Source organism: Chiloscyllium punctatum, chromosome 7, assembly GCF_047496795.1.
Source record: "Chiloscyllium punctatum isolate Juve2018m chromosome 7, sChiPun1.3, whole genome shotgun sequence".
Lineage (NCBI taxonomy): Eukaryota > Metazoa > Chordata > Chondrichthyes > Orectolobiformes > Hemiscylliidae > Chiloscyllium > Chiloscyllium punctatum.
In genome coordinates this window covers 34,769,155-35,922,587 of record NC_092745.1, presented here as the reverse complement: position 1 = coordinate 35,922,587, position 1,153,433 = coordinate 34,769,155, and the positions used below count along the sequence as shown (strand labels likewise).

General features: G+C 45.0%; 1 protein-coding gene, 2 long non-coding RNA genes, 2 pseudogenes and 5 gene segments (V, D, J or C); 4 read left to right on the top strand and 6 right to left on the bottom strand.

Annotated features, from left to right (window-relative positions):
• Positions 1–76,098: 76,098 nt before the first annotated feature.
• Positions 76,099–88,373, top strand: LOC140479580 (Ig kappa chain V region Mem5-like). The segment is given in 4 exon segments: positions 76,099–76,170; positions 76,357–76,652; positions 77,149–77,182; positions 87,527–88,373. Coding segments are annotated over 4 exon segments (708 nt in total).
• A 52,491-nt stretch (positions 88,374–140,864) lies between these two features.
• On the bottom strand, positions 140,865–148,095 carry LOC140479537 (immunoglobulin kappa variable 3-15-like). The segment is given in 2 exon segments: positions 140,865–141,202; positions 148,008–148,095. Coding segments are annotated over 2 exon segments (426 nt in total).
• Positions 148,096–188,239: 40,144 nt separating this feature from the next.
• On the bottom strand, positions 188,240–189,518 carry LOC140479442 (caspase-3 pseudogene; annotated as a pseudogene).
• A 15,155-nt stretch (positions 189,519–204,673) lies between these two features.
• On the bottom strand, positions 204,674–688,464 carry LOC140479581 (Ig kappa chain V region Mem5-like; annotated as a pseudogene).
• Positions 341,818–358,213, bottom strand: LOC140479579 (Ig kappa chain V region Mem5-like). The segment is given in 4 exon segments: positions 341,818–342,695; positions 357,194–357,225; positions 357,677–357,974; positions 358,161–358,213. Coding segments are annotated over 4 exon segments (708 nt in total).
• Positions 688,465–777,839: 89,375 nt separating the features above from the next.
• Positions 777,840–790,076, bottom strand: LOC140479440 (immunoglobulin kappa light chain-like). Its single transcript, XM_072573297.1, has 3 exons — positions 789,620–790,076; positions 789,087–789,121; positions 777,840–778,607 (listed from the first exon to the last, which is right to left on the bottom strand). The coding sequence occupies exons 1-3, from the start codon at positions 790,015–790,017 to the stop codon at positions 778,279–778,281; spliced, it is 762 nt and encodes a 253-aa protein (XP_072429398.1). The 5' UTR covers positions 790,018–790,076; the 3' UTR covers positions 777,840–778,278.
• Positions 790,077–819,824: 29,748 nt separating this feature from the next.
• On the top strand, positions 819,825–830,801 carry LOC140479441 (Ig kappa chain V region Mem5-like). The segment is given in 3 exon segments: positions 819,825–820,099; positions 820,614–820,648; positions 829,956–830,801. Coding segments are annotated over 3 exon segments (639 nt in total).
• A 60,532-nt stretch (positions 830,802–891,333) lies between these two features.
• On the top strand, positions 891,334–910,637 carry LOC140479582 (uncharacterized). 3 transcript variants are annotated; one of them, XR_011961080.1, is made up of 6 exons: positions 891,334–891,464; positions 894,334–894,417; positions 904,406–904,528; positions 904,830–904,975; positions 908,458–908,654; positions 910,367–910,634. It is a non-coding gene; the product is annotated as an uncharacterized lncRNA (long non-coding RNA). The 3 variants fall into 3 exon arrangements; XR_011961082.1 differs by having other exon boundaries at positions 891,343–891,571; positions 910,367–910,637; XR_011961081.1 differs by lacking the exons at positions 908,458–908,654; positions 910,367–910,634 and having other exon boundaries at positions 904,830–904,984.
• A 62,540-nt stretch (positions 910,638–973,177) lies between these two features.
• Positions 973,178–985,480, top strand: LOC140479439 (uncharacterized). Its single transcript, XR_011961037.1, has 3 exons — positions 973,178–973,263; positions 976,878–977,024; positions 985,310–985,480. It is a non-coding gene; the product is annotated as an uncharacterized lncRNA (long non-coding RNA).
• Positions 985,481–1,007,689: 22,209 nt separating this feature from the next.
• On the bottom strand, positions 1,007,690–1,019,654 carry LOC140479578 (Ig kappa chain V region Mem5-like). The segment is given in 4 exon segments: positions 1,007,690–1,008,567; positions 1,018,621–1,018,653; positions 1,019,105–1,019,401; positions 1,019,588–1,019,654. Coding segments are annotated over 4 exon segments (708 nt in total).
• Positions 1,019,655–1,153,433: the final 133,779 nt, after the last annotated feature.

Sequence of the window (1,153,433 nt, the reverse complement as noted above, 5' to 3'; positions counted from 1 at the left end):
CCACATGATGTCAACAAATGGTTGGAGGCCCGAACAAAACTGGAATCAATGGGTATTGGGGGCAAACTCTCCGGTGGTTAGCATCAGACCTGACACATAGGAAGATGATCATGGTTGTTAGAGGTCAGTCATGTCAGCTCCAGGTTATCTCTGGAGGAGCTCCTCAGGGTCGTGTCCTTCAGTTGCTTCATCAATGACCTTCTCTCCATAAGGTCAGAAATGGAAATGTTCACTGATGATTGCACAATGTTCAGCACCATTTTCGACTCCTCAGATATTAAAACAGTCTGTGTCCAAATGCAATAAGATCTGGACAATATCCAGGCTTGGGCTGACAAGTGGCAAGTAACATTCATGGCACACAAGTGCCAATCTATGACCATCGCCAATAAGAGACAATCTAACCAGCGCCCCTTGACATTCAGTGGTGTGACCATCACTGAATCCCCCACTGTCAACATCCTGGGAGTTACCATTGATCAGAAACTCAACTGGACTCACCAAATAAAAACTGTGGTTATAAAAGCAGGTCAGAGGTTAAGAATACTGCGGCAAGTACCTCACCTCCTGACTCCTGAAAGCCTGTCCACAATCTACAAGGCGCAAGTTGGGAGTGTGATGGAATACTCTCTACTTGCCTGGATGTGTGCATCCCCCAATATCACCCAAGAAGCTTAACACCATCCAGGACAAAGCAGCCCGCTTGATTGGCACTGCATCCATGCCGTCTGCCACCAATGCTCAGTAGCAGCAGTGTGTACCATCTACAAGATGCACTAAAGAAATTTGCCAAAGATCCTCAGGCAGCACCTTCAAGACATACGATTAGTTCCATCTAGAAGGACAAAGGCAGCCGATATATTTTCAAGTTCCAAGCACCACTTTCACGTTCCCCTCCAAGCCACTCACAATCTTGACTTGGAATATATTGCTTTCATTCACTGTTGCTGGCTCCAAATCCTGGAATTCCCTCCATAATGGCATTGACGGTCAGCCCACAGCAGGTGGACTACAGCAGTTTAAGAAGGCAGCTCCCCATCACCTTCTCAAGGAGCAACTAGGAATGAGCAATAAACTCTGGCCATCCAGCGCTGCCCACATTCCACAAAATGAATAAATAAAAATAACTTGTCAAGTTGTAGGCAAACACGTGATGAAAGCAGGATTCTTAATTCTTCTCCTAGTTTTTGAGAAACCATTCAGCTGTGTACAAGTGAGGGAGCAAAGAGGGGATGAGAAAAAGTGTGAGAGCCAAAGAGAATTGGACAATTCCCAAAGTGAACTTTCTCCTGTGAGGTGAACAAACTCAGAGGCATTGGAGAATTCAGACACTGTGTTTTTGTATCTGGAGAAAGATTAGCAGAGGGACAGAGGGAGATTGCTCAGAGAATACAAAGAAGTTTGTATGAGGAGTGGTTGAGGCCTGTACTCAATGGAGTTTAGAAGGATGAGGGAGAATCTCAGTGAAACATACAGTGTACTGAGAGGCCTGGATAGAGGAGACATGGAGAAGATGTTTCCACTTGGCAGAGAGACTGGGACCTGATGGCACAGCCTCAGAAGGGGCCATCCTTTGGAAGTGAGATGAGGAGGAGATCCTTCATCCAGAAAGTGTCTAATCTGTGGATTAATCATTGCCACATAGTGCTGTGGAGGCCATGTCCTTGAGTGTATTTAAGACAGAGATAGATATGTTCTTGATTAATAAGGCGATAAAAGGTAACAGAGAGAACGCAGGAGAATGGGATTGACAAACAAATCAACTGTGATGGAATTGCAGAGCAGACTTGATGGGCTGAATGGCCACATTCCGCACTGATACATGGTCTTTAAAAGATACACTTGGATGTTCCACATTAATCAAATATGATGTGGATGGAGGTAATTCAGACCCAATAAAACAAAACCCATTTTGGTTATACCCAGAGAAACAAGCCAAAGTAACAAAGGAAGCTCAATATTTGTTGGAGTATCAATTGATTGAACTGTCAGAGTAATTGGAGTTCTCCCATGTAGGATTGAGCAAAATTCCCTATTATTTAAACCCCTGGATTTTTAAAAATCTTTTAAAAATAAAGAGGCGGCTGGGCTGAGCTCGGGGGAAACACAGAGAAACGGAGATGGCTGCCTGGAACCATTGTTCTGCTTGGATTTCCAGTTCACACCTCAACCCTTAAAGAGACACCAACCAGAACTCATTCTCCAGACTGAACCTCACTTTTACACCTCGGCCTACAAACACAGACATTTTGGAACCTCTACAGATACTGGACATTCAACACAATCAATATTCATTCACAGAGATATTGGGCATTCAACATCAATCAAGATACATTTACTCACACTCTTAACTGTCAGGAAGCCAGCTGACCCCAAAGGGAACACCAGAAACATATTGACCAACACAGATCTGAGGGGAGATAACGGGGCACACAGTCTGTATAACAGCCAGCCCTAATCTGAGGGCGAGTCTTTTCAACAACAAGTTTCTGCAGGAACAGCTTCAGCAAGCCCCAACAAGCAGCTTCAGAACCAAGAACTACAGAGGCTGAACAGAGAAGCTGCATCTAGAAACCAAATCAAGAGCACCATCGCAATAAAGGACACCCGAGAGCAGGAACACCAACCAAACACTATCTGAACAAGAGCTTCCAGAGACAGGCCTGTTCCGATCACATTCCCAGATACTTTCACCCCATCCCTACCCCCATTTCATTTCTCTCTCAGCCCCTGGCCCACAGGTTTTATTCCTGATGAAGGGCTTATGCCCAAAACATTGATTCTCCTGCTCCTCGGATGCTGCCTGACCTGCGGTGCTTTTCCAGCACAACACTCTCAACCCTGATCTCCAGCATCTGCAGTCCTCACCTTCTCACAGACCTGTCCTGAGCCAAGAGAACTGATGGCGAGAACCTCACCAACAAGACTCATTTTAAACCTGTATTTTCCTCGGTGCTGAGCTGAAAATCCTGAGACCACAAAGTTTCCCTCTGAGCTCGCAGGGAGGGAATGGCAGCTGGTGACAGTGCATTGGGACCCCAAGGGTAGGGAGCCTGATTAAAGTTTGTGTGATTCAAACTGTTTTGCTTCTAATATAGAAAGTGAGGAGTGCAGATGCTGGAGATCAGAGTTGGAAAGTGAGGCGCTGGAAAAGCGCAGCAGGTCAGGCAGCATCCGGGGAGCAAGAGAATCGATGTTTTCGACAGAAGCCCTTCATCAGGAATGTTGGGAAGAACGGCTTGCAGAACATTTCTGGGACACATGCACCAAACAACCCCACCACCCTGTGGCCGGACACTTCAAATCCCCCTCCAACTCTGCCAAGGACATGCAAGTCCTGGGCCTACTCCACTGCCAACTCCAAGCCATTCGACATCTGATTGGATTAGATTAGATTCCCTACAGTATGGAAACAGGCCCTTCGTCCCAACCCTCCGAAGAGTAACCCACCCAGACCCTATATTTACCCCTGACTAATGCACATGACACTGTGAGCAATTTAGTATCGCCAGTTCAGCTATTTAGATTAGGTTCCCTAGAAGTTGGAAACAAGCCCTTCGACCCAACCAGGCACCGACTCTCTGAAGAGTAACCCACCCAGACCCATTTCCCTCTGACTAATGTACCTAACATTGTGGGCAATTTACAATGGCCCATTCACCTGACCTGCACATCTTAGGACTGTGGGAGGAAAGCGGAGCACCCGGAGGAAACCCGCACATGGGGAGAACGTACAACCTCCACACAGACAGTCGCCCAAGGCTAGAATCGAACCTGGGTCCCTAGTGCTGTGAGGCAGCAGTGCTAACCACTGAGCCACCATGTCTGGGGGAAGAATGCCTCAATTTCCACCTTGGGACCCCCAACTACACGGCATCAATATTGTTTTCACTAGTTTTGTTATCTCCCCTCCCCCCCACCCACCAACAAATATCCAAACCTCCAACTCGACACCACCCTCTTGAATTTTCCTATCTATCCCACCTTTCTGCTCCACTATCCCTTCTGAACTATCAATACCACCTCCACCCCCACCTGCATCTACCTATCCCCTTCCCAGCTACTTTCCTCCACCCTCTGCCCCACCCTCCTATTTATCTCTCAGCCCCCTTCCACTCCCCAATCCTTCCTGATGAAGAGCCTATGCCTGAATCATCGATTCTCCTGTCCCTCAGATGCTGCTGTGCTTTTCCAGTGCCACACCTTTCCACTCTAGCTTCTAATACTGTTTAACCAGTGTTTAATTTGGGAGTGCATTTAATTACTGTTCTCTGTATAATGGATACTGTTAATTTCACTGATTATTACATTTGCATTTGCTCCTGTATTATACTTACCTTTTGTATTGAATAAACGCAGAAGTTCTTTTGCCCTGAAACACCCATGTACTCCCTTCTTCGTTTGACATTTATAAATGAACTCAGTGGCAGAACCAGGGATCTGGGGTTGATTCAAACCATCTATAAATCAGCAAATTACTGATCATAAACTAGACAGGGTACCCTGAATGAACTGTAAGAGTAATTGGAGTTCTCTTGTAGTGTTGTTTCTGAAACCAAATGTTTCAATTCGATTCTGTGTAGACAGTTGGAAAATGTATGTTGTCCCAAAGATGGATTTGTACCCTATTCCCAGGACAGGAGATTGCATTGATAGGTAGTGTGTCATTCTTATCCAAAATTGATTTGTTAAAAGGACCACTGACAACAAGAGCAAAGGAAATTTCTGCATTTGTTGCATTCTGGATCTTTGTATACAATGGAAAACTCAAATACATTCTCAACATTTTGGGATAACAGGGTATAGACTGAAAGCAGAACTGAAAAAAACTAGCTTTATTAGGGAAATGTTTTTGGAAAATTTATGAGATTAAATTCTGATAAAGCCACAGGATCCAATAATCTACACCTCAGATTACTTCAGAAAATGCCCAAAAGGTTTGGAAACATTGATGTTCAAGATTCTATACATTCTGGAATAATTCCCACTGACTGGAGAGTTGCTAATGTAACATCACTATTTAAAATGGGAGGGGGAGAGAAACTGGACATCTTAGACCAAGCAACCTGAAAATACTCAAGTCTATTATGAAAGATTAATCACTGTGCACGTGAAAGACAGTGACAGGATTAAACAGAGTCAGCATGGTTTGTGGAAACAGAAATCACGCTGAACAAATTGACTGGAATTGCTTGAGTACGTAAAGAGCGAATTTGACAAGAAGGAGGCAATTGACGTGGTATATTTGGAACTTTTGCAAGGTTTTTAATAAGTCCCACAGAAGAGAGCATAAAAAAATTAAGATTCCTGGGACTGGGAGCAGGGTACTGACATGGACAGAAAACTGGTTGGTAGGCAGGAAATAAAGAGTAAAAATAAACTGGAATTTTTCTGAAAGGGTACCACAGGCCTGGAACCAGCTATTCATAATATTCGTTCATGGTTTAGATGAGGGAACGTAAGAGTAATATCTCCAAGTTTGCAGATGAGACAAAGCTGGAGGGGGAGCTGTGAGGAGGATGCAGAGATACCTCAATTGATTTGGAGATGTTGAGTGATGGCAGATGAAATACAATGAAGTTAAATGTGAGGTTACCCAGTTTAGGAGCAAAACGTGGAAGGCAGATTATTATCTGAATGGTGATAGATTTGGAATGGGGAGGTGCAATAAGACCAGTGTGTCTGTGTATACCAGTCACTGAAAGACAGTGTGCATGTACAGCAGGCAGTGAAGAAGGTAAATGATAAATTACCTTCATAGTGAGAGGATTTGAATACAGGAGCAGAGATGTCTTGCTGTAATTGTATGGGGACGTAGTGAGACCACACCTGGAATATTCAAACCAAAACTGGTTCAGTGACAGGAGACAGAAGGTGGAGGCAAAAAGTTGTTTGTGTGACTGGGCCCAGTGTGCAGTGGGATACCACAGGGATCAGTGCTGGGTCCCTTTTTGTTCAGGATGTATTGAAACAATGAAGATAAGAGTATGAGAGGTGAGGGGTGGGGGTGAGTGGATGGTGACTGAGTTTGTAGATGACACAAGGTTTGGCAGATGATTGACAGTGAGGAAGAAGGTCTTAGGTTACAGGAGGATCTAACTGGATTGGTCAGATGGGCAGATCAGAGACAGATGGAACTTACCCCTGATAAATGTGAGGTGATGAACTTTGGAAGATATAACAGGTGAATAAGGTATTTATGAAGGTAGACAGAACACTTGCCTTTATCATTTCAGGTATAGATGAGAAGACCAGGGAAGATATGTTGGAGCTTATACAGAACTTTGGTTAGGCCACAGCTGGAGGACTGTGTGCAGTTCTGGTCACCACGCGATTGGAAGGATGGGATTGTACTGGAGGGAATGCAGAGGGTATTCACCAGGATGTTGCTTGGGATGAAGCATTTCAGTGATGAAGAGAGGCTGGCTAAGCTCGGGTTGTTTTCTTTGAAGCAGAGAAAGTGGAAGGGGGACCTGATAGAGGTGTATACGGGTATGAAGGGATGGGCAGAATGAATAGAAAGCAGCTTTTTCCCTTCCTCAGAGTTGGCACACATTCAATGTGAAAGACGGGAGCTTTAGAGGGGATTTGAAGAGCAGGTTTTCATTTAGAGGGTCGTGGGGGTCTGGTTTGTACTGCCTGGGATGATAGGTGAGGTGGCAAATCTCTCAACCTTTAAAAAATACTTGGATAAACACTTGAAATTTCATAGCATTTAAAGCTATGGGCCACGTGTTGGAAAGTCGGACTGGTGTAAGTTTAGTGTAGTTTGGCTGGTACACAGTTAATGGGCTGAAGGTCCTCTTCTGTACTGTGTAACTTTATGTTGCTATTGCACTCAGTTTTGGTCTCCTTATCTGAGGAAGGATGTTCTGGCTGTGGGGGGAGGGCAGCGAGGGTTTACCAGACTGATTCCTGGGATGACAGCACTTAGATCTGAGGAGAAACTGGATCAGTTAGGACTATATTCACTGGAGGTTAGAAGATTGAGGGGGGGGGGGTCACATTGAAAACTCAAAAATCCTAACAGGATATGGCAGGATGTTCCTGATGACTGGAGAGTCCAGAACCAAGGATGACATTAAGGATACGGGAAAGGCCATGTAGAGCTGAGATGGAGAGAAATGTTTTCATTCAGTGAATGGGAAGAATGTGGAAGTTTCTGTCACTGAAAGAAATTGAGCTCAAACCGCTGAATGCTTTTGAGAAAGGGCACGATATAGGTCTCAGGGTGGAAGGGTTCAAAGGTTACGGGGACAACGTGGGAACAGGCGATTGTGTTGGATGATCAGTCATTGTCACATTGAATGGCGGAACAAACTCCAAGGGCTACTCCTGCTCCTAATTTCACTGTTTGAGAGACTATTCATCAACATGGAAACATACTGATTGAGAAAACACATTTGCCTTGGGTCAGGAATTAGTTTGGAGGCAGGAGACAGAGAGGAAGGATAATGTGTGTGCTCTCCAGTGAGCAAGATGTGAATAGTTGTGTCCCCAGGGATCTGTGCTGGGACTTCAGTGTTTCACAATATCTCTCCATGATGTACATAAAGGATTAGACAGCCATATATGCAAGATTGCTAACCACACTGAATGAGGCAGCTTGGAGGAGGTTACAGAGATAGGGAGGGTTGAAGGACAGGTAGGGTTTGAGAATAAGGATGAGAATTTGTAAATCGAGATGTTATTGGACCGGGAGCCAATGTCGGTTAGCGAGGATGGTGGGGGAGGGGGATGGGGCTTGGTGCGAGTTTGGATACACACAGCAGAGTTTGTGATGAGCTGAAGTTCACAGAGGGCAGTGGCTGTGATGTTGGCCAGAACAACATTGGATTGATCATGTTTGGAGTCCCAAAGCAAAGAGATTTTCAGTGGGTGATCTTTGTGACATGGAGGATTTGGGGCTCAGATCAGCCTCAAAGATAAGGCCAAGATAGCAAGGAGTCTGATACTAAATAAAAGCTGAAAAAGCTGTGGTTGCTGTAAATGAGAAACAGAAACAAAATTGCTGGAAAAGCTCAGCAGGTCTGGCACCATCTGTGGAGAGAAAGCAGAGTTAACATTTTGAGTCAAGTGAACCTTTTTTAGAACTGTTCTGTTTTTGTAAAGAGTCTGGCTGAGCAGCAGACAGTGCTCAGCGAGAGGGATGACGTTTCTCGTGGGATCTGAAAAGGATGGCTTTGATCTTCCCAATGTGTTTCCCAGTGAGCCTGGCTCCTCAGTCCTGACTGCTCTTAGCTGCTGTGATTGTCACTGATTGGACACTTATTATTAGAGATTCTGACCACAGCAGAAAGCCCCAGTGTAAAAAATAACTGCAAAGACTGTCAGATCGCAAGGTTGAAACTTCACTGAGAGGGGAAGTGAAAGAAGGAGCTCGGAGCAGCTGGACATTTCTTACTGAGACGGGAGAAAACTGTGAACTGTCTGCACTCCCTGGAATCTGACAGTACATAAGGATATTAAAACTAGGAGCAGGAGTAGGCTATCTGGCCCCTCAAGCCGGCTCCGCCATTCAATAAGATCATGGCTGAACTTTTCATGGCCTCAGCTCCCCCGACCCGCCCCCTCACCATAACCTTAATTCTTTTACTGTTCAAAAAATACCCTAATTTAGCATGGCCAATCCTCCAAGATTGTACAACTTTAGACTATGGGAGGAAGCCAGAGCCCCCACGTGAAACCTATGCAGAAAGGGGGAGAATGTGCAAACGCCATATATTTGCCTGAGGGTGGAATCGAACCTGGGTCCCTGCCATTGTGAGGCAGCAGTGCTCACCACTGTACCACTGTACCACCTGCATTTGCTCCTCATCTCAGTTTTGAACCGACCTCCTCTCACTCTATATCTAAGACTTATTGTTCGAGACTGGCCCTCAAGAGGGAACATATGTTCCATGTCTGCCTTATCAATCCCCTTTAGCATCTTATATAGCTCACTCACATCTCCCATCATGCGACTGAATTCCACTGAGTACAAGCCCCAGCCATTCCTGTATGACAGCCCTTTCATCCCGGGAATCAGTCTGGTGAACATTCTCTGAACTGCATCCAATGCCACCAATTTTCTCTTCCTTGTGGAAACATCTTCTCCACGTCCACTCTATCCAGGCCTCTCAGTATTCTGTAAGTTTCAATGTGATCTCCCCATGTCCTTCTGAACTCCATCAAGTACACAGCCAGAGTCCTCAACCGCTCCTTATCAGATCAGGCTGTCACCCCCAGGGTCATTCTCATAAACCTCCTCTGGATCTCCCCTAATGCAAGCACATCCCTCCTTAGATACAGGTCCCAAAACTGTTCACAATATTCCAAATGCAGTTTGACCAGAGTCTCATACAGCCTCAGAAGGACATACCTGCTCTTATATTCTCACTCAGTTGAAATGAATGAAAACATTGCATTTCTCTTCCTAATTGCGAACTGAACCAAAATGTTCACCTTCAGAGTGACCTGAAAAGGACTTCCAAGTCCCTTTGTACTTGAGAATTCTGAATTTCCCCATTTAGAAAACAGTTTGAATCTCTATTCTTCCAACCTAAGGGCATAACCTCACACTTTCCCACATTGTATTACATCAGCCACTTCTTTGCCCACTCTCTGAGCCTTTCCAAGTCCTTCTGCAGCCTCCCTGCTTCCTCAACTCTGCCTGTCCCTCCCCTCATCTTTGTGTCATCAGCAAATTTACTTGAGATCCATTCCCAACCTGACTTTCCCAGTCCACCTGCATATTGCAGTCCCCATGACTATTGTAATAATCCCTTTTTTACATGCCTTTTCTATCTCCTGATTTATTTTCTGATCCACATCCCGATTATTGCGAGGAGGCTTGTACATAACTCCCATCAGGGTTTTTGTTTCTTTGTGGTTTCTTAAGTTGACTTTCACAGATCCTATGCATTCTAACATTATATTTCCTGTTGCTGTCGATGTAATTTCAATTCGAACTGACAGAGTAAACCTGCCCATCTACCGATCATTAGAAATGTGGAAACATAGAAAATTGCTGCAGGAATAGGCTATTTTGCCCTGAGAGCCTGCCCCACCGTTCAATATGATCATGAATGATTATGCAATCTCCGTATCACATTCCCACTCTCCCCCATATCCCTTGATCCTTTTAGCTGCAAGTGCCACATCCCTCTTGACATATGTCTAACAAACTGGCCCCACGAGCTTTCTGTGGTAGAGAATTCCACAGGTTCACAACATCTGAATAACCTAGCCCTTATTTGTGATCTTTGACCCCGAGTTTTGGATTCCCCGAATATCGGGAACATTCTTCCAGCATCGAGCCTGTCAAATCCCATCAGGATTTTACATGTTTCTGTGAGATTCCCCTCATTCTTCTAAATCCCAGTGAGTACAGGCCCAGTCGATCATATGTCAGTCCTGCTGACCCAGGAATCGGTCTCATGGACCTTCGCTGGACTCCCTCAATAGCAAGAATATCCTTCCTCAGACTAGGAGAACAAAACTGCACACAATACTCAAGATGAGGCCTCGCCAAGGCCCTATTTAATTCTGCAAGACATCCTTATACTCCAATACCCAAATCCTCTCACTGTGAAGGCCAATATACCATTAGCTTTTTTCACTGCCTGCTGCACCTGCATGCCCCCTTTCAGTGACTGTTCCACCATGACACCCAGCTCTCATTGCACCTCACCTTTTCCTAAACTTTCACCATTCGTTAATAATCTGACTTCCTGTTTACCACCAAAGTGGATGATCTCACATTTACCCACATTATATTGCATTTGCCAAGCATTTGTCCACTTAGCCAGCCTGTCCAAGTAACCCTGCAGCCTCTTAGCATCCTCCTCACACCACACACTGTCACCCAGCTTCGTGTCATCTTCAAATTTGTAGGGATTGCATTCAATTCCTTTATCCATATCGTTTATCAATATTGTGAACATCTAGGGTCCCAGCACTGAACCCTGTGGTACCTCACCCATCACTGCCTGCCACTCTGAGAAGGACCCATTTATTCTAACTCTTTGCTTTCTATCTGGCAATGAGTTCTCTCTCCATGTCAATACATTATCTCCAATACCATGAGGTGTAATGTAACTCACTAATCTCTTGTAAGGGACCTTGTCAAAAGCCTTTTGAAATTCCAGATACACACTATCCACTGAGTTCTGAGAGAGGGTCACTCAATCCGAAACTCTAATTTCGATTGCTCTCCACAGATGCTGCCAGATCTGCCAAAATTTTTCATCATTTTTTGTTTTTGTTGCCCACTGATTCAGCCTTGTCCACTCTCAACTGATCACATCCTCAAAACCTTCCAGAAGATGTGTCAGGCCTGATTTCCCTTTCGTAAATCCATGCTGACTTGGACTGATCCTGTCACTGCTCGATTATTGTATCTTTAATAACTGACTCTGGTGTTTTCCTCATGTACAATTCCTCATTTTCACTCTCCCTCCTTTTATTAAAAAGTAGGGTAATATTGGATACTGTCTAGTCCATTGGAACTCTGTCAGAGTTGACAGAATGCCAGAAAATGATCACCAATGTGCCCACTATTTCTACACCCACTTTCTTAAGGACTCTGATTTGCAGAGCATCAGGACCTGGGGGCATATTAAGTTTTGATACCATCAGTCTCCCCAAGACCATTTCCTGACTAACAAGGATTACCTTCAGTTCCTCCTTCACACTTGACCCACTATCCCCTCACATTTCCTTTCAATAGGATGTGCATCCCTGGATATTTAGTTCCCAGCCCTGATCCCCTTGCAGCCATGTCCCTGCGCTACAGGCTCATTTACCTTGTTTCATGTACTCGATGCATCTTAGTACAACACCCTCAGTCATACATTGACTGTCTCCTTCTCACAGTTATCTCCTTTAGAAATCATACAATCCCTACAGTGTGAAAGCAGGCCATTCAGCCAGACTGACCCTCCAAAAAGCATCCCACCCATCCTGCAATTCACATGGATAATCCTCCTAACCTACACATCTTGGTGACAATGGGAGAAAACCCAAGTAGACACGGGGAGAATGTGTAAACGCTACACAGACAGTCAGTTAGAATTGAGTCTGTGTCTCCGGAGCTGTGAGACAGAAGTGCAAACCACTGATCCACCACTGCACCCTGCGGTGCCTCAAGTTCAATTCCTGATCCTTTCCATACTCTCGATCCTATTACTTGGTCTGGATTCTTTAATAAAGTATCCTGAGCCCCGACGTACTTTAATTAGTTTAAATTCATCGGAAGTTTGAGTTCCCTTGGTTTGTCTACATTATTCCGAATGGTTCGTGCGTTAAGAGACAAAGCATTTAAGCTTGTTCTGGAATTGAGCTTCCCTGCATTTTTAAGTTTCCTCAGTACAATATGACATTCACAATACTCTGTCCCTTCCTTTTATTTCGTTGTAACAATCAATTCCATCACGACCCAGGAATCCTACCTTCTCCTTTAACTTTCATTTTCTCATTTTCCATCCAACTGTTCCAGTTACTTTGTCTTTGAATCGTATTCAGGCTGATAATTATCCCTGAACAAACATCCCTCAAAATGTTCCTTGGTTCATTGTTGCTTGTGGGATCTTGCTGTGTACAATCTGGCTTGCACATTTCCTTCATGACAACAGTGACCACATTTCAAAAAAGTCCCACACTGTCTGCAAATGTCTTTGGGACAATATCAATCTTTCTTTTCATTGGATGAACTGGGAGTCTTTCAGATGTGAAAGATGCCGTTCCAATGTGGCACAGTCCTCCTCCTGACCTACAGTTACTGCGATATATGTCCCTCTCTTTTGTGAAAACAGACCGGAAGTTTTCATGAGGAACCATTGCTCCATCTTCCACCACCGCACACAAGTTCCCTTCCTGCTCTCGAATGGGCCTCATACATTCCTTCATGCTCTTCTTGTTCTTTCTGTGATTATAAAATATCACTGGGATTTCCGGGACTTCATTTGACACATTTCATCCTGTCAGCTCTTTGCTTTCCTCAGGTCCTGGTAAATTTCATCCCTGCATTTTGTCTTTCAGCCCACTTTTACCCAATCCCTGCCCAGTTCATTGAAATGGTTTTGTTCCCAAATGAAAACTTTTCCACTTGCCCCATGGTTCTCCATTTCCATCCCTTCTCTCAATCTCACTGAGGTCTGATCACTGTCACTCAAATGCTCCCCCATTGATTGCCCTTCCAGCTGCCCTTATCCATTCCATAAATGATGGTCTAAAGCTGTCCCCTCTTTTTCACCATCACCTCCTCAGGGGCAATTAGGGATGGGCAATAAATGCTGGCCCTGCCTCACATCCCAAGAAGCAATTTTAAAAGGCCCTGTCCTTTTATGGGGTTTGTTCGGTATTGAAGACAAATGTGCAAATGGATTATTTTGCCAGTGAATGTTCTGAGTTGAAATCCCTTCAAATGGCAGGGATTAAAATTGTTTCTCTTGTCTTTCAGGCCGTGAGAAATGTGCAGGTTAGGTGAATTGGCCATGCTAAATTGCCCGTAGTGTTAGGTAAGGGGTAGATGTAGGGATATGGGTGGGTTGCGCTTCGGCGGGGCGGTGTGGACTTGTTGGGCCGAAGGGCCTGTTTCCACACTGTAAGTAATCTAATCTAATCTAAAAAAAAACTCTCAGCCCAAGCTGACTCTGCTGCCCCCCTCCCCAGAGCAGGTCAATGCCAAGGGCACTGCCACCCTGGTATGCCTTGCCAATCACTTCTATCCCGATGAGCTGGAGGTGCAGTGGAAGAAGGACGGTGCAGTCATTTCGGACGCGGTTCAGACCAGCAACTACCTACGAGCTTCGGACAGCACCTACAGTGTCAGCAGCCTGCTGACCCTCTCTGGGTCTGACTGGGAGTCCAACGCTCGCTTCTCCTGTGCCCTCACGCACATGACCCTCCCCTCTCCCCTCAGCAAGAGCATCAGGAGATCAGAATGTGTGTAGAGTGTTGGAGACAGTCCACAGAGGAGACACAACTTTAAATAGAACATGGCTGTGCTCGCAGGACAAAGGTCATTGTCAGCACTGAATTTCAACTCTCATCCTTCTTGGGATTGACTCAGTTACACGTCTGAGGTTCAAGGGTTAAGGCAGGTCTTTGGGATAATCAAAAACAAGCTTTACTGTGTATCAAACCCCATGACCCCTGTTCTTGGAGTGTTTGATTGAACAGTGAAGACGAGTGATGCCAAGTAAAACCTCTCAAAGATGCTGAAAACTGTCAGCTGTACAAAACAATGTGAACCTCAGAAGTCGTTGGTTCAGTAAACCAGATCTCCTTCCTGCTCAGCCACCAGTTCCAATTTAAGCTTCTATCACTGTTTAAAGGATTCTTATGTTATTGAGAAAATCTCCACAAATGTTTTCCTCAAGCTCCATTCTGGCTGTGAATTTGTGCAGCTTCCTCTGTCTGGGCTGTTAATTGAAGTCTATTTTCTGTCAATATCAATCTGGAAAAAGGAATAAAGATGAAGAAGATTCAGTCTCTATCTCGTGTGTGCTTTGGGAATGGCCAGAGCTGAAACCTCAGGGAAAGGTGTGTGAAGTGTTAACCTCCACCTTCAAGGCCTGGAACAAGAGGGGGAGAATCAAGGGGGTAATGAGGTCCCTGGAGCAGGAGGGCAACTCTAAAACTCCATCCAGAAGGGTTTCTTTCAGAAGGAATGCAGGGCCCCAAGGAATTCTTTCCTAATAAATGGAGAAAAGAAGGAAGGCAGGAAGGGACACTGGGGAACACAATAATCTGATGGAAATTCCCTCACCCATCCCTTAGGCACAGCAAGATTGCAGGTCAATAAATTCAACTCAACTGTTTGTGAGGCAGTGCCATTGGGAACACTGTATTTATGAATATGACCAAAAGATTCTTGTTACTCAGAATAACAATTCTACAGGGTTTGTATAATAAATATTCCATAAATTAGACCTGGGTTTTCTTTCCTCTTCAAATGGCACGGAATTGCCCCGTGTGTCCATGGAGTCAGATTGAGAATGCTCAGTCCGGGGGCATCTGGGAGTCACGGATGGGGAGGACCATCAATGATGGTCCTTCTGCTGTCATATTCTGGAGCCCCTGGACCATCTCAATGAGGATCATCCAGGGCTCAGGGTGGATTCCAGAGCAACTCCTTGTCCTGACTGTTGTATTCCTCAGTCGACATGTGGCTCCAGCAATCTCGGTCCATGGCTCTTGTATCAGTGGGAACCCATGGGACTTAAATCTTATCCAAACAGACCCTCACACAATGGGGAGGCTGCTGGTGGCTCAGAAACCCCTTGGACTCAGTCCCAGATTCCACCGTGGCTCTTTCATTCAAACACAACATTAACACACTGACACCACATTCAGAGGGCAATCCTGAGATGGGGCAAATTTGGTTCTTGATTCCACTGTGAGGAAATGGGGGCTGGATGTGAAATGTCCAGTCTGAAACTGGCACTTTATAATAAAGAATAGAAACTGTTGTTAGAATAAAGTCAGGTGTTGATGGGAGTGAGGAATATCTCAGTGATCTGTCTCCAGAATCCACAGATGGTACACATCCTTCTGTCAGACCCTGAAGACTGAAATCAGCTCCTCGACATCCTATATTTCTCTATCTTTCCCAGAAAAGGTGAAGTATTCTCTACCTCTCTGGGACAGGACATTTTGAAAAGGGCTGTGGGAAGGGAACTGTTGACTCCCAATGACAAAGCCAATGGATGGATGTGGAGCTGCTCTGTGAAATGCTTGGGCACAGAGGATGACACCAGAAACAATTCAATGTTGTTGCCCTCTCCTTTGCAATTGCTAATCTGGTAACAATTACTTTTCCCTAACAATTTGCCCCCTTGTATTCGATCCAGGTGCCTTTCTTGCTTTGCTTCTTTGGACTTCAGTCTGTGAGTAGATCCATCAAAACCCAATCTCCTCACACTCTTCTTGGCTCCTGAAGAGATTAGAGACAAAGAAAAAACTGCAAACGCTGGAATCCAAGGTTGACAAACAGGAGGCTGGGAGAACACAGCACACCCAGGCAGCATCAGGAGGAAGAGAAGTCGACGTTTTGGGTATAACCTTTCTCCAGGAAGTGGGGTGTGTAGGTGTTGGGGGAGCTGCAGATAAAGGGATTGGCGGGGTCAGGGTCGTTAGGTGGGGATAGATGGAGACAGGTAGAGGATAGGACCTGGTTGGTCGAGGGGAGGGATAATTCTGGATTAATCTCTCCCATCGACCAATCAGGACACACTCTCTATCTTTTTCAACCTATCCCCACCTCACCACCTTGCTCCAACCCACCCTTTTATCTGCAACTCCCCTCAGACCTACCCCCTCTTCCTGAAGAAGAGTTACACCTGAAATGTCGACCCCTGAAGAGATTAGATGAGGTTATTTCACTGAATCAAATCATCAAGCCCATCAATCCTGAGAACAGATTCCAGCACTGAAGTCATATTTCCTGGTTGCAAATGTAAAGTGTCTCTCAGGCTGAAAGAAGGAAGCTTTCGATTGAGAAATGAGTGAGCTTAACCCAGATCCTGAACAACAGCACAACAGAATGGAGTGATATAAATCAGAAACAGTATAAATACAGGGCAGCTTATATACTGCAGCTCGCACTGAGTGCAGCCAGCACAGACGGGAATGCTGGGAGGTTTTATCAGTGTGGGAGTTCGGAAAACTCGGGGAAGGAGTCCACCATTGCTTTTTCAAACTGATTTGGAACTGTCACTTCAGCTGCTGGGAGCCTGCAAATGCATTTGGTTTGAATGAAACAAAATGACAAACAAGAAAATAGGAATCTGGGATTTGTTTAGTTTGAGGGGCTGTATAAATAGACTGCTTCAGGACAGGTCCATTAGGGAAGGTTAATAAATGGAAAGTACTGAAACTTCAAAACAAACTGAAGACAATTACTGCTCTAATGAAGGAATGGATATTTTTCATTTGTAAGTGAGATCAACATTTCTTTATTGCATTGGAATGATTCAGGGTAAATATATCTGCAGTGAATGTATAAAACGACAGGAACTCCCACTCAGGGAGTTTGGAATGAATGCTGAATTGAAAAAGCAGTGATATATCAGGGAGTGCCAGAGATACCTGGAGACTTAGTTCCAGAAGGAATTTATAGGCCTCAGGACTGCACAGTTCAATTCCACATGTGGTAAGGGACAGGAGGGTATGACCCATGAGGGAGGCAGATAGGGAGTTGGAGAATACTGCGGGACAGGAAAACCCCTCACTCTTCTAAACCCTAGTGAGAACAAGGCCAGCCTTTCCAATCTTTCCTCATCACACAGCCCCCTCATTCCAGCGATCAATCGGGTAAAACCCCTCTAAACTACACACAATAAAGTATTTCAGATGTGATCACACCAATGTCCAGGAAGAACTGAAACTTCACAGTCTTACTTTCTGGTCCCAAATCACACCTACTCTTACTTTTACCAGCCTTTTTACAATCCATCTTTAATTGTCCTGGACAAGATGGTGCTGTAGGTAGACCCACAATGTCCTTAGGAAGGGAATTCCAGAATTCTGACCCAGTGATGATATTTCCAAGTCAAACTGGTGAATAGCTTAGAGGGAACTTGCTGGGGTGATGTTCCCATTGTATCTGCTGCCCTTGTCCATCTTGATTCAAGTAATCATGGGTTTAGAATGTGTTGTCTCAGACCTTTTAATGAATTTATTGCAGTGCATCTTGTAAATAGTACACACAGATGTTACTGAGTGTTGGTGTGGTGGGAATGGATGTGTGTGGAAGTGGTGCCAATCAAGCAGGCTAAAATTTGATAAACCAAATTTAAATAAAACAATATAAAACCACTTAAATGGAATAAAATAAAATGCTGCTGCTTTTTTGATAAAACATCACTGAACGCCAAAAAGTTAACTCCTCCTCTCCCCACAGAGGCTGCACATGTTCCCTTTCTCCAGCATCATGGTTCTATTTGAGATTTGTAGTATTTTGTTTCTGTATCTGTTTTAATGCCATTGGCTATAAGATAAGTATTGGTCAGCACACTGGGGGCAATTTTGTCTGAGATGATCGTAAAACCCTTACATTCACATTGACCTGAGAAGGCAGTGGTTTAACCAATCATCCAGCAGATGGCATCTTTGCCTTTGCCAGCCTCAGGATAGTGCTCCAGTCTCTGGAGTGGGGCTTGAAACCTGCAAGTTCAGTTGATGGTGTTACCATTGAAGCTGTTTACTCTTTCCTGGGATGTGGGTGTCACTGGTAAGACCAGTATTTGTTCCCCATCCCTGAAACTGAGTGGCTTGCTCGGCCTTTCAAATGGCAGGTAAGGGTCAGCCGCATTGCTGGAGTCCTGGCAGATTCAGACATCTACAACAGGTCTACAAGAACAAGGCCCTTTGGCCCAATGAGCCTAAGCCAGTCAAACAACCACCTCGCTATTCTAATTCCATGTTCCAGCACTTGGCCCGTAGCCCCGTATGCCTTGGCATCACAGCTGCACAACGAAATACTTCAATGTTATGGGAGACCTTCTGCCTCAACCACCCTTACAGGCAGTGAGTCCCAGACTGCCACCACCCTCTGAGTGAAAATGTGTTTCCTTACGTCCCCTCTTAACATTCGGCCATTTATCTTTAATCTGTACCTCTCCGGTCATTAATCATGATGCAACCCCATGTCACCAAGTCTCCCTTTATTGACACATGAACAGTCCTTGACTGTAATGCCTCATAGAGAGTCAGGCACCAAAGGCTCACGATCTCTGACACTCAGCCTGTTCATGTCAGCGAGTATTCTCCCTGTTATATCCTAGTAACGATTTGAGTTTTCCTTGTGAAACCCAATTGCGAATTTTAATGGCACTGAATCTTCCACACACTCCCACCTCTCTTGATGCTCACCCTTGTCTGGTTAATTCTTCCCATTTCCTTCTCCTCTCTGGGTTCATTCCATTTCAGTAAAGTCTGTGATAATTCCATGGAGGATGTGCACGCGAAACTGCCACAGAGAATCTCCCAGCCCTTCAAGGTTTGCAGCAAGCCTGGACTGTGCCCTTGTGTACCTTGCCTGAAGGATTCCATGTGGTCTGTCAGCCTCCATCCCAGCCTGATAACCATCTCGGACATTGAAAGGAAATGCCCAAGGAGCAATGGTGCAAAAAGCCTTTCAGCTGAAGCTTCAATGTTTGCATTGTGTGGATTTTCACTTGCTCATTGCTCCCCTTTTACATGATAATGAGGAAAGAACTCTTGTTGGTGCAGTTTTCTTTTAATCATCTCAGAATATTCAAAGCTGTGAGCACAGAGCAGTCACGTTCACGGACAAGATGGTGAGGTCCCACAGACAGTAAACGAATGATGAGACAAATCTGTTTTGTTGGCACTAGTTGAATAGTGAGCAAGACACCCGAGGGAATCTTTCAGAATGGGATCTTGTCGAGTCTCCTGAGGTGGGGGTGGGGGTGGCGGTGGTAGGGGGGTGCTGGTGGTGGTGGAGCCTCAAACGATGGAGCCTGATACTGCAACTTTCAGCAGTGCACCACAGTCTCAGCCTGGATTCTGTGCTCTCATTTCTGAGGTGGCTTTCAACCCGATGACCATTTTGACGATGAGGCAGGAGCATTTCCCATGGAGCCACCGTCAGTAATAATGTAAACTGTGTGTCTGCATCTCAGCTCAGAAGGATGTCAGTTCATTCATGAAATCTGTTTCTGCCGCTCTGTCGGCTGACCAGGCTGCCGGTGCCTTTCCAACACTCCCACGTTTCTTTTTGTGCCACAGTTCATTCTCCTGAGGGATAGTTTACTCGGAGTCGAAAAGTGTGGCGCTGGAAAAGCACAGCAGGTCAGGCAGTTGTGCTCAGGCCGAGGACATGACCTTGTCCCTCTGTCAGATCCTCTTCGAGAAGCTCATGGCTCACCACCGCCCTCTGCAGGACAATTAGGGAAGGGCAACAAGCAAGGATGGAGATGGAGACGTGGAGCTTCAAATACTGATCTTTGCACTTTGGTGGCACGCTTTGTTAGATCTTTGCGTATAATTTTTTTTTGCTGGTCCCACTGCTAATCCGAAGGACACTCCACCCTTCAGTCAGACAAACCAGGTTCACCCATTTCAAGGCTCTGTTTCTGGGCGAGGCTCCAGTCTTTCAAAGAGATGAAATCAAGCCTCACCAGTTGGTCATTTGAATTTGATGCCATTTATTTTGATTTCTCCTGGGATGGGGCGGGCGTTGACGTGTCGGTTATTTGTTGCTCTTCCCGAATTGTCCTGGAGATAATGGTGGTGAACCATGTAATATCTGGGAAGCAACTGACAGGTCATTCCCACTGGAATCCACTGGAATGACTGTGCGTTTGTTCACGGCTAATGGAAGGAGTCGGTACCCATAATCCTCAGCTGCTATGCAAGTACTCTATAGTTACTGGAAGGCAGCTGTTTCACTGTGCCACACAATACAAAGTCAGAAAGCACACAACACCAGGTTCTAGCTCAACAGGTTCATTTGAAATCACAAGTTTTCGAAGCGCTGCTCCCTCATCAGGTGTACCCCAGTCCACCATCGGTATCCCCCACATTACTGAACAGTACAAATAAACTGGGGCTCTGCGAGGATCCAACCGGCTCAATCTGAGAGAGGACAGCTCTCGAATCAGGATACCACAATGAATATGCTCTGCATGCTATGATATATCAAAAAGAAATACATTGATGTGACTTTAGATTGTCTTCAGATTGCGCTTTTTTTTTCATTCTGTGATACACGTAGACATTGTCAGTATTGGGTATCACAAAGTATGTTTCCTCCATTAAACACTTTCCAACACACTCTCTCCATCTTGCTTTACTCCTTATTGACTCTTCGACATTGTCCCTGTTCCATCACTCCGTCCCAATCCGAGAGGAATTGATGGCCGGAGTTCATGACCCCGCACTGTGTGAAGGTTGGTGTGAAGTGAGGCCAGTGTGTTGGAGCTTGGGCTCCTGCCTCAGGCCCAGGTGAAGGGGCCTGTTCAACAATCTGCACATTGTCCTTTTTCTCTTTCTGAATGAACTGGATCAAGTTGCAGTCACGAGCTGGCAACAAGGTGTCTTGTCTAAATTGTTCCCAGCGTTGGGCACAGAACGAGGTTAGTCACAGGAGACAAATGGTAGCGCTGGAAGAACGATTTTCAGAATGGAGGGCTGTGACTAGTGATGTTCCATGGGGATCAGTGGTGGGAACTCTGCTGTTCATGATCTCCATAAATGATTTGGAGCAAAGCGTAGCTGGTCCAATGAGTAAGTTTACGGTTGATACAAAGATTGGTAGGGTTGCAGATAATGAGAAGGATTGTCAGAGGATACAGCAGGATATTATATCAGTTGGATGCATGGGCAGAAAAATGGCAGATGTAGTTTAATCCAGCCAAATGTGAGGTGATGCATTTTGAAAGGTGATGGACAGGTGGGAATTATACAGTGAATGGCAGAAGGCTTTGGAGTATTGATATGCAGAGAGATCTGGGCGTGTAGGTTCACAGATCACTGAAGATGGCAGCACGGGGAGGTAAGGTTCTGAAAAAGGCTTATGGCCTGCTTGCCTTCATTAGAAGGGGCATTGAGTATTCGGATAGACACGTTATGCTGCTGCTTTATCGAACAATAGTTAGGCCACACTTGAAATATTGCATACAGTTCTGGTCACCACACTATCAGAAGGATGTGGATGTTTTGAAGATGGTGCAGAAAATGTTTATTAGGATATTGTCTGGTATAACGGATAGTCGTCCTGAAGAAAGGTTGGATAGACTGGGTTTGTTTTCACTGGAATGCAGAAAAATGAGGCGTGTCCTGATAGAAGTTTATAAAGTTGTGATTGGGATATGTAGAGTGGAGAATATGAGGCTTTTTATCCCCAGGGTGGAGGGGTCAATTATTGGGGAACAGAGGTTCAAGGGGCGGGGGAATTTAAAAGAGATGTGCGAGGCAAGTATTTCACACCAAGGGGGTTGAGTGCCTGGAACACACTGCCAGAGGAGGGGGTGGAAGCAGACACAATAGAAGTATTCAAGAAATACCTGCACTAATGCATGAATAGGAAGGGAATAGAGGGATATGAATCCTGTAGGTGAAGATAGTTTCAGTGAGGAAGGGCATAATGTGTCAGCACAGGCTGGGAGGGCCGAAGGGCCTGTTCCTGTGCTGTATCGTTCCTTGTTCTTTAATCCCTGCTGTTGAATTGGATTCTCGGGAACCAGCTCCGTATGAAGAGCCTGTTCTCATTCTTTTGTTGGAGTTCATGGGGCAGCTGCTGCTTCCTTGCTACGTCACTGATCAAACCAACAATGCAGAAAGCCTCTTGATATTTTAAATACACTGTCTGCAGGAAAATGTTTGACTGAGGTTTTAATATTGTTTAATAAGATAATGATATCAATATACCAGTGTTGTTTACAGCTGGGAACATTTAACATCATAGTCCTTGTTTTAAATGGACCCTAACTCGTGATAATACATTTTACAATATTTCTCTCCCCTGACGTGGTATGAAGAGGTTTGCAAACATGTTTTGATGAGGAAACTGCATCTTCAACACCGTGTGATGGAGTGGGTGTCTGTTTGAATTCACGCTTGTTTTATATGTGTCAGTGTTACTTTGCCCACTCTGGGGGGTGTCGCTGTCACTGTCTCCACCCCACCCTTCACTCTCGGGGTGATACCATTTTTAGCATCCTTTCTGTCTGAGAATGTCCCTGTTCTTGTCCCCCTCTGTCAGGGACTGGGTGGGTCTTTCACATGCACCTGGTTTGTTCGTTCCATTTGCTCTCTTGTGAAATGGATAATCCCTGTTTCACTCTGGTAACAGTGAGTTAAAGCCCGGCACAGTTCACCCTTCATCTCCATCATATCTCAGGGCCTAAGGTTGGTCAGTACTGTCTGGGCCCAGAACAATCCCACCACTTCTCGCAGTTTTCCCTCTTTCCTATCTTTACTGAACACCTTGTATCCAGGAATCCGCAGTCCTGCTCGATCTCTGTTAGAGCCACAGCATCAGTTTTCCACTTGGCAATCTGTGTCTGTAACTCCCCAATACTGTATTATTGGCCCATTTCAGTCTGTTTCCCATCAATCAGGGTCCTTAATTGGCAAAGGCTGCATTTAACGAATCTCAATGATTGTGGAGACCTGGTGAGGTTGGGAAAAATCAGAAAGATGAGTTGCACCATTTGCATTATGTACAGGGTCCCGGACGCAACAAGCGGTACCTGGGATGCCAGGGGGGCCGTTGTGCTCGGGTCTGGAACTGAGGAGCCTGTAATCTCTGAATTGCTGTCCCTGATTTGTGGGTCCTCTCTGTTGGAGACCATTGTGAAATCCATTGTCAAGATCGCCACCTCCTGGCCTGGAGAAGTAAGAACATGCAGTGCACGTGGGAACAATCTGAATGTGATCAGAGGACAAGGTCAAAAGTCATACGACACCAGATTATAGTCCAACAGGTTTATTAGAAAACATAACCTTTCAAAGCCTCGCCCTTTCTTCAGATGCTCAGAGGAGCAAGCAAGGTGAATTTAATCAACAGAGAAAACAAACTCTGCTGTTCATTTCCTTCTCGGTTGACTCCGTTCTCCTCAATGACATGAACAAGAGACAAGGAAAGAATAAAGAATATAAGGACATCTCACCAGTGACCTCCTGAAATTCATAAGAAACCTCATCCGGCACTTTGATGAAAAGTAAGAGTATGTGAACTTAGTGACAATGTTAACCTGCTTTTTCAGTTTTTAGCATCGATTCAAAGCAGAAAGAGTCTTTCTTTCTCCTTCCCTTCTTGAAACTCTTAATGAGATGATCAAACCCAGCCACAGTTCATGTGACGGGCTGAGGGACTGTCTAATGATTGCGAGAGGGGACCGGATCAGGATTCCCTAGAATTTAGAAGGCTGGGATGAGATTTCACTGAAACATTTCAAATTCTCCAGGGCCCTGACAGGGTAGATTTTGGAAGGATGAAGCCCTACCTGGGGATTCTAAAGCAGAGCCCCAGTCTGGGAATAAGGGGTCAGACATTTCGATCAAAGATGAGGAATGGGTGGCACAGTTTGGCTGGCGCCACTTCTTTACAGTGCCAGGGACCTGGGTTTGATTCCACCTTCAGGCAACTGTCTGTGTTGGATTTGTATGTTCACCCTGTGTCTGAATGGGTTTCCTCTGGGTGCCTCAGTTTCCTCTCTCAGTCCAGAGATGTTAAGGTTAGATGGATTGGCCATGGAAGTGTAGGGTTAGGGGAGGGGGCTGGTTCTGGGTGAGCTGCTGCTTGTACTTGATGGGCTGAATGGCCTTCTTTCACACAGTAGGGATTTTATGCTTCTATGTTGCTGTGGGTCTGGAGTCATATGTCAGTCGGTATGAGCAAGGACAACAATCTGATGGACATTAGTGGGCCTGACAGGGTTCTCCCCCAACAATGGTTGTCATTGGACTCTTAACTCCAGAGTCTTTTTGAATTTAAAATTCCACTCCATGTATTTCCAGGATTTAGATTAGATTTCCTATTCGAGTCCAGTTGTGTGGACTTCAGTCCAACAAGTCCACACTGACCCTCCGAAGAGTAACTCACCCAGACTCATTTCTCATATTCACCCCTGACTATGGGCAATTTAGCATGACCAATTCACCTAACCTGCACATCTTTGGATGGTGGGAGGAGACCGGAGCACCCAGAGGAAACCCATGCAGACACAGGGAGAATGTGCAAACTCCATAAAAGGCAATCACCCGAGGCTAAAATCGAACCTGGGATTCTGGTGCTTTGAGACAGCAGTGCTAACCACTGTACCACCGTGCTGCCCCACGGTGATCCCAGGTCCCCCAGAACATTACTTGGCTCTTTGGATCAAGAATCTAGTGATGACACCATTAACTCATTGCCTCCCCACATGTGTATTATCGCTATCTCGAATTTATTCAAACGCCTCAATATCGATGAGTATCCCAAAGATTCAAAACCCTCTGAGTGAAGAAATTCATAGAATCCCTACAATGTGGAAACAGGCCATTCAGCCCAAACTGCCTCTCCAAAGAGCATCTCACCCAGACCCACTACCCTATAACCTTGCATTTCCCATGGCCATTCCACCTAACCCGCACGTTTGTTGACTGTGGGAGGAAACCAGATCACCTAGAGGGAACCCAGGCAGACACAGGGAGAACGTGCAAACTCCACACAGTCAGTTGCCCAAGGGTGAAATTAAACCTTTGTCCCAGTGCTGTGCCACCCCACTTGATTCTGGGCAATAAATGCTGACATAGCAAGTGATGCCCAATCCAGTAAATGAATTAAGAAAAGATCAGTCAAGTTTTGGATAGGACTATGGTGGGTTACTCCCCACTTGCCTGGTTGGATGCAGCTCCAAAAACAATCAAGAAGCGTGATATCATCCAGTCCAAAGCAACCTGCCTGATTGGCACCACATCGATAAACATACACTCCCTCCACCACTGATGCTCAGTAACAGCCGTGTACACCATCTACAAGATGCACTGCAGGAATTCACACCAAGTCTCTTGAGACAGCACCTTCCAAACCCACAATCATTTCCATGTAAAAGGACACAGAACACTACCAAAAACAAGTTCCCCTCCAATCCACATAGAATCTTGATTTGAAAATATATTCCTGTTCCTCCAGTGTCGCTGGATGAAGATCCTGAAATTCCCTCCCTAAGGGCATTGTGGGTTTATCTACAGCACATGGACTGCAGTGGTTCAAGAAGGCAGCTCACCATCACCTTGCAAAAGGCAGAACTGTGGCTCAGTGGTTAGTGCTGCTACCTCACAGCACCAGGGACTTGGGTTCAATTTCACCCTGGGATGACTGTCTGTGTAGAGGTCGCACATTTTCCCCATGTCTGTGTGGGTTTCTTCCATACAATCCATAGATGTGTTGGTTAAGTGGATTAGCCATACCAAATTACGCACAGTGTCGAGGGATGTGTTGGCTGGGTGGGTTGGCCGTGGGAAATGCAGCAGGACAGGGATGGGGTAATTCCAGATGGGATGCTGTTCATTGGGTTGGTATGGATTTGATGGGCTGAATGGCCTGCTTCCACACTGTATGATGATTCCATAAGTCACAAGGGCAACACAGAATGTGTCGTCAATGTTGGCCCAGACAGTAATACCCATGTCCTCGGAGTGAGTTTTAAACAAAAAGATCATCTTCACCGCTGACTATTTCATCAGTCTTTGTGTCAATGTGGAACTATGATTCTCATTAATACATACAGGAAGTAGTTAAGACCTGATCACAGAATCCTTGTGGAACACCACTCGTCACTTTCTTTCTCTGTCGTACGTCACAAAACCAGTCTCCTAACCAAGTCAAACATTAATCTTCAATCCCATGGGATTTAACTACAGTCAGCAGACTGTTTAGTGGAAAATTTCAAGTACTTCTGAAAGTTGATAAGACTATATGCCCATTCAACTAATTTAGTTAATGCATTTGGTTCATTTGTCAGAACCTACCAATCACTAATCTATGTGGGCTATTTGCAATTCTCTACATATTCATTCTCTCAGTTATTAATTATAGATTCCAATGAAACCCCCAAAAGAGATGTTAGATTGACCAGTATATCATTTCCTTGGTTTCCCTCTCTCATCTTTTTTGAACCCGTGGAGTTACAGCAAGACATTTTCCAAACTAAAGGAATTGTTGCTGCTTTGGAACCTGATGGGAAAAGCTTCTGAAACTTCTCCCCCCCTCCCCCTCCCTTTAAACCCCTGAGGTCCTGGCGATCTGTCAGCCTTCAGAGCTGCTCGCTTTCCAATGCTGTTTTCTGGCAAGTATCAAGTTTCATGAATTCCAGTCTTTAATTCATTACTCACCTCCCTGGAATGGAAGCTGCATTATCCCGTTCCTTGACTGTGAAGACTGACACAACTAATTATTGTACATATCGGCCATTCCCTTAGTCTCATTCATGGAATTCCCAGTTTGTTTTTAAAGGGCTCACATTGCACTGGAGCCCCCTTGATTTTCTAATTTTCGTGTAAAGCATTTGTGTTATTCTTGTGACCCCTTGCAGGTCTCTTTCTCAATAGGTTTTTTTGTAACTCTTGCTTCCTTTTTGTCTTCTTTTGCAGTTCTTCATATCTTCCTTCAGTTGCCTGAATTTTCACTGATATTCCCACATTTGAGTGTTCCAACCTTTTGTTTTCTGTTTTTCCCCTTATTTTGTTAGCGACGATGTATAAAGGCACCCAAGAGTTAACCAGATTGCTGTGGGGATGGAGTCACCTGAAGTCCAGACTGGGTAAGGCTGAGGCTGGGCAGCATTCAGGGATCATTATCGTGGTCACCATGAATGAGGCTTGCTTTGTGATTTGAATTCAAATGCCAGCACTTGTCACGGGGGGAGATAGTACAGTTCGATATATTGTGGCAGGACCTCTGTTTTGTCTCTCACCTAAAAGACAACAGCTCCCTCAGTTTTGCAGTGTCAGCCTTGACAGTGTGTTCAACTTAGGAAATAGGAGTGGGAGGAGGCAATTCAGCCCTTAGAGCCAGCTCCACCATTTAACATGACTGTGGCTGATCTTATCCTGGTCTCAACTCCACTCTCCTGCCTGCTCCCCATCGCTCTTTATCTCACTTTTCAACAGGAACACATCTTTCTTGAACCTGTGGATTGATTCTGCGTCCACTGCACTCTGGGGCATTGAGTTTCACAGATTCACATCCCTCTAGGAGCTGTAGTTTCTCCTCAGCTCAGTTTTGAACCGACCTCCTCTCCCTCTATATCGATGACCTCTTGTTCGAAACTGTCCTGCAAGGGTGGAGCATCTATCCAATGTTCACCTTATCAATCCCCTTTCACATTTTCTCTCCCTCAATCAGATCCTTCCTCATTCTTTTGAACTCCAGCGAGTACAAGCCCAAGCTATTTAACTGCTCCTCATGGGACAGCCCCTTCATCCCTGGGATCAGTCAGGGGAACATCCTCTGAACAGCCTACAGTGCCACCACATCCTTCCTCAAATAAGCAGACCAAAATTGGACACAATACACCAGGTGTGGCCTCCCCAATGCTTTCTATATGATCAAGTTTATAATATATGATCAATGCTTGTTCAGATGGGCCATTGGATAAGGAGTGGTGGATGGAGATAATTTAGATAAATGTAAGGTGTTGTATTTTGGTAAGGCAAATAAGGACAAAGTCCTGGGGAGTGTTGCTGAGCAAAGAGACCTTGGAGTGCAGATTCACAGTGCCTCGAAAGCGAAGCCATGGGTAAAAAGGGGATTGAAGTTGGGGATTGATACACTTGCCTTTATTCGTCTGTGCATTGAGTATAGGAGTTGGGATGTCATGTTCTGGCTGTCCCCCAAAGTGGCCATTGGTGAGGACACCTTGAGAATACAGGGCTCAGTTCAGTCTTCCTGCTCTGGGAACAATGTTGTTAAACTTGAAAGGGTGGAAAAATGATTTGTAAAGATGTTGCTGGGGTTGGAGGGTTTGAGCTGTAGGGAGAGGCTGAATAGACTGGGGCTATTTCCCCTGAAGCAATGGAGGCTGAGGGGTGACCTTATAGAGGTTTATAAAATCATGAAGAGCATTGATAAGGTGAATAGCCAAGGTCTTTTTCCCAGGGTATGTGAGTCTAAAACTAGAGGCCATTGGTTTAAGATGAGAGAGGAAAGATTTTTAGGGGATCTAAGGGGCAACGTTTTCATGCAGAGCGTGGTGCGTGTATGGAATTTGCTGCCGGAGGCTGTTACAATTGCAACATTTAAAAGGCATCTGTATGGGTTTATGAATAGGAACGGTTTAGAGGGATATGGGCCAAATCCTGGCAAATGAGAATAGATTAATTTAGGATATCTGGTTGGCATGGATGAGTTGAACCAAAGGGTGTGCTAAATGATTGTCTAGCAAAGTCTCTGTTTTAACTAGACAAAGCTTCTGAGACAGAGGTGACAGTGCTCCCACTGACCAGGTTCCAGTTTGTACAGGGTTCCGCTCTCAGTTGGATGGTTGGGAGTTTAAGCTAATTTTAAGCTGTATGTTAGAGAGGCGTAAGCAACCTTTTTGATCAAAACCTCCAGAAATGTGAAGGTGACATTTATGAGCAATTCAGAGCAATGATCTACTCAGTTATTTTGACTCCTGGGGGCTGCTGAGTACTAAAACTCAGCATTTAGGGATTGCTGAGAAATATCTTCATTGACTTGGCCATTAATTGTACTTTTCAGGTTCCACAGTTTAATGAAGAGTCCAGAAGATTATAGCTTTGGGTTATTTCCCGATCTCATTGTTGCTGTCTACAAGGCTGTGAAGGACACAGTGTGGAAGAAGCACTTTCCAAACGAATAGAGGCTGCTGCTGTCTTCAAAGGGCTGCCATCTCTTGAGTGGATATGAGACAGAACCACATGCTTCAGGGCTAGAATGGAAAGAAGGAACTTGCACAGAATCCCTATAGCGTGGAAGAGGGCCATTCAGCCCATCAAGTCCACATTGCCAATCTGAAGAGCACTCCACCCAGCCCCATGTGCTATCCCTGTATTTTCCAATGGCTAATCCATCTAGCCCGCATATCCCTAGACACTATGGGCAATTTAGCATGGCCAATTTACTGAGGCTGCAGATCTTTGGACTGTGGGAGGAAACCAGAGCACCCAGGGAAGCCCACACAGTCACAGGGAGAATCTGCAGACTCAACACAGACCTGGCTGAGGTGGGTCCCTGGTGCGGTGAGGCAGCAGTGCTCACCACTGAGCCATTGTACACCCAAATGTATGGCACTTTTTATCACCTGAGGATGTTCCAAAGCAGTTTACTGCTGGAGATGTGGGCTTGGAACATGAATAAGGTTACATTTGTGCCACACAACTGCCAGTCAATGACTGTCTCTAACAAGAGAGAATGTAGCTATCTCCTCTTGATGTTCAATGGCTGTGTGGTGTGTGAACATATTGCCTTTGAGAAAATCCACCCCTGTGTATGTACTCCACTTACCAGTTAATCATCTGTGAGCCTGCAAGCTGCACAGACTGAGATCAATTCACAGAATCCCAACAAGTCCACACTGAATCTCCAAAAGCATCCCATTCCCCCACTCTATTACTCAACATTTTCCCTGACAACTGCACCTACCCACACATCCCCGAACACTATGGCCAATTTAGCACGGCCAATTCACCTGGCCTGCACATCTTTGGATTGTGGAGGAAACCGGAGCACCCATAGGACACCCACACAGACCCGGGGAGAATGTGCAAACTCCACATACAGTCGCCTAAAGATGGAATCGAACCCAGGTCCCGCGCGATGCGAGGCAGCAGTGCTAACCATTGAGGCTCTGTGCTGCCCATTATTGCTTGCTGTAATGTCTGCTTCATGACTTGTAATGTGTTTTATTGTTTAAGTAAACCAACTCAGAGTTAATGCATTGATCATGGGACCAGTGTCTTTAACATATCACAGTGAAAGGCTGGAGAAAACACTGTGCAGATGAGGCCTATTGCACAAGCAGCTTAATCTGCAGATAGAAAATACGAGCGATAGTCTCCGATCGTGTGAAAATGTATGAGGCAACATATGGGCAAGGAACAAAAGTAGGCCACTCGGCCCTTTGAACCTACTCCCGCATTCAATAAGGTTATGGATGATCTGATTTAAACCTTAACTTTACATTCTCCAATAATGTTCCATCCCTTCAGTCATCAAGAATCTATCTACCTCTGCCTTAAAAATATCTAAAGATTCTGCATCCACTGCCTTTTAAGGAAGAGAATTCCAAAGACTGGCAACCTTTGAGAGTAAAAACATGTTTCCTAATTGCTGTTCTGAATGGATTCTCCCTTATTTTTAAACTGTGATCCCTGGTTCTGGATTCTCCCACAAGAGAAAACATCCTTTCCACATCCACCCGGACAAGGCACCTCAGGATCTTACATGTTTCAATGAAGTCTTGCTTTCAGTTTCCCCTCACAACACACCATAACGTTCTATGAGATTTCCTGATGACTTGCTGTATCTGCACACTAACCTTCTGTGATTAATGCACAGAGACCAAGATATGGTTCCAGGGACGCAGGCTCAAATCCCACCGTGGCAGATGAGGGAATTTGAAATCAATTTTAAAAATCTGCAGTTAGGAGCCTAACGATGACCATGAATCCATGTTGATTGTCAGGAAAACCCATCCGGTTCATTAAATTCCTTCAGGGAAGGAAACCGCCATCCTGACCTGGTCTGGCCTACATGGGAATCCAATCCTACAGCAATATGGTTGACTGTTAATTGCCCTCTGGGGCAATTAAGGGTGGGTAATAAATGCTGTCTGAGTCAGGGATGTCCTCATCCCGTGAATGAATTAAAAAGAAAATTCTGGCTCTCAACAATCGACATAATGATTAAAGTCATTTGTAATTAACGAGCAGCCTGAGTTCCAAGCCCCCATTATCTCCTGATCTCTTCTCTTTCCCACCATAAAGCTACTGATAGGAAGCATGGAGACTATTCCTACCAGCTCTTGGATCTCTTCCCTATATGTACTGCTTTCCAGAACACAAGTGTCTTCCTGCTCCAGCCTCCATTCCTCATCCTCAAACTGTTCTCCCTCTCTCCACTCCTGACCTCTCACACAGTTCTGCAGCCTCCGCTCCTCACCCAGACCTGTTTAAGACCAGAGGTTATAAGATTAAGGTGGAAGTATTTTTTGACCCAGCGTGTGGTAGGTATATGGAACATGCTGCCTGAGAGGGTGGTGCGGGCTGAAAATCTCTCAATCTTTAAAATACATTTGGATGAGCACTTATAATGCCAGGGCATAGTAGGCTCCAGGCAACTGTGGGTAAATGGGATGAGTGTAGTTTAGTGTTTGTTGGACAGCATTGACTTGGTGGACCAAAGGGCCTATTTCTGTTCTGTATGACTCTTGAACCTGGCTCCCTGGCTCTGTGAGGCGGCAGTGCTGTGTCGCCCATATTGAGGGAGGCACACAACAAAATCAGCACAAGGGGCGATAAGAATTCAGCTCTTCCAGCCTTTGAAAACCTCACCATCACATCACCCAATTAGTAAGTTAAAACAAACAATAGGTGACAAGCACAGCTCCCGCCAGGGTTGGGGGGGTGACGTGGTGGTACATGGTGGTAGGGAGGTGTGGTCACTGGTCAAATAACAAAGACGTAGGAAGAGAGGGAGTGGGCCCAATTAAAATGGAATGGTAGTGGTGTGAGTAGAATCTGTGAATGGATACTTACCCATCTGACAGAATGCCCTCCACCTGGCAATCTATTTTACGCTCCATAGAAACATAGAGGATAGGAGCAGGAGTAGGCCATTCAGCCCCTCCAGCCTGCTCTGCCATTCTAAATGATTGTGGCTGATCATTGAGCACTATGCTGTAATCCCTCTCTACTCCCATATCCCTTGATTCTTTAGCCACAAGAGCTATCTCTACCTCCTTCTTGAAAACATAATGTTTTGGCATCAACCACTTTCTGTGACAGAGAATTCCACAGGATCACCACTCTCTGGGTGAAGACATTTTTCCTCGTCTCTGTCCTATAGGGTTTACCCCTCAACCTTAAACTATGAGCCCTGGTTCTGGACTTCTCAACATTGGGAACATCCAAACTCCATTTGTCTTGTCTGGTTCCAATTTATAGCTTTCTCCAAGATTCCCTTCCTTCATCCTTCTCAACTCCAGTGAACACAATCGTTACCAACTTAACCTCTCCTTGTACGTCAGGCCTGCCATCACAGAAATCAAATGGCATTCACTAATTAATATTAATCAGTTCATTGTGGAACACAGACTTTGAAGGTCAGGGTTTGAAGATAATCATTGCCAATTCTGAAATTCAAGTTTCTGTTGCAGTAATCTCAATGGAATTATTGGATACAATCTTACAACAGCAGAAATATGGGAGGTGTAAATGGAGGGTGCAGACAATGGCTGTTGGGTGGATGCTGGGTGCAGACAGTGGGTGCAGATGGTAGTATAGATGGTCGTGTAGACATGAGCAAGGCTTTGCATGGTGACCAGACAAGTGGCTGTGTGGAATCACACAAAGAGCAGCCAGTGAGCCTGACACAGTCAGGGACACCCCCTGGTGCTGAAGGTAACGTTGCTGCTGGCAAAGGAAGCATTTCATCTGAAACTGCACTCCCTCCCTACACACTCCCCTCTTGTCCCCACATGCCTCATTACAACTCCTGGAGATGCCAACCAGCACCCTGTGCCCTCACTCAGTCTCCATTGACCTTGTCTCCATTAAACTTGACCCTCCTTCCAAGCACCTACTTGGGCCTTCACTGAAGCTTGAGCCATTTCCTCTGATCCTTGATGATGAGTTTGCCATCTTGGAACAGCCTAACCTAGTCACCATTAACTTGCACTGTGCTCTCAGCATGGAGAATAGATTAATACAGCGCAGAAGAGGCCCTTTGGCCCATTGAGTCTGCACCAACATAGTTACCACAAAAGGCACTCTAATCCCAATTTCCTGCACTTGTCCCAGATCCTTAAATGTTATTCTATTTAAAGATTGTGAGGTTTCCACCCTCCACTACCTTCCCTGGCAGAGGGTTGTGTGTTTAGAGTTTATATCACCTCAGGCTCATGGAGATTAACAAAAGCTCAACTCTTTGGGCCTTTTTAATGGATGGCAAAGTGGCTCAGTGGTTAGCACTGCTGCTTCACAGCACTAGGGACCTGGGTCGATTCCAGCCCCAGGTGACTGCTTCTGCACAGTTTGCATATTCTCCCTGTGTCTGTGTGGGTTTCCTCCCACATTCCGAACATGTGCAAGTTAGGTGAATTGGTCATGCTAAAATTGCCCATTGTGTTCAGGAATGTGTGAGTTTGGGCCTCTTGGGCGTGTAAGAGTTTAACCTCCCTCATTCGACAGCTCCCGTCCCTGTAAGGTAATATTGCTGCATTTAGTTTAGGGCTGATTGAGCATTGAAATATGACTATGGCTCACCAGCATTAGCTGAGCAGACAGCCACTACTGCAATGACCCTGGCTCCCGAAAATCCCCTTGTAATCAGGCAACACATTAGGGAACACAGTGTGCACTGACTCTGAAGTCCCTCCATTACTGAGAATACACTCTCAGTATTCACCTTTCTCAGCTCCCATCTCAATTTCACTGTAAATTCTGTGAACTATGATCCTGCCCTGCTAGCTACCAGATGAAGGAGCAGCACTCCGAAAGCTTGTACTTCCAAATGAACCAATTGGACTCTAAGCCGATGTTGTGTGATTTTTATCTTTAGCCATCTCACTGAGGTGCCATCTCAGACTGAATTGTTTTTCATTTGAGATTTGAGAAGATTAAAGACTAATCTTCAATCCCCATCACAAAGCCCATTCTCTATCCACTGCTAAGAGACAAATACCTCAGAGTTACCTACAGGCATCACAGAGTAGCATACTCACACTCAGTGAGATACCGATGATCAGAACAGAATAACACACACACTGAGAGAGCCAGACAGCACTGAGTAACATGCTCACACTCCATGCTGCCTGTAGGTGTCTCTCTGAGCGTGAGCAGGTTATGCAGTGCTGCCAGTCAGTGTCTCTCCTCGGGCAGCTGAGGAAATTTGGCCATCCCAATGAGCTGCCATCTCAGACTGAATCAGCTGAACTGTTTTTCATTCATGATTTGAGAAAATTAAAGCCTAATCTTTAATCTCCAGCACAAATCCCATTCTGTATCCACCACTAAGAGACAAGTACTTCAAAGAGACACCAACAGGCTGTGCTAAGTAACACACACAGTCAGAGAGACAGGCAGCACTGTGTAAAATGCTCACACTCCATGCTGCCTGTCGGTGTGTCTCTGAGTGTGAGCTTGTTACTCAGGGCTGCCTGGAGGTGTCTGTCTGAATGTGGGTGTGTTACTCAGTGCTGTCTGTAGGTATATGTCTGTGTAACACTCTCACACACGCTCATACTCATACTCATACTTATACTCATACCTCAAAGAGACATGTACAAGCAGCATTAAGTAATACATTCACACTTACAGAAACGCACAGCCTGCAGTATCTGTGATAGGCTGAACATCATTTCAGGTGTTACCAGGCATACAACAGAGTGCACAGTGCAATCCCACCAGCTGCATCTGGACCAACAGAGTGAGGAGGGAATGCCTCAGATTGGAATTATTGAGTCCCAAAAGCTTTCAGTTTCCGTTCTGTTTGTAACCTTGACAGATTCCAGATCAAATGGATCATTTAAAAGTGATTGCTGATTGGCTGTCAGTATCACCTACAACAGACATGTAATTGACTGACAGGCAAAGTAGCCAATTGTGACAATAACCAGCTGAAATGCAGCTCAGGGTGGCTGTCCATTTCCAATGTACACAGCCCTCCCCTTCACTGTTTGATCATGCAGCATTGCCCCCGAAGAAGGACACTGCTTGTCACTGGCCACTTGGGTGTTTCCTTTCTTTCTCTTGGTGGAAATTGAATAAATATTTGTATACCTTGTATCTTTCACTGTGTTCCACACCTGCATACACACAACATGGAAGCTGGGGAAAATATAAGCAGTACTACATGAGGCGATAGTGTGGGGGTGTTATAAAATAAAACAACAGGAGTGTCAGATATTCTCTGACTTAAAAAAATCCAAAGTACACAGAGACAGAGAAGGAATCTTCTTCATCTTTATTCCTTTTTCCAGATTGACATTGACAGAAAACAGACTTCAATTAACAGCCCAGACAGAGGAAGCTGCACAAATCACAGCCACAATGGAGCTTGAGGCAAAACACTTGTGGAGATTTTCTCAATAACATGAGAATCCTGTCCCTTTAAACAGTGACAAAACCTTAAAATGGAACTAGCGTCTGAGCAGGAAGGAGATCTGGTTTACTGAAACAGAGACTTCTGGGGTTCACATTGTTTTGTACAGCTGACAGTCTTCAGCATCTTTGAAAGATTTTACTTGGCATCACAAAACAACACTGTTCCCATCATACACTCCCAGGACAAGGACAACATGAGATTTGACACAGCGTAAACTCTCACTAACCTGTCCCAGTAACCTGTCTTAACCCCTGAACCTCAGAAGTGTCTCTGAGCCAGTCCTGAGAAGGAAGAGAATTGAAATTCAGTGCTAACAATGACCTTTGACCAGCAAGCTCAGCCCTGTTCTGTTTTAAGTTGTGTCGCCGCTGTGGACTGTCTCAAACCACTCTACACACATTCTGATCTCCTGATGCTCTTGCTGAGGGAAGAGGTGAGAGTCACGTGGGTGAGGGCAGAGGAGAAGTGAGCCTTGGACTCCCAGTCAGACCCAGAGAGGGTCAGGCAGGCTGCTGACACTGTAGGTGCTGTCCGAAGCTCGCAGGTAGTTGCTGGTCTGAACCCCGTCTGAAATGACTGCACCATCCTTCTTCCACTGCACCTCCAGCTCATCGGGATAGAAGTGATTGGCAAGGCACACCAGGGTGGCAGTGCCCTTGGTATTGACCTGCTCTGGAGAGGGGGGCAGCAGGGTCAGCTTGGGCTGAGAGTTCTCACGGCCTGAAAGACAACAGAAACAATTTTATTCCCTGCCATTTGAAGAGGTTTCAACTCTTCGAACATTAACTGGCAAAACGATCCATTTGAACATTTGTAGTCAATACCTAACAAACCTGACAAAAGACAAATTGCTTCTTGGGATGTGAGCGTCACTTGCAGGACCAGCATTTATTACCCATCCCTAATTGCCCCTGAGAAAATGATGGTGACGCAGCAGAGAGAGAAGGGACAGTTTTAGACCATCGTTTATAGAATGAATGTGGGCAGCTGGAAGGGCTATCAATGGGGGAGCATTTCAGTGACAGTGATCAGACCTCAGTGAGATTGAGAGGAGGGAAGGAAATGGAGAACCATGGAGCAAGTGTGAAAGTTTTCATTTGGAAATGAACCATTTTACTAAATTGTGCGGTGATTTGGTAAAAGTGGACTGGAAACAGCGACTGGACGGGAACACAGTGTCAAGGCAGTGGGAGGCCTCGAAGGACGAGACAGAGATCGTTCAGAATCTGTTCCCACAAAGATTAAGGATGGGGATGTACAAATCTATACTCTCAGTCTGGAATGTGTCAAAGCAGGCAGAGTAGGGCAGACCAAACAGGGAAGGTGATCTTCGTTATCTGGTGTTCAATCCTGCAGAAAGCTAAGAGGAGGATAGAAAATGCAGGGGTGAAATTGAACAAGACCAGAGGAAGGCAAAGAGCTGACAGGATGAAATGGAATAATAGAATTGACAGTACAGAAGTAGGCTATTCAACCCATCATATCTGTGCTGGGCGTAGAAAGAGCTGTCCAGCCAGTCCCACTCTCCAGACTGATCTCTGTTGCTCTCTAACTTCATCAATTTCAAATATACACATTGAAACCTTCAACAGAATCCACCTCCACCATCCTGTCAGGCAGCATGTTCCAAATCTTAACAACTCTCTTCGTAAAGACATTCCTCCCCACCTCACTCCTAGCTGTCTTGCTGACCATCTTGAAATTGTTACCCATCGTTACAGACATACCAACTCATGGAAACGGAATATCCTCCTTAACGCTGTCAAAATTGTTCAAAACAGTGAACAACTCTATAAGATCACCACTTAATCTTCTCTGCTCAGAGCAGAATAAGCCCAATCTCTCTAAGCTTTCCTTGTATCGAAAATCCCCCATTCCTGGTATTATTCCAATAAAACTCCTTTGAACACTCTCCAGGGTTTTAATATTGATCTTTAAATAAGGTGCTCAGAACTGGACACAATCGTCCAAATCTGGTCTGATCAGTGATTTATAGAGGTGGAGCATCAGTTCCTTGCTTTTACACATTATTGTCTAATTTAAAACCCACAGATCCTGTCAGCTTTTCACTAACAATGCAATACGGGGTTAGAAGATGAAATATGAGAAGATGAAATGCCAGCTGGTAATATAAAAGAAGACTGCAAGACTGTTTTTTTTGTTGAAATATAAAAGCTAAGAGGAATGCAAGGCTGATGTTGGACTGCTGGAAAATGAGGCTGGAGAAGTAGTAATGGGGAACAAAGAAATGGCAGAGGATCTGAATATTGACTTTACATCAGTCTTCATGGTGGAAGACACCAGTAGTATACCAGAACTTAAAGAGATTCAGGGGCAGAGATGAGAGTAATGGTTATCACTGTGGAGAAGGTTCTGGGGATGCTGAAAGTTCTGAGATGGATAAGTTAACAGGACTGGATAGACTACACCCCAGAGTTTGATGGAGATAGCTGAGCAGATTGTGGAGAAATTGATGGTGATCTTTCAGGAATCACTGGAGTCAGGGAGACTCCAAGAGGACTGTAAAATTCTTAATGTAACGCTCCTGTTTCAGAAAGGAGTGAAGCAGAAGATGGGAAATTATAGACTGGTTAGTCTGACCTCAGTCATGAGTGAGATTGTAGACTTCAGTTTAAGGTTAAGATTGCAGGGGATTTGGAAGTGCACAGTCAGGTCGGGCTGTGTCAGCATGGCTTCATCAAGGTGAGACCTGACAAATCGGTTCGAATTCTTGGAGGAAGGAATGAACAAGTTAGATAAACGAGAACCAGTGGATGTGATCTATTTGGATTTACAGACAGAATTTGACAAAGTGCCATACAGGAGGCGACTGAAGAAGAGAAGAGCCCATGGTGTTAGGGGCAAGGTCTTGGCATGGATAGAAGATTGGCCGCCTGGCAGAAGGCAGAGAGTGGGATAAAAGGATCTTTTTCAGGATGGCAACCGGTGACTCGTAAGGTCCTGCAAAGGTCCATGCTGGGACTGCAGCTATTCACCAAAAATGAATTATTAATTAATGATCTGGACAAAGGATCTGATGGCATTGCTGCCAAATCTGCAGGCAACTCAAAGAAAAGTGGAGGGACAGGTCGTGTTGAGGAAGTGGAGAACCTGAAGAAGGAGTTGATCTGGCTCAGAGAGTGGACAAAGGAGTGGCAGATGGAATACAGTGTGGGAAAGTGTGAGCTTATGCACTTTAGTAAGAAGGATAAAGGCATAGACTGTTTTCTAAATGAGGAAAGTATTCAGAAATCTGAATCACAAAGGGACAAAGGAGTCATAATCAGGTTTGTCTTAACATTAGCATGTTGGTTCAATTGGCAGTTAGGAGCACAAATGCAATGTCAGCATTCATTTCCAGAAGGCTCGAACACAAGGAAAGAGATGTACTGCAGAACACAATTCATTTATTGTGAGTAGTTTTGGGCCCTGTATATAGGGAAAAATGTGCAGGCATTGGAGGGTGTACAGAAGAGTTTTACAAGAATGATCTTAGGGATGAAGGGCTTACCATATGAGGAACAGTTGAGGACTCGATGGAGTTTAGAAGGATGAGGGGAATCTCATTGAAACTTACAGAATACTGAGAGATCTGTCTCAAGTGGACGCGGAGAAGATGTTTCCAACAGGGGAAGAGACCGGGACATGACCGCACAGCCTCAGGAATTCCTTCCACCATAGGGTTGTGAATCTATGGAACTCACTGCTGCAGAAAGATATGGAGGTCCTTTCATTGAGCATACTTCACACAGAGGTAGCTAGGATCTGAATGCTTCCCACCATGAGAGCAGGAAGTGTGGTCAGTGACAGCAGTTGGAGCACCGGGTTTTGGAGCTGGAGCAGCAGCTGGTGTCAGTGCGGAGCATCCGTGAGGCTGAGAGCTCCATGGAGAGCATGTTTCTAGATATGGTCACTCTGCAGTTTCAGAGTATACAGGGAGAGAGGGAATGGGGGAGCAGCAGACAGTCCGAAAGGACCAAGCAACTAGGACAGGAATTCCCTGAGTGCATCCCACTCTCCAAACAAGACTCACTTCAGAATCCTGATGAGAATGATGGTTCATCTGGGGAATGCAGCCAAAGCCAAGTCCATGGCACCACGCGGAGGGGGGATGGGGGGGGTGTGCTCAGCTGTCCAGGGGGGCACAAGGAAGACTGTGAGGGGAGGGGAGATTCGATAGTGAGGGCAATCAACAGGTGTTTCTGCAGCTGCAAATGGGAATCCAGGATGGTGTGTTGTCTCCCTGGTGCCAGGGTAAAGGATATCACTAAGTGGCTGCACAGCACCCTGAGGGGAGAGGGGGAACAGGCAGCAATCGTAGTCCACATCAGTACCAGTGATAGAGCGAGAAAAGGGATGTGGTCATGTAGTCAGAATTTAGGGAGTTCGGGAAAGAATTAGGAGCAGGAACTAAAAAGTAGGAATCTCCATATTATTTCCAATGCTCCTTGCCAGTGAGATTAGGAACTGAAGGATAATTCCGGTGACTGTGGGGATGGAGAGAGGATACAGGATGGAGGATCTTTGATTCTTGGGACACTAGGACTGGGTCTGGGGGAGATGGGACTTGAAGAGAACAGATGGATTGCTCCTGAACAGAGCTGGGACAGATTTCCTTGCGGGGTAATTTGTTACTGTTATTGGAGAGGATTTAAGCTAACTTGGCTGGGCTATGGAAACCAGGATGTAACATCATAGAGGAACACTAAGGACCACAGAATCCTCAGTGCAGTCTGTAGGTCACCAAGCAGTGGGCTGGATGCAGATGAATAAATCTCCAAGGAACTTAAAGAGAAGTGGAAACATTACTGAGTTATTATAATGGGGGACTTAATTATCTGAATATAGCCTGTGATTGGAGCAGCGTCACAGGCAGAGCTTGGCCATGATTGTGGGAGTGTGTTCAGGTGAATTTTCTCCAGTTGTGTGTTTCCAATCCAATGAGAAAGGAGGCTCTGCTCAGCCTGGAATTTGGGAATGAGGAGGCTCAAGTAAATCAAGTGTCAGTGAGAGGACATTTAGGGAAGAGTGACCATTGTATCACAAAGTTTAGGGAGACAGTGGAAAAGAACAAAGGCATTCGGGGGTCAAAATGACCAAATGGGGAAATCATCAACTTCCATGTGGTAAGGACACATCATCTCTGAATAAACTAAGGTCAAATGTTGGCAAGACATTCCTGAGGTGAATAATATGGGGTATAGATCAGCAACAGTCAAAGTATACTTAAGGGAGGGCAAGCAATCCCTGAGCCATTTTGAGGGCAGAAGTGGAAGAATTAAAGTGAATAAAAAGGAGATTTTCAGAAGGGGAGGAGAGACAACCCTGGTAATCACAGACCAGTGAGCCTTACTTCGGTCGTGGGTAAGTGTTGGAAAACTTTCTAAGAGATAGGATTTATAATCATCCAATGAGAAATAAGTTGATTTGGGAAACTCAACATGGTTTTGTGAAGGGTAGGCCGTGTCTCACAAACCTGATTGAGTTCTTTGAGATGGTGACCAAACAGGGGGATGAGGGTAAAATGGTTGATGTGATGTATATGAATTTCAGTAAGGCATTTGATAAGGTTCTCCACAGTAGGCGATTGCACAAAATACAGAGGCATGAGATTGAAGGTGATTTCGTGGTTTGGATCAGAAATTGGCTTGCTGAAAGTGGACAGACGGTGGTGGTTGATGGCAAATGTTCATCCTGCAGTTCAGTTACTAGTGGTGTACTGCAAGGATGTGTTTTGGGGTCATCGTTGATTGTCATTTTTATAAATGAGCTCGATGAGGGTGCTGATGGATGGGTTAGTAAATTTGCGAATGACACTGAGGTCAGTGTAGTTGTGGATAGTGCCGAAGGATATTATAGATTACACAGGTCTACAGATAAGCTGCAGAGGTGGTCTGAGAGGAGACAAATGGAGTTTTATGCGGAGAAGTGTGAGATAATTCATTTTGGAAGGTGCAACAGGAATAAAGAGTACTGGGCTAATGGTAAGATTCTTGGTAGTTTAGGTGACCAGAGAGATCTCGGTGTCCATATACATAGATTCCTAAAAGTTGCCACCCAGGTTGATAGGATTGTTAAGAATGCATAAGATGTGTTAGCTCTTATTGGCAGAGCGATTGAGTTTCGGAGCCATGATGTCATGTTGCAGCTGTGCAAAACTCTGGTGCAGCCGCACTTGGGGTATTGCCTATAGTTCTGGTCACATCATTATGGGAAGGATGTGGCAGCTTTGGAAAGGGTTCAGAGGAGATTGACGAGGATGTTGCCTTGTATGGAGGCAAGGTCTTATGAGGGAAGGCTAAGGGACTTGAGACTGTTTTCATTAGAGAGAAGAAGGTTGAGAGATGACTTAATTGAGACATACAAGATAATCAGAGGATTAGAAAGGGTGGACAGTGAGAGAGTTTTTCCCCAGATGGTGATGGATAGCATGAGGGGACATTGCTTCAAATTGAGGGTTGATAGATATAGGACAGATGTCAGAGGCAGCTTCTTCATTCAGAGAGGATTAGGGGAGTGAAATGCACTGCCTGCAACAGTAGTATATTTGCCAACTTTAAGGGCATGGAAATGGTTATTGGATAAACATGTAGAATGAAAATAGAATAATGTGGGATAGATGGGTTTCAAATTGGTTCCACACTTTGGTGCAACATCGAGGGCTGAAGGGCCTGTACTGTGCTGTAATGTTCTATGTTCTGTGTTCTTTGAATAATAAAAGGGCAAAAGATTAGCTGGGGACAGAATAGGGCCCCTTAAGGATAAATGAGGTCACATATGTGTGGGCCCAGAGAAGACAAGTGAGATCCTAAAGGGATATTTCATGAATGTATTTACTGGGGAGAAAGACATGAAAGCGAGGGAACTCAGGGAAATAAATAACGATGTCTTGACAAGAATCCCCATTTCAGAAGAGGAGTTCTTAAAATGCATAAATTTGATAAATCTGATCTATGACTCTCAGTGTATCCCAGGACACTGTGAGAAGCTAGAGAAGAGATTGCCTGTGTCCCTTGCTGACGTATTTGTATTATCAACAGCCAGGGGTGAGGTTCTGTCTGATTCGAGGGTGGCTAATGTTGTTCCATTATTGAGGAACAGCTGTGAGGAAAAGCTAATGAACTACAGGCCAGTGAGTCTAACACCAGTGGTGTGTAAGGTGTTGGAAGGAATTCTGAGAGACAGCATCTACATGCATTTGGAAAGGCAAGGACTGATTTGGGATCGTCAGCATGGCTTTTTTTTGTGGAAATATGTCCTATTGTTGTTCAATATTTATATAAATGATTTGGATGTGAAGAAAGGATGAATCATTAGTACCTCTGTGGAAGACACCAAAATTGGTGGCACAGTGGACACTGAAGAAGGTTATCTGAGAGCACAATGGGATCCTGATCAACTGGGCCAATGGGCCGAGGAATGGCAGATGGAGTTTAATTCCGATAAATGCAAAGTGCTGCATTTTGGGAAGACAGAGGAGATGGGTGAGATCTCAAACGAATATTTTTGCAGCAGTGTTTACTGTGGAGAACGACATGGAAGCTAGGGAACTTGGAAAAATCTCTGGGACCAGATCAGGTGTTTCCCAGAATACTGTGGGAATCTAGGAAAGAGATTGCTGGGCCCCTTGCTGAGATATTTGTGTCATCAACAGCCACGGGTGAGGAGCCAGAGAACTGGAGAGGTTGGCTAATGCTGTGCCATTATTTCAGAAAGGCTGTAAGGAAAAGCCAGGGAAATATAGACCAGTGAGCCTGATGTCAGTGGGGGGTACGTTTTTTGAGGGGAATTCTGAAGGACTGAGATTTATTGAAGCAGTGGCAAAGAAGATTGATAAAGTCAGACATTTTCAACATGGACTTCAGCAAAGCATTTCACAAGATTCCACATAGAACACAGGTTATAAAGGTTAGATCACATGGGATCCAGGGGATCCATTTGGATATAAAATTGGCTTGAAGATAGGAGACAAAGAATGGTGGCAGAGAGCTACTTTTCAGACTGGGGGTCTGTGACCAGTGGTATGCCACAAGGAGAGATGCTGGGTCCACTGACTTTTGTCATTTGAAAGCATGGTTTGGATGTGAATGTAGGTGGTACAGTTCGTGAGTTTACTAACATTGTATATAACACTATGCAGTATATAGTAAAGAAGATTATTTCAGAGTACAGCAGGACCTTGATCAGATAAGGCAATGGGTGGAGGAGTGGCAGATATGTTCTGATATAGAGTAAGTGAGATGCTGCATTTTGGAAAGCCAAACCACGGAGAACCCATACAGTGAATTGTAGGGCCCTGTGGAGTGTTGCTGAGCAAGGTGTTGTTCATCTGCTGGAGGAACCGGTGGGTTTGGGCTATCGGGAGAAACCAAAGGTCATTCCAGTGGTGAGGAATGTCAGTGATGAAGGTGGATTGGAGAAGTTGGGACTGTCTTCCTTGGAGAAGAGAAGGCTGAGAGGAGGTTTGTTCAAGGAATTCAGCATCACGAGGAGTTTGGATACAGCAAATAGAAAGAAAATGTTCCCAATCGGGAAAAAGTTTGAGTGTGAGAGGCCACAGATTGAAAGTAATTGTTCAACGAAACAAAAGTAAAATGGAGAAAAATCATTTTCAGCCAGTGAGTGGTTAAGGTGTGGTGGAGGCAGCTTCAATTGAAACATTCCGAAGGGAATGAGACTGTTATTTGAAAAGGAACAATGTGCAGGGTGACAGGGAGAAGGCAGTAGAATGACAATCAGTCATTGCTCATTCAGAGAGCTGGTCCAGACAGGATGGGTCTCCGTGTGCACTGTTACAATTCTGTGATTGTGTGATTGAGCAGAGTTAAAGCTGGGGGAGGTGGGAGCTCGGTGTCTCACTGTGCTGCTGCTGCTGCTGCTGCTGCTGCTGAGGTCAGTGAGATCAGAGACTGGGACAGGGAGCCAGAGCTCACATCAAACTCTGCCCGTGTCTGTCACCCTGAGACTGGCAGGAGGCTACTCACTGATTTCACTCCATGCTGCAGGAATGGGACCACAGGCTGCAAATGGACAAAGCTCCTCCACACGGTGAGTAAAACTGACTGACTTATATCTTGCTGCTTAAAGGGGGCAATAGGACTACAGAAATACAGCTGGACACCCTGTTAGACACAGTGCTCCTCAATCAACCATTTCATTCACTGAAGCTCCCCACTCACACCTTCAATAATTGGAGGGTGGTACAATTGCAACATTTAAGAGGCATTTGGATGGATTATAAATAGGAAGGGTTTGGAGGGATATGGGCCAAAATACAAAGTACTTTCCAAAGTACAAAGGGATCTGGGAGTGCTAGTCGAGGATTCTCTAAAGGTAAACATACAGGTTGAGTCTGTGATTAAGAAAGCGAATGCAATGTTGTCATTTATCTCAAGAGGGTTGAAATATAAAAGCAATGTTGTGCTACTGAGACTTTATAAAGCTCTGGTAAGGCCCCATTTGGAGTATTGTGTCCAGTTTTGGGCCCCACACCACAGGAAGGACCTACTGGCTCTGGAGCGTGTCCAGCGGAGATTCACACGGATGATCCCTGGAATGGTAGGTCTAACATTCGAGGAACGGCTGAGGATCCTGGGATTGTATTCATTGGAGTTTAGAAGATTAAGGGGAGATCTAATAGAAACTTACAAGATGATACATGGCTTGGAAAGGGTGGACGCAAGGAAATTGGTTCTGTTAGGCGAGGAGACTAGGACCCATGGACACAGCATTAGAATTGGAGGGGGTAAATTCAGAACAGAAATGCAAAGACGTTTCTTCAGCCAGAGAGTGGTGGGCCTGTGGAATTCATTGCCGCGGAGTGCAGTGGAGGCCGGGACACTAAATGTTTTCAAAGCAGAGATTGATAAATTCTTGATGTCACAAGGAATTAAGGGCGACGGGGAGAATGCGGGTAAGTGGAATTGAAATGCCCATCAGCCATGATAGAATGGCAGAGTGGACTCGATGGGCCGAATGGCATTACTTACACTCCTATGTCGTTGGTCTTATGGGCTGGGTGCTGGCAGGTCGGACTAGATTGGATTGGGATATCTGGTCGGCATGGATGGGTTGTACCAAAGGTTCTGTTTCCATGCTGTACATCGCTATGACTTTATGACTCTATAATTCAGCATTTGTGTTTTAGAAAGTTTCAGTGCTTAATAACAGAGGATTGGGGTTAACTTACTCTGTCTGAGCTTGGTTCCTTTACCGAACGTGTACCACAGTGAGAGCTCCCAGTGCAGAAGCTGTACAAAAACCTCTCCTCTCTGCTTCCCTCCATCACTCTCACCCTCTTCCTGTCCATCTCTCAATCACCCTCAGCCTCTCCCTGCCCCTCTCTGTCTCTCCCTCATTCATGTCTTTCTTTCTCTCTGTTTGTATCATTCTGTTTCTCTCTCTGTGCTGTGTCCAGCTGGGCTCGGACGGTTTGTGAACTTTATTTATCGATGTTAAATCTTGCAGCTGCTCTTCACATGTGGCCATGGAGTGTAAGAGGGAAACCTGAGGCCTTCAGTGAGCGGTGGACACCACAGGGACTGGAGTGTGTTGTGGACAGTGACATCCCAGCATGGGGTAATTTGTTCAGTTTCATTTATATCTGACTATGTGTATTGTTGGTGGAGGTAGGGTTGTGTGTCCATTATTACATGCAACATGTAATTATGAATGTATCAATACAGGAGGTGGTGCTGTGTGTATTGAGGTTTTTATACGGCTCTGTATCACTGGGAAGGTCTGGTGTAACGCTGCATACAGTAATAGTCAGCGACATCCTCATTCTGAACGTTGCTGATTGTCAGGGTGAAACTGGTCCCTGATCCACTGCCGGTGAATCGCTTGTAGACTCCTGTGAATCGAGTTGTTGCGCCATAGATCAGGAGAGAGGGTTTCTGACCTTCTCGCTGCTGGTACCAAGCAAGGTAGCTGCTAATGACTTCGCTGGCCGTACAGGTGATGGTTGCGGACTGGCCCAGTTCCACTGACAGCACCGGGGGAGACTGGGTCATGGTGATGTCCCCATTGATACCTGAGGGGTGAGAGAGAAACACAGTGATGTCAGAACTGTCACAGAAAGAGCCTGTCAAACGAGAGACTGTTGGAGACACTGAGCATTCCTCTGGTTTCAGCATTTTCCCTTCAATCACAAGTCAGTGGAATTGGAGTGAAATGGAGAGCAGCTCAAGATTCAAGGTGGAAGGAGCGAGATTTGTACCTGTGATACACAATGCCAGGGGCCAGATCAGCTGGATGTGTGAAATCATGGTGTGTGCTCCTGTCCCTGTGCCTGGTTCCTGATAAACTCTCCCTTCACTGGGCTCTGCTTTATAAAGCTGCAGCCTGTGAGAGTCTGACTGGGTGTTCCTCAATATGTCAATAGCATCAAGCAGTGAGAGCCACGTCAGCCCTGCACTCTCTCTTTCTCTCTCTCTCTCTCTCTTTCTCTCTCTCTCTCTGTCTCAGAGAGTCATTGATGTGAACATCTGTGAATGAGGCCATTTGGCCCATTGTGTCTGTGCTAGACAACAAAGACCTTGACAAACTAATCCCATTTTCCCGCTCTTGGTCCATAGTCCTGGAAGCAACAGTAACACAAGTAATTATCTAAACACTGCTCCAATGTCACGAGAGTTTGTGATTCAACCAGCCTTTCAGGCAGTGAGCTCCAGACTCCCACCACCCTCTGGCTGAAAACATTTCGCCTCAATTCTCCTCACATTCTCCAACTCCACTGGGCCGAGACTCACTTGAGTTCGGAAGGATAAAAGGGGATCTGATTGAAATGTATAAAATTCTGACAGAGCTGGGCAAGGAGGAGGTTTCCCCTGGTTGGGACTTCTGGAACCAGGGGACCCAGACTTGGAGGATACAAGGTTGACCATTTAGGGCTGAGATGAGGAAACATTTCTTCACTCTGAGGATAGTCAACCTGTTAAATTCTGTACGTACAATTCAGACGGCTATGGAGGAGAGGGAATTGAATGTATTTCAAATTATTGTTTTGCCTTTTTACAGCATGAAGGGAATGGGGAAGAATCAGGAATATAGCTTTGAGATGGAGGATCAGCCATGAGACAGACTAATGCCTGGTCAATGTCAATTACAGAGCAGACTCAAAGGGCCGAATGGCCTACTCCTGCTTCTAGTTTCTGTGTTTCTGTGTCTGTGTTACCTTCAGTTTCTGACCCTGGTTTTTGACTCCTCCACTCATATAAAAACTGCCTTCCTGTCGAATCGATCTTTGCCCCTCGTAATCTTATAGTCCTCTGTCAGGTCTCTTCTCAACCTTCACTGCTCCAAGGAAAACAACCCCAGTCTTTCCAATCTTTCCTCATCACTCAGACCCTACAGCCCAGGCAGCATCCTGGGAAATCTCTGCACCCTCCCGAGTACAATCATTTCCTTCCCACAATGTGGTGACCAGATGCTGTCTCTCTCTTTTTATCACTTTCTCTCTTTATCACTCCCTCTCTTCCCATTCTGTCTCACATCTGCCAATCTTTCTCTCTGTCTCTCTCTTTGGCACTCATAATCACTCCCATTCCCTCTCTCTTTCTCTCTCTCTCTCTCTCTCTCACACACACACACACACACACACACACACACACACACACACACACACACACACACACACACACACACACACACACACACACACACACACACACACACACACTTTCAACCCTACCGTCTCTCTCTTGATTCCCTTCACTCTTGGTCTCACATCTCCTGGTCTCTTTCTGTCTCTCTCTCCGTCCCTCTCAGTCACGCTGTCTCCCACTCTATTTCTCTCCCCATATCCTTCAACCTCACCATCTCTACTTCCAGGTCTGCATTTCTCTCACTCCCTCCACACATCTCATACTATCGCAGACACACCACCCTCTCTCCCTCACACACACACACAATCTCCCGCCAACTCTCATTCTGTCTCTCTTCCCTCTCTTTCTCACAGTATCCCAGGTGGTGACAGTTAATTGCAGGGCAAATTTCCCTCTGCTCTGGCCCACTAATGGATGTTAACCCTTGAAACCAGAAGCATGTCTTCTCCAGAACTAAGTCCCCATTTCCCACATTGACCAGGCACTAGCCTGTCTCATGATGATGGACAGATTCTTGTTAAACAATGGGCAGTTCTGTGTTGTTGGCCTGTTCTCACTGAGGACTGGTTTGGACACAAACCTCATTCCATGAAGGCCCAGCAGAGAGAGGAGATCCTCAGGCCATCAGTGTAAGCTGGAAGGACACGACAGGCTCTGACCCACTGACCCATCCCGTCCATTCAAACATGACCTAATCCCTTCCCTTCTCCTTCCCCTTCCACGGTCAGGTTCTGGGTGAGGGTGTTTTACTGGGATGAGGTCAGGACCATCACACAATTACAACAGAAAGGAACTGAGCCCCACACTCACCATGGTGTCCATGGTGCACTGGACTATCCAATGGAGACCAGTAACCATAGGCGTCCTTCCCACTGAATGTCCAGCAGAGACCGGTATATATGGATCTCCATACCATTGGATCATCCAATACATATCAGTAAACATGGACCTCCATTACACTGGGCCCTTCAACAGATACCAGTAATCACAGGCCCCCAGCCCACTGGATGCTCTAATAGACTCCAATAAACATGGGTCACCATCTCACAAGACACTTCAGTAGAGGCCAGTAAACTAGGGCCTTCTTTGCCCTGGACCTTACAATGGAGACCAGTAGACATGCATCCTGTTACCACTGGATCTTCCAATAGAAACCAGAAAATATGAGCTTCCTTACCACGGCACCCTCCAGTATCTGAGCTTCAAACCCCACATTACCTCCATCACTACGTCAGCCCCTTGACCGCAGAAACCCTTATGCCTGTTCATCCCACGTCCTAATTCCATAATTCTGGTGTCCTCTCACACCTTCCTTCGACCCACTCCATAAAGCCCAACTGTCTGAAATGGAGTGGTCCCTTCCCAGTCTCACACCAAGGAGGAAATGGGCAGATATTTACTGAGTAATGGGTTAAAGGATGATGGAAAGTTGTCAGGAAAGTGGTGTTGAGGCTGAGACAGGATCAGCCATGATTGTATTAAATGGTGGAGTGGGCTCAAGGGGCTGAATTGCCTGCTCCTGCTCCTAGTTCTTATGTTCATCCACCACCCTCCCCCATTCCTCATACTGCAAGTTTGTGAAACATCCTGGAATGTTTTGAACATTGAAGGTGCGATGTGAATTCAAGATTTGTGTTGAATTAATGTGTGGAAAGAATTATGCAGTGACTGTGAAAGCTCCTGCAGTTGAATATCCTGCTGGCAGGCTTCAGCCTTCCACATACATAAAGGGAAAGTCGGGGAAGGCAGAATGTGATGTTGGGATCCATGGCACTGTCCCCCAGCAATGTGGTTGACCCTAAACTGCCCTCTGAAATGGCCGAGCAAGGCTCTCAGTTGTATCAATTGTGGCGACGTCTCAACAAAGAAATGAAACCAAACGGACTGCCTGGCATCAATCTTGACACAGTAAAGCTATTGACAGAAACAACCCTGTCTTCCCTGCTCCATCCTCCTTACTGACATCTGGGGGCAAGTGCCAAATTCAGGAGAGCTGTCTCACAGACTAGTCATGCAACAGCCTGACGCAGTCATACTCACAGAACCATACCTTAAAGACAATGTCCCAGACACTGCCATCACTGTCCCGCATGTGTCCTGTCCAACCAGAAAGGCAGACCCAGGAGAGCTGATGACACATTGGTCTCCAGCCAGGAGGGAGTTACCCTGAAAGGCCTCAAAGTTGACTCTGGACCCCATGAAGTCTTATGACCCCAGGTTAAACATGGGCGAGGAAACCTCCTGGTGATTACAAGATATCTTGCTCCCTCAGCTGATGAATCGGTCTCCTCCATGTTGAACAGCATTTGGAGGAAGCACTGAGGGTGGTGACAGGCACAGACTGTACGCTGGGTGTGGGATTTCAATGCCCACTACTGAGAGTGGCTCGGCAGTAGCACTACTGATCGAGCTGGTTGGTTCCGAATGGGCGTAGCTGAGGGACTGGCTCTGCAGCTGGTGGTGAAAGAACCAAGAAGATGGAAAAACGTACTTGACCCCATCCTCACCTCAGCTGTAAATGCATCTGTCCTTGACAGAATTTGTAAGAGTGACCATAACACTGTCTTTGTAGAAACAAAGTTTGACCTTCGCATTGAGACTACCCTCCATTTTGGTGTGTGGTACTATCTCTCGACTATTGGACAGACTCCAAACAGATATTGCAGCTCAAGGCAAGAGCATGAATGTGGATCATTGCCAATGAGTGCACAATCTCAACGTCTCATATACAGAAACAGTCCATGTTCAAATGCAGCAATATCTGCACAATACCCAGGTTTCATCTGAGAAGCAACATTTCCCATTGGCGCCATGCAAATGCCAGCCAATGACCATCAGCAATAACAGACAATCTAGCTATCGCCCCTTGACAGTCAATGCTATCACCATCACTGAATCCCCACTATCAACATTTTGAGGTACCATTGACCAGAAACTCAACTGGACTCACCACAGAAACAGAATGATTACAAGAGCAGGTTATAGGCAAGGAATACTGCATCGAGTAACTCACCTCCTGATTCCCCCAAAGCCTGTCAATCAGGTCAGGAGTGTGATCGAATACTCCCCACTTGCCTGGATGGGTGCAGCTCCAATAACATTTATAGACTGATAGTGTCACAGAGTCGTACAGCACAGAAACAAACCCTTTAGCCAAACTTTTACATGCTGACCAGGTTTTCTGAAGTGAACTCGTCTCATTTGCATTTGGCCCATATCCCTCTCATCGATTCCTGTCTATGTCTATTGTATCCTATGTCTTTCTTATCCATTCAAAAAGCTTGATACCATCCAGAGCAAAGCAGCCTGCTTGATTGGCATCACATCCACTCTCACCATCACCGATGCTCAGTAGCAGCAGTGTGTCTTATCGATAAGATGCGCTGCAGAAACTCACCAAAGATCCTCCGACAGCACCTTCCAAACCCTTGGACAGAAATATAAATTGCAGGAAAGCTCAGCAGGTCTGGCAGCATCTGGGGAGAGAAATCAGAGTTAGCATTTTGGATCAAGCATGAAATATTAATTCTGATTTCTCTTCACAGATGCTACCAGACCTGCTGAGCTTTTCCAGCAATTTCTATTTTTGACTCGGATTTAGAGCATCTGCAGTTCTTTTGGTTTCCTTGCAAGCCCACCTCCACTTCCATTCAGAACAAGAGCAGGAGATACATGGGAACACTGTGAGCTACACATTTCCCTCAAAAAAACTTAGCATCCTGACTTGAAAATATATTGCTGTTCCTTAACTGTTGCTGGGTCAAAATGCTGGCATTCCCTCCCAAGAACATTGTAGGTCAACTTACAGCTTATGGACTATAACGATTCAAGAAGGCAGCATCCCATCACGTTTGGGATGGTACGGTGGCTCAAATGTTTAGCACTGCTGCCTCACAGGTTCAATTCCAGCCTCGGTCAACTGTCTGTGTCAAGTTTTCATATTCTCCCCATGTCTGCGTGGGTGCCCTCCTACAATCCAAAGATGCACAGGCCATATTAAATTGCTTAGAGTGTTAGGTGCATTAGTCATGAGTAATGGATCTGATGGGTTACTCTTTGGAGGGTTGGTGTGGACTTATTGGGCCGAAGGGCCTGTTTCCGTATTTAAGGGAATCTAATCTAAAATCCTCAATGGCAACTAGCACAGGGTAAAAAATGCTGGCCCAGCCTTTGAAGCCCACTTCCTACGAGTGAATATACAAAAGCAAATGAAGTGTCCCTCAGGAGGAATTTTCAGGGTCCTGAGCTCCATTTCCCAGCCCAGGCAGTTTGTCTCCCAATGAATGAATGAGATGTCAATTTGGAAACCAGCTTTAGGGCAGTCTCATTCTGTGGCCCCAGGTCCATAAGTGGGAATTGGAGATTGAGCTGAAAAGGAAAGATATGCTGGGTTTTTGGGGAGAGGGAGGAGCAGTGGGACTAATTGGGTCATTCAAAGGCATGATGGGCTGAATGGCCTCGTCCTGTGCTGTAAGATTCCAGGGATTTCAGACAATTCACAGCTTTCTTCCGACTCAGTTACAAATGTGCAGCTGCTCTGAGCTCCTTCTTTCACTTCCTCTATTGGTGAACTTTCAACCTTGCGATCTGACAGTCTTTGCAGTTATTTTTTACACTGGGGCTTTCTGCTATGGTCAGAATCTCTAACAATAAGTGTCCAATCAGTGACAATCAGAGCAGCTAAGAGCAGTCAGGACTGAGGAGCCAGGTTCACTGGGAAACACATTGGGAAGATCAAAGCCATCCTCTTCAGCTCCCGGTACAAACTCCATCCCTCTCCCTGAGCACTGTCTGCTGCTCAACCAGACCCTTTACAATTTTAGCCTCATCTTTGAGGCTGATTTGAGCCCCATATCCTCCACATCACAAAGATCAGCCACTGAAAATCTCAGCAATGTCATGGGGACTCCAAACATGACCATTACAATGTTATCCTGGTTATAAATCACACAACACCAGGTTATAGTCCAACAGGTTTATTTGGAAGCAGCAGCTGTCGGAGTGCAGCTCCTTCATTAGGTAGCTGTGGAGAATAAGATCTGATTCCATGTTTCTTTTGTGGAACATTCTTAAATGTCTTCTGGAATTCCCTACAGACAACAGCCATTGCTCCCCACTCCAACACCGGCGTCTCCTAATCAATGTTATCCTGGTCCACATCACAACGGTCGACACACCTCAGCTCATCCCAAATTCTGCTGTCAGTATTCGAACTCTCACCAAGTCCCCCACCCCACCCCACCACGACCACCCCCATCCTCACTGACCGACATAGGCTCCAGGTCCAGCAACACCTCAATTTTCAACTTCTCATCCTTGTTCTCAAATCCCTCCCTGCCCTCCACCCTCCCTATCTCTGTAACCTCCTCCAAGCTGCCTCACTCAGTGTTGTCAGCAATTTTAGAGACGTGCCTCTCTGCTTCTTCATCCAAGTCATTTAGAAATATCGTGAGAAGCTGAGGTCCCAGCACAGATCCCTGGGAATACCACGATTGACATCATTCATTGGAAAACACACACATTATCCCCCCTCTCTGTCTCTTAACTCCGGACCCATTCCTGACCCAAGGTAAATGCGTTTCTCAAATTCCATGATTTGGAGGTGCCGATGTTGGACTGTCATGTACAAAGTTAAAAATCACAGAACACCAGGTTTTAATCCAACCGGTTTATTTGGAATCACCAGCTTTCAGAGCACTGCTCCTTCATCAGATGGTTGTGGAATGTAAGATCTGACTCCATGTTTCTTTTGTGCAACATTCTTCCATGTCTTCTGGAATTCCCTACAGACAATAGCCATCAACATTCCCTTTTCTCACCCATTAGGGAGCTCGTAACAAAGTGTAACAAGGTTAGTTAAAGATGTCTGAACCTTTGTAAATCCATGCTGACTCTCGGAGTAGTTCATATTTTTCTGTTATTCTGTCTCTAAAAACAGACTCAATCACTTCCTGACAACAAACATTCAACAGAGATGTTCATTGTGAATGAGGTGAGTAAACAGCTAGCACTGACACGAGGGGCTGAATAGCCTCCTCCTGTGCTGGAGCCTTCTCTGTCTCCTTGACAGAAATATTTTACAGGTAAAAACTAAAGACCAAAAGCAAATTTTAAAATACAAATTAAAAACTCCTCAAGTAATTTCCACATACAGGGCCAGGCGATGTGTTGTAATTGTGCGTTGGGGAAGCTGGTGGAGCCCACTGTAGCTCAGAGTGACCACATCTGCAGCAAGTGTTGGTTGCTCAAGGCACTCCAGCTCAAAGTTGATGAGCTGAAGTCTGAGCTTCAAACACTGTGACACATCAGGGAGGGGGAGAGTTACCCAGGCACTGTGGTTGGGGAGGCAGTCACACCTTCTAGGTTAAATACTTCAAATTATGGCCAGTGGTCAGGGACAGGAGGGTGTGACGATAAGTGAGCAGGTCGATGCAGCCTGGATTTAGTATTGTAGGAGCCTCAGCTCCTTGTCCAACAGGAATGAGGTACTTGCTTCCTGTGTCAATGGATTGTCGGGAGAATGGACAAATGTGGTATGAGCATTTCGGTGAAAAAGTGACCAGACCTCCATAAGTTTCAAAGTAATTATGTAAAGAGATAAAGATGGAGTAGAAATTAAGTGTCTAAACGGGGGGACGGCCAATTTCAGCACCATTAGATAGGCACACACAGGGGGAGGCAATGGCCTAGTGGTATTATCACTGGATTATTAATCCAGAAACTCAGCTAATGTCCTGGGGACCAGGGTCAAATCCTGCCATGGCAGACAGTGGAATTTGAATTCAAGAATGGTTCTGGAATTAAGAGTCTGATGGTGAGTATTGATGTATTGTTGACGAGGGGAAAGCCCATTCAGTCACTAATGTGTTTTAGAGAAGGAAATCTGTCATCCTTCCCTGGCCTGGCCTGCATGTGACTCCAGACCCACAGCAATGGGCGGCATGGTGACTCAGTGGTTCACACTGCTGCCTCACAGTGCCAGGGTCCCGAGTTTGATTCCACCCTCATGGACTGTCTGCGTGGAATTTGCACGTTCACCCCATGTTTACGTGGGTTTCCGTCAGATGCTCTGGTTTCCTCCCACAGTTCAAAGATGTGCAAGTTAGGTGGATTGGCCATGCTAAATAACCCATAGTGTTCAGGGATGTGTAGGTTAGGTGCATTAACCATGGGAGATGCAGGGGTAGGGGGATAGGTCTGGGTGGGATTATCTTCAGAATGTTGGTGTGAACTAATGGCGCTGAATGGCCTGTTTCACACTGTATGGATTCTCTGATTCCATGTGGTTGAATGTTAATTGCCCTATGTGCAGGAAATGCTGGCGTGGCCAGAGATGCCAATATTCTATGAATGAATGAAAGAAAACCACTGCATCATGGTCCAGGAGACCATTCAGGCAGGGGAGCACAAAGAAAAGGGGGGATTTAATAATGAGGGAGGCTGATAGCATCCTTTGTGAGCAGGATTGAGAGTCCCACATGGTGTGTCGCCTGCCTGGTGCCAAGGTAAGGGGCATCTCAAACTGGTTTTTAAGTTTTGCAGAGTCGGGGGAGGGGGGAGCGTGGAGTGGGGGAGACTCCAGTTGCTGTTGTTGTGTTGGGACCAACAACCTCAGCAAAAATAGGCAAATGGTCCTATGTGGGCAATATTGGGAAAGATATCAGAAGTATATATCAGATTAAACAGATCGAGAGAAATAAGAAAGAGGTGAATACAGCATCAGGGCTGAGGAACAGATTCCAGTGAATGGACCAAATAAGAATACAAATACACGGAATATAAGGAGTAAATTCAATAATCTGCTCGCAAAAATTCAAATTTAAGATTTTGCTGTCGGATCAATTACTGAGACATATTTGCAGAATCATTAGGATTGGGAACTAAATATAGGTTCACAGGATGGACATGGGGAAATGGCAGAAGAGGTGGAGCAGCTTTATTGATTAGAAACAAAATGACTTCAATGGTGAGGGACGTTATAATGAGGGGAAAGCATTCAGTGGAACTGAGGAGCAGGAAAGGATCTAAAACTGTAATAGATGTTGGATACAGGCCCCCTGGCAGCAGCTCTGAGGTGCTGGATTATATAAATGCAGGAATTAGACAAGTGTGTAGCAAAGCCAGTGCATTATTAATGGGGAAGTTTAACTTTAACTTAGATTGGGAGATAGACAAGTATTCTGTCAGAAAAAAAGTGAATTTCTGGAGTGTATCCGGAATAGTTCAAACAGCAATAGGTTCTGGATGTAACAAGGGGACAAGCAATATTGAAATTAGCAATGAATAATGAGCCAGATTTAGTTATGAAACCTTTGTGCATGAACATTTATCAAATAGTGATCATAACACGATTGAGTTAAACATCACATTTGAAAATGAAAAGCATGAATTGAGTTTGAGATTAAGGTAAGGGCTGAGTTTTCCGAGATGAGACAGAGACTGTAAACTGGGAAAATCTGCTCATGGGTAAAACAACTGAAAAACAGTGGGGAATTTTGAAAGAAACATTCACCACAAAACAAAACCAGTTGATACCTGAGAGGGAAAATCTCCACTTCTTCGAACAAACAACAATTAAAGAGATAAGGAAAAGAATAAAACTAAAAAAAAGCTTACAAAGAGCAAATAAAATGACAGATTCTGCTGAATGGGAAAGATACAAAAGGTCACAAAGCAGCTTTGAAGAGCTACCAAAAGGGCTTCTGAAAGGAAACATGTAAGGGATAACAAAATCAGTAAGGAGAAATGTTACAGTTCCATAAAAGGGAAGCTGGGAGGTCAGGAGCAATGTTAATCATTAAAAGTGGGGGATATTGTCAGTGACAATGGGGAAATGACAGCCATGTTCAATAAATACTTTACCTCAAGATGCAGTAGAAAAGAAGGAGGACTTGCCTGAAGTCCCAAAGGAATTAACAGAGGATCACGGGCAGCAACTGAATAAAATTAATGTCAGTAAAACGTCTGTAATGAGGACAATAATGGAACTAAAGAATGACAAATCCTCAGGACCTGACAGTTTCCATCTGAGAGTGATAAAGGTACTAACAGACCACATTTAGACACCCTGACTATAATCTTTCAGAGTTCCCTGGATACATCAGTCATTCCTCTGGATTGGAAAATTGCAAATGTCACTTCACATTTAACAAGTATATGAGAGAAAATCCAGGGAATTACAGGTCACTAAGCCAATATTTGTGGTGTGGAAATTGTTGGAGTCTATTATCAATGATGAGGGTAACTGAAGACCTTGAAAATGGTCAGTTAGTCAGGTAGAGTCAGCATGGATTCATGAGAAGTTGGTCATGGTGAAAAACCTCACTGAACTTTGTTGAAGAGAAAATGAAATTCCTGGACACTGTGATGTCTATGGATGTTGTTTAGATAGACATCCAGAAGGCATTTGATAATGTCCCATGTAAGAAACTGTTAACTAAGGTAGACATCTACAGAATTGAGGCTAAAATACTGACACACTTGGAAATTGGTTGAGTAACAGGTGACTGAAAATAGGGATAATGAGTAAGTGCTGAAATTGGCAGGATGTGACCAATGGTGTCCAATAGGAATGTGTGCTCACACCTCAATTAGCTACATTAGTTATGAATGACTTGGATAATGGCATAGAAAGTCAGATATTCTACTTTGCTCATGACACAAAGTTAGGCAGCATTGTAGATAGTGTTGATAGACTCATAGCGTCATACAGCATTCATCCAGGGAAGTCTATAACAGTGTCTAATTTGTCTTTGATTTACAACTCCTTCACCTCCATCTCTCCCTCTCACTGTCTCTCCCCACTCACTTCCCTACTTCAGCTGGATAGATCTCACTCTGAGTTGAATCCCTCTTTCTCTCTCCATGCTCCATCCCCCCCTCTCTCAGTGCTCCATCTCTCTCTCTCTCTCTCTTTCTCTAAGCCCCACCTCTCCCTCCATTTGAGCTGCTGGGAGTCTGATCTGAGCCAATTCCAATGAATCCCATGAAGAATAATGATGGGATATTTGGAGTGTGAGTTTGATGATGTAAATGTGAACCATTGCAGCAAAGACATTACAGATGGTTTGTACAGACAGCAAAGCCCAAACCAGAACATTGTGTCAATCAACACAGAACCAATGAAAGCTTCAAAAAGAACAGTTATTAATGAGATTCGCAGAGATGTGTCAATATTCCAGTTACAAATTACTCTTTCCCAGTGAAGGGGTCCATCCTGCTGAATATTAGGTACAGCTGGGCTTTGGAGAAATGTTGGCAGATGGAGTGTAATGTGGGGGAGTGTGACATTGTTCTCTTTCACAATAATCATTCAAATGTGACTGGAGCACCCTTAAGTCCAAATTACAAAGTTCATCATTGGGTGTCATCAATTAGGTGTGACAAATACAGAACTCAATTAGTTCTAGCGATCAGTGAGTTCTTGTCAATATCCTTTTAACAACTCAATTTTAGGTAAGAATGATACACTACCTACCCTGTCTGTGCAATCTTCTTGTCCAGGAATAGGGAATGAATTTGTGACTATATACACTTTCCCAGAGTCGACACAGAATCAAATTGAACAGTTTGGTTCAGGAGCCAATACTACAGGAGAACTCCAATTACTCTGAGTTGATTCAATCAACTGATTCTCCAACATGGAAGCCCTCTGTTACGTTGGCCTGTTTCTGTTCGTGTTTGTTTTATTGTGTCTGAATAATCAAATCCATTTCCTACTTGAATCATGTGGTACATTGAAATGTTTCAATAAAAGTCCACAAGATAACGGAGCAGAATTGGATCATTTGGCACATCAAGTCTGATCCACCCTTCATTTACAGTTGACAATGTTTCTCAACCCCAATCTCTTACCTTCTCTCTGTAGATCTTGATCCCTTGACCAATCAAGAGCCAATCTATCTCTATCTTAATTCACTCAATGACCTGGCCTCCAAGGCCCACTTCAGCAATCAGTTCCACAGGTTAACAACACTCTGGCTGAAGAAATTCCTCTTCAACTCAGTTCAAAAGATCGTCTCTTCACTCTGAGGCTGTGCCCTTGGGTCTTCAACTCCCCTATTATTGGAAACATCTTCTCCACGTCCACTCGATCCAGGCCTCTCTGTATTCTGTAAGTTTCAATGGCATTCCCTCTCATCCTTCTAAACTCCATCAAGGACAGAACCAAAGTCCTCAATGACTCCTCATACAAACATCTTTGTATTTTCTGAGCAATATCACTAAATCTACCTGTTGATCTTTCTCCAAATACAAAAATACAGTGTCTGAATTCTCTAATACCTCTGAATTTGTTCACCTAAAAACAGGAAGTTCACTTTGGGAATTGTCCAGTTATTTTTCGATCTTAAGCATTTTCTCATCCCCTCCTTGATTATACTCACTACTTGACAAACCTGTACATGTCAGGATGGTTCCTCAAAACTTGGGAGAGGAATTAAGGATGCTGGTTTTGTGTTGAGGTTTACCTAAAACTTGACAAGTAGGACACATTTTATAAAACTGAACCACATCTTTATCCAATTGTGGCTCAGTAAAATACCTGTTTCTGGATGCCTGTGTTTTCCAAATCCCCATGTGACCTGCCATGGAAGTCTCATGTACTCCTTGCACTATGATAGCTAGGTGGGACCACTAGCCGATGTCTAACCAACCATTCTTCATCTGTTGGTCTATGAGGGGGTCTCCAATTCCTCATCAGCATTCCATTCTGAAGATGATAGCACTCTGGAATTCTTTCATCCTTAATTTCAGTATTAACTGACTATGTTTATTTATTTCATTCAGGATCTGCTTTTTGGATCTGCTGTAATTAATGACATCATACCAAATACTCCACCTGGATTATCGTCACCCTTTCGGAACGTTTCAGCGATCCTTTCACTTGCTGTGGTGTCACATCACCCCTTCTTGATGGATTTTGTTTAACCATTGCCCTGGTTACCTCACACGAAGGAGAGAGACCAGGAAACGGTCCCTGTCATTGTTCTGTTTCTCGGACTTCCTTTGGACATTCTGTAATTATCGGGGAAGCTACTGCCTTTAGTCCTGACAAATCATTCGCCAGAAGGAAGTCGATTCCCTCGACAGGCAATGTTTTCCCCATTCTGGCAATTACTTCTCCTGATAACAAATCACGTTCCAGTTGCACTTTATACAATCGAAGTGGAATATATTCTCCACCAATCCCATTGATTAATACCTTAGCTCCCATCAAGCTCTGTGGAAGGAAAATCAATTCTTTCTCCAGTCAAAGTGATTTTGTTGCCCCTGTATGGTTTGGTTCTGGGTTCAGCTGAAGAAAAAGTGGTCACCGTTCCTTTTGATAAAAATCCTGTCCCCCTCTCATCTACCTTCCAACTTCCTTTCCTAATGACAGAATTCACCTCTAGCCTTTTTGTTATAGTTACAGCTCCAACCTGCTCCGTGGGATTATCTGTTTGTGTTTCCTTTTCTGATTCATTTTTACTACCACTTATAAATCCCATGGGTCTACCTTACAACTTCCAACATTCCAAACACACATCGTCCACCTTATTCCCAGAGAAACATTTGAGCTTCTGATCATCACTTCCACCCTCAGCAATTTCCTTCTTAATTTGAGAAGTTCTTGGCCTGGTCCCTCCTATCCATTCTCTCCCCTGGCTCCCTGCCTTCCTCACACTCTCCCAATTTTTATTTTTCTCCCATTTCTGGGGCTGACTGACAAAGCTTTCTGGATAAGTTATCATTGTAGCTGCTTGTCTTGCGGTTGGCCTTTGGTCTTCTACATGAATTTTGATTCTGGAAGGAAAAGAAGTCATAAATTCTTCTCAAAGAGTAATTTCTCTGAGAGTATTGTTAAGTATTCTCAGCCTTTAACGCTCTTAACCACCTGTCAACATTATTTTGTTAATCCCTCCCAAACTCAGTAGAAGTTTGTCCAGGCTGTTTCTGTACATTCTGTAACCTCTGTCTGTATGTTTCTGGAACCGACTCATATGTATTTAGCATAGCCCTTTTCCCCTCCTCTTGATCGTGAGAATGCTCCTTAGACAGGGATGTAGAAATCTCTTGTGCTTTCCCAGTTCATTTACTTTGCATGGGCAAGCTCCAGTCTGCTTTTGGCCACTTCACTTGTGTTGCTATCTTCTCAAACAACGTGGGAAATGCTTCCATATCCTTCTCTTTAAATTTTGTCACAGGCTTCACTGTCTTCAACGTAAAGTCATAGTTATGGAGTGATATAGCACAGAAACAAGCCCTTCGGCCCACCATGTCTGTGCTGACCAACAAACACCAAACTGCACTAATCCCATGAACCTGCACTTGGCCCATAGCCAACATGCCCTGGCATTTTAAGTGCTTGTCCGGATATTTCTTAAATATTATGAGAATACCTGCCTTCACCACCCTCTCAGGCAGCCTGTCCCATATTTGTATCACCTGGGTGAAAAAACATTTGCTCAGATCCTTTCCAAACCACTTAATCTTCATCTTAATCTTATGCCTTCTGGTTTTAGGCACATCGTCCACAGTGTAAAGATTCTCATGATCTACTTTGTCTCTGCCTTTCATAATTTTGTGTTCCTCAATCAGGTGCACCCCTCAGGCTCCTCTGCTCCAGGGAAAACAAACCCAGCCTGTCTGGTCTTTCCTCATAACTGAGACTTTGCATCCTAGGCAACATCCTAGTGTATCTTCTCTGCACCCTCTTCAGTGCAATCATGTCCTTCTGATAGTGTGGTGACCAGATCTGCACACAGTATTCCAGCTGTGGCCTAATCAGGGCTCTGTAAAGTAGCAACAATCTTCTGCACCCTGGCTGATGAAGTCACGCATCCTTCTTCCCCACCCTGTCTGTCTGTGCTGACACCTTCAGGAGTCTATGGATTTGTACACCCAGGTCTCTTTGTTACTCAGCACTCCCGATGGACCTACCACTCATTGTGTGTATCCTTCCCTTATTAGACCTCCCAAAGTGCATTACCTCGCACTTATCAGGATTAAATTCTATCTTCCATTGCTCTGTTCAGTTTACCAGCTTATCAATATCAGTCTGAAGCCTGAAACCTTCCTCCTCACTGTTATCAACATCTGCAAATTTACAAATTATACCGTGTACAATCACATCCAATTGTTAATGTATACAGCAATCAGCAAGGGCCCTAGTGTTATTTCCTATGGTGCAACACTGGTCCCAGGCTTCAAATCTTCCACCATCCCTCTTTGCCTCTTATTTGGAAGCTGGTTTTGGATCCTAACCTGCCTTGGATTCAAATGGGCTCTTATCCTTTGGGCCAGCCTTCCATATGGGACCGTGTCAAAGGCCTCACTGAAGTCCACATAAAACACATCAAATTCACAATCTCATCAACATGTTTATTCACCTTTTCAAAACACTCAATTAAATTATTCAGACAGGATTGCCCTCTAAAAAGTCTGTGCTGGCATCTCAGGCTTTATAAGTGTTGATTAATCCTGTTCGTCAGAAGTGTTTCCAATAATTTCCCTCACACTGGTGTCAGATTAATTGGTTTGTAATTTCCTGGCCTATCCCTGTCACTCTTCTTGAGCAAATCAGAGCACGTCAGCAATCCTCCAGTTACCTGGCACTTCACCTGTGGTTAGTAAAGTTTGAATATCTCCTTCAGGGTTCCAGCAATCACCTCCCTTGTCACCCATAGCTGCCTGGGATACATTTCATCAGGCCCTGGGGATTTATTCAACTTTATGCCTTCTACAACATCCAATACTTCCATCTTACCAATAATAACATGAACTAGAACCTCATTATCAGAAGTAAAACCTCCATTTACAATGTCTTTCTCCTTTGTGAATGCAGATGAATAAATTTCATTTAAGCTCTCATCTATGTCCACACAAAGATTGTCCCTCTCGTCACGAATAGATTTCACTATTTCCCTGGTCATCCTCTTGCCCTTAACATCCATACAAAATGTTTTGGAGTTCTGCTTGATCCTATCTCACAAAGATATTTCATGGTCCCTCTTTACCCTCCTAATTTCCTTTTTAAGCACCCACCCAGTACATTATACTTCTGAAGGGTCTCCCCTGCTTTTAATTCTTTTTATGTGACATATGCTTCTTTCTTTTTCTTTATCAAACTCTCACTATCCTTTCACATCCAGGGCTCCCTGAGCTTGCTCTCCCTGCCTTCACACTTAGGGGTTCACGCTGTCCCTGAATTCTCACGCTACCACTTTTAAAAGATGCCCACTTTCCAAATATAGACTGACCTGCAAGTAGCTGCTCCCAGTCTATGTTTGCCAGATCCTGTCGAATGACATTGAAATTGGCCTTCCCCAAATTAAGACACAAATTGAGCACTGTCTTTATCCCTTTCCATAATGACTTTAAATTTTACAGAGTTGTGGTCACTGTGCTCACCCATTGACACTTCAACCACTTGACCGGAATCGTTCCCAAGCTCTGCCCCATCTCTACTGAGACTATCTACGAACTGGTACAAAAAGATCTCCTGGATGGATTTCAAAATTTCCATCCTGTCTGATCCTTTCACACAAAGGCAATCGCATTTCACACAAAGGTAATCCTAGTTAATGTTCACAAAGTTGATATTCCCTCTTAACATAACCCTATTCCCCCAACATCTCTCTGCGATTTGCTGACATATCTGCTCTTCTATCTCCCTCTGAGTATTGGGAGGCCTGCAGTATAATCCCAGTGAAGTGATGGCACCTATTTTATTTCTTAGATCAACCCAGATGGCCTCATTTGAAGACACTTCTAAGACATTCTCCCTCATTACTGCAGTGATGGTTTCCTTTGTGAATAATGCAATGCCCCCTGTCTCTCTGCTGCATGCCCCCATTCTGCCTGAAACGTCTATATCCTGGAATGTTAAGCTGCCAGTCCTGTCCTTCCTCCAACCGTGACTCAGTGATTGCAACAATGTCATATTCCCACATGCTCATCAACGTTATACATTCATCTGCCTTACTGGTCAAACAACTTGCATTAAAATAGATACAATTTAGCTTTCTGGCCCTCCATGTTCCACATCCTGCCTACGTCTCCCTGCTGGTTACCTAATGCTTTTCTGTCTGTGTGACCCTTCCCCTCCCATGAGGGGAAACATCAGTTTATCCTGTCGAGCCCATTACGAATCCTATATGTTTCAATGAGATTGCCATTCATTTGCCCACAGGACAATTCCCTCCACACTGAGGATCATCCCAATGAACCTTCTCTGATCTGCCTCCAAGTGAAATAATATGTTTTCATAAATAAGGCAACCAAAACTGTTCACAGTACTCCAGATGTGGTCTCACCAGCACCTTGTACACTGGCAGTAAGAATTCCCTCCACTTATGCTCCAACCCCCTTGAAATAAGGGCCAACATCCCAGTAGCTTTCCTGATTCCCTATTGTTCCTGTGAGCTAACTTTGTGTGTTTCAGACACTTCTAATCATCCTTCCTCATTACTGCAGTGATGGTTTCCTTTGTGAATAATGCAATGCCCCCTGTTTCAGCTTTCTCAGTTTTTCTCCATTTAAATAATATTCTGTTGTTTTGTTCTCCCTTCCAAAAGATACAACTTCACATTTTCCCACATGAAACATCATCTGCCAACCCTTCCTCACTGACCTAACCAATAAATATTAGCCTGAGAAACTACTTCCAATAACTTAGAAGTCTCCTGTCGGCCAAAGCAACTGTTGATGAAGAGATCCAACATCACCTCCAATGTGTTAGCACAATCTTCAGCTACTTGAGCAAAAGGGTGTACAAAGACAACAGCATCAGATCCAAGACAAAGCTCATGGTTTACAGAGCTGTGGGGGTTCCCAGCCTCCAATATGGCTCTGAGACATGGACTGTCAGAGCAAACACCTCAAGGCACTGGAGTATGATCACCAACGCTGCCTGCTCATGATCCTGTGAATCAGCAGGAAAGACAGACACACTAACACCAGTTAGTCCTCAAACAGGCTAATATCCCCAGCATCGAGGCACTGACCATTCCTGATTGGCCACGATGGGCTGGGCACATCGTCTGCATGACCGACACAAGACTCCTGAAGCAGGTGCTCTACTCCCAGCTTTGACACAGCAGGCAAGCCCCAGGTGAACAGAGGAAGTGGTTCAGGGATACCCTCAGGACCTCATTGGCAAAGTGCTGCATTCCCCAGGCACCTGGGATTCACTGGCCCAAAACTGTCTAAGGTGGAGGAGGAGCATCCAGGAAGGCATCGGGAAAAAAATGGAAGCCAGGCTAAAACAGCAGAAAGGACACACTACCACACCAATGTCCCATCCATCCCTTCCCTTGACCACCACCTGTCCCAAGTGTAACAGAGCCTGTGGTAGCCACATCAGTCTGGCCAGCCACCTACAGACTCATTCTGAGGGTGGAAGAGAGTCATCCTTGTCTGCGAGAGACCATGGCCAATGTTGATGCGTTGTGTGTGTGCACGCGTGTGTGTGTGTGTTGGATCTGAGTGGGGCAGGATTCAGACTTGGGAATATCATCTAAAGTATTCGAATTTGAGTTCAGAACACATCCCACAGATCTCTGGAACAAGAGGAGGCCATTCAGGACGTTCTCTGGGAAAGCATCATTTGAAACAAGAATAATGACACATCTCTGAGAATCATATTAATAATCGTTTTTACTGAAGCTTTCATGAGTTCTGTGTTGATTGACACAATGTTCTGGTTTGGGCTTTGCTGTCTGTACAAACCATCTGTAATGTCTTTGCTGCAATGGTTCACATTTACATCAACACACTTACATTCCAAATATCCCGTCATTATTCTTCATGGGACTCACTGAATTGGCTCAGATCAGACTCCCAGCAGCTCAGATGGAGGTAGGGCTGAAGCTCAGAGACAGAGAGAGAGAGAGAGAGAGTGAGAGAGAGTGTGAGAGAGAGAGAGAAAAAGAGAGAGAGAGAGATGGAACTCAGAAGAGAATGCTTTGACTGGAGACTGCAATGGATGAATGGTGCTCTGGATGGAGACTGTACTGGATGAATAGTGCTCTGGATGGAGACTGCACTGGATGAGAGAATCCTTGATTGCAATCACAGGACCCTGGCTGATTCTTTCCCCACAGCAAGTCAAATGTCATCATTGGACTCGGTATTGGACAGAAACAGGTCCACTCTGGATCTTAGGAGATCTCGGGTCAGGTTTTAGGAGTGAGTGTGAATGCTGGATCAGAGGGGAAGTTTCCTCCAGAACCAGGAAACGGTAATAATGAGAATCCAAGCAGACAAAGCCTTGTCGGGGAGGGAGGGAGGGAGGGGTTGTCAGCGCTGGGCACAGTAAACCAGCTCATGGTGTCCAAGAGACTGAGTGGGCAGTTTCTGGTTAGAAACTGAAGCTTCTGCAGCTCCTACTGGCTTCCAGCTCCATTATTAAATCCGGAGCAGTTTCAACATTTTTCATCAGCACACACTGACACCATCATTAGAACAGAAGGAATAGGAACTCTCTCTCTCTCTCTCTCTCTGTCTTGGTGCTGACTTCTACCTCTGAAGGGGTTATCTGGGAGCCAGTGTTTAATAGAAGGGATTGGGTCTCATTATGTTTTTGATGCTGTATGGTTTATGAGTGTGGTGGGGGAGGGGATACAGGCTCCGTTCTATGATGTCAGGCAGTGATGGCTGTCCCAGTGGGTCAGACTGTGATTCTGTTTTTTGCTGGCACTGACACTATGATATCACTTGCAATGTCACTCAATGTGACAGGAGGTTACATGGCTTGATCAGTGGTGGTGGAGGAGCAGACTAAACAAGGAGCTGCAATCATTACTCACTGCTGAAACTCTTCATACAGCCCTCACTGTCCGGAACCTTCTTCACCAAAGATTCTTTCAACTCCTTCATGCCAGCCCTGGAGCTGAAAAGGGAGAAAGAGAAAGACATCTTTTCGAGAGGCACCTGGTCACAATTCCCCACTAATTACACTCCATCCGTCCCCATTGAACTCATTGTCGAAGCTGCAGCCCAGCTCCTATTCCTATCGGAATGTTACAGTTAAGGAGACAGAGAAGGCTCCAGCACAGGAGGAGGCTGTTCAGCCCCTTGTGTCAGTGCTAGCTGTTTACTAATTTATTCACATGAACCTCTCCATTGAATGTCTCTTGTTGGGAAGTGATTGAATCTGTTTTTAAGAGAGAATGTCTGACAAATATGAACTGATTCAAGAAAGTCAGCATGGATTTTCTCAGGGTTAAACACCTTGAACTAACTTGGTTACATTTTATTAAAGAGGTTACTAATGTGTGAGATAATGGAATGTCAATGGGTGTTGTTCATATGAATTTCCAGAAGGCATTCAAGAAAGTTGCACACAAAATTTATAATCTTATAATGAGAACAACAAGATGGCAGAATAATTAAATACATATTCAGGATTTTTGTACAGAAAGGAAGACTCTAAAACATCCCCAAATTGTTGGGTTCACAGAGTCTAGAGTGAGGGAGGAACTGGAGAAAATCATTTATTAAAGGGAAATGGTTTTGGGAAAATTGATGGGATTAAAGTTTGATAATCGACATACTAAGTATTCAGGAAATGGCTCCAAAATTTTGGAAACATTGGTGGTCATCTTCGAAGATTGTATTGATTCTGGAACAGTTCCTTGAGATTGGAGAGTTGCTGATGTAACCTTACTCTTAAAATGGGAGGGAGTGAGAAAACAGGGAATTTTTAATCAGTCAGCCTGATGGTATTGGGGAAAATTCTTGAGTCCGTTGTAAAATATTTAATAGCTGAACACATGGAAAACAGTGACAGGATTGGACACAGTCAGCATGGATTGTGGGAAGGGAAATCATACTGAACAATCAACTGGAATTGTTTGAGGATGTAAGGAGTGGATTTAATAAGGGGGAGCGAGTGAATGTTTTTTTTCTTTATTCATTCATGGGATGAGGGCATCACTGGATAGCCAGCATTTATTGCCCATCTCTAATTAGTTAAAAGTCAACCACATTGTTGTGGGTCTGGAGTCACAGGTAGTCCAGACCGTCCAGACCAGGTACAGATAGCAATTTCCTTCCCTAAAGGACATCAGTGAACCAGATGGTTTTTCCCAACAATCAACAGTGGATGCATGGTCATTATTAGATTCTTAATTCTGGATTAATGTGCTTCATTTGCACTTTCAAGAGACTTCTGATAATCCCACAAAAGAGCATTGCATATAAAATTAAAGCTCATAGGATTGGGGGCAGTGTACTGACATGGATAGAGAACTGATTGCAGACAGGAAACAAAGTCATAGAGTCATTGAGTCCTCCAGCACAGAGACAGGCCCTTCGACCTAAACTGGCCCACTCCGACCAAAATGTCTGACCACGCTAACCCAATTTCCATACACTTGGCCCATGTCCTTCTGAACCTTTCCTATTCATGTATTTGGCCAAATGCCTTTTAAATGTTGTCAATGTACCCAGTGCAACCACTTCTGCTGGTAGCTCATTCCATATGCGGACCATCATTTGAGTAAAAAAGTGCCCCTCAGGTTCCCTTTTATTCCTTACTCTCAAACCTTAAACTGATGCCCTCTCGTCCTCTATTCACAAACCCTGGGAAAAAGATTGAGTTCATTCACCCTATCCATGCCTCTAATGATCTTACACACTGCTTTAAGATTCCCCCCTCAGTCTTCTATGCTCCAAAGAAATAAATTCCTAGCTGTCCACCCTCTCTCGATAACTCATACCCTTGAGTTCTGGCAACATCCTCATAAATTTCTCCTGCACTCTTTTCAGTTTAATAATATCCTTCCTATAACAAGCTGTCCAAAACTGAACACAATAATCCAAGTGTGGCCTCACCAACATCCTCTATAACTGCAATATAACTTCCCAACTTCTACAGTCAATGCCCTGACTGATGAAGGTCAGTGTGCCAAAAGCCTTCCTCACTGCCCTGTCCAACAGTGACTCCACTTTCAGAGAATTGTGTACCTGAACTCCACGGTCCCTCTGATCCACTACACTCCTTCACCATTCACCATGAAACTCCTACCTTGATTTGACTTTGCAAAATGCAAGACCTCACACTTGTCTATATTAAATTCCATTTGCTATTTCTCAGCCCACTTCCCCAGCTGATCAAAGTCCTGCTGCACTTTCTGATAACCTTCCTCACTGTCCACGATACCGTCTATTTTAGTATCATTTGGAAATTTATGAATCATGCCTTGTACAGTCTCATCCAAATCATTGATACAGATGTAATTTTGAAATAAACGGGCTTTTTTCTGAAAGGGCTGGATGAGCTCAGGTCTGGACCACAGGCCTGGAATACCAGCTACTCACATAATATGTTAATGATTTAGATAAGGGAATCAAGATTAATATCTCCAGTTTAGCAGATGACACAAAGCTGGTTGAGAGGGGGAGCTGTCAGGAGGATGCAGAGATGCTTCTGTGTGATTTGGACGGGTTGAGTAAGTCACAGATGAAATATAATGTGGATAAATGTGAAGTTACCCAGTTTAGTATCAAAAATAGGAAGGCAGATTATTATCCGGATGGGGATAGAGTGGGAATGGGGAGATACAATCAGACCTGGCTGTCCTTATACACCAGTTGCTAAAAGTAAGCATTGCAGGAGCAGCAGTCGTGAAGAACGCCAATGGTATTTAGGTCTTCATAGCGATAGGATTCAAGAACAGGGCCAGAGGTATCTCTGCAATGTTGCAGGGCTTCAGTGAGATCATACCTTGAGTATTCCATTAATATTTGGCTCAGTGACAGGAGACAGAGCGAAGAGGCAGAAAGTTGTTTGCGTGACTGGATCCAGTGTGCAGTGGGATACCACAGGGATCAGTGCTGGGTCCCTTATTGTTTGTGACACTTAGAAACAATGTGGATGAGAATGTGATGGGGTGAGGGGTGGGGTGAGTGAATGATATCTAAGTTTGTATATGATATGAAGATTGGAGGATGGTTAACAGTGAGGAAGAAGGTGTGAGGTTACAGGAGGATGTAAATGGATTGTTCAGATAGGCAGAGCAAAGGCAGATGGAATTTAACTCTGCTAAATGTGAGGTGAAGCACTGTGGAAGACACAGCAGGTTAACAGGGCAGGAATGAAAACATATAGGACACTTACCTTTATCATTTCAGGGGTGGGTGAGAAAAACAGGGAGGTTATGTTGGAAATGTTCAGAACTTAGGGGAGGTGAGAGCTGAAGTACTGTGTGCAGTTCTGGTCACCACACGATAGGAAGGATGTGATTACACTGGATGGGGTGCAGATGAGATTAACCAGGAAGTTGCTTGGGGTGGAGCATTTCAATGATGAAAAGATGCTGGATAAGCTCAGGTTGTTCTCTTTGTAGCAGAGAAGGTTAAGGGGTCCCTGATAGAGATGTATAAAGTTATGAGGGGAATGCACAAGGTGGATAGAAAGTTCTCCTGAGGCAGAGACATAATAATATGGTGGCACACATTCAAATGTGAAAGGCAGGAGCTTCAGAGGGGATTTGAGGAGCATATCTTTCACCCAGAAGATGGTGACAGTCTGAATACATTGACTGGGATTATAGTTGTGGTAGGAAACTTCATAACCTTTGGATGAACACTGAAATGTCATAGCATTCAAGATTATGGGCCTAATATTGGAAAGTGGAACTCATGCAGGTTTAATGTTGTTTGGCTGGCACAGGTTCAATGGGCTGAAGGGACTCTTCTGTACTGTGATTTTATGATTCGATTATGTGCAGTTTTGGTCCCCTTATCTGAGGAAGAATGATCTGACTGTGGAGGGAGGGAGGGCAGGGAGGGGTTTGAGAACAAGGATGAGAATTTGAAAATCGAAGTGTTGCTCAACCAGGAGCCAATGTAGGTCAGCGAGCATGGTGGGGAGGGCGGGGGATGGTGATGTGGGGCTTAGATCAGCCTCAAAGATGAGGTCAAGTTTGTAATGAATCTGTTTGAGCAGCAGACAGTGCTCAGGGAGAGGGATGGAGTTTGTACCGGGAGCTGAAGAGGATGGCTTTGATCTTCCCAATGTGTTTCCCAGTGAGCCTGGCTCTTCAGTCCTGACTGCTCTGAGCTGCTGTGATTGTCACTGACTGGACACTTATTATTAGAGATTCTGACCACAGCAGAAAGCCCCAGTGTAAAAAATAACTGCAAAGACTGTCAGATCGCAAGGTTGAAACTTCACCAAAAGAGGAAGTGAAAGAAGGAGCTCGGAGCAGCTGGCTGTTTGTTACTGAGATGGGAGAAAACTGTGAACCATCTGCACTCCCTAGAATCTGTCAGCACATAAGAATAGAAGGACTAGGATCCTCAGTATAATGATGGTAAAAGTGTCAGTCACTCTCTCACAAACACACACTCAGAGATCAAAAACAGAATCCAGCAGTAGCTCTGTATCCAAGCTGTGAAGCCTGCACAGAATGTTTTCCTCATTCAGTTTTTAACTGGCAGGATAGACCAAGCAGGGGAGGCAACACAGTGGTGGGTACAGTCGGAAGGGAGTTGTCCTGGGAGTCCTCACCATTAACTATAGAACCCATGAAGCATCATGACAGTAGATCAAACATGGAGAAGGAAACCTCCCTCCCCGCCAACCTCAACTGAGCAGTCAGTCCTCCTCCAGGTTGAACAACACTTGGAGGGAGCACTGAGGGAGGGAAGGATGCAGGATATACCCTGAGTAGGGGACTTCAAAGCCCACCATCAAGAGCTGCTCAGAAGCATCACTACTGAACAAGCTGGTCAAGTTCCAAGTGATTCCGCTACGAGACTGGAGCTGGGGCAGGTGGCGAGGGAACCAACACGAGGGAAAAACATACTCACTATCACCCTCACCAATCTGTCTGCTGCTGGTGTATCTGTCCATGACAGGATCAGTAAGAGTGACCAACTCACAGTCCGTGTGGAGACAAAATCCCATCTTCACATTGAGATTACCTGACATTTTGTTGGGCAAGAGATACGCGATGTCAGGAAGAACTTTGTTTTTAGCAGCAATTGGTAATGACTTGGAAATTAGTGCCCATTCAGGTGAGGCAGGTGAAGACACTCAGTTATTACAATGACAGATTGGATGGGCTCTTGATGGAAATAAACCTGCAAGGCTCTGGGGGCTGAGGAGGGGAGGGGGTGGGACTGACTGGATTGCTCCATGAAATGACAGCATTTCCCTGACAGGCTGAATGTTCTCCCCCTGTGCTGGAAATAGGTCTCACTCAATGAGGGGTTCACAATTGGAGAGTTTGGATGCAGTAAATACAGGACAAATTGTTTCTCCAGGCAGGAGGGTCAGTAACCAGAGGGCACACATTTCAGAAAGGGTCTGAAGGACAAGGGAGAAGATAGGAACATTTTTATCCAGCGAGTTCATGATGACGGTCTGCAAGGTGAGTGGAAGTGGATTCAACAGCAACTTTCAAAAGGGCATTTGGAGAAATAGCTGAAAAGGAAACAATTGCAGGGTTATACAGGAAGGACTGGGTAAATGGGACACATTGGACTCATTTGACTAACAGTCACAATCAGCCCAGTGACCTCTGTCTATGCTGTATAAGAGCTTACACACACTTAGTCTCACCTTTACACAAAGACTGGGAGAAATAGACAACCCAGTTTACAGAAAAGTGTTTTCTCAAGGAAAATTTACACAGTGTCCAAATGTGGCCTTACCAATGCCTTGTACAGCTGGAACATGTCCCAGCTCCTGTACTCCCTGCTTTGACCAGTGATGGTGAGTGTGCCAAATACCTTCTTTATCACCCTGTCTACCTGTGGCCCCACTTCCAAGGAATTATGTACCTGTACCTCTCAGTCTGTCTGTTCAACAACACTCCCCATGGCTCTACCATTATTTGTGTAATTCCTGACCTGGTATGTCTTACCAAAATGTAACTCCTTGCACTTTTCAAAATAAAACTCCATCTGGATTTGTTTACCCACTGGCCCAGTTGATCAAGATGACATTGCACTCTTTGGTAACCATCTCCCCTGTCCACGATGCCAACAATTTTAATGTCAGCCACAAACTTCCTGACCATTCCTGCTGTACGGCTTATGCCCGAAACGTCGATTCTCCTGTTCCTTGGATGCTGCCTGACCTGCTGCGCTTTTCCAGCAACACATTTTCATTCCTGCTATTTTCTCAGCCAAATTGTTCATATAAATGATGAACAACAGTGGATCCAGGTTCGGTTCTCATGGCAGACGGCTGGTCATTGGCCTTCAGTCTGAAGAACAACCCTCTCTCACCAGCCTCTGCCTCCTACCATCAGGCCAATTTTATATCCAATTGGCGAGCTCTCCCTGAATCCTTTGTGATATAAATTTACTAAGCAGTCTCCTATGGGGAACCTTGTCTAAGGCCTTGCTAACGTCCATGTAGACAGAGTGTACTGCTCTACCTATCTTCTTCTTCTTGATTACTTCTTCAAAAACTCAGTCAGCTGCTCATCTCAATTGGAAACTCCAGTGAATAGGAGGCCCATGTTTACTGCTCTCCTTTGGAGAGTCCAGTAGGAAGGAGGCCAATGTTTACTGCTTTTATGGCTTCAGTGGTAAAGAGGCCTATGTTTCACCATAAAGCAGCTTTGTGAACTGAATTTCATGTTTACTGGACTCTGTTGGAGTATCCAGTGTGTCATGGAGTTCATGGTTGGTGTGGATCCAGTTTCTCTCTGTTGTAACTGTGTGATGCTCTGACCCTCATCCCAGTCAAAAAGCCTGACTCAAAGACTGATCATGGAAAGGGCAGGAAAGGGAAGGGATTGGACACAATGGGTCAGTGGGTCAGAACCTGTCCTGTCCCTCCAGCTCACACTGATGGCCTGAGGATCTCCTCTCTCTGCTGGGCCTTCATGAAATGAGCTTTGTGTCTAAACCAGACCCCAGTGAGAATCGGCCAACAGCACAGAACTGCCCTTCATTTGACAAGAATCTGTCAGTCTTCCTGAGAGAGACCAAACCCTGGTCAATGTGAGAAATGGGGCTTTAATCCAGGAAAAGACATGCTTCTGGGGTCAAGGGTTAACATCCATTAGTGGGGCAGAGCAGAGGGAGATTTGTCCTGCATTCAATTGTCACCACCCGGGACACTGTGAGAAAGAGAGAGAAGCGAGACAGAGAGAGAGGTAGAGGATGTATGTGTGTGTGTGTAATTGAGGGATAGAGGGAGGAGCATCTGAGACAGTGTGAGATATGTGAGGGGACCAAGAGAGAGATAGAGGGAGGTAGAAGTAGTGAGATTGAGGGATAGAGAGAGAATCAAGATGTGACTGAGAGGGATGGAGAGAGAGAAAGAGACAGGATGGGTGTGATACCAAGAATGAAAGGAATCAAGAGAGAGTTGGTCGGGTTGAGTGTGTGTGTGTGAGAGAGAGATGAGTATGGTTAGAGACAAAATGACAGAGAGGGAGGGAGAGAGACTGTAGATTGGGAATGCAGGCAGGGAGGGAGAGACAGAGAGAGGAATAGAGAGGGACAATTAATATTTGGAGGTTTTCAATTGATGCGAGAGATTGAGTGAGTGACAGTGAGAGAGAAAGATGCAGAAGGAGAGATTATGAGACGGAGTGAGGAAGCGTGAGTGAGTTGGAGAGAGTGGCTATGAGACTGATTGAGAGAGAGAGAGAAAGAGGTGGACAGGTCCTGGTCACCACATTCTGGGAAGGATGTGATTGTACTTGAGAGGGTGCAGAGATTTACCAGCATGCTGCCTGGGATGGAGGGCCAGCTGTGAGGAAAGCTTGGAAAGGTTGGGATTGTTTTCTTTGGAGCAGTGAAGGTTGAGAGGGGACCTGATAGAGGGGTATAAGATTATTCAGGGCAGTGATAGGGTGGGCAGGAAGGCACTTTTTACAAGAGTCAACAATTCAATAACCAGGGACAAACATTGAAGGTAACACAGACATGGCCACACAGAAACTGCTGCAGGAGTAGGCCATTTGGCCCTTTGAGTCTGCTCTGTCATTCAGTGTGATCATGGCTGATCCTCCATCGCAAAGACATATTCCTACTTTCTCCCCATTTCCTTCATGCTGTTAAAATGTAAAACAATTATCTCTCTCTTTCTCTTGAATATATTCAGTTCCTTCTCCTCCACAGTTTGACTATCCTCTGAGTGAAGAAATGTTTCCTCATCTCAGTCTGAAATGGTCTACACTGTATCCCCCTGAGATTGTGACCCCTGGTTCCAGACTCCCCAACCAGGGGAAACCTCCTCCCTGCCCAGCCCTGTTAGAATGTTATATGTTTCAATCAGATTCCCTCTCATTCTTCTGAACTCGAGTGAGTCCAGGCCCAGTTGATGAGAGAGTGAGAAGTGTGTTGGGGAGAAATGTTTTCACCCAGAGGTTGGTGGGAGTCTGGAACTCACTGCCTGAAAGGCTGGTTGAGTCACAAACTCTCATGACATTGGAGCAGTGTTTAGATATTCACTTGTGTTGCTGCAGCCCCCACGGTAATGGGCCAGGAGCTGGCGGATGGGATTAGTGTCATCAGATCTTTGCTGACCAGTTTAGACACAATGGGCCAAATGGTCTCATTCAGTGCTGATAACATCAATGACTTTCTGAGACAGAGACAGAGAATGGGAGTGAGAGAGAGAGAGAAAAGATGTCCTGACGTGGCTCTCCCTGCCTGATGTCATTTACATACTGAGGAACACCCAGTCAGACTCTCACAGGCTGCAGCTTTATAAAGCAGAGCCCAGTGAAGGGAGAGTTTATCAGGAAGCAGGCACAGGGACAGGAGCACACACCATGATTTCACACATCCAGCTGATCTGGCCCCTGGCATTCTGTATTGCAGGTATAAATCTCTCTCCTTCCACCTTGAATCTTTAGCTGCTCTGCATTTCACTCCAATTCCACTGACTTGTGATTGAAGGGAAAATGCTGAAACCAGAGGAATGCTCACTGTCTCCAACAATCTCTCATTTGACAGGCTCTTTCTGTTACAGTTCTGACTTCACTGTGTTTCTCTCTGACCCCTCAGGTATCAATGGGGACATCACCATGACCCAGTCTCCCCCGGTGCTGTCAGTGGGACTAGGCCAGACTACAACCATCACCTGTAAGGCCAGTCAAAGCATTAGCAGCTACCTTGCTTGGTACCAGCAGCGAGAAGGTCAGAAACCCTCTCTCCTGATCTACAGTGCAACAACTCGATTCACAGGAGTCTCCGATCGATTCACCGGCAGTGGATCAGGGACCAGTTTCACCCTGACAATCAGCAACGTTCAGAATGAGGATATCGCTGACTATTACTGTATGCAGCATAACAGCTGGCCTTCACAGTGATACAGATCCGTACAAAAACCTCAATACACACAGCACCAACTCCTGTACTGACCCAATCCACAGTTATATAAAATATATAATAATGGACACACCATTCCATCACCTGAACTGACACATTCACATTTACATCTAAATGAAACTGAACAAACTAACCTATGCCAGAATTGTCACTGTCCACAACACACTCCAGTCCCTGTGGTGTCCACCACTCACTGAAGGCCTCATGTTTCCACCTACACTCCATGACCACACTTGAAGAGCAGCTGCAAGATTGAACATCAAAAAATATATTTCGCAAACTGCCCAAGCCTAGCTGGACACAACCCAGAGATACAGACAGACAGAGAAAAAGCCATGAGTGAGGCAGAGAGAGAGGGGCAGGGAGAGGGTAAGAGTGACTGAGAGACAGGGAGAGGTTAAGAGTGACGGGGAGTAACAAAGAGCAGAAGATTTTGTGCAGCCTCTGCACTGGGAGCTCTCACTGTGGCTTACATTCGGTAAAGGAACCAAGCTCAGACTGAGTAAGTAAACCTCAATCCTCCGTTATTAACCCCGTCAATACTGAAACACAACTTCTAAAACACAAATGTTGAATTGTTGAAGGTGTTATTGAGCAGCTGCAGCGAATGAAATGGTTGATTGAGGAGCATTGTCTCTAACTGGGTGTCCAGCTGTATTTCTGTAGTTCCATTGCCCCCTTTAAGCAGCAAGATATAAGTCAGTCAGTTTTACTCACCGTGTGGAGGAGCTCTGTCCATTTGCAGCCTGTGGTCCCATTCCTGCAGCATGGAGTGAAATCAGTGAGTAGCCTCCTGCCAGTCTCAGTGCGACAGACACGGGCAGAGTTTGATGTGAGCTCTGGCTCCCCGTCCCAGTCTCTGATCACAATGACCTCAGCAGCACAGTGAGACACTGAGCTCCCACCTCCCCCAGCTTTAACTCTGCTCAATCACACAATCACAGAATTGTTACAGTGTACAAGGAGACCATTTCACCCGTCCTATCTGTACTGGCTCTTTGAATGAGTAATTGACAGAGTGTCATTCTCCTCAATTCTCCCTGTCACCCTGCACATTGTTCCTTTTCAAATAATAGTCTCATTCCCTTTGGAATGTTTCAATTGAAGCTGCCTCCACCACACTCTCGGGCAGTGCATTCCACACCTGAACCACTCACTGGCTGAACATGTTGTTCTCCATCTCACTTTTGTTACTTTTCCCAATTACTTTCAATCTGTATTCTCTCAGTCTCAATCCTTTCTCAATTGGGAACATTTTCTCCTTATTTTTTCTGTCCAGGCCCCTCCTGGTTTTAATTCCTTCAATAAATCTCCTCTCAGCCTTCTCCAAAGAAGACAGTCCCAAATTCTCCAGTAGATCTTCATAACTGATGTTCCTCATCCCTGGAATTACCTTTGGGAATTTAATTTGCCATCTCTACAAAACATTCACATGCTTCCTGAATTATTCACATTATTTATGTCCCTTATGATTTTACAAATTTCTCAGCCTCCGATGTTGCAGGGAAAATTGCCCCAGTTTATTCATCCTCTCCCGATCGTTCAAAACCTCCAATTCCGAGCAAAATCTTTTAAAATCTTTTTCTGCACCTTTTAAAAGTTTAACAATATCCTTCCTATCGCAGGATGATCAGAATTGTTCACATTATTCCCAAAGTGGCCTCACCAATCTCCTGTACAGCTGCAACATGATGTCCCAACTCCGATACTCAATACAGTGACCAATAAAGGCAAACGTTCCCAACAGCTTCTTCATCACCCTGTCTCCCTGTGATCCAGTTTTAAGGAATAATGCAGCTTACCTTCACCTTCGCCTTCGCCTTCGCCTTCACCTGCACCTTCACCTTCACCTTCACCTTCACCTTCACCTTCACCTCTCTTTTTTTCAGCAACACTCCACAGGGCCCTACCATTAACTATATAACTCCTGCCCTGGTTTGCTTTTCCAAAATGCAACATCTCACATTTAACTAAATTGAACTCCATTTGCCACACCTCTGCCCATTGCCCCATCTGATCAACGTCCCACTGTACCCTGAGATAAACCTCTTCACTATCCACTGTCCCACCAATTTTGGTGTCATTTACAAACTGATGTTAACTCCTATATTCACAGTGAAATCATTTATTTAAATGACCAAAAGCAGTGAACCCAGCACCACTCCTTGCGGCACACAGCTATTCACAGATCTCCAGTCTGAAAATCAACCCTTTCCCACCACTCTCTCTCTCCTATCTTCAAGCTATTTTTTTTTTTACCCAAATGGCTAGCTCCCCCTGGATCCCATGTGGTCTAACCTTACTAACCAGTCTATCATGTGGAACCTTGTCAAACACTTTACTGAAGTCCAAACAGACACTATCTACTGTTCTGCCTTCATCAATCTTCTTTGTCACCTCCTCAATCAAATCAGGGAAACACAATTTCCCATGCACAAAACCACATTGATTATCCAAATGGATGTAAATCCTGTCCCTCAGAATCCACTCCAATATCTTACCTAGCACTGACATCAGGCTCATTGGTCTATAGTTCCCTAGCTTTTCCTTATAGCCTTTCTGAAATAATGATACAACATTAGCCATCCTCTCTGCTCCTCCAACACCTTACCTATAGCTGTAATGATAAACATATCTCAGCAAGGGGCCCAGAAATCTCTTCCCTAGTTTCCCACAATGTTCTGGGATACACCTGATCAGGTCCTAGGGATTTATATACCTTTATATCTTTTAAGACCTTTCGCATCTACTCAGTTGTATTGTGGACTTTTTCAATATGTCACTATTTTTCCAAATTCCCTCACTTTCATGTCCTTCTTCCCCATAAATACTGACCTGAAATATTTGTTTAGGATATCACCCATCTCCTGTGTCTTACCAAAATACAGCACTCACATTTATCTGAATTAAACTCCATCTGCCATTCCTCAGCCCACTGGCCCAGTTGGTCAAGAGCCCATTGTACTCTTAGACAGCCTTATTCGCTGTCCACAATGCCATCTGAAAATTCACCTGAACAAACTCTCACAACTCTGGCCCCTCTCTGTCTGTGACACTGCTACTACCCTAATCTATATTCAGAAATTAAAGACCCTGTCCCCCATTTATAACGATTCTATCATATTTGCAGGTCTCTGTAAATTCCTTGCATTTGTATTCCTCCACATTCTTTCCACTGGGTGGTGATTTATTGTCTACTCTGAGGATTCCGTGGACCTTGGTGTTTCATTCTGATATTCCCCACTGGCTCCCACAGCCCAGCTCATCCCAAAGGAGCTCAGTCACAGCTCTGTTCAGGAGCAACGCTGTCTGGTCTGGCCAAATCTCATCTCCCCCAGACCCACTCCCAATGTCCCAAGAACCTAAAGCCTCCCTCCTGGACCCGCTCTCCAGCCCCACAGTCACCTGTGTTATCCTCCTGTTCCTCTTCACACTTGTTGGGGGCACTGGAAGTAATGTGCAGATTCCTTCTTTTTAGTTCATGCTACTAATTCCTTTCCACGCTCCCTAAAATCTGACTGCAGGACCACATCCTATTTCTCCCTTTGTCACTGGGACCAATGTGGACCACGACTGCTGACTGTTTCCCCTCTCCCCTCAGGGCGCTCTGCAGCCGCTCATTGACATCCTTGCGCCTGGCACCAAGGAGACATCACACCAACCTGGATTCCCATCTGCAGCTGCAGAAACACCTATCAATTGCCCTCCCTCTCAAATCTCCTCTCACTGTCGCTCTTCCAGTCTTCATTGTGCCCCCCTGTACAGCTGAGCCACCCGTGGTGCCAGGGACTTAGCTCTGGCTGCACTTCACAGATGAACCATCATTCTCATCAGGATTCCGAACTGAATCCCGGTTGGAGAGTGAGCTGCACTCAGGGGATTCCTGTACTAGCTGCCTGGTCCTTTTGGACTGTCTGCTTCTCCCCCATTCCCTCTCTCCCTGCATACTCTGAAGCTGCAGAGTGACCACATCTAGAAACGTGCTCTCCATGGAGCTCTCACCCTCACGGACTCTCCGCACTGGCACCAGCTGCTGCTCAAGCTCCGATACCTGGAGCTCCAACTGCTGTCACTGACCAGACTTCCTACACTCTTGGAAGTCCAGGAGCTGGGAAGCATTCTGAAGTTCCCACATGGATGCACACTTTCTCCACTCTTTGGTGACATCTTGGCAAAGTTCTGATGACAAACAGCTACAGCAGTGCTCACAGTCCAGTGGGTTCAGTGTTCCAGGGTTTTGGGGAAACTCTCCAGAAGACTTTAAGAAATAGGAGCAGAAATCAGCCATCCAGCCCATTGAATCTGCTCTGCCATTTGATCTTGGCAGATATGCTTCTCATCCCCATTCTCCTGCCAACTCCACATGTACCATCAATCCCATTAATAATCACGAACTTATCTATCTCTATCTTAAATACTCTCAGTGACTTTGCCTCCACTGCCCTCTGTAGCACTGAGTTCCACAGATTCGCCACCGTCTGGCTGAAGAAATTTGTCCTCATCTCAGCTCGAAAGTGTTGGCCCTTCATTCTGAGGCTGTGCCTTTGTTACCTCGACTCCTGTTTTTGGAAACATCTTATCTGCATCCACTGTATCCAGGCCTATCTGTATTCTGCAAATTTCAATAAGATCCCTCCTCATCCTTCTAAACTCCATCGAGTACAGACTCAGAGTCCTCAACCATGTCTCATATGACAAGCCCTTCATCCCCAGGATCATTCTTGTAAACCCCTCCAATGCCAGCACATTGTTCCTTAGAATATGGGTCCCAAAACTGCTCACAATATTTAAAATGCAGTCTGACTAGAGCCTTGCACAGCCTCAGCAGTACATCTCTGCTCTTGTGTTCTGGCCCTATTTAAATGAATGCGAACATTTTATTTGCCTTCCCAAGCACAAACTGGACCTGCCTGTTAACCTTAAGAGAAACCTGAGTGAGATTTGTGCTTTAGATTTCCAAAGGCTTTCCTCATTTAGCAAACAGTCTTTGCATTTCTTCTTTCTCCCAAAGGGCATAACCTCACACTGTAACACATTGTATTCTATCTTCCAATTCTTTGCCCACTCTCTGAGCCTATCCAGGACCTTTTACAGCCTTCCCACTTCCTCAAGACTTCCTGTCCCTCCACTTATATCATGTCATCTGAAAACCTAGCAACAATGTCTTCACTTCCTTCATCCAGATTGTTAATGTATAACATGAATCGTTGAGGTCCTAAGGCCCTGCAGACCTCTACCGGTCACCAGCTGCCATTGTTCCTCGCTCTCTGCTTTATGCCAACCTGCCAGTCCTCAGTCCATGCCAGTACCTCACCCCTAACACTATCAGCGCTTATCTCATGTCAAATGCCCTCTGGAAAATCCAAATAGGTTACTTCCTCAGACTCTCCTTTGTCTGACAGGCTCATTGTCTCCTTTGGGAATTCTAACAGATTTGCCAGGCATGACCTCCCCTTGACTCATCCCTATTTTCTCAAAGCACTTCCAAGTCCTCTACAATTTCATCCTTCAATTGAAGTCTAAAACCTGACCAACAACTGAGTCCAGGGTAACTGGCCTATAACGTCCCATCTTCTACCTCCCTCATTTCTTAAACAGGGCTGTTATGTGAGCCATTTTCCTGTCCCTTGCCCCCACCAAATGCCACGCTCCCCCACCTCCACACCCTGACTCCATTGATTACTGAAAGATCATCACCAATGCCCCCACAATCTCCTCAGCAATCTCCTTCAGAACACACTGGTGTAGTTCATCCAGTCTGGGTGAGTTATCCACATTCAGACCTTTCAGCTTCCCCAGTACCTCCTCCTTAGTGATGGCCACTACACTCCCCTCTGCCCCCTGACAGTCTTGATGTACTGGTATGCTGCTGGTGTTTTCCATTGTGCAGACTGATGCAAAGTATCGATTCAATTCCTTGGCTATTTCTTCATTTCCTATTATTCTTTCTCCAGTGATCCAAAGTCTATTTTTGCCTCCCTCTTCCTTTTTATATATCTGATAAAACTCTTGCAATCTCCTTGTATATTACTGGCCAGCTTACCCTCACATTTCACCTTCTCCACCCTTAGTGCTTTTTTTGTTATCCTCCAAACGTTTTTAAAGACTTCCTAATCCACTGGCTTCCCACTATTTTCCACCACATTGTATGCCTTTTCCTTTTGCTTTTATGCTGTCCTTGACGTCCCTCATCAGCCATGGTTACCTTGTCCTCCCCTTAGTATGTTTCTTCTTTTTTGGAATGAATTCCTGCTCTGCTTCCTGAATTACGTCCAGAAATTTTGCTATTTGCTGCCCTGCCATCTTACCTGCTCGGCTCCCCTTCCAATCAACTCTGGTCAGCTCCTTCCTCATGTCTTTGTAGTTCCCTTTACTCAATTGAAATCCTGTTCCATCTGATTGCAGCTTCTCCCTCTCAAACTGCAGGGGGATTTCTTTCATATTATGGTCACTTATCCACAGGGATACTTTCATCTTCAGCTCACTAATCAAGTTTGCCTCATTACACATCACTGAATCCAAAACTGCATGTTCCAAATGATCAACCACAAGCTGTTTCAAAAACCATCTCGTAGACATTCCATGAAATCCTTTCCTTGAGACACACTACCAAGTCCACCTATCCATTGAAGTCTGCCCTGACATTTTGTATCTGGCATTTCTATCTCCTGATTGATTTCCTTCCCCACACCCTGATGACTGCTTGGAGACCTGGACAGAACTTGCATCAGATTCTTTATTTCTTGCGGTTCCTCAGCTCTACTCACACAGATTCTACACCTTCTGACTCTCTATCACTTCTTGCTACTGATTAATTTCATTCCTTATTAACAAGGCAACACTTGCCCCTTTGCCCATCTGCTTGTCCTTTTGATGGGACATGTATCCTTGGATATTTCGTTCCCAGCCCGGATCCCCTTACAGCCATGTCTCTGTGACAGCCACAACATCGTACCTGCCAGTTTCAATCTGCACTCCAAGGTCATTGTGTATACTGTGTGCTTTTAAGTACAACACCCTCAGTCCTGCATTGACTGCCCTCCTTCTCATCATTGTCCTCTTATCTGCTGTGCTTTACGTTTGATCTCTGATCCTTCCCACACTTTCTGTCCTATTACATCTTCTAGAAACTTGAAAAACCTCTCCCTCCACTTTAACTGGTTTAAATTCCTTAGAAACTCAATTTACCTCGATATGTGGCATCACTTTGTCGACCTTACTCGGAATGCTTCGTGCATTTAGACACAACCTCTTTAAGTTTGTTCTATTATTGATTTTCCCTGCACTTTTATGCTTCCTTTGATATTCAAAATTCCATCCCTTTCTTTTATTTTCTGGTAATCCCATCACTAACCAGCAATCCTACCTTCTCCTTTACCTTCCATTTTCTCATTTTCATCCAACTGAGCCAAATTACTTTCTCTTTGGGTTGAGTTCAGGCCAATATTTATCGTTGAGCCAACATCATTAATGCTCTTTGATCTCATTGCTTCTAGTGGGATCTTGTTGTGCAGAAACTGGCTGCCATGTTACTGACATTGCAACAGGGGCTGCTTGTCAAACAAAACGACCTGTTGGAGTCTTTTGGAGAGCCTGAAATGTTAAGGGCTGGATTGAAATACAATTAGAGTCAGAGAGATGGACAGCACAGAAACAGACCCTTCGGTCCAACTTGTCCATGTTGACCAGATATCCTAAATTAATCTCGTCCCATTTGCCAGCATTTGGCCCCTATCCCTCTAACATGTTCCTATTGACATATGCATGCCTTTTAAATGTTGTAATTGTACCAGCCTTCACCACTTCTTCTGGCAGCTCATTCCACACATTTAACACCCTCTGAATGAAAATGTTGTCCCTTAGGTCCCTTTTAAATCTTTCCCCGTCACCTTCAAACTATGCCCTGCGGTCCTGGACTCCCCCACTCTGGAGAAACGATCTTCTCTATTCACCCTATCAATGCCACCCATGACTTTATAAACCTCTATACAGTCACCCATCAACCTGCAATGATCCAGGGAAAACAGCCTCAGCCTATTCAGCCTCTCACTTTCGCGCAAATCCTCCAACCTTGGCAACATCTTTGTAAATCTTTTCTGAACCATTTTAAGATTCACAACATTTTTCTTGTAACAAGGTGACCAGAATTGCACACAGTATTCCAAAAGTGCCCTAATCAATGTCCTGTACAGCTGCAACAGCTCCCAACTCCAATACTCAATGCACAGACCAATAAAGGAAAGCAAACCAAATGATTTTGTCACTCTCCTACCGACCTGCAACTTCGTCTTCAAGGAACTATTCTTCATTTTTTGGATGAACTGAGAGTCTTTCAGTTGTGAAAGATGCCATTCCATGGCACTATTGGATAAAGAGCAGGCAGTTCCCCCTGGTGTCCCTGGTCAATATTTATCCCCCAGTCAAAATCACTAAGAATGTATTTATTGCTAATTATCACATGGTGTTTGGGATCTTTCTGGGCACAGTCTGCTGGAAAGATCTATTGGGACATCCTGAGTTAGGGATAGGTGCTACACAAATGCAAGTCTTTCTTTCAGGTTTGGAGTCTCCTGATCCGGATCCTCATCCATTGTATGAGCACTCTCACCTTCCAGGGGTCATGGGGTCATTAGGAAGAGTGACCCTGTCTGACCCTAGAACACTGAGACTCTTTGCAGCCTCACCCTTGACCCTCAGCCCAATAGTGTGCAGCAAGGTTTGAAATATAATCCAGAACCTTCTACACAGGCACCCGATGTGACTCTTTCCTGAAATGTGTGGATCCGAGTCTGCTCCAATGTTCTCGGATAAAGTTTTCCTGATCTGTGGGTGATCGGAGGTTTGTTAAAGAAATATCGAGCTCCATCCCACTTTCCAGCTCTTGCTCCACAGTTCTGGAGGTTTCACTGTTTGAAGTGAACATCCAAGTGTTTTTTTCAATATGACGAGGGTTTCTGCCTTTCCCACCCTTTCAGACAGTGAGTCCCACATCCCACCAACCTCTGGGTGAAAACAAATACCCTCAACTCCCCTCTAACCCTGCCCCCAACTGATTTCAATCTCTCCCCATGGTTATTGCCCTTTGTGCTGGTGGAAATCAGTCCTTCCTATCCAATCCATCCAGGGCCCTCATCATTTTACACAACACCATCAAATCTCCCCTCTGCCTCCTCTGTTCCAAAGAAAACACTCCCAGCCAATCCAATCATTCCTCAAAGCTCAAAATTCCCATTCCAGACAAACTCCTCCTCTATCCTGGTCTCTCGAGGGATCACATCCTTCCTGTAATGTGATGACCAGAACCGTGCACAGTTCTCTCACTGTACTCTAACTGGGGTTTTATACAATTCCAGAATAAAAAAACTCCTTGCTTTCACTCTCAACCAAAAATGAGATAAGGGAGGTGATGGCCTCATGGTATTATTGCTGAGCTGTTAATCCAGAGATCCAGATAATGTTCTGGGAACCAGGGTTAGAATCCAGCAGATGGTGGCATTCAAATTCAAACAAAAAAAATCTGTAATTAAAAGGTTAATGATGACCATGAAACCATCATTGATTGTTAGGAAAAAGCCATCTGATTCCCTAATGTCCTTTAGGGAAGGAAACTGCCATCCTTACCATGTGACTGCAGACCCACAGTAATGTGGTTGACTCTAAATGCCCTCTGAGCGGTTATGGATGGGCAATAAATGCTGCCGATCCAGCAATGCCCTCATTCCATCAAGGGAAAAAGAAAAACAGTTTCTCCCATGTGTGTTCTTAACCACCTTACTGACCCGCATTCATTAATCACCATGGCCACATCTTCAGCTCCAAACACATGTGACTTCCAGCTTCAAAATGATGAGAGACATTCCTTCATTATCTGAGAAACAGATCGAAACATCAAACACAGGAACAGCAGTAGGCCATTCGGCCCTTCAAGCCTGCTCCACCATTCAATATGATAATGGCTGATCGTCCAACACAGTACCCTGTTCCTGCTTTCTCCCCACATTCTTTGATCCCTTTAATCCTAAGAACTATATCTAATTCCTTCTTAAATACACACCGCATCTAATTCCCTTTTGCAGGAAAATTGGATGACAATTATTAGGTTGTTGTTTTTTGACCAGTGTGGACACAATGGGCTGATGGGCCTTTCCGGCTCTCTGACTCTATTATTATTTATTATGAGTAACTGGGTACCAAGGACTGACCCCTGTGGCACCCTAAGTCGTAATTACTTGCCATTCAGAAAAAGACTCCTTCTTTCTGTGCTGTTGGCCAACCAGTACCCAATCCATGTCAGTACATGGCCCCAATCCTCTTGTTCATTCGGTCTAGATCGGAAAGTCCCACCTTTACTCTTTGTTGGAACAGATTCTGAACGACCTCTGTCTCGTCCTTCAAGGGCTCCCACTGCCCTGACACTGATTTCCCATCATGTCATTGCTCCCGGTCCACTTTTACCAAAGCACCACACAGTTTAGTAAAATGAAAAGTTTTATGCTTACTGCACAGTTCTCCATTTCCATCCATATTCTCAATCTCACTGAGTTCTGATCAATGTCACGAAAATGCTCCCCCATTGATAGCCTTTCCAGGTGCACACATTCATTCCATAAACAATGGTCTAAAACTTTCCCTTCTCTATCAGGGGCATAATGGGATGGCCAATAAATGCTGGCCCTGCCAGTGACACTCACATCCCAAGAAGCAATTTGAACAATATCTATTCTTTTGTTGGGTTAATTCTGTATTGACTAAAAATGTTCAAAAAGATTGTGTTGCCAGTGAATATTGGTGAGGGTTGAATTCCCTTCGAATGGCAGGGATTAAAATTGTTTCTCTTATCTTTCAGGCCGTGAGAACTCTCAGCCCAAGCTGACCCTACTGCCCCCCTCCCCGGAGCAGGTCAATGCCAAGAGCACTGCCACCCTGGTGTGCCTTGCCAATCACTTCTATCCCGATGAGCTGGAGGTGCAGTGGAAGAAGGATGGTGCAGTCATTTCGGACGGGGTTCAGACCAGCAACTACCTGCGAGCTTCGGACAGCACCTACAGTGTCAGCAGCCTGCTGACCCTCTCTGGGTCTGACTGGGAGTCCAACGCTCGCTTCTCCTGTGCCCTCACCCACGTGACCCTCCCCTCTCCCCTCAGCAAGAGCATCAGGAAATCAGAATGTGTGTAGAGGGTGGGAGACAGTCCACAGAGGAGACACAACTTTAAATAGAACAGGGCTGAGCTGGCAGGACAAAGGTCATTGTCAGCACTGAATTTCAACTCTTTTCCTTCTCAGGATGGCTCAGAGAATCTTCTGAGGTTTGGATATTAAAGCAGGTCATTGCGACAGTGTCAAGAGAGCTTTACACGATGTCAAACGTCATGCTGTACCTTGTCCAGAAAGTGTTTGATTGGGACAGGGTTGACTTGTGATGCCGAGTAAAATCTCTTGAAGTTGCTGAAAACTGTCAGCTGTACAAAACAATGTAACCTCAGAATTCTCTGCTTCAGTTAACCAGATCTTCTTCCTGCTTAGCTGTCAGTTCCAATTTAAGGTTTGGTCACTGTTTAAAGGGACAGGATTATCCTGTTATTGAGAAAATCTCCACAAGTGTTTTTCTCAAGCTCCTTTGTGGCTGTGAATTTGAGCAGCTTCCTCTGTCTGGGCTGTTCATTGCAGTTTTTTTCTGTCAATGTGAATCTGGAAAAGGGAATAAAGATGAAAATTCAGTCTCTGTCTCAATGTGCTTTGGAAATAGATGACCTCCCCCCCACCTCAGTTGATTGGCTGCATTTCAGCAGATCATTGTCAAGATTGGCTGGTTGGCCTGCCAATCAATTATAATCATCAATCATTAATCATTTTCAAATGATCCCTTTGATCAGGGATTTGTGTAGGTTACAAGATTCCAAAAAAGAACAGAAACTGAAAGCTGTTAGGACTCAATAAGTACAATCTGATGCATTCCCTCATCACTCTGGTGATCCTGGCCCAGCTGATGGGATCGCACTGTGCAATCTCTGCTGCATGTTGGTTAGCCGCTGAAACAATCTTCAGACATTCACCAACATTGTCGGCCTTGTGTGTCTCTCGGAGTGTGAGTGTTTAACTTAACGTTGCCTGTAGATCTCTGAGTGTGGGTGTGTTACTCAGAGAGACACCCACATTCAGAGACTCCTGTGGACTGTGAGTATGTTACTCAGTGCTGCCTGTCTCTCAGAGTGCGTGTGTTACATACTGTTGCCTGTAGGTGTCTCTCTCAGTGCGCATGTGTTACTCTGTGCTATCTGGAGGTGTCTCTCTGAGGTCTGTGTCTCCGAGCAATGGATTGAGAACGGGCTTTGTTCTCGGGATTGAAGATTAGGCTTTAATCTTCTCAAATCATGAATGAAAAACAGTTCAGCTGATTCAGCCTGAGATGACAGCTCATTCAGATGGCCAAAGTTAAAAAGCACACAACACCAGGTTAGATTCAACAGGTTTATTTGGAAGTAGAAAGCGTTCAGAGCACTGCTCCTTCATCAGGTAGCTGGAGGGTCATTGGACACAGAATTTATGGTAAATTCAGATAGCAGCTGAGAAAGGTGAATACCGAGAGTGTATTCTCGGTAAGTGAGGGATTTCAGAGGCAGTGGGCACTGTGCTCCGGAATGTGTTGCCCAATTCCGAGGGGATTCTCTGAATCCAGGGTCAGAGCAGTCGTGGCTGCCTGCCCAGCCATTGCTGGCTCCCCATAGTCATATTTCAATGCTTAATTAACCCAAAACTAGGTGCAGCAATATTACATTTCAGGGAGGGGAGCTGTCTGATGGAGGGAGGTTGAATTCTTGCAGCCCCAAGTGAGGTTGCGGTGGATTAATGACAGGTTTGACCACCATGACGGTGCTACCTTCTCCGCCCCCCGCCCCCGCCCCCAACACCGCCCCAGCTGTGATGACCCTCGGATTAAAAGTGTGACTGCTCTGGGATGATGACCACATTCCTGGGTGATGGAGAGAAGGCCAACCTCTCCCAACGGCAGCACAGGGTGGATCGAAGGGGCATCAAGAGTAAGCATGGAGAGATTGAGGGTGACAGAAGGAAGGGGTTGGTTGGCAGGCTGTAATTCAGAGTCAGGTCCCAGAGCATCAGTCCTTCTGATACTCCCCTTTCTATCTGCCAGCCAGGGCTCCCTGATTGGACAAGGTTAAACGTCCCTGTCAGAGAACCAATATTTTATCAAAAGGAATAAAAGATTTATTGAACAAGGAGCTCAAGAGCTAAACGACACTAGACAAAATAATGGTTTGAAAGGTTTCATCATGGACACTGCAAATAAGATTTGGTGAAGACCTTTTTCACTCAGCAAGTGGTGAGAATCTGGAATAGACTGTCATAGAATCCCTAAAATGAGGAAACAGGCTATTTGGCCCAACACGCCCACACTGATCCTTGGAAGAGTTACCCACCCAAGACCCTATCCTATTACTCTACTTTCCCCTGACTAATGAACCTAATCTACACATCCCTGATCACTATAGGCAATTTAGCACAGCCAATTCACCGAACCTGCACGTCTTTGAATTTTGAGAGGAAACCAGAGTACCCAGAGGAAACCTACACAGACGTGGGAAGAATGTGCTAACTGCACACAGACAGTTGCCTGAGGCTGGAATCAAACCTGGGTCAAAATACTCAAAAAAAACTTGACTTCACTCCAGCCTCAGCCTCCACATCTGCCCCGCCCACTCTGCAACCAAGACTGCAACTACATTTCCCAGGGTCACCCCTGAGTCCTACTGCCTACCTGCAGCCAGCCAGAACACTCGCTCTCCCTCCTCACCCATACACCCCCACAGTGCACCCTATCCCTCCACTTCTCCCTCTTTACTTCATCCCCACCTTCCCATTCCCCCACCTCACTCCAGAACCCACCTCCGCCCCAATCCCCTTTCTTTCCCACACCCATTCCTCCGTGCTACATCACAACTGACCATCACCCACCACATGCCATCACCCTTTCCCCCAAAAACGCCACCCACGAGCCTTGTTACATATTTACCATGCCCCCCGACCTCAAACATTCTGAGGCCAAAAGGTCCATCCTCATGGAAGGGCTCACATTCATTCCCCTCTGCTTCCACCTCAACAAATCCCACACCCTCCAGGATGTGGAGCTCTTCTTCGGCCACCTCTACCTCCATGTCTTCTTCTTTAACACAAACTCACAACCTCCCTCTGAGGATCCCTACACCTGCCTCCAATGTTCCTCCTCTGCTTGGTCACCCCCCCCCCCCCCCCCACCAGCCGTCCCGACCTTAGATCTCTTCATTGCTGTCTGTTGATGTGTCTTCAGCCGCCTTAATTTCTCCACCCCCTCACACTCTCCAATCACACTCCCTCCGAAAATGCACTGCTGCACTGTGTCCACACCAACCCCTGGTTCACCATTAAACCCGCTGACAATGGCAGAGGGGTGGTTATCTGGAGAACGGCTGTAGCCATGTCACAGAGGCCGAACGCCAACTCTCAGACACCATGTCCTACCCCCCTTGCCCATGACCCCACTGTGACCCATCAGTCCCAAATCACTCGCACTGTCAGTGCCCCCATTGCCTCAAGTGATCTCGCTTCCACTGTCTCCAATCTCATAGTCCCCCAACCCCATAATGCCCAGTTTTATCTGCTCCCCAAGATCCACAAGCCCAACTACCTGGCGAACCCCTCATTTCAGAATGCTCCTGCCCCACTGAACTCCTCTCATCCTACCTCGACTCCATCCTCTTCTCCTTCGTTCAGGCACTTCCCAACTACATCTGCTACACCAACCATGCCCTCTATCTCTTCAGTAACCTTCAGTTCCCCAGACCTGAGTGCTTTATCTCCATTATGGACATGCAGTCCTTATATATGTCCATACCCGATAAGGATGGCCTCCAGGGCCTCCACTTCTACCTCTCCGACAGATCCATACAGTCCCCCTCCACCAATACCCACCTCCGCCTCGCCAAACTGGTCCTCACCCTCAATAACTTTTACTTTAACTCCTCCCATTTCCTCCAAATCCAGTGTATGGCCATGGGCACCCGGATGGGCACCAGCTACGCCTGCCTCTTTATCGACTCTGTCGAACAATCCCTCTTCAGTACCGACACAGGCTCCATTCCCCAACTCTTCCGCCATTATATCAATGACTGTGTTGGTGCAGCAGCCTGCACCCAGGCTGAACTGGAACAGTTCATTCACTTAACCCACAACTTCCACACCATCTTCAAATTCCCTTGGTCCATCTCGGACACCTCCCTCCCCTTTGTTGTCCTCTCCATTTCCAATTCTGGTGACTATCTTCAGACAGACATTTACTACAAAGCCACAGACTCCCATATCTAACTGGACCGCACCTCCCCCCATCCAGTATCCTGCAAGAACTCCATCCCATTCTCCCAATTCCTCTGCCACCACCCCATCTGCTCAGAGGAGGAGACCTTCCACTGATCACAGATGTCTATCTATTACAAACAAAGTGCTTTTCCTCCTTCTGTCATCCAACGCATCCCCTCTATTTCCCGTTCCACTGCTCGAAACCCAGCCCCCTCCAAACGCAATGAAGACAGAGTCCCCATTATCCTCACCTATCAGCCCACCAACCTCCGTATCCAAAGTATCAGCCTTGAACACTTCTGCTAACTCCAACTAGACCACACCACGAAATATATCTTCCTCTCCCCACCGCTGGATGCCTTCCACAAGGACCATTCCCTTTGACAATTTGCGTCACTCTCCCACCTACCCCACCTCCGCAACCCCCGCCCCCCCGAACCCCAGGTGCCTTCCCTGCAACCCAAAACGATGCAAAACCTGCTGGTACACCAATCTCTCACCTCCATACAGGGCCCCAAACAGTCCTTCCAGGTTAGACAGAGGTTCACCTCTCTCTCCTCCCACCTAATTCACTGCATCAGGTGCTCCCAGTGTGGTCTTCTCTATTTTGGGAAGACCAAACATAAACTTAGGGAATGGTTCACTGAGCATCTTAGCTGGGCCCGGAGGGGCTGACTGGACCTCCCAGTCACTGCCTATTTTAATTCCCCTTCCCACTCCCTTTCTGAAATGACCATCCTTGGCCTCTTCCATTGACACAACAAACCAAACTGCACATTGGAGGAACAACACCCCATATTATGCCTGGGTAGCCAACAGCACAGAGGACTCAACATTGAGTTCTCCAATTTCATATAACAACCCTTCCCACTCCCCTATCTTTCTTCCCAATCTCTCTCCCTCCCTTCCACTGCTTCATGCCACCTACCGGATTCACTCCTCCGATTGACCAAACAGGTCATAACCTCTACCTGTCATCATCAATCCCCACTTCATCATCCTGTCCCTGCCACTCCCTTTATCTTCGCTCCCCCTACACCCACCCCGCCATTCCTGAAAAAGAGTTCCACACCAAAATGTCAACTAGGATTGAACGGTGGCTCAGTGGTTAGCACTGCTACCTCACAACACCAGGGACCTGGGTTCAATTCCTGCCTGTCTCTTTGCACATTCTCCCTGTGTCTGCATGGGTTTCCTCCGGGTGCTCCAGTTTCCTCCCATATTCCAAAAATGTGCAGGTCAGGTGAATTGGCTATGCTAAACTGCCCACAGTGTTAGGTGTGTTAGTCAGGGGTAAATATGGGGTAGTGGAGTGGGTTTTGGTGCGTTACTTTTCAGAGAGGCGGTGTGGACTTGTTGGGCTGAAGGGCCTGTTTCCACACTGTAGAGAATTGTGCAGCACTGCTGCCTCACAGCGCTAGGGTCCAAGGTTCGATTCCAGCCTAGGACGACTGTCTGCGTTGAGTTTGCACATTTTCCCCGTATCTGCGTGGGTTTTCTCCGGATGCTCTGGTTTCCTCCCACAGTCCAAAGATGTGCAGGTCAGATGAATTTGACATGATAAATTGCCCATCTTGTTAGGTGCATGAGAGGGAAAATGGGTATGGGTGGATTACTCTTTGGGGGTCGGTGTGGACTGGTTGGGCTGAATGGCCTGTTTCCATACTGTTGGGAGTCTAATCTAATCTACTCCGCTGCCTGACTTGCTGTGTTCCTCCAGCCTTCTCCCTGTCGACATTGAATGGAAACTGCAGGAAAGGGCTGGACAATCAAGTATCAGGGCCATAAACAAATGGGACATGCAACAGATAGATGCATTGAGGTGGTCATTCTCAAAGAGAAGAGCAAACTGGAAATGAAACATTCAGATCCATTGGATGGAATTTAATGTCAGAAAGTGTGAGACCATGCACTTTGGTCAGAATAATCTAAAGGCCAACTATTATTTAAATACTGAGAGATTCCAATACAGTGCAGTACAGAGTGATCTGGGTGTCCTTATGCATGGGACACTAAAAGTTAGTGCAGGTACAGCAAGTAATTGAGAAGGTGAATGGAACTTTCGCCTTTATTGCTGGGGGTTGGAAGTTTAAAGTAGAGAAAGCCTGTTCAAACTGTACAGGGTGTTAGTGAGCCTGCATTTGGAGTATTGTGTGCAATTTTGGTCCCTGTATTTAAGAAAGGATGGACAGACATTGGAGTCTCCCTCCTGCTCCTATTTCCCATGTCCTTGTGTGCACCAGCGTCCTTCCCTCACAGCAGAGCTGGTTGGAGCCTGCCTGCAGTAGCAGCCTCCAGTCTCTAGGTGGTGCTGCCAAATGATCTGCCTTGGCCAGGCTGTCACAGTTCCCACATTACAACAATGTCTGGACTTCAGAAGTATTCCATTGGCTGTAAAACATTTTCAAACATCCTAAGTTCAAGGACGGTATAACAGATATATAATTCTCTCCCTTTTTATATTTTATCTCCATGCCTTCCCATCTATTACCTAACAACACTTGTGTCAAGTCCGGAATGAATCATGAATCTCTGGGAGAACTTAATCTATGACAACACTGGGATTAATGATCACCTCCTCAGTGGGCTTTGTGGATGAAGGTCAATAGCAATCTCCTTATGACTTGATCTGAGTTGGTCTGAGTCAGTCAGTGTTATTGTTCTGGGTAGAGACAGTACTGACCAACCTCAGACCCTGTGATCTGATTGAGATAAAGGGTTAGCTGTGCAGGGCTTTCACACATGGCTCATTCACATAGTGAAGCAGGGATTCCCCATTTTGGGAGAGTAAATGGAACTAACAAACTGGGTGGGCGTGACACCCCCACCCTGTCCCCAAGAGTGGGGACAGGAACAATAATATTCTCAGACAGAAAGGATGGTAAAAATGATAAAGAGAGGACAGGATGCATGACACTCCCCAGAGACAGGCAAACAGTATCTGTCTGCTCCCCACTTTCTTGTTGTGACATATGTCCTTGGGAAATGGGTTTGGTTTAAATTTTCTCAATTGTCTTTAGGTTTGATGAGGTGATTTGGTAACAATGATTCCAATTCCATATTTTGTGTGGCAGCAGATCTACTGAAGGCCATGCTTTTATTTGGAGGTTGCCCAGGTTTCTGTCCAGGCTGATGCAGCATGGTCTACAGTGCTGCTCCTATTGGGCTAATCCATCACACATGAGGGAGTCTGACAGACGCTTTCTCTTTGTGCTGGCAAAGGGAGACATTTGTTTACACTTTAATTGCGGCCAAAGAAATTAGTCAGTGGATGTAATTCCAGCTGAATATAAAGTTCTGATGTTCATGATGGGATTAACCTCGACAGTTCCCACTTTACCCCGACAGTGGAAAGGAAGTCACCACGCAGTGGTCTCCTGGCTCACACTGAGAAACCAAGTTGATGGTATAACTGCAGAGAACAAGACAATGGCTTAGACTCACCGAACAACCAGAGGCTTCAGCCAAAATCTGGGTCACAGGCAAATGGAGTGTTGTGTAAACGCTCAGTATCTCAGGGAACAAACACAACTACTGAGCTACAAAACTGAACAGGACTTTATATGAAAATTGGCATTCCAAAAATAAATTCCAAACACAATATGTGTAAAAACTGAGTACAATCTCATGACAAAGACTACATCATTTTCTTTGAAAGCTGGACGATAATAAGATGAGAATTCAAACAACCACCCACTCCATCACATGGTGTTCTCATCATAACACACTTGCAAGCCTCTTAAAACACGGAAAGAGAGAGAAACATTGCAAACTATATTACCATGAATGAGGATCCATTAAAAACTAGTATCATGATGTTAAATGCTCCCGGCCAGAAACAACACTGATGCATTCACATCATTAGCTTGTTAAATGATGTTAAAAAGTCTGCCAACCACTTTCATGAAGACGAAGTATTTAAATCTCAAGAGGCATTGATGACTATTTTCCAGTATCATAGCAAGGAAGCAGCAGCTGACATGTGAACTCCAACAACCTAATGATAACAGGCACTGAATACAGAGCTAGCTCCTGAGAGAAATAAAATCAACAGCTGAGATATGTCCAGTGCTGGGAGCATTTTAGACAAGACACTTTGTTGCCAGCAAGTTACTGCAGCATGAAATTTCCAGTAGGGTCAGAAAGAGAAAAAAGACAATGTGCAGATTGTTGAACAGGCCCCTACACCTGGTCCTGAGGCAGGAGCCCAAGCTCCAACACACTGGCCTCACTTCACACCAACCTTCACACAGTGCGGGGTCATGAACTCTGGCCATCAATTCCTCTGGGACCAGGATGGAGTGAGGGAACAGGGACAATTGTAGAAGAGTCAATAGAGGGTAAAGCAAGATGAAGAGGGTGTTTGGAAAGGGGTTAGAGGAGGAAATATACTTTGTGCCACTCAGTACAGTCATCGTCTACGTGTATCATAGAATGAACAAAACAGCACCTGTGAAGACAAACAAAAGTCACACCAAAGTACTTTTCTTATCACAGGGGATATTTTCATTGTGGTGTGATAAGTACCCTGCTTTTGAAGCTGTAAACTCTCTCTATGGGTCACTCCAGATTGAGCCTGTTAGCTCCAAGCAGAGCCCCACTTTATTTTTTACTGATCAGGGACAGTGAAGCAGCTGCCCTCTAGTGGCGAGAGAGCGCTTGCACGGCTGCTGAGGATTATGGGTAAAGTCCCCTCCCATTCGCGCCCACACAAACCAGCAGCCACTTCAGCTACTTCATTGAAAACCACAAGCTTTCAAGGCGCTGTTCTTTCAGCGGTGGAACTGGATGCACGGTCATACGAATTAGGGACAAATGAAGGAGAATCATCCTCTTCAGACTGCTCTCCATGGCTGAACTGATTATTCACCTTCTTACGTTACTCTGACAGATTTTTGATAAGGAATGACTGTCTACTTCTTCACTACAAGCATTCAGAGGTTTCATTTCAATGTTTGAAGAAGAGTTCCAAAAACCCTGTTTTTCTCGGTCTTAACTGAGGGAACTTATTTTAGTTTTATCTTCTCCCTGAAAAGGAAGCACTCTTTTCACATCCACGCTGTATTCTATGTTCATGCTGATATGGCATTTACTTTAATCAGCTGCTCTCTCATGAGAACAGTTGCCTATCCTGCCACCTTCAATGGCTGATGCACATAAACATCCAGGTCCTACTGCCCCTACACCCACCCATACTTGTAACCTTTAGTTTGTTTTGTCTCTCCACGTTTTCCTTCCAAAATGAATCAGTGACATCTCTTTCTATTAAATTCTATCTGCGACCATTTGTTCATTCCATGACCTACACCCTTTTTGAAGTTCGACACTATCTTTTTCATGAGTCGTAATAGATCCAAGTTTCAAACCATCAGCAAATTTTGAAATTATGCCTTGCGCACTCAGATTTAAATATTTTAAATAATTTTTAGAATGAACTGTTTTCTCAACTATTTTAAATCAAGCCTCAAATTCTGATCCAGATCATGGGGCCGTTAAGAATGAATCGCGTCACTGTGTGGGACTGGAGTCACAGACCGGGTGATGACTGGGTTCCCTTGTCCAAACTACATTCATGAACATAACATTGAGTTTCATGGGTTTTTTTGTTCAGATCCCAGCGCCTTCCTTCCCAGATATTACATGGCTCACCGCTGCCCTCTCCAGGACAATTAGGGAAGTGCAACAAATAGCAGCCACTTTTGTGCCCGCCCATCCCAGGAGAAATCAAAATAAACGAGATACACTTCAAATGATCAAACTGGTGAGACTTGAATTCATCTCTTTGAAAAAACTGGAGGCTAGGCTAGAAATAGAGCCATGACATGGGTGAACCTGGTTTGTCAGACTGAAAGGTGGAGTGTCCTTCGGATTGACACTGGGCTCAGGCACAAAATGAATTACACTCAACGACCGAACAACCGGCTATCAAAGCAGGTCACCAAACTGCAAAGAGCAGCAATTTATCTGGAAGAACTCAATTGGCATCAGTGGTTGTAAGAGCATTAGGCAGGCAAGTGTCATGTTGTTGAACACACCAGAAGCACAGTCACACATAAAGGGAAGCAGGGAAACGGGAATAACTGAATTTTTCCACTGAGAACTGGAAGGGGTTTTCTCAGTTCTAACGCCTTTGAGAACGATAAAGGTTGAAGGGCCGTTTATATTATAAACAAGACTGCAGTGCACAAGAAAAGATGTCAATTGACATATCCCCTTTACCTTGGGAACAATATCAGAAACAAAGGTCAATGTGATTTTGGACTGAATATTGAGAGTGAATAGATGGAGGGGAGAGTGACCATGGCAGCTGTCCTGAAGAATGGTTAGGTCATGGCTAGAATATGGTGCACAGTTAGGGGCTGCTTTGAGGGACAATACAGAATGGACATGGACAGGGGATCTCGGTCACAATGTTTTATTTTGGGATGTAGATTTCTTTGCACAGAAGGTGGTAAGAATTTGCAATTTTCTGCCACAGACTGTTAAAACAAAACCTATCCATGTTTTATTCTCTGGTGGGACATGGGCGATGCTGGCTGGCCAGCAGTTCCTGCCTGTCCCCCATTTTCTTTGAACATGGTGTGGAGCTGCCTTCCTGAACCCGCTGCAGCCATGTGCTGTAGGTAGACCCAGTGTGCCCTGAGGGAGAGAATTCCCTGATTTTAACCTTGTGACAGCAAAGGAACAGGGATGTATTTCTAAGTCAGGATGATGAACTGTTTGGGGAAAATCCTGCAGGGGGCGGTGTTCCCATGTGTGCACTATTTTAAAAGGGATTTAATAACCTGAAAAAAAGCAATTATAAAGGGAATGTAATGCTAGAAAGCATTTGATTGGATGGTGATGGATTAATTATTGGGGTGATGTTTTGGGCAGAGTTGGCTCTTCTTGCTCAGCAGCAACATTCTCCATAGTAACACTTCACTACATTCCAAAAGAACATGCTTAAACCTCAAAACTCTGACCTTGCACAAAAGCAGTGCCAATTATTGACAGATTTTATAACTTTTTAAAGTATCATCCTTGGCTAAGTTGGTAGAACTCCTTCCATGGAGTCAGAAAGGTTTGGGTTCAGTGCACTCTAAGGTGGGTCAACAACGATCTCAACCATCAGTGACAGAACTTCTGGGGAGCTCCTTCTGGTTCATGGGGAGGTCCCCAGTTGGAAACGAGCAGAGCAATGCTTGTTGGAGACAGGGCTCTCACGGGAGACCTTGGCTTATGATGGAATCCCAGACGAAATGCAACTAAAGGCAGGTGTGGGTCATGGGAGAGGTGGCAGTTTAACATGAGGACATCATCTGAAGCAAGGTCCCTTGACTGGACACATTGTGGGAAAGGTAAGCTGAATTAATCCCTGAGGTGCCATTAAATCAGGATAGATTCAGGAATTTAGGGGTCAATTGGCTCCTCAGTCTAGTTGATATCATCTGATGGTGGCTGGGAATTCCAGTTCACGACTTCTGTTCTGATATTCATTGGGAGAAATTTTGCTGCCATTGGGGGCATTGAAATGGGTCACTTGAGTGATTAAGTGTGCCGAGAGTCATGTTTCCAACTGTATTGTCCAAAGTGTAAAAATCAAAACTGATGTTTCATTTGCAAAACTGAGAGAAGATGCGTAGGTTGGGGAATTGGCCGTGCTAAATTACTCATTATGTCCAAGAGATGTGCAGGCTAGCAAATGGAAAATGCCATGGAAAATGCAGGGTTACAGGGATAGGGTAAGGGAGGTGTGGGTTGGGGTGGGATGGCCTTCAAAGAGTCGGTATGAGCTTGCTGCACTGTGTGGCCTGCTTCCACCCTGTAGGAATTCCTTGATTCTGTGATTCTATGAAGGCCAGACAGGATCTCGACAGTGGAGGGAGGGTATTCTGATGTTCAAAAGTTCTTAAACAAAGAAATGCAGTAAATGTAGATTTACCATCAGAGCAGACAAACTGAATGGCAAAATGACATATTCTCAAGTGCAGGTACAGAAAAGAGTTCAGGAAAAATGTTTTGATGCAGTTATTGGAATTTAATGATGAATGATGATAAAATGAGTGCTCCATTCAAAAAAAGAGAGAATTGCATTTTAGAATTTCAACAGGTCTGAAGCAAAAGAGGAAATCAGGATCAAATAGTCATTTGAGCATATAGAACTTGAGTGAGGCAAAAGCCTTCTTGTGAAATCATTTCATTTAGCCTTGCTTTCTCTCCATGGATGCTGCCTGACCCACTGTGATCTCCAGTGTAAATGGTATTTGCCTTTGCTGTGCTATTTCTTGCAAATTGTCCTTATGTATGCACGACAAAAGCTTCAACAAAATGTCTCTTTTCTTCAGCAAAAATCAAATTCGGATCAGTTTGGAGAGAAATCAGGGCCATGGAATCATCTTTCCTTGCAGGGAGAGAGGGAGTGTGTGTGGAATCTCCCATGGTCAGGATTCTCCTGGCTTCCACCACCTCAGGAAGGCTGGAGCTTGATGATCGAGCTGAATGGACAGGGCTCACTCTCACAGTCCTCAGGGCCATGGAGCCTCTTGTGATGGGAGCATCTGCTTGGTGTCGGGGGAAGACAATGACATTGTAATGGGTTTAGCAATGGGGCAACTTGACACTGGCTGCTGCACAATGGCTGCACTGACACTTCCTCTCTGCCTGGTCCCTCCAGGAGTGAACATGGATGTCCAGAATGGCTGGAGACCTTGGTTTTTGAAGAAGGCATGAACAATGAAACATTGTTCTCCAGCTGACCCTCACCAGCTTGGTGCTGGAAAAGATTCCTTTATCCATTGAGCTGAGAACCTTGCTCCTGACGCAGCAGGTTGGTGTTGAGTGGAGTTTCAGGTGATAAAGAGAGGCTGAGGAGGGAGTGGATGAGCAAGTGAATAAATATGCTTCTCAGATTTCCCAGCAACACTGAGAGCTCAGGATTAAGACACAAAAGAGGAAGGACGAAGAGTTGAAGAATTTGTTTTTCACACAATCAGTGTGCATGAGTGGGTACAGAGAAAAGACCATTCAATTGGTATAAACTTATAAATTAGAGGCTGGATTAGGCTATTCAATCCGTCAAGACTTCGCTATCATGCAATAGGGCTTGATGTGTTGTGTTTCCAATTCCACATTCCCATCCATCTTGCATAACGCTTGACAATTTGTATAACAAAAGTCTGCTTCCTCCACCTTTAAAATAATCAAGTTGTTGAACTTTTGAAACAGTGTTCCCAGAAGGAAATATCCTTGAGAAGACTGGCAAGCCAGCAGGAAACAGTATCCTGAGAGAAGCCCTTTCAGGTTGGCTGCATGTGCCCGACTGTATCCCATAGCACTCCATACTGGGCCCTCCGCCATCAATTTCTCTCACTAGCTTCAGTGAGAGAATTGACAGCATCTGGACAATACTTACAGAGGATTCAAAGAAAAGGAGGAAAGCATGTTGTGACATGACGAGGGGCAGACCGATAGAGTTCGGTTCACTGAGGAGACAGAATTCAAGCAGATGGTGTATAATTTGGGAAAATGTGAAGTTGTTCACTTTGACAGAAAGAATAAAAAAATTGCATATTATTGCAATGGAGAATGACAGAGGAGTTACACACAAAGTGAAGATGTGATGTATGAGAAATTACTGGAACTTGGTGAGACCACATCTCAAACACTGTATTCAGTTCTGGTCCCCTTATTGAAGGGAGAATATAAATGCATTGGAGGTGGTTCAGAGGAGTTTTACTCAATTGATCCCTGGAATGGGTGATTTGTGTGATGATGAAAGATTGGAAAGGCTGGCCCTGTCCTCACTGAAGTAGAGAAGAGAGAGGGGTTCAAGGTTTGTGCACAGATTTGTAGCTTGGGTGCTGGTTGCCATGGTTGTGGCTGTGTTTGCCGAGCTAGGAAGTTGATTCGCAGATGTTTCATCCCCTGTTCAGGTAATATCTTCAGAGCTTTGGAGCCACCTGGGAAGCACTGATGTGCTGTGTCTTCTGGAATTTATTTGGTTCTGTTCCTGCTGCTTCTGCTTGTGGTTCTGGATGTTCATTGCAGTGGTCAGTAAATTGGGTCGAGGTCAACGTGTTGATTGATGGAGCACATGGATGAGTGTCATGCCCCTGGAAATTCTCTGGTCATCTTCTGTTTAGCTTGACAGGGGTCAAAACATCTGCAAATCAACCTCCCAGCTCGGTGAACATACCCACAACTACAGCAGGAGTGAGGGGTTTTCCTGTCCGACAATATTCTCCAAACCCTTACCTGCCCTCCTCATGTCATACGATCCTGCTCCTTCCCACACATGGAATTGGACTGCCGGGTCCTGAGACTTATAACATCCTTCTGGAACAAAGTCTCCAGGTATCTCTGCACATCCCTGATGTGTCACCGATATTTCTAACTCAGCCTCCAATCCAAACACCCAGTGTGGGAGTTGTTGTCGATTGACACATTCATGACAGATGAATTTAACCTGAGTCACTTTAACTCAATAAAGAAATGTTAATCCCATTTACAAATGAAAGATGTCCATTCCTCTATTAAACCAGTAATTGTCTTCAGTATCTGAATTAAAGTTTTCGTGTTTTCCATTTATTGACCTTCCCAAATGGGGGTGTCCCAAAGCAGTACAAGATTACCTGAGGATATAGATGGACTGGGAGGGTCAGATGCGCTGATCAGGAACAAGTGGAATTCATTCAGATAAATGTGAGTCAGTGGACCGAGCTCTCCCTGACCATGTGAGTGAGGTGAAGGCAGAATGACAGCACTTGACATCAAGGCCTCTTTGAAGGTGTGTGGCATCAAGGAACCCAAGCAATGCAGCAGCTTTTCACGGGATATTCCAGGGAAGGGATCAACATCTGGATCCCTCCATGCAACTCCTGGGAATTCTGTCATTCTGAAGGGACAAGTCATCCTCCTCAGTTTCCACAAACAGCAGCAAGTCAGACACGCACAGTGTCCAAACTGTTTGGGGGAACTGACCTGAACTCTCACAGCCCTGTGCCATGCTCTGCTGGAAGATGGAGGGACTATTGGGGAGCCCTTGGGGCAGACAGCTCCATCAATATTGTTGGTCTTTAAACATGAAGGTGAACTTGTCCTGGTCCTCAGCCCTCCCTGTCCCGATATAGACCAGAACATGTTTGAAATGACCAACTGTCTGAAGACCCACTGCCAGTCCGACAGCAATGAGCCAATCAGCTCTGAACACTCCCTGAGTGCGCTGACTCCATTGTGTTCAGATACACTGCCATTGAGTGCCCAGAGAACCCACCCTTCCACTCCAGGGTTTTGATAGCCCTCCCATCACAGAGTCCCCACTGTGAACTCCTTCAGTTCATTCTCCAGAGACAGCAGGTCCCAGTGATTTTGGTGAATGGATCAGTGTGAGATATAATGATGTCTATTCGATATGTTCACTGTTCCACACCCTCACACATATTGATACAGGCTCTTCCCCATTCACTGTACACCATCAGACACAGGTATTCTGGATGGGGACTGCCCCTTCAGAACAGCATCAAGGTGGATGGGGGGTTATGGAGTGAAAGGTACCCTTTCAACTCGAGGTTGGACCTTCCCCATTCACACTCTGAGTTCAGCTCACTCTCGGCATCATTCTTTGATCTTTCTGAACACCAACATACCTCCTTTCCCCCATTTATTGGGTTAGACTTCTTTGGCGCCCTGCATTAATAATGAAAGTGCCCTTTCTGACCCTAACTGTAGCATTGTCCCCCCCTGCTTCCGGGACCCCATTGCCCACTCTATTCTCCTCCTTGTGTTCCGTGCCTTGAGGGTGGACATGCACTTCACACACCCTTTCCCTGAGGCTTCAGCTCTGGCCATTTCCAAATCACTCAAGAGACAGAGACTGAATCTTCTTCATCTTTATTCCATTTTCCAGATTGACATTGACAGAAAACAGACTGCAATTAACAGCCCAGACAGAGGAAGCTGCACAAATTCACAGTCACAACGGAGCTTGAGGAAAATACTTGTAGAGATTTTCTCAATAACATGAGAACGCTGTCCCTTTAAACAGTGACAAAACCTCAAACTGGAACTGGTGGCTGAGCAGGAAGGAGATCTGGATTACTGAAGCAGAGACTTCTGAGGTTCACATTGTTTTGTACAGCTGACAGTCTTCAGCATCTTTGAAAGATTATGCTTGGTCTGACAAGTCAGCACCATCCCTATCAAACAGTCTCCCTGGACAGGGACAGAATATGGTTAGATACTGAGTAAAACTCTGTCCGTACTGTTCCCCTCAAAGACACCAAGGACAGGGACAGGACACAATCAGATACAGAATGAAACTATATCCACGCTGTCCTCATCAAACATTCCTAGGATCTCAGCCTGCTTGGCACACCAGCCTCATTCCCGAAGAAGGGCTTATGCCCGAAACATCGATTCTTCTGCTCCTCGGATGCTGCCTGGCCCGCTGTGTTTTTCCAGCACCACATTTTTCAACTACCCTCCTTCAACTGACTGAACTGGTCCTCACTCTTAACAACTTCTCCTTCCAATCCTCCCACTTCCTCCAAACCAAAGGCGTAGTCATGCACACCCGCATAGGCCCCAGCTATACCTGCCTCTTCAACGGATATGTGGGACAATCCATCTTCCACAATGACACTGGCAACACGCCCCACCTTTTCCTCCGCTACATCGATGATTGTATTGGCGCTATCTCGTGCTCCCATGAGGAGGTTGAACAGTTCATCCACTTTACTAAAACCTTCCACCCTGACCTCAAATTTACCTGGACCGTCTCAGACTCCTCCCTCCCCTTCCGAGATCTCTCCATTTCTATCTCGGGCGACCGACTCAACACAGACATTTACTACAAACCAACCGACTTCCACAGCTACCTAGATTATACCGCCTCCCACCCTGCCCCTTGTAAAAACGCCATCCCATATTCCCAATTCCTTTGCCTCCACCGTATCTGCTCCCAGGAGGACCAATTCCACTACCGAACAATCCAGATGGCCTCCTTCTTCAAAGACCACAATTTCCCCTCCGACGTGGTCGAGGATGCTCTCCATCACATCTCCTCCACTTCCCCCACCTCTGCTCTGAAAGCCCGTCCCACCAATCATCACCAGGACAGAACCTCACTGGTCCTCACCTTCCACCCCATCAATCTCCGGATGCATCATATCATCCACCGTCATTTCCGCCACATCCAAACAGACCCCATCACTAAGGATATATTTCCCTCCCCACTCCTATCAGCGTTCCGGAGAGACAACCTCGTCAGGTCCACACCTCCCACCAACCCAACCTCCACTCCCGGCACCTTCCCCTGCAACCACAAGAAGTGCAAAACTTGCGCCCACACCTCCCCCCTCACCTCCCCCCAAGGTCCCAATGGATCCTTTCATATCTGTCGCAAATTCACCTGCACCTCCACACACATCATTTACTGTATCCGTTCCACCCAATGTCGTCTCCTCTACATTGGGGAGACAGGCCGCCTACTTGCGGAACGTTTCAGGGAACACCTCTGGGACACCCGCACCAACCAACCCAACCGCCTCATGGCTGAACACTTTAACTCCCCCTCCCACTCCTCCAATCACATGCAGGTCCTTGGCCTCCTCTATCGCCAGACCCTGGCCACACGACGCCTGGAGGAAGAGCGGCTCATCTTCTGCGTAAGAACCCTCCAACCACACAAGATGAATGTAGATTTCTCCAGCTTCCTCATTTCCCCTCCCCCACCTTATCTCAGTCCCAACCCCTGGATTCAGCACCGCCCTCTTTACCTGCAATCTTCTTCTCAAACTCTCCGCCCCCACCCCCTCTCCGACCTATCACCCTCAACCTCACCTCCTTCCACCTATCGTATTCCCAGCGCTCCTCCCCCAAATTCTCTCCCCCCTACCCATTATCTCAGCCCACTTGACACACCAGCCTCATTTCTGAAGAAGGGCCTGAAATATAAGAGGAGCAATTTTAATCCCTGCCATTCGGAAGGAGTTCAACTCTCCAAACATTAACTAGCAGAACTATCAGTTTGGACATTTGTATCCAATGCAGAACAAACCTAACAAAAGAATGGCCGTTCATTAAAATTCCTTTGTGCTGGTACAGTTTGAAGTCCCCCACCCAGCGTACATTCTGTGTTCAACGTGGCTGAGAGACTGATTGATCAGCCGAAGGAGAACAGTACATGGTAAGCAGTGGGAGAATTCATAGAATCAAACAGAACAGAAGAGGCCCTTCGCCCCATCAGGTCTATGCCACCAACGCAACACGAAACCAACACTCCACCCACATTCCAGAAGTGGGCCCATAACCCTGAATGTTCGGTCATTTCAGGTACTCATCCAAGTACTTTGTGGAGGTTGTGAGGTTTCTCACCTCAACTCCCCTCCCAGACTATCCCGACCCCCACCCTCTGGGTGAAAAAGCTTTTCCTCAAATCCCCTCTAAAGCTGCTGCCTTTTATATTGAATGTGAGCCAACTTGTTCTTGACCCTCCCAGTCAGGGGCACAGCTATTTACTATCACCCTGTCTATTCCCCTCATAACCTTCTCCCCCTCTATCTGGATCCCACCCCCCACCCCCCACTCCCCGAACCTTCTCTGCTCCAAAGAAAACAACAGGAGCTTATTCATCCTCTTCACATCTGAAATGTTCCATCCCTGGGAACATCCTGGTGAATCTCCTCTGCACCCCCTCCAGTGTAATCACATCCCTCCCACAGTGCGGTGACTACAACTGCACACAGTGCTCCAGGTATGGTTGAACTACTGTTCTGTATAATTCTAACATATCCTCCATGCTCTTTTAATCTCCACCTAAAAGAATTAAGGCATGTACGCCAACTGCCTTCATAACTGCCCTGTTAACATGTTACATCTTCAAAAGTGCATCACCTTACATATATCTGGTTTAAATTCCATCTGCCTCTGATCTGCCCATTTCTCCAATCCGGTTATGCCCTGCTGTAACCGAAAACCTTCTTCTTCACTGTCAACCATCCGACCAATCTTCACATCATCCACAAACCCAGTTATCATCCAGCTCCACATTCCCTTCGGCATTGTTCCTGTATATCACGAGCAATGAGGGACCCAACACTGATCCCTGTGATATCCGACTGCACCCTGGACCCAGTCACACAAACAGCCTTCTAGCATCACCCTCTGTCACCTGTCACAAAGCCAAGTTTGGATCCAACTTGCCAAGTTACCCTGCATCCCATAGCCTTGTATATCTTCTTTATCAGTCTCCCAAGTACAACCTTGTCAAAGGCCTTACTGAAATTCATATAAACCACATCAACTGCACCTCCCTGCATCTACACACCTGGTCCCCTTCTCGACAAAATTCCAAAAGATTTGTTGGGGATGGCCTCCCTCTGACGAAGCCGTGCTGACTACCCCAATATGGAGATTCATTCGACCTTCAGAATTTTCTCCAATTGTATCCCTACCGCTGATGAGACACCCACTGGTTTCTTTGTCCATGTCTGGCCTGATGCCATGCGACTTCGTCATGTCTGGAGTCAATGTTGAGGATTTCCAGGGTCACTCCCTCCTGGCTCTATATCACTGTGCAATCACCTCTGCTGGATCTTCCCTGCTGGTGGGACAGGGCCTATACAGGGCTGGCGATGGTGGTGCCTGGGACACTGTTCGGTATAATTATGTGAGTATGACTGTGTCAGGCTGTTGCTTGTCAGTCTAGTCTGTGAGACGGCTCTCCTGAATTTGACACTAGCCCACAGATGTTAGTAAGGAGGATGCAACAGGGTCGACAGGGCTGTGTTTGATGTTGTTTCCGGTGCCAAGGTCGATGCCAGGTTGTCCATCAAGTTTCATTCTGTTTCTGAGACTTCCCAGCGATTGTTAGAATGGAGGGCCTTGCTCGGCTATGACAGAGGGTGGTTAACAGTTAACCTCATTGCTGTGGGTCTGGAGTCATGTGTAGGCCAGACAAGGTAAGGACGGCAGATTTCCTTCCCGAAAGGACATCGGTCCTTCGTCTCAATATCTCTTTAACAAAACCCCGATCACTCACAGATCAGAACTACTTTATCAGAGAACATTGGAGCAGACTTGAATCAACGCACTTCAGGAAGGAGTCACGTTGGAAGAGCAACAAACAAGGATGGAGATGGAGACGTGGAGCTTCAAATACTGATCTTTGCGCTTTGGTGGCACGCTTTGATGGCTGTTTGTTAGATCTTTGTGTATATTTTGTTTTGCTGATCCCACTGCTAATCCGAAGGACACTCCACCCTTCAGTCAGACAAACCAGGTTCACCCATTTCAAGGCTCTGTTTCTGGGCAACGCTCCAGTCTTTCAAAGAGATGAATTCAAGCCTCACCAGTTTGTTCATTTGAATTATATGCCATTTATTTTGATTTCTCCTAGGATGGGGCGGGCGTTGACGTGCCGGTTATTTGTTGCTCTTCCTGAATTGTCCTGGAGATGGCGATGGTGAACCATGTAATATCTGGGAAGCATCTGACCGTTCATTCCCACTGGAATCCACTGGAATGACTGCGGTTTTGTTTATGGCTAATGGAAGCAGGCGTTACCCATAATCCTCAGCAGCAATGCAAGTACTCTATAGTTACCGGAAGGCAGCTGTTTCACTGTGCCCGCAAAATACAAAGTCAGAAAGCACACAACAGCAGGCTCTAGCTCAACAGGTTCATTTGAGATCACAAGTTTTTGAAGCCCTGCTCCTTCATCAGGTGTACCCCACTCCACCATCGGTATCCCCCACATTATTTAACAGTACAAATAAACTGGGGCTCTGCGAGGATCCAAACGGCTCAATCTGAGAGAGTACACCTCTCGAATCATGACACCACAATGAAAATGCCCTGCATGCAATGATATATCAAAAAGAAATACATTGATGTGACTTTAGATTGTCTTCAGATTGTGCTTTTTTTTCATTCTGTGATACACGGAGACATTGTCAGTATTGGGTATCACAAAGAATGTTTCGTCCATTAAACACTTTCCAACACACTCTCTCCATCTTGCTTTACTCCTTATTGACTCTTCGACATTGTTCCTGTTCCCTCACTCCATCCCAGTCCCAGAGGAATTGATGCCCGGAGTTCATGACCCCGCACTGTGTGAAGGTTGGTGTGAAGTGAGGGCAGTGTGTTGGAGCTTGGGCTCCTGCCTCAGGCCCAGGTGTAGGGGCCTGTTCAACAATCTGCACATTGTCCTTTTTCTCTTTCTGAATGAACTGGGTCAAGTTGCAGTAACGAGCTGGCAACAAGGTGTCTTGTCTAAAATGTTCCCAGCGTTGGGCACAGAACTAGGTTAATCACAGGAGACAAAGGGTAGCAATGGAAGAACGATTATCAGAATGGAGGGCTGTAACTAGTGATGTTCCACGGGGATCAGTGGTGGGAACTCTGCTGTTCATGATCTCCATAAATGATTTGGGGCAAAGTGTAGCTGGTCCAATGAGTAAGTTTACAGTTGATACAAAGATTGGTAGGGTTGCAGATAATGAGAAGGATTGTCGGAGGATACAGCAGGATATTATATCAGTTGGATGCATGGACAGAAAAATGGCAGGTGTAGTTTAATCCAGCCAAATGTGAGGTGATGCACTTTGAAAGGTGATGTACAGGTGGGAATTATACAGTGAATGGCAGAAGCCTTTGGAGTATTGATATGCAGAGGGATCTGGGTGTGTATGTTCACAGATCACTGAAGATGGCAGCACGGGGAGGTAAGGCTGTAAAAAAGGCTATGGCCTGCTTGCCTTCATTGGAACGGGCATTGAGGATAAGGATAGACACGTTATGCTGCAGCTTTATCGAACATTAGTTAGGCCACACTTAGAATATTGTGCACAGTTTTGGTCACCACACTGTCAGAAGGATGTGGATGTTTTGAAGATAGTGCAGAAAATGTTTATCAGGATATTGTCTGGTATAGCGGATAGTCGTCCTGAAGAAAGGTTGGATAGACTGGGTTTGTTTTCACTGGAATGCAGAAAAATGAGGCGTGCCCTGATAGAAGTTTAGAAAAGTTGTGAATGGGATATGTAGAGTGGAGAATATGAGGCTTTTTATCCCCAGGGTGGAGGGGTCAATTATTGGGGAACAGAGGTTCAAGGGGCGGGGGAATTTAAAAGAGATGTGCGAGGCAAGTATTTCACACAAAGGGAGTTGAGTAACTGGAACACACTGCCAGAGGAGGGGGTGGAAGCAGACACAATAGAAGTATTCAAGAAATACCTGCTCTAATGCATGAATAGAAAGGGAATGGAGGGATATGAATCCTGTAGGTGAAGACAGTTTCAGTGAGGAAGGGCATAATGTGTTGGCACAGGCTGTAGGGCCGAAGGGCCTGTCCCTGTGCTGTATTGTTCCCTGTTGAATTGGATTCTCAGGAGCCAGTTCCGCATGAAGAGCCTGTTCTCATTCTTTTGTTGGAGTTCATGGGGCAGCTACTGCTTCCTTGCTATGTCACTGATCAAACCAACAATGTGGTAAGACTCTTGATATTTTAAATACACTGTCCACAGGAAAAAGTTTGACCAAGATTTTAATATTGTGTAATAAGATAATGACGTCACTACGTGGTTAAAGATGCCCCCAACGCATCTCGTCTACATCCCGCACCTCCGCCCTCAGATCCCACCCCTCCAACCGTAACAAGGACAGAACACCCCTGGTGCTCACCTTCCACCCACCAACCTTCGTATAAACCAAATCATCCACCGACATTTCTGCCACTTCCAAAAAGACCCCACCACCAGGGATATATTTCCCTCCCCACCCCTTTCCGCCTTCTGCAAAGACCGTTCCCTCCATGACTACCTGGTCAGGTCCACGCCCCCCTTCAACCTACTCTCCCGTCCTGGCACCACAGAAACTGCAAAACCTGTGCCCACACCTCCTCCCTCACCTCCATCCAAGGCCCTAAAGGAGCCTTCCACATCCATCAAAGTTTTACCTGCACATCCACTAATATCATTTATTGTATCCATTCTTCCCGATGCGGTGTCCTCTACACTGGGGAGACTGGACGCATCCAAGCAGAGCTCTTTACGGAACATCTCCGGGACACCTGCACCAATCAACCCCACCGCCCTGTGGCCCAACATTTCAACTCCCCCTCCCACTCAGCTGAGGACATGGATGTCCTGGGCCTCCTTCACCGCCGCTCCCTCACCACCAGATGCCTGGAGGAAGAACGCCTCATCTTCCACCAAGGAACACTTCAACCCCAGGGCATCAATGTGGACTTCAACATTTTCCTCATTTCCCCTTCCCCCACCTCACCCCAGTTCCAAACTTGCAGCTCAGCACTGTCCCCATGACTTGTCCTGACTTGTCCTACCTGCCTATCTTCTTTTCCACCTATCCACTCCACCCTCCCCCCGCCCCCGACCTATCACATTTATCCCCTCCCCCACTCACCTATTGTACTCTATGCTACTTTCTCCCACCCCCACCCTCCTCGAGCTTATCTTTCCACACTTCAGGCTCTCTGCCTTTATTCCTGATGAAGGGCTTTTGCCCGAAACGTCGATTTTACTGCTCCTCGGATGCTGCCTGAACTGCTGTGCTCTTCCAGCACCACTAATCCAGAATAATGACGTCAATACACCAGTGTTGTTTACTGCTCAGAACATTTCACATTATAGTTTAAGATTTCAATGGACCCTAACTCGTGATAATGCAGTTTTCAATGTTTCTCTCCCCTGACGTGTTATGAAGAGGTTTGCAAATGTGTTTTGATGAGGAAAGTGCATCTTCAACACCGTGTGACGGAGTGGGTGTCTGTTTGAATTCTCGCTTGTGCTAATACAGTTTTAAATGTGTCAGTGCTACTTTCCCCACTCTCTGGGGGGTGTCGCTGTCACTGTCTCCACCCCACCCTTCACTCTCGGGATGAGACCATTTTTAGCATCCTTTCTCTCTGAGAATATCCCTGTTCTTGTCTCCCTCTCTCAGGGACGGCGTGGGTGTTTCACATGCACCTGTTTTGTTCGTTCCATTTGCTCTCTTGTGAAACCCTTCATCTCCATCATATCTCAGGGCCTATGGTTGGTCAGTTCTGTCTGGGCCCAGAACAATCCCACCACTTCTCGCAGTTTTCCCTTTTTCCTATCTTTACTGAACACCTTGTATACAGGGTGTCCCGCGCGATCTCTATTAGAGCCACAGCATCAGATTTCCACTTGGCAATCTGTGTCTGTAACTCCCCAATACTGTATTATTGACCCATTTCAGTCTGTTTCCCATCAATCAGGGTCGTGAATTGGCAAAGGCTGCATTTAACGAATCTCAATGATTGTGGAGACCTGGTGAGGTTGGGAAAATTCAGAGAGATAAGTTGCACCATTTGCATTATGTACAGTGTCCGAGACGCAACAAACGGTACCTGGGATGCCAGGGGGCCCGTTGTGCTCGGGTCTGGGACTGAGGAGCCTGTAATCTCTGAATCGCTGTCCCTGATTTGTGGGTCCTCTCTGATGGAGACCATTGTGAAATCCATTGTCGAGATCGCCACCTCCTGGCCTGGAGAAGCAAGAACATGCAGTGCTTGTAGGAATAACCTGAATGTGATCAGAGGACAAGGTCAAAAATCATACTACACCAGATTATAGTCCAACAGGTTTATTAGAAAACATAATCTTTCAGAGCCTCGCCCTTTCTTCAGATGCTCAGAGGAGCAAGCAAGGTGAATTTAATCAACAGAGAAAACAAACTCTGCTGTTCATTTCCTTCTCAGTTGACTCCGTTCTCCTCAATAACATGAACAAGAGACAAGGCAAGAATAAAGAATATAAGGACATCTCACCAGTGACCCCCTGAAATTCATAAGAAACCTCACACGGCACTTTGATGAAAAGTAAGAGTATTTGAAAATAGTTAGTGACAATATGTTCCTGCTTTTTCAGTTTTTAGCATCGATTCAAAGCAAAAAGTCTTTCTTTCTCCTTCCCTCCTTGAAACTCTTACTGAGATGATCAAACCCAGCCACAGTTCATGTGACGGGCTGAGGGATTGTCTAATGATTGAGAGAGGGGACTGGGTCAGGATTCCCTAGAATTCAGAAGACTGGGATGAGATTTCACTGAAATATTTCAAATTCTCCAGGGCCCTGACAGGGTAGATTTTGGAAGGATGAAGCCCTACCTGGGGATTCAAAAGCAGAGTCCCAGTCCGGGAATAAGGGCTTAGACATTTCGATCAAAGATGAGGAATGGGTGGCACAGTTTGGCTGGCGCCACTTCTTTACAGTGCCAGGGACCTGGGTTTGATTCCACCTTCAGGCAACTGTCTGTGTGAAGTTGTATGTTCTCCCTGTGTCTGAATGGGTTTCCTCTGGGTGCCTCAGTTTCCTCTCTCAGTCCGGAGATGTTTAGGTTAGCTGGATTCGCCATGGAAGTGTAGGGTTAGGAGAGGGGGCTGGTTCTGGGTGAGATGCTGCTTGTACTTGATGGGATGAATGGCCTTCTTCCACACAGTAGGGATTTTATGATTCTATGTTGCTGTGGGTCTGGAGTCATATGTCAGTCAGTATGAGCAAGGACAACATTCTGATGGACATTAGTGGGCCTGACAGTGTTCTCCCCCAACAGTGGTTGTCATTAGACTCTTAACTCCAGAGCCTTTTTGAATTTAAATTCCACTCCATGCATTGCCAGGATTTAGATTAGATTCCCTACAGTATGGAAACAGGCCCTTCGGTCCAACAAGTCCACACTGACCCTCCGAAGAGTAACTCACCCAGACTCATTCCTCATATTCACCACTGACAATGGGCAATTTAGCGAGACCAATTCACCTGACCTGCACATCTTTCGATTGTGGGAGGAGACCGGAGCACCCGGAGGAAACCCATGCAGACACAGGGAGAATGCGCATACTCCATAAAAGGCAATCACCCGAGGCTAAAATCGAACCTGGGATTCTGGGGCTATGAGACAGCAGTGCTAACCACTGTACCACCGTGCTGCCCCACAACGATCCCAGCTCCCCCAGAACATTACTTGGCTCTTTGTATCAAGAATCTAGTGATGACGCCATTAACTCATTGCCTCCCCACATGTGGATTATCTCTATCTTGAATTTATTCAAACGCCTAAGTATCGATGAGTATCCTAAAGATTCAAAACCCTCTGAGTGAAGAAATTCATAGAATCCCTACAATGTGGAAACAGGCCATTCAGCCCAAACTGCCTCTCCAAAGAGCATCTCACCCAGACCCACTCCCCTATAACCTTGCATTTCCCATGGCCATTCCACCTAACCCGCACGTTTGTGGACTGTGGAAGGAAACCAGATCACCTGGAGGGAACCCAGGCAGGCACAGGGAGAACGTGCAAACTCCACACAGTCAGTTGCCCAAAGGTGAAATTAAACCTTTGTCCCAGTGCTGTGCCACCCCACTTGATTCTGGGCAATAAATGTTGACATAGCAAGTGATGCCCAATCCAGTAAATGAATTAAGAAAACATCAGTCAAGTTTTGGATAGGACTGTGATGGGTTACTCCCCAGTTGCCTGGATGGATGCAGCTCCAAAAACAATCAAGAAGCTTGATATCATCCACTACAAAGCAGCCTGCCTGACTGGCACCACATCGATAAACATACACTCCCTCCACCACTGATGCTCAGTAACAGCCGTGTGCACCATCTACAAGATGCACTGCAGGAATTCACACCAAGTCTCTTGAAACAGCACCTTCCAAACCCATGATCATTTCCATGTAGAAGGACACAGAACACTACCAAAAACAAGTTCCCCTCCAATCCACATAGAATCTTGATTTGAAAATATATGACTGTTCCTCCAGTGTCGCTGGATGAAAATCCTGAAATTCTCTCCCTCAGGGCATTGTGGGTTTATCTACAGCACATGGACTGCAGTGGTTCAAGAAGGCAGCTCACCACCACCTTGCAAAGGGCAGGATTGTGGCTCAGTGGTTCGTGCTGCACTATGGACCTGGGTTCAATTTCACCCTGGGACAACTGTCTGTGTGGAGGTTGCACATTTTCACCATGTCTGTGTGGGTTTCTTCTACACAGTCCATAGATATGTCTTCTGCAGTACAGGAATGGGGTCAGTCCAGATGGGATGCTGTTTGGTTGGTTGGTGCGGATTTGATGGGCTGAATGACCAACTTCTACCCTGTATGATGATTCCATGATTCACAAGGACAACACAGAATGTGTAATAAATGCTGGCCCAGATAGCAACACTCATGTCCTCGGAGTGAGTTTTAAACAAAAAGACCATCTGCACTGCTTACTATTCCAGCAGTCTTTGTGTCAATGTGGAACTATGATTCTCATTAATACATACAGTAAGTAGTTAAGGCCTCACCACAGAATCCTTGTGGAACACCACTCATCACTTTCTTTCTCTGTTGTCTGTCACTAAACCAGCCTCCAAACCAAGTCAAACATTCATCTTCAATCCCATGGGTTTTAACTTTGATCAGCAGACTGTTTTGTGGGAAATTATTGAGTACTTCTGAACTTGCTGCTCTATCGACTATTTAGTTTATGCATTTGGTTCATTAGTCAGAACCTACCCATCACAAATCTGTGTGGGCAATTTCCAATTCTCTACATGTTCATTCTCTCGGCTGTTTATTATAGATTCCAATGATACCCTCAAAAGAGATGTTAGATTGACCATAATGTAATTTCCATGGTTCCCGCTCTCATCTTTCTTGAACCCATGGAGTTACAGCAAGACATTTTCCAAACTAAAGGAATCGTTGCTGCTTTGAAAGCTGATGGGAAAAGCCTCTGCAACTTCTCCCCCCTCCCCCTTCCTTTAAACCCTTGAGGTCCTGGAGATCTGTCAGCCTTTAGAGCTGCTCGCTGTTTTCTGACATGTATCAAGTTTAGCGAATTCCAGTATTCAATTTTGGCAGGACTTCCCTGGAATATAAGCTGCATTATCCCGTTCTTGACTGTGAAGACTGACACAACTGATTATTGTACATATCGGCCATTCCTTTAGTCTCATTCATGGAATTCCCAGTTTGTTTTTAAAGGGCTCACATTGCACTGGCAACCCCTTGATTTTCTAATTTTCATGTAAAACATTTGTGTTATTCTTGTGACCCTTTGCAGGCCTCTTTCTCAATCACTTTTCTGTAACTCTGACTTACTTTTTGTCTTTCTTTGCAGTTCAGCAAGTCTTCCTTCAGTTGCCTGAATTCTCACTGATATTCCCACATTTGAGGGTTCTCACCTTTCGTTTTCTGTTTTCTCTCACTTATTTGGTCAGTGACGATGTGCTAACAAGTGGGGACCTGTTCCATACTGAGCTGAATACATTTTTAACCATTTCCCCATCTCATTGAGAGTCTGATCTGACAATTTTGGCTGACACCAATCTCTGTTGCATTCTGTTTTCTGGGAGGTGGGTGTCACTGGCATAGATCAGCATTTGTTACCCAAGACTAATTGCCCTTGAACTGCTGGCCTTGCTGTGGCCTCTCAGAAGGCACCTAAGAGTTAACCAGATTGCTGTGGGGCTGGAGTCACATGAAGTCCAGACTGGGTAAGGCTGAGGCTGGACAGCAATCAGGGATCATTACCGTGGTCACCATTAATGAGGCTTGCTTTGTGATTTGAATTCAAATGCCAGCACTTGTCACTGGGGGAGATAGTACAGTTCGATATATTGTGACAGGATCTCTGTTTTGTATCTCACCTGAAAGACAACAGCTCCCTCAGTTTTACAGTGTCAGCCTTGACTGTGTGTTCAACATATAGGAATTAGGAGCAGGAGGAGGCAATTCAGCCCTTCGAGCCCACTCCGCCATTTAACAGGACCATGGCTGATCTTATCCTGGTCTCAACTCCACTCTCCTGCCTGCTCCCCATTGCTCTTTATCTCACTTTCCATCAGAAACGAATCTTTCTTGAATCTGTTGATTGATTCTGCCTCCACTGCTCTCTGGGGCATTGAGTTTCACAGATTCACAACCCTCTGGGAGATGTAGTTTCTCCTCATCTCAGTTTTGAACCGACCTCCTCTCACTCTATATCGATGACCTCTTGTTCCAGACTGTCCATTAAGGGGGAGCATCTATTGAACGCCCACCTTCTCAATCCCCTTTCACATTTTCTATCCCTCAATCAGATCACTCCTCATTCTTTTGAACTCCAGCGAGTCCAAGCCCAAGCTCTTTAACTGCTCCTCATGGGACAGCACTTTCATTCCTGGAATCAGTCTGGGGAACATCCTCTGAACAGCTTCCAGTGCTGAAGGACGCTATGATCAAAATAAACTCCCCAAAACTTCTGAGACAGAGGTGACAGTGCTCCCACTGACCAGGTTCCAGTTTGTACAGGGCTCTGCTCTCAGCTGGATGGTTGGGAGTTTGAGTTGATTTTAAGCTGTATATTGAAGAGGAGTAAGCAACCTTTTTGATCAAAGCCTCCAGAAATGTGAAGGTGATATTTATGAGCAATTCAGAGCAATGATCTACTCAGTTGTTTTGACTCCTGGGGCATGCTGAGTACTAAAACTCAGCATTTAGTGATTGCTGAGAAATATCTTCATTGACTTGGACGTTAATTGTATTTTTCAGGTTCCACAGTTTCATGAATAGCCCAGAAGATTATAGCTTTGGGTTACTTCCTGATTTCATTGTTGCTGTCTACAAGGCTGTGAAGTACACAGAGTGGAAGAAGTACTTTCCAATAGAATAGAGGCTGTTCCTGTCTTCAAAGGTTTGCCATCCCTTGAGTGGATATGAGACAGAACCACATGCATGCTTCAGGGCTAGAATGGAAAGAAGAAACTTGCATTTGTAACAGAGAATCCCTATAGTGTGGAAGTAGGCCATTCAGCCCATTGTCTCCAAACCGCCCTCCGAAGGTCATTCTATCTCGATTCCTATCCTATCTCTGTATGTTCCAATGGTTCCTCCACCAAGCCTGCACATTCCTGTACACTCTGGGCAATTTAGCATGGCCAATTTATCGAGCCTGCAGATCTTTAGACTGTGGGAGGAAACCAGACCACCCAGGGAAAGCCCACGCAGACACAGGGAGAATGTGCAGACTCCACACAGACCCACCTGAGGCAGTTCCCTGGCACGGTGAGGCAGCAGTGGTAACCACTGCGCCATCGTGCTGCCTATTCTTGCTTGCTGTAATGTCTGTTTCATGACTTGTAATTTATTTTATTGTTTTCAAAAATCCAACTCATAGAGTTAATGGATTGATTATGGGACCATTATCTTTAACCTCACAGTGAAAGGCTGGAGAAAACACTGTGCAGATGAGGCCTATTGCACAAGCAGCTTAATCTGCAGAGAGAAAATACGAGTGGAAGTCTTTGCTTGTGCAAAGCTTTGTGAGGCAACATATGGGCAAGGAACAAAAGTAGGCCACTCGGCCCTTTGAACCTGCTCCCCCATTCAATACGATCGTGGTTGATCTGATTTTAACCTCAACTCTACATTCTCTGATAACGTTCCATCCCTTCAGTCATCGAGAATCTATCTACCTCTTCCTAGGGTAAATATAAGGTCGGGAAATGGGTCTGGATTAGTTGCTCTTCGGAGGGTTAGTGTGGACATGTTGGGCTGACGGGCCTGTTTCCACACTGGATGGATTCTAAATTCTGCATCCACTTCCTTTTAAGGAGGGGAATTCCAAAGACTGACAATCTCTGAGAGAATAACATGCTTCCTCATCTCTGTTTTGAATGGACACTCCCTTAATTTTAATCAATGATCCCTAGTTCTGGATTCTCCCACAAGAGGAAACATCCTTTCCACATTCACCTGGTCAAGGACCCTCCAAGGATCTTGCTTGTTTCAATGAAGTCTTGTATTCAGTTTCCCCTCACACTACACCATAATGTTCTATGAGATTTCCTGATGACTTGCTGTACCTACATACTAACCTTCTGTGATTAATGCACAGAGACCTAGATATGGTCTGGGGTCACAGGCTCAAATCCCACCGTGGCAGATGCGGGAATTTAAATTCAATTAAAAAGTCTGCAATTAAGAGTCTAACGATGACCATTGATCCATGTCGATTGTCAGGAAAACCCCTCTGGTTTACTAACGTCCTTTAGGGAAGGGAACTGCTATCCTTACCTGGTCTGGCCTACATGGGAATCCAATCCCACAGCAATATGGATGACTGTTAACTGCCCTCTGGGGCAATTGGGGGTGGGCAATAAATGCTGTCCTAGGCAGTGACACCCTCATTTTGTCAATGAATGACAAAGAAAAATCTGACTATAAATAATCAATGAAGATAAATTCATTTGTAATTAATGAGCAGCCTTTGTTCCAAGCCCTCATTATCTCCTGATTTATTCTCTTTCCCACCATAAAGCTACTGTTAGGAAGCATGGAGACTATTCCTATCAGCTCTTGGATCTCTTCCCTATTTGTGCTGCTTTCCAGAACACAAGTGTCTTCCTTCTCCAAACTCCATTCCTCACCCTCACACTGTTCTCCCTCTCTCCACTCCTGACCTCTCACACTGTTCTGCAGCCTCTGCTCCTCACCCAAATCTATTTAAGACAAGAGGTTATAAGATTAATGTGGAAGTATTTTTTGACCCAGTGTGTGGTAGGTATATGGAACATGCTGCCTGAGAGGGTGGTGCAGGCTGAAAATTACACAACCTTTAAAAACATTTGGATGAGCACTTATAATACCTGGGCATGGTAGGCTCCAGATGACTGCAGGTAAATGGGATTAGTGTAGTTGAGTGTTTATTGGTCAGCATTGACATGGTGGGCCGAAGGGCCTATCTCTATGCTGTCTGACTCTCGAACCTGGGTCCCTGGCTCTGTGAGGCAGCAGTGCTGTGTCACCCATATTGAGGGAGGCACACAAAAAAATCAGCACAAAAGTTGATAAGAATTCAGCTCTTCCTGTTTTTGAAAACCCCATCCACATCACCCAGTTAGCAAATTAAAACAAACGATGGGTTATGAGCACAGCTCCCTGCCGGGGTGGTAAATGGGAGGTGTGGTCACTGGTCAGATAACAAAGACATAGGAAGAGAGGGAGTGGACTCAATTAAAATGAAAGGGGAGTGGTGTGGGGGGCATCTGTGAATGGATACTTACCCATCTGACAGAGTGATCTCCACCTGGCAATCTATTTTACGTGATGTAGAAACATAGGGGATAGGAGCAGGAGTAGGCCATTTGGCCCCTCCAGCCTGCTATGCCATTCAATATGATTGAAGCTGGTCATGGAGCACATTACTGTAATCCACCCCTACCCCATATCCCTTGATTCTTTAGCCACAAGAGCTATCTCTACCTCTTTCTTGATAACATCATGTTTTGGCCTCAACCACTTTCTGTGACAGAGAATTCCACAGGCTCACCACTCTCTGGGTGAAAACATATTTCCTCATCTCTGTCCTCTAGAGTTTACCCCTTAATCTTAAACCATGTGCCCTGGTTCTGGACTTCCCCATCTCCATCTAACGTGTCTCGTCCTTTTCCAATTTTATAGCTTTCTCCAAGATTCCCTTTCTTCATTCTTCTAAACTCCAGTGAACACAATCCTCACCAACTCAACCTCTCCTTATACGTCAGTCCTGCCATCAGCGAAATCAAAATGGCATTCAGTAATTAATATCAATCAGCCAAATGTGGAACACAGACTTTGTAGGTCATGGTTAGAAGACAATTATTGCTGGTTCTAAAATTCAGGTTTCTGTTGCAGTAATCTCAATGAAATCATTGGATACAATATTACAAGAGCAGAAAGATGCAAGGTGTAGATGGAGGGTGCAGACAGTGGTGTAGACAGTGGGTGTAGACGGTGGGTGTTCACAGAGTGACTAGACAGTGGCTGTGGATGCTGGGTGCAGACAGTGGGTGTAGACTGTGGGTGCAGACAGTGGTATAGACAGAAGGTGCAGACGGTAGGTGTAGAAGGTGGTGTAAATGGTAGTGTAGACATGAGCAAGGCTTTGTGTAGTGACCAGACGAGTGGCTGTGTGGAATCACACAGAGAGCGGTCTGTGAGTCTGACACAGTCAGGGACACTCCCTGGTGCTGAAGGTCATGCTGCTGCTGACAAAGGTCACATTTTAACTGAAACTGAAACTCCCTACACACTCCCCTCTTGTCCCCATTTACCTCACTACAACACAATGAGATGCCAGTCAGCACCCTGTGCCCTCGCTCAGTTTCCATGGGCCTTGTCACCATTAGCCTTGACCCTCCTCCCAAGCACCTACTTGGGCCTTCACTGAAGCTTGAGCCATTTCCTCTGACCCTTGATCATGTGTTTGCGATCTTAGAACTGCCTCACCTAGTCACCATTAACCTGCACTGCCCTCTCAACATGGAGCACAGATTGATAAAGAGCAGAAAAAGGTCCTTTATCCCATTGAGTCTGAACCAACATAACTACCACTAAAGGCACTCTCATCCCAATTTCCTGCACTTATCCCAGATCCTTGAACGTTATGATATTTAAAGGTTGTAAGGTTTCCACCCTGCACTACCTTCCCTGACAGAGGGTTGCATGTTTATAGTTTATATCACGTCAGGCTCACAGAGCTTAACAAATGCTCAACTTTTTGAGCATTTTTTAAAATTTGTGGCATGGTGGCTCAGTGGTTAGCATGGCTAACTCACAGCACCAGGGACCCAGTTTCGATTCCAGCCCCAGGTCTTTGTGGAGCTTGCACGCTCCCCCTGTGTCTGTGTGGATTTCCTCCATGTGCTCCAGTTTCCTCCCACAATCCAAATATGTGCAGGTTAGGTGAATTGGCCATGTTACAATTGTCACAGTGTTCAGGAATGTGTCGGTCAGGGGAAATGTTGAGTGATAGGGCAGGGGAATGGGTCTCAGGGAGTTTCTCTTCAGTGGGTCAGTGTGGACTTGTTGGGCCAAATTGGTGATGTCTTTAATGAAATCTTTCAAACCACTCATTTTGTCTCGTGTCGTTTAGTTCTTGCTTATCGAACTCCTTGTTCGATAAATGTTTCATTTTTTTCTGATAATATGAGTTCCCTGATGAGCTGTTAACCGTGTCCAATCAGGGAGTTCTGGCTGACAGATAAAAAGGGGAGTGGCCCCCTCTTCTGGGGTTACGTTAGAGACCGGGTCTCCTTGGAGAAGGAGCACGCGGTGTCCACCAACACCCTGGAGTCGTTCAGGGAGAGGTGGGCGCCGCAGGGAGTGGAGTGCATTATTTCCCCGTCCAACTCTATTTTGATTTAACCCCTACCCTCCCCTTCACTGTTTTGATCACACAGCATTGCCCTTTGATGTGAACGGCAGTGCTTGTCACTGGCCACTCGGGTGTTTTTCATATCTTCCTGGTGGTGGAAATTAAATAAAGATTCGTGCACTTTGTGTCTTTCCCTGTGTCTCAGACCTGCACACACGCAAAAAAAAATAAACAGAAGATTGCCCTTTGATGTGAAGGGCAGTGGTTGTCACTGGCCACTCGGGTGTTTTGCCTGTCTTGGGAGTTGGATCAGTGTATGACAAAAAAAAGGAAAGAAAAAAAAGGGGAGTGGCAGAAGGACTGATACTCTGGTACCTGACTCTGAATAACAACCTGCCAACCAACCCCCTCCTTCTGTCACCCTCAATCTCCCCATGCTTACTCTTGTGGCCCCGTCGATCCAGCCTGTGATGCCTTTGGGAGAGATGCCTTCCCTCCATTCCTGATGAAGAGCTTAAGCCGAAAATATTGATTATCCTGGTCCTCGATGCTGCCTGACCTGCTGTAGTTTCCCAGCAACACACTCTCAACTCTGATCTCCAGCATCTTCAGTCCTCACTTTCCCCTTCCTCCCACTCGCTCATTATAAACAGAAATGACTGGTGGTGAGTTTAACCCTGAGGGTCATCACAGCTGAGGCAGAGGGAGAGAAGGTCACACTTTCAAGTGGTAGCACCCTTAATTAATCCACTGCAATCACTCTTGGGGCTGCAAGAATTCAACCTCCCTCACTCAGACAGCTCCCTCCCTGTAAGGTAATATTGCTGCACCTGGTTTAGGGCTAACTGAGCTTGAAATACGACTATGGCTAGCCAGCACTGGCTGACCAGACAACCACAATTGAAATGACCCCGGCTCCTTGTAATTGGGGAGCACATTAGGAACTACAGAGTGCATTGCCTCTGAAATCCCTCCCTTACTGAGAACACACACTCAGTATTCACCTTTCTCAGCTGCCATTTAAATTTCATGACAAATTCTGTGTCCTATGATCCTGCCCCACTCGCCACCTGATGAAGGAGCAGCACTCCAAAAGTTTGTACTTCCAGAGAAACATGTTGGACTCTAACCTGGTGTTGTGCGATTTTTAACTTTGGCCACCTCAATGAGCTGCCAATGCAGGCTAAATTGTTTTTCATCTGAGATTTGAGAAGAGTAAGGCCTAATCTTCAATCCCCATCACAAAGCCATCTATCCATCACTGAGAGACACCTGCAGGCAACACAGAGTAACACACTGACACTTAGTGAGATACCTCCAGGCAGTGCAGAATAACACATACACACTCAGAGACACACCTACAGGCAACACTGAGTTAACACACACACACACACAGAGTCAGGCAGCACTGAGTAACATGCTCACAACCCTAGCTGCCTGAAGGTGTCTCTTTGAATAACACACCCACACTCAGAGTGACACCTACAGGCAGCATTATGTAGTACACTCACTCAGAGAGATACAGTCTGCAGTGTCAGTGATTGGCCTCAGGTCATTTCAGTTAAAACACAGCATGCAGCAGAGAGTGCACAGTGTGATCCCACCACTTGAGTTTGGAACAGAGAGAGAACACGGAATGCCTCAGATTGTAATTATTGAATCCCAACAGCTTTCAGTTTCTATTCTTGTAACCTCCACAGATTCCAGACCAACTGGACTATTTGAAACTGATTGCTGATTGGTTGTCAGTATCATCTACCACGGATTGACAGGCCAGGTAGCCAATTGTGACAATGTAATGCTGACATGCAGCGAATCACCTGAATGGAGTGGTCCATTTCCAAAGCACACAGAGACAGAGACTGAATCTTCATCATCTTTATTCCCTTTTCGAGACTGACATTGACAGAAAACAGACTGCAATTAACAGCCCAGACAGAGGAAGCTGCACAAATTCACAGCTACAATGGCTTTTGAGGAAAACACTTGTAGAGATTTTCTCAATAACATGAGAATCCTGCCCTTCAAATAGTGACAAAAACCTTAAATTGGAACTGGCTGCTGAGCAGGAAGGAGATCTGATTTATTGAAGCAGAAATTTCGAAGGTTCACATTGTTTCATACAGCTGACAGCCTTCAGCAACTTCAAGAGATTTTACTTGGCATCACAAATCAACCCTGTCCCAATCAAACAGTCCCAGAACAGGAAGAGCATGAGGTTTGACACAGCATAAAGCTCGATCGACACTGTCCCAATGAACTACCTTTACTCCGGAACCTCAAAAGTGTCTCTGAGCCAGTCCTGAGAAGGAAGAGAGTTGAAATTCAGTGCTGACAATGATCTTTGTCCTGTCAGTTCAGCCCTGTTCTGTTTAAAGTTGTGTCTCCTCTGTGGACTGTCTCAAACACTCTACACACATTCTGATCTCCTGATGCTCTTGCTGAGGGGAGAGGGGAGGGTCACGTGGGTGAGGGCACAGGAGAAGCGAGCATTGGACTCCCAGTCAGACCCAGAGAGGGTCAGCAGGCTGCTGACACTGTAGGTGCTGTCTGAAGCTCGCAGGTAGTTGCTGGTCTGAACCCCGTCCGAAATGACTGCACCGTCCTTCTTCCACTGCACCTCCAGCTCATCGGGATAGAAGTGATTGGCAAGGCACACCAGGGTGGCAGTGCCCTTGGCATTGACCTGCTCCGGGGAGGGAGGCAGCAGGGTCAGCTTGGGCTGAGAGTTTTCACGGCCTGAAAGACAAGAGAAACAATTTTAATCCCTGCCATTCAAAGGGATTTCAATTCTCAAAATATTCACTGGTAAAATGTTTGAATATTTGTCTCCAATACCTAATAAACCAGACAAAAGAATTTACATTTTTTAAATTGATTCTTGGGATATGAGTGTCACTGGCAGGAGCAGAATTTATTGCTCATCCCTAATTGCCCCTGAGAAGGTGATGGTGAAAGAGAAGGGACAGTTTTGGACCATCGTTTGGGGAATGAATGCAGCTGGAAGAACTAAAAGATGGCGAGCATTTCAGTGACAGTGATCAGAACTCAGTGATATTGAAATTAGGGATGGAAATGGAGAACCATGGAGCAAGTGTAAAAGTTTTCATTTCACTAAATGTTTCGGTAATTTAGTAAAAGTGGACTGGAACCAGTGACACGATGGGAAATCAATGTCAAGGCAGTGGGAGCCCTCAAGTGACAAGACAGAGATCATTCAGAATCTGTTCCCACAAAGAGTAAGGGTGGGACTCCCAAATCTAAACTCTTAGCCTGAGATGTCAAAAGGCTAGGGAAGACCAAACATGGAAGGTGATGTTGGTTATCTGGAGTTCAAACCTGCAGAAAGCTGAGAGGAGGATGGAAAATGCAGGATTAAAATTGAACAGGACCTGAGGAAGGCAAAGAGCTGTAAGGATGAAATATGTCCAAGTGAATCAGGGAAATCCTACCGAACAAGAGGATTGGGGTCATGCACTGACATGGATTGGGAACTGGTTGGCAGACAGGGCAGGAAGAACAAGTCTTTTTCTGAATGGCAGCTAGTTACCAGTTGGGGTATCACAGGGGCCAGTCCTTGGTACCCAGTTATTCATAATATAATAGAGTCATAGAGTCAGGAGACCCAAAAGGCCCATCAGTCCATTGTGCCCACATTGGTCAAAAAACAACAACCCAATAATTCTCATCCATTTTTCCAGCATGAGATGCAGTATGAGTTCAAGAAGGAATTAGATATATTTCTTTGGATTAATGGGATCAAAGAATGTGGGGAGAAAGCAGGAACAGGGGACTATGTTCGATGATTGGCCATGATCAAATTGAATGGTGGAGCAGGCTTGAGGGGCTGAATGGCCTCCTATGTTGATGTTTCTATCTGTTTCTCAGATATCGAAGGAATGTCTCTTGTCAATTTGAACCTGGAAGTCACACGTGTGTGAGGTGGAAGATGTGGCCATGGTGATTAATGAATGCGGGTCAGTAAGGTGGTTAAGAAGACACATGGGATAAACTGTTTTTCTTTTTCCCTTGATGGAATGAGAGCTTTGTTGGATCGGTAGCATTTATTGCCCATCCCTAATCACCCAGAGGGCAGTTTAGAGTCAACCACATTACTGTGGGTCTGGAGTCACATGGTAAGGATGGCAGTTTCCTTCCCTAAAGGTCGTTAGTGAATCAGATGGCTTTTTCCCGACAATCAACGATGGTCATCATTAGACTCTTAATTCCAGATTTTTTTATTGAATTCACATTCCACTACAGCTGTGGCAGGATTCTAACCCTGGTTCCCAGAACATTATCTAGATCTCTGGATTAAGAGTTCAGTAATTATATCATTAGACCATCACCTCCCTTATCTCATTTTTGGTTGAGAGCAAAAGCAAGGAGTTTGTTTATTCTGGAACTGTATAAAACCCCAGTTAGAGCACAGTGAGAGAACAGTGTACAGTTCTTGTCACCACATTACAGGAAGGATGTGATCCCACTAGAGATGGGGACAGAGGAGGAATTTGTCAAAAATGGGGAGTTTTAGCTTTGAGGAATGATTGGTTTGGCTGGGATTGTATTCTTTGGAACACAGGAGGCTGATGGGAGATTTGATCGAGGTGTGTAAAATGATGAGGAACCTGGATAGAGTGGGTAGGAAGGACTGATTTCCATCAGCAGAGAGGGCAATAACCATGGGGAGAGATTAAAATGAATTGGACACAGAGTTCGAGGGGAATTGTGGAGTAATTGTTTCCAGCCAGAGGCGGGTGGGATCTGGGACCCACTGTCTGAAAGGGTTGGAGAGGCAGAAACCCTCATCATATTGAAAAAAACACTTGGATATTCATTTGAAACAGTGAAACCGCAGGCTTATGGAGCAAGAGCTGGAAAGTAGGATGGAGCTCGATATCTCTTTAACAAACCTCCGATTAAGCTAGTCCCATTTTCCAGCATTTTGCACATATCCCTCTAAACCCTCCCTATTCATGTACCCATCCTCTTAAATGTTATAATCATACCATCCTCCACCTCTTCCTCTGGCAGCTCATGCTATACACACACCACCCACCACGTGAAAAAGTTGCCCCTTCAGGCCCTTTCAAATCTTTCCCCTGTCGCCTTCAACCTATGCCTCTCGAACTGGACTCCCCAACTCTGAAAATAATACCTTCTCTACTCATCCTTTCAATGCCCCTCATGCTCCTATAAACCATAAAATGGTCACCGCTCAGCCTCCAACAATCCAGGGAAACTAGATCCTATTCAACCTCTCCCAGTAGCTGAAAACCTCCAACCTTGGCAACATTCTTGTAAATCTTTTCTGGAGCATTTTAAGGTTCACAACATTTTTACTACAGCAGGGCAACCAGAATTACACACAGTTTTCCAAAAGTGGCCTAACTAATGTCCTGAACAGCAGCAACAGCTCCCAGCCAGTCAGACAAAGGAGAGTTTGAAGATGTAATCTATTTTAATTTCCAGAAGGCCTTTGACATAAGGTACGAGCCCATAGAGTTAGGGGCAAGGTACTGGCATGGACTGAGGACTGGTAGGTTGATATAAAGCAGAGGGTGAGGAAAAATGGCAGCTGGTGACTAATAGAGTTCTGCAGGTGTTAATGTTGGAACCATAACTATTCATGTCATGCGTTAACAATCTGAATGAAGGAAGTGAAGACATTGCTGCTAAGTTTGCAGATGACATGAAATAGGTGGAGGGACAGGCAGTGTTGAGGAAGTGGGAAGGCTGTAAAAGGTCATGGATAGGCTCAGAGAGTGAGAAAAGAAGTGGCAGATAGAATACAATGTGTTACAGTGTGAGGTTATGCACTTTGGTAGGAAGAAGAGATGCAAAGGCTGTTTTCTAAATGAGGAAATGCTTTGGAAATCTAAAGCACAAACCTCGTTCAGGTTTCTCTGAAGGTGAACAGGCAAGTCTAGTTTGCGCTTGGGAAGGCAACTGAAATGATAACATTCATTTCAATCGGGCTAGAATACAGGAGCAGGAATGTAGTGCTGAGGCTGTGTAATGCTCTGGTCAGACCACTTTTGGAATATCATGAACAGATTTGGGACCCATATTCTAAGAAACGATGTGCTTTCATTGGAGGGATTTACAAGAATGATCCTGGGGATGAAGGGCTTGTCATATGAGGCATGGTTGAGGACTCTCGGTCTGTACTCGATGGAGTTTCGAAGGATGAGGAGGGATCTTATTGAAATTTACAGAATATTGATCAGCCTGGAAAGAGTGTATGCAGAGAAGATGTTTCCGAAAAAAGGAGAGTCTAGGTAACGAAGGCACAGCCTCAGAATGAAGGGCCGACTCTTTTGAGCTGAGATGAGGAGGAATTTCTTCAGCCAGAGGGTGGTGAATCTGTAGAACTCATTGCTACAGAGGGAAGAGTATATTTAAGACAGAGATAGATAGGTTTGTGAGTGTTAAGGGGATCAAACATTCCCGTGGAGTCGGCAGGAGAATGGGGGTGAGAAGCATATCTGCCAAGATCAAATGGCAGAGCAGATTCAATGGGCTGAATGGCTGATTTCTGCTCCTATTTCTGCTTTCTGCTCCCCAAAACTCTGGAACACTGTGAGCCCTGCTGTAGCTGTTTGTCATCAGAATGTTGCCAAGAGATAACCAAAGAGTGGAGAGAATGTGCATCTATGTGGGAATTTCAGGATACTTCCCAGCTCCTGGAATACCATGAGTGTAGGAAGTGTGGTCAGTGACAGCAGTTGGAGCTCTGGGTTTCAGAGCTTGAGCAGCAGCTGGTGTCAGTGCGGAGCGTCCGTGAGGCTGAGAGCTCCGTGGAGAGCACGTTTCTAGATGTTAAGAAAGATTCTGGGTAATCCAAGATGGAGGACGGGAAAACTTTCTGGCTGTAACAGCTGCTCCTTTTTTGAGGTATTTTAGCTGCTGGGGGTGATTTCCTCGAATTGCAGGATCAGCAATTACTGTTTTATGTGCTGTTGCATTATTTTGGAGCTTTGGAAAAAAAAGTCAAAACAACAGCAGTTTTAAAAGGCAGAAGAACAGACAAAGTAAGCACATGGTGAGGTCATTGCAGGAGAGAGAGAGAGAGAGAGAGAGAGAGAGAAGCCTGTACAGTTACTGCCTTTGCTCTTTGAATTCATGTATCGCTGGACATCGGAGTGCATCTGGGAAAATTATCAAACTATGAAATTCACAACTGATCTTGGGGGAACTGTTGGGAGAAGTTCACAGCACAGAATCAGATAAGTTAATTGTTGTTTTAAGTGTAGCCTACAGAGAATCTGCAGTAGTGAGTAGAGTCGCTTCTTTCTTGATTATATGTTTCTGGAGATATGTCTCTTGATTAAACTTAAAATATAAGCCATAACTATTAATTTAACCTGGGGCAGGGTTTGTAGAGGAATAAGACATTGTTATTTTCTGGGTCTGTAGATTGTGAAGGAGAAAAATAAGGCCTTTAATAGAGTGATATGTACTTCTTGTCAGATGTGGGAGTTTAAAGAGTTTAAGGGTTACTGCGGATTATATCTGCCATAAATGCTGCTGGCTGCGAATCTTATCAGATCAAATGGATCGGTTGGAGAGACAATTGGAAGCAATGAAGAATTTGCAACAACAACAGTATGTGATGGATGGCAGTTACAGGAAGGGAGGGGGGGAACGTCTCAGATACAGTCACATGGACGGGTTAACTCCAGGAAAGATAAGAGAGGTAGGCAGCTAGTGCAGGAGTCCTTTGTGGATATACCCATTTAAAACAGATATGCTGTTTTGGAAAATGTAGGGGGTGATGGATTCTTAGGGGAACATAGCACGAACAGCCAAGTTTCTGGTATTGAGACTGGCTCTAATGCAATGAGGAGTACGTTGGGTTCCAAGAGATCAATTGTGTTCGTGGATTCTCTAGTTCGAGGTACAGACAGACGTTTCTGTGGCCAGCAGCGAAAAAGCAGAATGGTGTGTTGTTTCCCTGGTGCCATGATCAAGGATGTCTCAAAGAGGGTGCAGAATGCTCTCACGGGGGAGGAAGGCCAGCAAGAGGTCTTCGTCCACATTGGAACCAATGACATAGGAAGGGAAAAAGTTGAGATTCTGAAGGGGGATTACAGAGAGTTAGGCAGAAATTTAAAAAGCAGGTCCTTGAAAGTAATAATATCTGGATTACTCCCGGTACTACGAGCTAGTGAGGGCAGGAATAGGAGGATAGAGCAGGTGAATGCATGGCTGCGGAGCTGGTGTATGGGGGAAGGATTCACATTTTTGTATGATTGGAATCTCTTTTGGGGTAGAAGTGGCCTATACAAGAAGGATGGATTGCACCGAAATTGGAAGGGGATTAATATACTGGCAGGGAGATTTGCTTGAGCTGCTCGGGAGGATTTAAACTAGCAAGGTGGTGAGGGGGGTGGGGAGGGGAGCGTGGGACCGAGGGAGATAGTGAGGAAAGAGATCAATCTGGGACTGGTACAGTTGAGAACAGAAGCGAGTCAAACAGTCAGGGCAGGCAGGGACAAGGTAGGGCTAATAAATTAAACTGCATTTATTTCAATGCAAGGGGCCTAACAGGGAAGGCAGATGAACTCAGGGCATGGTTAGGAACACGAGATTGGGATATCATAGCAATTACAGAAACATGGCTCAGGGATGGGCAGGACTGGCAGCTGAATGTTCCAGGATACAAATGCTACAGGAAGGAAATAAAGGGAGGCAAGAGTGGAGGGGGAGTGGCGTTTTTGTCTTAGGGATAACATTACAGCTGTGCTGAGGGAGGATATTCCCGGAAATATATCCAGAGAAGTTATTTGGGTGGAACTGAGAAATAAGAAAGGGATGATAACCTTATTGGATTGTATTATAGACCTCCTATAATTGAGAAACAAACTTGTAAGGAGAACTCAGCTGTCTGTCAGAAAAATAGGGTGGTTATGGTCGGGGATTTTAACTTTCCAAACATAGACTGGGACTGTCATAATGTTAAGGGTTTAGATGGAGATGAATTTGTTAAGTGTGTACAAGACAATTTTATGATTCAGTATGTGGATGTAACTACTAGAGAAGGTGCAAAACTTGACTTACTCTTGGGAAATAAGGCAGGGCAGGTGACTGAGGTGTCAGTGGGGGAGCACTTTGGGGCCAGCGACCATAATTCTATTAAATTTAAAATAGTGATGGAAAAGGATCGACCAGATCTAAAAGTTTAAGTTCTAAATTGGAGAAAGGCAAATTTTTTGTGGTATTAGGCAAGAACTTTTGAAAGCTGATTGGGGGACAGATGTTTGCAGATAAAGGTACAGCTGGAAAATGGGAAGCCTTCAGAAATGAGATAACGAGAATCCAGAGAAAGTATATTCCTGTCAGGGTGAAAGGAAAGGCTGGGAGGTATAGGGAATGCTGGATGACTGAAGAAATTGAGGGTTTGGTTCAGAAAAAGGAGGAAGCTTATGTAAGGTATAGACAGGATAGATTGAGTGAATCCTTAGAAGAGTATAAAGGAATTAGGAGGATACTTAAGAGAGAAATCAGGAGTGCAAAAACGGGACATGAGATAAGACCATAAGACCATAAGACATAGGAGTGGAAGTAAGGCCATTCGGCCCGTCGAGTCCACTCCGCCATTCAATCATGGCTGATGGGCATTTCAACTCCACTTACCCGCATTCTCCCCGTAGCCCTTAATTCCTCGAGACAACAAGAATCTATCAATCTCTGCCTTGAAGACATTTAGTGTCCCGGCCTCCACTGCACTCTGCGGCAATGAATTCCACAGGCCCACCACTCTCTGGCTGAAGAAATGTCTCCGCATTTCTGTTCTGAATTGACCCCCTCTAATTTTAAGGCTGTGTCCACGGATCCTAGTCTCCTCACCTAACGGAAACAATTTCCTAGTGTCCACCCTTTCCAAGCCATGTATTATCTTGTACGTCTCTATTAAGTCTCCCCTTAATCTTCTAAACTCCAATGAATACAATCCAGGATCCTCAGCCTTTCCTCATATGTTGGACCAACCATTCCAGGAATCATCCGTGTGAATCTCCGCTGGACACGTTCCAGTGCCAGTATGTCGTTCCTGAGGTGTGGGGACCAAAACTGGACACAGTACACCAAATGGGGCTTAACTAGAGCTTTATAAAGTCTCAGTAGCACAACGATGCTTTTATATTCCAACCCTCTTGAGATAAGTGACAACATTGCATTCGCTTTCTTAATCACGGACTCAATCTGCATGTTGACCTTTAGAGAATCCTCGACTAGCACTCCTAGATCCCTTTGTACTTTGACTTTACGAATTTTCTCACCGTTTAGAAAGTAGTCTATGCTTTTATTCTTTTTCCCAAAGTGCAAGACCTCGCATTTGTTCACGTTGAATTCCATCAGCCATTTCCTGGACCACTTTCCCAAACTGTCTAGATCCTTCTGTAGCCTCCCCAGTTCCTCAGTACTACCTGCCTGTCCACCTAACTTCGTATGATCTGAAAACTTCGCTAGAATGCCCCCAGTCCCTTCATCCAGATCATTAATATATAATGCAAACAGCTGTGGCCCCAACACTGAACCCTGCGGGACACCGCTCATTACCGGCTGCCATTCTGAAAAAGAACCTTTTATCCCAACTCTCTGCCTTCTGTCAGACAGCCAATACTCAATCCATCCCAGTAGCTCACCTCGAACACCATGGGCCCTCACCTTGCTCAGCAGCCTCCCGTGTGGCACCTTATCAAAGGCCTTTTGGAAGTCTAGATAGACCACATCCACTGGATTTCCCTGGTCTAACCTACTTGTCACCTCTTCAAAGAATACCAACAGGTTTGTCAGGCATGACCTCCCCTTACTAAATCCATGTTGACTTGTTCTAATTAGCTTTGGCAAATAGAATTGAGGAGAATCCAAAGGGTTTTTACAAATACATTAAGGACAAAAGGGTAACTAGGGAGATAATAGGTCCCTTCAAAGATCAGAAAGGCGGCCTTTGTGTGGAGCCACAGAAAATGAGGAAGATATTAAATAAGTATTTTGCATCAGTATTTACTGTGGAAAAGGATATGAAAGATATAGACTGTATGGAAATAAATGGTGACATCTTGCAGAATGTCCATATTACAGAGGAGGAAGTGCTGGATGTCTTGGAACGCATAAAAGTGGATAAATCCCCAGGACCTGATCAGGTGTACCCTAGAACTCTGTGGGAAGTAGAGAAGTGATTGCTGGGCCTCTTGCTCAGATACTTGTATCATCGATAGTCATAGGTGAGGTGTTGGAAGACTGGAGGTTGGCTAACGAGGTGCCACTGTTTGAGAAGGGCGGTAAGGACAAGCCTATAGACCAGTGAGCCTGACGTCGGTGGTGGGCAAGTTGTCAGAGGGAATCCTGAGGGAGAGGATGTACATGTATTTGGAAAGGCAAGAACTGATTAGGGATAGTAAGCATGGCTTTGTGTGTGGGAAATCATGTCTCAAAAACTTGATTGATTTTTTTGAGGAAGTAACAAAGAGGATTGATGAGGGCAGAGCGGTAGATGTGATCTGTATGGACTCCAGTTAGGCGTTCGATAAGGTTCCCCATGGGAGACTGATTAGCAAGGTTAGGTCTCACGGAGTACAGAGGGAACTAGCCATTTGGATACAGAACTGGCTCAAAGGTAGAAGACCTTCTGACTCAAAGGTAGTGGTGGCGAGTTGTTTTTCAGTCTGGAGGCCTGTGACCAGTGGAGTGCCACAAGGATCGGTGCTGGGTCCTCTACTTTTTGTCATTTACATAAATGATTTGGATGCGAGCATAAGAGGTACAGTTAGTAAGTTTGCAGAAGACACCAAAATTGTAGTGGACAGCAAAGAGGGTTACCTCAGATTACAGCAGCATCTTGACCAGATGGGCCAATGGGCTGAGAAGTGACAGATGGAGTTTAATTCAGATAAGTATGAGGTGCTGCATTTTGGGAAAGCAAATGTTAGCAGGACTTATACACTTAATGGTAAAGTCCTCGGGAGTGTTGCCGAACAAAGAGTCCTTGGAGTGCAGGTTCATAGCTCCTTGGAAGTGGAGTCGCAGGTAGATAGGACAGTGAAGAAGGCGTTTGGTATGCTTTTGCTTACTGGTCAGAGTATTCAGTACAGGGGTTGGGAGGTCATGTTGCAGCTATGCAGGACATTGGTTAGGCCACTGTTGGAATATTGCATGCAGTGCTGGTCTCCTTCCTATTGGAAAGATGTGAAACTTGAAAGGGATCAGAATATACTTACAAGGATATTGCCAAGGTTAGAGGATTTGAGCTACAGGGAGAGGCTGAACAGGCTGGGGCTGTTTACCCCGGAGCATCGGAGGCTGTGGTGTGACCTTATAGAGGTTTACAAAATTATGAGGAGCATGGATAGGGTAAATAGGCAAAGTCTTTTCCCTGGGGTTGGGGAGTCCAGAACTAGAGGGCATAGGTTTAGGGTGAGAGGGGAAAGATCTAAAAGAGTACTACAGGGCCACCTTCTCACGCAGAGGGTGGTACGTGTATGGAATGAGCCGCCAGAGGAAGTGGTGGAGGCTGATACAATTGCAACATTTTAGAAGCATTTGGATGGGTATACGAATAGGAAGAGCTTGGAGGGATATGGGCCGTGTGCTGGCAGGTGGGTCTAGATTGGGTTGGGATATCTGATCGGCATGGACAGGTTGGATCGAAGAGTCTGTTTCCGTGCTGTACATCACTAAGACTCTATGACTCTATGGTCACTCCGCAGCTTCAGAGTATGCAGGGACAGAGGGAATGGGGGAGCAGCAGACAGTCCAAAAGGACCAGGCAGCTCGTACAGGTATCCCCTTAGTGAATGCCACTCTCCGACCAAGGTTCAGGTCAGAATCCTGATAAGAATGGTGGTTCATCTGGGAATTGCAGCCAGAACCAACTCCATGGAGCCAAGGGGGGATTCAGCTCTACAGGGGGGCACAAGGAAGACTGGAAAAGCGATAGTGAGAGGAGATTTGAGAGTGAGTGCATCGATAGGTGTTTCTGCAGCTGCAGATGGGAATCCAGGATGGTATGTTGTCTCCCGGATGCCAGGGACAAGGATGTCACTGAGCAGCTGCAGAGCACCCTGAGGGGAGAGGGGGAACAGTCAGCAGTCGTGGTCCACATCAGTCCCAGTGACAGAGGGAGAAAAGGGATGTAGTCTTGCAGTCAGAATTTCGGGAGCTCTGGAGGGAATTAACTTCAGGAGCACAAAAATAGGAATCGTCACATTATTCGCAATGCCCCATGAAAGTGAGAAGAGGAACAGGAGGATATCACAGGTGAATATGGAGCTGGAAAGAGGGTCCAGGAGGGGAGGCTTTGGATTTTTGGGACATTGGAACTGGGTCTCGGGGAGATGGGACCTGGACAGACCAGACAGTGTTTCCTGAATAGAGCTGGGACTGAGTTCCTTTGGGGAGATTTACTAGTGCTGTTGGAGAGGGTTTAAACTAACTTGGCAGGACTGTGGGAGCCAGGAGGGAATATCAGAGAGGAACACCAAGGTCCACAGAATCCTCAGTGCAGTCAAAAATTCACCACTCAGTTGGAAGGATGTGGAGGAATACATTTGCAAAGAATTTACAGAGACCTGCAAATATAATAGAGTCATTGTAATTAGGGTGGAAGGGGTGTCTTTAATTTCTGAATATAGACTGGGGTAGTAGCAGTGTAATGGGCAGAGAGGGGCCAGAGTTGTGAGAGTGTGATCAGGTGAATTTTCTCTAGCCGCATGTTTCCAGTCCAATGAGAAAGGAGGCTCTGCTAGATCTGGATCTTGGGAATGAGGAGGCCCAAGTGGATCAAGTGTCAGTGAGAGGACCGTTAGGGAAGAATGATCATTGTATCACAAGGTTTAGGGCAACAGTGGAAAAGAACAAAGGCATTTTCAGGGTCAAACATACTCACTGGGGAAAATGCCAGCTTCCATGGCATGTGGATGTATTGGACCTGAATAAAGTAGAGTCAAAGGTTGTCAGGAAAGTCCTGAAGAAGATGTGGACCACGGATAGTCAAGGTATATTTGAGGGAGGGCAAACAATTCCTAAACTCACTCGAGGGCAAACGTGGTAGAATTATGGTAAATAAGAAAAGGGCAGAAGAGTAACTCGAGAGAGATTAGGACCCCATGAAGATGAACAATGTACCTCTGGGTGGATCCACAGGAAATGGTTCAGATCCTAAATGAATATTCCGGGTCAGTATTTATCATGGAGAAATACATGGGAGTTTGGGAACTTGGGAAGTAAATAGCAATGTCTTTACGCAAGTCCACATTATGGAAGAGGATTTCCTAAAGTGCAAGACAGTAGATAAATCTCCAGGACCTGATCAGGTGTATCCCAGGACCTTGTGGAAAGCTAGGAAAAAGATTGCTGGACCCCTTGCTGAGGTATGTTTCTGATCAACAGCCATGAGTGAGGTGCTGGAGAACCAGAGAGGTTGGCTAATGTTAGCCATTATTTAAGAAAGGCTGTAAGGAAAAGCCAGGAACTCTAAACCAGTGAGCCTAATGTCATTGCTGGGTAAGTTATTGGAGTGAATTCTGAGGGACAGGATTTACATGCATTTGGACAATCAATGCAGTTTTGTGCATGGTAATCATGTCTCACTAACGTGATTGAGGTTGTTTGAAGAGAAGAGTGATGTAGGCAGAACAGTACACACTGTCTAAATGGACCTCAGCAAAGCATTTGACAAGGTTCCACATGACAGACTGGTTAGTAAGGTTAGACCACATGGGATCCAGGGGGGCTAGCCATTTGGGTAAAAGATTGGCTTGAAGATAGGAGACAGAGAATGTTGGAGAAAGTGGGGACTGCAGATGCTGGAGACCAGAGTTGAAAAGTGAGGTGCTGGAAAAGTGCAGCAGGCCAGGCAGCATCCGGGGACCAGGAGAATCGACGTTTCAGGCATAAGCCCTTCTTCAGGAATGAGGCTGGTGTGCCAAGCGGGCTGAGTTAAAAGGTAGGGAGGGGGGGAGTTTGGGGGAGGGGCGCTGGGAATACGATAGGTGAAAGGAGGTGAGGGTGAGGGTGATAGGCCGGAGAGGGGGTGGGGGCGGAGAGGTCAGGAAGAAGAATGCAGGTCAAGAGGGCGGTGCTGAATCCGGGGGTTGGGACTGAGATAAGGTGGGGGGAGGGGAAATGAGGAAGCTGGAGAAATCTACATTCATCCTTTGTGGTTGGAGGGTTCCTAGGCGGAAGATGAGACGCTCTTCCTCCAGGCATTGTGTTGCCAGGGTCTGGCGATGGAGGAGGCCAAGGACCTACATGTCCTTGACGGAGTGGGAGGGGGAGTTAAAGTGTTCAGCCACAGAGCGGTTGGGTTGGTTGGTGCGGGTGTCCCAGAGGTGTTCCCTGAAATGTTCTGCAAGTAGGCGGCCTGTCTCCCCAGTGGAGAGGAGACATCAGGTGCAGCGGATACAGTAAATGATGTATGTGGAGGTGCAGGTGAATTTGCGACAGATATGGAAGGATCCATTGGGGCCTTGGAGGGAAGTGAGGGGGGAGGTGTGGGCGCAAGTTTTGCACTTCTTGCAGTTGCAGGGGAAGGTCCGGGAGTGGAGGTTGGGTTGGTAGGGGGTGTGGATCTGACGAGGGAGTCACGGAGGGAGTGGTCTCTCTGGAACGCTGGTTTCCAGCATCTGCAGTCCTCACTTTTGTCAATTTGCCACACCTCTGCCCATTTCCCCAAATGATCAAGGTCCCACTGTACTCTCAGATAAGCTTCTTCACTATCCACTGTCCCACCAATTTTGGTGGAATTTACAAACTCACCATAATTCCTATATTCACATCCAAATCATTTATTTAAATGATGAAAAGCCATGGACCCAGCACCAATCCTTGTGGCACACAGCTGATAACTCATCTCCAGTCTGAAAAGCAACCCTTTACCAACATTCTCTGTTGAAAAGTGTCATGCTGGAAAAGCGCAGCAGGCCAGGCAGCATCCGAGGAGCAGGAGAATCGACTTCGGGCATAAGCCCTTCTTCAGGAATGAGGCTGGTGTGCCAAGCGGGCTGAGATAAAAGGTGGGGGGGGCGGAGTTTAGGGAAGGGGCACTGGGAATATATTGGTGGAAGGAGGTGAGGGTGAGGGTGATAGACTGGAGAGGGAGTGGGGTGGAGAGATCGGGAAGAAGATTGCAGGTCAAGAGGGCTGCACTGAATCTGGGGGCTCGACTAGAGGAATCCTGATGAAGGGCTTTTGCCCGAAACTTCGATTTTCCTGCTCCTCGGATGTTGCCTGACAGGGGCAGGTGCAGGGGCAGGTGCAGGGGCAAGTGCATTATTCCTTGACAGTGCAGTCACAAGGAGACAGGGCAATGAAGAAGGTGTTGGGTACACTTGCTTTTATTGGTCACTGCACTAAGTATCAGAGTTGGGACACCATTTGCAGCTGTACAGAAAATTGGTGAGCCTACTTTGGGAATAATGTGAACAATTCTGATCATCCTGTGATAGGAAGGATGCTGTTAAACTTAAAATGCTGCAGAAAAGATTTACATGGACGTCGCCTGGAACTGGAGGGTTTGAGCTGTCGGAAGAGGCTCAATAGACGGGTTATTTTTCCTGCAGGATCGGAGACTGAGGGGTGACCTTATAGATGTTTATAAAATCATGACCGGCATGAACCGGATGTATATCCCAGGTCTTTTCCATGGGAAGGTGAGTCCAAAACTAGAAGGCACAGGTTTAAGGCGAGAGGCAAAAGATCCAAAAGGGACCTGAGGGGTAACTTGTCACACAGGGGGTAGTGCGTGTATGGACTGAGCTGCTGGAGACAGATACATTTATAGTATTTAAAAGATGTTTGGATGGGTACATGGATCGGAAGGGTTTAGAGGGATGTGGGCTAAATGCTGGCAAATGGGATGATGTCAGTTTTGGATATCTAGTTAGCATGGAAAGTTAGACCGAAAGACCTGTTTCCATGCTGTATGGCTCCGTGACCATGAGAGGCTGGAAAAGCTGAGACCTTTTACCTTGAAGTGCCAGAGGCTGAGGAGTGACCTTATAGAGGTTTATAATATCATGAGGGACATAAATAATGTGAATAATGCAGGAAGGAGATGAATGTTTTGTAGCGCTGGCAAACATATGCACAAAGATCATTCCAGGGATGAGGACCATCAGTTATGAAGATAGTCCCAAATTTTCCAATCTGTCTTCTTTGGAGAAAGTTACAGATCACACCACACCAGGTTATAGTCCAACAGGTTAATGTGGAAGCACTAGCTTTTGGAGCACCGCTGACAACCACCTGATGAAGGAGGGGCGCTCCGAAAGCCACTGCTTCCAAATAAACCCCCTGTTGGACTATAACCTGTGTTGTGTGATTTTTAACTTTGTCCCCTCTAAGTCTTTGGAGAAGGTGGCGAGGAGAATTGTTCCAGAAATTCAAAATCAGGAGGGGCCTGGACAGTGTAAATAGGGAGAAAATGATTCCACTTGTGAAAGGATTAAGATTTAAAGTAATTGGATAAGTAACAAAAGTGAAATGAGGAAAAGCATTTTCAGCCAGTGAGTGGTTAAGGGGTGGAATGCACTGCCTGAGAGTGTGGTGGAGGCAGCTTCAATTGAAACATTCCGAAGGGAATGAAACTGTTATTTGAAAAGGAACAATGTGCAGGGTGACAGAGAGAAGGCAGGAGAATGACACTCTCTGAATTGCACATTCGGAGAGCTAGTCCAGACAGGATGGATGGAATGGTCTCCTTGTGCACTGTAACAGTCCTGTGATTGTGTGGTTGAGCAGAGTTAAAGCTGGGGGAGGTGGGAGCTCGGTGTCTCACTGTGCTGCTGCTGCTGCTGCTGCTGCTGCTGCTGCTGAGGTCAGTGAGATCAGAGACTGGGACAGGGTGCCAGAGCTCACATCAAACTCTGCCCGTGTCTGTCGCACTGAGACTGACAGGAGGTTACTCACGGGTTTCACTCCATGCTGCAGGAATGGGATCACAGGCTGCAAGTGGACAGAGCTCCTCCACACGGTGAGTAAAACTGACTGACTTATATCTTGCTGCTTAAAAGGGGCAATGGAACTATAGAAATACAGCTGTACACCTTGTTAGACACAGTGCTTCTCAATCAACCATTTCATTCACTTCAGCTCCCCACTAACACCTTCAACAATTCAGCAACTGTATTTTAGAAAGTGTATTTCAGTATTGACAGGGTTAATATCAGAGGATTGAGGTTTACTTACTCAGTCTGAGCTTGGTTCCTTTACCGAACGTAAGCCACAGTGAAAGCTCCCTGTGCAGAGGCTGTACAAAAACCTCAGCTCTCTGCTTCCCTCTTATCACTGTCAACCTCTCTCTGTCTCTGGCTGTCTCTCACTCACTCTCACCCTCTCCCTGCCCCTCTCTGTCTCTCCTTCATTCATGTGTCTTTCTCTCTCTGTCTCTCTCGGTTGATTCTAGCAGGGCTCTGGAGGTTTGTGAAATTTATTTTTCGATGTTAAATCTTGCAGCTGCACTTCACATGTGGCCATGGAGTGTAAGAGGGAAACTTGAGGCCTTCAGTTAGCGTTGAGACACCACAGGGACTGGAGTGTGTCGTGGACAGTGACAATCTCAGCATGAGGTAATTTGTTCAATTTCATTTCGATCTAACTATGGGTTATGTCAGTTCAGGCAGTGGGACTGTGTGTCCATTATTGTACATTTTATATAACTTTGGGATGTGTCAGTACAGGAGGTAGTGCTTTATGTATTGAGGTTTTTGTACAGCTCTGTGTCACTGTGTTGAGGGTAGCTGCTGCCCTGCTGACAATAATAGTCAGCGACATCCTCATTCTGAACGTTGCTGATTCTCAGGGTGAAACTGGTCCCTGAGCCCTTGCCGGTGAATCGATCGGAGACTCCTGTGAATCGAGTTGTTGCAGCATAGATCAGGAGAGAGGGTTTCTGACCTTCTCGCTGCTGGTACCAAGCAAGGTAGCTGCTAATGCTTTGACTGGCCGTACAGGTGATGGTTGCGGTCTGGCCCAAACCCACTGACAGCACTGGGGGAGACTGGGTCATGGTGATGTCCCCACTGATACCTGAGGGGTCAGAGACAAACACAGTGAAGTCAGAACTGTCACAGAAAGAGCCTGTCAAATGAGAGATTGTTGGAGTCACTGAGCATTCCTCTGGTTTCAGCATTTTCCCTTCAATCACAAGTCAGTGAAATTGGAGTGAAATGGAGAGCAGCTAAAGATTCAAGGTGGAAGGAGAGAGATTTATACCTGCAATACAGAATGCCAGGGGCCAGATCAGCTGGATGTATGAAATCATGGTGTGTGCTCCTGTTCCCGTGCCTGGTTCCTGATAACCTCTCCCTTCACTGGGCTCTGCTTTATAAAGCTGCAGCCTGTTAGAGTCTGACTGGGTGTCCCTCAGTATGTAAATGGCATCAGGCAAAGAGAGCCACGTCAGCCCCTCACACTTCCTCCTCTCTCTCTCTCTCTCTCTCTGTCGGAGAGAGTCATTGATGTGAACAGCACTGAATGAGGCCATTTGGCCCATAGTGTCTGTGCTGGTCAACAGTGATCTGATGATACTAATCCCATCCTCCAGCTCTTGGCCCATTACCCTGGAGCCTACAGCAACACAAGGGAATATCTAAACACTGCTCCAATGTCATGAGAGTTTGTGACTCAACCAGCCTTTCAGGCAGTGAGTTCCAGACTCCCACCACCCTCTGGGTGAAAACATTTCTTCTCAACTCTCCTCTCACTCTCCAACTCTCCAACTCACCTGGGCCTGGACTCACTCGTGTTCAGAAGGATGAGAGGAACATATAAAATTTGGAACATATAAAATTGTAACAGGGCTGGGCAGGGAGGAGGTTTCCCCTGGTTAGGGAGTCTGGAACCAGGGCTCACAATCTCAGGGGGATACATGGTAGACCATTTTGGACTGAGATGAGGAAACATTTCCACAGGAGGTCAACCTGTGGAATTCTCTACCACTGAAGGCTGTGGAGGAAAGGAACTGAATCTATTCAAGTAAAAGAGAGAGATAATTGTTTTGCATTTTAACAGTTTGAAGAGAATGGGGAGAAGGCAGGAATATGGCTTTGAGAGAGAGGATCAGCCATAGATCATAGAATGCCTACAGTGTGGAAACAGGCCATTTGGCCCGACAAACCCACACCGACCCTCGAAGAAATGATGACATTCAAAAATTGATACAGCCGTGATCATACTGAATGACAGAGCAGACCCAAAGGGCCGAATGGCCTACTGCTGCTACAAATGTCTATGTGTCCATGTCTGTGTTAGCTTCAATCTCTGTCCCAGGTTATTAAGTCATTTACTCATGTAAAAAGTGCCATCCTACTCACCCTATCACTGTCCTGAATAATCTTATCCCTCTCTACCAGGTCCCTTTTAAGCCTTCACTGCTCCAAGGAAAACAATCCCAACCTTTCCAATCTTTTCTCAAAGCTCACATTCTGGTAGCATCCTGGGAAATCTCTGCCCCCTCTCAAGTGCAATCACATTCTTCCCAGAAGGTGGTGACCAGGACTTGTCCCTCTCTCTCTCTCTGACCCACATCTGCCACTTCTTTCTCTCTCCCTCTTTCTCTCTCTCCCACTGTTAATCTCTTTCATGTTCTCTCCTTCTCTCTCTCTCTCACACTCTGTCTCATAGTCACTCTCTCCAACTCACTGATGCTTTCTCACTCCGTCTCATCATCTGTTTCTCCATCTCTCACGGTCTCTATTACTCGCTCCCTCTCTCACTTCAATTAAAAGCCTCCAATTGTTATCTGTCACTCTATTCCTCCCTCTTTCTCTCTCCTTCCCTCTCTACCTCCCAATTTACAGTCTCTCTCCCTCTCTCTCTGTCTTTCTAAATCTACCCATTCTCATCTCTCTCTCTCTCACTCAACCCTACCCTCCCTCTCAACTCTCTTCATGCTTGGTCTCACACCCATCCTGTCTCTTTCTCTCTCTCTCTCCTTGTCTCTTTGTCTCTTTCCATCCCTCTCAGTCACACTGTCTCACATCTTGTTTCTCTCTCTATCCCTCAACCTCACCATTTCTACCTCTCTCGGTCCCCTCACATATCTTACACTGTATCAGATGCTCGTCCCTCTATCTCTCTCTCTCACTTTCTTTCTCTCTCTCTCTCTCACACACACACAAACTCTTTCTCCCTGCATCTCTCTCTCTCTATCTCTATCTCTGTCTCGCTTCTCTCTCTTTCTTACAGTGTCCTGGGTGGTGACAGTTGAATGCAGGATAAATCTCCCCCTGCTCTGCCCCACTAATGGATGTTAACCCTTGACCCCTGTCTTCTCCTGAAGGAAGGCCCTATTTCCACATCGACCAGGGTTTGGCCTCTCTCAAGAAGATGGACAGATTCTTGTCAAATGAAGGACAGTTCTGTGCTGTTCTGTGCTGTTGGCCTATTCTCACTGGGGACTGGTTTGGACACAAACCTCATTCCATGAAGGCCCAGCAGAGAGAGGAGATCCTCAGGCCATCAGTGTGAGTTGGAGGGATAGGACAGGCTCTGACCCACTGACCCATCCCGTCCATTCACAACATGTTCCAATCCTTTCCCCTCTCCTTCCCCTTCCACGGTCAGTCTTTTCTGAATGGAGTGGTCCCTTCCCTGTCTCACACCAAGGAGGAGATGGACAGACCTTTAATGGGTCATGGGTTAAAGGATGATGGAGAGTGGGCAGGAAAGTGGAGTTGAGTCTGAGATGGGATCAGCCATGATTGTATTAAATGGTGGAGCGGGCTCGAGGGGCTGAATTGCCTGCTCCTGCTCCTAGTTCTTATGTTCCCCCACCCCCTCCCCCATCCCTCTTACTGCAACTTTGTGAACATTCTTGGAATGTTTTGCGCATTGAAGGCGCTATGTGAACTCAAGATTTGTGTGGATTTAATGTGGGGACAGAATTGCGCACTGGCTGTGATAGCTCCTGCGGTTGAATATCCTGCTGGCAGGCTTTAGCCTTCCATATACAGAATGGGGAAGTGGGGGAGGTTGGAATGTACTGCCAGGGTACACTGCACTGTCCCCTAGCAATGTGGTTGACTCTCTATTGCCCTCTGAAATGGCTGAGCAAGGCTCTCAGTTGTATCAATTATGACAATGTTTCAACAAAGAAATGAGACCGGACGGACCACAGGCATCGATCTCGACACTGAAAAGACAATGACAGTAACAGTCCTGTCTACCCTGCTCCGTCCTCCTTACTGACGTCAGGGGGTTAGTGCCAAATTCAGGAGAGCTGCCTTATAGATGACTCAAGCAACAGCCTGACACAGTCATACTCACAGAACCATACCTTCGAGACAATGCCCCAGACACCACTATCACTGTCCCTGCGTGTGTCCTGTCCCACCAGAAAGGCAGACCCAGCAGAGCTGATGACACAGTGCTCTACAGCCAGGAGGGAGTTACCCTGGGAAGTCTCAAAGTTGGCTCTGGACCCCGTGAAGACTCATGACACCAGGTTAAACATGGGCGAGGAAACCTTTCTGGTGATTACAAGATATCTTGCTCCCTTGGCTGATGAATCAGTCTTTCCTGGATGTTGAACAACATTTGGAGGAAGCACTGAGGGTGATGACAGCAGAGAGTGTACTCTGGGTGAGGGGTTTCAATGTCCACCACTGAGAGTGGCTCGGCAGCAGCATTACTGATCGAGCTGGTTGGTTTGTGCACTGCAGAAATTCATCACAGATCTTCAGATAGCACCTTCCAAACTCATGGACAAAAATAGAAATTGCAGGAAAAGATCAGCAGGTCTGGCAGCAAATTGCAGAGAAATCAGAGTTAACATTTCGGGGTGAGCATGAAATATTAACTCTGATTTCTCTTCACAGATGCTGCCAGACCTACAGATCTTTTCCAGCACTTTCTAGTTTTGTCTCGGATTTACAGCACCTGCAGTTACTTTGGTTTCCTTCCAAACCCATGTTCACTTCCATTTAGAACAAGAGCAACAGATACATGGGAACATTGTGAGCTGCTAGTTCCCATCGAAAAAGCTTAGCATGCTGACTTGGAAATATGTCGCTGATCCCTCAGCCAGGCTGGGTTAAAATGCTGGCATTCCCTCCCCAAGAGCATTGTGGGTCAACTTACAGCTTGTGGACAATAACAATTCAAGATGGCAGCTTCCCACCACCTACTCCAGGGCAACTAGGGACAGGGTAAAAAATGTTGGCCCAGCCGGTGAAGCCCACTTCCCACAAGTGAATATGCAAAACCAAATGAAGTGTTCCTTAGGAGGGGAGAGGGAATGTTCAGGATCCTGAGCTCCATTTCCCAGCTCAGACAGTTTGTCATCTAATGAATGAATGAGATGCCAATTTGAAGCCCAGGTTTCTATTTTTGTTCATGAGTTTGGAAGGTGCTATCTGACGATCTGTGATGAATTTCTGCAGTGCATCTTAAAGATAATACACACTGATGCTATGGAGCGTCAGTGACGGTGAGTTGGATGCTTTGAGAATGCGATGCCAATCAAGTTGTTTGCTTTGCTCTGGATGGTATCAAGCTTTTTGAGTGGATGAGAAAGACATAGGATACAATAGACATAGATAGGAAATGTTTCAAGGGATATGTGTGAAATGCAGGCAAATAAGATGAGTTCACTTCAGAAAACCTGGTCAGCATGTAGAAGTTTGGCTTAAGGGTTTGTTTCTGTGCTGTATGACTCTGTGACAGGTTCAGGGCAGTCTCACTCTGTGGACATGAGGTCTATTAAAAGGGAATTGGAGATTGAGCTGTAAAGGAATGATTTCCTGGGTTACAGGGAGAGAGAAGGGAGCAGTGGGACTAACTGGGTCATTCAAAGACATGATGGGCTGATTGGCCTCCTCCTGTCCTGTCAGATTCCAGGGAGTGCAGACGGTTCACAGTTTTCTCCCGTCTCAGTAACAAACGTCCAGCTGCTGCTTCTTTCACTTCCTCTATTGGTGAAGTTTCAACCTTGCGATCTGACAATTTTTGCAGTTATTTTTTACACTGGGGCTTTCTGCTGTGGTCAGAATCTCTAATAATAAGTGTCCGATCAGTGACAATCACAGCAACTAAGAGCAATCAGGTCTGAGGAGCCAGGTTCACTGGGAAACATATTGGCAGGATCAAAGCCATCCTCTTCAGCTCCTGGTACAAACTCCGTCCCTCTCCCTGAGCACTGTCTGCTGTTCAACCAGACTCTTTACAACTTTGGCCACATCTTTGGGGCTGATTTGAGGCCCAAATCCTCCACATCACAATTATCAGCCACTGAAACTCTCAACCATGTTTTTGTGACTCCAATTGTGACCATTCCAATGTTATCCAGGAGTTCTCGGGCTGTTTCCTACTGTCCATTCTCTCCCCTGGCTACCTGCCTTCCTCACACACTCCCAGTTTTTATTTTTCTCCATTTCTGGGTCTGATGGGAAAAAGGTTTCCGGATCAGTTTCCCATCAGGTGGCTTCTCCACCTCCTGATGCTGCTTGGCTTTTTGTGCTTTTCCAGCCTCCTGTTTGTCTACTTTGGATTCCAGCATCTACAGGGTTTTGGTTTTAACAGAGTCTATAATCATTAGCCATTCTAGCTGCTCGACTTACTGTCGTTTCCCTTTGGTCTTCTACATGAATTCTGATTCTAGAAGGGAAGTTTTAAATTCTTCTCAAAGGAAAATTCCTGAAGAAGGGCTTATGCCCGAAATGTCGATTCTCCTGCTCCTTGGATGCTGCCTGACCTGCTGTGCTTTTCCAGCAACACATTTTTCTGCTCTTGAGATAAATGACAACCTGAAATTTGCTTTCTTAACCACAGATTCGACCTGCAAGTTAACCTTTAGAGAATCCGGGACTAGCACTCCCAGATCCCTTTGTACTTTGGCTTTATGACTTTTCTCACCGTTGAGAAACAAGACTATGTCTGTAGTCTTTTTTCTAAAGCGCAAGACCTGGCATTTGCTCTCACTGTATCTCTTAATTCCTTTATTGTTAAAAAAAATCTGTCTTACTAAAGTAGCATCAATTTCTTCATTGAGTAAGGAATTTCATAGATTTGTGACCCTCTGGGTGAAGAAGTTCCTTCTCAATTCAGTCCTAAATCTGCTCCCCTGAATTTTGAGGCGATACCCTCTTGTTTTAATTTCACCTGCCAGTGGGAACATCCTCTCTTCTTCTGTCTTATCTATTCTCTTTATAAGTGTATTTGTTTCTATAATATTCCCCTCATTCTTCTAAGTTCCAATGAATATATCCCAGTCTACGCAGTTTCCCTTCATAAGCCAACCCCTTCCACCCCAGAATCAGCCCAGTGAACTTACTCTGCATCCCTTTGAGTGCCAGTATAGGCTTTTCCAAGTAAGGAGACCATTACTGCACACAGTACTCCAGGTGTGGTCTCACCAGCACCCTGAACAGCTGCAACATAACCTTCCTGCTTTTCAAACTCAATCCCTTTAGCAATGAAGGACAAAATTGTATTTGCCTTCCTAATTGCTTGTTGTACCTGTAGACCAACCCTCTGTGATTCATGCATAAGGACACTCAAGGCACATGCCTTTCATTGTGTATATCCTTCCCTTATTAGACCTCCCAGGTTGGATCACCTCAAAGGTATCAGGATTAAAATCCATCTGTCATTGTTCTGCCCATTTTACCAGCTGATCAATATCAGAATGTAACCTGAGACCCAGTAATCCAAGATGGCAACAGAGTAGGACACTTCAGACCGAGTTCATCTGCTCCGTCTGTTTTCTTTTCTTCTTTCTATTCCACTTCTCTTTTCCTTTTCTTTTGTGTTTTTCTTTTGTCCTTCTCCCTTATTTCTTCTCCCAGACACGGACCTCCAGCCTCAGTCGCCAGGCCTCTGACCTAGTGCAGACCTAATGTGGCCTCTTGGCTTGGTGTGGCAGTGTCCTGGCCTGGCAGGGAGACCTTCCAGCCCGACAAGGCAGACTCTTGGTCCAACATGGTGGCCTCTCAGTTCGATGTGATGGCCTCTCAGCCCAGCATGATGGTCACTCGGCCTAGTGTGGCGATAGTGGTCCTTTCTGTATATGGTGGTCTCTCCACTTGGGAAGGCCTCAGTGCGGACTTCTGGTCTCGAGATGATTACTTAAAGTATGATCCCATGGTAACTAAGTTCTTAAGAAAGGCTTTAATGCTTGAACGTCCAGCTTTATTTCTTAATTTTCTACTTAAAACTAAAACGATCTGCAACGTGTAACTTTGAACTTTATTCTTTCTTTCTACCTTGTTCTTATGATTCTGTACTGAGGTCCTTGTACCTAAGATGGCACCTTGTGAGGTGACGTTACATACTTTTCACTGTACTCCAATGCTTTTTTACTCAAGTACATGTGACAATAAACTAAAATAAAAATCAAATCAATATCAATAACACCTCCAATTTATGTGCCCTCTGAAAACTTTCTAATTATACAATCACAATCAATTTGTTAATGTACATTACAAACAGCAAGGGTCCCAGCCCCAATCCCTGTCTTACACCACTGGTCACAGGCTTCCAATCACAAAGACAACCCTCCACCATCACTCTTTGCCTCATATTTGGATCCAATTTGCCAAAATGCCTTGGATCCCATGGGCTCTTATCATAACTCCAGGAAAGGCAAGGGAGGTAGGCAAGTAGCTGCAGGAGTTTTCTGTGGCTATCCCCAGTTCAAACAAGTATGCTGTTTTGGAAAATGTAGAGGGTGATGGAAACTCAGGGGTACTTCGCATGAGCAGCCAAGTTTCTGGTATTGAGACTGGCTCTAATGTAATGAGAGGTACGTCGGGTTCCAACCGATCGACTGTGTTAGGGGACTCTCTAGCCCGAGGTGCAGATAGACGTTTCTGTGGCCGCAGTGAAAAATCAGAATGGTGTGTTGCTTCCCTGGTGCCAGGATCAGGGATGTCTCAGAGAGGGTGCAAAATGTTCTTAAGGTGGAGACGAACCAGCAGGATGTCTTGGTACACTTTAGAACCAATGATATAGGAAGGGAAAATGTTGAGATTCTGAAGGGAGATTGCAGAGACTTAGGCAGGAATTTAAAAAGGAGATCCTCGAGAGCAGTAATATCTGAATTACTCCTGGTGCTATGAGCTAGTGAGGGCAGAAATAGAGGAGAGAGCAGATGAATGCATGGCTGAGGAGCTGGTGTTCAGGAGAAGGATTCAGATTTTTGGACTTTTGGAAGCTGTTTTGAGGTAGAAGTGACCTTTACAAGAAGGACGGACTACACCTAAATTGGAAGGGGACTAATATACTGGCAGGAAAATTTGCTAGAGCTGCTCAGAAGGATTTAAACTAGTAAGATGGATGGGTGGGACCGAGGGAGATAGTGAGGAAAGATTTCATTCTGAGATTGCTACAGTTGAGAACAAAGGCAAGTCAAACAGTCAGGGCAGGCAGGGACAAAGCAGAGAACAGGGAAGGACTGATAAATTAAACTGCATTTGTTTCAATGCAAGAGGCCTAACAGGGAAGGAATATGAACTTAGGGCGTGGTTAGGAACATGGGACTGGGACATCATAGCAATTACAGAAACATGGCTCAGGGATGGAGAGGACTGGCCGTTTAATGTTCTAGGATACAAATGCTACAGGAAGGACAGAAAGGGTGGCACAGGAAGAGGGAGAGTGGCATTTTTGATAAGGGATAGCATTACATCTGGACTTAGGGAGGATATTCCCGGAAATACATCCAGGGAAGTTATTTGGGTGGAACTGAGAAAAAAGAAGGGGATGATCACCTTGTTGGGATTATATTATAGCCCCCCTCCAGTAGTCAGCAGGAAATTGAGAATCAAATTTGTAAGGAGATTTCAGTTATCAGTCAGAATAATGGGGTGGTTATAGTAGGGGATTTTAACTTTCCAATCATAGACTGGGACTGCCATAGTATTAAGGGTTTAGATGGAGAGGAATTTGTTAAGTGTGTACAAGACAATTTTCTGATTCAGTATGTGGATGTACCTATTAGAGAAGGTGCAAAACTCGACCTACTCTTGGGAAATAAGGCAGGGCAGGTGACTGAGGTGTCAGTGGAGGAACGCTTTTGGTCAGTGACCATAATTCTATTCATTTTAAAATAGTGATGGAAAAGGATAGACCAGATCCAGAAGTTGAAGTTCTAAATTGGAGGAAGGTTAATTTTGCCGGTATCAGGCATGGTGGCACAGTGGTTAGCACTGCTGCCTCACAGTGTCAGAGACCCGGGTTCAATTCCCACTCAGGCAACTGTCTGTGTGGAGTTTGCACATTCTCCCTGTGTCTGCGTGGGCTTCCTCCGGGTGTTCTGGTTTCCTCCCACAGTCCAAAAATGTGCAGGTGAGGTGAATTGGCCATGCTAAATTGCCCATAGTTTTAGGTGAAGTGGTAAATGTAGAGGAATGGATCTGGGTGGGTTGCTCTTCGGATGGTCAATGTGGACTTGTTGGGCTGGAGGGCCTGTTTACACACTTAGTAATCTAATCTAAAACTCTGAAAAACTGATTGGGGGCAGTTGCTCGCAGGTAAAGTGACAGCTGGAAAATGGGAAGGCTTCAGAAATGAGATAACTTGAGTCCAGAGAATGTATATTTTAGTTAGGGTGAAAGGAAAGGCTGGTAGGTGTAGGGAATATTGGATGACAAGGGTTTGGTTATGTCAGGTATGGACAGGATAGATCGAGTGAATTCTTAGAGGTATACAAAGGCAGTAGGAGTATACTTAAGAGGGAAATCAGGAGGGCAACAACATGAGATAGCTTTGGCAAATAGGGTTAAGGAGAATCCGGAGCGGTTTTATGAATATATTAAGGACAAGAGGGTAACTAAGGAGAGAATAGGTCCCCTCAAGGATCAGCAAGGCAACCTTTGTGTGGAGACGCAGGAGATGGGGCAGATACCAAACGAGTATTTTGCTTCAATTTAGCGGTGGAGAATGATATTGAAGATATAGAATGTAGGGAAATAGATGGTGACATCTTGAAAAATGTTCATATTACAGACGAGGATGTGCTAGGTGTCTTGAAATGCGTAAAAGTAGATAAATCCCCAGGACATAATTAGGTGTACCTGAGGACTCTGTGGGAAGCTCGGGAAGAGATTGCTGGGCCTCTTACTGTGATATTTGTATCCTCAATCGTCACAGATGATGTGCCAGAAGACTGGAGGTTCACTAATTGTTGCCACTATTTAAGAAAGGTGGGAAGGGAACTGTCGACCAGTGAGCCAGACGTCGGTTGCGAGGAAGTTGTTGGAAGGAATCCTGAGGGACAGATTGTCCATATATTTGGAAAGGCAAAGACTGATTAGGGATAGTCAGCATGGTTTTGTGCATGGGAAATCATGTCTCACAAACTTGATTGAGTTTTTTGAAGAAGTAACAGAAAGAATTGATGAAGGCAGAGCGTTAGACAGGATGTGTATGGACTTCAGTAAGGCATTCGACAAGATTCCCCATGGGAGACAGGTTAGCAAGGTTAGATCTTATGGAATACAGGAGAACTAGCCATTTGGATACAGAACTGGCTCAAAGGTAGAAGACAGAGGGTGGTGGTGGAGGGATGTTTTTCAGACTGGAGGCCTATAACCAGTGGAGTGTCATAAAGATTGGTGCTGGGTCAACTACCTTTTGTCATTTACATAAGTGATTTGGATATGAACATAGGAGGTAGAGTTAGTAAGTTTGCAAATGACACCAAAATTGGAGGTGTAGTGGACAGCGAAGAAGGTTACCTCAGATTACAACAGGATCTTGATCCGATGGGCCATTGGGCTGATGAATGGCAGATGGAGTTTATTTTAGATAAATGCAAGGTGCTGCATTTGGGAAAGCAAATCTTAGCAGGACTTATACACTTAATGGTAAGGTCCTCGGGAGTGTTGCTGAACAAAGAGACCTTGGAGTGCAGGTTCATAGCTCCTTGAAAGTAGAGTCAAAGGTAGATAGGATAATGGAGAAGACATTCGGTATGCTTTCCTTTAATTGTCAGAGTATTGAGTATAGGAGTTGGGAGGTCACCTAGGCCACTTTTGGAGTATTGCATTCAATTCTGGTCTCCTTCCTATCAGAAGGATGTTGTGAAACTTGAAAGGGTTCAGGAAAGATTTACAAGGATGTTACCAGGGTTGAAGGATTTAAGCTATAGGGAGAGGTTAAATTGGGTGGGATGTTTTCCTTGGAGTGTCGGAGGCTGAGGGGTGACCTTACAGAGGTTTATAAAATCATGAGGGGCATGGATAGGGCAAAGAGACCAAGTCTTTTCCTTGGGGTGGTGGAGCCCAGTACTAGAGGGCATAGGTTTAGGGTAAGAGGGGAAAGATATAAAAGAGACTTGAGGAGCAACATTTTCAAGCACAGGGTGGTGCGAGTGTGGAATGGGCTGCCGGAGGAAGTGGTGGAGGCTGGTACAATTGCCACATTTTAAAGTTTTCTGGATGGGTATATGAATAGGAAGGGTTTGGAGCGATCTGGGCCAGGAGTTGGCAGGTGGGACTAGATTGTGTTGGGATGTCTGGTCGGCATGGACCGAAGGGTCTGTTTCCATGCTGTACATCTGTATGACTCTAGGAGGAGGCTGTTCAGCCCCTCGTGTCAGTGTTTACTAACCTCACTCACAATAACGTCTCCGTTGAATGTCTATTGTTGGGAAGTAATTAAATCTGGTTTTCGAGACAGAATGTCTGACAAATATGAACTGATCAGAGTAAGTCAGGATGAATTTAAAAAGCGTCAGACATCTTTAACTAACCTGGTTACATGTTTTAACGAGGTCATTGATGTGTGAGCAAAGGGAATGTGTTGTTTATATGGACGTCCAGATGACATTCAAGGACATTCCACACAAGTGTTATAATGTTATACTTGGAACAAAGAGATAACAGATAAACATATTCTGGATCTTTCTGCACAAATGAATTCTCAAATAAATCTCAGACATGTTGGTGAACTTGGAGTTTTATCAGAGGAAGGAACTGAAGGAAATCAGTTGTTGGAGGAAAATGGTTCTGGAAAAATTAAAGTGTGTTAAATCAGCAGGGCCAAATAATCTATTTTCAGGAATGCTTCAGGAAGTGGTTGTAAAATATTAGAAACGTTGATGGTTATCTGTTTATCGACTGTGGAATAGGTCCTACAGAGTGGAGAAAGCTAATTTAACATGTCTATTGAAAAAGAGAGAGAGGGGGGGAAAATAAGAAATTTTAGATGAATTAGATGGAAATCAGCAGTGGAGAAAATGCCCAAGTTCATTATAAAATATTTTATAGTTTAGAACTTTGAAAACAGTAACAGAACTGCTTAACAAATTGACTGGAATTTTTTGAGGATGTCGTGAGTGGAGTTGTTAAGGGGGGCCCGTGGATATGGTTAATTTGGACTTTGTAAGGGGAGTAGATAGGTGATTCTGTGGTTAAAAGCGAGACTCACGAATAGCATGTTGCCTCCCAGTTGCACGGGTCAGGGATGTCTCAGATCGGCTGCAGGACATTCTGAAGGGGTGGGTGAACGGCTAGCTGTGATGGCTTATGTAGGCACCAATGATATCGGTAATAAATGGGATGAGGTCCTACAAGCAGAATTTAGGGAGTTAGGAACCATATTAAAAATGTAGGATCTCAGAGGTAGTAATCTCAGGATTGCTACCAGTGCCATGTGCTCATCAGAGTCGAAATGAAAGTATAGGCAGGATGAATGCGTGGCTTGAGAGATGGTGCAGGAGGGAGGGGTTGGATTAGTATCTGGGAGTACGATGTTATTGCTATTACTGAGACTTGGTTGAGGGAAGGGCAAGATTGGCAACTAAGTATCCCAGGATATAGATGCATCAGGCAGATAAAGAGAGGGAGGTAAAAGGGATGGAGGAGTTGCATTACTGGTCAGAGAGGATATCACAGGTGTGCTGAAGGAGGGCACTATGGAGGACTCGAGCAGTGGGGCAATATGGGCAGAGCTCAGAAACAGGAAAGATAGATGTTGGTGCTATCCTACAAGCCTCCTAACAGTGAACATGGGATAGAGGTACAAATATGTAGACAGGTTATGGAAAGAGAGAGGAGTAACAAGGTGGTGGTAATGGAGATTTTAATTTTCCCAACATTGACTGGGATTCACTTAATGTTAGAAGTTTAGATGGAGCAAAATTTGTAAGGAGCAGCCAGGAGGATTTTACAGAGTAATGTGGAAATAGTCTAACTCAGGAAGGGGCCATACTGGACCTGGTGTTGGGGAATGAGCCCGGCCAGGTGGTTGAAATTTCAGTAGGGGATTATTTTGGTAACAGTGACGACAATTCCGTAAGTTTTAGAATGCTCATGGACAAAGACGAGAGTGGTCCCAAAGAAAGACGGCTAAATTGTGGGAAGGCCAACTATAGCAAAAGTTGGCAGGAGCTGGGGAATGTGGATTGGGAGCAGCTGTTTAAAGGGAAATCCACATTTGATATGTGGGAGGCTTTTAAAGAGATGTTGACTAGAGTCAGGACAGACATGTCCCTGTGAAAATAAGGGATTGAAATGGCAGGATTAGGAAACGCTGGATGACAGTTGAAATTGTGAGACTAGCTAAGAGGAAAAAACATGCATACATAAGGTCGAGGTAGTTGAAAACAGACAAAGCTTTCAAAGAATATCAGGAAAGTAGGACCAATCTGAAATGAGGAATTAAAAGGGCTAAAAGGGGTCACGAAATATCATTAACAAACAGGGTTAAGGAAAATCCCAAAGCCTTTTATTCATATATAAGGAGCAAGTGGATGACTAGTGAAAGGGTTGGCCCACTCAAGGACAAAGGAGGAAAGTTATGTGCGGAGTCAGAGAAAATGGATGAGATTCTTAATGAGTGCTTTACGTCGGTATTCACCAAGGAGAGGGAAATGACAGATGTTGAAGTTGGGGATAGATGTTTGATTACTCAGGGTCAAGTCAGTTTAAGGAGGGAGGAAGTGTTGGGTATTTTAAAAGGCATCAAGGTGGACAAGTCCCCAGGTCGGGATGGGATCGATCCCAGCTTACTGGGGGAAGCAAGAGAGGAAATAGCTGGGGCCTTAATCGATATCTTTGTAGCAACCTTGAACATGGATGAGGTCCCAGAGGACTGGAGAATTGCTAATGTTTAAGAAGGGTAGCCAGGATAATCCAGGTAACTATCAACCAGTGAGCCTGATGTAGTGGTAGGGAAGCTGCTGGAGAAGATACTGAGGGATAGGATCTATTTACATTTGGAAGAAAATTGACTTATCAGTTATAGGCAGCATGAACTTGTGCAGTGAATGTCATGTCCTACCAACTTTATAGAAGTTTTTGAAGAAGTGATGAAGTTGATTGATGAGGGAAGGGCTGTGGATGTCATTCACATAGATTTCAGGAATGCATTTGATAAAGTTCCCCATGGTAGCCTGATAAAGAAATTAAAGTTGCATGGGATCCAGAGCGTACTCACTAGATGGATAGAGAACAGGCTGGGCAACAGAAGGCAGACAGTAGCAGTGGAAGGAGTTTCTCAAAATGGAGAACAGGAATCTGTGCTTGTACCGCACTTGTTTTTGATATATATAAATGATCTGGAGGAAGGTATAGGTGGTCTGATTAACAAGTTTGCAGATGACACTAAGATTGGTGGAGTAGCAGATAGTGAAGGGGACTGTCAGAGAATGCAGCAGAATATAGATAGATTGAAGAGTTGGGCAGAGAATGGGACAGATGGATTTCAAACCAGGCAAAGGCGATCTGATGAATTTTGGAAGATCCAAATCTGGAGTAAACTGTATTGTGAATGGAACGCCCTGGGAAAATTGATGGCAAGAGAGACCTGGGTGTTCCAGTCCATTGTACTCTGGAGGTGGCAACACAAGTCGATAGAATGGTCAAGAAGACTTATAGTGTACTTTCCTTCATCAGACGTGGTATTCATTACAAGAGTTGGCAGGTCATGTTAGAATTATATCGGACTTTGGCTTGGTCACATTTGAAATACTGCGTACAGTTCTGGTCACCACATTACCAGAAGGATGTGGATGCTTTGGAGAGGGTGCAGAGGAGGTTCACCAGGATTGCCTGGTATGGAGGGCACTAGCTATGAAGAGAGGTTTAGTAGATTAGGATTATTTTCATTAGAAAGTCGAACATTGAGGGGGGACCTGATTGGGGTCTACAAAATCATGAGAGGTATATTCAGGGTGGATAGCAAGAAGCTTTTTCCCAGAGTGGGGGACTCAATTACTTGGGGTCATGAGTTCAAAGTGGGAGTGGAAACGTTTAAGGGAGATATGTGTGGAAAGTTCTTCACACAGAGAGTGATTGGTCCTGGAACACATTGCCAGTGGAGTGGTAGAGGCAGGCACAATAGCATCATTTAAGATATTTCTAGATAGATACATGGATGGGCAGGGAGCAAAGGGAGACAGACCCTTGGAAAATTGATGACAGGTTTAGATGGAGGATATGGACCAGTGCAGGCTAGTAGGGCCTAAGGGCCAGTTCTTGTGCTGTAATTTTCGTTGCTCTTTGTTCTTTGAACTGAGGAAGCTCAAAGGAACAGAGTGATCTTGGGGTGCTTCTCCACTGATCCCTGAATGTGACAAGACAGGCGAACAGAGCAGTATGAAGGCATATGGGACACTTGCCTTTGTTATATCAGATATTGGTTATAAAAGCAGGAGGATATGTTGCAGTTAAGCAGAACATTGGTTCAGCCACAGCTGGAGTACTGTGTGCTGTTCAGGTCACCACACTGTAGGAAGGAGGTGATCGCACTGGATGGGGTACAGAGGGGAATCACCAGGATATTGTGTGGGATGGAACCTCTCAGTGATGAAGAGAAATTGGATCAGCTCGGGTTGTTTTCTTCAGAGCAGAGAAGGAGAGGGGGGACCTGATCAAGGTGTATAAGGTTATGAGGGGAATGGACAGGGTGGAGAGAAAACAGCTGTTCTCCTTCATGGGAGGGTCACTAACAAGTTGGCTCACATTCAGTGTGAAAGATAGGAGGTTTCAAGATGTTTTGAGGAAAATGTTTTTCATCCAGAGGATGGTGTGCATCTGGAATGCACAGCCTGAGAAGGTAGTTGAGGTGGGAAACCTCAAAAACTTTAAAATGTACTTGGGTGAGCAGTTGAAATGTTATAACATTCAAGCTGTGGGTCTCATGTTGGAAAGTGGGACTGGTAGAGGTTTAGTGTCGTTTGGCTGGTACACAGTTAATGGGCTGAAGGGCCTCCTCTGTAATGTGTGATTTTATGATTCTGTTGTGTGTAGTTTCGGGCTCCTTATCTGAGTAAGCATGTTCTGGCTGTGGGGGGAGGGAAGGAAAGGTTTACCAGACTGATTCCTGGGATGACACCACTTATATCTGATGAGAAACTGGATCAGTTAGGACTATATTCATTGGTGCTTAGAAGATTGAGAGGAATCACATTGAAACCTTGAAAATCCGAACAGGACAAGACCAAAACAACACAGGGAGGATGTTCCTGATGACTGGGGAATCCAGAACTACGAGTTATGGTTTAAAGAAAAGGGAAAGGCCATTTCAGACTGAGATGATGAGACATTTCAACTTCAACTTCAACTTCAACTTCCCAAATATTGATTGGAAGCTCTTTAGATCAAGTAGATTGAATGGGGCGGTGTTTGTGCAGTGTGTCCAGGAAGCTTTTCTAACGCAGTATGTAGATTGTCCAACCAGAGGGGAGGCCATATTGGATTTGGTACTCGGTAACGAACCGGGACAAGTGGTGGGCTTGTTAGTGGGTGAACATTTTGGTGATGGCGACCACAATTCTGTGACTTTCACCTTGGTTATGGAGAGAGATAGGTGCGCACAACAAGGGAGTTTTTACAATTGGGGGAAGGGAAATTACGATGCTGTAAGACAGGATTTGAGGAGCATACGTTGGGAGCATAGGCTGTCAGGGAAGGATGTGGTGGAAATGTGGGACTTTTTCAAGGAGCAGATACGACGTGTCCTTGATATGTATGTACCGATCATGCAGGAAAGAAATGGTCGTGTGAGGGAGCCTTGGTTGACGAGGGAGGTTGAATGTCTAGTAAAGAGGAAGAAGGAGGCTTACATAAGGTTGAGGAAACAAGGTTCAGACAGAGCAGTGGAGGGATACAGGATAGCCAGAAGGGACCTGAAGAAAGGGATTAGGAGAGCTAAGAGAGGGCACGAAAAATCCTTGGCGGATAGGATCAAGGATAACCCCAAGGCATTCTATGCGTATGTGAGAAACCTGAGAATGACGAGAACGAGGGTAGGTCCGATCAAGGACAGTGGTGGGAGACTGTGTATTGAGTCGGAAGAGATAGGAGAGGTCTTGAACAAGTACTTCTCTTCAGTATTTACGAACGAGAGGGACCGTATTGTTGAAGAGGAGAGTGTGAAACGGACTGATAAGCTAGAAGAGATACCTGTTAGGAAGGAAGATGTGTTGGACATTTTGAACAACTTGAGGATAGACAAGTCCCCGGGCCTGACGGGATATATCCTAGGATTATGTGGGAAGCAAGAGAGGAAATTGCAGTACCGTTGGCAATGATCTTCTCGTCTTCACTGGCAACTGGGGTGGTACCAGGGGACTGGAGAGTAGCGAATGTTGTGCCCCTGTTCAAAAAAGGGAATAGGGATAACCCCGGGAATTACAGGCCAGTTAGTCTTACTTCTGTGGTAGGCAAAGTAATGGAAAGGGTACTGAGGGATAGGATTTACGAGTATCTGGAAAGACACTGCTTGATTAGGGACAGCCAGCACGGATTTGTGAAGGGTAGGTCTTGCCTTACAAGTCTTATTGAATTCTTCGAGGAGGTGACCAAGCATGTGGATGAGGGTAGAGCAGTGGATGTAGTGTACATGGATTTTAGTAAGGCATTTGATAAGGTTCCCCATGGTAGGCTTATGCGGAAAGTCAGGAGGCATGGGATAGAGGGAAATTTGGTCAATTGGATAGAAAACTGGCTAACCGGTCGAAGTCAGAGAGTGGTGGTAGATGGTAAATATTCAGCATGGAGTCCAGTTACAAGTGGAGTTCCGCAGGGATCAGTTCTGGGTCCTCTGCTGTTTGTAATTTTTATTAATGACTTAGAGGAGGGAGTCGAAGGGTGGGTCAGTAAATTTGCAGATGATACAAAGATAGGTGGAGTTGTGGACAGTGAGGAGGGCTGTTGTCGGCTGCAGAGGGACTTAGATATGATGCAGAGCTGGGCTGAGGAGTGACAGATGGAGTTCAACCCTGCCAAGTGTGAGGTTGTCCATTTTGGAAGAACAAATAAGAATGCGGAATACAGGGTTAATGGTAGGGTTCTTGGTCAGGTGGAGGAACAGAGGGATCTTGGGGTCTATGTACATAGATCTTTGAAGGTTGCCACTCAGGTGGATAGAGTTTGTAAGAAGGCCTATGGAGTATTATCGTTCATTAGCAGAGGGATTGAATTCAAGAGTCGTGAGGTGATGTTGCAGCTGTACAGGACTTTGGTTAGGCCACATTTGGAGTACTGTGTGCAGTTCTGGTCGCCTCACTTTAGGAAAGATGTGGAAGCTTTGGAGAGGGTGCAGAGAAGATTTACCAGGATGTTGCCTGGAATGGAGAGTAGGTCGTACGAGGATAGGTTGAGAGTTCTCGGCCTTTTCTCGTTGGAACGGCGAAGGATGAGGGGTGACTTGATAGAGGTTTATAAGATGATCAGAGGAATAGATAGAGTAGACAGTCAGAAACTTTTTCCCCGGGTACAACAGAGTGTTACAAGGGGACATAAATTTAAGGTGAAGGGTGGAAGGTATAGGGGAGATGTCAGGGGTGGGTTCTTTACCCAGAGAGTGGTGGGGGCATGGAATGCGCTGCCCGAGGGAGTGGTAGAGTCAGATTCATTGGCGACCTTTAAGCGGCATTTGGATAGGTACATGGATGGGTGCTTAATCTAGGATAGAAGTTCGGCACAACATCGTGGGCCGAAGGGCCTGTTCTGTGCTGTATTGTTCTATGTTCTATCTATGTTCTATGTTCTTTAGCCAGAGACTGGGAAGCTGGTGCAATATTCTGTCACAGAAAGCAATTGCGCCCAACACATTCAATATTTTCAAGAGAGGATAAGTATAGTTCTTAGGTCTAAAGAGATTAAAGTTTATGGAGAAAAAATGGGAGCAGAGGACGAAGTTGGATGATCAGCCATGGTCATATTGAATGGCAGAGCCCACTCGAAGGGCTGAATGGCTTCCTCCTGCTCCTAGTTCCTTTGTTTCTATGTTTGAGAGACTGTTCATAAACATGGAAACATATGGAATTTTAGAGTCATAGAGTCATCGAGTCCTACAGCACAGAGGCAGGCCTTTTGGCCCAAACTGGCCCGTGCTGACCAACATCTCCATCCATGCTAACCCATTTCCCGGCACTTGTCCCATATCCTTCAAATGTTTTCCTATCTATGTATTTGTCCAAATGTATTTTAAATGTTGTTCATGTATCCACCTCAATCAATTCAGCTGGCAGCTCATTCCACATACGTGCCACCCTCTGTGTAAAAATGTTGCCCCTCAGGTTCCCTTTTATTCTTTCCACTCTAACACTAAACTGATGCCCTCTCATCCTCGATTCCCCAACCCTATCCATGTCTCTCATGATCTTGTACACTTCTAAAAGTTCCCCCACCAGTCTCCTGTGTTCTAAGAAAAAAGTCCTAACTTGTCTAACCTTTCCCTATAACTCAGATTGTTGAGTCCAGGCAACATCCTTGTAAATTTCTTGTGTACTCTTTCTGGTTTAGTAATATCCTTCCTATAACAAGGTGACCAAACTGAATACAATATTCCAAGTGCGACCTCACTGACATCCTGTACAAGATTAGAGATGAGATTCTCTACAGGGTGGAAACAGGTCTTTGGCCCAACCAGTCCACACCTACCCTCTGAAGAGTAACCCACCTAGACCCATTTCCCTTTTACTAATGTACCTAACACTATGGCCAGTTTAACATGGCCAATTCACTTGACCTGCACATCAAACTTACTAATCATGCCTTACAGATTCTCATGCAAATCATTAATATTGATAACAAACAGTAATGGGGCCAGCACTGAGCCCTGAAGCACTCCACTCAACATACGCCTCCAGTCTGACAAGCATCCTTCCAATAGTACCCTCTGCTTCCTACCATCAAGCCAGTTATAGAAAAGGAGGTAGGAGACAGAGAGGAGGGATAATGTGTGTGCTCTCCAATGAACAAGATGTGAATAGTGGTGTCTCCAGGGATTTGTGCAGGGACCTCAGTATTTCACGATATCTCTCAATGACTTGGAAGATGGAATCGAGAGCCAATTATCCAAGATTGCTGACCACACAGAGTGAGGCAGCTTGGAGGAGATTACAGAGATAGGGAGGGTGGAGGGCAGAGAGGGATTTGAGAACAAGGATGAGAATTTCAAAATCAAGTTGTTGCTAGACCAGGAGCCAATATAGGCATGGGGTGCAGGGGGTTGCGGGACTGGGACTTGGTGCAAGTTTGGATACGAGCAGCAGAAGTTTGGATGAGCTGAAGGATACGGAGGGCAGTGGCTGTGATGTGTGTCAGCCACTACATTAGAATGGTCATGTTTGGAGTCCCATAAACAAGATCTGAAGGGGATGGCTTTGATCTTCCCAATGTATTTCCCAGTGAGCCTGGCTCCACTGTCCTGACTGCTCTTAGATGCTGTGATTGTCACTGATTGGACACTTATTATTAGAGATTCTGACCACAGCAGAAAACCCCAGTGTAAAAAATAATTGCAAAGACTGTCAGATCGCAAGGTTGAAACTTCACCAATAGAGGAAGTGAAAGAAGGAGCTCGGAGCAGCTGGACGTTTGTTACTGAGATGGGAGAAAACTGTGAACCATCTGCACGCCCAAGAACCTGACAGCACAGGAGGCTGGTTCTGGGATTGTTTTGCAGAAACAGCACAGTTTTGGAAAAAGTGTCAGTCACTCTCTCACAAGCACACGTGCCTGCACTCGGAGATCAGAAACAGAATCCAGCAGCAGCTCTATCTCCAAGCTGTGAGACCTGCACAGAATTGTTCCCTCATTCAGTTTTTAACTGGCAGGATAGAACAAGCAAGGGAGGCAACACAGTGGTGTGTACAGTTGGAAGGGAGTTGCCCTGGGAGTCCTCACCATTAACTATGGAACCCATGAAGCCTCATGACAGCAGGTCAAACATGGGGAAGGAAACCTCCTGCTGATTACCACAGAGCACCGCCTCCCCTCCAACCTCAACTGACCAGTCAGTCCTCCATGTTGAACAACACTTGGAGGGAGCACTGAGGGAGGGAAGGATGCAGGAGCAAGGGACTTCAAAGTCCACTATCAAGAGCTGCTCAGAAGCATCACTACTGAGTAAGCTGGTCACATTCCACCTGATTCAGCCGCTAGACTGGACCTGGGGCAGGTGGTGAGGGAACCAACAAGAGGGAAAAACATACTCACTATCACCCTCACCAATCTGCCTGCTGCTGGTGTATCTGTCCATGACAGTATCAGTAAGAGTGACCACCTCACAGTCCGTGTGGAGACAAAATCCCATCTTCACATTGAGATTACCTTATATTCTGTTGGGTAAGAGATGTAGGATAGCAGGAAGAACTTTGCTTTTAGCAGCAATTGGTAATGACTTGGAAATTAGTGCCCATTCAGGTGAGGCAGGTGAAGACACTCAGTTATTACAATGACAGATTGGATGGGCTCTTGATGGAAATAAATCTGCAAGGCCCTGGGGGCTGAGGAGGGGAGGGGGTGAGACTGACTGGATTGCCCCATGAAATGACAGCATTTCCCTGACAGGCTGAATGTTCTCCCCCTGTGCTGGAAATAGGTCTCCCTCAATGAGGGGTTCACAATTGGAGAGTTTGGATGCAGCAAATACAGGACAAATTGTTTCTCCAGGCAGGAGGGTCAGTAACCAGAGGGCACACATTTCAGAAAGGGTCTGAAGGACAAGAGAAAAGATAGGAACATTTTTATCCAGCGAGTTCATGATGACTGTTTGCAAGGTGAGTGGAAGTGGATTCAACAGCAACTTTCAAAAAGGCATTTGGAGAAATAGCTGAAAAGGAAACAATTGCAGGGTTATACAGGAAGGGCTGCGTAAATGGGACACATTGGACTCATTTGACTAACAGTCACAATAGGCCCAGTGACCTCTGTCTGTGCTGTATAAGAGCTTACACACACTTAGTCTTACCTTTACACAAAGACTGGGAGAAACAGACAAACCAGTTTACAGAAAAGTGTTTTCTCAAGGAAAACGCTCTTGTACCAACTCAGTGAACAGGCCAGATTCAATTAACTGGAATAAATCGACAAAACAATGGCAAGTGAACAGCAATCCAAAAGCAATGGATGTGAACGGCATATTCAACAGCACAACCATTGAGGGGCAGGAGGTCAGAGAGCATGCTCTAGGGGTCTGAAGGCTCTGCTGTCAATGGTGGGATGAAGGAAGCAGAAATAGGCAGGAGACCAAAGACAGAAGGTGGAAGGCAGAGGGAGGGAATGTGAGTCTGCAGCAGGACACAGGGTGAGGGAGAAGGGAGGTCATGGAGGCAATTGGCTGGTAGTGAGGTTGGATTTCTGTGGTCAAGGGGCTGAGGTAATGCAGAAACAGACAATGCTGTTGAGATTGAAATCAGAGGCCTACATGATGGAGAGGATGTGGGGTTTGCAGCTCAGGTACTGGACAGTCCAGTCTGAAGAAGACCCATGTTTACTGGTCTCTTCTGGAGCACCCAGTGGGAAGGAGTTCCATCTTTATTGTTCCTATGAGAAGGTGGCTCGTGTGTTCATCGTCATAGAGTCATAGAGGTTTACGGTATGGCATCAGGCCCTTCAGCTCAACTAATCCATGCTGACCAAGTTTCCAAAACTGAAATAATCCCATTTACGTGTGTTTGGCCCAATCCCCTCGAAATCCTTCCTATCCATGTTCCTGTAAAAATGCCCTTGAAATGTAGTAATTGTACTCACTGCTACCACTTCCTCTGGCAGCTCATTACACATACACACCAACCTCTGTGTGAAAAGGTTGCCTCTTAGGTCCCTTCTAATTCTTTCCCCTCTCAACTTCAACCTATTCCTTCTAGCACTGGACTCTCCTACACTGGGGAAAAGACTTTGGCAATTCACGTTATCCATGACATTCATGATTCTGTAAACCTCTATGAGGTTACCCCTCAATCTCAGGCATTCCCTGGAAAATCATCTCGGACTATCCATCCTCGCCTCATAATTCAAACCCTCGAATCTTGGTGACATCCCTGTTAATCTATATTTTTTATCCAAACCAGTTTAATAACTTCCTTCCTATCGCAGAGTGAGCAGAAACGTGCACAGTATCCAAATGTGACCTGATCAATGCCTTGTATGTGATGTCCCAACTCCTGTCCTCCCTGCTTTGACCAGTGAAGGTGAGCGTGCCGAATACCTTCTTCTTGTCTACCTGTGACACCACTTCCAAGGAACTATGTACCTGTACCCCTCAGTCTCTTTGTTCAACAACACTCCCCATGGCTCTACCATTAATTGTGTATTTCCTACCAAATAAATGATGAATAACAGTGGATTCAGGATCGATTCTTGTGGCAGACGGCTGGTCACTGGCCTTCAGTCTGAAGAACAACCCTCTCTCACCAGCCTCTGCCTCCTATCATCAGGCCAATTTTATATCCAATTGGCGAGCTCTCCCTGGATCTTATGCAATACAATCTTACTCAGCAGTCTACATAGGGGAACCTTGTCTAAGGCCTTGCAAAAGTCCATGTAGACAGAATATACTGCTCTACCTTTATCTATATTTCTGATCACTTCTTCAAAAACTCAGTCATCTATTTGTCTCCAGCAGAAGGAGGCCAATGTTTACTGGTCTCTCTTGGAGGATCCAGTCAGAAGGAGGTCCATGTTTACTGGTCTCCTATGAAAAGTACAGCAGGAAGGAGGCCAATGTTTACTGGTCTCGATTGGAGGTTCCAGCAGGAAGGATGCCCATGTTTATGAGTCTTTATTGGGAAGTTCAGTGGGAAGAAGGCCAATGTCTCTCCACCAGTCAGCTCCGTGAACTGAATTACACGTTTACTGGGCACTGTTGGAGAGTCCAGTGAGTCATGGACACCATGGTGGATGTGGGGTTCAGTTATTTTCTGTTGTAATTGTTTAATGGTCCAGCCCTCATCCCAGTGAAACACCCTGACCCAGAGCCTGATCATGGAAGGGGAAGGAGAGAGGAAGGGATTGTAACATGATGTGGATGGACAGAGAGCCTGTCCTGTTCCTTCCAGCTCACACTGATGGCCTAAGGATCTCCTCTGTCTGCTGGGCCTTCATGGAATGAGTTTTGTATCCAAACCAGTCCCCAGGGAGAATAGGGTAACAACATAGAATTGTCCTTCATTTGACAAGAATCTGTCCATCTGCCTAAGACAAGCTAAATGTTTGGTCAGTGTGGGAAATGGGGCCTTACTCCAGGAAAAGACATGCTTCTGGGTCAAGGGTGAACATCCATCAGTGGGACAGAGCAGAGGGAGATTTATCCTGCATTCAACTGTCATCATCCGGGACACTGTGAGAAAGAGGGAGAAGCGAGACAGAGAGAGAGAGATAGTGTGTGAGAGTGTGAATGAGTGAGTGAGTGAGAGAGATTGAGGGACAGAGGGACAGAGGGAGGAGCATTTGAGACAGTGTGAGATATGTGAGGGGACGCAGAGGGAGGTAGAAATGGTGAAGTTGAGGGATAGAACAGAGAAACAAGATGTCAGATAGTGTGACTAAGAGAGGTGGAGAGAGAGAAAGAGATAAGGAGAGAGGGAAAGAGACAGGGTGGGTGTCAGACCAAGCATGAAGGGAATCAAGAGAGAGCGCGTAGGGTTGAGTGGATGTGTGTGAGAGAGAGATGAGTCTGGTTAAAGACAGAATGACAGAGTGGGAGGGAGAGAGACTGTAAATTGGGAGGCAGAGAGGGAAGGAGAGAGAAAGAGGGAGGAATAGAGAGGCGCAGATAACAATTGGAGGTTTTCAACTGAAGCAAGAGAGGGAGCGAGTGACTGAGATAGTGAGAGATGGAGAAGTAGAAATTATGAGATGGAGTGATGGAGTGTGAGTGAATTGGAGAGAATGGCTATGAGACAGTGTGTGAGTAAGAGAGAGAGAGAGAGAATATGAGAGAAATTAACAATGGGCAAAAGAGAGGGAGAAAGAAGTGGCAGATGTGAGACAGAGACAGAGAGAGAGAGAGACAGGCTGATGCTCAAAACGTCAATTCTCCTGCTCCTTAGATGCTGCCTGACCTGCTGCGCTTTTATAGCAACACATTTTTCAGGTCTGATCTCCAGCATCTGCAGTCCTCACTTTCTCCGAGAGAGACAGACAGTTCTTGGTCACCACATTCTGGAAGGATGTGATTGTATTCGAGATGGTACAGGGGAGATTTACCAGGATGCTGCCTGGGATGGAAAGGTTGGAAAGGTTGGTGTTGTTTTCCTTAGAGCAGTGAAGGCTGAGAGAGACCTGACAGAGGGCTATAAGACTATTCGGGGTAGTGATAGGGTGAGTAGGAAGGCACTTTTTACATGAGTAAAGCACTCAATAATGAGGGACAGAGATTGAAGGCATGAACACACAGTAACCAGAGCAATAATAGGCTATTTGGCCCTTTGAGTCTGCTCTGTCATTCAGTCTGATCATGGCTGATCCTCTCTCTCTCAAAGCCATATTCCTGCTTTCTCTCCATTCCCTTCATGCTGTTAAAATGCAAAACAATTATCTCTCTCTCTTTTTTGAATATATTCAGTTTCCTGTCCTCTACAGCCTTCTGTGGTACAGAATTCAAAAGATTGACCACCCTCTCAGGAAGGAAATGTTTCTTCATCTCAGTCCCAAATTGTCTATTCCATATCCCCAATGAGATTGTGACCCCTGGTTCCAGACTCCCCAACCAGGGGAAACTTCCTCCCTGCCCAGCCCTGTTAGAATTTTATATGTTTCAGTCAGATCCCCTCTCATCCTTCTAAACTTGAGTGAGTTCGGGCCCAGTCGAGGTAGAGAGTGAGAGGAGAGTTGAGGAGAATTTTTTTCACCTAGTGGGTGATGGGAGTCTGGAACTCACTGCCTGAAAGGCTGGTTGAGTCACAAACTCTCGTGACATTGGAGCAGTGTTTAGATATTCTCTTGTGTTGCTGTAACCTCCAGGATAATGGGCCAAGAGCTGGAGGATGGGATTAGTGTCATCAGATCTTTTTTGACTAGTACAGACACAACGCGCCAAATGGCCTCATTCACTGCTGTTCACATCAACGACTCTCTGAGACAGAGAGAGAAAGCGAGAGAAGAGCTGACATGGCTCTCTCTGCCTGATGCCATTTACATACTGAGGAACACCCAGTCAGACTCTCACAGGCTGCAGCTTTATAAAGCAGAGCCCAGTGAAGGTAGAATTTATCAGGAACCAGGCACAGGGACAGGAGCACACACCATGATTTCACACATTCAGCTGATCTGGCCCCTGGTATTCTGTGTCACAGGTACAAATCTCTCTCCTTCCAACTTGAATCTTTAGCTGCTCTCCATTTCACTCCAATTCCACTGACTTGTGATTGAAGGGAAAATGCTGAAACCAGAGGAATGCTCATTGTCTCCAACAATCTCTCATTTGACAGGCTCTTTCTGTGACAGTTCTGACTTCATTTTGTTTCTCTCTGACCCCTCAGGTATCAGTGGGGACATCATCATGACCCAGTCTCCCCCAGTTCTGTCAGTGGGACTGGGCCAGACTGCAACCATCACCTGTAAGGCCAGTCAAAGCATTAGCAGCTATCTTACCTGGTACCAGCAGCGAGAAGGTCAGAAACCCTCTCTCCTGATCTATGAAGCAAAAGATCGATTCACAGGAGTCTCCGATCGATTCACCGGCAGTGGATCAGGGACCAGTTTCACCCTGACAATCAGCAACATTCAAAATGAGGACGTCACTGACTATTAGTGTCAGCAACCTAACAGCTGGCCTTCACAGTGATACAGAGCCGTGCAAAAACCTCAATGTGCACAGCACCACCTCCGGTACTGACACATCCCAGAGTTATATAAAATGTATAATAATTGACACACAGTCCCACCTCCTGCACTGACACATCCACAGTCACATATAAATTAAGTTGAACAAATTACCCCATGCTGGGATTGTCACTGTCCACAACACACTCCAGTCCCTGTGGTGTTCACCACTCACTGAAGGCCTCAAGTTTCCCTCTTACACTCCATGGCCACACGTGAAGAGCAGCTGCAAGATTTAACATTGAAAAATAAAGTTCACAAATTGCCCGAGCCCAGCTGGACAGAGAGAAAAAGACATGGGTGAGGATGGAAGAGAGTGACAGAGAGAGAGAGGATTAGAGGTTGAGACTGATGGAGGGTAACAAAGAGCAGAGGGTTTTGTGCACCCTCTGCACTGGGAGCTTTCACTGTGGTTTATGTTCGGTTCAGGAACCAAGCTCAGGCTGAGTAAGTAAACCTCAATCCTCCGTTATTAACCCTTTCAAATTCTAAAGACAATTTCTAAAACACAAACGCTTAATTGTTGAAAGCGTTAATTGGGAGCTGCAGTGAATGAAATTGTTGATTGAGGAGCACTGTGTCTAACAGGGTGTCCAGCTGTATTTCTTCAGTTCCATGCCCCCTTTAAGCAGCAAGATATAAGTCAGTCAGTTTTACTCACCGTGTGGAGGAGCTCTGTCCATTTGCAGCCTGTGGTCCCATTCCTGCAGCATGGAGTGAAATCAGTGAGTAGCCTCCTGCCAGTCTCAGTGTGACAGACACGGGCAGAGTTTGATGTGAGCTCTGGCTCCCTGTCCCACTCTCTGATCCCACTGACCTCAGCAGCAGCAGCAGCAGCAGCACAGTGAGACCCCGAGCTCCCACCTCTGAGCTTTAACTCTGTTCAATCACACAATTACAGAATTGTTACAGTGCACAAGGAGGCCATTCTGCCCATCCTGTCTGGACCAGCTCTCCGAATGAGCAATTGACTGAGTGTCATTCTCCTGCTTTCTCCCTGTCACCCTGCACATTGTTCCTTTTCAAATAACAGTCTCATTCCCTTGATATTGTTTCAATTGAAGCTGCCTCCACCACACTCTCAGGCAGTGCATTCCACACCTTAACCACTCACTGGTCAAAAACATTTTTCCTCATCTCACTTTTGTTACTTTTCCAATTACTTTCAATCTGTGGTCTCTCGGTCTCAATCCTTTCAGAATTGCGATCACTTTCTCCCTATTTACTCTGTCCAGGCCCCTCCTGATTTTGAATTCCTGGAACAATTCTCCTCTCAGCCTTCTCCAAAGACTTGGAGGTGCTGGTGTTGGATTGGGGTAGACAAAGTTAAAAATCACACAACACAGGTTATAGTCCAACAGGGAATTTATTTGGAAGTCCTGATTTTCGGAGTACCACTCCTTCATCAGGTGGTTGTCAGCGGCGCTCCAAAAGCTCGTGCTGGACTATAATTTGGTATTGCATGATCTGTGACTTTCTTCAAAGAAGACAGTCCCAAATTCTCCAATCTATATTCATAACTGATGTTCCTCATCCCTGGAACGATCCTTTGGATATTTTTGCCATCTCTACAAAACATTCATGTCCTTCCTGCATTATCCATGACCTTCATGATTTTATAAACTTCTATAAATTCACTCCTCAGCTTCCTATGCTTCAGGGTAAAAAGTCTCAGCTTTTCCAGCCTCTCATCGTCATGGAGTCATACAGCGTGGAAACACACCCTTCAGTCTAGCTTATACATGCTAACCAGATATCCTAAACTGACCTCATCCCATTTGCTAGCATTTAGCCCACATCTCTCTAAATTCTTCTTATTCATGTCCTCAACCAAACATTTTTTAAATGCTGTAATTGTATCCACCTCCAACATTGCTCTGGCACCTTAATCCACACTCGCATCACCCTCTGTGTGACAAGTTACCCCTCAGGGCTCTTTTGAGTCTTTTGTCTCTCATCTTGAACCTCTGCCTCCCATTCCCAAGGAAAAGACCTTGGATATACACCTTGTCCATGCTCCTCATTTTTTAATAAACATTTAAAAGGCCACCCCTCAGCCTCCGATCCTGCAGGGAAAATAGTACCAGTCTATTCAGCCTCTGCCGATAGTTTAAATCGTGCAATTCCTAGCAATATCCTTGTAAATCTTTTCTGCAGCTTTTTGAGTTTATCAGCATCCTTCCTATCGCAGAATGATCAGAATTGTTCACATTATTCCCAAAGTGGCCTCACCAATTTCCTGTACAGCTATAACATGATATCCCAACTCCTATGTGACCAATAAAAGCAAGTGTACCCAACACCTTCTTCATCTCCCTGTCTCCCTGTGGTTCCACTATCAAGGAATAATGCCCCTGCCCCTGCCCCTGCCCCTGCCCCTGCCCCTGCCCCTGCCCCTGCCCCTGCCCCTGCCCCCCAAGGACTCTTTTTTCAGCAACACTCTACAGGGCCCTCCCATTAACTGTATAACTCCTGCCCTGGTTTGCCTTTCCAAATGCAACATCTCACATTTATCTAAACTGAACTCCATTTGCCACTCCTCTGCCCATTGCCCCATCTGATCAAGGTCCCACTGTACCCTGAGATCATCTTCTTCACTATCCACTGGATCACTAATTTTTGTGACATTTACAAACTTCCCATAACTCCTATATTCACATCCAAGTCATTTATTTAAATGACGAAAAGCAGTGAACCCAGCACAGATCCTTACAGCACACAGCTATTCACAGATCTCCAGACTGAAAAGCAACCCTTTACCACCACTCTCTGTCTCTTATCTTGAAGGAATCTTTTACCCAAATATCTCGCTCTCCCTGGATCCCATGTGGTCTAACCTTACTAACCAGTCAATCATGTGGAACCTTGTCAAACACTTTATTGAAGTCCATATAGACAGTGTCTACTGTTCTGCCTTCGTCAATCTTCTCGGTCACCTCTTCAAACAACCTCAATCAAGTTAGTAAGACACAATTCCCATGCACAAAACCACATTGACTATCCAAATGCATGTAAATCCTGTTCCTCAGAATCCACTCCAACAACTTACCCAGCACTGACATCAGGCTCACTGATCTATAATTCCCTGGCTTTTCCTTCCAGCCTTTCTTAAATAATGGCTAACATTAGCCAACCTCTCCAGTTCTCCAGCACCTTACCTGTGACTGTCGATGATAAACTCAGCCAGGAGTCAGCAATCTCTTCCCTAGCTTCCCACAATATTCTGGGATTTTCCTGTTCAGGTCACGGAGATGGATCTACCTTTATGCATTTGAAGAAATCCTCTTCTGTAATGTGATCTCTTGTCAATACATTACTATTTACTTCCCGAGTTCCCAAACTTCCATGTCTTTCTCCATGATAAATATTGACCCAGAATATTCATTTTGGATCTTAACCATTTCCTTTGGATCCACTCGGAGGTACCTTGTTCATCTTCATGGGGCCCTATTCTCTCTCTAGTTATCTTTTGCTCTTTTCTTATTTACAATAGTTCTACCACTTTTGTCCTCAAAAGAGTTCAGGAATTGTTTGCCCTGTCTCAAATATACCTTGACTCTCCCTGGTCTCCATCCTCTACTGTTCACCTCAGACTTTCCTACGAACCTTTGACCCCATAAGTCCAGTACCTGTGACTCCAACGTTTTATTTAAATCCGATATATCCATATCCCATGCAAGCTGCCATTTTCCCCAGTGAGTTTGTTTGACCCTGAAATGGGTCATTTCCTCCATCACCCTAAACCTTGTGATACAATGATCACTCTTCCCTAAACGTCCTCTCACTGACACTTGATCCACTTGGGCCTCCTCAGTCCCAAGATCCAGATCTAGCAGAGCCTCCTTTCTCATTGGACTGGAAACACACAGCTGGAGAAAGTTCACCTGAGCACACTCTCACAACTCTGGCCCCTTCCTGAGCTTCACACTGCTACTATCCCAGTCAATATTCAGAAATTAAAGCCCCCCACTCCATTATAATAACTCTATAATATTTGGGCTTTCAGGTGTATTCCTCCACATCCTTCCCACTGGGTGGTGACTTATTGACTGCACTGAGGATTCTGTGGTCCTTGATGGCCCTCTCTGATATTCGCTCCTGGCTCCCACAGCCCTGCCAAGTTAGTCTAAACCCTCTCCAACAGCACTAGTAAATCTCCCTAAAGGAACTCAGTCCCAGCTCTATTCAGGAGCAATGCTGTCTGGCCTGTCCAGGTCCCATCTCCCCCAGGGCCAGTCCCAATGTCACAAGGATCTAAAGCCCTCCCTCCTGGACTCTTATTCTACGTCCTGTTCCTCTTCTCACTTGCATGGGGTAGTGGGAGTAATCCGGTGATTCCTACTTTTTAGTTCCTGCTCCTAATTCCTTCACAAGCTCTCTAAATTCTGACTGCAGGACCACATCCCTTTTCTCCCCCTGTCACTGAGGACTGATGAGGACCATGACTGCTGACTGTTCCCCCCTCCCCTCAGGGTGCTCTACAGACGTTCAGTGACTTCCTTGACCGTGGCACCAGGGAGACAACACACCATCCTGGATTCCCATCTGCAGCTGCAGAAATACCGATCGATTGCTCTCACTCTCGAATCTCCTCTCACGATCGCTCTTCCAGTCTTCTTTGTGCCCCACCCTGTACAGCTGAGCCACCCATGGTGCCATGGACTTGGCTCTGGCTGCACTCCCCAGATGAACCATCATTCTCATCAGGATTCTGAACTGAATGCTGGTTGGACAGTGGGATGCACTCAGGGGATTCCTGTACTAGCTGCCTGGTCTTTTTGGATGTCTGCTTCTCCCCCATTCCCTCTCTCCCTGCATACTCTGAAGCTGCAGAGTGACCACATCTAGAAACGTGCTCTCCATGGAGCTCTCAGCCTCACGGACTCTCCGCACTGACACCAGCTGCTGCTCAAGCTCCGAAACCTGGAGCTCCAACTGCTGTCACTGACCACACTTCCTACACTCATGGCATTCCAGGAGATGGGAAGTATCCTGAAATTCCCATATAGGTGCACATTCTCTCCACTCTTTGCTAATCTCTTCACAAAGTTCTAATGACAAACAGCTTCAGCAGGGCTCACAGTCCAATGGGTTCAGTGTTCCAGGGTTTTGGGGAAACTCTCCAGAAGTCTTTAAGAAATAGGAGCAGAAATCAGCCATTCAGCTCTGCCATTTGCTGTTGGCAGATATGTCCCTCACCCTCATTCTCCTGCCTACTCCGCAGGAATGTTTGATCACGAACTATCTTAACTATCACGAACCTATTTATCTCTGTCTTAAATACACTCAGTGACTTGGCCTCCACTGCACTCTGTAGCAATGAGTTCCAGAGATTCCCCACCCTCTGGCTGAAGAAATTCCTCCTCATCTCCAAAGTGTTGGCCCTTCATTCTGAGGCTGTGCCTTGGTTACCGAGTCTCTCCTGTTTTTGGAAATATCTTCTCTGTATCCATTCTGTTCAGGCCGATCAGTAATCTGTAAATATCAATAAGATCCCTCCTCATCCTTCTAAACTCCATCGAGTACAGACCCAGTGTCTTCAACGGTAGCTCAAATGACAAGCCCTTCATCCCCAGGATCATTCATGTAAACCCCTCCAATGCCAGCACACCGTTTCTTAGAATATGGGTCCCAAATCTGCTCACAATATTCCAAATGCAGTCTGACCAGAGCCTTACACAGCCTCAGCAGAACATCTCTGCCCTTGTATTCTGGCCATATTGAAATGAATGCTATCATTTCATTTGCCTTCCCAAGCACAAACTGGACCTGTCAGTTCACCTGAAGAGAAACCTGAATGAGGTTTGTGCTTTAGATTTCCAAAGGCTTTCCTCATTTAGAAAACAGTCTTTGCATTTCTTCTTCCTCCCAAAGTGCATAATCTCACATTGTAACACATTGTATTCTATCTTCCACTTTTCTCACTCTCTGAGCCTATCCATGACCTTTTACAGCCTTCCCACTTCCTCAACACTACCTGTCCCTCCACCTATCTCATGTCACCTGCAAACTTAGCAACAATGTATTCACTTCCTTCATCCAGATTGTTCATGTACAACGTGAATAGTTATGGTCCTAATATTGATGCCTGCAGAACTCTACCAGTCACCAGCTGCCATTTTTCCTCACGCTCTGCTTTACGCCAAACTGCCAGTCCGCAGTCCATGCCAGTACATTGCCCCTCACACTATGGGCGCTTATCTTATGCCAAATGCCTTCTGAAAAATCCAAATAGATTACTTCTTCGGACTCTCCTTTGTCTGACTACCTCATTGCCTCCTCAAAGAATTCTAACAGTTTTGCCAGGCATGACGTCTCCTTGATGAAACCGTGTTGACTCAGCCTTATTTTACCATTGCACATCCAGGTCTTCTGCAATTTCATTCTTAAATTGAAGTCTAAATCCTTACCAACAACTGAGTCCAGGGTAACTGGCCTATAATGTCCCACCTTCTACCTCCCTCCTTTCTTAAACAGGTGTGTTATGTGAGCCATTTTCCTGTGCCTTGCCCCCACCAAATCCCTCCCCACTCCACCTCCACACCCTGACTCCATTGATTCCTGGAAGATCATCACCAATGCCTCCACAATCTCCTCAGCAATCTCCTTCAGAACACACTGGTGTAGTTCATCCAGTCTGGGTGAGTTATCCACATTCAGACCTTTCAGCTTCCCCAGTACCTCCTCCTTAGTGATGGCCACTACACTCCCCTCTTCCCCCTGACTAAAATTGGGTCCTTGAAGACAGAAACAGGGGAATATATTACAGGGAACAAAGAAATGGCAGAAGAATTGAATTGTTACTTCAGATCTGTGTTCACTGGGAAAGACACAAGCAATCTCCCTGAGGTAACAGTGGCTGAAGGACCTGCACTTAAGGGAATTTATATTTGCCAGGAATTGGTGTTGGAGAGACTGTTAGATTAGATTAGCTTCCCTACAGTGTGGAAACAGGCCCTTCGGCCCACCAAGCCCACACTGACACTTTGAAGAGCAACCCACCCAGACCCATTCCCCTACACCTAAGACTACGGGCAATTTAGCATGGCCAATTCACCTAACCTGCACATCTTTAGACTGCGGGAGGAAACCGGAGCACCCAGAGGAAACCCACGCAGACATGGGGAGAACGTGCAAACTCCATACAGACAGTTGCCCGAGGCAGGAATTGAACCTGGGTCCCTGGCACTGTGAAGCAGCAATGCTAACCACTTGGTGTGCTAGCCACCGTGCCGCCCGTTAGGTCTGAAGGATGATAAGTCCCCGGGGGCCTGATGGTCTACATCCCAGGGGACTGAAGGAGGTGGCTCGATAAATCGTGGATGCGCTGGTGATTATTTTCCAGAGTTCGATAGATTCGGGATCAGTTCCTGCAGATTGGAGGGTAGCTCATGTTGTATCATTTTTTAAGAAAGGTGGGAGAGACAAAGCAGGAAATTATAGACCAGTTAGTCTGACCTCAGTGGTGGGAAAGATGCTGGAGTCTATTATAAAGGATGAAATTACGACACATCTGGATAGTAGCAACAGGATAGGTCAGAGTCAGCATGGATTTAATAAGGGGAAATCATGCTTGACTAATCTTCTGGAATTTTTTGAGGATGTAACTCTGAAGATAGACGAGGGAGATCCAGTAGATGTAGTGTACCTGGACTTTCAGAAAGCTTTTGAAAAATTCCCACATAGGAGGTTAGTGAGCAAAATTAGGGCACATGGTATTGGGGGCAAAGTACTAACTAGATTGAAGTTTGGTTGGCTGATAGGAAACAAAGAGTAGTGATAAACGGCTCCATTTCGGAATGGCAGGCAGTTACCAGTGGGGTACCGCAGGGATCAGTGCTGGGACCGCAGCTTTTTACAATATATGTTAATGATATAGAAGATGGTATTAGTAATAACATTAGCAAATTTGCTGATGATACTAAGCTGGGTGGCAGGGTGAAATGTGAGGAGGATGTTAGGAAATTACAGGGTGACCTGGGCAGGTTAGGTGAGTGGTCAGATGCATGGCAGATGCAGTTTACTGTGAATAAATGTATGGTTATCCACTTTTGTGGTAAGAATAGGAAGGCAGATTACTACCTAACTGGAATCAATTTAGGTAAAGGGGCAGTACAAAGAAATCTGGGTGTTCTTGTACACCAGTCAATGAAGGTAAGCATGCAGGTAGTGAAGAAGGCTAATAGAATGCTGGTCTTCATAACAAGACGGACTGAGTATAGAAGCAAAGAGGTTCTTCTGCAGCTGTACAGGGCCCTGGTGAGACCACACCTCGAGTACTGTGTGCAATTCTGGTCACCAAATTTGAGGAAAGACATTCTGGTTATTGAGGGAGTGCAGCGTAGGTTCACGAGGTCAATTCCTTGAATGGCAGGACGACCTTACGCTGAAAGACTGGAGCGACTGGTTTTGTATACCCTTGAGTTTAGAAGACTGAGAGGGGATCTGATTGAGACATACAACATTATTAAAGGATTGGACACTCTGGAGGCAGGAAACATGTTTCCGCTGATGGGTGAGTGCCAATCCAGAGGACACAGCTTAAAAATACAGGGTAGACCATATAGGACAGAGATGAGGAGAAACGTCTTCACCCAGAGAGTGGTTGCTGTGTGGAATGCTCTGCCTCAGAGGGCAGTGGAGGCCCAGTCTCTGGATTCATTTAAGAAAGAGTTGGATAGAGCTCTCAAGGATAGTGGAATCAACGGTTATGGAGATAAGGCAGGAACAGGATACTGATTGAGGATGATCAGCCATGATCATCTTCAATGGTGGTGCAGGCTCAAAGGGCAGAATGGCCTACTCCTGTACCTATTGTCTATTGTCTATTGCCAGTCTTGGAGTACTGGTATGCTGCTGGTGTTTTTCATGGTGCAGACTGATGCAAAGTATCTATTCAATTCCTCGACTATTTCTTCATTTCTTATTATTCTTTTTTCAGCCTGATTTCCCAGTGATCCAATGTCTATTTTTGCCTCCCTCTTCCTTTTTATATATCTGATAAAACTCTTGCAATCTTCTTTTATATTGCTGGCGAGCATACCCTCACATTTCACCTTTTTCCCCCTTAGTGCTTTTATTGTTATCCTCTCAAGTTTTTAAAAACTTCCTAATCCTCTGGTTTCCCACTATTCTCCATCACATTGGATTCTTTTTCTGTTGCTTTTATGCTGTCCTTGACCTCCCTCATCAGCCATGGTTGCCTTATCCTCACCTTAGTATGTTCCTTCTTTTTTTGGGATGAATTCCTGCTCTGCTTCCTGAATTACACCCAGAAATGCTGCTATTTGCTGCCCCACCATCTTACCTGCTCGGCTCCCCTTCCAATCAACTCTGGCCAGCTCCTTCCTCATGTCTTTGTCGTTCCCTTTACTCAATTGAAATCCTGTTCCATCTGATTGCAGCTTCTCCCTCTCAAACTACAGGGGGAATTCTATCATATTATGGTCACTTATCCACAGGGATATCTTCACCTTCAGCTCACTAATCAGGACAATATTTATCGTTGAGCCAACATCATTATTGCTCTTTGATCTCATTGCTTCTCGTGGGATCTTGCTGTGTAGAAACTGGCTGCCACGTTACTGACATTGCAACTGTGACTGCTTGTCAAACAAAACTGTCTGTAAATGTCTTTGGGAGATCCTGAAGTATTAAGGAATGGATTGAAATATAATTAGAGTCAGAGAGATGGACAGCACAGAAACAGACCCTTTGGTCTAACTCGTCCATGCCAACCAGATATCCGAAATTAATCTCGTCCCATTTGCCATCATTTGGCCCATATCCCTCTCAACTCTTCCTATTTATATACCCATACCTTTTAATATTTGTAATTGTACCAGCCTTCACCACCTCCTCTGGCAGCTCATTCCATACATTTAATACCCTCTGAATGAAAACGTTGTCCCTTCGGTACCTTTTAAATCTTTCCCCTGTCACCTACAGCCTATGCCCTCCAGTTCTCGACTCCCCCATTCTGGAGAAAAGATCTTCTCCATTCACCCTATCCATCCCCTACATGACTTTATAAACCTCTATACGGTCACCCATCAACCTGCAATGATCCAGGGAAAACAGCCTCAGCCTATTCAGCCTCTCCCTTTCGCGCTAACCCTCCTACCTTGGCAACATCCTTGTAAATCTTTTCTGAATCATTTTAAGGCTCACAACATTTTTTCTACAGCAGGGAGACGAGAATTGCACACAGTATTCCAAAAGTGCCCTAACCAAAATCCTGTACAGCCGCAACAGCTCCCAACTCCAATACTCAATGCACTGCCCAATAAAGGAAAGCAAACCAAATGACGTTGTCACTCCCCGAGCGACCTGCTACATTATCTACAAGGAACTATTCTTTTTTGGATGAACTGAGAGTTTTTCAGTTGTGAAAGATGCCATTCCATGGCACTATTGGATGAAGAGCAGGCAGTTCCCCCTGGTGTTCATGGTCAATATTTATCCCCCAGTCAAAATCACTAGAAATGTATTTCTCTGCTAATTATCCCACGGCGTTTGGGATCTCGCAGTGCACAGTCTGCTGGAAAGATCCATTGGGTCATTCTGAGTTGGGAACAGGAGCTACACAAATGCAAGTCTTTCTTTAACGCTGGAGTCTCCTGATCCAGACGCTCACCCATCGTCTGCGCACACTCACCTTCCAGGGGTCATGGGGTCATTAGGAGCAGTGACCCTGCCTGACCCTGGAATACGGAGACTCATTGCAGCCTCACCCTTGACCCTCAGAACAGTGGTGTGCAGCAAGGTTTGAAATATAATCTAGAACCTTCTACACAGACACCTCAATGTGACTCTTTCCTGAAATGTGTGGATCCGAATCTGCTCCAATGTTATCGGATCAAGTTTTCCTGATCTGTGGATGATCGGAGGTTTGTTAAAGAGATATCGAGCTCCATCCCACTTTTCAGCTCTTGCTCCATAGCTCTGGAGGTTTCGATGTTTCAAGTGAATATCCAAGTGTTTTTTTAAATGTTTCTGCCTCTCCCATCCTTTCAGACAGTGCGTCCCAGATCCCACCAGCCACTGGGTGAAAACAATTACCCTCAACTCCCCTCTAACCCTGCCCCCAATTCATTTCATTCTCTCCCCATGGTTATTGCCCTCTCTGCTGGTGGAAATCAGTCCTTCCTACCCACTCTATCCAGGCCCCTCATCATTTTACACACCTCGATCAAATCTCCCCTCAGCCTCCTGTGTTCCAACGAAGACACTCCCAGCCAATCCAATCATTCCTCAAAGCTAAAATTTGCCATTCCAGACAAAATTCTCCTCTGTCTTGGTCTCTCATGGATCAAATCCTTCCTGTAATGTGGTGACCAGAACCGTACACTGTTCTCTCACTGTGCTCTAACTGGGGTTTTATACAGTTCCAGAATAAACAAACCCCTTGCTTTCACTGTCAACCAATAATGAGATAAGCGAGGCGATGGTCTAATGGTGTTATTGCTGAGCTGTTAATCCAGAGATCCAGATAATGTTCTGGGGACCAGGGTTAGAATCCAGCAGATGGTGGTATTCAAATTCAATCAAAAAAAATCTGGAATTAAGAGTCTAATGATGACCATGAAACCATCGTTGATTGTCAGGAAAAAGACATTGATTCACTGATGTCCTTTCGGGAAGGAAACTGCCATCCTTCCCATGAGACTCCAGACCCACAGTAATGTGGTTGACTCTAAACTGTCCTCTGGGCGATTAGGGATCGGCAAAAAATGCTGCGGATCCAGCAGTGCCCTCATTCCATCAAGGGAAAAAGAAAAACAGTTTCTCCCATGTGTCTTCTTAACCACCTTACTGACCCGCATTCATTAATCACCATGGCCACATCTTCCACCTCCACACACATGTGACTTCCAGCTTCAAATTGACGAGAGAGATTCCTTCATTATCTGAGAAACAGATAGAAACATCAAAAATTTCAGCAGAGGTAGGCCATTCGGCCCCTCCCTGCCTGCTGCACCATTCAATATGATCATGGCTGATCATCCAACACGGTCCCCTGTTCCTACTTTCTCCCCACATTCTTTGATCCCTTTAATCCTAAGAACTGTATCTAATTCCTTCTTAAACACATACTGCCTCCAATTCCCTCATGCTGGAAAAATGGATGACAATTATTGGGTGTTGTACTTTGACCAGTATGGACACAATGGGCTGATGGGCCTTTAGGGTCCCTCTGATTCTATGACTCTATTATATTTTATGAATAACTGAATACTAAGGACTGACCCCTGTGGTGCCCTAAGTTGTAATAACCTGTCATTCAGAAAGAAAAACTCATTCTTTCTGTCCTGTCTGCCAATTAGTTCCCAAAGCATGTCAGTACGTAACCCCCAGTCCTCTTGTTCATTTGGTCTAGATCTGGGAGTCTGACCCTTACACATTGTGGGAACAGATTCTGAACGATCTCTGTCTCGTCCTGCGTGGGCTCCCACTGCCTTGACACTGATTTCCGATCATGTCACTGCTTCCAGTCCACTTCTACCAAAACACCACACGGTTTAGGAATGAAAACTTTTACACACTGCACAGTTCTCCATTTCCATCCCTACTCTCAATCTCACTCAGTTCTTATCACTGTCACTAAAATGCTCCCCCATTGATAGCCCTTCCAGCTGCCCACTTTCATTCCATAAACAATGGTCCAAGACTGTCCCTTCTCTATCTGCTGCTTCACCATCACCTTCTCAGGGGCAGGTAGGGATGGGTAATAAATGTTGGCCCTGCCCGTGACACTCACATCCCAGGAAGCAATGTGAACAATATCTGTTCTTTTGTTGGGTTTATTCTGTCTTGACTAAAAATGTTCTAAAAGATTGTTTTCCCAGTGAATACTGTGAGGGTTGAATTCCCTTCGAGTGGCAATGATTAAAATTGTTTCTCTTGTCTTTCAGGCCGTGAGAACTCTCAGCCCAAGCTGATCCTGCTGCCCCCCTCCCCGGAGCAGGTCAATGCCAAGGGCACTGCCACCCTGGTGTGCCTTGCCAATCACTTCTATCCCGATGAGCTGGAGGTGCAGTGGAAGAAGGACGGTACAGTCATTTCGGACGGGGTTCAGACCAGCAACTACCTGCGAGCTTCAGACAGCACCTACAGTGTCAGCAGCCTGCTGACCCTCTCTGGGTCTGACTGGGAGTCCAACGCTCATTTCTCCTGTGCCCTCACCCACGTGACCCTCTCCTCTCCCCTCAGCAAGAGCATCAGGAGATCAGAATGTGTGTAGAGGGTGTGAGACAGTCCACAGAGGAGACACAACTTTAAATAGAACAGAGCTGAGCTGGCAGGACAAAGGTCATTGTCAGCATTGAATTTCAACTCTTTTCTTTCTCAGGACGGCTCAGAGAACCTTCTGAGGTTTGGAGGTTAAAGCAGGTCAATGTGACAGTGTCAAGAGAGCTTTATGCTATGTCAAACCTCATGCTGTCCTTGGCCTGGGAGTGTTTGATGAGGGTCAGTGTTGACTTGTGATGCCAAATAAAATCTCTTGAAGTTGCTGAAGACTGTCAGCTGTACAAAACAATGTAACCTCAGAATTCTCTGCTTCAGTAAACCAGATCTTCTTCCTGCTTAGCTGTCAGTTCCAGTTTAAGGTTTTGTCACTATTTAAGGGACAGGATTATCGTGTTATTGAGCAAATTTCCACAAGTTATTGCCTCAAGCTCCATTGTGGCCGTGAATTTGAGCAGCTTCCTCTGTCTGGGCTGTTAATTGCAGTTTTTTTCTGTCATTGTGAATGTGGAAAAGGGATTAAAGATGAAGATTCAGTCTCTGTCTCTGTGTGCTTTGGAAATAGACCACCTCCTCACCCCTCAGATGATTGGCTGCATTTCAGCAGGTCATTGTCAAGATTGGTTCGTTGGCCTGTCAATCAATTACAATCATCAATCATTACTCATTTTCAAATGATTCCTTTGATCAGGAATTTATGCCGGTTACAAGTTTCCAAAAAGAACAGAAACTGAAAACTGTTAGGACTCAATAAGTACATCTGACTCATTCCGTCTTCACTCTGTTGGTCCAGGCCCAGCTGATGGGATCGCACTGTGCAATCTCTGCTGCATGTTGGGTAGCCGCTGAAACAATCTTGGATATTCACAGACATTGCTGGCTGTGTCTCTCTGAGTGTGTGTTTAACTTCATGCTGCCTGTCGTTGTCCCTTTGAGGGTGGGTATGTTAATCAGAGAGACACCTGCTGGCATCATGGAGTGTGATCATGTTACTCAATGCTGCCTGTCTCACAGTGTGAGTGTGTTACTCAGTGCAACCTGCAGGTGTCTCTCTCAGTGCGCGTGTGTTACTCTGTGCTGCCTGTAGGTGTCTCTCTGAGGTCTGTGTCTCCGAGCGATGGATTGAGAATGGGCTTTGTGCTGGGGATTAAAGATGAGGCTTTTATCTTCTCAAATCATGAATAAAAAACAGCTCAGCTGATTCAGTCTTAGAGGCAGTTCATTCAGATGGCCAAAGTTAAAAATCACACAATACCAGGTTTGAGTCAAACAGATTTATTTGGAAGTAGAAGCCTTCGGAGCATTGCTCCTTCATCAGGAAGCTGGAGGGCAGGATCATTGGACACAGAATTTATAGTAAATTGAGATGACAGCTGAAAAAGGTGAATACTGAGAGTGTATTCTCAGTAAGTGAGGGATTTCAGAGGCAGTGGGCACTGTGCTCCTGAATGTGTTGCTCAATTCCGAGATTTTCTGAATCCAGGGTCAGAGCAGTCGTGGCTGCCTGCCCAGCCACTGCTGGCTCCCCATAGTCATTTTTCAGTGGTTAATTAACCCAAAACTTGGTGCAGCAATATTACCTTCCAGGGAGGGGAGGTGTCTGAGGGAGGGAGGTTGAACTCTTGCAGTCCCAAGAGAGGTTGCGGTGGATTAATGACAGGTATGACCACCATGAAGGTGCCACCTTCTCTCCCCCTGCACCAGCTGTGATGACCCTCAAGTTAAAAGTGTGATTGCTCTGGGATGATGACCATATTCCTGGGTAATGGAGGGAAGGCCAACCTCTCCCAAAGGCAGCACAAGCTGGATCGAAGTGGAAACAAGAGTAAGCATGGGGAGATTGAAGGTGGCAGAAGGAAGGGGTTGGTTGGCAAGTTGTAATTCAGAGTCAGGTCCCAGAGTACCAGTCCTTCGGACACTCCCCTTTTTTCTTTTTTTTCACTTTTTTTTATATAACCCCCACACTCCCGCCTAACTGCGGTAGTGCTTATTTTTTCCCCAGCACCCATGTTGTGTGTGTGCAGGTGTGAGACACAGTGAGAGACATAAAGTGCACGAATCTTTGTTCAATTTCCACCACCAGGAAGATAGGACACCACCCCACGGACAGTGACATGCAGTGCCCTTCACATCAAAGGGCAATGCTGTAAGATCACACTCCCCCTTTTTACTATAATTATAAATTTAACCCCACACTGCCACCTAATTGCAGTAGTGCTTATATTTTTCCCAGCACCCATGGTGTGTGTGTGTACAGGTGTGAGACACAGTGAAAGACACAAGGTGCACGCATCTTTATTCAATTTCCACCACCAGGAAGATAGGAAAACACCCGAGTGGCCAGTGACAAGCACTGCCCTTCACATCAGAGGGCAATGCTGTGTGATCAAAACAGTGAAGGGGAGGGTAGGGACTAAATCAAAATAGAGTTGGACGGGGAAATAATACACTCCACTCCCTGTGGCGCCCACCTCTCCCTGAACAACTCCAGGGTGTTGGTGGACACCACGTGCTCCTTCTCCAAGGACACCCGGGCTCTAACGTAACCCCGGAAGAGGGGCAGGCAGTCGACCCTAACGACCCCCTCCATGGCCCGCTGCCTGGACCTGTTGATGGCCAGTTTGGCCAGGCCCAGGAGCAGACCCACGAGGAGGTCTTCGGACCTGCCCTCACTCCTCCGTACTGGGTGCCCGAAGATCAGGAGCGTGGAACTGAAGTGCAACCAAAAGCAGAGGAGGACGTTTTTTAAAAAAATCAAAAAAGGGAGTGCAAACGCCCACACCCAATATATACATGGTCCAGGGACTCCACAGCGCCACAGAACAAGCAGTTGGGCTGGGAGTCCGTGAACCACCTCAATCTGTGATTGCAGGGGACTGCTGCGTGCAGCACCCTCCACCCCAGATCCCAGAGGGAAAGGGGGAGGACTCCCGCGTAGAGAGCCCTCCGCTGGGGATCCCCACCACCTGGTGGCAAATGGGCACGCCAAGGTGTGTCCGGACGGTGGATGAGGGAAAAGAGGTGGACGGTGTGCAGCAGCAGTCTATATAGGGCCCTCCTTTTTACCCCCTGAAAAAGGAATAAAATGAAAATTGCGGAGGCGGCTGAGGTTGTGGGGCACAGGCTCCCGCAGGAAGTACGGGACCTTGGGGCCAATGTGAAATTGCGTCCAGGCTGGGGTGAGCGCGGACAGGATCCCACCGCACACCTGAGCGTCCTCCAACCGGTGCACTACGTCGGGTCTGAGCACCGCCGTTTTAAGGCGTCGGATGGCGGTGGCCACGTACCAGATATCTACTGCTGCCCTGCTCGCTATGTCCTGCGGCAGTGTCCAGCTCAGGCCCCTGGCACCCAGCACGTCCCCGACCCTGGTCACCCTCGATGTCACGGCCATCCCCTCCAACAGCCACTCGAACCCGAGAGTATGGAGGTGCAGATTCCTGAGCAACGGCTCCCTGACGACAGCCGCTACTCCAGCCGGAGGGTAGGCGCGACGCGATTCGACCATGTTCCAGACAGTGATCAGGTCCTGGTAAAAGACAGGCAGCGTCTTGAGGGCAACCTCCAAACCGTTACGGTCGACGAACAAGAGCTGCGTGTCGTAGTTGAGGTTGCGCACCTGGCAGGAAAAATACGTCGCCAGGGCGCACCACCTAGGAGGAGACTCGACGTAAAGGTATCGCTGCAAGGTCTGAAGGCGGAACGTCACGACCTGGGTGTGGACACACACCAGCGACTGACTGCCCTCCTCAATAGGGAGACTCAGAACCTGCGCAGCGACCCAGTGCATCTTTTTGTCCCAGAAGAAGTCGACCAACATTCTCTGGATGTCAGCGACAAAGCCAGGAGGAGCGACCAAAGTGACCAGCCGGTACCACAGCATAGCGGCCACCAGCTGGTTTATGACCAGCACTCGACTCCTGTAAGATAGCACTCGGAGCAGTCCTGTCCAGCGGCCTAGGCGAGCCAAGACTTTGGCCTCCAGCTCCTGCCAGTTGGCCAGCCAGGATTCTTCAGCTGGGCTGAGGTAGACCCCCAGGTAGAGGAGATGGATGGTACTCCAGCTCAACCCCCATAACTCCTCCGGCAGAGAGTACACCTGCCATGGACCGACCAGTAGTCCGGAACATTTGGCCCAGTTGATCCTGGCAGAAGATGCTGCCGAGTATACGGCCAGGCACTCGCGCATCCTCCCCAGGTCAGTGAAAGTGAGGAGCACATCGTCGGCGTAGGCAGGGGCGGGGCAGGTCGTGGGCTCGGTGTCGGGGAAGGGGTTTGGGTGGTCTCCACGAGGGAGGGCTTGATGCGATGCGTCTTTTTGAGCGCCTTCTGGCCGACCGGATGCTCAACCCCCTCCCTGCCGGAGGCTGGAGCATTGGAAGCCTCTGGCTTAGCCTCCAGGGCCTGTGGTGTTGACTTCGGGAGAGGGGGAGTGGGTGCGGCGGCACCACCATCAGCCATTGGCGTGTGCTGGGCAGCCTTCTGGGTGGGGCAGTTTTTCCTAATGTGCCCCACCTCGCGGCACAGGTGGCACCGCACGCCATCCACCATCCAGAAGGCACGATAGGCCGCGCCCTCGTGGAGGAGGGTGAAGGATCCCTCCGTGACCTCCTCCCGGGCCAGGCAAATAAACACCTGGTGTCGGAAGGAGTATATGGGTCGGAGGGCGGGGTCCTTCAGACCGAGCAGGAGCAGTTGGATCCCTGACCGGATCTCCCCCAAGGTGGTGAGGTGGGGAAGAAGGAGCTCGCTTGAAATGAAGTGTGGGACATTGGAGATCATGACCCTCTGGGCTGTGACCTCTGAAGGGTCGACGGGAAAATGTGTCCCGCCCACAGTGAGCCCCCTCTCCACGGCCAGGTGGACCGCCTGCTCGGTCTTAAGGAAAAAAACGGCCTTCCCGTACATCCAGGCCTCAGCGACGATGGCCAGTGGGTCGACCACACTCGCCATGACCTTGCTGCAGGCCTTGATGGTCATATTAGGGTGGGGATAGGCCTTTACCCCCAGGCGTTTGGTTAGGTGCCTGACGTTGCAGCCAGGGTTGGGACAGCCGACCCTAAGGCAGCGGCTACCACGGCATAGGTGCGGCTGGGGCCCGCGACCTTCGGGCTCGCCATACTCTGCTGCTAAATGTTAGGCTCCAGGCAGTGACGGTGGAGACTGGCCTCAGGCAACAGCAGTGATGGAAGCAGGCCTCGGGCGAGTCCCACATAGGCCCTCGGTCGCAGTGGTGGGGGCACACCTGTTGGGGCAGGTCCCCAAGGCAAGTCACAGGCAGCCCTGAAATTGAGTCCGAGGCAGCAGTAGTGGAGGTGGGCCTCCAGCAGTAGTAGTGGTGGAGGTTGTAGGGAGGGGCCCAAGGCATGTCCGAGGCAGCGGTGGTGGAAGCAGGCCTTAGGCAATAGCAGCAGTGGAGGCAGGCCTCTGGCAAGTCCTAGGCAGGCCCTTGGTTGCAGCATTTGGGGGCGGGGGGGGCAGACCTGTTGGGGAGGGTCCCCAAGGCAAGCCCCAGGCAGCCCCAAAATTGAGTCCCAGGCAGCAGCAGCGGAGGTGGGCCTCTAGTTACAGCAGCAGCAGTGGTAGAGATCCTGGGGAGGGGCCCCAAGGCAAGTCCAAGGCAGCAGCAGTGAGGCAGGCCCCAAGCAGCAACAGGGACAGTCCCCTTCAAGGAGGAGAGTCCTTGCACGTGCATACACACACACACACACACAGTCATACACTGATCCAACTCTCCAGATAAGCAAACACCCAAGTGGCCAGTGACAAGCAGTGGCCCTTCACATCAAAGGTCAATGCTGTGTGATCACACTCCCTTTTTTTTTGTATCAGTTTGTTTATTTCAGTCATGTAATGTACCTGAACCAGAAAAGGACACCATTCTTAGTAATATTCAGCATCCATATAAATTTCAGAAAGGTGTAGATATCAAATAAGAGTCCTGGTATTAACATTAAAAATTAAAATTTACATTATCATCAGCTGAACATTATACAGAATTAGGGTCTAGATATTTCCAACATAGTATAAATCAAAGTATGCATTTTTTTTAGCAGAACAATGCAGCCCTGTACAAATTTGCCATCCCAACTCAAGGAGTTTGTATTCAAGATGCAAGTTCATAACAATTATTGATAAGGCAGCAATGGTCAAGCTCACCCATCCTCTCCAGAAAATACAGAAGAAAAAAATGCACAGATCATCTTACAACCACAATAAAAAAAACCCACAGAAGTCAAGAATCCTCGGTAATCAGAGTTTAACGTTATGCTTGTCTCTTAATTAAGAATACAGGGAGAATTAAGATAGTGACAAAGGAAAATATTTAAAATATAACCCTTAAAATCTGTTTCCTAATTAAGAATTCAGTCTTACCCATTATGTGAATTGTCTAATTACACTCTGCAGAGTCATTTGATTAAACCTCAAGTTCAAAAATGGCAATACAACCATGGAACAAGATCTGGCCTCTTTAAAATTGCATCTGAACCTGATAATGCAGCAGCCCTTCAGTAGCACACCAAAATATCATCCTGTTTTAGGTACTCAAGTTTATACAGCTAAGCTACTGCTGACAAGACTGAATTAATGTACAGCATTCGACATTTTAATATGCTGGTGAGACATGTTAACATATTTAAAAGACAATAAAGCTAATTGTTTTTCAGCATCTACATTTAATCACTCACTGGATTACTTTGTAATTATGAAAAAAATTAATTCTATTTGAACACAGATTTTCATACATAGAAAACAATGCAAGATCCTCAAACACGATAATGTCAAACAAAATAAAAACAAATTGCTGGAGACACTCTAGGTCTGGCAGCGTTTGTGGGAAGAATGTCCACTAATTTGCTGAATTTCTCCACATCACCAGTTCTTTGATGTTTTATTTATCAAAAGAAGCTCAGTCATTAAAACTTGCTAAATTGCTTTTAACAGTGAAATTCAAAAACCAACTGTCACTTTTCAAAATTTAACATTGTGAAGATATTGTATTCAACAATTCAACTGAACAGACTTTAGAAATGTATTCATGCCGTCAAAATAACCAGCAAAAATTCTATGATTATGTTGATTCAAGTATTTATTGCTCTTCAGGCAAGTAAAGTATTGGAAGCTGTAGGTTGCAGTTAATTCTGGAATAAATCGAAGAAACTGTTTAATTTCACATTTCCAAAGGAGTCTTAACAAACTAAAGTAAAGCTCCTTTGTTAGCATTGAAATAATGCAAGGGATTTGCTTTTTCTCATTGTAAGCCTCTGTACTTGTGCTGGACTCAAGTTCAAGTGCCACTTTATGGTTGACTCTAGTGAGTATCTGCATGATCTCCAGTTCCTTGCCTTGCCTATCAAGTACATGGCATAACGACTGAGTAAACCATGAATCATTGCCTGTATTTCGCCAAGAGTAATAGCCAGGTGCTGTAGAATAAGTATACAGGAAGTCAGCCTCTCGAGGTATTTTTTTCAGGGAAGTACTCTTTTCATCGACAACACTGTCAGTCTCAACACCTCCATCAAATTCATTTCCTCAACAAGCCTATATAAAGAACAGTTTTGGTTTGCCACCCAAAGATCTGCATTGATCTCCTCGAAAGATACTGGTGAATTTTTTAATTTCTTCAGCACCATCTGTTCCATACAGTAACCCTTCATCTCCATGACTAAGGAAAATACAAACAAATGAAGCCATTTGGCTGTGATCTCTCTCGGCAGCTCTGTGCAATATTTCAAACATTTCATTGCATGTTTTATCATTATAAACCATAATATCGTAGCCCAGATTTTTGAATGTCTTGTTCAGTTCAGCCACATCTTCATCCATACCATTACGTTTATTCATGCCTGTCACTGGATGAAAATTCTTATTGTTGAAGATAATACACATGCCAATTTGCTTGTAGTTCATGTTATATTTTATACACTGGTCAGGTATCGCATCCACTGCAAGAGTATCACCAGCCAGTTGTTTTTGGCTTCCTTCATAGACTGTACTGGATTGTGCATCAACAGTATCACCACCAGACATTGTCCTCGTATCAGCCATTGCTACTTTCACTTCTTCACTTGACGTCCAGTCCGGTCACAGCTTCGGCTCAGACTGGAGCGCCAGCTCCCACTAACATTACGTCACCAACCGTTCCTCATTCCAAACGTGCTCCTGTCTGTCCAGGGGACGTCAACCCCATCCCCCCCTTTTTCTCTGTCAGCCAGGATTCCCTGATTGGACAAAAGATAACTGCCCCTGTCAGGGAACTCATATTGTATCAAAAAGAATAAAACATTTTGGAACAAGGAGCTCAAAAGCTAAATGACACTAGATAAAATGAATGGTTTGAAAGATCTCATCATGGACACTGCAAATCAGATTTGGGGAAGATAGTTTTCACTCAGGGTTGGTGGGAATCTGGAATGGACTGTCATAGAATCCCTACTGTGAGTAACAGGCCGTTTGACCCAACAAGTCAACACTGATCCTTGGAAGAGTAACCCACCCAAGACCAAATCCCCTATCCCATTACTCTACTTTTGCCCTGACTAATGAACCTAATCTACACATGCCTGATCACTATGGGCAACTTAGCACAGCCAATTCACCTAACCTGCACGTCTTTAGATTGTGGGAGGAAACCAGAGCACCCAGAGGAAACCGACGTAGACACTTGGAGAATATGCAAACTCCACACAGACAGTTGCCTGAGGCTGGAATCCAACCTGGGTCAAAACATTCGGACTGGCCTTGACTTCACTCTAGCCTCTGCCTCCACTTCTGGATCTATCCACTCTGCAACCAAGACTCAGACTACATCTCCCAGAGTCACCCTGAGTTCAACTGCCTACCTGCAGCCAGCCAGCACACTTGCTCTCCCTCCTCACCCATCCACCCCCACAGTGCACCCTATCCCTCCACTTCTCCCTCTTCACCTCATCACCACCTTCCCACTCCCCATTTCACTCCACAACCCACCTCCGCCCTAATCTCCTTTCTCTCCCACACCCATTCCCCCGTCTAAATCACAACTAACCCTCATCCACCACATGCCATCACCCTCCCCTCTCCCCTCCTTCAGTCAAATTGGGACACCCCCGAAATCCTCACCCCTGAGCCTTGCCCCATATTTACTATCCCCCCAACCTCGAACTCTCTGAGGCCAAAAGGTCCATCCTCAGGAAAGGGCTCACAGTCATTCCCGCCCGACCCCACCTCAACGAAACCCGCACCCACCACGACACGGACCTCTTCTTCCGCCACCTCTACTTCCGTGTCTTCTTCTTTAACAAAAACTCCCAAACTCCCTCTGAGGATCCCTTCTCCCACCTCCAACCTTCCTCCTCCATTTGGTCACCTCCCCCCCCACCCCCCACCACCCGCTGTGTACACACCCGAGACCTCTTCATTGCTGACTGTTGTTGTGACATCATCCACCTCAATTTCTTCCCCTCACCCACTCCAACCACACCCCGTCCGATCGATCACTCCACTCTCTCTGTGCTAACCCCTGGTTCACCATCAAACCTGCTGACAAAGGTGGGGAGGTGTTAGTCTGGAGAACAGACCTAAATGTCACAGAGACCGGACCCCAATTCTAAGACACCATGTCCTACTTCCCCCTTGCCCACGACCCTGCCATGACCCATCAGGCCAAAATCATTCACACAGTCAGTGTCCCCATTGCCTCCAGTGATCTCCCCCCACTGTCTCCAATCTGCATTGCCCAGTTCTACCTGCCCCCCTAAGATCCACAAGCCCAACTATCCAGCTGACCCATTGTTTCAGCATGCCACTGCCCCACCAAACTCCTCTCATCCTACCTCAACTCTCCTCCTTGGTTCAGGCACTGCCCACCTACATCCGCTACACCAACTATGCCCTCCATCTTTTCAGAAACCTCCAGTTCCCTAGCCCTAAGTGCTTTATCTCCACTATGGATGTGCAGTCCTTATATATGTCCATACCCCACAAGGATGGCCTCCAGGCCCAACACCTTTCCCTCTGCAACAGACCCAGCCATTCCCCTCCACCAATACCCTCCTCCACCTTGCCAAACTGGTCCATGGGATGGCCATGGGCACCCGGTTGAGCTATGTTGACCAGTCCCTCTTCAGTGACTATACAGGCACTGTGCTCCAATTCTTCTGCCATTACATCAGTGATTCCATCAGTACAGGGCATCCTGCACCCAGGCTGAACTGGGGCATTTCATTAACTTTCCCCACAACTTCCACTCTGTCCTCAAATTCACTTCATCCATCTCAGACACCTTTCTGCCCTTTCTTCACCTCTCCATTTCCAATTCTGGTGATAATCTTCAGACAGACTTTTACTACAAACCCACAGACTCCCATTACTACCTGGACTACTCCTCCTCCCAACCAGTATCCTGCAATAACTCCATCCCATTCTCCCAATTCCTCTGCCTCCACTCCATCTGCTCGGATGAGGAGACATTCCGCTGATCACAGGTGTCCACCTGTTAATAATAACGTGCTTTGCCTCCTTCTGTCATCCACTGCTCCACCTCCATTTCCAGTTCCATTGCTCTAAACCCACCCCCTCCAAACACAATGAAGTCAGAGACCCCATTGTCCTCAGCTATTACCAATCAATGTACCAATTAACGCATCATCCTTAAACACTTCCACCAACTCCAACTAGACCACACCACCAAGAACATCTTCCTCTCCCCACCCCTGGTGCCTTCCACAAGGACATCCCCTTTGACAATTCTTGGTTTGTGCCACTTGCCCACCTACCCTCCTGAACCCCCAGGAACCTTCCCCTGCAACCCAAAAAGATGCAAAGCCTGCTGGTACACCAATCCCTCCCCTCCATCCAGGGCCCCAAACAGTCCTTCCAGGTGAGACAGAGGTTCACCTGTCTCTCCCTCCAACCAAGTTCACTGCATCAGGTGCCTGCGATGTGGTTTTCTCTACATTGGGAAGACCAAATATAAACTTAGGGAACATTTCACCAAGCATCTCAGCCAGGCCTGCAGGGGCTGACCAGATCTCTCAGTCACCACCCATTTCAATTCCCCTTCCCATTCCCTTTCCAACATGACCATCATCAGCCTCCTCCATTGCCACAATGAACCAAACCACAAATTGGAGGAACAATACCTCATCTTCTGTCTGGCAGCCGACAGCCCAGATGACTCAACATTAAGTTCTCCAATTTCAAATAGCCACTCTTCTCTTCCCCCAACTCCCTTCCCAGCCCCTATCCCTCTCTTCCACTCCTTCCTGCCACCTACCAGATTCACTCCATTGACCAACCAAGTTGTACCATCTACCTATCCCCACTTCATCATCCTGTCCCCACTACCCCCTTTATCTGCAGCTTCCTGTACACCCAACCCCATTCCTGAAGAAGGGCTACGCCTGAAACATCAACTTCTCCGCCTCCTGATGCTGCCTGACTTGCTGTGTTCTTCCACCTCCTGCCTGTCACTGAATGGAACCAACAGGAAAGGGTTAAACAATCAAGTGTCAGGGCCATCAACAAATGGGGATGGGATATGCTACAGACAGTTGCATTGAGACAGTCAATCACAAAGAGAAGACCAAACTGGAAATGAAACGCTAATACACAGCGAACGGAATTTAACGTCAGAAAGTGTTAGACCATGCACTTGGGTCAGAATAATTAATTGGGCCGACTATTAGTTAAATAGTGAGAGATTCCAACAAAGTGCAACACCGAGAGATATGGGTAGTATTGTGCATGAAACACTGAATGTTAGTGCAGGTACAACAAGTAATTGAGAAGGTGAAAGGAATTTTCACCTTTATTGCTGGGGGTTGGAATTTAAAACTATAGAGGGTGTTAGTGAGCCTGCATTTGGAGTATTGTGTGCAATTTTGGTCCCTGTATTTAAGAAAGGATGAACAGTTATTGGAGTCTTCCTCCTGCTCCTATTTCCCATGTCCTTGTGTGCTCCAGTGTCCTTCCCTCACAGTGGAGCTGGTTGGAGCCTGCCTGCAGTAGCAGCCTCCAGTCTCTGGGTGGTGCTGCCAAAAGATCTGCCTTGCCCAGGCTGTCACAGTTCCCACAATCCAACAATGTCTGGACTTTGGAAGTATTCCATTGGCTGTAAAACATTTCCAAACATCCTAAGTTCAAGGAACATATAACATAAATATGATTCTCTCTCCTTTTATATTTTATCTCCATGTCTTCCCAGCTGTCACCTGACAATATCACACACTTGTGCTAAATCTAGAATGAATCATGAATCTCTGGGAGAACATAATCTATGACAACACTGGAATTAATGACCACCTCCTCAGTGGGCTTTGAGGGTGAAGGTCAACAGCCGTCACATTGGGACTTGATCTGGGTTATCTTGATCATGATCCAGTTTTTGTCTGGGTCCAGATAGTACGGACCAACCTCAGACTCTGTGGTCTGATTGAAGTGAAAGGTTAGCTGTGCTGGACATTCATATGGCTCACACACATAGTGAAGCAGGGATTACACATTTCGCGAGAGTAAGTGGGACTTACAAACTGGGTGGGTGTGACACCCCCACCCTGTCCCCAAGAGAGTGGGGACAGGAACAGTAATATTCTCAGACAGAAAGGATGGTAAAAATGATATCCCGCAAAGAGAGAGGAGGCAGGAAAAGCGATGCCCCCCAAGACATGCGAACAGTAATTGTCTATTCCCCACTTTCTTGTTGTGACATATGTCCTTGGGAAATGGGTTTGGTTTATATTTTCACAATTGTATTTAGGTTTGATGAGGTGATTCGGGAACAAGGATTCCAACTCCATATTTTGTGTAGCAGCCGATCTACTGAAGGATATGTTTTCATTTGGAGTTTGCCCAGGTTTCTGTCCAGGCTGATACAGCATGATCTACCAGGGCTGCTCCTATTGGGCTAAACCATCACACACGAGGGAATCTGACAAGCACTTTCTCTTTGTGCTGGTAAAGGGAGGGATTTGCTTTTACTGCAATGGTGACCAAAGAAATGAGTCAGTGGAGGTAGTTCCAGCTGAACATAATGTTCTGATGTTCATGATGGGATTAATCTCGACGGTTTCCACTTGCCTTTACACCGACAGTGGAACAGGAAGTCACCACGCAGTGATCTCCTGGCTCACACTGAGAAACCAAGTTGATGGGACAACTGCAGAGAGCAAGACAATGGCTTGGACTCACCGAACAACCAGAGGCTTCAGCCAACAACTGGATCACATTCAAATGGAGGGTTGTGTAAATCTCAGTATCTCAGGGAACAAACACAATTACTGAGCTACAAAACTGAACAGGATATTTTTATGACAAATTGGCATTCCAAAAATAAAATACAAACACAATATGCATAAAACCTGAGTACAATCTAATTTCAGAGACTACAGCATTTTCTTTGAAAGCTGGATGATAATGAGATGAGAATTCAAACAGCCACCCACTCTGTCAAATGGTGTTGAAGTTGCATTGTCCTCATCATAACATGTTTGCAAGCTTCTTAATAACACAAAAGGGGAGAGAAACATTGCAAACTGTATTAACACAAGTGAGGATCCATAGAAAACTAGGACCATGATGTTAAATGCTCCCAGCCATGAACAACACTGATGCATTCACATCATTAGAATATTAAATGATGTTAAAAAGTCTGCCAACCACTTTCCTGAAGGAGTATTTAAATCTCAAGAGGCATTGATGACTTTTTTTCAGTACTATAGCAAGGAAGCAGCAGCTGACATATGAACTCCAACAAACTAATGATAACAGACACTGAATACAGAGCAGGCTCCTGAGAAAAAAAAAAGAGAAAAAATCAACAGCAGAGATCTGTCCAGTGTTGAAGAAGGGCTTATGCCCTTCTCCTGCTCCTTGGATGATTTTACTTCGATTACTTACAGTGCGGAAACAGGCCCTTCGGCCCAACAAGTCCACACTGCACCCGCCGAAGTGCAACCCACTCATACCCCAACATCTACCCCTTACCTAACACTATGGGCAATTTAGCATGTCCAATTCACCTGACCTGCACATCTTTGGAGTGTGGGAGGAAACCGGAGTACCCGGAGGAAACCCACGCAGACACGGGGAGAATCAGTACTAGCCTGCTGTGATTTTCCAGCATCGCATTTTTCAACACTGGTCTCCAGCATCTGCAGTCCTCACTTTCTCCCTGGGATCATTTTAGACAAGACACTTTGTTGCCAGCAAGTTACTGCAGCATGAAAACTCCAGTACGGTCAGGAAGAGAAAAAGGACAATGTGCAGATTGTTGAACAGGCCCCTACACCTGCTCCTGAGGCAGGAGCCCAAGCTCCAACACACTGGCCTCACTTCACACCAACCTTCACACAGTGCGGGGTCATGAACTCTGGCCATCAATTCCTCTGGGACCAGGATGGAGTGAGGGAGTAGGGGTAATTGTAGAAGAGTCAATAGAGAGTAAAGAAAGATGGAGAGGGTGTTTGGAAAGGGGTTAGAGGAGAAAATATACTTTGTGCCACTCAGTACTGACATTGTCTCCGTGTATCACAGAATGAACATAACAGCACACTGTGAAGATAAACAAAAGTCACATCAAAGTACTTTTCTTATCACAGGGGATATTTTCATTGTGGTGCGATAAGTACCCTGCTTCTAAAGCTGTACACTCTATGTGTCTCTACAGATTGAGCCTGTTCGCTCCAAGCAGGGCCCCAAATATGTTTTACTGATCAGAGACAGTGAAGCAGCTGTCCTCTAGTGGCAATCCTCTTGCCCTGCTGCTGAGGATTATGGATAAAGTCCCCTTCCATTCGCGCTCACACCAACCAGCAGCCACTTCAGCGACTTTATTGAAAACCACAAGCTTTCAAGACGCTGTTCTTTCAACAGTGGAACTGGCCACACGATCATACGAATTAGGGACAAATGAAGGAGATTCATCCTCTTGAGCCTACTCTCCATGGCTGACCTGACTATTCCACATTCTTGACTCACTCCGATAGATTTATGATAAACAAGGGCTATCTACTTTGTCACTATAAGCATTCAGAGATTTCACTTCTATGTTTGAAGAAGAGTTCCAAAGATCTATGACCTTAAGCAAGAAAAAAACCTCTGCTTATCTTGGTCTTAAATGAGGGAACTTGTTTTAGTTTTATATTCTCCCTGAAAAGAAAGCATTCTTTTCACATCCACGTTGTATTCTATGTTCATGTTGATATCACATCTACTTTAATCAGCTGCTCTCTCATGAGAACAGCAGCCTATCTTGCCACCTTCAATGACTGATGCACGTAAACATCCAGGTCCTACTGTCCCTACCCCCACCCATACTTGTACCCTTTAGTTTGTTTTTTTTTGTTTTTTGTCTCTCCACATTTTCCTTCCAAAATGAATCAGTGACATCTTTTTCCATTAAGTTCTATCCACAACCATCTGCTCATTCTATTAACTTACCTATATCTTTTTTTGAAGTTAGACACTATCTTCTTCATGAGCCATAATACATCCAAGTTTCATACCATCAGCAAATTTTGAAATTATGCCTTGTACACTCCGGTTAACATAGATTTAACTATTTCAAATAGTTTTTAAAATGAACTATAAACTATTGTAAATTAAACCTCAAATTTATTGCCCATCGCTAGCTCCTCGGACTGAGCTCTGAGCCAGATGATGGGGCCGTTAAGAATGAATCGCGTCACTGTGTGGGACACTTTGTGTGGGACTGGAGTCACAGACCGGGTGATTACTGGGTTCCCTTGTCCAAACTGCATTCATGAACATGACATTGAGTTTCATGGGGTTTTTTTGTTCAGATCCCAGCGCCTTCATTCACAGATATTACATGGCTCACCACTGCCCTCTCCCAAACAGAAATGTTTCCCAATTTTAAGCATTTATGTCACTCAACATCCTTTCTACCCCACTGCAGTAAGTTGTTTACAGTATGAGCTACACTTCATCCTTTATTGTGCTCAGTCATCATAACCAGGAAAGCTCCTTGTCAACTCTCAGTAGAGAAATTCAATTGATCCCATTGCCCTACTCTATCCCAATAGCTTTACTGTATTTCTGGTGTATTGAACAACATCTGCCTTATGCTCTTACACCCATTAATGGCTTTCTGTTGTCTCTTGAGTTCTTCCCGATAACTTGGTGGTTTTTTTGCAGTTTGGTGACACTGCTTTGGTAGCCATTTGTTAATTTTTTGAGTGTAATTTATTTTGTGCCTGATCCCAGTGCCATCCAGGGGGTACTCCACCTTGCAATCTGAAAAAGCAGGATCACCCATGTCATGGCCTAGGCTCCAGTCTTTCAAAGAGATGAATTCAAGTCTCCCCGAAGGTTGATCATTTGAATTGTACCTAATTTATTTTGATTTCTCCTGAGATGGGGCAAGTGTTGATGTGTCTACTGTTTATTGCCCTTCTCTAATTGTCGTGGAGAGGGCGCTGGTGAGCAATGTAATATTTATTGTCACGTGTACTAAGGCACAGTGAAAAGTTTTGTCTTGCTAGCAATACAGGCAGATCACAGAGTTAAGTAGCATGGATAAAGAAATAACAACAGCAAAAACAGAAACACAGGTTCAGGCTAAGAGTTTGTGAGTCCATTCAATATTCTAACAACAGCAGGGTAGAAACTGTTTCGAAACCGGCTGGTGGGTGGGTTCAGGCTTCTGTACCTTCTCCCCGATGGTAGAGGCTGTAGAAAAATATTGCCAGGGTGGGATGGATCTTTAAGAATGCTGGCAGCTTTTCCTTGACAGGGGGCCTGGGAGATGGATTCTATAGATGGGAGGGTGGCCTTTGTAATTGTCCAGGCCGAGTTCACCCCTCTCTGTAACCATCTCTGATCTTGAAAGGTACAGTTGCCACACCAGATAGTAATGCATCCAGACAGAATGGTGCACTTATAAAAGTTGGCAAGGGTATTTGCCGTCATGCCAAATTTCCTCAGCTGCCTGAAGAAAAAGAGATGTTGTTGGGCCTTTGTAACCAGTGCATCTACATGAAGAGTCCAAGAAAGCTTGCTGCGGATGACCACTGCCAGGAGCTTGACAATATCCACTCATTCCACCTCTGTGCTGTTAATGTGTAGGTGGTAATGTGAGTAACATTCTGCCAAAAGTCAAAGTGACTCCCTTGGTTTTGCTGGCATTAAGAGCTAGGTTGTTCTCAGTGTACCATTTTTCCAGGTCATCTACCTCCTGTCTGTAATCTGTTTCATCACCACCTGAGATTTGACCGACTATGGTGGTGTCATCAGTGAACTAGTAAATGGCATTAGTCTAGTATTTGGCAACACAGTCATGGATATTCAGTGAGTACAGTAGAGGGCTGAGTACGCACCCCTGGGGGGCTCCAGTGTTGAGTATTAGTGAGGATGAAATATTGTCCCTCATCTTCACTGATTGTGGCCTGTGGATCAGGAAACTGAGGATCCAATTGCAGACAGTGGAGCTCAGTCTGAGATCACGAAGTTTAGTTCTCAGTCTCTGAGGGAATAATAGTGTTGAAGACTGAACTGTAGTCAATGAGTAGGACTTTTTCTTAGCTCTTCTTGGTGTCAGGATGTTCTAGGGAGGAGTGAAGGGCAAGCGATATGACATCTGACGTGGATCTGTTGGTCCAGTAGGCAAATTGGAGCAGGTCAAGAGTAGTGGCGAGGCTGGAGTTAGATAATGCATGACCAGCCTTTCAAAGCACCTCATGACCACTGAAGTTAGGGTCACTAGGCGGTAATCATTGAGACATGCTGCATGAGCCTTCTTAGGCACAGGGATGGTGTTGGCCCTCTTGAAACAGGCAAGGACAGTGACATGCTGCAGGGACAGCTTGAAGATGTCTGAGAAGACCTCTGCCAGTTGATCTGCACGTGCTCTGAATGCACAGCCTGGTACTCCGTCTGGTCCCATCGCTTTCCTTGGATTCACACGGAGGAAAAATGATCTGACCTCTGATGCAGTGACTGCTGGGATAGGTTTGTCAGGACTTGTGTTACCTCTCTGCCAAAATTCTGCTTAAAGTCAGCATAGAAGGCGCTGAGATGATCTGGGAGGGGTGTTTCATTGTCTGCTATCGAAAGGGAAGCTAAAAGATAGGTGAGAGAAATAAATTGTGAATAGTGGTTCGTTAATTATTCTCGGTTATACCTTAAGAAATAAAGTTGTTAATTATTACTTTAAATAGTTCTTGGCCACTCGATTTTAACTGTTACAACATTGGGTAAACCCTCCTGCTTAATTTAAAAGCAGCAACACAGAAATGATTTATTCCTGTGCAACCAGCGACATCCAGAGCCCACAAATGAATGTATAAACAAACAGATAGAGCTGGACTAACTGTGACCCTGAGGGGAGGTGACAGATGGATACAAAGGGGATGCTTCCTCTTGTGGGGGTATCCAGATGCAGGTCCCATTAATGCATAACAATTAATAACTCCCCACTAAACGTATGTCGAGTACAGTCTGATAACTTGAACATTTATAATTACGCACACATGTCAGCAAGGTGACAGGAGCAGCAAAAACTCTCTGCCTTATCCTGTTCAGATTTGTTCACAGTTGAGGACATGGTTGGAGATACAGCAGGCGGTGAGTAAGGAGGAATGGGATCTTGTGAAGGTAGGAATCGACTGGTGAGCAGCCTCTGATGATCCACCCACATCCCACTCCAATATTTATCTTTGTACTGTCTTTGTATAGGATTACTTGTTGTATGTTTGGGGGAATCACAAGGTTTTTACAGCACAGAAGGAGGCATTTTGGTCCATTATGTCCACACCAACTACCAAGCATGTTCCAATCCTGTTTCCCAGCACTTGGCCCTTAGTCATTTATGTGAAGGGGTTTCAAGGACTCAGCTAAATGTTTCTGGAAGAAATTGAGGGTTCCTGCCTCAACAGCCTCCTGATTGTGGGAATCTATTCACAATGAGCTAAATACCCAGCAATCAATGTCTTCTATTCACTCATGGGCTGTGGGCATCCTGGCTGTGCCAGCATCTATTGCCCATCCCCAATTGCAGCTCAACCACCTTCTCCAGGACAGCTAGGGATGGGCAATGAATGCTGGCCCAGCCAGTGATGCCCATAACCCATGAGTATGTACCAGAAACACAGGCCCTGGGCCCCTCTCTCAGTGATATCAGTGTGCAGAGGACAGTATCACTGGAGTGTAACCCATTAACTAGCCCAGCAGCACACCCATGTGGAGCTGGAGGAGAAGAGTCCCAGTCTGCAGGGAGAATCAGTGACGATGTACCTCTCTCATCCTCTGCCCTAAACTATATTATTTTAGAGTCATTTCAAACTATAGGTGACCCTCACGTACCCTCAATCTGAGCTCAAACAAAAAAAAATGTTGTTAACTGTGGCAACAAGATCTCACAAAGTGAACCACAGCTCTACATAAAGTAGTTTCTCACAACTGAATCTAATTTTGCCAATTGTTTGTTTGTATTTTATATCATGGGAAATGTTGTATTTTACAATCAGTACCTTCCTGTCATTTTCGTTGGCAGCAGTCATTGTTTGGGAATCTCATTGGTTTAATCTGGTGAGTGAGTCAATTTTAAACGCACACTGCGCCCCCCCCCCCCCCCCCCACCCCACTCTTGTTCTTGAGGAAGTTAGTGGTCATATCTTGGGGACAGTCCATATCACAGGACAGAAGGTGTTGGATGTACGAGAATGTCTGAAGGTGGATAAATCTCCTGGTCCTGACCAGATATATCCAAGAACACCGCAAAAGGTGACAGAAGAAACTGTGGGGGCTCTGGCTAATATTTTTGCAGCATCTTAAGCCATGGGTGAGGTCCTGGAAGACTGGAGGATAGCAAATGTTGTGCCATTATTCAAGAAGGGCTGTAACGGAAAACCTGAGAACTAGAGACCAGTCAGCTTAACATGGGTGGTGGGAAATTTACTTGAGAAGATTCTGACAAAGATACACATGCATTTTGAAAGACAGAATTTGATTAGGTGTAATCAGCATACCTTTGTGAGTGGGAGATCATGCCTCACAAATTTGTCAGAGTTCTTTGATGAAGTGACCCGGAAGGATGATGAGGGCAGGGCAGTGGATATGGTCTGGATGGATTTCAGTTAGGCCTTTGGTAAGGTTCCACATGGTAGGCTGCTTTGGGATATTAGTTTGCATGGAATCCAAGGACACAAAATTGGTTTGATGGTAAGAAGCAAAGAGTAATATTAGGAGGATGCTTGTCAGACTCGAGGTCTGTGACTAATGGAGTGCCTCATGGGCTGGTGCTGGGCCCATTACTGTTTGTTCACTATATCAATGATTTGGGTGAGAATGTACAAGGCATGATTAGCAAGTTTGATGATGACATTAAAATAGGCGGTATCGTGGACAGTGAGGAAGATGATCAGAAAGTGCAGCAGGACCTTGATCAGCTGGGGAAGTGGACCGAGAAATGGCAAATTGTATTTAATATAGATAAGTGTGAGGTCTTGCATTTTGGAAAGTCAAATCGAGGTAGGAGTTTCATGGCAAATGGTCGGGCCTTAAGGAATGTAATGGATCAGGGGGATCTTGGAGTTCAGGTTTCCACTTCTCTGAAGGTGGAGTCACAGGTGGACAGGGCAATGAAGAAGGCTTTTGGCTCACAGGCCTTCATTGACTAAGGAAGTTGGGAAATTATGTTGTATTCATACGGGATGTTGGTGAGGCCGCGCTTGGAGTGTTATGTTCAGTTTTGGTTGTCATGTTATAGGAAGGGTGTTATGAAACTGTAAAGAATGCCGAAGAAATTTACAAGGATTTTGCCTGGACTGAATGCTCTGAGTTATAGGGAGAGGTTGAACAAGCTTGGATGTTTTTCTTTCGAGCAAAGGAGACTGAAGAGGGACCTTATAGAGGTGAATAAGATTATGAGAGGCATGGATGGGGTGAATGGACATGGTCTTTTTCAACAGGGTTGGGGAATCAAGGACGAGAGGGCATCAGTTTAAGGTTGGAACAGAAGGAATAACAAGGAATGAGGGGTAACCTTTTTGCACAGAGGGTGGTACACATATGGAATGAGCTGCCAGCGGCAGTGGTTGAGATGGGTACATTAACAAAAGTTAAAAGATGTTTGGACGAATACATAGATGGGAAAGGATTAGAATGATATGGGCCATGTACAGGGAAATGGGTTAGCATGGATGGGCAATTTGGTCAGCATGGAGCAGTTTGGGCCAAGGGGCCTGTCTCCATGCTGTAGGACTCTATGACTGTATGACTCTCTGGACTGAGAACTGCTCTACAGAGTTTATGATGTTTTGCACAAGTCAGTTCCCATGATTCACTGTTTCAGTCTGCTCATCCTGTCTTACACACAAAATGCTCTGTCTGGATCTTTACACAGGTCTGTCCAATATTCTTCCCTTTGAGACTTAATAAACCGATGTGTGTGGATGTGACAGAGAAAAGGCTAAAGGATTCTATTTGTACAGTGCACAAAGAACAAATTATCTATCTTTTTAATTTAATTTTCAAACAGGTTTGGTATTGAATGTAGTTAAAATTCGGCAATATTTTATGCTTAACTTGCAGCAGCCTGTTGTCCCAGTGAACAGGTTCCTTTTGTTGGTGTGTTTATCTGTCATGCCAGCTGCCCCCTGTTGTTCACCCTGGTGGAGGCAACTCTTGGAGGCAGCTCACATTTGTAACAATTGTATTTTCAATAAGAAACTAACTCCCTTTGTTGGTCTGGCTCTGTTTTGGGATTGCTCCATAGTGCTGACCCTTCAGCTAGATATAAAGGAAGATCTCAATTCTTTCTTGTTCACTTCAAACCATTCGATTGGTGTCAACATGACCACATTCTGTACAGAAGTTAGGCTCTACTCTGTCCTGTAAATCTCAGTTATAGACACACCAATCACAGCATTCCATTAATCCAGGTTTAACAGGAATATGAGAATGGGGGCCAGGAAATGATCCCAATTTGTCCTGGCAGAGCAAACCCCTCTCCATTCTCTTCATCAAATCAAATCAAATCTGAAATCACCAACTGAGTTTCACACTGGAATCAAACTCAAGGAAGGATGGCATACTGCAAAGCTGAGACACACACCTATAGACAGTACTGGGTAACAGTCACACCCACACTCAGAGACACACACCTACAGGCAGTACTGGGTAAGTCACACCCACACTCAGAGACACACACCTACGGGAAGTACTGGGTAACAGTCACACCCACACTCAGAGACACACACCTACAGGCAATACTGGGTAAGTCACACCCACATTCAAAGACACACACCTATAGACAGTACTGTGTAACAGTCACGCCCACACTCAGAGACACACACCTACAGGCAGTACTGGTTAACAGTCACACCCACACTCAGAGACATGCACGGACAGACAGTACTAGGTAACAGTCTCACACCCACACTCAGAGACACACACCTACAGGCAGTACTGGGTAACAGTCACACCCACACTCAGAGACACACACCTACAGGCAGTACTGGGTAACAGTCACACCCACACTCAGACACACACCTACAGGCAGTACTGGGTAACAGTCACACCCACATTTTGAGACACACAGCTATAGACAGTACTGGGTAACAGTCACACCCACACTCAGAGACATGCACGGACAGACAGTACTGGGTAACAGTCTCACACCCACACACAGAGGCGCACACCTAGACACAGTATTGGGTAACAGTCATAACCACACTCAGAGACACACACCAAGAGACAGTACTGGATAACAGTCACCCCCACACTCAAAGACACACACCTACAGACAGTATGGGTAACAGTCACATCCACAGTGACAGACAGCATTGGGTAACAGTCACACCAACTCAGGATCATGCATGCTGTGAGATCTGGCTGACCCTCACTCTGGACTAAGTCCTCACTCTGTTCAGTTTTGAGCTGTCACTGTGAGCAACAGGCTAAGGTGGGAGAAATGCATGTAATGACTGAAGCCTCCAGTGTCTGTGATTGGCCACAGCAACAGCAGAGAGGGCACAGTGTGATCCCACCAGCTGGGTCTGGACCAACAGAGTGAAGAGGGAATGCCTCAGATTGTAATGATTGAGCCCCAGCAGCTTTCAGTTTCTGTTCTGTTTGGAATCGGGTAAACTTGACAGATTCCAGATCGAAGGGATCATTTGGAAATTATTGGATCTTCAGCTGATGTGTCAGATTGACAGGCCAAACAGCCATCAGGACAAGCACGTGCTGAAATGCAGTCAATCAGCTGAGTGGGTGAGAGTCACTTCCAAAGCCAGACAGAGACTGAACTTTCTTCATCTTTATTATCTTTACCAGATTAACATTGACGGAAAACAGTCTGCAATTAACAGCCCAGACAGAGGAAACTGCACAAATTCACAGCCACAAAACAGATCTTGAGGAAAACACTTGTGGAGATTTTCTCAATAGCATGAGAATCCTGTCCCTTTAAACAGTGACAAACCTTAAATTGGAACTGCTGGCTGAGCAGGAAGGAGATCAGGTTTACTGAAGCAGAGAATTCTGAGGTTCACATTGTTTTGTACAGCTGACAGTCTTCAGCATCTTCAAAAGTTTTTACTTGGCATCGTAAGTCTACACTGTCCCCATCAAACACTCCCTAGATAGGGACAACAGGCTGTAGATACAGAGTAAAACTTTCTCTACACTGTCCCATTGACATAACTTCACCCTGAACCTCAGAGGTGTCTCTGAGCCAGTCCTGAGAAGGAAGAGAGTTGAAATTCAATGCTGACAATGACCTTTGTCCTGCCAGCTCAGCCCTGTTCTATTAAAGTTGTGTCTCTTCTGTGGACTGTCTCAAACATTCTACACACAGTCTGATCTCCTGATGCTCTTGCTGAGGGGAGAGGGGAGGGTCACGTGGGTGAGAGCACAGGAGAAGCGAGCGTTGGACTCCCAGTCAGACCCAGAGAGGGTCAGCAGGCTGCTGACACTGTAGGTGCTGTCCGAAGCTCGCAGGTAGTTGCTGGTCTGAACCCCGTCCGAAATGACTGCACCGTCCTTCTTCCACTGCACCTCCAGCTCATCGGGATAGAAGTGATTGGCAAGGCACACCAGGGTGGCAGTGCCCTTGGCATTGACCTGCTCCGGGGAGGGGGGCAGCAGGGTCAGCTTGGGCTGAGAGTTGTCACGGCCTGAAAGACAAGACAAACAATCTTAATCCTTGCTAATCATAGGGATTTCATCTTTCCAAACATAAACTGGTAAAATAATCCAATTGAACATTTGTCGCCAACACAGAACAAACCCAACAAACAAATGGTTGATTATTGAGATTCCTTTTTGATGGTAGATATTTCAGTCCCCCACCCAGAGTACAGTCTGTGCCCTCACCACCCTCAGTGCTTCATCCAAGTGCTGTTCTCATTGATCAGCCGAGGGAGGGCAGTACATAGTAATCAGTAGGAGGCTTCATAGAATCATACAAGACAGTCTGGGTGCTGAGCCAAGTTCGTTTTAAAGGTTGTGAGGTTGCCCAGCTCAACTACCCTCCCAGGCAGTGCATTTCAGACCCCATCCTCTGGGTGAAAATACTCCTCCTCAAATCCCCTCTGAAGCTCCTGTCTTTCACATTGAAATTATGCTATTGACCCTCCGATGAAGGGGAACACCTGCTTTCTATTCCTCATAGAATCCCTACCGTGTAGAACAGGCCGTTCGGTGTACAAGTCTATACCAACCCTCAAAAGAGCAACCACCCAGACCCATTCCCCTACCCTATTATTCCACATTTACCCCTGACTAATGCACTTATCCCACACATCGCTGAGCACTTTGGGCAATTAAGTATGGTCAATTCACCTAACCTGCACATCTTTGGATTGTGGGAGGAAACTGGAGCACCCGTAGGAAACCCACGCAGATACATGGAGAATGTACAAACTCTACACAGACAGTTGCCCGAGGCTGGAATCAAACCTGGGTCCCTGGTGCTGTGAGGCAGCAGTGCTAACCACTGAGTCACCGTGCCACCCTGTCCATGTCCCTTACAATCGGAGACACCTCTATCAGGGACCCCCTCAACCTTCTCTGCTACAAAGAAAACAACCCGAGCTTATCCAGCCTCTCCTCACATATGAAATGCTCCATCCCAGGCAATATCCTGGTGAATCTCCTCTCGACCCCCTCCAGTACAATCACATCCTTCCCATAGTGTGGTGACCAGAGCGGCAGACATTTCTCCAGCTGAGGCCCAGCCAAAGTTCTGTACAGCTCGAACACATCTTCCCTGGTTTTATAATCCAGGCCTGGAATGATAAAGACTGCACATGTATGCTGGGTCGGTCATGCTGGTTGTACAGGGAGGATGAAGCTGGTATCTGGGACATTGTCTGTAAGGTATGATTTTGTGAGTATCACTGTTTCAGCCTGTTGCTTGACAAGTCCTTGACAGTTCTCCAGAATTTGGCGTGAACCCCCAGATGTTGGTAAAGAGATTGGAGCAGGGTAGACGTGGCTGTGTTTGATGTTGTTTCCGGTGCCAAGGTCGACGTCAGGTAGTCCATCAGGTTTTATTCCTTTTTTGAGACTTCCCAGCGATTGTTACAATGAAGGGCCTTGCCCAGCCATTTTAGAGGGTAGTTAAGTGTCAAACTTATTGCTGTGGGTCTGGAGTCACATGTAGATCAGACTGGGTAAGGACTGCAGATGTGCTTGTCCCAAGATTTCAGTCCTTTGCCTCAATATCTCTTTAACAAACCTACGATCATCCAAATATCGGGAGAACTTTATTCAAGAGCATTGGAGCAGACTTGGATCAACCCACTTCAGGACGGAGTCACATTAGGTGTGTGTGTAGAAGGTTATAGATTACATTTCAAATCTTGCTGCACACCACTGGGCTGAGGTCAAGGGTGAGGCTGTAAAGAGTCTCAGTGTCCTGGGTTCAGCCAGGGTCACTGCTCCTAATGACCCTATGACTTCTGGAAGGTGAGAGCACACAGACAATGGGTGAGGGTCAGGAATACGATGCTCCAACCTCAAATAAAGATTTGCATTCGTGTAGCACCTTTTGCCCACATTAGGATGACTCTTGAGCCTCTCTTGCATTTGTGCAAGATCCCAGAGAGCAAAACAGGAGTGAGCAGAGAATCAGATTTTTAGTGACATTGATTGGGGGATAAATATTGATGAGGACACTAGAGGGAGCTACCCCACTCTTTGTCTCATCATGTGATTGGATCTTTTGCAGCCCCTTGAGAGGGCAGACATCAGATCATCACATCTGAAAGAACATTCATCTGACAGTGCAACACTCTCACAGCCCTGAAGCTCTGACATTGTAACACTCCCTTAGCGCTGACCCCCCAACAGTGTGGCACTCCCTCAATACTGCACTGCACTCTCAGCCTGGATGATGGGCTCAAGTCATAGTCATAGAGATGTACAGCATGGAAACAGACCCTTCGGTCCAACTCGTCCATGTCGACTACGTATCCCAACCCAATCTAGTCCCACCTGCCAGCACCCAGCCTATATCCCTCCAAACCCTTCCTATTCATATACCCATCCAGATGCCTTTTAAATGTTGCAATTGTACCAGCCTCCACCACTTCCTCTGGCAGGTCATTCCATATACTTACCACCCTCTGCATGAAAACGTTGCCCCTGAGGTCTCTTTTATATATTTCCCCTCTCACCCCAAACCTATGCCCTCTAGTTCTGGACTCACCGACGCCGGGGAAAAGACTTTGTCTATTTACCCTATGCTGCCCCTCATGATCTTGTAAACCTCTATAAGGTCATCCCTCAGCCTCCGACGCTCCAGGGAAAACAGCCCCAGCCTATTCAACCTCTCCCTATAGTTCAAATCCTCCAACCCTGGCAACATCCTTGTAAATTTCTTCTGAACCCTTTCAAGTTTCACAACATCTTTCTGATAGGAAGGAGACCAGAATTGCACGCAATATTCCAACAGCGGCCTAACCAATGTACAGTACAGCCGCAGTCTCTGGAGTGTGACATGAAGCCACAACATTGTGAGTCTGATGGGAGAGCGCTCCTCACTGAGGCCCGTCTGACATCTTCCAGTCCAATATTCGGCCATGCTCCCCACCTCCCACCTCACACTTGGTGGAATGAGTCCACTTGGGGAGGCTCGAGATGTTTCCCAGCCAGAGATAGTGCCTTCAGGAGAGAGATGGAGAGCAGATGATTGTGGAGGTGGGGAGGGGGAGGGGGTGTTGGTGGGGTCTATTGTCTTGAGGTGGAGTGTGGGACATTGAAGCAGGTGCGGAGCCCTTTCCCCAAAAGGAGTTGGTAAGTCGATGGGTGAAAGTGGGAGGGGCACTAGAGTAACATCTTTGTTGCTGCTGAAACCCTTGCTGCCTGCTCAGTCACATCTGAGAGACACACAGACACATCAGACACACAGGAGGCAGCTTTCTGTGGATGTTCTCCTGGGGCAGGTCTCATCAACACGGAGATTGTGGGAGCTCCCAGTTCATCCAAACAAAAGAAAGACTTATATTTCTATCGAGTATTTCATATGTCAGCCTCTCCCAAAGATATTTACAGTCAGTGAGGGACTTCTCTGAAAACCAGTCACTGTTGTAATGTCAGGAATGTAGCAGCAAGTTCGCATACAGCAAGATCCCACAAGCAGCAATGAGATCAACGCACAAGTTAGTGATGTTGCTCCGGGGATAAATATCAGCCTGAACTCAACCCAAACAGATAGCTACTGAGCGTTTCCCCTGGAACACTGAAAGTACTAGATTGTGAACCCTGATGAACATCATTGTCATTCGACCTTTGCCGAAAGATAACCAGGAGTTTGCATCTTGTTCCATGTGGGAACTTCACAATGCTTCCCAGCTCCTGGAATACCATAGAATCCCTACAGAGTCGAAATAGGCCATTGGTCCAACTAGTCCACACCGACCCTCCGAAGAGTAACCCACCCAGATGCATACCCAACCCTATTACTCTACATTTCCCCAGACTAATGCACCTATCCAACACACCCCTGAATATTATGGACAATTTAGCATGATCAATTCACCTAACCTGCACTTCGTTGGAATGTGGGAGGACACAAGAGCACCTGGAGAAAACCCTTGTAAACACGAGGAGAATGTACAAACTCCACAAAGACAGTCACCTGAGGCTGGAATCGAACCCTGGTCCCTGACGCTGTGAGTGTAGAAAGTGTGGTCAGTGACATCAGTTGAAGCTCCAGGTTTCGGAGCTTGAGCAGCAGCTGGTGTCAGTGTGGAGCGTCCCTGAGGCTGAGAGCTCCGTGGAGAGCACATTTCTAGATGTGGTCACACTGCAGCTTCAGAGTATGCAGGGAGAGAGGGAATGGGGGAGCAGCAGACAGTCCAAAAGGATCTGGCAGCTAGTACAGGAATCCCCGAGTGCATCACACTCTCCAACCGGGATTCAGTTCAGAATCCTGATGAGAATGATGGTTCATCTGGGGAGTGCAGCCAGAGCCAAGTCCATGGCACCACGGGGTGGAGGTGGGGGGGGGGGGGGGGGGGGAGCTTAGCTGTACAGGGGGCACAAGGAAGACTCCAAGAGCGATATTGAGAGGAGATTCGAGAATGAGGGCAATCGATAGGTGTTTCTGCATCTGTAGATGGGAATCCAGGATGGTGTGCTGTCTCCATGGTGCCAGGGTCAAAGATATCACTGAGCGGCTGCAGAGCACCCTGAGGGGAGAGGGGGAACAATCAACAGTTGTGATCCACATTGGTCCCAGTGATAGAGGCAGAAAAGGGATGTGGTCCTGGAGTCAGGGAGCTCAGGGTGGAATTAGCAGTAGGAGCTCAAAAGTAGGAATCTCTGGAATACTCACTGTGCCCGACACAAGTGAGAATAGAAAGAGAAGGAGAAGACAGGTGAATGTAGGGCTGGAAAGAGGATCCAAGAGGGAGGACCTCAGGTTTTTGGGACTGGCTCGGGGGAAATGGGACCTGTACAAACCAGACGGGTGCTCCTGAACAGAGCTGGGACAGAGTTCTTTGTGGAGTGATTCGCTGGTGCTGTTAGAGAGGGTTGAAACTAACTTGGCAGGACTGTGGGACCCAGGAGGAGATAGCAGAGAGGAACACCAAGGTCCACAGAATCCTGAGAGAGATAGACAGCAGCAGAATGTGGAATTGGAATTTATTCGTCAGGGTTAGAGTGAGGGTGAGAGTAATAAAGTCTAAATCACGGTCACTGTGCATGTATGGAACTGCACAGAGTGGGGACTAAGACTGGGGAGTTACAGAAATAGATTGCTATGTGGGAATCTGATGTAGTGACTCTGACAGAGACTGGGCTCAAAGAAGGGCAAGACTGTGTCTTAATTCCTGGATATTAGATGTTCCATAAAGATAGGAAAAGGGCTGGGGGGGGGTGGGGAGGAATTGGTTGAAGAGACCACTGCAGAGCTGGAGAAAGAGGATGTCTCAGAGGGGTCAAGGACAGAGTTAATTTGGTCGCAATAAGGAACAAAAAAAGGTGCAGTCAGATTATTCAGTGCAGTCTTTAGGTCACCGACCAGTGGGAAGGATGGAGAGGCACATATCTGAATGGTAGACAGATGGTAGACAGGATTATATCATTAAATCACATGGGATTCAGGAAGAGCTAGTGAACTGGATATAAAATTGGCTTGACAATAGGAGACAGAGAGTGGTGGTAAAGGATTGTTATTCAGATCGGAACTCTGTGACCAAGCAATGTTCCACAAGAATCTGTTCAGGGTCCACTGTTGTTTGTCATTTATATAAATGATTTCGATGAGAATATAAGAGGTATGGGCCATAAGATTGCAGATGACATCAAAATTGGTGCCACAGTGGACAGTGAAGAAGGCTACCTGAGAATGCTTGATCAACTGGGCCAGTGGACCAAGGAATGGCAGGGTGGTGAAGCAGGTAATGAGCACGCTTGCCTTAATCGGTCAGAACATTGAGTACAGGAGTAGGGACATCATACCAAAGCTGTACACGACATTGGGAGGGCCATATCTGGAGTACTGCATACAATTCTGTTGCCTTGCGACAGGAACTATATTATCAAACTGGAAAAAGGATGTTACCGAAACTGGAAAGTTTGAGTCAGAAGGAGGGGCTGATTAGGCTGGGACTTGTTTCTCTGAAGTGTAAGGGGCCGAGGGGTGATCCTTCAGTAGTTTATAAAATCATGAGGGGCAGAGATAAGGTGAATAGCGAAGGTCTTTTCCATGGGATATGGGTGTCCAAAACTGGAAGGCATAGGTTTAAGGTGAGAGGGGAAAGATTGAAAAGGATCTGAGGGGCAGCATTTTCGTACAGATAGTGCTGCAAGCATGAACCGAGCTGCCAGAGCAACTGGTCGAGGTCAGTACATTTACAACATTTAAAAGACATTTGGACAGGAACATGAATAGGAAAGGTTATGAAGGATATGGCCAAATCAGACTAGGGAGCATAGATTAGGTTAATTAATCAGGAAGGATGTTAATATTTCGCAGAGAGAACAAAGAATATACTCAAGGAAGGTTTGGGGATGAGGTACATTCGTGATGAAGAGAGACTGGAGAAGCTGGGACTGTCTTACTTGGAGAAGAGAAGGCTGAGGGGAGATTTGATTGAGGAATTCAACATCAGGAGGGGTCTGGACAAAGTAAATAGGGAGAAAATATAATATTGCGTGCAATTCTGGTCTCCTTCTGATCAGAAGGATGTTATAAAACTTGAAAGGATTCAGAAAAGATCTACACGGATGTGACCGGGGTTAGAGGATTTGAGCTCGAGGGAGAGGCTGAATAGGCCGGGGCTGTTTTCACTGGAGCGTCGTAGGCTGAGGTGGGGGGGGGACCTTATAGAGGTTTATAAAATCATGAGGGGCATGGGTAAGGTAAATAGACAAGGTCTTTTCCCTGGGGTGGAGGAGGGAGTCCAGAACTAGACAGCATCGGTTTAGGGTGAGAGGGGAAAGATATAAAAGAGACCTAAGGGGCAACCTTTTCATACAGAGGGTAGTGCATATATGGGATGAGCTGCCAGAGGAAGTGGTGGAGGCTGGAACAATCCCAGCATTTAAAAGGTATCTGGATGGATATATAAATAGGAAGGGTTTAGAGGGATATGTGCTGAGGTCCTGATGAAGGGCTTTTGCCTGAAATGTCGATTTTCCTGCTCCTCGGATGCTGCCTGGCCTGCTGTGCTTTTTCAGCACCACTCTAATCTAGACTGATTTATCGCATCTGCAGTTCTCACTTTTTTTTTTAAAGACAGATATGGGCCAAGTATCGGCAAGTGGGACTAGATTAGGTGGGATATCTGGTCAGCATGGACAAGTTGGACCAAAGTGTCTGTTTCCATGCAGCACATCTACGTGACTCTATGACTCTAAAATGTGTCCACTCGTTAAAGGATTGAGAGCAAGAGACCACAGCTTGAAGTTAGTTGGTAAAAGAAGCAAAAGTGAGATAGGGAAGAGCATTTTCAGCCAGTGAGTGGTTAGAGTGTGGAATGCACTGCCTGAGAGTGTGGTGGAGGCAGCTTCAATTGAAACATTCCAAAGGGAATGAGACTGTTATTTCAAAAGGAACAATGTGTAGAGTGACAAGGAGAAAGCAGGAGAATGACACTCAGTGAATTGCTCATTCAGAGAGCTGGTCTAGACAGGATGGGTGGAATGGTCTCCTTGTGCACTGTAACAATTCTGTGATTGTGTGATTGAGCAGAGTTAAATTTGGGGGAGGTGGGAGCTCGGTGTCTCATTGTGCTGCTGCTGCTGCTGCTGCTGAGGTCAGTGAGATCAGAGACTGGGACAGGGAGCCAGAGCTCACATCAAACTCTGCCCGTGTCTGTCACACTGAGACTGGCAGGAGGCTACTCACTGATTTCAGTCCATGCTGCAGTAATGGGACCACAGGCTGCAAATGGACAGAGCTCCTCCACACGGTGAGTAAAACTGACTGACTTATATCTTGCTGCTTAAAGGGGGCAATGGAACTAAAGAAATACAGCTAGACACCCTGTTAGACAGTGCTCCTCAATCAACCATTTCATTCACTGCAGCTCCCGACTAACACCTTCAACAATTCAGCAACTGTATTTTAGAAAGTGTATTTCAGTATTAACAGGGTTAATAACAGAGGATTGAGGTTTACTTACTCAGTCGGAGCTTGGTTCCTTTACCGAACGTAAAGGGTTGCTATTATGTTGCATACAGTAATAGTCAGCGACATCCTCATTCTGAACGTTGCTGATTGTCAGGGTGAAACTGGTCCCTGATCCACTGCCGGTGAATCGATCGGAGACTCCTGTGAATCGAGTTGTTGCATCATAGATCAGGAGAGAGGGTTTCTGTCCTTCTCGTTGCTGGTACCAGCTAACCCACTTGCTAACAGATTGACTGGCCGTACAGGTGATGGTTGTGGTCTGGCCCAGTCCCACTGACAGCACCGGGGGAGACTGGCTCATGGTGATGTCCCCACTGATACCTGAGGGGTCAGAGAGAAATACAGTAAAGTCAGACCTGTCACAGAAAGAGCCTGTCAAATGAGAGATTGTTGGAGACACCGAGCATTCCTCTGGTTTCAGCATTTTCCCTTCAATCACAAGTCAGTGGAATTGAAGTGAAATGGAGAGCAGCTAAAGATTCAAGTTGGAAGGAGAGAGGTTTGTACCTGCGATGCAGAATGCCAGGGGCCAGATCAGCTGGATGTGTGAAATCATGGTGTGTGCTCCTGTCCCTGTGCCTGGTTCCTGATAAACTCTCCCTTCACTGGGCTCTGCTTTATAAAGCTGCAGCCTGTGAGAGTCTGACTGGGTGTTCCTCAGTATGTAAATGGCATCAGGCAGAGAGCCACGTAGCCCTTCACACTTCCTCTTCTCTCTCGCACTCACTCACTCATTTGCTCACAATTTTAAATTTTCGAGATCTTGAGCAGATTTTTAAGTTGTTAAATTTATTTTCAGGTTTTGGCATTACTAGCTGAGCCAACATTCATTGCTAACTCCTAGTTGCCGAGCGGGCAGGTCACAGTCATACACATTGTTCTGGGTCTGGAGTCACATGTAGTCCAGACGAGGCAAGAAAGGCCATTTCCTTTCCTCATTGACATTTCTGAATCCGATGGGTTTTTTTGATGTGTTTGTGGTCACCATGAGACTCTTCATTCCAGATTTCTTTTTAATTGATTTCAAATTCCACCACCAGCTGAGGCAGAATATGTTCCTCAGAGCATTCCCAGTGTCCCTGGATTAATGGTGTTACGACAATACGAATAGGCCGTCACCACCCCTGTATCCCTCACAATCTCCTTTCCTCTCTTTTTCTCACACTGTCCTTTCTCACCCACTGTCACACTCTGTCTATCCCCTCTCTCACGCACTCTCCTTTCTCACTCACTGTCACTCTCTGTCTCTCACCCTCTCTGTGTCCAAGGAATCTTGACAAATTGGTATCAGAATTTGCTGAGAGTAAGGAAACAGAGGGTAAGGGATGAGGGCTGTTTTTCTGACTGAGCGTCTGTGCCCAGTGCGGTCCCACGGGGTCAGTGTTGGGGCTTTAGCTGTTTGTGGTTTATACCAATGATTTAGACTTGCATGAAGGAGGTTTCGTAAGTTCGCAGATGATACAAATATTAATCGGTGATAGATAGTGAAGAGGATAGCCTTCGATTACAGGAGGATAGAGATGGACTGGTTAAATGAGCTGATCAGCGGCAAATGGAACTCAATCTGAATAAATGTGAGGTGATGTACTTGGGCAGGACAAACAAGGCAAGGGAATACATGATGGAGAGTAGGACCCAAGGACTGTAGGACCCTACATCAGTAGGATCCTTGGACAGTAGGACCCTTGGATAGTAGGACACGAGGACAGTAGGACCCTAGGACTGCAGAACCTGATGACAATAGGATCTTGCTGTGAGTATGCACAGGTCCCTTCAGGACAAGCAGATAAAGTAGGCACCAAGGAATAGGGATACTTACTTTTTCTAATCAAGGTATAGAGTTTTAAAAGCAGGGACGTTATGTTGGATCTGTATAAGATATTGGTTAGGGCCACAGCCAGGGCCCTAACCAATCCAGGAATTGTGTGCAATCCAGGAATTCACATTACAGCGGGGATGTGATAGCACTGGAGAGGATGTAGAGGAGATTTACCAGGATGGAGCCTGGGCTGGAGAATTTCAGTTTCTTGAGTCATAGAGGAAAACAGCAAGGAAGCAGACCCTTCCGTCCAACCAGTCCACACCGACCATGTTCCCAAACTAAAGCTAGTCCCACCTCACTGCTATTGGCCCTTATCCCTCCAAACATTGCTTATTTAAGTACCTATGCAAATATCTTCTAAATGTTGTAACTATACCTGCATCCACCAGCTCCTCTGGAAGTTATTCCACTCAGGAACCACCCCCTGAGTAAAAAAACTTGTCTCTCGTGTCTTTTTTAAACCTTTCTCCTCTCAACTTAAAAATATGTCCTGAGTCACCTGCCATTCACCTCATCTCCACCCCTCCTGATTTTATAAACCTCTATGCTGTGGGCCAAGCACTGGGAAATGGAATTAGAAAAGGAAGGTGTTGGTTTTAACTGGTTAAGATTCAATGGGCCGAAATATCAGTGACAGAGCCTCCTTCACTCTCTGTCTGTCTCTCTCTATCTGTCCTTCTGAATATATGTCTATGAATTTATCACGATCCAGCTCTCCTTTTGTATACTTTCCTTTCTTTTTCTCCATCTCTTTCTCTTTCTGTCTGTTTTTTTCTCTCTCTCTCTGTCTGTCTCTCCAAGCATCTCCCCATCTCATCCCTTTACCCCCCCCCCCCACCACCGTTTCTCTTTTTCTGTCACTCTCCACCTCTCTCCCTATCTCTCTCCCTGTCACTCTCTCTTCCTGTCTCTATGATGTCACCCCTCAGCCTCCTATGCTCCCATGAACGAAGTCCCATCCTATTCAGCCTCTATTTATAAGTCAAACGCGATATTCTCAACAACATCCTGGTGAATCTTTTCTGAACCCTCTCCAGCTTAATAATGTCCTCCTGAATGCAGTACTCCAGAAGAGGTCTCACCAACGGCCTACACAACCTCAATATGACATCCCAACTCCGATACTCAAAGGTCTGAGCAATGGAGACAAGCCTAGTGAAGCTTTCCCAACCGCCCTGTCTACTATGGAGAGAGATTGGACAGATTAGGGCTGTTTTCCTTGGAGCAGAGGAGATTGAGAGGGGACATGATTGAGATGTAGAAAATTATGAGGAGCAAGGACAAGATAGACAGGAAGAAACCTTTCCCCTTGATGGAGGGATCATTGACCTGGGCATGGGTTTAAGGTAAGGAGCAGAAGGTTAACATGGGACATGAAAAAAAAACCTTTTAACCCAAAGGGTTCAATCTGGAGAGAGGCAGAAACCTTCAAAACCTTGAAGAAGTATTTAGATGTGTTCCGATGATTAGATTTGATTCCCTACAGTGTAGAAACAGGCCCTTCGGCCCAACAAGTCCACACTGACCCTCCGAAGAGCAACCCATCCAGACCCATTCCCCTACATTCACCCCTGACTAATGCACCTAACACTACGGGACAATTTAACATGGCCAATTCACATAACCTGCACATCCTTGGACTGTGGGAGGAAACCGGAGCACCCAGAGGAAATCCACGCAGACACGGGGAGAATGTGTAAACTCCACACAAACAGTCGGCCAAGGCTGGAATCGAACCTGGGACCCTGGTGCTGTGAGGCAGCAGTGCTAATCACTGAGATGATGTTAAGGCATTCAAGGCTATGGGCCATGTGCTGGGAAATGGGATTAGAATAGGCAGGTGCTGGTTTTAACTGGTGTAGATTCAATGGGCCGAAGGGCCATTTTCTGTGCTGCAGATCTCCATGACTCTCTCTGTCACTCAGCCACACTGCTCTACCATCTCTCTCTTTCCTGTCTTTCACCATCTCTGTAAACCTTTCCACCTGTCCATCTGTATCAGTGACAGAGCCTCCTTCACTCTCTGTCTCTGTCTGCCTCTCTCTACATCTGTCCTTCTGAATTTATGTCTCTCTATTGATCACTATCCAGCTCTCCTTTTGTATACTTGCCTTTCTTTTTCTCCATCTCTTTCTCTTTCTCTCTGTTTTCTCTCTCTCTCTGTTTCACCATGCGTTTCCCCATCTCATCCTTTCATGCTCCACCATGTTCTCTTTTTCTGTCACTCTCCACCTCTCTCCCTAACTCTGTCCTATCTCTCTCTCTTCCTCTCTCTCTCTTTTCTCTCTCTGTCCCTCCCTCTCCCTCTTCTCTCTTTCTCTCTCTCCTTGTTTTGCTCTCCCTCAGATGAAAATGTAAAGATATGAATTAGGAGCCAGAGAATGGCACTGAGTTCTAGATACTGTTCCACCAGACAATAAGCTGGCAGCTGATCTAATTGTAACCTCAAACCCACAGCCCCCTCTCACCTGATCACTTCTCACCCCCTTGGTTGACAATAATCTACTGTAAAAATGGTCAACAACTCTCTTCCTGAAAAGGTCCTGGAAGAACAATTCCACACTCTCACAATCCTTTGAGAGAAATTCCTTTGCTTCATTTCTGTTGACAATGGGGCCAGGGTGACGGTGATGGAGTGAATGTGAGTGTGATACTAGCCCAGTTCTGGTATCTTCCATAGGGGAAAATGTCCTCTCCACATGCACAACATCTCGGCCTCTCAGTATGTTCGAAATTTCAATCAAGTCACCTCTTGCTCTTTGAAACTCTAACGGATACAATCCCAGTCTGTCTGATCTTTCCTCATCAGTCGGAATCCACACTCATTCCAAGGATTAATCTGGGAAACCTCCTCTGAACTGTTCCCAACACATTTCCATCCTTCCTGAAATAAGGAGTCCAAGGCTATGCACAGTCCTCCAGATGTGGGCTCATTAGTTTCCTGTAGAACTGAAATAGAACTGCCCAACTTTTGTATTCAATTCCCCACGTGATAAATGAAAACATTCTCTGAACTTCCCTGATGACTTGCAGTGCCTGTTCATGACTGTTTTGTGATTCGTGCACTGAGATATCCAAATTCCTTTGCATCTCCGAACTCTGCAATCTCTCCCCATTTCGATAATATGCTTCTTTTTCATCCCTCCTTTATCATCTCTTCTTTTTCATGGACAATTCCACATTTTAGTCGAGAGTGTAGTGCTAGGAAAGCACAGCACGTCAGGCAGCATCCAAGGAGCAGGAAAATCAATGTTTAGGGCATAAGCCCTTCATCAAGAATCAGCCCTCATTCCTGATGATGGGATTAATCCCAAAACGTCGATAGCCTCATTCCTAATAAAGGACATATGCCTAAAACATTGATTCTCCTGCTCCTGGGAAGCTGCCTGACCTGCTGTGCCTTTTCAGCACCACACTTTCATTTCTGATCTCCAGCATCTGCAGTCCTCACTTTCTCCTAATTCCACATTTTACCAAATTATTCTCCATTTGTCATACCTTTGCCCACTCATTTAACTTTTTTGTAGCCTCCTTTAGACTGCATCACAACTTACTTTCCAAATTGTCTCTGTCTTGTCGACAATTTCCTTTCCTCCCACTTCATCCAACTCATTGATTGAAATTGGAAACAGTTGAGGGTCCAGCATTGACCACTGTGACAAAACCATTCGGTATACTTTGACCAACAGAAAAAGACTCTCAAGCCTTTAACTCTCCCACTCCAGCTGTCTGGCTCTTTATCTCTCTATCCATCTCCACCTTCCTCTCTACTTATGATTCCTTCACTGTCCCTTTCCCAAACTCTGTCTCACTCCCTATCTCTCTCTCTCTCTCTTTCTCTAACTCTCTCTCTCTATACTCCAAACTCTTTCACTCTCTCTCTCTCTGTTATTCAAGAGAGCTCTCCCTCATTCCTGTTTCTCTCGATGCCTGTCCCTCTGCCTACTCACTCCTCTCTCCCACCCTCCATCTCCTATCATTCTCGAACTGATCTCTACACCCCATGTTACTGCTCGACATTGGGACACAGAGTCCTGGTGCAGCAGTTAAATGCCTTCTCTCTCTCTTTCTATGTCACTAACAGTCTCCTGCTCACTCTCCCTCTGTACCTCACTCTGTCTCTCCCTGCCCTTCTCCCTTTCCACCCTGCTCCCTGGGGGGATATAGTTAAATTCAGGGGAAATCTCCCACTGTTCTTCCTCACCAATGGATGTGAATCCTTCACCAATAAACATGAGCCTGCTTCCCACTCGACTGTCCAGTAACTGAGTTGCAAACCTCACATCCTCTCCATCATATAGGCCTCTTATTTCCATCTTCACAACATTGTCTGTCTCTGCACGACATCAGCCCCTAGACCACAGAGACTCTTACACCCGCTCATCCCACCTCCTGACTCCATGATTCCGACGTTTCTCCCAGCTTCCTCTATCCATGAACCCCAGCTTGTCTGAAATGGAGTGGTCCCTTCCCTGTCTCACACCAAATGCCATTGCAGAGTGATCCCTGAACTAACTGCCTTCCTCCCCATGACCTCACTGACCCATCCCCTGAGCTCACTGCCCTCCTCCCCATGACCTCACTGACCCCTGCTCCTGGCCTCACTGCCAGACAATTACCTCCATGGCCTCCCTCCTCCCTCACACTGTGTCCTGCTGCAGACTCACATTCCCTCCCTCCTCCTTCCATCTCTGGTCTCCGGCCCATTGCTGCTACCTCCATCCCACCATTGACAGCAGAGCCTTCAGACCCCGACAGCGTCCTCTCTGACCTCCCTCGCTCTTCTCTTACCATTGATTTGCTGACTTATTCCTCATCAGTAAATCTACTCTGGCCTGTTCCCTGAGTTAGTTCAAGAGCGTTTTGCATGAGACAACACTCTTCTGTAAACTGGGTTGTCTGTTTCTCCCAGTCTTTGTGTAAAGGTGAGACGAAGTGTGTGTAAGCTCTTATACAGCACAGACAGAGGTCACTGGGCCGATTGTGCCTGTTAGTCAAATTAGTCCAATGAGCCCCATTTACCCAGCCCTTCCTGTATAACCCTGCAATTGTTTCCTTTTCAGCTATTTCTCCAAATGCCCTTTTTGAAAGTTGCTGTTGAATCCACTTCCACTCACCTTGCAGACCGTCATCATGAACTCGCTGGATAAAAATGTTCCTATCTTCTCCCTTGTCCTTCAGACCCTTTCTGAAATGTGTGCCCTCTGGTTACTGACCCTCCTGCCTGGAGAAACAATTTGTCCCATATTTACTGCATCTAATCTCTCTAATTGTGAACCCCTCATTGAGTGAGACCTATTTCCAGCACAGGGGGAGAACATTCAGCCTGTCAGGTAAATGCTGTCATTTCATGGGGCAATCCAGTCAGTCCCACCCCCTCCCCTCGTCAGCCCCCAGAGCCTTGCAGGTTTATTTCCATCAAGAGCCCATCCAATCTGTCATTGTAATAACTGAGTGTCTTCACCTGCCTCACCTGAATGGGCACTAATTTCCAAGTCATTACCAATTGCTGCTGAAAACAAAGTTCTTCCTGACATCGTGTATCTCCTCGCCAACAAAATGTAAGGTAATCTCAATGTGAAGATGGGATTTTGTCTCCATACAGACTGTGCAGTAGTCGCTCTTACTGATACTGTCATGGACAGATACACCAGCAGCAGACAGATTGGTGAGGGTGATAGTGAGTATGTTTTTCCCTCTTGTTGGTTTCCTCACCACCCGCCCCATGTCCAGTCTAGCAGCTGGATCAGGTCGAACGTGACCAGCTTGCTCAGTAGTGATGCTTCTGAGCAGCTCTTGATGGTGGACTTTGAAGTCCCTTACTCAGGGTATATGTTGCATCCTTCCCACCCTCAGTGCTCCCTCCAAGTATTATTCAACATGGAGGAGGACTGACTGCTCAGTTGAGGTTGGAGGATAGGGGGATGCTATGGGGTAATCAGCAGGAGGTTTCCTTCTCCATGTTTGACCTGCTGTCATGAGGCTTCATGGGTTCCATAGTTAATAGTGAGGACTCCCAGGGCAACTCCCTTCTGACTGTACACATCACTGTGTTGCCTCCCCTGCTTGGTCTATCCTGCCAGTTGAAAACTGAGAGAAAAATTCTGTGTCGACTTCACAGTTTGGAGACAGAGCTGCTGCTGGATTCTGTTTTTGATCTTTGAGTGTGTGTTTGTGAGAGAGAGACTGACACTTTTACCATCATTACACTCAGGATCCTAGTCCTTATATTCTTATTTGCTGTCAGATTCCAGGGAATGCAGATGGTTCACAGTTTTCTCTCATCTCAGTAACAAACAGCCAGCTGCTCCGAGCTCCTTCTTTCACTTCCTCTTTTGGTGAAGTTTCAACCTTGCGAGCTGACAGTCTTTGCAGTTATTTTTTACTCTGGGGCTTTTTGCGGTGGTCAAAATCTCTAATAATAAGTGTCCAATCAGTGACAATCACAGCAGCTAAGAGCAGTCAGGACTGAGGAGCCAGGCTCACTGGGAAACACATTGGGAAGATCAAAGCCATCCTCTTCAGCTCCCGGCACAAACTCCATCCCTCTCCCTGAGCACTGTCTGCTGCTCAAACAGACTCGTTACAACCTTGACCTCATCTTTGAGGCTGATCTAAGCTCCACATCACCATCCCCCGCCCTAATCCCCCATGCTCGCTGACCTCCATTGGCTCCCGGTCTAGCAACACTTCGATTTTCAAATTCTCACCCATGTTCTCAAACCCTTCCCTGCCCTCCCTCCACAGCCAGATCATTCTTCCTCAAATAAGGGGACCAAAACTGCACATAATAGAATCATAAAATCACAGTACAGAAGAGGCCCTTCAGCCCATTGAACCTGTAACAGCCAACAACATTAAACCTGCATGAGTCCCGCTTTCCAATATTAGGCCCTTAGCCTTGAATGCTATGACATTTCAGTGTTCATCCTAAGCTTATGAGGTTTCCTACCACAACTATCCTCCCTGTCAACGTATTCAGATGGTCACCATGTTCTGGGTGAAAAATATGCTCCTCAAATCCCCTCTGAAGCTCCTGCCTTTCACATTGAATGTGTGCCACCATGTTATTATCTCTCTGCCTCAGGAGAACATTTTATCCACCCTGTACATTCCCCTCATATCTTTAAACATCTTTATCAGGGACTCCCTCAACCTTCTCTGCTTCATCATTGAAATGCTCCATCCCAGGCAACTTCCTGGTTAATCTCATCTGTAGCCCCTCCAGTAAATTCACATCCTTCTTATAGTGTGGAGACCAGAATTGCACACAGTACTTCAGCTCTGGCCTCACCTAAGTTCTGAACAGTTCCAGTATAACCTCCCTGTTTTTATCACCCACCCCTAAAATGATAAAGGTAAGTGTCCGATATGTCTTCATTCCTGCCCTGTTAACCTGTTGTGTCTTCCACAGCGGTTCACCTCACATTTAGTACGGTTAAATCCCATCTGCCTTTGCTCTGCCTATTTGACCAATCCACTTACATCCTCCTGTAACCTAACACCTTCTTCCTCACTGTTAACCATCCACCAATCTTCATGTCATATACAAACTCATTTTCATTCACTAACCCCACCCCTTACACCATCACATTCTCATCCACATTGTTTCTAAGTATCACAAATAATAAGAGACCAAGCAGTGATCCCTGTGGTATCCCACTGCACACTGGATCCAGTCACACAAACAACTTTCTGCCTCTTTGCTCTGTCTCCTGTCACTGAGCCAATTTTTAATGGAATACTCCAGGTGTGATCTCACTAGAGCCCTGCAAAATTGCAGCAAGACACCTCTGCTCCTGTACTTGAATCCTATCGCTATGAAGACCTCAATACCATTGGCTTTCTTCACTACTTGCTTCTCCTGCAATGCTTACTTTTAGCGACTTGTGTAGCACCTTTCCATTCTCAGTCTAACCCCATTCAGATAATAATCTGCATTCCTGTTGTTGATACTAAACTGGGTAACTTCATATTTATCCACATTATATTTCAACTGTGACTTACTCAACTCATCCAAATCACACAGAAGCACCTCTGCATCCTCCTGATAGCTCCCCCTCTTCACCAGCTTTGTGTCATCTGCTGACCTGGAGATATTAACCTTCAGCGCAGCAGGTCAGGCAGCATCCAAGAAGCAGGACAATCGACGTTTCGGGCATGAGCCCTTCTTCAGGAATGAGGAAAGTGTGTCCAGCAGGCTAAGATAAAAGGTAGGGAGGAGGGACTTGGAGGAGGGGCGTTGGAAATGCGATAGGTGGAAGGAGGTCAAGGTGAGGGTGATAGGCCAGAGTGGGGGTGGGGGCAGAGAGGTCAGGAAGAAGATTGCAGGTTAGGAAGGTGGTGCTGAGTGCGAGGGATTTGACTGAGACAAGGTGGGAGGAAGGGAAATGAGGAAACTGGAGAAATCAGAGTTCATCCCTTTTCAAATTCTCCTGCTCCTTGGATGCTGACTGACCTGCTGCGCTTTTCCATCAACACATTTTCAGCTCTGATCTCCAGCATCTACAGTCCTCACTTTCTCCTCGAAGATATTAATCTTAATTCCATCATCTGAATCATTAACATATCATATGAGTAGCTGGTATCCAGACCTGTGCTCATCCAGCCCTTTCAGAAAAAGGCCCGTTTATTCCTACGTTACATCTATATCAATGATTTGGATGAGAATGTACAGGGCTTGATTCATAAATTTCCAAATCACACTGAAATAGGCGGTATCGTGGACAGTGAGGAAGGTTATTAGAAATTGCAGCAGGACTTTGATCAGCTGGGGAAGTGGGCCGAGAAATGGCTAATGGAGTTTAATATAGATAAGTGTGAGGTCTTGGATTTTGGAAAGTCAAATCAAGGGAGGGGTTTCATGGTGAATGCTAGGGCCTGAAGGAGTGTAGTGGAGCAGAGGGACCTTGGAATTCAGGTGCATGGTTCTCTGGAAGTGGAGTCACTGTTAGATAGGACAGTGATGAAGGCTTTTGACACACTGACCTTCATCAGTCAGGACATTCACTGTAGAAGTTGGTGAGGCCACACTTGGAGTATTGTGTTCAGTTTTGGTCACCTTGTTATAGGAAAGATGTTATTAAACTGGAAAAGAGTGCAGGAGAAATTTACAAGAATGTTGCCAGAACTCAAGGGTCTGAGTTATAGGGAGAGGTTGGACAAGCTAGGACCTTTTTCTTTCGAGCATGGGAGACTGAGGGGGAACCTTCTTGCAGTGTCTCAGATCATGAGAGGGATGGATAGGGTGAATGCACTCAGTCTTTTTCCCAGGGTTTGTAAATAAAGGACGAGAAGGCATCAGTTTAAGTTTAGAGGGGAAAGAATAAAAGGGAATCTGAGGGGCACTTTGTTACACAGAGGGTGGTACACGTATGGAATGAGCTACCAGCAGAAGTGATTGAGGCGGGTACATTAACAATATTTAAAAGGCATTTGGCCAAATACATGGGTGGAAAAGGTTAAGAAGGATATGGACCAAGTACAGGGAAATTGTGTTAGTGTGGTCGGACATTTTGGTCGGTGTGGGCTAGTTTACGCTGAAGGGCCTGTCTCCGTGCTGTAGGACTCAATGACTCCATGACTTTGTTTCCTGTCTGCAATCAGTTCTCTATCCATGTCAATACACTGCCCACAATCCCATGAGCCTTAATTTATATGCTATCCTCTTTTGTGGGATTTATCAGAAACCTTTTGAAAGTGTAAATGAAGCACATTAATCCAGAATTAAGAATCTAATAATGACCATGCATCCACTGTTGATTGTTGGAAAAACCCATCTGGTTCACTGATGTCCTTTAGGGAAGGAAACTGCCATCCTTACCTGGTTTGGACAACATGTGACTCCAGACCCACAACAATATGGTTGACGTTTAACTGCCCTCTGGGCAATAAGGCTGCCTATGCAGTGAGACCCTCTTCCCATGAATGAATAAAGAAAAAAAAACTACGAGCTTCACCTTGTTAAATCCATTCCTTACATCCTCAAACAATTCCAGTTGATTTGATAAGTATGATTTCCCTTCCCACAATCCATGCTGACTCTGTTCAATCCTGTCACTGTTTTCCATGTGCTCAGCTATTACATCTTTTATAACAGACACAAGTATTTTCCCCAATACCAACACCAGGCTGACTGATCTAAAATTCCCTGTTTTCTCTCTCCCTCCCACTTTAAGAGTGGGGTTACATCAGCAACTCTCCAATCTGAAGGAATTGTTCCAGAATCAATAGAATCTTGGAAGATGATCACCAATGTTTCCAAAGTTTTTGAGCCATTTCCTGAACACCTAGTATGTCGATTATCAAACTTTAATCCCATCAATTTTTCCAAATCCATTTACCTTTAAAAACTGTTCCGCCCTCGCTCTAGACCAGAGGTGGGGAACCTTTTCATGTTGGAATGCTGCATTATGTTAGTTGTAATCTAATAAGGCTGCATCCAAGAAACTTCAATTATATATTCTTGAAAATTCACATTTTTTTAATTGTGGCGGTCAGTCTGTGAGGATTATTTTGTTGAACTTTCTTTTACTCTCTGGTATTTTAAATACATTCATTTTAAGATTAAAATAAAAATAATGAAGGATGAAAAATACATATTACTAAAAAAAAAAGATTTTTTCTGCAAAATTTGGATTCATTCAAAAGGCCACACACAATGGCCTAGAAGGCCACATGCAGCCTTAAAGCCGCAGGTTCCCCACCCCTGGTCTAGACCCAGTGAACACAACAATTTGGGAATGTTTTCGAGTCTTCCTTTGTGTACAAAAATCCTGAATATATATTTAATTATTCTTCCATCTTTTTGTTCTCATTATAACATTATAAATTTTCTTGAATGCCTTCTGGAAGTTAATGTGATCAGCTGGGCTGCAGCTTCAACGATGAGTTCAATGTGGACAGATGGCCTGTCATTAATGGGGAATACACAGGGTACATTGTGTGAGAAACAAAGCCCACTCACTTCAATAATTTCAGTCCGAGACAAGATCTGAATCAGTACTGTCATTTATTTTACGCTTGCAAGTGGGTGTGATGGCCACTGTCTTCAAGGCAAGGGACATACACACCAAATTCAATTCATACACAACATTTATATGATTTGATGTCTATTGTTTTACACTGCTCCCTCCCCTGTTTACATCGTCCACTTCCATAAGACCGGCCCCCATTACCCCTGTTTACCTCTTGCCTTATCCGGCCTTGTCTGTGATAAAATGCTTATTTCTGGTCTCACAAGGCTGTTTGACCTTATCCTGCTATAGGTCATTGTTCGGCATATTCTTTCTTCATCATTATCTACCCCCTTCATCTGTGCCTTTCCCGAGGCCGTTCTGATCCCTATAACCCTTTTAATTGGGGTTTGTTCCTGTGTTTTTGTAAAAGTGGGAAGCACATGTTTATGTCTACTGTTTGTACAGGCGTATCTAGCCTAACTTCATCCCCTCACAACATCTTATCTACTTGCCCATAATGTCTACCTTCTGACATACAGTTTTAGCTAATACAAAAACAATTATATATTTCCTCCACATCGTTTCCATTCTTGTTGACTCAGCTCTTGGCTAAAATAATTACACACTGGTATGAATTCATTTTACTTTGTAAGATGGAATTGCAGAATTGCAGAAGTAACATTAATTTACCTATATCCCACAATTGTGTCCAGAAGCCTCTTGAAAAGATGTCTTTCTCTTTCTCCCTTTTCAGCTCCAGGGCTGTCATGAAGGAGCTGAAAGAATCTTTGGTGACGAAGTTTCTAGAAGTGAGGGCTATGTGAAGGGTTTCAACAGTGACTGATAATTGCAGCTCGTTGTTCAGTCTGTTTTTCCCTCACCACTGATCAAGCCATGTAACCTCCTGTCACACTGAGTGACATTGCAATCAATATCATAATGTCAGTGCCAGCAAACAACAGCATCACAGTCTGATACACTGGGACAGGCATCACTGCCTGACATCAAAGCACAGTGCCTGAATCCCCTCCCCCACCACACTCATGAACACTACGGCATCATAAAGCATGAGACCCAGCCCCTTCTATGAAACACTGACTCCCAGAAAACCCCTTCAGAGGTAAAAGTCAGCACCAAGACAGAGGGAGGGCCAGGGGGAGAGAGAGAGAGAGAGAGAGAGAGGGAGGGAGTGAGAGACAGAATGGCCTCCTGCTGTCCCTATTCCTTTGGTTCTGATGATGGTGTCGGTGTGTGTTGATGAGAAATGGGGTTCCTCTATTGAAACTGCTCCTGATTTAATGATGGAGCTGGAAGCCAGGAGAAGTTGCAGAAGCTTCAGTTTCTCACCAGAAACTGCCCACTCGGCCTCTTGGACACCATGAGTTGGTTTACTGTGCCCAGTGCCTACACCCCCTCCCACCCTCTCTCCCTGACAAGGCTCTGTCTGATTGGATTCTCATTGTTACCTTTTCCCCCTCTCAGATCCAGCAGTCCCACTCACTCCCAATACCTAACCCAAGATTTCCTCTGATCCAGAGTGGACCTGTTCTTTGGAGACATAATCTCTCTCTCTCTCTCTCTCTCTCTCTCTCTCTGTCTGTCTATCTCTCTGAGCTCCATCTCTCCATCCATTTGAGCTACTGGGATCCCATTTGAGCCAATTCCAGTAAATCCCATGGAGAATAATGATGGGATATTTTGAGTGTAAGTTTGATGATGTAAATGTGAACCATTGCAGCAAAGACATTACAGATGGTTTGTACAGACAGCAAAGCCCAAACCAGAGCATTGTGTCAATCAACACAGAATTCTTGAAAGCTTCAATAAAACAGTTATTAAGGTGATTCTCAGAGATGTGTCATTATTCTAGTCACTTTCCCAGTGAATGACCTGAAAGGCCTCCTCCTGTTCCAGAGATCAGTGGAATATGTTCTGAACTCAAATTCCCATACTTGAAGTAATATTCTCAGGTCTGAATCCTGGAATCACTCAGACAGTTTCAACACACACACACACACATACACACAAAAGACATCAACATTGACAGTGGTCCCTCGCAGACAAGGATGACTCTCTTCCACCTTCAGGGTGAGTCCATATGTGGCTGGACAGACTGATTTGGCTACAGCAGGTTCTGCTATATGTGGGGTAGGTGGTGATCATGGGAAGGGGTAGATGGGACATTGGTGAGGCAGTGTATTCCTTTCGCTGTTTTCAGCTAGCTTCCATTTTTTTCCCGGTGGTGAGCCTCACGATGCTCGATGCTCCTCCTCCACTTTAGACAGTTTTGGGCCAGTGAATCCCAGGTATCTCTGGGAATGCCACACTTTGCCAATGAGGCCCTGAGGGAATCCCTGAACCGCTTCCTCTGTCCACCTGGGGCTTGCCTGCCATTTCAAAGCTGGGAGTAAAGCACCTGCTTGGGGGGGCTTGTGTAAGTCATGCAGATGACATGTCCAGCCCATTGTGGCCAATCAAGGGTGGTCAGTGCCTCAATGCTGGGGATGTTGGCCTTTTTGAGGACTAACTGGTGCTAATGCATCTGTCTTCCCTGCTGACTCACAGGATCTTGTGCAGGCAGCATTGGTGATACTACTCTGGTGCCTTGAGGTGCTTGCTCTGTCAGTCCATGTCTCAGAGACATATTGGAGGGTGGGAACCACCACGGCTCTGTAAACCATGAGCTTGGTGTTGGATCTGATGCTGTTGTCCTCGAACACCCTTTTCTTCAGGTGGCTGAAGGCTGCTCTAACACATTGGGGGTGATGCTGGATCTCTTCATCAACAGCTGCTTTGGCCAACTGAAGACTTCTGAGGTTTTGGAAGTATTCAAGTTTCTCTGAGGCCTCCTCATGGACCTTGATGATCGGGTCAGGTTGGTTTAGGACCTTCATCTTGTGGATGTTCAGGGTGAGGCCCATGCTCTCATATGACTCAGTAAAGATGCTGACAATGGTCTGGAATACATTCTCTGAGATTGCACACACACAAGCATCATCTGCATATTGCAGCTCAATCACACTGGTTGGGTTGACTTTGGTTTTGGCTTGAAGGCAGCAGATGTTGAATAATTTCCAACATGGTTCTGTAAGTTAGCTCCACCCCAGCAAGGAGCTTGTCAGCGGTGAGCTGAAGCATTGCGGTGAGGTAGATCGAGAACAGTGTTGGGGCGATGACACAGCCCTGCTTGTCCCAGTCCCAATGGGGAATGGGTCAGAGATGGAGCCATTTGTCATTACTGTGACTTGTGGAACAGGCGATGAACGGTGACATAAGTAATGGAGCAAACAAAATGGAGAAGGTGGGGGTCTCTCTCTCTCTCTCTTGCTCACACTCTCTCTCTCTCTCTCACACACACATTCACACAGTCACACGCTTTCACACAGATTCATACACACACACACACACACACACACACACACATGCACAAATACATACACGCATACTCTCCCAGACTCTCTCACACTCTCACACGCATAGAGTGGGATGAGTGGAGGCAACTGCTTGATAATGGACCAAAAGGATCTTTTTCAGCTGTAAGACGCGATAAATCCAGTGATGACCATGAAATCATTGACAAACGTCATAAAAACCCATCAGGGTCACTAATGTCCTTTACGGAAGGAAATCTGCCATCCTTATCTGGTCTGGCCTCCATGTAGTGCCAGAGCCAATGATGAAGCAGGAGCTAGCTGAAGTGGACTGGGAGCAGATCCTTGTAGGAAAATCTATATCAGAGCAGTGGGAGTCTTTCTGAAAGGAAATAGTGCGAGTGCAGGGTGAACATGTTACTGTAAAAATGAAGGGTGGGACCAACAAGGCCAGAGAACCCTGGATGTCAAGGGATGGACAGGTTTGGAGAAGGTAAAAGGGTAAAGTTTATGGCAGAGAGTGAGGACTCAAAATTGTACTGAAGATCGGGGGACAGGGAGATACGGTGGCTCAGAAGACAAATGGGATACTTGCCTTTCTTAGAATACAAGAGCGGGGAGGGGTATGCTGGAACTGCATAAAACACTGGTTAGGCCACAACTGGAGTATTGTGTGTAGTTCTGGTCCCCACATTATGGGAAGGGTGTGATGGTACTCCAGAGGGTGCAGAGGAGATTTTCCAGGATGCTGCCTGGCCTGGAGGGTCTGAGCTATGAGGAAAGATTGGACGGGCTGGGGTTGTTTTCCTTGGAGCAGTGAAGGTTGAGAGGGAACCTGGTAGAGAGGTATAAGATTGTGAGGGGCAGAGATAGAGTGGATAGGAATGTATTCTTATTATTAATTGACTAAAATGGGAGGAACCAGAGGCTAATTTCACAAACATTTGTTGTTTGAAAAATTTTAGAATCAATCATTAAGGAACAGCAATAATAAACAAAATATTAAGGCTGACTAATTTGTTAGAGTTTATCATGAAAGACCCACCAGAGTGGGTAGAGGGGATCCATTAGATGTTTGTGATTGGACTTCCAGAAGGTGTTCAACACGTACCTCACAGAAAATTAAATCATAAGAGCTCATGGAGTTCAAGGTAGTATATCGGCATGGATAGAGAATTGGCAAATAGGCAGGAAACACGGACTGGGGATAAGGGGATTCCTTTTCAGGTTGGTGACCTGTGACCAGTGGCATTCCACAGGGATCAATGCTGGGGCCACAAATGTTTACAATATTTATCAATGACGTGGAAGAAGCAAGTGAATGTACTGTAGCCACAATTACAGATGGCACAAAAAAAGGGAGAAAGGCAAGTTACAAGAGTGATACAAACAGTTAATAGAGAGATATTTATTGGTGAGGTCAGTGAGGAAAGGCTGGCAGATAAAGTTTCATGTGGGAAAATGTGAAGTTGTACCTTTTGGTAGGGAGAATAAAACAACAGAATATTATTTAAATGGAGAAACAATGAGAAAGCTGCAACATGAAAGTGCCCGAAACACAGGAAGTTAGCACACGGGAGCAGCAGGGAATCAGGAAAGCTATTGGGATGTTGGCCCTTGTTTCAAGGGGGTTGGGAATTCTTACTGCCAATGTACAAGGTGCTGGTGAGACCACATCTGGAGTACTGTGAACAGTTTTGGTTGCCTTATTTATGAAAACATATTATTTCACTGGAGGCAGATCAGAGAAGGTTCACTGGGATAATCCTCAGTGTGGAGGGGGCTGTCCTGTGGGCAAAGCTCAAAGGTTTGAAATCTGCTTGCTGGAGATTAGGAAAGTGAAAGGCTATCTCATTGAAACATATAGGAGTCTTAATGGGCTTGACAAGATAAACGGTAAGAGGATGTTTCCCCTCATGGGAGGGTAAGGGCTACACAGACAGAAAAGTATTAAGTAACCACCAGGGAGTTATAGGCAGGATACAGAACATGTGAGGACTAGAAAGCTAAATAGTATCTATTTTAATGCAAGGAGCTTGACTTGTAAGGTAGATGGACATATAACATTGATCAGCACGTGGGAATATGATATTGTTGCAAGCACTGAGGCTATTGTAGGAAGGACAGGACAGGCAGCATAACATTCCAGGGTATAGAAGTTTCAGGCGGGATGGGGGGGCATGCAACAGGGAGACGGGTGCATTGCACTATTCATAAAGGAAACCATCACTGCAGTAATGATAGAGGATGTCTTAGAAGTGTCTTCAAATAAGTCCATCTGGGTTGATCTAAGAAATAAAACAGGTGCCATCACTTTGCTGGGATTATACTGCAGGCCCCCCAATAGTCAGATGGAGAGAGACGAGCAGATATGTAGGCAAATCACAGAGAGATGTGAGAGGAACAGGGTTATATTAGGAGAGAATTTCAATTTTGTGAGCATTAAATGGGATCGCCTTTGTGTGAAAAGATTAGACAGGACAGAATATTTAAAGTCCATCCAGGAGATCTTTTTGTACCAGTTCGTAGATAGTCCCAGTAGAGATGGGGCAGATCTAGACCTAATCTGAGGGAATGATGCCGGTCAAGTGGTTGACGTGTCAGTTGGTAAGCACAGTGCCCACAACTCTGTAAATTTCAAAGTTATGATAGAAAGGGATAAAGACAGTGCACAAGTTCAGTGTCTTAATTGGGGGAAGGCCGATTTCAATGCCATTAAACAGAATCTGACAAACATAGACTGGGAGCAGCTACTTGCAGGTCAGTCGACGTTTGGAAAGTGGGCGTCTTTTAAAAATGGTATCGTGAGAATTCAGGGACAGCGTGTTCCCCTAAGAGTGAAGGGCTGGGACAGCAAGCCCAGGGGGCCCTGGATGTGAAGGGATAGTGAGGTTGGATAAAGAAAAAGAAAGAAGCACATGTCACATAAAGAGAATTAAAAGCAGGGGAGACCCTTCAGAAGTATAGTGTACTGGGTAGAGTGCTTAAAAAGGAAATTAGGAGGGTAAAGAGGGACCATGAAATATCTTTGTGAGATAGGATCAAACAGAACCCCAAAGAATTTTATCTGTATGTTAAGGGTAAGAGGATGACCAGGGAAATAGTGGAATCTATTAGAGACCAATGGACATCGTGTGGAGTCAATGGACACAACAGAGAAAGACATTGTAGCTGGAGATTTTACTTCGGGTAACGGGGTTCGAGAGCATGTCAAGATTAGTAAGAATGAAGGGAGCATAACAGTGTGTGAATGCCCATAGCCCGATGAAATGTATCCCAGGCTGCTCTGGGAGGCAAGGGAGGTGATTGCTGGAACACTGGGGAAGATATTCAAACTTTGCTGGCCACAGGTGAAGTGGCAGGTGACTGGAGGATTGCTGATATGGTTCCTTTGCTCAAGAAGAGTGACCGGGATAGGCCAGGAAATTACGGACCAAACCGTCTGATACCAGTGGGAGGGAAATTATTGGAAACAATTCTGACGAACAGGATTAACCAACAGTAGGACAGGGATGTCAGCACAGATTTTTTAGAGGACAATTCCCTCTGAATAAGTTAACTGATTGTTTTGAAAAGGTGAATAAACGTATTGATGAGGTCGTGAAGTTGATGTGGCTTATATGGACTTCAGTGAGGCCTTTGACAAGGTTCCATATGGAAGGCTGGCCTAAAGGCTAAGAGCCCATTGGAATCCAAGGCAGGATAGGATACAAAACCAGCTTCCAAATAAGAGGCAAAGAGGGATGGTGGACGATTTGAGGCCTGTGACCAGTGTTGCACCGTAGGAAACAACGCTAGGACTCTTGTTGTTTGCTGTATACACAAACCACTGGATGTGATTGTATACGGTATAATTTGTAAATTTGCAGATGACATGAAAATTGTTGGTGTTGTTAATAGTGAGGAGGAAGGTTTCAGGCTGCAGTCTGATATTGATCAGCTGGTAAACTGAACTCAGTAATGGCAGATGGAATTTAATCCTGATAAATGTGAGGTGATGCACGTTTAGAGGCCTAATAAGGGAAGGATATACACAATGAATGGTAGGTCCTTAGGGAGTGTTGAGAAACAAAGGGAACTGGGCGTACAAATCCATAGATTCCTGAAGGTGTCAGCACAGGTAGACGGGGTGGGGAAGAAGGCATACCGGATGCATGACTTCATCAGCCATAGTGCAGATGATATAAATGTGAACCATTGCAGCAAAGACCTCACAGATGGTTTGCACAGACAGCATTATTCTAGTCACAAATTCCTCTTTCCCTGTGAAGGTCCATCATGCTGAATATTAGATACAGCTGGGCTATGGAGATATGTTGAGCAGATGGAGTGTAATGTGGGGGAGTGTGACCTTGTTCACTTTCACAATAATCATTCGAATGTGACTGAAGCATTCTTAAGCCGAAATGGCAACACTCCCCAATTGGTTTAACCCTGAAGATGTGTTCTTGGTGTTGGCGGTACTTGTCAATATCCTTTTAATTAATCAATTTTAGATAAGAATGACACACTATCAACCTGTCAATGCAATCTTCTCATCTGTGAATAGGGAATGAATCCGTCTTTGTTACTGCATTCACTTTCCTGTAGTCTACTCAGAATCTAATCGAACTGTTTGGTTTAGGAACCAACACCACAGGAGAACTCCAATTCTGACAGTTTAATCAGTTGATTCTCTATCATGTATTGAATTTCCTTTGTTAATTTGACCTATTTCTCTGGCTTTCAGCAAAATGGGTTTTGTTTTATTGGTTCTGAACTATCATGTTCAATTAATGTGCTATATCCAGGTGTACATTTATAACCATGTATTGGAGCAGTATCATGGATTAGTGGTGCTGGAAGAGCACAGCAGTTCAGGCAGCATCCAAGGCGCAGTAAAATCGAATTTTCGGGCAAGAGCAGTATCAGGCCATTCAGCCCATCGGGTCAACTCTGTCATTCGATCATGGTTTATTGGTTTCTCAACCCCATTCCCCTCTGTTCTCTGCATTACGCTCCATCTTCTTACCAAATAGGAGCCTATCTATCTTATTCTTAACTACTCTTAATGACTGGGCCTCCATAGACCACTGTGGCAGTGAGTTCCACAGGTCCACCACCCTCTTGCTGATCAAATGTCAGCTTGTCTCAGCTCTGAAGGGTCATCCCTTCAATCTGAGGCTGTGCCCGCGGGCCCCTGTCTCTCCTATGTCACATTCACTCGATCCAGACCTCTCAGGATTCTGTAAGTTTCAATGAGATTCCCCTCATCCTTCTAAACTCCATTGATTGGAGACCCAGTGACCACAACCACAACTCATGCAAATTTCTATGTATTATCTGAGGAATCTCACTGTATCACTCTTTTGATCTTTCTCAGAATGAAAAAGTACAGTGATGGCCAAGTAAAATAACTGTTTCTGGTTACTAATGTTTTCTGAATCCCGACGTGTCCTGACCTGGGTATCTCATGTGCTCCCCACAATATCTCCCTATGGTAGCTGGGTGGTAGCAGTATCCAAAGTCTAACCAACCATTCTTCATCTGCAGGTCTATGAGGGGGGTGTCCATTTACTCATCAGTACTCCATTCTGATGATAATAGCACTCTGAAACCCCTTCAACCTCGATCACAGGCTGACTGCTCATTTACTTCATTCAGGATCTGCTTTTTGGATCTGCTGTAATTAGTGACATCATACCAAACACTCCACCTGGATTATCGTCACCCTTTCGGAAAGTTTCAGCGATCATTTCACTTGCTGTGGTGTCACATCAACCCTTATTGATGGATTTTATTTAACCATTGCCCTGGTTACCTCACACAAAGGAGAGAGACCAGGAACCTGTTCCTGTCATTGTTCTGTTTCTTGGCCCTCCTTTGGACATTCTTAATTATCGGGCAAGCTACTGCCTTTAGTCCTGACAAATCATTCCTCAGAAGGAAATCGACTCCCTCAACAGGGAATGTTTTCCCTACTCTAACAATTACTTCTCCTGGTAATAAATCACATTCCAGTTGCTCTTTATACAATGGAAGTGGAATATCCCATTGATTAATATATTAGCTCCCATCAAGCTCTCTGGTGAGAAAATCAATTCTTTCTCCAGCAAAAGTGATTGTGCTGCCCCTGTGTCTCTCAGTTGGATTCTGGGTTTAGCTGAAGAAAAGGGAGTCACCATTCCTTTTGATAAAAATCCTGTCCATCTCTCATCTACCTTCCAACTTCCTTTACTAAAGACAGAATTCACCTCCAGCCTTTTTGTTATAGTTTCAGCTACAACCTGCTCCGTGGGATTATCTGTTTGTGTTCCCTTCTCTGATTCATTTTTACTAACTTCTGTAAGTCCCATGGGTTTACCTCACAACCTCCAACATTCCAAACAGACATGACCCACCTTATTCCCAGAGAAACATTTCAGCTTCCACCCTCAGCAATTTCCTTCTTAATCTGAGGAGGAGTTCTCGGGCTGTTCCCTACGTCCATTCACTCCCCTGGCTCCCTGCCTTCCTCACACTCTCCCAATTTTTATTTTTCTGCCATTTCTGGGGCTGACTGAGAAAGCTTTCTGGATCAGTTATCATTATAGCTGCTTGTCTTGCTGTTGGTCTTTGGTCTTCTACAGGAATTTTGATTCTGGAAGGAAAGGAATTCATAAATTCTTCTCAAAGAATAATTTCTCTGGGAGCATTGTAAGTACTCTCAGCTTTCAGTGTTCTTATCCACTTGCCAACATTATTTTGTTGAACTCTCCCAAACTCAATAGAAGTTTGTCCAGGCTGTTTCCTTAAGTTCTGTAACCTCTGCCTATATGTTTCTGAAACTGACTCATATGAGTTTTGAATAGTCATTTTCCCCTCCTCTTGATCCTGAGAATGCTCCTCTGACAGGGATGGAGAAATCTCTTGTGCTTTCCCAGTTCCTTTACTTTGCATGGGCAAGCTCCAGTCTGCTTTGGCCACTTCACTTGTGTTGCTATCTTCTCAAACAACGTGGGAAATGCTTCCACATCTTTCTCTTCAAAGTTTTTCAAAGGCTGCACTATCTTCAACATAAAGTCATAGTTATGGATTGATATAGCACAGAAACAGGCCTTTCGGCCCATCATTTCTGTGCTGACCAACAAACACCAAACTGCACTGATCCCATGAACCTGCACTTGGCCCATAGCCAACATGCCCTGGCATTTTAAGTGCTTGTCCGAATGCCTCTTAAATGTTGTGAGAGTACCTGCCTTCACCACCCTCTCAGGCAGCCTGTCCCATAACTGTATCACCTGGGTGAAAAAATATTTGCTCAAATCCATTCTAAACCACTTAATCCTCATCTTAATCTTATGCCTTCTGGTCTTAGACACATCTTCCATGGAATAAAGATTCTCATGATCTACTTTGCCTTCCACAATTTTGTGTACCTCAATCAGGTGCACCCCTCAGCTTCCCCTGTTCTTTAGTTTTGTTCCTAATTTCTGATATTCCCCAAACAGGACCTCTTGCCTATTTTACTGTTGTTATTAGTCCCAATATGAACCACAACTGGATCCTCCCCCTTCCACTCCAATATACTTTCAAGCTGGTTTAAGATATCCCTTACCTTGGCACCAGGCAGGCAACACACCATGTGAGAGACCCTTAATCCTGCTCTCAAATGGTGCTATCAGACCTATCATTATTGAATCCCCTTCTTTACTTTGTGCAATGGTCAGTTTGCCCATCCACCCTGCAGTCCTTTCCCTCATCCATGCAGGAAGTAAGTATCTCATTCCTGTCGGACCAGGTCAAGAGCTGAGGCTCCTGCAATGCCAAATTCAGGTTGAATTAACCTGCTTCTTTGTAGTCACATTCTTCTGTCCTTGACTACTGGCTATCATTTGAAGGATCTAACCGACAGGGTGTGACTGTCTCCTGAAACACAGTGTCCCTCCCTGATGTGTCCCAGTGTTCAGGCTCAGACTCCAGCTCATCATCTCTGAGCTGGAGAGCCTTGAGTAAACAACACTGGCTGCAAATATGGTCATTCTGAGCAACAAGACATTCAAGAAAGTTCCACGCAAAAGATTCTTTATAAACATGGAAGCATTCATTTCATAAAAGTGTTTGCCTGCAATCAGGAATTAGAGGTAGGAGACAGAGAAGAAAGATAATGTGTGTATCCTCCAATATGCAAGATGTGAATAGTGGTGAATAGTAGGATCTGTACTGGGAGTTTGACTTTTCGCAATATTTCTCAATTACTTGGAGAAAGGAATGGAAAGCAATATATTCAGGATTGCTGACCACACTGAGTGAGGCAGCTTGGAGGAGGTTACGGAGATAGGGAGGGTAGAGGGCAGGGAGGTGTTTGAGAACAATGATGAATATTTGAAAATTGAGGTGTTGCTGAACTGGGAGATAATACATGTCAGTGAGAATAGGAGGTGTGGAGCTCGCGATGGGAAAATGCAACTTGGTGTGAGTTCAGATACAAATATCAGTTTTTTTTTACACAGAGGCTGGTGCGCATATGGAATGAGCTGCCAGCAGAAGTTTATGGAGGGTGGTGGCTGTGATGGGGGCCAGGACAACATTGGAATAGACATCCCGTGGACATGGCGGGGATTTTCAGTGGATTTGTAATTTGTAGGACAGGCTCAAAGATAAGGCCAAGGTTGTAAAGAATCTGTTTGAGCAGTAGGCAGTGCACAGCAAGAGGGATGGAGTTCATACGGGGAGCTGAAGTGAAGGGCTTTGATCTTCTTAATGTGAGGCTGGCTCCTCAATACTGACTGCTCTTAGCTGCTGTTCTTTTTACTTATCATTAGAGATTAGAGTTATAGACACATCGAGTCCTACAGCACAGAGACAAGCCCTTTGGCCCAAACTGGTCTATGCCGACCAAAATCTCCATCCACACTTACCCCATTTCCCTGCACTTGGCCCATATCCTTCTAATTCTTTCCTATCCATGTGTTTGTCCAAATGCCTTTTAAATATTGTTAATGTATCTGCCTTAACCACTTCTGCTGGCAGCTCATTCCATATGCATATCACCTTCTGTGTAAAAAAGGTGTCCCTCAGGTTCCCTTTTATTCTTTCTACTCTAACCTTAAACTAATGCCCTCTAGTCCTCGATTCCCCAACCTTGGGAAAAAGAATGATTGCATTCTCCTACCCATGCTTCTCATGATCTTATACAGTTCTATAAGGTCACCCCCTCAGTCTCCTAAGCTTGAAAGAAAAAAGTCTTAGCTTGTCCAACATCTTCCTACAACTCAGACCATCGAGTCCAGGCAACATCCTTGTAAGTTTCTTTTGCATTCTTTCCAGTTTAATAACATCCTTATTTTAGCAAGGTGACCAAAACTGAACACAATACTTCAAATATAGCCTCAAAGATGTCCTGTGTAAATGCAACATAACTTCCCAACATCTATACTCCATGCCCTGACTGATGAAGGGTAGTGTGCCAAAAGCCTTCTTCACTGCCCTGTGATTCCACTTTCAGAGAACTGTGGCTTAGTTGGGTGGCACAGTGGCTCAGTGGTGAGCACTGCTGTCTCACAGTGCAAGGATTCAATTCCCACCTTGGGTGACTGTCTGTGTGGAGTTTTCACATTCTCCCTCTGTGGGTTTCCTCCCACAGTCCAAAGATGTGTCGGTTAGGTGAATTGGCTATGCTAAATTGCCCATAGTGTTAGGTGCATTAGTCAAGTATAAATGTAGGGGAATAGGTCTGGCTGGGTTACTTTTTAGCGGGTCAGTGTAGACTAGTTGGGCCGAAGGGCCTGTTTCCATACAGTAGAGAATCTAATCTAAAAAAAACTGTGAACCCGAACTCCAAAATCTCTCTGTTCCATCAAACTCCTTAAGGAGTTCACCATTCACCATGAAACTCCTACCTTGATTTGACTTTTCAAAATGCAAGACCTCACACTTACCCATATTAAACTCCATTAGCCATTTCTCGACCCACTTCTCCAGCGGATTAAGCTCCTGCTGCAATTTCTGATAACCTTCCTCACTGTCCACGATACTGCCTATTTTAGTGTCATCTGCAAACTTACTAATGATTCTCACCCAAATCATTGATATAGATAATAAACAGTAATGGTCCCAGCACCGAGCCCGAAGGCACTCCATTACTCACAGGCCTCCAGTCTGACAAGCATCCTTCCACTATTACCCTCTGCTTCCTACTATCAAGCCAACTGTGTATCCAGTTTGCCAGCTCATCTCAGACTCTATACAATCTAACCTTCCAATGCAGTCTACCACATGGAAACTTATCAAAGGCCTCACTGAAATCCATGTCGACTACATCTACCACCCTACCCTCATCTAACTTCCTGGTCACTTCATTAAAGAACTCCAATAAATTTGTGAGGCATGATCTTCCACTCTCAAAGCCATGCTGACTACTCCTAATCAAACCCTATCTTTCCAAATGTATGTATATCGTATCCCTCAGAATCTTCTCAAGTAGCTGACCTACCACAGATGTTAAGCTTACTGTCTTTCGTTCCCAGACTTTTATTTTGCAGTCATTCTTGAATAAGGGCACAACATTCACTACCCTCCAATCTTCCAGGACTTTACCTGTGGTTAACGATGATGCAAAAATATCAACCATGCCCCCCTCAATTTCTTCTCTAGCCCTCTTGCAGTGTCATGGATATACCTGGTCAAGACCAGGATATATATACACCTTCATGTATTCTAATACATCCAATACCTCCTCTATTGTGATATGGACTGTCCCCAAGATATTGCCACTAACTTCCCCAAGTTCCTAAGTCTTCATGTCTTTTTCCATGGTAAACACAGAGGAGAAATATTAATTGAGAACCTCGCCCATCTTCTGTGGATCTACACATACATGTCCACTTTGGTCCTTGAGAGACCCTATTCTCTCTCTCATTATTCTTTTTCCTTTAATACACTTAAAGTACCTCTTTATCCATCTGATAGCCTTGGCTGAGACTATCTTGTGCCCCCTTTTCACCCTCCTGATTTCCTTTTTCACTAGACTCCTGTATTTCCTGTATGCCTCCAGGGATTCCCTTGATCTCAGCTGCCAGTAGCTGATCCATGCCTCCTTCTTTATTCTGGTCAAAGCCTCAAACCCTGTCATCCAGGGTTCCCTAATCCTGCTAACTGGTCCCTTCACCCTCACAGGAGCATACCGACCTTGAACTCTAGCTATTTCACTTTTGAAGGCCTCCCACTTGCCCAAGGTCCCTTTACCTGCAAAGAAACTATTCCAATCAACCCGTACAAGCTCCTGTCTAATTCCAACAAAATTCACCTTGACCTAATTTAGAACTTGAACTTATGACCAGTTTTGTCCCTCTCCATAACTATTTTAAAATTAATAGAATGATGGTCCTCTTGCAGGGTGTGGGAGTTAAGGGTCACCACGGGTGTCCTTGCTGTCTTCATCTGTGAGAAGTGCACCCAACACCAGTTCCTCACAGACCACGTTAGGGAACTGGAGCTGGAGCTCAAGAACTTCGGATCACTCGGGAGTGATCGGAGATTCAAATGTTACAGGAATAGAGAGGAGAGTTAGTGGTCTTGAGCGAGACCCCCCGCATGGTATGGTGCCTCCCAGGTGCTAGGGTCAGGGATGTCTCTGATCAAGTCTACAGGATTGTTAAAGGGGAGGGAGAACAGTTAGAAGTCGTGGTATACATCAGTACCAATAACATAGGTAGGGAAAGGGATGAGGACCAGAAAAGAGAATATAGGTCATTAGGTTGGAAGCTAGAAGGCAGGACAAGCAGACTAGTAATCTTAGGATTGCTACTGGTACCACATGCTAGTGAGGCTAGGTACAGACAGCGAGTGCAGATGAGCATGTGGCTGCAGAGCTGGTGTGGAAGGGAGGGCTTCAGTTATGTGGATCATTGGGATCATCTTCTGGGGAAGGTGGGACCTGTACTATTGGTGTCCCACCACCTGAACTGGAGGGACACCAATATCCTGGCATGACGATTGTTAGAGCTCTTCAGAAGGGTTTAAACTAGATTGGCAGGGGGGTCAGAAACTAGGCTATGGATCAGATGATGGAGTAGTTCGCGAACATCCAGATACAGCATATAGAGAGTCTGTGAGGAGAGAGAGAGACAGTTGATGGGACAAGGTGCAGTAAGTGTGATGGGTTGAATTGTGTCTATTTTAATTCAAGAAGTGTCAGGAATAAGGGTGACAAACTCAGAGCATGGATCAGTACTTGGGACTATGATGTTGTGTCCATTATAAAGACTTGGATATCACAGTGGCAGGAATGGTTGTTGGATGTATCAGGGTTTAAATGTTTCAAAAGGAAGAGGGGTGGAGGTCAAAGTGATGGAGGAGTGACATTGTTAATCAGGGATAGTATCACAGCTGCTTGCATGTTAGGTGTCAGATCTCTCTGTGGAACAGCATTTTGGTGATAGTGATCACAACTCCCTGACCTTTACTGTAGTCATGGAGAGGAATAGGAGCAGATGATATAGGAAAGTGTTTAATTCGTGAAAGGGAATTGCAATGATATTAGGCAGGATCTGGGGACCCTAAATTGGGAATAGATATTCTCAGGGAAATTCATGACAGAAATGTGGGGACTGTTTAAGAAGCACTTGTTGATACTGCTGGAGAGGTTTGTTCTGCTGAGGCAAGGAAGGGCTGGTAGGTTGAAGGAACCATGGATGAAAATGGATGTGGAGCATATAAATCAAGAGGAAGAAGAAAGCTTACTTAAGGTTGAGGAGGCAAGGAGCGGACATGGCTTTAGAGGGTTACAAGGTAGTCAGGAAGAAACTGAAGAATGGAATTAGGAGAGCTGGAATGGGGCAGGAAAGAGCTTTAGTGGGTAGGATTAAGGAAAACCCTAAGGCACTCTACACTTACATGAGGAACAAGAGGATGGCCAGAGTGAAGGTAGGGATGACCAGGGATAGTGGAGGGAACTTGCACCTGGAGTCAAAGGATGTAGGGGAGGTCCTTAATGAATACTTTGCTTCAGTATTCACTACTGAGAGGGACCTTGTCGTTTCTGAGGACAGTGTGAAAAAGACTAAAATACTAGAACTGGTTGATGTTAGGAAGGAGGATTTTCTGAAAAGTTTGAAAAACATAAGGATAGACAAAATCCTTGGGCCAGACAGGAGATACCCTAGGTTACTACGGGAAGTGAAGGTAGAGATTGCTGCACCTTTGGCGATGATCTTTGCATCCTCACTGTCCACCGGAGTCATGCCAGATGTTTGGAGGGTGGAAAATGTTATTCTGCTCTTCAAGAAGGGGAATAGGGATAATCCTGGGAATTACAGACCAGTCAGTCTTACGTCAGTAGTGGGCAAAGTATTGGGGAGGCTTCAGAGAGACAGGATTCATGATTATTTGGAAAAGCATAGTTTGATTAGAGATAGTCAGCATAGCTTTGCAAGGAGCAGATCATGCCTCACAAACCCTATTGAATTCTTTGAGGGTGCAACAAAACATATTGATGAAAATAGAGCAGTGGATGTGATGTACATGGATTTTAGCAAGGTATTTGATTAGGTTCCCGATGATAGGCTCATTCAAAAAGTAAGGAGGCAGGGATACAGGGAAATCTGGCTGTCTGGATACAAAATTGGCTCACCCATAGAAGACAGAGGGTGATAGTAGATGGAAAATATTCAGCCTGGAGCTCGGTGACTGGTGGTGTTACACAGGGATCTATTCTGGGGCCTCTGCTCTTTGTGATTTTGATTAGTACTTGAATTAGAAAGTGGAAGGGTGTGTTATAAAGTTTAGGCAAAGGTGAGGACTGCAGATGCTGGAAACCAGAGTTTAGATCAGAGTGGTGCTGGAAAAGCATAGCAGGTCAGGCAGCATCCGAGGAGCAGGAAAATCGACGTTTTGGGCAAAAGCCCTTCATCAGGAATGGAGGCAGGGAGCCTCCGGAATGGAGAGATAAATGGGAGAGGTGTGGGGCTGGGGAGAAGGTAGCAAAGAGTACAAGAGGTGAATGGGGGTGGGGATGGAGGTGATAAGTCAAAGGGGAGGATGGAACTTCCCACCTCTCAGCTCCACCCTCGCCTCTGACCTGTCACCTCCATACCCACCCCCATTCACCTACCGTGTTAGAAAGTTTGTCAATAACACAAAGGTTGGTGGAGGGGTGGATAGTGTGGAGGGCTGTTGTAGTTTGCAAAAGGACATTGACAGACTGAGCTGATAAGTGGCAGATGGAGTTTAACCTGGAAAAGTGTGAAACAATTCATTTTGGAAGGTCAAATTTGAAGACAGATTACAGGGTTAAAGGCAGGATTCTTTGCAGTGTGTAGGAACAGAGGGATTTTGGGGTCCACATCCATAGATCTCTCAAAGTTGCCACCCAAGTTGATAGGGTTTTTAAGAAGGCATATGGTGTGTTGGCTTTCATTAACAGGAGGATTGAGTTTAAGAGCGGCGAGGTTATGCTGCAGCTCAATAAAGCCCTGGTTAAACCACACTTGGAATATTGCGTTAAGTTCTGGTTGCTTCATTATAGGAAAAGTATGGAAGCTTTCGAGAGTGTGCAGAGGAGACTTAACAGGATGCTGCCTTGACTGGAGGGCATGTTTTATGAAGAAAGGTTGAGGGAGTTCGGGCTTTCTCATTGGAGTGAAGAAGGATGAGAGGTGTCTTGATAGAGGCTTACAAGATGATAGCTTAAAAATGTGTTGCTGGGAAAACGCAGCAGGTCAGGCAGCATCAAAGGAGAAGGAGAATCGACGTTTTGGGCATAAGCCATTCTTCAGGAATCTTCAAGCTCCTGAACAAGCGCTTATGCCCGAAACATCGATTCTCCTTCTCCTTTGATGCTGCCTGACCTGCTGCATTTTCCCAGCAACACATTTTTAAGCTCTGATCTCCAGCATCTGCAGGCCTCACTTTCTCCGCGTACAAGATGATGACAGGCATAGATAGAGTGGATAGCCAGAACCTTTTTCACAGGGCAGAAAGTGCATAATTTTAAGGTGGTTGGGGGAAGGTTTAGGGGAGATGTCAGAGTTAAATTCTTTACACGGAGAATGGTGGGGGCGTGGAATGCACTGCCAGCGGTGGTAGTAGAGTCAGATACATTAGGGACATTTAAGCGACTCTTGAATACGTAAATGTAGGATAATACAATGGAGAGTATGTAGGTTAGTATGATCTTAGAATATGATAAAAGGCCAGCACAGCATTGAGGGCTGAAGGGTCCATACTGTGCTGGACAGTTCTATGTTCTATGTTCTGTGTTCTATGGTCACTGATCCCAAAGTGCTCCCCCACTGACACCTCCATCAACTGTCCTGCCCTATTTCCCAAGAGTATGCTTGAGGAAACTTTCCTGAATGCACTTAACAAATTACAACCCATCTAAGCTCTTAACGTTCTGGCAGTCCCAGTCTATGTTAGGAAAATTGAAATCCCTTACTATGACAACCCTTTGCTCATGCAGGTCTCTCCATCTCCCTGCATATTTGTTCATCTAATTCCCATTGACTTTTTGGGAGCCTGTAGTACAACCCCAATAAGGTCACCATGCCCTTCTGATTTCTTAGCTCCATTCACAAAGCCTCACTTCATTTATTTATTTTCTGACTACTGCCATGATACTCACCTTAATCAAAAATGCAACTCCCCCTCCCCTTCTTCCATCACCTCTGTGTTGCCTAATGCACCTCCACATTCAGCTGCCAGTCCTGTCCCTCCCTGAACAATGTTTCTCTAATGGCTATAATATCCCAGTCCCACGTACCTATCCGTGCCCTGTGTTCATTGGCCTTACCTGTCAGCCCTCTTGCATTGAAATAAATGCAATTTAATTCAACAGGTATTCCTTGCTCCCTGCCACATTTCTGCCTGATCTGTCTCTTCAACTCACTATTTCTGATTACTCTATCTCCTTTGAGCCTCGCACTTGCCTCCCTGCTGTTGAGGCTCCCAGCCACCTGCTAATCTACTTTAAACCCTCCCTTGTAGCACTCGACTCTGACCACAGCAGAAAGCCCCAGTGTAAAAAAAAAAACTGCAAAGTCTGTCAGAGCGCAAGTTTGCAACTTCATCAATAGAGGAAGTGAAAGAAGGAGCTCGGAGCAGCTGGACGTTTGTTACTGAGACAAGAAAAAACTGTGAACCGTCGGCACTCCCTGGAATCTGACAGCACAGGAGGAGGCCATTCAGCCCATCATGGCTGTGAGTGACCCAATTAGTCCCACTGCCCCTCTCTCTCCGCATCACCAAGCAGGTCTTTCCTTCTCAACTCGAATTCCAATTCCCTCTTATTGACCTGGGCCCACAGCACAAGACTGCCCCTATACTGGGCTCCCAATTAACATCTCATTCACTCATTGGGAAACAAACTGCCTGGGCTGGGAAATGGAGCTCAGGACCCTGAACATTCCCTCCCCCCCTGCTGAGGTACACTTCATGCTGGGGGGTCAGTTCCACGGAACCTAAAAGTACATTCCCACTTCACCCACGTTTCCATTCTGTGTGTGGAATGCTCAAGCCTGTCTTCAAGATATCCCACGGCAGGAGCCATCACCATTCTGTACAATTCTGTCCCACTGTTCTAAGTTCGATAGACTTTGAACAAATCCAGCAAGTTAAAAATGTGAGCAATGAAGCACTGTGGGACATCAAAAACAGCACAAAGTGCAACATCATGGCCCATTGTAATCCCCCATCTACAATTATCATCAAGCCAGGGGATCAACCCTGGTTCAGTGGAAAGTACAGGAGGGCGTGTCAGGAGCAGCACCAGCCATACCTGAAGATGAGTTGTCAATCTGATGAAGTTACCAAATAGGACCACTTGCTAAACAGCACATGCTGCAAGTGATAGACCAAGCTAAGCGATCCCAAACCAATGGATCAGATCTAAGCTCTGTTGTCCTGCCACATCTAGTCATGAATGGTGGTGGACAATTAAACAATTCACTGAAGGAGGAGGCTCCACAAACATCCCCATCTTCACTGACGGAGGAGCCCAACACATCCAGAGCAAAAGGTAAGACAGAAGCATTCACAACAATCCTCTGCCAGAAATGCGAAGTGGTTGATCCGTCTCGGCCTCCTCCAGTGGTCCCCAGATATCAGTGTTCAACCAATTTGATTCATTCCATGTGATGTCAAGAAATGATTGATAGAACTGGATACTGCAAAGGCTACATGCCCTGACAAAATTTCAGCAATAGCACTGAAAACATGTGCTCCACAAACAGCCACTCCCTGAGCCAAACTGTTCCAACAACATTGGCATGGACCCAGCAATGTGGAAGTTTGCCCAGGTAGTCCCTGTATATAAAAAGCCCGATAAATCCCACCTGGCATATCAGTCTGCTCTCGATCATCAGCAAATTGATGGAAGTTGTTATCAACAGTGCTATCAAGCAGCACCTGCTGACCAATAGCCTGCTCAGTGACACACAGTTTGGATTCCATCAGGGGCCACTCAGTTCCTGACCTCCTTACAGGTTTGATCCATCATGGACAATAGAGCTGAATTCCAGGTGAGGTGAGAGTGACAACCTTTGACATCAAGGTCGTAATCGACTGAGTGTGGCATCAAGGAGCCCTGATATACCTGACACATAGGAAGATGGTCATAGTTGTTGGAGGTCAGTCACTTTACCTCCAGAATATTTCTGCAGGAGTTCCTCAGGCTCCTGTCCTCAGCCCAACTATCTTCAGTTGCTTTGTCAGTGACCTTCCCTCCATCATATGGTCAGAAGTGGGAATGTTTGTTAATGATTGCACAGCATTCAGCACCATTTGCAAACCCTCAGATACTGAAGCAGTCCATGTACAAAAACAGCAAGACCTGGACAATATCCCGACTTGAGCTGATGAGTGGCAAGGAACATTCACACCGTAAAAGGCCAAATAGTGGCTCTCGCCATCAAGACAGAATTTAGCCACCATCACTTAAAATTTAATGGCCTTACTGTCCTGAATTGCTCACTACCAACATCTTAATTGTTAACAGAAACACAAATGAGCTCACCAAATCGTTAGACTGGCTTCATGAGAAGGTCAGAGGCTCATCTCCTGACTCCCCAAAGCCTATCCTCTATCTACAAGGGTCAAGTCAGGCATGGAATACTCCCCACTTGCCTGGATAAGTGCAACTCCAACAACATTCAAGAAGCTTGACACCATCCAGTGCAAAGCAACCTGCTTTATTTGCACCACAAATATCCATTCCATCCACCACCAACACTCTGTATCAGCAGTGTGGACCATCTACAAGATGCACTGCAGAAGTATATCAAAGCTCCTTAGATAGCACCTACCAAACCCATGACCACTTCTATCTCGAGAGACAAGGGCAGCAGATACATTGGAACAGCACCACCTGAAAGTTTCCCTCCAAGCCATTGACCATCTTGACTTGGAAATATATCGGTGTTCCTTCACTGTCGCTGGGTCAAAATCTTGGAAATCCCTCCCTCAGGGCATTGTGGGTCTACATGCAGAACATGGACTGCAGCAGTGCAAAAAGACAGCTCATCACCATCTTCTCAGGGGCATTTCAGGGTGGGGATAAATACTAGCCCAGACAGCAACACACACACATCCCATGAATTAATTTAAAGGATTTATTAAAATACAAGCAACAAGATTGGGAAATGAAAATCAGGGTTCTAAGCATTCCCTCTGCCATCCTGAGGTCTATGTTTACTGGTTTCGATTTGAATGTCCAGTGGGAAACAGTGATCATGGTGAGTGTGGGGCTCAGTTTCTTTCTGTTGTTTCTTATTGTCCAGGAAAATACCCTGACATAGAGCCTGATCGTGGAAGGTGAAGGAGAGGGAAAGGGATTGGGTCATGTTGTAAATGGAGAGGATGGGTCAGTGGGTCAGAACCTGTCCTGTAACTCCAGCTCACACTGATAGCCTGAGGATCTCCTCTCTCCTCTGGGCCTTCATGGAATGAGCTTTGTGTCCAAACCAGTCCCCAGTGAGAATAGGCCAACAGCACAGAACTGCCCTTTATTTGACAAGAATCTGACTGTCTTCCTGAGAGACCAAAACCTGGTCAATGTGAGAAATGGAGCCTCACTCCAGGAGATAACATGCTTCTGGGGTCAGGGGTGAACATCCGTTAGAGGGGCAGAGCAGAGGGAGATTTACCTTGCATTTAACTATTGCCATTAACAACACTGTGGGAAGGAGCGTGACAGAAAGAGATAGATAGATAGAGGCAGGCAGACAGAAAGAGATGGATGGAGAATGTGTGTGAGACAGGTGGGGTGGAGGAGCATCTGAAAAAGAGTGAGATTGGGGGAGGGAGTGAGAGATAGTGATGGTGGAGTTGAGGGTTGGAGATAAATAGTGTGTGAGACGGGGTATGGGGATAGAGAGAATGGGAGAGAAAGAGATCAAGGAAAAGAGAAAGTGGGTGTGAGACCAAGAGTGAAAGGAATTAAGAGAGAGTGAGTAGGGTTCAGTGTGATCGAGAGAGAGACGGACAGACAGACAGACAAACAGGAGCAGGAGATGAGACAGAATGGCACAGAAGGAGAGAGAGAAAACTGTGAATGAAGGGTTATAAAGAGGGAGAAAGAGAGAAAGGAGGAGGAATAGAAAGGGACTGATACTCAAGTGAAGGCTCTTAACTGGAGCGAGAGAAGGAGTGAGTGAGGAAAATGGAGTGAGAGATGGAGAAATGGAAACAGACTGAGGGAGAGTGAGAAAGTTGGAGAGACCAACTATGAGACAGAATGAGAGAGAGAGAGAGAATATAAGAGAAACTGAGAAAGGGTGAGAGAGAAAGAGGTGGCAGATGTGAGACAGCAAGAGAGGGAGAGAGACAAAGAGAGAGACAGGTTCTGGTTACCACACTTTCAGCAGGATGTGATTGAAAGTGAGAAGGTGCGGAGGAGATTTCCCAGGTTGCAGCCTGGCCTAGAGGATCTGAGCTATGAGGAAAGATTAGAAAGACTGGGGTTGTTTTCCTTGGAGCAGTGAAGGATGAGAGTGGACATGATAGGGGGGGATAAGATTATGAGGGATTGGGATAGAGTGGATAGGAAGGCACTATTTCCACATGTGGAGGAAACATTTCTTCTTTTCAGCATTCCTGCTTTCTCCCCATTCCCCTTGATGCTGATAAAACGTCAAAAATGATCTCTTTTTTTCTTGAATATATTCAATGTCCTATCCTCCACAGCCTTCTGTGTGAGAGAATTCCAAAGATTGGCCAAAGAAGTAATCAAAGGCAGAGATTGAAGTTAACAGACATGGACACTGAGAAACCTAGAACAGGTGTAGGCCATTTGGCCCTTTGAGGCTGCTCTGTCATTCAGTATGATCATGGCTGATTCTCTCTCTCAAAGCCATATTCCTGCTTTCTCCCCATTCCCTTTGATGCTGATAAAACGTCAAAAATGATCTCTTTTTTTCTTGAATATATTCAATGTCCTGTCCTCCACAGCCTTCTGTGTGAGAGAATTCCACAGATCGACCATCCTCTGAGTTAAGAAATGTTTCCTCATCTCAGTCCTAAATGGTCTATCCCATTTCCACCGAGACTGTGTCCCCTGGTTCCAGACTCCCCAACCAGGGGAAACCTCCTCCCCACATCGAGTCAGTCCAGCCCTGTTGGAATCATATACATTTCAATCCTTGCAAACCTCAGCGAATCCAGGCCCCGTTGAGGAATAAGGCTGAGAGGAAAATTGAGAAGAAACGTTTTCATCCAGAGGGTGGTGGGAGTCTGGAACTCACCGCCTGAAAGGCTGGTTGACTCACAAACTCTCGGAACATTGAAGGAATGTTTACCTATTCACTTGTCTTGCTGTAGCCTCCAGGGCTGCGGATCAAGAGCTGGAGAATGGGATTAGTGTCATCAGTTCATTGTGGACCAGCACAGAAGCAATGAGCCAAATGGTCTTTTTCAGTTTGTTCACTTCAATGACTGTCTGAGACAGACACAGAGAGAGAGAGGAGGAAGTGTGAGGGGCTGACGTGGCTCTTTCTGCCTGCTGCAATTTACATACTAATGAACACCCAGTCAGACTCTCACAGGCTGCAGCTTTATAAAGCAGAGACCAGTGAAGGGAGAGTTTATCAGGAAGCAGGCACAGGGACAGGAGCACACACCATGATTTCACACATCCAGCTGATCTGGCCCCTGGCATTCTGTGTCGCAGGTACAAATCTCTCTCCTTCCACCTTGAATCTTTAGCTGCTCTCCATTTCCCTCCAATTCCACTGACTTGTGATTGAAGGGGAAATGCTGAAACCAGAGGAATACTCATTGTCTCCAACAATCTGTCATTTGACAGGCTCTTTCTGTGACAGTTCTGACTTCAAAGTGTTTCTCTCTGACCCCTCAGGTATCAGTGGGGATATCATCATGAGCCAGTCTCCCCCGGTGCTGTCAGTGAGACTGGGACAGACTGCAACCATCACCTGTACGGCCAGATCATATTAGAACATAGAACAATGAACAATACAGCACAGAACAGTGATGATGATGATGGTGTATTGATGATGATCTTTCCTGGTACCAGCAGCAAGAAGGTCACAAGCCCAGTCTCCTAATCTATGGTGCAACAACTTGATTCACAGGAGTCTCTGAGCGATTCACCAGCAGTGGATATGATATAGAATTCACCCTGACAATCAGTAATGTACAGGAATTGGATGTCGGTGACTATTATTGTATTCAAGATGATGCCAACCCTCTACACAGTGATACAAAGCCATACAAAACCTGAGTAGACAGAGGATCATCTCCTGCATTTACACATCCCACAGTTACATAAAATATATAATAATAGACACACAGTACCACCTCCTGTACTGACAAATTCATAGCTTATATATAAATGAAACTGAGCAAATTACCCCATGTGGGGATTGTCACTGTCCACGACACACTCCAGTCCCTGTGGTGTCCACCGCTCACTGAAGGCCTCAAGTTACGTGAAGAGCAGCTGCAAGATTTAACAACGAAAAATAAAGTTTACAAGCACAGCTGGAAACAACCTAGTGTGAGTGAGAGAGAGAGATAGAGAGAAGAGAGAGAAAGAATGAGAGAAAAGGAGAGAAAGAAAGACATGAGCGAAACAGAGAAACAGAGAGATGATGACAGTGGGTGAGAGACAACAAAGAGACAAGGAGAAGGTGAGAGTGGTTGACACAGACAGAGAGAGGGAGAGGGTGGGAGAAACAGACAGAAGCAGAGAGCAGAGGTTTTTGTTCAGCCTCTGCTCTGGGAGCTCTCACTGTGGCTTACGTTCGGTAAAGGAACCAAGCTCAGACTGAGTAAGTAAACCTCAATCCTCCGTTATTCACCCTGTCAAACATAATTTCTAAAACACATATGTTGAATTGTTGAAGGTGTTAGTGGGGAGCTGCAGTGAATGAAATGGTTGATTGAGGTGCCCTGTGTCTAACAGGTTGTCCAGCTGTATTTCTTTCGTTCCATTGCCCCCTTTAAGCAGCAAGATATAAGTCAGTCAGTTTTACTCACCGTGTGGAGGAGCTCTGTCCATTTGCAGCTTGTGGTCCAATTCCTGCAGCATGGAGTGAAATCAGTGAGTAGCCTCCTGCCAGTCTCAGTGTGACAGACACAGGCAGAGTTTGATGTGAGCTCTGGCTCCCTGTCCCAGTCTCTGATCCCACTGACCTCAACAGCAGCAGCAGCAGCAGCAGCAGCACAGTGAGACACCGAACTCCCACCTCTCCCAGTTTTAACTCTGCTCAATCACACAATCACAGAATTGTTACAGCGTATAAGGAGGCCATTCTGCCCATCTTGTCTGCACTGGCTCTCTGAATGAGCAATTCATTGAGTGTCATTCTCCTGCCTTCTCCCTGTCACCCTGCATATTGTTCCTTTTCAAATAACAGTCTCATTCCCTTCGGAATGTTTCAATTGAAGCTGCCTCCACCACACACTCAGGCATTGCATTCCACACCTTAACCACTCACTGGCTGAAAATGTTTTTCCTTATTTGACTTTTGCTTCTTTTACTAATCACTTCCAATTTGGGGCGACTCGCTCTCAATCCTTTCATGAATGGGAACATTTTTTCCCCGTTTGCTCTGATCAAACCCTGATTTTGAATTCCTCGAACAAATCCCCTCTCAGCCATCTCTTCTCCAGTCTATCTTCAAAACTGAGGTTTCTCATTCCTGGAACAATCTTTGGGAATGTTTTCTACCCTGTCTACAAAACATTGACATCCTCCTGAATTATTTACATTATCTCACCCCATCAGGATTTCACAAACCTCTATCTGGTCACCCCTCAGCTTCCTGCACTTCAGGGTCCAGCCTCTCATAGTCATTGAGTTGTATAGCACTGAAATAGATCCTTCGGTCCAATTCGTCTGCGCCGACCAGATATCCTAAACTGATCGAGTCCCCTTTGCCAGTATTTGTCCCATATTCCTCAATATGCTTCCTATTCATGTGTACATCCAAATGTCTTTTAAATGCTGTAATTGTATGCGCCACATTAACTTCCTCTGGCAGCTTGTTCTATATATGCACCACCCTCTGCCTGAAAATGTTACTCCTCGGATCCCTTTTGAATCTTCCGCTCTCCTCTTAAACCTATGCCTCTAGATTTGGACTCGCCTGTCTTAGGGAAAAGACCTTAGCTGTTTACCAAATCTGTGCCCCTCATGGTTTTTAAAATCTCTGTAAGGTCACCTCTGAGCCCCAGACCATTCAGTCTCTCCCTCTTGCTCAAACCCTCCACTCCTGGCAAAATCCTTGTCAATATTTTCTGCACCCTTTCCTGTTTAATAACATCCTTCCTGTGCATCCGAACTGCTCGGACTCTGTTCGACAACACTCCCCAGCGCCCTACTATTAATCCCCAGGGTCCTACCATTAATCCCCAGGGTCCTACTATTAATCCCCAGGGTCCTACCATTAATCCCCAGGCCCTACCATTAACTGTGTAAGTCCTGCCTTTCCAAAATGCAACATCTTGCACTTTTCTAAATTGAACACCATCTGTCACTCCTCAGCCATTCCCGAACTGATCAACGTCCTGCTGTACTGTGAGATAATCTTCTTCATTATCCACTTCACCACCAATTTTGATGTAATCTGCAAATTTACTAAACTTACATACTATATTCACATCAAGATCATTTATTTAAATCATGAAAATAGTGGACCCAGCATTGATATTTATGGCACATCGCTGGTCACAGACTTCCAGTCCAAAAAGCAGCCCTCTACCACCACCCTTTGTCTCCGACCTCAAAGCAATTTTTTATCCAAATGACGCGCTCACCCTGGAACTCATGTGACCTAACCTTCCTACTCAGTCTACCATGGCTAACCTTGTCAAATGCTTTGTTAAAATCCAGGTGGACAATGTCAATTGCTCTGCCTTCATCAATCTTCTTTGTTTCCTCTTCAAAAAAACTCAATCAAGTTAGTGAGAAATGATTTCCAATCCACAAAACCACATTGACTATCCCGGTATGTACTCCAGTTTCCTCCCACAGTCCAAAGATATCTAAGTTAGATGGATTGGTCATGCTAAATTGCCCAAAGTGTACAGGAATGTGCAGGCGAAGTGAATTAGCCATCTTTAAGGGGACCTATTCACTCCCTAGTTACACTTTTTCCCTTTTCTTATTTACAATATTTCGACCACTTCTGTCTCAAAACAGCCAGGAATTGACTGCCATTCTTCGAATATACCTCGACTGTCCCTGAACTCCGACCTCAGGGACAGTCGAGGTATATTTACTTCAGGACTTTGCTGCAACGTTTAACCCCAGTTCATTCACTCTGATGTGTTCTTACCCAACGGAAGTCTGTGTTTTACCAAGTGAATCATTTCAAATCTGGATTCCTGTTCCATGGTCACCCTCAAACTTATGATACAATGATCACTATTCCCTTAATGTCCTCTCACTGACACTTGATCTACTTGGGCCTCCTCATTCCCAAGATCCACTTGATGGTGATCTTTGGACTGCACTGAGGATTCTGTGAACTTTGGTGTTTCTCTCTGATGCTCCCCCCTGGCTCCCACAGCCCTACCAAGTCAGTTTAAACTCTCTCCAACAGCAGCAACAAATCACCCCCTAAGGAACTCAGTCCCAGCTCTGTTCAGGAGCATCCCATTCAGTCTGTACAGGTAACAACTCGCCCACAGCCAGTCCCAATGCTCTAAGAATCTAAAGCCCTCCCTGCTAGACCCTCTTTCCAGCCTCTTATTCATCTGTCTTATCTTCCTGTTTATATTCTCACTTATTTGGGGCACTGGGAGTAATGTGCACATGACTACTTTTCAGCTCCTGCTCTGAACTCCCTCCCGACCTCCCTAAATTCTGACTGCAGGACTACATCCCTTTTCTCCCTGTGTCACTGGGACCGATGTGGACCCCGACTGCTGCCTGTTCCCCGTCTCCCCTCAGGGTGCTCTGCAGCCGCTCAGTGACATCCTTGACCCTGGCACCAGGGAGACAACACACCATCCTGGATTCCCATCTGCAGCTGCACTCACTCTCGATTGCACTCACTCTCAAATCTCCTCTCACTATCGCTCTTCCAGTCTTCCTTGTGCCCCCCTGTACAGCTGAGCCCTCCCCGTGGTGCCATGGTCTTGGCTCTGGCTGCACTCTCCAGATGAAGCATCATTCTCACCAGGATTCTGAACTGAATCCTGGTTGGACAGTGGGATGCTCTCAGGGGATTCCTGTACTAGCTGCCTGGTCCTTTTGGACTGTCTGCTGCTCCCCCATTCCCTCTCTCCCTGCATACTCTGAAGCTGCAGAGTGACCACATCTAGAAACGTGCTCTCCATGGAGCTGTCAGTCTCACGGACGCTCTGCACTGATACCAGCTGCTGCTCAAGCTCCGAAACCCGGAGCTCAAACTGCTGTCACTGACCGTCCTACTCTCATGGTCTTCCAGGATCCCTGGAAGCATCCTGAAGTTCCCATATGGAACACACTGGCTCCACTCCCTGGTTACCTCTTGGCAAAGTTCTGATGACAGACAGCTACAGCAGGGCTCACAGTCCCATGCTTTCAGTATCCCAGGATTTGGAAAACTGAAAGACAATTGGCTCTTAATTAGAACAGAATCAAGCCATTCAGCCCATCGAATGTATTCTGCGATTCCATTATGGCTGAGATATTTTTCAAGCCCATTCTCCTGCCTGCTTCCACAGCCTTCGAACCCATGACCAATCAAGAACTTATCTCTCTCTGTTTTGAATTCACTCAACGTGACCTCCACTGCCCTCTGTGGCAATGAGAAGCATAGAGTTTGCACCCACACAGTGTCCGTGCACTCTCACCTTACAGGGGGTCACGGGGTCATTAGGAGCAGTGACCCTGGGTAACCTTGGACACTGAGTGTCTTTGCAGCCTCACCCTTGACCTCAGCCCAGTTGTTGCAGCAAGGTTTGAAATGTATTCTCGAATCATCTACACAGACACCGAACGTGACTCCTTCCTGAAATGTTTGGATCCAAGTCTGCTCCAAGGTTTGTGTATAAAGTTCTTCGGATCTGTGGGTTTTTGAAAGAGGTATTGAGCTCCATCCCACTTTCCAACTCTTGCTCCATAGCTCTGGAGGTTTCAATGTTTTAAGTGTTTCAATATCCAAGTGTTTTTTCAATGTGATGAGGGTTTCTGCCTCTCTCACCCTTTCAGACAGTGAGTCCCAGATCCCACCAGCCTCTGGGTGAAAGCAATTACTTCTCGAACCCTGCCCCCAGTTCATTTCAATCTCTCATGATTATTGCCCTCTTTGGTGATGGAAATCAGTCCTTCCTACCCATTCTATATAAATCCCTCATCATTTTAAGCACCTTGATCAAATATCCCCTCAAACCAATCATTCCTCAAACTCCCGCTTTGTGACAAAACCCTCCTCTGTCCTGGTCTCTATTGGGATCACATCCTTCCTGTAATGTGGTGACCAGAACCGTACACAGTTCTCTCACTGTGCTCTAACTGGGGTTTTATACAGTTCCGGATTAAACAAACTCCTTGCTTTCACTGTCAACCAAAAATGGAAAATACCCAACTGCCTTGTCCTTATCCCCCCTTCATACATCTCATCTGGAGCCAGAGAGGATCACAAAATGATGTTCACAGTCTCTGCATTTCTCCATCCCTACTCTCAATCTCACTGAGTTCTGATCACTGTCACTGAAATGATCCCCCATTGATAGCCCTTCCAGCTGCCCACATTCATTCCCTAGATAATGGTCCAAAACTGTCCCTTCTCTTTCACCATCACCGTCTGTAATTAGGGGCAATTAGGGATGGGCAATAAATGCTGACCCTACCAGTGACACTCACATCTCGAAAAGCAATTTCAAAAATGTCTGATCTTTTGTTGAGGTTGTTAAGTATTGAGTGCAAAACTTCAAGCAAATTGTTTGTTAGCCAAAGTTCAGAAAATTGAAATCCCTTTGAATGGCAGGGATTAAAATTATTTCTCTTGTCTTTCAGGCCGTGAGAACTCTCAGCCCAAGCTGACCCTGCTGCCCCCCTCCCCGGAGCAGGTCAATGTCAAGGGCACTGCCACCCTGGTGTGCCTTGCCAATCAGTTCTATCCCGATGAGCTGGAGGTGCAGTGGAAGAAGGACGGTGCAGTCATTTCGGACGGGGTTCAGACCAGCAACTACCTGCGAGCTTCGGACAACACCTACAGTGTCAGCAGCCTGCTGACCCTCTCTGGGTCTGACTGGGAGTCCAACGCTCGCTTCTCCTGTGCCCTCACCCACGTGACCTCCCTTCTCTCCTCAGCAAGAGCATCAGGAGATCAGAATGTGTGTAGAGTGTTTGAGATAGTCCACAGAGGAGACACAACTTTAAATAGAACAGGGCTGAGCTGGCAGGACAAAGGTCATTGTCAGCACTGAAATTCAACTCTCTTCCTTGTCGGGACTGGCTCAGAGACATTTCTGAGGTTCGGGGGTTACTGCAGGTAACTGGGACAGTATACAGGGAGATTTACTCTGGATCTAATCTCATGATGCATATTCCTGACATGGAAGTGTTTCTTGGGGATAATGTAGAGGCAGCTTTACTCTGTATCTAACCCCATGCTGTCCTTGTCCTGGGAGTGTTTGATTGGGACAGTGTTGACTTGCGATACCAAGTAAAATCTCTCGAAGATGCTGAAGACTGTCAGCTGCACATAACAAGGTGAACCTCTGAAGTCTCTGCTTCAGTAAACCAGACCTCCTTCCTGTGCAGCCGCCAGTTCCAATTTAAGGTTTATCACTGTTTAAAGGGACAGTATTCTCATGTTACTGAGAAAATCTCCACGAGTGTTTTCCTCAAGCACCATTGTGGCTGTGAATTTGTGCAGCTTCCTCTGTCTGGGATGTTAATTGCCGTCTGTTTTCTATCAATGTCAATCTGGAAAAGGGAATAAAGATGAAGAAGATTCAGTTGGTGTCTTGTGAGTACTTTGGAAATGACCATCAGCCATTCAGTTATTTGGCAGGATTTCAGCAAATGATTGTTTTGATTGGCTGCCTGGCCTGTCAATCAATGAAGTTTGGGCTGAGAGCCAATCATCAATCATTTTCAAATGATCCCTTTGATCTGGACAGAACAGAAACTGAAAGCTGCTGGTACCACAATCATTACAATCTGAGGCATTCACTCTTCACTCCGTTGGTCCAGGCCCAGCTGGTGGGATTGCACTCTGCCCTCTGCTGTCCAACACTGAAATCAGCTTCGGCCAATCTCAGATGTTAGTAGCTGCAGTCGTAATGTTCATTTCTCCCAGCTGAGCCAGTTACTCACAATGAGAACTCAAAACTGAACTGAGTAAGGCCTTCATTCAGAGAGGATCAGTCAGGATCTTATATCATACATGACCCTGTTGGAAGTGACTAATACCCAATGTTGTCTGGAGGTGTGACTGTCAGCGAGGTGTGACTGTTAGTAATATTGTCTGCAGATGCATGTCTCTGAGTGCCGCAGATGACACCAACATTGGAGGTGTAGTGGACAGCAAAGAGGGTTACCTCAGATTACAACAGGATCTGGACCAGATGGGCCAATGGGCTGAGAAGTGGCAGATGGAGTTTGATTCAGATAAATGTGAGGTGTTGCATTTTGGGAAAGCAAATCTTAGCAGGACTTATACACTTCATAGTAAGGTCCTAGGGAGTGTTGCTGAACAAAGAGACCTTGGAGTGCAGGTTCATAGTTCCTTGAAAGTGGAGTCGCAGGTAGATAGGATAGTGAAGAAAGCATTTGGTATGCTTTCTTGAATTGGTCAGAGAATTGAGCAGAGGAGTTGGGAGGTCATGTTGCGGCTGTACAGGATATTGGTTAGGCCATAGTTGGGATATTGCATGCAATTCTGGTCTCCTTCCTATTGGAAAGGCGTTGTGAAACCTGAAAGAGTTCAGAAAAGATTTACAAGGATGTTGCCAGGGTTGGAGGATTTGAGCTATAGGGAGAGGCTGAACAGGCTGACACTGTTTTCCCTGGAGCGTCGGAGGCTGAGGGGTGACCTTATAGAGGTTTACAAAATTATGAGGGGCATGGATAGGGTAAGTAGGCAAAGTCTTTTCCCAGTGGTCAGGGAGTCCAGACCTAGAGGGCATAGCTTTAGGGTGAGAGGGGAAAGATATAAAAGAGCCCTAAGGGGCAACCTTTTCACACCGACAGTGGTACATGTATGGAATAAGCTGCCAGAGGATGTGGTGGAGGCTGGTAAAAATGCAACATTTAAGAGGCATTTGGATGGGTATATGAATAGGAAGGGTTTGGAGGGATATGGCCAGGTGCTGGCAAGTGGGACTAGATTGGGTTGGGATATCTGGTCAGCATGGACAGGTTGGACCGAAGGGTCTGTTTCCGTGCTGTACATCTCTATGACTCTATGACTGTTCCCTCGTTAATGTCTGTGGATGTGTGCCACAGCTTTGCAGCATGCTATCCCTCCTTGAGTTCGATTTCCGTGTGAAACCTTGACAGAGGTGGTGATTTCAGATTTGTTTTGAAGAGGGGAAGGGAGGGGATGTGTTGTGATCATATCCTAGGCCCCATTCCCATATTCCAGTTAAACCTGGATTAAGAGTATGTTGTGGTCAGTGATTCCATAACTGAGATTTATACAGGCACTTACTGTTGACCCCAATTCTGTACAGAATGTTGACATCAATCGAATGGTTTGAAGCGAATGGGAAAGAATTGGGATCTTCCTTTACATCTAGCTGAAGGGTCTGTGGTGTGGTGTGATCACAGGACACAGGCAGACCAACAAATGTAAGTTAGTTCACTGTTGAAAATGCAATTGTTACAACTTCTTTAAATTCATTTGTGGGACCTGGGCAATGCTGGCTGGCCAGCATTGATAGCCCATCTCTAAGAGCCCTTGAGAAGGTGGTGGTGAATCGCTGCAGTCCATTTGCTGTGGGTTGACCCACAGTACTGTGAGGGAGGGAATTCCAGGATTTTGACCCAATGACTGTGAAGGGTTGATGCCAGGTTGTCCATCCAGTTTCATTCCTTTGTTGTAACTTTCTCGCAATTGATACAACTGAGTGGCTTGCTAGGCCACTTCAGGGGGCAGCTGAGAGTCAACCACATTGCTGTGGCTCTGGAGTCACACATAGGCCAGACCAGGTAAGGAGGGCAGATTTCCTTCCCTTAAGGACATTAGTGAACCAGATGGGTTTTTCTGACAATTAGTTAACTCTTAATTCCAGATATTATCTTACTGAACTCGAATTCCACCATCTGCCATAGTGGGATTCAAAACCAGAACATTATTCTGAGTTTCTGGATTAATAGCCAAGTGATAATATCACCTCCCCAGTAAATATAAGCTGCCCCACAGAGATGTCTCTTCCAGGGTGAACAACTGGGGGCAGCTGGGTATTACAGTTAAATTACAGTTACTCAGCGAGTCGTGAGTTCATGGAATGCCCTGTCAGTAGCGGTGGTGGACTCTCCCTCTTTATGGGCATTTAAATGGGCATTGGATAGGCATATGGAGGATAGTGGGCTAGTGTAGGTTAGGTGGGCTTGGATCGGCGCAACATCGAGGGCCAAAGGGCCTGTACTGCGCTGTATTTTTCTATGTTCTATGTTCTATGTTCTAAATACACCAACAAAAGGAACATGTTCACTGGGACAACACACTGCTGCAAGTTAAGCATACAATTTTCCCAAATGTTAACTACATTTAATATCGAACCTGTTTGAAAATTAAAGAAGCAAGGTACAGGTCGATCATTTTTTTCTGTATGTATTGTGCAAATCAAGTCCTTTAGCTGATCCAAAGTAAACTGAATCACTTAGAACTGTATCCCAACTTCTGGATTCCCCCACAAGAGGAAACACCTCCTTGGTATCCATCTGTCACATCCCTTCAGGGTCTCAGTTAGTCCAGCAGTATCTGTGGAGAGAAAAACAGAGTTAGTATTTCGAGTCTGGTATAACTTATTCAGAAACCCTAACTCTGATTCTCTCTCAACAGGTGCTGCCTAACAACTGAATTTCTTCAGGATTCCCTGTTTTTCAGTTCGGATTTCCAGTACCCCTTATCTCTTGCTTTTATCCCGCAGGATCTTGTCTGTTTCAATAGGATCACGTCACATTATCTAAACTCCAATGTGTACAGCATGTCCAACTTTTCCTCAGGGGATAACCCCCTCATCACAAGAATGAGTTAAGTCAACTCTTTCTGAACTGTTTCGAACATAATTATGTCCTAAGATACAGTAGTTTAAGTAGGACATTCAGCCCATTAAGTTCACTAAACATTTCAATAAGATTATGGATGATCTGATAATCTTCAACTCCATTCTCCTGTCTTTTCCCTGCAATTTTTGACATTCTTTCTTCATTGAGACCAAAATGATACATCGCTCACCAGAAAAGGCTTCATCAACAGTCCTTTGCATTAAACACTAACACTCCATCTACCAAGCCTGCTTGGCACAGTGGCTCAGGGATTAGCACTGTGGCCTCACAGCACCAGGGACCCAGGCTCACTTCCTGTTTTAGGTGACTGTCTGTGTGAAGTTTCCACATTACCCCGTGTCTGTGTGTATTTCATCTGGGTGCTCTAGTTTCCTCCTACAGTCTAAAGACATGCAGCTTTTGTGGATTGGCCATGCTAAATTGTCCATTGGGTCCAAGGTGTGCAGGCAAGATGGATGATGCATAAGAAATGTAGGCTTACAGGAATGGGGTAAGTTTGGGTGGGATTCTCTTCAGAGGGTCAGTATAGACTTGATGGGATAAAATGGCCTTCTTCCACACTATAGGGATCCTATGATCTATGACCTTCCTCATCTTTTGCTGTTGCCGTATGCTAACTTTGTAATTCATGTACCAGGACTCCCAGATCCCTCTGTGCTTGCCTGCAGAAAGGGGATATAAATAAAATACTTGCTAAAGGTCTTTGTGCTGGTCAGGAGTTAGGACATGACAAGAGGACACTTGCTAGATGGAGCTCTTGCTGGAAGAGGAGGTTAGGAGAAAGTAATCAGTACTTTCCAGTGAGTTACTCATCAACAGGTGGTTGTGGTAAGTGAAGGATTTGCGCTGTGAAAATGCAGGAATAGGTACAGGCCTCAAGAGGAAGGGACAGGAAAATGTCTTTGCTCAGAAACTGCTTTGAGCAGAGAGCAGTCAGCAGGTACTGTGCTCACAGCAGCTAAAGCAGACTGGGAATGTTCAACTCGAACGTCTCAAAGCTACAAAAGTATCACCTGAATATGAGACTGAAGTGTGTGTCATCAGTGAAAGGAAACCGGGAAGCCAGGCCCCAGCAGGGTACAGCTGCTCGAGGATGGTCACCCACTGACATTAAGAAAGGAATGAGAGACAAACCCCACACTCTGACCCTGAACCACCCAGCCACCCGATGCACCATTCGGTTCAACACAATCTGCTCAGTGTCCATCTCCCAGGAAATAGTCAGCAGGTCACGGTGTCTGGACCTGTCTGTGTTCTGAAATGATGGCAGTTGTTCTGCAGATTTCACATTCAGCATTCTCTAATTCCATGTGAGAAACCTCCTTTATCTGCAATCGCGGGAAAGCAGAGATCAGAACGAGAGGCTCAATCAGCATCAAACAATAACCACACGGACAAGGCCTCTACCCCCCACGTCAGGTTCTCCTCACCCCCACATCCCCCACCTCTCCCTGCCCTGTGCTGACTCCTCCTCCTCCTCCTGTTTCCTTTTCCCATCTTCAGTCTCCACCAGCCTCTGTTTGGTTTGAAGCAGCTCCTTATTGAGGACATCAGCCTTGTCTTCAACCTGAGTGGGCAAGTGGACACAGTGTGAGGGACCGAGCAGAGGATTCCCTCCAAGCCTCCGGACAGTACGATCGGACACTCGGACACTCTTTCCCAATTTCAGGGGCCTGGGGAGGAGGGGAGAACTTCTCGCTCTGGAGATAGAACTGCATTCAATTGCCCAGCTTCTAGCCACCCTGTCAATGAGCACACCCTGCAGTCTAACTGATCAAACACATGATGTGGAGGTGCCAGTATTGGCCTGTGTTTGATGAAAATCAAAAATCTATGACACGTTGATCTTTTAATATAAATTCTGTGTCCTAGGATCCTGCTCCACTAGTTCCCTGACAAAGGAGCAGTGCTCCAAAAGCTTGTACTTTCAAATAAACCTGTTGGATTATAACCTGGTGTTGTGTGATTTTTAACTTTGATAACATACAGGCCTTTCTGTTGGGATATACAGCATGACCAGCCTGGGCTCTCTACTTCCAAACAGAATGTTGTAGGTTCAAGTCCCGTGTCAGAGATTTGAGAATGGTGTTGAACTCTGACAGTGTGGCGTACACAGTGAGGGGAATGCGGCACTGTCACACAGACTGACTTTTGGATGACATTAATCCTGCAGGCCCCTTGTCCTCTCAGACGAGTGGGAATCTTGCCCTGGGATAATTTGGAAGGGTAGAGAAGGTCTCCACTTGCTGACTGTCAGTTGCTTCCCCAGTCCAACCCCCAGCCCCCACACCTTTCCCATGTTACAACCGTGGCGATATTTCAAAAAGACTGAAGCTGCTGAAAACCATTTTTGTGACTCCCGGAAGTTGTGAAAGTGCTACACAAATGCAAGGTTGTCTTTTGATTTGGGATTTTGGATCAGAGGGTGAAGAGCAAGTGATGTCCCTTACCTGATCCAGATCACTCCTGAAGTGCTCTTGCTGCTCATAAAGTCATGAGCCAATCCGTTCCCACTCCCTTCCCCTGTCACAGAGTCTGGGAACCAGTTGTGAAGTAACTCTCTGAACCTCGAATGTGCCTTCAAGGTTGCATTGCCCCTTTGCCCCTCACAACATACCTCCCTTGTTTAAAATCAAGAATGAATCATTAATCTCTGGGAGAACGTCCTCCTTGGCAACATTGAGACTGATGACCACCTCCTTGGTGGGCTTTGAGTGTGAAGGTCAATAACACTCTCAGTGGGACTTGATCTGGGTTGTCTCCAGTTAGTTTGCGCTTTTGTTCCAGGCCCAGACAGGACTGACCAACCTTTGACCCTGTGATCTAACTGTGATGAAGGGTGAGCTGTGCCAGGCTTCAACACACTGGTCTGTATAATGAAGCAGGGATTATCCATTTCACAAAAGAGTGAAAGAAACGAACAAACTGGGTGGGTATTCACGCCCATCCCGATCCTGAGAGGGGAGAGAGAAGCAATAACATCACCAGACAGAAAGGATACTCCTAGAGCAGGAGAGAGAGCATTAAAAGTGAGACCCCTCAAAGAGTGGGGAAGAATCAGCAACACTCCCCAGAGCGAGAGAGGAGACAGTAACAGCGACACCTCCTGGGGAGGGAAAGGGGACTGTAACTGTGATACTCCCCAAAGAGGGAGAGGGAACAGGTACAGTGACACTCCTCAGGGTGGGGAGGTCAGGAACCGCTTGTTCCCCATTTTCTCACTGTGCTGTGACGTATGTTCCTGGGAAATTAGTTTGTTTTATATTTTCACAGTTGACGAAGTGATTCACTAACAAGTATTCCAATTGCATATTTCCTATCACAGCAGATCCACTGAAGATCACATTTTCATTTGGAGTTTGCCCAGGATTCTGTCCAGGCTGATACAGTATGATCTCCCAGGGCTGCTCCTATTGGGCTAAACCATCACACACACAAGGGAATCTGACAGGCACTTTCTCTTTGTGCTGGCAAAGGGAGGGATTTGCTTTTACTGCAATGGTGGCCAAAGAAATGAGTCAGTGGAGGTAGTTCCAGCTGAACATAATGTTCTGTTTTTCATGATGGGATTAGTCTCGACAGTTCCCACTTGCCTTTACACCGACAGTGGAACAGGAAGTCACCACGCAGTGATCTCCTGGCTCACACTGAGACACCAAGTTGATGGTATAACTGCAGAGAGCAAGGCAATGGCTTGGACTCACCGAACAACCAAAGGCTTCAGCTAACAACTGGGTCACAGGCAAATGGAGGGTTGTGTAAACTCTCAGTATCTCAGGGAACAAACACAATTACTGAGCTACAAAACCAAACAGGATGTTTTTATTACTGATTAGCAATCCAAAAATCAATTCCAAACACAATATGTTTCTCACCTGAGAGAAATCTCATTTTCAAACAGCATTCCAAACAGGATAGGAAAATGACAATTCAAACAGCCACTCAGCCCGTCACTCGGTGTTGTCATTTGCAAACCTCTTAATAATACATAAGGGAGGCAAATATTGAAAACCGTATTATCACGAGTGAGTGTCCATTAAAAACGGGAACCTTAATGTTAAATGATCCCAGCCATGAACAACACTGATGCATTTACATCATTAGCTTCTTAAACAATATCAAAACGTCTGTGGTCAGAACGAAAATAAGAACAATGTGCAGATTGTTGAACAGGCCCCTACACCTGGGCCTGAGGCTCCAACACACTGGCCTCACTTCGCACCAACCTTCACACAGTGCGGGGTCATGAACTCTGGCCATCAATTCCTCTGGGACCGGGATGGAGTAAGAGAACAGTGAAACAGTTGCCCTCGAGTAGCTGGAGAATGCTTGCCCTTCTGTTGAAGAGCATGGATAAAATCCCTTTCCATTCCTCAATGAAAGGTATAAACAGAAAAAAACAACCAAAGCACCCCAGAACTGCCCCCACCAGACACTGCCGGTACAGGGACAGCACCGGGTGAAACACAGAGCAAAGGCACACTCTGCGCTTTCAAAACAGAAAATAAAGCTGCCTTGACTTTATTCAGCAAAAATAAATATCTTATTACTCTGGGAAAAAAACAAAATCAAATAAACAAACAAAAAGATGCCACTCCCTTGACTCCGTCCCCACCAACCTGTTTTGGGCAGGGACCAGAAGGAACCAAAACAAAAATAAACGGAAACAAAATCAAAAACAAATAAACAAACAAAGAACCAGCTAACTGAATAAATCACCTTTGCTCAATCCCCATTGAACACTCCTGGGACAGGGACAACAATGGTTTAACATCCAGCACGTTTCCCTGCTCATTTCAACTCAAGATAAAATTCTCCTCACACTGATCCCCATCAAGTGCATCTGAGACAAGAACAGTGCGGGGCTAAAATACAAACCTTCGTGCCTTTTCCAAGGGGAAACTCCCCTCCTTTCACACCCAAGCAGACCAGCAGCTATCTGGTGCATTCCAGTGGGAATGAGTTATCAGTTGTTTCAGTCTGGGTCCCCAGTCAGTCAGGCCATGGCTGACCTGGATCACATTCCCTCTTAGTGCTGTGATCCTTACTGTCCTGAGTGAATGGAAAATGGACCCTGGCCTTGACAGCTTTTTCAGATTGAGAGTTCCAGATTTCCACCACTCTTTGTCAGAAGGAGTTCTCCATGAAGTCATTCCCAATTCTAATTTTATCAACCCTCTCATTCTGGACTCTGGCACTGGAGAAAACAGTTTCCATCAACACCGTTAATCACTTCCAAGGGAAATTCCTCATTCATGCAACCCGTTCTCGCTCATTAACAATTTCTAAAGTGACATGCCAAGTTGGATACTGAGAGGATGATTCCTGTTATGGAGCAGACGAGAAATAGGAAAGCAGCCAAACACAAAGCAGTCTCCTGTTTAAAACGAGGAGATATTCTCTTGTTGAATAATGACATGTCTTTGGAAATCTCTTTAGGTGGAGTGGAGGTTGGCTCATTGAGTTTACTCAAGGTTGGATTAGACAGAATTTTGATGAATAAAGTTGTTGGAAAGAACAGTAGGGGGTGAGGGAGCAAAAGGTGCAGCAGCTGAGACCACAACAAGACCAGTAGCGATCTTCCTCATTGGCTGGGCTGCTCCCAAAAGGCGTGCTGCTGGCCCTGGATCCCATGTTCTGGCAGATAATAAGAGTTTCACATATTGACATCATCCAATGAATTAATGTGAGAGGATTAGAGACCAATAACAGTGAGAGTGCAGTCGCTCACAGACTACAGTAATAGAATCACCGAGTCATACAACATGGAAACAGACCCTTCAGCCCAGACTAGTCCATGCTGACCCTGGTGCCCACTCAGCTTTTTCCAATTGCCCACATTTGGTTCATATACCTCTAAACCTTTCCCATTCATGTACCTATGCACATTTTTAAAAATGTTGCTATTGTATCTGCTTCAACCACTTTATCTGGTCGTCCATTCCATATACGCACCATTCTCTGTGTGAAGAAGTTGTCCCTCAGGTCCTTCTTACATCTTTCCCCTCTCACCAAAAATCTATGCCCTCTCACTTTCAATTCCTCATCCCTGGAAAAAAAAGACTATCTGCATTCATCCTATCAATGCCCCTTGTGATTCTATACACCTCAATAAGGTTACCCCTCATTCTCCTATGTTCTAAGGAATAAAGTCCCATCTTGGCCAACCTCTCCCTATAACTCAGGGAGTTATAACCTATAACCAGTCCTGACAAAATCCTTATAAATTTTCTTTGCACTCTTTCCAGTTTAACTATGTCTTTCCTCTAACAGGGCAACTAAAAGTGTACACAATACTCCAAGTGCGGCCTCACCAATAACTTATACAACTGTAACACAACATCACAACTCCTATGCTCAATACCTCGACCAATGAATGCTAGCATGCTAAATGCCTTCTTCACCATTCTGTCTATCTGTAACACTACTTTCAATGAACAAAGTAATTGTACTCCTCGGTCCCTCTGTTCCACAACACTCCTCAGGACCTTGCCATTTACTGTATAAGTCCTACATTGATTTGACTTTTCAAAATGCAACACCTCACACTTCTCTGGATTGAATTGCATTTGCCAATCCTCAGGCCATTTCCCCATCTGATCAAGAACCCTGTGTAATTTTTGACAACCTTCCACACAATGAATGATACCTCCTAATTTTGTATCATCCACAAACTTACTAACCATGCCTTATACATTCAAATCCAGATCGTTTATGTAAATAACAAATAACAGAGGTCCCAGTACAGGCCTCCAGTCCAAGAAAAAACCTTTAACCATTACCCTCTGCTTCCTGTCAATTTTGAATCCAATTGGATAGGTCTCCCTGGATCCCACATGACCTAACCTTCATGACTAGTCTGACATGTGGGACCTTGTCAAAGGCCTTCCTAAACTCCATATAGACAACATCCACTGCTCTACCCTCATGTATCCTCTTGGTTATCTCATTGAAAAACTCTAAATGATTTGCCAGACATGACTTCCCGTGCACAAATCCATGCTGACTGCCCCTAATCAGACCTTGATTATCCAAATGTTGGTTGATCCTGTTCCTCAGTATCCTCTCCAACAACTTGCCTCCCACTGATGTCAGGCTCACTAGTCTGTGGTTCACTGGCTTGTCTTTGCTACCTTTCTTAAACAATGGAACAACATTAGCCACCCTCCAGTCTTCTAGAACTTCACCAGCAGCTAACGTTGAAGCAAAAATCTCTGCAAGGGCCTCTGCAAATTCTTCCCTAGCCTCCCATAACATCCAAGGATGGACTTGATCAGACCCAGAGGATTTATTCACTTTAATGTGCTTTAAGGTTCCAAACAGCTCCTGACTTGGTAATATCTATGCAGTCCAAAACTTCATCACTCATTTCATTTATTTTCTGAGCATCCATGAATCTCTCATTAGTAAACACCAAGAAGAATTATTCATTAAAAATCTCCTCCATCACCTGTAGCTCCACACAACGATGGCCATGCTGATCTGATAAGGAGACCTATTCTCTCCCTCGCCACCCTTTTACCCTTAACATAGCTACAGAACATCTTGGGATTATCTTTAAACCTTATCTGCCAGATCCATCTCATACCCTCTTTTTGCACTTCTAACTTCCCTCTGAGGTGTGTTTGTACACTTTTAATAGTCATCTTGAGACTCACTTGAGCCTGATAGCATTAACCCAATGTATGCCTTCTTCTCTTCCCTGACCAGAGCCTCAATATCCCTAGTCAGACAGGGATCCCCAAACCTGTCAGCTTTTGCCTTCACCCTAACAGGGACATATTGTCCATGAACTTCTGATATCACACTTTTAAAAGCCTCCCATTACCTTCCATTTGTTCCTTTTCCTTCAAACCTCTCACCCTGCTAGATCCTGTCTAATTGCCTCAAAATTGTCCCTGCGCCAGTTTAGCACCCTAACCTGTTAGACCTGTCCTATCTTTTTACATAATTCGATCACATGGAATACAGGGAGAACTAGCCACTTGGATACAGAACTGACATGAAGCTAGCAGACAGAGGGTGGTGGTGGAGGGTTGCTTTTCAGATCAGTGATCAATGGTATGCCACAGGGATATCGGTGATGGGTCCACTGCTTTTTGTCAATTATATAAAAAATTTGGATGTGATCGTAGGAGGTATAGTTAATAAGTTTGTAGATGATACAGAATTGGAAATGTAGTGGGCAGTGAAGAATGGGATTTTGATCAGATGGGCCAATGGGCCCAGGAGTAGCAGATGGAGTTTAATTTAGATAAATATGAGGTCTGCATTTTGGAAAGGCAAATCAGGGCAGGATTTATGCACTTAATAATAAGGTCCTGGGGAGTTTGCTGAAAAAAGAGACCTTGGAGTGCAGGTTCATAGTTCCTTGAAAGTGAAGTTGCAGGTAGAAATGATAGTGACTAAGGTGTGTGGTATGCTTTCCTTTATTAGTCAGAGCTTTGAGAATAAGAGCTGTGAGGTCATATTGTGGACGTACAGGACATTGGTTCGGCCACTTTTGAATACTGTGTGTAATTCTGGTCTCCCGCCTATAGCAAGGATGTTGTGAAACTTGCAAGGTTTCAGAAACGATTTACAAGGATGTTGCCAGGGTTGGAGGGTTTGAGCTGTAGGGAGAGGCTGAATACGCTGGGGCTGTTTTCCTTGGAGCATCAGAGGCTGAGGGGTAACCTTAGAGAAGTGTATAATATCATGATGGGAATGAATGGGGTAAATAGACAAGGTATTTTCCCTGTGGTGGGAGAGTTCAGAACTAGAGATCAGAGGTTGAGGGTAAGAGGGGAAAGATTTAAAAGGGATCGAAGGGGCAATGTTTTAGCAGAGGAAGTAGTGGCGACTGGTACAATTCAAGATTTGCGTAAAGATTTGTAGCTCACGTGTTGGTTGTTATGGTTATGGGTATGTTAACCGAACTGGGAAGGTGATTTGCAGACATTTGTCCCCTGAATAGGTGACATCTTCAGCGTTTTGGAGCCTCCTGTGAAGGGCTGCTGTACTGTGCCTTCTGGAATTGATTTGGCTCCATTCCTGCTGCTTCCGGTTGCCGGTTCCGGTTATTCGTTGTAGTGGCCGGTGTATTGGGTCTAGGTCTGTGTGTTTGTTGATGGAGTCCATGAAGGAGGGCCATGCCTCTAGAAATTATCTGCTGCCCTCTGTAGAGCTGGGCTGATGATTGTTGCATTGTCCCCCTTGAATGAGTGGTCCTTGTCAGCTGTGAGTATGACAGCTGATCGTGGCATTTAGTGGCTATTTGGACTTTGTAAATGTAGATTGCTAGTTGTCTGCCTGTTTGACCTCTGTAGTGTTTCATGCAGTGTTTGCATGGAATCTTATAAATTATATTAGTCTTGCACATGATGGTACAGGGTCTTTTGTTCTGGTGAGTTGTTGTCTGAGCGTGGCCGTCATGAATCTGAGTCATCGGAAAAGTTTGGCTTTCAGTTCAGAGATGTTTTTTATTTAAGGTAGAGTGGTCAGTGTGTTGGGTTGTAGCACGTCCTTGTTGTATCGTTTGTTCTGATAGGCATCTGTGGATGAAGTTGCGGGGGTATCCATTCTTGGTGAAGACTCTACAGGGGTGTTCTTCACCTTGTCTTCGCAGGTTGGGCACGCTGCAGTGTGTTGTTAGCCCTTTTGACAGGGTCCTATACGGATGCCAAAGGAATGAAATACTACCACCCTGTGTCAGATACAGACCACTGATTAACAACCCACAAGCTTGAGAAACAGTCAGATAAAACAGTCTCAGGATGATCCAGGTCACGATTACAGATGTACACAACAGACTACACAGATGCAGACAAGAAATTGTGCATCAAAAATTGTTAAATTAAAAAAAAATCAGAAGTGGCTATTACGGAGACATGGCTAGATCAGGGACAGGATTGGCTGTTGCAGGTTCCAGGGTTTAAATGTTTTAGTAGGGTCAGAGGTGGGGGTAAAAGAGGTGGGGGTGTGGCTTTGCTTGTCAAAGATAGTATTACAGCGGTGGAAAGGAAGATGGACGAAGATTTGCCATCTGAGGTAGTTTGGGTTGAGGTTAGGAATACGAGAGGTGAGGTCACCCTGTTAGGAGTCTTTTATAGGCCTCCTAATAGTCCTAGAATCATTGAAGAAAGGATTGCGAAGATGATTCAGGAGAAGAGTGACAGTAATAGGGTGGTTGTTATGGGGGCTTTAACTTTCCTGATATTGATTGGGAAAGCTATAGCTCAAGTTCGTTAGTTGGGTCAGTGTTTGTCCAATGTGTGCAGGAGAGTTTCCTGACACAATATGTAGATAAGCCAAAAAGAGGTGAGGCCATACTGGATTTGGTTCTGGGTAACGAACCAGGCCAGGTATTAGAACTAGAGGTAGGTGAGCACTTTGGGGACAGTGACCACAATTCGGTGATTTTTACTGTAGTGATGGAGAGGGATAAGTGTGTACTACAGGGCAAGAGTTATAGCTGGGGGCAGGGAAATTATGATGCGGTGAGGCATGACTTAGGATGTGTGGATTGGAAAAGTAGATTCCAAGGCAAGAGCGTAATTGATATGTGGAACTTGTTCAAGGAGCAACTATTGAGTGTCCTTGATAAGTACGTACCTATCAGGCAGGGAGGAAAGGGTCGTGTGAGGAGGCCGTGGTTTAATAAGGAATTGGAATCCCTTGTTAAATGGAAGAGGGCGGCCTTTGTAAAGATGAGGCGTGAGGGTTCAATAGGGGCGATTGAGAGTTATAAGGTAGCCCGGAAGGACCTGAAGAGGGAGCTAAGAGCAGCAAGGAGGGGACATGAAAGGTCCTTAGTTGGTAGGATTAGGGAAAACCCTAAGGCTTTCTATAGGTTCATGGAATGCCCTGCCAGTAGCAGTAGTGGACTCTCCCTCTTTATGGGTATTTAAGCGGGCATTGGATAGGTATATGGAGGACAGTGGGTTAGTGTAGGTTAGGTGGGCTTTGATCGGCGCAACATCGAGGGCCGAAGGGCCTGTACTGCGCTGTCATGTTCTATGTTCTAGGTATGTTAGGAGTAAAAGAATGACTAGGGTAGGAATAGGTCCAATCAAGGATAGTAATGGGAAGTTGCGTGTGGAGGCTGAAGAGATTGGGGAGGCACTGAATGAATACGTTTCGTCAGTATTCACTCAGGAACAGGACATTGTTGTCGATATGAATACTGAGGCACGAATAAGTAGAATGGATGGCTTTGAGATATGTAGAGATGAGGTGTTGGAAATTCTGGCAAGGGTGAAAACAGATAAGTCCCCTGGGCCTGATGGCATTTATCCTAGGATTCTCTGGGAAGCAAGGGAGGAGATTGCAGAGCCATTGGCCTTGATTTTTGTGTCCTCTTTGTCTACAGGAGTAGTGCCAGAGGACTGGAGGCTAGCAAACGTGGTTCCCTTGTTCAAGAAGGGGAGTAGGGATAATCCTAGTAACTATAGGCCAGTGAGTCTCACTTCTGTTGTGGGCAAAGTCTTAGAGAGAATTGTAAGGGATAGGATTTATGTACATCTGGATAAGAATAATGTGATCAAGGAAAGTCAGCATGGTTTTGTGAAGGGCAGGTCGTGCCTCACAAACCTTATTGAATTCTTTGAGAAGGTGACTAAGGAGGTAGATGAGGGGAAAGCGGTAGATGTGGTATATATGGCTTTTAGTAAGGCGTTTGATAAGGTCCCCCATGGTAGGCTACTGCAGAAAATACAGAGATATGGCATTAGGGTGAGTTGGAGGTTTGGATTAGGAATTGGCTGGCTGGAAGAAGACAGAGGGTAGTAGTTGATGGCAAAGGTTCATCCTGGAGTGCCGTCACTAGTGGTGTTCCGCAAGGATCTGTTTTGGGACCAGTGCTGCTTGTCATTTTTATAAATGACCTGGAGGAAGGGTTAGAAGGTTGGGTGAGCAAGTTTGCAGATGATACGAAAGTCGGAGGAGTTGTAGACAGTGAGGAAGGATGTAGCAGGTTACAGCGGGATATAGAGAAGCCGCAGAGCTGGGCAGAAAGGTGGCAAATGGAGTTCAATGTAGCTAAGTGTGAGGTGATTCACGTTGGTAAGAGTAATAAAAAGATGGGGTACTGGGCTAATGGTCGGATACTTGGTAGTGTGGAAGAGCAGAGGGATCTTGGTGTTCATGTACACAGATCTCTGAAAGTTGCCACCCAGGTAAATAGTGCAGTGAAGAAGGCATATGGCGTACTGGCTTTTATTGGTAGAGGAATTGAGTTCCGGAGTGCTGAGGTCATGCTGCAGTTGTATAAGACTCTGGTGAAGGCCGCATCTGGAATATTGTGTGTAGGTTTGGTCGCCATACTATAGGAAGGATGTGGAGGCACTGGAACGGGTGCAGAGGAAGTTTACCAGGATGTTGCCTGGTATGGTAGGAAGATCCTATGAGGAAAGGCTGAGGCACTTGGGGTTGTTTTCATTGGAGAAAAGAAGGTTTAGGGGTGACTTGATAGAGGTGTACAAGATGATTAGGGGGTTAGGTAGGGTTGACAGTGAGAACCTTTTTCCACGTATGGAGTCAGCTATTACAAGGGGGCATAGCTTTAAATTAAGGGGGGGTAGATATAGGACTGATGTTAGGGGTAGGTTCTTCACTCAGCGAGTCGTAAGTTCATGGAATGCCCTGCCAGTAGCAGTGGTGGACTCTCCCTCTTTATGGGTATTTAAGCGGGCATTGGATAGGTATATGGAGGATAGTGGGTTAGTGTAGGTTCGGTGGGCTTTGATCGGCGCAACATCGAGGGCCGAAGGGCCTGTACTGCGCTGTATTCTTCTATGTTCTATGTTCTAAGTGAACTGTGACAATCAAACAGGCCATCACCATTGGACAGAACAGAACCACTTCGAGAAAGAGAACAGAACTGCAACACAAAATGACCAAGCTAACCAACAGCAGACAGGACAATATTACAGGCACCTGGGTAAGAAATCTCTCCAACAGACAGCTTACAGGTACAGAAGAAACCGTACTAGCCAAGGGACTCAACTACAACAACAAGGATGCTAAAACAACAGACTTCCTAGCTGCACAGAACTATATGCTCTGTCTGCTCAGAACTACCAGACAAACTGAAGAGACACAGCAGCAGTCAGACAAACCATTGTACCCTTGCTAACAATGAAAAGACAAATTAACAACTTCAACACCAAAGAGTGAGAAGCCCTGAAAACATTCAAAAATGAACATGGCCATAATCATAGTAGCAGCAGATAAAGGCAGAATGCTGATTAGTATGAACAATATATTCAGAAAGCAGAGAAACTACTTGCAGATACTGACACCTACCTACAGAGGGAGTGTGACCCCCATGCCACTGCAAACCATAGAATAAACAACACACTGTGGGCCCTACAAACAAAACTGACAGCCATGGTCAGACAACTCGCCAGAACAAAAGACCCTGTGCCATCATGTGCAAGACTAATATAAATTACATGATTCCATGCAAACACTACATGAAACACTACAGAGGCCAAACAGGCAGACAACTAGATACCTACGTCCACTGGGTTGGCACGGTGGCTCAGTAGTTAGCACTGCTGCTTCATAGCACCTGGGACCTGGGTTCAATTCCAGCCTTGGGCAACTGTCTGTGTGAAGTTTGCACATTCTCCCCATGTCTGCGTGGGTTTTCTCCGGATACTCCAGTTTCCTCCCACAATCCAAAGATGTGGAGGTTAAGTGAATTGCCCATAGTGTTCAGGGAGGTGTAGGTTAGGTGCATTAGTCAGGGATAAATTTAGAGTAATAGGGTAGGGGAATGGGTCTGGGTGGGTTACTCTTCAAAGGGCAGGTGTGGAGTTGGTGGGTCAAATGGCCTGATTTGATATTGTTAATACCACTAAATACAAGACCAGCTGGTCCTAGTAGCTATACACACAGATGACAAATTCGACTGGGACAACACAACGATCATAGGACAAACTAAACAGAGGGCAGCCAGAGAATTTCTAGAAGCATGGCACTCATCCATGGAGTCTATCAACAAACACACAGACCTAGACCCAATTTACCGGCCACTACAACAAGCAACCGGAAGCAGCAGGAACAGAACTAATTCAATTCCAGAAGACACAGTACAGCAGCCCTTCACAGGAGGCTCTAAAGCACTGAAGATGTCACCTATACAGGGAACAAATGTCTGCAAATCATCTTCCCATCTCGGCAAACATGCCCACAACCATGACAGCTGGTGCAATTTCAACATTGAATAGGCGTCTGGCTGGGTAAATGAATAGAAAGAGTTGAGAGGGATATGGGCCAAGTGCTAGCAAATGGTATTAGATTAATTTAGGATATCTGGTCAGCATAAGACCAAAAGTTCTGTTTCTGTGCTATCTCTAGGAGTATACTAAAACTAAGACCCTTATCGTCACTGTAGCTAACGTGTTCTCTGCCTGACACTTCAGTCACTGTCAATCATAGAGTCATAGCACGGAAACAGACCCTTTAGTCCAACTCATCTATGCCGACCGGATATCGGGCAGCACAGTTGTTAGCACTGCTGCCTCACAGCGCCAGAGACCCGGGTTCAATTCCCACATCAGGCGACTGATTGTGTGGAGTTTGCACATTGTCCCCGTGTCTGCGTGGGTTTCCTCTGGGTGCTCCGGTTTCCTCCCACAGTCCAAAAATGTGCAGGTTAGGTGAATTGGCCATGTTAAATTGCCTATAGTGCTAGGAGCAGGGGTAAATGTAGGGGAATGGATCTGGGTGGGTTGCGCTTCGGTGGGTCAGTGTGGACTTGTTGGGCTGAAGGGCCTGTTTCTACTCTGTAAGTAAAGTAATCTAATATCCCAACCCAATCGTTCCACCTGCCAGCACACGGCCCATATCCCTTCAAACCCTTCCTGTTCATATACCTATCCAGATGACTTTTAAATGTTACAATTGTACCAGCCTCCACCACTTCCACTGGCAGCTCATTTCATACACGTACTTCTGTGTGAAAAAGTTGTCCCATAGCTCTCTCTTATATCTTTCCTCTCTCATCCTAAACCTATGCCCCCTAGTTCTGGACTCCCCGACCCCAGGGAAGAGACTATGTCAATTTATCCTTTCCATGCCCCTCATGATTTTATAAACCTCTAAAAGTTCACCCCTCAGCCTCCAAAGCTCCAGGGAAAACAGCCCCAGCCTATTCAACCTTTGCTGAACCAGATCGTGGGGTCATTAAGAATGAAACACGTCACTGTGGGACTGGAGACGCAGACCGGGTGATGACTGGGTTCCCTTGCCCAATGAACATTCATGAACATGACATCGAGTTTCATGGTTTTTCAGTACAGATCCTAACGCCATCTTTACCAGCTATGATATGGCTCCCTGCCTCCCTCTACAGGACAAATAGGGAGGTTCAGCAAGTAGCAAACACGTCAACGCTCAGCCCATTCCAGGAGAAAGCAAAATAAATGACGTACAATTCAAATGATCAAACTGGTGAGGCCTTGTTTTATCTCTTTGAAAGTCTGGAGCCTAGGCCAGAACCAGAGCCATGACATGGGTGATCCTAGTTTTTCAGATTGCAAGGTGCAGTGCCCTTCAGATTGACACTGCAATCAGGCACAAAATAATCTTTTGTGCCTGGCGGCACGGTGGCACAGTGGTTAGCACTGCTGCCTCACAGCGCCAGAGACCCGGGTTCAATTCCCGCCTTAGGCGGCTCTCTGTGTGGAGTTTGCACATTCTCCCCGTGTCTGCGTGGGTTTCCTCCGGGTGCTCCGGTTTCCTCCCACACTCCAAAAGATGTGCAGGTCAGGTGAATTGGCCATGCTAAACTGCCCGTAGTGTTAGGTAAGGGGTAGATGTAGGGGTATGGGTGGGTTGCGCTTTGGCGGGGCGGTGTGGACTTGTTGGGCCGAAGGGCCTGTTTCCACACTGTAAGTAATCTAATTTCAAAAATATACTTTGTTCATAAAATACTTTGATGATCTGTACATATGTAAACATTCCATTTGTTTGCATACCGAAAACAGAGCAATCATTCCTATTTGCAGGTCAATACGATTACATTTTTAGCTGAGGTGTCAGCAGAGCCCAAATGACTGCGCGGGCCCCCTGTTCTTCTTAGGCAGGCAGATGTTACACGGTGGTCTTTCCCCACTGCGCCTTGGCGGCAGCTACCCCAGGCTTCAGCGCGTCCCTCAACACGTAGTCCTGGACCTTGGAATATGCCAGTCTGCAACACTCAGTCAGGGACAACTCCTTCAGCTGGAAGATCAACAGGTTTCAAACCGCCCAGAGAGCATCCTTCACCGAGTTGATGATCCTCCAGGCACAGTTGATGTTCGTCTCGGTGTGCGTCCCGGGGAACAGGCCATAGAGCATGGAGTCCTGCGTCACGACGCTGCTCGGGACGAACCTCGACAAACACCACAGCATTCCTCTCCAGACTTCTTCTACGTAGGCATAGAACATAGAACATAGAACATAGAACATTACAGCGCAGTACAGGCCCTTCGGCCCTCGATGTTGCGCCGATCAAAGCACACCTAACCTACACTAACCCAATATCCTCCATATACCTATCCAATGCCCGCTTAAATACCCATAAAGAGGGAGAGTCCACTACTGCTACTGGCAGGGCATTCCATGAACTTACGACTCGCTGAGTGAAGAACCTATCCCTAACATCAGTCCTATATCTACCCCCCCCCCCTTAATTTAAAGCTATGCCCCCTTGTCATAGCTGACTCCATACGTGGAAAAAGGTTCTCACTGTCAACCCTATCTAACCCCCTAATCTGGCACATTCCAGAAAGAGGTGAGTGACAGTCTCGTCTCCCCCGCAGGCGCTTCGAGGGCAGCGTGCGGTGCGGCTGAGAGTCCGGGCATGCATGAAGGATCTCACAGGCAGAGCCCTTCTCACCACCAGCCAAGCCACGTCTTGGTGTTTGTTGAAAAGTTCTGGCGATGAGGCATTCTGCCAAATGGCTTTGACAGCCTGTTCAGGGAACAGATCGATAGGATCCGCCCTCTCCTTTTCCCAAAGGGTCTCAAGGACACTACGTGCCGACCACTTCCTGATGGACTTGTGGTCAAAGGTGTTTTTCTTCATAAACTTCTCTACGAAGGACAGGTGATATGGAACGGTCCAACTACTCGGAGCGTTCCGCAGCAGTGAGGCCAGGCCCATCCTTCGCAACACCGGGGACAGGTAGAACCTCAGTACATAGTGACACTTGGTGTTTGTGTACCGGGGATCCATGCACAGCTTGATGCAGCCACACACAAAGGTGGCCATCAGGGTGAGGGTGGCATTGGGTGTAATTTTTCCCCTGTTGTCCAGATTTTTGTACAGCGAGTCCCTTCGGACCCGGTCCATCTTTGACCTCCATATAAACTGGAAGTTATCCTGGGTGACTGCAGCGGCTCAGGTTCTGGGAATAGGCCAGACCTGTGCCACGTATAATAGCAATGACAGTGCCTCACACCTGATGACCAGGTTTTTTCCCGCGATGGAGAGCGACCATAGCTTCCATCTGCCCAGTTTCTGCCTCACTTTGCTGATACGCTCCTCCCAAGACTTGGCGCATGCTCCAGCCCTCCCGAACCAAATACCCAGCACCTTCAGGTGGTCGGTCCTGACGGTGAAGGGGATAGAGGATTGATCGGCCCAGTTCCCGAAGAGCATGGCCTTGCTCTTGCCTCGGTTTACCTTGGCCCCCGAGGCCCGTTCGAACTGGTCACATATGCACATGAGTCTGTGCACGGGCAGCGGATCAGCAGAAAACAGCGACGTCATCCATGTACAGGGAGGCCTTAACCTGCAGGCCCCTGCTGCCAGGAATAGCCACCCCCCTCAGGCTCACATCCTTCCTGATGGACTCAGCAAATTTTTTTAATTTCAAAATATACTGTATTCATGTAAATAAATCTTTGGTACTTGTACAATTATCCATGTCGTTCATAGTTATATACATTGCATGTCTTAACATTACAAAGAACAAATTGAATTAATCGAATTCACAGTTATCCTATTTACAGTTACCTTTATTAACTATCCAGTCTCTTGGTATTTGGCTGTGGCTTCAGCGGAACCCACCTACTGAGTGGGTGCGCTGTTATATGAAAGCAAATGAAACTTCTTTAACCCCCAGTTTATGGGGTTACCATTGTCCATTTGACTGTCCTGTCTCTGGGGTGGCTGTCTACATCCCCAAAGTAAGCACGAACTGCTGGACCTTCGCTGGGCTGAGGTAGCTATCCAGTTCCTCACTGGGTCATTTACCCGCTCTGGTGTCATTGAGCCAAGACAAGGGTCCTCACTGTTTAGTTCTGTGTCTGACAATGGGACTGTCAGAGGATCACAGCTCTTGGTGGCCTGTAGTTGTGGGGCAGTGGGTACCCCCTGGTTCTCACTGGGTGGAGAGTGGACTTCGGGGGGTCCGTTGTTTCCTGGTTGGGAGGAAATGCCCTCCTCTTTACTGACGGTGCTCTGTCTCTTCTTCTGGTGGTGATGGCCTTCTTTGCGTCCATCTTCCCCCTCCGAAGAGCTGGCCATCCCTCCCTCGTGCAGCTGTCTTTTCCCCTTTTGCTGGGAGGCTTTGGGGGCCTGGCAAGATTTCCTCTTCCTGTTTTTAACAGGTATCCACTCCTCTGCCTGCTTGATTACCTCCTCCTCCATTTCTTCCATCTGCCTGGCTAGAGCTAGGATCAGCTGCTGTGTCTCTCTGCTGGTTGCCGCCGTCTCCACTCCAGCCTGTTCTTCTTTCTGGGTGCCACCAGACTCCATTTCCATGCTGTCCGGGTGGACCTTACTGGTCTTTGGGGGTCCATGGCTCACATTGCCACCTCCAGCCATCTGTGCGTAAGTGGGCCCCCCGTCTTAGGCAGTTCTTATAAATATGGCCCGCCTCTCTGCACAGGTTGCAGCTCTTTTCTTCCTGACAGTCCTTAGTCAAGTGACCCTCCTGTTTGCAGTTCCTGTAGATGGTCACTTTGCAATCCACCGCCACGTGTCCCGACTTTCCGCAGGTTCGGCACACTTTCGGCTGCCCTGCATATGACAGGTAGCCTCTGCTCCCTCCGATTGCAAAGCTCGAGGGTGGGTGGAGGATGTTCCCACTATCATCGGCCCTCAGAGTTACCCTGACCTGCCGCTTACTGGTCCAGATCCCTTTGCTTCTCACTTCCCTATCTCTATCGACAGAGGATCTGAATCCTGAATGCAGACTGAGGTAACCAGTTGTTGTCAGGAACAACCACTTCACACATGCTCTTACTCACTAAAATGGGAACAAAATGGCTTCTTAATGCAAATAATATGACAAACTGGCTTTTAGGCTGCAAATTGACAATTATGCTAAAAGCTGCATAAAATAGCTTTTAACGCTGTTCGAGCTGCATAATTGACTAATCACAATCTGCCTCAACAGAGATTAGCAGACAATGCTTCTTTTACAGCATAGAAATAACTAGACTAGATGATACATTACTGGCCAATCTAACTGACCTTCAAGTGCTGGTGCAAAGATTCGGTTCGTGAGATAAGAGTGGCTTAAGTGTTGGAAAATAAAGTTGGTTCCCAGGAAATATCATTGGACCAAGTTGCTGTCAGTTAAGATTATTTCGTAACTTGATTGATAATTGCCTGAATGTACTACGCGATAATGGCCTGTACCTTTTTTTTAAGAAAAGCATAAAAATATCTTTGTTTTAAGGCATGCGTGCAGCTCCTCTGAGGAACACGGAAGTGTATAACCTCTGTGTTTCTGGGCGATCTGTGCCTGGCCATATGAAAAATAAAGAATGAAGTCTTAAAGAACCAGACAGAATGTGAGTGCTTATTGACCAATCACGGAACAGAACCCCCCCACCCCAGTCCACTGGGGTCCAAATCCCATCTGGTGCAATGACTTGGTCTCGTTCCGGACAGATTATGGGAAGCGGTGTAAGTGCCTTGAGTCCTCCGCTAATGAGTGTAGAGGAATCACCCAGCCAGACGTGAGTATTTTGTCCATTTGGTTTCGCCCTCATTCATTATTGGTTCACTTGACCCCTCGCTGCTTACCAGGGATCGGCCTTGGTAAGAATTAATTCAGGAAAGATTAAAGAGGAGGTGGGGACACCCACTAACAGGTCGGGGACCTGTGGATCCAAAATAGAGTCCAGGACACTTTTTTTTAAAAGAAGAGAGGAGTCCGGGACTGCGATTCGGTCGGATTGGTGTTGTCTAAATTAATTCTGAAATTGTTCTGTGAAAGACGAAGCAAAGAAATCACACTGAGGCCCAAGTGCTCTCCTGTCCTGACCATTTCAAGCAGAAGGAAATGAATGAAGGGGAGAAGCTTTTTCGAAGTGTTTCACCAAGCATCAGTGTGGATGATGAAATCAGTGAGTGGCTGGGTGAGGAATACTCTCCCAGCTGTGGTTGGGTACATTCAGAACAACTTGTAGACTTGAAATCACCAACTGAGAAGAGCAAAGTGATGCCAGCAATGAGGAACAGACTCCCACGCCATCACACTGTCTCTATCCGTGTCACACTCAAACAGCCATGTTGCCTGAAACCGATGAACTGCCTGAATTCCAAATTGGTGTAAGAAGTTTAGTTAGTAGCATCCAACCAGGAACACTTCGCTTCAAGGGCAGAACTAGCTTTGCCAATGGCTTTTGTGCTGGTGCGGGGCTGGATACGCCAGTAGGCTGTAATAATGGGACATGTGATGGAGGTTGAGCCAGAGCTTTCAAAAGAATTAGCAGAACTGCAGGCGGAAGAGTTTGGTCGAAGTAATACTCCTGGAGGGCAAGTAGACTTTAAACTCTATCCATTTAAAAACAACTTGAATAATCAAAATGCAAGTAATCAGTTTTCTGAACCAAGTAAATTTGACTTGCTGCATGTTATTAATGAATCTAGCAAGGCAGTGGAAACTTTTGGAGATGACCAAAATTGAAAAGAGAGCTTGTCCAAGTCTGGTGAGGAGCAACGATTGGCAAACTTGAGTGAAGACCAGAATGAAGAAAACATGAACTGGAATGATGTGTACATAGAGAAGGCATCCAAGGCAGTACTGAAGACAGAAACCAAAATCAATACCAATGTGTCTGTGTGTTCTTCCAGTGCACAATGGGAGAAGTTTTCACTAAATATCCATGAGATCTCTTCAACTCCTCTGTTGGATTTACTGAACAGGGAAAAGGACCAACTTGAGGTTCAATTTAAAGTACCATTCCTCGAGCCTGAATCTGAGGAAATCCATGAGGAGCACGTGGACATTAAAAGAGAGGAACCCAAGGACAATTGTGAGGATAGGGAAGACTTCAACGGAGATGATCTGAAGAGCAGTGAGTCAAAGGCCAATTCTTTGGTTTATATGAAATAGGTAGACAATCTTTTAACCTGAATCCCGAAATCCGAAAAGCTCCAAAGTTGTTTTTGTGAAGTTATTTCCTCATTAACATGGTTGTTTGGCGTATCCCTCAGATGTGACGGAGTGGAGCGTGGGGTGAGCAGCACTGGCAAACCACAATTCTGTTTCATCGCCCCATTTTATAGAGTGAGTATGCTCCTCCGACATGATTTTTAATCATTTAACGATCAAACTGTCATTTATTCTGAAATTTGAAGAGTTCTAAATTCCGAGAACCAGCTGGTTCTGAGCATTTCAGATAAAGGATTGTGCACCTGAGCTATCTTCCTTTGTCAAGGACACTGTTGAACAATTACATGAAATCACAAAGTCTCGAGCTGAGAAGATCCAGTTTACTAATCAAGGATTATAGTTCAAATTGGATGTTGAATCCTGGCCCAGGTCACCTTCCAAGGATCGAGAGGAGGAACACAAGACTGTTATCCAATTGGAGACAACTGAAAGAGCTGACAGTGATGATGATAAGGAGGAGGTATTATCTCCAGATCTTTGTCCTCAACCTGCAAGGATTAATTTTGAACCTGTTTTGGGATGGATTTGAATTTCAAGAATTGGAGATGTGTTATTGGTCTCGAAGCATTGATGCAATTGTTTTATTAATAATTCCAGAGCTTTTTAAATTCCCATATTTTAACATACTTACAGGATTGTCATTGTTTCTGTAACAATATGTCAAAATACAACTCCACTTTTTTTCAGGCACATTTTCAGAAATTACCCTGAATGTTCCCCTTTACTAAGGACCCTTTACAAAAAGACTGTTAAATTGTTAAATATATTTGTGGGTGATAAAATCCAGCTCTGGGCAATATTAATAAAATTTCTGGTGTCTCAGTGTTTTCTACCTTGCCCATCAATTCTCACAATAAGTGTCAGTATGCCTGATTGTTTCTCAAGGTTTAGTGACCATTTCCACTGTGTAATTATTGAGTTTAGAACTGAAGGATTGCTATTGAAATTCAAAACTTTTCGTCCTGCACTTTTCTGTCCTTCCCAAAAAGGGAGGCAATGTTTTTAAAGAGGTTCTTTTAAACTAAGTTTTTAATTTTGCTTTTCAATCTCTTGCAAAATCAGTTCACATACAATTTTCCAGCAAAGTCCTGAGCCTGAATGGCCATCTGATAAGAAGAACAGAAGGGTTTATGGTTTGCACATGTTAACATTGATTGGACAAGCAGCTCTTTTGATGAAAGTGCTTGACAAGTTCTCATACTGTCCATTCCTTTCTGAGCATTCAATGCAGGAAGTCACTGAAATAGATGCTTGGGTCAGTTTGATTTGAAACAGCAACACCCTGACTAAACTGACACATGCTGTTCTGATTTGTCAATATTTGTGTTTCCCTATAAAGTGCAGGAATAAAAAGGGGTGCAGCAGTCAACTGAAAGTGATCTGATTTTGGAAAGCTGAAGCTCAGAACGTTCAGTCTGAAATCATTCATTGCTCTAAGTACACAACAGTTAGTAGATGAAGAGATTTTCCGTACTTATACTCTGAACTAGGAAAGATTTGACCAGCCTGTATCAATTTCCTAAAATGGACATTACTTTCTCCATGGTAACTTGTAACTAGCCATATTTCTTGTGATTGCATAGTTTGAAGAATATTCACTGATTTCATCACAATGTATCTGACCCGAAACTGTTCAAAAGCTGTATTCTCCCCATCCTCCACACTCCATGATCGTCAGCAGTGGGATCTCTCCCTTTGTGAGCCTCATGAAATATTGCTCAGTGTGATGTGTTCTTGTCATAACAAATGTATTTTTAAAGCTCAGGAAGACCACTTGGGATACTTTGCAACTTTGTAAAGATGATTTTTTCCACCACCTTGATCAAGTCAACTATTTTTAAAAATTGAAAACGAGTATAAAGCATTTCTCCTGACTCCATTAACTGAATTGTGTATTGAGTTTGAGTACTCAGTCCGATAAAATATACTCTTTAATGTCACTCCATGTGGAAACCTTAACTTTCATGACATGGCTGTGAATAAATTGGAAATGAATTCCAGCCTGTGTCCAACTCGTCAGACATACTCTGAGATATAAAAAGAAGGTTCTTGTTTGTTTGTCTCCCCGTTTTCATGCTATGATTTCACAGTTTTGTTCCTGACCTTCAGTTTCTAGATTGATTAGATTTTTAGATTAGATTACTTACAGTGTGGAAACAGGCCCTTCGGCTCAACAAGTCCACACCGACTTGCCGAAGCGCAACCCACCCGTGCTCCTACATTTACCTATTACCTAACACTACGGGCAATTTAGCATGGCCAATTCACCTGACCTGCACATCTTTGGACTGTGGGAGGAAACCGGAGCACCCGGAGGAAACCCATGCAGACACAGGGAGAACGTGCAAACTCCACACAGTCAGTCGCCTGAGGCCAACAATAGTCTGTGTACTTTGCAACAGGGCAGCCCAGTGTTTGGCACAAGTGGCAGGAAGAATTGACCAAACGCCTGGCAGAGTTGGAATTGAGTCATGAGGCACTGGATGACCTGGCAGATGACCAGGATTCGTTTGATGAGGACTTTGGGCTGAGCTGTAGCAAAGTGCACAAGCCAGTACAGGAGGCCCAGTCTCCAAAGGATATGCCTCTGAAAATCTAAAGGGAACCTTATTTTTCTGTAGCTCCTGATGCTTTAGAGGTTGAGAAGATGGTTCATGCAGCGGCTGAGGAAATGGAAGGAACTTGGCCACGATCCAGGAGATCTACGAATACCCCCAGACTATCTTGAGAATAATAAATGGAAAGATGTAGAGAGTGTGAGCAAAAGAGTTTTTTTGTGAAGTGAGCTTCAGCTTTTGCGTTTGAACACAAAATTGTTTTTTCTCAATTCAGCAAGAAAGGTGAGTTAAGAGTGCTCCACAGCAGCTCTGATTGATGATATGCATAACAGAGCATGTTAAAAAAACATTAACTCGATCCTGATGACTGCTTTGAATTCAATTTCCCATTTTGCCCCTTCCCTAAAAGTCCAAAGCCCCTTTCTCCTCCACTGTTTGTACTCTCCCATTATTAATTTATCAGCATCAACCTCATCCTGTTATTCACTAAATCCTATCTATCGCCACTTCGCCAACTCTGAGAATCTATAGTTTCTGTTTCTATTTACATGGTGTCTCTTCCAGTCACTCATTTTGTTTTATTTTTCTGTATCATCTGTCTTTCGATTGGTTGATAATACAACATATAATTATGAATCATCTTCTTAAAACTCTCCAGAATCTTGATCTTCCACAGGTCACTCCATAATTTTCAGACGAAGAAAGCCTTACAGGTTGCTCTTTTCAGTCTGAATTTGTGCTGTGTTGAGGTTCCCAAAATTGACCAAAATATTCTAAGATCTTATGCAACTTAATCGCTTAAATTGTTTGTGTGCAGTTGGAAGTGTCAGGTTTTTTTTAATGGCCATATTGGTCACTTTAAATGGCCTGTATGTTTGAATACTTTGTGGCCTTTTTCTCTGATCTGATTAGGATCTTACCATTTCAGGTGTAATTCCTTTTCTTATCCACTCAATGTATTACTTCATCTCACTCTCAACTTCAATTCCATCTTCCGGTAAATATTCTTCTGTATCTGTCACTGCAGAATAATTCCATCTCTGTCCCTTCAACCCAAGTTGGAATCATTTAGTTTCCTTCTCTTAAATTCCCAAGTCAGGATTGTGTTTATTACTATAACAATTAAGGGCAATCTGAGCATGGGCTCCTGTGGGCCTCTTCCATTCTCCATACCTTTCTCGTGTGAAATCTTTATTTTACCCTGACCTGCATTTTCCCAACCACCCCTCTCATTTGACTTTGCTCCCCTTCATTTGAGGTGCTTTTGAGTTTTGCCATTGGTCTCCTCAGAGGTAACTTCTTGAAATAATTTCTGAAAATCCATGAAAACCATGTACACTTTTTCTCGTACTAATCTGCTCTTTTATTAATACATCCTTGTCAAATTATTTGATAGTTCACAACCTGCTAATTAGAAATTCATGCTAATTGCTTTTGATTAGCTACTGTCTATTGAAGTGCTCGTATTTATCTCCATATTTTTAACTCTTAATTTACCAACAAATGAAGCAAAACTAACTGATTGAGAAATTCCTGTTTTTCTTATTTTGATCGAGGAGTTAGCTGCCCTCCAACCCTCTGGTCAACTTTTAGGAATTAATAATTGGAGCCATGATAGTTTGCTTTCTATTTACAGCATGTCCCACAGATGTCATTCATTTTGTTTCAAAGATTTGCCTCATTTTATGTTGTGGTGCCTTCCTTAGTATTATATTAGTAAGCTTGTCTAATACATCTGCACCTACCCTTGGTCGTTCTGCAATCCTATTAAATCCCTTCTTGAATCTCTCTTTTGCCTTCTCTTCTGCAATCAATGATATTCTAAATTTATCCTTGGTTCAGATTGTGGAGCAAACAGTTGCTATTTTATATATTTTGAACAGTATTCCTTTTTGTTTTCCATGTAGTGATCTAACGAGCTTTTGGGTGGAGGGGGGGTGGGGAAGGGGGGGAAGGGCGTATCTAATATAATTTTTTCTCTGTTAACCTTTTACTTCTTCCAGCTTGTATTTAACGTGACGAGAGAAATTCTCACTGAGATGTTTTCTGAAGACCCCAGTGCCAGCCAAGCCCCATGGATGAAGCCAAGCCGAATTAGCTCTGCCTTCTTCAAACATGCGAGGAATTTAAATGAAGTGAAGGTAATAATTCCATGTAATCCTTTTGTCCTACTTGTCAGTAATAATGTTGCAAATACACTGCTGGTTGAAGCCTCGGATGCTGCCTGACCTGCTGTGCTTTTCCAGCACCGCTCTAATCTAGACTCTGGTTTCCACCATCTGCAGTCCTTGTTTTTATCTGGAGCTAAAATATGTAGATTGTGTAAGTGAACAGTGGCCACTATCCTGACTTGGAATTCTGCCACTGCTTCTTGCAAGTCCTTCCCTAATGAGATTGTGGGTCTAGGTTAGCACCATCTTGTCAAGATTAGAGGGGTGCTGGTGTAGCACAGCAGGTCAGGCAGCATCTAAAGAGCAGGAAAAATCAACGTTTCAGGCAAAAGCCTTTCATCCTCGGATGCTGCCTGACCTGCTGTGCAACGCGAGCACCGCTCTAATCTTGACTCTGATCTCCAGCAACTGCAGTACCCTCTTCCGTCTACCATCTTCTCAAGGACAACTAGGAAGGGGCAATAAATGCTAGCCCACATTTATATAAGCGCCCACATTCCATGAATGAACAAAAAAAAATTACTCAAAGTTCATTGAGCACCAAGGAACTCTATTTTAATTCTAAACTCCTCAATGAACATTTTTAAAATGACTCCTAGGGTCTGGGCATCGCCGGCTGGCCAGCATTTATTGACCGATCCTAGTTGATTTTGAGAAGCTGGTGAGCTATCTTTTGTAACCACTGCAGTCCATGTGCTGTAGGTAGACCCACAATGCCCTAAGGGGGGGAAATTCCTGGGATTTGATCCAGCAATCCTGACGAACCAGTGATAATTTTCTAAATCGGAATGGTGTGTGGTTTGGAGGGGCTTTTGCAAGTGACAGTCCTGTGTATCTGCTGTTCTTGTCCTTCTAAATCTAAATGGTCACAGATTTGGGAGGATCTGGCTAAAGATCTTTGAATTTCTGCAATGCATCTTGTAGATTGTACACACTACTGCTACTAAGTGGAGGGTGGTGGAGGGCCTGGCTGCTTGCAGATGTGGTGCCAATCAAGTGTCTTGGATGTGGCGAGCTTATTGTTACTGGAGCTGCACTCCTCCAGGCAAGTGGGGCGTATTCCATCAGACTCCTGACTTGTGCTATGTACTCGGTGGATTTGCTATGGGGATTCAGGAGGTGAGTTATACACCACAGTATTCCAAGTCTCTGACCTGCCCTTGTAGCCCACAGTATTATATGATGAGTCCAGATGAGTTTCTGGTCCATGGTACCCTATGATGTTCATAGTGAAGGATTCAGTGATGGCAACACCATTGAATGACAAGGGCCGTTGGTTGAATATTCTGAGAGTTATAGAGTTGTACAGCTCAGAAACAGACCCTTTGGTTCAACCTGTCAAACTGACCAGTTATCCGAGATAAAACCTAGTCCCCTCGCTAGCGTTTGGCCCTTTTTCCTCTGAAAACCTTACTATTCATATACTCATCCAGATCCCTTTTAAATATCTTTATACAGTCGCCCCTCAGCCTCCGATGATGCAGGGAAAATAGCCCCAAACAATTCATCCTCTTCCTATAGCAGAAACCCCCCCAACCCTGGCAACATCCTTGTAAAGCTTTGCATAACCCTTTCAAGATTCACAAAATCCCTCTGAGAACAGGGAGTCCAGAATTGCACACGGTATTCTAATCGAGGCCGAATCAGAGTCATGTACAGCCGCAACGTGATTTTTCAACTCCTAAACTCAATGCTATGACCAATAAAGGCAAGCATAACAAACACCGCCTTCACTATCCTGTCTACTTGTGACTCCACTTTCAAGGAACTATGAATATACATTCCAAGGTCTCTTTATTCAGCAACACTTCCCAGGACTTTACCATTGAGTATATACGTCTTGCCCCAATTTGCCTTTACAAGATGCAACACTGTCCACTACACCTCTATTTTTAGTGTCATCTGCAAACTTACTAACCATACTATGTCCCATGTTCACATCCAGATCATTGATGTAACCTAAGAAAAGCAGTGAACCCAACACCGATCTTTGTGGCACTCCATTGGTCACAGGCATCCTACTGGAGCTGGTCATTGACTGGCAGTTTGGGTGCAAAACTTACTTGCCTCTTGCCAGTCCAACCTGCATATTGTCCAGATCTTGTTGCCTTTGAACATAACCCCTCAGATACTGAATCTATGAATGGTACTGAATATTGTGCAACCATCCGCACTTCTGACCTTATGATGGAAGTAAGGTCAGGAACTGAGGAACCCCATTTTACTCTGATCTCCCCAGTGATCCTCGAGGAACCTCATTTTACTCCCAACTGGAGAGACAATGTAATAGCTCTGAGTGTTAGCCATGGCTCAGTGGCACTCTTCCTCAGTCAGCAGAGGGGATGAAGCAAACACTGAAGTGAAATCCTGGATGACAGTCCTGGTGCAGCACTGAAATATTGTTTTCAAAGTGAGGCCCCATTTTTCCCATTTGGGTGAGTTTTTTAAAAGAGTTTTGATGTGACATTGAAGAGGAGTGGAGTTCTCCCTCATGGTCCTGGTCAATCTACTACATGAGTCAGTATGGCTCAACGTTTACTGAACCACTTCTCAAATTTGTGGGAACTTGCTGTGTGAAAGTTTGTTGCAGCTTTTGACGATATTATAATAGTGAATATACTTCAAAGGCTGAGAACAACATGCTGCAAGTGTGAAATGTGATGTATATTTGCAAGTTGTTTTTGACAATTTGAGGTTCAGGTGGATGACTTGAGCATTGGTTACAAAGTATTGTCCAGCACAAAGACCAAGTTCTTTACTGTTGCAACAATGCAACTTCTCTTTTACTGTGGCACTGACATTGAAGTGTTCACTGGATGACTCCTCCCAGTAACACAGACTTGCAACACTGCAATGTGAACTTTGTACCACGGTCTAAAGTCCACATCAAGCAGCTCATTGTCTAGCCTGACTTCCCTTTGAGCACAGTTTGTAAAGTGTTGCACTTTGCCAGGGGCTGAGAATGGGCACGTGTAAATCAGCTTTTCATCCACAGAGCAAATTTGGAACTAATCATTTCCTTTGCTTTGTCTTTATAACTCGACTCTGAAGTGTCTTCAGTCTGAGGGACCCCTTTTGTCCAAATTAGTTGGTGATTAAATTGTTCTTTTGTTAAGGAGACCAGTACATTTTGCAGTGACTTTACATCAGAGAAATGTGCCTTTTGGCCCAACAGATTCGTGCAGTTATTTCGTCTCCATGCAAGTCTACTCCCACTTTGTTCCATCCCATCAGTGCGTCCTTCTGTATGTTTCCCCCTGAGGTACTTACCCAATTGCCCCCGAAACAAATTTGGGACTGTTCATTTCCTTTGCTTTGTCTTTATAACTCGACTGTCATGTGTCTTCAGTCTGAACTGTACTATTTCCCACACCTACATTTCCAGGCGTGTTCCTTGCCTCTGGTGGTGTTACCCGAGAAACCTATCAAACACTTCCTGCCTGGAGCCATGTGAGGCAGTGGTCAGTGGCTAGGACATATAGGTTTGATATACTCATCTGTTAAACTGAGAATGATGTGACCTTCCTGAAATGCTGGGTTCACTGTATCGATCCACGTCAGCCCCAGTATTTATTGTGAGACTTCCCATAGCGCTGATCTTGAGTTGTCTGCCTACAGTCTATGAAAGGCAGATCATTTCTGGAATTCGACGGAGCAGAGGCTTCTTAGAAGGTGCTGTTGGCAAAGTGCTGAACCATGTAATGCAGTGAATCATTAAGTGAAATAATTAATTTTCTCCAACAAGGTCTTAGGCAAGGGAAAATGTCAAACCTTCTCACAATTTGGGAGTGTTGCATGCTACCTTAATGTTGTTTTGTATATGCTTTCGGATCTCACTGATCTGATTCACTTCAATTGTCATTACGTTTTCAAGCATTTAGCAGATTTTTGTTAACTAGAACATGCATTGAGTTTCATCCAATTTTGCATCTTCATTGAGCAGTTTTAGAGTAGGAGAATGGATTGTTTAGTCTGTGTATTTAGGGTGTTTGCAACAGCTGCCATTTCTCCTGTGCTTCTCTCCCCAGATCTTCATTTCTAATGAAGTTATGATGTTGTTTGGATTCAACCAAGAGCAATAGCAGAAGACAGCTTGGTAGAAGATGAAGAAATTTGGCAGGAGAAAACATGATTGGATGACCCATATTTTGGTAAGTGCTTCAGTTTCGGAATTGTTCAGTTTTACATTGTAGCATTACGTCACAATTATGAACACTGCATCCTACATCAGAATTTTCTATTATTTCAAATGACAAAGATTTTATCTGTTTTTGGCTTACCTGTCTGGTTCTCCTGCACACATCCCGAAAATGCGTCAACTTTCTGATTGAATTGAAAACTTGGGTCCTCACTGGAGTAATTTGCTGAATACCAAATCCTACTATTCCTTAGTTGCCAGAAAAGTTGAAAAAATATTCAGAAGTGCATTGATTTCAGTGCAGTTGGCAAAATAGTGTCATGTGTACTTCTTTAAATCCCAATGTTTGATTTCACTTTCTGTCCATGTTTCTTTCAGTCCTATGATGAGTTTGTAAAGAAGACCGAAGCTGAACTCAGTACAGATCTTGATGTTGCCAGCTCAAACTCAACCAAACCGCAGATTAAAACTCTGTACTCCACTGCTAGTGAGAAACCGAAGATTAAACCGCCCTCTCTGCAGAGTTACTTTCAGTAATGGGTGTAATTGTAACTTTACGAAGGGATGCCTCTTGTATTTCTCTTTTATGCCCTAGTGGAACCCCTTTTGTCCAAATAAGTTGGTGATGAAGTGGTTCTTCAGTTAAGGAGACTAGTACTTTTACAGAGACTTTACAGCACAGAAACGTGCCTTTTGGCCCAACAGACTCATGCAGTTATTTAGTCTCCATGCGACTCTACTCCCACTTTGTCTTATCCCATCAGTGCATCCTTCTGTATATTTCTCCCTGAGGTACTTATCTAATTTCCCCTTTAACAAATTTGTGCTATTCAACTTCAGCATTCCCGGCTCTAGCAAGTTTCATGTTGTCACCTTTCTCAGGGAATAATGTTTTGTTTTGAATTTGTGATTCAATTTGTTAATGTTAACTTCCTGTTCAGTCAGCCTCACAAGTGAAAACACTTCTCCCTCTATGCAGCTCAGGCACCTTCAGCGAGGACCAGATGCCTGACGGGAAGGTAACTTGAAAATGTAATAACTTAGCTCGGGAGTTCAGTGTTCTTCAATTCTTCGGTGGCAAGTGGAGTAGGAGGAGCGACAGCGAGGACCAGAGACCTGATGGGAAGATAACTTTGAAATATAAAAACTTACCTTGGCAGAGCGAACACTGAGCAGGATTGGACATGAGACTGCTGGCCAAGTGAGGCTTTTAAAGGAGCAGCAGAGGGAGAGGGCACAGCAAGGCGCAGCAGACTGGTGGGTATATATGGGCAGCAGCTGAATCCCAAGACGCTACACGTGTAGTGTCACCCCCCACCCCCCGCCCCCCCTCACCAAAAAATGGCCTCCTGTGTGTTGCTAAGGTGAGGTGTTTCAATTTATATTTCTTGTGTATTGTGGGATTGATTAAAAATTGGCTATTAGTTGGTTAGTTGAATAAGACCATAGAGAAGTACTAGAAATTCATTAATTCATAAACTTGTATAAATGAATTAAATAAGTAGAGATGGCTGGACAGGTGATGTGCTGTAGCTGTATGGTGCGGGAGCTGGCTGATCCCATTGTGAAGGGCAGTGACCACATCTGCAGCAAGTGTTGGTTGCTAAAAGAACTCCGGATCAGAATTAATGATCTGGAATCTGAGCTTCAAACACTGCGGCACATCCGGGAGGCAGAGAGTTACCTGGACGCTTTGTTTCAGGAGGCAGTGACACCCAGGTAGATAAAGTAATTCAAATTCAGTTAGTGATCAGGAACAACAGGGTGTGACTGTAAGTGAGGCAGGTAGGGGGACTCTGAGTTCAGGAGTGGAGGAGCCTCAGTCCTTGACCTTGTCCAACAGATATGTAATTTTTGCCTCCTGTATGGGTGAGGAAAAGGGCTGTGGGCAGGATAAGCCAGCTGACCACTGCAACGTGGTGCAGAAGGCCATACAAGAAGGAGAGTAAAAAGTAGTTACAGGGGATTCTGTAATTAGGGGACAGATAGTATCCTTTGCAAGCCAGATTGGGAATTCCACATGGTGTGTTGCCTGCCCGGTGCCAGGGTGCAGGACATCTCCGATTGGCTTGAAAGGATATTGGAGCAGGAGGGAGAAGATTCAGTTGTTGTGATCCGTGTTGGCGCTAACAGCATAGCCAAGGCTAGGCATATGGGCCTGTGTGGGGAGTATCAAGCACCAGGAAGGAAATTGAAGAACAGGTCCTCGAGGGTCATAATCTCTGGATTACTGCCCGAGCCACGTGCTAATTGTCATAGGGATAAGAAAATTAGGTAAGTAAACATGTGGCTATGAGATTGGTGTGGGAAAGAGGGTTTCCATTTCATGGGACATTGGCATCAATTTTTGGAACCTGGGCGATCTGTACCTATGAGGCAGTCTCCACCTGAACTGATCTGGAACCAGTGTTCTGGCGAAAAGGATGAATCGGGTGGTCACTAGGACTATAAACGTATGAGTCTGGGGGAAGGGAAAGCAACAGGGAGTATGGAGTCAAGTAGAAAGATAAGCAGCGGGTTAGCATGTGTGCAGGGTTTAAGTTCAAGGCAGACTAGAATTGAACCAAAAAAGAAGGATAACTTAGAACATATTAGTAGAGATGTTGGAAATCATGAGGATAAGAAAACTAGCATTAAGGCAGTTTACTTGAATGCTCGTTGCTTTCGTAACAAAGTAGATGAATTAACAGCACAAATCATGGTGAATGACTGATGTGTGTTGGCATCACAGAGAGGTAGTTGCAGGGGGTTCAGGACTGATAGTTAAACATCCAAGGATTTACAACTTAGAGAGAGAGAGAGAGGGCAGAGTTGCCTTTTTTAGTTCAGAATGAAATTAAATCTATGGCACTGAATGACATAGGGTCAGATGATGTGGATTCTGTGTGGGTGGAGTTGAGAAACCACAAAGGCAAAAAAAACCAAAATGGGCGTTATGTACAGACCTCCCAGCAGTGTTCAGGACTTGGGGCACAGATGTACCACGAAATAGATAGGGCATGTCAAAAAGGCAAGGTCATGAGGATCATGGGGAACTTCAATATGCAAAGGACTGTGTGAATAATGTCGCCAGTGGATCCAAAGAAAGGGAATTCATGGAATGTTTACAGGATGGCTTTTTATAACGGCTTGTGATGGAGCCTACAAGAGAGCAGGCTATTTTGGACTTAGTGCTATGTTATGAGCCAGACGTTGTAAAAGATCTTAAAGTAAGGGAGCACTTCAGAGGCAGCAATCATAGTTGAGTTCAGTCTGCAGTTTGAAAGGGAGAAGGCAAAATTGGATGTAATGGTGTCAAAGTTAAATGAAGGTAATTAAAGGGGCATGAGAGAGGAACTGATGGAAATCGACTGGAAGCAGAGCCTCGTGGGGAAGACAGTAGAGCAACAATGGCATGAGTTTCTGGGTGTATTTGAGGACACAGTACAAAGGTTCAGCCCAAAAAGAAAAGAAAGATTATACGGGGGTGGGGGGTAGGGGGGTGGCGGGGGCATTAGACAGCCATGGCTGACAAAGGAAGTCAGGAAATGTATCAAAGAGAGAGAGCAAACCTATAAAGTGACCAAGAGCACTGGGAAGTCAGAAGATTGGGAAGACTATAAAAACAAACAAAGAGAGAAATAAAGGAGAGGATCAAATAAGCTCACCAGTAATATTAGAAATGATAGTAAAAATTTCTTTCAATACATAAAAAACAAACGAGAAGCAAAAGTAGAAATTGGGCCATTCCAAATTGATACAGGAAGGCTTGTGATGGGAGATAAGGAAATAGCTGAAGAACTTAATCAGTCTTCACAGTGGAAGGCACGAGTAATATCCCAACTGTGAAGGAGAGTTGGGGGCAGAGTTGAGTATGGTATCCATTACAAAAGAGAAAGTGCGAGAAAAGCTAAAAGGTGTAAACATTGCTAAATCCCCTTGCCCAGATGGGCTCCATCCCAGATGTTCTGAGGGATGTATCTGAGGAAATAGCAGAGGCATTAGTTGTCACTGGAGTCAGGGAAAGTCCCAAATGATTGGAAAATTGCTTTTGTATCTCCCTTGTTCAAGAAAGGATCAAGACAAAAGATGGAAAATTATAGGTTGCTTCGCCTAACCTCGGTTGTAGGAAAATTCTAGAATCCATCGTTAAGGATGAGATTTGTAAGTTCTTGGAAGTGCAGGGTCTGATTAAAACAAGCCAGCATGGATTTAGTAAGGCAAGGTCATGCCTGAAAAACTTGTGGGCAATCATTGAAGAGGTAACAGGGAGGTTAGACCAGGGAAACCCAGTGGATGTGATCTATCTAGACTTCCAAAAAGCCTTTGGTAAAGTGCCTCATGGGATGCTGCTGAGTAAGGTGAGTGCCCATGGTGTTTGAGGTGAGCTACTGGCATGGATTGAGGTTCGGCCGTCTGAAAGAATGCAGAGAGTTGGGATAAAAGGTTCTTTCTCGGAATGGCATCTGGTGACAAGTGGAATCCCGCAGGGTTCAGTATTGGGGCCGCAGCTGTTCACTTTATATATTAATGATTTGGATGAAGGGATGTGGGGGCTTTCTGGCGAAGTTCACCAATGATAAGTAGTTAGGTGGACAGGCAGGATGTTCTGAGGAGGTGGGGAGGCTGCAGAAAGATTGAGACAGTTTAGGAGAGTGCTCCAGGAAATGACTGATGAAATTTAACATGAGCAAATGTGAGGCCTTGCACTTTGGAAAAAAGAATACAGGCCTGGAGTATTTTCTAAATGGTGAGAAAATTCATAAAGCCAAAGTACAAAGGGATCTGGGAGTGTTAGTCCAGGATTCTCTAAAGATTGACTTGCAGGTTGAGGCCGTGGTGAAGAAGGCAAATGTAATGTTGTCATTTATCTCAAGAAGGTTGGAATATTAAAGCAGTGATGTGCTACTGAGATTTTATAAAGCTCGAGATAAGCCTCACTTTGAACACTGTGACCTATTTTGGGCCTCACACTTCAGGAAGGACATACTGGCACTGGAGTGTGTCCAGCGGAAATTCACATGGATGATCCCTGGAATAGTAGGCTGAACATGAATATCTGAGGATCCTGGGATTGTATTCATGAGAGTTTAGAAGGTTGAAGGGAGATCTACAAGAAACTTACAAGATAATGCATGGCTTAAAAAGGGTGGACGCTGGGAAGTTGTTTCCGTTAGGCAGGAAGACTAGGACCCATGGGCACAGCCTTAGAATTAGAGGGGGTCAATTTAGAACGGAAATGAGGAGGCATTTCGTCAGCCAGATAGTGGTTGGCCTTTGGAATTCATTGCCACAGAGGGAGGGATGTTAAATGTCTTCAAAGCAGAGATTGATAAATTCTTGATCTCGCAAGGAATTAAGGGGTACGAGGAGAGTGTGGGTAAGTGGAGTTGAAATGCCCATCAGCCATGATTGAATGGTGGAGTGGACTCGATGGATCGAATGGCCTTCCACTCCTATGTCTTATGGTCTTCATTTTTAAACTTCTCTATCAAATCTCATTTTCAAAGTTCTCTATCCGGTCACTAGTTTATACAATTAATGGTTGGGCCCTGGAGAGTGTTGCTGAATGAAGACACCTTGGGATGTAGGTGCATAGTTTCTTGAAATAGGAGTTGCCAGTAGAAAGGGTGGTGAAGAAGGCATTTGGCATGCTTACCTTCAATGGTCAGAACATTGACTGTAGTGGTTGAGGCATTGCATTGCAGCTGTACAGGACATTGGTGAGGCCTCGTCTGGAATACTGCATACAGTTCTGATTACCTTTCCACAGGAAGGATGTTAAACTTGAGAGAGTACAGAAAAGATTTACAAGGATGTTGCTGGGACTGAGTTATAGGGAGAAGCTGAATAGGCTAAAGTATTTTTCCCCAGAGCATTGGAGGCTGAAGAGTTTTTGCAGAGGTTTGTAAAATCATGAGGGTCATGGATAGGGTGAATAGCCAAGATTTCTTTTCCAGGGCAGGGGTGTCATAAACTAGAGGGCAAAGGTTTAAGGTGAGAAGTGAAGATTTAAAAAGGGCCTGAGATGTAACTTTTTCAGGCAGAGGGGGCTGCATACATGGAATGAGCTGCCAGTGGTGGAGAGGGGTTCGGTTTTAACTTTACAAAAGCATTGGGATGGGTACATGAATAGGAAGGGTTGAGAAGGATATGGACCAAATGCTGGCAAACTGGGACTAGGTCACATTGAGATATCTGGTTTGTGCGGGTGAGTTGGGTCTGTTGTAGAACTGACTCTATGACCCCTTGCCTTTTGACCCCCTTGCTCATTCAATCTTTTGAGATGAAATATTTCATGACCAGAACTATCCGAAGTTTAACATTTTCTTAAGAAAAGATGCATTTGTAATGAAGTCGATCTGTTTATTCTGTATATGAAAAAGAAAGAGAATAAATCATTATTTTTAAAGATGAAATGATCATTAAAGATGAAATGATGGCTGAAGGTTGCATTTGACATAAAACCTATATACTTGCTGCTGCAGAATATTATATGTTCATACAGAATATAATCAGTTCTATTGGGTGAGTTTTTGAGATGTGCCTTAAAGCAGTCGAGTGGGTGAAAGATTTCTCCAAAGTATTGAGTATTGTTGGAATGGAGAACTGCCACATATACTGTGATCCAACCCCCACGCTGTAATTTTTCAAACAATGAAATGGACAAGATCACTGCCCATTCATATTCAATACCCTTTTATACATGAAATGTGACCTTTTGTTTTGCTTCCCACTTCCCTATCTCTATCTCCTGAGGATCTGATACCTGAATACAGGCTGAGATAACTAGTTGTTGTCAGGAACAACCACTGACCCATGCTGTTACTAACTTAAGTGGGAACAAAATGGCTTCTCAATGCAAATAATATGACAAAATGTCTTCTAGGCTGCAAATTGACAATTCTGTTAAAAGCTGCATAAAATAGCTTTTAACACTGTTAGAGCTGCATAATTGACTAATCACAGTCTGCCTCAATAGTGATTAGCAGACAATGCTTCCTTTACAGCATAGAAATAACTAGACTAGATGAGACATTACTGGCCACCCTTACTGACCTTCAAGTGCCGATGGCAAGACTGGTTAGTGAAGTTAGGGTGGCTTAAGTGTTGGAAAACAAAGTTGGTTCCCAGGAAATATCATTGGACCGAGTAGCTGTCAGTTAAGTTTGTTTCGTAAGTTAGTTGGTAATTGTCTGAATGTACTATACGATAATGGCCTGTACCTTTCTTTAAGAGAAGTATAAAAATGTCTGTTTTAAGGGGTGTAGGTTTGCTTGCTGAGCTGTAGGTTTGATATCCAGACGTTTCATTACCTGGCTAGGTAACATCATCAGTGGCGACCTCCAAGTGAAGCGAAGCTGTTGTCTCCTTCTTTCTATTTATATCTTTCTCCTGTATGGGGTTCCTGGGGTTTGTGGTGATGTCATTTCCTGTTCGTTTTCTGAGGGGTTGATAGATGGCATCTAGATCTATGTGTTTGTTTATGGCGTTGTGGTTGGAGTGCCAGGCCTCTAGGAATTCTCTGGCATGTCTTTGCTTAGCCTGTCCCCGGATTGATGCGTTGTCCCAGTCGAAATGGTGGTTTTTTTCATCCGTGTGTAGGGCTACGAGAGAGAGAGGGTCGTGTCTTTTTGTGGCTCGCTGGTGTTCGTGTATCCTGGTGGCTAACTTTCTTCCTGTTTGTCCTATGTAGTGTTTGTGGCAGTCCTTGCATGGAATTTTGTAGATGACGTTGGTTTTGTCCATGGGTTGTACTGGGTCTTTTAAGTTTGTTAGTTTTTGTTTGAGAGTGTTGGTGGGTTTGTGTGCTTACTAGGATTCCGAGGGGTCTCAGTAGTCTGGCTGTCATTTCTGAAACTTCTTTGATGTATGGTAAGGAGGTTAGGGTTTCTGGCTGTGTTTAGTCTGCTTGTCGTGGTTTGTTCTTGAGGAATCTGCGCACTGTATTTTTTGAGTATCCGTTCTTCTTGAATACGTTGAATAGGTGGTTCTCTTCTGTTTCCGAAGTTTGTCTGTGCTGCAGTGTGGCTCGTTGGAATAGTGTTCTGATACAGCTTTGTTTGGAGGTCGCCACTGATGATGTTACCGAGCCAATGAAACGTCTGGATATCAAACCTACTGCTCAGCGAGCAAACCTACACCCTAAATCTCAACCTGAGCTACAAACCGTCACAAACCTTGCAAATATCTGTTTTAAGCCATATGCGCAGCTCCTCTGAGGAACATGGAAGTGTCTAACCTCTCTGTTTGTGGACAATCTGTGCCTGGTCGTATGAAAAATAAAGAATGAAATGTTAAAGAACCAGACCAATTGTGAGAGGTTTTTTACCGATCACGGAACAGAGAGACCCCCCCCCCCCCCCCCCCCGCCCCACCCCCTCAATTCCACCGGGGGTCCAGATGTTCACTGCCAGTATTGTCTGAAGAATGTCTTCCTCCAGCTTGGCAAACCAGGTGCATATATGTTGACTGTTGTATCATCAGATCAGTACAGTAACGTGCTTTTTTTTTCAATTCTATCATGAATTGGAGTGGGAATTATTTTGCTTTTCTCTGAGACTTTTTTGACAGCTAACTGTCTTTTCATTATTGTAACTCCTATAAGACAGATGTACAGAAAGCTGGTTTTATAATTTAAAGTATGACTCACAACTGGAGATAAGTCGTATTGCGTGCAATTCTGGTCTCCTTCCTAACGGAAAGATGTTGTGAAACTTGAAAGGGTTTAGAAAAGATTTACAAGCATGTTGCCAGGGTTGGAGGATTTGAGCAACAGAGAGGGGTTAAACAGGATAAACAGGTTAGGGCTGTTTTCCCTGGAGTGTCGAAGGCTGAGGCGTGACCTTCTAGAGGTTTACAAAATCATGATGGGCAAAGTCTTTTCTGTGGGGTGGAGTCGTCCAGAACGAGAGGGCATAGGTTTAGGGTGAGAGGGGAAAGATATAAAAGAGATCTAAGGGGGAACGTTTTCACACAGAGGGTGGTACGGAAATGGAATAAGCTGCCAGAGGAAGTGGTGGAGGTTGGTACAATTGCAACATTTAAAAGGCATCTGGATGGGTATATGAATAGGAGTGATATGGGCCAGGTGTTGGCAGGTGGGACTAGTTTGGGTTGGGATATCTGGTCGGCATGGACGAGTTGGACTGGAGGGTCTGCTTCCGCGCTGTACATCCCTATGACTCTGATAGCAATTTATGACGATCTAGTGGAAATAAAATCGTGCAACAATTTTGTGATTCTGCCTGGAGTTATCACTTTCAGTTGTCAGTTTTACCTATTGCTGACTGTACTGAAGGTTAGACAGAAATGGGGGAATGTTGCTCATTGAAAGTGATTAAGTTAGACTTCTACAGAGATAAGTCTGGACAGTGGGACTATCTAGGTAGCTCTTCGGGGGATGTGACTACAGTGTTTTTAAGGTTGTTGGTCTCCGACCGGTGCCTGCGTAGTCACCTTTGTGATTCGTTTTTACGTATTTTGTCGATCACAAAGTTAGGTCGAACCTCCTCGTGGTTCCCCCTGGTAACGGCCTGGAAGACGAAGCTAAACGGGTTGACAGTTTTATCTGTTGGAGAGTTTTAGTCTGGTTTTTACTGATGGTTTTACCTTGACCTTATGGTTGGTTTTACCACGGTTTTAACCTGTACTTTGCTTTTCTGACGATTTTATTATTTTATCCCGTTGTTAAAGCATTACTCTGATCAGGCCGGCTAATACGACCTCATAGAAAAGGTACGAGACGGCTGGTGACCTTTCGGTCAGATTAAATTCAATTTTGGTGGAGGCGATTATGGCTAACACTGAAAATTCTGATTGGGTGGGAAACCGGGAAAATAACCGCCCCGCACGGTTGTTATTGGCGGCACTGTGCGCTAAGTGTACTAGCCAAAAAAGGACTAGACAGTCTGTCTCAACTCAGACAGATGAGACCATAATTATTACTCCGGCAAGGTTGTCCTTGGGCAGGCACAAGGAAGCCGTTAAAAATGTCCAGAGTAACTTGGACAGAATTCGAATTGAGGGCTTGATAGAGAAGGCCCCTCTACAGCCCAGTCTTTTTAACAGCAGGACTTATTTTAATTCGAATTTTAAAGGGCCCATTGATTTTAGTCGTAATGGAGAATCGGAACATAGTGAGGAGAGGAATGAAGGGATGGTCATCCACCCAATAATTAGGGAGACTGAAAAACTAGAATTAATAATTAATTATCCAATTGATAATTTTAGTTGTAATTATTGTAAAAATATTTATAATACAACAGGGTTATTTAGGAAACATTTAAAAGTGTGTAGGGGGATTAAATCGATGAGAGTGAGATGTAGCAAGTGTGGTTGGGAAGGGAGCTACCAAGCGGTAGCCTGCCACTATTCTAAATGTAGTATAACTAATAATGAGAATGTTAATGTAGAGGGAGAGGTAGGGGTAGAGAGTGATAAATCACATTGTTGTGAACTATGCCCATTAAAACTTAAGACAGTTAGTGGGTTGAGTCAGCATGAGAGGCATGCGCATCCCAATTTGAGGAATGAAAAAGGGAAAAATAGAGACCAAGGAAAAGGTGGTAAATAGTGAGAAAAGTAAGGAAGGAGTATGGCCTGAGGAAGAAATTACAAAATTACAACAATTGGACTTGGAATTAAGGGGATGTAAAAATATTAATAAACTCATCGCGGAAAAAATGGGAACTAAAACAGCTAAACAGATTTCAGATAAGAGAAGTTTATTAAATAAAAAGAATAGAAGCTGCGAAGAGGATATGGGCATGGATCAGGAAGCAATACTTAATAATATGAGTGTGAATGAAGAAACAGATAATGAGGAAGTAGAAGTGGAAAGGATAGGTGATGGGGGAAGGCCTCTTGATAGCGATAATCAAGAGGGTAAGGGTAGAACAGATAATTTCGACCACAGTGATAAATCACTGGAGGATTTAATTAAAATAGTCAAAGATAAATTAGGTAGGAATAAAGGTAGTTTTAAGGAATATGAAATGATTATGGATAGAATTATGGTGAAAATAGGAAAGGATAAAAAAGGGGTAACATCTAAGAAAAGGAGTAAAGAAGTAGGAATAAAATCGAAGAATAGTGGGCGAGGAAAGAAAGGAAAAGAGAATAATGCTAAAAGAAGGTACAGTATGAAAAAAGGAAGGTTTAAGGAAATGCAAATCCTTTATAAAAAGAATAGGCAGCTTTTGGCAAGAACCCTAATGGGGGCTCCATCGAAATGTAAATGTCCCCTTAGTAAGGAAGAGTTAGAAGAGTACTATAAAATAAGACTCTCTCAGGTTAATGAGAAAAACAATTTAAGAGGATTTGCTAAATATGAGAATAGAGTTGAGGAATCTGATGATGTGGTCCTGTTGGGTCCGGTAACGGTAGACGACGTCAATCAGGCTATTAAGGCGATGGACGTCGGTACCGCAGCTGGGCCGGACAGGATGACATTAAAAGATATAATTAAGATTGTTAATAAAGACAACACAATGCAACCTAGACTCTGTACAATTTGGATTAAAACTGGTAAAATCCCAGATGAGATGAAATTGAGTCGGACCGTATTGATCCCCAAAGTAAATGATGAGGAGGAATTAAAAGATATAAATAACTGGAGGCCAATAATGATTGGACCAATTATGCTAAGATTATTTACCAAAATAATGGCGGGTATGGTAAATAAAGTGATAAGTCTTAATAAAAGGCAAAAAGGTTTTATGACCGGCGTTCAGGGATGCGAGGAAAATATTAAAATTTTAGAAAATATTATTAAGGGATCAAAAAAGAGAAAGAAAGATCTAGCAGTGGTCTTTGTACACCTTGCCAAAGCATTCGATACGGTAGGTCATAAATTAATTTTAACAGCCCTTAGGAGACTCCATCTCCTGGTTTTATTTATTAAATTAATAGCTAACTTATATGAGAATAATTTTACACAGATCGAGGGTTTTAACTGTAGAACAGAAAGGATTAAAATTTTAAGAGGTGTCAAGCAAGGGGATGCTTTGTCACCAATTCTTTTTAATATAGTAATGGATCCTCTTATCGCGACCATCGAAGAAAGGCAAAAAGGAATAATTTTAGGATCAGATGGGAAAAGCTGTCACTGTGCTACTTTAGCATTTGCAGATGACATAGCGTTAGTTAGCGATTCATATGAGGGAATGAAATACAATTTAAAACTAGTAGAAAGATTCTGTAATAATACTGGAATGGAGGTAAATGTTAAAAAGACTAAAGGGTTATACTTTACTGTTAAAAATAAGACAATTATCTATATTGATACGGCAAATTGGAAATTCAGTGACGGGAATATTCAATTTATAGAAAAAGGTCAAACAGTTAAATACTTAGGTGCTAAAATAGACCTGTGGATTGGCGTCAGCCAATCAGACTGGGAAGATCGGTTGGAAAATTGGATTAGTAATTTAAAATCATCCCCCCTAAAACCAGTACAAAGATTTGAGCTTTTAAAAACCTATTTTATACCTAGATTGTATTATTATTTAATTTTATCAGAATCCTCTATAAATTATCTTAACAAATGAGATGATATAATTAAGAACACTGCAAAAGAAATATTACATCTTCCGCAGTCGATCACGGATGGCGTTTTATATGCTCGATATCGTGATGGTGGCCTTGCTTTGAATAGATTGGCGACCTTCATCCCAATTTCAATTATGAGAAAATTCGGGATGCTCCACAGATCCTCAGATGAAATTTTGCATGCCTCGTTTCATTTTGAGGGTGAAAGTGTAGCTGAGAAGATGCGGAAATTGAGTAAATTAAAAAGGCTGGAATTGATTTGGAACCCGAACGTTAATCGACAATTGGGAGAAAACGATACTATCGGAGAGGATAGTGATGAGGAATTGGAAGAGTTCAGTAACACTAATTATGGCAATTGGAGATCAATGGAATTTGATAGATGGATAGCCCTCCCATGTCAAGGAGCTGGCGCTCATTACTACAAAAATGATAGTATTTCGAACAACTGGTTGAAGAAGATTCAATATATGAAAACATCAAAGGTAATGAATTCAATCTTATTGAGGACTAATCTATTTCCGACAAGGACATCCTTGTCGTATGGAAGGCCTTTTAATGTTAAATCCTGCAGAAGATGTAATGCACCCTCAGAGACGTTGGCTCATATCTCTGGATGGTGTCCCTATGTTAAGAATATGCGGATAAAAAGACACAATAGGGTGGCAGAAGAATTAACTAAATTTGTTAGGAAGAATGGGTGGACAATTTTTATAGAACCGAGGATCAAGGATACGGCTGGGAAATTATGGATTCCTGATGTAATTTTGAAGAAAGACCAGCAAATAGTTGTTGTAGATGTGACAATAAGGACAGACCTTCATATTAACTCCTTGGAAGCAGCATGGGAAGATAAGACAAGTAAATACCAACATTTAAAGGATGAGATAATGGACCTCACAGGAAGAGGAAACATATCCTTCCATGGTTTTGTAATGGGTGCCCGAGGAAAATGGCTGGAAAAGAATAATGAGCTTATGAAAAGCCTCGGGATTTTGAAATTTAAATCTTTCTCCCAGAACATTACCACCCTTGTTTTATCTCTGACCCTGGAACTGCTGCGGATTTTTATGGACTCATAAGTTCTCCTTACGACATAATTTAATAATTTTTTTAGAAATTATTATAACTATAGAATTTTAAGTAGTGTTTGTTGTTTTAATTAATTTTCGGTATTTTAATTTTTAAATCTTTTAAAATGTTTTAGTAATAATGTTTGGTAGATTTTAGCTCAGATAAATAATTGGTGGTGGGTAATAGGTGTAATAAATAAAGTGCACACTCAACACAGGAGGTGATGAGTGGTAAACACTGTTTAATGGTTGATTAACCCAGCTCATCCCTTCCCTTGCTGAGTTCTGATTCAACATTGTATTTTGTCATTTCCCTTAACATCATCCGGCTGTGGTTTCGCTGGATAGGGGTATTCATGCGTCGACGAGCGACGTTAAAACTCGAAAAGGACACAATCCATCGCGCATGGTGAGTGCATCACATAGCCAGGATGCACACAATGGGTTGAATGGCCTCATTCTGTACTGTAAAATTCTATGATTCTATAATTATGGATGCAACATCTTTGTCACCACTGTCCAGGAAGGTGGTGTCGGGGTGTATCCGTTATGAAATTACAGAGCTGATTATTCTGCATGTGCTGTGTGTTTTATGCTGCAAAGTTCCAACTTTATAAATTATTTCCCACGTTTCCAGGACTGGATCTGCAAAGAGCTGGAAATCTTTTCCTGAGAGTGAAATATCCAAAGCATCACTGGGCCCCATGACAAAGCAGGATATGTATGTAGCACCACAAACTATAGGGCTTGTTTCTTTATAACATCTATGGTGTTAAGTTAGTGCAGGATTGCAAAATTCCATAAAATGTTTGCGAGTAGTTTAATAAATTGACTTAGTTTGCTGCTGAATAAACAATCAGCATTCAAACCGGAAACTAACATAAATAGACAGCTGATGTATTCGGGTTTTTTGTAATTCTGCAATTCTTCACGAACTGCTTCAGCTCAATATGTTCTCCCTTGTAGCTGGATTTTTCAATTTAGTTCAGACCACTATGTGCCATCACCAAACCTTGTTTTTAAAGAATCTAAATAACATATTTCATGTGGGCGGCACAGTGGTTAGCACTGCTGCCTCACAGCACCAGAGCTCTGCCTCACAGCGTCAGGGTTCAATTCCCGCCACAGGCGACTGTCTGTGTGGAGTTTGCATATTCTCCCCGTGTCTGCGTGGGTTTCTTCTGGGTGCTCCACAGTTCAAAAATGTGCAGGTTAGGTGAATTGGCCTTGCTAAATTGCCCGTAGTGTTAGGTGAAGGGGTAAATGTAGGGGAATGGATCAGGGTGGGTTGCGTGTCGGTGTGGACTTGTTGGGCCGAAGGGCCTGTTTCCACACTAAGTAATCTAATCAAAAAAGGCTTGTTCTTTCATTAAGAATGCACATTTTTTCGAAAGGTATAAAAATTGCATTCTCAAGCGCTTTCATTGCAAGATTACGTAAAGTGAGTTCATGTCCCACTTCAGAGACCTGTGCTTTGTGAATCAGAGTGATGCACCAGTGCATTGCCATGGGTGTGCTTTGCTGTTCAAGCGCGATCATTTGCTGAGCTGAGGCCCCGACTGCTCATCAGATAAATGCAAAGAGTCCTTTGCTACTTTTGGAAGACAAGCATAGAGGGTCCTTGTGGGTGTCTTAGCTAATATTCAGTCTTCAACGAACACCTAAAACAGTTTATTTCATCTGTGTCATTGCTAGAACTATGCTGTTCAAAATTGGTTTTTGGATTGCCAACGTTTCAACCATGTGCTGAAAAATTATTTGATTCATTACAATACGATTTTGGGGATCATTGATTGTGAAAGACATTATATTTAGGCACTTTTTTTTATAGATACCGAGTTATAAACACAAATTGCTTATATTTGTTACAGATCAAAAATCGTCGAGTCCAGATAAACAGAAATCCAACTTGCTCAGCGAACTGTATGCATCAGATTGAAACAAGTCTGCAGTCTTCGATAGTCGACTTGATGACCCCTCTAAGAATCCTTCTCCAGTTTTCAAATGTTATTTGAAATCTCGACCTGACTTTGTTGAAGGGCTGGATAATGTGGCAGGAACTCTTGAATATAGTCGTATGCCAGATCAGTTGGCATTTAGGCCAGAGGATGGTTCTGGTGATGAAAGTGTTGTGTCCAGTCATCAATCTGGGCAAGATGATATCCAGGAGGAACTTGGTCATCTAAAATTATTAGACTTCTGATGTTGTGGATGTACTAGGCTTGTCTCAGCAATCTGATCAGTCTGAACCCTTACTGAAATTAGACATTGAGAAACTGCAGCACATCAATGTCCCTGAGCGTAATTTCACTAAACAGAGTCCTATCTGATGACACAGAACAGCCTTTAGTAGCTGAGCTTGTTGAAAAGACGTTTGAGGACCTGAAGGATGAGGAATATTACTTGCACAAGGATGGCTATCCTGATGAGGAGGACGGTGCAAGTGATCATGCAGCCAGTTCTGTGAAGATTGTCAGATCAGTCAAGTCGGGCACCTCCATTGCATCTGTGCTATCTGACTCTGGAGAATTGAAAAGAACTCCATCATGAGAATGATTTTTCTTCTCAAGGTTTTGAGTAACTTTCCCAAGGAAAGGAAGCAACTTACTCAGAAAAGTTTGAGTCATTGCGAAGGAGGAATGAAGACATGAATAAAAGTTTACATGGTGGGAGTTGCAAAGCTCGCCCGGAATCTGCAGAAGCCCTTTCGCGAAGGATCAAAATCACCAGTGACAAAAATCTCACTGAGGCCCAAGTGCTCTCCTGTCCTGAGCATTTCAAGCAGGAGGGAATGAATGAAGGGGAGAAGCTTTCTCGAAGTGTTTCCCCAACTCTGTGTGGATGATGAAAAAAGTGAGCGGCTAGGTGAGAAATAGTCTCCCAGCTGTGGTAGCGTACATTCAGAACAACTTGTAGACTTGGAATCACCAACTGAGAAGAGCAAAGTGATGCTAGCAACGAGGAACAGACTCCCATACCATCACATTCTCCGTCTCCATGTCGCACCCCAACAGCCATGTTGCCTGAAACCGATGAGCTGCCTGAATCCCAAATTGGTGCAAGAATTTTAGTTAGTAGCATCCACTAGGGACACTTCGCTTCAAGGGCAGAACTAGCTTCGCCAGTGTCTTTTGGGCTGGTGTGGAGCTGGATAAGCCAGAAGGCAGTCATAATGGGACATATGATGGAGTTGAATACTTCACATGCAAGAAGAAATGTGGCATCTTTGCTCCTCCTCACAAGATTTCCCTCCAACCTGAACATTCTGGGGATGGCATCGATACAACTGAAGATGAAAGGGACCTACTTGTGGAGGATAACTTAGGTCAAGACTACAAAACGTGTTGTGATGAAGGAAAAAAGCCAGAGCTTTCAAAAGAAGTAACAGAATGGCAGGCGGAAGAGTTTGAGCTCAGTAAGATTTTAAGCTCAGTTCATTTAAAAACAGCTTGAATTATCAAAATTTAAGTAATCAGTTTTCTGAACCAAGTACCTTTGACTTACTACACATTATTAATGAACCTAGCAAGGCAGTGGTAACTTTTAGAGATGACCAAAATTTAAAAGAGAGCTTGCCCAAGTCTGGTGAGGAGGAACGATTGGCAAACTTGTGTGAAGACCAGAATTAAGAAAACATTAACCGTACTGATGTGTTCATAGAGAAAGCATCCAAGGCAGTACTAGAGACAGAAACCTATATCAATACCAATGTGTCTGTGCACAAAGGGAGGAGTTTTAACTAAATATCCACAAGAACGCTTCAATTTCTCTGTTGGATTTACTCAACAGGGAAATGGCTCAATTTAAAGTATCATTCCTCGAGCCTGAATCTGAGGAAATCCATGAGGAGCACGTGGACATCGAAGGAGAGGAACTCAAGGACAATCGTGAGGATAGTGAAGACTTTAAAGGAGATGATCGGAAGAGCAGTGATTCAAAGGCCAATTCTTTGGTTGATATGTTGCCATCTTCCTTTGTGAAGGACGCTATTGAACAATTGGAAGAAATCATGGAAGTCTCAGCTGAGAAGATCCAGCTTACTAATCAAGGATTACAGTTCAAACTGGATGTTGAATCCTGGCCCAGGTCACCTTCCAAGGATCCAAAGGAGGAACACAAGACTGTTATCCAGTTGGAGACATCTGAAAGAGATGACAGTGTTGGTGATCAGGAGGAAATATTATCTCCAGATCTTTGTCCCTTACCTGTAACTATTCATTTTGAACCTGTTTTGGGATGGATTTGAATTTCAAGAATTGGAGATGTGTTATTGGTCTCGAAGCATTGATGCAATTGTTTTATTAATGATTCCAGAGCTCGTTAAATTCCCACATTTGAACAGACAATTCTTTATTCGAAATACCGAAATCTGAAGTTTTTGTCGTGAATTTTTTTTGTCTAATTAACAAGGTTGTTTGGGTTCGCTCCACACCCACTCGACACCCACTCGACCCACATCACACTGGGGGTGTGGCCCAGCACTGGCAGGCATCAGTTCTGTCTCAGGGCTCATCGTTTTTACAGGTGGGTCTGCTGTTCAGTAAGAGTTTTAAAAATTTTACTGTTAAACTGTCACTTACTCTGAAAACTAAAGAATTCCAAATTCTGCAAACCAGCTGGTCCCGAGGGTTTTGAATAAAAGATTGTGTCCCTGTCGTACCAACAACAGGATGGTGGGCCAATGACAGGATTGTTGTTGTTTCCCGAACAATATGTCAAAATACAACTCCACTTTCTTCAGGCACATTTTTCAGGTCATCATTTTCAGAAATTACCCTGAGTGTTCCGCTTTCCCAAGGACCCTTTACCAAAAGACTGTTGTGAGGAATATCTTGATAAATTGTTAAATATATTTGTGGGTGATAAAATCCAGTTGTGGGGAATGTACTTAAAATTTCTGGTGTATCGTTGTTTTATACCTTGCCCATCAATTCTCAAAATATGTATAAGTACACCCGATTATTTCTCAAGGATTCAGTGACCATTTCTACTGTGTAATTATTGAGTTTAGATTGCTATTGAAATTCAAATCTTTTCCTCCTGCACTTTTCTGACCTTCCCTCAAAGGGAGGCAGTGTTTTTAAAGAGTTTTTTTTTAAACTAAGTTTTGAATCATGCTTTTCAATCTCTGGCTAAATCAGTACACACCCAGTTTCTCCAGTGTAGTGTTCTGAAGCAAAGTCTAGAGACTGAATGACCATCTGATTAGAAGAACAGAAGGGTTTATGATTTGCACATATTAACATTGATTGGACAAGCAGCTCTTTTCATGAAAGTGCTTGACAAGTTCTCATACTGTCCATTCCTTTTTGAGCATTCAATGTAGAAAATCGCTGAAATAGGAGCTTGGGTCAATTTGATTTGATACAGCAACATCCTGACTAAACTGACACATTCTTTTCTGATTTGCGTTTACCGACAAATTGCAGGAATATAAAAGGGGTGCAGCAGTCAACTGTAAATGGTCTGATTTTGGAAAGCTGAAGCTCAGAACATTCAGTCTGAAATCATTCATTCCCCTAAGTATAATAAATAGAAAGATGTAAAGAGTGTGAGCAGAAGAGTTTTTTGTGAGGTGAGATTCAGCTTTTGGTATTGGAACACAAAATTATTTTCCCTTAGTTAAACAAGAAAGGTATGGTTTAATAGTGCTCCACAGCAGCTCTGATTGATGATATGTATAACAGAGCATGTTAAAAACATTATCTCGATCCTAATGACTGCATTGAATTCAATTTACCATTTTGCCCCTTCCCTAAAAATCCAAAGCCCCTTTCTCCTCCACTGTTTGTACTCTCCCATTATTAATTTATCATCCTCATCATCATCGTACTGTTATCCGTTAAATCCCATCTGTCATAACTTTGCTCACTCTGGGAATCTATAGATTCTGCTTCTATTTACATAATATATGGTGTCTCTTCCACTCACTCAGTATTTGTTTCAAGTTCTTCTGTATCATTTTTGTCTTTCTGTTGCTGTTTCCATTAGTTGATAAGACAATATGTGATTATTATTCACCTTCTTAAAACTCTCTAGAATCATGATCTTCCACATGACACTCCATAATTTTCAGATAAAGAAAGCCTCAAAGGTTGAACTTCTCAATCTGTGATCATGTCTGTACCTCTTCTCCTGATAACATCTTGAGAATATGCACTATGTTGAGATGCCCAAAGTTGACCAACATATTTGAAGATCTTATTTAACTGCAGACTGCAGACCTCATCAAAGTATTGTTTAATAAACTCAGCACAGCAATAAATTTTAGAAAAGCATTGTCTTTCAAATTTCACAGTAAATGGATAATTTTCCATTACACAACTTAATGTGACTTAAATTGTTTGTGTCCACTTGGAAAAGCCAGGTGTTTTATTAATGCCATATCTATCACCTTAAATGGCCTGTATGTTTGAATACTTTGTGGCCTTTGCTGTAATTGGATTAGGATTTTACCGTTTCAGGTGTAATTCCTTTTTTATCCACTCAATGTATTACTTCATCTCAGTCTCAACTTCAATTCCATCTTCCGGTAAATATTCTTCTGTATCTGTCACTGCAGTACAATTCCATCTCTGTCCCTTCAACCCAAGTTGGAATCATTTAGTTTCCTTCTCTTAAATTCCCAAGTCAAGATTGTGTTTATTACTATAACAATTAAGGGCAATCTGAGCATGGGCTCCTGTGGGTCCCTTCCATTCTCCACATCTTTCTAGTATGAAATCTTTATTTTACCCCGAACCTTGCATTTTCCCAACCATCTCTATCCATTTGACTGTGTTCCCCTTCATTTGAGGTGCCCTTGAGTTTTGCCATTGGTCTTCTCAGAGGCAACTACTTGAAATAATTTCTGAAAATCCACGTCAATCATGTAAACTTTTTCCCACTAATCTGCTCTTTTACAAATACAGCCTTGTCAAATTGTTTGATAGTTCACAATCTGCTCATTAGAAATTCATGCTCATTTCTCCTGATTAGTTACTGTCTCTTCAAGTGCTCATACTTCACTCCATATTTTTAACTCTTAATTTACCAACAAATGAAGCAAAACTAACAAATCACAAAATTCCTGTTTTTCTTGTATTGAACGAGGAGTTAGCTACCCTCCAATCCTCTGGTCAAATTTTAGGAGGTAATAATTGGAGCCATGATAGTTTGCTTTCTATTTACAACATGTCCCACAGATGTCACTCATTTTGTTTCAAAGATTTGTCTCCTTTTATGTTGTGGTGCCTTCCTTAGTATTATGCAGGTAATCTTGTCTAATACATCTGCACCTACCCTTGGTAGTTCTGCAATCCTGTTAAACCCCTTCTCTAATCTCTCTTTTGCCTTTTCTCCTGTAATCAATGAAATTCTAAATGTATCCTTGGTTCAGATCATGGAGCAAACAGTTGTTATTTTATATATTTTGAACAGTATTCCCTTTTGTTTTCACTGTAGCAATCTAACAAACATTTTTTGGGGGTAGAGGACATATCAAACATAATCTTTTCTCTTTTACTCTTTTCCTCCTTCCAGCTTGTATTTAACATGTCGAGAGAAATTTTCACTGAAATATTTTCTGAAGACCCCAGTGCTAGCCCAGCCCCGTGGATGAAGCCAAGCCGAATTAGCTCTGTTTTCTTCAAACGAGCGAGGAACCCACAGAATTTAAATGAAGTGAAGGTAATAACTCCATGTAATCCTTTTGTCCTACTTGTCAGTAATAATGTTGCAAGTGTGATGCTGGTTGGAGTTAAAATATGTAGGTCGATTAAGTGAGTGACACACCTTGTAAAGAGTGGCCACTATCCTGACCTGAAATCTGTCACTGCTTCTGGGAAGTCCCTCCCTTATGAGATTGTGGGTCTAGCTCAGCACCACCTTCTCAAGGACAACTAGGAAGGGGCAATAAGTGCTGGCCAGACAATGATGCCCACATTCCATGAACGAACAAAAGAAAATATTTTCCTCTCAGCTCATTGAGCACCAAGGAACCCCATTTTAATTCTAAACTCCTCAATAAATATTTTTTAAATGACTCACAGGGTTTGGGCATCGCTGGCTGGCCGGCATTTATTGACTGATCCTAGTTGCTTTTGAGAGCCTGGTGAGCTATCTTTTGTAACCACTGCAGTTCATGTGCTGTAGGTCGACCCACAAAGCCCTTAGGGAGAGAATTCCAGAAATGTGATACAACAATCCTGCAGAAACAGTGATATTTTTCGAAGTCAGGATGGTGAGTGGCTTGGAAGGGCACTTGCAGGTGAGAATCCTGTGTTTCTAGTCTCACCTATGCCCTGATTTCCTACACCAGTTAAAAGACTTGTCTATTTACCCTATCCATGCCTCTCATGATTTTATAAAATCTTTACACAGTCACCCCTCAGTCTCCTTTGCTCCGGGGAAAATAGCCCCAACCAATTCATCCTCTTCCTATAGCAGAAAGCACACAACCCTGACAACATCCTTGTAAATCTTTTCATAACCCTTTCATGATTCACAACATCCTTCCGAGAGCAGGGAGTCCAGAATTGCATAGAGTATTTCAAAGGAGGCCTAATCAGTGTCCTGTACAGCCGCAACATGACCTCCCAACTCCTATACTCGGTGCTCTGACCAATAAAGGCAAACATTCACTATCCTGTTTACTTGTCATTCCACTTTGTAGGAACTATGAACATGCACTCCCAGGTCTCTTTCCTCAGCAACACTCCCCAGTGCTTTACCATTGAGTGTATAAGTCCTGACCTGATTTACCTTTCCAAAATGCAGCACCTCACATTTATCTGAATTAAACTTCATCTGCCACTCCTCAGCCCATTGTTCGAGATCCTGTTGTATTCTGAACCTTCTTACTGTCCACTGCACCTCCAATTTTGGTGTCATTTGCAATCTCTCGCTCTCTCTCGCTCTCTCACTCTCTCTCTCTCTCTCTCTCTCTCTCTCATTCCCCATTTCCGGTGAGATTTCTTCCCCAAACTCCTGATTCCAAATTCCCTTGACTCTCTCCATGTCCCCCAAGGCACAAGGCATTCCCTCTCTGCAGATGATATATGGTACTAACTGAAAGACCGCCCCCACATCGGAGCACTCTTCATTCTATATCCGACTGGTGGGGCTGGGTCAAGAACGTAGTCTTCCTAACCTGGAAATATCAGAAAACTTAGGGATTCTGTATTTCTGACCTAATTGGCTAAAAGACATCAAGGGCTTTCCCTCAAATAAATCTCCCAGCCAGGGGATTCCTTTCCACTTCTATGCTCTGACGCCGGAGTCCTTTGATTCCAGTCTAAATCCTGGGCCTCCCACTAACGGGTTGAACGGCAAATTGCCCCCACCCTGCCGCATTATCCTCCATGCTTTACCGTATTTATGATAATCAGACTTTCACAATGCGCAACCACCGATCTCATCTTATCCATGAACAGTAAGCTTCTGAAGGGGCACCTCGCCTGTGAGGCCTCTACATCAAGCCACATCGACTTTGAGTCATTGCTCACCCATTCACCTACATATGGCAACAGGGTGCTGATTTCATATCTCTTCAGATCTGGGAGGTCCACCCCACCCCCATATCCTGCAGAAGTTGCAACTTGGTAAATTTAATTAAGTTGCGCCTCCAGCGCCAAATAAATGATCCAAGCCATCCCGCAAACCTCCGCAGCACTTGGTTGGGTAATAACAAAGGGAGCATCCTCACGGGATATAACAACCAACGAACAACATTCATTTTAATCAAGGCTATATGGCCGAGCCATGATCTGGGTATTCCCTTCCATCGCTGCAAGTCCTGCTTTACACTCTCAAACAGCAACACAAATTAGCTCCATACAGTTGCGGGGAGTGAGGGGTAATAAAAATTCCCAGATAGAGAAAACCTTTCTGTGACCATCTAAAAGGAAACTCCATTCCGTCCTCCAGCTTCAGTACCTCCGCCAATGCCCCCCCACCCCCCCCCCCCCCCCCCCACAGGCAGGACTTCCGATTTTGGAAAATTTATTCTGTATCGCAAAAAGCTGTTGAATAATTTAATGTTTTGTATTAGCTGGGGTATGGACTTTTCGGGGTTAGGTAAAAACAGTAGGACATTGTCCGTATAGAGAGTGATTTTGTATTCCCCAACTCCCACCTTTGGGGAAAGAAATTTTCAGGGTCTTTTCAGACAGTCTCTGCCAGTGGTCCAAGTAACAAGGTTAACCGTAGGGGCAACAGGGGACATCCCAGTCGCTGCCCCTCCCCACACCAAAATTACTCAATTTAACCCTATTCACGATAACCGCCACCTTGGGGTCTTTATATAACACTGCTACCCACCTGGCAAAGGCCCCTCCCAGACCAAAACGATCGAGAACAGCAAAGAGATACGACCATTCCACCCGATCAAAAGCCTTTTCTGCTTCCAGGGAGACCACCAAACCCAGAATCATTCTCTGCTGACATAGTTGCACTATATTCAATACCTGCCTGATGATGTTGGAGGAGCTGCGGCCCTTGATAAAACCCGTCTGCTCCTCTTTTATAATAACGGGCAGCACCTTCTCCAGGCTCAGAGCTAACACCTCTGATAGAATTTTAAAATCCACATTCAACAACGAGATGGGTCTATACAATGCACAATCCTCAGGGCCTTTCCCTTTCTTTAAAATATGAGCGATATGAGCCTCTGTAAGAGAGGGCAGAAGACAGTCCTGGCCATAGGAATGTATATACAGCTCCAGCAGTGGGTTAGCTGACATGTGTATGAACTCCTTGTAAAATCCACATGGGAATCCGTCTGGACCAGATACCTTACCACGTTGGACCTGCCTTATTGCCTCTTGCACCTCCTGTACTGTGAGAGGTGCATTTAAAAGGGAGGCCTGATCTGCATTTATGCCAGGGAGGTCCAAGTTTTGAAAAGAGGATTCCCTTCTCACTTCTCCATCCCCACAGCCCTCTGACCGGTATAACTCTGCATAGGACTCCCAAATTCTGGCATCGATCTTCCTCAGTTCACGAGTGACATTGCCAGTTCTCTCCCTGATAAACACAATGGACTGTGGAGCACTTTCCTTCCTAGCCAGGGATCTACCTGGCTTATCCCCATATTCAAATAGCCTTTTCTTTGCAAAGGAGACCCCTCTCTTTGCCACTTGTGTGAGCACTGAGTCCAGATCAGTCCGGAGAGCCGTGACCCGTTGCAATTTGACTCCGGATGGTCTGGGATAATGTACCGATTTGGCTGCCTTCAGCCAGGCCTCAAACATCAGCTGCTGCTCTCCTCTCTGCCTCCATCTCATTGTCAAGTGTGAAATAATCATACCCCTTAAGAATGCTTTGGTGGTCTCCCAGAGCACTGAAGGATTAATGGCCACACCCAGATTGATGTCCCAAAAAGCCCTGTACTCCCTTGTGATACACTGTACAAAGTTGTCATCCTTCAACAGAAACAGATTCGTGCGACATTGCTGTGTGTCTACTTCACTACCTTTGGTCTTAACATCTAAATATATTGCCACATGGTCCAAAATAGTAACGGTCCCAATCCTGCGGTTAACACCAAGTCCAAATAAACCGAAGGAACAAAGAACATTTCAATTCTTGTGTGGCACTTGTGCAGGTTGGAGTAAAAGGTAAAGTCCCTCCCATTCGGGTGGAGACACCTCCACACATCCACTAGCCCCAACTCCTCACACAAGTCCACCAACTGTCTAGTCTGCAGAGGTGTACCCGACAGCCCGTTTGGCATCCTGTCCACCCCAGGGTCCATGAGACAATTAAAGTCTCCTCCTGTAATCATACGACGCATCCCAAGAGCCATTAACTTAGAGACTGCATCAGCTAAAATCTTGAGAGGATGCGTCAGGGGACAGTAAACGTTCAGGGTGGCATACACTTCTCCGTGTCCCAGAGCCTTGAGAATAATGAACCATCCATGTTCATCCTTAGTTTGACCTATCACCTGAAATGGGATGGCCACTCCTCTGCTTTTGGAGTTGAAGGGGGAGAAGAATACCGTATCGTATTCTCCCTGCTGTAACTTCAGATGTTCCCTGTCAGTCAAATGCATCTCTTGCAGTAGAGCGATGTCAACCCTTTCCCTCTTAAGATTTGAGAGCACCTTTTTCCTTTTAATGGGGGAATGGGTCCCCTTTATATTCCACGTGCACCACCTGAGCAGATCGCTAGCCATGACCACACACTACAGCCCACAGTCCACCGAGAGGAACAAACCCATTCAATGTGTGACGACTTTATCAAATCTAAAGACTATTTCTACAAACGCCACCAAAACTACTAAAACTAAAAAAAAAACTAACCACTACTCCTAATGTCAACAAATAAACACAAAAAACACAAATTTCCAGAGATCCACCGCTTGCCCATGGGGGCCATTCACTCCCAACCTCACAACCATCCCTGCACCTTCCAGTTAAGGTCACGCCCCACAGCCAAGCAATGGGGAAAAAAACATATTATTTCCACTCTGACAAATTAACAATGGACACCCACCCCTCCCCCTCCTCATCTCAACCCCACACATCTTTAAATCAAAGGAGAAACCACCCTCACCCAGCAAATCAGAACAATAGAATAGCTAATAACCACCAAACAGCTATAATATAAAACATACTGGATCTCTCACTAAAGCAATACCAAGCCTATAAAGCGCGCGACCCCAAAAGGGAAAAGAACAAAGAGAGAGAAGATTTTAAAAAACTACATTATGCCATTGTCCGCACGCCTCTTTTCCTTCCTCCTCGGTCAAAGTCTCTCATTTCAGCGAGTTCAGGAGTTCTTTTACTTTATCCGCCGAGTCGAAGTTGTAGACAGTTTCCCCATAACTGAAACGTAGCACCGCCAGGAACCTCAGAGAGTATTGAATGTTTAAATTTTTTTTCTTGACATCATCAAAGGTCTGTCTTTTCTTAATTATGGCCCCAGAAAATTTGTGAAAAAACATTATTTTCAAACCTTTATAAACCAAAGCTTATGGATCCCTACTCAGTCTTCTGGCTGTTTCTATTATTAAATGCTTTTCCTTGTGATGCTGGAGTCGCACTAGGACTGGGTGCAGGCACTGGGCCGGCCCAGACCTACACATCACGATGCGGTCAGCCCACTCCACACTCACCCGGCCTGACTCGATCTCCAGGCCCAGCAACGCTGGAAGCCACCTCCTTGAGGAAATCAGCAAGGTTTTCACCTTCTACATGCTCAGGTCAGCCCAAGATCTGTAGAATTTTCTCCGACCTTGATTTTCGAGGTCATCTACTTGTTCCTTCAGGGCCTGAACCTGCCCTTCCAAGGTTTGAACCCGCTCCTTGGACCTCTCCATCGTGGCCTCCAAGGCTTCATTAATAAATTCTGTTGCTCCACTGAACTTAAGGGCGCTGCCACAGGGTTTGACGTAATGGCTGTGGGTGTGCCCGACATAGTAGAGAAGTGCCCTGCCTGCTGCACTCCTCTAGCTCCCTTTCCTTTAGATGTCTTCATTTCAGCTTCAGATCTTCCCAGTCCTAATTTAAAGGGGCTCTAGGTTCTCTCACGACTTTCTACCACAAACTTTCGTCAGGGGTGACTAATGATGGGGGGAGGGATAGGAGCCCACCTTGCCTGCCATATGGCACAGAGCCCAATACACCAGACTGTTCAGACTGCCGCCATCTTGAATCTCCCATACCCACTCTCTACTGATCACATCCTCAAAACCTTCCAGAATATGTGTCAGGCCTGATTTCCCTTCAGTAAATCCATGCTGACCTGGACCAATCCTGTCACTGCTTTCCAAATGCTCGGTTATTTTATCTTTAATAATTGACTCATGTAAAATTCCTCATTTTCACACTCCCTCTTATTAAAAAGTGGGGTTACATTGGATACTGTCTAGTCCATTAGAGTCTACAGAATGGTGATCATTTTCCAGCAATATGTCCACTATTTCTACACCCACTTTCTTAAGGATTCTGGGATGTCGAGCATCAGGCCCTGGGGACTTACCAAGTTTTGATACATCAGTCTCCCCAAGACCATTTCCTGACTAACAAGGATTACCTTCAGTTCCTCCTTCACACTTGACCCACTATCCCCTCACATTTCCTTTCAATAGGATGTGCATCCCTGGATATTTAGTTCCCTGATCCCCTTGCAGCCATGTCCCTGCGCTACAGGCTCATTTACCTTGTTTCATATACTCGATGCATCGAAATACAACACCCTCAGTCATGCATTGAGGGTGTTGTACTTCTCATAGTTATCTCCATTAGAAATCACAGAATCCCTACAGTGTGGAAGCAGGCCATTCAGCCCAGACTGACAGTCCAAAAAGCATCCCACCCACCCTGCAATTCCCATGGTTAATCCTCCGAACCAAAACAGCTTTGTGACAATGGGAGGAAACCCAAGTAGACACGGGGAGAATGTGTAAACTCCACACAGACAGTCAGTTGGAATTGAGTCTGTGTCTCCAGAGCTGTGAGACAGCAGTGCTTACCACTGATCCACCATTCCACCCTGTGGGGCCTCAAGTTCGATTCCTGATCCTTTCCATACTCTCGATCCTATTACTTGGTCTGGATGCTTTAATAACTTCTCCTGAGCTCCTATCTTCTTTCGTTAGTTTAAACTCCTCGAAGCTTGATTTACCTTGGTTTGTGTGGTGCAGCTTTGTCTACACTATTCTGAATCGGTCATGCATTAAGAGACAAAGCCTTTAGGTTTGGTCTGTAATTGAGCTTTCCTGCACTTTTAAGTTCCCTCAGTACAATATGACATTCACAATATTCTGTCCCTTCCTTTTATTTCCTGGTAACAATCAATCCCATCACTAACCAGTCATCCTCCCTTCTCCTTTGCCATCCATTTTCTCATTTTCCATCCAACTGTTCCAGTTATTTTCTCTTTGAATCATATTCAGGCTGATATTTATCCCTGAACAAACATCACTCAAAATGTTCCTTGGTTCATTGTTGCTTGTGGGATCTTGCTGTGTACAATCTGGCTTCCACATTTCCTGCATTCCTTCAGTGACCTCATTTCAAACAAGTCCCACACTGTCTTCAAATGTCTTTGGAACAGCATGAATATTTCTTTTCTTTGGATGAACTGGGAGTTTTTCAGATGTGAAAGATGCCGTTCCAATATTGCACAGTCCTCCTCCTGAACTACAGTTTCTGCTTTGACCCTCTCTTTTGTGAGAACAGACCGAAAGATTTCATGAGGAACCATTGCTCCATCTTCCACCTCCGCACAAGTTACCTTCCTGCTCTCGAATTAGTCTCATACATTCCTTTATTCACTTATTCTTTCTGTGATTATAAAACATCACTGGGATTTCCTTCACTTCATTTGGACACATTTCATCCTGTCAGCTCTTTGCTTTCCTCAGGTCCTGGTTAATTTCACCCTTGCATTTTGTCTTTCAGCTCACTTTTACCAAATCATTGCCCAGTTCAGTGAAATGGTTTGTTCCCAAATGAAAACTTTCACACTTGCTCCATGGTTCTCCATTTCCATCCCTCCTCTCAATCTCACTGAGTTCTGATCACTGTCATTGAAATGCTCCCTCATTGATAGCCCTTCCAGCTGCCCACATTCATTCCCTAAACAATGGTCCAAGACTGTCCCATCTCTTTCACCATCACTGTCTCAGGGGCAATTAGGGATGGGCAATAAATGCTGGCCCTGCCAGTGACACCCACACCCCAAGATGCACTTTAAACAATGTCTGTTCTTTTATGGGGTTTGTTAGGAGTTGGCGACAAATGTTCAAAATGGATTGTTTTGCCAGTTCATGTTTGGAGAGTTAAAAGCCCTTCAAAAGGCAGGGATTAAAATTGTTTCTCTTGTCTTTCAGGCCGTGAGAACTCTCAGCCCAAGCTGACCCTGCTGCCCCCCCTCCCCGGAGCAGGTCAATGCCAAGGGCACTGCCACCCTGGTGTGCCTTGCCAATCACTTCTATCCTGATGAGCTGGAGGTGCAGTGGAAGAAGGACGGTGCAGTCATTTCGGACGGGGTTCAGACCAGCAACTACCTGCGAGCTTCAGACAGCACCTACAGTGCCAGCAGCCTGCTGACCCTCTCTGGGTCTGACTGGGAGTCCAACGCTCGCTTCTCCTGTGCCCTTACCCGCGTGATTCTCCCCTCTCCCCTCAGCAAGAGCATCATGAGATCAGAATGTGTGTAGAGTGTTCGAGACAGTCCACAGAGGAGACACAACTTTAAATAGAACAGGGCTGAGCTGGCAGGACAAAGGTCATTGTGAGCATTAAATTTCAACTCTCTTCCTTCTTGGGATTGGCTTGGCGACACTTCTGAGGTTCAAGGGTTAAGGCGAACATCAAAAAGAGGCTTTACTCTGTGTTAGACTTCATGCTGACCCTGTTCTGGGAGTGTTTCATTGGGGCAGTGATGACCTGTGATGCCAAGTCAAACCTATTGAAAATGCTGAAGACTGTCAGCTGTACAAAAACAATGTGAACCTCAGAAGTTTCTGCTTCAGTAAAACAGACCTCCTTCCTGCTCAGCCATCATTCCAATTTAAGGTTTTGTCACTGTTCAAAGGGACAGGATTCTTAGGTTATTGAGAAAATCTCCACAAATGTTTTCCTCAAACTCCATTGTGGCTGTGAATTTGAGCAGCTTCCTCTGTCTGGGCTGTTAATTGCTGACTGTTTTCTGTCAATGTCAATCTGGAAAAGGGAATAAAGTTGAAAAAGATTCAGTTTCTGTCTCGTATGTGCTTTGGAAATGGCCAGAGCTGAGTCCTCAGGGAAAGCTGTGTGAAGTGTTAACCTCCACCCTCAAGGCCTGGAGAATGAGGGGGAGAATAGACGGGGCAATGGGGTCTCCAGAGCAGGAGGGCAATGCTACCATTGTGTCCAGGAGGGGCACTTTCAGCAGGAATGCACAACCTCAAGGAAATCTTTACCAATAAATGGGGAAAAGAAGGAAGGCAGGAGGGGATGATGGGGAACACAATAATCTGATGGAAATTCCTCATCAACGCTCACCCATCCCTTAGACACAGCAAGATCACAAAGTCAAGAAATTCAAATCAACTGTTAGGGAGCCAGAGCCACTGGGAACCCTATATTGATGAATATGACAAGCAGGACCTTGTTACTCAGAATAACAATTGCACAATAACAACTTGGGAAATAAATATTCCATAAATTAGACCTGGGTTTTCTTTACTCTTCAAATGAAATGAAATTGTCCCGTGTATCCCTGGGGTCAGATTGAGAATGTTCAGTCCAGGGGGAGTCTGGGAGTCACGGCTGGGGAGGACAGTCAATGATAAACTGGTTCCACTTTCTGCTGTCATACTCTGTAGCCCCTGGGCCATCTCAGTGAGGATTATCCAGGGCTCAGGATGGATTCCAGAGCAGCTCATTGTTCTGACTGTTGTGTTCCTCAGTCCACATGTGGCTCCGGCAATCTCACTTCATGACTCTAGTATCAGTGGGGACCAATGCGGCTGAAATCTTATCCAAACAGACCCTCACACAGCGGGGAGGCTGCTGGTGGCTCAGAAACCCCTTGGACTCAGTCCCAGATTCCACCGTGGCTCTTTCATTCAAACACAACATTAACACACTGACACCACATACAGAGGGCAATCCTGAGATGGGGCAATTTTGGTTCTTGATTCCAATGTGAGGAAATGGGGCTGGGTGTGAAATGTCTAGTCTGAAACTGGGGGGGGGGGGGGGGGGGCACTTTATAATGAAGAATAGAAACTGATGTCAGAATGAAGTCAGGTGTTGATGAGAGTGAGGAATATCTCAGTGATCTGTCTCCAGAATCCACAGACTGCACACATCCTTCTCTCAGACCCTGAAGGCTGAGAAACAGCTCCTGGACATCCGACATTTCTCCAACTTTCCCAGAAATGGTGAAATATTTTCTGTGTCAGTGATTCCCTGGAACAGGACATTTTAAAAAGGGGTGTGGGAAGGGAACTGTTGACTCTCAATGACAAAGCCAATGGAAGGATGTGGAGCTAGCACTGTCAAATATTAGGGCACAGAGGATGACACCAGAAGCAATTCAATGCTGTTACTCTCTCCTTTGCAATTGCTATACTGGTAATAATTGGTTTTCCCTCACAATTTGCTCTCTCATATTCGATCCACGTGCCTTTCTTGCTTTGCTTCTTTTGACTTGAGTCTGTGGGTAGCTCCATCAAAACCCAATTTCCTCACTCTCTTCCAGGCCCCTGAAGAGATTAGAGACAAAAAAAACCTGCAAATGCTGGAATCCAAGGTTGACAAGCAGGAGAACACTGCAAGACTGGCAGCATCAGGAGGTGGAGAAGTCAATGATATGGCTGTAACACTTCTTCAGGCATGGGGGTGGGTTTGGGGGGGGAGGTGGGGGAATGATGGGGGAGCTGCAGATAAAGGGAGTGGTGGGGGCAGGGTGGTGAGATGGGGATAGGTGAAGATAGGTAGAGGATACTACCTGATTGGTTGATGGGAGGGATGAATACAAATTAATCTCTCCCATCAACTAATCAGGTCACACTCTCTACCATTCTCAACCTATCCCTACCTCAACACCCGGCTCCGCCCCATCCCCTTTTCCAAACTTTCCTCATCACACAGCCCACTCATTCCAGGGATCAATCGGGTAAAATTCCTGTGAACCACCTCTGATGCATTTATATTCTTCCTTCAATAGGGAGACCAAAACTACCCTCAGTATTTGAGATGTGGTCACACCAATGTCCAGGAATAACTGAAACATCACAGTCTCACCTTCTGGCCTTTAAGCACGCCTACTCTTACGTGTACCAAGCTTTTTACTGTCCATGTCTAATTGCCTGGACCTGGTGGTGATTAACTGCCTCCTTGAACCCCTGCAGTCCGTGTGCTGTTGGTAGACCTACAATGTCCTTAGGAAGCGAATTCTGGGGAATCTGACCCAGTGATGATGTAGGAACAGCTTCATATTTCCAAGTCAAACTGGTGAATGACTTGGAGAGGAACTTGCTGGGGTGATGGTCCCGTGTACCTGCTGCCCTTGTCCAAATATAGGTGATCATGGGTTTGGAAGCTGTTGTCTCAGGATCTTTGGTGAATCTCTGCAGTGCATCTTGTAAATAGTACACAGAGCTGTTACTGAGCATCGGTGTGGGGGGAATGCATGTGTGTGAATGCGGTTCCAATCAAGTGGGGAAACTTGTTTTCAACAATATTTAAATAAAATAATATAAAACAGCATAAAATTAAATATAAATAAAAATTTGCTGCCTTTTAGATAAAACATCACTGAACCCAAAAAGTTAATCCTCCTCTTCCCACAGAGGCTGCACCTGTTCCCTTTCTCCAGCATCGCACTTCTATTTGAGATTTGCAATATTTTGTTTTTGTATCTGTTTTAATGCTATTGGTTATAAGAGAACCATTGGTCAGCACAATGGGGAGATATTCCCTGAGGTGGTCACAAAGTCCTTGTCTTCAAATCGACCTGAGAGGGCAGTGGTTTAACCGATCAACCAGCAGATGGCATCTTTGCCTTTGCCAGCCTCAGGATAGTGCTCCAGTGTCTGGAGTGGGGCTTGAAACCTGCAGGTTCAGGTGACAGTGTTAACACTGAGCCCATCTATTCTTTCCTGGGATGTGGGAGTCACTGGCAAGACCAGCATTTGTTCCCCATCCCTACCTGCCCTGAAACTGAGTGGCTTGCTGGGCGTTTCAAATGGCAGTTAAGGGTCAGCCACATTGCTGGAGTCCTGGCAGAGTCAGACATCGACAACAGGTCTACAAGAACAAGGCCCTTTGGCCCAATGAGCCAAAGCCAGTCAAACATCCACCTCACTATCCTAATTCTATGTTCCAGTACTTGGCCCGTAGCCCTGCACACCTTGGCATTACAGCTGCACATTGAAATACTTCAATGTTATGGGAGAGCTTCTGCCTCAACCACCCTTACAGGCAGTGAGTCCCAGACTGTCACAACCCTCTGGGTGAAAATGTGTTTCCTTATGTTCCCTCTTAACCTTCAGCCATTTACCTTAAATCTATACTCCTCTATTCATTGATTATAACATAACCCCATGTCACCAAGTCACCCTTTATTGACACATGAACCTTCCTTGACTGTAGTGCCTCAGGAGAGTCCAGCACCGGAGACTTGGGGTGTCTGACACTCAGCCTGTTTATGTCAGCGAGGATTCTCCTGGTTATATCCTGGTAACGATTTGAGCTTTTCTTGTGAAACCCAGTTGGGAATTTTAATGGCATTGAATCTCCCACACACTCCCAACTCTCTTGATGCTCACCCTTGTCTGGTTAATTCCTTCTCTTCTTTCAGGTCATTCCATTTCAGTAAAGTCTGTAATATTTCCATGGAGGATGTGTACTAGAAACCGCCATAGAGAAGCTCCCAGCCCTTCAATAGAAGGAAGGCCAATGTTTGCAGCAAGCCTGGACTGTGCCCTTGTGTACCTTGCCTCAAGGATTCCATGTGATCTGTCAGTCTCCATCCCAGCCTGATAACCATCTCAGACATTGGAAGGAAATGCCCAGGGAGCAGGTTAACATGGTGCAAAAAGCCTTTCAGTGTTTGCGCTCAGTGTGCATTATCACTTGCTCACTGCTCCCCTTTTACACGATAATGGAGAGAGAACTCTTGTCGATGTAGTTTTTTTTTAATGTGTCAGGATATTGAAAGCTGTGAGCACAGAGCAGTCACGTTCACAGACAAGATGGTGCAGTCCCACAGACAGGAAACGAATGACAAGACAAATCTGTTTTGGTGGCACTCGTTGAATTTTGAGCAGGGCCCCCGAGGGAACCTCTTTTAGATTGGGATCTTGTCAAGCCCCCTGAGGTGGGGGTGGGGGTAGTCGGGGAGTGGTGGTGGTGGAGCCTCAAATGATGGTGCCAGAGACTGTACAACTTTTAGCAGTGCACCGTAGTCACAGCCTGGATTCTGTGCTCTCATTTCTGAGGTGGCTTTCAACCTGATGACCATTTTGACGATGAGGCAAGAGCATTGCCCATGGAGCCACGGTCAGTAACAATGTAAACTGTGTGGTTCTGAAAGCCTGAGTCTGCAGCTCAGCTTGGGAGGATATCAGCTCATTCATCAAATCTGTTTCTGCCCCTCTGCAGGCTGACCAGGCTGGCGGTGCCTTTCCAACACTCCCATGTTTCCTCTTGTGGCACAGCCCATTCTCCTGACAGATAGTTTCCTCGGAGCCGAAAAGTGTGGCACTGGAAAAGCACAGCAGGTCAGGCAGTTGTGCTCAGGCCGAGGACATGACTTTGTCCCTCTGTCAGATCCTCTTCGAGAAACACATGGCTCACCACCGCCCTCTCCAGGACAATTAGGGAAGGGCAAAACCCACCCATCCCAGGAGAAATCAATTTAAATTACCTATAATTCAAATTATCAAATTGGTGAGGCTTGAATTCATCTCTTTGAAAGACTGGAGCCTCGGTCAGCAACAGAGCCATGACATGGGTGAACCTGGTTTGTCAGACTGCAAGGTGGAGTGTCCTTCGGATTGACACTGGGCTCAGCAAAAAATGAATTACACTCAAAGATCTAACAACTGGCTATCCAAGCGTGCCCCCAAACTGCACAGAACAGCACTTGGGGCTTCGCGCTCCCGTCTCCATTCTTGCTTGTTGACCTTCCCTGGGAAGTATCTGGGAAGCACCTGACAGGTCATTCCCACTGGAATCCCCTGGAATGCCTGTGGGTTTATTCTTGGATAATGGAAGGAGTCATTACTCATCGTCCTCAGTTGAAGTGCACATTCTCTATAGTTACTAAAAGGCAGCTGTTTCACTGTGCCTGAACAATATAAAGTCAGAAGTCACACAACACCAGGTTCTAGCCCAACAGGTTCATTTGAAATCACAAGCTTTCGAAGCGCTGCTCCTTCATCAGGTGTACCCCAGTCCACCATTGGCATCTCCACAGAACTGAACAGGACAAATAAACTGGGGCTCTGCGAGGATCTAATTGGCTCCATCTGCAGAAACAAGGCGAGAGAGAGAACAGCTTTCGGACCAGGATACTTATTGCACCACAATGAAAATGCTGAGCATGCTATGATATATCAAAAAGAAGTACTTTGGTGTGACTTTTGATTGTCTTCAAAACAAGTGCTGTTTTGTTCATTCTGTGATACACGGAGACGATGTCAGTATTGGGTATCACAAAGTTTGTTTCCTCCATTAAACACTTCCTAAAACACACATTCCATCTTGCTCTACTCCTTATTGACTCTTAGACATTGTCCATGCTCCCTCACTCCGTCCCAGTCCCAGTCCCAGTGGAATTGATGGCCGGAGTTCATGACCCCGCACTGTGTGAAGGTTGGTGTGAAGTGAGGCCAGTGTGTTGGAGCTTGGGCTCCTGCCTCAGGCCCAGGTGTAGGGGCCTGTTCAACAATCTGCACCTTGTCCTTTTTCTCTTTCTGAATGAACTGGATCAAGTTGCAGTAATGAGCTGGCGACAAGGTGTCTTGTCTAAAATGTTCCCAGCATTGGGCACAGAACTGGCTGTGTAGGAGGAGACAGAGGGCTGTGATGGGGGGATGGTTTTCAGAATGGAGAGCTGTAACCCGTGGTGTTCCACAGGGAACTCTGCTGTATATGGTCTACATAAATGATTTGGACGAAAGTGTAGCTGGCCTAATTAGTAAGTTTACAATTGATACAAAGATTGGTGGAGTTGCAGATAATGAGAAGGATTATCTAGGATATGGCTGGATAGAGATCAGTTGGATGCTTGGACAGAAAAATGGCAGAGATAGTTTAATACAGACAAATGTGAGGTGATGCATTTTGAAAGGTGATGTCCAAGTGGGAATTATACAGTGAATGATAGAATCCTTTGGAGTATTGATATGCAGAGGGATCTGGGTGTGTTTGTTCACAGATCACTGAGGGTGCCAGCACAGGGAGGTAAGGTTGGAGAAAAGGCTTATGGCCTGCTTGCCTTCATTGGAAGGAGCATTGAGTATAAGGATAGACAAGTTATGCTGCAGCTTTATAGAACTTTAGTTTGGCCACACTTGGAATATGGCATACAGTTCTCGTTGCATACAACTGCATACAGTTCAAAAAGAAGTATGTGGATGTTTTGAAGATGGTGCAGAAAAAGTTTACCAGGATACTGTCTGGTATGGGGGGGTGGGGGGGGGGGGTGCGGGGGAGCAGGATTGTAGTACTGAGGAAAGGTTGGAGAGACTGAGTTTGTTTTCACCGGAATGCAGGAAAATGAGGTGCGTCCTGATAGAAGTTTATAGAGTTGTAAATGGGATAGGCAGAGTGGAAGAAGTGAGGCTTTTTCCCAGGGTAGAGGGGTCAAATACTAGAGGACACAGGTTCAAGGTGCAGGGGTTTGGGGGGAATTAATTGTAAAGAGATGTACACACCAAGTATTTCACACAAAGGGAGTTGAGTACCTGGAACACACTGGATTAGTGGTGCTGGAAGAGCACAGCAGTTCAGGCAGCATCCAAGGAGCAGCGAAATCGACGTTTCGGGCAAAAGCCCTTCATCAGGAAAAAAGGCAGTGAGCCTGAAGCGTGGAGAGCCTCCTCTAGCTTATCTCTCCACGCTTCAGGTCACTGCCTTTATTCCTGATGAAGGGCTTTTGACCGAAACGTCGATTTTGCTGCTCCTGGGATGCTGCCTGAACTGCTGTGCTCTTCCAGCACCTCTAATCCAGTATTTGGTTTTCAGCACCTGCAGTTATTGTTTTTACCTGGAACACACTGCCAGAGGAGGGGGTGGAAGCACACACAATAGAAATATTCAAGAAATACCTGCACTAATGCATGAATAGGAAGGGAATAGAGGAATATGAATCCTGTAGGTGAATACAGTTTTAGTATAGAAGGGCAAAATGTGTTAGCACAAGCTTGGAGGGCTGAAGGGCCTGTCCCTGTGCTGTATTGTTCCTTGTTCTTTAATCCCTGCTGTTGAATTGGATTCTCCGGAGCCAGCTCCGTATGAAGAGCCTGTTCTCATTCTTTTGTTGGAGTTCATGGGGCAGCTGCTGCTTCCTTGCTGCGTCACTGATCAAACCAACAATGTGGGAAGCCTCTTGATATTTTAAATACACTGTCTGCAGGAAAATGTTTGGCCAAGGTTTTAATATTGTTTAATAAGATAATGACATCAATATACCAGTGTTGTTTACGGCTGGGAACATTTAACATCATAGTCCTTGTTTTAAATGAACTCTCACTCATGATAATACAGTTTTCAATGTTTCTCTCCCTTTACGTGTTATGAAGAGATTTGCCGACATGTTTTGGTAAGGACAGTGCATCTTCATTGGAGGATTGGAAGATGATATCTTCAGGACACACGCACTAAACAACCCCACCACCCTGTGGCCGACCATTTCAACTCCCCCTCCCACTTGCGAAGGATATGAAAGTCCATTGGCCTCCTCCACCGCCAAATTGAAGCCATCTAACAACTGGAGGAAGAACACCACATCTTTCAACTTGAGACCCTCCAATGACACAGAATCAATGTTATAGAGTCATAGAGATGTACAGCATGGAAACAGACCCTTCGGTCCAACCCGTCCATGCCAACCAGATATCCCAACCCAATCTAGTCCCACCTGCCAGTACCCAGCCCATATCCCTCCAAACCCTTCCTATTCATATACCCATCCAAATGCCTCTTAGATATTGCAATTGTATCTGCCTCCACCACATCCTCTGGCAGCTCATTCCATACACATACCACCCTCTGCATGAAAAAGTTGCCCCTTAGGTCTCTTTTATATCTTTCCCCTCTCACCCTAAACCTCTAGTTCTGGGCTCCCCGACCCCAGGGAAAAGACGTTGTCTATTTATCCTATCTATGCCCCTCATAATTTTGTAAACCTCTATAAGGTCACCCCTCAGCCTCCGATGCTCCAGGGAAAACAGCCCCAGCCTGTTCAGCTTCTCCCTGTAGCTCGGATTCTCCAACCCTGGCAACATCCTTGTAAAACTTTTCTGAACCCTTTCAAGTTTCACAACATCTTTCTGATAGAAAGGAGACCAGAATTGCATGCAATATTCCAACAGTGGCCTAACCAATGTCCTGTACAGCCGCAACATGACCTCCCAACTCCTGTACTCAATACTCTGAATGTTGATGTTACTTGTTTCCTCATCTCCACTCCCCCCAGCTTATTCCAGATCCAACCCTCTAACTCGGCACCACCCTCTTGAACTGTCCTACCTGTCCAACTTCCTTCCCACCTATCCACTGCACCCTTCACTCTGACCTATCACTGTCACCCCCCACCTCCACGTACCTATTGCAATGTTCATGACCTTCTTCCCAGCCCCAATTCCCTCCCATTTATCTCTCCGACTGCTCACTCCCTCCTCCCCATTCCTGATGAAGAGCTTATGCTCAAAACATCGACTCTCCTGCTCCAGGGATACTGCCTGACCGGCCGTGCATTTCCAGCGCTACACAATTTCACTCTGTGCTATGGTAACAGTGTGTTAAAGCCCAGTGCAGGTTATTCGTCATCTCAATCAGGTCACAGGGTCTAAGGTTGGTCAGTAATGTCTGGCCCCAGAACAGTAACACTGACTGACTGGAGACAACTCAGATCAAGTCCCAGTGAGAGTGTTATTGACCTTCACACTCAAAGCCCACCAAGGAGGTGGTTGTTGTTAGTCTCAATGTTGCCACAGATTAAGTTCTCCCAGAGATTCATAATTCATTCTAGATTTTAAACAAGGGAGGGATGTTGTGGGGAGACAGATGGGAAGGCATGGAGAGGAAACAAAAAGGAGAGAGAATTGCACTTCTGTTACACCGTTCATGAGCTCAGGATGTTCAAAGATGTTTTACAGCTAATGGAATACTTCCAAAGTCTAGTTATTGTTGTAATGTGGGAACTGTGACAGCCCATTTACTCTCAGCAGGCTCCCACAATAACAGCGAACTATTGACCACGATCTCAGGGATAGGACACAGAGTGGAGAATAGGATGGAATGGCAAGATAAACCCAAGCAGTCAATGAGTCCTGAGTCTTAGGCTGGGTGGAAGGGAGATGTCAAAGGAAGTGGGCTTCTTAAAATTCCTTCATGGGATTTGGGGTTCACTGAATGGGCCAGCATTTATTACCTATCCCTAGTTGCCCTGGTGAATTTGGTGCTGAGTTGCTTTCTTGAACTGTTGAAGACTCATGAAGCCCTTAGAGGGAAAATTCCAGGATTTTGACCCAGTGGCAGTGAAGGAACAGTTCAAAATCAGGATGGTGATTGGCTTGCATGGAACTTCCACGGATTGGTGTTCCCATATATCTGCTGTCCTTGTCGTTCGAGACTTAAGCAGTCATGGGTTTGGAAGGAACTATTTTAAGGACATTTGATGATCTGGTGTTAGTGGTACAGTTGGCTGAAAATGATCACCTCTTTACATCCGTGGTCGTTCCCTTTCCTCTTACATCGGTGAAACCTGTCAATAAATAACTCCTGGTCAGTAATATCAACAACAACAACTTGTATTAATGTAGCATCTTTAATATAGTAACCATTCAAAAGGTGGGGACATACGGTGTTTGTGATGATGACCAAAAAGAGACAAAGAGCTCACTGTAAGAAGTGAGAGGGGTTTTTGGAGGAAATCCCCGTGCTGAGGGCCTGGGAGACTGAAGGCACAGCTGCAAGTCATGACGGGAAAGGCCAGATTGGAGAGTTTGGGAGATGGGGGAGGGATAGAGGATAACCGAGTGGTCCATTATATTGGCGCAAGTTTTGCATTTCTTGCAGTTGCAGGGGAAGGTGTCGGGAGTGGCAAAACGTGCGCCCACACCTCCCCCCTTACTTCCCTCCAAGGCCCCAAGGGATACTTCCATATCCGCCACAAATTCACCTGCACCTCCACACACATCATCTATTGCATCCGCTGCACCCAATGTGGCCTCCTCTATATTGGGGAGACAGGCTGCCTACTTGCGGAACGTTTCAGAGAACACCTCTGGGACACCCGGACCAACCAACCCAACCACCCCGTAGCTCAACACTTCAACTCCCCCTCCCACTCCACCAAGGACATGCAGGTCCTTGGACTCCTCCATCGCCAGACCATAGCAACACGACGGTTGGAAGAAGAGTGCCTCATTTTCTGCCTATGAACCCTCCAACCACAAGGGATGAACTCAGATTTCTCCAGTTTCCTCATTTCCCCTCCCCCCACCTTGTCTCAGTCAAATCCCTCGAACACAGCACCGCCTTCCTAATCTGCAATCTTCTTCCTGACCTCTCCACCCCCACCCCACTCTGGACTATCACCCTCACCTTGACCTCCTTCCACCTATTGCATTTCCAACGCCCCTCCCCCAAGTCCCTCCTCCCTACCTTTATCTTAGCCTGCTGGACACACATTCCTCATTCCTGAAGACGGGCTTATGCCCGAAACATCGATTCTCCTGTTCCTTGGATGCTGCCTGACCTGCTGCGCTTTTCCAGCAACACATTCTCAGCTCTGATCTCCAGCATCTGCAGTCCTCACTTTCACCTCAAACTAAAGTTCAGTAAAGCTGCAGTGTAACTTGTCTATCCTAATGCTCAGTGCTCCTACCAATGTAGCCAAGCGTGCCATTGGCCTTTTTTAACTACCTTAGGTACTGCTACCTTCAGTGATCTGTGAACATGTACACCCAGATCCCTCTGCATATCAATACTCCAAAGGATTCTGCCATTCACTGTGCAGGTATTCTGCCACGTGCTTGATCTTTCAAAATGCATCATTTCACATTTATCTGGATTAAACTTCATCTGCCATTTTCTATCCATGCATCCAATTGTTCTATGCCCTGTTGTATCCTCTGATAATCTGATCATTAACTGCAACTCCCGCAATCTTTGTGACATCCACAAACTCATCAATTAGACTCGCCATGTTTTCATCCAAATCATTTATGTAGACCTTGAACAGCAAAGGTCCCTTCATTGACCCCTGTGAAACCCCACAAGACACAGCCCTCCATTCTGAAATCCATCCTTCCATCACTACCCTCTGTCTCCTCTGACTCAGCTAGTTCTGTACCCAGTGCTGGGAACATTTCAGACAAAGCGCCTTGTTGCCAGCTCGTTCCTGCAACTTGATCCAGTTCATTCAGAAAGAGAAAAAGGACAATGTGCAGATTGTTGAACAGGCCCCTACACCTGGGCCTGAGGCAGGAGTCCAAGCTCCAACACACTACACATGAAACTTAAGTCAGAGTGGGGTCATGAAGTCTGGCCATGTTCCTCTGGGACCGGGACGGTGTGAGGGAACAGGAACAATTGTAGAAGAATCAATAAGGATTAAAGCAAGATGGAGAGGGTGTTTTGGAAAGGGACTAGAGGAGGAAATATACATTTTGCCACCCAACGCTGACATACTCTCCGTGTATCACATCATGAATAAAACAGCACACAGTGAGGACAATCAAAAGTTACACCAAAGTACTTTTTTTTGATATATCATAGCATGCAGAGTATTTTCATTGTGGTGCAATTAGGTATCCTGGTTCAAAAGATGTACTCTCTCTCTCTCTCTCTCCTCGTTTGTACAGATTCAGCCGGTTAGATCCTCACAGAGCCCCAGTTTATTTGTACTGTTCAGTAATGTGGGGATGCCGATGGTGGACTGGGGTACACCTGATGAAGGAGCAACGCTTTGGAAGCCTGTGATTTCAAATGAATCTGTTGGGCTAGAACCTGGTGTTGTGTGTCCTCTGACTTTGTATTGTTCGGGCACAGTGAAACAGCTGCTTTCTAGTAACTATGGGGGACTTGCACAGCTGCTGAAGACTATGGGTAATGACTCCTTCCATTAGCTGCAAACACATCAGTCGTCATTCCAGTGGATTCCAGTGGGAATGACCAATCAGTTGCTCTGACCTAGTTCCCCAGTTAATCAGGCCATGGCTAACCTGGAATACATTCTCCCTTTGTCCTGTAAACTGTACTGCCCTGAGAAAATGATTATTGAAACACAACCTCAACAGCTTTTTATTTTGGATTGAGGGTTCCAGATTTCCATCACTCTGTCGGAAGGAATTTTTCCTGAAATCATCTGAATTACAATTTTAACAACCCTCTTGTTCTGGACTCTGGCACTGGAGAAACCAATTTACTTCAACATTGTTCATCATCTCTGGGGAAGAGTCTCGCTGATGTAACCTGTTCTCTCTCATTAACAGTTTCTGATCTGAAGGTGACATGACAGGCTGGATACTGAGAGGGTAGATCCTGTTATCGGACAGCTGAGAACTGGAGGGCCAGTTTAACACAAAGCAGTCTCCCATTGAAAAGGAAGGAGGGGTTTTCTTGCTGAGGGTTGACAGTCTGTGGAATTCTCTTCTCTACATGGGAATGGAGGTTCACTCATGGAGTTGGCTCAAGGTTACAGTAGACAGATTTTTTGATGAACAAGGCAATTAAGGATAATGAGAGGGGGTGGGGAAGCGGAAAGTGCAGGTGAGACCATAAGCAGTGATCTTCTTCATTGGCAGAGCAGCTCCCAAAAGGCCTGCTCCTGATCCTGGGTCCTATGTTCTGGCAGAGGCTGCAGCAATCTTGGACCCCATCTTTCCTTTGTCACTCACTGACAGAAATGTAATTTTAAAATGAAAATTATTTTCTTGAACAAGACCGACTCAACTCCTGTTGAGTCATTTCCTTTGCTGGCTTTTAATTTTAACAGGGTTTTAGAAACACGTCATTTGTCTTATGTTGCAGTGTAGACAGACACAAGGCAGTGAGGCCTCAGAGAACACCGAGAGCTTTCACTCTGCACAACAAGGCTGTCAGCACAAGCATCTGGTGACAGGATTGTAGGGGGTTGAAAAGGAGAGAGTCACGGAGAAAAGAGACCTATAGTTCAAAATAAAACCTCTTCGTATATTCCCACACTCTAATGAATTAATGTTAGAGGATTCGAGACCCAGAACGGTGAGAGTGTGGTGGCTCAGACGCTAAAAGGCAGACAGCAAGGAGCTGCATTAATCCTTCTCATTATTATTTCTGCTTCATCATTGGCGAGCTTCATAATTATTGCCCAGCTCCAGTTGCTTGGACTAAGTTCTTTGCTGAGCCAGATCATGGGGTCATTAAAATGGATCATGTCACAGTGGGGCAGGAGTCACAGACTGGGCTCCCTCGCCGAAAGAACATTTGTGAACATCACATTGATTTTCATGTCTTTTTTTGTTCAGATTCCAGCGCATTCCTTCCCAGATATTACATGGCTCGTCACCGCCCTCTCCAGGACAATTAGGGAAAGGCAACACCCTCCCCATCCCAGGAGAAATCCAGAGAAATGATGTAAAATTAAAATGATCAAACTGCTGAGGCTTGAATTCATCTCTTGAAAGACTGGAGCGTCGGCCAGAAGCAGTGCCATGACATGGGGTGACCCTGGTTTGTCAGACTGAAAGGTGGAGTGTCCTTCGGATTGACACCGGGATCAGGCACAAAATGAATTACACTCAAAGACCGAACAAACGTCTATCAAAGTGTGCCCCCAAACTGCACAGAACAGCACTTGTGGCGACGCGTGCCCGTCTCCATCCTTGCTGTTGCCCTTCCCTAACTGTCCTGGAGAGGGCAGTGGTGAGCCATGAGTGTCTTGAAGAGGATCTGATAGAGGGACAAGGTCATGTCCTCGGCCTGAGCACAACTGCCTGACCTGCTGTGCTTTTCCAGCACTACACATTTCGAGTAAACTATCCCTCAGGCGAATGAGCTGTGGCACATTTGAAAACGTGAGAGTGTTGGAAAGACACCGGCAGCATGGTCAGCCTGCAGAGGGTCAGAAACAGATTTGATGAATGAGCTGATATCCTTCTGAGCTGAAATACAGACTCAGGCTTTCAGAGCCACACAGTTTACATTGTTACTGACCTTGGCCCCATGGGCAATGCTCCTGCTTCAGAGTCAAAATGGTTATTGGATTGAAATCCACCTCAGAAACAAGAGCACAGAACCCAGGCTGAGACTGCGGTGAACTCTTGCACCATGTTATGTATGGGATGTTCATCTAAAGCCCCACCAGCACCACCCAGACCCCAATCCCTCCACCTCAGGGAGCTCGACAAGATCCCATTCTGAAGAGATTCCCTCGGGTATCCTGCTCAATATTCATCTAATGCCACCAAAACAGATTTGTCTCATCATTCATTTGCTGATTTTGGGACCTCAGCATTTTGTCTTGTGAAGGGGATTGCACTGCGCACGCAGCTTTAAACAGCCTGGGACGATTAAAAAAAACTGCATCAACAAGAGTTCTCTCTCCATTATCATGTAAAAGGGGAGCAATGAGCAAGTGAAAATCCAGACTGAATGCAAACACTGAAGCTTCAGCTGAAAGGCTTTTTGCACCATGTTAACCTGCTCCCTGGGCATTTCCTTCCAATGTCCGAGATGGTTATCAGGCTGGGATGGAGGCTTGCAGGAGGCTGGAAGAACACAGCAAGTCAGGCAGAATCTGGAGGTGGAAAAGTCAACATTTCGGGTATAATTCTTCTGCAGAACTGCAAATGAGGGTAGGGGGAGGTGCAAATCAAGGTGGGATCAGTTGTTTAGGTGGGTGGAGGGGAATGGTGGAGTGGTAGGTATTGAATGATGAACACAGGTTTGAAGTGATTGGTCGATGGGAGGAATGAATCCATTTGGTGGCTGGAAGGGAGGGTCTGTAAGTGGAATAGAATGGAGGAGGGGGACAGGAAAGGGAGTCGAAAGTTGGGAAAGGGAGGCTTTTTGATATTGGAGAACTCAATGTTGATTCCTCTGGGTTTAGGCAAAAGATAATTATTTGTTCCTCCAATTTGCAGTCTGATTGCTTGTGGCAATGGAGGAGGCAGAGGATGGTCATGTCAGAGAGGGAATAGGAAGGGGAATTGAAATTGGCATTGACTGGGAGGCCAGGTCAGCCTTTGTGGGCATGGCTGAGATGCTCAGCAAAACTTGCCCTTAGTTTACGTTCGGTCTCACCAATGCAGAGAAGACCACAACGGGTGCACTGGGTACAATAAACTAGGTTGGAGGAGAGGCAGGTGAACCTCTGTCTGACCTGGAAGGACTGGGGTCCTGCATGGAAATGACAGGCGTGGTGTGTCGGCAGGTTTTGCATCTTTTACGGTTGCAGGGGAAAGTACCAGGGTTTTGTTGGGGGAAAAGGTGTGAAGAGTGGTGAAAACCAAGGATTGGCAAAGGGAACAGGTCTTGTGGAAAGCAGAGAGGGGTGGGGAGGGGAAGATGTTCTTGGTGGTGGGGTCTAGCTGGAGTTGGCAGAATTGTTTGAGGATGATACGTTGGATGTGGAGATTGGTGGGGCCTAAGGTGAAGACAAGGGGGAACCCTGTCTTTATTGCATTTTGGAGGGGGGTGTTTAGATTTGGGGAACAGAGAATGGAGGAGGTGCGGTGGAGGGCTGTCTGGATGGCAGAAGTGGGAAAAGAACATTGTTCAAAATAGGTGGACATCTGGGACACTTGGGAGTGGAGCATCTCCTCGTTTGAGCAGATGTGACGGAGATGGAAGAATTGGGAAAACGGGATGGAGTTCTTGCAGGATACTGGCGGGGAGAAGGTGTTGTCCAGGTAGTTGTGTGAGTCTGTGGGTTTACAGTAAATGTGTGTTCCTGTACTGTCACCGGAGATGGAAATGGGGTGGTCAAGAAAGGAGAAGGATTTGTCCAAGACAGACTACGTGAATTTAAGGGCAGGTTGGAAGTTGTTAGCAAAGTCAATGAACTGCTCCAGTTCAGCCTGGGTGCAGGATGCAGCACTGGTGTAGTCACTGATGTAATGGCGGTAGATTTGGGGAACGGTGTCTGTGCATGTACTGGTGAGGTGTTGTTTGATGGAGCCGACAACAAGCAGACACAGCTGGGACCCATGGGTACCCACTGGATTTGGAGGAAATGGGAAGAGTTGAAGAAGGCTGACAGATCACATGGAAATGTTTGGAAAAGATACACAAGGGCACAGTCCAGGCTTGCTGTAAATATCAGCCTTCCTTCTTCATAGGAGCTTCTCTATGGCGGTTTCAAGTACACATCCTCCGTGGAAATATCACAGACTTTACTGAAATGGAATGAACTGAAAGAAGAGAAGGAAATGGGAAGAATTAACCAGACAAGGGTGAGCATCAAGAGAGATGGGAGTGTGTGGGAGATTCCGTGGCATTAAAAAATCCCAAAGGAATTTCACAAGAAAAGCTCAAATCTTTACAAGGATATAACAGGGAGATTACTTACTGACATCAAACAGGTTGAGTGTTAGGGGCCATGTGCCTCTGGTGCCTAACTCTATATGAAACATTACATTCAAGGACAGTTGATGTGTAAATAAAGGGTGACTTGATGATGTGGAGTTATTTCATGATCAATGACCATGGGCATAGATTTAAGGGAAATGGCTGAAGATTAAGAGGGAATATGAGGAAACGCACTTTCGTGCAGAAGGTGGTAGTAATTTGTAACTCGCTTTCTGTAAGAATGGTTGAAGCAGAAGCTCTCCCAGAACATTGAAGTATTTCGATATGCAGCTGTAATGCCAAGGTGTACAGGGCTACAGGCCAAGTGCTGGAACATGGAATTAGAATAGTGAGGTGGTTGTTTGACTGGCTTTGGCTCATTGGGCTGAAGGGTCTTGTTCTTGTAGACCTGTTGTAGATGTCTGACTCTGCCAGGACTCCAGGAATGTGGCTGACCCTTACCTGCCATTTGAAAGGCCCAGCAAGCCACTCAGTTTCAGGGAAGTTAGGGATGGAGAAAAAATGATGGTCTTGCCAGTGACACCCACATCCCAGGAAAGAATAGATGGGCTCAGTGTTAACACCATCACCTGAACCTGCAGGTTTCAAGCCCCACTCCAGACACTGGAGCACTATCCTGAGGCTGGCAAAGGCAAAGACGCCATCTGCTGGATGATCGGTTAAACCACTGCCCTCTCAGGTCGATGTGAATATAAGGGATTTGAGACCATCTCAGGGAAAATCTCCCCAGTGAGCTGACCAATGCTTCTCTGAAACCCAATGGCATTAAAACAGATATAAGAGTAAAATACTGCAAATCTCAAATAAAGCAAGATGCTGGAGAAAGGGAACAGGTACAGCCTCTGTGGGAAGAGAAGGAGTTAACTTTTTGGGTTCAGTGATGTTTTATCGAAAAGGCAGCAAATTTTTATTTATATTTAATGTTATGCTGTTTTATATTATTTTATTTAAATATTGTTGAAAACAAGTTTCCCCACTTGATTGGAACCGCATTCACACACATGCATTCCTCCCACACCGATGCTCAGTAACAGCTCTGTGTACTATTTACAAGATGCACTGCAGAGATTCACCAAAGATCCTGAGACAACAGCTTCCAAACCCATGACCACTTATATTTGGACAAGGGCAGCAGGTACACGGGACCATCACCCCAGCAAGTTCCTCTCCAAGTCATTCACCAGTTTGACTTGGAAATATGAAGCTGTTCCTACATCATCACTGGGTCAGAATCCCTGGAATTCGCTTCCTAAGGACATTGTGGGTCTACCAACAGCACACGGACTGCAGGGGTTCAAGAAGGCAGTTAATCACCACCAGGTCCAGGGCAATTAGACGCGGACAGTAAGAAGCCTGGTACAAGAGTAGGCATGCTTCAGGACCAACAAGTGAGACTGTGATGTTTCAGTTATTCCTGGACATTGGTGTGATCACATCTCAAATACTGAGGGTAGTTTTGGTCTCCCTATTGAAGGAAGAATAATAAATTCATCAGAGGTGGTTCACAGGAATTTTACCCGATTGATCCCTGGAATGAGAGGGCTGTGTGATGACGAAAGACAGGAAAAGGGGAGAAAGTGAATGGGGCGGAGCAGGGTGTTGAGGTAGGGATAGGTTGAGAATGGTAGAGAGTATGACCTGATTAGTCGATGGGAGAGATTAATTTGTATTCATCCCTCCCATCAACCAATCAGATAGTACCCTCTACCTATCTTCACCTATCCCCATCTTACCACCCTGTCCCCACCACTGCCTTTATCTACAGCTCCCCCATCATTCCCCCACCCCCATTCCTGAAGAAGGGTTACAGCCAAAACGTTGACATCTCCACCTCCTGATGCTGCCAGTCTTGCAGTGTTCTCCCAGCCTCCTGCTTGTCAACCTTGGATTCCAGCATTTGCAGTTTGTTTTGTCTCTAATCTCTTCAGGGGCCTGGATGAGAGTGAGGAAATTGGGTTTTGATGGAGCTACCCACATACTCAAGTCAAAAGAAGCAAAGCAAGAAAGGCACGTGGATCGAATACAAGAGAGCAAATTGTGAGGGAAAACCAATTATTACCAGTTTAGCAATTGCAAAGGAGAGAGTGACAACATTGAATTGCTTCTGGTGTCATCCTCTGTGCCCTAACATTTCACAGAGCCAGCTCCACATCCTTCCATTGGCTTTGTCATTGCGAGTCAACAGTTCTCTTCCCACAGCCCTTTTAAAAATATCCTGTTCCAGGGAATCACTGACACAGAAAATATTTCACCTTTTCTGGGAAAGTTGGAGATATGTTGGATGTCAAGGAGCTGTTTCTCAGCCTTCAGGGTCTGACAGAAGGATGTGTGTAGTCTGTGGATTCTGGAGACAGATCACTGAGATATTCCTCACTCCCATCAATACCTGACTTTATTCTGACATCAGTTTCTATTCTTCATTATAAAGTACCCCCACCAGTTTCAGACTAGACATTTCACACCCAGCCCCCATGTCCTCACATTGGAATCAAGAACCAAACTTGCCCCATCTCAGGATTGCCCTCTGAATGTGGTGTCAGTGTGTTAATGTTGTGTTTGAATGAAAGAGCCACGGTGGAATCTGGGACTGAGTCCAAGGGGTTTCTGAGCCACCAGTAGCCTCCCCGCTGTGTGAGGGTGTGTTTGGATAAGATTTCAGTCACATTGGTCCCCACTGATACTAGAGCCATGAAGTGAGATTGCCAGAGCCACATGTGGACTGAGGAACACAACAGTCAGGACAATGAGCTGCTCTGGAATCCACCCTGAGCCCTGGATGATCCTCACTGAGATGTCCCAGGGGCTACAGAGTATGACAGCAGAAAGTGGAACCAGTTTATCATTGACTGTCCTCCCCAGCCGTGACTCCCAGACTCCCCCGGATGGAACATTCTCAGTCTGGCCCCAGGGACGCCCAGGACAATTGCATCTCATTTGAAGAGTAAAGAAAACCCAGGTCTAATTTATGGAATATTTATTTCTCAAATTGTTATTGTTCAATTGTTATTCTGAGTAACAAGGTCCTGCTTGTCATATTCATCAATATAGGGTTCCCAGTGGCTCTGGCTCCCTAACAGTTGATTTGAATTTCTTGGCTTGTGATCTTGCTGTGTCTAAGGGATGGGTGAGCATTGATGGCGAATTTCCATCAGATTATTGTGTTCCCCATTGTCCCCTCCTGCCTTCCTTCTTTTCCCCATTTATTGGGAAAGATTTCTTGAGGTTGTGCATTCCTGCTGAAAGTGCCCTTTCTGGACACAATGGTAGCATTGCCCTCCTGCTCTGGGGACCCCATTGCCCCGTCTATTCTCCCCCTCATTCTCCAGGCCTTGAGGGTGGAGGTTAACACTTCACACAGCTTTCCCTGAGGACTCAGCTCTGGCCATTTCCAAAGCACACACGAGACAGAGACTGAATCATCTTCATCTTTATTCCCTTTTCCAGATTGACTTTGACAGAAAACAGTCAGCAATTAACAGCCCAGACAGAGGAAGCTACACAAATTCACAGCCACAATGGAGCTTGAGGAAAACACTTGTGGAGATTTTCTCAATAACATGAGAATCCTGTCCCTTTGAACAGTGACAAAACCTTAAATTGGAACTGGCGGCTGAGCAGGAAGGAGGTCTGTTTTACTGAAACAGAGATTTCTGAGGTTCACATTGTTTTTGCACAGCTGACAGTCTTTAGCATCTTCGAGAGTTTTTACTTGACATCGCAAGTTTACACTGTCCCCATCAAACACATCCAGGTCAGGGAAAGCATGGGGCTACATAAAGAGTAAAGTTTTCTCTACACTATCCCAATGACCTGCCTTAACCACTGAAGCTCAGAAGTGTCTCCAAGCCAGTCCTGAGAAAGAAGAGAGTTGAAATTCAGTGCTGACAATGACCTTTGTCCTGCCAGCTCAGCCCTGTTCTATTTAAAGTTGTGTCTCCTCTGTGGACTGTCTCGAACACTCTACACACATTCTGATCTCCTGATGCTCTTGCTGAGGGGAGAGGGGAGGGTCACGTGGGTGAGGGCACAGGAGAAGCGAGCATTGGACTCCCAGTCAGACCCAGAGAGGGTCAGCAGGCTGCTGACACTGTAGGTGCTGTCTGAAGCTCGCAGGTAGTTGCTGGTCTGAACCCCGTCCGAAATGACTGCACCGTCCTTCTTCCACTGCACCTGCAGCTCATCGGGATAGAAGTGATTGGCAAGGCACACCAGGGTGGCAGTGCTCTTGGTATTGACCTGCTCTGGCGAGGGAGGCAGCAGGGTCAGCTTGGGCTGAGAGTTGTCACGGCCTGAAAGACAAGAGAAACAATTTTAATCCCTGCCTTTTGAAGGTACTTCAACTCTCTGAACAGTAACTGATAAAACATTTGAACATTTGTATCCAGTACCTAGCATACCTGACAAAAGCACTAGCATTTTAAAAATTGCTTTTTGGGACATGTACGGCACTGGCAGAGCCAGTTGCTGCTCATCCCTAACTGTCCCCGAGAAGATGATGGTGACGCAGCAGAAAGAGAAGGGACAGTCCTGGACCATCATTTAAGGAATGAATGTGGGCAGCTGGAAGGGCTATCAATGTGGGAGCATTTTAGTGACAGTGATCGGAACTCAGTGAGATTGAGAATAAGGATGGAAATGGAGAACCATGGAGCAAGTGTAAAAGCTTTCATTTGGGAGCAACCCATTTTACCAAACTGTGTGGTAATTTGGTAAAAGTGTACTGGAACGATCGACTTGATGGGAGATCAGTGACAGGGCAGTGGGAGGCCTCCAAGGATGAGACAGAGACAGAGATCATTCAGAATCTTTTCCCAAAAGAGTAAGAGTGGCATCCCAAAGAGAGAGTCTCAGCAAAGATGTGAAACTATTGATGTGATATGGAGGCTCTGGTGTTGAATGGGGTGGACATGTTCAGGGGTCACATAACACCAGGTTACAGTCCAACAGGTTTAGTTAAAATCACAAGCTCTTGAAACGCTGCTCCTTCTTCAGGTGAAGTGACTTCAGTGCTGAAGGAACAGTGCTCTGAAAGCTTGAGATTTGAAATAAGCCTGTTAGACTATAACCTGGTGTCGTGTGACTTCTGACCTCAAGTGAAGCCCAGTTAGAGCACAGTGAGAGAACTGTGTGCAGTTCTGGTCACCACATTGCAGTAAGGATGTGATCTCCCTCGAAATGGGGACAGTGGAGGATTTTGTCAGGAATGAGGAGTATTAGCTTTGAGGAATGATTGGTTTGGCTAGGACTGGTTTCTTTGGAACACAGGAGGCTGAGGGGAGATTTGATCGAGGTGTGTAAAATGATGAGGGGCCTGGATAGAGTGTGTAGGAAGGACTGATTTCCACCAGCACAGAGGGCAATAACCATGGGGAGAGATTAAAATGAATTGGGGGCAGGGTTAGAGGGGAGTTGAGGAGTAATTGTTTTCACCCAGTGGCTGGTGGGATCAGGCTGAAAGGGTGAGAGCGGCAGAAACCCTCATCACATTGAAAAAACACTTGGATATTCACTTGAAACACCAAAGCCTCCAGAGCTATGGAGCAAGAGTTGGTATGTGGGGTGGAGTTCGACATCTCTTTAACAAACCTCTGATCACTCACAGCTCAGGAGAACTTTATCTAAGAACACTGGAGCAGAGTTGGATCAGCACACTTCAGGAAGGAGTCACGTTGGGTGTCCATGTAGAAGGTTCGAGATTTTGATTCAAATCTTCCAGCTCAGCACTGGGGTAAGGTCAAAGGTGAGGCTGCAAAGAATCTCAGTGTCCTGGATCAGACAGTGTCATTGCTCTTAATGATCCCATGTTCCCTGGAAGATGGAAGCGTGCATCCAATGGGCAAGGGTCAGGTTCAGGAGACTCCAACCTCAAAGAAAGACTTGTATTTATGTTGCACCTGGCTCCACCTAAGGATGTCGCAGTGGCTCTTTCCACCAGACTGTGCTCAGCAAGATCCCAGAGAGCTGGGTGACAATGAGTCGAGGATCAGGTTTTTAGTGATGCTAATTAGGGAATCAATATTGACCAGGACACCAGGGGAAACAGTCCTGCTGTCTGTCTAATAGAGCCATGGAATGGCATCTCTGATATTTGAAAGGCTCCCAGTGCATCAAAAGAGAGACTTGTATGTCAGACTCTCCCAAAGAATTTACAGAGAGTGAGGGACTTGTCTGAACACTGGTCACTGTTGTAATGCAGAAAACATAATTTGTACACAGCAATATCGCGCAATCGTAAATGAGATTATGAGCATGTTCAGTGATGTTTCAGGGATGAATATTGACCTGAAGTCAACCCAAAGAGAAAGCAAACGGGTTCACTTGCACAGAACGTGAGAAAATGAAAGGCACAGGAGAAGGTGGGATTCGTGGTGAGTGATGGGTTTGATTGTTACCAGAAAATAAAAGGAAGGATCAGAATTTGTGAATGTCGTATTGTCACAAGGCAATACAGAAGTGCAGGGGAACTTGACAGTAGAAATAACTTAAAGTTCGGAATAAGGTAGACAGAGTGATGCCACAAATTGAGGTTCCCAAGGACTTTAAAATCATTAAAGTGACGCAGGGCTCAGGAGAGGTTAATAAAGTTCCCAGAATAATTAATAGGACATAGATTATGGAAAGGGTCAGAAAATTAATTTTAGGCATCTTGAATAAGGGGACAACTATGAAAAGGAGGGCAGTCAATGCAGGACTGAGGGTGTTGTACCTGAATGCAGGGAGTATCCGAAATGAGGTAAATGAGCTTGTAGCGCAGATTGGAATTGGCAGGTGTGATGTTTTGAGTTTCACAGAGATGTGGCTGTAAGGGGTTGAGGGCTGGGAATGAAATCCTCAAGGATGCACATCTAATTGACAGGACATGCTGATGGGCAGATGGGGGTAGGGTTACCGTATTGGTAAGAAATGAAATAAGATCAATCACAAGAAGGGATTTAGAGTTGGAATGCATTCAATCTGTGTGGGTAGAGTTGGGGAGTTGCAAGGGAGAAAGAGCATGATGAGAACTTTGCAAAGCCCCCCTCCCCAGCAGTAGTCAGGATATGAGGAAGAAACTAAATCAGGAGATAGAGAAGGATGTAATAAAGGCCCTGCTACAATAGTCATAAAAGACTTCAATATGTAGGTAGACTGGAAAATTTAAGTTGTTTGGGGATGTCAAGCGAAGGAATTAATGGAATGTCTACGAGATGGTTTTTGGAGCAGCTTGTGGTCGAGTTCACTATGGAACAGGCAATTCTGGATTGGGTGATGTGTAATGAAGCAGACCTGATTAGGGAACTTAGGGTGAAGGAATCCCTTGGGGGCATTGACCGTAATATGACAGCATTCACCTTGCAGTTTGTGACAGAGAATCTGGAGTCAGTTGTACTGGAAATGCAATTAACTTAAGGTAACTACAAAGACATGATGGAGGAGCTGGCCAGAGTTGATAAGAAGGGAAGCTGAGCATAAGAGAGAATGGAGCAGCAATGGCAGGAGTTTCTGGGAGTAATTTGGGAGGCAGAGCAGGAATTCAACCCAAGGAAGAAGAAAGATACTGAGTGGAGGCCGTGGCTGATGAGGGAAGTCAGGGTCAGCATAAAAGCAAAAGAAAAAACATGCAATGTGGTGGAGATTATTGGGAAGCCAGAGGATTGGGAAGCCTTTAAAAACAGCAGAAATTAACTAAAAAAAAGTAAGGGTGAGTGTGTAAATAAAATATAAGGGTAAGCGATCTAGGAACATAAAAGAATGTTGCAAGAGGTTTTCTTTAGATATATGAAAGGCAAGAGGGAGTCAATAATAGAAATTGTACCACTGGAAAAGGCAGAGATAGTACTGGGGAACAAAAAAATGATGGAAAAAGTGCATCGATGCTTTAAATCAGCTTTCACAATGGTGTGACAATGCTGCTCATTTCACAAGGTTGAGTTGTCCTTGGATTTTTTTTCAAGAGGGGTTGTAAAGGCAGAGGTTCCAATTTGTCTGGGTTAGGGACTTTGCTCATGGCTAACAGATACTGCCTAGGGCAACAGTCAGGGAAAAGGCTTTTAGATTTTATATGAAAAACTTGTCCAATAAAAGGATAGTGGCCAGTTCTTCCAGTTTGCTGTTTTTGACAAATAGTCGGTTGGAAGCTCCTGGATAAAGAAAGCTGCTGGTGAGAAAGGTTCCCCAATTCAACATTTTCCAGTGGACTCACTGTCTGAAATTCCTCTCCTGTAAGAACCTCTGTGTTTATATTTACCTTTTTACCAAGGCTGTTGCAGCAAATTGGAACAGCTCTTTGTCAAGTTACATTTTCTCGTCAGTTGGGTTTTCAAATAGTTAAGTTATTCTAAATTCTGTTTTCTTTTGATTGTGTGTAAATAAATTCTCTTTCCCTTCAAGCTGAGCGGTTTGGCCAGTTGTATCAATCCTGGAATATCCAGGTTACATTTGCATAACACAATTCGAAAAGGTAAGGTCTGGACTGCATTCTCAAAATGTTTCGAAGGGTCTGGCCTGGTCCATGACAATGTCATAGAGTCATAGAGTCCGACAGCATGGAGACAGGCCATTTGGACCAAACTGGTCCATGCCAACCAAAATGTCCATTTACGCTAATCCTGCACTTGGCCCAGATCCTTCTGAATCCTTTCCTTTCCTGTATTTGTCCAAATGCCTTTTAAATGTTATTAATGTACCCACCTCAACCACTTCCACTGGCAACTCATTCCAAATGCGAACAACCCTCTGTGTAAAAAGGTTGCCCCTCAGGTTCCCTTTTATTCTTTCCCCTCTGACCTTAAACTGATGCGCTCTCGTCCATATTCGCAAACCCTGGGGAAAAGACTGAGTGAATTCACCCTATCCATGCCTCTCATGATCTTATGAGGTCCTCCCTCAGTCTCCTACACTCGAAAGAAAAATGTACTCTCCCTTTTACCCAAACCATTGAATCCTGGCAACATCCTTGCAAATTTCTTCTGCACTCTTTCCAGTTTAATAACATCCTTCCTGTAACAAGGTGACCAAAACTGAACACAATATTCCAAGTGTGGCTTCACCAATGTCCTGTATAACTGCAACATAACTTCCCAACATCTGTAGTCAATGCCCTGACTGATGAAGGGCACTGCAGAAAACGCTCTCTTCTCTTCTCTATTTACTGTGACTCCATTTTCAGAGAACTGCTTACCTGAATTCTAAGGACCCTCTGTTCCACTATATTCCTTAAGGCGCTATCATTCACCATGAAACTCCTACCTTGCTTTGAATTTCCAAAATACAAGACCTCACATTTATCTGTATTAAACTCTATTTGTTATTTCTCGGCCCAGTTCCCCAGCTGAGCAAGGTCCTGCTGCAATTTCTGATAACTGCCCGCACTGTCCACGATGCTGCTTTTAATGAGTGTCACCAGCAAACTCACTAACCATGCCTTGTACATTCTCATCCAAAACATTGATATAGATAACAAACAGCAATGGGCCCAGCACTGACCCCTGAGGCACTCCACTAGTCACAGGCCTCCAGTACAATAAGGATCCTTCCCCTATTACCCTGTGCTTTCTACTATCAAGCCAATCATGTATCCAATTAGCCAGGCCACCTTGAATTCCATGCAATCTAACCTTCCATAACAGCCTACCATGTGGAACCTTATCAAAGGCCTCACTGAAATCCATATAGACCACGTCTACCATCCTGCCCTCATCAACCTTCCTGGTCAATTCATCAAAGTACCTGAACAAATTTGTGAGGCATATTTGTGAGGCATTTTTGTGAGGCATTTTTTCATTTGAGTGGGAGCAGCGGCCGAGGAAAAACGAACCCGGGAGACTACAGCTAAGGTAAGACAGTTTGTTTCAAAATTACTTACCTGTAGCGGGCAGCGGTTTTTTTTTTCTCTTCACAAAAAGAGCGGGAGCAGCAGAGGAAGTGACGGTAAACAGAGGGGCAGCCGGGAAGGAGAACGGTGAGTATAAATACTCCCCCTTTAATTCACCAACGGTCATTTGAGTGGGAGCAGCGGCCGAGGAAAAACGAACCCGGGAGACTACAGCTAAGGTAAGACAGTTTGTTTCAAAATTACTTACCTGTAGCGGGCAGCGGAAGTCAGGTTGGAGCGCATAGCTGGGCGGGAAGGCAAGTGATTAGTATTTGAGTGGGTGTGTTCTAGACCCCAGGTCCTACTTCCGTAGGGCCTCCCTCCCACCCTCCTCCTCTAACCTAACTTTAAAGTCCACAGGTTATTGACTCAGTGTTCTTGTTTTTGGAGACAGTGTACAGTCATGGCAGCACAGGCAGTGGAATGTTCCTCCTGCAGGATGTTTGAGGTAGGGGTGACCACCGATACTCCTGCCGACTTCGTGTGCAGGAAATGCAGTCAGATCCTGATCCTCACCGAACGAGTTAGGGAACTGGAACTGGAACTGGATGAGCTGAGGATTATTCGAGAGGCTGAGAGGGTGATCGATAGAAGCTACAGGGACATAGTTACGCCAGAGAACAGAGGTAGCTGGGTAACAGTTAGAGGTGGGAAGGGGAAGAAACAGGCAGTGCAGGGTTCCCCTGTAGTCGTTCCCCTAAAAAATAAGTATGCAGCTTTGGAAACTGTTGGGGGGGACAGCCTTGCAGGTGTAAGCTGCAGTGAAGGGGTCTGTGGCTCTGAGATTCAGAAGGGAAAGGGGGAGAAGAAGAGAGCGCTAGTTATAGGGGACTCTCTAGTTAGAGGGACGGACAGGCGGTTCTGTGGACATGGGCGAGACTCTCGGATGGTTTGTTGCCTCCCGGGTGCTAGGGTCCGAGACGTCTCGGACCGTGTCTTCAGAATCCTTAAGGGGGAGGGTGTGCAGCCAGAAGTCGTGGTACACATTGGCACCAACGACATAGGTAGGAAGAGGGGCGGGGAGGTCATTCAAGAGCTCAAGGAGTTAGGCTGGAAGCTAAAGGCTAGGACAGACAGAGTCGTCATCTCTGGGTTGTTGCCGGTGCCACGTGACAGAGAGGCAAAGAATAGGGAGCGAGTGCAGTTGAACACGTGGCTGCAAGGATGGTGTAGGAGGGAGGGCTTCAGATATTTGGACAATTGGACTGCATTCTGGGGAAGGTGGGACCTGTATAAACAGGACGGGTTGCACCTGAACCAGAAGGGCACCAATATCCTGGGGGGTAGGTTTGCTAGCACTCTTCGGGGGGGTTTAAACTAATTTGGCAGGGGGATGGGATCTGGACTTGTAGTCCAGCAAGTAAGCTAGCTGTGTGTCAGGATGTCCAAGACTGTAGGGAGGCTGTGGAGAAGGTAGCACTGACAGGGACTACTTACAGACACAGAGATGGGCTCAAGTGCGTATACTTCAATGCAAGGAGTATCAGAAATAAGGTGGGTGAACTTAAGGCATGGATCGGTACCTGGGACTACGATGTTGTAGCCATCACGGAAACATGGATAGATGAGGGACAGGAATGGCTGTTGGAGGTTCCTGGTTACAGATGTTTCAGTAAGATTAGGGAGGGTGGTAAAAAAGGAGGGGGGGTGGCATTGCTAATTAGAAATGGTATAACGGTTGCAGAAAGGAAGTTTGAGGGGGATCTGCCTCTGGAGGTAGTATGGGCTGAAGTCAGAAATAGGAAAGGTGCAGTCACCTTGTTGGGTGTTTATTATAGGCCCCCCAATAGCAGCAGAGATGTGGAGAAACAGATTGGGAAACAGATTTTGGAAAGGTGCAGAAGCCACAGGGTCGTAGTCATGGGCGACTTCAACTTCCCAAATATTGATTGGAAGCTCTTTAGATCAAGTAGATTGGATGGGGCGGTGTTTGTGCAGTGTGTCCAGGAAGCTTTTCTAACGCAGTATGTAGATTGTCCAACCAGAGGGGAGGCCATATTGGATTTGGTACTCGGTAACGAACCGGGACAAGTGGTGGGCTTGTTAGTGGGTGAACATTTTGGTGATGGCGACCACAATTCTGTGACTTTCACCTTGGTTATGGAGAGAGATAGGTGCGCACAACAAGGAAGTTTCTACAATTGGGGGAAGGGAAATTACGATGCTGTAAGACAGGATTTGAGGAGCATACGTTGGGAGCATAGGCTGTCAGGGAAGGATGTGGTGGAAATGTGGGACTTTTTCAAGGAGCAGATACGACGTGGCCTTGATATGTATGTACCGATCAGGCAGGAAAGAAATGGTCGTGTGAGGGAGCCTTGGTTGACGAGGGAGGTTGAATGTCTAGTAAAGAGGAAGAAGGAGGCTTACATAAGGTTGAGGAAACAAGGTTCAGACAGAGCAGTGGAGGGATACAGGATAGCCAGAAGGGACCTGAAGAAAGGGATTAGGAGAGCTAAGAGAGGGCATGAAAAATCCCTGGCGGATAGGATCAAGGATAACCCCAAGGCATTCTATGCGTATGTGAGAAACCTGAGAATGACGAGAACGAGGGTAGGTCCGATCAAGGACAGTGGTGGGAGACTGTGTATTGAGTCGGAAGAGATAGGAGAGGTCTTGAACAAGTACTTCTCTTCAGTATTTACGAACGAGAGGGACTGTATTGTTGAAGAGGAGAGTGTGAAACAGACTGATAAGCTAGAAGAGATATCTGTTAGGAAGGAAGATGTGTTGGACATTTTGAACAACTTGAGGATAGACAAGTCCCCCGGGCCTGACGGGATATATCCTAGGATTATGTGGGAAGCAAGAGAGGAAATTGCAGTACCGTTGGCAATGATCTTCTCGTCTTCACTGGCAACGGGGGTGGTACCAGGGGACTGGAGAGTAGCAAATGTTGTGCCCCTGTTCAAAAAAGGGAATAGGGATAACCCCGGGAATTACAGGCCAGTTAGTCTTACTTCTGTGGTAGGCAAAGTAATGGAAAGGGTACTGAGGGATAGGATTTACGAGTATCTGGAACGGCACTGCTTGATTAGGGACAGCCAGCACGGATTTGTGAAGGGTAGGTCTTGCCTTACAAGTCTTATTGAATTCTTCGAGGAGGTGACCAAGCATGTGGATGAGGGTAGAGCAGTGGATGTAGTGTACATGGATTTTAGTAAGGCATTTGATAAGGTTCCCCATGGTAGGCTTATGCGGAAAGTCAGGAGGCATGGGATAGAGGGAAATTTGGCCAATTGGATAGAAAACTGGCTAACCGGTCGAAGGCAGAGAGTGGTCGTAGATGGTAAATTTTCAGCATGGAGTCCAGTTACAAGTGGAGTTCCGCAGGGATCAGTTCTGGGTCCTCTGCTGTTTGTAATTTTTATTAATGACTTAGATGAGGGAGTCGAAGGGTGGGTCAGTAAATTTGCAGATGATACAAAGATAGGTGGAGTTGTGGACAGTGAGGAGGGCTGTTGTCGGCTGCAGAGGGACTTAGATAAGATGCAGAGCTGGGCTGAGGAGTGGCAGATGGAGTTCAACCCTGCCAAGTGTGAAGTTGTCCATTTTGGAAGAACAAATAAGAATGCGGAATACAGGGTTAATGGTAGGGTTCTTGGCCAGGTGGAGGAACAGAGGGATCTTGGGGTCTATGTACATAGATCTTTGAAGGTTGCCACTCAGGTGGATAGAGTTTGTAAGAAGGCCTATGGAGTATTATCGTTCATTAGCAGAGGGATTGAATTCAAGAGTCGTGAGGTGATGTTGCAGCTGTACAGGACTTTGGTTAGGCCACATTTGGAGTACTGTGTGCAGTTCTGGTCGCCTCACTTTAGGAAAGATGTGGAAGCTTTGGAGAGGGTGCAGAGAAGATTTACCAGGATGTTGCCTGGAATGGAGAGTAGGTCGTACGAGGATAGGTTGAGAGTTCTCGGCCTTTTCTCGTTGGAACGGCGAAGGATGAGGGGTGACTTGATAGAGGTTTATAAGATGATCAGAGGAATAGATAGAGTAGACAGTCAGAAACTTTTTCCCCGGGTACAACAGAGTGTTACAAGGGGACATAAATTTAAGGTGAAGGGTGGATGGTATAGGGGAGATGTCAGGGGTGGGTTCTTCACCCAGAGAGTGGTGGGGGCATGGAATGCGCTGCCCGTGGGAGTGGTAGAGTCAGATTCATTGGCGACCTTTAAGCGGCATTTGGATAGGTACATGGATGGGTGCTTAATCTAGGATAGAAGTTCGGCACAACATCGTGGGCCGAAGGGCCTGTTCTGTGCTGTATTGTTCTATGTTCTATGTTCTATATTCTCCCATTCACAAAGTCATGCTGACAACTCCTAATCAAATCCACTCTTTCCAAATGCATGTGTATCTTATCTTATCAAACAACTTACCCACCACAAATGTGAAGCGTATAATTCCCAGGCTTTTGTTTTGCAGCCCTTTTTGAACAATGGCACAGTCTTCGCTGTCCTCCAGTCTTCTGGGACCTCACCTGGGGCTAACCATGATACTAAAATATCAGCCAGCACACCTGACCTTCAAGAGATTTGGGAGCAGAAGTGAGTGGAGAGGGCATCACTAAGGTGGAGGGGTTGAGGCAGCTGAAAGGTCTGAAGGTGGATAAATCATTCAGACCCGATGGACTACACCCCAGAGTTCTGATGGAGATAGCTAAGGTAATTGTAGGGCCATTGGCTGTGATCTTTCAGAAATCACTGGAGTCAGGGGTGGTCCCAGAAGACTGGAAAATAGTGAATGTAACGTCCCTGTTTAAGAAAGGAGGGAGGCAGAGATGGGACATTATAAGCTGGTTAGCCTGACCTCGGTCATTGGTAAGATTTTAGAGGTCTACGTAAGGGTGAGATTGCAGGTATATGGAATCTCACCCTTAAACCTGGTAAAATTGCAGCCCGGTAAAATTGGGCTGAGTCAGCACAGCTTCATCAAAGGGAGGCATGCCTGACAAATCTGTTAGAAATCTTTGAGGAGGTAACAAGTGCATTAGACAAAGGACAGCCAGTGGATGTGATCCATTTGGATTTCCACAAGACCTTTGACAGGGTACAATAAAGGAGACTGCTAAGTCAAATCAGAGCCCATGTTGCGGTGGGTAGAGGATGGTTGACCGGCACAAAGGCAAGAGAAGGACAAAGGGATTTTTTCTGGATGGCAGTTGGTGCTTTGTGGCGATCCGCAGGGATCTTTGTTGGGACCACAGCTATTCACATTATCTATTAACAATCTGGATAAGGAACTGAAGATATTGTTCATATGTTTGTAGCTGACACAAAACTTGGTGAAAGGACAGGTGGAGTTGAGGAAAAGGGGAGATTGCAGAAGGACTTGGTCAGGCTAGGAGAATGTGCAAAGAAGTGGCAGGTGGAGTACAATGCGGGAACTTGTGAGGCTAGATACTTTGGTGGGAAGAGTGGAGGCACAGACTGTTTTCTAAGTGAGGAAAGATTTTAGAAATCTGAAGCACAAAGAGAATTGGGAGTCCTTGCTCAGGTTTCTCTGAAGGTTAACGTGCAGGTTCACCATTGGCAGTTTGAAAGGCAATTACAATGTTAGCATTAACTTTAACGTCAGAGGTGTACTGCTGAGTTTTTATAAGTCTCTAATCAGAACACATTTGGAATTTTGGACTCCTTATTAAGGAAGGATGTGCTGTCATTGGAGAGGGTCCAGAGCAAAAAGTGAGAAAGAATAAGAATGATCCTGGGAATGAAGGGGGTGTCATATAAAGAGTGGTTGAGGATTCTGGATCTGTATACAATTGTGTTTAGAAAGATGAGGGGGGAATCTTATTGAAACTACAGAATATTGAGAGGCCTGGAGAACATGGAGAAGGTGTTTCCACGAGTAGAAGAAACTAGGGCCCGAAGGCACAGCCTCAGAGTGAAGAATGATCCGTCAGAACTGAGATAAGGAGGCATTTCTTCAGCCAGAGGGTGGTGAATCTGCAGAACTCATTGTCACAGAGGTCTATGGAGGCCAAGATGTTGAGAGTATTTAAAACAGAGACAGATACGTTCTTGATCAGTGAGGAGATTAAAAGTTAAAAGGAGAATGCAGGAGAATGGGCTTGAGGAACACATCACACAAGATCAAATGGCAGAGCAGACTCTATTCTGACTGGCCCAATTCTGCTCCTATATCTGAAGTATTTTGGGTTCATGTAGAGATTCCTTGAAACCCTGGAAAACTGGAAGTACGGTCACTTAGTGGTTAGCCCTGCTGCCTCACAGTGCTATGGACCCAGGTTTGATTGTAGCCTCGGGCGACTGTCTGTGTGGAGTTTGCACATTCTCCCTGTGACTGCGTGGGTTTCCTCTGGGTGCTCTGGTTTCCTCCCACAGTCCAAAGCTGTGCAGGTTCGGTGAATTGGCCGTGCTAAATTGCCCATAGTGTAGGTCAGGTACATTAGTCAGGAGTAAATGTAGGTTAAAAAGGTAGGGGATTGGGTCTGGGTTGGTTACCTATCGGAGGGTCAGTGTGGACTTGTTGGACCAAATGGCCTGGTTCCATACTGCAGGAATTCTATGATTCTATGGACATTGAAAGTACTGGATTGTGAGCGCTGCTGTTGCTGTTTCTCAAAAGTACTTTGACAAAAGATAATCAGGGAGTGGTGAGAGTGTGCATCAGGTTGCATGAGGGAACTGCTTGTCCTGCTTCCTGGAATACCATGAGCACAAGAAGTGTGGTCAGTGACAGTAGTTGGAACTCTGGGTTTCGGAGCTTGAGCAGCAGCTGGTGTCAGTGCGGAGAGTCCGTGAGGCTGAGAGCTCCATGGAGAGCACGTTTCTAGATGTGGTCACTCTGCAGCTTCAGAGTATACAGGGAGAGAGGGAATGGGGGAGCAGCAGACCGTCCAAAAGGACTAGGCAGCTAGTACAGAAATCCCCTGAGTGCATCCCACTCTCCAACCAGGATTCAGTTTGGAATCCTGATCAGAATGATGGTTCATCTGGGGAGTGCAGCCAGAGCCAAGTCCCTGGCACCATGGGCGGCTCAGTTGTACAGGGTGGGGTGGGGGTGCGGGGGGCACAACGAAGACTGGAAGAGCGATAGTGAGAGGAGATTCAAGAGTGAGGGCAATCGATAGGTGTTTCTGCAGCTGCAGATGGGAATCCAGGATGGTGTGTTGTCATCCCAGGGTCAAGGATGTCACTGAGCAGCTGCAGAGCACCCTGAGGGGAGAGGGGGAACAGGCAGCAGTGGTGGTCCACATCAGTCCCAGTGACAGAAGGAGAAAAGGGATGTAGTCCTGCAGTCAGAATGTAGGGAGTTCCAGAGGGAATTAGCAGCAGGAGCTCAAAAGTAGGAATCTCCAAGATTACAGGAGCAGGAGAATCGAAATTTCGGGCATGTGCCCTTCTTCAGGAATGCCCAAAACGTCGATTCTCCTGCTCCTTGGATGCTGCCTGACCTGCTGCACTTTTCCAGCAACACATTATCAGCTCTGATCTACAGCATCTGCAGTCCTCACTTTCTTCTCCATCTCCAAGATTACCCCCAGTGCCCCACGCAACTGAGACGAGAAAGAGGAGGATAGCACAGGTGACGGTGGAACTGAAAAGACAGTCCAGGAGGTAGAGCTTTTGATTATTTTAACACTGGGACTGGCTTTGGGGGGAGATGGACATGTACAGACCAGACGGGTTGCTCCTGAACAGATCTGGGACTGAGCTCCTTTGGGGTGATTTACTAGTGCTGTTGGAGAGGGTTTAAACTATCTTGGCTGGCCTGTGGGATCCAGGAGGTCATACCAGAGAGGAACACAGAGGTGCACAGAATCCTGGGAGAGATAGATAGCACCAGAATAAGGAATGGAACTTCTTATCCAGTTTCAGAGTGAGGGAGAGAGAGTAATAAATTCTAAATCAGGGTCATTGTGTAAGGATGAGACTGCATGGAATGTTGGGAATAAGACTGGGAAGGTACAGCCACAGAGTGTTATGTGGAAATCTGATGTGTGTCTCTCACATAGGAAGATAAGATAATAAGAACATTAGAAATAGGAGCAGGAGTGGGCTATCTGACCCATTGAGGATGAGGGATGTTAGTTATGAAGATAGACTGAAGAAGTTGGGACTGTCTTCCTCAGAGAAGAGAAGGCGGAGAGGAGATTTGATTGAGAAATTCAAAATCAGGAGGGGTCTGAACAGAGTAAACCAGGAGAAAATGTTCCCACCTGAGAAAGAATTGAGAGGGAGAGGCCATGGATTGAAAATAATTGGTAAAAGAAGCAAAAGTGAGCTGAGGGGAAAACATTTTCAGCCAGTGGGTGGTTAAGGTGTGGAATGCACTGCCCGAGAGTGTGGTGGAGGCAGCTTCAATTGAAACATTCCAAAGGGAATGAGACTGTTATTTGAAAAGGAACAATGTGCAGGGTGACAGGGAGAAGGCAGGAGAACGACACTCATTTGGAGAGCCAGTACAGACAGGATGGGCGGAACGGCCTCCGTGTGCACTGTTACAATTCTGTCACTGTGTGATTGAGCAGAGTTAAAGCTGGGGGAGGTGGGAGCTCGGTCTCTCACTGTGCTGCTGCTGCTGCTGCTGCTGCTGAGGTCAGTGAGATCAGAGACTGGGACAGGGAGCCAGAGCTCACATCAAACTCTGCCCGTGTCTGTCACACTGAGACTGGCAGGAGGCTACTCACTGATTTCACTCCATGCTGCAGAAATGGGACCACAGGCTGCAAATGGACAGAGCTCCTCCACACGGTGAGTAAAACTGACTGACTTATATCTTGCTGCTTAAAGGGGGCAATGGAACTACAGAAATACAGCTGGACACCCTGTTAGACACAGTGCTCCTCAATCAACCATTTCATTCGCTACAGCTCCCCACTAACACCTTCAACAATTCAGCATTTGTGTTTTAGAAAGTTTCAGTATTGAAAGGGTTATTAACAGAGGATTGAGGTTTACTTACTCAGTCTGAGCTTGGTTCCTTTACCGAACGTAAGCCACAGTGAGAGCTCCCAGTGCAGAGGCTGTACAAAAACCTCAGCTCTCTGCTTCCCTCTCTCACTCTCAACCTCTCCCTATCTCTCAGTCTGTTGATCACTCTCACCCTCTTTTTGTGTCTTTCTGTCTGTGCCTCTGAGTTGTGAACTTTATTTTTCGTTGTTAATTCTTGCAGCTGTTCTTCACATGTGGCCATGGAGTGGAAGAGGGAAACATGAGGCCTTTAGAGAGCGTTGAGACACCACAGGGACTGGAGTGTGTAGCAGACAGTGACCATTCCAGCATGGGGTAATTTGTTCAGTTTCATTTAGATCTAACTGTGGGATATGTCAGTTCAGGCGGTGGGACTGTGTGTCCATTATTATGCATTTTATATAACTATGGATGTGTCAGTACAGGAGGTGATTCTGTGTGCTTTGAGGTTTTTGTATGACTCTGTATCATTGTGTAGGGGGAGCTGCTATACTGCTGACAGTAATAGTCAGCGACATCCTCATTCTGAACGTTGCTGATTGTCAGGGTGAAACGGGTCCCTGATTGACTGCCGGTGAATCGATTGGAGACTCCTGTGAATCGAGTTGTTGCATCATAGATCAGGAGAGAGGGTTTCTGACCTTCTCGTTGCTGGTACCAGCTAACCCACTTGCTAACAGATTGACTGGCCGTACAGGTGATGGTTGCAGTCTGGCCCAGTCCCACTGACAGCACCGGGGGAGACTGGGTCATGATGATGTCCCCACTGATACCTGAGGGGTCAGAGAGAAACACAGTGAAGTCAGAACTGTCACAGAAAGAGCCTGTTAAATGAGAGATTGTTGGAGAGACTGAGCTTTCCTCTGGTTTCAGCATTTTCCCTTCAATCACAAGTCAGTGGAATTGAAGAGAAATGGAGAGCAGCTAAAGATTCAAGGTGGAAGGAGAGAGATTTGTACCTGTGACACAGAATACCAGGGGCCAGATCAGCTGGATGTGTGAAATCATGGTGTGTGCTCCTGTCCCTGTGCCTGGTTCCTGATAAACTCTCCCTTCACTGGGCTCTGCTTTATAAAGCTGCTGCCTGTGAGAGTCTGACTGGGTGTTCCTCAGTATGTAAATGGCATCAGGCAGGGAGAGCCACGTCAGCCCCTCACACTTCCTCTTCTCTCTCTCTCTCTCTCTCTTTCTCTTTGTCTCAGAGAGTCATTGATGTGAACATCACTGAATGAGGCCATTTGGCCCATTGCGTCTGTGCTGGTAAACAAAGATCTGATGACACTAATCCCATCCTCCAGCTCTTGGCCCATTTCCCTGGAGGTTACAGCATCACAAGGGAATATCTAAACACTGATCCAATGTCACGAGAGTTTGTGACTCAACCAGCCTTTCAGGCAGTGAGTTCCAGACTCCCACCACCCTCTGGGTGAAAACATTTCTCCTCAATTCTCCTCTCACTCTGCAACTCAACTGGGCCTGGACTCACTCGAGTTTAGGAGGATGAGACGGGATCTGATTGAAACATATAAAATTCTAACAGGCCCGGGCAGCGAGGAGGTTTCCCCTGGTTGGGGAGTCTGGAACCAGGGGACGCAGTCTCAGGGAGATATGGGGTAGACCATTTAGGACTGAGATGAGGAAACATTTCTTCACTCAGAGAATGGTCAACCTGATGAATTCTCTACCGCAAACGGCTGTGGAGGATAAGGAACTGAATATATTCAAGAAGAAAAGAGATAGTTGTTTTGCATTTTAACAGCATGAAGGAAATGGGGAGAAAGCAGGAACATCGCATTGAGAGAGAGGATCATCCATGATCATACTGAATGACACACAAGACTCAAAGGGCTGAATGGCCTACTCCTGCTCCAAGTTTCTATGTGTCTATGTCTGTGTTACCTTCAATCTCTGTCCCTGGTTACTGAGTCCTTTACTCTTGTATAAAGTGCCTTCCTATGCAACGTATCACTGCCAACAATTATCTTTTACCTCTCTATCAGGTCCCCTCTCAACCTTCAATGCTCCAATGAAAACAGCCCCAACCTTCCCAATCTTTCCTCATAGCTGACCCTCCATCCCAGGCAGTATCCTGGGAAATCTCCTCTGCCCCTTCTTAAGTACAATCACATCCTTCCCAGAATGTGGTGTTCAGGACCTGTCTCTCTTTCTCTCTTTTCCCCTTTCTGTCTCACATCTGCTACTTTGATCTCTCTACATCTATCTCTCTCTCCCACTGTTAATCTCTCTCATATTCTCTCTCTCTCACTCTGTCTCTTAGCCACTCTCTCCAACTCACTCACGCTTCCTCACTCCGTCTCATAATCTTTCTCCATCTCTCACTGTCTCCATCACTCGCTCCATCTCTCACTTCAATTGAAAGCCTCCAAATGTTATCTACCCCTCTCTATTTCTCCCTCTGTCTCTCCCTCCTTCTCCGCATCCCACTCGACCTCTATTTCTCTCTCTCTGTCTCGCTTCTCTCTCTTTCTCACAGCGTCCCAGGTGGTGACAGTTGAATTCAGGATAAATCTCCCTCTGCTCTGCCCCACAAATGGATGTTAACCCTTGACCCCAGAAGCATGTCTTCTCCTGGAGTTAAGGCCCATTTCCACGTTGACCAGCTTTTGCTATCTCTCAGGAAGATGGACAGATTCTTGTTAAATGAAGGGCAGTTTTGTGCTGTTGGCCTATTCTCACTGGGGACTGGTTTGGACACAAACCTCATTCCATGAAGGCCCAGCAGAGAGAGGAGATCCTCAGGCCATCAGTGTGAGCTGGAGGGACAGGACAGGCTCTGACCCACTGACCCATCCTGTCCATTCACAACATGTTCCAATCCCTTCCCCTCTCCTTCCCCTTCCATGATCAGTCTCTGAGTCAGGGTGTTTTACTGGGATGAGGGTTGGACCATCACACAGTTACAACAGAAAGGAACTGAACCCCACACCCACCATGGTGTCCACGATGCACTGGACTCTCCAACAGAGTCCAGTAAACATGGACGTCAGTTCACGAGAGTGCCCATGGTGAGACATGGGCCTCCTTCCCACTGAAGCTCCCAATAGAGACCCGTAAACATGGGCATCGTTCCTGCTTGAGCCTCCGATAAAGACCAGTAAATGTTGGCCTCCTTCCTAATGGACTCTCCAAAGGAGACCAGTAAACATGGACCTCCTTCTGACTGGATACTCCAAGAAGACCAGTAAATGTGGGCCTCCTATTCACTTGTCCTTCTAATGGAGACAAGTGGACAGCTGAGTTTTTGAAGAAATAGATAGATTAAGATAGATCAGTACACATCGTCGACATGAACTTCAGCAAGGCCTTAGTCAAGGTTCCCCATTGTAGACTGCTCAGTAAGATTATGTCACAGAGGATCCAGGGAGAGCTAACTAAAATGGGCCCGATGGTAGGAGGCAGAGGCTGGTGAGAGAGGGTTGTTCTTCAGACTGGAGGCCAGTGACCAGCCGTCTGCCACATGAATCGATCCTGGATCCACTGTTGTTCATCATTTAAATGAACAATTTGGATGAGAAAATAGCAAGAGTGGTCAGTAAGTTTGTGGCTGACATTAAAATTGTTGGCATCTTGGACAGGGAAGAAGGTTATCTAAGAGTGCAATGTCATCTTCATCAACTGGGCCAGTGGGTCAATAAATCCAGATGCAGCTTAATTTCGATAAATGCAAGGAGTTGCATTTTGGTAAGACCAACCAGGGCAGGAATTACACAATTAATGGTAGAGCCATGGGGAGTGTTGTTGAACAGAGAAACTGAGGCGTACAGGTGCATAGTTCCTTGAAAGTGGTGTCACAGGTCGACAGATGGTGAAGAAGGTGTTTGGCATGCGCACCTTCAGTGGTCAAAGAAGGGAGTACAGGAACTGGGACATCATGTTACAGCTGTACAAGGCATTGGTAAGGCCACATTTGGACACTGTGTACATTCCTGCTCACTCTGCTATAGGAAGAAAGTTATTACACTGGTTTGGATAAAAGAAAGATTAACAGGGATGTTACCAAGTTTGGTGAGTTTGAATTACACGGTGAGGATGGGGATAGGCCGAGAGATTTTTCCAGTGAATGCAGGAGATTGAGGGGTGACCTTAGAGAGGTTTATAGAATCATTAGGGCCATAGATAAGGTGAATAGCCAAAGTTTTTTTTTCCCCCAGGGTAGGAGAGTCCAGTACAAAAAGGAACAGGTTTAAGTTGAGAGGGGAAAGAATTAGAAGGGGCCTGAGAGACAAACTTTTCACACAGAGGTTGGTGTGTATATGTAATAAGCTGACACAGGAAGTGGTAGAGGGGAGTACAATTACTACATTTCAAGGACATTTTTACAGGAACATGGATAAGAAGGATTTAGAGAAGATTGGGCCAAACACATGCAGATGGGTGGCACGGTGGCACAGTGGTTAGCACTGCTGCCTCACAGTGCCAGAGACCCGGGTGTAAATCCCGCCTCAGGCGACTGACTGTGTGGAGTTTGCATATTCTCCCCGTGTCTGCGTGGGTTTCCTCCAGGTGCTCCGGTTTCCTCCCACAGTCCAAAGATGTGCAGGTTAGGTGAATTGGCCATGCTAAATTGCCCGTAGTGTTAGGGTAGGGGTATGGGTGGGTTGTGCTTCGGTGGGGCGGTGTGGACTTGTTGGGCCGAAGGGCCTGTTTCCACACTGTAAGTAATCTAAAATGGGACGACTTCAGTTTTGGAAACTTGGTCGACATGGATGAGTAGAGCTGAAGGGCCTGATGCCATGCTGTAAACCTCAATGACTCTATGATGATGTAAACATGGGGCACCTTCCCATAGGACCAATGAACAGTAAACATGGGCCTCCTTCCCACTGGACTGTCCAGTACCTGAGCTGCAAACCCCACATCCTATCATGTAGGTCTCTTATTTCAATCTGAACAACATTGTCTGTCTCTGCACTACCTCAGCCTCTTGACCACAGAAACCCCAATTCCTGCTCGTCCCACCTCCTGACTCTATGATTTCAATGTCCTCTCTCAGCTTCCTGAAGCCACATTCCATCAACCCCAACTTGTCTGATATGAAGTGGTCCCTTCCCTGTCTTACAACTACAGTTGTTCCAGAATCTGACCTCACTGCCAGCCAATTGCCTCCATGGCCTCCCTCCTCCCTCACTCTAATGTCCTGCTGTAGACTCACATTCCCTCCCTCCCCCTTCCATCTTCTGTCTCTGGTCTCCTGCCCATTGTTGCTTCCTCCATCCCACCATTGACAGCAGAGCCTTCAGACCCCTACAGCATACTCTCTGACCTTCTGTCCTTCATCCCTCCCCCTCTCGTTGTTTGTGCTATTGAATATACTGTTCAGTTCCATTACTGTTGGTTCGCTATTCCCTTGCCATTGATTTGCTGATTTATTCTCGTTAATCTAGTCTGGCCTGTTCCCTGAGTTGGTTCAAGAGTGTTTTGCTTGAGAAAACACTCTTCTGTGAACTGGTTTGTCTGTTTCTCCCAGTCTTTGTGTAAAGGTGAGACGAAGTGTGTAAATGCTGTCATTTCATGGGACAATCAAGTCAGTCCCACCCCCTCCCCTCCTCAGCCCCCAGGGCCTTGCAGGTTTATTTCCATCAAGAGCACATCCAATCTGTCATTGTAATAACTGAGTGTCTTCACCTGCCTCACCTGAATGGGCACTAATTTCCAAGTCATTACCAATTGCTGCTAAAAAAACGTTCTTCCTGAGATTCCGTGTCTCTTGTCCAACAAAATGCAAGGCATTCTCAATGTGAAGATGGGACTTTGTCTCTACACGGACTGTGCGGTGGTCACTCTTACTGATACTGTCATGGACAGATACATCAGCAGCAGACAGATTGGTGAGGGTGATAGTGAGTATGTTTTTCCCTCTTGTTGGTTCCCTCACCACCCGCCCCAGGTCCAGTCGAGCAGCTGAATCAGGTGGAATTTGACCACCTTGCTCAATAGTGATGCTTCTGAGCAGCTCTTCATGGTGGACTTTGAAGTCCCTTACTCAGAGTATATCCTGCATCATTCCCACCCTCAGTGCTCCCTCCAAGTGTTGTTCAACATGGAGGAGGACTGACTGCTCAGTTGAGGTCGGAGGGGGAGGGAGGGGCTATGTGGTAATCAGCAGGAGGTTTCCTTCCCCATGTTTGACCTGCTGTCATGAGGCTTCATGGGTTCCATAGTTAATGGTGAGGACTCCCAGGGCAACTCCCTTCCGACTGTACACACCACTGTGTTGCCTCCCCTGCTTGGTCTATCCTGCCAGTTAAAAACTGAATGAGGGAACAATTCTGTGCAGGTTTCACAGCTTGGAGACAGAGCTGCTGCTGGATTCTGTTTCTGATCTCCGAGTGCAGGCGTGTGTGTTTGTGAGAGAGTGACTGTCCTTTTTTCCATCACTGTGCTGTTTCTGAAAAGAAAAATCCCAGAACCAGCCTCCTGTGCTGTCAGATTCCAGGCAGCGCAGACAGTTCATAGTTTTCTCCCATCTCAGTAACAAACGTCCAGCTGCTCCGAGCTCCTTCTTTCACTTCCTCTCTTGGTGAAGTTTCAACCTTGCGATCTAACAGTCTTTGCAGTTATTTTTTACACTGGGGCTTTTTGCTGTGGTCAGAATCTCTAATAATAAGTGTCCAATCAGTGACAATCACAGCAGCTAAGAGCAGTCAGGACTGAGGAGCCAGGCTCACTAGGAAACACATTGGGAAGATCAAATCCATCCCCTTTAGATCCTGATATAAACTCCATCCCTCTCCCTGAGCACTATCTGCTGCTCAACCAGACTCTTTACAAACTTGGCCTCATCTTTGAGGCTGATCTGAGTCCCATATCCTCCACTTCACAATGATCAGCCACTGAAAATCTCTGCCATGTCCATGGGACTCCAAACATGACCATACCAATGTTGTGCTTGCACACATCACAGCCACTGCCCTCTGTAACCTTCAGCTCATCCCAAATTCTGCTGCCCATAAACAAACTCACACCAAATCACATTTCCCCAACCCCCTGCACACTGTGCCTACATTGGCTCCTCATCCAGCAACACCTCGATTTTCAAATTCTCATCCTTGTTCTCAAGTCCCTCCCTGTCCTCCACTCTCCTTATCTCTGTAACCTCCTCCAAACTGCCTCACTCAGTGTGATCAACAGTCTTGGATATATGGCTGTCTATTCCTTCATCCAAGTCATTTAGAAATATTGTGAAATGCTGAGGTTCCAGCCCAGTTCCCTGGGGACACCACTATCCACATTTTAGTCATTGGAGAGCACACACATTATCCCTCCTCTCTGTCTCCTCCCTCCAAACTAATTCCTGACCAAAGATAAATACTTTTCTCTAACTGGCGAGAATGGGAGAAAGCAGAGGGACATAGTGGAAAGATACTCGTCCGACTGGAGGCCTGTGTCTAGTGGAGTGCCTCAGGATTGATGCTGGGCCCATTACTGTTTGTTATCAATATCAATGATTTCGAAGACATTACAATAGCCGGTATTGTGTACAATGAGGAATGTTATCAGATATTGCAGCAGGACTTTGATCAGCTGTGGAAGTGGGAAAAGAAATGATAAATTGAGTTTAATGTCGATAAGTATGAGGTCTTGCATTTTGGAAAGGTAAATCAAGGTAGGAGGTTCATGGTGAATGGTAAGGCATTAAGGACTGTAGTAGAACAGTGGGATCTTGGAGTTAAGGTGCACAGTTCTCTGAAAGTTGAGTCACAGTTAGACAGGGCAGTGAAGAAGGCTTTTGGCACACTGACCGTCATCAGTCAGGGTACTGGGTGTAGAAGTTGGGAAGTTATGTTTCAATTGTACATGACGTTGGTGAGGCTGCATTAGGAGTATTGTGTTCAGTTTTGGTTACCTTGTTATATGAAGGATATTATTAAACTGGAAAGAGTGCAGAATAAATTTACAAGGAAGTTGCCAGGTTTCAACATCTGAGATTTTGGGTGCAGTTGGACAAGCTAGGACGTTTTTCTTAAGAGTGTTGGAGACTAAAGGGGAATCTTTTAGAAGTGTATAAGATCTTGAGAGACATGGATAGGGTGAATGCACTCAGTCTTTGTCCCAGGGTTGGGGAATCAAGGACTAGAGGGCATCAGTTGAATGCTAGAATAAACGGGAACCTGAGGGGCAACATTTTTACACAGAGGGTGGTATTCATATGGAATGAGCTGCCAGTGGAAGTGCTTGAGGCGGGTATATTAACAACATTTAAAAGGCATTTGGACAAATACATAGATAGTATGTAATTTGAAGGATATGGGCCAAGTGCAGGGAAATGGGGTTAGTGTGGATGGACATTTTGGTCAGTACAGTCCAGTTTGGTCCAAAGGGCCTGTCTCTGTGCTGTAGGACTCGATGACTCTATGACTCTATAATTCCATAGGTTTCCATGTTTATGAACAGTCTGTCAAACATAGAAACAAAGGAACGAGGAGCAGGAGCACGCCATTCAGCCCTTCGAGTCAGCTCTGCCTGTCAATATGACTGTGACTGATCATCCAACTTCGTCCCCTGTTCCCACTTTTTCCCCGTAACCTTTAATCCCTTTAGTCCACAACCTTTAATCCCTGTCGCCTTCTTGAAAACATTTAATGTTTTGGGCTCGACTGCTTTCTGTGACAGAATATTCCACTAGTTTTTAGGTCTCTGGCTAAAGAAATGTCTCCTCATCTCAGTCTGAAATGGCCTTTCCCTTTTCTTCAAACTGTAATTCCTGGTTCTGGACTCTCCAGTCATCAGGAACATAATTACTGTGTTTTCCGGTCTTGTCCTGTTAGGATTTTTCAGGTTTCAATGTGATTCCTCTCAAATTTCTAACCTCCAGTGAATATAATCCTAACTGATCCAGTTTCTCCTCAGATCTCAGTGCTGTCATCCCAGGAATCAGTCTGGTAAACCTTCGCTGCCCTCCCCCCACAGCCAGAACATCCTTCCTCAGATAAGGAAACCAAAACTGCACACAACAGAATCATAAAATCACACAGTACAGAAGAGGCCCTTCAGCCCATTAACTGTGTACCAGCCAAGCTACACTAAACCTACACCAGTCCCATTTTCCAACATGAGGCCCATAGCTTGGATGTTATGATATTTCAACTGCTCACCCAAGTATTTTTCAAAGTTTGTGAGGTTTCCCTCCTCAACTACCCTCCCAGGCTGTGCATTCCAGATCCCCACCACACTCTGGGTAAAAAACACTTGCCTCAAAACATCTTGAAACCTCCTTTCTTTCACATTGAATGTGAGCCAACTTGTTATTGACCCTCCCACGAAGGAGATCAGCTGCTTTCTCTCCACCCTGTCCATTCCCCTCATAACCTTATACACCTCGATCAGGTCCCCCCTCCACCTTCTCTGCTCTGAAGAAAACAACCCGACCTGATTCAATTTCTCTTCATCACTGAGAGGTTCCATCCCACACAATATCCTGGTGATTCCCCTCTGGACCCCATCCAGTACAATCACCTCCTTCCGACAGTGTGGTGACCTGAACTGCACACAGTACTCCAGCTTTGGCCTCACCAATGTTCTGCTTAACTGCAACATCTCCTCCTGCTTTTATAGCTAATACCTGAAATGACCAAGGCAAGTGTCCCCTGTGCCTTCATAACTGCTCTGTTAACCTGTCTTGCCACATCCAGGGATCAGTGGAGAAGCACCCCAAGATCACTCTGTTCCTTTGAGTTTCCTCAGTTCAAAGAACAAAGAGCAATGAAAATTACAGCACAAGAACTGGCCCTTCGGCCCTACTAGCCTGCGCTGGTCCATATCCTCCATCTAAACCTGTCATCAATTTTCCAAGGGTCTGTCTCCCTTTGCTCCCTGCCCATCCATGTATCTATCTAGATATATCTTAAATGATGCTATTGTGCCTGCCTCTACCACTCCACTGGCAATGTGTTCCAGGACCAATCACTCTCTGTGTGAAGAACTTTCCACACATATCTCCCTTAAATGTTTCCACTCTCACCTTGAACTCATGACCCCGAGTAATTGAGTCCCCCACTCTGGGAAAAAGCTTCTTGCTATCCACCCTGTCTATACCTCTCATGATTTTGTAGACCCCAATCAGGTCCCCCCTCAATGTTCAACATTCTAATGAAAATAATCCTAATCTACTAAACCTCTCTTCATAGCTAGTGCCCTCCATACCAGGCAATCCCGGTGAACCTCCTCTGCACCCTCTCCAAAGCATTCACATCTTTCTGGTAATGTGGCAACCAGAACTGTACGCAGTATTCCAAATGTGGCCAAGCCAAAGTCCGATATACTTCTAATATGACCTGCCAACTCTTGTACTGAATACCACGTCTGGTGAAGGAAAGTATGCCATATGCCTTCTTGACCACTCTATTGACCTGTGTTGCCACCTCCAGGTTACAATGGACCTGAACACCCAGGTCACTCTGGGCATCAATTTTCCCAGTGCGTTCCATTCACAGTACAGTTTACTCCAGATTTGGATCTTCCAAAATTTATCAGATCGCATTTGCCTGGTTTGAACTCCATCTGTTCGTTTCTCTGCCCAACTCTCCAATCTATCTATATTCTGCTGTATTCTCTGACAGTCCCCTTCACTACCTGCTACTCCACCAATATTAGTGTCATCTGCAAACTTGTTAATCAGACCACCTATACCTTCCTCCAGATCATTTATATATATATATCAAAAACAAGTGTGGTACAAGCACAGATTCCTGTTCTCCATTTTGAGAAACTCCCTTCCACTCCTACTGTCTGCCTTCTGTTGCCCAGCCTGTTCTCTATCCATCTAGTGAGTACGCTCTGGATCCCATGCAACTTTAATTTCTTTATCAGGCTACCATGGGGAACTTTATCAAATGCATTCCTGAAATCCATGTGAATGACATCCACAGCCCTTCCCTCATCAATCAACTTCATCACTTCTTCAAAAAATTCGATAAAGTTGGTAAGACATGACATTCACTGCACAAATTCATGCTGCCTCCAACTGATAAGTCAACTTTCTTCCAAATGTAAATAGATCTTACCGCTCAGTATCTTCTCCAGCAGCTTCCCTACCACGACATCAGGCTCACTGGTTGATAGTTACCTGGATTATCCTGGCTACCCTTCTTAAACATTAGCAATTCTCCAGTCCTCTGGGACCTCATCCATGTTCAAGGTTGCTACAAAGATATCGATTAAGGCCCCAGCTATTTCTCTCTTGCTTCCCCCAGTAAGCTGGGATCGATCCCATCCCGACCTGGGGACTTGTCCACCTTGATGCCTTTTAAAATACCCAACACTTCCTCCCTCCTTAAACCGACTTGACCTAGAGTAATCAAACATCTATCCCCAACATCAACATCTATCATTTCCCTCTCCTTGGTGAATACCGACGTAAAGCACTCATTAAGAATCTCATCCATTTTCTCTGACTCCACACATAACTTTCCTCCTTTGTCCTTGAGTGGGCCAACCCTTTCTCTAGTCACCCTCTTGCTCCTTATATATGAATAAAAGGATTTGGGATTTTCCTTAATCCTGTTTGTTAATGATATTTTGTGACCCCTTTTAATTCCTCATTTCAGATTGGTCCTACTTTCACGATATTCTTCCAAAGCTTTGTCTGTTTTCAGCTACCTAGACCTTATGTATGCATCCTTTTTCCTCTTAGCTAGTCTCACAATTTCATCTGTCATCCAGCATTTCCTAATCCTCCCATTTCAATCCCTTATTTTCACAGGGAGATGTCTGTCCTGACTCTCGTCAACCTCTCTTTAAAAGCCTCCCACATATCAAATGTGGATTTCCCTTTAAACAGCTGCTCGCAATCCACATTCCCCAGCTCCTGCCAAATTTTGCGAAAGTTGGCCTTCCCCAAGTTTAGCCGTCTTCCTTTCGGACCACTCTCATCTTTGTCCATGAGCATTCTAAAACTTATGGAATTGTGGTCACTGTTTCCAAAATAATCCCCGACTGAGATTTCAACCACCTGGCTGGGCTCATTCCCCAACATCAGGTCCAGTATGGCCCCTTCCTGAGTTAGACTATTTCCACATTACTCTGTAAAATCCTCCTGGATGCTCCTTACAAATTCTACTCCATCTTAACTTCTAACATTCAGTGAATCCAAGTCAATGTTGGGAAAATTAAAATCTTCCATCACCACCATCTTGTTACTCCGACATCTTTCCATAATCTGTTGACATATTTGTACCTCTATCCCACGTTCACTGTTCAGAGGCTTGTAGGATAGCACCAACATTGTTACTGCACCCTTCCTGTTTCTGAGCTCTGCCCATATTGCCCCACTGCTCGAGTGCCCTCCTTCAGCACACCTGTGATATCCTCTCTGACCAGTAATGCAACTCCTCCATCCCTTTTACCTCCCTCTCTTTATCCGCCTGATTCATCTATATCCTGGGATATTTAGTTGCCAATCTTATTACTATTACTGAGACTTGCCCTTCCCTTAACCAAGTCTCAGTAATAGTAATAACATCGTACACCCAGATACTAATCCAAGCCCTAAATTCCTCTGCCTTACCTATTGCTCTTCTCACATTAAACAAATGCACCTCAGACCATTTGTCCCTTTGCATTCATCATCTGCTCCCTACCTACTCTTAACCTTAGTCACGCTGACTTCAATATCTAGTTCCTGACAGGCTTTAGTTACTCCCTCCTTATTGTCCACTAACCTCCTCAGTTGGTTCCCATCCCACTGCTACACTATTTTGAACCCTCCCTAAGAGCGTTATCAAACATATCCCACAGGACATTGGTTCCAGTCCTGCCCAGGTGTAGACCGCTCGATTTGTAATTGTCCCACCTCTTCAGGAACCAGTCTCAATGTCCCAAAAATCTGAACCCCTCCCTCCTGCACCATCTCTCAAGCCACGCATTCATCCTGCCTATACTTTCATTTCGACTCTGACGAGCACATGGCACTGGTAGCAATCTTGAGATTACTACCTCTGAGATCCTACATTTTAATATGGTTCCTAACTCCCTAAATTCTGCTTGTAGGACCTCATTCCATTTATTACCGATATTATTGGTGCCTATGTGAACCATCGCAGGTGTTCACCCACCCCTTCAGAATGTCCTGCAGCCGATCTGAGACATCCCTGAGCCGTACAACTGGGAGGCATCATGCTATTCGTGAGTCTCGTTTTTGACCACAGAACGGCCGATCTACTCCCCTTACAAAGTCCAAATCAACCATATCCACGGGCCCCTGTCTTATCAAATCCACTCACTACGTCCTCAAACAATTCCAGTCGATTTCCCTTTCGACAATCCATGCTTACTCTGTCCAGTTCTGTCACTGTTTTCAAAGTGCTAAGCTATAAAATATTTTATCATGAACTTGGGCATTGTCTCCACTGCTGATTTCCGGCTAATTGGTCTAAAGTTTCTTATTTTCCCTCTCTCTCTCTCTCTCTCTCTCTCTCTCTCTCTCTTTCAACAGACATGTTAAATTAGCTCCCTCCACTCTGTAGGACCTATTCCACAGTCGACAAACAGATAACCATCAACGTTTCTAATATTTCCCAACCACTTCCTGAAAATAGATTATTTGGCCCTGCTGATTTAACACATTTTAATTTTCCCAGAACCATTTCCCTCCAACAACTGATTTCCTTCAGCTCCTTCCTCTGATAAAACTCCAAGTTCACCAACATGTCTGAGATTTATTTGAGAATTCATTTGTGCAGAAAGATCCAGAATATGTTTATCTGTCATCTCTTTGTTCCAACTATAACATTATAACACTTGTGTGGAACTTCCTTGAATGTCATCTGGACGTCCATATAAACAACACATTCCCTTATCGAACACATCAGTGACCTCGTTAAAGCATGTAACCAGGTTAGTTAAAGATGTCTGACCCTTTTTAAATCCATGCTGACTTACTCTGATCTATTCATATTTGTCAGACATTCTGTCTCTAAAACCAGATTCAATTACTTCCCATCAATAAACATTCAACGGAGATGTTCATTGTGAGTGAGGTTAGTAAACAGCTAGCACTGACATGACGGGCTGAACAGCCTCCTCCTAGTCACAGAGTCAAAGAGATGTACAGCATGGAAACAGAAACAGACCCTTTGGTCCAACTTGTCCATGCTGATCAGACATCCCAACCCAATGTAGTCCCACCTGCCAACTCCTGGCCCAGATCCCTCCAAACCCTTCCTATTCATATACCCATCCTGATGCCTTTTAAATGTTGCAATTGTACCAGCCTCCACCACTTCCTCTGGCAGCCCATTCTGCACTCGCACCACCCTGTGTGTGAAAAAGTTGCTCCTCAAGTCTCTTTTATATCTTTCCTCTCTTACCCTAAACCTATGCCCTCTAGCACTGGACTCCACCACCCCAGGGAAAAGACTTGGTCTCTTTGCCTATCCATGCCCCTCATTTTATAAGCCTATGTAAGGTCACTCCTCAGCCTCCGATAATATTTAACCTCTCCCTATAGCTTAAATCCTTCAACCCTGGTAACATCCTTGTGAATGTTTTCTGAACCCTTTCAAGTTTCACAACATCTTTCTGATAGGAAGGAGACCAGAATTGAACGCAATACTCCAAAAGTGGCCTGGGTGACCTCCCAACTCCTATACTCAATACTCTGACCATTAAAGGAAAGCATACCGAATGTCTTCTTCATTATCCTATATACCTACGACTCTACTTTCAAGGAGCTATGAACCTGCACTCCAAGGTCTCTTTGTTCAGCAACACTCCCGAAGACCTTACCATTAAGTGTATAAGTCCTGCTAAGATTTGCTTTCCCAAATGCAGCACCTTGCATTTATCTAAATTAAACTCCATCTGCCATTCATCAGCCCAATGGCCCATCGGATCAAGATCCTGTTGTAATCTGAGATAACCTTCTTCGCTGTCCACTACACCTCCAATTTTGGTGTCATTTGCAAACTTACTAACTCGACCGCCTATGTTCATATCCAATCATTTATGTAAATGGCAAAAAGTAGTTGGCCCAGCACCAATCCTTATGACACTCCACTGGTCACAGGCCTCCAGTCTGAAAAACATCCCTCCACCACCACCCTCTGTCTTCTACCTTTGAGCCAGTTCTGTGTCCAAATGGCTAGTTCTCCTATATTCCGTGAGATCTAACCTTGCTAACCTGTCTCCCATGGGGAACCTTTTCGAATGCCTTCCTGAAGTCCATACACATCCTGTCTAATGCTCTGCCCTCATCAATTCTTTCTGTTACTTCTTCAAAAAACTCAATCAAGTTTGTGAGACATGATTTCCCATGCACAAAACCATGCTGACTATCCCTAATCAGTCTTTGCCTTTCCAAATATATGGACAATCTGTCCGTCAGGATTCCTTCCAACAACTTCCTCACCACCGATGTCTGGCTCACTGGTCTACAGTTCCCTTGCCACCTTTCTTAAATAGTGGCACCAATTAGTGAACCTCCAGTCTTCTGGCACATCATCTGTGACTATTGAGGATACAAGTATCACAGTAAGAGGCCCAGCAATCACTTCCCGAGCTTCCCACAGAGTCCTAGGATACACCTAATTAGGTCCTGGGGATTTATCCACTATTATGCATTTCAAGACATCTAGCACTTCCTCATCTGTAATATGAACATTTTTCAAGATGTCACCATCGATTTCCCTACATTCTATATCTTCAATATCCTTCTCCACAGTTAAACTGAAGCAAAAAGCTCGTTTAGTATCTGCTCCATCTCCTGCAGCTGCACACAGAGGTCGCCTTACTGATCTTTGAGGGGCCCTATTCTCTCCTTAGTTACCCCCTTGTCCCTAATGTATTTGTAAAACCCCTCTGGATTCTCCTTAACCCTATTTGCCAAAACTATCTCATGTCCCCTTGTTGCCCTCCTGATTTCCCTCTTAAGTATACTCCTACTGCCTTTGTATACCTCTAAGGATTCACTCGATCCACCCTGTCTATACCTGACATATGCTCCATTCTTTTTCTTAACCAAACCCTCAACTTCTCTTGTCATCCAATATTCCCTACACCTACCAGCCTTTCCTTTCACCCTAACTAAAATATACTTTCTCTGGACTCAAGTTATCTCATTTCTGAAGGCTTCCCATTTTCCAGCTGTCCCTTTACCTGCAAGCAACTGCCCCAATCGGCTTTTCAGAGTTTTAGATTAGATTACTTAGTGTGGAAACATGCCCTTCAGCCCAACAAGTACATACTGACCCTCCGAAGAGCAACCCACCCAGACCCATTCCCTTACGTTTACCCCTTCACCTAACACCGTGGGCAATTTAGCATGGCCAATTGACCTAACCTGCACATTTTTGGACTGTGGAAGGAAACCGGAGCGCCTGGAGGAAACCCACACAGACACAGGGAGAATGTGCAAACTCCACACAGTCAGTTGCCTGAGGTGGGATTTGAACTCGGGTCTCTGGCACTGTGAGGCAGCAGTGCTAACCACTGTGCCACCATGCCTGATACTGGCAAAATTAGCCTTCCTCCAATTTCGAACTTCAACTTCTGGATCTGGTCTATCTTTTCCATCACGATTTTAAAATGAAGAGAATTATGGTCGCTGACCAAAAGCGTTCCTCCACTGACATCTCAGTCACCTGCCCTGCCTTATTTCCCAAGAGTAGGTCGAGTTTTGCACCTTCTCTAATAGGTACATTCACATACTGAATCAGAAAATTGTCTTGTACACACTTAACAAATTCCTCTCCATCTAAACCCTTAACACTATGACAGTCCCAGTCTATGATTGGAAAGTTAAAATCCCCTACTATAACCACCCCGTTATTCTTACTGATAACTGAAATCTCCTTACAAACTTGTTTCTCAATTTCCCACTGACTACTGGGGGGGGGGGGGGGGGGGGGTGGGGGGGGGGGCGCTATAATATAATCCTAACAAGGTGATCATCTCCTTCTTTTTTCTCAGTTCCATCCAAATAACTTCCCTGTATGTACTTCCGGGAATATCCTCCCTAAGTATAGCTGTAATGCTATCCATTATCAAAAATGCCATTCTCCCTCCTCTTGTGCCTCCCTTTCTGTCCTTCCTGTAGCATTTGTATCCTGGAACATTAAATGGCCAGTCCTCTCCATCGGCCATGTTTCTGTAATTGCTATGATATTACAGTCCCATGTTCCTAACCATGCCCTAAGTTCATCTTCCTTCCCTGTTAGGCCTCTTGCACTGAAATAAATGCAGTTTAATTCATCAGTCCTACCTTGTTCTCTGCTTTGTCCCTGCCTGCCCTGACTGTTTGACTTGCCTTTGTTCTCAACTGTACCAATCTCAGATTGAAATCTTTCCTCACTATCTCCCTCGGTCCCACCAGCCCATCTTACTAGTTTAAATCCTCCTGAGCAGCTCTCGCAAATTTTCCTGCCAGTATATTAGTCCCCTTCCAATTTAGGTGCAATCCATCCTTCTTGTACAGGTCAAAACAGCTTCCAAAGATCCAAAAATATGAATCCTTCTCCTGAACACCAGCTCCTCAGCCATGCCTTCATCTGCTCTATCCTCCTATTCCTGCCCTCACTAGCTCATGGCACCAGGAGTAATTCAGATATTACTACTCTCGAGGACCTCCTTTTTAAATTCCTGCCTAACTCTCTGCAATCTCCCTTCAGAATCTCAACCTTTTCCCTTCCTGTGTCATTGGTTCCAAAGTGTACAATGACATCCTGCTGGTCCCTTTCCACCTTGAGAACATTCTGCATCCTCTCTATGACATCCTTGATCCTGGCACCAGAGAAGCAACACACCATTCTGATTTTTCACTGCTGGCCACAGAAATGTCTGTCTGTACCTCAGGCTATAGAGTCCCCTAACACAGTCGATCGTTTGGACCCGACGTACCTCTCATTACATTAGAGCCAGTGTCAATACCAGAAACTTGGCTGCTCATGCTAAGTACCCCTGAGTTTCCATCATCCCCAACATTTTCCAAAACAGCATACTGGTTTGAACTGGGGATAGCCACAGAAGACTCCTGCAGTACTTGCCTACCTCTCTTGCCTTTCCTGGAGTTATGGTAAGAGCCCATGGGATCCAAGGCATTTTGGCAAATTGGATCCAAATATGAGGCAAAGAGTGATGGTGGAGGGTTGTCTTTGTGATTGGAAGACTGTGACCAGTGGTGTAAGACAGGGATTGGGGCTAGGACCCTTGCTGTTTGTAATGTACATCAACAAATTGACTGTGATTGTACAATTAGAAAGTTTTCAGAGGCCCCATAAATTGGTGGTATTATTGATATTGATTTGATTTTTATTTTAGTTTATTGTCACGTGTATTTGAGTACAAAAGTATTGGAGTACAGTGAAAAATATGTAACATCACCTCACAAGGTGCCATCTTAGGTACAAGGACCTCAGTACAGAATCGTAAGAACAAGGTAGAAAGAAAGAATAAAGTTCAAAGTTACACATTCCAGATCTTTTTAGTTTTAAGTAGAAAATGAAGAAATAAAGCTGAAAGTTCAAGCATTACGGCATTTCTTAAGAACTTAGCTACCATGGGATCATACTTTAAGTCATCATCTCGAGACCGGAAGTCCACACTGAGGCTTTCCCGGGTGGAGAGACGACCATATACAGAAAGGACCACTATGTGGGCTGAGAGACAACCACACTGGGACACTCAGAGATCGCCACACTAGGCCGAGTGACCATCATGCTGGGCTGACAGTCGAGCATGCTGGGCCGTGAGGCCACCACATCGAACTGAGAGGCCATCATGTTAGACCAAGAGTCTGCCTTGTTGGGCTGGAAGGTCTCCCTGCCAGGCCAGGACACTGCCACACCAAGCCAAAAGGCCACATCATTAGGTCTGCACTGGGTCAGAGGCCTGGCGACTGAGGCTGGGAGTCCATGCCCGGGAGAAGAAATAAGGGAGAAGGACAAAAGAAAAACACAAAAGAAAAGGAAAAGAGAAGTGGAATAGAAAGAAGAAAAGGAAATAGACAGAGCAGATGAACTCGGGCTGAATCATCCTACTCTGCTGCCATCTTGGATTACTGGGTCTCAGGTTACAGTCTGATATTGGTCAGCTGGTAAATTGGGCAGAGCAATGGCAGATGTAATTTAATCCTGATACCTCTGAGGTGATCCAACTTGGGAGTTATAATAAGGGAAGGTTATACACAATGAAAGGCATGTGCCTTGAGTGTCCTTATGCATGATTCACAGAGGGTTGGTCTACAGGTACAACAAGCAATTAGGAAGGCAAATGGAATTTTGTCCTTCATTGCTAAAGGGATTGAGTTTAAAAAGCAGGAAGGTTATGTTGCAGCTGTATAGGGTCTGGTGAGACCACACCTGGAGTACTGTGTGCAGTAATGGTCTCCTTACTTGAAAAAGGCTATACTGGCACGAGAGGGGTGCAGAGAAAGTTCACTAGGATGATTCTGGGGTGGAGGGGTTTGGCTTATGAAGGGAGACTGCGTAGACTGGGATATATTCATTGGAACTTAGAAAAATGAGGGGAACCTTATAAAAACAAATAAAATTATAAAGAAAATAGATAAGACAGAAGTAGAGAGGCAGGTGAAACTAAAACAAGAGGGTTGAGCCTCAAAATTAGGGGGAGCAGATTTCGGACTGAATTGAGAAGGATCATCTTCATCCAGAGGGTCATAAATCTATGAAATTCCTTACTCAATGAAGAAATTGATGCTACTTCAGGAAATGTTTTAAAGCTAAGACAGTTTTTTTTAACAATAAAGGAATTAAGAGGTACAGTGAGAGCAAATGCCAGGTCTTGCACTTTAGAAAAAATAACACAGGCAAGGTCTATGTTCTAAACGGTGAGAAAATTCATAAAGCCAAAGTACAAAGGGATCTAGGAATGCTCGTCCCAGATTCTCTAAAGGTTGACTTGCAGGTTGGGTCTGTGGATAAAAAAACAAATGTAATATTGCCATTTATCTCGAGACGATTGGAATGTAAAATGATATGTGCTACTGAGACTTTATAAAGGTCTGGTTAGGCCCCATTTAAAACACTGTGTCCAGTTTTAGGCCACGCACCTCAGAAAGTACATACCGGTACTGGACCGTGTCCAGTGGAGATTCACACGGATGAGCCCTGGAATGGTAAGTCTAATATATGATGAACGGCCAAGGATCCTGGGATTGTATTCATTCGAGTTTAGAAGGTTGAGGGGAGGTCTAATAGAAACCTACAAGATAATGCATGGCTTAGAAAGGTTGGATGCTGGGAACTTCTTTCTGTTAGGTAGGGATACTAGCATCCGTGGGCACATCCTTAGAATTAGACGGGGTCAGTTTAAAACGGAACTGAGGAGACATTTCTTCAGCTAGAGAGTTATGGTCCTATGGAATTCATTGCCACAGAGCGCAGTGGTGGCCGAGATATTAAATGTCTTCAAGGCAGAGATTGATAAATTCTTAATCTTGCAATGAATTAAGGTCTACAGGGAGAGTGCGGGTAACTGTCCTTAAATGCCCATCACCCATGATTGAATGGCGGAGTGGACTCGATGGGCCAAATGGTCTGACTTCCACTCCTATGTCTTTAGGTCTGATGTGGAGCTGAGTCCATGAAAAGATCAACCGTGATCTTATTGAATGGCAGAGCTGGGTTGAAGGGCCAGACAGCCTACTCTTGCTCCTAGTTCTTATGTTCTTATGTTCCTTGGGAGTACTGAGGAACGAAGGGACCTTGGTGTACAAGTCCATCAATCCCGGAAGGTATCAACTCGACAGGGTGGTGAAGAAAGCATATGGGATACTTGTCATCATTCGCCAGGGTGTAGAATATAGAAAGGAAGAATTCTTGTAGTTACATGACAGAGCATTGTTTAGGTCATGTTTGGAATACTGTGCACATTTCTGGTCATGTTGGAAGAATGTGATTGGACTGGAGAGGATGCAGAGGAGATTAACCAGAATGTTCCCTGGGATGGAAAGTGTTAGTTCTGAGGAGAGACTGGATAGACTGGGTTTGTTTTCCCTGGGGGGAATCTGATTGAGGGATACAAAAATATGAAAGGCATAGACAAAGTCAATTGTGAGAATCTTTTCCCCATGGCAGACATGTCTATGACCAGGGGGAATAAGCTTACCGTGTGAAAAAGTGGTTTAGAGGGGTTTTGAGGACATTTTTCCCCAGAGGGTGGTAGAAATATGGAATGTGCTGTTTGAGAAGGTGGTGGAGGCAGCTCCTCTCACAACATTTAAGAAACATCCAGACGAGCACATAAAATGCCAGGGCATGAAAGGCTACGGACCAAGTGCAGGTAAATGGAGTTTGGTGATTCCTGATTGGCATCGACATGTCGACAAACAGAAGGGCCTGTTTGGTTGCTGTATGACTCTTTGACAATGAAGAGAAGGATGTGGAAGCATTTTTCATGTCGTTAGTGAAGATAGCAACACAAGCGAGGTGGAAAAAACAGGTTGGACCTTGCCTGTGCAAAAATGAACTTGGGAAGCACAAGCGGTTTCTACAACCCTGTCAGAGGAATGTTCTCAGGATCATGAGGAGGTTAAAACGGCTATTCTAAGCACATATGAGTTGGCCCCAGAAGCATACAGACAGATGTTTCAGAACATACACAAACAGCCTGGACAAACCTGTACTGAGCTAAAGAGAGTTCAACAAAATAATGTTGACAGGTGGATAAGAGCGTTAACAGCAGAGAATAGCTGCAATGCTCTCAGAGAAGTTATCCTTTGAGAAGAATTTAAAATTTCCTTCCCTTCTAGAACCCTTCATGTAGAAGACCAAAGGGGAACGACAGTAAGACAAGCAGCTATAATGGTTAATGATTATAGACTTCGTTAAAGCCAAAACCCTGCAGATGCTGGAATCCAAAGTAGACAAACAGGAGGCTGGAAGAGCACAACAAGCCAAGCAGCATCAGGAGGTGGAGAAGTCACCTGATGGGAGATGAATCCAGAACCTTATTCCCATCAGGCCCAGAAATGGGAGAAAAATAAAAATTGGGAGAGTGTGAGGAAGGCAGGGAGCCAGGGGAGAGAATGGACAGGAGGGAACAGCCCGAGAACTCCTCCTCAGATTAAGAGGAAATTGCTGAGGGTGGAAGTGATGCTCAGAAGCTGAAATGTTTCTCTGGGAATAAGGTGGGTCATGTGCGTTTGGAATGTTGAAAATTGTGAAGTAAACTCATGGGATTTATAGGAGTTTGTAAAAATGAGTCAGAGAAGGGAACACAAACTGACAATCCCACAGAGCAGGTTGTAGCTGTAACTATAACAAAAAGACTGGAGGTGAATTCTGTCATTAGTAAAGGAAGTTGGAAGGTAGATGAGAGGTGGACAGGACTTTTTTAAAAGGAATGGTGACTTCCTTTTCTTCAGCTAAACCCAGAACCAAATTGAGAGATACAGGGGCAACACAATCACTTTTACTGGAGAAAGAATTGATTTTCCCTCCACAGAGCTTGATGGGAGCTGAGGTATTAATCAATGGGATTGGTGGAGAATATATTCCACTTCCGTTCTGAAAGGTACAACTGGAATGTGATTTGTTATCAGGAGAAGTAATTGTCGGAGTGGGGAAAACATTCCCTGTTGAGGGAGTCGATTTTCTTCTGGGGAATGATTTATCAGGACTAAAGGCAGTAACTTCCCCGATAATTACAGAATGTCCAAAGATGGGCCAAGAAACAGAACAACGACAGGAACAGGTTCCTGGTCTCTGTCCTTCGTGTGAGGTAACCAGGGCAGTGGTTAAACAAAATCCATCAATAAGGGTTGATGTGACACCACAGCAAGTGAAAGGATCGCTGAAACTTTCCGAAAGGGTGAAGATAATCCAGGTGGAGTGTTTGCTTTGATGTCCCTAATTACAGCAGATTCAAAAAGCAGATCCTGAGTGAAATAAATGAGCACAGTCAGCTCATACTGAGGTCGACGCTGGAGGAGTTTCAGAGTGTTATTACCTTCAGAATGGAGCGCTGATGAGGAAGTGGACACCCCCCCCCCCCTCCTCATAGACCCCCAGATGAAGAATGGTCGGTTAGATATTGGCTAGTGGTACCACCCAGCTATCATAAGGAGATAGTACAAGGGGCACATGAGAGTCCCATGGCAGGCCACATGGGGATTAGGAAAACACAGGCATCCAGAAACAGGTATTTTACTGAGCCAAAATTGGATAAAGATGTGGTGCAGTTTTATAAAATGTGTCCTACTTGTCAAGTTATAGGTAAACCTCAACATAAAACCAGCATCCTTAATTCCTCTCCCAGCTTTTGAGGAACCATTCAGTCATGTACAGGTTTTCAAGTAGTGAGTATAATGAAGTAGGGGATCAGAAAAAGCTTGAGATCAAAAAAGAACTGGACAATTCCCAAAGTAAACTTCCTGTTATGAGATGAAGAAATTCAGAGGTATTAGAGAATTCAGACACTGTATTTTTCTATCTGGAAAAAGATCAACAGGTAGATTTAGTGAGGTTGCTCAGAAAATACAAAGATGTTTGTATGAGGAGTCATTGAGGACATTGGTTCTGTACTTGATGGAGTTTAGAAGGATGAGAGGGAATGCCATGGAAACTTACAGAATACAGAGAGGCCTGGATCGAGTGGACATGGAGAAGATGTTTCCAATAATAGGAGAGTTGAAGACCCAAGGGCACAGCCTCAGAGTGAAGAGACAATCGTTTGTTCTTGTCCATAATTGATTTATTAAAAGAATGTTGACAAGAACTCACTGATAACTTGAACTAAGCGAGTTTCTGTATTTATCACACCTAATGGATTTTCCCCAATGGCAAGTTTTGCGATTTGGATTTAGCAACTCTCCAGTCACATTTGAATGGTTATTGTGAAAGTGAACAAGGTCACACTCCCCCACATTACAGTCCAACTGCCCAATATTTTCCAAAGCCCAGCTGTATCTAATATTAAGCAGGATGGACCTTTACTGGGAAAGAGCCATCTCTGAGAATCACATTAATAACCTCTTTTATTGAAGCTTTCATAAGTTCTGTGTTGATTGACACAAAGCTCTGGTTTGGGCTTTGCTGTCTGTACAAACCATCTGTAATGTCTTTGCTGCAATGGTTCACATTTCCATCATCAAACTCACACTCCAAATATCCCATCATTATTATCCATGGGATTCACTGGAATTGGCTCAGATCAGACTCCCAGCAGCTCAAGTTGAGAGAGGGGTGGACTTCAGAGAGAGAGAGAGAGAGAGAGAGAGAGAGAGAGAGAGATGGAGTTAAAGGAGAGAGAGAGAAAGAGAGAGAGCCGGAGAACTGAGAGAGTGGGGGATAGAACTTGGAGAGAGAAAGAAGGGTGGAATTCAAAGTGAGATCTGTGCAGCTGAGGCGGAGGGGGGTTGGGTTGGGGCGGAGAGGGGAGAGAGAGTAAGACAGAGAGATGGAGGTCAAGGAGTTGTATATCAAAGATAAATTATACTCTGTTAAAAACTGTACTGGATGAATGCTGTATTACTCTCTGATTCTATTGACACTATCTACAATGCTGCCTAACTTTGTGTCATTAGAAAACTAGAGTATCTGACTTTCTATGTCATTATCTAATTCATTCATAAATATTTTAAATAACTGAGGCATAAACACGCATTCCTATTGGACACCACTGGTCACATCCTGCCAATTTCAGCACTTACCCATTATCCCTATTTTTGGTGACCTGTCACTCAACCAATTTCCAAGTGTGTCAGTATTTTAGCCTCAATTTTGTGGATTCCTACCTCAGTTGACAGTTTCTTACATGGGACATTATCAAATGCCTTCTGGAAGTCCCTGTAAACAACATCCATGGACATTACTGTGTCCAGGACTTTCGTATCCTCTTCAAAAAAGTTCAATGAGATTTTTTCAGCGTGACCAACTTGTCATGAATCCATGCTGACTCTCCCTGATTAACTGACCATTTTCAAGGTCTTCTGTTACCCCCAGACTTGATTATAGATCCCAACAATTTCCACACCACAAATATTGGCTTAGTGACCTGTAATTTCCTGGTTTTTCTCTCACATCCTTGTTAAATGTGAAGTGACATTTGTATTTTCCAATCCAGAGGTATGACTGCTATATCCAGGGAACTCTGAAAGATTATAGCTGAAAATGTGTTGCTGGAAAAGCGCAGTAGGTCGGGCAGCATCCAAGGAGCAGGAGTATCGACGTTTCGGGCATGAGCCCTTCTTCAGGAATCATTGTGAAAGATTATAGTCAGGGTGTCTACACTGTGATCTGTTACTACCTTGATCACCCTCAGATGGAAACCCAGGTTCTGTGAATTTGTCACTCTTTAGTTCCATTAATTTCCTCATTACGGATATTTTACTGACATGAAATTTTATTCAGTCCCTGTCCCTGATCCTCTGTTAATTCCTTTGGGACTTCAGGCAAATCCTTTTCCTTTTCTACTGCAAATCTTGAGGTAAAGTATTTATTTAACATGGCTGTCATTTCCCCATTGTCACTGACAAGATCCCTCACTTTCAGTCTTTAATGGCCAACATTGCTCCTGACCTCCCAGCTCCCCTTTTATGGAACTGTAACATTTCTCCTTATTGATCTTGATTTCCCTTACATGTTCCCTTTCAGAATCCCTTTTGGTGGATCTTAGAAGCTGCTTTGTGGCCCTTTGTATCTTTCCCATTCAGCAGAACCTGTTATTTTATTTGCTTTATTGTAATCCCTTGTTTTTAGTTTTATTCTTTTCCTTATCTCTTTAATTGTCCATTGTTGTTTGTTCTAAGAAGTGGAGCTTTTCCCTCTCAGGTATAAACTGGTTTTGTTTCTGGTTGAATATTTCTTTAAACATTCCCCACTGCTCTTCAGTTGTTTTACCCATGAGCAGATTTTCTGTCTCATCTCGTTAAAGTCGGCCCTTACCTTAATCTCAAACTCTAGCAGCTGATTCATGCTTTTCACTTTCAAATGTGACATTGAACTCGATCGTGTTATGATCACTATTTGATAAATGTTCATGCACAAATAGTTGCTAACTAAATCTGGTTCATTATTCATTACTAATTCCAATATTGCTTGTCCCCTTGTTGTATCCAGGACCTATTGCTGTTGGAAACTATTCTGGACAAACAGCAGCAATTCACTACCTTTCTGACAGAGTGCTTGTCTCTCTCCCAAGCTAAGTTAAAGTTAAAATTCCCCATTAATAATACACACTTTGCTACACACTTGTCTAATTTCTGTATATATACAATCCAGCACCTCAGAGCTGCTGCTGACGGTGGGTGTGTGTGTGGGGGGGGGGGGGGGGAAGGGGGGGGGGTTGGCAGGGGGGTGGGGGGAGGGTGTATCCAATATCTATTATAGTTTTAGATCCTTTCCTGCTCCTGAGTTGCACTGAATGCTTTCCCCTCATTATAACCTCCCTCACCATTGAAGTCTTTGTGTTTCTAATCAATAAAGCTGCTCCACCTCTTCTGTCATTTCCCCATGTCCATCCTGTGAACCTTACAACTGGATATATTTAGTTCCCAATCCTAACGATTCTGCAAATATATCTCAGTAATTGATCCTATAGCAAAATCTTAAATTTGAATTTGTGCGTGCAGATTATACTTTCAAGCTGGTTCGAGATGCCCCTTATCTTGGCACCAGGCAGGCAACACACCATGCAGGACTCTCAATCCTGCTTATAAAAGATGCTATCAGTCCCCCTCATTATCAAATCCCCCTCTTTTCTTTGTGCTCCCCCAGCCTGAATGGCCTCCTGGCTCACAGTGCAGTGGTTTTCTTTCATTCATTCATCGGATATGGGCATCTCTGGCCAAGCCAGCATTTCCTGCCCATAGGGCAGTTAACAGACAACCACATGGAATCATAGAATCATAGGTTCCATACATTGTGTGAAACAGACCATTCAACCCCATGAGTCCACACCAACATTCTGAGGAGCATCCCACTCAGATCTATCCCCTAATCCCTGCATCTCCCATGGTTAATGCAGCTAATCTACACATCCCTGAACACTATAGGTAATGTAGCATGGCCAATCCATCTAGCTTGCACATCTTTGAATTGTGGGAGGAAACTCATGTAGACATCGAGTGAACGTGCAAACTCCACACAGACGGTCGCCCTCGAGTGAATCAAACTCGGGATCCTGGCACTTAGAGGCAGCAGTGCTAACCACTGAGTCACAATACCACCCATTGTTGTGTGTCTGGAGTCACATGTAAGGCCGGGTAAGGATGACAGATTTTCTCCTCTATTAGTGAACTGAATTCTTAGTGAACTGAATGAATTTTCTCCACAATCAACAATGGATTAACACTCACCATTAGACTCTTAATTTCAGAACCATTGTTGAATTCAAATTCCACTGTCTGCCATGACAGGATTTGACCCCACGTCCCCAGAACATTAGCTGAGTTTCTGGATTAATAGTCCAGCGATAATACCAATGACCATTGTCTCCCCCTGTGTTAGCCTAGCTAATGGTGTCAAAATTGGCCTTCCCCCTGTTTTGACACTTAATTTCTGCTCTATCATTATCTCTTTACTTAATATAAATAAAGGGTGGCACAGTGGCTCAGTGGTTAGCACTGCTTCCTCACAGTACCAGGGTCCCAGGTTCTATTCTGGCCTTGGGCAACTGTCTGTGTGGAGCTTCCATGTTCTCCCCGTGTCTGCGTGGGTTTCCTCTGGGTACTCTGGTCTCCTCCCACATTCCAAAGATGTGCAGGTCAGGTGAATAGTCCATGGTTGTTAGTGCATTAGTCAGACGAGGGTGGGTTACTCTTTGGAGCGTTGGTGTGGACTTGTTGGGCTGAAGGGCCTGTTTCCACACTGTAGGGAATCTAATCTAATCTTAATGACTTTGAACCTGATAGAGTTATGGTCACTATCGCCAAAAAGCTCCAAACCACGCTTGCCCATTCTGCAGTGTATCCGCAATAGTTTCCAAAAGCAATCCTTCTCCTCATTGACACAGGGAGCAAGTACCTCATTCCTGGTGGACAAGGAGCTGAGGCTCCTGCAATACTAAATCCAGGCTGCATCAACCTGCTCACTTATAGTTACACCCTCCTGTCCCAGACCACTGGCCATAATTTGAAGTATTTAACCTACAAGGTGTGACTGCCTCCTCAAACACAGTGTCCAGGTAACTCTCCCCCTATCTGATGTGTCACAGTGTTTGAAGCTCAGACTCCAGCTCATCAACTCTGAGCTGGAGTGCCTTGAGCAACCAACACTTGCTGCAGATGTGGTCACTCTGAGCTACAGTGGACTCCACCAGCTTCCCCAACGTGCAATTACTCCACATCACCTGGCCCTGTATGTGGAAATTGTTTGAGGCGGTTTTAATTTGTATTTTTAAATTTCCTGTTGGTCTTTATTTTTTAATCTTTAAAATATTTCCGTCAAGGAGACAGAGAAGGACCCAGCACAGGAGGAGGGTGTTGAGCCCATCGTGTCAGTGCGAGCTGTTTATTAACCTCATTCACAATGAACATCTCCATTGAATGTTTGTTGTCAAGAATTGATTGAATCTGTTTTTAGATACAGGATGACTAACAAATGACTAACTAACATGAACTATTCCGAGAGAGTCAGCATGGATTTACAAAGGTTCAGACATCTTTAACTAACCTGGTTACACTTTGTTAGGAGCTCACTAATGTGGGATATAAGGGAATGTCGATGGCTATTGTCCTTAGAGAATTCCACAAAACATTTAAAAAGAGACATGGAATCAGATGGAGTTTGAGAAATGCATTTACCTTGGGTCAGGAATGGGTCCGGAGCTAGGAGACAGAGAGGAGGGATAATGTGCATGTCTTTCAATCAGCAAGATGTGAATAGTGGTGTCCCCAGGGATCTGTGCTGGGACCTCAGCTTCACACAATATTTCTCAATGACTTGGATGAAGAAATAGAGAGCCATATATCCAAGATTGTTGATCACACTGAGTGAGGTGGTTTGGAGGGTGATATAGGGAGGGTGGAAGGACATGGAGAGGTCTGAGAACAAGGATGAGAACTTGCAAATCAAGATGTTGCGGGACTGGGAGCCAATGTAGGTCAGTGAGCACAGGGGGAGGGAATGGGGGAATGGGACTTGGTGTGAGTTTGGATACTGTCAGCAGAGTTTGCGATGAGCTGATGTTTACCGAAGATGGTGGCTGTGATGTGGGCCAGGACAACATTGGAATGGTCATGTTTAGAGTCCCCATCACATAGCTGAGATTTTCAGTGTCTGATCTTTGTGATGTGGAGGATGTGGGGCTCAGATCAACCTCAAAGATGAGTCTAAGGTCGTAAAGAGTCTGGTTCAGCAGCAGACAGTGCTCAGGGAGAGGGATGGAGTTTGTACTGGGAGCTGAAGAGGATGGCTTTGATCTTTTCAATGTGTTTCCCAGTGAGCCTGGCTCCTCAGTCCTGACTGCTCTTAGCTGCTGTGATTGTCACTGATTGGACACTTATTATTAGAGATTCTGACCACAGCAGAAAGCCCCAGTGTAAAAAATAACTGCAAAGGCTGTCAGAGCGCAAGGTTGAAACTTCAACAAAAGAGGAAGTGAAAGAAGGAGCTCGGAGCAGCTGGACCTTTGTTACTGAGACAGGAGAAATCTGTGAACCATCTGCACTCCCTGGAATCTGACAGCACAAGAGGCCATTCAGCCCATTGTGTCTGTGAGTGACCCAAGTAGTCCTACTGCTCCTCTCTCTCCCCATAATCCAGCAAATCTTTCCTTTTCAGCTCGATCTTAATTCTCTCTTGTAGACCTGGGTATACAGCACAAGACTGCCCCTAACCTGGGCTCCAAATTGGTATCTCATTCATTCATTAGGAGACAAACTGCCTGGGCTGGGAAATGGAGCTCAGGACCCTGAACATTCCCTCTCCCCTCCTGAGGGACACTTCATTCGGTTTTGCATATTCACTTGTGGGAAGTGGGCTTCACCGGCTGGCCCAGCATTTTTTACCCTGTCCCGAGTTACCCTGGAGAAGGTGGTGGGAAGCTGCCTTCTTGAATCGCTATAGTCCACAAGCTTTAAGTTGACCCACAATGCACTTCGGGAGGGAATGCCAGCATTTTAACCCAGCAAGGTTGAGGGAACAGCAATATTTTTCCAAGTCAGGATGCTAAGCTTTTCCGAGGGGAAATTGCAACTCATAGTGTTCCCATGTGTCTGCAGCTCTTGTTCTTCGAAATAGAAGTGGACGTGGGTTTGGAAGGAAACCAAAAGAAATGCAGATACTGTAAATCCGAGACAAAGGTTGAAATTGCTAGAAAAGCTCAGCAGGTCTGGCAGTATCTGTGAAGAGAGATTGGGTCAATTATGAAATGTTAACTCTGATTTCTCTCCCCAGATGCTGCCAGTCCTGCTGAGCTTTTCCTGCGATTTCTATTTTTGTCTATGGGTTTGGAAGGTGCTATCTGAGGACCTTTGGTGAGTTTCTACAGTGCATCTTATCGATAATACACACTGCTGCTACTGAGTATCGGGAACGGTGAGAGTGGATGCTTTGAGAATATGATGCCAATCAAGCAGGTTGCTTGGCTCTGGATGGTATCAAGTTTTTTGAGTGGATAAGAAAGACATAGACAGGAATGGATTAGAGGGATACGAGCCAAATGCAGGCAAATAAGACTCGTTCACTTCAGAAAACCTGGTCAGCATTTAGGAGTTTGGCTTCAGGGTTTGTTTCTATGCTGTATGACCCTGTGACACTATCAATCTATGAATGTTGTTGGAGCTGCACCCATCCAGGTAAGTGGGGAGTATTCGATCACACTCCTGACTTGGTTGACAGGCTTTGGGGGAATCAGGAGGTGAATTTCTCGATACAGTATTCCTCGTCTCTAACCTGCTCTTGTAACCACTGTGCTTCTGTGGTGAGTCCAGTTGTGTTCCTGGTCAATGGTACCTCAAGAATGTTGACAGTGGGCATTCAGTGATGGTAATAGTATTGACTGTCAAGGAGCAATGGTTAGATTGTCTCTTATTGGTGACGGTCATTGGCTGGCATTTACATGACACCGATGGGAAATACTGCTTCTGAGATGAAACCTGGATATTGTCCAGGTATTGTTGCATTTGAACATGGACTGCTTCAGTACCTGAGGAGTTGAGAATGGTGCTGAACATTGTGCAATCTTTGGCAATAAAGCCCATTTATGAGCTTGCCTTTAGTTGCAAAATCTGTTCAAAGTCTGTCCTATTTAGCATGGTGATAGTACCACACAACACAATGGAGGGGATTCTCAATGTGAAGGTCAAACTTTGTTTCTACAAGGACTACGTGATGCATCTTCAGCCACCAGATTGGTGAGGATGAGGTCAAGCATCTTTTTCCATCTTTTTGGTTCCTTCACCACCAGCTGCAGAGCCAGTCCCTCAGCTACGTCCATTAGGAACCAACCAGCTCGATCAGAAATGCTGCTGCTGAGCCACTCTCAGTGGTGGACATTGAAATCCCACACCCAGAGTACACACTCTCTGCTGTCACCACCCTCAGTGCTTCCTCCAAATGCTGTTCAACATGGAGGAAAGACTGATTCGTCAGCCGAGGGAGCAAGATATCTTGTAATCACCAGGCGACTTCCTTGCCCATGTTTAACTTGGTGTCATGAGTCTTCACGGGGTCCAGAGCCAACTTTGAGATGTCCCAGGGTAACTCCCTCCTGGCTGTAGACCACTGTGTCATCAGCTCTGCTGGGTCTGCCTTTCTGGTGGGACAGGACACATGCAGGGACAGTGATGGTGGTGTCTGGGACATTGTCTGTATGATTCTGTGTGTATGACTGTGTCAGGCTGTTGCTTGACTAGTCTGTGAGACAGCTCTCCTGAATTTGGCACTAACCCCCTGATGTCAGTAAGGAGGATGGAGCAGGGTAGACAGGGCTATTTCTGTCATTGTCTTTTCAGTGTCGAGATCGATGCCTGTGGTCCATCCGGTCTCATTTCTTTGTTGAAACATTGTCATAATTGATACAACTGAGAGCCTTGCTCGGCCATTTCAGAGGGCAGTTAAGGGTCAACCACATTGCTGGGGGACTGTTCCATGGACCCTACAGTACATTCTGTCCTCCCCAACTTCCCCATTCTGTATGTGGAAGGCTGGAGGTTGCCAGCAGGATATTCAACTGCAGGAGCTATCACAGCCCCCTGCATACTTCTGTCCCCACATTGAATCCACACAGATCTTGACTTCACATAGCACCTTCAATGTTCAAAACGGTCCAAGATGGTTCACAAAGTTGCAGTAAGAGGAATGGGGGAGGGGGTGGAGGAACATAAGAACTAGGAGCAGGAGCAGGCAATTCAGCCCCTCGAGCCCACTCCACCATTTAATACAATCATGGCTGATCCCGTCTCAGACTCAACTCCACTTTCCTGCCCACTCTCCATCATCCTTTAACCCATGACCCATTAAAGGTCTGTCCATCTCCTCCTTGGTGTGAGACAGGGAAGGGACCACTCCATTTCAGAAAAGACTGACCGTGGAAGGGGAAGGAGAGGGGAAAGAATTGGTACATGTTGTGAATGGACAGGATGGATCAGTGGGTCAGAGCCTGACCTGTCCCTCCAGCTCACACTGATGGCCTGAGGATCTCCTCTCTCTGCTGGGCCTTCATGGAATGAGGTTTGTGTCCAAACCGGTCCCCAGTGAGAATAGGCCAACAGCACAGAACTGTCCTTCATTTCACAAGAAATGGGCGGCACGGTGGCACAGTGGTTAGCACTGCTGCCTCATCGTGCCAGAGACCCGGGTTCAATTCCTGCCTCAGGCGACTCTCTGTGTGGAGTTTGCACATTCTCCCCGTGTCTGCGTGGGTTTCCTCCGGGTGCTCCGGTTTCCTCCCACATTCCAAAGATGTGCAGGTCAGGTGAATTGGCCATGCTAAATTGCCCGTAGTGTTAGGTAAGGGGTAAATGTAGGGGTATGGGTGGGTTGCGCTTCGGCGGGGTGGTGTGGACTTGTTGGGCTGAAGGGCCTGTTTCCACACTGTAAGTAATCTAATCTAATCGAATCAAAGAATCATCTGTCCTCCTGAGACAGACCAAACCCTGGTCAATGTGGGAAATGGGGCTTTACTCCAGGAGAAGACAGGGGTCAAGGGTTAACATCCATCAGTGGGGCAGAGCAGAGGGAGATTTATCCTGCATTCAACTGTCACCACCTTGGACACTGTCAGAAAGAGAGAGAAGTGAGACAGAGAGAGATAGAACCAAAGTGTGTGTGTGTGTGTGTGTGTGTGTATGTGTGTGTGTGTGACAGAGAAAGGGAGGAACATCTGAGAAAGTGTGATATATGTGAGGGAACCAAGAGAGAGGTAGAGGGAGGTAGAAATAGTGAAGTTGAGCGATAGAGAGAGAGAAACAAGATGTGAGACAGTTTGACTGAGAGGGATGGAGAGAGACATAGGGACAAGGAGAGAGAAAGGGACAGGATGGGTGTGAGACCAAGCATGAAGAGACAGAGAGGGTAGGGTTGAGTGTGAGACAGAGAGAGAGAGAGAGAGAGAGACATGAATATGGGTAGATACAGAATGACAGAGAGAGAGGGAGAGAGACTGTACTTTGGGATACGGAGAGGGAGGGAGGGAGACAGGGGGAGGAATATAGAGGGAAAGATAACAGTTGGAGGCTTTTAATTGAAGTGAGAGAGGGAGCGAGTGACAGAGACAGAGAGATGGAGAAACAGAGATGATGAGATGGAGTGAGAAATCATCAGTGAGTTGGAGGGAGTGACTATGAGACAGAGTGTGAGAAAGAGAGAGAGAAAACATGTGAGATTAACAGTGGAGGAGAGAGAGGTAAAGAGAAAGATGTGGCAGATGTGAGACAGAGAGAGAGGGACAAGTCTTGTTCATCACACTCTGGGAAGGATGTGACTGTACTTGAGAGGGTACAGGGGAGATTTCCCAGAATGCTGCCTGAATCTGAGCTTTGAGAAAAGATTGGAAAGGTTGGGGTTGTTTTCCTTGGAGCAGTGAAGGCTTAAAAGGGACCTGACAGAGAGGGATAAGATTATTCGGAGCAGTGATAGGGTCGGTAGGAAGGCACTTTTTGCATGAGACAAGGACTCAATAACCTGGGACAGAGATTGAAGGTAACACAGACATGGCCACATAGAAACTGCTGCAGGAGTTGGCCATTCAGCCCTTTGAGCCTGCTCTGTCATTCAGTATGATCATGGCTGATCCTCTATCTCAAAGCCATATTCCTGCTTTCTCCCTATTCCCTTCATGCTGTTAAAATGCAAACAATTATCTCTCTCTTTTTCTTGAATATATTCAGTTCTTTATCCTCCACAGCCTTCAGTGAAGAGAATTCCACAGGTTGACCACCCTCTGAGTGAAGAAATGTTTCCTCATCTCAGTCCAAAATGGTCTACCCTGTATTCCTCTGAGAGTGTGTCCCCTGGTTCTAGACTCCCCAACCAGGAGAAACCCCCTCCCTGCCCAGCCCTGTTAGAATTTTATACATCCATCTGAATTCGAGTGAGTCCAGGCCCAGTTGAGTTCGAGAGAGAGAGAGGAGAGCTGAGGAGAACTGTTTTCACTCAGAGGTGGTGGGAGTCTGGAACTCACTGCCTGAAAGGCTGGTTGAGTCACAAACTCTCCTGACATTGGAGCAGTGTTTAGATATTCCCTTGTGTTGCTGTAACCTCCAGGGTAATGGGCCAAGAGCTGGAGGATGGGATTAGTGTCATCAGATCTTTGTTTAACAGCACAGACACCATGGGCCAAATGGCCTCATTCACTGCCGTTCACATCAATGACTCTGAGACAGAGAGTGAGAGAAGAGGAAGTGAGAGGTACTGACGTGGCTCTCCCTGCCTGATGCCATTTACATACTGAGGAACACCCAGTCAGACTCTCACAGGCTGCAGCTTTATAAAGCAGAGCCCAGTGAAGGGAGAGTTTATCAGGAACCAGGCACAGGGACAGGAGCACACACCATGATTTCACACATCCAGCTGATCTGGCCCCTGGCATTCTGTGTCGCAGGTACAAATCTCTCTCCTTCCACCTTGAATCTTTCGCTGCTCTGCATTTCACTCCAATTCCACTGACTTGTGATTGAAGGGAAAATGCTGAAACCAGAGGAATGCTCAGTGTCTCCAACAATCTCTCATTTGACAGGCTCTTTCTGTGACAGTTCTGACTTCACTGTGTTTCTCTCTGACCCCTCAGGTATCAATGGGGACATCATCATGACCCAGTCTCCCCCGGTGCTGTCAGTGGGACTGGGCCAGACCGCAACCATCACCTGTACAGCCAGTCAAAGCATTAGCAGCAACCTTGCTTGGTACCAGCAGAGAGAAGGACAGAAACCCTCTCTCCTGATCTATTATGCAACAGATCGATTCACAGGAGTCTCCGATCGATTCACCGGCAAGGGCTCAGGGACCAGTTTCACCCTGACAATCAGCAACGTTCAGAATGAGGATGTCGCTGACTATTACTGTCAGCAGTATAACAGCTAGCCTTCACAGTGATACAGATCTGTACAAAAACCTCAATACACACAGCACCAACTCCTGCACTGATACATCCCAGAGTAATATAAAATGTATACTACTGGACACACACAGTACCAACACCTGAACTGACATATCCGACATTTAGATATAAATGAAACTGAACAAATTACCCCATGCTGGGATTGTCACTGTCCACGACACACTCCAATCCCTGTGATGTCCACCGCTCACTGAAGTCCTCAAGTTTCCCTCTTACACTCCATGGCCACATGTGAAGAGCAGCTGCAAGATTTAACATCGAATTTCACAACTCTCCCAAGCCCAGCTACACACAACCCAGAGAGACAGAGACAGAGACACAAAGGCACATGAATGAGGGAGAGACAGAGAGGGGCAGAAAGAGGGTGAGAGTGAACGAGAGACTGGGAGAGGTTGAGAGTGATGGGGAAGCAGAGAGCAGAGGTTTTTGTACAGCCTCTCCACTAGGAGCTCTCACTGTGGCTAACGTTCGGTAAAGGAACCAAGCTCAGACCGAGTAAGTAAACCTCAATCCTCTGTTAATAACCCTTTCAATACTGAAATACACTTTCTAAAATACAGTTGCTGAATTGTTGAAGGTGTTAGTGGGGAGCTGCAGTGAATGAAATGGTTGATTGAGGAGCACTGTGTCTAACAGGGTGTCCAGCTGTATTTCTTCAGTTCCATTGCTCCCTTTAAGCAGCAAGATATAAGTCAGTCAGTTTTACTCACCGTGTGGAGGAGCTCTGTCCATTTGCAGCCTGTGGTCCCATTCCTGCAGCATGGAGTGAAATCACTGAGTAGCCTCCTGCCAGTCTCAGTGTGACAGACACGGGCAGAGTTTGATGTGAGCTCTGGCTCCCTGTCCCAGTCTCTGATCTCACTGACCTCAGCAGCAGCAGCAGCAGCAGCAGCAGCACAGTGAGACACCGAGCTCCCACCTCCCCCAGCTTTAACTCTGCTCAATCACACATTCACAGAATTGTTACAGTGTACATGGAGGCCATTCTGTCCATCCTGTCTGTAATGGCTCTCTGAATGAGCAATTGACTGAGTGTCATTCTCCTGCCTTCTCCCTGTCACCCTACACATTGTTCATTTTCAAATAACAGTCTCATTCCCTTCAGAATATTTCAATTGAATCTGCCTCCTCCACACTCTCAGGCAGTTCTTTCCGCACGTTAAACACTCACTGGCCGAAAATGTTCTTCCCCATCTCACTTTTGTTACTTTCCCCAATTACTTTCAACCTGCGGTCTCTCAGTCTCAATCCTTTCTCAATTGGGAACATTTTCTCCCTATTTACTCTGTCCAGGCCCCTCCTCGTTTTAATTCCTCGAACAAGTCTCCTCTCAGCCTTCTCCAAAGAAGACAGTCCCAAATTCTCCAGTAGATCTTCATAACTGATGTTCCTCATCCCTGGAATGATCTTTGGGAATTTTTTTTTTCCATTTCTACAAAACGTCACCTTCTTCCTGAATTATTCACATTTTCTATGACTCTCATGATTTTATAAACCTCTACAAGGTCACTCCTCAGACTCTTACGCATCAGAGTAAAAAGTCTCAGCTTTTCCAGCCTCCCACAGTCATGGTGTCAGACAGCATGGAAACAGATCTTTCAGTTCAACTTGTCCATGCTAACCAGATATCCTAAACTGACCTCATCCCATTTTCCAGCATTTGGTTTACATCCCTCGAAAATCTTCCTATCCATGTACCCGTCCCAAATGCTGTAATTGTATCTGCCTCCAACACTTTCTCTGGCAACTCGATCCATCCACATTCCACCCTCTGTGTGACAAGTTACCCCTCAGGTTCCTTTTGAATCTTTTGCCTCTCACCTTAAACCTACGCCATCTTGTTTTGGACTCCCTTTCCCAAGGAAAAGACCTTGGATATGCATCCTGTCCATGCCCCTCATGGTTTTATACACATCTATAAGGCCATTCCTCAGCCTTGAATTGCTGCAGGAAAAATAGCCCCAGTCTCTTCAGCCTTTCCCTTTAGCTCAACCCCTCCAATTCCTGGCCATGTCCTTGTAAATCTTTTCTGCAGCTTTTTGAGTTTAACAACATCCTTCCTATCACAGAATGATCAGAATTGTTCACATTATTCCCAAAGTGGCCTCACCAATCTCCTATACAGCTGCTAAATAGGATGTTTCAACTTCTGTACTCAATGCAGTGACCAGTAAAGGCAAGTATACCCAACACCTTCTTCATCAACCTGTCTTTCAAGGAATAATGCACCTCCATCTTCACCCCTAGGTCTCTTTGTTCAGCAACACTCCACAGGGCCCTACCATTACATGTACAAGTCCTGCCCTAGTTTGCCTTACCAAAATGCAACATCTCACATTTACCTAAATTTACTCCATTTGGTACACCTCTGCTCACTGCCCCATCTGATCAAGGTCCCGCTGTACCATGAGATGATTTTCTTCACTATCCACTGTCCTGCCAATTTTACTGAACTTACCAATTTTACAAACTTACTGAAACTCTTATATTCATATCCAAATCATTTCTTTAAATGACAAAAGCAGTGAACCCAACACCAATGCCTGTGGCACACAGCTATTCGCAGATCTCCAGTCTGAAAAGCAACCTTTTAAACATCACTCTCTGTCTCCTATCTTCAATCCAATTTTTTTAACCCCAATGGCTCACTCCCTCTGGATCCTATGTGGTCTAACCTTACTAACCAGTCTATCATGTGGAACCTTATCAAACACTTTACTGAAGTTTATATAGACAATGTTTACTGTTCTGCCGTCATCAATCTTCTTTGTCACCTCCTCAATCAAATTCAGGAGACATGAATTCCTATGCATAGAACCACATTGATTATCCAAAGAATGTAAATCCTATCCCACAGAATCCACTCCAATATGTTACCCAGCACTGACACCAGGCTCACTGGTCTATAGTTCCCTGGCTTTTCCTTACAGTCTTTCTTAAATAATGGCATAACATTAGCAAACCTCTCTGGTTCTCCAGCACCTTACCCATGGTTGTCAGTGATACACATATCTCAGCAAGGGGCCCAGCAATCTCTTCCCTAGTTTCCCACAATGTTCTGGGATACACATGATCAGGTCCTAGGGTTTATCTATCTTTATGTATTTTAAGATCTTTTGCGTCTCCTCATTTGTGTGTGATCTCTTTTCAAGTCATCACTATTTCTCTAAATTCCCCAGCATTCTCCACAATAAGTACTGACCTGAAATATTTGTTTGGATCTCACCCATATCTTGTGTCTTACCAAAATACAGCACTCACATTTATCTGAATTAAACTCCATCTGCCATTCCTCAGCCCACTGGCCCAGTTGGTCAAGATTCCATTGTATTCCTAGACAGCCTTCTTCACAGCCAATGATTAGATTAGATTCTCTACAGTGTGGAAACAGGCCCTTCAGCCCAACAAGTCCACACCGATCCTCCGAAGAGTAACCCACCCAGACCCATTTCCCTCTCAGTAACGCATCTAACACTATGGACAATTTAGCATGGCCCATTCACTTGACCTGCACATCTTTGGACCATGGGAGGAAACCAGAGCACCCGGAGGAAACCCACGCAGACACAGGGAAAATGTGCAAACTCCACTCACCCAAGACTGGAATCGAACCTGGGACCCTGGTACTGTGAGGCTGCAGTGCTAACCATTAAGCCACCGTGCAGTCCCACCGGAGCCACCCTGAGCCACCGATGCTTCCTGAAAATTCACCTGAACACACTCTCGCAACTCTGGCCCCTCTCTGCCCATTACACTGCTGCTACTCCAAACTATATTCAGAAACTAAAGACCCCCGTTCTCATCATTCTCATCAGAATTCTAAACTGAATCCTGGTTGGAGAGTGGGATGCACTCAGGGGATTTCTGTACTAGCTGCCTAGTCCTTTTGGACTGTCTGCTGCTCCCCCATTCCCTCTCTCCCTGCATACTCCGAAGCTGCAGTGTGACCACATCTAAAAACGTGCTCTCCACGGAGCTCTCAGCCTCACGGACGCTCTGCACTGACACCAGCTGCTGCTTTAGCTCCGAAACCTGGAGCTTCAACTGCTGTACTCATGGTATTTTAGGAGCAGGGAAACATTCTGAAGTTCCCATATGGATGCACACTCTTTCTACTCTTGGATTATCTCTTTGCAGAGTTACGATGACAAAGAGCTACAGCAGGGCTCACAGTCCAGTGGGTTCAGTGTTCCAGGGTTTTGGGGAAACTCTCCAGAAGTCTTTAAGAAATAGGAGCAGAAATCAGCCATTCAGCCCATTGAATCTGCTCTTCCATTTGATCTTGGCAGATATGCTTCTCATCCCCATTCTCCTGCCTACTCCACAGGAACATTCGATCCCCTTAACAATCATGAACCTACCTATCCTTGTCTTAAATGCACTCAGTGACATGGCCTCCACTGCCCTCTGTAACAATGAGTTCCACAGATTCACCACCCTCTGGCTGAAGAAATTCCTCCTCATCTCAGCTCTAAAGAGTTGGCCCTTCATTCTGAGGCTGTGCCTTGGTTACCTAGTCTCTCTTGTATTTGGAAAGAGTATCAGTATTCTGTAAATTTCAATAAGATCCCTCCTCATCCTTCTAAACTCCATCAAGTACAGACCCAGAGTCCTCAACCACGCCTCATATGAAAAGCCCTTCATCCCCAGGATCATTCTTGTAAACCCCTTCAATACCAGCACATTGTTTCTTAGAACATGGGTCCCAAATCTGCTCATAATATTCCAAATTCAGTCTGACCAGAGCCTTACACAGCCCCAGCAATACATCTCTGCCCTTGTATTCTAGCCATATTGAAATGAATGCCAACATTTCATTTGCCTTCCCAAGCACAAACTGGACCTGCCTGTTAATCTGAAGAGAAACCTGAATGAGGTTTGTGATTTAGATCTCTAAAAAGGCTTTCTTTATTTAGAAAATACCTCCACACCCTGACTCCATTGATTCCTGAAAGACCATCACCAATGTCCCCACAATCTCCTCAGTGATCTCCTTCAGAACACACTGGTGTAGTTCATCCAGTCTGGGTGAGTTATCCACATTCAGACCTTTCAGCTTCCCCAGTGCCTCCTCCTTAGTGATGGCCACTACAATCACCTCTGCCCCCTGACAATCTTGAAGTACTAGGACATTGCTGGTGTTTTCCATTGTGCAGACTGATGTAATGTATGGATTCAATTCCTCGGCTTTTTCTTCATTTCCTATTATTCTTTTTCCAATGTCTATTTCTGCCTCCCTCTTCATTTTTATATATCTGATGAAACTCTTGTAATCTTCTTTTATATTACTGGTTCACTTTCCCCCACATTTCACCTTCTGTACCCTGAATGTTTTTCTTAGTTATCCTCTGCACGTTTTTAAAGACTTCCTAATCCTCTGGCTTCCCACTATTTTCCACCACATTGTATGCCTTTTCCTTTTGTTTTTATGCTGTCCTTGACCTCCCTCATCAACCATGGTTGCCTTGTCCTCCCCTTAGTCTGTTTCTTCTTTTTCAGGAGGAATTCCTACTCTGCTTCCTGAATTACCCCCAGAAACTCTGCTGTTTGCTGCCCCAGTATCTTTCCTGCTCGGCTCCCTTTCCAATCAACTCTGGTCAACTCCTTCGTCATGTCTTTGTACTTACCTTTACTCAATTGAAATACTGTTCCATCTGATTGCAGCTTCTCCCTCTCAAACTACAGTGGGATTTCTATCATATTATGGTCACTTATCCACAGGGATACTTTCATCTTCAGCTCATTAATCAAATTGGCCTCATTACAAATCACTAAATCCAAAACTGCCTGTTGCAAATGACAAACCACAAGCTGTTTCAAAAACTATCTCGTAGACATTCCATGAAATCCTTTTGTTGAGATGCGCTACCCAGTCCACCTATACATTGATGTCTGCCATAACATTTTGTATATGGTTTTCTGTCTCCAGCTCCAAACTTCCAGCTCAGCACTGTCTCCATAACTTGTCCTACCTGCCTATCTTCTTTTCCACCTATCCACTCCATCCTCCCACCCCCTATTGTACTCACCTATTGAACTCTATGCTACTTTGTCCCCACCCCCACCCTCCTCTCACTTTTCTCTCCACCCTTCAGGCTTTCTGCCTTTATTCCTGATAAAGGGCTTTTGCCTGAAACGTTGATTTTACTGCTCGTCGGATGCTACCTGAACTGCTGTGCCAATCCAGCACCACTCTAATCTAGAATCTGGTTACTGCTTGGATACCTGAACATAACTTGCATCAGATTCTTTATTTCTTAGGATCTTCAACTCTAGCCCCACAGATTCTACACCTTCTGACTGTATCACTTCTTGCGATTGATTTAAAGTCATTTATTACGCACAAGGCAACTCTTGCCCCTCTCCTCATCTGCCTGTCCTTTTGATAGGACATGGATCCTTGGATATTTAGTTCCCAGCCCGGATCCCCTTACATCCATGTCTCTGTGATACCCACAACATCGTACCTGCCAGTTTCAATCTGCACTACAAGCTCATTGTGTACACTGTGTGCATTTAAGTCCAACACCCACAGTCCTGCATTGACTGCCCTCCTTCCCATCATTGTTCCCTTACCTGCTGTGCTTTATGTTCGACACCTGATCCTTTCCACACTCTCTGTCCTTTTACATCTTCTAGAATCTTGAATAATCTCTCCTGAGCCCTCCTCCACTTCAACTAGTTTAAATTCCTTGGAAACTCAATTTACCTTGATTTGTGACATCATTTTTCTACCTTACTCGGAATGCTTCGTACATTTACACACAAAGTCTTTAAGTTTGATCTATTATTGATTTTCCCTGCACTTTTATGGTTCCTTTGATATTCGAAAATTCTGTCCCTTCCGTTTATTTTCAGGTTACAATCAATCCCATCACTAACTAGTAATCCTATCTTCTCCTTTACTTTCCATCTTCTCATTTTCCATCCAACTGAACCAAATTACTTTCTCTTTGGGTTGAGTTCAGGACAATATTTATCCTTGAACCAAAATCATGAAGAATGCTTTTTGATCTCATTGCTTCCAGTGGGATCTTGCTGTGTAGAAATTGGCTGCCCCATTCCTGAAATTGCAAAATTAACTGGTTTTCAAACAAAATGTAAATGTTTTGGGATAGCCTGAGGTGCTGAGGGCTTGATTGAAACACATGGAGATGTACAGCACAGAAACAGACTCTTCGATCTGACTCATCCACGCCAGCCACAGAAACATAGAGTCATGGAGTCAGAGAGATGTACAGCACAGAAACAGACCCTTCTGTCCAACTCATCCATGCCGAGCAGATAACCTAAATTAATCTAGTCCCATTTGTCAGCATTTGGCCCATATCCTTCCAAACCCTTTCCTATTCTATACCCATCCAAATGCCTTTTAAATGTTATCATACCAGCCTCCACCGCTTCCTCTGGCAGCTCATTCCAAAAATGTACCACCCTCGGCAGGAATACGTTATGCCTTAGTTCCCATTTAAATCATTCTCCTGATACTTTCCACCTATGCCCTCTAGTTCTGGGCTCCTTCACTCTGACCAAAATATCTTCTTGTTTCACTTGATCAATGCCCCTCATGATGTTAGAAACCTCGAGATGGTCATCCCTCAGCTTCCAGTGATCCAGGGAAAATGGCCTCAGCCGATTCAGCCTCTCCCGATCGCTCCAACCCTCCAACTTGGCAACATCCTTTGAAATCTTTTCTGAATCATTTCAATGTTCCCAACATTTTTCCTACAGCAGGGAGGCCAGAATTCCACACAGTATTCCAAAAGGGGCCAAACTAATGTCCTGTACAGGTGCAACAGCTCACAACTCCAATTCTCAATGCATTGCCCAATAAAGGAAAGCATGTCAAATGACTTCGTCACCCCCCCCCCCCCCCACCCCCCACCTACCTGCACCTCCACTTTCAAGAAACTAATCTTTTTTGGGATGAACTGGGAGTCTTTCAGTTGTCCTTTTTCTAAACACCCTGTTCAGAAACAAACTTCTTGCTTTCACTCTCAACTAAAGATAAGATAAAGGAGGTGATGATTTAATGGCACGATCGCTGAGCTGTTCATCCAGAGATCCAGATTAATGTTCTGGGGGCCAGGGTTAGAATTCTGCCACAGCAGATGGTGGAATGTGAATTCAATTTTAAAAATCTGCAATTAAGTGTCTGATGATGACCATGAAACAATTGTTGATTGTCAGGAAAAAGCCATCTGATTCCCTGATGTCCTTGAGGGAAGGAAACTGCCATCCTTACCATGTGACTCCAGACCCACAACAATGTGGTTGACTCTAAACTGCCCTCTGGGTGATTAGGGATGGGCAATAAATGTTGATCCTATCATTGACACTCACATCCCAAGAAGCAATTTGAACAATGCCTGTTTATTTATGGGGTTTGTTATGTATTGGCGACAAATTTTCAAACGGATTGTTTTGCCAGTGAATGTTCAGAGAGTTAAAATCCCTTTGAAGAGGAGGGGTTAAAATTGTTTCTCTTGTCTTTCAGGCCGTGAGAACTCTCAGCCCAAGCTGACCCTGCTGCCCCCCTCCCCAAAGCAGGTCAATGCCAAGGGCACTGCCACCCTGGTGTGCCTTGCCAATCACTTCTATCCCGATGAGCTGGAGGTGCAGTGGAAGAAGGACGGTGCAGTCATTTCGGACGGGGTTCAGACCAGCAACTACCTGCGAGCTTCGGACAGCACCTACAGTGTCAGCAGCCTGCTGACCCTCTCTGGGTCTGACTGGGAGTCCAACGCTCGCTTCTCCTGTGCCCTCACCACGTGACCCTCCCCTCTCCCCTCAGCAAGAGCATCAGGAGATCAGAATGTGTGTAGAGTGTTGGAGACAGTCCACAGAGGAGACACAACTTTAAATAGAACAGGGCTGAGCTGGTAGGACAAAGGTTATTGTCAGCACTGAATTTCAACTCTCTTCATTCTCAGGACTGCTCAAAGCCATGTCTGAATTTCAGGGGTTAAGGCAGTTCATTGGGACAGTGTTGAGACAGCTTTATGCTGTGTCAAACCCCATGCTGTCCCTGTTCTGGGAGTGTTTGATGGGGACAGAGTTGACTTGTGATGCCAATTAATATCTCTTCAAGTTGCTGAAGACTGTCAGCTGTACCAAAACAATGTGAACCTCAGAAGTCTCTGATTCAGTAAACCAGATCTCCTTCCTGCTCAGCCGCCAGTTCCAATTTAAGGTTTTATCACTGTTTGAAGGGACAGGATTCTCATGTTATTGAGAAAACCTCCACAAGTGTTTTCCTCAAGCTCCAATGTGGCTGTGAATTTGTGCAGCTTCCTCTGTCTGGGCTGTTCATTGCAGTTTGCTTTCTATCAATGTCAATCTGGAAAAGGGAATAAAGATGAAGAAGATTCAGTCTCTGTGTCTGTGTGTTTTGGGGATTGACCATTCCATTCAGCTGATTGGCTGCATTTCAGAATGGCATTGTCACAATTGGCTAATTGGCATGTCAATCAATGACACATCCGTTGTAGAGGATACTGACAGCCAATCATCAATCACTTTCAAATGATCCCTTTGATCTAGAATCATTGGAAGTTACAAGATTCCAAACAGATATCCATTAATGACCACCTGGATCATCTCTGACACCTCCCTCCCCTTCCTGGACCACTCCATCTCCATTAATGATGACGACCGACTTGACACTGACATTTTTTTACAAACCCACCGACACCGAGGATTCCACCTCTTCCCAACTTACCTCTTGCAAAAATGCCATCCCATATTCCCAATTCCTCTGCCTCCACCATATTTGCTCCCAGGAGGACCTGTTCCACCACAGAACACAACAGATGGCCTCCTTCTTTAGAGACCGCAATTTCCCTTCCCACGTGGTCAAAAATGTGCTCCAACGCATCTCGTCCACATCCCACCCCTCTGCCCTCAATCCCCACCTCTCCAACCGTAACGAGGACAGAACCCCCCTGCTGCTCACCTTCCACCCTACCAACCTTTGCATAAACCACAACATCCGACGACATTTCAGCCACCTCCAAATGGACCCCACCACCAGGGATATATTGCCCTCCCCACCCATTCCTGCTTTCCGCAAAGACCGTTCCCTCCGTGACAACCTAGTCAGGTCCACGCCCCCCAATAACCCACCCTCACATCCTGGCACCCTCCCCTGCCACCGCAGGAATTGCAAAATCTTTGCCCACACCTCCTCCCTCACCTCCATCTAAGGCCCCAAAAGAGCCTTCCACATCCATCAATTTTTTACCAGCACATCCACCAATATCATTTATTGTATCAGTTGCTCCCGATGCGGTCTCCTCTCCATGCAGAGAGCTTTAGGGAACATCTCCGGGTTACCCGCACCAATCCACCCCCCTGCCCTCTGGCCCAACATTTCAACTCCCCCTCCCACTCTGCCGAGGACATGGAGGTCCTGGGCCTCCTCCACCGCCGCACCCTCACCACCCGACGCCTGGAGGAAGAACGCCTCATCTTCCGCCTCAGAACACTTCAATCCCAGGGCATCAATGTGGATTTCACCAGCTTCCTCATTTCTCCTTCTCCCACCTCACCCCAGCTCCAACCTTCCAGCTCAGCACCATCCTCATGACCTGTCCTACCTGCTTATCTTCCTTTCCACCTATCCACTCCACCCTCCTCTCTGACCTATCACCTCCATCCCCACCTACATTCACCTATTGTACTCTTTGCTACTTTCCCCCACCCTCCTCTCTGACCTATCACCTCCATCCCTACCCCCATTCACCTATTGTACTCTGTGCTACTTTCTCCTCAACCCCCTCTCATTTATCTATCCACTCTGCAGGCACCCTGCCTCTATTCCTGATGAAGAGCTTTTGCCCGAAACATTGATTTTCCTGCTCCTCGGATGCTGCCTGACCTGCTGTTCTTTTCCAGTACCACTCTGATCTAGCCTCTGGTTTCCAGCATCTGCAGTCCTTGTTTTTCGCTAGAAACAGAAAGCTGTTAGGGCTCAATAATTACAATCTTAGGCATTCCCTCTTCACTCTGTGGTCCAGGCTCAGGTGCTGGGATTGCACTCTGCACTCTTTGCTGCATGCTTTGTTGTACCTGAAGTGATCTTAGGCCAATCACTGACACTGCAGTCTGTGTGTCCCTCTGAGTACAGGTGTATTATATAATGCTGCCTGTAGGTGTCACTCTGAGTGTGGGTGTGTTATTCAGAGAGACACCAACAGGCAGCATGGAGTGTGAGCATGTTACTCAATGCTGCCTGACTGTCTGAGTGTGTGTGTTACTCAGTGTTGCCTGTAGGTGTCTGTGTGTGTGTGTGTGTGTGTGTTATTCTGCACTGACTGTAGGCAGTGCAATGAGTTGGAGATGCCGGTGTTGGACTGGGATGTACAAAGTTAAAAATCGCACAACACCAGATTATAGTCCAACAGGTTTAATTGGCAGCATACTCGCTTTCAGAGCACCGCTCCTTCATCAAGGGAGTGCCCTCCACAACCACATGATGATGGAGTGGCACTCCGAAAGCTAGTGTGCTTCCAATTAAACCTGTTGGACTATAATCTGGTGTTGTGCGATTTTTAACTTTGTATCTCAATGAGTGAGAGTGTGTTACTCTGTGCTGCCTGTTGGTGTCTCTGAGGTATTTGTCTCTGAGTGATGGGTAGAGAATTGGCTTTGTGATGGGGATTGAAGATTTGGCTTTAATGTTGTCAAATCTCGGAAGAAAAACACTTCAGTCTGAGATGGCAGCTCATTGAGGTGGCCAAAGTTAAAAATCGCATAACAGCAGGTTATAGTCCAACAGGTTTCTTTGGGAGTACAAGCTTTCAGACCACTGCTCCTTCATCAGACAGCTAGTGGGGCAGGATCATAGTTCACAGAATTTACAGTAAAATTGAGATGGCATTTGAAGAAGGTGAATACTGAGAGTGTATTCTCAGTAAGGGAGGGATTTCAGAGGCAGTGGGCACTGTGCTCTCTAATGTGCTCCCCAATTACAAGGGGACTTTCTGGAGCTGGGATCATTGCAGTAGTGGCTGTCTGCTCAGCCAATGATGACTAGCCATAGTTATATTTCAATGGTCAATTAGTTCTAAACTAGATACAGCAATATTACCTTACAGGGAGGAGAGCAGTGAGTGAGGTTGAATTCTTACAGCTCCAAGAGGGATTTCAGTGGATTAATGAAGGGTGCTACCACAACGAAGGCGCCACCTACACTCCCCCTGCCTCAGCTGTGGTGATCCTCGGGTTAAACACACCACCAGTCATCTCTGTCTGTAATGAGCGAGTGGGACTATGCTCCTCTGGGATGATATCCACTTTCCTGGGTGCTGGAGTGAAGGAGAAAGTGAAGACTGCAGATGGTGGAGATCAGAGTCAAGAGTGTGTTGCTGGGAAACCACAGCAGGTCAGGCAGCATCCGAGGAGCAGGATAATCAATGGTTTGGGCATAAACTCTTCATCAGGAATGGAGGTAAGGTTAACCTCTCCAGAAGGCAGCACAGGCTGGATCGAAGTGGCATCAAGAGTAAGTATGGGGAGATTGAGGGTGACAGAAGGAGGAGGTTGGTTGGCAGGTTGTTATTCAGAGTCAGGTCCCAGAGTATCAGTCTTTCTGACACTCCCTTTTTTTATCTGTCAGCCAGGGCTCCCTGATTGGACAAGGTTAACAGCCCATCAAGGAACTCATATATTATTGGGAAAAAAATCTTATTGAACAAGGAACACAAGAGCTAAACGAGACAAGACAAAATGAATAGTTTCATTACGAACATCACAAATGAGTTTTGGGAAATAAGATTTTCATTCTGGAAGATGGGAATCTGGAATGGACTGTCACAGAATCCACAGACTATCACAGTGTGGAAACAGGCTATTTGGCCCAACAAGCCAATACCAACCCTCTGAAGACAGACTCCCCGAGACCCATTCCCCTACCCTTTTACTCAACATCTCCCCTGACTGACAGCTTCTTGATCACTGTGGCAATTTTAGAATGGTCAATTCACCTAACCTGCACATCTTTGGACTGTGGGAGGAAACTAGAGCACACAGAGGAAACCCATACAGACACAGGGGGAGCGTGCAAACTCCACAAAGACAGTCACTTGGGCATGGAATCGAACCCAGGTCCCTGGTGCTGTGAGGCAGTAGTGCTAACCACTGAGCCACGATAGCGCACATTAAAGAAAAGGGCAAATAGTTGAGCTTTTGTTAAACTCCATGAGCCTGGCGTGATATGAATGATAAACACACAACCCTCTGTCAGGGAAGGTAATGGAGGCTGGAAACCTTACAACATTTAAATATCATAACATGCAAGGATTTGGGATAAGTGTAGGAAATTGGGATTACAGTGCCTTTAACGGTAGTTATGTCAGTGCAGACTCAATGGGCCAAAGGGCCTTTTCTGTGCTGTATCAATCTATGCTCCATGCTGAGAGGGCAGTGCAGGTTAATGGTGACCAGGTTAGACAGTTCCAAGATGGCAAACACATCATCAAGGGTCAGAGGAAATGGCTCAAGCTTCAGTGAAGGCCCAAGTAAATGCTTGGGAGGAGGGTCAAGGCTAATGGAGGCAAGGTCAATGGAGACTGAGCGAGGGCACAGAGTACTGATTGGTATCTCCAGTAGTGAGGCATGTGGGGACAAGAGGGGAGCGTGTAGGGAGGGAGTGCAGTTCCAGTTGAAATGCAACCTTTACCAGCAGCAGCATGACCTCCAGCACCAGGGGGTGTCCCTGACTGTGTCAGGCTCACTGACTGCTCTCTGTGTGATTCCACACAGCCACCCATGTGGTCACCACAAGGTCTTGCTCATGTCTTCACGACCGTTTACAACACCATCTGCTCCCACCATCTGGACACTCGGTCTGCACCACCGTCTGTACACATTGTCTGCACCCAGTATCCACAGCCACTGTCTAGTCCCTCTGTTTGCTCCCACTGTCTGCACTCTCCATCTACACCTCCCATCTATCTGCTGTTGTAAGATTGTATCGAATGATTCCATTGAGATTACTGCACCCGAAGCCTGAATTTTAGAACCGGCAATGATTGTCTTCTAACCCCGACCTACAAAGTCTGTCTTCCATGTGATAGAAAATTAACAAAATTAACATTTACTCTGAGATCTGAAAGACAATGCTTTACTAAAGTTAAAACTTTCTGACACTTTGCTGAAGTCTGCTGTTGAGAGACAGCCTGTCTCTGAGGAACTTTGTAAACATTCAACAAGAGAAAAATATAAGAACAGTATGTCTACAACAAGGGAGTGAAAAGAATAACAACTCAAATCTTAACAGTCTTTGTCCTTGAGAGTGTGATAGCAAACAGTATAAGACAAATAACTGAATTATACTCAGGGCCCTTGCAGAAGACATTGTTGTCAAGTACATGTGGTCCCTCTGCAATGCAGAGGTTAAAGAAATTACTAAAGCTCTTTTTGGTTGCTCATGCTAATAGTTGAGTCGAGTCAATTTAATTTCCACAACATTCCACAATGGGCTGATTAATATTAATTACTGAATGCCATTTGACTTCTGTGATGGCAGAACTGACGTATTAGGAGAGGTTGAGTTGGTGAGGATTGTGTTCACTGGAGTTTGGAAGAATGAAGGAAGGGAGTCTTGGTGAAAGCTATAAAATTGGAACAGCATGAGACAAGTCAAATGGAGTAAGGATGTTCCCAATGGTGGGGAAGTCCAGAACCAGGGCTCATAGTTGAAGGTTAAGAGGTAAAATCTATAGGACAGAGATGAGGAAAAAGTCTTCACCCAGAGAATGGTGAGCCTGTGGAATTCTCTGTCACAGAAAGCAGTTGAGGCCAAAACATTAGTTTTCAAGAAGAAGGTAGAGATAGCTCTTCTGGCTAAAGAATCAAGGCATATGGGTTAGGGAGGGATGAAAGTATAGTGCTCGATGATCAGCCACAATCATATTGAATGGCAGAACAGGCTGGAGGGGCCAAATGACCTACTCCTGCTTCTATCCTCTATGTTTCTACATTGCAAAAAATAGATTGCCAGGTGGAGGGCACTCTGTCAGATGGGTAAGTATCCATTCATAGATTCCCCCCACACCACTCCCCTTCCATTTTAATTGGGTCCACTCCATCTTTTCCTATGTCATTGTTATCTGACCAGTGACCACACCTCCCCTCCACCACCCCAGCAGGGAGCTGTGCTTATCACCCATCGTTTGTTTTAAATTGCTAACTGAGTGACGCGATGGTGGTGTTTTCAAAAACAGGAGGAGCTGAATTCTTATCGCCCCTTGTGCTGATTTTGTTGTGTGCCCTCTCTCAATATGGGCGATACAGCACTACTGCCTTACTGATCTAGGGACCCAGATTCAAGAGTCATACAGCACAGAAATACACCCTTCGGCCCACCATGTCAATGCCAACCACCACACACTAAACTATACTAATCCCATTTACCCGCAGTTTTCTGGAGCCAACTGTGTCCTGCAATTAAAAGTGCTCATCCAAATGTTTTTTAAAGGTTGTGAGATTTTCAGCCTGCACCACCCTCTCAGGCAGCATGTTCCTTATACCTACCACACGCTGGGTCAAAAAATACTTTCACCTTAATCTTATGATCCCTGGTCTTAAACAGGTCTGGGTGAGGAGCGGGGGCTGCAGAACAGTGTGAGAGGTCAGAAGTGGAGACAGGGAGAACAGTGTGAGGGTGAGGAATGGAGGCTGGAGCAAGAAGACGCTTGTGTTCTTGAAAGCAGCACAAATAGGGAAGAGATCCAAGAGCTGGTAGGAATAGTCTCCATGCTTCCTAACAGTAGCTTTAGGTGGGAAAGAGAATAAATCAGGAGATAATGAGGGCTTGGAACAAAGGCTGCTCATTAATTACAAAGGATTAATTACAATTAATCCTCATGTTGATTATTTATAGTCAGATTTTTCTTTTTCATTCATTCATGGGATGAGGACATCCTTGACTAGGACAGCATTGATTACCCACCTCTAATTGCCCCAGAGGACAGTGAACAGTCAACCACATTGCTGTAGGATTGGATTCCCATGTAGTCCAGACCAGGGAAGGATGGCATTTCCCTTCCCTCAAGGAATTTAATGAACCGGATGGATTTTCCTGACAATCAACATGGATTCATGGTCATCTTTAGACTCTCAATTGCAGATTTTTAAATTGAATTCAAATTCCATAATCTGCCACAGTGGGATTTGAACCTGCGTCCCCCGAACCACATCTGGCTCTCTGTGCATTAATCACAGAAGGTTAGTATGTAGGGACAGCAAGTCATCAGGTAAGCTTATAGAACGTCATGGTGTATTGTGAGGGGAAACTGAATGTAAGACTTCATTGAAACATGCAAGATCATGAGGGGCCTTGACTGGGTGGATGTGGAAAGGAAGTTTCCTCTTGTGGGAGAATCCAGAACCAGGGATCACAGTTTAAAATTAAGGGAGAGTCCATTCAAAACAGAGATTCAGAAACATGTTTTTACTCTCAGAGTTGTCAGTCTTTGGAATTCCCTTCCTTAAAGTGCAGTGGATGCAGAATCTTTAGATATTTTTAAGGGAGAGGTAGATAGATTCTTGATGACTTAAGGGATGGAACATTATTGGAGAATGTAAAGTTGAGGTTAAAATCAGATCAACCATAATCTTATTGAATGGGGGAGCAGGTTCAAAGGGCCGAGTGGCCTACTTTTGTTCGTTGCCCATATGTTGCCTCATACACCTTTACACGATCGAAGGATGTCGCTCGGATTTTCTCTCTGCAGATTAAGCTGCTTGTAAAATAGGCCTCATCTGCACAGTGTTTTCTCCAGCCTTTCACCATGACATGTTAAAAATACTGGTCCCATGATCAATCCATTAACTCTGAGTTGGTTTATTTAAAACAATAAAACACATTACAAGTCATGAGGCAGACATTACAGCAAGCAATAATGGGCTGCATGGAGGGTCAGTGGTTGGCACTGTTGCCTCATCGCGCCAGTACCTGCCTCAGGCAGGTCTGTGTGGAGTCTGCACATTTTCCCTGTGTCTGAGTGGGCTTCCCCCGGGTGCTCTGGTTTCCTCCCAGAGTCCAAAGATCAGCAGGCTGGTAAATTAGCTGTGCTAAATTGCCCAGAGTGTACAGGGATGTGCAGGCTCTGTGGAGTAGCCATTGGAAAATACAGAGATAGGATAGGGCTCTAGGTAGAATGATCTTCAGAGCGGCGGTGTGGAGTCAATGGGCTGAATGGTCTACTTCAACACTGTCGGGATTCTGTGATACAAATGTAAGTTTCTTCTTTCCATTCTAGCCCTGAAGCATGTGGTTCTGTCTCATATCCACTCAAGAGATGGAAACCCTTTGAAAACAGGAGCAGCCTCTATTCTTTTGGAAAGTACTTCTTCCACTCTGTGTCCTTCACAGCCTTGTAGACAGCAACAATGAGATCGGGAATTAACCCAAAGCTATAATCTTCTGGATTCTTCATCAAACTGTGGAACCTGAAAAATACAATTAATGTCCAAGTCAATGAAGATATTTCTCAGCAATCCCTAAATGCTGAGTTTTAGTACTCAGCAGGCCCCAGGAGTCAAAATAACTGAGTAGATCATTGCTCTGAATTACTCATAAATGTCACCTTCACATTTCAGGAGGTTTTGATCAAAAAGGTTGTTTACCCCTCTCCAATATACAGCTTAAAATCAACTCAAACTCCCAACCATCCAACTGAGAGTGGAGCCCTGTACAAACTGGAACCTGGTCAGTGGGAGCACTGTCACCTCTGTCTCAGACGTTTTGGGGAGTCTATTTTGATCATAGAGTCCTTCAGCATTGGAGGCTGTTCAGCGGATGTTCCCCAGACTGATCCGAGGGGTGAAAGGTCTGTCTCACGAGGAGCAGTTAAATATCTTGGGCTTGGACTCGCTGGAGTTCGAAAGAATGAGGAGAGATGTGATTGAGGGATAGAAAATGGGAAAGGGGATTGAGAAGGTGGATGTTGAATAGATTCTCCCCCTTGCGGGACAGTCTGGAACAAGAGGTTATCGATATCGAGTGAGAGGAGATCGGTTCAAAACTGAGCTGAGGAGAAAGTACATCTCCCAAAGGGTTGTGAATCTGTGAAACTCAATGCCCCAGACTGCAGTGGAGGCAGAATCAATCCACAGGTTCAAGAAAGATGTGTTTCTGATGGAAAGTGAGACAAAGAGCGATGGGGAGCAGGCAGGAGAGTGGAGTTGAGAACAGGATAAGATTAGCCACGGTAATGTTAAATGGCAGAGCGGGCTCGAAGGGGTGAATTGCCTCCTTCCGCTCCTAATTCCAACATTGAACACACAGTCAAGGCTGACACTGTAAAACTGAGGGAGCTGTTGTCTTTCAGGTGAGATACAAAACAGAGATCCTGTCACAATATATCGAACTGTACTATCTCCCCCAGTGACAAGTGCTGGCATTTGAATCCAAATCACAAAGCAAGCCACATTAATGGTGACCACGATAATGATCCCTGATTGCTGTCCAGCCTCAGCCTTACCCAGTCTGGACTTCATGTGACTCCAGCCCCACAGCAACCTGGTTAACTCTTAGGTGCTTTCTTTGAGGCCACAGCAAGTCCAGCAGGTCAAGGGCAATTAGTCTTGGGAAACAAATACTGATCTATGCCAGTGACACCCACCTTCCAGAAAACAGAATGCAACAGAGATTGGTGTCAGCCAAAATTGTCAGATCAGACTCTCAATGAGATGGGGAGATGGTTAAAGATGTATTCAGCTCAGTACAGAACAGGTCCCCACTTGTTAACACATTGTCACTGATAAAATAAGTGAGAGAAAACAGGAAACGAAAGGTGAGAACACTCGAATGTGGGAATATCAGTGAGAATTCAGGCAAGTGAAGGAAGACATGAAGAACTGCAAAGGAAGACAAAAAGGAAGCAAGAGTTACAAAAAAGTGATTGAGAGAGAGACCTACAAGGGGTCACAAGAATAACACAAATGTTTTACACGAAAATTAGAAAATCAAGGGGGCTCCAGTGCAATGTGAGCCCTTTAAAAACAAACTGGGAATTCCATGAATGAGACTAAGGGAATGGCCGATATGTCCAATAATTAGTTGTGTCAGTCTTCACAGTCAAGGAACGGGATAATGCAGCTTTCATTCCAGGGAGGTTAGTAATGAATTGAAGATTGGATTTTGTGAAACTTGATACTTGCCAGAAAACAGCATTGGAAAGCGAGCAGCTCTAAAGGCTGACAGATCTCCAGGACCTCAGGGGTTTAAAGGAACGGGAGGGGGAGAGAAGTTTCAGAAACTTTTCCCATCAGGTTTCAAAGCAGAAACCATTCCTTTAGTTTGGAAAATGGCTTGCTGTCACCACAGGTTCAAGAAAGATGAGAGAGGGAACCGAGGAAATTATATACTGGTCAATCTAACATCTCTTTTGAGGGTTTCATTGGAATCTATCGTGAGCAGCAGAGAGAATGAACATGTGGAGAATTGGAAATAGCCCACATAGATTTGTGATGGATAGGTTCTGACTAACGAACCAAATACATAAACTAAAATAGTCGATAGGGCATAAAGTCTCATCAACATTCAGAAGTACTTGATAATTTCCCACAATTCAGTCTGCTGATCAAAGTGAAAACCCATGGGATTGAAGATGAATATTTGACTTGGTTCAGAGACTGGTTTAGTGACAGACGACAGAGAAAGAAAGTGATGAGTGGTGTTCCACAAGCATTCTGTGGTGAGGCCTTATCTACTTACTGTATGTATTAATGAGAATCATAGTTCCACATTGACACAAAGACTGATGGAATAGTTAACAGTGCAGATGGTCTTTTTGTTTAAAACTCACTCCGAGGACATGGGTATTGCTGTCTGGGCCAGCATTTATTACACATTCTGTGTTGCCCTTGTGAATCATGCAATCATCATACAGTATAGAAGCAGGCCATTCAGTCCATCAAATCTACACCAACCCACCGAACAGCATCCCATCTGGACTGACCCCATTCCTGTACTGCAGCATTTCCTCTGGTCAACCCACCCAGCCAACACATCCCTCGACACGATGTGTAATTTGGTGTGGCTAATCCACCTAATCAACACATCTATGGACTGTGTGGAAGAAACCACACAGACATGGTGAAAATGTGCAACCTCCACACAGACAGTTGTCCCAGGGTGAAATTGAACCCAGGTCCCTCGTGCTGTGAGGTAGCAGCACTAACCACTGAGCCATGATCCTGCCCTTTGCAAGGTGGTGGTGAGCTGCCTTCTTGAACCACTGCAGTCCATGTGCTGTAGATAAACCCACAATGCCCTTAGGGAGGGAATTTAGGATCTTCGTCCAGCGACACTGGAGGAACAGTAATATATTTTCAAATCAAGATTCTATGTGGATTGGAGGGGAACTTGTTTTTGGTCGTGTTCTGTGTCCTTCTACATGGAAATGATCATGGGTTTGGAAGGTGCTGTCTCAAGAGACTTGGTGTGAATTCCTGCAGTGCATCTTGTAGATGGTGTACACGGCTGTTACTGAGCATCAGTGGTGGAGGGAGTGTATGTTTATCGATGTGGTACCAATCAGGCAGGCTGCTTTGTACTGGATGATATCAAGCTTCTTGATTGTTTTTGGAGCTGCACCCATCCAGGCAAGTGGGGAGTAACCCACCATATTCCTATCCAAAACTTGACTGATCTTTTCTTAATTCATTTACTGGATTGGGCATCACTTGCTATGTCAGCATTTATTGCCCAGAATCAAGTGGGGTGGCACAGCACTGGGACAAAGGTTTAATTTCACCTTTGGGCAACTGACTGTGTGGAGTTTGCATGTTCTCCCTGTGTCTGCCTGGGTTCCCTCCAGGTGATCTGGTTTCCTCCCATAGTCCACAAACGGTTAGGTGGAATGGCCATGGGAAATGCAAGGTTATAGGGGAGTGGGTCTGGGTGAGATGCTCTTTGGAGAGGCGGTTTGGGCTGAATGGCCTGTTTTCACATTGTAGGGATGCTATGAATTTCTTTACTCAGAGGGTTTTGAATCTTTGGGATACTCATCGATACTTAGGCGTTTGAATAAATGCAAGATAGAGATAATCCACATGTGGGGAGGCAATGAGTTAATGGTGTCATCACTAGATTCTTAATCCAAAGAGCCAAGTAATGTTCTGGGGGACCTGGGCTCACAGTAGAGCAGCACGGTGGTACAATGGTTAGCACTGCTGCCGCATAGCACCAGAATCCCAGGTTCGATTTTCGCCTCGGGTGACTGCCTTTTATGGAGTTTGCACATTCTCCCTGTGTCTGCATGGGTTTCCTCCGGGTGCTCCGGTCTCCTCCCACAATCCAAAGATGTGCAGGTCAGGTGAATTGGTCACGCTAAATTGCCCATTGTCAGGGGTGAATATGGGGAATGAGTCTGGGTTCAGGCAGCATCTGAGGAGCAGTAAAATCGATGTTTCGGGCAAAAGCCCTTCATCAGGAATAAAGGCAGAGAGCCTGAAGTGTGGAGAGATAAGCTAGAGGAGGGTGGGGTTAGGAGAAAGTATAATGGTGTACAATTGGTGAGTGGGGGAGGGATGAATGTGATAGGTCGGGGGCGGGGGGAGGGTGGAGTGGATAGGTGGAAAAGAGGATAGGCAGGTAGGACAAGTCATGGGGACAGTGCTGAGCTGGAAGTTTGGAACTGGGGTGAGGTGGGGGAAGGGGAAATGAGGAAACTGTTGAAGTCCACATTGATGCCCTGGGGTTGAAGTGTTCCTTGGTGTAAGATGAAGCGTTCTTCCTCCAGGCATCTGGTGGTGAGGGAGTGGCAGTGAAGGAGGCCCAGGACCTCCATGTCCTCAGCTGAGTGGGAGGGGGAGTTGAAACGTTGGGCCACAGGGCGGTGGGGTTGATTGGTGCGGGTGTCCCGGAGATGTTCCCTAAAGAGCTCTGCTAGGATGCGTCCAGTCTCCCCAATGTAGAGGAGACCGCATCGGGAGCAACAGATACAATAAATGATATTAGTGGATGTGCAGGTAAAACTTTGATGGATGTGGAAGGCTCCTTTAGGGCCTTGGATGGAGGTGAGGGAGAAGGTGTAGGCACAGGTTTTGCAGTTTCTGTGGTGCCAGGACGGGAGGGTAGGTTGAAGGCGGGGGCGTGGACCTGACCATGTAGTCATGGAGGGAACGGTCTTTGCGGAAGACGGAAAGGGGTGGGGAGGCAAATATATCCCTGGTGGTGGGGTCTTTTTGGAAGTGGCGGAAATGTCGGTGGATGATTATGTTTATACGAAGGTTGGTGGGTGGAAGGTGAGCACCAGGGATGTTCTGTCCTTGTTACGGTTGGAGGGATGGGATCTGAGGGCGGAGGTGCGGGATGTAGACGAGATGCGTTGGAGGGCATCTTAAACCACGTATTGACGTCATTATCTTATTACACAATATTAAAATCTCGGTCAAACTTTTTCCTGCGGACAGTGTGTTTAAAATATCAAGAGGCTTTCTGCATTGTTGGTTTGATCAGTGGCGTAACAAGGAAGCAGCAGTTGCCCCATGAACTCCAACAAAAGAATGAGAACAGGCTCTTCATACGGAACTGGCTCCTGAGAATCCAATTCAACAGCAGGGATCAAAGAACAAGGAAGAATACAGCACAAGAATAGGCCCTTCGGCCCTACAGCCTGTGCTGACACATTTTGCCCTTGCATACTGAAACTGTCTTCACCTACAGGATTCATATCCCTCTATTCCCTTCCTATTCATGCATTAGTGCAGGTATTTCTTGAATACTTCTATTGTGTCTGCTTCCACCCCCTCCTCTGGCAGTGTGTTCCAGGCACTCAACTCCCTTTGTGTGAAATACTTGCCTCGCACATCTCTTTTAAATTCCCCCGCACTTGAACCTCTGTTCCCCAATAAATGACCCCTCCGCCCTAGGGAAAAAAGCCTCATATCTACATATCCCATTCACTACTTTATAAACTTCTATCAGGACACGCCTCATTTTTCCGCATTCCAATGAAAACAAACCCAGTCTATCCAAACTTTCTTCAGGACGACTATCCGCTATACCAGACAATATCCTGATGAACATTTTCTGCACCATCTTCAAAACATCCACATCCTTCTGATAGTGTGGTGACCAAAACTGTGTATAATATTCCAAGTGTGGCCTAACTAATGTTCGATAAAGCTGCAGCATAATGTGTCTATCATTATTCTCAATGCCCCTTCCAATGAAGGCAAGCAGGCCATAAGCCTTTTTTACAGCCTTATCTCCCTGTGCTGCCATCTTCACTGATCTGTGCACATACACACCCAGATCCCGATGAATATCAATACTCCAAAGGATTCTGCCATTCACTGTATAATTCCCACCTGTACATCACCTTTCAAAGTGCATCACCTCACATTTGGCTGGCTTAAACTACATCTGCCATTTTTCTGTCCATGCATCCAACTGATATAATATCCTGCTGTATCCTCTGACAATCCTTCTCATTATCTGCAACTCTACCAATCTTTGTATCAACCGTAAACTTACTCATTAGATCAGCTACACTTTGCCCCAAATCATTTATGGAGATCATGAACAGCAGAGTTCCCACCACTGATCCCCGTGGAACATCACTAGTCACAGCCCTCCATTCTGAAAATTGTTCTTCCATCGATACCCTTTGTCTCCTGTGACTAACCTCGTTCTGTGCCCAAGGCTGGGAACATTTTAGATAAGACACCTTGTTGCCAGCTCGTTACTGTAACATGATCCAGTTCATTCAGAAAGAGAAAAAGGACAATGTGCAGATTGTTGAACAGGCCCCTACACCTGGGCCTGAGGCAGGAGCCCAAGCTCCAACACACTGGCCTCACTTCACACCAGCCTTCACACAGTGCGGGGTCATGAACTCCGACCATCAATTCCTCTGGGACTGGGACGGAGTGAGGGAAAAGGGACAATGTCGAAGAGTCAATAAGGAGGAAAGCAAGATGGAGAGAGTGTGTTGGAAAGTGTTTAATGGAGGAAACATTCTTTGTGATACCGACAATACTGACAATGTCTACGTGTATCACAGATTGAAAAAAAGCACAATCTGAAGACAATCTAAAGTCACATCAATGTATTTCTTTTTCATATATCATAGCATGCAGGGCATTTTCATTGTGGCATCCTGATTCGAGAGCTGTACTCTCTCAGATTGAGCCGGTTGGATCCTCGCAGAGTGCCAATTTATTTGTACTGTTAAATAATGTGGGGATACCGATGGTGGACTGGGGTACACCTGATGAAGGAGCAGGGCTTCAAAAACTTGTGATTTCAAATGAACCTGTTGAGCTAGAGCCTGGTGTTGTGTGCTCTCTGACTTTGTTCAGTGAAGCAGCTGCCTTCCGGTAACTATAGAGTACCTGCACTGCTGCTGAGGAATATGGGTAACGCCTCCTTCCATTAGCCATGAACAAACCCACAGTCATTCCAGTGGATTCCAGTGGGAATGACCTGCCAGTTGCTTCTCAAATATTACATGGTTCACCATCGCCATCTCCAGGACAATTCAGGAAGAGCAACAAATAACCGACATGTCAACGCCTGCCCCATCCCAGGAGAAATCAAAATAAATGGCATCCAATTCAAATGAACAAACTGGTGAGGCTTGAATTCATCTCTTTGAAAGACTGGAGCATCGCCCAGAAACAGAGCCTTGAAATGGGTGAACCTGGTTTGTCTGACTGAAGGGTGGAGTGTCTTTCGGATTAGCAGTGGGATCAGCAAAAAAAATTTTACGCAAAGATCTAACAAACAGCCATCAAAGCGTGCCACCAAAGCGCAAAGATCAGGATTTGAAGCTCCACGTCTCCATCTCCATCCTTGTTTGTTGCTCTTCCAATGTGAATCCTTCCTGAAGTGCTTTGATTCAAGTCTGCTATAATGTTCTCTGATAAAGGAGTTCTGATCTGTGAGTGATCGGGGTTTTGTTAAAGAGATATTGAGACGAAGGACCGATGTCCTTTCGGGAAGGAAATCTGCCATCCTTACCTTGTCTGGCCTACACATGACTCCAGACCCACAGCAATGAGGTTAACTGTTAACCACCCTCTGTAATAGCCGAGCAAGGCCCTCCATTCTAACAATCGCTGGGAAGTCTCAGAAACAGAATGAAACTTGATGGACAACCTGGCATCGACCTTGGCACCGGAAACAACATCAAACACAGCACTGTCGACCCTGTTGCATCCTCCTTACTCACATCTGTGGGCTAGTGTCAAATTCAGGAGAGCTGTCTCACAGACTAGACTGACAAGCAACAGCCTGACACAGTGGTACTCACATAATTATACCGAACAGTGTCCCAGGCACCACCATCGCCAGCCCTGTATAGGCCCTGTCCCACCAGCAGGAAAGATCCAGCAGAGGTGATTGCACAGTGATATAGAGCCAGGAGGGAGTGACCCTGGAAATCCTCAACATTGACTACAGACATGACGAAGTCGCATGGCATCAGGCCAGACATGGACAAAGAAACCAGTGGGTGTCTCATCAGCGGTAGGGATACAATTGGAGAAAATTCTGAAGGTCGAATGAATCTCCATATTGGGGTAGTCAGCACGGCTTTGTCAGAGGGAGGCCATGCCCAACAAATCTTTTGGAATTTTGTCGAGAAGGGGATCAGGTGTGTAGATGCAGGGAGGTGCATTTGATGTGGTTTATATGAATTTCAGTAAGGCCTTTGACAAGGTTGTACTTGGGAGACTGATAAAGAAGGTATACAAGGCTATGGGATGCAGGGTAACTTGGCAAGTTGGATCCAAACTTGGCTTTGTGACAGGTGACAGAAGGTGATGCTAGAAGGCTGTTTGTGTGACTGGGTCCAGGGTGCAGTCGGATATCACAGGGATCAGTGTGGGTCCCTCATTGCTCGTGATATACAGGAACAATGCCGAAGGGAATGTGGAGCTGGATGATAACTGGGTTTGTGGATGATGTGAAGATTGGTCGGATGGTTGACAGTGAAGAAGAAGGTTTTCGGTTACAGCAGGTTATAACCGGATTGGTCAAATGAGCAGATCAGAGGCAGATGGAATTTAAACCAGATAAAAGTAAGGTGATGCACTTTTGAAGATTTAACATGTTAACAGGACAGTTATGAAGGCAGTTGGCGTACTTGCCTTAATCATTTTAGGTGGAGATTAAAAGAGCATGGAGGATATGTTTGAATTATACAGAACAGTAGTTCGACCATACCTGGAGCACTGTGTGCAGTTGTAGTCACCACACTGTAGGAGGGATGTGATTACACTGGAGGGGGTGCAGAGGAGATTCACCAGGATGTTCCCAGGGATGGAACATTTCAGATGTGAAGAGGATGAATAAGCTCCTGTTGTTTTCTTTGGAGCAGAGAAGGTTCAGGGAGTGGGGGGGGGGGGGGGGGGGGATCCTGATAGAGGGGGAGAAGGTTATGAGGGGAACAGACAGGGTGATAGTAAATAGCTGTGCCCCTGACTGGGAGGGTCAAGAACAAGTTGGCTCACATTTAATATAAAAGGCAGCAGCTTTAGAGGGGATTTGAGGAAAAGCTTTTTCACCCAGAGGGTGCGGGTCGGGAATGTCTGGGAGGGGAGTTGAGGTGAGAAACCTCACAACCTCCACAAAGTACTTGGATGAACACCTGAACTGACCGAACATTCAGGGTTATGGGCCCACTTCTGGAATGTGGGTGGAGTGTTGATTTAGTGTTGCGTTGGTGGCATAGACCTGATGTGGCGAAGGGCCTCTTCTATTCTGTATGATTCTATGAATTCTCCCACTGCTTACCATGTACTGTTCTCCTTCGGCTGAAGAATCAGTCTCTCAGCCACGTTGAACACAGAATGTACGCTGGGTGGGGGACTTCAAACTGCACCAGCACAAAGGAATTTTAATAAACGGCCATTCTTTTGTTAGGTTTGTTCTGTATTGGATACAAATGTTCAAACTGATAGTTCTGCGAGTTAATGTTTGGAGAGTTGAATTCCTTCCAAACGGCAGGAATTAAAATTGGTTCCTTTGTCTTTCAGGCCATGAGAACTCTCAGCCCAAGCTGACCCTGCTGCCCCCCTCCCCGAAGCAGGTCAATGCCAAGGGCACTGCCACCCTGGTATGCCTTGCCAATCACTTCTATCCCGATGAGCTGGAGGTGCAGTGGAAGAAGGACGGTGCAGTCATTTCGGACGGGGTTCAGACCAGCAACTACCTGAGACAGCACCTACAGTGTCAGCAGCCTGCTGACCTTCTCTGGGTCTGACTGGGAGCCCAATGCTCGCTTCACCTGTGCCCTCACCACGTGACCCTCCCCTCTCCCCTCAGCAAGAGCATCAGGAGGTCAGAATGTGTGCAGAGTGTTCAAGACAGTCCACAGAGGAGACACAACTTTCAACAGAACAGGGCTGAGCTGGCAGGACAAAGGTCATTGTCAGCACTGAATTTCAACTCTCTTCCTTCTTGGGACTGGCCACGGGGACACTTCTGAGGTTCAGGGCTCACGCCAGTTCATTGGAACAGTGTAGAAGGAGCTTTACTCTGTACCTAACCCTCGCTGTCCTTGTCCAGTGAGTGTTTGATGGGGATTGGGTTTACTTGTGATGCCACGTAAAATCACTTGAAGTTGCTGAAGACTGTCAGTTGTACAAAACAATGTGAACCTCAGAAGCCTCTGCTTCAGTAAACTAGATCTCCTTCCTGCTCAGCTGCCAGTTCCAATTTAAGGTTTGGTCACTGTTTAAAAGGACAGGATTCTCATGTTATTGAGAAAATCTCCGCAAGTGTTTTCCTCAAGCTCCATTGTGACTATGGACGTGTACAACTTCCTCTGTCTGGGCTGTTAATTACAGTTTTTTCTGTTGATGACAACTTGGGAAAGGGAATAAAGATGAAGATTCAGTCTCTCTCTTGTGAGTGCTTTGGAAATGTACCACCGCCCCCTCAGGTGATTGGCAGAATGTCAGCAAATGATTGTCGTGATTGGTTGCTTGGCCTGTCAATGAATGACGCATTGGCTAAACTTTGGACAGAGAGTCGATCATCAATCATTTCCAAGTGATCCCTTTGTCTGGGAATCTGTTGAGTTTACAAGATTCCAAACAGAACAGAAACTGAAAGCTGCTGGGGCTGAATCACTACAATCTGAGACATTCCCTCTTCACTCTGTTGGTCCAGACCCAGCTGGTGTGATCGCACTGTGCTCTCTTTGCTGCTGCTGGGTAACACCTGAAACGAATTTAGGCCAGTCACAGATGCTGGACGCTGCAGTCGTGACGTTCACTTCTCCCACCTGACCCTGTTCCTTACAGTGAGAGCTCAAAACTGAACTGAGTGAGGTCTTAGTTCAGAGAGAGGATCAGTCAGGATCTCACAGCATACATGCCCCTGTATGGGTGTGACATTTACCCAACGCTGTCTGTCGGAATGTTGGTCAGTGTGGGTGTGACTGTCATTCACTGCTGTCTGGAGCTGTGTGTCTGTCAGTGTGGGTCCCACTGTTACTGTAACAACTGCACAGAGGCCAGTATCCCATCAAGTGGAGGGTCCTTGACACTGACCCAGCTCCTTCCCGCCTCAGGCGACTGACTGTGTGGAGTTTGCACGTTCTCCCCGTGTCTGCGTGGGTTTCCTCCGGGTGCTCCGGTTTCCTCCCACACTCCAAAGATGTGCAGGTCAGGTGAATTGGCCATGCTAAATTGCCCGTAGTGTGAGGTAAGGGGTAGATGTAGATGTAGATGTAGATGTAGGGGTATGGGTGGGTTACGCTTCGGCGGGGCGGTGTGGACTTGTTGGGCCGAAGGGCCTGTTTCCACACTGTAAGTAATCTAATCTAATCTAATCTAAAAAAAAAAGCTCTCAGAGCAAACAGCGTGTCTGACGCTCCTGTTTCTTTCTGATGTGGTGTCGGACTGCAATGGGCAAGTCAGAATTCACACAACACCAGGTTATAGTCCACCAAGTTTATTTGAATTCAGGTTGCTGCTGCATTGTCATGTGAAGAATTTCAATAAAAATCTGTTGGACTATAACCTGGTGTCATTTGATGAGTGGCTCTGTTTATTTCTGTCAGCCATATCTCCCTGATTTCAGAATTCATATTCTGTTAGATCCACTTGGCTGACATACAAGCTTCCGGACAGTACAATCGGACACTCGGACCCTCTTTCCCAATCTCAGCCAGCTGGAGATGGTAGAGGGGAGGGGGAGCACATCTTGCTCAGGAGATGGAGCTGTCTTCAATTGCCCAGCTCCTAGCCACCCAGTCAGTGAGCAAACCATGCAGTATAACTGATCACACACAGGTCTTTCTGATGGGGTACACAGCATGACTAGCCTGGGCTCTCTGCTTCCAACCAGAATGATGTAGGTTCAAGGACTGAGCCAGAGATTTGGGAATGGTGTTGTGCTTTGACATTGTGATGTACACAGGAAGGGGAATCCTGTTTTCTCACGCGGACAGACTTTTGGATAAGCCATTAACCCTGTCGAAACACCAGCCCTCTGAGATGAGTGGAAAACTTGCCCTGGGACTAATTCTGAAAAGCAGTGAAGGCCTCCAGTTGCCGAGTGTCATTTGTTTCTCACAGCCCACCTTCATCTAGCTCCCCCTCACTCCCCAGTCACGGCCCCTGGGCCCTGGGTCTCCCCCTCACTCCCCAGTCATGGAGCCTGGGCTCTGGGTCTTCCCCACACTCCCCAGTCACAGCCCCTGGGCCCTGGGTCTTCCCCTCACTCCCCAGTCACGGAGCCTGGGCCCTGGGTCTTCCCCTCACTCCCCAGTCACAGCCCCTGGGCCCTGGGTCTTCCCCTCACTCCCCATTTACGGAGCCTGGGCCCTGGGTCTCCCCCTCACTCCCCAGTCACGGAGCCTGGGCCCTGGGTCTCCCCCTTACTCCCCAGTCACGGAGCCTGGGCCCTGGGTCTCCCCCTCACTCCCCAGTCACAGAGCCTGGGCCCTGGGTCTCCCCCTCACTCCCCAGTCACGGAGCCTGGGCCCTGGGTCTCCCCCTCACACCCCAGTCACGGAGCCTGGGTCTGGGTCTCCCCCTTCACTCCCCAGTCACAGAACCTGGGCCCTGGGTCTACCCCTCACTCCCCAGTCATGGAGCCTGGGCCCTGGGTCTCCACCTCACTCCCCAGTCACGGAGCCTGGATCTCCCTCTGTACCCACTCCCTCTCCCTGTCACAGAGTCTGGGAGGGAGTCATGAAGTAATGCTTCGAGCCTCGAATGTGCCATCAAAGGACAGCAAGGAAAACCCCGATTGAAGGAGGGGACGACGTGCTGGGTTACATTGTCTCGAGGAAGCTGTTCAATATTGAATGGAACCAGCAGGAAAGGGCTGGACAATCAAGTCTCTGGGCCGGAAGCAAATGGGAATGGGACATGGTACAGGCAGATACACGGAGATGGATAATCACATAGAGAAGACCAAACTAGAAATGAGACACTCTTAAAGACAGAAAGTGGAAGGTCATGCACTTCAGTAGGCATAATCAAAATACAGATTATTATTTAAATGGAGAGAGATTCCAACAAAGTGCAGTGCAGAGGGATCTGGGTGTTTTTCTGCAAGAAACACAAAAAGTTAGTGCAGGTGCAGCAAGTCATTGAGAAGGTGAATGGGATTGAGGCCTTTATTGCTGGGCTTGGAATGTTAAAGTAGATAAACCTTGTTATAACTATACATGGTGTTAGTGAGTCTGCACGTGGAGTACTGTCTGCAGTTTTGGTCCCTGTACTTATGAAAGCATGGACTGGCATTGGAGTCCTCCTCCTGCTCCTATTTCCCATGGTCTTGTGTGCTCCAGTGCCATTCTCACAGCAGAACTGGTTTGCAGCCTGCCTGCAGTAGCAGCCTCCAGCCTCTGGGTGGTGCCTTGCCCAGCCTCCTGATTCCTCTCCCCAGTCTCTTGCTGCAGCGGGTGGGGGAGTCGATACAATGGTCCATTCGGTTATCCTTAATCCCTCCCCCATCTCCCAAACTCTCCAATCTGGCCTTCCACCTCATGACTGGCAACTGTGCCTTCAGTTTCCCAGGCCCTCAGCACGGGAATTTCTTCCACAAACTTCTTCAAACGAGCTCTTTGTCTCCTTCTGGTCATCAACAAAAACACCATATGTGCCCAACTTTTGGACCTTTCCGACATTAAAGATGTTATGTCAATACAAATTGTTATTGTTGCTATTACTGACTAGAAGTCATTTATTGACAGGTTTCACTGATATAAAAGGAAAGGGAATGACCACTGGCTGTGGAGAGGTGATCATTTTCAACCAGCTGTACCACCACAACCAGCTCACCAAGCTTCCTTGAGATAGCACCTTCCAAACCCACCAACAGTTCCATCTCGAAGGATAGGGGCAACAGACATATATGGACACCACACCCTGAAACATCCCCTTCTGGTCACTCACCACCCTGACTTGGAAATATATCATTATTCCTTCACTGTCACTGGGAAAAAAATTCTGGAATTCCCTCCCAAAGAGCATTGTGGGTCTTCCTACAGCACATGGACTGCAGCAGTTCAAGAAAGCAGTGCACCACCAACTTCACAGGGTAGCTAGAGATGGGTATAAAATGCTGGCAAAGTCAGTGACGCCCACATCCCATGAATGAATTTTAAGAAGCCCCATTGCCTTGTCATCTCCCTCCTACCCAGCCCAATACTCAGGCCTCACTGACTGCTTGGGTTTTATTTTCCAGCATCTTCCATTCTCTGCTCCATGTCCTAGCCCCAATGTCCTAGTCGCTGTTATTGTGGGAGCTGGCTGAGTGTAAATGGGCTGATGCATTCCCCACATCACAACATTGTCTCCACATCAGACGTATTCCATTGACTGTAAAACAGCATTGAACCTCATGAGCTCATGAACGGTGTAATAGAAATACAATTCTCTCTCCTTTTGTTCCCTCTCCATGCCTTCCCATCTGTCCCCTCACAACGTCCTTCCCTTGTTTAAAATCTAGAATGACTCCGACTTCTCTGGGAGAGATTTCACTGTAACAACATTTGAGACTGATGACCAGCTTCTCGGTAGGCTTTGAGTGTGAAGGTCAATAACACTCTCATTGGGACTTGACCTGGGTTGTCTCCAGTCAGTCAGTGTTATTGCTCTGGGGCCAGACAGTACTGACCAAAGAGGTAAAAACAATGACTGCAGATGCTGGAAACCAGATTCTGGATTAGTGGTGATGGAAGAGCACAGTTTGCCCGAAACGTCGATTTCGAAGCTACTTCGATGCTGCTTGAACTGCTGTGCTCTTCCAGCACCACTAACCCAGTACTGACCAACCTCAGACCCTGTGATCTGATTGAGATGAATCGTGACCTGTGCTGGGCTTTAACACTCGGGTTAGTGTAGTGAAGCATTTCTCAAGAGAATAAAATGATTTAACAAACCGGGTGGATGTCAAGTCCCTCCCTGACGCTGGGACAGTGGAGGACAGGGACAGTAACATCCTCAGACAGAAAGGATGGCAGAAATAGTTTGGCCCCAAAGATGGAGGGGACAGGAAGAACTACACTACCCTGAGAGAGAGGGGACAGTTACAGCGACACTCCCCAGAGTCAGTAACTGCCTGTTAACTATTTTCTTGTGGTGTTCTGATGAATGTCCTCGGGAAATTGGTTTGGTTTATATTTTCTCAGTTGTATTTGGGTTTGCTGAGTTGATTCAGTAATAAGTATTCCAATTCTACATTTCCTCTAGCAGCAGATCCACTGAAGGTCATCCTTTCATTTGGAGTTTGCCCAGGTTTCTGTCAAGGCTGATACAACATGATCTACCAGTGCTGCTCCTATTGGGCTAAGCCATCACACACGGAGGAATCTGACGGGCACTTGCTCTTTGTGCGGGTAAAGGGAGAGATTTGCTTTTACTGCAATGGCGGCCAAAGATATGGATCATTGGAAATGGGTAGTTTTCCTTGAAAGCTGGAGATAGGGGGATGAGAATTCAAACATCCACCCATTCCGTCACACGGTGTTGAAGACACACTGTCCTCATCAAAACATGTTTGCAGAGCTCTTCGTAACACATAAGGGGAGAGAAACATTGAAAACTGTATTATCATGAATGAGGATCCATTAAAAACTAGGACCATGACGTTAAATGATCCCGGCACTGATATATTTCCATCATTAGTTTGTTAAGCAATATTAAAACGTCTGTGATCAGAAAGAAAAACCAAAACATTGTGCAGACTGTTGAACAGGCACCTACACCTGGGCCTGAGGCAGGAGCCCAAGCTCCAACACACTGGCCTCACTTCACACTAACCTTCACACAGTGCGGGGTCATGAACTCCGGGCATCAATTCCTCTGGGACCGGGATGGAGTGAGGGAACAGGGACAATTGTAGAAGAGGCAATAAGAAGTAAAGCAAGATGGAGAGGGTGTTTTGGAAAGGGTTTAGAGGAGGAAATATACTTTGGACCACACAGTACTGACATAATCTATGTGTATCATGGAATGAATAAATAAACACATTATGAAGGCAATCATATCATAGGGGAAATTTCACTGGGGTGTGATAAGTATCCTGGTTTGAAAGCTGTTCTCCCTCTCTCTGTGGAGGAGAAAGTCAGGACGGCATACGCTGGAGATCAGAGCTGAAAATGTGTTGCTGGAAAAGCGCAGCAGGTCAGGCCGCATCCAAGAAACAGGAGAATTGACGTTTCTCGCTTATGCCCGAAATGTCGAATCTCCTGTTCCTTGGATGCGGCCTGACCTGCTGCGCTTTTCCAGCAACACATTTTCAGCTCCCTCTCTCTGTCCCTATTTCTACAGATTGAACCGGTTCGACCCGAGCAGGGCCCAGTTCATTTGTTCTGTTCAGGGACAGTGAAACAGCTGCCCTCTAGTGGCTGTAGAGTGCTGGTACCGCTGCTGAGAACCAGGGCCATGAGCACCTGAACGAAACAGCAGTCATTCCGGTGGGAATGAGTTATCAGTTGTTTCGGCCTCATTCCCCAGTCAGTCACTTAGGCCATGGCTGACCTGGAACATATTCCCCCTTAATTCTGTAACCCTTACCATTCTGAGTGAATGAACTTTGAACCTCAACCTTGGTAGCTTTTTCAGATTGAAAGTTCCAGATTTCCCCCACTCTTTGTCAGAAAGAGTTCCTCCTGAAATCATTCCCAATTTTAATTTTATCCATTCTCTTGTTCTGGACACTGGAGAATACAGTTTACATCAACACCGTTAATCATTTCCAGAGAAAAGCCTTGCTTTTACAACCTGTTCTCTCTCATTAACAGTTTCTGATCTGAAGGTGACATGACAGGCTGGATACTGAGAGGATGGTTCCTGTTACAGGGCAGACGAGAACAGGAGGGCCAGTTTAACACAAAGCAGTCTCCCGTTTAAAAGGAAGGAGGGGTTTTCTTGCTGAGGGTTGACAATCAGTGGAATTCTCTTCTCTACATGGGAATGGAGGTTGGGCCATTGCGTTTACTCAAGGTTGAGGTAGACAGATGTTTGATGAACAAGGCAGTTAAGGATAATGGGAGGGCGGAGGGAGGCGGAAAGTGCAGCTGAGACCATAACCAGATGAGCAGTGATCTTCTTCATTGGCACAGCAGCTCCCAAAAGGCCTGCTCCTGCTCCTGGGTCCTGTGTTCTGGCAGAGGCTGCAGCAATCCTGGACCCCCATCTGTCCTTTGTCACTCACTGACAGAAATGTAATTTCAAAACAATCATTATTTTCTTTAACAAGACCAAGTCAATTATGGTTGCTGACATTTTCTCAGCTCTCTTTTCATCTCAGCAGGGCTTTAGAAACATGTGTATTGTGTTAAATTGGAGAGGAGACAGACACGAGACAGAGTGAGGCCTCAGAGACACAGACAGATCTTTCACTCTGCACAGCAAGGCTGTCACGGGAAACATCTGGTGAAAGGTTTGGAGGGAGGTGGAGAGGAGAAAGGCATGGGAAAAGAGACCTGACAGTTCAAAATAAAAGCTCAACACATAATGCCATCATCTAGTTAATTAATTTGAGAGGATTAGAAACCCATAACAGTGAGAGTGTGGTGGATCAGAAGCTCAAAGGCAGACAGCAAAGAGCTGCATTATTCTTTCTCGGGGAGTTCATGTCATTGGCAAGCCTCAAATTTATTGCCCATCTCCAGCTGCTTGGACTGAGTTATTTTCTGAGCCAGATCACGGGGCCATTAAAAATGAATCACGTCACTGTGGGACTGGAGTCAGAGACCACGTGATGACTGGGTTCGCTTGCCTAAAGAACATTTGGGAACATGACATTGAGTTTCATGACTTTTTTTGGACACATCCCAGCACCTTCCTTCCCAGATATTACATTGCTCACCACCGCCCTCTCCAGGACAGTTAGAGAAGGGCAATAAATAGCAGACCCGTCAATGCACACTCCATCCCTGATGTCTGATGTGTCTCTGTGTCTCTCAGACGTGACTGACCAGGCAGCAAGGGTTTCAGCAGCAACAACAGTGTTACTGTAGTGCTCCTCCCACTTTCACCCATCGACTTACAAACTCCTTCTGGGGAAAGGACTCAGTACCTGCCATCGCCTGCTTCAATGTCCCACATGCCACCTCGAGATAACAGACCCACACGCCCTCTACCATCATCTGCTCTCCATCTCTCTCCTGAAGGCACTATCTCTGGTTGGGAAACAGATTCAGCCTCCCCAGGTGGTCACATTCCTCCAAATGTGGGCCGGGATGAGGAAACAAGGCAGGCTATTGGACCAGGAGGTGTCAGTCTGGTCTCAGTGGGGAGCACTCTCCCCTCACACTCACAATGTTGCAGACTGGGTGGATGAGCTATTGGGAAATGCAGGGTTACAGGGATAGTTTTGTGATTTGGATCTGGGTGGGATGCTCTTCGGAGGATTAGTGTGAACTCATTGGGGTGAATGGCCTGCTTCGACATTGTACCGATTTCATAATTACATGATTCTATCACAGAAGCAAATTATCCAGGCTGAGAGTGCAGTGCAGCGCTGAGGTAGTGCAGCACTGTCTGAGGGTCAGTACTGAGGGAGTGCAGCATTGTCAGAGGGTCAGTACTGAGGGAGTGCAGAACTGTCAGAGGGTCAGAGGGTCAGTACTGAGGGAGTGCAGTGCTGTAAGAGGGTCAGTACTAAGGCAGTGCAGCACTGTCAGAGGGTCAGTACTGAGGCAGTGCAGCACTGTCAGAGGGTCATAGGGTCAGTACTGAGGGAGTGCAGCACTGTCAGAGGGTCGGAGTGTCAGTACTGAGGTAGTGCAGCACTGTCAGAGGGTCAGTACTGAGGGAGTGCAGCACTGTCAGAGGGTCAGAGGGTCAGTACTGAGGCAGTGCAGCACTGTCAGAGGGCTCAGTACTGACGGACTATCTTTCAGATGGGATGTTCAGATGTCTGCCCTCTCAGGGAGCATTGAAGATCCAAACCTCTCAGATGCCATGACAGTATGAGAAGAGCAGGGCAGATCCCCATGGTGTCCTGGGAAATATTTATCGCCCAACCAACATCAGTAAGAATCTGATTCTCTGCTCATTATCAGACTGCATGCTGGGATCTTGCTGTATACAATCTGAGGTGGGGATAGGTACTACACAAGCCCATGTCTTTCTTTGAGGTTGCAGTCTCCAGATCCTGACCCTCGCCCATTGTCAGAGCACTTTCACCTTCCAGGGGCCATTGGGTCATTTGGAGCAGTGACCCTGTCTGACCCTTGGACACTGAGAGTCATTGCAGCCTCACATTTGACCTCAGCCCAGTGCTGGGCAGCAAAATGAAATGTAATCTAGAACCTTCCACACAGACAGCAAAAGTCACTCCTTCCTGAAGCACTTTGATCCCAGTCTGCTCCAATGTTCTCGGATAAAATTCTCCTGATCTGTGAGTGATAAGAGATTTGTTAACGAGATATTGAGATTAAGGTCTGGTGTCCTTTAGGGAAGAAAATCTGCCGTCCTTACCCAGTCTGATCTACACATGGCGCCAGACCCACAACAATGAGGTTAACTGTTAGCCACCATCTGTAATGGCCGAGCAAGGCCCTCCAATCTAACAATCACTGGGAAGACTCAGAAACAGAATGAAACCTGATGGGACACCTGGCATCGACCTTGGCACCGGAAACAACATCAAACACAGCCCTGTCTACCATGCTCCATCCTCCTTACTAACATCTGGGGGCTGGTGCCAAATTCAGGAGAGCTGTCTCACAGACTAGTCAAGCAACAGCCTGACACAGTCACACTCACAGAACCATACCTGACAGACAATGGCCCAGGTGCCACCATCACCATCCCTGGATATGGCCTGGGCATATCAGCAGGACAGACCCAGCAGAGGAGGTGGTGCAGTCTTTATCATTTCAGGCACAGATTATAAGATCAGGGAGGATATGTTGGAGCTGGGCAGAACTGGTTAGGCCACAGCTGGAGTACTGTGTGCAGTTCCGGTCCCCACACTATAAGAAGGATGTGATTACATTGGACGGGGTGCAGAGGAAGTTGCCTGGGATGGACGATCTCAAATGTGTAGAGAGGCTCAGGTTGTTTTCTTTGGAAAAGAGAAGATTGAGTGGGGCTCTGACAGAGGTGTATAAGGTTATGTGGGGATGGAGATGGGGAATAGAAAGCAACTGCTCCCCTTAGTTGGAGCATCAATAATAAGTTGGCTCCCATTCAATGTGAAAGACAGGAGCTTTAGAGAAGAGCTGAGGAAAATCTTTTTCCCCCAGAATGTGGGAGTCTGGAATGTACTGCCTGGGAGGGTAGTTGAGGTGGTGAACCTCACAACCGTTTTAAAAATACCTGGAGGAGCACCTGAAATATCCAAACATTCAATGTTTTGGGCCCAGTTCTGGAAAGTGGATGGAGAATAGATTTAGTTTTGTCTTGGTGGGACAGACATGATCAGTTGAGGGACCTCTCGTACACTGTATGATTCTCTGATTCTGTGAAACCTCTGGCTTGATGACCATGTACTGTCCTCCCTCGGCTGATGAATCAGTCTCTCCTCCATGTTGAACAGCACTTGGAGGAAGCTCTTAGGATGGTGAGGGCACAGAATGCACTCTGGGTGAGGGACTTCAATGTTCACCATTAAAAAAGAATTTTAATAAATGTTCATTTTTTTGTTGGATTTGCTAGGTAGAGACAAAAGTTCAAAACTATGCTTATGCCAGTTAATGTCTGAAGAGCTGAAATCCCTTCAAATGGCAGGGATTAAAATTGTTTCTCTTGTCTTTCAGGCCGTGAGAACTCTTAGCCCAAGCTGACCCTGCTGCCCCCCTCCCCGAAGCAGGTCAATGCCAAGGGCACTGCCACCCTGGTGTGCCTTGCCAATCACTTCTATCCCGATGAGCTGGAGGTGCAGTGGAAGAAGGACGCTTCTCCTGTGCCCTCACCCACGTGACCCTCCCCTCTCCCCTCAGCAAGAGCATCAGGAAATCAGAATGTGTGTAGAGTGTTGGAGACAATCCACAGAGGAGACACAACTTCAAATAGAACAGGGCTGAGCTGGCAGGTCAAAGGTCATTGTCAGCACTGAATTTCAACTCTCCTCCTTCTCAGGACTGGTCTCGGGGTCACTTCTGAGGTTCAGGGGTTAAGACAGATTACTGGGACACTGTAGAGAGAGCTTCACTCTGGACCCAATCTAGTGCTGTCCCTGTCCTGGGAGTGTTTGAAGGAGACAGTGTGAAGATAGCTTTATTATTTTTGTAATCCTGTCCCTATCCTAGGAGTAAGTGAGGACTGCAGATGCTGGAGACCAGAGTTGAAAAATGTGGTGCTGGAAAAACACAGCAGGTCAGGCAGCATCTGAGGTGCAGGAGAATCGACGTTTTGGGTATAAGCCCTTCTTCAGGAATGAGGCTGGTGTGCCAAGCGGGCTGAGATAAAGGGTAGGGGGGAGGGAATTTGGGGGAGGGGCGCTGGGAATACGATAGGTGGAAGGAGGTGAGGGTGAGGGTGATAGGTCGGAGAGGGGGTGGGGCGGAGAGTTTGAGAAGAAGCTTGCAGGTAAAGAGGGCGGTGCTGAATCCAGGGGTTGGGACTGAGATAAGTTGGGGGAGGGGAAATGAGGAAGCTGGAGAAAACTAGATTCATCTCGTGTGGTTGGAGGGTTCCTACGCGGAAGATGAGGCGCTCATCCTCCAGGCGTTGTGTGGCCAGGGTCTGGCGATGGAGGAGGCCAAGGACCTGCATGTGATTGGAGGAGTGGGAGGGGGAGTTAAAGTGTTCAGCCACGAGGCGGTTGGGTTGGTTGGTGCAGGTGTCCCAGAGGTGTTCCCTGAAACCTTCCGCAAGTAGGCGGCCTGTCTCCCCAATGTAGAGGACACCACATTGGGTGGAACGGATACAGTAAATGATGCGTGTGGAGGTGCAGGTGAATTTGCGATGGATATGGAAGGATCCATTGGGGCCTTGAAGGGAAGTGAGGGGGGAGGTGTGGGCGCACGTTTTGCACTTCTTGTGGTTGCAGGGGAAGGTGCCGGGAGTGGAGGTGGGGTTGATGGGGGTGTGGACCTGACGAGGGAGTTGCAGAGGAAGTGGTCTCTCCGGAACGCTGATAGGGGTCGGGAGGGAAATATATCCCTAGTGGTGGGGTCTGTTTGGATGTGGCAGAAATAACGGATGAAATGATGTATCCGGAGCTTGGTGGGGTGCAAGGTGAGCACCAGTGAGGATCTGTCCTGGTGACGATTGGAGGGGCGGGCTTCAAGGGCAGAGGTGCGGGAAGTGGAGGAGATGTGATGGAGAGCATCATCGACCACGTCGGAGGGGAAATTGTGGTCTTTGAAGAAGGAGGCCATCTGGGTTGTTCGGTAGTGGAATTGATCCTCCTGGGAGCAGATGCGGCGGAAGCAAAGGAATTGGGAATATGGGATGGCGTTTTTACAGGGGACAGGGTGGGAGGAGGTATAATCTCGGTAGCTGTGGGAGTTGGTTGGTTTGTAGTAACTGTCTGTGTTGAGTCGGTCGCCCGAGATAGAAATGGAGAGGTCTAAGAAGGGGAGGGAGGAGTCTGAGACGGTCCAGGTAAATTTGAGGTCGGGTGGAAGGGGTTAGTAAAGTGGATGAACTGTTCAACCTCCTCATGGGAGCACGAGGTAGCGCCAATACAATCATCGATGTAGCGGAGGAAAAGGTGGGGGGTGTTGCCAGTGTCGCTGTGGAAGATGGATTGTCCCACATATCCGATGAAGAGACATGGGGCCCATTCAGGTGTGCATGACTACGCCTTTGGTTTGGAGGAAGTGGGAGGATCGGAAGGAGAAGTTGTTAAGAGTGAGGACCAGTTCAGTCAGTTGAAGGAGGGTAGTTGAAAAATATGGTGCTAGAAAAACACAGCGGGCCAGGCAGCATCCGAGGAGCAGAAGAATCGATGTTTTGGACATAAGCCCTTCTTCAGGAATGAGGCTGGTGTGCCAAGCAGGCTGAGATCCTCGGAATGTTTGATGAGGACAGCGTGGATATAGTTTCATTCTGTATCTGATTGTGTCCTGTCCCTGTCCTTGGTGTCTTTGAGGGGAACAGTACGGAAAGAGTTTTACTCAGTATCTAACCCTATTCTGTCCCTGTCCAGGGAGACTGTTTAAGACCAAGCATAATCTTTCAAAGATGCTGAAGACTGTCAGCTGTACAAAACAATGTGAACCTCAGAAGTCTCTGCTTCAGTAAACCAGATCTCCTTCCTGCTCAGCCACCAGTTCCAGTTTAAGGTTTTGTCACTGTTTAAAGGGACAGGGTTCTCAGGTTATTGAGAAAATCTCCACAAGTATTTTCCTCAAGCTCCGTTGTGACTGTGAATTTGTGCAGCTTCCTTTGTCTGGGCTGTTAATTGCAGTCTGTTTTCTGTCAATGTCAATCTGGAAAATGGAATAAAGATGAAGAAGATTCAGTCTCTGTCTCTTGAGTGATTTGGAAATGGCCAGAGCTGAAGCCTCAGGGAAAGGGTGTGTGAAGTGCATGTCCACCCTCAAGGCACGGAACACAAGGAGGAGAATAGAGAGGGCAATGGGGGCCCGGAAGGAGGGGTGGGGGGCAATGCTACAGTTAGGGTCAGAAGGAGCACTTTCATCAGAAATGCAGGGCGCCAAAGAAGTCTAACCCATTAAATGGGGGAAGGAAGGTATGTTGGAGTTCAGAAAGTTCAAAGAATGTTACCGAGAGTGAGCTGAACTCAGAGTGTAAATGGGGAAGGTCCAACCTAGAGTGGAAAGGGTACCTTTCACTCCATAACCCCTCATCCACCTTGATGATGTTCTGAAGGGGGAGTCCCCATGCAGAATATCTGTGTCTGATGGTGTACAGTGAATGGGGAAGAGCCTGTATCAATATGTATGAGGGTGTGGAACAGTGAACATATCGAATAGACACCATTATATCTCACACTGATCCATTCACCAAAATCTCTGGGACCAGCTGTCTCTGGAGAATGAACTGAATGAGTTCACAGGGGGGACTCTGTGATGGGAGGGCTATCAAAACCCTAGAGTGGAACGGTGGGTTCTCTGGGAAGGATGTTATAAGTCTCAGGACCCGGCAGTCCAATTCCATGTGTGGGAAGGAGCAGGATCATATGACATGAGGAGGGCAGGTAAGGGTTTGGAGAATATTGTCGGACAGGAAAACCCCTCACTCCTGCTGTAGTTGTGGGTATGTTCACCGAGCTGGGAGGTTGATTTGCAGATGTTTTGACCCCTGTCAAGCTAAACAGAAGATGACCAGAGAATTTCCAGGGGCATGACACTCATCCATGTGCTCCATCAATCAACATGTTGACCTCGACCCAATTTACTGACCACTGCAATGAACATCCAGAACCAGCAAGCAGAAGCAGCAGGAACAGAACCAAATAAATTCCAGAAGACACAGCACATCAGTGCTTCCCAGGAGGCTCCAAAGCTCTGAAGGTATCACCTAAACAGGGGATGAAACATCTGCAACTCAACTTCCTAGCTCGGCAAACACAGCCACAACCATGGCAACCAGCACCCGAGCTACAAATCTGTGCACAAACCTTGAACCCCTCTCTCTTCTCTACTACAGTGAGGACAAGGCCAGCCTTTCCAATCTTTCATCATCACACAAATCACCCATTCCAGGGATCAATTCAGTAAAACTCCTCTGAACCACCTCCAATGCATTTATATTCTCCCTTCAGTAAGAGTACCAGAACTGAATACAGTGTTTGAGATGTGGTCTCACCAAGTTCCAGTAATTTCTCATACATCACATCTTCACTTTGTATGTAACTCCTCCGTCATTCTCCATTGCAATAATATGCAATGTTTTGATTCTTTCTGTCAAAGTGAATAACTTCACATTTTCCCAAATTATACACCATCTACTTGAATTCTGTCTCCTCAGTGAACCGAACTCTATCGGTCTGCCCCTCGTCATGTCACAATATGCTTTCCTCCTTTTCTTTGAATCCTCTGTAAGTATTGCCCAGATGCTGTCAATTCTCTCACTGAAGCTAGTGAGAGAAATTGATGGCGGAGGGCCCAGCATGGAGTGCTATGGGATACAGTCGGGCACATGCAGCCAACCTGAAAGGGCTTTTCTCAGGATACTGTTTCCTGCTGGCTTGCCAGTCTTCTCAAGGATATTTCCTTCTGGGAACACTGTTTCAAAAGTTCAACAACTTGAATATTTTAATGGTGGAGGTAGCAGACTTTTGTTATACAAATTGTCAAGATTTATGCAAGATGGATGGTAATGTGGAATTGGAAACACAACACATCTGGTCCTATTGCATGATAGCGAAGTCTTGATGGAATGAATAGCCTAATTCAGCCACTAATTTATAAGTTTATACTAATTGAAAGGTCTTTTTTTCTGTACCCACTCATGCACACTGCTTGTGTGAAAAAAAATATTCTTCAACTCTTCGTCCTTCCTCCTTTGTGTCTTAATCCTGAGCTCTCAGTGTTGCTGGGAAATTTGAGAAGCATATTTATTCATTTGCTCATCCACTCCCTCCTCAGCCTCTCTTTATCACCTGAAACTCCACTCAACACCAACCTGCTGGGTCAGGAGCAAGGCTCTCAGCTCAATGGATAAAGGAATCTTTTCCAGCATCAAGCTGGTGAGGGTCAGCTGGAGAACAATGTTTCATTGTTCATGCCTTCTTCAAAAACCAAGGTCTCCAGCCATTCTGTACATCCACGTTCACTCCTGGAGGGACCAGGCAGAGAGGAAGAGTCAGTGCAGCCATTGTGCAGCAGCCAGTGTCAAGTTGCCCCATTTCCAAACCCATTACAATGTCATTGTCTGTCCCTGACACCAAGCAGATGCTCCCATTACAAGAGGCTCCATGGCCCTGAGGACTGTGAGAGTGAGCCCTGTCCATTCAGCTCGATCATCAAGCTCCAGCCTTCCTGACTCTCCAGCCAGGAGAGTCCTGACCATGGGAGATTCCACACACACTCCCTCCCTCCCTGCAGGGAAAGATGATTCCATGGCCCTGCTTTCTCTCCAAACTGATCGGAATTTGAGTGTTGCTGAAAAAAAAGAGACATTTTGTTGAAGCTTTTGTCTTGCACACACCAGGACAATTTGCAAGAAATAGCACAGCAAAGGCAAATACCATTTACACTGAAGATCCCAGCGGGTCAGGCAGCATCCATGGAGAGAAAGCAAGGCAAAATGAACTGATTTCACAAGAAGGCTTTTGTCTCACTCAAGTTCTATATGCTCAAATGACTACTTGATCCTGATTTCCTCTTTTGCTTCAGACCTGTTGAAATTCTAAAATGCAATTCTGTCTTTTTTTGAATGGAGCACTCATTTTATCATCATTCATCATTAAATTCCAATAACTGCATCAAAACATTTTTCCTGAACTCTTTTCTGTACCTGGTATATGACTTGAGAACATGTCATTTTGCCTTTCAGTTTGTCTGCTCTGATGGTAAATCTACATTTACTGCATTTCTTTGTTTAAGAACTTTTGAACATCAGAATACCCTCCCTCCACTGTCGAGATCCTGTTCTGGCCTTCATAGAATCATAGAATCAAGGAATTCCTACAGGGTGGAAGCAGGCCACACAGTGCAGCAAGCTCATACCGACTCTTTGAAGGCCATCCCACCCCAACCCACATTCCCTTACCCTATCCCTGTAACCCTGCATTTTCCATGGCATTTTCCATTTGCTAGCCTGCACATCTCTTGGACATAATGAGTAATTTAGCACGGCCAATCCCCCAACCTACGCATCTTCTCTCAGTTTTGCAAATGAAACATCAGTTTTGATTTTTACACTTTGGACAATACAGTTGGAAACATGACTCTAGGCACACTTAATCACTCAAGTGACCCATTTCAATGCCCCCAATGGCAGCAAAATTTATCCCAATGAATATCAGAACAGAAGTAGTGAACTGGAATTCCCAGCCACCATCAGATGATATCAACTAGACTGAGGAGCCAAGTGACCCCTAAATTCCTGAATCTATCCTGATTTAATGGAAGCTCAGGGATTAATTCAGCTTAGCTTTCTCATGATCTGTCCAATCAAGGGACCTTGCTTCAGATGATGTCCTCATGTTAAACTGCCACCTCTCCCATGACCCACACCTGCCTTTAGTTGCATTTCGTCTGGGATTCCATAATAAGCCAAGGTCTCCAGTGAGAGCCCTGTCTCCAACAAGCATTGCTCTGCTCGTTTCCAACTGGGGACCACCCCATGAACCAGAAGGAGCTCCCCAGCAGTTCTGTCACTGATGGGTGAGATCGTTGTTGACCCACCTTAGAGTGCACTGAACCCAAACCTTTCTGACTCCATGGAAGGAGTTCTACCAACTTAGCCAAGGCTGATACTTTCAAAAGTCATAAAATCTGTCAATAATTGGCACTGCTTTTGTGCAAGGTCAGAGTTTTGAAGTTTAAACATGTTCTTTTGGAATGTAATGAAGTGTTACTATGGAGAATGTTGCTGCTGAGCAAGAACAGCCAACTCTGCCCAAAACGTCACCCCAATAATTAATCCATCACCATCCAATCAAATGCTTTCTAGCATTACTTTCCCTTTATAATTGCTCTTTTTCAGGTTATTAAATTCCTTTTAAAATAGTGCACACATGGGAACACCGCCACCTGCAGGATTTTCCCTGACTTAGAAGTACATCCCTGTTCCTTCGCTGTCACAAGGTTAAAATCAGGGAATTCTCTCCCTCAGGGCACACTGGGTCTACCTCCAGCACATGGCTGCAGCGGGTGCAGGAAGGCAGCTCCTCACCATGTTCAAAGAAAATGGGGGACAGGCAGGAAATGCTGGCCAGCCAGCAGTGTCCATGTTCCACCAGAGAATAAAACATGGATAGGTTTTGTTTTAACATCCTGTGGCAGAAAATTGCAAATTCTTACCACCTTCTGTGTAAAGAAATCTACATCCCGAAATAAAACCTTGTGACCGAGATCCCCTGTCCCTGTCCCATTCTGTATTGTCCCTCAAAGCAGCCCCTAACTGTGCACCATATTCTAGCCATGACCTAACCATTCTTCAGGACAGCTGCCATGGTCACTCTCCCCTCCATATACTCACTCTCAATATTCAATCCAAAATCACATTGACCATTGTTTCTGATATTGTTCCCAAGTTAAAGGAGATATGTCACTTGACATCTTTTCTTGTGCACTGCAGTGTTGTTTATAATATAAACGGCCCTTCAACCTTTATCGTTTTCAAAGGCGTTATAACTGAGAAAACCCCTTCCAGCTCTCAATGGAGAAATTCAGTTATTCCCGTTTCTCTGCTTCCCTTTGTGTGTGACTGTGCTTCTGGTGTGTTCAACAATATGACATTTGCCTGCCTAATGCTCTTACAACCACTGTTGCCAATTGAGTTCTTCCAGATAAATTGCTGCTCTTTGCATTTTGGTGACCTGCTTTGATAGCCGTTTGTTCGGTCGTTGAGTGTAATTCATTTTGTGCCTGATCCCAGTGTCAATCCGAAGGACACTCCACCTTTCAGTCTGGCAAACCAGGTTCACCCATGTCATGGCTCTATTTCTAGCCTAGCCTCCACTTTTTTTCAAAGAGATGAATTCAAGCCTCATCAGTTTGATCATTTGAAGTGTATCTCATTTATGTTGACCTCTCCTGGGATGGGGCGGGCACAAAAGTGGCTGCTATTTGCTGCCCTTCCCTAATTGTCCTTGAGAGGGCAGTGGTGAGCCATGTAATATCTGGGAAGGAAGGCGCTGGGATCTGAACAAAAAAACCCCATGAAACTCAATGTCATGTTCATGAATGTAGTTTGGACAAGGGAACCCAGTCATCACCCGGTCTGTGACTCCAGTCCCACACAGTGACGCGATTACGGCCCCATGATCTGGATCGGAATTCAGTCCGAGCAACTGGAGATGGGCAATAAATTTGAGGCTTGATTTAAAATAGTTTATAAAATAGTTCATTCTAAAAATTATTTAAAATATTTAAATCTGAGTGCGCAAGGCATAATTTCAAAATTTGCTGATGGTTTGAAACATGGATCTACTACGACTCATAAAAAAGATAGTGTCGAACTTCAATAAAGTAATGGAATGAACAAATGGTCGCAGATAGAACTTAATAGAAAGAGATGTCACTGATTCATTTTGGAAGGAAAACGTGAAGAGACAAAACAAACGAAAGGTTACCAGTATGGGTGGGTGTAGGGGCAGTAGGACCTGGATATTTATGTGCATCAGCCATTGAAGGTGGCAGGATAGGCAACTGTTCTCATGAGAGAGCAGCTGATTAAAGCAGATGCCATATCAACATGAACACAGAATACAGCGTGGATGTGAAAAGAGTGTTTCCTTTTCAGGGAGAATATAAAACTAAAATAAGTTCCCTCAGTTAAGACCGAGAAAAACAGGGTTTTGATTTCTTGCAGAAGGTCATCGGTCTTTGGAACTCTTCTTCAAACATTGAAATGAAACCTCTGAATGCTTGTAGTGAAGAAGTAGACAGTCATTCCTTATCAAAAATCTGTCAGAGTAAGGTAAGAAGGTGAAGAACCAGTTCAGCCATGGGGAGCAGGCTGAAGAGGATGAATCTCCTTCATTTGTCTCTAATTCGTATGACCGTGCATCCAGTTCCACCGCTGAAAGAACAGCGCCTTGAAAGCTTGTGGTTTTCAATAAAGTAGCTGAAGTGGCTGCTGGTTTGTGTGGGCGCGAATGGAAGGGGACTTTACCCATAATCCTCAGCAGCCGGGCAAGCACTCTCTCGCCACTAGAGGGCAGCTGCGTCACTGTCCCTGATCAGTAAAAAATAAACTGGGGCCCTACTTGGAGCAAACACGCTCAATCTGGAGAGACACAAAGAGAGAGTTTACAGCTTCAAAAGCAGGGTACTTATCACACCACAATGAAAATATCCCCTGTGATAAGAAAAGTACTTCGGTGTGACTTTTGTTTGTCTTCACAGGTGCTGTTTTGGTCATTCTGTGATACACATAGACGATGTCTGTACTGAGTGGCACAAAGTATATTTCCTCCTCTAACCCCTTTCCAAACACCCTCTTCATCTTGCTTTACTCTCTATTGACTCTTCTACAATTGTCCCTGTTCCCTCACTCCATCCTGGTCCCAGAGGAATTGATGGCCAGAGTTCATGACCCCGCACTGTGTGAAGGTTGGTGTGAAGTGAGGCCAGTGTGTTGGAGCTTGGGCTCCTGCCTCAGGCCCAGGTGTAGGGGCCTGTTCAACAATCTGCACATTGTCCTTTTTCTCTTTCTGACCGTACTGGAAATTACATGCTGCAGTAACTTGCTGGCAACAAAGTGTCTTGTCTAAAATGCTCCCAGCACTGGACATACCTCAGCTGTTGATTTTAATTCTCTCAGGAGCTAGCTCTGTATTCAGTGCCTGTTATCATTAGTTTGTTAGAGTTCACATGTCAGCTGCTGTTTCCTTGCTATGATACTGGAAAATAGTCATCAGTGCCTCTTGAGATTTATATACTTCGTCTTCATGAAAGTGGTTGGCAGACTTTTTAACATCATTTAACAAGCTAATGATGTGAATGCATCAGTGTTGTTTCTGGCTGGGAGCATTTCACATCATGATACTAGTTTTTAATGGATCCTCATTCATGGTAATATAGTTTGCAATGTTTCTCTCTCTTTCCATGTTTTAAGAGGCTTGCAAATGTGTTATGATGAGAACACCATGTGATGGAGTGGCTGGTTGTTTGAATTCTCATCTCATTATCGTCCAGCCTTCAAAGAAAATGATGTAGTCTTTGTAATGAGATTGTACTCAGTTTTTACACATATTGTGTTAGGAATTTAGTTTTGGAATGCCAATTTTCATATAAAGTCCTGTTCAGTTTTGTAGCTCAGTAGTTGTGTTTGTTCCCTGAGATACTGAGCGTTTACACAACACTCCATTTGCCTGCGACCCAGTTTTTGGCTGAAGCCTCTGGTTGTTCGGTGAGTCCAAGCCATTGTCTTGTTCTCTGCAGTTATACCATCAACTTGGTTTCTCAGTGTGAGCCAGGAGACCACTGCGTGATGACTTCCTTTCCACTGTCGGGGTAAAGTGGGAACTGTCGAGTTTAATCCCATCATGAACATCAGAAGTTTATATTCAGCTGGTATTACATCCACTGACTAATTTCTTTGCCCGCAATTACAGTGTAAACAAATGTCTCCCTTTGCCAGCACAAAGAGAAAGTGTCTGTCAGATTCCCTCATGTGTGATGGATTAGCCCAATAGGAGCAGCACTGTAGACATGCTGCATCAGCATGGACAGAAACCTGGGCAACCTCCAAATAAAAGCATGGCCTTCAGTAGATCTGCTGCCACACAAAATATGGAATTGGAATCATTGTTACCAAATCACCTCATCAAACCTAAATACAATTGAGAAAATATAAACCAAACCCATTTCCCAAGGACATATGTCACAACAAGAAAGTGGGGAGCAGACAGATACTGTTTGCCTGTCTCTGGGGAGTGTCATACATCCTGTCCTCTCTTTCTCTGCAGGATATCATTTTTACCATCCTTTCTGTCTGAGAATATTATTGTTCCTGTCCCCACTCTTGGGGACAGGGTGGGGGTGTCACGCCCACCCAGTTTGTTAGTTCCATTGACTCTCGCAAAATGGGGAATCCCTGCTTCACTATGTGAATGAGCCATGTGTGAAAGCCCTGCACAACTAACCCTTTATCTCAATCAGATCACAGGGTCTGAGGTTGGTCAGTACTGTCCCTACCCAGAACAATAACACTGACTGACTCAGAACAACTCAGATCAAGTCATAAGGAGATTGCTATTGACCTTCATCCACAAAGCCCACTGAGGAGGTGATCATTAATCCCAGTGTTGTCATAGATTAAGTTCTCCCAGAGATTCATGATTCATTCCGGACTTGACACAAGTGTTGTTAGATAATAGATGGGAAGGCATGGAGATAAAATATAAAAAGGGAGAGAATTATATTTCTGTTCTACCGTCCTTGAACTTAGGATGTTTGAAAATGTTTCACAGCCAATGGAATACTTCTGAAGTCCAGACATTGTTGTAATGTGGGAACTGTGACAGCCTGGCCAAGGCAGATCATTTGGCAGCACCACCTAGAGACTGGAGGCTGCTACTGCAGGCAGGCTCCAACCAGCTCTGCTGTGAGGGAAGGACACTGGAGCATACAAGGACATGGGAAATAGGAGCAGGAGGGAGACTCCAATGTCTGTCCATCCTTTCTTAAATACAGGGACCAAAATTGCACACAATACTCCAAATGCAGGCTCACTAACACCCTGTACAGTTTGAACAGGCTTTCTCTACTTTTAACTTCCAACCCCCAGCAATAAAGGCAAAAGTTCCATTCACTTTCTCAATTACTTGCTGTACCTGCACTAACTTTTTGTGTCCCATGCATAAGGACACCTAGATCACTCTGTACTGCACTGTGTTGGAATCTCTTACTATTCAAATAATAGTCGGCCTTTAATCTGACCAAAGTGCATGGTCTCACACTTTCTGACATTAAATTCCGTCCACTGTATCTGAATGTTTCATTTCCAGTTTGGTCTTCTCTTTGTGAATGACCACCTCAATGCATCTATCTGTTGCATGTCCCATTTGTTTATGGCCCTGATACTTGATTGTCCAGCCCTTTCCTGCAGTTTCCATTCAATGTAGATAGGGAGGAGGCTGGAGGAACACAGCAAGTCAGGCAGAGGAGTAGATTAGATTAGACTCCCAACAGTATGGAAACAGGCCATTCAGCCCAACCAGTCCACACCGACCCCCAAAGAGTAATCCACCCATACCCATTTCCCCTCTAATGCACCTAACACGATGGGCAATTTATCATGGCCAATTCATCTGACCTTCACATCTTTGGACTGTGGGAGGAAACCAGAGCACACGGAGAAAACCCACACAGATACGTGGAAAATGTGCAAACTCCACGCAGACAGTCGTCCTAGTCTGGAATCGAACCTGGGACCCTAGCTGTGAGGCAGCAGTGCTGCACAATTCTCTACAGTGGGGAAACAGGCCCTTCAGCCCAACAAGTCCACACCGCCTCTCTGAAGAGTAACCCACCCAAACCCATTCCTCTACCCCATATGTACCCCTGACTAACACACCTAACACTGTGGGCAGTTTAGCATAGCCAATTCACCTGACCTGCACATTTTTGGATTATGGGAGGAAACTGGAGCACCCGGAGGAAACCCATGCAGACACAGGGAGAATGTGCAAAGAGACAGGCAGGAATTGAACCCAGATCCCTGGTGTTGTGAGGTAGCAGTGCTAACCACTGAGCCACCGTGCCATCCTAGTTGACATTTTGGTGTGGAACTCTTTTTCAGCAATGGCGGGGTGGGTGTAGGGGGAGCTAAGATAAAGGGGGTGGCAGGGACAGGATGATGAAGTGGGGATTGGTGATGACAGGTAGAGGTTATGACCTATTTGGTCAATGGGAGGAGTGAATCCGGTAGGTGGCAGGAAGGAATGGAAGGGAGGGAGAGAGATTGGGAAGAGAGACAGGGGAGTGGGAAGGGTGGTTATATGAAATTGGAGAACTCAATGTTGAGTCCTCTGGGCTGTTAGCAGCCCAGGTGTAATATGGGGTGTTGTTCCTCCAATGTGCAGTTTGGTTTGTTGTGTCAATGGAGGAGGCCAAGGATGGTCATTTCAGAAAGGGAGTGGGAAGGGGAATTAAAATAGGCAGTGACTGGGAGGTCCAGTCAGCCCCTCCGGGCCCAGCTAAGATGCTCAGTGAACCATTCCCTAAGTTTATGTTTGGTCTTCCCAAAATAGAGAAGACCACACTGGGAGCACCTGATGCAGTGAATTAGGTGGGAGGAGAGAGAGGTGAACCTCTGTCTAACCTGGAAGGACTGTTTGGGGCCCTGTATGGAGGTGAGAGATTGGTGTACCAGCAGGCTTTGCATCGTTTTGGGTTGCAGGGAAAGGACCTGGGGCTCGGGGTGGGAGGTTGGGGGGGAGCGGAAGTGGGGTAGGTGGGAGAGTGACGCAAACCAAGAATTGTCAAAGGGAATGGTCCTTGTGGAAGGCATCCAGCGGTGGGGAGAGGAAGATATATTTAGTGGTGTGGTCTAGTTGGAGTTAGCAGAAGTGTTCAAGGCTGATACTTTGGATACGGAGATTGGTGGGCTGATAGGTGAGGATAATGGGGACTCTGTCTTCATTGTGTTTGGAGGGGGCTGGGTTTAGAGCAGTGGAATGGGAAATAGAGGGGATGCGTTGGATGACAGAAGGAGGAAAAGCACTTTGTTTGTAATAGATAGACATCTGTGATCAGTGGAAGGTCTCCTCCTCTGAGCAGATGGGGCGGAGGCAGAGGAATTGGGAGAATGGGATGGAGTTCTTGGAGGATACTGGATGGGAGGAGGTGTGGTCCAGTTAGATATGGGAGTCTGTGGCTTTGTAGTAAATATCTGTCTGAAGATTGTCACCAGAATTGGAAATGGAGAGGTCAAGAAAGGGGAGGGAGGTGTCCGAGATGGACCAAGGGAATTTGAAGATGGTGTGGAAGTTGTGGGTGAAGTGAATGAACTGTTCCAGTTCAGCCTGGGTGCAGGCTGCTGCACCAACACAGTCATTGTTGTAATCGTGGAAGAGTTGTGGAAAGGAGCCTTTGTAGGTACTGAAGAGGGATTGTTCGACATAGTCGATAAAGAGGCAGGCGTAGCTGGTGCCCATCCAGGTGCCCATGGCCATACACTGGATTTGGAGGAAATGTGAGGAGTTAAAGTAAAAGTTATTGAGGGTGAGGACCAGTTTGGCGAGGCGGAGGTGGGTATTAGTGGCAGGGGACTGTATGGGTCTGTCGGAGAGGTAGAAGTGGAGGCCCTGGAGGCCATCCTTATCGGGTATGGACATATATAAGTACTGCATGTCCATAATGGAGATAAAGCACTCAGGTCTGGGGTACTGAAGGTTACTGAAGACATAGAGGGCATGGTTGGTGTAGCAGATGTAGTTGGGAAGTGCCTGAACGAAGGAGAAGAGGATGGAGTCGAGGTAGGATGAGAGGAGTTCAGTGGGGCAGGAGCATGCTGAAATGAGGGGTTCGCCAGGTAGTTGGGCATGTGGATCTTGGGGAACAGATAAAACTGGGCATTATGCGGTTGGGGGACTATGAGATTGGAGACAGTGGAAGCGAGATCACTTGAGGCAATGGGGACACTGACAGTGCGAGTGATTTGGGTCTGATCGGTCACGGTGGGGTCATGGGCAAGGGGGGTAGAACATGGTGTCTGAGAGTTGGCGTTCGGCCTCTGCGACATGGCTACAGCCGTTCTCCAGATTACCACCCCTCTACCTTTGTCAGCGGGTTTAATAGTGAACCAGGGATTGGTGTGGAGAGAGTGCAGCAGTGCATGTTCGGAGGGAGTGTGATTGGAGAGTGTGAGGGGGTGGAGAAATTAAGGCGGCTGAAGACACATCAACAGTCAGCAATGAAGAGATCGAAGGTAGGGACACGGCTGGTGGGGGGTGGTGACCAAGCAGAGAAGGAACATTGGAGGCAGGTGTAGGGATCCTCAGAGGGAGGTTGTGAGTTTGTGTTAAAGAAGAAGACATGGAGGTAGAGGTGGCAGAAGAAGAGCTCCACATCCTGGAGGGTGTGGGATTTGTTGAGGTGGAAGCAGAGGGGAATGAATGGGAGCCCTTCCATGAGGATGGACCTTTTGGCCTCAGAATGTTTAAGAACGGGGGGCATACTAAATATGTAACAAGGCTCGTGGGTGGGGTTTTTGGGGAAAGGGTGATGGCATGTGGTGGGTGAGGGTTGGTTGTGATGTAGCACGGAGGAATGGGTGTGGGAGAGAAAGGGGATTGGGGCGGAGGTGGGTTGTGGATTGAGGTGGGGGACTGGGAAGGTCGGGATGAAGTAAAGAGGGAGAAGTGAAGGGATAGGGTGCACTGTGGGGGTGTATGGGTGAGGAGGGAGAGCGAGTGTTCTTGCTGGCTGCAGGTAGGCACTAGGACTCATGGGTGACTATGGGAAATGTAGTTGCAGACTTGGTTGCAGAGTGGGCGAGGCAGATGTGGAGGCTGAGGCTGGAGTGAAGTCAAGGCTTTTCTGAGTGTTTTTACCCAGGTTTGATTCCAGCCTCAGGCAACTGTCTGTGTGCAGTTAGCATATTCTTACCATGTCTGTGTAGGTTTTCTCTGGGTACTCTGGTGTCCTCTCAAAATTTAAAGACGTGCAGGTTAGGTGAATTGGCTGTGCTAAATTGCCCATAGTGATCAGGGATATGTAGGTTAGGTTCATTAGTCAGCAGAAAAGTAAAATAATAGGATAGGGGATTGGGTCTTGGGTGGGTAACTCTTCCAAGGATCAGTGTGGGCGTGTTGGGCCAAATAACCTGTTTCCTCATTTTAGGGATTCTATGACAGTCTATTCCAGATTCTCACCACCTGCTGAGTGAAAAAGTTCTTCACCAAATCTTATTTGCAGTGTCCATGATGAAACCTTTCAAACCATTATTTTGTCTAGTGTCGTTTAGCTCTTGAGCTCCTTGTTCAATAAATGTTTTATTCTTTTCGATAAAATATGAGTTCTCTAACAGGGACAGTTAACCTTGTCCAATCAGGGAGCCCTGGCTGACAGATAAAAAAGGGAGTGTCAGAAGGACTGATGCTCTGGGACCCGACTCTGAATAACAATTTACCAACCAACCCCTTCCTTCTGTCACCCTCAATCTCTCCATGCTTACTCTTGATGCCCCTTCGATCCACCCTGTGCTGCCTTTGGGAGAGGTTGGCCTTCCCTCCATCACCCAGGAATGTGGTCATCATCCCAGAGCAGTCACATTTTTAATCCGAGGGTCATCACAGCTGGGGCGGTGTTGGGGGCGGGGGCGGGGGGCGGAGAAGGTAGCACCGTCATGGTGGTCAAACCTGTCATTAATCCACTGCAACCTCTCTTGGGGCTGCAAGAATTCAACCTCCCTCCATCAGACAGCTCCCCTCCCTGAAATGTAATATTGCTGCACCTAGTTTTGGGTTAATTAAGCACTGAAATATGACTATGGGGAGCCAGCAATGGCTGGGCAGGCAGTCACGACTGCTCTGACCCTGGATTCAGAGAATCCCCTCGGAATTGGGCAACACATTCCGGAGCACAGTGCCCACTGCCTCTGAAATCCCTCACTTACCGAGAATACACTCTCAGTATTCACCTTTCTCAGCTGCCATCTGAATTTACCATAAATTCTGTGTCCAATGACCCTCCAGCTGCCTGATGAAGGAGCAGTGCTCTGAACGCTTTCTACTTCCAAATAAACCTGTTTGACTATAACCTGGTGTTGTGTGCTTTTTAACTTTGGGCATCTGAATGAGCTGCCATCTCAGGCTGAATCAGCTGAACTGTTTTTCATTCATGATTTGAGAAGATTAAAGCCTAATCTTCAATCCCAAGAACAAGGCCCGTTCTGAATCCATCGCTCGGAGACACAGACCTCAGAGAGACACTTCCAGACAGCACAGAGTAACACATGCGCACTGAGAGAGACACCTTCAGGCAACAGTATTTAACACACGCACTCTGAGAGACAGGCAGCACTGAGTAACATACTCACAGTCCACAGGAGTCTCTGAATGGGGGTGTCTCTCTGATTAACACACCCACACTCAGAGATCTACAGGCAACATTAAGTTAAACATTCACACTCAGAGAGACACACAAGGTCGACAATGTTGGTGAATGGCCAAAGATTGTTTCAGCGGCTAACCAACATGCAGCAGAGATTGCACAGTGCGATCCCATCAGCTGGGCCAGGACCAACAGAGTGATGAGGGAATGCATCAGATTGTACTTATTGAGTCCTAACAGCTTTCAGTTTGTGTTCTTTTTTGGAATCTTGTAACCTACACAAATCCCTGATCAAAGGGATCATTTGAAAATGATTGATGATTATAATCGATTGGCAGGCCAACCAGCCAATCTTGAAAATGACCTGCTGAAATGCAGCCAACCAACTGAGGTGGGGGGGGAGGTCATCTATTTCCAAAGCACACAGAGACAGAGACTGAATTTTCATCTTTATTCCCTTTTCCAGATTCACATTGACAGAAAAAAACTGCAATTAACAGCCCAGACAGAGGGAGCTGCTCAAATTCACAGCCACAATGGAGCTTGAGAAAAACACTTGTGGAGATTTTCTCAATAACAGGATAATCCTGTCCCTTTAAACAGTGACCAAACCTTAAATTGGAACTGACAGCTAAGCAGGAAGCAGAGAATTCTGAGGTTACATTGTTTTGTACAGCTGACAGTCTTCAGCAACTTCAAGAGATTTTTCTTGGCATCACAAGTCAACCCTGTCCCAATCAAACACTTTCTGGACAAGGTACAGCATGATGTTTGACATCGTGTAAAGCTCTCTTGACACTGTCGCAATGACCTGCTTTAATACCCAAACCTCAGAAGGTTCTCTGAGCCATCCTGAGAAGGAAAAGAGATGAAATTCAATGCTGACAATGACCTTTGTCCTGCAAGCTCAGCCCTGTTCTATTTAAAGTTGTGTCTCCTCTGCGGACTATCGCAAACACTTTAAACACATTCTGATCTCCTGATACTCTTGCTGAGGGGAGAGGGGAGTGTCACATGGGTGAGGGCACAGGAGAAGCGAGCATTGGACTCCCAGTCAGACCCAGAGAGGGTCAGCAGGCTGCTGACACTGTAGGTGCTGTCCGAAGCTCGCAGGTAGTTGCTGGTCTGAACCCCATCCGAAATGACTGCACCGTCCTTCTTCCACTGCACCTCCAGCTCATCGGGATAGAAGTGGTTGGCAAGGCACACCAGGGTGGCAGTGCTCTTGGCATTGACCTGCTCCGGGGAGGGGGGCAGAAGGGTCAGCTTGGGCTGAGAGTTCTCACGGCCTGAAAGATAAGAGGAGCAATTTTAATCCCTGCCATTCGAAGGGAATTCAACCCTCACAAATATTCACTGGCAACACAATCTTTTTGAACATTTTTAGACAATACAGAATAAACCCAACAAAAGAACAGATATTGTTCAAATTGCTTCAAATTGCTTCAAAATGCTTCTTGGGATGTGAGTGTCACTGGCAGGGCCAGTATTTATTGCCCAACCCTAAATGCCCCTGAGAGAGAAGGGACAGTTTTAAACCATTGTTTATGGAATGAATGTGTGCACCTGGAAAGGCTATCAATGGGGGAGCATTTTCGTGACAGTGATCAGAACTCAGTGAGATTGAGAATATGGATGGAAATGGAGAACTGTGCAGTCAGTATAAAACTTTTCATTTTACTAAACTGTGTGGTGCTTTGGTAAAAGTGGACCGGGAGCAGTGACATGATGGGAAATCAGTGTCAGGGCAGTGGGAGCCCTTGAAGGACGAGACAGAGGTCATTCAGAATCTGTTCCCACAAAGAGTAAAGGTGGGACTTCCCGATCTAGACCGAATGAACAAGAGGATTGGGGCCATGTACTGACATGGATTGGGTACTGGTTGGCCGACAGCACAGAAAGAAGGAGTCTTTTCCTGAATGGCAAGTAATTACTACTTAGGGTGCCACAGGGGTCAGTCCTTGGTACTCAGTTACTCATAATAAATAATAATAGTGTCAGAGAGCCGGAAAGACCTATCAGCCCATTGTATCCACTCTGGTCAAAAAACAACAACCCAATAATTGTCATCCATTTTTCCAGCAAAAGGGAATTAGATGCGGTGTATATTTAAGAAGGAATTAGATATAGTTCTTAGGATTAAAGGGATCAAAAAATGTGGGGAGAAAGCAGGAACAGGGGACTGTGTTGGACGATCAGCCATGATCATATTGAATGGTGGAGCAGGCTTGAAGGACCGAATGGCCTACTGCTGCTCCTATGTTTGATGTTTCGATCTGTTTCTCAGATAATGAAAGAATGTCTCTCATCATTTTTAAGCTGGAAGTCAGATGTGTTTGGAGCTGAAGATGTGGCCATGGTGATTAATGAATGCGGGTCAGTAAGGTGGTTAAGAAGACACATGGGAGAAACTGTTTTTCTTTTTCCCTTGATGGAATGAGAGCATTGTTGGATTGGCAGCATTTATTACCCATCCATAATCACCCAGAGGGCAGGTTAGAGTCAACCACATTACTGTGGGTCTGGAGTCACATGGTAAGGATGGCAGTTTCCTTCCCTAAAGGACATTAGGGAATCAGATGGCTTTTTCCTGACAATCAGCAATTGTTTCATGGTCATCATTAAACTCTTAATTACAGATTTTTTTTATTTGAATTTGAATGCCACCATCTGCTGGATTCTAACCCTGGTCCCCAGAACATTATCTGGATCTCTGGATTAACAGCTCAGCAATAATACCATGAGGCCATCACCTCCCTTATCTCATTTTTGGTTGAGAGTGAAAGCAAGGAGTTTTTTTTATTCTGGAATTGTATAAAACCCCAGTTAGAGTACAGTGAGACAACAGTGTACGGTTCTGGTCACCACATTACAGGAAGGATGTGATCCCTCGAGAGACCAGGAATTTTGAGCTTTGAAGAATGATTGGATTGGATGGGAGTGTGTTCATTGGAACAGAGGAGGCAGAGGGGAGATTTGATGGTGTTGTGTAAAATGCTGAGGGGCCTGGATAGATTGGATAGGAAGGACTGATTTCCACCAGCACAAAGGGCAATAACCATGGGGAGAGATTGAAATCAGTTGGGGGCAGGGTTAGAGGGGGGTTGAGGGTATTTGTTTTCACCCAGAGGTTGGTGGGATGTGGGACTCACTGTCTGAAAGGGTGGGAAAGGCAGAAACCCTCGTCATATTGAAAAAAACACTTGGATGTTCACTTCAAACAGCGAAACCTCCAGAACTGTGGAGCAAGAGCTGGAAAGTGGGATGGAGCTCGATATTTCTTTAACAAACCTCCGATCACCCACAGATCAGGAGAACTTTATTCGAGAACATTAGAGCAGACTCGGATCCACACATTTCAGGAAAGAGTCACATCGGGTGTCTGTGTAGAAGGTTCTGGATTATATTAGAAACCTTGCTGCACACTATTGGGCTGAGGGTCAAGGGTGAGGCTGCAAAGAGTCTCAGTGTCCTAGGGTCAGACAGGGTCACTGTTCCTAATGACCCCATGACCCCTGGAAGGTGAGAGTGCTCATACAATGGATGAGGATCCGGATCAGGAGACTCCAACCCTGAAAGAAAGACTTGCATTTGTGTAGCACCTGTGCCCAACTCAGGATGTCCCAATAGATCTTTCCAGCAGACTGTGCCCAGCAAGATCCCAAACACCATGTGATAATTAGCAATAAATACATTCTTAGTGATTTTGACTGGGGGATAAATACTGACCAGGGACACCAGGGGGAACTGCCTGCTCTTTATCCAATAGTGCCATGGAATGGCATCTTTCACAACTGAAAGACTCTCAGTTCATCCAAAAAATGAAGAATAGTTCCTTGAAGATGAAGTTGCAGGTTGGTAGAGGAGTGACAAAGTCATTTGGTTTGCTTTCCTTTATTGGTCAGTGCATTGAGTATTGGAGTTGGGAGCTGTTGCAGCTATACAGGACATTGATCAGGGCACTTTTGGAAGACCGTGTGTAATTCAGGTCACCCTGTTACAGGAAAAATGTTGTGAATCTTAAAATGGTTCAGAAAAGATTTACAAAGATGTTGCCAAGGTTGGAGGATTTGCGCGAAAGTGAGAGGCTGAATAGGCTGAGGCTGTTTTCCCTGGATCATTGCAGGTTGATGGGTGACTGTATAGAGGTTTATAAAGTCATGGGTGGCATAGATAGGGTGAATAGAGAAGATCTTTTCTCCAGGGTGGGGGAGTCCAGGACCGCAGGGCATCGGTTGAAGGTGACGGGGAAAGATAAAAGGGACCTAAGGGACAACATTTTCATTCAGAGGGTGTTAAATGTGTGGAATGAGCTGCCAGAAGAAGTGGTGAAGTCTGGTACAATTACAACATTTAAAAGGCATGCATATGTAAATATGAACTTGTTAGAGGGATATGGGCCAAATGCTGGCAAATGAGACGAGATTAATTTAGGTTATCTGGTCAACATGGACAAGTTGGAGCGAAGGGTCTGTTTCTGTGCTGTCCATCTCTCTGACTCTAATTGTATTTCAATCCAGCCCTTAACATTTTAGGCTCTCCAAAAGACTCCAACAGGTCGTTTTGTTTGACAAGCAGTCACTGTTGCAATGTCAGTAACATGGCAGTCAGTTTCTGCACAGCAAGATCCCACTAGAAGCAATGAGATCAAAGAGCATTAATGATGTTGGATCAACGATAAATATTGGCCTGAACTCAACCCAAAGAGAAAGTAATTTGGCTCAGTTGGATGAAAATGAGAAATTGGAAGGTAAAGGAGAAGGTAGGATTGCTGGTTAGTGATGGGATTACCAGAAAATAAAAGAAAGGGATGGAATTTTGAATATCAAAGGAAGCATAAAAGTGCAGGGAAAATCAATAATAGAACAAACTTAAAGAGGTTGTATCTAAATGCACGAAGCATTCCGAGTAAGGTCGACAAAGTGATGCCACATATTGAGGAAGAATGGAGTTTCTAAGGAATTTAAACCAGTTAAAGTGGAGGGAGAGGTTTTTCAAGTTTCTAGAAGATGTAATAGGATAGAAAGTGTGGGAATGATCAGAGATCAAACGTACAGCACAGCAGATAAGAGGACAATGATGAGAAGGAGGGCAGTCAATGCAGGACTGAGGGTGTTGTACTTAAAAGCACACAGTATACACAATGATCTTGTCGTGCAGATTGAAACTGGCAGGTACGATGTTGTGGCTGTCACAGAGACATGGCTGTAAGGGGATCCGGGCTGGGATCTAAATATCCAAGGATACATGTCCCATCAAAAGGACAAGCAGATGGGCAAAGGGGCAAGTGTTGCCTTGTTAATAAGAAATTAAATTAAATCAATAGCAAGAAGTGATAGAGAGACAGAAGGTGTAGAATCTGTGTGAGTAGAGCTGAGGAACCACAAGAAATAAAGAATCTGATGCAAGTTCTGTCCAGGTCTCCAAGCAGTAATCAGGGTGTGGGGAAGGAAATCAATCAGGAGATAGAAACGCCAGATACAAAATGTCAGGGCAGACTTCAATGGATAGGTGGACTTGGTAGTGTGTCTCAAGGAAAGGACTTCATGGAATGTCTACGAGATGGTTTTTGAAACAGCTTGTGGTTGATCATTTGGAACAGGCAGTTTTGGATTCAGTGATGTGTAATGAGGCAAACTTGATTAGTGAGCTGAAGATGAAAGTATCCCTGTGGATAAGTGACCATAATATGATAGAAATCCCCCTGCAGTTTGAGAGGGAGAAGCTGCAATCAGATGGAACAGTATTTCAATTGAGTAAAGGGAACTACAAAGACATGAGGAAGGAGCTGACCAGAGTTGATTGGAAGGGGAGCCGAGCAGGTAAGATGGCAGGGCAGCAAATAACAAAATTTCTGGGGGTAATTCAGGAAGCAGAGCAGGAATTCATCCAAAAAGGAAACATACTAAGGGGAGGACAAGGTAACCATGGCTGATGAGGGACGTCAAGGACAGCATAAAAGCAAAAGGAAAAGACATACAATGTGGTGGAAAATAGTGGGAAGCCAGAGGATTAGGAAGTCTTTAAAAACTTTTGGAGGATAACGAAAAAAGCACTAAGGGTTGAGAAGGTGAAATGTGAGGGTAAGCTGGCCAGTAATATACAAAGAGATTGCAAGAGTTTTATTAGACATATAAAAAGGAAGAGGGACGCAAAAATAGACTTTGGATCGCTGGAAAATGAGTCTGGAGAAAGAATAATAGGAAATGAAGGAATAGCCAAGGAATTGAATCGATACTTTGCATCAGTCTGCACAATGGAAAACACCAGCAGCATACCAGGACTTCAAGACTGTCAGGGAGCAGAGGGGAGTGTAGTGGCCATCACTAAGGAGGAGGTAGTGGGGAAGCTGAAAGGTCTGAATGTGGATAACTCACCCAGACTGGATGAACTACACCAGTGTGTTCTGAAGGAGATTGCTGAGGAGATTGTGGGGGCATTGGTGATGATCTTTCAGGAATCAATGGAGTCAGGGTGTGGAGGTGGGGTAGGGTGGCATTTGGTGGGGGCAAGGGACAGGAAAATGGCTCACATAACAGCTCTGTTTAAGAATGGAGGGTGGTAGAAGATGGGACATTATAGGCCATTTACCCTGGACTCAGTTGTTGGTCAGGTTTTAGACTTCAATTGAAGGATGAAATTGGAGAGGACTTGGAAGTGCATTTGGAAAATAGGGCTGAGTCAAGGGGAGGTCATGCCTGGCAAATCTGTTAGAATTCCCAAAGGAGACAATGAGCCAGTCATACAAAGGAGAGTCTGAGGAAGTAATCTCTTTGGATTTTCCAGAGGTCATTTGACATGAGATAAGCGCTGATAGTGTTAGGGGTGAGGTACTGGCAGGTTGGCATAAAGCAGAGAGCGAGGAACAATGGCAGCTGGTGACCGGTAAAGGTCTGCAGGGCCTTAGGACCTTAACTATTCATGTTATACATTAACAATCTGGATGAAGGAAGTGAAGACATTGTTGCTAGGTTTTCAGATGACATGATATAAGTGGAGGGACAGGTCGTGTTGAGGAAGTGGGAAGGCTGTAAAAGGTCCTGGATAGGCTCAGAGAGTGGGCAAAGAACTGAAAGATAGAATACAATGTGTTACAGTGTGAGGTTATGTACTTTGGGAGGAAGAAGAAATGCAAAGACTGTTTGCTAAATGAGGAAAGCCTTTGGAAATCTAAAGCACAAATCTCATTCAGGATTCTCTTAAGGTTAACAGGCAGGTTCAGTTTGTGCTTGGGTAGGCAAATAAAATGTTCGCATTCATTTAACTAGGGCCAGAACACAAGAGCACAGATGTACTGCTGAGGCTGTGTAAGGCTCTCGTCAGACTGCATTTTGAATGTTGTGAGCAGTTTTGGGACCCATATTCGAAGAAACAATGTGCTGGCATTGGAGGGGTTTACAAGAATGATCCTGGGGATGAAGGGCTTGTCATATGAGCCGTGGTTGAGGACTCTGGGTCTGTACTCGATGGAGTTTAGAAGGATGAGGAGGGATCTTATTGAAATTTGCAGAATACAGATAGGCCTGGATAGAGTGGATGCAGAGAAGATGTTTCCAAAAACAGGAGAGACTAGGTAGCCAAGGCACAGCCTGAGAATGAAGGGCCAACACTTTCGAGCTGAGATGAGGACAAATTTCTTCAGCCAGAGGGTGGCGAATCTGTAGAACTCAGTGCTACAGAGGGCAGTGGAGGCCAAGTCACTGAGAGTATTTAAGACAGAGATAGATAGGTTCGTGATTGTTAAGGGGATTGATGGTACCTGTGGAGTAGGCAGGAGAATGGGGATGAGAAGCATATCTGCCAAGATCAAATGGCAGAGCAGATTCAATGGGCTGAATGGCTGATTTCTGCTCCTATTTCTTAAAGTCTTCTGGAGAGTTTCCCCAAAACCCTGGAACACTGAACCCACTGGACTGTGAGCCCTGCTGTAGCTGTTTGTCATCAGAACTTTGCCAAGAGGTAACCAAAGAGTGGAGAGAGTGTGCATCCATGTGGGAACTTCATAATGCTTCCAAGCTTCTGGAATTCCAAGAGTGTAGGAAGTGTGGTCAGTGACAGCAGTTGGAGCTCTAGGTTTCGGAGCTTGAGCAGCAGCTGGTGTCAGTGCGGAGCATCCGTGAGGCTGAGAGCTCCGTGGAGAGCACGTTTCTAGATGTGGTCACTCTGCAGCTTCAGAGTATGCAGGGAGAGAGGGAATGGGGGAGAAGCAGACAGTCCAAAAGGACCAGGCAGCTAGTACAGGAATCCGCTGAGTGCATCTCACTCTCCAACCAGGATTCAGTTCGGAATCCTGATGAGAATGATGGTTCATCTGGGGAGTGCAGCCAGAGCCAAGTCACTGGCACCACCAGTGGCTCAGCTGTACAGGGGTGCACAACGAAGACTGGAAGAGCGACAGTGAGAGGAGATTCGAGAGGGAGGGCAATTGATAGGTGTTTCTGCAGCTGCAGATGGGAATCCAGGATGGTGTGTTGTCTCCTTGGTGCCAGGCTCAAGGATGTCACTGAGTGGCTGCAGAGCGCCCTGAGGGGAGAGGGGGAACAGTCAGCAGTCGTGGTCCACATCGGTCCCAGTGACACAGGGAGAAATAGGATGTGGTCCTGCAGTCAGAATTTAGGGATTGTGGAAAGGAATTAGGAGCAGGAACTAAAAAGACGGGCGGCACATTACTTCCAGTGCTGCCCACAAGTGTGAAGAGGAACAGGAGGATAACACAGGTGACTGTGGGGCTGGAGAGCGGGTCCAGGAGGGAGGCTTTAGATTCTTGGGTCATTGGGAGTGGGTCTGGGGGAGATGAGACTTGGCCAGACCAGACAGCGTTGCTCCTGAACAGAGCTGTGACTGAGCTCCTTTGGGATGAGCTGGGCTGTGGGAGCCAGTGGGGAATATCAGAATGAAACACCAAGGTCCACGGAATCCTCAGTGTAGACAATAAATCACCACCATGTGGAAAGAATGTGGAGGAATACAAATGCAAGGAATTTACAGAGACCTGCAAATATGATAGAATCGTTATAAATGGGGGACGGGGTCTTTAATTTCTGAATATAGATTAGGGTAGTAGCAGTGTAACAGGCAGAGAGGGGCCAGAGTTGTGAGAGTGTGTTCAGGTGAATTTTCAGATGGCATTGTGGACAGCGAAGAAGGCTGTCTGAGAGTACAATGGGCTCTTGACCAACTGGGCCAGTGGGCTGAGGAATGGCAGATGGAGTTTAATTCAGATAAATGTGAGTGCTGTATTTTGGTAAGACACAGGAGATGGGTGAGATCCTAAGCAAATATTTCAGGTAAGTATTTATTGGGAAGAAGGACATGAAAGTGACGGAATTTGGAAAAATAGTGACGTATTGAAAAAGTCCACAATACAACTGAGGAGATGCGAAAGGTCTTAAACCATATCAAGGATATAATCCCTCTGACCTGATCAGGTGTGTCCCAGAACATTGTGGGAAACTAGGGAAGAGATTGCTGGGCCCCTTGCTGAGATATGTTTATCATTACAGCTATAGATAAGGTGTTGGAGGAGCAGAGAGGATGGCTAATGTTGTATCATTATTTCAGAAAGGCTATAAGGAAAAGCCAGGGAACTATAGACCAATGAGCCTGATGTCAGTGCTAGGTAAGATATTGGAGTGGATTCTGAGGGACAGGATTTACATCCATTTGGATAATCAATGTGGTTTTGTGCATGGGAAATTGTGTCTCCCTGATTTGATTGAGGAGGTGACAAAGAAGATTGATGAAGGCAGAACAGTAGACAGTGTCTGTTTGAACTTCAGTAAAGTGTTTGACAAGGTTCCACATGATATACTGGTTAGTAAGGTTAGACTACATCGGATCCAGGGGGAGCTAGCTATTTGGGAAAAAAAAAATTAGCTTGAAGATAGGAGAGAGAGAGTTCTGGTAAAGGTTTGATTTTCAGACTGGAGATCTGTGAATAGCTGTGTGCCGCAAGGAGTGGTGCTGGGTTCACTGCTTCTGGTCATTTAAATAAATGATTTCACTGTGAATATAGGAGTTAACATCAGTTTGTAAATGACACCAAAATTGGTGGGACAGTGGATAGTGAAGAAGTTTATCTCAGGGTACAGTGGGACCTTGATCAGATGGGGCAATGGGCAGAGGTGTGGCAAATGGAGTTCAATTTAGTTAAATGTGAGATTTTGCATTTTGGAAAGGCAAACCAGGGCAGGAGTTATACAGTTAATGGTAGGGCCCTGTGCAGTGTTGCTGAAAAAAAGACGTGAAGGTGAAGGTGAAGGTGAAGGTGAGCTGCATTATTCTTTAAAAATGGATCACAGGGAGACAGGACGATGAAGAAGGTGTTGGGAACGTTTGCCTTTATTGGTCACTGTACTGAGTATCGGAGTTGGGACATCATATTGCAGCTGTACAGGAGATTGGTGAGGCCACTTTGGGAATAATGTGAACAATTCTGATCATCTTGTGATAGGAAGGATATTGTTAAACTTTTAAAAGGTGCAGAAAAAGATTTACAAAGATTTTGCTAGGAATTGGAGGGTTTGGACGATCGGGAGAGGATGAATAAACTGGTGCAATTTTCCCTGCACCCTCGGAGGCTTAGAAATTTATGAAATTATGAGGGACATAGATAATGTGAATAATTCAGGAAGCATGTGAATGTTTTGTAGAGCTGGCAAATTAAATTCCCAAAGGTCATTCCAGGGATGAGGAATATCAGTTATGAAGATCTACTGGAGAATGTGGGACTGTCTTCTTTGGAGAAGGCTGAGAGGAGATTTGTTGAAGGAATTCAAACCAGGAGGGGCCTGGACAGAAAAAATAAGGAGAAAATGTTCCCAATTGAGAAAGGATTGAGACTGAGAGACCACAAATTGAAAGTAATTGGGAAAAGTAATAAAAGTGAGATGGAGAACAACATGTTCAGCCAGTGAGTGGTAAAGGTGTGGAATGCACAGCCTGAGAGTGTGGTGGAGGCAGCTTCAATTGAAACATTCCAAAGGGAATGAGACTATTATTTGAAAAGGAACAATGTGCAGGGTGACAGGGAGAAGTGAGGAGAATGACACTCTGTCAATTACTCATTCAGAGAGCCAGTACAGATAGGACGGGTGGAATGGTCTCCTTGTACACTGTAACAATTCTGTGATTGTGTGATTGAGCAGAGTTAAAGCTGGGGGAGGTGGGAGCTCAGTGTCTCACTGTGCTGCTGCTGCTGCTGCTGCTGAGGTCAGTGAGATCAGAGACTGGGACGGGGAGCCAGAGCTCACATCAAACTCTGCCCGTGTCTGTCACACTGAGACTGGCAGGAGGCTACTCACTGATTTCACTCCATGCTGCAGGAATGGGACCACAGGCTGCAAATGGAGAGAGCTCCTCCACACGGTGAGTAAAACTGACTGACTTATATCTTGCTTTTTCAAGGGGCCAATGGAACTACAGAAGTACAGCTGTACACCCTGTTAGAGACAGTGCTCCTCAATCAACCATTTCATTCGCTGCAGCTGCCCAATAACACCTTCAACAATTCAGCATTTGTGTTTTAGAAATTGTGTTTCAGGATTGACGGGGTTAATAATTGAGGATTGAGGTTTACTTACTCAGTCTGAGCTTGGTTCCTGAACCGAATGTAAGCCACAGTGAGAGCTCCCAGTGCAGAGGCTGTACAAAAACTTCTGCTCTTTGTTACTCTCCGACACTCTCAACCTCTCCCTGTCACTCAGTCACTCTTACCCTCTCCCTGCCCCTCGCTCTCTCCCTCACTCATGGCTTTTTCTCTGTCTGTCTGTATCTCTGGGTTGTGTCCAGCTAGGCTTGGGCAGTTTGCGAAATATATTTTTTGATGTTCAATCTTGCGGCTGGTCTTCAAGTGTGGCCATGGAGTGTAGGTGGAAACATGAGGCCTTCAGTGAGTGGTGGACACCACAGGGACTGGAGTGTGTTGTGGACAGTGACAATTCTGGCATAGGTTAGTTTGTTCAGTTTCATTTAGATGTAAATGTGAATGTGTCAGTTCAGGTGGTGGGATGGTGTGTCCATTATTATATATTTTATATAACTGTGGATTGGGTCAGTACAGGAGTTGGTGCTGTGTGTATTGAGGTTTTTGTATGGCTCTGTATCACTGTGTCCAGGGTTGCTGTAACCTTGTATACAGTAATAGTCAGCGACATCCTCATTCTGAACGTTGCTGATTGTCAGGGTGAAACTGGTCCCTGATCCACTGCCGGTGAATCGATCGGAGACTCCTGTGAATCGAGTTGTTGCACTGTAGATCAGGAGAGAGGGTTTCTGACCTTCTCGCTGCTGGAACCAAGAAAGGTAGCTGCTAATGCTTTGACTGGCCTCACAGGTGATGGTTGCAGTCTGGCCCAGTCCCGCTGACAGCACCGGGGGAGACTGGGTCATGATGATGTCCCCACTGATACCTGAGGGGTCAGAGAGAAACACAGTGAAGTCAGAACTGTCACAGAAAGAGCCTGTCAAATGAGAGATTGTTGGAGAGACTGAGCATTCCTCTGGTTTCAGCATTTTCCCTTCAATCACAAGTCAGTGGAATTGGAATGAAATGGAGAGCAGCTAAAGATTCAAGGTGGAAGGAGAGAGATTTGTACCTGCGACACAGAATACCAGGGGCCAGATCAGCTGGATGTGTGAAATCATGGTGTGTGCTCCTGTCTCTGTGCCTGGTTCCTGATAAACTCTCCCTTCACTGGGCTCTGCTTTATAAAGCTGCAGCCTGTGAGAGTCTGACTGGGTGTTCCTCAGTATGTAAATGGCATCAGGCAGGGAGAGCCACGTCAGTACCTCTTTTCTATTTCTCTCACTCCCATTCTCTCTCTCTGTCTCAGAAAGTCATTGAGGTTAACAGCACTGAATGAGACCATTTGGCCCATTGTGTCTAAACTGGTCAGCAAAGATCTGATGACACTAATCCCATCCTCCAGCTCTTGGCCCATTACCGTGGGGGCTGCAGCAACACAAGGGAATATCTAAACACTGCTCCAATGTCACGAGAGTTTGTGACTCAACCAGCCTTTCAGGCAGTGAGTTCTAGACTCCCACCACCCTCTGGGTGAAAACATTTCTCCCCAACACACTTCTCACTCTCTAATCAACTGGGCCTGGACTCACTCGAGTTCAGAAGAATGAGAGAGGATCTGATTGAAACATATCACATTCTAACAGGGCTTGGCAGGGAGGAGGTTTCCCCTGGTTGGGGAGTCTGGAACCAGGGGTCACAATCTCAGGGGGATACAGTGTAGACCATTTCAGACTGAGATGAGGAAACATTTCTTCACTCAGAGAGTAGTCAAACTGTGGAGGACAAGGAACTGAATATATTCAAGAGAAAGAGAGAGATAATTGTTTTACATTTTAACAGCATGAAGGAAATGAGGAGAAAGCAGGAATATGGCTTTGAGATGGAGGATCAGCCATGTTCATACTGAATGACAGAGCAGGCTCAAAGGGCCGAATGGCCTACTCCTGCAGCAGTTTCTGTGTGGCCATGTCTGTGTTACCTTCAATGTTTGTCCCTGGTTATTGAATCCTTGACTCTTGTAAAAAGTGCCTTCCTGCCCACCCTATCACTGCCCTGAATAATCTTATACCCCTCTATCAGGTCCCCTATCAACCTTCACTGCTCCAAAGAAAACAATCCCAACCTTTCCAAGCTTTCCTCACAGCTGGCCTTCCATCTCAGGCAGCATGCTGGTAAATTTCTGCACCCTCTCAAGTACAATCACATTCTTCCCAGAATGAGGTGACCAGGACCTGTCCACCTCTTTCTCTCTCTCTCTCAATCAGTCTCATAGCCACTCTCTCCAACTCACTCACGCTTCCTCACTCCGTCTCATAATCTCTCCTTCTGCATCTTTCTCTCTCACTGTCACTCACTCAATCTCTCGCATCAATTGAAAACCTCCAAATATTAATTGTCCCTCTCTATTCCTCTCTCTGTCTCTCCCTCCCTGCCTGCATTCCCAATCTACAGTCTCTCTCCCTCCCTCTCTGTCATTTTGTCTCTAACCATACTCATCTCTCTCTTTCACACACACACTCAACCCGACCAACTCTCTCTTGATTCCTTTCATTCTTGGTATCACACCCATCCTGTCTCTTTCTCTCTCTCCATCCCTCTCAGTCACATCTTGATTCTCTCTGTCTATCCCTCAATCTCACTACTTCTACCTCCCTGTATCTCTCTCTTGGTCCCCTCACTTATCTCACACTGTCTCAGATGCTCCTCCCTCTATCCCTCAATTACACACACACACATACATCTTCTACCTCTCTCTCTGTCTCGCTTCTCTCTCTTTCTCAGTGTCCCGGGTGGTGACAATTGAATGCAGGACAAATCTCCCTCTGCTCTGCCCCACTAATGGATGTTAACCCTTGACCCCAGAAGCATGTCTTTTCCTGGATTAAGGCCCCATTTCTCACATTGACCGGGGTTTGGTCTCTCTCAGGAAGACTGACAGATTCTTGTCAAATGAAGGACAGTTCTGTGCTGTTGGCCGATTCTCACTGGGGACTGGTTTGGACACAAAGCTCATTTCATGAAGGCCCAGCAGAGAGAGGAGATCCTCAGGCCATCAGTGTGAGCTGGATGGACAGGACAGGTTCTGACCCACTGACCCATCCTGTCCAATCCCTTCCCTTTCCTGCCCCTTTCATGATCAGTCTTTGAGTCAGGCTTTTTGACTGGGATGAAGGTCAGAGCATCACACAGTTACAACAGAGAGAAACTGGACCCACACCAACCATGAACTCCATGACACACTGGATACTCCAACAGTGTCCAGTAAACATGAAATTCAGTTCACAAAGCTGCTTTATGGAGAAACATAGGCCTCTTTACCACTGAAGCCATAAAAGCAGTAAACATTGGCCTCCTTCCTACTGGACTCTCCAAAGGAGACCAGTAAACATGGGCCTCCTATTCACTGGAGTTTCCAATTGAGATGAGCAGCTGACTGAGTTTTTGAAGAAGTAATCAAGAAGAAGTAGATAGGTAGAGCAGTACACTCTGTCTACATGGACGTTAGCAAGGCCTTAGACAAGGTTTCCCATAGTAGACTGCTTAGTAAAATTATATCACATAGGATACAGGGAGAGCTCGCCAATTGGATATAAAATTGGCCTGATGGTAGGAGGCAGACGCTGGTGAGTGAGGCTTGTTCTTCAGACTGGAGGCCAATGACCAGCCGTCTGCCACGAGAACCGAACCTGGATCCACTGTTGTTCATCATTTAAATGAACAATTTGGCTGAGAAAATAGCAGGAATGAAAATGTGTTGCTGGAAAAGCGCAGCAGGTCAGGCAGCATCCAAGGAACAGGAGAATCGACATTTCGGACATAAGCCCCATAGCAGGAATGGTCAGGAAATTTGTGGCTGACATTAAAATTGTTGACATCGTGGACAGGGAAGAAGGTTATCCAAGAGTGCAATGTCATCTTGATCAACTGGGCCAGTGGGTCAACAAATCCAGATGGAGTTGAATTTTGAAAAGTGCAAGGAGTTACATTTTGGTAAGACATACCAGGGCAGGAATTACACAAATAATGGTAGAGCCATGGGGAGTGTTGTTGAACAGACAGACTGAGAGGTACAGGTACATAATTCCTTGGAAGTGGGACCACAGGTAGACAGGGTGATAAAGAAGGTATTTGGCACGCTCACCTTCACTGGTCAAAGCAGGGAGTTCAGGAGCTGGGACATCATGTTCCAGCTGTACAAGGCATTGGTAAGGCCACATTTGGACACTGTGTAAATTTTCCTTGAGAAAACACTTTTCTGTAAACTGGGTTGTCTGTTTCTCCTAGTCTTTGTGTAAAGGTGAGACTAAGTGTGTGTAAGCTCTTATACAGCACAGACAGAGGTCACTGGGCCGTATGTGCCTGTTAGTCAAATGAGTCCAATGTGTCCCATTTACCCAGCCCTTTCTGTATAACCCGGCAATTGTTTCCTTTTCAGCTATTTCTCCAAATGCCCTTTTGAAAGTTGCTGTTGAATCCACTTCCACTCACCTTGCAGACCGTCATCATGAACTCGCTGGATAAAAATGTTCCTATCTTCTCCCTTGTCCTTCAGACCCTTTCTGAAATGTGTGCCCTCTGGTTACTGACCCTCCTGCCTGGAGAAACAATTTGTCCTGTATTTACTGCATCCAAACTCTCCAATTGTGAACCCCTCATTGAGTGAGACCTATTTCCAACACAGGGGGAGAACATTCAGCCTGTCAGGGAAATGCTGTCATTTCATGGGGCAATCCAGTCAGTCCCACCCCCTCCCCTCCTCAGCCCCCAGAGCCTTGCAGATTTATTTCCATCAAGAGCCCATCCAATCTGTCATTGTAATCACTGAGTGTCTTCACCTGCCTCACCTGAAAGGACACTAATTTCCAAGTCATTACCAATTGCTGCTAAAAACAAAGTTCTTCCTGACATCCTGTATCTCTTGCCCAACAAAAGATAAGGTAATCTCAATGTGAAGATGGGATTTTGTCTCCACACGGACTGTGCTGTGGTCACTCTTACTGATACGGTCATGGACAGATACACCAGCAGCAGGCAGATTGGTGAGGGTGACAGTGAGTCTGTTTTTCCCTCTTGTTGGTTCCCACGCCACCTGCCCCAGCTCCATTCTCACAGCGGAATCACTTGGAACTTGACCTGCTTGTTCAGTAGTGATGCTTTTGAGCAGCTCTTGATGGTGGGCTTTGAAGTCCCTTACTCAGAGTATATCCTGCATCCTTCCCTCCCTCAGTGCTCCCTCCAAGTGTTGTTCAACATGAAGGAGGACTAACTGCTCAGTTGAGGTTGGAGGGGAGGGAGGTTTCCTTCTCCATGTTTGATCTACTGTCATGATGCTTCATGGGTTCCATAGTTAATGGTGAGGACTCCCAGGGCAACTCCCTTCCGAATGTACACACCACTGTGTTGCCTCCCCTGCTTGTTCTATCCTGCCAGTTAAAAACTGAATGAGGAAAACATTCTGTGTAGGCTTCACAGCTTGGAGACAGAGCTGCTGCTGGATTCTGTTTTTCATCTCCGAGTGTGTGTTTGTGAGAGAGTGACTGACACTTTTACCATCATTATACTCAAGATCCTAGTCCTTATATTCTTATGTGCTGTCAGATTCTAGGGAGTGCAGATGGTTCACAGTTTTCTCCCATCTCAGTAACAAACAGCCAGCTGCTCCGAGCTCCTTCTTTCACTTCCTCTTTTGGTGAAGTTTAAAACTTGCGATCTGACAATCTTTGCAGTTATTTTTTACACTGGGGCTTTCTGCTGTGGTCAGAATCTCTAATAATAAGTGTCCAATCAGTGACAATCACAGCAGCTCAGAGCAGTCAGGACTGAAGAGCCAGGCTCACTGGGAAACACATTGGGAAGATTCAAGCCATCCTCTTCAGCTCCCGGTACAAACTCCATCCCTCTCCCTGAGCACTGTCTGCTGCTCAAACAGACTCATTACAACCTTGACCTCATCTTTGAGGCTGATCTAAGCCCCACATCACCATCCCCCGCCCTCCCCACCATGCTCACTGACCTACATTGGCTCCCGGTTGAGCAACAGTTCGATTTTCAAATTCTCATCCTTGTTCTCAAACCCCTCCCTGCCCTCCCTCCACAGCCAGATCATTCTTCCTCAGATAAGGGGACCAAAACTGCACATAATCGAATCATAAAATCATAGTACAGAAGAGGCCCTTCAGCCCATTGAACCTGTGCCAGCCAAACAACATTAAACCTGCATGAGTCCCACTTTCCAATATTAGGCCCATAGTCTTGAATGCTATGACATTTCAGTGTTCATCCAAAGATTATGAAGTTTCCTACCGCAACTATCTTCCCAGTCAATGTATTCAGACTGTCACCATCTTCTGGGTGAAAGATATGCTCCTCAAATCACCTCTGAAGCTCCTGCCTTTCACATTTGAATGTGTGCCACCATATTATTATCTCTCTGCCTCAGGAGAACTTTCAATCCATCCTGTGAATTCCCCTCATAACTTTATACATCTCTATCAGGGACCCCTTAACCTTCTCTGCTACAAAGAGAACAACCTGAGCTTATCCACCATCTCTTCATCATTGAAATGCTCCACCCCAAGCAACTTCCTGGTTAATCTCATCTGCACCCCATCCAGTGTAATCGCATCCTTCCTATCGTGTGGTGACCAGAACTGCACACAGTACTTCAGCTCTCACCTCCCCTAAGTTCTGAACATTTCCAACATAACCTCCCTGTTTTTATCACCCACCCCTGAAACGGTAAAGGGAAGTGTCCTATATGTTTTCATTCCTGCCCTGTTAACCTGCTATGTCTTCCACAGTGCTTCACCTCACATTTAGCAGAGTAAAATTCCATCTGCCTTTGCTCTGCCTATCTGAACAATCCATTTACATCCTCCTGTAACCTCACACCTTCTTCCTCACTGTTAACCATCCTCCAATCTTCATATCATATACCAACTTAGATATCATTCACTAACCCCACCCCTCACTCCATCACATTCTCATCCACATTGTTTCTAAGTGTCACAAACAATAAGGGACCCAGCACTGATCCCTGTGGTATCCCACTGCACACTGGATCCAGTCACGCAAACAACTTTCTGCCTCTTCGCTCTGTCTCCTGTCACTGAGCCAAATTTTAATGGAATACTCAGGTATGATCTCACCGAAGCCCTGCAACATTGCAGCAAGATACCTCTGGCCCTGTTCTTGAATCCTATCGCTATGAAGACTTAAATACCATTGGCCTTCTTCACGACTGCTGCTTCTGCAATGCTTACTTTTAGCAACTGGTGTATAAGGACACCCAGGTCTTATTGTATCTCCCCATTCCCAATCTATCCCCATCCGGATAATAATCTGCCTTCCTGTTATTGATACTAAACTGGGTAACTTCACATTTATCCACATTATATTTCATCTGTGACTTACTCAACCCGTCCAAATCACACAGAAGCATCTCTGCATCCTCCTGACAGCTCCCCCTCTCAACCAGCTTTGTGTCATCTGCCCGTTTATTTCAGAATTACATCTATATCAATGATTTGGATGAGACTGTACAAGGCATGATTCATAAATTTCCAAATGACACTAAAATAGGCGGTATCGTGGACAGTGAGGAAGGTGATCAGAAAGTGCAGCAGGACTTTGATCAGCTGGGGAAGTGGGCTGAGAAATGGCAAATGGAATTTAATATAGACAAATGTGAGGTCTTGCATTTTGGAAAGTCAAATCAAGGTAGGAGTTTCATGGTGAATGGTGAAGGAGTGTAGTGGATCAGAGGGAACTTGGAGTTCAGGTGCACAATTCTCTGAAAGTGGAGTCACTGTTGGACAGGGCAGTGAGGAAGGTTTTTGGCACACTGACCTTCATCAGTCAGGGCATTGACTGTAGAAGTTGGGAAGTTATATTGCAGTTATGCAGGATGTTGGTGAGGCCACACTTGGATTATTGTGTTCAGTTTTGGACACCTTGTTATAGGAAGGATATTATTAAACTGAAAAGAGTGCAGGAGAAATTTATGAGGATGTTGCCAGAACACAAGTGTCTGAGTTGTTCCTCACTTTGACTTTGTTTCCTGTCTGCAATCAGTTCTCTATCCATGTCAGTACACTGCCCCCAATCCTATGAGCTTTAATTTTATACGCAATGCTCTTTTGTGGGATTATCAGAAGTCTCTTGAAAGTGCAAATGAACACATTAATCCAAAATTAAGAATCTAATAATGACCATGCATCCACTGTTGATTGTTGGAAAAATCCATCTGGTTCACTGATGTCCTTTTGGGAAGGACATTGCTATCTGTACCTGGTTTGGACTACCTGTGACTCCAGACCCACAACAATGTGGTTGACTTTTAACTAATTAGAGATGGGCAATAAATGCTGGCTATCCAGTGATGCCCTCATCCCATGAATGAATAAAGAAAAAAAACATTCACTAGCTCCCCCTTATTAAATCCACTCCTTACATCCTCAAACAATTCCAGTTGATTGTTCAGTCTGATTTCCCTTCCCACAATGCATGCTGACTGTGTCCAATCCTGTCACTGTTTTCCATGTGTTCAGCTATTAAATATTTTACAACGGACTCAAGAATTTTCCCCAATACCACCATCAGGCTGACTGATCAAAAATTCCCTGTTTTCTCACTCCCTCCCATTTTAAGAGTAAGGTTACATCAGCAACTCTCCAATCTCAAGGAACTGTTCCAGAATCAATACAATCTTCGAAGATGACCACCAATGTTTCCAAAATTTTTGAGCCATTTCCTGAAGACTTAGTATGTCGATTATCAAACTTTAATCCCATCAATTTTCCCAAAACCATTTCCCTTTAATAAATGATTTTCTCCAGTTCCTCCCTCACTCGAGACTCTGTGAACCCAACAATTTGGGGATGTTTTAGAGTGTTCCTTTGTGTACAAAAATCCTGAATATGTATTTAATTATTCTGCCATCTTCTTGTTCTCATTATATGATTATAAATTTTGTGTGCAACTTTCTTGAATGCCTTCTGGAAATTCATATCAACAACACCCATTGACATTCCATTATCTCATACATTAGTAACCTCTTTAATAAAATGTAACCAAGTTAGTTCAAGGTGTTTAACCCTGAGAAAATCCACGCTGACTTTCTTGAATCAGTTCATATTTGTCAGACATTCTCTCTTAAAAACAGATTCAATCACTTCCGAACAAGAGACATTCAATGGAGAGGTTCATTGTGAATAAATTAGTAAACAGCGAGCACTGACACAAGGGGCTGAACAGCCTCCTCTTGTGCTGGAGCCTTCTCTGTCTCTTTAACTGTAACATTCGGATAGGAATAGGAGCTGGGCTGCAGCTTCGACAATGAGTTCAATGGGGCCGGATGGAGTGTAATTAGTGGGGAATTGTGTCCAGGAGCCTCTCGAAAAGATGTCTTTCTCTTTCTCCCTTTTCAGCTCCAGGGCTGGCATGAAGGAGTTGAAAGAATCTTTGGTGAAGAAGTTTCCAGACGGTGAGGGCTGTATGAAGGGTTTCAGCAGTGACTAATGATTGCAGCTCCTTGTTCACTGTGCTCCTCCCCCACCACTGATCAAGCCATGTAATCTCCTGTCACATTGAGTGACATTGCAATCGATATCATAGTGTCAGTGCCAGCAAAAAACAGCATCACAGTCTGACCCACTGGGACAGCCATCACGGCCTGACATCATAGAACGGAGCCTGTATCCCCTCCCCCACCACACTCATAAACCATACAGCATCAAAAACATAATGAGACCCAATCCCTTCGATGAAACACTGGCTCCCAGAGAACCCCTTCAGAGGTAGAAGTCAGCACCAAGACAGAGAGAGAGAAAGAGAGAGAGTCCCTATTCCTTCTGTTCTAATGATGGTGTCAGTGTGTGTTGATGAGAAATGTTGAAACTGCTCCCGATTTAATGATGGAGCTGGAAGCCAGGAGGAGCCACAGAAGCTTCAGTTTCTAACCAGGAACTGCCCACTCAGTCTCTTGGACACCATGAGCTGGTTTACTGTGCCCAGCGCCGACAACCCCTCCCTCCCTCCCTCCCCTACAAGGCTTTGTCTGCTTGGATTGTCATTGTTACCTTTTCCCGGTTCTGGAGGAAACTCCCCCTCTGATCCAGCATTCACACTCACTCCTAAAACATGACCCGAGATCTCCTCTGATCCAGAGTGGACCTGTTTCTGTCCAATACCGAGTCCAATGATGACATTTGACTTGCTGTGGGGAAAGAATCAGCCAGGGTCCTGTGATTGCAATCAAGGATTCTCTCATCCAGTGCAGTCTCCATCCAGAGCACCATTCATCCAGTACGGTCTCCATCCAGAGCACCATTCATCCAGTACAGTCTCCATCCAGAGCACCATTCATCCAGTACAGTCTCCATCCAGAGCACCATTCATCCAGTACAGTCTCCATCCAGAGCACCATTCATCCATTGCAGTCTCAAGTCAAAGCATTCTCTTCTGAGTTCCATCTCTCTCTCTTTTTCTCTCTCTCGCTCTCACTCTCTCTCACTCCCCACCCTGTCTCTCACTCTCTCTCTCTCTCTCTCTCTCTCTCTATCTCTGAGTGCCCTCCCTCCATTTGAGCTGCTGCGAGTCTGATCTGAGCCAATTCAGTGAGGCCCATGAAGAATAATGACGAGATATTTGGAATGTAAGTGTGTTGATGTAAATGTGAACCATTGCAGCAAAGACATTACAGATGGTTTGTACAGACAGCAAAGCCCAAACCAGAACATTGTGTCAATCAACACAGAACTCATGAAAGCTTCAGTAAAACCGATTATTAATATGATTTTCAGAGATGTGTCATTATTCTTGTTTCAAACGACGCTTTCCCAGAGAACGTCCTGAATGGCCTCCTCTTGTTCCTGAGATCTGTGGGATGTGTTCTGAACTCAAATTCCCATACTTTAGATGATATTCCCAAGTCTGAATCCTGGCCCCACTCAGATTCACACACACACACACACACACACACACACACACACACACACACACACACACACACACACACACACACAAACGCGTGCACACACGCAACACATCAACATTGGCCATTGTCTCTCGCAGACAAGGATGACTCTCTTCCACCCTCAGAATGAGTCTGTAGGTGGCTGCACAGACTGAAGTGGCTACCACAGGCCACTTGGGACAGGTGGTGGTCAAGGGAAGGCGTGGATGGGACATTGGTGTGGTAGTGTGTCCTTTGTGCTGTTTTAGCCTGGCTTCCATTTTTTTCCCGGTGGCAAGTCTCAGGATGCCCGATGCCTTCCTGGATGCTCCTCCTCCACGTTAGACAGTTTTGGGCTAGTGAATCCCAGGTGCCTGGGGAATGCAGCACTTTGCCAATGAGGCCTTGAGGGTATCCCTGAACCACTTCCTCTGTTCACCTGGGGCTTGCCTGCTGTGTCGAAGCTGGGAGTAGAGCACCTGCTTGAGGAGTCTTGTGTCGGTCATGCAGACGATGTGCCCAGCCCATCGTGGCCAATCAGGAATGGTCAGTGCCTCGATGCTGGGGATATTCGCCTGTTTGAGCACTAACTGGTGTTAGTGTGTCTGTCTTTCCCGCTGATTCATAGGATCTTGTGCAGGCAGCATTGGTGATCATACTCCAGTGCCTTGAGGTGTTTGCTCTGACAGTCCATGTCTCAGAGTCATATTGGAGGCTGGGAACCCCCACAGCTCTGTAAACCATGAGCTTGGTCTTGGATCTGATGCTGTTGTCTTTGTACACCCTTTTGCTCAAGTAGCTGAAGACTGTGCTAAGACATTGATGGTGATGTTGGATCTCTTCATCAACAGTTGCTTTGGCCGACAGGAGACTTCTAAGTTATTGGAAGAAGTCTCTCAGGCTAATATTTATTGGTTATGTCAGTGAGGATGGGTTGGCAGATGAAGTTTCATGTGGGAAAATGTGAAGTTGTATCTTTTGGAAGGGAGAACAAAACAACAGAATATTATTTAAATGGAGAAAAACTGAGAAAGCTGCAACAGGGGGCATTGCATTATTCACAAAGGAAACCATCACTGCAGTAATGAGGAAGGATGTCTTAGAAGTGTCTGAAACACACAAAGTTAGTGCACGGGAGCAGCAGGGAATCAGGAAAACTACTGGGATGTTGGCCCTTATTTCAAGGGGGTTGGAGCAAAACTGGAGGGAATTCTTACTGCCAGTGTACAAGGTGCTGGTGAGACCACATCTGGAGTACTGTGAACAGTTTTGGTTGCCTTATTTATGAAAACATATTATTTCACTGGAGGCAGATCAGAGAAGGTTCATTGGGATGATCCTCAGTGTGGAGGGAATTATCCTGTGGGCAAATGAATGGCAATCTCATTGAAACATATAGGATTCGTAATGGGCTCGACAGGGTAAACTGATGTTTCCCCTCATGGGAGGGGAAGGGTCACACAGACAGAAAAGCATTAGGTAACCAGCAGGGAGACGTAGGCAGGATGTGGAACATGGAGGGCCAGAAAGCTAAATTGTATCTATTTTAATGCAAGGAGCTTGACCAGTAAGGCAGATGAATGTATAACGTTGATGAGCATGTGGGAATATGACATTTTTGCAATCACTGAGTCACGGTTGGAGGAAGGACAGGACTGGCAGCTTAACATTCCAGGATATAGACGTTTCAGGCAGGATGGGGGCATGCAGCAGAGAGACAGGGGGCATTGCATTATTCACAAAGGAAACCATCACTGCAGTAATGAGGGAGGATGTCTTAGAATTGTCTTCAAATGAGTCCATCTGGGTTGATCTAAGAAATAAAACAGGTGCCATCACTTCACTGGGATTATACTGCAGGCCTCCCAATACTCAGAGGGAGATAGAAGAGCAGATATGTCAGCAAATCACAGAGAGATGTTGGAGGAATAGGGTTATGTTAAGAGGGAATATCAACTTTGTGAACATTAACTAGGATTACCTTTGTGTGAAATGCGATTGTCTTTGTGTGAAAGGATCAGACAGGACGGAAATTTTGAAATCCATCCAGGAGATCTTTTTGTACCAGTTCGTTGATAGTCTCAGTAGAGATGGGGCAGAGCTCGGGAACGATGCCGGTCAAGTGGTTGAAGTGTCAATGGGTGAGCACAGTGACCACAACTCTATAAATTTTAAAGTCATTATGGAAAGGGATAAAGACAGTGCACAATTTGTGTCTTAATTTGGGGAAGGCCAATTTCAATGTCATTCGACAGGATCTGGCAAACATAGACTGGGAGCAGCTACTTGCAGGTCAGTCTATATTTGGAAAGTGGGCATCTTTTAAAAGTGGTATTGTAAGAATTCAGGGACAGCGTGAACCCCTAAGTGTGAAGGGCAGGGACAGCAAGCTCAGGGAGCCCTGGATGTGAAAGGATAGTGAGAGTTTGATGAAGATAAAGAAAGAAGCATATGTCACATAAAAAGAATTAAAAGCAAGGGAGACCCTTCAGAAGTATAATGTACTGGGTGGGTGCTTAAAAAGGAAATTAGGAGGGTAAAGAGGGACCATGAAATATCTTTGTGAGATAAGATCAAGCAGAACCCCACAACATTTTATATGGATGTTAAGGGCAAGAGGGACCAGGGAAATAGTGAAATCTATTCGTGACCAGAGGGACAATCTTTGTGTGGACGTAGATGAGATCTTAAATGAAATTTATTCATCTGCATTCACAAAGGAGAAAGACATTGTAGCTGGAGATTTTACTTCTGATAATGAGGTTCTAGTTCATGTTATTATTGGTAAGAAGGAAGTACTGGGTGTTGTAGAAGGCATAAAGTTGCATAAATCTCCAGGGCCTAATGAAATGTATCCCAGGCTGCTATGGGTGACAAGGGAGGTGATTGCTGGAACCCTGAAGGAGATATTCAAACTTTACTAACCACAGGTGAAGTGCCAGGTAACTGGAGGATTGCTAACGTGCTCTGATTTGCTCAAGAAGAGTGACAGGGAGAGGCGAGGAAATTACAGACCAATTAATCTGACACCAGTGTGAGGGAAATTATTGGAAACAATTCTGACGAACAGGATTAATCAACACTTATAAAGCCAGAGATGCCAGCACAGATTTTTTAGAGGGCAATCCTGTCTGAATAATTTAATTGAGTGTTTTGAAAAGGTGAATAAACATATTGATGAGATTGTGAATTTGATGTGTTTTATATGGACTTCAGTGAAACCTTTGACACGGTCCCATATGGAAGGATGGCCCAAAGGCTAAGAGCCCATTTGAATCCAAGGCAGGTTAGGATCCAAAACCAGCTTCCAAATAAGAGGCAAAGAGGGATGGTGGAAGATTTGAAGCCTGGGACCAGTGTTGCACCATAGGAAACAACACTAGGGCCCTTGCTGTTTGCTGTATGCATTAACAATTGGATGTGATTGTTCACGGTATAATTTGTAAATTTGCAGATGTTGATAATAGTGAGGAGGAAGGTTTCAGGCTTCAGACTGATATTGATCAGCTGGTAAACTGAACAGAGCAATGGTAGATAGAATTTAATCTTGATAAGTGCGAGGTAATGCACTTTGGGAGGTCTAATAAGGGAAGGATACACAGAATGAGTGGTAGGTCCATCGGGAGTGCTGAGTAACAAAGAGACCTGGGTGTACAAATCCATAGACTCCTGAAGGTGTCAGCACAGACAGACAGGGTGGGGAAGAAGGATGAGTGACTTCATCAGCCAGGGTGCAGAAGATAGGAACAAGAAAGTTTGTTGCTACTTTACAGAGCCCTGATTAAGCCACAGCTGGAATACTGTGAGCAGATCTGGTCACCACACTATCAGAAGGACATGATTGCACTGAAGAGGGTGCAGAGAAGATACACTAGGATGTTGCCTAGGATGGAAAGTCTCAGTTATGAGGAAAGACCAGACAGGCTGGGTTTGTTTTCCCTGGAGCAGAGGAGCCTGAGGGGTGCACCTGATTGAGGTACACAAAATTATGAAAGGCAGAGACAAAGTAGATCATGAGAATCTTTACACTGTGGAATATGTGCCTAAGACCAGAAGGCATAAGATTAAGATGAAGATTAAGTGGTTTGGAAAGGATCTGAGCAAATGTTTTTTTCACCCAGGCGATACAAATATGGGACAGGCTGCCTGAGAGGGTGGTGAAGGCAGGTATTCTCATAATATTTAAGAAACATCCGGACAAGCACTTAAAATGCCAGGGCATGTTGGCGATGGGCCAAGTGCAGGTTCATGGGATTAGTGCAGTTTGGTGTTTGTTGGTCAGCACAGACATGGTGGGCCGAAGGGCTTGTTTCTGTGCTATATCACTCCATAACTATGACTTTATGTTGAAGACAGTAAAGCCTGTCACAAAATTTGAAGAGAAGGATATGGAAGCATTTCCCACGTTGTTTGAGAAGATAGCAACACAAGTGAAGTGGCCAAAAGCAGACTGGAGCTTGCCCATGCAAAGTAAATGAACTGGGAAAGCACAAGAGATTTCTACATCCCTGTCAGAGGAGCATTCTCCGGATCAAGAGGAGGGGAAAAGGGCTATTCTAAATATATATGAGTCGGTTCCAGAAACATACAGACAGAGGATACAGAATGTTCGGAAACAGCCTGGACAAAATTCTAATGAGTTTGGGAGGGATTAACAAAATAATGTTGACAGGTGGATAAGAGCGTTAAAGGCTGAGAATACTTAACAATACTCTCAGAGAAATTATTCTTTGAGAAGAATTTATGACTTCTTTTCCTTCCAGATTCAAAATTCATGTAGAAGACCAAAGGCCAACCGCAAGACAAGCAGCTACAATGATAACTGATCCAGAAAGCTTTGTCAGTCAGCCCCAGAAATGGGAGAAAAATAAAAATTGGGAGAGTGTGAGGAAGGCAGGGAGCCGGAAAGAGAATGGAGAGGAGGGACCAGGCCAAGAACTCCTCCTCAAATTAAGAAGGAAATTGCTGAGGGTGGAAGTGATGATCAGAAGCTGAAATGTTTCTCTGGGAATAAGGTGGACCATGTGTGTTTGGAATGTTGGAAGTTGTGAGGTAGACCCATGGGATTTATAGGAGTTAGTAATAATGAGTCAGAGAAGGGAACACAAACAGATAATGCCACGGAGCAGGTTGCAGCTGTAACTATAACAAAAAGGCTGGAGGTGAATTCTGTCATTAGTAAAGGAAGTTGGAAGGTAGATGAGAGGGGGACAGGATTTTTATCAAAAGGAACGGTGACCACTTTTCTTCAGCTAAACCCAGAACCAAACTGAGAAATACAGGGGCAACAAAATCACTTTGACTGGAGAAAGAATTGATTTTCCTTCCAGAGAGCTCGATGGGAGCTAAGGTATTAATCAATGGGATTGGTGGAGAATATATTCCACTTCGATTGTATAAAGTGCAACTGGAACGTGATTTGTTATCAGGAGAAGTAATTGCCAGAGTGGGGAAAACATTCCCTGTTGAGGGAATCGACTTCCTTCTGGCGAATGATTTGTCAGGACTAAAGGCAGTCGCTTCCCCGATAATTACAGAATGTCCAAAGGAAGTCCAAGAAACAGAACAATGACAGGGACAGGTTCCTGGTCTCTCTCCTTCGTGTGAGGTAACCAGGGCAATGGTTAAACAAAATCCATCAATAAGGGGTGATGCGACAACACAGCAAGTGAAAGGATCGCTGAAACTTTCCGAAAGGGTGACGATAATCCAGGTGGAGTATTTGGTATGATGTTACTAATTACAGCAGATCCAAAAAGCAGATCATGAATGAAATAAATAAACATAGTCAGTTAATACTGAAATCAAGGCTGAAGGAATTGCAGAGTGCTATCATCTTCAGAATGGAATGCTGATGAGGAATTGGAGAACCCCTCATAGACCAACAGATGAAGAATGGTTGGTTAGACATCGGCGAGTGGTCCCACCCAGCTATCATAGTGCAAGGAGTACATGAGACTTCCATGGCAGATCACATGGGGATTTCGAAAACACAGGCATCCAGAAACAGATATTTTACTGAGCCACAATTGGATAAAGATGTGGTTCAGTTTGATAAAATGTGTCCTACTTGTCAAGTTTTAGGTAAACCTCAACACAAAACCAGTATCCTTAATTCCTCTCCCAAGTTTTGAGGAACCATCCTGACATGTACAGGTTTGTCACGTAGTGAGTATAATCAAGGAGGGGATGACAAAATGTTTAAGATTGAAAAATAACTGGACAATTCCCAAAGTGAACTTCCTGTTATTAGGTGAACAAATTCAGAGGTATTAGAGAATTCAGACACTGTTTTTTTGCATTTGGAGAAGATCAACAGGTAGATTTAGTGATATTGCTCAGAAAATACAAAGATGTTTGTATGAGGAGTCATTGAGGACTTTGGTTCTGTACTTGATGGAGTTTAGAAGGATGAGAGGGAATGCCATTGAAACTTACAGAATACAGAGAGGCCTGGATAGAGTGGAGTGGAGAAGATGTTTCCAATAACAGGAGAGTTGACGACCCAAGGGCACAGCCTCAGAGTGAAGAGACGATCTTTCGAACTGAGTTGAAGAGGAATTTCTTCAGCCAGAGTGTTGTTAACCTGTGGAATTGATTGCTGCAGTGGGCCTTGGAGGCAAGGTCATTGAGTGAATTAAGATAGAGATAGATTGGCTCTTGATTGGTCAAGAGATCAAGATCTACAGGGAGAAGGTAAGAGATTGGGGTTGAGAAACATTGTCAACTGTAAATGAACGGTGGATCAGACTTGATGTGCCAAATGGCCCAATTCTGCTCCGTTATCTTGTGGACTTTTATCGAAACATTTCAATGTACCACATGATTCAAGTATGAAATGGATTTGATAATTCAGACACAATAAAACAAACATGAACAGAAACAGGCCAACGAAACAGAGGGCTTCCATGTTGGAGAATCAGTTGATTGAACCAAGTCAGAGTAATTGGAGTTCTCCTGTAGTATTGGCTCCTGAACCAAACTGTTCAATTTGATTCTGTGTAGACTCCAGGAAAGTGTATATAGTCACAAATTCATTCCCTATTCCCAGACAAGAAGATTGCACAGACAGGGTAGGTAGTGTATCATTCTTACCTAAAATTGAGTTGTTAAAAAGATATTGACAAGAACTCACTGATCGCTAGAACTAAATGAGTTCTGTATTTGTCACACCTAATGGATGACACCCAATGATGAATTTTGTAATTTGTACTTAAGGGCGCTCCAGTCACATTTGAATGATTATTGTGAAAGAGAACAAGGTCACACTCCCCCACATTACACTCCATCTGCCAACATTTCTCCAAAGCCCAGCTGTACCTAATATTCAGCAGGATGGACCCCTTCACTGGGAAAGAGTAATTTGTAACTAGAATAATGACACATCTCTGCGAATCTCATTCATAACTGTTCTTATTGAAGCTTTCATTGGTTCTGTGTTGATTGACACAATGTTCTGGTTTGGGCTTTGCTGTCTGTCCAAACCATCTGTAATGTCTTTGCTGCAATGGTTCACATTTACATCATCAAACTCACACTCCAAATATCCCATCATTATTCTTCATGGGGTTCATTGGAATTGGCTCAGATCAGACTCCCAGCAGCTCAAATGGAGGGAGAGGTGGGGCTTAGAGAGAGATAGAGAGCTGGAGCACTGAGAGGGTGGGGGGGGGGGGTGGGGGGATGTAGCATGGAGAGAGAAAGAGGGATGGAACTCAGAGTGAGATCTATCCAGCTGAGGTAGGGAAGTGAGTGGGGAGAGACAGTGAGAGGGAGAGATGGAGGTGAAGGAGTTGTAAATCAAAGACAAATTAGACACTGTTAAAGACTGCCCTGGATGAATGCTGTATGACGCTATGAGTCTATCAACACTATCTACAATGCTGCCTAACTTTGTGTCATGAGCAAAGTAGAATATCTGACTTTCTATGCCATTATCCAAGTCATTCATAACTAATGTAACTAATTGAGGTGTGAGCACACATTCCTATTGGACACCACTGGTCACATCCTGCCAATTTCAGCACTTACTCATTATCCCTATTTTCAGTCACCTGTCACTCAACCAATTTCCAAGTGTGTCAGTATTTTAGCCTCAATTCTGCAGATGTCTACCTTAGTTAACAGTTTCTTACATGGGACTTTATCAAGTGCCTTCTGGATGTCTATATAAACAATATCCATAGACATTACAGTGTCCAGGAATTTCATCTTCTCTTCAACAAAGTTCAGTGAGGTTTTTCACCATGACCAACTTCTCATGAATCCATGCTGACTCTACCTGATTAACTGACCATTTTCAAGGTCTTCAGTTACCCTCATCCTTGATAATAGACTCCAACAATTTCCACACCACAAATATTGGCTTAATGACCTGTAATTCCCTGGATTTTCTCTCACATCCTTGTTAAATATGAAGTGACATTTGCAATTTTCCAATCCAGAGGTATGACTGATGTATCCAGGGAACTCTGAAAGATTATAGTCAGGGTGTCTAAATGTGGTCTGTTACTACCTTTATCACTCTCAAATGGAAACTGTCAGGTCCTGAGGATTTGTCACTCTTTAGTTCCATTATTTTCCTCATTACAGATGTTTTACTGACATTAATTTTATTCAGTTGCTGTCCGTGATCCTCTGTTAATTCCTTTGGGACTTCAGGCAAGTCCTCCTTCTTTTCTACTGCAAATGTTGAGGTAAAGTATTTATTTAACATGGCTGTCATTTCCCCATTGTCACTGACAATATCCCCCACTTTTAATGGTTAACATTGCTCCTGACCTCCCAGCTTCCCTTTTATGGAACTGTAACATTTCTCCTCATTGATTTTGTTATCCCTTACATGTTTCCTTTCAGAAACCCTTTTGGTACCTCTTCGAAGCTGCTTTGTGACCCTTTGTATCTTTCCCATTCAGCAGAATCTGTCATTTTATTTGCTTTTTGTAATTTTTTTTTAGTTTTATTCTTTTCCTTATCTCTTTAATTGTCCATTGTTGTTTGTTCGAAGAAGTGGAGATTTTCCCTCTCAGGTGTCAACTGGTTTCGTTTTGTGGTGAGTGTTTCTTTCAACATTCCCCACTGTTCTTCAGTTGTTTTACCCATGAGCAGATTTTCCCAGTTTACTGTGGACAGTCTCTGTCTCATCTCGGAAAAGTCGGCCCTTACCTTAATCTCAAACTCAAGCAGGTGATTCATGCTTTTCACTTTCAAATGTGATGTTAAACTCAATCGTGTTATGATCACTATTTGATAAATGTTCATGCACAAAGGTTTCATAACTAAATCTGGCTCATTATCCATTGCTAATTTCAATATTGCTTGTCCCCTTGTTACATCCAGAACCTATTGCTGTTGGAACTATTCCGGATACACTCCAGAAATTCACTACCTTTCTGACAGAGTACTTGTCTATCTCCCAATCTAAGTTAAAGATAAACTTCCCCATTAATAATGCACTGGCTTTGCTACACACTTGTCTAATTCCTGCATTTATATAATCCAGCACCTCAGAGCTGCTGAAAGGGGGCCTGTATCCAATATCTATTACAGTTTTAGATCCTATCCTGCTCCTCAGTTCCACTGAATGCTTTCCCCTCATTATAACATCCCTCACCATTGAAGTCATTTTGTTTCTAATGAATAAAGCTGCTCCACCTCTTCTGCCATTTCCCCATGTCTATCCTGTGAACCTATATTTAGTTCCCAATCCTAATGATTCGGCAAATATGTCTCAGTAATCAATCCTACAGCATAATCTTAAATTTGAATTTCTGCGAGCAATTATTGAATTTACTCCTTTTATTCCGTACATTTGTATTCTTATTTGGTCCATTCACTGGAATCTGTTCCTCAGCCCTGATGCTGTATTCACCTCTTTCTTATTTCTCTCTATCGGTTTAATCTGATATATACTTCTGATATCTTTCCCAATATTGCCCACATAGGACCTTTTGCCTATTTTTGCTGAGGTTGTTGGTCCCAACACAACAACAACAACTGGATTCTCCCCCACTCCCCGCTCCCCCCTCCCCCGACTCTGCGAAACTTTAAAACCAGTTTGAGATGCCCCTTACCTTGGCACCAGGCAGGCAACACACCATGTGGGACTCTCAATCCTGCTCACAAAGGATGCTAGCAGCCTCCCTCATTATCAAATCCCCCTCTTTTCTTTGTGCTCCCCTGCCTGAATGGTCTCCTGGACCATGATGCAGTGGTTTTCTTTCATTCATTCATAGAATATTGGCATCTCTGGCCACACCAGCATTTCCTGCCCATAGGGCAGTTAACATTCAACCACATGGAATCATAGAATCCATACAGTGTGAAACAGGCCATTCAGCGCCATTAGTTCACACCAACATTCTGAAGAGCATCCCACCCAGACCTATCCCCCTACCCCTGCATCTCCCATGGTTAATGCACCTAACCTACACATCCCTGAACACTATGGGTTATTTAGCATGGCCAATCCACCTAACTTGCACATCTTTGAACTGTGGGAGGAAACCAGAGCATCTGACGGAAACACACGTAAACATGGGGTGAACGTGCAAATTCCACGCAGACAGTCCATGAGGGTGGAATCAAACTCGGGACCCTAGCACTGTGTGTCAGCAGTGCGAACCACTGAGTCACCATGCCACCCATTGCTGTGGGTCTGGAGTCACATGTAGGCCAGGCCAGGTAAGGATGACAAATTTCCTTTTCTAAAACACATTAGTGACTGAATGGGCTTTCCCCATAGTCAACAATACATCAATACTCACCATCAGACTCTTAATTCCAGAACCATTCTTGAATTCAAATTCCATGGCAGGATTTGACCCAGGTGCCCAGGACATTAACTGAGTTTCTGGATTAATAATCCAGTGATAATACCACTAGGCCATTGCCTCCCCCTGTGTGTGCCTATCTAATGGTGCTGAAATTGGCCTTCCCCCCCGTTTCGACACTTAATTTCTACTCCATCTTTATCTCTTTACTTAATGACTTTGAAACTTATGGAGTTCTGGTCACTTTCATCGAAATGCTCACACCACATTTGTCCATTCTCCCGACAATCCATTGACACAGGGAGCAAGTACCTCATTCCTGTTGGACAAGGAGCTGAGGCTCCTCCAATGCTAAATCCAGGCTGCATCGACCTGCTCACTTACTGTCATAACCTCCTGTCCCTGACCACTGGCCATAATTTGAAGTATTTAACCTACGAGGTGTGACTGCCTCCCCAACCACAGTGCCCAGGTAACTCTCCCCCTCCCTGATGTGTCACAGTGTTTGAAGCTCAGACTTCAGCTCATCAACTTTGAGCTGGAGTGCCTTGAGCAACCAACACTTGCTGCAGATGTGGTCACTCTGAGCTACAATGTGGTCCACCAGCTTCCCCAACGCACAATTACGACACATCGCCTGGCCCTGTATGTGGAAATTACTTGAGGAGTTTTTAATTTGTATTTTTAAATTTGCTGTTGATCTTCAGTTTTTATCTGTAAAATATTTCTGTTAAGGAGACAGAGAAGGCTCCAGCACAGGAGGAGGCCAATCAGCCCCTCGTGTCAGTGCTAGCTGTTTACTCACCTCATTCACAATGAACATCTCTGTTGAATGTTTGTTGTCAGGAAGTGATTGAGTCTGTTTTTAGAGACAGAATAACAGAAAAATATGAACTATTCCGAGAGTCAGCATGGATTTACAAAGGTTCAGACATCTTTAACTAACCTTGTTACACTTTGTTAGGAGCTCCCTATTGGGTGATATAAGGGAATGTTGATGGCTATTGTCAATAGGGAATTCCAGAAGACATTTAAGAATGTTCCACAAAAGAAACATGAAGTCAGATCTTACATTCCACAACCATCTGATGAAGGAGCAGTGCTCTGCAAGCTGGTGATTCCAAATAAACCGGTTGGATTAAGACCTGGTGTTCTGTGATTTTTAACTTTGTACACGACAGACCAACACCAGCACCTCCAACAGAGAGGGGGGATAATGTGTGTGTTTTCCAATGAGTGATGTCAATCGTGGTATTCCCAGGGTGTGCTGGGACCTCAGCTTCTCACGATATTTCTCAATGACTTGGATGAAGAAGCAGAGAGGCACGTCTCTAAGATTGCTGACAACACTGAGTGAGGCAGCTTGGAGGAGGTTACAGAGATAGGATAGGGAGGGATTTGAGAACAAGGATGAGAAGTTGAAAATTGAGGTGTTGCTGGACCTGGAGCCTTTGTCGGTCAGTGAGGATGGGGGTGGTCGTGGTGGGGTGGGGTGGGGGACATGGTGAGAGTTCGAATACTGACAGCAGAATTTGGGATGAGCTGAGGTGTGTCGGCCGTTGTGATGTGGGCCAGGATAACATTCATTAGGAGACGCCAGTGTTGGAGTGGGGCTGTTGTCTGTAGGGAATTCTGGAAGACATTTAAGAATGTTCCACAAAAGAAATATGGAATCAGATCTTATTCTCCACAGCTACAGAATGAAGGAGCAGCGCTCTGACAGCTGCTGCTTCCAAATAAACCTGTTGGACTAGAACCTGGTGTTCTGTGATTTTTAACTTTGTACATGACAGCCCAACACCAGCACCTCCAACATTGCACTATACAACATACACACAGGTAAACGGACACACACACACACACACATATATATAAGTTTGTGGGGTGAATTTGTATTTTCAGAATTTCATTTTATTTTGCTCAAAAACTGCATGAATCCATGTAAGATTCTGTATATCCGTTTTTTGAATGAGTATCAGTCTGACAATTGTGGCACAGACAACCTCACAGGGAATTAACACCTTCAATACCTTATCAGAGCCGACATGACACCAATTGTTAAAGTTCACTAGAGAATGTAACTTTTAAAAAATGTTTTACAATTTACATATGAAAGAACTGAAACCAACATGATCATTCTAAAAGGTGAGAGACTTAACAAACAATCGGGTCTTTTTCAATATATAATTCCAGTTACATCACACTGGAAACTTTTGCTATAAATTCTGTGTCTTACAATCTTATTCTCCACAACCACCTGATGAAGGAGCAGTGCTCGGAAAGCTAGTGCTTCCAAATAAACCTGTTGGACTATAACCTGGTGTTGTATGATTTATAACCAGGATAACTTTGGAATGGTCATGTTTGGAGTCCCCATGACATTGCTGAGATTTTCAGTGGCTGATCTTTGTGATGTGGAGGATATGGAGCTCAAATCAGCCTCAAAGATGAGGCTAAAATTGTAAAGAGTCTGGTTGATCAGCAGACAGTGCTCAGGGAGAGGGATGGAGTTTGTACCGGGAGCTGAAGAGGATGGCTTTGATCTTCCCAATGTATTTCCCAGTGAGCCTGGCTCCTCAGTCCTTACTGCTCTTAGCTGCTGTGATTGTCACTGATTGGACACTTATTCTTAGAGATTCTGACCACAGCAGAAAGCCCCAGTGTAAAAAATAACTGCAAAGGCTGTCAGATCGCAAAGTTGAAACTTCACCAATAGAGGAAGTGAAAGAAGGAGCTCGGAGCAGCTGGACAATTGTAACTGAGTCGGAAGAAAACTGTGAATTGTCTGAAATCCCTGGAATCTTACAGCACAGGACGAGGCCATTCAGCCCATCATGCCTTTGAATGACCCAATTAGTCCCACTGCTCCTCCCTCTCCCCAAAAACCCAGCATATCTTTCCTTTTCAGCTCAATCTCCAATTCCCACTTATAGACCTGGGGCCACAGAATGAGACTGCGCTGAAGCTGGGTTCCAAATTGGCATCTCATTCATTCATTGGGAGACAAACTGCCTGGGCTGGGAAATGGAGCTCAGGACCCTGAAAATTCCCTCTCCCCTCCTGAGGGACACTTCATTTGGTTTTGTGTATTCACTCGTGGGAAGTGGGCTTCAAAGGCTGGGCCAGCATTTTTTACCCTGTCCTAGTTGCCCTTGAGGATTTTAGATTAGACTCCCTTCAATACGGAAACAGGCCCTTCGGCCCAAAAGTCCACACCGACCCTCCACCAGATCCATTACTCATGACTAATGCACCAAACACTCTAAGCAATTTAATGTGGCCTGCGCATCTTTGGATTGTGGGAGGACACCCACACAGACATGGGGAGAATATGAAAACTTTACACAGACAGTAGACCGAGGCTGGAATCGAACCTGTGAGGCAGCAGTGCTAAACATCTGAGCCACCATACCATCCCAAAGGTGATGGGAAGCTGCCTTCTTGAATCGTTATAGTCCATAAGCTATAAGTTGACCTACAATGTTCTTGGGAGGGAATGCCAGCATTTTGACCCAGCAACAGTTAAGGAACAGCAATATATTTTCAAGTCAGGATGCTAAGTTTTTTTTGAGGGAAATGTGTAGCTCATAGTGTTCCCATGTATCTGCTGCTCTTGTTCTAAATGGAAGTGGACGTGGGCTTGGAAGGAAACCAAAAGAACTGCAGATGCTGTAAATCCGAGACAAATCGAGAAATTGCTGGAAAAGCTCAGCAGGTCTGGTAGCATCTGTGAAGAGAAATCAGAATTAATATTTCATGCTTGATCCAAAATGTTAACTCTGATTTCTCTCCCCAGATGCTGCCAGACCTGCTGAGCTTTCCTGCAATTTCTATTTTTGTCCAAGTGTTTGGAAGGTGCTATCTGAGGATCTTTGGTGAGTTTCTGCAGTGCATCTTGTCGATAATACACACTGCTGCTACTGAGCATCGGTGAAGGTGAGAGTGGATGTGATGCCAATCAAGCAGGCTGCTTTGCTCTGAATGGTATCAAGTTTTTTGAGTGGATAAGAAAGACAGAGGATACAATAGACATAGACAGGAATCGATGAGAGGGATATGGGCCAAATGCAAATGAGACCACTTCACTTCAGAAAACCTAGTCAGCATGTAAAGGTTTGGCTAAAGGGTTTGTTTCAGTGCTATACGACTCTGTGAAACTATCAATCTATAAATGTTGTTGCAGCTGCACCCATCCAGGCAAGTGGGGAGTATTCGATCACACTCCTGACTTGGTTGACAGGCTTTGGGGGAATCAGGAGGTGAATTTCTCGATGCAGTATTCCTAGTCTCTAACCTGCTCTTGTAACCATTGTGTTTCTGTGGTGAGTCCAGTTGAGTTTCTGGTCAATGGTACCTCAGAATGTTGATAGTGGGGATTCAGTGACGGTGATAGCATTGACTGTCAAGGGGCGATAGCTAGATTGTCTGTTACTGCTGATGGTCATTGGCTGGCATTTGCATGGCACCAATGGGAAATGTTGCTTCTCAGATGAAACTTGGGTATTGTGCAGATATTGCTGCATTTGAACATGGACTGTTTCTGTATATGAGACGTTGAGATTGTGCACTCGTTGGCAATGATCCACATTCATGCTCTTGCCTTGAGCTGCAATATCTGTTTGGAGTCTGTCCAATAGTAGATAGATAGTACCACACACCAAAATGGAGGGTAGTCTCGATGCGAAAGTCCATCGAGACCACTCTGCCATTCAATCATGGCTGATGGGCATTTCAATTCCACTTACCCGCATTCTCCCCGTAGCCCTTAATTCCTTGTGACATCAAGAATTTATCAATCTCTGCTTTGAAGACATTTAGCGTCCCGGCCTCCACTGCACTCTGCAGCAATGAATTCCACAGGCCCACCACTCTCTGGCTGAAGAAATGTCTTTGCATTTCTGTTCTGAATTTACCCCCTCTAATTCTAAGGCTGTGTCCACGGGTCCTAGTCTCCTCGCCTAACAGAACCAATTTCCTTGCGTCCACCCTTTCCAAGCCATGTATAATCTTGTAAGTTTCTATTAGATCTCCTCTTAATCTTCGAAACTCCAATGAATACAATCCCAGGATCCTCAGCCGTTCCTCGTATGTTAGACCTACCATTCCAGGGATCATCTGTGTGAATCTCCGCTGGACACGCTCCAGTGCCAGTATGTCCTTCCTGTGTTGTGGGGCCCAAAACTGGACACAATACTCCAAATGGGGCCTAACCAGAGCTTTATAAAGTCTCAGTAGCACAACAGTGCTTTTATGTTTCAACCCTCTTGAGATAAAGGACAACATTGCATTCGCTTTCTTCATCACGGGCTCAACCTGTATGTTTACCTTTAGAGAATCCTCGACTAGCACTCCCAGATCCCTTTGTACTTTGGAAAGTACTTTGTATTTTGGCCCATATCCCTCCAAACCCTTCCTATTCATAATCCATCCAAATGCCTCTTAAATGTTGCAATTGTACCACCCTCCAATTGTTGAAGGTGTTAGTGGGGAGCTTCAGTGAATGAAATGGTTGATTGAGGAGCACTGTGTCTAACAGGGTGTACAGCTGTATTTCTTTCCTTCCATTGCCCCCTTTAAGCAGCAAGATATAAGTCAGTAAGTTTTACTCACCGTGTGGAGGAGCTCTGTCCATTTGCAGCCTGTGGTCCCATTCCAGCAGCATGGAGTGAAATCAGTGAGGAGCCTCCTGCCAGTCTCAGTGTGATGGACACGGGCAGAGTTTGATGTGAGCTCTGGCTCCCTGTCCCAGTCTCTGATCTCACTGACCTCAGCAGCAGCAGCAGCAGCAGCAGCACAGTGAGACACCGAGCTCCCACCTCCCCCAGCTTTAACTCTGCTCAATCACACAATCACAGAATTGTTACTGTGCACAAGGAGACCATTCTGCCCATCCTGTCTGGACCAGCTCTCTAAATGAGCAATGACTGATTGTCATTCTCCTGCCTTCTCCCTATCACCCTGCACATTGTTCCTTTTCAAATAACAGTCTCATTCCCTTCGGAATGTTTCAATTGAAGCTGCCTCCATCACACTCTCGGGCAGTGCATTCCACACCTTAACCACTCACTGGCTGAAAATTATTTTTCTTCATTTTACTTTTGTTTCTTTGAACAATTACTTTCAATCTGTGGCCTCTCACACTCAAACTTTTTCCCGATTGGGAACATTTTCTTTCTATTTACTGTATCCAAACTCCTCGTGATTGAATTCCTTGAACAAACCTCCTCTCAGCCTTCTCTTCTCCAAGGAAGACAGTCCCAACTTCTCCAATCCACCTTCATCACTGACATTCCTCACCACTGGAATGACCTTTGGTTTCTCCCGATAGCCCAAACACACCAGTCCCACCAACAGATGAACAACACCTTGCTCAGCAACACTCCACAAGGCCCTACAATTCACTGTATGGATTCTCCGTGGTTTGGCTTTCCAAAATGCAGCATCTCACTTTCTCTATATCGGAACACATCTGCCACTCCTCCACCCATTGCCTTATCTGATCAAGGTCCTGCTGTACTCTGAAATAATTTTCTTTACTATATACTGCATAGTGTAATATACACTGTTAGTAAACTCACTAACTGTACCACCTACATTCACATCCAAACCATGCGTTCAAATAACAAAAGTCAGTGGACCCAGCATCAATCCTTGTGGAGGAGCTGGTCACAGACCCCCAGTCTGAAAAGTAGCTCTCTGCCACCATTCTTTGTCTCCTATATTCAAGCCAATTTTATATCCAAATGGATCCCCTGGATCCCATGTGATCTAACCTTTCTAACCTGTGTACCAAGTGGAATCTTATGAAATGCTTTGCTGAAGTCCATGTTGAAAATGTCTGCCTTTATCAATCTTCTTTGCCACTGCTTCAAAAAATCTCAGTCCTTCAGAATCCCCTCAAAAAACTTACCCCCCACTGACATCAGGCTCACTGGTCTATATTTCCCTGGCTTTTCCTGACAGCCTTTCTGAAATAATGCCACAGCATTAGCCAACCTCTCCAGTTCTCTGGCTCCTCACCCGTGGCTGTTGATGACACAAATATCTCAGCAAGGGGCCCAGCAATCTCTTTCCTAGAGTCCCACAGTATGGTGGGATACACCTGCTCAGGTCCCAGAGATTTTTCCAAGTTCCCTAGCTTCCAAGTCGTTCTCCACACTAAACACAGACACAAAAATATCCGTTTGAGATCTCACCCATATCCTCTGTCTTACCAAAATGCAGCACTTTGCATTTATCTGAATTAAACTCCATCTGCCATTCCTCGGCCCAATGGCCCAGTTGATCAGGATCCCATTGTGCTCTCAGATAACCTTCTTCAGTGTCCACTGTGCCACCAATTTTGGTGTCTTCCACAGAGGTACTAACGATTCATCCTTTCTTCACATCCAAATCATTTATATAAAGAGTGAACAACAATAGCACAAGTTTCCACAAAAAAAACGCCATGCTGACGATCCCAAATCAGTCCTTGCCTTTCCAAATGCATGTAGATGCTGTCTCTCAGAATTCCTTCCAACAACTTACACGCCACTGGTGTTAGACTCACTGGCCTGTAGTTCATTCGCTTTTCCTCACAGCTCTTCCTCAATAATGGAACAACATTAGCCACCCTCGAATCAGACAGCACCTCACCCCTGGCTGTTGATAATACAAATACCTCAGCAAGGGACACAGGCAATCTCTTCTCTAGCTTCTCACAATGTCCTGGGATACACTTAGAGCCATAGATCAGATTTATCAAATTTATGCATTTTAAGAACTCCTCTTCTGAAATGGGGATTCTTGTCAAGACATCGTTATTTATTTCCCTGAGTTCCCTCGCTTTCATGTCTTTCTCCCCAGTAAATACATTCATGAAATATCCCTTTAGGATCTCACTTGTCTTCTCTGGGCCCACACATATGTGACCTCATTTATCCTTAAGGGGCCCTGTTCTGTCCCCAGGTAATCTTTTGCCCTTTTATTATTCAAAGAACACAGAACATAGAACATTACAGCACAGTACAGGCCCTTCAGCCCTCGATGTTGAACCAAAGTGTGGAACCAATTTGAAGCCCATCTATCCCACATTATTCTATATTTTCATTCCACATGTTTATCCAATAACCATTTCAATGCCCTTAAAGTTGGCAAATATACTACTGTTGCAGGCAGTGCATTACACTCCCCTAATCCTCTCTGAATAAAGAAGCTCCCTCTGACATCTGTCCTATATCCATCAACCTTTAATTTGAAGCAATGTCCCCTCATGCTATCCATCACCATCTGGGGAAAAACTCTCTCACTGTCCACCCTTTCTAATCCTCTGATTATCTTGTATGTCTCAATTAAGTCATCTCTCAACCTTCTTCTCTCTCATGAAAACAGTGTGAAGTCCCTTAGCCTTCCCTCATAAGACCTTGCCTCCATACCAGGCAACATCCTAGTCAATCTCCTCTGAACCCTTTCCAAAGCTTCCACATCCTTCCGATAATGCTGTGACCAGAACTATAGGCAATACCCCAAGTGCGGCCGCACCAGAGTTTTGTACAGCTGCAACATGACCTCATGGCTCTGAAACTCAATCGCTCTGCCAATAAAAGCTAACACACCTTACGCCTTCTTAACAACCCTATCAACCTGGGTGGCAACTTTCAGGAATCTATGTATATGGACACCGAGATCTCTCTGGTCACCTAAACTACCAAGAATCTTACCATTAGCCCAGTACTCTTTATTCCTGTTGCACCTTCCAAAATGAATTATCTCACACTTCTCCGCATAAAACTCCATTTGTCACCTCTCAGACCATCTCTGCAGCTTATCTATATACCTGTGTAATCTATAATATCCTTCGGCACTATCCACAACTACACTGACCTCAGTGTCATTCGCAAATTTACTAACCCATCCATCAGCACCCTCATCGAGCTCATTTATAAAAATGACAATCAACGATGACCCCAAAACAGATCCTTGTAGTACACCACTAATAGCTGAACTGCAGGATGAACATTTCCCATCAACCACCACCCTCTGTCCTCTTTCAGCAAGCTAATTTCTGATCCAAACCACTAAATCACCTTCAATCTCATGCCTCTGTATTTTGTGAAATAGCCTACTGTGGGAAACCTTGTCAAATGCCTTACTGAAATTCATATACATCACATCAACCACTTTACCCTCATCCCCCTGTTTGGTCACCATCTCAAAGAACTCAATCAGGTTTGTGAGACACGAACCACCCTTCACAAAACCATGTTGAGTTTCCCAAATCAACTTATTTCTCGCTGGATGATTATAAATCCTATCTCTTAGAAATTTTTCCAACACTTACCCAAGACCGAAGTAAGGCTCACTGGTCTGTGATTACCAGGGTTGTCTCTACTCCCCTTCTTAAAATCTCCTTTTTATTCACTTTAATTCTTCCACTTCTGCCCTCAAAAGGGCTCAGGGATTGCTTCCCTACCTTAAGTATACTTTGACTGTTGCTGATCTATGCCCCATATTATTCACCTCAGGAATCTCTTGCCAACCTTTGACCTTAGCTTATTCAAAGATGATGTGTCCTTACCCCATGAAAGTTGATGATTTCCCCATTTGGTCATTTTGACCCCCGAATGGCCTTTGTTCTTTTCCACTGTCTCCCTAAACTTTGTGATACAATAATCACTCTTCCCTAAATGTCCTCTCACTGACACTTGATTTACTTGAGCCTCCACATTCCCAAAATCCAGGTTGAGCAGAGCCTCCTTTCTCATTGGATTGGAAACACACAACTGGAGAAAATTCATCTGAACACACTCCCACAATCATGGCCAAGCTCTGCCTGTGACACTGCTCCAATCACACGCTATATTCAGATAATTAAAGTCCCCCATTATAATAACTCAGTCATGTTTCCACTTCTCTGTAAGTTCCTTGGAGATTTATTCATCTGCATCCAGCCCACTGCTTGGTGACCTATAGACTGCACTGTCGATTCTGTGGTCCTTGGTGTTCCTCTCTGATGTTACATCCTGGTTTCCATAGCCCTGCCAAGTTAGTTTAAATCCTCTCCAACAACACTAACAAATTACCCCACAAGGAAATCTGTCCCAGCTCTGTTCAGGAGCAATCCATCCGTTCTCTTCAAGTCCCGTCTCCCCCAGACCCAGTCCTAGTGTCCCAAGAATCAAAAATCCTCCATCCTGTATCCTCTCTCCATCCCCACAGTCACAAGAATTATCCTTCAGTTCCTAATCTCACTTGCAAGGAGCACTGGAAATAATCTGGAGATTCCTACTTTTTAGTTCCTGCTCCTAATTCTTTCCCGAACTCCCTAAATTCTGACTGCAGGACCACATCCCTTTTCTCCCTCTATCACTGGGACTGATGTGGACCACGATTGCTGCCTGTTCCCCCTCTCCCCTCAGGGTGCTGTGCAGCCACTCAGTGATATCCTTGACCCTGGCACCAGGGAGACAACACACCATCCTGGATTCCCATTTGCAGCTGCAGAAACACCTATTGATTGCCCTCACTATCGAATCTCCCCTCCCCTCACAGTCTTCCTTGTGCCCCCCTGGACAGCTGAGCCTCCCCCGTGGTGCCATGGACTTGGCTCTGGCTGCACTCCCCAGATGAACCATCATTCTCATCAGGATTCTGAAGTGAATCTTGGTTGGAGAGTGGGATGCACTCATGGAATTCCTGTACTAGTTGCTTGGTCCTTTTGGACTGTCTGCTGCTCCCCCATTCTCTCTCTCCCTGTATACTCTGAAGCTGCAGAGTGACCATATCTAGAAACATGCTCTCCATGGAGCTCTCAGCCTCACGGATGCTCTGCACTGACACCAGCTGCTGTTCAAGCTCCGAAACCCGGTGCTCCAACTGATGTCACTGACCACACTTCCTGCTCTCATGGTGGGAAGCATTCAGATCCTAGCTACCTCTGTGTGAAGTATGCTCAATGAAAGGGCCTCCATATCTTTCTGCAGCATTGAGTTCCATCGATTCACAACCCTATGGCGGAAGGAATTCTTCCTTATCTCAGTTCAAAAGGGTCTTCACTTCACTCTGAGGCTGTGCCGTCATGTCCCGGTCTCTTCCCCTGTTGGAAACATCTCCTCCGCGTCCACTCGAGACAGATCTCTCCATATTCTGTAAGTTTCAATGAGATTCCCCTCATCCTTCTAAACTCCATCGAGTCCTCAACTGTTCCTCATATGATAAGCCCTTCATCCCTAAGATCATTCTTGTAAAACTCTTCTGTACACCCTACAATGCCTGCACATTTTTCCCTATATGCAGGGCCCAAAACTACTCACAATACATGAATTGTGTTCTGCAGTACTTCTCTTTTCTTGTGTTCTAGCCTTCTGGAAATGAATGCTGACATTGCATTTGTGCTCCTAACTGCCAATTGAACCAACATGCTAACGTTAAGAAAAACCTGATTATGACTCCTTAGTCCCTATGTGATTCAGATTTCGGAATACTTTCCTCATTTAGAAAACAGTCTATCCCTTTATCCTTCTTACTAAAGTGCATAAGCTCACACTTTCCCACACTGTATTCCATCTGCCACTCCTTTGTCCACTCTCTGAGCCTGATGAACTCCTTCTTCAGCTTCTCCACTTCCTCAACACGACCTGTCCCTCTACTTATCTTTGGGTTGCCTGCAGATTTGGTAGCAATGCCATCAGATCCTTTGTCCAGATCATTAATTAATAATTCATTTTTGATGAATAGCTGTAGTCCCAGCATGGACCTTTGCAGAACCACACTAGTCACTGGTTGCCATCCTGAAAAAGATCCTTTTATCCCACTCTCTGCCTTCTGCCAGGCGGCCAATCTTCTATCCATGCCAAGACCTTACCCCTAACACCATGGGCTCTTCTCTTCTTCAGTAGCCTCCTGTATGGCACTTTGTCAAATTCTGTCTGTAAATCCAAATAGATCACATCCACTGGTTCTCGTTTATCTAACTTGTTCATTCCTTCCTCCAAGAGTTCGAACAGATTTGTCAGGCCTCACCTTGATGAAGCCATGCTGACACAGCCCGACCTGACTGTGCACTTCCAACTCCCCTGCAATCTCAACCTTAAACTGAAGTCTACAATCTTACTCATGACTGAGGTCAGACTAACCAGCCTATAATTTCCCATCTTCTGCTTCACTCCTTTCTGAAACAGGAGCGTTGCATTAAGAATTTTAAAGTCCTCTTGGAGTCTCCCTGACTCCAGTGATTCCTGAAAGATCACCATCAATTTCTCCACAATCTGCTCGGCTATCTCCTTCAAACTCTGGGGTGTAGTCTATCCAGTCCTGTTAACTTATCCATCTCAGAACTTTCAGCATCCCCAGCACCTTCTCCCTAGTGATAACCATTACTCTCATCTCTGACCCTGAATCTCTTTCAGTTCTGGTATACGACTGGTGTCTTCCACCACGAAGACTGATGTAAAGGCACTATTCAGATCCTCTGCCATTTCTTTGTTCCCTATTAGTACTTCTCCAACCTCATTTTCCAGCAGTCCAACATCCAGCCTTGCATTCTTTTTAGCTTTTATATTTCAACAACAAAAAACAGTCTTGCAGTCTTCTTTTATATTGCCAGCTGGCATTTCATCTTCTCATATTTCATCTTCTAACCCCGTATTGCATTGTTAGTGAAAAGCGTACAGGATCTGTGGGTTTTAAATTAGAGAATAATGTATGAAAGCAAGGAACTGATGCTCCACCTCTATAAATCACTGATCAGACCAGATTTGGAGGATTGTGTTCAGTTCTGAGCACCTTATTTCAAGAACAATATTAAAACCCTGGAGAGTGTTCAAAGGAGTTTTATTGGAATAATACCAGGAATGAGGGATTTTCGATACAAGGAAAGCTTAGAGAGATTGGGCTTATTCTGCTCTGAGCAGAGAAGATTAAGTGGTGATCTTATAGAGTTGTTCACTGTTTTGAACAATTTTGACAGCGTTAAGGAGGATATTCCGTTTCCATGAGTTGGTATGTCTGTAACTATGGGTAACAATTTCAAGATGGTCAGCAAGACAGCTAGGAGTGAGGTGGGGAGGAATGTCTTTACGAAGAGAGTTGTTAAGATTTGGAACATGCTGCCTGATAGGATGGTGGAGGTGGATTCTGTTGAAGGTTTCAGTGTGTATATTTGAAATTGATGAAGTTAGAGAGCAACAGAGATCAGTCTGGAGAGTGGGACTGGCTTGGAGATGGGTTGAATAGCCTACTTCTGTACTGTCAATTCTATTATTCCATTTTATCCTGTCAGCTCTTTGCCTTCCTCTGGTCTTGTTCAATTTCACCCCTGCATTTTCTATCCTCCTCTTAACTTTCTGCAGGATTGAACACCAGATAACGAAGATCACCTTCCCTGTTTGGTCTGCCCTACTCTGCCTGCTTTGACACATTCCAGACTGAGAGTCTAGATTTGTACATCCCCATCCTTAATCTTTGTGGGAACAGATTCTGAACGATCTCTGTCTCGTCCTTCGAGGCCTTCCACTGCCCTGACACTGAGTTCCCGTCCAGTCGCTGTTTCCAGTCCACTTTTACCAAATCACCACACAATTTAGTAAAATGCTTCATTTCCAAATGAAAACTTTCACACTTGCTCCATGGTTCTCCATTTCCATCCCTCCTCTCAATCTCACTGTGTTCTGATCACTGTTACTGAAATGCTCCCTCATTGATAGCCCTTCCAGCTGCCCACATTCATTCTATAAACGATGGTCTAAAACTGTCCCTTCTCTCTCTGCTGCGTCACCATCATTTTCTCAGGGGCAATTAGGGATGGGTAATAAATGCTGGTCCTGCCAGTGACACTCACATCCCAAGAAACAATTTGTCTTTTGTCAGGTTTGTTAGGTATTGACTACAAATGTTCAAATGGATTGTTTTGCCTTTTAATGTTCGAAGAGTTGAAAGCCCTTCGAATGACAGGGATTAAAATTGTTTCTGTTGGCTTTCAGGCCGTGAGAACTCTCAGCCCAAGCTGACCCTGCTGCCCCCCTCCCCAGAGCAGGTCAATACCAAGGGCACTGCCACCCTGGTGTGCCTTGCCAATCACTTCTATCCCGATGAGCTGGAGGTGCAGTGGAAGAAGGACGGTGCAGTCATTTCGGACGGGGTTCAGACCAGCAACTACCTGCAAGCTTCGGACAGTACCTACAGTGTCAGCAGCCTGCTGACCCTCTCTGGGTCTGACTGGGAGTCCAACGCTCGCTTCTCCTGTGCCCTCACCCACGTGACCCTCCCCTCTCCCCTCAGCAAGAGCATCAGGAGATCAGAATGTGTGTAGTTTGAGACAGTCCACAGCGGAGACAGAACTTAAAACAGAACAGGGCTGAGCTTGCAGGTCAAAGGTCATTGTTAGCACTGAATTTCAATTCTCTTCCTTCTCAGGACTGGCTCAGAGACACTTCTGAGGTTCAGGGGTTAAGACAGGATACTGGGACAGGTTAGAGAGAGTTTTATGCTGTGTCAAATCTCATGTTGTCCTTGTCCTGGGAGTGTATGATGGGAACAGTGTTGTTTTGTGATGCCAAGTAAAAACTTTCAAAGGTGCTGAAGACTGTCAGCTGTACAAAACAATGTGAACCCCAGAAGTCTCTGCTTCAGTAAACCAGATCTCCTTCCTGCTCAGCCGCCAGTTCCATTCTAAGGTTTTGTCACTGTTTAAAGGGACAGGATTCTCATGTTATTGAGAAAATCTCCACAAGTGTTTTGCCTCAAGCTCCATTGTGGCTGTGAATTTGTGCAGCTTCCTCTGTCTGGGCTGTTACTTGCAGTCTGTTTTCTGTCAATGTCAATCTGGAAAAAGGAATAAAGATGAAGAAGATTCAGTCTCTGTCTCTGTGTACTTTGGATTTTTTTTAAGTAAGAGAATATCTGACACTCCTGTTGTTTTATTTTATAACACTCCCACACCATCCCCTAACTGTGGTACTGCTTATATTTTCCCCAGCTTCCATGTTGTGTGTATGCAGGTGTGGAACACAGTGAAAGATACAAGGTATACAAATATTTATTCAATTTCCACAACCAGAAAGAAAGGAAACACCCAAGTGTCGAGTGACAAGCAGTGTCCTTCTTCGGGGGCAATGCTACATGATCAGACAGTGAAGGGGAGGGCTGTGTACATTGGAAATGGACTGCTGCCTGAGCTGCATTTCAGCAGGTTATTGTCACAATTGGCTACTTTGCCTGTCAATCAATTCCATGTCTGTTGTAGGTGATACTGACAGCCAATCAGCAATCACTTTTAAATGATCCATTTGATCTGGAATCTGTCAAGGTTACAAACAGAACGAAAACTGAAAGCTGTTGGGACTCAATAATTCCAATCTGAGGTATTCCCTCCTCACTCTGTTGGTCCAGACGCAGCTGGTGGGATTGCACTGTGCACTCTGTTGTATGCCTGGTAGCACCTGAAATGATGTTCAGCCTATCACAGATACTGCAGGCTATGTGTTTCTGTAAGTGTGAGTGTATTACTTAATGCTGCTTGTACATGTCTCTTTGAGGTATGAGTGTGTGTGTGAGTATGTTACACAGACATATACCGACTGACAGCACTGAGTAACACACCCACATTCAGACAGACACCTCCAGGCAGCACTGAGTAACAAGCTCACAGAGACACATCGACAGGCAGCATGGAGTGTGAGCATTTTACACAGTGCTGCCTGTCTCTCTGACTGTGTGTGTTACTTAGCACAGCGTGTCGGTGTCTCTTTGAGGTACTTGTCTCTTAGCGGTGGATACAGAATGGGATTTGTGCTGGAGATTAAAGATTAGGCTTTAATTTTCTCAAATCATGAATGAAAAACAGTTCAGCTGATTCAGTCTGAGATGGCAGCTCATTGGGATGGCCAAATTTCCTGAGCTGCCATAGGCGAGACACTGACTGGCAGCACTGCATAACCTGCTCACGCTCAGAGAGACACCTACAGGCAGCATGGAGTGTGAGCATGTTACTCAGCGCTGTCTGGCTCTCTCAGTGTGTGTGTTATTCTGTTCCGATCGTCGGTATCTCACTGAGTGTGAGCATGCTACTCTGTGATGCCTGTAGGTAACTCTGAGGTATTTGTCTCTTAGCATTGGATAGAGAATGGGCTTTGTGATGGGGATTGAAGATTAGTCTTTAATCTTCTCAAATCTCAAATGAAAAACAATTCAGTCTGAGATGGCACCTCAGTGAGATGGCTAAAGTTAAAAATCACACAACACCGGGTTAGAGTCCAATTGGTTTACTTGGAAGTACAAGCTTTCGGAGCGCTGCTCCTTCATCTGGTAGCGAGCAGGGCAGGATCATAGTTCACAGAATTTACAGTGAAATTGAGATGGTAGCTGAGAAAGGTGAATACTGAGAGTGTTTTCTCAGTAAGGGAGGGACTTCAGAGTCAGTGCACACTGTGTTCCCTAATGTGTTGCCTGATTACAAGGGGATTTTCTGGAGCCAGGGTCATTTCAGTAGTGGCTGCCTGCTCAGCTAATGCTGGTGAGCCATAGTCATATTTCAATGGTCAATCAGCGCTACACTAAATGCAGCAATATTACCTTACAGGGAGGGGAGCTGTCTGAATGAGGGAGATCAAACTCTTGCAGGCCCAAGAGACCCAAACTCACACATTCCTGAATACAATGGGCAATTTTAGCATGACCAATTCACCTAACTTGCACATGTTCGGAATGTGGGACAAAACCCACAAAGACACAGGGAGAATGTGCAAACTGTGCAGAAGCAGTCACCTGGGGCTGGAATCGACCCAGGTCCCTAGTGCTGTGAAGCAGCAATGCTAACCACTGAGCCACCTTGCCATCCATTAAAAAGGGCCAAAGAGTTGAGCTTTTGTTAATCTCCATGAGCCTGAGGTGATATAAACTCTAAACACACAACCCTCTGCCAGGGAAGGTAGTGGAGGGTGGAAACCTCACAATCTTTAAATAGAATAACATTTAAGGATCTGGGACAAGTGCAGGAAATTGGGATTAGAGTGCCTTTCGTGGTAACTGTGTTGGTGCAGACTCAATGGGCCAAAGGGCCTCTTCTGCGCTGTATCAATCTATTCTCCATGCTGAGAGCACAGTGCAAGTTAATGGTGACTAGGTTAGGCTGTTCCAAGATGGCAAACTCATCATCAAGGATCGGCGGAAATGGATCAAGCTTCAGTGAAGGCCCAAGTAGGTGCTTGGAAGGAGGGTCAAGGTTAATGGAGACAAGGTTAATGGAGACTGAGTGAGGGCACAGGGTGCTGGTTGGCATCTACAGGAGTTGTAATGAGGCATGTGGGGACAAGAGGGGAGTGTGTAGGGAGGGAGTGCAGTTTCAGATGAAATGCGTCCTTTGCCAGCAGCAACGTGACCTTCAGCACCAGGGGGTGTCCCTGACTGTGTCGGGCTCACTGGCTGCTCTTTGTGTGATTCCACACAGCCACTTGTCTGGTCACCATGCAAAGCCTTGCTCATGTCTACACGACCATCTACACCACCATCTGCACCCACTGTCTGCACCCAGCATCCACCCAACAGCCATTGTCTGCACCCTCCATTTACACCTCCCATATTTCTGCTGTTGTACGATTGTATCCAATAATTCCATTGAGATTACTGCAACAGAAACCTGAATTTCAGAATTGGCAATGATTATCTTCAAACCCTGACCTTCAAAGTCTGTGTTCCACAATGAGCTGATTAATATTAATTAGTGAATGCCATTTGATTTCTGTGATGGCAGGCCTGACGTATAAGGAGAGGTTGAGTTGGTAACGATTGTGTTCACTGGAGTTGAGAAGGATGAAGGAAGGGAATCTTGGAGAAAGCTATAAATTGGAACCAGACAAGACAAATGGAGTTTGGATGTTCCCAATGGTGAGAAGTTCAGTACCAGGGCTCATAGTTTAAGGTTGATGGGTAAACCCTATAGGACAGAGACGAGGAAAAATGTCTTCACCCAGAGAGTGGTGATCCTGTGGAATTCTCTGTCACAGAAAGTGGTTGATGCCAAAACATTATGTTTTCAAGAAGGAGGTAGAGATAGCTCTTGTGGCTAAAGAATCAAGGGATATGGAAGTAGAGAGGGATTACAGCATAGTGCTCAATGATCAGCCACAATCATTTAGAATGGCAGAGCAGGCTGGAGGGGCTGAATTGCCTACTCCTGCTCCTATCCTCTATGTTTCAATGGAGCGTAAAATAGATTGCCAGGTGGAGGGCATTCTGTCAGATGGGTAAGTATCCATTCACAGATTCTACTCACACCACTACCATTCCATTTTAATTGGGCCCACTCCCTCTCTTCCTACGTCTTTGTTATTTGACCAGTGACCACACCTCCCCACCAGCATGTACCACCACGTCACCCCCCAAATCCTGGCGGGAGCTGTGCTTGTCACCTATTGTTTGTTTTAACTTACGAATTGGGTGATGTGATGGTGAGGTTTTTAAAGGCTGGAAGAGCTGAATTCTTATCACCCCTTGTGCTGATTTTGTTGTGTGCCTCCCTCAATATGGGCGACACAGCACAGCTGCCTCACAGAGCCAGTGAGCCAGGTTCGAGAGTCATACAGAACAGAAATAGGCCCTTCGGCCCACCATGTCAATGCTGACCAACAAACACTAAACTACACTCATCCCATTTACCCACAGTTGCCTGGAGCCTACTATGCCCTGGCACTATAAGTGCTCATCCAAATGTATTTTAAAGATTGAGAGATTTTCAGCCCGCACCACCCTCTCAGGCAGCATATTCCATATACCTACCACACGCTGGGTCAAAAAATACTTCCACCTTAATCTTATAACCTCTGGTCTTAAACAGGTCTGGGTGAGGAGCAGAAGCTGCAGAACAGTGTGAGAGGTCAGGAGTGGAGAGAGGGAGAACAGTTTGAGGATGAGGAATGGAGGCTGGAGCAGGAAGACACTTGTGTTCTGGAAAGCAGTACATATAGGGAAGAGATCCAAGAGCTGGTAGGAATAATCTCCATGCTTCCTAACAGTAGCTTTAGGTGGGAAAGAGAATAAATCAGGAGATAATGAGGGCCTGGAACTCAGGCTGCTCATTAATTACAAATGACTTTAATCATTATGTCGATTGTTTATAGCCAGAATTTTCTTTTTAATTCATTCATAGGATGAGGGCATCACTGACTCAGACAGCATTTATTACCCACCCTTAATTGCCCCAGAGGGCAATTAACAGTCAACCGCATTGCTGTAGGATTGGATTCCCATGTAGACCAGACCAGGTCAGGATGGCAGTTTCCTTCCCTAAAGGAATTTAATGAACCGGATGGGTTTTCCTGACATTCAACATTGATTCATGGTCATCGTTAGGCTCCTAACTGCAGATTTTAAAAATTGATTTCAAATTCCCCCATCTGCCACGGTGGGATTTGAGCAAGCGTCCCCGGAACCATATCTAGGTCTCTGTGCATTAATCACAGAAGGTTAGTGTGCAGATACAGCAAGTCATCAGGAAATCTCATAGAACGTTATGGTGTGTTGTGAGGGGAAACTGAAAGCAAGACTTCATTGAAACATGGAAGATCCTGAGGTGCCTTGTCCGGGTGGATGTGTAAAGGATGTTTTCTCTTGTGGGAGAATCCAGAACCAGGGATCACAGTTTAAAATTAAGGGAGAATCCATTCAGAACAGCGATTAGGAAACATGTTTTTACTCTCAAAGTTTGCCAGTCTTTGGAATTCTCTTCCTTAAAAGGCAGTGGATGCAGAATCTTTAGATATTTTTAAGGCAGAGGTAGATAGATTCTTGATGACTGAAGGGATGGAACATTATTGGAGAATGTGAAGTTAAGGTTTAAATCAGATCATCCATAATCTTATTGAATGTGGGAGTAGGTTCAAAGGGCCGAGTGGCCTACTTTTGTTCCTTGCCCATATGTTGCCTCATACATTTTCACACGATCGGAGACTATCGCTCGTATTTTCTATCTGCAGATTAAGCTGCTTGTGCAATAGGCCTCATCTGCACAGTGTTTTCTCCAGCCTTTCACTGTGACATGTTAAAGACACTGGTCCCATGATCAATGCATTAATTCTGAGTTGGTTTACTTGAACAATAAAACACATTACAAGTCATGAAGCAGACATTACAGCAAGCAATAATGGGCAGCACAGAGCCTCAATGGTTAGCACTGCTGCCTCACATCGCGCGGGACCTGGGTTCGATTCCACCCTTAGGTGACTGTATGTGGAGTTTGCACATTCTCCCCGGGTCTGTGTGGGTGCCCTCTGGGTGCTCCGGTTTCCTCCACAATCCAAAGATGTGCAGGTCGGGTGAATTGGCCATGGTGTTCGGGGATGTGTGGGTAGGTGCAGTTGTCAGGGAAAATGTTGAGTAATAGAGTGGGGGAATGGGATGCTTTTGAAGATTCAGTAGGGACTTGTTGGGATTCTGTGAATTGATCTCAGTCTGTGCAGCTTGCAGGCTCACAGATGATTAACTGGTAAGTGGAGTACATACACAGGCTTGGATTTTCTCAAAGGCAATATGTTCACACACCACACAGCCACTGAACATCAAGAGGAGATAGCTGCATTCTCTCTTGTTAGAGACAGTCATTGACTGGCAGTTATGTGGCACAAATGTAACCTTATTCATGTTCCAAGCCCACATCTCCAGCAGTAAACTGCTTCGGAACATCCTCAGGTGATAAAAAGTGCCATACATTTGGGTGTATGATGGCTAAGTGGTTAGCACTGCTGCCTCACCGCATCAGGGACCCACCTCAGCCATGTCTGTGTTGAGTCTGCACATTCTCCTTGTGTCTGTGTGCGCTTCCCTGGGTGCTCTGGTTTCCTCCCACAGTCCAAAGATCTGCAGCCTCAGTAAATTGGCCATGCTAAATTGCCCATAATGTCCAGGGATATGCAGGCTAGGTGGATTAGCTATTGGAAAATACAGGGATAGCACAGGGGGCTGGGTGGAGTGCTCTTCAGATGGGCAATGTGGACTTGATGGGCTGAATGGCCCACTTCCACGCTATAGGGATTCTGTGCAAGTTCCTTTTTTCCATTCTAGCCATGTGGTTCTGTCTCATATCTACTCAAGAGATGGCAGCCCTTTGAAGACAGCAGCAGCCTCTATTCGTTTGGAAAGTGCTTCTTCCACACTGTGTCCTTCACAGCCTTGTAGACAGCAACAATGAGATCGGGAAATAACCCAAAGCTATAATCTTCTGGACTCTTCATTAAACTGTGGAACCTGAAATTTACAATTAATGGCCAAGTCAATGAAGATATATCTCAGCAATCCCTAAATGCTGAGTTTTAGTACTCAGCATGCCCCAGGAGTCAAACTAACTGAGTAGATCATTGCTCTGAATTGCTCATAAATGTCACCTACACATTTCTGGAGGCTTTGATCAAAAAGGTTGTTTACCCCTCTCCAATATACAGCTTAAAATCAGCTTAAACTCCCAACCATCCAACTGAGAGTGGAGCCCTGTACAAACTGGAACCTGGTCAGTGGGAGCACTGTCACCTCTGTCTCAGAAGCTTTGTCTTGTTAAAACAGAGACTTTGCTAGACAATCATTTAGCACAGTTGACCCTTTGGTTCAACTCATCCATGCCAACCAGATATCCTAAATTAATCTATTCCCATTTGCCAGGATTTGGCCCATATCCCTCTAAACCGTTCCTATTCATAAACCCATACAGATGCCTTTTTAATGTTGCAATTGTAACAGCCTCCGGCAGCTAATTCCATACACGCACCACCCTCTGCATGAAAATGTTGCCCCTTAGATCCCCTAAAAATCTTTCCTCTCTCACCTTAAACCTATGGCCGCTAGTTTTATACTCACATACCCTGGGAAAAAGACCTTGGCTATTCACCTTATCAATGCTCTTCATGATTTTATAAACCTCTATAAGGTCACCCCTCAGCCTCCATTTCTTCAGGGGAAATAGCCCCAGTCTATTCAGCATCTCCCTATAGCTCAAACCCTCCAACCCCAGCAACATCTTTACAAATCATTTTTCCACCCTTTCAAGTTTAACAACATTGTTCCTAGAGCAGGAAGACTGAACTGAGTCCTGTATTCTCAAGGTGTCCTCACCAATGGCCACTTTGGGGGACAGCCAGAACATGACATCCCAACTCCTATACTCAATGCACAGACCAATAAAGGCAAGTGTATCAATCCCCAACTTCACTCCCCTTTTTACCCATGGCTTCGCTTTCAAGGCACTGTGAATCTGCACTCCAAGGTCTCTTTGCTCAGCAACACTCCCCAGAACTTTGTCCTTATTTGCCTTACAAAATACAACACCTTACATTTATCTAAATTATCTCCATCCACCACTCCTTATCCAATGGCCCTTCTGAACAAACATTGATCATATATTATAAACTTGATCATATAGAAAGCATTGGGGAGGCCACACCTGGAGTATTGTGTCCAATTTTGGTCTGCTTATTTGAGGAAGGATGTGGTGGCACTGTAGGCTCTTCAGAGGATGTTCCCCAGACTGATCCCAGGGATGAAGGGGCTGTCCCATGAGGAGCAGTTAAATAGCTTGGGCTTGTACTCACTGGAGTTCAAAAGAATGAGGAAGGATCTGATTGAGGGAGAGAAAATGTGAAAGGGAATTAATAAGGTGGACATTGGGTAGCTGCTCCCCCTTGCAGGATAGTTTTGAACAAGAGGTCATCGATATAGAGGGAGAGGAGGTCGGTTCAAAACTGATCTAAGGAGAAACTACATCTCCCAGAGGGTTGTGAATCTGTGAAAGTCAATGCCCCAGAGTGCAGTGGAGGCAGAATCAAGAGACTTGGTGTGAATTCCTGCAGTGCATCTTGTAGATGGTGCACACGGCTGTTACTGAGCATCAGTGGTGGAGGGTGTGTATGTTTATCGATGTGGTGCCAATCAGGCAGGCTGCTTTGTACTGGATGATATCAAGCTTCTTGATTGTTTTTGGAGCTGCATCCATGCAGACAAGTGGGGTGTAACCCATCACAGTCCTATGCAAAACCTGACTGATCTTTTCTTAATTCATTAACTGGATTGGGCATCACTTGCTATGTCAGCATTTATTACCCAGAATCAAGTGAGGTGGCACAGCACTGGGACAAAGGTTTAATTTCACCCTTGGGCAACTGACTGTGTGGAGTTTGCACGTTCTCCCTGTGCCTGCCTGGGTTCCCTCCCGGTGATCTGGTTTCCTCCCACAGTCCACAAACGTGCGGGTTAGGTGGAATGGCCATGGGAAATGCAAGGTTATAGGGGAGTGAGTCTGGGTGAGATGCTCTTTGGAGAGGCGGTACAGGCTGAATGGTCTGTTTCCACATTGTAGGGATTCTATGAATTTCTTCACTCAGAGGGTTTTGAATCTTTGGGATACTCATCGATATTTAGGCGTTTGAATAAATTCAAGATAGCGATAATACACATGTGGGGAGGCAATGAGTTAATAGTGTCATCACTAGATTCTTGATCCAAAGAGCCAAGTAGTGTTCTGGGGGACGTAGGATCGTTGTGGGGCAGCACAGTGGTGCAGTGGTTAGCACTGCTGTCTCATAGCACCAGAATCCCAGGTTCGATTTTAGCCTAGGGTGATTGCCTTTTATGGAGTTTGCACATTCTCCCTGTGTCTGCATTGGTTTCCTCCGGGTGCTCCGGTCTCCTCCCACAATCCAAAGATGTGCAGGTTAGGTGAATTGGTCTCGCTAAATTGCCAATTGTCAGGGGTGAATATGGGGAATGAGTCTGAGTGAGTTACTCTTCGGAGGGTCAGTGTGGACTTGTTGACCGAAGTCCACACAACTGGACTCGAATAGGGAGAATCTCATCTAAATCCTGGCAATACATGGAGTGGAATTTTAAATTCAAAAAGACTCTGGAGTTAAGAGTCCAATGACAACCATTGTTGGGGGAGAACCCTGTCAGGCCCACTAATGTCCATCAGATTGTTGTCCTTGCCCATACTGACTGACATATGACTCCATACCCACAGCAACATAGAATCATAAAATCCCTACTGTGTTGGAGAAGACCAATTAGCCCATCAAGTACAAGCAGCATCTCACCCAGAATCAGCCCCCTCTCCTAACCCTACACTTCCATGGCCAATCCAACTAACCTGAACATCTCTGGACTGAGAGAGGAACTGAGGCACACAGAGGAAACCCATTCAGACACATGGAGAACATACAAATCCAATACAGACAGTTGCCTGAAGGTGCAATCAAACCCAGGTCCCTAGCGCTGTAAAGAAGTGGCGCTGGCCACTGTGCCACCCATTCCTCATCTCTGATCGAAATGTCTAACCCCTTATTCTCAGACTGGGACTCTGCTTTAGAATCCCCAGGTAGGGCTTCATCCTTCAAAAATCTACCCTGTCAGGGCACTGGAGTATTTGAAATGTTTCAGTGAAATCTCATCCCAGCCTTTTAAATTCTAGGGAATCCTGACCCGGTCCCCTCTCGCAATCATTAGTCAATCCCTCAGCCCGTCACATGAACTGTGGCTGGGTTTGATAATCTCAGTAAGAGTTTCAAGAAGGGATGGAGAAAGAAAGACTCTTTCTGCTTTGAATCGATGCTAAAAACTGAAAACGAAGGTAAATATTGTCACTAAGTATTGTTTACATACTCTTACTTTTCATCAAGGTGCTGGGTGAGGTTTCTTATGAATTTTAGGAGGTCACTGGTGAGATGTCCTTTTATTCTTTATTCTTGCCTTGTCTTTTGTTCATGTCATTGAGGAGGACGGAGTCAACCGAGAAGGAAATGAACAGCAGAGTTTGTTTTCTCTGTTGATTAAATTCACCTTGCTTGCTCCTCTGAGCATCTGAAGAAAGGGCGAGGCTCTGAAAGATGATGTTTTCTCATAAACCTGTTGGACAAAAATCTGGTGTCGTTTGATTTTTGACCTTGTCCTCTGATCACATTCAGATTGTTCCCACGGGCACTTCATGTTCTTACTTCTCCAGTCCACGAGGTGGCGATCTTGACAATGGATTTCACAATGGTCTCCATCAGAGAGACCCACAAATCAGGGACAGCGATTCAGAGATTACAGGCTCCTCAGTCCCAGACCCGAGCACAACGGCCCCCCTGGCATCCCAGGTACCGTTTGTTGCGTCTCGGACACTGTGCATAATGCAAATGGTGCAACTCATCTTTCTGAATTTTCCCAACCTCACCAGGTCTCCACAATCATTGAGATTCGTTAAATGCAGCCTTTGCCAATTTAGAACCCTGATTGATGTGAAACAGACTGAAATGGGTAAATAATACAGTGTTGGGGAGTTACAGACACAGATTGCCAAGTGGAAAACTGATGCTGTGGTTCTAACAGAAATCGGGCAGGACTGGGGATTCCTGGATACAAGGTGTTCAGTGAAGATAGGAAAGAGAGAAAACTGCGAGAAGTGGTGGGATTGTTCTGGGCCCAGACAGAACTGACCAACCTTAGGCCCTGAGATATGATGGAGATGAAGGGTGAACTGTGCCGGGTTTTAACTCATTGTTACCAGAGTAAAACAGGGATTAACCATTTCACAAGAGAGTAAATGAAACTAACAACCAGGTGCATGTGAAACACCCACCCAGTCCCTGAGAGAGGGGGACAAGAACAGGGACATTCTCAGACAGAAAGGATGCTAAAAATGGTATCACCCCGAGAGTGAAGGGTGGGGTGGAGACAGTGACAGCGACACCCCTCAGAGAGTGGGGAAAGTAACACTGACACATTTAAAACAAGCGTGAATTCAAACAGACACCCACTCCGTCACACGGTGTTGAAGATGCACTTTCCTCATCAAAACACGTTTGCAAACCTCTTTATAACACGTCAGGGGAGAGAAACATTGAAAACTGTATGATCACGAGTTAGGGTCCATTTATAACAAGGACTATGATGTTGAATGTTCCCAGCTGTAAACAACACTGGTATATTGATGTCATTATCTTATTAAACAACATTAAAACCTTGGTCAAACATTTTCCTGCAGACAGTGTATTTAAAATATCAAGAGTCTTCCCACATTGTTGGTTTGATCAGTGACGTAGCAAGGAAGCAACAGCTGCCCAATAAACTCCAACAAAAGAATGAGAACAGGCTCTTCATACGAAGCTAGCTCCCGAGAATCCAATTCAACAGCAGGGACCAAACAACAAGGAACAATACAGCACAGGAACAGGCCCGTCAGCGCTCCCAGCCTGTGCTGACACATTTTGCCCTTCCTCAGTGAAACTATCTTCACCTACAGAATTCACATCCCTCTATTCCCTTCCTATTCATGCATTAGTGCAGGTATTTCTTGAATACTTCTATTGTGTCTGCTTCCACCCCCTCCTCTGGCAGTGTGTTCCAGGTACTCAACTCCCTTTGTGTGAAATACTTGCCTCACACATCTCTTGTAAATTCCCCCGCACTTGAACCTTTGTTCCCCAATAATTGACCCTTCCACCCTGGGGATAAAAAGCCTCATATTCTCCACTCTACATATCCCATTCACAACTTTATAAACTTCTATCAGGACACGCCTCATTTTTCCGCATTCCAGTGAAAACAAACTCAGTCTATCCAACCTTTCTTCAGGACGACTATCTGCTATACCAGACAATATCCTGATAAACATTTTCTGCACCATCTTCGAAACATCCACATCCTTCTGATAGTGTGGTGACCAGAACTGTATGCAATATTCCAAGTGTGGCCTAACTAATGTTCGATAAAGCTGCAGCATAACTTGTCTATCATTATACCCAATGCCCCTTTCAATGAATGCAAGCAGTCCATATACCTTTTTTTTACTGCTTTACCTCCCCGTGCTGCCATCTTCAGTGATCTGTCAACATACACACCCAGATCCCTATGCATATCAATACTCCAAAGGATTCTGCCATTCACTGTATAATTCCCACCTGTCCATCACCTTTCAAAATGGATCACCTCACATTTGGCTGGATTAAACCACATCTGCCATTTTTCTGTCCATGCATCCAACTGATATAATATCCTGCTGTATCCTCTGACAATCCTTCTCATTATTTGCAACTCTACCAATCTTTGAATCAACCGTAAACTTACTCATTGGACCAACTACGCTTTGCTCCAAATCATTTATGGAGATCATGAACAGCAGAGTTCCCACCACTGATCCCCGTGGAACATCACTAGTCACAGCCCTCCATTCTGATAATCGTTCTTCCATCGCTACCATTTGTCTCCTGTGACTTAGCCAGTTCTGTACCCAATGCTGGGAACATTTTAGACAAGACACCTTGTTGCCAGCTTGTTCCTGCAACTTGATCCAGTTTATTCAGAAAGAGAAAAAGGACAATGTGCAGATTGTTGAACAGGCCCCTACACCTGGGCCTGAGGCAGGAGCCCAAGCTCCAACACACTGGCCTCACTTCACACCAACCTTCACACAGTGCGGGGTCATGAACTCCGGGCATCAATCCCTCTGGGACCGGGATGGAGTGAGGGAACAGGGACAATGTCGAAGAGTCAATAAGGAGTAAAGCAAGATGGAGAGAGTGTGTTGGAGGAAACATACTTTGTGATACCCAATACTGACAATGTCTACGTGTATCACAGAATGAAAAAAAAGGCGCAATCTGAAGACAATCTAAAGTCACATCAATGTATTTCTTTTTGATATATCACAGCATGCAGAGCATTTTCATTGTGGTATCCTGATTCGAGAGCTGTACTCTCTCAGATTGAGCCGGTTGGATCCTCGCAGAGCCCCAGTTTATTTGTACTGTTCAGTAATGTGGGTGATACCGATGGTGGACTGGGGTACATCTGATGAGGGAGCAGCGCTTCGAAAACTTGTGATTTCAAATGGACGTGGTGAGCTAGAGCGTGGTGTTGTGTGCTCTCTGACTTTGTATTGTGCAGGCACAGTGAAACAGCTGCCTTCCAATAACTATAGAGTACTTGCACAGCAGCTGAGGATTATGGGTAACGACTCCTTCCATTAGCAGCAAACAAACGCACAGTCATTCCAGTGGATTCCAGTGGGAATGACCAGTCAGTTGCTTCCCAGATATTACATGGTTCACCATCGTCATCTCCAGGACAATTCAGGAAGAGCAACAAATAACCGACACGTCAACGCCCGCCCCATCCCAGGAGAAATCAAAATAAATGTCATATAATTCAAATGAACAAACTGGTGAGGCTTGAATTCATCTCTTTGAAAGACTGGAGCATCGCCCAGAAACAGAGCCTTGAAATGGGTGAACCTGGTTTGTCTGACTGAAGGGTGGAGTGTCCTTCGGATTAGCAGTGGGATCAGCAAGAAAAGATTATACGCAAAGATTCAACAAACAGCCACCAAAGTGCAAAGATCAGTATTTGAAGCTCCACGTCTCTATCTCCATCCTTGCTTGTTGCTCTTCCCTAATTGTCCTGCAGAGGGCGGTGGTGAGCCATGAGTTTCTCGAAGAGGATCTGACAGAGGGACAAGGTCATGTCCTCGGCCTGAGCACAACTGCCTGACCTGCTGTGGTTTTCGAGCGCCACACGTTTCGACTCCGAGTAAACTATCCCTCAGGAGAATGACCTGTGGCACAAGAGGAAACGTGGGAGTGTTGGAAAGGCACCGCCAGCCTGGTCAGCCTACAGAGCGGCAGAAACAGATTTGATGAATGAGCTGATATCCTTCCGAGCTCAGATGCAAACTCAGGCTTTCAGAGCCACACAGTTTACATTGTTAATGACCGTAGCTCCATGGGCAATGCTCCTGCATCATCGTCAAAATAGTCATCGGGTTGAAAGCCACCTCAGAAATGAGAGCACAGAATCCAGGCTGAGACTGTGGTGCACTGCTAAAAGTTGCACAGTCTCTGGCTCCATCGTTTGAGGCTCCACCACCACCACACCCCGACCACCCCCACCCCCACTTCAGGAGACTCGACAAGATCCCATTCTGAAAGATTCACTCGGGTGTCCTGCTCACTGTTCAACTAGTGCCACCAAAACAGATTTGTCTCATCATTCGTTTACTGTCTGTGGGACCTCACCATCTTGTCCGTGAACGTGACTGCTCTGTGCTCACAGCTTTGAATATTCTGAGATGATTAAAAGAAAACTGCACCAACAAGAGTTCTTTCCTCATTATCGTGTAAAAGGGGAGCAATTAGCAAGCGAAAGTGCACTGAGCGCAAACACTGAAGCTTCAGCTGAAAGGCTTTTTGCACCATGTTAACCTGCTCCCTGGGCATTTCCTTCCAATGTCCGAGATGATTATCTGGCTGGGATGGAGACTGACAGATCACATGGGATCCTTCAGGCAAGGTACACAAGGGCACAGCCCAGGCTTGCTGCAAACCTTGAAGGGCTGGAAGATTCTCTGCGGCAGCTTCTCATGCACGTCCTCCATGGAATTATCACAGACTTGACTGAAATGGAATGAACTCAGAGAGGAGAAGGAAATGGGAAGAATTAACCAGACAAGGGTGAGCATCAAGAGAGGTGGGAATGTGTGGAAGATTCAGTGCCATTAAAATTCCCAACTGGATTTCACAAGGAAAACTCAAATCGTTACTGGGATATAACAGGGAGAATTCTCACTGACATAAACTGTCTGAGAGTCAGAGACCCTGAGCCTCTGGTGCCTGACTCTCTTTGAGGCATTACAGTCAAGGACTGTTCATGTGTCAGTGAAGGGTGACTTGGTGACATGGGGTTATATTATAATCAATGACTGGAGGGGTATAGATTAAAGGTAAATGGCTGAAGGTGAAGAGGGAACATAAGGAAACAGATTTTCACCCAGAGGGTGGTGGAAGTCTGGGACTCACTGCCTGTAAGGGTGGTTGAGGCAGAAGTGCAGCTGTGATGCCAAGGGCTATGGACCAAGTGCTGGAACATGGAATTAGAATAGTGAGGTGGTTGTTTTTACTGGCTTTGGCTCATTTGGCCGAAGGGCCTTGTTCTTATAGACCTGTTATAGACATCTGATTCTGCCAGGACTCCAACAATGTGGCTGACTCTTACCTGCCATTTGAAAGGCCGAGCAAGCCACTCAATTTCAGGGCAGTTAGGGATGGGGAGCAAATGCTGGTCTTGCCAGTTACACCCACATCCCAGGAAAGAATAGACAGCCTCAGTGGTAACACCATCACCAGAACGTGCAGGTTTCAAGCCCCACTCCAGAGACTGGAGCACTATCCTGAGGCTGGCAAAGTCAAAGATGCCATCTGCTGGATGATTGGTTAAACCACTGCCTTCTCAGGTCAATGTGAATGTAAGGGCTTTACGATCATCTCAGACAAAATCCCCCCTAGTGAGCTGACCAATGCTTCTCTTATAATCAATGGCATTAAAACAGATACAGAAACAAAATACTACAAATCTCAAATAGAAACGCGATGCTGCAGAAAGGGAATAGGTGCAGTCTCTGTGGGGAGAGGAGGGGTTAACTTTTTGGGGTTCAGTGATGTTTTATCAAAAAGCAGCAGCATTTTATTTTATTCCATTTTAAGTTGTTTCATATTATTTTATTTAAATTTTGTTGAACAAGTTTTAGCCCGCTTGATAGACGCCACTTCCACACACATCCATTCCCACCACACCAACACTCAGTAACATCTGTGTGTACTATTTACAAGATGCACTGCAATAAATTCAACCAAAATCCTGAGACAACACATTCTAAACCCATGATTACTTGAATCAAGATGGACAAGGGCAGCAGATACAATGGGAACATCACCTCAGCAAGTTCCCTCTAAGCTATTCACCAGTTTGACTTGGAAATATCATCACTGGGTCAGAATTCTGGAATTCCCTTCCTAAGGACATTGTGGGTTTACCTACAGCACCATTTTGTCCAGGACAATTAAAGATGGACAGTAAAAAGGTTGGTAAAAGTAAGAGTAGGTGTGATTTGGGACCAGAAATTGAGACTGTGATGTTTCAGTTATTCCTGGACATTGGTGTGACCACATCTCAAAACCTGTATTATGTGTAGTTTTGGCCTCCGTATTGAAGGAAGAATATAAATGCATTAGAGGTGTTTCAGAGGCGTTTTACCCGATTGATCCCTGGTATGAGTGGGCTGTGAGATGAGGAAGGATTGGAAAAGCTGGCCTTGTTCTCACTGGAATTGAGAAGAGTGAGGTGTTTTCCTGTCCCACAGTATTCTCCAACTCCCTATCTGCCTCCCTCATGAGTCATACCCTCCTGCCCCTTACTACACGTGGAATTGAACTGCGCAGTCCTGAGGCCTATAACTTCCTTCTGGAACTAAGTCTCCAGGTATCTCCAGCATTCCCTGATATATCACTGCTTTTTCAATTCAGCCTTCACTCCAAACTCCCTGAGTGGGAGTTCCTGTATTTTTATACATCCACTGCAGATATATTTACCCTGAATCATTTCAATTAAATAAAGTAATGTTGATCTCACTTACAAATGAAAAGTATCCATTACTTCATTGGACCAGTAACTATCTTCAGTCTCTGTTTTGAAGTTTCAGTACTTTCCATTTATAAACCTTCCCTAATGGACATGTCCTGAAGCAGTCTATTTACACATTTCCTCATACTAAACAATTTCCAGATTCCTATTTTCTTGATTATCATTTTGTTTCATTCAAACCAAGTGCATGTGCAGTCTCCCAGCAGCGGAAGTGACAGTTCCAAATCACTTTGGAAAAGCAAAGGTAGACTCCTTCCCTGAGTTCACCGAACTCCCACACTGACCAAACTTCCCAGCATTCCCCTGTGTGCGGGCTGCACTCAGTGTGAGCTGCAGTATATAGGCTGCCCTGTATTTATACTGTTTCTGATTAATATCACTCCATTCTGTTGTGTTATTGTTCAGGACCTTTGTTAAGCTCACTCATTTCTCAGACGAGAGCTTCCTTCTTTCAGCCTGAGAGACACTTTACATTTACAACGAGCAAATGTGACTTCAATGTTGGAATCTGTTTTCAGGATTGATGGGCTCGATGGTTTGATTCAATGAGATGAGGTATGAAATACCTGTGACTCTTGTTGCAATCCAGTCTTCTCTGTCTAATCTCTTCACGGGTCGACGTTTCGGGTATTACCCTTCTTCAGGACTGGGGGTGGGTGTTGGGGAAGCTGCAGATAAATGGATTTGTGGGGGGAGCAGGTGGTGAGGTGGGGACAGGTTGAGAAAGGGAGAGAGTATATCCTGATTGTTCGATGGGAGAGATGAATCTGGATTCATCACCCCCACTCCCTTTATCTGCAGCTCCCCCAACACCCACCCCCAGTCCTGAAGAAGGGTAATACCCGAAACGTTGATTTCTCCACCCCCTGATGCTGCCTGGCTTGCTGTGTTCTCTCAGCCTCCTGCTGGTCATCCTTAGATTCCAGAGTTTGCAGTTGTTTTGGTCGCTAATCTCTTCAGGGGCCCGGAGGGGTGTGAGGAGATTGGGTTTTGATGGAATTTACCCAGACTGAAGTCAAAAGAAGCAAAGCAACAAAGGCAAGTGGATTGAATACGTGAGAGCAAATTGTGAGCAAAAAGTAATTGTTACCAATTTAGAAATTGGAAAGGGGAGAGCGACAACATTGAATTGCTTCTGGTGTCACCTTCTGTGCCCAAACATTTCACAGTGCCAGCTCCACATCCATTCATTGGCTTTGCCATTGAGAGTCAGTAATTCCCTTCCCACAGCCTTTTTTAAAATGCCCTGTTCCAGGGAATCATTGACAGAGAATATTTCACCTTTCCTGGGAAAGTTGGAGAAATATTGGATGTCAAGGAGCTGTTTCTCAGACTACAGGGTCTGACAGAAGGATGTGTGCAGTCTGTGGATTCTGGAGACAGATCACTGAGATATTCCTCACTCCCATCAATACCTGACTTTATTCTGACATCAGTTTCTATTCTTCAATATAAAGTACCCCCACCAGTTTCAGACTGGACATTTCACACCCAGCCCCCATTTCCTCACATTGGAATCAAGAACCAAACTTGCCCCATCTCAGGATTGCCCTCTGAATGTGGAATCAGTGTGTTCATGTTGTATTTGATTGAAAGAACCACAGTGGAAGCTGGGACTGAATCCAAGGGTTTCTGAGCTACCAGCAGCCTCCACACGGTGTTTGGATAAGATTTCAGCCCCATTGGTCCCCACTGATACTAGAGCATGGAGTGAGATTGTTGGAACCACATGTGGACTGAGGAACACATCAGTCAGGACAATGAGCTGCTCTGGAATCCACCCAGAGCCCTGGATGATCCTCACTGAGATGTCCCAGGGGCTACAGAATATGACAGCAGAAAGTGGAACCAGTTTATCATTGACTGTCCTCCCCAGCCATGACTCCCAGACTCACCCAGACTGAACATTCTCAATCTGACTCCAGGGACACATGGGGCAATTCCATCTCATTTGAAGAGTAAAGAAAACCCAGGTCTAATTTATGGAATATTTATTTCTCAAATCCTGTGGAATTGTTATTCTGAGTAATAAGATCCTGCTGATCATATTCATTCCAGTGGCTCTGGCTCCCAAACAGTTGAGTTGAATTTCTTGGTTTGGGATCCTGCTGTGCTTAAGGGATGGGCGAACCTTGACAGGAAATTCCAATCAGATTATTGTGTTCCCCATTGTCCCCTCTGCCTTCCTTCTTTTCTCCATTTATTGGGAAAGATTTTCTTGGGGTTGTGCATTCCTGCTGAAAGTGCCCCTCCTGGACACAATGGTAGCATCGCTGTCCTGCACCAGGGAGCTGATTGCCCCTCTATTCTCTCTCTCTTTCTCCAGGCATTGAAGGTGGAGGTTAACACTTCACACACCCTTTCCCTCAGGCTTCAGCTCGGGCCATTTCCAAAGCACACAAGAGTCAGAGACTGAATCTTTTTCAACTTTATTCCCTTTTCCAGATTGACATTGACAGAAAACAGACTGAAATTAACAGCCCAGACAGAGGAAGCTGCAGAAATTCACAGCCACAATGGAGCTTGAGGAAAACACTTGTGGAGGATTTCTCAATAACATGAGAATCCTGTCCCTTTAAACAGTGACAAAACCTTAAATTGGAACTGACGGCTGAGCAGGAAGTAGGTCTGTTTTACTGAAGCAGAGACTTCTGAGGTTCACATTGTTTTTGTACAGCTGATAGTCTTCAGCATTTTCAATAGGTTTGACTTGGCATCGCAGGTCATCACTGCCCCAATCAAACACTCCCAGAACAGGGTCAGCATGGAGTTTGATACAGAGCAAAGCTTCTTTTTGATGATCGCAATAACCTGCCTTAACTCTTGAACATCAGAAGTGTCTCTGAGCCAGTCCCAAGAAGGAAGGGAGTTGAAATTCAGTGCTGACAATAACCTTTGTCCTGCCAGCTCAGCCCTGTTCTATTTAAAGTTTTGTCTCCTCTGTGGACTGTCTCAAACATTCTACACACATTCTGATCTCCTGTTGCTCTTGCTGAGGGGAGAGGGGAGGGTCATGTGGGTGAGGTCACAGGTGAAGCGAGCGTTGGACTCCCAGTCAGACCCAGAGAGGGTCAGCAGGCTGCTGACACTGTAGGTGCTGTCCGAAGCTTGCAGGTAGTTGCTGGTCTGAACCCCGTCCGAAATGACTGCACCGTCCTTCTTCCACTGCACCTCCAGCTCATCGGGATAGAAGTGATTGGATTACTTACAGTGTGGAAACAGGCCTTTCGGCCCAACAAGTCCACACCGACCCTCCGAAGTGCAACCCACCCTGACCCATTCCCTGACATTTACCCCTTCACCTAACACTACAGGCAATTTAGCATGGCCAATTCACCTAACCTGCAAATATTTCGACTGTGGGAGGAAACCAGAGCACCCGGAGGAAATCCACGCAGACACGGGGAGAATGTGCAAACTCCACACAGACAGTTGCCTGATTGGCAAGGCACACCAGGGTGGCAGTGCCCTTGGCATTGACCTGCTCCGGTGAGGGGGGGGGGGGGGGGGGCAGCAGGGTCAACTTGGGCTGAGAGTTCTCACTGCCTGAAAGACAAGAGAAAAAATTTTAATCCCTGCCATTCGAAGGGATCTCAACCGTCTGAACATTAACTCGTAAAACAATCTGTTTGAACATTTGTAGCCAATACCTAACAAAGCCAACAAAAGAACAGGGATTTTTTGAGATTAGATTCCCTACAGTATGGAAACAGGCCATTCAGTCCAACAAGTCCACACTGACCCTTTGAAGAGAAACCAATCTAGACCCATTCCTCTCCAACTAATGCACTTAACACTATGGGGAACTAAATATGGCCAATTCACCTAACCTGCACATCTTTGGACTGTGAGAGAAAACCAGAGCATATAGAAAAACCACACAGACATGGGGAGAATGTGCAGACTCCACACAGACAGTCACCAGAGGCTGGAATTGAACCCGTGTGCCTGGCACTGTGAGGCAGCAGTGCTAACCCCATTTTAAATTGCTTCTTGAGATGTGAGTGTCACTGGCAGGATCAGCATTTATTGCCCATCCCTAATTGCTCCTGAGAAGGTGATGGTGAAAGAGAAGGGACAGTTTTGGATCATTGTTTAGGGAATGAATGTGGGCAACTGGAAGGGCTATCAATGGGGGAGCATTTCAGTGACAGTGATCAGAACTCAGTGAGATTGAGAGGAGGGATGGAAATGGAGAACAATGGAGCAAGTGTAAAAGTTTCCATTTGGGAACAAAACCATTTTACTGAACTGGGCAGTTACTTGGTAAAACTTGAAAAACAAAATGCAGGGGAAAGCAAAGATCAGAACGAGAGGCTCAATCAGCATCAAACAATAACCACATGGACCAGACTCAGGCCTCACTGGATAGTTGGGTTTCATTTTCCAGCCTGTCCCACTCTCCGCTCCTGTCCTGGTCAATAGCTCCCTGTTATTGTGGGAGCCTGCTGACAGTAAATGAGCTCTCACAGTTCCCACATTATAACAATGGCTAGACTTTGAAGATATTCCATTGTCTGTAAAACATCTTTGAACATTCTCAGCTCATGTACGGTGTAACAGAAATACAATTCTCTCTCAATTTTGTTTCCTCTCCATGCCTTCCCATCTGTATCCTCACAACATCCCTCCCTTGTTTAAAATCTGGAATGAATTATGAATCTCTGGGAGAATTTACCCTGTGGCAACATTGAGACTAACAACAACCTCCTCGATGGGCTTTGAGTGTGAAGGTCAATAACACTCTCATTGGGACTTGATCTGGGTTGTCTCCAGTCAGTCAGTGTTACTGTTCTGGGACCAGACAGTTCTGATTGAGATGAAGGATGAGCTGTGCCGGGTATAAACACACAGGTCAGTGTAGTGAAGCAGGGATTACCCACTCCACAAGAGAGTAAGCTGAGCAAACAAACTGGGTGGCTGTGAAACCCCCAACCTGACAGAGAGGGGTGGGGGAATGGGGAACATGAGTAGTAACATCCTCAGACAGAAAGGATGCTCAAAATGGCATGGCGCCAAAGAGGGAGGGGACAGGAACAGCTACACTCCCCTGAGAGAGAGGGGACAGTTACAGTGACACTCTCCAGAGACAGGGGACAGTAACTGTCTGTTCACCATTTTCTTGCTGTGTTGTGATGTATGTCCTGGGAAATTGGTTTGGTTCATATTTTCTCAGTTGTATTTGGGTTTGATGAGTTGATTCAGTCACAAGGATTCCAATCCTATATTTCCTGTAGCAGCAGATCCACTGAAGGTCATCCTTTCATTTGGAGTTTGCCCAGGTTTCTGTCCAGGCTGATACAGCATGACCTCCCAGTGCTGCTCCTATTGGGCTAAACCATCACACACCAGGGAATCTGACGGGCACTTTCTCTTTGTGCTGGCAAAGGGAGAGATTTGTTCTTACTACAATGGCAGCCAAAGAAATTGTTGAACAGACACCTACACCTGGGCCTGAGGCAGGAGCTCAAGCTCCAACACACTGGCCTCACTTCACACCAACCTTCACACAGTGCAGGGTCATGAACTCCGGTCATCAATCCCTCTGGGGCCGGGACGGAGTGAGGGAACAGGGACAATTGTAGAAGAGTCAATAAGGAGTAAAGCAAGATGGAGAGAGTGTGTTGGAAAGGGTTTAGAGGAGGAAATATACTTTGTCCCACTCAGTACTGACATTGTTTACGTGAATCGCAAAATGAAGAAAAAACACGCTGTGAAAATAATCATATCACAGGGAACATTTTCATTGTGGTGTGATAAGTATCCTGGTTCGAAAGCTGTTGGCCCTCGTTCCTCCTTCTCTCACTCTCCGCATTTCTACAGATTGAACCGGTTAGATCCGAGCAGGGCCCCAGTTCATTTGTTCTGTTCAGGGACAGTGAAACAGCTGCCCTCTAGTGGCTATAGAGTGTTGGTACTGCTGCTGAGAACCACGCGTCAAGTCCCGGGCCACGAGCATCTGAGCGAAACAGCAGCTATTCCGGTGGATTCCAGTGGGAATGAGTTATCGGTTGTTCTGGCCTGGTTCCCCAGTCAGTCAGTCAGGCCATGGCTGACCTAGAACACATTCCCCCTTAATTCTGTAACCCTTACCATCCTGAGCGAATGAACATTGAACCCCGAACTTAGTAGCTTTTTCAGATTGAAAGTTCCAGATTTCCCCCACTCTTTGTCAGAAAGAGTTCCTCCTGAAATCACTCCCAATTCTAATTTTATCCATTCTCTTGTTCTGGACACTGGAGAATACAGTTTACATCAACACCGTTAATCATTTCCAGAGAAAATCCTCGCTTTTACAACCTGTTCTCTCTCATTAACAGTTTCTGATCTGAAGGTGACATGACAGGCTGGATACTGAGAGGGTGGTTCCTGTTACAGGAGAGAACAGGCGAGAACTGGAAGGCCGGTTTAAGACAAAGCAGTCTCCTGTTTAAAAGGAAGGAGGGGTTTTCTTGCTGAGGGATCTATATTTCTTTATTAAGTTAAAGTGACTCAGGTTAAATACATCTGTAGTGAATGTATAAAGCTACAACAACCCCCACTCAGGGTGTTTGGATTGGAGGCTAAGTTGAAATAATTGGTGACACATCAGGGAGGTGCAGAGATACCTGGAGACTTTGTTCCAGAAGGAAGTTATAAGCCTCAGGACCGGGCAGTCCAATTCCATGAATAGTAAGGGGCAGGAGGGTATGACTATGAGGAGGGCAGGGAAGGATTTGGAGAATACTATAGGACAGGAACACCCCTCACTCTTGCTGTAGTTGTGGGTATGCTCACTAAGCTGCGAAGTTGATTTGAAGACATTTTGCCCCTTGTCTAGGTGACATCTTCATGTGCTTTGGAGCTTCCTGTGAAGTGCGGTTGTACTGTGTCTTCTGGAATTTATTTGGTTCCATTCCTGCTGTTTCCAGTTACTGGTTTTGGGAATGTCATTTCAGTGGTCGGTATATTGGGTCTCGGTCAATGTGTTTATTGGTGGAGCCCATGGCTCTCGAACTTCTCTGGCTGCCCAATCGAATCTGTGGTCCTTGTCATCTGTGTGTATAGCTACTAGGGACAGCTGCTCATGGGGTTTAGTGGCTCGTTGGTGCTCATGGATGTGGATGGCTAGTTGTTTGGCTGTGTGTCCAGTGTGTTTTGTGCAGGCTTTGCATGGAATCTTGTGAACTATATTTGTCTTTCACATGATTGGTTTTGGGTCTTTTGTTCTCATATGTTGTTATCTGAGCGTGGCTGTCAGTTTCTGGGCAGTTTATGAGTGATTCGATTCCCTACAGTATGGAAACAGGCCCTCCGGCCCAACAAGTCCACACTGACCCTCCAAAGAGTAATCCACCCAGACCCAGTCCTCTGCCCAATACTGGGCTTCGACTAATGCACCTAGCACTAGGGGCAATTTAGCATGGCCAATTTACCTGACCTGCACATCTTTGGGTTGTGGGAGGAAACCGGAGCACCAGGAAGAAACCAATGCTGACACAGGGAGAATGTGCAAACTCCACACAGACAATTGCCCGATGTGGGAATTGAACTCGGATCCCTGCCACTGTGAGGCAACAGTGCTAACCACTGAGCCACCGTTCCATAGTTGGAGAAGTGTGGCTGTCAGTTCTGTGACTTTTTTTATATAAGGTAGCGTGGCTAGTGCGTTAGGTTGTGGCATGTCCTCATCATGTTGTTTGTCTGTTAGGTATCTGCGGATGAAGTTGCGGGAAAATCAGTTCTTGGCAAAGAATTTGTAGAAGTGTTCTTCTCTTCGCAGGTCGGGAGTGCTGCAGTGTGTTGTAGCCCTATTGAACAGAGGCCTAATGCAGCTTCTCCTGTGTGTGTTTGGGTGGTTGCTGTTGTAGCTCAGGATCTGGCTTTTCTGTCCACTTTTGTTGTGCATTCACCATTCTGTGATGGTTGAGAATGTGGCTTGGGAGCAAAATCACATCAGCCATGGTCTTATTGATTGGTCGAGAAGTCTTGAAGGATTGAATGACCTAATTTAGCCTCTAATTTGTAAGTTCAAAACAATTGAATGGTCTTTTCTCTGTACCCACTCATGCACGCTCTCTGTGCGAAAGATTTCTTCAACGCTTCACCCTTCCTCATTCGTGCCTTAACCCTGAGCTCTCATTGTTGCTGGGAAATTTGAGAAGCAGGTATATTCACTTGCTCATTCATTCCCTTCTCAGCCTCTCTATATCTCCTGAAACCCCACTCAACACCAACCTGCTGCGTCAGGAGCAAGGTTCTCAGCTCACTGAATAAAGGAACCTTTTCCAGCACCAAGCTGGTGAGTGTCAGCTGGAGAACAATGTTTCATTGTTCATGCCTTCTTCAAAAACCAAGGTCTCCAGCCATTCTGTACATCCACGTTCACTCCTGGAGGGACCAGGCAGAGAGGAAGAGTCAGTGCAGCCATTGTGCAGCATCCATTGTCAAGTTGTCCCATTTCCAATCCCATTGCAATATCATTGTCTGCCCTGACACCAAGCAGATGCTCCCATCACAAGAGGCTCCATGGCCCTGAGGTCTGTGAGAGTGAGCCCTGTCCATTCACCTCGATCATCAGGCTCCTGCCTTCCTGATGTGGTGGCAGCCAGGAGAACGCTGCCCATGGGAGATTCCACACACACTCCCTCCCTCCCTGCAGGGAAAGATGATTCCCTGTCCCTGCTTTCTCTCTAAACTGATCCGAATTTGAGTGTTGCTGAAAAAAGAGACGTTTTGCCGAAGCTTTTGTCTTGCACACATCAGGGCAATTTGCAAGAAATAGCACAGCAAAGGCGAATACCATGTAGACTGGAGATCCCAGCAGGTCAGGCAGCATCTTTGGAGAGAAAGCAAGGCAAAGTGAAATGTTTTCACAAGAAGGACTTTTTCTCACTCAAGTTCCAAATTCTCAAATGACTATTTGATCCTGATTTCCTCTTTTGCTTCAGACCTGTTGAAATTCTAATAAGTAATTCTGTCCTTTTGTGAATGTAGCACTCAGTTTATCATCATTCATCATAAAGTTCCAATAACTGCATCAAAATATTTTTACTGATCTCTTTCCTATACCTGGTATATGACTGGAGAATGTGTCATTTTGACTTTCAGTTTGTCTGCTCTGATGTAAATTTACATTTACTGTGTTTTTTTGTATAAGAACTTTCGAACATCAGAATACCCTCCCTCCACTGTCGAGATCCTGTTCTGGCCATCATAGAAACATAGGATCGAGGAATTCCTACAGAGTGGAAGCAGGCCACACAGCCCAGCAAGTTCGTACCGACCCTTTGAAGACCATCCCACACAGACCCACACCTCCCTTACCCTATCCCCATAACCCTGCATTTTCCATGGCATTTTCCATTTGCTAGACTGTGCCTCTCTTGGACATATGAGTAATTTAGCACGGCCAATCCACCAACCTACGCATCTTCTCTCAGTTTTGTAAATGAAACATGAGTTTTGATTTTTACACTTTGGACTGGATTTAATACAGTTGGAAACATGACTCTGTGCACATTTAATCATTCAAGTGGCCCATTTCAATGCCCCCAATGGCAGCAAAGTTTCTCTCAATGAATATCAGGATAGAAGTAGTGTGCTGGAATTCCCAGACATCAGCAGATGATATCAATGAGATTGAGGAGATCATTGACATCAACATTCCTGAATCTATCCTGATTTAATGGCCACTCAGGGATTAAATAGGCTTGGCTTTCACACAATGTGTCCAAGCAAGGGACCTAACTTCAGATGTCCTCATGTTAAACTGCCACCTCTCCCATGACCCCACACCTGCCTTTAGTTACATTTGGCCTGGGACTCCATAATAAGCCAAGGTCTCCAATGAGAACACTGCCTCCAACAAGCATTGCTCTGCTCGCTTCTAACTGGGGCCCTCCCCATGAACCAGAAGGAGCTCCCCAGCAGTTCTGTCACTGATGGGTGAGATCGTTGTTGACCCACCTTAGAGTGGACTGAACCCAAAACGTTCTGACCCCATGGAAGGAGTTTTGAAACTTAAAGAAAGTCATAAAATCTGTCAATAATTAGCACTGTCTTTGTGTAAGGTCAGAGTTTTGAGTTTTAAACATGTTCTTTTGGAATGCAATGAAGCGTTACCATGGAGAATGTTGCTGCTGGACAAGAACAGCCAACTCTGCCCAAAAAGGTCACCCCAATAATTAATCCATCACCATCCAGTCGAATGCTTTCTAGCATTACTTTCCCTTTATTATTCCTCTTTTTCAGGTTATTAAATACCCTTTAAAATAGTGTGCAAATGGGAACATTGCCATCTGTAAGATTTCTCCCAAACCATTCATCATCCTGACTTAGAAATACATCCCTGTTCCTTCACTGTCACTGGGTTAAAATCAGGGAATTCTCTCCCTCAGTGCATTCTGGGACTACCTACAGCACATGGCTGCAGCGGGTTCAGGAAGGCAGCTCCTCACCATGTTCAAAGAAAATGAAGGACAGGCAGGAAATATTGGCCAGCCAGCAGTGCCCATGTCCCACCAGAGAATAAAACATGGATAGGTTTTGTTTTAACAGCCTGTGGCAGAAAATTGCAAATTCTTACCACCTTCTCTGTAAAGAAATCTACACCCGAAATAAAACCTTGTGACCGAGATCCACTGTCCCTGTCCCATTATGTATTGTCCCTCAAAGCAGCCCCTAACTGTGCACCATATTCTGAATGTGAATTAACCATTCTTCAGGACAGCTGCCATGGTCACTCTCCCCTCCATCTCCTCACTCTCAATATTCAGTCTAAAATCACATTAACCTTTATTTCTGATATTGTTTCCAAGTTAAAGGAGATATGTCACTCGGCATCCTTTCTTGTGCGCTGCAGTGTTGTTTATAATATAAACGGCCCTTCAACCTTTATCGTTCTCAGAGGCGTGACTACCGAGAAAATCCGTTCCAGTTCTCAGTGGAGAAATTCAGTTAGTCCCGTTTCCCTGCTCTATCCCAATTGTTTCCCTTTATGTACCTGTCAGACAGGGAGGAAAGGGTCGTGTGAGGGAGCAGTGGTTTAATAAGGAATTGGAATCCCTAGTTAAATGGAAGAGGGCGGCCTATGTAAAGGTGAGGTGTGAATGTTCAATTGGGGCGATTGAGAGTTATAAGGTAGCCAGGAAGGTTCTGAAGAGAGAGCTAAGAGCAGCAAGGAGGGGACATGAAAAGTCCTTAGTTGGTAGGATTAGAGAAAACCCAAAGGCTTACTATAGGTATGTCAGGAATAAAAGAATGACTAGGGTAGGAATAGGTCCAGTCAATGATAGTAGTGGCAAGTTGTGTGTGGAGGCTGAAGAGATTGGGGAGATACTGAATGAATACTTTTCGTCAGTATTCACTCAGGAACAGGACATTGTTGCCGATGTGAATACTGAGTCACAATTAATTAGAATGGACGGCTTTGAGGTATGTAGGGAAGAGGTGTTGGAAATTCTGGAAAGGGTGAAAATAGATAAGTCCCCTGGGCCTGATGGCATTTATCCCGGGATTCTCTGGGAAGCAAGGGAGGAGATTGCAGAGCCATTGGCCTTGATTTTTATGTCCTCGTTGTCTACAGGAATAGTGCCAGAAGACTGGAGGATAGCAAATGTGGTTCCCTTGTTCAAGAAGGGGAGTGGGGACAGCCCTAGTAACTATAGGCCGGTGAGTCTCACTTCTGTTGTGGGCAAAGTCTTAGAGAGAATTGTAAGGGATAGGATTTATGAACATCTGGATAGGAATAATGTGATCAGGGATAGTCAGCATGGTTTTGTGAAGGGCAGGTCGTGCCTCACAAACCTTATTGAATTCTTCAAGAAGGTGACTAAGGATGTGGACGAGGGGAAAGCGGTAGATGTGGTGTATATGGATTTTAGTAAGGCATTTGATAAGGTTCCCCATGGTAGGCTACTGCAAAAAATACAGAGATATGACATTGAGGGTAAGTTGGAGGTTTGGATTAGGAATTGGCTGGCTGGAAGAAGACAGAGGGTAGTAGTTGATGGTACAGGTTAATCTTGGAGTGCAGTTACTAGCGGTGTTCCGCAAGGATCTGTGTTGGGACCATTGCTGTTTGTCATTTTTATAAATGACCTGGAGGAGGGGCTAGAAGGTTGGGTGAGCAAGTTTGCGGATGATACGAAAGTCGGTGGAGTTGTTGATAGTGAGAATGTGTCAGGTTACAGCGGGATATAGATAAGCTGCAGAGCTGGGCAGAAAGGTGGCAAATGGAGTTCAATGTAGGTAAGTGTGAGTTGATTCACTTTGGTATGAGTAACAAAAAGATGGGGTACTGGGCTAATGGTCGGATACTTGGTAGTGTGGATGAGCATATGGATCTTGGTGTCCATGTACACAGATCTTTGAAAGTTGCCACCCAGGTAAATAGTGCTGTGAAGAAGGCATATGGCGTACTGGCTTTTATTGGTAGAGGAATTGAGTTCCGGAGTCCTGAGGTCATCTTGAAGTTGTATAATACTCTGGTGAGGCCGCGTCTGGAGTATTGTGTCCAGTTTTGGTCGCCATACTATAGGCAGGATGTGGAGGCACTGGAACGGGTACAGAGGAGGTTTACCAGGATGTTTCCTGGTATGGTCAGAAGATTGTATGAGGAAAGGCTGAGGCACTTTGGGCTGTTTTCATTACAGAAAAGAAGGTTTGGGGTGACTTGATAGAGGTGTACAAAATGATTAGGGGTTTAGAAAGGGTTGACCATGAGAACCTTTTTTCACGTATGGAGTCAGCTATTACGAGGGAGCATAGCTTTAAATTAAGGGGTGGTCGGTATAGGACAGATGTTAGGGGTAGATTCTTTACTCAGCGAGTCGTGAATTCATGGAATGCCCTGCTAGTAGCAGTGGTGGACTCTCCCTCTTTATGGGCATTTAAACGGGCATTGGATAGGCATATGGAGGATAGTGGGCTAGTGTAGATTAGGTGGGCTTGGATCGGCGCAACATTGAGGGTCAAAGGGCCTGTACTGTGCTGTATTCTTCTATGTTCTATGTTCTATGTGTGACTGTGCTTCTGGTGTGTTCAACAACATGACACTTGCCTGCCTAATGCTCTTACACCCACTGATACCTGTTGAGTTCTCCCAGATAAATTGCTGCTCTTTGCAGTTTGGTGACCTGCTTTGATAGCTGTTTGTTCGGTCTTTGAGTGTAATTCATTTTGTGCCTGATCCCAGTGTCAATCCGAAGGACACTCCACCTTTCAGTCTGACAGACCAGGTTCACCCTTGTTCACTCTACTTCTAGGCTTGGCTCCAGTTTTTCAAAGAGATGAATTAAAGCCTCACCAGTTTGATCATTTGAAGTATATCTCGTTTATTTTGATTTCTCCTGGGATGGGCGGGCACAAAAGTGGCTGCTATTTGCTGCCCTTCCCTAATTGTCCTGGAGAGGGCAGTGGTGAGCCATGTAATATCTGGGAATGAAGGCGCTGGGATCTGAACAAAAAACCCCATGAAACTCAATGTCATGTTCATGAATGTAGTTTGGACAAGGGAACCCAGTCATCACCCGGTCTGTGACTCCAGTCCCACACAGTGACACGATTCATTCTTAATGGCCCCATGATCTGGCTCAAAATTCAGTCCGAGTAACCAGAGATGGGCAATAAATTTGAGGTATAATTTACAATAGTTTATAAAATAGTTCATTTTAAAAACTATTTAAAATAGTTAAATCTATGATAACCTGAGTGTACAAGGCATAATTTCAAAATTTGCTGATGGTATGAAACTTGGATCTATTACGGCTCATGAAGAAGATAGTGTCTAACTTTAAAAAGATACAGGTAAGTTAATGGAATGAGCAGATGGTTGCGGATAGATTTTAATGAAAAGAGATGTCACTGATTCATTTTGGAAGGAAAACGTGGAAAGACAAAACAAACTAAAGGGTACAAGTATGGGTGGGTGTAGGGGCAGTAGGACCTGGATGTTTATGTGCATCAGCCAATGATGGTGGCAGGATAGGCAACTGTTCTCATGAGAGAGCAGCTGATTAAAGCAGATGCCATATCAACATGAACATAGAATACAGCGTGGATGTGAAAAGAATGCTTCCTTTTCAGGGAGAATATAAAACTAAAATAAGTTCCCTCATTTCAGACCGAGACAAGCAGGGATTTATTTTTCTTGCTTAAGGTCATAGATCTTTGGAATTCTTTTTCAAACAAAGAAATGAAACCTCTGAATGCTTGTAGTGAAGAAGTAGATAGTCATTGCTTATCAAAAATCTATCGGGGTGAGGCAAGTATGTGGAATAATCAGGTCAGCCATGGGGAGCAGGCTCAAGAGGATGAATCTCCTTCATTTGCCCCAATTCATATGATCGTGTGTCCAGTTCCACTGTTGAAAGAACAGCATCTTGAAAGCTTGTGGTTTTCAATAAAGCAGCTGAAGTGGCTGCTAGTTTGTGTGGGCGCGTATGGAAGGGGACTTTACCCATAATCCTCAGCAGTAGGGCAAGCACTTTTTCGCCACTAGAGGGCAACTGCTTCACTGTCCTTGAACAGTAAAAAATAAACTGGGACTCTGTCGGTAACCGGCTCAATCTCGAGAGACGTACAGCTATGGAAGCAGGGTACTTATCGCACCATAACGAAAATGTCCCCGTGATACGGAAAGTACTTTGATGTGACTTTTGTTTGTCTTCACATTGTGCTGTTTTGTTCATTTTGTGATGTCAGTACTGAGTGGCACAAAGTATACTTCCTCCTCTAACCCCTTTCCAAAACACCCTCTCCATCTTTCTTTACTCTCTATTGACACTTCTACAATTGCCCCTGTTCCCTCACTCCATCCCAGTCCCTGAGGAATTGATGGCCAGAATTCATGACCCCGCACTGTGTGAAGATTGTTGTGAAGTGAGGCCAGTGTGTTGGAGCTTGGGCTCATGCCTCAGGCCCAGGTGTAGGGGCCTGTTCAACAATCTGCACATTGCCCTTTTTCTCTTTCTGACTGTATTGGAGTTTTCAAGCTGTAGTAACTTGCTGGCAACAAACTGTCTTGTCTAAAATGATCCCAGTACTGGACAGATCTCTGCTGTTGATTTGTTTTCTCTCAGGACCCAGCTCTGTATTCAGTCCCTGTTATCATTTTGTTAGAGTTCATATGTCAGCTGCTGCTTCCTTGCTATGGAACTGGAAAAAAAATCATCAATGCCTCTTGAGATTTAAAAATACTCCGTCTTTATGAAAGTGGTTGGCAGACTTTTTAACATTATTTCACATTCCAATGATGTGAATGCATCTGTGTTATTTCTAGTTGGGAGCATTTAACATCATCATCCTAGTTTTTAATGGATCCTCACTCGTATTAATACAGTTTGAAATGTTTCTCTCTCCTTCCGTGTTTTTAAGAGGCTTTCAAATGTGTTATGATGAGAACACTGTGAGATGCAGTGTGTGGTTGTTTGAATTCCCATCTCATTATCGTCCAGCTTTCAAACAAAATGCTGTCGTCTTTGAAATGAGATTGTACTCAGTTTTTATACATATTGTGTTTGGATTTTATTTTTGGAATGCCAATTTGTCATAAAAATATCCTGTTCAGTTTTGTAGCTCAGTAGTTGTGTTTGTTCCCTGAGATCCTGAGAATTTACACAACACTCAATTTGCCTGTGATCCAGTTGTTGGCTGAAGCCTCTGGTTGTTCGGTGAGTTCAAGCCATTGTCTTGATCTCTGTAGTTATACCATCAACTTGGTTTCTCAGTGTGATCCAGGAGACCACTGCATGGTGACTTTCTGCCTCACTGTCGGTGTTAAGGCAAGGTTAATCCCATCATGAACAACAGAACATTCCGCTCAGCTGGACATACATCCACAAACTAATTTCTTTGGCCACCATTGCAGTAAAAGCAAATCTCTCCCTTTGCCAGCAGAAAGAGAAAGTGCCCATCAGATTCCTTCGTGAACAGCACTGGTAGATCATGCTGTGTCAGCCAGGACAGAAACCTGGGCAACCTCCAAATGAAAGCATGACCTTCAGTGGATCTGCTGCCACACGAAATATGGAATTGTAATCCTTGTTACTGAGAAAATATAAACGAAACCCATTTCCCAAGGACATATGTCACAACAATATAGTGGGGAACAGACAGTTACTGTTCGCCTTTCTCTGGGGAGTGTCACGTTTCCTGCCCCCCTCTCTTTGCAGGGTACCATTTTTACGAACCTTTCTGTCTGAGAATATTATTGTTTCTGTCCCACTGTCTTGGGGAGAGTATGGGGTTGTCACACTCACCCAGTTTGTTCGTTCCATTTACTCTTGTGAATTGGGTAATCCCTGCTTCACTCTGTATGTGAGTCATGTGTGAAAGCCCAGCACAGCTAACCCTTCATCTCAATCAGATCACAGGGTCTAAGGTTGGTCAGTACTGTCTGGACCAGACAAAAACACTGACTGACTGGAGACAATTCAGATCAAGGCCCCATGAGACAGCTATTGACCTTCAGCCTCAAAGCCCACTGACGAGGTGGTCATTAATACCAGTGTGATCATAGATTAAGTTCTCCCAGATTTTCATGATTTATTCTAGATTTAACACAATTGTGTGATGTTGTCAGGTGACATCTGGGAAGACATGGAGATAAAATATAAAAGGAGAGAGAATTATATATGTGTTATACGTTCCTTGAACTTAGGATGTTTGGAAATGTTTTACAGCCAATGGAATACTTCCAAAGTCCAGACATTGTTGTAATGTGGGAACTGTGACAGCCTGGCCAAGGCAGATCATTTGGCAGCAGCACCCAGAGACTGGAGGCTGCTACTGCAGGCAGGCTCCAACCAGCTCTGCTGTGAGAGAAGGATATTGGAGCACACAAGGACATGGGAAATAGGAGCAGGAGGAAGCCTCCAATAGCTGTCCATCCTTTCTTAAATACAGGGACCAGAATTGCACACAATATGCCAAATGCAGGCTCACTAACACCCTGTACAGTTTTAACAAGACTTCTCTACTTTTAAATTCCAACCCCCAACAATAAAGGAGAAAATTCCATTCACCTTCTCAATGACTTACTGTACCTGCACTAACTTTCTGTGTCCCATGCACAATACTACCCAGATCACTCTGTACTGCAATTTGTTGGAATCTCTCACAATTTAAATAATCGTCGGCCTTTAGATTATTCCGACCCAATTGCAAGGTCTCACACTTTCTGACATTAAATTCTGTTCACTGTGTATTAATGTTTCATTTCCAGTTTGGTCTTCTTTTTGTGATTGACTGTCTCAATGCATCTACCTGTAGCATATCCCATTCCCATTTATTCATGGCCCTGACACTTGATATCTAACCCTTATCTGCTGGTTCCATTCAATGATAGGTAGGATGCTGGAAAAATACAGCAAGTTAGGCAGCATCAGGTGGTGAAGAATTGACATATTGGGTGTAACTCTTCTGCAGGAATGGGGCTGGGTGTTGGGGGAGCTGCAGATAAAGGGGGTGGCTGGGACAGGATGATGAAGTGGGGATCAGTGATGACAGGTAGAGGGTACTACCTGGTTGGTTAATGGGAGGAATGAATCTGTTTGGTGGCAGGGAGGAATGGAAGGGAGGGTGAGGAGTTGGGAAGGGAGTCTGGGGATAGGAAGGGTGGTTATTTGAAATTGGCAAACTCAATTTTGATTCCTCCGGGCTGTAGGCTGCCCAGACAGAAGATGAGATGTTGTTCTTTCGATTTGTAGTTTGGTTCATTGTGGCAATGGAGGAGGGCAGTGATCGTCATGTCGGAAAGGGAGTGGGAAGGGGAATTAAAATGGGTGGTGACTGGGAGGACCGTACGGTCCCTCCGGGCCTGGCTGAAATGCTTGGTAAAATGTTCCCTAAGTTTACGTTTGGTCTTCCCGTAGAGTTGACCACAACGGGAGCACCTGACGCAGTGAACTAGGTTGGAGGAGAGATAGTTGAACTTCTGTCTCACCTGGAAGGACTGTTTGTGGTTCTCGATGGAGGAGAGGGGTTGGTGTACCAGCAGACTTTGCATCTTTTTGAGTTGCAAGGGAAGGTTCCTGGGGGTTCAGGAGGGTTGATGGGCGAGTGGCACAAACAAAGAATTGTCAAAGGCAATAGTCCATGTGGAAGGCAGCCAGGGATGGTGAGAGGAAGAGGTTCTTGGTGGTGTGGTCAAGCTGGAGTTGGTGGAAGTATTTAAGGATGATGTCGTGGATATGGAGATTGGTGGGGTGGTAGGTGAAGACAAGTGGGCTCTGCCTTTATTATGTTTGGAGGGGTTTAGAGCAGTGGAATGGGAAATGGAGGTGGTGCAGTGCATGACAGAAGAAGGAATAGCACATTGTTCGTAATAGGTGAACATCTGTGATCAGTGGAATGTCTCCTTATCTGAGCAGTTGGGGCAGAGGCAGAGGAATTGGGAGAATGGGATGGAGTTCTTGCAGGATACTGAGTGAGAGGAGGTTTACTCCAGTTCGTTATGGGAGTCTAAGTAAATGTCAGTCTGAAGATTGTCGCTGGAGATGGGAATGGAGAGGTCATTAATGGGGAGGGAGGTGTCCAAGGTTGGCCAAGTGAATTTGAGGGCAGGGTGGAAGTTGTGGGTGAAGTCGATGAACTGCTCCAGTTCAGTCTGGGTGCAGAATGCTGCACCGATGCAGTCATAAATGTAATGGCAGAAGAGCTGGGGCACAGTGCCTGTGCAGGTACTGAAGAGGCACTGTTCAACATAGCCAATAAAGGGGCAGGACTAGCTGGGGCCCATCCAGGTACTCATAGCCACCCCCTGGATTTAGCGGAAATGGGAGGAGTTAAAGGAAAAGTAGTGGAGGGTGAGGACCAGTTCAGCAAGGCGGAGGAGGGTATTGGTGGAGGAGACTGGATGGGTCTGTTGGAGAGGAAGAAGCAGAGGGCTGGAGGCCATCCTTATTGGGTATGGACATATATAAGGACTGCACACCCATAGTGAAGGTAAAGCACTTAGGGCTGGGGAACTGGAGGTTACTGAAGAGATGGAGGGTATAGTTGGTGTCACGGATGTGGGTGGGAAGTGTCTGAACCAAGGAGGAAAGGATAGAGTTAAGATAGAATGAGATGAGCTCAGTGGGGCAGGAGCATGCTGCGATGATGGGTTACCCAGGGTAGATGGGCTTGTGGATCTTGGGGAGCAGACAAAACTGGGCATTGCAGGGCTGGGGGACTATGAGATTAGAGGCAGTGGAGGGGAGATCACTGGAGGCAATGGGGGCACTGACAGGGCGAGTGATTTTGGCCTGATGGGTCGCGGCAGGGTCATAGGCAAGTGGGAAGTAGGACATGGTGTTGGAGAGTTGGCATTAGGCCTCTGCGACATAGCAGTGAATCTTCCAGACTACCACTGCCCCACCTTTGTCAGTGGGTTTGATGGTGAACCAGGGGTTGGAGAGGAGAGTGGAGTGCTGCATGTTCAGGGAGGGTATGGCTAGAGAGGGTGAGGGGAGAAATTAAGGCACCTGATGTCACATCAGCAGTCAGCAATGAAGAGGTCTAGGAAGTGTACACAGCTGGAGGGGGTGACCAAGAGGAGGAGGAAGGTTGGAGGTGGGACAAGGGGTCCTCAGAAGGATGTTGGGAGTTTTTTGTTAAAGAAGAAGACATGGAAGTAGAGACAGTGGAAGAAGAGGTCCGCGTCGTGGTGAGTGTGGGTTTTGTTGAGGTGGCGTCGGGCGGGAATGACTGCGAGCCCTTTCATGAGGATGGACCTTTTGGCCTCAGAGAGTTCAAGGTCAGGAGGGATAGTAAGTATGGGACAAGGCTCAAGGTTGAGCTTTACGAGGGGCCCAAGATGGCTGAAGGAGGGGAGGGGGAAGGGTGTGGGTTGGTTGTGATGCAGCATGTGGTGGGTGAGGGTTGGTTGTGATGCAGCACGGGGAAATGGGTGTGGGAGAGAAAGGAGATTGGGACGGAAGTGGGTTGTGTGGTGAGGTGCAGGAGTAGGAAGTTGGGGATGAGGTGAAGAGGGAGAAGTGGAGGGGTAGGATGCACTGTGGGGATGGATGGGTGAGGAGAGTGAGTGAGTGTGCTGGTTAGCAGGAGGTAGGACTCAGGGTGTCCCTGGGAAATGCAGCCAGAGTCTTAGTTGTAGAGTGGGCAGGGCCAGAAGTAGAGGCAGAGGCTGCAGTGAAGTCAAGACTAGTCCGAGTGTTTTGACCCGGGTTTGATTCCAGCCTCAGGCAACTGTCTGTGTGGAATTTGTACATTCTCCCCGTGTCTGCATGGGTTTCCTCTGGGTGATCTGGTTTCCTCCCACAATCTAAAGACATGCAGGTTAGGTGAATTGGCCGTGCTAAATTGCCTATTGTGAACTCCCAACCAACCTCCTCCTTCTGTCACCCTCAATCTCTCCATGCTTACTCTTGATGCCCCTTCAATGCAGCTTGTGCTGCGTTTGGGAGAGGTTGACCTTCGCTCCATCAACCAGGAATGTGGTCATCATCCCAGAGCAGTCCCACTTTTAACCTGAGGGTTATCACAGCTGGGGCAAGAGGAGAGAAAGTGGCACCTTCATGGTGGTCATAGCTGTTATTAATCTACCGCAACCTCTCTTGGGGCTGCAAGGGTTCAACCTCCCTCACTCAGACAGCTACCCTCCCTGGAAGGTAATATTGCTGCACCTAGTTTTGGGTTAATTAACCATTGAAATATGACTATGGGGAGCCAGCATTGGCTGGGCAGGCAGCCACGATTGCTATAACCCTGAATTCAGAAAATCCCCTCGGAATTGGGCAACACATTCGGGAGCACAGTGCCCACGACCTCTGAAATTCCTCACTGACCGAGAATACACTCTCAGCTGCCGTCTCAATTTACTGGAAATTCTGTGTCCAATGATCCTGCCCCTCCAGCTGCCTGACGAAGGAGCAATGCTCTGAACGCTTCTACTTCCAAATAAGCCTGTTTGACTATAACCTGGTGTTGTGTGCTTTTTTAATTTTGGCCATCTGAATGAGCTGCCATCTCAGACTGAATCAACTGAACTGTTTTTCATTCATGATTTGAGAAGATTAAAGCCCCAGCACAAGGCCCATTCTCAATCCAGGGCGAGAGACACATACCTCAGAGAAACACCGACATGCAGCACAGAGTAACACACTCGCGCTGAGAGAGACACCTACAGGCAACACTAAGTAACACACGCACTCTGAGAAATAGGCAGCACTAAGTAACATGATCACACTCCATGCTGCTGATAGATCTCTCCGAATGTGCGTGTGTTACTCAGTGCTGCCTGTAGGTGTCTATCTGAGTGTGAGCATGTTACTCAGTGCTGTCTGTCAGTGTCTCTCTGAGTGTGAGCATGTTACTCAGTGCTGTCTGTAGGTGTTTCTCTGAGTGTGAGCATGTTACTCAGTGCTGCCTGTAGGTGTCTCCCTGAGTAACATACCCACACTCAGAGAGACACCTGCAGGCAGCATTAAGTTAAACACTAATGTGAAGGGTCGAAGATTTTTTCAGGGGCTACCCAACATGCAGCAGGGATTGCACAGTGCGATCCCTTCAGCTGGGCCTGGACCAACTGATTAAAGAGGGAATGTGTCAAATTGTACTTATTAAGTCCTAACAGCTTTCAGTTTTTGTTCTTATCGCCTGATGAAGGAGCGTTGCTCCGAAAGCAAGTGTGCATCCAATTCAACCTGTTGGACTATAACCTGATGTTGTGTGATTTTTAACTGTGTATACCCCAGTTCAACACCAAATCATGTTCTTATTGGAATCTTATATCCGATATAAATTCCTGATCAATGGGATTATTTGAAAAGGATTGATGATTGATGATTGTAATTGATGGACAGGCCAAGCAACCAATTGTGACAATGACCTACTGAAATGCAGCCAATCAAAAGGGGGAGGTCGTCTATTTTCAAACCGCACAGAGACAAAGACTGAATTTTCATCTTTATTCCCTTTTCCACATTCATATTAACAGAAAAAAACTGGAATTAATAGCCCAGACAGAGTAAGCTGCTCAAATTCACAGCTACAATGAAGCTTGAGGAAAACACTTGTGGAGATTTACTCAATAGCATGAGAATCCTGTTCCTTTAAACAGTGATAAAACCTTAAATTGGAACTAGTGGCTGAGCAGGAAGAAGATCTGGTTTACTGAAGCAGAGATTTCTGAGGTTCACATTGTTTTGTACAGCTGACAGTCTTCAGCAACTTCAAGAAATTTTATTTAGCATCACAAGTCAACTCTGTCCCCATCAAACACTCTTAGGACAGGGACAGCATGAGGTTTGACACTGTCCAAGAACCTACTTTAATATCCAAACCTCAGGAGTGTCTCCAAGTCAGTCCCGAGAAGGAAGAGATTTGAAATTCAGTGCTAACAATGACCTTTGTCCTGCCAGCTCAGCCCTGTTCAACATAAAGTTGTGTCTCCTCTGTGGACTGTCTTGAACACTCTACACACATTCTGATCTCCTGATGCTCTTGCTGAGGGGAGAGGGGAGGGTCAAGTGGGTGAGGGCACAGGAGAAGCGAGCGTTGGATGCCCACTCAGACCCAGAGAAGGTCAGCAGGCTGCTGACACTGTAGGTGCTGTCTGAAGCTCGCAGGTAGTTGCTGGTCTGAATCCCGTCCAAAATGACTGCACCGTCCTTCTTCCACTGCACCTCCAGCTCATCGGGATAGAAGTGATTGGCAAGGCACACCAGGGTGGCAGTGCTATTGGCATTAATCTGCTCCGGGGAGGGGGGCAGAAGGGTCAGCTTGGGCTGAGAGTTCTCACAGCCAGAAAGACAAGAGAAACAATTTTAATCCCTGCCATTCGAAGGGAATTCAACCCTCACAATATTCACTGCCAAAACAATCTTTTTGAACATTTTTGGTCAATACAGAATAAACCCAACAAAAGAACAGGCATTGTTCACATTGCTTCTTGGGATGTGAGTGTTACTGGCATTTATTATTCATCCCTAATTGGTCCTGAGAGGGTGATGATGAAAGAGAAGGGACAGTTTTAGACCATCGTTTATGGAATGAATGAGGGCAGCTGGAAGGGTTATAATGGGGGATCATTTTAGTGACAGCGATCAGAACTCAGTGAGATTGAGAGGAGGGATGGAAATGGAGAACCATGGAGAAAGTGTAAAAGTTTTCATTTTACTAAACTGTGTGGTGCTTTGGTAAAAGTGGACCGGAAGCAGTGACATGATTGGAAATCAGTGTCAGGGCAGTGGGAGCCCTCGAAGGACGAGACAGAGATTGTTCAGAATCTGTTACCACAATGAGGGGGTTAAGGAGGTGGTGGGCGGGCGCCTCCTCGTCGTGGACGTCAAATACAGAAACGCTCCTGTGAGACTAATCAACGTGTACGCCCCAGCGGGTAAGAGTGAACGGTTGGCCGTCCTGCAACAGCTTCCACTGCTGCTGGCTACGTCCAGGCCGGTCATTCTGGCCGGAGACTTCAACTGCATCATTGATGCAGATGGACGATCCGGCGGGGGGGACAGTAAACCGGACGCTACGTCCAGGGCCCTGATGGAAACGGTCAAAGACGCCAAGCTGCACGACGTCTTCAGCGCCCCTGCAGATGGAGCGCAGCGTAGATACACCTGGTCACGGGCAGACGGGTCTATCCGCTCAAGGATAGATTACCTGTTTGTGTCCCGAACGCTCTCGGTCAGATCCACCGACGTCAAGCCGGTGTTCTTCTCTGACCACTGCCTCCTGCTGGCCGACTGTCACCTACAGGACGAACAGCGGGCGGGCAAGGGAACGTGGAAACTGAACACTAAGCTGTTGACCCCGGGAAACATCGAAGAGCTCAAGAGGGATTACGCAGGTTGGAGAACCGTGAAGCCCCTCTTTGAGTCTCCAGCGGACTGGTGGGAAACGGTAAAAGGGAACATCAAGAGGTTCTTTATCCTCAAAGGTGTCCAGGAGGCGAGAGAGAGGCGGGGAAAACTGTCCCAGCTCCAGGAAAGTGTGCAGAACCTGCTCCTGCTGCAGACGATGGGGGTCGATGTCACGGAGGACCTCAAGGAGGTGAAGGGCCAGCAAGCCTCGCTCTTTGCCTCGGAGGCCTCCAGGATAATCTTCCGGTCCAGGGTCCGCTCGGTGGAGCAGGACGAGACGTGCTCACGTTTCTTCTTCCAGAAGGTGCACAAAGAGAGCTCCGTGCTCAGCAGCCTGAAGAAAGAAGATGGCTCGGTAACGTCATCTCAGGCTGACGTCATGAGGATCAGCAAATCCTTCTATGCCAGTCTGTATGACTCGAAGCCAACCGACAGCGCGGCCTCCCAGTCGTTCCTGTCCTCTATCACGGAGGTCCTAGATGACGGAACACGAGAGAGGCTGGACCAGCCGCTATCTCTGGATGAACTGACCAAGGCCCTCGAGTTCTTCGAAAAGAATAAAACTCCCGGAAGCGACGGCTTACCGGTCGAGGTTTATTCCGCTCTTTGGGACTTGATCGGCCAGGACCTGCTGGAGGTGTATGTCAGTATGCTCCGGGCAGGTACCATGAGTGAATCCATGAGGAAAGGCATCATCACCCTCGTCTACAAGCGGAAGGGGGAGAGGGAGGAAATTAGAAATTGGAGACCGATCTCACTGTTAAATGCAGACTACAAAATCTTGTCAAAGGTCATCGCCAACCGGGTCAGGTCTGCTCTGGGATCGGTGATCCACCCGGACCAAACCTGTGCTGTACCGGGCAGGAAGATCTCTGAGAGTCTCGCACTCCTCAGGGATACGATCGCCTACGTGCAGGACAGGGGGGTGGACACCTGCCTCATCAGCCTGGACCAGGGGAAAGCCTTTGACAGGATATCGCATACATATATGAGGGATGTCCTCTCCAAAATGGGCTTTGGGGAGGGAATCGGAAATTGGATCAGACTGCTCTACACCAACATTGTCAGTGCAGTCTCAATCAATGGGTGGGAATCAGATAGCTTCCCTGTAAGATCTGGAGTCAGGCAGGGATGCCCCCTCTCACCCGCCTTGTTTGTGTGTTGCATAGAGCCATTTGCCGAATCCATCAGGAAGGATGCGAGCCTGAGAGGGGTGACTATTCCTGGCAGCGGGGGCCTGCAGGTTAAGGCCTCCCTGTACATGGATGACGTCGCTGTTTTCTGCTCGGATCCGCTGTCCGTGCACAGACTCGTGTGCATCTGCGACCAGTTCGAACGGGCCTCGGGGGCCAAGGTAAACCAAGGCAAGAGCGAGGCCATGCTCTTCGGGAACTGGGCCGACCAATCCTCTATCCCCTTCACCGTCAGGACTGACCACCTGAAGGTGCTGGGTATTTGGTTCGGGGGGGCTGGGGCTTGCGCCAAGACCTGGGAGGAGCGGATCAGGAAGATGAGACAGAAACTAGGCAGATGGGGGCAACGGTCGCTCTCCATCGCGGGAAAAAACCTGGTCATCAGGTGTGAGGTACTCTCAGTATTGCTATATGTGGCACAGGTCTGGCCTATCCCCAGGACCTGTGCCGCCGCAGTCACCCGGGCCATCTTCCAATTCATTTGGAGATCAAAGATGGACCGGGTCCGAAGAGACTCTATGTACAAAGACCGGTGCAATGGGGGAAAAAACACGCCCAATGCCACCCTCACCCTGATGGCCACCTTTGTGTGTGGCTGCATCAAGCTGTGCGTGGATCCCCAGTACGCAAACACCAAGTGTCACTACATACTGAGGTTCTACCTGTCCCCGGTGTTGCGAAGGATGGGCCTGGCCTCGCTGCCGCGGAACGCTCCGAGTAGTTGGACCGTTCCGTATCACCTGTCCTTCGTGGAGAAATTTATGAGGAAAAACACCTTTGACCACAAGTCCATCAGGAAGTGGTCAGCACGTAGCGTCCTTGAGACCCTTCGGGAAAAGGAGAGGGCGGATCCTGTCGAGCGGTTCCCTGAGCAGACTGTCAAAGCCATTTGGCAGAATGCCTCATCGCCAGAACTTTCCAACAAGCACCAAGACGTGGCTTGGCTGGTGGTGAGAAGGGCTCTGCCTGTGAGATCCTTTATGCACGCCCGGACTCTCTGCCGCACCGCACGCTGCCCTCGAAGTGGCTGCGGGGGGGACGAGACTGTTACACACCTCCTTCTGGAATGTGCCTATGCAGAGGAAGTCTGGAGAGGAATGCAGTCGAGGTTCGTCCCGAGCAGCGCCGTGACGCGGGACTCCGTGCTCTACGGCCTGTTCCCCGGGACTCACACCGAGACGAACATTAACTGCGCCTGGAGGATCATCAACTCGGTGAAGGACGCTCTCTGGGCGGTCCGAAACCTGTTGATCTTCCAGCTGAAGGAGTTGACCCCGACCGAGTGTTGCAGACTGGCACATTCCAAGGTCCAAGACTACGTGTTGAGGGACGTGCTGAAGCTTGGGGTAGTTGCCGCCAAGGCGCGGTGGGGAAAGACCACCGTGTAAGATCGGCCTGCCTAAAGAAGAACAGGGGGCCCATGTGGACGTTTTTTTGGGCTCTGCTGATGCCTCAGCCAAATATATGTATATGTACAAGATTGAAAAATGCACAGGATTGTAAATGACAAGGATAAAGTCGAATCTGTGTTTGTAAATATGGACATATGTATGGCATGATCAAATGTACAGACCATCAAATCAATTTATGAATAAAGTATATTTTTGAAATAAAAAAAAAGACGTGTACTGCCTGCAGGATTTTCCTGGGGCAGGCTACTTTGATGTGACCTTCAGGAGTGTGAAGCAGTGCGAACAGCTCCTGAAGGTCTTCAAGGAGAAGGAAGGGGAGCCGCTGTTTTCCATCTTGTCGGCAACCCCATTGTGTGTGCTTCCTGAACAGAGGAATTGGGTTGTTACAATCCATATGTACAACCCCTATGTTCCAGTGGCTGATGTCCTGACCTTCCTGGGAAGGTACGTCCAAGTTGAGGGAGAAGCCACTGATGTGATCGACCCCTTTGGGATCTGGACCAGTAAGCGGCAGGTCAGGGTAACTCTGAGGGCCGATGATAGTGGGAACATCCTCCACCCACCCTCGAGCTTCGCAATTGGACGGAGCAGAGGCTACCTGACATATGGAGGGCAGCCGAATGTGTGCCGAACCTGCGGGAATTCGGGACACGTGGCGGCGGATTGCAAAGTGACCATCTGCAGGAACTGCAAACAGGAGGGTCACTTGACTAAGGACTGTCAGGAAGAAAAGAGCTGCAACCTGTGCGGAGAGGCGGGCCATATGTATAAGACCTGCCCAAGACGGGGGGGCCCCACTTACGCACAGATGGCTGGAGGTGGCAATGTGAGCCGTGGACCCCCAAAGACCAGTAAGGTCCACCCGGACAGCAGGGAAACGGAGTCTGGTGGCACCCAGAAAGAAGAACAGGCTGGAGTGGAGGAGGCGGCAGCCAGCGGAGAGACACAGCAGCTGATCTTAGCTCTAGCCAGGCAGATGGAAGAAATGGAAGAGGAGGAGGTAATCAGGCAGGCAGAGGAGTGGATACCTGTTAAAAACTGGAAGAGGAAATCTTGCCAGGCCCCCAAAGCCTCCCAGAAAAGGGGGAAAAGACAGCTGCACGAGGGAGGGACGGCCAGCCCTTCAGAGGGGGAAGATGGACGCAAAGAAGGCCATCACCACCAGAAGAAGAGACAGAGCGCCGTCGGTAAAGAGGAGGGCATTTCCTCCCAACCAGGAAACAACGGACCCCCCGAGTCCACCCTCCACCCAGTGAGAACCAGGAGGTTCCCACTGCCCCACAACTACAGGCAACCGAGATCTGTGATCCTCTGACAGTCCCATTGTCAGACACAGAACTGGACAGGGAGGACCCTTGCCTTGGCTCAATAACACCAGCGCGGGTAAATGACCACAATGAGGAGCTGGATAGCTACCTCAGCCCAGCGAAGGTCCAGCAGTTCGTGCTCACCTTGGGGATGTAGACAGCCACCCCAGAGACAGGACAGTCAAATGGACAATGGTAACCCCATAAACTGGGGGTTAAAGAAGTTTCATTTGCTTTCATATAACAGGGCACCCACTCAGTAGGTGGGTTCTGCTGAAGCCACAGCCAAATACCAAGAGACTGGATAGTTAATAAAGGTAACTGTTAATAGGATAACTGTGAATTCGATTAATTCAATTTGTTCTTTGTAATGTTAAGACATGCAATGTATATAACTATGAACGACATGGAAAATTGTACAAGTACCAAAGATTTATTTACATGAATAAAGTATATTTTGAAATTTAAAAAAATCACCTTCTCAGGGGCAGTTAGGGATGGGCAATAAATGCTGGCCCTGCCAGTGACACCCACATCCCAAGAAGCAATTTAAACAATACCTGTTCTTTTGTCAGTTTTGTTCGGTATTGGATACAAATTTATAAACATTTTACCAGTGAATGTTCTGAAAGTTGAAGTACCTTCAAATGGCAGGGATTAAAATCGTTTCTCTTGTCTTTCAGGCCGTGAGAACTCTCAGCCCAAGCTGACCCTGCTGCCCCCCTCCCCAGAGCAGGTAGATGCCAAGGGCACTGCCACCCTGGTGTGCCTTGCCAATCACTTCTATCCCGATGAGCTGGAGGTGCAGTGGAAGAAAGACGGTGCAGTCATTTCGGACGGGGTTCAGACCAGCAACTACCTGCGAGCTTTGGACAGCACCTACAGTGTCAGCAGCCTGCTGACCCTCTCTGGGTCTGACTGGGAGTCCAACGCTCGCTTCTCCTGTGCCCTCACCCACGTAACCCTCCCCTCTCCCTTCAGCAAGAGCATCGAGAGATCAGAATGTGTGTAGAGTGTTGGAGACAGTCCACAGAGGAGACACAACTTTAAATAGGACAGGGCTGAGCTGGCAGGACAAAGATCATTGTGAGCATTAAATTTCAATTCTTTTCCTTCTGATGACTCCTCGGAGACATTTCTGAGGTTCAGGAGTTCAGGCAGGTCATTGGGACAGTGTAGAGAGAGCTTTACAGTGTGTCAAATCTCATGCTGTCCTTGTCCTGTGAGTGTTTGATGGGAACAGGGGTGATTTGTGATGCCAAGTAAAATCTCTACAAGTTACTGAAGATTGTCAACTGTACAAAACAATGTGAACCTCAGAAGTTTCTGCTTCAGTCAACCAGATCTCCTTCCTGCTCAGCCACCAGCTCCAATTTAAGGTTTTTATCACTGTTTAAAGGGACAAGATTCTCATGTTATTGGGGAAATCTCCACAAGTGTTTTCCTCAAGCTCCATTGTGGCTGTGAAGTTGAGCAGCTTCCTCTGTCTGGGCTGTTAATTGCAGTCTGTTTTCTGTCAATGCCAATCTGGAAAAGGGAATAAAGATGAAGAAGATTCAGTCTCTGTCTCTGTGTGCTTTGGAAATGGACCACTCCATTCAGCTGATTGGCTGCATTTCAGCAATTCATTGTCACAATTGGCTGCTTGGCCTGTCAATCAATAAGACTTCTGTTGTTGTATAGACTGACAGCCAATCACCAATCACTTCCAAATGATCCCTTCGATCTGGAATCTGTGGAGGTTACAAGATTCCAAACAGAACAGAAACTGAAATCTGTTGGGACTCAATGATTACAATCATTGAGGCATTCCCCTTCACTCTGTTGGTCCAGGCCCAGTTGCTGGGATTGCACTGTGCACTCTGTGCTGCATGCTGGATAGTACCTGAAATGATCTTCGGCCAATCGCTGACACTGCAGGCTGTGTCTCTGTGCAGGTAAAAACAATGACTGCAGATGCTGAAAATCAAATACTGGATTAGTGGTGCTGGAAGAGCACAGCAGTTCAGGCAGCATCCAACGAGCAGCATCGCTGCTCGTTGGATGCTGCCTGAACTGCTGTGCTCTTCCAGCACCACTAATCCAGTATGTGTCTCTGTGTGTGCGAGTGTACTACATAATGCTGCCTGTAGATGTCACTCTGAGTGTGGGTGTGTTATTCAGAGAGACACCTCCAGGCAGCATGAAGTGTGAGCATGTAACTCAGTGCTGCCTGTCTCTCTGAGTGTGTATGTTACTCAGTGTTGCCTGTAAGTGGCTCTGAGTGTGTGTGTGCTATTCTGTACTGCCTGTAGGTATCGCACTGAGTGTGAGTGTGTCACTCTGTGCTTCCTATAGGTGTTGCTAAGGCATTTGTCTCTGAGTGATGGACAGAGAATGGGCTTTGTGATGGGGATTGAAGATGAGGCTTTAATCTTCCCAAATCTCGGATCGTTGGACACAGAATTTATAGTAAATTGAGATGGTAGTTGAGAAAGGTGAATGCTGAGAGTGTATTCTCAGTAAGGGAGGTATTTCAGAGGCAGTGCACACTGTGTTCCCTAATGTGTTGCCCGATTACAAGGGGATATTCTGGAACTGGGGTCATTGCTGCCTGCCTGCTCAGCCAATGCTGACTAGCCATAGTCGTATTTCAATGGTCAATTAGCCCTAAACTAGATGCAGCAATATTATGTTACAGGGAGGGGAGTTGTCTGAACAAGAGAGGTTGAATTCTTGAATTCAAAGAGGGTTGAAGTGGATTAATGAAGGGTACTACCACCATGGAGGTGCCACCTTCTCTCCCCCTGCCTCAGCTGTAGTGACCCTCAGGTTAATCACACCATCAGTCATCTCTGTCTGTAATGAGTGAGACTATGTTTCTCTGGAATGATGACCACGTTCCTGGGTGATGAACGAAAGGCCAACCTCTCCCAAAGACAGCACAAGCTGGATTGAAGTGGCATCAAGAGTAAGCATGGGGAGATTGAGGGTGACAGAAGGAGGGGGTTGGATGGCAGGTTGTTATTCAGAGTCAGGTACCAGAGTATCAGTCCTTCTGACACTCCCCTTTTTAATCTGTCAGCCAGGGCTCCCTGATTGGACAAGGTTAACAGCTCCTGTCTGGGAAGTCATATTTTATCAAAAGGAATAAAACATTTATTGAACAAGGAGCTCAAGAGGTAAACAACATGAGACAAAATGAATGGTTTGAAGGATTTCATTACAAACATCGCAAATTAGATTTGTGAAATAATAGTGGGTGGTGAGAATCTGGAATGGACTGTCACAGAATCCCAACAGTGTAGAAACAGGCTATTTAGCCCAACAAGTCCACAACGACCATCCAAAGAGAGACTCACCTAGACCCATTCCCCAAACTAAGGCACCTAACCGACACATTCATGAACACTATGGCAATTGCAACATGGCCAATTCAGCCTAACCTGCACATCTTTGGATTGTGGGAGGAAACTGGAGCACACAGAGGAAACCCACACCAACACAGAGAGAATGTGCAAACTCCACACAAACAGTCACCTGGGGCTGGAATTGAACCTGGTGCCTGATGCTGTAAGACAGCACTGAGCCACCACGCCACACATACAAAAAGCTCAAAGAGTTGAGCTTTTGTTCAGTTCTGTGAGCCTGATGTGATACGAACTATAAACACAGGGAAGGTAGTGGATGCTGGAAACCTCACAACCTTTAAATATCATAACATTCAAGGATTTGGGATTAGAGTGCCCTTTGCAGGAGTTATGGCTGTGCAGGCTCAATGGGCCAAAGGGCCTTTTCTGCGCTGAATCAATCTACGCTCCATGCTGAGAGGGCAGTGCAGGTTAATGGTGACTAGATGAGGCAGTCACAAGATGGCAAATACATGATCTAAGCTCAGAGGAAATGGCTCAAGTTTCAGTGAAGGCCCAAGTAAGTGCTTGGAAGGAGGGTCAAGGCTAATGGAGTCAAGGTCAATGGAGACTGAGCGAGGGCACAAGGTGCTGGCTGGCATCTCCAGAGGCTGTAGTGAGGCATGTGGGGACAAGAGGGGAGTGTGGAGGGAGGGAGTGCAGTTCCAGATGAAATGCGACCTTAGCCAGCAGCAGCATGACTTTCAGCACCAGGGGGTGTCCCTGTTTGTGTCAGGCTCACTGGCTGCTCTCTGTGTGATTCCACAAAGCCACCCATGTGGTCACCACACAAAGTCTTGCTCATGTCTACACGACCGTCTACACCACCATCTACACCTACCGTCTGCAGACTCAGTCTGCAACCACCACCTACACCCACTGTCTACACCACTGTCTGCACCCTCCATCTACACCTCCCATTTTTCTGCTGTTGTAAGATTGTATCCAATGATTCCATTGAGATTACTGCAACAGAAACCTGAATTTTAGAACTGGCAAAGATTGTCTTATAACCCTGACCTTCAAAGTCTGTCTTCCACAATGGACTGATTAATATTAATTACTGAATGCCATTTGATTTCTGTGATGGCAGGTGTGATGTAGAAGGAGAGGTTAAGTTGGTGAGGATTGTGTTCACTGGAGTTTAGAAGAATGAAGGAAAGGAATCTTGGAAAAAGCTGTAAAATTGGAACAGGACGAGACAAATTAGATGAAGGAAGGATGTTCCCAATGGTGGGGAATTCCAGAACCAGGGCTCATAGTTTAAGATTAAGGGGTAAACCCTATAGGACAGAGGTGAGGAAAAATGTTTTCACCCAGAGAGTGGTGAACCTGTGGAATTCTGTCACAGAAAGTGGTTGAGGCCAAAACATTACATTTTCAAGAAGGAGGTAGACATAGCTCTTGTGGCTAAAGATTCAAGCCATATGGGCTAGGGAGGGATTACAGTACAGTGCTCAATGATCAACCATGACCATAGATAGATTCTTGATGTCTGAAGGGATGAAACATTATCAGAGAATGTAGAGTTGAGGTTAAAATCAGATCAACCATAATCTTATTGAATGGGGGAACGGGTTCAAAGGGCTAAGTGGCCTACTTTTGCTTTTGTTCCTTGCCCATTTGTTGCCTCATACACTTTCACATGATCAGAGAATGTAGTTTATATTTTCTACCTGCAGGTTAAGCTGCTGGTACAATATGCTTCATCTGCACAGTATTTTCTCCTGCTTTTTACCAGGACATGTTAAAGATAATGATCCCATAATCAATCCATTAACTCTGTGAGTTGATTTATTTAAAACAATAAAACATGTTACAAGTCATGAAGAAGGCATTACAGCAAGCAATAATGTTCAGCATGTTGGCTCAGTGGTTAGCACTGCTGTCTCACAGCACCAGGGACCTGGGTTCAATACCAGCCTCAGGCGATTGTCTGTGTGGAATTTGCACATTCTCCCTGTGACAGTGTGGGTTTCTTCCGGGTGCTCTGGTTTCCTGCTATGGTGCAAAGATGTGCAGGTTGAGAGAATTGGCCAAGCTAAATTACCCATGATGTTCAGGGATGTGTGGGTTAGGTGCAGTATTCAGGGAAAAAGTAAAGTAATGGGTTGAGGGAGTGGGATGCACTTGGAAGATTCGGTCTGGACTTGTTGGGCCAGGTGGCCTGTTTCCACACTGTAGGGATTCTGTGAATTGATCTCGGTCTGTGCAGCTTGCAGGCACACAGCTGACTAACTGGTAGGTAGAGTGCAACACTGTACATACACAGGGGTGGATTTTCTTAAAGGCAATGTGTGCACACATCACACAGCCACTGAACATCAAGGGGATATTGTTACATTTTCTCTTGTTGGAGACAGTCATTGCCTGGCAGTTGTGTGGCACAAATGTAACCTTATTCATGTTTCAAGCCCTCAGCTCTGGTAGTAAAATGCTTTGGAACATCCTTAGGTGACAAAAGGTGCTATACTTTTGGGGTGGTACGATGGCTCAGTGGTTAGCACTGCTGCCTCACAGAGCCAGGGACCCACCTCAGGCAGGTCTGTGTGGAGTCTACACATTCTCACTGAGTCTGTGTGGGTTTCTGTTGGGTGGTCTGGTTTCCTCCCGCAGTCCAAAGATCTGCAGGCTGGATAAATTGGCCACGCTAAATTGCCCATAGTGTCCAGGGATGTACAGGCTAGGTGGATTAGCCATTGGAAAATACAGGGATAAGATCGGTGGCTGGGTGGAATGCCCTTCAGAGGGGCAGTATGGACTCGATGGGCTGAATGGCCTACTTCCACACTATAGGGATTCTGTGATACAAATGCAAATTCCTTCTTTCCATTCTGGCCCTGAAGCATGCATGTGGTTCTGTCTCATATCCACTCAAGAGATAGCAACCCTTTGAAGACAGGAGCAGCCTCTATTCTTTGGAAAGTATTTCTTCCACTCTGTGTCCTTCACAGCCTTGTAGAGAACAACAATGGGATCGGGAATTAACCCAAAGCTAAACTCTTCTGGACTCTTCATTAAACTGTGGAACCTGAAAAGTACAATTAATGTCCAAGTCAATGAAGATATTTCTCAGCAATCCCTAAATGCTGAGTTTTAGTACTCAGCAGGCCCCAGGAGTCAAACTAACTGAGTAGATCATTGCTCTGAATTGCTTATAAATGTTACCTTCACATTTCTGGAAGCTTTGATCAAAAAGGTTGCTTACCCCTCTTAAAGTACAGCTTAAAATCAGCTCCAACTCCCAACCATCCAACTGAGAGCAGAGCCCTGTACAAACTGGAACCTGGTCAGTGTGAGCACTGTTACCTCTGTCTCAGAAGCTTTGTCTATTTAAATCAGAGACTTAGTCAGAGAGTCATTCGGCACGGAAACAGACCCTTTGGTTCAACTCATCCATGCCAATCAGATATCTGAAATTAATCTAGTCCCATTTGCTAGGATTTTGCCCATATCCCTCTAATCCCTTCCGATTCATATACACATCCAGGTGCCTTTTAAATGTTGTAATTTACCAGCCTTCACCACTTCCTCTGGCTGCTCATTCCATACACGTACCACCCTCTGCATGAAAAAGTTGCTCCTTAGATTCCTACCAAATCCTTCCTCTCTCACCTTAAACCTATGCCCTCTAGTTTTGGACCCACATACCCCGGGCACAAGATCTTGGCTATTCACCTAATCTATATCACTCATGATGTTATAAACCTCTATGAAGTCACCCCTCAGCCTCCAATGCTCCAGGGAAAATAGCCCCAGTCTGTTCAGCCTCTCCCTGTAGCTCAAAACCTCCAACCCTGGCAACATCCTTGCAAGGTCATGAGAGGGCACTAGCAATCAGGGTGTTGGTTTGAAATGTGTGTACTTCAATGCCAGGAGCATCCGGAATAAGGTGGGTGAACTTGTAGCATGGGTTGGTATCTGGGATTTCGATGTTGTGGCCATTTCAGAGATATGGTTAGAAGACTTTGTTGCAGGTTCCGGGATTGAGATGTTTCAGCAAGAACAGAGAAGATGGTAACAGAGGGATGGGTGGCACTGTTAATTAAGGGTAGTATTTCAGAGATAACATGTGAGGACACATCCACTGAGGTAGTTTGGGCTGAGAGTAGAAACAGGAAAGGAAAGGTCACCCTGTTTGGAACTTTCTGTAGGTCTCCGAATTCATCCAGGGATATAGAGGAAAGGATGGCAAAGATGATTCTCGATAGGAGTGAGTGTAACAGGGTAGTTGTTATGGGGGCTTTAACTTCCCCAATATTGATTGGGAGTACTATAGTTCAAGTAGTTTAGATGGGTCAGTTTTTGTTCAATGTGTGGAGGAGGGTTTTCTGACACAGTATGTAGACAGGCCAACAAGGGGCAATGCCATATTGGCCAGGTGTTAGATTTGGAGGTAGGTGAACATTTTGGTGATAGTGACCACAATTTGGTTATGTTTACAATAGCATTGGGCAGTGATAGGTATATACTGCAGGGAAAGATGTATAACTGGGGGAAAGGCAATTATGATGTGATTAGGCAAGATTTAGGATGCATCAGATGGGGAAGGAAACTGCAGGGGGTGAACACACTTGAAATGTGGACCTTATTCGAGGAACAGCTACTGTGGGTCCTTGATAAGTATATACTTATCAGGCAGGGAGGTAATTGTTGAGAGAGGTTTTCTAAAGAAGTTGAAGCTCTTGTCAAGAGGAAGAAGGTGGCTAACGTGAGGATGAGGCATGAAGGTTCAGTTAGGAGGCTTGAGAGTCATAGGTTAGCCAGAAAAGATTGAAAGAGAGGGCTAAGAAGGGTCAGGGAGAAACATGAGAAATTGTTAGTGGATAGGGTCAAGGAAAACCAGAAGGCCTTTTATAGGTACATCAGGAATAAAAGAATGACTAGATTAGGGCCAATCAAAGATAGGAGTGGAAAGTTGTGTGAGGGATATGAGGAAGTGCTGAATGAATACTTTTCGTCAGTATTCTCTTTGGAAAAGGGCAATGTTAGAATACTGAGTTATCAGCTACTAGATTAGATGGGATTGTGGTTGATAACGAGGTGGTTTTGGCAATGTTGGAAGATTTTTTAAAAAGTTTTTTTGTTGAGTGTGAGCAGTGGCTGAGTTTAAACGAACCCGGAAGGCTACAGCTAAGGTAAGACAGTTTGTTTGAAAATTACTTACCGGTAGCGGGCAGCGGTGTTTTTTTTCTCTTTACAGAAAGAGCGGGAGCAGCAGGGGGAAGTGACAACGACCAGAGAGGCAGCCAGGACCCGGAAGCTGGTGTAGCGCAAGCTTACCTGGGTAGGTTTTTTTCCCCTATAAAAGCACGCAGGAGCTCTTCGACAAGGTGACAAAAATGGTGAATGAAGGTAAAGTGGTTGATGTGGTGTATATGGTCTTCAGTAAGGCATTTGATAAAGTTCCACATGGTAGGCTATTGCACAAAATACAGAACTTCGGGATTGAAGGTGATTTAGCGAATTGGATCAGGAATTAGCTAGCTGAAAGAAGACAGAGGGTGGTGGTTGATGGGAAATGTTCATTCTGGAGCTCAGTTACCAGTGGTGCACTGCAAGAATCTGTTTTGGGCCACTGGTGTTTGTCATTTTTATAAATGATGTGGACATGGGTGTAGAAGGATGGGTTAGTAAATTTGAGGATGACACTAAGGTAGGCAGAATTGTAGATAGTGCTGAAGGATGTTATGGGTTTCAGAGGGACATAGATAAGATGCAGAGCTGGGCTGAGAAGTGGAAAATGAGTTTAATGCAGAAAGGTGTGAGGTAGTTCACTTTGGAACAAATAACAGGTATGCAGAGTACTGGGTTAATGGTAAAATTCTTGGCAGTATATATAAACAGAAAGATCTCGGTGTCCAGGTGCATAAGTCCCTGAAGGTTGCCAGCCAGGTTGAAGGCATATAGTGTGTTGGTGTTTATTGGGAGGGGGATTGAATTTCAGAGCCACAAGATCATGCTTCAGCTGTACAATACATTGGTACAGCCACACCTGGAGTATTGCGTACAGTTCTGCTCACCGCATTATAGGAAGGATGTGGAAGCTTTGGAAAGGGTTCAGAGGAGATTTACTAGGATGTTGCTTGGTATGGAAGAAAGGTCTTACAAGGAAAGGCTGAGGGAACTGAGGCTGTTTTCATTGGAGAGAAGAAGGCTACTTTGCCATCCCAAAATGCAAAGCCTGTCATTTATCTAAATAAACTCCATCTCTCACTCCTTGTACATTGGCCCAACTGATCAAGCATTGATCATACATAATAAACCTGAGCATCGATAAGGCATTGGTGCGACCACACCTGGGCATTGTCTCTCCTTATTTGAGGAAGGATGTGGTGGCACTGGAGGCTGTTCAGAGGATGTTCCCCAGACTGATTCCAGGAATGAAAGGGCTGTCTTACTGTGAAGCAGTTAAATAGCTTGGACTTGTACTCACTAGAGCTCAAAAGAATGAAGGAGGGATCTGATTGAGGCATAGAAAATGTGAAAGGGGATTGAGGAGGTGGATGTTGAATAGACGCTCCCCCTTGCGAGACAGTCTGGAACAAGAGGTCATCAATATAGAGTGAGAGGAGGTCGGTTCAAAACTGAGCTGAGGAGAAAATACATCTCCCAGTGGGTTGTGAATCTGTGAAAATCAATGCCCCAGAGTGCAGTGGAGGCAGAATCAATCAACAGGTTCAAGAAAGATGTGTTTCTGATTAAAAGTGAGATAAAGAGCGCTGGGGAGCAGGCAGGAGAGTGGAGTTGAGACCAGGATAAGATCAGCCACGGTCATGTTAAATGGCAGAGCGGGCTCGAAGGGGTGAAATGCTTCCTTCCGCTCCTAATTCCTATGTTGAGCACACAGTCAAGGCTGACACTGTAAAACTGAGGGAGCTGTTGTCTTTCAGGTCAGATACAAAACAGAGGTCCTGTCACAATATGTCCAACTCTGCGATCTCCCCCAGTGACAAGTGCTGGCATTTGAATTCAAATCACAAATCAAGCCTCATTAATGGTGACCACAATAATGATCCCTGATTGCTGTCCAGCCTCAGCCTTACCCAGTCTGGACTTCATGTGACTCCAGCCCCACAGCAAGTCCAGCAGTTCAAGGGCAATTAGTCTTGGGTAACAAATACTGATCTATGCCAGTGACACCCACCTCCCAGAAAACAGAATGCAACAGAGATTGGTGTCAGCCAAAATTGTCAGATCAGACTTTCAATGAGATGGGGAGATGGTTAAAGATGAATTCCGCTCAGTATGGAACAGGTCCCCACTTGTTAGCACATCGTCACTGACAAAATAAGTGAAAGAACTAAAGATGAGAACACTCGAATATGGGAATATCAGTGAGAATTCAGGAAACTGAAGGAAGATATGAAGAACTGCAAAGGAAGACAAAAAGGAAGCAAGAGTTACAAAAAAGTGATTGAGAGAGAGACCTGCAAGGGGGTCACAAGAATAACACAAATGTTTTACACGAAGATTAGAAAATCAAGGGGGCTCCAGTGTAATGTGAGCCCTTTAAAAACAAACTGGGAATTCCATGAATGAGACTAAGGGAATGGCCGATATGTACAATAATTAGTTGTGTCAGTCTTCACAGACAAGGAACGGGATAATGCAGCTTCCACTCCAGGGAGGTTAGTAATGAATTGAAGACTGGAATTCACAAAACTTGATACATGCCAGAAAACAGCATTGGAGAGTGAGCAGCTCTAAAGGCTGACAGATCTCCAGGACCTCAGGGGTTTAAAGGGAGGGGGAGGGGGGAGAAGTTTCAGAAGCTTTTCCCATCAGGTTCCAAAGCAGCAACAATTCCTTTAGTTTGGAAAATGTCTTGCTGTAACTCCACGGGTTCAAAAAAGATGAGAGGGAACCGAGGAAATGATATACTGGTCAATCTAACATCTCTTTTGGGGGTTTCATTGGAATCTATCGTTAGCAGCAGAGAGCATGAACATGTAGAGAATTGGAAATAGCCCACATAGATTTGTGATGGGTAGATTCTAACTAACAAACCAAATGCATGAACTAAAATAGTTGATGCATATAGACTTATCAACTTTCAGAATTGATGATAATTTTCACAAAACAGCCTGCTGACCAAAGTTAAAACCCATGGGATTGAAGATGAATGTTTTACTTGGTTTGGAGGCTGGTTTAGTGACAGACAACAGAGAAAGAAAGTGACGAGTGGTGTTCCACAAGGATTCTGTGGTGAGGCCTTAACTACTTACTGTATGTATTAATGAGAGTCATAGTTCCACATTGACACAAAGACTGATGGAATAGTAAGCAGTGCAGATGGTCTTTTTGTTTAAAACTCACTCCAAGCACATGGGTATTGCTGTCTTGGACAGCATTTATTACACATTCCGAGTTTCCCTTGAGAATCATGGAATCATTATACAGGGTGGAAGCAGGCCATTCAGCCCATCAAGTTCACACTAACCCACCAAAGAGCATCCCATTTGGACCAACCCCATCTCTGTAATGCTACATTTCCCTTGGCTAACCCACCCAGCCTGCACATCCCTCGACACTACGTGCAATTCAGCATGGCTAATCCATCTAACCGACACATCTATGGACTGTGTGGAGGAAACCCACACAGACATGGGGAAAATGTGCAAACTTCACACAGACAGTTGTCCCAGGGTGGAATTGAACCTAGGGCCCTGGTGCTGTGAGGTAGCAGCACTATCCACTGAGCCACAATCCTGCCCTTTGCAACATGGTGGTGAGCTGCCTTTTTGAGCTGCTGCAGTCCATGTGCCGTAGATAAACCTATAATGCCCTTAGGGAGGGAAGTCCAGGAATTTGACCCAGCAACACTGAAGGAACAGTAATGTATTTTCAAACCAGGATGCTATATGGATTGGAGGGGAATCTGTAAGTGGTGGTGTTCTGTGTATCTGCTGCTCTTGTCCTGCTAGATGGAAATAGTCGTGAGTTTGCAAGGTGCTGTCTCAGGAGATTTGGTGGATTTCTGCAGTGCATCTTGTAGATGGTGCACACGGCTGCCACTGAACATCAGTGGTGGAGGGAGCGGATGTTTGTCAATGTGGTGCCAATCAAACAGGCTGCTTTGTACTGGATGATATCAAGCTTCTTAACTCTTTTTGGATCTGCACCCTCCAGGCATGTGGGGAGTAACCCATTACAGTCCTATCCAAATCTTGACTGATCTTTTCTTCATTCATTTACAGGATTGGGCATCACTTGGTACACCAGCATTTATTGCTCAGAATCAAATGGGGAGGCACTGTGGTTGGCACTACTGCCTCACTGCACAGGGACCCAGATTCGATTCCACCCTCGAGCAACTGACTGTGTCGCATTTGCACATTCTCCCTGTGTCTGCCTGGGTTCCCTCCAGGTGATCTGGTTTCCTCCAACAGTCCACAAACGTGCCGGTTAGGTGGAATGGCCATGGGAAATGCAAGGTTACAGGGGAGTGGGTCTGGTTGAGATGCTCTTTGTAGAGGCAGTTGGGGCTGAATGGCCTGTTTCCACATTGTAGGGATTCTATGAATTTCTTCACTCAGAGGGTTTTGAATCTTTGGGATACTCATCCCCGGAGAGTTGTCGATACTTATGCATTTGAATAAATTCAAGATGGAGATCATCCACATGTGGGGAGGCAATGGCCTAGTGGTATCATCACGAGATTCTTAATCCAGAGAGCCGAGTAATGTTCTGGGAGACCTGGGTTCAAATCCTGGCAAGGCACAGAGTGGAATTTAAATTGAAAAGAAAACTCTGGAATTCAGAGTCTAATGATGACCATTGTTGGAGGGCCCCATAATGTACATTAAATTGTTGTCCTTGCCCATACTAACCAACATATCACTCCAGACCCACAGCAACGTAGAATCATTGAATCCCTACTGTGTGGAAGAAGGCCATTCAGCCCATCAAGTCCAAGCAGCATCTCACCCAGAAACACCCCCCACTCCTATTCTTATAACCCTACACTTCCCATGGCTAATCCACCTAACCTGTGGATCTTTGGACTGAGAGCAAACTGCGGCACTCAGAGGAAACCCACACAGACACAGGGAGAATATGCAAACTCCACACAGATAGACGCCTGAGGGTGGAATCGAACCCAGGTCCCTCGTGCTGTAAAGCAGTGGTGCTAGCCACTGTGCCACGCATTCCTCATCTCGGAGATAAATATCAATCCCTTATTCCCAGACTGTGACTCTGCTTTAGAATCCCCAGGTTGGGGCACATCCTTCCAAAATCTCCCCTGTCAGGGCCCTGGATAATTTGAAATGTTTCAGTGAAATCGCCTCCCAACCTTCTAAATTCCAGGGATGAGATCTGCAATCTCCTCCTGGCTTCCCAAAGAATCCGGGAATAAATCCCATTCCTGACCGAGTCCCCTCTCTCAATCATTAGACAATCCCCTCAACCCATCACATGAACTGTTGCTGTGTTTGATCATCTCAGTAAGAGTTTCAAGACGTGAAGGAGAAAGAAAGTCTCTTTCCGCTTTGAATCGATGCTAAAAACTGAAAAAACGGGAAACTGCATTTCAGGAGGTCACTGGTGGTGTCTTTATATTCTTTACTCTTGCCTTGTCTCTTGTTCATGTCATTGAGGAGAATGGAGTTAACCTCAAACGAAATGAACAGCAGAGTTTGATTTCTCTGTTGATTAAATTCACCTTGCTTACTCCTCTGAGAATCTGAAGAAGGGGCGAGGCTCTGAAAGCTAGTGTTTTCTAATAAACGGGTTGGACTATAACCTGGTGTCGTGTGATTTTTGACCTTGTCCTCTGATCACATTCAGGTTATTCCCACGAGCACTGCATGTTCTTGCTTCTCCAGGTCAGGAGGTGGTGATCTTGACTATGGATTTCACAATGGTCTCCATCAGAGAGGACCCACAAATTAGGGACAGCGATAAGAGATTACAGGCTCCCCCTTGTGTCCCAGGTACTGGTTGTTGCGTCACGGGCCCTGTACATAATGCAAATGGTGTGACTGATCCTTCTGATTTTTCCCAACCTCACCAGGTCTCTACAGTCACTGACAAAGCCTTTGGCTACCTTTGCAAGTTAGGGACCCTGATTGATGGGAAACAGACTTAAATGGGTCAATAAGATTTGGGAGTTACAGACACAGATTGCGAAGTGGAAATCTGATGCATGACTCTGACAGAGACCGGGCGGGACTGGGTATTCCTGGATACAAGGTGTTCAGTAAAGATAGGAGAGGGGGACAATTGTGAGAAGTGGTATGATTGGTTAAGGAGATCAGTGCAGAGCTGGAGGAAGAGGGTGCCTCTGAGGGGTCAAGGACAGGATCGATTTGGCTTGAGATAAGGAACAAAAATGGTGTAATCAGATGGTTCAGAGCAGACTACAGTTCACCAACCAGTGGGAAGGATGAATAGGAACAAACTTACAAGGAACTTACAGAGAGATGCAAACAAGTCATTATAAGGGGAAACTTAAATTATCTGAATATAGACTGGGATAGTAGCAATGAAGGTCAGACGGAGCAAGTCTGATCTTAGAGTAGGATAAAAGGCCGACACAACATCGCGAGCCACAGGGCCTGTCCCGTGCTGTACTGTTTGATCTTCTATTTTCATTCCAAGATTGTATTGAGGGCAAGCAGGACATGGGTTTGTGCTCGGCCTGGATCTTGGTAATGAGTTAGGCCAAGTAGATCAAGTGTCATGGAAAGTATTTGCAGAACAGTGATCATTGTATTGTAATATTTAGGAAAATGATTTTTTAAAAAAAGAACAAAGCACAATCCAGAGTAAGAATAATTAACTGAGAGAGAGCTGAGATCAACAGGGCAAAAGCAGAGCAGGATTGAATAGACTGGATCCGAAGACTGGCAAGAAAACCAGCAGCTGAGCAATGGATTACCTTCAAAGCACAGATGGGTAGGGGGACAGTTGAGGTACATTCCCTGAAAAAGAGAAAGTAGGGAAAACAAATTCAGTGCTCCTAGGATGCAAAAGGAGATAGACATTACGGGTGTCATCTCTAAATGTACTAACAATGCCCTCAGTTCCTTCATCCAGATCATTAATGTATAGCATGAATAGTTGTGGTCCCAACACTGACTCCTGCGGTACTCTGCTAGTCTGCCTTCCTGAAAAAGACCCCTTTATCCCCACTCTCTGCCTTCTTCCGACCAGCCAATCCTCTACCCTTGCCAGAATCTTGCCCCTTACACCGTGGGATTTATCTTGTGTCACAGTGCCCTGTGCAGCACCTTGTCAAGGACCTTCTGGAAATCCAAATAGATCACGTACACTGGCTCTCCTTTGTCGAACTTGCTTCTTACCTCATCAAAGAACACTAACAGGTTTGTCAGACATGACCTCCCCTTGATGAAGCCATGCTGACTCAGCCCTATTTTACCATGCTCTTCCAAGCACCCTGCAATCTCATCCTTAAATTTAAGTCTCAAATCTGACCAATGATTGAGGTCAAGTTAACCAATTATAATTTCCTGTCTTCTGCCTCCCTCCCTTATTTCTTAAACAAGGGCGTAATCTAAGCCATTTTCCAATCCTTTGGAAACCTGCAACCATCTACCCCCCTCAGCAACCCCCTCCCCCCGCCCCGACTCCAGTGATTCCTGAAAGATCACAAACACCATCACAATCTCCTCAGCGATCCCCTTCAGAAGAATCGCATGTTTATGGCAGGCCCCAGGAAGGACATACAAATGAGAGCCAAGCTGAAAGCAGAAGGTTCGGATGGGAGGTGAAAACACAAAGTAAGAGCAGCCAAGAGAGGTTAAGAATGAAGACTGGCAGCTCATACAAAGGGGAATCCTCATGTCTTTGATAGAACACATAAACAGCAAAAAACGGGAGAGTAGGGCCAATTAGAGACAACCAATAAGATTTACACATGGAGGCAGGGAACGTGACTGAAATGTTAAATGAATATTTTTGATCCATCTTTCCTCAGGAAGGAAATGCTGCCCAGGCTGTAGTAACTGAGGAGGAAACTCAGTCCTTAGAAAGGTAAGGAGGGGCATTAGATAGACCATGCTACTTAAAGGTGATAGGGCACTGGAACCAAATGATCAGAGAATATTGAAGGAAGTGAGAGTGGAAATTGCAGAGGAATTGGATGCTTGCTCCCAGTCTTCCTCAGACTCGGGAAAGTAACAGAGAACTGGAGAATTGCAAACACTGTGCCTTTGTTTAGGTTGTAAGGATAACCCCAGCAGTTACAGACCGATCAGTTTAACTTCAGTGAAGGGCAATTTCTTGAAACAAATCTTCAATATAGAATGAATCTAGCTTCATTGAAAAATGTAGGTTAATCCCAAAGAGTTGGCATTAGTTTTTTAAGAGAAGGTTCATTAAAGACTCCGAAAGCTAGTGATGATCAGAGTAATGCTGTGGATGTGGTGTATAGGGAGTTCTGAAAGACACTTGATGTGTTGCAACACAACAGATATGACAGGAAAGTGATATCTCATGGAATCAGCAAGACAGTAGCACTACGGGTACAAATTGTTGTAGTGAAAAAAGACCCGCGGGCATTTTCCAGGCTGAATGGTTCCCCAGTTTTTTTTAATATTCAGCCATGGGTCATGGGGGTTTACTGGTTGGCCAGTGTTTGTTACCTATCCCTAGTTGCCCTTGAGAAGGTGGTTTGGGTGGGGGGGTTCAGTGTGGTGTTACTTGCCACTTATCAGCTGGAGACTGGATATTGTCCAGATCTTGTTGCATTTGAACATGGACTGCTTCAGTACCTGAGGAGTCGCAACTGGTGGATGAACACTGTGTAACCATTGGCAAACATCCTCACATCAGTGTCGGACAGATCGAGAGGTTGCCACTGCTCTTCTCAGAAGAATGCTGAGAGGAGATTTGATAGAAGGTTTCAAAGTCATGAGCAGGCAGGATAAAGTAGATTGGGAGGAACTGTTACCCCTTATAAAAGGATGGAGAACCTGGAGGAAGGGATATAAGGTCATTTGCAAAAGAAGGAAACGTGACTTGCAAAATAAAACTTCTCTCACACAGCAGAGTCCAGAATGCGCTGCCTGGAAATGTGATGGAGGTAGGTTCAATGAGGCAGGCAAGAAGCATCAGATGGTTATTTAAATAGAAATAATGTGTAAGGGCACAGGAAAAAACAGAGGGGAACGGCACTGAGTCATGATGCTCATTCAGAGAGAAGTGCATACTGGATGGGCTGAACAGCCTCCTTCTGCTCCATAACAATTCTGCGATTTCTTGAAACACTCAATGAAGAAAGATCAGGTGAATTTTTCTCATTTGCCCCCACTTATGCTGCATCGAAAGCCACCCCAGAGCTCCTCCGTGTTTAGCACACTTCATTGTGGAGATACAGGAGAATGCTGAATTTACATTTACACGATTTGGAGATGCCAGTATTGGACTGTGACGTACAAAGTTAAAAATCACACAATACCAGGTTATAGTCCAACTGATTTAACTGGAAGCACTAGCTTTCGGAGTGTTGCTCCTTCATCAGATGGTTGTAGAGTACATGATTGTAAGACACAGAATTTACAGAAAATGTTTACAGTGTGATGTAACTGAAATTATACATTGAAAAACACCTTGATTGTTGATTAAGTCTCTCATCTGTTAGAATGATCATGTTAGTTTCACTTCTTTCATTTGTAAATTGCAAAATCTTTTTTAAAAGTTACATTCTCAAGTGAATTTAACAATTGATGTCAGCTCAGATAATGTATTGAAGGTGTTAGCTCCCTGTGTGCTGCTATCTGTGCCATAATGTTTAGACTGATGCTAAACATTATGAAAAATTAATTAACAGAATCTTACATGGATTCATGCAGGTTTTGAGCAAAGTACGATGTAACTCTGCAAGTACAAATTCACCCCACAAATGTATATGTGTATGTGTGCATGTGGGTTTGTGTGTGTGTGTTTGTGGGTGTGTGTGGCCTTGTGAGTGTCTGTGAGAGAACATGCATATGCGTGTGCGTGTGTGTGTGTGCATATAGTGCAATGGTGGTCACCTGTAGTGTGACATGAATCCATGGTTCCAGTTGAGGCCATCCCTACGGGTACTGAACTTAACTATCAGCCTCTGCTTGGCCACTTTTCGCTGCTGCCTGTCCCAAAGTCCGCCTTGGAGGATGGTTTTCCGAAGGTCCAAAGTCGAATGCCCCGAACTGCTGAAGTGTTCTCCAACTGCAAGGGCACACTCCTGTCTGTTGATTGTTGTGCAGTGCCCATTCATCCGTTGCCGTAGCCTCTGCTCGGTTTCACCAGTGTACCACGCCTCAGGGCTTCATTACCTGCAGTGTATAAGATAGATAACGTTGGCTGAGTCACATGAGTACCTGCCATATACATGGTGGGAGGTGTCCCCACGTGTAATGATGGTATACATGTCCACACTCCGATACGTCTCGCAGCGGCTACTGCGACAGTGTTGTATGGAGTTGTCCTGAAAGCCGGGCAGTTTGCTACGAACAATGATCTGTTTGAGGTTTGGGGGTTGTTTAAAGGCGAGCAGGACAACTCCATACAACTCCCTCCAATCCTCGCATTATCCTTGTAAACCTTTTATGAACCCTTTCAAGTTTCACAACATCCTTCCGATAGGAAGGCGACTAGAATTGCATGCAATATTTCAAAAGTGACCTAACCAATATCCTGTAAAACCACAACATGACCTCCTAACTCATATACTCAATTCTCTGACCAATAAAGGAAACCATACCAAACACCTTCTTCACTATCCTATCTGCCAATGACTCTACTTTCAAGGAGCGATGAACCTGCACTTCAAGATCTATTTGTTCAAGAACACTCTCGAGGACCTTACCATGAAGTGTTTAGGTCATGCTCTGACTTGCTTTTCCAAAATGCAGCACCTCGCATTTATCGAAATTAAACTCCATCTGCCACTTCTCAGCCCATTGGCCCACCTGAATAAGATCCCATTGTAATGTGAGGTGAACTTTTTTGCTGTCCACTACACCTCCAATTTTGGTGTCATCTGTAAACTAACTACACCTTCTACATTCACATCCAAATCATTTGGATAAGTGATGAAAAGCTGTTGACCCAGCACTGATCCTTGTGGCACTCCACTGGTCCCAGGCCTCTAGGTTTGAAAAGCAACTCTCCACCACCACCCTCTATCTTCTCCCTTCAAGCCAGTTCTATATCCAAATGTCGAGTCCTCCCTGTATTTCATGAGATCTAAACTTGCTACAAGTCTCCCATGGGCGACCTTGTCATATGCCTTACTAAAGTCCATATAGATCAAATCCACCACTCTGCCCTCACCAATCCTTTTGTTACTTCTTCCTCCACTGATTGTAATTTTCTTGAGTTCCTTTCTGTGTGAAGGTTTGTTCGTTGAGCTGGAAGGTCCATTTTCAAACATTTCATCACCATACTAGGTAACATCATCAGTGAGCCTCCAGATGAAGTACTGGTGGCATGGTCCACTTTCTATTTTTGTGTTTGGGTTTCCTTGGGTCGGTGATGTCATTTCTTGTTCTTTTCTCAGGGGCTGGTAAATGGGATCCAAGTCAATGTCTTTGTTGATAGAGTTCCAGTTGGAATGCTTAGAAGCATGGCATTCCGACTGGACCTCTATCAACAAAGGCATTGACTTGGATCCCATTTACCACCCCCTGAGAAAAAAGAACAGGAAACCTAAACACATAAATAGAAAGCAGGCCATGCCACCAGTGTTTCATCTGGAGGCTCACTGATGACGTTACCTAGAATGGCAGAAAACTAATCTTCCAGCTCAGTGAGCAAACCTACATCCAGAACCTCAACCTGAGCTACAAATCTTCTCAAAACTCGCTGAGTTCCTTTCTCCAAACTTTTCCTGACCTATATCTTACTTGTAGATGCTACGGCAGGCTTCACTAACATATGAGCCATCAGGCCATTGTACAAGATACAGGCAAATGTGACTGCAAGGTTTTGCTTTGATACGATTTTCCAATTCACAATTTCTCTCCCATGATTGCTGCAAGTGGATTCCTCTCCGGTTTATTGCCCTTCACCTGAGCTAGCCTAAGTCTCATACCTTCATAACTGTCTTAACTAAGTTGCAGACACTAGTCCCTTTTCACTCCTCAAACTGAAAGTAGAATTTAATCATACAATGGTCACGACTTCCCAAGGAAGAGTTCATTGATTCATCAGCGTAGCTGGAGGCGGGGCCACTGACGCCGTGCCCTCCATCACGTGTCCTTGCCCACGTGGTTAGAGCCCCGCCTCCCCTGGTCTTGTCCCTCAACATGGCGGCAATGAAGCCGTGGCTTGGTACTTCAGGTTAATTCCCTACAGAGCGGAATCAGGCCCTTCGGCCCAATAAGTCCATACCGACCCTCTGAGGAGTAAGCCACCCCCTTCTGACTTTACTACTGCACCGCTTATTCGGTTAAAAAAAAGTTCAACAGACTGAAGTGAAACCGCGTCTTCAAGTTGTACTTATATTTAAAATGTATAATAATTGGAGTGCGACCAATTCCGTTGCCTTGCACGAATTCCCCATTTTACTTCAGTAGGGGAGGGTTTTCCATACGCTCGCGTTTTTTTTGCGCTGGTGTCGGTTATACCGGTTGGGGGGATTTGGGTGGGGAACCCGCCGATGCGGGCTCCGGAGTTGACCGGGACAGCGGTGATTACGTTTGAGAGAAAACTGTGGGTTTACCGCACGGTGCGACCGGCGGCGGTGTCATTGCGCATGCGTGGGATGGTCGGCCTATTGTCGATGCGCAGGCGCAGTACGGCCGGACGCGGTGTCATCGCACAGACGTTGAATTACCGGCCCGGGGTCGTGCGCAGGCGCGCCTCTACCGGCCAATGTGTCGTTGCGCAGGCGCGGCATCACCGGCCATGGTGCACGAGTCTTTGGATCGCGGGCAATTCAAAATGGAACGGCTCAGTATCAGAGAGAACAGCCCTGTGAGGCTTGGAGCTCCTCTCAGAATCAAATCTGACACCAAGATTGTTCAGACTGGCTTCACCTGCTATTGCAATGGAGACTGGATTCAAAGCAATTACTTTAATTTACAGTTGCAGGAAATCCCTGCTCATCTATGATGATGGAAAGCAAAAATGTAGGGGATGTGGGTGTCCTGCTGGGCCAGCATTATTGTTCATACCTAGTTACCTTTGAGTAGGTGGTAGTGGGCTGCCTTCTTGAACCACTGCAGTATGTGTGCTGTATGTTGACCCTCAGTGCCCTTGGGTGGAGTTCCTGGATTTTGAACCAGTGATAGTTAAGGAGTGTCAGTATATTTCTAAGTCAGGTTGATGAGTGGCTTGAAGGGTGTGGGATATAGATAAAGCAGTGTTACTTAGGCAATCATAATTGCTTATGTAAGGTAAATGAACTCACATTAGTGTATAATTGTTCAGCCAAGAGCTGAGTTAACAAGAATGAAAGCTATGTAAAGGAAATATATAATTGCTTTTGCATTAGCTAAAATGTGCATACAAGAATGAAATGTTACAGACAAATAGATAAGGTGCTGTGAGGGAAGGGGGTGTAGGTTAAGCTGGATATGCTTGTACAAACAGTTACAAGCATCTGTTTCCTGCTTCTGTAAAAACAAAAAAAACACAATCAAGAGGTCAACAGGCTCAGTATGGGCAAAGTATGGAAGGAAATGTTGCTTTAGCAAGCAAAGAAGCAGATGGCATTGGAGGAGGATATATAACAGTGGACCACAGCAGGATGTGATGAAATGGCCAAGCAAAACTTGTACTTTGTTATGCCCAAGGCTGAATGAGGCAAGAGGTAAACAGCCAGGTTTAGAGTAGTGGGAGATGTAAACAGGGGGGAAACAATGGGAGGAGGGAAAGAGAAAAGAATTGTATATAAGTTGTGTACTCGTTAAACTCGACGTGCCTATCTTATAGGCACCACTCTTGCAAAAGGATAATAAACGATACTGCTGCTTTAGATCTTGTCTTGGACTGAAATGATTGAAGTGAGTGGGTTCTATTTCCCACAAGGGGAATTTGCAGGTAGTAGTGTTCCCATATATCTGCCTTTGTTCTTTTAGATGGAAGATTTTTTTTTGAAGGAGCTGTTCAATAACTGTCATAGTTGAGGAGGAGGGAATAAAGGTTAAATTCATTGGCTTCTTTGGTCTACAAACACATCCGTAAAATTAGGACTAAATGAGAACAGTCCCTGAGCTGCCAGCTGGATACCAGTGGAGAGGTATTTTAGGAGAATTGTGTGGTAGACTGAGATGTGTGTAGATTGAAACGGAGAAAAAAAACAATTTACTTCCGTCATCATGTTGGATGTGACTTGGATAAGAGTCATTTCAAAAATGTGGCAAATCGCAAACTTGATTGGAAGGTTTCACGTAGAATTTGGGAAAGATGAGCACAGATTTGAGGCAACAACGTATGTTATATGAAAGTTAGCAGGCACTGATGTTAAAGTACAGATTTGAGATGGCCCAGGGAATCCCTTGTGGGCTCAGACCTGTAAGCCTCTCTTGGTTTGTCCCGGCAATCGTACTCTTTGAGTCTAGAATAAAAACCTCTTACAGACAGGTTAGTTTAATTTTAGTCTTCCCCTTTATTTACTGTTACAGCATAACACTGGTACCTATTAGCCAGGCTAGCTAAGGTTCTAAAACCTTAGGAGAGTAGCGACCAGCTCTGCCTTGAAGAGCCCTCGCAGGTTACTTTCTCCTTCTGTCACAAACAGGGTTCCTTTATACAAACTTTTACAAAAACACTGCATTTAATTAGATTTAAACACTTACTTAGACAGGCAACATTGGAAAGGCAATGATTCATAAGGAAGAGAAGTTAATTGACAGGTCTGTGTGTGCCTAAGTGATCACTCCTATAGGCCTGTAGCCATCGATCAGGTGGGAAAAACAGATTCAGCCGAGTCAGGTGCCTGTTGGTGAGACAAGTCCCTACTATAAGGAGGCACCAGTCTAAGTGGGAGAAGTAGTAAGGTAACCTTGCATTGCTTGCATGTCAGGTATCATGTTTTACAAAATGGCTTCTTAGCGAGGAGGGCAAACTTTGACTGTAAAAAAATGGCTTCTTCATAGATTGTGTCAGAATCTCTTCAATGTTAGGGTGAGAATAATTTTTAAGCTAGCAGCAGACTCTTGCTCTTTATCTTAAGAAAAGAATCATTCTGAACCTGAGGCTGAATTGTTACTGTAAGGTTGTATTTTAAATGATTCATTTGTTTCGAATTAGACATTTTTTCTTTTCAGAGTTGTGATTCAAATTCAAGTAGGATACAAGATCGGACTCGTTAGAATTGACAGTGGGGCAGTCCTGGTCTGTAAGAACAGCAAGTAAGTTAAAGCTTCATCAATATTACCTTTTACGGAGTTTGCATTTCGAAATCAGTGATGGTTACTCAAAATAATCATAAAGTCCCAAAATGCAATTAAAGTTAAAACAAGGGTGATGGGGATAAGACCGGAACAGGTTACTGATTATGGATAATCAGCCATGGCTGTAATAAATCGTGGTGCTAGCTCGAAGGGCCGAATAGCCTATTCCTGCACCTATTTTCTGTATTGAATCCACAGCAAGTAAGCGTGCATTTGAACCAAACCACAAAGAGCTAATTTTCTATTGGCTTTGGCAATCTCAGCATTTAAAATGTTCTTCACTCATTCTCTCTCTAATGTCTTTTTGAACGCCCAGGTTAGGGACTATAACAGAATAATGTTTTTCCCTTTCTGTCTGCCGAGCCTGCAAGGGTAATAAGAATCCAGTATAATTGATACGACCTGACCATTAATTACAAGGCTTTTGACATGCTTGCAGAATGATACCAAGTCTGAGATCAGAATCAAACACTGTCATTAATTTCACAAGTGAACACCCGTGAATGTTATCACTCTGTTTCCTGTTTACACAGATTCATTGCTGTTAAGGCAAATGTTCTTAATTGCCTTGGAGCATCCTGTTACCACTTGGTGAGGACAGATGTTTTTATCTTCTGCACATCCTGGGTTCCCCCTTTTGTGGCCTGGCACCTCCCCGGCTGTCCTGTTTATTTTCTACTGTGCAACAAATGTGTTCTATAATTCATTACATTTAGTCAAAATGTTTAAGGACAAGTTTTAAGGCTATAAACTTTCTCATTCCCTCCTTTTGTCATTTCATGACAACTACACAGCTTATACAAGTATAATTAGTCCATTCAGTCGATTTGTATTCTCAATAATTGAGTGCTTCCTCTTGCGAGTCATTGTCCAGAGGATCAGAGTCAGAAAGATACTGGATTTCAGCATAGACATTCGGACGTGGAGCTACAGGGATAGACAAGGGTCGATTAACAAGATTCATCTTTGGCTTAGGCGAAAAGCAATGTATGGTCCATTCCATGCCTAAGTGGACGACACTGTATATTCCTAGGATGAGACTGGGGACTATCAGTACATTCCACACAGCGACCAAAGCCAGCAAGTAATACTCCATCCATATGGATCGGACGATGGTGTGGCAGGTGTCTTCCCTGCATCTTGACCCGTTTTGTTGATAACATCTAAGTTGTCCAAAACGTCTTCAGAGCCACCATTGATGTCGGGGCAACATTGCGGGCCAATAACAGAATAAGCGACTCCTTTAACAAGGAGGAAATCTAGCACGAGCCAATTCTGAAGTGTTACCATCCGGGTCTCCTGTAACTCTTTGTTCACCAGCTTCAAAGTGTGGGCAGTTGAGTTGGCAAGTTTTTCGATGTCGTATGCATGGTCACTTATATGATCTCGGGCCATCTCAACATCCCAGCCAGGAATAAGTCCTCCCAGCAACTTGGATCACCAGGTTTGTTGATGGAAGAAGTTGTCTAAGTCCCATTTGTTTTTCCTCTCCTTTTTGTTCTGTATTGCTTCACATGTTGGTAGGCATTCTATTCATCATCTACCTCAGGTACTTCATGGTGGAGGGTAAAAAGTGGTAAATTTTATACTGGGGCACAACATTCATACCAGTCATTGGGTAAATATGGGTAGCCTTTGTTTTCACATTGCCAGTGAAGGCTAAAAGGAGTTTCAAAGGTGCACTTCTGTGAGTGAATGATGAGTCCACTCAGGGCGAGAGCTGAATCTTGTAAACAGGGGGTGCTATCAAACGTTTGATTGTCCAAGTGTTTTAATGGATGAAGAGCAGGAGTATGACCAGTGTCTTTGATTACCTTTTTACACAGTGGGTACCGGAAGTTCTTTCAACACACCATTCTAACAGCGAAACAACGTTAACGTTGAATCCTTGATGTTTGTCAGTGCACTTCACACAGCGATGTGCTACTTCTACCGAATGCGTTTTTTTCAGCATAAGTGAGGGGTTGCATAAGGTGTGAGTCCCATTTATACACTGGACATCAGGATGATGGAAGAGTGAGCAAATAACACATGGATCAGGGGTTTAGCTTGAATAAAGAAACCATTTGTAACAGATGGGAGATTGGGAGTGCGTAGTATTTTTGGTCTTTGTTCATCTTTCCAGCTTGTCGTCTTAATTACAGTAGCTACTGAATATAGGAACTGTATACAGAGGAACCTCAGTTATCCGAACGAGATGGGCAGGCGCTATTTCATTCGGCTAATTGATTATTTGGTTAATTGATTTCCTCTGGGGCGCGGAGTTTTCTGTGAAGTCTGTTCCCCATTCAGGAGACTGAGCAAAAGCACATTGCACGTGGGAACCTGCCTGCCCAACCCTAACCCTGTCTTCCACCCAACTCCAACCCCATCCGATCTCACCCAGCAGCCCCATTGCCACCCCCAACCTTGTCCACGCCCCACCGCCCGGCCCCAATCCCACTCACCAAACCCTGCACTCCTGTCGATCCCTACCTACCGTCCAAACCCCTGAGCACGCCCTCCCCCCTCCACACACACCCCCCCCCAACCACCCCTTCCCGTGGAGCAGCCGGACTGTGCACCAACAGGAAGACTGCTGCTGCCTTTGTGGGATAAGTCTCCAAATAGCGCACAACCTTTTGACAGGTTCCGCCTCTGCCCTGTACAGGGCAATGTTGGAGCGATAATCTGGGGATGGAGGGTTTGGGGTTCACCCCTGTGTAGAACTCCAGGGAGAGTGTTGGGGGCGAGAGAGAGGGCAGGAGGTCGGTCATTTGAAGATGGTGCCTGGACTAGTCAGGACTGTCCTCAGCAGCATTTCAGTGAGCTGAGTTTGCTTTTAATCATTGTACCTGTAAACAGAAGATGTGATCAGGGTTGAAACCACTCTTTGACGTAATGTTTCTTTTGGGATCTTATGATCACCTTCGGATAATCCGATATTCGGATAATTGAGGGACCTGTGTAAAGGTATTTCTGTCAGTGGTGGTAGGTCGGACGGGAGAAGATGCCATCGAGAAGCATAAGTTGTCTGTCTCATGGGAATAGGTGCCTGAGGGTTTGGTGATTTCGGTACTATGTGTTCAATACTGCAATCTGTATGGTTCATTTTGAGTGGGGAACAGACAAACATTTCAAAGTAACAGTTTTTGGTTGATGGAGTGGCTGAGGTTATGGAATTGTGCCATCTCATGATGGCTGGCATGGAAGTGTTGCGAGAATGACAATAAGGTCGAGAGTGATATTTGGATACAAAATGTGAGCAGTTTAACTGAGCTTCAGCTGGGCAGCTGCATTGATAACTTCCAATGGTATTAGTACAGGTTTCACTTATACAGTTACATTGGAGTTTAGCCAGTCTGAGATATCACAGATGGGTCGGTTACATCTGGACGGATGTACTTGGGTTCGGTTTTCGTCGGATACCTGGATCAGTACTAACACAGGACTGTGAGGGGGATACACGCTTGCTGTGTCCTTTGTCGACCCATGTTGAACATCCTTCTACTTTTACTGCAGTATCAGTTGTCAGAAGAGCTTGATAAGGACTTTCCAGCAAGGGCCCAATTTTTGATGATTAAAGTCTCTCAATCATATGTAGTCACCAGGGTTGATGTTTTTAAACGCTGGAGCTCTTTCTTCTTCCTTCTCTGGTATTCGATAGGCTGCTTTGACCTGTTGATGCGACTGCAATGCTTTGGTCAGCTTAATCAGGTACGTGTGCATTTCTTCCGCCGTGACATGCCCATCAATAGAGTGTTGGGGAGTTAATGGTGCAGACCAGGGAGTCCTCAGGGACTTTCCATATATCAGTCCAGCCACCGAGAATCCCGTCTTTTTCTATGTCATGGTTTTCTCATATTAAAAAGAGCATTTGGGAGTACTTGCAGCCAATGAAGGCCAATTTCTTCTACCAATTGCTTAGCTGACCTTTTAAATTACAATTGGCTCTTTCTACAATTCTCGCTGCATGGGGATGGTTGGCACAATGGAATTTCTGACTCTTATTCAAACTTTTACATTGTGGCTTGGTTAGCTCCGCACAGAAGTGGGAGCCATTATCGGAAAAGACCGTTAATGGTATTCCACATCTGGGTATGATTTCCCTTAACAGAATTTTACAAGTAGTTGTTGTTGTCAGTCAGTACAGGGATAAACTCTCACCCATTTATTAAATACATTGATTCCCACTCAGCAATACTTATAACAATGGCATCTAGGTGACTGTCTAAAGTCTCACTGGATAGTGTCAAAAGGTGTACTTGGCAAGGGCAATTCACCTGGGGGACACTTCACTCCTTTCCCGAGATTAATGTTTTGACAAATTTGGCAATTTGAAGCTGCTTGTTTTGCTTTTTCTTGCAGATGGGGATTCCACCAAGTTTGGAGAATTCTGTCCACCTTTCCCTCCTCCTCCACATGTGTATGTGTATGAACATAATCAACTAGAATAGGCAGAAGTGAATTGGGCAGACATATCTATTCTACCAGCGTAACCCAAAGCTTATTGTAGCTATTTACATAACAACCATGGTTCATCCACTTTTGTTTTCCCTAATCAGAGGCGTCCCCCGATGGATCCGAATTTTTTCTTGGTCAGGCATTTTTCTAGGTGTCAGAAGAGGAAATTGGAGAGTCTCCCTTTGGTTTCTGATTCGTCAGTTGAGTAACCATGTCTGCTCAAAAGCTGGTTTCTCAGCAGCTATGTCAGTGGCATTGTTGCTTTTAGTGACATTGGCAGCATCGGAGGAGTGAGCCGAACATTTGATAATTGCCAATTGAAAGGGAAGTTGACTAGCACTGAGGAGATTAGCAACATAGGCAGCATTGAGGATCGGGGTTCCTGATGAGGTAAGGAAGCTGTGCTGCTGCCAGAGTTCTTCATGGGGACATCCAAAGGGAATCGGTATAGATATGAGCTGACTTTCCTTCAGCAAGTATGCAGGCACAAGTGAGAACAAGGAGTTCAGCTTGCTGGGCGGAGCAGGGTGGATCAACGGAATAAGCTTCTGTTGTATGGGACAAAGTTACAATCGCATATCCTGACATGTGTTTGCCCTCTGGAGATATAGAAGAAGAACCATCGAATGTAGCGTGGTTAATGTTACAGCAGTATTTAAAGGGGAGAAGTGGATTCTGAAGTAATGAAATCTCATAGCAACTTAGATGAGCCACAGTTAGGTGTTGAGTATGTTTAGAAGTAAGCAAGGATACCGCGGAATGCGAGGTACAGACTTCTACATTTTGATGTAAAGTTATATTAGAGGCAGCCAATACCATAGGATGGATAGTGGGGAGAATCTGGGTGCAGGAAGGCATACCCTGAGCAAACAGGGTCAATCTTAGTGGAGTAATAGGCAACAGGGCACCAAGAGGAGTCGTGTTGCTGGGGTAAGAACCGCTGTAGCACAGGTGTCAAGGATAGAAAAGGGTTTTGTGCAATAAAAGGGCAAACCTGCTGAGGTCCCTGGGGAGGGTGACCAAGAGGTTGCCAGCTGCTTCCACTCCAGTGATCAACCGGAGGCTGCCTTGGCAAAGGGCAGTTCTTGGACCAATGTCCAGGTTGATTACGGTTGAAACAAATGTGTGATTGTTGGGGAACTCGAGGGGCTGGGGAGGAAGTGAAGACTAGTGAGAGGATGTATAGGGAGTAAAGGACATCGTGGACTGTTGGGGAGGATACAGAGGAGGACCCCAAGATCCATTGGGATGTTGTGAATCCACGGTACCAGTAGAATGCCACAGACTGTCTGTAAATACTAATTAGGAGGCAGGGTTGGAATTGCCAGCCTGTACATTGGCCTAATCCTTCTCATTGGAATTTTAAATTGTATTAGTTTGAATTCAACTTGCACTTCTGGTTGTTTTAAAGTCGAACGGAAATACTTCTTTTTTGAAAAACTAGCAAGGTTTCGGTTCTTTCAGCAGGGCATCAATTCCTTTCACCATCTGGTGTACGAGCTGGTTTTAAAAGCAGCAGTTAAATTTGATCAAAATCAGTGGCCTTAAGTTCACTTATCAGTGCAATTGTAGCACTCCTAATGCACAGGGACAAATGATTCATTGGGGGACGTGCATGGCCCTTGGCACATTCATCCTCAGAGTGGAGAGGGGAGTTCAGGCAATGTTTTGTTTTATGCAGTGTGTTTGCCTTGGCCGTACTGTGGGTGAATTTTGAGGGGGTCCCGGAGGAAGTCGGCTGACAGGACGGGAGGCGTAAAATATTTCCTCCTCAGAATCAGTGTCCCATTCCTCATCCACAGATTGATCAGGATTCTTTAGTAACGGGTCTTTGGGAAAGGTGGGGTATAAGGAACTGTCTTTGTCGTCAGTCTGGTTGTGCGCGGCTACAGCTGCAGTCTCTTGTTTATTCACCGGTTTCCCTTTTGTTTGGGGCCCCTGACATTTCAGCATAGGTTCTGAATCTTTACTTTGTTGTATTTTCTCCCTAGCCAATTCCAGTTCTGCTTCTAAATCATGTGCTTCACATTTGCATTTTAGTTCTGTCCAATCTAGTTCAGATCCTTCCTCAGTTAATGGACTAATTCCCCTTTTAATACAGTTTTGTCTCCACGATGATTGCTTGGCTTTTTCCTATTTTTCCCTATCTACCTTTTTCCATGCTGATATGGCTTCTTTCTGTTTACTTCCCTTTTTTCCCAAATTCCTTGTTCACTTTTAATGTGCACCCATATTTATCCTATTTAAATCTTCACAGAACTACTGATCTGCAGGGGCTCCAACCCCACAAAACACAGGGGCCTCTAACCCCACAAGATTCTGTTTTTAGTACCTATTTAAATGATCTCATTTAGGGTTCCGTCCAGGTACCGTGAGAATGAAATGGTGGAAGTGGCACACAAAGGTGCAGACCGAGAGCAATCGAGGTATAATCTTACCTTGTGGACCCATTGGTCTCAAGTCCGACCCTTAGGTGAAGCTCCTCTTTTCCAGTTTCATTCAAACATATCCCTTGTTGGAACCCTGCTTGCAGCACCCAATTGTTAAAGTACAGATTTGAGATTGCCCAGGGAATCCCTTGTGAACTCAACCTGTAACCCTCTCGGTTCATCCTGGAGTACTTTTGGAAGTCTGGAATAAAACAAAAACCTCTTCCAGACAGTTAAGTTTAATTTTAGTCATCCCCTTAATTTACTAATAGCATCACTGTTACAACATAACACTGACACCTATAAGCCAGGCTGACTGGATTCTAAAAACCCAGGAGAGTAGGATATCGCTCTTCCTTCAAGAGCCCTGGCAGGTTACTCAGTTGTACTATCACAAACAGGCTACCGTTATACGAATGTTTACATACGCTGAACTGTCAACAACAGGCTTTCTTTGGACAAAAAGTTAACAAAAGCACTGCTTGTTCTAAATGAGACAGATAACAGTGAAGGACAATAATTCGGGAGAGAAGTTAATTGATACCAAGTTATTAATTTCACAAAGGGACAGCTGTGAATGTTATCACTTGGTGTCCTCTTCGTGCAAATTCACTAATGCTCAGGAAAATGTTCTTAATTGCCTTACCCTCTTGCCTCTCTATTTTCTGGTGGACAGCAAATGTGTTCTATAATTCAACATTACATTTTAGTCTAAAAGTTTCAGGACAAGTTTTAAGGCTATAGACTTTCTCAAACAAAACGTAAGAGAGCTTGCCCAAGTCTGGTAAGGAGGACCGATTGGCAAACTTGAATAAAGACAAGAGTGAAGGAAACATTAACGGACGGATGTGTTCAGAGAGAAGGCATCCAAGGCAGCACTGGAGACAGAACCAATATTAACGCTGATGTGTCTGTGTGTCCTTCCAGTACACAAAGGGAGGACTTTTCACTAAATATCCATGAGATCTCTTCAACTCCTCTGTTGGATATACTGAACAGGGAAAAGGACCAATTCGAGGCTCAATTTAAAGTACCATTCCTCGAGCCTCAATCTGAGGAAATTCATGAGGAGCACATGGACATTAAAACAGAGGAACCCAAGGACAATAGTGAGGACAGTGAAGACTTTAAAGGAGATGATCTGAAGAGCAGTGATTCAAAGGCCAATTCTTTGGTTGATATAATACTATCTTCCTTTGTCAAGGACACTATTGAACAATTGCAAGAAATCACAAAGTCTGTAGCTGAGAAGGCTTGGCTTACTAATCAATGATTACAGTTCAAATTGGATGTTGAATCCTTGCCCAGGTCACCTCCCAAGGATCTAGAGGAGGAACACAAGACTGATATCCCATTGGACACATTTGAAAGAGATGATAAGGAGGAAGTATTATCTTCAGATCCTTGTCCTTGACCTGTAAATACCATGTTTTAACATACTTATAGGATTATCATTATTTCCCAGACAATATGTCAAAATACAACTCCACTTTTTTCAGGCACATGTTGCAGGTCATCATTTTCAGAAATTACCCTGAGTGTTCCCCTTTACCAAGGACCCTTTACCAAAAGACTGTTGTGAGGAATATCTTGATAAATTGTTAAATATATTTGTGGGTGATAAAATCGAGCTGTGGCGAATATTCTTAAAATTTCTGGTGTCTCGGTGTTTTCTACCTTGCCCATCAATTCTCAAAATATGTATGAGTAGCCTGATTATTTCTCAAGGATTTAGTGACCATTTCCACTGTGTAATTATTGAGTTCAGAACTGAAAGATTGCTATTGAAATTCCAAACCCTTTTCCTCCTGCATTTTTCTGTCCTTTGATTAAAGGAAAGCAGTGTTTTTAAAGAGGATCTTTTAAACTAAGTTTTGAATCATGCTTTTCAATCTCTGGCTTTTTTAGTGTGCACACTGTTTTTCCAGTGTAGTGTTCTGAAGCAAAGTCTAGAGACTGAATGATTGTCTGATTAGAAGAACAGAACTGTTTATGGTTTGCACATATTAACATTCATTGAATTAGTAGCATTTTTCATGAAAGTGTTTGACAAGTGCTCATACTGTCCATTCCTTTCTGAGCATTCAGTGTAGGAAATCACGGAAAGAGGAGCTTGGGTCACTTTGATTTGACACAGCAACATCCTGACTAAACTGATACATGCTTTTCTGATTGTCGATATTTGTGTTTATCTATAAAATGAATTCCAGCCTGTGTCTAACTCGTCAGACATACTCTGAGATATAAAAAGAAGGTTCTCGTTTGTTTGTCTACCGTTTTCATGCTTTGACTTCACAGTTTATTAAAACCATTTATTGTTCATTTATTGTTTTGAAATGAATTCCATCGTTTTTGTTCCTGACCTTCAGTTTCTAGATTGACCAACTGTTTGTGTACTTTGCAACAAGGCAGCCTGATGTTTGTCACACGTGGGCAGGAAGAATTGGCCAAACGCCTGGCAGAGTTGGAATTGAGTCGTGAGATACTTGATGACCTGATAGATGACCAAGGTTGGTTTGATGAGGACTTTGGGCTGCGCTGTAGCAAAGTGCAGGAGGTCCAGTCTCTGAAGGATGTGCCTCTGAAAATCCAAAGGGAACCTAATTTTGCTGTACATCATGATGCTTTAGAGGTTGAGAAGATGGTTCATGCAGCGGCTGAGGAAGTTGTAGGATCTTGGCCACGATCCAGGAGATCTACAAATACCCCCAGACTATCTTGAGAATAATAAATAGAAAGATGTAGAGAGTGTGAGCAAAAGACTTTCTTGTGAGGTGAGATCCAGCTTTTGCATTTGAACACAAACTTATTTTTTCTCCGTTAAGCAAGAAAGATATGGGTTAATAGTGCTCCACAGCAGCTCTGATTGAGGAGATGTATAACAGAGCATGTTAAAAACATTCTGATGATTGCATTGAATTCAATTTTCCATTTTGCCCCTTCCCTAAAAGTCCAAACCACTTTATCCTCCACTGTTTGTACTCTCCCATTATTAATTTATCATCATCATCATCATCATCCTGTTATTCATTAAATCCCATCTGTCACAACTTTGCCCACTCTGAGAAACTATATTTTCTGTTTCTATTTACATAATATATGGTGTCTCTTTCAGTCACTCATTTTTTGAATTCTTCTGTATCATCTCTGTTTTTCCATTGGTTGATAATACACTATATGATTATTAATCATCTTAAAACTCTCCAGAATCTTATCTTCCACAGGTCACTCCATAATTTTCAGATGAAGAAAGCCTTAAAGTTTGCACTTTTCAGTCTGAATTTGTAATGTGTTGAGGTTCCCAAAATTGACCAAAATATTCTAAGATCTTATGCAACTCAATGTGGCTTAAGTTGTTTGTGTGCAGTTGGAAGAGCCAGGTTTCTTTTAATGGCCATATCGGTCACTTTAAATGGCCTGTCTGTTTGAATACTTTGTGGCATTTTTCTCTGATCTGATTAGAAACTTACAATTTCAGGTGTAATTCCTTTTCTTATCCACTCAATGTATTTCTTCATCTCATTCTTAACTTCAGTTCCTGAAGTTAAGATGAACTCATCTATTAAACTGAGAATGATTTGACCTTACTGAAATGCTGGGACCGCTGTATGAATCCGCATCAGCCCCAATGTTTATGGTGAGACTTCCCACAGCGCTGATCTTGTGTTATCTACCTACAGTCTTTTATAAAGGCGGAACATTTTTGGAATTTGCCTGGGCAGAGACCTCTTAGAAGATGTTGTTGGCAAAGTGCTGAACCATGTAATGCAGTGAATCGTTAAGTGAATAATTAATCATTTCTCAGTCTAGGTCTGAGGCAAAGTAAAATGTCCAATCTTCTCACACTCTGGGAGTATTGCATATTCCCTTAAAGTTGTTTTGAATATGCTTTTGGATCTCACTGATATTGTTCACTTCAATTATAATTACATTTTCAAGCATTCTGTAGATTTTTGTTTCAAAGAACATGCTTTGAGTTTCATCCAATTTTACATCATTCAGAATGGGGGAAGAGTCCAAAGGCCCAAGAGTCAAAAGCTTCGCCGAGCAGTTTTGGGCAAGGATAATGGATTGTGGGTTGTTTTGTCTGTGTATTTAGGGTGTGTGCAACAACTGCCATTTCTCCTGTGCTTTTATCCACAGATCTTCGTTTCTAATAAGGTTATGAAGTTGTTTGGATTCTACGAACAGCAATATCAGAAAACAGACTGGCACAAGATGAAGACATTTGACAGGAGAAAACGTGATCGGGTGGACCATGTTTTGGTAAGTGCTTCAGTTTAGCAACTGTTCAGTTTTATATTGTACCACTGCATCACGACTATGAACACTGCATCCTACATCTGAATTTTCTATTATTTCAAATGACAAAGGCTTTATCTTCAACTTTCTGGTTGAATTGAAAACTTGTCCTCTCTGCTGAAAATCAAGGCCTACTATTCCTTAGTTGCCACAAAAGTTTAAAAAAATTCAGAAGTACATTGAATTCAGTGCAGTTGGCGAAGTAGTGTCATGTGTACTTTAAATCCCAATATTTGATTTCACTTTCTCTCCATGTTTCTTTCAGTCCTATGATGAGTTTGTGAAGAAGACCAAAGCTGAACTCCGTAAAGATCTTGATGTTGCCAGCTCAACATCCACCAAACCGCAAATTAAAACTCTGTACTCCACTGACACTGAGAAGCTGAAGATTAAACCGCTGTCTTAGCAGAAGTAATTTCAGTAATGGATGTTAATTGTGTGACCTTACGAAGGGATGCCTCTTGTATTTCTCTTTTATACCCGAGTGGGACCCCTTTTGACCAAATTATTTGGTGATTAAATGGTTCTTTAGTGAAGGACAGCAGCACATTTGCAGAGACTTTACAGCAGGGAAAAGTGCCTTTTGGCCCAACAGACTCGTGCAGTTATTTAGTCTCCATGCGAGTCTACTCCCACTTTGTCTCATCCCATTAGTGCATCCTTCTGTATATTTCTCCCAGAGGTACTTATCCAATTTCCCCTTAAACACATTCATGCTATTCAACTAAAGCATTCCTGGTACTAGCAAGTTCCATGTTGTCACCTTTCTCAGGGAAGAATGGTTTGTTTTGAATGTCTGATTTGATCCAGTCATGTTAACTTCCTATTCAGGTCAGCTACGCAAGTGAAAACATTTCTCCCTCCATGTAGTTCAAGCACCTTCATTTTTAAAGTTCCCTATCCAATCTCATTTTTAAAATTCTCCATCCAATCGCTAACTTATACAGTTAATGGTCGGGCCCTGGGTGTGTTGCTGCACAAAGAGACCTCGGGATGCAGGTGTATAGTTCCTTGAAAGTGGAGTTGCAGGTAGAGAGGGTGGTGAAGAAGGCATTTGGCATGCTTGCCTTCATCGGTCAGAACATTGACTGTAGTGGTTGAAGTGTTACGTTGCAGCTGTACAGGACATTGGTGAGGCCTCGTCTAGAATACTGCATACAGTTCTGATCGCCTTTCTGTAGGAAGGATGTGAAATCTGAGGGAGTGCAGAAAAGATTTACAAGGATGTTGCCGGGACTGAGTTACAGGGAGAGGCTGAATAGGTTGAAGCATTTTTCCCATGGAGCATTGGAGACTGAAGCGTTTTTGTTGAGGTTTATACAATCAAGAAGGGCCAGGGATAGTGTAAATCGTCCAGATCTTTTTCTCTCTCATCATCTGCATAGAGAATGATTTTTGTTCCCCAAATCCCACCGTCGGTGCCATTGTTTCAGGGTCTTTTTGGACAGCCTCCGCCAGTGCTTCAAGTACAAAGGTAAACAGTAGCAGTAACAGGGGAATATCCCTGTCAGCTGTTCTTCCCCACATGAAAATTGCTCGATTAACCCCATTCGTGATAACTGCCACCTTGGGGTCTTTATATAACACTACCACCCACCTGGCAAAGGCCCTTCCCAGACTAAAATGATCTAGAACAGCAAAGAGATACGACCATTCCACCCGATCAAAAGCCTTTTCTGCCTCCAGGGAGACCACCAAACCCGGAATCATTCTCTGCTGACATAGTTGCACAATGTTCAATACCTGCCTGATGTTGTTGGAGGAGCTGCGGCCCTTGATAAAACCCGTCTGCTCCTCTTTTATAACATCAGGCAGCACCTTCTCCAGGCTCATAGCTAACACCTTTGATAGGATTTTAAAATCCACGTTCAACAACGAGATGGGTCTATACAATGCACAATCCTCAGGGTCTTTTCCTTTCTTTAAAATATGAGCAATATGAGCCTCTGTAAGAGAGGGCAGAAGACAGTCCTGGCCATAGGAATGAGTATACAGCTCCAGCAGTGGTTCAGCTGACATGTGTATGAACTCCTTTTAAAATCCACATGGGAATCAATCTGGACCAGGTGCCTTAACACCTTGGAGCTGCCTTACCACCTCTTGCACCTGTTGTACTGTCAGAGGTACATTTAAAAGGGAGGCCGGATCTGCGTTTATACCAGGGAGGTCCAAGTTTTGAAAAGAGGATTCCCTTCTCACTTCTCCATCCCCACAGCCCTCTGACCGGTATAACTCTGCATAGGACTCCCGAAATCTGGCATCGATCTTCCTCAGTTCACGAGTGACATTGCCAGTTCTCTCCCTGATAAACACAATGGACTGTGGAGCACTTTCCTTCCTAGCCAGGTAAGTCAGGGTTTCACCTGGCTTATCCCCATATTCAAACAGCCTTTGCTTTGCAAAGCAGACCCCTCTCTTTGCCACTTGTGTGAGCGCTGAGTCCAGAGCAGCCCGGAGAGCCATGACCCGTTGCAATTTGACCCCAGATGGTCTGGAATAATATGCTGATTTGGCTGCCTTCAGCCTGGCCTCAAGTATCAGCTACTGTTCTCCTCTCTGCCTCCTTCTTATTGTCAAGTGTGAAATTGGTGGTCTCCCAGAGCACTGATAGGTTACTGGCTGCAGCCTGATTGAAGACCTAAAAAACCCTGAACTACCTTGTGATATACTGTACCAAGTTGTCATCCTTCAACAGAAATGGATTTGTGCACCATTGTCATGTGTCTCCTGCACCACCTTTGATCTTAACATCTAAATATACTGCCACTTGCTCCAAGTGGCAGACAAACCGACGGATCAAAGAACATTTCAATTCTTGTGTGGCACTTGTGCGGGTTGGAGTAAAAGGTAAAGTCCCTCCCATTTGGGTGGGGGCACCTCCATACATCCATTCGCCCCAACTCCTCACAAAAGTCCACTAACTGTCGAGTCTGCAGAGGTGTACCCAACAGCCCCCTTGGCATCCTGTCCACCCCAGGGTCCATGAGACAATTAAAGTCTCCTTCTATAAATATATAGCGTACCCCAGGAGCCATTAATTTAAAGTTGCATCAACTAAAAATTTGAGAGGATGCACCGGGGGACAGTAAATCGCGAGCCATGACTGCACACGACAGCCTGCAGTCCCCCAAGAGGAAGAAGCCCATTCAATGTGCGACAAGTGGGAAAAAAACAGACTTCATCAAATCTAAATGATGTTTCATCCTTCAACTGATCTCATGACTTAAATGGGGAATGGTGTCTCTTCAGTTTGGTGATTCAAATCAACCAAATCAATTGCCCCGTAAGCACTCCTTCCATACCCAAAGGATATGTGGGTCAAATAGGAACATGTCTTGCACTGATTTATTTCAAGATTCCTTGATTCAGTCATATGCTTAAGCTATTCAATCCAACTTTCTTGTGTTACCCTTGGATCTGTGGTTATGCATAAGGAAACTTCATGTCCCCTTATACAATGTGTGATTCAACATAACAGTTGTGTTGAATCAAAAAGTTGCAACCCAACTCTGCTCCTTGAGCAGATAACTAATCCAAGGATTCTAGCTCAGCCTTTAACTTCATGTTCAAGTTTTAAATCTTTCAGTGAGCAATGGAAAATAACAAAGAACAATGTAAATCATTTATTGTCTCTCCAGGCTCTGCTTCTCTTGCCACTGAGTACTCCCTTAAGTTAGATGAGTCAGTGACTGAAGATGAGATTGAAGAGAAATCCTTCCATCTCCTTCTGCCATCAGAGAGCCATCGCTGCTTTAATATGGGGAAGAAACACAGCCAGCAGGATGATTCCGATGAGGACATACTGCAGGATCAATTGGCTTCAATAGCTGTAAAAGTGAGTTCTCCCATGGGTTAGCCAAGGGTGAGTGGTGGTGCCAAGTAGTGGGATTTCAGTGCTTGGATTAGTTGCTCCTCTCCATGTTCTAGGTATCTTGCTATGAGATTTCGATGGAGAGGATGAGGAGCAGTTGGGGCAACGAATGTAAGGCAAGTGTTGGGCAGGGGTTTTTTTTTAAAAGATATGTACCACTCACTAACAATGTTGCCAGAGTTAAGAAACCTTGAAGAGGAATAAATCTTTTGCATTGTTAATCTTTGTCATCAAGTTACCATGTAGTGAAGACAGAGATTAATATTTACTGGGATTCCTTGCTCACCTGGTCAGGTAAACACAAGCTAAATTTGACTGCTAAGAATGTCCCTGAATTTACAACTTTCTACTGTCCATTAAAGGTGGGGGTAATAAGATGCAAAAGAAAAGTGGAGCTTGCAGATGAAATTGATTTGAACAAAAGACATTTGTGCAGATAATAAGAGATATTCTAATTGGAAGAATATGGTTGGTGATATTCTGCATGGATCTATGTTGGTGCCCTATCTATTCACTATTCATAATGAAAGGAAAGCCACATTCAAAATTTGGGGCCTCTACAGATTAGCAGCGATCTCGAGTCTCGGTAGATGGAAGCATAAAATCAGAAAGCAATCTTGATAGATTAAGTAAATGAAAAATCTACAGATGAGTTTGTGTCGGCAAGTGAGAGGTTGAATCAAAATAGGATATTTCTTGATTGTGAAAATCGCGAGACAGTGGAGTTCAAAGAAACTTGATGGGGGTGAACCAGCTGTATATAGTTCATGAAAATGTCACAAACAGGCTCAGAAAAGTGATCAAGGGGCCAGTGGAATGTTGACATTTATGTCCAAAGAAGACTCGAAAACAAAGGATTAGAAATCATCCTTCAGCAGTTCAAAACCTAGTCAATCCAAGCCGTCAGGGCTGGGCACCATGGCTTAAGAAGAGTATCACTCTTGGTGGAAGTGCAATGTAGACTTACTGAAGTGATACTTGGGCTCCAAGGCTTAATTTAAGAAGAGAGATTGAATAGGTAAATTGTGAGAGTCAGAACATTGAGGTGTGATATTGTGGAACACTTTTGCACACACAAATGGATGAAGTTTGAAACTCCCTTCCACAAAGAGTGATTGATGTGAAATCAGTTACAAATTTTAAATCCGAGATTGGTAGATTTTTAACCAAAATGCTGAAGGATTATGGGACAAAGACAGGGATTTGTCATGCTGTTGAAGATTACCATGATTTGGGTGAATGGTGGAATAGGCTCAGGAAGCTAAATAGCCTCCTCCTGGTTAATGTTGATGTAACCATGACACCCTTATTCTCTGTATGTGCAACCCCTATTCTGTTTTTGGTTTTTTATCAGAACCTGGAAGCAAATCCATAACTGGAGTCCTGATCAGAAAATTATCGGTATGAGGGACTTCGCCAGTCTTAATGTGTTTCACAGATGATGAAATGAGACAGTCAGCATTTACTCATCCTGATAAATATTGGGATAGTTTGATGGGATCACTTGTGATGCAGCATGATTGGCATGTCTGATGATACTCCAAAAACTTTTAATTGTTGTTGTTGTCTGCACTCAGTCCTGAGTTTTCGTGGATTATGGGGCAAGTTTCCTTGGGTCAGGGGATCCAGATCACCTCACTCTGTACTGTTTGTCCTCCTGTCTTTCACTATTCAGCATGATTTGAGCATGCCCTTCTCTGGGGGACAAGACAGTTTCTCTAAATTCACCATGGAGATGGTGCGACAATACATGGAGGAGGAGGAGATGCGTGCACAGCACCAGGTGTCACTCCTCAAGCTGAGAGAACAAGCCTTGAAGGAAAAGACCAAAGCAGAGCTGGCCTGGTTGGAGCACCAGAAAAAGTGAGTAGCTGACCTATGCAGTGATGTTAAGCTGAATAGCCTTTCAAAAATGCAGTGTAAGAATGTGCAGATACTTCTAGTAATACTTTCAGGAGAAGGGGGAAAGCTGTTGTCTTTTCTCATTGCAGTGAGGCTGTTGTGCAGAATCTAGGTATCCACATCATCTTTCCCCTTATCACTGTTTGGAATGAGTAGAATGAATGTAATTTTGACTTTTTTTTGAATTTTTAACTTTGTTCTTTGAATTTGGGATGTTTGCGGTAATGCTGGTATTTATTTACTATCCCTCATTCCCGAAATGGTCATGGTGCTGAGCTGCCTTGAGCTACTGCAGGCTGCTTGGTCAATATAAACATATCAACTCGCAAGTGCTGTTCGGTTTGGAGTTCAGGGCTCTGGAACAGATTGATGCAAGACTGTTGTCCTAACCCACGGGTCCCGATTTTAAACAAATTACTTCAATGGATTTCTTCGCTGCTGTTAAGGCCAGTATTGTTGTCCATCCTTCATTGCACTTCGGAAGGTGATAGTGAGCCATTTCCTCAAACATCTGTAGTTCACCTGCTACAGGTACAACCACAATGCTGACAGGAAAGGAGTACCTGGGATTTTGATCCTATAGTAGTGAAGGAATGGTATATTGCTAAGTCAGGGTGTTGTGTGGCTTGGAGAGGAACTTACAAGTAATGGTGTTACCATGTTATCTACTCCTTTTAGGTGGTAGAGGTCAGAGGCTTTGAAGATGCTGTTGAAGGAATTGAGTGAGTTCCTGCAGTGCATCATATAGTGCACATAGCTCTCACTGTTTATTGGTGAAGGACGTGAATGTATAGATTGGTGACTGTGATGCTGATCAAGCAGGTTGCTACATTCTATTTGCTGTTATGATTCTTGGACAGGTAGTGGGGAGACAGGAAGTGAGTTACTTAGTGAAGAATTTTCAGCTTCTGACCTGGTTTTGTTGACACAGTATTGTATAACTGATCCGGTTCAGTTTCAGGTCGAGGGGAACTCTAATGTGTTAATTGTGAGGGAAGCAGTGATGATAATACCATTTCATATCAAAAGGATTGCAAGAGATGGTCAATGCTTGGTAGGTATGGTGTGCATGCCATCCATGCTACCATAATACTGTAGTCACATATGCCAAACTAGTTGTGGGCAGAAGATTTCCTTCTTCAAAGTCCCTCCATGAATTAGTTGGGTTTTTATGGCTGCTCAACATCTTTGTGGACACTTTTACTGACACCAACCTTTTATTTCCAGATTTTCTTTTAAAATACCCTTTTTAATTTTGTGAGCATAAGCAATATCTTGTTGAAATAAATTTTCTCCAAATTGAGTATGAGAAGCATGGAGGGGCATTAAAGTGATAAAGTATTAAGAAGAATTTGCTGTTTAACAAAATCTTAAACCCTGATCATTCTCTTTCTGGTTTAGTTGCTAATTCAGCAGTGGTGAAACTGTGTGATCTACTTGGGCAGATTTATCCAAGTTTGTCTGTAAATTCCAGCATCATTATACCATGTGTTGGGAACTGTGGTTTACTAAAGAAGTTGAATCTCTTGTCAAGAGGAAGAAAAGGCTTATGTTGAGACGTGAAGCTCAGTTCGGGAGCTTGAGAGTTACAAGTTAGTGAGGAAAGACCTAAAGAGAGAGCTAAGAAGAGCCAGGAGGAAACATGAAAAATCACTGGCAGATAGGATCAAGGGTTTAGATAGGGTTGACAGTGAGAACCTTTTTCCGCGTATGGAGTCAGCTGTTAGTAGGGGACACAGCTTTAAATTAAGGGGAGGTTGGTATTGGACAGATGTTAGGGGTAGATTCTTTACTCAGCGGGTTGTGAGTTCATGGAATGCCCTGCCAGTATCATTGGTGGACACTCCCTCATTATGGTCATTCAAGCGGGTATTAGATAAGCATATGGAGGTTATGGGGCTAGTGTAGGTTAGGTAGGCTTCGGTGGGCGCAACATCGAGGGCCGAAGGGCCTGTACTGCGCTGTATGTTTTCTATGTTCTATATTCTATGAAAACCATACAGCTTTCTATAACTATATCAGGAAGAAAAGAATGACGAGGAAGAGCAGGGCCAATCAAGGATAGTTGTGGGATGTTGTGCATGGAGTCCGAGGAGATGGGGAAGCACTAAATGAATATTTTTTTGTTAGTATTCACACTGGAAAAAGATAGTGTTGTCGAGGAGAATACTGCGATACAGGCTATTAGACTAGACGGGATTGAGGTTCATAAGGAAGTGTTAGCAATTTGGAAAAGTGTGAAAATAGATAAGGCCTCTAGGCTGGATGGGATTAATCCGAGGATTCCCTGGGAAGCCAGGGAGGAGATTGCAGAAGGTTGAGCTTTGATCTTTATGTTGTCATTGTGTACAGGAATAGTGCCAGAAGACTGGAGGATAACAAATGTTGTCCCCTTGTTCAAGAAGGGGAGTAAAATCAACTCTGGTATTATAAACGACTGAGCCTTATTCGGTTGTTTTAAAACAAGTTGCTTTTCAAAGTTTAATTCTTAACTTCAGCTCACAGTTCCAAACCAAAACTGAGAAAAATATAGTGATGGTCTCAACAAGTTGCTGATTTTTGTTGGCAGAGCTTTTACCAATCACACAGTGTCAGGCAGTGTCACGCAGACTTGGAATGTTACGTTATTTGCTGTTGGACCCACTACAGATTTGCCAGATTCTGGATTCACTCAACCCAGACACACTTTCAAACTTGCCCAGCAGCAAGAGCTAATTCACAATTCTCGAAAGCGGAAATCTGCCTATTCATTATCTTTCTCTTCTGCAAAGTACTTGGCTGCTGAGGACAGTTTTTCAGGTTTGAGAACTCCGGTTAACTCACCACAGACCAGGAAGCAACCTCCTGAAATAAAATCAGAAATGCTCACTCAAAGTTAGGCATCCGCTGTCGAAAAAGAACGTTAGTAACTCTTTCATGACGGTTTTCCACCTGGAGTACTTGACTGTTTGAGGTTGTGTTGACAATACATTTTGTCGAAGAAAACCCACAAAGTTTTCATCAAGAACAAGCATTATAAGTTGTAGAAGTTGCACAGTGCCACCTGGAAACTGTGCAACTTAGAACTTAATGGGTAATGGAGTTGTGTGCCCTGACTTCATTTTTGTCTGTAGTCTGTTGTCAAAATAAATTTATTGACGATGTAAAGACGGGTTTGGTTGGTCTCTAACATGGTAATACATTGCATCCAATTTCATCACAGGCTGAAATCAGGCATCTTCAAGAGGAGAAAGTGAGGACTGCAGATGCTGGAGATCAGAACTGAAAATGTATTGCTGGAAAAGCGCAGCAGGTCAGGCAGCATCCAAGGAGCAGGAGAATCGATGTTTCGGGCATGAGCCCTTCTTCAGGAAGGCCAACAAGGCTGCTCACAGGGAGAGGCAGCTGATTCTGAAACAGCAGGAGGACATTGAACATATGCTCCAGACCACCATCAAAATTCAGGAGAGACTCAAATCAGCTGGGGAGAGCAAGTTGGTTCGTATCCCACCATTTGCAAACTCCTGAACTGTTCAATGCAAAGTGACTGTAAAAGTAAGGAATTACTTACTCAGCAGCATGAATGATAGGTGATCACTTTCAATCCAAACTTGCTGTCAGCCAGGTTTCTGGTCTATATTATCATTACAATATAAATAAAACTTTTAATATTTTACAGAAAAGATGTAAGAATGGTTTGTCTGCCGCTGAGAAACATCAACTTAAACCTCGGTACTTTTATTAAGTTGGTAACATGTTCACATGTTCCCTTATGTAGAGTCTGAATCTCTGCAACCTAAAACTGTATATTCAGGAATACTTGCTGCTGCTGAGAATACCATCCTTTGTACTCATCGATATCGTGTTTTGTTCTGCATTCTGTAGAAGTGACAGCACAAGAAATGGAGCTTTCAGCCCAGTGTATCTGTGCTTCTGTTCTTTCGCTCCCTGCCATCTGGCTCCTACCTGTTATCAGCATATCCTACAAAGGGGTCAAAACATTTTTGCACTTGATCATGTGCATAGGAATGGGACTAGGTTGTTGAGCCACTCATCTGTTTGCACTTGCTTCTATTATAATTGATCTACATCTCCCTCCCTTATTCTGTTTCCCTGAATAAACATTCCCAACAAACAAAAAAATCAGTCTCACTTTTGAAATTTTCAATTAATTAAAGCTCAATTAATTCAAAACTAATGAAACGCTCTGCCTGCCTGAAAGGAAATGATGTTGCTTAGTTGCAGAAACCAGTCTTTGAATCTCATCTGTGTTTCACTGCAACTAATTCTTTTTTCCTTTTAGGAACAAACGTAACTTTCCATGCGTCCATCTTGGTATATTCTCAGGTTCTAACTCGACAGGACCACCAGAATGGAGAACAAACAGAAGTGGAGAATGTTTCCAATGTGAGCCCCACTTCCAGTCCTGCACAAACAGATATGGAGACGCGAAGTCCCTCCCCTGTTTCGATTTCAGGCAGTGAGACCAGCAGCATCATGCAAAAACTGAAGAAGATGGATGAAAAGTAATATCTCTTACGGCTTCTTATAAGGCATATTGCTGTGAAAGACTGGCAAGCCAACCAGCTCATTTGTCAGTTGGTGATGTTATAGAGAGGATGAGAAAGAGAGAGAGAGTGGCTCTGAGCAGAGATAAATATATGAAGTCCATTTCACTGTGTTTGCTGCATATGGTGTTTCTAATTATCCCACCTGAGGTGTTGTCATGTTTGACCCTGCGAGTGGGGCAGCAAAACATCAATATGGCCTCACTGCTACTGGTCTCCAAGTAGTGGAGCTTTTTCCTTACCCTCATCTTCTTTACTTACACCCATTGCCCTGGTGTAACAGTCTCAGAATGGGATTGCAATGTGAAAACTTTCACTGGTGCAAAGCTTGCTTTGCCTTTCAGTGGAGTGTGTTAGGAAACTGGAGGTACATGCAAATGTTGCAGGAATTGTTTTTCCTGGTGGAATTATCAGCTTGACATCATTGTGTAAACTTTTTTATCCTATGAAAGCAATTGCGTACACTGCAGAGGATGTAAACAGGTCTTATTAGGGCAGCACCATGGCTCAATGGCGAGCACTGCTGCCTCACAGTGCCAGGAACCTGGGTTCGATTCTACCTTCAGGCGACTGTGTGGAGTTTGCACATTCTCCCAATGTCTGCATGGGTTTCCTCCTGCAGTCCACAAATATGCATGTCAGGTGGATTGACCATGCTAAATTGCCCATAGTGCCTAGCGATATGCAGGCTAGGTGAATTATCCTTGGGAAATGCAGAGTTACACTGATAGCGTAGGGGAGTGAGTCTGGGTGGGATGCTGTTCGAAGGGTCATTATGGACTCAATGGACTAAATGGCCTGTTTCCATACTGAGGGATTCTATGATTTGTTCCAGTCAGTTCACATCAGTGTTACTGCTCCACTTGAGACTCCTGTCACCTTTGCTCATCTATTACCCTGACCCTCTATTCCTTTCTCCCTCTAATCTTGTCTATCTTCCCCTTTAATACCCGTATGATATTTGATTCAACCACTTCCTGTTCAGTCTTCATTGTTGTAATCCAATTCTGCAGAATTTCCCTATCTCACTGGTGGATTTCTTGGTGACTACTTTGTGGCCTCAAGGTATGCTCTTCCCTATGAAAGGAAACATTTTGTCTGTATCCAATCTGCTGAACCCTCCCAACATTTTAAAGACCTCTATTATGTCCCTGTTTGTCCTTCTTTCAGAGAAAAGAGACATAGCCTGTCAACCCTTTCCTGACATGTGAACCCACACATTTCTGTGATCAACCTTGTCAATGTTGTCTGCACCCACTTCAGTTTCTCCTTTTTCTATTTATAGTATGATGATCAGCCTGCACACAGTATCCAAGTGTGGTTTAAGCGAGGTTTGATTCAGGTTTAGCATATTTGATAAATAATTAGATCGGGATGATGTGCTAAACTACTGGTGTTTTTTTTCTGATCTAATTAGTTTAACTAAATGTGAGATACTGCATTTTGGTCAGGCACATCAGGGCAGGACTTAATGGGAAGGTCCTGGGCAGTGTTGCTGAACAAGGAAACCTTGGGGTGCAGGTTCCTAGTTCCTTGAAGAAGGAGTTTCAGTCAGACAGGGTCGTGAAGAAACCGTTTGGTGTGCTTGCCTTTATTGGTCAGTGCATTGAGTATAAGAGTTGGGATGTCATGTTCTGGTTGTACAGGACATTGGTGAGGCCACTTTTGGAATAATTCACTCAGTGCTGGTGTGTTGTAAAACTTGAAAGGATTCAGAAAAATTTTACAACGATGTTGCTCGGTTGAAGGTTTGAGCTATAGGGAGAGGCTGAAGGGTAACCTTTAAAAGTTTATAAAGTCATGAGGGGCATGGATAGGGTGAATAGCCGTGATTTTTTCCCAGGATAACGGAGTCAAAAACTAGAGAGCATAAGTAAGAAAGGAAAAATTTAAAAGTTACCTAAGGGGCAACTTTTTCACACATGTATGGAATGAGCTGCCAGACTTGGGAGTGAAGGCAGCAATAATTACAACATTAAACAAACATCAGATGGGTTTGTAAACTGTGGATGGACTGTTGGGAAGGCAGTGCTTGAGATTCTCCCACTATCTAAGTCAGAAAGAGAAATGGAGCTGGGGTTGGCTTTGATGAACTCTGTTGCCATTTGAAGTTAATGAATCCAAGCAGAAGGGGTTGTGTTGAGGTAGAGGTGTAGGGAAGTTGGCTACAAATGTTTTGATGGAATATTTGTAATTTCTCCTTAATAATGTGAGGTTTTCTTGAGTATCGAAAGATAAAGCAATTTTGGGATGATACTCGGCTGTTTTGTTTTTCTTGTATTGCTCCTTTTTTTGTAAACATTGCTCTCCTGTCTCACTACTTCTTCTCTGTCTTTATGTCTCATCACTGGGCTTCTCTCAGTGTCTGTTTTCCCAACCTACATCCCAAATTCCAGCTGTACACCTACAACCAGCTGGTCAGGTACTGTGCAACCTCTGCTTCTCACTGATCGAGCATGCTCTGTTTCATCACCTGCATGTGGATGATGTGGGGGTCGGTGGCGGGTCAAAGGATAGGAATTGTGGAGAGAAATGTGCATTCCTTTGGCTGAGTTGTGGCTTCACATAGATGCAGCAGGCTGCTAGTTGGCAATATACTGCAGACTTTATAATTAATCTGGAACGTGCTTTTAAAGGGGCATTACTGTTCAAGCAAGAAGTTGAAGGTACACAAACAATCTTGAGCTGCTCATGCTAACAGGAGACAACAAAGATTGACCTGTTTAACGTTGAGTTGGACTTGCGCAAATAGTCTGGCAGAGTTAGCAGCCCACTAATCTTGATAAATGTAGCTTTACAAAATCTGAAATTTGAGTTGCAAGGTTGAATTTTCAGATGACAGTGCCGCTTTAAGAGGGCAAATGTGTCTTTGGTGAACATTGAGGTATTCTTATGGATGTGAAAATTTAATTGGTACGTAACCGTCACAGTAGACATGAGTGTCTCCAACTACATGCAGCTACTTTAGTTAAAATGCCTGTCAGTTTAATAGTGCTGTCAGATCTCAAACCTTTGTTTAAAATTGAAAGTACCAATAAGAAATAATATTCAGGGCTCAGTGCTGCATTTAGTAGCAACTGGACAAACTCAGGAGCATTTTGAATGATTTTATCAGTGGCAGGAATTCTGTATTGATTTCGAATTTGAATTTAATCTTGCTTCAAAGCTATTTGATTTCCCCTTTTTTATTTTTTAAACTGCATTCAAAATTAAGTTTGTTACTTTAATACGTTTCTGCAGCTTCTTCGTAGACTCCCACAGAAAAGACAATCGCATCTCCCTCTTTTTCTTTGTTGACTGTTGGTATTTCTACCGTACAGGATCTGTTGTGGGGTTAATCTACCATCTTCTTCCTGTTCAGTTTTCAAAAGAAAAGGACTTGGCATTGATGGCAGGGTAACTTACCTGAGATTTTAACTGGATCAGCCACATAAATACTCTGGCTGCAAGAGCAGCTCAGCAGCTGGGTGTTCTGTAAAGAATAACTGACCAAAGCCTGAGAGGCACGTTTTGGGAGTGTGATGGAATACTCTCTGTGCTTGCATGAGCACTGCTCCAACAACAAGGAAAATGCTTGACATTGTCCTGAGCAAAGCAGCCCATTTGGTTGACACCTCACCCATTGATTTCCTCCTCAATTGCACACATTTGCAGTAGTGTGTACCATATACGAGATGCACTACAGCAACTAACCAAGGCTGTTTTGACGGCACCTTCTAAACCCATGATCTGTGTCATCTAAAGACAATGGTAGCTACTGCTCCCTTACTAATGCTACCACCTCGCAAATCCCTTCCAAGCTGCATAACATTTTGAATTGGAATTATATCACTAAACCTGGAACACATCCTGACAGCACTGTGGGTGTACCTTCAAGAGGGCAGCATACCACCACTTCAGGGCAATTGGGAATGAGCAACAAATGTTGGTTTCATTGGCACCACGCTTGTTCCTTGAAACCATCTTCAATGAAAGCAAATAACACAAATATACCCCGTGGTTACAGTGCAGCTGTGTACACAATCTGCAGAGACTGTGCTACAAACTTTACCTGTTCTAAATAGTATTTTTGTTAGAACGCTGCATCTAACTGAATATTTATTCATTCATTAATCATGAGAGAGGAAAAGGTTTTGTCATTTTCCACCAATGCAATAGTATTTTGTGATAATCCAGTTTAATTGAAGATCTCTTAGCCTTATACAATGTGATGTGAACCTGCATTTAGATTACATGTAGGGTGTACTACATTCCTGAATGAAATTCACCCAGGATTAGTGAAATAATTGAAAAATATTGCAGAATTTGAAGTGTGAATTATATTTGTGTGAATGTTGTAATATTGGAAAGCTAATTGAAACTAGCATGTTCTCCCAGGGTGAATTAAATACCACTGGAACTTTGTAGTAATTCTGCTTGTGTAAACCTTTAAAGAGGCTGTAAAAAAGAATAAGCTTTTTCTTTTGTGATCCAGATAAGCAATTAACATGTTTTAGAAGTAATTGTATATTTTTCCTGTTAGTCACATGAAAAGCCTGCTTTGTCATTCAGTATGACCATGACTGATCATTCAACTCCATACCCTGGTCCCACTTTCTCCCCATGCCATTTGATCTCTTTAGCCCTGAGAAGTTTATCTAACCCTTGAAAATATTCAATGTTTTGTCCTGAAATACTATTTGTGGCAGAGAATTTTGTTGGTTCAACACTGTCTGGATGAAGAAATTTCTACTTATCTCAGTTCTTTAGACTATGACCACTGGTTCTGGCCTACCCTACCATGAAGGCCAACATACCATTTGCCTGCTGCACCTGCATACTTACTCTCAGTAACTGGTGTACAAAGACACCCTTTGTTGTAACTCTCCCTTGCCTAATCTATTCAGATAATCTCGCTGTCTGTTTTTGCAACAAAAAAATTCACATTTATCAAAATTATCTTTCATCTGCCATGCATTTTCCCAATCACTCAACTTATGTAAATGTAAATCACACTTGAAGCATCTCTACATCCTCCTCACAGTTTCCCTTTCCACCCAGCTTTGTGTCGCCCACAAACTTAGAAATAGTATTCGTTTCCTCATCTAAATCATTTGTATATATTGTGAATAACTGGGTTTGAACCACTGATCCCTGTAGTACCTCACTGGTCACTGGCTGCCACTCAGAAAATGGCCTGTTTATTCCAGCTCTTTGTTTCCTGTCTGCTAACTAGCTCTCTGTCCATGCAAATATACTCCCCCCTCCCCACCCCCGGAACTCACACATTATATGCTGATTTCTTATGTGGGACCTGATCAAAAACATTCTGAAGTCAAAGTAACACCCACTGGTTGCCCCTTATCAATTCTACTAGTTAGATCCTCAAAATTTCAGTAGATTGCTAAGTATGAATCCCCTCTTTCAAATCTATGCCAACTCTGTCCAATCCTGTCACTGTTCAGTAAGAAACTTGACTGTACGCCAATATGGCTTATAAATGTATGTACTCCCAGAATTTGGAAAGCGAGCACACTGCCCTCCAAAGAAAAATCTGCTGTTGCAGGCTTCACTCTTATTGCATTAGTTCTTTAATGTGATCATTGATTTTACAAACAATTTCCAAAATTCTTTAAATCCTGAAGAAATGTGGTGTCAGCCCTTTGTAGAAGTGAATGGAAAGTGTGATGCTTGCTTGACCTTTGTCTCTATGGATCAGACCTAACCGAACCTTTAGCAAGTGTTCAATTAGGTATGATCAAAAAACCTCGCAAAAATTGAAAGTTTGTTTTCAGCTCCTTTAAAGAGACATGCTCTAGGCTGACAATTTTGTGACGTGATCATTCGTTGATAAAGGTGGCTGTGTCCAACACTGCAGGATGTTGTGCTGAAGAGCCTAATTGGGTGGGTGAGCTTTATTACTGGTGTAACTTGGCTCATTTTGAGATGGAATGCTACTTTGAGATAAATCTTGTTTTTAAACTGAGGTGTCCTTGGGTAACTCAAGTGTGGAAACTACGCTCAAGTTTACACTTTTGTTTCACTTTTGCAGATTAGTATTTTTCCGATCTGTTTTATAAATAAAGTTCAATATAGAAAATGTAGTGCTGGCGAAACTCAGGTCCAGCAGCATTTCTGAAGTTAAAAAAAAATGATGAGTTTCAAGTCCAGAGACCTTTTGCCCGTTCAGATGAAGAGTCAGTGAACATAAAACAGAACTTTTGTTTCTCTTCACAGATGCTGTCAGACCTGCTGAGTTTCTCAAGCACTTTGTTTCTTTGGTTCAGATGTTCAGCATCTGCAGCTCTTTGTTTTATTACAGACCCTAGTAATTTGACTTGGGGAGTGAGAGGCAGCAACTGTGATAAACGAGGATAAAAATCCCCCACCATTGCAAAAAAACGCATTATTCCTTATATTTTGCAAAACACTGTAAAATGTAAATAGGAAATGCTATTGAGCTAAATACAAGAAGGCATAGCATCTCACCTGTCTCAAACCTCTTACTAAACTTTGAGGACCAGGCTATTAGAATTGTATTTGCTCGCTTCCTTTGAGATCACAGCCCACAAATGTTCCAGTTCCAATCCCTAGGCAGGGCCAGGTTACCAATTGCAGTGGGGTGGGGAGCTCTGTGTCAAACTGAAGTTTGTTTTTAAGAGCAGCATTGCAGATTGAAGTTGATGGTTTTGAATAATATTGCATCAGCAAATTTGGAGGAAATCCTTCTGAATGTATTGATTAACTGCACTGAGCCTATTTACATGCAGTCATGCTGCAATGTTCTCGGATGTATGAGGGTACAAGGAGACCTTGCCCTGAATTTTGTTTGTGTTGTGCAACTATAACCCAAACAGTGTTGAATTTTAAAAAGTAAGAATTATACATTTTGAGCTGCAGGTTAATGTCCGATTTTAGAGATGAATATTGGCGCGAGCTGACACTTCCTTTCTCTCTTCCCCCGTCCTGCTTGCATGTCCATCAGGTTCCTCAGGAGCAGAAACTGATGCATCGGCGACGGCATGCAGAGGAGCTCCTGGAGTGGAAGCGGCGGCTCGATGCTGAGGAAGCTGCGATCCAGCGAATGGAAAAACAGGCTCTGGCTGCTTGGGACAGGGAACTCAAACCAAAAATGGCAAAGAGAGAGGCAAGTGAGAAGATTCCCGAATCAAAAGGTAATGTTGGCCTCTGTTTCTTGCTTGTTTGTTTTTCTTCGAAACAGTAATGCGTTTACTGTGATTCTGACTACTTTCAAGTGCACTTTGGTATCACTGATTGTTATGGTACGTGTGAGGTGATGTATTGATGTGTAAATGTCTGGATTAATGCAGAAGCAGCAAGGTGTAAACCTGGCCTTTTTCTTTGCCTGTCTCATTCATTCAAGGAAATCATATTTCCCAAGCATCTGCCGTGATCCATTTAATCAGCATAGCTCAGATGTTGGAATTATCATCTTTCTCAATGGTACCTTGACACATTAGCCCAGTGTGGTTTCCCACTCACCCTCCTGTGGGAGGCTGGAGTTTCTGATTTTAATTCCTTTCACTGCTGGTGGTTGCGTATCACTTGCAGAGTTGAGAGGCAGCAAAAGTTGTAATCAGTGTGAGAACTTGGATGTTGTTTACACAAGACTATGTGTCCACTTTGTTAACACGGAAAAATCTAATTTTCTTTGCGGTATTGATAATTAATTTCATTCCTCACCATTAGAAGTAGCATGAAACTGTAACTCCAGGACTGCACAGAATGTTGTATCGGAGTATTTTGACGATGAGCAGATATGTCTGCTAGTATCTGAATTAGCACAAGGTGACCTGTGACCTGTGCAGACTTAACTTTCTCTGGTTAACTGTTTCTAACCTACTCCCATTATGATATTGTTACATGCATCTGAAGTAAAGAATACATTGAAAGGAGGACGGACTTATAAGACAGACAAACTGAATTGTGCACCTCACTTTAAGCACTGTTAACCCATTGCAGTATAAATGTTCTAAGTATTGGTATTTTCTCTAGACACAGGCAGTGAAGAAGAATGTCCTGCGCCATCTTGCTCCCAGCCCCACAGTGACAGTTCAATTCCTGAGGAGGTTAGATGTTCACCTGCTCAGACTCTGGAATCACCATCAGCAGCCCTTCAGATGACCACCAGTCCTGACCATCCTATTTTCACAGATGGTGTTTATGCCCAGGATTTTGTCCCAACACACAGTAAAATGGTAAAAGATGTTTTGCATTGTAATTTTTCTACAAAAACTGTTTCTAATGAATAAAGAATGTCATATAAGGCTGCAGAGAATAGAAAATCCTTGGCTTCGCTCAAAATCAGTCCCAGGGAAACAGGAAGTGGAGAGAATGGGAAACAGTGTGGGGAGGGGAGGGTGGGAGTTCTGAGAATGAATGGAAAGTATTAGTGTTGGGGGAATGGGAATTATGAGTGGGGTTGGGAAACATGGGAGTGGGATGAAATGGAAATTCTGAGAGGGAATTTGAAACGGGAGTGGCAGACAATGGGAATTCTGAGGGGGAATGAGAAATGTAATGTGGGAAAGAATAGGAATTTTGTGAAGGCATGGGAAATATGTGCGGGCTCGGTGGATTAACAATGGGAAATCCAGGTGGGGGGTGGAGGGGGCTCTGGGTGGGCTGGTCCTCGGAGGGTTGATGTGGACTTAAAAGGCCAAATGACCTGTTCTGATGCTTTACGGAATCTCCGATTATCTGTCTCTGCCCCACCTCCGTTCTTCCACTGCAGAAACCTCGTCAATGTCTGTCTTACTTCCAGACTTGATGATTGTATTATACTACTTGTTCTATTCCAGAAAGCCGGTTGGTGAAGGATAGTACGAGAACCAGTCCTTGCACCATTTAAATTAATTTAATTATTCCCTTAATTAAATCTTTGATAATTTCAATTTTAATTGCTCCATTATTGGAAAAGCCTTCAGTTACTAAGACAGTGACCTCTTTAATTCTCTCCCTGAACTTTACTTCTGTCTATGTCACTTTCCTCCTTCAAGACACTCGAACTGTATGACAGATTTCACATCTGTCCTTGGATCTCTTTGAGGCTCAGTATCATGTTTTATTCTATTTCTGTGAAGCTACTTGGTTTGTTTTATCATTTGAAAGATTTGTTATAAATGCAAGTTTTTAAAGATAAAACAGGAAGAAACCAGGTAACTGAAATAAAGCATCAGAGCAGATTTCAAAAGTGATGACTATGCTTAAAAAAAGCTCAACTTTCAGATGTGGAGATATGATGGGTATATACATGCACTTTTTAAAAAAACATTTGACAACGTGTCATGCATGAGATTAATTGGCAAGGAATTAAGGCAGGGATAGCAAACGGGATTTAAACAGATAGAAGGGCGGAAATATAGAAAAGGACTTGGGGAAGTTCCAGAGTGGTTCAAGTACGTCGTGGTTTCTGAGTTTGCTTCTGGGGGCACTTTTATTTTCGGTGTTCATTTAATAATTTGATTATGTGCCAAGAGCGTGTGGTGTTGAAAATCAGAATATTGTAAATTAAGCAGAATGATGAGTGTTTTGGAAAGGTTATGGAAGCCGAGAGGAGGTTTGAGAAGAAGCAGAAACGGTTTAAAGATGACAGGTGGAATTGTGTTGGCGGGTGTGTGTGGCAGTGTATTTTTAAATTTTAGATGAAACGTACCAGCAGCAATTGTAATTTGAGTGGGAGCAGGCCTGGTGCTATGAAGGACGGTGATTTGTAAAAGCAGGTTCATAGTGCAATAAAGGCTTTACCTTAAAAGCTGTGATTTTAATGATGGAGCGAATAGAATTCTAGAACTTAGGAAGAGAGATTGTTCAACCTTCCCATAATTCTAGATGGCCTAGTGGTGGTGTCACTAATCCACCTAACCGCACATCTTTGGACTGTGGGAGGGAACTGGAGCTAGAGGAAGCCTCGAGGAAACCCATGCAAACACAGGGAAAATGTGCAAACTCCACACACAGAGTTGTTCAAGAGAGGAATTTGAACCCAGATACATAGAGGTAGCAGTGCTAACCACTGAGCCACTGTGACACCCAGATGGAGGCTGACAATCAATCTCCTGGCTTATCCCCCTTCTTCCTTTTTCATAAACTTGGAAAATAATGTCGGACTGGAACTAATGTTTGCTTTTATCTCTGGTTTTTCAGTCTCCTTCCTCAAAAGTGACTGAGGGTACATCGAAGCAAGATGGCCAGAAAATCAGCTCCAGCATCCGTGTGTATGACAGACCTACTCTAAATCCCACCAAGCATCTAGCAGCTGGTCTGATGAAACAGTTTCTGAGACACAGTCAAGTAGGAAATTTCAAACATGACCAAGATTCACACAGGTTCTTCAAATTATTTGATGTCCTTCGAAACTCAAAGACGATGTGCATTTTTAAAAAAAATGTTGCATGGCTGAGACTATAGCACAACACCGAGGGATGGTGATTCTTGAGCGAAAGTGAAAGTGAAAATAACACCTGAAATGGCCTTGCTGAAGGATTTATTAAGGGAATTTTGTTTTAATTCACTTGTTGGATGTGGGCATTGCTGGGTGGCCAGTATTTATTGCCCATCCATTATTGTCCACAGAACAGTTAAGAGTCAGCCACATTGCTGTGGGTCTGGAGTCACATGGAGACTAGACCAGGTAAAGATGGCACTTCTCTTCCTAAAAGAACATTAATGAACCAGATGGGGTTTTTCTGACAATTGACAATGAATTTATGGTTATCATTTGAATCTTAATTCCAGACTTTTTATTTTTTTGAATTCAAGTTCCACCATCTTGCGTGGTGGGATGATGACATGAGTTCTGTCACAGGAGATTTTCCCTCTAGTTTTGCTTATTACTGTATTGTCACTGTAATTGAGGGTGACAGCCCAGAGTTAAGTCAGATTCAGTGTGATAGATTGTCTGTTAACATCTCGTTCTGTCAGTTTCCTTTGGAATCTCTGAAGTTGAAACAGTAAGAGCTGAATGCCTGTGTAAGTTTGATTTCATTGGTCTGTAACTTTGGTCATGTTACACCTGTCTCAATTGGAGAAAGAACAATTTCAGAAAAAATTGCACACCACTGAAGTATTCAACAAAGAAAAGTCAACTCCAACAGGTTTGCCTGTTTCTGACTCTCCAGCTGTGTCCCTTTGCCACTCCAGCCTCTCATTTGTTATCCTCAGCTGGTCCACGCCCTTTATATCTCAGCAGCATGTTCCAGCCTCGAGTGAACCCAGCATTTATTATTCACAAACCTGTCTCTGTAAAGTTACATGCATCCTGCCTCTTCATTCACAACTCTCACCCAGAGACTTGACCATTCCATCCTCTTCTGGTCAGATTTCTGTCCTTATACTCCATGAATGTGAGCACTTCCAAAAGTCTGGATAGAGCGCTTATTCTGAAAATTATCAGACTGTCCTTAATTTACTTTTGCCTCCCAATTTTTCAACATCTCCAATCTAATTTTCACATTTAAGAAAGCCCTTCATGATGAATCCCTGTCTCTCTTTGTGACTTTTTGTCTAACATCATCCTCCAACCTCTTGTGGTCTGCATTTCCCTTCCAGAGTTAACCTGAATCATGGCCATGTATAGTAGCCCGATTGCAGAATTCATTTCCAAATCCCATTCCTCTCCTGTCCTTCAAATACACATTTTTTGCAAACTTTTAGTCTCTAGCTTCTCATTTGGTCTTTTCCTCAATATGGTTTGAACCATAATAATTGCATCATGCTCACTGTTACTGACTGCCCAGATAGTTCTGCTGTGTGATCGGCCGGTGTGTACGGTGATACTGCAGGTCTGAGGAGTTGATGTGTTTGGTGACACTATGGCCCCCAAGTGGTCAGCGTGTCCATTGCGCGAGGCTTTGTCAGTGATACGGCAGGTTTGATTAAAGTTATTGAACAGGTTGTGAGAAGTGTCACCAAGAGTTATGGAGGTTTGCATATATCTCTTATCCGCTAATGTTAGTGTCCAAGTTGAATTTGATTGTAAGGAGACCTGTTAACATCCATTGGGTGGATCTTCAACAGAAACTAGGTCAGACCAGAGTGATACTGAGATGAGGATCCATGGACTGAAGGACGAACTTAAGAAGCGCAAGTCCTTCGTGGACAAGCTGAAGAAAGAGCATGAGGAACGTCAACAGGAGCGGTTGAAAGCGCAGGAGGCCAGCCTCATCAAACAGCTAGAGGTGAGATTGAACCCTGCACTGATCTGCAGGTTTCAGCTAGGGATGGTTGGAACATGAGACTGTACAGTGGTCGAGTTCAGAGCATTTCACATGTTTCATACTGTGTTCTCAAAACCAAATCAGCCTCCATTTCCTTTAACTAAAAATTGTTGGGGGCTGTTGACTTTTATTCTTGCCATTTTAATGAAAAGTGGTCAAGCAGGGTTGCTTTTTCTGTTAGATTTTTTTCTCTCTGCCATTAATAAGAGTTTTTATATTCTTCCAAACATTCATTCAAACCTTTTATCCCAAATTCCTCTTCATATCCTCATCTCATCTGACTTTCAAGAGCTTCCTTTTTCCAATGGTGTCTTGGGTATTCTGTCCTTATACTTACTTCTTCCTGAACAATGTCCCAGTATTCTTTATTAAAACAGCTTTGGGGCCTATTACTTGTTAAGTGCTGCATAAATAGGTTGTTGTGATGTTGAATGGTGTGTGCAGTGGCTTGAGAGGAATATCGAGAATAAACAAACTTGTTTTGATCACATTCAACCAACTGGGCTTTTTGGTCTCCCTGTTAATCTTTCTCAATTTTGTGGTTTTACAGATTGCTAAAATTAGATTTGTTCATTCAAAAAAGATTTTGTGGTTTGTCTTATGCAGTTTAGCAAAGTAGTGTCATGTGTACTTCTTATCATCTCAATATTTGATTTCACCTTCTCTCCATGTTTCTTTCAGTTCTATGATGAGTTTATTGCAAAGGCCCAAGCTGAACTCAGTGGAGACCTTGATGTTGGCAGCTCAAACTCCACCAAACCACAGAATAAAACTCTGTGTGCCACTGAAACTGAGAAGGCAAAGGTTAAACCGCTCACCCTGCAGAGGTACTTTCAGTAATGGGTGTTAATTGCATAACCTTACGAAGGGATGCCTCTTGTATTTCTCTTTTATACCCTAGAGGGACCCCTTTTGTCCAAATTAGTTGGTGATTAAATTGTTCTTTTGTTAAGGAGACCAGTACATTTTGCAGTGACTTTACATCAGAGAAATGTGCCTTTTGGCCCAACAGATTCGTGCAGTTATTTCGTCTCCATGCAAGTCTACTCCCACTTTGTTTCATCCCATCAGTGCGTCCTTCTGTATGTTTCCCTCTGAGGTACTTACCCAATTTCCCCCGAAACATATTCATGCTATTGAACTTCAGCATTCCCGGTACTTGTTCTATGTTGTCCCCTTTCCAAGGAAGAAAGTTTTGTTTTGAATTTCTGATTCGATTCATTAATGTGAACTTCCTGTCCAGGTCAGCCTCACAAGTGAAGACATTCTCCCTCCATGCAGTTTTGGGATGCTTCATTTTTAAAGTTCTCTATCAAATTTTATTTTTTAAATTCTCTATCCGGTCACTAGCTTATACAGTTAATGGTCGGGCCCTGGGTGTGTTGCTGAACAAAGAGACCTCGGGATGCAGGTGCATTGTTCCTTGAAAGTGGAGTTGCACGTAGAGAGGTGGTGAAGGAGACATTTGGCATGCTTGCCTTCATTGGTCAGAACATTGACTGTCGGGGTTGAGGCATTACATTGCAGCTATACAGGACATTGGTGAGGACATTTCTAGAATACTGCACACAGTTCTGATCGCCTTTCTACAGGAAGGATGTTAAACTTGAGAGAGTGCAGAAAAGATTTACAAGGATGTTGCCAGGACTGAGTTACAGGAATAGGCTGAATAGGCTGAAGCATTATTTCCCTGGATGATTGGAGGCTGAAGGATTTTTGTAGAGGGGGTTGGATAGGGTGAATAGCCGAGATCATTTTCCCAGGTTATGGGAGTCCAAAACTAGAGGACATAGGTTTAAGGTGAGAGGGGAAGATTCAAAAAGGGCCTGAGGGTTAACATTTTCAGGCTGAGCATGCTGCATACATGGAATGAGCTGCCAGAGTGGTAGAGAGGGGTACAATTACAACTTCAAACTTATAAAAGGCTTTCAGCTGGATATATGAATAGGAAGGGTTGAGAAGGATATGGGCTAAATGCTGGCAACTTGGGATATTAGAGAAGAGAAGAGCTGAGAAGATCCAGTTTACTAATCAAGGATTAAAGTTCAAATTGGCTGTTGAATCCTCACCCAAGTCACCTTCCAATGATCTAGAGGAGGAACAGAAGACTGTCATCCAGTTGGAGACATCTGAAAGAGATGACAGTGTTGATGATAAAGAGGAAGTACGATCTCAAGATCCTTGTCCTCGACCTGTAAGTATTAATTTTGAGCCAGTTTTGGGATGGATTTTAATCTTAAGAATTGGAGGTGTGTTATTTGTCTTGAAGCATTGATGTGATTGTTTGATGAATAATCCCAGAGCATATTAAATTCCCATATTTTAACATAATTGTCAGATTGTGATTGTTTCCATCACAAATGTCAAAATACAATCCACTTTATTTGGGCAAATTTTGCACGTCAACATTTTCAGAAATTACCCTGAGTGTTCCCCTTTACCAAGGACACTTTCCCAAAAGACTGTTGTGAGGAATATCTTGATAAATTGTAAATATATTTGTGGGTGATAAAATCAAGCTGTGGGGAATATTCTTAAAACTTCTACCTTGCCCATCAATTCTCAAAATAAGTGTAAGTTAGCCTGATTATTTCTCAAGGATTTAGTGACTATTTCCACTGTGTAATTACTGAGTTTAGAACTGAAGGATTGCTATTGAAATTCAAACCTTTTCCTTCTGCACTTTTCTATCCTTCCCTAAAAGGGAGGCAGTGATTTTAAAGAGGATCTTTTAAACTAAGTTTTGAATCATCTCTGGCTTTTTCAGTTCGCCATTTTTCAACGTGGTGTTCTGAAGCAAAGTCCTGAGACTGAGTAATCATCTGATTAGAAGAACAGAAGGGTTTATGGTTTGCACATATTAACATTGATTGGACAAGCAGCTCTTACATAAAAGTGCTTGACAAGTTCTCATGCTGTTCATTCCTTTCTGAGCATTCAATATCGGAAATCACGGCAATAGGTACTTGGGTCACTTTGATTTGACTAAACCGACACATGCTCTTCTGATTTGCCAATATTTGTGTTTCCCTATAAAGTGCAGGAATAAAAAGGGGTGCAGCAGACAACTGAAAGTGATCTGATTTTGGAAAGCTGAAGCTCAGAATGTTCAGTCTGGAATCATTCATTCCCCTAAGTACCTGACAGTTAGAAGAAAAAGAGATTCTCCATACTTATACTGTGAACCAGGAAAGGTTTGAACAGTCTCTATCAGTTTCCTAAAATGGCCATTACTTTCTCTATGGTTACTTGTAACAAGCCATATGTTTTGATTGCATAATTTTAAGGATATTCACTGGTTTCATCACAATAGATCTGATCCTGAACTGTCCAAAAGTATTCTTTTCAGTTCAATAACTGTATTCTTCTCATCCTCCACACTCCATGATAGACCATGATATCTCCCTTTGTGAGTCTAATGGAATATTGATTCTGCCTAATGCATAAGTGTGACGTGTTCTTTTCATACTAAGTTTATATTTCAAGCTCAAGGAAACAACTTGTGACACTTTGAAATTTTATAAAGATGATTATTTTCACCACCTTGATCAAGGCCAAAAATTTTTAAAACTTAAAAAGGAGTATAAAGCATTTGTTCTGACTCCATCAAGTAAATTTTGTATTGAGTTTGAGTATTCAGTCTAATCAAATATATTGTTTAATGTTCTGGATCTCACTCCATGTGGAAACCTTGACTTTCATTACATGGCTGAGAATAAATTGGAAATGAATTCCAGCCTGTGTCTGACACGTCAAACATACTCTGAGATAGAAGAAGGTTCTCGTTTGTTTGTCTCCCATTTTCATGCTTTGATTTCACAGTTTATTATAACCAGTTATTGTTCATTAATGTTTGAAATGAATTCCATCATTTTTGTTCCTGACCTTCAGTATCTAGATTGACCAACAGTTTGTGTACTTTGCAACAGGGCAGCCCAGTGCAGGAGCCCCAGTCCCTCAAAGCTGTGCCCTGAAACATCCAAGGGGAAAATAACTTTGCTTCCGCTCAAGATGCTGTAGAGATTGAGACATTGGTTCATGCAGCAGCTGAGGAGCTGTGCAAATGGCAGGAACTTGGCCATGATCTGGGGGATTTGCAAATACCCCCAGACTTTGGGAATTATAAATGGAAGAATGACGAGAGTGTGAGCAGAAGAGCTTATTGTGAGGTGAGACCCAGATTTTGTATTTGAAAACAAAATTATTTTTTCTTAGTTAAGCAAGAAAGGTATGGGTGAAGAGTGCTCCATTACAGCTCTGATTGATGATATGTATAACAGAGCAGGTTAAAAACATTATCTCGATCCTGATGACTGCATTGAATTCAATTTACCATTTTGCCCCTTCCCTAAAAATCCAAAGCCTCTTTCTCCTCCACTGTTTGTACTCTCTCCACTTTCTCCACTGTTTGTACTCTCCCATTATTAATTTATCATCCTCATCATCATCGTACTGTTATGCGTTAAATCCCGTCTGTCATAACTTTGCCCAGTCTGAGAGTCTATAGATTCTGTTTCTATTTGCATAATATATGGTGTCCCTTCCAGCCACTCAGCATTTTTTTCAAATTTTTCTCCATCGTTTCTGACTTTCTATTGCTGTTTCCATTGGTTGATAATACAATATTTGATTATTATTCACCTTAATAATTAGAACCATGATAGTTTGCTTTCTATTTACAGCATGTCCCACAGATGTCATTCATTTTGTTTCGAAGATTTGCCTCCTTTTATGTTGTGGTGCCTTCCTCAGTATTATGCAGGAAATCTTGTCTAATACATCTGCACCTACCCTTGGTAGTTCTGCAATCCTTTTAAACCCCTTCTCTAATCTCTCTTTTGACTTGTCTCCTGCAATCAATGAACTTCTAAATGTATCCTTGGTTCAGATCGTGGAGCAAACAGTTATTTTATATATTTTGAACAGGATTCCCTTTTGTTTTCACTGTAATGATCTCACAAGCTTTTTGTTGAGTGGAGAGAACGCACCTAATATAATCTTTTCTCTGTTAGTTTTTTACTTCTTCCAGCTTGTCCTTAATATTACAAGAAATTTTTGTTGACATCTTTTGTGACGACCTCAGTGCCAGCCCAGCCCTGTGGATGAAGCCAAGCCGAATTAGCTCTTCATTTTTCAAACGAGCGAGGAACCCACAGAATTTAAATGAAGTAAAGGTAATAACTCCATGTAATCCTTTTGTCCTACTTGTCAGTAATAATGTTGCAAACGTGCTGCTGGTTGGAGTTAAAATATGTAGATTGTGTAAGTGAGTGACTTAACTTGTAAACAGTGGCCACTATCCTGACTTGGAAATCTGTCACTGCATCTTGGAAGTCCCTCCCGCATGAGATTGTGAGTCTAGCTCAGCACCATCTTCTCAAGGACAACGAGGAAGGGGCAATAAGTGCTGGTCAGTCAGTGACGCCCACATTTCATGAATGAACAAAAAAAAAAATCCTCTATGCCCATTGAGTACCAAGGAACCCCGTTTTAATTCTAAACTCCTCAATAAACATTTTTAAATGACTCACAGGGTCTGGGCATCGCTGGCTGGCCAGCATTTATTCACCGATCCTAGTTGCTTTTGAGAAACTGGTGAGCTATCTTTTGTAACCACTGCAGTCCATGTGCTGTAGGTAGACCCACAATGTCCTTTTGGGAAGGAATTCCTGGAATTTGATACAGCAATCCTGAAGAAACAATGATATTTTTCGAAGTCAGAATGATGAGTGGCTTGGAGGGGAAATTGCTGGTGGCGGTCTGCTGCTCTTGTCCTTCTTGATCGAAATGGTCACAGATTTGGGAGGATCTGGCTGAAGATCTCTGATTTCAGCAATGCATTTTGTAGATTGTACACACTGCTGCTACTGAGTGGAGGGTGGTGGAGGGCATGGCTGCTTGCGGATGTGGTGCTAATCAAGTGGGCTACTTTGTCTTGGATGTGGTGAGCTTTTTGTGTGTTACTGGAGCTGCACTCCTCCAGGCAATTGGGGTGTATTCCATCAGACTCCTGACTTGTGCTTTGTACTCGGTGGGTTTACTCTGCGGAATCAGGAGGTGAGTTATATACCACAGTATTCCAAGCCTGTGACGTGCCCTTGTAGCCCACAGTGTTTATACAATGAGTCCAGATGAGTTTCTGGTCCATGGTAACCCCCATGATGTTCATTGTGGAAGATTCAGTAATGGTAACACCATTGAATGTCAAGGGTCATTGGTTAAATATTCTCTTAGAGTCGTAGAGATGTACAGCTCAGAAACAGACCCTTCGGTTCTACTTCTTCATACAGACCAGTTATCTGAGATAAAATCTAGTCCCATTTGCCAGCATTTGGTCCATTTCCCTCTTCAAACCTTCCTATTTATATACGCCGCCAGATGTCTTTTCAATATCGTCATTATGCCAGCTGCCTCCACTTCCTCTGGCAGCTCATTCCATGTACACACCACCCTCTGCATGAAACTGTTACCCATTACCTACCTTTTAAATGTTTCCCCTCTCACCTATGCCCTCTAGTTTTGGATTTGCCTTCACCAGGGAAAAGACTTGTCTATTTACTCTATCCATACCACTCATAATTTTATAACTCTTTTCACAGTTGCCTCTCAGCCTGTGATGCTCCAGGGAAAGTACCCCAACCAATTCATCTTCTTCCTATACCAGAAACCCACCACCCTGGCAACACCCTTGTAAATCTTTGCATTACCCTTTCAAGATTCACAACATCTTTCCGAGAGCAGGGAGTCCAGAATTGCCCAGAGTATTCTAAAAGAGGCCTGATCAGTGTTCTGTTCAGCCGCAACATGCCCTCCCAACTCCTATACTCAATGCTCTGACCAATAAAGTCAAACATACCAAACACCACCTTCACTATCCTGTTTACTTTTCATTCCACTTTCAAGGAACTATGAACCTGCACTCCAAGGTCTCTTTGCTCAGCAACACTCCCCAGTGCTTTACCATCGAGTGTATTTGTCCTGACCTGATTTGCCTTTCCAAAATGCAGCACCTCATATTTATCTGAATTAAACTTCATCTGCTACTCCTCAGCCCATCTGTTCGAGATCCTGTTGTATTCTGAACCTTCATGACTGTCCACTGCACCTCCAATTTTGGGATCATTTACAAACTTACTAACGATACTATGTTCCATGTTCACATCCAAATCATTTATGTAAATGACGAAAAATAGTGAACCCAGCACCGATCCTTGTGGGCCACCAGTGGTCACAGGCCTCCGACTGGAGATGGTCATTAATTGGCAGTTTTGATGTGAAAATTACTTGCCTCTTACCAGTCCAAATCTGCATATTGTCTAGATCTTTTTGCCTTTGAACATAACTCCTCAGATACTGAAGCAGCCTATGAGTGGTACTGAATATTGTGCAACCATCCGCACTTCTGACCTTATGACAGAAGTTAGGTCAGGAACTGAGGAGCCCCGTTTTACTGTGATCTCCCCAGTGATCCTCGAGGAACCTCATTTTACTCCCAACTGGAGAGACAATGTAATATCTCTGAGTGTTAGCCATGGCTCAGTGGCACTCTTCCTCAGTCAGCAGAAGGGATTAAGCAAACGCTGAAGCGAAGTCCTGGATGACAGTCCTGGTGCAGCACTGAAATATTGTTTTCAAAGTGAGGCCCCATTTCCCCCCTTGGGTGAGTTTTTTTAAAAAAGATTTTTAGTGCTAGTTTGAAGAGGAGTGGAGTTCTCCCTCATGGTCCTGGTCAATCGACTACATGAGTAAGTATGGCTAAATGTTTACTGAACCATTTCTCTAATTTGTGGGAACTTGCTATGTGAAAGTTTGTTGCAGCTTTTGACTATATTATAATTAGTGGCTGTACTTCAAAGGTTGGGAACAACATGGTACAAGTGTGAAAAGTTATATATATTGCAAGTTTTTTGGCAATTTGAGGTTCAGGTGGATGACTTGAGCATTGGTTACAAAGTATTGTCCAGCACAAAGACCAAGTTCTTTACTATTACAACAGTGCAACTTCTCTCTTACTGTGGCACTGACATTGAAGTGTTCACTGGATGACTCCTTCCAGTAACTCAGACTTGCAACACTGCAATGTGAACTTTTTACCACAATCTAAAGTCAACATCAAGCAGCTCATTGTCTAGCCTGACTTCCCTTTGAGCACAGTTTGTGAAGTGTTGCACTTTGCCAGGGGCTGAGAATGGGCATGTGTAAATCAGCTTTTCATTCACAGAGCAAATTTGGAACGATTCATTTCCTTTGCTTTGTCTTTATAACTCAACTGTAATGTGTCTTCAGTCTGAACTGTGCTATTTCCCACACCTACATTTCTGGGCATGTTACTTGCCTTTGACGGTGTTAGCCGGGAAACCTATCACAATCTCCCTGTCTGGAGCCATGTGAGGCAGTGGTCAATGGTTAGATCATATAACTTTGATGAACTCATCTGTTAAACTGAGAACGATTTGACCTTCCTGAAATGCTGGGTCCACTGTATGAATCCACGTCAGCCCCAATATTTATTGTGAGACCTCCCACAGCGCTGATCTTCAGTTGTCTGCCTACAGTCTATTAAAGGCAGAACATTTTTGGAATTTGACAGAGCAGAGGCCAGCACTTGTTGGCAAAGTGCTGAACCACGTAATGCAGTGAATTGATAAGTGAATAATTACTCATTTCTCAGTCTCGGTCTTAGTCAAGGGAAAATGTCAAACCTTCTCACAATCTGGGAGTGTTGCATGCTACCTTAAAGTTGTTTTGTATCTGCTTTCGGGTCTCACTGATGTTATTCACTTCAATTATAATTACGTTTTAAAGCATTTAGTGATTTTTGTTTAATGGAACATGCTTTGAGTTTGATCCAATTTTACATCATTCAGAATGGGAGAAGAATCAGAAGGTCCAAGCATCAAAGTCTTCATTGAGCAGTTTACAGGAAGGATAATGGATTGGAGGTTGTTTTGTCTGTGTATTTAGGGTATGTGCATTAGCTGCCATTTCTCCTGTGCTCCTATCCCCAGATCTTCATTTCTAATGAAGTTATGAAGTTGTTTGGATTCAACCAGGAGCAATGTCAGAAGACAGGCTGGCAGAAGATGAAGACATTTGGCAGGAGAAAACGTGATCAGATGGACAATATTTTGGTAAGTGCTTCAGTTTAGCAACTGTTCAGTATTATATTGCACCATTACATCACGATTATGAACACTGCATCCTACATCTGAATTTTCTATTATTCAAATGGCAAATGCTTTATTTGTTTTTGGCTTACCTGTCTGGCTCTCCTGCATACATCCAGAAAATGCTTCAACTTTCTGATTGAATTGAAAACTTGGGTCCTCACTGGAGTAGTTTGCTGAAAACCAAATCCTGCTATTCCTTAGTTGCCAGAAGACTTATTTAAAAATTCAGAAGTACATTGATTTCAGTGCAGTTGGCAAAGTAGTGTCATGTGTACTTCTGTAAATCCCAACGTTTAATTTCACTTTCTCTCCATGTTTCTTTCAGTCCTATGATGAGTTTATGATGAAGACCCAAGCTGAACCCAGTAAAGATCTTGATGTTGGCAGCTCAAGCTCAACCAAACCGCAAATTAAAACTCTGTACTACACTGGTACTGAGAAGCTGAAGATTAAACCATGCTCTCTGCAGAGGTACTTTCAGTAATGGATGTTAATTGTGTAACCTTATGAAGGGATGTCTCTTGTATTTCTCTTTCATACCTCAGTTGGACCCCTTTTGTCCAAATTAGTTGGTGATTAAATGGTTCTTGAGTGAAGGAGACCAGAACATTTACAGATACTTTACAGCAGGGAAACGTGCCTTTTGGCCCAACAGGCTAGTGCAGTTATTTAGTCTCCATGCGTCTCTACTCCCACTTTGTCTCATCCCATCAGTGCATCCTTTAGTATATTTCTCCCTGAGGTACTTATCTAATTTCCCCTTAAACATATTCGTGCCATTCAACTGAAGCATTCCTGGCATAAGCAAGTTCCACGTTGTCATTTTTCTCAGGGAAGAATATCTTGTTTTGAATTTCTGATTCGATTCGTTAATGTGAACTTCCTGTTCAGGTCAGCCTCAGAAGTGAAAACATTTTTCCCTCCATGCAGCTCAAGCACCTTCAGCGAGGACCAGAGGCCTGACGGGAAGTTAACTTTAAAATATACAAACTTATCTCGGGGGATCAGTGTTCTTCATTTTATGGGCAGCAGTTGGAGTGGGAGGAGCGACAATGAGGATCAGAGACCCGATGGGATGATCACTTTAAAATATAAAAACTTAGCTTGGCGGAGCAAACACTGAGCAGGAACGGACGTGAGACTGCTTGATAAGTGAGGCTTGATAAGGGAGGCAGTCACACCCGGGTAGATGAAGTAATTCAAATTCAGTTAGTGATCAGGAACAACAGGGCGTGACTGTAAGTGAGGCAGGAAGGGGGATTCTGAGTTCAGGAGTGGAGGAGCCTCAGCCCTTGACCTTGTCCAACAGGTATGCGATTTTTGCTCCCTGTATGGATGAGGAAAAGGGCTGTGGACAGGATGAGCCAGCTGACCATGACACCATGGTTCAGAAGGCCACTCAAGAAAGGGAGCAAAAAGACAAATAGTTGTTATAGGGGATTCTATAATTAGGGGGACAGATAGTACCCTTTACGAGCTGGATTGGGAGTCCCACATGGTGTGTTGCTGGACCGGTGCCAGGATGCTGGACATCTCCAACCGGCTTGGAAGGATATTGGAGCGGGAGGGACAAGATCCAGTTGTTGTGATCCATGTTGGCACTAACAGCATAGGCAAGGCTAGGCATGTGGGCCTGTGTGGGGAGTATCAAGCACCAGGAAGGAAATTGAAGAACAGGTCCTCGAGGGTCATAATCTCTGGATTACTGCCCGAGCCACGTGCTAATTGTCATAGGGATAAGCAAATTAGGGAAGTAAACACGTGGGACATTGGCATCAGTTTTTGGAACCTGGGCGATCTGTACCGATGAGTCAGTATCCACCTGAACTGATCTGGAACCAGTGTTGTGGCGAAAAGGATAAATCGGGTGGTCACTCGGACTTTAAACTTATGAGTCTGGGGAAAGGGAAAGGGAAAGCAATTGGGAGTATGGAGTCAAGTAGAACGATAAGCAACAGGTTAGCATGTGTGCAGGGTTTCAGTTGAAGGCAGACCAGGAATGAAACAAAAACGAAGGATAACTTTGAACATATTACGAGAGATGTTGGAAATCATGAGGATAAGAAAATTAGCATTAAGACATTTTACCTGAATGCTCATAGTATTTGTTACAAAGTAGATGAATTAACAGCACAAATCATCATGAATGATGATGTGGTCGGCATCACAAAGACGTGGTTGCAGGGGGTTTAGGACTGGCAGTTAAACATCCAAGGATTTACAACTTATCGAAAAGAGAGGGAGGTGGGCAGTGGGTGCAGGGTTGCCTTAGTTCAGAATGAAATTCAATCCACGGCACTGAATGAGATAGGATCAGATGATGTGGAGTCAAAGAACCGCAAAGGCAAAAAGGCCATAATGGAAGTTACGTGGTGACCTCACAGCAGGACCAAGGGCGCAAGATGTACCAGGAAATAGATAGGGCATGTCAGAATGGCAAGGTCAAGGTGACCATGGGGTACTTGAATATGCAAATGACCTAGTTGAATAATGTTGCCGGTGGATCCAAACAAAGGGTATTCATGGAATGCTTACAGGATGTCTTTTTGGAACAGCTTGTGATGGAGCCCTCAAGGGAGCAGGCTATTCTGGACTTAGTTTTATGTAATGAGCCAGACTTCATAAAAGATCTTAAAGTCAGGGAACACTTCGGATGCAGCAATTATAATATGGTAGAGTTCAGGCTGCAGTTTGAAAGAGAGAACGCAAAATCGGATGTAATGGTGTTACAGTTAAATAAAGGTAATTCCAGGGGCATGAAAGAGGAACTGACGAAAATCAACTGGAAGCAGAGCCTCGTGGGCAAGACAGGAGAGCAACAATGGCAGGAGTTTCTGGGTGTTTCCGGGCAAGGGGGAGGTGGATTTAGAGAGCCATGGCTGACAAAGGAAGCCAGGAAATGTATCAAAGAAAAAGAGAGAGCCTACGAAGTGGCTGGGAAGACTGGGAAATCAGAAGATTGGGAAGACTACAAAAACAAACGGAGGATAACAAAGAGAGAAATAAGGAAGGAGAGGATCAAATATGAAGGTAAGCTCACCAGTAATATTAGAAATGTTCGTGAAAATTACTTTCAATACATAAGAAACAGATGAGTGGCAAAAGTAGAAATTGAGCTGTTCCAAATTGATGCAGGAAGGCGAGAGATGGGAGATAATAGCTGGAGAACTTAATAAGTACTTTGTGTCAGTCTTCACAGTGGAAGACATGAGTAACATCCCAACAATTAAGGAAAATCAGGGAGCAGAATTGAGTATGGTTGCCATTGCAAAAGAGAAAGTGCTAGAAAAGCTAAAAGGTCTAAAAATTGAGAAATCTCCTGGCCCGATGGGCTCCATCCTAGAGTTCTGAGGGAAGTGGCTAAGGAAATAGAGAAGGTGTTGGTTGTGATCTTTCAAAAATCAATAGAGTCAGGGAAAGTCCCAGATGATTGGAAAATTGCTGTTGTCACCCCCTTCTCCAAGAAGGATCAAGGCAAAAGATGGAAACTTGTAGGCCGATTTGCCTAACCTCGGTTGTCGATAAAATTCTCGAATATGTTGTTAAGGATGATATTTCTAAATTCTTGGAAGTGCAGGGTCAGATTAGAATAAGTCCGCATTGATTTAGTAAGGGGAGATCGTACCTGACAAACCTGTTTGAATTCTTTGAAGACGTAACAAGTAGGTTAGACCAGGGAAACCCAGTGGATGTTATCCATCTCGACTTCCAAAAGGCCTTTGGTAAGGTGCCCCATGGGAGGCTGCTGAGTAAGGTGAGGGCCCATGGTGTTTGATGTGAGCTACTGGCATGGATTGAGGATTGGCAGTCTGAAAGAAGGCAGAGAGTTGGGATAAAAGGTTCTTTTTTTGGAATGGCAGCTGGTGACAAGTGGTGTCCCGCAGGATTCAGTGTTGGGGCCGCAGCTGTTGATGTTATATATCAATGATCTGGATGAAGGGAGCTGGGGGCTTTCTGGTAAAGATCACCGATGATAAGTAGTTAGGTGGACAGGCAGGATGTTCTGAGGAGGTGTGGAGGCTGCAGAAAGATTTAGACAGTTTTGGAGGGTGGTCCAGGAAATGGCTGATGAAATTCAACGTGAGCAAATGCAAGGCCTTGCACTTTGAAAAAAAGAATACAGGCATGGGCTATTTTCTAAACTGTGAGAAAATTCATAAAGCCAAAGTACAAAGGAATCTGGGAGTGCTAGTCCAGGATTCTCTCAAGGTTGACTTATAGATTGAGTCCGTGGTTAAGAAAGCAAATGTAATGTTGTCATTTATCTCAAGAGGATTGGAATATAAAAGCATTGATGTGCTTCTGAGACTTGATAAAGCTCTAGTTAGACCCCATTTAGAACGCTGTGTCCAATTTTATGCCCCACACCTCAGGAAGGACATACTGGCACTAGTGTGTGTTCAGCAGAGACTGTCACGGATGATCCCTGGAACGGTAGGCCTAACATATGATGAACGGCTGAGGAGCCTGGTATTGTGTTCATTAGAGTTTAGAAGGTTGAGGGGAGATCGAAGAGAAACTTACAAGATAACGCATGGTTTAGAAAGGGTGGAAGCTAGGAAGTTGTTCCCGTTAGGCAGGGAAACTAGGGCCCGTGTGCACAGCCTTAGAATGAGAGGGCGTCAATTTAGAATGGAAATGAGGAGACATTTCTTCAGCCAGAATTTATTGCCATGGACCACAGTGGAGGCTGGGATGTTGGGTGTCTTCAAGGTAGAGACTGATAAATTCTTGATCCCTCAAGGAAGAGTGTGGGTAAGTGGAGTTGAAATGCCCATCAGCCATGATTAAATGGCGGAGCGGACTCAATGGGCCAAATGGCCTTACTTCCACTCCTCTGTCTTATGGTCTTCATTTTTAAACTTCTCTATCAAATCTCATTTTTATAGTTCTCTATCCAGTCACTAGTTTATACAGTTAATGGTCGGGCCCTGGGTGCGTTGTTGAACAAAGAGACCTCGGGATGCAGGCGCATAGTTTCTTGAAAGTGGAGTTGCCGGTAGAAAGGGTGGTGAAGAAGGCATTTGGCATGCTTGCCTTCAATGGTCAGAACATTGACTGTAGTGGTTGAAGAGTTACGTTGCAGCTGTACAGGATATTGGTGAGGCCTCGTCTGGAATACTGCATACAGTTCTGATTACCTTTCTGTAGGAAGGATGTTAAATCTGAGAGAGTGCAGAAAAGATTTACAAGGATGTTGCAGGGAGAGTCTGAATAGGCTGAAGTATTTTTCCCATGGAGCATTGGAGGCTGAAGGGTTTTTGTAGAGGTTTATGAAATCATGGGGGGTATGGATAGGGTGAGGAGCCAAGATTTCTTTCCCAGGGCAGGGAAGTTGTAAACCAGAGGGCATAGGTTTAAGGTGAGAGGGAAAGATTTAAAAAGGGCCTGACAGATAACTTTTCAGGCAGAGGGAGCTGCACACATGGAATGAGCTACCAGAGTGGCAGAGAGGGGTACAATTACAACTTGTACCTTTTAAAAGGCATTAGGAAGGGTTGAGAAGGATTTGGGTCAAATGCTGGCAAACTGGAACTAGGTCACATTGGGATATCTGGTTGGTGCGGATGAGCTGGGTCTGTTGTATAACTGAATGCTGAATCAACCTTTTGAGATAAAATATTTCATGGTCAGAGCTATCTGGAGTTTAATGTCTTTTTTTAAAAAAATGCATTTGTAATGAAGTCGATCTGTTTATATGAAAAAGAAAGAATGGATCATTATTTTTAAAGAGGAAATGATGGCTGAAGGTTGAACACTTGCTGCTGCAGAATATTATATGTTCATCCAGAATATAATCAGTTCTATTGGGTGAGTTTTTGAGATGTGCCTAAAAGCAGTCTAGTGGGTGAAAGATTTCTACGAAGTATTGAGTATTGTTGGAATAGAGAACTGCCACATATACTGTGATCCGACCCCCATGCTGTAAGTTTTCAAACAATTAAATCACTGCCCATTCATATTCAATCCCCTTTTGTACATGAAATGTGACCTTTGCTTTGCTTCTCACTTCCCTATCTCAATCTACAGAAGATCTGAATCCTGAATGCAGACTGAGGTAACCAGTTGTTGTCAGGAACAACCAATTCACACATGCTCTTACTAACTAAAATGGGAACAAAATGGCTTCTTAATGCAAATAATATGACAAACTGGCTTCTAGGCTGCAAATTGACAATTCTGCTAAAAGCTGCATAAAATGGCTTTTAACGCTGTTATTGTCCATAGTTGACTAATCACAATCTGCCTCAACAGACATTAGCAGACAATGCTTCCTTTACATCATAGAAATAACTAGACTAGATGATACATTACTGGCCAATCTAACTGACCTTCAAGTGCTGGTGCAAAGATTTGGTTAGTGAGATAAGAGTGGCTTAAGTGTTGGAAAATAAAGTTGGTTCCCAGGAAATATCATTGGACCAAGTTGCTGTCAGTTAAGATTATTTTGTAACTTGATTGGTGATTGTCTGAATGTACTACGCAATAATGGCTTGTACCTTTCTTTTAGAAAAGTATAAAAATATCTTTGTTTTAAGCCATGCGTGAAGCTCCTCTGAAGAACATGGAAGTGTATAACCCGGCCATATGAAAAATAAAGAATGAAGTCTTAAAGAACCAGACAGAATGTGAGTGCTTATTGACCAATCATTGAACAGAACCCCCCCACCCCAGTCCACTGGGGTCCAAATCCCATCTGGTGCAATGACTTGGACTCGTTCTGGATAGATTATGGGAAGAGGTGTAAGTGCCTTGAGTCCTCCGCTAATGAGTGTGGAGGAATCACCCAGCCAGACGTGAGTATTTTGTCCGTTTGGTTTCTCCCTCATTCATTAGTGGTTCACTTGACCCCTCGCTGCTTACCAGGGATCGGCCTTGGTAAGAATTAATTCAGGAAAGATTAAAGAGGAGGTGGGGACACCCACTAACAGGTCGGGGACCTGTGGATCCAAAATAGAGTCCAGGACACTTTTTTTAAAAAGAAGAGAGGAGTCGGGGACTCAGATTCGGTCGGATTGGTGTTGTCTAAATTAATTCTGAAATTGTTCTGTGAAAGACGAAGCAAAGAAATGTCGCGATATAACAAAACTGTCGGGTTTCAGAATTTTGAGAATGTTTTGCAGAAATCATTAGTCTTGTTGTTCAATATCAGGTTGTTGATGAGTGAAAGTTTCAGAACGATCTGAAGCGTGGCTGCATTAATTCGTTGCTAACAAAAGAATGCAAAGATACCTTACTGGCCACTTTAAGGAATTCTGCATGTGATTGGGAGATCCCAAATGCTGTGTACCAGCCCTGACGGGGTTGATTGGGACCAGGATACCCACTGGGGGCGTAACCTACCTCAGAGGCCCACCCAGCGATTTGATCAAAATCACCAGTGACAAAAATCACACTGAGGCCCAAGTGCTCTCCTGTCCTGAGCATTTCAGCAGGAGGGAATGAATGAAGGGGAGAAGCTTTTTCGAAGAGTTTCACCAAGCATCAGTGTGGATGATGAAATCAGTGAGCGGCTGGGTGAGGAATACTCTCCCAGCTGTGGTAGCGTACATTCAGAACAACTTGTAAACTTGAAATCACCAACTGAGAAGAGCAAAGTGATTCCAGCAATGAGGAACAGACTCCCACGCCATCATACTGTCTCTATCCGTGTCACACTCAAACAGCCATGTTGCCTGAAACCGATGAACTGCCTGAATTCCAAATTGGTGCAAGAAGTTTAGTTAGTAGCATCCAACCAGGGACACTTCGCTTCAAGGGCAGAACTAGCTTTGCCAATGGCTTTTGGACTGGTGCGGGGCTGGATACGCCAGAAGGCCGTAATAATGGGACATGTGATGGAGGTTGAGCCAGAGCTTTCAAAAGAATTAGCAGAACTGCAGGCGGAAGAATTTGGTTGAAGTAATACTCCTGGAGGGCAAGTAGACTTTAAGCTCTGTCCATTTAAAAACAACTTGAATCATCAAAATGCAAGTAATCAGTTTTCTGAACCAAGTAAGTTTGACTTGCTGCACGTTATTAATGAATCTAGCAAGGCAGTGGAAACTTTTGGAGATGACCAAAATTGAAAAGAGAGCTTGTCCAAGTCTGCTGAGGAGCAACAATTGGCAAACTTGAGTGAAGACCAGAATGAAGAAAACATGAACTGGAATGATGTGTACATGGAGAAGGCATCCAAGGCAGTACTGAAGACAGAAACCAAAATCAACACCAATGTGTCTGTGTGTTCTTCCAGTGCACAATGGGAGAAGTTTTCACTAAATATCCATGAGATCTCTTCAACTCCTCTGTTGGATTTACTGAACAGGGAAAAGGACCAACTTGAGGTTCAATTTAAAGTACCATTCCTCGAGCCTGAATCTGAGGAAATCCATGAGGAGCACGTGGACATTAAAAGAGAGGAACGCAAGGACAATTGTGAGGATAGGGAAGACTTCAACGGAGATGATCTGAAGAGCAGTGAGTCAAAGGCCAATTCTTTGGTTGATATGATATAGGTAGACAATCTTTTAAACTGAATCCTGAAATCCGAAAAGCTCCGAAGTTGTTTTTGTGAAGTTATTTCCTCATTAACATGGTTGTTTGGCGTATCACTCAAATGTGACGTAGTGGGGGGTGGGGTGAGCAGCACTGGCAAACCACAATTCTGTTTCATCGCCCCATTTTATAGAGTGAGTATGCTCCTCCGGTATGATTTTTAATCATTTCGCCATCAAACTGTCACTTATTCTGAAATTTGAAGAGTTCTAAATTCCGAGAACCAGCTGGTTCCGAGCATTTCAGATAAAGGATTGTGCACCTGAGCTATCTTCCTTTGTCAAGGACACTGTTGAACAATTGCATGAAATCACAAAGTCTCGAGCTGAGAAGATCCAGTTTACTAATCAAGGATTATAGTTCAAATTGGATGTTGAATCGTGGCCCAGGTCACCTTCCAAGGATCGAGAGGAGGAACTCAGACTGTTATCCAATTGGAGACATCTGAAAGAGCTGACAGTGATGATGATAAGGAGGAGGTCTTGTCTCCAGATCTTTGTCCTCAACCTGCAAGGATTAATTTTGAACCTGTTTTGGGATGGATTTGAATTTCAAGAATTGGAGATGTGTTATTGGTCTCGAAGCATTCATGCAATAGTTTTATTAATAATTCCAGAGCTTCTTAAATTCCCATGTTTTAACATACTTACAGGATTGTCATTGTTTCTGTAACAATATGTCAAAATACAACTCCACTTTTTTCAGGCACATTTTTCAGGTCATCATTTTCAGAAATTACCCTGAATGTTCCCCTTTACGAAGGACCCTTTACAAAAAGACTGTTAAATTGTTAAATATATTTGTGGGTGATAAAATCCAGCTCTGGGCAATATTAATGAAATTTCTGGTGTTTCAGTGTTTTCTACCTTGCCCATCAATTCTCACAATAAGTGTCAGTATGCCTGATTGTTTCTCAAGGTTTAGTGACCATTTCCACTGTGTAATTATTGAGTTTAGAACTGAAGGATTGCTATTGAAATTCAAAACTTTTCCTCCTGCACTTTTCTGTCCTTCCCAAAAAGGGAGGCAATGTTTTTAAAGAGGTTCTTTTAAACTAAGTTTTTAATTTTGCTTTTCAATCTCTTGCAAAATCAGTTCACATACAATTTTCCAGCAAAGTCCCGAGCCTGAATGGCCATCTGATAAGAAGAACAGAAGGGTTTATGGTTTGCACATGTTCACATTGATTGGACAAGCAGCTCTTTTGATGAAAGTGCTTGACAAGTTCTCATACTGTCCATTCCTGTTTTAAATTAGATTAGATTACTGACAGTGTGGAAACAGGCCCTTCAGCCCAACAAGTCCACACCACCCCGCCGAAACAGAATTCCTTTCTGAGCATTCAATGCAGGAAGACACTGAAATAGGTGCTTGGGTCAGTTTGATTTGAAACAGCAACACCCTGACTAAACTGACACATGCTGTTCTGATTTGTCAATATTTGTGTTTCCCTATAAAGTGCAGGAATAAAAAGGGGTGCAGCAGTCAACTGAAAGTGATCTGATTTTGGAAAGCTGAAGCTCAGAACGTTCAGTCTGAAATCATTCATTGCTCTAAGTACACAACAGTTAGTAGATGAAGAGATTTTCCATACTTATACTCTGAACTAGGAAAGATTTGACCAGTCTGTATCAATTTCCTAAAATGGACATTACTTTCTCCATGGTAACTCGTAACTAGCCATATTTCTTGTGATTGCATAGTTTGAAGAATATTCACTGATTTCAATACAATGTATCTGACCCGAAACTGTTCAAAAGCTGTATTCTCCCTATCCTCCACACTCCATGATCGTCAGCAGTGGGATCTCTCCCTTTGTGAGCCTCATGAAATATTGCTCAGTGTGATGTGTTCTTTTCATAACAAATGTATTTTTAAAGCTCAGGAAGACCACTTGGGATACTTTGCAACTTTGTAAAGATGATTTTTTCCACCACCTTGATCAAGTCAACTATTTTTAAAAATTGAAAACGAGTATAAAGCATTTTTCCTGACTCCATTAACTGAATTGTGTATTGAGTTTGAGTACTCAGTCCGATAAAATATACTCTTTAATGTCACTCCATGTGGAAACTTTAACTTTCATGACATGGCTGTGAATAAATTGGAAATGAATTCCAGCCTGTGTCCAACTCGTCAGACATACTCTGAGATATAAAAAGAAGGTTCTTGTTTGTTTGTCTCCCCGTTTTCATGCTATGATTTCACAGTTTTGTTCCTGACCTTCAGTTTCTAGATTGATTAGATTTTTAGATTAGATTACTTCCAGTGTGGAAACAGGCCCTTCGGCTCAACAAGTCCACACCGACTCGCCGAAGCGCAACCCACCCGTGCTCCTACATTTACCCATTACCTAACACTACGGGCAATTTAGCATGGCCAATTCACCTGACCTGCACATCTTTGGACTGTGGGAGGAAACCGGAGCACCCGGAGGAAACACATGCAGACACAGGGAGAACGTGCAAACTCCACACAGTCAGTCACCTGAGGCCAACGTACACAGACCAATAGTCTGTGTACTTTGCAACAGGGCAGCCCAGTGTTTGGCACAAGTGGCAGGAAGAATTGACCAAACGCCTGGCAGAGTTGGAATTGAGTCATGAGGCACTGGATGACCTGGCAGATGACCAGGATTCGTTTGATGAGGACTTTGGGCTGAGCTGTAGCAAAGTGCAGCAGCCAGTACAGGAGGCCCATTCTCCAAAGGATATGCCTCTGAAAATCCAAGGGGAACCTTATTTTTCTGTAGCTCCTGATGCTTTAGAGGTTGAGAAGATGGTTCATGCAGCGGCTGAGGAAGTGGAAGGAACTTGGCCACGATCCAGGAGATCTACGAATACCCCCAGACTATCTTGAGAATAATAAATGGAAAGATGTAGAGAGTGTGAGCAAAAGAGTTTTTTTGTGAAGTGAGCTTCAGCTTTTGCGTTTGAACACAAAATTGTTTTTTTCTCAATTCAGCAAGAAAGGTGAGTTAAGAGTGCTCCACAGCAGCTCTGATTGATGATATGCATAACAGAGCATGTTAAAAAAAGCATTAACTCGATCCTGATGACTGCTTTGAATTCAATTTCCCATTTTGCCCCTTCCCTAAAAGTCCAAAGCCCCTTTCTCCTCCACTGTTTGTACTCTCCCATTATTAATTTATCAGCATCAACCTCATCCTGTTATTCACTAAATCCTATCTATCGCCACTTCGCCAACTCTGAGAATCTATAGTTTCTGTTTCTATTTACATGGTGTCTCTTCCAGTCACTCATTTTGTTTTATTTTTCTGTATCATCTGTCTTTCCATTGGTTGATAATACAACATATAATTATTAATCATCTTCTTAAAACTCTCCAGAATCTTGATCTTCCACAGGTCACTCCATAATTTTCAGACGAAGAAAGCCTTACAGGTTGCACTTTTCAGTCTGAATTTGTGCTGTGTTGAGGTTCCCAAAATTGACCAAAATATTCTAAGATCTTCTGCAACTTAATCGCTTAAATTGTTTGTGTGCAGTTGGAAGTGTCAGGTTTTTTTTAATGGCCATATCGGTCACTTTAAATGGCCTGTATGTTTGAATACTTTGTGGCCTTTTTCTCTGATCTGATTAGGATCTTCCCATTTCAGGTGTAATTCCTTTTCTTATCTACTCAATGTATTACTTCATCTCACTCTCAACTTCAATTCCATCTTCCGGTAAATATTCTTCTGTATCTGTCACTGCAGAACAATTCCATCTCTGTCCCTTCAACCCAAGTTGGAATCATTTAGTTTCCTTCTCTTAAATTCCCAAGTCAAGATTGTGTTTATGACTATAACAATTAAGGGCAATCTGCGCATGGGCTCCTGTGGGCCTCTTACATTCTCCACACCTTTCTCGTGTGAAATCTATATTTTACCCTGACCTGCATTTTCCCAACCACCCCTCTCCATTTGACTTTGCTCCCCTTCATTTGAGGTGCTTTTGAGTTTTGCCATTGGTCTCCTCAGAGGTAACTTCTTGAAATAATTTCTGAAAATCCATGAAAACCATATACACTTTTTCTCGTACTAATCTGCTCTTTTATTAATACATCCTTGTCAAATTATTTGATAGTTCACAACCTGCTAATTAGAAATTCATGCTCATTGCTTTTGATTAGCTACTGTCTCTTGAAGTGCTCGTATTTATCTCCATATTTTTAATTCTTAATTTACCAACAAATGAAGCAAAACTAACTGATTGAGAAATTCCTGTTTTTCTTATTTTGATCGAGGAGTTAGCTGCCCTCCAATCCTCTGGTCAACTTTTAGGAATTAATAATTGGAGCCATAATAGTTTGCTTTCTATTTACAGCATGTGCCACAGATGTCATTCATTTTATTTCAAAGATTTGCCTCATTTTATGTTGTGGTGCCTTCCTTAGTATTATATTAGTAAGCTTGTCTAATACATCTGCACCTACCCTTGGTCGTTCTGCAATCCTATTAAATCCCTTCTTGAATCTCTCTTTTGCCTTCTCTCCTGCAATCAATGATATTCTAAATTTATCCTTGGTTCAGATTGTGGAGCAAACAGTTGCTATTTTATATATTTTTAACAGTATTCCTTTTTGTTTTCCATATAGTGATCTAACGAGCTTTTTTTTTGGGCGGGGGGGGGAAACGGGCATATCTAATATAATTTTTTTTCTCTGTTACCCTTTTACTTCTTCCAGCTTGTATTCATCGTGACGAGAGAAATTCTCACAGAGATGTTTTCTGAAGACCCCAGTGCCAGCCAAGCCCCATGGATGAAGCCAAGCCGAATTAGCTCTGCTTTCTTCAAACGAGTGAGGAATTTAAATGAAGTGAAGGTAATAATTCCATGTAATCCTTTTGTCCTACTTGTCGGTAATAATGTTGCAAATACACTGCTGGTTGGAGCCTCGGATGCTGCCTGACCTGCTGTGCTTTTCCAGCACCGCTCTAATCGAGACTCTGGTTTCCACCAACTGCAGTCCTTGTTTTTACCTGGAGCTAAAATATGTAGATTGTGTAAGTGAGTGACTCAATTTGTAAACAGTGGCCACGATCCTGACTTGGAATTCTGCCACTGCTTCTTGCAAGTCCTTCCCTAATGAGATTGTGAGTCTAGGTTAGCACCATCTTGTCAAGATTAGAGTGGTGCTGGTGTAGCACAGCAGGTCAGGCAGCATCTAAAGAGCAGGAAAAATCAGCGTTTCTGGCAAAAGCCTTTCATCCTTTGAATGCTGCCTGACCTGCTGTGCAATGCCAGCACCACTCTAATCTTGACTCTGATCTCCAGCAACTGCAGTACCCTCTTCCGTCTACCATCTTCTCAAGGACAACTAGGAAGGGGCAATAAATGCTAGCCCACATTTATATAAGCGCCCACATTCCATGAATGAACAAAAAAAAATGACTCAAAGCTCATTGAGCACCAAGGAACTCTATTTTAATTCTAAACTCCTCAATGAACGTTTTTTAAATTACTCCTAGGGTCTGGGCATCGCCGGCTGGCCAGCATTTATTGACCGATCCTAGTTGATTTTGCGAAGCTGGTGAGCTATCTTTTGTAACCACTGCAGTCCATGTGCTGTAGGTAGACCCACAATGCCCTAAGGGGGGAAATTCCTGGGATTTGATACAGCAATCCTGATGAACCAGTGATATTTTTCTCAATCAGAATGGTGCGTGTCTTGGAGGGGCTTTTGCAAGTGACAGTCCTGTGTATCTGCTGTTCTTGTCCTTCTAAATCTAAATGGTCACAGATTTGGGAGGATCTGGCTAAAGATCTTTGAATTTCTGCAATACATTTTGTGGATTGTACACACTGCTGCTACTGAGTAGAGGAGGTGGAGGGCCTGGCTGCTTGCAGATGTGGTGCCAATCAAGTGGGCTGCTTTGTCTTGGATGTGGCGAGCTTATTGTTACTGGAGCTGCACTCACCCAGGCAAGTGGGGCGTATTCCATCAGACTCCTGACTTGTGCTTTGTACTCGGTGGATTTGCTATGGGGATTCAGGAGGTGAGTTATACCCCACAGTGTTCCAAGTCTCTGACCTGCCCTTGTAGCCCACAATATTTATATGAAGAGTTCAGATGAGTTTCTGGTCCCATGATGTTTATAGTGAAGGATTCAGTGATGGTAACACCATTGAATGAAAAGGGCCATTGGTTGAATATTCTGAGAGTTATAGAGTTGTACAGCTCAGAAACAGACCCTTTGGTTCAACTTGTCCATACTGACCAGTTATCCGAGATAAAATCTAGTCCCCTCGCTAGCGTTTGGCCCTTTTTCCTCTGAAAACCATTCTTTCCATGTACTCATCCAGATACCTTTTAAATATCTTTATACAGTCGCCCCTCAGCCTCTGATGCTGCAGGGAAAATAGCCCCAACCAATTCATCCTCTTCTATAGCAGAACCCCCCCCAACCCTGGCAACATTCCTGTAAAGCTTTGCGTAACCCTTTCAAGATTCACAAAATCCCTCTGAGAACAGGGAGTCCAGAATTGCACACGGTATTCTAAAAGAGGCCGAATCAGAGTCATGTACAGCCGCAACGTGATTTTTTAACTCCTAAACTCAATGCTCTGACCAATAAAGGCAAGCATAACAAACACCGCCTTCGCTATCCTGTCTACTTGTGACTCCACTTTCAAGGAACTATGAATATACATTCCAAGGTCTCTTTATTCAGCAACACTTCCCAGGACTTCACCATTGAGTACATACGTCTTGCCCCGATTTGCCGTTACAAGATGCTACACTGTCCACTACACCTCTATTTTTAGTGTCATCTGCAAACTTACTAACCATACTATGTCCCATGTTCACATCCAGATCATTGATGTAACCTAAGAAAAGCAGTGAACCCAACACCGATCCTTGTGGCACTCTATTGGTCACAGGCATCCTACTGGAGATGGTCATTGACTGGCAGTTTGGGTGCAAGACTTACTTGCCTCTTGCCAGTCCAACCTGCATATTGTCTCGATCTTGTTGCCTTTGAACATAACTCCTCAGATACTGAAGCAGCCTATGAGTGGTACTGAATATTGTGCAACCATCCGCACTTCTGACCTTATGACAGAAGTAAGGTCAGGAACTGAGGAGCCCCATTTTACTCTGATCTCCCCAGTGATCCTCGAGGAACCTCATTTTACTCCCAACTGGAGACACAATGTAATAGCTCTGAGTGTTAGCCATGGCTCAGTGGCACTCTTCCTCAGTCAGCAGAGCGGATTAAGCAAACGCTGAAGTGAAATCCTGGATGACAGTCCTGGTGCAGCACTGAAGTATTGTTTTCAAAGTGAGGCCCCATTTTTCCCCTTTGGGTGAGATTTTAAAAAGAGTTTTGTTGTGACATTGAAGAGGAGTGGAGTTCTCCCTCATGGTCCTGGTCAATCTACTACATGAGTCAGTATGGCTCAACGTTTACTAAACCATTTCTCTAATTTGTGGAACTTGCTGTGTGAAAGTTTGTTGCAGCTTTTGACGATATTATAATAGTGAATATACTTCAAAGGTTGAGAACAACATGCTACAAGTGTGAAATGTGATGTATATTTGCAAGTTGTTTTTGACAATTTGAGGTTCAGGTGGATGACTTGAGCATTGGTTACAAAGTATTGTCCAGCACAAAGACTTTCTTTACTATTGCAACAATGCAACTTCTCTTTTACTGTGGCACTGACATTGAAGTGTTCACTGGATGACTCCTCCCAGTAACTCAGACTTGCAACACTGCAATGTGAACTTTTTACCATGGTCTAAAGTCAACATCAAGCAGCTCATTGTCTAGCCTGACTTCACTTTGAGTACAGTTTGTGAAGTGTTGCACTTTGCCAGGGGCTGAGAATGTGTAAATCAGCTTTTCATCCACAGAGCAAATTTGGAACTATTCATTTCCTTTGCTTTGTCTTCATAACTCGACTCTGAAGTGTCTTCAGTCTGAGGGACCCCTTTTGTCCAAATTAGTTGGTGATTAAATTGTTCTTTTGTGAAGGAGACCAGTACATTTTGCAGTGACTTTACATCAGAGAAATGTGCCTTTTCGCCCAACAGATTCGTGCAGTTATTTCGTCTCCATGCAAGTCTACTCCCACTTTGTTTCATCCCATCAGTGCGTCCTTCTGTATGTTTCCTCTTGAGGTACTTACCCAATTTCCCCCGAAACAAATTTGGGACTGTTCATTTCCTTTGCTTTGTCTTTATAACTCAACTGTCATGTGTCTTCAGTCTGAACTGTACTATTTCCCACACCTACATTTCCAGGTGTGTTACTTGCCTCTGGTGGTGTTACCCGAGAAACCTATCAAACACTTCCTGCCTGGAGCCACGTGAGGCAGTGGTCAGTGGCTAGGACATATAGGTTTGATTAACTCATCTGTTAAACTGAGAATGATTTGACCTTCCTGAAATGCTGGGTTCACTTTATGAATCCACGTCAGCCCCAATATTTATTGTGAGACTTCCCATAGCGCTGATCTTGAGTTGTCTGCCTACAGTCTATGAAAGGCAGATCATTTCTGGAATTCGACGGAGCAGAGGCTTCTTAGAAGGTGCTGTTGGCAAAGTGCTGAACCATGTAATGCAGTGAATCATTAAGTGAAATAATTAATTTTCTCAGACAAGGTCTTAAACAAGAGAAAGTGTCAAACCTTCTCACAATCTGGGAGTGTTGCATGCTACCTTAATGTTGTTTTGTATATGCTTTTGGATCTCACTGATGTTATTCACTTCAATTGTCATTAAGTTTTCAAGCTTTTCGCAGATTTTTGTTTAATAGAACATGCATTGAGTTTCATCCAATTTTGCATCTTCATTGAGCAGTTTTAGAGTAGGATAATGGATTGTGGATTGTTTAGTCTGTGTATTTAGGGTGTTTGCAATAGCTGCCATTTCTCCTGTGCTTCTATCCCCAGATCTTCATTTCTAATGAAGTTATGATGTTGTTTGGATTCAACCAAGAGCAATAGCAGAAGACAGCTTGGCAGAAGATGAAGACATTTGGCAGGAGAAAACATGATTGGATGACCCATATTTTGGTAAGTGCTTCAGTTTCGGAATTGTTCAGTTTTACATTGTAGCATTATGTCACGATTATGAACACTGCATCATACATCTGAATTTTCTATTATTTCAAATGACAAAGGTTTTATCTGTTTTTGGCTTACCTGTCTGGTTCTCCTGCACACATCCAGAAAATGCTTCAACTTTCTGATTGAATTGAAAACTTGGGTTCTCACTGGAGTAATTTGCTGAAAACCAAATCCTACTATTCCTTAGTTGCCAGAAAAGTTGAAAAAAAATTCAGAAGTACATTGAATTCAGTGCAGTTGGCAAATTAGTGTCATGTGTACTTCTTTAAATCCCAATGTTTGATTTCACTTTCCCTCCATGTTTCTTTCAGTCCTATGGTGAGTTTGTAAAGAAGACCGAAGCTGAACTCAGTACAGATGTTGATGTTGCCATCTCAAATTCAACCAAACCGCAGATTAAAACTCTGTACTCCACTGCTACTGAGAAACCGAAGATTAAACCTCCCTCTCTGCAGAGGTACTTTCAGTAATGGATGTTAATTGTAACTTTATGAAGGGATGCCTCTTGTATTTCTCTTTTATGCCCTAGTGGAACCCCTTTTATCCAAATAAGTTGGTGATGAAGTGGTTCTTTAGTTAAGGAGTCCAGTACTTTTACAGAGACTTTACAGCAGAGAAATGTGCCTTTCGGCCCAACAGATTTGTGCAGTTATTTCGTCTCCATGCGAGTCTACTCCCACTTTGTCACATCCCATCAGTGCATCCTTCTGTATATTTCTTCCTGAGGTACTTATCTAATTTCTCCTTTAACAAATTTGTGCTATTCAACTTCAGCATTCCTGGCTGTAGCAAGTTTCATGTTGTCACCTTTCTCAGAGAATAATGTTTTGTTTTGAATTTGTGATTCAATTCGTTAATGTTAACTTCCTGTTCAGTCAGCCTCACAAGTGAAAACACTTTTCCCTTTATGCAGCTCAGGCACCTTCAGCGAGGACCAGAGGCCTGATGGGAAGGTAACTTGAAAATGTAATAACTTCGCTCAGGAGTTCAGTGTTCTTCAATTCTTTGGTGGCAAGTGGAGTGGGAGGAGCGACAGCGAGGACCAGAGACCTGATGGGAAGATAACTTTGAAATATAAAAACTTACCTTGGCAGAGCGAACACTGAGCAGGAATGGACATGAGCCTGCTGGGTAAGTGAGGCTTTTAAAGGAGCAGCAGAGGGAGAGGGCACAGCAAGGCGCAGCGGGCTGGTGGGTATATATGGGCAGCAGCTGAATCCCAAGATGCTACATGTATAGTGTCACCACCTCCCCCCCCCCCCCGCCCCACTCACCAAAAAATGGCCTCCCGTGTGTTGCTAAGGTAAGGTGTTTCAATTGATATTTCTTGTGTATCATGTGATTGATTAAAAATTGGCTATTAGTTGGTTAGTTGAATAAGACCATAGAGAAGTACTAGAAATTCATTAATTCATAAACTTGTATAAATGAATTAAATAAGTAGAGATGGCTGGACAGGTGATGTGCTGTAGCTGTATGGTGTGGGAGCTGGCTGATCCCATTGTGAAGGGCAGTGACCACATCTTCAGCAAGTGTTGTTTGCTAAAAGAACTCCGGATCAGAATTAATGATCTGGAATCTGAGCTTCAAACACTGCGGCACATCCGGGAGGCGGAGAGTTACCTGGACGCTTTGTTTCAGGAGGCAGTTACACCCGGGTAGATAAAGTAATTCAAATTCAGTTAGTGATCAGGAACAACAGGGTGTGACTGTAAGTGAGGCAGGTAGGGTGATTCTGAGTTCAGGAGTGGAGGAGCCTCAGCCCTTGACCTTGTCCAACAGATGTGTAATTTTTGCTTCCTGTATGGGTGAGGAAAAGGGCTGTGGACAGGATAAGCCAGCTGACCACTGCAACATGGTGCAGAAGGCCATACAAGAAGGGGAGTAAAAAGTGGTTACAGGGGATTCTGTAATTAGGGGACAGATAGTATCCTTTGCAAGCAGGATTGGGAGTCCCACATGGTGTGTTGCCTGCCCGGTGCCAGGGTGCAGGACATCTCCAATTGGCTTGAAAGGATATTGGAGCAGGAGGGAGAAGATTCAGTTGTTGTGATCCATGTTGGCACTAGCAGCATAGACAAGGCTAGGCATGTCGACCTGTGTGGGAAGTATCAAGCACCAGGAAGGAAATTGAAGAACAGGTCCTCGAGGGTCATAATCTATGGATTACTGCCCGAGCCACATGCTAATTGTCATAGGGATAAGCAAATTAGGGAAGTAAACACGTGGCTATGAGATTGGTGTGGGAAAGAGGGTTTCCAATTCATGGGACATTGGCAACAATTTTTGGAACCTGGGCGATCTGTACCGATGAGGCAGTCTCCACCTGAACCGATCTGGAACCAGTGTTCTGGCGAAAAGGATAAATTGGGTGGTCACTAGGACTTTAAACTTATGAGTCTGGGGGAAGGGAAAGCAACAGGGAGTATGGAGTCAAGTAGAAAGATAAGCAGCGGCTTAGCATGTGTGCAGGGTTTAAGTTCAAGGCAGACTCGAATTGAAGCAAAAAAGAAGGATAACTTAGAACATATTAGTAGAGATGTTGGAAATCATGAGGTAAGCATTAAGGCAGTTTACTTGAATGCTCGTTGCTTTCGAAACAAAGTAGATGAATTAACAGCACCAATCATGGTGAATGACTGTGATGTGGTAGGCATCACAGAGAGGTGGTTGCAGGGGGTTCAGGACTGACAGTTAAGTATCCAAGGATTTACAACTTAGAGAGAGAGAGAGGGCAGAGTTGCCTTTTTAGTTCAGTATGAAATTAAATCTATGGCACTGAATGATATAGGGTCAGATGATGTGGATTCTGTGTGGGTGGAGTTGAGAAACCACAAAGGCAAAAAAAACCATAATGGGCGTTAGGTACAGACCTCCCAGCAGTGTTCAGTACTTGGGGCACAAATGTACCACGAAATAGATAGGGCATGTCAGAAAGGCAAGGTCACGAGGATCATGGGGAACTTCAATATGCAAAGGACTGGGTGAATAATGTCACCAGTGGATCCAAAGGAAGGGAATTCATGGAATGCTTACAGGATGGCTTTTTAGAACGGCTTGTGATGGAGCCTACAAGAGAGCAGGCTATTTTGGACTTAGTGCTATGTAATGAGCCAGACGTTGTAAAAGATCTTAAAGTAAGGGAGCACTTAGGAGGCAGCAATCATAATATAGTCGAGTTCAGTCTGCAGTTTGAAAGGGAGAAGGCAAAATTGGATGTAATGGTGTCAAAGTTAAATGAAGGTAATTAAAGGGGAATGAGAGAGGAACTGATGGAAATCGACTGGAAGCAGAGCCTAGTGGGGAAGACAGTAGAGCAACAATGGCATGAGTTTCTGGGTGTATTTGAGGACACAGTACAAAGGTTCAGCCCCCAAAAAAAGAAAGATTATACGGGGGTGGGGGGTAGGGGGGTGGCGGGTGGCGGGGGCATTAGACAGCCATGGCTGACAAAGGAAGTCAGGAAATGTATCAAAGAGAGAGAGCAAGCCTATAAAGTGACCAAGAGCACTGGGAAGTCAGAAGATTGGGAAGACTATGGAAATAAAGGAGAGGATCAAATAAGCTCACCAGTAATATTAGAAATGATAGTAAAAATTTATTTCAATACATAAGAAACAAACGAGAAGCAAAAGTAGAAATTGGGCCATTCCAAATTGATACAGGAAGGCTTGTGATGGGAGATAAGGAAATAGCTGAAGAACTTAATCAGTCTTCACAGTGGAAGTCATGAGTAATATCCCAACTGTGAAGGAGAGTTGGGAGCAGAGCTGAGTATGGTATCCATTACAAAAGAGAAAGTGCGAGAAAAGCTAAAAGGTGTAAAAATTGATAAATCCCCTCGTCCAGATGGGCTCCATCCCAGATGTTCTGAGGGACGTATCTGAGGAAATAGCAGAGGCATTGGTTGTCACTGGAGTTAGGGAAAGTCCCAAATGATTGGAAAATCGCTTTAGTAACTCCCTTGTTCAAGAAAGGATCAAGACAAAAGATGGAAAATTATAGGTTGCTTCGCCTAACCTCGGTTGTAGGAAAATTCTAGAATCCATCGTTAAGGATGAGATTTGTAAGTTCTTGGAAGTGCAGGGTCTGATTAAAACAAGCCAGCATGGATTTAGTAAGGCAAGGTCATGCCTGAAAAACTTGTGGGCAATCATTGAAGAGGTAACAAGTAGGTTAGACCAGGGAAACCCAGTGGATGTGATCTATCTAGACTTCCAAAAGGCCTTTGGTAAAGTGCCTCATGGGATGCTGCTGAGTAAGGTGAGGGCCCAAGGTGTTTGAGGTGAGCTACTGGCACGGATTGAGGTTCGGCAGTCTGAAAGAAGGCAGAGAGTTGGGATAAAAGGTTCTTTCTCGGAATGGCATCTGGTGACAAGTGGAATCCCGCAGGGTTCAGTGTTGGGGCCGCAGCTGTTCACTTTATATATTAATGATCTGGATGAAAGGATCTGGGGGCTTTCTGGCGAAGTTCACCAATGATAAGTAGTTAGGTGGACAGGCAGGATGTTCTGAGGAGGTGGGGAGGCTGCAGAAAGATTGAGACAGTTTAGGAGAGTGCTCCAGGAAATGACTGATGAAATTTAACATGAGCAAATATGAGGCCTTGCACTTTGGAAAAAAGAATACAGGCCTAGACTATTTTCTAAACTGTGAGAAAATTCATAAAGCCAAAGTACAAAGGGATCTGGGAGTGTTAGTCCAGGATTCTCCAAAGATTGACTTGCAGGTTGAGGCCGTGGTGAAGAAGGCAAATGTAATGTTGTCATTTTATTTGAGAGTTTAGAAGGTTGAAGGGAGATCTACAAGAAACTTACAAGATAATGCATGGCTTAGAAAGGGTGGACGCTGGGAAGTTGTTTCTGTTCGGCAGGGAGACTAGGACCCATGGGTATAGCCTTAGAATTAGAACGGAATTTCGAACGGAAATAAGGAGACATTTTGTCAGCCAGATAGTGGTTGGCCTGTGGAATTCATTGCCACAGAGGCCGGGATGTTAAATGTCTTCAAGGCAGAAATTGATAAATTCTTGATCTCGCAAGGAATTAAGGGGTACGAGGAGAGTGTGGGTAAGTGCAGTTGAAATGCCCATCAGCCATGATTGAATGGTGGAGTGGACTCGATGGATCGAATGACCTTACTTCCACTCCTATGTCTTATGGTCTTCATTTTTAAACTTCTCTATCAAATCTCATTTTCAAAGTTCTCTATCCGGTCACTAGTTTATACAATTAATGGTTGGACCCTGGAGAGTGTTGCTGAATGAAGAGACCTTGGGATGCAGGTGCATAGTTTCTTGAAAGAGGAGTTGCAGGTAGAAAGGGTGGTGAAGAAGGCATTTGGCATGCTTGCCTTCAATGGTCAGAACATTGATTGTAGTGGTTGAGGCATTGCATTGCAGCTGGACAGGATATTGGTGAGGCCTCGTCTGGAATACTGCATACAGTTCTGATCGCCTTTCTATAGGAAGGATGTTAAACTTGAGAGAGTACAGAAAAGATTTACAAGGATGTTGCTGGGACTGAGTTACAGGGAGATGCTGAATAGGCTGAAGTATTTTTCCCCAGAGCATTGGAGGCTGAAGAGTTTTTGCAGAGGTTTGTAAAATCATGAGGGGCATGGATAGGGTGAATAGCCAAGATTTTTTTTCCAGGGCAGGGGAGTCATAAACTAGAGGGCAAAGGTTTAAGGTGAGAAGTGAAGATTTAAAAAGGGCCTGAGAGGTAACTGTTTCAGGCAGAGGGGGCTGCATACATGGAATGAGCTGCCAGTGGTGGAGAGGGGTTCGGTTTTAACTTTACAAAAGAATTGGGATGGGTACATGAATAGGAAGGGTTGAGAAGGATATGGACCAAATGCTGGCAAACTGGGACTAGGTCACGTTGAGATATCTGGTTTCTGCGGGTGAGTTGGGTCTTTTGTATAACTGACTCTATAACCCCTTGCCTTTTGACCCCCTTGCTCATTCAATCTTTTGAGATGAAATATTTCATGACCAGAACTATCTGGAGTTTAACATTTTCTTAAGAAAAGATGCATTTGTAATGAAGTTGATCTGTTTATTCTGTATATGAAAAAGAAAGAATGAATCATTATTTTTAAAGATGAAATGATCATTAAAGATGAAATGATGGCTGAAGGTTGCATTTGACATAAAACCTATATACTTGCTGCTGCAGAATATTATATGTTCATACAGAATATAATCAGTTCTATTGGGTGAGTTTTTGAGATGTGCCTTAAAGCAGTCGAGTGGGTGAAAGATTTCTCCAAAGTATTGAGTATTGTTGGAATGGAGAACTGCCACATATACTGTGATCCAACCCCCACGCTGTAATTTTTCAAACAATGAAATGGACAAGATCACTGCCCATTCATATTCAAATACCCTTTTATACATGAAATGTGACCTTTGTTTTGCTTCCCATTTCCCTATCTCTATCTCCTGAGGATCTGATACCTGAATACAGGCTGAGATAACTAGTTGTTGTCAGGAACAACCACTTAACCCATGCTGTTACTAACTTAAGTGGGAACAAAATGGCTTCTCAATGCAAATAATATGACAAAATGGCTTCTAGGTGCAAATTGACAATTCTGTTAAAAGCTGCATAAAATAGCTTTTAACGCTGTTAGAGCTGCATAATTGACTAATCACAGTTTGCCTCAACAGAGATTAGCAGACAATGCTTCCTTTACAGCATGGAAATGACTAGACTAGATGAGACATTACTGGCCACCCCAACTGACCTTCAAGTGCAGATGGCAAGACTGGGTTAGTGAGGTTATGGTGGCTTAAGTGTTGGAAAACAAAGTTGGTTCCCAGGAAATATCATTGGACCAAGTAGCTGTCAGTTAAGATTGTTTCATAAGTTAGTTGGTAATTGTCTGAATGTACTATACGATAATGGCCTGTACCTTTCTTTAAGAGAAGTATAAAAATGTCTGTTTTAAGGGGTGTAGGTTTGCTTGCTGAGCTGTAGGTTTGATATCCAGACGTTTCATTACCTGGCTAGGTAACATCATCAGTGGCGACCTCCAAGTGAAGCAAAGCTGTTGTCTCCTTCTTTCTATTTATATCTTTCTCCTGTATGGGGTTCCTGGGGTTTGTGGTGATGTCATTTCCTGTTCGTTTTCTGAGGGGTTGATAGATGGTATCTAGATCTATGTGTTTGTTTATGGCGTTGTGGTTGGAGTGCCAGGCCTCTAGGAATTCTCTGGCATGTCTTTGCTTAGCCTGTCCCAGGATTGATGCGTTGTCCCAGTCGAAATGGTGGGTTTTTTCATCCGTGTGTAGGGCTACGAGGGAGAGAGGGTCATGTCTTTTTGTGCCTAGCTGGTGTTCGTGTATCCTGGTGGCTAACTTTCTTCCTGTTTGTCCTATGTAGTGTTTGTGGCAGTCCTTGCATGGAATTTTGTAGATGACGTAGGTTTTGTCCATGGGTTGTACTGGGTCTTTTAAGTTTGTTAGTTTTTGTTTGTGAGTGTTGGTGGGTTTGTGTGCTACTAGGATTCTGAGGGGTCTTAGTAGACTGGCTGTCATTTCTGAAACTTCTTTGATGTATGGTAAGGTGGTTAGGGTTTCTGGCTGTGTTTAGTCTGCTTGTCTTGGTTTGTTCTTGAGGAATCTGCGCACTGTATTTTTTGAGTATCCGTTCTTCTTGAATACGTTGAATAGGTGGTTCTCTTCTGTTTTCCGAAGTTTGTCTGTACTGCAGTGTGGCTCGTTGGAATAGTGTTCTGATACAGCTTTGTTTGGAGGTCGCCACTGATGATGTTACCGAGCCAATGAAACGTCTGGATATCAAACCTACAGCTCAGCGAGCAAACCTACACCCTAAACCTCAACCTGGGCTACAAACCTTCACAAACCTTGCAAATATCTGTTTTAAGCCATATGCGCAGCTCCTCTGAGGAACATGGAAGTGTATAACCTCTCTGTTTGTGGACGATCTGTGCCTGGTCGTATGAAAAATAAAGAATGAAATGTTTAAGAACCAGACCAATTGTGAGAGCTTTTTTACCGATCACGGAACAGAGAGACCCCCCCCCCCCCCCCCCTCAACTCCACCGGGGGTCCGGATCTTCACTACCAGTATTGTCTGAAGAATGTCTTGCTCCAGCTTGGCAAACCAGGTGCATATATGTTGACTGTTGTATCATCAGATCAGTACAGTAACGTGCTTTGTTTTTCAATTCCATCATGAATTGGAGTGAGAATTATTTTGCTTTTCTCTGAGACTTTTTTGACAGCTGGCTGTCTTTTCATTATTGTAACTCCTATAAGGCAGATGTACAGAAAGCTGGTTTTGTAATTTCAAGTATGACTCACAACTGGAGATAAGTCGTATTGCGTGCAATTCTGGTCTCCTTCCTAACGGAAAGATGTTGTGAAACTTGAAAGGGTTTAGAAAAGATTTACAAGGATGTTGCCAGGGTTGGAGGATTTGAGCAACAGAGAGGGGTTAAACAGGATAAACAGGTTAGGGCTGTTTTCCCTGGAGTGTCGAAGGCTGAGGCGTGACTTTCTAGAGGTTTACAAAATCATGAGGGGCAAAGTATTTTCTGTGGGGTGGAGTAGACCAGAACTAGAGGGCATAGGTTTAGGGGGAGAGGGGAAAGATATAAAAGAGATCTAAGGGGGAACGTTTTCACACAGAGGGTGGTACGGAAATGGAATAAGCTGCCAGAGGAAGTGGTGGAGGCTGGTACAATTGCAACATTTAAAAGGCATCTGGATGGGTATATGAATAGGAGTGATATGGGCCAGGTGTTGGCAGGTGGGACTAGTTAGGGTTGGGATATCTGGTCGGCATGGACGAGTTGGACTGGAGGGTCTGCTTCCATGCTGTACATCCCTATGAATCTAATAGCAATTTATGACGATCTAGTGGAAATAAAATCGTGCAACAATTTTGTGATTCTGCCTGGGGTTATCACCGTTCAGTTGCCAGTTTTACCTATTGCTGACTGTACTGAAGGTTAGACAGAGATGGGGGAATGTTGCTCATTGAAAATGATTAAGTTAGACTTCTACAGAGATAAGTCTGGACAGTGGGACTATCTAGGTAGCTCTTCGGGGGATGTGACTACAGTGTTTTTAAGGTTGTTGGTCTCCGACCAGTGCCTGCGTAGTCACCTTTGTGATTCGTTTTTACGTATTTTGTCGATCACAAAGTTAGGTCGAACCTCCTCGTGGTTCCCCTGGTAACGGCCTGGAAGAGGAAGCTAAACGGGTTGACAGTTTTATCTGTTGGAGAGTTTTAGTCTGGTTTTTACTGATGGTTTTACCTTGACCTTATGGTTGGTTTTACCACGTTTTAACCAGTACTTTGCTTTTCTGATGATTTTATTGTTTTATCCCGTTGTTAAAGCATTACTGTGATCAGGCCGGCTAATACGACCTCATAGAAAAGGGACGAGATGGCTGGTGACCTTTCGGTCAGATTAAATTCAACTTTGGTGGAGGCGATTATGGCTAACACTGAAAATTCAGGTTGGGTGGGAAACCAGGAGAATAACCGCCCCGCACGGTTGTTATTGGCGGCACCGTGCGCTAAGTGTACAAGCCAAAAAAGGACTAGACAGTCTGTCTCAACTCAGACAGATGAGACCATAATTATTACTCCGGCAAGGTTGTCCTTTGGCCGGCACAAGGAAGCCGTTAAAAATGTCCAGAGTAACTTGGACAGAATTCGAATTGAGGGCTTGTTAGAGAAGGCCCCTCAACAGCCCAGTGTTTTTAACAGCCGGACTTATTTTAATTCGAATTTTAAAGGACCCATTGATTTAAGTCGTAATGGAGAATCGGAGCATAGTGAGGAGAGAAGTGAAGGGATAGTCATCCACCCAATAATTAGGGAGACTGAAAAACTAGAATTAATAATTAATTATCCAATTGATAATTCTAGTTGTAATTATTGTAAAAATATTTATAATACAACAGGGTTATTTAGGAAACATTTAAAAGTGTGTATGGGGATTAACTCGATTAGAGTGAGATGTAGCAAGTGTGGTTGGGAAGGGAGCTACCATGCGGTAGCCTGCCACTATTCTAAATGTAGTATAACTAATAATGAGAATGTTAATGTAGAGGGAGAGGTAGGGGTAGAGAGTGATAAATCATATTGTTGTGAACTATGCCCATTAAAATTTAAGACAGTTAGGGGGTTGAGTCAGCATGAGAGGCATGCGCATCCCAATTTGAGGAATGAGAAAAGGAAAAATAGAGACCAAGGAAAAGGTTGTAAATAGTGAGAAAAGTAAGGAAGGAGTATGGCCTGAGGAAGAAATTACAAAATTACAACAATTGGAATTGGAATTAAGGGGATGTAAAAATATTAATAAGCTCATCGCGGAAAAAATGGGAACTAAAACAGCTAAACAGATTTCAGATAAGAGAAGGTTATTAAATAAAAAGAATAGAAGCTGCGAAGAGGATATGGGCATGGATCAGGAAGCAATACTTAATAATATGAGTGTGAATGAAGAAACAGATAATGAGGAAGTAGAAGTGGAAAGGATAGGTGATGGGGGAAGGCCTCTTGATAGCGATAATCAAGAGGGTAAGGGTAGAACAGATAATTTCGACCACAGTGATAAATCACTGGAGGATTTAATTAAAATAGTCAAAGATAAATTAGGTAGGAATAAAGGTAGTTTTAAGGAATATGAAATGATTATGGATAGAATTATGGTGAAAATAGGAAAGGATAAAAAAGTGGTAACATCTAAGAAAAGGAGTAAAGAACTAAGAATAAAATCGAAGAATAGTGGGCGAGGAAAGAGAGGAAAAGAGAATAATGCTAAAAGAAGGTACAGTATGAAAAAAGGAAAGTTTAAGGAAATGCAAATCCTTTATAAAAAGAATAGGCAGCTTTTGGCAAGAACCCTAATGGGGGCTCCATCGAAATGTAAATGTCCCCTTAGTAAGGAAGAGTTAGAAGAGTACTATAAAATAAGACTCTCTCAGGTTAATGAGAAAAACAATTTAAGAGGATTTGCTAAATATGAGAATAGAGTTGAGGAATCTGATGATGTGGTCCTGTTGGGTCCGGTAACGGTAGACGACGTCAATCAGGCTATTAAGGCGATGGACGTCGATACCGCAGCTGGGCCAGACAGGATGACATTAAAAGAAATAATTAAGATTTTTAATAAAGACAACACACTGCTACCTAGACTCTATACAATTTGGATTAAAACTGGTAAAATCCCAGATGAGATGAAATTGAGTCGGACCGTATTGATCCCCAAAGTAAATGATGAGGAGGAATTAAAAGATATAAATAACTGGAGGCCAATAACGATTGGACCAATTATGCTAAGGTTATTTACTAAAATAATGGCGGGTAGGGTAAATAAAGTGATAAGTCTTAATAAAAGGCAAAAAGGTTTTATGACCGGCGTTCAGGGATGCGAGGAAAATATTAAAATTTTAGAAAATATTATTAAGGGATCAAAAAAGAGAAAGAAAGATCTAGCAGTGGTCTTTGTAGACCTTGCCAAAGCATTCGATACGGTAGGTCATAAATTAATTTTAACAGCCCTTAGGAGACTCCATCTCCTGGTTTTATTTATTAAATTAATAGCTAACTTATATGAGAATAACATTTACACAGATGGAGGGTTTTAATTGTAGAACAGAAAGGATTAAAATTTTAAGAGGTGTCAAGCAAGGGGATGCTTTGTCACCAATTCTTTTTAATATAGTAATGGATCCTCTTTTCGCGACCATTGAAAAAAAGGCAAAAAGGAATAATTTTAGGATCAGATGGGAAAAGCTGTCACTGTGCTACTTTAGCATTTGCAGATGACAGAGCGTTAGTTAGCGATTCATATGAGGGAATGAAATACAATTTAAAACTAGTAGAAAGATTCTGTAATAATACTGGAATGGAGGTAAATGTTAAAAAGACTAAAGGGTTATACTTTACTGTTAAAAATAAGACAATTATCTATAATGATACGGCAAATTGGAAATTCAGTGACAGGAATATTCAATTTATAGAACCAGGTCAAACAGTTAAATACTTAGGTGCTAAAATAGACCCGTGGATTGTCGTCAGCCAATCAGACTGGGAAGATCGGTTGGAAAATTGGATTAGTAATTTAAAATCATCCCCCCTAAAACCGGTACAAAAATTTGAGCTTTTAAAAACCTATTTTATACCTAGATTGTATTATTATTTAATTTTATCAGAATCCTCTATAAATTATCTTAACAAATTAGATGATATAATTAAGAACACTGCAAAAGAAATATTACATCTTCCGCAGTCGATCACGGATGGCGTTTTATATGCTCGATATCGTGATGGTGGCCTTGCTTTGAATAGATTGGCGACCTTCATCCCAATTTCAATTATGAGAAAATTCGGGACACTCCACAGATCCTCAGATGAAATTTTGCATGCCTCGTTTCATTTTGAGGGTGAAAGTGTAGCTGAGAAGATGCGGAAATTGAGTAAATTAAAAAGGCTGGAATTGATCTGGAACCCGAACGTTAATCGACAATTGGGAGAAAATGATACTATCGGAGAGGATAGTGATGAGGAATTGGAAGAGTTCAGTAATACCAATTATGGCAATTGGAGATCAACGGAAGTTGATAGATGGACAGCCCTCCCATGTCAAGGAGCTGGCGCTCATTACTACAAAAATGATAGTATTTCGAACAACTGGTTGAAGAAGGTTCAATATATGAAAACATCAAAGGTAATTAATTCGATCTAATTGAGGACTAATCTATTTCTGACAAGGGCATCCTTGTCGTATGGAAGGCCTTTTAATGTTAAATTCTGCAGAAGATGTAATGCAACCTCAGAGACGTTGGCTCATATCTCTGGATGGTGTCCCTATGTGAAGAATATGCAGATAAAAAGACACAATAGAGTGGCAGAAGAATTAACTAAATTTGTTAGGAAGAATGGGTGGACAATTTTTACAGAACCGAGGATCAAGAATACGGCTGGGAAATTATGGATTCCTGATTTAATTTTTAAGAAAGACCAGCAAATAGTTGTTGTAGATGTGACAATAAGGACAGACCTTCAAATTAACTCCTTGGAAGCAGCATGGGAAGAGAAGACAAGTAAATACCAACATTTAAAGGATGAGATAATGGACCTCACAGGAAGAGGAAACATATCCTTCCATGGTTTTGTAATGGGTGCCCGAGGAAAATGGCTGGAAAAGAATAATGAGCTTATGAAAAACCTCAGGATTTTGAAATTTAAATCTTTCTCCCAGAACATTACCATCCTTGTTTTATCTCTAACCCTGGAACTGCTGCGGATTTTTATGGACTCATAAGTTCTCCTTACGACATAATTTAATAATTTTTTTAGAAATTATTTTCACCGTAGAATTTTTAGTGTTTGTTGTTTTAATTAATTTTAGGTATTTTAATTTTTAAATCTTTTAAAATGTTTTAGTAATAAAGTTTGGTAGATTTTAGCTCACATAAATAATTGGTGGTGGGTAATAGGTGTAATAAATAAAGTGCACGCTCAACACAGCAGGTGATGAGTGGTAAACACTGTTTAATGGTTGATTAACCCAGCTCATCCCTTCCCTTGCTGAGTTCTGATTCAACATTGTATTTTGTCGTTTCCCTTAACATCATCCGGCTGTGGTTTCGCTGGATAGGGGTATTCATGCGTCGACGAGCGACGTTAAAACTCGAAAAGGACACAATCCATCGCGCATGGTGAGTGCATCAAATAGCCGGGATGGACACAATGGGTTGAATGGCCTCATTCTGTACTGTAAAATTCTATGATTCTATAATTATGGATGCAACATCTTTGTCACCACTGTCCAGGAAGGTGGTGTCGGGATGTATCCGTTATGAAATTACAGAGCTGATTATTCAGCATGTGCTGTGTGTTTTATGCTGCAAAGTTCCAACTTTATAAATTATTTCCCACGTTTCCAGGACTGGATCTGCAAAGAGCTGGAAATCTTTTCCTGAGAGTGAAATATTCAAAGCATCACTGGGCCCCATGACAAAGCAGGATATGTATGTAGCACCACAAACTATAGGGCTTGTTTCTTTATAACACCTATGGTGTTAAGTTAGTTCAGGATGGCAAAATTCCATAAAATGTTTATGAGAAGTTTAATAAATTGACTTAGTTTGCTGCTGAATAAACAATCAGCATTCAAACCGGAAATTAACATAAATAGACAGCTGATGTATCCGGGTTTTTTGTAATTCTGCAATTCTTCACTAACTGCTTCAGCTCAACGTGTTCTCCCTTGTAGCTGGATTTTTAAATTTAGTTCAGACCACTATGTGCCATCACTAAACCTTGTTTTTAACGAATCTAAATAACATATTTCATGTGGGCGGCACGGTGGCACAGTGGTTAGCACTGCTGCCTCACAGCGCCAGAGCTCGGGTTCAATTCCCGCCTCAGGCGACTGTCTGTGTGGAGTTTGCATATTCTCCCCGTGTCTGCGTGGGTTTCTTCCGGGTGCTCCACAGTTCAAAAATGTGCAGGTTAGGTGAATTGGCCGTAGTGTTAGATGAAGGGGTAAATGTAGGGGAATGGGTCTGGGTGGGTTGCGTGTCGGTGTGGATTTGTTGGGCCGAAGGGCCTGTTTCCACGCTAAGTAACGTAACCTTTCATTAAGAATGCACATTTTTTCGAAAGGTATAAAAATTGCATTCTCAAGCGCTTTCATTGCAAGATTACGTAAAGTGAGTTCATGTCCCACTTCAGAGACCTGTGCTTTGTGAATCAGACTGATGCACCAGTGCAGTGCCATGGGTGTGCTTTGCTGTTTGAGCGCGATCATTTGCTGAGCTGAGGCCCCGACTGCTCATCAGATAAATGCAAAGAGTCCTTTGCTACTTTTGGAAGACAAACATAGATGGTCCTTGTGGGTGTGTTAGCTAATATTCAGTCTTCAATGAACACCGAAAACAGTTTATTTCATCTGTGTCATTGCTAGAACTATGCTGTTCAAAATTGGTTTTTGGACTGCCAATGTTTCAACCATGTGCTGAAAAATTATTTGATTCATTACAACAAGATTTTGGGGATCATTGATTGTGAAAGACATTATATTTAGGAACTTTTTTTTATAGATACCGAGTTATAAACACAAATTGCTTATATTTGTTACAGATCAAAAATCGTCGAGTCCAGATGGGCAGAAATCCAACTTGCTCAGCGAACTGTATGCATCAGATTGAAACAAGTCTGCAGTCTTCGATAGTCGACTTGATGACCCCTCTAAGAATCCTTCTCCAGTTTTCAAATGTCATTTGAAATCTCGACCTGACTTTGTTGAAGGGCTGGATAATGTGGCAGGAGCTCTTGAATGTAGTCGTATGCCAGATCAGTTGGCATTTAGGCCAGAGGATGGTTCTGATGATGGAAGTGTTGTGTCCAGTCATCAATCTGGGCAAGATGATATCCAGGAGGAACTTGGTCATCTAAAATTATTAGACTTCTGATGTCGCGGATGTACTAGGCTTGTCTCAGCAATCTGATCAGTCTGAACCCTTACTGAAATTAGACATTGAGAAACTGCAGCACATCAATGTCCCTGAGCATATCAAGGAATTAATTTCACTAAACAGAATCCTATCTGATGACACAACAGCCTTTAGTAGCTGAGCTTGTTGAAAAGACGTTTGAGGACCTGAAGGATGAGGAATATTACTTGCACAAGGATGGCTATCCTGATGAGGAGGACGGTGCAAGTGATCATTCAGCCAGTTCTGTGAAGATTGTCAGATCACAGTCCAAAGATGTGCAGGTGAATTGGCCATCCTAAATTGTCCGTAGTGTAGGTAAGGGGTAGACGTAGGGGTATGGGTGGGTTGCGCTTCGGCGGGGCGGTGTGGACTTGTTGGGCCGAAGGGCCTGTTTCCACACTGTAAGTAATCTAATCTAATCTAATCTAATCAGTCAAGTCGGGCACCTCCATTGCATCTGTGCTATCTGACTCTGGAGAATTGAAAAGAACTCCATCAGAGAATGATTCTTCTTCTCAAGGTTTTGAGTACCTTTCCCAAGGAAAGGAAGCAACTTACTCAGAAAATTTTGAGTCATTGCGAAGGAGGAATGAAGACGTGAATAAAAGTTTACACGGTGGGAGTTGCAAAGCTGGCCCGGAATCTGCAGAAGCCCTTTCGCGAAGGATCAAAATCACCAGTGACAAAAATCTCACTGAGGCCCAAGTGCTCTCCTGTCCTGAGCATTTCAAGCAGGAGGGAATGAATGAAGGGGAGAAGCTTTCTCGAAGTGTTTCCCCAAGTATCAGTGTGGATGATGAAATCAGTGAGCGGCTAGGTGAGAAATAGTCTCCCAGCTGTGGTAGCGTACATTCAGAACAACTTGTAGACTTGAAATCACCAACTGAGAAGAGCAAAGTGATGCTAACAAAGAGGAACAGATTCCCATACCATCACATTCTACCTCTCCGTGTCGCACCCCAACAGCCATGTTGCCTGAAACCGATGAGCTGCCTGAATCCCAAATTGGTGCAAGAATTTTAGTTAGTAGCATCCACTAGGGACACTTCGCTTCAAGGGCAGAACTAGCTTCGCCAGTGGCTTTTGGGCTGGTGTGGAGCTGGATAAGCCAGAAGGCAGTCATAATGGGACATATGATGGAGTTGAATACTTCACATGCAAGGACAAATGTGGCATCTTTGCTCCTCCCCACAAGATTTCCCTTCAACATGAACACTCTGGGGATGGCATCAATACAATTGAAGATGAAAGGGACCTACTTGTGGAGGATAACTTGGGTCAAGACTACAAAATGTGTTTTGATGAAGGAAAAAAGCCAGAGCTTTCAAAAGAAGTAACATAATGGCAGGCGGAAGAGTTTGAGCTCAGTAAGATTTTAAGCTCAGTTCATTTAAGAACAGCTTGAATGATCAAAATTCAAGTAATCAGTTTTCTGAACCAAGTACCTTTAACTTACTGCCCATTATTAATGAACCTAGCAAGGCAGTGGTAACTTTTGGAGATGACCAAAATTTAAAAGAGAGCTTGCCCAAGTCTGGTGAGGAGGAACGATTGGCAAACTTGTGTGAAGACCAGAATTAAGAAAACATTAACCGTACTGATGTGTTCATAGAGAAAGCATCCAAGGCAGTACTAGAGACAGAAACCGATATCAATACCAATGTGTCTGTGCACAAAGGGAGGAGTTTTCACTAAATATCCACAAGAACGCTTCAATTTCTCTGTTGGATTTACTCAACAGGGAAACGGCTCAATTTAAAGTATCATTCCTCGAGCCTGAATCTGAGGAAATCCATGATAAGCACGTGGACATCAAAGGAGAGGAACTCAAGGACAATCGTGAGGATAGTGAAGACTTTAAAGGAGATGATCGGAAGAGCAGTGATTCAAAGGCCAATTCTTTGGTTGATATGTTGCCATCTTCCTTTGTGAAGGACGCTATTGAACAATTGGAAGAAATCATGGAAGTCTCATGCTGAGAAGATCCAGCTTACTAACCAAGGATTACATTTCAAACTGGATGTTGAATCCCTGCCTAGGTCACTTTCCAAGGATCCAAAGGAGGAACACAAGGCTGTTATCCAGTTGTAGACATCTGAAAGGGATGACAGTGTTGGTGATAGGAGGAAATATTATCTCCAGATCTTTGTCCCTGACCTGTAAGTATTCATTTTGAACCTGTTTTGGGATGGATTTGAATTTCAAGATATGGAGATGTGATATCGGTCTCGAAGCATTGATGCAATTGTTTGTTAATGATTCCAGAGCTTCTTAAATTCCCACATTTGAACATACAGGTAGACAATTCTTTATTCGAAATCCCGAAATCTGAAAAGCTCCGAAATCTGAAGTTTTTGTCGTGAATTTTTTTTTGTCTAATTAACAAGGTTGTTTGGGTTCGCTCAACACCCACTCGACACCCACTCGACCCACATCACACTGGGGGTGTGGCCCAGCACTGGCAGGCATCAGTTCTGTCTCAGGGCTCATCGTTTTTACAGGTGGGTCTGCTGTTCAGTAAGTGTTTTAAAAATTTTACTGTTAAACTGTCACTTACTCTGAAAACTAAAGAATTCCGAATTCTGCAAACCAGCTGGTCCCGAGGGTTTCGACTAAAGGATTGTGTCCCTGCCGTACCAACAACAGGATGGTGGACCAATGACAGGATTGTTGTTGTTTCCCGAACAATATGTCAAAATACAACTCCACTTTCTTCAGGCACATTTTGCAGGTCATCATTTTCAGAAATTACCCTGAGTGTTCCGCTTTCCCAAGGACCCTTTACCAAAAGACTGTTGTGAGGAATATCTTGATAAATTGTTAAATATGTTTGTGGGTGATAAAATCCAGTTGTGGGGAACGTACTTAAAATTTCTGGTGTCTCGTTGTTTTCTACCTTGCCCATCAATTCTCAAAATATGTATAAGTACACCTGATTATTTCTCAAGGATTTAGTGACCATTTCTACTGTGTGATTATTGAATTTAGATTGCTATTGAAATTCAAATCTTTTCCTCCTGCACTTTTCTGACCTTCCCTCAAAGGGAGGCAATGTTTTTAAAGAGTTTTTTTTAAACTAAGTTTTGAATCATACTTTTCAATCTCTGGCTAAATCAATACACACCCAGTTTCTCCAGCGTAGTGTTCTGAAGCAAAGTCCAGAGACTGAATGACCATCTGATAAGAAGAACAGAAGGGTTTATGATTTGCACATATTAACATTGATTGGACAAGCAGCTCTTTTCATGAAAGTGTTTGACAAGTTCTCATACTGTCCATTCCTTTTTGAGCATTCAATGTAGGAAATCGCTGAAATAGGAGCTTGGGTCACTTTGATTTGATACAGCAACATCCTGACGAAACTGACACATTCTTTTCTGATTTGCGTTTACCTACAAATTGCAGGAATATAAAAGGGGTGCAGCAGTCAACTGAAAGTGATCTGATTTTGGAAAGCTGAAGCTCAGAACATTCAGTCTGAAATCGTTCATTTCCCTAAGTATAATAAACAGAAAGATGTAGAGAGTGTGAGCAGAAGAGTTTTTTGAGGTGTGATTCAGCTTTTGGCATTTGAACACAAAATTATTTTCCCTTAGTTAAACAAGAAAGGTTTGGTTTAAGAGTGCTCCACAGCAGCTCTGATTGATGATATGCATAACAGAGCATGTTAAAAACATTATCTCGATCCTAATGACTGCATTGAATTCAATTTACCATTTTGCCCCTTCCCTAAAAATCCAAAGCCCCTTTCTCCTCCACTGTTTGTACTCTCCCATTATTAATTTATCATCCTCATCATCATCGTACTGTTATCCGTTAAATCCCATCTGTCATAACTTTGCTCACTCTGGGAATCTATAGTTTCTGCTTCTATTTACATAATATATGGTGTCTCTTCCACTCACTCAGTATTTGTTTCAAGTTCTTCTGTATCATTTCTGTCTTTCTGTTGCTGTTTCCATGAGTTGATAAGACAATATGTGATTATTATTCACCTTCTTCAAACTCTTTAGAATCATGATCTTCCACATGACACTCCATAATTTTCAGATAAAGAAAGCCTCAAAGGTTGAACTTCTCAATCTGTGATCATGTCTGCACCTCTTTTCCTGATAACATCTTGAGAATATGCTGAGATTCCCAAAATTGACCAAATTGTTGAAGATCTTATTTAACTGTCGTGGAAATTAACTCGACTTGACTCAACTATCAGCAAGAGCAAAGAAAGGAGCTTTCTTTAAATTCTGCAGAATTGACCCAGTACATTCAGCAAGATGCCTCAATGTAAGGGGTATCAGAGCATTGTTCAGATACTTGCCTTACACTGTTTCTTATCACGCTCTCAAGGGCAAAGACTGGGAAAGCTCAAATTGTTATTCTCTCATCCCCTGGTCTTGGACATGGCAGTGCTTCAGCTTTCGCTGAGTTTGACTATTGCAAGGTCAAGTTGAATGTTTACAAAATTCAAACAGTTGACTGCAGACCTCATCAAAGTATTGTTTATAAAGCTCAGCACAGCAATAAATTTTAGAAAAGCATTATCTTTCAAATATCACAGTAAGTGGATAATTTTCCATTACACAACTTAATGTGACTTAAATTGTTTGTGTCCACTTGGAAGAGCCAGGTGTTTTTTTAATGCCGTATCTATCACCTTAAATGGCCTGTATATTTGAATACTTTGTGGCCTTTGCTGTAATTGGATTAGGATTTTACCGTTTCAGGTGTAATTCCTTTTTTATCCACTCAATGTATTACTTCATCTCAGTCTCAACTTCAATTCCATCTTCCGGTAAATATTCTTCTGTATCTGTCACTGCAGTACAATTCCATCTCTGTCCCTTCAACCCAAGTTGGAATCATTTAGTTTCCTTCTCTTAAATTCCCAACTCAAGATTGTGTTTATTACTATAACAATTAAGGGCAATCTGAGCATGGGCTCCTGTGGGTCCCTTCCATTCTCCACACCTTTCTAGTATGAAATCTTTATTTTACCCTGACCTGCATTTTCCCAACCACCTCTATCCATTTAACTGTGTTCCCCTTCATTTGAGGTGCCCTTGAGTTTTGCCATTGGTCTTCTCAGAGGCAACTACTTGAAATAATTTCTGAAAATCCACGTCAATCATGTAAACTTTTTCCCACTAATCTGCTCTTTTACAAATACAACCTTGTCAAATTGTTTGATAGTTCACAATCTGCTCATTAGAAATTCATGCTCATTTCTCCTGATTAGTTACTGTTTCTTCAAGTGCTCATACTTCACTCCATATTTTTAACTCTTAATTTACCAAAAAATGAAGCAAAAGTAACTAATCACAAAATTCCTGTTTTTTTTGTATTGAACGAGGAGTTATCTGCCCTCCAATCCTCTGGTCAAATTTTAGGAGGTAATAATTGGAGCCATGATAGTTTGCTTTCTATTTACAGAATGTCCCACAGATGTCACTCATTTTGTTTCAAAGATTTGCCTCCTTTTATGTTGTGGTGCCTTCCTTAGTATTATGCAGGTAATCTTGTCTAATACATCTGCACCTAACCTTAGTCGTTCTTCAATCCTTTTAAACCCCTTCTCTAATCTCTCTTTTGCCTTTTCTCCTGTAATCAATGATATTCTAAATGTATCCTTGGTTCAGATCGTGGAGCAAACAGTTGTTATTTTATATATTTTGAACAGTATTCCCTTTTGTTTTCACTGTAGCAATCTAACAAATATTTTTTGGGGGTAGAGGACGTATCTAATATAATCTTTTCTCTGTTACTCTTTTCCTCCTTCCAGCTTGTATTTAACATGACGAGAGAAATTTTCACTGAGATATTTTCTGAAGACCTCAGTGCCAGCCCAGCCCCGTGGATGAAGCCAAGCCGAATTAGCTCTGTTTTCTTCAAACGAGCGAGGAACCCACAGAATTTAAATGAAGTGAAGGTAATAACTCCATGTAATCCTTTTGTCCTACTTGTCAGTAATAATGTTGCAAGTGTGATGCTGGTTGGAGTTAAAATATGTAGGTCGATTAAGTGAGTGACACACCTTGAAAAGAGTGGCCACTATCCTGACCTGAAATCTGTCACTGCTTCTGGGAAGTCCCTCCCTTATGAGATTGTGGGTCTAGCTCAGCACCATCTTCTCAAGGACAACTAGGAAGGGGCAATAAGTGCTGGCCAGACAATGATGCCCACATTCCATGAACGAACAAAAGAAAATATTTTCCTCTAAGCTCATTGAGCACCAAGGAACCCCATTTTAATTCTAAACTTCTCAATAAATATTTTTTAAATGACTCACAGGGTCTGGGCATCGCTGGCTGGCCAGCATTTATAGACTGATCCTAGTTGCTTTTGAGAACCTGGTGAGCTATCTTTTGTAACCACTGCAGTTCATGTGCTGTAGGTCGACCCACAAAGCCCTTAGGGAGGGAATTCCAGAAATGTGATACAACAATCCTGCAGAAACAGTGATATTTTTCGAAGTCAGGATGGTGAGTGGCTTGGAAGGGCACTTGCAGATGACAGTCCTGTGTTTCTAGTCTCACCTATGCCATGATTTCCTACACCAGTTAAAAGACTTGTCTATTTACCCTATCCATGCCTCTCATGATTTTATAAAATCTTTACACAGTCACCCCTCAGTCTCCTTTGCTCCAGGGAAAATATCCCCAACCAATTCATCCTCTTCCTATAGCAGAAAACTCACAACCCTGACAACATCCTTGTAAATCTTTTCATAGCCCTTTCACAATTCACAACATCCTTCCGAGAGCAGGGAGTCCAGAATTGCCCAGAGTATTTTAAAAGAGGCCTAATCAGTGTCCTGTACAGCCGCAACATGCCTTCCCAACTCCTATACTCAGTGCTCTGACCAATAAAGGCAAACATTCACTATCCTGTTTACTTGTCATTCCACTTTGAAGGAACTATGAACCTGCACTCCAAGGTCTCTTTCCTCAGCAACACTCCCCAGTGTTTTACCATTGAGTGTATATGTCCTGACCTGATTTGCCTTTCCAAAATGCAGCACCTCATATTTATCTTAATTAAACTTCATCTGCCACTCCTCAGCCCATCTGTTCGAGATCCTGTTGTATTCTGAACCTTCTTACTGTCCATTGCACGTCCAATTTTGGTGTTATCTGCAAACGTACTAACCATAGTATGTTCCATGTTCACATCCAAATCATTTATGTAAATGACAAAAAACAGTGAACCCAGCACCGATCCTTGTGGGCCACCACTGGTCACAGGCCTCCTACTGGAGATGGTCATTGACTGGCAGTTTTGTTTGCAAACATCACTTGCCTCTTGCTAGTCCAAACCTGCATATTGTGTAGATCTTGTTGCCTTTGAACATAACTCCTCAGATACTGAAGCAGTCTATGAATATCTCTCTCTCTCTCTCATTGCCCCATTTCTGATGAGATTCCTTCCCTGAACTCCTGATTCCAAATTCCCTTGACTCTCTCCATGTCCCCCGAGGCATTCCCTCTCTGCAGATGATATATGGTACTAACTGAAATACCGGCCCCACATCGGAGCACTCTTCATTCTATATCCGACTGGTGGGGCTGGGTCAAGAACGCAGTCTTCCTAACCTGGAAATATCAGAAAACGTCCCTCTTAGAGATTCTGTATTTCTGACCTAATTGGCTAAAAGATATCAAGGGCTCTCCCTCAAATGAATCTCCCAGCCAGGGGATTCCTTTCCGCTTCTATGCTCTGACGCCGGAGTCCTTTGATCCCAGTCTAAATCCTGGGGCTCCCACTAACGGGTTGAACGGCAAATTACCCCCACCCTGCCGTATTATCCTCCATGCTTTACCGTATTTATGATAATCAGACTTTCACAATGCGCAACCACCAATCTCATCTTATCCATGAACAGTAAGTTTCTGAAGGGGTACCTCGCCTGTGAGGCCTCTACATCAAGCCACATCGACTTTGAGTCATTGCTCACCCATTCACCTACATATGGCAACATTGTGCTGATTTCATATCTCTTCAGATCTGGGAGGTCCACCACCCCCCCATATCCTGCGGAAGTTGCAACTTGGTAAATTTAATTAAGTTGCGCCTACAGCGCCAAATAAATGATCCAAGCCATCCCGCAAACCTCCGCAGCACTTGGTTGGGTAATAACAAAGGGAGCATCTTCACGGGATAGAACAACCAAGGAACAACATTTAGTTTAATCAAGGCTATACGGTCGAGCCATGATGGGGGTATTCCCTCCCATCGCTGCAAGTCCTGCTTTACACTCTCAAACAGCAACACAAAGTTAGCTCCATACAGTTGCGGGGAGTGAGGGGTAATAAAAATTCCCAGATAGAGAAAACCTTTCTGTGACCATCTAAAAGGAAACTCCATTCCGTCCTCCAGCTTCAGTACCTCCACCAATCCCCCCACAGGCAGGACTTCCCATTTTGGAAAATTTATTCTGTATCGCAAAAAGCTGCCGAATAATTTAATGTTTTGTATTCGCTGGGTTTTGGACTTTTCGCGGTTAGGTAAAAACAGTAGGACATTGTCAGTATAGAGAGTGATTTTGTATTCCCCAACTCCCACCTTTGGGGAAAGAAAATTTCAGGGTCTTTTCAGACAGTCCCTGCCAGTGGTTCAAGTAACAAAGTTAACCGTAGGGGCAACAGGGGACATCCCTGTCACTGCCCCTCCCCGCACCAAAAATTAACCCCATTCACGATAAACGCCACCTTGTGGTCTTTATATAACACTGCTACCCACCTGGCAAAGGCCCCTCCCAGACCAAAATGATCTCGAGCAGCAAAGAGATATGACCATTCCACCCGATCAAAAGCCTTTTCTGCCTCCAGGGAGACCACCAAACCCAGAATCATTCTCTGCTGACATAGTTGCACTATGTTCAATACCTGCCTGATGATGTTGGAGGAGCTGCAGCCCTTGATAAAACCCGTCTGCTCCTCTTTTATAATAACGGGCAGCACCTTCTCCAGGCTCAGAGCTAACACCTCTGATAGAATTTTAAAATCCACATTCAACAACGAGATGGGCCAAGACAATGCATAATCCTCAGGGTCTTTCCCTTTCTTTAAAATATGAGCGATATTAACCTCTGTAAGAGAGGGCAGAAGACAGTCCTGTCTATATGAATGGCTATACAGCTCCAGCAGTGGGTTAGCTGACATGTGTATGAGCTCCTTGTAAAATCCACATGGGAATCCGTCTGGACCAGATGCCTTACAGCCTCTTGCACCTCCTGTACTGTGAGAGGTGCATTTAAAAGGGAGGCCTGATCTGCATTTATACCAGGGAGGTCCAGGTTTTGAAAAGAGGATTCCCTCTCACTTCTCCATCCCCACAGTCTTCTGACCGGTATAAATCTGCATAAGACTCCCGAATTCTGGCATCGATCTTCCTCAGTTCATGAGTGACATTGACAGTTCTCTCCCTGATAAACACAATGGACTGTGGAGCACTTTCCTTCCTAGCCAGGTAAGCCAGGGATCTACCTGGCTTATCCCCATATTCAAACAGCCTTTGCTTTGCAAAGGAGACCCCACTCTTTGCCACTTGTGTGAGTGCTGAGTCCAGAGCAGTCCAGAGAGCCGTGACCCATTACAATGTGACCCGGATGGTCTGGGATAATGTACCGATTTGGCTGCCTTCAGCCAGGCCTCAAGTATCAGCTGCTGCTCTCCTCTCTGCCTCCTTCTTATTGTCAAGTGTGAAATAATCATACCCCTTAAGAATGCTTTGGTGGTCTCCCAGAGCACTGATGGATTAATGGCCACATCCAGGTTGATGTCCCAAAAAGCCCTGTACTCCCTTGTGATACACTGTACAAAGTTGTCATCCTTCAACAGAAACAGATTCGTGAAACATTGCTGTGTGTCTACTTCACTACCTTTGGTCTTAACATCTAAATATACTGCCACATGGTCCAAAATAGTAACGCTCCCAATCCTGCGGTTAACACCAAGTCCAAATAAATCAAAGGAACAAAGAACATTTCAATTCTTGTGTGGCACTTGTAAAAGGTAAAGTCCCTCCCATTCGGGTGGAGACACCTCCATTCATCCACTAGCCCCACCTCTTCACCCAGGTCTAGTCTGCAGAGGTGTACCCAACAGCCCCTTTGGCATCCTGTCCACCCCAGGGTCCATGAGACAATTAAAGTCTCCTCCTGTAATCATACGGCGCATCCCAAGAGCCATTAACTTCGAGACTGCATCAGCTAAAAACTTGAGCGGATGTGCCGGGGACAGTAAACGTTCAGGATGGCATACTCTTCTCCGTGTCCCAGAGCCTTGAGAATAATGAACTATCCATGCTCATCCTTAGTTTGATCTATCACCTGAAATGGGATGGCCACTCCTCTGCTTTTGGAGTTGAAGGGGGAGAAGAATACCGTATCGTATTCTCCCTGCTGTAACTTCAGATGTTCATTGTCAGTCAAATGCATCTCTTGCAGTAGAGCGATGTCAACCCTTTCCCTCTTAAGATTTGAGAGCACCTTTTTCCTTTTAATTGGGGAATGGCTCCCCTTTATATTCCAGATGCACCACCTGAACAGATCGCTAGCCATGACCACACACTACAGCCCGCAGTCCACCGAGAGGAACAAGCCCATTCAATGTGTGACAAGTGGGAAAAAAAAACACAGACTTTATCAAATCTAAAGACTATTTCTACAAACGCCACCAAAACTACTAAAGCTAAAAAAAAACGAACCACTACTCCTAATGTCATCAAATAAACACAAAAAACACAAATTTCCAGAGATCCACCCCTTGCCCATGGGGGCCATTCGCTACCAACCTCACATCCATCCCAGCACCTTCCAGTTAAGGTCACACCCCACAGCCAAGCAATGGGGAAAAAAAAATATTATTTCCACTCTGACAAATTAACAATGGACACCCACCCCTCCCCTTTCTCATCTCAACCTCTCACACCTTTACATCAAAGAAGAAACCACCCTCACCCAGCAAATCAGAACAATAGAATAGCTAATAACCACCAAACAGCTATAATATAAAACATACCGGATCTCTCACTAAAGCAATACCAAGCCTATAAAGCGTGAGGCCCCAAAAGGGAAAAGAACAAAGAGAGAGAAGATTAAAAAAAATTACGTTATGCCATTGTCCGCACGCCTCTTTTCCTTCCTCCTTGGTCAAAGTCTCTCATTTCAGCGAGTTCAGGAGTTCTTTTACTTTATCCGCCGAGTCGAAGTTGTAGACAGTTTCCCCATAACTGAAACGTAGCATCGCCGGGAACCTCAGAGAGTATTCAATGTTTAATTTTTTTTCTTGACATCATCAAAGGTCTGTCTTTTCTTAATTATGGCCCCAGAAAATTTATGAAAAAACATTATTTTCAAACCTTTATAAACCAAAGCCTATGGATCCCTTCTCAGTCTTCTGGCTGTTTCTATTATTAAATGCTTTTCCTTGTGATACTGGAGTCGCACTAGGACTGGGTGCAGGCACTGGGCCGGCCCAGACCTACACATCACGATGCGGTCAGCCCACTCCACACTCACCCGGCCTGACTCGATCTCCAGGCCCAGCAACGCTGGAAGTCACCTCTTGAGGAAATCAGTGAGGTTTTCACCTTCTACATGCTCAGGTCAGCCCAAGATCTGTAGATTTTTCTCCGACCTTGATTTTCGAGGTCATCTACTTGTTCCTTCAGGGCCTGAACCTGCCCTTCCAAGGTTGGAACCCGCTCCTTGGACCTCTCCATCGTGGCCTCCAAGGCTTTGTTAGTAAATTCTGCTGCTCCACTGAACTTAAGGGCGCTGCCACAGGGTTTGACGTAATGGCAGTGGGTGTGCCCGACATAGTAGAGGAGTGCCCTGCCTGCTGCACTCCTCTAGCTCCCTTTCCTTTAGATGTCTTCATTTCAGCTTCAGATCTTCCCAATCCTAATTTAAAGGGGCTCTCTGTTCTCCCATGACTTTCTACCACAAACTTTCGTCAGGGGTGACTAATGATGGGGGGAGGGATAGGAGCCCACCTTGCCTGGGATATGGCACAGAGCCCTATACACCAGACTGTTCAGACTGCCGCCATCTTGAATCTCCCATACCCACTCTCTACTGATCACATCCTCAAATCGTTCTAGAATATGTGTCAGGCCTGATTTCCCTTTAGTAAATCCATGCTGACTTGGACAAATCCTGTCACTGCTTTCCAAATGCTTGGTTATTTTATCTTTAATAATTGACTCATGTAAAATTCCTCATTTTCACACTCCCTCCTTTTATTAAAAAGTGGGGTTACATTGGATACTGTCAAGTCCATTAGAGTCTACAGAATGGTGATCATTTTCCAGCAATATGTCCACTATTTCTACGCCCACTTCCTTAAGGACTCTGGGATGTCGAGCATCAGGCCCTGGGGACTTACCAAGTTTTGGTACCATCAGTCTCCCCAAGACCATTTCCTGACTAACAAGGATTACCTTCAGTTCCTCCTTCACACTTGACCCTTTATCCCCTTGCATTTCCTTTCAATAGGATGTGCATCCCTGGATATTTAGTTCCCAGCCCTGATCCCCTTGCAGCCATGTCCCTGCGCTACAGGCTCATTTACCTTGTTTCATGTACTCGATGCATCTATGTACAACACCCTCAGTCGTGCATTGACTGCCTCCTTCTCATAGTTATCTCCTTTAGAAATCACAGAATCCCTACAGTGTGGAAGCAGGCCATTCAGCCCAGACTGACCCTCCAAAAAGCATCCCACCCACCTTCAATTCCCATAGATAATCCTCCTAACCTACACATCTTTGTGACAATGGGAGGAAACCCAAGTAGACACGGGGAGAATGTGTTGGAATTGAGTCTGTGTCTCCGGAGCTGTGAGACAGCAGTGCGAACCACTGATCCACCATTCCGCCCTGCGGGGCCTCAAGTTCGATTCCTGATCCTTTCCATACTCTCGATCCTATTACTTGGTCTGGATGCTTTAATAACTTCTCCTGAGCTCCTACCTTCTTTAATTAGTTTAAATTCCTCGAAGCTTGATTTACCTTGGTTTGTGTGGTGCAGCTTTTTCTACACTATTCTGAATGGGTCATGCATTAAGAGACAAAGCCTTTAAGTTTGGTCTGCAATTGAGCTTCCCTGCACTTTTAAGTTTCCTCAGTACAATATGACATTCACAATATTCTGTCCCTTCCTTTTATTTCCTGGTAACAATCAATCCCATTACTAACCAGTCATCCTCCCTTCTCCTTTGCCATCCATTTTCTCATTTTCCATTCAACTTTTCCAGTTATTTTCTCTTTGAATCATATTCAGGCTGATATTTATCCCTGAACAAACATCACTCAAAATGTTCCTTGGTTCATTGTTGCTTGTGGGATCTTGCTGTGTACAATCTGGCTTTCCAAATTTCCTGCATTCCTTCAGTGACCTCATTTCAAACAAGTCCCTCACTGCAAATGTCTTTGGGACAGTATGAATCTTTCTTTTCATTGGATGAACTGGGAGTCTTTCAGATGTGAAAGATGCCGTTCCAATGTTGCACAGTCCTCCTCCTGAACTACAGTTTCTGCTTTGTCCCTCTCTTTTGTGCAAACAGACCGAAAGATTTCATGAGGAACCATTTGTCCATCTTCCACCACCGCACACAAGTTCCCTTCCTGCTCTCGAATGGGCCTCATACATTCCTTCATTCTCTTCTTGTTCTTTCTGTGATTATAAAACATCACTGGGATTTCCTTGACTTCATTTGGACAGATCTCATCCTGTCAGCTCTTTGCTTTCCTCAGGTCCTGGTTAATTTCACCCTTGCATTTTGTCTTTCAGCTCACTATTACCAAATCATTGCCCAGTTCAGTGAAATGGTTTGTTCCCAAATGAAAACTTTTACACTTGCCCCATGGTTCTCCATTTCCATCCCTCCTCTCAATCTCACTGAGTTCTGATCACTGTCACTGAAATGCTCCCCCATTGATAGCCCTTCCAACTGCCCACATTCATTCCCTAAAGAATGATCCAAAGCTGTCCCTTCTCTTTAACCATCACCGTGTCAGGGGCAATTAGGGATGGGCAATAAATGCTGGCCCTGCCAGTGACACCCACACCCCAAGATGCACTTTAAACAATGTCTGTTCTTTTATGGGGTTTGTTAGGAATCGGCGACAAACGTTCAAAATGGATTGTTTTGCCAGTTCATGTTTGGAGAGTTAAAATCCCTTCAAAAGGCAGGGATCAAAATTCTCTTGTTTTTTAGGCCGTGAGACCGCTAAGCCCAAGCTGACCCTGCTACCCCACTCCCCGGAGCAGGTCAATGCCAAGGGCACTGCCACCCTGGTGTGCCTTGCCAATCACTTCTATCCCGATGAGCTGGAGGTGCAGTGGAAGAAGGATGGTGCAGTCATTTCGGACGGGGTTCAGACCAGCAACCACCTGCGAGCTTCGGACAGCACCTACAGTGTCAGCAGCCTGCTGACCCTCTCTGGGTCTGACTGGAAGTCCAACGCTCGCTTCTCCTGTGCCCTTACCCACGTGACCCTCCCCTCTCCCCTCAGCAAGAGCATCAGGAGATCAGAATGTGTGTGGAGTGTTTGAGACAGTCCACAGAGGAGACACAACTTTAAATCGAACAGGACTGAGCTGGCAGGAAAAAGGTCATTGTCAGCACTGAATTTCAACTCTCTTCCTTCTTGGAATTGGCTTGGCGACACTTCTGAAGTGCAAGGGTTAAGGCGATCATCAAAAAGAAGCTTTACTCTGTATTAGACTTCATGCTGACCCTAATCTGGGAGTGTTTGATTGGGGCCGTGATTACCTGTGGTGCCAAGTCAAACCTATTGAAAATGCTGAAGACTGTCAGTTGTACAAACACAATGTGAACCTCAGAAGTCTCTGCGTCAGTAATACAGACCTACTTCCTGCTCAGCCGTCAGTTCCAATTTAAGGTTTTGTCACTGTTTAAAGGAACAGGATTCTTAGGTTATTGAGAAAATCACCACAAGTGTTTTCCTCAAGCTCCTTGAGGAAAATGGCTGTGAATTTGTGCAGCTTCCTCAGTCTGGGCTGTTAATTGCATTCTGTTTTCTGTCAATGTCAATCTGGAAAAGGGAATAAAGATGAAGATGATTCAGTCTCTGTCTCGTGTGTGCTTTGGAAATGGCCAGAGCTGAGTCCTCAGGGAAAGCTGTGTGAAGTGCTAACCTCCACCCTCAAGGCCTGGAGAATGAGGGGGAGAATAGAGGGGGCAATGGGGTCCCCGGAGCAGGAGGGCAATGCTACCATTGTGTCCATAAGGGGCACTTTCAGCAGGAATGCACAACCTCAAGGAAATCTTTCCCAATAAATGGAGAAAAGAAGGAAGGCAGGAGGGGACAATGGGGAACAGAATAATCTGATGGAAATTCCTCATCAACGCTCACCCATCCCTGAGACACAGCAAGATCACAAGCCAAGAAATTCAAATCAACTGTTAGGGAGCCAGAGCCACTGGGAACCCTATATTGATGAATATGACAAGCAGGACCTTGTTACTCAGAATAACAATTGCACAATAACAATTTGGGAAATAAATATTCCATAAATTAGACTTGGGTTTTCTTTACTCTTCAAATGAGATGAAATTGTCCCGTGTATCCCTGGGGTCAGATTGAGAATGTTCAGTCCAGGGGGAGTCTGGGAGTCATGGCTGGGGAGGACAGTCAATGATAAACTGGTTCCACTTTCTGCTGTCATACTCTGTAGCCCCTGGGACATCTCAGTAAGGATCATCCAGGGCTCAGGGTGGATTCCAGAGCAGCTCATTGTCCTGACTGTTGTGTTCCTCAGTCCACATGTGGCTCCGGCAATCTCACTTCATGGCTCTAGTATTAGTGGGGACCAATGCAGCTGAAATCTTATCCAAACAGACCCTCACACAGCGGGGAGGCTGCTGGTGGCTCAGAAACCCTTGGCCTCAGTCCCAGATTCCACCGTGCCTCTTTCATTCAAACACAACATTAACACACTGATTCCACATTCAGAGGGCAATCCTGAGATGGGGCAAGTTTGGTTCTTGATTCCAATGTGAGGAAATGGGGGCTGGTGTGAAATGTCCAGTCTGAAACTGGTGGGGGTACTTTATAATGAAGAATAGAAACTGATGTCAGAATAAAGTCAGGTATTGATGGGAGTGAGGAATATCTCAGTGATCTGTCTCCAGAATCCACAGACTACACACATCCTTCTGTCAGACCCTGAAGGCTGAGAAACAGCTCCTTGACATCCAACATACCCAGAAAAGGTGAAATATTTTCTGTGTCAGTGATTCCCTGCAACAGGACATTTTAAAAGGGCTGTGGGAAGGGAACTGTTGACTCTCAGTGACAAAGCCAATGGAAGGATGTGGAGCTGGCACTGTGAAATGTTAGGGCTCAGAGGATGACACGAGAAGCAATTCAATGTTGTCACTCTCTCCTTTGCAATTGCTAAGCTGGTAATAATTGGTTTTCCCTCCCAATTTGCTCTCTTGTATTCAATCCACGTGCCTTTCTTGCTTTGGTTCTTTTGACTTGAGTCTGTGGGTAGCTCCATCAAAACCCAATTTCCTAACTCTCATCCAGGCCCCTGAAGAGATTAGAGACAAACTGCAAACTCTGAAATCCAAGGTTGACAAGCAGGAGGCTGGGAGAACACAGCAAGACTGACAGCATCAGGAGGTGGAGACATCGACGTTAAGCTGTAACACTTCTTCAGGAATGGGCGTGGGTTGGAGGGGGTGGGGGAATGATGGGGGAGCTGCAGATAAAGGGAGTGGTGGGGGCAGGGTGGTGAGATGGGGATAGGTGAAGATAGGTAGAGGATACTACCTGGTTTGTTGATGGGAGGGACGAATACAAATTAATCTCTCCCATCGAATAATCAGGTCATACTCTCTACCATTCTCAACCTATCCCTACCTCAACACCCGGCTCCGCCCCATCCCCTTTTCCAATCTTTCCTCATCACACAGCCCACTCATTCCAGGGATCAATCGGGTAAAATTCCTGTGAACCACCTCTGATGCATTTATATTGTTCCTTCAATAGGGAGACCAAAACTATCCTCAGTATTTGAGATGTGGTCACACCAATGTTCAGGAATAACTGAAACATCACAGTCTCACCTTCTGGTCTTTAAGCACGCCTCCTCTTTCTTGTACCAGGCTTTTTACTGTCCATGTCTCATTGCCCTGGACCTGATGGTGATTAACTGCCTCCTTGAACCCCTGCAGTCCGTGTGCTGTTGGTAGACCCACAATGTCCTTAGGAAGCGAATTCCGGGGATTCTGACCCAGTGATGATGTAGGAACAGCTTCATATTTCCAAGTCAAACTGGTGAATGACTTGGAGAGGAACTTGCTGGGGTGATGGTCCCGTGTACCTGCTGCCCTTGTCCAAATATAAGTGGTCATGGGTTTGGAAGCTGTTGTCTCAGGATCTTTGGTGAATCTCTGCAGTGCATCTTGTAAATAGTACACAGAGCTGTTACTGAGCATCGGTGTGGGGGGAATGCATGTGTGTGAATGCGGTTCCAATCAAGTGGGTAAACTTGTTTTCAACAATATTTAAATAAAATAATATAAAACAGCATAAAATTAAATATAAATAAAAATTTGCTGCCTTTTAGATAAATCATCACTGAACCCAAAAAGTTAATCCTCCTCTTCCCACAGAGGCTGCACCTGTTCCCTTTCTCCAGCATCGTGCTTCTATTTGAGATTTGCAGTATTTTGGTTTTGTATCTGTTTTAATGCTATTGGTTATAAGAGAAGCATTGGTCAGCACACTGGGGAGAGTTTCCCTGAGATGGTCTCCAATCCCTTATATTCACAATGATCTGAGAGGGCAGTGGTTTAACCGATCATCCAGCAGATGGCGTCTTTCCCTTTGCCAGCCTCAGGATAGTGCTCCAGTGTCTGGAGTGGGGCTTGAAACCTGCAGGTTCAGATGACGGTGTTAACACTGAGCCCATCTATTATTTTCTGGGAAGTGAGAGTCACTGGCAAGACCAGCATTTGTTCACCATCCCTAACTGCCCTGAAACTGAGTGGCTTCCTGGGCCTTTCAAATGGCAGGTAAGGGTCAGCCACATTGCTGGAGTCCTGGCAGAGTCAGATATCTACAACAGGTCTACAAGAACAAGGCCCTTTGGCCCAATGAGCCAAAGCCAGTCAAACATCCACCTCACTATCCTAATTCCATGTTCCAGTACTTGGCCCATAGCCCTGTACACCTTGGCATGACAGCTGCACATTGAAACACTTCAATGTTATGGGAGAGCTTCTGCCTCAACCACCCTTACAGGCAGTGAGTCCCCAGACTATCACCACCCTCTGGGTGAAAATGTGTTTCCTTATGTTCCCTCTTAACCTTCAGCCATTTACCTTTAATCTATACTCCTCAGTTAATTGATTATCACATAACCCCATGTCACCAAGTCACCCTTTATTGACACATGAACATTCCTTGACCCTAATGCCTCATAGAGAGTCAGGCACTGGAGGCTCGCGGTCTCTGACACTCAGCCTGTTTATGTCAGCGAGGATTCTCCCGGTTATATCCTGGTAACGATTTGAGCTTTTCTTGTGAAACCCAGTTGGGAATTTTAATGGCATTGAATCTCCCACACACTCCCAACTCTCTTGATGCTCACCCTTGTCTGGTTAATTCTTCCCATTTCCTTCTCCTCTTTCAGGTCATTCCATTTCAGTAAAGTCTGTGCTATTTCCACGGAGGATGTGTACTAGAAACCGCCATAGAGATGCTCCCAGCCCTTCAATAAGGGGAAGGCCAATATTTGCAGCAAGCCTGGACTGTGCCCTTGTGTACCTTGCCAGAAGGATTCCATGTGATCTGTCAGTCTCCATCCCAGCCTGATAACCACCTCCGACATTGGAAGGAAATGCCCAGGTCGCAGGTTAACATGGTGCAAAAAGCCTTTCAGTGTTTGCGCTCAGTGTGCATTATCACTTGCTCACTGCTCCCCTTTTACACGATAATGGAGAGAGAACTCTTGTTGATGCAGTTTTTTTTAATGTGTCAGGATATTGAAAGCTGTGAGCACAGAGCAGTCACGTTCACAGACAAGATGGTGCAGTCCCACAGACAGGAAACGAATGACAAGACAAATCTGTTTTGGTGGCACTAGTTGAATTTTGAGCAGGGCCCCCGAGGGAATCTCTTTTAGATTGGGATCTTGTCGATCCTCCTGAAGTGGGGGTGGGGGTAGTCGGGGAGTGGTGGTGGTGGAGCCTCAAATGATGGTGCCAGAGACTGTACAACTTTCAGCAGTGCACCACAGTCTCAGTCTGGATTCTGTGCTCTCATCTCTGAGGTGGGTTTCAATCCAATGACCATTTTGACGATGAGGCGGGAGCATTGCCCATGGAGCCACGGTCAGTAACAATGTAAACTGTGTGGCTCTGAAAGCCTGAGTCAGCATCTCAGCTCAGAAGGATATCAGCTCATTCATCAAATCTGTTTCTGCCGCTCTGTAGGCTGACCAGGCTGGCGGTGCCTTTCCAACACTCCCACGTTTCCTCTTGTGGCACAGCCCATTCTCCTGAGGGATAGTTTCCTCGGAGTCGAAAAGTGTGGCACTGGAAAAGCACAGCAGGTCAGGCAGTTGTGCTCAGGCCGAGGACATGACTTTGTCCCTCTGTCAGATCCTCTTCGAGAAACACATGGCTCACCACCGCCCTCTCCAGGACAATTAGGGGAGGGCAACACCCACCCCATCCCAGGAGAAATCAAAATAAATTACCTATAATTCAAATTATCAAATTGGTGAGGCTTGAATTCATCTCTTTGAAAGACTGGAGCCTCGGTCAGAAACAGAGCCATGACATGGGTGAACCTGGTTTGTCAGACTGCAAGGTGGAGTGTCCTTCGGATTGACACTGCGCTCAGCTAAAAATGAATTACACTCAAAGATCTAACAACTGTCTATCCAAGCGTGCCCCCAAACTGCACAGAACAGCACTTGTTCTTCGCGCTCCCATCTCCATCCTTGCTTGTTGAGCTTCCCTGGGAAATATCTGGGAAGCACCTGACAGGTCATTCCCACTGGAATCCCCTGGAATGCCTGTGGGTTTATTCTCAGATAATGGAAGGAGTCATTACCCATCGTCCTCAGTTGAAGTGCACATTCTCTATAGTTACTAGAAGGCAGCTGTTTCACTGTGCCCGCACAATACAAAGTCAGTAAGCACACAACACCAGGCTCGAGCCCAACAGGTTCATTTGAAATCACATGCTTTCGAAGTGCTGCTCCTTCATCAGGTGTACCCCAGTCCACCTTTGGCATCCCCACAGAACTGAACAGTACAAATAAACTGGGGCTCTGCGAGGATCTAATTGGCTCCATCTGCAGAAACAAGGCGAGAGAGCGAACAGCTTTCGGACCAGGATACTTATCGCACCACAATGAAAATGCTGAGCATGCTATGATATATCAAAAAGAAGTACTTTGGTGTGACTTTTGATTGTCTTCAAAACAAGTGCTGTTTTGTTCATTCTGTGATACACGGAGACTATGTCCGTATTGGGTGTCACAAAGTATGTTTCCTCCATTAAACACTTCCTAACACACACATTCCATCTTGCTCGACTCCTTATTGACTCTTAGACATTGTCCATGCTCCCTCACTCCGTCCCAGTCCCAGTCCCAGTGGAATTGATGGCCGGAGTTCATGACCCTGCACTGTGTGAAGGTTGGTGTGAAGTGAGGCCAGTGTGTTGGAGCTTGGGCTCCTGCCTCAGGCCCAGGTGTAGGGGTCTGTTCAACAATCTGTACATTGTCCTTTTTCTCTTTCTGAATGAACTGGATCAAGTTGCAGTAATGAGCTGGCGACAAGGTGTCTTGTCTAAAATGTTCCCAGCATTGGGCACAGAACTGGCTGTGTAGGAGGAGACAGAGGGCTGTGATGGGGGGATGGTTTTCAGAATGGTGGGCTGTAACCCGTGGTGTTCCACAGGGAACTCTGCTGTATATGGTCTACATAAATGATTTGGACGAAAGCGTAGCTGATCTAATTAGTAAGTTTACAATTGATACAAAGATTGGTGGAGTTGCAGATAATGAGAAGGATTATCTAGGATATGGCAGGATAGAGATCAGTTGGATGCTTGGACAGAAAAATGGCAGAGGTAGTTTAATACAGACAAATGTGAGGTGATGCATTTTGAAAGGTGATGTCCAAGTGGGAATTATACAGTGAATGGTAGAATCCTTTGGAGTATTGATATGCAGAGGGTTCTGGGTGTGGATGTTCACAGATCACTGAATGTGCCAGCACAGGGAGAAAAGGTTGGAGAAAAGGCTTATGGCCTGCTTGCCTACATTGGAAGGGGCATTGAATATAAGGATAGACAAGTTATGCTGCAGCTTTATAGAACTTTAGTTCGGCCACACTTGGAATATGGCATACAGTTCTGGTTGCATACAACTGCATACAGTTCAAAAAGAAGTATGTGGATGTTTTGAAGATGGTACAGAAAATGTTTACAGGATACTGTCTGGTATTGGGGGGTGCAGGGAGGCGGGATTGTCGTTCTGAAGAAAGATTGGAGAGACTGAGTTTGTTTTCACTGGAATGCAGGAAAATGAGGTGCGTCCTGATAGAAGTTTACAGAGTTGTGAATGGGATAGGCAGGGTTGAAGAAGTGAGGCTTTTTCCCAGGGTGGAGGGGTCAAATACTAGAGGACACAGGTTCAAGGTGCAGGGATTTTGGGGGAAATAATTGTAAAGAGATGTACAAACCAAGTATTTCACACAAAGGGAGTTGAGTACCTGGAACACACTGCCAGAGGATGGGGTGGAAGAACACACAATATTCAAGAAATACCTGCACTAATGCATGAATAGGAAGGGAATAGATGGATATGAATCCTGTAGGTGAATACAGTTTCAGTATAGAAGGGCAAAATGTGTTGGCACAGGTTTGGAGGGCTGAAGGGCCTGTTCCTGTGCTGTATCGTTCCTTGTTCTTTAATCCCTGCTGTTGAATTGGATTCTCAGGAGCCAGCTCCGTATGAAGAGCCTGTTCTCATTCTTTTGTTGGAGTTCATGGGGCAGCTGCTGCTTCCTTGCTGCGTCACTGATCAAACCAACAATGCGGAAAGACTCATGATATTTTAAATACACTGTCTGCAGGAAAATGTTTGGCCAAGGTTTTAATATTGTTTAATAAGATAATGACATCAATATACCAGTGTTGTTTACGGCTCGGAACATTTAACATCATAGTCCTTGTTTTAAATGGACTCTCACTCATGATAATACAGTTTTCAATGTTTCTCTCCCTTTACGTGTTATGAAGAGATTTGCCAACATGTTTTGGTAAGGACAGTGCATCTTCATTGGAGGATTGGAAGATGATATCTTCAGGACACACGCACTAAACAACCCCACCACCCTGTGGCCGACCATTTCAACTCCCCCTCCCACTTGCGAAGGATATGCAAGTCCCTTGGCCTCCTCCACCGCCAAATTGAAGCCATCTGACAACTGGAGGAAGAACACCACATCTTCCAACTTGAGACACTCCAATGACACAGAATTAATGTTATAGAGTCATAGAGATGTACAGCATGGAAACAGACCCTTCGATCCAACCCGTCCATGCCAACCAGATATCTCAACCCAATCTAGTCCCACCTGCCAGTACCCAGCCCATATCCCTCCAAATCCTTCCTATTCATATGCCCATCCAAATGCCTCTTAAATGTTGCAATTGTACCTGCCTCCACCACATCCTCTGGCAGCTCATTCCATACACATACCACCCTCTGCGTGAAAAAGTTGCCCCTTAGGTCTCTTTTATATCTTTCCCCTCTCACCCTAAACCTCTAGTTCTGGACTCCCTGACCCCAGGGAAAAGACGTCTATTTATCCTATCTATGCCCCTCATAATTTTGTAAACCTCTATAAGGTCACCCCTCAGCCTCCGATGCTCCAGGGAAAACAGCCCCAGCCTGTTCAGCTCTCCCTGTAGCTCAGATCCTCCAACCCTGGCAACATCCTTGTAAATCTTTTCTGAACCCTTTCAAGTTTCACATCTTTCCGATAGAAAGGAGACCAGAATTGCATGCAATATTCCAACAGTGGCCTAACCAATGTCCTGTACAGCCGCAACATGACCTCCCAACTCCTGTACTCAATACTCTGAATGTTGATGTTACTTGTTTCCTCATCTCCACTCCCCCCAGCTTATCCCAGATCCAACCGTCTAACCTCTTGAACTGTCCTACCTGTCCAACTTCCTTCCCACCTATCCACTCCACCCTTCACTCTGACCTATCACTGTCACCCCCCACCTCCACGTACCTATTGCAATCTTCATGACCTTCTTCCCAGCCCCAATTCCCTCCCATTTATCTCTCTGACTCCTCACTCCCTCCTCCCCATTCCTGATGAAGAGCTTATGCTCAAAACGTCGACTCTCCTGCTCCAGGGATACTGCCTGACCGGCCGTGCATTTCCAGCGCTACACAATTTCACTCTGTGCTATGGTAACAGTGTGTTAAAGCCCAGTGCAGGTTATTCGTCATCTCTATCAGGTAACAGGGTCTAAGGTTGGTCAGTAATGTCTGGCCTCAGAACAGTAACACTGATTGACTGGAGACAACCCAGATCAAGTCCCAGTGAGAGTGTTATTGGCCTTCACACTCAAAGCCCACCAAGGAGGTGGTTGTTGTTAGTCTCAATGTTGCCACAGATTGAGTTCTCCCAGAGATTCATAATTCATTTTAGATTTTAAACAAGGGAGGGATGTTGTGGGGAGACAGATGGGAAGGCATGGAGAGGAAACAAAAAGGAGAGAGAATTGCACTTCTTTACACCGTTCATGAGCTCAGGATGTTCAAAGATGTTTTACAGCTAATGGAATACTTCCAAAGTCTAGTCATTGTTGTAATGTGGGAACTGTGACAGCCCACTTACTCTCAGCAGTCTCCCACAATAACAGCGAACTATTGACAAGGATCTCAGGGATAGGACACAGAGTGGAGAATAGGATGGAATGGCAAGTGAAACCCAAGCAGTCAATGAGGCCTGAGTCTTAGGCTGGGTGGAAGGGAGATGTCAAAGGAAGTAGGCTTCTTAAAATTCCTTCATGGGATGTGGGGTTCACTGAATGGGCCAGCATTTATTACCTATCCCTAGTTGCCCTGGTGAAGTTGGTGCTGAGTTGCTTTCTTGAACTGTTGAAGACTCATGAAGCCCTGGGAGGGAAAATTCCAGGATTTTGACCCAGTGGCAATGAAGGAACAGTTCAAAGTCAGGATGGTGAGTGGCTTGCATTGAACTTCCAGGGATTGGTGCTCCCATATATCTGCTGTCCTTGTCGTTCCAGACTGAAGCGGTCATGGGTTTGGAAGGAACTATTTTAAGGACATTTGATGATCTGGTGTTAGTGGTACAGTTGGCTGAAAATGATCACCTCTCTACACCGGTGGTCATTCCCTTTCCTCTTACATTGGTGAAACCTGTCAATAAATAACTCCTGGTCAGTAATATCAACAACAACAACTTGTATTAATATAGCAACTTTAATATAGTAACCATTCAAAAGGTGGGGACATATGGTGTTTGTGATGATGACCAAAAAGAGACAAAGAGCTCACTGTAAGAAGTGAGAAGGGTTTTTGGAGGAAATCCCCGTGCTGAGGGCCTGGGAGACTGAAGGCACAGCTGCGAGTCATGCGGGGGAAGGCCAGATTGGAGAGTTTGGGAGATGGGGGAGGGATTGAGGATAACCGAGTGGTCCATTATATTGCCTCCCCCATCTGCTGCAGCAGGAGACTGGGGAGAGGAAACGGGAGGCTGGGCAAGGAACCACCCAGAGGCTGGAGGCTGCTACTGCAGGCAGGCTCCAAACCAGTTCTGATGTGAGAAACTGGAGCAGAAGGATGCTTCCAATGCCAGTCCATCCTTTCTTAAATACAGGGACCAAAACTGCACGTGCAGGCTCATTAACACCCATTAGAATTGGTACAAGATTTCTCGACTTTTAAATTCCAACCCGCAGCAATAAAGGTTAAAATTCCATTCACCCCCACCCAGTGCCTGAGAGATTTGGGGGTGGGGGGGGTGGGGAAGTTGGGGGTGTGGGGGGGTGGGGGGTTGGTTGGGAGGGAGGGGGGAATGACAGCATTCTCCGACAGAAGGAAAGCTAAAAATGCTATCACTATAAGAGTGAAAAGGTGGGGTGGGGACAGTGACAGTGACCCCCTCCACAGAGAGAGGGGAAAGTAACTCTGACACATTTAAAACTGTATTATCACAAGTGAGAATTCAAACAACCACCCACTCCATCATGAGTCTTCCCACATTGTTGGTTTGATCAGTGACGTAACAAGGAAGCAGCAGCTGTCCCATGAACTCCAACAAAAGAATGAGAACAGGCTCTTCATACGGAGCTGGCTCCTGAGAATCCAATTCAACAGCAGGGATCAAAGAACAAGGAACAATACAGCACAGGGACAGGCCCTTCGGCCCTCCCAGCCTGTGCCACCACATTTTGCCCTTCGATACTGAAACTGTATTCACCTACAGGATTCATATCCCTCTATTCCCTTCCTATCCATGTATTCATCCAGGTATTTCTTGAATGCTGCTATTGTGTCTGTTTCCACCACCTCCACTGGCAGTGTGTTCCAGCCCCCCACCATCGTTTGTGTGAAATACTTACCTCACACATCTGTTTTAAACACCCACCAGCTACCCCCCCCCATCCCCGACACACACCTTGAACCTGTGTCCACTAGTAACTGACCCCTCTACTCTGGGGAAAAGCCTCATATTTTCCACTCTCTCCATGACATTCACAATTTCATAAACTTCTATTAGGTTGCCCCTCAACCTCCTGCATTCCAATGAAAACAAATCCAGTCTATCCAACCTTCCTTCATAACTAAAACCCTCCATAACAGACAGCATTCATGGCAAATCTTTTCTCTACCCTCTCCAAAGCATCCACATCCTTCTGGTCATGTGGTGACCAGAACTATATGCAAATGTTCCAAGTGTGGCCAAACCAAAGTTCAGAGCTGAAAATGTGTTGCTGGAAAAGCGCAGCAGGTCAGGCAGCATCCAAAGAACAGGAGAATCGACGTTTCGGGCATAAGCCCTTCTTCAGGAATGAAGAAAGTGTGTCCAGCAGGCTAAGATAAAAGGTAGGGAGGAGGGACTTGGGGGAGGGGCGTTGGAAATGCGATAGTTGGAAGGAGGTCAAGGTGACGGTGATAGACCGGAGTGGGGTGGGGCGGAGAGGTCAGGAAGAAGATTGCAGGTTAGGAAGGCAGTGCTGAGTTCGAGGGATTTGACTGAGACAAGGTGGGGGGAGGGAAAATGAGGAAACTGGAGAAATCTGAGTTCATCCCTTGTGGTTGGAGGGTTCCTAGGTGGAAGATGAGGCGCTCTTCCTCCAACCGTCTTGTTGCTATGGTCTGGCGATGGAGGAGTCCAAGGACCTGCATGTCCTTGGTGGAGTGGGAGGGGGAGTTGAAGTGTTGAGCTACGGGGTGGTTGGGTTGGTTGGTCCGGGTGTCCCAGAGGTGTTCTCTGAAACGTTCCACGAGTAGGCGGCCTGTCACCCCAATATAGAGGAGGCCACATCGGGTGCAAAGGATGCAATAGATGATGTGTGTGGAGGTGCAGGTGAATTTGTGGTGGATATGGAAGTATCCCTTGGGGCCTTGGAGGGAAGTAAGGGGGGAGGTGTGGGCGCAAGTTTTGCATTTCTTGCGGTTGCAGGGGAAGGTGCCGGGAGTGGCAAAACTTGCGCCCACACCTCCCCCCTTCCCTCCAAGGCCCCAAGGGATACTTCCATATCCACCACAAATTCACCTGCACCTCCACACACATCATCTATTGCATCCTTTGCACCCGATGTGGCCTCCTCTATATTGGGGAGACAGGCTGCCTACTTGTGGAACGTTTCAGAGAACACCTCTGGGACACCCGGACCAACCAACCCAACCACCCCGTAGCTCAACACTTCAACTCCCCCTCCCACTCCACCAAGGACATGCAGGTCCTTGGTCTCTTCCATCGCCAGACCATAGCAACAAGACGGTTGGAGGAAGAGCGCCTCATCTTCCGCCTCGGAACCCTCCAATCACAAGGGATGAACTCAGATTTCTCCAGTTTCCTCATTTCCCCTCCCCCCACTTTGTCTCAGTCAAATCCCTCGAACTGAGCACCGCCTTCCTAACCTGCAATCTTCTTCCTGACCTCTCCACCCCCACCCCATTCCGGCCTATCACCCTCACCTTGACCTCCTTCTACCTATCGCATTTCCAACGCCCCTCTTCCAAGTCCCTCCTCCCTACCTTTTATCTTAGCCTGCTGGACACACTTTCCTCATTCCTGAAGAAGGGCTTATGCCCGAAACGTCGATTCTCCTGTTCCTTGGATGCTGCCTGACCTGCTGCGCTTTTCCAGGAACACATTTTCAGCTCTGATCTCCAGCATCTGCAGTCCTCACTTTCTCCTCAAACTAAAGTTCAGTAAAGCTGCAGTATAACTTGTCTATCCTAATACTCAGTGCTCCTACCAACGTAGCCAAGCGTGCCATTGGCCTTTTTTAACCACCTTAGGTACTGCTACCTTCAGTGATCTGTGAACATGTACACCCAGATCCCTCTGCATATCAATACTCCAAAGGATTCTGCCATTCACTGTGCAGGTATTCTGCCACGTGCTTGATCTTTCAAAATGCATCATTTCACATTTATCTGGATTAAACTTCATCTGCCATTTTCTATCCATGCATCCAATTGTTCTATGCCCTGCTGTATCCTCTGATAATCTGATCATTAACTGCAACTCCCGCAATCTTTGTGACATCCACAAACTCATCAATTAGACTCGCCATGTTTTCATCCAAATCATTTATGTAGACAATGAACAGCAAAGGTCCCATCATTGATCCCTGTGAAACCCCACAAGACACAGCCCTCCATTCTGAAATCCATCCTTCCATCACTACCCACTGTCTCCTCTGACTCAGCTAGTTCTGTACCCAGTGCTGGAACATTGCAGACAAAGCGCCTTGTTGCCAGCTCGTTCCTGCAACTTGATCCAGTTCATTCAGAAAGAGAAAAAGGACAATGTGCAGATTGTTGAACAGGCCCCTACACCTGGGCCTGAGGCAGGAGTCCAAGCTCCAACACACTACACATGAAACTTAAGTCAGAGTGGGGTCATGAAGTCTGGCCATGTTCCTCTGGGACCGGGACGGTGTGAGGGAACAGGAACAATTGTAGAAGAATCAATAAGGATTAAAGCAAGATGGAGAGGGTGTTTTGGAAAGGGACTAGAGGAGGAAATATACATTTTGCCACCCAACGCTGACATACTCTCCGTGTATCACATCATGAATAAAACAGCACACAGTGAGGACAATCTAAAGTTACACCAAAGTACTTTTTTTTGATATATCATAGCATGCAGAGTATTTTCATTGTGGTGCAATTAGGTATCCTGGTTCAAAAGATGTACTCTCTCTCTCTCTCTCTCCTCGTTTGTACAGATTCAGCCGGTTAGATCCTCACAGAGCCCCAGTTTATTTGTACTGTTCAGTAATGTGGGGATGCCGATGGTGGACTGGGGTACACCTGATGAAGGAGCAACGCTTTGGAAGCCTGTGATTTCAAATGAATCTGTTGGGCTAGAACCTGGTGTTGTGTGTCCTCTGACTTTGTATTGTTCGGGCACAGTGAAACAGCTGCTTTCTAGTAACTATGGGGGACTTGCACAGCTGCTGAAGACTATGGGTAATGACTCCTTCCATTAGCTGCAAACACATCAGTCGTCATTCCAGTGGATTCCAGTGGGAATGACCAATCAGTTGCTCTGACCTAGTTCCCCAGTTAATCAGGCCATGGCTAACCTGGAATACATTCTCCCTTTGTCCTGTAAACTGTACTGCCCTGAGAAAATGATTATTGAAACACAACCTCAACAGCTTTTTATTTTGGATTGAGGGTTCCAGATTTCCATCACTCTGTCGGAAGGAATTTTTCCTGAAATCATCTGAATTACAATTTTAACAACCCTCTTGTTCTGGACTCTGGCACTGGAGAAACCAATTTACTTCAACATTGTTCATCATCTCTGGGGAAGAGTCTCGCTGATGTAACCTGTTCTCTCTCATTAACAGTTTCTGATCTGAAGGTGACATGACAGGCTGGATACTGAGAGGGTAGATCCTGTTATCGGACAGATGAGAACTGGAGGGCCAGTTTAACACAAAGCAGTCTCCCATTGAAAAGGAAGGAGGGGTTTTCTTGCTGAGGGTTGACAGTCTGTGGAATTCTCTTCTCTACATGGGAATGGAGGTTCACTCATGGAGTTGGCTCAAGGTTACAGTAGACAGATTTTTTGATGAACAAGGCAATTAAGGATAATGAGAGGGGGTGGGGAAGCGGAAAGTGCAGGTGAGACCATAAGCAGTGATCTTCTTCATTGGCAGAGCAGCTCCCAAAAGGCCTGCTCCTGATCCTGGGTCCTATGTTCTGGCAGAGGCTGCAGAAATCTTGGACCCCATCTTTCCTTTGTCACTCACTGACAGAAATGTAATTTTAAAATGAAAATTATTTTCTTGAACAAGACCGACTCAACTCCTGTTGAGTCATTTCCTTTGCTGGCTTTTAATTTTAACAGGGTTTTAGAAACACGTCATTTGTCTTATGTTGCAGTGGAGACAGACACAAGGCAGTGAGGCCTCAGAGAACACCGAGAGCTTTCACTCTGCACAACAAGGCTGTCAGCACAAGCATCTGGTGACAGGATTGTAGGGGGTTGAAAAGGAGAGAGTCACGGAGAAAAGAGACCTATAGTTCAAAATAAAACCTCTTCGTATATTCCCACACTCTAATGAATTAATGTTAGAGGATTCGAGACCCAGAACGGTGAGAGTGTGGTGGCTCAGACGCTAAAAGGCAGACAGCAAGGAGCTGCATTAATCCTTCTCATTATTATTTCTGCTTCATCATTGGCGAGCTTCATAATTATTGCCCAGCCCCAGTTGCTTGGACTAAGTTCTTTGCTGAGCCAGGTCATGGGGTCATTAAAAATGGATCATGTCACAGTGGGGCAGGAGTCACAGACTGGGCTCCCTCGCCGAAAGAACATTTGTGAACATCACATTGATTTTCATGTCTTTTTTTGTTCAGATTCCAGCGCATTCCTTCCCAGATATTACATGGCTCGTCACCGCCCTCTCCAGGACAATTAGGGAAAGGCAACACCCTCCCCATCCCAGGAGAAATCAAGAGAAATGATGTAAAATTAAAATGATCAAACTGCTGAGGCTTGAATTCATCTCTTGAAAGACTGGAGCGTCGGCCAGAAGCAGTGCCATGACATGGGGTGACCCTGGTTTGTCAGACTGAAAGGTGGAGTGTCCTTCGGATTGACACCGGGATCAGGCACAAAATGAATTACACTCAAAGACCGAACAAACGTCTATCAAAGTGTGCCCCCAAACTGCACAGAACAGCACTTGTGGCGACGCGTGCCCGTCTCCATCCTTGCTGTTGCCCTTCCCTAACTGTCCTGGAGAGGGCAGTGGTGAGCCATGAGTGTCTTGAAGAGGATCTGATAGAGGGACAAGGTCATGTCCTCGGCCTGAGCACAACTGCCTGACCTGCTGTGCTTTTCCAGCACTACACATTTCGAGTAAACTATCCCTCAGGCGAATGAGCTGTGGCACATGGGAAAACGTGAGAGTGTTGGAAAGACACCGGCAGCATGGTCAGCCTGCAGAGGGTCAGAAACAGATTTGATGAATGAGCTGATATCCTTCTGAGCTGAAATACAGACTCAGGCTTTCAGAGCCACACAGTTTACATTGTTACTGACCTTGGCCCCATGGGCAATGCTCCTGCTTCAGAGTCAAAATGGTTATTGGATTGAAATCCACCTCAGAAACAAGAGCACAGAATCCAGGCTGAGACTGCAGTGAACTCTTGCACCATGTTATGTATGGGATGTTCATCTAAAGCCCCACCAGCACCACCCAGACCCCAATCCCTCCACCTCAGGGAGCTCGACAAGATCCCATTCTGAAGAGATTCCCTCGGGTATCCTGCTCAATATTCATCTAATGCCACCAAAACAGATTTGTCTCATCATTCATTTGCTGATTTTGGGACCTCAGCATTTTGTCTTGTGAAGGGGATTGCACTGCGCACGCAGCTTTAAACAGCCTGGGATGATTAAAAAAAAAACTGCATCAACAAGAGTTCTCTCTCCATTATCATGTAAAAGGGGAGCAATGAGCAAGTGAAAATCCAGACTGAATGCAAACACTGAAGCTTCAGATGAAAGGCTTTTTGCACCATGTTAACCTGCTCCCTGGGCATTTCCTTCCAATGTCCGAGGTGGTTATCAGGCTGGGATGGAGGCTTGCAGGAGGCTGGAAGAACACAGCAAGTCAGGCAGAATCTGGAGGTGGAAAAGTCAACATTTCGGGTATAATTCTTCTGCAGAACTGCAAATGAGGGTAGGGGGAGGTGCAAATCAAGGTGGGATCAGTTGTTTAGGTGGGTGGAGGGGAATGGTGGAGTGGTAGGTATTGAATGATGAACACAGGTTTGAAGTGATTGGTCGATGGGAGGAATGAATCCATTTGGTGGCTGGAAGGGAGGGTCTGTAAGTGGAATAGAATGGAGGAGGGGGACAGGAAAGGGAGTCGAAAGTTGGGAAAGGGAGTCTTTTTGAAATTGGAGAACTCAATGTTGATTCCTCTGGGTTTAGGCAAAAGATAATTATTTGTTCCTCCAATTTGCAGTCTGATTGCTTGTGGCAATGGAGGAGGCAGAGGATGGTCATGTCAGAGAGGGAATAGGAAGGGGAATTGAAATTGGCATTGACTGGGAGGCCAGGTCAGCCTTTGTGAGCATGGCTGAGATGCTCAGCAAAACTTGCCCTTAGTTTACGTTCGGTCTCACCAATGCAGAGAAGACCACAACGGGTGCACTGGGTACAATAAACTAGGTTGGAGAAGAGGCAGGTGAACCTCTGTCTGACCTGGAAGGACTGGGGTCCTGCATGGAAATGACAGGCGTGGTGTGTCGGCAGGTTTTGCATCTTTTACGGTTGCAGGGGAAAGTACCAGGGTTTTGTTGGGGGAAAAGGTGTGAAGAGTGGTGAAAACCAAGGATTGGCAAAGGGAACAGGTCTTGTGGAAAGCAGAGAGGGGTGGGGAGGGGAAGATGTTCTTGGTGGTGGGGTCTAGCTGGAGTTGGCAGAATTGTTTGAGGATGATACGTTGGATGTGGAGATTGGTGGGGCCTAAGGTGAAGACAAGGGGGAACCCTGTCTTTATTGCATTTTGGAGGGGGGTGTTTAGATTTGGGGAACAGAGAATGGAGGAGGTGCGGTGGAGGGCTGTCTGGATGGCAGAAGTGGGAAAAGAACATTGTTCAAAATAGGTGGACATCTGGGACACTTGGGAGTGGAGCATCTCCTCGTTTGAGCAGATGTGACGGAGATGGAAGAATTGGGAAAACGGGATGGAGTTCTTGCAGGATACTGGCGGGGAGAAGGTGTTGTCCAGGTAGTTGTGTGAGTCTGTGGGTTTACAGTAAATGTGTGTTCCTGTACTGTCACCGGAGATGGAAATGGGGTGGTCAAGAAAGGAGAAGGATTTGTCCAAGACAGACTACGTGAATTTAAGGGCAGGTTGGAAGTTGTTAGCAAAGTCAATGAACTGCTCCAGTTCAGCCTGGGTGCAGGATGCAGCACTGGTGTAGTCACTGATGTAATGGCGGGAGATTTGGGGAACGGTGTCTGTGCATGTACTGGTGAGGTGTTGTTTGATGGAGCCGACAACAAGCAGACACAGCTGGGACCCATGGGTACCCACTGGATTTGGAGGAAATGGGAAGAGTTGAAGAAGGCTGACAGATCACATGGAAATGTTTGGAAAAGATACACAAGGGCACAGTCCAGGCTTGCTGTAAATATCAGCCTTCCTTCTTCATAGGAGCTTCTCTATGGCGGTTTCAAGTACACATCCTCCGTGGAAATATCACAGACTTTACTGAAATGGAATGAACTGAAAGAAGAGAAGGAAATGGGAAGAATTAACCAGACAAGGGTGAGCATCAAGAGAGATGGGAGTGTGTGGGAGATTCCGTGGCATTAAAAAATCCCAAAGGAATTTCACAAGAAAAGCTCAAATCTTTACAAGGATATAACAGGGAGATTACTTACTGACATCAAACAGGTTGAGTGTTAGGGACGATGTGCCTCTGGTGCCTAACTCTATATGAAACATTACATTCAAGGACAGTTGATGTGTAAATAAAGGGTGACTTGATGATGTGGAGTTATTTCATGATCAATGACCATGGGCATAGATTTAAGGGAAATGGCTGAAGATTAAGAGGGAATATGAGGAACGCACTTTCGTGCAGAAGGTGGTAGTAATTTGTAACTCGCTTTCTGTAAGAATGGTTGAAGCAGAAGCTCTCCCATAACATTGAAGTATTTCGATATGCAGCTGTAATGCCAAGGTGTACAGGGCTACAGGCCAAGTGCTGGAACATGGAATTAGAATAGTGAGGTGGTTGTTTGACTGGCTTTGGCTCATTGGGCTGAAGGGTCTTGTTCTTGTAGACCTGTTGTAGATGTTTGACTCTGCCAGGACTCCAGGAATGTGGCTGACCCTTACCTGCCATTTGAAAGGCCCAGCAAGCCACTCAGTTTCAGGGAAGTTAGGGATGGAGAAAAAATGATGGTCTTGCCAGTGACACCCACATCCCAGGAAAGAATAGATGGGCTCAGTGTTAACACCATCACCTGAACCTGCAGGTTTCAAGCCCCACTCCAGACACTGGAGCACTATCCTGAGGCTGGCAAAGGCAAAGACGACATCTGCTGGATGATCGGTTAAACCACTGCCCTCTCAGGTCGATGTGAATATAAGGGATTTGAGACCATCTCAGGGAAAATCTCCCCAGTGTGCTGACCAATGCTTCTCTGAAACCCAATGGCATTAAAACAGATATAAGAGTAAAATACTGCAAATCTCAAATAAAGCAAGATGCTGGAGAAAGGGAACAGGTACAGCCTCTGTGGGAAGAGAAGGAGTTAACTTTTTGGGTTCAGTGATGTTTTATCTAAAAGGCAGCAAATTTTTATTTATATTTAATGTTATGCTGTTTTATATTATTTTATTTAAATATTGTTGCAAACAAGTTTACCCACTTGATTGGAACCGAATTCACACACATGCATTCCCCCCACACCGATACTCAGTAACAGCTCTGTGTACTATTTACAAGATGCACTGCAGAGATTCACCAAAGATCCTGAGACAACAGCTTCCAAACCCATGACCACTTATATTTGGACAAGGGCAGCAGGTACACGGGACCATCACCCCAGCAAGTTCCTCTCCAAGTCATTCACCAGTTTGACTTGGAAATATGAAGCTGTTCCTACATCATCACTGGGTCAGAATCCCTGGAATTCGCTTCCTAAGGACATTGTGGGTCTACCAACAGCACACGGACTGCAGGGGTTCAAGAAGGCAGTTAATCACCACCAGGTCCAGGGCAATTAGACGGGGACAGTAAGAAGCCTGGTACAAGAGTAGGCATGCTTCAGGACCAGAAGGTGAGACTGTGATGTTTCAGCTATTCCTGGACATTGGTGTGATCACATCTCAAATACTGAGGGTAGTTTTGGTCTCCCTATTGAAGGAAGAATAATAAATGCATCAGAGGTGGTTCACAGGAATTTTACCCGATTGATCCCTGGAATGAGTGGGCTGTGTGATGAGGAAAGACTGGAAAAGGGGATAAAGGGAATGGGGCGGAGCAGGGTGTTGAGGTAGGGATAGGTTGAGAATGGTAGAGAGTATGACCTGATTAGTCGATGGGAGAGATTAATTTGTATTCATCCCTCCCATCAACCAATCAGGTAGTACCCTCGACCTATCTTCACCTATCCCCATCTTACCACCCTGTCCCCACCACTGCCTTTATCTACAGCTCCCCCATCATTCCCCCACCCCCATTCCTGAAGAAGGGTTACAGCCAAAACGTTGACTTCTCCACCTCCTGATGCTGCCAGTCTTGCAGTGTTCTCCCAGCCTCCTGCTTGTCGACCTTGGAATCCAGAGTTTGCAGGGTTTGTTTTGTCTCTAATCTCTTCAGGGGCCTGGATGAGAGTGAGGAAATTGGGTTTTGATGGAGCTACCCACAGACTCAAGTCAAAAGAAGCAAAGCAAGAAAGGCACGTGGATTGAATACAAGAGAGCAAATTGGGAGGGAAAACCAATTATTACCAGTTTAGCCATTGCAAAGGAGAGAGTGACAACATTGAATTGCTTCTGGTGTCATCCTCCGAGCCCTAACATTTCACAGTGCCAGCTCCACATCCTTCCATTGGCTTTGTCATTGAGAGTCAACAGTTCCCTTCCCTCAGCCCTTTTTAAAATATCCTGTTCCAGGGAATCACTGACACAGAAAATATTTCACCTTTTCTGGGAAAGTTGGAGAAATGTTGGATGTCAAGGAGCTGTTTCTCAGCCTTCAGGGTCTGACAGAAGGATGTGTGTAGTCTGTGGATTCTGGAGACAGATCACTGAGATATTCCTCACTCCCATCAATACCTGACTTTATTCTGACATCAGTTTCTATTCTTCATTATAAAGTACCCCCACCAGTTTCAGACTAGACATTTCACACCCAGCCCCCATTTCCTCACATTGGAATCAAGAACCAAACTTGCCCCATCTCAGGATTGCCCTCTGAATGTGGTGTCAGTGTGTTAATGTTGTGTTTGAATGAAAGAGCCACTGTGGAATCTGGGACTGAGTCCAAGGGGTTTCTGAGCCACCAGCAGCGTCCCCGCTGTGTGAGGGTCTGTTTGGATAAGATTTCAGCCACATTGGTCCCCACTGATACTAGAGCCATGGAGTGAGATTGTTGGAGCCACATGTGGACTGAGGAACACAACAGTCAGGACAATGAGCTGCTCTGGAATCCACCCTGAGCCCTGGATGATCCTTACTGAGATGGCCCAGGCGCTACAGAGTATGACAGCAGAAAGTGGAACCAGTTTATCATTGACTGTCCTCCCCAGCCATGACTCCCAGACTCCCCTGGACTGAACAATCTCAATCTGGCCCCAGGGACGCCCAGGACAATTTCATCTCATTTGAAGAGTAAAGAAAACCCAGGTCTAATTTATGGAATATTTATTTACCAAATTGTTATTGTGCAATTTTTATTCTGAGTAACAAGGTCCTGCTTGTCATATTCATCAATATAGGGGTCCCAGTGGCTCTGGCTCCCTAACAGTTGATTTGAATTTCTTGACTTGTGATCTTGCTGTGTCTAAGGGATGGGTGAGCGTTGATGGGGAATTTCCATCAGATTATTGTGTTCTCCATTGTCCCTTCCTGCCTTCCTTCTTTTCCCCATTTATCGGGAAAGAATTCCTTGAGGCTGTGCATTCCTGCTGAAAGTGCCCCTTCTGGACACAATGGTAGCATTGCCCTCCTGCTCTAGGGACCCCATTGCTCCCTCTATTCTCCCCCTCATTCTCCAGGCCTTGAGGATGGATGCTAACACTTCACACAGCTTTCCCTGAGGACTCAGCTGTGGCCATTTCCAAAGCAGACACGAGACTAAGACTGAATCATCTTCATCTTTATTCCCTTTTCCAGATTGACTTTGACAGAAAACAGTCAGCAATTAACAGCCCAGACAGAGGAAGCTGCACAAATTCACAGCCACAATGGAGCTTGAGGAAAACACTTGTGGAGATTTTCTCAATAACATGAGAATCCTGTCCCTTTAAACAGTGACAAAATCTTAAATTGGAACTGGCGGCTGAGCAGGAAGGAGGTCTGTTTTACTGAAACAGAGATTTCTGAGGTTCACATTGTTTTTGCACAGTTGACAGTCTTGAGCATCTTCGAGAGGTTTTACTTGACATCGCAAGTTAACACTGTCCCCATCAAACACATCCAGGTCAGGGAAAGCATGGGGCTACATAAAGAGTAATGTTTTCTCTACACTATCCTAATGACCTGCCTTAACCACTGAAGCTCAGAAGTGTCTCCAAGCCAGTCCTGAGAAAGAAGAGAGTTGAAATTCAGTGCTGACAATGATCTTTGTCCTGCCAGCTCAGCCCTGTTCTATTTAAAGTTGTGTCTCCTCTGTGGACTGTCTCGAACACTCTACACACATTCTGATCTCCTGATGCTCTTGCTGAGGGGAGAGGGGAGGGTCACGTGGGTAAGGGCACAGGAGAAGCGAGCGTTGGACTCCCAGTCAGACCCAGAGAGGGTCAGCAGGCTGCTGACACTGTAGGTGCTGTCCGAAGCTCGCAGGTAGTTGCTGGTCTGAACCCCGTCCGAAATGACTGCACCATCCTTCTTCCACTGCACCTCCAGCTCATCGGGATAGAAGTGATTGGCAAGGCACACCAGGGTGGCAGTGCCCTTGGCATTGACCTGCTCTGGCGAGGGAGGCAGCAGGGTCAGCTTGGGCTGAGAGTTGTCACGGCCTGAATGACAAGAGAAACAATTTTAATCCCTGCCTTTTGAAGGTACTTCAACTTTCTGAACAGTAACTGGTAAAACATTTGAACATTTGTATCCAGTACCTAGCATACCTGACAAAAGCACTAGCATTTTAAAAATTGCTTTTTGGGACATGTACGGCACTGGCAGAGCCAGTTGCTGCCCATCCCTAACTGTCCCCGAGAAGATGATGGTGTCGCAGCAGAAAGAGAAGGGACAGTCTTGGACCATCATTTCAGGAATGAATGTGGGCAGCTGGAAGGGCTATCAATGTGGGAGCATTTTAGTGACAGTGATCGGAACTCAGTGAGATTGAGAATAAGGATGGAAATGGAGAACCATGGAGCAAGTGTAAAAGCTTTCATTTGGGAGCAACCCATTTTACCAAACTGTGTGGTAATTTGGTAAAAGTGTACTGGAACGATCGACTTGATGGGAGATCAGTGACAGGGCAGTGGGAGGCCTCCAAGGATGAGACAGAGACAGAGATCATTCAGAATCTTTTCCCAAAAGAGTAAGAGTGGCATCCCAAAGAGAGAGTCTCAGCAAAGATGTGAAACTATTGATATGATGTGGAGGCTCTGGTGTCGAATGGGGTGGACATGTTCAGGGGTCACATAACACCAGGTTACAGTCCGACAGGTTTAGTTAAAATCACAAGCTCTTGAAACGCTGCTCCTTCTTCAGGTGAAGCGACTTCAGTGCTGAAGGAACAGTGCTCTGAAAGCTTGAGATTTGAAATAAGCCTGTTAGACTATAACCTGGTGTAGTGTGACTTCTGACCTCAAGTGAAGCCCAGTTAGAGCACAGTGAGAGAACTGTGTGCAGTTCTGGTCACCACATTGCAGTAAGGATGTGATCTCCCTAGAGATGGGGACAGTGGAGGATTTTGTCAGGAATGAGGAGTATTAGTTTTGAGGAATGATTGGTTGGCTAGGACTGGTTTCTTTGGAACACAGGAGGCTGAGGGGAGATTTGATCGAGGTGTGTAAAATGATGAGGGGCCTGGATAGAGTGGGTAGGAAGGACTGATTTCCACCAGCAGAGAGGGCAATAACCATGGGGAGAGATAGAAATGAAAGGGGGCAGGGTTAGAGGGGAGTTGAGGAGTAATTGTTTTCACCCAGTGGCTGGTGGGATCAGGCTGAAAGGGTGAGAGCGGCAGAAACCCTCATCACATTGAAAAAACACTTGGATATTCACTTGAAACACCAAAGCCTCCAGAGCTATGGAGCAAGAGTTGGTATGTGGGGTGGAGTTTGACACCTCTTTAACAAACCTCCGATCACTCACAGCTCGGGAGAACTTTATCTAAGAACACTGGAGCAAAGTTGGATCAGCACACTTCAGGAAGGAGTCACGTTGTGTGTCCATGTTGAAGGTTCTAGATTTTGTTTCAAATCTTCCAGCTCAGCACTTGGGTAAGGTCAAAGGTGAGGCTGCCTGGATCAGACAGTGTCATTGCTCTTAATGATCCCATGTTCCCTGGAAGATGGAAGCGTGCATCCAATGGGCAAGGGTCAGGTTCAGGAGACTCCAACCTCAAAGAAAGACTTGCATTTATGTTGCACCTGCCTCCACCTAAGGATGTCGCAGTGGCTCTTTCCACCAGACTGTGCTCAGCAAGATCCCAGAGAGCTGGGTGACAATGAGTCGAGGATCAGGTTTTTAGTGATGCTAATTCGGGAATCAATATTGACCAGGACACCAGGGGAAACAGTCCTGCTGTCTGTCTAATAGAGCCATGGAATGGCATCTCTGATATCTGAAAGGCTCCCAGTCCATCAAAAGAGAGACTTGTATGTCAGACTCTCCCAAAGCATTTACAGAGAGTGAGGGACTTGTCTGAACACTGGTCACTGTTTAATGCAGAAAACATAATTTGTACATAGCAATATCGCGCAATCGTAAATGAGATTATGAGCATGTTCAGTGATGTTTCAGGGATGAATATTGACATGAAGTCAACCCAAAGAGAAAGAAAACGGGTTCACTTGCGCAGAACGTGAGAAAATGAAAGGCACAGGAGAAGGTGGGATTCGTGGTTAGTGATGGGTTTGATTGTTACCAGAAAATAAAAGGAAGGATCAGAATTTGTGAATGTCGTATTGTCACAAGGCAATATAGAAGTACAGGGGAACTTGACAGTAGAAATAACTTAAAGTCTTTGTATGATAACGCATGAAACATTCGGAATACGGTAGACAGAGTGATGCCACAAATTGAGGTTCCCGAGGACTTAAAAATCATTAAAGTGACGCAGGGCTCAGGAGAGGTTAATAAAATTCCCAGAATAATTAATAGGACATAGATTATGGAAAGGGTCAGAAAATTAATTTCAGGCATCGTGCATAAGGGGACAACTATGAAAAGGAGGGCAATCAATGCAGGACTGAGGATGCTGTACCTGAATGCAGGGAGTATCTGAAATGTGGTAAATGAGCTTGTAGCGCAGATTGGAATTGGCAGGTGTGATGTTTTGAGTTTCACAGAGATGTGGCTGTAAGGGGTTGAGGGCTGGGAAAGAAATCCTCAAGGATGCACATCTGATTGACAGGACATGCTGATGGGCAGATGGGGGTAGGGTTACCGTATTGGTAAGAAATGAAATAAGATCAATCACAAGAAGGGATTTAGAGTTGGAATGCATTCAATCTGTGTGGGTAGAGTTGAGGAATTGCAAGGGAGAAAGAGCATGATGAGAACTTTGCAAAGTCCCCCTCCCCAGCAGTAGTCAGGATATGAGGAAGAAACTAAATCAGGAGATAGAGAAGGATGTAATAAAGGCCCTGCTACAATAGTCATAAAAGACTTCAATATGTAGGTAGACTGGAAAATTAAGTTGTTTGGGGATGTCAAGGGAAGGAATTAATGGAATGTCTACGAGATGGTTTTTGGAGCAGCTTGTGGTAGAGTTCACTATGGAACAGGCAATTTTGGATTGGGTGATGTGTAATGAAGCAGACCTGATTAGGGAACTTAGGGTGAAGGAATCCCTTGGGGGCATTGACCGTAATATGACAGAATTCATCTTGTAGTTTGTGACAGAGAATCTGGAGTCAGTTGGACCGGTAATGCAATTAACTTAAGGTAACTACAAAGGGAGGAGCTGGCCAGAGTTGATAAGAAGGGAAGATGAGCATAGGAGACAATGGAGCAGCAATGGCAGGAGTTTCTGGGGGTAATTTGGGAGGCAGAGCAGGAATTCAACCCAAGGAAGAAGAAAGATACTGAGAGGAGGCCAAGGCAACCGTGGCTGATGAGGGAAGTCAGGGTCAGCATAAAAGCAAAAGAAAAAACATGCAATGTGGTGGAGATTATTGGGAAGCCAGAGGATTGGGGAGCCTTTAAAAACAGCAGAGAGTAACTAAAAAAAAAGTAAGGGTGAGTGTGTAAATAAAATATAAGGGTAAGCGAGCTAGTAACAGAAAAGAATATTGCAAGAGGTTTTCTTCAGATACATGAAAGGAAAGAGAGAGTCAATAATAGATATTGTACCACTGGAACAGGCAGAAATAGTAATGGGGAACAAAGAAATGGTGGAAGAAGTGCATCGATGCTTTAAATCAGCTTTCACAGTGGTGTGACAATGCTGCTCATTTCACAAGGTTGAGTTGTCCTTGGATTTTTTTTCAAGAGGGGTTGTAAAGGCAGAGGTTCCAATTTGTCTGGGTTAGGGACTTTGCTCATGGCTAACAGATGCTGCCTAGGGCAACAGTCAGGGAAAAGGCTTTTAGGTTTTATATTAAACACTTGTCCAATAAAAGGACAGTGGCCAGTTCTTCCAGTTTGCTGTTTTTGACAAACAGTCGGTTGGAAGCTCCTGGATAAAGAAAGCTGCTGGTGAGAAAGGTTCCCCAATTCAACATTTTCCAGTGGACTCACTGTCTGAAATTCCTCTCCTGTAAGAACCTCTGTGTTTATATTTACCTTTTTACCAAGGCTGTTGCAGCAAATTGGAACAGCTCTTTGTCAAGTTACATTTTCTCGTCAGTTGGGTTTTCAAATAGTTAAGTTATTCTAAATTCTGTTTTCTTTTGATTGTGTGTAAATAAATTCTCTTTCCCTTCAAGCTGAGTGGTTTGACCAGTTGTATCAATCCTGGAATATCCAGGTTACGTTTGCTTAACACAATTCGAAAAGGTAAGGTCTGGACTGCATTCTCAAAATGTTTCGAAGGGTCTGGTCTGGTCCATAACAATGTCATAGAGTCATAGAGTCCTACAGCATGGAGACAGGCCATTTGGACCAAACTGGTCCATGCCAACTAAAATGTCCATTTACGCTAATCCTGCACTTGGCCCAGATCCTTCTGAATCCTTTCCTTTCCTGTATTTGTCCAAATGCCTTTTAAATGTTATTAATGTACCCACCTCAACCACTTCCACTGGCAACTCATTCCAAATGCGAACAACCCTCTGTGTAAAAAGGTTGCCCCTCAGGTTCCCTTTTATTCTTTCCCCTCTGACCTTAAACTGATGCGCTCTAGTCCATATTCGCAAACCCTGGGGAAAAGACTGAGTGAATTCACCCTATCCATGCCTCTCATGATCTTATGAGGTCCTCCCTTAGTCTCCTACACTCTAAAGAAAAAAGTACTCTCTCTTTTACCCAAACCATTGAATCTTGGCAACATCCTTGCAAATTTCTTCTGCACTCTTTCCAGTTTAATAACATCCTTCCTGTAACAAGGTGACCAAAACTGAACACAATATTCCAAGTGTGGCTTCACCAATGTCCTGTATAACTGCAACATAACTTCCCAACGTCTGTCGTCAATGCCCTGACTGATGAAGGGCACTGCAGAAAACGCTCTCTTCTCTGCTCTATTCACTGTGACTCTATTTTCAGAGAACTGCTTACCTGAATTCTAAGGACCCTCTGTTCCACTATATTCCTTAAGGCCTGATCATTCACCATGAAACTCCTACCTTGCTTTAAATTTCCAAAATACAAGACCTCACATTTATCTGTGTTAAACTCTATTTGTCATTTCTCGGCCCACTTCCCCAGCTGAGCAAGGTCCTGCTGCAATTTCTGATAACTGTCCGCACTGTCCACGATGCTGCTTATTTGAGTGTCATCAGCAAACTCACTAACCATGCCTTGTACATTCTCATCCAAAACATTGATATAGATAACAAACAGCAATGGGCCCAGCACTGGCCCCTGAGGCACTCCACTAGTCACAGGCCTCCAGTACAATAAGGATCCTTCCCCTATTACCCTGTGCTTTCTACTATCAAGCCAATCGTGTATCCAATTTGCCAGGTCACCTTGGATTCCATGCAATCTAACCTTCCATAACAGCCTACCATGTGGAACCTTATCAAAGGCCTCACTGAAATCTATATAGACCACGTCTACCATCCTGCCTTCATCAACCTTCCTGGTCAATTCATCAAAGTACCTTAACAAATTTGTGAGGCATATTCTCCCATTCACAAAGTCATGCTGACAACTCCTAATCAAATCCACTCTTTCCAAATGCATGTGTATCTTATCTTATCAAACAACTTACCCACCACAAATGTGAAGCGTATAATTCCCAGGCTTTTGTTTTGCAGCCCTTTTTGAACAATGGCACAGTCTTCGCTATCCTCCAGTCTTCTGAGACCTCACCTGGGGCTAACCATGATACTAAAATATCAGCCAGCACACCTGACCTTCAAGAGAGTTGGGAGCAGAAGTGAGTGGAGAGGGCATCACTAAGGTGGAGGGGTTGAGGCAGCTGAAAGGTCTGAAGGTGGATAAATCATTCAGACCCGATGGACTACACCCCAGAGTTCTGATGGAGATAGCTAAGGTAATTGTAGGGCCATTGGCTGTGATCTTTCAGAAATCACTGGAGTCAGGGGTGGTCCCAGAAGACTGGAAAATAGTGAATGTAACATCCTTGTTAAACAAAGGAGGGAGGCAGAGATGGGACATTATAAGCTGGTTAGCCTGACCTCGGTCATTGGTAAGATTTTAGAGATCTACTTAAGGGTGAGATTGCAGGTATTTGGAATTTCACCCTTAAGCCTGGTAAAATTGCAGCCTGGTAAAATTGGGCTGAGTCAGCACAGCTTCATCAAAGGGAGGCATGCCTGACAAATCTGTTAGAAACCTTTGAGGAGGTAACAAGTGAGTTAGACAAAGGAGAGCCAGTGGATGTGATCCATTTGGATTTCCACAAGGCCTTTGACAGGGTACAATAAAGGAGAATGCTAAGTCAAATCAGAGCCCATGTTGCGGTGGGTAGAGGATGGTTGACCGGCACAAAGGCGAGAGTAGGGACAAAGGGATTTTTTTCTGGATGGCAGTTGGTGCTTTGTGGCGATCCGCAGGGATCTGTGATGGGACCACAACTATTCACATTATCTATTAACAATCTGGATAAGGAACTGAAGATATTGTTCATATGTTTGTAGCTGACACAAAAATTGGTGAAAGGACAGGTGGAGTTGAGGAAGTGGGGGAGATTGCAGAAGGACTTGGTCAGGCTAGGAGAATGTGTAAAGAAGTGGCAGGTGGAGTACTATGCGGGTACTTGTGAGGCTAGATACTTTAGTGGGAAGAATAGAGGCACAGACTGTTTTCTAAGTGAGGAAAGATTTCAGAAATCTGAAGCACAAAGAGAATTGGGAGTCCTTGCTCAGGTTTCTCTGAAGGTTAACGTGCAGGATCAGCATTGGCAGTTTGAAAGGCAATTGCAATGTTAGCATTAACTTTAACATCAGAGGTGTACTGCTGAGTTTGTATAAGTCTCTAATCAGAACACATTTGAAATTTTGGACTCCTTATTAAGGAAGGATGTGCTGTCATTGGAGAGGGTCCAGAGGAAAAAGTGAGAAAGAATAAGAATGATCCTGGGAATGAAGGGGGTGTCATATAAAGAGTGGTTGAGGATTCTGGATCTGTATACAATTGTGTTTAGAAAGCTGAGGGGGGAATCTTATTGAAACTACAGAATATTGAGAGGCCTGGAGAATATGGAGAAGGTGTTTCCACGAGCAGAAGAAACTAGGGCCCGAAGGCACAGCCTCAGAGTGAAGAATGATCCGTCAGAACTGAGATAAGGAGGCATTTCTTCAGCCAGAGGGTGGTGAATCTGCAGAACTCATTGTCACAGAGGTCTATGGAGGCCAAGATGTTGAGAGCATTTAAAACAGGGACAGATACGTTCTTGATCAATAAGGAGATCAAAAGTTAAAAGGAGAATGCAGGAGAATGGGGTTGAGGAACACATCACACAAGATCAAATGGCAGAGCAGACTCTATTCTGACTGGCCCAATTCTGCTCCTATATCTTAAGTATTTTGGGTTTATGTAGAGATTCCTTGAAACACTGGAAAACTGGAAGTACGGTCACTTAGTGGTTAGCCCTGCTGCCTCACAGCGCTATGGACCCAGGTTTGATTCTAGCCTCGGGCGACTGTCTGTGTTGAGTTTGCATGTTCTCCCTGTGACTGCGTGGGCTTCCTCCGGGTGCTCTGGTTTCCTCCCACAGTCCAAAGCTGTGCAGGTTATGTGAATTGGCCGTGCTAAATTGCCCATAGTGTAGGTCAGGTACATTGGTCAGGAGTAAATGTAGGTTAAAAAGGTAGGGGAATAGGTCTGGGTGGGTTACTGTTCAGAGGGTCAGAGTGGACTTGTTGGACCAAATGGCCTGTTTCCACACTGTAGGAATTCTATGATTCTATGGACATTGAAAGTACTGGATTGTGAGCGCTGCTGTTGCTGTTTCTCAAAAGTACTTTGACAAAAGATAATCAGGGAGTAGTGAGAGTGTGCATCAGGTTGTATGAGGGAACTGCTTGTACTGCTTCCTGGAATACCATGAGTACAAGAAGTGTGGTCAGTGACAGCAGTTGGAGCTCTGGGTTTCAGAGCTTGAGCAGCAGCTGGTGTCAGTGCGGAGAGTCCGTGAGGCTGAGAGCTCCCTAGAGAGCACGTTTCTCGATGTGGTCACTCTGCAGCTTCAGAGTATGCAGGGAGAGAGGGAATCGGGGAGCAGCAGACAGTCCAACAGGACCAGGCAGCTAGTACAGGAATCCCGTGAGTGCATCCCACTTTCCAACCAGGATTCAGTTTGGAATCCTGATCAGAATGATGGTTCATCTGGGGAGTGCAGCCAGAGCCAAGTCCCTGGCACCATGGGGGGCTCAGCTGTACAGGGGCGGCAGAAGGAAGATTGAAAGAGCGATAGTGAGAGGAGATTCAAGAGTGAGGGCATTCGATAGGTGTTTCTGCAGCTGCAGATGGGAATCCAGGATGGTGTATTGTCTCCCTGGTGCCAGGGTCAAGGCTGTCACTGAGCAGCTGCAGAGCACCCTGAGGGGAGAGGGGGAACAGGCAGCAGTGGTGGTCCACATCAGTCCCAGTGACAGAGGGAGGAAAGGGATGTGGTCCTGCAGTCATAATGTAGGGAGTTCCAGAGGGAGTTAGCAGCAGGAGCTCAAAAGTAGGAATCTCCAAGATTACAGGAGCAGGAGAATCGACGTTTCGGGCATGTGCCCTTCTTCAGGAATGCCCAAAACGTCGATTCTCCTGCTCCTTGGATGCTGCCTGACCTGCTGCACTTTTCCAGCAACACATTATCAGCTCTGATCTACAGCATCTGCAGTCCTCACTTTCTTCTCCATCTCCAAGATTACCACCAGTGCCCCACGCAACTGAGAATAGAAAGAGGAGGATAGCACAGGTGACGGTGGAACTGAAAAGACAGCCCAGGAGGAAGAGCTTTTGATTATTTTAACACTGGGACTGGCTTTGGGGGGAGATGGACATGTACAGACCAGACAGTGTTGCTCCTGAATAGATCTGGGACTGAGCTCCTTTGGGGTGATTTACTAGTGCTGTTGGAGAGGGTTTAAGCTATCTTGGCTGGCCTGTGGGATCCAGGAGGTCATACCAGAGAAGAACACAGAGGTGCACAGAATCCTGGGAGAGATAGATAGCACCAGAATAAGGAATAGAATTTCTTACCCAGTTTCAGAGTGAGGGAGAGAGAGCAATAGATTCTAAATCAGGGTCATTGTGTAAGGATGGGACTGCATGGAATGTTGGGAATAAGACTGGGAAGGTACAGCCACAGAGTGGTATGTGGAAATCTGATGTGTGTCTCTCACATAGGAAGATAAGATAATAAGAACATTAGAAATAGGAGCAGGAGTGGGCTATCTGACCCATCGAGGATGAGAGACGTTAGTTATGAAGCTAGACTGAAGAAGTTGGGACTGACTTCCTCAGAGAAGAGAAGGCAGAGAGGAGATTTGATCAAGAAATTCAAAATCAGGAGGGGTCTGAACAGAGTAAACCAGGAGAAAATGTTCCCACCTGAGAAAGAATTGAGAGGGAGAGGCCATGGATTGAAAATAATTGGTAAAAGAAGCAAAAGTGAGCTGAGGGAAAAACATTTTCAGCCAGTGAGTGGTTAAGGTGTGGAATGCAATGCCTGAGATTGTGGTGGAGGCAGCTTCAATTGAAACATTCCAAAGGGAATGAGAATGTTATTTGAAAAGGAACAATGTGCAGGGTGACAGGGAGAAGGCAGGAGAATGACACTCAGTGAATTGCTCATTCGGAGAGCCAGTACAGACAGGATGGGCGGAACGGCCTCCTTGTGCACTGTAACAATTCTGTGATTGTGTGATTGAGCAGAGTTAAAACTGGGGGAGGTGGGAGCTCGGTGTCTCACTGTGCTGCTGCTGCTGCTGCTGCTGCTGCTGCTGCTGCTGCTGAGGTCAGTGAGATCAGAGATTGGGACAGGGAGCCAGAGCTCATATCAAACTCTGCCCGTGTCCGTCACACTGAGACTGGCAGGAGGCTACTCACTGATTTCACTCCATGCTGCAGGAATGGGACCACAGGCTGCAAATGGACAGAGCTCCTCCACACGGTGAGTAAAACTGACTGACTTATATCTTGCTGTTTAAAGGGGGCAATACGACTACAGAACTACAGCTGGACACCCTGTTAGACACAGGGCTCCTCAATCAACCATTTCATTCACTGCAGATCCCCACTAGCACCTTCAACAATTCAGCATTTGTGTTTTAGAAAGTTTCAGTATTGACAGGGTTATTAACAGAGGATTGAGATTTACTTACTCAGTCTGAGCTTGGTTCCTTTACCAAACGTGTACCACAGTGAGAGCTCCCAGTGCAAAGGCTGTACAAAAACCTCAGCTCTTTGCTTCCCCCCATCACTCTCACCCTCTCCCTATCTCCCAGTCTGTTGATCACTCTCACCCTCTTTTTGTATCTTTCTGTCTCTGCCTCTGGGTTGTGAACTTTATTTTTCGTTGTTAAATCTTGCAGCTGTTCTTCACATGTGGCCATGGAATGGAAGAGGGAAACTTGAGGTCTTTAGTGAGCGTTGAGACACCACAGGAACTGGAGTGTGTAGCAGACAGTGACCATTCCAGCATGGGGTAATTTGTTCAGTTTCATTTAGATCTAACTGTGGGATATGTCAGTTCAGGCGGTGGGACTGTGTGTCCATTATTATGCATTTTATATAACTGTGGATGTGTCAGTACAGGAGGTGATTCTGTGTGCTTTGAGGTTTTTGTATGGCTCTGTATCATTGTGTAGGTGGAGCTGCTATACTGCTGACAGTAATAGTCAGCGACATCCTCATTCTGAACGTTGCTGATTGTCAGGGTGAAACTGGTCCCTGATCCACTGCCGGTGAATCGATTGGAGACTCCTGTGAATCGAGTTGTTGCATCATAGATCAGGAGAGAGGGTTTCTGACCTTCTCGCTGCTGGTACCAGCTAACCCACTTGCTAACAGATTGACTGGCCGTACAGGTGATGGTTGCAGTCTGGCCCAGTCCCACTGACAGCACCGGGGGAGACTGGGTCATGACGATGTCCCCACTGATACCTGAGGGGTCAGGAAGAAACACAGTGAAGTCAGAACTGTCACAGAAAGAGCCTGTCAAATGAGAGATTGTTGGGAGACACCGAGCATTCCTCTGTTTTCAGCATTTTCCCTTCAATCACAAGTCAGTGGAATTGAAGTGAAATGGAGAGCAGCTAAAGATTCAAGGTGGAAGGAGAGAGGTTTGTACCTGCGATACAGAATGCCAGGGGCCAGATCAGCTGGATGTGTGAAATCATGGTGTGTGCTCCTGTCCCTGTGCCTGGTTCCTGATAAACTCTCCCTTCACTGGGCTCTGCTTTATAAAGCTGCAACCTGTGAGAGTCTGACTGGGTGTTCCTCAGTATGTAAATGGCATCAGGCAGAGAGCCACGTCAGCCCCTCACACTTCCTCCTCTCTCTCTCTCTCTCTCTCTCTCTTTGTCTCAGAGAGTCATTGATGTGAACAGCACTGAATGAGGCCATTTGGCCCATTGCGTCTATGCTGGTAAACAAAGATCTGATGACTCTAATCCCATCCTCCAGCTCTTGGCCCATTACTCTGGAAGCTACAGCAACACAAGGGAATATCTAAACACTGCTCCAATGTCATGAGAGTTTGTGACTCAACCAGCCTTTCAGGCAGTGAGTTCCAGACTCACACCACCCTCTGGGTGAAAACATTTCTCCTCAATTCTCCTCTCACTCTGCAACTCAACTGGGCCTGAATTCACTCGAGTTTAGAAGAATGAGACGGGATCTGATTGAAACTTATAAAATTCTTCAGGCCCGGGCAGCGAGGAGGTTTCCCCTGGTTGGGGAGTCTGGAACCAGGGGACGCAGTCTCAGGGAGACCACTTAGGACTCAGATGAGGAAACATTTCTTCACTCAGAGGATGGTCAACCTGATGAATTCTCTACCATAAATGGCTGTGGAGGATAAGGAACTGAATATATTCAAGAAAAAAAGAGAGATAGTTGTTTTGCATTTTAATAGCATGAAGGAAATGGGGAGAAAGCAGGAACATAGCATTGAGAGAGAGGGTCAGCCATGATCATACTGAATGACACACAAGACCCAAAGGGCCGAATGGCCTGCTCCAGCTCCGAGTTTCTATGTGTCCATCTCTGTGTTACCTTCAATCTCTGTCCCTGGTTATTGAGTCCTTTACTCTTGTCTAAAGTGCCTTCCTATCGCTGCCAACAATTATCTTATACCTCACTATCAGGACCCTCTCAACCTTCAATGCTCCAAGGAAAACAACACCAACCTTTCCAATCTTTCCTCATCCCAGGCAGCATCCTGGGAAATCTCTTCTGCTCCCTCTCAAGTACAATCACATCCTTCCCAGAATGTGGTGACCAGGACCTGTCTCTCTCTCTCTTTTCCCCTTTCTGCCTCACATCTGCTACTTTGATCTCTCTACATCTATCTCTCTCTCCCACTGTTAGTCTCTCTCATATTCTCTCTCTCTCACTCTGTCTCATAGCCACTCTCTCCAACTCACTCACGCTTCCTCACTCCGTCTCATAATCTTTCTCCATCTCTCACTGTCTCCATCACTCGCTCCATCTCTCACTTCAATTGAAAGCCTCCAAATGTTATCTACCCCTCTCTATTTCTCCCTCTGTCTCTCCCTCCTTCTCCACATCCCGCTCGACCTCTATTTCTCGCTCTCTGTCTCGCTCTCTCTCTTTCTCACATCATCCCAGGTGGTGACAGTTGAATTCAGGATAAATCGCCCTCTGCTCTGCCCCACCAATGGATGTTAACCCTTGACCCCAGAAGCATGTCTTCTGCTGGAGTAAAGGCCCATTTCCACATTGACCAGGTTTTGGTATCTCTCAGGAAGATGGACAGATTCTTGTTAAATGAAGGGCAGTTTTGTGCTGTTGGCCTATTCTCACTGGGGACTGGTTTGTACACAAACCTCATTCCATGAAGACCCAGCAGAGAGAGGAGATCCTCAGGCCATCAGTGTGAGCTGGAGGGACAGGACAGGCTCTGACCCACTGATCCATCCTGTCCATTCACAACATGTTCCAATCCCTTCCCCTCTCCTTCCCCTTCCATGATCAGTCTCTGAGTCAGGGTGTTTTATTGGGATGAGGGTTGGACCATCACACAGTTACAACAGAAAGGAACTGAACCCCACACCCATCATGGTGTCCACGATGCACTGGACTCTCCAACAGAGTCCAGTAAACATGGACGTCAGTTCACGAGAGTGCCCATGGTGAGACATGGGCCTCCTTCCCACTGAAGCTCCCAATAGAGACCAGTAAACATGGGCATCGTTCCTGCTTGAGCCTCCGATAAAGACCAGTAAATGTTGGCCTCCTTCCTAATGGACTCTCCAAAGGAGACCAGTAAACATGGACCTCCTTCTGACTGGATACTCCAAGAAGACCAGTAAATGTGCGCCTCCTATTCACTTGTCCTTCTAATGGAGACAATTGGATAGTTCAGTTTTTGAAGAAATAGATAGATTAAGATAGATCAGTACACATCGTCGACATGAACTTCAGCAAGGCCTTAGACAAGGTTCCCCATTGTAGACTGCTTAGTAAGATTATGTCACAGAGGATCCAGGGAGAGCTAACTAAAATGGGCCTGATGGTAGGAGGCAGAGGCTGGTGAGAGAGGGTTGTTCTTCAGACTGGAGGCCAGTGACCAGCCGTCTGCCACATGAATCGATCCTGGATCCACTGTTGTTCATCATTTAACTGAACAATTTGGATGAGAAAATAGCAAGAGTGGTCAGTAAGTTTGTGGCTGACATTAAAATTGTTGGCATCTTGGACAGGGAAGAAGGTTATCTAAGAGTGCAATGTCATCTTCATCAACTGGGCCAGTGAGTCAATAAATCCAGATGGAGCTTAATTTCGATAAATGCAAGGAGTTGCATTTTGGTAAGACCAACCAGGGCAGGAATTACACAATTAATGGTAGAGCCATGGGGAGTGTTGTTGAACAGAGAAACTGAGGCGTACAGGTGCATAGTTCCTTGAAAGTGGTGTCACAGGGCGACAGATGGTGAAGAAGGTGTTTGGCATGCGCACCTTCAGTGGTCAAAGAAGGGAGTACAGGAACTGGGACATCATGTTACAGCTGTACAAGGCATTGGTAAGCCCTCATTTGGACACTGTGTACATTCCTGCTCACTCTGCTATAGGAAGAAAGTTATTACACTGGTTTGGATAAAAGAAAGATTAACAGGGATGTTACCAAGTTTGGTGAGTTTGAATTACACGGTGAGGATGGATAGGCCGAGAGATTTTTCCAGTGAATGCAGGAGATTGAGGGGTGACCTTAGAGAGGTTTATAGAATCATTAGGGCCATAGATAAGGTGAATAGCCAAAAATTTTTTTTCCCCAGGGTAGGAGAGTCCAGTACAAAAAGGAACAGGTTTAAGTTGAGAGGGGAAAGAATTAGAAGGGGCCTGAGAGACAAACTTTTCACACACAGAGGTTGGTGTGTATATGTAATAAGCTGACACAGGAAGTGGTAGAGGGGAGTACAATTACTACATTTCAAGGACATTTTTACAGGAACATGGATAAGAAGGATTTAGAGAAGATTGGGCCAAACACATGCAGATGGGTGGCACGGTGGCACAGTGTTTAGCACTGCTGCCTCACAGTGCCAGAGACCCGGGTGAAAATCCCGCCTCAGGCGACTGACTGTGTGGAGTTTGCATATTCTCCCCGTGTCTGCGTGGGTTTCCTCCAGGTGCTCCGGTTTCCTCCCACAGTCCAAAGATGTGCAGGTTAGGTGAATTGGCCATGCTAAATTGCCCGTAGTGTTAGGGTAGGGGTATGGGTGGGTTGTGCTTCGGTGGGGCGGTGTGGACTTGTTGGGCCGAAGGGCCTGTTTCCACACTGTAAGTAATCTAAAATGGGACTACTTCAGTTTTGGAAACTTGGTCGACATGGATGTGTAGAGCTGAAGGGCCTGATGCCATGCTGTAAACCTCAATGACTCTATGATGATGTAAACATGGGGCACCTTCCCATAGGACCAATAAACAGTAAACATGGGCCTCCTTCCCACTGGACTGTCCAGTACCTGAGCTGCAAACCCCACATCCTATCATGTAGGTCTCTTATTTCAATCTGAACAACATTGTCTGTCTCTGCACTACCTCAGCCTCTTGACCACAGAAACCCCAATTCCTGCTCGTCCCACCTCCTGACTCTATGATTTCAATGTCCTCTCTCAGCTTCCTGAAGCCACATTCCATCAACCCCAACTTGTCTGATATGAAGTGGTCCCTTCCCTGTCTTACAACTACAGTTGTTCCAGAATCTGACCTCACTGCCAGCCAATTGCCTCCATGGCCTCCCTCCTCCCTCACTCTAATGTCCTGCTGTAGACTCACATTCCCTCCCTCCCCCTTCCATCTTCTGTCTCTGGTCTCCTGCCCATTGTTGCTTCCTCCATCCCACCATTGACAGCAGAGCCTTCAGACCCCTACAGCATACTCTCTGACCTTCTGTCCTTCATCCCTCCCCCTCTCGTTGTTTGTGCTATTGAATATACTGTTCAGTTCCATTTCTGTTGGTTCGCTATTCCCTTGCCATTGATTTGCTGATTTATTCTCGTTAATCTAGTCTGACCTGTTCCCTGAGTTGGTTCAAGAGTGTTTTGCTTGAGAAAACACTCTTCTGTGAACTGGTTTGTCTGTTTCTCCCAGTCTTTGTGTAAAGGTGAGACTAAGTGTGTAAATGCTGTCATTTCATGGGACAATCAAGTCAGTCCCACCCCCTCCCCTCCTCAGCCCCCAGGGCCTTGCAGGTTTATTTCCATCAAGAGCACATCCAATCTGTCATTGTAATAACTGAGTGTCTTCACCTGCCTCACCTGAACGGGCACTAATTTCCAAGTCATTACCAATTGCTGCTAAAAAAACGTTCTTCCTGAGATTCCGTGTCTCTTGTCCAACAAAATGCAAGGCATTCTCAATGTGAAGATGGGACTTTGTCTCTACACGGACGGTGTTGTGGTCACTCTTACTGATACTGTCATGGACAGATACACCAGCAGCAGGCAGATTGGTGAGGGTGATAGTGAGTATGTTTTTCCCTCTTGTTGGTTCCCTCACCACCCGCCCCAGGTCCAGTCGAGCAGCTGAATCAGGTGGAATTTGACCACCTTGCTCAATAGTGATGCTTCTGAGCAGCTCTTCATGGTGGACTTTGAAGTCCCTTACTCAGAGTATATCCTGCAACCTTCCCACTCTCAGTGCTCCCTCCAAGTGTTGTTCAACATGGAGGAGGACTGACTGCTCAGTTGAGGTTGGAGGGGGAGGGCGGGGCTATGTGGTAATCAGCAGGAGGTTTCCTTCCCCATGTTTGACCTGCTGTCATGAGGCTTCATGGGTTCCATAGTTAATGGTGAGGACTCCCAGGGCAACTCCCTTCCGACTGTACACACCACTGTGTTGCCTCCCCTGTTTGGTCTATCCTGCCAGTTAAAAACTGAATGAGGGAACAATTCTGTGCAGGTTTCACAGCTTGGAGACAGAGCTGCTGCTGGCTTCTGTTTCTGATCTCCGAGTGCAGGCGTGTGTGTTTGTGAGAGAGTGACTGTCCTTTTTTCCATCACTGTGCTGTTTCTGAAAAGAAAAATCCCAGAACCAGCCTCCTGTGCTGTCAGATTCCAGGCAGTGCAGACAGTTCACAGTTTTCTCCCATCTCAGTAACAAACGTCCAGCTGCTCCGAGCTCCTTCTTTCACTTCCTCTCTTGGTGAAGTTTCAACCTTGCGATCTGACAGTCTTTGCAGTTATTTTTTACACTGGGGCTTTTTGCTGTGGTCAGAATCTCTAATAATAAGTGTCCAATCAGTGACAATCACAGCAGCTAAGAGCAGTCAGGACTGAGGAGCCAGGCTCACTAGGAAACACATTGGGAAGATCAAATCCATCCCCTTTAGATCCTGATATAAACTCCATCCCTCTCCCTGAGCACTATCTGCTGCTCAACCAGACTCTTTACAAACTTGGCCTCATCTTTGAGGCTGATCTGAGCCCCATATCCTCCACATCACAATGATCAGCCACTGAAAATCTCTGCCATGTCCATGGGACTCCAAACATGACCATACCAATGTTGTGCTTGCACACATCACAGCCACTGCCCTCTGTAACCTTCAGCTCATCCCAAATTCTGCTGCCCATAAACAAACTCACACCAAATCCCATTTTCCCAACCCCCTGCACCCTGTGCCTACATTGGCTCCTGGTCCAGCAACACCTCGATTTTCAAATTCTCATCCTTGTTCTCAAGTCCCTCCCTGTCCTCCACTCTCCCTATCTCTGTAACCTCCTCCAAACTGCCTCACTCAGTGTGATCAACAGTCTTGGATATATGGCTGTCTATTCCTTCATCCAAGTCATTTAGAAATATCGTGAAATGCTGAGGTTCCAGCCCAGTTCCCTGAGGATTCCACTATCCACATTTTAGTCATTGGAGAGCACACACACATTATCCCTCCTCTCTGTCTCCTACCTCCAAACTAATTCCTGACCAAAGATAAATACTTTTCTCTAACTGGCGAGAATGGGAGAAAGCAGAGGGACATAGTGGAAAGATACTCGTCAGACTGGAGGCCTGTGTCTAGTGGAGTGCCTCAGGATTGATGCTGGGCCCATTACTGTTTGTTATCAATATCAATGATTTCGAAGACATTACAATAGCCGGTATTGTGTACAATGAGGAATGTTATCAGATATTGCAGCAGGACTTTGATCAGCTGTGGAAGTGATAAATTGAGTTTAATGTCGATAAGTATGAGGTCTTGCATTTTGGAAAGGTAAATCAAGGTAGGAGGTTCATGGTGAATGGTAAGGTATTAAGGACTGTAGTAGAACAGTGGGATCTTGGAGTTCAGGTGCACAGTTCTCTGAAAGTTGAGTCACAGTTAGACAGGGCAGTGAAGAAGGCTTTTGGCACACTGACCGTCATCAGTCAGGGTACTGGGTGTAGAAGTTGGGAAGTTATGTTTCAATTGTACATGACGTTGGTGAGGCTGCATTAGGAGTATTGTGTTCAGTTTTGGTTACCTTGTTATATGAAGGATATTATTAAACTGGAAAGAGTGCAGAATAAATTTACAAGGAAGTTGCCAGGTTTCAACATCTGAGATTTTGGGTGCAGTTGGACAAGCTAGGACGTTTTTCTTAAGAGTGTTGGAGACTAAAGGGGAATCTTTTAGAAGTGTATAAGATCTTGAGAGACATGGATAGGGTGAATGCACTCAGTCTTTGTCCCAGGGTTGGGGAATCAAGGACTAGAGGGCATCAGTTGAATGCTAGAATAAACGGGAACCTGAGGGGCAACATTTTTACACAGAGGGTGGTATTCATATGGAATGAGCTGCCAGTGGAAGTGCTTGAGGCGGGTATATTAACAACATTTAAAAGGCATTTGGACAAATACATAGACAGTATGTAATTTGAAGGATATGGGCCAAGTGCAGGGAAATGGGGTTAGTGTGGATGGACATTTTGGTCAGCACAGTCCAGTTTGGTCCAAAGGGCCTGTCTCTGTGCTGTAGGACTCGATGACTGTATGACTCTATAATTCCATAGGTTTCCATGTTTATGAACAGTCTGTCAAACATAGAAACAAAGGAACGAGGAGCAGGAGCAGGCCATTCAGCCCTTCGAGTCAGCTCTGCCTGTCAATATGACTGTGACTGATCATCCAACTTCGTCCCCTGTTCCCACTTTTTCTCCGTAACCTTTAATCCCTTTAGTCCACAACCTTTAATCCCTGTCGCCTTCTTGAAAACATTTAATGTTTTGGGCTCGACTGCTTTCTGTGACAGAATATTCCACTAGTTTCCCGGTCTCTGGCTAAAGAAATGTCTCCTCATCTCAGTCTGAAATGGCCTTTCCCTTTTCTTCAAACTGTAATTCCTGGTTCTGGACTCTCCAGTCATCAGGAACATAATTACTGTGTTTTCCGGTCTTGTCCTGTTAGGATTTTTCAGGTTTCAATGTGATTCCTCTCAAATTTCTAAACTCCAGTGAATATAGTCCTAACTGATCCAGTTTCTCCTCAGATCTCAGTGCTGTCATCCCAGGAATCAGTCTGGGAAACCTTCGCTGCCCTCCCCCCACAGCCAGAACATCCTTCCTCAGATAAGGAAACCAAAACTGCACACAACAGAATCATAAAATCACACAGTACAGAAGAGGCCCTTCAGCCCATTAACTGTGTACCAGCCAAGCTACACTAAACCTACACCAGTCCCATTTTCCAACATGAGGCCCATAGCTTGGATGTTATGATATTTCAACTGCTCACCCAAGTATTTTTCAAAGTTTGTGAGGTTTCCCTCCTCAACTACCCTCCCAGGTTGTGCATTCCAGATCCCCACCACACTCTGGGTAAAAAACACTTGCCTCAAAACATCTTGAAACCTCCTTTCTTTCACATTGAATGTGAGCCAACTTGTTATTGACCCTCCCACGAAGGAGATCAGCTGCTTTCTCTCCACCCTGTCCATTCCCCTCATAACCATATACACCTCGATCAGGTCCCCCCTCCACCTTCTCTGCTCTGAAGAAAACAACCCGACCTGATTCAATTTCTCTTCATCACTGAGAGGTTCCATCCCACGCCACATCCTGGTGATTCCCCTCTGGACCCCATCCAGTACAATCACCTCCTTCCGACAGTGTGGTGACCTGAACTGCACACAGTACTCCAGCTTTGGCCTCACCAATGTTCTGCTTAACTGCAACATCTCCTCCTGCTTTTATAGCTAATACCTGAAATGACCAAGGCAAGTGTCCCCTGTGCCTTCATAACTGCTCTGTTAACCTGTCTTGCCACATCCAGGGATCAGTGGAGAAGCACCCCAAGATCACTCTGTTCCTTTGAGTTTCCTCAGTTCAAAGAACAAAGAGCAATGAAAATTACAGCACAAGAACTGGCCCTTCGGCCCTACTAGCCTGCGCTGGTCCATATCCTCCATCTAAACCTGTCATCAATTTTCCAAGGGTCTGTCTCCCTTTTCTCCCTGCCCATCCATGTATCTATCTAGATATATCTTAAATGATGCTATTGTGCCTGCCTCTACCACCTCCACTGGCAACGTGTTCCAGGACCAATCACTCTCTGTGTGAAGAACTTTCCACACATATCTCCCTTAAATGTTTCCACTCTCACCTTGAACTCATGACCCCGAGTAATTGAGCCCCCCACTCTGGGAAAAAGCTTCTTGCTATCCACCCTGTCTATACCTCTCATGATTTTGTAGACCCCAATCAGGTCCCCCCTCAATGTTCAACATTCTAATGAAAATAATCCTAATCTACTAAACCTCTCTTCATAGCTAGTGCCCTCCATACCAGGCAATCCCGGTGAACCTCCTCTGCACCCTCTCCAAAGCATTCACATCTTTCTGGTAATGTGGCAACCAGAACTGTACACAGTATTCCAAATGTGGCCAAGCCAAAGTCCGATATACTTCTAATATGACCTGCCAACTCTTGTACTGAATACCACGTCTGGTGAAGGAAAGTTTGCCATATGCCTTCTTGACCACTCTATTGACCTGTGTTGCCACCTCCAGGTTACAATGGACCTGAACACCCAGGTCACTCTGGGCATCAATTTTCCCAGTGCGTTCCATTCACAGTACAGTTTACTCCAGATTTGGATCTTCCAAAATTCATCAGATCGCATTTGCCTGGTTTGAACTCCATCTGTTCGTTTCTCTGCCCAACTCTCCAATCTATCTATATTCTGCTGTATTCTCTGACAGTTCCCTTCACTACCTGCTACTCCACCAATATTAGTGTCATCTGCAAACTTGTTAATCAGACCACCTATACCTTCCTCCAGATCATTTATATATATATATATCAAAAACAAGTGTGGTACAAGCACAGATTCCTGTTCTCCATTTTGAGAAACTCCCTTCCACTCCTACTGTCTGCCTTCTGTTGCCCAGCCTGTTCTCTATCCATCTAGTGAGTACGCTCTGGATCCCATGCAACTTTAATTTCTTTATCAGGCTACCATGGGGAACATTATCAAATGCATTCCTGAAATCCATGTGAATGACATCCACAGTCCTTCCCTCATCAATCAACTTCATCACTTCTTCAAAAAATTCGATAAAGTTGGTAAGACATTCACTGCACAAATTCATGCTGCCTATAACTGATAAGTCAATTTTCTTCCAAATGTAAATAGATCCTATCCCTCAGTATCTTCTCCAGCAGCTTCCCTACCACGACATCAGGCTCACTGGTTGATAGTTACCTGGATTATCCTGGCTACCCTTCTTAAACATTAGCAATTCTCCAGTCCTCTGGGACCTCATCCATGTTCAAGGTTGCTACAAAGATATCCATTAAGGCCCCAGCTATTTCTCTCTTGCTTCCCCCAGTAAGCTGGGATCGATCCCATCCCGACCTGGGGACTTGTCCACCTTGATGCCTTTTAAAATACCCAACACTTCCTCCCTCCTTAAACCGACTTGACCTAGAGTAATCAAACATCTATCCCCAACTTCAACATCTATCATTTCCCTCTCCTTGGTGAATACTGATGTAAAGCACTCATTAAGAATCTCATCCATTTTCTCTGACTCCACACATAACTTTCCTCCTTTGTCCTTGAGTGGGCCAACCCTTTCTCTAGTCACCCTCTTGCTCCTTATATATGAATAAAAGGATTTGGGATTTTCCTTAATCCTGTTTGTTAAAGATATTTTGTGACCCCTTTTAATTCCTCATTTCAGATTGGTCCTACTTTCACGATATTCTTCCAAAGCTTTGTCTGTTTTCAGCTACCTAGACCTTATGTATGCATCCTTTTTCCTCTTAGCTAGTCTCACAATTTCATCTGTCATCCAGCATTTCCTAATCCTCCCATTTCAATCCCTTATTTTCACAGGGAGATGTCTGTCCTGACTCTCGTCAATCTCTCTTTAAAAGCCTCCCACATATCAAATGTGGATTTCCCTTTAAACAGCTGCTCGCAATCCACATTCCCCAGCTCCTGCCAAATTTTGCGAAAGTTGGCCTTCCCCAAGTTTAGCCGTCTTCCTTTCGGACCACTCTCATCTTTATCCATGAGCATTCTAAAACTTATGGAATTGTGGTCACTGTTTCCAAAATAATCCCCGACTGAGATTTCAACCACCTGGCTGGGCTCATTCCCCAACACCAGGTCCAGTATGGCCCCTTCCTGAGTTAGACTATTTCCACATTACTCTGTAAAATCCTCCTGGATGCTCCTTACAAATTCTACTCCATCTTAACTTCTAACATTCAGTGAATCCAAGTCAATGTTGGGAAAATTAAAACCTTCCATCACCACCATCTTGTTACTCCGACATCTTTCCATAATCTGTTGACATATTTGTACCTCTATCCCACGTTCACTGTTCAGAGGCTTGTAGGATAGCACCAACATTGTTACTGCACCCTTCCTGTTTCTGAGCTCTGTCCATATTGCCCCACTGCTCCAGTCCTCCATAGTGCCCTCCTTCAGCACACCTGTGATATCCTCTCTGACCAGTAATGCAACTCCTCCATCCCTTTTACCTCCCTCTCTTTATCCGCCTGATGCATCTATATCCTGGGATATTTAGTTGCCAATCTTATTACTATTACTGAGACTTGCCCTTCCCTTAACCAAGTCTCAGTAATAGTAATAACATCGTACACCCAGATACTAATCCAAGCCCTAAATTCCTCTGCCTTACCTATTGCTCTTCTCACATTAAAACAAATGCACCTCAGACCATTTGTCCCTTTGCATTCATCATCTGCTCCCTACCTACTCTTAACCTTAGTCACGCTGACTTCAATATCTAGTTCCTGACAGGCTTTAGTTACTCCCTCCTTATTGTCCACTAACCTCCTCAGTTGGTTCCCATCCCACTGCTACACTATTTTGAACCCTCCCCAAGAGCGTTATCAAACATATCCCACAGGACATTGGTTCCAGTCCTGCCCAGGTGTAGACCGCTCGATTTGTAATTGTCCCACCTCTTCAGGAACCAGTCTCAATGTCCCAAAAATCTGAACCCCTCCCTCCTGCACCATCTCTCAAGCCACGCATTCATCCTGCCTATACTTTCATTTCGACTCTGACGAGCACATGGCACTGGTAGCAATCTTGAGATGACTACCTCTGAGATCCTACATTTTAATATGGTTCCTAACTCCCTAAATTCTGCTTGTAGGACCTCATTCCATTTATTACCGATATTATTGGTGCCTATGTGAACCATCGCAGGTGTTCACCCACCCCTTCAGAATGTCCTGCAGCCGATCTGAGACATCCCTGAGCCGTACAACTGGGAGGCATCATGCTATTCGTGAGTCTCGTTTTTGACCACAGAACGGCCGATCTACTCCCCTTACAAAGTCCAAATCAACCATATCCACGGGCCCCTGTCTTATCAAATCCACTCACTACGTCCTCAAACAATTCCAGTCGATTTCCCTTTCGACAATCCATGCTTACTCTGTCCAGTTCTGTCACTGTTTTCAAAGTGCTAAGCTATAAAATATTTTATCATGAACTTGGGCATTGTCTCCACTGCTGATTTCCGGCTAATTGGTCTAAAGTTTCTTATTTTCCCTCTCTCTCTCTCTCTCTCTCTCTCTCTCTTTCAACAGACATGTTAAATTAGCTCCCTCCACTCTGTAGGACCTATTCCACAGTCGACAAACAGATAACCATCAACGTTTCTAATATTTCCCAACCACTTCCTGAAAATAGATTATTTGGCCCTGCTGATTTAACACATTTTAATTTTCCCAGAACCATTTCCCTCCAACAACTGATTTCCTTCAGCTCCTTCCTCTGATAAAACTCCAAGTTCACCAACATGTCTGAGATTTATTTGAGAATTCATTTGTGCAGAAAGATCCAGAATATGTTTATCTGTCATCTCTTTGTTCCAACTATAACATTATAACACTTGCGTGGAACTTCCTTGAATGTCATCTGGACGTCCATATAAACAACACATTCCCTTATCGAACACATCAGTGACCTCGTTAAAGCATGTAACCAGGTTAGTTAAAAATGTCTGACCCTTTTTAAATCCATGCTGACTTACTCTGATCTATTCATATTTGTCAGACATTCTGTCTCTAAAACCAGATTCAATTACTTCCCATCAATAAACATTCAACGGAGATGTTCATTGTGAGTGAGGTTAGTAAACAGCTAGCACTGACATGACGGGCTGAACAGCCTCCTCCTAGTCACAGAGTCAAAGAGATGTACAGCATGGAAACAGAAACAGACCCTTTGGTCCAACTTGTCCATGCTGATCAGACATCCCAACCCAATCTAGTCCCACCTGCCAACTCCTGGCCCAGATCCCTCCAAACCCTCCTTATTCATATACCCATCCTGATGCCTTTTAAATGTTGCAATTGTACCAGCCTCCACCACTTCCTCTGGCAGCCCATTCTGCACTCGCACCACCCTGTGTGTGAAAAAGTTGCTCCTCAAGTCTCTTTTATATCTTTCCCCTCTTACCCTAAACCTATGCCCTCTAGCACTGGACTCCACCACCCCAGGGAAAAGACTTGGTCTCTTTGCCTATCCATGCCCCTCATTTTATAAGCCTATGTAAGGTCACTCCTCAGCCTCCGACACTATTTAACCTCTCCCTATAGCTTAAATCCTTCAACCCTGGTAACATCCTTGTGAATGTTTTCTGAACCCTTTCAAGTTTCACAACATCTTTCTGATAGGAAGGAGACCAGAATTGAACGCAATACTCCAAAAGTGGTCTGGGTGACCTCCCAACTCCTATACTCAATACTCTGACCATTAAAGGAAAGCATACCGAATGTCTTCTTCATTATCCTATATACCTACGACTCTACTTTCAAGGAGCTATGAACCTGCACTCCAAGGTCTCTTTGTTCAGCAACACTCCCGAAGACCTTACCATTAAGTGTATAAGTCCTGCTAAGATTTGCTTTCCCAAATGCAGCACCTTGCATTTATCTAAATTAAACTCCATCTGCCATTCATCAGCCCAATGGCCCATCGGATCAAGATCCTGTTGTAATCTGAGATAACCTTCTTCGCTGTCCACTACACCTCCAATTTTGGTGTCATTTGCAAACTTACTAACTCGACCGCCTATGTTCATATCCAATCATTTATGTAAATGGCAAAAAGTAGTTGGCCCAGCACCAATCCTTATGACACTCCACTGGTCACAGGCCTCCAGTCTGAAAAACATCCCTCCACCACCACCCTCTGTCTTCTACCTTTGAGCCAGTTCTGTGTCCAAATGGCTAGTTCTCCTGTATTCTGTGAGATCTAACCTTGCTAACCTGTCTCCCATGGGGAACCTTGTCGAATGCCTTACTGAAGTCCATACACATCCTGTCTCATGCTCTGCCCTCATCAATTCTTTCTGTTACTTCTTCAAAAAACTCAATCAAGTTTGTGAGACATGATTTCCCATGCACAAAACCATGCTGACTATCCCTAATCAGTCTTTGCCATTCCAAATATATGGACAATCTGTCCATCAGGATTCCTTCCAACAACTTCCTCACAACCGATGTCTGGCTCACTGGTCTACAGTTCCCTTGCCACCTTTCTTAAATAGTGGCACCAATTAGTGAACCTCCAGTCTTCTGGCACATTATCTGTGACTATTGAGGATACAAGTATCACAGTAAGAGGTCCAGCAATCACTTCCATAGCTTCCCACAGAATCCTCGGGTACACCTAATTAGGTCCTGGGGATTTATCCACTATTATGCATTTCAAGACATCTAGCACTTCCTCATCTGTAATATGAACATTTTTCAAGATGTCACCATCGATTTCCCTACATTCTATATCTTCAATATCCTTCTCCACAGTTAAACTGAAGCAAAATACTCGTTTAGTATCTGCCCCATCTACTGCAGCTGTACACAGAGGTCGCCTTACTGATCTTTGAGGGGCCCTATTCTCTCCTTAGTTACCCCCTTGTCCTTAATGTATTTGTAAAACCCCTTTGGATTCTCCTTAACCCTATTTGCCAAAACTATCTCATGTCCCCTTGTTGCCCTCCTGATTTCCCTCTTAAGTATACTCCTACTGCCTTTGTATACCTCTAAGGATTCACTCGATCCACCCTGTCTATACCTGACATATGCTCCATTCTTTTTCTGAACCAAACCCTCAACTTCTCTTGTCATCCAATATTCCCTACACCTACCAGCCTTTCCTTTCACCCTAACTGAAATATACATTCTCTGGACTCAAGTTATCTCATTTCTGAAGGCTTCCCATTTTCCAGCTGTCCCTTTACCTGCGAGCAACTGCCCCAATCGGCTTTTCAGAGTTTTAGATTAGATTACTTAGTGTGGAAACATGCCCTTCAGCCCAACAAGTGCATACCGACACTCCGAAGAGCAACCCACCCAGACCCATTCCCTTACGTTTACCCCTTCACCTAACACTATGGGCAATTTAGCATGGCCAATTGACCTAACCTGCACATTTTTGGACTGTGGAAGGAAACCGGAGCGCCTGGAGGAAACCCACACAGACACAGGGAGAATGTGCAAACTCCACACAGTCAGTTGCCTGAGGTGGGATTTGAACTCGGGTCTCTGGCACTGTGAGGCAGCAGTGCTAACCACTGTGCCACCATGCCTGATACTGACAAAATTAGCCTTCCTCCAATTTCGAACTTCAACTTCTGGATCTGGTCTATCTTTTCCATCACGATTTTAAAATGAAGAGAATTATGGTCGCTGACCAAAAGTGTTCCTCCACTGACACCTCAGTCACCTGCCCTGCCTTATTTCCCAAGAGTAGGTCGAGTTTTGCACCTTCTCTAATAGGTACATTCACATACTGAATCAGAAAATTGTCTTGTACACACTTAACAAATTCCTCTCCATCTAAACCCTTAACACTATGGCAGTCCCAGTCTATGATTGGAAAGTTAAAATCCCCTACTGTAACCACCCCATTATTCTGACTGATAACTGAAATCTCCTTACAAACTTGTTTCTCAATTTCCCACTGACGACTGGAGGGGGGCTATAATATAATCCCAACAAGTTGATCATCCCCTTCTTTTTTCTCAGTTCCATCCAAATAACTTCCCTGTATGTATTTCCGGGAATATCCTCCCTAAGTATAGCTGTAATGCTATCCATTATCAAAAATGCCATTCTCTCTCCTCTTGTGCCTCCCTTTCTGTCCTTCCTGTAGCATTTGTATCCTGGAACATTAAACGGCCAGTCCTCTCCATCCCTGAGCTATTTTTCTGTAATTGCTATGATATCCCAGTCCCATGTTCCTAACCATGCCCTAAGTTCATCTTCCTTCCCTGTTAGGCCTCTTGCACTGAAATAAATGCAGTTTAATTCATCAGTCCTACCTTGTTCTCTGCTTTGTCCCTGCCTGCCCTGACTGTTTGACTTGCCTTTGTTCTCAACTGTACCAATCTCAGATTGAAATCTTTCCTCACTATCTCCCTCGGTCCCACCCGCCCATCTTACTAGTTTAAATCCTCCTGAGCAGCTCTAGCAAATTTTCCTGCCAGTATATTAGTCCCCTTCCAATTTAGGTGCAATCCATCCTTCTTGTACAGGTCAAAACAGCTTCCAAAAATCCAAAAATGTGAATCCTTCTCCTGAACACCAGCTCCTCAGCCATGCATTCATCTGCTCTATCCTCCTATTCCTGCCCTCACTAGCTCATAGCACCAGGAGTAATTCAGATATTACTACTCTCGAGGACCTCCTTTTTAAATTCCTGCCTAACTCTCTGCAATCTCCCTTCAGAATCTCAACCTTTTCCCTTCCTGTGTCGTTGGTTCCAAAGTGTACAATGACATCCTGCTGGTCCCTTTCCACCTTGAGAACATTCTGCACCCTCTCTATGACATCCTTGATCCTGGCACCAGAGAAGCAACACACCATTCTGATTTCTCACTGCTGGCCACAGAAATGTCTGTCTGTACCTCAGGCTATAGAGTCCCCTAACACAGTCGATCGTTTGGAACCCGACGTACCTCCCATTACATTAGAGCCAGTATCAATACCAGAAACTTGGCTGCTCATGCTAAGTACCCCTGAGTTTCCATCATCCCCAACATTTTCCAAAACAGCATACTTGTTTGAACTGGGGATAGCCACAGAAGATTCCTGCAGTACTTGCCTACCTCTCTTGCCTTTCCTGGAGTTATGGTAACAGCCCATGGGATCCAAGGCATTTTGGCAAATTGGATTCAAATATGAGGCAAAGAGTGATGGTGGAGGGTTGTCTTTGTGATTGGAAGACTGTGACCAGTGGTGTAAGACAGGGTTTGGGGCTGGGACCCTTGCTGTTTGTAATGTACATCAACAAATTGACTGTGATTGTATAATTAGAAAGTTTTCAGAGGCCCCATAAATTGGTGATATTATTGATATTGATTTGATTTTTATTTTAGTTTATTGTCACGTGTATTCGAGTACAAAAGTATTGGAGTACAGTGAAAAATATGTAACATCACCTCACAAGGTGCCATCTTAGGTACAAGGACCTCAGTACAGAATTGTAAGAACAAGGTAGAAAGAAAGAATAAAGTTCAAAGTTATACATTCCAGATCTTTTTAGTTTTAAGTAGAAAATGAAGAAATAAAGCTGAAAGTTCAAGCATTACGGCATTTCTTAAGAACTTAGCTACCATGGGATCATACTTTAAGTCATCATCTCGAGACCGGAAGTCCACACTGAGGCTTTCCCGGGTGGAGAGACAACCATATACAGAAAGGACCACTATGTGGGCTGAGAGACAACCACGCTGGGCTACTCAGAGATCGCCACACTAGGCCGAGTGACCATTATGCTGGGCTGACAGTCGAGCATGCTGGGCCGTGAGGCCACCACATCGAACTGAGAGGCCATCATGATGGACCAAGAGTCTGCCTTGTTGGGCTGGAAGGTCTCCCTGCCAGGCCAGGACACTGCCACACCAAGCCAAGAGGCCACATCAGGTCTGCACTAGGTCAGAGGCCTGGCGACTGAGGCTGGGAGTCCATGCCCGGGAGAAGAAATAAGGGAGAAGGACAAAAGAAAAACACAAGAGAAAAGGAAAAGAGAAGTGGAATAGAAAGAAGAAAAGGAAATAGACGGAGCAGATGAACTCGGGCTGAAGCATCCTACTCTGCTGCCATCTTGGATTACTGGGTCTCAGGTTACAGTCTGATATTGGTCAGCTGGTAAATTGGGCAGAGCAATGGCAGATGTAATTTAATCCTGATACCTCTGAGGTGATCCAACTTGGGAGGTCTAATAAGGGAAGGTTATACACAATGAAAGGCATGTGCCTTGAGTGTCCTTATGCATGAATCACAGAGGGTTGGTCTACAGGTACAACAAGCAATTAGGAAGGCAAATGGAATTTTGTCCTTCATTGCTAAAGGGATTGAGTTTAAAAAGCAGGAAGGTTATGTTGCAGCTGTATAGGGTGCTGGTGAGACCACACCTGGAGTACTGTGTGCAGTAATGGTCTCCTTACTTGAAAAAGGCTATACTGGCACTAGAGGGGTGCAGAGAAAGTTCACGAGGATGATCCTGGGGTGGAGGGGTTTGGCTTATGAAGGGAGACTGCGTAGACTGGGATATATTCATTGGAACTTAGAAAAATGAGGGGAACCTTATAGAAACAAATAAAATTATAAAGAGAATAGATAAGACAGGCAGGTGAAACTAAAACAAGAGGGTTTAGCCTCAAAATTAGGGGGAGCAGATTTTGGACTGAGTTGAGAAGGATCATCTTCATCCAGAGGGTCATAAATCTATGAAATTCCTTACTCAATGAAGAAATTGATGCTACTTCAGGAAATGTTTTAAAGCTAAGACAGTTTTTTTTAACAATAAAGGAATTAAGAGATACAGTGAGAGCAAATGCCAAGTCTTGCACTTTAGAAAAAATAACACAGGCATGGTCTATGTTCTAAACGGTGAGAAAATTCATAAAGCCAAAGTACAAAGGGATCTAGGAATGCTCATCCCAGATTCTCTAAAGGTTGACTTGCAGGTTGGGTCTGTGGATAAAAAAACAAATGTAATATTGCCATTTATCTCAAGACGATTGGAATGTAAAATGAGATGTGCTACTGAGACTTTATAAAGCTCTGGTTAGGCCCCATTTAAAACACTGTGTCCAGTTTTAGGCCACACACCTCAGAAAGTACATACCGGTACTGGACCGTGTCCAGTGGAGATTCACACGGATGAGCCCTGGAATGGTATGTCTAATATATGATGAATGGTCGAGGATCCTGGGATTGTATTCATTCCAGTTTAGAAGGTTGAGGGGAGGTCTAATAGAAACCTACAAGATAATGCATGGCTTAGAAAGGTTGGATGCTGGGAACTTCTTTCCGTTAGGTAGGGATACTAGCATCCGTGGGCACATCCTTAGAATTAGAGGGGGTCAGTTTAAAACGGAACTGAGGAGACATTTCTTCAGCTAGAGAGTTATGGTCCTATGGAATTCATTGCCACAGAGCGCAGTGGTGGCCGAGATATTAAATGTCTTCAAGGCAGAGATTGATAAATTCTTAATCTTGCAATGAATTAAGGTCTACAGGGAGAGTGCAGGTAACTGTCCTTAAATGCCCATCACCCATGATTGAATGGTGGAGTGGACTCGATGGGCCAAATGGTCTTACTTCCACTCCTATGTCTTTAGGTCTTATGTGGAGCTGAGTCCATGAAAAGGTCAACCATGATCTTATTGAATGGCAGAGCTGGGTTCAAGGGCCAGACGGCCTACTCTTGCTCCTAGTTCTTATGTTCTTATGTTCCTTGGGAGTACTGAGGAACGAAGGGACCTTGGTGTACAAGTCCATCAATCCCGGAAGGTATCAACTCGACAGGGTGGTGAAGAAAGCATATGGGATACTTGTCATCATTAGCCAGGGTGTAGAATATAGAAAGGAAGAATTCTTGTAGTTACATGACAGAGCATTGGTTAGGTCATGTTTGGAATACAGGAGGCTGGAAGAGCACAACAAGCCAAGCAGAATCAGGAGGTGGAGAAGTCACCTGATGGGAGATTAATCCAGAAACCTTTTTCCCATCAGGCCCAGAAATGGGAGAAAAATATAAATTGGGAGAGTGTGAGGAAGACAGGGAGCCAGGGGAGAGAATGGACAGGAGGGACCAGGACGAGAACTCCTCCTCAGATTAAGAAGGAAATTGCTGAGGGTGGAAGTGATGATCAGAAGCTGAAATGTTTCTCTGGGAATAAGGTGGACCATGTGTGTTTGGAATGTTGGAAGTTCTGAGGTAGACCCATGGGATTTATAGGAGTTAGTAAAAATGAGTCAGAGAAGGGAACACAAACAGATAATCCCACGGAGCAGGTTGTAGCTGTAACTATAACAAAAAGACTGGAGGTGAATTCTGTCTTTAGTAAAGGAAGTTGGAAGGTAGATGAGAGGGAGACAGGATTTTTATTAAAAGGAACGGTGACTCCCTTTTCTTCAGCTAAACCCAGAACCAAACTGAGAGGTACAGGGGCAACACAATCACTTTTACTGGAGAAAGAATTGATTTTCCCTCCACAGAGCTCGATGGGAGCTAAGGTATTAATCAATGGGATTGGTGGAGAAAATATTCCACTTCCGTTCTGAAAGGTACAACTGGAATGTGATTTGTTATCAGGAGAAGTAATTGTCGGAGTGGGGAAAACATTCCCTGTTGAGGGAGTCGATTTTCTTTTGGGGAATGATTTGTCAGGACTAAAGGCAGTAACTTCCCCGATAATTACAGAATGTCCAAAGAAGGGCCAAGAAACAGAACAACGACAGGAACAGGTTCCTGGTCTCTCTCCTTCATGTGAGGTAACCAGGGCAATGGTTAAACAAAATCCATCAATAAGGGGTGATGTGACACCACAGCAAGTGAAAGGATTGCTGAAACTTTCTGAAAGGGTGAAGATAATCCAGGTGGAGTGTTTGCTATGATGTCCCTAATTACAGCAGATCCAAAAAGCAGATCCTGAATGAAATCAATGAGCACAGTCAGCTCATACTGAGGTCGAGGCTGGAGGGGTTTCAGAGTGTTATTACCTTCAGAATGGAGCGCTGATGAGGAAGTGGAGACCCCCCCCCTCATAGACCCCCAGATGAAGAATGGTCGGTTAGATTTGGGTAGTGGTACCACACAGCTATCATAAGGAGATCGTACAAGGGGCACATGAGAGTTCCATGGCAGGCCACATGGGGATTTGGAAAACACAGGCATCCAGAAACAGGTATTTTACTGAGCCAAAATTGGATAAAGATGTGGTGCAATTTTATAAAATGTGTCCTACTTGTCAAGTTATAGGTAAACCTCAACATAAAACCAGCATCCTTAATTCCTCTCCCAGCTTTTGAGGAACCATTCAGTCATGTACAGGTTTTCAAGTAGTGAGTATAATGAAGTAGGGGATCAGAAAAAGCTTGAGATCAAAAAAGAACTGGACAATTCCCAGAGTAAACTTCCTGTTATGAGATGAACAAATTCAGAGGTATTAGAGAATTCAGACACTGTATTTTTGTATCTGGAAATAGATCAACAGGTAGATTTAGTGAGGTTGCTCAGAAAATCCAAAGATGTTTGTATGAGGAGTCATTGAGGACTTTGGTTCTGTACTTGATGGAGTTTAGAAGGATGAGAGGGAATGCCATGGAAACTTACAGAATATAGAGAGGCCTGGATCGAGTGGACATGGAGAAGATGTTTCCAATAATCGGAGAGTTGAAGACCCAAGGGCACAGCCTCAGAGTGAAGAGACAATCTTTTGTTCTTGTCAATAATTGATTTATTAAAAGAATGTTGACAAGAACTCACTGATAACTTGAACTAAGCGAGTTTCTGTATTTATCACACCTAATGGATTATACCCAATGGCAAGTTTTGCGATTTGGACTTCGCAACTCTCCAGTCACATTTGAATGGTTATTGTGAAAGTGAACAAGGTCACACTCCCCCACATTACAGTCCAACTGCCCAATATTTTCCAAAGCCCAGCTGTATCTAATATTCAGCAGGATGGACCTTTACTGGGAAAGAGCCATCTCTGAGAATCACATTAATAACCTCTTTTATTGAAGCTTTCATAAGTTCTGTGTTGATTGACACAATGCTCTGGTTTGGGCTTTGCTGTCTGTACAAACCATCTGTAATGTCTTTGCTGCAATGGTTCACATTTCCATCATCAAACTCACACTCCAAATATCCCGTCATTATTATCCATGGGATTCACTGGAATTGGCTCAGATCAGACTCCCAGCAGCTCATGTTGAGAGAGGGGTGGACTTCAGAGAGAGAGAGAGAGAGAGAGAGAGAGATGGAGTTAAAGGAGAGAGAGAGAAAGAGAGAGAGCCGGAGAACTGAGAGAGTGGGGGATAGAGCTTGGAGAGAGAAAGAAGGGTGGAATTCAAAGTGAGATCTGTGCAGCTGAGGCGGAGGGGGGTTGGGTTGGGGCGGAGAGGGGAGAGAGAGTAAGACAGAGAGATGGAGGTCAAGGAGTTGTATATCAAAGATAAACTATACTCTGTTAAAAACTGTACTGGATGAATGCTATATGACCCTCTGATTCTATTGACACTATCTACAATGCTGCCTAACTTTGTGTCATTAGAAAACTAGAGTATCTGACTTTCTATGTCATTATCTAATTCATTCATAAATATTTTAAATAACTGAGGCATAAACACGCATTCCTATTGGACACCACTGGTCACATCCTGCCAATTTCAGCACTTCCCCATTATCCCTATTTTCGGTGACCTGTCACTCAACCAATTTCCAAGTGTGCCAGTATTTTAGCCTCAATTTTGTGGATTCCTACCTCAGTTGACAGTTTCTTACATGGGACTTTATCAAATGCCTTCTGGAAGTCCCTGTAAACAACATCCATGGACATTACTGTGTCCAGGACTTTCGTATCCTCTTCAAAAAAGTTCAATGAGATTTTTTCAGCGTGACCAACTTGTCATGAATCCATGCTGACTCTCCCTGATTAACTGACCATTTTCAAGGTCTTCAGTTACCCCCATACTTGATTATAGATCCCAACAATTTCCACACCACAAATATTGGCTTAGTGACCTCTAATTTCCTGGTTTTTCTCTCACATCCTTGTTAAATGTGAAGTGACATTTGCATTTTCCAATCCAGAGGTATGACTGCTATATCCAGGGAACTCTGAAAGATTATAACTGAAAATGTGTTGCTGGAAAAGCGCAGTAGGTCGGGCAGCATCCAAGGAGCAGGAGAATCGACGTTTCGGGCATGAGCCCTTCTTCAGGAATCATTCTGAAAGGTTAGTCAGGGTGTCTACACTGTGATCTGCTACTACCTTGATCACCCTCAGATGGAAACCCAGGTTCTGTGAATTTGTCACTCTTTAGTTCCATTAATTTCCTCATTACGGATATTTTACTGACATGAAATTTTATTCAGTCCCTGTCCCTGATCCTCTGTTAATTCCTTTGGGACTTCAGGCAAATCCTTTTCCTTTTCTACTGCAAATCTTGAGGTAAAGTATTTATTTAACATGGCTGTCATTTCCCCATTGTCACTGACAAGATCCCTCACTTTCAGTCTTTAATGGCCAACATTGCTCCTGACCTCCCAGCTTCCCTTTTTTTTAGATTAGATTAGATTACTTACAGTGTGGAAACAGGCCCTTCGGCCCAACAAGTCCACACCGCCCCGCTGAAGCGTAACCCACCCATACCCCTACATCTACATCTACCCCTTACCTAACACTACGGGAAATTTAGCATGGCCAATTCACCTGACCTACACATCTTTGGACTGTGGGAGGAAACCGGAGCACCCGGAGGAAACCCACGCAGACACGGGGAGAACGTGCAAACTCCACACAGTCAGTCGCCTGAGGTGGGAATTGAACCCGGGTCTCTGGCGCTGTGAGGCAGCAGTGCTAACCACTGTGCCACTGTATGGAACTGTAACATTTCTCCTTATTGATTTTGATTTCCCTTACATGTTCCCTTTCAGAATCCCTTTTGGTGGATCTTAGAATCTGCTTTGTGGCCCTTTGTATCTTTCCCATTCAGCAGAACCTGTTATTTTATTTGCTTTATTGTAAGCCCTTGTTTTTAGTTTTATTCTTTTCCTTATCTCTTTAATTGTCCATTGTTGTTTGTTCTAAGAAGTAGAGCTTTTCCCTCTCAGGTATAAACTGGTTTTGTTTCTGGTTGAATATTTCTTTAAACATTCCCCACTGCTCTTCAGTTGTTTTACCCATGAGCAGATTTTCTGTCTCATCTCGTTAAAGTCGGCCCTTACCTTAATCTCAAACTCTAGCAGCTGATTCATGCTTTTCACTTTCAAATGTGACATTGAACTCGATCGTATTATGATCACTATTTGATAAATGTTCATGCACAAATAGTTGCTAACTAAATCTGGTTCATTATTCATTACTAATTCCAATATTGCTTGTCCCCATGTTGTATCCAGGACCTATTGCTGTTGGAAACTATTCTGGACAAACAGCAGCAATTCACTACCTTTCTGACAGAGTGCTTGTCTCTCTCCCAAGCTAAGTTAAAGTTAAACTTCCCCATTAATAATACACACTTTGCTACACACTTGTCTAATTTCTGTATATATACAATCCAGCACCTCAGAGCTGCTGCTGACGGTGGGTGTGTGTGGGGTTGGGGGGGGGGGGATGGGGGGAGGGGAGGGGGTTGGCGGGGGTGGAGGGTGTATACAATATCTATTACAGTTTTAGATCCTTTCCTGCTCCTGAGTTGCACTGAATGCTTTCCCCTCATTATAACCTCCCTCACCATTGAAGTCTTTGTGTTTCTAATCAATAAAGCTGCTCCACCTCTTCTGTCATTTCCCCATGTCCATCCTGTGAACCTTACAACCGGATATATTTAGTTCCCAATCCTAACGATTCTGCAAATATATCTCAGTAATCGATCTTATAGCAAAATCTTAAATTTGAATTTGTGTGTGAAGATTATTGAATTTATTCCTTACACTCAGTACATTTGTATATTTCAAACTCTTATTTGGTCCATTCACTGGAATCTGTTCCTCAGCACTGATGCTGTATTCACCTCTTTCTTATTTCTCTCTTCTGATAGCTTTCCTGATATTGCCCAAATAGTACCTTTTTCCTATTTTTACTGAGGTTGTTGGTCCCAACACGCACAACAACTGGATCCTCCCCCATTTCCCCCACCCCCGCACTCCATTATACTTTCAAGCTGGTTCGAGATGCCCCTTATCTTGGCACCAGGCAGGCAACACACCATGCAGGACTCTCAATCCTGCTTCTAAAGGATGCTATCAGTCCCCCTCATTATCAAATCCCCCTCTTTTCTTTGTGCTCCCCCAGCCTGAATGGCCTCCTGGCTCACAGTGCAGTGGTTTTCTTTCATTCATTCATAGGATATGGACATTTCTGGCCAAGCCAGCATTTCCTGCCCATAGGGCAGTTAACAGACAACCACATGGAATCATAGAATCATCGATTCCATACAGTGTGAAACAGGCCATTCAACCCCACGAGTCCACACCAACATTCTGAGGAGCATCCCACTCAGATCTATCCCCTAATCCCTGCATCTCCCATGGTTAATGCACCTAATCTACACATCCCTGAACACTATAGGTAATTTAGCATGGCCAATCCATCTAGCTTGCACATCTTTGAATTGTGGGAGGAAACTCATGTAGACATCGGGTGAACGTGCAAACTCCAAACAGACGGTAGCCCTAGAGTGAATCAAACTCGGGATCCTGGCACTGAGAGGCAGCAGTGCTAACCACTGAGTCACAATACCACCCATTGCTGTGTGTCTGGAGTCACATGTAAGGCCGGGTAAGGATCACAGATTTTCTCCTCTAAAGGTTATTAGTGAACTGAATGAGTTTTCTCCACAATCAACAATGGAATAACACTCACCATTAAACTCTTAATTCCAGAACCATTGTTGAATTCAAATTCCACTGTCTGCCATGGCAGGATTTGACCCCAGGTCCCCAGAACATTAGCTGAGTTTCTGGATTAATAGTCCAGCGATAATACCAATGACCATTGTCTCCCCCTGTGTTAGCCTAGCTAATGGTGTCAAAATTGGCCTTCCCCCTGTTTTGACACTTAATTTCTGCTCTATCATTATCTCTTTACTTAATATAAATAAAGGGTGGCACAGTGGCTCAGTGGTTAGCACTGCTGCCTCACAGCACCAGGGTCCCAGGTTCTATTCTGGCCTTGGGCAACTGTCTGTGTGGAGCTTCCATGTTCTCCCCGTGTCTGCGTGGGTTTCCTCTGGGTACTCTGGTCTCCTCCCACATTCCAAAGTTGTGCAGGTCAGGTGAATAGTCCATGGTTGTTAGGTGCATTAGTCAGACGAGGGTGGGTTACTCTTTGGAGCGTTGGTGTGGACTTGTTGGGCTGAAGGGCCTGTTTCCACACTGTAGGGAATCTAATCTAATCTTAATGACTTTGAACCTGATAGAGTTATGGTCACTGTTGCCAAAAAGCTCCAAACCACGCTTGCCCATTCAGCAGTGTATCCGCAATAGTTTCCAAAAGCAATCCTTCTCCTCATTGACACAGGGAGCAAGTACCTCATTCCTGGTGGACAAGGAGCTGAGGCTCCTGCAATACTAAATCCAGGCTGCATCGACCTGCTCACTTATAGTTACACCCTCCTGTCCCAGACTACTGGCCATAATTTGAAATATTTAACCTACAAGGTGTGACTGCCTCCTCAAACACAGTGTCCAGGTAACTCTCCCCCTCCCTGATGTGTCACAGTGTTTGAAGCTCAGATTCCAGCTCATCAACTCTGAGCTGGAGTGCCTTGAGCAACCAACACTTGCTGCAGATGTGGTCACTTTGAGCTACAGTCGACTCCACCAGCTTCCCCATTGTGCAATTACTCCACATCACCTGGCCCTGTATGTGGAAATTGTTTGAGGCGGTTTTAATTTGTATTTTTAAATTTCCTGTTGGTCTTTATTTTTTAATCTGTAAAATATTTCCGTCAAGGAGACAGAGAAGGACCCAGCACAGGAGGAGGGTGTTCAGCCCATCGTGTCAGTGCTAGCTGTTTATTAACCTCATTCACAATGAACATCTCCATTGAATGTTTGTTGTCAAGAATTGATTGAATCTGTTTTTAGAGACAGGATGACTAACAAATGACTAACTAACATGAACTATTTCGAGAGAGTCAGCATGGATTTACAAAGGTTCAGACAGCTTTAACTAACCTGGTTACACTTTGTTAGGAGCTCACTAATGTGGGATATAAGGGAATGTCGATGGCTATTGTCCTTAGAGAATTCCACAAAACATTTAAAAAGAGACATGGAATCAGATGGAGTTTGAGAAATGCATTTACCTTGGGTCAGGAATGGGTCCGGAGCTAGGAGACAGAGAGGAGGGATAATGTGCATGTCTTTCAATCAGCAAGATGTGAATAGTGGTGTCCCCAGGGATCTGTGCTGGGACCTCAGCTTCACACAATATTTCTCAATGACTTGGATGAAGAAATAGAGAGCCATATATCCAAGATTGTTGATCACACTGAGTGAGGTGGTTTGGAGGGTGAGATAGGGAGGGTGGAAGGACATGGAGAGGTCTGAGAACAAGGATGAGAACTTGCAAATCAAGATGTTGCGGGACTGGGAGCCAATGTAGGTCAGTGAGCACAGGGGGAGGGAATGGGGGAATGGGACTTGGTGTGAGTTTGGATACTGTCAGCAGAGTTTGCGATGAGCTGATGTTTACCGAAGATGGTGGCTGTGATGTGGGCCAGGACAACATTGGAATGGTCATGTTTCGAGTCCCCATCACATAGCTGAGATTTTCAGTGTCTGATCTTTGTGATGTGGAGGATGTGGGGATCAGATCAACCTCAAAGATGAGTCTAAGGTCGTAAAGAGTCTGGTTGAGCAGCAGACAGTGCTCAGGGAGAGGGATGGAGTTTGTACTGGGAGCTGAAGAGGATGGCTTTGATCTTTTCAATGTGTTTCCCAGTGAGCCTGGCTCCTCAGTCCTGACTGCTCTTAGCTGCTGTGATTGTCACTGATTGGACACTTATTATTAGAGATTCTGACCACAGCAGAAAGCCCCAGTGTAAAAAATAACTGCAAAGGCTGTCAGAGCGCAAGGTTGAAACTTCAACAAAAGAGGAAGTGAAAGAAGGAGCTCGGAGCAGCTGGACCTTTGTTACTGAGACAGGAGAAATCTGTGAACCATCTGCACTCCCTGGAATCTGACAGCACAAGAGGCCATTCAGCCCATTGTGTCTGTGAGTGACCCAAGTAGTCCTACTGCTCCTCTCTCTCCCCATAATCCAGCAAATCTTTCCTTTTCAGCTCGATCTTAATTCTCTCTTGTAGACCTGGGTATACAGCACAAGACTGCCCCTAACCTGGGCTCCAAATTGGTATCTCATTCATTCATTAGGAGACAAACTGCCTGGGCTGGGAAATGGAGCTCAGAACCCTGAACATTCCCTCTCCCCTCCTGAGGGACACTTCATTCGGTTTTGCATATTCACTTGTGGGAAGTGGGCTTCACCGGCTGGCCCAGCATTTTTTACGCTGTCCTGAGTTACCCTGGAGAAGGTGGTGAGAAGCTGCCTTCTTGAATCGCTATAGTCCACAAGCTTTAAGTTGACCCACAATGCTCTTCGGGAGGGAATGCCAGCATTTTAACCCAGCAAGGTTGAGGGAACAGCAATATTTTTCCAAGTCAGGATGCTAAGCTTTTCCGAGGGGAAATTGCAGCTCATAGTGTTCCCATGTGTCTGCAGCTCTTGTTCTTCGAAATAGAAGTGGACGTGGGTTTGGAAGGAAACCAAAAGAAATGCGGATACTGTAAATCCGAGACAAAGGTCGAAATTGCTGGAAAAGCTCAGCAGGTCTGGCAGTATCTGTGAAGAGAGATTGGGTCAAGTATGAAATGTTAACTGTGATTTCTCTCCCCAGATGCTGCCAGTCCTGCTGAGCTTTTCCTGCGATTTCTATTTTTGTCCATGGGTTTGGAAGGTGCTATCTGAGGACCTTTGGTGAGTTTCTGCAGTGCATCTTATCGATAATACACACTGCTGCTACTGAGCATCGGGAATGGTGAGAGTGGATGCTTTGAGAATATGATGCCAATCAAGCAGGTTGCTTGGCTCTGGATGGTATCAAGTTTTTTGAGTGGATAAGAAAGACATAGACAGGAATGGATTAGAGGGATACGAGCCAAATGCAGGCAAATAAGACTCGTTCACTTCAGAAAACCTGGTCAGCATTTAGGAGTTTGGCTTAAGGGTTTGTTTCTATGCTGTATGACCCTGTGACACTATCAATCTATGAATGTTGTTGGAGCTGCACCCATCCAGGTAAGTGGGGAGTATTCGATCACACTCCTGACTTGGTTGACAGGCTTTGGGGGAATCAGGAGGTGAATTTCTCGATACAGTATTCCTCGTCTCTAACCTGCTCTTGTAACCACTGTGCTTCTGTGGTGAGTCCAGTTGTGTTCCTGGTCAATGGTACCTCAAGAATGTTGACAGTGGGCATTCAGTGATGGTAATAGTATTGACTGTCAAGGAGCAATGGTTAGATTGTCTCTTATTGGTGACGGTCATTGGCTGGCATTTACATGACACCGATGGGAAATACTGCTTCTGAGATGAAACCTGGATATTGTCCAGGTATTGTTGCATTTGAACATGGACTGCTTCAGTACCTGAGGAGTTGAGAATGGTGCTGAACATTGTGCAATCTTTGGCAATAAAGCCCATTTATGAGCTTGCCTTTAGTTGCAAAATCTGTTCAAAGTCTGTCCTATTTAGCATGGTGATAGTACCACACAACACAATGGAGGGGATTCTCAATGTGAAGGTCAAACTTTGTTTCTACAAGGACTACGTGATGCATCTTCAGCCACCAGATTGGTGAGGATGAGGTCAAGCATCTTTTTCCATCTTTTTGGTTCCTTCACCACCAGCTGCAGAGCCAGTCCCTCAGCTACGTCCATTAGGAACCAACCAGCTCGATCAGAAATGCTGCTGCTGAGCCACTCTCAGTGGTGGACATTGAAATCCCACACCCAGAGTACACACTCTCTGCTGTCACCACCCTCAGTGCTTCCTCCAAATGCTGTTCAACATGGAGGAAAGACTGATTCGTCAGCCGAGGGAGCAAGATATCTTGTAATCACCAGGCGACTTCCTTGCCCATGTTTAACTTGGTGTCATGAGTCTTCACGGGGTCCAGAGCCAACTTTGAGATGTCCCAGGGTAACTCCCTCCTGGCTGTAGACCACTGTGTCATCAGCTCTGCTGGGTCTGCCTTTCTGGTGGGACAGGACACATGCAGGGACAGTGATGGTGGTGTCTGGGACATTGTCTGTATGATTCTGTGTGTATGACTGTGTCAGGCTGTTGCTTGACTAGTCTGTGAGACAGCTCTCCTGAATTTGGCACTAACCCCCTGATGTCAGTAAGGAGGATGGAGCAGGGTAGACAGGGCTATTTCTGTCATTGTCTTTTCAGTGTCGAGATCGATGCCTGTGGTCCATCCGGTCTCATTTCTTTGTTGAAACATTGTCATAATTGATACAACTGAGAGCCTTGCTCGGCCATTTCAGAGGGCAGTTTAGGGTCAGCCACAATGCTGGGGGACTGTTCCATGGACCCTACAGTACATTCTGTCCTCCCCAACTTCCCCATTCTGTATGTGGAAGGCTGGAGGTTGCCAGCAGGATATTCAACTGCAGGAGCTATCACAGCCCCCTGCATACTTCTGTCCCCACATTGAATCCACACAGATCTTGACTTCACATAGCACCTTCAATGTTCAAAACGGTCCAAGATGGTTCACAAAGTTGCAGTAAGAGGAATGGGGGAGGGGGTGGAGGAACATAAGAACTAGGAGCAGGAGCAGGCAATTCAGCCCCTCGAGCCCACTCCACCATTTAATACAATCATGGCTGATCCCGTCTCAGACTCAACTCCACTTTCCTGCCCACTCTCCATCATCCTTTAACCCATGACCCATTAAAGGTCTGTCCATCTCCTCCTTGGTGTGAGACAGGGAAGGGACCACTCCATTTCAGAAAAGACTGACCGTGGAAGGGGAAGGAGAGGGGAAAGAATTGGTACATGTTGTGAATGGACAGGATGGATCAGTGGGTCAGAGCCTGACCTGTCCCTCCAGCTCACACTGATGGCCTGAGGATCTCCTCTCTCTGCTGGGCCTTCATGGAATGAGGTTTGTGTCCAAACCGGTCCCCAGTGAGAATAGGCCAACAGCACAGAACTGTCCTTCATTTCACAAGAAATGGGCGGCACGGTGGCACAGTGGTTAGCACTGCTGCCTCATCGTGCCAGAGACCCGGGTTCAATTCCTGCCTCAGGCGACTCTCTGTGTGGAGTTTGCACATTCTCCCCGTGTCTGCGTGGGTTTCCTCCGGGTGCTCCGGTTTCCTCCCACATTCCAAAGATGTGCAGGTCAGGTGAATTGGCCATGCTAAATTGCCCGTAGTGTTAGGTAAGGGGTAAATGTAGGGGTATGGGTGGGTTGCGCTTCGGCGGGGTGGTGTGGACTTGTTGGGCTGAAGGGCCTGTTTCCACACTGTAAGTAATCTAATCTAATCGAATCAAAGAATCATCTGTCCTCCTGAGACAGACCAAACCCTGGTCAATGTGGGAAATGGGGCTTTACTCCAGGAGAAGACAGGGGTCAAGGGTTAACATCCATCAGTGGGGCAGAGCAGAGGGAGATTTATCCTGCATTCAACTGTCACCACCTTGGACACTGTCAGAAAGAGAGAGAAGTGAGACAGAGAGAGATAGAACCAAAGTGTGTGTGTGTGTGTGTGTGTGTATGTGTGTGTGTGTGACAGAGAAAGGGAGGAACATCTGAGAAAGTGTGATATATGTGAGGGAACCAAGAGAGAGGTAGAGGGAGGTAGAAATAGTGAAGTTGAGCGATAGAGAGAGAGAAACAAGATGTGAGACAGTTTGACTGAGAGGGATGGAGAGAGACATAGGGACAAGGAGAGAGAAAGGGACAGGATGGGTGTGAGACCAAGCATGAAGAGACAGAGAGGGTAGGGTTGAGTGTGAGACAGAGAGAGAGAGAGAGAGAGAGACATGAATATGGGTAGATACAGAATGACAGAGAGAGAGGGAGAGAGACTGTACTTTGGGATACGGAGAGGGAGGGAGGGAGACAGGGGGAGGAATATAGAGGGAAAGATAACAGTTGGAGGCTTTTAATTGAAGTGAGAGAGGGAGCGAGTGACAGAGACAGAGAGATGGAGAAACAGAGATGATGAGATGGAGTGAGAAATCATCAGTGAGTTGGAGGGAGTGACTATGAGACAGAGTGTGAGAAAGAGAGAGAGAAAACATGTGAGATTAACAGTGGAGGAGAGAGAGGTAAAGAGAAAGATGTGGCAGATGTGAGACAGAGAGAGAGGGACAAGTCTTGTTCATCACACTCTGGGAAGGATGTGACTGTACTTGAGAGGGTACAGGGGAGATTTCCCAGAATGCTGCCTGAATCTGAGCTTTGAGAAAAGATTGGAAAGGTTGGGGTTGTTTTCCTTGGAGCAGTGAAGGCTTAAAAGGGACCTGACAGAGAGGGATAAGATTATTCGGAGCAGTGATAGGGTCGGTAGGAAGGCACTTTTTGCATGAGACAAGGACTCAATAACCTGGGACAGAGATTGAAGGTAACACAGACATGGCCACATAGAAACTGCTGCAGGAGTTGGCCATTCAGCCCTTTGAGCCTGCTCTGTCATTCAGTATGATCATGGCTGATCCTCTATCTCAAAGCCATATTCCTGCTTTCTCCCTATTCCCTTCATGCTGTTAAAATGCAAACAATTATCTCTCTCTTTTTCTTGAATATATTCAGTTCTTTATCCTCCACAGCCTTCAGTGAAGAGAATTCCACAGGTTGACCACCCTCTGAGTGAAGAAATGTTTCCTCATCTCAGTCCAAAATGGTCTACCCTGTATTCCTCTGAGAGTGTGTCCCCTGGTTCTAGACTCCCCAACCAGGAGAAACCCCCTCCCTGCCCAGCCCTGTTAGAATTTTATACATCCATCTGAATTCGAGTGAGTCCAGGCCCAGTTGAGTTCGAGAGAGAGAGAGGAGAGCTGAGGAGAACTGTTTTCACTCAGAGGTGGTGGGAGTCTGGAACTCACTGCCTGAAAGGCTGGTTGAGTCACAAACTCTCCTGACATTGGAGCAGTGTTTAGATATTCCCTTGTGTTGCTGTAACCTCCAGGGTAATGGGCCAAGAGCTGGAGGATGGGATTAGTGTCATCAGATCTTTGTTTAACAGCACAGACACCATGGGCCAAATGGCCTCATTCACTGCCGTTCACATCAATGACTCTGAGACAGAGAGTGAGAGAAGAGGAAGTGAGAGGTACTGACGTGGCTCTCCCTGCCTGATGCCATTTACATACTGAGGAACACCCAGTCAGACTCTCACAGGCTGCAGCTTTATAAAGCAGAGCCCAGTGAAGGGAGAGTTTATCAGGAACCAGGCACAGGGACAGGAGCACACACCATGATTTCACACATCCAGCTGATCTGGCCCCTGGCATTCTGTGTCGCAGGTACAAATCTCTCTCCTTCCACCTTGAATCTTTTGCTGCTCTGCATTTCACTCCAATTCCACTGACTTGTGATTGAAGGGAAAATGCTGAAACCAGAGGAATGCTCAGTGTCTCCAACAATCTCTCATTTGACAGGCTCTTTCTGTGACAGTTCTGACTTCACTGTGTTTCTCTCTGACCCCTCAGGTATCAATGGGGACATCATCATGACCCAGTCTCCCCCGGTGCTGTCAGTGGGACTGGGCCAGACCGCAACCATCACCTGTACAGCCAGTCAAAGCATTAGCAGCAACCTTGCTTGGTACCAGCAGAGAGAAGGACAGAAACCCTCTCTCCTGATCTATTATGCAACAGATCGATTCACAGGAGTCTCCGATCGATTCACCGGCAAGGGCTCAGGGACCAGTTTCACCCTGACAATCAGCAACGTTCAGAATGAGGATGTCGCTGACTATTACTGTCAGCAGTATAACAGCTAGCCTTCACAGTGATACAGATCTGTACAAAAACCTCAATACACACAGCACCAACTCCTGCACTGATACATCCCAGAGTAATATAAAATGTATACTACTGGACACACACAGTACCAACACCTGAACTGACATATCCGACATTTAGATATAAATGAAACTGAACAAATTACCCCATGCTGGGATTGTCACTGTCCACGACACACTCCAATCCCTGTGATGTCCACCGCTCACTGAAGTCCTCAAGTTTCCCTCTTACACTCCATGGCCACATGTGAAGAGCAGCTGCAAGATTTAACATCGAATTTCACAACTCTCCCAAGCCCAGCTACACACAACCCAGAGAGACAGAGACAGAGACACAAAGGCACATGAATGAGGGAGAGACAGAGAGGGGCAGAAAGAGGGTGAGAGTGAACGAGAGACTGGGAGAGGTTGAGAGTGATGGGGAAGCAGAGAGCAGAGGTTTTTGTACAGCCTCTCCACTAGGAGCTCTCACTGTGGCTAACGTTCGGTAAAGGAACCAAGCTCAGACCGAGTAAGTAAACCTCAATCCTCTGTTAATAACCCTTTCAATACTGAAATACACTTTCTAAAATACAGTTGCTGAATTGTTGAAGGTGTTAGTGGGGAGCTGCAGTGAATGAAATGGTTGATTGAGGAGCACTGTGTCTAACAGGGTGTCCAGCTGTATTTCTTCAGTTCCATTGCTCCCTTTAAGCAGCAAGATATAAGTCAGTCAGTTTTACTCACCGTGTGGAGGAGCTCTGTCCATTTGCAGCCTGTGGTCCCATTCCTGCAGCATGGAGTGAAATCACTGAGTAGCCTCCTGCCAGTCTCAGTGTGACAGACACGGGCAGAGTTTGATGTGAGCTCTGGCTCCCTGTCCCAGTCTCTGATCTCACTGACCTCAGCAGCAGCAGCAGCAGCAGCAGCAGCACAGTGAGACACCGAGCTCCCACCTCCCCCAGCTTTAACTCTGCTCAATCACACATTCACAGAATTGTTACAGTGTACATGGAGGCCATTCTGTCCATCCTGTCTGTAATGGCTCTCTGAATGAGCAATTGACTGAGTGTCATTCTCCTGCCTTCTCCCTGTCACCCTACACATTGTTCATTTTCAAATAACAGTCTCATTCCCTTCAGAATATTTCAATTGAATCTGCCTCCTCCACACTCTCAGGCAGTTCTTTCCGCACGTTAAACACTCACTGGCCGAAAATGTTCTTCCCCATCTCACTTTTGTTACTTTCCCCAATTACTTTCAACCTGCGGTCTCTCAGTCTCAATCCTTTCTCAATTGGGAACATTTTCTCCCTATTTACTCTGTCCAGGCCCCTCCTCGTTTTAATTCCTCGAACAAGTCTCCTCTCAGCCTTCTCCAAAGAAGACAGTCCCAAATTCTCCAGTAGATCTTCATAACTGATGTTCCTCATCCCTGGAATGATCTTTGGGAATTTTTTTTTTCCATTTCTACAAAACGTCACCTTCTTCCTGAATTATTCACATTTTCTATGACTCTCATGATTTTATAAACCTCTACAAGGTCACTCCTCAGACTCTTACGCATCAGAGTAAAAAGTCTCAGCTTTTCCAGCCTCCCACAGTCATGGTGTCAGACAGCATGGAAACAGATCTTTCAGTTCAACTTGTCCATGCTAACCAGATATCCTAAACTGACCTCATCCCATTTTCCAGCATTTGGTTTACATCCCTCGAAAATCTTCCTATCCATGTACCCGTCCCAAATGCTGTAATTGTATCTGCCTCCAACACTTTCTCTGGCAACTCGATCCATCCACATTCCACCCTCTGTGTGACAAGTTACCCCTCAGGTTCCTTTTGAATCTTTTGCCTCTCACCTTAAACCTACGCCATCTTGTTTTGGACTCCCTTTCCCAAGGAAAAGACCTTGGATATGCATCCTGTCCATGCCCCTCATGGTTTTATACACATCTATAAGGCCATTCCTCAGCCTTGAATTGCTGCAGGAAAAATAGCCCCAGTCTCTTCAGCCTTTCCCTTTAGCTCAACCCCTCCAATTCCTGGCCATGTCCTTGTAAATCTTTTCTGCAGCTTTTTGAGTTTAACAACATCCTTCCTATCACAGAATGATCAGAATTGTTCACATTATTCCCAAAGTGGCCTCACCAATCTCCTATACAGCTGCTAAATAGGATGTTTCAACTTCTGTACTCAATGCAGTGACCAGTAAAGGCAAGTATACCCAACACCTTCTTCATCAACCTGTCTTTCAAGGAATAATGCACCTCCATCTTCACCCCTAGGTCTCTTTGTTCAGCAACACTCCACAGGGCCCTACCATTACATGTACAAGTCCTGCCCTAGTTTGCCTTACCAAAATGCAACATCTCACATTTACCTAAATTTACTCCATTTGGTACACCTCTGCTCACTGCCCCATCTGATCAAGGTCCCGCTGTACCATGAGATGATTTTCTTCACTATCCACTGTCCTGCCAATTTTACTGAACTTACCAATTTTACAAACTTACTGAAACTCTTATATTCATATCCAAATCATTTCTTTAAATGACAAAAGCAGTGAACCCAACACCAATGCCTGTGGCACACAGCTATTCGCAGATCTCCAGTCTGAAAAGCAACCTTTTAAACATCACTCTCTGTCTCCTATCTTCAATCCAATTTTTTTAACCCCAATGGCTCACTCCCTCTGGATCCTATGTGGTCTAACCTTACTAACCAGTCTATCATGTGGAACCTTATCAAACACTTTACTGAAGTTTATATAGACAATGTTTACTGTTCTGCCGTCATCAATCTTCTTTGTCACCTCCTCAATCAAATTCAGGAGACATGAATTCCTATGCATAGAACCACATTGATTATCCAAAGAATGTAAATCCTATCCCACAGAATCCACTCCAATATGTTACCCAGCACTGACACCAGGCTCACTGGTCTATAGTTCCCTGGCTTTTCCTTACAGTCTTTCTTAAATAATGGCATAACATTAGCAAACCTCTCTGGTTCTCCAGCACCTTACCCATGGTTGTCAGTGATACACATATCTCAGCAAGGGGCCCAGCAATCTCTTCCCTAGTTTCCCACAATGTTCTGGGATACACATGATCAGGTCCTAGGGTTTATCTATCTTTATGTATTTTAAGATCTTTTGCGTCTCCTCATTTGTGTGTGATCTCTTTTCAAGTCATCACTATTTCTCTAAATTCCCCAGCATTCTCCACAATAAGTACTGACCTGAAATATTTGTTTGGATCTCACCCATATCTTGTGTCTTACCAAAATACAGCACTCACATTTATCTGAATTAAACTCCATCTGCCATTCCTCAGCCCACTGGCCCAGTTGGTCAAGATTCCATTGTATTCCTAGACAGCCTTCTTCACAGCCAATGATTAGATTAGATTCTCTACAGTGTGGAAACAGGCCCTTCAGCCCAACAAGTCCACACCGATCCTCCGAAGAGTAACCCACCCAGACCCATTTCCCTCTCAGTAACGCATCTAACACTATGGACAATTTAGCATGGCCCATTCACTTGACCTGCACATCTTTGGACCATGGGAGGAAACCAGAGCACCCAGAGGAAACCCACGCAGACACAGGGAAAATGTGCAAACTCCACTCACCCAAGACTGGAATCGAACCTGGGACCCTGGTACTGTGAGGCTGCAGTGCTAACCATTAAGCCACCGTGCAGTCCCACCGGAGCCACCCTGAGCCACCGATGCTTCCTGAAAATTCACCTGAACACACTCTCGCAACTCTGGCCCCTCTCTGCCCATTACACTGCTGCTACTCCAAACTATATTCAGAAACTAAAGACCCCCGTTCTCATCATTCTCATCAGAATTCTAAACTGAATCCTGGTTGGAGAGTGGGATGCACTCAGGGGATTTCTGTACTAGCTGCCTAGTCCTTTTGGACTGTCTGCTGCTCCCCCATTCCCTCTCTCCCTGCATACTCCGAAGCTGCAGTGTGACCACATCTAAAAACGTGCTCTCCACGGAGCTCTCAGCCTCACGGACGCTCTGCACTGACACCAGCTGCTGCTTTAGCTCCGAAACCTGGAGCTTCAACTGCTGTACTCATGGTATTTTAGGAGCAGGGAAACATTCTGAAGTTCCCATATGGATGCACACTCTTTCTACTCTTGGATTATCTCTTTGCAGAGTTACGATGACAAAGAGCTACAGCAGGGCTCACAGTCCAGTGGGTTCAGTGTTCCAGGGTTTTGGGGAAACTCTCCAGAAGTCTTTAAGAAATAGGAGCAGAAATCAGCCATTCAGCCCATTGAATCTGCTCTTCCATTTGATCTTGGCAGATATGCTTCTCATCCCCATTCTCCTGCCTACTCCACAGGAACATTCGATCCCCTTAACAATCATGAACCTACCTATCCTTGTCTTAAATGCACTCAGTGACATGGCCTCCACTGCCCTCTGTAACAATGAGTTCCACAGATTCACCACCCTCTGGCTGAAGAAATTCCTCCTCATCTCAGCTCTAAAGAGTTGGCCCTTCATTCTGAGGCTGTGCCTTGGTTACCTAGTCTCTCTTGTATTTGGAAACATCTTTTCTGCACCCACTCTATCCAGGCCTATCAGTATTCTGTAAATTTCAATAAGATCCCTCCTCATCCTTCTAAACTCCATCAAGTACAGACCCAGAGTCCTCAACCACGCCTCATATGAAAAGCCCTTCATCCCCAGGATCATTCTTGTAAACCCCTTCAATACCAGCACATTGTTTCTTAGAACATGGGTCCCAAATCTGCTCATAATATTCCAAATTCAGTCTGACCAGAGCCTTACACAGCCCCAGCAATACATCTCTGCCCTTGTATTCTAGCCATATTGAAATGAATGCCAACATTTCATTTGCCTTCCCAAGCACAAACTGGACCTGCCTGTTAATCTGAAGAGAAACCTGAATGAGGTTTGTGATTTAGATCTCTAAAAAGGCTTTCTTTATTTAGAAAATACCTCCACACCCTGACTCCATTGATTCCTGAAAGACCATCACCAATGTCCCCACAATCTCCTCAGTGATCTCCTTCAGAACACACTGGTGTAGTTCATCCAGTCTGGGTGAGTTATCCACATTCAGTCCTTTCAGCTTCCCCAGTGCCTCCTCCTTAGTGATGGCCACTACAATCACCTCTGCCCCCTGACAATCTTGAAGTACTAGGACATTGCTGGTGTTTTCCATTGTGCAGACTGATGTAATGTATGGATTCAATTCCTCGGCTTTTTCTTCATTTCCTATTATTCTTTTTCCAATGTCTATTTCTGCCTCCCTCTTCATTTTTATATATCTGATGAAACTCTTGTAATCTTCTTTTATATTACTGGTTCACTTTCCCCCACATTTCACCTTCTGTACCCTGAATGTTTTTCTTAGTTATCCTCTGCACGTTTTTAAAGACTTCCTAATCCTCTGGCTTCCCACTATTTTCCACCACATTGTATGCCTTTTCCTTTTGTTTTTATGCTGTCCTTGACCTCCCTCATCAACCATGGTTGCCTTGTCCTCCCCTTAGTCTGTTTCTTCTTTTTCAGGAGGAATTCCTACTCTGCTTCCTGAATTACCCCCAGAAACTCTGCTGTTTGCTGCCCCAGTATCTTTCCTGCTCGGCTCCCTTTCCAATCAACTCTGGTCAACTCCTTCGTCATGTCTTTGTACTTACCTTTACTCAATTGAAATACTGTTCCATCTGATTGCAGCTTCTCCCTCTCAAACTACAGTGGGATTTCTATCATATTATGGTCACTTATCCACAGGGATACTTTCATCTTCAGCTCATTAATCAAATTGGCCTCATTACAAATCACTAAATCCAAAACTGCCTGTTGCAAATGACAAACCACAAGCTGTTTCAAAAACTATCTCGTAGACATTCCATGAAATCCTTTTGTTGAGATGCGCTACCCAGTCCACCTATACATTGATGTCTGCCATAACATTTTGTATATGGTTTTCTGTCTCCAGCTCCAAACTTCCAGCTCAGCACTGTCTCCATAACTTGTCCTACCTGCCTATCTTCTTTTCCACCTATCCACTCCATCCTCCCACCCCCTATTGTACTCACCTATTGAACTCTATGCTACTTTGTCCCCACCCCCACCCTCCTCTCACTTTTCTCTCCACCCTTCAGGCTTTCTGCCTTTATTCCTGATAAAGGGCTTTTGCCTGAAACGTTGATTTTACTGCTCGTCGGATGCTACCTGAACTGCTGTGCCAATCCAGCACCACTCTAATCTAGAATCTGGTTACTGCTTGGATACCTGAACATAACTTGCATCAGATTCTTTATTTCTTAGGATCTTCAACTCTAGCCCCACAGATTCTACACCTTCTGACTGTATCACTTCTTGCGATTGATTTAAAGTCATTTATTACGCACAAGGCAACTCTTGCCCCTCTCCTCATCTGCCTGTCCTTTTGATAGGACATGGATCCTTGGATATTTAGTTCCCAGCCCGGATCCCCTTACATCCATGTCTCTGTGATACCCACAACATCGTACCTGCCAGTTTCAATCTGCACTACAAGCTCATTGTGTACACTGTGTGCATTTAAGTCCAACACCCACAGTCCTGCATTGACTGCCCTCCTTCCCATCATTGTTCCCTTACCTGCTGTGCTTTATGTTCGACACCTGATCCTTTCCACACTCTCTGTCCTTTTACATCTTCTAGAATCTTGAATAATCTCTCCTGAGCCCTCCTCCACTTCAACTAGTTTAAATTCCTTGGAAACTCAATTTACCTTGATTTGTGACATCATTTTTCTACCTTACTCGGAATGCTTCGTACATTTACACACAAAGTCTTTAAGTTTGATCTATTATTGATTTTCCCTGCACTTTTATGGTTCCTTTGATATTCGAAAATTCTGTCCCTTCCGTTTATTTTCAGGTTACAATCAATCCCATCACTAACTAGTAATCCTATCTTCTCCTTTACTTTCCATCTTCTCATTTTCCATCCAACTGAACCAAATTACTTTCTCTTTGGGTTGAGTTCAGGACAATATTTATCCTTGAACCAAAATCATGAAGAATGCTTTTTGATCTCATTGCTTCCAGTGGGATCTTGCTGTGTAGAAATTGGCTGCCCCATTCCTGAAATTGCAAAATTAACTGGTTTTCAAACAAAATGTAAATGTTTTGGGATAGCCTGAGGTGCTGAGGGCTTGATTGAAACACATGGAGATGTACAGCACAGAAACAGACTCTTCGATCTGACTCATCCACGCCAGCCACAGAAACATAGAGTCATGGAGTCAGAGAGATGTACAGCACAGAAACAGACCCTTCTGTCCAACTCATCCATGCCGAGCAGATAACCTAAATTAATCTAGTCCCATTTGTCAGCATTTGGCCCATATCCTTCCAAACCCTTTCCTATTCTATACCCATCCAAATGCCTTTTAAATGTTATCATACCAGCCTCCACCGCTTCCTCTGGCAGCTCATTCCAAAAATGTACCACCCTCGGCAGGAATACGTTATGCCTTAGTTCCCATTTAAATCATTCTCCTGATACTTTCCACCTATGCCCTCTAGTTCTGGGCTCCTTCACTCTGACCAAAATATCTTCTTGTTTCACTTGATCAATGCCCCTCATGATGTTAGAAACCTCGAGATGGTCATCCCTCAGCTTCCAGTGATCCAGGGAAAATGGCCTCAGCCGATTCAGCCTCTCCCGATCGCTCCAACCCTCCAACTTGGCAACATCCTTTGAAATCTTTTCTGAATCATTTCAATGTTCCCAACATTTTTCCTACAGCAGGGAGGCCAGAATTCCACACAGTATTCCAAAAGGGGCCAAACTAATGTCCTGTACAGGTGCAACAGCTCACAACTCCAATTCTCAATGCATTGCCCAATAAAGGAAAGCATGTCAAATGACTTCGTCACCCCCCCCCCCCCCCCCCCACCCCCCACCTACCTGCACCTCCACTTTCAAGAAACTAATCTTTTTTGGGATGAACTGGGAGTCTTTCAGTTGTCCTTTTTCTAAACACCCTGTTCAGAAACAAACTTCTTGCTTTCACTCTCAACTAAAAATAAGATAAAGGAGGTGATGATTTAATGGCACGATCGCTGAGCTGTTCATCCAGAGATCCAGATTAATGTTCTGGGGGCCAGGGTTAGAATTCTGCCACAGCAGATGGTGGAATGTGAATTCAATTTTAAAAATCTGCAATTAAGTGTCTGATGATGACCATGAAACAATTGTTGATTGTCAGGAAAAAGCCATCTGATTCCCTGATGTCCTTGAGGGAAGGAAACTGCCATCCTTACCATGTGACTCCAGACCCACAACAATGTGGTTGACTCTAAACTGCCCTCTGGGTGATTAGGGATGGGCAATAAATGTTGATCCTATCAGTGACACTCACATCCCAAGAAGCAATTTGAACAATGCCTGTTTATTTATGGGGTTTGTTATGTATTGGCGACAAATTTTCAAACGGATTGTTTTGCCAGTGAATGTTCAGAGAGTTAAAATCCCTTTGAAGAGGAGGGGTTAAAATTGTTTCTCTTGTCTTTCAGGCCGTGAGAACTCTCAGCCCAAGCTGACCCTGCTGCCCCCCTCCCCAGAGCAGGTCAATGCCAAGGGCACTGCCACCCTGGTGTGCCTTGCCAATCACTTCTATCCCGATGAGCTGGAGGTGCAGTGGAAGAAGGACGGTGCAGTCATTTCGGACGGGGTTCAGACCAGCAACTACCTGCGAGCTTCGGACAGCACCTACAGTGTCAGCAGCCTGCTGACCCTCTCTGGGTCTGACTGGGAGTCCAACGCTCGCTTCTCCTGTGCCCTCACCACGTGACCCTCCCCTCTCCCCTCAGCAAGAGCATCAGGAGATCAGAATGTGTGTAGAGTGTTGGAGACAGTCCACAGAGGAGACACAACTTTAAATAGAACAGGGCTGAGCTGGTAGGACAAAGGTTATTGTCAGCACTGAATTTCAACTCTCTTCATTCTCAGGACTGCTCAAAGCCATGTCTGAATTTCAGGGGTTAAGGCAGTTCATTGGGACAGTGTTGAGACAGCTTTATGCTGTGTCAAACCCCATGCTGTCCCTGTTCTGGGAGTGTTTGATGGGGACAGAGTTGACTTGTGATGCCAATTAATATCTCTTCAAGTTGCTGAAGACTGTCAGCTGTACCAAAACAATGTGAACCTCAGAAGTCTCTGTTTCAGTAAACCAGATCTCCTTCCTGCTCAGCCGCCAGTTCCAATTTAAGGTTTTATCACTGTTTGAAGGGACAGGATTCTCATGTTATTGAGAAAACCTCCACAAGTGTTTTCCTCAAGCTCCAATGTGGCTGTGAATTTGTGCAGCTTCCTCTGTCTGGGCTGTTCATTGCAGTTTGCTTTCTATCAATGTCAATCTGGAAAAGGGAATAAAGATGAAGAAGATTCAGTCTCTGTGTCTGTGTGTTTTGGGGATTGACCATTCCATTCAGCTGATTGGCTGCATTTCAGAATGGCATTGTCACAATTGGCTAATTGGCATGTCAATCAATGACACATCCGTTGTAGAGGATACTGACAGCCAATCATCAATCACTTTCAAATGATCCCTTTGATCTAGAATCATTGGAAGTTACAAGATTCCAAACAGATATCCATTAATGACCACCTGGATCATCTCTGACACCTCCCTCCCCTTCCTGGACCACTCCATCTCCATTAATGATGACGACCGACTTGACACTGACATTTTTTTACAAACCCACCGACACCGAGGATTCCACCTCTTCCCAACTTACCTCTTGCAAAAATGCCATCCCATATTCCCAATTCCTCTGCCTCCACCATATTTGCTCCCAGGAGGACCTGTTCCACCACAGAACACAACAGATGGCCTCCTTCTTTAGAGACCGCAATTTCCCTTCCCACGTGGTCAAAAATGTGCTCCAACGCATCTCGTCCACATCCCACCTCTCTGCCCTCAATCCCCACCTCTCCAACCGTAACGAGGACAGAACCCCCCTGCTGCTCACCTTCCACCCTACCAACCTTTGCATAAACCACAACATCCGACGACATTTCAGCCACCTCCAAATGGACCCCACCACCAGGGATATATTGCCCTCCCCACCCATTCCTGCTTTCCGCAAAGACCGTTCCCTCCGTGACAACCTAGTCAGGTCCACGCCCCCCAATAACCCACCCTCACATCCTGGCACCCTCCCCTGCCACCGCAGGAATTGCAAAATCTTTGCCCACACCTCCTCCCTCACCTCCATCTAAGGCCCCAAAAGAGCCTTCCACATCCATCAATTTTTTACCAGCACATCCACCAATATCATTTATTGTATCAGTTGCTCCCGATGCGGTCTCCTCTCCATGCAGAGAGCTTTAGGGAACATCTCCGGGTTACCCGCACCAATCCACCCCCCTGCCCTCTGGCCCAACATTTCAACTCCCCCTCCCACTCTGCCGAGGACATGGAGGTCCTGGGCCTCCTCCACCGCCGCACCCTCACCACCCGACGCCTGGAGGAAGAACGCCTCATCTTCCGCCTCAGAACACTTCAATCCCAGGGCATCAATGTGGATTTCACCAGCTTCCTCATTTCTCCTTCTCCCACCTCACCCCAGCTCCAACCTTCCAGCTCAGCACCATCCTCATGACCTGTCCTACCTGCTTATCTTCCTTTCCACCTATCCACTCCACCCTCCTCTCTGACCTATCACCTCCATCCCCACCTACATTCACCTATTGTACTCTTTGCTACTTTCCCCCACCCTCCTCTCTGACCTATCACCTCCATCCCTACCCCCATTCACCTATTGTACTCTGTGCTACTTTCTCCTCAACCCCCTCTCATTTATCTATCCACTCTGCAGGCACCCTGCCTCTATTCCTGATGAAGAGCTTTTGCCCGAAACATTGATTTTCCTGCTCCTCGGATGCTGCCTGACCTGCTGTTCTTTTCCAGTACCACTCTGATCTAGCCTCTGGTTTCCAGCATCTGCAGTCCTTGTTTTTCGCTAGAAACAGAAAGCTGTTAGGGCTCAATAATTACAATCTTAGGCATTCCCTCTTCACTCTGTGGTCCAGGCTCAGGTGCTGGGATTGCACTCTGTACTCTTTGCTGCATGCTTTGTTGTACCTGAAGTGATCTTAGGCCAATCACTGACACTGCAGTCTGTGTGTCCCTCTGAGTACAGGTGTATTATATAATGCTGCCTGTAGGTGTCACTCTGAGTGTGGGTGTGTTATTCAGAGAGACACCAACAGGCAGCATGGAGTGTGAGCATGTTACTCAATGCTGCCTGACTGTCTGAGTGTGTGTGTTACTCAGTGTTGCCTGTAGGTGTCTCTGTGTGTGTGTGTGTGTGTGTGTTATTCTGCACTGACTGTAGGCAGTGCAATGATTTGGAGATGCCGGTGTTGGACTGGGATGTACAAAGTTAAAAATCGCACAACACCAGATTATAGTCCAACAGGTTTAATTGGCAGCATACTCGCTTTCAGAGCACCGCTCCTTCATCAAGGGAGTGCCCTCCACAACCACATGATGATGGAGTGGCACTCCGAAAGCTAGTGTGCTTCCAATTAAACCTGTTGGACTATAATCTGGTGTTGTGCGATTTTTAACTTTGTATCTCAATGAGTGAGAGTGTGTTACTCTGTGCTGCCTGTTGGTGTCTCTGAGGTATTTGTCTCTGAGTGATGGGTAGAGAATTGGCTTTGTGATGGGGATTGAAGATTTGGCTTTAATGTTGTCAAATCTCGGAAGAAAAACACTTCAGTCTGAGATGGCAGCTCATTGAGGTGGCCAAAGTTAAAAATCGCATAACAGCAGGTTATAGTCCAACAGGTTTCTTTGGGAGTACAAGCTTTCAGACCACTGCTCCTTCATCAGACAGCTAGTGGGGCAGGATCATAGTTCACAGAATTTACAGTAAAATTGAGATGGCATTTGAAGAAGGTGAATACTGAGAGTGTATTCTCAGTAAGGGAGGGATTTCAGAGGCAGTGGGCACTGTGCTCTCTAATGTGCTCCCCAATTACAAGGGGACTTTCTGGAGCTGGGATCATTGCAGTAGTGGCTGTCTGCTCAGCCAATGATGACTAGCCATAGTTATATTTCAATGGTCAATTAGTTCTAAACTAGATACAGCAATATTACCTTACAGGGAGGAGAGCAGTGAGTGAGGTTGAATTCTTGCAGCCCCAAGAGGGATAGCAGTGGATTAATGAAGGGTGATATCACCATGAAGGTGCCACCTTCACTCCCCCTGCCTCAGCTGTGGTGACCCTCGGGTTAAACACACCACCAGTCATCTCTGTCTGTAATGAGCGAGTGAGACTATGCTCCTCTGGGATGATATCCACTTTCCTGGGTGCTGGAGTGAAGGAGAAAGTGAAGACTGCAGATGGTGGAGATCAGAGTCAAGAGTGTGTTGCTGGGAAACCACAGCAGGTCAGGCAGCATCCGAGGAGCAGGATAATCAATGGTTTGGGCATAAACTCTTCATCAGGAATGGAGGTAAGGTTAACCTCTCCAGAAGGCAGCACAGGCTGGATCGAAGTGGCTTCGAGAGTAAGCATGGGGAGATTGAGGGTGACAGAAGGAGGAGGTTGGTTGGCAGGTTGTTATTCAGAGTCAGGTCCCAGAGTATCAGTCTTTCTGACACTCCCTTTTTTTATCTGTCAGCCAGGGCTCCCTGATTGGACAAGGTTAACAGCCCATCAAGGAACTCATATATTATTGGGAAAAAAATCTTATTGAACAAGGAACACAAGAGCTAAACGAGACAAGACAAAATGAATAGTTTCATTACGAACATCACAAATGAGTTTTGGGAAATAAGATTTTCATTCTGGAAGATGGGAATCTGGAATGGACTGTCACAGAATCCACAGACTATCACAGTGTGGAAACAGGCTATTTGGCCCAACAAGCCAACACCAACCCTCTGAAGACAGACTCCCCGAGACCCATTCCCCTACCCTTTTACTCAACATCTCCCCTGACTGACAGCTTCTTGATCACTGTGGCAATTTTAGAATGGTCAATTCACCTAACCTGCACATCTTTGGACTGTGGGAGGAAACTAGAGCACACAGAGGAAACCCATACAGACACAGGGGGAGCGTGCAAACTCCACAAAGACAGTCACTTGGGCATGGAATCGAACCCAGGTCCCTGGTGCTGTGAGGCAGTAGTGCTAACCACTGAGCCACCATAGCGCACATTAAAGAAAAGGGCAAATAGTTGAGCTTTTGTTAAACTCCATGAGCCTGGCGTGATATGAATGATAAACACACAACCCTCTGTCAGGGAAGGTAATGGAGGCTGGAAACCTTACAACATTTAAATATCATAACATGCAAGGATTTGGGATAAGTGTAGGAAATTGGGATTACAGTGCCTTTAACGGTAGTTATGTCAGTGCAGACTCAATGGGCCAAAGGGCCTTTTCTGTGCTGTATCAATCTATGCTCCATGCTGAGAGGGCAGTGCAGGTTAATGGTGACCAGGTTAGACAGTTCCAAGATGGCAAACACATCATCAAGGGTCAGAGGAAATGGCTCAAGCTTCAGTGAAGGCCCAAGTAAATGCTTGGGAGGAGGGTCAAGGCTAATGGAGGCAAGGTCAATGGAGACTGAGCGAGGGCACAGAGTACTGATTGGTATCTCCAGTAGTGAGGCATGTGGGGACAAGAGGGGAGCGTGTAGGGAGGGAGTGCAGTTCCAGTTGAAATGCAACCTTTACCAGCAGCAGCATGACCTCCAGCACCAGGGGGTGTCCCTGACTGTGTCAGGCTCACTGACTGCTCTCTGTGTGATTCCACACAGCCACCCATGTGGTCACCACAAGGTCTTGCTCATGTCTTCACGACCGTTTACAACACCATCTGCTCCCACCATCTGGACACTCGGTCTGCACCACCGTCTGTACACATTGTCTGCACCCAGTATCCACAGCCACTGTCTAGTCCCTCTGTTTGCTCCCACTGTCTGCACTCTCCATCTACACCTCCCATCTATCTGCTGTTGTAAGATTGTATCGAATGATTCCATTGAGATTACTGCACCCGAAGCCTGAATTTTAGAACCGGCAATGATTGTCTTCTAACCCCGACCTACAAAGTCTGTCTTCCATGTGATAGAAAATTAACAAAATTAACATTTACTCTGAGATCTGAAAGACAATGCTTTACTAAAGTTAAAACTTTCTGACACTTTGCTGAAGTCTGCTGTTGAGAGACAGCCTGTCTCTGAGGAACTTTGTAAACATTCAACAAGAGAAAAATATAAGAACAGTATGTCTACAACAAGGGAGTGAAAAGAATAACAACTCAAATCTTAACAGTCTTTGTCCTTGAGAGTGTGATAGCAAACAGTATAAGACAAATAACTGAATTATACTCAGGGCCCTTGCAGAAGACATTGTTGTCAAGTGCATGTGGTCCCTCTGCAATGCAGAGGTTAAAGAAATTACTAAAGCTCTTTTTGGTTGCTCATGCTAATAGTTGAGTCGAGTCAATTTAATTTCCACAACATTCCACAATGGGCTGATTAATATTAATTACTGAATGCCATTTGACTTCTGTGATGGCAGAACTGACGTATTAGGAGAGGTTGAGTTGGTGAGGATTGTGTTCACTGGAGTTTGGAAGAATGAAGGAAGGGAGTCTTGGTGAAAGCTATAAAATTGGAACAGCATGAGACAAGTCAAATGGAGTAAGGATGTTCCCAATGGTGGGGAAGTCCAGAACCAGGGCTCATAGTTGAAGGTTAAGAGGTAAAATCTATAGGACAGAGATGAGGAAAAAGTCTTCACCCAGAGAATGGTGAGCCTGTGGAATTCTCTGTCACAGAAAGCAGTTGAGGCCAAAACATTAGTTTTCAAGAAGAAGGTAGAGATAGCTCTTCTGGCTAAAGAATCAAGGCATATGGGTTAGGGAGGGATGAAAGTATAGTGCTCGATGATCAGCCACAATCATATTGAATGGCAGAACAGGCTGGAGGGGCCAAATGACCTACTCCTGCTTCTATCCTCTATGTTTCTACATTGCAAAAAATAGATTGCCAGGTGGAGGGCACTCTGTCAGATGGGTAAGTATCCATTCATAGATTCCCCCCACACCACTCCCCTTCCATTTTAATTGGGTCCACTCCATCTTTTCCTATGTCATTGTTATCTGACCAGTGACCACACCTCCCCTCCACCACCCCAGCAGGGAGCTGTGCTTATCACCCATCGTTTGTTTTAAATTGCTAACTGAGTGACGCGATGGTGGTGTTTTCAAAAACAGGAGGAGCTGAATTCTTATCGCCCCTTGTGCTGATTTTGTTGTGTGCCCTCTCTCAATATGGGCGATACAGCACTACTGCCTTACTGATCTAGGGACCCAGATTCAAGAGTCATACAGCACAGAAATACACCCTTCGGCCCACCATGTCAATGCCAACCACCACACACTAAACTATACTAATCCCATTTACCCGCAGTTTTCTGGAGCCAACTGTGTCCTGCAATTAAAAGTGCTCATCCAAATGTTTTTTAAAGGTTGTGAGATTTTCAGCCTGCACCACCCTCTCAGGCAGCATGTTCCTTATACCTACCACACGCTGGGTCAAAAAATACTTTCACCTTAATCTTATGATCCCTGGTCTTAAACAGGTCTGGGTGAGGAGCGGGGGCTGCAGAACAGTGTGAGAGGTCAGAAGTGGAGACAGGGAGAACAGTGTGAGGGTGAGGAATGGAGGCTGGAGCAAGAAGACGCTTGTGTTCTTGAAAGCAGCACAAATAGGGAAGAGATCCAAGAGCTGGTGGGAATAGTCTCCATGCTTCCTAACAGTAGCTTTAGGTGGGAAAGAGAATAAATCAGGAGATAATGAGGGCTTGGAACAAAGGCTGCTCATTAATTACAAAGGATTAATTACAATTAATCCTCATGTTGATTATTTATAGTCAGATTTTTCTTTTTCATTCATTCATGGGATGAGGACATCCTTGACTAGGACAGCATTGATTACCCACCTCTAATTGCCCCAGAGGACAGTGAACAGTCAACCACATTGCTGTAGGATTGGATTCCCATGTAGTCCAGACCAGGGAAGGATGGCATTTCCCTTCCCTCAAGGAATTTAATGAACCGGATGGATTTTCCTGACAATCAACATGGATTCATGGTCATCTTTAGACTCTCAATTGCAGATTTTTAAATTGAATTCAAATTCCATAATCTGCCACAGTGGGATTTGAACCTGCGTCCCCCGAACCACATCTGGCTCTCTGTGCATTAATCACAGAAGGTTCGTATGTAGGGACAGCAAGTCATCAGGTAAGCTTATAGAACGTCATGGTGTATTGTGAGGGGAAACTGAATGTAAGACTTCATTGAAACATGCAAGATCATGAGGGGCCTTGACTGGGTGGATGTGGAAAGGAAGTTTCCTCTTGTGGGAGAATCCAGAACCAGGGATCACAGTTTAAAATTAAGGGAGAGTCCATTCAAAACAGAGATTCAGAAACATGTTTTTACTCTCAGAGTTGTCAGTCTTTGGAATTCCCTTCCTTAAAGTGCAGTGGATGCAGAATCTTTAGATATTTTTAAGGGAGAGGTAGATAGATTCTTGATGACTTAAGGGATGGAACATTATTGGAGAATGTAAAGTTGAGGTTAAAATCAGATCAACCATAATCTTATTGAATGGGGGAGCAGGTTCAAAGGGCCGAGTGGCCTACTTTTGTTCGTTGCCCATATGTTGCCTCATACACCTTTACACGATCGAAGGATGTCGCTCGGATTTTCTCTCTGCAGATTAAGCTGCTTGTAAAATAGGCCTCATCTGCACAGTGTTTTCTCCAGCCTTTCACCGTGACATGTTAAAAATACTGGTCCCATGATCAATCCATTAACTCTGAGTTGGTTTATTTAAAACAATAAAACACATTACAAGTCATGAGGCAGACATTACAGCAAGCAATAATGGGCTGCATGGAGGGTCAGTGGTTGGCACTGTTGCCTCATCGCACCAGTACCTGCCTCAGGCAGGTCTGTGTGGAGTCTGCACATTTTCCCTGTGTCTGAGTGGGCTTCCCCCGGGTGCTCTGGTTTCCTCCCAGAGTCCAAAGATCAGCAGGCTGGTAAATTAGCTGTGCTAAATTGCCCAGAGTGTACAGGGATGTGCAGGCTCTGTGGAGTAGCCATTGGAAAATACAGAGATAGGATAGGGCTCTAGGTAGAATGATCTTCAGAGCGGCGGTGTGGAGTCAATGGGCTGAATGGTCTACTTCAACACTATCGGGATTCTGTGATACAAATGTAAGTTTCTTCTTTCCATTCTAGCCCTGAAGCATGTGGTTCTGTCTCATATCCACTCAAGAGATGGAAACCCTTTGAAAACAGGAGCAGCCTCTATTCTTTTGGAAAGTACTTCTTCCACTCTGTGTCCTTCACAGCCTTGTAGACAGCAACAATGAGATCGGGAATTAACCCAAAGCTATAATCTTCTGGATTCTTCATCAAACTGTGGAACCTGAAAAATACAATTAATGTCCAAGTCAATGAAGATATTTCTCAGCAATCCCTAAATGCTGAGTTTTAGTACTCAGCAGGCCCCAGGAGTCAAAATAACTGAGTAGATCATTGCTCTGAATTACTCATAAATGTCACCTTCACATTTCAGGAGGTTTTGATCAAAAAGGTTGTTTACCCCTCTCCAATATACAGCTTAAAATCAACTCAAACTCCCAACCATCCAACTGAGAGTGGAGCCCTGTACAAACTGGAACCTGGTCAGTGGGAGCACTGTCACCTCTGTCTCAGACGTTTTGGGGAGTCTATTTTGATCATAGAGTCCTTCAGCATTGGAGGCTGTTCAGCGGATGTTCCCCAGACTGATCCGAGGGGTGAAAGGTCTGTCTCACGAGGAGCAGTTAAATATCTTGGGCTTGGACTCGCTGGAGTTCGAAAGAATGAGGAGAGATGTGATTGAGGGATAGAAAATGGGAAAGGGGATTGAGAAGGTGGATGTTGAATAGATTCTCCCCCTTGCGGGACAGTCTGGAACAAGAGGTTATCGATATCGAGTGAGAGGAGATCGGTTCAAAACTGAGCTGAGGAGAAAGTACATCTCCCAAAGGGTTGTGAATCTGTGAAACTCAATGCCCCAGACTGCAGTGGAGGCAGAATCAATCCACAGGTTCAAGAAAGATGTGTTTCTGATGGAAAGTGAGACAAAGAGCGATGGGGAGCAGGCAGGAGAGTGGAGTTGAGAACAGGATAAGATTAGCCACGGTAATGTTAAATGGCAGAGCGGGCTCGAAGGGGTGAATTGCCTCCTTCCGCTCCTAATTCCAACATTGAACACACAGTCAAGGCTGACACTGTAAAACTGAGGGAGCTGTTGTCTTTCAGGTGAGATACAAAACAGAGATCCTGTCACAATATATCGAACTGTACTATCTCCCCCAGTGACAAGTGCTGGCATTTGAATCCAAATCACAAAGCAAGCCACATTAATGGTGACCACGATAATGATCCCTGATTGCTGTCCAGCCTCAGCCTTACCCAGTCTGGACTTCATGTGACTCCAGCCCCACAGCAACCTGGTTAACTCTTAGGTGCTTTCTGAGAGGCCACAGCAAGTCCAGCAGGTCAAGGGCAATTAGTCTTGGGAAACAAATACTGATCTATGCCAGTGACACCCACCTTCCAGAAAACAGAATGCAACAGAGATTGGTGTCAGCCAAAATTGTCAGATCAGACTCTCAATGAGATGGGGAGATGGTTAAAGATGTATTCAGCTCAGTACAGAACAGGTCCCCACTTGTTAACACATTGTCACTGATAAAATAAGTGAGAGAAAACAGGAAACGAAAGGTGAGAACACTCGAATGTGGGAATATCAGTGAGAATTCAGGCAAGTGAAGGAAGACATGAAGAACTGCAAAGGAAGACAAAAAGGAAGCAAGAGTTACAAAAAAGTGATTGAGAGAGAGACCTACAAGGGGTCACAAGAATAACACAAATGTTTTACATGAAAATTAGAAAATCAAGGGGGCTCCAGTGCAATGTGAGCCCTTTAAAAACAAACTGGGAATTCCATGAATGAGACTAAGGGAATGGCCGATATGTCCAATAATTAGTTGTGTCAGTCTTCACAGTCAAGGAACGGGATAATGCAGCTTTCATTCCAGGGAGGTTAGTAATGAATTGAAGATTGGATTTTGTGAAACTTGATACTTGCCAGAAAACAGCATTGGAAAGCGAGCAGCTCTAAAGGCTGACAGATCTCCAGGACCTCAGGGGTTTAAAGGAACGGGAGGGGGAGAGAAGTTTCAGAAACTTTTCCCATCAGGTTTCAAAGCAGAAACCATTCCTTTAGTTTGGAAAATGGCTTGCTGTCACCACAGGTTCAAGAAAGATGAGAGAGGGAACCGAGGAAATTATATACTGGTCAATCTAACATCTCTTTTGAGGGTTTCATTGGAATCTATCGTGAGCAGCAGAGAGAATGAACATGTGGAGAATTGGAAATAGCCCACATAGATTTGTGATGGATAGGTTCTGACTAACGAACCAAATACATAAACTAAAATAGTCGATAGGGCATAAAGTCTCATCAACATTCAGAAGTACTTGATAATTTCCCACAATTCAGTCTGCTGATCAAAGTGAAAACCCATGGGATTGAAGATGAATATTTGACTTGGTTCAGAGACTGGTTTAGTGACAGACGACAGAGAAAGAAAGTGATGAGTGGTGTTCCACAAGCATTCTGTGGTGAGGCCTTATCTACTTACTGTATGTATTAATGAGAATCATAGTTCCACATTGACACAAAGACTGATGGAATAGTTAACAGTGCAGATGGTCTTTTTGTTTAAAACTCACTCCGAGGACATGGGTATTGCTGTCTGGGCCAGCATTTATTACACATTCTGTGTTGCCCTTGTGAATCATGCAATCATCATACAGTATAGAAGCAGGCCATTCAGTCCATCAAATCTACACCAACCCACCGAACAGCATCCCATCTGGACTGACCCCATTCCTGTACTGCAGCATTTCCTCTGGTCAACCCACCCAGCCAACACATCCCTCGACACGATGTGTAATTTGGTGTGGCTAATCCACCTAATCAACACATCTATGGACTGTGTGGAAGAAACCACACAGACATGGTGAAAATGTGCAACCTCCACACAGACAGTTGTCCCAGGGTGAAATTGAACCCAGGTCCCTCGTGCTGTGAGGTAGCAGCACTAACCACTGAGCCATGATCCTGCCCTTTGCAAGGTGGTGGTGAGCTGCCTTCTTGAACCACTGCAGTCCATGTGCTGTAGATAAACCCACAATGCCCTTAGGGAGGGAATTTAGGATCTTCGTCCAGCGACACTGGAGGAACAGTAATATATTTTCAAATCAAGATTCTATGTGGATTGGAGGGGAACTTGTTTTTGGTCGTGTTCTGTGTCCTTCTACATGGAAATGATCATGGGTTTGGAAGGTGCTGTCTCAAGAGACTTGGTGTGAATTCCTGCAGTGCATCTTGTAGATGGTGTACACGGCTGTTACTGAGCATCAGTGGTGGAGGGAGTGTATGTTTATCGATGTGGTACCAATCAGGCAGGCTGCTTTGTACTGGATGATATCAAGCTTCTTGATTGTTTTTGGAGCTGCACCCATCCAGGCAAGTGGGGAGTAACCCACCATATTCCTATCCAAAACTTGACTGATCTTTTCTTAATTCATTTACTGGATTGGGCATCACTTGCTATGTCAGCATTTATTGCCCAGAATCAAGTGGGGTGGCACAGCACTGGGACAAAGGTTTAATTTCACCTTTGGGCAACTGACTGTGTGGAGTTTGCATGTTCTCCCTGTGTCTGCCTGGGTTCCCTCCAGGTGATCTGGTTTCCTCCCATAGTCCACAAACGGTTAGGTGGAATGGCCATGGGAAATGCAAGGTTATAGGGGAGTGGGTCTGGGTGAGATGCTCTTTGGAGAGGCGGTTTGGGCTGAATGGCCTGTTTTCACATTGTAGGGATGCTATGAATTTCTTTACTCAGAGGGTTTTGAATCTTTGGGATACTCATCGATACTTAGGCGTTTGAATAAATGCAAGATAGAGATAATCCACATGTGGGGAGGCAATGAGTTAATGGTGTCATCACTAGATTCTTAATCCAAAGAGCCAAGTAATGTTCTGGGGGACCTGGGCTCACAGTAGAGCAGCACGGTGGTACAGTGGTTAGCACTGCTGTCTCATAGCACCAGAATCCCAGGTTCGATTTTCGCCTCGGGTGACTGCCTTTTATGGAGTTTGCACATTCTCCCTGTGTCTGCATGGGTTTCCTCCGGGTGCTCCGGTCTCCTCCCACCATCCAAAGATGTGCAGGTTAGGTGAATTGGTCACGCTAAATTGCCCATTGTCAGGGGTGAATATGGGGAATGAGTCTGGGTTCAGGCAGCATCTGAGGAGCAGTAAAATCGATGTTTCGGGCAAAAGCCCTTCATCAGGAATAAAGGCAGAGAGCCTGAAGTGTGGAGAGATAAGCTAGAGGAGGGTGGGGTTAGGAGAAAGTATAATGGTGTACAATTGGTGAGTGGGGGAGGGATGAATGTGATAGGTCGGGGGCGGGGGGAGGGTGGAATGGATAGGTGGAAAAGAGGATAGGCAGGTAGGACAAGTCATGGGGACAGTGCTGAGCTGGAAGTTTGGAACTGGGGTGAGGTGGGGGAAGGGGAAATGAGGAAACTGTTGAAGTCCACATTGATGCCCTGGGGTTGAAGTGTTCCTTGGTGTAAGATGAAGCGTTCTTCCTCCAGGCATCTGGTGGTGAGGGAGTGGCAGTGAAGGAGGCCCAGGACCTCCATGTCCTCAGCTGAGTGGGAGGGGGAGTTGAAACGTTGGGCCACAGGGCGGTGGGGTTGATTGGTGCGGGTGTCCCGGAGATGTTCCCTAAAGAGCTCTGCTAGGATGCGTCCAGTCTCCCCAATGTAGAGGAGACCGCATCGGGAGCAACAGATACAATAAATGATATTAGTGGATGTGCAGGTAAAACTTTGATGGATGTGGAAGGCTCCTTTAGGGCCTTGGATGGAGGTGAGGGAGAAGGTGTAGGCACAGGTTTTGCAGTTTCTGTGGTGCCAGGACGGGAGGGTAGGTTGAAGGCGGGGGCGTGGACCTGACCATGTAGTCATGGAGGGAACGGTCTTTGCGGAAGACGGAAAGGGGTGGGGAGGCAAATATATCCCTGGTGGTGGGGTCTTTTTGGAAGTGGCGGAAATGTCGGTGGATGATTATGTTTATACGAAGGTTGGTGGGTGGAAGGTGAGCACCAGGGATGTTCTGTCCTTGTTACGGTTGGAGGGATGGGATCTGAGGGCGGAGGTGCGGGATGTAGACGAGATGCGTTGGAGGGCATCTTAAACCACGTATTGACGTCATTATCTTATTACACAATATTAAAATCTCGGTCAAACTTTTTCCTGCGGACAGTGTGTTTAAAATATCAAGAGGCTTTCTGCATTGTTGGTTTGATCAGTGGCGTAACAAGGAAGCAGCAGTTGCCCCATGAACTCCAACAAAAGAATGAGAACAGGCTCTTCATACGGAACTGGCTCCTGAGAATCCAATTCAACAGCAGGGATCAAAGAACAAGGAAGAATACAGCACAAGAATAGGCCCTTCGGCCCTACAGCCTGTGCTGACACATTTTGCCCTTGCATACTGAAACTGTCTTCACCTACAGGATTCATATCCCTCTATTCCCTTCCTATTCATGCATTAGTGCAGGTATTTCTTGAATACTTCTATTGTGTCTGCTTCCACCCCCTCCTCTGGCAGTGTGTTCCAGGCACTCAACTCCCTTTGTGTGAAATACTTGCCTCGCACATCTCTTTTAAATTCCCCCGCCCCTTGAACCTCTGTTCCCCAATAAATGACCCCTCCGCCCTAGGGAAAAAAGCCTCATATCTACATATCCCATTCACTACTTTATAAACTTCTATCAGGACACGCCTCATTTTTCCGCATTCCAATGAAAACAAACCCAGTCTATCCAAACTTTCTTCAGGACGACTATCCGCTATACCAGACAATATCCTGATGAACATTTTCTGCACCATCTTCAAAACATCCACATCCTTCTGATAGTGTGGTGACCAAAACTGTGTATAATATTCCAAGTGTGGCCTAACTAATGTTCGATAAAGCTGCAGCATAATGTGTCTATCATTATTCTCAATGCCCCTTCCAATGAAGGCAAGCAGGCCATAAGCCTTTTTTACAGCCTTATCTCCCTGTGCTGCCATCTTCACTGATCTGTGAACATACACACCCAGATCCCGATGAATATCAATACTCCAAAGGATTCTGCCATTCACTGTATAATTCCCACCTGTCCATCACCTTTCAAAATGGATCACCTCACATTTGGCTGGATTAAACTACATCTGCCATTTTTCTGTCCATGCATCCAACTGATATAATATCCTGCTGTATCCTCTGACAATCCTTCTCATTATCTGCAACTCTACCAATCTTTGTATCAACCGTAAACTTACTCATTAGATCAGCTACACTTTGCCCCAAATCATTTATGGAGATCATGAACAGCAGAGTTCCCACCACTGATCCCCGTGGAACATCACTAGTCACAGCCCTCCATTCTGAAAATTGTTCTTCCATCGATACCCTTTGTCTCCTGTGACTAACCTCGTTCTGTGCCCAAGGCTGGGAACATTTTAGATAAGACACCTTGTTGCCAGTTCGTTACTGTAACATGATCCAGTTCATTCAGAAAGAGAAAAAGGACAATGTGCAGATTGTTGAACAGGCCCCTACACCTGGTCCTGAGGCAGGAGCCCAAGCTCCAACACACTGGCCTCACTTCACACCAGCCTTCACACAGTGCGGGGTCATGAACTCCGACCATCAATTCCTCTGGGACTGGGACGGAGTGAGGGAAAAGGGACAATGTCGAAGAGTCAATAAGGAGGAAAGCAAGATGGAGAGAGTGTGTTGGAAAGTGTTTAATGGAGGAAACATACTTTGTGATACCGACAATACTGACAATGTCTACGTGTATCACAGATTGAAAAAAAGCACAATCTGAAGACAATCTAAAGTCACATCAATGTATTTCTTTTTCATATATCATAGCATGCAGGGCATTTTCATTGTGGCATCCTGATTCGAGAGCTGTACTCTCTCAGATTGAGCCGGTTGGATCCTCGCAGAGTGCCAATTTATTTGTACTGTTAAATAATGTGGGGATACCGATGGTGGACTGGGGTACACCTGATGAAGGAGCAGGGCTTCAAAAACTTGTGATTTCAAATGAACCTGTTGAGCTAGAGCCTGGTGTTGTGTGCTTTCTGACTTTGTTCAGTGAAGCAGCTGCCTTCCGGTAACTATAGAGTACCTGCACTGCTGCTGAGGAATATGGGTAACGCCTCCTTCCATTAGCCATGAACAAACCCACAGTCATTCCAGTGGATTCCAGTGGGAATGACCTGCCAGTTGCTTCTCAAATATTACATGGTTCACCATCGCCATCTCCAGGACAATTCAGGAAGAGCAACAAATAACCGACATGTCAACGCCTGCCCCATCCCAGGAGAAATCAAAATAAATGGCATCCAATTCAAATGAACAAACTGGTGAGGCTTGAATTCATCTCTTTGAAAGACTGGAGCATCGCCCAGAAACAGAGCCTTGAAATGGGTGAACCTGGTTTGTCTGACTGAAGGGTGGAGTGTCTTTCGGATTAGCAGTGGGATCAGCAAAAAAAATTTTACGCAAAGATCTAACAAACAGCCATCAAAGCGTGCCACCAAAGCGCAAAGATCAGGATTTGAAGCTCCACGTCTCCATCTCCATCCTTGTTTGTTGCTCTTCCAATGTGAATCCTTCCTGAAGTGCTTTGATTCAAGTCTGCTATAATGTTCTCTGATAAAGGAGTTCTGATCTGTGAGTGATCGGGGTTTTGTTAAAGAGATATTGAGACGAAGGACCGATGTCCTTTCGGGAAGGAAATCTGCCATCCTTACCTTGTCTGGCCTACACATGACTCCAGACCCACAGCAATGAGGTTAACTGTTAACCACCCTCTGTAATAGCCGAGCAAGGCCCTCCATTCTAACAATCGCTGGGAAGTCTCAGAAACAGAATGAAACTTGATGGACAACCTGGCATCGACCTTGGCACCGGAAACAACATCAAACACAGCACTGTCGACCCTGTTGCATCCTCCTTACTCACATCTGTGGGCTAGTGTCAAATTCAGGAGAGCTGTCTCACAGACTAGACTGACAAGCAACAGCCTGACACAGTGGTACTCACATAATTATACCGAACAGTGTCCCAGGCACCACCATCGCCAGCCCTGTATAGGCCCTGTCCCACCAGCAGGAAAGATCCAGCAGAGGTGATTGCACAGTGATATAGAGCCAGGAGGGAGTGACCCTGGAAATCCTCAACATTGACTACAGACATGACGAAGTCGCATGGCATCAGGCCAGACATGGACAAAGAAACCAGTGGGTGTCTCATCAGCGGTAGGGATACAATTGGAGAAAATTCTGAAGGTCGAATGAATCTCCATATTGGGGTAGTCAGCACGGCTTTGTCAGAGGGAGGCCATGCCCAACAAATCTTTTGGAATTTTGTCGAGAAGGGGACCAGGTGTGTAGATGCAGGGAGGTGCATTTGATGTGGTTTATATGAATTTCAGTAAGGCCTTTGACAAGGTTGTACTTGGGAGACTGATAAAGAAGGTATACAAGGCTATGGGATGCAGGGTAACTTGGCAAGTTGGATCCAAACTTGGCTTTGTGACAGGTGACAGAAGGTGATGCTAGAAGGCTGTTTGTGTGACTGGGTCCAGGGTGCAGTCGGATATCACAGGGATCAGTGTGGGTCCCTCATTGCTCGTGATATACAGGAACAATGCCGAAGGGAATGTGGAGCTGGATGATAACTGGGTTTGTGGATGATGTGAAGATTGGTCGGATGGTTGACAGTGAAGAAGAAGGTTTTCGGTTACAGCAGGTTATAACCGGATTGGTCAAATGAGCAGATCAGAGGCAGATGGAATTTAAACCAGATAAAAGTAAGGTGATGCACTTTTGAAGATTTAACATGTTAACAGGACAGTTATGAAGGCAGTTGGCGTACTTGCCTTAATCGTTTTAGGTGGAGATTAAAAGAGCATGGAGGATATGTTCGAATTATACAGAACAGTAGTTCGACCATACCTGGAGCACTGTGTGCAGTTGTAGTCACCACACTGTAGGAGGGATGTGATTACACTGGAGGGGGTGCAGAGGAGATTCACCAGGATGTTCCCAGGGATGGAACATTTCAGATGTGAAGAGGATGAATAAGCTCCTGTTGTTTTCTTTGGAGCAGAGAAGGTTCAGGGAGTGGGGGGGGGGGGGGATCCTGATAGAGGGGGAGAAGGTTATGAGGGGAACAGACAGGGTGATAGTAAATAGCTGTGCCCCTGACTGGGAGGGTCAAGAACAAGTTGGCTCACATTTAATATAAAAGGCAGCAGCTTTAGAGGGGATTTGAGGAAAAGCTTTTTCACCCAGAGTGTGCGGGTCGGGAATGTCTGGGAGGGGAGTTGAGGTGAGAAACCTCACAACCTCCACAAAGTACTTGGATGAACACCTGAACTGACCGAACATTCAGGGTTATGGGCCCACTTCTGGAATGTGGGTGGAGTGTTGATTTAGTGTTGCGTTGGTGGCATAGACCTGATGTGGCGAAGGGCCTCTTCTATTCTGTATGATTCTATGAATTCTCCCACTGCTTACCATGTACTGTTCTCCTTCGGCTGAAGAATCAGTCTCTCAGCCACGTTGAACACAGAATGTACGCTGGGTGGGGGACTTCAAACTGCACCAGCACAAAGGAATTTTAATAAACGGCCATTCTTTTGTTAGGTTTGTTCTGTATTGGATACAAATGTTCAAACTGATAGTTCTGCGAGTTAATGTTTGGAGAGTTGAACTCCTTCCAAACGGCAGGAATTAAAATTGGTTCTTTTGTCTTTCAGGCCATGAGAACTCTCAGCCCAAGCTGACCCTGCTGCCCCCCTCCCCGAAGCAGGTCAATGCCAAGGGCACTGCCACCCTGGTATGCCTTGCCAATCACTTCTATCCCGATGAGCTGGAGGTGCAGTGGAAGAAGGACGGTGCAGTCATTTCGGACGGGGTTCAGACCAGCAACTACCTGAGACAGCACCTACAGTGTCAGCAGCCTGCTGACCTTCTCTGGGTCTGACTGGGAGCCCAATGCTCGCTTCACCTGTGCCCTCACCACGTGACCCTCCCCTCTCCCCTCAGCAAGAGCATCAGAAGGTCAGAATGTGTACAGAGTGTTCAAGACAGTCCACAGAGGAGACACAACTTTCAACAGAACAGGGCTGAGCTGGCAGGACAAAGGTCATTGTCAGCACTGAATTTCAACTCTCTTCCTTCTTGGGACTGGCCACGGGGACACTTCTGAGGTTCAGGGCTCACGCCAGTTCATTGGAACAGTGTAGAAGGAGCTTTACTCTGTACCTAACCCTCGCTGTCCTTGTCCAGTGAGTGTTTGATGGGGATTGGGTTTACTTGTGATGCCACGTAAAATCACTTGAAGTTGCTGAAGACTGTCAGTTGTACAAAACAATGTGAACCTCAGAAGCCTCTGCTTCAGTAAACTAGATCTCCTTCCTGCTCAGCTGCCAGTTCCAATTTAAGGTTTGGTCACTGTTTAAAAGGACAGGATTCTCATGTTATTGAGAAAATCTCCGCAAGTGTTTTCCTCAAGCTCCATTGTGACTATGGACGTGTACAACTTCCTCTGTCTGGGCTGTTAATTACAGTTTTTTCTGTTGATGACAACTTGGGAAAGGGAATAAAGATGAAGATTCAGTCTCTCTCTTGTGAGTGCTTTGGAAATGTACCACCGCCCCCTCAGGTGATTGGCAGAATGTCAGCAAATGATTGTCGTGATTGGCTGCTTGGCCTGTCAATGAATGACGCATTGGCTAAACTTTGGACAGAGAGTCGATCATCAATCATTTCCAAGTGATCCCTTTGTCTGGGAATCTGTTGAGTTTACAAGATTCCAAACAGAACAGAAACTGAAAGCTGCTGGGGCTGAATCACTACAATCTGAGACATTCCCTCTTCACTCTGTTGGTCCAGACCCAGCTGGTGTGATCGCACTGTGCTCTCTTTGCTGCTGCTGGGTAACACCTGAAACGAATTTAGGCCAGTCACAGATGCTGGACGCTGCAGTCGTGACGTTCACTTCTCCCACCTGACCCTGTTCCTTACAGTGAGAGCTCAAAACTGAACTGAGTGAGGTCTTAGTTCAGAGAGAGGATCAGTCAGGATCTCACAGCATACATGCCCCTGTATGGGTGTGACATTTACCCAACGCTGTCTGTCGGAATGTTGGTCAGTGTGGGTGTGACTGTCATTCACTGCTGTCTGGAGCTGTGTGTCTGTCAGTGTGGGTCCCACTGTTACTGTAACAACTGCACAGAGGCCAGTATCCCATCAAGTGGAGGGTCCTTGACACTGACCCAGCTCCTTCAGAGGCAGCTCTCAGAGCAAACAGCGTGTCTGACACTCCTGTTTCTTTCTGATGTGGTGTCGGACTGCAATGGGCAAGTCAGAATTCACACAACACCAGGTTATAGTCCACCAAGTTTATTTGAATTCAGGTTGCTGCTGCATTGTCATGTGAAGAATTTCAATAAAAATCTGTTGGACTATAACCTGGTGTCATTTGATGAGTGGCTCTGTTTATTTCTGTCAGCCATATCTCCCTGATTTCAGAATTCATATTCTGTTAGATCCACTTGGCTGACATACAAGCTTCCGGACAGTACAATCGGACACTCGGATCCTCTTTCCCAATCTCAGCCAGCTGGAGATGGTAGAGGGGAGGGGGAGCACATCTTGCTCAGGAGATGGAGCTGTCTTCAATTGCCCAGCTCCTAGCCACCCAGTCAGTGAGCAAACCATGCAGTATAACTGATCACACACAGGTCTTTCTGATGGGGTACACAGCATGACTAGCCTGGGCTCTCTGCTTCCAACCAGAATGATGTAGGTTCAAGGACTGAGCCAGAGATTTGGGAATGGTGTTGTGCTTTGACATTGTGATGTACACAGGAAGGGGAATCCTGTTTTCTCACGCGGACAGACTTTTGGATAAGCCATTAACCCTGTCGAAACACCAGCCCTCTGAGATGAGTGGAAAACTTGCCCTGGGACTAATTCTGAAAAGCAGTGAAGGCCTCCAGTTGCCGAGTGTCATTTGTTTCTCACAGCCCACCTTCATCTAGCTCCCCCTCGCTCCCCAGTCACGGCCCCTGGGCCCTGGGTCTCCCCCTCACTCCCCAGTCATGGAGCCTGGGCTCTGGGTCTTCCCCTCACTCCCCAGTCACAGCCCCTGGGCCCTGGGTCTTCCCCTCACTCCCCAGTCACGGAGCCTGGGCCCTGGGTCTTCCCCTCACTCCCCAGTCACAGCCCCTGGGCCCTGGGTCTTCCCCTCACTCCCCATTTACGGAGCCTGGGCCCTGGGTCTCCCCCTCACTCCCCAGTCACGGAGCCTGGGCCCTGGGTCTCCCCCTTACTCCCCAGTCACGGAGCCTGGGCCCTGGGTCTCCCCCTCACTCCCCAGTCACGGAGCCTGGGCCCTGGGTCTCCCCCTCACTCCCCAGTCACGGAGCCTGGGCCCTGGGTCTCCCCCTCACACCCCAGACACGGAGCCTGGGTCTGGGTCTCCCCCTTCACTCCCCAGTCACAGAACCTGGGCCCTGGGTCTACCCCTCACTCCCCAGTCATGGAGCCTGGGCCCTGGGTCTCCACCTCACTCCCCAGTCACGGAGCCTGGATCTCCCTCTGTACCCACTCCCTCTCCCTGTCACAGAGTCTGGGAGGGAGTCATGAAGTAATGCTTCGAGCCTCGAATGTGCCATCAAAGGACAGCAAGGAAAACCCCGATTGAAGGAGGGGACGACGTGCTGGGTTACATTGTCTCGAGGAAGCTGTTCAATATTGAATGGAACCAGCAGGAAAGGGCTGGACAATCAAGTCTCTGGGCCGGAAGCAAATGGGAATGGGACATGGTACAGGCAGATACACGGAGATGGATAATCACATAGAGAAGACCAAACTAGAAATGAGACACTCTTAAAGACAGAAAGTGGAAGGTCATGCACTTCAGTAGGCATAATCAAAATACAGATTATTATTTAAATGGAGAGAGATTCCAACAAAGTGCAGTGCAGAGGGATCTGGGTGTTTTTCTGCAAGAAACACAAAAAGTTAGTGCAGGTGCAGCAAGTCATTGAGAAGGTGAATGGGATTGAGGCCTTTATTGCTGGGCTTGGAATGTTAAAGTAGATAAACCTTGTTATAACTATACATGGTGTTAGTGAGTCTGCACGTAGAGTACTGTCTGCAGTTTGTGTCCCTGTACTTATGAAAGCATGGACTGGCATTGGAGTCCTCCTCCTGCTCCTATTTCCCATGGTCTTGTGTGCTCCAGTGCCATTCTCACAGCAGAACTGGTTTGCAGCCTGCCTGCAGTAGCAGCCTCCAGCCTCTGGGTGGTGCCTTGCCCAGCCTCCTGATTCCTCTCCCCAGTCTCTTGCTGCAGCGGGTGGGGGAGTCGATACAATGGTCCATTCGGTTATCCTTAATCCCTCCCCCATCTCCCAAACTCTCCAATCTGGCCTTCCACCTCATGACTGGCAACTGTGCCTTCAGTTTCCCAGGCCCTCAGCACGGGAATTTCTTCCACAAACTTCTTCAAACGAGCTCTTTGTCTCCTTCTGGTCATCAACAAAAACACCATATGTGCCCAACTTTTGGACCTTTCCGACATTAAAGATGTTATGTCAATACAAATTGTTATTGTTGCTATTACTGACTAGAAGTCATTTATTGACAGGTTTCACTGATATAAAAGGAAAGGGAATGACCACTGGCTGTGGAGAGGTGATCATTTTCAACCAGCTGTACCACCACAACCAGCTCACCAAGCTTCCTTGAGATAGCACCTTCCAAACCCACCAACAGTTCCATCTCGAAGGATAGGGGCAACAGACATATATGGACACCACACCCTGAAACATCCCCTTCTGGTCACTCACCACCCTGACTTGGAAATATATCATTATTCCTTCACTGTCACTGGGAAAAAAATTCTGGAATTCCCTCCCAAAGAGCATTGTGGGTCTTCCTACAGCACATGGACTGCAGCAGTTCAAGAAAGCAGTGCACCACCAACTTCACAGGGTAGCTAGAGATGGGTATAAAATGCTGGCAAAGTCAGTGACGCCCACATCCCATGAATGAATTTTAAGAAGCCCCATTGCCTTGTCATCTCCCTCCTACCCAGCCCAATACTCAGGCCTCACTGACTGCTTGGGTTTTATTTTCCAGCATCTTCCATTCTCTGCTCCATGTCCTAGCCCCAATGTCCTAGTCGCTGTTATTGTGGGAGCTGGCTGAGTGTAAATGGGCTGATGCATTCCCCACATCACAACATTGTCTCCACATCAGACGTATTCCATTGACTGTAAAACAGCATTAAACCTCATGAGCTCATGAACGGTGTAATAGAAATACAATTCTCTCTCCTTTTGTTCCCTCTCCATGCCTTCCCATCTGTCCCCTCACAACATCCTTCCCTTGTTTAAAATCTAGAATGATTCCGACTTCTCTGGGAGAGATTTCACTGTGACAACATTTGAGACTGATGACCAGCTTCTCGGTAGGCTTTGAGTGTGAAGGTCAATAACACTCTCATTGGGACTTGACCTGGGTTGTCTCCAGTCAGTCAGTGTTATTGCTCTGGGGCCAGACAGTACTGACCAAAGAGGTAAAAACAATGACTGCAGATGCTGGAAACCAGATTCTGGATTAGTGGTGATGGAAGAGCACAGTTTGCCCGAAACGTCGATTTCGAAGCTACTTCGATGCTGCTTGAACTGCTGTGCTCTTCCAGCACCACTAACCCAGTACTGACCAACCTCAGACCCTGTGATCTGATTGAGATGAATCGTGACCTGTGCTGGGCTTTAACACTCGGGTTAGTGTAGTGAAGCATTTCTCAAGAGAATAAAATGATTTAACAAACCGGGTGGATGTCAAGTCCCTCCCTGACGCTGGGACAGTGGAGGACAGGGACAGTAACATCCTCAGACAGAAAGGATGGCAGAAATAGTTTGGCCCCAAAGATGGAGGGTACAGGAAGAACTACACTACCCTGAGAGAGAGGGGACAGTTACAGCGACACTCCCCAGAGTCAGTAACTGCCTGTTAACTATTTTCTTGTGGTGTTCTGATGAATGTCCTCGGGAAATTGGTTTGGTTTATATTTTCTCAGTTGTATTTGGGTTTGCTGAGTTGATTCAGTAATAAGTATTCCAATTCTACATTTCCTCTAGCAGCAGATCCACTGAAGGTCATCCTTTCATTTGGAGTTTGCCCAGGTTTCTGTCAAGGCTGATACAACATGATCTACCAGTGCTGCTCCTATTGGGCTAAGCCATCACACACGGAGGAATCTGACGGGCACTTGCTCTTTGTGCGGGTAAAGGGAGAGATTTGCTTTTACTGCAATGGCGGCCAAAGATATGGATCATTGGAAATGGGTAGTTTTCCTTGAAAGCTGGAGATAGGGGGATGAGAATTCAAACATCCACCCATTCCGTCACACGGTGTTGAAGACACACTGTCCTCATCAAAACATGTTTGCAGAGCTCTTCGTAACACATAAGGGGAGAGAAACATTGAAAACTGTATTATCATGAATGAGGATCCATTAAAAACTAGGACCATGACGTTAAATGATCCCGGCACTGATATATTTCCATCATTAGTTTGTTAAGCAATATTAAAACGTCTGTGATCAGAAAGAAAAACCAAAACATTGTGCAGATTGTTGAACAGGCACCTACACCTGGGCCTGAGGCAGGAGCCCAAGCTCCAACACACTGGCCTCACTTCACACTAACCTTCACACAGTGCGGGGTCATGAACTCCGGGCATCAATTCCTCTGGGACCGGGATGGAGTGAGGGAACAGGGACAATTGTAGAAGAGGCAATAAGAAGTAAAGCAAGATGGAGAGGGTGTTTTGGAAAGGGTTTAGAGGAGGAAATATACTTTGGACCACACAGTACTGACATAATCTATGTGTATCATGGAATGAATAAATAAACACATTATGAAGGCAATCATATCATAGGGGAAATTTCACTGGGGTGTGATAAGTATCCTGGTTTGAAAGCTGTTCTCCCTCTCTCTGTGGAGGAGAAAGTCAGGACGGCATACGCTGGAGATCAGAGCTGAAAATGTGTTGCTGGAAAAGCGCAGCAGGTCAGGCCGCATCCAAGAAACAGGAGAATTGACGTTTCTCGCTTATGCCCGAAATGTCGAATCTCCTGTTCCTTGGATGCGGCCTGACCTGCTGCGCTTTTCCAGCAACACATTTTCAGCTCCCTCTCTCTGTCCCTATTTCTACAGATTGAACCGGTTAGACCCGAGCAGGGCCCAGTTCATTTGTTCTGTTCAGGGACAGTGAAACAGCTGCCCTCTAGTGGCTGTAGAGTGCTGGTACCGCTTCTGAGAACCAGGGCCATGAGCACCTGAACGAAACAGCAGTCATTCCGGTGGGAATGAGTTATCAGTTGTTTCGGCCTCATTCCCCAGTCAGTCACTTAGGCCATGGCTGACCTGGAACATATTCCCCCTTAATTCTGTAACCCTTACCATTCTGAGTGAATGAACTTTGAACCTCAACCTTGGTAGCTTTTTCAGATTGAAAGTTCCAGATTTCCCCCACTCTTTGTCAGAAAGAGTTCCTCCTGAAATCATTCCCAATTTTAATTTTATCCATTCTCTTGTTCTGGACACTGGAGAATACAGTTTACATCAACACCGTTAATCATTTCCAGAGAAAAGCCTTGCTTTTATAACCTGTTCTCTCTCATTAACAGTTTCTGATCTGAAGGTGACATGACAGGCTGGATACTGAGAGGATGGTTCCTGTTACAGGGCAGACGAGAACAGGAGGGCCAGTTTAACACAAAGCAGTCTCCCGTTTAAAAGGAAGGAGGGGTTTTCTTGCTGAGGGTTGACAATCAGTGGAATTCTCTTCTCTACATGGGAATGGAGGTTGGGCCATTGCGTTTACTCAAGGTTGAGGTAGACAGATGTTTGATGAACAAGGCAGTTAAGGATAATGGGAGGGCGGAGGGAGGCGGAAAGTGCAGCTGAGACCATAACCAGATGAGCAGTGATCTTCTTCATTGGCACAGCAGCTCCCAAAAGGCCTGCTCCTGCTCCTGGGTCCTGTGTTCTGGCAGAGGCTGCAGCAATCCTGGACCCCCATCTGTCCTTTGTCACTCACTGACAGAAATGTAATTTCAAAACAATCATTATTTTCTTTAACAAGACCAAGTCAATTATGGTTGCTGACATTTTCTCAGCTCTCTTTTCATCTCAGCAGGGCTTTAGAAACATGTGTATTGTGTTAAATTGGAGAGGAGACAGACACGAGACAGAGTGAGGCCTCAGAGACACAGACAGATCTTTCACTCTGCACAGCAAGGCTGTCACGGGAAACATCTGGTGAAAGGTTTGGAGGGAGGTGGAGAGGAGAAAGGCATGGGAAAAGAGACCTGACAGTTCAAAATAAAAGCTCAACACATAATGCCATCATCTAGTTAATTAATTTGAGAGGATTAGAAACCCATAACAGTGAGAGTGTGGTGGATCAGAAGCTCAAAGGCAGACAGCAAAGAGCTGCATTATTCTTTCTCGGGGAGTTCATGTCATTGGCAAGCCTCAAATTTATTGCCCATCTCCAGCTGCTTGGACTGAGTTATTTTCTGAGCCAGATCACGGGGCCATTAAAAATGAATCACGTCACTGTGGGACTGGAGTCAGAGACCAGGTGATGACTGGGTTCGCTTGCCTAAAGAACATTTGGGAACATGACATTGAGTTTCATGACTTTTTTTGGACACATCCCAGCACCTTCCTTCCCAGATATTACATTGCTCACCACCGCCCTCTCCAGGACAGTTAGAGAAGGGCAATAAATAGCAGACCCGTCAATGCACACTCCATCCCTGATGTCTGATGTGTCTCTGTGTCTCTCAGACGTGACTGACCAGGCAGCAAGGGTTTCAGCAGCAACAACAGTGTTACTGTAGTGCTCCTCCCACTTTCACCCATCGACTTACAAACTCCTTCTGGGGAAAGGACTCAGTACCTGCCATCGCCTGCTTCAATGTCCCACATGCCACCTCGAGATAACAGACCCACACGCCCTCTACCATCATCTGCTCTCCATCTCTCTCCTGAAGGCACTATCTCTGGTTGGGAAACAGATTCAGCCTCCCCAGGTGGTCACATTCCTCCAAATGTGGGCCGGGATGAGGAAACAAGGCAGGCTATTGGACCAGGAGGTGTCAGTCTGGTCTCAGTGGGGAGCACTCTCCCCTCACACTCACAATGTTGCAGACTGGGTGGATGAGCTATTGGGAAATGCAGGGTTACAGGGATAGTTTTGTGATTTGGATCTGGGTGGGATGCTCTTCGGAGGATTAGTGTGAACTCATTGGGGTGAATGGCCTGCTTCGACATTGTACCGATTTCATAATTACATGATTCTATCACAGAAGCAAATTATCCAGGCTGAGAGTGCAGTGCAGCGCTGAGGTAGTGCAGCACTGTCTGAGGGTCAGTACTGAGGGAGTGCAGCATTGTCAGAGGGTCAGTACTGAGGGAGTGCAGAACTGTCAGAGGGTCAGAGGGTCAGTACTGAGGGAGTGCAGTGCTGTAAGAGGGTCAGTACTAAGGCAGTGCAGCACTGTCAGAGGGTCAGTACTGAGGCAGTGCAGCACTGTCAGAGGGTCATAGGGTCAGTACTGAGGGAGTGCAGCACTGTCAGAGGGTCGGAGTGTCAGTACTGAGGTAGTGCAGCACTGTCAGAGGGTCAGTACTGAGGGAGTGCAGCACTGTCAGAGGGTCAGAGGGTCAGTACTGAGGCAGTGCAGCACTGTCAGAGGGCTCAGTACTGACGGACTATCTTTCAGATGGGATGTTCAGATGTCTGCCCTCTCAGGGAGCATTGAAGATCCAAACCTCTCAGATGCCATGACTGTCAGAAGAGCAGGGCAGATCCCCATGGTGTCCTGGGAAATATTTATCGCCCAACCAACATCAGTAAGAATCTGATTCTCTGCTCATTATCAGACTGCATGCTGGGATCTTGCTGTATACAATCTGAGGTGGGGATAGGTACTACACAAGCCCATGTCTTTCTTTGAGGTTGCAGTCTCCAGATCCTGACCCTCGCCCATTGTCAGAGCACTTTCACCTTCCAGGGGCCATTGGGTCATTTGGAGCAGTGACCCTGTCTGACCCTTGGACACTGAGAGTCATTGCAGCCTCACATTTGACCTCAGCCCAGTGCTGGGCAGCAAAATGAAATGTAATCTAGAACCTTCCACACAGACAGCAAAAGTCACTCCTTCCTGAAGCACTTTGATCCCAGTCTGCTCCAATGTTCTCGGATAAAATTCTCCTGATCTGTGAGTGATAAGAGATTTGTTAACGAGATATTGAGATTAAGGTCTGGTGTCCTTTAGGGAAGAAAATCTGCCGTCCTTACCCAGTCTGATCTACACATGGCGCCAGACCCACAACAATGAGGTTAACTGTTAGCCACCATCTGTAATGGCCGAGCAAGGCCCTCCAATCTAACAATCACTGGGAAGACTCAGAAACAGAATGAAACCTGATGGGACACCTGGCATCGACCTTGGCACCGGAAACAACATCAAACACAGCCCTGTCTACCATGCTCCATCCTCCTTACTAACATCTGGGGGCTGGTGCCAAATTCAGGAGAGCTGTCTCACAGACTAGTCAAGCAACAGCCTGACACAGTCACACTCACAGAACCATACCTGACAGACAATGGCCCAGGCGCCACCATCACCATCCCTGGATATGGCCTGGGCATATCAGCAGGACAGACCCAGCAGAGGAGGTGGTGCAGTCTTTATCATTTCAGGCACAGATTATAAGATCAGGGAGGATATGTTGGAGCTGGGCAGAACTGGTTAGGCCACAGCTGGAGTACTGTGTGCAGTTCCGGTCCCCACACTATAAGAAGGATGTGATTACACTGGACGGGGTGCAGAGGAAGTTGCCTGGGATGGACGATCTCAAATGTGTAGAGAGGCTCAGGTTGTTTTCTTTGGAAAAGAGAAGATTGAGTGGGGCTCTGACAGAGGTGTATAAGGTTATGTGGGGATGGAGATGGGGAATAGAAAGCAACTGCTCCCCTTAGTTGGAGCATCAATAATAAGTTGGCTCCCATTCAATGTGAAAGACAGGAGCTTTAGAGAAGAGCTGAGGAAAATCTTTTTCCCCCAGAATGTGGGAGTCTGGAATGTACTGCCTGGGAGGGTAGTTGAGGTGGGGAACCTCACAACCGTTTTAAAAATACCTGGAGGAGCACCTGAAATATCCAAACATTCAATGTTTTGGGCCCAGTTCTGGAAAGTGGATGGAGAATAGATTTAGTTTTGTCTTGGTGGGACAGACATGATCAGTTGAGGGACCTCTCGTACACTGTATGATTCTCTGATTCTGTGAAACCTCTGGCTTGATGACCACGTACTGTCCTCCCTCGGCTGATGAATCAGTCTCTCCTCCATGTTGAACAGCACTTGGAGGAAGCTCTTAGGATGGTGAGGGCACAGAATGCACTCTGGGTGAGGGACTTCAATGTTCACCATTAAAAAAGAATTTTAATAAATGTTCATTCTTTTGTTGGATTTGCTAGGTAGAGACAAAAGTTCAAAACTATGCTTATGCCAGTTAATGTCTGAAGAGCTGAAATCCCTTCAAATGGCAGGGATTAAAATTGTTTCTCTTGTCTTTCAGGCCGTGAGAACTCTTAGCCCAAGCTGACCCTGCTGCCCCCCTCCCCGGAGCAGGTCAATGCCAAGGGCACTGCCACCCTGGTGTGCCTTGCCAATCACTTCTATCCCGATGAGCTGGAGGTGCAGTGGAAGAAGGACGGTGCAGTCATTTCGGACGGGGTTCAGACCAGCAACTACCTGCGAGCTTCGGACAACACCTACAGTGTCGGCAGCCTGCTGACCCTCTCTGGGTCTGACTGGGAGTCCAATGCTCGCTTCTCCTGTGCCCTCACCCACGTGACCCTCCCCTCTCCCCTCAGCAAGAGCATCAGGAAATCAGAATGTGTGTAGAGTGTTGGAGACAATCCACAGAGGAGACACAACTTCAAATAGAACAGGGCTGAGCTGGCAGGTCAAAGGTCATTGTCAGCACTGAATTTCAACTCTCCTCCTTCTCAGGACTGGTCTCGGGGTCACTTCTGAGGTTCAGGGGTTAAGACAGATTACTGGGACACTGTCGAGAGAGCTTCACTCTGGACCCAATCTAGTGCTGTCCCTGTCCTGGGAGTGTTTGAAGGAGACAGTGTGAAGATAGCTTTATTATTTTTGTAATCCTGTCCCTATCCTAGGAGTAAGTGAGGACTGCAGATGCTGGAGACCAGAGTTGAAAAATGTGGTGCTGGAAAAACACAGCAGGTCAGGCAGCATCTGAGGTGCAGGAGAATCGACGTTTCGGGTATAAGCCCTTCTTCAGGAATGAGGCTGGTGTGCCAAGCGGGCTGAGATAAAGGGTAGAGGGGAGGGAATTTGGGGGAGGGGCGCTGGGAATACGATAGGTGGAAGGAGGTGAGGGTGAGGGTGATAGGTCGGAGAGAGGGAGGGGCGGAGAGTTTGAGAAGAAGCTTGCAGGTAAAGAGGGCGGTGCTGAATCCAGGGGTTGGGACTGAGATAAGTTGGGGGAGGGGAAATGAGGAAGCTGGAGAAAACTAGATTCATCTCGTGTGGTTGGAGGGTTCCTACGCGGAAGATGAGGCGCTCATCCTCCAGGCGTTGTGTGGCCAGGGTCTGGCGATGGAGGAGGCCAAGGACCTGCATGTGATTGGAGGAGTGGGAGGGGGAGTTAAAGTGTTCAGCCACGAGGCGGTTGGGTTGGTTGGTGCAGGTGTCCCAGAGGTGTTCCCTGAAACCTTCCGCAAGTAGGCGGCCTGTCTCCCCAATGTAGAGGACACCACATTGGGTGGAACGGATACAGTAAATGATGCGTGTGGAGGTGCAGGTGAATTTGCGATGGATATGGAAGGATCCATTGGGGCCTTGAAGGGAAGTGAGGGGGGAGGTGTGGGCGCACGTTTTGCACTTCTTGTGGTTGCAGGGGAAGGTGCCGGGAGTGGAGGTGGGGTTGATGGGGGTGTGGACCTGACGAGGGAGTTGCAGAGGAAGTGGTCTCTCCGGAACGCTGATAGGGGTCGGGAGGGAAATATATCCCTGGTGGTGGGGTCTGTTTGGATGTGGCAGAAATAACGGATGAAATGATGTATCCGGAGCTTGGTGGGGTGCAAGGTGAGCACCAGTGAGGATCTGTCCTGGTGACGATTGGAGGGGCGGGCTTCAAGGGCAGAGGTGCGGGAAGTGGAGGAGATGTGATGGAGAGCATCATCGACCACGTCGGAGGGGAAATTGTGGTCTTTGAAGAAGGAGGCCATCTGGGTTGTTCGGTAGTGGAATTGATCCTCCTGGGAGCAGATGCGGCGGAAGCAAAGGAATTGGGAATATGGGATGGCGTTTTTACAGGGGACAGGGTGGGAGGAGGTATAATCTCGGTAGCTGTGGGAGTTGGTTGGTTTGTAGTAACTGTCTGTGTTGAGTCGGTCGCCCGAGATAGAAATGGAGAGGTCTAAGAAGGGGAGGGAGGAGTCTGAGACGGTCCAGGTAAATTTGAGGTCGGGTGGAAGGGGTTAGTAAAGTGGATGAACTGTTCAACCTCCTCATGGGAGCACGAGGTAGCGCCAATACAATCATCGATGTAGCGGAGGAAAAGGTGGGGGGTGTTGCCAGTGTCGCTGTGGAAGATGGATTGTCCCACATATCCGATGAAGAGACATGGGGCCCATTCAGGTGTGCATGACTACGCCTTTGGTTTGGAGGAAGTGGGAGGATCGGAAGGAGAAGTTGTTAAGAGTGAGGACCAGTTCAGTCAGTTGAAGGAGGGTAGTTGAAAAATATGGTGCTAGAAAAACACAGCGGGCCAGGCAGCATCCGAGGAGCAGAAGAATCGATGTTTTGGACATAAGCCCTTCTTCAGGAACGAGGCTGGTGTGCCAAGCAGGCTGAGATCCTCGGAATGTTTGATGAGGACAGCGTGGATATAGTTTCATTCTGTATCTGATTGTGTCCTGTCCCTGTCCTTGGTGTCTTTGAGGGGAACAGTACGGAAAGAGTTTTACTCAGTATCTAACCCTATTCTGTCCCTGTCCAGGGAGACTGTTTAAGACCAAGCATAATCTTTCAAAGATGCTGAAGACTGTCAGCTGTACAAAACAATGTGAACCTCAGAAGTCTCTGCTTCAGTAAACCAGATCTCCTTCCTGCTCAGCCACCAGTTCCAGTTTAAGGTTTTGTCACTGTTTAAAGGGACAGGGTTCTCAGGTTATTGAGAAAATCTCCACAAGTATTTTCCTCAAGCTCCGTTGTGACTGTGAATTTGTGCAGCTTCCTTTGTCTGGGCTGTTAATTGCAGTCTGTTTTCTGTCAATGTCAATCTGGAAAATGGAATAAAGATGAAGAAGATTCAATCTCTGTCTCTTGAGTGATTTGGAAATGGCCAGAGCTGAAGCCTCAGGGAAAGGGTGTGTGAAGTGCATGTCCACCCTCAAGGCACGGAACACAAGGAGGAGAATAGAGAGGGCAATGGGGGCCCGGAAGGAGGGGTGGGGGGCAATGCTACAGTTAGGGTCAGAAGGAGCACTTTCATCAGAAATGCAGGGCGCCAAAGAAGTCTAACCCATTAAATGGGGGAAGGAAGGTATGTTGGAGTTCAGAAAGTTCAAAGAATGTTACCGAGAGTGAGCTGAACTCAGAGTGTAAATGGGGAAGGTCCAACCTAGAGTGGAAAGGGTACCTTTCACTCCATAACCCCTCATCCACCTTGATGATGTTCTGAAGGGGGAGTCCCCATGCAGAATATCTGTGTCTGATGGTGTACAGTGAATGGGGAAGAGCCTGTATCAATATGTATGAGGGTGTGGAACAGTGAACATATCGAATAGACACCATTATATCTCACACTGATCCATTCACCAAAATCTCTGGGACCAGCTGTCTCTGGAGAATGAACTGAATGAGTTCACAGGGGGGACTCTGTGATGGGAGGGCTATCAAAACCCTAGAGTGGAACGGTGGGTTCTCTGGGAAGGATGTTATAAGTCTCAGGACCCGGCAGTCCAATTCCATGTGTGGGAAGGAGCAGGATCATATGACATGAGGAGGGCAGGTAAGGGTTTGGAGAATATTGTCGGACAGGAAAACCCCTCACTCCTGCTGTAGTTGTGGGTATGGTCACCGAGCTGGGAGGTTGATTTGCAGATGTTTTGACCCCTGTCAAGCTAAACAGAAGATGACCAGAGAATTTCCAGGGGCATGACACTCATCCATGTGCTCCATCAATCAACATGTTGACCTCGACCCAATTTACTGACCACTGCAATGAACATCCAGAACCAGCAAGCAGAAGCAGCAGGAACAGAACCAAATAAATTCCAGAAGACACAGCACATCAGTGCTTCCCAGGAGGCTCCAAAGCTCTGAAGGTATCACCTAAACAGGGGATGAAACATCTGCAACTCAACTTCCTAGCTCGGCAAACACAGCCACAACCATGGCAACCAGCACCCGAGCTACAAATCTGTGCACAAACCTTGAACCCCTCTCTCTTCTCTACTACAGTGAGGACAAGGCCAGCCTTTCCAATCTTTCATCATCACACAAATCACCTATTCCAGGGATCAATTCAGTAAAACTCCTCTGAACCACCTCCAATGCATTTATATTCTCCCTTCAGTAAGAGTACCAGAACTGAATACAGTGTTTGAGATGTGGTCTCACCAAGTTCCAGTAATTTCTCATACATCACATCTTCACTTTGTATGTAACTCCTCCGTCATTCTCCATTGCAATAATATGCAATGTTTTGATTCTTTCTGTCAAAGTGAATAACTTCACATTTTCCCAAATTATACACCATCTACTTGAATTCTGTCTCCTCAGTGAACCGAACTCTATCGGTCTGCCCCTCGTCATGTCACAATATGCTTTCCTCCTTTTCTTTGAATCCTCTGTAAGTATTGCCCAGATGCTGTCAATTCTCTCACTGAAGCTAGTGAGAGAAATTGATGGCGGAGGGCCCAGCATGGAGTGCTATGGGATACAGTCGGGCACATGCAGCCAACCTGAAAGGGCTTTTCTCAGGATACTGTTTCCTGTTGGCTTGCCAGTCTTCTCAAGGATATTTCCTTCTGGGAACACTGTTTCAAAAGTTCAACAACTTGAATATTTTAATGGTGGAGGTAGCAGACTTTTGTTATACAAATTGTCAAGATTTATGCAAGATGGATGGTAATGTGGAATTGGAAACACAACACATCTGGTCCTATTGCATGATAGCGAAGTCTTGATGGAATGAATAGCCTAATTCAGCCACTAATTTATAAGTTTATACCAATTGAAAGGTCTTTTTTTCTGTACCCACTCATGCACACTGCTTGTGTGAAAAAAAATATTCTTCAACTCTTCGTCCTTCCTCCTTTGTGTCTTAATCCTGAGCTCTCAGTGTTGCTGGGAAATTTGAGAAGCATATTTATTCATTTGCTCATCCACTCCCTCCTCAGCCTCTCTTTATCACCTGAAACTCCACTCAACACCAACCTGCTGGGTCAGGAGCAAGGCTCTCAGCTCAATGGATAAAGGAATCTTTTCCAGCACCAAGCTGGTGAGTGTCAGCTGGAGAACAATGTTTCATTGTTCATGCCTTCTTCAAAAACCAAGGTCTCCAGCCATTCTGTACATCCACGTTCACTCCTGGAGGGACCAGGCAGAGAGGAAGAGTCAGTGCAGCCATTGTGCAGCAGCCAGTGTCAAGTTGCCCCATTTCCAAACCCATTACAATGTCATTGTCTGTCCCTGACACCAAGCAGATGCTCCCATTACAAGAGGCTCCATGGCCCTGAGGACTGTGAGAGTGAGCCCTGTCCATTCAGCTCGATCATCAAGCTCCAGCCTTCCTGAGGTGGTGGAAGCCAGGAGAGTCCTGACCGTGGGAGATTCCACACACACTCCCTCCCTCCCTGCAGGGAAAGATGATTCCATGGCCCTGCTTTCTCTCCAAACTGATCGGAATTTGAGTGTTGCTGAAAAAAAGAGACATTTTGTTGAAGCTTTTGTCTTGCACACACCAGGACAATTTGCAAGAAATAGCACAGCAAAGGCAAATACCATTTACACTGGAGATCCCAGCGGGTCAGGCAGCATCCATGGAGAGAAAGCAAGGCAAAATGAACTGATTTCACAAGAAGGCTTTTGTCTCACTCAAGTTCTATATGCTCAAATGACTACTTGATCCTGATTTCCTCTTTTGCTTCAGACCTGTTGAAATTCTAAAATGCAATTCTGTCTTTTTTTGAATGGAGCACTCATTTTATCATCATTCATCATTAAATTCCAATAACTGCATCAAAACATTTTTCCTGAACTCTTTTCTGTACCTGGTATATGACTTGAGAACATGTCATTTTGCCTTTCAGTTTGTCTGCTCTGATGGTAAATCTACATTTACTGCATTTCTTTGTTTAAGAACTTTTGAACATCAGAATACCCTCCCTCCACTGTCGAGATCCTGTTCTGGCCTTCATAGAATCATAGAATCAAGGAATTCCTACAGGGTGGAAGCAGGCCACACAGTGCAGCAAGCTCATACCGACTCTTTGAAGGCCATCCCACCCCAACCCACATTCCCTTACCCTATCCCTGTAACCCTGCATTTTCCATGGCATTTTCCATTTGCTAGCCTGCACAGCTCTTGGACATAATGAGTAATTTAGCATGGCCAATCCCCCAACCTACGCATCTTCTCTCAGTTTTGCAAATGAAACATCAGTTTTGATTTTTACACTTTGGACAATACAGTTGGAAACATGACTCTAGGCACACTTAATCACTCAAGTGAGCCATTTCAATGCCCCCAATGGCAGCAAAATTTCTCCCAATGAATATCAGAACAGAAGTAGTGAACTGAAATTCCCAGCCACCATCAGATGATATCAACTAGACTGAGGAGCAAATTGACCCCTAAATTCCTCAATCTATCCTGATTTAATGGCACCTCAGGGATTAATTCAGCTTAGCTTTCCCACAATGTGTCCAATCAAGGGACCTTGCTTCAGATGATGTCCTCATGTTAAACTGCCACCTCTCCCATGACCCACACCTGCCTTTAGTTGGTTTTCGTCTGGGATTCCATAATAAGCCAAGGTCTCCAGTGACAGCCCTGTCTCCAACAAGCATTGCTCTGCTCGTTTCGAACTGGGGCCCTCCCCATGAACCAGAAGGAGCACCCCAGCAGTTCTGTCACTGATGGTTGAGATCGTTGTTGACCCACCTTAGAGTGCACTGAACCCAAACCTTTCTGACTCCATGGAAGGAGTTCTACCAACTTAGCCAAGGCTGATAATTTAAAAAGTCATAAAATCTGTCAATAATTGGCACTGCTTTTGTGCAAGGTCAGAGTCTTGAGGTTTTAGCATGTTCTTTTGGAATGTAGTGAAGTGTTACCATGGAGAATGTTGCTGCTGAGCAAGAACAGCCAACTCTGCCCAAAACGTCACCCCAATAATTAATCCATCACCATCCAATCAAATGCTTTCTAGCATTACTTTCCCTTTATAATTGCTCTTTTTCAGGTTATTAAATTCCTTTTAAAATAGTGCACACATGGGAACACCGCCACCTGCAGGATTTTCCCCAAACAGTTCATCATCCTGACTTAGAAGTACATCCCTGTTCCTTCGCTGTCACAAGGTTAAAATCAGGGAATTCTCTCCCTCAGGGCACACTGGGTCTACCTCCAGCACATGGCTGCAGCGGGTGCAGGAAGGCAGCTCCTCACCATGTTCAAAGAAAATGGGGGACAGGCAGGAAATGTTGTCCAGCCAGCAGTGTCCATGTCCCACCAGAGAATAAAACATGGATAGATTTTGTTTTAACAGCATGTGGCAGAAAATTGCAAATTCTTACCACCTTCTGTGTAAAGAAATCTACATCCCAAAATAAAACCTTGTGACCGAGATCCCCTGTCCCTGTCTCATTCTGTATTGTCCCTCAAAGCAGCCCCTAACTGTGCACCATATTCTAGCCATGACCTAACCATTCTTCAGGACAGCTGCCATGGTCACTCTCCCCTCTATATACTCACTCTCAATATTCAATCCAAAATCACATTGACCTTTGTTTCTGATATTGTTCCCAAGTTAAAGGAGATATGTCACTTGACATCTTTTCTTGTGCACTGCAGTGTTGTTTATAATATAAACGGCCCTTCAACCTTTATCGTTTTCAAAGGCGTTATAACTGAGAAAACCCCTTCCAGCTCTCAATGGAGAAATTCAGTTATTCCCGTTTCCCTGCTTCCTTTTATGTGTGACTGTGCTTCTGGTGTGTTCAACAACATGACATTTGCCTGCCTAATGCTCTTACAACCACTGATGCCAATTGAGTTCTTCCAGATAAATTGCTGCTCTTTGCAGTTTGGTGACCTGCTTTGATAGCCGTTTGTTCGGTCGTTGAGTGTAATTCATTTTGTGCCTGATCCCAGTGTCAATCCGAAGGACACTCCACCTTTCAGTCTGGCAAACCAGGTTCACCCATGACATGGCTCTATTTCTAGCCTAGCCTCCAGTTTTTCAAAGAGATGAATTCAAGCCTCATCAGTTTGATCATTTGAAGTGTATCTCATTTATGTTGACTTCTCCTGGGATGGGGCGGGCACAAAAGTGGCTGCTATGTGTTGCACTTCCCTAATTGTCCTTGAGAGGGCAGTGGTGAGCCATGTAATATCTGGGAAGGAAGGCGCTGGGATCTGGACAAAAAAAAACCCATGAAACTCAATGTCATGTTCATGAATGTAGTTTGGACAAGGGAACCCAGTCATCACCTGATCTGTGACTCCAGTCCCCCACAGTGACGCGATTACGGCCCAATGATCTGGATCGGAATTCAGTCCGAGCAACTGGAGATGGGCAATAAATTTGAGGCTTGATTTAAAATAGTTTATAAAATAGTCCATTCTAAAAATTATCTAAAATATTTAAATCTGAGTGCACAAGGCATAATTTCAAAATTTGCTGATGGTTTGAAACATGGATCTATTACGACTCATAAAAAAGATAGTGTCGAACTTCAATAAGGTAATGGAATGAACAAATGGTCGCAGATAGAACTTAATAGAAAGAGATGTCACTGATTCATTTTGGAAGGAAAACGTGAAGAGACAAAACAAACTAAAGGGTACAAGTATGGGTGGGTGTAGGGGCAGTAGGACCTGGATATTTATGTGCATCAGCTATTGAAGGTGGCAGGATAGGCAACTGTTCTCATGAGAGAGCAGCTGATTAAAGCAGATGCCATATCAACATGAACACAGAATACAGCGTGGATGTGAAAAGAGTGCTTCCTTTTCAGGGAGAATATAAAACTAAAATTTCCCTCAGTTAAGACCGAGAAAAACAGGGTTTTGATTTCTTGCAGAAGGTCATCGGTCTTTGGAACTCTTCTTCAAACATTGAAATGAAACCTCTGAATGCTTGTAGTGAAGAAGTAGACAGTCATTCCTTATCAAAAATCTGTCAGAGTAAGGTAAGAAGGTGAAAAATCACTTCAGCCATGGGGAGCAGTCTGAAGAGGATGAATCTCCTTCATTTGTCCCTAATTCGTATGACCGTGCATCCAGTTCCACCGTTGAAAGAACAGCGCCTTGAAAGCTTGTGGTTTTCAATAAAGTAACTGAAGTGGCTGCTGGTTTGTGTGGTCGCGAATGGGAGGGGACTTTACCCATAATCTTCAGCAGCCGGGCAAGCACTCTCTCGCCACTAGAGGGCATCTGCTTCACTGTCCCTGATCAGTAAAAAATAAACTGGGGCTCTGCTTGGAGCTGACAGGCTCAATCTGGAGTGACCCATAGAGAGAGTTTACAGCTTCAAAAGCAGGGTACTTATCACACCACAATGAAAATATCCCCTGTGATAAGAAAAGTACTTCGGTGTGACTTTTGTTTGTCTTCACAGGTGCTGTTTTGTTCATTCTGTGTAACACGTAGACGATGTCTGTACTGAGTGGCACAAAGTATATTTCCTCCTCTAACCCGTTTCCAAACACCCTCTTCATCTTGCTTTACTCTCTATTGACTCTTGTACAATTGTCCCTGTTCCCTCACTCCATCCTGGTCCCAGAGGAATTGATGGCCAGAGTTCATGACCCCGCACTGTGTGAAGGTTGGTGTGAAGTGAGGCCAGTGTGTTGGAGCTTGGGCTCCTGCCTCAGGCCCAGGTGTAGGGGCCTGTTCAACAATCTGCACATTGTCCTTTTTCTCTTTCTGACCGTACTGGAAATTTCATGCTGCAGTAACTTGCTGGCAACAAAGTGTCTTGTCTAAAATGCTCCCAGCACTGGACATACCTCAGCTGTTGATTTTATTTCTCTCAGGAGCTAGCTCTGTATTCAGTGCCTGTTATCATTAGTTAGTTAGAGTTCACATGTCAGCTGCTGTTTCCTTGCTATGGTACTGGAAAATAGTCATCAGTGCCTCTTGAGATTTAAATACTTTGTCTTCATGAAAGTTGTTGGCAAACTTTTTGACATCATTTAACAAGCTAATGATGTGAATGCATCAGTGTTGTTTCTGGCTGGGAGCATTTAACATCATGATACTAGTTTTTAATGGATCCTCATTCATGGTAATATAGTTTGCAATGGTTCTCTCTCCTTCTGTGTTTTAAGAGGCTTGCAAATGTGTTATGATGAGAACACCATGTGATGGAGTGGGTGGTTGTTTGAATTCTCATCTCATTATCGTCCAGCCTTCAAAGAAAATGATGTAGTCTTTGTAATGAGATTGTACTCAGTTTTTACACATATTGTGTTAGGAATTTATTTTTGGAATGCCAATTTTCATATAAAGTCCTGTTCAGTTTTGTAGCTCAGCAGTTGTGTTTGTTCCCTGAGATACTGAGCGTTTACACAACACTCCATTTGCCTGCGACCCAGTTTTTGGCTGAAGCCTCTGGTTGTTCGGTGAGTCCAAGCCATTGTCTTGTTCTCTGCAGTTATACCATCAACTTGGTTTCTCAGTGTGAGCCAGAAGACCACTGCGTGATGACTTCCTTTCCACTGTCGGGGTAAAGTGGGAACTGTCGAGTTTAATCCCATCATGAACATCAGAAGTTTATATTCATCTGGAATTACATCCACTGACTAATTTCTTTAGCTGCAATTACAGTGTAAACAAATGTCTCCCTTTGCCAGTACAAAGAGAAAGTGTCTGTCAGATTCCCTCGTGTGTGATGGATTAGCCCAATAAGAGCAGCACTGTAGACCATGCTGCAGCAGCCTGGACAGAAACCTGGGCAACCTCCAAATAAAAGCATGGCCTTCAGTAGATCTGCTGCCACACAAAATATGGAATTGGAATCATTGTTGCCAAATCACCTCATCAAACCTAAATACAATTGAGAAAATATAAACCAAACCCATTTCCCAAGGACATATGTCACAACAAGAAAGTGGGGAGCAGACAGATACTGTTTGCCTGTCTCTGGGGAGTGTCATACATCCTGTCCTCTCTTTCTCTGCAGGATATCATTTTTACCATCCTTTCTGTCTGAGAATATTATTGTTCCTGTTCCCACTCTTGGAGACAGGGTGGGGGTGTCACGCCCACCCAGTTTGTTAGTTCCATTGACTCTCGCAAAATGGGGAATCCCTGCTTCACTATGTGAATGAGCCATGTGTGAAAGCCCTGCACAACTAACCCTTTATCTCAATCAGATCTCAGGGTCTGAGGTTGGTCAGTACTGTCTCTACCCAGAACAATAACACTGACTTACTCAGACCAACTCAGATCAAGTCATAAGGAGATTGCTATTGACCTTCATCCACAAAGCCCACTGAGGAGGTGATCATTAATCCCAGTGTTGTCATAGATTAAGTTCTCCCAGAGATTCATGATTCATTCTGGACTTGACACAAGTGTTGTTAGATAATAGATGGGAAGGCATGGAGATAAAATATAAAAAGGGAGAGAATTATATTTCTGTTATACCGTCCTTGAACTTAGGATGTTTGAAAATGTTTTACAGCCAATGGAATACTTCTGAAGTCCAGACATTGTTGTAATGTGGGAACTGTGACAGCCTGGCCAAGGCAGATCATTTGGCAGCACCACCTAGAGACTGGAGGCTGCTACTGCAGGCAGGCTCCAACCAGCTCTGCTGTGAGGGAAGGACACTGGAGCACACAAGGACATGGGAAATAGGAGCAGGAGGGAGACTCCAATGTCTGTCCATCCTTTCTTAAATACAGGAACCAAAATTGCACACAATACTCCAAATGCAGGCTCACTAACACCCTGTACAGTTTGAACAGGCTTTCTCTACTTTTAACTTCCAACCCCCAGCATTAAAGGCAAAAGTTCCATTCACTTTCTCAATTACTTGCTGTACCTGCACTAACTTTTAGTGTCTCATGCATAAGGACACCTAGATCACTCTGTACTGCACTGTGTTGGAATCTCTTACTATTCAAATAATAGTCGACCTTTAGATTAATCTGACCAAAGTGCATGGTCTCACACTTTCTGACATTAAATTCCGTCCACTGTATCTGAATGTTTCATTTCCAGTTTGGTCTTCTCTTTGTGAATGACTACCTCAATGCATCTATCTGTTGCATGTCCCATTTGTTTATGGCCCTGATACTTGATTGTCCAGCCCTTTCCTGCAGTTTCCATTCAATGTAAATAGGGAGGAGGCTGGAGGAACACAGCAAGTCAGGCAGAGGAGTAGATTAGATTAGACTCCCAACAGTATGGAAACAGGCCATTCAGCCCAACCAGTCCACTCCGACCCCCAAAGAGTAATCCATACATACCCATTTCCCCTCTAATGCACCTAACACGATGGGCAATTTATCATGGTCAATTCATCTGACCTTCACATCTTTGGACTGTGGGAGGAAACCAGAGCACACGGAGAAAACCCACACAGATGCGTGGGAAATGTGCAAACTCCACGCAGACAGTCGTCCTAGTCTGGAATCGAACCTGGGACCCTAGCTGTGAGGCAGCAGTGCTGCACAATTCTCTACAGTGGGGAAACAGGCCCTTCAGCCCAACAAGTCCACACCGCCTCTCTGAAGAGTAACCCACCCAAACCCATTCCTCTACCCCATATTTACCCCTGACTAACACACCTAACACTGTGGGCAGTTTAGCATAGCCAATTCACCTGACCTGCACATTTTTGGATTATGGGAGGAAACTGGAGCACCCGGAGGAAACCCATGCAGACACAGGGAGAATGTGCAAAGAGACAGGCAGGAATTGAACCCAGATCCCTGGTGTTGTGAGGTAGCAGTGCTAACCACTGAGCCACCGTGCCATCCTAGTTGACATTTTGGTGTGGAACTCTTTTTCAGCAATGGCGGGGTGGGTGTAGGGGGAGCTAAGATAAAGGGGGTGGCAGGGACAGGATGATGAAGTGGGGATTGGTGATGACAGGTAGAGGTTATGACCTATTTGGTCAATGGGAGGAGTGAATCCGGTAGGTGGCAGGAAGGAGTGGAAGGGAGGGAGAGAGATTGGGAAGAGAGACAGGGGAGTGGGAAGAGTGGTTATATGAAATTGGAGAACTCAATGTTGAGTCCTCTGGGCTGTTGGCAGCCCAGGCGTAATATGGGGTGTTGTTCCTCCAATGTGCAGTTTGGTTTGTTGTGTCAATGGAGGAGGCCAAGGATGGTCATTTCAGAAAGGGAGTGGGAAGGGGAATTAAAATAGGCAGTGACTGGGAGGTCCAGTCAGCCCCTCCGGGCCCAGCTAAGATGCTCAGTGAACCATTCCCTAAGTTTATGTTTGGTCTTCCCAAAATAGAGAAGACCACACTGGGAGCACCTGATGCAGTGAATTAGGTGGGAGGAGAGAGAGGTGAACCTCTGTCTAACCTGGAAGGACTGTTTGGGGCCCTGTATGGAGGTGAGAGATTGGTGTACCAGCAGGCTTTGCATCGTTTTGGGTTGCAGGGAAAGGACCTGGGGCTCGGGGTGGGAGGTTGGGGGGGGAGCGGAAGTGGGGTAGGTGGGAGAGTGACGCAAACCAAGAATTGTCAAAGGGAATGGTCCTTGTGGAAGGCATCCAGCGGTGGGGAGAGGAAGATATATTTAGTGGTGTGGTCTAGTTGGAGTTAGCAGAAGTGTTCAAGGCTGATACTTTGGATACGGAGATTGGTGGGCTGATAGGTGAGGATAATGGGGACTCTGTCTTCATTGTGTTTGGAGGGGGCTGGGTTTAGAGCAGTGGAACGAGAAATAGAAGGGGATGCGTTGGATGACAGACGGAGGAAAAGCACTTTGTTTGTAATAGATAGACATCTGTGATCAGTGGAAGGTCTCCTCCTCTGAGCAGATGGGGCGGAGGCAGAGGAATTGGGAGAATGGGATGGAGTTCTTGGAGGATACTGGATGGGAGGAGGTGTGGTCCAGTTAGATATGGGAGTCTGTGGCTTTGTAGTAAATGTCTGTCTGAAGATTGTCACCAGAATTGGAAATGGAGAGGTCAAGAAAGGGGAGGGAGGTGTCCGAGATGGTCAAAGGGAATTTGAAGATGGTGTGGAAGTTGTGGGTTAAGTGAATGAACTGTTCCAGTTCAGCCTGGTTGCAGGCTGCTGCACCAACACAGTCATTGATGTAATAGTGGAAGAGTTGGGGAATGGAGCCTGTGTAGGTACTGAAGAGGGATTGTTCGACAGAGTCGATAAAGAGGCAGGCGTAGCTGGTGCCCATCCAGGTGCCCATGGCCATACACTGGATTTGGAGGAAATGTGAGGAGTTAAAGTAAATGTTATTGAGGGTGAGGACCAGTTTGGCGAGGCGGAGGTGGGTATTGGTGGCGGGGGACTGTATGGGTCTGTCAGAGAGGTAGAAGTGGAGGCCCTGGAGGCCACCCTTATCGGGTATGGACATATATAAAGACTGCATGTCCATAATGGAGATAAAGCACTCAGGTCTGGGGTACTGAAGGTTACTGAAGACATAGAGGGCATGGTTGGTGTAGCAGATGTAGTTGGGAAGTGCCTGAACGAAGGAGAAGAGGATGGAGTCGAGGTAGGATGAGAGGAGTTCAGTGGGGCAGGAGCATGCTGAAATGAGGGGTTCGCCAGGTAGTTGGGCATGTGGATCTTGGGGAACAGATAAAACTGGGCATTATGCGGTTGGGGGACTATGAAATTGGAGACAGTGGAAGCGAGATCGCTTGAGGCAATGGGAGCACTGACAGTGCGAGTGATTTGGGTCTGATGGGTCACGGTGGGGTCATGGGCAAGGGGGGTAGAACATGGTGTCTGAGAGTTGGCGTTCGGCCTCTGCGACATGACTACAGCTGTTCTCCAGATTACCACCCCTCTGCCTTTGTCAGCGGGTTTAATAGTGAACCAGGGATTGGTGTGGACACAGTGCAGCAGTGCATGTTCGGAGGGAGTGTGATTGGAGAGTGTGAGGGGGTGGAGAAATTAAGGCGGCTGAAGACACATCAACAGTCAGCAATGAAGAGATCTAAGGTAGGGACACGGCTGGTGGTGGGGGGGGGGGGGGGTGACCAAGCAGAGGAGGAACATTGGAGGCAGGTGTAGGGATCCTCAGAGGGAGGTTGTGAGTTTGTGTTAAAGAAGAAGACATGGAGGTTGAGGTGGCCGAAGAAGAGCTCCACATCCTGGAGGGTGTGGGATTTGTTGAGGTGGAAGCAGAGGGGGATGAATGTGAGCCCTTCCATGAGGATGGACCTTTTGGCCTCAGAATGTTTGAGAACGGGGGGCATACTAAATATGTAACAAGGCTCGTGGGTGGGGTTTTTGGGGAAAGGGTGATGGCATGTGGTGGGTGAGGGTTGGTTGTGATGTAGCACGGAGGAATGGGTGTGGGAGAGAAAGGGGATTGGGGCGGAGGTGGGTTGTGGAGTGAGGTGGGGGACTGGGAAGGTCGGGATGAAGTAAAGAGGGAGAAGTGAAGGGATAGGGTGCACTGTGGGGGTGTATGGGTGAGGAGGGAGAGCGAGTGTTCTTGCTGGCTGCAGGTAGGCAGTAGGACTCATGGGTGACCATGGGAAATGTAGTTGCAGACTTGGTTGCAGAGTGGGCGAGGCAGATGTGGAGGCTGAGGCTGGAGTGAAGTCAAGGCTTTTCTGAGTGTTTTGACCCAGGTTTGATTCCAGCCTCAGGCAACTGTCTGTGTGCAGTTAGCATATTCTTACCACGTCTGTGTAGGTTTTCTCTGGGTACTCTGGTGTCCTCTCAAAATTTAAAGACGTGCAGGTTCGGTGAATTGGCTGTGCTAAATTGCCCATAGTGATCAGGGATATGTAGGTTAGGTTTCTTAGTCAGCAGAAAAGTAAAATAATAGGATAGGGGATTGGGTCTTGGGTGGGTAACTCTTCCAAGGATCAGTGTGGGCGTGTTGGTTCAAATAGCCTGTTTCCTCATTTTAGGGATTCTATGACAGTCTATTCCAGATTCTCACCACCTGCTGAGTGAAAAAGTTCTTCACCAAATCTTATTTGCAGTGTCCATGATGAAACCTTTCAAACCATTATTTTGTCTAGTGTCGTTTAGCTCTTGAGCTCCTTGTTCAATAAATGTTTTATTCTTTTCGATAAAATATGAGTTCTCTAACAGGGACAGTTAACCTTGTCCAATCAGGGAGCCCTGGCTGACAGATAAAAAGGGGAGTATCAGAAGGACTGATGCTCTGGGACCCGACTCTGAATAACAACTTACCAACCAACCCCTTCCTTCTGTCACCCTCAATCTCTCCATGCTTACTCTTGATGCCCCTTCGATCCACCCTGTGCTGCCTTTGGGAGAAGTTGGCCTTCTCTCCATCACCCAGGAATGTGGTCATCATCCCAGAGCAGTCACACTTTTAATCCGAGGGTCATCACAGCTGGGGCGGTGTTGGGGGCGGGGGCGGGGGGCGGAGAAGGTAGCACCGTCATGGTGGTCAAACCTGTCATTAATCCACTGCAACCTCTCTTGGGGCTGCAAGAATTCAACCTCCCTCCATCAGACAGCTCCCCTCCCTGAAATGTAATATTGCTGCACCTAGTTTTGGGTTAGTTAAGCAATGAAATATGACTATGGGGAGCCAGCATTGGCTGGGCAGGCAGCCACGACTGCTCTGACCCTGGATTCAGAAAATCCCCTCGGAATTGGGCAACACATTCCGGAACACAGTGCCCACTGCCTCTGAAATCTCTCACTTACCAAGAATACACTCTCAGTATTCACCTTTCTCAGCTGCCATCTGAATTTACCATAAATTCTGTGTCCAATGATCCTGCCCCTCCAGCTACCTGATGAAGGAGCAGTGCTCTGAACGCTTTCTACTTCCAAATAAACCTGTTTCACTATAACCTGGTGTTGTGTGCTTTTTAACATTGGCCATCTGAATGAGTTGCCACCTCAGGCTGAAACAGCTGAACTGTTTTTCATTCATGATTTGAGAAGATTAAAGCCTAATCTTCAATCCCGAGAACAAAGCCCGTTCTCAATCCATCGCTTGGAGACACAGACCTCAGAGAGACACCTCCAGACAGCACAGAGTAACCCATGCGCACTGAGAGAGACACCGACAGGCAACAGTATGTAACACACGCACTCTGAGAGACAGGCAGCACTGAGTAACATACTCACAGTCCACAGGAGTCTCTGAATGTGGGTGTCTCTCTGAGTAACACACCCACACTCAGAGATCTACAGGCAACATTAAGTTAAACATTCACACTCAGAGAGACACACAAGTCGACAATGTTGGTGAATGGCCAAAGATTGTTTCAGCGGCTAACCAACATGCAGCAGAGATTGCACAGTGCGATCCCATCAGCTGGGCCAGGACCAACAGAGTGATGAGGGAATGCATCAGATTGTACTTATTGAGTCCTAACAGCTTTCAGTTTGTGTTCTTTTTTGGAATCTTGTAACCTACACAAATCCCTGATCAAAGGGATCATTTGAAATGATTAATGATTGATGATTATAATTGATTGGCAGGCCAACCAGCCAATCTTGAAAATGACCTGCTGAAATGCAGCCAATCAACTGAGGTGGGGGGGGGGAGGTCATTTATTTCCAAAGCACACAGAGACAGAGACTGAATTTTCATCTTTATTCCCTTTTCAGGATTCACATTGACAGAAAAAAACCCTGCAATTAACAGCCCAGACAGAGGAAGCTGCTCAAATTCACAGCTACAATGGAGCTTGAGAAAAACACTTGTGGAGATTTTCTCAATAACAGGATAATCCTGTTCCTTTAAACAGTGACCAAACCTTAAATTGGAACTGACAGCTAAGCAGGAAGAAGATCTGGTTTACTGAAGCAGAGAATTCTGAGGTTACATTGTTTTGTACAGCTGACAGTCTTCAGCAACTTCAAGATATTTTTCTTGGCATCACAAGTCAACCCTGTCCCAATCAAACACTTTCTGGACTAGGTACAGCATGATGTTTGACATCGTGTAAAGCTCTCTTGACACTGTCGCATTGACCTGCTTTAATATCCAAACCTCAGAAAGTTCTCTGAGCCGGACTGAGAAGGAAAAGAGATGAAATTCAGTGCTGACAATGACTTTGTCCTGCCAGCTCAGCCCTGTTCTATTTAAAGTTGTGTCTCCTCTGCGGACTATCGCAAACACTTTAAACACATTCTGATCTCCTGATGCTCTTGCTGAGGGGAGAGGGGAGTGTCACATGGGTGAGGGCACAGGAGAAGTGAGCATTAGACTCCCAGTCAGACCCAGAGAGGGTCAGCAGGCTGCTGACACTGTAGGTGCTGTCCGAAGCTCGCAGGTAGTTGCTGGTCTGAACCCCGTCTGAAATGACTGCACCGTCCTTCTTCCACTGCACCTCCAGCTCATCGGGATAGAAGTGATTGGCAAGGCACACCAGAGTGGCAGTGCCCTTGGCATTGACCTGCTCCGGGGAGGGGGGCAGCAGGGTCAGCTTGGGCTGAGAGTTCTCACGGCCTGAAAGATAAGAGGAGCAATTTTAATCCCTGCCATTCGAAGGGAATTCAACCCTCACAAATATTCACTGGCAACACAATCTTTTTGAACATTTTTAGTCAATACAGAATAAACCCAACAAAAGAACAGATATTGTTCAAATTGCTTCTTGGGATGTTAGAGTCACTGGCAGGGCCAGCATTTATTGCCCATCCCTAAATGCCCCTGAGAGAGAAGGGACAGTTTTAGACCATTGTTTATGGAATGAATGTGTGCACCTGGAAAGGCTATCAATGGGGGAGCATTTTCGTGACAGTGATCAGAACTCAGTGAGATTGAGAATATGGATGGAAATGGAGAACTGTGCAGTAAGTAAAAAGTTTTTCATTTTACTAAACTGTGTGGTGCTTTGGTAAAAGTGGACCGGGAGCAGTGACATGATGGGAAATCAGTGTCAGGGCAGTGGGAGCCCTTGAAGGACGAGACAGAGGTCATTCAGAATCTGTTCCCACAAAGAGTAAAGGTGGGACTTCCTGATCTAGACCGAATGAACAAGAGGATTGGGGCCATGCACTGACATGGATTGGGTACTGGTTGGCCAACAGCACAGAAAGAAGGAGTCTTTTTCTGAATGGCAAGTAATTACAACTTAGGGTGCCACAGGGGTCAGTCTTTGGTACCCAGTTACTCAAAATAAATAATAATAGTGTCAGAGAGCCGGAAAGGCCCATCAGCCCATTGTGTCCACACTGGTCAAAAAACAACAACCCAATAATTGTCATCCATTTTTCCAGCAAAAGGGAATTAGATGCGGTGCGTATTTAAGAAGGAATTAGATATAGTTCTTAGGATTAAAGGGATCAAAGAATGTGGGGAGAATGCAGGAACAGGGGACTGTGTTGGATGATCAGCCATGATCATATTGAATGGTGGAGCAGGCTTGAAGGGCCAAATGGCCTACTGCTGCTCCTGTGTTTGAAGTTTCGATCAGTTTCTCAGATAATGAAGGAATGTCTCTCATCATTTTGAAGCTGGAAGTCAGATGTGTTTGGAGCTGAAGATGTGGCCATGGTGATTAATGAATGCGGGTCAGTAAGGTGGTTAAGAAGACACATGGGATAAACTGTTTTTCTTTTTCCCTTGATGGAATGAGAGCATTGTTGGATCGGCAGCATTTATTACCCATCCATAATCACCCAGAGGGCAGTTTAGAGTCAACCACATTACTGTGGGTCTGGAGTCACATGGTAAGGATGGCAGTTTCCTTGCCTAAAGGACATTAGGGAATCAGATGGCTTTTTCCTAACAATCAATGATGGTTTCATGGTCATCATTAAACTCTTAATTACAGTTTTTTAAAATTTGAATTTGAATGCCACCATCTGCTGCATTCTAACCCTGGTCCCCAGAACATTATCTGGATCTCTGGATTAACAGCTCAGCAATAATACCATGAGACCATCACCTCCCTAATCTCATTTTTGGTTGAGAGTGAAAGCAAGGAGTTTTTTTATTCTGGAATTGTATAAAACCCCAGTTAGAGTACAGTGAGACAACAGTGTACGGTTCTGGTCACCACATTACAGGAAGGATGTGATCCCTCGAGAGACCAGGAATTTTGAGCTTTGAAGAATGATTGGATTGGCTGGGAGTGTGTTCATTGGAACAGAGGAGGCAGAGGGGAGATTTGATGGTGTTGTGTAAAATGATGAGGGGCCTGGATGGATTGGATAGGAAGGACTGATTTCCACCAGCACAAAGGGCAATAACCATGGGGAGAGATTGAAATCAGTTGGGGGCAGGGTTAGAGGGGAGTTGAGGGTATTTGTTTTCACCCAAAGGTTGGTGGGATGTGGGACTCACTGTCTGAAAGGGTGGGAAAGGCAGAAACCCTCATCATATTGAAAAAAAACACTTGGATGTTCACTTCAAACAGCGAAACCTCCAGAACTGTGGAGCAAGAGCTGGAAAGTGGGATGGAGCTCGATATTTCTTGAACAAACCTCCGATCACCCACAGATCAGGAGAACTTTATCCGAGAACATTAGAGCAGACTCGGATCCACACATTTCAGGAAAGAGTCACATCGGGTGTCTGTGTAGAAGGTTCTGGATTATATTACAAACCTTGCTGCACACTATTGGGCTGAGGGTCAAGGGTGAGGCTGCAAAGAGTCTCAGTGTCCTAGGGTCAGTCAGGGTCACTGTTCCTAATGACCCCATGCCCCCTGGAAGGTGAGAGTGCTCATACAATGGATGAGGATCCGTATCAGGGGACTCCAACTCTGAAAGAAAGAATTGCATTTGTGTAGCACCTGTCCCCAACTCAGGATGTCCCAATAGATCTTTCCAGCAGACTGTGCCCAGCAAGATCCCAAACACCATGTGATAATTAGCAGAGAAATATTTTCTTATTGATTTTGACTGGGTGATAAATTCTGACCAGGGACACCAGGGGGAACTGCCTGCTCTTTGTCCAAGAGTGCCATGGAATGGCATCTTTCACAACTGAAAGACTCTCAGTTCATCCAAAAAATGAAGAATAGTTCCTTGAAGATGAAGTTGCAGGTTGGTAGAGGAGTGACAAAATCATTTGGTTTGCTTTTCTTTATTGGTCAGTGCTTTGAATATTGGTGTTGGGAGCTGTTGCAGCTATACAGGACATTGATCAGGGCACTTTTGGAATACTGTGTGCAATTCTGGTCACCCTGTTACAGGAAAAATGTTGTGAATCTTAAAATGGTTCAGAAAAGATTTACAAAGATGTTGCCAAGGTTGGAGGATTTGCGCGAAAGTGAGAGGCTGAATAGGCGGAGGCTGTTTTCCCTGGATCATTGCAGGTTGATGGGTGACTGTATAGAGGTTTATAAAGTCATGGGTGGCATAGATAGGGTGAATAGAGAAGATCTTTTCTCCAGAGTGGGGGAGTCCAGGACCGCAGGGCATCGGTTGAAGGTGACGGGGAAAGATTTAAAAGGGACCTAAGGGACAACATTTTCATTCAGAGGGTGTTAAATGTGTGGAATGAGCTGCCAGAAGAAGTGGTGAGGGCTGGTACAATTACAACATTTAAAAGGCATGCATTTGTAAATAGGAACATGTTAGAATGATATGGGCCAAATGCTGGCAAATGAGACGAGATTAATTTAGGATATCTGGTCAACATGGACAAGTTGGAGCGAAGGGTCTGTTTCTGTGCTGTCCATCTCTCTGACTCTAATTGTATTTCAATCCAGCCCTTAACATTTCAGGCTCTCCAAAAGACTCCAACAGGTCGTTTTGTTTGACAAGCAGCCCCTGTTGCAATGTCAGTAACATGGCAGCCAGTTTCTGCACAGCAAGATCCCACTAGAAGCAATGAGATCAAAGAGCATTAATGATGTTGGCTCAACGATAAATATTGGCCTGAATTCAACCCAAAGAGAAAGTAATTTGGCTCAGTTGGATGAAGATGAGAAAATGGAAGGTAAAGGAGAAGGTAGGATTGCTGGTTAGTGATGGGATTACCAGAAAATAAAAGAAAGGGATGGAATTTTGAATATCAAAGGAAGCATAAAAGTGCAGGGAAAATCAATGATAGAACAAACTTAAAGAGGTTGTATCTAAATGCACGAAGCATTCCGAGTAAGGTCGACAAAGTGATGCCACATATCGAGGTAAATTGAGTTTCTAAGGAATTTAAACCAGTTAAAGTGGAGGGAGAGGTTTTTCAAGTTTCTAGAAGATGTAATAGGACAGAAAGTGTTGGAAGGATCAGAGATCAAACGTAAAGCACAGCAGATAAGAGGACAATGATGAGAAGGAGGGCAGTCAATGCAGGACTGAGGGTGTTGTACTTAAAAGCACACAGTATACACAATGATCTTGTCGTGCAGATTGAAACTGGCAGGTACGATGTTGTGGTTGTCACAGAGACATGGCTCTAAGGGGATCCGGGCTGGGATCTAAATATCCAAGGATACATGTCCCATCAAAAGGACAAGCAGATGGGCAAAGGGGCAAGTGTTGCCTTGTTAGTAAGAAATGAAATTAAATCAATAGCAAGAAGTGATAGAGAGACAGAAGGTGTAGAATCTGTGTGAGTCGAGCTGAGGAACCGCAAGAAATAAATAATCTGATGCAAGTTCTGTCCAGGCCTCCAAGCAGTAATCAGGGTGTGGGGAAGGAAATCAATCAGGAGATAGAAACGCCAGGTACAAAATGTCAAGGCAGACTTCAATGGATAGGTCGACTTGGTAGTGTATCTCAAGGAAAGGACTTCATGGAATGTCTACGAGATGGTTTTTGAAACAGCTTGTGGTTGATCATTTGGAACAGGCAGTTTTGTATTCAGTGATGTGTAATGAGGCAAGCTTGATTAGTGAGCTGAAGATGAAAGTATCCCTGAGGATAAGTGACCATAATATGATAGAAATCCCCCTGCAGTTTGAGAGGGAGAAGCTGCAATCAGATAGAACAGTGTTTCAATTGAGTAAAGGGAACTACAAAGACATGACGAAGGAGCTGACCAGAGTTGATTGGAAGGGGAGCCGAGCAGGTAAGATGGCAGGGCAGCAAATAGCAGAGTTTCTAGGGGTAATTCAGGAAGCAGAGTAGGAATTCATTCCAAAAAAGAAGAAACATACTAAGGGGAGGACAAGGTAACCATGGCTGATGAGGGACGTCAAGGACAGCATAAAAGCAAAAGGAAAAGGCATACAATGTGGTGGAAAATAGTGGGAAGCCAGTGGATTAGGAAGTCTTTAAAAACTTTTGGAGGATAACGAAAAAAGCACTCAGGGTTGAGAAGGTGAAATGTGAGGGTAAGCTGGCCAGTAATATACAATTAGATTGCAAGAGTTTTATCAGATATATAAAAAGGAAGAGGGAGGCAAAAATAGACTTTGGATCGCCGGAAAATGAGTCTGGAGAAAGAATAATAGGAAATGAAGGAATAGCCAAGGAATTGAATCGATACTTTGCGTCAGTCTGCACAATGGAAAACACCAGCAGCATACCAGTACTTCAAGACTGTCAGGGGGCAGAGGGGAGTGTAGTGGCCATCACTAAGGAGGAAGTACTGGGGAAGCTGAAAGGACTGAATGTGGATAACTCACCCAGACTGGATGAACTACACCAGTGTGTTCTGAAGGAGATTGCTGAGGAGATTGTGGGGGCATTGGTGATGATCGTTCAGGAATCAATGGAGTCAGGGTGTGGAGGTGGGGTAGGGTGGCATTTGGTGGGGGCAAGGGACAGGAAAATGGCTCACATAACAGCTCTGTTTAAGAAATGAGGGAGGTAGAAGATGGGACGTTATAGGCCAGTTACCCTGGACTCAGTTGTTGGTAAGGTTTTAGATTTCAATTGAAGGATGAAATTGTAGAGGACTTGGAAGTGCATTGAGAAAATAGGGCTGAGTCAAGGGGAGGTCATGCCTGGCAAATCTGTTAGAATTCCCAAAGGAGACAATGAGCCAGTCAGTCAAAGGAGAGTCTGAGGAAGTAACCTATTTGGATTTTCCAGAGGGCATTTGACATGAGATAAGCGCTGATAGTGTTAGGGGTGAGGTACTGGCATGGACTGAGGACTGGCAGGTTGGCATAAAGCAGAGAGCGAGGAACAATGGCAGCTGGTGACCGGTAAAGGTCTGCAGGGCCTTAGGACCTTAATTATTCATGTTATACATTAACAATCTGGATGAAGGAAATGAAGACATTGTTGCTAGGTTTTCAGATGACATGATATAAGTGGAGGGACAGGTAGTGTTGAGGAAGTGGGAAGGCTGTAAAAGGTCCTGGATATGCTCAGAGAGTGGGCAAAGAATTGGAAGATAGAATACAATGTGTTACAGTGTGAGGTTATGCCCTTTGGGAGGAAGAAGAAATGCAAAGACTGTTTGCTAAATGAGGAAAGCCTTTGGAAATTATAAGCACAAATCTCATTCAGGTTTCTCTTAAGGTTAACAGGCAGGTCCAGTTTGTGCTTGGGAAGGCAAATAAAATGTTTGCATTCATTTAAATAGGGCCAGAACACAAGAGCACCGATGTATTGCTGAGGCTGTGTAAGGCTCTAGTCAGACTGCATTTGGAATATTGTGAGCAGATTTGGGACCCATATTCTAAGGAACAATGTGCTGGCATTGGAGGGGTTTACAAGAATGATCCTGGGGATGAAGGGCTTGTCATATGAGACATGGTTGAGGACATTGGGTCTGTACTCGATGGAGTTTAGAAGGATGAGGAGGGATCTTATTGACATTTGCAGAATACAGATAGGCCTGGGTACAGTGGATGCAGATAAGATGTTTCCAAAAACAGGAGAGACTAGGTAACCAAGGCACAGCCTCAGAATGAAGGGCCAACACTTTCGAGCTGAGATGAGGACAAATTTCTTCAGCCAGAGGGTGGCGAATCTGTGGAACTCAGTGATACAGAGGGCAGTGGAGGCCACGTCACTGAGAGTAGTTAAGACAGAGATAGATAGGTTTGTGATTGTTCAGGGGATTGATGGTACCTGTGGAGTAGGCAGGAGAATGGGGTGAGAAGCATATCTGCCAAGATCAAATGGCAGAGCAGATTCAATGGGCTGAATGGCTGATTTCTGCTCCTATTTCTTAAAGTCTTCTGGAGAGTTTCCCCAAAACCCTGGAACACTGAACCCACAGCACTGTGAGCCCTGCTGTGAATCCTCCTCATCCTTCTAAACTCCATCGAGTACAGACCCAATGTCCTCAACCATGTCTCATATGACAAGTCCTTCATCCCCAGGATCATTCTTGTAAACCCCTCCAATGCCAGTACATTGTTCCTTAGAATATGGGTCCCAAATCTGCTCATCAGAACTTTGCCAAGAGGTAACCAAAGAGTGGAGAGAGTGTGCATCCATGTGGGAACTTCAGAATGCTTCCCAGTTCCTGGACTTGCAAGAGTGTAGGAAGTGTGGTCAGTGACAGCAGTTGGAGCTCCAGGTTTCGGAGCTTGAGCAGCAGCTGGTGTCAGTGCGGAGCGTCCGTGAGGCTGAGAGCTCCGTGGAGAGCACGTTTCTAGATGTGGTCACTCTGCAGCTTCAGAGTATGCAGGGAGAGAGGGAATGGGGGAGCAGCAGACAGTCCAAAAGGACCAGGCAGCTGGTACAGGAATCCCCTGAGTGCAGCTCACTCTCCAACCAGGATTCAGTTCGGAATCCTGATGAGAATGATGGTTCATCTGGGGAGTGCAGCCAGAGTCAAGTCACTGGCACCACGGGTGGCTCAGCTCTACAGGGGGGCACAACGAAGACTGGAAGAGTGACAGTGAGAGGAGATTCGAGAGGGAGGGCAATTGATAGGTGTTTCTGCAGTTGCAGATGGGAATCCAGGATGGTGTGTTGTCTCCTTGATGCCAGGCTCAAGGATATCACTGAGCGGCTGCAGAGCGCCCTGAGGGGAGAGGGGGAACAGTCAGCAGTCGTGGTCCACATCGGTCCCAGTGACAGAGGGAGAAATAGGATGTAGTCCTGCAGTCAGAATTTAGGGAGCGTGGAAAGGAATTCGGAGCAGGAACTAAAAAGAAGGAATCTGCACATTACTTCCAGTGCCCCCCACAAGTGTGAAGAGGAACAGGAGGATAACACAGGTGACTGTGGGGCTGGAGAGCGGGTCCAGGAGGGAGGCTTTAGGTTCTTGGGACATTGAGAGTGGGTCTGGGGGAGATGAGAATTGGCCAGACCAGACAGCGTTGCTCCTGAACAGAGCTGTGACTGAGCTCCTTTGGGATGAGCTGGGCTATGGGAGCCAGTGGGGAATATCAGAATGAAACACCAAAGTCCACGGAATCCTCAGTGTAGACAATAATTCACCACCCAGTGGAAAGAATGTGGAGGAATACAAATGCAAGGAATTTACAGAGTCCTGCAAATATGACAGAATCGTTATAAATGGGGGACTGGGTCTTTAATTTCTGAATATAGATTAGGATAGTAGCAGTGTAACAGGCAGAGAGGGGCCAGAGTTGTGAGAGTGTGTTCAGGTGAATTTTCAGATGGCATTGTGGACAGCGAAGAAGGCTGTCTAAGAGTACAATGGGCTCTTGACCAACTGGGCCAGTGGGCTGAGGAATGGCAGATGGAGTTTAATTCAGATAAATGTGAGTGCTGTATTTTGGTAAGACACAGGAGATGGGTGAGATCCTAAGCAAATATTTCAGGTCAGTATTTATTGGGAAGACGGACATGAAAGTGAGGGAATTTGGAAAAATAGTGACGTATTGAAAAAGTCCACAATACAACTGAGGAGATGCGAAAGGTCTTAAAAGATATAAAGGATATAATCCCTCGTACCTGATCAGGTGTGTCCGAGAACATTGTGGGAAACTAGGGAAGAGATTTCTGGGCCCCCTTGCTGAGATATGTTTATCATTTCAGCTATAGGTAAGGTGTTGGAGGAGCAGAGAGGATGGCTAATGTTGTATCATTATTTCAGAAAGGCTATAAGGAAAAGCTAGGGAACTATAGACCAATGAGTCTGATGTCAGTGCTAGGTAAGATATTGGAGTGGATTCTGAGGGACAGGATTTACATCCATTTGGATAATCAATGTGGTTTTGTGCATGGGAAATTTTGTCTCCCTGATTTGATTGAGGAGGCGACAAAGAAGATTGATGAAGGCAGAACAGTAGACAGTGTCTGTTCGGACTTCAGTAAACTGTTTCACAAGGTTCCACGTGATAGACTGGTTAGTAAGGTTAGACCACATGGGATCCAGGGGGAGCTAGCCATTTGGGTAAAAAAAAATTAGCTTGAAGATAGGAGAGAGAGTGTGGTGGTAAAGGGTTGATTTTCAGACTGGAGATCTGTGAAGAGCTGTGTGCCGCAAGGAATGGTGCTGGGTCCACTGCTTTTGGTCATTTAAAAAAAATGATTTCACTATGAATATCGGAGTTAACATCAGTTTGTAAATGACACCAAAATTGGTGGGACAGTGGATAGTGAAGAAGTTTATCTCAGGGGACAGTGGGACCTTGATCAGTTGGGGCAATGGGCTGAGGTGTGGCAAATGGAGTTCAATTTAGTTAAATGTGAGATGTTGCATTTTGGAAAGGCAAACCAGGGCAGGTTTTATACAGTTAATGGTAGGGCCCTGTGGAGTGTTGCTGAAAAAAGAGACGTGAAGGTGAAGGTGAAGGTGAAGGTGAAGGTGAAGGTGAAGGTGAAGGTGAAGGTGAAGGTGAAGGTGAAGGTGAAGGTAAGCTGCATTATTCCTTAAAACTGGATCACAGGGAGAAAGGGTGATAAAGAAGGTGTTGGAAACGTTTGCCTTTATTGGTCACTGTATTGAGTATCGGAGTTGGGACATCATGTTGCAGCTGTACAGGAGATTAGTGAGGCCACTTTGGGAATAATGTGAACAATTCTGATCATCCTGCGATAGGAAAGATATTGTTAAACTTTTAAAAGGTGCAGAAAAAGATTTAAAAAGATTTTGCTAGGAATTGGAAGATTTGAACGATCGGGAGAGGATGAATAAACTGGGGCAATTTTCCCTGCAACATCGGAGGGTGAGAAATTTATAAAATAATGAGGGACATAGGTAATGTGAATAATTCAGGAAGCTTGTGAATGTTTCGTAGAGGTGGCAAATTAAATTCCCAAAGGTCATTCCAGGGATGAGGAACATCAGTTATGAAGATCTACTGGAGAATTTGGGACTGTCTTCTTTGGAGAAGGCTGAGAGGAGATTTGTTGAAGGAATTAAAACCAGGAGGGGCCTGGACAGAAAAAATAAGGAGAAAATGTTCCCAATTGAGAAAGGATTGAGACTGAGAGACCACAAATTGAAAGTAATTGGGAAAAGTAACAAAAGTGAGATGGAGAACAACATGTTCAGCCAGTGAGTGGTTAAGGTGTGGAATGCACTGCCCGAGAGTGTGGTGGAGGCAGCTTCAATTGAAACATTCCGAAGGGAGTGATACTGTTATTTGAAAAGGAACAATGTGCAGGGTGACAGGGAGAAGACAGGAGAATGACACTCAGTCAATTACTCATTCAGAGAGCCAGTACAGATAGGACGGGTGGAATGGTCTCCTTTTACACTGTAACAATTCTGTGATTGTGTGATTGAGCAGAGTTAAGGCTGGGGGAGGTGGGAGCTCAGTGTCTCACTGTGCTGTGAGGTCAGTGAGAGCAGAGACTGGGACAGGGAGCCAGAGCTCACATCAAACTCTGCCCGTGTCTGTCACACTGAGACTGGCAGGAGGCTACTCACTGATTTCACTCCATGCTGCAGGAATGGGACCACAGGCTGCAAATGGACAGAGCTCCTCCACACGGTGAGTAAAACTGACTGACTTATATCTTGCTGTTTAAAGGGGGCAATGGAACTACAGAAGTACAGCTGGACACTCTGTTAGACACAGTGCTCCTCAATCAACCATTTCATTCGCTGCAGCTGCTCAATAACACCTTCAACAATTCAGCATTTGTGTTTTAGAAATTGTGTTTCAGTATTGACAGGGTTAATAACGGAGGATTGAGGTTTACTTACTCAGTCTGAGCTTGGTTCCTGAACCGAACGTAAGCCACATTGAGAGCTCCCAGTGCAGAGGCAGCACAAAAACTTCTGCTCTTTGTTACTCTCCGTCACTCTCAACCTCATCCTGTCTCTCACTCACTCTTACCCTCTCCCTGCCCCTCTCTCTCTCCCTCACTCATGGCTTTTTCTCTGTCTGTCTGTATCTCTGGGTTGTGTCCAGCTAGGCTTGGGCAGTTTGCGAAATATATTTTTTGATGTTCAATCTTGCAGCTGCTCTTCAAGTGTGGCCATGGAGTGTAGGTGGAAACATGAGGCCTTCAGTGAGTGGTGGACACCACAGGGACTGGAGTGTGTTGTGGACAGTGACAATTCTGGCATAGGTTAGTTTGTTCAGTTTCATTTAGATGTAAATGTGATTGTGTCAGTTCAGGTGGTGGGATGGTGTGTCCATCATTATATATTTTATATAACTGTAGATTGGGTCAGTATAGGAGGTTGAGTTGAGTGTGAGTTGAGGTTTTTGTACGGCGTTGTATCACCGTGAAGACCAGCTGTAATGCTGCATACAGTAATAGTCAGCGACATCCTCATTCTGAATGTTGCTGATTGTCAAGGTGAAACTGGTCCCTGATCCACTGCCGGTGAATCGATCGGAGACTCCTGTGAATCGAGTTGTTGCACCATAGATCAGGAGAGAGGGTTTCTGACCTTCTCGCTGCTGGTACCAAGCAAGGTAGCTGCTAATGCTTTGACTGGCCTTACAGGTGATGGTTGCGGTCTGGCCCAGTCCCACTGACAGCACCGGGGGAGACTGGGTCATGGTGATGTCCCCATTGATACCTGAGGGGTCAGAGAGAAACACAGTGAAGTCAGAGCTGTCACAGAAAGAGCCTGTCAAATGAGAGATTGTTGGAGACACTGAGCATTCCTCTGGTTTCAGCATTTTCCCTTCAATCACAAGTCAGTGGAATTGGAGTGAAATGGAGAGCAGCGAAAGATTCAAGGTGGAAGGAGAGAGATTTGTACCTGCGACACAGAATGCCAGGGGCCAGATCAGCTGGATGTGTGAAATCATGGTGTGTGCTCCTGTCCCTGTGCCTGGTTCCTGATAAACTGTCCCTTCACTGGGATCTGCTTTATAAAGCTGCAGCCTGTGAGAGTCTGACTGGGTGTTCCTCAGTATGTAAATGGCATCAGGCAGGGAGAGCCACGTCAGTACCTCTTTTCTCTCTCTCTCACTCCCATTCTCTCTCTCTGTCTCAGAAAGTCATTGAGGTTAACTGCACTGAGTGAGACCATTTGGCCCATTGTGTCTAAACTGGTCAGCAAAGATCTGATGACACTAATCCCATCCGCCAGCTCTTGGCCCATTACCGTGGGGGCTGCAGCAACACAAGTGAATATCTCAACACTGCTCCAATATCCCGAGAGTTTGTGAGTCAACGAGCCTTTCAGGCAGTGAGTTCCAGACTCCCACCACCCTCTGGGTAAAAACATTTCTCCCCAACACACTTCTCACTCTCTAATCAACTGGGCCTGGACTCACTCGAGTTCAGAAGGATGAGAGAGGATCTGATTGAAACATATCACATTCTAACAGGGCTGGGCAGGGAGGAGGTTTCCCCTGGTTGGGGAGTCTGGAAGCAGGGGTCACAATCTCAGGGGGATACAGTGTAGACCATTTCAGACTGAGATGAGGAAACATTTCTTCACTCAGAGAGTAGTCAAACTGTGGAGGACAAGGAACTGAATATATTCAAGAGAAAGAGAGAGATAATTGTTTTGCATTTTAACAGCATGAAGGAAATGAGGAGAAAGCAGGAATATGGCTTTGAGATGGAGGATCAGCCATGATCATACTGAATGACAGAGCAGGCTCAAAGGGCCGAATGGCCTACTCCTGCAGCAGTTTCTGTGTGGCCATGTCTGTGTTACCTTCAATGTTTGTCCCTGGTTATTGAATCCTTGACTCTTGTAAAAAGTGCCTTCCTGCCCACCCTATCACTGCCCTGAATAATCTTATACCCCTCTATCAGGTCCCCTCTCAACCTTCACTGCTCCAAAGAAAACAATCCCAACCTTTCCAAGCTTTCCTCACAGCTGGCCCTCCATCCCAGGCAGCATGCTGGTAAATCTCTGCACCCTCTCAAGTACAATCACATCCTTCCCAGAATGTGGTGACCAGGACCTGTCCACCTCTTTCTCTCTCTCTCTCAATCAGTCTCATAGCCACTCTCTCCAACTCACTCACGCTTCCTCACTCCGTCTCATAATCTCTCCTTCTGCATCTTTCTCTCTCACTGTCACTCACTCAATCTCTCGCATCAATTGAAAACCTCCAAATATTAATTGCCCCTCTCTATTCCTCTCTCTGTCTCTCCCTCCCTGCCTGCATTCCCAATCTACAGTCTCTCTCCCTCCCTCTCTGTCATTTTGTCTCTAACCATACTCATCTCTCTCTCTGACACACACACACTCAACCCGACCAACTCTCTCTTGATTCCTTTTATTCTTGGTATCACACCCATCCTGTCTCTTTCTCTCTCTCCATCCCTCTCAGTCACATCTTGATTCTCTCTGTCTATCCCTCAATCTCACTACTTCTACCTCCCTGTATCTCTCTCTTGGTCCCCTCACTTATCTCACACTGTCTCAGATGCTCCTCCCTCTATCCCTCAATTACACACACACACATACATCTTCTACCTCTCTCTCTGTCTCGCTTCTCTCTCTTTCTCAGTGTCCCGGGTGGTGACAATTGAATGCAGGACAAATCTCCCTCTGCTCTGCCCCACTAATGGATGTTAACCCTTGACCCCAGAAGCATGTCTTTTCCTGGATTAAGGCCCCATTTCTCACATTGACCGGGGTTTGGTCTCTCTCAGGAAGACTGACAGATTCTTGTCAAATGAAGGGCAGTTCTGTGCTGTTGACCGATTCTCACTGGGGACTGGTTTGGACACAAAGCTCATTTCATGAAGGCCCAGCAGAGAAAGGAGATCCTCAGGCCATCAGTGTGAGCTGGATGGACAGGACAGGTTCTGACCCACTAACCCATTGTGTCCAATCCCTTCCTTTTCCTGCCCCTTTCCATGATCAGTCTTTGAGTCAGGCTTTTTGACTGGGATGAAGGTCAGAGCATCACACAGTTACAACAGAGAGAAACTGGATCCACACCAACCATGAACTCCATGACACACTGGATACTCCAACAGTGTCCAGTAAACATGAAATTCAGTTCACAAAGCTGCTTGATGGAGAAACATAGGCCTCTTTACCACTGAAGCCATAAAAGCAGTAAACATTGGCCTCCTTCCTACTGGACTCTCCAAAGGAGACCAGTAAACATGGGCCTCCTATTCACTGGAGTTTCCAATTGAGATGAGCAGCTGACTGAGTTTTTGAAGAAGTAATCAAGAAGAAGTAGATAGGTAGAGCAGTACACTCTGTCTACATGGACGTTAGCAAGGCCTTAGACAAGGTTCCCCATAGTAGACTGCTTAGTAAAATTATATCACATAGGATACAGGGAGAGCTCGCCAATTGGATATAAAATTGGCCTGATGGTAGGAGGCAGACGCTGGTGAGTGAGGCTTGTTCTTCAGACTGGAGGCCAATGACCAGCCGTCTGCCACGAGAACCGAACCTGGATCCACTGTTGTTCATCATTTAAATGAACAATTTGGCTGAGAAAATAGCAGGAATGAAAATGTGTTGCTGGAAAAGCGCAGCAGGTCAGGCAGCATCCAAGGAACAGGAGAATCGACATTTCGGACATAAGCCCCATAGCAGGAATGGTCAGGAAATTTGTGGCTGACATTAAAATTGTTGACATCGTGGACAGGGAAGAAGGTTATCCAAGAGTGCAATGTCATCTTGATCAACTGGGCCAGTGGGTCAACAAATCCAGATGGAGTTGAATTTTGAAAAGTGCAAGGAGTTACATTTTGGTAAGACATACCAGGGCAGGAATTACACAAATAATGGTAGAGCCATGGGGAGTGTTGTTGAACAGACAGACTGAGAGGTACAGGTACATAATTCCTTGGAAGTGGGACCACAGGTAGACAGGGTGATAAAGAAGGTATTTGGCACGCTCACCTTCACTGGTCAAAGCAGGGAGTTCAGGAGCTGGGACATCATGTTCCAGCTGTACAAGGCATTGGTAAGGCGACATTTGGACACTGTGTAAATTTTCCTTGAGAAAACACTTTTCTGTAAACTGGGTTGTCTGTTTCTCCTAGTCTTTGTGTAAAGGTGAGACTAAGTGTGTGTAAGCTCTTATACAGCACAGACAGAGGTCACTGGGCCGTATGTGCCTGTTAGTCAAATGAGTCCAATGTGTCCCATTTACCCAGCCCTTTCTGTATAACCCGGCAATTGTTTCCTTTTCAGCTATTTCTCCAAATGCCCTTTTGAAAGTTGCTGTTGAATCCACTTCCACTCACCTTGCAGACCGTCATCATGAACTCGCTGGATAAAAATGTTCCTATCTTCTCCCTTGTCCTTCAGACCCTTTCTGAAATGTGTGCCCTCTGGTTACTGACCCTCCTGCCTGGAGAAACAATTTGTCCTGTATTTACTGCATCCAAACTCTCCAATTGTGAACCCCTCATTGAGTGAGACCTATTTCCAACACAGGGGGAGAACATTCAGCCTGTCAGGGAAATGCTGTCATTTCATGGGGCAATCCAGTCAGTCCCACCCCCTCCCCTCCTCAGCCCCCAGAGCCTTGCAGGTTTATTTCCATCAAGAGCCCATCCAATCTGTCATTGTAATAACTGAGTGTCTTCACCTGCCTCACCTGAAAGGGTACTAATTTCCAAGTCATTACCAATTGCTGCTAAAAACAAAGTTCTTCCTGACATCCTGTATCTCTTGCCCAACAAAACATAAGGTAATCTCAATGTGAAGATGGGATTTTGTCTCCACACGGACTGTGCTGTGGTCACTCTTACTGATACTGTCATGGACAGATACATCAGCAGCAGACAGGTTGGTGAGGGTGATAGTGAGTATGTTTTTCCCTCTTGTTGGTTCCCACGTCACCTGCCCCAGCTCCATTCTCACAGCGGAATCACTTGGAACTTGACCTGCTTGTTCAGTAGTGATGCTTTTGAGCAGCTCTTGATGGTGGGCTTTGAAGTCCCTTACTCAGAGTATATCCTGCATCCTTCCCTCCCTCAGTGCTCCCTCCAAGTGTTGTTCAACATGGAGGAGGACTGACTGCTCAGTTGAGGTTGGAGGGGAGGGAGGTTTCCTTCTCCATGTTTGATCTACTGTCATGATGCTTCATGGGTTCCATAGTTAATGGTGAGGACTCCCAGGGCAACTCCCTTCCGAATGTACACACCACTGTGTTGCCTCCCCTGCTTGTTAAAAACTGAATGAGGAAAAGATTCTGTGTAGGCTTCACAGCTTGGAGACAGAGCTGCTGCTGGATTCTGTTTTTCATCTCCGAGTGTGTGTTTGTGAGAGAGTGACTGACACTTTTACCATCATTATACTCAGGATCCTAGTCCTTATATTCTTATGTGCTGTCAGATTCTAGGGAGTGCAGATGGTTCACAGTTTTCTCCCATCTCAGTAACAAACAGCCAGCTGCTCCGAGCTCCTTCTTTCACTTCCTCTTTTGGTGAAGTTTAAAACTTGCGATCTGACAGTCTTTGCAGTTATTTTTTACACTGGGGCTTTCTGCTGTGGTCAGAATCTCTAATAATAAGTGTCCAATCAGTGACATCACAGCAGCTAAGAGCAGTCAGGACTGAGGAGCCAGGCTCACTGGGAAACACATTGGGAAGATCAAAGCCATCCTCTTCAGCTCCCGGTACAAACTCCATCCCTCTCCCTGAGCACTGTCTGCTGCTCAAACAGACTCATTACAACCTTGACCTCATCTTTGAGGCTGATCTAAGCCCCACATCACCATCCCCCGCCCTCCCCACCATGCTCGCTGACCTACATTGGCTCCCGGTTGAGCAACAGTTCGATTTTCAAATTCTCATCCTTGTTCTCAAACCCCCTCCCTGCCCTCCCTCCACAGCCAGATCATTCTTCCTCAGATAAGGGGACCAAAACTGCACATAATCGAATCATAAAATCATAGTACAGAAGAGGCCCTTCAGCCCATTGAACCTGTGCCAGCCAAACAACATTAAACCTGCATGAGTCCCACTTTCCAATATTAGGCCCATAGTCTTGAATGCTATGACATTTCAGTGTTCATCCAAAGATTATGAAGTTTCCTACCGCAACTATCTTCCCAGTCAATGTATTCCAACTGTCACCATCTTCTGGGTGAAAGATATGCTCCTCAAATCACCTCTGAAGTTCCTGCCTTTCACATTTGAATGTGTGCCACCATATTATTATCTGTCTTCCTCAGGAGAACTTTCTATCCATCCTGTGAATTCCCCTCATAACTTTATACATTTCTATCAGGGACCCCTTAACCTTCTCTGCTACAAAGAGAACAACCTGAGCTTATCCAGCATCTCTTCATCATTGAAATGCTCCACCCCAAGCAACTTCCTGGTTAATCTCATCTGCACCCCATCCAGTGTAATCGCATCCTTCCTATCGTGTGGTGACCAGAACTGCACACAGTACTTCAGCTCTCACCTCCCCTAAGTTCTGAACATTTCCAACATAACCTCCCTGTTTTTATCACCCACCCCTGAAACGGTAAAGGGAAGTGTCCTATATGTTTTCATTCCTGCCCTGTTAACCTGCTGTGTCTTCCACAGTGCTTCACCTCACATTTAGCAGAGTTAAATTCCATCTGCCTTTGCTCTGCCCATCTGAACAATCCATTTACATCCTCCTGTAACCTCACACCTTCTTCCTCACTGTTAACCATCCTCCAATCTTCATATCATATACCAACTTAGATATCATTCACTAACCCCACCCCTCACTCCATCACATTCTCATCCACATTGTTTCTAAGTGTCACAAACAATAAGGGACCCAGCACTGATCCCTGTGGTATCCCACTGCACACTGGATCCAGTCACGCAAACAACTTTCTGCCTCTTCGCTCTGTCTCCTGTCACTGAGCCAAATTTTAATGGAATACTCAAGGTATGATCTCACTGAAGCCCTGCAACATTGCAGCAAGATACCTCTGGCCCTGTTCTTGAATCCTATCGCTATGAAGACATAAATACCACTGGCCTTCTTCACGACTGCTGCTTCTGCAATGCTTACTTTTAGCAACTGGTGTATAAGGACACCCAGGTCTTATTGTATCTCCCCATTCCCAATCTATCCCCATCCGGATAATAATCTGCCTTCCTGTTTTTGATACTAAACTGGATAACTTCACATTTATCCACATTATATTTCATCTGTGACTTACTCAACCCGTCCAAATCACACAGAAGCATCTCTGCATCCTCCTGACAGCTCCCCCTCTCAACCAGCTTTGTGTCATCTGCTAAACTGGAGATATTAATCTTAATTCCATCATCTAAATCATTAACATATTATGTGAGTAGCTGGTATCCAGGCCTGTGGTCCAGACCTGAGCTCATCCAGCCCTTTGAGAAAAAAGCCCGTTTATTTCAAAATTACATCTATATCAATGATTTGGATGAGACTGTACAAGGCATGATTCATAAATTTCCAAATGACACTAAAATACGCGGTATCGTGGACAGTGAGGAAGGTTATCAGAAAGTGCAGCAGGACTTTGATCAGCTGGGGAAGTGGGCTGAGAAATGGCAAATGGAATTTAATATAGACAAGTGTGAGGTCTTGCATTTTGGAAAGTCAAATCAAGGTAGGAGTTTCATGGTGATAGGTAAAGGAGTATAGTGGATCAGAGGGACCTTGGAGTTCAGGTGCACAATTCTCTGAAAGTGGAGTCACTGTTGGACAGGGCAGTGAGGAAGGCTTTTGGCCCACTGACCTTCATCAGTCAGGGCATTGACTGTAGAAGTTGGGAAGTTCTATTGGAGTTATACAAGATGTTGGTGAGGCCACACTTGGATTATTGTGTTCAGTTTTGGACACCTTGTTATAGGAAGGGTATTATTAAACTGAAAAGAGTGCAGGTGAAATTTATGAGGATGTTGCCAGAACTCAAGGGTCTGAGTTATAGAGAGAGGGTGGTCAAGCTAGGAATTTATTTCTTTGGAGCATAGAAGACTGAGGGGGGAGTCTTAAAGCAGTGTGTAAGATCATGATAGGGTGAATGAACTCAATCTTTTTCCAAGGGTTTGTGAATAGAGGACGAGAGGACATCAGTTTAAGGTTAGACAGTAAGGAATAAAAGGGAACCTGAGGGGCACTTTTTTACGCAAATGATGGTCCGCATATGAAATGAGCTACCAGCAGAAGTGGTTGCACTGGGTACATTGACAACATTTCAAAGGCATTTGGCCAAATACATGAATAGGAAAGATTCAGAAGGACATGGGCCAAGTGTATGGAAATTGGGTTAGTGTGGTCAGACATTTTGGTCGGAGTGGGCCAGTTTAGGCCGAAGGGCCTGTCTCTGTGCTGGAGGACTCAATGACTCTATGACTTTGTTTCCTGTCTGCAATCAGTTCTCTATCCATGTCAGTACACTGCCCCCAATCCTATGAGCTTTAATTTTATATGCAATGCTCTTTTGTGGGATTATCAGAAGTCTCTTATTAGTGCAAATGAACACATTAATCCAGAATTGAGAAGCTAATAATGACCATGCATCCACTGTTGATTGTTGGAAAAAAACCATCTGGTTCACTGATGTCCTTTAGGGAAGGAATTTGCTATCTGTACCTGGTCTGGACGACCTGTGACTCCAGACCCACAACAATGTGGTTGACTTTTAACTAATTAGAGATGGGCAATAAATGCTGGCTATCCAGTGATGCCCTCATCCCATGAATGAATAAAGAAAAACAAACATTCACTAGCTCCCCCTTATTAAATCCACTCCTTACATCCTCAAACAATTCCAGTTGATTGTTCAGTATGATTTCCCTTCCCACAATCCATGCTGACTGTGTCCAATCCTGTCACTGTTTTCCATGTGTTCAGCTGTTACATTTTTTACAACGGACTCAAGAATTTTCCGCAATACCACCATCAGGCTGACTGATCAAAAATTCCCTGTTTTCTCACTCCCTCCCATTTTAAGAGTAAGGTTACATCAGCAACTCTCCAAAATCAAGGAACTGTTCCAGAATCAATACAATCTTCGAAGATGACCACCAATGTTTCCAAAATTTTTGAGCCATTTCCTGAATACTTAGTATGTCGATTATCAAACTTTAATCCCATCAATTTTCCCAAAACCATTTCCCTTTAATAAATGATTTTCTCCAGTTCCTCCCTCACTCTCGACTCTGTGAACCCAACAATTTGGGGATGTTTTAGAGTCTTCCTTTGTGTACAAAAATCCTGAATATGTATTTAATTATTCTGCCATCTTGTTGTTCTCATTATATGATTATAACTTTTGTGTGCAACTTTCTTGAATGCCTTCTGGAAATTCATATGAACAACACCCATTGACATTCCATTATCTCACACATTAGTAACCTCTTTAATAAAATGTAACCAAGTTAGTTCAAGGTGTTTAACCCTGAGAAAATCCATGCTGACTTTCTTGAATCAGTTCATAGTTGTCAGACATTCTCTCTTAAAAACAGATTCAATCACTTCCCAACAAGAGACATTCAATGGAGAGGTTCATTGTGAATAAATTAGTAAACAGCGAGCACTGACACAAGGGGCTGAACAGCCTCCTCCTGTGCTGGAGCCTTCTCTGTCTCCTTAACTGTAACATTCGGATAGGAATAGGAGCTGGGCTGCAGCTTCGACAATGAGTTCAATGGGGCCAGATGGAGTGTAATTAGTGTGGAATTGTGTCCAGGAGCCTCTCGAAAAGATGTCTTTCTCTTTCTCCCTTTTCAGCTCCAGGGCTGGCATGAAGGAGTTGAAAGAATCTTTGGTGAAGAAGTTTCCAGACGGTGAGGGCTGTATGAAGGGTTTCAGCAGTGACTCATGATTGCAGCTCCTTGTTCACTGTGCTCCTCCCCCACCACTGATCAAGCCATGTAACCTCCTGTCACATTGAGTGACATTGCAATCGATATCATAGTGTCAGTGCCAGCAAAAAACAGCATCACAGTCTGACCCACTGGGACAGCCATCACTGCCTGATATCATAGAAAGGAGCCTGTATCCCCTCCCCCACCACACTCATAAACCATACAGCATCAAAAACATAATTAGACCCAATCCCTTCTATTAAACACTGGCTCCCAGAGAACCCCTTCAGAGGTAGAAGTCAGCACCAAGACAGAGAGAGAGAGAGAGAGAGAGAGAGAGAGAGAGAGAGAGTCCCTATTCCTTCTGTTCTAATGATGGTGTCAGTGTGTGTTGATGAGAAATGTTGAAACTGCTCCTGATTTAATGATGGAGCTGGAAGCCAGGAGGAGCTGCAGAAGCTTCAGTTTCTAACCATAAACTGTCCACTCAGTCTCTTGGACACCATGAGCTGGTTCACTGTGCCCAGCGCCGACAACCCCTCCCTCCCTCCCTCCCCTACAAGAGTTTGTCTGCTTGGATTCTCATTGTTACCTTTTCCCGCTTCTGGAGGAAACTCCCCCTCTGATCCAGCATTCACACTCACTCCTAAAACCTGACCCGAGGTCTCCTATGACCCAGAGTGGACCTGTTTCTGTCCAATATCGAGTCCAATGATGACATTTGACTTGCTGTGGGGAAAGAATCAGCCAGGGTCCTGTGATTGCAATCAAGGATTCTCTCATCCAGTACAGTCTCCATCCAGAGCACCATTCATCCAGTACAATCTCCATCCAGAGCACCATTTATCCAGTACAGTCTCCATCCAGAGCACCATTTATCCAGTACAGTCTCCATCCAGAGCACCATTCATCCAGTGCAGTCTCCATCCAGAGCACCATTCATCCAGTACAGTCTCCATCCAGAGCACCATTCATCCAGTGCAGTCTCCATCCAGAGCACCATTCATCCAGTACAGTCTCCATCCAGAGCACCATTCATCCAGTACAGTCTCCATCCAGAGCACCATTCATCCAGTGCAGTCTCCATCCAGAGCACCATTCACCCAGTACAGTCTCCATCCAGAGCACCATTCATCCAGTACAGTCTCCATCCAGAGCACCATTCATCTAGTGCAGTCTCCATCCAGAGCACCATTCATCCAAGTGCAGTCTCCATCCAGAGCACCATTCATCCAGTACAGTCTCCATCCAGAGCACCATTCATCCAGTGCAGTCTCCATCCAGAGCACCATTCATCCATTGCAGTCTCCATCTAGAACACCGTGCATCCATTGCAGTCTCCAGTCAAAGCATTCTCTTCTGAGTTCCATCTCTCTCTCTCTCTTTTTCTCTCACTCTCTCTCACTCTCTCTCACTCTCTCTCTCTCTCTCTCTCTGTCTCTCTCTGTCTCTGAGCTCCAGCCCTCCCTCCAGCTGAGCTGCTGGGAGTCTGATCTGAGCCAATTCAGTGAGTCCCATGAAGAATAATGACGGGATATTTGGAATGTAAGTGTGATGATGTAAATGTGAACCATTGCAGCAAAGACATTACAGATGGTTTGTACAGACAGCAAAGCCCAAACCAGAACATTGTGTCAATCAACACAGAACTCATGAAAGCTTCAGTAAAAATGATTATTAATATGATTCTCAGAGATGTGTCATTATTCTTGTTTCAAACGACGCTTTCCTAGAGAACGTCCTGAATGGCCTCCTCTTGTTCCAGAGATCTGTGGGATGTGTTCTGAACTCAAATTCCAATACTTTAGATGATTTTCCCAAGTCTGAATCCTGGCCCCACCTAGATTCAACACACATACACACACACACACGCGCATGCACACACACAACACATCAACATTGGCCATGGTCTCTCGCAGACAAGGATGACTCTCTTCCACCCTCAGAATGAGTCTGTAGGTGGCTGCACAGACTGATGTGGCTACCACAGGCTCTGTTACACTTGGGACAGGTGGTGGTCAAGGGAAGGGATGGATGGGACATTGGTGTGGTAGTGTGTCCTTTCTGTTGTTTTAGCCTGGCTTCCATTTTTTTCCCGGTGGCAAGTCTCGGGATGCCCGATGCCTTCCTGGATGCTCCTCCTCCACGTTAGACAGTTTTGGGCTAGTGAATCCCAGGTGCCTGGGGAATGCAGCACTTTGCCAATGAGGCCTTGAGGGTATATCCCTGAACCACTTCCGCTGTTCACCTGGGGCTTGCCTGCTGTGTCGAAGCTGGGAGTAGAGCACCTGCTTGAGGAGTCTTGTGTCGGTCATGCAGACGATGTGCCCAGCCCATCGTGGTCAATCAGGAATGGTCAGTGCCTCGATGCTGGGGATATTAGCCTGTTTGAGCACTAACTGGTGTTAGTGTGTCTGTCTTTCCTGCTGATTCACATGATCTTGAGCAGGCAGCATTGGTGATCATACTCCAGTGCCTTGAGGTGTTTGCTCTGACAGTCCATGTCTCAGAGCCATATTGGAGGCTGGGAACCCCCACAGCTCTGTAAACCATGAGCCTGGTCTTGGATCTGATGCTTTTGTCTTTGCACACCCTTTTGCTCAAGAAGCTGAAGACTGTGCTAAGACATTGGAGGTGATGTTGGATCTCTTCATCAACAGTTGCTTTGGCTGACAGGAGACTTCTAAGTTATTGGAAGTGGTCTCTCAGGCTAATATTTATTGGTTAGATCAGTGAGGAAGGGTTGGCAGATGAAGTTAATGTGGGAAAATGTGAAGTTGTATCTTTTGGAAGGGAGAACAAAACAACAGAATATTATTTAAATGGAGAAAAACTGAGAAAGCTGCAACAGGGGGCATTGCATTATTCACAAAGGAAACCATCACTGCAGTCATGAGGGAGGATGTCTTAGAATTGTCTTCAAATGAGGCCATCTGGGTTGATCTAAGAAATAAAACAGGTGCCATCACTTCACTGGGATTATACTGCAGGCCTCCCAATTCTCAGAGGGAGATAGAAGAGCAGATATGTCAGCAAATCACAGAGAGATGTTGGAGGAATAGAGTTATGTTAGGAGGGAATATCAACGATGTGAACATTAACTAGGATTATCTTTGTGTGAAATGCGATTGCCTTTGTGTGAAAGGATCAGACAGGACGGAAATTTTGAAATCCATCCAGGAGATCTTTTTGTACCAGTTCGTAGATAGTCTCAGTAGAGATGGGGCAGAGCTTGGGAACGATTCCGGTCAAGTGGTTGAAGTGTCAATGGGTGAGCACAGTGACCACAACTCTGTAAATTTTAAAGTCATTATGGAAAGGGATAAAGACAGTGCACAATTTGTGTCTTAATTTGGGGAAGGCCAATTTCAATGTCATTCGACAGGATCTGGCAAACATAGACTGGGAGCAGTTACTTCCAGGTCAGTCTATATTTGGAAAGTGGGCATCTTTTAAAAGTGATATCGTGAGAATTCAGGAACAGCGTGAACCCCGAAGTGTGAAGGGCAGGGACAGCAAGCTCAGGGAGCCCTGGATGTGAAAGGATAGTGAGAGTTTGATGAAGAAAAAGAAAGAAGCATATGTCACATAAAAATAATTAAAAGCAGAGGAGACCCTTCAGAAGTATAATGTACTGGGTGGGTGCTTAAAAAGGAAATTAGGAGGGTAAAGAGGGACCATGAAATATCTTTGTGAGATAGGATCAAGCAGAATCCCAAAACATTTTATATGGATGTTAAGGGCAAGAGGATGACCAGGGAAATAGTGAAATCTAATCGTGACCAGAGGGACAATCTTTGTGTGGATGTAGATGAGATCTTAAATGAAATTTATTCATCTGCATTCACAAAGGAGAAAGACATTGTAAATGGAGATTTTACTTCTGATAATGACGTTCTAGTTAATGTTATTATTGGTAAGAAGGAACTATTGGATGTTGTAGAAGGCATAAAGTTGCATAAATCACCAGGGCCTAATGAAATGTATCGCAGGCTGCTATGGGCGACAAGGGAGGTGATTGCTGGAACCCTGAAGGAGATATTCAAACTTCACTAACCACAGGTGAAGTGCCAGGTAACTGGAGGATTGCTGACGTGCTCTGATTTGCTCAAGAAGAGTGACAGGGATAGGCCAGGAAATTAAAAACCAATTAATCTGACACCAGTGTGAGGGAAATTATTGGAAACAATTCTGACGAACAGAATTAATCAACACTTATAAAGCCAGAGATGCCAGCACAGATTTTTTAGAGGGCAATCCTGTCTGAATAATTTAATTGAGTGTTTTGAAAAGGTGAATAATCATATTGATGAGACTGTGAATTTGATGTGTTTTATATGGACTTCAGTGAGGCCTTTGACACGGTCCCATCTGGAAGGCTGGCCCAAAGTCTAAGAGCCCATTTGAATCCAAGGCAGGTTAGGATCCAAAACCAGCTTCCAAATAAGAGGCAAAGAGGGATGGTGGAAGATTTCAAGCCTGGGACCAGTGTTGCACCGTAGGAAACAACACTCGGGCCCTTGCTGTTTGCTGTATGCATTAACAATTGGATGTGATTGTACACGGTATAATTTGTAAATTTGCAGATGTTGATAATAGTGAGGAGGAAGGTTTCAGGCTTCAGACTGATATTGATCAGCTGGTAAACTGAACAGAGCAGTGGAAGATAGAATTTAATCCTGATAAGTGCGAGGTAATGCACTTTGGGAGGTCTAATAAGGGAAGGATACACACAATGAGTGGTAGGTCCATCGGGAGTGCTGAGTAACAAAGAGACCTGGGTGTACAAATCCATAGACTCCTGAAGGTGTCAGCACAGACAGACAGGGTGGGGAAGAAGGATGCGTGACTTCATCAGCCAGGGTGCAGAAGATAGGAACAAGAAAGTTTGTTGCTACTTTACAGAGCCCTGATTAGTCCACAGCTGGAATACTGTGTGCAGATCTGGTCACCACACTATCAGAAGGACATGATTGCACTGAAGAGGGTGCAGAGAAGGTACACTAGGATGTTGCCTAGGATGGAAAGTCTCAGTTATGAGGAAAGACCAGACAGGCTGGGTTTGTTTTCCCTGGAGCAGAGGAGCCTTAGGGGTGCAACTGATTGAGGTACACAAAATTATGAAAGACAGAGACAAAGTAGATCATGAGAATCTTTACACTGTGGAAGATGTGTCTAAGACCAGAAGGCATAAGATTAAGATGAAGATTAAGTGGTTTGGAAAGGATCTGAGCAAATGTTTTTTCACCCAGGCGATACAAATATGGGACAGGCTGCCTGAGAGGGTGGTGAAGGCAGGTATTCTCATAATATTTAAGAAGCATCCGAACAAGCACTTAAAATGCCAGGGCATGTCGGCTATGGGCCAAGTGCAGGTTCATGGGATTAGTGCAGTTTGGTGTTTGTTGGTCAGCACAGACATGGTGGGCTGAAGGGCTTGTTTCTGTGCTATACCACTCCATAACTATGACTTTATGTTGAAGACAGTGAAGCCTGTGATAACATTTAAAGAGAAGGAAATGGAAGCATTTCCCACGTTGTTTGAGAAGATAGCAACATAAGTGAAGTGGCCAAAAGCTGACTGGAGCTTGCCCATGCTATTATCAACATCTGCAAAACTAGGAAGGCACAAGAGATTTCTACATCCCTGTCTAAGGAGCATTCTCACGATCAAGAGGAGAGGAAAAGAGCTATTCTAAATACATATGAGTCGGTTCCAGAAACATACAGACAGAGGTGACAGAATGTACGGAAACAGCCTGGACAAACTTCTACTGAGTTTGGGAGGGATTAACAAAATAATGTTGACAGGTGGATAAGAGCGTTAAAGGCTGAGAATACTTAACAATACTCTCAGAGAAATTATTCTTTGAGAAGAATTTATGACTTATTTTCCTTCCAGAATCAAAATTCTTGTAGAAGACCAAAGGCCAACCGCAAGACAAGCAGCTACAATGATAACTGATCCAGAAAGCTTTCTCAGTCAGCCCCAGAAATGGGAGAAAAATAAAAATTGGGAGAGAGTGAGGAAGGCAGGGAGCCGGGAAGAGAATGGACCGGAGGGACCAGGCCAAGAACTCCTCCTCAAATTAAGAAGGAAATTGCTGAGGGTGGAAGTGATGATCAGAAGCTGAAATGTTTCTCTGGGAATAAGGTGGACCATGTGTGTTTGGAATGTTGGAAGTTGTGAGATAGACCCATGGGATTTATAGGAGTTAGTAAAAATGAGTCAGAGAAGGGAACACAAACAGATAATCCCACGGAGCAGGTTGTAGCTGTAACTATAACAAAAAGGATGGAGGTGAATTCTGTCATTAGTGAAGGAAGTTGGAAGGTAGATGAGAGGGGGACAGGATTTTTATCAAAAGGAACGGTGACCACTTTTCCTTCAGCTAAACCCAGAACCAAACTGAGAAATACAGGGGCAACAAAATCACTTTGACTGGAGAAAGAATTGATTTTCCTTCCAGAAGCTTGATGGGAGCTAAGGTATTAATCAATGGGATTGGTGGAGAATATATTCCACTTCGATTGTATAAAGTGCATCTGGAACGTGATTTGTTATCAGGAGAAGTAATTGCCAGAGTGGGGAAAACATTCCCTGTTGAGGGAATCGACTTCCTTCTGGCGAATGATTTGTCAGGACTAAAGGCAGTAGCTTCCCCGATAATTACAGAATGTCCAAAGGAAGTCCAAGAAACAGAACAATGACAGGGACAGGTTCCTGGTCTCTCTCCTTCGTGTGAGGTAACCAGGGCAATGGTTAAACAAAATCCATCAATAAGGGGTGATGTGACACCACAGCAAGTGAAAGGATCGCTGAAACTATCCGAAAGGGTGACGATATTCCAGGTGGAGTATTTGGTATGATGTCACTAATTACAGTAGATCCAAAAAGCAGATCATGAATGAAATAAATAAACATAGTCAGTTAATACTGAAATCAAGGCTGAAGGAATTGCAGAGTGCTATCATCTTCAGAATGGAATGCTGATGAGGAATTGGAGACCCCCTCACAGACCAACAGATGAAGAATGGTTGGTTAGACATCGGCTAGTGGTCCCACCCAGCTATCGTAGTGCAAGGAGTACATGAGACTTCCATGGCAGGTCACATGTGGATTTGGAAAACACAGGCATCCATAAACAGGTATTTTACTGAGCCACAATTGGATAAAGATGTGGTTCAGTTTTATAAAATGTGTCCTACTTGTCAAGTTTTAGGTAAACCTCAACACAAAACCAGCATCCTTAATTCCTCTCCCAAGTTTTGAGGAACCATCCTGACATGTACAGGTTTGTCAAGTAGTGAGTAAAATCAAGGAGGGGATGAGAAAATGTTTAAGATCGAAAAATAACTGGACAATTCCCAAAGTGAACTTCCTGTTATTAGGTGAACAAATTCAGAGGTATTAGAGAATTCAGACACTGTACTTTTGTATTTGGAGAAAGATCAACAGGTAGATTTAGTGATATTGCTCAGAAAATACAAAGATGTTTGTATGAGGAGTCATTGAGGACTTTGGTTCTGTACTTGATGGAGTTTAGAACGATGAAGGGAATGCCATTGAAGTTTACAGAATACAGAGAGGCCTGGATAGAGTGGACGTGGAGAAGATGTTTCCAATAATAGGAGAGTTGAAGACCCAAGGGCACAGCCTCAGAGTGAAGAGACGATCTTTCGAACTGAGTTGAAGAGGAATTTGTTCAGCCAGAGTGTTGTTAACTTGTGGAACTGATTGCTACAGTGGGCCTTGGAGGCCAGGTCATTGAGTGAATTAAGATAGAGATAGATTGGCTCTTGATTGGTCAAGGGATCAAGATGTACAGGGAGAAGGTAAGAGATTGGGGTTGAGAAACATTATCAACTGTAAATGAACAGTGGATCAGACTTGATGTGCCAAATGGCCCAATTCTGCTCCGTTATCTTGTGGACTTTTATTGAAACATTTCAATGGACCACATGATTCAAGTATGAAATGGATTTGATAATTCAGACACAATAAAACAAACACGAACAGAAACAGGCTAACGTAACAGAGGGCTTCCATGTTGGAGAATCAGTTGATTGAACCAAGTCAGAGTAATTCGAGTTCTCCTGCAGTATTGGCTCCTGAACCAAACTGTTCAATTTGATTCTGTGTAGACTCTAGGAAAGTGTATATAGTCACAAATTCATTCCCTATTCCCGGACAAGAAGATTGCACAGACAGGGTAGGTAGTGTATCATTCTTACCTAAAATTGAGTTGTTAAAAAGATATTGACAAGAACTCACTGATCGCTAGAACGAAGTGAGTTCTGTAATTGTCACACCTCATGGATGACACCCAATGATGAATTTTGTAATTTGTACTTAAGGGCGCTCCAGTCACATTTGAATGATTATTGTGAAAGAGAACAAGGTCACACTCCCCCACATTACACTCCATCTGCCAACATTTCTCCAAAGCCCAGCTGTACCTAATATTCAGCAGGATGGACCCCTTCACTGGGAAAGAGTAATTTGTAACAAGAATAATGACACATCTCTGCGAATCTCATTAATAACTGTTCTTATTGAAGCTTTCATTGGTTCTGTGTTGATTGACACAATGTTCTGGTTTGGGCTTTGTTGTCTGTACAAACCATCTGTAATGTCTTTGCTGCAATGGTTCACATTTCCATCATCAAACTCACACTCAAAATATCCCATCATTATTCTTCATGGGATTCATTGGAACTGGCTCAGATCAGACTCCCAGCAGCTCAAATGGAGGGAGAGGTGGGGCTTAGAGAGAGAGAGAGAGAGAGAGAGAGAGAGAGAGATATGGAGCACTGAGAGAGGGGGGGGATGGAGCATGGAGAGAGAAAGAGGGATGGAACTCAGAGTGAGATCTATCCAGCTGAGGTAGGGAAGTGAGTGGGGAGAGACAGTGAGAGGGAGAGATGGAGGTGAAGGAGTTGTAAATCAAAGACAAATTAGACACTGTTAAAGACTGCCCTGGATGAATGCTGTATGACGCTATGAGTCTATCAATACTATCTACAATGCTGCCTAACTCTGTGTCATGAGCAAAGTAGAATATCTGACTTTCTATGCCATTATCCAAGTCATTCATAACTAATGTAACTAATTGAGGTGTGAGCACACATTCCTATTGGACACCACTGGTCACATCCTGCCAATTTCAGCACTTACTCATTATCCCTATTTTCAGTCACCTGTCACTCAACCAATTTCCAAGTGTGTCAGCATTTTAGCCTCAATTCTGCAGATGTCTCCCTGAGTTAACAGTTTCTTACATGGGACTTTATCAAATGCCTTCTGGATGTCTATATGAACAACATCCATAGACATTACAGTGTCCAGGAATTTCATCTTCTCTTCAACAAAGTTCAGTGAGGTTTTTCACCATGACCAACTTCTCATGAATCCATGCTGACTCTACCTGACTAACTGACCATTTTCAAGGTCTTCAGTTACCCTCATCCTTGATAATAGACTCCAACAATTTCCACACCACAAATATTGGCTTAGTGATCTGTAATTCCCTGGATTTTCTCTCATATCCTTGTTAAAGGTGAAGTGACATTTGCAATTTTCCAATCCAGAGGTAAGACTGATGTATCCAGGGAACTCTGAAAGATTATAGTCAGGGTGTCTAAATGTGGTCTGTTACTACCTTTATCACTCCCAGATGGAAACTGTCAGGTCCTGAGGATTTGTCACTCTTTAGTTCCATTATTTTCCTCATTACAGATGTTTTACTGACATTAATTTTATTCAGTTGCTGTCCGTGATCCTCTGTTAATTCCTTTGGGACTTCAAGCAAGTCCTCCTTCTTTTATCCTGCAAATCTTGAGGTAAAGTATTTATTTAACATGGCTGTCATTTCCCCATTGTCACTGACAATATCCCCCACTTTTAATCGTTAACATTGCTCCTGACCTCCCAGCTTCCCTTTTATGGAACTGTAACATTTCTCCTTATTGATTTTGTTATCCCTTACATGTTTCCTTTCAGAAGCCCTTTTGGTAGCTCTTCGAAGCTGCTTTGTGACCCTTTGTATCTTCCCCATTCAGCAGAATCTGTCATTTTATTTGCTTTTTGTAAGTTTTTTTAAGTTTTATTCTTTTCCTTATCTCTTTAATTGTCCATTGTTGTTTGTTCGAAGAAGTGGAGATTTTCCCTCTCAGGTATCAACTGGTTTTGTTTTGTGGTGAATGTTTCTTTCAACATTCCCCACTGTTCTTCAGTTGTTTTACCCATGAGCAGATTTTCCCAGTTTACTGTGGACAGTCTCTGTCTCATCTCGGAAAAGTCGGCCCTTACCTTAATCTCAAACTCAAGCAGGTGATTCATGCTTTTCACTTTCAAATGTGATGTTTAACTCAATCGTGTTATGATCACTATTTGATAAATGTTCATGCACAAAGGTTTCATAACTAAATCTGGCTCATTATTCATTGCTAATTTCAATATTGCTTGTCCCCTTGTTACATCCAGAACCAATTGCTGTTGGAACTATTCCGGATACACTCCAGAAATTCACTACCTTTCTGACAGAGTACTTGTCTATCTCCCAATCTAAGTTAAAGTTAAACTTCCCCATTAATAATGCACTGGCTTTGCTACACACTTGTCTAATTCCTGCATTTATATAATCCAGCACCTCAGAGCTGCTGCCAGGGGGCCTGTATCCAACATCTATTACAGTTTTAGATCCTTTCCTGCTCCTCAGTTCCACTGAATGCTTTCCCCTCATTATAACGTCGCTCACCATTGAAGTCATTTTGTTTCTAATCAATAAAGCTGCTCCACCTCTTCTGCCATTTCCCCATGTCCATCCTGTGAAACTTCTAACCCGATATATTTAGTTCCCAATCCTAATGATTCTGCAAATATATCTCAGTAATTGATCCTACAGCAAAATCTTCAATTTGAATTTCTGCGAGCAGATTATTGAATTTACTCCTTATATTCCAAGCATTTGTATTCTTATTTGGTCCATTCACTGGAATCTGTTCCTCAGCCCTGATGCTGTATTCACCTCTTTCTTATTTCTCTCGATCTGTTTAATCTGATATATACTTCTGATATCTTTCCTAATATTGCCCACGAAGGACCTTTTGCCTATTTTTACTGAGGTTGTTGGTCCCAACGCAACAAGAACAACTGGATTCTCCCCCACTCCCCGCTCCCCCCTCCCCCGACTCTGCGAAGCTTTAAACCCAGTTTGAGATGCCCCTTACCTTGGCACCAGGCAGGCAACACACCATGTGGGACTCTCAATCCCGCTCACAAAGGATGCTATCAGCTTCCCTCATTATCCCCCTCTTTTCTTTGTGCTCCCCTGCCTGAATGGTCTCCTGGACCATGATGCAGTGGTTTCATTTCTTTCATTCATCTCTTGCCACGCCAGCATTTCCTGCCCACAGGACAGTTAACATTCAACCACATGGAATCAGAGAATCCATACAGTGTGAAACAGGCCATTCAGCGCCATGAGTTCACACCAACATTCTGAAGAGCATCCCACCCAGACCTATCCCCCTACCCCTGCATCTCCCATGGTTAATGCACCTAACCTACACATCCCTGAACACTATGGGTTATTTAGCATGGCCAATCCACCTAACTTGCACATCTTTGAACTGTGGGAGGAAACCAGAGCATCTGATGGAAACCCACGTAAACATGGGGTGAACGTGCAAATTCCACGCAGACAGTCCATGAGGGTGGAATCAAACTCGGGACCCTGGCACTGTGTGACAGCAGTGTGAACCACTGAGTCACCATGCCGCCCATTGCTGTGGGTCTGGAGTCACATGTAGGCCAGGCCAGGTAAGGATGACAGATTTCCTTCTCTAAAACACATTAGTGACTGAATGGGCTTTCCCCATAGTCAACAATACATCAATACTCACCATCAGACTCTTAATTCCAGAACCATTCTTGAATTCAAATTCCACTGTCTGCCATGGCAGGATTTGACCCAGGTCCCCCAGGACATTAGCTGAGTTTCTGGATTAATAATCCAGTGATAATACCACGAGGCCATTGCCTCCCCCTGTGTGTGCCTATCTAATGGTGCTGAAATTGGCCGTCCCCCCGTTTAGACACTTAATTTCTACTCCATCTTTATCTCTTTATATAATGACTTTGAAACTTATGGAGTTCTAGTCACTTTCACCGAAATGCTCACACCACATCTGTCCATTCTCCTGACAATCCATTGACACAGGGAGCAAGTATCTCATTCCTGTTGGACAAGGAGCTGAGGCTCCTCCAATGCTAAATCCAGGCTGCATCGACCTACTCACTGATAGTCACACCCTCCTGTCCCTGACCACTGGCCATAATTTGAAGTATTTAAACTACAAGGTGTGACTGCCTCCTCAAACACAGTGCCCAGGAAACTCTCCCCCTCCCTGATGTGTCACAGCGTTTGAAGCTCAGACTTCAGCTCATCAACTTTGAGCTGGAGTGCCTTGAGCAACCAACACTTGCTGCAGATGTGGTCACTCTGAGCTACAATGTGGTCCACCAGCTTCCCCAACGTGCAATTACGACACATCGCCTGGCCCTGTATGTGGAAATTACTTGAGGAGTTTTTAATTTGTATTTTTAAATTTGCTGTTGGTCTTTAGTTTTTATCTGTAAAATATTTCTGTCAAGGAGACAGAGGAGGCTCCAGCACAGGAGGAGGCTATTCAGCCCCTCGTGTCAGTGCTAGCTGTTTACTCACCTCATTCACAATGAACATCTCTGTTGAATGTTTGTTGTCAAGAAGTGATTGAGTCTGTTTTTAGAGACAGAATAACAGAAAGATATGAACTATTCCGAGAGTCAGCATGGATTTACAAAGGTTCAGACATCTTTAACTAACCTTGTTACACTTTGTTAGGAGCTCCCTATTGGGTGATATAAGGGAATGTTGATGGCTATTGTCAATAGGGAATTCCAGAAGACATTTAAGAATGTTCCACAAAAGAAACATGGAGTCAGATCTTACATTCCACAACCATCTGATGAAGGAGCAGTGCTCTGAAAGCTGGTGATTCCAAATAAACCGGTTGGATTAAAACCTGGTGTTCTGTGATTTTTAACTTTGTACATGACAGTCCAACATCGGCACCTCCAAATCATGGAATCAGATGAAATTTGAGAAACGCATTTCCCTTGGGTCAGGAATGGGTCCGGAGTTAAGAGACAGAGAGGGGGGATTATGTGTGTGATTTCCAATGAGTGATGTCAATCGTGGTATTCCCAGGGATCTGTGCTGGGACCTCAGCTTCTCACGATATTTCTCAATGACTTGGATGAAGAAGCAGAGAGGCACGTCTCTAAGATTGCTGACCACACTGAGTGAGGCAGCTTGGAGGAGGTTACAGAGATAGGGAGGGTGGAGGGCAGGGAGGGATTTGAGAACAAGGATGAGAAGTTGAAAATTGAGGTGTTGCTGGACCTGGAGCCTATGTCGGTCAGTGAGGATGGGGGTGGTCGTGGTGGGGTGGGGTGGGGGAGTTGGTCAGAGTTCGAATACTGACAGCAGAATTTGGGATGAGCTGAGGTGTGTCGGCCGTTGTGATGTGGGCCAGGATAACATTGATTAGGAGACGCCAGTGTTGGAGTGGGGCTGTTGTCTGCAGGGAATTCTGGAAGACATTTAAGAATGTTCCACAAAAGAAACATGGAATCAGATCTTATTCTCCACAGCTACCTAATGAAGGAGCAGCGCTCTGACAGCTGCTGCTTCCAAATAAACCTGTTGGACTAGGACCTGGTGTTCTGTGATTTTTAACTTTGTACACGACAGCCCAACACCAGCACCTCCAACATTGCACTATACAACATACACACAGGTAAACGGACACACACACACACACAAACACACACACATATAAGTTTGTGGGGTGAATTTGTATTTGCAGAATTACATTTTATTTTGCTCAAAAACTGCATGAATCCATGTAAGATTCTCTATATCCGTTTTTTGAATGAGTATCAGTCTGACCATTGTGGCACAGATAACCTCACAGGGAGTTAACACCTTCAATACCTTATCAGAGCCGACATGACACAAATTGTTAAAGTTCAGTAGAGAATGTAACTTTTTAAAAATGTTTTACATATGAAAAAACTGAAACTAACATGATCATTCTAAAAGGTGAGAGACTCAACAAACATTCGGGTCTTTTTCAATATATAATTCCAGTTACATCACACTGGAAACTTTTGCTATAAATTCAGTGTCTTACAATCTTATTCTCCACAACCACCTGATGAAGGAGCAGTGCTCCGAAAGCTAGTGCTTCCAAATAAACCTGTTGGACTATAACCTGGTGTTGTATGATTTATAACCAGGATATCATTGGAATGGTCATGTTTGGAGTCCCCATGACATTGCTGAGATTTTCAGTGGCTGATCTTTGTGATGTGGAGGATATGGGGCTCCAATCAGCCTCAAAGATGAGGCTAAAATTGTAAAGAGTCTGGTTGAGCAGCAGACAGTGCTCAGGGAGAGGGATGGAGTTTGTACCGGGAGCTGAAGAGGATGGCTTTGATCTTCCCAATGTGTTTCCCAGTGAACCTGGCTCCTCAGTCCTGACTGCTCTTAGCTGCTGTGATTGTCACTGATTGGACACTTATTCTTAGAGATTCTGACCACAGCAGAAAGCCCCAGTGTAAAAAATAACTGCAAAGACTGTCAGATTGCAAGGTTGAAACTTCACCAATAGAGGAAGTGAAAGAAGGAGCTCAGAGCAGCTGGACATTTGTAACTGAGTCGGAAGAAAACTGTGAATTGTCTGAACTCCCTGGAATCTTACAGCACAGGACGAGGCCATTCAGCCCATCATGCCTTTGAATGACCCAATTAGTCCCACTGCTCCTCCCTCTCCCCATAACCCAGCATATCTTTCCTTTTCAGCTCAATCTCCAATTCCCACTTATGGACCTGGGGCCACAGAATGAGACTGCCCTGAAGCTGGGTTCCAAATTGGCATCTCATTCATTCATTCATTGGGAGACAAACTGCCTGGGCTGGGAAATGGAGCTCAGGACCCTGAACATTCCCTCTCCCCTCCTGAGGGACACTTCATTTGGTTTTGTACATTTACTCGTGGGAAGTGGGCCTCAAAGGCTGGGCCAGCATTTTTTACCCTGTCCTAGTTGCCCTTGAGGATTTTAGATTTGATTCCCTTCAATACGGAAACAGGCCCTTCGGCCCAACAACTCCACAGCGACCCTCCAAAGAGTAACCCACCAGATCCATTACTCATGACTAATGCACCTAACATTCTAAGCAATTTAATATGGCCTGCGCATCTTTGGATTGTGGGAGGACACCCACAGAGACATGGGGAGAATATGAAAACTTTACACAGACAGTTGACCGAGGCTGGAATCGAACCTGTGAGGCAGCAGTGCTAAACATTTGAGCCACCGTACCATCCCAAAGGTGATGGGAAGCTGCCTTCTTGAATCTTTATAGTCCATAAGCTGTAAGTTGACCTACAATGTTCTTGGGAGGGAATGCCAGCATTTTGACCCAGCAACAGTTAAGGAACAGCAATATATTTTCAAGTCAGGATGCTATTTTTTTTGAGGGAAATGTGTAGCTCATAGTGTTCCCATGTACCTGCTGCTCTTGTTCTAAATGGAAGTGGACGTGGGCTTGGAAGGAAACCAAAAGAACTGCAGATGCTGTAAATCCGAGACAAAAATAGAAATTGCTGGAAAAGCTCAGCAGGTCTGGTAGCATCTGTGGAGAGAAATCAGAATTAATATTTCATGCTTGATCCAAAATGTTAACTCTGATTTCTCTCCCCAGATGCTGCCAGACCTGCTGAGCTTTCCTGCAATTTCTATTTTTGTCCAAGGGTTTGGAAGGTGCTATCTGAGGATCTTTGGTGAGTTTCTGCAGTGCATCTTGTCGATAATACACACTGCTGCTACTGAGCATCGGTGATGGTGAGAGTGGATGTGATGCCAATCAAGCAGGCTGCTTTGCTCTGGATGGTATCAAGCTTTTTGAGTGGACATAGGATACAATAGACATAGACAGGAATCGATTAGAGGGATATGGGCCAAATGCAAATGAGACTAGTTCACTTCAGAAAACCTGGTCAGCATGTAAAAGTTTGGCTAAAGGGTTTGTTTCTGTGCTGTATGACTCTGTGACACTATCAATCTATAAATGTTGTTGAAGCTGCACCCATCCAGGCAAGTGGGGAGTATTCGATCACACTCCAGACCTGATTGACAGGCTTTGGGGGAATCCGGAGGTGAATTACTCGATACAGTATTCGTTGCCTCTAATCTGCTCTTGTAATCATTCTGTTTCTGTGGTGAGTCCAGTTGAGTTTCTGGTCAATGGTACCTCAAAATGTTGATAGTGGGGATTCAGTGACGGTGATAGCATTGACTGTCAAGGGGCGATAGCGAGATTGTCTGTTATTGCTGATGGTCATTGGCTGGCATTTGCGTGGCACCAATGGGAAATGTTGCTTCTCAGATGAAACCTGGGTATTGTGCAGATATTGCTGCATTTGAACATGGACTGTTTCTGTATATGAGACGTTGAGATTGTGCACTCATTGGCAATGATCCACATTCATGCTCTTGCCTTGAGTTGCAATATCTGTTTGGAGTCTGTCCAATAGTAGATAGATAGTACCACACACCAAAATGGAGGGTAGTCTCGATGCGAAAGTCAAACTTTGTTTCAACAAAGACTATGTTATGGTCACTCTTATGAATTCTGTCAAGGACAGATGCATCTACAGCTGAGGTGAGGATGGGGTCAAGTATGTTTTTCCATCTTTTTGGTTCCTTCACCACCAGCTGCAGAGCCAGTCCCTCAGCTACGCCCATTGGGAACCAACCAGCTCGATCAGTAGTGCTACTGCCGAGCCACTCTCAGTAGTGGACATTGAAATTCCACACCCAGCGTACATTCTGTGCCTGTCACCACCCTCAGTGCTTCCTCCAAATGCTGTTCAACATGGAGGAGACCGATTCATCAGCTGAGGGAGCAAGATATCTTGTAATCACCAGGAGGTTTCCTCGCCCATGTTTAACCTGGGGTCATAAGACTTCATGGGGTCCAGAGTCAACTTTGAGGCCTTTCAGGGTAACTCCCTCCTGGCTGGAGACCACTGTGTCATCAGCTCTGCTGGGTCTGCCCTTCTGGTTGGACAGGACACATGCGGGACAGTGATGGTGGTGTCTGGGACATTGTCTGTAAGGTATGGTTCTGTGAGTATGACTGTGTCAGGCTGTTGCATGACTAGTCTGTAAGACAGCTCTCCTGAATTTGGCACTTGCCCCCAGATGTCAGTAAGGAGGATGGAGCAGGGAAGACAGGGTTGTTTCTGTCAATACCTTTACTGTGTCAAGATTGATGCCAGGCAGTCCGTTTGGTTTCATTTCTTTGTTGAGATGTCGTCACAATTGATACAACTGAGAGCCTTGCTCGGCCATTTCAGAGGGCAGTTAAGGGTCAACCACATTGCTGGGAGACAGTGCCATGGATCCCAACATCACATTCTGACTTCCCCGACTTTCCCTTTCTGTATGTGGAAGGCCGAAGCCTGCCAGCAGGATATTCAACTGCAGGAGCTATCACAGTCCCTGCATAATTCTTTCCCCACATTAATCCAACGCAAATCTTGAATTCACATCACACCTTCAATGTCCAAAACATTCCAGGATGTTTCACAAACTTGCAATATGAGGAATGGGGGAGGGTGGTGGAAGAACATAAGAACTAGGAGCAGGAGCAGGCAATTCAGCCCCTCGAGCCCACTCCACCATTTAATACAATCATGGCTGATCCCGTCTCAGCCTCAACTCCACTTTCCTGCCCACTCTCCATCATCCTTTAACCCATGACCCATTAAAGGTCTGTCCATCTCCTCCTTGGTGTGAGACAGGGAAGGGACCACTCCATTTCAGACAGTTGGGCTTTATGGAGTGGGTCGAAGGAAGGTGAGAGAGGACACCGGAATTATGGAATTAGGAGGTGGGATGAACAGGCATAAGGGTTTCTGCGGTCAAGGGGCTGACGTAGTGATGGAGGGGATGTGGGGTTTGAAGCTCAGATACTGGAGGGTGCCGTGGTAAGGAAGCCCATATTTACTGGTCTCTATTGGAAGATCCAGTGGTAACAGGATGCATGTCTACTGGTCTCCATTGTAAGGTCCAGGGCAAAGAAGGACCGAGTTTACTGGCCTCTACTGAAGTGTCTTGTGAGATGGTGACCCATGTTTATTGGAGTCTATTAGAGCATCCAGTGGGCTGGGGGCCTGAGATTACTGGTGTCTGTTGAAGGGCCCAGTGTAATGGAGGTCTATGTTTACTGATATGTATTGGATGATCCAATGGAATGGAGATCCATATATACTGGTCTCTGCTGGACATTCAGTGGGAAGGAGGCCTATGTTTACTGGTCTCCATTGGATAGTCCAGTGCACCATGGACACCATGGTGGGTGTGGGGCTCAGTTCCTTTCCGCTGTAATTGTGTGATGGTCCTGACCTCATCCCAGTAAAACACCCTCAACCAGAACCTGACCGTGGAAGGGGAAGGAGAAGGGAAGGGATTAGGTCATGTTGTGAATGGACGGGATGTGTCAGTGGGTCAGAACCTGTCCTGTCCTTCCAGCTTACGTTGATTGCCTGAGGATCTCCTCTCTCTGCTGGGCCTTCATGGAATGAGGTTTGTGTCCAAACCAGTCCTCAGTGAGAACAGGCCAACAACACAGAACTGCACATTGTTTAACAAGAATCTGTCCATCATCATGAGACAGGCTAATGCCTGGTCAATGTGGAAAATGGGGACTTAGTCCTGGAGAAGACATGCTTCTGGGGTCAAGGGTTAACATCCATTAGTGGGCCAGAGCAGAGGGAAATTTGCCCTGCAATTAACTGTCACCACCTGGGATACTGTGAGAAAGAGAGGGAAGAGAGACAGAATGAGAGTTGGAGGGAGAGTGTGTGTGTGTGTGAGAGGGAGAGAGGGTGGTGTGTCTGCGATAGTGTGAGATGTGTGGAGGGAGTGAGAGAGATGCAAACCTGGAAGTAGAGATGGTGAGGTTGAAAGATATGGGGAAGAGATAGAGTGGGAGACAGCGTGACTGAGAGGGACGGAGAGAGAGACAGAAAGAGACCAGGAGATGTGAGACCAAGGGTGAAGGGAATCAAGAGAGAGATGGTAGGGTTGAAAGTGTGTGTGTGTGTGTGTGTGTGAGAGAGAGAGAGAGAGAGAGGATGGGAGAGATTAAGAGTGCCAAAGAGAGAGATAGAGAGAACGAATTGGCAGATATGAGACAGAATGGGAAGAGAGGGAGTGATAAAGAGAGAAAGTGATAAAAAGAGAGAGACAGCATCTGGGCGCCACATTGTGGGAAGGAAGTGATTGTACTCGGGAAGGTGCAGAGATTTCCCAGGATGCTGCCTGGGCTGTAGGGTCTGAGTGATGAGGAAAGATTGGAAAGACTGGGGTTGTTTTCCTTGGAGCAGTGAAGGTTGAGAAGAGACCTGACAGAGGACTATAAGATTACGAGGGGCAAAGATAGATTCGACAGGAAGGCAGTTTTTATATGAGTGGAGCAGTCAAAAACCAGGGTCAGAAACTGAAGGTAACACAGACACAGAAACACAGAAACTAGAAGCAGGAATAGGCCATTCGGCCCTTTGAGTCTGCTCTGTCATTCACATTGACCAGGCATTAGTCTGTCTCATGGCTGATCCTCCATCTCAAAGCCATATTCCTGATTCCTCCCCATTCCCTTCATGCTGTGAAGAGGCAAAACAATAACCTGAAATACATTCAATTCCCTCTCCTCCATAGCTGTCTGCATTGTAGGTACAGAATTTAACAGGTTGACAATCCTCAGAGTGAAGAAATGTTTCCTCATCTCAGCCCTAAATGGTCAACCTTGTATCCCCCAAGTCTGGGTCCCCTGGTTCCAGAATTCCCAACCAGGGGAAACCTCCTCATTGTCCAGCTCTGTTAGAATATTATACATATCAATCAGATCCCCTTTTATCCTTCCGAACTCGAGTGAGTCTCGGCCCAGTGGAGTTGGAGAATGAGAGGAGAGTTGAGGCAAAATGTTTTCACCCAGAGGGTGGTAGGATTCTGGAACTCACTGTCTGAAAGGATGGTTGAGTCACAAACTCTCATGACATTGGAGCAGGGTTTAGATAATCACTTGTGTTGCTGTAGCTTCCAGGACGATGGAACAAGAGCGGGAAAATGGGATTAGTTTGTCAAGGTCTTTGTTGTCTAGCACAGACACAATGGGCCAAATGGCCTCATTCAGAGCTGTTCACATCAATGACTCTCTGAGACAGACAGAGAGAGAGAGAGAGTGCAGGGGTGACGTGGCTCTCTCTGCTAAAATTCGTTTACATATTGAGGAACACCCAATCAGACTCTCACAGGCTGCAGCTTTATAAAGCAGAGCCCAGTGAAGGGAAAGTTTATCAGGGACCAGGCACAGGGACAGGAGCACACACCATGATTTCACACATCCAGCTGATCTGGCCCCTGGCATTCTGCATCACAGGTACAAATCTCTCTCCTTCCACCTTGAATCTTTAGCTGCTCTCCATTTCACTCCAATTCCACTGATTTGTGGTTGAAGGGAAAATGCTGAAACCAGAGGAATGCCCAGTGTCTCCAACAATCTCTCATTTGACAGGCTCTTTCTGTGACAGTTCTGACTTCACTGTGTTTCTCTCTGACCCCTCAGGTATCAATGGGGGCATCACCATGACCCAGTCTCCCCCGGCGCTGTCAGTGGAACTGGGCCAGACCGCAACCATCACCTGTACGGCCAGCGAAGACATTAGCAGCTACCTTGCTTGGTACCAGCAGCGAGAAGGTCAGAAACCCTCTCTCCTGATCTATGGTGCAACAACTCGATTCACAGGAGTCTCCAAGCGATTCCTCGGCAGTGGATCAGGGACCAGTTTCACCCTGACAATCAGCAACGTTCAGAATGAGGATGTCGCTGACTATTACTGTATGCAGCGTTACACCAGACCTTCCCAGTGATACAGATCCGTACAAAAACCTCAATACACACAGCACCACCTCCTGTATTGATACATTCATATTGACATGTTGCATGTAATAATGGACACACAACCCTACCTCCACCAACAATACACATAGTTAGATATAAATGAAACTGAACAAATTACCCCATGCAGGGATTGTCACTGTCCACAACACACTCCAATCCCTGTGGTGTCCACCGCTCACTGAAGGCCTCAAGTTTCCCTCTTACACTCCATGGCCACATGTGAAGAGCAGCTGCAAGATTTAACATCGATAAATAAAGTTCACAAACCGTCCGAGCCCAGCTGGACACAGCCCAGAGAGAGAAACAGAATGAGACAAACAGAGAGAAAGAAAGACATGAATGAGGGAGAGACACAGAGGGGCAGGGCGAGGCTGAGGGTGAATGAGAGACGGACAGGAAGAGGGTGAGAGTGATGGAGGGAAGCAGAGAGAAGAGGTTTTTGTACAGCTTCTGCACTGGGAGCTCTCACTGTGGTACACGTTCGGTAAAGGAACCAAGCTCAGACTGAGTAAGTTAACCCCAATCCTCTGTTATTAAGCACTGAAACTTTCTAAAACACAAATGCTGAATTATAGAGTCATAAAGTCATAGTGATGTACAGCATGGAAACAGACCCTTTGGTCCAACCCATCCATGCTGACCAGATATCTTAATCCAATCTAGTCCGACCTGCTAGCACCCAGCCCATAAGATCATAAGACCAAAGGCATAGGAGTGGAAGTAACGCCATTCGGCCCATCGAGTCCACTCTGCCATTCAATCATGGCTGATGGGCATTTCAATTCCACTTACCCGCATTCTCCCCGTAGCCCTTAATTGCTTGTGACATCAAGAATTTATCAATCTCTGCTTTGAAGACATTTTGCGTCCCGGCCTCCACTGCCCTCCGCGGCAATGAATTCCACAGGCCCACCACTCTCTGGCTGAAGAAATGTCTTTGCATTTCTGTTCTGAATTTACCCCCTCTAATTCTAAGGCTGTGTCCACGGGTCCTAGTCTCCTCGTCTAACGGAACCAATTTCCTTGCGTCCACCCTTTCCAAGCCATGTATAATCTTGTAAGTTTCTATTAGATCTCCCCTTAATCTTCTAAACTCCAGTGAATACAATCCCAGGATCCTCAGCCATTCCTCATATGTTAGACCTACCATTCCAGGGATCATCCGTGTGAACCTCCGCTGGACACGCTCCAGTGCCAGTATGTCCTTCCTGATGTGTGGGGCCCACAGCTGGACACAATACTCCAAATGGGGCCTAACCAGAGCTTTATAAAGTCTCAGTAGCACAGCAGTGCTTTTATATTCCAACCCTCTTGAGATAAATGACAACATTGCATTCGCTTTCTTAATCATGGACTCAACCTGCATGTTTACCTTTAGAGAATCCTTGACTAGCACTCCCAGATCCCTTTGTACTTTGGAAAGTACTTTGTATTTTGGCCATATCCCTCCAAATCCTTCCTATTCATAATCCATCCAAATGCCTCTTAAATGTTGCAATTGTACCACCCTCCAATTGTTGAAGGTGTTAGTGGGGAGCTTCAGTGAATGAAATGCTTGATTGAGGAGCACTGTGTCTAACAGGGGTCCAGCTGTATTTCTTTAGTTCCATTGCCTCCTTGAAGCAGCAGTTATACTCACTGTGTGGAGGAGCTCTGTCCATTTGCAGCCTGTGGTCCCATTCCTGAAGCATGGAGTGAAATCAGTGAGTAGCCTCCTGCCAGTCTCAGTGTGACGGACACGGGCAGAGTTTGATGTGAGCTCTGGCTCCCTGTCCCAGTCTCTGATCTCACTGACCTCAGCAGCAGCAGCAGCAGCAGCAGCAGCAGCAGCAGCAGCAGCACAGTGAGACACCGAGCTCCCACCTCACCCAGCTTTAACTCTACTCAACCACGCAATCACAGAATTGGTACAGTTCACAAGGAGACCATTCTGCCCATCCTGTCTGGACCAGCTCTAAATGAGCAATGACTGATTGTCATTTTCCTGCCTTCTCCCTGTCACCCTGAACATTGTTCCTTTTCAAATAACAGTCTCATTCCCTTCGGAATGTTTCAATTGAAGCTGCCTCCACCACACTCTCAGGCAGCGCATTCCACACCTTAACCACTCACTGGCTGAAAATTATTTTTCTTCATTTTACTTTTGTTTCTTTGAACAATTACTTTCAATCTGTGGCCTCTCACACTCAAACTTTTTCCCAATTGGGAACATTTTCTTTCTATTGACTGTATCCAAACTCCTCGTGATGCTGAATTCCTTGAACAAACCTCCTCTCAGCCTTCTCTTCTCCAAGGAAGACAGTCCCAACTTCTCCAATCCACCTTCATCACTGACATTCCTCACCACTGGAATGACCTTTGGTTTCTCCCGATAGCCCAAACCCACCAGTCCCAGCAACAGATGAACAACACCTTGCTCAGCAACACTCCACAGGGCCCTCCAATTCACTGTATGGGTTCTCCGTGGGTTGGCTTTCCAAAATGCAGCATCTCACTTACTCTATACTGGTCACAGACCCCCAGTCTGAAAAGTAGCTCTCTGCCACCATTCTTTGTCTCCTATCTTCAAGCCAATTTTATATCCAAATGGATCCCCTGGATCCCATGTGATCGAACCTTTCTAATCTGTGTACCATGTGGAATCTTGTGAAATGCTTTGCTGAAGTCCATGTTGAAAATGTCTGCCTTTATCAATCTTCTTTGCCACTGCTTCAATAAATCTCAGTCCTTCAGAATCCCCTCAAAAAACGTATCCCCCACTGACATCAGGCTCACTGGTCTATATTTCCCTGGCTTTTCCTGACAGCCTTTCTGAAATAATGGCTGTCAGGAACCTCTCCAGTTCTCTAGCTCCTCACCCGTGGCTGTTGATGACACAAATATCTCAGCAAGGGGCCCAGCAATCTCTTTCCTAGATTCCCACAGTATTCTGGGATACACCTGACCAGGTCCCAGAGATTTTTCCAAGTTCCCTAGCTTCCATGTTGTTCTCCACAGTAAACACAGCCACAAAAATATTCGTTTGAGATCTCACCTATCTCCTCTGTCTTACCAAAATGCAGCACTTTGCATTTATCTGAATTAAACTCCATCTGCCATTCCTCGGCCCAATGGCCCAGTTGATCAGGATCCCATTGTGCTCTCAGATAACCTTCTTCAGTGTCCACTGTGCTACCAATTTTGGTGTCTTCCACAGATGTACTAACGATTCATCCTTTCTTCACATCCAAATCATTTATATAAATATTGAACAACAGTAGCACAAGTTTCCACAAAAAAACCGCCATGCTGACGATCCCAAATCAGTCCTTGCCTTTCCAAATGCATGTAGATGCTGTCTCTCAGAATTCCTTCCAACACCTTACACACCACTGGTGTTAGACTCACTGGCCTGTAGTTCATTAGCTTTTCCTCACAGCTGTTCCTCAATAATGGAACAACATTAGCCACCCTCGAATCAGACAGCACCTCACCCCTGGCTGTTGATAATACAAATTCCTCAGCAAGGGACACAGGCAATCTCTTCTCTAGCTTCTCACAATGTCCTGGGATACACTTAGAGTCATAGATCAGATTTATCAAATTTATGCATTTTAAGATCTCCTCTTCTGAAATGGGGATTCTTGTCAAGACATTGTTATTTATTTCCCTGAGTTCCCGAGCTTTCATGTCTTTCTCCCCAGTAAATACATTCATGAAATATCCCTTTAGGATCTCACTTGTCTTCTCTGGGCCCACACATATGTGACCTCATTTATCCTTAAGGGGCCCTATTCTGTCCCCAGCTAATCTTTTGCCCTTTTATTATTCAAAGAACACAGAACATAGAACATTACAGCCCAGTACAGGCCCTTCAGCCCTCGATGTTGCACCGAAGTGTGGAACCAATTTGAAGCCCATCTATCCCACATTATTCTATTTTCATTCCACATGTTTATCCAATAACCATTTCAATGCCCTTAAAGTTGGCAAATATACTACTGTTGCAGGCAGTGCATTACACTCCCCTAATCCTCTCTGAATAAAGAAGCTACCTCTGACATCTGTCCTATATCCATCAACCCTCAATTTGAAGCAATGTCCCCTCATGCTATCCATCACCATCTGGGGAAAAAGTCTCTCACTGTCCACCCTTTCTAATCCTCTGATTATCTTGTATGTCTCAATTAAGTCATCTCTCAACCTTCTTCTCTCTAATGAAAACAGTCTCAAGTCCCTTAGCCTTCCCTCATAAGACCTTGCCTCCATACCAGGCAACATCCTAGTCAATCTCCTCTGAACCCTTTCCAAAGCTTCCACATCCTTCCGATAATGCTGTGACCAGAACTATAGGCAATACCCCAAGTGCGGCCGCACCAGAGTTTTGTACAGCTGCAACATGACCTCATGGCTCCGAAACTCAATCACTCTGCCAATAAAAGCTAACACACCTTACGCCTTCTTAACAATCCCATCAACCTGGGTGGCAACTTTCAGGAATCTATGTATATGGACACCGAGATCTCTCTGGTCACCTAAACTACCAAGAATCTTACCATTAGCCCAATACTCTTTATTCCTATTGCACCTTCCAAAATGAATTATCTCACACTTCTCCACATAAAACTCCATTTGTCACCTCTCAGACCACCTCTGCAGCTTATCTATATACCTGTGTAATCTATAATATCCTTCGGCACTATCCACAACTACACTGACCTCAGTGTCATTCGCAAATTTACTAACCCATCCATCAGCACCCTCATCGAGCTCATTTATAAAAATGACAATCAACGATGACCCCAAAACAGATCCTTGTAGTACACCACTAATAACTGAACTGCAGGATGAACATTTCCCATCAACCACCACCCTCTGTCCTCTTTCAGCAAGCCAATTTCTGATCCAAACCACTAAATCACCTTCAATCTCATGCCTCTGTATTTTGTGCAATAGCCTACTGTGGGGAACCTTGTCAAATGCCTTACTGAAATTCATATACATCACATCAACCACTTTACCCTCATTCCCCCTGTTTGGTCACCATCTCAATGAACTCAATCAGGTTTGTGAGACACGACCCACCCTTCACAAAACCATGTTGAGTTTCCCAAATCAACTTATTTCTCGCTGGATGATTATAAATCCTATCTCTTAGAAATTTTTCCAACACTTACCCACGACCGAAGTAAGGCTCACTGGTCTGTGATTACCAGGGTTGCCTCTACTCCCCTTCTTAAAATCTCCTTTTTATTCACTTTAATTCTTCCACTTCTGCCCTCAAAAGGGCTCAGGGATTGCTTGCCCTCCCTTAAGTATACTTTGACTGTTGCTGATCTATACCCCATATTATTCACCTCAGGAATTTCTTGCCAACCTTTGACCTTAGTTTATTCAGAGATGATGTGTCCTTACCCCATGGAAGTTGGTGATTTCCCCATTTGGTCATTTTGACCCCCGAATGGTCTTTGTTCTTTTCCACTGTCTCCCTAAACTTTGTGATACAATAATCACTCTTCCCTAAATGTCCTCTCACTGACACTTGATTTACTTGAGCCTCCTCATTCCCAAAATCCAGGTTGAGCAGAGCCTCCTTTCTCATTGGATTGGAAACACACAACTGGAGAAAATTCACCTGAACACACTCCCACAATCATGGCCAAGCTCTGCCTGTGACGCTGCTCCAATCACAGGCTATATTCAGATAATTAAGTCCCCCATTATAATAACTCAGTCATGTTTCCACTTCTCTGTAAGTTCCTTGGAGATTTATTCATCTGCATCCAGCCCACTGCTTGGTGACCTATAGACTGCACTGAGGATTCTGTGGTTATGGTGTTCGTCTCTGATGTTACATCCTGGTTTCCATAGCCCTGCCAAATTCGTTTATATCCTCTCCAATAACACTAACAAATTACCCCACAAGGAAATCTGTCCCAGCTCTGTTCAGGAGCAATCCATCTGTTCTCTTCAAGTCCCGTCTCCCCCTGACCCAGTCCTAGTGTCCCAAGAATCAAAGATCCTCCATCCTGTATCCTCTCTCCATCCCCACAGTCACTGGAATTATCCTTCAGTTCCTAATCTCACTTGCAAGGAAGCACTGGAAATAATCTGGAGATTCCTACCTTTTAGTTCCTGCTCCTAATTCTTTCCCGAACTCCCTAAATTCTGACTGCAGGACCACATCCCTTTTCTCCCTCTATCACTGGGACTGATGTGGACCACGATTGCTGCCTGTTCCCCCTCTCCCCTCAGGGTGCTGTGCAGCCACTCAGTGATATCCTTGACCCTGGCACCAGGGAGACAACACACCATCCTGGATTCCCATTTACAGCTGCAGAAACACTTATTGATTGCCCTCACTATCGAATCTCCCCTCACAGTCTTCCCTGTGCCCCCTGTACAGCTGAGCCCCCACCCCCCCCCCCCCCCCCCCCCCGCCGCGGTTGTGCCATGGACTTGGCTCTGGCTGCACTCCCCAGATGAACCATCATTCTCATCAGGATTCTGAAGTGAATCTTGGTTGGAGAGTGGGATGCACTCAGGGAATTCCTGTACTAGCTGTTTGGTCCTCTTGGACTGTCTGCTGCTCCCCCATTCCCTCTCTCCCTGTATACTCTGAAACTGCAGAGTGACCATATCTAGAAACATGCTCTCCATGGAGCTCTCAGCCTCACGGATGCTCCGCACTGACACCAGCTGCTGCTCCAGCTCCGAAACCCGGTGCTCCAACTGCTGTCACTGACCACACTTCCTGCTCTCATGGTGGGAAGCATTCAGATCCTAGCTACCTCTGTGTGAAGTATGCTCAATGAAAGGGCCTCCATATCTTTTTGCAGCAGTGAGTTCAATAGATTCACAACCCTATGGCAGAAGGAATTCCTCCTTATCTCAGTTCAAAAGGGTCTTCACTTCACTCTGAGGCTGTGCGGTCATGTCCCGGTCTCTTCCCCTGTTGGAAACATCTTCTCCGCGTCCACTCGAGACAGATCTTTCAGTATTCTGTAAGTTTCAATGAGATTCCCCTCATCCTTCTAAACTCCATCGAGTCCTCAACTGTTCCTCATATGATAAGCCCTTCATCCCCAAGATCATTTTTGTAAAACTCTTCTGTACACCCTACAATGCCTGCACATTTTTCCTTATATACAGGGCCCAAAACTACTCACAATAAATGAATTGTGTTCTGCAGTACATCTCTTTTCTTGTGTTCTAGCTTTCTGGAAATGAATGCTGACATTGCATTTGTGCTCCTAACTGCCAATTTAACCAACATGCTAACGTTGAGAAAAACCTGATTATGACTCCTTAGTCCCTTTGTGATTCAGATTTCTGAATACTTTCCTCATTTAGAAAACAGTCTATGCCTTTATCCTTCTTACTAAAGTGCATAAGCTCACACTTTCCCACACTGTATTCCATCTGCCACTCCTTTGTCAACTCTCTGAGCCTGATCAACTCTTTCGTCAGCTTCTCCACTTCCTCAACACGACCTGTCCCTCCACTTTTCTTTGGGTTGCCTGCAGATTTGGCAGCAATGCCATCAAATCCTTTGTCCAGATCATTAATTAATAATTCATTTTTGGTGAAGAGCTGTAGTCCCAGCATGGACCTTTGCAGAACCACACTAGTCACCGGTTGCCATCCTGAAAAAGATCCTTTTATCCCACTCTCTGCCTTCTGCCAGGCGGCCAATCTTCTATCCATGCCAAGGCCTTGCTCCTAACACCATGGGCTCATCTCTTCTTCAGTAGCCTCCTGTATGGCACTTTGTCAAATTCTGTCTGTAAATCCAAATAGATCATGTCCACTGGTTCTCGTTTATCTAACTTGTTCATTCCTTCCTCCAAGAATTCGAACAGATTTGTCAGGCCTCACCTTGATGAAGCCATGCTGACACAGCCCGACCTTACTGTGCACTTCCAACTCCCCTGCAATCTCAACCTCAAACTGAAGTCTTCAATCTCACTCATGACTGAGGTCAGACTAACCAGCCTATAATTTCCCATCTTCTGCTTCACTCCTTTCTGAAACAGGAGCGTTACATTAAGAATTTTAAAGTCCTCTTGGAGTCTCCCTGACTCCAGTGATTCCTGAAAGATCACCATCAATTTCTCCACAATCTGCTCGGCTATCTCCTTCAAACTCTGGGGTGTAGTCTATCCAGTCCTGTTAACTTATCCATCTCAGAACTTTCAGAATCCCCAGCACCTTCTCCCCAGTGATAACCATTACTCTCATCTCTGCCCCGGAATCTCTTTAAGTTCTGGTATACTACTGGTGTCTTCCACCATGAAGACTGATGTAAAGGCACTATTCAGATCCTCTGCCATTTCTTTGTTCCCCATTAGTACTTCTCCAGCCTCATTTTCCAGCAGTCCAACATCCAGCCTTGCATTCCTTTTAGCTTTTATATTTCAACAACAAAAAACAGTCTTGCAGTCTTCTTTTATATTGCCAGCTGGCATTTCATCATCTCATATTTTATCTTCTAACCCCGTATTGCATTGTTAGTGAAAAGCTTACAGGATCTGTGGGTTTTAAATTAGAGAATAATGTGTAAAAGCAAGGAACTGATGCTCCACCTCTATAAATCACTGATCAGACCAGATTTGGAGGATTGTGTTCAGTTCTGAGCACCTTATTTAAAGAACAATATTAAAACCCTGGAGAGTGTTCAAAGGAGTTTTATTGGAATAATACCAGGAATGAGGGATTTTCGATACAAGGAAAGCTTAGAGAGATTGGGCTTATTCTGCTCTGAGCAGAGAAGATTAAGTGGTGATCTTATAGAGTTGTTCACTGTTTTGAACAATTTTGACAGCGTTAAGGAGGATATTCCGTTTCCATGAGTTGGTATGTCTGTAACTATGGGTAACAATTTCAAGATGGTCAGCAAGACAGCTAGGAGTGAGGTGGGGAGGAATGTCTTTACGAAGAGAGTTGTTAAGATTTGGAACATGCTGCCTGATAGGATGGTGGAGGTGGATTCTGTTGAAGGTTTCAGTGTGTATATTTGAAATTGATGAAGTTAGAGAGCAACAGAGATCAGTCTGGAGAGTGGGACTGGCTTGGAGATGGGTTGAATAGCCTACTTCTGTACTGTCAATTCTATTATTCCATTTTATCCTGTCAGCTCTTTGCCTTCCTCTGGTCTTGTTCAATTTCACCCCTGCATTTTCTATCCTCCTCTTAACTTTCTGCAGGATTGAACACCAGATAACGAAGATCACCTTCCCTGTTTGGTCTGCCCTACTCTGCCTGCTTTGACACATTCCAGACTGAGAGTCTAGATTTGTACATCCCCATCCTTAATCTTTGTGGGAACAGATTCTGAACGATCTCTGTCTCGTCCTTCGAGGCCTTCCACTGCCCTGACACTGAGTTCCCGTCCAGTCGCTGTTTCCAGTCTACTTTTACCAAATCACCGCACAATTTAGTAAAATGCTTCATTTCCAAATGAAAACTTTCACACTTGCTCCATGGTTCTCCATTTACATCCCTCATCTCAATCTCACTGAGTTCTGATCACTGTTACTGAAATGCTCCCTCATTGATAGCCCTTCCAGCTGCCCACATTCATTCTATAAACGATGGTCTAAAACTGTCCCTTCTCTCTCTGCTGCGTCACCATCATTTTCTCAGGGGCAATTAGGGATGGGTAATAAATGCTGGTCCTGCCAGTGACACTCACATCCCAAGAAACAATTTGTCTTTTGTCAGGTTTGTTAGGTATTGACTACAAATGTTCAAATGGATTGTTTTGCCTTTTAATGTTCGAAGAGTTGAAAGCCCTTCGAATGACAGGGATTAAAATTGTTTCTGTTGTCTTTCAGGCCGTGAGAACTCTCAGCCCAAGCTGACCCTACTGCCCCCCTCCCCAGAGCAGGTCAATACCAAGGGCACTGCCACCCTGGTGTGCCTTGCCAATCACTTCTATCCCGATGAGCTGGAGGTGCAGTGGAAGAAGGACGGTGCAGTCATTTCGGACGGGGTTCAGACCAGCAACTACCTGCAAGCTTCGGACAGTACCTACAGTGTCAGCAGCCTGCTGACCCTCTCTGGGTCTGACTGGGAGTCCAACGCTCGCTTCTCCTGTGCCCTCACCCACGTGACCCTCCCCTCTCCCCTCAGCAAGAGCATCAGGAGATCAGAATGTGTGTAGTTTGAGACAGTCCACAGCGGAGACACAACTTAAAACAGAACAGGGCTGAGCTTGCAGGTCAAAGGTCATTGTTAGCACTGAATTTCAATTCTCTTCCTTCTCAGGACTGGCTCAGAGACACTTCTGAGGTTCAGGGGTTAAGACAGGATACTGGGACAGGTTAGAGAGAGTTTTATGCTGTGTCAAATCTCATGTTGTCCTTGTCCTGGGAGTGTATGATGGGAACAGTGTTGTTTTGTGATGCCAAGTAAAAACTTTCAAAGGTGCTGAAGACTGTCAGCTGTACAAAACAATGTGAACCCCAGAAGTCTCTGCTTCAGTAAACCAGATCTCCTTCCTGCTCAGCCACCAGTTCCATTTTAAGGTTTTGTCACTGTTTAAAGGGACAGGATTCTCATGTTATTGAGAAAATCTCCACAAGTGTTTTGCCTCAAGCTCCATTGTGGCAGTGAATTTGTGCAGCTTCCTCTGTCTGGGCTGTTACTTGCAGTCTATTTTCTGTCAATGTCAATCTGGAAAAAGGAATAAAGATGAAGAAGATTCAGTCTCTGTCTCTGTGTACTTTGGATTTTTTTTTAAGTAAGAGAATATCTGACACTCCTGTTGTTTTATTTTATAACACTCCCACACCATCCCCTAACTGTGGTACTGCTTATATTTTCCCCAGCTTCCATGTTGTGTGTATGCAGGTGTGGAACACAGTGAAAGATACAAGGTATACAAATACTTATTCAATTTCCACAACCAGAAAGAAAGGAAACACCCAAGTGTCGAGTGACAAGCAGTGTCCTTCTTCGGGGGCAATGCTACATGATCAAACAGTGAAGGGGAGGGCTGTGTACATTGGAAATGGACTGCTGCCTGAGCTGCATTTCAGCAGGTTATTGTCACAATTGGCTACTTTGCCTGTCAATCAATTCCATGTCTGTTGTAGGTGATACTGACAGCCAATCAGCAATCACTTTTAAATGATCCATTTGATCTGGAATCTGTCAAGGTTACAAACAGAACGAAAACTGAAAGCTGTTGGGACTCAATAATTCCAATCTGAGGCATTCCCTCCTCACTCTGTTGGTCCAGATGCAGCTGGTGGGATTGCACTGTGCACTCTGTTGTTTGCGTGGTATCACCTGAAATGATGTTCAGCCTATCACAGATACTGCAGGCTATGTGTTTCTGTAAGTGTGAGTGTATTACTTAATGCTGCTTGTACATGTCTCTTTGAGGTATGAGTGTGTGTGTGAGTGTGTTACACAGACATATACCGACTGACAGCACTGAGTAACACACCCACATTCAGACAGACACCTCCAGGCAGCACTGAGTAACAAGCTCACAGAGACACATCGACAGGCAGCATGGAGTGTGAGCATTTTACACAGTGCTGCCTGTCTCTCTGACTGTGTGTGTTACTTAGCACAGCGTGTCGGTGTCTCTTTGAGGTACTTGTCTCTTAGCGGTGGATACAGAATGGGATTTGTGCTAGAGATTAAAGATTAGGCTTTAATTTTCTCAAATCATGAATGAAAAACAGTTCAGCTGATTCAGTCTGAGATGGCAGCTCATTGGGATGGCCAAATTTCCTCAGCTGCCTGAGGCGAGACACTGACTGGCAGCACTGCATAACCTGCTCACGCTCAGAGAGACACCTACAGGCAGCATGGAGTGTGAGCATGTTACTCAGCGCTGTCTGGCTCTCTCAGTGTGTGTGTTATTCTGTTCCGATCGTCGGTATCTCACTGAGTGTGAGTATGCTACTCTGTGATGCCTGTAGGTAACTCTGAGGTATTTGTCTCTTAGCATTGGATAGAGAATGGGCTTTGTGATGGGGATTGAAGATTAGTCTTTAATCTTCTCAAATCTCAAATGAAAAACAATTCAGTCTGAGATGGCACCTCAGTGAGATGGCTAAAGTTAAAAATCACACAACACCGTGTTAGAGTCCAATTGGTTTATTTACAGTGAAATTGAGATGGTAGCTGAGAAAGGTGAATACTGAGAGTGTTTTCTCAGTAAGGGAGGGACTTCAGAGTCAGTGCACACTGTGTTCCCTAATGTGTTGCCTGATTACAAGGGGATTTTCTGGAGCCAGGGTCATTTCAGTAGTGGCTGCCTGCTCAGCTAATGCTGGTGAGCCATAGTCATATTTCAATGGTCAATCAGCGCTACACTAAATGCAGCAATATTACCTTACAGGGAGGGGAGCTGTCTGAATGAGGGAGATTAAACTCTTGCAGGCCCAAGAGACCCAAACTCACACATTCCTGAATACAATGGGCAATTTTAGCATGACCAATTCACCTAACTTGCACATGTTCGGAATGTGGGACGAAACCCACAAAGACACAGGGAGAATGTGCAAACTGTGCAGAAGCAGTCACCTGGGGCTGGAATCGACCCAGGTCCCTAGTGCTGTGAAGCAGCAATGCTAACCACTGAGCCACCTTGCCATCCATTAAAAAGGGCCAAAGAGTTGAGCTTTTGTTAATCTCCATGAGCCTGAGGTGATATAAACTCTAAACACACAACCCTCTGCCAGGGAAGGTCGTGGAGGGTGGAAACCTCAGAATCTTTAAATAGAATAACATTTAAGGATCTGGGACAAGTGCAGGAAATTGGGATTAGAGTGCCTTTCGTGGTAACTATGTTGGTGCAGACTCAGTGGGCCAAAGGGCCTCTTCTGTGCTGTATCAATCTATTCTCCATGCTGAGAGCACAGTGCAAGTTAATGGTGACTAGGTTAGGCTGTTCCAAGATGGCAAACTCATCATCAAGGATCGGCGGAAATGGCTCAAGCTTCAGTGAAGGCCCAAGTAGGTGCTTGGAAGGAGGGTCAAGGTTAATGGAGACAAGGTTAATGGAGACTGAGTGAGGGCACAGGGTGCTGGTTGGCATCTCCAGGAGTTGTAATGAGGCATGTGGGGACAAGAGGGGAGTGTGTAGGGAGGGAGTGCAGTTTCAGATGAAATGCGTCCTTTGCCAGCAGCAACGTGACCTTCAGCACCAGGGGGTGTCCCTGACTGTGTCAGGCTCACTGGCTGCTCTTTGTGTGATTCCACACAGCCACTTGTCTGGTCACCATGCAAAGCCTTGCTCATGTCGACACGACCATCTACACCACCATCTGCACCCCCTGTCTGCACCCAGCATCCACCCAACAGCCATTGTCTGCACCCTCCATTTACACCTCCCATATATCTGCTGTTGTACGATTGTATCCAATAATTCCATTGAGATTACTGCAACAGAAACCTGAATTTCAGAATTGGCAATGATTATCTTCAAACCCTGACCTTCAAAGTCTGTGTTCCACAATGAGCTGATTAATATTAATTAGTGAATGCCATTTGATTTCTGTGATGGCAGGCCTGACGTATAAGGAGAGGTTGAGTTGGTAACGATTGTGTTCACTGGAGTTGAGAAGGATGAAGGAAGGGAATCTTGGAGAAAGCTATAAATTGGAACCAGACAAGACAAATGGAGTTTGGATGTTCCCAATGGTGAGAAGTCCAGAACCAGGGCTCATAGTTTAAGGTTGATGGGTAAACCCTATAGGACAGAGACGAGGCAAAATGTCTTCACCCAGAGAGTGGTGATCCTGTGGAATTCTCTGTCACAGAAAGTGGTTGATGCCAAAACATGATGTTTTCAAGAAGGAGGTAGAGATAGCTCTTGTGGCTAAAGAATCAAGGGATATGGGAGTAGAGAGGGATTACAGCATAGTGCTCAATGATCAGCCACAATCATTTAGAATGGCAGAGCAGGCTGGAGGGGCTGAATGGCCTACTCCTGCTCCTATCCTCTATGTTTCAATGGAGCGTAAAATAGATTGCCAGGTGGAGGGCATTCTGTCAGATGGGTAAGTATCCATTCACAGATTCTACTCACACCACTACCATTCCATTTTAATTGGGCCCACTCCCTCTCTTGCTACGTCTTTGTTATTTGACCAGTGACCACACCTCCCCACCACCATGTACCACCACGTCACCCCCCAAATCCTGGCGGGAGCTGTGCTTGTCACCTATTGTTTGTTTTAACTTACGAATTGGGTAATGTGATGGTGAGGTTTTCCAAGGCTGGAAGAGCTGAATTCTTATCATCCCTTGTGCTGATTTTGTTGTGTGCCTCCCTCAATATGGGCGACACAGCACTGCTGCCTCACAGAGCCAGTGAGCCAGGTTCGAGAGTCATACAGAACAGAAATAGGCCCTTCGGCCCACCATGTCAATGCTGACCAACAAACACTAAACTACACTCATCCCATTTACCCACAGTTGCCTGGAGCCTACTATGCCCTGGCATTATAAGTGCTCATCCAAATGTATTTTAAAGATTGTGAGATTTTCAGCCTGCACCACCCTCTCAGGCAGCATGTTCCATATACCTACCACACGCTGGGTCAAAAAATACTTCCACCTTAATCTTATAACCTCTGGTCTTAAACAGGTCTGGGTGAGGAGCAGAAGCTGCAGAACAGTGTGAGAGGTCAGGAGTGGAGAGAGGGAGAACAGTTTGAGGATGAGGAATGGAGGCTGGAGCAGGAAGACACTTGTGTTCTGGAAAGCAGTACATATAGGGAAGAGATCCAAGAGCTGGTAGGAATAGTCTCCATGCTTCCTATCAGTAGCTTTATGGTGGGAAAGAGAATAGATCAGGAGATAATGAGGGCCTGGAACTCAGGCTGCTCATTAATTACAAATGACTTTAATCGTTATGTCAATTGTTTATAGCCAGAATTTTCTTTTTAATTCATTCATAGGATGAGGGCATCACTGACTCAGACAGCATTTATTACCCACCCTTAATTGCCCCAGAGGGCAATTAACAGTCAACCGCATTGCTGTAGGATTGGATTCCCATGTAGACCAGACCAGGTCAGGATGGCAGTTTCCTTCCCGAAAGGAATTTAATGAACCGGATGGGTTTTCCTGACAATCAACATGGATTCATGGTCATCGTTAGGCTCCTAACTGCAGATTTTAAAAATTGATTTCAAATTCCCCCATCTGCCATGGTGGGATTTGAGCAAGCGTCCCCGGAACCATATCTAGGGCTCTGTGCATTAATCACAGAAGGTTAGTGTGTAGATACAGTAAGTCATCAGGAAATCTCATAGAACGTTATGGTGTGTTGTGAGGGGAAACTGAAAGCAAGACTTCATTGAAACATGTAAGATCCTGAGGTGCCATGTCCGGGTGGATGTGTAAAGGATGTTTTCTCTTGTGGGAGAATCCAGAACCAGGGATCACAGTTTAAAATTAAGGGAGAATCCATTCAGAACAGCGATTAGGAAATATGTTTTTACTCTCAAAGTTTGCCAGTCTTTGGAATTCTCTTCCTTAAAAGGCAGTGGATGCAGAATCTTTAGATATTTTTAAGGCAGAGGTAGATAGATTCTTGATGACTGAAGGGATGGAACATTATTGGAGAATGTGAAGTTAAGGTTTAAATCAGATCATCCATAATCTTATTGAATGTGGGAGTAGGTTCAAAGGGCCGAGTGGCCTACTTTTGTTCCTTGCTCATATGTTGCCTCATACATTTTCACACGATCGGAGACTATCGCTCGTATTTTCTATCTGCAGATTAAGCTGCTTGTGCAATAGGCCTCATCTGCACAGTGTTTTCTCCAGCCTTTCACTGTGACATGTTAAAGACACTGGTCCCATGATCAATGCATTAATTCTGAGTTGGTTTACTTAAACAATAAAACACATTACAAGTCATGAAGCAGACATTACAGCAAGCAATAATGGGCAGCACAGAGCCTCAATGGTTAGCACTGCTGCCTCACATCGCGCGGGACCTGGGTTCGATTCCACCCTTAGGTGACTGTATGTGGAGTTTGCACATTCTCCCCGGGTCTGTGTGGGTGCCCTCTGGGTGCTCCGGTTTCCTCCACAATCCAAAGATGTGCAGGTCGGGTGAATTGGCCATGGTGTTCGGGGATGTGTGGGTAGGTGCAGTTGTCAGGGAAAATGTTGAGTAATAGAGTGGGGGAATGGGATGCTTTTGGAGATTCAGTGTGGACTTGTTGGGATTCTGTGAATTGATCTCAGTCTGTGCAGCTTGCAGGCTCACAGATGATTAACTGGTAAGTGGAGTACATACACAGGCTTGGATTTTCTCAAAGGCAATATGTTCACACACCACACAGCCACTGAACATCAAGAAGAGATAGCTGCATTCTCTCTTGTTAGAGACAGTCATTGACTGGCAGTTGTGTGGCACAAATGTAACCTTATTCATGTTCCAAGCCCACATCTCCAGCAGTAAACTGCTTCGGAACATCCTCAGGTGATAAAAAGTGCCATACATTTGGGTGTATGATGGCTAAGTGGTTAGCACTGCTGCCTCACCGCATCAGGGACCCACCTCAGCCATGTCTGTGTTGAGTCTGCACATTCTCCTTGTGTCTGTGTGGGCTTCCCTGGGTGCTCTGGTTTCCTCCCACAGTCCAAAGATCTGCAGCCTCAGTAAATTGGCCATGCTAAATTGCCCATAATGTCCAGGGATATGCAGGCTAGGTGGATTAGCTATTGGAAAATACTGGGATAGCACAGGGGGCTAGGTGGAGTGCTCTTCAGATGGGCAATGTGGACTTGATGGGCTGAATGGCCCACTTCCACGCTATAGGGATTCTGTGCAAGTTCCTTTTTTCCATTCTAGCCATGTGGTTCTGTCTCATATCTACTCAAGAGATGGCAGCCCTTTGAAGACAGCAGCAGCCTCTATTCGTTTGGAAAGTGCTTCTTCCACACTGTGTCCTTCACAGCCTTGTAGACAGCAACAATGAGATCGGGAAATAACCCAAAGCTATAATCTTCTGGACTCTTCATTAAACTGTGGAACCTGAAATTTACAATTAATGGCCAAGTCAATGAAGATATATCTCAGCAATCGCTAAATGCTGAGTTTTAGTACTCAGCATGCCCCAGGAGTCAAACTAACTGAGTAGATCATTGCTCTGAATTGCTCATAAATGTCACCTACACATTTCTGGAGGCTTTGATCAAAAAGGTTGTTTACCCCTCTCCAATATACAGCTTAAAATCACCTTAAACTCCCAACCATCCAACTGAGAGCGGAGCCCTGTACAAACTGGAACCTGGTCAGTGGGAGCACTGTCACCTCTGTCTCAGAAGCTTTGTCTCATTAAAACAGAGACTTTGCTAGGCAATCATTTAGCACAGAAACAGACCCTTTGGTTCAACTCATCCATGCCAACCAGATATCCTAAATTAATCTATTCCCATTTGCCAGGATTTGGCCCATATCCCTCTAAACCGTTCCTATTCATAAACCCATACAGATGCCTTTTTAATGTTGCAATTGTAACAGCCTCCGGCAGCTAATTCCATACACGCACCACCCTCTGCATGAAAATGTTGCCCCTTAGATCCCCTAAAAATCTTTCCTCTCTCACCTTAAACCTATGGCCGCTAGTTTTATACTCACATACCCTGGGAAAAAGACCTTGGCTATTCACCTTATCAATGCTCTTCATGATTTTATAAACCTCTATAAGGTCACCCCTCAGCCTCCATTTCTTCAGGGGAAATAGCCCCAGTCTATTCAGCATCTCCCTATAGCTCAAACCCTCCAACCCCAGCAACATCTTTACAAATCATTTTTCCACCCTTTCAAGTTTAACAACATTGTTCCTAGAGCAGGAAGACTGAACTGAGCCCTGTATTCTCAAGGTGTCCTCACCAATGGCCACTTTGGGGGACAGCCAGAACATGACATCCCAACTCCTATACTCAATGCACAGACCAATAAAGGCAAGTGTATCAATCCCCAACTTCACTCCCCTTTTTACCCATGGCTTCGCTTTCAAGGCACTGTGAATCTGCACTCCAAGGTCTCTTTGCTCAGCAACACTCCCCAGGACTTTGTCCTTATTTCCCTTACAAAATACAACACCTTACATTTATCTAAATTATCTCCATCCACCACTCCTTATCCAATGGCCCTTCTGAACAAACATTGATCATATATTATAAACTTGATCATATAGAAAGCATTGGGGAGGCCACACCTGGAGTATTGTGTCCAATTTTGGTATGCTTATTTGAGGAAGGATGTGGTGGCACTGTAGGCTGTTCAGAGGATGTTCCCCAGACTGATCCCAGGGATGAAGGGGCTGTCCCATGAGGAGCAGTTAAATAGCTTGGGCTTGTACTCACTGGAGTTCAAAAGAATGAGGAAGGATCTGATTGAGGGAGAGAAAATGTGAAAGGGGATTAATAAGGTGGACATCGGATAGATGCTCCCCCTTGCAGGATAGTTTTGAACAAGAGGTCATCGATATAGAGGGAGAGGAGGTCGGTTCAAAACTGAGCTAAGGAGAAACTACATCTCCCAGAGGGTTGTGAATCTGTGAAAGTCAATGCCCCAGAGTGCAGTGGAGGCAGAATCAAGAGACTTGGTGTGAATTCCTGCAGTGCATCTTGTAGATGGTGCACACGGCTGTTACTGAGCATCAGTGGTGGAGGGTGTGTATGTTTATCGATGTGGTGCCAATCAGGCAGGCTGCTTTGTACTGGATGATATCAAGCTTCTTGATTGTTTTTGGAGCTGCATCCATGCAGACAAGTGGGGTGTAACCCATCACAGTCCTATGCAAAACCTGACTGATCTTTTCTTAATTCATTAACTGGATTGGGCATCACTTGCTATGTCAGCATTTATTACCCAGAATCAAGTGAGGTGGCACAGCACTGGGACAAAGGTTTAATTTCACCCTTGGGCAACTGACTGTGTGGAGTTTGCACGTTCTCCCTGTGCCTGCCTGGGTTCCCTCCCGGTGATCTGGTTTCCTTCCACAGTCCACAAACGACCAGGTTAGGTGGAATGGCCTTGGGAAATGCAAGGTTATAGGGGAGTGAGTCTGGGTGAGATGCTCTTTGGAGAGGCGGTACAGGCTGAATGGTCTGTTTCCACATTGTAGGGATTCTATGAATTTCTTCACTCAGAGGGTTTTGAATCTTTGGGATACTCATCGATATTTAGGCGTTTGAATAAATTCAAGATAGCGATAATACACATGTGGGGAGGCAATGAGTTAATGGTGTCATCACTAGATTCTTGATCCAAAGAGCCAAGTAGTGTTCTGGGGGACGTAGGATCGTTGTGGGGCAGCACAGTGGTGCAGTGATTAGCACTGCTGCCTCATAGCACCAGAATCCCAGGTTCGATTTTAGCCTCGGGTGATTGCCTTTTATGGAGTTTGCACATTCTCCCTGTGTCTGCATGGGTTTCCTCCGGGTGCTCCGGTCTCCTCCCACCATCCAAAGATGTGCAGGTTAGGTGAACTGGTCTCGCTAAATTGCCAATTGTCGGGGGTGAATATGGGGAATGAGTCTGAGTGAGTTACTCTTCGGAGGGTCAGTGTGGACTTGTTGACCGAAGTCCACACAACTGGACTCGAATAGGGAGAATCTCATCTAAATCCTGGCAATACATGGAGTGGAATTTTAAATTCAAAAAGACTCTGGAGTTAAGAGTCCAATGACAACCATTGTTGGGGGAGAACCCTGTCAGGCCCACTAATGTCCATCAGATTGTTGTCCTTGCCCATACTGACTGACATATGACTCCAGACCCACAGCAACATAGAATCATAAAATCCCTACTGTGTTGGAGAAGACCAATTAGCCCATCAAGTACAAGCAGCATCTCACCCAGAATCAGCCCCCTCTCCTAACCCTACACTTCCATGGCCAATCCAACTAACCTGAACATCTCTGGACTGAGAGAGGAACTGAGGCACCCAGAGGAAACCCATTCAGACACAGGGAGAACATACAAATCCAATACAGACAGTTGCCTGAAGGTGCAATCAAACCCAGGTCCCTGGCACTGTAAAGAAGTGGCGCCAGCCACTGTGCCACCCATTCCTCATCTCTGATCGAAATGTCTAACCCCTTATTCTCAGACTGGGACTCTGCTTTAGAATCCCCAGGTAGGGCTTCATCCTTCAAAAATCTACCCTGTCAGGGCACTGGAGTATTTGAAATGTTTCAGTGAAATCTCATCCCTGCCTTTTAAATTCTAGGGAATCCTGACCCGGTCCCCTCTCGCAATCATTAGTCAATCCCTCAGCCCGTCACATGAACTGTGGCTGGGTTTGATAATCTCAGTAAGAGTTTCAAGAAGGGATGGAGAAAGAAAGACTCTTTCTGCTTTGAATCGATGCTAAAAACTGAAAACGAAGGTAAATATTGTCACTAAGTATTGTTTACATACTCTTACTTTTCATCAAGGTGCTGGGTGAGGTTTCTTATGAATTTTAGGAGGTCACTGGTGAGATGTCCTTTTATTCTTTATTCTTGCCTTGTCTTTTGTTCATGTCATTGAGGAGGACGGAGTCAACCGAGAAGGAAATGAACAGCAGAGTTTGTTTTCTCTGTTGATTAAATTCACCTTGCTTGCTCCTCTGAGCATCTGAAGAAAGGGCGAGGCTCTGAAAGATGATGTTTTCTCATAAACCTGTTGGACAAAAATCTGGTGTCGTTTGATTTTTGACCTTGTCCTCTGATCACATTCAGATTGTTCCCACGGGCACTTCATGTTCTTACTTCTCCAGTCCACGAGGTGGCGATCTTGACAATGGATTTCACAATGGTCTCCATCAGAGAGACCCACAAATCAGGGACAGCGATTCAGAGATTACAGGCTCTTCAGTCCCAGACCCGAGCACAACGGCCCCCCTGGCATCCCAGGTACCGTTTGTTGCGTCTCGGACACTGTGCATAATGCAAATGGTGCAACTCATCTTTCTGAATTTTCCCAACCTCACCAGGTCTCCACAATCATTGAGATTCGTTAAATGCAGCCTTTGCCAATTTAGAACCCTGATTGATGTGAAACAGACTGAAATGGGTAAATAATACACTGTTGGGGAGTTACAGACACAGATTGCCAAGTGGAAAACTGATGCTGTGGTTCTAACAGAAATCGGGCAGGACTGGGGATTCCTGGATACAAGGTGTTCAGTGAAGATAGGAAAGAGAGAAAACTGCGAGAAGTGGTGGGATTGTTCTGGGCCCAGACAGTACTGACCAACCTTAGGCCCTGAGATATGATGGAGATGAAGGGTGAACTGTGCCGGGTTTTAACTCATTGTTACCAGAGTAAAACAGGGATTAACCATTTCACAAGAGAGTAAATGAAACTAACAACCAGGTGCATGTGAAACACCCACCCAGTCCCTGAGAGAGGGGGACAAGAACAGGGACATTCTCAGACAGAAAGGATGCTAAAAATGGTATCACCCCGAGAGTGAAGGGTGGGGTGGAGACAGTGACAGCGACACCCCTCAGAGAGTGGTGAAAGTAACACTGACACATTTAAAACAAGCGTGAATTCAAACAGACACCCACTCCGTCACACGGTGTTGAAGATGCACTTTCCTCATCAAAACACGTTTGCAAACCTCTTTATAACACGTCAGGGGAGAGAAACATTGAAAACTGTATGATCACGAGTTAGGGTCCATTTATAACAAGGACTATGATGTTGAATGTTCCCAGCTGTAAACAACACTGGTATATTGATGTCATTATCTTATTAAACAACATTAAAACCTTGGTCAAACATTTTCCTGCAGACAGTGTATTTAAAATATCAAGAGTCTTCCCACATTGTTGGTTTGATCAGTGACGTAGCAAGGAAGCAACAGCTGCCCAATAAACTCCAACAAAAGAATGAGAACAGGCTCTTCATACGAAGCTAGCTCCCGAGAATCCAATTCAACAGCAGGGACCAAACAACAAGGAACAATACAGCACAGGAACAGGCCCGTCAGCGCTCCCAGCCTGTGCTGACACATTTTGCCCTTCCTCAGTGAAACTATCTTCACCTACAGAATTCACATCCCTCTATTCCCTTCCTATTCATGCATTAGTGCAGGTATTTCTTGAATACTTCTATTGTGTCTGCTTCCACCCCCTCCTCTGGCAGTGTGTTCCAGGTACTCAACTCCCTTTGTGTGAAATACTTGCCTCACACATCTCTTGTAAATTCCCCCGCACTTGAACCTTTGTTCCCCAATAATTGACCCTTCCACCCTGGGGATAAAAAGCCTCATATTCTCCACTCTACATATCCCATTCACAACTTTATAAACTTCTATCAGGACACGCCTCATTTTTCCGCATTCCAGTGAAAACAAACCCAGTCTATCCAACCTTTCTTCAGGACGACTATCTGCTATACCAGACAATATCCTGATAAACATTTTCTGCACCATCTTCGAAACATCCACATCCTTCTGATAGTGTGGTGACCAGAACTGTATGCAATATTCCAAGTGTGGCCTAAGTAATGTTCGATAAAGCTGCAGCATAACTTGTCTATCATTATACCCAATGCCCCTTTCAATGAATGCAAGCAGTCCATATACCTTTTTTTTACTGCTTTACCTCCCCGTGCTGCCATCTTCAGTGATCTGTCAACATACACACCCAGATCCCTATGCATATCAATACTCCAAAGGATTCTGCCATTCACTGTATAATTCCCACCTGTCCATCACCTTTCAAAATGGATCACCTCACATTTGGCTGGATTAAACCACATCTGCCATTTTTCTGTCCATGCATCCAACTGATATAATATCCTGCTGTATCCTCTGACAATCCTTCTCATTATTTGCAACTCTACCAATCTTTGAATCAACCGTAAACTTACTCATTGGACCAACTACGCTTTGCTCCAAATCATTTATGGAGATCATGAACAGCAGAGTTCCCACCACTGATCCCCGTGGAACATCACTAGTCACAGCCCTCCATTCTGATAATCGTTCTTCCATCGCTACCATTTGTCTCCTGTGACTTAGTCAGTTCTGTACCCAATGCTGGGAACATTTTAGACAAGACACCTTGTTGCCAGCTTGTTCCTGCAACTTGATCCAGTTTATTCAGAAAGAGAAAAAGGACAATGTGCAGATTGTTGAACAGGCCCCTACACCTGGTCCTGAGGCAGGAGCCCAAGCTCCAACACACTGGCCTCACTTCACACCAACCTTCACACAGTGCGGGGTCATGAACTCCGGGCATCAATCCCTCTGGGACGTGGATGGAGTGAGGGAACAGGGACAATGTCGAAGAGTCAATAAGGAGTAAAGCAAGATGGAGAGAGTGTGTTGGAAAGTGTTTAATGGAGGAAACATACTTTGTGATACCCAATACTGACAATGTCTACGTGTATCACAGAATGAAAAAAAAGGCGCAATCTGAAGACAATCTAAAGTCACATCAATGTATTTCTTTTTGATATATCACAGCATGCAGAGCATTTTCATTGTGGTATCCTGATTCGAGAGCTGTACTCTCTCAGATTGAGCCGGTTGGATCCTCGCAGAGCCCCAGTTTATTTGTACTGTTCAGTAATGTGGGTGATACCGATGGTGGACTGGGGTACATCTGATGAGGGAGCAGCGTTTCGAAAACTTGTGATTTCAAATGGACGTGGTGAGCTAGAGCGTGGTGTTGTGTGCTCTCTGACTTTGTATTGTGCAGGCACAGTGAAACAGCTGCCTTCCAATAACTATAGAGTACTTGCACAGCAGCTGAGGATTATGGGTAACCACTCCTTCCATTAGCAGCAAACAAACGCACAGTGATTCCAGTGGATTCCAGTGGGAATGACCAGTCAGTTGCTTCCCAGATATTACATGGTTCACCATCGTCATCTCCAGGACAATTCAGGAAGAGCAACAAATAACCGACACGTCAACGCCCGCCCCATCCCAGGAGAAATCAAAATAAATGTCATATAATTCAAATGAACAAACTGGTGAGGCTTGAATTCATCTCTTTGAAAGACTGGAGCATCGCCCAGAAACAGAGCCTTGAAATGGGTGAACCTGGTTTGTCTGACTGAAGGGTGGAGTGTCCTTCGGATTAGCAGTGGGATCAGCAAGAAAAGATTATACGCAAAGATTCAACAAACAGCCACCAAAGTGCAAAGATCAGTATTTGAAGCTCCACGTCTCTATCTCCATCCTTGCTTGTTGCTCTTCCCTAATTGTCCTGCAGAGGGCGGTGGTGAGCCATGAGTTTCTCGAAGAGGATCTGACAGAGGGACAAGGTCATGTCCTCGGCCTGAGCACAACTGCCTGACCTGCTGTGGTTTTCGAGCGCCACACGTTTCGACTCCGAGTAAACTATCCCTCAGGAGAATGACCTGTGGCACAAGAGGAAACGTGGGAGTGTTGGAAAGGCACCGCCAGCCTGGTCAGCCTACAGAGCGGCAGAAACAGATTTGATGAATGAGCTGATATCCTTCCGAGCTCAGATGCAAACTCAGGCTTTCAGAGCCACACAGTTTACATTGTTACTGACCGTGGCTCCATGGGCAATGCTCCTGCATCATCGTCAAAATAGTCATCGGGTTGAAAGCCACCTCAGAAATGAGAGCACAGAATCCAGGCTGAGACTGTGGTGCACTGCTAAAAGTTGCACAGTCTCTGGCTCCATCGTTTGAGGCTCCATCACCACCACACCCCGACTACCCCCACCCCCACCTCAGGAGGCTCGACAAGATCCCATTCTGAAGAGATTCCCTCGGGTGTCTTGCTCACTGTTCAACTAGTGCCAACAAAACAGATTTGTCTCGTCATTCGTTTACTGTCTGTGGGACCTCACCATCTTGTCCGTGAACGTGACTGCTCTGTGCTCACAGCTTTGAATATTCTGAGTTGATTAAAAGAAAACTGCACCAACAAGAGTTCTTTCCTCATTATCGTGTAAAAGGGGAGCAATTAGCAAGCGAAAGTGCACTGAGCGCAAACACTGAAGCTTCAGCTGAAAGGCTTTTTGCACCATGTTAACCTGCTCCCTGGGCATTTCCTTCCAATGTCCGAGATGATTATCTGGCTGGGATGGAGACTGACAGATCACATGGGATCCTTCAGGCAAGGTACACAAGGGCACAGTCCAGGCTTGCTGCAAACCTTGAAGGGCTGGGAGATTCTCTGTGGCAGCTTCTCATGCATGTCCTCCATGGAATTATCACAGACTTGACTGAAATGGAATGAACTCAGAGAGGAGAAGGAAATGGGAAGAATTAACCAGACAAGGGTGAGCATCAAGAGAGGTGGGAATGTGTGGAAGATTCAGTGCCATTAAATTCCCAACTGGATTTCACGAGGAAAACTCAAATCGTTACTGAGATATAACAGGGAGAATTCTCACTGACATAAACTGTCTGAGAGTCAGAGACCCTGAGCCTCTGGTGCCTGACTCTCTTTGAGGCATTACAGTCAAGGACTGTTCATGTGTCAGTGAAGGGTGACTTGGTGACATGGGATTATATTATAATCAATGACTGGAGGGGTATAGATTAAAGGTAAATGGCTGAAGGTGAAGAGGGAACATAAAGAAACAGATTTTCACCCAGAGGGTGGTGGAAGTCTGGGACTCACTGCCTGTAAGGGTGGTTGAGGCAGAAGTGCAGCTGTGATGCCAAGGGCTATGGACCAAGTGCTGGAATATGGAATTAGAATAGTAAGGTGGTTGTTTTTATTGGCTTTGGCTCATTTGGCCGAAGGGCCTTGTTCTTATAGACCTGTTATAGACATCTGATTCTGCCAGGACTCCAACAATGTGGCTGACCCTTACCTGCCATTTGAAAGGCCGAGCAAGCCACTCAATTTCAGGGCAGTTAGGGATGGGGAGCAAATGCTGGTCTTGCCAGTTACACCCACATCCCAGGAAAGAATAGACAGCCTCAGCCTCAACACCATCACCAGAACGTGCAGGTTTCAAGCCCCACTCCAGAGACTGGAGCACTATCCTGAGGCTGGCAAAGTCAAAGATGCCATCTGCTGGATGATTGGTTAAACCACTGCCTTCTCAGGTCAATGTGAATGTAAGGGCTTTACGATCATCTCAGATAAAATCCCCCCTAGTGTGCTGACCAATGCTTCTCTTATAATCAATGGCATTAAAACAGATACAGAAACAAAATACTACAAATCTCAAATAGAAACGTGATGCTGCAGAAAGGGAATAGGTGCAGTCTCTGTGGGGAGAGGAGGAGTTAACGTTTTGGGGTTCAGTGATGTTTTATCAAAAAAGCAGCAGCATTTTATTTTATTCCATTTTAAGTTGTTTCATATTATTTTATTTAAATTTTGTTTATCAAGTTTTAGCCCGCTTGATTGACGCCACTTCCACACACATCCATTCCCACCACACCAACACTCAGTAACATCTGTGTGTACTATTTACAAGATGCACTGCAATAAATTCAACCAAAATCCTGAGACAACACATTCTGAACCCATGATTACTTGAATCAAGATGGACAAGGGCAGCAGATACAATGGGAACATCACCCCAGCAAGTTCCCTCTAAGCTATTCACCAGTTTGACTTGGAAATATCATCACTGGGTCAGAATTCTGGAATTCCCTTCCTAAGGACATTGTGGGTTTACCTACAGCACCATTTTGTCCAGGACAATTAAAGATGGACAGTAAAAAGGTTGGTAAAAGTAAGAGTAGGTGTGATTTGGGACCAGAAATTGAGACTGTGATATTTCAGTTATTCCTGGACATTGGTGTGACCACATCTCAAAACCTGTATTATGTGTAGTTTTGGCCTCCGTATTGAAGGAAGAATATAAATGCATTAGAGGTGTTTCAGAGGCGTTTTACCCGATTGATCCCTGGTATGAGTGGGCTGTGAGATGAGGAAGGATTGGAAAAGCTGGCCTTGTTCTCACTGGAATTGAGAAGAGTGAGGTATTTTCCTGTCCCACAGTATTCTCCAACTCCCTATCTGCCTCCCTCATGAGTCATACCCTCCTGCCCCTTACTACACGTGGAATTGTACTGCGCAGTCCTGAGGCCTATAACTTCCTTCTGGAACTAAGTCTCCAGGTATCTCCAGCATTCCCTGATATATCACTGCTTTTTCAATTCAGCCTTCACTCCAAACTCCCTGAGTGGGAGTTCCTGTATTTTTATACATCCACTGCAGATATATTTACCCTGAATCATTTCAATGAAATAAAGTAATGTTGATCTCACTTACAAATGAAAAGTATCCATTCCTTCATTGGACCAGTAACTATCTTCAGTCTCTGTTTTGAAGTTTCAGTACTTTCCATTTATAAACCTTCCCTAATGGACATGTCCTGAAGCAGTCTATTTACACATTTCCTCATACTAAACAATTTCCAGATTCCTATTTTCTTGATTATCATTTTGTTTCATTCAAACCAAGTGCATGTGCAGTCTCCCAGCAGCCGAAGTGACAGTTCCAAATCACTTTGGAAAAGCAAAGGTAGACTCCTTCCCTGAGTTCACCGAACTCCCACACTGACCAAACTTCCCAGCATTCCCCTGTGTGCGGGCTGCACTCAGTGTGAGCTGCAGTATATAGGCTGCCCTGTATTTATACTGTTTCTGATTTCTATCACTCCATTCTGTTGTGTTATTGTTCAGGACCTTTGTTAAGCTCACTCATTTCTCAGACGAGAGCTTCCTTCTTTCAGCCTGAGAGACACTTTACATTTACAACGAGCAAATGTGACTTCAATGTTGGAATCTGTTTTCAGGATTGATGGGCTCGATGGTTTGATTCAATGAGATGAGGTATGAAATACCTGTGACTCTTGTTGCAATCCAGTCTTCTCTGTCTAATCTCTTCACGGGTCAACGTTTCGGGTATTACCCTTCTTCAGGACTGGGGGTGGGTGTTGGGGAAGCTGCAGATAAATGGATTTGTGGGGGGAGCAGGTGGTGAGGTGGGGACAGGTTGAGAAAGGTAGAGAGGATATCCTGATTGTTCGATGGGAGAGATGAATCTGGATTCATCACCCCCACTCCCTTTATCTGCAGCTCCCCCAACACCCACCCCCAGTCCTGAAGAAGGGTAATACCCGAAACGTTGATTTCTCCACCCCCTGATGCTGCCCGGCTTGCTGTGTTCTCTCAGCCTCCTGCTGGTCATCCTTAGATTCCAGAGTTTGCAGTTGTTTTGGTCGCTAATCTCTTCAGGGGCCCGGAGGGGTGTGAGGAGATTGGGGTTTGATGGAATTTACCCAGACTGAAGTCAAAAGAAGCAAAGCAACAAAGGCAAGTGGATTGAATACGTGAGAGCAAATTGTGAGCAAAAAGTAATTGTTACCAATTTAGAAATTGGAAAGGGGAGAGCGACAACATTGAATTGCTTCTGGTGTCACCTTCTGTGCCCAAACATTTCACAGTGCCAGCTCCACATCCATTCATTGGCTTTGCCATTGAGAGTCAGTAATTCCCTTCCCACAGCCTTTTTTAAAATGCCCTGTTCCAGGGAATCATTGACAGAGAATATTTCACCTTTCCTGGGAAAGTTGGAGAAATATTGGATGTCAAGGAGCTGTTTCTCAGACTACAGGGTCTGACAGAAGGATGTGTGCAGTCTGTGGATTCTGGAGACAGATCACTGAGATATTCCTCACTCCCATCAATACCTGACTTTATTCTGACATCAGTTTCTATTCTTCATTATAAAGTACCCCCACCAGTTTCAGACTGGACATTTCACACCCAGCCCCCATTTCCTCACATTGGAATCAAGAACCAAACTTGCCCCATCTCAGGATTGCTCTCTGAATGTGGAATCAGTGTGTTCATGTTGTATTTGATTGAAAGAACCACAGTGGAAGCTGGGACTGAATCCAAGGGTTTCTGAGCTACCAGCAGCCTCCACACGGTGTTTGGATAAGATTTCAGCCCCATTGGTCCCCACTGATACTAGAGCATGGAGTGAGATTGTTGGAACCACATGTGGACTGAGGAACACATCAGTCAGGACAATGAGCTGCTCTGGAATCCACCCAGAGCCCTGGATGATCCTCACTGAGATGTCCCAGGGGCTACAGAATATGACAGCAGAAAGTGGAACCAGTTTATCATTGACTGTCCTCCCCAGCCATGACTCCCAGACTCACCCAGACTGAACATTCTCAATCTGACTCCAGGGACACATGGGGCAATTTCATCTCATTTGAAGAGTAAAGAAAACCCAGGTCTAATTTATGGAATATTTATTTCTCAAATCCTGTGGAATTGTTATTCTGAGTAATAAGATCCTGCTGATCATATTCATTCCAGTGGCTCTGGCTCCCAAACAGTTGAGTTGAATTTCTTGGTTTGGGATCTTGCTGTGCTTAAGGGATGGGCGAACCTTGACAGGAAATTCCAATCAGATTATTGTGTTCCCCATTGTCCCCTCTGCCTTCCTTCTTTTCTCCATTTATTGGGAAAGATTTTCTTGGGGTTGTGCATTCCTGCTGAAAGTGCCCCTCCTGGACACAATGGTAGCATCGCTGTCCTGCACCAGGGAGCTGATTGCCCCTCTATTCTCTCTCTCTTTCTCCAGGCATTGAAGGTGGAGGTTAACACTTCACACACCCTTTCCCTCAGGCTTCAGCTCGGGCCATTTCCAAAGCACACAAGAGTCAGAGACTGAATCTTTTTCAACTTTATTCCCTTTTCCAGATTGACATTGACAGAAAACAGACTGCAATTAACAGCCCAGACAGAGGAAGCTGCACAAATTCACAGCCACAATGGAGCTTGAGGAAAACACTTGTGGAGGTTTTCTCAATAACATGAGAATCCTGTCCCTTTAAACAGTGACAAAACCTTAAATTGGAACTCACGGCTGAGCAGGAAGTAGGTCTGTTTTACTGAGACAGAGACTTCTGAGGTTCACATTGTTTTTGTACAGCTGATAGTCTTCAGCATTTTCAATAGGTTTGACTTGGCATCACAGGTCATCACTGCCCCAATCAAACACTCCCAGAACAGGGTCAGCATGGAGTTTGATACAGAGTAAAGCTTCTTTTTGATGATCGCAATGACCTGCCTTAACTCTTGAACATCAGAAGTGTCTCTGAGCCAGTCCCAAGAAGGAAGAGAGTTGAAATTCAGTGCTGACAATAACGTTTGTCCTGCCAGCTCAGCCCTGTTCTATTTAAAGTTGTGTCTCCTCTGTGGACTGTCTCAAACATTCTACACACATTCTGATCTCCTGATGCTCTTGCTGAGGGGAGAGGGGAGGGTCATGTGGGTGAGGGCACAGGAGAAGCGAGCGTTGGACTCCCAGTCAGACCCAGAGAGGGTCAGCAGGCTGCTGACACTGTAGGAGCTGTCCGAAGCTCGCAGGTCGTTGCTGGTCTGAACCCTGTCCGAAATGACTGCACTGTCCTTCTTCCACTGCACCTCCAGCTCATCGGGATAGAAGTGATTAGATTACTTACAGTGTGGAAACAGGCCTTTCGGCCCAACAAGTCCACACCGACCCTCCGAAGTGCAACCCACCCTGAACCATTCCCCGACATTTACCCCTTCACCTAACACTACAGGCAATTTAGCATGGCCAATTCACCTAACCTGCAAATATTTCGACTGTGGGAGGAAACCAGAGCACCCGGAGGAAACCCACGCAGACACGGGAAGAATGTGCAAACTCCACACAGACAGTTGCCTGATTGGTGATTGGCAAGGCACACCAGGGTGGCAGTGCCCTTGGCATTGACCTGCTCCGGTGAGGTGGGGGGGGCAGCAGGGTCAGCTTGCGCTGAGAGTTCTCACGGCCTGAAAGACAAGAGAAACAATTTTAATCCCTGCCATTCGAAGGGATCTCAACCGTCTGAACATTAGTAGCCAATACCTAACAAAGCCGACAAAAGAACAGGGATTTTTTGAGATTAGATTCCCTACAGTATGGAAACAGGCCATTCAGTCCAACAAGTCCACACTGACCCTTTGAAGAGAAACCAATCTAGACCCATTCCTCTCCAACTAATGCACTTAACACTATGGGGAACTAAATATGGCCAATTCACCTAACCTGCACATCTTTGGACTGTGAGAGAAAACCAGAGCATATAGAAAAACCACACAGACATGGGGAGAATGTGCAGACTCCACACAGACAGTCACCAGAGGCTGGAATTGAACCCGTGTGCCTGGCACTGTGAGGCAGCAGTGCTAACCCCATTTTAAATTGCTTCTTGAGATGTGAGTGTCACTGGCAGGATCAGCATTTATTGCCCATCCCTAATTGCCCCTGAGAAGGTGATGGTGAAAGAGAAGGGACAGTTTTGGATCATTGTTTAGGGAATGAATGTGGGCAGCTGGGAGGGCTATCAATGGGAGAGCATTTCAATGACAGTGATCACAACTCAGTGAGATTGAGAGGAGGGATGGAAATGGAGAACAATGGAGCAAGTGTAAAAGTTTTCATTTGGGAACAAAACCATTTTACTGAACTGGGCAGTTACTTGGTAAAACTGGGCTGAAAAACAAAATGCAGGGGAAAGCAAAGATCAGAACGAGAGGCTCAATCAGCATCAAACAATAACCACATGGACCAGACTCAGGCCTCACTGGATAGTTGGGTTTCATTTTCCAGCCTGCCCCATTCTCCGCTCCTGTCCTGGTCAATAGCTCCCTGTTATTGTGAGAGCCTGCTGACAGTAAATGAGCTCTCACAGTTCCCACATTACAACAATGGCTAGACTTTGAAGATATTCCATTGACTGTAGATCCCAGCGGGTCAGGCAGCATCTATGGAGAGAAAGCAAGGCAAAATGAAATGTTTTCACAAGAAGGACTTTTTCTCACTCAAGTTCCAAATTCTCAAATGACTATTTGATCCTGATTTCCTATTTTGCTTCAGACTTGTTGAAATTCTAATAAGTAATTCTGTCCTTTTGTGAATGTAGCACTCAGTTTATCATCATTCATCATTAAGTTCCAATAACTGCATCAAAATATTTTTACTGATCTCTTTCCTATACCTGGTATATGACTGGAGAATGTGTCATTTTGCCTTTCAGTTTGTCTGCTCGGATGGTAAATTTACATTTACTGTGTTTTTTTGTATAAGAACTTTCGAACATCAGAATACCCTCCCTCCACTGTCGAGATCCTGTTCTGGCCTTCATAGAAACATAGGATCGAGGAATTCCTACAGAGTGGAAGTAGGCCACACAGTCCAGCAAGTTCGTACCGACCCTTTGAAGACCATCTCACACAGACCCACACCTCCCTTACCCTATCCCTATAACCCTGCATTTTCCATGACATTTTCCATTTGCTAACCTGTGCATCTCTTGGACATATGAATGATTTAGCACGGCCAATCCACCAACCTACGCATCTTCTCTCAGTTTTGTAAATGAAACATGAGTTTTGATTTTTACACTTTGGACTGGATTTAATACAGTTGGAAACATGACTCTGTGCACATTTAATGATTCAAGTGGCCCATTTCAATGCCCCCAATGGCAGCAAAGTTTCTCTCAATGAATATCAGGATAGAAGTAGTGTGATGGAATTCCCAGACATCAGCAGATGATATCAACTAGATTGACGAGACCATTGACATCAACATTCCTGAATCTATCCTGATTTAATGGCCGCTCAGGGATTAAATAGGCTTGGCTTTCACACAATGTGTCCAAGCAAGGGACCTAACTTCAGATGATGTCCTCATGTTAAACTGTCACCTCTCCCATGACCCCTCACCTGCCTTTAGTTACATTTGGCCTGGGACTCCATAATAAGCCAAGGTCTCCAGTGAGAGCCCTGCCTCCAACAAGCATTGCTCTGCTCGTTTCCAACTGGGGACCTCCCCATGAACCAGAAGGAGCTCCCCAGCAGTTCTGTCACTGATGGGTGAGATCGTTGTTGACCCACCTTAGAGTGGACTGAACCCAAAACGTTCTGACCCCATGGAAGGAGTTCTACCAATTTAGCCAAGGCTGAAACTTAAAGAAAGTCATAAAATCTGTCAATAATTAGCAGTGTCTTTGTGTAAGGTCAGAGTTTTGAGTTTTAAACATGTTCTTTTGGAATGCAATGAAGCGTTACTATGGAGAATGTTGCTGCTGGACAAGAACAGCCAACTCTGCCCAAAAACGTCACCACAATAATTAATCCATCACCATCCAGTCGAATGCTTTCTAGCATTACTTTCCCTTTATTATTCCTCTTTTTCAGGTTATTAAATACCCTTTAAAATAGTGTGCAAATGGGAACATTGCCATCTGTAAGATTTCTCCCAAACCATTCATCATCCTGACTTAGAAATATATCCCTGTTCCTTCACTGTCACTGGGTTAAATAAGGGAATTCTCTCCCTCAGTGCATTCTGGGACTACCTCCAGCACATGGCTGCAGCGGGTTCAGGAAGGCAGCTCCTCACCATGTTCAAAGAAAATGAGGGACAGGCAGGAAATGCTGGCCAGCCAGCAGTGTCCATGTCCCACCAGAGAATAAAACATGGATAGGTTTTGTTTTAACAGCCTGTGGCAAAAAATTGCAAATTCTTACCACCTTCTCTGTAAAGAAATCTACACCCGAAATAAAACCTTGTGACCGAGATCCACTGTCCCTGTCCCATTATGTATTGTCCCTCAAAGCAGCCCCTAACTGTGCACCATATTCTGGACGTGACTTAACCATTCTTCAGGACGGCTGCCATGGTCACCCTCCCCTGCATTTCCTCACTCTCAATATTCAGTCCAAAATCACATTAACCTTTATTTCTGATATTGTTTCCAAGTTAAAGGAGATATGTCACTCGGCATCCTTTCTTGCACGCTGCAGTGTTGTTTATAATATAAACGGCCCTTCAACCTTTATCGTTCTCAGAGGCGTGACAACCGAGAAAATCCGTTCCAGTTCTCAGTGGAGAAATTCAGTTAGTCCCGTTTCCCTGCTCTATCCCAATTGTTTCCCTTTATGTACCTGTCAGGCAGGGAGGAAAGGGTCGTGTGAGGGAGCAGTGGTTTAATAAGGAATTGGAATCCCTAGTTAAATGGAAGAGGGCGGCCTATGTAAAGGTGAGGTGTGAAGGTTCAATTGGGGCGATTGAGAGTTATAAGGTAGCCAGGAAGGTTTTGAAGAGAGAGCTAAGAGCAGCAAGGAGGGGACATGAAAAGTCCTTAGTTGGTAGGATTAGAGAAAACCCAAAGGCTTACTATAGGTATGTCAGGAATAAAAGAATGACTATGGTAGGAATAGGTCCAGTCAATGATAGTAGTGGCAAGTTGTGTGTGGAGGCTGAAGAGATTGGGGAGATACTGAATGAATACTTTTCGTCAGTATTCACTCAGGAACAGGACATTGTTGCCGATGTGAATACTGAGTCACAATTAATTAGAATGGACGGCTTTGAGGTATGTAGGGAAGAGGTGTTGGAAATTCTGGAAAGGGTGAAAATAGATAAGTCCCCTGGGCCTGATGGCATTTATCCCGGGATTCTCTGGGAAGCAAGGGAGGAGATTGCAGAGCCATTGGCCTTGATTTTTATGTCCTCGTTGTCTACAGGAATAGTGCCAGAAGACTGGAGGATAGCAAATGTGGTTCCCTTGTTCAAGAAGGGGAGTAGGAATAACCCTAGTAACTATAGGCCGGTGAGTCTCACTTCTGTTGTGGGCAAAGTCTTAGAGAGAATTGTAAGGGATAGGATTTATGAACATCTGGATAGGAATAATGTGATCAGGGATAGTCAGCATGGTTTTGTGAAGGGCAGGTCGTGCCTCACAAACCTTATTGAATTCTTCAAGAAGGTGACTAAGGATGTGGACGAGGGGAAAGTGGTAGATGTGGTGTATATGGATTTTAGTAAGGCATTTGATAAGGTTCCCCATGGTAGGCTACTGCAAAAAATACAGAGATATGACATTGAGGGTAAGTTGGTGGTTTGGATTAGGAATTGGCTGGCTGGAAGAAGACAGAGGGTAGTAGTTGATGGTACAGGTTAATCTTGGAGTGCAGTTACTCGCGGTGTTCCGCAAGGATCTGTGTTGGGACCATTGCTGTTTGTCATTTTTATAAATGACCTGGAGGAGGGGCTAGAAGGTTGGGTGAGCAAGTTTGCGGATGATACGAAAGTCGGTGGAGTTGTTGATAGTGAGGATGTGTCAGGTTACAGCGGGATATAGATAAGCTGCAGAGCTGGGCAGAAAGGTGGCAAATGGAGTTCAATGTAGGTAAGTGTGAGTTGATTCACTTTGGTATGAGTAACAAAAAGATGGGGTCCTGGGCTAATGGTCGGATACTTGGTAGTGTGGATGAGCAGATGGATCTTGGTGTCCATGTACACAGATCTTTGAAAGTTGCCACCCAGGTAAATAGTGCGGTGAAGAAGGCATATGGCGTACTGGCTTTTGTTGGTAGAGGAATTGAGTTCCGGAGTCCTGAGGTCATCTTGAAGTTGTATAATACTCTGGTGAGGCCGCGTCTGGAGTATTGTGTCCAGTTTTGGTCGCCATACTATAGGAAGGATGTGGAGGCACTGGAACGGGTACAGAGGAGGTTTACCAGGATGTTTCCTGGTATGGTCGGAAGATCGTATGAGGAAAGGCTGAGGCACTTTGGGCTGTTTTCATTACAGAAAAGAAGGTTTGGGGTGACTTGATAGAGGTGTGCAAGATGATTAGGGGTTTAGAAAGGGTTGACCATGAGAACCTTTTTTCACGTATGGAGTCAGCTATTACGAGGGAGCATAGCTTTAAATTAAGGGGTGGTCGGTATAGGACAGATGTTAGGGGTAGATTCTTTACTCAGCGAGTCGTGAATTCATGGAATGCCCTGCTAGTAGCAGTGGTGGACTCTCCCTCTTTATGGGCATTTAAACGGGCATTGGATAGGCATATGGAGGATAGTGGGCTAGTGTAGATTAGGTGGGCTTGGATCGGCGCAACATTGAGGGTCAAAGGGCCTGTACTGTGCTGTATTCTTCTATGTTCTATGTTCTATGTGTGACTGTGCTTCTGGTGTGTTCAACAACATGACACTTGCCTGCCTAATGCTCTTAAACCCACTGATACCTGTTGAGTTCTCCCAGATAAATTGCTGCTCTTTGCAGTTTGGTGACCTACTTTGATAGCTGTTTGTTCGGTCTTTGAGTGTAATTCATTTTGTGCCTGATCCCAGTGTCAATCCGAAGGACACTCCACCTTTCAGTCTGACAGACCAGGTTCACCCATGTTCACTCTACTTCTAGGCTTGGCTCCAGTTTTTCAAAGAGATGAACTCAAGCCTCACCAGTTTGATCATTTGAAGTGTATCTCGTTTATTTTGATTTCTCCTGGGATGGGCGGGCACAAAAGTGGCTGCTATTTGCTGCCCTTCCCTAATTGTCCTGGAGAGGGCAGTGGTGAGCCATGTAATATCTGGGAATGAAGGCGCTGGGATCTGAACAAAAAAACCCAAAAACTCAATGTCATGTTCATGAGTGTAGTTTGGACAAGGGAACCCAGTCATCACCCGGTCTGTGACTCCAGTCCCACACAGTGACACGATTCATTCTTAATGGCCCCATGATCTGGCTCAAAATTCAGTCCGAGTAACCAGAGATGGGCAATAAATTTGAGGTATAATTTACAATAGTTTATAAAATAGTTCATTTTAAAAACTATTTAAAATAGTTAAATCTATGATAACCTGAGTGTACAAGGCATAATTTCAAAATTTGCTGATGGTATGAAACTTGGATCTATTACGGCTCATGAAGAAGATCGTGTCTAACTTTAAAAAGATACAGGTAAGTTAATGGAATGAGCAGATGGTTGCGGATAGATTTTAATGAAAAGAGATGTCACTGATTCATTTTGGAAGGAAAACGTGGAAAGACAAAACAAACTAAAGGGTACAAGTATGGGTGGGTGTAGGGGCAGTAGGACCTGGATGTTTATGTGCATCAGCCATTGAAGGTGGCAGGATAGGCAACTGTTCTCATGAGAGAGCAGCTGATTAAAGCAGATGCCATATCAACATGAACATAGAATACAGCGTGGATGTGAAAAGAATGCTTCCTTTTCAGGGAGAATATAAAACTAAAATAAGTTCCCTCATTTCAGACCGAGACAAGCAGGGATTTATTTTTCTTGCTTAAGGTCATAGATCTTTGGAAATCCTCTTCAAACATAGAAATGAAACCTCTGAATGCTTGTAGTGAAGAAGTAGATAGTCATTGCTTTTCAAAAATCTATCGGGGTGAGGCAAGTATGTGGAATAATCAGGTCAGCCATGTGGAGCAGGCTCAAGAGGATGAATCTCCTTCATTTGCCCCTAATTCATATGATCGTGTGTCCAGTTCCACTGTTGAAAGAACAGCATCTTGAAAGCTTGTGGTTTTCAATAAAGCAGCTGAAGTGGCTGCTAGTTTGTGTGGGCGCGAATGGAAGGGGACTTTACCCAAAATCCTCAGCAGCAGGGCAAGCACTTTTTCGCCACTAGAGGGCAACTGCTTCACTGTCCTTGATCAGTAAAAAATAAACTGGGACTCTGTCGGTAACCGGCTCAACCTCGAGAGACGTACAGCTATGGAAGCAGGGTACTTATCGCACCACAACGAAAATGTCTCCGTGATACGGAAAGTACTTTGATGTGACTTTTGTTTGTCTTCACAGTGTGCTGTTTTGTTCATTCTGTGATGTCAGTACTGAGTGGCACAAAGTATACTTCCTCCTCTAACCCCTTTCCAAAACACCCTCTCCATCTTTCTTTACTCTCTATTGACTCTTGTACAATTGCCCCTGTTCCCTCACTCCATCCCAGTCCCAGAGGAATTGATGGCCAGAATTCATGACCCCGCACTGTGTGAAGATTGTTGTGAAGTGAGGCCAGTGTGTTGGAGCTTGGGCTCATGCCTCAGGCCCAGGTGTAGGGGCCTGTTCAACAATCTGCACATTGCCCTTTTTCTCTTTCTGACTGTATTGGAGTTTTCAAGCTGTAGTAACTTGCTGGCAACAAACTGTCTTGTCTAAAATGATCCCAGTACTGGACAGATCTCTGCTGTTGATTTGTTTTCTCTCAGGACCCAGCTCTGTATTCAGTCCCTGTTATCATTTTGTTAGAGTTCATATGTCAGCTGCTGCTTCCTTGCTATGGAACTGGAAAAAAAATCATCAATGCCTCTTGAGATTTAAAAATACTCCGTCTTTATGAAAGTGGTTGGCAGACTTTTTAACATTATTTCACATTCCAATGATGTGAATGCATCTGTGTTATTTCTAGTTGGGAGCATTTAACATCATCATCCTAGTTTTTAATGGATCCTCACTCGTATTAATACAGTTTGAAATGTTTCTCTCTCCTTCCGTGTTTTTAAGAGGCTTTCAAATGTGTTATGATGAGAACACTGTGAGATGCAGTGTGTGGTTGTTTGAATTCCCATCTCATTATCGTCCAGCTTTCAAACAAAATGCTGTCGTCTTTGAAATGAGATTGTACTCAGTTTTTATACATATTGTGTTTGGATTTTATTTTTGGAATGCCAATTTGTCATAAAAATATCCTGTTCAGTTTTGTAGCTCAGTAGTTGTGTTTGTTCCCTGAGATCCTGAGAATTTACACAACACTCCATTTGCCTGTGATCCAGTTGTTGGCTGAAGCCTCTGGTTGTTCGGTGAGTTCAAGCCATTGTCTTGATCTCTGTAGTTATACCATCAACTTGGTTTCTCAGTGTGATCCAGGAGACCACTGCATGGTGACTTTCTGCCTCACTGTCGGTGTTAAGGCAAGGTTAATCCCATCATGAACAACAGAACATTCCGCTCAGCTGGACATACATCCACGAACTAATTTCTTTGGCCACCATTGCAGTAAAAGCAAATCTCTCCCTTTGCCAGCAGAAAGAGAAAGTGCCCATCAGATTCCTTCGTGAACAGCACTGGTAGATCATGCTGTATCAGCCTGGACAGAAACCTGGGCAACCTCCAAATGAAAGCATGACCTTCAGTGGATCTGCTGCCACACGAAATATGGAATTGTAATCCTTGTTACTGAGAAAATATAAACGAAACCCATTTCCCAAGGACATATGTCACAACAATATAGTGGGGAACAGACAGTTACTGTTCGCCTTTCTCTGGGGAGTGTCACGTTTCCTGCCCCCCTCTCTTTGCAGGGTACCATTTTTACGAACCTTTCTGTCTGAGAATATTATTGTTTCTGTCCCACTGTCTTGGGGAGAGTATGGGGTTGTCACACTCACCCAGTTTGTTCGTTCCATTTACTCTTGTGAATTGGGTAATCCCTGCTTCACTCTGTATGTGAGTCATGTGTGAAAGCCCAGCACAGCTAACCCTTCATCTCAATCAGATCACAGGGTCTAAGGTTGGTCAGTACTGTATGGACCAGACAAAAACACTGACTGACTGGAGACAATTCAGATCAAGGCCCCATGAGACAGCTATTGACCTTCACCCTCAAAGCCCACTGACGAGGTGGTCATTAATCCCAGTGTTATCATAGATTAAGTTCTCCCAGATTTTCATGATTTATTCTAGATTTAACACAAGTGTGTTATGTTGTCAGGTGACATCTGGGAAGACATGGAGATAAAATATAAAAGGAGAGAGAATTATATATGTGTTATACGTTCCTTGAATTTAGGATGTTTGGAAATGTTTTACAGCCAATGGAATACTTCCAAAGTCCAGACATTGTTGTAATGTGGGAACTGTGACAGCCTGGCCAAGGCAGATCATTTGGCAGCACCACCCAGACACTGGAGGCTGCTACTGCAGGCAGGCTCCAACCAGCTCTGCTGTGAGAGAAGGATATTGGAGCACACAAGGACATGGGAAATAGGAGCAGGAGGAAGCCTCCAATAGCTGTCCATCCTTTCTTAAATACAGGGACCAGAATTGCACACAATATGCCAAATGCAGGCTCACTAACACCCTGTACAGTTTTAACAAGACTTCTCTACTTTTAAATTCCAACCCCCAACAATAAAGGAGAAAATTCCATTCACCTTCTCAATTACTTACTGTACCTGCACTAACTTTCTGTGTCCCATGCACAATACTACCCAGATCACTCTGTACTGCAATTTGTTGGAATCTCTCACAATTTAAATAATCGTCGGCCTTTAGATTATTCCGACCCAATTGCAAGGTCTCACACTTTCTGACATTAAATTCTGTTCACTGTGTATTAATGTTTCATTTCCAGTTTGGTCTTCTCTTTGTGATTGACTGTCTCAATGCATCTACCTGTAGCATATCCCATTCCCATTTATTCATGGCCCTGACACTTGATATCTAACCCTTATCTGCTGGTTCCATTCAATGATAGGTAGGATGCTGGAAAAATACAGCAAGTTAGGCAGCATCAGGTGGTGAAGAATTGACATATTGGGTGTAACTCTTCTGCAGGAATGGGGCTGGGTGTTGGGGGAGCTGCAGATAAAGGGGGTGGCTGGGACAGGATGATGAAGTGGGGATCAGTGATGACAGGTAGAGGGTACTACCTGGTTGGTTAATGGGAGGAATGAATCTGTTTGGTGGCAGGGAGGAATGGAAGGGAGGGTGAGGAGTTGGGAAGGGAGTCTGGGGATAGGAAGGGTGGTTATTTGAAATTGGCATACTCAATTTTGAGTCCTCCGGGCTGTAGGCTGCCCAGACAGAAGATGAGATGTTGTTCTTTCGATTTGTAGTTTGGTTCATTGTGGCAATGGAGGAGAGCAGTGATCGTCATGTCGGAAAGGGAGTGGGAAGGGGAATTAAAATGGGTGGTGACTGGGAGGACCGTACGGTCCCTCCGGGCCTGGCTGAAATGCTTGGTAAAATGTTCCCTAAGTTTACGTTTGGTCTTCCCGTAGAGTTGACCACAATGGGAGCACCTGACGCAGTGAACTAGGTTGGAGGAGAGATAGTTGAACTTCTGTCTTACCTGGAAGGACTGTTTGTGGTTCTCGATGGAGGAGAGGGGTTGGTGTACCAGCAGACTTTGCATCTTTTTGAGTTGCAAGGGAAGGTTCCTGGGGGTTCAGGAGGGTTGATGGGCGAGTGGCACAAACAAAGAATTGTCAAAGGCAATAGTCCATGTGGAAGGCAGCCAGGGATGGTGAGAGGAAGAGGTTCTTGGTGGTGTGGTCAAGCTGGAGTTGGTGGAAGTATTTAAGGATGATGTCGTGGATATGGAGATTGGTGGGGTGGTAGGTGAAGACAAGTGGGCTCTGCCTTTATTATGTTTGGAGGGGTTTAGAGCAGTGGAATGGGAAATGGAGGTGGTGTAGTGCATGACAGAAGAAGGAATAGCACATTGTTCGTAATAGGTGAACATCTGTGATCAGTGGAATGTCTCCTTATCTGAGCAGTTGGGGCAGAGGCAGAGGAATTGGGAGAATGGGATGGAGTTCTTGCAGGATACTGAGTGAGAGGAGGTTTACTCCAGTTCGTTATGGGAGTCTAAGTAAATGTCAGTCTGAAGATTGTCGCTGGAGATGGGAATGGAGAGGTCATTAATGGGGAGGGAGGTGTCCAAGGTTGGCCAAGTGAATTTGAGGGCAGGGTGGAAGTTGTGGGTGAAGTCGATGAACTGCTCCAGTTCAGTCTGGGTGCAGAATGCTGCACCGATGCAGTCATCAATGTAATGGCAGAAGAGCTGGGGCACAGTGCCTGTGCAGGTCCTGAAGAGGCACTGTTCAACATCGCCAATAAAGGGGCAGGAGTAGCTGGGGCCCATCCAGGTACTCATAGCCACCCCCTGGATTTAGCGGAAATGGGAGGAGTTAAAGGAAAAGTAGTGGAGGGTGAGGACCAGTTCAGCAAGGCGGAGGAGGGTATTGGTGGAGGAGACTGGATGGGTCTGTTGGGGAGGAAGAAGCAGAGGGCTGGAGGCCATCCTTATTGGGTATGGACATATATAAGGACTGCACACCCATAGTGAAGGTAAAGCACTTAGGGCTGGGGAACTGGAGGTTACTGAAGAGATGGAGGGTATAGTTGGTGTCACGGATGTGGGTGGGAAGTGTCTGAACCAAGGAGGAAAGGATAGAGTTAAGATAGAATGAGATGAGCTCAGTGGGGCAGGAGCATGCTGAGATGATGGGTTACCCAGGGTAGATGGGCTTGTGGATCTTGGGGAGCAGACAAAACTGGGCATTGCAGGGCTGGGGGACTATGAGATTAGAGGCAGTGGAGGGGAGATCACTGGAGGCAATGGGGGCACTGACAGGGCAAGTGATTTTGGCCTGATGGGTCGCGGCAGGGTCATAGGCAAGTGGGAAGTAGGACATGGTGTTGGAGAGTTGGCATTAGGCCTCTGCGACATAGCAGTGAATCTTCCAGACTACCACTGCCCCACCTTTGTCAGTGGGTTTGATGGTGAACCAGGGGTTGGAGAGGAGAGAGTGGAGTGCTGCATGTTCAGGGAGGGTATGGCTGGAGAGGGTGAGGGGAGAAATTGAGGCACCTGATGTCACATCAGCAGTCAGCAATGAAGAGGTCTAGGAAGTGTACACAGCTGGAGGGGGTGACCAAGAGGAGGAGGAAGGTTGGAGGTGGGACAAGGGGTCCTCAGAAGGATGTTGGGAGTTTTTTGTTAAAGAAGAAGACATGGAAGTAGAGACAGTGGAAGAAGAGGTCCGTGTCGTGGTGAGTGTGGGTTTTGTTGAGGTGGCGTCGGGCGGGAATGACTGCGAGCCCTTTCATGAGGATGGACCTTTTGGCCTCAGAGAGTTCAAGGTCAGGAGGGATAGTAAGTATGGGACAAGGCTCAAGGTTGAGCTTTACGAGGGGCCCAAGATGGCTGAAGGAGGGGAGGGGGAAGGGTGTGGGTTGGTTGTGATGCAGCATGTGGTGGGTGAGGGTTGGTTGTGATGCAGCACGGGGAAATGGGTGTGGGAGAGAAAGGAGATTGGGACGGAAGTGGGTTGTGTGGTGAGGTGGAGGAGTAGGAAGTTGGGGATGAGGTGAAGAGGGAGAAGTGGAGGGTTAGGATGCACTGTGGGGATGGATGGGTGAGGAGAGTGAGTGAGTGTGCTGGTTAGCAGGAGGTAGGACTCAGGGTGTCCCTGGGAAATGCAGCCAGAGTCTTAGTTGTAGAGTGGGCAGGGCCAGAAGTAGAGGCAGAGGGTGCAGTGAAGTCAAGACTAGTCCGAGTGTTTTGACCCGGGTTTGATTCCAGCCTCAGGCAACTGTCTGTGTGGAATTTGTACATTCTCCCCGTGTCTGCATGGGTTTCCTCTGGGTGATCTGGTTTCCTCCCACAATCTAAAGACATGCAGGTTAGGTGAATTGGCCGTGCTAAATTGCCTATTGTGAACTCCCAACCAACCCCCTCCTTCTGTCACCCTCAATCTCTCCATGCTTACTCTTGATGCCCCTTCGATGCAGCTTGTGCTGCGTTTGGGAGAGGTTGACCTTCGCTCCATCAACCAGGAATGTGGTCATCATCCCAGAGCAGTCCCACTTTTAACGTGAGGGTTATCACAGCTGGGGCAAGAGGAGAGAAAGTGGCACCTTCATGGTGGTCATAGCTGTTATTAATCTACCGCGACCTCTCTTGGGGCTGCAAGGGTTCAACCTCCCTCACTCAGACAGCTACCCTCCCTGGAAGGTAATATTGCTGCACCTAGTTTTGGGTTAATTAACCATTGAAATATGACTATGGGGAGCCAGCATTGGCTGGGCAAGCAGCCACGATTGCTATAACCCTGAATTCAGAAAATCCCCTCGGAATTGGGCAACACATTCGGGAGCACAGTGCCCACGACCTCTGAAATTCCTCACTGACCGAGAATACACTCTCAGCTGCCGTCTCAATTTCCTGGAAATTCTGTGTCCAATGATCCTGCCCCTCCAGCTGCTTGACGAAGGAGCAATGCTCTGAACGCTTCTACTTCCAAATAAGCCTGTTTGACTATAACCTGGCGTTGTGTGCTTTTTTAATTTTGGCCATCTGAATGAGCTGCCATCTCAGACTGAATCAACTGAACTGTTTTTCATTCATGATTTGAGAAGATTAAAGCCCCAGCACAAGGCCCATTCTCAATCCAGGGCGAGAGACACATACCTCAGAGAAACACCGACATGCAGCACAGAGTAACACACTCGCGCTGAGAGAGACACCTACAGGCAACACTAAGTAACACACGCACTCTGAGAAATAGGCAGCACTAAGTAACATGATCACACTCCATGCTGCTGATAGATCTCTCCGAATGTGCGTGTGTTACTCAGTGCTGCCTGTAGGTGTCTATCTGAGTGTGAGCATGTTACTCAGTGCTGTCTGTCAGTGTTTCTCTGAGTGTGAGCATGTTACTCAGTGCTGCCTGTAGGTGTCTCCCTGAGTAACATACCCACACTCAGAGAGACACCTGCAGGCAGCATTAAGTTAAACACTAATGTGAAGGGTCGAAGATTTTTTCAGGGGCTACCCAACATGCAGCAGGGATTGCACAGTGCGATCCCTTCAGCTGGGCCTGGACCAACTGATTAAAGAGGGAATGTGTCAAATTGTACTTATTAAGTCCTAACAGCTTTCAGTTTTTGTTCTTATCGCCTGATGAAGGAGCGTTGCTCCGAAAGCAAGTGTGCATCCAATTCAACCTGTTGGACTATAACCTGATGTTGTGTGATTTTTAACTGTGTATACCTCAGTTCAACACCAAATCATGTTCTTATTGGAATCTTATATCCGATATAAATTCCTGATCAATGGGATTATTTGAAAAGGATTGATGATTGATGATTGTAATTGATGGACAGGCCAAGCAACCAATTGTGACAATGACCTACTGAAATGCAGCCAATCAAAAGGGGGAGGTCGTCTATTTTCAAACCGCACAGAGACAAAGACTGAATTTTCATCTTTATTCCCTTTTCCACATTCATATTAACAGAAAAAAAACTGGAATTAATAGCCCAGACAGAGTAAGCTGCTCAAATTCACAGCTACAATGAAGCTTGAGGAAAACACTTGTGGAGATTTACTCAATAGCATGAGAATCCTGTTCCTTTAAACAGTGATAAAACCTTAAATTGGAACTAGTGGCTGAGCAGGAAGAAGATCTGGTTTACTGAAGCAGAGATTTCTGAGGTTCACATTGTTTTGTACAGCTGACAGTCTTCAGCAACTTCAAGAAATTTTATTTAGCATCACAAGTCAACTCTGTCCCCATCAAACACTCTTAGGACAGGGACAGCATGAGGTTTGACACTGTCCAAGAACCTACTTTAATATCCAAACCTCAGGAGTGTCTCCAAGTCAGTCCCGAGAAGGAAGAGATTTGAAATTCAGTGCTAACAATGACCTTTGTCCTGCCAGCTCAGCCCTGTTCTACATAAAGTTGTGTCTCCTCTGTGGACTGTCTTGAACACTCTACACACATTCTGATCTCCTGATGCTCTTGCTGAGGGGAGAGGGGAGGGTCAAGTGGGTGAGGGCACAGGAGAAGCGAGCGTTGGATGCCCACTCAGACCCAGAGAAGGTCAGCAGGCTGCTGACACTGTAGGTGCTGTCTGAAGCTCGCAGGTAGTTGCTGGTCTGAATCCCGTCCAAAATGACTGCACCGTCCTTCTTCCACTGCACCTCCAGCTCATCGGGATAGAAGTGATTGGCAAGGCACACCAGGGTGGCAGTGCTATTGGCATTGATCTGCTCCGGGGAGGGGGGCAGCAGGGTCAGCTTGGGCTGAGAGTTCTCACAGCCAGAAAGACAAGAGAAACAATTTTAATCCCTGCCATTCGAAGGGAATTCAACCCTCACAATATTCACTGGCAAAACAATCTTTTTGAACATTTTTGGTCAATACAGAATAAACCCAACAAAAGAACAGGCATTGTTCACATTGCTTCTTGGGATGTGAGTGTTACTGGCATTTATTATTCATCCCTAATTGGTCCTGAGAGGGTGATGATGAAAGAGAAGGGACAGTTTTAGACCATCGTTTATGGAATGAATGAGGGCAGCTGGAAGGGTTATAATGGGGGATCATTTTAGTGACAGCGATCAGAACTCAGTGAGATTGAGAGGAGGGATGGAAATGGAGAACCATGGAGCAAGTGTAAAAGTTTTCATTTTACTAAACTGTGTGGTGCTTTGGTAAAAGTGGACCGGAAGCAGTGACATGATTGGAAATCAGTGTCAGGGCAGTGGGAGCCCTCGAAGGACGAGACAGAGATTGTTCAGAATCTGTTACCACAATGAGGGGGTTAAGGAGGTGGTGGGCGGGCGCCTCCTCATCGTGGATGTCAAATACAGAAACGCTCCCGTGAGACTAATCAACGTGTACGCCCCAGTGGGTAAGAGTGAACGGTTGGCCGTCCTGCAACAGCTTCCACTGCTGCTGGCTACGTCCAGGCCGGTCATTCTGGCCGGAGACTTCAACTGCATCATTGATGCTGATGGACGATCCGGCGGGGGGGACAGTAAACCGGACGCTACGTCCAGGGCCCTGATGGAAACGGTCAAAGACGCCAAGCTGCACGACGTCTTCAGCGCCCCTGCAGATGGAGCGCAGCGTAGATACACCTGGTCACGGGCAGACGGGTCTATCCGCTCAAGGATAGATTACCTGTTTGTGTCCCGAACGCTCTCGGTCAGATCCACCGACGTCAAGCCGGTGTTCTTCTCTGACCACTGCCTCCTGCTGGCCGACTGTCACCTACAGGACGAACAGCGGGCGGGCAAGGGAACGTGGAAACTGAACACTAAGCTGTTGACCCCGGGAAACATCGAAGAGCTCAAGAGGGATTACGCAGGTTGGAGAACCGTGAAGCCCCTCTTTGAGTCTCCAGCGGACTGGTGGAAAACGGTAAAAGGGAACATCAAGAGGTTCTTTATCCTCAAAGGTGTCCAGGAGGCGAGAGAGAGGCGGGGAAAACTGTCCCAGCTCCAGGAAAGTGTGCAGAACCTGCTCCTGCTGCAGACGATGGGGGTCGATGTCACGGAGGACCTCAAGGAGGTGAAGGGCCAGCAAGCCTCGCTCTTTGCCTCGGAGGCCTCCAGGATAATCTTCCGGTCCAGGGTCCGCTCGGTGGAGCAGGACGAGACGTGCTCACGTTTCTTCTTCCAGAAGGTGCACAAAGAGAGCTCCGTGCTCAGCAGCCTGAAGAAAGAAGATGGCTCGGTAACGTCATCTCAGGCTGACGTCATGAGGATCAGCAAATCCTTCTACGCCAGCCTGTATGACTCGAAGCCGACCGACAGCGCGGCCTCCCAGTCGTTCCTGTCCTCTATCACGGAGGTCCTAGATGACGGAACACGAGAGAGGCTGGACCAGCCGCTATCTCTGGATGAACTGACCAAGGCCCTCGAGTCCTTCGAAAAGAATAAAACTCCCGGAAGCGACGGCTTACCGGTCGAGGTTTATTCCGCTCTTTGGGACTTGATCGGCCAGGACCTGCTGGAGGTGTATGTCAGTATGCTTCAGGCAGGTACCATGAGTGAATCCATGAGGAAAGGCATCATCACCCTCGTCTACAAGCGGAAGGGGGAGAGGGAGGAAATTAGAAATTGGAGACCAATCTCACTGTTAAATGCAGACTACAAAATCTTGTCAAAGGTCATCGCCAACCGGGTCAGGTCTGCTCTGGGATCGGTGATCCACCCGGACCAAACCTGTGCTGTACCGGGCAGGAAGATCTCTGAGAGTCTCGCACTCCTCAGGGATACGATCGCCTACGTGCAGGACAGGGGGGTGGACACCTGCCTCATCAGCCTGGACCAGGAGAAAGCCTTTGACAGGATATCGCATACATATATGAGGGATGTCCTCTCCAAAATGGGCTTTGGGGAGGGAATCGGAAATTGGATCAGACTGCTCTACACCAACATTGTCAGTGCAGTCTCAATCAATGGGTGGGAATCAGATAGCTTCCCTGTAAGATCTGGAGTCAGGCAGGGATGCCCCCTCTCACCCGCCTTGTTTGTGTGTTGCATAGAGCCATTTGCCGAATCCATCAGGAAGGATGCGAGCCTGAGAGGGGTGACTATTCCTGGCAGCGGGGGCCTGCAGGTTAAGGCCTCCCTGTACATGGATGACGTCGCTGTTTTCTGCTCGGATCCGCTGTCCGTGCACAGACTCGTGTGCATCTGCGACCAGTTCGAACGGGCCTCGGGGGCCAAGGTAAACCGAGGCAAGAGCGAGGCCATGCTCTTCGGGAACTGGGCCGACCAATCCTCTATCCCCTTCACCGTCAGGACTGACCACCTGAAGGTGCTGGGTATTTGGTTCGGGGGGGCTGGGGCGTGCACCAAGACCTGGGAGGAGCGGATCAGGAAGATGAGACAGAAACTAGGCAGATGAGGGCAACGGTCGCTCTCCATCGCGGGAAAAAACCTGGTCATCAGGTGTGAGGTACTCTCAGTACTGCTATATGTGGCACAGGTCTGGCCTATCCCCAGGACCTGTGCCGCCGCAGTCACCCGGGCCATCTTCCAATTCATTTGGAGATCAAAGATGGACCGGGTCCGAAGAGACTCTATGTACAAAGACCGGTGCAATGGGGGAAAAAACACGCCCAATGCCACCCTCACCCTGATGGCCACCTTTGTGTGTGGCTGCATCAAGCTGTGCGTGGATCCCCGGTACGCAAACACCAAGTGTCACTACATACTGAGGTTCTACCTGTCCCCGGTGTTGCGAAGGATGGGCCTGGCCTCGCTGCCGCGGAACGCTCCGAGTAGTTGGACCGTTCCGTATCACCTGTCCTTCGTGGAGAAATTTATGAGGAAAAACACCTTTGACCACAAGTCCATCAGGAAGTGGTCAGCACGTAGCGTCCTTGAGACCCTTCGGGAAAAGGAGAGGGCGGATCCTGTCGAGCGGTTCCCTGAGCAGACTGTCAAAGCCATTTGGCAGAATGCCTCATCGCCAGAACTTTCCAACAAGCACCAAGACGTGGCTTGGCTGGTGGTGAGAAGGGCTCTGCCTGTGAGATCCTTTATGCACGCCCGGACTCTCTGCCGCACCGCACGCTGCCCTCGAAGTGGCTGCGGGGGGGACGAGACTGTCACACACCTCCTTCTGGAATGTGCCTATGCAGAGGAAGTCTGGAGAGGAATGCAGTCGAGGTTCGTCCCGAGCAGCGCCGTGACGCGGGACTCCGTGCTCTACGGCCTGTTCCCCGGGACTCACACCGAGACGAACATTAACTGCGCCTGGAGGATCATCAACTCGGTGAAGGACGCTCTCTGGGCGGTCCGAAACCTGTTGATCTTCCAGCTGAAGGAGTTGACCCCGACCGAGTGTTGCAGACTGGCACATTCCAAGGTCCAAGACTACGTGTTGAGGGACGTGCTGAAGCTTGGGGTAGTTGCCGCCAAGGCGCGGTGGGGAAAGACCACCGTGTAAGATCGGCCTGCCGAAAGAAGAACAGGGGGCCCATGCGGACGTTTTTTTGGGCTCTGCTGATGCCTCAGCCAAATATATGTATATGTACAAGATTGAAAAATGCACAGGATTGTAAATGACAAGGATAAAGTCGAATCTGTGTTTGTAAATATGGACATATGTATGGCATGATCAAATGTACAGACCATCAAATCAATTTATGAATAAAGTATATTTTTGAAATAAAAAAAAAGACGTGTACTGCCTGCAGGATTTTCCTGGGGCAGGCTACTTTGATGTGACCTTCAGGAGTGTGAAGCAGTGCGAAAGCTCCTGAAGGTCTTCAAGGAGAAGGAAGGGGAGCCGCTGTTTTCCATCTTGTCGGCAACCCCATTGTGTGTGCTTCCTGAACAGAGGAATTGGGTTGTTACAATCCATATGTACAACCCCTATGTTCCAGTGGCTGATGTCCTGACCTTCCTGGGAAGGTACGTCCAAGTTGAGGGAGAAGCCACTGATGTGATCGACCCCTTTGGGATCTGGACCAGTAAGCGGCAGGTCAGGGTAACTCTGAGGGCCGATGATAGTGGGAACATCCTCCACCCACCCTCGAGCTTCGCAATTGGACGGAGCAGAGGCTACCTGACATATGGAGGGCAGCCGAATGTGTGCCGAACCTGCGGGAATTCGGGACACGTGGCGGCGGATTGCAAAGTGACCATCTGCAGGAACTGCAAACAGGAGGGTCACTTGACTAAGGACTGTCAGGAAGAAAAGAGCTGCAACCTGTGCGGAGAGGCGGGCCATATGTATAAGACCTGCCCAAGACGGGGGGGCCCCACTTACGCACAGATGGCTGGAGGTGGCAATGTGAGCCGTGGACCCCCAAAGACCAGTAAGGTCCACCCGGACAGCAGGGAAACGGAGTCTGGTGGCACCCAGAAAGAAGAACAGGCTGGAGTGGAGGAGGCGGCAGCCAGCGGAGAGACACAGCAGCTGATCTTAGCTCTAGCCAGGCAGATGGAAGAAATGGAAGAGGAGGAGGTAATCAGGCAGGCAGAGGAGTGGATACCTGTTAAAAACTGGAAGAGGAAATCTTGCCAGGCCCCCAAAGCCTCCCAGAAAAGGGGGAAAAGACAGCTGCACGAGGGAGGGACGGCCAGCCCTTCAGAGGGGGAAGATGGACGCAAAGAAGGCCATCACCACCAGAAGAAGAGACAGAGCGCCGTCGGTAAAGAGGAGGGCATTTCCTCCCAACCAGGAAACAACGGACCCCCCGAGTCCACCCTCCACCCAGTGAGAACCAGGAGGTTCCCACTGCCCCACAACTACAGGCAACCGAGATCTGTGATCCTCTGACAGTCCCATTGTCAGACACAGAACTGGACAGGGAGGACCCTTGCCTTGGCTCAATGACACCAGCGCGGGTAAATGACCCCAATGAGGAGCTGGATAGCTACCTCAGCCCAGCGAAGGTCCAGCAGTTCGTGCTCACCTTGGGGATGTAGACAGCCACCCCAGAGACAGGACAGTCAAATGGACAATGGTAACCCCATAAACTGGGGGTTAAAGAAGTTTCATTTGCTTTCATATAACAGGGCACCCACTCAGTAGGTGGGTTCTGCTGAAGCCACAGCCAAATACCAAGAGACTGGATAGTTAATAAAGGTAACTGTTAATAGGATAACTGTGAATTCGATTAATTCAATTTGTTCTTTGTAATGTTAAGACATGCAATGTATATAACTATGAACGACATGGAAAATTGTACAAGTACCAAAGATTTATTTACATGAATAAAGTATATTTTGAAATTTAAAAAAATCACCTTCTCAGGGGCAGTTAGGGATGGGCAATAAATGCTGGCCCTGCCAGTGACACCCACATCCCAAGAAGCAATTTAAACAATACCTGTTCTTTTGTCAGTTTTGTTCGGTATTGGATACAAATTTATAAACATTTTACCAGTGAATGTTCTGAAAGTTGAAGTACCTTCAAATGGCAGGGATTAAAATCGTTTCTCTTGTCTTTCAGGCCGTGAGAACTCTCAGCCCAAGCTGACCCTGCTGCCCCCCTCCCCAGAGCAAGTAGATGCCAAGGGCACTGCCACCCTGGTGTGCCTTGCCAATCACTTCTATCCCGATGAGCTGGAGGTGCAGTGGAAGAAAGACGGTGCAGTCATTTCGGACGGGGTTCAGACCAGCAACTACCTGCGAGCTTTGGACAGCACCTACAGTGTCAGCAGCCTGCTGACCCTCTCTGGGTCTGACTGGGAGTCCAACGCTCGCTTCTCCTGTGCCCTCACCCACGTAACCCTCCCCTCTCCCTTCAGCAAGAGCATCGAGAGATCAGAATGTGTGTAGAGTGTTGGAGACAGTCCACAGAGGAGACACAACTTTAAATAGGACAGGGCTGAGCTGGCAGGACAAAGATCATTGTGAGCATTAAATTTCAATTCTTTTCCTTCTGATGACTCCTCGGAGACATTTCTGAGGTTCAGGAGTTCAGGCAGGTCATTGGGACAGTGTAGAGAGAGCTTTACAGTGTGTCAAATCTCATGCTGTCCTTGTCCTGTGAGTGTTTGATGGGAACAGGGGTGATTTGTGATGCCAAGTAAAATCTCTACAAGTTACTGAAGATTGTCAACTGTACAAAACAATGTGAACCTCAGAAGTTTCTGCTTCAGTCAACCAGATCTCCTTCCTGCTCAGCCACCAGCTCCAATTTAAGGTTTTTATCACTATTTAAAGGGACAAGATTCTCATGTTATTGGGGAAATCTCCACAAGTGTTTTCCTCAAGCTCCATTGTGGCTGTGAAGTTGAGCAGCTTCCTCTGTCTGGGCTGTTAATTGCAGTCTGTTTTCTGTCAATGCCAATCTGGAAAAGGGAATAAAGATGAAGAAGATTCAGTCTCTGTCTCTGTGTGCTTTGGAAATGGACCACTCCATTCAGCTGATTGGCTGCATTTCAGCAATTCATTGTCACAATTGGCTGCTTGGCCTGTCAATCAATAAGACTTCTGTTGTTGTATAGACTGACAGCCAATCACCAATCACTTCCAAATGATCCCTTCGATCTGGAATCTGTGGAGGTTACAAGATTCCAAACAGAACAGAAACTGAAATCTGTTGGGACTCAATGATTACAATCATTGAGGCATTCCCCTTCACTCTGTTGGTCCAGGCCCAGTTGCTGGGATTGCACTGTGCACTCTGTGCTGCATGCTGGATAGTACCTGAAATGATCTTCGGCCAATCGCTGACACTGCAGGCTGTGTCTCTGTGTAGGTAAAAACAATGACTGCAGATGCTGAAAATCAAATACTGGATTAGTGGTGCTGGAAGAGCACAGCAGTTCAGGCAGCATCCAACGAGCAGCATCGCTGCTCGTTGGATGCTGCCTGAACTGCTGTGCTCTTCCAGCACCACTCATCCAGTATGTGTCTCTGTGTGTGCGAGTGTACTACATAATGCTGCCTGTAGATGTCACTCTGAGTGTGGGTGTGTTATTCAGAGAGACACCTCCAGGCAGCATGAAGTGTGAGCATGTAACTCAGTGCTGCCTGTCTCTCTGAGTGTGTATGTTACTCAGTGTTGCCTGTAAGTGGCTCTGAGTGTGTGTGTGCTATTCTGTACTGCCTGTAGGTATCGCACTGAGTGTGAGTGTGTCACTCTGTGCTGCCTATAGGTGTTGCTAAGGCATTTGTCTCTGAGTGATGGACAGAGAATGGGCTTTGTGATGGGGATTGAAGATGAGGCTTTAATCTTCCCAAATCTCGGATCGTTGGACACAGAATTTATAGTAAATTGAGATGGTAGTTGAGAAAGGTGAATGCTGAGAGTGTATTCTCAGTAAGGGAGGTATTTCAGAGGCAGTGCACACTGTGTTCCCTAATGTGTTGCCCGATTACAAGGGGATATTCTGGAACTGGGGTCATTGCTGCCTGCCTGCTCAGCCAATGCTGACTAGCCATAGTCGTATTTCAATGGTCAATTAGCCCTAAACTAGATGCAGCAATATTATGTTACAGGGAGGGGAGTTGTCTGAACAAGAGAGGTTGAATTCTTGAATTCAAAGAGGGTTGAAGTGGATTAATGAAGGGTACTACCACCATGGAGGTGCCACCTTCTCTCCCCCTGCCTCAGCTGTAGTGACCCTCAGGTTAATCACACCATCAGTCATCTCTGTCTGTAATGAGTGAGACTATGTTTCTCTGGAATGATGACCACGTTCCTGGGTGATGGACGAAAGGCCAACCTCTCCCAAAGACAGCACAAGCTGGATTGAAGTGGCATCAAGAGTAAGCATGGGGAGATTGAGGGTGACAGAAGGAGGGGGTTGGATGGCAGGTTGTTATTCAGAGTCAGGTACCAGAGTATCAGTCCTTCTGACACTCCCCTTTTTAATCTGTCAGCCAGGGCTCCCTGATTGGACAAGGTTAACAGCTCCTGTCTGGGAAGTCATATTTTATCAAAAGGAACAAAACATTTATTGAACAAGGAGCTCAAGAGGTAAACAACATGAGACAAAATGAATGGTTTGAAGGATTTCATTACAAACATCGCAAATGAGATTTGTGAAATAATAGTGGGTGGTGAGAATCTGGAATGGACTGTCACAGAATCCCAACAGTGTAGAAACAGGCTATTTAGCCCAACAAGTCCACAACGACCATCTGAAGAGAGACTCACCTCGACTCATTCCCCAAACTAAGGCACCTAACCGACACATTCCTGAACACTATGGCAATTGCAACATGGCCAATTCAGCCTAACCTGCACATCTTTGGATTGTGGGAGGAAACTGGAGCACACAGAGGAAACCCACACCAACACAGAGAGAATGTGCAAACTCCACACAAACAGTCACCTGGGGCTGGAATTGAACCTGGTGCCTGATGCTGTAAGACAGCACTGAGCCACCACGCCACCCATACAAAAAGGTCAAAGAGTTGAGCTTTTGTTCAGTTCTGTGAGCCTGATGTGATACGAACTATAAACACATAACCCTCTGTCAGGGAAGGTAGTGGATGCTGGAAACCTCACAACCTTTAAATATCATAACATTCAAGGATTTGGGATTAGAGTGCCCATTGCAGGAGTTATGGCTGTGCAGGCTCAATGGGCCAAAGGGCCTTTTCTGCGCTGAATCAATCTACGCTCCATGCTGAGAGGGCAGTGCAGGTTAATGGTGACTAGATGAGGCAGTCACAAGATGGCAAATACATGATCTAAGCTCAGAGGAAATGGCTCAAGTTTCAGTGAAGGCCCAAGTAGGTGCTTGGAAGTAGGGTCAAGGCTAATGGAGTCAAGGTCAATGGAGACTGAGCGAGGGCACAAGGTGCTGGCTAGCATCTCCAGAGGCTGTAGTGAGGCATGTGGGGACAAGAGGGGAGTGTGGAGGGAGGGAGTGCAGTTCCAGATGAAATGCGACCTTAGCCAGCAACAGCATGACTTTCAGCACCAGGGGGTTTCCCTGTTTGTGTCAGGCTCACTGGCTGCTCTCTGTGTGATTCCACAAAGCCACCCATGTGGTCACCACACAAAGTCTTGCTCATGTCTACACGACCGTCTACACCACCATCTACACCTACCGTCTGCAGACTCAGTCTGCAACCACCACCTACACCCACTGTCTACACCACTGTCTGCACCCTCCATCTACACCTCCCATCTTTCTGCTGTTGTAAGATTGTATCCAATGATTCCATTGAGATTACTGCAACAGAAACCTGAATTTTAGAACTGGCAAAGATTGTCTTATAACCCTGACCTTCAAAGTCTGTCTTCCACAATGGACTGATTAATATTAATTACTGAATGCCATTTGATTTCTGTGATGGCAGGTGTGATGTAGAAGGAGAGGTTAAGTTGGTGAGGATTGTGTTCACTGGAGTTTAGAAGAATGAAGGAAAGGAATCTTGGAGAAAGCTGTAAAATTGGAACAGGACGAGACAAATTAGATGAAGGAAGGATGTTCCCAATGGTGGGGAATTCCAGAACCAGGGCTCATAGTTTAAGATTAAGGGGTAAACCCTATAGGACAGAGGTGAGGAAAAATGTTTTCACCCAGAGAGTGGTGAACCTGTGGAATTCTGTCACAGAAAGTGGTTGAGGCCAAAACATTACATTTTCAAGAAGGAGGTAGACATAGCTCTTGTGGCTAAAGATTCAAGCCATATGGGCTAGGGAGGGATTACAGTACAGTGCTCAATGATCAACCATGACCATAGATAGATTCTTGATGTCTGAAGGGATGAAACATTATCAGAGAATGTAGAGTTGAGGTTAAAATCAGATCAACCATAATCTTATTGAATGGGGGAACGGGTTCAAAGGGCTAAGTGGCCTACTTTTGTTTTTGTTCCTTGCCCATTTGTTGCCTCATACACTTTCACATGATCAGAGAATGTAGTTTATATTTTCTACCTGCAGGTTAAGCTGCTGGTACAATATGCTTCATCTGCACAGTATTTTCTCCTGCTTTTTACCAGGACATGTTAAAGATAATGATCCCATAATCAATCCATTAACTCTGTGAGTTGATTTATTTAAAACAATAAAACATGTTACAAGTCATGAAGAAGGCATTACAGCAAGCAATAATGTTCAGCATGTTGGCTCAGTGGTTAGCACTGCTGTCTCACAGCACCAGGGACCTGGGTTCAATACCAGCCTCAGGCGATTGTCTGTGTGGAGTTTGCACATTCTCCCTGTGACAGTGTGGGTTTCTTCCGGGTGCTCTGGTTTCCTGCTATGGTGCAAAGATGTGCAGGTTGAGAGAATTGGCCAAGCTAAATTACCCATGATGTTCAGGGATGTGTGGGTTAGGTGCAGTATTCAGGGAAAAAGTAAAGTAATGGGTTGAGGGAGTGGGATGCACTTGGAAGATTCGGACTGGACTTGTTGGGCCAGGTGGCCTGTTTCCACACTGTAGGGATTCTGTGAATTGATCTCGGTCTGTGCAGCTTGCAGGCACACAGCTGACTAACTGGTAGGTAGAGTGCAACACTGTACATACACAGGGGTGGATTTTCTTAAAGGCAATGTGTGCACACATCACACAGCCACTGAACATCAAGGGGATATTGTTACATTTTCTCTTGTTGGAGACAGTCATTGCCTGGCAGTTGTGTGGCACAAATGTAACCTTATTCATGTTTCAAGCCCTCAGCTCTGGTAGTAAAATGCTTTGGAACATCCTTAGGTGACAAAAGGTGCTATACTTTTGGGGTGGTACGATGGCTCAGTGGTTAGCACTGCTGCCTCACAGAGCCAGGGACCCACCTCAGGCAGGTCTGTGTGGAGTCTACACATTCTCACTGTGTCTGTGTGGGTTTCTGTTGGGTGGTCTGGTTTCCTCCCGCAGTCCAAAGATCTGCAGGCTGGATAAATTGGCCACGCTAAATTGCCCATAGTGTCCAGGGATGTACAGGCTAGGTGGATTAGCCATTGGAAAATACAGGGATAAGATCGGTGGCTGGGTGGAATGCCCTTCAGAGGGGCAGTATGGACTCGATGAGCTGAATGGCCTACTTCCACACTATAGGGATTCTGTGATACAAATGCAAATTCCTTCTTTCCATTCTGGCCCTGAAGCATGCATGTGGTTCTGTCTCATATCCACTCAAGAGATAGCAACCCTTTGAAGACAGGAGCAGCCTCTATTCTTTTGGAAAGTATTTCTTCCACTCTGTGTCCTTCACAGCCTTGTAGAGAACAACAATGGGATCGGGAATTAACCCAAAGCTAAACTCTTCTGGACTCTTCATTAAACTGTGGAACCTGAAAAGTACAATTAATGTCCAAGTCAATGAAGATATTTCTCAGCAATCCCTAAATGCTGAGTTTTAGTACTCAGCAGGCCCCAGGAGTCAAACTAACTGAGTAGATCATTGCTCTGAATTGCTTATAAATGTTACCTTCACATTTCTGGAAGCTTTGATCAAAAAGGTTGCTTACCCCTCTTAAAGTACAGCTTAAAATCAGCTCCAACTCCCAACCATCCAACTGAGAGCAGAGCCCTGTACAAACTGGAACCTGGTCAGTGTGAGCACTGTTACCTCTGTCTCAGAAGCTTTGTCTATTTAAATCAGAGACTTAGTCAGAGAGTCATTCGGCACGGAAACAGACCCTTTGGTTCAACTCATCCATGCCAATCAGATATCTGAAATTAATCTAGTCCCATTTGCTAGGATTTTGCCCATATCCCTCTAATCCCTTCCGATTCATATACACATCCAGGTGCCTTTTAAATGTTGTAATTTACCAACCTTCACCACTTCCTCTGGCTGCTCATTCCATACACGTACCACCCTCTGCATGAAAAAGTTGCTCCTTAGATTCCTACCAAATCCTTCCTCTCTCACCTTAAACCTATGCCCTCTAGTTTTGGACTCACATACCCCGGGCACAAGATCTTGGCTATTCACCTAATCTATATCACTCATGATGTTATAAACCTCTATGAAGTCACCCCTCAGCCTCCAATGCTCCAGGGAAAATAGCCCCAGTCTATTCAGCCTCTCCCTGTAGCTCAAAACCTCCAACCCTGGCAACATCCATGCAAGGTCATGAGAGGGCACTAGCAATCAGGGTGTTGGTTTGAAATGTGTGTACTTCAATGCCAGGAGCATCCGGAATAAGGTGGGTGAACTTGTAGCATGGGTTGGTATCTGGGATTTCGATGTTGTGGCCATTTCAGAGATATGGTTAGAAGACTTTGTTGCAGGTTCCGGGATTGAGATGTTTCAGCAAGAACAGAGAAGATGGTAACAGAGGGATGGGTGGCACTGTTAATTAAGGGTAGTATTTCATCAGCTGAGATAACATGTGAGGACACATCCACTGAGGTAGTTTGGGCTGAGAGTAGAAACAGGAAAGGAAAGGTCACCCTGTTTGGAACTTTCTGTAGGTCTCCGAATTCATCCAGGGATATAGAGGAAAGGATGGCAAAGATGATTCTCGATAGGAGTGAGTGTAACAGGGTAGTTGTTATGGGGGCTTTAACTTCCCCAATATTGATTGGGAGTACTATAGTTCAAGTAGTTTAGATGGGTCAGTTTTTGTTCAATGTGTGGAGGAGGGTTTTCTGACACAGTATGTAGACAGGCCAACAAGGGGCAATGCCATATTGGCCAGGTGTTAGATTTGGAGGTAGGTGAACATTTTGGTGATAGTGACCACAATTTGGTTATGTTTACAATAGCATTGGGCAGTGATAGGTATATACTGCAGGGAAAGATGTATAACTGGGGGAAAGGCAATTATGATGTGATTAGGCAAGATTTAGGATGCATCAGATGGGGAAGGAAACTGCAGGGGGTGAACACACTTGAAATGTGGACCTTATTCAAGGAACAGCTACTGTGGGTCCTTGATAAGTATATACTTATCAGGCAGGGAGGTAATTGTTGAGAGAGGTTTTCTAAAGAAGTTGAAGCTCTTGTCAAGAGGAAGAAGGTGGCTAACGTGAGGATGAGGCATGAAGGTTCAGTTAGGAGGCTTGAGAGTCATAGGTTAGCCAGAAAAGATTGAAAGAGAGGGCTAAGAAGGGTCAGGGAGAAACATGAGAAATTGTTAGTGGATAGGGTCAAGGAAAACCCGAAGGCCTTTTATAGGTACATCAGGAATAAAAGAATGACTAGATTAGGGCCAATCAAAGATAGGAGTGGAAAGTTGTGTGAGGGATATGAGGAAGTACTTAATGAATACTTTTCGTCAGTATTCTCTTTGGAAAAGGGCAATGTTAGAATACTGAGTTATCAGCTACTAGATTAGACGGGATTGTGGTTGATAACGAGGTGGTTTTGGCAATGTTGGAAGATTTTTTAAAAAGTTTTTTTGTTGAGTGTGAGCAGTGGCTGAGTTTAAACGAACCCGGAAGGCTGCAGCTAAGGTAAGACAGTTTGTTTGAAAATTACTTACCGGTAGCGGGCAGCGGTGTTTTTTTTCTCTTTACAGAAAGAGCGGGAGCAGCAGGGGGAAGTGACAACGACCAGAGAGGCAGCCAGGACCCGGAAGCTGGTGTAGCGCAAGCTTACCTGGGTAGGTTTTTTTCCCCTATAAAAGCGCGCAGGAGCTCTTCGACAAGGTGACAAAAATGGTGAATGAAGGTAAAGTGGTTGATGTGGTGTATATGGTCTTCAGTAAGGCATTTGATAAAGTTCCACATGGTAGGCTATTGCACAAAATACAGAACTTCGGGATTGAAGGTGATTTAGCGAATTGGATCAGGAATTAGCTAGCTGAAAGAAGACAGAGGGTGGTGGTTGATGGGAAATGTTCATTCTGGAGCTCAGTTACCAGTGGTGCACTGCAAGAATCTGTTTTGGGCCACTGGTGTTTGTCATTTTTATAAATGATGTGGACATGGGTGTAGAAGGATGGGTTAGTAAATTTGAGGATGACACTAAGGTAGGCAGAATTGTAGATAGTGCTGAAGGATGTTATGGGTTTCAGAGGGACATAGATAAGATGCAGAGCTGGGCTGAGAAGTGGAAAATGAGTTTAATGCAGAAAGGTGTGAGGTAGTTCACTTTGGAACAAATAACAGGTATGCAGAGTACTGGGTTAATGGTAAAATTCTTGGCAGTATATATAAACAGAAAGATCTCGGTGTCCAGGTGCATAAGTCCCTGAAGGTTGCCAGCCAGGTTGAAGGCATATAGTGTGTTGGTGTTTATTGGGAGGGGGATTGAATTTCAGAGCCACAAGATCATGCTTCAGCTGTACAATACATTGGTACAGCCACACCTGGAATATTGCGTACAGTTCTGCTCACCGCATTATAGGAAGGATGTGGAAGCTTTGGAAAGGGTTCAGAGGAGATTTACTAGGATGTTGCTTGGTATGGAAGAAAGGTCTTACAAGGAAAGGCTGAGGGAACTGAGGCTGTTTTCATTGGAGAGAAGAAGGCTACTTTGCCATCCCAAAATGCAAAGCCTGTCATTTATCTAAATAAACTCCATCTCTCACTCCTTGTACATTGGCCCAACTGATCAAGCATTGATCATACATAATAAACCTGAGCATCGATAAGGCATTGGTGCGACCACACCTGGGCATTGTCTCTCCTTATTTGAGGAAGGATGTGGTGGCACTGGAGGCTGTTCAGAGGATGTTCCCCAGACTGATTCCAGGAATGAAAGGGCTGTCTTACTGTGAAGCAGTTAAATAGCTTGGACTTGTACTCACTGGAGCTCAAAAGAATGAAGGAGGGATCTGATTGAGGCATAGAAAATGTGAAAGGGGATTGAGGAGGTGGATGTTGAATAGACGCTCCCCCTTGCGAGACAGTCTGGAACAAGAGGTCATCAATATAGAGTGAGAGGAGGTCGGTTCAAAACTGAGCTGAGGAGAAAATACATCTCCCAGTGGGTTGTGAATCTGTGAAAATCAATGCCCCAGAGTGCAGTGGAGGCAGAATCAATCAACAGGTTCAAGAAAGATGTGTTTCTGATTAAAAGTGAGATAAAGAGCGATGGGGAGCAGGCAGGAGAGTGGAGTTGAGACCAGGATAAGATCAGCCACGGTCATGTTAAATGGCAGAGCGGGCTCGAAGGGGTGAAATGCTTCCTTCCGCTCCTAATTCCTATGTTGAGCACACAGTCAAGGCTGACACTGTAAAACTGAGGGAGCTGTTGTCTTTCAGGTCAGATACAAAACAGAGGTCCTGTCACAATATGTCCAACTCTACGATCTCCCCCAGTGACAAGTGCTGGCATTTGAATTCAAATCACAAATCAAGCCTCATTAATGGTGACCACAATAATGATCCCTGATTGCTGTCCAGCCTCAGCCTTACCCAGTCTGGACTTCATGTGACTCCAGCCCCACAGCAAGTCCAGCAGTTCAAGGGCAATTAGTCTTGGGTAGCAAATACTGATCTATGCCAGTGACACCCACCTCCCAGAAAACAGAATGCAACAGAGATTGGTGTCAGCCAAAATTGTCAGATCAGACTTTCAATGAGATGGGGAGATGGTTAAAGATGAATTCCGCTCAGCATGGAACAGGTCCCCACTTGTTAGCACATCGTCACTGACAAAATAAGTGAAAGAACTAAAGATGAGAACACTCGAATATGGGAATATCAGTGAGAATTCAGGAAACTGAAGGAAGATATGAAGAACTGCAAAGGAAGACAAAAAGGAAGCAAGAGTTACAAAAAAGTGATTGAGAGAGAGACCTGCAAGGGGTCACAAGAATAACACAAATGTTTTACATGAAGATTAGAAAATCAAGGGGGCTCCAGTGTAATGTGAGCCCTTTAAAAACAAACTGGGAATTCCATGAATGAGACTAAGGGAATGGCCGATATGTACAATAATTAGTTGTGTCAGTCTTCACAGTCAAGGAACGGGATAATGCAGCTTCCACTCCAGGGAGGTTAGTAATGAATTGAAGACTGGAATTCACAAAACTTGATACATGCCAGAAAACAGCATTGGAGAGTGAGCAGCTCTAAAGGCTGACAGATCTCCAGGACCTCAGGGGTTTAAAGGGAGGGGGAGGGGGGAGAAGTTTCAGAAGCTTTTCCCATCAGGTTCCAAAGCAGCAACAATTCCTTTAGTTTGGAAAATGTCTTGCTGTAACTCCACGGGTTCAAAAAAGATGAGAGGGAACCGAGGAAATGATATACTGGTCAATCTAACATCTCTTTTAGGGGTTTCATTGGAATCTATCATTAGCAGCAGAGAGCATGAACATGTAGAGAATTGGAAATAGCCCACATAGATTTGTGATGGGTAGATTCTAACTAACAAACCAAATGCATGAACTAAAATAGTTGATGCATATAGACTTATCAACTTTCAGAATTGATGATAATTTTCACAAAACAGCCTGCTGACCAAAGTTAAAACCCATGGGATTGAAGATGAATGTTTGACTTGGTTTGGAGGCTGGTTTAGTGACAGACAACAGAGAAAGAAAGTGACGACAAGGATTCTGTGGTGAGGCCTTAACTACTTACTGTATGTATTAATGAGAATCATAGTTCCACATTGACACAAAGACTGATGGAATAGTAAGCAGTGCAGATGGTCTTTTTGTTTAAAACTCACTCCAAGCACATGGGTATTGCTGTCTTGGACAGCATTTATTACACATTCCGAGTTTCCCTTGAGAATCATGGAATCATTATACAGGGTGGAAGCAGGCCATTCAGCCCATCAAGTTCACACTAACCCACCAAAGAGCATCCCATTTGGACCAAACCCATCCCTGTCATGCTATATTTCCCTTGGCTAACCCACCCAGCCTGCACATCCCTCGACACTACGTGCAATTCAGCATGGCTAATCCATCTAACCGACACATCTATGGACTGTGTGGAGGAAACCCACACAGACATGGGGAAAATGTGCAAACTTCACACAGACAGTTGTCCCAGGGTGGAATTGAACCCAGGTCCCTGGTGCTGTGAGGTAGCAGCACTATCCACTGAGCCACAATCCTGCCCTTTGCAACATGGTGGTGAGCTGCCTTTTTGAGCTGCTGCAGTCCATGTGCCGTAGATAAACCTATAATGCCCTTAGGGAGGGAAGTCCAGGAATTTGACCCAGCAACACTGAAGGAACAGTAATGTATTTTCAAACCAGGATGCTATATGGATTGGAGGGGAATCTGTAAGTGGTGGTGTTCTGTGTATCTGCTGCTCTTGTCCTGCTAGATGGAAATAGTCGTGAGTTTGCAAGGTGCTGTCTCAGGAGATTTGGTGGATTTCTGCAGTGCATCTTGTAGATGGTGCACACGGCTGCCACTGAACATCAGTGGTGGAGGGAGCGGATGTTTGTCAATGTGGTGCCAATCAAACAGGCTGCTTTGTACTGGATGATATCAAGCTTCTTGACTCTTTTTGGATCTGCACCCTCCAGGCATGTGGGGAGTAACCCATTACAGTCCTATCCAAATCTTGACTGATCTTTTCTTTATTCATTTACAGGATTGGGCATCACTTGGTACACCAGCATTTATTGCTCAGAATCAAATGGGGAGGCACTGTGGTTGGCACTACTGCCTCACTGCACAGGGACCCAGATTCGATTCCACCCTCGAGCAACTGACTGTGTCGCGTTTGCACATTCTCCCTGTGTCTGCCTGGGTTCCCTCCAGGTGATCTGGTTTCCTCCCATTGTTCACAAAAGTGCAGGTTGGGTGGAATGGCCATGGGAAATGCAAGATTATAGGGAAGTGAGTTTGGGTGAGGTGGTACGGGCTGAATGGCCTGTTTCCACATTGTAGGGATTCTATGAATTTCTTCACTCAGAGGGTTTTGAATCTTTGGGACACTCATCCCCAGAGAGTTGTCGATACTTAGGCATTTGAATAAATTCAAGATGGAGATCATCCACATGTGGGGAGGCAATGGCCTAGTGGTATCATCATGAGATTCTTAATCCAGAGAGCCGAGTAATGTTCTGAGGGATCTGGGTTCAAATCCTGGCAAGGCACAGAGTGGAATTTAAATTGAAAAGAAAACTCTGGAATTCAGAGTCTAATGATGACCATTGTTGAAGGAGAACCCCATCGGGCCCACTAATCTACTTTAGATTGTTGTCCTTGCCCATACTAACCAACATGTCACTTCAGACCCACAGCAACGTAGAATCATTGAATCCCTACTGTGTGGAAGAAGGCCATTCAGCCCATCAAGTCCAAGCAGCATCTCATCCAGAAACACCCGCCTCTCCTATTCTTATAACCCTACACTTCCCATGGCTAATCCACCTAACCTGTGGATCTTTGGACTGAGAGCAAACTGCGGCACTCAGAGGACACCCACACAGACACAGGGAGAATATGCAAACTCCACACAGATAGACGCCTGAGGGTGGAATCGAACCCAGGTCCCTCGTGCTGTAAAGCAGTGGTGCTAGCCACTGTGCCACCCATTCCTCAACTTGGAGATAAATATCAATCCCTTATTCCCAGACTGTGACTCTGCTTTAGAATCCCCAGGTTGGGGCACATCCTTCCAAAATCTCCCCTGTCAGGGCCCTGGATAATTTGAAATGTTTCAGTGAAATTGCCTCCCAACCTTCTAAATTCCAGGGATGAGATCTGCAATCTCCTCCTGGCTTCCCAGAGAATCCGGGAATAAATCCCATTCCTGACCCAGTCCCCTCTCTCAATCATTAGACAATCCCCTCAACCCATCACATGAACTGTTGCTGTGTTTGATCATCTCAGTAAGAGTTTCAAGACGTGAAGGAGAAAGAAAGTCTCTTTCTGCTTTGAATCGATGCTAAAAACTGAAAAAAACAGGAAAGTGCATTTCAGGAGGTCACTGGTGGTGGCTGTATATTCTTTACTCTTGCCTTGTCTCTTGTTCATGTCATTGAGGAGAATGGAGTTAACCTCAAATGAAATGAACAGTAGAGTTTATTTTCTCTGTTGATTAAATTCACCTTTCTTGCTCCTCTGAGAATCTGAAGAAGGGGCGAGGCTCTGAAAGCTAGTGTTTTCTAATAAACCTGTTGGACTATAACCTGGTGTCGTGTGATTTTTGACCTTGTCCTCTGATCACATTCAGGTTATTCCCACGAGCACTGCATGTTCTTGCTTCTCCAGGTCAGAAGGTGGTGATCTTGACTATGGATTTCACAATGGTCTCAATCAGAGAGGACCCACAAATTAGGGACAGCGATAAGAGATTACAGGCTCCCCCTTGTGTCCCGGGTACTGGTTGTTGCGTCACGGGCCCTGTACATAATGCAAATGGTGTGACTGATCCTTCTGATTTTTCCCAACCTTACCAGGTCTCTACAGTCACTGACAAAGCCTTCGGCTACCTTTGCCAGGTAGGGCCCCTGATTGATGGGAAACAGACTTAAATGGGTCAATAAGATTTGGGAGTTACAGACACAGTTTGCGAAGTGGAAATCTGATGTATGGCTCTGACAGAGACCGGGCGGGACTGGGTATTCCTGGATACAAGGTGTTCAGTAAAGATAGGAGAGGGGACAATAGTGAGAAGTGGTACGATTGGTTAAGGAGATCAGTGCAGAGCTGGAGGAAGAGGGTGCCTCTGAGGGGTCAAGGACAGGATCGATTTGGCTTGAGATAAGGAACAAAAATGGTGCAATCAGATGATTCAGAGCAGTCTACAGGTCACCAACCAGTGGGAAGGATGAATAGGAACAAACTTACAAGGAACTTACAGAGAGATGCAAACAAGTCATTATAAGGGGAAACTTAAATTATCTGAATATAGACTGGGATAGTAGCAATGAAGGTCAGATGGGGCAAGTCTGATCTTAGAGTAGGATAAAAGGCCGACACAACATCGCGAGCCACAGGGCCTGTCCCGTGCTGTACTGTTTGATTTTCTATTTTCATTCCAAGATTGTATTGAGGGCATGCAGGACACGAGTTTGTGCTCGGCCTGGATCTTGGTAATGAGTTAGGCCAAGTAGATCAAGTGTCATGGAAAGTATTTGCAGAACAGTGATCATTGTATTGTAATATTTAGGAAAATGATGTTTTAAAAAAAGAACAAAGCACAGTCCAGAGTAAGAATAATTAACTGAGAGAGAGCTGAGATCAACAGGGCAAAAGCAGAGCAGGATTGAATAGACTGGATCCGAAGACTAGCAAGAAAACCAGCAGCTGAGCAATGGATTACCTTCAAAGCACAGATGGGTAGGGGGACAGTTGAGGCACATTCCCTTAAAAAGAGAAAGTAGGGAAAACAAATTCAGTGCTCCTAGGATGCAAAAGGAGATAGACATTACGGGTGTCATCTCAATATGTACTAACAATGCCCTCAGTTCCTTCATCCAGATCATTAATGTATAGCATGAATAGTTGTGGTCCCAACACTGACTCCTGCGGTACTCTGCTAGTCTGCCTTCCTGAAAAAGACCCCTTTATCCCCACTCTCTGCCTTCTTCCGACCAGCCAATCCTCTACCCTTGCCAGCATCTTGCCCCTTACACCGTGGGATTTATCTTGTGTCACAGTGCCCTGTGCGGCACCTTGTCAAGGACCTTCTGGAAATCCAAATAGATCACGTACACTGGCTCTCCTTTGTCGAACTTGCTTCTTACCTCATCAAAGAACACTAACAGGTTTGTCAGACATGACCTCCCCTTGATGAAGCCATGCTGACTCAGCCCTATTTTACCATGCTCTTCCAAGCACCCTGCAATCTCATCCTTAAATTTAAGTCTCAAATCTGACCAATGATTGAGGTCAAGTTAACCAATTATAATTTCCTGTCTTCTGCCTCCCTCCCTTATTTCTTAAACAAGGGCGTTATCTAAGCCATTTTCCAATCCTTTGGAACCCTGCAACCATCTACCCCCCTCAGCAACCCCCTCCCCCCGCCCCAACTCCAGTGATTCCTGAAAGATCACCAACACCATCACAATCTCCTCAGCGATCCCCTTCAGAAGAATCGCATGTTTATGGCAGGCCCCAGGAAGGACATACAAATGAGAGCCAAGCTGAAAGCAGAAGGTTCGGATGGGAGGTGAAAACACAAAGTAAGAGCAGCCAAGAGAGGTTAAGAATGAAGACTGGCAGCTCATACAAAGGGGAATCCTCATGTCTTTGATAGAACACATAAACAGCAAAAAACGGGAGAGTGGGGCCAATTAGAGATAACCAATAAGATTTACACATGGAGGCAGGGAACGTGACTGAAATGTTAAATGAATATTTTTGATCCATCTTTCCTCAGGAAGGAAATGCTGCCCAGGCTGTAGTAACTGAGGAGGAAACTCAGTCCTTAGAAAGGTAAGGAGGGGCATTAGATAGACCATGCTACTTAAAGGTGATAGGGCACTGGAACCAAATGATCAGAGAATATTGAAGGAAGTGAGAGTGGAAATTGCAGAGGAATTGGATGCTTGCTCCCAGTCTTCCTCAGACTCGGGAAAGTAACAGAGAACTGGAGAATTGCAAACACTGTGCCTTTGTTTAGGTTGTAAGGATAACCCCAGCAGTTACAGACCGATCAGTTTAACTTCAGTGAAGGGCAATTTCTTGAAACAAATCTTCAATATAGAATGAATCTAGCTTCATTGAAAAATGTAGGTTAATCCCAAAGAGTTGGCATTAGTTTTTTAAGAGAAGGTTCATTAAAGACTCCGAAAGCTAGTGATGATCAGACTAATGCTGTGGATGTGGTGTATAGGGAGTTCTGAAAGACACTTGATGTGTTGCAACACAACAGATATGACAGGAAAGTGATATCTCATGGAATCAGCAAGACAGTAGCACTACGGGTACAAATTGTTGTAGTGAAAAAAGACCCGCGGGCATTTTCCAGGCTGAATGGTTCCCCAGTTTTTTTTAATATTCAGCCATGGGTCATGGGGGTTTACTGGTTGGCCAGTGTTTGTTACCTATCCCTAGTTGCCCTTGAGAAGGTGGTTTGGGTGGGGGGGTTCAGTGTGGTGTTACTTGCCACTTATCAGCTGGAGACTGGATATTGTCCAGATCTTGTTGCATTTGAACATGGACTGCTTCAGTACCTGAGGAGTCGCAACTGGTGGCTGAACATCCTCACATCAGTGTCGGACAGATCGAGAGGTTGCCACTGCTCTTCTCAGAAGAATGCTGAGAGGAGATTTGATAGAAGGTTTCAAAGTCATGAGCAGGCAGGATAAAGTAGATTGGGAGGAACTGTTACCCCTTATAAAAGGATGGAGAACCTGGAGGAAGGGATATAAGGTCATTTGCAAAAGAAGGAAACGTGACTTGCAAAATAAAACTTCTCTCACCCAGCAGAGTCCAGAATGCGTTGCCTGGAAATGTGATGGAGGTAGGTTCAATGAGGCAGGCAAGAAGCATCAGATGGTTATTTAAATAGAAATAATGTGTAAGGGCACAGGAAAAAACAGAGGGGAACGGCACTGAGTCATGATGCTCATTCAGAGAGAAGTGCATACTGGATGGGCTGAACAGCCTCCTTCTGCTCCATAACAATTCTGCGATTTCTTGAAACACTCAATGAAGAAAGATCAGGTGAATTTTTCTCATTTGCCCCCACTTATGCTGCATCGAAAGCCACCCCAGAGCTCCTCCGTGTTTAGCACACTTCATTGTGGAGATACAGGAGAATGCTGAATTTACATTTACACGATTTGGAGATGCCAGTGTTGGACTGTGACGTACAAAGTTAAAAATCACACAATACCAGGTTATAGTCCAACTGATTTAACTGGAAGCACTAGCTTTCGGAGTGTTGCTCCTTCATCAGATGGTTGTAGAGTACATGATTGTAAGACACAGAATTTACAGAAAATGTTTACAGTGTGATGTAACTGAAATTATACATTGAAAAACACCTTGATTGTTTATTAAGTCTCTCATCTGTTAGAATGATCATGTTAGTTTCACTTCTTTCATTTGTAAATTGCAAAATCTTTTTAAAAAGTTACATTCTCAAGTGAATTTAACAATTGATGTCAGCTCAGATAATGTATTGAAGGTGTTAGCTCCCTGTGTGCTGCTATCTGTGCCATAATGTTTAGACTGATTCTAAACATTATGAAAAATTAATTAACAGAATCTTACATGGATTCATGCAGGTTTTGAGCAAAGTACGATGTAACTCTGCAAGTACAAATTCACCCCACAAATGTATATGTGTATGTGTGCATGTGGGTTTGTGTGTGTGTGTTTGTGGGTGTGTGTGGCCTTGTGAGTGTCTGTGAGAGAACATGCATATGCGTGTGCGTGTGTGTGTGTGCATATAGTGCAATGGTGGTCACCTGTAGTGTGACATGAATCCATGGTTCCAGTTGAGGCCATCCCTACGGGTACTGAACTTAACTATCAGCCTCTGCTTGGCCACTTTTCGCTGCTGCCTGTCCCAAAGTCCGCCTTGGAGGATGGTTTTCCGAAGGTCCAAAGTCGAATGCCCCGAACTGCTGAAGTGTTCTCCAACTGCAAGGGCACACTCCTGTCTGTTGATTGTTGTGCAGTGCCCATTCATCCGTTGCCGTAGCCTCTGCTCGGTTTCACCAGTGTACCACGCCTCAGGGCTTCATTACCTGCAGTGTATAAGATAGATAACGTTGGCTGAGTCACATGAGTACCTGCCATATACATGGTGGGAGGTGTCCCCACGTGTAATGATGGTATACATGTCCACACTCCGATACGTCTCGCAGCGGCTACTGCGACAGTGTTGTATGGAGTTGTCCTGAAAGCCGGGCAGTTTGCTACGAACAATGATCTGTTTGAGGTTTGGGGGTTGTTTAAAGGCGAGCAGGACAACTCCATACAACTCCCTCCAATCCTCGCATTATCCTTGTAAACCTTTTATGAACCCTTTCAAGTTTCACAACATCCTTCCGATAGGAAGGCGACTAGAATTGCATGCAATATTTCAAAAGTGACCTAACCAATATCCTGTAAAACCACAACATGACCTCCTAACTCATATACTCAATTCTCTGACCAATAAAGGAAACCATACCAAACACCTTCTTCACTATCCTATCTGCCAATGACTCTACTTTCAAGGAGCTATGAACCTGCACTTCAAGATCTATTTGTTCAAGAACACTCTCGAGGACCTTACCATGAAGTGTTTAGGTCATGCTCTGACTTGCTTTTCCAAAATGCAGCACCTCGCATTTATCGAAATTAAACTCCATCTGCCACTTCTCAGCCCATTGGCCCACCTGAGTAAGATCCCATTGTAATGTGAGGTGAACTTTTTTGCTGTCCACTACACCTCCAATTTTGGTGTCATCTGTAAACTAACTACACCTTCTACATTCACATCCAAATCATTTGGATAAGTGATGAAAAGCTGTTGACCCAGCACTGATCCTTGTGGCACTCCACTGGTCCCAGGCCTCTAGGTTTGAAAAGCAACTCTCCACCACCACCCTCTATCTTCTCCTTTCAAGCCAGTTCTATATCCAAATGTCGAGTCCTCCCTGTATTTCATGAGATCTAAACTTGCTACAAGTCTCCCATGGGCGACCTTGTCATATGCTTTACTAAAGTCCATATAGATCAAATCCACCACTCTGCCCTCACCAATCCTTTTGTTACTTCTTCCTCCACTGATTGTAATTTTCTTGAGTTCCTTTCTGTGTGAAGGTTTGTTCGGTGAGCTGGAAGGTCCATTTTCAAACATTTCATCACCATACTAGGTAACATCATCAGTGAGCCTCCAGATGAAGTACTGGTGGCATGGTCTGCTTTCTATTTTTGTGTTTGGGTTGGTGATGTCATTTCTTGTTCTTTTCTCAGGGGGTGGTAAATGGGATCCAAGTCAATGTCTTTGTTGATAGAGTTCCAGTTGGAATGCTTAGAAGCATGGCATTCCGACTGGACCTCTATCAACAAAGACATTGACTTGGATCCCATTTACCACCCCCTGAGAAAAAAGAACAGGAAATTATGTCACCAACCCAAGGAAACCTAAACACATAAATAGAAAGCAGGCCATGCCACCAGTGTTTCATCAGGAGGCTCACTGATGACGTTACGTAGAATGGCAGAAAACTAATCTTCCAGCTCAGTGAGCAAACCTACATCCAGAACCTCAACCTGAGCTACAAATCTTCTCAAAACTCGCTGAGTTCCTTTCTCCGAACTTTTCCTGACCTATATCTTACTTGTAGATGCTACGGCAGGCTTCACTAACATATGAGCCATCAGGCCATTGTACAAGATACAGGCAAATGTGACTGCAAGGTTTAGCTTTGATACGATTTTCCAATTCACAATTTCTCTCCCATGATTGCTGCAAGTGGATTCCTCTCCGGTTTATTGCCCTTCACCTGAGCTAGCCTAACTCTCATACCCTCATAACTGTCTTAACTAAGTTGCAGACACTAGTCACTTTTCACTCCTCAAACTGAAAGTAGAATTTAATCATATTATGGTCACTACTTCCCAAGGAAGACTTCATTGATTCATCAGCGCTGCTGGAGGCGGGGCCACTGACGTCATGCCGTCCATCACGTGGTCAGAGCCCCGCCTCTCCTGGTCTTGCCCCTCAACATGGCGGCAATGAAGCCGTGGCTTCGTACTTCAGGTTAATTCCCTACAGAGCGGAATCAGGCCCTTCGGCCCAATAAGTCCATACCGACCCTCTGAGGAGTAAGCCACCCCCTTCTGACTTTACTACTGCACCGCTTATTCGGTTAAAAAAAAGTTCAACAGACTGAAGTGAAACCGCGTCTTCAAGTTGTACTTATATTTAAAATGTATAATAATTGGAGTGCGACCAATTCCGTTGCCTTGCACGAATTCCCCATTTTACTTCAGTAGGGGAGGGTTTTCCATACGCTCGCGTTTTTTTTGCGCTGGTGTCGGTTATACCGGTTGGGGGAATTTGGGTGGGGAACCCGCCGATGCGGGCTCCGGAGTTGACCGGGACAGCGGTGATTACGTTTGAGAGAAAACTGTGGGTTTGCCGCACGGTGCGACCGGCGGCGGTGTCATTGCGCATGCGTGGGATGGTCGGCCTATTGTCGATGCGCAGGCGCAGTACGGCCGGACGCGGTGTCATCGCGCAGACGTTGAATTACCGGCCCGGGGTCGTGCGCAGGCGCGACTCTACCGGCCAATGTGTCGTTGCGCAGGCGCGGCATCACCGGCCATGGTGCACCAGTCTTTGGATCGCGGGCAATTCAAAATGGAACGGCTCAGTATCAGAGAGAACAGCCCTGTGAGGCTTGGAGCTCCTCTCAGAATCAAATCTGACACCAAGATTGTTCAGACTGGCTTCACCTGCTATTGCAATGGAGACTGGATTCAAAGCAATTACTTTAATTTACAGTTGCAGGAAATCCCTGCTCATCTATGATGATGGAAAGCAAAAATGTAGGGGATGTGGGTGTCCTGCTGGGCCAGCATTATTGTTCATACCTAGTTACCTTTGAGTAGGTGGTAGTGGGCTGCCTTCTTGAACCACTGCAGTATGTGTGCTGTATGTTGACCCTCAGTGCCCTTGGGTGGAGTTCCTGGATTTTGAACCAGTGATAGTTAAGGAGTGTCAGTATATTTCTAAGTCAGGTTGATGAGTGGCTTGAAGGGTGTGGGATATAGGTAAAGCAGTGTTACTTTGGCAATCATAATTGCTTATGTAAGGTAAATGAACTCACATTAGTGTATAATTGTTCAGCCAAGAGCTGAGTTAACAAGAATGAAAGCTATGTAAAGGAAATATATAATTGCTTTTGCATTAGCTAAAATGTGCATACAAGAATGAAATGTTACAGACAAATAGATAAGGTGCTGTGAGGGAAGGGGGTGTAGGTTAAGCTGGATATGCTTGTACAAACAGTTACAAGCATCTGTTTCCTGCTTCTGTAAAAACAAAAAAAACACAATCAAGAGGTCAACAGGCTCAGTATGGGCAAAGTATGGAAGGAAATGTTGCTTTAGCAAGCAAAGAAGCAGATGGCATTGGAGGAGGATATATAACAGTGGACCACAGCAGGATGTGATGAAATGGCCCAGCAAAACTTGTACTTTGTTATGCCCAAGGCTGAATGAGGCAAGAGGTAAACAGCCAGGTTTAGAGTAGTGGGAGATGTAAACAGGGGGGAAACAATGGGAGGAGGGAAAGAGAAAAGAATTGTATATAAGTTGTGTACTCGTTAAACTCGACGTGCCTATCTTATAGGCACCACTCTTGCAAAAGGATAATAAACGATACTGCTGCTTTAGATCTTGTCTTGGACTGAAATGATTGAAGTGAGTGGGTTCTATTTCCCACAAGGGGAATTTGCAGGTAGTAGTGTTCCCATATATCTGCCTTTGTTCTTTTAGATGGAAGGTTTTTTTTTTGAAGGAGCTGTTCAATAACTGTCATAGTTGAGGAGGAGGGAATAAAGGTTAAATTCATTGGCTTCTTTGGTCTACAAACACATCTGTAAAATTAGGACTAAATGAGAACAGCCCCTGAGCTGCCAGCTGGATACCAGTGGAGAGGTATTTTAGGAGAATTGTGTGGTAGACTGAGATGTGTGTAGATTGAAACGGAGAAAAAAAACAATTTACTTCCGTCATCATGTTGGATGTGACTTGGATAAGAGTCATTTCAAAAATGTGGCAAATCGCAAACTTGATTGGAAGGTTTCACGTAGAATTTGGGAAAGATGAGCACAGATTTGAGGCAACAACGTATGTTATATGAAAGTTAGCAGGCACTGATGTTAAAGTACAGATTTGAGATGGCCCAGGGAATCCCTTGTGGGCTCAGACCTGTAAGCCTCTCTTGGTTTGTCCCGGCAATCGTACTCTTTGAGTCTAGAATAAAAACCTCTTACAGACAGTTTAGTTTAATTTTAGTCTTCCCCTTTATTTACTGTTACAGCATAACACTGGTACCTATTAGCCAGGCTAGCTAAGGTTCTAAAACCTTAGGAGAGTAGCGACCAGCTCTGCCTTGAAGAGCCCTCGCAGGTTACTTTCTCCTTCTGTCACAAACAGGGTTTCTTTATACAAACTTTTACAAAAACACTGCATTTAATTAGATTTAAACACTTACTTAGACAGACAACATTGGAAAGGCAATGATTCATAAGGAAGAGAAGTTAATTGACAGGTCTGTGTGTGCCTAAGTGATCACTCCTATAGGCCTGTAGCCATCGATCAGGTGGGAAAAACAGATTCAGCCGAGTCAGGTGCCTGTTGGTGAGACAAGTCCCTACTATAAGGAGGCACCAGTCTAAGTGGGAGAAGTAGTAAGGTAACCTTGCATTGCTTGCATGTCAGGTATCATGTTTTACAAAATGGCTTCTTAGCGAGGAGGGCAAACTTTGACTGTAAAAAAATGGCTTCTTCATAGATTGTGTCAGAATCTCTTCAATGTTAGGGTGAGAATAATTTTTAAGCTAGCAGCAGACTCTTGCTCTTTATCTTAAGAAAAGAATCATTCTGAACCTGAGGCTGAATTGTTACTGTAAGGTTGTATTTTAAATGATTCATTTGTTTCGAATTAGACATTTTTTCTTTTCAGAGTTGTGATTCAAATTCAAGTAGGACACAAGATCGGACTCGTTAGAATTGACAGTGGGGCAGTCCTGGTCTGTAAGAACAGCAAGTAAGTTAAAGCTTCATCAATATTACCTTTTACGGAGTTTGCATTTCGAAATCAGCGATGGTTACTCAAAATAATCATAAAGTCCCAAAATGCAATTAAAGTTAAAACAAGGGTTATGGGGATAAGACCGGAACAGGTTACTGATTGTGGATAATCAGCCATGGCTGTAAAAAATCGTGGTGCTAGCTCGAAGGGCCGAATAGCCTATTCCTGCACCTATTTTCTGTATTGAATCCACAGCAAGTAAGAGTGCATTTGAACCAAACCACAAAGAGCTAATTTTCTATTGGCTTTGGCAATCTCAGCATTTAAAATGTTCTTCACTCATTCTCTCTCTAATGTCTTTTTGAACGCCCAGGTTAGGGACTATAACAGAATAATGTTTTTCCCTTTCTGTCTGCCGAGCCTGCAAGGGTAATAAGAATCCAGTATAATTGATACGACCTGACCATTAATTACAAGGCTTTTGACATGCTTGCAGGATGATACCAAGTCTGAGATCAGAATCAAACACTGTCATTAATTTCACAAGTGAACACCCGTGAATGTTATCACTCTGTTTCCTGTTTACACAGATTCATTGCTGTTAAGGCAAATGTTCTTAATTGGCTTGGAGCATCCTGTTACCACTTGGTGAGGACAGATGTTTTTATCTTCTGCACATCCTGGGTTCCCCCTTTTGTGGCCTGGCACCTCCCCGGCTGTCCTGTTTATTTTCTACTGTGCAACAAATGTGTTCTATAATTCAACATTACATTTAGTCAAAATGTTTAAGGACAAGTTTTAAGGCTATAAACTTTCTCATTCCCTCCTTTTGTCATTTCATGACAACTACACAGCTTATACAAGTATAATTAGTCCATTCAGTCGATTTGTATTCTCAATAATTGAGTGCTTCCTCTTGCGAGTCATTGTCCAGAGGATCAGAGTCAGAAAGATACTGGATTTCAGCATAGACATTCGGACGTGGAGCTACAGGGATAGACAAGGGTCGATTAACAAGATTCATCTTTGGCTTAGGGGAAAAGCAATGTACGGTCCATTCCATGCCTAAGTGGACGACACTGTATATTCCTAGGATGAGACTGGGGACTATCAGTACATTCCACACAGCGACCAAAGCCAGCAAGTAATACTCCATCCATATGGATCGGACGATGGTGTGGCAGGTGTCTTCCCTGCATCTTGACCCGTTTTGTTGATAACATCTAAGTTGTCCAAAACGTCTTCAGAGCCACCATTGATGTAGGTGCAACATTACGGGCCAATAACAGAATAAGCGACTCCTTTAACAAGGAGGAAATCTAGCACGAGCCAATTCTGAAGTGTTACCATCCGGGTCTCCTGTAACTCTTTGTTCACCAGCTTCAAAGTGTGGGCAGTTGAGTTGGCAAGTTTTTCGATGTCGTATGCATGGTCACTTATATGATCTCGGGCCATCTCAACATCCCAGCCAGGAATAAGTCCTCCCAGCAACTTGGATCACCAGGTTTGTTGATGGAAGAAGTTGTCTAAGTCCCATTTGTTTTTCCTCTCCTTTTTGTTCTGTATTGCTTCACATGTTGGTAGGCATTCTATTCATCATCTACCTCAGGTACTTCATGGTGGAGGGTAAAAAGTGGTAAATTTTGTACTGGGGCACAACATTCATACCAGTCATTGGGTAAATATGGGTAGCCTTTGTTTTCACATCGCCAATGAAGGCTAAAAGGAGTTCCAAAGGTGCACTTCTGTGAGTGAATGATGAGTCCACTCAGGGCGAGAGCTGAATCTTGTAAACAGGGGGTGCTATCAAGCGTTTGATTGTCCAAGTGTTTTAATGGATGAAGAGCAGGAGTATGACCAGTGTCTTTGATTACCTTTTTACACAGTGGGTACCGGAAGTTCTTTCAACACACCATTCTAACAGCGAAACAACGTTAACGTTGAATCCTTGATGTTTGTCAGTGCACTTCACACAGCGATGTGCTACTTCTACCGAATGGGTTTTTTCAGCATAAGTGAGGGGTTGCATAAGGTGTGAGTCCCATTTATACACTGGACATCAGGATGATGGAAGAGTGAGCAAATAACACATGGATCAGGGGTTTAGCTTGAATAAAGAAACCATTTGTAACAGATGGGAGATTGGGAGTGCGTAGTATTTTTGGTCTTTGTTCATCTTTCCAGCTTGTCGTCTTAATTACAGTAGCTACTGAATATAGGAACTGTATACAGAGGAACCTCAGTTATCCGAACGAGATGGGCAGGCGCTATTTCATTCGGCTAATTGATTATTTGGTTAATTGATTTCCTCTGGGGCGCGGAGTTTTCTGTGAAGTCTGTTCCCCATTCAGGAGACTGAGCAAAAGCACATTGCACGTGGGAACCTGCCTGCCCAACCCTAACCCTGTCTTCCACCCAACTCCAACCCCATCCGATCTCACCCAGCAGCCCCATTGCCACCCCCAACCTTGTCCACGCCCCACCGCCCGGCCCCAATCCCACTCACCAAACCCTGCTCCTGTCGATCCCTACCTACCGTCCAAACCCCTGAGCACGCCCTCCCCCCTCCACACACACCCCCCCCCCCCCCCCAACCACCCCTTCCCGTGGAGCAGCCGGACTGTGCACCAACAGGAAGACTGCTGCTGCCTTTGTGGGATAAGTCTCCAAATAGCGCACAACCTTTTGACAGGTTCCGCCTCTGCCCTGTACAGGGCAATGTTGGAGCGATAATCTGGGGATGGAGGGTTTGGGGTTCACCCCTGTGTAGAACTCCAGGGAGAGTGTTGGGGGCGAGAGAGAAGGCAGGAGGTCGGTCATTTGAAGATGGTGCCTGGACTAGTCAGGACTGTCCTCAGCAGCATTTCAGTGAGCTGAGTTTGCTTTTAATCATTGTACCTGTAAACAGAAGATGTGATCAGGGTTGAAACCACTCTTTGACGTAATGTTTCTTTTGGGATCTTAAGATCACCTTCGGATAATCCGATATTCGGATAATTGAGGGACCTGTGTAAAGGTATTTCTGTCAGTGGTGGTAGGTCGGACGGGAGAAGATGCCATCGAGAAGCATAAGTTGTCTGTCTCATGGGAATAGGTGCCTGAGGGTTTGGTGATTTCGGTACTATGTGTTCAATACTGCAATCTGTATGGTTCATTTTGAGTGGGGAACAGACAAACATTTCAAAGTAATAGTTTTTGGTTGATGGAGTGGCTGAGGTTATGGAATTGTGCCATCTCATGATGGTTGGCATGGAAGTGTTGCGAGAATGACAATAAGGTCGAGAGTGATATTTGGATACAAAATGTGAGCAGTTTAACTGAGCTTCAGCTGGGCAGCTGCATTGATAACTTCCAATGGTATTAGTACAGGTTTCACTTATACAGTTACATTGGAGTTTAGCCAGTCTGAGATATCACAGATGGGTCGGTTACATCTGGACGTATGTACTTGGGTTCGGTTTTCGTCGGATACCTGTATCAGTACTAACACAGGACTGTGAGGGGGATACACGCTTGCTGTGTCCTTTGTCGACCCATGTTGAACATCCTTCTACTTTTACTGCAGTTTCAGTTGTCAGAAGAGCTTGATAAGGACTTTCCAGCAAGGGCCCAATTTTTGATGATTAAAGTCTCTCAATCGTATGTAGTCACCAGGGTTGATGTTTTTAAACGCTGGAGCTCTTTCTTCTTCCTTCTCTGGTATTCGATAGGCTGCTTTGACCTGTTGATGCGACTGCAATGCTTTGGTCAGCTTAATCAGGTACGTGTGCATTTCTTCCGCCGTGACATGCCCATCAACAGAGTGTTGGGGAGTTAATGGTGCAGACCAGGGAGTCCTCAGGGACTTTCCATATATCAGTCCAGCCACCGAGAATCCCGTCTTTTTCTATGTCATGGTTTTCTCATATTAAAAAGAGCATTTGGGAGTACTTGCAGCCAATGAAGGCCAATTTCTTCTACCAATTGCTTAGCTGACCTTTTAAATTACAATTGGCTCTTTCTACAATTCTCGCTGCATGGGGATGGTTGGCACAATGGAATTTCTGACTCTTATTCAAACTTTTACATCGTGGCTTGGTTAGCTCCGCACAGAAGTGGGAGCCATTATCGGAAAAGACCGTTAATGGTATTCCACATCTGGGTATGATTTCCCTTAACAGAATTTTACAAGTAGTTGTTGTTGTCAGTCAGTACAGGGATAAACTCTAACCCATTTATTAAATACATTGATTCCCACTCAGCAATACTTATAACAATGGCATCTAGGTGACTGTCTAAAGTCTCACTGGATAGTGTCAAAAGGTGTACTTGGCAAGGGCAATTCACCTGGGGGACACTTCACTCCTTTCCCGAGATTAATGTTTTGACAAATTTGGCAATTTGAAGCTGCTTGTTTTGCTTTTTCTTGCAGATGGGGATTCCACCAAGTTTGGAGAATTCTGTCCACCTTTCCCTCCTCCTCCACATGTGTATGTGTATGAACATAATCAACTAGAATAGGCAGAAGTGAATTGGGCAGAGATATCTATTCTACCAGCGTAACCCAAAGCTTATTGTAGCTATTTACATAACAACCATGGTTCATCCACTTTTGTTTTCCCTAATCAGAGGCGTCCCCCGATGGATCCGAATTTTTTCTTGGTCAGGCATTTTTCTAGGTGTCAGAAGAGGAAATCGGAGAGTCTCCCTTTGGTTTCTGATTCGTCAGTTGAGTAACCATGTCTGCTCAAAAGCTGGTTTCTCAGCAGCTATGTCAGTGGCATTGTTGCTTTTAGTGACATTGGCAGCATCGGAGGAGTGAGCCGAACATTTGATAATTGCCAATTGAAAGGGAAGTTGACTAGCACTGAGGAGATTAGCAACATAGGCAGCATTGAGGATCGGGGTTCCTGATGAGGTAAGGAAGCTGTGCTGCTGCCAGAGTTCTTCATGGGGACATCCAAAGGGAATCGGTATAGATATGAGCTGACTTTCCTTCAGCAAGTATGCAGGCATAAGTGAGAACAAGGAGTTCAGCTTGCTGGGCGGAGCAGGGTGGATCAACGGAATAAGCTTCTGTTGTATGGGACAAAGTGACAATTGCATATCCTGACATGTGTTTGCCCTCTGGAGATATAGAAGAAGAACCATCGAATGTAGCGTGGTTAATGTTACAGCAGTATTTAAAGGGGAGAAGTGGATTCTGAAGTAATGAAATCTCATAGCAACTTAGATGAGCCACAGTTAGGTGTTGAGTATGTTTAGAAGTAAGCAAGGATACCGCGGAATGCGAGGTACAGACTTCTACATTTTGATGTAAAGTTATATTAGAGGCAGCCAATACCACAGGATGGATAGTGGGGAGAATCTGGGTGCAGGAAGGCATACCCTGAGCAAACAGGGTCAATCTTAGTGGAGTAATAGGCAACAGGGCACCAAGAGGAGTCATGTTGCTGGGTAAGAACCACTGTAGCGCAGGTGTCAAGGATAGAAAAGGGTTTTGTGCAATAAAAGGGCAAACCTGCTGAGGTCCCTGGGGAGGGTGACCAAGAGGTTGCCAGCTGCTTCCACTCCAGTGATCAACCGGAGGCTGCCTTGGCAAAGGGCAGTTCTTGGACCAATGTCCAGGTTGATTACGGTTAAAACAAATGTGTGATTGTTGGGGAACTCGAGGGGCTGGGGAGGAAGTGAAGACTAGTGAGAGGATGTATAGGGAGTAAAGGACATCGTGGACTGTTGGGGAGGATACAGAGGAGGACCCCAAGATCCATTGGGATGTTGTGAATCCACGGTACCAGTAGAATGCCACAGACTGTCTGTAAATACTCATTAGGAGGCAGGGTTGGAATTGCCAGCCTGTACATTGGCCTAATCCTTCTCATCGGGATTTTAAATTGTATTAGTTTGAATTCAACTTGCACTTCTGGTTGTTTTAAAGTCGAACGGAAATACTTCTTTTTTGAAAAACTAGCAAGGTTTCGGTTCTTTCAGCAGGGCATCAATTCCTTTCACCATCTGGTGTACGAGCTGGTTTTAAAAGCAGCAGTTAAATTTGATCAAAATCAGTGGCCTTAAGTTCACTTATCAGTGCAATTGTAGCACTCCTAATGCACAGGGACAAATGATTCATTGGGGGACGTGCATGGCCCTTGGCACATTCGTCCTCAGAGTGGAGAGGGGAGTTCAGGCAATGTTTTGTTTTATGCAGTGTGTTTGCCTTGGCCGTACTGTGGGTGAATTTTGAGGGGGTCCCGGAGGAAGTCGGCTGACAGGACGGGAGGCGTAAAATATTTCCTCCTCAGAATCAGTGTCCCATTCCTCATCCACAGATTGATCAGGATTCTTTAGTAACGGGTCTTTGGGAGAGGTGGGGTATAAGGAACTGTCTTTGTCGTCAGTCTGGTTGTGCGCGGCTACAGCTGCAGAGTCTTGTTTATTCACCGGTTCCCTTTTGTTTGGGGCCCCTGACATTTCAGCATAGGTTCTGAATCTTTACTTTGTTGTATTTTCTCCCTAGCCAATTCCAGTTCTGCTTCTAAATCATGTGCTTCACATTTGCATATTAGTTCTGTCCAATCTAGTTCAGATCCTTCCTCAGTTAATGGACTAATTCCCCTTTTAATACAGTTTTGTCTCCACGATGATTGCTTGGCTTTTTCCTATTTTTCCCTATCTACCTTTTTCCATGCTGATATGGCTTCTTTCTGTTTACTTCCCTTTTTTCCCAAATTCCTTGTTCACTTTTAATGTGCACCCATATTTATCCTATTTAAATCTTCACAGAACTACTGATCTACAGGGGCTCCAACCCCACAAGATTCTGTTTTTAGTACCTATTTAAACGATCTCATTTAGGGTTCCGTCCAGGTACCGTGAGAATGAAATGGTGGAAGCGGCACACAAAGGTGCAGACCGAGAGCAATCGAGGTATAATCTTACCTTGTGGACCCATTGGTCTCAAGTCCGACCCTTAGGTGAAGCTCCTCTTTTCCAGTTTCATTCAAACATATCCCTTGTTGGAACCCTGCTTGCAGCACCCAATTGTTAAAGTACAGATTTGAGATTGCCCAGGGAATCCCTTGTGAACTCAACCTGTAACCCTCTCGGTTCATCCTGGAGTACTTTTGGAAGTCTGGAATAAAACAAAAACCTCTTCCAGACAGTTTAGTTTAATTTTAGTCATCCCCTTAATTTACTAATAGCATCACTGTTACAACATAACACTGACACCTATAAGCCAGGCTGACTGGATTCTAAAAACCCAGGAGAGTAGGATATCGCTCTTCCTTCAAGAGCCCTGGCAGGTTACTCAGTTGTACTATCACAAACAGACTACCGTTATACGAATGTTTACATACGCTGAACTGTCAAGAACAGGCTTTCTTTGGACAAAAAGTTAACAAAAGCACTGCTTGTTCTAAATGAGACAGATAACAGTGAAGGACAATAATTCGGGAGAGAAGTTAATTGATACCAAGTTATTAATTTCACAAAGGGACAGCTGTGAATGTTATCACTTGGTGTCCTCTTCGTGCAAATTCACTAATGCTCAGGAAAATGTTCTTAATTGCCTTACCCTCTTGCCTCTCTATTTTCTGGTGGACAGCAAATGTGTTCTATAATTCAACATTACATTTTAGTCTAAAAGTTTCAGGACAAGTTTTAAGGCTATAGACTTTCTCAAACAAAACGTAAGAGAGCTTGCCCAAGTCTGGTAAGGAGGACCGATTGGCAAACTTGAATAAAGACAAGAGTGAAGGAAACATTAACGGACGGATGTGTTCAGAGAGAAGGCATCCAAGGCAGCACTGGAGACAGAACCAATATTAACGCTGATGTATGTGTGTGTCCTTCCAGTACACAAAGGGAGGACTTTTCACTAAATATCCACAAGAACTCTTCAACTCCTCTGTTGGATTTACTGAACAGGGAAAAGGACCAATTCGAGGCTCAATTTAAAGTACCATTCCTCGAGCCTCAATCTGAGGAAATTCTTGAGGAGCACATGGACATTAAAGCAGAGGAACCCAAGGACAATAGTGTGGATAGTGAAGACTTTAAAGGAGATGATCTGAAGAGCAGCGATTCAAAGGCCAATTCTTTGGTTGATATAATACTATCTTCCTTTGTCAAGGACGCTATTGAACAATTGCAAGAAATCACAAAGTCTGTAGCTGAGAAGGCTTGGCTTACTAATCAATGATTACAGTTCAAATTGGATGTTGAATCCTTGCCCAGGTCACCTCCCAAGGATCTAGAGGAGGAACACAAGACTGATATCCCATTTGACACATTTGAAAGAGATGATAAGGAGGAAGTATTATCTTCGGATCTTTGTCCTCGACCTGTAAATACCATGTTTTAACATACTTATAGGATTATCATTATTTCCCAGACAATATGTCAAAATACAACTTTTTTCAAGCACATGTTGCAGGTCATCATTTTCAGAAATTATCCTGAGTGTTCCCCTTTACCAAGGACCCTTTACCAAAAGACTGTTGTGAGGAATATCTTGATAAATTGTTAAATATACTTGTGGGTGATAAAATCGAGCTGTGGCGAATATTCTTAAAATTTCTGGTGTCCCAGACAATCTTGAGAATAATAAATAGAAAGATGTAGAGAGTGTGAGCAAAAGACTTTCTTGTGAGGTGAGATCCAGCTTTTGCATTTGAACACAAACTTATTTTTTCTCCGTTAAGCAAGAAAGATATGGGTTAATAGTGCTCCACAGCAGCTCTGATTGATGATATGTATAACAGAGCATGTTAAAAACATTCTGATGATTGCATTGAATTCAATTTACCATTTTGCCCCTTCCCTAAAAGGCCAAACCACTTTATCCTCCACTGTTTGTACTCTCCCATTATTAATTTATCATCATCATCATCATCCTGTTATTCATTGAATCCCATCTGTCACAACTTTGCCCACTCTGAGAATCTATATTTACATAATATTTCTATTTACATAATATATGGTGTCTCTTTCAATCACTCATTTTTTGAATTCTTCTGTATCATCTCTGTTTTTCCATTGGTTGATAATACACTATATGATTATTAATCATCTTAAAACTCTCCAGAATCTTATCTTCCACAGGTCACTCCATAATTTTCAGATGAAGAAAGCCTTAAAGTTTGCACTTTTCAGTCTGCATTTGTAATGTGTTGAGTTTCCCAAAATTGACCAAAATATTCTAAGATCTTATGCAACTCAATGTGGCTTAAGTTGTTTGTGTGCAGTTGGAAGAGCCAGGTTTCTTTTAATGGCCATATCTGTCACTTTAAATGGCCTGTATGTTTGAATACTTTGTGGCATTTTTCTCTGATCTGATTAGGACCTTACAATTTCAGGTGTAATTCCTTTTCTTATCCACTCAATGTATTTCTTCATCTCATTCTTAACTTCAGTTCCTGAAGTTAAGATGAACTCATCTATTAAACTGAGAATGATTTGACCTTCCTGAAATGCTGGGACCGCTGTATGAATCCGCGTCAGCCCCAATGTTTATGGTGAGACTTCCCACAGCGCTGATCTTGTGTTATCTACCTACAGTCTTTTATAAAGGCGGAACATTTTTGGAATTTGCCTGGGCAGAGACCTCTTAGAAGATGTTGTTGGCAAAGTGCTGAACCATGTAATGCAGTGAATCGTTAAGTGAATAATTAATCATTTCTCAGTCTAGGTCTGAGGCAAAGTAAAATGTCCAATCTTCTCACACTCTGGGAGTATTGCATATTCCCTTAAAGTTGTTTTGAATATGCTTTTGGATCTCACTGATATTGTTCACTTCAATTATAATTACATTTTCAAGCATTCTGTAGATTTTTGTTTCAAAGAACATGCTTTGAGTTTCATCCAATTTTACATCATTCAGAATGGGGGAAGAGTCCAAAGGCCCAAGAGTCAAAAGCTTCGCCGAGCAGTTTTGGGCAAGGATAATGGATTGTGGGTTGTTTTGTCTGTGTATTTAGGGTGTGTGCAACAACTGCCATTTCTCCTGTGCTTTTATCCACAGATCTTCGTTTCTAATGAGGTTATGAAGTTGTTTGGATTCTACTAACAGCAATATCAGAAAACAGACTGGCAGAAGATGAAGACATTTGACAGGAGAAAACGTGATCGGGTGGACCATGTTTTGGTAAGTGCTTCAGTTTAGCAACTGTTCAGTTTTATATTGTACCACTGCATCACGACTATGAACACTGCATCCTACATCTGAATTTTCTATTATTTCAAATGACAAAGGCTTTATCTTCAACTTTCTGGTTGAATTGAAAACTTGTCCTCTCTGCTGAAAATCAAGGCCTACTATTCCTTAGTTGCCACAAAAGTTTAAAAAAATTCAGAAGTACATTGAATTCAGTGCAGTTGGCGAAGTAGTGTCATGTGTACTTTAAATCCCAATATTTGATTTCACTTTCTCTCCATGTTTCTTTCAGTCCTATGATGAATTTCTGAAGAAGACCGAAGCTGAACTCCGTAAAGATCTTGATGTTGCCAGCTCAACATCCACCAAACCGCAGATTAAAACTCTGTACTCCACTGACACTGAGAAGCTGAAGATTAAACCGCTGTCTCAGCAGAAGTAATTTCAGTAATGGATGTTAATTGTGTGACCTTACGAAGGGATGCCTCTTGTATTTCTCTTTTATACCCGAGTGGGACCCCTTTTGACCAAATTATTTGGTGATTAAATGGTTCTTTAGTGAAGGACAGCAGCACATTTGCAGAGACTTTACAGCAAGGAAAAGTGCCTTTTGGCCCAACAGACTCGTGCAGTTATTTAGTCTCCATGCGAGTCTACTCCCACTTTGTCTCATCCCATTAGTGCATCCTTCTGTATATTTCTCCCAGAGGTACTGATCCAATTTCCCCTTAAACATATTCATGCTATTCAACTAAAGCATTCCTGGTACTAGCAAGTTCCATGTTGTCACCTTTCTCAGGGAAGAATGGTTTGTATTAAATGTCTGATTTGATCCAGTCATGTTAACTTCCTATTCAGGTCAGCTACGCAAGTGAAAACATTTCTCCCTCCATGTAGTTCAAGCACCTTCATTTTTAAAGTTCTCTATCCAATCTCATTTTTAAAATTCTCCATCCAATCGCTAACTTATACAGTTAATGGTCGGGCCCTGGGTGTGTTGCTGCACAAAGAGACCTCGGGATGCAGGTGTATAGTTCCTTGAAAGTGGAGTTGCAGGTAGAGAGGGTGGTGAAGAAGGCATTTGGCATGCTTGCCTTCATCGGTCAGAACATTGACTGTAGTGGTTGAAGTGTTACGTTGCAGCTGTACAGGACATTGTTGAGGCCTCGTCTAGAATACTGCATACAGTTCTGATCGCCTTTCTGTAGGAAGGATGTGAAATCTGAGGGAGTGCAGAAAAGATTTACAAGGATGTTGCCGGGACTGAGTTACAGGGAGAGGCTGAATAGGTTGAAGCATTTTTCCCATGGAGCATTGGAGACTGAAGCGTTTTTGTTGAGGTTTATACAATCAAGAAGGGCCAGGGATAGTGTAAATAGTCCAGATCTTTTTCTCTCTCATCATCTGCATAGAGAATGATTTTTGTTCCCCAAATCCCACCGTTGGGCCATTGTTTCAGGGTCTTTTTGGACAGCCTCCGCCAGTGCTTCAAGTACAAAGGTAAACAGTAGCAGTAACAGGGGAATATCCCTGTCAGCTGTTCTTCCCCACATGAAAATTGCTCAATTTAACCCCATTCGTGATAACTGCCACCTTGGGGTCTTTATATAACACTACCACCCACCTGGCAAAGGCCCTTCCCAGACTAAAATGATCTAGAACAGCAAAGAGATACGACCATTCCACCCGATCAAAAGCCTTTTCTGCCTCCAGGGAGACCACCAAACCCGGAATCATTCTCTGCTGACATAGTTGCACAATGTTCAATACCCGCCTGATGTTGTTGGAGGAGCTGTGGTCCTTGATAAAACCCGTCTGCTCCTCTTTTATAACAACAGGCAGCACCTTCTCCAGGCTCAGAGCTAACACCTTTGATAGGATTTTAAAATCCACGTTCAACAACGAGATGGGTCTATACAATGCACAATCCTCAGGGCCTTTCCCTTTCTTTAAAATATGAGCGATATTAGCCTCTGAAAGAGAGGGCAGAAGACAGTCCTGGCCATAGGAATGAGTATACAGCTCCAGCAGTGGTTCAGCTGACATGTGTATGAACTCCTTTTAAAATCCACATGGGAATCAATCTGGACCAGGTGCCTTAACACCTTGGAGCTGCCTTACCACCTCTTGCACCTGTTGTACTGTCAGAGGTACATTTAAAAGGGAGGCCGGATCTGCGTTTATACCAGGGAGGTCCAAGTTTTGAAAAGAGGATTCCCTTCTCACTTCTCCATCCCCACAGCCCTCTGACCGGTATAACTCTGCATAGGACTCCCGAAATCTGGCATCGATCTTCCTCAGTTCACGAGTGACATTGCCAGTTCTCTCCCTGGTAAACACAATGGACTGTGGAGCACTTTCCTTCCTAGCCAGGTAAGTCAGGGTTTCACCTGGCTTATCCCCATATTCAAACAGCCTTTGCTTTGCAAAGCAGACCCCTCTCTTTGCCACTTGTGTGAGCGCTGAGTCCAGAGCATCCCGGAGAGCCATGACCCGTTGCAATTTGACCCCAGATGGTCTGGAATAATATGCTGATTTGGCTGCCTTCAGCCAGGCCTCAAGTATCAGCTACTGTTCTCCTCTCTGCCTCCTTCTTATTGTCAAGTGTGAAATTGGTGGTCTCCCAGAGCACTGATGGGTTACTGGCTGCAGCCTGATTGAAGACCTAAAAAACCCTGAACTACCTTGTGATATACTGTACCAAGTTGTCATCCTTCAACAGAAATGGATTCGTGCACGATTGTCATGTGTCTCCTGCACCACCTTTGATCTTAACATCTAAATATACTGCCACTTGCTCCAAGTGGCAGACAAACCGACGGATCAAAGAACATTTCAATTCTTGTGTGGCACTTGTGCGGGTTGGAGTAAAAGGTAAAGTCCCTCCCATTTGGGTGGGGGCACCTCCATACATCCATTCGCCCCAACTCCTCACACAAGTCCACTAACTGTCTAGTCTGCAGGCACTAACTGTCTAGACTTCATCAAATCTAAATGATGTTTCGTCCTTCAACTGATCTCATGACTTAAATGGGGAATGGTGTCTCTTCAGTTTGGTGATTCAAATCAACCAAATCAATTGCCCCGTATGCACTCCTTCCATACCCAAAGGATATGTGGGTCAAATAGGAACATGTCTTGCACTGATTTATTTCAAGATTCCTTTAGATTTGATGAAGTCTGTTTTTTTCCCACTTGTCGCACATTGAATGGGCTTCTTCCTCTTGGGGGACTGCAGGTGGCATCCTGTCCACCCCAGGGTCCATGAGACAATTAACGTCTCCTTCTATAAATATATAGCGTACCCCAGGAGCCATTAATTTAAAGTTGCATCAACTAAAAATTTGAGAGGATGCACCGGGGGACAGTAAATCGCGAGTCATGACCGGACATTACAGCCTGCAGTCCCCCGAGAGGAAGAAGCCCATTCAATGTGCGACAAGTGGGAAAAAAACAGACTTCATCAAATCTAAATGATGTTTCGTCCTTCAACTGATCTCATGACTTAAATGGGGAATGGTGTCTCTTCAGTTTGGTGATTCAAATCAACCAAATCAATTGCCCCATAAGCACTCCTTCCATACCCAAAGGATATGTGGGTCAAATAGGAACATGTCTTGCACTGATTTATTTCAAGATTCCTTTATTCAGTCATATGCTTAAGCTATTCAATCCAACTTTCTTGTGTTCCCCTTGGATCTGTGGTTATGCATAAGGAAACTTCATGTCCCCTTATACAATGTGTGATTCAACATAACAGTTGTGTTGAATCAAAAAGTTGCAACCCAACTCTGCTCCTTGAGCAGTTAACTAATCCAAGGATTCTAGCTCAGCCTTTAACTTCATGTTCAAGTTTTAAATCTTTCAGTGAGCAATGGAAAATAACAAAGAACAATGTAAATCATTTATTGTCTCTCCAGGCTCTGCTTCTGTTGCCACTGAGTACTCCCTTAAGTTAGATGAGTCAGTGACTGAAGATGAGATTGAAGAGAAATCCTTCCATCTCCTTCTGCCATCAGAGAGCCATCGCTGCTTTAATATGGGGAAGAAACACAGCCAGCAGGATGATTCCGATGAGGACATACTGCAGGATCAATTGGCTTCAATAGCTGTAAAAGTGAGTTCTCCCATGGGTTAGCCAAGGGTGAGTGGTGGTGCCAAGTAGTGGGATTTCAGTGCTTGGATTAGTTGCTCCTCTCCATGTTCTAGGTATCTTGCTATGAGATTTCGATGGAGAGGATGAGGAGCAGTTGGGGCAACGAATGTAAGGCAAGTGTTGGGCAGGGGCTTTTTTTTTTTTAAAAGATAAGTACCACTCACTAACAATGTTGCCAGAGTTAAGAAACCTTGAAGAGGAATAAATCTTTTGCATTGTTAATCTTTGTCATCAAGTTACCATGTAGTGAAGACAGAGATTAATATTTACTGGGATTCCTTGCTCACCTAGTCAGGTAAACACAAGCTAAATTTGACTGCTAAGAATGTCCCTGAATTTACAACTTTCTACTGTCCATTAAAGGTGGGGGTAATAAGATGTAAAAGAAAAGTGGAGCTTGCAGATGAAATTGATTTGAACAAAAGACATTTGTGCAGATAATAAGAGATATTCTAATTGGAAGAATATGGTTGGTGATATTCTGCATGGATCTATGTTGGTGCCCTATCTATTCACTATTCATAATGAAAGGAAAGCCACATTCAAAATTTGGGGCCTCTACAGATTAGCAGCGATCTCGAGTCTCGGTAGATGGAAGCATAAAATCAGAAAGCAATCTTGATAGATTAAGTAAATGAAAAATCTACAGATGAGTTTGTGTCGGCAAGTGAGAGGTTGAATCAAAATAGGATATTTCTTGATTGTGAAAATCGCGAGACAGTGGAGTTCAAAGAAACTTGATGGGGGTGAACCAGCTGTATATAGTTCATGAAAATGTCACAAACAGGCTCAGAAAAGTGATCAAGGGGCCAGTGGAATGTTGACATTTATGTCCAAAGAAGACTTGAAAACAAAGGATTAGAAATCATCCTTCAGCAGTTCAAAACCTAGTCAATCCAAGCCGTCAGGGCTGGGCACCATGGCTTAAGAAGAGTATCACTCTTGGTGGAAGTGCAATGTAGACTTACTGAAGTGATACTTGGGCTCCAAGGCTTAATTTAAGAAGAGAGATTGAATAGATAAATTGTGAGAGTCAGAACATTGAGGTGTGATATTGTGGAACACTTTTGCACACACAAATGGATGAAGTTTGAAACTCCCTTCCACAAAGAGTGATTGATGTGAAATCAGTTACAAATTTTAAATCCGAGATTGGTAGATTTTTAACCAAAATGCTGAAGGATTATGGGACAAAGACAGGGATTTGTCATGCTGTTGAAGATTACCATGATTTGGGTGAATGGTGGAATAGGCTCAGGAAGCTAAATAGCCTCCTCCTGGTTAATGTTGATGTAACCATGACACCCGTATTCTCTGTATGTGCAACCCCTATTCTGTTTTTGGTTTTTTATCAGAACCTGGCAGCAAATCCATAACTGGAGTCCTGATCAGAAAATTATCGGTATGAGGAACTTTGCCAGTCTGAATGTGTTTCACAGATGATGAAATGAGACAGTCAGCATTTACTCATCCTGATAAATATTGGGATAGTTTGATGGGATCACTTGTGATGCAGCATGATTGGCATGTCTGATGATACTCCAACTACTTTTAATGGTTGTTGTCTGCACTCAGTCCTGAGTTTTCGTGGATGATGGGGCAAGTTTCCTTGAGTCAGGGGAAGCAGATCACCTCACTCTGTACTGTTTGTCCTCCTGTCTTTCACTGTTCAGCATGATTTGAGCATGCCCTTCTCTGGGGGACAAGACAGTTTCTCTAAATTCACCATGGAGATGGTGCGACAATACATGAAGGAGGAGGAGATGCGTGCACAGAACCAGGTGTCACTCCTCAAGCTGAGAGAACGAGCCTTGAAGGAAAAGACCAAAGCAGAGCTGGCCTGGTTGGAGCACCAGAAAAAGTGAGTAGCTGACCTATGCAGTGATGTTAAGCTGAATAGCCTTTCAAAAATGCAGTGTAAGAATGTGCAGATACTTCTAGTAATACTTTCAGGAGAAGGGGGAAAGCTGTTGTCTTTTCTCATTGCAGTGAGGCTGTTGTGCAGAATCTAGGTATTCACATCATCTTTCCCCTTATCACTGTTTGGAATGAGTAGAATGAATGTAATTTTGACTTTTTTTTGAATTTTTAAGTTTGTTCTTTGAATTTGGGATGTTTCCAGTAATGCTGGTATTTATTTACTATCCCTCATTCCCGAAATGGTCATGGTGCTGAGCTGCCTTGAGCTACTGCAGGCTGCTTGGTCAATATAAACATATCAACTCGCAAGTGCTGTTAGGTTTGGAGTTCAGGGCTCTGGGACAGATTGATGCAAGACTGTTGTCCTAACCCACGGGTCCCGATTTTAAACAAATTACTTCAATGGATTTCTTCGCTGCTGTTAAGGCCAGTATTGTTGTCCGTCCTTCATTGCACTTCGGAAGGTGATAGTGAGCCATTTCCTCAAACATCTGTAGTTCACCTGCTACAGGTACAACCACAATGCTGACAGGAAAGGAGTACCTGGGATTTTGATCCTATAGCAGTGAAGGAATGGTATATTGCTAAGTCAGGGTGTTGTGTGGCTTGGAGAGGAATTTACAAGTAATGGTGTTACCACGTTATCTCCTCTCTGTGTCCTTTTAGGTGGTAGAGGTCAGAGGCTTTGAAGATGCTGTTGAAGGAATTGAGTGAGTTCCTGCAGTGCATCATATAGTGCACATAGCTCTCACTGTTTATTGGTCAAGGGTGTGAATGTATAGATTGGTGAATGTGATGCTGATTAAGCAGGCTGCTACATTCTATTTGCTGTTATGATTCTTGGGCATGTACTGGGGAGACAGGAAGTGAGTTACTTAGTGAAGCATTTTCAACTTCTGACCTGGTTTTATTGACACAGTATTGTATAACTGATCCGGTTCAGTTTCAGGTCGAGGGGAACTCTAATGTGTCAATTGTGAGGGAAGCAGTGATGATAATACCATTTCATTTCAAAAGGATTGCAAGAGATGGTCAATGCTTGGTAGGTATGGTGTGCATGCCATCCATGCTACCATAATACTGTAGTCACATATGCCATACTAGTTGTGGGCAGAAGATTTCCTTCTTCAAAGTCCCTCCATGAATTAGTTGGGTTTTTATGGCTGCTCAACATCTTTTTGGACACTTTTACTGATACCAACCTTTTATTTCCAGATTTTCTTTTAAAATACCCTTTTTAATTTTGTGAGCATAAGCAATATCTTGTTGAAATAAGTTTTCTCCAAATTGAGTATGAGAAGCATGGAGGGCATTAAAGTTATAAAGTATTAAGAAGAATTTGCTGTTTAACAAAATCTTAAACCCTGATCATTCTCTTTCTGGTTTAGTTGCTAATTCAGCAGTGGTGAAACTGTGTGATCTACTTGGGCAGATTTATCCAAGTTTGTCTGTAAATTCCAGCATCATTATACCATGTGTTGGGAACTGTGGTTTACTAAAGAAGTTGAATCTCTTGTCAAGAGGAAGAAAAGGCTTATGTTGAGACGTGAAGCTCAGTTCGGGAACTTGAGAGTTACAAGTTAGTGAGGAAAGACCTAAAGAGAGAGCTAAGAAGAGCCAGGAGGAAACATGAAAAATCACTGGCAGATAGGATCAAGGAAAACCATACAGCTTTCTATAACTATATCAGGAAGAAAAGAATGACGAGGAAGAGCAGGGCCAATCAAGGATAGTTGTGGGATGTTGTGCATGGAGTCCGAGGAGGTGGGGAAGCACTAAATGAATATTTTTTTGTTAGTATTCACACTGGAAAAAGATAGTGTTGTCGAGGAGAATACTGCGATACAGGCTATTAGACTAGACGGGATTGAGGTTCATAAGGAAGTGTTAGCAATTTGGAAAAGTGTGAAAATAGATAAGGCCTCTAGGCTGGATGGGATTAATCCGAGGATTCCCTGGGAAGCCAGGGAGGAGATTGCAGAACCTTGAGCTTTGATCTTTATGTTGTCATTGTGTACAGGAATAGTGCCAGAAGACTGGAGGATAACAAATGTTGTCCCCTTGTTCAAGAAGGGGAGTAAATTCAACTCTGGTATTATAAACGACTGAGCCTTATTCGGTTGTTTTAAAACAAGTTGCTTTTCAAAGTTTAATTCTTAACTTCAGCTCACAGTTCCAAACCAAAACTGAGAAAAATATAGTGATGGTCTCAACAAGTTGCTGATTTTTGTTGGCAGAGCTTTTACCAATCACACAGTGTCAGGCAGTGTCACGCAGACTTGGAATGTTACGTTATTTGCTGTTGGACCCACTACAGATTTGCCAGATTCTGGATTCACTCAACCCAGACACACTTTCAAACTTGCCCAGCAGCAAGAGCGAATTCACAATTCTCGAAAGCGGAAATCTGCCTATTCATTATCTTTCTCTTCTGCAAAGTACTTGGCTGCTGAGGACAGTTTTTCAGGTTTGAGAACTCCGGTTAACTCACCACAGACCAGGAAGCAACCTCCTGAAATAAAATCAGAAATGCTCACTCAAAGTTAGGCATCCGCTGTCGAAAAAGAACGTGAGGAGCTCTTTCATGACGGTTTTCCACCTGGAGTACTTGACTGTTTGAGGTTGTGTTGACAATACATTTTGTCGAAGAAAACCCACAAAGTTTTCATCAAGAACAAGCATTATAAGTTGTAGAAGTTGCACAGTGCCACCTGGAAACTGTGCAACTTAGAACTTAATGGGTAATGGAGTTGTGTGCCCTGACTTCATTTTTGTCTGTAGTCTGTCGTCAAAATAAATTTATTGACGATGTAAAGACGGGTTTGGTTGGTCTCTAACATGGTAATACATTGCATCCAATTTCATCACAGGCTGAAATCAGGCATCTTCAAGAGGAGAAAGTGAGGACTGCAGATGCTGGAGATCAGAACTGAAAATGTGTTGCTGGAAAAGCGCTGCAGGTCAGGCAGCATCCACGGAGCAGGAGAATCGATGTTTCGGGCATGAGCCCTTCTTCAGGAAGGCCAACAAGGCTGCTCACAGGGAGAGGCAGCTGATTCTGAAACAGCAGGAGGAGATTCAACATATGCTCCAGACCACCATCAAAATTCAGGAGAGACTCAAATCAGCTGGGGAGAGCAAGTTGGTTAGTATCCCACCATTTCCAAACTCCTGAACTGTTCAATGCAAAGTTACTATTAAAGTAAGGAATTACTTACTCAGCAGCATGAATGATGGGTGATCACTTTCAATCCTAACTTGCTATCAGCCAGGTTTCTGGTCTATATTATCATTACAATATAAATAAAACTTTTAATATTTTACAGAAAAGAATGGTTTGTCTGCCGCTGAGAAACATCAACTTAAGCCTCGGTACTTTTATTAAGTTGGTAACATGTTCACATGTTCCCTTATGTAGAGTCTGAATCTCTCCAACCTAAAACTGTATATTCAGGAATACCTGCTGCTGCTGAGAATACCGTCCTTTGTACTCATCGATATCGTGTTTTGTTCTGCATTCTGTAGAAGTGACAGCACAAGAAATGGAGCTTTCAGCCCAGTGTATCTGTGCTTCTGTTCTTTCGCTCCCTGCAATCTGGCTCCTACCTGTTATCAGCATATCCTACAAAGGGGTCAAAACATTTTTGCATTTGATCATGTGCATAGGAATGGGACTAGGTTGTTGAGCCACTCATCTGTTTGCACTTGCTTCTATTATAATTGATCTACATCTCCCTCCCTTATTCTGTTTCCCTGAATAAACATTCCCAAAAAACAAAAAAATCAGTCTCACTTTTGAAATTTTCAATTAATTAAAGCTCAATTAATTCAAAACTAATGAAACGCTCTGCCTGCCTGAAAGGAAATGATGTTGCTTAGTTGCAGAAACCAGTCTTTGAATCTCATCTGTGTTTCACTGCAACTAATTCTGGAGTTGTTTCCTTTTAGGAACAAACTTAACTTTCCATGCGTCCACCTTGGTATATTCTCAGATTCCAACTCGACAGGACCACCAGAATGGAGAACAACCAGAAGTGGAGAATGTTTCCAATGTGAGCCCCACTTCCAGTCCCCTACAAACAGATACGGAGATGTGGAGTCCCTCCCCTGTTTCGATTTCAGGCAGTGAGACCAGCAGCGTCATGCAAAAACTGAAGAAGATGCGCAATCATATGGATGAAAAGTAATATCTCTTAGGGCTTCTTATAAGGCATATTGCTGTGAAAGGCTGGCAAGCCTAACCATCTCATTTGTCAGCTGGTGATGTTATAGAGAGGATGAGAAAAAGGCCTCCCTGTACATGGATGACGTCGCTGTTTTCTGCTCGGATCCGCTGTCCGTGCACAGACTCGTGTGCATCTGTGACCAGTTCGAACGGGCCTCGGGGGCCAAGGTAAACCGAGGCAAGAGCGAGGCCATGCTCTTCGGGAACTGGGCCGACCAATCCTCTATCCCCTTCACCGTCAGGAATGACCACCTAAAGGTGCTGGGTATTTGGTTCGGGGGGGCTGGGGCGTGCGCCAAGACCTGGGAGGAGCGGATCAGGAAGATGAGACAGAAACTAGGCAGATGGGGGCAACGGTCGCTCTCCATCGCGGGAAAAAACCTGGTCATCAGGTGTGAGGTACTCTCAGTATTGCTATATGTGGCACAGGTCTGGCCTATCCCCAGGACCTGTGCCGCCGCAGTCACCCGGGCCATCTTCCAATTCATTTGGAGATCAAAGATGGACCGGGTCCGAAGAGACTCTATGTACAAAGACCGGTGCAATGGGGGAAAAAAACACAGCAAGGAAAATGCTTGACATTGTCCTGAGCAAAGCAGCCCATTTGGTTGACACCTCACCCATTGATTTCCTCCTCAATTGCACACATTTGCAGTAGTGTGTACCATATACGAGATGCACTACAGCAACTAACCAAGGCTGTTTTGACGGCACCTTCCAAACCCATGATCTGTGCCATCTAAAGACAATGGTAGCTACTGCTCCCTTACTAATGCTACCACCTCGCAAATCCCTTCCAAGCTGCATAACATTTTGAATTGGAATTATATCACTAAACCTGGAACAGATCCTGACAGCACTGTGGGTGTACCTTCAAGAGGGCAGCATTCCACCACTTCAGGGCAATTGGGAATGAGCAACAAATGTTGGTTTCATTGGTACCACGCTTGTTCCTTGAAACCATCTTCAATGAAAGCAAATAACACAAATATACCCCGTGGTTACAGTGCAGCTGTGTACACAATCTGCAGAGACTGTGCTACAAACTTTACCTGTTCTAAATAGTATTTTTGTTAGAACGCTGCATCTAACTGAATATTTATTTATTCATTCATTAATCATGAGAGAGGAAAAGGTTTTGTCATTTTCCACCAATGCAATAGTATTTTGTGATAATCCAGTTTAATTGAAGATCTCTCAGCCTTATACAATGTGATGTGAACCTGCATTTCGATTACATGTAGGGTGTACTACATTCCTGAATGAAATTCACCCAGGATTAGTGAAATAATTGAAAAATATTGCAGAATTTGAAGTGTGAATTATATTTGTGTGAATGTTGTAGTATTGGAAAGCTAATTGAAACTAGCATGTTCTCCCAGGGTGAATTAAATACCACTGGAACTTTGTAGTAATTCTGCTTGTGTAAACCTTTAAAGAGGCTGTAAAAAAGAATAAGCTTTTTCTTTTGTGATCCAGATAAGCAATTAACATGTTTTAGAAGTAATTGTATATTTTTCCTGTTAGTCACATGAAAAGCCTGCTTTGTCATTCAGTATGACCATGACTGATCATTCAACTCCATACCCTGGTCCCACTTTCTCCCCATGCCATTTGATCTCTTTAGCCCTGAGAAGTTTATCTAACCCTTGAAAATATTCAATGTTTTGTCCTGAAATACTATTTGTGGCAGAGAATTTTGTTGGTTCAACACTGTCTGGATGAAGAAATTTCTACTTATCTCAGTTCTTCAGACTATGACCACTGGTTCTGGCCTACCCTACCATGAAGGCCAACATACCATTTGCCTGCTGCACCTGCATACTTACTCTCAGTAACTGGTGTACAAAGACACCCTTTGTTGTAACTCTCCCTTGCCTAATCTATTCAGATAATCTCGCTGTCTGTTTTTGCAACAAAAAAATTCACATTTATCAAAATTATCTTTCATCTGCCATGCATTTTCCCAATCACTCAACTTATGTAAATGTAAATCACACTTGAAGCATCTCTACATCCTCCTCACAGTTTCCCTTTCCACCCAGCTTTGTGTCGCCCACAAACTTAGAAATAGTATTCGTTTCCTCATCTAAATCATTTGTATATATTGTGAATAACTGGGTTTGAACCACTGATCCCTGTAGTACCTCACTGGTCACTGGCTGCCACTCAGAAAATGGCCTGTTTATTCCAGCTCTTTGTTTCCTGTCTGCTAACTAGCTCTCTGTCCATGCAAATATACTCCCCCCTCCCCACCCCCGGAACTCACACATTATATGCTGATTTCTTATGTGGGACCTGATCAAAAACATTCTGAAGTCAAAGTAACACCCACTGGTTGCCCCTTATCAATTCTACTAGTTAGATTCTCAAAATTTCAGTAGATTGCTAAGTATGAATCCCCTCTTTCAAATCTATGCCAACTCTGTCCAATCCTGTCACTGTTCAGTAAGAAACTTGACTGTACGCCAATATGGCTTATAAATGTATGTACTCCCAGAATTTGGAAAGCGAGCACACTGCCCTCCAAAGAAAAATCTGCTGTTGCAGGCTTCACTCTTATTGCATTAGTTCTTTAATGTGATCATTGATTTTACAAACAATTTCCAAAATTCTTTAAATCCTGAAGAAATGTGGTGTCAGCCCTTTGTAGAAGTGAATGGAAAGTGTGATGCTTGCTTGACCTTTGTCTCTATGGATCAGACCTAACCGAACCTTTAGCAAGTGTTCAATTAGGTATGATCAAAAAACCTCGCAAAAATTGAAAGAGACATGCTCTAGGCCGACAATTTTGTGACGTGATCATTCGTTGATAAAGGTGGCTGTGTCCAACACTGCAGGATGTTGTGCTGAAGAGCCTAATTGGGTGGGTGAGCTTTATTACTGGTGTAACTTGGCTCATTTTGAGATGGAATGCTACTTTGAGATAAATCTTGTTTTTAAACTGAGGTGTCCTTGGGTAACTCAAGTGTGGAAACTACGCTCAAGTTTACACTTTTGTTTCACTTTTGCAGATTAGTATTTTTCCGATCTGTTTTATAAATAAAGTTCAATATAGAAAATGTAGTGCTGGCGAAACTCAGGTCCAGCAGCATTTCTGAAGTTAAAAAAAAATGTTGAGTTTCAAGTCCAGAGACCTTTTGCCCGTTCAGACGAAGAGTCAGTGAACATAAAACAGAACTTTTGTTTCTCTTCACAGATGCTGTCAGACCTGCTGAGTTTCTCAAGCACTTTGTTTCTTTGGTTCAGATGTTCAGCATCTGCAGCTCTTTGTTTTATTACAGACCCTAGTAATTTGACTTGGGGAGTGAGAGGCAGCAACTGTGATAAACTAGGATAAAAATCCCCCACCATTGCAAAAAAAACGCATAATTCCTTATATTTTGCAAAACACTGTAAAATGTAAATAGGAAATGCTATTGAGCTAAATACAAGAAGGCATAGCATCTCACCTGTCTCAAACCTCTTACTAAACTTTGAGGACCAGGCTATTAGAATTGTATTTGCTCGCTTCCTTTGAGATCACAGCCCACAAATGTTCCAGTTCCAATCCCTAGGCAGGGCCAGGTTACCAATTGCAGTGGGGTGGGGAGCTCTGTGTCAAACTGAAGTTTGTTTTTAAGAGCAGCATTGCAGATTGAAGTTGATGGTTTTGAATAATATTGCATCAGCAAATTTGGAGGAAATCCTTCTGAATGTATTGATTAACTGCACTGAGCCTATTTACATGCAGTAATGCTGCAATGTTCTCGGATGTATGAGGGTACAAGGAGACCTTGCCCTGAATTTTGTTTGTGTTGTGCAACTATAACCCAAACAGTGTTGAATTTTAAAAAGTAAGAATTATACATTTTGAGCTGCAGGTTAATGTCCGATTTTAGAGATGAATATTGGCGCGAGCTGACACTTCCTTTCTCTCTTCCCCCGTCCTGCTTGCATGTCCATCAGGTTCCTCAGGAGCAGAAACTGATGCATCGGCGACGGCATGCAGAGGAGCTCCTGGAGTGGAAGCGGCGGCTCGATGCTGAGGAAGCTGCGATCCGGCGAATGGAAAAACAGGCTCTGGCTGCTTGGGACGAGGAACTCAAACCAAAAATGGCAAAGAGAGAGGCAAGTGAGAAGATTCCCGAATCAAAAGGTAATGTTGGCCTCTGTTTCTTGCTTGTTTGTTTTTCTTCGAAACAGTAATGCGTTTACTGTGATTCTGACTACTTTCAAGTGCACTTTGGTATCACTGATTGTTATGGTACGTGTGAGGTGATGTATTGATGTGTAAATGTCATCAGTCTGGATTAATGCAGAAGCAGCAAGGTGTAAACCTGGCCTTTTTCTTTGCCTGTCTCATTCATTCAAGGAAATCATATTTCCCAAGCATCTGCCGTGATCCATTTAATCAGCATAGCTCAGATGTTGGAATTATCATCTTTCTCAATGGTACCTTGACACATTAGCCCAGTGTGGTTTCCCACTCACCCTCCTGTGGGAGGCTGGAGTTTCCGATTTTAATTCCTTTCACTGCTGGTGGTTGCGTATCACTTGCAGAGTTGAGAGGCAGCAAAAGTTGTAATCAGTGTGAGAACTTGGATGTTGTTTACACAAGACTATGTGTCCACTTTGTTAACACGGAAAAATCTAATTTTCTTTGCAGTATTGATAATTAATTTCATTCCTCACCATTAGAAGTAGCATGAAACTGTAACTCCAGGACTGCACAGAATGTTGTATCGGAGTATTTTGACGATGAGCAGATATGTCTGCTAGTATCTGAATTAGCACAAGGTGACCTGTGACCTGTGCAGACTTAACTTTCTCTGGTTAACTGTTTCTAACCTACTCCCATTATGATATTGTTACATGCATCTGAAGTAAAGAATACATTGAAAGGAGGACGGACTTATAAGACAGACAAACTGAATTGTGCACCTCACTTTAAGCACTGTTAACCCATTGCAGTATAAATGTTCTAAGTATTGGTATTTTCTCTAGACACAGGCAGTGAAGAAGAATGTCCTGCGCCATCTTGCTCCCAGCCCCACAGTGACAGTTCAATTCCTGAGGAGGTGAGATGTTCACCTGCTCAGACTCTGGAATCACCATCAGCAGCCCTTCAGATGACCACCAGTCCTGACCATCCTATTTTCACAGATGGTGTTTATTCCCAGGGCTTTGTCACAACACACAGTAAAATGGTAAAAGATGTTTTGCATTGTAATGTTTCTACAAAAACTGTTTCTAATGAATAAAGAATGTCATATAAGGCTGCAGAGAATAGAAATTCCTTGGCTTCGCTCAAAATCAGTCCCAGGGAAACAGGAAGTGGAGAGAATGGGAAACAGTGTGGGGAGGGGGGGTGGGAGTTCTGAGAATGAATGGAAAGTATTAGTGTTGGGGGAATGGGAATTCTGAGTGGGGTTGGGAAACATGGGAGTGGGATGAAATGGAAATTCTGAGAGGGAATTTGAAACGGGAGTGGCAAAGAATGGGAATTCTGAGGGGGAATGAGAAATGTAATGTGGGAAAGAATAGGAATTTTGTGAAGGCATGGGAAATATGTGCGGGCTCGGTGGATTAACAATGGGAAATCCAGGTGGGGGGTGGAGGGGGCTCTGGGTGGGCTGGTCCTCGGAGGATTGATGTGGACTTAAAAGGCCAAATGACCTGTTCTGACGCTTTACGGATTCTCTGATTATCTGTCTCTGCCCCACCTCCGTTCTTCCACAGCAGAAACCTCATCAATGTCTGTCTTACTTCCAGACTTGCCAAATGTATTATACTACTTGTTCTATTCCAGAAAGCCGGTTGGTGAAGGATAGTACGAGAACCAGTCTTTGCACCATTTAAATTAATTTAATTATTCCTTAATTAAATCTTTGGGAATTTAAATTTTAATTGCTCCATTTATGGAAAAGCCTTCAGTTACTAAAACAGTGACCTCTTTAATTCTCTCCCTGAACTTTACTTCTGTCTATGTCACTTTCCTCCTTCAAGACACTCGAACTGTATGACAGATTTCACATCTGCCCTTGGATCTCTTTGAGGCTCAGTATCATGTTTTATTCTATTTCTGTGAAGCTACTTGGTTTGTTTTATCATTTGAAAGATTTGTTATAAATGCACGTTTTTAAAGATAAAACAGGAAGAAACCAGGTAACTGAAATAAAGCATCAGAGCAGATTTCAAAAGTGATGACTATCCTTAAAAAAACCTCAACTTTCAGATGTGGAGATATGATGGGTATATACATGCACTTTTTAAAAAAAACATTTGACAAGGTGTCATGCATGAGATTAATTGGCAAGGAATTAAGGCAGGGATAGCAAACGGGATTTAAACAGATAGAAGGGTGGAAATATAGAAAAGGATTTGGGGAAGTTCCAGAGTGGTTCAAGTAAGTCGTGGTTTCTGAGTTTGCTTCTGGGGGCACTTTTATTTTCGGTGTTCATTTAATAATTTGATTATGTGCCAAGAGCGTGTGGTGTTGAAAATCAGAATATTGTAAATTAAGCAGAATGATGAGTGTTTTGGAAAGGTTATGGAAGCCGAGAGGAGGTTTGAGAAGAAGCAGAAACGGTTTAAAGATGACAGGTGGAATTGTGTTGGCGGGTGTGTGTGGCAGTGTATTTTTTAATTTTAGATTAAACATACCAGCAGCAATTGTAATTTGAGTGGGAGCAGGCCTGGTGCTATGAAGGACGGTGATTTGTAAAAGCAGGTTCATAGTGCAATAAAGGCTTTACCTTAAAAGCTGTGATTTTAATGATGGAGCGAATAGAATTCTAGAACTTAGGAAGAGAGATTGTTCAACCTTCCCATAATTCTAGATGGCCTAGTGGTGGTGTCACTAATCCACCTAACCGCACATCTTTGGACTGTGGGAGGGAACTGGAGCTAGAGGAAGCCTCGAGGAAACCCATGCAAACACAGGGAAAATGTGCAAACTCCACACACAGAGTTGCTTAAGAGAGGAATTTGAATCCAGATACATAGAGGTAGCAGTGCTAACCACTGAGCCACCGTGACACCCAGAGGGAGGCTGACAATCAATCTCCTGGCTTATCCCACCTTCTTCCTTTTTCATAAACTTGGAAAATAATGTCGGACTGGAACTAATGTTTGCTTTTTTCTCTGGTTTTTCAGTCTCCTTCCTCAAAAGTGACTGAGGGTACATCGAAGCAAGATGGCCAGAAAATCAGCTCCAGCATCCGTGTGTATGACAGACCTACTCTAAAATCCCGACAAGCATCTGGCAGCTGGTCAGATGAAACAGTTTCTGAGACACAGTCAAGTAGGAAATTTCAAACATGACCAAGATTCACACAGGTTCTTCAAATTATTTGATGTCCTTCGAAACTCAAACACGATGTGCATTTTTAAAAAAAAAATGTTATATGGCTGAGAGTATAGCACAACACCGAGGGATGGTGATTCTTGAGCGAAAGTGAAAGTGAAAATAACACCTGAAATGGCCTTGCTGAAGGATTTATTAAGGGAATTTTGTTTTAATTCACTTGTTGGATGTGGGCATTGCTGGGTGGCCAGTATTTATTGCCCATCCATTATTGTCCACAGAACAGTTAAGAGTCAACCACATTGCTGTGGGTCTGGAGTCACATGGAGACTAGACCAGGTAAAGATGGCACTTCTCTTCCTAAAAGAACATTACTGAACCAGATGGGGTTTTTCTGACAATTGACAATGAATTTATGTTTATCATTTGAATCTTAATTCCAGACTTTTTATTTTTTTGAATTCATGTTCCACCATCTTGCGTGGTGGGATGATGACATGAGTTCTGTCACAGGACATTTTCCCTCTAGTTTTGCTTATGACTGTATTGTCACTGTAATTGAGGGTGACAGCCCAGAGTTAAGTCAGCATCGGTGTGATAGATTGTCTGTTTACATCTCGTTCTGTCAGTTTCCTTTGGAATCTCTGAAGTTGAAACAGTAAGAGCTGAATGCCTGTGTAAGTTTGATTTCATTGGTCTGTAACTTCGGTCATGTTACACCTGTCTCAATTGGAGAAAGAACGCCACGAGCTTTTCAGAAAAAATTGCACACCACTGAAGTATTCAACAAAGAAAAGTCAACTCCAGCAGGTTTGCCTGTTTCTGACTCTCCAGCTGTGTCCCTTTGCCACTCCAGCCTCTCATTTGTTATCCTCAGCTGGTCCACACCCTTTATATCTCAGCAGCATGTTCCAGCCTCGAGTGAACCCAGCATTTACTATTCACAAACCTGTCTCTGTAAAGTTACATACCTCCTGCCCCTTCATTCACAACTCTCACCCAGAGACTTGACCATTCCATCCTCTTCTGGTCAGATTTCTGTCCTTATACTCCATGAATGTGAGCACTTCCAAAAGTCTGGATAGAGCGCTTATTCTGAAAATTATCAGACTGTCCTGAATTTACTTTTGCCTCCCAATTTTTCAACAACTCCAATCTAATGTTCACATTTAAGAAAGCCCTTCATGATGAGTCCCTGTCTCTCTTAGTGACTTTTAGTCTAATATCATCCTCCAACCTCTTGTGGTCTTCATTTCCCTTCCAGAGTTAACCTGAATCATGGCCATGTATAGTAGCCCAATTGCAGAATTCATTTCCAAATCCCATTCCTCTCCTGTCCTTCAAATGCACATTTTTTACAAACTTTTAGTCTCTAGCTTCTCATTTGGCCTTTTCCTCAATATGGTTCGAACCATAATAATTGCATCATGCTCACCGTTACTGACTGTCCAGATAGTTCTGCTGTGTGATCGGCCGGTGTGTACGGTGATACTGCAGGTCTGAGGAGTTGATGTGTTTGGTGACACTGTGGCCCCCAAGTGGTCAGCGTGTCCATTGCGCGAGGCTTTGTCACTGATACGGCAGGTTTGATTAACGTTGTTGAACAGGTTGTGAGAAGTGTCACCAAGAGTTATGGAGGTGTGCATTTATCTCTTATCCGCTAATGTTAGTGTCCAAGTTGAATTTGATTGTAAGGAGACCTGTTAACATCCATTGGGTGGATCTTCAACAGAAACTAGGTCAGACCAGAGTGATACTGAGATCAGGATCCATGGACTGAAGGACGAACTTAAGAAGTGCAAGTCCTTCGTGGACAAGCTGAAGAAAGAGCATGAGGAATGTCAACAGGAGCGGTTGAAAGTGCAGGAGGCCAGCCTCATCAAACAGCTGGAGGTGAGATTGAACCCTGCACTGCTCTGCAGGTTTCAGCTGGGGATGGTTGGAACATGAGACCGTACAGTGGTCGAGTCCAGAGCATTTCACATGTTTCATACTGTGTTCTCAAAACCAAATCAGCATCCATCTCCTTTAACTATAAATTGTTGGGGGCTGTTGACTTTTATTCTTGCCATCGTAAGGAAAAGTGGTTGAGCAGGATTGCTTTTTCTGTTAGATTTTTTTCTCTCTGCCATTAATAAGAGTTTTTATATTCTTCCAAACATTCATTCAAACCTTTTATCCCAAATTCCTCTTCATATCCTCATCTCATCTGACTTTCAAGAGCTTCCTTTTTCCAATGGTGTCTTGGGTATTCTGTCTTTATACTTTCTTCTTCCTGAACAATGTCCCAGTATTCTTTATTAAAACAGCTTTGGGTCCTATTACTTGTTAAGTGCTGCATAAATAGGTTGTTGTGATGTTGAATGGTGTGTGCAGTGGCTTGAGAGGAATATCCAGAATAAACAAACTTGTTTTGATCACATTCAACCAACTGGGCTTTTTGGTCTCCCTGTTAATCTTTCTCAATTTTGTGGTTTTACAGATTGCTAAAATTAGATTTGTTCATTCAAAAAAGATTTTGTGGTTTGTCTTATGCAGTTTAGCAAAGTAGTGTCATGTGTACTTCTTATCATCTCAATATTTGATTTCACCTTCTCTCCATGTTTCTTTCAGTTCTATGATGAGTTTATTGCAAAGGCCCAAACTGAACTCAGTGGAGACCTTGATGTTGGCAGCTCAAACTCCACCAAACCACAGAATAAAACTCTGTGCGCCACTGAAACTGAGAAGGCAAAGGTTAAACCGCTCACCCTGCAGAGGTACTTTCAGTAATGGATGTTAATTGCGTAACCTTATGAAGGGATAGCTCTTGTATTTCTCTTTTATACTCTAGAGGGACCCCTTTTGTCCAAATTAGTTGGTGATTAAATTGTTCTTTTGTTAAGGAGACCAGTACATTTTGCAGTGACTTTACATCAGAGAAATGTGCCTTTTGGCCCAACAGATTCGTGCAGTTATTTCGTCTCCATGCAAGTCTACTCCCACTTTGTTTCATCCCATCAGTGCGTCCTTCTGTATGTTTCCCTCTGAGGTACTTACCCAATTTCCCCCGAAACCTATTCATGCTATTGAACTTCAGCATTCCCGGTACTTGTTCTATGTTGTCCCCTTTCCAAGGAAGAAAGTTTTGTTTTGAATTTCTGATTCGATTCATTAATGTTAACTTCCTGTCCAGGTCAGCCCCTCAAGTGAAGACATTCTCCCTCCCTGCAGTTTGGGCTGCTTTATTTTTAAAGTTCTCTATCAAATTTTATTTTTTAAATTCTCTATCCGGTCACTAGCTTATACAGTTAATGGTCGGGCCCTGGGTGTGTTGCTGAACAAAGAGACCTCGGGATGCAGGTGCATTGTTCCTTGAAAGTGGAGTTGCAGGTAGAGAGGGTGGTGAAGGAGACATTTGGCATGCTTGCCTTCATTGGTCAGAACATTGACTGTCGGGGTTGAGGCATTACATTGCAGCTATACAGGACATTGGTGAGGACATTTCTAGAATACTGCACACAGTTCTGATCGCCTTTCTACAGGAAGGATGTTAAACTTGAGAGAGTGCAGAAAAGATTTACAAGAATGTTGCCAGGACTGAGTTACAGGAATAGGCTGAATAGGCTGAAGCATTATTTCCCTGGATGATTGGAGGCTGAAGGATTTTTGTAGAGGGGGTTGGATAGGGTGAATAACTGAGATCATTTTCCCAGGTTATGGGAGTCCAAAACTAGAGGACATAGGTTTAAGGTGAGAGGGGAAGATTCAAAAAGGGCCTGAGGGTTAACATTTTCAGGCTGAGCGTGCTGCATACATGGAATGAGCTGCCAGAGTGGTAGAGAGGGGTACAATTACAACTTCAAACTTATAAAAGGCTTTCAGCTGGATATATGAATAGGAAGGGTTGAGAAGGATATGGGCTAAATGCTGGCAACTTGGGATATTAGAGAAGAGAAGAGCTGAGAAGATCCAGTTTACTAATCAAGGATTAAAGTTCAAATTGGCTGTTGAATCCTCACCCAAGTCACCTTCCAAGGATCTAGAGGAGGAACAGAAGACTGTCATCCAGTTGGAGACATCTGAAAGAGATGACAGTGTTGATGATAAAGAGGAAGTACGATCTCAAGATCCTTCTCCTCGACCTGAAAGTATTAATTTTGAGCCAGTTTTGGGATGGATTTTAATCTTAAGAATTGGAGGTGTGTTATTTGTCTTGAAGCATTGATGTGATTGTTTGATGAATAATCCCAGAGCATATTAAATTCCCATATTTTAACATAATTGTCAGATTGTGATTGCTTCCATCACAAATATCAAAATACAATCCGCTTTATTTGGGCAAATTTTGCACGTCAACATTTTCAGAAATTACCCTGAGTGTTCCCCTTTACCAAGGACACTTTCCCAAAAGACTGTTGTGAGGAATATCTTGATAAATTGTAAATATATTTGTGGGTGATAAAATCAAGCTGTGGGGAATATTCTTAAAATTTCTACCTTGCCCATCAATTCTCAAAATAGGTGTAAGTTAGCCTGATTATTTTTCAAGGATTTAGTGACTATTTCCACTGTGTAATTACTGAGTTTAGAACTGAAGGATTGCTATTGAAATTCAAACCTTTTCCTTCTGCACTTTTCTGTCCTTCCCTAAATGGGAGGCACTGTTTTTAAAGAGGATCTTTTAAACTAAGTTTTGAATCATCTCTGGCTTTTTCAGTTCGCCATTTTTTCAACGTGGTGTTCTGAAGCAAAGTCCTGAGACTGAGCAATCATTTGATTAGAAGAACAGAAGGGTTTATGGTTTGCACATATTAACATTGATTGGACAAGCAGCTCTTTCATAAAAGTGCTTGACAAGTTCTCATGCTGTTCATTCCTTTCTGAGCATTCAATATCGGAAATCACGGCAATAGGCACTTGGGTCACTTTGATTTGACTAAACTAACACATGCTCTTCTGATTTGCCAAGAAAGTGCATGAATAAAAAGGGGTGCAGCAGACAACTGAAAGTGATCTGATTTTGGAAAGCTGAAGCTCAGAATGTTCAGTCTGGAATCATTCATTCCCCTAAGTACACAACAGTTAGAAGATAAAGAGATTCTCCATACTTATACTGTGAACCAGGAAAGATTTGAACAGTCTATATCAGTTTCCTAAAATGGCCATTACTTTCTCTATGGTTACTTGTAACAAGCCATATGTTTTTGATTGCATAATTTGAAGGATATTCACTGGTTTCATCACAATGTATCTGATCCTGAACTGTCCAAAAGTATTCTTTTCAGTTCAATAACTGTATTCTTCTCATCCTCCACACTCCATGATAGTCCATGATATCTCCCTTTGTGAGTCTAATGGAATATTGATTCTGCCTAATGGATAAGTGTGACGTGTTCTTTTCATACTAAGTTTATATTTCAAGCTCAGGGAAACAACTTGTGATACTTTGAAATTTTATAAAGATGATTATTTTCACCACCTTGATCAAGGCCAAAAAATTTTAAAACTTAAAAAGGAGTATAAAGCATTTGTTCTGACTCCATCAAGTAAATTTTGTATTGAGTTTGAGTATTCAGTCTAATCAAATATATTGTTTAATGTTCTGGATCTCACTCCATGTGGAAACCTTGACTTTCATTACATGGCTGAGAATAAATTGGAAATGAATTCCAGCCTGTGTCTGACACGTCAGACATACTCTGAGATATAAAAAGAAGGCTCTCGTTTGTTTGTCTCCCGTTTTCATGCTTTGATTTCACAGTTTATTAAAACCAGTTATTGTTCATTAATGTTTTTAAATGAATTCCATCATTTTTGTTCCTGACCTTCAGTATCTAGATTGACCAACAGTTTGTGTACTTTGCAACAAGGCAGCCCAGTGCAGGAGCCCCAGTCCCTCAAAGATGTGCCCTGAAACATCTAAGGGGAAAATCACTTTGCTTTCGCTCAAGATGCTGTAGAGATTGAGACATTGGTTCATGCAGCAGCTGAGGAGCTGTGCAAATGGCAGGAACTTGGCCATGATCTGGGGGATTTGCAAATGTCCCCAGACTTTGGGAATTATAAATGGAAGAATGACGAGAGTATGAGCAGAAGAGGTTATTGTGAGTTGAGACCCAGATTTTGCATTTGAAAACAAAACTATTTTTTCTTGGTTAAACAAGAAAGGTATGGGTGAAGAGTGCTCCATTACAGCTCTGATTGATGATATGTAAAACAGAGCAGGTTAAAAACATTATCTCGATCCTGATGACTGCATTGAATTCAATTTACCATTTTGTCCCTTCCCTAAAAATCCAAAGCCTCTTTCTCCTCCACTGTTTGTACTCTCTCCACTTTCTCCACTGTTTGTACTCTCCCATTATTAATTTATCATCCTTATCATCATCGTATTGTTATGCGTTAAATCCCGTCTGTCATAACTTTGCCCAGTCTGAGAATCTATAGATTCTGTTTCTTTTTGCATAATATATGGTGTCCCTTCCAGCCACTCAGCATTTTTTCAAATTTTCGCCATCGTTTCTGACTTTCTATTGCTGTTTTCATTGGTTGATAATACAATATTTGATTATTATTCACCTTAATAATTAGAACAATGATAGTTTGCTTTCTATTTACAGCATGTCCCACAGATGTAATTCATTTTGTTTCGAAGATTTGCCTCCTTTTATGTTGTGGTGCCTTCCTCAGTATTATGCAGGCAATCTTGTCTAATACATCTGCACCTACCCTTGGTAGTTCTGCAATCCTTTTAAACCCCTTCTCTAATCTCTCTTTTGCCTTGTCTCCTGCAATCAATGATCTTCTAAATGTATCCTTGGTTCAGATCGTGGAGCAAACAGTTATTTTATATATTTTGAACAGGATTCCCTTTTGTTTTCACTGTAATGATCTCACAAGCTTTTTGTTGAGTGGAGAGGACGCATCTAATATAATCTTTTCTCTGTTAGTCTTTTACTTCTTCCAGCTCGCCCTTAATATTACAAGAGAAATTTTTGTTGACATCTTTTCTGACGACCTCAGTGCCAGCCCAGCCCTGTGGATGAAGCCAAGCCGAATTAGCTCTTCATTCTTCAAACGAGCGAGGAACCCACAGAATGTAAATGAATTGAAGGTAATAACTCCATGTAATCCTTTTGTCCTACTTGTCAGTAATAATGTTGCAAACGTGATGCTGGTTGGAGTTAAAATATGTAGATTGTTTAAGTGAGTGACTCAACTTGTAAACAGTGGCCACTATCCTGACTTGGAGATCTGTCACTGCATCTTGGAAGTCCCTCCCGCATGAGACTGTAAGTCTAGCTCAGCACCATCTTCTCAAGGACAACTAGGAAGGGGCAATAAGTGCTGGTCAGTCAGTGACGCCCACATTTCATGAATGAACAAAAACAAATTCCTCTATGCCCAATAAGTACCAAAGAACCCCATTTTAATTCTAAACTCCTCAATGAACATTTTTAAATGACTCACAGGGTCTGGGCATCACTGGCTGGCCAGCATTTATTGACCGATCCTAGTTGCTTTTGAGAACCTGGTAAGCAATCTTTTGGAACCACTGCAGTCCATGCGCTGTAGGTAGACCCACAATGTCCTTTTGGGAAGGAATTCCTGGAATTTGATACAGCAATCCTGAAGAAACAATGATATTTTTCGAAGTCAGATTGATGAGTGGCTTGGAGGGGAACTTGCAGGTGGCGGTCTGCTGCTCTTGTCCTTCTTGATCTAAATGGTCACAGATTTGGGAGGATCTGGCTGAAGATCTCTGAATTTCAGCAATGCATCTTGTAGATTGTACACACTGCTGCTGCTGAGTGGAGGGTGGTGGAGGGCATGGCTGCTTGCGGATGTGGTGCTAATCAAGTGGGCTGCTTTGTCTTGGATGTGGCGAGCTTTTTGTGTGTTCCTGGAGCTGCACTCCCCCAGGCAATTGGGGTGTATTCCATCAGACTCCTGACTTGTGCTTTGTACTCGGTGGATTTGCTATGGGGAATCAGGAGGTGAGTTATATACCACAGTATTCCAAGCCTCTGACCTGCCCTTGTAGCCCACAGTGTTTATACAATGAGTCCAGATGAGTTTCTGGTCCATGGTAACCCCCATGATGTTCATTGTGGAAGATTCAGTAATGGTAACACCATTGAATGTGTTGGTCATTGGTTAAATATTCTCTTAGAGTCGTAGAGATGTACAGCTCAGAAACAGACCCTTCAGTTCTACTGGTTCCATACAGACCAGTTATCTGAGATAAGATCTAGTCCCATTTGCCAGCATTTGGTCCATTTCCCTCTTAAACCCTTCCTATTCATATACGCCGCCAGATGTCTTTTAAATATCATCATGATGCCAGCTGCCTCCACTTTCTCTGGCAGCTCATTCCATGTACACACCACCCTCTGCATGAAACTGTTACGCGTTTCCTACCTTTTAAATGTTTCCCCTCTCACCTATGCCCTCTAGTTTTGGATTTGCCTTCACCAGGGAAAACACTTGTCTATTTACCCTATCCATACCACTCATAATTTTATAAATCTTTTCACAGTTGCCTCTTAGCATCTGATGCTCCAGGGAAAGTAACCCCAACCAATTCATCTTCCTATACAAGAAACCCGCCACCCTGGCAACACCCTTGTAAGTCATTGCATAACCCTTTCAAGATTCACAACATCTTTCCGAGAGCAGGGAGTCCAGAATTGCACAGAGTATTCTAAAAGAGGCCTGATCAGTGTCCTATTCAGCCGCAACATGCCCTCCCAACTCCTATACTCAATGCTCTGACCAATAAAGTCAAACATACCAAACACCACCTTCACTATCCTGTTTACTTTTCATTCCACTTTCAAGGAACTATGAACCTGCACTCCAAGGTCTCTTTGCTCAGCAACACTCCCCAGTGCTTTACCATCGAGTGTATATGTCCTGACCTGATTTGCCTTTCCAAAATGCAGCACCTCACATTTATCTGAATTAAACTTCATCTGCTACTCCTCAGCCCATCTGTTCGAGATCCTGTTGTATTCTGAACCTTCATCACTGTCCACTGCACCTCCAATTTTGGTGTCGTTTACAAACTTACTAACCATGCTATGTCCCATGTTCACATCCAAATCTAAATGACGAAAAGCAGTGAACCCAGCACTGATCCTTGTGGGCCACCAGTGGTCACAGGCCTCCTACTGGAGATGATCATTAATTGGCAGTTTTGATGCGAAAATTACTTGCCTCTTACCAGTCCAAATCTACATATTGTCTCGATCTTGTTGCCTTTGAACATAACTCCTCAGATACTGAAGCAATCTATGAGTGGTACTGAATATTGTGCAACCATCCGCACTTCTGACCTTATGATAGAAGTAAGGTCAGGAACTGAGGAGCCCCGTTTTACTCTGATCTCCCCAGTGATCCTTGAGGAACCTCATTTTACTCCCAACTGGAGAGACAATGAAATAGCTCTGAGTGTTAGCCATGGCTCAGTGGCACTCTTCCACAGTCAGCAGAGGGGATTAAGCAAACGCTGAAGTGAAGTCCTGGATGACAGTCCTGGTGCAGCACTGAAATATTGTTTTCAAAGTGAGGCCCCATTTCCCCCCTTGGGTGAGTTTTTTTTAAAAAAGATTTTTAGTGCTAGTTTGAAGAGGAGTGGAGTTCTCCCTCATGGTCCTGGTCAATCTATTACATGAGTCAGTATGGCTAAATGTTTACTGAACCATTTCTCTAATTTGTGGGAACTTGCTATGTGAAAGTTTGTTGCAGCTTTTGACGATATTATAATTAGTGGCTATACTTCAAAGGTTGGGAACAACATGGTACAAGTGTGAAAAGTTATATATATTGCAAGTTTTTTGGCAATTTGAGGTTCAGGTGGATGACTTGAGCATTGGTTACAAAGTATTGTCCAGCACAAAGACCACGTTCTTTCCTATTACAACAATGCAACTTCTATTTTACTGTGGCACTGACATTGAAGTGTTCACTGGATGACTCCTTCCAGTAACTCAGACTTGCAACACTGCAATGTGAACTTTTTACCACAGTCTAAAGTCAACATCAAGCAGTTCATTGTCTAGCCTGACTTCCCTTTGAGTACAGTTTGTGAAGTGTTGCACTTTACCAGGGGCTGAGAATGGGCACGTGTAAATCAGCTTTTCATCCACAGAGCAAATTTGGGACTGTTCATTTCCTTTGCTTTGTCTTTTTAACTGAACTGTAATGTGTCTTCAGTCTGAACTGTGCTATTTCCCACACCTACATTTCTGGGCATGTTACTTGCCTTTGACGGTGTTAGCCGGGAAACCTATCACAATCTCCCTGTCTGGAGCCATGTGAGGCAGTGGTCAATGGTTTGATCATATAACTTTGATGAACTCCTCTGTTAAACTGAGAACGATTTGACCTTCCTGAAATGCTGGGTCCACTGTATGAATCCACGTCAGCCCCAATATTTATTGTGAGACTTCCCACAGCGCTGATCTTCAGTTGTCTGCCTACAGTCTATTAAAGGCAGAACATTTTTGGAATTTGACAGAGCAGAGGCCAGCACTTATTGGCAAAGTGAATTGCACGTATTGCAGTGAATTGATAAGTGAATAATTACTCATTTCTCAGTCTCGGTCTTAGTCAAGGGAAAATGTCAAACCTTCTCATAATCTGGGAGTATTGCATGCTACCTTAAAGTTGTTTTGTATCTGCTTTCGGGTCTCACTGATGTTATTCACTTCAATTATAATTACGTTTTTAAGCATTTCGTGATTTTTGTTTAATGGAACATGCTTTGAGTTTCATCCAATTTTATATCATTCAGAATGGGAGAAGAATCAGAAGGTCCAAGCATCAAAGTCTACATTGAGCAGTTTACGGGAAGGATAATGGATTGGAGGTTGTTTTGTCTGTGTATTTAGGGTATGTGCATTAGCTGCCATTTCTCCTGTGCTTCTATCCCTAGATCTTCATTTCTAATGAAGTTATGAAGTTGTTTGGAATCAACTGGAGCAATATCAAAAGACAGACTGGCAGAAGATGAAGACATTTGGCAGGAGAAAATGTGATCGGATGGACAATATTTTGGTAAGTGCTTCAGTTTGGCAAATGTTCAGTATTATATTGCACCATTACATCACGATTATGAACACTGCATCCTACATCTGAATTTTCTATTATTTCAAATGGCAAATGCTTTATTTGTTTTTGGCTTACCTGTCTGGCTCTCCTGCATACATCCAGAAAATGCTTCAACTTTCTGATTGAATTGAAAACTTGGGTCCTCACTGGAGTAGTTTGCTGAAAACCAAATCCTGCTATTCCTTAGTTGCCAGAAAACTTATTTAAAAATTCAGAAGTACATTGATTTCAGTGCAGTTGGCAAAGTAGTGTCATGTGTACTTCTGTAAATCCCAACGTTTAATTTCACTTTCTCTCCATGTTTCTTTCAGTCCTATGATGAGTTTATGACGAAGACCCAAGCTGAACCCAGTAAAGATCTTGATGTTGGCAGCTCAAGCTCAACCAAACCGCAAATTAAAACACTGTACTCCACTGATGCTGAGAAGCTGAAGATTAAACCGTGCTCTCTGCAGAGGTACTTTCAGTAATGGATGTTAATTGTGTAACCTTATGAAGGGATGTCTCTTGTATTTCTCTTTCATACCCCAGTGGGACCCCTTTTCTCCAAATTAGTTGGTGATTAAATGGTTCTTGAGTGAAGGAGACCAGAACATTTACAGATACTTTACAGCAGGGAAACGTGCCTTTTGGCCCAACAGGCGAGTGCAGTTATTTAGTCTCCGTGCGTCTCTACTCCCACTTTGTCTCATCCCATCAGTGCATCCTTTTGTATATTTCTCCCTGAGGTACTTATCTAATTTCCCCTTAAACATATTCGTGCCATTCAACTGAAGCATTCCTGGCATAAGCAAGTTCCGCGTTGTCATTCTTCTCAGGGAAGAATATCTTGTTTTGAATTTCTGATTCGATTCGTTAATGTGAACTTCCTGTTCAGGTCAGCCTCACAAGTGAAAACATTTTTCCCTCCATGCAGCTCAAGCACCTTCAGCGAGGACCAGAGGCCTGACGGGAAGTTAACTTTAAAATATACAAACTTACCTCGGGGGATCTGTGTTCTTCATTTTATGGGCGGCAGTTGGAGTGGGAGTAGCGACAATGAGGATCAGAGACCCGATGGGATGATAAGTTTAAAATATAAAAACTTAGCTTGGCGGAGCGAACACTGAGCAGGAACGGACATGAGACTGCTTGATAAGTGAGGCTTTTGAAGGAGCAGCAGAGCGACAGGCCACAGCGAGGCACAGAGGACTGTTGGGTATATATTTGGGCAGCAGCTGAATCCCGATATACTACACGTGTCGTGTCTCCCCGCGCCCTCTCCTCTCACCAAAGAAATGGACTGTCGTGTGTTGCTAAGGGAAGGCGTTTCAATTGATATTTCTTGTGTATCGTGTGATTGATTAAAAGTTCACTATTAGTTGGTTAGTTGAATAATATTTAACTTATAATTTTGTATAAATGAATTAAATAAGTAGAGATGGCTAGACAGGTGATGTGCTGTAGCTGTATGGTGTGGGAGCTGGCTAATCCCATTGTGAAGGGCAGTGACCACATCTGCAGCAAGTGTTGGTTGCTCAAAGAACTCTGGATTAGAATTAATGATCTGGAATCTGAGCTTCAAACACTGTGGCACATCCAGGAGGAGGAGAGTTACCTGGACGCAGTGGTTCAGGAGGCAGTCACACCCGGGTAGATTAAGTAATTCAAATTCAGTTAGTGATCAGGAACAACAGGGTGTGACTGTAAGTGAGGCAGGAAGGGGGATTCTGAGTTCAGGAGTGGAGGAGCCTCAGCCCTTGACCTTGTCCAACAGGTATGCAATTTTTGCTCCTTGTATGGATGAGGAAAAGGGCTGTGGACAGGATGAGCCAGCTGACCATGACACCATGGTTCAGAAGACCACTCAAGAACGGGAGCAAAAAGACAAATAGTTGTTATAGGGGATTCTATAATTAGGGGGACAGATAGTATCCTTTACGAGCTGGATTGGGAGTCCCACATGGTGTGTTGCTGGACCGGTGCCAGGATGCTCGACATCTCCAACCGGCTTGGAATGATATTGGAGCGGGAGGGATCCATGTTGGCACTAACAGCATAGACAAGACTAGACATGTGGGCCTGTGTGGGGAGTATCAAGCACTAGGAATGACATTGAAGAACAGGTCCTCGAAGGTCATAATCTCTGGATTACTGCCTGAGCCTCATGCTAATTGTCATAGGGATAAGCAAGTTAGGGAAGTAAACACATGGCTAGGAGATTGTTGTGGGAATGAGGGATTCCATTTCATGGGGATTGGCATCAGTTTTTGGAACCTGGGCGATCTGTACCGATGAAACAGTCTCCACCTGAACCGATCTGGAACCAGTGTTCTGGTGAAAAGGATAAATCAGGTGGTCACTCGGATTTTAAATTTATGAGTCTGGGGAAGGGAAAGGGAAAGCAACAGGGAGTATGGAGTCAAGTAGAACGATAAGCAACAGGTTAGCATGTGTGCAGGGTTTCAGTTGAAGGCAGACCAGGAATGAAGCAAAAACGAAGGTTAACTTTGAACATATTACTCGAGATGTTGGAAATCATGAGGATAAGAAAATTAGCATTAAGACACTTTACCTGAATGCTCATAGTATTTGTTTCAAAGTAGATGAATTAACAGCACAAATCATCATGAATGATGATGTGGTAGGCATCACAAAGACGTGGTTGCAGGGGGTTTAGGACCGGCAGTTAAACATCCAAGGATTTACAACTTATCGAAAAGAGAGGGAGGTGGGCAGTGGGTGCAGGGTTGCCTTATTAGTTCAGAATGAAATTCAATCCACGGCACTGAATGAGATAGGATCAGATGATGTGGAGTCAAAGAACCGCAAAGGCAAAAAAAGCCATAATGGAAGTTACGTGGTGACCTCACAGCAGGACCAAGGGCGCAAGATGTACCAGGAAATAGATAGGGCATGTCAGAATGGCAAGGTCAAGGTGACCATGGGGTACTTGAATATGCAAATGACCTAGTTGAATAATGTTGCCGGTGGATCCAAACAAAGGGTATTCATGGAATGCTTACAGGATGTCTTTTTGGAACAGCTTGTGATGGAGCCCTCGAGGGAGCAGGCTATTCTGGACTTAGTTTTATGTAATGAGCCAGACTTCATAAAAGATCGTAAAGTCAGGGAACACTTAGGAGGCAGCAATTATAATATGGTAGAGTTCAGGCTACAGTTTGAAAGAGAGAAGGCAAAATCGAATGTAATGGTGTTACAGTTAAATAAAGGTAATTACAGGGGCATGAGAGAGGAACTGATGAAAATCAACTGGAAGCAGAGCCTCGTGGGCAAGACAGGAGAGCAACAATGGCAGGAGTTTCTGGGTGTTTCCGGGTAGGGGGGAGGTGGATTTAGAGAGCCATGGCTGACAAAGGAAGTCAGGAAATGTATCAAAGCAAAAGACAGAGCCTACGAAGTGTCTGGGAAGACTGGGAAATCAGAAGATTGGGAAGACTACAAAAACAAACGGAGGATAACAAAGAGAGAAATAAGGAAGGAGAGGATCAAATATGAAGGTAAGCTCACCAGTAATATTAGAAATGTTAGTGAAAGTTACTTTCAATACATAAGAAACAGGCGAGTGGCAAAAGTAGAAATTGAGCTATTCCAAATTGATGCAGGAAGGCTAGAGATGGGAGTTAATAGCTGAAGAACTTAATAAGTACTTTGAGTCAGTCTTCACAGTGGAAGACATGAGTAATATCCCAACAATTAAGGAAAATCAGGGAGCAGAGTTGAGTATGGTTGCCATTACAAAAGAGAAAGTGCTAGAAAAGCTAAAAGGTCTAAAAATTGAGAAATCTCCTGTCCCGATGGGCTACATCCTAGAGTTCTGAGGGAAGTAGCTAAGGAAATAGAGAAGGCGTTGGTTGTGATCTTTCAAAAATCAATAGAGTCAGGGAAAGTGCCAGATGATTGGAAAATCGCTGTTGTAACCCACTTGTCCAAGAAGGATCAAGGCAAAAGATGGAAACTTGTCGGCCGATTAGCCTAACCTCGGTTATCGATAAAATTCTCAAATATGTTGTTAAGGATGATATTTCTAAATTCTTGGAAGTGTAGGGTCAGATTAGAATGAGTCCGCATTGATTTAGTAAGGGGAGATCGTACCTGACAAACCTGTTCGAATTCTTTGAAGACTTAACAAGTAGGTTAGACCAGGGAAACCCAGTGGATATTATCCATCTCGACTTCCAAAAGGCCTTTGGTTAGGTGCCCCATGGGAGGCTGCTGAGTAAGGTGAGGGCCCATGGTGTTTGAGGTGAGCTACTGGCATGGATTGAGGATTGGCAGTCTGAAAGAAGGCAGAGAATTGGGATAAAAGGTTCTTTTTCGGAATGGCAGCTGGTGACAAGTGGTGTCCCGCAGGATTCAGTGTTGGGGCCGCAGCTGTTGATGTTATATATTAATGATCTGGATGAAGGGAGCTGGGGGCTTTCTGGTAAAGTTCACTGATGATAAGTAGTTATGTGGACAGGCAGGATGTTCTGAGGAGGTGGGGAGGCTGCAGAAAGATTTAGACAGTTTTGGAGGGTGGTCCAGGAAATGGCTGATGAAATTCAACGTGAGCAAATGTGAGGCCTTGCACTTTGAAAAAAAGAATACAGGCATGGGCTATTTTCTAAACTGAGAGAAAATTCATAAAGCCAAAGTACAAAGGAATCTGGGAGTGCTAGTCCCGGATTCTCTCAAGGTTGACTTCTAGATTGAGTCCGTGGTTAAGAAAGCAAATGTAATGTTGTCATTTATCTCAAGAGGGTTGGAATATAAAAGCATTGATGTACTTCTGAGACTTGTTAAAGCTCTAGTTAGACCCAATTAAAATGCTGTGTCCAATTTTATGCCCCACACCTCAGGAAGGACATACTGGCACTAGTGTGTGTTCAGCAGAGACTGTCACGGATGATCCCTGGAACGGTAGGCCTAACATATGATGAACGGCTGAGGAGCCTGGTATTGTGTTCATTAGAGTTTAGAAGGTTGAGGGGAGATCGAATAGAAACTTACAAGATAACGCATGGCTTAGAAAGGGTGGAAGCTAGGAAGTTGTTCCCGTTAGGCAGGGAATCTAGTGCCTGTGTGCACAGCCTTAGAATGAGAGGGCATCAATTTAGAATGGAAATGAGACATTTCTTCAGCCAGAATTTATTGCCATGGAGCACAGTGGAGGCTGAGATGTTGGGTGTCTTCAAGGCAGAGACTGATAAATTCTTGATCCCACAAGGAATCAAGAGCTATGGAGAGAGTACGGATAAGTGGAGTTGAAATGCCCATCAGTCATGATTAAATGGTGGAGTGGACTCAATGGGCCAAATGGCCCTCCACTCCTCTGTCTTATGGTCTTCATTTTTAAACTTCTCTATCAAGTCTCATTTTAAAATTTCTCTATCCAGTCACTAGTTTATACAGTTAATGGTCGGGCCCTGGGTGTGTTGCTGAACAAAGAGACCTCGGGATGCAGATGCATAGTTCCTTGAAAGTGGAGTTGCACGTAGAGAGGGTGGTGAAGAAGGCATTTGGCATGCTTGCCTTCATCGGTCAGAACATTGACTGTAGTGGTTGAAGTGTTACGTTGCAGCTGTACAGGACATTGGTGAGGCCTTGCACTTTGAAAAAAAGAAAACAGGCATGGGCTATTTTCTAAACAGTGAGAAAATTCTTAAAGCCAAAGTACAAAGGGATCTGGAGGGCTAGTCCAGGATTCTCTCAAGGTTGATTTATAGATTGAGTCTGTGGTTAAGAAAGCAAATGTAATGCTGTCATTTATCTCAAGAGGGTTGGAATATAAAAACATTGATGTGCTTCTAAGACTTGATAAAGCTCTAGTTAGAGAGTGCGGGTAAGTGGAGTTGAAATGCCCATCAGCCATGATTAAATGGCGGAGTGGACTCAATGGGCCGAATGGCCTTACTTCCACTCTTCTATCTTATGGTCTTCATTTTTAAACTTCTCTATCAAATCTCATTTTTATAGTTCTCTATCCAGTCACTAGTTTATACAGTTAATGGTCGGGCCCTGGGTGTGTTGCTGAACAAAGAGACCTCGGGATGCAGGTGCATAGTTCCTTGAAAGTGGAGTTGCAGGTAGAAAGCGTGGTGAAGAAGACATTTGGCATGCTTGCCTTCATTGGTCAGAACATTTTCTGTCGTGGTTGAAGTGTTATGTTGCAGCTGTACAGAACGTTAGTGAGGCCTCATCTAGAATACTGCATACAGTTCTGATCACCTTTCTGTAGGAAGGATGTTAAATCTGAGAGACTGCAGAAAAGATTTACAAGGATGTTGCAGGGAGAGGCTGAATAGTCTGAAGTATTTTTCCCATGGAGCATCGGAGACTGAAGGGTTTTTGTAGAGGTTTATTAAATCATGAGGGGTATGATCGGGTGAGTAGCCAAGATTTTTTTTCCCAGGGCAGGGAAGTTGTAAACTAGAGGGCATAGGTTTAAGGTGAGAGGGAAAGATTTAAAAAGGGCCTGACCGATAACTTTTCAGGCAGAGGGAGCTGCACACATGGACTGAGCTTCCAGAGTGGCGGAGAGGGGTACAATTACAACTCGTACCTTTCAAAAGGCATTGGGATGGGTACATGAATAGGAAGGGTTGAGAAGGATTTGGGACAAATGCTGGCAAACTGAGACTAGGTCACGTTGGGATATCTGGTTGGTGCGGATGAGCTGAGTCTGTTGTATAACTGACTCTCTGACCCCATGCATTTTGACGTCAATGCTGAATCAACCTTTTGAGATAAAATATTACATGGTCAGAGCTATCTGGAGTTTAATGTCTTTTTTTAAAAAAATGCATTTGTAATGAAGTCGTTCTGTTTACTCTGTATGTGAAAAAGAAAGAATGGATCATTATTTTTAAAGAGGAAATGATGGCTGAAGGTTGTACACTTGCTGCTGCAGAATATTATATGTTCATACAGAATATAATCAGTTCTATTGGGTGAGTTTTTGAGATGAGCCTTAAAGCAGTCTAGTGGGTGAAAAATTTCTACGAAGTATTGAGTATTGTTGGAATAGAGAACTGCCACATATACTGTGATCCGACCCCCATGCTGTAAGTTTTCAAACAATTAAATCACTGCCCATTCATATTCAATCCCCTTTTGTACATGAAATGTGACCTTTGTTTTGCTTCCCACTTCCCTGTCTCTATCTACAGAGGATCTGAATCCTGAATGCAGACTGAGGTAACCAGTTGTTGTCAGGAACAACCACTTCTCACATGCTCTTACTCACTAAAATGGGAACAAAATGGCTTCTTAATGCAAATAATATGACAAACTGGCTTCTAGGCTGCAAATTGACAATTTTGCTAAAAGCTGCATAAAATGGCTTTTAACGCTGTTCGAGCTGCATAATTGACTAATCACAATCTGCCTCGACAGAGATTAGCAGACAATGCTTCTTTTACAGCACAGAAATAACTAGACTAGATGATACATTTCTGGCCAATCTAACTGACCTTCAAGTGCTGGTGCAAAGATTCGGTTAGTGAGATAAGAGTGGTTTAAGTGTTGGAAAATAAAGTTGGTTCCCAGGAAATATCATTGGACCAAGTTGCTGTCAGTTAAGATTATTTTGTAACTTGATCGGTAATTGTCTGAATGTACTACGCGATAATGGCTTGTACCTTTCTTTAAGAAAAGTATAAAAATACCTTTGTTTTAAGCCATGCGTGCAGCTCCTCTGAGGAACACGGAAGTGTATAACCTCTGTGTTTGTGGGCGATCTGTGCCCGGCCATATGAAAAATAAAGAATGAATTCTTAAAGAACCAGACAGAATGTGAGTGCTTATTGACCAATCACGGAACAGAACCCCCCCACCCCAGTCCACTGGGGTCCAAATCCCATCTGGTGCAATGACTTGGACTCGTTCCGGACAGATTATGGGAAGCGGTGAAAGTGCCTTGAGACCTCCGCTAATGAGTGCAGAGGAATCAGCCAGCCAGACGTGAGTACTTTGTCCGTTTGGTTTCCCCCTCATTCATTAGTGGTTCACTTGACCTCTCGCTGCTCACCAGGGATCGGCCTTGGTAAGAATTAATTCAGGAAAGATTAAAGAGGAGATGGGGACATCCACTAACAGGTCGGGGACCTGTGGATCCAAAATTGAGTCCAGGACACTTTTTTTTAAAAAGAAGAGAGGAGTCGGGGACTCAGATTTGGTCGGATTGGTGTTGTCTAAATTAATTCTGAAATTGTTCTGTGAAAGACGAAGCAAAGAAATATCGCGATATAACAAAACTGTCAGGTTTTAGAATTTTGAGAACGTTTTGCAGAAATCATTAGTCTTGTTGTTCAGTGTCAGATTGTTGATGAGTGAAAGTTTCAGAACGATCTGAAGTGTGGCTGCATTAATTCGTTGCTCACAAAAGAATGCAAAGATACCTTACTGGCCACTTCAAGGAATTCTGCATGTGATTGGGAGATCCCAAATGCTGTGTGCCAGCCCTGACGGGGTTGATTGGGACCAGGATACCCACTGGGGGCGTAACCTCCCTCAGAGGCTCACCCAGCAATCTGATCAAAATCACCAGTGACAAAAATCACACTGAGGCCCAAGTGCTCTCCTGTCCTGAGCATTTCAGCAGGAGGGAATGAATGAAGGGGAGAAGCTTTTTCGAAGTGTTTCACCAAGCATCAGTGTGGATGATGAAATCAGTGAGTGGCTGGGTGAGGAATACTCTCCCAGCTGTGGTTGCGTACATTCAGAACAACTGGTAGACTTGAAATCACCAACTGAGAAGAGCAAAGTGATGCAAGCAATGAGGAACAGACTCCCATACCATCACACTGTCTCTGTCCGTGTCACACTCAAACAGCTATGTTGCCTGAAACCGATGAGCTGCCTGAATTCCAAATTGGTGTAAGAAGTTTAGTTAGTAGCATCCAACCAGGAACACTTCGCTTCAAGGGCAGAACTAGCTTTGCCAATGGCTTTTGGGCTGGTGCGGGGCTGGATACGCCAGAAGGCCGTAATAATGGGACATGTGATGGAGGTTGAGCCAGAGCTTTCAAAAGAATTAGCAGAACTGCAGGCGGAAGTGTTTGGTCGAAGTAATACTCCTGGAGGGCAAGTAGACTTTAAGCTCTGTCCATTTAAAAACAACTTGAATAATCAAAATGCAAGTAATCAGTTTTCTGAACCAAGTAAGTTTGACTTGCTGCATGTTATTAATGAATCTAGCAAGGCAGTGGAAACTTTTGGAGATGACCAAAATTGAAAAGAGAGCTTGTCCAAGTCTGATGAGGAGCAACGATTGGCAAACTTGAGTGAAGACCAGAATGAAGAAAACATGAACTGGAATGATGTGTACATAGAGAAGGCATCCAAGGCAGTACTGAAGACAGAAACCAAAATCAATACCAATGTGTCTGTGTGTTCTTCCAGTGCACAATGGGAGAAGTTTTCACTAAATATCCATGAGATCTCTTCAACTCCTCTGTTGGATTTACTGAACAGGGAAAAGGACCAACTTGAGGTTCAATTTAAAGTACCATTCCTCGAGCCTGAATCTGAGGAAATCCATGAGGAGCACGTGGACATTAAAAGAGAGGAACGCAAGGACAATAGTGAGGATAGTGAAGACTTTAAAGGAGATGTTCTGAAGAGCAGTGAGTCAAAGGCCAATTCTTTGGTTGATATGATATAGGTAGACAATCCTTTAAACTGAATCCTGAAATCCGAAAATCTCCAAAGTTGTTTTTGTGAAGTTATTTCCTCATTAACATGGTTGTTTGGCGTATCACTCAGATGTGACGTAGTGGGGGGTGGGGTGAGCAGCACTGGCAAACCACAATTCTGTTTCATCGCCCCATTTTATAGAGTGAGTATGCTCCTCCGGTATGATTTTTAATCATTTCGCCATCAAACTGTCACTTATTCTGAAATTTGAAGAGTTCTAAATTCCGAGAACCAGCTGGTTCCGAGCATTTCAGATAAAGGATTGTGCACCTGAGCTATCTTCCTTTGTCAAGGACACTGTTGAACAATTGCATGAAATCACAAAGTCTCGAGCTGAGAAGATCCAGTTTACTAATCAAGGATTATAGTTCAAATTGGATGTTGAATCCTGGCCCAGGTCACCTTCCAAGGATCGAGAGGAGGAACACAAGACTGTTATCCAATTGGAGATATCTGAAAGAGCTGACAGTGATGATGATAAGGAGGAGGTATTGTCTCCAGATCTTTGTCCTCAACCTGCAAGGATTAATTTTGAACCTGTTTTGGGATGGATTTGAATTTCAAGAATTGGAGATGTGTTATTGGTCTCGAAGCATTCATGCAATTGTTTTATTAATAATTCCAGAGCTTCTTAAATTCCCATGTTTTAACATACTTACAGGATTGTCATTGTTTCTGTAACAATATGTCAAAATACAACTCCACTTTTTTCAGGCACATTTTTCAGGTCATCATTTTCAGAAATTACCCTGAGTGTTCCCCTTTACTAAGGACCCTTTACAAAAAGACTGTTAAATTGTTAAATATATTTTGTGGGTGATAAAATCCAGCTCTGGGCAATATTAATAAAATTTCTGGTGTTTCAGTATTTTCTACCTTGCCCATCAATTCTCACAATAAGTGTCAGTATGCCTGATTATTTCTCAAGGTTTAGTGACCATTTCCACTGTGTAATTATTGAGTTTAGAACTGAAGGATTGCTATTGAAATTCAAAACTTTTCCTCCTGCACTTTTCTGTCCTTCCCAAAAAGGGAGGCAATGTTTTTAAAGAGGTTCTTTTAAACTAAGTTTTTAATTTTGCTTTTCAATCTCTTGCAAAATCAGTTCACATACAATTTTCCAGCAAAGTCCCGAGCCTGAATGGCCATCTGATAAGAAGAACAGAAGGGTTTATGGTTTGCACATGTTAACATTGATTGGACAAGCAGCTCTTTTGATGAAAGTGCTTGACAAGTTCTCATACTGTCCATTCCTTTCTGAGCATTCAATGCAGGAAGTCACTGAAATAGGTGCTTGGGTCAGTTTGATTTGAAACAGCAACACCCTGACTAAACTGACACATGCTGTTCTGATTTGTCAATATTTGTGTTTCCCTATAAAGTGCAGGAATAAAAAGGGGTGCAGCAGTCAACTGAAAGTGATCTGATTTTGGAAAGCTGAAGCTCAGAACGTTCAGTCTGAAATCATTCATTGCTCTAAGTACACAACAGTTAGCAGATGAAGAGATTTTCCATACTTATACTCTGAACTAGGAAAGATTTGACCAGTCTGTATCAATTTCCTAAAATGGACATTACTTTCTCCATGGTAACTCGTAACTAGCCATATTTCTTGTGATTGCATAGTTTGAAGAATATTCACTGATTTCAATACAATATATCTGACCCGAAACTGTTCAAAAGCTGTATTCTCCCCATCCTCCACACTCCATGATCGTCAGCAGTGGGATCTCTCCCTTTGTGAGCCTCATGAAATATTGCTCAGTGTGATGTGTTCTTGTCAGAACAAATGTATTTTTAAAGCTCAGGAAGACCACTTGGGATACTTTGCAACTTTGTAAAGATGATTTTTTCCACCACCTTGATCAAGTCAACTATTTTTAAAAATTGAAAACGAGTATAAAGCATTTCTCCTGACTCCATTAACTGAATTGTGTATTGAGTTTGAGTACTCAGTCTGATAAAATATACTCTTTAATGTCACTCCATGTGGAAACCTTAACTTTCATGACATGGCTGTGAATAAATTAGAAATGAATTCCAGCCTGTGTCCAACTCGTCAGACATACTCTGAGATATAAAAAGAAGGTTCTTGTTTGTTTGTCTCCCCGTTTTCATGCTTTGATTTCACAGTTTTGTTCCTGACCTTCAGTTTCTAGATTGATTAGATTTTTAGATTAGATTACTTACAGTGTGGAAACAGGCCTTTCGGCTCAACAAGTCCACACCGACTCGCCGAAGCGCAACCCACCCGTGCTCCTACATTTACCCATTACCTAACACTACGGGCAATTTAGCATGGCCAATTCACCTGACCTGCACATCTTTGGACTGTGGGAGGAAACCAGAGCACCCGGAGGAAACACATGCAGACACAGGGAGAACGTGCAAACTCCACACAGTCAGTCGCCTGAGGCCAACGTACACAGAACAATAGTCTGTGTACTTTGCAACAGGGCAGCCCAGTGTTTGGCACAAGTGGCAGGAAGAATTGACCAAACGCCTGGCAGAGTTGGAATTGAGTCATGAGGCACTGGATGACCTGGCAGATGACCAAGATTCATTTGATGAGGACTTTGGGCTGAGCTGTAGCAAAGTGCAGCAGCCAGTACAGGAGGCCCATTCTCCAAAGGATATGCCTCTGAAAATCCAAAGGAAACCTTATTTTTCTGTAGCTCCTGATGCTTTAGAGGTTGAGAAGATGGTTCATGCAGCGGCTGAGGAAGTGGAAGGAACTTGGCCACGATCCAGGAGATCTACGAATACCCCCAGACTATCTTGAGAATAATAAATGGAAAGATGTAGAGAGTGTGAGCAAAAGAGTTTTTTTGTGAGGTGAGATCCAGCTTTTGTGTTTGAACACAAAATTGTTTTTTCTCAATTCAGCAAGAAAGGTGAGTGAAGAGTGCTCCACAGCAGATCTGATTGATGATATGCATAACAGAGCATGTTAAAAACATTAACTCGATCCTGATGACTGCTTTGAATTCAATTTCCCATTTTGCCCCTTCCCTAAAAGTCCAAAGCCCCTTTCTCCTCTACTGTTTGTACTCTCCCATTATTAATTTATCAGCATCAACCTCATCCTGTTATTCACTAAATCCCATCTATCGCCACTTCGCCAACTCTGAGAATCTATAGTTTCTGTTTCTATTTACATGGTGTCTCTTCCAGTCATTCATTTTGTTTTATTTTTCTGTATCATCTGTCTTTCCATTGGTTGATAATACAACATATAATTATGAATCATCTTCTTAAAACTCTCCAGAATCTTGATCTTCCACAGGTCACTCCATAATTTTCAGACGAAGAAAGCCTTACAGGTTGCACTTTTCAGTCTGAATTTGTGCTGTGTTGAGGTTCCCAAAATTGACCAAAATATTCTAAGATCTTATGCAACTTAATCGCTTAAATCGTTTGTGTGCAGTTGGAAGTGTCAGTTTTTTTTTAATGGCCATATCGGTCACTTTAAATGGCCTGTATGGTTGAATACTTTGTGGCCTTTTTCTCTGATCTGATTAGGATCTTCCCATTTTAGGTGTAATTCCTTTTCTTATCCACTCAATGTATTACTTCATCTCACTCTCAACTTCAATTCCATCTTCCGGTAAATATTCTTCTGTATCTGTCACTGCAGAATAATTCCATCTCTGTCCCTTCAACCCAAGTTGGAATCATTTAGTTTCCTTCTCTTAAATTCCCAAGTCAAGATTGTGTTTATTACTATAACAATCAAGGGCAATCTGAGCATGGGCTCCTGTGGGTCCCTTCCATTCTCCACACCTTTCTCGTGTGAAATCTTTATTTTACCCTGACCTGCATTTTCCCAAACACCTCTATCCATTTGACTTTGCTCCCCTTCATTTGAGGTGCTTTTGAGTTTTGCCATTGGTCTCCTCAGAGGTAACTTCTTGAAATAATTTCTGAAAATCCATGAAAACCATGTACACTTTTCTCGTACTAATCTGCTCTTTTATTAATACATCCTTGTCAAATTATTTGATAGTTCACAACCTGCTAATTAGAAATTCATGCTAATTGCTTTTGATTAGCTACTGTCTCTTGAAGTGCTCGTATTTATCTCCATATTTTTAACTCTTAATTTACCAACAAATGAAGCAAAACTAACTGATTGAGAAATTCCTGTTTTTCTTATTTTGATCGAGGAGTTAGCTGCCCTCCAATCCTCTGGTCAACTTTTAGGAATTAATAATTGGAGCCATGATAGTTTGCTTTCTATTTACAGCATGTCCCACAGATGTCATTCATTTTGTTTCAAAGATTTGCCTCCTTTTATGTTGTGGTGCCTTCCTTAGTATTATATTAGTAAGCTTGTCTAATACATCTGCACCTACCCTTGGTCGTTCTGCAATCCTATTAAATCCCTTCTTGAATCTCTCTTTTGCCTTCTCTCCTGCAATCAATGATATTCTAAATGTATCCTTGGTTCAGATTGTGGAGCAAACAGTTGCTATTTTATATATTTTGAACAGTATTCCTTTTTGTTTTCCATGTAGTGATCTAACGAGCTTTTTTTTGGGGGGGGGGGGGGGCGGGGGGAAGGGCGTATCTAATATAATTTTTTCTCTGTTACCCTTTTACTTCTTCCAGCTTGTATTCATCGTGACGAGAGAAATTCTCACTGAGATGTTTTCTGAAGACCCCAGTGCCAGCCAAGCCCCATGGATGAAGCCAAGCCGAATTAACTCTGCTTTCTTCAAACAAGCGAGGAATTTAAATGAAGTGAAGGTAATAATTCCATGTAATAATGTTGCAAATACACTGCTGGTTGGAGCCTCGGATGCTGCCTGACCTGCTGTGCTTTTCCAGCACCGCTCTAATCTAGACTCTGGTTTCCACCATCTGCAGTCCTTGTTTTTACCTGGAGCTAAAATGTATAGATTGTGTAAGTGAGTGACTCAATTTGTGAACAGTGGCCACTATCCTGACTTGGAATTCTGCCACTGCTTCTTGCAAGTCCTTCCCGAATGAGATTGTGGGTCTAGGTTAGCACCATCTTGTCAAGACCAGAGGGGTGCTGGTGTAGCACAACAGGTCAGGCAGCATCTAAAGAGCAGGAAAAATCAACGTTTCAGGAAAAAGCCTTTCATCCTCGGATGCTGCCTGACCTGCTGTGCAATGCCAGCACCGCTCTAATCTTGACTCTGATCTCCAGCAACTGCAGTACCCTCTTCCGTCTAACATCTTCTCAAGGACAACTAGGAAGGGGCAATAAATGCTAGCCCACATTTATATAAGCGCCCACATTCCATGAATGAACAAAAAAAAATTACTCAAAGCTCATTGAGCACCAAGGAACTCTATTTTAATTCTAAACTCCTCAATGAACATTTTTAAAATGACTCCTAGGGTCTGGGCATCGCCGGCTGGCCAGCATTTACTGACCGATCCTAGTTGATTTTGAGAAGCTGGTGAGCTATCTTTTGTAACCACTGCATCCATGTGCTGTAGGTAGACCCACAATGCCCTAAGGGGGGGAAATTCCTGGGATTTGATACAGCAGTCCTGAAGAACCAGTGATAATTTTCTAAATCGGAATGGTGTGTGGTTTGGAGGGGCTTTTGCAAGTGACAGTCCTGTGTATCTGCTGTTCTTGTCCTTCTAAATCTAAATGGTCACAGATTTGGGAGGATCTGGCTAAAGATCTTTGAATTTCTGCAATGCATCTTGTAGATTGTACACACTACTGCTACTAAGTGGAGGGTGGTGGAGGGCCTGGCTACTTGCAGATGTGGTGCCAATCAAGTGTCTTGGATGTGGCGAGCTTATTGTTACTGGAGCTGCACTCCTCCAGGCAAGTTGGGCGTATTCCATCAACTCCTGACTTGTGCTATGTACTCGGTGGATTTGCTATGGGGATTCAGGAGGTGAGTTATACACCACAGTATACCAAGTCTCTGACCTGCCCTTGTCGCCCACAGTATTTATATGATGAGTCCAGATGAGTTTCTGGTCCATGGTACCCCATGATGTTCATAGTGAAGGATTCAGTGATGGTAACACCATTGAATGACAAGGGCCGTTGGTTGAATATTCTGAGAGTTATAGAGTTGTACAGCTCAGAAACAGACCCTTTGGTTCAACCTGTCAAACTGACCAGTTATCCGAGATAAAACCTAGTCCCCTCGCTAGCGTTTGGCCCTTTTTCCTCTGAAAACCTTTCTATTCATATACTCATCCAGATCCCTTTTAAATATCTTTATACAGTCGCCCCTCAGCCTCCGATGATGCAGGGAAAATAGCCCCAAACAATTCATCCTCTTCCTATAGCAGAAACCCCCCCAACCCTGGCAACATCCTTGTAAAGCTTTGCATAACCCTTTCAAGATTCACAAAATCCCTCTGAGAACAGGGAGTCCAGAATTGCACACGGTATTCTAATCGAGGCCGAATCAGAGTCATGTACAGCCGCAACGTGATTTTTCAACTCCTAAACTCAATGCTATGACCAATAAAGGCAAGCATAACAAACACCGCCTTCACTATCCTGTCTACTTGTGACTCCACTTTCAAGGAACTATGAATATACATTCCAAGGTCTCTTTATTCAGCAACACTTCCCAGGACTTTACCATTGAGTATATACGTCTTGCCCCAATTTGCCTTTACAAGATGCAACACTGTCCACTACACCTCTATTTTTAGTGTCATCTGCAAACTTACTAACCATACTATGTCCCATGTTCACATCCAGATCATTGATGTAACCTAAGAAAAGCAGTGAACCCAACACCGATCTTTGTGGCACTCCATTGGTCACAGGCATCCTACTGGAGCTGGTCATTGACTGGCAGTTTGGGTGCAAAACTTACTTGCCTCTTGCCAGTCCAACTTGCATATTGTCCAGATCTTGTTGCCTTTGAACATAACCCCTCAGATACTGAATCTATGAATGGTACTGAATATTGTGCAACCATCCGCACTTCTGACCTTATGATGGAAGTAAGGTCAGGAACTGAGGAACCCCATTTTACTCTGATCTCCCCAGTGATCCTCGAGGAACCTCATTTTACTCCCAACTGGAGAGACAATGTAATAGCTCTGAGTGTTAGCCATGGCTCAGTGGCACTCTTCCTCAGTCAGCAGAGGGGATGAAGCAAACACTGAAGTGAAATCCTGGATGACAGTCCTGGTGCAGCACTGAAATATTGTTTTCAAAGTGAGGCCCCATTTTTCCCATTTGGGTGAGTTTTTTAAAAGAGTTTTGATGTGACATTTTTTTTATTTCAAAAATATACTTTATTCATAAATGATTTGATGGTCTGTACATTGGATCATGCCATACATATGTCCATATTTACAAACACAGATTCGACTTTATTCTTGTCCTTTACAATCCTGTGCATTTTTTCAATCTTGTATATATACATATATTTGGTTGAGGCATCAGCAGAGCCCAAAACAACGTCTGTATGGGCCCCCTGTTCTTCTTTCGGCAGGCCGATCTTACACAGTGGTCTTTCCCCACCGCGCCTTGGCGGCAGCTGCCCCAAGCTTCAGCGCGTCCCTCAACACGTAGTCTTGGACCTTGGAATGTGCCAGTCTGCAACACTCGGTCGGGGTCAACTCCTTCAGCTGGAAGATCAACAGGTTTCGGACCGCCCAGAGAGCATCCTTCACCGAGTTGATGATCCTCCAGGCGCAGTTAATGTTCGTCTCGGTGTGAGTCCCGGGGAACAGGCCGTAGAGCACGGAGTCCCGCGTCACGGCGCTGCTCGGGACGAACCTCGACAAGCACCACTGCATTCCTCTCCAGACTTCCTCTGCATAGGCACATTCCAGAAGGAGGTGTGTGACAGTCTCGTCCCCCCCGCAGCCACTTCGAGGGCAGCGTGCGGTGCGGCAGAGAGTCCGGGCGTGCATAAAGGATCTCACAGGCAGAGCCCTTCTCACCACCAGCCAAGCCACGTCTTGGTGCTTGTTGGAAAGTTCTGGCGATGAGGCATTCTGCCAAATGGCTTTGACAGTCTGCTCAGGGAACCGCTCGACAGGATCCGCCCTCTCCTTTTCCCGAAGGGTCTCAAGGACGCTACGTGCTGACCACTTCCTGATGGACTTGTGGTCAAAGGTGTTTTTCCTCATAAATATCTCCACGAAGGACAGGTGATACGGAACGGTCCAACTACTCGGAGCGTTCCGCGGCAGCGAGGCCAGGCCCATCCTTCGCAACACCGGGGACAGGTAGAACCTCAGTACGTAGTGACACTTGGTGTTTGCGTACCGGGGATCCACGCACAGCTTGATGCAGCCACACACAAAGGTGGCCATCAGGGTGAGGGTGGCATTGGGCGTGTTTTTTCCCCCATTGCACCGGTCTTTGTACATTGAGTCTCTTCGGACCCGGTCCATCTTTGATCTCCAAATGAATTGGAAGATGGCCCGGGTGACTGCGGCGGCACAGGTCCTGGGGATAGGCCAGACCTGTGCCACATATAGCAATACTGAGAGTACCTCACACCTGATGACCAGGTTTTTTCCCGCGATGGAGAGCGACCGTTGCCCCCATCTGCCTAGTTTCTGTCTCATCTTCCTGATCCGCTCCTCCCAGGTCTTGGCGCACGCCCCAGCCCCCCCGAACCAAATACCCAGCACCTTCAGGTGGTCAGTCCTGACGGTGAAGGGGATAGAGGATTGGTCGGCCCAGTTCCCGAAGAGCATGGCCTCGCTCTTGCCTCGGTTTACCTTGGCCCCCGAGGCCCGTTCGAACTGGTCGCAGATGCACACGAGTCTGTGCACGGACAGCGGATCCGAGCAGAAAACAGCGACGTCATCCATGTACAGGGAGGCCTTAACCTGCAGGCCCCCGCTGCCAGGAATAGTCACCCCCCTCAGGCTCGCATCCTTCCTGATGGATTCGGCAAATGGCTCTATGCAACACACAAACAAGGCGGGTGAGAGGGGGCATCCCTGCCTGACTCCAGATCTTACAGGGAAGCTATCTGATTCCCACCCATTGATTGAGACTGCACTAACAATGTTGGTGTAGAGCAGTCTGATCCAATTTCCGATTCCCTCCCCAAAGCCCATTTTGGAGAGGACATCCCTCATATATGTATGCGATATCCTGTCAAAGGCTTTCTCCTGGTCAAGGCTGATGAGGCAGGTGTCCACCCCCCTGTCCTGCACGTAGGCGATCGTATCCCTGAGGAGTGCGAGACTCTCAGAGATCTTCCTGCCCGGTACAGCACAGGTTTGGTCCGGGTGGATCACCGATCCCAGAGCAGACCTGACCCGGTTGGCGATGACCTTTGACAGGATTTTGTAGTCTGCATTTAACAGTGAGATCGGTCTCCAATTTCTAATTTCCTCCCTCTCCCCCTTCCGCTTGTAGACGAGGGTGATGATGCCTTTCCTCATGGATTCACTCATGGTACCTGCCCGGAGCATACTGACATACACCTCCAGCAGGTCCTGGCCGATCAAGTCCCAAAGAGCGGAATAAACCTCGACCGGTAAGCCGTCGCTTCCGGGAGTTTTATTCTTTTCGAAGGACTCGAGGGCCTTGGTCAGTTCATCCAGAGATAGCGGCTGGTCCAGCCTCTCTCGTGTTCCGTCATCTAGGACCTCCGTGATAGAGGACAGGAACGACTGGGAGGCCGCGCTGTCGGTCGGCTTCGAGTCATACAGGCTGGCGTAGAAGGATTTGCTGATCCTCATGACGTCAGCCTGAGATGACGTTACCGAGCCATCTTCTTTCTTCAGGCTGCTGAGCACGGAGCTCTCTTTGTGCACCTTCTGGAAGAAGAAACGTGAGCACGTCTCGTCCTGCTCCACCGAGCGGACCCTGGACCGGAAGATTTTCCTGGAGGCCTCCGAGGCAAAGAGCGAGGCTTGCTGGCCCTTCACCTCCTTGAGGTCCTCCGTGACATCCACCCCCATCGTCTGCAGCAGGAGCAGGTTCTGCATACTTTCCTGGAGCTGGGACAGTTTTCCCCGCCTCTCTCTCGCCTCCTGGACACCTTTGAGGATAAAGAACCTCTTGATGTTCCCTTTTACCGTTTCCCACCAGTCCGCTGGAGACTCAAAGAGGGGCTTCACGGTTCTCCAACCTGCGTAATCCCTCTTGAGCTCTTCGATGTTTCCCGGGGTCAACAGCTTAGTGTTCAGTTTCCACGTTCCCTTGCCCGCCCGCTGTTCGTCCTGTAGGTGACAGTCGGCCAGCAGGAGGCAGTGGTCAGAGAAGAACACCGGCTTGACGTCGGTGGATCTGACCGAGAGCGTTCGGGACACAAACAGGTAATCTATCCTTGAGCGGATAGACCCGTCTGCCCGTGACCAGGTGTATCTACGCTGCGCTCCGTCTGCAGGGGCGCTGAAGACGTCGTGCAGCTTGGCGTCTTTGACCGTTTCCATCAGGGCCCTGGACGTAGCGTCCGGTTTACTGTCCCCCCCGCCGGATCGTCCATCAGCATCAATGATGCAGTTGAAGTCTCCGGCCAGAATGACCGGCCTGGACGTAGCCAGCAGCAGTGGAAGCTGTTGCAGGACGGCCAACCGTTCACTCTTACCCACTGGGGCGTACACGTTGATTAGTCTCACGGAAGCGTTTCTGTATTTGACGTCCACGACGAGGAGGCGCCCGCCCACCACCTCCTTAACCTCGGAGATGGTGAAGTTGCCTCCCCGCAACAGGATACCCAGGCCGGAGGCGCGGCTATCGTTGCCCCCCGACCACACTGACGGCCCGTGGGTCCACAAGCTCGACCATCTCCTGTAACTGCTGAGGTGCGGTATCCCGCACTCCTGCAGAAACAGGACATCGGCTTTGACGTTGGCCAGGAAGGCCAGCGTTGAAACACATCGCGTAGCCGCTTTAATGCTACGCACATTTATGCTGGCAATTTTGATGTGACATTGAAGAGGAGTGGAGTTCTCCCTCATGGTCCTGGTCAATCTACTACATGAGTCAGTATGGCTCAACGTTTACTGAACCACTTCTCAAATTTGTGGGAACTTGCTGTGTGAAAGTTTGTTGCAGCTTTTGACGATATTATAATAGTGAATATACTTCAAAGGCTGAGAACAACATGCTGCAAGTGTGAAATGTGATGTATATTTGCAAGTTGTTTTTGACAATTTGAGGTTCAGGTGGATGACTTGAGCATTGGTTACAAAGTATTGTCCAGCACAAAGACCAAGTTCTTTACTGTTGCAACAATGCAACTTCTCTTTTACTGTGGCACTGACATTGAAGTGTTCACTGGATGACTCCTCCCAGTAACTCAGACTTGCAACACTGCAATGTGAACTTTGTACCACGGTCTAAAGTCAACATCAAGCAGCTCATTGTCTAGCCTGACTTCCCTTTGAGCACAGTTTGTAAAGTGTTGCACTTTGCCAGGGGCTGAGAATGGGCACGTGTAAATCAGCTTTTCATCCACAGAGCAAATTTGGGACTGTTCATTTCCTTTGCTTTGTCTTTATAACTCGACTCTGAAGTGTCTTCAGTCTGAGGGACCCCTTTTGTCCAAATTAGTTGGTGATTAAATTGTTCTTTTGTTAAGGAGACCAGTACATTTTGCAGTGACTTTACATCAGAGAAATGTGCCTTTTGGCCCAACAGATTCGTGCAGTTATTTCGTCTCCATGCAAGTCTACTCCCACTTTGTTCCATCCCATCAGTGCGTCCTTCTGTATGTTTCCCCCTGAGGTACTTAGCCAATTTCCCCCGAAACAAATTTGGGACTGTTCATTTCCTTTGCTTTGTCTTTATAACTCGACTGTCATGTGTCTTCAGTCTGAACTGTACTACTTCCCACACCTACATTTCCAGGCGTGTTCCTTGCCTCTCGTGGTGTTAGCCGAGAAACCTATCAAACACTTCCTGCCTGGAGCCATGTGAGGCAGTGGTCAGTGGCTAGGTCATATAGCTTTGATTAACTCATCTGTTAAACTGAGAATGATGTGACCTTCCTGAAATGCTGGGTTCACTGTATCGATCCACGTCAGCCCCAGTATTTATTGTGAGACTTCCCATAGCGCTGATCTTGAGTTGTCTGCCTACAGTCTATGAAAGGCAGATCATTTCTGGAATTCGACGGAGCAGAGGCTTCTTAGAAGGTGCTGTTGGCAAAGTGCTGAACCATGTAATGCAGTGAATCATTAAGTGAAATAATTAATTTTCTCCGACAAGGTCTTAGGCAAGGGAAAATGCCAAACCTTCTCACAATCTGGGAGTGTTGCATGCTACCTTAATGTTGTTTTGTATATGCTTTCGGATCTCACTGATCTGATTCACTTCAATTGTCATTACGTTTTCAAGCATTTAGCAGATTTTTGTTAAATAGAACATGCATTGAGTTTCATCCAATTTTGCATCTTCATTGAGCAGTTTTAGAGTAGGATAATGGATTGTGGATTGTTTAGTCTGTGTATTTAGGGTGTTTGCAACAGCTGCCATTTCTCCTGTGCTTCTCTCCCCAGATCTTCATTTCTAATGAAGTTATGATGTTGTTTGGATTCAACCAAGAGCAATAGCAGAAGACAGCTTGGCAGAAGATGAAGAAATTTGGCAGGAGAAAACATGATTGGATGACCCATATTTTGGTAAGTGCTTCAGTTTCGGAATTGTTCAGTTTTACATTGTAGCATTACGTCACGATTATGAACACTGCATCCTACATCAGAATTTTCTATTATTTCAAATGACAAAGGTTTTATCTGTTTTTGGCTTACCTGTCTGGTTCTCCTGCACACATCCCGAAAATGCGTCAACTTTCTGATTGAATTGAAAACTTGGGTCCTCACTGGAGTAATTTGCTGAATACCAAATCCTACTATTCCTTAGTTGCCAGAAAAGTTGAAAAAATATTCAGAAGTGCATTGATTTCAGTGCAGTTGGCAAAATAGTGTCATGTGTACTTCTTTAAATCCCAATGTTTGATTTCACTTTCTGTCCATGTTTCTTTCAGTCCTATGATGAGTTTGTAAAGAAGACCGAAGCTGAACTCAGTACAGATCTTGATGTTGCCAGCTCAAACTCAACCAAACCGCAGATTAAAACTCTGTACTCCACTGCTAGTGAGAAACCGAAGATTAAACCGCCCTCTCTGCAGAGTTACTTTCAGTAATGGGTGTAATTGTAACTTTACGAAGGGATGCCTCTTGTATTTCTCTTTTATGCCCTAGTGGAACCCCTTTTGTCCAAATAAGTTGGTGATGAAGTGGTTCTTTAGTTAAGGAGACTAGTACTTTTACAGAGACTTTACAGCACAGAAACATGCCTTTTGGCCCAACAGACTCATGCAGTTATTTAGTCTCCATGCGAGTCTACTCCCACTTTGTCTTATCCCATCAGTGCATCCTTCTGTATATTTCTCCCTGAGGTACTTATCTAATTTCCCCTTTAACAAATTTGTGCTATTCAACTTCAGCATTCCCGGCTCTAGCAAGTTTCATGTTGTCACCTTTCTCAGGGAATAATGTTTTGTTTTGAATTTGTGATTCAATTTGTTAATGTTAACTTCCTGTTCAGTCAGCCTCACAAGTGAAAACACTTCTCCCTCTATGCAGCTCAGGCACCTTCAGCGAGGACCAGAGGCCTGATGGGAAGGTAACTTGAAAATGTAATAACTTAGCTCGGGAGTTCAGTGTTCTTCAATTCTTCGGTGGCAAGTGGAGTAGGAGGAGCGACAGCGAGGACCAGAGACCTGATGGGAAGATAACTTTGAAATATAAAAACATACCTTGGCAGAGCGAACACTGAGCAGGAATGGACATGAGACTGCTGGCTAAGTGAGGCTTTTAAAGGAGCAGCAGAGGGAGAGGGCACAGCAAGGCGCAGCAGACTGGTGGGTATATATGGGCAGCAGCTGAATCCCAAGACGCTACACGTGTAGTGTCACCCCCCACCCCCCGCCCCCCCCTCACCAAAAAATGGCCTCCTGTGTGTTGCTAAGGTGAGGTGTTTCAATTTATATTTCTTGTGTATTGTGGGATTGATTAAAAATTGGCTATTAGTTGGTTAGTTGAATAAGACCATAGAGAAGTACTAGAAATTCATTAATTCATAAACTTGTATAAATGAATTAAATAAGTAGAGATGGCTGGACAGGTGATGTGCTGTAGCTGTATGGTGCGGGAGCTGGCTGATCCCATTGTGAAGGGCAGTGACCACATCTGCAGCAAGTGTTGGTTGCTAAAAGAACTCCGGATCAGAATTAATGATCTGGAATCTGAGCTTCAAACACTGCGGCACATCCGGGAGGCGGAGAGTTACCTGGACGCTTTGTTTCAGGAGGCAGTCACACCCAGGTAGATAAAGTAATTCAAATTCAGTTAGTGATCAGGAACAACAGGGTGTGACTGTAAGTGAGGCAGGTAGGGGGACTCTGAGTTCAGGAGTGGAGGAGCCTCAGTCCTTGACCTTGTCCAACAGATATGTAATTTTTGCCTCCTGTATGGGTGAGGAAAAGGGCTGTGGGCAGGATAAGCCAGCTGACCACTGCAACGTGGTGCAGAAGGCCATACAAGAAGGAGAGTAAAAAGTAGTTACAGGGGATTCTGTAATTAGGGGACAGATAGTATCCTTTGCAAGCCAGATTGGGAATTCCACATGGTGTGTTGCCTGCCCGGTGCCAGGGTGCAGGACATCTCCGATTGGCTTGAAAGGATATTGGAGCAGGAGGGAGAAGATTCAGTTGTTGTGATCCGTGTTGGCGCTAACAGCATAGCCAAGGCTAGGCATATGGGCCTGTGTGGGGAGTATCAAGCACCAGGAAGGAAATTGAAGAACAGGTCCTCGAGGGTCATAATCTCTGGATTACTGCCCGAGCCACGTGCTAATTGTCATAGGGATAAGAAAATTAGGGAAGTAAACACGTGGCTATGAGATTGGTGTGGGAAAGAGGGTTTCCATTTCATGGGACATTGGCATCAATTTTTGGAACCTGGGCGATCTGTACCTATGAGGCAGTCTCCACCTGAACTGATCTGGAACCAGTGTTCTGGCGAAAAGGATGAATCGGGTGGTCACTAGGACTATAAACGTATGAGTCTGGGGGAAGGGAAAGCAACAGGGAGTATGGAGTCAAGTAGAAAGATAAGCAGCGGGTTAGCATGTGTGCAGGGTTTAAGTTCAAGGCAGACTAGAATTGAAGCAAAAAAGAAGGATAACTTAGAACATATTAGTAGAGATGTTGGAAATCATGAGGATAAGAAAACTAGCATTAAGGCAGTTTACTTGAATGCTCGTTGCTTTCGAAACAAAGTAGATGAATTAACAGCACAAATCATGGTGAATGACTGATGTGTGTTGGCATCACAGAGAGGTAGTTGCAGGGGGTTCAGGACTGATAGTTAAACATCCAAGGATTTACAACTTAGAGAGAGAGAGAGAGGGAAGAGTTGCCTTTTTAGTTCAGAATGAAATTAAATCTATGGCACTGAATGACATAGGGTCAGATGATGTGGATTCTGTGTGGGTGGAGTTGAGAAACCACAAAGGCAAAAAAAACCATAATGGGCGTTATGTACAGACCTCCCAGCAGTGTTCAGGACGTGGGGCACAGATGTACCACGAAATAGATAGGGCATGTCAAAAAGGCAAGGTCACGAGGATCATGGGGAACTTCAATATGCAAAGGACTGAGTGAATAATGTCGCCACTGGATCCAAAGAAAGGGAATTCATGGAATGTTTACAGGATGGCTTTTTATAACGGCTTGTAATGGAGCCTACAAGAGAGCAGGCTATTTTGGACTTCGTGCTATGTTATGAGCCAGACGTTGTAAAAGATCTTAAAGTAAGGGAGCACTTCAGAGGCAGCAATCATAATAGAGTTCAGTCTGCAGTTTGAAAGGGAGAAGGCAAAATTGGATGTAATGGTGTCAAAGTTAAATGAAGGTAATTAAAGGGGCATGAGAGAGGAACTGATGGAAATCGACTGGAAGCAGAGCCTCGTGGGGAAGACAGGAGAGCAACAATGGCATGAGTTTCTGGGTGTATTTGGAGGACACAGTACAAAGGTTCAGCCCAAAAAGAAAAGAAAGATTATACGGGGGTGGGGGGTAGGGGGGTGGCGGGGGCATTAGACAGCCATGGCTGACAAAGGAAGTCAGGAAATGTATCAAAGAGAGAGAGCAAACCTATAAAGTGACCAAGAGCACTGGGAAGTCAGAAGATTGGGAAGACTATAAAAACAAACAAAGAGAGAAATAAAGGAGAGGATCAAATAAGCTCACCAGTAATATTAGAAATGATAGTAAAAATTTCTTTCAATACATAAAAAACAAACGAGAAGCAAAAGTAGAAATTGGGCCATTCCAAATTGATACAGGAAGGCTTGTGATGGGAGATAAGGAAATAGCTGAAGAACTTAATCAGTCTTCACAGTGGAAGGCACGAGTAATATCCCAACTGTGAAGGAGAGTTGGGGGCAGAGTTGAGTATGGTATCCATTACAAAAGAGAAAGTGCGAGAAAAGCTAAAAGGTGTAAACATTGCTAAATCCCCTTGCCCAGATGGGCTCCATCCCAGATGTTCTGAGGGATGTATCTGAGGAAATAGCAGAGGCATTAGTTGTCACTGGAGTCAGGGAAAGTCCCAAATGATTGGAAAATTGCTTTTGTATCTCCCTTGTTCAAGAAAGGATCAAGACAAAAGATGGAAAATTATAGGTTGCTTCGCCTAACCTCGGTTGTAGGAAAATTCTAGAATCCATCGTTAAGGATGAGATTTGTAAGTTCTTAGAAGTGCAGGGTCTGATTAAAACAAGCCAGCATGGATTTAGTAAGGCAAGGTCATGCCTGAAAAACTTGTGGGCAATCATTGAAGAGGTAACAGGGAGGTTAGACCAGGGAAACCCAGTGGATGTGATCTATCTAGACTTCCAAAAAGCCTTTGGTAAAGTGCCTCATGGGATGCTGCTGAGTAAGGTGAGGGCCCATGGTATTTGAGGTGAGCTACTGGCATGGATTGAGGTTCGGCCGTCTGAAAGAATGCAGAGAGTTGGGATAAAAGGTTCTTTCTCGGAATGGCATCTGGTGACAAGTGGAATCCCGCAGGGTTCAGTATTGGGGCCACAGCTGTTCACTTTATATATTAATGATTTGGATGAAGGGATCTGGGGGCTTTCTGGTGAAGTTCACCAATGATAAGTAGTTAGGTGGACAGGCAGGATGTTCTGAGGAGGTGGGGAGGCTGCAGAAAGATTGAGACAGTTTAGGATAGTGCTCCAGGAAATGACTGATGAAATTTAACATGAGCAAATATGAGGCCTTGCACTTTGGAAAAAAGAATACAGGCCTGGACTATTTTCTAAATGGTGAGAAAATTCATAAAGCCAAAGTACAAAGGGATCTGGGAGTGTTAGTCCAGGATTCTCTAAAGATTGACTTGCAGGTTGAGGCCGTGGTGAAGAAGGCAAATGTAATGTTGTCATTTATCTCAAGAAGGTTGGAATATTAAAGCAGTGATGTGCTACTGAGACTTTATAAAGCTCGAGATAAGCCTCACTTTGAACACTGTGACCTATTTTGGGCCTCACACTTCAGGAAGGACATACTGGCACTGGAGTGTGTCCAGCGGAAATTCACATGGATGATCCCTGGAATAGTAGGCTGAACATGAATATCTGAGGATCCTGGGATTGTATTCATGAGAGTTTAGAAGGTTGAAGGGAGATCTACAAGAAACTTACAAGATAATGCATGGCTTAAAAAAGGGTGGACGCTGGGAAGTTGTTTCCGTTAGGCAGGGAGACTAGGACCCATGGGCACAGCCTTAGAATTAGAGGGGGTCAATTTAGAACGGAAATGAGGAGACATTTCGTCAGCCAGATAGTGGTTGGCCTTTGGAATTCATTGCCACAGAGGGAGGGATGTTAAATGTCTTCAAGGCAGAGATTGATAAATTCTTGATCTCGCAAGGAATTAAGGGGTACGAGGAGAGTGTGGGTAAGTGGAGTTGAAATGCCCATCAGCCATGATTGAATGGTGGAGTGGACTCGATGGATCGAATGGCCTTGCTTCCACTCCTATGTCTTATGGTCTTCATTTTTAAACTTCTCTATCAAATCTCATTTTCAAAGTTCTCTATCCGGTCACTAGTTTATACAATTAATGGTTGGGCCCTGGAGAGTGTTGCTGAATGAAGACACCTTGGGATGTAGGTGCATAGTTTCTTGAAAGAGGAGTTGCCAGTAGAAAGGGTGGTGAAGAAGGCATTTGGCATGCTTACCTTCAATGGTCAGAACATTGACTGTAGTGGTTGAGGCATTGCATTGCAGCTGTACAGGACATTGGTGAGGCCTCGTCTGGAATACTGCATACAGTTCTGATTACCTTTCCACAGGAAGGATGTTAAACTTGAGAGAGTACAGAAAAGATTTACAAGGATGTTGCTGGGACTGAGTTATAGGGAGAGGCTGAATAGGCTAAAGTATTTTTCCCCAGAGCATTGGAGGCTGAAGAGTTTTTGCAGAGGTTTGTAAAATCATGAGGGTCATGGATAGGGTGAATAGCCAAGATTTCTTTTCCAGGGCAGGGGTGTCATAAACTAGAGGGCAAAGGTTTAAGGTGAGAAGTGAAGATTTAAAAAGGGCCTGAGATGTAACTTTTTGAGGCAGAGGGGGCTGCATACATGGAATGAGCTGCCAGTGGTGGAGAGGGGTTCGGTTTTAACTTTACAAAAGCATTGGGATGGGTACATGAATAGGAAGGGTTGAGAAGGATATGGACCAAATGCTGGCAAACTGGGACTAGGTCACGTTGAGATATCTGGTTTGTGCGGGTGAGTTGGGTCTGTTGTAGAACTGACTCTATGACCCCTTGCCTTTTGACCCCCTTGCTCATTCAATCTTTTGAGATGAAATATTTCATGACCAGAACTATCCGAAGTTTAACATTTTCTTAAGAAAAGATGCATTTGTAATGAAGTCGATCTGTTTATTCTGTATATGGAAAAGAAAGAGAATAAATCATTATTTTTAAAGATGAAATGATCATTAAAGATGAAATGATGGCTGAAGGTTGCATTTGACATAAAACCTATATACTTGCTGCTGCAGAATATTATATGTTCATACAGAATATAATCAGTTCTATTGGGTGAGTTTTTGAGATGTGCCTTAAAGCAGTCGAGTGGGTGAAAGATTTCTCCAAAGTATTGAGTATTGTTGGAATGGAGAACTGGCACATATACTGTGATCCAACCCCCACGCTGTAATTTTTCAAACAATGAAATGGACAAGATCACTGCCCATTCATATTCAATACCCTTTTATACATGAAATGTGACCTTTTGTTTTGCTTCCCACTTCCCTATCTCTATCTCCTGAGGATCTGATACCTGAATACAGGCTGAGATAACTAGTTGTTGTCAGGAACAACCACTTACCCATGCTGTTACTAACTTAAGTGGGAACAAAATGGCTTCTCAATGCAAATAATATGACAAAATGTCTTCTCGGCTGCAAATTGACAATTCTGTTAAAAGCTGCATAAAATAGCTTTTAACACTGTTAGAGCTGCATAATTGACTAATCACAGTCTGCCTCAATAGTGATTAGCAGACAATGCTTCCTTTACAGCATAGAAATAACTAGACTAGATGAGACATTACTGGCCACCCTTACTGACCTTCAAGTGCCGATGGCAAGACTGGTTAGTGAGGTTAGGGTGGCTTAAGTGTTGGAAAACAAAGTTGGTTCCCAGGAAATATCATTGGACCGAGTAGCTGTCAGTTAAGTTTGTTTCATAAGTTAGTTGGTAATTGTCTGAATGTACTATACGATAATGGCCTGTACCTTTCTTTAAGAGAAGTATAAAAATGTCTGTTTTAAGGGGTGTAGGTTTGCTTGCTGAGCTGTAGGTTTGATATCCAGACGTTTCATTACCTGGCTAGGTAACATCATCAGTGGCGACTTCCAAGTGAAGCGAAGCTGTTGTCTCCTTCTTTCTATTTATATCTTTCTCCTGTATGGGGTTCCTGGGGTTTGTGGTGATGTCATTTCCTGTTCGTTTTCTGAGGGGTTGATAGATGGCATCTAGATCTATGTGTTTGTTTATGGCATTGTGTTTGGAGTGCCAGGCCTCTAGGAATTCTCTGGCATGTCTTTGCTTAGCCTGTCCCAGGATTGATGCGTTGTCCCAGTCGAAATGGTGGTTTTTTTCATCCGTGTGCAGGGCTACGAGAGAGAGAGGGTCGTGTCTTTTTGTGGCTCGCTGGTGTTCGTGTATCCTGGTGGCTAACTTTCTTCCTGTTTGTCCTATGTAGTGTTTGTGGCAGTCCTTGCATGGAATTTTGTAGATGACGTTGGTTTTGTCCATGGGTTGTACTGGGTCTTTTAAGTTTGTTAGTTTTTGTTTGAGAGTGTTGGTGGGTTTGTGTGCTTACTAGGATTCCGAGGGGTCTCAGTAGTCTGGCTGTCATTTCTGAAACTTCTTTGATGTATGGTAAGGAGGTTAGGGTTTCTGGCTGTGTTTAGTCTGCTTGTCGTGGTTTGTTCTTGAGGAATCTGCGCACTGTATTTTTTGAGTATCCGTTCTTCTTGAATACGTTGAATAGGTGGTTCTCTTCTGTTTCCGAAGTTTGTCTGTGCTGCAGTGTGGCTCGTTGGAATAGTGTTCTGATACAGCTTTGTTTGGAGGTCGCCACTGATGATGTTACCGAGCCAATGAAACGTCTGGATATCAAACCTACAGCTCAGCGAGCAAACCTACACCCTAAATCTCAACCTGAGCTACAAACCGTCACAAACCTTGCAAATATCTGTTTTAAGCCATATGCGCAGCTCCTCTGAGGAACATGGAAGTGTATAACCTCTCTGTTTGTGGACGATCTGTGCCTGTCGTATGAAAAATAAAGAATGAAATGTTAAAGAACCAGACCAATTGTGAGAGCTTTTTTACCGATCACGGAACAGAGAGACCCCCCCCCCCGCCCCACCCCCTCAATTCCACCGGGGGTCCAGATCTTCACTGCCATTATTGTCTGAAGAATGTCTTCCTCCAGCTTGGCAAACCAGGTGCATATATGTTGACTGTTGTATCATCAGATCAGTACAGTAACGTGCTTTTTTTTTCAATTCTATCATGAATTGGAGTGGGAATTATTTTGCTTTTCTCTGAGACTTTTTTGACAGCTGGCTGTCTTTTCATTATTGTAACTCCTATAAGGCAGATGTACAGAAAGCTGGTTTTGTAATTTCAAGTATGACTCACAACTGGAGATAAGTCGTATTGCGTGCAATTCTGGTCTCCTTCCTAACGGAAAGATGTTGTGAAACTTGAAAGGGTTTAGAAAAGATTTACAAGGATGTTGCCAGGGTTGGAGGATTTGAGCAACAGAGAGGGGTTAAACAGGATAAACAGGTTAGGGCTGTTTTCCCTGGAGTGTCGAAGGCTGAGGCGTGACCTTCTAGAGGTTTACAAAATCATGATGGGCAAAGTATTTTCTGTGGGGTGGAGTAGTCCAGAACTAGAGGGCATAGGTTTAGGGTGAGAGGGGAAAGATATAAAAGAGATCTAAGGGGGAACGTTTTCACACAGAGGGTGGTACGGAAATGGAATAAGCTGCCAGAGGAAGTGGTGGAGGTTGGTACAATTGCAACATTTAAAAGGCACCTGGATGGGTATATGAATAGGAGTGATATGGGCCAGGTGTTGGCAGGTGGGACTAGTTTGGGTTGGGATATCTGGTCGGCATGGACAAGTTGGACTGGAGGGTCTGCTTCCGCGCTGTACATCCCTATGACTCTAATAGCAATTTATGACGATCTAGTGGAAATAAAATCGTGCAACAATTTTGTGATTCTGCCTGGGGTTATCACTTTCAGTTGTCAGTTTTACCTATTGCTGACTGTACTGAAGGTTAGACAGAGATGGGGGAATGTTGCTCATTGAAAATGATTAAGGTAGACTTCTACAGAGATAAGTCTGGACAGTGGGACTATCTAGGTAGCTCTTCGGGGGATGTGACTACAGTGTTTTTAAGGTTGTTGGTCTCCGACCGGTGCCTGCGTAGTCACCTTTGTGATTCGTTTTTACGTATTTTGTCGATCACAAAGTTAGGTCGAACCTCCTCGTGGTTCCCCCTGGTAACGGCCTGGAAGACGAAGCTAAACGGGTTGACAGTTTTATCTGTTGGAGAGTTTTAGTCTGGTTTTTACTGATGGTTTTACCTTGACCTTATGGTTGGTTTTACCACGGTTTTAACCTGTACTTTGCTTTTCTGACGATTTTATTATTTTATCCCGTTGTTAAAGCATTACTCTGATCAGGCCGGCTAATACGACCTCATAGAAAAGGTACGAGACGGCTGGTGACCTTTCGGTCAGATTAAATTCAATTTTGGTGGAGGCGATTATGGCTAACACTGAAAATTCCGGTTGGGTGGGAAACCGGGAAAATAGCCGCCCCGCACGGTTGTTATTGGCGGCACTGTGCGCTAAGTGTACTAGCCAAAAAAGGACTAGACAGTCTGTCTCAACTCAGACAGATGAGACCATAATTATTACTCCGGCAAGGTTGTCCTTGGGCAGGCACAAGGAAGCCGTTAAAAATGTCCAGAGTAACTTGGACAGAATTCGAATTGAGGGCTTGATAGAGAAGGCCCCTCTACAGCCCAGTCTTTTTAACAGCAGGACTTATTTTAATTCGAATTTTAAAGGGCCCATTGATTTTAGTCGTAATGGAGAATCGGAACATAGTGAGGAGAGGAATGAAGGGATGGTCATCCACCCAATAATTAGGGAGACTGAAAAACTAGAATTAATAATTAATTATCCAATTGATAATTTTAGTTGTAATTATTGTAAAAATATTTATAATACAACAGGGTTATTTAGGAAACATTTAAAAGTGTGTAGGGGGATTAAATCGATGAGAGTGAGATGTAGCAAGTGTGGTTGGGAAGGGAGCTACCAAGCGGTAGCCTGCCACTATTCTAAATGTAGTATAACTAATAATGAGAATGTTAATGTAGAGGGAGAGGTAGGGGTAGAGAGTGATAAATCACATTGTTGTGAACTATGCCCATTAAAACTTAAGACAGTTAGTGGGTTGAGTCAGCATGAGAGGCATGCGCATCCCAATTTGAGGAATGAAAAAGGAAAAATAGAGACCAAGGAAAAGGTGGTAAATAGTGAGAAAAGTAAGGAAGGAGTATGGCCTGAGGAAGAAATTACAAAATTACAACAATTGGACTTGGAATTAAGGGGATGTAAAAATATTAATAAGCTCATCGCGGAAAAAATAGGAACTAAAACAGCTAAACAGATTTCAGATAAGAGAAGGTTATTAAATAAAAAGAATAGAAGCTGCGAAGAGGATATGGGCATGGATCAGGAAGCAATACTTAATAATATGAGTGTGAATGAAGAAACAGATAATGAGGGAGTAGAAGTGGAAAGGATAGGTGATGGGGGAAGGCCTCTTGATAGCGATAATCAAGAGGGTAAGGGTAGAACAGATAATTTAGACCACAGTGATAAATCACTGGAGGATTTAATTAAAATAGTCAAAGATAAATTAGGTAGGAATAAAGGTAGTTTTAAGGAATATGAAATGATTATGGATAGAATTATGGTGAAAATAGGAAAGGATAAAAAAGGGGTAACATCTAAGAAAAGGAGTAAAGAACTAAGAATAAAATCGAAGAATAGTGGGCGAGGAAAGAGAGGAAAAGAGAATAATGCTAAAAGAAGGTACAGTATGAAAAAAGGAAGGTTTAAGGAAATGCAAATCCTTTATAAAAAGAATAGGCAGCTTTTGGCAAGAACCCTAATGGGGGCTCCAACGAAATGTAAATGTCCCCTTAGTAAGGAAGAGTTAGAAGAGTACTATAAAATAAGACTCTCTCAGGTTAATGAGAAAAACAATTTAAGAGGATTTGCTAAATATGAGAATAGAGTTGAGGAATCTGATGATGTGGTCCTGTTGGGTCCGGTAACGGTAGACGACGTCAATCAGGCTATTAAGGCGATGGACGTCGGTACCGCAGCTGGGCCGGACAGGATGACATTAAAAGATATAATTAAGATTGTTAATAAAGACAACACACTGCTACCTAGACTCTCTACAATTTGGATTAAAACTGGTAAAATCCCAGATGAGATGAAATTGAGTCGGACCGTATTGATCCCCAAAGTAAATGATGAGGAGGTATTAAAAGATATAAATAACTGAAGGCTAATAACGATTGGACCAATTATGCTAAGATTATTTACCAAAATAATGGCGGGTAGGGTAAACAAAGTGATAAGTCTTAATAAAAGGCAAAAAAGTTTTATGACCGGCGTTCAGGGATGCGAGGAAAATATTAAAATTTTAGAAAATATTATTAAGGGATCAAAAAAGAGAAAGAAAGATCTAGCAGTGGTCTTTGTTGACCTTGCCAAAGCATTCGATACGGTAGGTCATAAATTAATTTTAACAGCCCTTAGGAGACTCCATCTCCTGGTTTTATTTATTAAATTAATAGCTCACTTATATGAGAATAACTTTACACAGATCGAGGGTTTTAATTGTAGAACAGAAAGGATTAAAATTTTAAGAGGTGTCAAGCAAGGGGATGCTTTGTCACCAATTCTTTTTAATATAGTAATGGATCCTCTTTTTGCGACAATTGAAGAAAGGCAAAAAGGAATAATTTTAGGATCAGATGGGAAAAGCTGTCACTGTGCTACTTTAGCATTTGCAGATGACAGAGCGTTAGTTAGCGATTCATATGATGGAATGAAATACAATTTAAAACTAGTAGAAAGATTCTGTAATAATACTGGAATGGAGGTAAATGTTAAAAAGACTAAAGGGTTATACTTTACTGTTAAAAATAAGACAATTATCTATAATGATACGGCAAATTGGAAATTCAGTGACGGGAATATTCAATTTATAGAACCAGGTCAAACAGTTAAATACTTAGGTGCTAAAATAGACCCGTGGATTGTCGTCAGCCAATCAGACTGGGAAGATCGGTTGGAAAATTGGATTAGTAATTTAAAATCATCCCCCCTAAAACCGGTACAAAAATTTGAGCTTTTAAAAACCTATTTTATACCTAGATTGTATTATTATTTAATTTTATCAGAATCCTCTATAAATTATCTTAACAAATTAGATGATATAATTAAGAACACTGCAAAAGAAATATTACATCTTCCGCAGTCGATCACGGATGGCGTTTTATATGCGAGATATCGTGATGGTGGCCTTGCTTTGAATCGATTGGCGACCTTCATCCCAATTTTCAATTATGAGAAAATTCGGGACACTCCACAGATCCTCAGATGAAATTTTGCATGCCTCGTTTCATTTTGAGGGTGAAAGTGTAGCTGAGAAGATGCGGAAATTGAGTAAATTAAAAAGGCTGGAATTGATCTGGAACCCGAACGTTAATCGACAATTGGGAGAAAATGATACTATCGGAGAGGATAGTGATGAGGAATTGGAAGAGTTCAGTAATACTAATTATGGCAATTGGAGATCAACGGAAGTTGATAGATGGATAGCCCTCCCATGTCAAGGAGCTGGCGCTCATTACTACAAAAATGATAGTATTTCGAACAACTGGTTGAAGAAGGTTCAATATATGAAAACATCAAAGGTAATTAATTCGATCTTATTGAGGACTAATCTATTTCCGACAAGGGCATCCTTGTCGTATGGAAGGCCTTTTAATGTTAAATCCTGCAGAAGATGTAATGCAACCTCAGAGACGTTGGCTCATATCTCTGGATGGTGTCCCTATGTTAAGAATATGCGGATAAAAAGACACAATAGGGTGGCAAAGAATAAACTAAATTTGTTAGGAAGAATGGGTGGACAATTTTTATAGAACCGAGGATCAAGAATACGGCTGGGAAATTATGGATTCCTGATGTAATTTTTAAGAAAGACCAGCAAATAGTTGTTGTAGATGTGACAATAAGGACAGACCTTCAAATTAACTCCTTGGAAGCAGCATGGGAAGAGAAGACAAGTAAATACCAACATTTAAAGGCTGAGATAATGGACCTCACAGGAAGAGGAAACATATCCTTCCATGGTTTTGTAATGGGTGCCTGAGGAAAATGGCTGGAAAAGAATAATGAGCTTATGAAAAACCTCGGGATTTTGAAATTTAAATCTTTCTCCCAGAACATTACCACCCTTGTTTTATCTCTGACCCTGGAACTGCTGCGGATTTTTATGGACTCATAAGTTCTCCTTACGACATAATTTAATAATTTTTTTAGAAATTATTATAACCATAGAATTTTAAGTAGTGTTTGTTGTTTTAATTAATTTTCGGTATTTTAATTTTTAAATCTTTTAAAATGTTTTAGTAATAAAGTTTGGTAGATTTTAGCTCACATAAGTAATTGGTGGTGGGTAATAGGTGTAATAAATAAAGTGCACACTCAACACAGAAGGTGATGAGTGGTAAACACTGTTTAATGGTTGATTAACCCAGCTCATCCCTTTCCTGGCTGAGTTCTGATTCAACATTGTATTTTGTCGTTTCCCTTAACATCATCCGGCTGTGGTTTCGCTGGATAGGGGTATTCATGCGTCGACGAGCGACGTTAAAACTCGAAAAGGACACAATCCATCGCACATGGTGAGTGCATGAAATAGCCGGGGTGGACACAATGGGTTGAATGGCCTCATTCTGTACTGTAAAATTCTATGATTCTGTAATTATGGATGCAACATCTTTGTCACCACTGTCCAGGAAGGTGGTGTCGGGGTGTATCCGTTATGAAATTACAGAGCTGATTATTCTGCATGTGCTGTGTGTTTTATGCTGCAAAGTTCCAACTTTATAAATTATTTCCCACGTTTCCAGGACTGGATCTGCAAAGAGCTGGAAATCTTTTCCTGAGAGTGAAATATCCAAAGCATCACTGGGCCCCATGACAAAGCAGGATATGTATGTAGCACCACAAACTATAGGGCTTGTTTCTTTATAACACCTATGGTGTTAAGTTAGTTCAGGATTGCAAAATTCCATAAAATGTTTACGAGTAGTTTAATAAATTGACTTAGTTTGCTGCTGAATAAACAATCAGCATTCAAACCAGAAACTAACATAAATAGACAGCTGATGTATTCGGGTTTTTTGTAATTCTGCAATTCTTCACTAACTGCTTCAGCTCAACGTGTTCTCCCTTGTACCTGGATTTTTAAATTTAGTTCAGACCACTATGTGCCATCACTAAACCTTGTTTTTAACGAATCTAAATAACATATTTCATGTGGGCGGCACGGTAGCACAGTGGTTAGCACTGCTGCCTCACAGCGCCAGAGCTCGGGTTCAATTCCCACCTTAGGCGACTGTCTGTGTGGAGTTTGCATATTCTCCCCGTGTCTGCGTGGGTTTCCTCCGGGTGCTCCACAGTTCAAAAATGTGCAGGTTAGGTGAATTGGCCTTGCTAAATTGCCCGTAGTGTTAGATGAAGGGGTAAATGTAGGGGAATGGGTCTGGGTGGGTTGCGTGTCCGTGTGGATTTGTTGGGCCGAAGGGCCTGTTTCCACACTAAGTAATCTAACCAAAAAAAGGCTTGTTCTTTCATTAAGAATGCACATTTTTTCGAAAGGTATAAAAATTGCATTCTCAAGCGCTTTCATTGCAAGATTACGTAAAGTGAGTTCATGTCCCACTTCAGAGACCTGTGCTTTGTGAATCAGACTGATGCACTCGTGCAGTGCCATGGGTGTGCTTTGCTGTTCAAGCGCGATCATTTGCTGAGCTGAGGCCCCGACTGCTCATCAGATAAATGCAAAGAGCCCTTTGCTACTTTTGGAAGACAAGCATAGAGGGTCCTTGTGGGTGTCTTAGCTAATATTCAGTCTTCAACGAACACCTAAAACAGTTTATTTCATCTGTGTCATTGCTAGAACTATGCTGTTCAAAATTAGTTTTTGGACTGCCAATGTTTCAACCATGTGCTGAAAAATTATTTGATTCATTACAATAAGATTTTGGGGATTATTGATTGTGAAAGACATTATATTTAGGCACTTTTTTTATAGATACCGAGTTATAAACACAAATTGCTTATATTTGTTACAGATCAAAAATCGTCGAGTCCAGATGGGCAGAAATCCAACTTGCTCAGCGAACTGTATGCATCAGATTGAAACAAGTCTGCAGTCTTCGATAGTCGACTTGATGACCGCTCTAAGAATCCTTCTCCAGTTTTCAAATGTCATTTGAAATCTCGACCTGACTTTGTTGAAGGGCTGGATAATGTGGCAGGAGCTCTTGAATGTAGTCGTATGCCAGATCAGTTGGCATTTAGGCCAGAGGATGGTTCTGGTGATGAAAGTGTTGTGTCCAGTCATCAATCTGGGCAAGATGATATCCAGGAGGAACTTGGTCATCTAAAATTATTAGACTTCTGATGTCGTGGATGTACTAGGCTTGTCTCAGCAATCTGATCAGTCTGAACCCTTACTGAAATTAGACATTGAGAAACTGCAGCACATCAATGTCCCTGAGCGTATCAAGGAATTAATTCCACTAAACAGAGTCCTATCTGATGACACAGAACAGCCTTTAGTAGCTGAGCTTGTTGAAAAGACGTTTGAGGACCTGAAGGATGAGGAATATTACTTGCACAAGGATGGCTATCCTGATGAGGAGGACGGTGCAAGTGATCATTCAGCCAGTTCTGTGAAGATTGTCAGATCAGTCAAGTCGGGCACCTCCATTGCATCTGTGCTATCTGACTCTGGAGAATTGAAAAGAACTCCATCAGAGAATGATTCTTCTTCTCAAGGTTTTGAGTACCTTTCCCAAGGAAAGGAAGCAACTTACTCAGAAAATTTTGAGTCATTGCGAAGGAGGAATGAAGACGTGAATAAAAGTTTACACGGTGGGAGTTGCAAAGCTGGCCTGGAGTCTGCAGAAGCCCTTTCGCGAAGGATCAAAATCACCAGTGACAAAAATCTCACTGAGGCCCAAGTGCTCTCCTGTCCTGAGCATTTCAAGCAGGAGGGAATGAATGAAGGGGAGAAGCTTTCTCGAAGTGTTTCCCCAACTCTGTGTGGATGATGAAAAAAGTGAGCGGCTAGGTGAGAAATAGTCTCCCAGCTGTGGATGCGTACATTCAGAACAACTTGCAACTTGGAATCACCAACTGAGAAGAGCAAAGTGATGCTAGCAACGAGGAACAGACTCCCATACCATCACATTCTCCGTCTCCATGTCGCACCCCAACAGCCATGTTGCCTGAAACCGATGAGCTGCCTGAATCCCAAATTGGTGCAAGAATTTTAGTTAGTAGCATCCACTAGGGACACTTCGCTTCAAGGGCAGAACTAGCTTCGCCAGTGTCTTTTGGGCTGGTGTGGAGCTGGATAAGCCAGAAGGCAGTCATAATGGGACATATGATGGAGTTGAATACTTCACATGCAAGAAGAAATGTGGCATCTTTGCTCCTCCTCACAAGATTTCCCTCCAACCTGAACATTCTGGGGATGGCATCGATACAACTGAAGATGAAAGGGACCTACTTGTGGAGGATAACTTAGGTCAAGACTACAAAACGTGTTGTGATGAAGGAAAAAAGCCAGAGCTTTCAAAAGAAGTAACAGAATGGCAGGCGGAAGAGTTTGAGCTCAGTAAGATTTTAAGCTCAGTTCATTTAAAAACAGCTTGAATTATCAAAATTTAAGTAATCAGTTTTCTGAACCAAGTACCTTTGACTTACTACACATTATTAATGAACCTAGCAAGGCAGTGGTAACTTTTAGAGATGACCAAAATTTAAAAGAGAGCTTGCCCAAGTCTGGTGAGGAGGAACGATTGGCAAACTTGTGTGAAGACCAGAATGAAGAAAACATTAACCGTACTGATGTGTTCATAGAGAAAGCATCCAAGGCAGTACTAGAGACAGAAACCTATATCAATACCAATGTGTCTGTGCACAAAGGGAGGAGTTTTAACTAAATATCCACAAGAACGCTTCAATTTCTCTGTTGGATTTACTCAACAGGGAAATGGCTCAATTTAAAGTATCATTCCTCGAGCCTGAATCTGAGGAAATCCATGAGGAGCACGTGGACATCGAAGGAGAGGAACTCAAGGACAATAGTGAGGATAGTGAAGACTTTAAAGGAGATGATCGGAAGAGCAGTGATTCAAAGGCCAATTCTTTGGTTGATATGTTGCCATCTTCCTTTGTGAAGGACGCTATTGAACAATTGGAAGAAATCATGGAAGTCTCAGCTGAGAAGATCCAGCTTACTAATCAAGGATTACAGTTCAAACTGGATGTTGAATCCTGGCCCAGGTCACCTTCCAAGGATCCAAAGGAGGAACACAAGACTGTTATCCAGTTGGAGACATCTGAAAGAGATGACAGTGTTGGTGATAAGGAGGAAATATTATCTCCAGATCTTTGTCCCTGACCTGTAAGTATTCATTTTGAACCTGTTTTGGGATGGATTTGAATTTCAAGAATTGGAGATGTGTTATCGGTCTCGAAGCATTGATGCAATTGTTTGTTAATGATTCCAGAGCTTCTTAAATTCCCACATTTGAACATACAGGTAGACAATTCTTTATTCGAAATCCCGAAATCTGAAAAGCTCCGAAATCTGAAGTTTTTGTCGTGAATTTTTTTTGTCTAATTAACAAGGTTGTTTGGGTTTGCTCAACACCCACTCGACCCACATCACACTGGGGGTGTGGCCCAGCACTGGCAGGCATCAGTTCTGTCTCAGGGCTCATCGTTTTTACAGGTGGGTCTGCTGTTCAGTAAGAGTTTTAAAAATTTTACTGTTAAACTGTCACTTACTCTGAAAACTAAAGAATTCCGAATTCTGCAAACCAGCTGGTCCCGAGGGTTTCGACTAAAGGATTGTGTCCCTGCCGTACCAACAACAGGATTGTGGACCAATGACAGGATTGTTGTTGTTTCCCGAACAATATGTCAAAATACAACTCCACTTTCTTCAGGCACATTTTGCAGGTCATCATTTTCAGAAATTACCCTGAGCGTTCCACTTTCCCAATGACCCTTTACCAAAAGACTGTTGTGAGGAATATCTTGATAAATTGTTAAATATATTTGTGGGTGATAAAATCCAGTTGTGGGGAATGTACTTAAAATTTCTGGTGTCTTGTTGTTTTCTACCTTGCCCATCAATTCTCAAAATATGTATAAGTACACCTGATTATTTCTCAAGGATTTAGTGACCATTTCTACTGTGTGATTATTGAGTTTAGATTGCTATTGAAATTCAAATCTTTTCCTCCTGCACTTTTCTGACCTTCCCTCAAAGGGAGGCAATGTTTTTAAAGAGTTTTTTTTAAACTAAGTTTTGAATCATACTTTTCAATCTCTGGCTAAATCAATACACACCCAGTTTCTCCAGCGTAGTGTTCTGAAGCAAAGTCCAGAGACTGAATGACTATCTGATAAGAAGAACAGAAGGGTTTATGATTTGCACATATTAACATTGATTGGACAAGCAGCTCTTTTCATGAAAGTGTTTGACAAGTTCTCATACTGTCCATTCCTTTTTGAGCATTCAGTGTAGGAAATCGCTGAAATAGGAGCTTGGGTCACTTTGATTTGATACAGCAACATCCTGACTAAACTGACACATTCTTTTCTGATTTGCGTTTACCTACAAATTGCAGGAATATAAAAGGGGTGCAGCAGTCAACTGAAAGTGATCTGATTTTGGAAAGCTGAAGCTCAGAACATTCAGTCTGAAATCTTTCATTCCCCTAAGTATAATAAATAGAAAGGTGTAGAGAGTGTGAGCAGAAGACTTTTTTGAGGTGTGATTCAGCTTTTGGCATTTGAACACAAAATTATTTTCCCTTAGTTAAACAAGAAAGGTATGGTTTAATAGTGCTCCACAGCAGCACTGATTGATGATATGTATAACAGAGCATGTTAAAAACATTATCTTGATCCGAATGACTGCATTGAATTCAATTTACCATTTGGCCCCTTCCCTAAAAATCCAAAGCCCCTTTCTCCTCCACTGTTTGTACTCTCCCATTATTAATTTATCATCCTCATCATCATCGTACTGTTATCCGTTAAATCCCATCTGTCATAACTTTGCTCACTCTGGGAATCTATAGTTTCTGCTTCTATTTACATAATATATGGTGTCTCTTCCAGTCACTCAGTATTTGTTTCAAGTTCTTCTGTATCATTTCTGTCTTTCTGTTGCTGTTTCCATGAGTTGATAAGACAATATGTGATTATTATTCACCTTCTTAAAACTCTTTAGAATCATGATCTTCCACATGACACTCCATAATTTTCAGATAAAGAAAGCCTCAAAGGTTGAACTTCTCAATCTGTGATCATGTCTGCACCTCTTTTCCTGATAACATCTTGAGAATATGCTGAGATTCCCAAAATTGACCAAAATATTTGAAGATCTTATTTAACTGTCGTGGAAATTAACTCGACTTGACTCAACTATTAGCAAGAGCAAAGAAAGGAGCTTTCTTTAAATTCTGCAGAATTGACCCAGTACATTCAGCAAGATGCCTCAATGTAAGGGGTATCAGAGCATTGTTCAGATACTTGCCTTACACTGTTTCTTATCACGCTCTCAAGGGCAAAGACTGGGAAAGCTCAAATTGTTATTCTCTCATCCCCTGGTCTTGGACATGGCAGTGCTTCAGCTTTCGCTGAGTTTGACTATTGCAAGGTCAAGTTGAATGTTTACAAAATTCAAACAGTTGACTGCAGACCTCATCAAAGTATTGTTTATAAAGCTCAGCACAGCAATAAATTTTAGAAGAGCATTATCTTTCAAATATCACAGTAAGTGGATAATTTTCCATTACACAACTTAATGTGACTTAAATTGTTTGTGTCCACTTGGAAGAGCCAGGTGTTTTTTTAATGCCATATCTATCACCTTAAATGGCCTGTATATTTGAATACTTTGTGGCCTTTGCTGTAATCGGATTAGGATTTTACCATTTCAGGTGTAATTCCTTTTCTTATCCACTCAATGTATTACTTCATCTCACTCTCAACTTCAATTCCATCTTCCGGTAAATATTCTTCTGTATCTGTCACTGCAGTACAATTCCATCTCTGTCCCTTCAACCCAAATTGGAATCATTTAATTTCCTTTTCTTAAATTCCCAAGTCAAGATTGTGTTTATTACTATAACAATTAAGGGCAATCTGAGCATGTGGGGACTCCTGTGGGTCCCTTCCATTCTCCACACCTTTCTCGTGTGAAATCTTTATTTTACCCTGACCTGCATTTTCCCAACCACCTCTATCCATTTAACTGTGTTCCCCTTCATTTGAGGTGCCCTTGACTTTTGCCATTGGTCTTCTCAGAGGCAACTACTTGAAATAATTTCTGAAAATCCACGTCAATCATGTAAACTTTTTCCCACTAATCTGCTCTTTTACAAATACAGCCTTGTCAAATTGTTTGATAGTTCACAATCTGCTCATTAGAAATTCATGCTCATTTCTCCTGATTAGTTACTGTCTCTTCAAGTGCTCATACTTCAGTCCATATTTTTAACTCTTAATTTACCAAAAAATGAAGCAAAAGTAACTAATCACAAAATTCCTGTTTTTCTTGTATTGAACGAGGAGTTAGCTGCCCTCCAATCCTCTGGTCGAATTTTAGGAGGTAATAATTGGAGCCATGATAGTTTGCTTTCTATTTACAGAATGTCCCACAGATGTCACTCATTTTGTTTCAAAGATTTGCCTCCTTTTATGTTGTGGTGCCTTCCTTAGTATTATGCAGGTAATCTTGTCTAATACATCTGCACCTAACCTTAGTCGTTCTCCAATCCTTTTAAACCCCTTCTCTAATCTCTCTTTTGCCTTTTCTCCTGTAATCAATGATATTCTAAATGTATCCTTGGTTCAGATCGTGGAGCAAACAGTTGTTATTTTATATATTTTGAACAGTATTCCCTTTTGTTTTCACTGTAGCAATCTAACAAATATTTTTTGGGGGCAGAGGACGTATCTAATATAATCTTTTCTCTGTTACTCTTTTCCTCCTTCCAGCTTGTATTTAACATGACGAGAGAAATTTTCACTGAGATATTTTCTGAAGACCTCAGTGCCAGCCCAGCCCCGTGGATGAAGCCAAGCCGAATTAGCTCTGTTTTCTTCAAACGAGCGAGGAACCCACAGAATTTAAATGAAGTGAAGGTAATAACTCCATGTAATCCTTTTGTCCTACTTGTCAGTAATAATGTTGCAAGTGTGATGCTGGTTGGAGTTAAAATATGTAGGTCGATTAAGTGAGTGACACACCTTGTAAAGAGTGGCCACTATCCTGACCTGAAATCTGTCACTGCTTCTGGGAAGTCCCTCCCTTATGAGATTGTGGGTCTAGCTCAGCACCACCTTCTCAAGGACAACGAGGAAGGGGCAATAAGTGCTGGCCAGACAATGATGCCCACATTCCATGAACGAACAAAAGAAAATATTTTCCTCTAAGCTCATTGAGCACCAAGGAACCCCATTTTAATTCTAAACTTCTCAATAAATATTTTTTAAATGACTCACAGGGTCTGGGCATCGCTGGCTGGCCAGCATTTATAGACTGATCCTAGTTGCTTTTGAGAACCTGGTGAGCTATCTTTTGTAACCACTGCAGTTCATGTGCTGTAGGTCGACCCACAAAGCCCTAAGGGAGGGAATTCCAGAAATGTGATACAACAATCCTGCAGAAACAGTGATATTTTTCGAAGTCAGGATGGTGAGTGGCTTGGAAGGGCACTTGCAGATGACAGTCCTGTGTTTCTAGTCTCACCTATGCCATGATTTCCTACACCAGTTAAAAGACTTGTCTATTTACCCTATCCATGCCTCTCATGATTTTATAAAATCTTTACACAGTCACCCCTCAGTCTCCTTTGCTCCAGGGAAAATATCCCCAACCAATTCATCCTCTTCCTATAGCAGAAAACTCACAACCCTGACAACATCCTTGGAAATCTTTTAATAGCCCTTTCACAATTCACAACATCCTTCCGAGAGCAGGGAGTCCAGAATTGCCCAGAGTATTTTAAAAGAGGCCTAATCAGTGTCCTGTACAGCCGCAACATGCCTTCCCAACTCCTATACTCAGTGCTCTGACCAATAAAGGCAAACATTCACTATCCTGTTTACTTGTCATTCCACTTTGAAGGAACTATGAACCTGCACTCCAAGGTCTCTTTCCTCAGCAACACTCCCCAGTGTTTTACCATTGAGTGTATATGTCCTGACCTGATTTGCCTTTCCAAAATGCAGCACCTCATATTTATCTTAATTAAACTTCATCTGCCACTCCTCAGCCCATCTGTTCGAGATCCTGTTGTATTCTGAACCTTCTTACTGTCCATTGCACATCCAATTTTGGTGTCATCTGCAAACGTACTAACCATAGTATGTTCCATGTTCACATCCAAATCATTTATGTAAATGACAAAAAACAGTGAACCCAGCACCGATCCTTGTGGGCCACCAGTGGTCACAGGCCTCCTACTGGAGATGGTCATTGACTGGCAGTTTTGTTTGCAAACATCACTTGCCTCTTGCCAGTCCAAACCTGCATATTGTGTAGATCTTGTTGCCTTTGAACATAACTCCTCAGATACTGAAGCAGTCTATGAATATCTCTCTCTCTCTCTTTCTCTCTCTCATTCCCCCATTTCTGATGAGATTCCTTCCCTGAACTCCTGATTCCAAATTCCCTTGACTCTCTCCATGTCTCCCGAGGCATTCCCTCTCTGCAGATGATATATGGTAATAACTGAAATACCGGCCCCACATCGGAGCACTCTTCATTCTATATCCGACTGGTGGGGCTGGGTCAAGAACGCAGTCTTCTTAACCTGGAAATATCAGAAAACGTCCCTCTTAGGGATTCTGTATTTCTGACCTAATTGGCTAAAAGACATCAAGGGCTCTCCCTCAAATAAATCTCCCAGCCAGGGGATTCCTTTCCGCTTCTATGCTCTGACGCCGGAGTCCTTTGATCCCAGTCTAAATCCTGGGCCTCCCACTGACGGGTTGAACGGCAAATTACCCCCACCCTGCCGCATTATCCTCCATGCTTTACCGTATTTATGATAATCAGACTTTCACAATGCGCAACCACCAATCTCATCTTATCCATGAACAGTAAGCTTCTGAAGGGGCACCTCGCCTGTGAGGCCTCTACATCAAGCCACATCGACTTTGAGTCATTGCTCACCCATTCACCTACATATGGCAACAGGGTGCTGATTTCATATCTCTTCAGATCTGGGAGGTTCACCACCCCCCCATATCCTGCAGAAGTTGCAACTTGGTAAATTTAATTAAGTTGCGCCTACAGCGCCAAATAAATGATCCAAGCCACCCCGCAAACTTCCGCAGCACCTGATTGGGTAATAACAAAGGGAGCATCCTCACAGGATATAACAACCAAGGAACAACATTCATTTTAATCAAGGCTATACGGTTGAGCCATGATGTGGGTATTCCCTCCCATCGCTGCAAGTCCTGCTTTACACTCTCAAACAGCAACACAAAGTTAGCTCCATACAGTTGCGGGGAGTGAGGGGTAATAAAAATTCCCAGATAGAGAAAACCTTTCTGTGACCATCGAAAAGGAAACTCCATTCCGTCCTCCAGCTTCAGTACCTCCACCAATCCCCCCACAGGCAGGACTTCCCATTTTGGAAAATTTATTCTGTATCGCAAAAAGCTGCCGAATAATTTAATGTTTTGTATTCGCTGGGTTTTGGACTTTTTGGGGTTAGGTAAAAACAGTAGGACATTGTCTGTATAGAGAGTGATTTTATATTCCCCAACTCCCACCTTTGGGGAAAGAAAATTTCAGGGTCTTTTCAGACAGTCCCTGCCAGTGGTTCAAGTAACAAAGTTAACCGTAGGGGCAACAGGGGACATCCCTGTCACTCCCCGCACCAAAAATTAACCCCATTCACGATAACCGCCACCTTGCGGTCTTTATATAACACTGCTACCCACCTGGCAAAGGCCCCTCCCAGACCAAAATGATCTCGAGCAGCAAAGAGATACGACCATTCCACCCGATCAAAAGCCTTTTCTGCCTCCAGGGAGACCACCAAACCCGGAATCATTCTCTGCTGACATAGTTGCACTATGTTCAATACCTGCCTGATGATGTTGGAGGAGCTGCAGCCCTTGATAAAACCCGTCTGCTCCTCTTTTATAATAACGGGCAGCACCTTCTCCAGGCTCAGAGCTAACACCTCTGATAGAATTTTAAAATCCACATTCAACAACGAGATGGGTCAAGACAATGCACAATCCTCAGGGTCTTTCCCTTTCTTTAAAATATGAGCAATATTAGCCTCTGTAAGAGAGGGCAGAAGACAGTCCTGGCCATAGGAATGAGTATACAGCTCCAGCAGTGGGTTAGCTGACATGTGTATGAGCTCCTTGTAAAATCCACATGGGAATCCGTCTGGACCAGATGCCTTACAGCCTCTTGCACCTCCTGTACTGTGAGAGGTGCATTTAAAAGGGAGGCCTGATCTGCATTTATACCAGGGAGTCCAGGTTTTGAAAAGAGGATTCCCTTCTCACTTCTCCATCCCCACAGTCTTCTGACCGGTATAAATCTGCATAAGACTCCCGAATTCTGGCATCGATCTTCCTCAGTTCATGAGTGACATTGCCAGTTCTCTCCCTGATAAACACAATGGACTGTGGAGCACTTTCCTTCCTAGCCAGGTAAGCCAGGGATCTACCTGGCTTATCCCCATATTCAAACAGCCTTTGCTTTGCAAGGAGACCCCACTCTTTGCCACTTGTGTGAGTGCTGAGTCCAGAGAGCCGTGACCCGTTACAATGTGACCCGGATGGTCTGGGATAATGTACCGATTTGGCTGCCTTCAGCCTGGCCTCAAGTATCAGCTGCTGCTCTCCTCTCTGCCTCCTCCTTATTGTCAAGTGTGAAATAATCATACCCCTTAAGAATGCTTTGGTGGTCTCCCAGAGCACTGATGGATTAATGGCCACATCCAGATTGATGTCCCAAAAAGCCCTGTACTCCCTTGTGATACACTGTACAAAGTTGTCATCCTTCAACAGAAACAGATTCGTGCAACATTGCTGTGTGTCTACTTCACTACCTTTGGTCTTAACATCTAAATATATTGCCACATGGTCCAAAATAGTAACGCTCCCAATCCTGCGGTTAACACCAAGTCCAAATAAACCGAAGGAACAAAGAACATTTCAATTCTTGTGTGGCACTTGTAAAAGGTAAAGTCCCTCCCATTCGGGTGGAGACACCTCCATTCATCCACTAGCCCCACCTCTTCACCCAGGTCTAGTCTGCAGAGGTGTACCCAACAGCCCCTTTGGCATCCTGTCCACCCTAGGGTCCATGAGACAATTAAAGTCTCCTCCTGTAATCATACGGCGCATCCCAAGAGCCATTAACTTCGAGACTGCATCAGCTAAAAACTTGAGCGGATGTGCCGGGGACAGTAAACGTTCAGGATGGCATACTCTTCTCCGTGTCCCAGAGCCTTGAGAATAATGAACTATCCATGCTCATCCTTAGTTTGATCTATCACCTGAAATGGGATGGCCACTCCTCTGCTTTTGGAGTTGAAGGGGGAGAAGAATACCGTATCGTATTCTCCCTGCTGTAACTTCAGATGTTCATTGTCAGTCAAATGCATCTCTTGCAGTAGAGCGATGTCAACCCTTTCCCTCTTAAGATTTGAGAGCACCTTTTTCCTTTTAATTGGGGAATGGCTCCCCTTTATATTCCAGATGCACCACCTGAACAGATCGCTAGCCATGACCACACACTACAGCCCGCAGTCCACCGAGAGGAACAAGCCCATTCAATGTGTGACAAGTGGGAAAAAAAAACACAGACTTTATCAAATCTAAAGACTATTTCTACAAACGCCACCAAAACTACTAAAGCTAAAAAAAAACGAACCACTACTCCTAATGTCATCAAATAAACACAAAAAACACAAATTTCCAGAGATCCACCTCTTGCCCATGGGGGCCATTCACTACCAACCTCACATCCATCCCAGCACCTTCCAGTTAAGGTCACACCCCACAGCCAAGCAATGGGGAAAAAAATATATTATTTCCACTCTGACAAATTAACAATGGACACCCACCCCTCCCCTTTCTCATCTCAACCTCACACACCTTTACATCAAAGGAGAAACCACCCTCACCCAGCAAATCAGAACAATAGAATAGCTAATAACCACCAAACAGCTATAATATAAAACATACCGGATCTCTCACTAAAGCAATACCAAGCCTATAAAGCGTGGGACCCCAAAAGGGAAAAGAACAAAGAGAGAGAAGATTAAAAAAAATTACGTTATGCCATTGTCCGCACGCCTCTTTTCCTTCCTCCTTGGTCAAAGTCTCTCATTTCAGCGAGTTCAGGAGTTCTTTTACTTTATCCGCCGAGTCGAAGTTGTAGACAGTTTCCCCATAACTGAAACGTAGCATCGCCGGGAACCTCAGAGAGTATTCAATGTTTAATTTTTTTTCTTGACATTATCAAAGGTCTGTCTTTTCTTAATTATGGCCCCAGAAAATTTATGAAAAAACATTATTTTCAAACCTTTATAAACCAAAGCCTATGGATCCCTTCTCAGTCTTCTGGCTGTTTCTATTATTAAATGCTTTTCCTTGTGATGCTGGAGTCGCACTAGGACTGGGTGCAGGCACTGGGCCGGCCCAGACCTACACATCACGATGCGGTCAGCCCACTCCACACTCACCCGGCCTGACTCGATCTCCAGGCCCAGCAACGCTGGAAGTCACCTCTTGAGGAAATCAGTGAGGTTTTCACCTTCTACATGCTCAGGTCAGCCCAAGATCTGTAGATTTTTCTCCGACCTTGATTTTTGAGGTCATCTACTAGTTCCTTCAGGGCCTGAACCTGCCCTTCCAAGGTTGGAACCCGCTCCTTGGACCTCTCCATCGTGGCCTCCAAGGCTTTGTTAGTAAATTCTGCTGCTCCACTGAACTTAAGGGCGCTGCCACAGGGTTTGACGTAATGGCTGTGGGTGTGCCCGACATAGTAGAGGAGTGCCCTGCCTGCTACACTCCTCTAGCTCCCTTTCCTTTAGATGTCTTCATTTCAGCTTCAGATCTTCCCAATCCTAATTTAAAGGGGCTCTCTGTTCTCCCACGACTTTCTACCACAAACTTTCGTCAGGGGTGACTAATGGTGGGGGGAGGGATAGGAGCCCACCTTGCCTGGGATATGGCACAGAGCCCTATACACCAGACTGTTCAGACTGCCGCCATCTTGAATCTCCCATACCCACTCTCTACTGATCACATCCTCAAAACCTTCTAGAATATGTGTCAGGCCTGATTTCCCTTTAGTAAATCCATGCTGACTTGGACAAATCCTGTCACTGCTTTCCAAATGCTTGGTTATTTTATCTTTAATAATTGACTCATGTAAAATTCCTCATTTTCACACTCCCTCCTTTTATTAAAAAGTGGGGTTACATTGGATACTGTCTAGTCCATTAGAGTCTACAGAATGGTGATCATTTTCCAGCATTATGTCCACTATTTCTACACCCACTTTCTTAAGGATTCTGGGATGTCGAGCATCAGGCCCTGGGGACTTACCAAGTTTTGATACTATCAGTCTCCCCAAGACCATTTCCTGACTAACAAGGATTACCTTCAGTTCCTCCTTCACAGTTGACCCTTTATCCCCTTGCATTTCCTTTCAATAGGATGTGCATCCCTGGATATTTAGTTCCCAGCCCTGATCCCCTTGCAGCCATGTCCCTGCGCTACAGGCTCATTTACCTTGTTTCATGTACTCGATGCATCGAAGTACATCACCCTCAGTCATGCATTGACTACCCCCTTCTCATAGTTATCTCCATTAGAAATCACGAAATCCCTACAGTGTGGAAGCAGGCCATTCAGCCCAGACTGACCCTCCAAAAAGCATCCCACCCACCTTCAATTCCCATAGATAATCCTCCTAACCTACACATCTTTGTGACAATGGGAGGAAACCCAAGTAGACACGGGGAGAATGTGTTGGAATTGAGTCTGTGTCTCCAGAGCTGTGAGACAGCAGTGCGAACCACTGATCCACCATTCCGTCCTGCGGGGCCTCAAGTTCGATTCCTGATCCTTTCCATACTCTCGATCCTATTACTTGGTCTGGATGCTTTAATAACTTCTCCTGAGCTCCTACCTTCTTTAATTAGTTTAAATTCCTCGAAGCTTGATTTACCTTGGTTTGTGTGGTGTAGCTTTTTCTACACTATTCTGAATGGGTCATGCATTAAGAGACAAAGCCTTTAAGTTTGGTCTGCAATTGAGCTTCCCTGCACTTTTAAGTTTCCTCAGTACAATATGACATTCACAATATTCTGTCTCTTCCTTTTATTTCCTGGTAACAATCAATCCCATTACTAACCAGTCATCCTCCCTTCTCCTTTGCCATCCATTTTCTCATTTTCCATCCAACTTTTCCAGTTATTTTCTCTTTGAATCATATTCAGGCTGATATTTATCCCTGAACAAACATCACTCAAAATGTTCCTTGGTTCATTGTTGCTTGTGGGATCTTGCTGTGTACAATCTGGCTTTCCAAATTTCCTGCATTCCTAGAGTGACCTCATTTCAAACAAGTCCCTCACTGCAAATGTCTTTGGGACAGTATGAATCTTTCTTTTCATCGGATGAACTGGGAGTCTTTCAGATGTGAAAGATGCCGTTCCAATGTTGCACAGTCCTCCTCCTGAACTACAGTTTCTGCTTTGTCCCTCTCTTTTGTGCAAACAGACCGAAAGATTTCATGAGGAACCATTTGTCCATCTTCCACCACCGCACACAAGTTCCCTTCCTGCTCTCGAATGGGCCTCATACATTCCTTCATTCTCTTCTTGTTCTTTCTGTGATTATAAAACATCACTGGGATTTCGTTGACTTCATTTGGACAGATCTCATCCTGTCAGCTCTTTGCTTTCCTCAGGTCCTGGTTAATTTCACCCTTGCATTTTGTCTTTCAGCTCACTTTTACCAAATCATTGCCCAGTTCAGTGAAATGGTTTGTTCCCAAATGAAAACTTTTACACTTGCCCCATGGTTCTCCATTTCCATCCCTCCTCTCCATCTCACTGAGTTCTGATCACTGTCACTGAAATGCTCCCCCATTGGTAGCCCTTCCAACTGCCCACATTCATTCCCTAAAGAATGATCCAAAGCAGTCCCTTCTCTTTAACCATCACCGTGTCAGGGGCAATTAGGGATGGGCAATAAATGCTGGCCCTGCCAGTGACACCCACACCCCAAGATGCACTTTAAACAATGTGTGTTCTTTTATGGGGTTTGTTAGGAATTGGCAACAAACGTTCAAAATGGATTGTTTTGCCAGTTCATGTTTGGAGAGTTAAAATCCCTTCAAAAGGCAGGGATCAAAATTCTCTTGTTTTTAGGCCGTGAGAACGCTAAGCCCAAGCTGACCCTGCTACCCCACTCCCCGGAGCAGGTCAATGCCAAGAGCACTGCCACCCTGGTGTGCCTTGCCAATCACTTCTATCCCGATGAGCTGGAGGTGCAGTGGAAGAAGGACGGTGCAGTCATTTCGGACGGGGTTCAGACCAGCAACCACCTGCGAGCTTCAGACAGCACCTACAGTGTCAGCAGCCTGCTGACCCTCTCTGGGTCTGACTGGAAGTCCAACGCTCGCTTCTCCTGTGCCCTTACCCACGTGACCCTCCCCTCTCCCCTCAGCAAGAGCATCAGGAGATCAGAATGTGCGTGGAGTGTTTGAGACAGTCCACAGAGGAGACACAACTTTAAATCGAACAGGACTGAGCTGGCAGGACAAAGGTCATTGTCAGCACTGAATTTCAACTCTCTTCCTTCTTGGAATTGGCTTGGCGACACTTCTGAAGTGCAAGGGTTAAGGCGATCATCAAAAAGAAGCTTTACTCTGTATTAGACTTCATGCTGACCCTAATCTGGGAGTGTTTGATTGGGGCCGTGATTACCTGTGGTGCCAAGTCAAACCTATTGAAAATGCTGAAGACTGTCAGTTGTACAAACACAATGTGAACCTCAGAAGTCCCTGCTCAGCCGTCAGTTCCAATTTAAGGTTTTGTCACTGTTTAAAGGAACAGGATTCTTAGGTTATTGAGAAAATCACCACAAGTGTTTTCCTCAAGCTCCTTGAGGAAAATAGCTGTGAATTTGTGCAGCTTCCTCAGTCTGGGCTGTTAATTGCATTCTGTTTTCTGTCAATGTCAATCTGGAAAAGGGAATAAAGATGAAGATGATTCAGTCTCTGTCTCGTGTCTGCTTTGGAAATGGCCAGAGCTGAGTCCTCAGGGAAAGCTGTGTGAAGTGCTAACCTCCACCCTCAAGGCCTGGAGAATGAGGGGGAGAATAGAGGGGGCAATGGGGTCCCCGGAGCAGGAGGGCAATGCTACCATTGTGTCCAGAAGGGGCACTTTCAGCAGGAATGCACAACCTCAAGGAAATCTTTCCCAATAAATGGAGAAAAGAAGGAAGGCAGGAGGGGACAATGGGGAACAGAATAATCTGATGGAAATTCCTCATCAACGCTCACCCATCCCTGAGACACCGCAAGATCACAAGCCAAGAAATTCAAATCAACTGTTAGGGAGCCAGAGCCACTGGGAACCCTATATTGATGAATATGACAAGCAGGACCTTGTTACTCAGAATAACAATTGCACAATAACAATTTGGGAAATAAATATTCCATAAATTAGACTTGGGTTTTCTTTACTCTTCAAATGAGATGAAATTGTCCCGTGATTCCCTGGGGTCAGATTGAGAATGTTCAGTCCAGGGGGAGTCTGGGAGTCATGGCTGGGGAGGACAGTCAATGATAAACTGGTTCCACTTTCTGCTGTCATACTCTGTAGCCCCTGGGACATCTCAGTGAGGATCATCCAGGGCTCAGGGTGGATTCCAGAGCAGCTCATTGTCCTGACTGTTGTGTTCCTCAGTCCACATGTGGCTCTGGCAATCTCACTTCATGGCTCTAGTATTAGTGGGGACCAATGCAGCTGAAATCTTATCCAAACAGACCCTCACACAGCGGGGAGGCTGCTGGTGGCTCAGAAACCCTTGGCCTCAGTCCCAGATTCCACCGTGGCTCTTTCAATCAAACACAACATTAACACACTGACACCACATTCAGAGGGCAATCCTGAGATGGGGCAAGTTTGGTTCTTGATTCCAATGTGAGGAAATGGGGGCTGGGTGTGAAATGTCCAGTCTGAAACTGGTGGGGGTACTTTATAATGAAGAATAGAAACTGATGTCAGAATAAAGTCAGGTATTGATGGGAGTGAGGAATATCTCCATGATCTGTCTCCAGAATCCACAGACTACACACATCCTTCTGTCAGACCCTGAAGGCTGAGAAACAGCTCCTTGACATCCTATATTTCTCTATCTTTCCCAGAAAAGATGAAATATTTTCTGTGTCAGTGATTCCCTGCAACAGGACATTTTAAAAGGGCTGTGGGAAGGGAACTGTTGACTCTCAGTGACAAAGCCAATGGAAGGATGTGGAGCTGGCACTGTGAAATGTTAGGGCTCAGAGGATGACACCAGAAGCAATTCAATGTTGTCACTCTCTCCTTTGCAATTGCTAAGCTGGTAATAATTGGTTTTCCCTCACAATTTGCTCTCTTGTATTCAATCCACGTGCCTTTCTTGCTTTGGTTCTTTTGACTTGAGTCTGTGGGTAGCTCCATCAAAACCCAATTTCCTAACTCTCATCCAGGCCCCTGAAGAGATTAGAGACAAACTGCAAACTCTGGAATCCAAGGTTGACAAGCAGGAGGCTGGGAGAACACAGCAAGACTGGCAGCATCAGGAGGTGGAGACATCGACGTTAAGCTGTAACACTTCTTCAGGAATGGGCGTGGGTTGGAGGGGGTGGGGGAATGATGGGGGAGCTGCAATAAAGGGAGTGATGGGGGCAGGGTGGTGAGATGGGGATAGGTGAAGATAGGTAGAGGATACTACCTGATTGGTTGATGGGAGGGACGAATGCAAATTAATCTCTCCCATCGAATAATCAGGTCATACTCTCTACCATTCTCAACCTATCCCTACCTCAACACCCGGCTCCGCCCCATCCCCTTTTCCAATCTTCCCTCATCACACAGCCCACTCATTCCAGGGATCAATCGGGTAAAATTCCTGTGAACCACCTCTGATGCATTTATATTGTTCCTTCAATAGGGAGACCAAAACTACCCTCAGTATTTGAGATGTGGTCACACCAATGTTCAGGAATAACTGAAACATCACAGTCTCACCTTCTGGTCTTTAAGCACGCCTCCTCTTTCTTCTACCAGGCTTTTTACTGTCCATGTCTCATTGCCCTGGACCTGATGGTGATTAACTGCCTCCTTGAACCCCTGCAGTCCGTGTGCTGTTGGTAGACCCACAATGTCCTTAGGAAGCAAATTCTGGGGAATCTGACCCAGTGATGATGTAGGAACAGCTTCATATTTCCAAGTCAAACTGGTGAATGACTTGGAGAAGAACTTGCTGGGGTGATGGTCCCGTGTACCTGCTGCCCTTGTCCAAATATAAGTGGTCATGGGTTTGGAAGCTGTTGTCTCAGGATCTTTGGTGAATCTCTGCAGTGCATCTTGTAAATAGTACACAGAGCTGTTACTACACATCGGTGTGGGGGGAATGCATGTGTATGAATGTGGTTCCAATCAAGTGGGTAAACTTGTTTTCAACAATATTTAAATAAAATAATATAAAACAGCATAAAATTAAATATAAATAAAAATTTGCTGCCTTTTAGATAAATCATCACTGAACCCAAAAAGTTAATCCTCCTCTTCCCACAGAGGCTGCACCTGTTCCCTTTCTCCAGCACGTGCTTCTATTTGAGATTTGCAGTATTTTGGTTTTGTATCTGTTTTAATACTATTGGTTATAAGAGAAGCATTGGTCAGCACACTGGGGAGAGTTTCCCTGAGATGGTCTCAAATCCCTTATATTCACATTGATCTGAGAGGGCAGTGGTTTAACCGATCATCCAGCAGATGGCGTCTTTGCCTTTGCCAGCCTCAGGATAGTACTCCAGTGTCTGGAGTGGGGCTTGAAACCTGCAGGTTCAGATGACGGTGTTAACACTGAGCCCATCTATTATTTTCTGGGAAGTGAGAGTCCCTGGCAAGACCAGCATTTGTTCACCATCCCTAACTGCCCTGAAACTGAGTGGCTTGTTTAGCCTTTCAAATGGCAGGTAAGGGTCAGCCACATTGCTGGAGTCCTGGCAGAGTCGGATATCGACAACAGGTCTACAAGAACAAGGCCCTTTGGCCCAATGAGCCAAAGCCAGTCAAACATCCACCTCACTATCCTAATTCCATGTTCCAGTACTTGGCCCGTAGCCCTGTACACCTTGGAATTACAGCTGCACATTGAAATACTTCAATGTTATGGGAGAGCTTCTGCCTCAACCACCCTTACAGGCAGTGAGTCCCAGACTGTCACCACCCTCTGGGTGAAAATGTGTTTCCTTATGTTCCCTCTTAACCTTCAGCCATTTACCTGTAATCTATACTCCTCAGTTCATTGATTATCACATAACCCCATGTCACCAAGTCACCCTTTATTGACACATGAACATTCCTTGACCCTAATGCCTCATAGAGAGTCAGGCACTGGAGGCTCGCGGTCTCTGACACTCAGCCTGTTTATGTCAGCGAGGATTCTCCCGGTTATATCCTGGTAACGATTTGAGCTTTTCTTGTGAAACCCAATTGGGAATTTTAATGGCATTGAATCTCCCACACACTCCCACCTCTCTTGATGCTCACCCTTGTCTGGTTAATTCTTCCCATTTCCTTCTCCTCTTTCAGGTCATTCCATTTCAGTAAAGTCTGTGATATTTCCACGGAGGATGTGTACTAGAAACCGCCATAGAGATGCTCCCAGCCCTTCAATAAGGGGAAGGCCAATATTTGCAGCAAGCCTGGACTGTGCCCTTGTGTACCTTGCCAGAAGGATTCCATGTGATCTGTCAGTCTCCATCCCAGCCTGATAACCACCTCCGACATTGGAAGGAAATGCCCAGGTCGCAGGTTAACATGGTGCAAAAAGCCTTTCAGTGTTTGCGCTCAGTGTGGATTATCACTTGCTCACTGCTCCCCTTTTACACGATAATGGAGAGAGAACTCTTGTTGATGCAGTTTTTTTTTAATATGTCAGGATATTGAAAGCTGTGAGCACAGAGCAGTCACGTTCACAGACAAGATGGTGCAGTCCCACAGACAGGAAACGAATGACAAGAGAAATCTGTTTTGGTGGCACTAGTTGAATTTTGAGCAGGGCCCCCGAGGGAATCTCTTTTAGATTGGGATCTTGTCGATCCTCCTGAAGTGGGGGTGGGGGTAGTCGGGGTGTGGTGGTGATGAAGCCTCAAATGATGGTGCCAGAGACTGTACAACTTTCAGCAGTGCACCACAGTCTCAGTCTGGATTCTGTGCTCTCATCTCTGAGGTGGGTTTCAATCCAATGACCATTTTGACGATGAGGCAGGAGCATTGCTCATGGAGCCACGGTCAGTAACAATGTAAACTGTGTGGCTCTGAAAGCCTGAGTCAGCATCTCAGCTCAGAAGGATATCAGCTCATTCATCAAATCTGTTTCTGCCGCTCTGTAGGCTGACCAGGCTGGCGGTGCCTTTCCAACACTCCCACGTTTCCTCTTGTGGCACAGCCCATTCTCCTGAGGGATAGTTTCCTCGGAGTCGAAAAGTGTGGCACTGGAAAAGCACAGCAGGTCAGGCAGTTGTGCTCAGGCCGAGGACATGACTTTGTCCCTCTGTCAGATCCTCTTCGAGAAACACATGGCTCACCACCGCCCTCTCCAGGACAATTAGGGGAGGGCAACACCCACCCCATCCCAGGAGAAATCAAAATAAATTACCTATAATTCAAATTATCAAATTGGTGGGGCTTGAATTCATCTCTTTGAAAGACTGGAGCCTCGGTCAGAAACAGAGCCATGACATGCGTGAACCTGGTTTGTCAGACTGCAAGGTGGAGTGTCCTTCGGATTGACACTGCGCTCAGCTAAAAATGAATTACACTCAAAGATCTAACAACTGTCTATCCAAGCGTGCCCCCAAACTGCACAGAACAGCACTTGTTCTTCGCGCTCCCATCTCCATCCTTGCTTGTTGAGCTTCCCTGGGAAATATCTGGGAAGCACCTGACAGGTCATTCCCACTGGAATCCCCTGGAATGCCTGTGGGTTTATTCTCAGATAATGGAAGGAGTCATTACCCATCGTCCTCAGTTGAAGTGCACATTCTCTATAGTTACTAGAAGGCAGCTGTTTCACTGTGCCCGCACAATACAAAGTCAGTAAGCACACAACACCAGGCTCGAGCCCAACAGGTTCATTTGAAATCACATGCTTTCGAAGTGCTGCTCCTTCATCAGGTGTACCCCAGTCCACCTTTGGCATCCCCACAGAACTGAACAGTACAAATAAACTGGGGCTCTGCGAGGATCTAATTGGCTCCATCTGCAGAAACAAGGCGAGAGAGCGAACAGCTTTCGGACCAGGATACTTATCGCACCACAATGAAAATGCTGAGCATGCTATGATATATCAAAAAGAAGTACTTTGGTGTGACTTTTGATTGTCTTCAAAACAAGTGCTGTTTTGTTCATTCTGTGATACACGGAGACTATGTCCGTATTGGGTGTCACAAAGTATGTTTCCTCCATTAAACACTTCCTAACACACACATTCCATCTTGCTCGACTCCTTATTGACTCTTAGACATTGTCCATGCTCCCTCACTCCGTCCCAGTCCCAGTCCCAGTGGAATTGATGGCCGGAGTTCATGACCCTGCACTGTGTGAAGGTTGGTGTGAAGTGAGGCCAGTGTGTTGGAGCTTGGGCTCCTGCCTCAGGCCCAGGTGTAGGGGTCTGTTCAACAATCTGTACATTGTCCTTTTTCTCTTTCTGAATGAACTGGATCAAGTTGCAGTAATGAGCTGGCGACAAGGTGTCTTGTCTAAAATGTTCCCAGCATTGGGCACAGAACTGGCTGTGTAGGAGGAGACAGAGGGCTGTGATGGGGGGATGGTTTTCAGAATGGTGGGCTGTAACCCGTGGTGTTCCACAGGGAACTCTGCTGTATATGGTCTACATAAATGATTTGGACGAAAGCGTAGCTGATCTAATTAGTAAGTTTACAATTGATACAAAGATTGGTGGAGTTGCAGATAATGAGAAGGATTATCTAGGATATGGCAGGATAGAGATCAGTTGGATGCTTGGACAGAAAAATGGCAGAGGTAGTTTAATACAGACAAATGTGAGGTGATGCATTTTGAAAGGTGATGTCCAAGTGGGAATTATACAGTGAATGGTAGAATCCTTTGGAGTATTGATATGCAGAGGGTTCTGGGTGTGTATGTTCACAGATCACTGAATGTGCCAGCACAGGGAGAAAAGGTTGGAGAAAAGGCTTATGGCCTGCTTGCCTACATTGGAAGGGGCATTGAATATAAGGATAGACAAGTTATGCTGCAGCTTTATAGAACTTTAGTTCGGCCACACTTGGAATATGGCATACAGTTCTGGTTGCATACAACTGCATACAGTTCAAAAAGAAGTATGTGGATGTTTTGAAGATGGTACAGAAAATGTTTACAGGATACTGTCTGGTATTGGGGGGTGCAGGGAGGCGGGATTGTCGTTCTGAAGAAAGATTGGAGAGACTGAGTTTGTTTTCACTGGAATGCAGGAAAATGAGGTGCGTCCTGATAGAAGTTTACAGAGTTGTGAATGGGATAGGCAGGGTTGAAGAAGTGAGGCTTTTTCCCAGGGTGGAGGGGTCAAATACTAGAGGACACAGGTTCAAGGTGCAGGGATTTTGGGGGAAATAATTGTAAAGAGATGTACAAACCAAGTATTTCACACAAAGGGAGTTGAGTACCTGGAACACACTGCCAGAGGATGGGGTGGAAGAACACACAATATTCAAGAAATACCTGCACTAATGCATGAATAGGAAGGGAATAGATGGATATGAATCCTGTAGGTGAATACAGTTTCAGTATAGAAGGGCAAAATGTGTTGGCACAGGTTTGGAGGACTGAAGGGCCTGTTCCTGTGCTGTATCGTTCCTTGTTCTTTAATCCCTGCTGTTGAATTGGATTCTCAGGAGCCAGCTCCGTATGAAGAGCCTGTTCTCATTCTTTTGTTGGAGTTCATGGGGCAGCTGCTGCTTCCTTGCTGCGTCACTGATCAAACCAACAATGCGGAAAGACTCATGATATTTTAAATACACTGTCTGCAGGAAAATGTTTGGCCAAGGTTTTAATATTGTTTAATAAGATAATGACATCAATATACCAGTGTTGTTTACGGCTCGGAACATTTAACATCATAGTCCTTGTTTTAAATGGACTCTCACTCATGATAATACAGTTTTCAATGTTTCTCTCCCTTTACGTGTTATGAAGGGATTTGCCAACATGTTTTGGTAAGGACAGTGCATCTTCATTGGAGGATTGGAAGATGATATCTTCAGGACACACGCACTAAACAACCCCACCACCCTGTGGCCGACCATTTCAACTCCCCCTCCCACTTGCGAAGGATATGCAAGTCCCTTGGCCTCCTCCACCGCCAAATTGAAGCCATCTGACAACTGGAGGAAGAACACCACATCTTCCAACTTGAGACACTCCAATGACACAGAATTAATGTTATAGAGTCATAGAGATGTACAGCATGGAAACAGACCCTTCGATCCAACCCGTCCATGCCAACCAGATATCTCAACCCAATCTAGTCCCACCTGCCAGTACCCAGCCCATATCCCTCCAAATCCTTCCTATTCATATGCCCATCCAAATGCCTCTTAAATGTTGCAATTGTACCTGCCTCCACCACATCCTCTGGCAGCTCATTCCATACACATACCACCCTCTGCGTGAAAAAGTTGCCCCTTAGGTCTCTTTTATATCTTTCCCCTCTCACCCTAAACCTCTAGTTCTGGACTCCCTGACCCCAGGGAAAAGACGTCTATTTATCCTATCTATGCCCCTCATAATTTTGTAAACCTCTATAAGGTCACCCCTCAGCCTCCGATGCTCCAGGGAAAACAGCCCCAGCCTGTTCAGCTCTCCCTGTAGCTCAGATCCTCCAACCCTGGCAACATCCTTGTAAATCTTTTCTGAACCCTTTCAAGTTTCACATCTTTCCGATAGAAAGGAGACCAGAATTGCATGCAATATTCCAACAGTGGCCTAACCAATGTCCTGTACAGCCGCAACATGACCTCCCAACTCCTGTACTCAATACTCTGAATGTTGATGTTACTTGTTTCCTCATCTCCACTCCCCCCAGCTTATCCCAGATCCAACCGTCTAACCTCTTGAACTGTCCTACCTGTCCAACTTCCTTCCCACCTATCCACTCCACCCTTCACTCTGACCTATCACTGTCACCCCCCACCTCCACGTACCTATTGCAATCTTCATGACCTTCTTCCCAGCCCCAATTCCCTCCCATTTATCTCTCTGACTCCTCACTCCCTCCTCCCCATTCCTGATGAAGAGCTTATGCTCAAAACGTCGACTCTCCTGCTCCAGGGATACTGCCTGACCGGCCGTGCATTTCCAGCGCTACACAATTTCACTCTGTGCTATGGTAACAGTGTGTTAAAGCCCAGTGCAGGTTATTCGTCATCTCTATCAGGTAACAGGGTCTAAGGTTGGTCAGTAATGTCTGGCCCCAGAACAGTAACACTGATTGACTGGAGACAACCCAGATCAAGTCCCAGTGAGAGTGTTATTGGCCTTCACACTCAAAGCCCACCAAGGAGGTGGTTGTTGTTAGTCTCAATGTTGCCACAGATTGAGTTCTCCCAGAGATTCATAATTCATTTTAGATTTTAAACAAGGGAGGGATGTTGTGGGGAGACAGATGGGAAGGCATGGAGAGGAAACAAAAAGGAGAGAGAATTGCACTTCTTTACACCGTTCATGAGCTCAGGATGTTCAAAGATGTTTTACAGCTAATGGAATACTTCCAAAGTCTAGTCATTGTTGTAATGTGGGAACTGTGACAGCCCACTTACTCTCAGCAGTCTCCCACAATAACAGCGAACTATTGACAAGGATCTCAGGGATAGGACACAGAGTGGAGAATAGGATGGAATGGCAAGTGAAACCCAAGCAGTCAATGAGGCCTGAGTCTTAGGCTGGGTGGAAGGGAGATGTCAAAGGAAGTAGGCTTCTTAAAATTCCTTCATGGGATGTGGGGTTCACTGAATGGGCCAGCATTTATTACCTATCCCTAGTTGCCCTGGTGAAGTTGGTGCTGAGTTGCTTTCTTGAACTGTTGAAGACTCATGAAGCCCTGGGAGGGAAAATTCCAGGATTTTGACCCAGTGGCAATGAAGGAACAGTTCAAAGTCAGGATGGTGAGTGGCTTGCATTGAACTTCCAGGGATTGGTGCTCCCATATATCTGCTGTCCTTGTCGTTCCAGACTGAAGCGGTCATGGGTTTGGAAGGAACTATTTTAAGGACATTTGATGATCTGGTGTTAGTGGTACAGTTGGCTGAAAATGATCACCTCTCTACACCGGTGGTCATTCCCTTTCCTCTTACATTGGTGAAACCTGTCAATAAATAACTCCTGGTCAGTAATATCAACAACAACAACTTGTATTAATATAGCAACTTTAATATAGTAACCATTCAAAAGGTGGGGACATATGGTGTTTGTGATGATGACCAAAAAGAGACAAAGAGCTCACTGTAAGAAGTGAGAAGGGTTTTTGGAGGAAATCCCCGTGCTGAGGGCCTGGGAGACTGAAGGCACAGCTGCGAGTCATGCGGGGGAAGGCCAGATTGGAGAGTTTGGGAGATGGGGGAGGGATTGAGGATAACCGAGTGGTCCATTATATTGCCTCCCCCATCTGCTGCAGCAGGAGACTGGGGAGAGGAAACGGGAGGCTGGGCAAGGAACCACCCAGAGGCTGGAGGCTGCTACTGCAGGCAGGCTCCAAACCAGTTCTGATGTGAGAAACTGGAGCAGAAGGATGCTTCCAATGCCAGTCCATCCTTTCTTAAATACAGGGACCAAAACTGCACGTGCAGGCTCATTAACACCCATTAGAATTGGTACAAGATTTCTCGACTTTTAAATTCCAACCCGCAGCAATAAAGGTTAAAATTCCATTCACCCCCACCCAGTGCCTGAGAGATTTGGGGGTGGGGGGGGTGGGGAAGTTGGGGGTGTGGGGGGGTGGGGGGTTGGTTGGGAGGGAGGGGGGAATGACAGCATTCTCCGACAGAAGGAAAGCTAAAAATGCTATCACTATAAGAGTGAAAAGGTGGGGTGGGGACAGTGACAGTGACCCCCTCCACAGAGAGAGGGGAAAGTAACTCTGACACATTTAAAACTGTATTATCACAAGTGAGAATTCAAACAACCACCCACTCCATCATGAGTCTTCCCACATTGTTGGTTTGATCAGTGACGTAACAAGGAAGCAGCAGCTGTCCCATGAACTCCAACAAAAGAATGAGAACAGGCTCTTCATACGGAGCTGGCTCCTGAGAATCCAATTCAACAGCAGGGATCAAAGAACAAGGAACAATACAGCACAGGGACAGGCCCTTCGGCCCTCCCAGCCTGTGCCACCACATTTTGCCCTTCGATACTGAAACTGTATTCACCTACAGGATTCATATCCCTCTATTCCCTTCCTATCCATGTATTCATCCAGGTATTTCTTGAATGCTGCTATTGTGTCTGTTTCCACCACCTCCACTGGCAGTGTGTTCCAGCCCCCCACCATCGTTTGTGTGAAATACTTACCTCACACATCTGTTTTAAACACCCACCAGCTACCCCCCCCCCATCCCCGACACACACCTTGAACCTGTGTCCACTAGTAACTGACCCCTCTACTCTGGGGAAAAGCCTCATATTTTCCACTCTCTCCATGCCATTCACAATTTCATAAACTTCTATTAGGTTGCCCCTCAACCTCCTGCATTCCAATGAAAACAAATCCAGTCTATCCAACCTTCCTTCATAACTAAAACCCTCCATAACAGACAGCATTCATGGCAAATCTTTTCTCTACCCTCTCCAAAGCATCCACATCCTTCTGGTCATGTGGTGACCAGAACTATATGCAAATGTTCCAAGTGTGGCCAAACCAAAGTTCAGAGCTGAAAATGTGTTGCTGGAAAAGCGCAGCAGGTCAGGCAGCATCCAAAGAACAGGAGAATCGACGTTTCGGGCATAAGCCCTTCTTCAGGAATGAAGAAAGTGTGTCCAGCAGGCTAAGATAAAAGGTAGGGAGGAGGGACTTGGGGGAGGGGCGTTGGAAATGCGATAGTTGGAAGGAGGTCAAGGTGAAGGTGATAGACCGGAGTGGGGTGGGGCGGAGAGGTCAGGAAGAAGATTGCAGGTTAGGAAGGCGGTGCTGAGTTCGAGGGATTTGACTGAGACAAGGTGGGGGGAGGGAAAATGAGGAAACTGGAGAAATCTGAGTTCATCCCTTGTGGTTGGAGGGTTCCTAGGTGGAAGATGAGGCGCTCTTCCTCCAACCGTCTTGTTGCTATGGTCTGGCGATGGAGGAGTCCAAGGACCTGCATGTCCTTGGTGGAGTGGGAGGGGGAGTTGAAGTGTTGAGCTACGGGGTGGTTGGGTTGGTTGGTCCGGGTGTCCCAGAGGTGTTCTCTGAAACGTTCCACGAGTAGGCGGCCTGTCACCCCAATATAGAGGAGGCCACATCGGGTGCAAAGGATGCAATAGATGATGTGTGTGGAGGTGCAGGTGAATTTGTGGTGGATATGGAAGTATCCCTTGGGGCCTTGGAGGGAAGTAAGGGGGGAGGTGTGGGCGCAAGTTTTGCATTTCTTGCGGTTGCAGGGGAAGGTGCCGGGAGTGGCAAAACTTGCGCCCACACCTCCCCCCTTCCCTCCAAGGCCCCAAGGGATACTTCCATATCCACCACAAATTCACCTGCACCTCCACACACATCATCTATTGCATCCTTTGCACCCGATGTGGCCTCCTCTATATTGGGGAGACAGGCTGCCTACTTGTGGAACGTTTCAGAGAACACCTCTGGGACACCCGGACCAACCAACCCAACCACCCCGTAGCTCAACACTTCAACTCCCCCTCCCACTCCACCAAGGACATGCAGGTCCTTGGTCTCTTCCATCGCCAGACCATAGCAACAAGACGGTTGGAGGAAGAGCGCCTCATCTTCCGCCTCGGAACCCTCCAACCACAAGGGATGAACTCAGATTTCTCCAGTTTCCTCATTTCCCCTCCCCCCACTTTGTCTCAGTCAAATCCCTCGAACTGAGCACCGCCTTCCTAACCTGCAATCTTCTTCCTGACCTCTCCACCCCCACCCCATTCCGGCCTATCACCCTCACCTTGACCTCCTTCTACCTATCGCATTTCCAACGCCCCTCTTCCAAGTCCCTCCTCCCTACCTTTTATCTTAGCCTGCTGGACACACTTTCCTCATTCCTGAAGAAGGGCTTATGCCCGAAACGTCGATTCTCCTGTTCCTTGGATGCTGCCTGACCTGCTGCGCTTTTCCAGGAACACATTTTCAGCTCTGATCTCCAGCATCTGCAGTCCTCACTTTCTCCTCAAACTAAAGTTCAGTAAAGCTGCAGTATAACTTGTCTATCCTAATACTCAGTGCTCCTACCAACGTAGCCAAGCGTGCCATTGGCCTTTTTTAACCACCTTAGGTACTGCTACCTTCAGTGATCTGTGAACATGTACACCCAGATCCCTCTGCATATCAATACTCCAAAGGATTCTGCCATTCACTGTGCAGGTATTCTGCCACGTGCTTGATCTTTCAAAATGCATCATTTCACATTTATCTGGATTAAACTTCATCTGCCATTTTCTATCCATGGATCCAATTGTTCTATGCCCTGCTGTATCCTCTGATAATCTGATCATTAACTGCAACTCCCGCAATCTTTGTGACATCCACAAACTCATCAATTAGACTCGCCATGTTTTCATCCAAATCATTTATGTAGACAATGAACAGCAAAGGTCCCATCATTGATCCCTGTGAAACCCCACAAGACACAGCCCTCCATTCTGAAATCCATCCTTCCATCACTACCCACTGTCTCCTCTGACTCAGCTAGTTCTGTACCCAGTGCTGGAACATTGCAGACAAAGCGCCTTGTTGCCAGCTCGTTCCTGCAACTTGATCCAGTTCATTCAGAAAGAGAAAAAGGACAATGTGCAGATTGTTGAACAGGCCCCTACACCTGGGCCTGAGGCAGGAGTCCAAGCTCCAACACACTACACATGAAACTTAAGTCAGAGTGGGGTCATGAAGTCTGGCCATGTTCCTCTGGGACCGGGACGGTGTGAGGGAACAGGAACAATTGTAGAAGAATCAATAAGGATTAAAGCAAGATGGAGAGGGTGTTTTGGAAAGGGACTAGAGGAGGAAATATACATTTTGCCACCCAACGCTGACATACTCTCCGTGTATCACATCATGAATAAAACAGCACACAGTGAGGACAATCTAAAGTTACACCAAAGTACTTTTTTTTGATATATCATAGCATGCAGAGTATTTTCATTGTGGTGCAATTAGGTATCCTGGTTCAAAAGATGTACTCTCTCTCTCTCTCTCTCCTCGTTTGTACAGATTCAGCCGGTTAGATCCTCACAGAGCCCCAGTTTATTTGTACTGTTCAGTAATGTGGGGATGCTGATGGTGGACTGGGGTACACCTGATGAAGGAGCAACGCTTTGGAAGCCTGTGATTTCAAATGAATCTGTTGGGCTAGAACCTGGTGTTGTGTGTCCTCTGACTTTGTATTGTTCGGGCACAGTGAAACAGCTGCTTTCTAGTAACTATGGGGGACTTGCACAGCTGCTGAAGACTATGGGTAATGACTCCTTCCATTAGCTGCAAACACATCAGTCGTCATTCCAGTGGATTCCAGTGGGAATGACCAATCAGTTGCTCTGACCTAGTTCCCCAGTTAATCAGGCCATGGCTAACCTGGAATACATTCTCCCTTTGTCCTGTAAACTGTACTGCCCTGAGAAAATGATTATTGAAACACAACCTCAACAGCTTTTTATTTTGGATTGAGGGTTCCAGATTTCCATCACTCTGTCGGAAGGAATTTTTCCTGAAATCATCTGAATTACAATTTTAACAACCCTCTTGTTCTGGACTCTGGCACTGGAGAAACCAATTTACTTCAACATTGTTCATCATCTCTGGGGAAGAGTCTCGCTGATGTAACCTGTTCTCTCTCATTAACAGTTTCTGATCTGAAGGTGACATGACAGGCTGGATACTGAGAGGGTAGATCCTGTTATCGGACAGATGAGAACTGGAGGGCCAGTTTAACACAAAGCAGTCTCCCATTGAAAAGGAAGGAGGGGTTTTCTTGCTGAGGGTTGACAGTCTGTGGAATTCTCTTCTCTACATGGGAATGGAGGTTCACTCATGGAGTTGGCTCAAGGTTACAGTAGACAGATTTTTTGATGAACAAGGCAATTAAGGATAATGAGAGGGGGTGGGGAAGCGGAAAGTGCAGGTGAGACCATAAGCAGTGATCTTCTTCATTGGCAGAGCAGCTCCCAAAAGGCCTGCTCCTGATCCTGGGTCCTATGTTCTGGCAGAGGCTGCAGAAATCTTGGACCCCATCTTTCCTTTGTCACTCACTGACAGAAATGTAATTTTAAAATGAAAATTATTTTCTTGAACAAGACCGACTCAACTCCTGTTGAGTCATTTCCTTTGCTGGCTTTTAATTTTAACAGGGTTTTAGAAACACGTCATTTGTCTTATGTTGCAGTGGAGACAGACACAAGGCAGTGAGGCCTCAGAGAACACCGAGAGCTTTCACTCTGCACAACAAGGCTGTCAGCACAAGCATCTGGTGACAGGATTGTAGGGGGTTGAAAAGGAGAGAGTCACCGAGAAAAGAGACCTATAGTTCAAAATAAAACCTCTTCGTATATTCCCACACTCTAATGAATTAATGTTAGAGGATTCGAGACCCAGAACGGTGAGAGTGTGGTGGCTCAGACGCTAAAAGGCAGACAGCAAGGAGCTGCATTAATCCTTCTCATTATTATTTCTGCTTCATCATTGGCGAGCTTCATAATTATTGCCCAGCCCCAGTTGCTTGGACTAAGTTCTTTGCTGAGCCAGGTCATGGGGTCATTAAAAATGGATCATGTCACAGTGGGGCAGGAGTCACAGACTGGGCTCCCTCGCCGAAAGAACATTTGTGAACATCACATTGATTTTCATGTCTTTTTTTGTTCAGATTCCAGCGCATTCCTTCCCAGATATTACATGGCTCGTCACCGCCCTCTCCAGGACAATTAGGGAAAGGCAACACCCTCCCCATCCCAGGAGAAATCAAGAGAAATGATGTAAAATTAAAATGATCAAACTGCTGAGGCTTGAATTCATCTCTTGAAAGACTGGAGCGTCGGCCAGAAGCAGTGCCATGACATGGGGTGACCCTGGTTTGTCAGACTGAAAGGTGGAGTGTCCTTCGGATTGACACCGGGATCAGGCACAAAATGAATTACACTCAAAGACCGAACAAACGTCTATCAAAGTGTGCCCCCAAACTGCACAGAACAGCACTTGTGGCGACGCGTGCCCGTCTCCATCCTTGCTGTTGCCCTTCCCTAACTGTCCTGGAGAGGGCAGTGGTGAGCCATGAGTGTCTTGAAGAGGATCTGATAGAGGGACAAGGTCATGTCCTCGGCCTGAGCACAACTGCCTGACCTGCTGTGCTTTTCCAGCACTACACATTTCGAGTAAACTATCCCTCAGGCGAATGAGCTGTGGCACATGGGAAAACGTGAGAGTGTTGGAAAGACACCGGCAGCATGGTCAGCCTGCAGAGGGTCAGAAACAGATTTGATGAATGAGCTGATATCCTTCTGAGCTGAAATACAGACTCAGGCTTTCAGAGCCACACAGTTTACATTGTTACTGACCTTGGCCCCATGGGCAATGCTCCTGCTTCAGAGTCAAAATGGTTATTGGATTGAAATCCACCTCAGAAACAAGAGCACAGAATCCAGGCTGAGACTGCAGTGAACTCTTGCACCATGTTATGTATGGGATGTTCATCTAAAGCCCCACCAGCACCACCCAGACCCCAATCCCTCCACCTCAGGGAGCTCGACAAGATCCCATTCTGAAGAGATTCCCTCGGGTATCCTGCTCAATATTCATCTAATGCCACCAAAACAGATTTGTCTCATCATTCATTTGCTGATTTTGGGACCTCAGCATTTTGTCTTGTGAAGGGGATTGCACTGCGCACGCAGCTTTAAACAGCCTGGGATGATTAAAAAAAAAACTGCATCAACAAGAGTTCTCTCTCCATTATCATGTAAAAGGGGAGCAATGAGCAAGTGAAAATCCAGACTGAATGCAAACACTGAAGCTTCAGATGAAAGGCTTTTTGCACCATGTTAACCTGCTCCCTGGGCATTTCCTTCCAATGTCCGAGGTGGTTATCAGGCTGGGATGGAGGCTTGCAGGAGGCTGGAAGAACACAGCAAGTCAGGCAGAATCTGGAGGTGGAAAAGTCAACATTTCGGGTATAATTCTTCTGCAGAACTGCAAATGAGGGTAGGGGGAGGTGCAAATCAAGGTGGGATCAGTTGTTTAGGTGGGTGGAGGGGAATGGTGGAGTGGTAGGTATTGAATGATGAACACAGGTTTGAAGTGATTGGTCGATGGGAGGAATGAATCCATTTGGTGGCTGGAAGGGAGGGTCTGTAAGTGGAATAGAATGGAGGAGGGGGACAGGAAAGGGAGTCGAAAGTTGGGAAAGGGAGTCTTTTTGAAATTGGAGAACTCAATGTTGATTCCTCTGGGTTTAGGCAAAAGATAATTATTTGTTCCTCCAATTTGCAGTCTGATTGCTTGTGGCAATGGAGGAGGCAGAGGATGGTCATGTCAGAGAGGGAATAGGAAGGGGAATTGAAATTGGCATTGACTGGGAGGCCAGGTCAGCCTTTGTGAGCATGGCTGAGATGCTCAGCAAAACTTGCCCTTAGTTTACGTTCGGTCTCACCAATGCAGAGAAGACCACAACGGGTGCACTGGGTACAATAAACTAGGTTGGAGGAGAGGCAGGTGAACCTCTGTCTGACCTGGAAGGACTGGGGTCCTGCATGGAAATGACAGGCGTGGTGTGTCGGCAGGTTTTGCATCTTTTACGGTTGCAGGGGAAAGTACCAGGGTTTTGTTGGGGGAAAAGGTGTGAAGAGTGGTGAAAACCAAGGATTGGCAAAGGGAACAGGTCTTGTGGAAAGCAGAGAGGGGTGGGGAGGGGAAGATGTTCTTGGTGGTGGGGTCTAGCTGGAGTTGGCAGAATTGTTTGAGGATGATACGTTGGATGTGGAGATTGGTGGGGCCTAAGGTGAAGACAAGGGGGAACCCTGTCTTTATTGCATTTTGGAGGGGGGTGTTTAGATTTGGGGAACAGAGAATGGAGGAGGTGCGGTGGAGGGCTGTCTGGATGGCAGAAGTGGGAAAAGAACATTGTTCAAAATAGGTGGACATCTGGGACACTTGGGAGTGGAGCATCTCCTCGTTTGAGCAGATGTGACGGAGATGGAAGAATTGGGAAAACGGGATGGAGTTCTTGCAGGATACTGGCGGGGAGAAGGTGTTGTCCAGGTAGTTGTGTGAGTCTGTGGGTTTACAGTAAATGTGTGTTCCTGTACTGTCACCGGAGATGGAAATGGGGTGGTCAAGAAAGGAGAAGGATTTGTCCAAGACAGACTACGTGAATTTAAGGGCAGGTTGGAAGTTGTTAGCAAAGTCAATGAACTGCTCCAGTTCAGCCTGGGTGCAGGATGCAGCACTGGTGTAGTCACTGATGTAATGGCGGGAGATTTGGGGAACGGTGTCTGTGCATGTACTGGTGAGGTGTTGTTTGATGGAGCCGACAACAAGCAGACACAGCTGGGACCCATGGGTACCCACTGGATTTGGAGGAAATGGGAAGAGTTGAAGAAGGCTGACAGATCACATGGAAATGTTTGGAAAAGATACACAAGGGCACAGTCCAGGCTTGCTGTAAATATCAGCCTTCCTTCTTCATAGGAGCTTCTCTATGGCGGTTTCAAGTACACATCCTCCGTGGAAATATCACAGACTTTACTGAAATGGAATGAACTGAAAGAAGAGAAGGAAATGGGAAGAATTAACCAGACAAGGGTGAGCATCAAGAGAGATGGGAGTGTGTGGGAGATTCCGTGGCATTAAAAAATCCCAAAGGAATTTCACAAGAAAAGCTCAAATCTTTACAAGGATATAACAGGGAGATTACTTACTGACATCAAACAGGTTGAGTGTTAGGGACGATGTGCCTCTGGTGCCTAACTCTATATGAAACATTACATTCAAGGACAGTTGATGTGTAAATAAAGGGTGACTTGATGATGTGGAGTTATTTCATGATCAATGACCATGGGCATAGATTTAAGGGAAATGGCTGAAGATTAAGAGGGTGCAGAAGGTGGTAGTAATTTGTAACTCGCTTTCTGTAAGAATGGTTGAAGCAGAAGCTCTCCCATAACATTGAAGTATTTCGATATGCAGCTGTAATGCCAAGGTGTACAGGGCTACAGGCCAAGTGCTGGAACATGGAATTAGAATAGTGAGGTGGTTGTTTGACTGGCTTTGGCTCATTGGGCTGAAGGGTCTTGTTCTTGTAGACCTGTTGTAGATGTTTGACTCTGCCAGGACTCCAGGAATGTGGCTGACCCTTACCTGCCATTTGAAAGGCCCAGCAAGCCACTCAGTTTCAGGGAAGTTAGGGATGGAGAAAAAATGATGGTCTTGCCAGTGACACCCACATCCCAGGAAAGAATAGATGGGCTCAGTGTTAACACCATCACCTGAACCTGCAGGTTTCAAGCCCCACTCCAGACACTGGAGCACTATCCTGAGGCTGGCAAAGGCAAAGACGCCATCTGCTGGATGATCGGTTAAACCACTGCCCTCTCAGGTCGATGTGAATATAAGGGATTTGAGACCATCTCAGGGAAAATCTCCCCAGTGTGCTGACCAATGCTTCTCTGAAACCCAATGGCATTAAAACAGATATAAGAGTAAAATACTGCAAATCTCAAATAAAGCAAGATGCTGGAGAAAGGGAACAGGTACAGCCTCTGTGGGAAGAGAAGGAGTTAACTTTTTGGGTTCAGTGATGTTTTATCTAAAAGGCAGCAAATTTTTATTTATATTTAATGTTATGCTGTTTTATATTATTTTATTTAAATATTGTTGCAAACAAGTTTACCCACTTGATTGGAACCGAATTCACACACATGCATTCCCCCCACACCGATACTCAGTAACAGCTCTGTGTACTATTTACAAGATGCACTGCAGAGATTCACCAAAGATCCTGAGACAACAGCTTCCAAACCCATGACCACTTATATTTGGACAAGGGCAGCAGGTACACGGGACCATCACCCCAGCAAGTTCCTCTCCAAGTCATTCACCAGTTTGACTTGGAAATATGAAGCTGTTCCTACATCATCACTGGGTCAGAATCCCTGGAATTCGCTTCCTAAGGACATTGTGGGTCTACCAACAGCACACGGACTGCAGGGGTTCAAGAAGGCAGTTAATCACCACCAGGTCCAGGGCAATTAGACGCAGACAGTAAGACGCCTGGTACAAGAGTAGGCATGCTTCAGGACCAGGAAGTGAGACTGTGATGTTTCAGTTATTCCTGGACATTGGTGTGATCACATCTCAAATACTGAGGGTAGTTTTGGTCTCCCTATTGAAGGAAGAATAATAAATTCATCAGAGGTGGTTCACAGGAATTTTACCCGATTGATCCCTGGAATGAGAGGGCTGTGTGATGACGAAAGACAGGAAAAGGGGAGAAAGTGAATGGGGCGGAGCAGGGTGTTGAGGTAGGGATAGGTTGAGAATGGTAGAGAGTATGACCTGATTAGTCGATGGGAGAGATTAATTTGTATTCATCCCTCCCATCAACCAATCAGATAGTACCCTCTACCTATCTTCACCTATCCCCATCTTACCACCCTGTCCCCACCACTGCCTTTATCTACAGCTCCCCCATCATTCCCCCACCCCCATTCCTGAAGAAGGGTTACAGCCAAAACGTTGACATCTCCACCTCCTGATGCTGCCAGTCTTGCAGTGTTCTCCCAGCCTCCTGCTTGTCAACCTTGGATTCCAGCATTTGCAGTTTGTTTTGTCTCTAATCTCTTCAGGGGCCTGGATGAGAGTGAGGAAATTGGGTTTTGATGGAGCTACCCACATACTCAAGTCAAAAGAAGCAAAGCAAGAAAGGCACGTGGATCGAATACAAGAGAGCAAATTGTGAGGGAAAACCAATTATTACCAGTTTAGCAATTGCAAAGGAGAGAGTGACAACATTGAATTGCTTCTGGTGTCATCCTCTGTGCCCTAACATTTCACAGAGCCAGCTCCACATCCTTCCATTGGCTTTGTCATTGCGAGTCAACAGTTCTCTTCCCACAGCCCTTTTAAAAATATCCTGTTCCAGGGAATCACTGACACAGAAAATATTTCACCTTTTCTGGGAAAGTTGGAGATATGTTGGATGTCAAGGAGCTGTTTCTCAGCCTTCAGGGTCTGACAGAAGGATGTGTGCAGTCTGTGGATTCTGGAGACAGATCACTGAGATATTCCTCACTCCCATCAATACCTGACTTTATTCTGACATCAGTTTCTATTCTTCATTATAAAGTACCCCCACCAGTTTCAGACTATGCATTTCACACCCAGCCCCCATGTCCTCACATTGGAATCAAGAACCAAACTTGCCCCATCTCAGGATTGCCCTCTGAATGTGGTGTCAGTGTGTTAATGTTGTGTTTGAATGAAAGAGCCACGGTGGAATCTGGGACTGAGGCCAAGGGTTTCTGAGCCACCAGCAGCCTCCCCGCTGTGTGAGGGTCTGTTTGGATAAGATTTCAGTCACATTGGTCCCCACTGATACTAGAGCCATGAAGTGAGATTGCCAGAGCCACATGTGGACTGAGGAACACAACAGTCAGGACAATGAGCTGCTCTGGAATCCACCCTGAGCCCTGGATGATCCTCACTGAGATGTCCCAGGGGCTACAGAGTATGACAGCAGAAAGTGGAACCAGTTTATCATTGACTGTCCTCCCCAGCCGTGACTCCCAGACTCCCCCGGATGGAACATTCTCAGTCTGGCCCCAGGGACGCCCAGGACAATTGCATCTCATTTGAAGAGTAAAGAAAACCCAGGTCTAATTTATGGAATATTTATTTCTCAAATTGTTATTGTTCAATTGTTATTCTGAGTAACAAGGTCCTGCTTGTCATATTCATCAATATAGGGTTCCCAGTGGCTCTGGCTCCCTAACAGTTGATTTGAATTTCTTGGCTTGTGATCTTGCTGTGTCTAAGGGATGGGTGAGCATTGATGGCGAATTTCCATCAGATTATTGTGTTCCCCATTGTCCCCTCCTGCCTTCCTTCTTTTCCCCATTTATTGGGAAAGATTTCTTGAGGTTGTGCATTCCTGCTGAAAGTGCCCTTTCTGGACACAATGGTAGCATTGCCCTCCTGCTCTGGGGACCCCATTGCCCCGTCTATTCTCCCCCTCATTCTCCAGGCCTTGAACGTGGAGGTTAACACTTCACACAGCTTTCCCTGAGGACTCAGCTCTGGCCATTTCCAAAGCACACACGAGACAGAGACTGAATCATCTTCATCTTTATTCCCTTTTCCAGATTGACTTTGACAGAAAACAGTCAGCAATTAACAGCCCAGACAGAGGAAGCTACACAAATTCACAGCCACAATGGAGCTTGAGGAAAACACTTGTGGTGATTTTCTCAATAACATGAGAATCCTGTCCCTTTGAACAGTGACAAAACCTTAAATTGGAACTGGCGGCTGAGCAGGAAGGAGGTCTGTTTTACTGAAACAGAGATTTCTGAGGTTCACATTGTTTTTGCACAGCTGACAGTCTTTAGCATCTTCGAGAGGTTTTACTTGACATCGCAAGTTTACACTGTCCCCATCAAACACATCCAGGTCAGGGAAAGCATGGGGCTACATAAAGAGTAAAGTTTTCTCTACACTATCCCAATGACCTGCCTTAACCACTGAAGCTCAGAAGTGTCTCCAAGCCAGTCCTGAGAAAGAAGAGAGTTGAAATTCAGTGCTGACAATGACCTTTGTCCTGCCAGCTCAGCCCTGTTCTATTTAAAGTTGTGTCTCCTCTGTGGACTGTCTCGAACACTCTACACACATTCTGATCTCCTGATGCTCTTGCTGAGGGGAGAGGGGAGGGTCACGTGGGTGAGGGCACAGGAGAAGCGAGCATTGGACTCCCAGTCAGACCCAGAGAGGGTCAGCAGGCTGCTGACACTGTAGGTGCTGTCTGAAGCTCGCAGGTAGTTGCTGGTCTGAACCCCGTCCGAAATGACTGCACCATCCTTCTTCCACTGCACCTGCAGCTCATCGGGATAGAAGTGATTGGCAAGGCACACCAGGGTGGCAGTGCTCTTGGTATTGACCTGCTCTGGCGAGGGAGGCAGCAGGGTCAGCTTGGGCTGAGAGTTGTCACGGCCTGAAAGACAAGAGAAACAATTTTAATCCCTGCCTTTTGAAGGTACTTCAACTCTCTGAACAGTAACTGATAAAACATTTGAACATTTGTATCCAGTACCTAGCATACCTGACAAAAGCACTAGCATTTTAAAAATTGCTTTTTGGGACATGTACGGCACTGGCAGAGCCAGTTGCTGCTCATCCCTAACTGTCCCCGAGAAGATGATGGTGACGCAGCAGAAAGAGAAGGGACAGTCCTGGACCATCATTTAAGGAATGAATGTGGGCAGCTGGAAGGGCTATCAATGTGGGAGCATTTTAGTGACAGTGATCGGAACTCAGTGAGATTGAGAATAAGGATGGAAATGGAGAACCATGGAGCAAGTGTAAAAGCTTTCATTTGGGAGCAACCCATTTTACCAAACTGTGTGGTAATTTGGTAAAAGTGTACTGGAACGATCGACTTGATGGGAGATCAGTGACAGGGCAGTGGGAGGCCTCCAAGGATGAGACAGAGACAGAGATCATTCAGAATCTTTTCCCAAAAGAGTAAGAGTGGCATCCCAAAGAGAGAGTCTCAGCAAAGATGTGAAACTATTGATGTGATATGGAGGCTCTGGTGTCGAATGGGGTGGACATGTTCAGGGGTCACATAACACCAGGTTACAGTCCAACAGGTTTAGTTAAAATCACAAGCTCTTGAAACGCTGCTCCTTCTTCAGGTGAAGTGACTTCAGTGCTGAAGGAACAGTGCTCTGAAAGCTTGAGATTTGAAATAAGCCTGTTAGACTATAACCTGGTGTCGTGTGACTTCTGACCTCAAGTGAAGCCCAGTTAGAGCACAGTGAGAGAACTGTGTGCAGTTCTGGTCACCACATTGCAGTAAGGATGTGATCTCCCTAGAGATGGGGACAGTGGAGGATTTTGTCAGGAATGAGGAGTATTAGCTTTGAGGAATGATTGGTTTGGCTAGGACTGGTTTCTTTGGAACACAGGAGGCTGAGGGGAGATTTGATCGAGGTGTGTAAAATGATGAGGGGCCTGGATAGAGTGTGTAGGAAGGACTGATTTCCACCAGCACAGAGGGCAATAACCATGGGGAGAGATTAAAATGAATTGGGGGCAGGGTTAGAGGGGAGTTGAGGAGTAATTGTTTTCACCCAGTGGCTGGTGGGATCAGGCTGAAAGGGTGAGAGCGGCAGAAACCCTCATCACATTGAAAAAACACTTGGATTTTCACTTGAAACACCAAAGCCTCCAGAGCTATGGAGCAAGAGTTGGTATGTGGGGTGGAGTTCGACATCTCTTTAACAAACCTCTGATCACTCACAGCTCGGGAGAACTTTATCTAAGAACACTGGAGCAGAGTTGGATCAGCACACTTCAGGAAGGAGTCACGTTGGGTGTCCATGTAGAAGGTTCGAGATTTTGATTCAAATCTTCCAGCTCAGCACTGGGGTAAGGTCAAAGGTGAGGCTGCAAAGAATCTCAGTGTCCTGGATCAGACAGTGTCATTGCTCTTAATGATCCCATGTTCCCTGGAAGATGGAAGCGTGCATCCAATGGGCAAGGGTCAGGTTCAGGAGACTCCAACCTCAAAGAAAGACTTGTATTTATGTTGCACCTGCCTCCACCTAAGGATGTCGCAGTGGCTCTTTCCACCAGACTGTGCTCAGCAAGATCCCAGAGAGCTGGGTGACAATGAGTCGAGGATCAGGTTTTTAGTGATGCTAATTAGGGAATCAATATTGACCAGGACACCAGGGGAAACAGTCCTGCTGTCTGTCTAATAGAGCCATGGAATGGCATCTCTGATATTTGAAAGGCTCCCAGTGCATCAAAAGAGAGACTTGTATATCAGACTCTCCCAAAGAATTTACAGAGAGTGAGGGACTTGTCTGAACACTGGTCACTGTTGTAATGCAGAAAACATAATTTGTACACAGCAATATCGCGCAATCGTAAATGAGATTATGAGCATGTTCAGTGATGTTTCAGGGATGAATATTGACCTGAAGTCAACCCAAAGAGAAAGCAAACGGGTTCACTTGCACAGAACGTGAGAAAATGAAAGGCACAGGAGAAGGTGGGATTCGTGGTGAGTGATGGGTTTGATTGTTACCAGAAAATAAAAGGAAGGATCAGAATTTGTGAATGTCGTATTGTCACAAGGCAATACAGAAGTGCAGGGGAACTTGACAGTAGAAATAACTTAAAGTTCGGAATAAGGTAGACAGAGTGATGCCACAAATTGAGGTTCCCAAGGACTTTAAAATCATTAAAGTGACGCAGGGCTCAGGAGAGGTTAATAAAGTTCCCAGAATAATTAATAGGACATAGATTATGGAAAGGGTCAGAAAATTAATTTTAGGCATCGTGAATAAGGGGACAACTATGAAAAGGAGGGCAGTCAATGCAGGACTGAGGGTGTTGTACCTGAATGCAGGGAGTATCCGAAATGAGGTAAATGATCTTGTAGCGCAGATTGGAATTGGCAGGTGTGATGTTTTGAGTTTCACAGAGATGTGGCTGTCAGGGGTTGAGGGCTAGGAATGAAATCCTCAAGGATGCACATCTAATTGACAGGACATGCTGATGGGCAGATGGGGGTAGGTTACCGTATTGGTAAGAAATGAAATAAGATCAATCACAAGAAGGGATTTAGAGTTGGAATGCATTCAATCTGTGTGGGTAGAGTTGAGGAGTTGCAAGGGAGAAAGAGCATGATGAGAAATTTGCAAAGTCCCCCTCCCCAGCAGTAGTCAGGATATGAGGAAGAAAATAAATCAGGAGATAGAGAAGGATGTAATAAAGGCCCTGCTACAATGGTCATAAAAAACTTCAATATGGAGGTAGACTGGAAAATTTAAGTTGTTTGGGGATGTCAAACGAAGGAATTAATGGAATGTCTACGAGATGGTTTTTGGAGCAGCTTGTGGTCGAGTTCACTATGGAACAGGCAATTCTGGATTGGGTGATGTGTAATGAAGCAGACCTGATTAGGGAACTTAGGGTGAAGGAATCCCTTGGGGGCATTGACCGTAATATGACAGCATTCACCTTGCAGTTTGTGACAGAGAATCTGGAGTCAGTTGTACTGGAAATGCAATTAACTTAAGGTAACTACAAAGACATGATGGAGGAGCTGGCCAGAGTTGATAAGAAGGGAAGATGAGCATAGGAGACAATGGAGCAGCAATGGCAGGAGTTTCTGGGGGTAATTTGGGAGGCAGAGCAGGAATTCAAACCAAGGAAGAAGAAAGATACTGAGTGGAGGCCAAGGCAACCGTGGCTGATGAGGGAAGTCAGGGTCAGCATAAAAGCAAAAGAAAAAACATGCAATGTGGTGGAGATTATTGGGAAGCCAGAGGATTGGGAAGCCTTTAAAAACAGCAGAAATTAACTAAAAAAAAGTAAGGGTGAGTGTGTAAATAAAATATAAGGGTAAGCGATCTAGTAACAGAAAAGAATATTGCAAGAGGTTTTCTTTAGATATATGAAAGGCAAGAGGGAGTCAATAATAGAAATTGTACCACTGGAAAAGGCAGAAATAGTACTGGGGAACAAAAAAATGATGGAAAAAGTGCATCGATGCTTTAAATCAGCTTTCACAGTGGTGTGACAATGCTGCTCATTTCACAAGGTTGAGTTGTCCTTGGATTTTTTTTCAAGAGGGGTTGTAAAGGCAGAGGTTCCAATTTGTCTGGGTTAGGGACTTTGTTCATGGCTAACAGATACTGCCTAGGGCAACAGTCAGGGAAAAGGCTTTTCGGTTTTATATGAAAAATTTGTCCAATAAAAGGAGAGTGGCCAGTTCTTCCAGTTTGCTGTTTTTGACAAATAGTCGGTTGGAAGCTCCTGGATAAAGAAAGCTGCTGGTGAGAAAGGTTCCCCAATTCAACATTTTCCAGTGGACTCACTGTCTGAAATTCCTCTCCTGTAAGAACCTCTGTGTTTATATTTACCTTTATACCAAGGCTGTTGCAGCAAATTGGAACAGCTCTTTGTCAAGTTACATTTTCTCGTCAGTTGGGTTTTCAAATAGTTAAGTTATTCTAAATTCTGTTTTCTTTTGATTGTGTGTAAATAAATTCTCTTTCCCTTCAAGCTGAGCGGTTTGGCCAGTTGTATCAATCCTGGAATATCCAGGTTACATTTGCTTAACACAATTCGAAAAGGTAAGGTCTGGGCTGCATTCTCAAAATGTTTCGAAGGGTCTGGCCTGGTCCATGACAATGTCATAGAGTCATAGAGTCCGACAGCATGGAGACAGGCCATTTGGACCAAACTGGTCCATGCCAACCAAAATGTCCATTTACGCTAATCCTGCACTTGGCCCAGATCCTTCTGAATCCTTTCCTTTCCTGTATTTGTCCAAATGCCTTTTAAATGTTATTAATGTACCCACCTCAACCACTTCCACTGGCAACTCATTCCAAATGCGAACAACCCTCTGTGTAAAAAGGTTGCCCCTCAGGTTCCCTTTTATTCTTTCCCCTCTGACCTTAAACTGATGCGCTCTCGTCCATATTCACAAACCCTGGGGAAAAGACTGAGTGAATTCACCCTATCCATGCCTCTCATGATCTTATGAGGTCCTCCCTCAGTCTCCTACACTCTAAAGAAAAATGTACTCTCCCTTTTACCCAAACCATTGAATCCTGGCAACATCCTTGCAAATTTCTTCTGCACTCTTTCCAGTTTAATAACATCCCTCCTGTAACAAGGTGACCAAAACTGAACACAATAATCCAAGTGTGGCTTCACCAATGTCCTGTATAACTGCAACATAACTTCCCAACATCTGTAGTCAATGCCCTGACTGATGAAGGGCACTGCAGAAAACGCTCTCTTCTCTGCTCTATTTACTGTGACTCCATTTTCAGAGAACTGCTTACCTGAATTCTAAGGACCCTCTGTTCCACTATATTCCTTAAGGCGCTATCATTCACCATGAAACTCCTACCTTGCTTTAAATTTCCAAAATACAAGACCTCACATTTATCTGTATTAAACTCTATTTGTTATTTCTCGGCCCACTTCCCCAGCTGAGCAAGGTCCTGCTGCAATTTCTGATAACTGCCCGCACTGTCCACGATGCTGCTTATTTGAGTGTCACCAGCAAACTCACTAACCATGCCTTGTACATTCTCATCCAAAACATTGATATAGATAACAAACAGCAATGGGCCCAGCACTGACCCCTGAGGCACTCCACTAGTCACAGGCCTCCAGTACAATAAGGATCCTTCCCCTATTACCCTGTGCTTTCTACTATCAAGCCAATCATGTATCCAATTAGCCAGGCCACCTTGAATTCCATGCAATCTAACCTTCCATAACAGCCTACCATGTGGAACCTTATCAAAGGCCTCACTGAAATCCATATAGACCACGTCTACCATCCTGCCCTCATCAACCTTCCTGGTCAATTCATCAAAGTACCTGAACAAATTTGTGAGGCATATTCTCCCATTCACAAAGTCATGCTGACAACTCCTAATCGAATCCACTCTTTCCAAATGCATGTGTATCTTATCTTATCAAACAACTTACCCACCACAAATGTGAAGCGTATAATTCCCAGGCTTTTGTTTTGCAGCCCTTTTTGAACAATGGCACAGTCTTTGCTATCCTCCAGTCTACTAAAATATCAGCCAGCACACCTGACCTTCAAGAGAGTTGGGAGCAGAAGTGAGTGGAGAGGGCATCACTAAGGTGGAGGGGTTGAGGCAGCTGAAAGGTCTGAAGGTGGATAAATCATTCAGACCCGATGGACTACACCCCAGAGTTCTGATGGAGATAGCTAAGGTAATTGTAGGGCCATTGGCTGTGATCTTTCAGAAATCACTGGAGTCAGGGGTGGTCCCAGAAGACTGGAAAATAGTGAATGTAACGTCCCTGTTTAAGAAAGGAGGGAGGCAGAGATGGGACATTATAAGCTGGTTAGCCTGACCTTGGTCATTGGTAAGATTTTAGAGGTCTACGTAAGGGTGAGATTGCAGGTATATGGAATCTCACCCTTAAACCTGGTAAAATTGCAGCCTGGTAAAATTGGGCTGAGTCAGCACAGCTTCATCAAAGGGAGGCATGCCTGACAAATCTGTTAGAAATTTTTGAGGAGGTAACAAGTGCATTTGACAAAGGACAGCCAGTGGATGTGATCCATTTGGATTTCCACAAGACCTTTGACAGGGTACAATAAAGGAGACTGCTAAGTCAAATCAGAGCCCATGTTGCGGTGGGTAGAGGATGGTTGACCGGCACAAAGGCAAGAGAAGGACAAAGGGATTTTTTCTGGATGGCAGTTGGTGCTTTGTGGCGATCCGCAGGGATCTTTGTTGGGACCACAGCTATTCACATTATCTATTAACAATCTGGATAAGGAACTGAAGATATTGTTCATATGTTTGTAGCTGACACAAAAATTGGTGAAAGGACAGGAGGAGTTGAGGAAAAGGGGAGATTGCAGAAGGACTTGGTCAGGCTAGGAGAATGTGCAAAGAAGTGGCAGGTGGAGTACAATGCGGGAACTTGTGAGGCTAGATACTTTGGTGGGAAGAGTGGAGGCACAGACTGTTTTCTAAGTGAGGAAAGATTTTAGAAATCTGAAGCACAAAGAGAATTGGGAGTCCTTGCTCAGGTTTCTCTGAAGGTTAACGTGCAGGTTCACCATTGGCAGTTTGAAAGGCAATTACAATGTTAGCATTAACTTTAACGTCAGAGGTGTACTGCTGAGTTTGTATAAGTCTCTAATCAGAACACATTTGGAATTTTGGACTCCTTATTAAGGAAGGATGTGCTGTCATTGGAGAGGGTCCAGAGCAAAAAGTGAGAAAGAATAAGAATGATCCTGGGAATGAAGGGGGTGTCATATAAAGAGTGGTTGAGGATTCTGGATCTGCATACAATTGTGTTTAGAAAGCTGAGGGGGGAATCTTATTGAAACTACAGAATATTGAGAGGCCTGGAGAACATGGAGAAGGTGTTTCCACGAGTAGAAGAAACTAGGGCCCGAAGGCACAGCCTCAGAGTGAAGAATGATCCGTCAGAACTGAGATAAGGAGGCATTTCTTCAGCCAGAGGGTGGTGAATCTGCAGAACTCATTGTCACAGAGGTCTATGGAGGCCAAGATGTTGAGAGTATTTAAAACAGAGACAGATACGTTCTTGATCAGTGAGGAGATCAAAAGTTAAAAGGAGAATGCAGGAGAATGGGCTTGAGGAACACATCACACAAGATCAAATGGCAGAGCAGACTCTATTCTGACTGGCCCAATTCTGCTCCTATATCTGAAGTATTTTGGGTTCATGTAGAGATTCCTTGAAACCCTGGAAAACTGGAAGTACGGTCACTTAGTGGTTAGCCCTGCTGCCTCACAGTGCTATGGACCCAGGTTTGATTGTAGCCTCGGGCGACTGTCTGTGTGGAGTTTGCACATTCTCCCTGTGACTGCGTGGGTTTCCTCTGGGTGCTCTGGTTTCCTCCCACAGTCTAAAGCTGTGCAGGTTCGGTGAATTGGCCGTGCTAAATTGCCCATAGTGTAGGTCAGGTACATTAGTCAGGAGTAAATGTAGGTTAAAAAGGTAGGGGATTGGGTCTGGGTTGGTTACCTATCGGAGGGTCAGTGTGGACTTGTTGGACCAAATGGCCTGGTTCCATACTGCAGGAATTCTATGATTCTATGGACATTGAAAGTACTGGATTGTGAGCGCTGCTGTTGCTGTTTCTCAAAAGTACTTTGACAAAAGATAATCAGGGAGTGGTGAGAGTGTGCATCAGGTTGCATGAGGGAACTGCTTGTCCTGCTTCCTGGAATACCATGAGCACAAGAAGTGTGGTCAGTGACAGTAGTTGGAACTCTGGGTTTCGGAGCTTGAGCAGCAGCTGGTGTCAGTGCGGAGAGTCCGTGAGGCTGAGAGCTCCATGGAGAGCACGTTTCTAGATGTGGTCACTCTGCAGCTTCAGAGTATACAGGGAGAGAGGGAATGGGGGAGCAGCAGACCGTCCAAAAGGACTAGGCAGCTAGTACAGAAATCCCCTGAGTGCATCCCACTCTCCAACCAGGATTCAGTTTGGAATCCTGATCAGAATGATGGTTCATCTGGGGAGTGCAGCCAGAGCCAAGTCCCTGGCACCATGGGCGGCTCAGTTGTACAGGGTGGGGTGGGGGTGCGGGGGGCACAACGAAGACTGGAAGAGCGATAGTGAGAGGAGATTCAAGAGTGAGGGCAATCGATAGGTGTTTCTGCAGCTGCAGATGGGAATCCAGGATGGTGTGTTGTCATCCCAGGGTCAAGGATGTCACTGAGCAGCTGCAGAGCACCCTGAGGGGAGAGGGGGAACAGGCAGCAGTGGTGGTCCACATCAGTCCCAGTGACAGAAGGAGAAAAGGGATGTAGTCCTGCAGTCAGAATGTAGGGAGTTCCAGAGGGAATTAGCAGCAGGAGCTCAAAAGTAGGAATCTCCAAGATTACAGGAGCAGGAGAATCGACGTTTCGGGCATGTGCCCTTCTTCAGGAATGCCCAAAACGTCGATTCTCCTGCTCCTTGGATGCTGCCTGACCTGCTGCACTTTTCCAGCAACACATTATCAGCTCTGATCTACAGCATCTGCAGTCCTCACTTTCTTCTCCATCTCCAAGATTACCCCCAGTGCCCCACGCAACTGAGACGAGAAAGAGGAGGATAGCACAGGTGACGGTGGAACTGAAAAGACAGTCCAGGAGGTAGAGCTTTTGATTATTTTAACACTGGGACTGGCTTTGGGGGGAGATGGACATGTACAGACCAGACGGGTTGCTCCTGAACAGATCTGGGACTGAGCTCCTTTGGGGTGATTTACTAGTGCTGTTGGAGAGGGTTTAAACTATCTTGGCTGGCCTGTGGGATCCAGGAGGTCATACCAGAGAGGAACACAGAGGTGCACAGAATCCTGGGAGAGATAGATAGCACCAGAATAAGGAATGGAACTTCTTATCCAGTTTCAGAGTGAGGGAGAGAGAGTAATAAATTCTAAATCAGGGTCATTCTGTAAGGATGGGACTGCATGGAATGTTGGGAATAAGACTGGGAAGGTACAGCCACAGAGTGTTATGTGGAAATCTGATGTGTGTCTCTCACATAGGAAGATAAGATAATAAGAACATTAGAAATAGGAGCAGGAGTGGGCTATCTGACCCATTGAGGATGAGGGACGTTAGTTATGAAGGTAGACTGAAGAAGTTGGGACTGTCTTCCTCAGAGAAGAGAAGGCAGAGAGGAGATTTGATTGAGAAATTCAAAATCAGGAGGGGTCTGAACAGAGTAAACCAGGAGAAAATGTTCCCACCTGAGAAAGAATTGAGAGGGAGAGGCCATGGATTGAAAATAATTGGTAAAAGAAGCAAAAGTGAGCTGAGGGAAAAACATTTTCAGCCAGTGAGTGGTTAAGGTGTGGAATGCACTGCCCGAGAGTGTGGTGGAGGCAGCTTCAATTGAAACATTCCAAAGGGAATGAGAATGTTATTTGAAAAGGAACAATGTGCAGGGTGACAGGGAGAAGGCAGGAGAACGACACTCATTTGGAGAGCCAGTACAGACAGGATGGGCGGAACAGCCTCCGTGTGCACTATTACAATTCTGTGACTGTGTGATTGAGCAGAGTTAAAGCTGGGGGAGGTGGGAGCTCGGTCTCTCACTGTGCTGCTGCTGCTGCTGCTGAGGTCAGTGAGATCAGAGACTGGGACAGGGAGCCAGAGCTCACATCAAACTCTGCCCGTGTCTGTCACACTGAGACTGGCAGGAGGCTACTCACTGATTTCACTCCATGCTGCAGGAATGGGACCACAGGCTGCAAATGGACAGAGCTCCTCCACACGGTGAGTAAAACTGACTGACTTATATCTTGCTGCTTAAAGGGGGCAATGGAACTACAGAAATACAGCTGGACACCCTGTTAGACACAGGGCTCCTCAATCAACCATTTCATTCGCTACAGCTCCCCACGAACACCTTCAACAATTCAGCATTTGTGTTTTAGAAAGTTTCAGTATTGAAAGGGTTATTAACAGAGGATTGAGGTTTACTTACTCAGTCGGAGCTTGGTTCCTTTACCGAACGTAAGCCACAGTGAGAGCTCCCAGTGCAGAGGCTGTACAAAAACCTCTGCTCTCTGCTTCCCCCCATCACTCTCACCCTCTCCCTATTTCCCAGTCTGTTGATCACTCTCACCCTCTTTTTGTGTCTTTCTGTCTCTGCCTCTGAGTTGTGAACTTTATTTTTCGTTGTTAAATCTTGCAGCTGTTCTTCACATGTGGCCATGGAGTGGAAGAGGGAAACTTGAGGCCTTTAGAGAGCGTTGAGACACCACAGGAACTGGAGTGTGTAGCAGACAGTGACCATCCCAGCATGGGGTAATTTATTCAGTTTCATTTAGATCTAACTGTGGGATATGTCAGTTCAGTCGGTGGGACTGTGTGTCCATTATTATGCATTTTATATAACTGTGGATGTGTCAGTACAGGAGGTGATTCTGTGTGCTTTGAGGTTTTTGTATGGCTCTGTATCATTGTGTAGGTGGAGCTGCTATACTGCATACAGTAATAGTCAGCGACATCCTCATTCTGAACGTTGCTGATTGTCAGGGTGAAACTGGTCCCTGATCCACTGCCGGTGAATCGATCGGAGACTCCTGTGAATCGCTTTGTTGCTTCATAGATCAGGAGAGAGGGTTTCTGACCTTCTTGCTGCTGGTACCAGCTAACCCACTTGCTAACAGATTGACTGGCCGTACAGGTGATGGTTGCAGTCTGGCCCAGTCCCACTGACAGCACCGGGGGAGACTGGGTCATGGTGATGTCCCCACGGATACCTGAGGGGTCAGAGAGAAACACAGTGAAGTCAGAACTGTCACAGAAAGAGCCTGTCAAATGAGAGATTGTTGGAGACACTGAGCATTCCTCTGGTTTCAGCATTTTCCCTTCAATCACAAGTCAGTGGAATTGGAGTGAAATGGAGAGCAGCTAAAGATTCAAGGTGGAAGGAGAGAGATTTGTACCTGCAATACAGAATGCCAGGGGCCAGATCAGCTGGATGTGTGAAATCATGGTGTGTGCTCCTGTCCCTGTGCCTGGTTCCTGATAAACTCTCCCTTCACTGGGCTCTGCTTTATAAAGCTGCAGCCTGTGAGAGTCTGACTGGGTGTTCCTCAGTATGTAAATGGCATCAGGCAGAGAGAGCCACGTCAGCCCCTCACACTTCCTCCTCTCTCTCTCTCTCTCTCTTTTTGTCTCAGAGAGTCATTGATGTGAACAGCACTGAATGAGGCCATTTGGCCCATTGCGTCTGTGCTGGTAAACAAAGATCTGATGACTCTAATCCCATCCTCCAGCTGTTGGCCCATTACCCTGGAGGTTACAGCAACACAAGGGAATATCTAAACACTGCTCCAATGTCATGAGAGTTTGTGACACAACCAGCCTTTCAGGCAGTGAGTTCCAGACTCCCACCACCTCTGGGTGAAAACATTTCTCCTCAATTCTCCTGTCACTGTGCAACTCAACTGGGCCTGAATTCACTCGAGATTAGGAGGATGAGACGGGATCTGATTGAAACATATAAAATTCTAACAGGCCCGGGCAGCGAGGAGGTTTCCCCTGGTTGGGGAGTCTGGAACCAGGGGACGCAGTCTCAGGGAGTTATGGGGTAGACCATTTAGGACTGAGATGAGGAAACATTTCTTCACTCAGAGGATGATCAACCTGATGAATTCTCTAACACAAACGGCTATGGAGGATAAGGAACTGAATATATTCAAGAAAAAAAGAGAGATAGTTGTTTTGCATTTTAACAGCATGAAGGAAATGGGGAGAAAGCAGGAACATAGCATTGAGAGAGAGGATCATCCATGATCATACTGTATGACACACAAGACCCAAAGGGCCGAATGGCCTGCTCCAGCTCCGAGTTTCTATGTGTCCATGTCTTTGTTACCTTCAATCTCTGTCCCTGGTTATTGAGTCCTTTATTCTTGTATAAAGTGCCTTCCTATCGCTGCCAACAATTACCTTATACCTCACTATCAGGACCCTCTCAACCTTCAATGCTCCAAGGAAAACAACACCAACCTTTCCAATCTTTCCTCATCCCAGGCAGCATCCTGGGAAATCTCCTCTGCTCCCTCTCAAGTACAATCACATCCTTCCCAGAATGTGGTGACCAGGACCTGTCTCTCTCTCTCTCTTTTCCCCTTTCTGTCTCACATCTGCTACTTTGATCTCTCTACATCTATCTGTCTCTCCCACTGTTAGTCTCTCTCATATTCTCTCTCTCTCACTCTGTCTCTTAGCCACTCTCTCCAACGCACTCACGCTTCCTCACTCCGTCTCATAATCTTTCTCCATCTCTCATTGTCTCCATCACTCGCTCCATCTCTCACTTCAATTGAAAGCCTCTAAATGTTATCTACTCCTCTCTATTTCTCCCTCTGTCTCTCCCTCCTTCTCCACATCCCGCTTGACCTCTATTTCTCGCTCTCTGTCTCGCTTCTCTCTCTTTCTCAAAGTGTCCCAGGTGGTGACAGTTGAATTCAGGATAAATCTCCCTCTGCTCTGCCCCACAAATGGATGTTAACCCTTGACCCCAGAAGCATGTCTTCTCCTGGAGTAAAGGTCCATTTCCATATTGACCAGGTTTTTGTATCTCTCAGGAAGATGGACAGATTCTTGTTAAATGAAGGGCAGTTTTGTGCTGTTGGCCTATCCAGCACCACTAATCCAGTGTTTGATTTTCAGCATCTGCAGTCATTGTTTTTGCCTTATTCTCACTGGGGACTGGTTTGGACACAAACCTCATTCCATGAAGGCCCAGCAGAGAGAGGAGATCCTCAGGCCATCAGTGTGAGCTGGAGGGACAGGACAGGTTTTGACCCACTGACCCATCCTGTCCATTCACAACATGTTCCAATCCCTTCCCCTCTCCTTCCCCTTCCATGGTCAGTCTCTGAGTCAGGGTGTTTTACTGGGATGAGGGTTGGACCATCACACAGTTACAACAGAAAGGAACTGAACCCCACACCCACCATGGTGTCCACGATGCACTGGACTCTCCAACAGAGTCCAGTAAACATGGATGTCAGTTCACGAGAGTGCTCCATGGAGAGACATGGGCCTCCTTCCTACTGAAGCTCCCAATAGAGACCAGTAAACATGGGCATTGTTCCTGCTTGAGCCTCCAATAAAGACCAGTAAATGTTGGCCTCCTTCCAAATGGACTCTCCACAGGAGACCAGTAAACACGGATCTCCTTCTGACTGGATACTCCAAGAAGACCAGTAAATGTGGGCCTCCTATTCACTTGTCCTTCTAATGGAGACAATTGGATAGTTGAGTTTTTGAAAACATAGATAGATTAAGATAGATCAGTACACATCGTCGACATGAACTTCAGCGAGGCGTTAGTCAAGGTTCCCCATTGTAGACTGCTTAGTAAGATTATGTCACAGAGGATCCAGGGAGAGCTAACTAAAATGGGCCCGATGGTAGGAGGCAGAGGCTGGTGAGAGAGGGTTGTTCTTCAGACTGGAGGCCAGTGACCAGCCGTCTGCCACATGAATCGATCCTGGATCCACTGTTGTTCATCATTTAAATGAACAATTTGGATGAGAGAATAGCAAGAGTGGTCAGTAAGTTTGTGGCTGACATTAAAATTGTTGGCATCGTGGACAGGGAAGAAGGTTATCTAAGAGTGCAATGTCATCTTCATCAACTGGGCCAGTGAGTCAATAAATCCAGATGGAGCTTAATTTCGATAAATGCAAGGAGTTGCATTTTGGTAAGACCAACCAGGGCAGGAATTACACAATTAATGGTAGAGCCATGGGGAGTGTTGTTGAACAGAGAAACTGAGGGGTACAGGTGCATAGTTCCTTGAAAGTGGTGTCACAGATCGACAGATGGTGAAGAAGGTATTTGGCATGCGCACCTTCACTGGTCAAAGAAGGGAGTACAGGAACTGGGACATCATGTTACAGCTGTACAAGGCATTGGTAAGGCCACATTTGGACACTGTGTACATTCCTGCTCACCCTGCTATAGGAAGAAAGTTATTACACTGGTTTGGATAAAAGAAAGATTAACAGGGATGTTACCAAGTTTGGTGAGTTTGAATTACACGGTGAGGATGGATAGGCCGAGAGATTTTTCCAGTGAATGCAGGAGATTGAGGGGTGACCTTAGAGAGGTTTATAGAATCATTAGGGCCATAGATAAGGTGAATAGCCAAAGTTTTTTTTTTCCTCAGGGTAGGAGAGTCCAGTACAAAAAGGAATAGGTTTAAGTTGAGAGGGGAAAGAATTAGAAGGGGCCTGAGAGACAACCTTTTCACACACAGAGGTTGGTGTGTATATGTAATAAGCTGACACAGGAAGTGGTAGAGGGGAGTACAATTACTACATTTCAATTACTACATTTACAGGAACATGGATAGGAAGGATTTAGAGAAGATTGGGCCAAACACATGCAGATGGGTGGCACAGTGGCACAGTGGTTAGCACTGCTGCCTCACCGTGCCAGAGACCCGGGTTCAAATCCCGCGTCAGGAAACTGACTGTGTGGAGTTTGCACATTCTCCCCGTGTCTGCGTGGGTTTCCTCTGGGTGCTCCGGTTTCCTCCCACAGTCCAAAGGTGTGCAGGTTAGGTGAATTGGCCATGCTAAATTGCCTGCAGTGTTAGGGTAGGGGTATGGGTGGGTTGCGCTTTGGTGCGGCGGTGTGGACTTGTTGGGCCGAAGGGCCTGTTTCCACACTGTAAGTAATCTAAAATGGGACTACTTCAGTTTTGGAAACTTGGTCGACATGGATGAGTAGAGCTGAAGGGCCTGCTGCCATGCTGTTATCCTCTATGACTCTATGATGATGTAAACATGGAGCACCTTCGCATAGAACCAATAAACAGTAAACATGGGCCTCCTTCCCACTGGACTGTCCAGTACCTGAGCTGCAAACCCCGCATCCTATCAGGTAGGTCTCTTATTTCAATCTGAACAACATTGTCTGTCTCTGCACTACCTCAGCCTCTTGACCACAGAAACCCCAATTCCTGCTCGTCCCACCTCCTGACTCTATGATTTCAATGTCCTCTCTCAGCTTCCTGAAGCCACATTCCATCAACCCCAACTTGTCTGATATGAAGTGGTCCCTTCCCTGTCTTACAACTACAGTTGTTCCAGAATCTGACCTCACTGCCAGCCAATCGCCTCCATGGCCTCCCTCCTCCCTCACTCTAATGTCCTGCTGTAGACTCACATTCCCTCCCTCCCCCTTCCACCTTCTGTCTCTGGTCTCCTGCCCATTGTTGTTTCCTCCATCCCACCATTGACAGCAGAGCCTTCAGACCCCTACAGCATGCTCTCTGACCTTCTGTCCTTCATCCCTCCCCCTCTCGTTGTTTGTGCTATTGAATATACTGTTCAGTTCCATTACTGTTGGTTCGCTATTCCCTTGCCATTGATTTGCTGATTTATTCTCGTTAATCTAGTCTGGCCTGTTCCCTGAGTTGGTTCAAGAGTGTTTTGCTTGAGAAAACACTTTTCTGTGAACTGGTTTGTCTGTTTCTCCCAGTCTTTGTGTAAAGCTGAGACTAAGTGTGTAAATGCTGTCATTTCATGGGACAATCCAGTCAGTCCCACCCCCTCCCCTCCTCAGCCCCCAGGGCCTTGCAGGTTTATTTCCATCAAGAGCCCATCCAATCTGTCATTGTAATAACTGAGTGTCTTCACCTGCCTCACCTGAATGGGCACTAATTTCCAAGTCATTACCAATTGCTGCTAAAAAAACGTTCTTCCTGAGATTCCGTGTCTCTTGTCCAACAAAATGCAAGGTATTCTCAATGTGAAGATGGGACTTTGTCTCCACACGGACTGTGAGGTGGTCACTCTTACTGATACTGTCATGGACAGATTGGTGAGGGTGATAGTGAGTATGTTTTTCCCTCTTGTTGGTTCCCTCACCACCGGCCCCAGGTCCAGTCGAGCAGCTGAATCAGGTGGAATTTGACCACCTTGCTCAATAATGATGCTTCTGAGCAGCTCTTAATGGTGGACTTTGAAGTCCCTTACTCAGAGTATATCCTGCATCATTCCCACCCTCAGTGCTCCCTCCAAGTGTTGTTCAACATGGAGGGGGACTGACTGCTCAGTTGAGGTTGGAGGGGGAGGGCGGGGCTATGTGGTAATCAGCAGGAGGTTTCCTTCCCCATGTTTGACCTGCTGTCATGAGGCTTCATGGGTTCCATAGTTAATGGTGAGGACTCCCAGGTCAACTCCCTTCCGACTGTACACACCACTGTGTTGCCTCCCCTGCTTGGTCGATCCTGCCAGTTAAAAACTGAATGAGGGAACAATTCTGTGCAGGTTTCACAGCTTGGAGACAGAGCTGCTGCTGGATTCTGTTTCTGATCTCCGAGTGCAGGCGTGTGTGTTTGTGAGAGAGTGACTGTCCTTTTTTCCATCACTGTGCTGTTTCTGAAAAGAAAAATCCCAGAACCAGCCTCCTGTGCTGTCAGATTCCAGGCAGTGCAGACAGTTCACAGTTTTCTCCCATCTCAGTAACAAACGTCCAGCTGCTCCGAGCTCCTTCTTTCACTTCCTCTCTTGGTGAAGTTTCAACCTTGCGATCTGACAGTCTTTGCAGTTATTTTTTACACTGGGGCTTTTTGCTGTGGTCAGAATCTCTAATAATAAGTGTCCAATCAGCGACAATCACAGCAGCTAAGAGCAGTCAGGACTGAGGAGCCAGGCTCACGAGGAAACACATTGGGAAGATCAAAGCCATCCCCTTTAGATCCTGATATAAACTCCATCCCTCTCCCTGAGCACTATCTGCTGCTCAACCAGACTCTTTACAAACTTGGCCTCATCTTTGAGGCTGATCTGAGTCCCATATCCTCCACTTCACAATGATCAGCCACTGAAAATCTCTGCCATGTCCATGGGACTCCAAACATGACCATACCAATGTTGTGCTTGCACACATCACAGCCACTGCCCTCTGTAACCTTCAGCTCATCCCAAATTCTGCTGCCCATATCCAAACTTGCACCAAATCCCATTCCCCCAACCCCCTGCACCCTGTGCCTACGTTGGCTCCTCATTCAGCAACACCTCGATTTTCAAATTCTCATCCTTGTTCTCAAGTCCCTCCCTGTCCTCCACTCTCCCTATCTCTGTAACCTCCTCCAAACTGCCTCACTCAGTGTGATCAACAATCTTGGATATATGGCTGTCTATTCCTTCATCCAAGTCATTTAGAAATATTGTGAAATGCTGAGGTTCCAGCCCAGTTCCCTGGGGACACCACTATCCACATTTTAGTCATTGGAGAGCACACACATTATCCCTCCTCTCTGTCTCCTACCTCCAAACTAATTCCTGACCAAAGATAAATACTTTTCTCTAACTGGCGAGAATGGGAGAAAGCAGAGGGACATAATGGAAAGATACTCGTCAGACTGGAGGCCTGTGTCTAGTGGAGTGCCTCAGGATTGATGCTGGGCCCATTACTGTTTGTTATCAATATCAATGATTTAGAAGACATTACAATAGCCGGTATTGTGTACAATGAGGAATGTTCTCAGATATTGCAGCAGGACCTTGATCAGCTGTAGAAGTGGGAAAAGAAATGATAAATTGAGTTTAATGTCGATAAGTATGAGGTCTTGCATTTTGGAAAGGTAAATCAAGGTAGGAGGTTCATGGTGAATGGTAAGGCCTTAAGGACTGTAGTAGAACAGTGGGATCTTGGAGTTCAGGTGCACAGTTCTCTGAAAGTTGAGTCACAGTTAGACAGGGCAGTGAAGAAGGCTTTTGGCACACTGACCGTCATCAGTCAGGGTACTGGGTGTAGAAGTTGGGAAGTTATGTTTCAATTGTACATGACGTTGGTGAGGCTGCACTTGGAGTATTGTGTTCAGTTTTGGTCACCTTGTTATATGAAGGATATTATTAAACTGGAAAGAGTGCAGAATAAATTTACAAGGAAGTTGCCAGGTTTCAACATCTGAGATTTTGGGTGAGGTTGGACAAGCTAGGACGTTTTTCTTAAGAGTGTTGGAGACTAAAGGGGAATCTTTTAGAAGTGTATAAGATCTTGAGAGACATGGATAGGGTGAATGCACTCAGTCTTTGTCCCAGGGTTGGGGAATCAAGGACTAGAGGGCATCAATTGAAGGTTAGAATAAACGGGAACCTGAGGGGCAACATTTTTACACAGAGGGTGGTATTCATATGGAATGAGCTGCCAGTGGAAGTGCTTGAGGCGGGTACATTAACAATATTTAAAAGGCATTTGGACAAATACATAGATAGTATGTAATTTGAAGGATATGGGCCAAGTGCAGGGAAATGGGGTTAGTGTGGATGGACATTTTGGTCAGCACAGTCCAGTTTGGTCCAAAGGGCCTGTCTCTGTGCTGTAGGACTCGATGACTCTATGACTCTGTAATTCCATAGGTTTCCATGTTTATGAACAGTCTGTCAAACATAGAAACAAAGGAACGAGGAGCAGGAGCAGGCCATTCAGCCCTTCGAGTCAGCTCTGCCAGTCAATATGACTGTGACTGATCATCCAACTTAGTCCCCTGTTCCCACTTTTTCTCCGTAACCTTTAATCCCTTTAGTCCACAACCTTTAATCCCTGTCGCCTTCTTGAAAACATTTAATGTTTTGGGCTCGACTGCTTTCTGTGACAGAATATTCCACTAGTTTCCCGGTCTCTGGCTAAAGAAATGTCTCCTCATCTCAGTCTGAAATGGCCTTTCCCTTTTCTTCAAACTGTAATTCCTAGTTCTGGACTCTCCAGTCATCAGGAACATAATTACTGGGTTTTCCGGTCTTGTCCTGTTAGGATTTTTCAGGTTTCAATGTGATTCCTCTCAAAATTCTAACCTCCAGTGAATATAATCCTAACTGATCCAGTTTCTCCTCAGATCTAAGTGCTGTCATCCCAGGAATCAGTCTGGTAAACCTTCGCTGCCCTCCCCCCACAGCCAGAACATCCTTCCTCAGATAAGGAGACCAAAACTGCACACAACAGAATCATAAGATCACACAGTACAGAAGAGGCCCTTCAGCCCATTAACTGTGTACCAGCCAAGCTACACTAAACATACACCAGTCCCATTTTCCAACATGAGGCCCATAGCTTGGATGTTATGATATTTCAACTGCTCACCCAAGTATTTTTCAAAGTTTGTGAGGTTTCCCTCCTCAACTACCCTCCCAGGCTGTGCATTCCAGACCCCCACCACCCTCTGGGTAACAAACACTTTCCTCAAAACATCTTGAAACCTCCTATCTTTCACATTGAATGTGAGCCAACTTGTTATTGATCCTCCCACGAAGGAGATCAGCTGCTTTCTCTCCACCCTGTCCATTCCCCTCATAACCTTATACACCTCGATCAGGTCCTCCCTCACCTTCTCTGCTCTGAAGAAAACAACCCGAGCTGATCCAATTTCTCTTCATCACTGAGAGGTTCCATCCCACGCCACATCCTGGTGATTCCCCTCTGGACCCCATCCAGTGCGATCACCTCCTTCCTACAGTGTGGTGACCTGAACTGCACACAGTACTCCAGCTGTGGCCGAACCAATGTTCTGCTTAACTGCAACATCTCCTCCTGCTTTTATAGCTAATACCTGAAATGACAAAGGCAAGTGTCCCCTGTGCCTTCATAACTGCTCTGTTAATCTGTCTTGCCACATTCAGGGATCAGTGTCCAAGCACCCCAAGATCACTCTGTTCCTTTGAGTTTCCTCAGTTCAAAGAACAAAGAGCAACGAAAATTACAGCACAAGAACTGGCCCTTCGGCCCTACTAGCCTGCACTGGTCCATATCCTCCATCTAAACCTGTCATCAATTTTCCAAGGGTCTGTCTCCCTTTGCTCCCTGCCCATCCATGTATCTATCTAGATATATCTTAAATGATGCTATTGTGCCTGCCTCTACCACCTCCACTGGCAATGTGTTCCAGGACCAATCACCCTCTGTGTGAAGAACTTTCCACACATATCTCCCTTAAATGTTTCCACTCTCACCTTGAACTCATGACCCCGAATAATTGAGTCCCCCACTCTGGGAAAAAGCTTCTTGCTATCCACCCTGTCTATACCTCTCATGATTTTTTAGACCCCAATCAGGTCCCCCCTCAATGTTCGACATTCTAATGAAAATAATCCTAATCTACTAAACCTCTCTTCATAGCTAGTGCCCTCCATATCAGGCAATCCTGGTGAACCTCCTCTGCACCCTCTCCAAAGCATCCACATCTTTCTGGTAATGTGGCAACCAGAACTGTACGCAGTATTCCAAATGTGGCCAAGCCAAAGTCCGATATACTTCTAATATGACCTGTCAACTCTTGTACTGAATACCACGTCTGGTGAAGGAAAGTATGCCATATGCCTTCTTGACCACTCTATTGACCTGTGTTGCCACCTCCAGGTTACAATGGACCTGAACACCCAAGTCTCTCTGGGCATCAATTTTCCCAGTGCGTTCCATTCACCGTACAGTTTACTCCAGATTTGGATCTTCCAAAATTCATCAGATTGCATTTGCCTGGTTTGAACTCCATCCGTCCGTTTCTCTGCCCAACTCTCCAATCTATCTATATTCTGCTGTATTCTCTGACAGTCCCCTTCACGACCTGCTACTCCACCAATATTAGTGTCATCTGCAAACTTGTTAATCAGACCACCTATACCTTCCTCCAGATCATTTATATATATCAAAAACAAGTGTGGTATAAGCACAGATTCCTGTTCTCCATTTTGAGAAACTCCTTCCACTACTACTGTCCGCCTTCTGTTGCCCAGCCTGTTCTCTATCCATCTAGTGAGTACACTCTGGATCCCATGCGACTTTAATTTCTTTATCAGGCTACCATGGGGAACTTTATCAAACGCATTCCTGAAATCCATGTGTATGACATCCACAGCCCTTCCCTCATCAATCAACTTCATCACTTCTTCAAAAAATTCTATAAAGTTGGTAAGACATGACATTCACTGCACAAGTTCATGCTGCCTATAACTGATAAGTCAATTTTCTTTCAAATGTAAATCGATCTTACCCCTCAGTATCTTCTCCAGCAGCTTCCCTACCACTACATCAGGCTCACTGGTTGATAGTTACCTGGATTATCCTGGCTACCCTTCTTAAACATTAGCAATTCTCCAGTCCTCTGGGACCTCATCCATGTTCAAGGTTGCTACAAAGATAAAGATTAAGGCCCCAGCTATTTCCTCTCTTGCTTCCCTCAGTAAGCTGGGATCGATCCCATCCCAACCTGGGGACTTGTCCACCTTGATGCCTTTTAAAATACCCAAAACTTCCTCCCTCCTTAAACCGACTTGACCTAGAGTAATCAAACATCTATCCCCAACTTCAACATCTGTCACTTCCCTCTCCTTGTTGAATACCGACGTAAAGCACTCATTAAGAATCTCATCCATTTTCTCTGACTCCACACATAACTTTCCTCCTTTGTCCTTGAGTGGGCCAACCCTTTCTCTAGTCACCCTCTTGCTCCTTATATATGAATAACAGGATTTGGGATTTTCCTTAATCCTGTTTGTTAATGATATTTTGTGACCCCTTTTAGCACTTTTAATTCCTCATTTCAGATTGGTCCTACTTTCCCGATATTCTTCCAAAGCTTTGTCTGTTTTTAGCTACCTAGACCTTATGTATGCATGCTTTTTCCTCTTAGCTGGTCTCACAATTTCATCTGTCATCCAGCATTTCCTAATCCTGCCATTTCAATCCCTTATTTTCACAGGGACATGTCTGTCCTGACTCTACTCAACCTCTCTTTAAAAGCCTCCCACATATCAAATGTGGATTTCCCTTTAAACAGCTGCTCCCAATCCACATTCCCCAGCTCCTGCCAAATTTTGCTGTAGTTGGCCTTCCCCCAGTTTAGCCGTCTTCCTTTCGGACCACTCTTGTCTTTGTCCATGAGCATTCTAAAACTTATGGAATTGTGGTCACTGTTACCAAAATAATCCCCGACTGAGATTTCAACCACCTGGCTGGGCTCATTCCCCAATACCAGGTCCAGTATGGCCCCTTCCTGAGTGAGACTATTTCCTCATTACTCTGTAAAATCCTCCTGGATGCTCCTTACAAATTCTGCTCCATCTAAACTTCTAACATTAAGTGAATCCCAGTAAATGTTGGGAAAATGAAAATCTTCCATCACCACCACCTTGTTGTTCCTACATCTTTCCATGATCTGTTGACATATTTGTACCTCTATCCCACGCTCACTGTTTGGAGGCTTGTAGGATAGCACCATCATTGTTACCACATCCTTCCTATTTCTGAGCTCTGCCCATATTGCCCCACTGCTCGAGTCCTCCATCGTGCCCTCCTTCAGCACACCTGTGATATCCTCTCTGACCAGTAATGCAACTCCTCCATCCCTTTTACCTCCCTCTCTTTATCTGCCTGATGCATCTCTACCCTGGGATATTTAGTTGCCAATCTTGCCCTTCCCTCAACCAAGTCTCAGTAATAGCAATAACATCATACTCCCAGATACTCATTCAAGCCCTAAATTCCTCTGCCTTACCTACTACGCTTCTCACATTAGAACAAATGCACCTCAGACCATTTGTCCCTTTGCGTTCCTCATCTGCTCCCTACCTACTCTTAACCTTAGTCACGCTGACTTCAATATCTAGTTCCTGACAGGTTTTAGTTACTCCCTCCTTTTTGTCCACTAACCTCCTCATTTGGTTCCCATCCCACTGCTACACTATTTTGAACCCTCCCCAAGAGCGTGATCAAACATATCCCACAGGACATTGGTTCCAGTCCTGCCCAGGTATAGACCGCTCGATTTGTAATTGTCCCACCTCTTCAGGAACCAGTCTCAATGTCCCAAAAATCTGAACCCCTCCCTCCTGCACCATCTCTCAAGCCACGCATTCATCCTGCCTATAATTTCATTTCGACTCTGACGAGCACATGGCACTGGTAGCAATCCTGAGATTACTACCTCTGAGATCCTACATTTTAATATGGTTCCTAACTCCCTAAATTCTGCTTGTAGGACCTCATTCCATTTATTACCGATATTATTGGTGCCTATGTGAACCATCACAGCTAGCTGTTCACCCACCCCTTCAGAATGTCCTGCAGCCGATCTGAGGCATCCCTGAGCCGTACAACTGGGAGGCAACATGCTATTCGTGAGTCTCGTTTTTGACCACAGAACGGCCGATCTACTCCCCTTACAAAGTCCAAATCAACCATATCCACGGGCCCCTGTCTTATCAAATCCACTCACTACATCCTCAAACAATTCCAGTCGATTTCCCTTTCGACAATCCATGCTTACTCTGTCCAGTTCTGTCACTGTTTTCAAAGTGCGAAGCTATAAAATATTTTATAATGAACTTGGGCATTTTCTCCACTGCTGATTTCCGGCTCATTGGTCTAAAATTTCTTATTTTCCCTCTCTCTCTCTCTCTCTTTCTCTTTTTTTCAATAGACATGTTAAATTCGCTCCCTCCACTCTGTAGGACCTATTCCACAGTCGACAAACAGATAACCATCAACGTTTCTAATATTTTCCAACCACTTCCTGAAGCACTCCTGAAAATAGATTATTTGGCCCTGCTGATTTAACACATTTTGATTTTCCCAGAACCATTTTCCTCCAACAACTGATTTCCTTCAGCTCCTTCCTCTGATAAAACTCCAAGTTCACTAATATGTCTGAGATTTATTTGAGAATTCATTTGTGCAGAAAGATCCAGAATATGTTTATCTGTCATCTCTTTGTTCCAACTATAACATTATAACACTTGTGTGGAACTTCCTTGAATGTCATCTGGACGTCCATATAAACAACACATTCCCTTATCTAACACATCAATGACCTCGTTAAAACATGTAACCAGGTTAGTTAAAAATGTCTGACCTTTTTAAATCCATGCTGACTTACTCTGATCAGTTCATATTTGTCAGACATTCTGTCTCTAAAACCAGATTCAACTACTTCCCAACAAGAAACATTCAACGGAGATGTTCATTGTGAGTGAGGTTAGTAAACAGCGAGCACTGACATGACGGGCTGAACAGCCTCAACCTAGTCACAGAGTCAAAGAGATGTACAGCATGGAAACAGAAACAGACCCTTCGGTCCAACTTGTCCATGCTGACCAGACTCCCAACCCAATCTAGTCCCACCTGCCAACTCCTGGCCCAGATCCCTCCAAACCCTTCCTATTCATATACCCATCCTGATGCCTTTTAAATTTTGCAATTGTACCAGCCTCCACCACTTCTCTGTCAGCTCATTCCGCCCTCGCACCACCCTGTGCGTGAAAAAGTTGCTCCTCAAGTCTCTTTTATATCTTTCCCCTCTTACCCTAAACCTATGCCCTCCAGCACTGGATTCCACCACCCAGGGAAAAGACTCTTTGCCCTATCCATGCCCCTCAGGATTTTATAAACCTCTGTAAGGTCACCCCTCAGCCTCCGACACTCCAGGGAAAACATCCCCAGCCTATTTAACCTCTCCCTACAGCTTAAATCCTCCAACCATGGTAACATCCTTGTAAATCTTTTTTGAACCCTTTCAAGTTTCACAACATCTTTCTGACAGGAAGGAGACCAGAATTGAATACAATACTCCAAAAGTGGCTTGGGTGACCTCCCAACTCCTATAGTCAATACTCTGACCATTAAAGGAAAGCATACCGAATGTCTTCTTCATTATCCTATCTACCTACGACTCTACTTTCAAGGAGCTATGAATCTGCACTCCAAGGTCTCTTTGTTCAGCAACACTCCCGAGGACCTTACTATTAAGTGTATAAGTCCTGCTAAGATTTGCTTTCCCAAATGCAGCACCTTGCATTTATCTAAGTTAAACTCCATCTGCCATTCATCAGCCCAATGGCCCATCGGATCAAGATCCTGTTGTAATCTGAGATAACCTTCTTCGCTGTCCACTACACTTCCAATTTTGGTGTCATTTGCAAACTTACTAACTCTACTGCCTATGTTCATATCCAATCATTTATGTAAATGGCAAAAAGTAGTTGACCCAGCACCGATCTTTATGACACTCCACTGGTCACAGGCCTCCAGTCTGAAAAACATCCCTCCACCACCACCCTCTGTCTTCTACCTTTGAGCCAGTTCTGTATCCAAATGGCTAGTTCTCCTGTATTCCGTGAGATCTAACCTTGCTAACCTGTCTCCCATGGGGAACCTTGTCGAATGCCTTACTGAAGTCCATACACATCCTGTCTAATGCTCTGCCCTCATCAATTCTTTCTGTTACTTCTTCAAAAAACTCAATCAAGTTTGTGAGACATGATTTCCCATGCACAAAACCATGCTGACTATCCCTAATCAGTCTTTGCCTTTCCAAATATATGGACAATCTGTCCCTCAGGATTCCTTCCAACAACTTCCTCACAACCGATATCTGGCTCACTGGTCTACAGTTCCCTTACCACCTTTCTTAAATAGTGGCACCAATTAGTGAACCTCCAGTCTTCTGGCACATCATCTGTGACTATTGAGGATACAAATATCACAGTAAGAGGCCCATCAATCACTTCCCTAGCTTCCCACAGAGTCCTAGGATACACCTAATTAGGTCCTGGGGATTTATCCACTTTTATGCATTTCAAGACATCTAGCACTTCCTCATCTGTAAAATGAACATTATTCAAGATGTCACCATCGATTTCCCTACATTCTATATCTTCAATATCCTTCTCTACAGTTAAACTGAAGCAAAATACTCGTTTAGTATCTGCCCCATCTACTGCAGCTGTACACAGAGGTCGCCTTACTGATCTTTGAGGGGCCCTAGTCTCTCCTTAGTTACCCCCTTGTCCTTAATGTATTTGTAAAACCCCTCTGGATTCTCCTTAACCCTATGTGCCAAAGCTATCTCATGTACCCTTGTTGCCCTCCTGATTTCCCTCTTAAGTATACTCCTACTGCCTTTGTATACCTCTAAGGATTCACTCGATCTACCCTGTCTATACCTGACATATGCTCCATTCTTTTTCTTAACCAAACCCTCAACTTCTCTTGTCATCCAATATTCCCTACACGTACCAGCCTTTCCTTTCACCCTAACTAAAATATACATTCTCTGGACTCAAGTTATCTCATTTCTGAAGGCTTCCCAATTTCCAGCTGTCCCTTTACCTGCGAGCAACTGCCCCAATCAGCTTTTCAGAGTTTTAGATTAGATTACTTCGTGTGGAAACATGCCCTTCAGCCCAACAAGTACATACTGACCCTCCGAAGAGAAACCCACCCAGACCCATTCCCCTATGTTACCCCTTCACCTAACACTATGGGCAATTTAGCATGGCCAATTGACCTAACCTGCACATTTTTGGACTGTGGGAGGAAACCGGAGCGCCCGGAGGAAACCCACACAGACGCAGGGAGAATGTGCAAACTCCACACAGTCAGTTGCCTGAGGTGGGAATTGAACTCGGGTCTCTGGCACTGTGAGGCAGCAGTGCTAACCATTGTGCCACCATGCATGATACTGGCAAAATGAACCTTCCTCCAATTTAGAACTTCAACTTCTGGATCTGGTCTATCTTTTCCATCACTATTTTAAAATGAATAGAATTATGGTCGCTGACCAAAAGTGTTCCTCCACTGACACCTCAGTCACCTGCCCTGCCTTATTACCCAAGAGTAGGTCGAGTTTTGCACCTTCTCTAATAGGTACATCCACATACTGAATCAGAAAATTGTCTTGTACACACTTAACAAATTCCTCTCCATCTAAACCCTTAACACTATGGCACTCCCAGTCTATGGTTGAAAAGTTAAAATCCCCTACTATAACCACCCCGTTATTCTTACTGATAACTGAAATCTCCTTACAAACTTGTTTCTCAATTTCCCACTGACTACTGGAGGGGGGCTACAATATAATCCCAACAAGGTGATCATCCCCTTCTTTTTTCTCAGTTCCATCCAAATAACTTCCCTGTATGTATTTCCAGGAATATCCTCCCTAAGTATAGCTGTAATGCTATCCATTATCATAAATGCCATTCTCCCTCCTCTTGTGCCTCCCTTTCTGTCCTTCCTGTAGCATTTGTATCCTGGAACATTAAATGGCCAGTCCTCTCCATCCCTGAGCCATGTTTCTGTAATTGCTATGATATCCCAGTCCCATGTTCCTAACCATGCCCTCAGTTCATCTTCCTTCCCTGTTAGGCCTCTTGCACTGAAATAAATGCAGTTTAATTCATCAGTCCTACCTTGTTCTCTGCTTTGTCCCTGCCTGCCCTGACTGTTTGACTTGCCTTTGTTCTCAACTGTACCAATCTCAGATTGAAATCTTTTCTCACTATCTCCCTCGGTCCCACACGCCCATCTTACTAGTTTAAATCCTCCTGAGCAGCTCCAGCAAATTTTCCTGCCAGTATATTAGTCCCCTTCCAATTTAGGTGCAATCTGTCCTTCTTGTACAGGTCAAAACAGCTTCCAAAGATCCAAAAATGTGAATCCTTCTCCTGAACACCAGCTCCTCAGCCATGCATTCATCTGCTCTATCCTCCTATTCCTGCCCTCACTAGCTCATAGCACTGGGAGTAATTCAGATCTTACTACTCTCGAGGACCTCCTTTTTAAATTCCTGCCTAACTCTCTGCAATCTCCCTTCAGAATCTCAACCTTTTCCCTTCCTGTGTCATTGGTTCCAAAGTGTACAATGACCTCCTGCTGGTCCCTTTCCACCTTGAGAACATTCTGCACCCTCTATGACATCCTTGATCCAGGCACCAGGGAAGCAACACACCATTCTGATTTCTCACTGCTGGCCACAGAAACATCTGTCTGTACCTCAGGCTAGAGAGTCCCCTAACACAGTCGATCGTTTGGAACCCGACGTACCTCTCATTACATTAGAGCCAGTATCAATACCAGAAGCTTGGCTGCTCATGCAAAGTACCCCTGAGTTTCCATCATCCCCTACATTCTCCAAAACAGCATACTTGTTTGAAATGGGGATAGCCACAGAAGACTCCTGCAGTACTTACCTACCTCTCTTGCCTTTCCTGGAGATATGATAAAAGCCCATGGGATCCAAGGCATTTTGGCAAATTGGATCCAAATATGAGGCAAAGAGTGATGGTGGAGGGTTGTCTTTGTGATTGGAAGCCTGTGACCAGTGGTGTAAGACAGGGATTGGGGCTGGGACCCTTGTTGTTTGTAATGTACATCAACAAATTGACTGTGATTGTATAATTAGAAAGTTTTCAGAGGCCCCATAAATTGGTGGTATTATTGATATTGATTTGATTTTTCTTTTAGTTTATTGACACGTGTATTCGAGTACAAAAGTATTGGAGTACAGTGAAAAATATGTAACATCACCTCACAAGGTGCCATCTTAGGTACAAGGACCTCAGTACAGAATCGTAAGAACAAGGTAGAAAGAAAGAATAAAGTTCAAAGTTACACGTTGCAGATCTTTTTAGTTTTAAGTAGAAAATGAAGAAATAAAGCTGAAAGTTCAAGCATTACAGCATTTCTTAAGAACTTAGCTACCATGGGATCATACTTTAAGTCATCATCTCGAGACCGGAAGTCCACACTGAGGCTTTCCCAGGTGGAGAGATGACCATATACAGAAAGGACCACTATGTGGGCTGAGAGACAACCACGCTGGGCCACTCAGAGATCGCCACACTAGGCCGAGTGACCATCATGCTGGGCTGACAGTCGAGCATGCTGGGCCGTGAGGCCACCACATCGAACTGAGAGGCCACCAAGTTGGACCAAGAGTCTGCCTTGTTGGGCTGGAAGGTCTCCCTGCCAGGCCAGGACACTGCCACACCAAGCCAAGAGGCCACATCACTAGGTCTGCACTGGGTCAGAGGCCTGGCGACTGAGGCTGGAAGTCCATGCCCGGGAGAAGAAATAAGGGAGAAGGACAAAAGAAAAACACAAAAGAAAAGGAAAAGAGAAGTGGAATAGAAAGAAGAAAAGGAAATAGACGGAGCAGATGAACTCGGGCTGAAGCATCCTACTCTGCTGCCATCTTGGATTACTGGGTCTCAGGTTACAGTCTGATATTGGTCAGCTGGTAAATTGGGCAGAGCAATGGCAGATGTAATTTAATCCTGATACCTCTAAGGTGATCCAACTTGGGAGGTCTAATAAGGGAAGGTTATACACAATGAAAGGCATGTGCCTTGAGTGTCCTTATGCATGATTCACAGAGGGTTGGTCTACAGGTACAACAAGCAATTAGGAAGGCAAATGGAATTTTGTCCTTCATTGCTAAAGGGATTGAGTTTAAAAAGCAGGAAGGTTATGTTGCAGCTGTATAGGGTCTGGTGAGACCACACCTGGGGTACTGCGTGCAGTAATGGTCTCCTTACTTGAAAAAGGCTATACTGGCACTAGATGGGTGCAGAGAAAGTTCACTAGGATGATTCTGGGGTGGAGGGGTTTGGCTTATGAAGGGAGACTGCGTAGACTGGGATATATTCATTGGAACTTAGAAAAATGAGGGGAACCTTATAGAAACAAATAAAATTATAAAGAGAATAGATAAGACAGAAGTAGAGAGGCAGGTGAAACTAAAACAAGAGGGTTTAGCCTCAAAATTAGGGGGAGCAGATTTCGGACTGAATTGAGAAGGATCATCTTCATCCAGAGGGTCATAAATCTATGAAATTCCTTACTCAATGAAGAAATTGATGCTACTTCAGGAAATGTTTTAAAGCTAAGACAGTTTTTTTTAACAATAAAGGAATTAAGAGGTACAGTGAGAGCAAATGCCAGGTCTTGCACTTTAGAAAAAATAAAACAGGCATAGTCTATTTTCTAAACGGTGAGAAAATTCATAAAGCCAAAGTACAAAGGGATCTAGGAATGCTCGTCCCAGATTCTCTAAAGGTTGACTTGCAGGTTGGGTCTGTGGTTAAGAAAGCAAATGTAATATTGCCATTTATCTCAAGACGATTGGAATGTAAAATGAGATGTGCTACTGAGACTTTATAAAGCTCTGGTTAGGCCCCATTTAAAACACTGTGTCCAGTTTTCGGCCACACACCTCAGAAAGTACATACTGGTACTGGACCGTGTCCAGTGGAGATTCACACGGATGAGCCCTGGAATGGTAAGTCTAATATATGATGAACGGCCGAGCATCCTAGGATTGTATTCATTTGAGTTTTGAAGGTTGAGGGGAGGTCTAATAGAAACCTACAAGATAATGCATGGCTTAGAAAGATTGGATGCTGGGAACGTCTTTCCGTTAGGTAGGGACACTAGCATCCGTGGGCACATCCTTAGAGTTAGAGGGGGTCAGTTTAAAACGGAACTGAGGAGACATTTCTTCAGTTAGAGAGTTATGGTCCGATGGAATTCATTGCCACGGAGCGCAGTGGTGGCCGAGATATTAAATGTCTTCAAGGCAGAGATTGATAAATTTTTAATCTTGCAATGAATTAAGGTCTACAGGGAGAGTGCAGGTAACTGTCCTTAAATGCCCATCACCCATGATTGAATGGCGGAGTGGACTCGATGGGCCAAATGGTCTTACATCCACTCCTATGTCTTTAGGTCTTATGTGGAGCTGAGTCCATGAAAAGATCAACCATGATCTTATTGAATGGCAGAGCTGGGTTCAAGGGCCAGATGGCCTACTCTTGCTCCTAGTTCTTATGTTCTTATGTTCCTTGGGAGTACTGAGGAACGAAGGGACCTTGGTGTACAAAGTCCATCAATCCTGGAAGGCATTAACTCGACAGGGTGGTGAAGGAGGCATATGGGATACTTGTCATCATTAGCCAGGGTGTGGAATATAGAAAGGAAGAATTCTTGTAGTTACCTGACGGAGCATTGGTTAGGTCATGTTTGGAATACTGTGCACATTTCTGGTCATGTTGGAAGAATGTGATTGGACTGGAGAGGATGCAGAGGAGATTAACCAGAATGTTCCCTGGGATGGAAAGTGTTAGTTCTGAGGAGACACTGGATAGACTGGGTTTGTTTTCTCTGGGGGGAATCTGATTGAGGGATACAAAAATATGAAAGGCATAGACAAAGTCAATTGTGAGAATCTTTTCCCCACGGCAGACATGTCTATGACCAGAGGGAATAAGCTTACCATGTGAAAAAGTGGTTTAGAGGGGTTTTGAGGACTTGTTTCCTCAGAGGGTGGTAGAAATATGGAATGTGCTGTTTGAGAAGGTGGTGGAGGAAGCTCCTCTCACAACATTTAAGAAACATCCAGACGAGCACATAAAATGCCAGGGCATGGAAGGCTATGGACCAAGTGCAGGGAAATGGAGTTTGGTGATTACTGATTGGCATCGACATGTCGACAAACAGAAGGGCCTGTTTGTTTGCTGTATGACTCTATGACTATGAAGAGAAGGATGTGGAAGCATTTTTCATGTCGTTAGTGAAGATAGCAACACAAGCGAGGTGGGAAAAACAGGTTGGACCTTATCTGTGCAAAAACGAACTTGGGAAGCACAAGTGGTTTCTACAACCCTGTCAGAGGAATGTTCTCAGGATCATGAGGAGGTTAAAACGGCTATTCTAAGCACATATGAGTTGGCCCCAGAAACATACAGACAGATGTTTCAGAACATACACAAACAGCCTGGACAAACCTCTACTGAGTTTAAGAGAGTTCAACAAAATAATGTTGACAGGTGGATAAGAGCATTAACAGCTGAGAATACTTACAATGCTCTCAGAGAAGTTATCCTTTGAGAAGAATTTAAAATTTCCTTCCCTTCTAGAACCATTCATGTAGAAGACCAAAGGGGAACGACAGTAAGACAAGCAGCTATAATGGTTAATGATTATAGACTTCGTTAAAGCCAAAACCCTGCAGATGCTGGAATCCAAAGTAGACAAACAGGAGGCTGGAAGAGCACAACAAGCCAAGCAGCATCAGAAGGTGGAGAAGTCACCTGATGAGAAACCGATCCAGAAACCTTTTTCCCAGAAATGGGAGAAAAATATAAATTGGGAGTGTGAGGAAGGCAGGGAGCCAGGGGAATGAATGGACAGGAGGGAACAGCTCGAGAACTCCACCTCAGATTAAGAAGGAAATTGCTGAGGGTGTATGTGATGCTCAGAAGCTGAAATGTTTCTCTTGGAATAAGGTGGGTCATGTGCGTTTGGAATGTTGAAAATTGTGAGGTAAACTCATGGGATTTATAGGAGTTCGTAAAAATGAGTCAGAGAAGGGAACACAAACTGACAATCCCACAGAGCAGGTTGTTGCTGTAACTATAACAAAAAGACTGGAGGTGAATTCTGTCATTAGTAAAGGAAGTTGGAAAGTAGATGAGAGGTGGACAGGATTTTTATTAAAATGAACGGTGATTCCCTTTTCTTCAGCTAAACCCAGAACCAAACTGAGAGGTACAGGGGCAACACAATCACTTTTACTGGAGAAAGAATTGATTTTCCCTCCACAGAGCTCGATGGGAGCTAAGGTATTAATCAATGGGATTGATGGAGAAAATATTCCACTTCCGTTCTGAAAGGTACAACTGGAATGTGATTTGTTATCAGGAGAAGTAATTGTCGGAGTGGGGAAAACATTCCCTGTTGAGGGAGTCGATTTTCTTCTGGGGAATGATTTGTCAGGACTAAAGGCAGTAACTTCCCCAATAATTACAGAATGTCCAAAGAAGGGCCAAGAAACAGAACAATGACAGGAACAGGTTCCTGGTCTCTCTCCTTCGTGTGAGGTAACCAGGGCAATGGTTAAATAAAATCCATCAATAAGGGGTGATGTGACACCACAGCAAGTGAAAGGATTGCTGAAACTTTCCAAAAGGGTGAAGATAATCCAGGTGGAGTGTTTGCTATGATGTCCCTAATTACAGCAGATCCAAAAAGCAGATCTTGAATGAAATAAATGAGCACAGTCAGCTCATACTGAGGTCGAGGCTGGAGGGGTTTCAGAGTGTTATTACCTTCAGAATGGAGCGCTGATGAGGAAGTGGAGACCCCACCACTCCTCATAGACCCCCAGATGAAGAATGGTCGGTTAGATATTGGCTAGTGGTACCACCCAGCTATCATAAGGAGATCGTACAAGGGGCACATGAGAGTCCCATGGCAGGCCACATGGGGATTAGGAAAACACAGGCATCCAGAAACAGGTATTTTACTGAGCCAAAATTGGATAAAGATGTGGTGCAGTTTTATAAAATGTGTCCTACTTGTCAAGTTATAGGTAAACCTCAACATAAAACCAGCATCCTTAATTCCTCTCCCAGCTTTTGAGGAACCATTCAGTCATGTCCAGGTTTTCAAGTAGTGAGTATAATGAAGCAGGGGGTCAGAAAAAGCTTGAGATCAAAAAAGAACTAGACAATTCCCAGAGTAAACTTGCTGTTATGAGATGAACAAATTCAGAGGTATTAGAGAACTCAGACACTGTATTTTTGTATCTGGAAAAAGATCAACAGGTAGATTTAGTGAGGTTGTTCAGAAAATACAAAGATGTTTGTATGAGGAGTCATTGAGGACTTTGGTTCTGTCCTTGATGGAGTTTAGAAGGATGAGAGGGAATGCCATTGAAACTTACAGAATACAGAGAGGCCTGGATCGAGTGGACATGGAGAAGATGTTTCCAATAATAGGAGAGTTGAAGACCCAAGGGCACAGCCTCAGAGTGAAGAGACAATCTTTTGTTCTTGTCAAAAATTGATTTATTAAAAGAATGTTGACAAGAACTCACTGATAACTAGAACTAAGCGAGTTTCTGTATTTATCACACCTAATGGATTATACCCAATGGCAAGTTTTGCGATTTGGACTTCGCAACTCTCCAGTCACATTTGAATGGTTATTGTGAAAGTGAACAAGGTCACACTCCCCCACATTACAGTCCAACTGCCCAATATTTTCCAAAGCCCAGCTGTATCTAATATTCAGCAGGATGGACCTTTACTGGCAAAGAGCCATCTCTGAGAATCACATTAATAACCTCTTTTATTGAAGCTTTCATAAGTTCTGTGTTGATTGACACAATGCTCTGGTTTGGGCTTTGCTGTCTGTACAAACCATCTGTAATGTCTTTGCTGCAATGGTTCACATTTCCATCATCAAACTCACACTCCAAATATCCCGTCATTATTATCCATGGGATTCACTGGAATTGGCTCAGATCAGACTCCCAGCAGCTCAAGTTGAGAGAGGGGTGGACTTCAGAGAGAGAGAGAGAGAGAGAGAGAGAGAGAGAGATGGAGTTAAAGGAGAGAGAGAGAAAGAGAGAGAGCCGGAGAACTGAGAGAGTGGGGGATAGAGCTTGGAGAGAGAAAGAAGGGTGGAATTCAAAGTGAGATCTGTGCAGCTGAGGCGGAGGGGGGTTGGGTTGGGGCGGAGAGGGGAGAGAGAGTAAGACAGAGAGATGGAGGTCAAGGAGTTGTATATCAAAGATAAATTATACTCTGTTAAAAACTGTACTGGATGAATGCTATATGACCCTCTGATTCTATTGACACTATCTACAATGCTGCCTAACTTTGTGTCATTAGAAAACTAGAGTATCTGACTTTCTATGTCATTATCTAATTCATTCATAAATATTTTAAATAACTGAGGCATAAACACGCATTCCTATTGGACACCACTGGTCACATCCTGCCAATTTCAGCACTTCCCCATTTTCCCTATTTTCGGTGACCTGTCACTCAACCAATTTCCAAGTGTGCCAGTATTTTAGCCTCAATTTTGTGGATTCCTACCTCAGTTGACAGTTTCTTACATGGGACTTTATCAAATGCCTTCTGGAAGTCCCTGTAAACAACATCCATGGACATTACTGTGTCCAGGACTTTCGTATCCTCTTCAAAAAAGTTCAATGAGATTTTTTCAGCGTGACCAACTTGTCATGAATCCATGCTGACTCTCCCTGATTAACTGACCATTTTCAAGGTCTTCAGTTACCCCCATACTTGATTATAGATCCCAACAATTTCCACACCACAAATATTGGCTTAGTGACCTGTAATTTCCTGGTTTTTCTCTCACATCCTTGTTAAATGTGAAGTGACATTTGCATTTTCCAATCCAGAGGTATGACTGCTATATCCAGGGAACTCTGAAAGATTATAGCTGAAAATGTGTTGCTGGAAAAGCGCAGTAGGTCGGGCAGCATCCAAGGAGCAGGAGAATCGACGTCTCGGGCATGAGCCCTTCTTCAGGAATCATTCTGAAAGGTTAGTCAGGGTGTCTACACTGTGATCTGTTACTACCTTGATCACCCTCAGATGGAAACCCAGGTTCTGTGAATTTGTCACTCTTTAGTTCCATTAATTTCCTCATTACGGATATTTTACTGACATGAAATTTTATTCAGTCCCTGTCCCTGATCCTCTGTTAATTCCTTTGGGACTTCAGGCAAATCCTTTTCCTTTTCTACTGCAAATCTTGAGGTAAAGTATTTATTTAACATGGCTGTCATTTCCCCATTGTCACTGACAAGATCCCTCACTTTCAGTCTTTAATGGCCAACATTGCTCCTGACCTCCCAGTTTCCCTTTTTTTTAGATTAGATTAGATTACTTACAGTGTGGAAACAGGCCCTTCGGCCCAACAAGTCCACACCGCCCCGCCGAAGCGTAACCCACCCATACCCCTACATCTACATCTACCCCTTACCTAACACTACGGGAAATTTAGCATGGCCAATTCACCTGACCTACACATCTTTGGACTGTGGGAGGAAACCGGAGCACCCGGAGGAAACCCACGCAGACACGGGGAGAATGTGCAAACTCCACACAGTCAGTCGCCTGAGGCGGGAATTGAACCCGGGTCTCTGGCGCTGTGAGGCAGCAGTGCTAACCACTGAGCCACTGTATGGAACTGTAACATTTCTCCGTATTGATTTTGATTTCCCTTACATGTTCCCTTTCAGAATCCCTTTTGGTGGATCTTAGAAGCTGCTTTGTGGCCCTTTGTATCTTTCCCATTCAGCAGAACCTGTTATTTTATTTGCTTTATTGTAAGCCCTTGTTTTTAGTTTTATTCTTTTCCTTATCTCTTTAATTGTCCATTGTTGTTTGTTCTAAGAAGTAGAGCTTTTCCCTCTCAGGTATAAACTGGTTTTGTTTCTGGTTGAATATTTCTTTTAACATTCCCCACTGCTCTTCAGTTGTTTTACCCATGAGCAGATTTTCTGTCTCATCTCGTTAAAGTCGGCCCTTACCTTAATCTCAAACTCTAGCAGCTGATTCATGCTTTTCACTTTCAAATGTGACATTGAACTCGATCGTATTATGATCACTATTTGATAAATGTTCATGCACAAATAGTTGCTAACTAAATCTGGTTCATTATTCATTACTAATTCCAATATTGCTTGTCCCCATGTTGTATCCAGGACCTATTGCTGTTGGAAACTATTCTGGACAAACAGCAGCAATTCACTACCTTTCTGACAGAGTGCTTGTCTCTCTCCCAAGCTAAGTTAAAGTTAAACTTCCCCATTAATAATACACACTTTGCTACACACTTGTCTAATTTCTGTATATATACAATCCAGCACCTCAGAGCTGCTGCTGACGGTGGGTGTGTGTGGGGTGGGGGGGGGGGGGGAGGGGAGGGGGTTGGCGGGGGTGGAGGGTGTATACAATATCTATTATAGTTTTAGATCCTTTCCTGCTCCTGAGTTGCACTGAATGCTTTCCCCTCATTATAACCTCCCTCACCATTGAAGTCTTTGTGTTTCTAATCAATAAAGCTGCTCCACCTCTTCTGTCATTTCCCCATGTCCATCCTGTGAACCTTACAACCGGATATATTTAGTTCCCAATCCTAACGATTCTGCAAATATATCTCAGTAATCGATCTTATAGCAAAATCTTAAATTTGAATTTGTGTGTGCAGATTATTGAATTTATTCCTTACACTCAGTACATTTGTATATTTCAAACTCTTATTTGGTCCATTCACTGGAATCTGTTCCTCAGCACTGATGCTGTATTCACCTCTTTCTTATTTCTCTCTTCTGATAGCTTTCCTGATATTGCCCAAATAGTACCTTTTTCCTATTTTTACTGAGGTTGTTGGTCCCAACACGCACAACAACTGGATCCTCCCCCATTTCCCCCACCCCCGCACTCCATTATACTTTCAAGCTGGTTCGAGATGCCCCTTATCTTGGCACCAGGCAGGCAACACACCATGCAGGACTCTCAATCCTGCTTATAAAAGATGCTATCAGTCCCCATCATTATCAAATCCCCCTCTTTTATTTGTGCTCCCCCAGCCTGAATGGCCTCCTGGCTCACAGTGCAGTGGTTTTCTTTCATTCATTCATAGGATATGGACATTTCTGGCCAAGCCAGCATTTCCTGCCCATAGGGCAGTTAACAGACAACCACATGGAATCATAGAATCATAGGTTCCATACAGTGTGAAACAGGCCATTCAACCCCATGAGTCCACACCAACATTCTGAGGAGCATCCCACTCAGATCTATCCCCTTATCCCTGCATCTCCCATGGTTAATGCACCAAATCTACACATCCCTGAACACTATAGGTAATTTAGCATGGCCAATCCATCTAGCTTGCACATCTTTGAATTGTGGGAGGAAACTCATGTAGACATCGGGTGAACGTGCAAACTCCACACAGACGGTCGCCCTAGAGTGAATCAAACTCGGGATCCTGGCACTGAGAGGCAGCAGTGCTAACACTGAGTCACAATACCACCCATTGCTGTGTGTCTGGAGTCACATGTAAGGCCGGGTAAGGATGACAGATTTTCTCCTCTATTAGTGAACTGAATTCTTAGTGAACTGAATGAATTTTCTCCACAATCAACAATGGATTAACACTCACCATTAGACTCTTAATTCCAGAACCATTGTTGAATTCAAATTCCACTGTCTGCCATGGCAGGATTTGACCCCAGGTCCCCAGAACATTAGCTGAGTTTCTGGATTAATAGTCCAGCGATAATACCAATGACCATTGTCTCCCCCTGTGTTAGCCTAGCTAACGGTGTCAAAATTGGCCTTCCCTCTGTTTTGACACTTAATTTCTGCTCTATCATTATCTCTTTACTTAATATAAATAAAGGGTGGCACAGTGGCTCAGTGGTTAGCACTGCTGCCTCACAGCACCAGGGTCCCAGGTTCTATTCTGGCCTTGGGCAACTGTCTGTGTGGAGCTTCCATGTTCTCCCCGTGTCTGCGTGGGTTTCCTCTGGGTACTTTGGTCTCCTCCCACATTCCAAAGATGTGCAGGTCAGGTGAATAGTCCATGGTTGTTAGGTGCATTAGTCAGACGAGGGTGGGTTACACTTTGGAGCGTTGGTGTGGACTTGTTGGGCTGAAGGGCCTGTTTCCACACCTTAGGGAATCTAATCTAATCTTAATGACTTTGAACCTGATAGAGTTATGGTCACTATCGCCAAAAAGCTCCAAACCACGCTTGCCCATTCAGCAGTGTATCCGCAATAGTTTCCAAAAGCAATCCTTCTCCTCATTGACACAGGGAGCAAGTACCTCATTCCTGGTGGACAAGGAGCTGAGGCTCCTGCAATACTAAATCCAGGCTGCATCGACCTGCTCACTTATAGTTACACCCTCCTGTCCCAGACTACTGGCCATAATTTGAAGTACTTAACCTACAAGGTGTGACTGCCTCCTCAAACACAGTGTCCAGGTAACTCTCCCCCTCCCTGATGTGTCACAGTGTTTGAAGCTCAGATTCCAGCTCATCAACTCTGAGCTGGAGTGCCTTGAGCAACCAACACTTGCTGCAGATGTGGTCACTCTGAGCTACAGTCGTCTCCACCAGCTTCCCCATTGTGCAATTACTCCACATCACCTGGCCCTGTATGTGGAAATTGTTTGAGGCGGTTTTAATTTGTATTTTTAAATTTCCTGTTGGTCTTTATTTTTTAATCTGTAAAATATTTCCGTCAAGGAGACAGAGAAGGACCCAGCACAGGAGGAGGGTGTTCAGCCCATCGTGTCAGTGCTAGCTGTTTATTAACCTCATTCACAATGAACATCTCCATTGAATGTTTGTTGTCAAGAATTGATTGAATCTGTTTTTAGAGATAGGATGACTAACAAATGACTAACATGAACTATTCCGAGAGAGTCAGCATGGATTTACAAAGGTTCAGACATCTTTAACTAACCTGGTTACACTTTGTTAGGAGCTCACTAGTGTGGGATATAAGGGAATGTCGATGGCTATTGTCCTTAGAGAATTCCACAAAACATTTAAAAAGAGACATGGAATCAGATGGAGTTTGAGAAATGCATTTACCTTGGGTCAGGAATGGGTCCGGAGCTAGGAGACAGAGAGGAGGGATAATGTGCATGTCTTTCAATCAGCAAGATGTGAATAGTGGTGTCCCCAGGGATCTGTGCTGGGACCTCAGCTTCACACAATATTTCTCAATGACTTGGATGAAGAAATAGAGAGCCATATATCCAAGATTGTTGATCACACTGAGTGAGGTGGTTTGGAGGGTGAGATAGGGAGGGTGGAAGGACATGGAGAGGTCTGAGAACAAGGATGAGAACTTGCAAATCAAGATGTTGCGGGTCTGGGAGCCAATGTAGGTCAGTGAGCACAGGGGGAGGGAATGGGGGAATGGGACTTGGTGTGAGTTTGGATACTGTCAGCAGAGTTTGCGATGAGCTGATGTTTACCGAAGATGGTGGCTATGATGTGGGCCAGGACAACATTGGAATGGTCATGTTTCGAGTCCCCATCACATAGCTGAGATTTTCAGTGTCTGATCTTTGTGATGTGGAGGATGTGGGGATCAGATCAACCTCAAAGATGAGTCTAAGGTCGTAAAGAGTCTGGTTGAGCAGCAGACAGTGCTCAGGGAGAGGGATGGAGTTTGTACTGGGAGCTGAAGAGGATGGCTTTGATCTTTTCAATGTGTTTCCCAGTGAGCCTGGCTCCTCAGTCCTGACTGCTCTTAGCTGCTGTGATTGTCACTGATTGGACACTTATTATTAGAGATTCTGACCACAGCAGAAAGCCCCAGTGTAAAAAATAACTGGAAAGGCTGTCAGATCGCAAGGTTTAAACTTCACCAAAAGAGGAAGTGAAAGAAGGAGCTCGGAGCAGCTGGACATTTGTTACTGAGATGGGAGAAAACTGTGAACTGTCTGCACTCCCTGGAATCTGACAGCACAAGAGGCCATTCAGCCCATTGTGTCTGTGAGTGACCCAAGTAGTCCTACTGCTCCTCTCTCTCCCCATAATCCAGCAAATCTTTCCTTTTCAGCTCGATCTTAATTCTCTCTTGTAGACCTGGGTATACAGCACAAGACTGCCCCGAACCTGGGCTCCAAATTGATATCTCATTCATTCATTAGGAGACAAACTGCCTGGGCTGGGAAATGGAGCTCAGGACCCTGAACATTCCCTCTCCCATCCTGAGGGACACTTCATTCGGTTTTGCATATTCACTTGTGGGAAGTGGGCTTCACCGGCTGGCCCAGCATTTTTTACGCTGTCCCTAGTTACCCTGGAGAAGGTGGTGGGAAGCTGCCTTCTTGAATTGCTATAGTCCACAAGCTTTAAGTTGACCCACAATGCTCTTCGGGAGGGAATGCCAGCATTTTAACCCAGCAAGGCTGAGGGAACAGCAGTATATTTCCAAGTCTGGATGCTAAGCTTTTCCGAGGGGAAAATACAGCTCATAGTGTTCCCATGTGTCTGCAGCTCTTGTTCTTCAAAATAGAAGTGGACGTGGGTTTGGAAGGAAACTAAAAGAAATGCAGATGCTGTCAATCCGAGACAAAGATCGAAATTGCTGGAAAAGCTCAGCAGGTCTGGCAGCATCTGTGAAGAGAGATTGGGTCAAGTATGAAATGTTAACTGTGATTTCTCTCCCCAGATGCTGCCAGTCCTGCTGAGCATTTCCTGCGATTTCTATTTTTGTCCATGGGTTTGGAAGGTGCTATCTGAGGACCTTTGGTGAGTTTCTGCAGTGCATCTTATCGATAATACACACTGCTGCTACTGAGCATCGGGAATGGTGAGAGTGGATGCTTTGAGAATATGATGCCAATCAAGCAGGTTGCTTGGCTCTGGATGGTATCAAGCTTTTTGAGTGGATAAGAAAAACATAGACAGGAATGGATTAGAGGGATACGGGCCAAATGCAGGCAAATGAGACACGTTCACTTCAGAAAACCTGGTCAGCGTAAAGAAGTTTGGCTGAAGGGTTTGTTTCTATGCTGTATGACCCTGTGACACTATCAATATATGAATGTTTTTGGAGCTGCACCCATCCAGGTAAGTGGGGAGTATTCGATCACACTCCTGACTTGGTTGACAGGCTTTGGGGGAATCAGGAGGTGAATTTCTCGATACAGTATTCCTCGTCTCTAACCTGCTCTTGTAACCACTGTGCTTCTGTGGTGAGTCCAGTTGTGTTTCTGGTCAATGGTACCTCAAGAATATTGACAGTGGGCATTCAGTGATGGTAATAGTATTGACTGTCAAGGAGCAATGTTTAGATTGTCTCTTATTGGTGATGGTCATTGGCTGGCATTTACATGACACCGATGGGAAATACTGCTTCTGAGATGAAACCTGGATATTGTCCAGATATTGTTGCATTTGAACATGGACTGCTTCAGTACCTGAGGAGTTGAGAATGGTGCTGAACATTTTGCAATCTTTGGCAATCATCCCCATTTATGAGCTTGCCTTTAGTTGCAAAATCTGTTCAAAGTCTGTCCTATTTAGCATGGTGATAGTACCACACAACACAATGCAGGGGATTCTCAATGTGAAGGTCAAACTTTGTTTCTACAAGGACTGTGTGATGGTCACTCTTACCAATACTGTCAAGGACAGATGCATCTTCAGCCACCAGATTGGTGAGGATGAGGTCAAGCATCTTTTTCCATCTTTTTGGTTCCTTCACCACCAGCTGCAGAGCCAGTCCCTCAGCTACGTCCATTAGGAACCAACCAGCTCGATCAGAAATGCTGCTGCTGAGCCACTCTCAGTGGTGGACATTGAAATCCCACACCCAGAGTACACTCTTTGCTGTCACCACCCTCAGTGCTTCCTGCAAATGCTGTTCAACATGGAGGAGAGACTGATTCATCAGCCGAGGGAGCAAGATATCTTGTAATCACCAGATGACTTCCTTGCCCATGTTTAACTTGGTGTCATGAGTCTTCACGGGGTCCAGAGCCAACTTCGAGATGTCCCAGGGTAACTCCCTCCTGGCTGTAGACCACTGTGTCATCAGCTCTGCTGGGTCTGCCTTTCTGGTGGGACAGGACACATGCAGGGACAGTGATGGTGGTGTCTGGGACATTGTCTGTATGATTCTGTGTGTATGACTGTGTCAGGCTGTTGCTTGACTCGTCTGTGAGACAGCTCTCCTGAGTTTGGCACTAACCCCCTGATGTCAGTAAGGAGGATGGAGCAGGGTAGACAGGGCTATTTCTGTCATTGTCTTTTCAGTGTCGAGATCGATGCCTGTGGTCCGTCCGGTCTCATTTCTTTGTTGAAACATTGTCATAATTGATACAACTGAGAGCCTTGCATGGCCATTTCAGAGGGCAGTTAAGGGTCAACCACATTGCTGGGGGACAGTGCCATGGACCCTGCAGTACATTCTGTCCTCCCCCACTTCTCCATTCTGTATGTGGAAGGCTGGAGGTTGCCAGCAGGATATTCAACTCCAGGAGCTATCACAGCCCCCTGCATAATTCTGTCCCCACTTTGAATCCACACAGATCTTGAATTCACATAGCACCTTCAATGTTCAAAACGGTCCAAGATGGTTCACAAAGTTGCAGTAAGAGGAATGGTGGAGGGGGTGGAGGAACATAAGAACTAGGAGCAGGAGCAGGCAATTCAGCCCCTCGAGCCCACTCCACCATTTAATACAATCATGGCTGATCCCGTCTCAGCCTCAACTCCACTTTCCTGCCCACTCTCCATCATCCTTTAACCCATGACCCATTAAAGGTCTGTCCATCTCCTCCTTGGTGTGAGACAGGGAAGGGACCACTCCATTTCAGAAAAGACTGACCGTGGAAGGGGAAGGAGAGGGGAAAGAATTGGTACATGTTGTGAATGGACAGGATGGGTCAGTGGGTCAGAGCCTGACCTGTCCCTCCAGCTCACACTGATGGCCTGAGGATCTCCTCTCTCTGCTGGGCCTTCATGGAATGAGGTTTGTGTCCAAACCGGTCCCCAGTGAGAATAGGCCAACAGCACAGAACTGTCCTTCATTTCACAAGAATCACCTGTCTTCCTGAGACAGACCAAACCCTGGTCAATGTGGGAAATGGGGCTTTACTCCAGGAGAAGACAGGGGTCAAGGGTTAACATCCATCAGTGGGGCAGAGCAGAGGGAGATTTATCCTGCATTCAACTGTCACCACCAGGGATACTCTGAGAAAGAGAGAGAAGTGAGACAGAGAGAGATAGAACGAGAGTGTGTGTGTGTGTGTGTGTGTGTGTGTGTGTGTGAGAGAGAGAGAGACAGAGAAAGGGAGGAACATCTGAGACAGTGTGATATATGTGATGGAACCAAGAGAGAGGTAGAGGGAGGTAGAAATAGTGAAGTTGAGGGATAGAGAGAGAGAAACAAGATGTGAGACAGTGTGACTGAGAGGGATGGAGAGAGACAAAGGGACAAGGAGAGAGAAAGGGACAGGATGGGTGTGAGACCAAGCATGAAGAGACAGAGAGAGTAGGGTTGAGTGTGAGACAGAGAGAGACAGAGAGAGAGAGAGAGAGAGAGATGAGTATGGGTAGATCCAGAATGACAGAGAGGGAGGAAGAGAGACTGTACTTTGGGAGACAGAGAGGGAGGGAGAGAGATGTACTTTGGGAGAGAGAGAGGGAGGGAGAGAGACTGTACTTTGGGAGACAGAGAGGGAGGGAGGGAGACAGAGGGAGGAATATAGAGGGAAAGATAACAGTTGGAGGCTTTTCATTGAAGTGAGAGAGGGAGCGAGTGACAGAGACAGAGAGATGGAGAAACAGAGATTATGAGATGGAGTGAGAAATCATCAGTGAGTTGGAGGGAGTGACTATGAGACAGAGTGTGAGAAAGAGAGAGAGAAAACATGAGAGATTAACAGTGGAGGAGAGAGAGGTAAAGAGAAAGATGTGGCAGATGTGAGACAAAGAGAGAGGGACAAGTCTTGTTCATCACACTCTGGGAAGGATGTGACTGGACTTGAAAGGGTACAGGGGAGATTTCCCAGAATGCTGCCTGAATCTGAGCTTTGAGAAAAGATTGGAAAGGTTGGGGTTGTTTTCCTTGGAGCAGTGAAGGCTTAAAAGGGACCTGACAGAGAGGGATAAGATTATTCGGAGCAGTGATAGGGTGGGTAGGAAGGTACTTTTTGCATGAGACAAGGACTCAATAACCTGGGACAGAGATTGAAGGTAACACAGACATGGCCACATAGAAACTGCTGCAGGAACCAGCAGGAAAGGGCTGGACAATCAAGTCTCTGGGCCGTAAGCAAATGGGAATGGGACATGGTACAAGCAGATACCCGGAAATGGATAATCACATAGAGAAGACCAAACTAGAAATGAGACACTAATACACAGTAGGTGGAGTTTAAAGACAGAAAGTGGAAGGTATGCACTTCAGTAGGCATAATCAAAATACAGATTATTATTTAAATGGAGAGAGATTCCAACAAAGTGCAGAGGGATCTGGGTGTTTTTCTGCAAGAAACACAAAAAGTTAGTGCAGGTGAAGCAAGTCATTGAGAAGGTGAATGGAATTGAGGCCTTTATTGCTGGACTTGGAATGTTAAAGTAGATAAACCTCGTTATAACTATACATGGTGTTAGTGAGTCTGCACGTAGAGTACTGTCTGCAGTTTGTGTCCCTGTACTTATGAAAGCATGGACTGGCATTGGAGTCGTCCTCCTGCTCCTATTTCCCATGGTCTTGTGTGCTCCAGTGCCATTCTCTCACAGCAGAACTGGTTTGGAGCCTGCCTGCAGTAGCAGCCTCCAGCCTCTGGGTGGAGCCTTGCCCAGCCTCCTTATTCCTCTCCCCAGTCTCCTGCTGCAGCAGGTGGGGGAGTCGATACAATGGTCCACTCGGTTATCCTCAATCCCTCCCCCATCTCCCAAACTCTCCAATCTGGCCTTCCACCTCATGACTGGCAACTGTGCCTTCAGTTTCCCAGGCCCTCAGCACGGGAATTTCCTCCACAAACCCCTCTGACTTCTTCAAACGAGCTCTTTGTCTCCTTCTGGTCATCAACAAAAGCACCGCATGTGCCTAACTTTGGGATTGTTCCGACATTAAAGATGTTATGTCAATACAAATTGTTATTGTTGCTATTACTGACTAAAAGTCATTTATTGACAGGTTTCACTGATATAAAAGGAAAGGGAATGACCACTGGCTGTGGAGAGGTGATCATTTTCAACCAGCTGTACCACCACTACCAGCTCACCAAGCTTCCTTGAGATAGCACCTTCCAAACCCACCAACAGTTCCATCTCGAAGGATAGGGGCAACAGACATATATGGACACCAGACCCTGAAACATCCCCTTCCGGTCAGTCACCACCCTCACTTGGAAATATATCATTATTCCTTCACTGTCACTGGGAAAAAAAATTCTGGAATTCCCTCCCAAAGAGCATTGTGGGTCTTCCTACAGTACATGGACTGCAGCAGTTCAAGAAAGCAGTGCACCACCAACTTCACAGGGTAGCTAGAGATGGGTATAAAATGCTGGCAAAGTCAGTGACGCCCACATCCCATGAATGAATTTTAAGAAGCCCCTTTGCCTTGTCATCTCCCTCCTACCCAGCCCAATACTCAGGCCTCACTGACTGCTTGGGTTTTATTTTCCAGCATCTTCCATTCTCTGCTGCGTGTCCTAGCCCCAATGTCCTAGTCGCTGTTATTGTGGGAGCTGGCTGAGTGTAAATGGGCTGATGCATTCCCCACATCACAACATTGTCTCCACATCAGACGTATTCCATTGACTGTAAAACAGCATTGAACCTCATGAGCTCATGAACGGTGAAACAGAAATACAAATCTCTCTCCTTTTTGTTCCCTCTCCATGCCTTCCCATCTGTTCCCTCACAACATCCTTCCCTTGTTTAAAATCTAGAATGACTCCTACTTCTCTGGGAGACATTACGCTGTGACAACATTTGAGACTGATTACCAGCTTCTCGGTGGGCTTTGATTGTGAAGGTCAATAACACTCTCATTGGGACTTCACCTGGGTTGTCTCCAGTCAGTCAGTATTATTGCTCTGGGCCAGACAGTACTGACCAAAGAGGTAAAAACAATGACTGCAGATGCTGGAAACCAGATTCTGGATTAGTGGTGCTGGAAGGGCACAGCTTGCCCGAAACGTCGATTTCGAAGCTACTTGGATGCTGCCTGAACTGCTGTGCTCTTCCAGCACCACTAATCCAGTACTGACCAACCTCAGACCCTGTGATCTGATTGAGATGAATCGTGACCTGTGCTGGACTTTAACACTCGGGTCAGTGTAGTGAAGCAGGGATTACCCATTTCCCAAGAGAATAAAATGAATTAACAAACCAGGTGGATGTCAATTGACGCTGGGAGAGTTGGGGGACAGGGACAGTAACATCCTCAGACAGAAAGTATGGCAGAAATAGTTTGGCCCCAAAGAGGGAGGGGACAGGAAGAACTACACTACCCTGAGAGAGAGGGGACAGTTACAGCGACACTCCCCAGAGACAGTAACTGCCTGTTAACTATTTTCTTGTGGTGTTCTGATGAATGTCCTTGGGAAATTGGTTTGGTTTATATTTTCTCAGTCGTATTTGGGTTTGATGAGTTGATTCAGTAATAAGTATTCCAATTCTACATTTCCTCTAGCAGCAGATCCACTGAAGGTCATCCTTTCATTTGGAGTTTGCCCAGGTTTCTGTCCAGGCTGATACAACATGATCTACCAGTGCTGCTCCTATTAGGCTAAGCCATCACACACGGGGGAATCTGACGGGCACTTTCTCTTTGTGCGGGGAAAGGGAGAGATTTGCTTTTACTGCAATGGTGGCCAAAGATATGGATCAGTGGAAATGGGTAGTTTTCCTTGAAAGCTGGAGATAGTGGGATGAGAATTCAAACATCCACCCATTCCATCACACGGTGTTGAAGACACACTGTCATCATCAAAACATGTTTGCAAAGCTCTTCGTAACACATAAGGGGAGAGAAACATTGAAAACTGTATTATCATGAATGAGGGTCCATTAAAAACTAGGACCATGACGTTAAATGATCCCGGCACTGATATATTTCCATCATTAGTTTGTTAAGCAATATTAAAACGTCTGTGATCAGAAAGAAAAACCAAAACATTGTGCAGATTGTTGAACAGATACCTACACCTGGTCCTGAGGCAGGAGCCCAAGCTCCAACACACTGGCCTCACTTCGCACCAACCTTCACACAGTGCGGGGTCATGAACTCTGGCCATCAATTCCTCTGGGACCGGGATGGAGTGAGGGAACAGGGACAATTGTAGAAGAGTCAATAAGAAGTAAAGCAAGATTGAGATGGTGTTTTGGAAAGGGTTTAGAGGAGGAAATATACTTTGGACCACACAGTACTGACATAATCTATGTGTATCACAGAATGAATAAATAAACACACTATGAAGGCAATCATATCACAGGGGAAATTTCACTGGGGTGTGATAAGTATCCTGGTTCGAAAGCTGTTCTCCCTCTCTCTGTGGAGGAGAAAGTCAGGACTGCAGATGCTGGAGATCAGAGCTGAAAATGTGTTGCTGGAAAAGCGCAGCAGGTCAGGCCGCATCCAAGGAGCAGGAGAATCGACGTTTCTCGCTTATGCCCGACATGTCGAATCTCCTGTTCCTTGGATGCGGCCTGACCTGCTGCGCTTTTCCAGCAACACATTTTCAGATCCCTCTCTCTGTCCCCATTTCTACAGATTGAACCGGTTAGACCCGAGCAGGGCCCAGTTCATTTGTTCTGTCAGGGACAGTGAAACAGCTGCCCTCTAGTGGCTATAGATTGCTGGTACCGCTGCTGAGAACCAGGGCCATGAGCACCTGAACGAAACAGCAGTCATTCCGGTGGGAATGAGTTATCAGTTGTTTCGGCCTCATTCCCCAGTCAGTCACTCAGGCCATGGCTGACCTGGAACATATACCCCCTTAATTCTGTAACCCTTACCATCCTGAGTGAATGAACTTTGAACCTCAACTTAGTAGCTTTTTCAGATTGAAAGTTCCAGATTTCCCCCATTCTTTGTCAGAAAGAGTTCCTCCTGAAATCATTCCCAATTCTAATTTTATCCATTCTCTTGTTCTGGACACTGGAGAATACAGTTTACATCAACACCATTAATCATTTCCAGAGAAAAGCCTTGCTTTTACAACCTGTTCTCTCTCATTAACAGTTTCTGATCTGAAGGTGACATGACAGGCTGGATACTGAGAGGGTGGTTCCTGTTACAGAGCAGACGAGAACAGGAGGGCCAATTTAACACAAAGCAGTCTCCTGTTTAAAAGGAAGGAGGGGTTTTCTTGCTGAGGGTTGACAATCTGTGGAATTCTCTTCTCTACATGGGAATGCAGGTTGGGCCATTGCGTTTAGTCAAGGTTGAGGTAGACAGATGTTTGATGAACAAGGCAGTTAAGGATAATGGGAGGGGGGAGGGAGGCAGAAAGTGAAGCTGAGACCATAACCAGATGAGCAGTGATCTTCTTCATTGGCACAGCAGCTCCCAAAAGGCCTGCTCCTGCTCCTGGGTCCTGTGTTCTGGCAGAGGCTGCAGCAAACCTGGACCCCCATCTGTCCTTTGTCACTCACTGACAGAAATGTAATTTCAAAACAATCATTATTTTCTTTAACAAGACCAAGTCAATTATGGTTGCTGACATTTTCTCAGCTCTCTTTTCATCTCAGCAGGGCTTTAGAAACATGTGTATTGTGTTAAATTGGAGAGGAGACAGACACGAGACAGAGTGAGGCCTCAGAGACACAGACAGGTCTTTCACTCTGCACAGCAAGGCTGTCACGGGAAACATCTGGTGAAAGGTTTGGAGGGAGGTGGAGAGGAGAAAGGCATGGGAAAAGAGACCTGACAGTTCAAAATAAAAGCTCAACACATAATGCCATCATCTAGTTAATTAATTTGAGAGGATTAGAAACCCATAACAGTGAGAGTGTGGTGGATCAGAAGCTCAAAGGCAGACAGCAAAGAGCTGCATTACTCTTTGTCGGGGAGTTCAAATTTATTGAGGCAAGCCTCAAATTTATTGCCCATCTCCAGCTGCTTGGACTGAGTTATTTTCTGAGCCAGATCACGGGGCCATTAAAAATGAATCACGTCACTGTGGGACTGGAGTCAGAGACCACGTGATGACTGGGTTTGCTTGCCTAAAGAACATTTGGGAACATGACATTGAGTTTCATGACTTTTTTTGGACACATCCCAGCACCTTCCTTCCCAGATATTACATTGCTCACCACCGCCCTCTCCAGGACAGTTAGAGAAGGGCAATAAATAGCAGACCCGTCAATGCACACTCCATCCCTGATGTCTGATGTGTCTCTGTGTCTCTCAGACGTGACTGACCAGGCAGCAAGGGTTTCAGCAGCAACAACAGTGTTACTGTAGTGCTCCTCCCACTTTCACCAATTGACTTACAAACTCCTTCTGGGGAAAGGACTCAGTACCTGCCATCGCCTGCTTCAATGTCCCACATGCCACCTCGAGATAACAGACCCACACGCCCTCTACCATCATCTGCTCTCCATCTCTCTCCTGAAGGCACTATCTCTGGTTGGGAAACAGATTCAGCCTCCCCAGGTGGTCACATTCCTCCAAATGTGGGCCGGGATGAGGAAACAAGGCAGGCTATTGGACCAGGAGGTGTCAGCCTGGTCTCAGTGGGGAGCACTCTCCCCTCACACTCACAATGTTGCAGACTGGGTGGATGAGCTATTGGGAAATGGAGGGTTACAGGGATAGTGTTGTGATTTGGATCTGGGTGGGATGCTCTTCGGAGGATTGGTGTGAACTCATTGGGGTGAATGGCCTGCTTCGACATTGTACAGATTTCATAATTACATGATTCTATCACAGAAGCAAATTATCCAGGCTGAGAGTGCAGTGCAGCGCTGAGGGAGTGCAGCACTGTCAGAGGGTCAGTACTGAGGGAGTGCAGAACTATCAGAGGGTCAGAGGGTCAGTACTGAGGGAGTGCAGTGCTGTAAGAGGGTCAGTGCTAAGGCAGTGCAGCACTGTCAGAGGGTCAGAGGGTCAGTACTGAGGCAGTGCAGCACTGTCAGAGGGTCATAGGGTCAGTACTGAGGGAGTGCAGCACTGTCAGAGTGTCGGAGTGTCAGTACTGAGGCAGTGCAGCACTGTCAGAGGGTCAGTACTGAGGGAGTGCAGCACTGTCAGAGGGTCAGAGGGTCAGTACTGAGGCAGTGCAGCACTGTCAGAAGGCTCAGTACTGACAGACTATCTTTCAGATGGGATGTTCAGATGTCTGCCCTCTCAGGGAGCATTGAAGAGCCAAACCTCTCATATGCCATGACAGTATGAGAAGAGCAGGGCAGATCCCCATGGTGTCCTGGGAAATATTTATCGCCCAACCAACATCAGTAAGAATCTGATTCTCTGCTCATTATCAGACTGCATGCTGGGATCTTGCTGTATACAATCTGAGGTGGGGATAGGTACGACACAAACCCATGTCTTTCTTTGAGGTTGCAGTCTCCAGATCCTGACCCTCGCCCATTGTCAGAGCACTTTCACCTTCCAGGGGCCATTGGGTCATTTGGAGCAGTGACCCTGTCTGACCCTTGGACACTGAGAGTCATTGCAGCCTCACATTTGACCTCAGCCCAGTGCTGGGCAGCAAAATGAAATGTAATCTAGAACCTTCCACACAGACAGCAAAAGTCACTCCTTCCTGAAGCACTTTGATCCCAGTCTGCTCCAATGTTCTCGGATAAAGTTCTCCTGATCTGTGAGTGATAAGAGATTTGTTAACGAGATATTGAGATTAAGGTCTGGTGTCCTTTAGGGAAGAAAATCTGCCGTCCTTACCCAGTCTGATCTACACATGGCGCCAGACCCACAGCAATGAGGTTAACTGTTAGCCACCATCTGTAATGGCCGAGCAAGGCCCTCCAATCTAACAATCACTGGGAAGACTCAGAAACAGAATGAAACCTGATGGGACTCCTGGCATCGACCTTGGCACCAGGAACAACATCAAACACAGCCCTGTCTACCATGCTCCATCCTCCTTACTAACATCTGGGGGCTGGTGCCAAATTCAGGAGAGCTGTCTCACAGACGAGTCAAGCAACAGCCTGACACAGTCACACTCCCAGAACCATACCTGACAGACAATGGCCCAGGCGCCACCATCACCATCCCTGGATATGGCCTGGGCATATCAGCAGGACAGACCCAGCAGAGGAGGTGGTGCAGTCTTTATCATTTCAGGCACAGATTATAAGATCAGGGAGGATATGTTGGAGCTGGGCAGAACTGATTAGGCCCCTGCTGGAGTACTGTGTGCAGTTCCAGTCCCCACACTATCGGAAGGATGTGAATACATGTCAGAGGGGATATTGTGGTCTTTGAAGAAGGAGGCCATCTGGGTTGTTCGGTAGTGGAATTGGTCCTCCTGGGAGCAGATGCGGAGTAGGCAAAGGAATTGGGAATATGGGATGGCGTTTTTACAGGGGGCAGGTTGGGAGAAGGTAAAATCTAGGTAGCTGTGGGAGTTGGTTGGTTTGTAGTAAATGTCTGTGTTGAGTCGGTCACCCGAGATAGAAATGGAGAGGTCTAGGAAGGGAAAGGAGGAGTCTGAGATGGTCCAGGTAAATTTGAGGTCAGGGTGGAAGGTGTTAGTAAAGTGGATGAACTGTTCAACCTCCTCATGGGAGTACAAGGTAGCGCCAATACAATCATCGATGTAGCGGAGGAAAAGGTGGGGGGTGTTGCCAGTGTCGCTGTGGAAGATGGATTGTCCCACATATCCGATGAAGAGGCATGGGGCCCATTCAGGTGCGCATGACTACGCCTTTGGTTTGGAGGAAGTGGGAGGATCGGAAGGAGAAGTTGTGAAGAGTGAGGACCAGTTCAGTCAGTTGAAGGAGGGTAGTTGAAAAATATGGTGCTGGAAAAACACAGCGGGCCAGAGAGCATCCGAGGAGCAGAAGAATCGACGTTTTGGACATAAGCCCTTCTTCAGGAATGAGGCTGGTGTGCCAAGCAGGCTGAGATCCTAGGAATGTTTGATGAGGACAGCGTGGATATAGTTTCATTCTGTATCTGATTGAGTCCTGTCCCTGTCCTTGGTGTCTTTGGGGGAGCAGTACGGAAAGAGTTTTACTCAGTATCTAACCCTATTCTGTCCCTGTCCAGGGAGACTGTTTGATGGGGATGGTGCTGACTTGTAAGACCAAGCATAATCTTTCAAAGATGCTGAAGACTGTCAGCTGTACAAAACAATGTGAACCTCAGAAGTCTCTGCTTCAGTAAACCAGATCTCCTTCCTGCTCAGCCACCAGCTCCAGTTTAAGGTTTTGTCACTGTTTAAAGGGACAGGGTTCTCAGGTTATTGAGAAAATCTCCACAAGTATTTTCCTCAAGCTCCGTTGTGACTGTGAATTTGTGCAGCTTCCTTTGTCTGGGCTGTTAATTGCAGTCTGTTTCTGTCAATGTCAATCTGGAAAATGGAATAAGGATGAAGAAGATTCAGTCTCTGTCTCTTGAGTGATTTGGAAATGGCCAGAGCTGAAGCCTCAGGGAAAGGGTGTGTGAAGTCCATGTCCACCCTCAAGGCATGGAACACAAGGAGGAGAATAGAGTGGGCAATGGGGTCCCGGAAGCAGGGGGGGACAATGCTACAGTTAGGGTCTGAAGGGGCACTTTCATCAGAAATGCAGGGTGCCAAAGAAGTCTAACCCAATAAATGGGGGAAGGAAGGTATGTTGGAGTTCAGAAAGATCAAAGAATGTTACGGAGAGTGAGCTGAACTCAGAGTGTAAATGGGGAAGGTCCAACCTCGAGTGGAAAGGGTACCTTTCACTCCATAACCCCTCATCCACCTTGATGATGTTCTGAAGGGGCAGTCCTCATCCAGAATACCTGTGTCCGATGGTGTACAGTGAATGGGGAAGAGCCTGTATCAATATGTGTGAGGGTGTGGAACAGTGAACATATCGAATAGACACCATTATATCTCACACTGAGCCATTCACCAAAATCACTGGGACCAGCTGTCTCTGGAGAATGAACTGAAGGAGTTCACAGGGGGGACTCTGTGATGGGAGGGCCATCAAAACCCTGGAGTGGAAGGTTGGGTTCTCTGGGCACTCAATGGCAGTGTATCTGAACACAATGGAGTGAGCACACTCAGGGAGTGTTCAGAGCTGATTGGCTCATTGCTGTCGGACTGGCAGTGGGTCTTTAAACAGTTGGTCATTTCAAACATGTTCTGGTCTGTATCGGGACAGGGAGGGCTGAGGACCAGGACAAGTTCACCTTCATGTTTAAAGACCAATAATATTGATGGAGCTGTCTGCCCCAAGGGCTCCCCAATAGTCCCTCCATCTTCCAGCAGAGCATGGCACAAGGGCTGTGAGAGTTCAGGTCAGTTCCCCCAAACAATTTTGACACTGTGTGTGTCTGACTTGCTGCTGTTTGTGGGAACTGAGGAGGACGACTTGTCCCTTCAGAATGACAGAATTCCCAGGAGTTGCATGGAGGGATCCAGATGTTGATCCCTTCCCTGGAATATCCCATGAAAATCTGCTGCATTGCTTGGGCTCCTTGATGCCACACACCATCAAAGAGGCCTTGATGTCAAGTGCTGTCACTCTGCCTTCACCTCACTCACATGGTCAGGGAGAGCTCAGTCCACTGACTCACATTTATCTGAATGAATTCCACTTGTTACTGATCAGCCCACCTGACGCTTCCAGTCCATCTATATCCTCAGGTCATCTTGTACTGCTTCGGGACACCCCCATTTGGGAAGGGCAATAAATGGAAAGCACGAAAAATTTAATTCAGATACTGAAGACAATTACTGGTTTAATAGAGGAATGGACATCTTTCATTTGTAAATGGGATTAACATTTCTTTATTGAGTTAAAGTGACTCAGGTTAAATACATCTGTAATGAATGTATAAATCGACAACAACTCCCACACTGGGTGTTTGGATTGGAGGCTGAGTTGGAAATATCGGTGACACATCAGGGAGGTGCAGAGATACCTGGAGACTTTGTTCCAGAAGGATGTTATAAGTCTCAGGACCCGGCAGTCCAATTCCATGTGTGGGAAGGAGCAGGATCGTATGACATGAAGAGGGCAGGTAAGGGTTTGGAGAATATTGTCGGACAGGAAAACCCCTCACTCCTGCTGTAGTTGTGGGTATGTTCACCGAACTGGGAGGTTGATTTGCAGATGTTTTGACCCTTGTCAAGCTAAACAGAAGATGACCAGAGAATTTCCAGGGGCATGACACTCATCCATGTGCTCCATCAATCAACACGTTGACCTCGACGCAATTTACTGACCACTGCAATGAACATCCAGAACCAGCAAGCAGAACCAGCAGGAACAGAACCAAATAAATTCCAGAAGACACAGCACATCAGTGCTTCCCAGGAGGCTCCAAAGCTCTGAAGGTATCACCTAAACAGGGGATGAAACATCTGCAAATCAACTTCCTAGCTCGGCAAACACAGCAACAACCATGGCAATCAGCACCCGAGCTACAAATCTGTGCACAAACCTTGAACCCCTCTCTCTTCTCTACTTCAGTGAGGACAAGGCCAGCCTTTCCAATCTTTCATCATCACACAAATCACCCATTCCAGGGATCAATTGAGTAAAACTCCTCTGAACCACCTCCAATGCATTTATATTCTCCCTTCAATAAGGGGACCAGAACTGAATACAGTGTTTGAGATGTGGTCTCGCCAAGTTCCAGTAATTTCTCATACATCACATCTTCACTTTGTGTGTAACTCCTCCATCATTCTCCATTGCAATAATATGCAATGTTTTGATTCTTTCTGTCAAAGTGAATAACTTCACATTTTCCCAAATTATACACCATCTACTTGAATTCTGTCTCCTCAGTGAACCGAACTCTATCGGTCTGCCCCTCGTCATGTCACAATATGCTTTCCTCCTTTTCTTTGAATCCTCTGTAAGTATTGTCCAGATGCTGTCAATTCTCTCACTGAAGCTAGTGAGAGAAATTGATGGCGGAGGGCCCAGTATGGAGTGCTATGGGATACAGTCGGGCACATGCAGCCAACCTGAAAGGGCTTCTCTCAGGATACTGTTTCCTGCTGGCTTGCCAGTCTTCTCAAGGATATTTACTTCTGGGAACACTGTTTCAAAAGTTCAACAACTTGAATATTTTAAAGGTGGAGGTAGCAGACTTTTGTTATACAAATTGTCAAGCGTTATGCAAGATGGATGGGAATGTGGAATTGGAAACACAACACATCAGGTCCTATTGCACGATAGCGAAGTCTTGACGGATTGAATAGCCTAATTCAGCCTCTAATTTATAAGTTTATACCAATTGAATGGTCTTTTCTCTGTACCCACTCATGCACACTGATTGTGTGAAAAAAAAATCTTCAACTCTTCGTCCTTCCTCTTTTGTGTCTTAATCCTGAGCTCTCAGTGTTGCTGGGAAATTTGAGAAGCATATTTATACACTTGCTCATCCACGCCCTCCTCAGCCTCTCTTTATCACCTGAAACTCCACTCAACACCAATCTGCTGGGTCAGGAGCAAGGTTCTCAGCTCAATGGATAAAGGAACCTTTTCCAGCACCAAGCTGGTGAGGGTCAGCTGGAGAACAATGTTTCATTGTTCATGCCTTCTTCAAAAACCAAGGTCTCCAGCCATTCTGTACATCCACGTTAACTCCTGGAGGGACCAGACAGAGAGGAAGAGTCAGTGCAGCCATTGTGCAGCAGCCAGTGTCAAGTTGCCCCATTTCCAAACCCATTACAATGTCATTGTCTGTCCCTGACACCAAGCAGATGCTCCCATCACAAGAGGCTCCATGGTCCTGAGGACTGTGAGAGTGAGCCCTGTCCATTCAGCTCGATCATCAAGCTCCAGCCTTCCTGAGGTGGTGGAAGCCAGGAGAATCCTGACCATGGGAGATTCCACACACACTCCCTCCCTCCCTGCAGGGAAAAATTATTCCATGGTCCTGCTTTCTCTCCAAACTGATCCGGATTTGAGTGTTGCTGAAAAAAAAGAGACATTTTGTTGAAGCTTTTGTCGTGCATACATCAGGACAATTTGCAAGAAATAGCACAGCAAAGGAAAATACCATTTACACTGAAGATCACAGTGGGTCAGGCAGCATCCATGGAGAGAAAGCAAGGCTAAACGAAATGATTTCACAAGAAGGCTTTTGCCTCACTCAAGTTCTATATGCTCAAATGACTATTTGATCCTGATTTCCTCTTTTGCTTCAGACCTGTTGAAATTCTAAAATGCAATTCTGTCTTTTTTTGAATGGAGCACTCATTTTATCATCATTGATCATTAAATTCCAATAACTGCATCAAAACATTTTCCCTGAATTCTTTTCTGTACCTGGTATATGACTTGAGAATATGTCATTTTGCCTTTCAGTTTGTCTGCTCTGATGGTAAATCTACATTTACTGCATTTCTTTGTTTAAGAACTTTTGAACATCAGAATACCCTCCCTACACTGTCGAGATCTTGTTCTGGCCTTCATAGAATCACAGAATTGAGGAATTCCTACAGGGTGGAAGCAGGCCACACAGTCCAGCAAGCTCATACCGACTCTTTGAAGGCCATCCCACCCCAACCCACACATCCCTTATCCTATCCTTATAACTCTGCATTTTCCATTTGCTAGCCTGCACATCTCTTGGACATAATGAGTAATTTAGCATGGCCAATCCCCCAACCTACGCATCTTCTCTCAGTTTTGCAAATGAAACATCAGTTTTGATTTTTACACTTTGGACAGTACAGTTGGAAACATGACTCTAGGCACACTTATTCACTCAAGTGACCCATTTCAATGCCCCCAATGGCAGCAAAATTTCTCCCAATGAATATCAGAACAGAAGTAGTGAACTGGAATTCCCAGCCACCATCAGATGATATCAACTAGACTGAGGAGCCAATTGACCCCTAAATTCCTGAATCTATCCTGATTTAATGACACCTCAGGGATTAATTCAGCTTAGCTTTCCCAAAATGTGTCCAATCAAGGGACCTTGCTTCAGATGATGTCCTCATGTTAAACCGCCACCTCTCCCATGACCCACACCTGCGTTTAGTTGCATTTCGTCTGGGATTCCATAATAAGCCAAGGTCTCCAGTGAGAGCCCTGTCTCCAACAAGCATTGCTCTGCTCGTTTCCAACTGGGGACCTCCCCATGAACCAGAAGGAGCTCCTCAGCAGTTCTGTCACTGATGGTTGAGATCGTTGTTGACCCACCTTAGAGTGCACTGAACCCAAACTTTCTGACTCCATGGAAGGAGTTCTACCAACTTAGCCAAGGCTGATACTTTAAAAAGTCATAAAATCTGTAAATAATTGGCACTGCTTTTGTGTAAGGTCAGAGTTTTGGAATGTAATGAAGTGTTACCATGGAGAATGTTGCTGCTGAGCAAGAGCAGCCAACTCTGCCCAAAACATCACCCCAATAATTAATACATCACCATCCAATCAAATGCTTTCTAGCATTACTTTCCCTTTATAATTGCTCTTTTTCAGGTTATTAAATCCCTTTTAAAATAGTGCACACATGGGAACACCGCCACCTGCAGGATTTTCCCTGACTTAGAAATACATCCCTGTTCCTTCGCTGTCACAAGGTTAAAATCAGGGAATTCTCTCCCTCAGGGCACACTGGGTCTACCTACAGCACATGGCTGCAGCGGGTGAAGGAAGGAAGCTCCTCACCATGTTCAAAGAAAATGGGGGACAGGCAGGAAATGCTGGCCAGCCAGCAGTGCCCATGTTCCACCAGAGAATAAAACATGGATAGGTTTTGTTTTAACAGCCTGTGGCAGAAAATTGCAAATTCTTACCACCTTCTGTGTAAAGAAATCCACATCCCGAAATAAAACCTTGTGACCGAGATCCCCTGTCCCTGTCCCATTCTGTATTGTCCCTCAAAGCAGCCCCTAACTGTGCACCATATTCTCGCCATGACCTAACCATTCTTCAGGACAGCTGCCATGGTCACTCTCCCCTCCATATACTCACTCTCAATATTCAATCCAAAATCACATTGACCTTTGTTTCTGATATTGTTCCCAAGTTAAAGGAGATATGTCACTTGACATCTTTTCTTGTGCACTGCAGTGTTGTTTATAATATAAACGGCCCTTCAACCTTTATCGTTCTCAAAGGCGTTATAACTGAGAAAACCCCTTCCAGATCTCAATGGAGAAATTCAGTTATTCCCGTTTCCCTGCTTCCTTTTTTGTGTGACTGTGCTTCTGGTGTGTTCAACAACATGACACTTGCCTGCCCAATGCTCTTACAACCACTGATGCCAATTGAGTTCTTCCAGATAAATTGCTGCTCTTTGCAATTTGGTGACCGGCTTTGATAGCCGTTTGTTTGGTCTTTGAGTGTAATTCATTTTGTGCCTGATCCCAGTGTCAATCCGAAGGACACTCCACCTTTCAGTCTGGCAAACCAGGTTCACCCATGTCATGGCTCTATTTCTAGCCTAGCCTCCAGTTTTTCAAAGAGATGAATTCAAGCCTCATCAGTTTGATCATTTGAAGTGTATCTCATTTATGTTGACTTCTCCTGGGATGGGGCGGGCACAAAAGTGGCTGCTATGTGTTGCACTTCCCTAATTGTCCTTGAGAGGGCAGTGGTGAGCCATGTAATATCTGGGAAGGAAGGCGCTGGGATCTGAACAAAAAAAACCCCATGAAACTCAATGTCATGTTCATGAATGTAGTTTGGACAAGGGAACCCAGTCATCACCTGGTCTGTGACTCCAGTCCCCCACAGTGACGCGATTACGGCCCCATGATCTGGATCGGAATTCAGTCCGAGCAACTGGAGATGGGCAATAAATTTGAGGCTTGATTTAAAATAGTTTATAAAATAGTCCATTCTAAAAATTATTTAAAATATTTAAATCTGAGTGCACAAGGCATAATTTCAAAATTTGCTGATGGTTTGAAACATGGATCTATTATGACTCATAAAAAAGATAGTGTCGAACTTCAATAAGGTAATGGAATGAACAAATGGTCGCAGATAGAACTTAATAGAAAGAGATGTCACTGATTCATTTTGGAAGGAAAACGTGAAGAGACAAAACAAACTAAAGGGTACAAGTATGGGTGGGTGAAGGGACAGTAGGACCTGGATATTTATGTGCATCAGCCATTGAAGGTGGCAGGATAGGCAACTGTTCTCATGAGAGAGCAGCTGATTAAAGCAGATGCCATATCAACATGAACATAGAATACAGCGTGGATGTGAAAAGAGTGTTTCCTTTTCAGGGAGAATATAAAACTAAAATAAGTTCCCTCAGTTAAGACCGAGAAAAACAGGGTTTTGATTTCTTGCAGAAGGTCATCGGTCTTTGGAACTCTTCTTCAAACATTGAAATGAAACCTCTGAATGCTTGTAGTGAAGAAGTAGACAGTCATTCCTTATCAAAAATCTGTCAGAGTAAGGTAAGAAGGTGAATAATCAGTTCAGCCATGGAGAGCAGTCTGAAGAGGATGATTCTCCTTCATTTGTCCCTATTTCGTATGACCGTGCATCCAGTTCCACCGTTGAAAGAACAGCGCCTTGAAAGCTTGTGGTTTTCAATAAAGTAACTGAAGTGGCTGCTGGTTTGTGTGGGCGCGAGTGGGAGGGGACTTTACCCATAATCCTCAGCAGCCGGGCAAGCACTCTCTCGCCACTAGAGGGCAGCTGCTTCACTGTCCCTGATCAGTAAAAAATAAACTGGGGCTCTGCTTGGAACTAACAGGCTCAATCTGGAGTGACCCATAGAGAGAGTTTACAGCTTCAAAAGCAGGGTACTTATCACAACACAATGAAAATATACCCTGTGGTAAGAAAAGTACTTCGGTGTGACTTTTGTTTGTCTTCACAGGTGCTGTTTTGTTCATTCTGTGTAACACGTAGACGATGTCTGTACTGAGTGGCACAAAGTATATTTCCTCCTCTAACCCCTTTCCAAACACCCTCTTCATCTTGCTTTACTCTCTATTGACTCTTCTACAATTGTCCCTGTTCCCTCACTCCATCCTGGTCCCAGAGGAATTGATGGCCAGAGTTCATGACCCTGCACTGTGTGAAGGTTGGTGTGAAGTGAGGCCAGTGTGTTGGAGCTTGGGCTCCTGCCTCAGGCCCAGGTGTAGGGGCCTGTTCAACAATCTGCACATTGTCCTTTTTCTCTTTCTGACCGTTCTGGAAATTTCATGCTGCAGTAACTTGCTGGCAACAAAGTGTCTTATCTAAAATGCTCCCAGCACTGGACACACCTCAGCTGTTGATTTTATTTCTCTCAGGAGCTAGCTCTTTATTCAGTGCCTGTTATCATTAGTTAGTTAGAGTTCACATGTCAGCTGCTGTTTCGTTGCTATGATACTGGAAAATAGTCATCAGTGTCTCTTGAGATTTAAATACTTCGTCTTCATGAAAGTTGTTCGCAAACTTTTTGACATCATTTAACAAGCTAATGATGTGAATGCATCAGTGTTGTTTCTGGCTGGGAGCATTTAACATCATGATACTAGTTTTTAATGGATCCTCATTCACGGTAATATAGTTTGCAATGGTTCTCTCTCCTTCTGTGTTTTAAGAGGCTTGCAAATGTGTTACGATGAGAACACCATGTGATGGAGTGGGTGGTTGTTTGAATTCTCATCTCATTATCGTCCAGCCTTCAAAGAAAATGATGTAGTCTTTGTAATGAGATTGTACTCAGTTTTTACACATATTGTGTTCGGAATTTATTTTTGGAATGCCAATTTTCATATAAAGTCCTGTTCAGTTTTGTAGCTCAGTAGTTGTGTTTGTTCCCTGAGATACTGAGCGTTTACACAACACTCCATTTGCCTGCGACCCAGTTTGTGGCTGAAGCCTCTGGTTGTTCGGTGAGTCCAAGCCATTGTCTTGTTCTCTGCAGTTATACCATCAACTTGGTTTCTCAGTGTGAGCCAGGAGACCACTGCGTGATGACTTCCTTTCCACTGTCGGGGTAAAGTGGGAACTGTCGAGTTTAATCCCATCATGAACATCAGAAGTTTATATTCAGCTGGAATTACATCCACTGACTAATTTCTTTGGCTGCAATTACAGTGTAAACAAATGTCTCCCTTTGCCAGTACAAAGAGAAAGTGTCTGTCAGATTCCCTCGTGTGTGATGGATTAGCCCAATAGGAGCAGCACTGTAGACCATGCTGCATCCGCCTGGACAGAAAGCTGGGCAACCTCCAAATAAAAGCATGGCTTCAGTAGATCTGCTGCCACACAAAATATGGAATTGGAATCATTGTTACCAAATCACCTCATCAAACCTAAATACAATTGAGAAAATATAAACCAAACCCATTTCTCAAGGACATATGCCACAACAAGAAAGTGGAGAGCAGACAGATACTGTTTGACTGTCTCTGGGGAGTGTCATGCATCCTGTCCTCTCTTTCTCTGCAGGATATCATTTTTACCATCCTTTCTGTCTGAGAATATTATTGTTCCTGTCCCCACTCTTGGGGACAGGGTGGGGGTGTCACGCCCACCCAGTTTGTTAGTTCCATTTACTCTCCCAAAATGGGGAATCCCTGCTTCACTATGTGAATGAGCCATGTGTGAAAGCCCTGCACAGCTAACCCTATATCTCAATCAGATCACAGGGTCTGAGGTTGGTCAGTACTGTCCCTACCCAGAACAATAACACTGACTGACTCAGACCAACTCAGACCAAGTCATATGGAGATTGCTATTGACCTTCATCCACAAAGCCCACTGAGGAGGTGATCATTAATCCCAGTGTTGTCATAGATTAAGTTCTCCCAGAGATTCATGATTCATTCCGGACTTGACACAAGTGTTGTTAGATAATAGATGTTAAGGCATGGAGATAAAATATAAAAAGGGAGAGAATTATATTTCTGTTATACCGTCCTTGAACTTAGGATGTTTGAAAATGTTTTACAGCCAATGGAATACTTCTGAAGTCCAGACATTGCTGTAATGTGGGAACTGTGACAGCCTGGCCAAGGCAGATCATTTGGCAGCACCACCTAGAGACTGGAGGCTGCTACTGCAGGCAGGCTCCAACCAGCTCTGCTGTGAGGGAAGGACACTGGAGCACACAAGGACATGGGAAATAGGAGCAGGAGGGTGACTCCAATGTCTGTCCATCCTTTCTTAAATACAGGGACCAAAATTGCACACAATACTCCAAATGCAGGCTCACTAACACCCTGTACAGTTTCAACAGGCTTTCTCTACTTTAAACTTCCAACCCCCAGCAATAAAGGCGAAAGTTCCATTCACCTTCTCAATTACTTGCTGTACCTGCACTAACTTTTAGTGTCCCATGCATAAGAACACCCAGATCACTCTGTACTGCACTGTGTTGGAATCTCTCACTATATAAATAATAGTCGGCCTTTAGATTATTCTGACCAAAGTGCATGGTCTCACACTTTCTGACATTAAATTCCGTCCACTGTATCTGAATGTTTCATTTCCAGTTTGGTCTTCTCTTTGTGAATGACCACCTCAATGCATCTATCTGTTGCATGTCCCATTTGTTTATAGCCCTAATACTTGATTGTCCAGCCTTTTCCTACAGTTTCCATTCAATGTAGACAGGGAGGAGGCTGGAGGAACACAGCAAGCCAGGCAGTGGAGTAGATTAGATTAGACTCCCAACAGTATGGAAACAGGCCATTCAGCCCAACCAGTCCACACCGACCCCCAAAGAGTAATCCACCCATACCCATTTCCCCTCTAATGCACCTAACACGATGGGCAATTTATCATGGCCAATTCATCTGACCTGCACATCTTTGGACTGTGGGAGGAAACTAGAACACCCGGAGAAAACCCACGCAGATACGGGGAAAATGTGCAAACTCCACGCAGACAGTCGTCCTAGGCTGGAATCGAACCTGGGACCCTAGCGCTGTGAGGCAGCAGTGCTGCACAATTCTCAATAGTGTGGAAACAGGCCCTTCAGCCCAACAAGTCCACACCGCCTCTCTGAAGAGTAACCCACCCAAACCCATTCCTCTACCCCATATTTACCCCTGACTAACACACCTAACACTGTGGGCAGTTTAGCATAGCCAATTCACCTGACCTGCACATTTTTGGATCATGGGAGGAAACTGGAGCACCCGGAAGAAACCCATGCAGACACAGGGAGAATGTGCAAATAGACAGGCAGGAATTGAACCCAGGTCCCTGGTGTTGTGGGGTAGCAGTGCTAACCACTGAGCCACCGTGCCATCCTAGTTGACATTTTGGTGTGGAACTCTTTTTCAGGAATGGCGGGGTGGGTGTAGGGGGAGCTAAGATAAAGGGGGTGGCAGGGACAGGATGATGAAGTGGGGATTGGTGATGACCGGTAGATTTTATGACATGTTTGGTCAATGGGAGGAGTGAATCCGGTTGGTGGCAGGAAGGAGTGGAAGGGAGGGAGAGAGATTGGGAAGAGAGACAGGGGAGTGGGAAGGGTGGTTATATGAAATTGAAGAACTCAATGTTGAGTCCTCTGGGCTGTTGGCCGCCCAGGCATAATATGGAGTGTTGTTCCTCCAATGTGCAGTTTGATTTATTGTGTCAATGGAGGAGGCCAAGGATGGTCATTTCAGAAAGGGAGTGGGAAGGGGAATTAAAATAGGCAGTGACTGGGAGGTCCAGTCAGCCCCTCCGGGCCCAGCTAAGATGCTCAGTGAACCATTCCCTAAGTTTATTTTTGGTCTTCCCAATGTAGAGAAGACCACAGTGGGAGAATCTGATGCAGTGAATTAGGTGGGAGGAGAGACAGGTGAACCTCTATCTAAACTGGAAGGACTGCTTGGGGCCCTGCATGGAGGTGAGAGATTGGTGTACCAGCAGGCTTTGCATCGTTTTGGGTTGCAGGGAAGGTACCTGGGGTTCGGGGGGGGGGGGGGGGGGTTGCGGAGGTGGGGTAGGTGGGAGAGTGACGCAAACCAAGAATAGTCCTTGTGGAAGGCATCCGGCGGTGGGGAGAGGAAGATATATTTGGTGGTGTGGTCTAGTTGGAGTTAGCAGAAGTGTTCAAGGCTGATTCTTTGGATACGGAGATTGGTGGGCTGATAGGTGAGGATAATGGGGACTCTGTCTTCATTGTGTTTGGAGGGGGCTGGGTTTAGAGCAGTGGAATGGGAAATAGAGGGGATGCGTTGGATGACAGAAGGAGGAAAAGCACTTTGTTTGTAATAGATAGACATCTGTGATCAGTGGAAGGTCTCCTCCTCTGAGCAGATGGGGCGGAGGCAGAGGAATTGGGAGAATGGGATGGAGTTCTTGGAGGATACTGGATGGGAGGAGGTGTGGTCCAGTTAGATATGGGAGTCTGTGGCTTTGTAGTAAATGTCTGTCTGAAGATTGTCACCAGAATTGGAAATGGAGAGGTCAAGAAAGGGGAGGGAGGTGTCCGAGATGGACCAAGGGAATTTGAAGATGGTGTGGAAGTTGTGGGTGAAGTGAATGAACTGTTCCAGTTCAGCCTGGGTGCAGGCTGCTACACCAACACAGTCATTGATGTAATGGCGGAAGAGTTGGGGAATGGAGCCTGTGTAGGTACTGAAGAGGGATTGTTCGACAGAGTCGATAAAGAGGCAGGCGTAGCTGGTGCCCATCCGGGTGCCCATGGCCATATACTGGATTTGGAGGAAATGGGAGGAGTTAAAGTAAAAGTTATTGAGGGTGAGGACCAGTTTGGCGAGGTGGAAGTGGGTATTGGTGGAGAGGGACTGTATGGGTCTGTCGGAGAGGTAGAAGTGGAGGCCCTGGAGGCCATCCTTATCGGGTATGGACATATATGGGGACTGCATGTCCATAATGGAGATAAAGCGCTCAGGTCCGGGGAACTGGAGGTTACTGAAGAGATAGAGGGCATGGTTGGTGTAGCAGATGTAGTTGGGAAGTGCCTGAATGAAGGAGGAGAGGATGGAGTCGAGGTAGGATGAGAGGGGTTCAGTGGGGCAGCAGCATGCTGAAATGAGGGGTTCGCCAGGTAGTTGGGCTTGTGGATCTTGGGGAGCAGATAAAACTGGGCATTATGGGGTTGGGGTACTATGAGATTGGAGACAGTGGAGGCGAGATCACTTGAGGCAATGGGGGCACTGACAGTGTGAGTGATTTGGGTCTGATGGGTCACGGTGGGGTCATGGGCAAGGGGGGTAGAACATGGTGTCTGAGAGTTGGCGTTCGGCCTCTGTGACATGGCTACAGCCGTTCTCCAGATAACCACCCCTCTGCCATTGTCAGCGGGTTTAATAGTGAACCAGGGATTGGTGTGGAGAGAGTGCAGCAGTGCATGTTCGGAGGGAGTGTGATTGGAGAGTGTGAGGGGGTGGAGAAATTAAGGTGGCTGAAGACACATCAACAGTCAGTAATGAAGAGATCTAAGGTAGGGACACGTCTGGTGGGGGGGGGGGGGGGGGTGACCAAGCAGAGGAGGAACATTGGAGGCAGGTGTAGGGGTCCTCAGAGGGAGGTTGTGAGTTTGTGTTAAAGAAGAAGACATGGAGGTAGAGGTGGCGGAAGAAGAGCTCCACATCCTGGAGGGTGTGGGATTTGTTGAGGTGGAAGCAGAGGGGAATGAATGGGAGCCCTTCCATGAGGATGGACCTTTTGGCCTCAGAATGTTTGAGGTCGGGGGCATAGTAAATATGTAACAAGGCTCGTGGGTGGAGTTTTTGTGGGAAAGGGTGATGGCATGTGGTGGGTGAGGGTTGGTTTTGATGTAGCACGGAGGAATGGGTGTGGGAGAGAAAGGGGATTGGGGCGGAGGTGGGTTGTGGAGTGAGGTGGGGGAGTGGGAAGGTGGGGATGAAGTAAAGAGGGAGAAGTGGAGGGATAGGGTGCACTGTGGGGGTGTATGGGTGAGGAGGGAGAGCGAGTGTTCTGGCTGGCTGCAGGTAGTCAGTAGGATTCAGGGGTGACCCTGGGAAATGTTGTTGCAGTCTTGGTTGCAGAGTGGGTGGGGCAGATGTGGAGGCTGAGGCTGGAGTGAAGTCAAGGCTTTTCTGAGTGTTTTGACCCAGGTTTGATTCCAGCCTCAGACAACTGTCTGTGTGCAGTTAGCATATTCTTCCCACGTCTGTGTAGGTTTCCTCTGGGTACTCTGGTTTTCTCTCAAAATTTAAAAACGTGCAGGTTAGGTGAATTGGCTGTGCTAAATTGGTCATAGTGATCAGGGATGTGTAGGTTAGGTTTAATAGTCGGGGAAAAGTAGAATAATAGGATAAGGGATTGGGTCTTGGGTGGGTAACTCTTCCAAGGATCAGTGTGGGCGTATTGGTTCAAATAGCCTGTTTCCTCATTTTAGGGATTCTATGACAGTCTATTCCAGATTCTCACCACCTGCTGAGTGAAAAAGGTCTTCACCAAATCTTATTTGCAGTGTCCATGATGAAACCTTTCAAACCATTATTTTGTCTAGTGTCGTTTAGCTCTTGAGCTCCTTGTTCAATAAATGTTTTATTCTTTTTGATAAAATATGAGTTCTCTGACAGGGACAGTTAACCTTGTCAATCAGGGAGCCCTGGCTGACAGATAAAAAGGGGAGTGTCAGAAGGACTGATGCTCTGGGACCCGACTCTGAATAACAACTTACCAGCCAACCCCTTCCTAGTGTCACCCTCAATCTCTCCATGCTTACTCTTGATGCCCTTTCGATTCACCCTGTGCTGCCTTTGGGAGAAGTTGGCCTTCTCTCCATCACCCAGGAATGTGGTCATCATCCCAGAGCAGTCACACTTTTAATCCGAGGGTCATCACAGCTGGGGCGGTGTTGGGGGCGGGGGCGGGGGGCGGAGAAGGTAGCACCGTCATGGTGGTCAAACCTGTCATTAATCCACTGCAACCTCTCTTGGGGCTGCAGGAATTCAACCTCCCTCCATCAGACAGCTCCCCTCCCTGAAATGTAATATTGCTGCTCCTAGTTTTGGGTTAATTAAGCACTGAAATATGACTATGGGGAGCCAGCAATGGCTGGGCAGGCAGTCACGACTGCTCTGACCCTGGATTCAGAGAATCCCCTCGGAAATGGGCAACACATTCCGGAGCACAGTGCCCACTGCCTCTGAAATCCCTCACTTACCGAGAATACACTCTCAGTATTCACCTTTCTCAGCTGCCATCTGAATTTACCATAAATTCTGTGTCCAATGATCCTGCCCCTCCAGCTACCCGATGAAGGAGCAGTGCTCTGAACGCTTTCTACTTCCAAATAAACCTGTTTGACTATAACCTGGTGTTGTGTGCTTTTTAACTTTGGCCATCTGAATGAGCAGCCATCTCAGGCTGAATCAGCTGAACTGTTTTTCATTCATGATTTGAGAAGATTAAAGCCTAATCTTCAATCCCGAGAACAAAGCCCGTTCTCAATACATCGCTCGGAGACACAGACCTCAGAGAGACACTTCCAGACAGCACAGAGTAACACATGCGCACTGAGAGAGACACCTGCAGGCAACAGTATGTAACACACGCACTCTGAGAGACAGGCAGCACTGAGTAACATACTCAGTCCACGGGAGTCTCTGAATGTGGGTGTCTCTCTGAGTAACACACCCACACTCAGAGATCTACAGGCAACATTAAGTTAAACATTCACACTCAGAGAGACACACTAGGCCGACAATGTTGGTGAATGGCCAAAGATTGTTTCAGCGGCTAACCAACATGCAGCAGAGATTGCACAGTGCGATCCCATCAGCTGGGCCAGGACCAACAGAGTGATGAGGGAATGCATCAGATTGTACTTATTGAGTCCTAACAGCTTTCAGTTTGTGTTCTTTTTTGGAATCTTGTAACCTACACAAATCCCTGATCAAAGGGATCATTTGAAATGATTGATGATTATAATTGATTGGCAGGCCAACCAGCCAATCTTGAAAATGACCTGCTGAAATGCAGCCAACCAACTGAGGTGGGGGGGGAGGTCATCTATTTCCAAAGCACACAGAGACAGAGACTGAATTTTCATCTTTATTCCCTTTTCCAGATTCACATTGACAGAAAAAAACTGCAATTAACAGCCCAGACAGAGGAAGCTGCTCAAATTCACAGCCACAATGGAGCTTGAGAAAAACACTTGTGGAGATTTTCTCAATAACAGGATAATCCTGTCCCTTTAAACAGTGACCAAACCTTAAATTGGAACTGACAGCTAAGCAGGAAGAAGATCTGGTTTACTGAAGCAGAGAATTCTGAGGTTACATTGTTTTGTACAGCTGACAGTCTTCAGCAACTTCAAGAGATTTTTCTTGGCATCACAAGTCAACCCTGTCCCAATCAAACACTTTCTGGACAAGGTACAGCATGACGTTTGACATCGTGTAAAGCTCTCTTGACACTGTCGCAATGACCTGCTTTAATACCCAAACCTCAGAAGGTTCTCTGAGCCATCCTGAGAAGGAAAAGAGATGAAATTCAATGCTGACAATGACCTTTGTCCTGCAAGCTCAGCCCTGTTCTATTTAAAGTTGTGTCTCCTCTGCGGACTATCGCAAACACTTTAAACACATTCTGATCTCCTGATACTCTTGCTGAGGGGAGAGTGGAGTGTCACATGGGTGAGGGCACAGGAGAAGCGAGCATTGGACTCCCAGTCAGACCCAGAGAGGGTCAGCAGGCTGCTGACACTGTAGGTGCTGTCCGAAGCTCGCAGGTAGTTGCTGGTCTGAACCCCGTCCGAAATGACTGCACCGTCCTTCTTCCACTGCACCTCCAGCTCATCGGGATAGAAGTGATTGGCAAGGCACACCAGGGTGGCAGTGCTCTTGGCATTGACCTGCTCCGGGGAGGGGGGCAGAAGGGTCAGCTTGGGCTGAGAGTTCTCACGGCCTGAAAGATAAGAGGAGCAATTTTAATCCCTGCCATTCGAAGGGAATTCAACCCTCACAAATATTCACTGGCAACACAATCTTTTTGAACATTTTTAGACAATACAGAATAAACCCAACAAAAGAACAGATATTGTTCAAATTGCTTCTTGGGATGTGAGTGTCACTGGCAGGGCCAGCATTTATTGCCCAAGCCTAAATGCCCCTGAGAGAGAAGGGACAGTTTTAGACCATTGTTTATGGAATGAATGTGTGCACCTGGAAAGGCTATCAATGCGGGAGCATTTTCGTGACAGTGATCAGAACTCAGTGAGATTGAGAATATGGATGGAAATGGAGAACTGTGCAGTCAGTATAAAACTTTTCATTTTACTAAACTGTGTGGTGCTTTGGTAAAAGTGGACCGGGAGCAGTGACATGATGGGAAATCAGTGTCAGGGCAGTGGGAGCCCTTGAAGGACGAGACAGAGGTCATTCAGAATCTGTTCCCACAAAGAGTAAAGGTGGGACTTCCTGATCTAGACCGAATGAACAAGAGGATTGGGGCCATGTACTGACATGGATTGGGTACTGGTTGGCCGACAGCACAGAAAGAAGGAGTCTTTTTCTGAATGGCAAGTAATTACAACTTAGGGTGCCACAGGGGTCAGTCCTTGGTACCCAGTTACTCATAATAAATAATAATAGAGTCAGAGAGCCGGAAAGGCCCATCAGCCCATTGTGTCCACACTGGTCAAAAAACAACAACCTAATAATTGTCATCCATTTTTCCAGCAAAAGGTAATTAGATGCGGTGTATATTTAAGAAGGAATTAGATATAGTTCTTAGGATTAAAGGGATCAAAGAATGTGGGGAGAAAGCAGGAACAGGGGACTGTGTTGGACGATCAGCCATTATCATATTGAATGGTGGCGCAGGCTTGAAGGGCCGAATGGCCAACTGCTGCTCCTGTGTTTGATGTTTCGATCTGTTTCTCAGAAAATTGAGGAATGTCCCTCATCATTTTGAAGCTGGAAGTCAGATGTGTTTGGAGCTGAAGATGTGGCCATGGTGATTAATGAATGCGGGTCAGTAAGGTGGTTTAGAAGACACATGGCATAAACTGTTTTTCTTTTTCCCTTGATGGAATGAGGGCATTGCTGGATCGGCAGCATTTATTACCCATCCATAATCGCCCAGAGGGCAGTTTAGAGTCAACCACATTACTGTGGGTCTGGAGTCATATGGTGAGGATGGCAGTTTCCTTCCCTAAAGGACATTAGGGAATCAGATGGCTTTTTCTAACAATCAATGATGGTTTCATGGTCATCATTAAACTCTCAATTGCAGACTTTTTTTGTTTGAATTTGAATGCCACCATCTGCTGGATTCTAACCCTGGTCCCCAGAACATTATCTGGATCTCTGGATTAACAGCTCAGCAATAATGCCATGAGGCCCTTATCTCATTTTTGGTTGAGAGTGAAAGCAAGGAGTTTTTTTATTCTGGAATTGTATAAAACCCCAGTTAGAGTACACTGAGAGAACTGTGCACGGTTGTGGTCACCACATTCCAGGAAGGATGTGATCCCTCGAGAGACCAGGATAGAGGAGGAGTTTGTCTGGAATGGGAATTTTGAGCTTTGAGGAATGATTGGATTGGCTGGGAGTGTTTTCATTGGAACAGAGGAGGCAGAGGGGAGATTTGATGGTGTTGTGTAAAATGATGAGGGGCCTGGATGGATTGGATAGGAAGGACTGATTTCCACCAGCACAAAGGGCAATAACCATGGGGAGTTGAGGGTATTTGTTTTCACCCAGAGGTTGGTGGGATGTGGGACTCAATGTCTGAAAGGGTGGGAAAGGCAGAAACCCTCATCATATTGAAAAAAACACTTGGATGTTCACTTCAAACAGCGAAACCTCCAGAACTGTGGACCAAGAGCTGGAAAGTGGGATGGAGCTTGATATTTCTTTAACAAACCTCCGATCACCCACAGATCAGGAGAACCTTATCCGAGAACATTGGAGCAGACTCGGATGCACACATTTCAGGAAAGAGTCACATCGGGTGTCTGTGTAGAAGGTTCTGGATTATATTTCAAACCTTGCTGCACACTATTGGGCTGAGGGTCAAGGGTGAGGCTGCAAAGAGTCTCAGTGTCCTAGGGTCAGACAGGGTCACTGTTCCTAATGACCCCATGACCCCTGGAAGGTGAGAGTGCTCATACAATGGATGAGGATCCGAATCAGGAGACTCCAACCCTGAAAGAAAGACTTGCATTTGTGTAGCACCTGTCCCCATTTCAGGATGTCCCAATAGATCTTTCCAGCAGACTGTGCCCAGCAAGATCCCAAACCATGTGATAATTAGCAGAGAAATACATTCTTAGTGATTTTGACTGGGGGATAAATATTGACCAGGGACACCAGGGGGAACTGCCTGCTCTTTATCCAATAGTGCCATGGAATGGCATCTTTCACAACTGAAAGACTCTCAGTTCATCCAAAAAATGAAGAATAGTTCCTTGAAGACGAAGTTTCAGGTTGGTAGGGGAGTGACAAAGTCATTTGGTTTGCTTTCCTTTATTGGTCAGTGCATTGAGTATTGGAGTTGGGAGCTGTTGTGGCCGGACAGGACATTGATTAGGGCACTTTTGGAATACTGTGTGCAATTCTGCTCACCCTGTTACAGGAAAAATGTTGTGAATCTTAAAATGGTTCAGAAAAGATTTACAAAGATGTTGCCAAGGTTGGAGGATTTGCGCGAAAGTGAGAGGCTGAATAGGCTGAGGCTGTTTTCCCTGGATCATTGCAGGTTGATGGGTGACTGTATAGAGGTTTATAAAGTCATGGGTGGCATAGATAGGGTGAATAGAGAAGATCTTTTCTCCAGAGTGGGGGAGTCCAGGACCGCAGGGCATCGGTTGAAGGTGATGGGGAAAGATTTAAAAGGGACCTAAGGGACAACATTTTCATTCAGAGGGTGTTAAATGTGTGGAATGAGCTGCCAGAAGAAGTGGTGAAGGCTGGTACAATTACAACATTTAAAAGGCATGCATATGTAAATATGAACTTGTTAGAGGGGTATGGGCCAAATGCTGGCAAATGAGACAAGATTAATTTAGGTTATCTGGTCAACATGGACAAGTTGGAGCGAAGGGTCTGTTTCTGTGCTGTCCATCTCTCTGACTCTAATTGTATTTCAATCCAGCCCTTAACATTTCAGGCTCTCCAAAAGACTCCAACAGGTCGTTTTGTTTGACAAGCAGCCCCTGTTGCAATGTCAGTAACATGGCAGCCAGTTTCTGCACAGCATGATCCCACTAGAAGCAATGAGATCAAAGAGCATTAATGATGTTGGATCAACGATATATATTGGCCTGAACTCAACCCAAAGAGAAAGTAATTTGGCTCAGTTGGATGAAAATGAGAAAATGGAAGGTAAAGGAGAAGGTAGGATTGCTGGTTAGTGATGGGATTATCAGAAAATAAAAGAAAGGGATGGAATTTTGAATATCAAAGGAAGCATAAAAGTGCAGGGAAAATCAATAATAGAACAAACTTAAAGAGGTTGTGTCTAAATGGACGAAGCATTCCGAGTAAGGTCGACAAAGTGATGCCACATATCGAGGTAAATTGAGTTTCTAAGGAATTTAAATCAGTTAAAGTGGAGGGAGAGGTTTTTCAAGTTTCTAGAAGATGTAATAGGATAGAAAGTGTGGGAATGATCAGAGATCAAACGTAAAGCACAGCAGATAAGAGGACAATGATGAGAAGGAGGGCAGTCAATGCAGGACTGAGGGTGTTGTACTTAAAAGCACACAGTATACACAATGATCTTGTCGTGCAGATTGAAACTGGCAGGTACGATGTTGTGGCTGTCACAGAGACATGGCTGTAAGGGGATCCAGCATGGGAACTAAATATCCAAGGATACATGTCCCATCAAAAGGACAAGCAGATGGGCAAAGGGGCAAGTGTTGCCTTGTTAATAAGAAATTAAATTAAATCAATAGCAAGAAGTGATAGAGAGACAGAAGGTGTAGAATCTGTGTGAGTAGAGCTGAGGAACCACAAGAAATAAAGAATCTGATGCAAGTTCTGTCCAGGTCTCCAAGCAGTAATCAGGGTGTGGGGAAGGAAATCAATCAGGAGATAGAAACGCCAGATACAAAATGTCAGGGCAGACTTCAATGGATAGGTGGACTTGGTAGTGTGTCTCAAGGAAAGGACTTCATGTAATGTCGACGAGATGGTTTTTGAAACAGCTTGTGGTTGATCATTTGTAACAGGCAGTTTTGGATTCAGTGATGTGTAATGAGGCAAACTTGATTAGTGAGCTGAAGATGAAAGTATCACTGTGGATAAGTGACCATAATATGATAGAAATCCCGCTGCAGTTTGAGAGGGAGAAGCTGCAATCAGATGGAACAGTATTTCAATTGAGTAAAGGGAACTACAAAGACATGAGGAAGGAGCTGACCAGAGTTGATTGGAAGGGGAGCCGAGCAGGTAAGATGGCAGGGCAGCAAATAACAAAATTTCTGGGGGTAATTCAGGAAGCAGAGCAGGAATTCATTCCAAAAAGGAAACATACTAAGGGGAGGACAAGGTAACCATGGCTGATGAGGGACGTCAAGGACAGCATAAAAGCAAAAGGAAAAGACATACAATGTGGTGGAAAATAGTGGGAAGCCAGTGGATTAGGAAGTCTTTAAAAACTTTTGGAGGATAACGAAAAAAGCACTCAGGGTGGAGAACGTGAAATGTGAGGGTAAGCTGGCGAGTAATATACAAGGAGATTGCAAGAGTTTTATTAGACATATAAAAAGGAAGAGGGACGCAAAAATAGACTTTGGATCGCTGGAAAATGAGTCTGGAGAAAGAATAATAGGAAATGAAGGAATAGCCAAGGAATTGAATCGATACTTTGCATCAGTCTGCACAATGGAAAACACCAGCAGCATACCAGTACTTCAAGACTGTCAGGGAGCAGAGGGGAGTGTGGTGGCCATCACTAAGGAGGAGGTAGTGGGGAAGCTGAAAGGTCTGAATGTGGATAACTCACCCAGACTGGATGAACTACACCAGTGTGTTCTGAAGGAGATTGCTGAGGAGATTGTGGGGACATTGGTGATGATCTTTCAGGAATCAATGGAGTCAGGGTGTGGAGGTGGGGTAGGGTGGCATTTGGTGGGGGCAAGGGACAGGAAAATGGCTCACATAACAGCTCTGTATAAGAAAGGAGGGAGGTAGAAGATGGGACGTTATAGGCCAGTTACCCTGGAATCAGTTGTTGGTCAGGTTTTAGACTTCAATTGAAGGATGAAATTGGAGAGGACTTGGAAGTGCATTTGGAAAATAGGGCTGAGTCAAGGGGAGGTCATGCCTGGCAAATCTGTTAGAATTCCCAAAGGAGACAATGAGCCAGTCATACAAAGGAGAGTCTGAGGAAGTAATCTCTTTGGATTTTCCAGAGGGCATTTGACATGAGATAAGCGCTGATAGTGTTAGGGGTGAGGTACTGGCATGGACTGAGGACTGGCAGGTTGGCATAAAGCAGAGAGCGAGGAACAATGGCAGCTGGTGACCGGTAAAGGTCTGCAGGGCCTTAGGACCTTAACTATTCATGTTATACATTAACAATCTGGATGAAGGAAGTGAAGACATTGTTGCTAGGTTTTCAGATGACATGATATAAGTGGAGGGACAGGTAGTGTTGAGGAAGTGGGAAGGCTGTAAACGGTCCTGGATAGGCTCAGAGAGTGGGCAAAGAACTGAAAGATAGAATACAATGTGTTACAGTGTGAGGTTATGCACTTTGGGAGGAAGAAGAAATGCAAAGACTGTTTGCTAAATGAGGAAAGCCTTTGGAAATCTAAAGCACAAATCTCATTCAGGATTCTCTTAAGGTTAACAGGCAGGTCCAGTTTGTGCTTGGGTAGGAAAATAAAATGTTCGCATTCATTTAAATAGGGCCAGAACACAAGAGCACAGATGTACTGCTGAGGCTGTGTAAGGCTCTAGTCAGACTGCATTTTGAATGTTGTGAGCAGTTTTGGGACCCATATTCGAAGAAACAATGTGCTGGCATTGGAGGGGTTTACAAGAATGATCCTGGGGATGAAGGGCTTGTCATATGAGCCGTGGTTGAGGACTCTGGGTCTGTACTCGATGGAGTTTAGAAGGATGAGGAGGGATCTTATTGAAATTTGCAGAATACAGATAGGCCTGGGTACAGTGGATGCAGAGAAGATGTTTCCAAAAACAGGAGAGACTAGGTAACCAAGGCACAGTCTCAGAATGAAGGGCCAACACTTTCGAGCTGAGATGAGGACAAATTTCTTCAGCCAGAGGGTGGCGAATCTGTGGAACTCAGTGCTACAGAGGGCAGTGGAGGCCAAGTCACTGAGTGTAGTTAAGACAGAGATAGATAGGTTTGTGATTGTTAAGGGGATTGATGGTACCTGTGGAGTAGGCAGGAGAATGGGGTAAGAAGCATATTTGCCAAGATCAAATGGCAGAGCAGATTCAATGGGCTGAATGGCTGATTTCTGCTCCTATTTCTTAAAGTCTTCTGGAGAGTTTCCCCAAAACCCTGGAACACTGAACCCACTGGACTGTGAGCCCTGCTGTAGCTGTTTGTCATCAGAACTTTGCCAAGAGGTAACCAAAGAGTGGAGAGAGTGTGCATCCATGTGGGAACTTCAGAATGCTTCCCAGTTTTTGGACTTGCAAGAGTGTAGGAAGTGTGTTCAGTGACAGCAGTTGGAGCTCCAGGTTTCGGAGCTTGAGCAGCAGCTGGTGTCAGTGCGGAGAGTCCGTGAGGCTGAGAGCTCCGTGGAGAGCACGTTTCTAGATGTGGTCACTCTGCAGCTTCAGAGTATGCAGGGAGAGAGGGAATGGGGGAGCAGCAGACAGTCCAAAAGGACCAGGCAGCTGGTACAGGAATCCCCTGAGTGCAGCTCACTCTCCAACCAGGATTCAGTTCAGAATCCTGAAGAGAATGATGGTTCATCTGGGGAGTGCAGCCAGAGCCAAGTCACTGGCACCACGGGTGGCTCAGCTCTACAGGGGGGCACAACGAAGACTGGAAGAGTGACAGTGAGAGGAGATTCGAGAGGGAGGGCAATTGATAGGTGTTTCTGCAGTTGCAGATGGGAATCCAGGATGGTGTGTTGTCTCCTTGATGCCAGGCTCAAGGATATCACTGAGCAGCTGCAGAGCGCCCTGAGGGGAGAGGGGGAACAGTCAGCAGTCGTGGTCCACATCGGTCCCAGTGACAGAGGGAGAAATAGGATGTAGTCCTGCAGTCAGAATTTAGGGAGCGTGGAAAGGAATTCGGAGCAGGAACTAAAAAGAAGGAATCTGCACATTACTTCCAGTGCCCTCCACAAGTGTGAAGAGGAACAGGAGGATAACACAGGTGACTGTGGGGCTGGAGAGCGGGTCCAGGAGGGAGGCTTTAGGTTCTTGGGACATTGGGAGTGGGTCTGGGGGAGATGAGAATTGGCCAGACCAGACAGCGTTGCTCCTGAACAAAGCTGTGACTGAGCTCCTTTGGGATGAGCTGGGCTATGGGAGCCAGTGGGGAATATCAGAATGAAACACCAAGGTCCACGGAATCCTCAGTGTAGACAATAAATCACCACCCAGTGGAAAGAATGTGGAGGAATACAAATGCAAGGAATTTACAGAGACCTGCAAATATGATAGAATCGTTATAAATGGGGGACCGGGTCTTTAATTTCTGAATATAGATTAGGGTAGTAGCAGTGTAACAGGCAGAGAGGGGCCAGAGTTGTGAGAGTGTGTTCAGGTGAATTTTCAGATGGCATTGTGGACAGCGAAGAAGGCTATCTAAGAGTACAGTGGGCTCTTGACCAACTGGGCCAGTGGGCTGAGGAATGGCAGATGGAGTTTAATTCAGATAAATGTGAGTGCTGTATTTTGGTAAGACACAGGAGATGGGTGAGATCCTAAGAAAATATTTCAGGTCAGTATTTATTGGGAAGACGGACATGAAAGTGAGGGAATTTGGAAAAATAGTGACGTATTGAAAAAGTCCACAATACAACTGAGGAGATGCGAAAGGTCTTAAAAGATATAAAGGATATAATCCCTCGTACCTGATCAGGTGTGTCCGAGAACATTGTGGGAAACTAGGGAAGAGATTTCTGGGCCCCTTGCTGAGATATGTTTATCATTTCAGCTATAGGTAAGGTGTTGGAGGAGCAGAGAGGATGGCTAATGTTGTATCATTATTTCAGAAAGGCTATAAGGAAAAGCTAGGGAACTATAGACCAATGAGTCTGATGTCAGTGCTAGGTAAGATATTGGAGTGGATTCTGAGGGACAGGATTTACATCCATTTAGATAATCAATGTGGTTTTGTGCATGGGAAATTGTGTCTCCCTGATTTGATTGAGGAGGCGACAAAGAAGATTGATGAAGGCAGAACAGTAGACAGTGTCTGTTCGGACTTCAGTAAACTGTTTGACAAGGTTCCACGTGATAGACTGGTTAGTAAGGTTAGACCACATGGGATCCAGGAGGAGCTAGCCATTTGGGTAAAAAAAAATTAGCTTGAAGATAGGAGAGAGAGTGTGGTGGTAAAGGGTTGATTTTCAGACTGGAGATCTGTGAAGAGCTGTGTGCCGCAAGGAATGGTGCTGGGTTCACTGCTTTTGGTCATTTAAAAAAATGATTTCACTGTGAATATAGGAATTAACATCAGTTTGTAAATGACACCAAAATTGGTGGGACAGTGGATAGTGAAGAAGTTTATCTCAGGGTTCAGTGGGACCTTGATCAGTTGGGGCAATGGGCAGAGGTGTGGCAAATGGAGTTCAATTTAGTTAAATGTGAGATGTTGCATTTTGGAAAGGCAAACCAGGGCAGGTTTTATACAGTTAATGGTAGGGCCCTGTGGAGTGTTGCTGAAAAAAGAGACGTGAAGGTGAAGGTGAAGGTGAAGGTGAAGGTGAAGGTGAGGGTGAGGGTGAGGGTGAAGGTGAAGGTGAAGGTGAAGGTAAGCTGCATTATTCCTTAAAACTGGATCACAGGGAGAAAGGGTGATAAAGAAGGTGTTGGAAACGTTTGCCTTTATTGGTCACTGTATTGAGTATCGGAGTTGGGACATCATGTTGCAGCTGGACAGGAGATTAGAGAGGCCACTTTGGGAATAATGTGAACAATTCTGATCATCCTGCGATAGGAAAGATATTGTTAAACTTTTAAAAGGTGCAGAAAAAGATTTAAAAAGATTTTGCTAGGAATTGGAAGATTTGAACGATCGGGAGAGGATGAATAAACTGGGGCAATTTTCCCTGCAACATCGGAGGCTGAGAAATTTATAAAATAATGACGGACATAGGTAATGTGAATAATTCAGGAAGCATGTGAATGTTTCGTAGAGGTGGCAAATTAAATTCCCAAAGGTCATTCCAGGGATGAGGAACATCAGTTATGAAGATCTACTGGAGAATTTGGGACTGTCTTCTTTGGAGAAGGCTGAGAGGAGATTTGTTGAAGGAATTAAAACCAGGAGGGGCCTGGACAGAAAAGATAAGGAGAAAATGTTCCCAATTGAGAAAGGATTGAGACTGAGAGACCACAGATTGAAAATAATTGGGAAAAGTAACAAAAGTGAGATGGAGAACAACATGTTCAGCCAGTGAGTGGTTAAGGTGTGGAATGCACTGCATGAGAGTGTGGTGGAGGCAGCTTCAATTGAAACATTCCGAAGGGAATGATACTGTTATTTGAAAAGGAACAATGTGCAGGGTGACAGGGAGAAGTGAGGAGAATGACACTTTGTCAATTACTCATTCAGAGAGCCAGTACAGATAGGACGGGTGGAATGGTCTCCTTGTACACTGTAACAATTCTGTGAATGTGTGATTGAGCAGAGTTAAGGCTGGGGGAGGTGGGAGCTCAGTGTCTCACTGTGCTGCTGAGGTCAGTGAGAGCAGAGACTGGGACAGGGAGCCACAGCTCACATCAAACTCTGCCCGTGTCTGTCACACTGAGACTGGCAGGAGGCTACTCACTGATTTCACTCCATGCTGCAGGAATGGGACCACAGGCTGCAAATGGACAGAGCTCCTCCACACGGTGAGTAAAACTGACTGACTTATATCTTGCTTTTTAAAGGGGGCAATGGAACTACAGAAGTACAGCTGGACACCCTGTTAGACACAGTGCTCCTCAATCAACCATTTCATTCGCTGCAGCTGCTCAATAACACCTTCAACAATTCAGCATTTGTGTTTTAGAAATTGTGTTTCAGTATTGACAGGGTTAATAACGGAGGATTGAGGTTTACTTACTCAGTCTGAGCTTGGTTCCTGAACCGAACGTAAGCCACATTGAGAGCTCCCAGTGCAGAGGCAGCACAAAAACTTCTGCTCTTTGTTACTCTCCGTCACTCTCAACCTCTCCCTGTCTCTCAGTCACTCTTACCCTCTCCCTGCCCCTCTCTCTCTCCCTCACTCATGGCTTTTTCTCTGTCTGTCTGTATCTCTGGGTTGTGTCCAGCTAGGCTTGGGCAGTTTGCGAAATATATTTTTTGATGTTCAATCTTGCGGCTGCTCTTCAAGTGTGGTCATGGAGTGTCGGTGGAAACATGAGGCCTTCAGTGAGTGGTGGACACCACAGGAACTGGAGTGTGTTGTGGACAGTAACAATTCTGGCATAGGTTAGTTTGTTCAGTTTCATTTAGATGTAAATGTGATTGTGTCAGTTCAGGTGGTGGGATGGTGTGTCCATTATTATATATTTTATATAACTGTGGATTGGGTCAGTATAGGAGGTTGAGTTGAGTGTGAGTTGAGGTTTTTGTACGGCGCTGTATCACCGTGAAGACCAGCTGTAATGCTGCACACAGTAATAGTCAGCGACATCCTCATTCTGAACATTGCTGATTGTCAAGGTGAAACTGGTCCCTGATCCACTGCCGGTGAATCGATCGGAGACTCCTGTGAATCGAGTTGCTGCATTGTAGATCAGGAGAGAGGGTTTCTGACCTTCTCGCTGCTGGTACCAAGCAAGGTAGCTGCTAATGCTTTGACTGGCCTTACAGGTGATGGTTGCGGTCTGGCCCAGTCCCACTGACAGCACCGGGGGAGACTGGGTCATGGTGATGTCCCCATTGATACCTGAGGGGTCAGAGAGAAACACAGTGAAGTCAGAACTGTCACAGAAAGAGCCTGTCAAATGAGAGATTGTTGGAGACACTGAGCATTCCTCTGGTTTCAGCATTTTCCCTTCAATCACAAGTCAGTGGAATTGGAGTGAAATGGAGATCAGCTAAAGATTCAAGGTGGAAGGAGAGAGATTTGTACCTGCGATACAGAATGCCAGGGGCCAGATCAGCTGGATGTGTGAAATCATGGTGTGTGCTCCTGTCCCTGTGCCTGGTTCCTGATAAACTCTCCCTTCACTGGGCTCTGCTTTATAAAGCTGCAGCCTGTGAGAGTCTGACTGGGTGTTCCTCAGTATGTAAATGTCATCAGGCAGGGAGAGCCACGTCAGTACCTCTTTTCTCTCTCTCTCACTCCCATTCTCTCTCTCTGTCTCAGAAAGTCATTGAGGTTAACAGCACTGAGTGAGACCATTTGGCCCATTGTGTCTAAACTGGTCAGCAAAGATCTGATGACACTAATCCCATCCGCCAGCTCCTGGCCCATTACCGTGGGGGCTGCAGCAACACAAGTGAATATCTAAACACTGCTCCAATGTCCCGAGAGTTTGTGAGTCAACCAGCCTTTCAGGCAGTGAGTTCCAGACTCCCACCACCCTCTGGGTAAAAACATTTCTCCCCAACACACTTCTCACTCTCTAATCAACTGGGCCTGGACTCACTCGAGTTCAGAAGGATGAGAGAGGATCTGATTGAAACATATCACATTCTAACAGGGCTGGGCAGGGAGGAGGTTTCCCCTGGTTGGGGAGTCTGGAACCAGGGGTCACAATCTCAGGGGGATACAGTGTAGAAAATTTCAGACTGAGATGAGGAAACATTTCTTCACTCAGAGAGTAGTCAAACTGTGGAGGACAAGGAACTGAATATATTCAAGAGAAAGAGAGAGATAATTGTTTTACATTTTAACAGCATGAAGGAAATGAGGAGAAAGCAGGAATATGGCTTTGAGATGGAGGATCAGCCATGGTCATACTGAATGACAGAGCAGGCTCAAAGGGCCGAATGGCCTACTCCTGCAGCAGTTTCTGTGTGGCCATGTCTGTGTTACCTTCAATGTTTGTCCCTGGTTATTGAATCCTTGACTCTTTTAAAAAGTGCCTTCCTGCCCACCCTATCACTGCCCTGAATAATCTTATACCCCTCTATCAGGTCCCCTCTCAACCTTCACTGCTCCAAAGAAAACAATCCCAACCTTTCCAAGCTTTCCTCACAGCTGGCCTTCCATCTCAGGCAGCATGCTGGTAAATTTCTGCACCCTCTCAAGTACAATCACATCCTTCCCAGAATGAGGTGACCAGGACCTGTCCACCTCTTTCTCTCTCTCTCTCAATCAGTCTCATAGCCACTCTCTCCAACTCACTCACGCTTCCTCACTCCGTCTCATAATCTCTCCTTCTGCATCTTTCTCTCTCACTGTCACTCACTCAATCTCTCGCATCAATTGAAAACCTCCAAATATTAATTGTCCCTCTCTATTCCTCTCTCTGTCTCTCCCTCCCTGCCTGCATTCCCAATCTACAGTCTCTCTCCCTCCCTCTCTGTCATTTTGTCTCTAACCATACTCATCTCCCTCTCTCACACACACACTCAACCCGACCAACTCTCTCTTGATTCCTTTCATTCTTGGTATCACACCCATCCTGTCTCTTTCTCTCTCTCCATCCCTCTCAGTCACATCTTGATTCTCTCCCTCTATCCCTCAATCTCACTACTTCTACCTCCTTCTATCTCTCTCTTGGTCCCCTCACATATCTCACACTGTCTCAGATGCTCCTCCCTCTCTCCCTCAATTACACACACACACATACATCTTCTACCTCTCTCTCTGTCTCGCTTCTCTCTCTTTCTCACAGTGTCCCGGGTGGTGACAATTGAATGCAGGACAAATCTCCCTCTGCTCTGCCCCACTAATGGATGTTAACCCTTGACCCCAGAAGCATGTCTTTTCCTGGATTAAGGCCCCATTTCTCACATTGACCAGGGTTTGGTCTCTCTCAGGAAGACTGACAGATTCTTGTCAAATGAAGGACAGTTCTGTGCTGTTGGCCGATTCTCACTGGGGTCTGGTTCAGACACAAAGCTCATTTCATGAAGGCCCAGCAGAGAGAGGAGATCCTCAGGCCATCAGTGTGAGATGGAGGGACAGGACAGGTTCTGACCCACTGACCCATCCTGTCCAATCCCTTCCCTTTCCTGCCCCTTTCATGATCAGTCTTTGAGTCAGGCTTTTTGACTGGGATGAGGGTCAGAGCATCACACAGTTACAACAGAGAGAAACTGGACCCACACCAACCATGAACTCCATGACACACTGGATACTCCAACAGTGTCCAGTAAACATGAAATTCAGTTCACAAAGCTGCTTGATGGAGAAACATAGGCCTCTTTACCAATGAAGCCATAAAAGCAGTAAACATTGGCCTCCTTCCTACTGGACTCTCCAAAGGAGACCAGTAAACATGGGCCTCCTATTCACTGGAGTTTCCAATTGAGATGAGCAGCTGACTGAGTTTTTGAAGAAGTAATCAAGAAGAAGAAGATAGGTAGAGCAGTACACTCTGTCTACATGGACGTTAGCAAGGCCTTAGACAAGGTTCCCCATAGTCGACTGCTTAGTAAAATTATATCACATAGGATCCAGGGAGAGCTCGCCAATTGGATATAAAATTGGCCTGATGGTAGGAGGCAGACGCTGGTGAGTGAGGCTTGTTCTTCAGACTGGAGGCCAATGACCAGCCGTCTGCCACGAGAACCGAACCTGGATCCACTGTTGTTCATCATTTATATGAACAATTTGGCTGAGAAAATAGCAGGAATGAAAATGAGTTGCTGGAAAAGCACAGCAGGTCAGGCAGCATCCAAGGAACAGGAGAATCGACGTTTCGGACATAAGCCCCATAGCAGGAATGGTCAGGAAATTTGTGGCTGACATTAAAATTGTTGACATCGTGGACAGGGAAGAAGGTTATCCAAGAGTGCAATGTCATCTTGATCAACTGGGCCAGTGGGTCAACAAATCCAGATGGAGTTGAATTTTGAAAAGTGCAAGGAGTTACATTTTGGTAAGACATGCCAGGGCAGGAATTACACAAATAATGGTAGAGCCATGGGGAGTGTTGTTGAACAGACAGACTGAGAGGTACAGGTACATAATTCCTTGGAAGTGGGACCACAGGTAGACAGGGTGAAAAAGAAGGTATTTGGCACGCTCACCTTCACTGGTCAAAGCAGGGAGTACAGGAGCTGGGACATTATGTTCCAGCTGTACAAGGCATTGGTAAGGCCACATTTGGACACTGTGTAAATTTTCCTTGAGAAAACACTTTTCTGTAAACTGGGTTGGCTGTTTCTCCCAGTCTTTGTGTAAAGGTGAGACTAAGTGTGTGTAAGCTCTTATACAGCACAGACAGAGGTCACTGGGCCGTATGTGCCTGTTAGTCAAATGAGTCCAATGTGTCGCATTTACCCAGCCCTTTCTGTATAACCCGGCAATTGTTTCCTTTTCAGCTATTTCTCCAAATGCCCTTTTGAAAGTTGCTGTTGAATCCACTTCCACTCACCTTGCAGACCGTCATCATGAACTCGCTGGATAAAAATGTTCCGATCTTCTCCCTTGTCCTTCAGACCCTTTCTGAAATGTGTGCCCTCTGGTTACTGACCCTCCTGCCTGGAGAAACAATTTGTCCTGTATTTGCTGCATCCAAACTCTCCAATTGTGAACCCCTCATTGAGTGAGACCTATTTCCAACACAGGGGGAGAACATTCAGCCTGTCAGGGAAATGCTGTCATTTCATGGGGCAATCCAGTCAGTCTCACCCCCTCCCATCCTCAGCCCCCAGGGCCTTGCAGGTTTATTTCCATCAAGAGCCCATCCAATCTGTCATTGTAATCACTGAGTGTCTTCACCTGCCTCACCTGAAAGGGCACTAATTTCCAAGTCATTACCAATTGCTGCTAAAAACAAAGTTCTTCCTGACATCCTGTATCTCTTGCCCAACAAAAGATAAGGTAATCTCAATGTGAAGATGGGATTTTGTCTCCACACGGACTGTGCTGTGGTCACTCTTACTGATACGGTCATGGACAGATACACCAGCAGCAGGCAGATTGGTGAGGGTGACAGTGAGTCTGTTTTTCCCTCTTGTTGGTTCCCACGCCACCTGCCCCAGCTCCATTCTCACAGCGGAATCACTTGGAACTTGACCTGCTTGTTCAGTAGTGATGCTTTTGAGCAGCTCTTGATGGTGGGCTTTGAAGTCCCTTACTCAGAGTATATCCTGCATCCTTCCCTCCCTCAGTGCTCCCTCCAAGTGTTGTTCAACATGGAGGAGGACTGACTGCTCAGTTGAGGTTGGAGGGGAGGGAGGTTTCCTTCTCCATGTTTGATCTACTGTCATGATGCTTCATGGGTTCCATAGTTAATGGTGAGGACTCCCAGGGCAACTCCCTTCCGAATGTACACACCACTGTGTTGCCTCCCCTGCTTGTTCTATCCTGCCAGTTAAAAACTGAATGAGGAAAACATTCTGTGTAGGCTTCACAGCTTGGAGACAGAGCTGCTGCTGGATTCTGTTTTTCATCTCCGAGTGTGTGTTTGTGAGAGAGTGACTGACACTTTTACCATCATTATACTCAAGATCCTAGTCCTTATATTCTGATGTGCTGTCAGATTCTAGGGAGTGCAGATGGTTCACAGTTTTCTCCCATCTCAGTAACAAACAGCCAGCTGCTCCGAGCTCCTTCTTTCACTTCCTCTTTTGGTGAAGTTTAAAACTTGCGATCTGACAGTCTTTGCAGTTATTTTTTACACTGGGGCTTTCTGCTGTGGTCAGAATCTCTAATAATAAGTGTCCAATCAGTGACAATCACAGCAGCTAAGAGCAGTCAGGACTGAAGAGCCAGGCTCACTGGGAAACACATTGGGAAGATTAAAGCCATCCTCTTCAGCTCCCGGTACAAACTCCATCCCTCTCCCTGAGCACTGTCTGCTGCTCAAACAGACTCATTACAACCTTGACCTCATCTTTGAGGCTGATCTAAGCCCCACATCACCATCCCCCGCCCTCTCCACCATGCTCACTGACCTACATTGGCTCCCGGTTGAGCAACAGTTCGATTTTCAAATTCTCATCCTTGTTCTCAAACCCCTCCCTGCCCTCCCTCCACAGCCAGATCATTCTTCCTCAGATAAGGGGACCAAAACTGCACATAATCGAATCATAAAATCATAGTACAGAAGAGGCCCTTCAGCCCATTGAACCTGTGCCAGCCAAACAACATTAAACCTGCATGAGTCCCACTTTCCAATATTAGGCCCATAGTCTTGAATGCTATGACATTTCAGTGTTCATCCAAAGATTATGAAGTTTCCTACCGCAACTATCTTCCCAGTCAATGTTTTCCAACTGTCACCATCTTCTGGGTGAAAGATATGCTCCTCAAATCACCTCTGAAGCTCCTGCCTTTCACATTTGAATGTGTGCCACCATATTATTATCTCTCTGCCTCAGGAGAACTTTCAATCCATCCTGTGAATTCCCCTCATAACTTTATACATCTCTATCAGGGACCCCTTAACCTTCTCTGCTACAAAGAGAACAACCTGAGCTTATCCAGCATCTCTTCATCATTGAAATGCTCCACCCCAAGCAACTTCCTGGTTAATCTCATCTGCACCCCATCCAGTGTAATCGCATCCTTCCTATCGTGTGGTGACCAGAACTGCACACAGTACTTCAGCTCTCACCTCCCCTAAGTTCTGAACATTTCCAACATAACCTCCCTGTTTTTATCACCCACCCCTGAAACGGTAAAGGGAAGTGTCCTATATGTTTTCATTCCTGCCCTGTTAACCTGCTGTGTCTTCCACAGTGCTTCACCTCACATTTAGCAGAGTTAAATTCCATCTGCCTTTGCTCTGCCTATCTGAACAATCCATTTACATCCTCCTGTAACCTCACACCTTCTTCCTCACTGTTAACCATCCTCCAATCTTCATATCATATACCAACTTAGATATCATTCACTAACCCCACCCCTCACTCCATCACATTCTCATCCACATTGTTTCTAAGTGTCACAAACAATAAGGGACCCAGCACTGATCCCTGTGGTATCCCACTGCACACTGGATCCAGTCACGCAAACAACTTTCTGCCTCTTCGCTCTGTCTCCTGTCACTGAGCCAAATTTTAATGGAATACTCAGGTATGATCTCACCGAAGCCCTGCAACATTGCAGCAAGATACCTCTGGCCCTGTTCTTGAATCCTATCGCTATGAAGACTTAAATACCATTGGCCTTCTTCACGACTGCTGCTTCTGCAATGCTTACTTTTAGCAACTGGTGTATAAGGACACCCAGGTCTTATTGTATCTCCCCATTCCCAATCTATCCCCATCCGGATAATAATCTGCCTTCCTGTTTTTGATACTAAACTGGGTAACTTCACATTTATCCACATTATATTTCATCTGTGACTTACTCAACCCGTCCAAATCACACAGAAGCATCTCTGCATCCTCCTGACAGCTCCCCCTCTCAACCAGCTTTGTGTCATCTGCCCGTTTATTTCAGAATTACATCTATATCAATGATTTGGATGAGACTGTACAAGGCATGATTCATAAATTTCCAAATGACACTAAAATAGGCGGTATCGTGGACAGTGAGGAAGGTGATCAGAAAGTGCAGCAGGACTTTGATCAGCTGGGGAAGTGGGCTGAGAAATGGCAAATGGAATTTAATATAGACAAGTGTGAGGTCTTGCATTTTGGAAAGTCAAATCAAGGTAGGAGTTTCATGGTGAATGGTGAAGGAGTGTAGTGGATCAGAGGGAACTTGGAGTTCAGGTGCACAATTCTCTGAAAGTGGAGTCACTGTTGGACAGGGCAGTGAGGAAGGTTTTTGGCACACTGACCTTCATCAGTCAGGGCATTGACTGTAGAAGTTGGGAAGTTATATTGCAGTTATGCAGGATGTTGGTGAGGCCACACTTGGATTATTGTGTTCAGTTTTGGACACCTTGTTATAGGAAGGATATTATTAAACTGAAAAGAGTGCAGGAGAAATTTATGAGGATGTTGCCAGAACACAAGTGTCTGAGTTGTTCCTCACTTTGACTTTGTTTCCTGTCTGCAATCAGTTCTCTATCCATGTCAGTACACTGCCCCCAATCCTATGAGCTTTAATTTTATACGCAATGCTCTTTTGTGGGATTATCAGAAGTCTCTTGAAAGTGCAAATGAACACATTAATCCAAAATTAAGAATCTAATAATGACCATGCATCCACTGTTGATTGTTGGAAAAATCCATCTGGTTCACTGATGTCCTTTTGGGAAGGACATTGCTATCTGTACCTGGTTTGGACTACCTGTGACTCCAGACCCACAACAATGTGGTTGACTTTTAACTAATTAGAGATGGGCAATAAATGCTGGCTATCCAGTGATGCCCTCATCCCATGAATGAATAAAGAAAAAAAACATTCACTAGCTCCCCCTTATTAAATCCACTCCTTACATCCTCAAACAATTCCAGTTGATTGTTCAGTCTGATTTCCCTTCCCACAATCCATGCTGACTGTGTCCAATCCTGTCACTGTTTTCCATGTGTTCAGCTATTAAATATTTTACAACGGACTCAAGAATTTTCCCCAATACCACCATCAGGCTGACTGATCAAAAATTCCCTGTTTTCTCACTCCCTCCCATTTTAAGAGTAAAGTTACATCAGCAACTCTCCAATCTCAAGGAACTGTTCCAGAATCAATACAATCTTCGAAGATGACCACCAATGTTTCCAAAATTTTTGAGCCATTTCCTGAAGACTTAGTATGTCGATTATCAAACTTTATTCCCATCAATTTTCCCAAAACCATTTCCCTTTAATAAATGATTTTCTCCAGTTCCTCCCTCACTCGAAACTCTGTGAACCCAACAATTTGGGGATGTTTTAGAGTGTTCCTTTGTGTACAAAAATCCTGAATATGTATTTAATTATTCTGCCATCTTCTTGTTCTCATTATATGATTATAAATTTTGTGTGCAACTTTCTTGAATGCCTTCTGGAAATTCATATCAACAACACCCATTGACATTCCATTATCTCACACATTAGTAACCTCTTTAATAAAATGTAACCAAGTTAGTTCAAGGTGTTTAACCCTGAGAAAATCCATGCTGACTTTCTTGAATCAGTTCATATTTGTCAGACATTCTCTCTTAAAAACAGATTCAATCACTTCCGAACAAGAGACATTCAATGGAGAGGTTCATTGTGAATAAATTAGTAAACAGCGAGCACTGACACAAGGGGCTGAACAGCCTCCTCTTGTGCTGGAGCCTTCTCTGTCTCTTTAACTGTAACATTCGGATAGGAATAGGAGCTGGGCTGCAGCTTCGACAATGAGTTCAATGGGGCCGGATGGAGTGTAATTAGTGGGGAATTGTGTCCAGGAGCCTCTCGAAAAGATGTCTTTCTCTTTCTCCCTTTTCAGCTCCAGGGCTGGCATGAAGGAGTTGAAAGAATCTTTGGTGAAGAAGTTTCCAGACGGTGAGGGCTGTATGAAGGGTTTCAGCAGTGACTAATGATTGCAGCTCCTTGTTCACTGTGCTCCTCCCCCACCACTGATCAAGCCATGTAATCTCCTGTCACATTGAGTGACATTGCAATCGATATCATAGTGTCAGTGCCAGCAAAAAACAGCATCACAGTCTGACCCACTGGGACAGCCATCACGGCCTGACATCATAGAACGGAGCCTGTATCCCCTCCCCCACCACACTCATAAACCATACAGCATCAAAAACATAATGAGACCCAATCCCTTCGATGAAACACTGGCTCCCAGAGAACCCCTTCAGAGATAGAAGTCAGCACCAAGACAGAGAGAGAGAGAGAGAGAGAGTCCCTATTCCTTCTGTTCTAATGATGGTGTCAGTGTGTGTTGATGAGAAATGTTGAAACTGCTCCCGATTTAATGATGGAGCTGGAAGCCAGGAGGAGCCACAGAAGCTTCAGTTTCTAACCAGGAACTGCCCACTCAGTCTCTTGGACACCATGAGCTGGTTTACTGTGCCCAGCGCCGACAACCCCTCCCTCCCTCCCTCCCCTACAAGGCTTTGTCTGCTTGGATTGTCATTGTTACCTTTTCCCGGTTCTGGAGGAAACTCCCCCTCTGATCCAGCATTCACACTCACTCCTAAAACATGACCCGAGATCTCCTCTGATCCAGAGTGGACCTGTTTCTGTCCAATACCGAGTCCAATGATGACATTTGACTTGCTGTGGGGAAAGAATCAGCCAGGGTCCTGTGATTGCAATCAAGGATTCTCTCATCCAGTGCAGTCTCCATCCAGAGCACCATTCATCCAGTACGGTCTCCATCCAGAGCACCATTCATCCAGTACAGTCTCCATCCAGAGCACCATTCATCCAGTACAGTCTCCATCCAGAGCACCATTCATCCAGTACAGTCTCCATCCAGAGCACCATTCATCCAGTCCAGTCTCCATCCAGAGCACCATTCATCCAGTACAGTCTCCATCCAGAGCACCATTCATCCATTGCAGTCTCAAGTCAAAGCATTCTCTTCTGAGTTCCATCTCTCTCTCTTTTTCTCTCTCTCGCTCTCACTCTCTCTCACTCCCCACCCTGTCTCTCACTCTCTCTCTCTCTCTCTCTCTCTCTCTCTCTCTCTATCTCTGAGTGCCCTCCCTCCATTTGAGCTGCTGCGAGTCTGATCTGAGCCAATTCAGTGAGGCCCATGAAGAATAATGACGAGATATTTGGAATGTAAGTGTGTTGATGTAAATGTGAACCATTGCAGCAAAGACATTACAGATGGTTTGTACAGACAGCAAAGCCCAAACCAGAACATTGTGTCAATCAACACAGAACTCATTAAAGCTTCAGTAAAACCGATTATTAATATGATTTTCAGAGATGTGTCATTATTCTTGTTTCAAACGACGCTTTCCCAGAGAACGTCCTGAATGGCCTCCTCTTGTTCCAGAGATCTGTGGGATGTGTTCTGAACTCAAATTCCCATACTTTAGATGATATTCCCAAGTCTGAATCCTGGCCCCACTCAGATTCACACACACACACACACACACACACACACACACACACAAACGCGTGCACACACGCAACACATCAACATTGGCCATTGTCTCTCGCAGACAAGGATGACTCTCTTCCACCCTCAGAATGAGTCTGTAGGTGGCTGCACAGACTGAAGTGGCTACCACAGGCTCTGTTACACTTGGGACAGGTGGTGGTCAAGGGAAGGCGTGGATGGGACATTGGTGTGGTAGTGTGTCCTTTGTGCTGTTTTAGCCTGGCTTCCATTTTTTTCCCGGTGGCAAGTCTCAGGATGCCCGATGCCTTCCTGGATGCTCCTCCTCCACGTTAGACAGTTTTGGGCTAGTGAATCCCAGGTGCCTGGGGAATGCAGCACTTTGCCAATGAGGCCTTGAGGGTATCCCTGAACCACTTCCTCTGTTCACCTGGGGCTTGCCTGCTGTGTCGAAGCTGGGAGTAGAGCACCTGCTTGAGGAGTCTTGTGTCGGTCATGCAGACGATGTGCCCAGCCCATCGTGGCCAATCAGGAATGGTCAGTGCCTCGATGCTGGGGATATTCGCCTGTTTGAGCACTAACTGGTGTTAGTGTGTCTGTCTTTCCCGCTGATTCATAGGATCTTGAGCAGGCAGCATTGGTGATCATACTCCAGTGCCTTGAGGTGTTTGCTCTGACAGTCCATGTCTCAGAGTCATATTGGAGGCTGGGAACCCCCACAGCTCTGTAAACCATGAGCTTGGTCTTGGATCTGATGCTGTTGTCTTTGTACACCCTTTTGCTCAAGTAGCTGAAGACTGTGCTCAGACATTGATGGTGATGTTGGATCTCTTCATCAACAGTTGCTTTGGCCGACAGGAGACTTCTAAGTTATTGGAAGAAGTCTCTCAGGCTAATATTTATTGGTTATGTCAGTGAGGATGGGTTGGCAGATGAAGTTTCATGTGGGAAAATGTGAAGTTGTATCTTTTGGAAGGGAGAACAAAACAACAGAATATTATTTAAATGGAGAAAAACTGAGAAAGCTGCAACAGGGGGCATTGCATTATTCACAAAGGAAACCATCACTGCAGTAATGAGGAAGGATGTCTTAGAAGTGTCTGAAACACACAAAGTTAGTGCACGGGAGCAGCAGGGAATCAGGAAAACTACTGGGATGTTGGCCCTTATTTCAAGGGGGTTGGAGCAAAACTGGAGGGAATTCTTACTGCCAGTGTACAAGGTGCTGGTGAGACCACATCTGGAGTACTGTGAACAGTTTTGGTTGCCTTATTTATGAAAACATATTATTTCACTGGAGGCAGATCAGAGAAGGTTCATTGGGATGATCCTCAGTGTGGAGGGAATTATCCTGTGGGCAAATGAATGGCAATCTCATTGAAACATATAGGATTCGTAATGGGCTCGACAGGATAAACTGATGTTTCCCCTCATGGGAGGGGAAGGGTCACACAGACAGAAAAGCATTAGGTAACCAGCAGGGAGACGTAGGCAGGATGTGGAACATGGAGGGCCAGAAAGCTAAATTGTATCTATTTTAATGCAAGGAGCTTGACCAGTAAGGCAGATGAATGTATAACGTTGATGAGCATGTGGGAATATGACATTTTTGCAATCACTGAGTCACGGTTGGAGGAAGGACAGGACTGGCAGCTTAACATTCCAGGATATAGACGTTTCAGGCAGGATGGGGGCATGCAGCAGAGAGACAGGGGGCATTGCATTATTCACAAAGGAAACCATCACTGCAGTAATGAGGGAGGATTTCTTAGAAGTGTCTTCAAATGAGTCCATCTGGGTTGATCTAAGAAATAAAACAGGTGCCATCACTTCACTGGGATTATACTGCAGGCCTCCCAATACTCAGAGGGAGATAGAAGAGCAGATATGTCAGCAAATCAGAGAGATGTTGGAGGAATAGGGTTATGTTAAGAGGGAATATCAACTTTGTGAACATTAACTTGGATTACCTTTGTGTGAAATGCAATTGTCTTTGTGTGAAAGGATCAGACAGGACGGAAATTTTGAAATCCATCCAGGAGATCTTTTTGTACCAGTTCGTTGATAGTCTCAGTAGAGATGGGGCAGAGCTCGGGAACGATGCCGGTCAAGTGGTTGAAGTGTCAATGGGTGAGCACAGTGACCACAACTCTATAAATTTTAAAGTCATTATGGAAAGGGATAAAGACAGTGCACAATTTGTATCTTAATTTGGGGAAGGCCAATTTCAATGTCATTCGACAGGATCTGGCAAACATAGACTGGGAGCAGCTACTTGCAGGTCAGTCTATATTTGGAAAGTGGGCATCTTTTAAAAGTGGTATTGTAAGAATTCAGGGACAGCGTGAACCCCTAAGTGTGAAGGGCAGGGACAGCAAGCTCAGGGAGCCCTGGATGTGAAAGGATAGTGAGAGTTTGATGAAGATAAAGAAAGAAGCATATGTCACATAAAAAGAATTAAAAGCAGGGGAGACCCTTCAGAAGTATAATGTACTGGGTGGGTGCTTAAAAAGGAAATTAGGAGGGTAAAGAGGGACATGAAATATCTTTGTGAGATAAGATCAAGCAGAACCCCACAACATTTTATCTGGATGTTAAGGGCAAGAGGGACCAGGGAAATAGTGAAATCTATTCGTGACCAGAGGGACAATCTTTGTGTGGACGTAGATGAGATCTTAAATGAAATTTATTCATCTGCATTCACAAAGGAGAAAGACATTGTAGCTGGAGATTTTACTTCTGATAATGAGGTTCTAGTTCATGTTATTATTGGTAAGAAGGAAGTACTGGGTGTTGTAGAAGGCATAAAGTTGCATAAATCTCCAGGGCCTAATGAAATGTATCCCAGGCTGCTATGGGTGACAAGGGAGGTGATTGCTGGAACCCTGAAGGAGATATTCAAACTTTACTAACCACAGGTGAAGTGCCAGGTAACTGGAGGATTGCTAACGTGCTCTGATTTGCTCAAGAAGAGTGACAGGGAGAGGCGAGGAAATTACAGACCAATTAATCTGACACCAGTGTGAGGGAAATTATTGGAAACAATTCTGACGAACAGGATTAATCAACACTTATAAAGCCAGAGATGCCAGCACAGATTTTTTAGAGGGCAATCCTGTCTGAATAATTTAATTGAGTGTTTTGAAAAGGTGAATAAACATATTGATGAGATTGTGAATTTGATATGTTTTATATGGACTTCAGTGAAACCTTTGACACGGTCCCATATGGAAGGATGGCCCAAAGGCTAAGAGCCCATTTGAATCCAAGGCAGGTTATGATCCAAAACCAGCTTCCAAATAAGAGGCAAAGAGGGATGGTGGAAGATTTGAAGCCTGGGACCAGTGTTGCACCATAGGAAACAACACTAGGGCCCTTGCTGTTTGCTGTATGCATTAACAATTGGATGTGATTGTACACGGTATAATTTGTAAATTTGCAGATGTTGATAATAGTGAGGAGGAAGGTTTCAGGCTTCAGACTGATATTGATCAGCTGGTAAACTGAACAGAGCAATGGTAGATAGAATTTAATCTTGATAAGTGCGAGGTAATGCACTTTGGGAGGTCTAATAAGGGAAGGATACACACAATGAGTGGTAGGTCCATCGGGAGTGCTGAGTAACAAAGAGACCTGGGTGTACAAATCCATAGACTCCTGAAGGTGTCAGCACAGACAGACAGGGTGGGGAAGAAGGATGAGTGACTTCATCAGCCAGGGTGCAGAAGATAGGAACAAGAAAGTTTGTTGCTACTTTACAGAGCCCTGATTAAGCCACAGCTGGAATACTGTGTGCAGATCTGGTCACCACACTATCAGAAGGACATGATTGCACTGAAGAGGGTGCAGAGAAGATACACTAGGATGTTGCCTAGGATGGAAAGTCTCAGTTATGAGGAAAGACCAGACAGGCTGGGTTTGTTTTCCCTGGAGCAGAGGAGCCTGAGGGGTGCACCTGATTGAGGTACACAAAATTATGAAAGGCAGAGACAAAGTAGATCATGAGAATCTTTACCCTGTGGAATATGTGCCTAAGACCAGAAGGCATAAGATTAAGATGAAGATTAAGTGGTTTGGAAAGGATCTGAGCAAATGTTTTTTTCACCCAGGCGATACAAATATGGGACAGGCTGCCTGAGAGGGTGGTGAAGGCAGGTATTCTCATAATATTTAAGAAATATCCGGACAAGCACTTAAAATGCCAGGGCATGTTGGCTATGGGCCAAGTGCAGGTTCATGGGATTAGTGCAGTTTGGTGTTTGTTGGTCAGCACAGACATGGTGGGCCGAAGGGCTTGTTTCTGTGCTATATCACTCCATAACTATGACTTTATGTTGAAGACAGTAAAGCCTGTGACAAAATTTGAAGAGAAGGATATGGAAGCATTTCCCACGTTGTTTGAGAAGATAGCAACACAAGTGAAGTGGCCAAAAGCAGACTGGAGCTTGCCCATGCAAAGTAAATGAACTGGGAAAGCACAAGAGATTTCTACATCCCTGTCAGAGGAGCATTCTCCGGATCAAGAGGAGGGGAAAAGGGCTATTCTAAATACATATGAGTCGGTTCCAGAAACATACAGACAGAGGTTACAGAATGTTCGGAAACAGCCTGGACAAAATTCTAATGAGTTTGGGAGGGATTAACAAAATAATGTTGACAGGTGGATAAGAGCGTTAAAGGCTGAGAATACTTAACAATACTCTCAGAGAAATTATTCTTTGAGAAGAATTTATGACTTCTTTTCCTTCCAGATTCAAAATTCATGTAGAAGACCAAAGGCCAACCGCAAGACAAGCAGCTACAATGATAACTGATCCAGAAAGCTTTGTCAGTCAGCCCCAGAAATGGGAGAAAAATAAAAATTGGGAGAGTGTGAGGAAGGCAGGGAGCCGGGAAGAGAATGGAGAGGAGGGACCAGGCCAAGAACTCCTCCTCAAATTAAGAAGGAAATTGCTGAGGGTGGAAGTGATGATCAGAAGCTGAAATGTTTCTCTGGGAATAAGGTGGACCATGTGTGTTTGGAATGTTGGAAGTTGTGAGGTAGACCCATGGGATTTATAGGAGTTAGTAATAATGAGTCAGAGAAGGGAACACAAACAGATAATGCCACGGAGCAGGTTGCAGCTGTAACTATAACAAAAAGGCTGGAGGTGAATTCTGTCATTAGTAAAGGAAGTTGGAAGGTAGATGAGAGGGGGACAGGATTTTTATCAAAAGGAACGGTGACCACTTTTCTTCAGCTAAACCCAGAACCAAACTGAGAAATACAGGGGCAACAAAATCACTTTGACTGGAGAAAGAATTGATTTTCCTTCCAGAGAGCTCGATGGGAGCTAAGGTATTAATCAATGGGATTGGTGGAGAATATATTCCACTTCGATTGTATAAAGTGCAACTGGAACGTGATTTGTTATCAGGAGAAGTAATTGCCAGAGTGGGGAAAACATTCCCTGTTGAGGGAATCGACTTCCTTTTGGCGAATGATTTGTCAGGACTAAAGGCAGTCGCTTCCCCGATAATTACAGAATGTCCAAAGGAAGTCCAAGAAACAGAACAATGACAGGGACAGGTTCCTGGTCTCTCTCCTTCGTGTGAGGTAACCAGGGCAATGGTTAAACAAAATCCATCAATAAGGGGTGATGCGACAACACAGCAAGTGAAAGGATCGCTGAAACTTTCCGAAAGGGTGACGATAATCCAGGTGGAGTATTTGGTATGATGTTACTAATTACAGCAGATCCAAAAAGCAGATCCTGAATGAAATAAATAAACATAGTCAGTTAATACTGAAATCAAGGCTGAAGGAATTGCAGAGTGCTATCATCTTCAGAATGGAATGCTGATGAGGAATTGGAGAACCCCTCATAGACCAACAGATGAAGAATGGTTGGTTAGACATCGGCTAGTGGTCCCACCCAGCTATCATAGTGCAAGGAGTACATGAGACTTCCATGGCAGATCACATGGGGATTTCGAAAACACAGGCATCCAGAAACAGATATTTTACTGAGCCACAATTGGATAAAGATGTGGTTCAGTTTTATAAAATGTGTCCTACTTGTCAAGTTTTAGGTAAACCTCAACACAAAACCAGTATCCTTAATTCCTCTCCCAAGTTTTGAGGAACCATCCTGACATGTACAGGTTTGTCACGTAGTGAGTATAATCAAGGAGGGGATGACAAAATGTTTAAGATTGAAAAATAACTGGACAATTCCCAAAGTGAACTTCCTGTTATTAGGTGAACAAATTCAGAGGTATTAGAGAATTCAGACACTGTTTTTTTGCATTTGGAGAAGATCAACAGGTAGATTTAGTGATATTGCTCAGAAAATACAAAGATGTTTGTATGAGGAGTCATTGAGGACTTTGGTTCTGTACTTGATGGAGTTTAGAAGGATGAGAGGGAATGCCATTGAAACTTACAGAATACAGAGAGGCCTGGATAGAGTGGACGTGGAGAAGATGTTTCCAATAACAGGAGAGTTGACGACCCAAGGGCACAGCCTCAGAGTGAAGAGACGATCTTTCGAACTGAGTTGAAGAGGAATTTCTTCAGCCAGAGTGTTGTTAACCTGTGGAATTGATTGCTGCAGTGGGCCTTGGAGGCAAGGTCATTGAGTGAATTAAGATAGAGATAGATTGGCTCTTGATTGGTCAAGAGATCAAGATCTACAGGGAGAAGGTAAGAGATTGGGGTTGAGAAACATTGTCAACTGTAAATGAACGGTGGATCAGACTTGATGTGCCAAATGGCCCAATTCTGCTCCGTTATCTTGTGGACTTTTATCGAAACATTTCAATGTACCACATGATTCAAGTATGAAATGGATTTGATAATTCAGACACAATAAAACAAACATGAACAGAAACAGGCCAACGAAACAGAGGGCTTCCATGTTGGAGAATCAGTTGATTGAACCAAGTCAGAGTAATTGGAGTTCTCCTGTAGTATTGGCTCCTGAACCAAACTGTTCAATTTGATTCTGTGTAGACTCGAGGAAAGTGTATATAGTCACAAATTCATTCCCTATTCCCAGACAAGAAGATTGCACAGACAGGGTAGGTAGTGTATCATTCTTACCTAAAATTGAGTTGTTAAAAGGATATTGACAAGAACTCACTGATCGCTAGAACTAAATGAGTTCTGTATTTGTCACACCTAATGGATGACACCCAATGATGAATTTTGTAATTTGTACTTAAGGGCGCTCCAGTCACATTTGAATGATTATTGTGAAAGAGAACAAGGTCACACTCCCCCACATTACACTCCATCTGCCAACATTTCTCCAAAGCCCAGCTGTACCTAATATTCAGCAGGATGGACCCCTTCACTGGGAAAGAGTAATTTGTAACTAGAATAATGACACATCTCAGCGAATCTCATTCATAACTGTTCTTATTGAAGCTTTCATTGGTTCTGTGTTGATTGACACAATGTTCTGGTTTGGGCTTTGCTGTCTGTCCAAACCATCTGTAATGTCTTTGCTGCAATGGTTCACATTTACATCATCAAACTCACACTCCAAATATCCCATCATTATTCTTCATGGGGTTCATTGGAATTGGCTCAGATCAGACTCCCAGCAGCTCAAATGGAGGGAGAGGTGGGGCTTAGAGAGAGAGAGAGAGCTGGAGCACTGAGAGGCGGGGGGGGGGGATGTAGCATGGAGAGAGAAAGAGGGATGGAACTCAGAGTGAGATCTATCCAGCTGAGGTAGGGAAGTGAGTGGGGAGAGACAGTGAGAGGGAGAGATGGAGGTGAAGGAGTTGTAAATCAAAGACAAATTAGACACTGTTAAAGACTGCCCTGGATGAATGCTGTATGACGCTATGAGTCTATCAACACTATCTACAATGCTGCCTAACTTTGTGTCATGAGCAAAGTAGAATATCTGACTTTCTATGCCATTATCCAAGTCATTCATAACTAATGTAACTAATTGAGGTGTGAGCACACATTCCTATTGGACACCACTGGTCACATCCTGCCAATTTCAGCACTTACTCATTATCCCTATTTTCAGTCACCTGTCACTCAACCAATTTCCAAGTGTGTCAGTATTTTAGCCTCAATTCTGCAGATGTCTACCTTAGTTAACAGTTTCTTACATGGGACTTTATCAAGTGCCTTCTGGATGTCTATATAAACAATATCCATAGACATTACAGTGTCCAGGAATTTCATCTTCTCTTCAACAAAGTTCAGTGAGGTTTTTCACCATGACCAACTTCTCATGAATCCATGCTGACTCTACCTGATTAACTGACCATTTTCAAGGTCTTCAGTTACCCTCATCCTTGATAATAGACTCCAACAATTTCCACACCACAAATATTGGCTTAATGACCTGTAATTCCCTGGATTTTCTCTCACATCCTTGTTAAATATGAAGTGACATTTGCAATTTTCCAATCCAGAGGTATGACTGATGTATCCAGGGAACTCTGAAAGATTATAGTCAGGGTGTCTAAATGTGGTCTGTTACTACCTTTATCACTCTCAAATGGAAACTGTCAGGTCCTGAGGATTTGTCACTCTTTAGTTCCATTATTTTCCTCATTACAGATGTTTTACTGACATAAATTTTATTCAGTTGCTGTCCGTGATCCTCTGTTAATTCCTTTGGGACTTCAGGCAAGTCCTCCTTCTTTTCTACTGCAAATGTTGAGGTAAAGTATTTATTTAACATGGCTGTCATTTCCCCATTGTCACTGACAATATCCCCCACTTTTAATGGTTAACATTGCTCCTGACCTCCCAGCTTCCCTTTTATGGAACTGTAACATTTCTCCTCATTGATTTTGTTATCCCTTACATGTTTCCTTTCAGAAACCCTTTTGGTACCTCTTCGAAGCTGCTTTGTGACCCTTTGTATCTTTCCCATTCAGCAGAATCTGTCATTTTATTTGCTTTTTGTAATTTTTTTTTAGTTTTATTCTTTTCCTTATCTCTTTAATTGTCCATTGTTGTTTGTTCAAAGAAGTGGAGATTTTCCCTCTCAGGTGTCAACTGGTTTCGTTTTGTGGTGAGTGTTTCTTTCAACATTCCCCACTGTTCTTCAGTTGTTTTACCCATGAGCAGATTTTCCCAGTTTACTGTGGACAGTCTCTGTCTCATCTCGGAAAAGTCGGCCCTTACCTTAATCTCAAACTCAAGCAGGTGATTCATGCTTTTCACTTTCAAATGTGATGTTAAACTCAATCGTGTTATGATCAGTATTTGATAAATGTTCATGCACAAAAGTTTCATAACTAAATCTGGCTCATTATCCATTGCTAATTTCAATATTGCTTGTCCCCTTGTTACATCCAGAACCTATTGCTGTTGGAACTATTCCGGATACACTCCAGAAATTCACTACCTTTCTGACAGAGTACTTGTCTATCTCCCAATCTAAGTTAAAGATAAACTTCCCCATTAATAATGCACTGGCTTTGCTACACACTTGTCTAATTCCTGCATTTATATAATCCAGCACCTCAGAGCTGCTGAAAGGGGGCCTGTATCCAATATCTATTACAGTTTTAGATCCTTTCCTGCTCCTCAGTTCCACTGAATGCTTTCCCCTCATTATAACATCCCTCACCATTGAAGTCATTTTGTTTCTAATGAATAAAGCTGCTCCACCTCTTCTGCCATTTCCCCATGTCTATCCTGTGAACCTATATTTAGTTCCCAATCCTAATGATTCGGCAAATATGTCTCAGTAATCAATCCTACAGCATAATCTTAAATTTGAATTTCTGCGAGCAATTATTGAATTTACTCCTTTTATTCCGTACATTTGTATTCTTATTTGGTCCATTCACTGGAATCTGTTCCTCAGCCCTGATGCTGTATTCACCTCTTTCTTATTTCTCTCTATCTGTTTAATCTGATATATACTTCTGATATCTTTCCCAATATTGCCCACATAGGACCTTTTGCCTATTTTTGCTGAGGTTGTTGGTCCCAACACAACAACAACAACTGGATTCTCCCCGACTCCCCGCTTCCCCCTCCCCCACTCTGCGAAACTTTAAAACCAGTTTGAGATGCCCCTTACCTTGGCACCAGGCAGGCAACACACCATGTGGGACTCTCAATCCTGCTCACAAAGGATGCTAGCAGCCTCCCTCATTATCAAATCCCCCTCTTTTCTTTGTGCTCCCCTGCCTGAATGGTCTCCTGGACCATGATGCAGTGGTTTTCTTTCATTCATTCATAGAATATTGGCATCTCTGGCCACACCAGCATTTCCTGCCCATAGGGCAGTTAACATTCAACCACATGGAATCATAGAATCCATACAGTGTGAAACAGGCCATTCAGCGCCATTAGTTCACACCAACATTCTGAAGAGCATCCCACCCAGACCTATCCCCCTACCCCTGCATCTCCCATGGTTAATGCACCTAACCTACACATCCCTGAACACTATGGGTTATTTAGCATGGCCAATCCACCTAACTTGCACATCTTTGAACTGTGGGAGGAAACCAGAGCATCTGACGGAAACACACGTAAACATGGGGTGAACGTGCAAATTCCACGCAGACAGTCCATGAGGGTGGAATCAAACTCGGGACCCTAGCACTGTGTGTCAGCAGTGCGAACCACTGAGTCACCATGCCACCCATTGCTGTGGGTCTGGAGTCACATGTAGGCCAGGCCAGGTAAGGATGACAAATTTCCTTTTCTAAAACACATTAGTGACTGAATGGGCTTTCCCCATAGTCAACAATACATCAATACTCACCATCAGACTCTTAATTCCAGAACCATTCTTGAATTCAAATTCCATGGCAGGATTTGACCCAGGTGCCCAGGACATTAACTGAGTTTCTGGATTAATAATCCAGTGATAATACCACTAGGCCATTGCCTCCCCCTGTGTGTGCCTATCTAATGGTGCTGAAATTGGCCTTCCCCCCCGTTTCGACACTTAATTTCTACTCCATCTTTATCTCTTTACTTAATGACTTTGAAACTTATGGAGTTCTGGTCACTTTCATCGAAATGCTCACACCACATTTGTCCATTCTCCCGACAATCCATTGACACAGGAAGCAAGTACCTCATTCCTGTTGGACAAGGAGCTGAGGCTCCTACAATGCTAAATCCAGGCTGCATCGACCTGCTCACTTACTGTCATAACCTCCTGTCCCTGACCACTGGCCATAATTTGAAGTATTTAACCTACAAGGTGTGACTCCCTCCCCAACCACAGTGCCCAGGTAACTCTCCCCCTCCCTGATGTGTCACAGTGTTTGAAGCTCAGACTTCAGCTCATCAACTTTGAGCTGGAGTGCCTTGAGCAACCAACACTTGCTGCAGATGTGGTCACTCTGAGCTACAATGTGCTCCACCAGCTTCCCCAACGCACAATTACGACACATCTCCTGGCCCTGTATGTGGAAATTACTTGAGGAGTTTTTAATTTGTATTTTTAAATTTGCTGTTGATCTTCAGTTTTTATCTGTAAAATATTTCTGTTAAGGAGACAGAGAAGGCTCCAGCACAGGAGGAGGCTATTCAGCCCCTCGTGTTAGTGCTCGCTGTTTACTCACCTCATTCACAATGAACATCTCTGTTGAATGTTTGTTGTCAGGAAGTGATTGAGTCTGTTTTTAGAGACAGAATAACAGAAAAATATGAACTATTCCGAGAGTCAGCATGGATTTACAAAGGTTCAGACATCTTTAACTAACCTTATTACACTTTGTTCGGAGCTCCCTAATGGGTGATATAAGGGAATGTTGATGGCTATTGTCAATAGGGAATTCCAGAAGACATTTAAGAATGTTCCACAAAAGAAACATGGAGTCAGATCTTACATTCCACAACCATCTGATGAAGGAGCAGTGCTCTGAAAGCTGGTGATTCCAAATAAACCGGTTGGATTAAGACCTGGTTTTCTGTGATTTTTAACTTTGTACACGACAGACCAACACCAGCACCTCCAACAGAGAGGGGGGATAATGTGTGTGTTTTCCAATGAGTGATGTCAATCGTGGTATTCCCAGGGTGTGCTGGGACCTCAGCTTCTCACGATATTTCTCAATGACTTGGATGAAGAAGCAGAGAGGCACGTCTCTAAGATTGCTGACAACACTGAGTGAGGCAGCTTGGAGGAGGTTACAGAGATAGGATAGGGAGGGATTTGAGAACAAGGATGAGAAGTTGAAAATTGAGGTGTTGCTGGACCTGGAGCCTTTGTCTGTCAGTGAGGATGGGGGTGGTCGTGGTGGGGTGGGGTGGGGGACATGGTGAGAGTTCGAATACTGACAGCAGAATTTGGGATGAGCTGAGGTGTGTCGGCCGTTGTGATGTGGGCCAGGATAACATTCATTAGGAGACGCCAGTGTTGGAGTGGGGCTGTTGTCTGTAGGGAATTCTGGAAGACATTTAAGAATGTTCCACAAAAGAAACATGGAATCAGATCTTATTCTCCACAGCTACAGAATGAAGGAGCAGCGCTCTGACAGCTGCTGCTTCCAAATAAACCTGTTGGACTAGAACCTGGTGTTCTGTGATTTTTAACTTTGTACATGACAGCCCAACACCAGCACCTCCAACATTGCACTATACAACATACACACAGGTAAACGGACACACACACACACACACACACACACATATATATAAGTTTGTGGGGTGAATTTGTATTTTCAGAATTTCATTTTATTTTGCTCAAAAACTGCATGAATCCATGTAAGATTCTGTATATCCGTTTTTTGAATGAGTATCAGTCTGACCATTGTGGCACAGACAACCTCACAGGGAATTAACACCTTCAATACCTTATCAGAGCCGACATGACACCAATTGTTAAAGTTCACTAGAGAATGTAACTTTTAAAAAATGTTTTACAATTTACATATGAAAGAACTGAAACCAACATGATCATTCTAAAAGGTGAGAGACTTAACAAACAATCGGGTCTTTTTCAATGTATAATTCCAGTTACATCACACTGGAAACTTTTGCTATAAATTCTGTGTCTTACAATCTTATTCTCCACAACCACCTGATGAAGGAGCAGTGCTCGGAAAGCTAGTGCTTCCAAATAAACCTGTTGGACTATAACCTGGTGTTGTATGATTTATAACCAGGATAACTTTGGAATGGTCATGTTTGGAGTCCCCATGACATTGCTGAGATTTTCAGTGGCTGATCTTTGTGATGTGGAGGATATGGAGCTCAAATCAGCCTCAAAGATGAGGCTAAAATTGTAAAGAGTCTGGTTGATCAGCAGACAGTGCTCAGGGAGAGGGATGGAGTTTGTACCGGGAGCTGAAGAGGATGGCTTTGATCTTCCCAATGTATTTCCCAGTGAGCCTGGCTCCTCAGTCCTTACTGCTCTTAGCTGCTGTGATTGTCACTGATTGGACACTTATTCTTAGAGATTCTGACCACAGCAGAAAGCCCCAGTGTAAAAAATAACTGCAAAGGCTGTCAGATCGCAAAGTTGAAACTTCACCAATAGAGGAAGTGAAAGAAGGAGCTCAGAGCAGCTGGACAATTGTAACTGAGTCGGAAGAAAACTGTGAATTGTCTGAAATCCCTGGAATCTTACAGCACAGGACGAGGCCATTCAGCCCATCATGCCTTTGAATGACCCAATTAGTCCCACTGCTCCTCCCTCTCCCCATAACCCAGCATATCTTTCCTTTTCAGCTCAATCTCCAATTCCCACTTATAGACCTGGGGCCACAGAATGAGACTGCGCTGAAGCTGGGTTCCAAATTGGCATCTCATTCATTCATTGGGAGACAAACTGCCTGGGCTGGGAAATGGAGCTCAGGACCCTGAAAATTCCCTCTCCCCTCCTGAGGGACACTTCATTTGGTTTTGTGTATTCACTCGTGGGAAGTGGGCTTCAAAGGCTGGGCCAGCATTTTTTACCCTGTCCTAGTTGCCCTTGAGGATTTTAGATTAGACTCCCTTCAATACGGAAACAGGCCCTTCGGCCCAAAAGTCCACACCGACCCTCCACCAGATCCATTACTCATGACTAATGCACCAAACACTCTAAGCAATTTAATGTGGGCTGCGCATCTTTGGATTGTGGGAGGACACCCACACAGACATGGGGAGAATATGAAAACTTTACACAGACAGTAGACCGAGGCTGGAATCGAACCTGTGAGGCAGCAGTGCTAAACATCTGAGCCACCATACCATCCCAAAGGTGATGGGAAGCTGCCTTCTTGAATCGTTATAGTCCATAAGCTATAAGTTGACCTACAATGTTCTTGGGAGGGAATGCCAGCATTTTGACCCAGCAACAGTTAAGGAACAGCAATATATTTTCAAGTCAGGATGCTAAGTTTTTTTTGAGGGAAATGTGTAGCTCATAGTGTTCCCATGTATCTGCTGCTCTTGTTCTAAATGGAAGTGGACGTGGGCTTGGAAGGAAACCAAAAGAACTGCAGATGCTGTAAATCCGAGACAAATCGAGAAATTGCTGGAAAAGCTCAGCAGGTCTGGTAGCATCTGTGAAGAGAAATCAGAATTAATATTTCATGCTTGATCCAAAATGTTAACTCTGATTTCTCTCCCCAGATGCTGCCAGACCTGCTGAGCTTTCCTGCAATTTCTATTTTTGTCCAAGTGTTTGGAAGGTGCTATCTGAGGATCTTTGGTGAGTTTCTGCAGTGCATCTTGTCGATAATACACACTGCTGCTACTGAGCATCGGTGAAGGTGAGAGTGGATGTGATGCCAATCAAGCAGGCTGCTTTGCTCTGAATGGTATCAAGTTTTTTGAGTGGATAAGAAAGACAGAGGATACAATAGACATAGACAGGAATCGATGAGAGGGATATGGGCCAAATGCAAATGAGACCACTTCACTTCAGAAAACCTAGTCAGCATGTAAAGGTTTGGCTAAAGGGTTTGTTTCAGTGCTATACGACTCTGTGAAACTATCAATCTATAAATGTTGTTGCAGCTGCACCCATCCAGGCAAGTGGGGAGTATTCGATCACACTCCTGACTTGGTTGACAGGCTTTGGGGGAATCAGGAGGTGAATTTCTCGATGCAGTATTCCTAGTCTCTAACCTGCTCTTGTAACCATTGTGTTTCTGTGGTGAGTCCAGTTGAGTTTCTGGTCAATGGTACCTCAGAATGTTGATAGTGGGGATTCAGTGACGGTGATAGCATTGACTGTCAAGGGGCGATAGCTAGATTGTCTGTTACTGCTGATGGTCATTGGCTGGCATTTGCATGGCACCAATGGGAAATGTTGCTTCTCAGATGAAACTTGGGTATTGTGCAGATATTGCTGCATTTGAACATGGACTGTTTCTGTATATGAGACGTTGAGATTGTGCACTCGTTGGCAATGATCCACATTCATGCTCTTGCCTTGAGCTGCAATATCTGTTTGGAGTCTGTCCAATAGTAGATAGATAGTACCACACACCAAAATGGAGGGTAGTCTCGATGCGAAAGTCCATCGAGACCACTCTGCCATTCAATCATGGCTGATGGGCATTTCAATTCCACTTACCCGCATTCTCCCCGTAGCCCTTAATTCCTTGTGACATCAAGAATTTATCAATCTCTGCTTTGAAGACATTTAGCGTCCCGGCCTCCACTGCACTCTGCAGCAATGAATTCCACAGGCCCACCACTCTCTGGCTGAAGAAATGTCTTTGCATTTCTGTTCTGAATTTACCCCCTCTAATTCTAAGGCTGTGTCCACGGGTCCTAGTCTCCTCGCCTAACAGAACCAATTTCCTTGCGTCCACCCTTTCCAAGCCATGTATAATCTTGTAAGTTTCTATTAGATCTCCTCTTAATCTTCGAAACTCCAATGAATACAATCCCAGGATCCTCAGCCGTTCCTCGTATGTTAGACCTACCATTCCAGGGATCATCTGTGTGAATCTCCGCTGGACACGCTCCAGTGCCAGTATGTCCTTCCTGTGTTGTGGGGCCCAAAACTGGACACAATACTCCAAATGGGGCCTAACCAGAGCTTTATAAAGTCTCAGTAGCACAACAGTGCTTTTATGTTTCAACCCTCTTGAGATAAAGGACAACATTGCATTCGCTTTCTTCATCACGGGCTCAACCTGTATGTTTACCTTTAGAGAATCCTCGACTAGCACTCCCAGATCCCTTTGTACTTTGGAAAGTACTTTGTATTTTGGCCCATATCCCTCCAAACCCTTCCTATTCATAATCCATCCAAATGCCTCTTAAATGTTGCAATTGTACCACCCTCCAATTGTTGAAGGTGTTAGTGGGGAGCTTCAGTGAATGAAATGGTTGATTGAGGAGCACTGTGTCTAACAGGGTGTACAGCTGTATTTCTTTCCTTCCATTGCCCCCTTTAAGCAGCAAGATATAAGTCAGTAAGTTTTACTCACCGTGTGGAGGAGCTCTGTCCATTTGCAGCCTGTGGTCCCATTCCAGCAGCATGGAGTGAAATCAGTGAGTAGCCTCCTGCCAGTCTCAGTGTGATGGACACGGGCAGAGTTTGATGTGAGCTCTGGCTCCCTGTCCCAGTCTCTGATCTCACTGACCTCAGCAGCAGCAGCAGCAGCAGCAGCAGCAGCAACACAGTGAGACACCGAGCTCCCACCTCCCCCAGCTTTAACTCTGCTCAATCACACAATCACAGAATTGTTACTGTGCACAAGGAGACCATTCTGCCCATCCTGTCTGGACCAGCTCTCTAAATGAGCAATGACTGATTGTCATTCTCCTGCCTTCTCCCTATCACCCTGCACATTGTTCCTTTTCAAATAACAGTCTCATTCCCTTCGGAATGTTTCAATTGAAGCTGCCTCCATCACACTCTCGGGCAGTGCATTCCACACCTTAACCACTCACTGGCTGAAAATTATTTTTCTTCATTTTACTTTTGTTTCTTTGAACAATTACTTTCAATCTGTGGCCTCTCACACTCAAACTTTTTCCCGATTGGGAACATTTTCTTTCTATTTACTGTATCCAAACTCCTCGTGATTGAATTCCTTGAACAAACCTCCTCTCAGCCTTCTCTTCTCCAAGGAAGACAGTCCCAACTTCTCCAATCCACCTTCATCACTGACATTCCTCACCACTGGAATGACCTTTGGTTTCTCCCGATAGCCCAAACACACCAGTCCCACCAACAGATGAACAACACCTTGCTCAGCAACACTCCACAAGGCCCTACAATTCACTGTATGGATTCTCCGTGGTTTGGCTTTCCAAAATGCAGCATCTCACTTTCTCTATATCGGAACACATCTGCCACTCCTCCACCCATTGCCTTATCTGATCAAGGTCCTGCTGTACTCTGAAATAATCTTCTTTACTATATACTGCATAGTGTAATATACACTGTTAGTAAACTCACTAACTGTACCACCTACATTCACATCCAAACCATGCGTTCAAATAACAAAAGTCAGTGGACCCAGCATCAATCCTTGTGGAGGAGCTGGTCACAGACCCCCAGTCTGAAAAGTAGCTCTCTGCCACCATTCTTTGTCTCCTATATTCAAGCCAATTTTATATCCAAATGGATCCCCTGGATCCCATGTGATCTAACCTTTCTAACCTGTGTACCAAGTGGAATCTTATGAAATGCTTTGCTGAAGTCCATGTTGAAAATGTCTGCCTTTATCAATCTTCTTTGCCACTGCTTCAAAAAATCTCAGTCCTTCAGAATCCCCTCAAAAAACTTACCCCCCACTGACATCAGGCTCACTGGTCTATATTTCCCTGGCTTTTCCTGACAGCCTTTCTGAAATAATGCCACAGCATTAGCCAACCTCTCCAGTTCTCTGGCTCCTCACCCGTGGCTGTTGATGACACAAATATCTCAGCAAGGGGCCCAGCAATCTCTTTCCTAGAGTCCCACAGTATGGTGGGATACACCTGCTCAGGTCCCAGAGATTTTTCCAAGTTCCCTAGCTTCCAAGTCGTTCTCCACACTAAACACAGACACAAAAATATCCGTTTGAGATCTCACCCATATCCTCTGTCTTACCAAAATGCAGCACTTTGCATTTATCTGAATTAAACTCCATCTGCCATTCCTCGGCCCAATGGCCCAGTTGATCAGGATCCCATTGTGCTCTCAGATAACCTTCTTCAGTGTCCACTGTGCCACCAATTTTGGTGTCTTCCACAGAGGTACTAACGATTCATCCTTTCTTCACATCCAAATCATTTATATAAAGAGTGAACAACAATAGCACAAGTTTCCACAAAAAAAACGCCATGCTGACGATCCCAAATCAGTCCTTGCCTTTCCAAATGCATGTAGATGCTGTCTCTCAGAATTCCTTCCAACAACTTACACGCCACTGGTGTTAGACTCACTGGCCTGTAGTTCATTCGCTTTTCCTCACAGCTCTTCCTCAATAATGGAACAACATTAGCCACCCTCGAATCAGACAGCACCTCACCCCTGGCTGTTGATAATACAAATACCTTAGTAAGGGACACAGGCAATCTCTTCTCTAGCTTCTCACAATGTCCTGGGATACACTTAGAGCCATAGATCAGATTTATCAAATTTATGCATTTTAAGAACTCCTCTTCTGAAATGGGGATTCTTGTCAAGACATCGTTATTTATTTCCCTGAGTTCCCTCGCTTTCATGTCTTTCTCCCCAGTAAATACATTCATGAAATATCCCTTTAGGATCTCACTTGTCTTCTCTGGGCCCACACATATGTGACCTCATTTATCCTTAAGGGGCCCTGTTCTGTCCCCAGGTAATCTTTTGCCCTTTTATTATTCAAAGAACACAGAACATAGAACATGACAGCACAGTACAGGCCCTTCAGCCCTCGATGTTGAACCAAAGTGTGGAACCAATTTGAAGCCCATCTATCCCACATTATTCTATATTTTCATTCCACATGTTTATCCAATAACCATTTCAATGCCCTTAAAGTTGGCAAATATACTACTGTTGCAGGCAGTGCATTACACTCCCCTAATCCTCTCTGAATAAAGAAGCTCCCTCTGACATCTGTCCTATATCCATCAACCTTTAATTTGAAGCAATGTCCCCTCATGCTATCCATCACCATCTGGGGAAAAACTCTCTCACTGTCCACCCTTTCTAATCCTCTGATTATCTTGTATGTCTCAATTAAGTCATCTCTCAACCTTCTTCTCTCTCATGAAAACAGTGTGAAGTCCCTTAGCCTTCCCTCATAAGACCTTGCCTCCATACCAGGCAACATCCTAGTCAATCTCCTCTGAACCCTTTCCAAAGCTTCCACATCCTTCCGATAATGCTGTGACCAGAACTATAGGCAATACCCCAAGTGCGGCCGCACCAGAGTTTTGTACAGCTGCAACATGACCTCATGGCTCCGAAACTCAATCGCTCTGCCAATAAAAGCTAACACACCTTACGCCTTCTTAACAACCCTATCAACCTGGGTGGCAACTTTCAGGAATCTATGTATATGGACACCGAGATCTCTCTGGTCACCTAAACTACCAAGAATCTTACCATTAGCCCAGTACTCTTTATTCCTGTTGCACCTTCCAAAATGAATTATCTCACACTTCTCCGCATAAAACTCCATTTGTCACCTCTCAGACCATCTCTGCAGCTTATCTATATACCTGTGTAATCTATAATATCCTTCGGCACTATCCACAACTACACTGACCTCAGTGTCATTCGCAAATTTACTAACCCATCCATCAGCACCCTCATCGAGCTCATTTATAAAAATGACAATCAACGATGACCCCAAAACAGATCCTTGTAGTACACCACTAATAGCTGAACTGCAGGATGAACATTTCCCATCAACCACCACCCTCTGTCCTCTTTCAGCAAGCTAATTTCTGATCCAAACCACTAAATCACCTTCAATCTCATGCCTCTGTATTTTGTGAAATAGCCTACTGTGGGAAACCTTGTCAAATGCCTTACTGAAATTCATATACATCACATCAACCACTTTACCCTCATCCCCCTGTTTGGTCACCATCTCAAAGAACTCAATCAGGTTTGTGAGACACGAACCACCCTTCACAAAACCATGTTGAGTTTCCCAAATCAACTTATTTCTCGCTGGATGATTATAAATCCTATCTCTTAGAAATTTTTCCAACACTTACCCAAGACCGAAGTAAGGCTCACTGGTCTGTGATTACCAGGGTTGTCTCTACTCCCCTTCTTAAAATCTCCTTTTTATTCACTTTAATTCTTCCACTTCTGCCCTCAAAAGGGCTCAGGGATTGCTTCCCTACCTTAAGTATACTTTGACTGTTGCTGATCTATGCCCCATATTATTCACCTCAGGAATCTCTTGCCAACCTTTGACCTTAGCTTATTCAAAGATGATGTGTCCTTACCCCATGAAAGTTGATGATTTCCCCATTTGGTCATTTTGACCCCCGAATGGCCTTTGTTCTTTTCCACTGTCTCCCTAAACTTTGTGATACAATAATCACTCTTCCCTAAATGTCCTCTCACTGACACTTGATTTACTTGAGCCTCCACATTCCCAAAATCCAGGTTGAGCAGAGCCTCCTTTCTCATTGGATTGGAAACACACAACTGGAGAAAATTCATCTGAACACACTCCCACAATCATGGCCAAGCTCTGCCTGTGACACTGCTCCAATCACACGCTATATTCAGATAATTAAAGTCCCCCATTATAATAACTCAGTCATGTTTCCACTTCTCTGTAAGTTCCTTGGAGATTTATTCATCTGCATCCAGCCCACTGCTTGGTGACCTATAGACTGCACTGTCGATTCTGTGGTCCTTGGTGTTCCTCTCTGATGTTACATCCTGGTTTCCATAGCCCTGCCAAGTTAGTTTAAATCCTCTCCAACAACACTAACAAATTACCCCACAAGGAAATCTGTCCCAGCTCTGTTCAGGAGCAATCCATCCGTTCTCTTCAAGTCCCGTCTCCCCCAGACCCAGTCCTAGTGTCCCAAGAATCAAAAATCCTCCATCCTGTATCCTCTCTCCATCCCCACAGTCACAAGAATTATCCTTCAGTTCCTAATCTCACTTGCAAGGAGCACTGGAAATAATCTGGAGATTCCTACTTTTTAGTTCCTGCTCCTAATTCTTTCCCGAACTCCCTAAATTCTGACTGCAGGACCACATCCCTTTTCTCCCTCTATCACTGGGACTGATGTGGACCACGATTGCTGCCTGTTCCCCCTCTCCCCTCAGGGTGCTGTGCAGCCACTCAGTGATATCCTTGACCCTGGCACCAGGGAGACAACACACCATCCTGGATTCCCATTTGCAGCTGCAGAAACACCTATTGATTGCCCTCACTATCGAATCTCCCCTCCCCTCACAGTCTTCCTTGTGCCCCCCTGGACAGCTGAGCCTCCCCCGTGGTGCCATGGACTTGGCTCTGGCTGCACTCCCCAGATGAACCATCATTCTCATCAGGATTCTGAAGTGAATCTTGGTTGGAGAGTGGGATGCACTCATGGAATTCCTGTACTAGTTGCTTGGTCCTTTTGGACTGTCTGCTGCTCCCCCATTCCCTCTCTCCCTGTATACTCTGAAGCTGCAGAGTGACCATATCTAGAAACATGCTCTCCATGGAGCTCTCAGCCTCACGGATGCTCTGCACTGACACCAGCTGCTGTTCAAGCTCCGAAACCCGGTGCTCCAACTGATGTCACTGACCACACTTCCTGCTCTCATGGTGGGAAGCATTCAGATCCTAGCTACCTCTGTGTGAAGTATGCTCAATGAAAGGGCCTCCATATCTTTCTGCAGCATTGAGTTCCATCGATTCACAACCCTATGGCGGAAGGAATTCCTCCTTATCTCAGTTCAAAAGGGTCTTCACTTCACTCTGAGGCTGTGCCGTCATGTCCCGGTCTCTTCCCCTGTTGGAAACATCTCCTCCGCGTCCACTCGAGACAGATCTCTCCATATTCTGTAAGTTTCAATGAGATTCCCCTCATCCTTCTAAACTCCATCGAGTCCTCAACTGTTCCTCATATGATAAGCCCTTCATCCCTAAGATCATTCTTGTAAAACTCTTCTGTACACCCTACAATGCCTGCACATTTTTCCCTATATGCAGGGCCCAAAACTACTCACAATACATGAATTGTGTTCTGCAGTACTTCTCTTTTCTTGTGTTCTAGCCTTCTGGAAATGAATGCTGACATTGCATTTGTGCTCCTAACTGCCAATTGAACCAACATGCTAACGTTAAGAAAAACCTGATTATGACTCCTCAGTCCCTTTGTGATTCAGATTTCGGAATACTTTCCTCATTTAGAAAACAGTCTATGCCTTTATCCTTCTTACTAAAGTGCATAAGCTCACACTTTCCCACACTGTATTCCATCTGCCACTCCTTTGTCCACTCTCTGAGCCTGATGAACTCCTTCTTCAGCTTCTCCACTTCCTCAACACGACCTGTCCCTCTACTTATCTTTGGGTTGCCTGCAGATTTGGTAGCAATGCCATCAGATCCTTTGTCCAGATCATTAATTAATAATTCATTTTTGATGAATAGCTGTAGTCCCAGCATGGACCTTTGCAGAACCACACTAGTCACTGGTTGCCATCCTGAAAAAGATCCTTTTATCCCACTCTCTGCCTTCTGCCAGGCGGCCAATCTTCTATCCATGCCAAGACCTTACCCCTAACACCATGGGCTCTTCTCTTCTTCAGTAGCCTCCTGTATGGCACTTTGTCAAATTCTGTCTGTAAATCCAAATAGATCACATCCACTGGTTCTCGTTTATCTAACTTGTTCATTCCTTCCTCCAAGAATTCGAACAGATTTGTCAGGCCTCACCTTGATGAAGCCATGCTGACACAGCCCGACCTGACTGTGCACTTCCAACTCCCCTGCAATCTCAACCTTAAACTGAAGTCTACAATCTTACTCATGACTGAGGTCAGACTAACCAGCCTATAATTTCCCATCTTCTGCTTCACTCCTTTCTGAAACAGGAGCGTTGCATTAAGAATTTTAAAGTCCTCTTGGAGTCTCCCTGACTCCAGTGATTCCTGAAAGATCACCATCAATTTCTCCACAATCTGCTCGGCTATCTCCTTCAAACTCTGGGGTGTAGTCTATCCAGTCCTGTTAACTTATCCATCTCAGAACTTTCAGCATCCCCAGCACCTTCTCCCTAGTGATAACCATTACTCTCATCTCTGACCCTGAATCTCTTTCAGTTCTGGTATACGACTGGTGTCTTCCACCACGAAGACTGATGTAAAGGCACTATTCATATCCTCTGCCATTTCTTTGTTCCCTATTAGTACTTCTCCAACCTCATTTTCCAGCAGTCCAACATCCAGCCTTGCATTCTTTTTAGCTTTTATATTTCAACAACAAAAAACAGTCTTGCAGTCTTCTTTTATATTGCCAGCTGGCATTTCATCTTCTCATATTTCATCTTCTAACCCCGTATTGCATTGTTAGTGAAAAGCGTACAGGATCTGTGGGTTTTAAATTAGAGAATAATGTATGAAAGCAAGGAACTGATGCTCCACCTCTATAAATCACTGATCAGACCAGATTTGGAGGATTGTGTTCAGTTCTGAGCACCTTATTTCAAGAACAATATTAAAACTCTGGAGAGTGTTCAAAGGAGTTTTATTGGAATAATACCAGGAATGAGGGATTTTCGATACAAGGAAAGCTTAGAGAGATTGGGCTTATTCTGCTCTGAGCAGAGAAGATTAAGTGGTGATCTTATAGAGTTGTTCACTGTTTTGAACAATTTTGACAGCGTTAAGGAGGATATTCCGTTTCCATGAGTTGGTATGTCTGTAACTATGGGTAACAATTTCAAGATGGTCAGCAAGACAGCTAGGAGTGAGATGGGGAGGAATGTCTTTACGAAGAGAGTTGTTAGGATTTGGAACATGCTGCCTGACAGGATGGTGGAGGTGGATTCTGTTGAAGGTTTCAATGTGTATATTTGAAATTGATGAAGTTAGAGAGCAACAGAGATCAGTCTGGAGAGTGGGACTGGCTGGACAGCTCTTTCCACAACCAGCACAGACATGATGGGTTGAATAGCCTACTTCTGTACTGTCAATTCTATTATTCCATTTTATCCTGTCAGCTCTTTGCCTTCCTCTGGTCTTGTTCAATTTCACCCCTGCATTTTCTATCCTCCTCTTAGCTTTCTGCAGGATTGAACACCAGATAACGAAGATCACCTTCCCTGTTTGGTCTGCCCTACTCTGCCTGCTTTGACACATTCCAGACTGAGAGTCTAGATTTGTACATCCCCATCCTTAATCTTTGTGGGAACAGATTCTGAACGATCTCTGTCTCGTCCTTCGAGGCCTTCCACTGCCCTGACACTGAGTTCCCATCCAGTCGCTGTTTCCAGTCCACTTTTACCAAATCACCACACAATTTAGTAAAATGCTTCATTTCCAAATGAAAACTTTCACACTTGCTCCATGGTTCTCCATTTACATCCCTCATCTCAATCTCACTGAGTTCTGATCACTGTGACTGAAATGCTCCCTCATTGATAGCCCTTCCAGCTGCCCACATTCATTCTATAAACGATGGTCTAAAACTGTCCCTTCTCTCTCTGCTGCATCACCATCATTTTCTCAGGGGCAATTAGGGATGGGTAATAAATGCTGGTCCTGCCAGTGACACTCACATCCCAAGAAACAATTTGTCTTTTGTCAGGTTTGTTAGGTATTGACTACAAATGTTCAAATGGATTGTTTTGCCTTTTAATGTTCGAAGAGTTGAAAGCCCTTCGAATGACAGGGATTAAAATTGTTTCTGTTGTCTTTCAGGCCGTGAGAACTCTCAGCCCAAGCTGACCCTGCTGCCCCCCTCCCCAGAGCAGGTCAATACCAAGGGCACTGCCACCCTGGTGTGCCTTGCCAATCACTTCTATCCCGATGAGCTGGAGGTGCAGTGGAAGAAGGACGGTGCAGTCATTTCGGACGGGGTTCAGACCAGCAACTACCTGCAAGCTTCGGACAGTACCTACAGTGTCAGCAGCCTGCTGACCCTCTCTGGGTCTGACTGGGAGTCCAACGCTCGCTTTTCCTGTGCCCTCACCCACGTGACCCTCCCCTCTTCCCTCAGCAAGAGCATCAGGAGATCAGAATGTGTGTAGTTTGAGACAGTCCACAGCGGAGACACAACTTAAAACAGAACAGGGCTGTGCTTGCAGGTCAAAGGTCATTGTTAGCACTGAATTTCAATTCTCTTCCTTCTCAGGACTGGCTCAGAGACACTTCTGAGGTTCAGGGGTTAAGACAGGATACTGGGACAGGTTAGAGAGAGTTTTATGCTGTGTCAAATCTCATGTTGTCCTTGTCCTGGGAGTGTATGATGGGAACAGTGTTGTTTTGTGATGCCAAGTAAAAACTTTCAAAGGTGCTGAAGACTGTCAGCTGTACAAAACAATGTGAACCCCAGAAGTCTCTGTTTCAGTAAACCAGATCTCCTTCCTGCTCAGCCACCAGTTCCATTTTAAGGTTTTGTCACTGTTTAAAGAGACAGGATTCTCATGTTATTGAGAAAATCTCCACAAGTGTTTTGCCTCAAGCTCCATTGTGGCAGTGAATTTGTGCAGCTTCCTCTGTCTGGGCTGTTACTTGCAGTCTATTTTCTGTCAATGTCAATCTGGAAAAAGGAATAAAGATGAAGAAGATTCAGTCTCTGTCTCTGTGTACTTTGGATTTTTTTTTAAGTAAGAGAATATCTGACACTCCTGTTGTTTTATTTTATAACACTCCCACACCATCCCCTAACTGTGGTACTGCTTATATTTTCCCCAGCTTCCATGTTGTGTGTATGCAGGTGTGGGACACAGTGAAAGATACAAGGTGTACAAATATTTATTCAATTTCCACAACCAGAAAGAAAGGAAACACCCAAGTGTCGAGTGACAAGCAGTGTCCTTCTTCGGGGGCAATGCTGCATGATCAAACAGTGAAGGGGAGGGCTGTGTACATTGGAAATGGACTGCTGCCTGAGCTGCATTTCAGCAGGTTATTGTCACAATTGGCTACTTTGCCTGTCAATCAATTCCATGTCTGTTGTAGGTGATACTGACAGCCAATCAGCAATCACTTTTAAATGATCCATTTGATCTGGAATCTGTCAAGGTTACAAACAGAACGGAAACTGAAAGCTGTTGGGACTCAATAATTCCAATCTGAGGCATTCCCTCCTCACTCTGTTGGTCCAGATGCAGCTGGTGGGATTGCACTGTGCACTCTGTTGTTTGCGTGGTAGCACCTGAAATGATGTTCAGCCTATCACAGATACTGCAGGCTATGTGTTTCTGTAAGTGTGAGTGTATTACTTAATGCTGCTTGTACATGTCTCTTTGAGGTATGAGTGTGTGTGTGAGTGTGTTACACAGACATATACCGACTGACAGCACTGAGTAACACACCCACATTCAGACAGACACCTCCAGGCAGCACTGAGTAACAAGCTCACAGAGACACATCGACAGGCAGCATGGAGTGTGAGCATTTTACACAGTGCTGCCTGTCTCTCTGACTGTGTGTGTTACTTAGCACAGCGTGTCGGTGTCTCTTTGAGGTACTTGTCTCTGAGCGGTGGAAACAGAATGGGATTTGTGCTGGAGATTAAAGATTAGGCTTTAATTTTCTCAAATCATGAATGAAAAACAGTTCAGCTGATTCAGTCTGAGATGGCAGCTCATTGGGATGGCCAAATTTCCTCAGCTGCCTGAGGCGAGACACTGACTGGCAGCACTGCATAACCTGCTCACGCTCAGAGAGACACCTACAGGCAGCATGGAGTGTGAGCACGTTACTCAGCGCTGTCTGGCTCTCTCAGTATGTGTGTTATTCTGGTCCGATCGTCGGTATCTCACTGAGTGTGAGTATGCTCCTCTGTGATGCCTGTAGGTAACTCTGAGGTATTTGTCTCTTAGCATTGGATAGAGAATGGGCTTTGTGATGGGGATTGAAGATTAGTCTATAATCTTCTCAAATCTCAAATGAAAAACAATTCAGTCTGAGATGGCACCTCAGTGAGATGGCTAAAGTTAAAAATCACACAACACCGGGTTTATTTGGAAGTACAAGCTTTCGGAGCGCTGCTCCTTCATCTGGTAGCTAGCAGGGCAGGATCATAGTTCACAGAATTTACAGTGAAATTGAGATGGTAGCTGAGAAAGGTGAATACTGAGAGTGTTTTCTCAGTAAGGGAGGGACTTCAGAGTCAGTGCACACTGTGTTCCCTAATGTGTTGCCTGATTACAAGGGGATTTTCTGGAGCCAGGGTCATTTCAGTAGTGGCTGCCTGCTCAGCTAATGCTGGTGAGCCATAGTCATATTTCAATGGTCAATCAGCCCTACACTAAATGCAGCAATATTACCTTACAGGGAGGGGAGCTGTCTGAATGAGGGAGATTAAACTCTTGCAGGCCCAAGAGACCCAAACTCACACATTCCTGAATACAATGGGCAATTTTAGCATGACCAATTCACCTAACTTGCACATGTTTGGAATGTGGGACGAAACCCACAAAGACACAGGGAGAATGTGCAAACTGTGCAGAAGCAGTCACCTGGGGCTGGAATCGACCCAGGTCCCTAGTGCTGTGAAGCAGCAATGCTAACCACTGAGCCACCTTGCCATCCATTAAAAAGGGCCAAAGAGTTGAGCTTTTGTTAATCTCCATGAGCCTGAGGTGATATAAACTCTAAACACACAACCCTCTGCCAGGGAAGGTAGTGGAGGGTGGAAACCTCACAATCTTTAAATAGAATAACATTTAAGGATCTGGGACAAGTGCAGGAAATTGGGATTAGAGTGCCTTTCGTGGTAACTATGTTGGTGCAGACTCAATGGGCCAAAGGGCCTCTTCTGCGCTGTATCAATCTATTCTCCATGCTGAGAGCACAGTGCAAGTTAATGGTGACTAGGTTAGGCTGTTCCAAGATGGCAAACTCATCATCAAGGATCGGCAGAAATGGCTCAAGCTTCAGTGAAGGCCCAAGTAGGTGCTTGGAAGGAGGGTCAAGGTTAATGGAGACAAGGTTAATGGAGACTGAGTGAGGGCACAGGGTGCTGGTTGGCATCTACAGGAGTTGTAATGAGGCATGTGGGGACAAGAGGGGAGTGTGTAGGGAGGGAGTGCAGTTTCAGATGAAATGCGTCCTTTGCCAGCAGCAACGTGACCTTCAGCACCAGGGGGTGTCCCTGACTGTGTCAGGCTCACTGGCTGCTCTTTGTGTGATTCCACACAGCCACTTGTCTGGTCACCATGCAAAGCCTTGCTCATGTCTACACGACCATCTACACCACCATCTGCACCCACTGTCTGCACCCAGCATCCACCCAACAGCCATTGTCTGCACCCTCCATTTACACCTCCCATATTTCTGCTGTTGTACGATTGTATCCAATAATTCCATTGAGATTACTGCAACAGAAACCTGAATTTCAGAATTGGCAATGATTATCTTCAAACCCTGACCTTCAAAGTCTGTGCTCCACAATGAGCTGATTAATATTAATTAGTGAATGCCATTTGATTTCTGTGATGGCAGGCCTGACGTATAAGGAGAGGTTGAGTTGGTAACGATTGTGTTCACTGGAGTTGAGAAGGATGAAGGAAGGGAATCTTGGAGAAAGCTATAAATTGGAACCAGACAAGACAAATGGAGTTTGGATGTTCCCAATGGTGAGATGTCCAGAACCAGGGCTCATAGTTTAAGGTTGATGGGTAAACCCTATAGGACAGAGACGAGGAAAAATGTCTTCACCCAGAGAGTGGTGATCCTGTGGAATTCTCTGTCACAGAAAGTGGTTGATGCCAAAACATTATGTTTTCAAGAAGGAGGTAGAGATAGCTCTTGTGGCTAAAGAATCAAGGGATATGGGAGTAGAGAGGGATTACAGCATAGTGCTCAATGATCAGCCACAATCATTTAGAATGGCAGAGCAGGCTGGAGGGGCTGAATGGCCTACTCCTGCTCCTATCCTCTATGTTTCAATGGAGCGTAAAATAGATTGCCAGGTGGAGGGCATTCTGTCAGATGGGTAAGTATCCATTCACAGATTCTACTCACACCACTACCATTCCATTTTAATTGGGCCCACTCCCTCTCTTCCTACGTCTTTGTTATTTGACCAATGACCACACCTCCCCACCACCATGTACCACCACGTCACCCCCCAAATCCTGGCGGGAGCTGTGCTTGTCACCTATTGTTTGTTTTAACTTACGAATTGGGTGATGTGATGGTGAGGTTTTCCAAGGCTGGAAGAGCTGAATTCTTATCACCCCTTGTGCTGATTTTGTTGTGTGCCTCCCTCAATATGGGCGACACAGCACTGCTGCCTCACAGAGCCAGTGAGCCAGGTTCGAGAGTCATACAGAACAGAAATAGGCCCTTCGGCCCACCATGTCAATGCTGACCAACAAACACTAAACTACGCTCATCCCATTTACCCACAGTTGCCTGGAGCCTACTATGCCCTGGCATTATAAGTGCTCATCCAAATATTTTTTAAAGATTGTGAGATTTTCAGCCTGCACCACCCTCTCAGGCAGCATATTCCATATACCTACCACACGCTGGGTCAAAAAATACTTCCACCTTAATCTTATAACCTCTGGTCTTAACCAGGTCTGGGTGAGGAGCAGAAGCTGCAGAACAGTGTGAGAGGTCAGGAGTGGAGAGAGGGAGAACAGTTTGAGGATGAGGAATGGAGGCTGGAGCAGGAAGACACTTGTGTTCTGGAAAGCAGTACATATAGGGAAGAGATCCAAGAGCTGGTAGGAATAGTCTCCATGCTTCCTATCAGTAGCTTTATGGTGGGAAAGAGAATAAATCAGGAGATAATGAGGGCCTGGAACTCAGGCTGCTCGTTAATTACAAATGACTTTAATCCTTATGTCAATCGTTTATAGCCAGAATTTTCTTTTTAATTCATTCACAGGATGAGGGCATCACTGACTCAGACAGCATTTATTACCCACCCTTAATTGCACCAGAGGGCAATTAACAGTCAACCGCATTGCTGTAGGATTGGATTCCCATGTAGACCAGACCAGGTCAGGATGGCAGTTTCCTTCCCTAAAGGAATTTAATGAACCGGATGGGTTTTCCTGACAATCAACATGGATTCATGGTCATCGTTAGGCTCCTAACTGCAGATTTTAAAAATTGATTTCAAATTCCCCCATCTGCCACGGTGGGATTTGAGCAAGCGTCCCCGGAACCATATCTAGGGCTCTGTGCATTAATCACAGAAGGTTAGTGTGTAGATACAGTAAGTCATCAGGAAATCTCATAGAACTTTATGGTGTGTTGTGAGGGGAAACTGAAAGCAAGACTTCATTGAAACATGTAAGATCCTGAGGTGCCTTGTCCGGGTGGATGTGTAAAGGATGTTTTCTCTTGTGGGAGAATCCAGAACCAGGGATCACAGTTTAAAATTAAGGGAGAATCCATTCAGAACAGCGATTAGGAAACATGTTTTTACTCTCAAAGTTTGCCAGTCTTTGGAATTCTCTTCCTTAAAAGGCAGTGGGATGCAGAATCTTTAGATATTTTTAAGGCAGAGGTAGATAGATTCTTGATGACTGAAGGGATGGAACATTATTGGAGAATGTGAAGTTAAGGTTTAAATCAGATCATCCATAATCTTATTGAATGTGGGAGTAGGTTCAAAGGGCCGAGTGGCCTACTTTTGTTCCTTGCCCATATGTTGCCTCATACATTTTCACACGATCGGAGACTATCGCTCGTATTTTCTATCTGCAGATTAAGCTGCTTGTGCAATAGGCCTCATCTGCACAGTGTTTTCTCCAGCCTTTCACTGTGACATGTTAAAGACACTGGTCCCATGATCAATGCATTAATTCTGAGTTGGTTTACTTAAACAATAAAACACATTACAAGTCATGAAGCAGACATTACAGCAAGCAATAATGGGCAGCACAGAGCCTCAATGGTTAGCACTGCTGCCTCACATCGCGCGGGACCTGGGTTCGATTCCACCCTTAGGCGACTGTATGCGGCGTTTGCACATTCTCCCCGGGTCTGTGTGGGTGCCCTCTGGGTGCTCCGGTTTCCTCCACAATCCAAAGATGTGCAGGTCAGGTGAATTAGCCGTGCTAAATTGGCCATCGTGTTCGGGGATGTGTGGGTAGGTGCAGTTGTCAGGGAAAATGTTGAGTAATAGAGTGGGGGAATGGGATGCTTTTGGAGATTCAGTGTGGACTTGTTGGGATTCTGTGAATTGATCTCAGTCTGTGCAGCTTGCAGGCTCACAGATGATTAACTGGTAAGTGGAGTACATACACAGGCTTGGATTTTCTCAAAGGCAATATGTTCACACACCACACAGCCACTGAACATCAAGAGGAGATAGCTGCATTCTCTCTTGTTAGAGACAGTCATTGACTGGCAGTTGTGTGGCACAAATGTAAACTTATTCATGTTCCAAGCCCACATCTCCAGCAGTAAACTGCTTCGGAACATCCTCAGGTGATAAAAAATGCCATACATTTGGGTGTATGATGGCTAAGTGGTTAGCACTGCTGCCTCACCGCATCAGGGACCCACCTCAGCCATGTCTGTGTTGAGTCTGCACATTCTCCTTGTGTCTGTGTGGGCTTCCCTGGGTGCTCTGGTTTCCTCCCACAGTCCAAAGATCTGCAGCCTCAGTAAATTGGCCATGCTAAATTGCCCATAATGTCCAGGGAAATGCAGGCTAGGTGGATTAGCTATTGGAAAATACAGGGATAGCACAGGGGGCTGGGTGGAGTGCTCTTCAGATGGGCAATGTGGACTTGATGGGCTGAATGGCCCACTTCCACGCTATAGGGATTCTGTGCAAGTTCCTTTTTTCCATTCTAGCCATGTGGTTCTGTCTCATATCTACTCAAGAGATGGCAGCCCTTTGAAGACAGCAGCAGCCTCTATTCGTTTGGAAAGTGCTTCTTCCACACTGTGTCCTTCACAGCCTTGTAGACAGCAACAATGAGATCGGGAAATAACCCAAAGCTATAATCTTCTGGACTCTTCATTAAACTGTGGAACCTGAAATTTACAATTAATGGCCAAGTCAATGAAGATATATCTCAGCAATCCCTAAATGCTGAGTTTTAGTACTCAGCATGCCCCAGGAGTCAAACTAACTGAGTAGATCATTGCTCTGAATTGCTCATAAATGTCACCTACACATTTCTGGAGGCTTTGATCAAAAAGGTTGTTTACCCCTCTCCAATATACAGCTTAAAATCAGCTTAAACTCCCAACCATCCAACTGAGAGCGGAGCCCTGTACAAACTGGAACCTGGTCAGTGGGAGCACTGTCACCTCTGTCTCAGAAGCTTTGTCTCATTAAAACAGAGACTTTGCTAGACAATCATTTAGCACAGTTGACCCTTTGGTTCAACTCACCCATGCCAACCAGATATCCTAAATTAATCTATTCCCATTTGCCAGGATTTGGCCCATATCCCTCTAAACCGTTCCTATTCATAAACCCATACAGATGCCTTTTTAATGTTGCAATTGTAACAGCCTCCGGCAGCTAATTCCATACACGCACCACCCTCTGCATGAAAATGTTGCCCCTTAGATCCCCTAAAAATCTTTCCTCTCTCATCTTAAACCTATGGCCGCTCGTTTTATACTCACATACCCTGGGAAAAAGACCTTGACTATTCACCTTATCAATGCTCTTCATGATTTTATAAACCTCTATAAGGTCACCCCTCAGCCTCCATTTCTTCAGGGGAAATAGCCCCAGTCTATTCAGCATCTCCCTATAGCTCAAACCCTCCAACCCCAGCAACATCTTTAAAAATCATTTTTCCACCCTTTCAAGTTTAACAACATTGTTCCTAGAGCAGGAAGACTGAACTGAGCCCTGTCTTCTCAAGGTGTCCTCACCAATGGCCACTTTGGGGGACAGCCAGAACATGACATCCCAACTCCTATACTCAATGCACAGACCAATAAAGGCAAGTGTATCAATCCCCAAATTCACTCCCCTTTTTACCCATGGCTTCGCTTTCAAGGCACTGTGAATCTGCACTCCAAGGTCTCTTTGCTCAGCAACACTCCCCAGAACTTTGTCCTTATTTGCCTTACAAAATACAACACCTTACATTTATCTAAATTATCTCCATCCACCACTCCTTATCCAATGGCCCTTCTGAACAAACATTGATCATATATTATAAACTTGATCATATAGAAAGCATTGGGGAGGCCACACCTGGAGTATTGTGTGCAATTTTGGTCTACTTATTTGAGGAAGGATGTGGTGGCACTGTAGGCTCTTCAGAGGATGTTCCCCAGACTGATTCCAGGGATGAAGGGGCTGTCCCATGAGGAGCAGTTAAATAGCTTGGGCTTGTACTCGCTGGAGTTCAAAAGAATGAGGAAGGATCTGATTGAGGGAGAGAAAATGTGAAAGGGGATTAATAAGGTGGACATTGGATAGATGCTCCCCCTTGCAGGATAGTTTTGAACAAGAGGTCATCGATATAGAGGGAGAGGAGGTCGGTTCAAAACTGAGCTAAGGAGAAACTACATCTCCCAGAGGGTTGTGAATCTGTGAAAGTCAATGCCCCAGAGTGCAGTGGAGGCAGAATCAAGAGACTTGGTGTGAATTCCTGCAGTGCATCTTGTAGATGGTGCACACGGCTGTTACTGAGCATCAGTGGTGGAGGGAGTGTATGTTTATCGATGTGGTGCCAATCAGGCAGGCTGCTTTGTACTGGATGATATCAAGCTTCTTGATTGTTTTTGGAGCTGCATCCATGCAGACAAGTGGGGTGTAACCCATCACAGTCCTATGCAAAACCTGACTGATCTTTTCTTAATTCATTAACTGGATTGGGCATCACTTGCTATGTCAGCATTTATTACCCAGAATCAAGTGAGGTGGCACAGCACTGGGACAAAGGTTTAATTTCACCCTTGGGCAACTGACTGTGTGGAGTTTGCACGTTCTCCCTGTGCCTGCCTGGGTTCCCTCCCGGTGATCTGGTTTCCTTCCACAGTCCACAAACGTCCAGGTTAGGTGGAATGGTCATGGGAAATGCAAGGTTATAGGGGAGTGAGTCTGGGTGAGATGCTCTTTGGAGAGGCGGTACAGGCTGAATGGTCTGTTTCCACATTGTAGGGATTCTATGAATTTCTTCACTCAGAGGGTTTTGAATCTTTGGGATACTCATCGATATTTAGGCGTTTGAATAAATTCAAGATAGCGATAATACACATGTGGGGAGGCAATGAGTTAATGGTGTCATCACTAGATTCTTGATCCAAAGAGCCAAGTAGTGTTCTGGGGGACGTAGGATCGTTGTGGGGCAGCACAGTGGTGCAGTGGTTAGCACTGCTGTCTCATAGCACCAGAATCCCAGGTTCGATTTTAGCCTAGGGTGATTGCCTTTTATGGAGTTTGCACATTCTCCCTGTGTCTGCATTGGTTTCCTCCGGGTGCTCCGGTCTCCTCCCACCATACAAAGATGTGCAGGTTAGGTGAATTGGTCTCGCTAAATTGCCAATTGTCAGGGGTGAATATGGGGAATGAGTCTGAGTGAGTTACTCTTCGGAGGGTCAGTGTGGACTTGTTGGACCAAAGTCCACACAACTGGACTCTAATAGGGAGAATCTCATCTAAATCCTGGCAATACATGGAGTGGAATTTTAAATTCAAAAAGACTCTGGAGTTAAGAGTCCAATGACAACCATTGTTGGGGGAGAACCCTGTCAGGCCCACTAATGTCCATCAGATTGTTGTCCTTGCCCATACTGACTGACATATGACTCCAGCCCCACAGCAACATAGAATCATAAAATCCCTACTGTGTTGGAGAAGACCAATTAGCCCATCAAGTACAAGCAGCATCTCACCCAGAATCAGCCCCCTCTCCTAACCCTACACTTCCATGGCCAATCCAACTAACCTGAACATCTCTGGACTGAGAGAGGAACTGAGGCACACAGAGGAAACCCATTCAGACACATGGAGAACATACAAATCCAATACAGACAGTTGCCTGAAGGTGCAATCAAACCCAGGTCCCTAGCGCTGTAAAGAAGTGGCGCTGGCCACTGTGCCACCCATTCCTCATCTCTGATCGAAATGTCTAACCCCTTATTCTCAGACTGGGACTCTGCTTTAGAATCCCCAGGTAGGGCTTCATCCTTCAAAAATCTACCCTGTCAGGGCACTGGAGTATTTGAAATGTTTCAGTGAAATCTCATCCCAGCCTTTTAAATTCTAGGGAATCCTGACCCGGTCCCCTCTCGCAATCATTAGTCAATCCCTCAGCCCGTCACATGAACTGTGGCTGGGTTTGATAATCTCAGTAAGAGTTTCAAGAAGGGATGGAGAAAGAAAGACTCTTTCTGCTTTGAATCGATGCTAAAAACTGAAAACGAAGGTAAATATTGTCACTAAGTATTGTTTACATACTCTTACTTTTCATCAAGGTGCTGGGTGAGGTTTCTTATGAATTTTAGGAGGTCACTGGTGAGATGTCCTTTTATTCTTTATTCTTGCCTTGTCTTTTGTTCATGTCATTGAGGAGGACGGAGTCAACCGAGAAGGAAATGAACAGCAGAGTTTGTTTTCTCTGTTGATTAAATTCACCTTGCTTGCTCCTCTGAGCATCTGAAGAAAGGGCGAGGCTCTGAAAGATGATGTTTTCTCATAAACCTGTTGGACAAAAATCTGGTGTCGTTTGATTTTTGACCTTGTCCTCTGATCACATTCAGATTGTTCCCACGGGCACTTCATGTTCTTACTTCTCCAGTCCACGAGGTGGCGATCTTGACAATGGATTTCACAATGGTCTCCATCAGAGAGACCCACAAATCAGGGACAGCGATTCAGAGATTACAGGCTCTTCAGTCCCAGACCCGAGCACAACGGCCCCCCTGGCATCCCAGGTACCGTTTGTTGCGTCTCGGACACTGTGCATAATGCAAATGGTGCAACTCATCTTTCTGAATTTTCCCAACCTCACCAGGTCTCCACAATCATTGAGATTCGTTAAATGCAGCCTTTGCCAATTTAGAACCCTGATTGATGTGAAACAGACTGAAATGGGTAAATAATACAGTGTTGGGGAGTTACAGACACAGATTGCCAAGTGGAAAACTGATGCTGTGGTTCTAACAGAAATCGGGCAGGACTGGGGATTCCTGGATACAAGGTGTTCAGTGAAGATAGGAAAGAGGGAAAACTGCGAGAAGTGGTGGGATTGTTCTGGGCCCAGACAGAACTGACCAACCTTAGGCCCTGAGATATGATGGAGATGAAGGGTGAACTGTGCCGGGTTTTAACTCATTGTTACCAGAGTAAAACAGGGATTAACCATTTCACAAGAGAGTAAATGAAACTAACAACCAGGTGCATGTGAAACACCCACCCAGTCCCTGAGAGAGGGGGACAAGAACAGGGACATTCTCAGACAGAAAGGATGCTAAAAATGGTATCACCCCGAGAGTGAAGGGTGGGGTGGAGACAGTGACAGCGACACCCCTCAGAGAGTGGTGAAAGTAACACTGACACATTTAAAACAAGCGTGAATTCAAACAGACACCCACTCCGTCACACGGTGTTGAAGATGCACTTTCCTCATCAAAACACGTTTGCAAACCTCTTTATAACACGTCAGGGGAGAGAAACATTTAAAACTGTATGATCACGAGTTAGGGTCCATTTATAACAAGGACTATGATGTTGAATGTTCCCAGCTGTAAACAACACTGGTATATTGATGTCATTATCTTATTAAACAACATTAAAACCTTGGTCAAACATTTTCCTGCAGACAGTGTATTTAAAATATCAAGAGTCTTCCCACATTGTTGGTTTGATCAGTGACGTAGCAAGGAAGCAACAGCTGCCCAATAAACTCCAACAAAAGAATGAGAACAGGCTCTTCATACGAAGCTAGCTCCCGAGAATCCAATTCAACAGCAGGGACCAAACAACAAGGAACAATACAGCACAGGAACAGGCCCGTCAGCGCTCCCAGCCTGTGCTGACACATTTTGCCCTTCCTCAGTGAAACTATCTTCACCTACAGAATTCACATCCCTCTATTCCCTTCCTATTCATGCATTAGTGCAGGTATTTCTTGAATACTTCTATTGTGTCTGCTTCCACCCCCTCCTCTGGCAGTGTGTTCCAGGTACTCAACTCCCTTTGTGTGAAATACTTGCCTCACACATCTCTTGTAAATTCCCCCGCACTTGAACCTTTGTTCCCCAATAATTGACCCTTCCACCCTGGGGATAAAAAGCCTCATATTCTCCACTCTACATATCCCATTCACAACTTTATAAACTTCTATCAGGACACGCCTCATTTTTCCGCATTCCAGTGAAAACAAACTCAGTCTATCCAACCTTTCTTCAGGACGACTATCTGCTATACCAGACAATATCCTGATAAACATTTTCTGCACCATCTTCGAAACATCCACATCCTTCTGATAGTGTGGTGACCAGAACTGTATGCAATATTCCAAGTGTGGCCTAACTAATGTTCGATAAAGCTGCAGCATAACTTGTCTATCATTATACCCAATGCCCCTTTCAATGAATGCAAGCAGTCCATATACCTTTTTTTTACTGCTTTACCTCCCCGTGCTGCCATCTTCAGTGATCTGTCAACATACACACCCAGATCCCTATGCATATCAATACTCCAAAGGATTCTGCCATTCACTGTATAATTCCCACCTGTCCATCACCTTTCAAAATGGATCACCTCACATTTGGCTGGATTAAACCACATCTGCCATTTTTCTGTCCATGCATCCAACTGATATAATATCCTGCTGTATCCTCTGACAATCCTTCTCATTATTTGCAACTCTACCAATCTTTGAATCAACCGTAAACTTACTCATTGGACCAACTACGCTTTGCTCCAAATCATTTATGGAGATCATGAACAGCAGAGTTCCCACCACTGATCCCCGTGGAACATCACTAGTCACAGCCCTCCATTCTGATAATCGTTCTTCCATCGCTACCATTTGTCTCCTGTGACTTAGCCAGTTCTGTACCCAATGCTGGGAACATTTTAGACAAGACACCTTGTTGCCAGCTTGTTCCTGCAACTTGATCCAGTTCATTCAGAAAGAGAAAAAGGACAATGTGCAGATTGTTGAACAGGCCCCTACACCTGGTCCTGAGGCAGGAGCCCAAGCTCCAACACACTGGCCTCACTTCACACCAACCTTCACACAGTGTGGGGTCATGAACTCCGGGCATCAATCCCTCTGGGACCGGGATGGAGTGAGGGAACAGGGACAATGTCGAAGAGTCAATAAGGAGTAAAGCAAGATGGAGAGAGTGTGTTGGAAAGTGTTTAATGGAGGAAACATACTTTGTGATACCCAATACTGACAATGTCTACGTGTATCACAGAATGAAAAAAAAGGCGCAATCTGAAGACAATCTAAAGTCACATCAATGTATTTCTTTTTGATATATCACAGCATGCAGAGCATTTTCATTGTGGTATCCTGATTCGAGAGCTGTACTCTCTCAGATTGAGCCGGTTGGATCCTCGCAGAGCCCCAGTTTATTTGTACTGTTCAGTAATGTGGGTGATACCGATGGTGGACTGGGGTACATCTGATGAGGGAGCAGCGCTTCGAAAACTTGTGATTTCAAATGGACGTGGTGAGCTAGAGCGTGGTGTTGTGTGCTCTCTGACTTTGTATTGTGCAGGCACAGTGAAACAGCTGCCTTCCAATAACTATAGAGTACTTGCACAGCAGCTGAGGATTATGGGTAACGACTCCTTCCATTAGCAGCAAACAAACGCACAGTCATTCCAGTGGATTCCAGTGGGAATGACCAGTCAGTTGCTTCCCAGATATTACATGGTTCACCATCGTCATCTCCAGGACAATTCAGGAAGAGCAACAAATAACCGACACGACAACGCCCGCCCCATCCCAGGAGAAATCAAAATAAATGGCATATAATTCAAATGAACAAACTGGTGAGGCTTGAATTCATCTCTTTGAAAGACTGGAGCATCGCCCAGAAACAGAGCCTTGAAATGGGTGAACCTGGTTTGTCTGACTGAAGGGTGGAGTGTCCTTCGGATTAGCAGTGGGATCAGCAAGAAAAGATTATCCGCAAAGATTCAACAAACAGCCACCAAAGTGCAAAGATCAGGATTTGAAGCTCCACGTCTCCATCTCCATCCTTGCTTGTTGCTCTTCCCTAACTGTCCTGCAGAGGGCGATGGTGAGCCATGAGTTTCTCGAAGAGGATCTGACAGAGGGACAAGGTCATGTCCTCGGCCTGAGCACAACTGCCTGACCTGCTGTGGTTTTCAAGCGCCACACGTTTCGACTCCGAGTAAACTATCCCTCAGGAGAATGACCTGTGGCACAAGAGGAAACGTGGGAGTGTTGGAAAGGCACCGCCAGCCTGGTCAGCCTACAGAGCGGCAGAAACAGATTTGATGAATGAGCTGATATCCTTCCGAGCTCAGATGCAAACTCAGGCTTTCAGAGCCACACAGTTTACATTGTTAATGACCGTAGCTCCATGGGCAATGCTCCTGCATCATCGTCAAAATAGTCATCGGGTTGAAAGCCACCTCAGAAATGAGAGCACAGAATCCAGGCTGAGACTGTGGTGCACTGCTAAAAGTTGCACAGTCTCTGGCTCCATCGTTTGAGGCTCCATCACCACCACACCCCGACCACCCCCACCCCCACCTCAGGAGGCTCGACAAGATCCCATTCTGAAGAGATTCCCTCGGGTGTCTTGCTCACTGTTCAACTAGTGCCAACAAAACAGATTTGTCTCGTCATTCGTTTACTGTCTGTGGGACCTCACCATCTTGTCCGTGAACGTGACTGCTCTGTGCTCACAGCTTTGAATATTCTGAGTTGATTAAAAGAAAACTGCACCAACAAGAGTTCTTTCCTCATTATCGTGTTAAAGGGGAGCAATTAGCAAGCGAAAGTGCACTGAGCGCAAACATTGAAGCTTCAGCTGAAAGGCTTTTTGCACCATGTTAACCTGCTCCCTGGGCATTTCCTTCCAATGTCCGAGATGATTATCTGGCTGGGATGGAGACTGACAGATCACATGGGATCCTTCAGGCAAGGTACACAAGGGCACAGTCCAGGCTTGCTGCAAACCTTGAAGGGCTGGGAGATTCTCTGTGGCAGCTTCTCATGCACGTCCTCCATGGAATTATCACAGACTTGACTGAAATGGAATGAACTCAGAGAGGAGAAGGAAATGGGAAGAATTAACCAGACAAGGGTGAGCATCAAGAGAGGTGGGAATGTGTGGAAGATTCAGTGCCATTAAATTCCCAACTGGATTTCACAAGGAAAACTCAAATCGTTACTGAGATATAACAGGGAGAATTCTCACTGACATAAACTGTCTGAGAGTCAGAGACCCTGAGCCTCTGGTGCCTGACTCTCTTTGAGGCATTACAGTCAAGGACTGTTCATGTGTCAGTGAAGGGTGACTTGGTGACATGGGATTATATTATAATCAATGACTGGAGGGGTATAGATTAAAGGTAAATGGCTGAAGGTGAAGAGGGAACATAAAGAAACAGATTTTCACCCAGAGGGTGGTGGAAGTCTGGGACTCACTGCCTGTAAGGGTGGTTGAGGCAGAAGTGCAGCTGTGATGCCAAGGGCTATGGACCAAGTGCTGGAATATGGAATTAGAATAGTAAGGTGGTTGTTTTTATTGGCTTTGGCTCATTTGGCCGAAGGGCCTTGTTCTTATAGACCTGTTATAGACATCTGATTCTGCCAGGACTCCAACAATGTGGCTGACTCTTACCTGCCATTTGAAAGGCCGAGCAAGCCACTCAATTTCAGGGCAGTTAGGGATGGGGAGCAAATGCTGGTCTTGCCAGTTACACCCACATCCCAGGAAAGAATAGACAGCCTCAGCCTCAACACCATCACCAGAACGTGCAGGTTTCAAGCCCCACTCAAGAGACTGGAGCACTATCCTGAGGCTGGCAAAGTCAAAGATGCCATCTGCTGGATGATTGGTTAAACCACTGCCTTCTCAGGTCAATGTGAATGTAAGGGCTTTACGATCATCTCAGATAAAATCCCCCCTAGTGTGCTGACCAATGCTTCTCTTATAATCAATGGCATTAAAACAGATACAGAAACAAAATACTACAAATCTCAAATAGAAACGTGATGCTGCAGAAAGGGAATAGGTGCAGTCTCTGTGGGGAGAGGAGGAGTTAACGTTTTGGGGTTCAGTGATGTTTTATCAAAAAAGCAGCAGCATTTTATTTTATTCCATTTTAAGTTGTTTCATATTATTTTATTTAAATTTTGTTTATCAAGTTTTAGCCCGCTTGGTTGACGCCACTTCCACACACATCCATTCCCACCACACCAACACTCAGTAACATCTGTGTGTACTATTTACAAGATGCACTGCAATAAATTCAACCAAAATCCTGAGACAACACATTCTGAACCCATGATTACTTGAATCAAGATGGACAAGGGCAGCAGATACAATGGGAACATCACCCCAGCAAGTTCCCTCTAAGCTATTCACCAGTTTGACTTGGAAATATCATCACTGGGTCAGAATTCTGGAATTCCCTTCCTAAGGACATTGTGGGTTTACCTACAGCACCATTTTGTCCAGGACAATTAAAGATGGACAGTAAAAAGGTTGGTAAAAGTAAGAGTAGGTGTGATTTGGGACCAGAAATTGAGACTGTGATATTTCAGTTATTCCTGGACATTGGTGTGACCACATCTCAAAACCTGTATTATGTGTAGTTTTGGCCTCTGTATTGAAGGAAGAATATAAATGCATTAGAGGTGTTTCAGAGGCGTTTTACCCGATTGATCCCTGGTATGAGTGGGCTGTGAGATGAGGAAGGATTGGAAAAGCTGGCCTTGTTCTCACTGGAATTGAGAAGAGTGAGGTATTTTCCTGTCCCACAGTATTCTCCAACTCCCTATCTGCCTCCCTCATGAGTCATACCCTCCTGCCCCTTACTACACGTGGAATTGAACTGCGCAGTCCTGAGGCCTATAACTTCCTTCTGGAACTAAGTCTCCAGGTATCTCCAGCATTCCCTGATATATCACTGCTTTTTCAATTCAGCCTTCACTCCAAACTCCCTGAGTGGGAGTTCCTGTATTTTTATACATCCACTGCAGATATATTTACCCTGAATCATTTCAATGAAATAAAGTAATGTTGATCTCACTTACAAATGAAAAGTATCCATTCCTTCATTGGACCAGTAACTATCTTCAGTCTCTGTTTTGAAGTTTCAGTACTTTCCATTTATAAACCTTCCCTAATGGACATGTCCTGAAGCAGTCTATTTACACATTTCCTCATACTAAACAATTTCCAGATTCCTATTTTCTTGATTATCATTTTGTTTCATTCAAACCAAGTGCATGTGCAGTCTCCCAGCAGCCGAAGTGACAGTTCCAAATCACTTTGGAAAAGCAAAGGTAGACTCCTTCCCTGAGTTCACCGAACTCCCACACTGACCAAACTTCCCAGCATTCCCCTGTGTGCGGGCTGCACTCAGTGTGAGCTGCAGTATATAGGCTGCCCTGTATTTATACTGTTTCTGATTTCTATCACTCCATTCTGTTGTGTTATTGTTCAGGACCTTTGTTAAGCTCACTCATTTCTCAGACGAGAGCTTCCTTCTTTCAGCCTGAGAGACACTTTACATTTACAACGAGCAAATGTGACTTCAATGTTGGAATCTGTTTTCAGGATTGATGGGCTCGATGGTTTGATTCAATGAGATGAGGTATGAAATACCTGTGACTCTTGTTGCAATCCAGTCTTCTCTGTCTAATCTCTTCACGGGTCAACGTTTCGGGTATTACACTTCTTCAGGACTGGGGGTGGGTGTTGGGGAAGCTGCAGATAAATGGATTTGTGGGGGGAGCAGGTGGTGAGGTGGGGACAGGTTGAGAAAGGTAGAGAGGATATCCTGATTGTTCGATGGGAGAGATGAATCTGGATTCATCACCCCCACTCCCTTTATCTGCAGCTCCCCCAACACCCACCCCCAGTCCTGAAGAAGGGTAATACCCGAAACGTTGATTTCTCCACCCCCTGATGCTGCCTGGCTTGCTGTGTTCTCTCAGCCTCCTGCTGGTCATCCTTAGATTCCAGAGTTTGCAGTTGTTTTGGTCGCTAATCTCTTCAGGGGCCCGGAGGGGTGTGAGGAGATTGGGGTTTGATGGAATTTACCCAGACTGAAGTCAAAAGAAGCAAAGCAACAAAGGCAAGTGGATTGAATACGTGAGAGCAAATTGTGAGCAAAAAGTAATTGTTACCAATTTAGAAATTGGAAAGGAGAGAGCGACAACATTGAATTGCTTCTGGTGTCACCTTCTGTGCCCAAACATTTCACAGTGCCAGCTCCACATCCATCCATTGGCTTTGCCATTGAGAGTCAGTAATTCCCTTCCCACAGCCTTTTTTAAAATGCCCTGTTCCAGGGAATCATTGACAGAGAATATTTCACCTTTCCTGGGAAAGTTGGAGAAATATTGGATGTCAAGGAGCTGTTTCTCAGACTACAGGGTCTGACAGAAGGATGTGTGTAGTCTGTGGATTCTGGAGACAGATCACTGAGATATTCCTCACTCCCATCAATACCTGACTTTATTCTGACATCAGTTTCTATTCTTCATTATAAAGTACCCCCACCAGTTTCAGACTGGACATTTCACACCAGCCCCCATTTCCTCACATTGGAATCAAGAACCAAACTTGCCCCATCTCAGGATTGCTCTCTGAATGTGGTGTCAGTGTGTTCATGTTGTGTTTGAATGAAAGAGCCACGGTCGAATCTGGGACTGAGGCCAAGGGTTTCTGAGCCACCAGCAGCCTCCCCGCTGTGTGAGGGTCTGTTTGGATAAGATTTCAGCCCCATTGGTCCCCACTGATACTAGAGCATGGAGTGAGATTGTTGGAACCACATGTGGACTGAGGAACACATCAGTCAGGACAATGAGCTGCTCTGGAATCCACCCAGATCCCTGGATGATCCTCACCGAGATGGCCCAGGGGCTACAGAATATGACAGCAAAAAGTGGAACCAGTTTATCATTGACTGTCGTCCCCAGCCATGACTCCCAGACTCACCCAGACTGAACATTCTCAATCTGACTCCAGGGACACATGGGGCAATTCCATCTCATTTGAAGAGTAAAGAAAACCCAGGTCTAATTTATGGAATATTTATTTCTCAAATCCTGTGGAATTGTTATTCTAAGTAATAAGATCCTGCTGATCATATTCATTCCAGTGGCTCTGGCTCCCAAACAGTTGAGTTGAATTTCTTGGTTTGGGATCTTGCTGTGCTTAAGGGATGGGCGAACCTTGACAGGAAATTCCAATCAGATTATTGTGTTCCCCATTGTCCCCTCTGCCTTCCTTCTTTTCTCCATTTATTGGGAAAGATTTTCTTGGGGTTGTGCATTCCTGCTGAAAGTGCCCCTCCTGGACACAATGGTAACATCGCTGTCCTGCACCAGGGAGCTGATTGCCCCTCTATTCTCTCTCTCTTTCTCCAGGCATTGAAGGTGGAGGTTAACACTTCACACACCCTTTCCCTCAGGCTTCAGCTCGGGCCATTTCCAAAGCACACAAGAGTCAGAGACTGAATCTTTTTCAACTTTATTCCCTTTTCCAGATTGACATTGACAGAAAACAGACTGCAATTAACAGCCCAGACAGAGGAAGCTGCACAAATTCACAGCCACAATGGAGCTTGAGGAAAACACTTGTGGAGGTTTTCTCAATAACATGAGAATCCTGTCCCTTTAAACAGTGACAAAACCTTAAATTGGAATTGACGGCTGAGCAAAAAGTAGGTCTGTTTTACTGAAGCAGAGACTTCTGAGGTTCACATTGTTTTTGTACAGCTGATAGTCTTCAGCATTTTCTATAGGTTTGACTTGGCATCACAGGTCATCACTGCCCCAATCAAACACTCCCAGAACAGGGTCAGCATGGAGTTTGATACAGAGTAAAGCTTCTTTTTGATGATCGCAATGACCTGCCTTAACTCTTGAACATCAGAAGTGTCTCTGAGCCAGTCCCAAGAAGGAAGAGAGTTGAAATTCAGTGCTGACAATAACAATTGTCCTGCCAGCTCATCCCTGTTCTATTTAAAGTTGTGTCTCCTATGTGGACTGCCTCAAACATTCGACACACATTCTGATCTCCTGATGCTCTTGCTGCGGGGAGAGGGGAGGGTCACGTGGGTGAGGGCACAGGAGAAGCGAGCGTTGGACTCCCAGTCAGACCCAGAGAGAGTCAGCAGGCTGCTGACACTGTAGGTGCTGTCCGAAGCTCGCAGGTAGTTGCTGGTCTGAACCCCGTCCGAAATGACTCCACCGTCCTTCTTCCACTGCACCTCCAGCTCATCGGGATAGAAGTGATTGGATTACTTACAGTGTGGAAACAGGCCTTTCGGCCCAACAAGTCCACACCGACCCTCCGAAGTGCAACCCACCCTGACCCATTCCCTGACATTTACCCCTTCACCTAACACTACAGGCAATTTAGCATGGCCAATTCACCTAACCTGCAAATATTTCGACTGTGGGAGGAAACCAGAGCACCCGGAGGAAATCCACGCAGACACGGGAAGAATGTGCAAACTCCACACAGACAGTTGCCTGATTGGCAAGGCACACCAGGGTGGCAGTGCCCTTGGCATTGACCTGCTCCGGTGAGGGGGGGGGGCAGCAGGGTCAACTTGGGCTGAGAGTTCTCACTGCCTGAAAGACAAGAGAAAAAATTTTAATCCCTGCCATTCGAAGGGATCTCAACCGTCTGAACATTAACTCGTAAAACAATCTGTTTGAACATTTGTAGCCAATACCTAACAAAGCCAACAAAAGAACAGGGATTTTTTGAGATTAGATTCCCTACAGTATGGAAACAGGCCATTCAGTCCAACAAGTCCACACTGACCCTTTGAAGAGAAACCAATCTAGACCCATTCCTCTCCAACTAATGCACTTAACACTATGGGGAACTAAATATGGCCAATTCACCTAACCTGCACATCTTTGGACTGTGAGAGAAAACCAGAGCATATAGAAAAACCACACAGACATGGGGAGAATGTGCAGACTCCACACAGACAGTCACCAGAGGCTGGAATTGAACCCGTGTGCCTGGCACTGTGAGGCAGCAGTGCTAACCCCATTTTAAATTGCTTCTTGAGATGTGAGTGTCACTGGCAGGATCAGCATTTATTGCCCATCCCTAATTGCTCCTGAGAAGGTGATGGTGAAAGAGAAGGGACAGTTTTGGATCATTGTTTAGGGAATGAATGTGGGCAGTTGGAAGGGCTATCAATGGGGGAGCATTTCAGTGACAATGATCAGAATTCAGTGAGATTGAGAGGAGGGATGGAAATGGAGAACAATGGAGCAAGTGTAAAAGTTTCCATTTGGGAACAAAACCATTTTACTGAACTGGGCAGTTACTTGGTAAAACTTGAAAAACAAAATGCAGGGGAAAGCAAAGATCAGAACGAGAGGCTCAATCAGCATCAAACAATAACCACATGGACCAGACTCAGGCCTCACTGGATAGTTGGGTTTCATTTTCCAGCCTGTCCCACTCTCCGCTCCTGTCCTGGTCAATAGCTCCCTGTTATTGTGGGAGCCTGCTGACAGTAAATGAGCTCTCACAGTTCCCACATTACAACAATGTCTAGACTTTGAAGATATTCCATTGTCTGTAAAACATCTTTGAACATTCTCAGCTCATGAACGGTGTAACAGAAATACAATTCTCTCTCAATTTTGTTTCCTCTCCATGCCTTCCCATCTGTATCCTCACAACATCCCTCCCTTGTTTAAAATCTGGAATGAATTATGAATCTCTGGGAGAATTTACCCTGTGGCAACATTGAGACTAACAACAACCTCCTCGATGGGCTTTGAGTGTGAAGGTCAATAACACTCTCATTGGGACTTGATCTGGGTTGTCTCCAGTCAGTCAGTGTTACTGTTCTGGGACCAGACAGTTCTGATTGAGATGAAGGATGAGCTGTGCCGGGTATAAACACACAGGTCAGTGTAGTGAAGCAGGGATTACCCACTTCACAAGAGAGTAAGCTGAGCAAACAAACTGGGTGGCTGTGAAACCCCCAACCTGACAGAGAGGGGTGGGGGAATGGGGAACATGAGTAGTAACATCCTCAGACAGAAAGGATGCTCAAAATGGCATGGCGCCAAAGAGGGAGGGGACAGGAACAGCTACACTCCCCTGAGAGAGAGGGGACAGTTACAGTGACACTCTCCAGAGACAGGGGACAGTAACTGTCTGTTCACCATTTTCTTGCTGTGTTGTGATGTATGTCCTGGGAAATTGGTTTGGTTCATATTTTCTCAGTTGTATTTGGGTTTGATGAGTTGATTCAGTCACAAGGATTCCAATCCTATATTTCCTGTAGCAGCAGATCCACTGAAGGTCATCCTTTCATTTGGAGTTTGCCCAGGTTTCTGTCCAGGCTGATACAGCATGACCTCCCAGTGCTGCTCCTATTGGGCTAAACCATCACACACCAGGGAATCTGACGGGCACTTTCTCTTTGTGCTGGCAAAGGGAGAGATTTGTTCTTACTACAATGGCAGCCAAAGAAATTGTTGAACAGACACCTACACCTGGGCCTGAGGCAGGAGCTCAAGCTCCAACACACTGGCCTCACTTCACACCAACCTTCACACAGTGCAGGGTCATGAACCCCGGTCATCAATCCCTCTGGGGCCGGGACGGAGTGAGGGAACAGGGACAATTGTAGAAGAGTCAATAAGGAGTAAAGCAAGATGGAGATAGTGTGTTGGAAAGGGTTTAGAGGAGGAAATATACTTTGTCCCACTCAGTACTGACATTGTTTACGTGAATCGCAAAATGAATAAAAAAACACGCTGTGAAAATAATCATATCACAGGGAACATTTTCATTGTGGTGTGATAAGTATCCTGGTTCGAAAGCTGTTGGCCCTCGTTCCTCCTTCTCTCACTCTCCGCATTTCTACAGATTGAACCGGTTAGATCCGAGCAGGGCCCCAGTTCATTTGTTCTGTTCAGGGACAGTGAAACAGCTGCCCTCTAGTGGCTATAGAGTGTTGGTACTGCTGCTGAGAACCACGCGTCAAGTCCCGGGCCACGAGCATCTGAGCGAAACAGCAGCTATTCCGGTGGATTCCAGTGGGAATGAGTTATCGGTTGTTCTGGCCTGGTTCTCCAGTCAGTCAGTCAGGCCATGGCTGACCTAGAACACATTCCCCCTTAATTCTGTAACCCTTACCATCCTGAGCGAATGAACATTGAACCCCGAACTTGGTAGCTTTTTCAGATTGAAAGTTCCAGATTTCCCCCACTCTTTGTCAGAAAGAGTTCCTCCTGAAATCATTCCCAATTCTAATTTTATCCATTCTCTTGTTCTGGACACTGGAGAATACAGTTTACATCAACACCGTTAATCATTTCCAGAGAAAAGCCTCGCTTTTACAACCTGTTCTCTCTCATTAACAGTTTCTGATCTGAAGGTGACATGACAGGCTGGATACTGAGAGGGTGGTTCCTGTTACAGGAGAGAACAGGCGAGAACTGGAAGGCCGGTTTAAGACAAAGCAGTCTCCTGTTTAAAAGGAAGGAGGGGTTTTCTTGCTGAGGGATCTATATTTCTTTATTAAGTTAAAGTGACTCAGGTTAAATACATCTGTAGTGAATGTATAAAGCTACAACAACCCCCACTCAGGGTGTTTGGATTGGAGGCTAAGTTGAAATAATTGGTGACACATCAGGGAGGTGCAGAGATACCTGGAGACTTTGTTCCAGAAGGAAGTTATAAGCCTCAGGACCGGGCAGTCCAATTCCATGAGTAGTAAGGGGCAGGAGGGTATGACTATGAGGAGGGCAGGGAAGGATTTGGAGAATACTATAGGACAGGAACACCCCTCACTCTTGCTGTAGTTGTGGGTATGCTCACTAAGCTGGGAAGTTGATTTGAAGACATTTTGCCCCTTGTCTAGGTGACATCTTCATGTGCTTTGGAGCTTCCTGTGAAGTGCTGTTGTACTGTGTCTTCTGGAATTTATTTGGTTCCATTCCTGCTGTTTCCAGTTACTGGTTTTGGGAATGTCATTTCAGTGGTCGGTATATTGGGTCTCGGTCAATGTGTTTATTGGTGGAGCCCATGGCTCTCGAACTTCTCTGGCTGCCCAATCGAATCTGTGGTCCTTGTCATCTGTGTGTATAGCTACTAGGGACAGCTGCTCATGGGGTTTAGTGGCTCGTTGGTGCTCATGGATGTGGATGGCGAGTTGTTTGGCTGTGTGTCCAGTGTGTTTTGTGCAGGCTTTGCATGGAATCTTGTGAACTATATTTGTCTTTCACATGATTGGTTTTGGGTCTTTTGTTCTCATATGTTGTTATCTGAGCGTGGCTGTCAGTTTCTGGGCAGTTTATGAGTGATTCGATTCCCTACAGTATGGAAACAGGCCCTCCGGCCCAACAAGTCCACACTGACCCTCCAAAGAGTAATCCACCCAGACCCAGTCCTCCGCCCAATACTGGGCCCCGACTAATGCACCTAGCACTAGGGGCAATTTAGCATGGCCAATTTACCTGACCTGCACATCTTTGGGTTGTGGGAGGAAACCGGAGCACCAGGAAGAAACCAATGCTGACACAGGGAGAATGTGCAAACTCCACACAGACAATTGCCCGATGTGGGAATTGAACTCGGATCCCTGCCACTGTGAGGCAACAGTGCTAACCACTGAGCCACCGTTCCATAGTTGGAGAAGTGTGGCTGTCAGTTCTGTGACTTTTTTTATATAAGGTAGCGTGGCTAGTGCGTTAGATTGTGGCATGTCCTCATCATGTTGTTTGTCTGTTAGGTATCTGCGGATGAAGTTGCGGGAAAATCAGTTCTTGGCAAAGAATTTGTAGAAGTGTTCTTCTCTTCGCAGGTCGGGAGTGCTGCAGTGTGTTGTAGCCCTATTGAACAGAGGCCTAATGCAGCTTCTCCTGTGTGTGTTTGGGTGGTTGCTGTTGTAGCTCAGGATCTGGCTTTTCTGTCCACTTTTGTTGTGCATTCACCATTCTGTGATGGTTGAGAATGTGGCTTGGGAGCAAAATCACATCAGCCATGGTCTTATTGATTGGTCGAGAAGTCTTGAAGGATTGAATGACCTAATTTAGCCTCTAATTTGTAAGTTCAAAACAATTGAATGGTCTTTTCTCTGTACCCACTCATGCACGCTCTCTGTGCGAAAGATTTCTTCAACGCTTCACCCTTCCTCATTCGTGCCTTAACCCTGAGCTCTCATTGTTGCTGGGAAATTTGAGAAGCAGGTATATTCACTTGCTCATTCATTCCCTTCTCAGCCTCTCTATATCTCCTGAAACCCCACTCAACACCAACCTGCTGCGTCAGGAGCAAGGTTCTCAGCTCACTGAATAAAGGAACCTTTTCCAGCACCAATCTGGTGAGTGTCAGCTGGAGAACAATGTTTCATTGTTCATGCCTTCTTCAAAAACCAAGGTCTCCAGCCATTCTGTACATCCACGTTCACTCCTGGAGGGACCAGGCAGAGAGGAAGAGTCAGTGCAGCCATTGTGCAGCATCCATTGTCAAGTTGTCCCATTTCCAATCCCATTGCAATATCATTGTCTGCCCTGACACCAAGCAGATGCTCCCATCACAAGAGGCTCCATGGCCCTGAGGTCTGTGAGAGTGAGCCCTGTCCATTCACCTCGATCATCAGGCTCCTGCCTTCCTGATGTGGTGGCAGCCAGGAGAACGCTGCCCATGGGAGATTCCACACACACTCCCTCCCTCCCTGCAGGGAAAGATGATTCCCTGTCCCTGCTTTCTCTCTAAACTGATCCGAATTTGAGTGTTGCTGAAAAAAGAGACGTTTTGCCGAAGCTTTTGTCTTGCACACATCAGGGCAATTTGCAAGAAATAGCACAGCAAAGGCGAATACCATGTAGACTGGAGATCCCAGCAGGTCAGGCAGCATCTTTGGAGAGAAAGCAAGGCAAAGTGAAATGTTTTCACAAGAAGGACTTTTTCTCACTCAAGTTCCAAATTCTCAAATGACTATTTGATCCTGATTTCCTCTTTTGCTTCAGACCTGTTGAAATTCTAATAAGTAATTCTGTCCTTTTGTGAATGTAGCACTCAGTTTATCATCATTCATCATAAAGTTCCAATAACTGCATCAAAATATTTTTACTGATCTCTTTCCTATACCTGGTATATGACTGGAGAATGTGTCATTTTGACTTTCAGTTTGTCTGCTCTGATGTAAATTTACATTTACTGTGTTTTTTTGTATAAGAACTTTCGAACATCAGAATACCCTCCCTCCACTGTCGAGATCCTGTTCTGGCCATCATAGAAACATAGGATCGAGGAATTCCTACAGAGTGGAAGCAGGCCACACAGCCCAGCAAGTTCGTACCGACCCTTTGAAGACCATCCCACACAGACCCACACCTCCCTTACCCTATCCCTATAACCCTGCATTTTCCATGGCATTTTCCATTTGCTAACCTGTGCATCTCTTGGACATGTGAATGATTTAGCACGGCCAATCCACCAACCTACGCATCTTCTCTCAGTTTTGTAAATGAAACATGAGTTTTGATTTTTACACTTTGGACTGGATTTAATACAGTTGGAAACATGACTCTGTGCACATTTAATCATTCAAGTGGCCCATTTCAATGCCCCCAATGGCAGCAAAGTTTCTCTCAATGAATATCAGGATAGAAGTAGTGTGCTGGAATTCCCAGACATCAGCAGATGATATCAATGAGATTGAGGAGATCATTGACATCAACATTCCTGAATCTATCCTGATTTAATGGCCACTCAGGGATTAAATAGGCTTGGCTTTCACACAATGTGTCCAAGCAAGGGACCTAACTTCAGATGTCCTCATGTTAAACTGCCACCTCTCCCATGACCCCACACCTGCCTTTAGTTACATTTGGCCTGGGACTCCATAATAAGCCAAGGTCTCCAATGAGAACACTGCCTCCAACAAGCATTGCTCTGCTCGCTTCTAACTGGGGCCCTCCCCATGAACCAGAAGGAGCTCCCCAGCAGTTCTGTCACTGATGGGTGAGATCGTTGTTGACCCACCTTAGAGTGGACTGAACCCAAAACGTTCTGACCCCATGGAAGGAGTTTTGAAACTTAAAGAAAGTCATAAAATCTGTCAATAATTAGCACTGTCTTTGTGTAAGGTCAGAGTTTTGAGTTTTAAACATGTTCTTTTGGAATGCAATGAAGCGTTACCATGGAGAATGTTGCTGCTGGACAAGAACAGCCAACTCTGCCCAAAAAGGTCACCCCAATAATTAATCCATCACCATCCAGTCGAATGCTTTCTAGCATTACTTTCCCTTTATTATTCCTCTTTTTCAGGTTATTAAATACCCTTTAAAATAGTGTGCAAATGGGAACATTGCCATCTGTAAGATTTCTCCCAAACCATTCATCATCCTGACTTAGAAATACATCCCTGTTCCTTCACTGTCACTGGGTTAAAATCAGGGAATTCTCTCCCTCAGTGCATTCTGGGACTACCTACAGCACATGGCTGCAGCGGGTTCAGGAAGGCAGCTCCTCACCATGTTCAAAGAAAATGAAGGACAGGCAGGAAATATTGGCCAGCCAGCAGTGCCCATGTCCCACCAGAGAATAAAACATGGATAGGTTTTGTTTTAACAGCCTGTGGCAGAAAATTGCAAATTCTTACCACCTTCTCTGTAAAGAAATCTACACCCGAAATAAAACCTTGTGACCGAGATCCACTGTCCCTGTCCCATTATGTATTGTCCCTCAAAGCAGCCCCTAACTGTGCACCATATTCTGAATGTGAATTAACCATTCTTCAGGACAGCTGCCATGGTCACTCTCCCCTCCATCTCCTCACTCTCAATATTCAGTCTAAAATCACATTAACCTTTATTTCTGATATTGTTTCCAAGTTAAAGGAGATATGTCACTCGGCATCCTTTCTTGTGCGCTGCAGTGTTGTTTATAATATAAACGGCCCTTCAACCTTTATCGTTCTCAGAGGCGTGACTACCGAGAAAATCCGTTCCAGTTCTCAGTGGAGAAATTCAGTTAGTCCCGTTTCCCTGCTCTATCCCAATTGTTTCCCTTTATGTACCTGTCAGGCAGGGAGGAAAGGGTCGTGTGAGGGAGCAGTGGTTTAATAAGGAATTGGAATCCCTAGTTAAATGGAAGAGGGCGGCCTATGTAAAGGTGAGGTGTGAATGTTCAATTGGGGCGATTGAGAGTTATAAGGTAGCCAGGAAGGTTCTGAAGAGAGAGCTAAGAGCAGCAAGGAGGGGACATGAAAAGTCCTTAGTTGGTAGGATTAGAGAAAACCCAAAGGCTTACTATAGGTATGTCAGGAATAAAAGAATTACTAGGGTAGGAATAGGTCCAGTCAATGATAGTAGTGGCAAGTTGTGTGTGGAGGCTGAAGAGATTGGGGAGATACTGAATGAATACTTTTCGTCAGTATTCACTCAGGAACAGGACATTGTTGCCGATGTGAATACTGAGTCACAATTAATTAGAATGGACGGCTTTGAGGTATGTAGGGAAGAGGTGTTGGAAATTCTGGAAAGGGTGAAAATAGATAAGTCCCCTGGGCCTGATGGCATTTATCCCGGGATTCTCTGGGAAGCAAGGGAGGAGATTGCAGAGCCATTGGCCTTGATTTTTATGTCCTCGTTGTCTACAGGAATAGTGCCAGAAGACTGGAGGATAGCAAATGTGGTTCCCTTGTTCAAGAAGGGGAGTGGGGACAGCCCTAGTAACTATAGGCCGGTGAGTCTCACTTCTGTTGTGGGCAAAGTCTTAGAGAGAATTGTAAGGGATAGGATTTATGAACATCTGGATAGGAATAATGTGATCAGGGATAGTCAGCATGGTTTTGTGAAGGGCAGGTCGTGCCTCACAAACCTTATTGAATTCTTCAAGAAGGTGACTAAGGATGTGGACGAGGGGAAAGCGGTAGATGTGGTGTATATGGATTTTAGTAAGGCATTTGATAAGGTTCCCCATGGTAGGCTACTGCAAAAAATACAGAGATATGACATTGAGGGTAAGTTGGAGGTTTGGATTAGGAATTGGCTGGCTGGAAGAAGACAGAGGGTAGTAGTTGATGGTACAGGTTAATCTTGGAGTGCAGTTACTAGCGGTGTTCCGCAAGGATCTGTGTTGGGACCATTGCTGTTTGTCATTTTTATAAATGACCTGGAGGAGGGGCTAGAAGGTTGGGTGAGCAAGTTTGCGGATGATACGAAAGTCGGTGGAGTTGTTGATAGTGAGAATGTGTCAGGTTACAGCGGGATATAGATAAGCTGCAGAGCTGGGCAGAAAGGTGGCAAATGGAGTTCA

Coding starts and splice junctions, on each gene's coding strand:
- LOC140479440 (XM_072573297.1), bottom strand. CDS start 790,017: ATGCTGAAACCAGAGGAATGCTCAGTGTCTCCAACAATCTCTCATTTG. Junction 789,122..789,619: donor ATGCAGCATTACAGCTGGTC/TTCACGGTGATA, acceptor GCTCTCAATGTG/GCTTACGTTCGGTTCAGGAA. Junction 778,608..789,086: donor AGGAACCAAGCTCAGACTGA/GTAAGTAAACCT, acceptor CTTATCTTTCAG/GCCGTGAGAACTCTCAGCCC.